The sequence below is a fragment of the Ursus arctos genome, unplaced genomic scaffold (assembly GCF_023065955.2).
Source record: "Ursus arctos isolate Adak ecotype North America unplaced genomic scaffold, UrsArc2.0 scaffold_28, whole genome shotgun sequence".
In the NCBI taxonomy this organism is placed as follows: Eukaryota; Metazoa; Chordata; class Mammalia; order Carnivora; family Ursidae; genus Ursus; species Ursus arctos.
This window is the reverse complement of record NW_026622963.1, coordinates 18,858,332-20,011,764: the sequence shown is the minus strand read 5'-3', so window position 1 is coordinate 20,011,764 and position 1,153,433 is coordinate 18,858,332. Positions and strand designations below refer to the sequence as shown.

General features: G+C 42.8%; 4 protein-coding genes, 1 long non-coding RNA gene and 2 pseudogenes across 20 annotated transcripts in view; 4 read left to right on the top strand and 3 right to left on the bottom strand.

The window, feature by feature from the left end:
- Positions 1–11,509: 11,509 nt before the first annotated feature.
- LOC113263556 (60S ribosomal protein L7-like 1) lies at positions 11,510–12,515 on the top strand (annotated as a pseudogene).
- Positions 12,516–180,588: 168,073 nt separating this feature from the next.
- TJP1 (tight junction protein 1) lies at positions 180,589–287,890 on the top strand. Of its 12 annotated transcripts, none has more exons than XM_048221150.2 (28): positions 180,589–181,123; positions 206,775–206,831; positions 226,472–226,596; positions 227,297–227,399; positions 232,951–233,227; positions 236,636–236,739; positions 237,341–237,509; positions 238,290–238,437; positions 250,625–250,764; positions 251,734–251,839; positions 254,738–254,888; positions 257,382–257,490; positions 258,436–258,655; positions 259,102–259,286; positions 259,391–259,486; positions 262,719–262,801; positions 263,311–263,521; positions 263,831–263,931; positions 267,182–267,532; positions 267,865–268,104; positions 268,747–269,616; positions 269,771–269,868; positions 271,737–271,964; positions 276,981–277,021; positions 279,345–279,822; positions 281,443–281,660; positions 283,731–283,814; positions 286,350–287,890. In XM_048221150.2, exons 1-28 carry the CDS (start codon positions 181,097–181,099, stop codon positions 286,442–286,444), a joined length of 5,115 nt encoding a protein of 1,704 aa, XP_048077107.1. In that variant the 5' UTR covers positions 180,589–181,096; the 3' UTR covers positions 286,445–287,890. The 12 variants fall into 12 exon arrangements, with proteins under 12 accessions (XP_048077107.1, XP_048077101.1, XP_026366117.1 ...); XM_048221144.2 differs by having other exon boundaries at positions 283,731–283,835; XM_026510332.4 differs by having other exon boundaries at positions 283,731–283,874.
- Positions 287,891–325,607: 37,717 nt separating this feature from the next.
- Positions 325,608–382,842, bottom strand: LOC113263550 (3-oxoacyl-[acyl-carrier-protein] reductase-like; annotated as a pseudogene).
- Positions 382,843–429,091: 46,249 nt separating this feature from the next.
- ENTREP2 (endosomal transmembrane epsin interactor 2) lies at positions 429,092–875,874 on the top strand. 2 transcript variants are annotated; one of them, XM_026510327.3, is made up of 11 exons: positions 429,092–429,310; positions 621,611–621,667; positions 758,762–758,872; positions 807,906–808,040; positions 847,807–847,914; positions 856,907–857,067; positions 857,671–857,806; positions 865,480–865,555; positions 871,219–871,425; positions 872,989–873,063; positions 874,160–875,874. In XM_026510327.3, exons 1-11 carry the CDS (start codon positions 429,092–429,094, stop codon positions 874,480–874,482), a joined length of 1,608 nt encoding a protein of 535 aa, XP_026366112.2. In that variant the 3' UTR covers positions 874,483–875,874. The 2 variants fall into 2 exon arrangements, with proteins under 2 accessions (XP_026366112.2, XP_044244297.1); XM_044388362.2 differs by lacking the exon at positions 807,906–808,040.
- Positions 741,976–743,305, top strand: NSMCE3 (NSE3 homolog, SMC5-SMC6 complex component). The gene has a single exon (XM_026510326.4). It carries the CDS (start codon positions 742,095–742,097, stop codon positions 742,947–742,949), a length of 855 nt encoding a protein of 284 aa, XP_026366111.1. The 5' UTR covers positions 741,976–742,094; the 3' UTR covers positions 742,950–743,305.
- A 2,694-nt stretch (positions 875,875–878,568) lies between the features above and the next one.
- Positions 878,569–1,114,635, bottom strand: APBA2 (amyloid beta precursor protein binding family A member 2). 4 transcript variants are annotated; one of them, XM_057303800.1, is made up of 14 exons: positions 1,114,436–1,114,635; positions 1,069,699–1,069,805; positions 999,133–999,186; positions 945,487–946,492; positions 924,430–924,510; positions 923,099–923,135; positions 903,461–903,606; positions 899,125–899,211; positions 896,458–896,643; positions 892,661–892,840; positions 891,474–891,686; positions 889,797–889,916; positions 882,299–882,439; positions 878,569–879,867 (listed from the first exon to the last, which is right to left on the bottom strand). In XM_057303800.1, exons 4-14 carry the CDS (start codon positions 946,450–946,452, stop codon positions 879,796–879,798), a joined length of 2,229 nt encoding a protein of 742 aa, XP_057159783.1. In that variant the 5' UTR covers positions 946,453–946,492; positions 999,133–999,186; positions 1,069,699–1,069,805; positions 1,114,436–1,114,635; the 3' UTR covers positions 878,569–879,795. The 4 variants fall into 4 exon arrangements, with proteins under 4 accessions (XP_057159783.1, XP_048078684.1, XP_026366108.1 ...); XM_048222727.2 differs by having other exon boundaries at positions 1,114,561–1,114,627; XM_026510323.4 differs by lacking the exon at positions 1,114,436–1,114,635 and adding an exon at positions 1,071,691–1,071,936.
- Positions 1,114,636–1,144,478: 29,843 nt separating this feature from the next.
- The window catches only part of LOC130541943 (uncharacterized), a 21,729-nt gene continuing 12,774 nt past the window's right edge, over positions 1,144,479–1,153,433 (bottom strand). The window contains exon 2 of the long non-coding RNA XR_008956079.1: positions 1,144,479–1,146,282. This is a non-coding gene — a long non-coding RNA (uncharacterized LOC130541943). The remainder of the gene's footprint in view (positions 1,146,283–1,153,433) is intronic.

The following is a 1,153,433-nucleotide window of genomic DNA, read 5'->3' as shown; positions in this document are numbered from 1 at the left end:
AAGCCAGGTTAACTTTTCTAGGTGAGAAAGCAGAGATCTGAACCAGATAATCTTGAAGTTTCTTTCAAATTCTATTATTCCCTAATTGTCTTCAAATAGTGTTGGCAACATTTCTTAGCTTCTACGGTTCCCGTGCATTATCTCATTAAATCTCTGCAAAGTATCAGGTTTGTGCTTGAAACACCTTTCTGCCTGATTTCAGATAAATGGCTACTGAAATTATAACCCTTTTATGATATGATCGTTTAGTGTTCAATTTTTGTGTTATAAAACTACAGAATATCTTAAATATGTTTTCTGATAGATCTAGGGCAGCAAATCCCTTCTGGATATTTTCCTCTGAAATTACATTGAAAGAAATAAACAGCTGTCAGGAGTATGAAGCCTAAACCATTAGATTGCTGAGTCAGTGTTCTGGAAGTTACACTATGTCCTAGAATTCAAGTCACATGCCCTGACATTCAAATCCTCATTTTCTTTTTTGAGGGTCAACATAAATTAGTAGTGGGAGGTCAAAAAGGGGCAGGAGAACTACTGGGAAATCCAAGTGCACGTACAAGTGGCGACCAACATTCTAATTGTGGAGGCAGGATGATGCTCAAAATGTGGTTACTACCTCATTTGTGATGGAAAGCCTGTTCTTTAGGAAACGGTTCTCTTTGTCCATTATAGGTACTGAATTAGATATTTCTTTGCGGCTTGGTCTTGTTTTCTCCTGCAAGACCCTATAAAGCAGTTGAATGAAACACAGTATTCTACAAATATAAGACCAATGCATTTTATCCTTAAGCCATATTCCATTTGAACTTCTCACACTTTGAAGGAGAGTCAACAGGCTTATTGTCAGGCAGGTGCCCTCTTTGGCAAGATACTGGGCTTCAAATCCAGGCTTTGTGGATTTGGTCTTTTTTTTTTTTTTTTTTTTTGCCTGCCTGCCTGCCATTCAAATGGCCTACACCTGACATGCAGCTTAAACCATCTCCTAAAGCGAAGAGAGAAGAGAGGCCTACCATCTGTCTCTGCTGAGCCCTGGGGCTTTGTTCAGTCTGGCAGAAAAAAGCTCTCAGAGAGGAGATGTAAAGGAAAGCCCGCCTCCTTCCGTGTGAAGGGGGGTGGTGGAAGAAGAGCAAGAGGGGTCTGGCCCAGCGGTCAGCCTGATCTAGGTGCTGAGCAGGCTTCATGATGTGCCAGCAGGAAGGGATGCAGAATGCATGGGCTCTGCAAGGAGCAGCCGAGTGGGGTCCCTTGAACCAACAAGAGGTGGTCCAGCCTGCTTACGAGCACTGAGCAGAGTGGTCAGCCAGAGAGTTTTCCAATCCTAGCGGGGCCCTGAGCTGAGATCCGCTGGGCTGGCCCTGAGTCAATCGCGGTGGGATGAGGCCAGGCTGCAGAGGGCCCAAAGGGGTTGCATGGAGGGCACTGTGGGCGGTTAGAGAGGCCTCAGCCAGTGAGATGGAGGAGAAGCAGGGCCTCGGGGACCATGCCCCACGAGAATGGCTCCTGAGCGTCCAGGTCCCACCATAAATCTACCAGCCCTCGGCCTCAGCTCAGAAGCCAGCAGGCAGGGGCGCCTGGGTGGTTCAGTCGTTAAGCGTCTGCCCTCGGCTCAGGGCGTGATCGCGGTGTTATGGGATAGAGCCCCACATCAGGCTCCTCCACTGGGAGCCTGCTTCTTCCTCTCCCACTCCCCTGCTGTGTTCCCTCTCTCTCTCTGTCAAATAAATAAATAAAATCTTAAAAAAAAAAAAAAAAAGAAGCCAGCAGGCAGCCCAGCAATCAGGCAGCCCATCAGGCATCACCAGGACTTAGAGGAAGACCATAGCGGACGAGAATACCTGGTCAGAAGGAAACTGGGAGGCTGAGCAGTACCCACAGGTTAGTTAAAAGTATTGTGTGCATCTAAGGTTTAAACTCGATGGGCCTTTCAGTTGGGTTCTGCTGGTTTGTTTGCTTTGTTCCTCTGTGAGAAATAGGAAGTGTTTAAAGAAGGCAAGAAATTATGTACAGAAAATGAGAAATGACATGTTCTCCGTACTTCCCAGCTGCGGCCTGTATCATTGTAGGTAGCTGACAGGTCGACAAGAAGGATGCACGCACGCACACACGCATGCACACGCCTGCTGTAGCCCAGGTATAGAACTTAACAGAAGCAAACCACAAAGCAGAACAAAGCAGACACTTCCCTGAAGTTCCTTCCAGGGCTCACAGCTGCCGGTGAGAGCGTTTCCTGCATAGACGTTCTGTCAAACTCTGGTCAAGTCTTGTGCAGTGGGGCTCGTGGTACCATTTCAGAAGAACTTCCACAGACCATTTTAAGAGAGCATTCACCAACATGGAGAGCTCCTCGTTCTTGCAGCAAAGTTGGCCTCAGGGCAGCCAGTTCTCACCCAGGGCCAGTGCCCAGGACCCTGGTGATCAGCCAGCTTTCCAGCATTCCAGGGAGCCTGTGTTAGGGAATTTTTTTTTTTTAAGTAAGCTCCACACCCAGGATGGAGCCCAGTGCGGGGCTTGAACTCACAGCCCTGAGATCAAGACCTGAGCTGAGAGCAAGAGTCGGACGCTTAACCAACTGAGCCACCCCGGCGCCCCATAAGAATTGTTGTTGTTGTAGTTTGGTAGCACTTGAAAGAGTGAACATTTTCGTGTGTACAAATGATTATGGGTGTTATGAGCACATTATGTTACTTACGTAACTGAGTTTTTATCAGGTCGTTTACCCATCGTAGAGTTTTTAGAATGTACTGGTCAGTGACAGAGTATGTCCTCCAGGTCATTGCAGCGTGGTCAGGGGGGAACTTGGGGTCCTGGCCCAGAAACTGCTCCCCAGGGGTGCCAGACATGGTTCCCGTCTATCTAGCGATACCCAAGACCAAGTCAGGATGAAGAAAGCTTTCCCAGACAGAATCAGACTGACCCTGCCAAATCCTGTCAGAAGTTGCCCATCTCTTATGTTTATATGAAAGTTCAAAAAGCTATCCAATTTTTTCCTTATATTGTACTGAATATGTTTATTGTAATATCTATTATTTCATCCTTTGAAAAATCAGTCTCTGAAATAACAATTGTGAAGGCCTCTTTTCTACCACACTAAGTTGATTTGGGTTTTGCTTCTTTTCCAAAGTCATCTTTTTTTTTTTTAAGATTTTATTTATTTATTTGACACAGAGAGAGACAGCCAGCGAGAGAGGGAACACAGCAGGGGGAGTGGGAGAGGAAGAAGCAGGGTCCCGGTGGAAGAGCCTGATGTGGAGCTCGAACCCAGGACTCTGGGATCATGCCCTGAGCCGAAGGCAGAGGCTTAACGTCTGAGCCACCCCGGTGCCCCTCAAGTCATCTTTCTTGAACATGGCCCTAGGTCACTTCTAAAGAAATTTCCCTATTTTATTTCTCATATCTGTATCTTTTTTTTTTTTTCCATAACAAAGTTTCCACAAGAATTTCTAATACACTCGTGGTAATGTTCAACAGTATCTGTTGGAATCAGAGGTCAGAATCCGTTTGACCTTAGAAAAGCTTTCTACGGCCAAGAAATCTAGGACAGTGGGACTCTCCTTTTGCAGAAGAATTTGATAGGGTATTAGATAGACCTGGAAGCCTTGGAGGCATTTGTGTTTGGAGTTAGGCACACTGGTCCGTGGCCCCATGTTTGGAGGAAGGTGAGCACCGTCAGCAGCAGAGTGTCATCAGCTCAAGGGGGAATCCTAGAAGTTCCCTTTTCTGATTTTTCATGCAGAATGTTGATGAAGTCCTTCCTGTTGGGTTCATTCTCTGGTATGAGAGAAGTCCTTCCTGTTGTACTTCCTGTTGGGTTCATTCTCCGTTGTGAAAATGGCCATGACTTTATCAAACTATGGTACTGCATGTGAAACACTAGACAGAAAGGCCTCACTTCCCACTGGAAAATCCCAAAGGCAGCCAAAATTCTAAAAAGATGAGCTAAAGCGCAGGGGTAGGCTGTACTATTCCAGGCTATGGATTTTAAAATATATTCAAAGAACTAATTGGCTGAGTTTTCAGGTATGGGTGCAGCATTTGTCTCCACTAGCGTTGGTCAGATATCTTAATGGGGGCTCTCTTGGCATTTTGGATGGGACAATTCTTTGTTCAGAACTCTCCTACACATTATCACACAATGAGAGTCCTGGGCCTCCAGGCACTAAATCATAGTAGCATTTCTATGTTATAGCCACCAATAACACCTTCTGTACATTTCTGAACACCCTATTGGAAGTCATCCTTCTTCCAACCGAGATATACTAGCTCTAGCCTAAGACGTAGGAATGAGCACTTTGTTAAAGTTAGAATTTCATGTATATAATCAATTCTTTAGACCAAAAGTCAGACTTTTTTCATGTTCTGTATGCTGTTTATTTTTTATTATGTTCAGTTAGTCAACATATAGTACATCATAAGTTTTTGATGTACTGCTCATCACAACACGTGCCCTCCTTAATACCCATCACCTGGTTACCCCCTACCCCTACCCCCCTGCGTTCCATAACCCTCAGTTTGTTTCCCGGAGTCCAGAGTCTCTCATGGTTTGTCTCCCTCTCTGATTTCGTCCCATTCCGTTTTCCTTCCCTTCCCCTGTGGTCCTCTGCTCTATTCCTTATGTTCCACATTTGAGTGAAACAATATGATAATTGCCTTTCTCTGCTTGACTTATTTCACTTAGCATAATCCCCTCCAGTTCCATCCATGTCGATGCAAATGGTGGGTATTCATTCTTTCTGCTTTCAATCCATTTATAGAAATACTAGATCCAACTGGAATGGATCTCCCCCTAGTTCGTCCTAAGATTTTTAGAGTCTTTCCATGAAGTGTGATCGTCAGACCAACAGCATGAACATGACCTGGAAGCTTGTTAAGAATGTACAATCTATGGAATCAGAGACTGTATTTTGACAGGATTCTCACTTAATCCGTATGTACTTTAAAGTTTGAGACACAGCGCTTTAGAGAATACTCTGGACAATCTTGTGACAGTTTCTTGTAGTTAGACTGTCCCCCCTAGTGGCACAACTGATTAGCATCCCAACCCCCAACCATATAAACCCTTCCTATTTGCACTTTCCCATTGTGGTAAATGTAGAAACTTCTCTACCAAAGAACCGTCATGTTCCTCCCCAACCTGGGTTCCAACCACATCAACTGAGCTGTCTGGTAATTATGAGAAAGCCAGAATATCAGGTGATCTTAATTATTCCTATTACAGTCTGTGATAGTCTAGTGCAAATCCAGGCCTGGAGTTATGCTAGGTCGGCTTACATTTTAAGATATTTTAATGTTTTTTTATTATATTATGTTAGTCACCATACAGTACATCCCTGGTTTCTTTTTTTTTTTTTTTTAAGATTTTTATTTATTTATTTGACAGAGATAGAGACAGCCAACAAGAAAGGGAACACAAGCAGGAGGAGTGGGAGAGGAAGAAGCAGGCTCATAGCAGAGGAGCCTGATGTGGGGCTCGATCCCATAATGCCGGGATCACGCCCTGAGCCGAAGGCAGACGCTTAACCACTGTGCCACCCAGGCGCCCCACATCCCTGGTTTCTGATGTAAAGTTCGATGATTCATTAGTTGCGTATAACACCCAGTGCACCATGCAATGTATGCCTTCCTTACTACCCATCACCAGTCTATCCCATTCCCCCACCCCCCTCCCTCTGAAGTCCTCAGTTTGTTTCTCAGAGTCCATAGTCTCCCATGTTTCACTCCCCCTTCTGATTACCCCTCTTCTTTATCCCTTTCTTCCCCTACCGATCTTCCTAGTTCTTATGTTCCATAGATGAGAGAAATCATATGATAGTTGTCTTTCTCTGCTTGACTTATTTCACTTAGCATTATCTCCTCCAGTGCCGTCCATGTTGCAGCAAATGTTGAGAACTCGTTCTTTCTGATAGCTGAGGAATATTCCATTATATATTCCATATATGGGCCACAACTTCTTAATCCAGTCATCATTGCACTACCGGGTATTTACCCCAAAGATACATTTTAAGATAAAAGCTGGAATTATTTGCTCAGGATATACACTGCCTGGCATTGTCTATCTTTCCCATTTGATGCTGCTGTTATTTTATTTTTAACCTGATCTTTTTTCTCATCTAAAGAAAATCCCACTATCAGATTCACCCACTCCTATTTTCTGTCATCTGCAACAACGAAAATCCAAAAGGCCCCAGGACCACAAACATCCAAAGGAACAAATGAATGGGGTATTGTGCTTCTGTGTGACCAGCAGGGACTCACATAAAGGACCACTTGTGCCAGTCTCGTTTACAATCAGCTGACTCTCTGGACACTCTGAGCATCAGTAGCCCTTGAACTTGCCTGCTCCTGTCTGCAACTGGTTCAACAGTGAACTCAGACCAATTAAATTTCCAAAGATACCCTGAGAACGAATCCACCTGGGCCCAAGTGCACGTCACTCCTTCGCTGCTTCTGCCAGCTGGACTCACACTTGCCCAGAAGTTAGCAAACATCCTGCAAGCTGTCAACAAAGAAAAGGACGGGCAATCCTAGCAAATTCGATGTGGGATTATCCTTTTTCCTTTCTGCCTAAAATCTGCTAGATTTTAGGGTCTTACCCAAGTAGGTTTTTAGGCATATTTAGATGTATCGTGGATTTTATTTTGAAGGGACATTTTACAATTTATGGTAAAATACAGAAAACAAAACTTACTATTTTAATTATTTTAAATAGTATTGAATTCAGAGGCATTCAGCACAATCACATTGTCATACAAGCATCACCACTGTTTTCAGAATCAATTTTTAGAAAGATTTCTGTAATTCTGACAATCTTCTATACTGTATTGTGTATTTAGGAAAATTATGTTTCTCACTTTTCTGTGTTCAACCAGGACACATTTGGTTTATTCAATTTTAAAGATTTTCTCACATCATTTATGCACTAATGATGAAAGGTAAATGGAGAGAAATATCTGGAACTATCTTCAAACTGTATACACAGGACTATTTTTGATTCTCTAATAGTCCCCATTATATCTTTTTATTACTTATAAACGTTGTTTTTCCCCTATATATAGCCTTTTTATTAAGCCTAAACAAATCTAAGCAAGGACAATACAAATAGAAGAGGAAAGTCATTAATTATATATGTGTTAGTCTTCATAAATTCAAAACAACTGTGCCACTTTAATGCTTTAAAAACCATTATACAACCACGAATATTTTTAAAGTCCTTTACTGTGTGGTGAGATAAATACTTTGTTCCTTTCATATATCCTCAAATATATTTCTATTTATAAAACAAACAGATGCACACATTTGAAAGCATTCTGATTTTATTAGGGGGCTGGTGCTCAGAGACCAAAAAACCCCCCAAAATATTGGCACTAAAAAAACTGTTGTCAGGAAAATTTGGGGTTGTTGTCTTAATAAGATAAGACATGACTAAGGCATATCAGACATGACCCCTTGTTGTGGGTTGACAAGACTGTGATTAAGTTCTTGTTCTACTTGTTGGTTTTAGCTTTTCATTATTCTTATCTTTTTATAGCCACCTGCCCTGACTAGTAAAAGCTTCATCCTAATTTTGGGTCTGAGGCACCTCCTTACATAAGCACCGTCCACACAGAGAAATGATTCTTCAGCCAGTCATACATGCTCCCTATTTTTCATTTTGGCACATAAAGCACCAAACCAACTTTGCTGTATCTGGGCAGTTTTTTTCATCAGTTGTTCACAGCAAACTTTGCCTTCAGCTTTTCTTAGAATTTGTATTACTGCTCAGCCACTTGCACCATCTACTGAATCCCAGCCATAGAAGGTGCCACATTTAGATAATTATTTTGGTAAACAGCAAATAAGTTATGAAAAAGTTGTGACAAGACAAATTTCAAGCACTAGTTTCCCTAAGATCAAACTGAATAGTAAAGCCAGGCAAACGTTTAATCCACTTTCAGTAAACAGCTCGTTTCCTTGCATTGTCAGATATTTTAAATTTTTCTATAATCTCTTATGTGCTCCTCTTAAATGTATCATACTGGGCAAAATTCGTTCTATGAGTTATATGTTATACAGATAAACACATGTCTGTGGAAATCGCGATTTGGGATAGACAAGTAAAGAAGTGGAGTCAAGAAGACTATCTTAAAATGTCTAAATCTAAAATCTTAAAATATCTAAATCTGAATATGATCAGCCATACTTGGAAGGGGGTGGGTTTCCTGGGAGTGGCTCCAGGGAGCAGATATCTGACCATGGGAAGAGTCCTGAAAGGCAGCTTTGCCTTCACAAATGGAAGACTTCTCTAGAATTTAGAGCCTTTCAACAAGGGAACAGGTTGCCTTCTGAGGTGGTTTGTCTCTTGAAATGTTCAGACAAGTATATATAGGAATATTGTAAAAGCAGTCCCTGTCAGCTACTTAACGCCTTAACTCCCTTCTGACCTCACCTGGCTTAATAAACTAGGCTGCTAAGGGTAACTTGAACACAGGTTTATTGTTGGGTTATGAAATACAGTGGCCTCAGAAAGTATTTGGATTCGTGATCGTTTTGCTCCTATCTGTGAGGTAGGTTGTTTCCAAAGATGGTCACACCAATCCATTCCATCCTGTATGCCCTTCTGCAAGGCAACTTTGCCAACAAAGAGATGAAGTCTCTTTCCTCTTTCCTTGAATCTGGACTGGCCCCGTGAGTTTCTCTGACCAATAGAATGCAGTGCAAACGACCCTGTGATGTCTTGGTCTTACAAGACCTTGCAGTTTCTGTTTCTGCCCTCTCGAGAGCCAACTGTTACATAGATAAGTTCAGGGTACCCTATTGGAGAGGCCACTTGGAAAGAGATGAGCCTAGATGGTAAGAGGTTGAACAGAGGAGAGCCGAAATGCCCAAGCTGCCAGCCAGCACCACTGGTAGACAGCATGGATTTTCCAAAATTATCTGCCCCAGCTGACCCTCCTGAAGCTAAGATGAGTTGTTCTCACCAACCCTTGCCCAAATTCCTGACTCACAGAACTGTAAGCAATAAAATGGACACTGATTTAAGTTACTAAATGCTAGGCTGGTTTATTACCCAGCAGTAACAACAGATATCCAAAACAGAATTGGTATCTGGAAGTGGGTTGCTGCTATAACAAAAACCTAAAGCCCCTATCATTGGTTTTGATACTGGGTGGCAAGAGAAAGTTCAGGGAGGAAACTGTTAGGTCAGCCTGGAATGACAGTGAGAAAACACCATTGGAGGTTCAAAAAAAAAAGAGCGAGCTATGTTATAGAGTGTAGAATTTTTTGGCCACACGATCGCCTGTGGGATCATGGAAGCTAGGAGATGCAGCTAATGAACTCACTGATGTGAGCAAAGGAGGGTGTCCCCTGTCCGGCTGATGTACAATTGCCTCGCTCCAGAACTGTTTGGTTTCATCCCTCTTTCTCACCTCCTAGGCCTCCAGTCAATGGCTCTGAATTTGCTGATGTGGATAAGGAGATTTCGAGGTAAAATATTGAAAGTACAACTGGCTTCTCTGAGCCGCATTGATAAAATACAGGAAGAGAGACATAAACTAAAGAGGAAACTGTTTAGCTTTTAGGCAGGATAAAGAAAAGATATAGAAAACCCAGGACAGACTCTAGGGCCAGCAAAACATTATCGAAGTGAGAAATGGCCTCCGAGTGAAGGTTAAATCAAGGGTTTGGCTAAAAATCCCTGGTTAAAGCCTCTGTAAGACTCAAGGCAGCATCTAATAGACCCTCCCATCTAGACACTTTCTAAGAATATTAAGGGCGTATTTCCCCACAACAGCCTTGCCTGTGACCCAAAGAGAAGCCCGTTTTAGAAAAAATTACGGATATAATTTTTTTGTTGTTGTTTGTTTGTTTTTGCTATGGTTTAATACCCAATAACATTCATAGGGAACCCAGAACATTTTTAAGATAAATACTTACTGAAGTACCATAAGCTTTAAGTAAAAGGTACAATTCAAAATGAGACAAATATCAAAATGAGACAATTCAAAATGAATAGAGCTCTCTAGGCCCCCATTTTTTTATGGGCAGGAAGCAGGTTGAGAGAACATCTTCTAATGAAAAGAAAAAATGAAAGGGTAGAGCCAAGATCACAGAGGATAAATTCCAGAGCTTTAAACAAATAATGACCGGGGAACCAACATTTGTTGCCCCCTGTAGATATGTGCCTGGCTGGACTTCAGAACTGCAAAGGACAAGTGACCACTATATGCCTCCTGTTCTTTTCCTTAGTTTGTATCACTCAGATGACAGGCGATCCTCATAAAATTGCCTGAGCCCCTTGCTGAGGGCGACACATTCTTCTCAATGTCTTTGAGGAGCACAAAGCCAGCCAATTCCCATTTGCGCTTATCATCTTTCGCAGCTGAATTGGTTCAGAAGAGGGATCCTCTCACTATCCCACACATGCTTTCCCTGTTACACCTTGCATCACATAAAACAGATTTCCTTTCCTCAAAAGCATTGTTCACACAAGGCATGTGTATATAAAGCAGATTCTAACAAAGATCTGAATTAACAGTTAGAGTGGAGGCATCTCGAATCTCCAGTCTTCCTCCTTAAAAAGTTCCTTGAACATATTTACCAGCTCTGGCTCTAGCCTTCTGCCAAACTACTTAGCCCTCTCTTCCCCTCTTTCTTCTTCTTTGTCCTCCACCCCCAAATCTCTGGCACTTCCTCTGGAGAACTCAGCTCTGGGACTCCATTTGAATATCCAAGGGCTCTGCTAAAGTGAAATTTCTTGAACCCTTCTGTCTCTTCCACTAGTGTATGTTAGAAGAAAAAAGCCATAGAGAGATTTCTTTCTTCGCTGATATGAATTATGCTGCCTTCCTCACAAAACAGAGGTAGTTATGGTTAATTTGGGCTCCGTATTTTCCCTTTCCCATTACTTTTAGATAGCACTAAGTAAAAACAATGGTTTAGTAAGAGTTTACATAATTCTATTTAAGGTTAAAGTAGAAATCACTAAGAACGATAAGATGCTGAGAATATGAAGTTTCATTCCACACGAAATTTAGTACTATTTTAAGCTTTTTAAGATTATGATTATAAAGAAAATAATATAATCTCAAATCAAGATAAATATCTGCTGTGAAGAACAAAAATAGGGTGGGATGAAGAGGCTGAGATTCTCCAAGGTTGCCACCCACAGGCATCAGATAATTGCTTCACTCCGGCCATTGATTTCAGTAGCTCAGAAGCTAAATAAATACCAAAGTGAAACTTTTTTTAAACCATTGGCTGGCATGCTTATTTTAATTGTACAATTTTAATTACAATATTTAAAGCTAGTTACAGCTGTATAATTTAGTGATATTTATTATTTTGACATATTTGTATATATGTATACAAAACGCATTGTGTCATATAGGGAAAGCTGTTGAAATATTGCCAAATTGGTTCTTAGTATTAAAAAACTAAGCACAAACTATAAAGGGGGAGGGTTAATGGATTGAACTACATGAAAATATAAAACTTCTACTCATCAAAATGCACAATTAAGAGCTTTGGAAACATGGCGGAGCAAGAGCAAAGAAAGATCCCTTTGGTTCCAGAAAATCTCCTGAAAAAGAGGAAGGCCCTTAAAGCCATTCAAGCAAAGCAGGTACTTTAGGACAAGAAGGAACAGAACAAAATAAAAGAGCTCAAGTTTAAGCGACTGGAATAGTTTCCACATGATTCCTGGCGGCAACAACGTGACAGGGTGTGCCTCAGACGTCTAGAAGTGAAACCTCATGGCTGAGAAGCGCCAGAAAAACATTCCTTGGCCTTTGTTGTTCACATTCAAAGCATTAATGGGTGCAGAGGACCAGGCTTTGCCTGAAGATTTTCAGTGGTGTCTTTGTCAGAGTGATCCCCAGACCATAAAAACGCTGCGTATATAAAAATGAACCTTATGTGACCTGGGGATTTCCAAATCTGAAGTCTACCCAGGAACTCATCTGGAAATGTGGACAAGCCAAGGTCAAGAATAAAACCATGCTGGGGTGCCTGGGTGGCTCAGTGGGTTAAGCTTCTGACTCTTGATCTCAGCTCAGGTCTTGATCTCAAGGTCCTGAGTTCAAGCCCTCTGTTGGGCTCCACGCTGAGCATGGAACCTACTAAAAAAATAAATGAAGAAAGAAAGAAAGAAAGAAAGAAAGAAAGAAAGAAAGAAAGAAAGAAAGAAAGAAAGAAAGAAAGAGGAGAAAGCCATCCCTTTATCAGAAAGAAAGAAAGAAAGAAAGAAAGAAAGAAAGAAAGAAAGAAAGAAAGAAAGAAAGGAGAAAGCCATCCCTTTATCAGACCACACAGTGATTGAGGAGAACCTAGGGAAGTATGGCACTATTTGCTTGGAAGAACTCATTCATGCAATTGCCTTTCCAGGGAAGAATTTCCAGGCAATCTCTGAGTTCTTACATCCTTTCCATCTCTCAGGAGCCCCTCCTGATGCCAAGAATAGAGCGGGCTTCCTCAAAGACGTGGGTTTACCTGGCTATTGAGGTGAATCCATCAATCAGCTCATTTGGCAGCTGAATTAAATCTAGAATATCTGAAAGCACGGCACATTGGAGGTATGTGTTTTATCTTTTGGAATTGTTATCAGTCCCTTCCAAGAAGATTATTTTCTACTCTGTTTTCAGAAACGAGAGGGAGGGGCCAAGGAAAAGATGAAGATGTTCCTGGCAGGCCCTTCTCATCATAGCCCAGTTCCAAGGACAAGTTAGAGTCGTTTTTCTATGTTGGCTGCCAATGCCAACTCTGAAGTTAGCAAAGGACTCATGTCGTGGAAGAGGGAGTCCTGCTATGTCACATCTTCTATCCGGGGGTTTAATGTTGGTGAACAAATACCCAAGCATGAATATAAGACAGCAGTGGACCAAGCTCAGGGACATATTGAACCTGGGGGTTCCTGGGGCCCTATTTTGGAAGGAACTTGAAATATAATTACAAAGAAGAGTACAAAACAGTGGAGGGAAAAACACAAACTTAAAAAAAAAAAAAAAAGAAAAATCAGTGTAAACTAGGAGAAAGCCTTCACAAAACATATAAACCTCAAGGGATTAATTCAGAATATATGTGTATCAATAAGAAAAAGCTAACAGAATAGAAAAATTATAAGAGACAAATGGGCAATTCACAAAAGAGAAAAGAGGAAAGGCTCAATTCTGGCAATAGGAAAATGCAAGTTAAAACCACAAGTGCTTACAGAAGCCAGATAAGTAATGTTAGGGCATAAAACAAGCCAACTGATTCCTTTTTTTTTTTTTTAAGATTTTATTTATTTATTTGAGAAAGAGAGAGAGAGAGCACAAACAGGGCAAAGGGGCAGAGGGAGAGGGAGAAGCAGACTCCCAGCCGAGCAGGGAGACCCATGTGGGACTCAGTCTCAGGACCCCGGAATCATGACCGGGGCCAAGGACAGATGCTTAACTGAGCTACGTAGGCGCTCCGTAAGTGCTTCAAAATAAGAAGTGATGCTAACTGGAAAACTGCAGCTAACAAAGAACAACTTCTCCCCAGCTCCGGTAGTTGACACGAGGGAGTGATTTCTATTTGTTCAAAAGATGCCAGATTTTTATATGAAATTTCAAAATTTTTAAAATACTGTACAGACCAAACAAAGATGTTTGTCATGCAATACAGCCCGCAGGGCATGAATTTGCAAACTTTAATCTAAACCCATGTCAGAAGAAAATATGTTCTCCCTATTAGCAAGGCTCTAAACTTATTCCTAAAGACCGTGGGCCCCCAATGATCATGTTGCAAGGCTTTTGGTAATTTCCCTTTCTTACAAAGTGTGGGCACCACAAGATCACTCGGATGACTATTTGGTATCCAACAACAAGCATCCCTCGTTAATTCTTTTAGTATTTCTTCATTGGGTAATTTGTCTCATTAACAGTTCATCTCAACTATGCTATTTTTTACATTGATCATTTTTACATGTTTTTCTTATCAGCATTGTGTTGTAATACAACCCTAATTCTCAGAGTAGATCAATGGCTCAGAGCTGTTCATGAAAGCCTAAAAGCAGTGTTCAAAGAGAAAAAAATATGTACCTTAAGAAATGTAAGAATGGATGAAGAAGATGTGGTAGTGATATATAGTGGAATATTACTCAGCCATAAAAAGCATGACATTTTTTTTATTTGCAACCATGTGAGTGGAGCTAGAGAATATTATGCTAAGTGAAGTAAGTCAGTCACAGAAACACAAATACCATATGATTTCGCTTATATGTGAAATTTAAGAAATAAAACAAATGAGCATGGGGGGAAAAAAGAGAGAGAGAGGCAAACCAAGAAACGGACTGTTACTTAACGGTAGAGAATAAACTGATGGCTATTCAGGGGAGGTTGGGGGGGGTTAAATGGGAGATGGGGATTAAGGAGGGCATGTGTTGTGATGAGCACCAGGTGTTGTACGAAAGTGTGGAATCACTAAATTGTACACCTGAAACCAATATACTCTATGTGAGCTAACTGCAATTTAAATAAAAACTTTTTTAAAATGTAAGGTTAAATTGTGAATAGGGATCCAGTATAAATTTAAAATGTGAATCAGTGTATGCTCAGACTATATCTTCCAGTGCAGAGAATCCAAATAAGTGCTATAAATAAAGAAAGAAAGAATAGTACAAAGATGAATTTCTGAAAATTGGGATTTTTTTTGGTCTATTCCCCCAATAATCCCCATTTATAAAAAATTGACAAATAATGACATGATCTATCAATGTTGGTTTTTTTTTTTAAGATTTTATTTATTTATTTGACAGAGAGAGAGACAGCCAGCGAGAGAGGGAACACAAGCAGGGGGAGTAGGAGAGGAAGAAGCAGGCTTCCAGCGGAGGAGCCTGATGTGGGGCTCGATCCCAGGGCTCTGGGATCACACCCTGAGCCAAAGGCGGACGCTTAACGACTGAGCCACCCAGGCACCCCCCATCAATGTTTTTATCTAATTTTCAAGGCAAGCATAGTGAGCTACTATCTGGGAAAACAATGGAATTTTACAAAACCAATAATGCTGTTCAGCACAAATTTGATGAATTGTGTCTCTAAAGAAAAATCATACTAATGATCACCTGCAGTCTTTAAAACCAGGTATAGGTCATGTATTTCCAAGAGGCATAAAAATAGCCTTGGGGCACCTGGGTGGCTCAGTCACCGACTGAGTGTCCAACTCTTGATTGCAGCTCAGGTCATGATCTCAGGGTCGTAGGATCGAGCCCCACATCAGGCTCTCAGCACAGAGTCTGTGTTTGTCCCTCTCCTTCTGCTCTTCCCCCTGCTCATGGTCACTCTCTCATTCTCTCTCTCAAATAAATAAATAAATAAATGATTTTTAAAAATAGCCTCAAAGTTAAAGGCAAGTATTATGTTCAGAGAGAACACAAAACAAATATGTGAAATCCATTACCAGATGCCTTTGCTGTTGGACATTATGTAATATCAATATTGTATGCTATGGGAGAGCAATTATTATTGTGTGTGGTTATTGTATATATGAAAGAACCATGGTGACTGAGGTCAAAATCCTAGGAGAGCCAAACCTACATAGGCCAAAGCTATTCAGTCCCTAATTGGATTGAAGTAATCAGCCTTTCAGCTCTGCTTCATGGAGGAAATGATGAACTACCTCCGGAGAAAAATAAATATCAACTTCCTCGGTCACTATGATTCATTTATATACAATATCCAGCATGTATTAAAAATTGAACTTTGCATCGGAAACTGGGGATATACCGTATGGTGACTAACATAATATAATAAAAAAACATTTAAAAATATCTGAGGCATAAAGAAAATGCAGAAAACATGACTGAGAAATCAAGAGAAAAAAAGGTAATAAAGAAGACTCACAAGTACTCCAGCTACTCAAGTTAGTACAAAGGGATTTTAAGTACCATGAACATGTTAAAGAATATAAAGGAAAATATGGATTAAATGAATGAAAATGAGCTTTTTCTGTTTTTATTGAGATGTAATTGACATATAACATTGTATAAGTTTAAGGCATACAACATAATGATTTGATATATGTGTATATTACGAAATCATTACTACAATAAGTTTACTTAACATCCATTGCTTCATATAGCTACAATTTTTTTCTTGTGATGAGAACTTTTAAGATCCACTCTTTTAGCAACTTTCAAATATACAATACAGTGTTATTAAATATAGTCACCATACTGCACATTTACATACTCAGAACTTATTTATCTTTTAGCTGGAAGTTTGTAACTTTTGCTCACCTTCACCCATTCTCCCACCCCTTAAGGAAGTAGTAGGAGAAAGTAGTAATGAATCTCTCTTTTGAAGAAAGTTCTTCCTTTACATAACATTAATGTTAAAATTCATAAAGAAAAAGACATCTTTAACTTGTCTGAAATTAAAAACTTATGATAGATAACAAATACCATATGATTTCACTCATATGTGGAACTTAAGAAACAAAAAGGAATGAACATAGAGGAAGGGAAGGAAAAAAAAATAAGATAAAGGCAGAGAGGGAGGCAAACCATAAGAGACCCTTAAATATAGGGAACAAACTGAGGGTTGCTGGAGGGGAGGTGGATGGGGGTGAGATAATTGGGTGGTGGGGATCAAGGAAGGTAATTGATATAATGAACACTGGGTGTTATATGCAACTGAAGAATCACTGAATTCTACCCCTGAAACAAATACTACACTATATGTGAGCTAATTTGAATTTAGTACCAAAACCGTCAAAGGACAAGGAGGAACCTCCATACTGTTTCCCATAGTGACTAAATCAATTTATGATCCTACCAACAGTTCATAAGGGTTCCCTTTTCTTTACAGCCTCACCAGCATTTATTATCACTTGTCTTTTTGATCGTAGCCATTCTAACTGCTGTAAGGTGATATCTCATTGTGATTTTGATTGGTATCTCCCTAATAATTAATTATGTTAAGCACCTTTTCATGTACCTGTTGACCATTTGAATATTTTCTTTGGAAAAATGTCTATTCAGGTCCTCTGCCTATTTCTTTAATTGAATTACTTGCTTTTTTGCTATTGAGTTGTAGGAGTTCCTTATATATTTTGGACATTAACCCTTTATCAGATATGTGGTTTGCAAATATTTTCTGCCATCCCATAGGTTGCCTTTTCTTTTTTTTTTTTTTAAAGATTTTATTTTTTTATTTATTTATCTGACAGAGATAGAGACAGCCAGCGAGAGAGGGAACACAAGCAGGGGGAGTGGGAGAGGAAGAAACAGGCTCATAGTGGAGGAGCCTGATGTGCCGGGATCACACCCTGAGCCGAAGGCAGACGCTTAACCGCTGTGCCACCCAGGTGCCCCCATAGGTTGCCTTTTCATTTTGTTAAGTGTTTCATTTGCTGTGTAGATGCTTTTTAGTTTGGTGTAGTTCCACTTGTTTATTTTTGCTTTTGTTGCTTGTGCTTTAAGTGTCATAGCCCAAGACTCATTGCAAAGACCAACATCAAAGAGCATTTTCCCTATATTTTCTTCTAGGAGTTTTATGGTTTCAGGTCTCACATTTAAGTCTGTAATTCATTTTCAGTTAATTTTTGTGAGTGATATAAGATAGTAGTCAGGTTTCCTTCTTTTGCATGTACATATCCAATTTCCCCAGCACCATTTATTGAAGAGACTGTCCTTTTCCCACATTGAGTATGCTTAGTATACTTGTCAAATATTAGTTGACTGTATATATGATGGTATATTTGGGGGAGCTCTCAATTCTGCTCCACTGGTCTGTATGTCTGTTTTTATGCCAATATCTACTGTTTTGAGTAATACAGTTTTAGAATACAGTCTGAAATCAGGGAGTATGATGCCTCCAGCTTTGCTCATTTTTCACAGGATTACTTTGGCTATTCAGGGTCTTTGTCATTTCAAATGAATTTTAGGATTGTCTTTTTTTTTATATCTGTAAAAATGCCATTGGAATATTACTAGGAATTACATTGAATCTATAGGTGGCTTTGGGTAGTATGAACATTTTAACAGTATTAGTTCTTCTAATCCATGAACATGGGATATCTTTCTGCTTAAATCCTTTTCAATTTCTTTCAACAACGTCTTGGAGTTTTCAATATATAGATTTACTCAGTTTACTCCTAAGTATTTATTGTTTTTGATGCTATTGTAAGTGGGACTCTTTATTTCTTTTTCAGATATTTCACTATAATTTACAGAAATGCTACTGATCTCTTTATGTTGATTTTGTATTCTGCAACTTTACTGATTTTATTGATTAGTCCTAACAGTTTTGTGGGGGTTTTTGGTGGAGTCTCTAGGATATTCTATACCTTAAAATCATGTCATCTGCAAACAGAGACAATTTACTTCTTCCTTTCTAATTTGGATGCCTTTTATTTCTTTTTCTTGCCTGTCTACTCTGTCTAGGACTTCCAGCACTATGTTAAATAAGAGCAGTGAGAGTGGGCACCCTTGTCTTGTTCCTGATCTTGGAGGAAAATCTTCCAACCTTTCAACATCAAGTATAATGTTAACTGAATTTGTCATATATGACATTTATTATGTTGAGGTATACTCCCCCATACCCAGTTTGTTGAGTTTTTAATCACGAATGAATGTTGAACTTTTCCAAATGTTTTTTCTGTATCTGTTGAAATGATCATATGATTTTGATCTTTTATTTTATTAATGTGATTTATCATATTTATTGATTTACATATGTTGAAGCAACTTTGCATCCCATGGATAAACCCAACTTGATCATGGTATATGCTTCTTTTAATGTGCTGCTGAGTTCAGTTTGCTAGTATTTTTTAAGAATTTTTACACCTATATTCATCAAGGATATTGGCCTATAGTTATCTTTTCTTATGTCTTTATCTCGATTCAGTATCAAGATAATATTGGCCTTGTAAAATGAATTTTGAGTTTTCCCTCCTCTTCGATTTTTTAAAAAGTGCCTGAGAAGGATCGTGTTAATTCTTCTTTAAATATATGGCAAAATTCACATGGGAACCATCTGGTCTTGGGTTTTCCTTTATTGAGGGGTGGTGTTTTATTTTGTTTTGTTTTTTTAATTTCTGATTTGATCTCCTTATTTGTTATTGGTCTGTTAAGATTTTTCACTTCTTCATGATTTAGTCTTGGTAAGTTGTATATTTCTGGGGATTTATCTTTTTATTCTAGGTTATCCAATTTTTTAGTTTATAATTGCTCAGAGTAGTCTCTTATGATCCTTTGTATTACTGTGATATCACTTGTAATGTCTCTAGTTTCATTTGTGATTTTATTTGAGTTTTCCCTGTTTTTTCTGAGTCTAGCTAAAGATTTGCCAGTTTCTTTTTTCAAAGAATCAGCTCTTAGTTTCATTGATCTTTTCTATTGATCTGTGTTATTTTCTTCCTTCTGCTAACTTTGGGCTTAATTTGTTCTTTTTTTTTTTTTCTAGTTCCTTGAGATGTAAAGTTATGTTTTTTATTTAAGATTATTTTTTTTAAATGTGTTTATTCCTATGAACTTCCCACTTAAAACTGCTTTCACTACATCCCATTAGTGTTGGTATGTTGTGTTTCCATTTATATTTTTCTCAAGATATTTTTTTCACCTCTTCTTTGACTCATTGATTGTTTAGGAGTATTTGCTTAATTTCCATCTGTTTGTGAATTTTCCAGTTTTCTTCCTGCCATTAATTTCTAGTTTCATCTCTTTTCATAAGAAAAGATACCTGGCAAGATTTCAATCTCCATAAACTTGCTAAGACTTTTTTTGTGACCTCTCATATTATCTATCCTGAAGAATGTTTCATATATGCTTGAGAAGAATCTGTTTTCTGCTGCTGTTGGATGAAGTATTCTGTAAATGTGTGTTAGGTCCATCTGATCTAAAGTATGGTTCAAGTCCAATATTTTCTTATTATTCTTTGGTCTGAATAACCTATCTATTGTTGAAAGTGGGATATTGAAGTCCCCTACTATTATTGTATTTTAGTCTATTTCTCCTTTCAGATCTTAGTATTTGCTTAATTTATTTAGGTATAGGTTTCTCCCACTATTTGAAAGTAGAGCATGTCTATGAAAACTTTCATAAGCTGAAATGGTATAAACCAAAAAGCAATTGCCATTAATTTATATGGAAAATTTTAGAGCATTCTCAGACTCCAAACATGAGTTCTCTTAGGTTTTTTCTGATACCTTAGTACACATCTTGCTAATGAATGCACAAAACAAACCTGGCTAAAGCATAGATGCTCACAGACACAATTCAAAGCTATGGAAGCCTGATGCTGAGATGTTAAGTGCAGTTACCAGGGAGGTAGATTGGTGGCCCCACTGTCGCTGCTCAGAGTGGGCTCTTCCTCTATCATGGCTCACTGGAAAACACACACTGAACACTAATTTTGCTTTTTGCATTTTTTTGTGAAAGTGAAAATCCCGTTTGGCTGTCTTTCAGTTAGCAAAACAGGTACTAATGTAGGTCTTTTGTAAAAGCAAAGTGACATAATGCAAACTTTCAGAAAGAAAGTTTACTCTGATGTTGGGTGCATATGTATTTATAAGTTTTATATTCTCTTTGATGCATTTATCATTATCCTCCTTTATATTATACAATGAACTTCTTTGTGTCTTGTTACAGCTTCTGAGTTACAGTCGATTTAGTCTGATATATGTATAGCTGCCCCTGCTGTCTTTTAGTTTCCATTTGCATTATTTCATCTTTCAACTTGAGCCTATGTGTGTCCTTAAAGCTGAAGCGAATTTGTCATAGACAGCATGTATTTGGATCCTTTTTTTAAGATCCATCCAGCCCCCTGTATACATTTTGATGGGAGAATTTAATCCATTTGCTTTTAGAGTAATTATTGATAGGTAAAGACTTACTAATGCCATCTTATTAATTCTTTGCTGGGTGTTTTATAGTTCCCTTGTTCCTTTCATCCTCTCATGCCATCTTCCTTTGTGAATTGATGGTTTTCCGTAGTGGTATGCTTTGATTCCCTTGTCTTTATTTTTTGTGAATCTAATGTAGGTTTTTGCTTTGTGGTTACCAGCAAATGGTACATAAAACATCTTATAGATATAACAGCTTATTTTATACTGGTAACAACTTAACCCTGATCACATACAAAAACTCTACCTTTTTAGTCCCCCATCTTTTACATTTTTGATGTCATAGTTTAGCTTTTTTTTAATATTGTGTATTCCTTAACAAATTGTTGTACCTATAGTTCTTTTTAATACATTTGCCTTTGACCTTTATACCAGAGCTCAGTGTTTAACACACCACCATATCACAGTATTAGAGTATTTTTAATTTGCCTATGCACTTACCTTTACCGGTGTAATGTATATTTTCCATATGTTTTCATGTTACTAATTAGCACACTTTCATTTCAACTTGAGGAACTCCTTTCAGCATTTCTTAAAAGGCAGTTCTGCTCATGATGAACTCCCTCAGTTTTGGTTTATCTGGGAAATATTTCTCCTCATTTATGAAGAACTACTTTGCTGAATAGAGTATTCTTGGCAGTTTCTTTTTTTTTTTTTTAATGATTTTTTATTATATTATGTTAGTCACCATACAGTACATCCCCGGTTTCCGATGTAAGGCTCGATGATTCATTAGTTGTGTATAACACCCAGTGCACCGTGCAATACATGCCCTCCTTACTACCCATCACCGGCCTATCCCATTCCCCCACCCCCCTCCCCTCTGAGGCCCTCAGTTTGTTTCTCATAGTCAATAGTCTCTCATGTTTCATTCCCCCTTCTGATTACTCCCCCCTTTCTTTATCCCCCTCTTCTCCTACCAATCTTCCTAGTTTTTATGTTCCATAGATGAGAGAAATCATATGATAATTGTCTTTCTCTGCTTGACTTATTTCACTTAGCATTATCTCCTCCAGTGCCGTCCATGTTGTAGCAAATGTTGAGAACTCGTTCTTTCTGATAGCTGAGTAATATTCCATTGTATATATGGAGCACAACTTCTTAATCCAGTCATCTGTTGAAGGGCATCTTGGCTCCTTCCACGATTTAGCTATTGTGGACAATGCTGCTATGAACATTGGGGTGCATATGGCCCTTCTCTTCACTACGTCTGTATCTTTGGGGTAAACACCCAGTAGTGCAATGGCTGGATCATAGGGTAGCTCAATTTTTAACTTTTTAAGGGACCTCCACACTGTTTTCCAGAGTGGCTGTACCAACTTGCATTCCCACCAACAATGTAGGAGGGATCCCCTTTCTCCACATCCTCTCCAACAATTGTTGTTTCTTGCCTTGTCTATTTTTGCCATTCTAACTGGAGTAAGGTGGTATCTCAATGTGGTTTTGATTTGAATTTTCCTGATGGCTAATGATTTTGAACATTTTTTCATGTGTCTGTTAGCCATTTGTATGTCTTCATTGGAAAAGTGTCTGTTCATATCTTCTGCCCATCTTTTGATTTGTTTATTTGTTTCTCGTGTATTGAGTTTGAGAAGTTCTTTGTAGATCTTGGATACCAGTCCTTTATCTGTAGCGTCATTTGCAAATATATTCTCCCATTCTGTGGGCAGTTTTTTGTTTCAGCATATATCGCCCACTTTCTCCTAGCCTGTAAGGTCTCTGCTCAGAGAAATCTGCTGATAGCCTTATGAGAGTTCCCTTGTAAGTTACCATCTTCTTTTTTCTTGCTGCTTTTAAGATTCTCTTTGTCTTTGATTTTTGACAGTTTTATATAATTTATCTCAGAAAAGATCTCTTTACACTGAGTTTGTTTGGGGACCTATGAGTTTCATGAACTTGAATATCCAAATCTCTTACCAGATTTGGGAAATTCTCCACCATTATTTCTTTGAACAAGTTTTCTGACCCCTTTCCCATCTTTTCTTCTTCTGAGACTCCAATAATTCAGATTGTTTCTTCTGATGGTATCCTGCAGATCGCATAGGCTTTCTTTCCCTTTTTTCAATCTTTGTTCTTTGTTGTCCTCTGACTGGATAATTTTGAAGGTCCTATCTTCTAATCCGCAGATTCTTTCTTCTGTTTGATTGACTTTGTTATTGATGTTCTCCATTACACGTTTCATTACATTTTCTTCAGCTTCACAATTTCCATTTGGTTCTTTTTTTATGATTTCTAAGTATTTGTTAAACTTCTCATTTTGTGTATTGTTTCTGGATTCTTTGAATTGTCTGTGTTTTCTTGTAGCTCATTCAGCTTCCTTAGAACAGCTATTTTGATGGAATATTACTCAGCTATCAGAACGAATTCTCAACATTTGCTGCAACATGGATGGCACTGGAGGAGATAATGCTAAGTGAAATAAGTCAAGCAGAGAAAGACAATTATCATATGATTTCTCTCATCTATGGAACATAAGAACTAGGAAGATCGGTAGGGGAAGAAAGGGATAAAGAAAGGGGGGTAATCAGAAGGGGGAATGAAGCATAAGAGACTATGGACTATGAGAAACAAACTGAGGGCCTCAGAGGGGAGAGGGGTGGGGGAATGGGATAGACTAGTGATGGGTGGTAAGGAGGGCACGTATTGCATGGTGCACTGGGTGTTATACGCAACTAATGAATCATTGAACTTTACATCGGAAACCGGGGATATACTGTATGATGACTAACATAATATAACAAAAAAACATTAAAATTAAAAAAAAAAAAGAACAGCTATTTTGAGATTTTTATCAGGTAAATTGCAGATCTCCATGTCTTTGGGGTAGGTAACAGGAAGATTATTGTGATCCTTGGGTGGTGTAATGTTTCCTTGATTTTTCATGTTCCTTGAGGTCTTGTGTTGCTGTTTTAACATTCTAAGTAGCAGTCACCTCCTTCAGTCTTTATTGACTGACATTGGGAAACACCTTCCATCAGCCCTGTTAGGGATGCTCAGACATTCTCAGAACATCTATGGATACACCTGTTCCACACTTCTTGCTCCCTCTTGTGACAGAATTCTTAAGCTTGTATGAACTTCTCTCAATCCTTCAATACATCAGGCTGGGTACTGACTACGCTAGGAGCCTCATATAACAAATTGTACAATATTTGTTTGTGTCGGGCTTACTTCACTTAACATAATTTTTTATCACTCTGGTCTTCTTTTTAATTCTTTTTAAATTTTTTTATTTTTTTATTTTTTAAGATTTTATTTATTTATTTGTCAGAAAGAGTGAGCGCACAAGCGGGGGGAGGGGCAAGCAGAGGGAGAAGCAGGCTCCCCGCAGAGCAAAGAGTCTGATGTGGGACTTGATCCCAGGACCCTGGGATCATGACCTGAGCGGAAGGCAGACGCTTAACTGACTGAGTCACCCAGGCATCCCCACCCTGGTCTTTTCAGTGCTCCTGGGCTTTGTTGAGTGTCTAGTAATTCTTAGGTCAGTTCATCATTAGGCATAAATGATCAGGATGATTAGTAAAGAAAAGGAGCTGCAACTTCCCAAAGGCCTCTCCATCACCAGGAGGCCTAAATGTGGCCTCTATGGCAGTGGGCAAGGGAGGTCCAGAAGGTTTGAGGGTAGTGGGTATGGTGAAGGTGGACAGCTTGGAAACTCCATAAGTCAAATTTAGGAGATTTTTATTCTGGAGATGAATTACTTTAGTGGTCTCACTGTTTCTTGTTCACCTTAATGTCTGATGTAAACATTTTTGGAGTTATCTTAAGCTTGCTTGGCCTCTTGCTCTGATTCCAGACCTCACACCTGGATCCCCTCCCCACCCAGATTGTCTTTCCACAAAGAGCAGTCCTCTGACATTATTCTTCTGCCAGTTTGTGTGCTGTGTATAAATGGGGAGGCAGGGTGTGTGTGGAGTTCCACTGACCCTGGTTAGGGATGCAGATCTTTCTTTAAAAATCCTAGTGATTGATTCACAACCCACACTTCCACTTTTGCTATTGGTTAAATTAAGTTGGGCTTTTACTGTCCTAGTTGGGGTTTTGTGCTCAAAAAGAAATCCTTATAATTACTTATTTAAATCAATATTATGTTATTATAGTTTCAAAGGTAAAAATCTTATTTCCCATAAACATTTAAGCTTAACTTGCACTCTTACTTTATTTACAAATTGTATGATTTTAACCAAAATAAGAATAATCATTTTCATTTGTCCTTTTTGAGTTAACTCATACATTTACTATATTTACGTATTTAATCACATTCCCTCGGTTATTTCAAAGGACAATTTTAATATAATTGACTCTCTCCAACATTTCAAACATAACAAGGGAAGATGACAAATGTAAAAAACAAAAGCTCCCTAAGCATTTAAACCACCCTTGACAATCCACTAAATTATCATCTTTATAAATTTTGTAGATAAAATCCTTTTAAGCCTTTCAAAATCATTTAAAAAATTAACAGAGTGTGTACAGGACATCATAATGGTTATATTTAAACACAACTTACGTAAGAGTACACTGAGTTTTTAGAGATTATAAATAATTCATCCAACTAAGGGGAACAAAACAAGCATGTCAGACCAACTGATGTCCCAAGGTCAATAGCTCAGGACAGTGGCCTGAGCTCCGAGTGAAACACATGAGAGACCCATGGGGGACAGAAGACCCCCATACTTCTGGGCTGGATGTCTTTTTATAAGCAAGTTTTGTCTATCATAGCATCAGCAGTCTCTAAATTAATGACTTTCAGCTGAGACTTGATCAATTGTATCAATTAGTCAATTAGAATTAATCATTTCAGGGATGCCTGGGTAGCTCGGTCGGTTAAGTGTCTGCCTTCAGCTCAGGTAATGATCCCAAAGTCCTGGGATCAAGCCCTGCATCAGGTTCCCTGTTCACCTGGAAGTCCACTTCTTTCTCTCCCTCTCTCTCTTTCTTTCTCTGTCAGATAAATAAATAAAACCTTTTAAGAAAAAGGATTAACCAATTTCAATTTCTGACAATCCAGTGATTAAAAAAAAAAAAAAAAAAGGCCTGCCCTTAAATTAATGAGTCCTTTCCACGTCTTGGTTTTAAATAGGATTTTCCGTAACTCTCATGTAAATTCCTGCGAAGATTATTCTAATAGAACATTGAGCTGCATACTCAGATGTAACCTGTTAAAACTTCTTATCTTTCAAGCAGATTAGTTGACTTCCAGGACACCTCATTTCTATATTATGCCATATAAGTGAGTCACACTATTTCTTTTCTTTATTTATTAAGATTGTCTAATTTGCACATGTCAAAATCTCATATTAAAAATCAATGTCTGACTCTTCTGAGAATTTATAATTTAATTTCACGTGGCTAGAAGAGAATTACAACATGTCCAAGCCTACTTTCTGCTGCTAATTTTCTGGAATTATTAGCCTATGGAAGCTGATTTCAGAATGCTCATCTAGGTTTCCTACTCTCCATTTTAGCCTTTCAACCTCTCTTTACCTCTGAAATGTCTACATTTAAAAACCTCTTATTTAGATCTCTAGCAGCTAGCACAGTGCCTAGAAAATAATATACATTCAGCAACTATTGATTGAATGGAACGAGTGATTAAATAGATCAATTATTATCTTTAATTACTTTTACCTCGGTCATCAAAATTATTTAGAATTTTTAAATTGTTATTTATTATGTATTATTATTTTGGAGGAATTTAACATATATGAGAAAGTAAGCTAAAAATGAGCACACATACCCTATGATCCAGCAATTACACTACTGGGTATCTACCCCAAAGATACAGACATAGTGAAGAGAAGGGCCATATGCACCCCAATGTTCATAGCAGCATTGTCCACAATAGCTAAATCGTGGAAGGAGCCAAGATGCCCTTCAACAGATGACTGGATTAAGAAGTTGTGCTCCATATATACAATGGAATATTACTCAGCTATCAGAAAGAACAAGTTCTCAACATTTGCTGCAACATGGACGGCACTGGAGGAGATAATGCTAAGTGAAATAAGTCAAGCAGAGAAAGACAATTATATGGTTTCTCTCATCTATGGAACATAAGAACTAGGAAGATTGGTAGGGGAAGAAAGGGATAAAGAAAGGGGGGTAATCAGAAGGGGGAATGAAACATGAGAGACTATGGACTCTGAGAAACAAACTGAGGGCCTCAGAGGGGAGGGGGGTGGGGGAATGGGATAGGCTGGTGATGGGTAGTGAGGAGGGCACGTATTGCATGGTGCACTGGGTGTTATATGCAACTAATGAATCATGGAGCCTTACATCTAAAACCAGGGACATACTGTATGGTGACTAACACAATATAATAAAAAAATATTATTATAAAAAAATTAAAAAATAAAAACAAGCACACAATAAATGTTCTTTAACTGCCCTTTTGTTGTCTTTTTGAAACTTAATATTTTATATCAGCCATAGCATCAATCTGTCAATTAGACTCACACTCTAAGCTTCCAATCGGTGATGATTAACAACAGAATTTTATTAAAATCCCTCAATGGATATTTTATTGTGCAAGGAGCAAATATTATAACCAATGAGTGTTTAATTACTAAATGATTTGTGTCACTAACTCATTGCTGACCCAACACCTCCCACTCTTGATTAGTCTGGTGATGCCAGCCCTGGCTCTGGGTCAAAAGCTGAAAACACCAGATGGTATCATACCTACTTAGGGACAGAGGAAACAAACGAAGCTCATTTGATGAGGGGAGGGTATTGAGTAGATTGTATTGCATTAAAACCCTGGACATGAAAGCTGGAGTCTGAATAAATTTGAATAATTTACTGATAGATTTTGAAGAGAAATGTAAAAATCTTAAAGAAACAATTAACACTTGTAAAAGAGAAGTTAATACTTGCTGAGGAATAATTAGAGCCTTCAATGGCAAAGATGGCAGGTGCTTAACCAAATATCTTCTCTTGCATGCTTCCTTAGTAACATAACTCAGCTTTGTTCACACTGCCAGTGCGCCAGACTAGAAAACTTTACTTCTCAGGCTCCCTTACAGTTAAGGGGGTATTCAATGAAATTTAAGTAGAAATCTTTGGCTGGTGCTGTCCAAAACTCTTTAAAGGGAGAGAAGAGCCCGTTTGTCCCTTTCTATTCTCCTAAAATGTAGACATGATGGTAGGAGCTCTAGTAGCCATTTTGTGACCTTGAAGATGAACGCAAAATGCTGAAGAAAGTAGAGCAGAAATTTAAAAGTGCCAAGGACTCTCGTGACTTTATGGAGCCACTTTTCCAACACCAGACTGGCAGACTATGACCTTTTATTCACATGAGATGATAAAAAGACACTTACTAAGCACCTACTATGTGCCAGAAACTGGAAAAGGCATTGTGGAGAACTAAAAAATGGGTCTGGCAAGCATTCTGTTTTCCAAGAGATCTACTGAAGGAGCTAAAACATGTACACCTACGATAGTAAAACAAGTGAGAAAGTAAAAAGGAGGGATGCCTGGGTTGCTCAGTCAGTTAAGCAACTGCCTTCAGCTCAGCTCATGATCCCAGGGTCCCGGGATCAAGTCCCAGATGAGGTTCCTTGCTCAGCAGGAAACCTGCTTCTCCCTCTGCCTGCTGCTTCCCCTGCTTGTGCTCTCTCTCTCTCTCCGATTGATAAATAAATAAATAAATAAATAAATAAATAAATGTAAAAAGGATCAGAGAACAGCTGGCAGTAAGACTTCAGCTTAAGAGAGCTTCCTGAAGAAGGTGAAGCGTGCAGGTCTTAAACTGAGAACACTTGGGGGGAAAAGGCCATCACCGTCTTCAGAAGAAAAGAAAATGTTGTGTTTCCTTGAGAGGGAGAGGCTCCTATGATTGATAATCCCTTCTTTCTAACTGCTTTCTACATAATTCATCCAAACGTAAGAGCCACTAGAGGCTAAAACTGAAGGATGCCATTAGGAATTTTGCCAACTCTTAAGCATTCTCACAAAAGAAATTCCTCATTTCACGTCAGTGGAAGGAAACTATTAAAGCAATATGACAGCTGTTACCTCCACTAAACGGTAGCTGAACAATTTAGCACTGAACTGACAAGAGCCAGAATTAATTGTGCTGCCCCTCATCAAATCACCGATGCAGGAAGCGAGGAGTGTGCCTACCAGCCCTCCCCAGAATCCCTAGGCTCTTCCACTACAGTAAATTCCTGTTTTTATACCATTTTTCTGGTATTGTGTATGAAAACAGTCTCCACAGCCTCTCCCAAACTTATTTTAGATTTCATAATTTTGGCCAGTCTAATAGGATTATAAGGGGATCTCACTGTGGTTTTAATGTGTATTTCCATGAATACAAATCATGCCAAACACCTTTGATATGTTTATTAGGCATTTGGAATTCCTCTTTTTGAAGGAATAGCCTGCTCAAATACTATGTGCATTTTTATTTTGAGTTATCTGTCTTTTTCTCATTGATTGGCAAGCATTTGAAAATAGATATATTCTTCATATAAGCCTGTTATATCCATTGTAAATATCTTCTCCTAGTCGCTGGTCTTATGATGATGTGGATGGTGTCTTGATGATGAGAAATTCTTAATTTTAATCTTGTCCTATTTACTAGTCTTTTCTTTTATGGATAAAAGGTTTTTATGTGATATTTAAGAAATTCTTACTCCCAGGTCTTGAAGATACCCTTCTCTATTATTTTCTAAAAATGTCATAGTTTTTGCTTTTCACGTATAATTTGCCTATTGATGATTTTTGTGTGTGATGTCAGTTATGGACCATTTTCATTCTTTTTTCCATATGAAATCCCAATGGTTTCAGCAACCATTAATGAAAAATCCATCTTTTCATCACTTATTTGCAATGCCAACTCAGTCATACATCAAGTGTCCATATATGTGTAGGTTTATTTCTGTGCACTCTCTATGATCCATGGATCTATCTGTCTATCCCTGAGCCAATGCCACACCTTAATTATTACAGTGTTGTATTAAGTCTTGACATCTTACAGGGTGAATATTCCCACCTTGTTTGTTTCAGTTTTCTAGGCCCTTTTCAGTTCCATATAAACGTTAGAATGTTTGCCAAATTCAACAACTTAAGCTATTTTTTATTATGAATAATGTATTATAAATACATTGAATGTATTATTTAATATAATTAATAATTATATAATTAATCTATGGTTTATTCAATTATATTATAAACTATATTAACCTATACACTGATTTAGGAAAACTGATATGTTTACAATATTCAGTCTTCCAGCCCATAAATTTGCTATAATTCTCTGTTTATATCTCCTTTGATATCTCTCAACAAAGTTTTAGAATTTTATCCATAACATTTTACTAGATTTTATTCCTAGATACATCTTGTATTTTGGTGTTATTATAAATGGAATCTTTTTTTTTCATTTCCCAATATTTTGTTGCTGATGTATAGAAATGCAACAGATCTTTTTATATTCAGCAGACTTGTTTATCTTTCTTCTTATTAATTCTAATAATATCTTTAGTTTTACTTTGAATTTTCTATTATATAAGCATATTATTTTTCCAATTTTTCCACCCTTTATTTCTTTTTATTATCTTACTTTATTGGCTTAGAACACACTACAATATCAAGCAGAGGTGATGATAGAAGGAATCCTTGTCTTGTGCTGATCTCAAAATACCACCATTAAGAATGATATTTGCTGGGGTGCCCAAGTAGCTCAGTAGGTTAAGCATCTGCCTTTGGCTCAGGTCCTGATCCTGGAGTCCTGGGATCAAGCCTCATATTGGGCTCCCTGCTCAGCGGGGAGCTCCCTCTGCCCCTCCTGCCACTTGCACACTCTCTCTCTCATGAGCTCCCTGTCTCTCAAATAAATAAACAAAATCTTAAAAAAAAAACCACTAATTTTTTAAAAATTATATTTGCTGTATAATTTTGTTTTTATTTTTATGGAATAGATGTGTAACATTGTGTAAGTTTAAGACATACAGCATATTACTTTGATACATTTATATATTGCAATATGATTGCCGATATAGCATTATGTATCACGTTACATAATTATAGCACACTAGTATTGTCTATATTCATTATACCAATGCTATGCATTCTTTATCTCATTTATTGAGTTTTCCAGCTCCAGAATTTCTATTTGGTTCTTTTTTAGAATTTTAATCTCTTTGGTAAAGTACTCCTTCTATTTGTCAACTTTATTCCCGATATCTTTGTATTGTCTTTCTGGGCTTAAGAGTTATGCATTCTGTTCAGTTATTTTAGTAGCTGTCTTAGAAATTGTAATATGCTTACTTAACATAATGAAGTTTAAAGTTAATAAATCACTTAAATTCCCCCTGCATAATAAAAGAAACTTATAATAGTTTAATTCTTTTTATCTACTTCAAAACTTACAATTATTTTTCATTATATTTCAACTATATTTTAATCCTTTAAGACATTTTACTATTGTTCTATTAATCAGTATTTTCTTAGGTTCATTCACATATTTACTACTTTCTATATCTTTATTCCTTGTTTCTCATTCCTACCTTCTGAGAAAACTTTTCCCTTCTGACTAACATATATGATTCAGAACTATCTCTGTTGAGAATCCGCTAAGGACAAACTCTACCATTTCACATGTCTGAAAATGTCTTTGTTTCACCATCATTCTTGAAAGATGTTTTCAGTGGCTATATGATTCTACTTTGGCTGTTCTTCCTTCCAGCACATCAAATATCATCCCACTGTCTTCTGGCTTCCATTACTGCTGTTGAGACACCAGATTCGGTTTAATTGCTGCTTTTTTGAATTTAAACGTTCTTTTTTCTCTGGCTTATTAAAGATTTTCTCTTTTTCTATTGTGTTCTGCAATTTCACTATGATGTATCTTAGTGGGTTTCTTTTTATTTATCCTATATGGGGTTTACTGGGCTATCTGAAGCCATGAATTGGTCCTTTCATCAGTTCTAGAAGATACTCATGAATCTCTTTTAATGTGGCATCTGCCCCATATATCCCTTTCCTCTGCTTCAGGTATCTACCCACGTTAGACCTTCTTACTCCAGGTTGCATGTCTCTTAATTGCTTTTTCCTTTTGTCTACCCTTTTCTCTATTTGTGCTACTTCTAGTTTACTAATTCTCTCTTTAGCTGCATCTAATATTCTGTTAAACATTTTTATTCCAATTTTCGATGCATTATTTTTATTTGTTTGTTTGTTTTTAAAGTAGGCTCCATGCCTAATGTGAGGCTTGAACTTACAACCCTCAGATCAAGAGTCACCTGCTCTACCAACTGAGCCAGCCAGGCACCCTCAATGTATTATTTTTAGATGTTTTGTTTCATTGATTTTCAAATACATCTTGTCATTTGTATTTTTATTACTTGTATTGCTATTACTGTTATTGAACCATTTGAGAGTTAGTTGAAGAGGTAATAATCCTGCCCTAAATATTTCAGTGCATTATCTGCTAGAATCAAGGACATTCTCATCCATAACTATAGTGAAATGGCCAAATTAAGAAAAATTAACATTGATATGATACTATTATCTAATATGTAGTTCATATTCAAATTTGACAATTATTCCAATGCTATCTTTCACCGTATCTTTCACCGTACCTCTTTGTCTCTTAATCTGGAGCAGTTCTGTGGTCTTTCTTTCTTATGTGATATTGACAATTTTGAATAGTACAGGCTTATTGTTTTGTAGAATATCCTTCATGAATCAATTCCTACGTTCTACCCTCAGTTTTTTATTGTAGTAAAATATACATAATACATGTTTATCATCTTAACCACATTTAAGTGCGTAGTTCAGTGGCATTAATACATTCATAATGTTGTGCAACCATCACCATCCAGCTCCATAACTCTTTCATCTTGTAAAAGCGAATTTCACTACCCATTTAACATTAACTCCTTATTCCCTGCTTCTACCCAGCCCCTGGCACTACCATTTTACTTTCTGTCTCTGAGATTTTGACTATTCTAAGTACTTTGTATAAATGGAATCATATAGTATTTGTCTTTTTGTGACTGGCTTATTTCACTTAGTATTATGTCCTCAAGGTTCATCTGCATTATATCATGTGTCAGAATTTCCTTCCTTCCAAAGGTTGAATAATATTCCATTTTATTGACCATATTTTGCTTATCTATTCATCAGTTGATGGACATAGGTTGCTAGCACATTTTAGCTATTGTATATAATGCTGCTATGAACATGGGTGTAGAAATATCTCTTCAAGATCCTGCTTTTTGGTATACATCCAGAGTGGAATTGCTGGATCCTATGGGTAATTCTGTATTTAATTTTCTGAGAACCACCATACTATTTTACATAACACCTATACCATTTTACATTCCAACCAACAGTACATAAGGGTTCCAATTTCTCCACATCCTCGCCAACACCTTATTTTCTATTTTTTTTTATAGTAGCCATCTCAATGCCTGTGAGAATTCCTACATTTTTGGCATGAATACTACAGGGATGATTTTATTTCCTTTTCATTCCGTCATATCAGGAAGCGACGTGATGTCAGTTTGTCTCATTATTGGTGAGGTTAATTTTGATGATCTGATTAAAATGATTGATACATTTTGCCACTGTAAAAACAGATTTTTCATCCTTTATAATGTAGAAGCAATGTGTGGGGAAATACTTTGGATTACATAAATTATGTTGTTTTTATACTTTTCATCACGTTTCTAAGCTTTTATTTCTTTTAGCACAGTAAACATAGTTATTTTACAAGTTGTATATGTTAATTCTAATTTCCGAAAACTCTGTGCTTCTGTTTTGCAATTTGTTGTTTCTACGATTCTCACTCATGGTAACTTGTTTCTTCAATGTAAGTAATTTTTAATGTGAACTATGATTTGTTCTGGAAAAACCACTTGTAATTTTTTAAGGCCTAGTATGGAGACCTATTCTTCTAAAAAAGATTTGCATTTGCTCCTGCCAAGCACCCAGGACATACTATTCTGGGGCCACTTTTCTTTTCTTTCTTTTTTTTTTTTTTTTTAAGATATTTATTTGAGAGAGAGAGAGAGAGAATGAGTGGGGGTAGGAGAGGGTGAGGGGGAAACAGACTCCCTCCTGAGCAGGGAACCCAACACAGGACTCAGTCCCAGGACCCCAGGATCACGACCCAAGCCAAAGGCAGATGCTTAACCGACCAAGCCACCCAGGTGCCAGAGACACTTTAAGCCAAATTCATACTTGAAGGTACTTCAGTTTACCCAGGTGATTTGGATTGCACATCATGTGAGGGACACATTTTTTTCTGGGTAGGTTTAAATCTAGTATACCCTTACAATGAGGATGTAGCCATTTGGGGTCCTAGCATGCTTTTATGGGGGAGAGTCTTCTATTACACAAAGCACCTTGAGTTTACTGAAATTATATTCTAGTCAGAGACAAAAAAAACCCATCAAGTATATGAAATGAAAAATAACAAAAAAGAGAGAGAATTGTGGATTGTGATAAGTTTGTGATAAGAAGGAAATAGATGGACTTCCCTTTCAAAATATAAAGGAAGGAAGACATATCAATAAGGCACTCAGAGAAGGCATCTAGGGGAGTTGATATTTGATGGAGCCAGTCAAAGAGAAACTATAGTGAGTGAAAAAGGAGAGCAACAGGAGATACAATCAAAGTGGGCAGTAGACAGATCATACAGGTCCTCCTAGGTCAGACGCAAGAGTGGGGATTGTATTCTAAGTGTAACGGAAAGACCTGGGAAAGGATTTAAGAAGGGGAGTAACATGATCTGATTTTTTTTTTTTGGCATGTAACTGCTTTATTTTTTTAATATTATTTTATGAAACTACGTTTTTATTGAAGTGTAGTTGACATACAGTGTAACGTTAGTATCAGGTATACAACAGTGATTCCATAACTCTATAGTTATGCCATGCTCCCTGCAAGTGTAGCTACCATCGGTCATTGCACAACACTATTACAATACTATTGACCACATTCCCTACACTGCACCTTTCATCCCCATGACTTCTCCCTTCCATAACTGGAAGCCTGTACCTCCCTCTCGCCTTTGCCATTTTGCCCATCCTCCTACTCCCTCACCTCTGGCAAACACCAGTTTGCCCTCTGTATTTATGGATCTTTCTCTGTTTTGTTTGTTTTGTTTTTTTAGATTACACATCTAAGTGAAATCATATGGTATTTGTCTTTCTCTGTCTGGCTTATTTCACTTAACATAATACTCCTTAGGTCTATCCATAGTGTCACACATGGCAAGATCTATTTTTCTTTATGGCTGAGTAATATTCTTGCGTGTGTGTGTGTGTGTGTGTGTGTGTGTGTGTGTGTGTGTGTGTAAAATCACATTTTCTTTATCCATTCATCTATTGATGGACACTTAGGTTGTCTCCATATCTTGGCTATTGTAAATAATGCTGCAGTTAACATAGGGTGCATATACCTAATTTTTGGATTGGTGCTTTCATTTCCTTTGGGTAAATATCCTGAAGTGGAAATTACTGGATCATATGGTATTTCTTCTTTTAATTTTTTTGAGGATACCCCATACTCTTTTCTATAATGGCCACACCAATTTACATTCCCATCAACAGGGCATGAGGGTTCCTTTTTCTCCACATCCTCGCCAACACCTACTTCTTGTCTTTTTGTTACTAGCCATTTGGACAGATGTAAGGTAACATCTTATTGTGGTTTTGATTTGCATGTCCCTGATGATTACTGATGTTGAGCATCTTTTCATGTGTCTGTTGTATGTATGCCTTCTTTAGAAAAATGTGTATTCAGGTCCTCGGCCCATTTTTTAATCAGATTATTTGGGGGGTTGTATAAATTCTTAAATATTTTGGATATTAACCCCTTATTGGATATATCATTTACAAATATCTTCTCCCATTCAGTAGGTTGCATTTTCATTTTGTTGATGGTTTCTTTTGCTGTACCAAAGCTTTTTATTTTGATGTAGTCCCAGTAGTTTACTTTTGCTTTTCTTTCCTTTGCCTGAGGAGACATATCCATAATTATTTTGCTAAGGCTGATGTCAAAGAGATTCCTGCCTGTGCTTTCTTCTAGGATTTTCATGGTTTCAGGTGTCACATTTAGGTCTTTGATCCATTTTGAGTTTGTTTTTTGTATATGGTGTAAGAAAGGTGTCCAGTTTCAAACTTTTACATGTAGCTGTCCAGTTTTCCCAGCACTATTCATTTTAGAGACTGTCTTTTCCCCATTGCATATTTTGCCTCCTTTGTTGAAGATTAATTGACTGTATAAGCGTGGGTTTATTTCTGGGTTCCCAGTTCTGTTCTGTTGATCTACATGTCTATTTTTGTGCCAGTACCATATTGTTTTGATTATTATAACTTTGTAGCATATCTTGAAATCTGGAATTGTTATACCTCCATTTTGTTCTTCTTTCTAAAGATTGCTTTGGCAATGGAGTCTTTTGTGGTTTTATACCAATTTTAGGATTATTTGTTCTAGTTCTGTGAAAATGCTGTTGGTATTTTGATAAGGATTGCATTGAATCTGTAGATTGCTCTAGGTAATATGGACATTTTAACAATATTTACTCTTCCAATTCATTAGCATGTGATATTGTCCTAGTTGTCTTATTTTCAATTTCTTTCTTCAGTGTTTTATAGTTTTCAGGGTATAGGCCTTTCATGTCATGGGTTAAATTTATTCCTCAGCATTTTGTTATTTTTGGTGCAATTGTAAATGGAATTGTTGTCTTAATTTCTTTTTTGGCTACTTTGTTACTAGATATGATTAATTTTTTTAAGTTTATTTGAATGTTTAAAAATCATTTAAAAACTTTAATCACAGGGACTGTGGGTGGCTCAGTTGGTTGTGTCCGACTCTTAGTTTTAGCTCAGGTCATGATCTCACAGTCATGGGATCAAGCCCCTCATTGACCTCTGCACTCAGCATGGAATCTGCTTCAGATTCTCTCTCCCTCTCCCTCTTGCTTATGCTTTCTCTCTCTCTCTCAAATAAATAAATAAAATTTTTTAAGAAATAAAAAAAATCAGATAAAACTTTAATCACAATACATGTACACTAATGTTAAAATCTTTATAAGGAAACAACTCTACCAGTACTCTGCTCCAGCCCACTCCACAAGGGTAACCTTTCAATTTTAAGCTTTCTTTTTTTTTTTTTTAAGATTTTATTTATCTATTTGAAAGAGAGAGCAAGAGAAAGGAAGCACGAGGAGGGGGAAGGGTCAGAGGGAGAAGCAGACTCCCTGCTAAGCAGGTAGCCCAATGTGGGACTTGGTCCCAGGACTCCAGGATCATGACCTGAGTCGAAGGCAGACACCCAACTGACTGAGCCACCCAAATGCCCTCAATTTTAAGCTTTTTAAAAAAGTATTCATCTTCCCATTTTTAAATAATATGCAGATACTGCCATTTCTTGGTTCAATTATTTATTTACTTTCTGCTACAGCACATGCACAATTTTAGTATTCTCACACCCCCTTCCCCTCTTTTTAGAGGTTCCTTTTCTGGGTAAGTGGAAGTGTCCTGGAGAAGAAAATATCTATAGATTATGATCTATAAGGAGGGTAGAGAAGGATCTAAAATTATAAAGATTTCCCTCACTGAGGCCCACCAGTAAATAAAACCCATCCCACCAGGATTTTCATGCTTCACAGTTAGATATGAATGAAGAGACAAGTGTTATGAAATACATGAGCAAATCCTCTAATGTGAACTAAAGAGACTGAAACAAATAACAGAAAATGGGAATAATAAATTGTAATGACTATTCCAGAGAGATTATAAGAGGTATTTTTAAAATATGCATATGGGGCACCTGGGTGGCTCAGTCGGTTAAGTGTCTGCCTTCGGCTCAGGTCATGATCCCAGGGTCCTGGGATGGAGTCCTGTGTTGGGCTCCCTGCTCAGTGGGGAGTCCGCTTCTCCCTCTCTCTTTGCCCCTCCTCCCCACTGCTCGAGCTCTCTCTCACTCTCAAACAAATGAATAAGATCTTTAAAAATAAAAGATATGCATACATTAAATAAAATTACATACACACTCATTCAATCAATCAAAACAAGAAAACGTTTAAGCTATGTAATAGTAAAAATTTTTAATTCAGTAAAAGGTTTGAAAGATAAAGTTGAAGAAATTTCCCAGAAAGTAGAATGAATAGACAAAACGACCATGACAACAACAATGGCTAAGAAATAACGATAATACAATTAGAGGATTGAACCAGAACATCTGACATTGAGGCATGTGGGGTCCGAGAGACAGAACACCTTCTGCTGTAGAGGGTTGTAGGAAGAAGCACTCACTCAGGGGACAGCTAGATGTCAAGCAAGGATAGGAGCTAAAGAGAATGTTCCAACAAGGTGTTAAAAACACAGGGAGGGGGGACTTGCTCACAGATAGGGCATTCCAGAGAACAGATAGATAGCTTTGGGAGGGATGGAAATTGGGTCACCTTAACCTGAGATGAATGAAGCAATAAATCTGGATGCTACTGGCTGACTGGAGGGGCTTGGACTTTAGGTGGTTGCTGAGGTAACCAAGGATGTGAGGCAGGATGGCATTAGTCACAGGCATCTCTTAGAGCAATGCTATACGAGCCACAGCTGCAATCTATTAGACAGGTGGAAAATAATGGGGGGGGGGTGGCCTGGGTGGCTCAATCAGTTAAGCGTCTGCCTTTGGCTCAGGTCATGATCTCAGGGTTCTGGGATCAAGCCCCACGTCAGGCTCCCCACTCAGTGGGGCGTCTGCTTCTCCCTCTGCCCCTCCCTGCTGCTTATTCTCTCTTTCTCCCTTTTCTCTGTCAAATGAATAAATAAAATCTTTAAAATAAAAATAAAAAGAAATAAAAAGAAAAGAAATTGGTGAGTTGTGTTAACATTTTAAAAAATGAATAGAGGAGAATAGAAGTGTTCAACCCAGGTAGTAAGGTAAAATATTTGCTTCCAGGGTGTGCGTGTGTGTGTGTGTGTGTGTTTGCACACACAGGTGCTAGGACACCTATACATGTCTGTGTATGCTGGTCATTATTTAAAGTGTGCTTCCTACTGGGGGTGGCAGTCAAAAAATTTTGAAAGACTCCATTTTAAAGGAGGATGGACCACATGTCCAGGCACTATAATCCCTGGTAATTTGCTTGTTAGGAGGTCTCCCTTGGACCTTGCACAGTGTCATAGTAGCAGCTCCCTCATTTTCCTTTGAAGCATTGGCTATCCTCTGAGAATTAACAGCAAATTTTGATTTCCTTGGCCTCCTACTACAATGTCAGCTTTCCGGCTACACAAAACTATATGAGGAGCTTGTCTTGTTCTTTAAGAAAATGTTATGCTTTATGAGAATTCATGAAGTCAGGGTGCCTGGGTAGCTCAGTCGGTTAAGTGTCTACCTTTAGCCCAGGTCATGATCCCGGGGTCCTGGGATCCAGCCCCAGGTCCGGCTCCCTGCTCAGTGGGGAGCCTGCTTCTCCCTCTCCCTCTGCCATTCCCCTACTTGTGCACTCTCTCTTTCTGTCAAATAAATAAAGTCTTTAAAAAAAAAAAAAAGAAAAGAAAAGTCATGAAGTCTTCCACTTTGCATTCATGCCCTCACTCAACTTCAACAAATATTTGAGTGCCTATTATATCCCAAGCACTGTTCTGGGTACTAGAGATGCAGTGAACAATACTGACATAACCTCTCTCTGCTGGACCTGGCCTTTTCTTGGTGGGAAGTTTTTTAAATTCAATCTCTTTATTTGTTATAGTTCTTTTCAGATTTTCTGTGTGTTCTTGTGTTAGTGTCAGTAGTCCGGTCTTTCTAGGAATTTTTCCATTTCACCCAGGTTATTTAACTTGTTGGCATACAATCACTCATAGTATTTCCTTATAAAGCTTTTTATTTCTGCAAGATTGGTAGTAGTATCTTCTCTTTCATCCCAAATTTTAGTAATTTAAATCTTCTCTCTTTATTCTCCTTGGTCAGCTTAATTAAAGGTTCGTCTAAAATCTTATTAAACTCCTCTAAGAACCAACTTTTGGTTTTATTGATTTTCTGTATCATTTTTCTAGTCTCTTTTCATTTATTTACACTCTAGTCTTTATTATTTCCTTCCTTTTGCTTGCTTTGGGTTTAATCTGCTCTTCTTTTCCAGTTTATTAAGGTGGAAGAGTGAGCAATAAATTTGAGCTCTTTTATCTTTTCCAATATTATGTTCACAGTACAAATTTCTTTCTAAGTACTGCCTTAGCTGCATCTAAGTTTTACGGTATACTTTGTTTCATTCATCAAAAGTTTTTGCTAATTTCTTGCATGATTTCTTCATTGTATTGATTATTTAGGAGTGTTTCATTTAATTTCCATATATTTGTGAATTTCCCAAATTTTCTTCTGTTGCTGGTTTCTAAATTTCATTGTAGTTGGAGAACATACTTTGTATGATTTCAACAATTTTAAATTTGTTGAGGGCTTGTTTTGTGGCTGAATGTGTAATCTACCCTAAAGCATATCCTCTGGGCCCCTGAGAAGAACGTATATCTTGCTGTTGTTGGGTGTGATGCAGGCGTGCTGGGTCTATTCGATCTCCGGTGCTGTTCAAGTCTTCGAGTTCCTTGCTGATCTTCCGCCTTGCTCTAGCCATCATAGAAAGTGGATTTGTTGAAATCTTCAATTATTATTGTTGAATTCTCTATTGTTTTCCCTTCAATATTGTTAATTTTTGCCATTTTGGTGCCCAGTTGTTATGTGAATATATGTGTCTAATTGTTATGTTTTCTTGATAGATAGACCCTTTTGTCCGTATAAATATTTTTCTTTGTGTCTAGTAACAATTTATTCTAAAAGTCTATTTTGTTTGATATTATAGCCATTCCACCTTTCTTTTTTTACTTTTTGCATGGCACAGGTCTTTCTATCCTACCCTTTCACTTTCAACATATTTGTGTCTTTAAAGTTGTCTCTCACAGATAGCATACAGTTGGATCATGTTTTTTTGTTTGTTTTTGTTTTTGTTTGTTTTTGGGGGGGATGTTTTTAGAAAGGGAAGGAGAGAGAGACAGGGGCCTAGGGAGAGGAAGAGAGAGAACCTCAAGCAGGCTCCGTGCCCAGTGTGGAGCCCGACACAGGGCTCAGTCCCATGACACTGAGATCATGACCTGAGCCGATATCAAAAGTCGGATGCCTAACTGACTGAGCTACCCAGGTGCCCCTGGATCATGTTTTTATATCCATTCTGCCATCTCTTGTCTTTTGATTGGAATGCTCAGTAATTCACATTTAAAGTAATTATTGATAAGGTAGGAATTATGGCTGCCATTTTGCTATGTATTTTTTACATGTCTTATGTCTTTTTTGTTCTTCCGCTTCTCTATTACTGCCTTCTTTCATGCTATGTTTTTAGAATGTACCATTTTAATTTTCTTCTTGCCCTTTTTCCTATATTCTAAAAAGTTATTTTCTTAATGGTTGTCCTGCGGATTACAACTAACTTCTTTTTTTTTAATATTTTATTTATTTGTTTGAGAGTGAGTGAGAGAGAGACAGAGAGAGAGCACAGGGGCGGGGGCGGGGGCAGGCAGAGGGAGAGGAAGAAGCAGACTCCCTACTGAGCAGGGAGCCTGATGTGGGGCTTGATCCTGGGACTCTGGATGACCTGAGCCAAAGGCAGATGCTTTAACCATCTGAGCTACCCAGGTGCCCTACAATTAACTTCTTAACTTGAAATAATCTAAGTAGAACTAGTACCAACTTAATTTCAATCATACACCAAAACTATGCTCCAATATAGCTCCATTCTCTCCTACTTCCTTTGTGCTATTATTGCCATACAAATTGCATATTTATACATTATAAATATAAATGTATAAATGTAAAAAAGTTCCAAATAAAAATATTTTAATTGAAAGATTTTAAAAGTAAAAAAATGCTTTCATATTTTGTATTCTCTCTTATATTCAACTATGCAGTTGTCTTTACCAGTGTGCTTTATTTCTGTGTGTGGATACAAGTTACTGTCTCATATCCTTTCATTTCGGCCTGAAGGACTATTTTGGTATTTCTTTTTTTATTTTTATTTTTTTTTAAAGATTTTATTTATTTATTCAACAGAGATGGAGACAGCCAGCGAGAGAGGGAACACAAGCAGGGGGAGCGGGAGAGGAAGAAGCAGGCTCATAGCGGAGGAGCCCGACGTGGGGCTCGATCCCACAACGCCGGGATCACGCCCTGAGCCAAAGGCAGACGCCCAACCGCTGTGCCACCCAGGCACCCCTATTTTGGTATTTCTTGTAATGCCTGTATGCTGGTGATGATTTGTCAGTTTTTGTTTGTCTAGAAATGCCTTAATTTCTCTTTCATTTTTGTAGGATAATGTGGCTAGATGTAGAATCCTTCATTTGTAGTCTTTTTCTTTCAGCCCTTTAAATGTCATCCCATCTGACCTCCATGATTTCTGATGAGAAGTCAAATATCAATCTTATAGAGGATCCCTTGTATGTGCTAAGTTGTTTCTTTCTTGCTTTCAAGATTCTCTCATTGTCTTTGGCTTTCAATAATTTGACTATTATGTATCTAGGTATGGAGTGCCTTGAGTATATCATACTTGGAATTATTTAAGCTCCTTGGATGTGCAGATTAATATAATTTCATAAAATCTGAGAATTTTTTAGTCATTTCTTCAAATACTCTTTGTGTCCCTTTCTCTCTCCTTTCCTTCTGGGACTTTATGCATATGTAGGTATGCTTAATTGTTCTTTATAGTTCTCTGAGGCTCTGTTCATTTTTCTTCATTGTTTTGTCCTTCTGCTCATCACACTGGATAATCTCAATTGACTTATCTTCAAATCCACTGACTCTTACTTCTGCTATTTTGAATCTGCTGTTGAGTCCTTCTAATGGATACTTTATTTCATTGTATTTTTCAACACTAAAATTTCTATTTTTAAAAATTTCTGTCTTCTTTTATATTATCTATTTGGTAAGACAGTGTTCTCAGACTTCCTTTTATTTTATTTATTTTATTTTTTAAAGATTTTATTTATTTATTTGTCAGAGAGAGAGAGAGGGTGCAGCAGGCAGAACAGGCAGAGGGAGAAGCAGGTTCCCTGCTGAGCAAGGAGCCTCATGCGCCTGCTGGACCCACCCCCGGAATTAGATTCAGCAGGTCCTGGGGTAGGACCTAAAATTAGGTTTTCCAGGACTGAATAGAGAGACAGATATGAGAATCTAGTTGAATTTTATTACACCAGACATTAAAGAGATTTGTAAAAACGGGGTTACAGCAGAGTCGGGCAGCAAAGGGGAGCATCGTTACCGTCCTCATTGCTTCCTGAGTCTGTGTGCGCGTGTGCTCGTGTGCGTGTGCGTGTAACTGTATTCCAGATGGATAAAATTTCTCTAATTTCTTTTAAATGTATTTGAATAATATGAAGATGTAGGTGGTCCACTTAACAGTCAAGAGCAAGTTTACTCAATTTAAAACTTAAAATTTAAAACAGATGCTTAACCGACTGCGCCACGCAGGCGCCCCATAAAACTGTGGTTCATCTTAATAGTTTCTGTGAGATTGCCTGATTTGGACTCAATACTAGGACCTGAACCGAAGGCAGACACTTAACCGACCAAGCCACCGAGGTGTCCCTCAGACTTCCTTTTATTTCTTTAAATATGATTTCCTTTAGTGAACATATTTGTAATAGATGATTTAAAATCTTTGTCCAATAAATCCAATGCCTGGGTTTCCTCAAAGACAGTTTCTACTAACTGCTTTTTTCCCTATATTGGCCATATTTTTCCATTGCTTTCCAAGTCCCAAAATTTTCTGTTGGAATCTGGACATTTTGAATAATAGAATATGGCAACTCTAGAAATTATATCATTCTTGCCCCACTCCAAGGTTTGTTTTTGGTGATGTTTGTTGTCGTCCTTTTGTTTGTTCCGTGATTCTGCGGATCTAATTCTGTAAAGTCTGTATTCTTTGTCATGTTTGGCTACCAAAATTTCTTCTCAGGTGTTTAGTGTCAGCCAATTACTGGACAGAAATCTCCCTAAATGTTTTTGAACCAGTAAGTGTCCCAGCCCTTGCTGAGAGGCTGTGTCAGGGCACACCTTCAACATTTAGACAACTCTTCCCTAGCCTTTACTTTCTGCTTGCCACTGACCCTTAAGGGCAGACATTTGTGAGAGATTAGGGCCTTCTCAGGCATTTCCTGAATATGTGCACAGTCCTTCATCCTATGGATTTTCATTCCCCATCTGTCCTTTAAGTTTTTTTGGTTGGCCTCTTGTTAGCCCCAACTAGTCTCACTACCTCAGGCAGCTGTGATGTTAAACAATTGCTACTGATTTTTACTGACAAATGCCCCAGGAATAGGGCTGTTTGCACAAAGTGAGTTCTAAGCCAGGTCAGACATAGACAAGCCCTATGGATGGAACTTTTCAAGTCAAATAATGGCAGATCTCTGGGGATAGGGCTTTTGGGGAACTCTGAACCCATTCTGCTGCCTCCACTGGCTGCTAGCATATTGGTTTTCAAAACCACTGTAATTATAAGGCTGTTGGTTTACAAGGCTACCACAGAGCTGGAGAGGAGATGCGAATTGAGCAAGTCAAATGCTATAAAGCTCACAAGATTCAATACATTTGCTGGTATATACACTCTCTGGATTGTTGCAAGTCTTCGATTAATTTCTGGAGTTCTGAGAAGGTTGATTTTGACAATTTTAGCCAGGGTTCCCTTTTTTTGTTTGTTTGTTTCTTTTTATAATAATTTTTTATTATGTTATGTTAGTCACCATACAGTACATCCTTACGTTTTGATGTAGTGTTTCATGATTCATTATTTGCGTATAACACCCAGTGCTCCATGCAATATGTGCCCTCCTTAATACCCATCACCGGCCTATCCCAATCCCCCACCCCCACCCCCTGAAGCCCCAGGTTCCTTTTTTATGGAGAAGCACATTTTCTGCCATTCTGGAGGTGCTTCTACCAGATTTATTTTTGTCTTTCATTATCCTGAATTGATCCCCTCCGCCTCCAGTTGTCTAAATCCTTGAGTACTGTGCAGTATTTTCATCAAATATCTTACAAGCAATATGAGAAGGTGGTACAAAAGGCCATAAAAAATGATGAATACATAAGTATAGACCCTGATGCTTTTTCAAAGTACTGCTCCAAGGTCCTCTCCCATGTGTGGATATACATTTGAAATCTCAAAGATCTGCCAATTCTTCATTGTATGCGAGAGCTAACACTTCTAGATACATAAAAGCGAAGTAGATTCAGATGAACTTTCCTACCAAAGTGACGTTGAAATCATGTTGGGAGCCCACTAGAAGGAGATTTTTGTTTTGTTCCATTTTTTGTTTTGCTTTTGTTTGTTCTAATCTTCTTACATGGTAATTAACTTGAAAACGCAATGTTTAAATAGAGGTATAGGAGGGATATACTGTGGGGGGAGGGCATTAACATTGGATAATTCTGCCTGGTGGGAGCACAGGTTATCTTGTTAGCTGTACTCTTCATATATATATATATCACACACACACACACACACACACACACACACACACACACACACAGAGGCAGTCCTTGCTTTGTGGGTTCAGATATGCCTGATGTTAGCTACTGTGGCTTAGTTAAATAACACCAGTAGCTCAACAATATGGTTCAAATTTCAGTTATCATAGCATATTAACTGTGAGAAAATGCATAGAGTATAAACTTCTGAGGTAGCTCCTTAGTCCACAAATCACTATGTAAATAACATGTGCATCACAATCCGTGAGCAATCACTGCAGTTCTTTCAGTCTGTCAGTGATTGGTTACTATACATCTGCTATACAGTTTAGGTAATGACAGCAAAGTGTGCAGTTGTGTTTCCTCCTTTTCTCCCAGTGATAAACTCACATAGCATTGTATAAAAATGGGGAACTGAAAAGGAGAATTGGTCAACAAAGATGATAGTGCAGCAAAGGAAAAAATGAAAAAGATGGACAAGAAGTGAAATTTGAATGGAATGTAAATGGTGTTATAGAAAAAAACAGGCAACTGTGAAAATACTGACACTGTCGTCTTTCCAAAGACTCTGGATTTGCAGCCAGAAGAATTTACTGAATATAAACTAGGATGAGGAGAGTGGTTGTGACAAAAAGGATGTCTCGGTGAATGTCACACTAAAGGAATTCTGATATATTTCACGACATTGAAAGCTCAGAGGATAAACCACTGAAAGTGATCAAAACATGATGTGTTACCAAGCCTCAGAAAAGATGCTCTATATAACAATTCTACCAGGAGAAGACCAGCACTATTCAAGTTACTTTTGATAAGTTTCTCTTACAAAGAAATAAAATAGCTTAATTCTCAGGGTTTGTAATATTTCAAACCACGGTGTAATAAATGATTAGTTTTACTTTTTTTCCCCCCATCTCCTTATACATTTACAACTATCAGTGAAGAGAGTTTGGAATGTTTTGACAAAATTGTAAACGTCGTGGAGCAATCTTAATTTTTCCCATTGATTATTAAGATAGTTTTGCATGGGAATCATTCCCATAATGCATATAGTAAATATGCCATATATATCATATACAGTGTGTACGTGTATACACATACATGCATTTTGTATAGAAGCATTTTACGTAAACATAAAATCTTCAAACACTTAGGCTAGAACACATAAATGATGATTACAAACCATTAACTGGTAATTACAAATTAAAACCATTTTTTTTTTCTCTTCTGGAAGCTTGTCCTGGCATTCTCTTGGACTCTACACGGTTGATATGAGCGGCTGGCCGCCGCAGAGGAAACTGAGGCACACACGACGCGGGGCCGGCGGGTGCGGCAGGGGCGGGGCCGGGGGGCGGCTGCCCGACCGCTCCCGCCTCTCCCAGGGAGGGCGTCCCGCAAGGCCCGCCGCCCCGGACTCCCTGGACTCCCGCCCTGGGCGCTCGCGGGGGCCGTGCCGGCCGGGAGGAGGGGGCGGTGCGGGCGGCGGCGGCTGCGGCGGCTGGAGCGGCGGGCCACGCACGGCGGCGGCGGCGGCAGGAGCGGCCGGGCACGCACGGCGACGGCGTCGGCGGGAGCGGTAGCCCCGGCCACGCGCGGCCGCGGCGGCGAGGGCGGCGGCGGCGGCGGCGGGAGCGGGAGCCGGGCGCGCACGGCCGCGGCGGCGGGAGCGGCGGGAGCTGTGGCGGCGGCGGATGGCCCAGAGCTGATCTATGCGGCGCTTGGAGGGGCTGTGTCTGCGGCGCCGGCGGCGGCGGCGGGGCCCTGCCCGCGAGCGGAGCGGGGACAAGATGAAGTACCAGAAATACCTGACGGTGCTGCAGATGGCCATCGGCGTCACCCCCTCCAACCGCGGCAGCCTCCTGCCGCTCAAAAGGAAGCTGTGGTGAGGGCGCGGCGGGCGCGGGTCGGGGCCGGGGCGGGCGGAGAGGCCGCCGGCGGCCGGGCCCGACGGGCGCCGAGAGCCGGGGGCGCAGCAGCCATTTCCGAGCCCGGAGGGCCGAGCGCCGCCGCGTCCCGCGCCCACGCGGGCAGGTTCGGCCGCGACCCTCGGCTGTGCCTCGGGATACGTAGAGCGGCGCGCTGCAGGGAGGGAGGGGCGGGGACCCGGCGGCTTACGGGCACCGGGGCACCGGTCTCCCGCCCGGGACTTGTCCTTCCAGCCCCATCCCCGCGAGTTGTGGCTCAGAATTTCCAGCCAGGCTTCCTGGGGGGCCGAGAACAATTTATTAGCTCTGCGTTTTCTGTTATTTCTCAAAGCCCATCTGCTGTGGGTACATAGTGAAGGGCAAGCCGCTCCCACGGTGAAGGGAGTAAGTTGCGAGATTTTAACGGCATTATCAGGGACTACATTTTATCTGCACGCGTTCCAGTTCCTCTGACCTGGAAACTGTTATTGGGGTAACGGGAAAAGATCGCCCTTACGAGAAAAAATGTCTGGAAGTTTTCCAGATCTGGTTTACACAGTTGATTATCTATCGGGTTGTATTGCATTGTATTAGTGTTTAAATGTGGCATATGGAATCCCCGTGGGCTGCCTAGGCATTCCATCGCCTTGGGACTTAAGTGTAAGGTTCTGTCACAAAAGAAATAGTCCAGTAAAGGGATGATGACTATAGAAAAAATATGCCAGAATTCTTTGGTGTTCTATTTTAATTTTAAAATTTGTGGCCCGTGAGGTTCATAGAGATTTACGCACTTTAATTTTAATTGAATTTAATTTCAAAGTTATAGAGAAAAGGAAGTGAGGCTGCTTTTAGGCATTTGAGAAAAGTAGTTTCTGCTATCTAAAGCAAAATTAGTGATCTGAGGAATATAAAGATGGAGAAACCAAGAAAAAGAGTTAAAAAAAAGAAAGTGCCAATAATGGAGAATTTTGGAGGTAAGACCAAAAAATATGGCCAATGAAGTTCAAATTTCAGCTGTGCCACTTACTGTGTGACCTTAAGCAAGTTATTGGAGTATCTGTTTCTTGGTCTGTAGGGTGAGAATGATAGTATCTACCTCATGGGGTCATAACCCAGATCAACTGAGATACTACGAAGTGCCTGCCACTATGTCTGGCTGAATAATGGGTGTTTAGTGAATATTAACCCCCCCCCACCAATTTTTTAAAAAGAGATTTGGGGGTGCTTTGGTGGTGTAGTCCGTTAAGCCTCCAACCCTTTCAGCTAGGGTCCTGACCTGGGGGTGGTGGGTTCAAGCCCCACGTCTGGTTCTGCACTCAGTGTGGAGTCTGCTTGAGTTTCTCTCTCCCTCTCTGCCCCTCCCCACTTTCTCTCAATTCAATAAATAAATCTTAAAAAAAAAAAAAGATTTAGTCTGCAAACGGTATTTTAATTTGAAGAGCAGCAAGTAACAACACATCAAAGACCAGACTGGTAATAGTTGGCAGTGATTAAGAAACGTCCATGGAAGAAGATTTTAGCAAATATATGAAGACTCTGCCACTATCAGGAAGCAAGTAGCAGTAACATTTGAAGATGGCTTTTCAGGTTGATGGTGTACAGGAAGAGAAAAGAGGTCAGCACCAGCAGTCTTTCCCCTCACTCTGCTTTTCTCTTGAGCACTTGCCAATATCTAAAGCACTACACATTTTACTTAATTGTCATACATGTTACCTCTTCCTCCCACTGGAATGTAAGTTGCATGGGGGCAGGCCTTTTTCTCTGTTTAGCTCATCACTAAGTCCCCTGTAACTGGTAGCTGATACAAAATAGTTTCTGAAAAGATATGTGTTAAATAAATTAATTCTTAATGTGTAACTGGAAAGGAGATTTTCTTGATGTTAAATTTTAAAACTAAGATGTGGGAATAATGTTTGAGGAGCTGTTAGGCATGAATATTAGCATCAGTTGGCCACCAAGTCAGGATACTAGGTTTACCCTTTGTTAGTGGAGTGCTGCTTCTGAAAATACGTTCCCCAGTACAGTTCGTGAAGAGAGGACACAAAGAAATAAAATCCAGGTAACTTTTGTACTCAAGAGATTCATGTTTCAGGCAGGCAGTGAACTGAGACCATCGTTAAAAACCATCTTACTAAGAGCCTGGAAAAGGCAGGGGGATTTTGTTTAACTTCTACGCAATCTTAAATGAGCATTTCAGAATTTCTGCTCAATGTTAAGCGAATTTGCAAATGTTAATCTAGTTTCTATAGTGGCAAAGTAAAGAGCATATGCTACAGAAATTCTATAGAGTGGATGGTACTTTAAACATATATACATATAGTCCTTTTTTTTTTCTAAGTTGAAGAATATTGTGCTGCGTGATTCATCTATCTCTTATATCCTCTGGAATTTATTTTCTAGATAACGTTTCATTTTGCCAGTATCAGAGCCAACGGCGCATGGAGGATTGAGACAGAAGGCACTGTTACATGGCAAGAAGATATGTGGATATGGGTTCTGACTCCAGAGTGGTGGGTGGGAACCAATAGCAAACATCAGCAAGGGTTGTCAGACCTTGGAATGCCGTAGCTTATGCCCATTTACAGGCTGTGAGGGCATACTATGATAATTGGTTGTGGCATATTTGAAGATTTATATGAAGGTGCTTATGAAAATGTGTGTGCTGTCTGTGTTTCTCTCTCCTTAAATTATTTCAGTCTGTATGGAAAGACTGCATGCCTGCAAAGCTTATGCCAATGGAAGTAAAGGGTAGGGGTGAATGATCCAGGTCCCACACTTGTTTCTAGTTTGACCATTTGTGCTCATTAGCTTTCTTTTGTGCAGTATCTTTCTGCCTTTCTGATTGGCTCTGCAAGTCCTTTTAGGAGTATTATGTGTACACCACGGTTTAGGTGGAAACTAAAGCAGACAAACAGCCAGACCTGCATCAGTGGAGCACGCAAGTCTTCTCTTTGTCTCCTTCTCCGAGAAATTTAGGAAGTAGGACTGTTTGCAGTATTTGGTTCAGTAGGTGTGAGTCTGTGCAGCTTGCTTCTTGGGGGTGGGGGGTGGTCTTCTATAATTGCTGCTTATGAAAGAAGCAGAAGGGCACCGTATTTCCCAGAGCTGCTGTAAGAGATTACCTTTGACTCGGTAGCTTAAAACAACAGACTTATTCCCTCTAGTTCTGGAGGTCAGAAGTCTGAAATCAAGGTGTCTGCAGAGCCACACTCCCTTGAAGTCTCTTGGAGAGAGTGCTTCCTTAACCTCTTCCAGCTCCTGGTGGCTGTGGTTATGCCTTGTGGCTGAATCACTCCCCTCTCTCTACATCTTCACATGGGCTTGTTCATGTGTCTGTGTCTTTTCGGCTTCTTGTAAGGACATTTGTCATTGGATTTAGGGTCCACCTGGATAATCCAGGAAGATCTCATCTCAAGACCCTTCAGTATTCCAGCAAAGACCCTATTTCTAAATGGGGTCACTTTCATAGGTTCCTGGGGTTAGGAAGAGTGGAGAGGAAGGGCACCATTCAATCCAGTACAGGTACTGAGGCCAACTGCTCTTCAGTGGGTGCGAAGCCCAAATAATTGTTTCATAATAATTTTATGTTGTCAATCTTGATTTTTGCATTGAGTGCTGGTAGGAATGTTTACACTGATCTTAGGGGGGAAAAGAGTGTCATTTCATTTTCTTCATGCCTCTAAATATATTTTTCCTGGTTATTTGATTCAGTAATTATCGAAGGCCATATGGCATCAGTTCAGTCATTCAAGTAGTTTAGTTGTCCAGTAATCAGATTCTGGAAATAAGAAGAGCTGCCATTCATTGAGCTTATTACCTGCTGGCCCAGTATAAGTGCTTTCCAAGCAGCCCTCGTGTAACCAGCAGCACCCCTATGAGGTAGGTGCTGTACCTTCCCAGTTTTACAAATGAGGTCATTGACTTGCCCAGAGTCACACATCAGGTTTTATACCAGTTGTTGGGCTTAAAAACACATTTGAGCAGGGACATGACAGTCTAGAAAGGAAGAACAACTGAAAACAGGTACGAGATGACTGGAAAATGCCTTAAAGAATGTTGTTTCTCCAGGGGTGGCACATAGTCCCCTCATGGGTCCCAGAGGTTCCCCTGATTTGTATGGCTCTAAATCCAAGTCCTTTCTTGGTTTCTTTTTTTCTTTTCTTATTCGTTGAGGTGTAATTGACATACGGCATAATTACTTTCCGGGGTACAACATAATGCTTCAATATTTATGTTTATAGCAAAATGATCAGTACAATAAGTCTAGTTAATATCCATCCCTTTCTTAGTTTCTTTAATGAGCAAATTATAGGCAATTGTATACCTTATTATTCATAAGTACAACTAAAGGCCAGCCATGTATATAAACCTTTTTTTTTTTTTTAAGATTTTATTTGTTTATTTGACAGAGTGAAAGACAGCCAGTGAGAGAGGGAACACAGGCAGGGGGAGTGGGAGAGGAAGAAGCAGGCTTCCAGCAGAGGAGCCCAATGTGGGGCTTGATCCCAGGACCCTGGGATCAGGCACTGAGCTGAAGGCAGACGCTTAACGACTGAGCCACCCAGGCGCCCCCATTTATATAAACCTTTTAAGTGAACTCTTTAGGTTCCTGAAGGCTGTTACTTATAGACAAAAATTAGCATTTTACTAGCTTTTACTGAAGCATCCTTCATAAGGATTCGGTATCCTTCTAAAGTCAGCTGCCCTGCTGTACTTAACAGTATCTCAAGGCCTCTGTTCTCTGTAATTCCCCTTGTTTGGGGAAAGATGCTTTGCTATCACACATCAATATTAATCTTGAGTTGGTTGTGACTATCAATTCCTGATATTTTAAAATTAAAATCTTATAGAAAGATTGTTAAGTGTTAACTTTTGTTGGTGATTTGTTCTTGTGTAAATGCTTTGTTTTTACCATCTTGATTATTTTTGCCCAATTCTATGTTATTACTGAGATCTTTTCCGCTAGAAATTAGAGATGGGTGAGGTAGATAAGTTTGGAAGTTGTTTGTTCCAAGTGAACCATGGTCAAAAATGGTTGTGAGCCAAAATTCCTGAGTTAGAAACAAAATGAGAGGTTGGACCCTGGGTTTCTGCCTTTCAAGCACGCCAACCATGCCCACAAGTAAAAACAGGGTCCCATTAGGGAAGTTATGAAGGGAGTGGAGGGGAATTTTCTCCCCAATCATCCCCTAGGGATGATTCAATGGAATTAAGAATTGGGAAAAGAAAAACTTCATTGTAAGCTAAATATTGATTTCCCCAGAGTTCAAGGGAAAGTATCCAAAATGCTTGTATCTCAATTACTAACTTTATTTTTCCGGTCGTCAGGGATCATTCTCCTAAATATTTGGGAAGTAAATCCCAGAGTCTGAGTTATTCAGTTCAGACCACCAACAGGTTGAGAGAGAGTGGGACTTTGGGATTAAAAATACTCCTCGGGTGCCTGGGTGGCTCAGTTGGTTAAGCGTTTGAGTCTTGATTTTGGCTCGGGTGATAATCTCAAGATCGTGAGATTGAGCCCCACATCAGGCTCTGCACTGGGTGTGGAGCCTGCTTAAGATTCTCTCGCTCCCACTCTGTCTGCCCCTCTCTCTGCTTGCTTGCTTTCTCACTCTCTCTCTCTCAAACAACAACAACAACAACAAGTACTCCTTATACTGCCCGTCGGGAAGAACTGTCCTTGGTGGGCTTTTTGTATCTCAGTATAGCTCATCTACGTGAGTTGTGAATATTCCTCTGTATTCTTATGAGTGTCCAGCAGAAAAGTATTTGAACACACATAGCCCTGCCCCAAGACGAATACTAATTCTTATAGAGAGTGTAAAACAAAAGGAAGTGACGTCTTAAATTCCCCTGTATCTCAGTACCCTTCTACTTATATATGAGTTAACATTGAACATTGTTATCTGGAACCATGTTCGTTCCTTTTCTTTTGTCCCCACCAAAGAAAAAGGGATCATTACTGAACCATATGCTTTTTAACAGTTGACCTCTTAGCTTCCCAAAGACCTGGTCAAAACTTTAAATTACTAAATCACTCTGTAGGAGCCTGGTTCTATGCCTAGATAAGGCACCTTCCTCCTGAGGAGTCTGTGGGTGGGGTGGAATCAGACCTGATATTCACCTGCTATATATCAGTTCAGCTCTACTCTTTAGTAAATGTTTTTATTATGATCCTGGTGGGAAGGGGAGGATTCATTCTTTTGGTTATATTTAGGGTTTTTTGTGTGTTTTAGTCACTGGACTTGGTATTACATTGAGTTAAGTCTGATAAATTTCTTGGCTGTCAGTCATTTATAAATTTGGTAGATATAAATTCTTATCACAGACTTTAGGTTTTAGGTTTGGAAAAAAGGTAAATAATGACACCTTTCTTAGTCAAATGAGAGAAAAACTTGTGAAAAATGTCTTTGTCAAAAAGTTTATATTAATTTCTTATCATACAATTGTGCCACATAATGCCGTCAAAGTAAAGTGAGAGAAAAGAAGCATAATTTAAAACTTGTATATTGTTTTACAGCTCTGTTTTTCTTTCCCATGCGCCCACTTTTCTTAAATGAAATTCTTCATTATTTTCATGGAAGCTTTTACTCTGCAGAGAAGAGAGCAAAACTGTACAATGTACAACCTTTTTTTGTATTGAGACTAGCGAAAGTGACATCATCAGAATTTTATTCTGGGAGGTGACTTGAAAGATGCACTTATTGGCAATTCAATGAAATAACAAAAATGTGAATTTAAAAAGCCACAACAAAAATACTATGAGTGAGTAAATGATACCAAATGCCATCAGTGGACGAGCATTTTTGTGGAATCTCTGAAATGTACTTGCTAGTTAGAGATAGATCTAGAGAAAAGCCTTGCAGGAACCATCGTCCAGGAAATGTGCAGGAGGACATTTCTGCACAAAGAGTGGTTGATAGCTTGCAGCAGCCTTCAAGGGATGGGAGAAGCGGAGGACGCTTAGGGAATTATTCACATTTGATGCACTAGGTTGGTTGATGCCTTGCCTCACTAGTTTGCGACAAGTTGTGGACAATAGTGTTGCATTCTCACTTACCAAAGCAGTGAATGTGGGCCCTTGGACCCGAGAGACAGGGCAATACCTGGGATGGCTACTGAGTCCTCTGACCAGAAGAGAAGTTACTTTGTAGCAGCGTGTCCCATCTCCCTGCCAGAGTTGCCAAAGGCAGGCCACAGTAAATGCGACAGTGCAGAAACAGATGTTCTCTAATACGAATATAAGCAGACATTAAAAATCACCAAACAGTTGGAGAAAGCCAGTATTAAAAGAATTACCATACTCAACAAACAAAAGAACTAATCCCTGAGAAAACAGAAAAACCTTGGATTAAGATGGTTATTTTCAGAAAGATGCAAGAGAATATCATATTAATAAAACACCACACTCGACACTTTAGAAATTTAACCTTTGCTCATTAAGGTGAAAGAGAATGGCTGAATTGGCAAAACTGAAAAGCAAGTGAGCAATCTGGAGGAGTAAGCTAAAGAATCACAAAAGAGCAAAGGGATCAAAAGTATGAAAGAGAAATTAGGAGACCTTGAGACTATTTCCAAGGAAGGGTGGAGCTTTTGGTAGGGTTGCACTGGTGCTGGAAAAGAAGAGAAATGAAGGCGTTTTAAATGTCATTTCTTGTATAATAGGAGAGACGAACACCACTGAACCCTAGATGTTGAGAGAAGTATTTCAGTTTAAATATATATGTGTGTATATATGTATTGTGGAAATGTAGATATATAAATATATAACATATATAAACATGTGTATATGTATAGTTAGCTAGAGTTATTGGAGGGGAGAAAGTCCAGGGACGGGTGGAGAGAGAGAAAACACAGTCATACTAAAACGGTGGAAAGAAAAAGAAGAAAGCATTTAAATTTGAAAAACACAAACTATAAAACAGCATGGCAGGAATAAATCTAAACATACCAGTAAACACAACAAATTTGAATGGATTAAGTTTCTCTCAAAAGATAGGGATTCTCAAATTGGGTATAAAAGAAAAGCATCCAGTCACATGCTGGTAAAAAATTAACAAGAGTTAAAGGTATAGCTAAAGGGGGGGGGGGAGCAGGGTGGAGACAGCAGGGACTTGGAAAGGTTGAAAATACAAGCACAAAAATAAGCCAAGGAAAGGATAATATGAAAATGTAGATGGGGAAATTATTAGACAAAATTGCGATTAAGATAAAGTCTTTTATTGGAACAGAGACTTTTAATGTGATAAAAAGTTAAATCCCTAAAAAGATATATGCAACTAATGAATCGTTTAACACTACATCAAAAACTAATGATGTGCTATATGTTGGCCAACTGAACATAATAATAAAAAAATAATACAAGAAAAGATATGAATTATAAACATTAAGGCATCTAATAAAACAGATTTGAAATAGGTAAAGGAAAAACTGACATACAAAGATTCATTGCCAAATCCATATTTGTGGTGGGAAACTCTGTAATTGTCTTTTTTAAGAGAAATCAGTCCTTCAGCAAGATAAATATAACGAAGGACGCAGAGAAGTTGAGATATAAAAGAAAATAAAATGATAAAGTCACCCATTTAAGGACAGCCCCACTCCCACATGAACATTCTTCTATACTGCTGATGGAAGTGTAAATTGGGAAAGCTTTTTGAAAGGTAGTTCTTAGCAATACCCGGAAACCTCTGACCCTGCATTTTACTTCTAGCGCTCTTTCTTAAGTAAATACTGTGTTTGTACCCAGAGATGTCAGATATGTTCATTGCTTTATAGTGTGATAGCAAACATTTGAAGACTAAATGCCCATTGATGGGGAGTGGTTGAATAAATTGTGGTATACCTGTGCAGTGGAATACTGTTTAGCCATTAAAAAGAATGAAACACATAAGTTCAAGCCCCATGTCGGATGTAGAGATTACTGAAAAATAAAATCTTTTAAAAAGAGGAAGGGGTGTTGCTTGGCTGGTTTAGGTAGAGTATACAATTCTTGATCTCGGGGTTGTAAGTTCAAGACACACATTGGGTATAACGATTATTTAAACATAAAATCTTTAAAAAATAGAATGAAATGGATCTGGGTTATTATGGGAAGAGCTTCAAGATATATTATTAAGTGAAAAAATAAGGTGCAGAGCAATGTGAACAATTTGGTCAGTTTGCTAAAAAGTTTCAAAAGGAGACTAACACATAAATAAGCATGAGCATTTGTTTGGGAGGTTATACAAAGAACTGTTAGTGGTGATTGTCTTTGGGAAAAGGAATGGGGATTTGTGATGGGGGGAGAGAGAGGCTTTACTTTTCATTTTTGCATTTTTCATACTCTTTAAGTCTTCTGACTATAGAGACATAGTACTTTTAATAGTACTTTTATTTTAAACTGCAGCCATACCTACACTAGTCTATTTTATGATATTCACTTCCATCTTATTACAAGTCAGATTTACTTTGCTATAGCCCATTCAGTGTGTCCTTTTCCAGCAATGAGAGACCTATTTTTTTGAGAGAGAGAGAGAGCACACACGGAGGGGGAGGGGCTGAGGGCGAGGGGGAGAGAGGAGAATCTTAAGCAGGCTCCATGCTCAGCCCTGAGCCCATTGCAGAGTTCAACCTCAGGACTCTGAGATCATGACCAGAACGGAAATGAAGAGTCGGATGCCTTACTGACTGAGCCACCCAGGCTCCTCGTGAGAGACCTATGCCTTTCAGACAACAACATTTTAAATATAAAATATTAAGTAGGTCAGGAAAGTTGAAAAGTATACAATCATGGAACGTATAGAAGCAGGAAATATGATCATAAAATAAGGAAACTGATTTTCATAAGCCACACTTAACAAATCAGCCTTACTACTTAAGTCTTTGTCATCTCTAAGACGATAATCCACTAAGCGGTTTCCTCCCAGGTTCCCAGGGCACCTTCTAAGGCTGCCAGCAGTAGCGGCACAGAAGTGATGGAACACGTGACAGTCTGGAGTGTGTGTTTATGTGTATGACCATGTACTGCCATGTGCATATATATAGATGACTTAGATTATTTACCATTTCCTCTTATCTGTATTTTCTTGGTTCTGTAATCATGCTGAATTAAGTGTCGACGGTCATGTTTAAATCTTTAAAAGTTATTTCCATGCTTAAAAAAGCATGCCGAATGGTATTTGTGGTTGCACACAATGACGGGTTACTTGCACTGAGTGTGCTAGGCACTGGGCTGAGCACTTGATAAAGAACTACCCGGAGGGGAGCAGATGCTTCCCAGTTACCTAGGAAACTTCAGTCTGGCCTTAATTGCTGCTTTGATGGTCACAGAGTTGACTTTTAGTGAATCTTCATGTAGAAATGTTTGAACCCTGTCAAGAAAAATTTCTAAACTGGCAAGGTGCTGAGAAATACTTAGAAAGGGTATCTGATCAGAGGTAGCTCCGCTGTGATTCTCAGCTTCTTGCTTGAAAAAGGAGCGCGAGATTTCCAGAGCTATCCTCAAGTAAATACCTGTCTCATACTTGAGAAACCTATCTACCTACAAACCCGTCTTTTAAGTTTTTTCCACTTCTTGCAGGGTAACGCCATCTTCTGAAAATCCGAATGGTGCTACTTCTAGCGTCAGCCAAGGAAAACCTTCTTTAAGACGAATAAAAGGGAGACTGCACAGAAGCAAAAGCCTTGATAGCATCGATTTCTGTGAACTCACTGTAAGTGGCCTGTGCAGTAGTTTTTTATTTTTCGAAGAATATGAAACTTTAATTTCATTATTTTGATTTTCATGAAAACACAGCAGTCTTATTTTGTCGTGAGCATCTTTTTGCGATAAAAACTGGCTTATCCAACAGGTTACCAACCAGAATACTTTGTTAACTGGTATCCATGTGAAACATTTGTAATAAGCAATTCTGATTCAAAGACCAAGATAAAGAAATGCTTCCTGAACTCTGCAACAGACATTGAAATAAGTTCAGTGGAGTATTAATGTAAATTTCTTAGCAAATTACAAATCTGAATGTTAATGTAAGTAGAGATCTAAGTGTTTAACCCCAAATAGCCAACTTTAGGCAGTGCCAGAAAATAGAGTTACTTAGACATTATTAGGAGAGATCCTGATTCAGTTAATGCTGGTGCTTTCTTTCTGTTCTAAGTGATTCACATTAGTGGTCATATCCTTTTTATTTTTTTCCAGGCCAAGTGACAGGTTTTCATGTGAGTATGTGAAACATTCATGCATGTTTTTAGAGGAACAGGAACACTGGCACTGTCAGTCCCCACTGTCCTTTGCTATTAATTATATTGTCCTAGTTCATCAGAGATACTGCAGTGCTATAAAGGACATAGTAGAATTTTCTTTGCGGTAAGAAGATTTTATTCAAATTTATGTATTGTAGGGTTCAATGGCAAATTAATGGATATTTAGGATGTTTAGTAGACCAGATGTGTTCACTTCTCCCCTTCGAGCTCTGAAAATTTCTGAATTCTAAAAGTACCATTGACCATACCTGTTTCAAACAGTGGTAACAGAGCCTTTCTCTTTTTGAGGATATGACTTCTGCACCTTTTATCTATAATTGATGAAAACAGAAGTTCAGTAAATGTGTATACTCTATTTTTTAATTTTTAAAATTATTCTTATTAAAATAATTACACTCAATTTCGCCTAAAAGTGTGCCTGACCATTTTGTGACACAAGACAGCAGAAGGTGAAATGTGACCTATCAGAAGACATTTAAGCAATAACTGAGAAAAAACAGCAAATTGTTGCTAAGTAAAACTAACAATTAAAATAACTAAAGAAAACAGAAGTATGATTTAATATAAAGAGAATTGCCTTGCAAAAGTGAAACACTGAATTGAGAAGCAGATTTGAATTACTTTTTGGAGCATAAAAATGGAAATTGGAATTTTATCGGGTTTTTGTATGGTATTAAACACTGTCATTACGGGAGGTAGTCCAATAACTAATAAATGTGGCATGTCCTAAAATATGGTTTGCTTACTTAATCACGGTCTCTGGTTGGGGACGAGGTTAAAATATCTGTAGAATATGACAGGAAAATAAAGATTTCTTTCATGTACTATTGCTCTCAGTTTCCCAGAAATAGAAATAGATATTTTCAGCTGTGAGGAAAAGTTGGCAGAGCTATCTTTTTATCATGATGAATATGTCTTAAAATTATTGATAATTCATTCCCTGCCTTGTGCCATGGAAGAGTTGATCTGGCTCAAGTGAGTACACTTCAGGCAAGGAAAAAATAACACTACCCGGTGCAGTTAACATCTGCAGAAATTTCTTTCTTTTTGATGATCTTTCCTATTTGACTTTATCTCAAAAGCGAAATGTCTTAGCATCCCCGGAGGGAAGGCATTTGACACTGAGGTTAAGCAAGAGAAGTAAAGTTGAGGTTGAAGAAAGGTCCACTCCAGGGAGGAGCATGTGTTCAAGGACTATGTCTGTGGTTTTCTGCTTTCTGGAGAGTACATCGAAAGTCCATGGATGTTGGTATACTGATATTTCATTTCACTAATGAAATGTAATTACAGTTCACCCTTGAAGATTGCACGGTTTAGAGGCGTCCACCGTCCAGGCAATTGAAAATCCAAGTATAACCTGATTCCCTGGAAACTTAACTACTGATAGCCTACTGTTGGCCAGAAGCCTTTCCAATAATCCATTAGCACATATTTGATATGTTACATGTATTATATACTTGATTCTTAAAATAAGCTGAACTGGAGAAAAAGTGTTATTAAGAAAATCGTAAAGGAGAGAAAACATGTTTATAGTACGGTATTGTAAAAAATCTGCATATAAGTAGACCTATCGGCTCAAACCTGTACTGTTCAAGGGTCAACAGTACTGCAATCATTAGACTTTTTTTGCAACTGGAGTTCCTTTTCCTTCTCAGGTTTTTGCAGTCATGGGTGGTAGGACAGCAATCTTTGAAGATTTTTAGATTCTTAGAAATTTTTACAATGAGCATGTTCCATTTTTAGGAAAGCAATAAACTGATTTTCCAAACAATAGAGAAATTTTAAACAAGAGCCTAACAGCCTGGCTACTCCCACTATCTACCATAAGCTATGGCAACTAATAATATTCAAAATACATAGGGGCAGATAGCATCTTTAGCATGGGAATGAAAAAGATGTTTTCCCCTCTGCTTCTTAAGTTCAGTCCTTTTAAAAGAAGGAAGTGCTGGGGCGCCTGGGTGGCTTAGTCAGTTAAGCGTCTTCCTTTGGCTCAGGTCATGATCCTAGGGTCCTGGGATCGAGCCATGCATTCGGCTCCATGCTCAGTGGGGAGTCTGCTTCTCCCTCTCCCTGCTGTTCCCCTGCTTGTGCTCTCTCTCTCTATCAAATAAATAAATAAAATCTAAATAAATAAATAAAGGAAGGAAGTGCTACTCTTGAAAAGTAGATTAGAAAAGACTCTCACAAGGGGAGAAAGGGATTCAGATCTGTTTTTCTCACACAGTTGACTGTAGTGTAATCATGGAAAACCACACTTTAAAGCTTTAGCCAGAATGTCTAAAGGGCAATTACTTGGTAAATGATGGTCAATTATATAGGAATAGATACTTCTCAACCCCTTTAGGAAATAGTTGAGCCACCATAGGTATCTGTAGTTCAAAAAAGACTGAAAATTCTGTCATATACTATTTTTAAAATCTGTAAAAATTTTTATTAGATGTATGGCTCCCTTTGACTGCCAAAGTAACTGGCAAACCTTAAAGTAGGAAGATTTAAACTTAGTTCATTATCTCCAGTCATAGTGCATATATCAAATTTGCATGACCAACAGGATAACATGTATATTTTTATTTTCACATTTTACTTTTAAGTTTGACCAAGAAAAAATACAATTTTTATTGCTTTTGGAAGAACATAGCAAACGGAGCAAGAGGTCTACTTGCTATGCATTCAAGGTCCAATTTCTGGCTGAGAAACCTCAGGTTCCAGCTGAGATGGTTGGCTTTGGTCCCGGGCGTCAGATTGATGCCATTTCACTCCTGGGGAGAGGTGATTGTTTCGGCTTTCTCTGTGGGGATTAAATGGGGTGGGCATTCTAGTTCGTTTTGTAAACCCTACAGCATAAATGACTGACTTCCTAGTTCACTGGAGGAGGCTGGAATCCATCCAGTCTCACTAGTCCATGAGACAGTGGCCCAGAGAACCGTGGTAAAATTTTCTTAGGCAAGGCCTGGACTGGACAAGTCTTTTGTGAACACATGTTTTGCCTGGAAAACCTGAGCCTTTCTTCGACACATTTTCATGGGTAAAATGCTATAAAACCATTTGACGAGTTCTCTTTTTTCCCTCAAGGTAATGGAGTGATATATTGATAATCGATGTGAGGAAGAAAAGTGACCATTTGTCTTGGACTCGGTTAATGGTGTTTATATGCTTAGCTGTTCCATTTCACTCTGGGTCATTGGCTGTTTGGAATGATCAGATTGCATTGACTCTCTGTCTCTTCCTGCCTCTCAGATTCTAAGTGTATAGTCAAAACATTTTTAGTGATAATTTAAAAATTCAACAGATTGCTTGAAATTTTACAGCTTCTCTTGGTTGTACATCCTTCCGAAAACAGAAAAATGGAGCCAGTTGAGTAGGATTCATTCAGTGGGGGGAGGCTCTCCTGAATATAGACTTACGCAGTTTATTTCCTGCTTTGTGGGTGTAAGTCTAGATTGCTAATTTTCTCTTTCTGCCAACAGGCAAATACTACAAAAAGTTTTATGCACGATAAAGAGAAACAATGAACCAATTAATAGTTTATGGCTGTGTTCCCTTAGCCTTGGATGAGAGACAGTTTCAGTCGTCAGCAGGAACCATTAGGCAAAAACGATACATTTTAAAATCTTCAGATTTTTTGTCATTAGAGGAAAAATATGTGAAAATAAGATACTATTTGGAGTATTACATTTGTGTACATTTTGGGGCTAATAAGTTACATTTCACTGCTGCCTGAGTATAAGGTAGTTCTCTGTTTTTTCTTAATGATCAGTGATTTTTCACATCTGAAAAGCTACTTTTCTCTCCTGATAAAGAGGAGTCTCCATGTACGCTCATAGAAAATATTTGTAACCTGTGGAGATATCGGTGATAGAAATTTTCTCCTTCTCCTTCTACCCTTTAAGACCTCCTCCGTGAGATCTGTGGGACACTGAGAGATTCTAGAGCCGTGTTTTAAAACTAAATAGCTATTTGACTTTGAACACTTACCACATTTGCTTTCTTGGCATGATTGGGTGCCTGACTGGTGAATAAGGAGCTGGGCACCCCAAGGTGAGAAAATGGGGAAGGTGAACATGTGAAGGGACACTGAACACCAAGTTAACTTGCCTCCCATTTTGCTGGGAAGGGACCAGCCACTTCTCCCCTTTCTCACTCCTGCTCGATTACCACTGTCCACCTCACCGTCAGTATGAGAACTTAGAAGGAACAGCAGTGAGCATTGGGGACCCCTTTGCTTTGGGTGTACAGCTGTTCTTTCCATCCTGAGCTCTAGTGACATGGGCATCTTTCTGTTCACTTTTACAAATCTCTGTGTCATTGTAGGTGTTGGCCCCAAGACCACCAGCGGGTCTCCTCACTGTGCCCTCAACTCTTAGTGCATGTTTTGTTCCTGATTGTATCATGGACTTCAGTTCCTCAGAGACAGGAAACATGTATTTAATAACCCTCTAAACACTAAGCATGACAGATTTTATGCTCATTAGGATTTGTTGGTTGATTATTCGTTGACCGATTGTTTCATGAGCTGACTGTGGCAGCTCAGTAGAGAAAAGCTTAGAGACCATTAAAGTGAACATAGTGGGTATTAAGAAGTAAGAAGAGATATAAAATGATGTAACTCATTTGATACAGAGTCAGGTAAAGTAACCAAATCATTCTATTGACTTTTCTTATGGGAAACATGCCTGAATACCAAGAAATAAGGGGGAAATTTTTGAAAGAGCCAAAGTAGATATTGTGGTGGCATTAGAGGTATCGGAGGTGGTAGTGGAGGTGGAGGTGGTAGTTTTGGTGATGAAAGTAGAGGTGGTGAGGAAGGTGGTGGTGGTGAGGGAGCTAGAGGTGGTGATGGTGGTGGTGATGGTGGTGATAGAGGTAGAGGCGGTGATGAAGGTGGAGGTGGTAGTGAGAATGGTGGTGGTGGTGAGGGAGCTAGAGGTGGTGATGGTGGTGGTGATGGTGGTGATAGAGGTAGAGGCGGTGATGAAGGTGGAGTGGTAGTGGGAATGGTGGTGGTGGTGAGGGAGCTAGAGGTGGTGATAATGGTGGTGGTGATGGTGGTGATAGAGGTAGAGGCGGGATGAAGCTGGAGGTGGTAGAGGTAGAGGTGTACACACCCATTATCATTAGTCTTTTGTTGAACTTTCTGAGAGCAAACTGTAGATATGATGTCCCACAGCCCCTAAATTTTGACACGTTTCGTTCCCCCAAGCAAGGTCATTCTCCACTTAACCACCATGTAACCAAATCAGGAAATCAACGCCGACACGATGATACTGTCCAACCTACAGTTCCCATCCTAACTTCACCACTGTCCCAGTGGTGTCTCTCTTTCCTTCCTGGTGCAGGATCCCATCTAGGAACATGCACTGGTTTTAGGTGTCATGTTTTCTCCTTGACAGTTTTAAAGAATCCTCAACCTGGAGCCATTCAGTGTTTCTCATGACTAGATTCAGGCCATGCGTTCTTGGCAGGAACAGAGGACCTGCCCTCACTAGTCCCAGTTCACTGAGCATCTGGCCTCCTCACTGGCTTGGGTGTCAGTGAACTGGACACAGGAGCGTGCTGTGGCCCATTCCCAACCCTCCCTGAGGATATGCATTGCTCTAGGGTACAGGAATCTACCAGAATTATCACTCTCATTAATTTTCCAAAGTGAGGGGCATCAAGTAGGCTCTTGTGCAGAACAAAGGAATCTGGCTATTTATATACGTTTAGGACTTCCAGAGGCCAATCTGAATCCAGTTTGCTAATTGACAACCAATTAGTAGTAGACAGTGTACCCTTAATGGTTATTTTCTTGATTAAACTGAAAATCCAGATATTTCTAGGGGGCTCTTATAGACAGCCTTGCAAGGACTCTTGTTTTTTTAAAAGATTATATACATAATGGCTATAAGCTGTCTACTCCTGTGAGTATTGTCAGCCTCCACCTCTATCTAACAGGGTGTTTTGTATTGGTTCTGCAGGTCAGAATTCTGTATCTTATGCCTCTGCCGACATCTCCCTTCTTTAGTTTCTTTTCACTGGCAACTGCTTCTTGACAGGTTTGTTGGCTCTGATTTTAGGCAGGATTGTATTCATGAAAACTGAATAGAAAATATAGATGGGCTTTTTAGAAATTTAGATCTTAATGAAAACAATAGAGAAATATTATTTCAAAAAAGAGAATATGAGGTCTTCAGTATTCTACCTTAATGCCTATTTCATAGTATTTTGAAAGCAGTTCTTTGATTTTGCCTCTCTTTCTAGGGCTTAGATGCCATCCTTGTTGGTTTGGCTGGAGAGCAGCCAGCCACTGTCCTCTCCCTGTCTCCAGCCACAGCCTTGCTTCTCTTCATGCTGGTCAAGGCACCAGCCCCACAGCCAGAACATGTCCAGGCCTCATTTGAGGTTCATCTGGGACCCCTTTCCTTCATATCTTTCACACACACCACCACTACCATCATCATCTTGTCTGCTGTTCCAATGGTCTGATCTAGTAGAGAGAGCAGAAACATAAACTGTGAACAATAGTGGAGGCAGTCCAGGGTGCCTCCAGGGAATATGGAGTGCTTGTCTCGGCCTGGTACAGCAAAGAATCCCAAGAAGGTCACCCTTGAACTGGATTAGGGAAGGACACATCTGACTTTGTTCGGGAGCAAAGTGGGGAGGAGGTAATCAGGTTGAAGGAGCAGAGTCAGGAGTGGAGACAGAGCTGAGAACTACCAGGGGTGTGGAAGGACACTACAGTTTGTTCTGAACCCCAGAGCTCCGCAGAGATGCCCAGGGCTGGGCTGGGTGTGTCTTGAGCCCCCATCCTCCTCTCCAGCAGAAGTAGCTCTGCTTTGATCTGTTCTACTGGAAGGTGGGAGGGACACACAGCATCTCATCTGGAGGAAACAAAAAGATTCTGCCCCTAGGATGGCTTTGTGAACTAAGAGGGCTGATACTAGAACGAGAGAACACTAGTTCAAAAGTAGAGGAGTAGCCAAAAAAGTTCATGGATAGATACTAGAGAAGCCAAGGAGGGCAGTTTCTAGAAGGGAGTGAATTATTCACAGATACATATGGCCTCAAATAGCCAGGGGAGGGCGAAGCAACTTGGACCTGCCCGTGGTTAGAGAAGGTCATTCAAGGAGCAAGAACTAGGGCTTGTCTTTTCCTTTGTTTTTTATCTTGAAAGGAGGAATAATGTAATTTTTTCATACAGACACAGAACAAAGAGAGCATCAGCACTCTGAAATCTACTGATGTCATAGACTCTGACAGTTATGTCACATTTCTGACAGTTATGGCCCCCACCACCCAAATCTGTGACCGGGGCACATGATGGTGGAACTCACCCTTGGGATGCTGTGCCTATGGTGGTGAGCGGGCACAAGGGTGGGAGGGGACGTTTGGAGGTGGTTGGTGATACCAGTCAAGGCCAGCGGGGCGGGCCGGCAGGCCGGAGAAGGTTGAAAATAGAGAAATAAAAAGAATATTTTCACGTGTGCTGCATGAGTAAATGTATGGAAACAATTCTTCTTTATCTAAAATGGATCTGCTTCAGGTTCTCAGAGATGCTCTAATTTCATTATTTTTCGCTTAATGGACGGAATCATTTGATTTCTACATTTGTTATGGGGCAGACTAAATAACCTCTGAGGAACGTAACAGATAATGCAGAATGTGTGTGTGTGTGTGTGTGTGTGTGTGTGTGTGTGTGTGCGCGCGCGCACACACAGTTTCCAGTGTGGAGAAAACTGGTCGCATTTCTCTTTGAAACAGACATTATTGTGTTCCTTGATGAAAGCGTGTTAACTCACCTGGTCATTACCTGACTTCTGAGCATTAGAATAGAAGCAGAAGTCTCAGAACGTGTCGTTTGCCATCTCTGTAATGTATTCTATTTTGGGGAAGCCACACAATGTCGTAGTAGCTGACGACACCCAGCAGACAGGTGCAATGAGGGCCACACACCCCGAGTGCACCTGTTCTTCACACTGGCTTAGGGGGCCTGAGAAAATAAACCAGGAGGAACGAGTCCTTCCGTTTCCTTAGTGCTTTGCTGTTTTCGTTCCTGCAATGAATGGGGGCACGAAATATTGATTTCTCTTCAGTGATGACTACACAGCTTGCAGGAAGTCTCCTTCCTCAGAGCCTGCTTTGGGTGCTGTCACAAGACAGTCTTCTCCTGATCTCCTGGTGGCCTGTTTGTTTTGGATGTCCCTCACATTCCACATGTCCCGGAAGTCCCACTCTGAGAGTCAATATAATGAGCTTGGGACAATAGTGCTGTTTCCAGATTACTGGAGCTAGCTTTCCCCGTCAGAGGCGCTGAGAGAGAGACAGTACCGGCTTGGGAAGTGGCCCTTGGTGGGCAGAGCTTGAGAGCCCTGCCTTGGGAAGTATATGGAATGGGAACCAGAGAGGACAGGAGCATTCCAGGATGGACCCCAGGCTGCCGGGGCTCGGAAGGAAGGGTCCCCGACCACAGTAGGGTTACCAGACACAGAAGGAATACCAAAAGCCCAAAGTGCTGGGGTGTCTGGGTGGCTCGGTCGTTAAACGTCTGCCTTCGGCTCAGGACGTGATCCCAGAGTCCTGGGATCGAGCTCCACATGGGGCTCCTCCCCTGAGAGCCTGCTTCTTCGTCTCCCACTCCCCCTGCTTGTGTTCCCTCTCTCGCTGGCTGTCTCTCTCTCTCTCTCTGTCAAATAAATAAATAAAATCTTAAAAAAAAAAAAAAAAAAAAAGCCCAAAGTGCTGAGATGCTCCGTTTGCCCCAGGACGAAAGAAAGTCGTTATGTGACCTTTACATACAACTTTAATATTAACTAAAAGATCATATGTAGTGAAGCATTACCAGCAAAATACAGTTGTGACCAGGAAAGATGTCATTTAAATTGGGCCTCAGCATTGTCTCAGAACGTGAATGTCCCTGTTGGCAGAAGCCACGTGTGAGAACCTCTGTGAGGCCCAGACAGAAACAGCACATGTTGTTATTGTTAACTGTTGCATGTTCACATCGTCCAAGACACTGAGCCTGGAAAGTGTATAGTTTCTGCTTGGGAGGCTTTATTCTGAATCTTTCAACAGCCAGAGGTGGGCACGTCGCAGGATTAATTTAGGCCGGAATCTTCCCACTCCTGCCCCAAGGCTGGTGGCCTGGCTACACAGCAGTGCAGTCGGCCACATGGGGGCAGGACTTTCTAGCAAGTGCACTTGGGCAGGCTGAGCAAGGTTGGCCGGCTGGGGTCCTTCTTGGCTTAAAAACTTCACTTCGTGCTCCGTGCTTGTCACCCATGGTAACTCCACTTAAATTTGTGGTACACGGACTTCCATGTGGAAATGAAAGTGGAAAACCCATTACAATTTGAAATTATTTTGGATGTTTGAATTGCTGGGAGCCGTTGATATTTGGAGAGGTGCCGCCTAGGGCAGAGTGGACTTTGGAGCCACTCTGCTTGTTGGAAGTTGATTTGTAAGTGAAAAGCTTTGATGATTGGAGGATATCCGACAGTCTAGGAGGCTCTGCTGTATTCTTTGGGATGAAAAACAAGTGCTTCTGCCCTTCTGTAAGGACTTCTGTGTTACCAGAAAGAAGCCAAGTTTTTTTGTTGTTTTTTTTAAAGTAACCTGGTTGAAATTCTTTAAAACTAGCTATATTCCTGTACCCCAAACACGGTTTTAGTTCATGATCTTTTTAAAGTTATGTTTGGGCATTCATTTCCGTGTTTGTTATAACCTGAGCCACCTTTGTAAGCATTTATTAACTTGTTTCTCCATCCTCTGTGTTGAACTAAATTTTGAAAGATTTCTTATAATTAGAGAATGAAAACTGTAAAACTAGCCTTTAACATATATTTTTTTTCCTTTTGATCCAGCTAGATACTCTGGGTTACTGCATTTTATGTAGCTAACTCATAATCACTGGCATTTTCCTACTATTTCAGCATGAAAATTCATTTTCAGCATTTTGGAAATTATATAATTCAATATATTACTGTTACTACTCCTTACATTTTAAAAACCTATTTCCCCTTTGTCTTCCACTGTATGTTCCATGTTCACAGCAGAATGTTTAAAATGGACTATTTAAATTTTAAATGGCTTATAAATGTTGATTTTTTTTTCTCCCTTGAAAATGTTAGCAAGGTACAGTAAGATCGGAAAGACCTGCTCATGCTTTGAGGCAGGGCCATATTTTAATTCATCTAAACTTTGTTTTAGTATAGCATTTAGTATAACATTAGTATAAAATTTACCGTCTGATTAATAGTTTTTTTTTCCTGGTAAAGAAATGTTTTCCATTGTACTTTCTCATATCTAGGTGTGTTTTGGACCAGGGCAAAAGAACAGCCTAACTGAAGCTACCGAGGTATCAAGGGTATCATTTAGGAAAGGATTCCAGAGTCAAGCTTTGCCCTTCTTAACTTATTCTCCAAATGATGATTGTGTTAAGTATGTCTTGCATATCATTTTCTATCTTGGACTGGGTCAGTGTTGTTTATGTTAGGTTGCATACAGACGGTCCCCAACTTACGATGGTTCAACTTAATTTTTCACCTTTACAATGGTGCAAAAGTGATGTGCATTTCAGTAGAAACCATACTTCACATTTTGAATTTTGATCTTTACCCAGGCTGGCAACATGCAGTATACTTCTCTCTCGTGATGCTGGGGAGTGGCAGCAAGCTACAGTGCCCAGTCAGCCACATGATCACGAGAGTAAACAACCAACGCTCTCACGACCGTCCTGTCCTTATACATCCATTCTGTTCTTCCCTTTCCATATAGTGCTCAATAAATTACAGGAGATACAAAGCACTTTATTATAAAATGGGCTTCGTGTTAGATTATTTTGCCCAGCCGTAGGCTAATGTCAATGTTCTGAGCACATTTAAGGTACGCTAGGCTAAGCAGTGATGTTCGGTAGGTTAGCTTTGTTACATGCATTTTTGACTTATGATCTTTTCAATCTACAATGTGTTTATTGGGATATAACCCTATTGTAAGTCAAGGAAGATCTGTACTTGTTATTATCCCTGCACATCGTGTGCAGATGGGTATCTGATAACTGCTTTTCAAAGTTGTTTTTTTTTTTAAAGATTTATTTATTTTGAGGGGCGGGCAGAGGGAGCGACAGTCTCAGACAGACTCCACACTGAGCATGGAGCCTGCCATGGGGCTCTATCTCATGACCCTGAGATTGTGATCTGAGCCAAAACCAAGAGTTGGATGCGCAACTGACTGAGCCACTCAGGCTCCCCTGCTTTTCAAAGTTATTAAGTACTGCTGTGTTGTGCATCCATGAGGAAATACTTTAGTACCAGTTGGTTTTAGCATGCCGTTGTTTCTTAGTTTTCATTTCAGAATATATAAATGTACTGCTATTTTTTGTATGTTTTCTCAGATTCATTTTGGATCATTTTTTTAACATAGAATCAGTTCCTTTGGACGGTGTAAAATGAGAAAATAAAAAACTTATCTGGTAGAAACCAGCACATTTGGAAGCCTCAGGATCCCCAAATCTTTGTTCAAGATTTGATTTTCCAGCATATTACTACCTGATGTTAACCTTTTTTTCTTGGTTTTTGACTGATTGAACAATTTCAGAAATAGTTTACTCTTAAAATGGTGATCTTCTCTGAGCATAAATCCTGTAGCATGCATATTATATATAATCTATAATTATGAAATATTATAGAGTCTATAACAGTATTGTTTGCTAACCACTGAAAGAGTTGTGTAAATTTCAGAATTTGGTTTTAACACTTAAATCTTAGTTAAAATAAGTAGTAAAAGAAATGAACCACCTGTTACAGCATGTGTGTTTGTTCATAGATTTGATGGGAGGTTCGTTGGAGATTAGTAGAAAATGAGAGGAAACTATAAACAAGGGAGTGGGGCTTAGAGTGACTGACCAGCTATCCAGCTGGACTCCAGCGCAGCAGCCAGGGTTCCTTGCGTGTTCACCGAAGTCCCTGGAGTACAGATACCCGGTGTACAGACTGAAACTAAGCCAGAGCTGCAGATGTGAGAAAACAAGCCTCAACTTGGAGAGCCAGTGGGTGGCCCTCTAGACCCAGACATAGGAAGGTCAGAGGCTTGCTTGGGGGAGTTGAAACAACAGGAATGAGCATCAGGGTCTACAGTAAGTTGGACCAGGCAGACAGGTACTGACAACATAAAGTAACGTAATGAAAATTGAGCAGACCACTATATTCAGTATGTAGTGGAGTAGTAACTGCACAGAAATTTGTAATTTTTAATATATGCCATTTTTTAAAAATGAGAACATATTAAGCATCTTTATATGCCTAGGGGAGCCTTTGAAGATAACAGAGGGAGAAGGAGGTGGATGGAGGGCTCTGCTGCGGGGGTGGGGAGGGAGGGATGGAATTCAGGGCACCCTAATGGGGAGCTCCCCGCCCCCCAGAGGAGGAACTTCGTAGTTGCAGTTGCGTGTAGAGGTAAATTCGAGATTGGCAGGAAGTTTCATTTTCTAAGAGGGCACTGAGATTACCACTTGAGGAAGAGGTGAAGATTCTATGGAGAGGTGATGATGTAGAATTGCTACTGAGGGCAAGGGAGAGGCGATGACTGGGAACATGAGTAGAGACTGCCAGGCAGAGTTGAGGGGCCAGCAGAGGTCAGAGACCATGACTCAGTCTTGGGACAGCAGTGAGACAAGGGAGGAGAGGCTCGAGATGAAAGGGGAGAGGGTGATTGAAGTGGTGGCCCATGCAGACCGCACTGATGATGCAAGGAAGTGAAATCAGAAGGGACTGGGGAGACTGGGGCCTTGATGCAGAAAACAAGAGCTTTGGCCTCAGTGTCAGATGTGCACGTTTGAATTGTTGGGCATGGACTGATAGAGGAGCGTGGGGGGGCGGGGGTGGGGTCATTCCAGGACTGGTAAAGCCAGGAATTTTGAAGTCATTTGGAATGACCATGGCCATGGGTGAAGAAGCAGGCATTCGAGTGTTCATGATCCTGCACTGTCCTTTCCTTTTTATTTATTTATTTATTTATTTATTTATTTATTAATAATGATTTTTTATTATATTATGTTAGTCACCATACAGTACATCCCCGGTTTTCGATGTAAGGCTCGATGATTCATTAGTTGTGTATAACACCCAGTGCACCATGCCTGCACTGTCCTTTCCTGATCGTTGGCATGTTGCTCTGGGAGGCCCTCGGGAAGCCATAGCACCTCACGGGAGACGCAAGAATTTTAAAAAAATACCTGATAGTCATTGCTGAAAGAGATAGGGACTTAGAGAGTCAAGTCATTACTGATAATTGGAACAGAAGAAGGGAGTACAGAGTTTAGAAGGTGAAGATAAAGAATTTAAAATTAAATGAAATTTGAGGAGAAACTTGAGAATAAGGAGCCTTTGAAGGATGAGAAAAGAAATGCTTTGTGGAGGCAGTTTGAGCTAATTGGAGAGTTAAATGCTTAATATTAAGAACACCTAGGAGATTTGTAAGTGTTGCTGGGGGTTTGCCAAAGAGCAAATGGTTCATGTGAGCAAACAGAAGAAACATCCGTGGAATGTGGAAGAACGTGGGTATAGTAATTTCTCTCTGCCTTCATTTCTGACAATCATTTTCCAGACACTTCTGAGAGTAATAATTCCCAGTTTCCCTCTAATGGCATTGCTTTGATATTACCTCAAAGACTTCCACACTTAACTAATTTATTTTAACCTACAGGAAGATAAAAGCTATTTCAGAAAGTGGAATTGTTGAACATTTTGTAAATCCACAGTCAAATGAAAATCTTTGCCAGCTTTACTTCCTCAAATTACCATTAACTCTTCACACACCACCTATAACAAAGCTAATTAGCTTTGCCTCCAATAAATGTTTGTACTTGAAGTTGAAAACCACTTCGGAGGCTGCAGACATTTCAGTCGTAGGCTTTAGTTATGCATATACTTAGAACGTAACCTTTTTAAAAATTTTATTACTCAAAAATTTTAGATCTCTTTTTAAGGAATAATTAAAGAGGTCAGTAAGCATTCTTGTTTCTCCAGTTTGTTGGGTTGTGGCACAAAGAAGTCTAATTCTGGTTTTATCTTGGCGTCACTCAAGGTGGGGCTGACTTTTGATAGGTGAGGAGAGCGTGGAGCTTGGATGTTGAAGGAGTTGAGAAAATCACAGTGACAGCCCAGCCCTACTTCTCTGAGACAGAGGAACAACCTCAGTTTAACTTAATACCAGTACCATGAATCATCACATTCCTTGTTTAATCACAGATGTTTAGGAAAACATGAGCTGGGTTATATTTCACCTTGAATTGTTTTGCTTTTCATTCTGTATGTTAAACTAGCAATTGCTCAATTGAGCATGTGGCACAGAAATATTCATTACATGCAGCTTTCACCAATAGTGTGGATAGACACTTGTATATCAAAGAATAATGTTAAAATAAATCAAGATTTTCCTCCTTTTAAGGAAACAAGAGCTTGTCAGTCATTTGGGTCTGTGGTTAAGTTGTTTTAAAAATTCCCTTAGCATCAGTGTTTATATTTCAAATACATGTCTTGGTTCTCATGCCATGAATGACTTGAAGCAAAGACGTAATGAGGGATTTTTTTTTTTTTTAATTTCTAGTGAGTGCTCAAATACAGCTTAATGGAGATGCTTCTTGATTTAAATAGAGTTTTGTCCCATGCCAGATCTCGGTACTAAACCATAAGGTTTACCTCCCGGAGGTTCCTACTGTCGTCATCAGCTTTAAACACCCGATTCTTTTCTCCTGTGTCAGACCATGAATCATGTTTCCCCTTTCCCAACTTCATTGTCTCCCACTGCCTTTAGGTTTTTGTGCCCTCGTTTTCTTCTCTCTTCCAGCATCTTCAGTCTTGCAGTGTATGGGGCTTCACTCCCTAAAGCTAAACCGATTTCTGCCATCTTGAAAAACATTTCCACCGATCTGTCACCTTCTCTTTCCTGCCACATTTGTTGACTATGTGGTCCACACACACATGCCTTTATCTCCCACTTTCTTTGTGTTCCAGTGGTCTGATATTTTCACCACAGCCCTCTTGATTTTCTTTTCTTAGCATTTATTCTCCTTAAGTGCTCTCCTTTGCAGACTTCAGCAGTTGAGCAGTATTCTCTCTTCATAATTCTTCCTCAATATCCCAGTTCTCCTCCTACCTCTCTGATTGTGCCTTTTCTTTTTTAAAGAGTTCTTTAACCCGACATCTCAGTACAGTCTTTATTCCAGCATTTCATTTTTACTTATTTTCCTCCTAGTCTTTGCCTCCAAAAATGATTCATTTGTTGCTACAAGAATGATCTCCCCAGTCATCATTCCCAGACCTAACCTTTTTAAATGTTAGCTTGCATCTCCTAATTGATGGATGTCGCTTGAATGACCTGCCCTCACTTTAGATCCAACTTGTCATGCATGTGTACATATATATGTATATATCATGTTATAGTGTACATGTACATCTCTGTATATAATAATGGAAACAAAGTGTAGAAGAAATTCCAAAATAATAACAAGGATGTACGCATGAAGGATTATTCATGATTTTCCCATTTTTCTATATTTGTTTCCTTTTAATTTTAACATTTTAATTATTTAATATTTCAAATATATATTTTAATATTTTTACAAAATTTCTACAATTATTTTATAACCATAAAATTGTTGCAATACATTTGTTTTAAAATATTTTTCTATAGTTCTAATACTATTCAAATCAGCTTTAGAATTCTGTGTTGCAAATAACAAAAAAGAGAAAAAGGGTATTCTCAGAGAAACTAAATATTTATTTTTCAAAATGTAAACAAAAAATGGAGACTTCTCATGCTTTTCACACATACCAAATTTATTTGGAGGGAAGACTGATTATAGATTTGTAGGAGTTCTTTATATATTGTAGTTATTAGTCCTTTGGTAAGATGCATTGCAAATATCTTATCCTTGTCTGTGGTTTATCTTTCACTTTCTGTTTCATATTCTTAATTTGAACATAGTCATGTTTAGTGGCCTTTTCCTTATGATTTTTACTCTTAATGTCTTGTTTAAAAAATGTTTTCTTCATGTTATAAAGATGTTCCCCCTTATAGTTTTAGAAATGTTTTAAGGTTTACTTTTCACATTTTGTTCTTTAATCTTGAAATGTATTTTTTGGATGTGGTGGGAGGTAGAGATTGCTTTATTATTTTCAGGGTAGATAATCAGTTGTCTTAGGACTATATATTGAATATTTCAACCTTTCCATATTAATCTGTAATAGTTTGTTAAAAGTAAAGTTTCCTTACCTGTATGGATGTGTTTCTCTTTTCTTTTCCATTGCTCTGTTTACCTATTCCTGTGTTGTAACCAAACTGTCTTAATTACTAGAACTTAATAACAAATTTTAAAAAACTGGTAGGGCAGGTATCTTCCCTCCCCACCCTGTTATTTAATTTGCCTTGGCCTATGCTTGTCCCTTTGATCTTCCTTACATATTTTATAATAAATCTGTCAGATTTCAGACCAAACACCCTATCAGGAGTTTGATTGGAATTACATTGAACTATAAAATTAGAATAAGGGAGAATTAATATCTTTATAATCTGGACTCTTATACTTGGATGGAGCACAGCTCTCTATGCTAAAATTACTTTCAGTAATGTTTTATCTTGTATAACTTATTAGATTAGCTATGCAGTATAGTTTCAGACCGTTGTAAATGGCTTATATTTTATTCTCATTTTCTAACTATGCTGATATATAGATATGTAATTGACTTTTGTGTTTTCATGTGATAACCAGCAACCTGTCATTTTAATTCTGATAATTTAAGATTTCCTTGATTATTCTGTATTCTTTACTACTCTCTGCTTGTACAAAAACGAATGTCTTATTTTCTAATCCTCATGCCTGTCCTATTTGTCTTACTTCCGTGTTGGGCATTCCAGTAGCCTGGAAAGGAGGTGGTGATAGAGAGCATCTATATCTTCTAATGTTTCATCATTCAGTATGGTGTTTGTTGTAATTATTGTAAGTCACCTTTATAAAGGTTAGAAAAATCCCTTCTGGTCTTAGTTTGCTAAGAGTTTATATCATGAATGAGTGTTAATTTTTTAAAGTGCCTTTTCTACACCTGTTGAGATAATGCAGTTTTTTCTCCTATAGTCTTAATCGACGTGCAGGTCAATGTGGTGAATTACGAATATTATACTAATGAATTATTGCTTTTTTTATTGTCTTAGTTTCATTGTTCTGCTCATATCCTCAACTCTACTTGTTCTTCCTCTAACTTTTCGAGTTGCACATTTAGATCATTGGTTTTCAGTCTTCTTTTTTTTAAGTTTTTTTTTTTTTTAAGATTTATATATTTATTTTAGAGAGAGAGAGAGAGGGAGAGCACGAGCAGAAGGGGGAAGGGAGAGACAATCTCAAACAAATTCCACACGGCGCTTGGAGCCTGATGTGGGGCTCGATCCCAGAACCCTGGGATCATGACCCTGAGCTAAAAGCAAGAGTTGGAGGCTCAACCAACTGTGCCACCCAGGTACCCCCATTTTTTTAAGTAATCTTTACAGCCAGCATGGGGTTCGAACTCACAGTCCCAAGATCAAGAGTCACATGCTCTTCCAGCTGAGCCAGGCAGGCACCCCCAGTCTTTCTTCTTTTCAAATATACTCTTAAAACATGACATTTTTCTCTAAGTAGTGACTTAGCTAAGTTTCATGTGTTTCAATAGTTAATGCTTTCATTGTCACTAAAGCTTTAAGTACTCTCTAATATCCTTTATGGTTTTTCCCTCTGACCTAACAGTTATTTAGAACTCTGTTCATAAATTTCCAAGAAGACAGGCACAGATTGGTTACTCTTCCCCCTTGATTTCTGATTTTACTATGGTAAGATAGGATAGTCTATACAACAATGATTCTTTGATAATTGTTGAAATTTGCATTATTGCCTAATGGAGTCAGGTTTCTTTTTTTTTTTTTTTTTTTTTAGTGTTATCTGTAGGATTGAAAATAATGGGTTCTCTAATAAGATCTTATATTTCTTTTAAGCTTGTCAGTTATTATTCAGCTTTTGTGTATTTGATCAATTAATTTAGTGAAATGAGTGTGTTAAAATCTGCTATTGGGGCACCTGGGTGGCTCAGTCAGTTGAGTGGCCAGCTCTTGGTTTCAGGTCATGATCTCAGGGTTCTGGGATTGAGCCCTGAAACGGGCTCTGTCCTCAGTGGGGAGTCTGCTTGAGATTCTCTCTCTGTCTCATGCTTGCACTCTCTCTTTCTCTCTCTCTAAAATAAATAAATCCTAAAAAAAAAAAAAGAACCTGCTACTGTAATAAAGTATTATCCATTTTTCCTTCTAGTGATTTTTACTTTTAGAAGTTTTCTTGTGTGTGTCTCATGGTTTACATGTGCATGAGTTTCTGTTGGATGTATAATCTCTCTGTGGAATTACTGCGTCTTAGGTTATGCATATGTGCAGTTTTATTAGATAGTACCAAATAGGTTCCTAACGTGGTTTAAACAATTTATAGTCTTACCACTGGTACATGAGGTTCCTGTTAGTCTATTTTTAGCAACACTTGATGTTGTCAGTTTTAAAAAAATTTTAGCTGTCAAGTTGGGACATAGTAGTAAGCGTTGTGGTTTAGGATGCATTTCTTTGATTACTACTGAGGTTGAGCCTCTTTTCACATATTTATTGGTTCTTCTTTATAGTTTCCAATGCTCTGCCAAAACAATCCGTCTTTTCTTTTATCTTGTTGACATAGTAAGCAAAATTATTTTAAACTTTAGTCTCACTAATATCTAGAGTGATAATAGGTCATGTTGCTTATGGTTTCTTTCTTTCTTTCTTTCTTTCTTTCTTTCTTTCTTTCTTTCTTTCTTTCTTTCTTTCTTTTAGTGTCTTGTGTTTTGTAGGTCTGGTTATTTTTGAGTACCAGAGAAATTTAAAAAATTAAAAATAAAGTGAGTTCTAGGATAATGTAGTCTTCCTCCAAAGTAGTTTTGTATTTGTTTCTGCTGGGTACTTGTCAACCATAGTGATCTGGGATCACTTCAGTCCGGTTTCCAGGACTGAGATGATTCAGAACGAAGCTTTAGTGCCTACAAAGACCTGCTGATTCTGGTTCATCTTTATTTGTAGGGAGCACTCCTTCAGAATTCCAATCCAAATGAAGGAGGATTCACCAGGCTCCCTGAATTTGGTGGGCGTTGGACTCAAAGTTTCTGAAACTCAAAAACTCAAGTTTCTGAAATCGAGAATTCAAGTTTCTTAAATTTCACAACTCAAGTTTCTTTCCCTTAACTCCTGGATGGAGTCGCAGTGCTATTCAGGCACACTCTCCAGAATGAGAGGACACCCCAAAGGGAAGGTGGCCCTTGCATGCTTGGCTCACTTCTTGGATCTCCATCTTTTCAGGATTTTGCTTGGCAGTTCTTTGTTGGTTCTGTGATGCCATCAAGAAAATGTCCTTTATATTTTTCCAGTTATGTTCAGAGGGAGACTTAGTCTGAATTACCTAGTCCATCAATCCCAGAATCTAAATTCCTCCCATAGATATATTTTTCTTGTTTTTATACTTAATTTCTCTGTATGTGTATGTATCTCCGTGGATTTTGTGGGGTTTTCCATTTTACACAATCTAAATTTTTATCCAATGAAATTGACACATTTCATTCATTTTTATTCTGATTTATTATGTTATTTGGAAATATTTCTCTATTGTTTTTCTATGCATTGTGTTTACCCTGCTTTTTCCAGGATTTTTATTTCTTTGGGTCTTTTACTATCCATCACACATATGAATTTTTTTCTTGTCCCAAATAATTATTTACTGTTTTGTTTCTGGGCTTTTGATTATTTGTGGGAATCAGGGAAGAAATTATGTAAGAAAGCTCTTTTTAAAAAAAGTTCTCAGCTTTTGCTTATAAACACTCAACTTGCTATCTATATTTTAAAAGTATACAGAAATGTTTTTCTTTTTTTCTCCTCCTTTTTATCTTTATTTCTTTGGTTTTCAATAAGATCATATATTCTGAACCTAGAACTGATCCCCTGGCAGGAGTGTTGGGGTCATAGTGAACTAAGCCTGCTGTCCCAGCTTATGGCTTCCCTCCCAGACTTACCAGCCACCATGAAGTACTGCTGAGGGGCCGAAGGTGGCTGTGGGTTAAATGGGATGCCCAGGAAAACACAATAGAGGAGGGGAAGGTGAAAACGTGGCTGAGAACAGAAGATGCCGATTTTTTAAAAAAATTTTTTATTATGTTAGTCACCATACCGTACATCATTAGTTTTTGATGTAGTGTTCCATGATTCATTGTTTGCATATAACACCCAGTGCTCCATGCAATACATGCCCTCCTTAATACCCATCACTGGCCTATCCCAGTCCCCCACCCCCCTTCCCTCTGAAGTCCTCAGTTTGTTTCCCAGAGTCCATAGTCTCTAGTTGTTCATTCCCCCTTCTGTTTACCCCCCCTTCATCTTCCCTTTCTTCTCCTACCAATCTTCCTATTTCTTATGTTCCATAAATGAGTGATACCATATGATAATTGTCTTTCTCTGCTTGATTTACTTCACTTAGCATAATCTTCTCCAGTCCCATCCACATTGCTGCAAGTGTTGGGTAATAGTTCTTTCTGATGACTGAGTAATATTCCATTGTATATATGGACCACATCTTCTTAATCCATTCGTCTGTTGAAGGGCATCTTGGCTCCTTCCACAATTTAGCTATTGTGGACAATGCTGCTATGAACATTAGGGTGCATATGGCCCTTCTCTTCACTACATCTGTATCTTTAGGGTAAGTACCCAGTAGTGCAATTGCTGGATCATAGGGTAGCTCTATTTTTAACTTTTTGAGGGACCTCCACACTGTTTTCCCAAGTAGCTGTACCAATTTGCATTCCCACCAACAGTGTAAGAGGGTTCCCCTTTCTCCACATCCTCTCCAACATTTGTTGTTTCTTGCCTTGTCAATTTTTGCCATTCTAACTGGCGTAAGATGGTATCTCAATGTGGTTTTGATTTGAATTTCCCTGATGGCTAATGATTTTGAACATTTTTTCATGTGTCTGTTAGCCATTTGTATGTCTTCGTTGGAAAAGCGTCTGTTCATATCTTCTGCCCATTTTTTGATTTGATTATTTGTTTCTCGTGTATTGAGTTTGAGAAGTTCTTTATAGATCTTACATACCAGCCTTTTATCTGTAGTTTCATTTGCAAATATCTTCTCCCATTCTGTGGGTTACCTCTTTGTTTTGATGGCTGTTTCCTTTGCTGTGCAGAAGCTTTTTATCTTGATGAAGTCCCACAAGTTCATTTTATCTTTTGTTTCTCTTGCCTTTGGAGATGTGTCATGAAAGAGGTTGCTGTGGCCGATGTCAAAGAGGTTATAGCCTATGTTCTCCTCTATGATTTTGATGGATTCCTGTCTCACATTGAGGTCTTTCATCCATTTGGAGTTTATCTTTGTGTATGGTATGAGAGAGTGGTCAAGTTTCATTCTTTTGCATGTAGCTGTCCAATTTTCCCAGCACCATTTATTGAAGAGACTGTCTTTTTTCCACTGGATGTTTTTTCCTGCTTTGTCAAAGATGAGTTGACCATAGGGCCGAGGGTCCATTTCTGGAGTCTTTATTCTGTTCCATTGGTCTATGTGTCTGTTTTTGTGCCAGTACCATGCTGTCTTTGTGATCACAGCTTTGTAGTACAGCTTGAAATCTGGCAACGTGATGCCCCCAGCTTTGTTTTTCCTTTTCAACATTTCCTTGGCAATTCGGGGTCTTTTCTAGTTCCACACAAATTCTAGGCTTGTTTGTTCCAACTCTTTGAAAAATGTCATTGGTATTTTGATCGGGATGATGTTGAAAGTATAGATTGCTCTGGGTAGCATAGACATTTTAACTATGTTAATTCTTCCGATCCATGAGCATGGAATATTTTTCCATCTTCTTGTGTCTTCAATGTCTTTCAACAGTGATCTGTAGTTTCCAGAATATAGATCCTTTACCTCTGTGGTTAAGTTAATTCCGAGATATCGTATGATTTTTGGTGCTATTGTAAATGGAATCGATTCCCTAATTTCTCTTTCTTCAGTCTCATTGTGTATAGAAATGCAACTGATTTCTGAGCATTGGTTTTGTATCCTGCCACATTACTGAATTGTTCTATGAGTTCTAGTAATTTAGGGGTGGAGTCTTTTGGGTTTTCCATATAGAGTATTTTTTTTTTAAGATTTTATTTATTTATTCGACAGAGATAGAGACAGCCAGCGAGAGAGGGAACACAAGCAAGGGGAGTGGGAGAGGAAGAAGCAGGCTCATAGCAGAGGAGCCTGATGTGGGGCTCAATTCCATAACGCTGGGATCACGCCCTGAGCTGAAGGCAGACGCTTAACCGCTGTGCCACCCAGGCGCCCCGGGTTTTCCATATAGAGTATTGTGTCATCTGCGAAGAGAGAGAGTTTGACTTCTTCTTTTCTGATTTGAATACCTTTTATTCCTTTTTGTTGTCTGATTGCTGTTGCAAGGACTTCTAGTACTATGTTGAATAATAGTGGCGAGAGTGGGCATCCTTGTCGTGTTCCTGATCTTAAGGGAAAGGCTTCCAGCTTTTCCCCATTGAGAATGATATTCGAGAGGATGCCGATTTATGTTTTATCTTCCTCTCTATGCTGGTCAAGGTCTGCCTGTCAATAATAGAAACCACTGAACTTTACCTTTTAAATAAGTGAATTTAATGGCGTGTGAAATATACCTCAATAAAGCTGTAAAAAAGGGAAGATTAGCCTGTCAGAAGAGTTAAAGGAGTATGTGTCAGGAATTGCTGACCTGTTCATGGATTCCAGAAGCCTGCAGATTCTGTGTGACAGATCAAGTATGGTACAAACAAGAAGAAAAGTGTATGTATGTGTGTGTATATAGGAGTGATTTCATGAATCACTTGGTGAATGTCATGGCTTACAGGTTGTAATTATTATGTCCACAGCAGCAAATTGACATTTTTTTTTGTTTTGAAATTTTAAAAAATATTTTATTTATTTATTTGAGAGAGAGCATGCAAGAGAGAGCATGAGCAGGGAGAGGTGCAAAGGGAGAGGGAGAAGCAGGTTCCCCACTGAGCAGGGAGCCCAATGTCCATGTAGGCTGGGATTACGACCTGAGCCGAAGGCAGATGCTTCACCGACTAAGCCACCCAGGAGCCCCTAAATTTTTTTTAATAGAAAAGGAAGTAGCACCAGAAGAGGGACCAGAAGTGATATTTGATGAATGCCTTCAGTGAGGTGACTGTTGTGAGGCCTCCACATTACAGATGAGAAAATGTGGGCATGGAGGTGTTAAGTAACTTGCTTTAGTAACCAGGGACGAGAGAGGAGGAGAGCCTGGTCTAATGGACCTGAACATCTCCCCCTTTCCCTCACTACGTGCCTTGGGCAGATTTGTCGGAGTTGTCAGGTGCCCCTCTATCCTCAAAAGATTTTTTTTTTTTTAAGATTTTATTTATTTATGTGACAGAGAGACAGCCAGCGAGAGAGGGAACACAGTAGGGGAGTGAGAGAGGAAGAAGCAGGCTCCCAGCGGAGGAGCCCGATGTGGGACTCGATCCCGGAATGCCGGGATCACGCCCTGAGCCGAAGGCAGACGCTTAACTGCTGTGCCACCCAGGCGCCCCTCTCAAAAGATTTGGGTGCCATTGGAGAAAGGTGCTCCGTCAGAGGGTCCTGAGAAGATTCAGTGTAGTAGATTCCCCTTCACATTTTGCAGTGTCACTGCTGTTTCGGCAGTGGGGTCGTCTGTGTGCAGCTGAGAGGATATTGGAATTCAGCCCTGAAATATTGAGGTGCCAGCCCCTGGGTCAGGGAGGGCTGGATTCTCTCAGTCTGCGGGAAGGGCAGCAGTGATGATGACTAGAATCTGTGGCTAGACCTACAAACCATGCTATAGACAGCGATTAGAAATTCCAGACTGGCCCATGTGTGCAGCAGGCTCAGCTCTTCGATTATTGACTGTGCTTGGAGTGGGTTAAATAAGAAGATGCTACGGGGAGCTGCTGGTCCAGGTGCAGACCGGCTGGCAGTGCTGCCATGGAGTTAGCTTTGCTGTTTACAACCAGTGTGTACTGGGAGCATTCCTGCTTCTGTATTCCAGCCAGTTAAGAATGATGGGATTTAGATGCAGCTAGAAGTCAGAGCTGCGCTGGTGCGCAGATCCCAGCAGCATTCTTCAGATAACTGCGGTCTGCCACAGACTTGCAAACTGGGCCTGGCCTTAGATCTCTTCAGCTCAGAAGAGCAGCCGGTTTGAATCTCATGGTTTCAACTGCACACTTCTAGGGAAGGGACTGTGATTGCCCACAGCATCCCCAGATCAGTCTCTGTCCCTGTGGTTAGGCAGCGTGGTCACATTACACTAACATGGTGGTTCTCAAGGTTCTTAGGGAGATGGTATTGAGAGAAAGCAGTGGATGCCCCTCATATCCGTGTTGTCAGCATGTATAATGTACATAATGGGGATCATGCTAGATACATACTTTGTGTTCTGCTTTTTTTCATGTATAGATCATGAACACTTTTTCTTTATATGCATTGAAGACATTTTAATGGCTTTTCGCTATTCGCAATCAACTTTATAGTTGATTGATTTTTTTAGTTGTTAAATGTTTAGATTGGTTGTATTTTTTCCCAAATTAGAAAATAATTGCTTTGAATATAAATTTCTAAATTTATATTTCCTTATAATAGATTTCAAAAAGATAGTATCTGAATCGGTGGACAGGAGTTGCTATTTTAGCTGTTGGTGTGGTATGTGTTGATGGTTTTCTAGAAAGGTGGAGCAACAGATGAGTGTAGAGATGGTTTGTTGCATACAGATGGTGTAACTCACATATATAATAGAAAAAACAAATAAGGCGTACTTAGCTTTAAGGATGAGACTACTGAGGTGGCAAAGGGTCATGCAGATATTGGGAGAGCTTTTTGCTTTTTAATGTCTTTATTGGGGTATAATTTATATATCCTATACAACTTACCTATTTAAAATGTAGAATTCAGTGGCTTGTAGTATATTTACAGATTGTGCATCCATCATCACAACTGATTTTAGAATATTTTTGTTACCCCCAAAACCCCACTCCCTTTACCGTCAGCCCCCCATCCTCTCCCATCCTCCCCCCGTTTTCCCATCCCAGCCCCTCCCCCAAGCCCTATGCAACCTGTAATCTGCTTTCTGTTTCTATAGATTTGCCTATGCTGAACATTTCACATAAAGGGAATCATACGCTATGTGGTCCTTCGCGACTGCTTTCTTTCACTTAGCATGATGTTTTCAAGGTTCATCTGTGCTGTAGCATGTATCAGTACTTCATTCTTTCGTAAGGCCAATAAGGGCTTTGGTTGCATCAGCAGAAGGGCCTCTAAGTCTGTGGTTAGAGGAAGAGAGGGCCCATTTGTGAGCAATGATCATGAATTTACAGTGGCACTAAGTTTCTTTGTTATGTGACTTTCCTCAGCATCTTTAAGTTTTTCACGGTGGTGGCAGCAGCCCTTTTTTGTGGATGTGCCACATTTTATTTACCCTACCCATTGTTAATGGGTATTTGAGCATTTCGTAGTTTTCACCCTTTTGGACACTGCTTCAGTGGGCATTCTGTTGGATATATCTTTGAACATTTATCTTCTTCTAGAAATAGATTGTCTCCTTGGAGTAGATTTGGTAGTGGAAAGGGTATTGTCAGTTTACATTTTGAACAGAGTGCCACCTGCCTTCCTGAAAGGTAAAGGGCATTTATGCATCAACCAGTGGAACAGGAAAGCACTCATTTCCCTGTGTGTTCATCACACTGAAACAGCCTTCTTAATTTGTAGTGATCTGATGAGTGAGAAATAGCTCGTCAGAGTCTTTTTTGCATTTCTTGGCACTTTTCAGGTTGAACAGTTGGTTTGGGGTTTTTTCGTGTGTGTGGTTATTTTGGCATTTGTGTTTTTCTTTTAAAATATATAAGGTTAGGGGCGTCTGGGTGGCACAGCGGTTAAGCGCCTGCCTTCTGCTCAGGGCGTGATCCCGGCATTATGGGATCGAGTCCCACATCAGGCTCCTCCACTAGGAGCCTGCTTCTTCCTCTCCCACTCCCCCTGCTTGTGTTCCCTCTCTCGCTGGCTGTCTCTATCTCTGTCAAATAAATAAATAAAATCTTTAAAAAAATAAAATAAAATAAAATATATAAGGTTAGAAGTTTGTAAGTAGAAATTTAGAATTTCTACATAGTCAAGTTTTTCAGCATTTCAGTATTTTCTTCCACTGCCTTAAGTTTAATTAAAATTTTAGTATCTTCTAAATATCTTCTTAATATCTTTTTATTACTGTTAATTATCATTATTCTACTGTTAACCTGTTTATTATTCTATTATCCTTTGATTGTTCTATTACCATTTCCTTTCCACTACTCTTCCTGTGGCTTTTAATAACCATTTAATTTCTTTTAAAAATGCCACCTTCAGTGTTACTCCTCAAAATATTTATTCTTCTCGAGTTACAAGAAACTTACAACCCTCAATTAGACATTTTCCCACACAGCTAACCCTTGCATTTTCACACCAATTATTTCTTTTACTTTAACTAATTTTAGAAGACTCTCAACTGCTAACTAAAGGTTTTCTTAGAAACATAAAAAGCATAGCCCTTTACAAATGTAATGTTTATGTGCAGCCTATGGGTTAATCTGTTCATTTACAAAATGAAATGTCAAATTCAGAGATCACAACTTTTGCTGACCTTTGCATTAACTTACCTACTTTTCTATATCGTTCTTTTATCTGATTTCCCCAATTCTTCTCTTCATTTTCCCTAATTGCCCCCTTTTCCCTTCTTTGGGATGAAGAGAAAGTTGCATTCTTTTTATTCTCCCTAGAAAATCTTCCTTTTTATTTCATGCATTACTTTACCATGAGTAGTCATGGTGAAGAGAATTCTGTCTTTGGAATCAGAGGTAACTCTAGCTCCGAATGGTAAATCTGGATGGAGTATTCTGATTGTGAAGACAATAGGTAGTAGCTGTAGAAGAGATGACTAAGAACATCACGTAGAGGTTATCAGTATAACTTACAATGAAAAAATGATGGTCTTTCATATCTGTGCTGTAAAAAGCACAAGCAGCTTTCCTAAAGCTGAAACTATAGGAGATAAAAGGAGAAATAGACAGGAACTAATCAATAGAGGTATTTACCATACTGCTGTCTGACTTACACAGATGAAGTGCAAAAAATTAGTAGTGCTAGAGATGACTTAAGTAAATAATCAATAAGGGGATCTGTAGCTCTATATTGAACTGTGCACCCCAATAATAGAGACTATCCTTGATGTCATGTGCACATGGAACATTTATACCAGTCTGCCTGGTATTAGCTGATGGTAAAAAAAACTTCGAATAATTTTTTTTCAGAACTGACAAAGTTGACATCTTTTTTATTGTAAGAACACCTCATGTATCTACCCACTTAACCGTGTTGTACATCAGATCTCTAGAACTTACTCATACTGCATAGCAACTGTTACCATTTACAATTTTTTTCTTTTATCTTTTCAGCTTTATCGAGATACAACTGATAAAAGTGTAAGTTTTTTTTAATTGAATGTAGACATACCATATTATATTAGTTTTAGGTATACAGCATAGTTATTCAACATTTATATGCATTATGAAGTGACCACCATGATAAATCTATCTACCGTTTGTCACCATACAAAGTTGTACTAAAGTTATCACCGCACAAAGTTGTCACATATTAACTATAAACAACTTCAATTAATTTCAAAAAACAGGAATCAATGAATATTTTCCTGAATAAAACTAGAAATTAATTTAAAAAAATGTTGATTACACACAATATAAATATACTTAATATTATTGAACTGTATACTTAAAACTGGTTAAAATGGTAAATTTTATGTGTATTTTACCAGTTTTTTTTGGAAAGGCCTACAAAAAGAAAAGGAACAATAACAGAAACCCCAACTACCTGGTGGAACCAAAAAGAATACGTGATCGACTCTCAGTAGATAAGTGGTGCAGAATGGAGCAGACTGCCACCATAATGACCTGGTTCAAATCAGACACAGTTTCTTGCATTGACTTTAATATATAAGCAAAGCAGTCACCTTTAAAATTCACTTCCCTAATTTTCAAGTGGATAATATCACCTCCTTTTAGAGTGAAGATTTATTTAGCATTTATGTAAAAGGCCTGGTAAATTCACGTTTAAAAAAAAATTATGTTCTTCCTTCAAAGTTTTTGTCATTAAAATAGTTCCACAAAGTGAACTTACAATAAGCAGTCAACACAAACTCAATTTTCGTTAATGTTTAAAGAAGATACTAATAGGGACATCAGAGGTAAATGCAAAAAGTGGTCACAAGACTCCAGATTTCTCTGCTTTAAATTCAAGAACAGGTGAGGAGTAGCATTTTTACTTGAGTGCCAATTTATTCTAAATAGAAAACAGAAGTAATTATCACTTTCAGTGCAGCTATAGGATAGAATTTAGACCTAAAACGAACCTTGGAGTCAACACCCTACTTAAACAGATGAGGGTATTGAATCCCAGAGTGGTGAATTGCTTTCCCAAAAGTCTTTCTAACATCTGATTAGTGATAAAACCAGGATTTGACTTTGTTTTGTATCAGGAGAGTATATCAGAAGCAGAGTAAAACTAACAGCACCAAATAAAGAGGGATAACAGCATACAAAAAAAAAAACAAAGCAAGAACAAATAAAAACTAACAACAGAACTTCCTTACAGTGTGGACATTTTCAGAGTGGAATGCCCCTCTGCTCCAAAGTGCAGTCTTAAAGGTTATTTTATTCATTAAAAATGAGACTATAACTATGGTACATTTAAAACTGTATTAAACAGTTCTTGAAGCAAAAGGAAAATATGAACAAAACTACAGAATTCTGAGAAAACAATATTAAAAACATGCCATAACATTAAGGAGGGCACATGATGTAATGAGCATGGGGTATTATATAAGACTGATGAATCACTGACCTCCACCTCTCAAACTAATAATACATTATATGTTAATTGAATTTAAATTAAAAAATTTAAAAAGTAAAGTAAAAACTTGCCATATTAGAGTCTGTGCGATATAGTTAAAACAATGCTTAGGAAGATTCATGGCATAAATATATGTATAAATAAAAATCAAAGCAAAAAATTTAAAAAATGAACTAAGCATCAAGCTCAAAACACTAGAAAAATAAACAACAAAGTAAACGAAAAGAAGATAGAGATAAGGCATTCATAATATAAAAACTGAAATTTACTGTTAGTAAACACAAAGAATTAATAAGTCAGGAATTTCATTCTTGAGATAAAGATCAAGAAAAGATTAGCCCACCTAATTTTCAAAACACAGGGGAAGAAAATAATATATACCCAAATAAGGTATGACAAGGGGGAAATAACCGTAAAAACAGAGGAAATTTAAAATAAAACAGGAGACTACTTTGCACAACTCTGTGCAGATATATTTGAAAACCTGGATGAAACAGGCAACCTTTTATGAAAATATAATTTACTAAAACTGAGCCCAGTGGAGATAGAAAATCTAAAGGGCCCAACGATACATGAAGGAGGAAAGACTGCAAAAGAGTTTGGTTAAGCACCGTGCCCACATGACCTCATAGGGCAATTCTTCCAAATCTGTAAACCTCAGATAATCCCAATAGTCCTTAAGTTGTTCCAGAGTACAGAAAAAGAAGGAAAATTTCCAAATGTGTTTAATGAAGTGAATTAACAATACTAAAATCCAGTAATGGCTTTACAAAAAAGGGAAACTGAGGAAAAGTATTACTTACCAATATCAATGCAAAAATTTTAAGTAAAATGTTAACAAATATAATCCGATGGTACACAAAGAAGATACATGATGATCAAGTAGAGTTTATTCCAGGAATTCAAATGTGATTTATTAATCCATTTGTATGTTTTTTTGTATTAGGTCAGTGAATCTAAGGAGAAAAATTATATAGTCATTTTCATAGAGCCAAAAAAGTCATTTAGCAACGTTCAACACTCATTCCTTAAAAAATGCTCAATAAAATAGGACTCAGTGCAAAGTAGCTTAACATGACTAGACATTCTCACATGTGTATATATGTGCCCCAAAGTGAGCATCTTATTTAGTGGGGGAAAGTCTAGAGGCCTTCTCTCCGTAGTCAGGAATATGAGAGTCATACAATTTAGAAAGTGTTAAAAAAAAAAATCTGTTTGCAGATCTTAGTTAAAAACCCCATAATGTTAAATCTTATTTGGAAATAATAGTATGAACTGATTTTTTTTATTAAAAAAGGAAAACTTATTTCCTGACTCTGTCCACAGAACAGTCCTAGAAGGAGTGATAACTGTAACCTACCTAGCACTCTGACTGTAATGTCTAACCAGGACTCCTTGGAAGAATGGCCAGTTCTAGATTAGGGGCAGTAAATATTCAAGATGAGCTTGGAACATTTTATTGTGCTGGAAAGCAAAGAAGTTACCGAAGACTATTGGGACCATATCAAGAGACAGGAGCTAACATGAGGGGGCTGTCATTGGCCAAAGTTGGGAAGATTAGGGAATTACATGTAAAAATGCAATTGACTGAAACTCAAAGAATGTGTACAAACCTATTACTTTATAAGAACACATTAGTAGAGAAAGTCAGAAAACTTATTGGATGAGTCCAGAATTAGGGTCCTAGTCTCACTCTGAAAGTTAGTGATTGAAAGGAAAGAATTACACACTTATCCTGCCTTTTGTATATCACCTGTAATACAGATAGACAGGTAACTGTAACTTATAAAAAAATGTTGTTCTTTATAAACGAATGTCAGCTTATGGCTGTGGAAAGAATGATAGAATTAGAAAATCGTCATTTTACGGCCCTGGTTGAAGTAGTGGATGAGGCAATGATTATCAGTGAGTGAAGCCACTAGATGGAAGGGGAGGAGCCTGTTCCCATGCCGAGTTCAGGCTGTCAGCACCTCAGTCCACTGGTGGTTTGCTACAAGAGGGGCCCGCAGACACTGTGGGCCTCCCGATGCGATGCAGTGGGAAGCACCCAGCACTACCTATGAACTGTTTTTGCCAAAAAGTGGATCCTGAGTTTTATCATGCTTCTAGAGCTAACTTCTGTTTGCAGGAGATACGGGAGAGGAAGAAATTAAGCAGATGACGCTGTGAGGAAACAACAGACAAATCCAGAGTGTGGGGCAACTGGAGCAAATACAACAAATGAATGGTGTTAGATTAATAAAGGTGAGGGAGGGGTGACTCCTAGATTAAAGAAGATGCACAACCATGTCTAGATCTTGATGAAAACCTGTTTGGGTAAAAAGACATTTTTCAGACAATCGGGGCATTTGTACTGTGGACCAAGTCTTACATGATAGACCATTTTATTTTTATACACCATTTTAATTTTATTATGTGTGATAAAGACATTGTGGTTATGTTTTAACAATTCCACATTTATTAGCGAGACCTTTGAAGAACTGAGTATTCTTTTAAGATACTTCAGCAGGGGCACCTGGCTGGCTCAGTTGGTAGAGCGTGCGATTCTTGATCTGGGGGTTGTGGGCCCAAGCCCCACGTTGGGTGTAGAGATTACTTAAAAATAAAATCTTTAGAAATAAATAAAATACTTCAGCAAAGAATGAAAAGGAAAAAAACGGGATTAGTGAAGCGAATCTCGACACTGTCGAGTCTGAGGGATGGGTTAATATACAGTTCTTTTCTACTTTTGAGTACATTTAAAATACCTCATAATTTAAAATATATTTAAACCGTTGAAAGACATGTGCCATCCCAACAAGAATAAACTAAGCTATCTTGGGAAGGGGACCTCCTCCTGGGGTGGAAGCACTGGGAACACAGTAAACTGGACGACAAGGAATTTGATTGGAAGAAACACTGACCTTTTTACAGGCAGCACAGTTCTAAGTGAGGATAAGGTCCGAGAAGTGAGGGGACCCCCATAGGTACTGAGGGTCAGGAAGCTTGAGGCTGCATCATTCCCATGGAGACTGAGTCATCCAGGATGATGGGAGAGCCCCCTCCCAACTTTTTATTATGAAAGTTTTCAAAAATACAACAAAGCTGGAGGAATGTTAGAGCGAATACTCATCTATTCGCTACCTGGATTTGGCTTTGTTGTTTGATCACGTATCTGTCCATCTCCCAGTCCATCCACCCACTTTACATTTTTGACTCATTTCAAGTAAATTGCAGATATGAGTGTGCTTCTCTCCTGCAGGAGTTTTGACGATTAAATGTGCGTGTATCCTTTAAGCTATTAGATACTATAGAAACACACAGTATTTTAAATCTGGCTAAGAGAAGAAGTTGCCTGACTTCAGGTTGCAAATGATGACTCATTCTTGAGTCAGCTCTGGGAGCTGAGCCAGACCCAGATGGAGACAGGGCCACCCCTACATTTCCTTGCTCAGCAGGAGCATCAGGGCCCGTAGCTGCTGACTCCACATGTTGGCACAGCAGCCACTCCTCCCAGCCTGCACCTCGCACACCCCCGCCTGCGGATGCAGACACTCCTCCGCTCTCAGGATACCAGCAACCCGAAGGCAGGTAAAGAAAGGCAAGCACAGTGTTTGCAGTGGAAGATGAAGGTGGCATATTCCACAAGGGACCTAGCAGTGATGCCAGTAACCCAGCCATTGAAACATCCTTGTTCTTCCAGGTCAATTTTATTCCATCTTTTATGTGCATTTCTTTCCTGAATTGTAGTCGTTTCTAATCTGAGGGGGAATACGTTTAGCCTAGTTCTGGTACTTGTCTCTTACGAAGGGTAGCTAGGAAATTACAACTTAAGAAGTTCCAGGATGACCAGACTTAATATTTTATTAAATGCAAAGGTAAAAGATCTTTTGTTCTCCTGAACCAACTCGAGCTTCATGTTCACGTGCATGGAGAAAGTGAAAAATAACAGCAAAAGCATTTGTATACGTGATGTTGACTGGTCTCTGAAACAGGCCCAGGTGACAGTTTGGGCTCTGTAACTAATGTGATTTCTGACCCTGGGGCATATTCTTCACCTGGCAGTGCCTCAGCTTCTGTGTCTGTAGATGAAGTTGATAACACCCTGTCGGGCCCTCTCTTGTTTGCGAAAAAGACACGTAAAGAGTAACAGAAGTGTAAGGTGGCATGCCTGCCTTGACCAGTTGGGGGCCTGGACTTAGCACTTCATCATTTAACCACTTGGGTCCTTCTGTCTGTCTGGGGTCCTATCTCCCTTGAAAGGTCCCCAGTGGGGAGGGGAGAGAAAGGATGAGTCTGACAGGGCCCCTGGCTGCGTGGGGGCTGGGACTGCTTAGCCCAGCTGCCAGGCTCCAGGCAGGATGGCTTCCCAGAGCATCTGCAAGAGATGAGATGACCTTGTCCTTGGAGAACGCTTACCAAGAGGGTGGGCTGAGTGAGGGGCGGTGGGGAGGTCCTGGAGTCTCCGCCTGACTGGCTTCTGTCCCCACACTGCACTTGGATCTCCGAGATCACCTCCATTCTCTCTCAGCCAGCAGTGCACTGGGTTACACCGTCTCTTCCGCTGCTGATTTTCCTCAGCATTTACCCAACAGGATGGACTTGTTTCTTTGTTGTCCCTCCCCGCTTAGAATGAAAATGAGAGCTGCACGAGGACAGGAACCTTATTTTATCCACCCCTGGAACACTTGGAACAGAGCAGTGCCTGGCACATAGTAGACACTCAGTAAAGACTGTGGCGAGAGTGAATGAGTCAGAACCAGAGCCAGTGGAACACAGTAGAAGACAAGGTCAGACAGAAGCCCCCGTGCCCTGCTCTAACCAGCTGACTTCTCTGCCCCTCTCTGATGGAGACCCTGTTTGCCTCTGGCCTGGTTAGTGGTTTGCTTAGGTATAGGATTCTAGCTTGAAAAGTACTTTTCTCTGAATTTGAAAAAACATGTTCTATAGTCTCCCTATGACTGTTGCTATTGAGACCTCTGACACTCTTCCAGTTTTTAAGCATTCATGTAACCTGCATTTTTCTCTGAAAGCTTTTATCATCTTCTCTTTATTCCTGGTGACATTTCACCATGATATGCCTTATATTTTCATCTTTGCTAGGCACTGGGAAAGTCCTTTGAATGAGGAAACCAGTATTTTCTAATTTCAAGAAATTGTCTTCTGTTGTTTCTTTGATAAACAACTTTCCTCTCTTCTCTCTGGGAATCCTGTTCATTTGATGTTGGGCCATCTGTATGGCCCTGCAATATGTGATCTCTCTTTTTATACAGCTCTTCTAAAAAAATTTATTTGTTATTTAAGCATTTTTCAGACACCTTTCTCATTACTTTTGGTTTCTGCCTTTAATGTTGGAAGGTTCTCCTGAAATGTTTTCTAATCCTTAGTTATCACTTCATATGTACATGTAAGTCACTGACGAGCACCTGGAAGCCCCTTGAGCAAGCTACCTCTTTGAGAGAAAGTCTCTGTGCAGGGTGAGGGGTTGTGGGTCAGACCTGGGGATCCAAGTGTTCCATGTACTGGCATTCACGGATTCCCCCTGTTTTTTGCCCTACATCCCCCCTGCCCCACCCTTTATGGTTGGTTTCAGTGCCCCTGAGCCTGGAGCCTTTCCTGGGGCTCAGAGCACATTAGTTTATGTGTGGTGTACCCTCTGCTGGCATGAGGCTGCAGTCCCTGCTTTTTCTCCTTAGTAACTCCTCCTCATTACCCCTCTTCCAAAAAGTGTTGCCATCTCCCATTCACCGGGATTCTTTTTTTTTTTTTGTCAGTGATTCAGGAGGGAGAGGAGATAATATGCGTGTACTCTCCACCTTTTTAATTAGAAGTTTGCATAGGTATATTTTAATAGTTCTAATCATGTAATTATGGATATATCACTTTAATCTTTTTAATCTGCTCACATGCAAATGCAAATTCAAAGTGCTTATTTCAGCCAGCTATTCACTTGATCTAATTGTCCACATTGGTACCGCCATCACCTGGGAGCTATGATCAAAATGTGGAGTCATCTTCTAAACCCAGGCTCCAGTGAGCAACAGGCCCCTTCACAGTAGTGTCCGTTCATTTATAGCTGAGGAGGCATGGCCCTGTGTCCTGATCGCATGAGGCGTTTCTTAAAACAGAAAGCGACAGTAATGAAACCTTCACAGAGTTCATTCCTAAATGTCTTATCTTTTTGTCAGTTATTTAAAGAGGGTTGAAAAATACTTTCAAAGTTATCAAAAGAAATTAACATTAATTTAGCTCAATTCAAACCATACATACATGCCCTGAAAGACTGGTGTGTGTGTGTGTGTGTGTGTGTGTGTGTGTGTCTGTGGTTTTTGTGCATGTGTATGCATGTGGCAGTTGGAAGGTGGATTAAGGAGAGAGCTTGAAAGGAAATGTCGCGTGATGTCACCCCTCACTGTGTTGTTGATGGTTTTAAAATGGTTCGTCCCAATTGCTTAATTGACACTAGAAAATGATACACGAAAATAAAGTAGTGAGTTGCTTTTAAATGTAACTTGTGATGGCAACATATTAACATGGAGGCACATCTGCTCTCTTCAGTGTAATCCATTAGGTAGAGCTCCATCCTTAAATTAACAACAAACCTTATGGAAGTAGCACCTCAGGAGCTGGATGTTAACTGTAAGCAAGACTTTGAGGATGAGATGAAGACGCATTTGTGTAACAGCACTTGCGTAGTTTTAAAATTCATGAGGCTCTGATAATTTCCATCTTCACTGCCTATCAAAGTAAATGTAATTTTAGTAGTACCATTTTTTTTTCTTTTTTAATTGAATGTGAAGTTAGTCGGCCTCCAGTGGATTAAATGTAAGAGATCCCATTGCCCATTCAGGAAATTCAGTTCCGTTTTCTCAAGTTGCTATGTTAAATTGACTTGTGTGTAAACATGATCCAGGGCATTCCGAGATCTTACAAATATGCTAGATATGTGTGTGTGTGTGTGTGTGTGTGTGTGTGTATTTACCTATTATAATATATATATAATATAATAATATATTGATATTTTAACACATGGAGAAAGAGCTGTTGAGGATCTGGTATTCACTAATAGTCTTTTGATAGCATGGATTTTAAAGCATCCATTTTTTTTTTAAGTTTTATTTAAGTAATCTCTATACCCCATGCGGAGCTCGAACTCACAACCCGGAGATCAAGAGTTGCAAAGTATCAATTTTTAAAGGACAGCTTCTCCAACTGAATACATTTTTTTTAAAAATGTGAGCAAGGCAATTATTCAATAAAATGACAGATTTTGTGTTAAATTTAATTTCAATAGTTACAACTTGAATGTTTTTGTTATTGTAGTTTGCCAAATTGAAATGTGCTAAAACAGAGTAAGTAACCACATATTTTATATTCAAAAATTAAAGTTTTTTGAGATGATCTTCAGTATTTAAAATCCTATAACTGAAATACAAATGATGACATGCCCTAAGAAACTACTTGACAGAAGTACCTCATCTAGTCATTCCGTGGATACATTCCTAAGTTATATGAGATCCTGTTAGTCAGACTTGGCAGTGGTTAACATTTAAGTTTTAATTAGAAAGTCTTTTCATCAAGTGAAGCCAAATGCAAATCACAGTAAATGAGACTGTATGGTTTGTGAATCATCGTTGATAAAGTCCAGTCACAGAGCCAAGGATTTTTCAGTTGAAAGGGAATGCAGCTGGTCATGGGTTGTGTGGGGTGAAGGTGGGTGATTGTGGCTGTGATGGCTATTCCAGTTAAATTCACTTAGGGGAGGAATGGGAGAATTGCTACATTTTGGTGAACTGAACTCCTACGGCAGTTGGCCAGTAAATTCCGAAAGAGTAAGTCAGAGAATCATTAAAAAAAAAAAAAAAAAAAAAAAAGATCCATATATCCCTTAAACTCTTTATATTAATTAAATACATATAAATGCACATTCATCTACCAGTGTTTTGATGGAGATCCCAGGCCTTCGCTCTGAATATGGGTTTGTTCTTCCATTAACCACACAGCCATATTGCAGTTGGGGTTTCTTTAAAGTGGAAAGAGCTGGATAGTCTGGGTGGAAGATTCTATATGACTTTTAGTAATTTCCCTTCCTCCTTTTTAGAGTTAATTTCTTCCATACCAAGCTTGACAGCATTTTGGGTTTTTTAGTAATTTGCTTTCATCAAATGCTTCCAAAGCATTCATTGACTAATTGTTTTGGTACCCATTCATCAGTTACACTGAAAAGTACAAATGAAACAGTACAGTTGGCTAAGATTGTATTATTCATAGAGCTCAGTTGTTGAGAGCAGAAGTGTGTGAGTGTGTGTGTGTGTGTGTGTGTGTGTGCATGGTCTTTGTGTGTGCAAGTGCTTGTCTGCGCAAGCATGCTTGTGCTTGCCTGTGTGTGTTGTGGGCTTGGGGAGAAGCCTGGGCAGGTGGCAGGTCGTCAGTGGCTGTGAATGCCTCACCGAGAAGCTGAAAAGCAGGGTGGATCTGGCAAAGCCGAGTGAGTGGAGTTCAGGTAAGAGCGCCTTGCTGTTTAGATGTGAGCATTAGAAAGCGTGGGGTGCTCTGGCTGAAGGCCCCTCCTCGGTCACTCTGATCTCCATGTGGCAGCCATCTCCTCCCTGGAGCTGCCATCCTGGCCTCCCAGGCAGTGTGCTTCTTCCTCCCTAAGGCTGCTCCCACAGGGCTGAGCTTGACTCGACAAATGGAGAGCCCCTCGTATCTTTGTATTTTCTGACACCATCCTAGCGTCTGGCTCGTTATACCTGTTTGATGACAGAGACTCACTGGCCTCCTGCTCTTTGGCTTTCTCCAGGCTTCCCGAGGCTGGTTTGCAGCTCTGCGGATTTTAGGTCCCCTGGAGGTGGGTCAGACAGAGCAAACAGAGCAATTGGAGAAACACTCTTTAAAGCACCTCTTTCTTTTCTTTTTTTCTTTTTTAAAAGATTTACTTATTTATTTATTTGAAGAGAGAGAGAGCACAGAGAGAGAAGCAGACTCCCCGCTGAGCAAGGAGCCCGATGTGGGACTCAATCCCAGGACCTTGGGATCGTAACCTGAGCTGAAGGCAGACGCTTCACCAACTAATCCACCCAGGTGCCCTGGTAGAGCACCTCTTTCAAATTAGGCCGTGTGAGAATCTGAGGAGGTGGGGGGACTCTTAAAAGTAGGGAGGGCCAGAGCAGTTAAATCAGAGCCCCCAAGGGGCCAGCAGCTTTGCATCCCTGGAAGGCCTCCGCCGTCTTCTGGGTTGGGGTGTTCCTATTTGCCCAGGGCAGGAGCAGGGCTGGTCTGCAGTGTGGCTTGGTGGCCATGCCAGCTGGCCAGATCTGCCACTTGTTTTTGCCCTGTGCTCAGGGAAGCTTGGCCCAGAGCAGAAGAGCAAAAATCGTTCTCGGGGCACAGACCCTGGATAGTGTGGTGAATGCTTTGCGCTCTTAGCAGAGAAAAAAATACTCCTAGATCCACAGCCCTTTTATCCAGTTTCAGGGACTTGAAAGACAGTGGGGGTAAAAGGAAGCAGCTCCTAATAGCATCCACCCTTCCCAAACCCATTCTTTCTCTTTCCTTTTCTTACCCATCTCCAGCCCACTCTGCTTCTCCTCTCCTGCCTGAACCTTACATCTGGACCCTGCCACCTTGACCCTTACTGACCTCTTTAGCACTCAGGGCTGAAGAGGTTTTTGGCTGTAGATCTACATTTTCCTTAGCACGTGCCAAGAAACTGCCTGCTATGGTGTTTGGTGGCAGAGAGGAGACTTCAGCAGAGGTGGTAATGGGCCCCAGCGGTTCTCAGAGTGCTGGCCCCAAATCAGCAGCAGCGGTGACTCTGGGAACTTGGAGATGCAGAACCTTGGGCCCGTCCAACATCTGCTGAATCTGAAACTCTGGAGGTGAGGCTCACCCTCTGGGTGATGCTGATTCAGGCTAAAGTGTGAGAACTACTCATAGGCCTCCACTCCCCCAGTTTTAATTAACTTATTCTGATCTGCATGAAGTTCTTTGTAAAATCAGCTTCAAGCCCCTTTGCATCCAGACTATAGGCCCCAAGGGCTCTAGAGAGAAACTGGACCCTATGGATGCAGTGGCGGGAGATGCCTTCTCTAAAACGAGCCTCAGACTCTGGCCTTGAGAAATGGTACTGGGATAGCGGAAGACTACTGCTATGCCCTCCCTCACTACTGCTTGGGAGAGAGAGGTGAGTCCAGGGCCTGATCGCCATGGGAGCCTGGGGGGGGGGGGGTGTGGGCAGAAGTGAGGGGGATGATGGAAGTGTTGTTATTCCCACTTTTTCTCTTACAGTCTTTGACTGAGAGATTTTTAAACTTCAGAGCCATTTCAGAGTTAATGGAATCAGAGAGAGTCCTAGAAGAGTCATTTCTCTAATAACACTGGAGGGAAAACTGTGGGCCCAATTTCCTTGAATACCACCACCGAAGTCAAAGCTTGGTGGTGTTCTAACCCCATTTCCTTCCACCAGATATACAGAAGAGTCTTTTCTTCTTGTCTTTCTGTCCCTTTCTGAGACTCACTCATTTGTTTATTTTACTAATTCTCATCCCTGTCTCTTTTTCTTCCTACCACTTATTTCTTAGACCAGTGGCTTGCAAACTTTATGCCAAGCAAGAACCATGTGGGGGACTGTCACAGTTCAGTCTCCTACCCTACTGCAGAAATTCCGATTTAATAATCTAGGTTGGACCCAGGAATCTGCTTTTCTGACGACACCCCCACATTTTGTCCCACGGACTGCTTTGCTGGCCCCTATAATGGAAAACATGCTAGGATAATGTGATTTATTTTAAAATTTAGAGTTCTGTCATGCATTACTTAGGTAGCAAAAGAAGATATTTTAAAAATTTTGTTTTAACCACAGAAGTTTTTGTTTTACTTAGAAATTGAAATGCTAGAAGTGAGCAATTACATTGTTCCGGACCCAATTTTGAGTGCCTCTTTTTGTCAGTCATGATTTTAACTTTGGAGAGAGAGAAGGAAACACACCAAAAAGAACTTTAAGGCTCCACTTAACAAGTGTTTCACCATTAAAATTATGTAAATTTGTTCCTCGATAAATAGTATGTGTATTAAAATGAGAGACGAAGCGAGATGAAGCTATATTCGTTGAAGGGGTAATCCACGCTGGTGGGTCAAATCCCTAATTTGTAAAAACCTCGAGTCATAGGAAATGTTTCGAACATTTGAGAAAATGATCACTGTCTGGATTGCTGTCTTTCGTTTACTTCTCTCATCTATGCTAAATTCATTGGCTTCTGTGACTGAGGCGAGGGCCATCTCCCTGAGGTTTCCCGATGCCATGAGAATACGGAAAGCAGGCCTCTGTGGAGAGAGAATTCTCTCCCTGAGAAGGACTTTGAAGATTGTTTTCTCATCTGCTTTTTATTTTTATATGCAAACAGGGTCCTCTGTAGTTCATCTTATCTCTGTCTTTAACCAGAAATAGTTTGGCCCATAAAAATGGGGGGAAAAAAATCTCCAGCTTAGAGTGACACCGGTGAAAAGGTTAAGTATTCAGTTCTTTGAAGTGAAATCATTTCTTTTTCTTCTTAGTGTAATGATGCCCCCTTCTGTCCCTTTCCCCTCTCTCTCTCCTCCACACTTCCCAGTCACCAAGCTAGAACCTCTCACTCCCTGCTTAATGGCAAGTCCAGAAATGGCAATCCTTATGAAGTGTCATGAATGTATTCTGTTCTCTGTGCACTTACTGCCCCTGCCCCATCACTGTGCACTTGGACATTACCTTTCTCCTTAGTCTTTCTGAGGTTATGGACCCCGCGAGTACCCCCAGGCCCTCTTCCTGAGCAGATGCGTGCGCTCACATGCACACACCTACACACGCACACGATTTTGCAGTCCTCTCAGGAGATCCGCAGACCCTGGTTAAGGAACCTTCATCCAAGTCATTTTCCTGCCTGTAGGATCTCCTGCAACAAATAAATTCTTCGTATTTTTACTGTTTATCTTCTCAAAATAGATTTAATTATGTCACTACCTGCTTAGAGTTTTACTGACTCGTCTTTAACTATAGAATAATGTCTGGTCTGTTAAGCATAGTCTTTAAGGACCAAAGACGTCCATTATCCAATTCTGCTTTATTTGGCTTCCCTGCTCTGACCAACTTCTGCCTGATTTACTGTTCTCCAAATATATACTGTGGGTTTGTATAACTTTTTGCCTGCTCCTGCTGCTCTTGTACCTAGAATGCTTACATCCTCAGCCTCCTCGTCTTTGTCTTTTGAAAGCATCTTTCTTTTTCAAAGCTCTGGTGCGACAGTTCTTGTTCAGGAGACGACCTATTACTCCCTTGTGAATCTCTGCCTGTTGTCTACCTGTCCTAGAGCACCTGTTAGGCTGAGCTGTATGAACTTGCTAATATTTAGCTGCTTTTAACACTTTATTCTTGAATTTGCATACAGTAGAATTCACTCTTCTTGGTGCACAGTTCTGAGAATTTTAACAAGTGCATCAACTTCCATAGCCATCACCACAGTCAAGATATAGCACAGTTCCATCACCTGCCGCCAGAATATTCTTTCATGCTGCTCTTCTGGAGTGTTCTGCTTTTAACGTAACTTTTAGTATTTAATCCAAAACACAATAGTTGTCTTTGAAGAATCCTAGAATCCAAGCTGTGGCTGTTTTCCCATAGTTCCTAACACAGAGCCTGGTGCATTTTAAGTTCCCAGGGCTTGAGTCTTAGTCGAGTCAACACATGAATGCGTGGTTAACACAAATAATTAGGAGGGCTGCTTTAATTATGACAGTGAACTTCCCTCCTCCTCATTTTCCTGCCTTTTTCTTCTTCAGTGGGATCTGCTATGGGTTCCACCATGCCCTGCCCAGTTCTTGAGTCAATCGTGATAGAAACAGCAGCCTTGACTCCTTCAGTCTCCAAATTTTGGAAGGAAGTTATGAGAGTGAGCAGATTGTAGCGGCGACAAAAGGGTACAAGAGCATCTGGCTCTGGGGGTCCCAGACAAACCAGGTTCAGCCACTTGCCGCTGACAAAATCCAAAGGCAGGGAGACAAGTAGTGGTGACATAAGAAAGGAATTTATTTCTAAGCGAGGCCAACAGTGGGAAGAGGGTAGATTAATGTCTCAAAGACTGCCTCCAAAGTGCTAAAAAACTCCAGGTTTATATAAGAGAGTGTGGGACAAAGGTCAGTGGATACCTACAGGTAGGAAATGAAGGTCAAGTCACACCAATGTCTTGGGGTCAATCACGGGAGGGTCTTGCTGGCTCAGGGCAGTCCTTAGTGCTTGGGTTGGGAGGTAGTTTTGATTCCCATCAGGGGATGCTTTGCCCTCACAGTTTTTTGCCTGAGTAGGAAAGAACTTAACCCTTTAGCAAGTTTGAGGTCACAATAGAGGTAGTTGAGGTCCTCTTTTAAGATCTGGTGTGCTTCATGCCAACTCTGAGCCCGAGGCATTTGGATGACCTCTCAGTGGCAATGGACAGCTGCTGGCTTGGTGGCATGCAAGTCCCTTTCAAAGAGAGACACCACTGCAGGTACATGTACTCAGGGAGAATATAACTTAATCATCACCACACTCTTTATTTGCCTCTATTCTCTCAAAATTGTCAGGGCACAACTTACTTGCCTCCCATGCTCTGAAAGCAACAGAGCTATCTGGAGTGGCAGGTGCCAGCTAGTGACCAGTTACCAGGCACACTTGGATCTCCAATGCCTCTGTTACTATCGCATAGGTGCTCTCCTTTCCCTATCTTTCAGTGGTCATGGCGCATTTGGTACCATCTCTTATCCTCTTTCAATTTGTCCTATTTCATATAATTGATCATCTATAATCTGTGTTTGAGTTGGGGACTCCCCGTACCTAGAGTATGTTCTTTTCTGGAGAGGAGGCAATAACTCTCCTATCTTGAGAACTCTTGAACTGGGGTTGATGTTAGCCATTAGGCATATCAGTCATGACGAAAACTGACTTCAAGGTCCATTTTCTGGTCACTAGTATTAGTAGCAGTTTGTTAAGCTATAGCACAATACAAATATTTTTAACTTGAATAAAATACTACAGATCGTCTATGTGCAGGTAATAAGCATGATTGCTGTTGCTTGATATAATTAAAATACCTTTCTTCATATAAACAGTGTTTAAAATATAAGAGCAAACATGTGATATCAGAACATATTTTAGAAGTGGAAAGGTTAAGGGAGTGGTGAAAGTGTTCAAAAACAGGGCTGTGTTTAGGACTTCCTAGCGATAGGCCAAACACTTTGGCAATGATTCAGGTATTGTAGCAATGAAGTTGGGTGGAGTGAACACAGTAAAGTCACTCTTTCCACTTTAGTGTTTAAAAATATAAGCGGGCTTTGATGTTAAAGAAGAAAGTGAGTGTACATAGAAAATAAGCACTGTGTTTATTTCTTCTCAGGTTTCTGTGACATTATAACATTTCTTAGTATAAAAGGCTCTGTCTCCACTGCCTGCTATTGTTTTGCAAGGAAAGTAGGCGTTAGATATCAATTCAGATTTGGGGAGGTGAGTAACAGTTCAAATTGTTTTTCCAGATAAGGCGTTTTCTCCAGTGGTTTTTAGTAGTACAAATAAACAAATATCACGTTGCTTTTTAGAGTGTTTTCTGATTTCAGTGCAGATATCCCAGCCCTTTGTGGAACATGAGTCTGGATCACTCTAGAAACTCTGACGGAGATAAATGATGACTTAAAAAAGTACTTAAAGAGCTAAGTTTGTTTCCCACTTCTGCCTGCTACAGCTTAACCCAGGGATGGACTCCAGGCTAAGCCCCCGCTGAGGCTGACCATGGGAGGCTTTAGCCACCCTACTCCTTGGGGATCTGGGTTCTAATCTACAGACTCCAGTTTGGCACTGTGGTACAGAGACATCACATTTGGTGGGAAGGGGTGCTCAGCTCCCGTCAGAACTTTGTGTAAGCATGGTGTGTCAGCCGGGGGTGCCCCGGGGTGTATCCTGAGAGCAGCAGCGGGTGTTTGCGTGGTGGGAGACCAGTCTTGCACCCAGAGCTGTGGAGTACGTAGGCACTGTGAAGGATAACTGTTCCTGACTCCTAAGCATTTCGTGCAGAAGTCTGTGTAAGAGCATCAGAACTCCCTTCTCTCTGGATTATCATATTGAAATGTCATTTAAAAATTTATCTTTCCTTTGAAAAGGTTTACACCTCCATGAAGCAATGACTTGTTTTTATTTGTGAATTAACGAATCGCTTTCCTTTTTTTTTTTTAAAGATTTTATTTATTTATTCTATAGAGATAAAGACAGCCAGTGAGAGAGGGAACACAAGCAGGGGGAGTGGGTGAGGAAGAAGCAGGCTCATAGCGGAAGAGCCTGATGTGGGGCTCGATCCCATAACGCCAGGATCACGCCCTGAGCCGAAGGCAGACGCTTAACCACTGTGCCACCCAGGCGCCCCCTAACGAATGAATTGCTTTCCTGCTACTGGATAGCTGTAACCAGATCTCTGAGGTTTAGGGGTGAGCAGGATGCCAGAGGAACGGAGACTTCGGAGCCGAGGGAGGTGGCCTGGAGAGGGCCGGCTCAGTGGATCTGGCTCAGGTGGGTGCTGAGGTGCCTCCAGGGGAGAGAGAGGAAAACCTGAAGAACAAAGGACACTAAGGATAAACTTCACTTTTCTCACTTTACCTTTGACCAACTCCAGCCATAAGGAAACTATTAGACATTTGTTTTGAAGAATGTGGAATTAAATGATTGTCCAAGTCGACAGTCTTCCCGGATAGAAATCTTCCTACTCTGGGATAACATTTTAGTAGAAAAGTCCCAAGAAACCTCCCTTTCTGCATCCTTAGGCAGAAGTAAGGCCTGGAGTGCCTGCCCCCCAGGGACATGCTCTGCGAGAAGTCTGCTCTGGCCCTCCCCTTGGGGTGGGCTTTCGGACACATGCCACAGACTCCTTTGAAGATTAAGATGCTGAGGTTTACTCCTTTTCCTTTGAAAAGTTAATGTAGTGAAGTAGCGATTCTATACCAATTCCAGCCGGTGTCCTGCGGTTCCATTCTGGCACTAACCACGCAGAGTTAGCACAGACCTCGCGAGGTAAGGACCTGCTTCCCGACAAGGCCGGTGCTTACTTTGATGCCAGCCGCACTTTGGAGGTCCCAGACCACCTGCACTTCGGACCAACTGGCTATCAATTTGGGGGTTCCCATGACCCCCTTAGTGTTCATAACTTACCAGAGCAACACACAGAGCTCAGGAGGAAAGCACTGTACTCATGACTAAAGTTTTATTGTAAAAGGTGCAAAGCAGGAGGACCGGCCCAATGCAGAGACATCTAGGGCGAGGTCTGGGACGGAACACAGAGCTTCTGTGCCCTCTCCTTGATGAGTCAGGGTGTATGACCGTCATGGTACATTCCTGTGTTCACCTACTAAGACGCTCCACTGAGCTTCAGTGTCCAGGGTTTTTATTAAGGCTTCATTGCACAGGTAAGACTGATGAAGTCATTGACTGATTGAAGTGATTGAACGCAATCTCCAGCATCCCTCCCCTGGAGAAGGTGTGGCATCTTCCAGGTGGTGGCCCCTATCCTGAACCTATGCAGGGGCTCACCCTGAGTTCCCTCATTAGCATAACAAAGACACTCCTCCCACGCTGGAAATTCCAAGAGTTTCAGAAGCTCTGTGCCGGAAACCTCAGACAAATCTCTTTTACAGGACAGTAATGCATTCATATAGTTTACTAAGTCACTTAGTACTGCAGGATTTAAATACCTTCAACCTTTAACTCTTTTTTTGGAATTTACTTGCATATTGCTACGTGACACGCATATTCTGATTCCTCTTGATTCGTCTGCCTCAGATATTTATTATCCATGGACTTTCTGTTTGGAAGATGGGGAAGTAGTCCTCTCACCCTGTGCTCTCCCTCCCTGACCCTTGCCTTCCTCCCACAGTTCTGAGTTCATATATTGCAACTACATAAATATTATTCGCTGCTCAGCCAAGTAGCATATTAGTAGTATCTTCCTTTCTTGTGCAACTTCTAATTTTTCTTGGACTTAAAAATTGCCTGATTTTCTAATTTGCTTAATTTTCTCTGCATCTATTATTATGTCTTCATAAACTGAGGAGACTACAGACTGCTTCTTACTGTTCCCTTTCAGGTAGTCACAAAGCTTTTGTCACTTTTCCCTGGGGGCCTTTCTGGAGCCCCACCCTCCAGCTCAGGTCTCGATGGGTTGCTCTGCAGAACTTGGCATAGCCTTGTTCCTTGCTTGTCCTAACACTCATCCTGGGCATTTCCTTCAGCTCTCCCGTTTCTTGGCTCCAGGGAGGCCTCGTCCATTCACTTTCTGAGAAAGGGTATATATCAGTTTATGATGCTTTCTGCTACAGGTGATAGCCAACTAAAAGGGACCTGAACAGGACATTTGTTACATCAGGTAGGTCTGGAGTTAGGATGGTACAGAGTAGGCTCAGTGGTATTTTCAAACCCAGCGTTACAGGATTTTTGTCCCCTTAGTACCCGTGGTTCCTGGTCACACCAGTTCAAAGAATGAAGAGGTAGACCAGATGAAGAGCGGTGGGCAGCAAAGCAAAATTTATTGGGTGATACTTTAAAGCTCCTGAAGAGGGAGGGAGGCCCGAGTGGGTTGCCCTTGGCGTTTCTAAGTTAAGGGCTCTTTTCTAAGTTGAGCTCTTTTGTAGAACTTTCTTAAACCATCAGGGCTTTGGTCACGTTATCTGTCTACCTATTAGGTTAATATCTCTGTACTGATGGTCTTTTTTTGCTGACATCTGAGGGCTTTTGTCTTAACTGCCCCCTGCCCGTGATGCTGACAAATGCCCTGTGGTTAATTGTCTTAATGTAGGACGTTTTGCAGAAGTCATTTCTGCAAAAGCTGCAAAGCAGCGTGTCCGTGCTGTCCTGTCTAAGCTGCAGAACAGGATGTCAGTGCTGTTTTATTATAGCTGTCTGGGCTCCATATTTTCTTGTTGGGGACCCTGGCCCTGACTACCTAAGTGTCCAGTTAACTCCGGATGGTGTAGTTTTGGAATGTAGGTGAGATTTGATGGGGTGAGGTCCGGAGCTGACAACAAGAAAGAATTCTTGAGACATCTTTGGTGCAAAATGGTGGTTTTATTAAAGTACAGGGACAGGACCCCGTGGGCAGAAAGAGATGCTTGGGGGGGGGGGTTGTCGAGGGGTGACCGATTATATACTTGGGAGTTAGGGAGAGGGAAAAAGGGAGGTTTTCAAAAGAACTTTCATATGCTAAAGGGGAGCTGCAAGATACTGGAGGCCTTGCCATTGGCAAGGTAGTTTTTCCCTCTAGTAAGGCATTAACATTAAGACAGTTGGGAGCTTCCTGGAGGAATGTCACACGTATCCCACACCGCAGTGTGTTTGGGGGGGGGGGGCGGTGCAGGGTGTCAGCCTGTGCTTTGTCCTCAGCTAGCCTTCTGCTCCCTCATCACTAACATCAGGTCTTTTCAAACTTTCAACTCTTTGAGCCCTGATGTGAGGTTTTGGCCTTGTGGGTGCCATGCTGCAGGGGCCCTATGCAGAAAGCAGTTATCTGGAAGTGGAAAAGGAGCCATTTCGTCTGGTGAGCCCCATTTGAATCCTTTTTTGAAAACTTCCTAGCCACCTTCACTTCGTATCTCAGGCCATAACGAAGGGAATGGAATGACCATAACTGGATTCACCATCCTCCTGGGGCTGATACCCCACCTCCTTCAAAACAGATGACCACTTAATATTGAAATAAAATTGGAGTTTTTCAGCAAAGGAGAAGGGGGATGGCTGTTGGGTTGGCCATTAACAGTGGCTGCTGTGGTACAAGGGAGTCAGTTGAATGTCTGAGAACGTGTTTATGTCACCTGCTCACTTGACAGTTTCGCTGAGTATAGTATTCTAGGTGGGAAATTAGTTTCTCCGAACTTTGCAGGCATCACTTAATTGTCTTCTAGTTTTCAGCATTGCCGCTGAATCCAATGGCAATCTGATCTCTAGCCCTTTATATGCTCTAGTTCTTCCCCTCTCTTTGGAAAAATTTAGGAAACTCTATCCCTGGTGTTCTGATATGCTATGATATCTGTCTTTTTAAAAATTCATTGTGATTGGCACTTAGAACTAGAAAATGCCTTCCAAATTTGGGGAAATTGTTTATTGGTATTTTCTTCCTCTCTTGTTGGGCCCCTTGGATTGATCTTTTAATTTCTTTTTTTTAAAGATTTTATTTATTTATTTAAGAGAGAGAGAGAGTGCACGTGCCCATGAGCACTCTCTCACAGCTGGGGGGGAGGTACAGAGGGAGAGGCAGACTCCCTGCTGGGGAGGAAGCCCAACTTGGGGCTCCTTCCCAAGACCCTGAGATCATGACCTGAGCTGAGGGCAGACATTTAACCGACTGAGCCACCCAGGCGTCCTTATTTCTTTTTCTTTTTAATCTTCAATTTCCCAACTCTTTATCCTTTTATTTTTTTTCTTGTTATATGAGATAATTTCTCAATTTTACCTTCCAAATTTCCATTGGTTTTTTTTCCCCTTTCTCCTATAATTTTAGTTTTCAAAAGCACTTTTGTTCTAGGGCTTTTTTTAAAGAGCCGTAAATGACAAGAAGAATGGGTGATGTGATGTGATGGGTGGAAATTCCAGGAAGCTTCATTCTGCAAGCAAGGGAATTAGAGGTGGTTCATGTGAGATGAATCTCAGCATCCCTGAATAGGTAGGCAGGTTGCTTAGTAAAAGAAAAAGAGGTAGGAGGAACCGTGGGGAGCTTGGGAGGAATGTAACAAAGGCCATGAGCAGGAATGTGATGAATAAGTTAAAACAACAAAACAGGTGGTATTGAGAGCTTCATTAAAGCAGTTTGTTATTTGTCTCAAATTAATGTTCTTAGGTTTTTCAGAACCTTGTATTTGTTATTACTTTTAAACAACATTAACTCTTCACTCCTGATTACAAAAGTAATGCATGTTTATTGTAGAAATCTTGGAGAGTATAAGAAATCACAAAGTGGGGTACCTACGTGGCTCAGGACAGTTAAGCGTCTGACTCTGGATTTGGGCTCAGGTCTTGAGTTCAGGGTTGTGAGTTCAAGCCCTGCATTGGGCTCCAGCGCTGGGCGTGGAACCTACTTTAAAAGAAAGAAAGAAAAAGAAATCACAAAGGAAAATATAAAAATTGTGTATAACCTCACCACTCAGAGATAACTGTTCTTAACATTTTAGTGTTTTTGGTGGTATATCTAACAATATATGAATATGCTGTATGTTTCTATATACTTTTTAAAAACAAAATTAGAATCATACTACAAGTTTTTATACTGTGCTTTTTCCTGTTAACAGTACAATACATATCTTGAATAATTTCGACATGAGATATTTTTTCAAGATCATTTTTTTCTTTTGAATGTATCTTAAATTAATAGCCTTTATTTTTTAGAGCAGTTTTAGGTTCACAGCGAAGTTGAGCAGAAAGTACAGGGAGTTCCCGTGTACCCTGTGTCCTCCCACACTCCACCCCGATAACCTCCCCGACTGTCAACAGCTGTACTGGGCGGTACGTTAGTTACAACTGGTGAACCTACGCTGACACATCATTACCACCCCAAGTCCATAGTTTATAGTAGGGTTCCCTCTTGGAACTGTACATTCTGTGGGTTTGGACAAATGTATAATGACATGTATCAGCTGTTACAGGACCAAACAGAATAGTTCACCTCTCTGCAATGTCCCGTGCTCTAGCTGTTAATCCTTTTTCACATCCCCTTGAACCCCTGGCAACCACTGCCTTTTCCAGAATGTGGTATAGTTGGAATCATACAGTATGTAGCCTTTTTCATACTGGTCTCTTCCTCTTGACAATACACATTAACGTTTCCTCCGTGCTTTCCATGGCCTTACAGTTCATTTCTTTTCATCACTGGATAATATTCTGTTGTATGGATATACACTGTTTATTTACCCATTCAGCTGTTTTCGAAGAACATCTTGCTTCCAAGTTTTGGCAATTATGAAAAAAGCTGTTAAAACATATGTGTGCAGGTTTTTATGTGCATGTAAGTTTTCAACTCATTTGGGTAAACTCTAAGGAGTGTGATTACTGTATTATATGGTAAGAGTATGTTTATTTCATAAGAAGCTACCACACTGTCTTCCAATCAAAATTAACTTTAATAGCTACTTATATCATAATTTACTTGACTAATGGAAGATTTTTTAACATTTTGACCTAGTTTTAACCCTAGGGTGAACGTTCTCCTTTTGAAATCTTTACACACATGTCTAGTCATTTCCTTAATATAAATTCCTCAGATTGGAATTGCTGCATCAAAAAATCTGGTATTTTTAAAATTGTGTTTGGCAAGCCTTCTAAAATCATCTTTTCTAAAGGTTGTATACTAACTTATGCTTCCAGAAGCAGGGTATGCGAGTGACCACTTCCCATACTCTTGGTAACACCATATATTACTGTATTAGCTTCCTGGGACTGCTGTAATCAGGAGCCACAGCCTCGGTGGCTTAAAACTACAAATTTATTCTCTCACAACTAATGGAGACTGGAGATCTGAAGTCAGCAGGTGTCAGCAGGGCTGGGTCCTTTCCAGAGACTCCAGGGAAGGATTCTTCCTTGCTGCTTCTTAGCTTCCGGTGGCTCCTGACAGTCTTTGCTGTTCCTTGAGGGAGAGCTGCCTCAAGTTTCATCTCGCCTTTGTTGTCATAGGCCCTTTGACGTATGTGTGTATCTTTGTGTGCTGTGTCCTCTTATGAGGATACCAGTCACTGGATTTAGGGCCACTTAATCTAGTATGACCTCATCTTAACTAATTACATGTGCAAAGACCCTATTTCCAAACAAGTCACATTCTGAAATTGCTGGTGGACATGGGTTTTGGGGGAAAAATTTCAATCCGCTACCCTGACCTTTAAAATTTTTTTTTCTAATCAGAGTATGGGTGGGGGTGGCAGGACATCCTATTTTTGTTTTAATTTGCATTTCTGGAATCACTAGTGACGTTGAAATCTTTTGATAGGGTCATTTGCATGTATTTCTTGTTTTGTAAATTGTTTGTAGCCCTCGCCTGTTTTTCATTTGAATCGTTTATCCGAACTCGTCAAACTATCTGGAATTTATTTTTATTTACAAGAAGAGGTTAGAGATATCTTCCTCTTGCATCTGGCATCCTCTGCTCTAAGCGTGTACCAAATCGGTTTCTTCTCTTGGCCTCCTCCACTGCCTGAGAGGTCCAAGCCACTCTGGTTTCTCACAGGAATCACTGTAGGACCCTTGTGTAGTTTCCCTGACTCCACCCAGTCTGATCTCAACACGGCAGCCAGAACAATCCTTTTCAGATGTAAATCAGATCCTGTCACTGCTCTGCTCAGCATCCTTCAATGGCTTCTGCTCACATGTGGAACAAAAGCCGGAGCCCCAATCCTGGCCTGCAGGTCCCTCGTGGTGCAGCCTCCTCGTCGTCCTTTCCTGCCACCCCCTCCCCAACCTCCCTCCCTCCTGCTTATCCAAACACATCTACTGATCTAGGACTTCAGGCACCGGAGCCTCCAAGGAGGTCAGCTTTGCTGAAATCTGCTCTGGTTATTTTAGGCCTCACACCCGGCAGTAAGAGGTCAAAGAACCGATAATGGAGCTGCCCCCAGGCACTCCTGTTTCCCAGCTCTGCAGCCCAGTTTGTGTGAGCATGGGATTTTGTCTTTAGGTTACCTACTACAAATACATGTGTTTATTTGTTTATTTGGTTCCCATGAAAGAATTTCCCATTGCCATGATCCACTTAGATTGCTGCTTGTGACCAAAGTTCTACTCTGATTTCTAAGGAGAAAGGAAAGAAATCTCTTAAGAGACTTGTAAAGGGAGATTTTCTGATTTTTTAAATATTTTGAAAACTTGGTAAGGTTGAACACTTAATATTGAATGGTTAATAATTTCTCAGTGAGTAAGGCTTTATGCTGTTTTACCAAATGGCAAGGAGATCTTTCTAGATAAAAATACTTATCACACCATTAGAAGTACACTTGATCCTGGAATAAAACTAAATATTACATTTATGGCATGCACGGTTTGTGCTGTTGTAAAATATTCATCTTGAGCTTTATATAGAACTGGTGATACATAGATCAGTTAGAGAGTTTTGCTTATTCAGCCTCACCCCTGTACGGAGATGGGAGATGAGCGAGAACGGGATGACGGGGGCCTGGCAGGGGTGTTAGTGAGTAGCCTGAACTTGTTTACAGATGCTGGGCTTGCCCGTAAATCACTTAGGTCAAAACCTGGCCGGTTAGATAGGAAAGATATTTTTCATAAATGGGGTTCACAGTTGTGTTGTTGTTTCCTTAGAAGTGAATAGCACATAACAACTGAGATGTTAACTTGCTAAATTGTTGGTTTCTACACTCTTGGGTTCTTATCAGTTTCCTTTGGCTCGAGCTATTCCCTTTAGGGCAGGGCAAATGGTCAGTCAGTACAGTTTATTCAGTAAAGGAATTCCGTCTGAACTGAGCTGGTTCATGGCAAAGAGGGAACATGAATAAAGAATACTTGCTCTGTTCCTGATCATTTCTGAAAGGTGTTTGTAGATAGGACTAGGACTCTATTCCCATCAATCTAAATCAGTGTTTTGACTGGATAGAAAATTTCTTTTAAAAATTAAGCCTGACCCTTGATTGTTTTCCATATAATTAACCGAGTTTATTTTATTCTTAGTTCACTGAACATTTCTTCTTCCATGTGAACTATGGTTAGAATAAAATACAGACTAATGACACTATTAGCTTACATTTTTTCAAGTGGTACAATCTGTAACTTTCAAATAACCAGCAAGCAGAAAAAGTACAATGTTGTATTTCTTTGAGTGGAAACATTGCATTTAAACAATGCATTAAACATTGCATTTCCTTATGGGCTATTTGTTTTCCATTTTCCAATTTTCTTACAAAATGAAACTTCAGAGATCTCCATGATTGAAATTAATGTGACACTGTCAACAATTTCATTTCATATCTGGATTTTTTTTCCTACTTATCTTCTGACTTTTGGAAATAGAGCTATGTTCAGAATTGACATGAACTAGAAGGTTAACACGGAAATTAGTTGCTTATTTTCCCATATTATTTAAAATTTTTGTAGTTTTTAAAATTTTATCTTACTAAGAAAAATCAAATGAAATACAGAATTATAGGCTGGTACTAGATATGTGTATAATGTAAAAAGGTCTGACTCATGATTGACCGCTAAGCAAACGTCACCAATTTAGTAATGTTATTAAAAATGATACTTATTCACTGGAGAGGATCAGAGCACACCACAAGGTTCTGTGGTTCTTGGGATATGGCAAGCCCACGAGCATGGCTTAGGGATCAGGCAGCTGTATGCTTCTGTAGACTTTTGCTTTGGAGGTCTATAATGCAAAGTTACGTTGCTGATTAGCACAGACTGAACCAAGTTATAATTGTGAAAGTAAGAATGGTCAAACCAAGTAACTGTTGTCAAGGAACATTTGGAAAGAACTCGAATGCATTGCAGTCTTCAGTGACCTGCTTCTCAGTGTTGTGGCTCACAGAGGAGGCAGTGTCTCTGTTTCAGTAGTAGATGGTCATTATTCCATTCCTTCAACTTCCTATCCTTCTCTGAAGCCTTTCCCCTAGCTGTTACAATTCCAGTAAGTTCTCCCCTTGTGAAGGCCACCCACTACTCTGCTGTCATCTACTCTGTGAAGCCATCAGAGTTAATATATTAGGTCTTCCGGTCCTTGAACATGGGATGTCTTTCCTTTTATTAGGTTTTCTTTAATTCCTTTCGATGATGTTTTATTGTTTTGAGGGTGCAAGTCTTGCACTTGCTTTGCTAAATTTATTCCTAAGTATTTTATTTTTTTGATGCTATTATAAATGGAATTGTTTCTTATTGACTATTTTTAAGTATATGAAGTGTTACAGATTTTTGTACCTGTTAGATTTTTTTTCCTAGTTCATAAAGGACAAAATACAAGGAAATGGAGGTTAGTTGGAAATGAGGAAGTTTTTTCTGAGAATTAAGATCAAGGGAGACTCTGGAGTTTCAGTGCTCAGAGGTTAAGAAGAGAATAGACTGTGGTCGGGAGGAATCAGCTCTTTCCAGTTCACCTAACTGAGGCTCTTACCTCCACCCCTTCCCTGAAGCCACTGTCCTGGAAGTCACCAATGATCTTCATGTTTCTAGATTCACAGTCCTGTCAGTCACGGTGGTCAGTTCGTTGTCATCCTCCTTGACCATCCTGATGATCCTCACCAGCACAGACAAAACTCCCTTCTCCTGGGACATCCTCCCAGGACCCCACACTCCTCTGGTCCTCCTTTCCCACTGTGGCTCCTTCTTCATCTTCCAAACCTTAATGTTGGGCCTAGGACTTCCTTTTTCTATCTGTACTCACTGCTTTGTTGACCTTATCCAACCTCATGGCTTACCAAATACCATCTAAATGCTGTTGACCCTCGAATTCACATCTCTAATACAGACCTCTGCCTTGATTATCAGTATCACACATGTCTACCCTTTACCTGTTCTGCTATCTCAGTGTTTTTTATCTTAGTTGATAGTAACCTCATCCTTTTACTTGCTCAGGTAAGAAACCTTGGGATCATCCTTGACTCCTTCCTCTCATGCTCTGCTTGTACCCAGCCCATCAGCAAATCTCACCTTGGCCACACCTTTAGAATCATCTAGTATGTGACTGCTTCTCAACACCTGCATTTACCACCCTAATCTAAACTGTCATCATGTTTTCCCTGGATTGTTGTAGATTGTTGCACTAACTTCTTAGTAGCTTCTTGCTTTCACTCTTGCCCCTCTTACCACGTGTTCCCAGCACTCTCTTCAAAGAACCTGAAGGATAATGTTAAAAGGTAAGCTGCATCATGTCACTCCTCTGTTCAGAACTCTGCAAGGACTCCCATCTCACTCAGAGGAAAAGCCAAAATCCTTACCATGGCCTAGAAAGCCCCTTACCTGTCCTTTCCTATCATTTTCTTCTCTTGCCCCCGTGACTACTGTGGCTATGCTGGCTGTCCTGACACCCATGCAAGCCGCTTCATTTGTCTACATGGCTTCTCTCCCACTGTTAGGAGTCTTATTTTAATGTCAGCCTTCGTCTGAAACTGTTAAAGTTGCATTTCTCATCCCTTCTAAGTTTCCTCCCTTCCCTATTTTTTCCTCACAGCCTCCCACCATGAAATATACATTTTACCTATTTGTTGATCATGTTTCCCCTACTAGAATATAAGCTTCAAAAGAACAGGAATTGTTGCCTGTCAGACCGCTGTATCCTCAGTACCTATAACAGTGTCTGGCACAGAGTAGAAAGCTAAGAAATACATTTTGAATAAATCAACCCGCTCGTCCATATTCCTGCTAGTAGGTGGTGATTTGGTGGGTTTTTTGTGGGATCCTCTTGGCTGTATGTATGTTATGAACCTTCTAGTGGCTTTAAAGCTCACAGCAAACCTGTGGTGATGTAGGCATGATTATTTCCATTTTACTCAAGAGGAGCTGGGGGTTCCGAGGGTTTCATAGATTGCCCATGATCAACCAGCTGGTCAGACAGGCCTTGACTCCCTGTCAGGTGGTCCCCAGCACATCAGTGCCCCTTTCCCTGCTGTATCCCACTGCCTGTCCCAGGGGCTGCCGTCACAGCTCTCAGGGTAAGGAGCACCAGCAAAAGTTTCCAAAGACAATAATGAGAAAGCCAATGAAGTAAGAAGCTAGACTGGAGAGTCACTTAGCATTGTGGTTGAAGGGAAAATATGTCTTATTAAGGCATAAGTTGTAATATAAAAGGAATCATTTAAGTGGAAGACCTAACATAAGGATTTGGGACTTTTCTGTCCATATGTAATTAAAAACAGAAGAGGTGGTCACTTCCTCATGCTAGCAGAGGTCCATTTTTACCGAACAGGTTAGGAGCATCATGGTTTTTGCAACTCCTTTCTTCAGGTCATTTTCTGCCTCATGAAACATTGGCTTCATGTTTTCAGGGCTGCTGATAGAGTGTACAAAATAACACATAGAGGCCTAATAAGATAATCCGTATCATCCCAGTAATGCTTTACATTCCCGTCCCAGAGACCAACACTAATACTTACCTTTGTCCTTATTTTTTCTACACATACTTTGTTTCAACCAACTGCTCTAGCCAAAACCCAATCAAAATGAACCAAAGTGTTCAAGTGTGTTTTAGTTTGTCAATGATCCGTTACCTACATATTTTCATGTGTTTAATAAACACGTCATCTAGTCGTCATTTTCTCACTTCAAGAGAATTTGGGGTGAGAATTACTCAGTTTGAGATTATATTAGCATTATGGAACAAACGTGCTATATTTCTTTTATCTGATATATTTTATCTGAGACATAATAATTGATAAACTATTAATTGAAATTAAAGAAATTTTTGCTTGTAAAAATATCTGAAGGCGTTCTGGATAGCTGTTTCCTGTGTTCAGATTCCTTCGTGTACATATTTCTATAAATTTAGAATCTTTTCTAATCAACCATCCATGAAGTGTGTGGACAGAGTACATCTTTCATTATGTATCCCACAAGTGACATCATTTCTATTCATCTAGCCCCAGACACAAAGTTAATGAAGCCACCAGTGAAAAACTTGGTTCTCAAGGCATGGTCAGATAGGATTCCTTCCCCCTCTTTCCCGTTTGCAAAAATCTACCTGTTACGTAAATGTTGCTTCATAGAATCTGTTTAAAATGAGAGGAAAATGGATGGGGGGCTGTGCACAGGATGACTTTATGACTTTTCCTTCACAAACGAACAAGTATAATAAACCTGTTACTTCAGAAGCTTTTGTTTTTATAGTACAGTTTACAAAATTGGGAGAACAGAAAACTAAAATACTGTTCAGAGAATCCTCTTTTCTCAGTAGTTCATATTGTAAATTTTTTTTTAAAAGATTTTATTTATTTATTTGACAGAGAGATAGCCAGCGAGAGAGGGAACACAAACCGGGGGAGTGGGAGAGGAAGAAGCAGGCTCCTAGCGGAGGAGCCCGATGCGGAGCTCGATCCCAGAACGCCGGGATCACACCCTGAGCCCAACGACTGAGCCACTCAGGAGCCCCCATATTGTAAATTTTAACTGCAATGAAAAGGTGATGACCAAAAAGGATCTGAGTCAAGAGTTTCTGATTTCAAACTCTGGTCACAGAATCTCAGAATTTGAGATCAGGACCATAAAGATCTCATGTAATCCCTTCCAGGATTGTCCCAAGATGGTACCAAGCACTGTCTTCAGCACTCCTCATACCAGTTGGCATTTCGTCCTCACTGTCAGTTTGGAGGGTGACTCACACCCTTTCATAGGAGGACTGAAGATGTGGGATTTGAGGTGCAGGCTCTGGACTTCAAATGTGCATAGGGCCACAGAGCATCATGGGAAAAGATGTTGCCCCTAGGATGCCATTGACACGGGTCCCGCCCCAAAGCAGGCGGTGTGGGTGTGGAGCTTGGGCTGGAGGCTAGCACACGCTCAGTCCTTGCCCCCAACTTGTTACCTCTGTGCTGGCACACATTGGTCCAAGTCCAGCATGCAGGCATCAGTGGCGCGACCCTAGAAGAAGCAGACATTTTTCCTGGCAGAATCTGTCCTTATTAAGAGCTTTTGTGCTCTTCTGTGGCATTGATTTTCTCGTGATTCTGCTTTTTTGACAGTGGATGAGGAAATGGTAAAAGAGGATTCTCTTTATTCTGTTAGCAGTTGTGTAGAGATTTACTATTACATCAAATTCTCTGTGAGGGAGTAGAAGGGGCCTAATAATTTTCAACATATTTTGTATTGACCACACTGCACATATTATGCCTTTCACAATAGAACATTTGCCTAACAGTCTGTCCTAGAATTTTGTTAGGGATCGATGCCATATTTACCAGTTTGTAATTTCCAGAATCTTACTCTTTGCTCTTTTCTGAAAACTGGGAAAATATTCCTCTGGTTTCCATGTCCTGACAGCTATCCATTTTTTTCCTTTAAAAGAACCCACACAACAGTGGTGCCACAGAAACATATATAATTGCTTTTCATTGCAGTGGGAGTAGTTCCCTTAAGCCTCGATGTTGTTAAGAGCGCCTCCAGCTTTTCGAGTTTGAAGATCTTACTGACGGTGTTACAAATGAAGCAAAATTGTGAAGTGGCTCTACTTCTATTTTCTTAGCCTGTTTCCCCTTCAGTCTCATTTTGCTTCAGATGGCTTCTAACAGTCACTTCATTTTAAATGATACGTGAAGAATCTCATTTCCTTGGCAGCAGGATCCTCCCAGTAGACCCAGGTTCATTGGGCATTTTCCCTCGGCGTGGCGGACTCGGGTGGGTGGGGTGCTCGGCCCACTGTGGAACTTTTGTTTTGCTGAGTGGGTCACTCAGCAGAGGGTGAGAACTGTATCTGAAGAGAGGCAGTGGGAGAGGAGAAAAGCGAGATTAATGAAGCTGGCGGAAAGAGAAGTTTTGCGCAGAAGAGAGGAGATATTTAATGAAAGAAATGAAAATTTTTTTCTCTGTGGTATATGAAGAATGCACGTATTTTGTTAACCATTTCCTCACGAAATCCTTAGTAAGACGACTATGATTTGGTAGTGCCTTGTGACCTTGGTTCTCTGTGGGGGATGGGATGAATTTCTAAGTGTGGCCTCACAGTGGGGGAGGGCCGAGGAGGGGCCAGGGCCTGCCCCGCCATTCACAGGGAAGAATCCCATGGGTGCGGCCGTGCGAGCAGGGGCTGGGGAATGAGTAAATGGTAGGTTATGTCCAAGAGGGCCTACTGTCCTTAGAAAGAACTATTGTAGTTACTTGCATTTAAAAATAATATCCAGTTTATGAAAGTTATACTTTTTAAAAAGCAAGTTTTCCTTTTCAATTTACAAAGCTTATTATTCCATTAATGAATGTAATTATTTTGTCTACAGTAAGACTGTTAATTAAATTTATTTATTTGTTATTTATTTATTTTTAAAGATTTTATTTATTTATTTGACAGAGAGTGCACAAGCAGGCAGAGCTGCAGGCAGAGGGAGAGAGAGAGCAGATTCCCCACTTGAGCAGAGAGCCCCACGTGGGGCTTGAACCCAGGACCCTGGGATCATGACCTGAGCTGAAGGCAGCCGCTTAACCCACTGAGCCACCCAGGTGCCCCTGTTGATTAATTTTAGTTAATTGAATTTCTCCCGAACATTTTAAACTACATTTATAAGTTTAGTTAGTATATTTTATTTTTAACCATTGAAAATGCTTGAGAGGGTGGCTGTGCAGGAGATAAGGCAGGAGGAGTCAGTGTCTGGGCCTCTGGGGCCGCCTCAGCCTGGAGGGGACCCCCATGGCACGGACCAGTGTGTGGGCAGCAACTTGGGCACCTCCCAAGCTCCACCCCCCAAAACACCCCCCTGCCCCTGCCATCCCATCCCTCACTACAACCTGCACTAACCTGAGTTAGTGTGGATCACAGCTCAGACTCTCCTCTAGACTTTAGGCCTGGAATGGATCCTGTCCCTCCCTCCCAAACGAACTTCTTGTAGTGCCTCGCAGCCATGGATGAGTCTCACCCTCCCACCAGGAAAAACAAAAAAAAACAAAATTCGAGCTAACCGATATATGCATTTATTTATTAATTATATATGTATGCCACCATGCAAATATATTGGATAAATTATAAAATACGTACCAAAAAATAGAAACTGAAAAAAGCATGAAAGAGTAAATAAATATAAAAAGGATAAAAATAGGGCGCCTGGGTAGCTCAGTTGGTTAAGCATCTGCCTTTGGCTCAGGTCATGATCCCAGGGTCCTGGGATCGAGTTCCACATCGGGCTCCCTGCTCAGTGGGGAGTCGGCTTCTCCCTCTAACCCTTCCCCCTTGCTCGTGATCTCTGTCTCTGTCAAATAAATAAATAAAATCTTAAAAAAAAATAAAGTTAAAAAAAAGAATAACAATCAAAATTAAATAAAATGTCTGAGACACAAACTTACAATACCTGTAGAAAAAAAAAACCCTAATAAATTAAACTTGTAAGTACAGTACTCAGGTTATCTCAAACATGGGCACCTGGGTGGTTCAGCTGGTTGGGCACCCAACTCTTGATTTTGGCTCAGTTCCTAATCTCAGCGTCATGAGATCAAGCCCCGTGTAGTGCCCCACGCTCAGCAGGGAGCTTGCTGGAGATTCTCTCTCCCTCTCCCTGTTCCCACTCTCTCTGTCTCTAAAAAAATAATAAGTTATCTCAAACATAACAGTATTTACACACTTCATAAATTTCTGATACGTCTTACATTTACAGATGGCAAGACCATGACAACAGGTTTTGACAGGTTTCCTAAAACATTACAAACACTTTCAATGACAGTCACTCAAAAATTTTCTTGTATTTCACACTAAAACAATACACATACATACATGCTATGTGTTTGATTTACTTTGAGGCCTCTCCTTTTATTTACTTCCCGGGATTGGTTATGCAACTAAGGGAACAGATTGACCATCTCTTGATCTTGGGGAGCAGGAGTCCTTGGCCTTGAGCTGAGCACATTTTCTGTGTGTTTTTCTGCCCAAGCCCTTGATGAGATCCAGTTTGTCTCTGCTGCCTCCTTGGGTCCTGAGCGGCCTGTTATTCTTGCTGGGCCTTTAGCCCCATTCCATAGTCCTTTTAACAACATCCCATAGCATTCGTTATTCCTGTCATGCTTCGGTCTGGGTGTCATTCTGATGACAGGAGTGACAACGCTGGAAGGTGCCATTGGATCTATGGGAACCCTGAGCCAGAGCCATTCCTCATGGGAGGCAGAGAATGGCATTCTCAGATGTACGCTGGGGGAAGCTGAAACAGTAAAGGACCCTTATGCAGACTGTCTTACGTTACTCACCCATTTTAGGAAACTAATTAGTTATACTTGAGCATAGATTTGTCATTTTAAATATAAGTACTCTGTAATATATGCTTAATTCATAATTTTTTTTTATGACTGGTGAAAAAAATCGGAAACTTAGGATACTCTGGGAATTAACTATAATTTTACTCTTGAAATGAGTGGTAATGCTACATTAATGACTTCTGGCTTTTTACCCTATTTTTTGAACAAATTAAAGGTATTAAGCAGGTGATATGTGTCTATGTTTATTAAAATATATGATATATATATAAATATATACACATTACATATATGTACACACATAATGATAGGTATATATAGTATTTTAATGAAATATTTTAATATTTTATATATGTCTAGATTTTAAAATAAAGATATTCCTCATTAAATATACAATTAGTGTCTTGATTTTTTTGTGCCATTATAAAAATGTAAACATTATTACACATCATTTCTAAGCATCATTTTAAAAGATTGCATAGTTGATTTAACTGCTCTTTAATGCGTTTTTAGATGGTCTGCACTTTTTTCACTGTGACGAGCACCTTTGTGCACAGAGAGTATTTATTGTACGTGATTATTTCCTTAGGCTAGATTCCCCGAAGTGGAATTACTGAGTCACGGGTAGGAATATCTTTAAGATTCCAGTTACATATATTGCCAAATTGCCTTCTCAAAAGTTTATACTAGTTTACAAGGCTACTAGCAAATCTAATACGGATGTTATATCTCTGTTTATTGGAAAGTCTTTTTCTGATGATCAGTTTTAACTACAAATATTTTTTCCTGTTTGGCGTTTCTTTTCCAGAAGTATTTTAAATATCCAATATATTTTTCTACCTTTAAAGAATTTTTTTGTTGTTAAACTCTTTATTTCCTGGGGTATTTATTTCAGGTTATGGAATTGGATGTGGGGGCCTTTTTTTCCTGCCTGAGTGGCTACCCAGTTGGCGTAATCCTTCCCCAATTTTATTTGATCCGTTTGTGCTATCTTCTTAATATGTGTAGCTTTTATTTCTGGGCTGTCTACTCTAGTTCATTCTTCTGCTTGTCTGTGTTTCTGCCCCTGTCGGACTGTTTAAATAATACAGTATCTGATAGTCCTAAGCCCCTTCAGGATTCTTCTGCAAATGTTCTTTGTAAATCTTGCCTGTTTGTTCTTTCACATTAACTTTGGAATACTTAACGTTGAATTTACAAATTATTTTGGGAAGAACTGCCATTTAAAAATACTTAGTCATCCCAGTCAAGCACATGGCATGGCCTGTGTATTTACTCAACTCTTCTTTTTCGTATTTCTCACAGAATTTTCCAGTTTTCTTTAAATAGGTCACACACATTTCTCATTATGGTTATTACTACCTTGTAGTTTGTGTTTTCATCTCCGTTTTCATCATATTTTCAGAATGAGGATACCTGGTATTTTGATTTTGTCTATCTTGTATTCAGTCCCTTTTAAATTAAATCTAGTAGTTTCCCACGTGATTCTATGTCATCCAAAAATAAATATTTTATCTTCCTTTTTAATGTTTAAGTTTTGGTGTCTGACGTCTTTTAACATTGGCCTGAATTTCTTGAAAAATTTTAAAATAACAAAAATTTGTAAATGATATAAAACAGTAAAAGTCTAAATAAGTAAAACTATATTGAAGAATGGCAACAGTGGCATGATATGCTTTAAGTCTTACAGAGACTTTTAACCTTTATTGAACAGTATGTTTTGACATATCCTGGCTTGTCTACACTGCTGATGTTCACATTTATTTAGAGCACACAATATTTTTAAATTGGCATCTCATCCAGCTTGATCTCTTGTCTGAGGGAACAGGCAGAGCCTGGATTACAGTTAATGAGGGGTTTTCAAATCTGAAACTGGCCAGTGGAACTTCGGCATGTTGTTGTGTCTTGAAAAACTCCCAAAAGATTTGCTTTTGCAAATCTTCTTTGCATTCTACGAATCTCTGACCTATGTAGTTTACATTTCCCAGCCTGTAGTGGTTTCTGAGTGCTACTGATTGGGCCACATGATGCAATTTTTTACTAGTCCATGCAAAATCATAAAAAAAATAGGTAAAACGTGTTTTTTATAATCTGAATTTTTGTTCCTTTAAAAAACTGCTCTTTATTGAAATAGTGGCTTTCCGATTTTGTATATAGATGTATACTATGCTTTTATACATTAGAAGTATAAGACGCTTTTCTGCCCCAAATATTCTTAGATGACAAAATAAAAGGTTGACAATTCTAGGTCCATTCTCTGCTTTCCTCCTACCTCCTTTTTTTTTTTATTTATTGGCCCAAGGTTGAGAAGAAAAGCTGATTGTTTATCAGTTTTGTGTTCTTGTTTTAAAGCTTGAAAACCCAGGGCTGACGGTGCTCAGCCGCACCCGGGGCAGTTAACTGATAAAGAAGGAGGAAGAGCGGACAAAGCCTCTCAGGCTGAAGCTCCTCCCCGCAGCTTTCAGAAGCGCGGCTTTGTTTAGATTTCCATTTCCCCTCCCCAGTACTACCTCAGGGACCTCATGGGCAGCCCGAGGCTTAAAGGGAACTTTGTAATGAAACGAACCCGGGCCTAGTAGTCAGGATGTCTAGATCTAAGCCTGGTAGCTGCCACTCACTCACTTAATGACCTCAGGGAAGCCTCGATTCCCATCTCTAACAGGTAACCTGTAGGACATTGTGAATGTTGGGGTTCCCTATCAAAACATGGGGGTAGGACCCAGGTCTACAATAGAGTCTGCAAAGGAGCAGAGTCTGAGGAGTGAGGAGTCAGGAAAGCAGTCCCAGCAAGGCCGGCCTGGCAGCCCTGGAGGTGAGGGAGACGCCAGGCCTGGAGGGAGGCTCTTGTTCTTGTCACCTGTCCGTTTCAGTTCACTTTAGGCACTTCTATACCAAGCAGTACCTATGAAGGCTGCAGCCCCAGTGTATGAAAGCCTTTGGTGTTTACACTTGGTAGTGACTGAGAAGCTAAGAGGAGTTTCTTCCCTGCCCTTCGCCTTCAGTCCTCAGCTGTCAGTCCCTCACCCCGCCCTCCTTCCCGCCTGGCCTATCAGCCTTCCTACGTGAAGACTCTTTACCATCTGAACCAGAAGCGAGGGCTAGCTTCTCTTGGCGGTCTTTAGTTAATCTGCTCCTGTGGTGTGTATTGCCCCCTATCTTGAATTGCACCCCTTCGTGTAAATGTGTCATCTCTGCTCACTTGTAAACCACCCGGGGGCACTTTTGTAGCCCCTACTGCGTGGACAGTGATACGTTCTGTCGGGGGCATTCCGTAAAGATTTGTTGGATAAACGAATGAGAAAGACCTAAAATATTATTATAAGATAGTTGCAAAAAATATAAGTGTTCATTCTGCCTTTCTACAGTTTAGTTGTAAATGTTATAACACAGTAGTGTGATATTTTGATTTTTGGATTTAGTTGTACCTAGCTCTGCCACTCTACTCTTGGACAACCTGGGTTCAAGTTTCTGTGCTTGAAACGGGAAGAGATAGGATAACAGAGGTTCTCAGAATTTAGTGGACAGAAGAATGAAACAAGGTGCCTATTAAAACTGTAGATGTCTTGGGGCGCCTGAGTGGCTCAGTCATTTAGCGTCTGCCTTTGGCTCAGGGCATGATCCCAGCGTTCTGGGATCGAGCCCCACATCAGGCTCCTCCGCTAGAAGTGTGCTTCTTCCTCTCCCACCCCCCCCCCTTATGTTCCCTCTGTCTCTGGCTGTCTGTCAAATAAATATATAAAATCTTTAAAAACAAAAAAAAAACCCACAAAAAACTGTAGATGTCTTGGGGCGCCCCGGCTGGCTTGGTCAGAAGAACATACAACTCTTGGTCTCAGGGTTGTGAGTTTTAGCCCCACGTTGGTTGCAGAAATTACCTAAAAATAAAATCTTTAAAAAAAAAATGCAGATGGCTAGGCTCTGTCCTCTGAGATTTGCCAGGCCTGGGATAGGGCTGAGAGCCTGCCCCTTAAATCCAACGCCCAGATGCTTCAAAGAGCATCGGTTGAGAACCAACGAACAAGGTGATCTGTATGGTTTCTCCACCTCTACTTTATTTTACTTTATTTTAAAGATTTCTTTATTTATTTGAGAGAGAGAAACAAAACACATGCACGGACGGGGGGAGGGGGCAGAGGGAGAGGAAGAGAAAGAATCCCAAGCAGACTCGGCACCAAGCATGGAGCCTTATGGGAGGATCCGTCTCATGACCCTGAGATCATGAACTGAAATCAAGAGGCGGACGCTCAACCGACTGAGCCACCCAGGCGCCCCTCTCCAGCTCTATTTTAAAAGAATACTCAAAACATGATAGACATCTATTTGTAGAGTTACTTTCTTTCTCCTGTGGTGAATTCAGCACCAGAGCAAGTACAGATAATGACCGCGTGGCAGGTAATTTAGTAGAAAACCATGTGCAGTCAAATTCTCTACAAGGAGAGAACAGTCGACAGGCTGTCCTTGTTTTAATAGGTTTGCTCTCGGACAGCTTTGGGCCTAAAGGCTTTTTCCCAGGAATCTTCATCTTTTAGGAATTTCCATATTTAACGTGTGTTTACCTTGTTACCAGCATCATAGTGCTGGAGTGTGTTGTGACACGTCACCACCAAACACAGGCTGTCAAGGTCCGTGCATAATTTGTCTATTCCTTCATAAATTTGAGCTGTAAATAATTTGTGAGTAGAATCTATCCACACATTCTGAAAGATTTATGAAAACTCACCATTCATTGAAATGCAGTTGTGTTATCATTAGAGACTTTTTCTCTTTAAAAGAAGACAAAAGAGGAGGAGGAGGCAGCCTATCTTCACAATTAAAGTCAGAAATGAAAAAGGAAACCCGTCCTAAAGACACCTTTTTCTTTGTCATTTGATCAACATTAAAAGGCAGTGACAGAATAAATGATCTCAGGATTAAAAGGGGAAAAAACTACCATTTCACCGCTAAAAATGTGTATGTGGAGGGTGGTAAGGAGTTAGTTGCTGCAAGGAATGTATGATGTTACTTTATAATTTTATGCCTCAGTCATGATGCAAGAGTTAATCTCCAACTGAGCAGCAAACATAGGTTATTTAAGCAAGTGTAAGCAACTCAGAGTAAAAAAGAACACAGAACATTCTGCATTCCCTGCATTCCCTGGGCATTTTGCACAGAACTGTCACCAAGCCCTTCCTTAAGAGCCTCCCTCACCAGCTTTCCAAGGCTGCAGGAAATGGACCCAGCATTACCCTAAGTCCCAAGGCAAGCCTAGAGCTTGGAGGAAATCTTTTACTTTATTAGATTCCAAATTAAATTTCTTTGACAAGAGTTGGAGGAAGTGACCGATTCCCAGTAGGCTTCAAGCTGTATACAATCAAAGGTCTCCACAGTTTAGCATGAAACGAATATTTGTTAGACGTTCTTTTCTAGCAGGAACGATAGTTCTGAAACTCAAGTGGAGGCATTTATTTTTCATTAATTAGCTCAGTTCTTTCAAGCAATCATTTTATTTTATTTTTTAAGTTTTTATTTAAATTCCAATTAGTTACCATATATGTAATATTAGTTTCAGGTGTAGAATTTAGCAATTCCTCACTTACATACAACACCTGGTGCTCATCACAAGTGTGCTCCTTAACCTTATCACCTCTTTCCCCCATCCCCCACTCCCAGCCTCCCCTCTGGTAACCATCAGTGTGTTTTCTATAGTTAAGGGTCCCTTTCTTCGTTGGCCTCTTTCTTTTTTTTTTCCTTTTTGCTGATCTGTTTTGTTTGTTCAGTTCCACATATGAGTGAAATCACATGGTATTTGTCATTCTCTGACTTATTTCAGGCAGCATAGTACTGTCTAGCTCCATCCATGTGGTTGCTAATGGCTAGGTTTTATTCCTTTTTTATGGCTGACTAATATTCCAGTGTGTGTGTGTGTGTGTGTGTGTGTGTGTGTGTGTGTGTGTGTGTGACTTCTTTTCTTTCTTTTCTTCCCAGATTTAGGGTTAAGGGGTAGATTTATGGCCAGGGTTAGCATTGTGGTTAGGGTTAGGGCCAGAGTGATGGTATGTGCCTGGTATCCTGCAGTTTAGAGAACTCTCCAGAGGGTTCAAATTAGGGTTAGTTCAAACAACCATTTTAAAAGAATTTAACTGTTTTAGGCATTTTTGTACTCCTTCCATCTAGAAGTCATAGGAGTGGTAGAATCAAAAGGAGGGGCAGAAGGAAAGCAAAGACACAAGTCAGAAGATATTACAGAGTAATGAAGTCATCACCAAGGCCAAGTGGGGAAGCAGCCAACTGGTCAAATCTTGGGTTTATTTAACTTGTCTAAGTCACTCTCAAAATCAACTTCCACCAAATTTGTCCAGCAGGTTTTTGGGGTTATTTATTTATTTAGGTTTTGAGTTTGTTTGTTTTTTTAAACTTTTTTGATAACCTGCAGGGTCCTTCAAGCTGAATTGGACTAATGCCTCTGACTTTGGGAAAGGTAGAGAGGGACTGCATCTCTTACACATGTAGACACGGTTGCTTTTCATCTGGCCCAACATGTTTAATCCAGCTATCTCGGTCTCTTAGGAATTTGGTACTTAAACCTAGTTACAGATTTAATTTTGGTCCTGTTGCCTCTTCTGTGCATGATATCATGTGCCTCCTGGTCATTTTGTGGCCCATTTTCTGCAGTCTATTGAGTGAGTTATTTGCCTAACAATTTAGAATGAATGTCACAAAATCATTTTTAGAAAGGTTATTCATGTCTCTAAAATCTCCATGTGCCCCCAGGGAGTCTTATATTGTTGATATTGGTAATGAGGACATGAGAATCATTTCATATTTTTGATCTGCCGTGTAGTATAGCTTTGAGCCTACTGACATCTCTTCTCCTCTTCCCCCAAACCAAAGCACAAACGAATAAAACATATAGTAAAAATTTTGCCCAGTGCTTGGTGGTGGGGAGGATTGTGCTAATGAGGGGCTCACTTGGTCCTTTAGTCTGTGCACTGGGGCAGTTTAAGGTTAGCTTGAGCTGATGAGAGGGCATCGTACTTCATAGTTCAGCTTCATGTACTCGAGTATCTGGGAATTACTACTGAATATCCACACAGCTTCCTGAACAGAGGTGAAAAGTTTCTATCTGAAGTGTGGGTCAAATTTGAATCTACTGATACAACACCTGATGAACATTAGTTGGATAAGGTCTTAATTAATAGATGTGATTTTATCTCTTTCAGTTAATATTATCCCAGATTAGAAGAGAAACCAGCTAGAAAGAGTAAATTACTTACCCATTGTTAAACAGTGAGATCAGACGGACTTGAACGCAGGTAATGAAGCTCTAAGCTTCTGCTTACCCACTGCAGTGGACTGTCTGCCTCCAAAGGACACATCAGACCATGGACAAGGACGTTTATTATTATTATTACAGCTTTGTTGTTAGAGACAAAGCAAAAAACAAAGAACCCTGAATGTACATACACAGAGAAATGGTGGAATAAACTGTTGCAATACATTGCACCAAGAAAAAAATTATTGAAGATATGGTAGAAGAGGAAAGCAATATGTATAGTAAAAGCTTGTGTAATTTTGAAATTTACTTTATATTCATGAGAAACCATTGTTTTTTTAAGGCAATACTCAACATATTTCAGAGTAGCTAAGAAGATGAAGATAATTTTCACTGCCATTCGGATACATTTATTAATATTGTCACTTGATCCAAATCATATGGGAAAGAGTGCACATCTGATGTCATAATGCTATTGCTAAAATGCTAGTGGGTCAGAGGTGGGAGACTTTCTTTTTCCTTTTTCTTTTTTTTTTAATTTATATTTCCCTGATGATTAATGATGTTGAGCACCTTTGCATATACCTGTTGTCCATTTGTATGTGTACTTTGGGAAAATGTCTATCCAGGTCTTTTGCTCATTTTTAATTTAATTTAGTTTAATTTATTTCAATTATTGAAGTATAGCTGCAGAAGAGTGGGATTGATGGAAATGATGACAAGATTGCCATCTTTGAGAAAGACGTTTCCTAGATTACCCAGATGAGCTTTTTTTTTTTAAGTTTTTATTTAAATTCCAGTTAGTAACTCAGTGTAATGTGAGTTTCAGGTGTGCAATATAGTGATTCAGTGCTTCCATACATCACCCAATGTTCATCACAACAAGTGCCCTCCCTCCTTCATCCCCATCACTTGTTTCACCCAGCCTCAGACTGAGCTTTTACACCATTTTAAAAACCGAACTGATTAAATCATTAATCGCATTAGAAGTAGAAATCTAAGAAAATATTCAAGAGAAAAAGAAGGCCACTGGCGAATCTGTGCCTGGCTCTGGGGCGGCTCCTGGGCAGTAAACCCTGGAGGCAGCTGGCAGGGAAGGTGGGGAAGGTTCTGTACCTGGGTGCCAGAGAACAAAACAGGGGCAGACAAACCTTGAGACTTACCATCAGTGTCTTCCCAGCCTCAAGACAGCATGTTGCCTTTCTTAGAAGTTTCTTCCCCACTGACACTGTATTTGACATTCTCTTTACCCCATGTCAACACCTTGTGCATGAATGTGGAGGGGGGGGAGAGGAGCGCTGATGGTGGTGTGGCCATTAACTAATATGCAGGTTGCTTTTTCTCCGCTGCTAATCCCAGGCCTGCCCTGCCTCCCACATCAGCTTCCCTGTGATCCAGGCAGAATGGGAATATTATACAAGCAAACTTGGAAACAAATACGTACAAAAGGGAAATCACTTTTCATTTTAGATGTTTACATGCATAATTGGAAATTATACGGAGCTATGGAACTCTAAAATTGTAGGGATGGCTTTCAAAGAGTGCCTCTAGAGACTTCCCTTTTTTGCAGATTTCTATTCTAAGGACACAGTCTAAGGACAGATAGTGAACTATGGCCTGTTTTTCTAAAATGAGGTTATATCAGAATGATCTGACTTATGAAGTATTTATTTGAGACTATATCCATTTCTTCCAAGGAATTCATAATGGTTCTGGGCAAAATCCAGAGGCTGCTGACAGAGATGAAGTTAGTTTAGACTGCAGTTGACTAGTCACAATTAACCAGCTTTTAAAAAACTATACTTAACTATAGAGAACAAATGGATGGTTAGCAGAGGGGAGGTGGGAAGGGGATGGGCTAAATAGGTGATGGGGATGAAGAGAGTGCACTTTTGTGATGAGCACAGGGTGATGTATGGAAGTGTTGAATCACTATATTGTACACCTGAAGCTAATATTACATAAATGGTAACTAAGTGGAATTTAAATAAAAACTTTAAAAAAAAAACCTGTACTTTTAGGGAAAACAAGCCAATTTCAACGTAAAAAGTCTAAATATTAAGCTTTTAAAGAAATAATCATACACTCTATGTCCTTGAGTCAAATGTTAAGGCAAATTTTCTAAAATCTTTTTGCATCTGTTATTGCTTTTCACGAAATTATAAAAACAGTGAAACAGTTCTGAATTGGTAAGAATTCCGTGTCGTAGAATGTTGCCATAACAGAGCAGCAAAGTAAACTGATGTTATATAGAAAATCGTAATAAAAGTGAGGAGAAACTGAATGTACTTCAGATTTAAATTAACTGAAATACTTCCCTTTTGTTACTTAAGCATTCTAGTTACTTAAATTAAGCCTTCACTGTGTTCTCATAAATGTGTGATGTAAGCACTTGGGAGGTGGTTGTAACCTGTCACAGGAAAAGGTTTGGGATGATTTCGGGCTTCAAACCCGAGGATGCTGGTTTCTCGGGTTTCCGTTCACAGCACTGCTAGGTATTACACTGACCTGGAGTTCTCCAGAGGAATGAAGGACTGTAGCATGTAGTTTTAGTCATTTCAGTCCTCGCAGCTGTGTGTGTCCTAACATGTGCCCCCTTAACCAGGAGTGTGCACACGTCCCGCCTCTCATCTTGTAGAGCGGCACTGCCCGGTAGAAGTTTGTGCACTCTTCAGTATGGTGGTCACTATAGTAACGCATGACTGTGAGTCACTCGAAATGTGGCTTGAGTGTGAGGAACAGGATTTCTAATTTTACATCATTTTAATTAGTTTAAATAGTCCTCTGGGGCTCGTGGCCGCCATATTGGAAAGCACAAGTATAGAGTTTCGGCTGAAGTAACAGCTGCCTTTTGCCATTGGAAGTACAGCCCACAGGGAAGATGCTAACACTTACCTCATGATGGCAGAACCAAAACCCACAACCTGTAGGGGAGGCAGCAGCTCCAGGGAAATTTAGTCCTCAGATACTTGCGCAAAAAGATTTGCTTGAGGAGTTCCCACAGCAGGTGGAAAAGAGGACTCATTTAAATTAAGATAATAAGGTCAGCTGCAGTTCCCAAAAGCAACAAGGTACTTGAGTAAAATAAAATCAAGCCAATGAAAATGAGCTTGAAATTTCTCTTTAAAAACCTCCCAGGCATTGACTGACAACTACGGGCTAGAGGCTTGCTTTCCTCTGGGTCTGCGGGTGTTCGCAGTGCCTCCTAGGGGGGCATGCTTCCTGGGGCAGAGTGGAAGGTGGGCATGAAGCCCCCAGTGAGTTAAGCTTAGATTTAATACTCCTTATCAGGATCTGCCAGATGACCCATGAATATGGGCGCGAGGGGAGTGGGTCTGTATTTAAAAGAAGAAATCCTTATATACTAGACCTCATCACCTAGTCAAGTGAGGTTTTGCATACTACAGCCCAAGAAACATGTAGATATGCAATAAATGTGACTTTCCACTGAAGAAGAGAAGGGAAATCTAATAACTTTTTTTTTAAAAGATTTTATTTATTTGAGGGGGAGAGAGAGCATGGGGGGGGCGGGAGGACAGAGGGCGAGGGAGAAGCAGGCTCCTCGATGAGAAGGGAGCCCGATGTGGGGCTCAATCCCAGGACCCTGAGATCACGACTTGAGCCGAAGGCAGACACTTAACCGACTGAGCCAACCGGGTGCCCCGGAATCTAACAACTTTTAAAAATCATTTTAATTGGTATTATTTGTTTCTTATAATCATGAACTCTGTTTTTACCTGAATGGTCCTACTTTATGTTTATGTGTATCAAAATCCATCAGGCAACCCTTTTCACATGATATTTGTGTGTGTGTGTGTGTGTGATTGAAGCATTAAGTACAGTAACAGTTGTGATATTGATACCGGTATGCATTAAGCTGTGGTGTTTAAAAGCCATTACTCATCTAGTAAGGAACTAGACTTTTTATCTCAACAGCTCCCAATCAAGTTCGCAGACAAAAATTTTAAATTCTACCTTTGTTTAAAACGATGGTTTTGCTAGTTTGTACTTGATTTAGAGAATGTCATTAACATGGATTTTTGAGTAATGCCATTGCATCAGCCCAGAAAGAACATAGACAACGATTCGCTGAGGTTTCTCTTATTTCATAATAGGGCGGATTCCTTTTTTCACCCGGGGCATTGTCCCTCTGACTGCCGTCTGTCACAGGCTTGTCTCACGGTTGATGATGCCAGTCCCAATTGTGTCCTGTGACTGAGATATGCTGTTTGTGAGGTTTGCCCTTCTTCCCCCACTGCTGTGTGAACCGGGTTGCAGTGAGCCAAGTGCTTGATTGATTCCGACAGCGCACAGTGGGGCCTTCACGGGGCTCTCTGCAGCCCCAGCCCTGCCATGCTCTCTGCTGTCGCCCTGCAGGCCTCTTTCGCCTGTCACCTTACTTCTCAGAGAGGAAGCACCCGCATTGCCTCAGAGCTTCCTCGTTTTTATTAACATGACCACCCCTGCGTTACTGTTATCTTGGCGCGATGGTGGTGACAGGCATAAGTGGGAAACCTGAAAGAGAATGTGCAATATCATCTTTATCTAAATGCTAACCTGTGTGACTGAGAAACTCCCTGTGGGCTGTACATTTTGGTTGAGAGGAGAAGGAGAAGAGGAGGAGGTGGGAGAGAAGAAAACTGCTTTTCTTTCTGTCCCTTTGTTTTGTTTTAATTTTGATTTTTTATCCTATTAGGTAGGAGCTATGTCTAATGCTATCCTTTGTGCAATGTCAAATGCTTTTCTTGTTCTCAGCAAAATATAAAGCTATGATCTGTTCCATTTACACCAGAAAGGTTTCTAGATTTATCTGGAGAGACAAACCTATTTGGTACAACCCCTAAGAAGTCTGCCAAGGCCGCAAAGCCTGGTGCCTCATCTAGGCAAGTGGAGTCAGCTTCATACTCTAGCTGCAAGGAAAGGAGAGCCCGTGCTTGAAATCTACCAGATGAGAATACTAAAACTTGAAACTGAAAAGGATATCAAGTATGGAAAATATTGCCGTGATCAGAAGTGAATAATCCTCTGTGTTTTCTTTGTACTTCTGATTTGATTCAAAAAAGAAACTGATTCATGACAAGGAACAGTTTGCTCTTAGACCGAGGAGTGTGACAGGCCACACGTGAGCCTGGGGAGCAGGGTCCAGGGGAGTCAGTTCCTGGAGCGGGGCCTCGTTGATCATCTCCAAGCTGTTTCCAGCACCTGAATTAGGTTTTGGCTTGAGGGATATTGCCTTTGAATTTGGGAACAACGACTATCCAGAATTCTTTTATTTATTTTTGCAGTATAGTTGATAAACAGTGTTGTATTAGTTTCAGGTGTACGACATAGTGATCTGACAGTTCTGTACCTTGCTCAGTGCTCCTCACTGTAAGTGTGGCCATCATCTGTCACCGTACACCATTATTACAGTAGTATTGACTATAGTCCTTTTGCTGTACTTTCATCACCATGACTTACAACTGGAAGTTTGTACCCCTTAATTCCCCTCTGTTGCCCATCTCTTCCCCACCCACCTCCTGTCTGGCAGCCACCAGTTTGTTTTCCGTTTTTATGAGTCTGTTTGTTCATTTGTTTTTTAGATGCCACGTATAAGTGAAATCATGTGGCATTTGTGTTCCTTTGACTTATTTCAAAGATCCATCTGTGTTGCAAATGGCAGGATTTCATTCTTTTTATGACTGATACTCCATTGTACATATATACCACATCTTCTTTATCCATTCATCTGTTCAAGGAGTGTTGGATGGCTTTCATATCTTGGCTGTTGAAAATAATGCTGCAGTGAACGTAGGGTGTGAATATCTTTTTGAATTAATGTTCTCGTATTCTTTGGGTAAATACCCAATAGCGGAATTACTGGATCGTATGGTATTTCTAATTTTTTTTTTTTTTTTGAGGAACCTCCATACTGTTCTCCACAGTGGCAGCACCACTCGACATTCCCACCAACAGTGCATGACGGTTCCCTTTTCAGCACATCTTCGCCAACACTTGTTATTTCTTGTTTTTTGACGCTAGTTATTCGGAATAGTATGAGGTGATATCTATCTTGTTGTGGGTTTGATGTGCATTCCCCTGATGATGAGTGATGTTGAGCATCTTTTCATGTGTCTGTCGGCCATCTGCATGTCGTCTTTGGAAAAATGTCTATGCAGGTCCCCTGCCCATTTTTAATCTGAATGGTTTTTTTTGGTGTTGAGTTGTAGAAGTTCTGTATATATTTCAGATATTAACCCCTTATCGGATATATCTTTGCAAATACCCTCTTTTATTCAGTCGGTGGCCTTTTTGTTTTGTTAATGGTTTCTTAAGAATTAATTATTTTAAACCTGAAAGAGGGAATTTCTCATAAGTGTTTAGTATATCTGGCAAAATACAGTGAGGCAGTCTATTTAATAAGAATTTTTTTTTTTTTTTGGTGCCAAATAGACATCAAAAGAAATGCTCAGAGCTGCTTGAAGTTCTCCAAGTTCACTCTCCTCTCAGGACAGAGCTTCACCCTTCACCCACAGGCGGCCTGTGGTGTGTGTGCTCATAAAATGACGCGGCCCCCGCGCAGTTTCCCGTGGCTTCCATTTCTCCTGCAAGTCGCATGTGATGTGCGCTTTGAACCTCAGAAATGACTTTGTTGAAATGACTGGTGTACACATCTGCTTGCTAAGGAGGAGACATCTGTGAGACTCAGTCTCCTATCGCAGAGTACCAGCCCCCTCCATATCTAAAATATGTTTTTGTTATACTATCCTTGAATTGTGTTTTGTTTGTTTTATTTTCTGTTCTAGCCTGTGCTTTCATCTTTGTTTTATATTTTATTTTTTTTAATATTCTTTATTTTTAATATTTTATTTATTTATTTGACAGAGAGAGAGACAGCCAGCGAGAGAGGGAACACAAGCAGGGGGAGTGGGAGAGGAAAAAGCAGGCTCCCAGCAAAGCGGGGAGCCCTATACAGGGCTCGATCCCAGGACCCTGGGATCACACCCTGGGCCAAAGGCAGATGCTTAAGGACTGAGCCACTCAGGCACCCCTGTTTTATATTTTCAATTTGAATTTGAGTTCAAGGCACTCCATAATCATTGCTGATTGGAATACAATAAGTTTTTTTTTTAGATTTTATTTATTTATCTGAGAGAGAGAGAGAAAGCATGAGCCGGGGGGGGGGGGGAGGGGGCGGTGGCAGGACGGAGGGAGAAGCAGACTCTCTGCTGAGCAGGGAACCAGATGCAGGGCTCGATCCCAGCACCCTGAGGTCAGGACCTGAGCCGAAGGCAGCTGCTAAAGTGACTGAGCCACCCTGGTGCCCCGGAATACAATAAGATTTAAATCTAAAAAAAAAAATTTAATTCTGAGAAAATGAAGAATAGAAAGATGCTGCCATATAATCTAGGATAGTACAAGTATTCCACATTTATGCTTACCATAGAAATATCTCTTTAACCCTAGAGCATTCTGGAGTTTGTGAGAGAAAGAACCAGCAGGGCTGAAAGTGTTTGAAGTTGAAAGCTAAGTGCTGTTGCTGAGTCCTTCAGCTGACAGCCTCTACCCCTCCCGCCCGCCCCCCCATCATCATTGTTCTCTTCCCTGCCCACAAGGCTTGTTCTCCCACCGCAGAGCCTGGTAACCAACTGCCTTCCTGTCCACAGCTGGGAGCTGCTGTCCATTCAGACCTATCCTCCTTCAAAATAGCCCAGAAAATAGGGAAGCATTTCTCAAGCTTTCCATTCAGAGAAGTGACACAAGAGCTCAGGAATTGTTTATTAGCCTTTCTTGTTTTCATTCCTCATGTCTCATAGCAAGACATCCATTCGAATGTTTTTTCAGTTTGGTTAGCTAATGTTTCAGTGATCTCTTGATTAAGTTCTGTGACTTAGCAGTTCTCACCAGGGGTCTCTCATGGAATTACAGTCAGGTGGTCTCTGAGCTGGACTCCTGAGTACAGCCAGGACGGCTGCTTCATGTGTGTGCTGCCTCCGTGGGGGGCTGACTGGCACCTGTCTTCAGGCTGCTTTCCCACGGGACCGGTGTGCGTTTCCTCATGAGAAAGCCTTTCAGGCCAGTTGGGCTTCTCCCACGGTGAGCATTCCAAGAGGCTCAGGGGCAAACTGCACGGCTTCTTAGGAACCAAGTCTTAGAAGTCACCACAGCCTCGCTTCTACTGCAGACTAGGGGAAGGGGTGCAGGGGCTAAATATGCGAGCTTTCGCTCTCGGTGAGAATGGTGGAAGCTGGTGCTGTCATCTTTGAAGATAAGCTATGACAGTCAGAAACCCAAGTATATATAGTTGCACATTTTGTAGTGCTTTGTACATTTATTAAAATCTCATTTTACTGTTACTCCCACAGTAGTTGAAGTATCTGTCTTTGACCTCATTTCCTGCTTTGCATCCTTCTTTAGAACCGTGTGGGAAATAACCCAAAAGTTGGTGAAGTGAGCCTGAAGTTGCAGGCAGAGGCTTCGGTGACAAGCTCTCAGTGAGTGTTCAGTGTCTCCTTTAGAGGGGGACTGTCTTTCTTTTTCTTTGGTAAGAACACCGCCCAGTATTCAGAGTGTGCCTCTTGCAACTGCCTTCTCCCGGCCACTCGAGCTAGTGTCTGAGGAGGTCTCTGGAGAAGGCCCCCGCTGGAGGAGGAAAACCCCTGATGCTCCTGGCCTGGCCACGAGTGAGTTCCCTTGTGACTCGGGCAGGTTATCCCACACGCATAACCTTGAGTTCCTCTCTTTGTCTGAAAAGATCAGTCAATAAACTTGTTCAGTGGTAGGAATTTCCCCCTCCTTTATAATCCGCCTCTTTGCGATTGCCCTCAATTGACAATTTCTCTCTCTAGTCTTCAGGCAGGTGTAGGAGATGCGCTTCTGTTTGGCAGCGGGATCTTAAAAGCACAGGATCTTTTACTGAGGCAGAATCCTTAGTCCTCCCCACAGCCCCGTGAGGGACAGTTCCCCTAACAGGAATTGATAAGGGCACATTATGTAAAATCTGGAGGGCGGGCCTTTCCCTTTTAGGTCAACATTCAGCCGCAAGCTAAAAGGGCTAATCAACAGAAGCATTTTTTGTGTTCATTCCGGAGAATTTCCCAGGGGCACAATAAATTGGGCCTGCCTGTTTACAGGAACATGGTTATTTAACAAGCCAGTCTCCAAAGCTTTAGAGTCTTTGGTTTCATCAAATGGAACCCAACCTGCAAAGTTCATGAGATCGTTACTCTCTACTCATGTTGCTCTACATATTGTAAGATAATTTTGCATACTTAATATATAAGCGGTTTCTACACACAAGACGTATGTTGCATTTATTACAGAACTCTTTTGAAGTATCATCTTTCTCTTTTTTTAACCTTTCACCTGTATTTCAATCCTGTCTCTCTAATCTGCCCACTGGTATTTCCGGTTAGCTAATTTAGCTGCTTTACACATTCATTCATTGATTCGTTCATTTATTCAGTAAATGTTACTCTGTATACCTGTGCGTACCTTATAAATATTATAAAAGAAAGCCGGTGGGGCATCATCCTGCCTGCACATTGCTGGACGTGCAGGTCAGTAGCGCCAGGCAGGGAGCTTCATAGTCATTCGGTGTCAGTACAGTGCGCATTTGATTTGGCATCGGAGGGTATCATTGGTGAGTATGACGAGCCATATGTGTGGGTTGTGGGGTGAACCTGATTGCAGTGGGATGATGACCTGGAAATAGCAGTGCTCCTTCTGCAACCTTGACCTTAGAGTGGAACCTCAGATCACGGGAGTATATTTATAGGGTAAATTCTTTTTGATCCAGGGATTGCTGAGACTCAGGTTTTCTAAGTTTTGATAAATCTTGCCAAATTCCCCAGAAATGTTGCATCTAATGTATATTCCCCTTAACAGTATGTCAGTGACCCAGGCCCTCCCCAAAGTTTTGCAGTATGATGGATAAAATAAATAGTATCTCATTGTTTATTTGATTTTACCTCTTTAAAAAATAATTTTTAATTTGAATTCAATTTAATTAGCATATAGTGTATCATTAGTTTCAGAGGTAGAATTTGGTGATTCACGAGGAACATATAACACCCAGTGCTCATGACAACTAAGTGCCTTCCTTAATGCCCATCACCCACTCACCCCAGCCCCCCACTCCCCTCCCCTCCAGGAACCCTCAGTTTGTTTCCTATAGTTAAGAGTCTCTTATAGTTTGTCTCCCTCTCTGATTTCTTCTTATTTTATTTTTCCTTTCCTTCTCCTGTGTTCATCTGTTTTGTCTCTTAAATTCTACATATGAGTGAGATCATCTGTTATTTTACCTCTTTAAATATGTGTGAAGTTGAGCATTTTTTATGATTTTTGTTTTGTTTTTGAGATTTGTATTTCTCCTACAAATTTTCTGTTTTCTTCATTATTCTGTAAGTTTCTTTATTTCTTGTTTGTATGAGCACTTTCTAAATTAAGGAAGTTAGCCCTTTGTTTCCGTGTTGTAAATATTTTCCCTGTTTGCTTTTTGATTTTTGTGTTATGTCCTGCATAGAAAGAGACCATCCTGTCCATCTTTGTGATTCTCTGTTCACCGAAGCTTTCTCTTATACCTTCATTTTTATACTTATTTCATTGTTGTACGTATTATACTTATTTTATGCTCATTCATACGTATTTGTACTTAGAAACTTTGATTCATCTGAAATCAATTTTGGTATAAGGAGTGAAAGAAATCTAGCTTTATTATTTTCTAGTTGCATGAATCACTGAGGAATCACTTTTCGTGATATGCTACCTTCATAGTATATACCTTTACCATATGCCTTTACAGTGAATTAAATTCTCTTATGCATTTTCAGTCTCTTATTGTGACCTGCTGATCTTTCTTGTTTATTCCTTCTCCAATTCCAAACTGTTCTGATCCTAGCTTCATAATATGTTCTGTTATCTGCTGGGACTAGTTTCTACTCATTACTCTATTTTTTTTCAGGTTTTTTCCCATTGATAAAAACTCTCCTTTTCAAAATTTTACCGAGTTTATTAGCGTCTACAAAATCTGCTCTTATGTAAGTCCCGAGAACCAGTCTCTAAAGGAAGTTTAAAAAAACTTAAATGTGGGCTATTTTGCATAGAGGGTTCATCTTCTCAACCAATACTGGGAACCTGGAGTATGCCAGTGCCAGACTTGATTAGCCGTTTTATTCTCGTGATTTCTTTCTTTCTTCCTTTTCTTCCTTTCCATCAGCCTTTATTACACATTGCTGTGTGCTGGACACTGTGCTTGGCTGGGGGATTGTGAGAGCCCACGATTCCCTGATTCAGTGATAGTGCAGCCAGCTTAGCCCTGTCCTTGTGCCCGAGCCGCGTGCAAAGTAGAGCTCCTGATTTTATAAGAAATCAGACCGCCCAAAAGGGAAAGAAGCCTCCTCAGCAGTTTTTTCCTACATTTTACCCTAAACCTTTGCAAAACAACCACTGGCCAGAACTGGCAACTGTACCACTGACCAGTTATTATTAATTCCTGGAAAATTACAAAGAGGTCGGAATTAGGAGCTGTTGCTCTAATCCTCTATTAATTCTTTTTTTTTTTTAAAGATTTTATTTATTTATTCGACAGAGAGAGAGACAGCCAACGAGAGAGGGAACACAAGCAGGGAGAGTGGGAGAGGAAGAAGCAGGCTCCCAGCGGAGGAGCCTGATGCGGGGCTCGATCCCAAAACACCGGGATCACTCCCTGAGCCGAAGGCAGACGCTTAACGACTGAGCCACCCAGGCGCCCCTAATCCTCTATTAATTCTTAAACATGTTTTTAAAACACATTTTTTTACACACTGAGGCAGTTTTTAAGGTAATATACATGCCCATGGAGCCTGTGGAAACAGACTGGAGAACTATATCAGAATGCCCACATGGTGGCGAGGGGAAAAAATGTTTCTCCCCCAACCTGGGCAGCCATAGGCTCTGTTGGGGTATGAGAAAGTAAAGCAGGTTACCTTCTTCAGGGGGCGTCCGCTGTAACATTTGAATGGACAGATTTACAGTTTTGCCATTGTGATGGCTATCACATAGATCCTTCTTCTTCTTCTTCTTCTTTCTCAGTTGATTTCTTCCTCACAAATTGCCATTTGCTTTTATAGTTAAATGACTCAGTTCTGCTATTGACCATAGACAACACATCTGACCTGGGCATCGCTCAGCTTCGATGGGTTGGAAATTTCTTATGTCCAGGAGAGTTCTGGTGCCAGCCAGAAATGGCTGTTTCCACTTTTTACATTTGATGTAATACATACTTGTTCATATTTGTTCTTAATAAATGTCCTGAGTCCAGTTCAGTGGATTTTGCAAGAAAATAGAGGGAACAGAGAAGCAACAAGAAACAGAGACAACTTTGAGCATTTGCACTAATAAAACAGGAACTGAGGGATGACGTGTTCAGTCTCAGTTTAACGTCCTTTCCCTGGAAGGCTCAGGACTACTGATGGTGGCTCCCTGCAGGTCCTTGTGCTGTCTCCCAGGCTGTCTCAGGGTAGTGTAGCCACTGGAGAAGGCCCATGGAAGGTCTCATCTCCTACAGGTTCCTTGATAGTTCAGTTCCAACTAGAAGCCTTCTTCTCTTTTTTGGAGAGGTTGAAAGGGAGAGAGAGAATCCCAAGCAGGCTCCATGCCTACTGCGAGCCCAAAACGGGGCTTGATCCCACAACCCTGCGATCATGACCTGAGCTGAAATCAGGAGTTGGGCGTACAACTGATTGAGCCACCCAGGTGCCCCCAAAGGCTTCTTTATTTTTATTAAGCATACCTTACCTCTTCAGTTAATTTGTTATTGTGAAAGGCAAATGATGTTTTTCTATGGATCAAAAGCATTGGAATGCTTTCCAAACATTCCAGAGTACTATTTTCTGATGTGACATTTGACTTACATAGAAGCAGCCTGTTTGTTTCCTGCATAAAATATACACTAAGGACAGCTTTTGTAATATAGTAAATAAGATCCCACACAAATTCCACATGACATATTGTGTGGGGAGTTCACATAATAAAATGAAGAATGCTGCCTGTTTGTTTTCTGACCAGTGTTTTCTGACCAGTGTGGAGTTTTCCTGCATCTGTCAAAGCCATGTTCAAATACAGAAATTATGTATTTAAACATACTGATTAAACATGGACACTTTTTCTTTATAAATAAAACACTTTAATGCAGCTATCCTTATATTTCAGTAAGGGTGAAGGAAAGCTCTAAATATAGCTAATGACTTCAGCTAATGCCAAATTTGTGAGAGAAAATGTGTCGAAATTTAGGTGGGTGTTGCCAGAAAGAACAGGAATGTGGGGGGCAGGACTAGGTGACACGGGGATAAAGTCATGCCAGGCATAAACATGCATTTCAAAGAGAAGAGTTAACAGAGAATTAATATGCTGCTATTTTTGAAAAGGAGAAGGTGTCAGATCACCGAAAGAAAAAGAAAAAAATGCCGAAAGCTGTATTTACATCAAAGTTTATGTCAGTTCTGTGTTTCCTTTCTTCCAACTGCCGATGCTGAAAGGTTCCTTTTGCAATTGCTGTTTGCAGATTTATTTCTGTCTCCTTACCAATCAAGGGCAGACAGCTTCTCTTCTGGTGTCCCCCAGTTTCTCACACAGTCCCTGGTGATTTGAATTGATCCGAACAGGACTGGACATAGGTTTCTCTTGAATAGTCCGCATCTCTCTATTTCTTTAGCTATTCTGTTTGTCTCTCTGGTTGACTTCCTCACTCCTTTTCTTTCTATAAGTTGTTCCTCCAACAGCTTTTGAGGCTCTCGAGGGCCAGCTACCTTTATTGTTTGGTACTGGTGACGACGTCTGGCTCAGAGCTGGCACGAGACGTTGTCAGAGGTGTGTGCGGACCTGTGTGTGTCTTCACTAATCCTCCTTGCTGCTGAGGCTCCCCGCCCCCGCCACGTTCCTATTCCTCTTGGTGCACGGGAGAGGTTTTCAGATGCTTCACGTATTTCTGCATGTTCGTTCATTCATTTGCCTGACAAATATTTAGCAAAACAAGTCTTACAAATAAAAAATGCACTTCTGAACATGACGATATTCTAGGTTTTTTACAGAGACTGCAACTTCCTTTCCACGAAAAAGGTTCTCTGAGGTTGAAGGAAGTTGCAGCGCATTCTCTTAGGAAAATGGTATTTGGAGGTTGCACTGGAATCTGGGAGAGTAAAATTTTCAACATCGTCAGGTAGAATAAACTGCACAGTTTATCTTGACATTTGTAAAAATCACCTGCTTCATTCCTCATGCACTTAGGCTTTAAATCCATGCTCTTTGTAAATATCTTCTTGGCATTCGCTACTGTCAGCAACTGCTGAAAGAGCAATTCTTACCTTATCGGAGGGATTGTTGTTGATTTGTGTAGCTAAAACCAAGAAAAACAGCCATCTAATCTTGTCCTTGAATAGTTTCCTGGTCTTGTTACATATTGCTTATCCTGGTAAAATTCACTTGTAGATTCCAACTCAAGCAAATTATGAAGATCTTGGCTCACATGAGCGTTCATGGTTTTCTGAGCCTTCAGATCACAGTTGGAAGGGCCCTCTTGTGTCACAAGGAGAAAAAGAGGTTATTTTGAGCCTTCTAAATTTAGCTTAATGTTTGCTTTTTATTATATAACTTTTGGTTTAATTTTAGAAAAGAGATTTACAAACAAAATACGGTGTTTGTAAAGCACAAAATTAAAAGGAGTTAAAAAAACCCAGCATACAAATTTTTACCACTCAGTACTCCATAAAGCAAAGAAAAAAGCTGCCAAGTATAAAAGATCTGAAGGAGAGAAAGCACCCCGCATAGCTAACTGATAAGAAATGTGAAGATAGTGATAAGACAGTCAGGAACTCAAAGACCTAATACCAGCACCACAAAGAAAGATCTGGAAACCCTCAAGGTCAGATTTCGGGTTCCTTCCTCCCCTGCGTTTATTCCTCTAATTTGGATGAAGGTCCCGTGGGATTGAACCTGGCCTAGAGGCCGGCAGGTAGCCGGCGATGATGAGAGTTTATAGGTAACAGTCCTGACAGTAGGAAACCCGTACAGTTCTCAGTAATAACCACCTCCTATGGGCCAGGAACCTCGTTAAGCTCCTGTGTCTCTAAACCAAATGAAATGTATGGTCCCTACCCTCAGGGAACTCACACCAAGTCAAGGACTGGGGTGAACAAAGCTTAGAAGAAAACAGAAGGATTATATTGGAACTAGGGTGCATTTTTTTAATCCGGAGAGAGAGAAATCTTCTGAGAAATACCCACTTGAGACAAATAAAAGGAAATACCACACCACTGACCACTGACTAACACCACAATCTCCAGACAACTTTGGAAGTTGAAGCCTGTAGTTTAAAAGAGACTTTGCTTCCCAAGGAACTGCAAGATCCACTTGCCAGAGCTTTCTGTCTTAAACCTTCAGTATTTAAAGAAAATACAGTTTCAAAAGACTTTGTATTTTTATTGCCATGAGAGGCCAGTGACCAGCAGTGCAAGCTATTGAGGGCGGCAGGTTCGAGCTAAAGCGTCGCCATTCTGGGAGAATGGGGTGTGGGTTGGGCACATGGAATTCCAGAGATTAACCTCTCTCCGTGTTCTTTCACCACCAAAGAGACAATCACAGCCCTCTTTCTAATTATTCTGGGAGTTTATGTTCTTTTCTCTCTCTCTCTCCGTTGCTGCCACCTTCGCTCGGGCCCAGGTTGCAAACTCAAATGCTCACAGGGCCAGGCGGTAACAAGCCTGAAGAGGGAGTGTTGAGGTTGTGGCACCCCAGAGCTTCCCTCTCCCTCCTCCCTGATCAAGTATTCAAGTTCAAGATGTTTTAAAAACATTCCTCTAGCCAAACAACACACATCTGCCGCCTGTATCTGAAGACTGATTGCAGGTGGAGGACTCCACTTTGGACTTGGTCATGAATTGTTTCGAGAGTCTCCTCAAGCCTTCCTCCCAGCTCTGCCTCCTGTGACCCATCATCCATGTGGCCAGCAGTGAATTTCTAAAGCACAGATCTGGTGGTGGCCCATCTCTGCTAAAAACCTGGGAAGACTCCCCATTGCCCACCTGAGAAGGGCAAGCTCAGCCTGGTCCTCAGCCCTTTGCAGTTTGGCTTTTTCTCATATCACTCTCCCCCCCTTTTTTTACCCCCCCAATTTAAGATCTCACCTAGGTAGAGACTACGTATGCTTTCTACAACATTCCAGTCTAAAGGCTTTTGTAATTGAGCTTTTTTCCTGGCCTGGAATGACCCTCCCTGTGAAACTTAGCTTAAATCACCAGACAGTTACTTGATCAGTACCTTCTCTGAGATCCCACACCACTTTGTATATTTCTGCTCTTATTCCTAAACATCCTGCAGTGGAATGTTGCCTCCTTCACTAGACTTCGAGATTCTAAGAAGTAGGAACCAAGTTTTCTTCTTTTCTGTAACTTCCTTTATTCTGAATGCAGACCAATTTTAAGCTAATCTCTCTGGGCCTATAACTTCTGTCTGTAAAACAAAGTTGCTGGAGGTGTTAGATTGGAATTCAGTGCTTCTTAACTAGAGGGGTATGTCAGAATCACGTGGAGTTCAGCAAATGGTCCTGGATTCAGTGCTTCTTAACTAGAGGGGTACGTCAGAGTCACGTGGAGTTCAGCAAATGGTCCCGGGACAACTCGACATTTACATGCAAAGAAATGAAGTTGGATCCCTGTCTCACACCACAAACAAAAACTAACTCAAAATGGATCAGAGACTTAAATGTAAAAGCTAAACTGAGAAGAGAACGCAGAAGTAAATCTTCATGACATTGGAATAAGCAGTAGTTTCTTAGATATGGCACCAAAAGCACAAGTGACAAAAGAAAAATAAGTCGGACCTCATCGATATTATAAACTTCTGTACTTCATAGGACACCATTAATAAAGTGAAAGGACAACTCACAAAATGGGAGAAAGTTCTTGCAAATCATATCTAATAAGGGCCTCGTATCCAAAATATATAAAGAAGTCTTACAAGTCAATGATTAAAAGGCAACCCAATTAAAAAAGGGCAATCGACAGTTCTCCAAAGAAGATTCAAATGCCTACAAGGACATGAAAAGATTCTCGGCATCATTCACCACCAGGCAAATGCAGATCAAAACCACAGTGCGATACCACCTCACACCGACCAGGATGGCTATAGTCAAGACGAACAATAACAAGTGTTGACTGGAAAGTGGAGAAATTAGAACCCTCATGTATGCAGGCGAGAATGTAAAATGGTACAGCTGTTGTGGAAAAAAGTTTGCAGTCCAAAAAACCAGAGTTACCATATGACCCAATTCTATTCCTAGGGATGGATACATAGAAGAATTGAAAACATGTCCACACAAAACTTGTACATAAATATTTATAGCAGCATTATTTCATAATAACCTCAGTGTCCATCAACTGATGAATGGATAAACTAGTTGTAGTGTATCCATATAATAGAATATTATTCAGCTATGAAAAGGAATGAACTACTGATACATGCTAGAACACGGATGGACCTTGAAAATGTTATACTAAATGAAAGAAGTAACAAAGGGCCACATGTTGTATTATTCCATTTATATGAAATGTTCAGAATAGGCAAATTCATAGAGACAGAAAGTGCAGATTAATGGTTACCAGGAGGTTGGGGAGGGTGTCAGCATGAGGAGTGACTTATAATTGGTATGAGGTTCTCTCTGGGGTACTGAAAATATTGTGGAATTAGATAATGGTGATAGTTGTGGACAACGTTGTGCATGTACTAAAACCCACTGAATTGGACACTTTAAAAGGGGGACTTTCGTGGTAATTCTGGGCCCAGGCAACAAGAAGGAGGAAAGGGTTGGGGCACGTGGATGGCTCAGTCAGTTACGTGTCCGACTCTTGATTTCAGCTGAGGTCATGATCTCGGGGTTGTGAGATCGAGCCCCATGTTAGGCTCTGCACTGGGTGTGGAGCCGGCTTAAGATTCTCTCTCTCCCTCATGGGGCGCCTGGGTGGCACAGCGGTTAAGCGTCTACCTTCGGCTCAGGGCGTGATCCCGGCGTTCTGGGATCGAGCCCCACATCAGGCTCCTCCTCTATGAGCCTGCTTCTTCCTCTCCCACTCCCCCTGCTTGTGTTCCCTCTCTCGCTGGCTGTCTCTATCTCTGTCGAATAAATAAATAAAAATCTTTAAAAAAAAAAAAAAGATTCTCTCTCTCCCTCTGCCCCTCCCCTCTCCCACTCTCTAAAAAATAAAAAAATAAAATAAAATAAATAAAATTTAAAAGGGAGGAAAGGGAGGCACGTAAGACTGAAGAGTAAACCAGGATTTCCAGGGAGAGTGAGGAAAAAGAGCACTCTCTCCCGAGGTCAGAGTGTAGGCTCTGGTCAGGTCTGGGGCTGGATCTGGGGCAAGGACTGTGATGCAGATAACAGGTACCACTGTCACCTTCACAGTGTTATCCGACACAGGGCTCTGGGTTGGGCAGAGCAGGGTGAGACAGAGGGTCTGCCTGCAAGGCCCGTATGCCTGTAGCTTCATTTGGTTGGTGGCCAAAAAAACTTTGGAAAAGTACTGTGATTGATTTTTCCCCCCGTAAGATATTTTCTTTTGAGACATAAAATTACTGGGCATAAATGTAAAAATAAAAACCAACCATAGAATTCATTCAATAATTCCCAGTGTAGGGAGAAATGGACAGTACAAAAAAGTTCGCTTTCTAAATTAGATAGTCAACATAGACCCATAAGCAAGGTCATCATAATAGCTGTCTGGCAGTCCTTTAGATGTAGTGTTGGAACTGACCTTAATGGTAGGGCTTTAGAAAAATGACACCTTTTCTCATTCTTAGCTTAAAAATCGAATACTCCGCCTCATAGCCACTCAGGCTGTACTGCAGTTTCTTTTCTTCCACATTTTAGGCATACTGTGATGTTGCTATAAATAAAACCTAAAACTTGAGGATGAAAATTGAAAAATCACATTGACTATGAAACGGAGTTTTTATTGGCCATCCTGTTTTGTCATTGCATAAACTCTGCCAGTGTCTCAGCCTTGAGTGTATCTCCTATACTTTAAAGCTGGTTTCCCCCTCCACACTTGCTCAGAATCTTTTAAACAGTTCTTGTGGAAACTAGGTGGACAGCTACTTGTATATATTTGTTTCCACCTGAAATGTTAAAATTCGAATGTTAATATGGAAACACCAAGTAAAAACAAAAACCAAATGCATGGACATTGTTGGCTTGGAGATTAAAAAAAAAAATAAAGCCATTGTTGTTAACAGAACACTTCTTTTTAAAAAAAAATTATGTTCAGTTAGCCACTGTATCAATAGTTTTTGATGTAGTGTTCAATGATTCATTAGTTACATATAACATCCAGTGCACATCATAACATGTGCCCTCCTTAATACCCATCACCCTGTTACCCCCTCCCTTCTGAAACCCTCAGTTTGTTTCCCAGGGTTCATAGTCTCTCATGGTTCATCTCCTCTCTGATTTCTCCCCCTTCTGATTTCCTTCCTGTCCCCTGTGATCCTCCGTGCTATTGCTTATGTTCCACATATGAGTGAAACCATATGATAATTGCCTTTCTCTGCTTGACTTATTTCACTTAGCATAATCCCCTCCAGTTCCATCCATGTTGATGCAAATGGTGGGTATTCATCCTTTCTCGTGGCTGAGTAATATCCCATTGTATATATAGACCACGTCTTCTTTATACATTCGTCTGTGAAAGACATCTCCGCACCTTCCACAGTTGGACTATTGTGGACATTGCTGCTATGAACATTGGGATGCAGGTGCCGCTTCTTTTCACTATGTCTGTATCTTTGGGTTAAATACCTAGTAGTGCAATTGCTGGGTCATAGGGTAACTATTTTTAACACCTTGGGGAAACTTCATACTGTTTTCCAGAGTGGCTGTACCAACTTGTATTCCCACCCATAGTGTAAGAGGGTTCCCCTTTCTCCACATTCTCACCAACATTTGTTATTTCCTGTTTTGTTAATTTTTTGCCATTCTGATTGGTGTAAGATGGTATCTCATTGTGGTTTTGATTTGTATTTTCCTGATGGCTAATGATGTTGAGCATTTTTTTCATGTGTCTGTCAGCCATTTGTATGCCTTCTTTGGAGAAGTGTCTATTCGTGTCTTCTGCCCATTTTTTGACTGGGTTATTTGTTTTTTGAGTGTTGATTTTGAGGAGTTCTTTATAGATCTTGGATATCAGCCCTTTATCTGTAATGTCATTTGCAGATATCTGCTCCAACAGAACACTTCTAATAATAGTAATCTTGGAAGTGAAGCAACGTTTGGGAAGAACCCCTAACTGAATAGGCAGCATATTATAGTTTAATGTGTATAGTAAGAGTAGACAAGCCATATCCATCACCTTGTGCCCTTCCCCAACAGAGCAGCCTCCTCAGTGGTGTAAGTAGGTGTCTTTAAATGATAACGTAGTAGATAATAGCCCTGTGCTTTGTGGCTACAGCACTTTGAAACTTCTTAAGGCAGCTTTGCCTAATAACCCTGTCTGTAAAATATTGCAGTGTTTTTTTCCTCTGATATTGTCATACATTTTTATCATGTTAGATTTTTATTTGAGATTTTATTTATTTAGTTTAGATCGAGAGAGAGCATGAGTGGGGGAAGGGCAGGGGGAAGGGAGAGGGAGAGAGAGAATCTCTCAAGCAGACTCCACACTGAGTGTGGAGCCCAACGTGGGGCTTGGTCTCAAGACCCTGAGATCATGACCCAAGCAGAAACCAAGAGTCAGATGCTCAACTGAGATTTTTTAAATGATTCATGTATTTTACAATGATATAATAATAAATAAAATACACAGTGTATAGTGAGGATTATAATTAAATTGAGCAAAGTAGGCTAGGTGTGACAAGACGATATATTCCTCGATAAAGGACACATATTTTAATGACTGATGGGGTGGATTGAACTGAGCTCTCTTAAGTATATGTGGGTATAAAGAATGCCTTTGGTGCAGCAAGACATCATAATAACCAGCATTTATTAACCATCTCTTATACACATGCCAGGGTCTGTGCCTGGAGGCAATGTTATTTCTAATCCTCCAAATAGCCTTAAATTGTAGATAGTTCTGGTTCCATTTTTTGACAAGGAAACTGATGCTCAGAGTTGAAGCCCATCTCTGCTAGGATCCAGACCCCACATGGGTAAAATATGGCATAGCCCAGAAGTTGAAGGATGCTGGGTTCTAGTCTTGCCTTTTCCATCATGACCTTGGGTGAGTCATTTAACCCCTGCTTTCTTTTGTCCTATTTGTACAATCAGGGAGTTGGACTCTACAACTTCTAAATTCCTTTCAAGCTGCAAAAGCGTGTGAGAACAAGGAATATTTAAAAGATAGCTATTGAAATACTCTATCATTATATATAGATTATTTACACATAAAATCTTGGTCATTCAAAGTCATCAGGAAATGATGAATTATGAACAGCCAACCACTGAACTTAAAATTTTCAATTCATGAATTCACATTGTTATTAAAGGTGTCCAGTGCTTCCTTGGCCTCTTCGAGTAGCATGTGCTTTGTGCCACTAGACTTCTGATGTGAGACAGTGTTATGAACACCTCTTACTGGCGATGCGGGGGACAGATGAAGGAGACCCCCACCACAGCTCTCAGAAGTGAACATACCTGCCACTTACTCCATCAAGCTAGAGTGAAATCTGAGCAGTACCCAGGTTGCTTTCCACAAGCTCCGAGTGTAAAATGAAAACAGCTTGTCCCTGAGAATTTTTGTTCCCTTTGGGGAATTTCCTTCCCTGATACTCTTCATATCACTTGACTGGAAGGAACCATAAAGAACATCCATTAGTAATTCCTGAATCACCTCAGTGATTTGCAGATACTTTAGTAACTGGAACTCTTTCCTTAAATGAAATCTCCGAATGTCAAATGGGAGAGGCTCTGGAGGGAAGAGAAAAGGAAAAGAGCCTTTGAGCTCTGATTTAGAGGATCAGGCTGAGAAAGTGCAGGAAGCCGGACCCCTGTTTTCCTCCTCCCCTGCCCATCCCAGATGAACTCCAGAGAACCCTGAGGGCTCTGAGGAACACATATTCAAAGTGACTTCCTGGAACCAGGGCTGGAATGGGAATCTCCAAGTTGGTCACCCTCCGCCTTCTTCCCAGTGCTTCTTCGTTATTCACGGGACAGGAGGGACTCTCTCTTTTGTTTAGAGTTTCTGGTGGACTGTTTGGGGTAAGAGCCCTCAGATGTTTTATAATCAGATAACACATACCTCTGCTACCTTGCCTCCTGATTTAGTTTTCTTAAAGCTCTTTTTTTTATTTCACTCCCCAAAGTAAGCTTGCTCATTGTAGAAAATTTCCAAATTTTCTACAACAGAGAAATTCTACCGTAGCCTCACCATTCAAAGTTAGTAACTGTCAACACTTCGATCCTTCCAATCTTTTGTTCTACGTATAGGTTTAAAATGTTCTTATATGGTTGCGATTGCAATATGCGTTCATATGATTTCTTTCACTTAACAAAATAACCTACTTTTCATTGTTATTACACATAGCACTTTAATGATCAAGTAATATTAATGTAAGTAGTGTTGAGTAACTAGTCCACAATCAACCCCTTGTTGGAGATCAAGCTTAGGGGTTTCTGCTCTTGAGAATCCTACATCGGCAACCATCTGACTGAGGACGCCACGTGTCCACATTGCCTTCAACTTGCGGCACGTAGTAGAGACTCCAGGTACAACCAACGGATTAATATTTCTACCTCTAGCTGTTTTTATATTTAAGATTCAGAAAAGCAGAACTACTGAGTCAAAGCAATAGAAACATTTTAATATTATAAAATGTATTCATTTAGACACGTTTTCTTGTCAACGAAGAGCAGTTTGAGTGCCAGAGTGCCCCCTAATCCCAAAAGGCAGGAGTGCATCTTGGCCTTGGAAAAAGTCTAGAACAGGGAACTTGAATGACATTAATACTCAGTTCTGCACAATTTATATCCGTCCTCTCTGCATATGGCTTTTATTCTTCTTGTTTGTCTGCAGAAAGGCCTCCTCTGCTTTTCTTGTCCACGTGGCAGAAAACATGACCAAGGCCGGGATGGATCTGTGTGATGTATGAGGCAGAACGGTTGAGTTTGGGGCCTACCTAGTGGTTGTCTGCTCCACTGACCTTCTAAGATATGTGAATGGAAACTTCTGTTTTTAATCCAGCAATATACCATTTAGGAAGTCTCTTGTGTTGTCTGAATTTGTAACTTTTGTATACTTAAATCCATCCACCTTTTATAATTTCTTTAATCCATGCCATCCTTAAAATGCTTTCCCAATTAAGGATTATAGAAATATTTTTCTGTATTTTCTCAGAGTATCTTCATGGCTTTAATTTTTATTTTAAAATATTTCATCCAACTGAAGGTTATGACATGATATAAAGTAAATAAAACTCTATAGAAATTTCAGAACTTTCTATTACCTCTAAAGAGCCTCCTACTAATTAGTAGTCACTCCCCACTTTCCCTTCCTGCAACGTGGCAGCCACCAATCTACTTTCTGTCTCTGTGGGTTTGCCTATTCTGAACATTTCACATAAATGGAATAATGCCGTGCATGGCCTTTCATGGCTGGCTTCTTGCCCTTAACATGGTGTTTTCAGGGCTTATTCATGTTGTAACGTGTCAGCATTTCAGTCCTTTTGATGGCTGAACAATATTCTGTTGTATGAATTTACTACCTTTTGTTCATTTATCCATGTATCCATTTAGCTGATGGACATTTGGGTTGTTTCTACTCTTTGGCTATCATGAAATAATGCTACTATGAATGTTTGTTTACAAATTTTTGTAGGGATATATGTTTTCAATTTCTCTTGGGTGTGGAATTGCTGGTAACTCTATATTTAACATTTTGAGGAACTGCCAAGCTGTTCTCCAAAGCAGCTGAATCATTTAACATTCCCACTAGCAATATTCGAGAGTTCCAATTTCTCTGCATCCTTCCCACACTTGTTTTTGTTGGTCTTTTCCTTTGTAGCCATCCCAGTGGGTGGGAAGGGGTATCTCATCATGGTTTTGATTTGCATTTCCCTAATGACAATAATGTTGAGCACTTTTCATGGGCTTATTGGCCATTTGTACATCTTCTTTAGGGAAATGTCTATTCAAATCCTTTGCCCATTTTTATTTTTATTTTCTTTTTCTTTGTTCCCATCCTCCTTTGCCCATTTTTAAATTGAGTTTTTTGTCTTTTTATTTGAATTGTAAGGTTTATTTCTCTTATTTATTAATATCTTTTTTCTCTTTTACCTTTTTTCAGGTGCCTTTTCACTCTGAGTGAATTTATTAGATATTGAAGATAGTAATCCTTTTTCTTATTTATTGTAAATATTTTCTCCAGCTCCTTTGTCTTTTTTTTTAGCATAAAAAATTTGGCATAGTAAGATTTATCAATCTTTCTCTTTTTTGGCTTATTTCATTGCATTTACAAGCTCTTCTCTTTCCTCACTCCCCTTCCCTCCACCTTTGCCTCCAGATCTGGTCTGTTTTCGCTTTTGTATCCCTCTGTCTTATTTGTTATTTAATTTTTAACACTTAAGTCTTCAGTTCATTTGTAGTTCATTTTCATATATGGTGTGATACAAAGACTTGATTGCTTCCCTACTGCCACTTCACCCGGTAACAGTCCACTGTTATTATAAAGTTCATTGATTTCATATTCCCTGTCCTGCTGCTGGCTTTACCATATATCAATTCTCTTCTATAATATACGGTTTATTTCTCTTTTATCTATTCTGCTTCATTTAGCTTCTTCCTTGTTTTAATAACTATACCTTTATATCGTGTTTTAGTATATAGCAGGTCTGGTCATCTTCATACCCACTAGTTTATAAATCTTTTCTTTCTCACTAGAGTTTTACACTTTAGATATATTGGAGTCATTTAAGTTCCCTCGAAAAATATATTTTGGCTTTGTGTTAAACTTGTCAACAAACTTGAGATTAACTTGTGTCTCAACAACTTGGATATGACCCACTTAGTTAAGTCTTCTTGAATAAATAAAAAATCAAAAGTAATAATAAAATAATAATTATTTTTGTTTCTTTGTTTTCTTATAGGACAATGCTTGGTTGGTTAAAGTTATTCCTTGATACTGTGTTTCATATTTTCATACTTTTGTGAATGCAGTGTTTTATTAATTATATTTGACACTTGTGTTTCTAGTGTATAGTAAAGATACCGGTTTAACTCCTGCTCATCAATTTTGTACTCATTCTTTGCAGAATGCTTATTAATTGAAGGAATCATTTATTTGATTTTTGTGTGTGTGTGATATTGCTTCCCTTTGAACAGAATTAAAAATTGTTTCTGAACTTTTTTTTCCCTTCATAATACCTTTCCGTTCGGTTGTTTCTTATTTGTTCTGGATTCAAAACCAGTTTGGAGGTCTCATGGTTATGTAAGCTAGATTCTGGCTAGCTAGAGTCTTAAATTATTTTTGTGACCTGTTTTATCCTGAATTTAAAAGATAGTGATTCTCATGCTTTGCTTTGATTGGTAAGTGTGTAAGTTGTATTCTCTGATAAAGGGAGTGTACTAGTTGTCTGTGGCTGTTGTAACAAATTACCATACAGTTTTGGAGGATAAAAGCCCCAAATCTGGGGTGCCTGGGTGGCTCAATTGGTTAAGTGTCTGACTGTTGATTTCTGCTCAGGTCTTGAGTTCAAGCCCCACGTTGGGCTCCATGCTGTGCATGGAGCCTACTTAAAAAAAAAATAGAAGAAGAAGGCCAAAATCTAGCTGCACTCCCTCCCAGAGATCTAGGGGAGAATCTGATCACTGTCTCTTCCAGTTTTTGGTGGCTGCCCAGCATTCTTGGGCGTTTTTGGCAAGTGGCCTCTTCTCTCAATCTTTGCCTTTGTCTTCACCTCCCCTTCTCCCCTGGGTCTCTGTCAGATCTCCCTGTGCCTCACTCTTATAAGGACAATTGTCATTGGATTTAGGGCCCACTGGGATAATCTAGGATAGTCTCCATTTCAGTCTTTAATTTACATCTGTAAAGACACTTTCCAAATAAGGTTATATTCTCCGGTTCTGGAGATTAATCTGTGGCCAAATCTTGTTGGGGACCACCATACAGCCTACTACAGAAACCATACTGGTCACCTGGGTGGCTCGCTCATTCGGTTAAGCATCTGCTTTCAGCTCAGGTCATGATCCCAGGGTCCTGGGATCGAGTCCCACATTGGGCTCGCTGCTCAATGAAGAGCCTGCTTCTCCCTCTCCCTCTGCTTGCCACTCATGCTCTCTCTTGCTCTCTCATCAAATAAATAAACAAAATCTTAAAAAAAAAAAAAGAAGCCATCCTATAATTGCTAGCACATAGAGTCGCTCCTTTGTTTTTAGATTTTGTGCATTTCTTTATTTTCTATATGATATATTAAATGTTGCATCTTACACATGGATTTAGTTTGGTAAAATGTACATTTTCCAAGTGATTTGTGATTTCCTTTGAAAATAGCATGGTAAAAGATCTTGTCATTTTTCCATGTATTATAAAACTGAGTAAAAGTGCTGTGACATACTGATTTTCTTAAACATGATTCGTAGAAATCTAGTGCCGATGTGGTGAAGGTACAGCAACCATCCGCTAGAAATGCAGATGTATTGTTGCTCCCTCGATGTGTTGTGCGTCTCTCCTGTGGAAAAGAACAGCCTATCATTTCATTATTATGTAATGCAACATTATGTAAGTTATTCTCAACAAAGGATATTTATTTCAGAAGGTCTGGGTTTTGATATTAGGAAGTTGCTTTCATGATCCTGAAAATAAACATATTTACTAACCTTGTAAAATTATATTTTATAGAGCTTTGAATTTTTTTTAGAATGCACTTGTATTTATTTTAGTTTTGATATATTGAGAAGTAAGCACAGGGCATCAGTTCCTCTTACTCAGTTTTGATAGCATGACCATTGTGTTCAATGTGAAGCTTGTGGGACAATAATAGAGCCATATTGAAGTGTATATTTCTCCTTATCCAACCTTTATATATTTTTAATTAAAAATCTTATTGAGATAATTGTAGTTTTCATATGCAGTTGTAAGAATCAATACTGAGAAATCCCCTGTATACTTTGTCCCGTTTCCCCAGTTAGTAACATTTTATGGAAAAGCAGGATAATGTCACTACTAGGACATTGACATTGATACAATCCACTGATCTTATTCGAGTTTCCTGTTTTATTTGTGTGTGTGTGTGTGTGTGTGTATTAAGTTTTACACAATTTGTCACGTATCTACCAGGACAGTCAGGATACTGAATATTTCCAATACTGCAAGAATCTCTTATGTTGCCTTTTTGTAACCATGTGGTTTTCTCCCTTCCCCTGACACAATCGGCCAATTTATCCTCTCTTTCTAAAATTTGATCATTTCAAAATGTTATATAAACAGAATAAAGCATTGAGTACAGCATGAACCTTTTGGGAATGGCTTATTTCACTCAACGTAATTTCCTGGAGAGCCATCCAAGTCGTTGCTTACATCAATTGTTTGTTCCTTTTTATTACTGAATAATATTCCATGGTATGGGTAGATCACAGTTTTGTTTTGTTTTGTTTTGTTTTGTTTTTTAACTCACCTGTTGAAGAAAATCTGGACTGATTCTAGTTTTGGGGCTATTATAATAAAACTGCTATGAAAATCCATATACAGGTTTTTGTGTGAATATGGATTTTCATTTTGCTGGGATAAATGCCCAGGAGTGTAATTGCTGGGTATGGTAATTGCATGTTTAGTTTTATAAAAAAACTGCCAAACCATTTTTTAGTGTCTCTACCATATCACATTTCCAGCAGCAATGTATGAGTGATCCAGTTTTTACATCCTTTCTAACATTTGGTGTTGTCAGCCAATAGGTATATAACTGATAGATATGCAGTGATATCTCATTGTGATTTTTTAAAAGGTTTTATTTATATGTCAGAGAGAGAGGGAGAGAGCACAAGCAGGGGGGACACAGGCAGAGGGAGAAGCAGACTCTCTGCTGAGGAAGGAGCCCGATGCAGGGCTCGATCCCAGGACTCTGGGATCATGACCTGAGCTGAAGGCAGGTGCTTAATCCACTAAGCCACCCAGGTGGGCCTCTCATGTGGTTTTAATTTGCATTTACCTGAAGTCTAATGATTTTGAACATCTTTTCATGTGTTTATTAGCCATCTGAATATCACCTTCAATGAAATGTCTGGTTTTTGTCAATTTTTAACTGGGATTGTTTGTTTTTTTGCTGTTGAGTTTTAAGAGTACATTATATATTCTAGCCTTTTGTCAGATATGTGGTTTGCAAATATTTTCTTACAGTCTGTAGCTTGTCTTTTCATCCTCTTAACATGGTCTTTGGCAGAGCAAAAGTTTTTAATTTTGATGACGTCCAATTTATCAGTATTCCCTTTGGTGAATTGTTCTTTCAGTGTTGAGTCTAAGAAATCCTTGCCTACCCCTAGATCCTGAAGATTTTCTCTTTTTTTTCCCCTAATGATTTTATAGTTTCACATTTAGTGTCTGATCTATTTTGAATTAATATTTGTATAAGGTGTGAGGTTTAGATCCGGGTTCATTTTTTGCTGGTGGATTTCCAATTGCTCCACCACTATTTGTTCAAAAGACTGTCCTTCTTTCATTGAATTGCCTTTGCTCCTTTGTCAAGAATGTGTTGAGCATATCTGTGCAGGTCTAATTCTGGATTCCACTGATCTTTGGTAATACCACAGTCTTGATTACTGTAGCTATAAAATAGGTCTTGAAATCTCATAGACTGATTCCTCCCATCTTCTTCTTTTTTTTTTTTTCAGAGTTGATTTAGCTATTCTAATTTCTTTGCCTTTCCGTATATACTTTAGAATAATTTTGTTTATATGTACGAACATCATGCAGGGATTTTGATTGGTGGTAATTCTTCCTTAAATGTTTGGTAGAATTCTGCAGTGAATCCTTCTGGCCCTGGCAAGTTATCTTTTGGAAGCTTTTAAATTAGATCTTCAGTTTTTAAGAACAGTGATAAGACTATTCAGATTGACTGTTTCATCTTCACTGAATTTTGATAACTTGTAGTTTTTTAGGTATTGGTCCATTTCTTCTGAGTTATCAAATTTCTGAGTATAAAGTTGTTCATTATATTCCCTTATTATCTTATTAATGACTGTGGGATCTGTAGTCATACTGCTTATTTCATTTCTGATATATTTTTTTTGTTTTCTTTTTTTTATTTTTGTCAGTCTTGCTAGAGGTTTATCAATTTTTTTGAACCTTCCCCCCACCCTCCACACTGAACCAGCCTTTTTGTTTTTTGTTTTTTTTTTTTTTTGCTTTCCTCGTTTGTTTTTCTATTTTCAATTTTATTAATTTTTTTTTTTAAAGATTTTATTTATTTATTTGACAGAGATAGAGACAGCCAGCGAGAGAGGGAACAAGCAAGGGGAGTGGGAGAGGAAGAAGCAGGCTCATAGCAGAGGAGCCTGATGTGGGGCTCGATCCCATAACGCCGGGATCACGCCCTGAGCCGAAGGCAGACGCTTAACCGCTGTGCCACCCAGGCGCCCCACAATTTTATTAATTTCTGTTCCTATCTTTATTACTTCCTTTTGCTTGTTTTGGGCTGATTTTTGATCTCTCTTTTTTCCCCCCTACTTTCTTGTGGTAGGAAGTTGGGTTATTGATTTGAGATCTTTTTCATTCTTTTTTTTTTTAAGATTTTATTTATTTATGTGACAGAGAGACAGCCAGCAAGAGAGGGAACACAGCAGGGGAGTGGGAGAGGAAGAAGCAGGCTCCCAGCGGAGGGGCCCAATGTGGGACTCGATCCCCGAATGCCAGGATCACGCCCTGAGCCGAAGGCAGACGCTTAACGACTGCGCCACCCAGGCGCCCCGAGATCTTTTTCATTCTTAATATAAGCATTTTTAGTGCTATTAATTTTCCTCTCAGCTACTGCTATAGCTGCATCCCATGTATTTTGATATATTGTGTTTTAATTTTCTTTTAGTTATATGTATTTTTAAATATCCTTTGAGGCATCCTTTTTGACACATTGATTATTTTTAAGTATTTTATTTTCATATGGTTATTGTTTTCTTGTTTGATTTCACTATGGCAATGAACACACTTGACGATCACAGTTATTTTACATTTTTTGCAGCATGGTTTATGGACCAACATATGGTCTCTTCTGATGAGTGTTCCATGAGTGCTTAGAAATAACTTATATTTTACTGAGGTTGGATTAGTGTTCAACATATGTCAATAAGATCCTGTTAGATTGTATTGCTCAGATCTTCTCTATCCCTGCTGAATTTTTTTTATTTAACTAGAAGTCCTTAGTTTCTGAGAGGATGCAGTAGTCCTCAACCATAAATGGGGACTTAATCTGTTTCCCTTTTACGCTTTGTCAGCTTTTGCTTCATCCATTTTGAGGCTCTTTTGTTTGGTGCATACTAACATTTATATTTAAGTTTAAATTATGTTAAGCATATCTTAAAATGTTGAGAACTCAAGTTTTCACTGTTATTAATTATCAATTTAGACTGCCTTTATAGTAGACTAGAGATGAACTTAAAAATAGAACTTTCTAGTATAGTTATTGTAGCAAATATTATTCTAAAAGATTGCCTTTAGCAGTTTTCTTACATGTAGAGAACTAGTGGCACTTTATTATTTTAACATCTTTTTTATATAATAGTAAATAGAATATATGATTTATAATTATTTAATAAACTTGTTGACTTACATCAGTAAAAAGAGTTCTGACTAATACTGTAATAGTTGTGAAATGTGATCCTATACATAAGTTTAAAAAAAATAGAACCAGAATGAAACTTTAAATTCAATCAAATGGAGTCTCTTACACTTAATGTCTTGAGTAGGTTTTGTGGAACATCTGGTGGGTTTGATCCTTAGTTAAACTATAATTTTCTTTGTGAAATTTACATATGGCACTTTTCCCTTTCTTATATTTGCCACATTCTAATTTGTGTTATATTTAATTACATGTGTGCTTGCTCAGCAGTATACTATATTATCATTTCTATGGAACCAGATATACAGTGTGATGGTTTTAATACATATCCACAAAATCTTTGATGATCTTCCCTTAAGGAAGTGGAGCTTAATTCCCTCCTCTTGAATGTGGGCTGCGCTTACTCACCAGCTTCTAATGAATAGAATAAGACAGAAATGATGGTGTATACTGTAGACTTGGTCCTACACAGCACTGTGGCTTTCTCCTATTCTCTCCCGGATCAGCCATTCTGAGAAAAGCCAGCTGCCCTGTCATGAGGGCATTCAAGTAGCCCTATGGAATGGTCTGTGTGGTGAGAAATTGAGATCTACAGACAACAGCCACGTGAATGAGCTGCCTTGAAAGGGAAATCTTCAGCCCAGTCAATCATATGACTACATCCCTGGCCAACATCTTGATGGCAACCTCATGTGAGTCCCTGAGCCAGAACCACTCAGCTGAACTGCTCCTGGATTCCTGACCTTTACAAACTGCATAAAATAATAAACGTTTGTTGTCTTAAGTCACTAAGTTTTAGTAGGTAGCAACGGATAACTAAGGCCCCCGTAGCATTTTGTAGCATGTTGCTTTGCATATAGTACATGTTCAAAAATATTTACTAATTTCTTCAAAAGGCGCTGATTTGACTTAGGCATTTATATGTTTTCAGACACTTTTTGTAACCCTAGCACTTTTTTTCCTCCTTGAACTTCTTTCTGGGTCTGAGCTTGTTGACCCCTGGCTCTTTCAGATCCCAACTGTTCCCATTTACCTTGACATGCCTAATCTCATGTCTGAGATGGGGATGTGTGAGTGTTGTGATTTTGGAGAGGAGGCAGTTTGGGGTGATGGGAAAGCCCAGTGTGTGCCCCTGGGCATGTGTTGCTGAGAGGGAGGGTAGATAAGGGAAGTCCAGGGCTTGAGAAGCCAGTGGTGGATGTTGGTGGTCCTGCCTGGCCACAGGTGGCCATTGGGCAGGAGAAGAAGTCTGGGAGCCGGCATTCGCTGCTCTTTTATAATAACGAGAATAGATGATGAGTACTTTTTATTTTGAAGTTTGCCATGTAAATATAGTGCTTTGTCTTTAATTTTGCTTAAATTTTTATGTATATATTCTTGTCACTCACCTAGATTGTAATCCCCTCACAGATCTGCTGTAGTCCTGGGAGATTTCTGTGTTTCCTTTGCCATCTCTGGGGCTTCCATTCTTCTGGAATTCCTGGGAAGACCCATTAGCCGTAGCTGGAAAATCCATCTTTGAGTAGATTCCAGGATATGTTTAGAGTTTAGGGGAGCAGGAGGGGAAGGAGACACATCCTGACCTATATCGTCTCTTTGTCCTTGTGTGTTACAACTTTATCTCTGGTGTCATTTTAGTGAGATTTAGGAGAAGAGGTAAATACATGTGCATACTCTCATGTTTAATTATAAGGCCTTATGAAAACATTAAAAACCGAATAAGAAAATGCTTTTCATACTTTTTTTGAGGATTTTGCAGTATCCATTCTGGAAGTTCTCAGCTATTTTCCTAACAGCAGCATGTAACACAGTTGGCAGTTAAGCACTCCCTTCCTGAAATGTCTTCTTCACTTGGCTTCTAAAACACTCTCCTCTGTCTTACTGGCCACTCATTCTCAGTTGCCGTTGCTCCTTCTCCCTGACCTTGCAACATTGGCAGGCCCCAAGCTTGGTTTTGGTTCTTTCTCCGCATTTATACCCACTCTTTTGTGAGCTTATGCACCTATGAGTTAAGGCATTTTAAATTGTGATTATCAATGCATCCAACCTGGACCTCTTCCCTAACATCCATTTTCACATCTCCAACTGCCTTCTCAACCTTTCTACGTGGATGTCTAGCATGTGCCTCACATACAGTGTGTCCAAGACTAGCTCCTGATGTCATCCTCCAAAATCTGCTTTTTCCTGTTTCTTTCATCAAATAAGATGGCATTTCCATCCTTCCAGTCGCTCAGATCAAAAGTCTTAGCAGTAACCTTGACTCCTCTTTTCCTCTCTACTCCGTACTGGTCTGTCAGCACATCTACACCTGGAATTCACAGACAGCATCTCCAACCGTGTCGCCTCGTCAGGCCACCACAACCTCATCTTAGGCTACATTAGGTGCCTCCTCACTGGCCTCCCTGCTTCCACCCTTGTTCTCTCACTTCACTCTCTGCATAGCAGCAGCGTGTTTCTGTTAGAACAATTTCTCCTTTGTCACTTCCTGTTCACCTTCCTCCAGTGGCTCCCCATCGCACGCAGGAAAAAGCCTCTGAGGCGCAGTGTGACCCGTCTGCCCTGCCGTAGTTCTTTACTTCCTTGACATGCTTCCCTTCAGCTCCACTGCAACCTACTGTCCTCCTTGCTGTTCCTCAGACACCCCAAGGCCTCTCCCATCTCAGAGACCCTGCAGTTGCTATCCCTTCTGCCCGGAAGGTCTTCCTCAGATAAGCATGTGGCGTTATCTCCCTGGGCTCACTTCCTTGTCACCTTCCCAGTAAGACCTTCCTGAAGCCACAAAATGAACTGTCCCCTGCCTTTCCTCTGGATTCCCTCTTCTTCTTCACTTGATTTTTCTCTCAGCACTTACTGCCATCTAACATTTTGCATATTTTTCTTATTTATTTTATTAGGTTCTGTAAACAATATAATGGAAGCTGTGTGAGGGAAGGACGTTTTGTCTGCTCTTAACTGGCGAGTCCCCAGCATATGGAACATGATAGATACTCAGTAATTGAATCTGGGCTAGAAAATAACTTTTGTCTGGGCGCCTGGGTAGGGCTCAGTCGCTTAAGGATCCGACTCTTGATTTTGGCTCAGGTCATGATCTTGGGGTTGTGGGATCGAGCCTTGTGACGGGCTCTGCACTCAGCACAGTCTGCTTCTCCCTCTCCCTCTGCTGCTTCACCCACTCATGCTCTCTCTCTCTCCCCACTCTATCTCTAAAATAAATAAATAAATAAATAATAAAAATCTTTTTAAGAAAGAAAATAACTTTTGTCATCTTCAGAATGGTTGCTAAGTTTTCTGATTTTACACTGATACAAAAATAAAAAATAAGAACAGTAAATATCAAATAGTAGTTTAAAATTAAAAAAGGAAGCAAAGAATAATTCAGCAAAGCAATGAGCAGATATTTATTGAGTGCTAATGTGCTATCTCATACATCAGCCCATTTAATTCTCATCACACCAACTTGTCAAAAGCAGTGATTTTCATTTTTATGGATAAGAAAACTGAGGCTCAGAGAAGTCAGATTATTTATACATAGTCAGCATATATCTGGCAAAGCAAGGACCATGGTGCAACTTTGCTTGTCTAAAACCGCAGGCTAATTTAGCACTTCAGAAGTGAAATTTTCTTCTCACATGTGGAGAAGAAACATGTAACTTAAGAACACTTATCATTCTTGTTGCTTGGGGAGCCCGTAGTAAGGGACCCGCAAAATGGTTCTTTCCTATTCCTTCATCAGAGATTCGCACTTCTGGTCACACATATACTTATATCTGGAAGCTCTCACTTAACCCAATTTTTCACCCCTCTCTCAAAATAAGAGAATTTATCCCTGGCTTCCTAGTTAAAAGTTTACCAGAAGAGCAAAACACCTCTCTCTATCCCACCACCTCTGGAGATGTCACCAATTTTGGGAATTCTTAATAGGTCTCCAGGCTTTGGAAATCCCAGTTACGGTGTTAAATGCACTTTGTTATGTGTCCCGCTATAAGAAATCAGAAGAAAGAGACCTCAAACTCAAATTTGATTCTCAATCAAATCAGCTCTGTTCAAGAAGGATATAGATTGTATTTTTGGTGGTAAATATTACTTTGCCAATGGCGTACAGTCATTTAAAATTAGTAAAGAGAGGGGCCACAGTTTTGACCTTTTTAAAATCTTGGGAATTTAGTAATCCTGCTACTTCTTGCTGGCAAGTTGAGAGACAAGTCAGGACTTCCCAGCTTATACACGACAAAACTTCACTAAGTCAGACTAATTGAGCACAGAGAAAGTTGGAATTAGTCAAAAGTAAAATTATAGCATGTAAAGAAATGCAGCCTTTTAATATTTTGCTTATACTGTAACTCCCATTAAATAGTACCTAAGTGTTGCAAAGTATAGGTCCTGAAGGGTGGGCCTTCTTTTAATGAGTAGTTAAGAATCATTTTTAATCAGCAGGTTGTTTGTACACAAGTATAAATTATTTTCAGTGGGTTAAATATTTTTGCTGAAAGACTTTCCCCCTGCCTTTCTGCTTGGTAAGCTTTTCGCTGTCGACAAGCCAGACTCGACTTCAGCCTAGCCCAGACTATGTTGGAACCCTGGCTCAGTGCCCTCCACTGCGTTTAAGGCCCAGCCTTCCCGGCAAGTGGGGAAGGGATCAGCGTCCTTCCTCTTGTCAACCTTATGCAGTCACGTTCTCCCTTTGTGGGTTCTTCTTGTTGCTCATGGGAAATGCCAATGTCCTGTTTTTAGAAGAGCAGCCCTCAAATTGGTGGTACACTTTGAAATACAGGAACTCATTCTGAGGTCAATGTTTTTCTATTTCAGATGGTCACACTTCCACTATGTTCTCTCCTAGGGACGCCTGCCCCCAAAACGCCCATCCAAGTTCTCCTTTTCTCTGCTTCCCTAGTTCCTTCTCTGTGTTCTTAGCCCTTGCTCTACTGGTGCTCATCTCCTGTTTGATCTCCTTCTCTAGACTGCAGATGCTTTGAAGATAAAACACCTTCCCTTTTTCCTTCCTTCCTTCCTTCCTTCCTTCCTTCCTTCCTTCCTTCCGCTCTCACTCTCTTTCTCTTTCTTTCTTACTTAGAAAGAGAGCACACATGAGCAGGGGTGGGGAGGGGCAGAGGGAGAGGGAGAGAGAAAGAATCTTAAGCAGGCTCCACGCTCAGTCCAGAGCCCAACGTAGGGCTCCATTCCACCACCCTGAGATCATGACCTGAGCAGAAACCAAGAGTCACGCTTAACCAAATGAGCCACCCAGGCACCCCCCCCCTTCTTTCTTGTATTCCGAATACCTAGCATGGTGAGTGGCATCTAATAAGGAAACAATCTGGGAATGATGGAGAAGAATGCTTTGTATGGACAACAGAGTGCTCCTGTGTGCCGCTTTACTGCATGGCATTGGAATATAAAAACTGGACAAGTTTGGAACTATTCACACTGCAGTCTTCCTACTGTAGAGTTTGCCCCTCCAACTTCTGTCTCTTCCTTTCCTGGACAAGGGGAAAGTGAGGAGACTATATACAGTTTTAATTTCTGAGCTAAGAATGAAATGGGAAGTGGCAGAGAAGGAGCAAGAGAAAGAGGCCAGCCCATATATCTGCTCTCTGAAACTTTCCTCTAGGTCCTCTGGAACCGACACAATCAGGTCAAGGTATGACCAGAGCCAGTAAGAAGGGCCATCCTACTCTAAGGGCTTTCTAGAATGGTGCTTTTACATATCTCACTAGTGTGACAAGATGTCTTCCATTGCCTGATGTCCTGATTCTAGCACCGAGAATCCTGTCACAGGAAACCACTCCCTGGGACCCAAGATGCCTTATCTTTTTGGTGATGGGCACCAAAGGTTGGGAGAAAAGTACAAAACCAATGAGGTGGCCTCCCAATAAGGGGCTGACAGCAGTGGCGCTTTAATGCCAAATGGATACCACATAGATGATTTACCTTCCGTAGTTGCTGTCACCGCTTTTCCCCTCACAACGGTGGCATCTACGATTTACAGTTCATAGTAATGGATCATTCGTTGTTGCATCACTCTGGGTGAGGAGATGAGTGTGTAATTAAGGGTGTTGTAATCATGAGCATCAAGAATCTGGCTTTGACTTGGCCTGTTGATTAACTGTTGTGCTTTGTATCAAGATCGTGCTTGTTAAAACGTTAACATTGTGAATATTCTGATCGTGTCTTCTAAGAATTCAGATAATTAAAACGATTACGATAGCAATGCCAGCATGGCCCACATCTCATTGAAAAAGAAGGCTAATTGACTGTGATATTTTAATGACAAATGGAAGGATGCATACAACTGGATTGGGGAGCCAAATGACCAAAGCAGAGCATAATACACCATATACAGAACAGACACAAACTGGGCATGGAAAAGGTGGTGTGAAAGCACGTAGGGAAGCTGAATCCCACTAATTTGGGCTGAGATACGCGAGTACTTCTAATTCAAAAGTTTTTTCATCTCCCAAAAAGATACCAATAATTAATTAAAAATAGCTGCTGCGGGACGCCTGGATGGTTCAGTCAGTTAAGCATCCAACTCTTGGTTTCCGCTCGTCATGAGATCGGGGTCATGAGATCCAGCCCTACGTTGGGTCCCATGCTCAGCGTGGAGTCTGCTTGAGGTTCTCTCTCACTGTCCGTCTGCCCCTCCTGCTCGTTCTCTGTCTCTCTCAAGTAAATAAATCCTTTAAAAAATAGCTGCTGCTAAATAATCATAGCCATACTACACCAATGAATGTGCTAACGGTTTCATTCCCCTGTTGCTCTATGGAACTGGCACTTCCTGATTCAGAGGATGCAATAATGTGCCATGTGGGGAAACGAGGAGTCCTGAATACCATGCCCCTTATGGCATAGAGCTGATTCTGTCTGGTCTTCTCAACCATCCCGCTGTCTAGAGTACAAGTTCATCAGATCAAATGTTCTGTCCAGCCATTAGGTATTTTGATTTAAAATTGAACTTTTGAATCCTCTTGATTTCTGTGAAGATTTTAACGCGATCTAAGAAAACGAAAGAGCACAAAGATTGTTGATACCTTGTTCGACTTTGCTGCTTATTTGCATATCCAGCAGACAGTTCACGTGTAAATTTAGAAAATTCCGTTCAATCTATGAAGTTCTCACCAAAGAAACTGAAATGATCTTACCTGTTAAATACCTATATGCCTTATACACACACTTTTAAAAGAAGCATGATTGTTTATTTACCTGTGATATTGAGGCTTTTATAATTCAAGTTTTGGGTTACTTTTCCATTTCCTCAAAATGTGCAGAAGCATTTAATGAGATGTTTGAATTTATAGAAATGCAAGGCGATAGGCTCCTTAGCACATTTGCCTACAAGATGATTGTCACTGTTGTCAGTTATGAAATGATACTAAAGTGTTGGCTTGGCGTAAAATCATATTTTCAAGTGTGGAACAAAAGAAATGTCCTCTAATTTGGAAATACATTGAGGATGAAAATGGAGGAAAAAAATGTACAGTAAAACAGACATTTATTTATATGCTCTTTCTTTGAAACTTTTTAGTGATTTTTGGTGAGGCCATTAGAAGCCGTGAGAAGGATGAAGTGACTGTGTCTGAGTAATTTGATATTACCTTTAGGTTGTGGCAAAAACTCATCTGGTGATAAAGTGAGTCCTTTTTGGAAATGACTTTCAACTTGGTAAAAAAAAATTATCAGAAAAGAGGAAAAAAACATCAGAAGAGGGTCACCAAGTCAAATAGGATTTTCTCAATGAAACTAAAATTTTGATCTTAGAAGTTAAAATTACCTTTCTACTTTAAAACTGTATTCCTGGAGAAAGAGAGGTTTAACTTATCCATTTGGATTGTTCAAAAATGATAGAAAAACTTAAACGTAAAATGTAAAACTATAGAACTTCTTGAAAAGAACATAAGAGAAAATCTTTGGGACTTAGAACTGAGCTCATCAAAATTATCCAAAATTGGAACTGATCAAAATTAGCAATTTTTGCCCCAGGAAAGAACCTATTGGAAGGATGAAAAGACAAGTTATAGATTAGGAAAATATATTTGCAAAGTACATATCCAACAAAGTCCTTGTATCTAGACCATAGAAAGAACTCTAAAAACTCAATAGTGAAAAAAAAAATCCTATTGGAAAATAGACAAAAGACGTAGACATTTTCCTGAAGGAAATAGGTCAGGTGAATTTCTACATTAGCCAGTAGAGAAATGCAAATTTAGATCAGAATGAGGTATAATTACATACCTACCAGAATGGGTACCATGAAACATAGCGATAACCCCAAATGCTGGCAATTACTCATGTGTTACTCTCCACATTGCTTGTTGGAATGTAAAATGGTACAGCTACTCTGAAAAATATTTCAACAGCCCTTCTCAAAACTGAAAAAAAAATGGATTTACTGTAGGACTCAGCAATTCTAGGGCATTTATCCCAGAGAAATGAAGAGTTATTTTTCATGTAGGAATTTGTACACAAATATTCAAAGAAGCTTAATTTATGATAGCCCCAAGTCAGAAACTACTCAAATGTCCAAATGGATAATGGTTCAACAAGCCGTGGTACCTCCATGCAGTGGAATACTACTTAGCAACACAAAGGAGGGAATTATTGATACACACAACAGCTTGTATAAACTTTAAGGAAAACATGCTGAGTGAACAAAGCCAATTCCAAAAGGTTACATACTATATGACTCATTTATGTAATATTCATGAAGTAATATAATTATAGAGATGGGGAACAGATTATTAGTTGCCAGGGGTTAGAGACTGGGGAGAGAGGGGTAACATAAGTCTTGCGGTGAAATGATGGTTGAGTATCTTGGTGGTGGTGTTTGTGGTTGTACAAGATGACAGCGTGATCAAGTTGCATAGAGCTACACACACACACACACACACCATGGATACTTGCATAACTGGTGAAATCTGAACACAGTCTTTAGAATGTTACCACTGTCAGTTTCTTTGTTTCCATATTGTACTAGAGTTGTGCAAGATGCTAACACCAGGGGAGGCTGGGTGAAGGGAGCACGGGATTTCCCTGTGCTTTTCTCTGCATCTTCTTGTGACTCTACGATTGCTTTGAAATAAAAAGTTTTATAAAGCAATAGATTTTTTATTTTATTTATCTGTTTTTAAAGATTTTATTTATTTGTCAGAGAGAGAGCACAAGCAGCGGGAGCAGCAGGCAGAGCAGGCAGAGGGAGAAGCAGGCTCCCCGCTGAGCAAGGAGCCTGTTGTGGGACACGATCCTAGGACCCTGGGATCATGACCTGAGCCGAAGGCAGACACTTAACTGACTGAGGCAACCACGTGTCCCTAAAATAACAGATATTTTAGACAGTGATAGAATATATGATGAATTTATAGATGCAAACAACCTGATTAACAAGCCTTTAGATACAAAGTAGATGGACGTTTCTGGAGAGGTGGGAATGAATTCCCACAAGTCTAAAAACCTGATCCTGCTAGAAAAGAGAATCATAAGCATTCCACACTCAAATGGTTTTGTGGAGAGGATATTTAGCTTACTGTCATCACATGGAACTGACACCAGGGATCTGTGTCATGTGGGTTGGAGCTGAACGGAGCTGCAAATCAGAGTGAATTTTACATATGACTGTATTCAGTTTTGCCGCCACAGAAAGAAACAAGGGACGTCTAAACTGCTGCAGGCAGTTCAGAGAAGTGTTATTGGAAAAGGAAACAGAATAAAAATATCCTATTGTATCCTGGAGCTGAAAGAAGCAGGACATTATTCTTTTTTGTGTGCGGTGGTGGAGAAATATAAATAGTATCTGTTTAGCCCTGTGGTATTTATATTTTCCTTTCAACAAGCCTCACATTTATATATTTCAAAAATACCCAGTATAAAGCCTGCAAAATTTAAATACCCAATAAATAATTTTTAAAGGGTTAAACTGCTATATCAGAGGACAGAAAGAAGGATTTTAAAATCTTGTTATATTTTTCTCATACAGTTAAAATAGTCCTACTATTAATGACTACTGATTGCCATTACTAACTCGTTCTACTGCTGTTGTGTTTAACATTTATGTAAGAGAGAGGGAAATACTGCAGAATAATATATCATCTCCATCCACACCTATTTTTTTATGTTAAAGCAATGACACGTGTATAATTACTTATTATGTATTATATTATTAAGTCTTTCTGTCTATTATTTCTGTCCTGGATTCACTCTGTAGAAGTGAATTCACGTCAGCGACATAGGTGCTAGGAGCAAAAATGAGTCCAGTCAGACCTGTCTTTCTCTTGAGGTGGGGGTGAGGATGGTTGTTTTCTCCTCCTGACACCACCGTGTGAAGTACTGACTCACGTGGATTGTGTTTTTCCCTTAGTAAGAGAGCATTCTGCTTTGAGTACCACAACTTAAATGTACTCCTGAGTCATCTGAACATGGCGTCCTACCTAACAAAGGCAGGAGTGAGAGTAAGGGAGGATGAAGTTCAACAAACAAAACTTGAAAAAATTTTAAAAGAAATGGTTTCTGGCACCTAGTAGGAGTTCTGTAAATACTTGTTGAATAGATGAAAAATGGGTTAATGAACAAACGAGTGAAAAGTATGCTAAGTGTTGCTAAATTTTCTAGTCCAGGCAATTGCACAGACTATCTCTAAAAAAGGAATTACAAGAATATAGACTAAAAACCTTTTGGGTGTTGGGGCAGCTGGGTGGCTTAATCAGTTGAGCCTCCAACTCTTGGTCTCAGCTCAGGTCTTGATCTTGGAGTCATGAGTTCAAGCCTCATGTTGGGCTCCATGCTGGGTGTGGAGCCTACTTAAAAAAGAGAAAAATCTTTTGGGTGTTTATCACATTTTTTAGTTGACTTAAATTGATTATATGTATAGGAATATCATGTTTTATGCTATTTTAGGCTCCAGTTCCTTGCTGTGTTCAGGATATCAGAGAAATGAATTTGGCTTTGTCAGAATATTTCCAAACAATCCAGAGTCAGGAAGCCACACCCTTTCAAAACATACACTCTCTCACACACAGATCTAAGCTTAGCTAGATTTTTGGATGGTTTCTAATTTGTCCAGCTTTTGTAAAACTTTTCACTCTCATATAATATGTGCTCTCACATGGAAATTTAATCATATTTAAAATTAAACACATTTAAAATTAGAGCTTTCCGTAGAAACAGAATCTATGGTCTTATCATCTGTATCTTTCCAAGACTTGTAAAACCTACAAATAACCACATCCAACACTAGCCTCACAGTGTCAGGGATGAACAGCTTTTGACTGTTCAGATCACTGAAAGTTATGGCTAGAAAAGGTCTTAGAATTAATCCAGCACCCCCTCCCCCACATACCCCAATCTCCCCATGTTACTCCCCTCTGTTGTACAGATAAGGAAGCTTTAGTCCCAGAAGACCTTTCCAGATCATTTCCATCATGTTCTTTCCGATGCTTTCACCATATGTGTCCACACTTTGTTAACAGGAGAGAACATTTATTTTAGTATTACGTAGAATGATAATGAATCTAATGGCTTTTCCTCAGCTCTCTGTGTTGCCCTTTCAGAAGGAGAAGGCAGGATTGTCAGAAGCCCGAGGTCAAAGTGCTGCCCCAAGCGAGGGGTCCTTCTTGGGGCCCTGGCTTCTGCTGCACCAACCTTCAGCTCAGCTGCAGGGTTTTCCTTTGTCCCCTTCAAGTTTGGTCCACAGATAACGAAGCTGCCACGAATTATTCTTCGCTTTTAAAGTCCAGTCTTTCCAAACCCCATATTTAATGATCTTTTTGTCTTGTTAGACTTTGTCGAATAATATAAATTCCAAGCCCATAGTCCAAAAAAGGCATTTGCAGCATTTCCTAAGTAATAGTTTGCTCATTCAAAAGAGTATAAAATATGGCCATTTCCTTAACAAGATTCTTGTGCTTTAAAAAAATATACTTACAAAAATTATATTGCACCTTTAAAAATATAAATGAAGAAGTTGGATAAATTAGCATGTAAATGTGGGTGGCATTTGTGTGAACAGTAATTCTAATGTACTGAAAATAGCCATATTCATCACAAATTAAAGTATCAAATTAACTTTAAAATAGTTCCAAATAAATAGCTAGTATTATGGAGAAATAAATATTTAACTCTCTTGAATTTTTCTTTTAGAAGTTCAGTATTTTGCTAATGATATGAGCTGTATAATCCTTAGGGAGATTATTTTAAAGTTATGTGATTTAGTTAGATTAACAGTCATAATTTAAAATCCTTTAATATCTTCTTTTAGTAAAAGAATACCTCGGCGTTTTAACGTCCATGTGCATCTCAGTGACTACTGCCTTGTTTTCTCCTGTGGCACTTTAAACACTCTCTAATAAATCCTTCTATCTGGGCCCAGCATTTGCAAGTGAACATCTGTGGTAAGGAGGAAACCCGATCTGTTCTTAGAGTACGTAGGGTGAAACCTGCCCTGTTGGAGAGTGTCCCCAGTGTGTTCGTGGGTGCTAAGGTCGCCCCAGCTGTGGCCTGTAGGGGAGGGAGGGTCAGGCAGACTCTCACAGATGTGTGCTCTCCTTCTGCACTGGCTACTTGGGCTGCAGAATGGAGTCAGGGAAGAAAGGCAGGACCTTCTGCCAGCAATCCCAAAGATCGTTTCTCTGTTTTGTCTGGGATTGGTGACTAGAAGCAGAGCCAGACCTTTTTAGTCCTCAAAAATAGTTCTACGTAATCCATCGGCCATACCCACCTCTATCAATGGAGTGACTACTTGTTTCGATGGCCCTCACTGTACATACAAAAGGAGGTGGTCTACCGAAGCCTCCAGTGCCTTTAGAGCAATTTCCAAATGTACCATTTTCTAGTGACGTGGAGTTCCCATTCAGATACCTTGATGGAGTCCATGCCCTGTACCCGCACAGTCCTAAGAAGCCGATCTTTTGCATATGTTCGTGTAGTACTCCTGTGGATTTAGCCATACTTCTCAGTTTGTCCTTGCTGTGTAACAAATCACCCAAAACTTAGCATCTTAAAAAACATTCATGATTCTGTGGGCTGGCAATTTGGGCTCAGATCCGAGTGGTTCTTTTGCTAGACTTGCCCGGGCTGATTCATACAGATGCAATCATTTGCGGCTTGGCTGAGACTGGATGGTCTAGAATTCCCTCGCTCAGATGTCTGGAGGTTGGCACACTGTCAGCCAGGGCATCTCATTTCTTTTCCATGTGACTTCCTCAGCAGGCTAATCTGGGCTTCCAGTGGTGGTCTCAGCGTTCTCAGCAGCTAGAGAAAGCACACCCCCCATGCCACGTGCTTTTCAAGTTTCTGCGTGGGTCATGTATGCTTTTTAACTAAAACAGGTCACGCCGCTGCCCAGATTCAAGGGATGGGAGAAAAATGTTCCACCTCTTGATGAGAAGAAAACTGCAATGTCCCATTGCAACGGGGTATCCAAACAGGGAATGTCTGACAATTACTTACAGTCTACCTACCTTTGCTGACAGGAATATTTGTTTTTATTATTTTTGTTGATCTTCATGATAAAAATTTCAAATGTACACCAACATTCAAACTCCAAAGTAGAAAGAATAATACAGTAAACTTGCCATGTGCCTATCAGCTGGATTCACCAATTTTCAGTATTTTGCTCCATCGCCTGCCTCTACTTTTTAACTGCTTGCTGAAGTGTTTTGAAGCAGATCCCAAACATTGTGCTATTTCAGCTCTGTATGTTTCCATATGCATCTGTCAAAAGGGATACCTTCCTTTTTTTTTTTTTTTTTAAGATTTTATTTAGTTATTTGACAGAGAGAGAGACAGCCAGGGAGAGAGGGAACACAAGAGGGGGAGTGGGAGAGGAAGAAGCAGGCTCCCAGTGGAGCAGGGAGCCCAATGTGGGGCTCGATCCCAGGACCCTGGGATCATGCCCTGGGCCTAAGGCAGATGCTTAACGACTGAGCCACCCAGGTGCCCCAAAAAGGGATACCTTCCTATGTAGCCACAATACCATGACCACATCTTGCTATCACTGAACATTTAGTCCATGATGAAATTTCCCCAAATGCCTCAAAAATGTCTTTTTACAATAAGTAGATCTGAAAAGGAGTCCATCCACAGAAGGTCCATAGCAGCCCCAACTTGCTTTTCTTTTCTTTTTTGTCTACTGACTCATTTTGAAAACTGGGTCCATTTTCCTGCATAGACCCTCCTACATTCTGTAGTCATCTCTTTGCTTCCTTGTGGAGTCCTCTAACTTGCATCTCCATCTCCTGTATTTCTGTTTATGAAAGTTAGCCCTACAGGCTGAATTTCATTCAGGTTCCACTTTGGGAACAGACATCCTCTGTAGGTGGGTGTGTCACGTGGAGCCATGAATGTTTGCTTGTCTTAGCTTTGAATGATGCTAACATTGCTGAGTGAGTTGATCCTTTGACGACCAGTTGCCAGGGTCTGTTGTTTCAAGTGTTACAAGATGATGATTTCCTAATTCTATCACTCCAGATTTCTTAGCTGGAGTTATTTTATAAGGAACATTTTTTTTCATCAATTAGAGTTATTTGGTTATCTGAAATAGAGTTCATACAAAATATATTATTTCCTTTAAACTGACAGCTTACAGAATAAGAAGTTGGTGCCCAAGTTATACCCAGGGCTAGAGATTACAATTTGGGTGCTAAATGTGCTCATTGATATTGGGTTTTCATCCTTTCTAGTCTTTTTCATTGGCAAGAGCTAGGAAATCTCTGTACACACACACACACACACACACACACACATATGTATTTTAAAGATACTTTAAAAAATTGTTATACTGATTTTTTAAAAATTTAAATTAGAATTGCAAAATTTTTATATAACTTCTTCGATTTTTATACTTTTTTCTCTTAAGCAGAAAATCTTGGTTATAAGAATGTTAATATACCCTAATATATATTGATGTATTAACTAATAATATAACCAGTATAAAAGCATACACTTAATATTAGCATTATTAGCAGACACAAACATGTTATTAGCATTGGTACTTTAAAATTGTTATATATTTATATGTAACTTTGAAACTATCAAATACATAATATGCTAGTATTATAAATTGTATGTTAATAATGCTATATATTAAATACACTAATATATTTGTTAACACACATATATAAATATCAGCTAAAAGTCATTATATATAGGTTAATCAATTAATGAATATATAACAGTTTTATATTAGTTAATGCACGCATATGTATAGTAATAGTTTCAAAATAATAATTTTTACTAACAGACTACTGAATGAAATTTATGATTTTGTTGCAGTGCTGTTTTCCTTAGAACATATACAAAGAATCTACAATCAAAGGGCTTTGTGCAGGAGGCATTGAAAGTAATTCTTTTCTCTGTGTGGTTAGGTCACCAACTTAATGTATTTTTCTTGCTTCAGTTCATTTTCAGTTTTTACAGATTTTTTTTTCTTCTTGATTTCATTTACTTTTAAAAATATGTAAAATATTTTTATGTTTTCAAAATTGAAACTATATTATGGAGCATATGTAGAAAAATTATTGTTGATGTTCTCTCCTTCCTCCAAAGGTAACTGTATTTATTCTTAGTCTTCCTTCTAGTGTTTCCTTTGCAAGTATGTGCATCCATTTTATTCCCTTTTAAAAATTATTTTATATTATCATTATTATTATTATTATTACTTTTTAGAGAGAGAGCACACACTCATGTGCACCAGTTGGGGGAGTAGAGGCAGAGTCAGAGGGAGAGAGAGAGAATCCCAAGCAGGCTCCACACCCAGCACAGAGCCAGATGTGGGGCTTGATCTCACAACCCTGAGATCATGACCTGAGCTGAAATCAAGAGTTGAATGCTTACCTGACTGAGCCATCCAGGTGCTCCTAAACATTATTTTAAATATAAAAATATATTTACCTTTTTTTAAATGGAGTTTCACTCACTTTTCTATTTTTTATGTTTATTTATTTGTTTTAAAAGAGTATTATTCTAAAGGTTTATCACACACTCAAACACACACAAACACACACACATTATAAAGAGAATCCAAACATAATTTGGGGGACTGGGTCATTCAATTATTTTAAGGAATCTCTTTTTTTAATCCAGGGAATTTGGTACTCCCTGCCATCTGGGGAAGACAGACTCCAAACTAAAGTGGAGTTGGTAGATTTCTTCTAATCTCCACTTACTGTTTGAGGCTGAAAAAATATCTCACAGCAATTTTTCTACAAACACGAGTCTGAGAAAAAAATGTTCCTGGACAGAATAAGAATGATGAAACTCCAGGTATACCCTGTGTGTCGTCCACTGTGACTTTTTGGTTTATACTCTGCCTCATACATAGTCACGTTCACGAACCTGAACTTAGGAAAAGTCTAGAGGCTCAAGATGAACATGTCAAAAATAATTTACATAAGATTTGGAAAGGAGGAGGAATCTGCAAAAGTGGAAGAATATCAGAGAAATTAAGGAGTTAAAATTAGCATTTGATGCAGTTTAGTTAATAATGTAACAATGTTAATTTTTTTAACAAGTCTACCACAGTTATATAAAATGTTAACATTAGGGCAGGGTGGATAAACTCTGTATTATCTTTGCAACTTTTCTATACAACTAAAATTAGTCCAAAACAAATTTTATTTGACGCACACACACATACAAGCAGCTGCATTCAATAAAAAGAGTATACTTTAAAAGAGCTTCAGGGGCGCCTGGGTGGCACAGCAGTTAAGCGTCTGCCTTTGGCTCAGGGCGTGATCCCGGCGTTATGGGATCGAGCCCCACATCGGGCTCCTCCGCTGGGAGCCTGCTTCTTCCTCTCCCACTCCCCCTGCTTGTGTTCCCTCTGTCTCTCGCTGGCTGTCTCTATCTCTGTCGAATAAATAAATAAAACCTTTAAAAAAAAAAAAAGAGCTTCAAATCAGGGGCACCTGGGTGGCTCAGTTGTTAAGCATCTGCCTTTAGCTCAGGGCGTGATCCTGGCGTTCTGGAATCAAGCCCCGCATCAGGCTCCTCCACTGGGGGCCTGCTTCTTCCTCTCCCACTCCCCCTGCTTGTGTTCCCTCTCTTGCTGGCTGTCTCTCTCTCTGTCAAATAAATAAATAAAATCTTAAAAAAAAAAAGTGCTTCAAATCAATAACTGAAATAACAGAAAAAAAGGGGGGAGTAAATGAAATAGATAGGCAAGTAATATACCATTTTTGTCTACCAGATGGGCAAAAATCTAAAAGATTAGTATTATCAAGTGTTTGTGGGTGGGGGAAACAGGATAAGTTGATCTGGTATTTTTGGAGGGATGGTAGACAGTATCAGTTTAAAAATTTTATTTTAAATCAATATATACCTCAACCCAGAAAAATCCCCTTTTGGATATCTCTCCTAGAGAACTACTTCACATGTGCGCAAGAAGGCATAAATAAGGATTTTCATTGTGACATTATAATATCAAAACTATCTTAGACAAATTATAGTATATCCATGGAATACTAGACAGCCATTTTAAAATGACGATGTAGGTTTTCATTGTTTGAAATAATCTCCAAGGGGCGCCTGGGTGGTGCAGTCGTTAAGCATCTGCCTTCGGCTCAGGGCGTGATCCCAGCGTTCCGGGATCGAGCCCCACATCAGGCTCCTCTGCTATGAGCCTGCTTCTTCCTCTCCCACTCCCCCTGCTTGTGTTCCCTCTCTCGCTGGCTGTCTCTGTCAAATAAAATAATAAAATCTTAAAAAAAAAAAGAAATAATCTCCAAGACAAAAGTATTAAGTGGAAAAAAATTGCAAAAGTAAATATTGTCTATCATATTTTTTAAACCTGTATATTCCTGTATATCTGCACCCCCCCTTTCTCTTTGTTTTCATATATATGTGTAAATAAATACACAGAAAGTGATCTAGAAATACACACTCCAGTTCAGTTTAAATACTAATATTCCTGGATAACAGGAGTGGGAATAGGGGCATGTGGGCCAGTGGACTTTTAAAAATGTCTATTGCTTCTTTCGTAGAAGGAATGTATGCCTGCATTAGTTGTGAAATTAAAGTGAGAAAGAAAGAATGCCAAAGGACTTGGGCATGTCTTGACAACAGAGAGAACTAGAAGTGATAGAGAACTTCTGAGAAGCTTGTCATGAACTCATAGAATGTGATCTAGACGGAGAGGTGGTCTCTAATTTGTGGGGTCCAGTGGAAAATGAATGTATGGGATCATTTTGTTCAAAAAGCAAAAGAAACTGCCGTTAAAGGTACATATAATTTTATCATTTATCTTTATATTGGGCAGTGCCAGTTTTAAAAGCAAAGATCAGAATATTTAAGTTGTATGAGCAATCACTTAAATTACACAATCCATATTTTGTGGCTTGTCCTTGAAGTTTGTCCCTCAAGCTGGCCAGAAGAGACAAGCACAGCTGGACTCAGGAAGATAGGGAGGAGAGAGGACCCCATTCCCGGGGGGAGCACCCCTGGACCTGGTATAATCATAGCTAGTATAGACCCTCACAGGGCCCTGGGAGGTCCTACTTGCCTCCTGAGCCTCTTTCCCACGAGCCATCTGACCTAAATGCCCAAGCTGAGGACAGGGTCTGGGGAAGTCAGGCTACAGGACTGCCGCTCTAGCCATAGCAGACAGCAACTATCAAGAATCTTTAAGCCTTCACCCCTGACAGCTTGGTACCCCAATGGAGGCTAGGTAGGAGGCTCACCCCACCAAGATACGGCCTCCTGTCAGCCTGGGGCTCTTGTCCAGCCCAAGGTGCTAAGGTACACAAGCCTGACCCCAACCCTCTCCCCGATCATTGTGAGAGACAGAGGGTGGTAAAGCACTGACAAGGGCTTCAGGAGTCGTGGGGAGTGGGTAGCTGAGAAGCCCTCCAGGGAGGCCAAAACAAACAGGATCACATGAGAGCTGAGGTCCCCAGTGCATGCCCCATTGTCCCATCACCTTCACTTACAAAACACAAATCCGAAGCAAAAACTGAGATTCCAGACAGTGCTGCAGAGCATTAAATCCTGGGTAGGGCCCTTCTGAGCACCGGGTTCTGTCCAACTGCGCTGATTGCATACCATTGAAGGTAGCCTGGGTAGGGTCAAGGGTTGCCCCCTTGACCCTCAGACCCCCCCCCCCCCCCGTTATTAAATGGAAGATATCAGAGGAAGCTTGAATTCTGAAATGTAGAATCCTTCGGCTGAGAGAGGATGAAGACGATGGTGAGACAGAACATAGCGGATAGGGCCAGCCAGCCCCAGAGATGGGGTTCAGAGCCCAGGGAGAGCAGAAGACAGAAGAAAAGCAGGTTCCCAGGGTAGGCATATCATAGTTTGGCAGCAAGGGAGGGGAGTTTTCCATTCCTTAATTTCTTTTTTCTCTAGGAATCACTGCTTGGGCTGGGGAGGAGGTCTCTGAGGGATGGTTAGGAGAATGTAGAAGATGGGAAACAGGAGCTGGAGAGAAGGGGAGGCAGGGTGCTTAGAGAGGAGTTAGAGCCTTGGCTTGCCAGTCTGGATGGGTCATGGATTCCATGGAATTATGGAGCTAACAATCGACCTGGTTGTGTGACATTCAGGACCCGACAGAGAAAGCTCCGCCTTGCTCCAGTCAAGGGAAGGATGGCCTCACTCTCGTTTTAGGAAGGACTGTCTTTATTCTGCACTGAATTAAAAAAATGACTTTTTAGAGTTTATACATCCTTTTAAAAATGAAATGATGTCGGTGATAGTAACATTCTTTTGGTATTTTTTTATTGTGGCAAAAGGTACATAATATAAAAATCTACCATTTTAATCATCTTTAAGTGTATTCGTGTTTGTTTTTAAATGTCATTGCTTTGCAAAATAAGTGAAAAAGTTGGTAATCCCGGGGCGCCTGGGTGGTGCAGTCATTAAGCATCTGCCTTCGGCTCAGGGCGTGATCCCAGCGTTGTGGGATTGAGCCCCACATGAGGCTTCTCCGCTAGGAGCCTGCTTCTTCCTCTCCCACTCCCCCTGCTTGTGTTCCCTCTCTGGCTGGCCGTCTCTCTCTGTCAAATAAATAAATACAATCTTAAAAAAAAAAAAAAGTTGGTAATCCTATATTGCACCCCTGCAGTGTTTTGTTTTGTTTTGTTTTGTTTGAAATTCTACTGGTCTGTGAAGTCTGGAAATTTTATGAGTCTTCGAAAGCTGTTCTTTGTTTAATCTTGTTCTGTGACTTTATCGGCAGAGGAAAACTCTGAAGCAATGCATAGAATTTTTTTCTTAAAGATTTTATTTATTTATTTGACAGAGAGAGAGAGCACAAACAGGGAACACAGCAGGCAGAGGGAGAGGGAGAGGGAGAAGCAGACTTGCCTCGGAGTGGGGAGCCTGATGTAGGACTCAATCCCAGGACCCTGGGATCATGACCTGAGCTGAAGGCAGACACTTAACTGACTGAGCCACCCAGGCACCCCCAATGTATAGAATTTTTAAATACATGGCATAGGAGTACGGTTAGAATTACTTTTGTTGTGGCGGTGGTAGTGGTTACAGTGCTTTGATAAAATTCTATTTCTAGTATTTCGTCAGTCCTCTTCTGTGGCATTATCAAGATTGTCTCCTGTTCTACCACAGTGCAGTAATACTTCCCCTTTGCATTTCATACGAAAACTCACATCTCATACCAAAAAATAACAAAAATAGGCCTAAGAATATATTTTGTTTTTGTAATGAAAACAAAATATACCTAGATAAAATGCGGGCATGGCTATAGTTGTTGATTTGGTCAAGACTGTTATAATAAATGGTTCTATCTAAGATTTATGAAGATTTGGCACATTTCTTTCTTTTTTTTTTTCATTCTGAGCCGCAGACACCAAAAATCCCACAGGAAGTTCTCTTTGTGAGTGTTGTGGTTTTTTAGTTTCCTATTCAGTTTGCACTAGATGATCAGAAATAAGATAATCTGTGCAATCGAAAAGAGATTCTTGGTTAAACTTTATTGTTACTCTAAATGAGCCTCTCAGACTTGCTTGTATTTCTTTCCATGTGATGAGTCTAGAGGAACTATAACCACATTCATACCCAAGCATTAAAATTGTGGTATAATTTTTGTTCAGTGGATAAACTCTTCATTGTTAAAGGGGAATATCTGAGATTATGCTCTGTGCTTTCCACTTCTTATCAAAGCATCTCCCCAAAAATAAACCATTGGAATGGAGATGTGTTTTTAAGACTTGACAATAGTGTTTTACTTTTATTTTTACAAGTGACAAAAACTTTCTCCTGTTTCTTTAGAGAAAAGGAAATACATAAAACATGTTATACAGCTTACTTCAGATATTACAAAATATCTTGAAAATATCTTGAAAAAATTTTAAAGGATACTTATTCTCCCTTGAGATTTTTATAAATGTAGTTTTTATTTTTTACTTTTATTTTTTAATTTTTTAAAAAAGATTTTATTTATTCATTTGAGAGAGAGAGAGAGACAGCATGAGAGGGGAAGGGTCAGAGGGAGAAGCAGACTCCCTGCCGAGCAGGGAGCCCTTGTGGGACTCCATCCTGGAACTCCAGGATCATGACCTGAGACAAAGGCAGTCGCTTAACCAACTGAGCCGCCCAGGCACCCTATAAATGTAATTTTTAAAGCAAGGTATTCTCAAGGTAAAAATTTTTTGCTTGATTTCATTGTGTTTTAAACCATGGCAAAAGTAAAATAAACTAAAATTGTAATCAAATACATTAGATCTTTGACAGATCGTTGTAATCTAGCATTTAAATGATATATGGAAGACTTGATGAATAGTGACAAATGAGAAAAAAAAGTTTCTGTGCATTTTTAGGTATGTCTGTAGGTTTAGGTGCTGTTAAAGACATGATGCCTAGTTCTAGGCAGGTTATGCTAATTGCACATCTTAATAAATGGTAAAAGTAATAAAGACATGAAAAGTCTTTTATTACAATAAAACTCCCCAGATTTTTTAAAAACAGTGCTTGCTCCTAAGGACATTTTAATTACGATTCTTAAGAGAAGGAATAATACTTTGCCCCCAAGCAAAAAAATTACACCGTAAGTCTAAAACAAAAGTGATTTCACCCACTTCTATTCAGGGGGAAAAAAGAAAGAAAAGAATAAGGGTTTGATTTGCAGAATGCTTTTTTCTAGCTCAGATAGCTTCAGTTGCAAAATATATGAAAAGGTTACTTTGAGATCTTAATAGATATTTATGTATGGCATACAGATATTTCTTGGCTAAGAGAAGTTTGATCTTTCCATACAGTTGAGTTCCAAACAGAAAATCATTGTTTAAAACCTGGCGTTTGTGCCTTTCCCCCCTTTCTTGTGTACCTTTTGTGGCACGAGGTTAGGTACTTTAAGAATGTTATTTATTGTTACGAAGAATTTCTGACCCTTTGTGGAGAGCTTTACGTTTTACAAAGTGTAGAATAATGAGGCTGGAAATGGTTTCATACATATTCCTTGGCGTTTAGCAAGGCGGTCAGCATTGTGCTAAGTGTATGCAGAGGTTGATTAAACTTGGACCATGGGCTGCAAGTCTTTAACCTTCTTGTCTGCTCAGACCCGACTTGGAGAATTGGCTTCAGAAGTGCAAGGCAGCCTGAGCCCTTCACTCACCACTAAGAATTGCAGCATTTTGGTTACCAAAAATATACTTTGGAGATCCCTGCCTACAGGGGTGGGGGAGTCTTTGGATATATCCAGAGGCCTAATGTGGGTGGGCCAAGATATCACAGTTCTCTTGGGTATTTCCCAGTCTGCTTGCCCAGGAGTGCCCACGACCTCCGTACCAGTTTTAGTTTTAGCACAGTCGGCTAGTCGAGAATGAGAGCAATCATTTTGACCCTGTTAGGAGCGCCTTAGAGATGAAAGCCAGGACGCGCTTTACAGAACAACGCATTCTGCTTTCAGTTGGGGCAGCAAGGCCCAGGCATGTGGTGACAGCTGTGGGCATCGATATTTACCACGTTAAGGAAACTATTGTCAGGTATTTGCTGTGCCAGCCTTTCCAGCAGTCCTTCTGTGTGGGGGCCGATCCGTCGTGGCTTGTTGAGAGAGCAAGAGAGCAAGTCTCTGCTAGAAGTCGAAAAAGCTTTGGAACACAGGGGCTTTCTCCTCGGGGTCGATTTCTGCCGGACCTTTGATAAAAACAAACAGGAAGACTCGCATGCCAGCGGAAACTGTCCACCAAGTACTTCGGAAACTGGGCTTTTCCTTCCCCAACTGGGGTCGGACCTCAGGAGGAAGCTGTCCGTGGGCCGCTCGCCCCGCCCCCGAAGAGGCCCCGCCCCCATAGTGGCCCCGCCCCCCGCCCAGCCGGGCATGCTCAGTGGGGCGGGTCGGGCCGGCAGGTTTGCGTGGCCTCCCGCAGTTGCCGGCGCCGGCTCAGCCTGTGGATGGTGGGTCCCTTTCCCGCGACTGAATCCAGGGAAGTTACGTGCGGAAGCCGGCTTCTGAGGAGCCACCGGGCGGACTGCGGGGACGGCCGGAGGCCCCCAGTGCTAGCCAGGGGCAAGCGGGCGGGGCCGACGTGTCCTGGCTGTGAGAGCTTTGGGAGGCCGAGCGACTGGCCGCACTCGGAGGGAGGCGCCGGCCGGGCGCGCCCCGCGGAGAAGACCCGGGCGGGGCGGGCAGGCGGTCGCTTCCCGGACTTTTGTCCGAGTTGAGTCCCCTCCCCGTGGGCTGGGCCTCTACGGCCGCCCCCGCCCCCAGCTCCGCTCGCTCCCGGGAGATGTTTATCTGGTCTGTGGCGTGAGGAGCCGGCGGGCTGGTGGCGCGGAGTTTCGGGTCCGAGGAACCTCGCGCGGCGCTGGAGAGAGACAAGATGTCCGCCAGAGCCGCGGCAGCCAAGGTGAGAGCGCCTCCGAGGCGGTCAGGGCCGATCCCGAGCGAGCGCGGCAGCCCGCCGGCGTCGGGCCTGCGCCCCGCCCTCCTCCTCGCGGGCTGCTGCCCAGGCGCCGGGGGCGGCAGCGGGTGGGCTGGGCTGGCTGTGGCCGAGGGCCGCTCGGAGCCCCGCGGGCGGGCGGGGGCGGGCGGGGGCCTAGGAGGGGGCGGCCGGCGCGCAGAGCTGCGGTCTGGGGCAGGTGCATCGCTGCCGGCGTCGGTGCCTGGCTCCGGCTCGCGGCGGGCGCGGACGCGCAACAGGTCCGGCGCCGGCAAACTCGTCGACGGGAATGGGTTCTGCGGGCACGCGGCGGGCGGCAGGTCGGGGTTTGGGGTGCCACCTCTGGCAAGCCCGTAGCTGCTGTCTTTGGAGGAGTGGTTGGTCACCGGCGAAACCGTGTAGTTTCGATCTGATGTCAGTCTCCGTGGTATGCGCGCGCCAGCGATAAGACACTGAGGCAGCAGAACATTGTTTTGTGTGTAGTAGGTCGGAATTTTTTTTCACACTGTGTCATTTAAGGTAGCATTGAAAAAATGAACCCCTTAATACTTTGTAACGGTTTCATTTGAATTAAACTTTCAGAAGTAGCACAAAATACACAAAATACCACAAATGGACAGTGAGATGAAGTCTAAAAATAAAATTAAGAAAGACTTGTGGTTGTAGCAAAAAGTAACACTTTTTCCTATCAATTTTTACATGTGCTTTGAAGTACTAGGGCATTTTTCTCAGTGCTGTAAAACCAACTTGTATGTTACATCAAAAAGCCGAAGCTCGTAAACTCAGTTAAAATCCTCTTTTCCTTTTCTACATTTTACTCTTTCTTGTACCTGGTCCTTTTAACAATTGCAGGCATACAGAAATATGAAGAGTAAAACTCTGTCTCTTTGAAAATCAAATCATTACTTCAAAGAGTATTAAGTACTTATGAATTTATTTTTCTGTTGGAAATGTGTATTCATAGCATCTGGAACAGGGTATAATGTGGCTCTGAAGTTTCTGAACTCAGGACTTTGTTTTCTGGGAGGCAGAAGTTAGTAGTTACATTTAGTAGTGAATATATATATATTAAGAATATATATATTTTATATGTTATATATTTATATATGTTTATATTTATATATTTTTATATTTTAAATATAAATATACTTAAATATATTTTTATAATACATGTATATATATTATAAGTATATATATATTTAAGGAATATAATATTATTTCTTTAAGAAAATTTTAATTTGTACATTTTGACTTTACGTTGATGAAGAAAATCTAGAGATGAAATAAGTTCACATTACTTACCTTTTAGGGCGTTTCCTTTCCTAGGAGGAAAGGCTTTGTTTTTATATTACACATAATGTCACTTTGTTCCTGAGGTGTGATCTCTGGTACTTGATATCCAAGACAACACACTCCACTTTTTATTATTACTGTAATTAAAGCAACACTATATGAGGAAAATGCTACCTGACAAGACAACATACTTTATTTTTTATTATTTTTATTTTTATTTTTTTTAAGATTTTACTTATTTGACAGAGACACAGCGAGAGAGGGAACACAAGCAGGGGGAGTGGGAGAGGGAGAAGCAAGCTTCCTGCTGAGCAGGGAGCCCGATGCGGGGCTCCATCCCAGGACCCTGGGATCACAACCTGAGCCGAAGGCAGATGCTTAACGACTGAGCCACCCAGGTGCCCCAAGACAACATACTTTAAAAAGGTTATTTCAAGTATGGAGAGAAGTAAGTTTTCAATGGATTGTTACAGTAAGATCATTTAGGAGAAACACTACTCTTCTTCCTGAATTATAGAATTGAGATTTATGGCATATTGAAAAGCATCCGTAGTTAAATATTACATTGTAGGGACATGTGTATTTGTAAATATTTATGAGTGAAACATAAGTTGAAAACTTATTTTATTTAAATGCTGTATTATGAGCCTACTACAAAATCTTCTGTAGAACAAGGCAGGCAGGCCCTAAAAAATAGGTGAAATGAAAGAATATTCAGCCGTTTCCCTAAGTCACATTTACTAGCTTGAGGTGACTGAAATGCTTACTACAAGCCAGACTGTGTACTTAATACTTCACATGTGATACTTTTGTTCCCCTATCCTAACCCTCAGTTTAAAAAAGAACAAAAAACAAAAAGAAGACATTAATTTTGCAGCTTGCTCTTTTGTTTTAGCAGAGTAGTTTGTAGAACAACTCTCTAAGCCAATACGTGTAATTCTAGATTCTTTGTAATAGTTGAATAGTCTGTTATCCTAAGAGTATGCTGCAGATTATCATTGACTTATTGACAGACATTTAACTTGTTTTCAGGATTTTGCTACTGTAATAAGTAGCTTTATATTTGTGCACTATTATAGTCTGTTAAGTCTTTAAAAATGGAATTTTAGGATCCAAGGGTACGTGCATTTAAAATTCTGATAAATCCCACCAAATTTTTGTCCAAGAAGAGCATGCCTAGAAATAAATACAATATTTGTTTGTAAATTACGTGTATTTTAAAAGACATAAAACCTGAATAAATTAGATGAGGGAAATGGGGAGAGTCAGTATTGTAGAATATACAAATTTTCCCCAAGTCAATGTATATATGTGTAATACAATTCCAAATAGAATTTCAGTGGTATTGTAGAAAACTTGACATATAATGAGAAAGCTTGTCTGGTAAAATAAATGAATGATAGCCATGAAATTTTGCATAAAGAAGACCCTACTAGAAAACCTAATGTGTTATAAATTCAGAGTAATTTAAAGCATTCTATCAGTTCAGGAATAGACAGTGGAACCACAGAAATCCAGGAACAGTTTTGTATTTATGAGCTTTTGGTGATTATCATCATCAACATTTAATGTGTCAGGGATTGTTCTAAGTGCTTAACATGAATTAACTGAGTTAATTCTTACAGTAACTCTATGAAGCAAGCATTACTATTATCCCCACTTTATGGGTGAGGAAATTGAAACACAGATAAAATAATTTGCCTAAATTCACTTAGCCAGCAAGAGGGAAAATTAGGAATATATGATAAAAATAACATTGTAGATTACTGGGGAAAGGATGGGGTATTCAATAAATAGTGCTGGGACTATTGGTTATCTTTTTTTTTTTTTTATGGTAGTTTTCTGCTTTAAACCATAGGCAAAAAAAAAAAAAATCCAAATGAAATGTTCGAATAAGAGCAAATAAAATAGATCATAAAATACTAGAAGAAAGTGAGGATACTTTTTAAAAAAATACATCTGAACTGGAAGGGGCTTCTTTGTATGTGATGTTAACTTAAGAAATAATAAAGGAAAAGGTTTTTATATGTGTAATATACCTCTGAATTGCAACAGAATTACTAGTGCACCTGATAATAAAATTCTAGAGTTGAAAACAGGAATTTGAGGGTGGTTCTCTGTCTCACTAAGGAGTTAATTATGTAAGAAAATGGTGTGAATAATTATTAGGAACATTTCCTATTGGTTGAATCACAGAAAGTGGCTGAAGGAAGTTGCAGTGGCTTCTGGATTTTCAAGCTGTTTCACTTTGGAGGAAGCAATAAAATTTAAGATCGTACTATCATAAATGCTTATTAGATTTTGCTGCTTACATGTCTCCAATATGTTTCAGGCACAGTATTTTTTTCCCCATGGTTATCTCCAAAATTATAGTGTAGTTTAGTATAAAAATAATTTACATCACTTCTTAGGAATCGATTTATATTAGCTGAGGCACAATGTATTTTATTTTTAATTTTTTTCTTTTTTATTTGCTTATTTATTTTAAAAAGCTGGGCATGCACTTGAACTCAGGACTTGAACTCACAACCCTGAGATTGAAACCTGAGCTGAAATCAAGAGTTGGACACTCAAATGACTAAGCCATCCAGGTGCCCCTGGACTTTTCTTGATAACTGAATATTTGAAAGTTAAGAGCTGTAGGAAATTACTCTTTACAGGTAGGAATTATGTTCAGAGTGGCTGGTACAGTGTAGTTTTAGTTTTGGTACTTACTGATCAATGTGTATTTACTACATATTGCTTTAAAAGTAAAGGAAAAACTCACTGGTCTTCATGAGAATTAAGTTGATTGTATCTCCCAACTTTTAATGAGTTTCACTGTAGTAATATTTTTCTGGATGTGCTAAGTTTATATATTACTTATTTTTCACTAGAAATATTTTTACAATATTAAAGGCAAAAGGCTTTTATTTATGTTAGCATTTTAGACATTTATGGTTAAAACTGTAATTTATGTTCTTTGTTGGTCATCCTGACTATATTTACAACTCTTAAGTTCATTTTAGGATCCGTCTGTAAGACAGCTACTTTTCAAATCATACTGTGCCTTTTCCCTCAGGTCGTGTAATGGCACAAACTCTACTACACTGTTAGGAAAGGATGCCCCCCCCCCCCTTTTTAAGATGTGATGTTTTCATATTAGGATCTTAAAACCTTTATTTTATATTTAAGAAGGACTCATCTCAGGGTCCTGAGATGGAGCCCTGCATCGGGCTCCGGCTCAGCGGGGAGTCCACTTGAGGTTCTCTCTTTACTCCCACCCCCCCAAAATAAATAAAAGCTTTTTAAAAAAAGGAAGACTCATACTGGTCATCGATTGCTGTCAGTTAAGTGATAGAGGAGGTCAGCCATCCACAACCAACAAATAATGAGTTTGAGACCAATCTGTGGCTTTGAGGGCTGTAATGCTATATAGCTAGTACTGTTCCCTGTTTGGCTTGAAGGGAAAAGATTACAGTAGTTTCACTCATTTTTTTCAATCTTGGAAACAATGTACTGGCTCTGACTTTTACTTGCTCTTTAATCTTTTCTTCTATTTAGAGACCAAATGTAAACTCCGTACAGTTCTAAGAATAAAACAGTAGAAATAAGACAGATCACCATGCTGCTAAGGAAGAGGTCTTAAAAAATGATTTTGATGAAAATTTGGAAATGTAATCCTGTTTCTTGACGTAACCCTGACATGGTAAAAATTCAGTCTACTCAAAGACCATTAGTCCAGCTGGAAATTTGTGTATGGAACCACCCATCCCTGACTACTTAGTTGTAGCTCTTTCCAGGCTTCTGGACACACACATGCACTTGGTATCCAGTAGTGACTGAGCATGGTGGCTGAAGGCAGGCTAGTGGAATGAGCAGTTATTTTTTATTAGTAGAGTTTCTGATCAAATGTTAAATGAGACTGTGAGATAGTTTTTGATGACTTGTATGATATTTCTGAAATACTTGACTGGAACTTGCTTTGCATCTCTGAATTTTGAAAGGCAGTCTTGAAAAACTTTTTTAGTTTTAACAACTTTTAATCTGGTAGGAAGAGGGAGATGTTAGAATAGTTTACTAACGGTTTGTTTATTATAGTTTACTGAGTTTTTAATTTCATCCAAAATTGATAGGTTTCAGAACAGTATTTCCAGTGTAAGGCAGCAATAAATATAGCCCTTTTGGTATCTCTGACCTAGAGTGCTTCTTTATTTATTTATTGTAGAGAAGAGTAGCTTCAGGTTGCTCCTTTATGGGTTAGCCAGGTGCTTTATTTCCATTCCTTCTGAAACATAAATTCTTAATAAAGAGAAGAGTGTGGTGAGTATATGAGTAGGGAATTTCATTTTTATTTTATTTTTTTATTTTTTTTAAAGCTTTTATTTATTTATTTGACAGAGAGAGAGACAGCCAGTGAGAGAGGGAGCACAAGCAGGGGGAGTGGGAGAGGAAGAAGCAGGCTTCCAGCAGAGGAGCCTGATGTGGGGCTCGATCCCAGAATGCTGGGATCACTTCCTGAGCCGAAGGCAGACGCCCAACGACTGCGCCACCGAGGCGCCCCGGGAATTTCATTTTATATCTTAAAAATGGACAAAAGTGATAGACTCTTGCCTGATCAACTGTATGACAGAAACACTGCCTTAGAACAAGAGAAAACCTGTGTTGCCAAAATTCGTACCATAAAACACACCATTTGAGACTTAATAACAAAGCTCTGACTGTTACATATGTAGTGTTAAATACTGAGTCTCAGATGGCCCTTAACTTTGGGATAGATCAAAAGATAAGTTTTTATTAGTTTGCGTTGTAGGTATATGTCAGAACAACCTAACTCTTTCGTGCTAGTGAAATGCTGGGAAGTAAGTTGACTGATGAATGACCTCAGTCATTCTAGTTTATTGTGCCCAGAAGGGATGTGAAAACAGGAGCTAATATTACTTTATATGGATACTAATTAGGACTTTAAGATTAACATATGCCTCTTTGAATTAAACTTTTTTTGATTTGCTGAAATATCGTTTTTGTTTTTTTAAATAGTATACGTTCCCAAGGAGTAAAAGTTCATTATTTCTTTTGGAATTGTCACTAGTAATCTTTGGGGTTTGTACAATTTCTGATGACTGGATTAAACTTAGTTTGATTACCTTTCACTTCAGTTCATAATTATAAAACCAGGAGGATTTCAGTAATAACTAATTATTTTGTTGTTAGCTCAAGAAACATTATTTGAGCACATTTTGTTTTGGATCCCTGTCCTCTAGAAGCTTATAGTTTTCAGTTGCTTTATACTGTAATAATCAATTATGAAATGTGTAATTCAGTTTTACATTGTTTACCCATAAAAATATGATCACACTTATGGTCATCTTATAATAACACAGCATCCTTTGTGCTTTTTTTGGTTGGGGAAGGTGGTAGAGTCATATCTAGAGCCTGGGCTTGCTGTTAACACACCAGTTTCGGTATTTTTCTTTGTTAATTTTTAAAAAATGTTTTAATTGAATCTGGATACATCCATGTAAGTATTGTATGCATGTGTTTCATAAAAGTATCTCAGAAGGAGAAAAAGGTTAAGAATTATAGTCAGAATTTACTTACAACTCCTTGAGAATACTGACATGAAAAATGCACAATATGCTAGCTGTTACTGTTACATTTAGAGTCTGACAAGCTGTGAAATATGGAACAATTTGAGTTTTTGAAACTTTATTCTACATTCAGTAGATATTTATTGGGAACCAACCATGTGCCAGGCCGTCTTGTAGATGCTAGAGATAGAACAGTGAACATATCTCTGTACTTACGGAGCATTTTAAGGGTGTGAGCAGAGAGCAACAAATAAAATTCTGTATATGATGGTAAGTTCTAGAATTCCTCACATGCCATTTCTGGATCATAGCTTCTTTCTCCCAAAGATTACAACTATCTTGTCTTCTGTGGTACCCATTTTCTAGCTTTTCTTTATAATTTTACCGCTTAATTATGCATTCCGTGAACAGTGTAGTTTGCCTGTGAGCTTTACACAAACAGAATCTTCCAGTGTAGCTTCTGGTGTGTATGGCTTCTTTTGCTCAGCATTGCTTTTGTGAGATGTGGGTAACTAGTTCATTAGTTTTCATTGTATTCGTGGATCAAATTCATAGTAATCCATTGTATGAGGACTTAACTACCAAATTGGCTTCAGGAAAAAAAAAAGTTTGGAGTAGACTTTTGTGGGGTTCTTTTTGGTGAAAAATACTGTATTCCTTTGTCTTTGGGGCAAGAATTAGCTAAGCCTAGATTAGCCTGTCACTGGACTATAACAGCTATGTGAAATATAGAAAGCTGCTTTTGATGTTTATATGATGTTCACCTCGAAAAGTCAAAAGTCAGAACTAAAGTGTTTAGTTTTGAGGGTATTTTATGAATAAGGTCTTAAAATTCATCATCTTAAATTATATTTTAGTAGGTACCCATTTACCTAAGTCTGATCAGGCCAATAAAAGCCACAATCAGGTGAAATACGTGATTTGGACAAAACAAGTAAAAACAGGCCTACTTTTCAAAGTATAATTGTAGGAAATCTTTCCCATGGTGTCATGTGAAGGAACTTTGGAAGATTTATTTACTGGTTGTTGTTTTTAACAGTGATATGTGTTGAAGTATCTGATCAAATTTATACCAACCCATATTTTTCTGCTGTGTTGTCTATAAAATCAGAAGACAACAGCCATGCAAGTAGATTAACATGTGTTGTCAATATGAGAAATGCGTGTCAATAATAAATAGCCCCCTAATATTGAGCACTGATTCTTTGACAAGTACTAAGTTACGTGTTTTGTATGCATTATTTCATTTAATCTTAACAACTCTCTTAGGTACTACTATTCTGTTTTAAATGTGAAGTTGAATTTACTTGCTGTAGCTAATTGCACACCTGCTTATATGCTTTATAATTTATACATGCACATGCTTATATGTTTGTGTGTTCTAAAGGAGTGTCACAGAAATGAGTGTGGAATAGTGTTAGGTGAGTTTTAGACCAGATAGAGTAGTATGAGTCATGAAAGCCAGGAGACACAGGGTACGTTGGCAGTCAGAGAGCACAAGCTGATTTGAAGGAAGTAGCTATTGCTCAGCTCCAGCTAATTGTTGGCATGGAAGAAGGCAAGCCAGGCCAGACCTTCCGGTTTTTCAAAACAGGTTGTAAATCTGGATTTTTGTGTAAATTACCTTGACTTAAATGTTGTCAGCTGATGTCATTTTTTTATGCCTTTTTACTGCGAAATGCAATATCTATATAAAAGTACATAAAGCAGATGTACATTAATAAATTATTTTAAAATGAACACCCATGTAAACACCATCCAGGTCAAGGAATAAAATATTGCCAGCTTCTCAGAAGCTTCCCATCTTGCCTGTTCCTAATATTAGCCTAGGAAGGTAGCCATTGTCTTGACCATAAGATCCATATGTTGTGATCTTCCTAAATAACACCCTTACTCCCTCCCCCAAAGGCAAACACTGTTTTGACTTTATGTTTTAAGATTCATATGTTGTTGGGGCGCCTGGGTGGCACAGCGGTTAAGCGTCTGCCTTCGGCTCAGGGAGTGATCCTGGCGTTCTGGGATCGAGCCCCACATCAGGCTCCTCCGCTATGAGCCTGCTTCTTCCTCTCCCGCTCCCCCTGCTTGTGTTCCCTCTCTCTCTGGCTGTCTCTATCTCTGTCAAATAAATAAAATCTTTAAAAAAAAAAAGATTCATATGTTGTTGCGTATGAGTTCATTCATCTTCGTTGCTATGTAGTATACTATTGCATGAATATACCACAGTGTATTCATTCTGCAGTTGATGGACATTTGGGTTATTTCCTAATTTGGGCTGTTAAGAGTAATGCTTCCGTAAACACTTCTGCGTTTCTCTTGGTGATCACACACATATTTTCTAAGATACATATTTAGGGATGGGATTGCTGCTGGATTATTTAGTGTATCTTCAGTTTTCGTATTTGAAATAGTAATCGAACACTGAGTTTTCCAAAGAGATTGTACCAGTTTACGCTCTTCATCATCAGTGAATGAAAGTTTCTTTTGCTCTGCGTTTTCACAAGTACTTGGTGTTATTAGACACTTTAATTTTAGTCCTTCTGGTGGGTCTTTAATACAGTCTCATTGTATTTTTAATTTGCATTTCTTTGACTAGATGAGGTTGAGCAACTTTTCATATTTATAGCCTGCCTGTTCAAGTGTTTTGTCTACTTTTCTGTGGGACTTTTCCTTATTGTTGATTTGCTTTATATTTTTTGGATAAAAGCCAGTTGATGGTGTGGATTTTAGATCTGTTTTCCAACATGGTAGTTCTCTCTTATTGGTCTTTTCATGAATAGCAGTTCTTAATTTGAATGTGGTTTGAGGATAGTGGCACAGGAAAAGGCCAGCAAAAAAAAGAGTTTCAAGAGAGAGACCTGTCAGCCGGCCATATCCTGCACAGAAAGCAAACAAGTAAAATGAGGACTGGAAAGGTTATCATCGAATAACCCTAAGTTTAGTTGCTTTACTGTATGAGTGTAGGCTCTGGAATCTGAATCTTGAGTCTACCACTTGAGAGTTGTTTTCTCATCCATGAAATGCGGATAATGATGACAGTACCCATCTCAGGGTGGTTGTGCACTCTGCACAGTGCCCAGCACATAGTAAGCTGTTATGTTAAGCTATATCTTTTAAAAAAACATTTTAAGTGCCCCCATCTTAATATCAGAGAAGAGGCATGTAGGAATTAGGATATTCTGTGTGTGCATCCATGTATGAACATTGAATTTGTGTATTTATGTATGTATATATTTATTTATTTGATACCAGACAGAGGTTGGCCTGTAAGTTAGGAGTCCCAGCCCAGTAAGATGTGCTGTGGTTTCAGAGAAGTCCATGGGCTCTGAGATACTTTTGAAAAATTTATTACAATAGCATTAAGTAAGACATGCGATATTTATTCTGATGGATTAGAGAATAGAAATTAAAGACCATTCCAAATCCAGTACACAGTTGGAATATCTACCCGGTATGGTGAGTGAGTGATTAGCAAATTCTGTTCAGGTTTTAACTCCTGAGCACTTTGTAGTTTTCCACGTGTTCTGTCTGTACTTTCTAGCATCCCCTATAGCTCCCCTCCCCTCCCCCAGCATATATATATACATACATACGTTATAGTCTCTCTCGATTCCTGTAGTAGCTGGGTAAATATAATGTACCGCTTCTTTCTCCTTACTCTTTTCAAAATCCAGTTTTATTAGTCTCTCACCCCAACACAACCTCTTCCTAAAACTCATAGACTTCTTATTGCCTTTAGAAGTAAGACCAAAATCCATACTATGGTCAGTAAGCCCCTTCCGGATTATTGACCCCTGCCTTTTCCTCTGGCCTCATCTTGCATCTTTCTCCTCCTTGCTTTGTGTTCTCAAACTATGCTGTCCTCTTTTTGGTTCCTAATAGATATTGTGTTTCCTGCCAGATTTCTCTGAGTCTTCTCTGTGGCACTGTTTTTCTTCCTTTGTAGTACTTACTTAAGCCTGTGATTATATGTTGTGAATTTTTTTTTTCTCCCACTAGATTGTAAGCTGCATGAGAACAAAGGTCAATACTGATTGTTCCCTGTTATTCACAGAACTTAGCACAGTGGCTAACACATAATAAACTCTCAAATATTATTTGAATGAGTGAAAGAAGGACTTTCCTACCCAAGGGCTCTTGCACATCCTTTTTTTCTACCTGGAAAGCTTCCCTACCTTCATCCGTCATTCATCAAGCACTTGTTCCAGGTCTGTTCCTCAGGAACCACGTCCTGAGACCCCAAATTAGGTCAGAACTCTCCTTTAAGCTCTGTATACTTTCTCTTTGTAACACTGTGGCAAACTTGTACTTATTTTCTGCTGGTTATTTGATTAATATCTGATGTCCTTCCTAGACTTAGAGTGGCCATTTATTTATTTATTTATTTTTCAAGATTTTATTTGAGAGAGAGAGAGAGAGCACGCATGCACAAGAGGGGGAGCAGTAAAAGGGAGAAGCAGACTCCCCGCCGAGCAGGGAGCCTGATGCGGGGCTTGATCCCAGGACCCCAGGATCATGACCTGAGCCGAAGGCAGACGCTTAACCATCTGAGCCATCCACGTGCCCCTAGAGTGCCCTTTTAAATACTCCGTTACTCACTTACTGGTAATAGACCAGATTAGAGTCAGTCTAGAAACTCCTAGAAGGTACTAGCACATCTCCAGATCTAGCTGCATTTTTCTTTTCCGAAGGGTGGGAGCTGGGAGCTGCTGAAGTAGCTATGCCATGGAAAATTTACTTACTGGCCTTGCATCTTGGTAGCAGCATTCTTTGTTTGGATCTTCCCTAGGTCACTAGTTAATTTCTGGTCCCCTCATTAAGGAGTGCGCTGGTTGGATGAGCACCGGGTGTTGTATGAAAGTGTTGAATCATTATATTGTATACCTGAAACTGATATTACACTGTATGTTAACTAGCTGAAATTTAAATAAAAGCTTAAAAAAAACACAAGACATACAGAAAGACACATGAAAAGATGCTTAACATCACTAATCATCAGGGAAAAGCAAATCAAAACTACAGTGAAATATTACCTCACACCTGTCAGAATGGCTAAAATCAAGAATACAAGAAACAACAGGTGTTGGTGAGGATGTGAAGAAAGGAGAACCCTTTCGTACTGTTGGTGGGAATGCAAACTGGTGCAGCCACTCTAGAAAACCGTATGGAGGTTCCTCAGAAAGTGGAAAATAGAACTACCTTAAGATCCAGCAATTACACTACTAGGATATACCCAAAGGATACAGAAATACTAATTCATAGGGAATATGTGCATCTTAATGTTTATGGCAGCATTATCAATAATAGCCAAATTATGGAAATAGCCCAAGTGTCTATCAACTGATGAATGGATAAAGATGTGATGTGTGTATATATACACAATAGAATATTATTCAGCCATCAAAAAGAACTAAATGTTGTCATTTGCAAGGACATGGATGGAGCTAGAGAGTATAATGCTAAGCGAAATAAACCAGTCAGAGAAAGACATACATGATTTCACTCGTGTGGAATTTAAGAAACAAAACAAAGGGTAGGGGGGAATGAGAGTGAGCGAAATGAAGAAACATACTCTTAATTATAGAGAACAAACTGATGGTTTTGGGGTGGGGTGGGGGAAACAGGTGATGGGTATGAAAGAGTGCACTTGCAATGAGCACCGAGTGTTGTATGAAAGTGTTGAATCACTATGTTGTACACCTGAAACTAGTATTTTTTAATAGATATTTTGATTTTTGTAAAGGATTTTATTTATTCATTTTTTGAGAGAGAGGGAGAGGGAAAGCACATATGAGCGGGGGGAGGGGCAGAGGGAGAGGGAGAAGCAGACTCCTCACTGAGCAGGGACCCCAATGTGATGCGGGGCCCAATCCTGGACCCCAAGATCATGACCTTTGTTGAAGACAGACGCTTCACAGACTGAGTCAGCCAGGCACCCCCACGTGAAACTGATATTACACAGTTTGTTAACTGTATTGGAATTTAAATAAAAACTTAAAAAAAATTTCCTAGTCTCCTCAAGTTATCTTCCTTGTTTTTGAAGTAGAAGAGTTTCATATCCATACAAAAGTAGATGAAGAGTATAAGAAATCCCCACATTACCATCACCAGGTGCATTTATCAAATTATGGCCAGTTTCATCTATACTTCCAATGCATTATATCCTTGCTCCCCCAAATACCAGGCTTGTTTTTTTATCTGTCAGTATTTGAGTATATATCTCTAAAAGATAAGAATTCTTTAAAAAAAGAATAATATGACCATTATCACACTTTAAAAATAAATTCTAAATCCAAAATCCAGTGTTTAGTTAATTTTAAAGTTTCCAGTTGTCTTAGGTACGAACTTCTCTTTTTAAATGTATTTTTTAAAAATCAGGATCCAAATAAGGTCTTCCTGTGTGGTTGTTGGTGTATCTCCTAATTCTCCTAGACTATAAGGTTCCCCCCAGGGCACCTGGCTGGTGGAGTATACAGTTCTTGATCTCGGGGTTGTGAGTTTGAGTCCCACGATGGGTATGGAGATTGCTTAAAAATAAAATCTTAAAAAAAAAAAAAAAGACTATAAGGTTCCCCCATCTCTCTCTTTTTTTTTCTCCTCCCTGTCCCCCTTGTAGTTTTATTGGTGAGGAACGGGGTTGTTTGTCCTTGTAGAATTTCTTGATGCTTGCTTCCCCACAGTGGTTACAATATTTCTCTGCCCTCTGTATTTCCTATTCATTGGTGATTAGAGCCAGAGCAGTTCTAATAGAAATATGTGAGCCACACATGTAACTTAAAATTTTTATTAACCACAAGAAGTTAAAATTCAACAGGTAAAGTTAATTTTAACATTTTATTTCGTACATATACCAAAAATAGTACCATTTTAACTGTGACAGTACCTTTAGTTTCTGTCTTGTCTTTCACAGCCTTGACACTTCTAGTGAACACTGGTCAGTTATTTTTTAGAATGTTTCAGTTTGGGTTTGTGTGATGTCTCATGATTTGATTGAGATTATATGTTTTTGACCAGGCTACAAGAGACATAATGGCTTGTCTTTCTCAGTGTATCATGTCAGGAGAAAGTATGTCTGGTCTATTTCTTTTATTTTCTCTTCATTTATTAATTGGAATTTCTCTGTAAGGAAGAGCTAACCCTTCTTCACTTACTTATTTGATTACTTATATCCGTATGCATTCACAAATAATTTATTCCATGGATTACAATCTATTAGTATTTATTTTGTTGCTCACATTGTTAGAGCTTTGGCCATTGGAAGTCCTACTTTGAGCACTTTTTATTTTTTTTGGTACAGGTGTTCAGGGTTCATTTTCCCTGCCCTAACCCTGGATGCTCTCTCTTATCCAAGGAGACCTGACCCCTTTATTGCAGAATGGAATTTAGAAACCACGATCTCTGTGCCCATTGGTACTGTGGTGATGATGTTGCGGGGGCCTTCCTGCAGTCACAGCTAGACAGGCACATAGGTTAATGTTCTTCTTCCCCATCCTCTTCAGTTGTGGTATTCATTTGAAATAGGTTTACTTAAGTGTTTGTATTCTGTTTTGGGTCCCACCTCCAAGATCACCACCATCACCACCCATCTCATCCTGGTTGTTTCTGATTATTTATTATTTCATGGTATGTGAAACATTACTGTGGTTCAAAGCTATACAAAAATATATGCTTTGAAGTGTTAATTCTTCCTCATTCCTACCACCCCCAACCCATTTTCTTTTCCTTCCCACCCGTTTCCTGCTAACCTTGTGATTTCTTTAGTTTCTCTTTTATCATTTCTGTATTTCTTTTGCACAGAGGAACAGGTACATGTGTACAATCTTATATTCCCTTCTTTCTTACGTGAAGGGTAATATACTATGTTCTTGTACTTTATTCACTTAAAGGTATTCCTCGAAATTGTTCCATATCACTTCATGGAGATCATCATTTTTTATAGCTGCATAATACTCCCATTGTGCGGCTGTACCATCATTTTTTCATCCACTATCCCATGCGTGGTCATTTAGGTTGTTGCCTGTATGTATTTGCATTACAACATTGCTACAATGAATGACCTTCTACATATGTATATTCCATTGTTGGAGATGTATTTTAGAAGTAGAATCTCTGGGTCAAAAGATAAGTACATGTTTAGTTTTGTTAGGTATTGCCACATTCTCTCCAGAAAGGCAGTAGTAATTTGTATTCCCATTAGAAAGTTATGAGAAGGGACTGTATCCTCACAGTCTTGCGAACAGACTGTGTTGTCATACTTTTTAATTTTTTCCAGTTTACTAGGTGAAAAATGGTATCTTGGGGTTATTTTAATTTCCATTTCTCTCTGAGTGTGTTTGAACATTTTTTCAAATATTTGAGGGCCATTTTAATATTTTTTGTGTGGAGTGTTTGTCTTCCTTTTAAAAATTTTTCTTTTTTTTTCCGCAATAGTTTATTTCTTGACAATATTGGCCCATTGTGGTGTATTTTGCAAATATTTTCTCCTACGTTGTCCATTTTCTTAAGACTGTTTATGATGGTGGTAGGGTGTGTGTGTGTGTGTGTGCAGGTCATGTGGATATTTTTTATTTTTTGTGTACCCATATTTATTTTATTTCCTAAGGACTTTGAGTTATGGTTAGAAAGCTTTTCCCTACACCAATATTAAAGAAGAATTCACTTGGTGCACCTGGGTGGCTCAGTCAAGGGTGGCTCAGTCAATTAAGTGTCTGCCTTCGGCTGGGGTCGTGATCCCAGGGTCCTGGGAATCTGCGCTTCCTGCTCAGTGGGGAGTCTGCTTCTCCCTCTCCCTCTGCTGCTCTTGTACTCTCTCTCTCTCTCTCTCTCAAATAAAAAAAAAATCTTTAAAGAGGATTCACTTGAGTTTTCTTCTAGTATTTATATGGTTTTATTTTTCACATTTAGATCTATAATTCTTTTGGAGTTTATTCTTGTGCATGGTGAAATATAGATCTAATTTTATGTTTTTTTCCAAATGACTGACTGCTTGTTCCAGCACCACTTTATTAACAAGTACATTCTTTACACCAGCAATTTGAGATGTTACCTTTCTCATATCCTAATTTGCCATTTATTTTGGTGGTCTATTCCTGGATTTTCCATTCTATTCCCCTGGTCTATTTCTCTAATCATGTACCATACCACACTTCTCATTATAGAATCTTTATAGTATGTCTTAATAAGAGGGCTTTAACTGACAGGGCTAGTTCCCCCACCCCCCCATAGTTTTTCTTTTGTAGTGTTTTCTTTTTTTTAAACCTGTTATTGCACTCAAATGGAAACAAGTATGTTTTTAATGTGGGGCTTCTTTTGTTCAACATTGAATGACATTGTGAGATTCATCCATATTGGTTTGTGTAGTTGTACTTTATTCATTTCACAGCTCTATAACGTTACATTGAGTGAATGTTGTAATGATTTTCTGTTTTATTGCTAATGGGCATTTATATTGTTTTTGGCTTTTGGTTATTCAGAATAGTGCCTTTGTGAATATATTCTTGTAGTGAATGTACACATTTTTGTTCGGTGATCATAGCGTTATGCATATTGGCAGATTTCAAAGCAGTTATACCACTTTACACTCCCACTAGTAGTGAGTTCTGGTTAGATTGTTCACTAACACTTCATATATTCTTTTCCATAGTAGCTCATTATGTGAATGTCTAGTAGCATTACAGTTTTAATTTGTATTCCCCTGTCAATTAATGAATTATAGCACTTTCCCCACATGCTTATGGGCCATTTTGATATCTTCTTTTGTGAAGTTTCTTCCTGGAGCCCTTAGCGCATCTGTTCTGTTAGTCTGTCTTTATTGATAGCAGTTCTCTGTGTGTTCTGGATATGAACACTATGTTGGATATATAGATATTAGATTATTTTTTATTTTTTAACAACAGATCATATTTATTAAACGTTTATGTATCTGCAATAAGCATTACTTTAAAAACCCAGTTTTACATGAAAATAAATTATTGCTCTTTGTCGTATATGGGAAAAGTCTTAAATTTTACCTACATGGCTTGCATTGTAACTGGTATATTTACTCCCTTCCTCTTGAATCCTGATCAGTTACTATTGCCACCTTAGTGGTAAGATTTTCAGCCTCAACATGCCTGATCTTAGAGCTCCCTGAACAGTGTGTTTAAGGGAGGCTTACCAGTTGAAACACAGCTTGTCACCTTTTTTGCCTTAGACATTTTGTGATTCATTTAAAATAGTTTTGGGGGGAGTGTCTGGGTGGTCCAGTCAGTTAAGCGTCCAACTCTTGGTTTCAGCTCACCTCATGATCTCATGGAAGGTGAGATCCAGCCCAGTGTGGGGCTCTGTGCTCAATGGGGAATCTGCTTGAAGATTTTCTCCCTCTGCCATCCCCAGCACCCCCCCCCACCTTGTGCCAACATTCAGACTCTCTCACTCTTTCTCTCTTAAATAAATAAATCTTTAAAAAAAAATAGTTTTAAGGTTTAAGGTGAAGTAAGAGGGCTCATTTTAAAGAAATGTGACCCGTTGACTCTGCATATTTGGTCTATTTTCCATTGAGCGTTTTGTCGTGTATCATAGTTTTTCATATATCTTGTTTGAAAATTGAAAAGATTTTTTAAAAACTTCTTTATTTTGAACTTAGAGAAAAGTTTTTAAAATATTAGTTTCCTTATATCCCTCATTGCATCCCCCTTAACATTTTATATAACCATAGGACAATTATCAAGGATAAGAAGTTAACATTCATAAAATAATATTAAACTACAGACTGTATTCAAATATTGCCAGTTTTTCTTTCTATTTCAGGATTCCACATTGCATTTGGTTGTTACTTTCTGTTGGAGTCTTTGAATTTGTAACAGACTCTCAGTCTTCCCTCTGTATTTTATGACCTTTATATTTTTGAAGAGAATTGATCTGTTATTTTGTAGAATGCTCCTCCCTTTTCTTTGTCTGATACTTTCTTATGATTAGAATGAGATGATACATTTTTGGCAAAAACTATAAAAATCATAATATGTCCTTGATACATCATATCAAGGGGTTCATGATGTTGATGTTGATTATTATTGGTGTTTACCTTGATCACTTGTTTAAGGTGGCATTTCTCCCCACTGTAAAGTTACTATATTTTTGCAATTGATAAATATTTTGGAGGAGATAATTTGAGGATGTGCTAATCCTGTTACTCAGACTTTCCACGCACTAATTTTAGCATCTGTTGGTGGATCTCATCTGCAACCCCATCTCATTCGTGGGGTTTGCCTGATGATAATTTTGTTTCCCTTTTTCCTTGCATGTTAATTGAAGAGTAAGGAGTGCTGTCCATTTCCCATTTATTTATTTGATTGTATTGGTATGGATTCTTGAATATCTATTTTATTCTATAGGTTAAAATCTAATACTGTCATTATTTACTTTGTTGCTTAAGTTGTTCCAGCTTCAGCCATTAGAACTCCTTCAGGTCAGTTACTGTGTTCTTTGGACAAACATCACCTTTTTTCCGAGCAGTTCCTTAATTTCTGGTATCACATGATAGTCCAGGTTCATCTTAATATTTTCACCCTAAAGCCAACCATTTCTCCAAGGAATCCTGGTTGGTTTTATTAGAGGATAGTAGAAATTAGATCTCCATGATGGTTGTGCTAATTGTAGTTGGGTTTTTTTGTTTGCTTGCTTTCTTCCAGCCTTTTTCAGCAGATAGAGCTAGAAAATAGACATATGTATTAATAATCTGTGCATATCTACATGATTCTTTCTGTATCTGTATATATGTCTGAAACCATGGGTTTATGCTAAACCTCAGATTCCAGTCTCATGAAGTTCATTTTAGCCTTCCTCCTTTTCTTACAACTTTTTTCTCCCAACGGTAGAAACCCAGCTCTCATTATTTATAGTGTATTTATTACTTGGTTCACTTCTAGTATATATACAAAATAGTTTCAAGCTTATACCCACACCTCCAGGAGGAAGACTTCCTAACTAGGCCTCAGAATTTCTATATAGTTCTTTTTGTCTTTGGCCTTACAGCATTCAGTCAAGTTACCGCTTTCCACAGTTACTTTTTTTTTTCCTCAGTTAATTCTTTTCTTCTCTGCCTTCCTCATCTGGTCACCTTATTCATTTGTAATAGAGTTAGGTTCATTTGTTACTGTTTGTATTCCATTTTGGGTACTCTACCCACCCCCATACGTTAGTTTTAATGTTGTTATTTTATTATTATTATTTTTTTTTTGGTTTGGTTTGGTTTTGGGTTTTTTTGATATGAGAAGGATATATATGGTGAAACAATATTGTGGTTCTAAGAGTCAGAGCTACATAAAAAGATACACTTGGTTATCCCTACCATCATAGTCATCCCTGCCACCCCAATCCCTTTTCCCTATCTACCCGGAAAGAATTTGAAGTCTTTTATCCATCTTCCAGCCACTACAAAATGTCAACCTTAAGAAGAAAGAAAAAAAGAGAGAGCAAGAAAGAAAAGAAATAGTCAACCTAAATATAGTTTTATTTTTGATAACTGGAAAGCACTCAGATTTCTGTAGTGTCTATAACTTTCCCTGATGAGATTTTCTCAATATTTAATGTACATATACTGGTAACTTAGTTAAGCTGATTTCCTTTCACATTGATCTAAGGGCGGTGGCAACTATAGTGATTTATTTGTAAACTTGTATTTTAAGTTTTACCAACCAGAAAATTCCAGTTACACTTATGTCTTCCAGCTCTTAATGTTTTCTAATCATATTTATCATCATTTGTCTCCTAAATTGCCTACCAAGGAGTGGACAGAATAAAGTAGATGAAAATTTAACAGATGTTGAGTATAGTGGGGTGTTAGATACTAAATTTACTTACTTTATATTGAGACTGTCATCCTGCAGTTGCTGCAGTCTTATTTTGATCATTATTTGAATTTTTAAGCTTAGGAGGTTCTTAACTTGTATTAGAGAAGTTTGTTGAATCCCTGAGTGTCTCCCAAGACCTCTCTTCATTTGACTTTAGATTTATCTTGTATACTCTTGGACATCCCTATTTTAATTGTTTACTTGACAGCCCTTCAGATCAATCCAAATATGGATTTTCCCTACCTTTTAACGCGTACTCTAGTCTTTTTCTTTGTACTTGATTTGTATAGCAGTGATGACAATTGAAATTAAATACTTACTTGAAAGGTCAAGGAGGACAGGGGTCATCTGTTTTATTCACTAAAACTTAGGTTGTACTTAATAAGTTCCTGGCTCAACCCGATCTCAGTAGATAATCTTGCATTTTTATTTTGCGTGGAAAATAGCTCAAAACAAAACAAAAACACTTCGGAGAGCAGAATTTGGAAATAATTCGGTGTAGTAGCTCTGCTTGCATAAGGACCCCAGAGAGAGAGCACCACTAGATTTTCCTAATGGAGGATAGCAAGTTAAGAAGAGTGTTCATGCTTCCTCATTTAAGAGATAGTACTGACTAAACCAGTCTGGGTATATATGTAATATTTAAAGGTTCAACAATTAAAAAAATATATGGAAATTTTATTCTTTTGTGATGTCTTCCATTTATATATTATATATATATACATATATATATATATATATATATATTATTTTTTTGGTGTATTCTCTGAACAATAAATATTTTGTATTCGCTCGTTGATTTTCCTGTATCCCCACTGGCTGTTCCTTTTCAGGTTCCTTTGGTTCTTCCTTTTTTCCTTTTTCCCCCTAAAATATTTTTAGTCCACAGGGTCATCTTAGTCCTTGGGTAATTGAATCTTTTCTCTTGGTTCAATACTACTTTGTTGATTACTTCTACCCTTATCTACTCCATATCTCAGCCTTGATCTTCAGCTCTGTATATCCAGCTCCCTACTGCCTGTGTCTCTGTTTGGATAGTTCCACAGACACCTTTAATTTAGGATGTCTAAAACTGAATTTGTAATCTTTTCTTCTTCCTGCTTTTTACTTAGCTGCCCAGTTCAGAAACCTGTCGCCATCTTAAACTTATCCCCCTTTTCACTTTAACTTTCTAACTGGTCTCCCTGCCTCAGGTCCATCTTCCCCACAACAGCCTTCAGAATGAGGTTGGGCTATGTCATGTGATTGCCTGAAATTCCTTTGTGTTTTCCCATTGAGTTTCAAGTCCTTAGCATTATATTTCAGGGCCTGTTGAAATGGCACTTTTGCAGCTTCTCTCTTTTACCCTTTCCTCTTCCACAAATTGTACAACTTAGCCGTCTCAAAGCTAGCTTTATGTGCGGCATCAACAACCTTGCTGATGTGATGTTTCCTTTGAAACATCTCTCCCCAGTTTTTTTTTAACTGGTCATTCTCCAGGCTTGAACCTGAATATTGCTTTCTCGGGAACTCTGTCTCTGATCTTTAACAGGCAGAATCCTCTGCTTCTACACCATTTACGTAGTGTTAAAAACCTTCTCCTTGAACCCTTTAGGGAGAAAGAGGTATCTATTTTTGGCCTCCACAACACTTGGCATATCTGGTAAATTTTTGTTGAATGAATGAGTGAATAAATGAATGGGTTGCTTTTAAAATAACAGCCGTAAGATGGTAAAATTTGACTGTAAATCTTGATCTATATCTAGATAATGTTTAGGAGCTAAGATTTTCCTTCATTTGTAGAACAGTTGCCTTATTTTATTCTATTTTGGATTTGGTTTTATTCCAATTACAGGTTCATCTTGTTTTGTCAGTTCTTGTGTCCTCCTGCCTTTCCCGCATTTGATCTGTAATCAGCCCTAAAGGACAGCAAAACTGCCTAGAATTGGGATCTGAAGTTTTGGCAGGAATCCCTTCAGAGTTGGTGATCTGAGTAGTGTCTTTGCCAGCTGGAGCTTAGAACAAAGAAACCAAACAAACTCTTGGCAGATTCTGAAATGCAGCTTTTTGCTTCTTCAGAAATTGTGATTCTAGTCAGTTGATGCTGACTTAGAAATGTACGTAGAACTCAGAATCCAGTTGTCACGAATTGCAGTCCCTCTTGATGCCTGCATTACTTCACTAATTATTGAATATGTGGCCTATTTGAAATTGAAATTATAATTGGACAATTAGAATTATAGTCTAATAGAATTTTGGAGCCAGAAAGGACCTTTTACTTGAGATAATTTCATCCAGTTCTTTAATTTTACAGGTAAGGAAAACTAAGGTCACCTGTCTAGTATGACATACTTGGACTCTGATCTCAGTATTTCTGGTTTAGTTCTTTTTTTTTTTTTTAAGATTTTATTTATTTATTTGACAGAGACAGCCAGCGAGAGAGGGAACACAAGCACGGGGAGTGAGAGAGGAAGAAGCAGGCTGCCAGTGGAGGAGCCCAATGTGGGGCTCGATCCCAGAACGCTGGGATCACGCCCTGAGCCGAAGGCAGACGCTTAAGGACTAAGACACCCAGGCGCCCCCATATTCTGTTTTTAACAGCATCTTTCCAGGTTACTGGGGAATAATAGTGCTAGAATCATTCTAAAGGAGTAACGCTTTTTCCTGGGTCTCCCAGAAACTTAAATGCTTTGGTAATTAGACTGTAGATTTACCAGAAGATCCTTGTCCAAGTTACGCAATTATGCATTGTTTTTCTTTTTAATAAGAAATGAGAAGCAAGCTTACAATAAGGATGTTGAGTTTTAACAATCATTTATTTGAATAGGTGATAGATGAACTTGATAAAACACTACAAAAGGGGTCATAGTGAGAACATAGGGTATTCTTAGGTATTCCTCCAAAGGAAACCCTCTGCCCCCTCCTTTTCTAAAGTATCAAATTCTCAGTCATTAATGAACATTTTTTTCTTGTTGTAGTGCTTATGAAAATAGTGTTTGATTTGCTAGTACAAAAACTGTTTTATATCAGTTTTAGCCTTCAATTTCTGAGTGATTTAAGAACCCCCTCCCCATTTTACTATGATCATTTTCTTTTTTTTAAGATTTTATTTATTTGAGAAAGAGAGGTGATCATTTTAGAACATAGCAAGGTTGAAAGAATTTTGAATATTGACAGATAAGAGTCTACTCTTATATTTTACTGTATGTGCATTATCCCAGGTCTGTTTGTTCATCTATTCACTTCTGTGTTCATTCAGAACTCCTCATAAGGTCTGAATAGTTATTATACCAACAGCTATGGATAGAATTTTGCTGCTTTTGCCACTGAAGGAAACCAAAGGGTAGAGAGTAGAGAGGGAGGACATGCTTCATGATCTAAACTGGGACTACTTTTTTTGTGTGTGCGTGTGTGGTTTAAGTGATAGGATTGGCAAGGCATATTGTGTGTTAAATTGGTTTAATGTGCTGGTCAAGAGCCTAACTAATCGCCTTTTTAATGTCTCATTCTCTTTTGCCTTCTTGTACTACGTAAGTCTCCCTTGTGATGAATCAAGCTATTAAGGCTATATTTGGCTTTAAAAGAGAAATGAGCTACTATATTACCCTTTGTTGGGAAGCCATTGAATTAGTTGAGATGTGTACTTTTCTAATTCCTCCAACGAAGAAATGAATTCATTTTGATTGGAATATCAAGAACAATTGTTTTAGTATTTTTAGTTTTTCCCTTATCCAGACAAAATAAATTTCTCTTATTGTACTTCTCTTGAAGCTTGTACATTAAGATCTTAATTTATTAGATCTCTTACCAAGAGTAGAATACTTTTTATAATCAACAATAAAATAAAATCTTAAATACTATTTGGTTTCCTAAAACAGTTAATAATATATAGTTGAAGTTTCAAAGGGGATTTGGTGAATATTGCTTGAAATACATTAGTAGTTTATTCTGATTAGGAATGAAGAAAGGAAAGCAGAAAGATAAAATACCTAATGAAAAAAATGTTACTCATAATCCCTTCCCTTTGAAGATGATCATTGTTAACATTTTGTGTCCTTGCAGCCTTCCTTTTACTACTCATGTTTAAACATAATTAGGATAACAGTGTATAAGCTGTTTCATAACCTGCTTTTCCCTCCTTAACATTAAATGAATTTCCTTGTGTGATTAATATTCTTTTACAAAATAGAAAACCGTGTGGTCATTAAAATCATACGAAGGATGATAAAATGCTTCATACCAAAGAAGGTGTTATCAAGGTACTTGCCTCTTGTCAGGTCACTTTCCCTTTGCACTGATAGGAAAGAGATTAAAAAGGCAGTGAAGCAATGCTACTGGTTAAAGTGGATCAAGAAAAGAAGAGCTTAGAGCTATGCAAGCAGTTCTCATTTTTAATAAGTCAGCTAAGATTGGACCAACTGGCAATTATTGCAGATATTTTTGTCATGTATATTTCAGTAGGACTCTGAATGTTTAGCAGAATTACTCATATCATCATTGCTTCACATTGATGGAGGAATCTTTTTTTTTTTTGATATATTAAATCCTGGTCAGTTTTTGTGAAAAACAGAACAGCTTTGTTTCTAGCAGAGGTCTCATTAAAGGGAGGTTTTGCTGCATTTGCTTGGAAGATTGAAACACAACTCTGGTAAGGTTGGTAGTTCTTATCTATGGGAGTGAACAGAGAGATCCTTTCTCTCCCTCTCTTATTCATCTGGCAGGAAAGTTAATCTAGTTGGTTTGAATTTAGGGAAGCAGGCTTTCTTTATAGGGATTCATTTTCTAAAGTGGCATTAATCTTTGATTAAAGATGCTGTGGGAATGGAGAAATGGGTCCATGGCACCTTGATGGACATATTCTCACGATGCTAATGACAGCAGTGTAATAGAAAACGGAAATCACTTGTGAAATCAGCGTTTATAACAGTGTGTAACCCATGATGTTCTGAGAACGTCATACTCAGCATTTTCCCTTTCTAACCTGCCTTTTGTTAATTCTGGAAAGGCCTTTTTAAAAAAAAATTTTTTTTTTTTGTTTGTCAATATATTTTTAGTAACCCCAGTTCTATGAATTGAGACTCAATTACTTAAGCCTTTAAGAGCAATTAACCCAGTTTCTAAGAAATTTTTTTTTAATTCTTCAGTGCTAATGCCTTGGATAGTAACTTCTTTCCTCTCTAGTAAGAGGTTCTTAACGGGAGGTGAACCTGAACTGTGCTATGGTTTAGTAGTACCTGAATTGGAGCCAATGTTGTTTTAATTTTATGGTTACTCTTGGGGTATTTTGTAGTTATTTGTTCTGCTTTTTTTGTTTCGTCTGTATGTACATGCGTGTGTGTGCACGATACATTATACTAGAAAAAACTTTTTTTCCTTAGGGTTATAAACAAAGCTTAAGAAGAAAATTCTGTAGCAAAACTGAAACTAGGTGGAGCAGTAGTGTTTGTGTGATTTTAAAGCAACCGATGTCCAAACCTATCTAGTAGTCTTATCTGGTTTCCTGTAACATGTATATTTATAATTACCGAGTTCAGAGGTATTTGACTTTTCCTTCCTTTGCACAATGTAAGGAATGCTTTTTAAAATGTTTTGTGTCATCAGATATTTTAAAATAGTACTATTCCAACTTTTATTCTTTTCTGTCTGATGTTAAGTATAAAGTTACAGAATTAGCTTGAATACTGATTTCAGCTGGCATGAAATGAATATAGAGTAGCATCTGTCCAAATTAAGTTAAAAACAGAGGAAGTTCCTGTGTGTAGTTTCCTGTCTCTTACAACAAAAACAAAAGCAAAGAAAAAACCTTCCATAATTATTAAACTCCTCTCAGAATATCTAATACTAATACACGTATTTTGGTATTTCAGTGTACAAATTGCTGAATGTTCTCACTTTATTAAAGACATTTTCTTAAAAGATAAATGATTTGTTTTTCTTCTCCTTTATCAGAACACAGCAATGGAGGAAACAGCTATATGGGAACAACACACAGTGACGCTTCACAGGGTAAGTTTCTGTTGCAGTAAATAATCTGTGTATAACTCAGGATACTGGCAGCTTTGGAAAACAATAGAGGAAAGCCAGATGTCAGGAAGTCGGAAGAAAGGGGAAAAACTTTTCTATATTCCTTTGTTTAAAATTTAGAGTTGCAATAAACTCTTTATTAAGGTTAAAAGTGAACATGATTACTTTTTCATATATCCTTTTGGTAGTTATTTGTATGTTTGCTTTTTTTATTCCCGAGTAAGATATTAAATGATTCATTTTTAAAAATTTGAGCCATCAGATAAAAGACGTTGTATGTTGGTATAAATTGTAAACTGCTTCAACCTTTCTGAGTATATGTGCACGTATTGTAGGCTTGGGGTTTAAAATCAAACCGGGTCGTGTGAACAATAAAATCTTAAAGGATATTCTTTTTTTTTTTTTTTTTTTTTAAGATTTTATTTATTTGACAGAGAGAGAGACAGCCAGCGAGAGAGGGAACACAAGCAGGGGGAGTGGGAGAGGAAGAAGCAGGCTCCCAGCGGAGGAGCCCGATGTGGGGCTCGATCCCATAACTCCGGGATCACGCCCTGAGCCGAAGGCAGACGCCCAACCACTGTGCCACCCAGGCGCCCCTTAAAGGATATTCTTGATTTGAAACATGTAGACCCAAGCTATTGCTTAAGCAATTGCAGATGGACAGAGAGCAAATAGGAGTAAACTAGGTAAGAGTAAGAGCTCTGTCTGCAGTGAGACTGTCCTGAATTTGAATCCTAGTGCTGCTTTTTTTCCTTTAGAAGTGGGCAAGTGATCTAACCCCCTGATAAAGCCTGAGTTTAGGTTTAAAATGGGGCTAATGGCAGCTGTTTGTGCTTAACATGAAGTAAGTTCCTCCTATAACTCTCCCCTTTTCCGCCTTTGAAGAGAGCTAACTCTTCTGATTACTCTTCCCCTTAATGAATAGAAAGAGATTAGAGAATTTTTTTTTGAGAGAGAGCTTGAGTGCGTGCCCGAATGGGGAGGGGCAGAGGGAGAAGGAGAGAGAGAATCTTAAGCAGGCTCCACGCTCAGCACAGAGCCTGACACGGGCCTCCATCCCGTGACCCTGAGATCATGACCTGAGCTGAATCAAGAGTCCACTGCTTTAATGGACTGAGCTACCCTGGTACCCTGAGATTAGAGAATATTTAAATACTTCACAGTACTGTTTCTGTCAGCTGTGTCCATTACTAAGAAAATGGCAAAGTGTAGGTAAATCATGTTCCTGAATTCTGCCCATGATTATCTTGTGAATGTTTGAATCTGTACATAATAATGGGTAAGTTAATTATTAGAAAACAGTGATTTCAGGGGCGCCTGGGTAGATCAGTCAGTTAAGCATCTGCCTTTGGCTCAGGTCATGATCCTAAGGTCCTGGAATCGAGCCCCGAGTTGGGCCCCCTCCTCAGTGGGGAGTCAGTTTCTTCCTCTGCCTCTCCACCCCCGTCCCTGGCTTGTGCTCTCTTGCTTCCTCTCCCTCTCTCTCTCTCAAATAAATAAAATCTTTAAAAAAACCAGTGATTTCAGATAAGCTACAGCTGACTTTTTTTATGTCTCCCTAAATGGTAAAAGAAATCATTAAGTAATAATAACCTTAACTTTTAATTTTTAAGGCTAACACGTGGCCAATTCTGAAATGTGCTAATAGAATATTTAAATCAGATTAAACATGTTGTAAAATAACCTCATACCTTATAATTGTTTAGTTTGGTTGTGATATAATTTGATATTATGTATTTTACCACATTACATTTATTTTCTTAAATAAATAAACCTTTATTGCTTTTACTTGTATAATTTGCATATAGTATAATTTATCCTTAGTATACAGTTCTGAGTTTGACGAATTCATATAGTCATGTAACCACCAGCCCAACCAAAATATAGAATTGTCCCATCACGTAAAACTTTTTTTGTACCCATTTGTAGTCAACTTTGTTCCCTCACTCTAGCACTTGGCAGCCACTGATGTGTTTTCCGTTCTGTACTTTTACAACTTCCACACAGTCATGGAAGTGAACTCATACAATATGTATGTATACACAATATATAGCCTTTTGAGACTGGCTTCTTAAACTCTCAGCTGAATGCATTTGAGATTTCTCCATGATGTTGCTTGTATCAATAGTTTCTTTTGTTGATGTTATTTTTAGTTCCTTTTTATTGCTTGAGTATCATTCCACTGTATGAATGTAGAATAATTTGGGTTGTTTGCAGTTCTTGGTGATTATAAATAATCCTGCTCTAGTGTATGGGTTTTTGTATAAACATACTTTTCATTTCTCCTTGGTAAATACTTAGGAATGGACTTGGTCTGGGTCTTATGGTAAGTGAATGTTTAACTTTATAGGAAACCGCCAAACTGTCAATACCATTTTGCACCTCCACTAGCAGTATATAAGAGTTTTGTTGCTTTTGTATCCTTATCAACATTTGAACTTAATCAGGGTTCCCCCCCTCCATTTTAGCCATTCTAATAGATGTGTAGTGTTTGTCATTGTGGTTTTACTTTACAATTCTCTAAAGACTAATGATGTTCGGTATGTGTGTGCCTCTCATCCACAGATCTTCTTTGGTAAAATGTATTTAAATCTTTTGCCCACTTTTAATTGGGTTGTTTGTTTTCTTTTATTGAGGGTTTTTTGTTTTGTTTTGTATTTAGATTTTGGTAAAATAAATATAAAATTACTGTCTGTTCAAGTCCTTTGCCCGTTTTTTAATGGGGTTGTTTTTAGTTGTTGAGTTGTAGGAATTCTTTATATATGTTCTGAATATTAACCCCTTAGCAGATATGTGACTTGTAATATTTTTTGTCATTTTGTGGATTGCCTTTTCTCTCTGTCAGTTGTGTCCCTTGGTGTGCACGGTAGTTGTTCCTGTGTTTTGAGAATTCTTTATATATTGCAGATTCAAGTTCTTTATCAGGTATTGTTTTGCAAATATTTTCCCCAGTCTGCAACTTGATTTTTTTCCTTCTCTTAACAGTGTCTTTTGTGGAACATAAGTTTCAAATTTTGATAAAGTCCCATTTGTTAGTCTTTCCTTTTATCAGTTATGCTTTTGAGATGTCTTTGCTAAGCCCAAGGTCTAAGGTTTTTTTCTGGATGTTTTATTTGAGTTAAATTATGTATATGTTAAGAGATGTGGGCAGAGAATTTTTTTTTTAATATGGATGTCCATAAAATTTTGAGCAACCATTTGTGAAAAGATTATCCTTTCTCTATTAAATGCTTTCTACTTTGTTTTTGTTTTGTTTTGTTTTGTTTTAAAGATTTTATTTATTTATTTGACAGAGAGAGAGGGAACACAAGCAGGGGGAGTGGGAGAGGAAGAAGCAGGCTCCCAGTGGAGGACCCTGATGCGGGGCTCGATCCCTTAACGCCAGGATCACGCCCTGACCTGAAGGCAGATGCTTAACGACTGAGCCACCCAGGCGCCCCAAATGCTTTCTACTTTGGTCAAAGATTGGTCTTCCCCTAGTCTGTTGCTGTTGATCTGTGTGTCTATGCCTTCTGCCAGTTACTTCTGCCTTTGTTACCATAGCTTTATTTTAGGTACAGAAATCAGGTAATGTGAATCCTCCAAATTTCTTTTTTTTTTCTTTTTTTTAATTGTCTCAACTATTTTAGTTCTCTTGTGTTTCTACATAAATTTTAGAGTAAGTTTGTCAAATAAAATCCGAGATTTTTATTGGGATTGCATTGATCTACAGATTCATTCAGGGAGAATTGACAACAATATTGAGTCTTTCAAACCTTGAACTTGATGTATCTTCTATTCTTTTATTTTCTTATTACTGTTTTGTAGTGTTCAGCATGCAGGTCTTACACACATTTTGCTAGATTTTAGTTAAGTACATTTCATGTTTCCTGGTACTATTTTAAGTGGTATTTTTTTTTAATTTCAATTTTTGATTGCTCATTCATATGCAGAAATACAATTTTTTAAAATAATGAACTTGTGACTTTTCTTATATGTAGATAGTCATGGTATCTGTGAATAGAGGCAGTTTTAGTTCTTCTTTTTGATCTATACACAGTTTATTTCTTTTTCTTGCCTTATTGCACCAGCTATGCTGTTAAATAGAAATGGTGAGCAGACATCCTTTCCTTATTTCTAATTTTATTTTTATTTATTTGAGAGAGAGAGAGCAGGAGAGGGCAGAGGGGGAGAGAGAATCCCAAGCAAGCTCCACACCCAGCATGGACCCCTATTCAGGGCTGAGTCTCACAACCCTGAGATCATGACCTGAGCTGAAATCCAGGAGTTCGGACACTTAACCAGTTGAGCCACCCAGGCACTCCTCCATTTTCCTAATTTTAGATGAAAGCATTCTGTCTTTGACCATTAAGTATGATTAGCTGTTGGGTTATTGTATATGCCTGTTATCATGTTAGTAGGTTAAAGAAGTTCCCTTGCATTTCTGTTTTGCCATTTACTGTGTTGAGGAGGTTACCTTTTATATTTAGTTTGCTAAGAGACTTTTAAAAAAATCATAAATGGATCTTGAATTTTACCAATACTTTTTTTTTTTACAAATATTGTCTGAGGTTATTATATGAGGTTTTTTTTTTATTAGTTTGTTGGTATAGTTTCTTGATTTTTAAATATTGAACAGCTTTGCATTCCCAAGATAAATTGTTTGATTGTGATACATTATGCATTTTATATATTGCCAGGTTAATTTGCTAATGTTTTCTGAAAATACTTGTTTCTGTGTTCATGAGGAATTGGGTTAGGACTTTTTTCTTGTATTGTTTTTATTTGGTTTTGGTGTCAGGGAAAGCTACTAGCCTCAAAACAAGCGATTGGGAAGTATTTCTTCCTGTTGTGTTCTCTGGTAGAGTTCCTGTACAGTTGATGTTATTTCTTACTTAAATGTTTGGTGGAATTCACCAGTGTAACCATCTGGTCCTGGAGAGGTTTTTTTATGGGAAGGCTTTTACTTATAACTTCGGTTTCTTTAATTTTACGTAGGACTATTCAGGTTACGTATTTCTTTGTGGGGTTTTTTGCTTTTTGTTTCTTGAGGTTTTGTTTTGGTAGCTTTGATAATTTGTATGTTTCAAAGTATTTGTCCCTTTCGTCTGAGTTGTCAAATTTATGTACATAAAGTGGTTAGTAATATTCCCTTTTTCTAATGTTGTAGGATCTGTAATAATGTCCTTTTTTTCATTTCTGATATTAGTAATTTGTGTATTTCATTTCTTGGTCAGTCTAGCTAGAGGTTTAACAGTCTTATTGATCTTTTCAAAATACTAGCTTTTGTTTTCATTGATACTCTTTATTTTGTCTTCTATTTCCTTGATTTTTTTTTTAAGATTTTATTTATTTATTTGACAGAGAGAGACAGCCAGTGAGAGAGGGAACACAAGCAGGGGGAGTGGGAGAGGAAGAAGCAGGCTCCCAGTGGAGCAGGGAGCCTGAGGCGGGTCTGGATCCCAGTACTCCAGGATCACGCCCTGAGCCGAAGGCAGATGCCTAATGACTGAGCCACCCAGGCGCCCCTATTTACTTGATTTCTGCTCTTTTTAGTATTTCCTTTCTTCTGCTTACATTGGGTTTAAATTGCTCTTCTTTATATAATTTCTTTAGGTAGAAGCTAGATCATTTGTCATTATCATATTATGTTTGTTTTTTCCTCGTATCTTTTTAGTTTTTAAATAAGCAGAATGAAAGAAGACACTTAAATTATCTAGAGTTTGTTTCTCCTTTCTACTGTTTTGCCTGGTTTTGTTAGGATTTTAAATATGGGGAAATGCTAAGTGCATTTGCTACAGATCTTTATCTCATTAGCTTAGGCAAAGTAGGAAAAGATCTTGAATATTGAGAAAACAGTCCAATTTTTTAAATATGTTAGAGGTGTCATACCAACTCATGGTAGGCATAATAGGCAAGTCTGAGTTTTCTATTTAGAAGATGAGTGTAAGTTCTGCTTTGTAGCTGACCTCTTGTGCTTATTTTTCTTTTGCCATGAGAGGGGTACTGGCCCAGAAAAATGTCATCAGAAGATACATAGAGATGAATATAGAATTCATAATTTTTTGGTTTTTAAGCAGTTAACTGTTGTGCTGGGAACATAGACCTGTGTTGCCTCTGGGCCTCATCAAAGAGACTGTGACAGAATAGAAGTTCTCAATGACATCCCTCCAGGAATTTTTTTTTTTTCAGGAGTTATTTTTTGGAGGTTTCCAAAAACAGCCCTGTCCGTACAAGTTGAGAGACTTATGCCAAAGCATAATTCAGTTAACTTCTTTCTCTAAGGCTGCAGAATAGTACTTTGAAATATATCAGTCTTTTGGTGTTCCAAGTTGATCTCAAATAAAATTTAGACTAGAGTGTTATCAGCAAAATTTGCTGTGACAAGCTGGATGATAAGCATTTTACATCTTGCAGATCATAAATTTGTCACAACTACTCAGCTCTGCAGTTGTATTGCAGAAGCAGCCACAGACAATAGGTAAACAAATCGGTATAGCTGTGTTCGGATAGAACTTTATTTACTTATCTATTTGGCCTGGAGGCCATGGTTTGCTGACCACTGATCTAGAGCAGTGGCTCTCTGGGTTTATTGTAAAGAGAAGTTAACGAGGTCATCCCCTAACTAACAGAGATTCTGATTCATTTGGTTTGGAGTGGGGCCCCTAATACGTGTTTTTTAAAACGTTCCAGTTTGAAATGGAGGGCCATGGCCTCTGGCATCACATTTTTAAGAAATATTGACAGAGAAATGAGAAAGTCATTCTCCTCAAGGTGAGCTAGTGTACTTTTGGCAATAGTAAAAAGTAAAGGAGATAATTTGAGGCTATATTCTTTTGGCAGTAACCTGGAGTATAAATATTGAGTATTGCCAGATAAGGTCAAATTATATTCTTTGACGTCTGGTAGTCAGTGGTAAGAAAGGTTGCAAGTAACTTCTTTTAAAAGAACAAAATTGCTGTGGATTAAAACTAACATTCTCTCCTGTTTATTGTCAAGAACAATATATGGTATGCTTCTGTATTGCCTCATTCTTTTTTTTTTTTTTTTTTAAGATTTTATTTATTTATTCGACAGAGATAGAGACAGCCAGCGAGAGAGGGAACACAAGCAGGGGGAATGGGAGAGGAAGAAGCAGGCTCATAGTGGAGGAGCCTGATGTGGGGCTCGACGCCGGGATCACGCCCTGAGCCGAAGGCAGACGCTTAACCGCTGTGCCACCCAGACGCCCCGCCTCATTCTTTTATTTGCTTTCTCAGAGGAAACTTTCTTTACCTGAGAATACTAGAAGCCATTGAAATCCTATTTGATCTTTAAGGCTAAGTAATTTTTGGGTGCTCCACTGTCCAATAAGCACGGTTGTAGTCCTTGGAATTATATCAGAGAATAGAAACAGGCAGAACTCCTTGCCTCATAGATTCTGGTCTCCCTATTCGTCCTCAGTGACAGATGAATATGTTCCTCAGGTTGTTGTCTCTCCCATCTCCTACTGCATTATAATTTTCTTAAGGGTAGGAAATCTTAATTTTATATCCCCTTGGTGCTTGATACTTGGTTATGTCCAATAAAACTTAATTATCTAGAAGGCCCGCCTAGTCAACAAAGTCACTCTTAGGAGGTCTGTAATAGCAGTATTATCCAGTAGCAGTACACTGCAAAAGCAAACCACGTATGTAATCTAAAATTTTTTAGTCTTCACATTAAAAAACGTAAAATACAGGTGAAGTTAATTTTATAATCTTATTTAACTTAATATGTTTAGAATACCATTTTCTCTATTCAATATTCAAAAATTGATTTTTTTTTTCATAATGAGTCTTACAAAACCAGTATACATTTTACAATTTCAGCACATTTTAGGTAAGACTAGCCATGGTTTAAGTGCTCAGTCATCATGTATCTAATGGCTATCATATTGGCAAGTGCAGGTCTGTAGCTTGAGATGGTAACTGCATTCAAAAGGTCCTATGTTCCATCCCGCTTGCCACCGTGACACATCCCCACTTACTTTAGTTTCAGAATTCTCGCTTAGAAAATGCATATACATTTTTATACTCCTTTGAGAAATGAAATAAATTATGATTTAGGAATTTAAAAGAATGAGTTGGTCATCTTTTTTATTTTCTGAAAAAGCATTATAAAAGATTAAATGAGTATTTATATACTAAAGAATTAAAGGGTGAAAGTTGAAATCAAGGAATGTAGTTAGGAGATAATTCTAAGGGTGAGCAAATGTCAGTTTGGGAGTCAGCTAGGGAGGCGATTGAATAAGAAGTAAACTTGGAACAAGGTGCCAAGACAATGCAGTGGGGGAAAGTATAGTCTTTGTAACTGATGGTGCTGGGACAACACCCAGCAACATAGTGGTTTTGGACTTACACCTCATACCATGTACAAAATTCACTTAAAATGGATCATAGACTTAAATGTTTAAGGGCTGAAACTATAAAATTCCTAGAAGAAAATGGAGGAATAAATCTTTGTGACCTTGATTTAGGCAATGGTTTTCTTAGATATGATGTTAAAAGCACAAACAACAAAAGAGAAAGAAAACAGATAAATTGGATCACATCAAAATGAAAAGCTTTGGAAGAAAATTTTTGCAAACATATATCTGATAAGGGACTTATATCCAGAATATATAAAAACTCCTATAACAACAATAAAAAGGCAAGTAATTTAATTGAAAACGGACAAAGGATTTGAATAGACATTTCTCTAAAGAAAATGCAGAAATATTCAATTAGCTTATGAAAAGATGCTTAATATCATTAGTGATCAGGGAAATATATGTCAAACACCACAGTGAGATAGTCTATCACACCTACTAGAATGGCTGTTATAACTGACAGTAACAAGTGTCAGCAAGGATGTGGATGTTGGCTGGTGGAAATGTAAAATGGTGTAGCCATGATGGAAAACAGGGAGTTCCTCAAAAATTAGGCATAGAATTACCACGTGACCCAGCAGTTCCAGTCCTACGTTTACACCCAACAGAAATGGGAAAAAAATTATTCACACAATAACCTTTACATTAGTGTTCATAGCAGCATTACTCATAATAGAAAGTCGAAAAAACCTAATTGCCCACCACCTGATGAATAATGAAAAAGCAAAATGTGGAGTATAGCCACAGAAGGGAATATTATTTAGTAATAAAAAGAAATGAAGTGCTACAATGTGGATAAATGTTGAAAACATTAGACTAAGTGAAGCAAGCTAGTCAAAGGACCATATATCGTATGATTCCATTTATATGAAATAGAACAGGTGAATAGACAGAAAGTAGGTAGACTAGTGATTCCTTAGTGTTGGGGGCATTACGGGATGATGGCTAAAGGTAAGGAATTTATTTTTAGGGTGATGAAAATGTTACCAAATTGTGGTAACTTGTACACCTCTGTGAATATACAAAAACATTGAATTATACATTTTAAAGGGTGAATTTTATGATATGTGAATTATATCTCATTTAACCTGTTTCAAGAAGGGGGGTGAATTCTACATATCTCCTGAGTAGCACCAAACTCTGGTAGAAGATAGGTAAAAGGTAAGCATTTATATTGAAGTAATCATGTAAGCTAAGGTAGGCTTGTTTTAGCTGGTTGGAGACCATGTTTATCTCGATACAGTACAGTGTAAATGTTCTGAACTCTTCATTTTATTTAATGTTCTGTGAAGTAGGTGTTAATAACCACATGGAGTAAACTGAGTTTCAGAAAGGTCTAGTGGAATGCTGCAAAAGAGCTGTAATTTGAACCCAGGTTGCTGGACTCAGCATATAATGCTTTTTCCATTTATATATCAAATTAATTTTAAATTTAAAAAATATTTATGGAATGTAATTTCTGAAATTCAGAATTTATGTAATTGTATCACATAAGCTTCCTTTACATGCAATAAATAAAATAAAAAGTAGTAAGTTTGGTAAGGAAGAAGCCAAAGTTTGTCTTTTTTTTTTTCTTTTTCTTTTTTTTTTCAAGTGTAGAACGTAGGTGGTAAGGTCGGTTTTGTGGAGAAAGTCAACATTTTGGAGAAGAGCAATTGAAGTGTCTTATAAAAAGCTGGGAAAAAGAGAAGAATAGAATAGGAATTAGAAATGGAAGCTACAGATTGGGAATCAGAACTGTAGGAGAGGCAGAGTATAAGAATAAATGGACACATACACACATAATTTGAGTAGCCAGGGGACTGTTTAAGGACACAGATATAAAAAGGAACCCATCTAACCGTCATGATAATTTAAGCAACATTTTGGGAACTACCAAGATAACGTAGAAAAATTGTAGGGGTCTTGTGACTTCTGATCTAGTTTGGGTTTACCACTAATTTTGAACAGGCCTTTTACATCTCTTGGGACTTCATAGAATCAAAGTGTATCAGGGGCACCTGGGTGGCACAGCGGTTAAGCGTCTGCCTTCGGCTCAGGGCGTGATCCCGGCGTTCTGGGATCGAGCCCCACGTCAGGCTTCTCCGCTATGAGCCTGTTTCTTCCTCTCCCACTCCCCCTGCTTGTGTTCCCTCTCTCGCTGGCTGTCTCTATCTCTGTCAAATAAATAAATAAAATCTTAAAAAAAAAAAAAAGAATCAAAGTGTATCAGAGTTAATAAAATCCTAATCTCTTTTGTTCAAGTCCGGGAACTCCCAAGTCCACAGAGGTCCTACATAAGTCATAATCCGAAAGTGGTAGAGGCACATGTAGGACCCCAGGCCTCTGCCTTCATTTGTAAAAAGGAAGTTGAATTGGATGATTGCTGAGGCTCTGTTTGGTTTTATCCATTGCAAAAACAAACAGCTAGAATAAGTTCCATAGAATGTTGAGGGTTGATTGGAAGAATTAAGTGGAGAAAGAGGAAAACTATAATTGGCGAAAAAAGTTAGGATTAAGGTGGCCAATTGTAAAAATGTGGCATGGAAAACCAGGAGAAAAAGTAGAGAATTGGGCATCTTTGAAGAGACTTAGAGAAGAATGTTTGGAAAAGAGATTATCCAGATGTTATTGCAACTTTTAGGAACTACTTTTTCCCTTTTCTTTCTTTCTTTCTTTCTTAGGAATCAAGAAATGCTTTAACATACAAGAGTGGGCAAATCTTCTCTGTAAAGGGTCAGATAGTAAATTGCTTCAGCTTTGTAGGCTATAATAGGGTCCCTGTTGGAACTACTCAAAGCAAAAGCTGTCATAATGGTATGTAAAGGAATGGGCATGGCTGGTGTCCAGTAAAACTGGACAAATAACTGAACAGATCCCAGGCCATAAATTCCATTTCCCTACCAGGCAAAGATAAATACATTTAAGTTATTGCTGCTCGTGGCTGCTTATGGTCTCAAAAGGATAAAACATGGTGAAAGTAAAATTCTTTGATGCTCTTCCATCCAAAAACTATAACCATGTATGTGTGTGCACATACAAATAAATGAGATCATATTATACTGCTTTAAATCACTTCCCCCCACCATAATAAAAAAAATTATTTAAACCCATTATCTTAGACATTTTTTCATGTAAATATATAAAAGTCAACTATCTTTTGGCACATCTACCAAGTGTTTATGGTAAAGATATAAGAGAATAAAATGGAATAATTTTCATTTCTTTTGAAAATGCCTCAGAAAGACAACCATGTTAGTCTTTTAGTAAGTCCAGTACAGAGCATACAGTTGTCCAGAATAATAATAATTCAGCCACTATCAATTTTAATTACTGGAAACAATAGTAAGAATTTTTATATATGCTATCCTTACTCCTCTCCCCGTTTTAAAAAATGGTTTTTTTAGTATATCTAGATCATATAGTTATTACATAATTTGATCCTTTCATCCCTTAATCCTCATTTAATCTTAGTATTATAAGTAAGTATATACTTAATACTTATCACTAGTCCTCTTTGTGTGTCTCTTGTCATTTTGATTGTCAGAAAGTCATTCTCAATTAGATTTTTTAGGACGGGATCATGAAAACAGTATTCTCTGGTTTTGCATGTTTATTAGCTTATCTGTGCCTTTTTTACTTGGAGGTCCATTCTACTGGGTATAAAATCCTTGGCTCACTGTTTTGAGTACTTTGACTATGTTATCTTTGGCATAACAAGTGTGATGATAATCTAAGTTTCTTTCTTTGTAAATTATGAGGTCTTTTTGCCAAGATGCCAAAGAACCCTTTTCCTTAAATCTAGTCATTTTATTTGAGTAGATCTTGGTGTTGGTCTCTCCGAATTGATACTCTCAGATAACTCTCGTGTAACTCTCATATCTACAGTGATGTGTGTCCTTTGAGTATGTAGCTTCAATTAAAAAAATAATAGTAGAAAAGTTTTGTTTGTTTTTGTTTTTTTTTTTACAGTTTTTACTGTTCTTTCCCCTTAGTTTAGTTTTTTAGGAACTCTTGCTATGCATATGTTGTATCTCTATTGCCTATCTTCCAATATTTGTAATTTTCTCTCACATCTTTTTAAAAAATCTTATGCATCATTTCTTTTTTGTTTTTGAAAAGATTTCTCCTTTCACTTTCTTTTTCTTTTGTAGTATTATTTGTCTTGTGGTGCTATCAAAAATGACTTTTTGAAACTTATAATTGGCTCTTAAATTCTGTCAACTCATTTTTTAGTTTTTCTAGTTCTTATTTATGTTCTTTCGTGTCTTACATATTTTCTTACGCCTTTTAGATTGCTTTGTAATAGTAACAGCTATGAGCCTTTGGGGGGGCTCTCATTCTGGCATCCTTCCATTTTCTGTAGGGCTATTATTCTACTTGCTGTATTTATAGTAATTTTGTAAGGGATTTGATTCTGTTACTTTCTTTGCTCATTTTATGTTAAATTAGTGAGTTTTTAAGAAATTGGCTTAGTTTTCCTGTGTGTGTGTGTGTGTGTGTGTGTGTGTACACGTACATGCATGTATGTCTGCCAAAAAACACAAGTGCTGTTTTCTGACATTTCCTAGCTATTTGCCATTTGCACACTTTTATGTGGACCTTCTCTTTTGTCTCTGTTGTTCCTGTCCCACCCAGTTTTGATTCCACTGCCAGCAGTTTCTCTGCAGTGTGGGGCCCTGGCCCAGAAAGGCCTGACAGGTCAGTGTTGAGAATTCTTAAAGGTTACACTGCTCCAATTGATTACGGCTCTATTGTCAGGCTCCTTTCTCTCACCTACTGTTGGGAGCAGGCAAAACCCTCCCAAGTTTAGCTGCTGTTCTCAGATTGTCCTGCCATTCTTTCCAGTGAATACCTGTCAGTTACTTGAGGGTTCTTCGTATCTTAGGTATGTTGGACACTGTATGTCTTTCCTTCCATGTAGGTTTTGGGGACACACAAGTCTCATAGCTAGTTGCTCCTCCCTGACTGCTTGTGTTTTGCACCTTGAGGGGATATATTGGTTACTGGGATTTGTTGTAAATGTCCGTGGGCTTTTTGTTTATTGTATAGCTGCCCTGCTTGTTCTTATTTGAGAATTCAGGAAGGTTCAAAATCCATGGTACTACCGTGGCTATTAATTTTTCCAGAAATCTGAGCTTCTAGTACTCAAATTAGTGCTAGTTAAAAAAAAAGACAACTCTTTTTTTTCTTTAGTGACTTTTTTTTTTAAGATTTTATTTATTTATTTGTCAGAGGGAGAGAGAGAAGGAGAGGGAGAGGGAGAGGGAGAGGCGGGCTCCGCACTGAGCAGGGAGGCGGATGCGGGACTCCATTCCAGGACCCTGGGATCATGACGTGAGCCGAAGGCAGATGCTCAACTGACAGAGCCACCCAGGCATCCCAAAAGACAACTTTCTATAAATGGGAACTTAATTTGAATAATTAACCATATGCTTGTTTTGGTTCACTATTATTGACAAACCACTTTGTCTTAGGTTCCTGCGGGATTGTACTTAGCTGGAATATGTAGATGAGTATGTGAACCCCTCCCAGAGTGGACTTTGATACCGAGGTTATTTACAGTGCCATGTGTTAAGTAGCAGAAGTGTGTACCTCTTCGAACAGTGGAAAAGTGGAATGGTTTTATGAATGAGATGACATTGACTTGGATTTTGAAGGATGAGCTGAAGCTTGCAAGACTGGTGATGGCCTAAAGGAAACCTGGGTGTAGGGAGGAGATGCAAAAGCATAGACTTTGCTAATGCATGGCGTGTTTAAGTCAGGATTTGTAGGTCAGTGTGTTTAGAGCAAATACTGGGGTGCCGGGAAGCAAGTCGGGAGTTGTATTTCACGATGCTTCATACTAAGGAATTTGGACCTATGGGCATTGGAATGACAGGATCAGATTTGGTTTAGAATGATAACCCTTCATGAAGGAAGTAGGGTAAATTGTAGACTGGTGGAGGTAAGAAACTATTGAGAAGGCCAAATAAGACAATGGTGAAGATAGAGGGAAGGGGAAGTGTGGAATAGTTGAAACCTTTGAAGTTCTTGATTGCCACCCTGGTCTGAAGTTCACAAACCGTTTAAGGCTGAGGTGGTCAGCACGGGCTGCCCATTAGAATCACTTTTTTAAAAATGCCTGCCAGGGGTGCCTGGGTGGCTCAGTCCGTTAAGCGTCTGCTTTTGTCTCAGGTCATGATCCCAAGGTCCTGGGATTGAGCCCTGCATTGGGCTCCTTGCCAGGGAGCCTGCTTCTCCCTCTCACTCTGCCTGCTGCTCCTCCTGCTTGTGTGCGCTCTCTCTCTCTCTCTCTCTCTCTCACTGTCAGATAAATGCATAAAACATTTAAGAAAAAAAAATGCCTGCCATCTCACCTCTCCCAGTTTTTTATTTTTTTTAATTGGTATGACGTGGGGGGTTGTACATCAACAAGAGGTTTGAAACTGTTCCCAAGTGTTTCTCATCCCCAGCCAGATTTGGGGACCACAGACTTCTGGGTAGTCATTAAATGAACTGTAGCAAGCACTGATCCAGGATTTAGATGCCTTACTAAGTGCCAGAGCTGCATAGAAGCAGTGGTCCAGACCAGGTTTTCGACCCTGGCTCACTGCAGCCAAAAACTACACCTATATTTGCTCGCAAGTAAATCTTTAGGAAAATATCTTCTCATCTCTGTCTTTCTCACTGAAAGTTCCTGACATTTTCAGCATTTCTTTAGGATATTTTTGTGTTATTTTAACATTTTTAAATAAAAGAATTACCAAACAAGATGTAAATGAACAACATAAAAGTATATAGGATAAAAGATTAGTCTGAGTCTCTTCCAAGGAGGAAAAAAAAAAAAAAGAATAATCCCACCCCCTACTCCCCACTGCTCTATAGGTATTCCTTGGGCATTTAGGTTTTTCCCCAGTATTTGCAATTAACAAACAATTGGAGGTGCATATGTATCTTCAAGGTAAATTCCTAGAAATTGGTTTGCACTGTCAAAAGATTAGTGCTTTTGTAATTTTTTTAGGTATTAACAAATTTCTAAAGAATTAAATTTACATATCCATTCGCAGTGTGTACTTTTTCTCTACAGCCTTCCCAACAAAATGTCTTGTCATACTTTTAAGTTTTACCGTTCACTGTGTGGTTTAATTTGCATTTCTCTAATTACAAGTTTTAACATCTTATCTACTGCAAATGATCTGTTTCGTTGTTTTATTGTTTTTGTGGGGTTTTTTCCCCTCTTTTTCTTATTTTTTAGTAGTTCCTAGTATCAGTGTTTTCAAAGTATGGCCTGAGGACCCCAAACGGTCTCTGAAACTTTTGTAGGCTCTAGAGCAAATTATTTTCCTAACGGTATGAAAATGTTATTTGTCTTTTTCACTATATCGATATTTGTAGTAAAGGTGCAGCAGTGGTGGGTAAAACTGGCCTCCATAGTCCAAATCAAGGCAGTGGCACCAAAGCTTACTAACAGTCACTGCCACACGCTCACAGTTTAAAGAACAGTTCCAAGTTTGTTTCAGAATGATTCAAAGCAGTAAAAATTATTAGTTTTAGTTTTATCACATCTCAGCTTTTGAGTACAGTTTTCAAATTATGCATTGAAATGGGTATATGCATAAGACACTTTATACTGAGTACTTGTATGATTGTTAGAATTGGAAACAATTTATGTGTATGTCTGTGTGTGTAACACTATTTTTACTTTAAGGAATGTATGGTTATCCTGACTTGAATATTTGACAGACATTTTTCTCAAATGAATGAGTACCTGTTGCTTCAGGGAAAATAATCCTGATGTATTTGTTGCCAATAAAGAAAATTGAATTTAAAACAAAAACTAACATTTGGAAAGCTTTCACCTGCTACCATGAGCTAATGGCTTTTCAGTACTTAGAGATTTTGATGAGATTGGTAATGATAATACACAATCTATTTTTATTTTTTTGTGTGTGATTTTATTTATTTGAGATTTTGAGAGAGTGCAAGAGTACAAGCGGGGGTGGGTGGGTAGGAGCGGAGGGACAAGCAGACTCCCTGCTGAACCCAGAACAGATGCGGGGCTCCATCCCAGGACCCGGAGATCATGACCTGAGCTGAAGTCAGATGTTTAACCAACCAAGCCACCCAGGCACCACAATACACAATTTTTAAAAGATATATAATGAAATATGTCATTATTTAAAAGATTTGCCTAAGTATTTTTCAAATGACCAAGGCATGCTATTATAAAACCATGATAGATAAAATACCCATTGGAAGTACAAAACCTGCCAATGGGTATTTGAGTACAAAGAGTTCATTAGTATATTTCAGATTGTACATTGCAACTGTTAAGAAACTCACATCAAATTTTGGTATAAAATCAAACCTGAATATCCATAATCACCTGAAAGGGCTACTAAAAAAACTCTTCCTTTTTTTTAACTGTGTTGTATGTGAAGCTGGATTTTCTTCATGTACTTTAATAAAAAGCAGCTGTTACAAGAGATTGAACGAATTTTCTTGAACTTTTTAAAAATTTCTTACTAGTAACTGTTGGATTTTGTCAAAGGCCTCTTTAAGGTCTGTGGATATAATCAGAATTTTTTTTCTTTTATATTTAGTAATAGGATATGTGTATGATACCAGTGAATTTCCTTATACATCAATCTTGCATTCCTATAATAAATCCCTTTGTCATGGAGTATTTGTAGGAAGTTGCCCTCTGTTTGCTCTTTTTTTGCTTAATACTTTTTGTATAGTTATATAGAAATCATTTTGGGCTTTAATATTTGGAGTGGGGCTCTGTCTTTATGGACAGTCACTATCATTTAGATGTCAATATTATAGTTGCTTAATAAAAAGTTTAGAAGCTGTCCTTCATTTTCAGTGCTCTGGAACAATTTATGGAGTTTCGAGGCTACCTGGACAATGATGTCTTGGTAGAATTCCCCTATGAAATCGTCTGTGGCTGGTGCTTTTTGTGTGGGATAATTTTCTCTATTTCATCTCTAGAAATTGCATTGTTTAAATTGCGTTTTTAATTTCTGAGTCATTTCAATAATCTGTATTTCCCTAGGAATTACCTGGTTCATCTAGGTTTTCTTTTTCTTTCCTTTTTTTTTTTTTTAAAGATTTTGTTTATTTATTTGAGAGAGAGGGAGAGCCTGTATGCAGGCAAGTTGGGGGGGGGGCAGAGGGAGAAGTAGACTCCCTGCTGAGCAGGGTGCATGATGCCTGGCTGCATCCCAGGACCCTGGGATCATGCCCTGAGCCGAAGGCAGACACTTAACTGACTGAGCCACCCAGGTACGCCTGCTTCATCTATTTTCAAATGTATTTAAATTTGTTCTGTGAAGTAGTTTCTTGTATTTTCTAATTCCGTGCTAACAGTTGTTTCTTTCTAATCATTTCTTATTTTTGAAATTTTAGTCCTGTTTCTCTTTTGAAATTTGGATATTGTTGGTCTTTAAGTTATACTAAGGGAATGGTTTTGTGTAGTGATTTATTCTTGTAGTAGTATTTTGGGAGGATATATAGGGAAATGGATTCATACAAATGCCATTGTTTTTGGCTACCCAGAGTTTTCCTGTTTATTTATTTCGACATTAACCTTTTTTTGCATTAGCCTTATTGCAATATAATTCACATACCATGCAATTCACCTTGCAAAGCATACAATTCAGTGGTTCTTAGTATGTTCACAGAATTGTATGACCATCATCAGTCATTTCTTAAATATTTACATTACCCGAAAAAGAAATAGTGTACCATAAGCCATTACTCCCCAGTCTCTCCATCCTTTTCCACTCGTTGCTTTAGACAACCACCACTTTATAGATTTGTCTTTCTGTCTTTACAGGTTTATCTTCTCTGAAAATTTCTTATAAATCGAATTATACTATATGTGTTCCTTTATGATTGGCTTCTTTTACGGCATGTGTTAGTGCTTCATTTCTTTTTATTGCAAATAATATTCCATTGTATGGCTATACAGTGTTTTATTTATCCATTCTATCAGTTGATGGACATTTGTGTTGTTTCCCTTTTTCAGCTATTATAGATGATTCTGCTATGGACATTTGGGTTTAAGTTTTTGTGTGGACATATGTTTTCATTTGAGGAGGGGTATATACCTATGAGTGGAATTACCGTTTTTTTTTTTTTAATAAGATTTTATTTATTTATTTGACAGAGCCACAGAGCACAAGCGGGGGGAATGGCAGAGAGAGAAGGAGAGGCAGTCTCCCCTCTGAGCAGGGAGCCTGATGCGGGGCTTGATCCCAGGACCCTGCCAAAGGCAGATGCTTAACTGACTGAGCCACCTACGTGCCCCAGTATTCTTTCTTAAGAAGAGTTTTTCTTCTTTCTTTTTCTTTTGCTACTTCAGTAGGCTTTGGTGTGGGAGGGAAGGTCATGACATATACCTAGTCCATGGTGGATGTGGTCTCCTTTGTTGTGGACTGGACAGCCTTTATCATCAGGTGGCTTGGATTGTAGTGTGTAGTATAGTATAGTTTATATGAAAACACACTCCTCTGCTTTAGTGTTTCTGGAACCCTAGGAAAATATTTGATGTTTCTTCAGACTACTCTGTATACTTCATTTCCTTTCAAGGGAATGGTATAGATTTTTTTGAGATTAGGTAATTTTTTAGTAACTTGGAAATATTTTGAATTTTCTTTGTATTGGTCTGCCCTTGGTCATTGTGATTAAGATTTTCAGCTCATTTCGAAGTATATTTTTTATTATCTTTAATTAAAAATGTATTTTAAATGGTTTGATACGGTTCTACTTTGTTACATGCAACGTTCATATAAGACCTTATTATAATGTACTACTTCTAAAGAGATTTTTAGCATAATTGAAGAAAGTTGAAATAACATATTTGATTTTCACAGCTATTGATGTTTTATTATACAAAATGGCAGCAGATGTCTATACTAATTAAGTGTTCATTCTATAAATTACTTGCCAGTGTTTGTGATGATGAAACTAGTGCACTGCAGTACCTTCAGAAGCCCTTCTGATATTAAAAAATAAATGCAGGATTTCAGAGTTCTGAATTTTTAAATGTATTTTAATACTTAGAAAGCATTCATGTAATCAAATTTTAATATTCTTTTATGTCCAGCATTTATTAGAGTATGTATTCCCATACCAGGATAGATGATTCTAGTATGTATCTACACAAGCAGGTGTTTGGATCACAGATGTAATAAGATTGTAATTTTTATATTTAAACTTTTTTAGATTGATACATTGAACAATTATTTTTTGTAATAATGGTGTTTTTCTGCAATTATTACTTTAGGCTCCTGGATTTGGATTTGGAATTGCAATATCTGGTGGAAGAGACAACCCTCATTTTCAGAGTGGGGAAACTTCCATAGTAATTTCAGATGTGCTGAAAGGGGGACCCGCTGAAGGACAGCTACAGTAAGCATGTTTCTTTGGGGCACCTGTGTTACAAGCACTGTTCCTACCCTCAGTCACTGGCATACTCTGCTAGTGATTTCTTTAAATTAACGTACATTTCTACTTATCTCTATCATAAATGGAAAGCTAGTATCCCTTACCTTAAATAGGTGGTTACTGTAAAAATAAAGATGGTGAAGAGAAAACTTACTACTCATTTTGGGGTGGAATTTAGGCTTCAGGAGCCTCTCACGCTTAATCTTGTCCTTATTGTTAAAATAAGCAAGATAAAGAGAGGCAAAAGATACAGTAGCTAGCAAAAAAGTGAGTGTATAGTCAGAAGGATTGAAAGAAAACTGGAAGGAGAAAGACTTTATTTTTTAAAAAGGGAATAATTTTTTCCAGCTATGTAACATAATATCATTTAATGCCCTCTAATTGTACCACCAAAAATTATTTTTGGTATTGTGGTACCTGTTCATTCTTTTGTAAAAACATTGTATTAATGATTTAAAAAAATTAATGGCCTGTGGTTAGTTACTAAACATTGTAGGAAATCAGAAAATAAATCGTTTGACATTATTGTATCATTGATCCGAAGACAAATAGATGAACTATAATTAAACTATTTTTGTGGAAGTTCCCATCTTGAAAATATATTCACAAACTTGTCTGTATGTTTTTTTCTAACATGTTATTTTGGTGACCTTTTTTTTCTTAGGGAAAATGACCGAGTTGCAATGGTTAATGGAGTTTCAATGGACAATGTTGAACATGCTTTTGCTGTTCAGCAACTAAGGAAGAGTGGGAAGAATGCAAAAATTGTAAGTATCTTTTACCTTTAATTTAGTAAAAGTGTCAACTTTATGGTTGATGTATTTCTGGTTTTTTAATTCACTTAACCCTTTAAGAAAATGACAACTGGATCAGTAGTAAAGTTAGCTCACAGGAATGTTTCTTCTAATACTGGTGGTATGTTTTATCACTTACTTTATTTTTTTCTTTTTTTGATTGAAGAGGAAAGGTGGGGGTGATTGAATGGTCGTCTTTTTATGGCTTAATGTTTCCTTCTTTTTTACGTACTTAAGTTAGACTGAATCTTGGCATGTAGTCTGTTTGAAATATTTAGCCCTGTTTTCTGTTACAGGATTTGTTTAATGGGCAAGTTTTACATTGTCCCTTGAACACATACATCATCAACCACTTTCCTTGTTACTGTGATACAGTTTGAGGAGAGAGAAAGTGGTAAGATTTTCTTTGTAGGGTTGTTCAGGGTGCATTTTAATGTTACTGTTTTAGTATATAGCTGGAATCTGTCTTCTATTTTATTATTTTTCTAAGAAGTCTTTTTTTTTTTTTTTAAGTAAGGGAGAAGTTCAGTTAACTCTTGATTAACTGGCCTCAAATCACAGGTAAAAATGTGGCGCAAAATGGATTTAATATAAAAGTCCTACTTAAAATTATATCCACATTTAGGAGCATATTAGCTGCTTTTTACCCACTTTGCTCCTCCCCCATGTTTTTGCCCATCTAACTTCTGAAAGGACTGATTAAGGCACTGCTTTGAGGCCTTTAGTTCAGGTATAAAAAGCAGGAAGAAGAGGCCGGGTAGGCAGCTAGATGGTTTGCCCTGCCTTTTCTTTTGAGAACTTTTCTACTTTCTAGCAGACACTCAGAACCACAGTGTACCCAAAAGAACGGAGAGGGTGTGAGGGGAAGGCCTGCATTGCATTTTGACCTTAGGGAATTGATGAGAGCTAGAAGGTGTATTCCCTGAGACTGTGCACCCCACAGTTGCTAGGCCCTCTTCCCTTTTGTAGGCTCCTTGCCATATGGTTTATTTCCACACCTGTGGTATTGCTGGTGAGGTGAGAGTTTTCTCAAATTGCAGTAGATCACTGTTGAGTTACTGCATTCCAAATGACAGACATCTTCTTTTGAGTATATATATTTTTTACAACTTCATTGTAATTATATTTTTATAACTATAATGTTATTTTTAAATCACAGTTTATATACATTCTGGCTAGTGGGTAGTAACGTTTTTAAATAGTTTTTAGAATATGAGATTGTAGTGTTTATGGAAGCAAATTGCTGATTTTTATAATTGTTTATCTTAAAATTGAATTTAGCATTCTTGCCTTAGCTGCTGATCCTGAGCATTGTTATTATTACTCATTGTGTTTTTCATTTGCACATTCCAAGGTGAGCTCCTTAGGGTGCATGAAGTTGTGAGCTTCACCTATAACCCTAACTTTTAAGCTCTCTATTCCTCTGAAATGTGGAGCTGTTTTGTTTGCCGTGCAAAATATTCAACATATATACTCCACATTGATAACGTATCTAAGAAAGTTGTATTCCTGCACCCTAGACTTTTCCCCATAGAAATTATTTTATAAGAAGTAGGTCCAAAACCTGTAATGTATTTGAAATAGGAAAAGGATTTGGGGCAGCTCGAGGATGGATTTTGCTCTGACTGTACTTAGCTACATGAATTGGAAAGGCAGAACTCAGGAAGGTTGGGCAAGTATTTTTTGCTCTATAGGGAGATGTTATAGGGGGATTAGGTAGAAGCGTGTTTTAATCAGCAGAGAGCTGTTCTTTTCTACATTTGAAGCAGTTGGATCATGTCTTACTTTAAGTTTATCATTGTCATATGACATTTAGAATAAAACCGCAGTGTCTTAGATCGTGGTCTTTCATTGTGAGGTGTCTTTCTTAACTCTTAATTCATCCCCAGCCATAACCAGAGCCTCAAGGTCATTATATACATTGATTTTGCTTGTTTAGTTTTTGGGTTTTTTTTTTTTTTTTTTTTTTTTTCCAATTCTGAATAACCAGCTCCTCTTCCCCTCTCCGCAGTCTGCTTTCTTTTCTTCCTTGTGCTCTTACATTGGGGTGGTTGGTTGTTTACATATAAATTATCTTTCCATAAACTAAGAGGTCCTTGGGTATTAAGCATATAAATTCTTTATTGTTGAACTAAAATGTTAGAACTCTACTAGATAATGTAACTACCATAAATAGGCTAATTTAGCTTTAACAATAAGTGAAGTTAGAAATAGTTTATGACACAGTGAGCATGTATAGTTTTTACTAAAATTCTGAACATCCTAAAAAAGCATTATGAAGTAAATGGGCAGAAACATCTAGAGATGACCTCTGTGAGCACTTCAGTATATCTCCATGTGGCTACTTACCTAACCCATTCATGGTTGGGGATTTCAGTGTCCAGTTTCTACAAGTATTAAAAAAAATACTGTGTTTTAGATCATTGTGTTTCTATCTACTTGTTCAGTGACTGTTTAGGAATAACTTCCTAGGAGTGGTTTTTCAGTCAGAAGGCATGAATGACTTGATATATGTATCGTCAGTGCCCTTCAGAAAGCCAATAGGGTATTGAGAGTCCAGTTTTATCGACAGTTTTTAAATCTTTGCCAACAGACTGAACATAGTATTTCAAATGAAATATTTTACAGTACAAATGAGTTTGATCATCTCGTAGTATATATACTGCCCATTTATATTTCTTTTTTGCTTACTCCTTTGCATTTTTATGGTGACGATCGTCGTGCTGGAGAGCTATATATATTAGGATGGTTAGCCTTATGTCATATATACTACGTGTATTGTTTGCCCATTTTCTTTTGTGAGTTTAAGTTGTTTATGGTGATTGGGGGGGTTGTTTTTATGTCATTTTGTTTCAACACTGAAATGATTTCATTTTTATGTTGTCATGTCTGTCAGATACTCACTTGATTGGTTTTGCCTTTGGTGTCAGGCTTACAAAAGCCTTTACCAGAGTTATAAAAGCATATATCCTATATTTTATTTTAGTACTTGTAGGATTTCATTGTTTTATTTTACATTTGAATCTTTAATTCAACTAAACTGTTTTGAAGTAAGCATTTCCCCCCAAATTTCTTTCAAAATTTTCAGTGTTAAAATCAAGCATAATTGTCAAACCTGCTAAATATCTTCTTGTAAGTTTATAACCATTAACTATAATATACATAGAGAATTGGAACAGATTGGATATTTTTCAATAAGTTAAGCACTTAGCTGGTTGCAAATATTTCATTATAGGTATAGTTAAATGCATGGCAAGGACCTTCTCCGAGGAACTTGAATCTTAATAGGATAGATGGGTATACACATTAGTAACCATAATGCACATTGGGGATTGAGGTACATTAAATTTCCAAAGAGGTGGCAGGCACTCTTTTGGAGGAATACACGGAAAGCTCCTAGTCCTCATCTGGTTACTTTGTTTTTATTTGTATATTACTAGGGGGGAATTGAAGATATAAAGTAATACTGCAAAAGTATTACTTCTAAATTAGTTTTTGGAGATTGAGATAGAGGTGAGACTAAAATGCAAAGAGTCAGTTAAGAATGCTTTATAGTAAATGGTACTTGATAAGGGCCTGAGCTTGGGGCACAGAGGGTGGAATGACAGGCATCCTTCTCTCAGTTCCTAACAGGGAGCTGAGCTGTCTGTTCTTTTTATGTGTTGGCATCTTGCTTCTTCAGCTTCAGTGTTGTTTCCTCAGAAGGGCCTTCTCTGGTCACCCTTGGTAGTAGAAAGGAGCAGCAAGCAGTATTAAGTGTAGAGCAGCCCTTTGAAGAAAATTAGCCACAAAGGGAGGAGATAGGATAACTTGGAAATATGTAGCAAGACAGAGGAATAGAAGATTAATTAGCAGATTAGTAGTAGGCAGAGGACAAATTTGAGGGAGAGATGAAAGTTGTAGGTAACTTCAGGGGTTGTTATTGTCGAAGGTCTTAGAGGTGGGTAGGGATAAGGATAAGAGCTCATATGGGAGGATTTCATTCTTACAGGAAGAGGATCAACTTGGTCTTTGAGCCCCGAAGGAAGACTAAATAAATGAGATACTGAAAAATCGTAGGAGTATACCTCTATACTGTAAAGTGGCACTGATCTCTTTGAGTCAGGTTAACTGATTGGGATCTTGGAGAATGGTTTTGGAATACCTGTGTTAGTAAATTCCATAGAGAGGCAAGGGGTAGAGGAAAGGATTACTGAACCAGCAAAAGAATTCTGTCAAGTAAAATGAATTTATGGAGGACCTGTTCAGCAAAGTGTGGAAATGCAGCCATCTGAAAGTAAAGATAATACAGGACTGGAGTTTTTCATGGCAGGTGATTGAGAGGTCAGGAGAAAGTCATTTAAATATCACAGCATGACATTTCAGGAAAACTTGAGAGCAAGGCAGGTGAAACCAGGAAAGAATTAACGGACTGGGAAAACAGGAGAGAAAGGAATCAGAAAGAAGATGGGAATAGAAAAGTTTCAGTAGATCAAGGCATCAAAAGTAGAAGACAAGGAGTGTTAACCCAAGAAGATCCTACAGATCTCTGATGAGATCCAGGGTGTATCAGGGTGAGAAGGTGAGGTGCACGCAGTCCAGGGATCAAGAGGCCACTCAGTCAGAAGGTAATGCTTGTAGACCTTGAACCTACAGAAAGTGAAGGAAATAAATGAACAGGGAAAATTGAGCCACTTGTCAGAGTCATTGAGGAAAGAAAGCCAGAAAAGGGGATTTATACCAAGATGAGAAATTATAAATTGGAGAGATACAGAAACTGACAGCAGTTTGTATTGGTGAAGTATAATAGAGTTATTAGCTCCAGTGTTACTAAGTTGATTGTTAGTGTGGAAGTACAGTAAATTTCCCTGTTAAGAGTTTCAGTAGGATAGTTGTGGGCCTTGATACTGATGGATTCTGAAAATTTCAAGGAGTCAAGTTGGGCTTGCAAGTTTGCTTGGTAGCAGCTACAGTATATTTGATGGTATTAGAGTACAGTGCCCCATCCTTTATTCCAGCCACCAACAATTATTAGTTTTTCTTTAAGCTTGTGATATTACACCTAGAAAATCTTTCTGAATTAAGTAACTAAGGACTTCATTTGGATCACTATTCCAAAATTTTTTTTTAAAGATTTTATGTATTTATTTGACAGAGAGAGAGGCAGCAACAGAGGGAACACAAGCAGGTGAAGTGGGAGAGGGAGAAGTAGGCTTCCCGCTGAGCAGGGAGCCCGATGTGGGGCTCCATCCCAGAATACTGGGATCACGACCTGAGCTGAAGGCAGACGCTTAATGACTGAGCCATCCAGGCGCCCCTCACTATTCCAAATTTGGTTCTTAACCAGATCTGTTTGTCAAGAGAGCAGAAAACACATTATGGAAATGTATTTCCTAGTAATTTGTTATAATTTTTTGTGTATTGTGTCTCTCTCATTCATAATTAGTTTAATTGATATGGGACCAGAAAACTGTAATTTTCCTTCCTTAGAAATGATAGTATATATATGGAAATCAGTCAGCTTTCTTGTAATCTTTATTTGTAGACCATTCGGAGGAAGAAGAAAGTTCAGATACCAGTTAGTCGTCCTGATCCTGAACCGGTATCTGAGAATGAAGAAGATAGTTACGATGAGGAAGTCCATGACCCAAGAAGCAGCCGTGGCGGTCTGGTCAGTAGAAGGAGTGAGAAGAGTTGGGCAAGGGATAGAAGTGCAAGCAGAGAGAGGAGTTTGTCCCCACGGTCTGATAGGCGATCTGTGGCCTCCAGTCAACCTGCCAAACCCACCAAAGTCACATTGGTGAAATCCCGGAAAAATGAAGGTATTCTCTACCAACTCTTTTATCATTTTCACATGAAAATGTTAACACTAATTGTGGTAAGAAAATTGCCATTCCTTCCTATCCTTGCTTTTGTTGTCTTTTGTTATCTTCTTTGTTATGTCCTATTGCCATAAGTCATGTCCCTTTTAACAGGCTTCAGGGATCATCTCTTCTCTAGCAGATAGTCCTTCAAGTAAATTGTCTAGTAGTTGGATTTGGGGTTTCTTATTGTGATTAGGATAGCCAAATACAAATTATGCTAACAAATGTCATACCATCACCAAGCTCAAATTCAGTGTTTTACCTAGCTGTTAGGGTCAGTAGTAGCATAACCATGGGAAGAAATCTTGGGCTTAGGCGGGGTGGGCGGGGGAATACTTTTTAAATGAAGAGATTAAGGGAAAGGAGCCCCCTGATAGGGCATCTCTCTTTAATGCAGGAAGGACATCTTTACAATTTTTGAAACTGAAGCCTGCTGCCTCCCCTCAATCAGATTTGATAAGAATGAATCTGATTGTGGCATCCTCCTGCTGTGGACATGTCTCTCAAATGCAGGAAAGCATCTGTGACTGATCATTTTGGTAAAAAGGTGTTGTGCTAAGAATATCATGCAGGCTCAGTTTGATGTGCTCTACCAGCACCTGACAGATCTTTTTCTAGTTCTTGCTCCCCACCCTGCTCCGTAGTGGATTTCTCAAACTGTCTACCCCTGCTGTTTCTACTTCGTTTTACCACTCATTTTTCAACCCTCTCTGGCCTAATATCTGTTTCACCTTGCTCCCCAGACTGTTCACACTAATTCAGTAGAAATTTTCGGTTTTTATTTTACTTGTCTGAAGTACCATTTTGCATAGCATTAACCACTTCCTGTATTTTGTATATGTAATACTGAAGCGAGCACGACTTCTGTGTTTTGAAATAATGTCTTCTCTCGGCTTCAAAAGAATGTTAATATTGTGTCCTTCTGGGTCTCCCATCCCCTTTCTGTATTCTTTGCAACTTCATTCTCCTCATCCTACCCTCTAATCTTAGGTAGATTTTTGTTCCAGAATCTCTCTTTTTCTTCAACATAGCCTCTTTAGGCAGTCTCATCTACTATTGCCTCAGTTATCTGCTGCTGATAGCAAAACTTACTTCTCCAGGTCGTGTCTGTGTACTTTTGCAAGCCAGCTGACAACATTAGGCGTACTCACTTGGCTGTTTCATGTAGCTCCCTCAGACTCAACACATCTTGAATGAAACTCACATCTTCCTCTTAAAATTTTTGGTTTCTTATGAAGTTACTCGTTCAATATATTCTCATCTACCTGGTTTCTCATGCCAGTTATGGATAACATGGTAGTTACCCTTAACATCTCTCTTTTCCTCACTTTCCTATACCCAGTTAATAAAAATGCTAACTTCCTAAATACCATCCCACTTCTGCCTTTCTCCACCACCAACACCCTTATCCAAGCTACCATAATCATTTTTCTTCCAGCTGTATTGAGATGTAATTGACGTATATAAATATTTAAAATTTTATGCATTTAAGATGTAAACATGATGGTTTGATATATGTATACATTATAAAATGATTATAGTGAAGTTTATCACAGCATCATTTACATGATATCTTAGTTACCTCACATCCTCTAATAGTTTTTGGGGGGGGGGGTTCTGGTGAGCAGCCATCATCCCTTAAGTGAACTTAATGAGTCTCAAAAACTAGTCTCTGAATCCCTTCCAGTCAGTTCTGCAGACACCCTCACAGAGATGCATTTGTTTTTAACCATTCTGTCTCTACCACCCCCCCACCCCCACCCCACATACACACACATACCCTCATCCTTCTGGAATAGTAGTATTTCCACTTGAGTATTTGTTCCTTCAGGGAGCCTTCTCTGACTCCATACTGGAGAGGAAACCCTGTATTGCCTTTATCTGAACTCCTCTCACACTTATATTTAGCCCTGCTGTGTGTGGAAGTTGCCAGAGTGCAGGGACTAGCTCTCATTTGCTGCTTTTTATCCATAGTGCCTGGCACATAGTTATGTTGACCCAAGTAAACACTTGGAGTAAATGAATATATGAGGATTATCTTGAAGTCATCCCTGTATTGGTCGTTGATAACTTTTTAATCTTTTTTTTTTTTTAAAGATTTTTTCATTTATTTGAGAGTGAGAGAGAGCAAAAGGGGGTGGGTAGGGGCAGAGGGAGAGGGAGAAGCAGGCTCTCCACTGAGCAGAGAGCCCAACACGGGGCTCCATCCCAGGCCCTGGGATCATGACCTGAGCTGAAAGCAGACAGTTAACTGACTGAGCCACCCAGGTACCCCTGTACTTTTTAATCTTAAATAAGGACAGGCTTGTCATCAATACTGTATTCTTTTGTGATATGACAACCATTTATTAAGCACACAACTGCCTAGATCTGCTCAAAAGTCATTTTATTTTTTTACCCTGATTTTCCTGCTTGTGAGCACTCTGTATATTTGCCTTAAGTTAAGCTGTAACTCTGATGTAACTTTTACAAGCTTGAGTTAGCTGACCTGCTGCCCATCCCATTTTAAAAACAGAAACCCCAAGATGAATTTTTTGGGTCCCCCCCCCCCTTTTCTTTAATGCAGAAAGACACAGTCCTTTCCTTTCTCCTGAGAGAACCAGGAGCAGTGCTTTTCCTGTTGACATTATGTTGTCATCATTGTTCTAATTCACAAACAGACAAACAAAATTCTGCAGTTTTGCAGGTACCTGGACAGTTTTCTGGACACTCCTGGTAACCTTGCCCAACTCTGACCATTTCCTCACCCACAGATAGAATTAATGTTGCCTCCCTTTTGGATATTTGGTTAGTGTTAAAAGGAAAGGACTGGCATTTATAACGCCCGCCTGTATCTGCACAGCTAGTTGAAGCCTTTGTTTGCACTAATACAGAGTGTATGTCCTGATGCTCTGCATATGTCTCTTCAGTGTTAGAGGTGTGTAGAACTGGAAAGACTTTTGCTCTAGGAAATTGGGGAAAACAAAAACACTGTATGCTTGGTAACACAAGTCATCAGTAAAATTGTCAACCTTTCTAGAGTTTTTCCAACCTCAAGCAGTTCACTTTTTAGAATTGTATTCATTAAACCTTCTGAGTTTATTATTATAACATAGAAAGAAAATGGTCTGCTCTTCAGGACTTTTTTCTCTGAGTAAAATGGGAATAAGGTCTCTGTCTTCTGCTCGAATCATATACTTCCTTTGCTTTCACATTGACATGCACACTTTTGATGATTAGGGAAAATGTCATCTTTGCAGGGTAACCAGTAATTTCTTGTTATTTCTTGTACTTAAAAACTCAACGTGGTGATTACTATTATACTTTTAAACTCTATTTAAGTCCCTTAGCATTTTACACTAAAGACATTTAAATATATTCTTTCAGAATATGGTCTTCGATTGGCCAGCCATATATTTGTAAAGGAAATTTCACAAGATAGTTTGGCAGCAAGAGATGGCAATATTCAAGAAGGCGATGTTGTACTAAAGGTATAGTCCTGTTCTTACATTTTAATGAACTGTGAAATAGAAAACAAATTCTGGTGTAACCGTATAGTTTCTTCTCATGTTCAAAGCAGTTTTGCCGAAGAAATTAAAATCAATGTTTGGGCACTGGATGGTTTGCCACTTTTAATGGACAAAAATAGTTTGTCCATTATTACGTGTCAGCACTGGTTTTTCTTTAGGCATGGAGTCATCCAGAACGAATTAATCACTACAAATGAATATCATTTACTGATTGGAGCTACTTTGTAGGCAGAGATGTCTAGTCTTATACAATAAGTGGTTTTGGTAACTGCTCTAAATATTATTGAAATGTTTGTTAGTTTGCTGATAAGTAATAGAAAGTGACAGGCTTTTGGGGATAGGCTCGGTGATACTACTTTGGGTTTTCTGACAAAGCAACAGTATGTTAAAATTTTATTATTTCAGGGAAGAGGAGTACTTTTGGTAATACAGAAAAGTATAAAGGGAATATTTTGGTTCTTACAGCAAGCCAAGGATAACTTAAATATTCCTGTTTCATAACATTACGTTAACATTTGTATTTTTGTCATTTATTTTCAACCTAGTTCCTTTTCCGTTGCAGATAAATGGTACCGTGACAGAAAATATGTCACTGACAGATGCAAAAACATTGATAGAAAGGTCTAAAGGCAAGTTAAAAATGGTAGTTCAGAGGGATGAACGGGCTACCCTATTGAACGTCCCTGATCTTTCTGACAGTATCCACTCTGCTAATGCCTCTGAGAGAGATGGTAAGTACAGTTCTGTTTGGAGAGTCCCTTTAAGTGACCTGTTAAAGTAGTAGGAAGATTTGATATGTTTGAGTGAAATAATTTTCTACAAGCCAGACACCTTCAAAGTCTAAGAATTACAAATATATATATTGGAGTAGAGGGTTTACTTCAACATCAGTGTGGAAGTTTAAAGCGAATAACATGATGGTTTGATCTACATATATTGTGAAACAGTTACCATAGTATATTTGGTTAATGTCCGTTATCTTCTCCTACAGATAAAATAAAAAGAAAAAAAGTTCTCCTTGTGGTGAGGACTCTTAGGATCTAGTCTCTTTAACAACTTTATGTACCATACAGCACTGTTAGCTATAGTCATCATGTTGTACATTATATCCCTGGGGCTCATTTATTTTGTAACTGGAAGTTTGCACCTTGCTCTAATTCCCCTTCCCCCCTCTCCTTCCCATCCCTGGTAACCACAAATCTGATCTATTTTCTATGAGTTTGGTCGTTGTGTGGGTTTGTGGTTTTTTTGTGGTTGGTTGTTTTGTTTTGTTTTAGTCTTTCTCTGGCTTATTTCACTTAAGCATATGCCTTCAAGGTCCATCGATGTTGTCACTTTTTTTTTTCTGTAGGCAGCTCACCATTTTTATCAGTGGTTGATGAAGCTAATGCTTAAAACAACAATCTTATATGAAATTATATTTAGTAGCTTATATCCATTATCATTGGAGTAACTTATATTTTACTGTGATCATTTCATGGGAAAATAAATCGCACCCTTTTACCTAACAGACATTTCAGAAATTCAGTCACTGGCCTCAGATCATTCTGGTCGATCACATGACAGACCTCCCCGCCACAGCCGGTCACGATCACCTGACCAGCGGTCAGAGCCTTCTGATCATTCCAGACACTCTCCACAGCAGCCCAGCAGTGGGAGGTAAATCACACTCTATTGTTAATATAGTTATATGTGCTTGATACATATTTCTGGTATTGCTTACAAATAAAACTAGAAGACAGATTTTCTTTTGATTACCAAGTTTAGGTAGGGTTTGTGTATGTGTGTGCGCACATGGGTGTGTGTGTGTGTGTGTGTTTGTGTGTGTGTGCATGTTTGTGTGTGTGGTTTTCTTAATCAATTTAGAGATTATCTAGAAAACCAGAGGTCGGTGAAACTTCTTAAAGAGCAAAAAAGTAAATATTTTAGGTATGCAAGCTACACAGCTTCTTGTCACTACTCTGTCTTTGTACCAGAGAAGTGTAACTGTAGACAGTATGTAAATGAACAGACAGGGTGGTGTTCCAATGAAACTTTTTATGAAAACAATTGGTCTTAAGCTGCAGCTTGTTGATCCACTGCATAAAAAGGTACTAGCCAGCTTATAGAATCTGTTGCTTGGAAAAGTTAACTATATGCTAGCAGTCCTTTCCTAGACAGTTTAAACTGGACTTTGTTTTCCCTTTAAAAATATACTCTCTAGTATTTATGCCAAAGAGTCTGGTATGCTAATAGTATATGACTTACTTGAGTTTATATGGTCTTTGAGGTTGCATATACATTTGAGAAACTGAAAATTATGGCCCTTATCTCTAGAAAAGGGCACATACACACATACATGTAGCATTTTACATTAAATTTGTGGACATTCCCAGGGCTCTGTAGGCCACCCAGTTGATCTGTGGTTTTTAATAATAATCCATATGGAGCTCTTCAGGAGGCACTTCAAAACTTGAGTGGAACAGTTTAGGATTAGAGATGGTAATTTGGGACTTATTTGCATGGAGGTGTTAGCTCAAGCCATAGAAGTCACTAAATTTGCTAAGAAAAACAATGTGGAGAGGTCAAGAACTGGACCTTGGGGAGTACATTTCTTAAGGAAGGTGAGGAGGCAAGAAAGAAGGAAGTATACAGAGAAAGGAGGAGTATCTGGCCAAAAGAAAGCTTTTTAAAAGATGGCCAAAAGTCATAGTGATACGGCTGTGCACTGCTGGTTTTAGAAATTTGTGAAGCTGATTCTTTCTAAATTTTAAATTTTAGATTTATAAATTATATTAACTCTGATTTCTATTTTAAGGTTGAAATGATTTTTTGAAGAGGAATATTAATAGTATGTCATAAGCCATCCTGGTTTATCTTATAACTGATTATTATTATTATTATTTTTTAAGATTTTATTTATTTATTTGACAGAGATAGAGACAGCCAGCGAGAGAGGGAACACGAGCAGGGGGAGTGGGAGAGGAAGAAGCAGGTTCACAGCAGAGGAGCCTGATGTGGGGCTCGATCCCATAACGCCGGGATCACGCCCTGAGCCGAAGGCAGACGCTTAACTGCTGTGCCACCCAGGCGCCCCTGATTATTATTTTTAACTGCTGCAAGTTAATATATTAGTTCTAACAATCTTCCTCACACAGCATAGATGTTACCTGGAAAGGATTACTGCCACAACACATACATAGTGATATAACTGACACCCTTGGATGATTCATGGGAGCAGCTGTAATTTTAACACATTTCTCTCACCTAGATACCATGCTGGTATCAAACAATTTGGACATTATTTCCCTTAAAAAAAAATCCAAATTTTGGCCATTAGTTTTTATGGTGAGCAAGTTTGAAATTTTAGAAAGTTTTTTTGATGTCTCCTTTTTTTCATTTAGATTTCATTGACATTTGGCATCTGTAACTTAAAAGTTGAGGTGTTTTTTTTTTTAATATTTTTTATATTACAGTTGGGGGGTTTTAATTTGGAACCTCAGGTATTTTCATGGGTAACGCCAGTTATATGAGATCTTTTAAAAATACAGAATCCTGGGCCCTGTTCTCAGATGGAGGCAGGGAATAGTGGGTTTTTTTGTTTTTTTAAGTTCCTGGTATCATTGTCTTCTGTGCACTACCAGATTTAGGAACATGGTTAGAACATGTAGCATATACTAAAGAAAAGATAGTACTTCCAACTACAGAAGACCCAAAGTCTTCAGATTATTTCCAGATTTTTGTGCTGAGAATTTAATTCCTGAGAACTCCATGACCTGCCCACGGGCAAGATATACAATAGTACCAGTTGCTTAAAGGTTTTATTTCTTCCCCTAAAGTTCATGTTAAAATTCAAATAACTGTGGAGTTGTAGAGGATTATCCTGTGTTGAGAAATAATTTAGATGCTAAGAGTAAAATCCTGATATTAAAAAACACCATGGGTCCTACACAGCATTCCGTCATTGTTGTGACCTACTTACATCCTTCTACGTGATGTTCTTTCCTGAGAGAGCAAACATAACATGGACAGACCTCTTGAGAAAAACACATTAGTTTGTTAATTCATTATAACTAGGTGAGCAATGTATCCTCACTATTGTCTGGAACAGGAGTTGGCAGACTACAAACTATGGGCCAAATACAGCCTGCTGCCTGATTTTTGCAAATAAAGTTTTATTGGAACCCATCCTGTAATGGCATAACTGAGAAGTTGCAACAGACTGTATGACTCAGAGAGCCATATAAGGAAAAAGTTAGCCAGTCCCTGGTCTAGAATGTTAAAATAGTCATGTTTTAAAGCTAAAAAACAATATATGTATAGAGAGAATTATTACAGTGATTTCCTTATACCTTTCTTATACCTTATACCTTGATGCTGTTGCCAGGTTTGTTTTGTATTTTATTCAGTGATGTTTCAGAGCCCAGTCTAGGTCAAGACTTGCACTCTACAAGCTGGGGATACTGAGAGAGCCCACAGCTGGTGGCAGTAGTGGCTGCATGGTGATTACCAAGTAGCTTGCACTGAGAAGATTCCCTCACTGATCTCACTGTGATCCCTGCACGTCTAGAGAGTATTTGATTTGCAGGCTATGTTCCAAGCCTCTGCTTGGTTATAGTTTACTCTCCCTACTGTGTAACATTTAATTTAACAGATCCGTTTTAGGACTTTTCACCCTTGAGTGACAACATATGTTTACCTTTTTTGTTCTGTCCTGTGATGCTACTGATTATCATGAGCAGGTGCAGACTGAAAAAATTATATTGCAGTAAAAGCTCAGACTAAGATAATGTTGAATTTGGGTTGTAAAGATTATGTTTTGTATTACTTACACTCAGTCATTCCATAAACTGACAGTTTATTTAAAGCCTGAGTTGTTGTCTGAAGTTTTTAGGGAATGTATTTTAACAAATAGAAAAGATTTAATTTATATTTAGCATATCTGTTTAATAAAAATTTTTGCTTTTGAAGTACTTGAAAGCAGTGTTTTAAGAAATTTGAAACTTTATAAAATTTACAATATTCTCTTTATTCATTGTTTATTTCTCCTGAGAGAAAAGGCTTCCACTAAATTCTGAATTTCGTGGTATCAGGATTGATACAGTTTATGGTATAGTAAATGCATGATAGTAAAATTGAATTTTACAAATGAGAAATTTCTAGACTAAATCCAAGTGTTGAACCTGGTTAAGCTGATATATTTGGATTGAAAACCATTTACCTGTACAGTCCACCTTTTACTATCAGCCTTTTACTATACAAGGTTGAATTTAAGCTCATAATCTTGTTCTCCAGGAGTGCCAGGTAAATCCTAATACCTATGCATATAGGGTATATAATGTATCTGCTTAAATACCTTAGAGGAGTCTTGGCTTTTATATTAAAGATCATTATTTTTACTTAGACACTTTACGTTTTTGGTTACCTTCCATAATTGTTTTCTTAGATATTAGAGAGCTATTATAAATATTTTTTAATTCTAGTATATATAGTTTCTGTCAGGTATTGCTTGGTTCTCTCTGGAACTTTGCCAGTAGGCTAAAAATTGAGACATTTACATGTATCAGTTGGACATTTCTTTTCTTTTCTTTTCTTTTTTTTTTTTTTAAGATTTTATTTATTTGACACAGGGAGAGACAGCCAGCGAGAGAGGGAACACAAGCAGGGGGAATGGGAAAGGAAGATGCAGGCTCCCAGCAGAATAGGGAGCCTGATGCGGGGCTCCATCCTAGGACCCTGGGATCACGTCCTGAGCCAAAGGCAGACACTTAACAACTGAGCCCCCCAGGCGCCCCCAGTTGGACATTTCTTTTACTATGTTAACATGTGGAGAACTGCCCATCTTTTGACTGGTGAATTTCAGATTTTGTTTTCTGATCTTTGGTTTTAGTTCTTTGTCTTAAGTAAAAAAGGTTTTATTACCTCCTATTTTAATAGATAGATGCTTTATTCAGAACAAGATTTACATGTGATAATGTTGGTAATTAACTTAGTGTAGGTACTGCTACATTTTCTTTCTCAGACTATGAAGGCATGTTGAGGGCATGTTGGTTTGTTTGGTTTTGGTTTCTCCTTCATCTGTGGAAAAAGAGGGCTATGAAGAAAGATAACGATTCTTGAAGTGTCTCAGTGAAAATAATTAATGGATTAATGACTTCTTTCAATTGGCTCCTATGTCTTCCAGTTGGACTAAGGCAGTTGGTTGTGTGTTGATGCAGCACCGTGAACATTTTACAGCGAATGTTCCAAGATATATTTTTTTTACTATTGACATTATCCTGCTAATTCTTACTAGACTAAATATTTATTGATACCATGTATATGTTATCAATATATTGTTATAAATTATGCCCTGAACAGTCTAGGCAAGATCCATATTGTCATAGAATTTTAGGGCTTACATCCAGGTGAAGAAAGCAGATAAGTAAGTTTGAAATATGAAAAAGTAATTTTCTTTAGTGGTAAATACTATAAAGAAAATCAGGGTATAGTATGATAGAGAAGGCAGAGAGGACAATATTAGATAACATGATCAAGAAGGCTTCTTTAAAGTGACCTTATTTTGAAATGAGTAAGAAAGAGCTCTCTCAATGAAGATTATTACAAAATAAAAATAGCATGTGCCATTTCTCAACTGGTTGGAATAACAGCAAGATGACCTGTGTGGCTAGATCACAAGAGCAAAGGAGATAGTGATTGGAGTTCTAAGAAGTTTTTTCTTCTGTTTTGGAAAACATTGTTTCAGTTGGAAAAATATGAAAGTTTTTTTTTTAAGTTGTTTATTATTTGAATTTGGGGTTTTTTGGGTAAGAGTCTTTGTCTAACATTTCAAAATGAGTGGAATACTGTTCACCCATCCTGAACTTTTGTTACTTAGATGGGAGCCAACTTGTTTTCAATCCTTGGGAATTTTGGTTACCAGGTTGAAATTCCAAGCTGAGGCTGTTTTTGATATGCTCTCTAAGGAGCCAGGCTGAGGGAAGACCATAGTTGGTGCATTTCTGTAGTCATTAACTAGAAACCCAAGTGTAAGAATGTGTGTGCTCAGTGATTGCTGGTCAATTTTAACACATAAGGGGAGTTTATAGATCTAATGGCAGAAAAGCAGGCTTAAATGTTATATTTTATAGCCACAATTTAAAAAGTAAAAGTGAATTTTAATTAATTCATCAGCTCTTATACAAGTACAATATAAAACATAAAGTATGGTGTTTAAAAATGGACTGTCCACTTGGTAATGTGTGTTAAAAATAGTAAATGTGTGAAGAGTCTTATTTCCAGATTTAAATAATGTAGAACAGTTTTCTGTTGTCCTTGTGAAAATGTTCATAAAAAATGAGAGAGTTGCAACATTGGTCTCTTGTTGTAAAATCAACCAAACGTACCACTCAGTCAGATGATTGTTTCACTCTAGGGGAACCTACCTGGGTCAGTTTGTTGAGCATCCGATTCTTGGTTTTGGCTTGGGTCATGATCTCTGGGCAGTGGGATCGATCCCCGTATCGGACTGCGCACTCAGTGGGGAGTCTGCTAGGGGTTCTCTCCCTCTCTTTCTAAAATAAATAAATCTTAAAAAGATTGTTTTACTCCAAATATTAATCTAAGTACCTGATAATCATACCACTGATGAAGGCTTAATGATGCTATCCTTAAATTAAAAAAAGGTCTTCCTTAGTCCTTGTCATTATTAAAAATTATGCATTTCTACAAAAATCATAGTTCAAACAACAGATCTGTTTTCCTTCTAAATCAGATGGACCAGGTTAGTCATCATCACCATCATAAATGAACATGTAAGATTAGAAGCTCTGTACAAAATAATAAGCTTCATAAAAGTTTGTATCTGGGTTATCGCCTGGAAGCCATTTTCCAAAATGAGCAGTGTAGATAACTCAAATTTTTTCAAAAGCATATATACAGGCACGTATTTATTTCTAGAAAGTAGATTACAATAGGTAAAAAATAAACTTAAATTGTGGGAAATTAGCTTGTAAATACACAAAATAGGTATAATTATTCCTTTGCTTTCTTAGCATACCACTCTTTACTTCTGTGCCCAAGTACCAGCTTAGAATCTCTGCATCTCTCTGCCTTTGTCATCCCTAGAATTCTGTATGTGCCATGCAGAAAGAGATCATAAGTTTTTTTATTGCTATTAAGGAGGGACTACAATGTATAAATATCATTTTCTTTCCATATAAAATTTAGAAGATTGAGCAATGGTCATAACATTCTAAATAGTCAGACTTCAGTGTGCCCTTATTTTTTTTTTCATGTCTTCTAGCCCTCCCAGCTGAACTCCCCTGTTACTGGAGAAAAGCTGTGGGATATGGTTAAGTTAATTTCTAAACATATCTTTATTGTTAATTATGGCTGAGGTAGCCCAGTAGCCTTTAAAGGAATTAGTATCTAGTTCTTGTTTTCATCCTTGGTTCTGTAGGTCTTGCCTCCCTTTATGCAGTAAGTGAGTTTCTGAAAAGAAAGTATAAATCCGTTTTTGGGGATAAGTCATTTAGTATGTAATTAGGAATTTGAAGTTGGTCTCCAGAGGGAGAGGCCCTCACCAAGCCGCCTGCCCTCTGCTCTCTACCTATAGGCCCAAACACTTGTGATTTTACTCGCACCTCAAGTTTCTCACTTAAAACAATTTGTTACTCCTTGCTGATCTGATACGAGTGCATGTTATGCTGCTACCCAGTTTACACAGTTGACCGGATAAGACTTAAAGAAGGTTGTTTACAATGAATTCATTTATGTGAACTGTAAAAACTCTTCAGAGATTGTGTTGCACCCCATCTCTTAACAACTGTCTTCCATAGAGTTTTTAACCAGCCCAGAGCTTCTAGATAGATGGATCACTGCCATTAGATTGATGTACAAATGAAAAATCTGGAAAATAAACCCTGTCTCCTAACCTCCAGGGGAAAAACAGAAATGCCCTTAAGAGGATCTTGAGGTCCTTGAGAATGTCTGAAATGTCTGTCTCAGCTACTCGGAGCCAGAGTATGTAGATAAACATGAGTCTGACTCAGGACAGAAGTGGTTTTTGTATTAAGTCAGCCTTCCTCTTAATAGCAAAAAAAATTTTTTTGTTTATTTCATTTATTTTTTTTAATTTTTGGGGGTAAAACTTATATCTGTTTCAGAGCCAGTTGGGTAGAATCATGTATGGAAGATTTGAGGAAAATGTGTTTTCATTGTCACAGCTTCACCAGTTTCTTTTGATAAGCACCACTGGTTATAGACTAATTCAGTGTGTCTGAATTCAGTTTTTGTCTTGCAGTAGACATAATGATCCCATTTGCTCATAATAGAACTTTTTAAATGTTTGGAAAATTTGATTATTCTTGTACTGTAACTGTAGATCATTCCCAACATTGTTTCTACAGCCACATGTGGTTGCTGAGTGTTTGAAATGTGGCCAGTCCAAACTGAGATGTATTTTAAGTGTGAAATGACACATTGGATTTTGATGACTGAGCACACACAAAAAGACATAAATTACCTCATTAATAATTTATCTTGATTACCTAATGAAATAATATTTTGGATGTAATGGGTTAAATAAAATGTATTCATTGATTTTACCTCATTTCATTTAATACAGATTTTAGAAAGTTTAGTTACATGGATGACTTGCTTGATAATCCTGTTAACAACACTGCTGCTGATCTACATGTATTATTGACTAATGCCTCCATCTTTTGGTAGATAACAGAAATGCACTAAAAAGAGCAGTGAAAAATTTCATAGGTTAATATGAGTTCCATCCACCTGAAATGTTATTGAAGTCATAACAGTTGTTACCGGGGTGGGAGGGGTGGAAAGGGTGATGGTCAATACTGTATGAAAATTAACCAAAGATGGAAGTATGGGCAGTTGTATGTGATGGAGCAAGCGCCCTATTGCACAACAAATGACAACTTGTTGGTTATCATTACGGACGGAGGGTGTTTACATTGAAGTATTACAATTGATTCTAAGTTACCAAGATGGTAGTAATCATTAATGTCAGTCATTTTAAGTTTAAGAAGTTTAAATTATAAGAAAGAGAGTCAATGTAAGTATTTGTTTTTAGGATTTTTTTTAAAGCAGTTTAAAGTTTTCTTGTTGCAGAGCAATAATCTGTAGAATTATTAAAATTATGCATTCTTTAATCTCACTTTCTTTAAAATGTTCATTTCGTAATATATCATTTGCATTTTTTAATGCAAAGAATGTAAGGGGAATCTTCTATTTTCTTCTGCCCTTTATACTCTGAAGGGCCTAGAGCAGTTTGGGGATAAAGCTTAATTGTATTTATTTATTCTTGGACTAATTGTACATGAGATTTTATTACATAAGCAGTAGCTAAAAATTTTGACCTTTTATGGTTTAAAAATAGTTCATTCTGGTTTGATTTAGAAAATACCTTGACTTTCATAGTTCTTCCTAAAAGACTGTTTTACCTACATGCAGCTCATATTAATATATATAACTTAAAACAGAGTACACCCCCCTAGAATAGTTGAGTGAATAGAAAATAGAAACTATGAAAAATGCCTACGTTTTATCCTTTCAGAAGGGTAACAGGGAAGAAACTTTTTCTTTATCAGAGACTGCTAATAATATGCATTAATAGAACGAAATTCTTTGTTTAAAGTTAGACTTAATTCCATTTAAAAATAATAAACATTATTTTAAAATGAACATTGTTTTAAAATATTTTAAAACATTTCAGTCTTTACTCGGTAAGTAATGTATACATATTTTTTGTTGTAAAAATTGAGATAGTGTAGATAAACCTCAAATTCCACTTGGGTTCTGTTTTGTCTACTTCTCCCTGAGGGGAGAAACACTGTTGCCTGTTTGGTTATACCCATCTAGGTCTTTCTCCATGTGGGCATGTGTGTTTATTATAGAGCTATGGAGATACCTCCTGATGTCACACCATAGATACTCTGCAGTTTGTGCTTCACATCTTGTTTCAGAGTTATTCTCATGTTTCCACATACAGGTCTCTTTCATTGTAACTTATTTTAATGTATTAGTTTTTGTCTTCAATTCTAAAAGCAACATTTGCTTATTAGAACAAGTGAAATAGGTCAACTCCACCTTACCCTATTTCTCACTGCTCTTGAATTAAGCCTTATTCCATACTTACACGTATTTTTATTTGGCATCATGTATAGAGTTTATGTGTGATTTTATTTTATTTATTTTATTATTTTATTGTATTTTAATCATTTTATTGTATTTTTTAATTTTTATTTTAATTTTATTTTATATTTTTTGGTGGGCAGCAAAGCAAGGTTTATTGAGCCATAGCAAAGTGAGATAGTACAAAGCTCCCGAGGAGGTAGGGAACCCAAGAAGATTGTCCTGTGTGTGTTTTTAATAACTAAAAAAGGTCAGACTCTGCACGTTATTTTCCAGCTAGCTAATTTTACTTAACAATACAGGGTGAACATCCTTCCAGCTTATTCTTTTGATGAGAAACTACTATGGAAATTCTGTTTCTAGGTCTTTGTCTTTGCAATCACTGTTGTGTAAGCATCTTTGTCCATGATTTCATATACTGGCTCTTTTTATTTCTGAAGTCATTAAAAAGTATATCGGTATTATTTTTAAATTTTCATGAATAATCCGGATTACTTTGTAAAAGTAATGTTTGAGACTACACTTGTTTCTCAGAATTCCATGTTTACCAACCTCATGGTTGCAGATTGGTAACTCCTTATTTCCAGTTGATGGTTTTCTGATTAGTGGAGCTGAGCATCGTTTTATAAGATTATTGCCATAGTATTGCTTCCTCAGTGAATTGCCAGGTGTTGCTCATTTGTCTTCTGTGTTGTTCTTTTTCATTTCTTCATCAGTCAGTAGTAGCTCTTTTGGGGAGTGTGTTGTAAATATAAGTCTTTATAATATCTTTTCTTGTGCAATTAAACATTTTTAATAGTGAAATGTTTTCGTCTTTATGGCTTCTGACGTTTATCTTACTTATTTGGGGAGCTCTCCCCCAATCTAAGATGGTACAGATTTCTCTTTAGGTGTTTTACAGTTTCTGATGCTATTGTTGCTGGCGTACTCTTCCCTTTTCATTTTCTTCTGATTGTAGAGGACATTGAGGAAAATCTGTTGATTTTTTAAAAATATAATTTATATAATTTGTTTTGTATTCTTTTTTATGCACTAAAATTCTCCCCAGTATTTCAAGCCTATTACCTCATGGTTATATCATCTGGGTCTTCAAAATAGTGTTAAATAACCATCGTATTGGCAGGTATCACTGTGTTGTTACTAATTTCAGTGTAAATACATTCTGCATTTCCCTGTTTAGTGTGGTCTTAGCTCTTGGTTTTGGGAAATAGTCTCATAATTAATTGTGTAGTCTATATTTTTGCTTTATTTGTGATTTTTATTAGGAATGGCTGTTGAATTTTTTTTTCACATTCCTGTTTGACCGATATTTTTTTCTTGTAATATTTGAATGTAATAAGGAATTATGTGATAGATCTTTAGTGTTAAGCCAGCCATATACTTGTGAAATAACCCTGCTGTGATCACTGTAAAATGATCTTTTAATACATTACTATATTCCATTAGCTAGCATTTTATTTAGAATTTTTTCCTCCATTTATAGTTTAAAATATTTATTATTTTCTGTTTGTCCTCTCATTGTCAAGGTTTGGGTGTTAAGCTACTTGTTAGCCTCAGACTGAATTGCTGATAGAATGTTGAAAATTTTTGAAATACACAAGATTTTTATGATACTGTTCTCTGAGTTACTATGCATGTTTGTAATTTTCCATAACAAAAAGTTTGAAAAAAATGCATTCTTGGACATGTATGTATTTCTCTAGGATAAACTTAGAAGTGGAATTACAGGTTTTTGCATGTTTGCCTTTTTTGTTTCAATAAGTAACTCCCATTTTGTCCTTAAGTAGTTGTACTTACTTACATTTATTTTACCATCCCTGTATCTCTTTCTCCATGTCCTTCCCTGTGTTTTGTGTTATCATGTGAAAGTTCTCACGAATAAGATAAGTTAAAGCTATTTTAATGTGCATTTTCCTAGTTACTGGTGAGGGTGAACATATTTTCATGTTTATTGTTATTTGTATATGTATATTTTTGGTGAATTATCTCTTCCTAATACTTGTTTTTCTCTTGAGTTGTCTCCTTTAAACTGATTTATAGTTCCTTATATGTTCTAAATATCAAATTCTTATATGTGTTGTTAGGCCAATATATAAATTGGTCAATACTAAAATATTAAGGTATTAAACTCATTACGTATGTTAGGTCGAACTATATGAAATTGCTCATATTCAGCTGTTTGAACTAAAAAAACCCATTTCATTTGGCTTAACCAAAAAAAAATATATTTTTAATTACTTGCATTTTTATGTAATTACTATTGTATAAGGGTTTTGTGCCTTGAGTTTTACTTTAACAGTCCTCTATTTTCAATGATACAAATTTTTAAAAAATATGTTTTAGACTTAAATTCCCATCTGAAATTGTATTTTTGTCATTAATATGCATAGAGATCTAATGTTTCTAAATTTGTGGACATTTGTCCTAACATCATTTATTGAATAAATAGCATGTTCTTCTCTGACAGTTTTGAACTGCCATTTCCATAATAAATTTTACTTCTGTGGATAGATTCATCTATTTTCTGTTTTATTACTTTGATCTGTTTTCTGTTTCTGTGGCAATACCGCTCAAGTTTTATTTACTAGGTTTTTATAACATTTTGATAGAACAAATCCCTTGTCATTGTTTTTCAAAGTTTGCTTGACTGTTCTTAGACTGTTCTCTTACAAATGATTTTCACAATCATCTTTATGCTCATAGTTTTTAAAATTTTACTAATGTGTAGTCTCCGGAGCAGAGAGGAAGAGAGAATTTCTAAACCCGGGGCTGTCTCAACTCCTGTGAAGCATGCGGATGATCATATACCTAAAACGGTAGAAGAAGTTGTAGTTGAGAGAAATGAGAAACAAGTGCCCACTCTTCCAGGTAAACCTAGCAAAATACTACATTCAGAAAACATTTGCAATCAGCCTAAATAAAATAATTGTCAGAATTTACAGGCGACTTAAAGATACTACAGTGATTATGATTATTGTTATTTCTACAGTTAATACTACTGCTTCTCCTAATACCTCTGTTTGAATTTTTCTGTATTTGACTTCTCGCATATTCCTTATGGGTATGAGGTTGGCAGGGATCAGTAGGCTTTCATGATTTTTTAAAAAATTTGTCTGGATAGAAATAAAAATTTCATATATTTCATAGTTAACAGCTATTCACAGTGAGTAAAGTTGTTCTCCAGCACTGCTTATTTAGGAGAAATATAAGATTGGCTTAAGAAATTTTTTAGTTATTTTACCTATTGAAAGTGTTTTCATAAACGCTGTAAGTTATACACTGTAGAGATGTATATGAGACCAGACATAAGAATCTGCAAGGTACCAAGATGAATTTGCTTGAAAGGCCAGGAGATTTGGGTTCTAATGTCTCTCAATTCCTTCTCTCAAATCTTTTTACTCTGCTTGTTTAGTAGCAAGAATGTGGATATTTGAAAACAAATTTTACCACTGTGAAGAGGGCTGCTTTGACAGCCTTAGAGAAATGTAGGGATTCTCTCTTTGTCTCTTTCCTCCTCTTCCTCCTCTCCCTGCCCCCCCCCCCCACGCCCCCCATAGATTTTTCAAACCCTAACAAGCTGAAGCTTTGGAAGGCACAGGTAACCGTGTAATATGCATACTTGCTGTAAAGACATCAGAATTTATAACTGTACTCTGTACTTTAAAATATATAGTATATATGTTCCTTATCAGGTTTTCTGAGCTTATATTTTTGCTGATGAATTTTTATGTATTTTGTGGGCTTTTTATTGTTTGGTATTTTCCTGGGTGCTTACATTATTATTCCAGTGTTTAATAAAGTGATTCCTGCACAATTTTTAAATTTTCTTTCTTTTAGAACCAAAGCCTGTGTATGCTCAAGTTGGACAACCAGACGTGGATTTACCTGTCAGTCCGTCTGATGGCGTCCTACCTAATTCAACTCATGAAGATGGGATTCTCCGGTAATGCGATTTTAAACTTGTATTGTTTTCTCTGTCCGTTATTCACTGTTGTTTAAGTGAGAATTCTGTTGCAAACCATATTGCATATCCTTTTTAAAAGAGTGCATACCACTTGATGCTATGATTAAGGTTTTATTTCAAATTATTTATATGATAGAATTGGATTGGAGAACAAAAAAGAAACTTTGGGTGTTGACTTTCTCACCACTGTCACCTACCTAGTTTTTAGGTTGGGAATTACAAAAATTAAAAATTGTTTTCTGCTTAGAAATCAGAATTTTCACAAGTTTTCTAATGCCCTAGCATTTAAAAAAAGCAAACACGATTGTTTCTCCATTTTAACACTGTTGACATTTTGGACTGGGTCCTTGTTTATTGTGGTGGCCTGTCCTTCACAGTGTGGAATGTTAAGCAGCACCCCTGACCACTAGCTGCCAGTAGCACCTCCCAGTTGTAACAACCAAAAATGTCCGCAGACTTTGCCAAATGTTTCTTGGGGACAGAATTACCCTTGGCTGAAAACTTGTGCTAGATTAGTTAGCAACTCAAAAGTAAGTTTTTTATATTCCATACCTTTTACTGTTCTGTTTTATACTTAATGAGATTGAGAGATAAATTTCAAACCATCTTGATCATCAAATTAGTCTTTTGTTGCCGCTGTGGTGAAAGGGACGTGATATAAGTAATTGAAAATAACCAAACTTTTAAGTGGGTTAGATGTAGACCCCTCTCTTACCTGTTTTCTTTGCTGAAGAAAATTGGGTTGTTACTGCAAGACCCAGCTAGATAGAAAGAACTCCTGAAATAGATGGGTAGGACGCATGATTAAAATTGTATATTGTTAATATCAGATAACTGATAATTCAGAATTTTATAAATTATGAAGGAATAGTATCCTTCTTTTCTTTTGTTCAGAATTGCTGAAAGCATTTATAACTCCTTAAGGTTTAAGAAAACTGGAATGTTTAATTCCAGAGACCGGTTTCTCAAGAGAGCCCTGAAGAGCAGATACCAAGGAGGATTTGAGGTTGTGGGCAGCTGAGTCAGGAAACATTTGGTTATTCATTCAAATCCAGTGACTGGATTTGGGGCGGAAGTGGTTAATGGGTTTACTTTTTGTTACTGCAAGTAGTTGATGTAATGCAGGTAAAGCAGAGTATAAAATGTTAGTCATCTGGGGTACATGACACTGAGACTGGGCCTAAGGCTGTCCTTTATTTTTTATTTTTTTATTTTTTTAAAGATTTTATTTATTCACTTGAGAGAGAGAGAGCACAAGCAAGGGGAGAGGCTGAGGGAGAGGGAGAAGCAGGCTCCCTGCTGAGCAGGGAGCCCGATGCGGGACTTGATCCCAGGACCCTGAGATCATGACCTGAGCTGAAGGCAGACGCTTAACTGACTGAACCACCCAGGCATCCTAAAGCTGTCCTTTAAAAAGATAGATTTTACTAAGGGATGCAGACTACAATCAACGATTTTTACTTTTTGAGGCATAGTAGATCAGCCTGGGTTACAAAAGGACTGACTACCAGAGACCTGGAGTCTCAAGGACTTTGAGGGAGTGTTTCAAAAAGCTCTCTGTACAGTTGGTTTGGGAGAGGAGTCTGTGAGCAGGCTCTGGACTTCCCTGGAAAAATAGGACACTATCACAGCTAAATGATTCACATGGCCCAAGATAACACTGGCCAGTGCATTCATGGAGGCACCAGGGATGCCACCAACCCTGACAATGAATGACTGACTTCATCTAACCTACAGGCTCTGATGTTTAACGTCTAGTTAATGTCCGTTCCAGGTAAGGAAATGGAACAAGTGTGAATACCTTATAAGATCTGAAAGCTTAAGGTGGTCTTTAGTTGATTTGAAAGAATTAGATCCCCCTGTCTTTCCTCAACTCATTTATTCATTTATTTGATTTGTGTTTTTTACTTTCTATTGGCTTCTAATCATTTGTTAATTGTTACTTAGTGAATTAAGAGGAAAGGGACTTTTTCTGCACTTCGTGTCAGAGTAGGTAATAGAATTATGTGTCTTCTTGACTAGAAAAGTGAGAGAGTTACGGAAGCCTAGATGGGTAATTTGTAATTATGTATGTAAAATGTGATTAGTTACCTTAAAGGGTAGTTTGTAATTATGATCGTTTCTGCCTACCCATTCTTCTAAGACACCCTTTAGTTTTTATTTCAGGACGATCACAAGGTTTTGGCACTACACTGATTATAAAAGAATGTGCATACATTAATTCCTTTTCCATTCTCTCTCTAGTAAGAAAAGGGCAGAGATTGAACATGTGACTAATCCAGAAAGGCTGAATGATGATAAGTTTTTTATTTGAAATTCAAAGAGGCTGCAGAGTAAGTGATCTGTGTCAGAGTGCACCAACTGCCAAGCTTAAAAACCACTGTCTCTTGGCTGTGGAGATCACAGTGCTTGGAGCCTCATTTTGATTCCCTGCTTTAGGAAAATTTGTCAATTTATGCTTCAGTTTCTACCTTTGAAAAACAGTACTTCTTAGTTAATCTGTATAGATAATACGGTATGAATTGGGATGGAAAAAATGGAAGATGTTTTTAACCATTGCAAATGCCCCGTATGCATCCAAGACACTAAGAGTTGGGAAAACATTGTTTTAAAGTAGTTTTATAAGTTAGTTGTAAAAAGTAATTGCATATTAAATTCAGATATTTTAAAACTTATTAATCAGAGAATAAAAGAAAGTGCCAGTAAAGCTGATTTGGAGTTCTAATACTAAATTGTATTCAGTAAATTAGTGGTATGAGGGGAATTTCAGAGATGATGGTTCTTTGTTTCATTCTGAGTGTGGTTTTCATTGTAGCAGTTTACTGTAACTTTTCAAGCTTCTCTTAACCGTTTTAAATAAAATATTTGTTTTAACAGGCCCAGCATGAAATTGGTAAAATTCAGAAAAGGAGATAGTGTGGGTCTGCGCCTGGCTGGTGGAAATGATGTTGGAATATTTGTAGCTGGTGTTCTAGAAGATAGCCCTGCAGCCAAAGAAGGCTTAGAAGAGGGTGATCAAATTCTCAGGGTATGTCAGTATATCAGAGATATGGTTTGAAAGTACTTAGATCTTTAGAGAAAGACATCAAATACAACAAACCTATTATTATAATTTAGTTGTAGTCTTAAGTCAGTCTCTTGAACCCAGTAACCGTTTCAGAAGAGGAATCCATCTGGTCTTGGTTGTACTGGCCTCGTCTCTTCCCATTTCTGCATTTGCTCTTGTTTATTGCCGTGATATGTGTTACTACAGAATGTGATCCTCTGGTTTCATTTAATCTCATAGAACCTACCAAAAAAAAAATAGGTCTTAGATCCCTATAATATCCACCAAGTAGTCTTTTTAAGTTCAACTAGACATTCAGGCTGACAGGACTAACATGGGCCACAACTTGCCATCAGTTTTTCCTCTACCATGGGAGAGGGAGCAGTCCTTGCAGCAGTCCACATAGCGCTGTGGGGCTTTCTTTACCCTGCAGATGGCTCACATGCAAGGAAATGGGGTGTCCATCGGGCAAATGTGTCAGCTCCCTGGCTCTGAAGCTTCATACCCCACAAGAGACAGGACCAGTTACAGGAGTCAAAAAGCCCAGCTTAGGTGTGGTCTCTCTTCTTTTGCTGTTGTTGTTTTTCTATCTTTGCCATAAGCGATGCTGTCTGGTCATATAGTATCATCTTTATCTGTCTCCTTAAAACATCCAGATCTCTTGGCAGATAAACTATGTCCTGTTTTAACCAGAAGATCATATCTATTAAATGTGAGTTCCTATTTGCTCTACCTCGCCAGTGCAGACTGTCATTGCCACCTCTATTCTGGTCTTTCTGCATTTGATCTACCTCCTGCCCCATGTCCTGGATTCAGTCTCTAGCTCAGAACCTTGCTGCTTTGCTCATGGTTTTCTCTTTCCCTCTCCTCTGGCTCTTCATCTGTCCTCCACTGTCTTACCTCTCTCCTTTTGCTGTTGAAATTGTCAGCGCCTACCCTGCTTCCTTTTTAGTCATCACTGTCATGAAGTTTTATAGTCTGACTTCTACCATAACCACTACTCAAATCTGAAGTTTCATAAGCCATCATTGACCTATTGGCACCCTCAGCCCTCATTTTCCTTTATTTCCTAGCAGTGTTTTGACTGTCTTAAGTAATCTTTCTTGAAGAGCTTTCTTCCTTGGATTCCATAGTACTGTCATTCTGGTACTTGTCTAATCTTATAAATTCTTTTCCACCCTTCCTTAATGGTTCTTCTAAAGCTTGGAGAATGTCAGCAGCTCCCTGCTTCTCTCTTGCTACAGGTCTCCATCTCGACTTTGAGGGCTTATGTCAGCAGCCCACCATCAGCATCTTCACTTTGAGCTCTGCCTGAGTCCCCTCCCTACTGTGCCAGCTACTTGTGGCCATTTTCCTCCTTCTCTCCTTTCCCTTCAAACTTCCCATAAAAGTCAGGCTATCATCTTTGACTTACTGGTTTCCATCTGACACTGTACTTTGATTCCTCCTGGTGGTATTTACATTGTACACAGACAAACCATCATCATGCAGATGATGTTCACTATACTAAAGAAATTAAGACCTATCTCTTAACCATCTCATATCCTATTTGAAATAATCAGGGCATACATACATCATTTTATTTTATTTTTTAAAAGCTCTTACTTTCTTTTTAAAGTAAGCTCTACCCCCAAACATGGGGCTCAAATTCACAACCCCGAGATCAAGAGTCACGTGCTCTACCAACTGAGCCATCCAGGCATCCTTATGTACATCATTTTAAAATTATTTCTTAATAATTTGCTTTTGTTTTGTATCATAAAAGTAGTGCATGTTAATTTTTTTATTAATGTGGAAAATTTTCAAACGGTAAAAAGAAGAAAATCTACCTGTAATCCTGCATATAGTCACCAATAACATTTTGATAATTTTCCATTGTTCCTTAAGAGCTTCTGATTTAAGTATATACTGACTTCGCAGACATTGAGCTTACATCATACAGATAGATGGTCTTACAGAGTTGGGACAATGCATACACGGTTTCTTTTTATCTTCCTTCTGATTTCTTTTTCAGAGACTAGTAAAAAGTAAGGCTCTATTATTAAATTCACAGAATTAAAGAAAATCTTTTTTTGTTGAGGTATATTGGTATACAACATTTTATTAGTTTTGAGTTACATTCGTGGAATTTATAATTTCAAAATGTAAAGCCAGAGTTTATAATAATAAATATTTGGAATTAGTTGTCTTTTTGGTCTAAATTGGTTAGATTTTGCAGTAGATGATCATTAATGCCAGGATGCATTGTGGCTACTCTTTCAGTGAATTTAACACTTTTATTCAATTTACTTGGTTTCTACATATTTTAAATTAGAGTATATTATTTTTCTCCAAAGGAAAGTCAGTTTTTTCCCTCTGAAAGCTGTGATATTTCCAAATTAGGTAAAGTCTGAGAATCTTTGTTTTCTGTGTAGATAAGTATTTTCATAATCTTAAAATATGACCAAGAGTAATTCGTGAAATATATTTTAACAGGTAAACAATGTAGATTTCACAAACATCATAAGAGAAGAAGCTGTCCTTTTCCTACTCGACCTCCCTAAAGGAGAAGAAGTGACCATATTGGCTCAGAAGAAGAAAGATGGTGAGATACTGTCAGAAAATGGAGAAAATCTATAGAATTTTGAGAACTTAAATAGGGATTTTAATTTCCACTTTTAAATAAATCATTCACAGTTGAGTGATAAATGAATTTTTTAACCTCAGAGTTTAAGTCACTTAGAGACACAGTCTTACACTATGCTCATTAGAAAACACGATAATAGGACCACCTTTATGACATTTTAGTTTAAGTAGAATACTATCCAGCCCTTCACAAGGCATAGAAAAATCCTGGTGGTTTATTAGCCATCAGAACCATACAAAGTATAGTTAGCTTCCAAATTTTTTCATTGATGTTGTGTAAGCAATACATTTTTGTGTTAGCATTAATTAAAGAGAATGCTTTATTTTCTTTGATTAGGCAGATACGCTTTTCAGTTAGAACAGGGTTTCTCAACCTCAGCACTATTGTCGTTTTGGGCCAAATAATTCTTTTTTGTAGGAGCTGACTTTTTTGTAGGATGCTTAGAAACATCCCTGGCCTCTATCCACTAGATCCCAGTAGCACACATACCCAATCAAGAATGTCTCCAGATATTGCCAAATATCCCCTGGGGGAACAAAATTACCCTCATTTGAAAACCACTTGTTTAGAAAATGGGAATATGTGTAATATTTGTAGCAAAATTAAGTTAGATGATATAAATAGCACTATGTGTGGTTTTGGACAAGTTGCTTGATCTGTTTCTGCGTTACTCTCCTCATCTGCAAAATGGAGGTGCTAAGCATTCCTATTTCATGAAGTAATGGTGCTGCACATGAGATAGAATGCCTGATGTGGTACCTCACACAGAGGAAGGATTCAACGTATGTTGAATGCTGTTGGTTTTATTATTATTGCCCCAGCATCTTCACATAATCTGTTTTCTTCAGAGTAATTTCTTATTTTACTAGCTATTGATAATGTTTTTGTTTTGATTCCTTTTAGTTTATCGTCGCATCGTAGAATCAGATGTAGGAGATTCTTTCTATATTAGAACCCATTTTGAATATGAAAAGGAATCTCCCTATGGACTTAGTTTTAACAAAGGAGAGGTGTTCCGTGTTGTGGATACCTTATACAATGGGAAACTAGGCTCTTGGCTCGCTATTCGAATTGGTAAAAATCATAAAGAAGTAGAACGAGGCATCATCCCTAACAAGAACAGGTATGAATGTTTGGATACTTCTCATATAATAAGTAAATGATGATGGAAGACTTGAATCCCATTGGGACATTTTGGCAATGTAAAGAATTAGTTTTCATTGTATTCACTGTATCTGTGACTGAATTAGTTGTACAAACTATTTTATTTTTTTATTTTATTATTTCTTTATTTAAGTGGGCTCCATGCTCAGTGTGGAGACCAATGTGGGGCTTTGAACTCACGACCCTGAGATCAAGACCTGAACTGAGATCAAGAGTCAGATGCTTAACCGACTGAACCTCCCAAATGCCCCCAAAACTTCTTTATCTTAGTTTAGCCATGAAGGTTTAAGCTGCATGTGAAGTTGTGTCCAGTATTTTGATATTTTGTTTCATCTGTGGGTCTTTTTCCATTTTGTTTTTTTAAATATATTTATCCATCTGTTGTCTATCCTCTATCTTGTTTAGGGCTGAGCAGTTAGCCAGTGTACAGTACACACTTCCAAAAACAGCTGGGGGAGACCGTGCTGACTTCTGGAGATTCCGGGGTCTTCGCAGTTCCAAGAGAAATCTTCGAAAAAGCAGAGAGGATTTGTCAGCTCAGCCAGTTCAAACAAAGTTTCCAGCCTATGAAAGAGTTGTTCTTCGAGAAGGTAGTTTATTTTCTATAGATTAACCTTAATGCCATTTAACGTCAATGTGCTTAAGAAAGAAAAAGTATGAACTATGTTATTTTTTTCTTTGAATTTCTCCCCAGCTGGATTTCTGAGGCCTGTAACTATCTTTGGACCCATAGCTGATGTTGCCAGAGAAAAGCTGGCAAGAGAGGAACCAGATATTTATCAGATTGCAAGTAAGTGGCCTTAAGACTGACTTAGATGAGGTTGAGGGTATTACCTTATTTGGTATTCCTCTAAAGGATGGGTCTGTCCATTCACTTAATAGAAGTAAAACTTCCTATAAGTGAAAATTTGCAATTTACCCAGTTTATTTAATTTGGAGGGAAATTTGAGTGATTGTATCCTTGTTCTACTAATACCCTTTAATAATAAAAAGAATCACCATTTATGAAGCTCTGGGCTTTATATGAAAATTGTATACTATCTTGTAATAAATCCTGACAATATCACCATGTCATAAATATTAGAGTATCCATGCTGAAGTTGAGCAGCTTGAGTCTTAGGGTGGTCGGGACCATCACCAACCAATTTCTTTACTCTAAACTTTCCTAATGACACCCAGCTAGTGAGTGACAAAACTCAACTTTGAACCCAACCCTTCCTGGCTTCAGTCCAGTGCTTTCAGTCATTGAGCTAAGAGAAACACTCTTTTTACTAGGGTAATAAAAGCATGGTTCATGCCATCAGTTATTATTGTAGGCATTTACAGTAAGTTAGTGTTAAATATAAATATTGAAGATCTAGTGCTTTAAATGCCTAACAGATTTTGCTTGCAGATTCTTTTATTATTTAATTAGTTTAGCTATTGTGGTACTTTAAATATACAGACTTAGTTATGACCGCTTTGGCTTGCTTTGAGCTATATATAAAAACTTAAACTATTTTTTTCCCTCTAATTATAGAAATAGTCTCTATTTGGAAAGCTAAGAAAATTAATTTTGATGTATATCATCATCCTAAATTTTACCCTGTTGTATTTTCTTCCACCCTGTTGCCGTTTGTAAGCAAACTTTTGTGTGGAGCTTTATTTATTGTTTTCCTTCTTAATAGATAATACCTTATTTTTTTTATTCATTTTGCAACCTAATTTTGGTTGATTAGCTTCTGTTGTTTACATAGTTGGTTTTAATTTTATATTTTATAAAGGATGGAGACATCTGTCCATATTTTATTTGCTTGTTTCTGCTCTGCTTTGTTTCCCAAAAGATTTAAATCCTCAGGAATATAGCTTTTCCCGTATTTATGATAATTTTCTCAGAATTCCCAAATATAGGTGGGAATGAGCCGTGTAGTTGGTGTTTCTACTGTCACTAGATAAGACCCGCATTAACAGTTTTAATTTAAAGAATCAGAACATTGCTTTTTTATTATATTGCTTTTTACTTAGGTTGTTGGTGAAGTTGAATGAAGATTGTTTTATGAAACAGAAGATTTGCAGACAAATGATAGTAAAATTTGAGCAAGTTTAGAAAATGTATATTTCTTTTTTTTTTTTTTTAAGATTTTATTTATTTATTTGACAGAGACAGCCAGCGAGAGAGGGAACACAAGCAGGGGGAGAGGGGGAGAAGAAGAAGCAGGCTCCCAGCGGAGCAGGGAGCCCAATGAGGGGCTCAATCCCAGGACCCTGGGATTATGCCCTGAGCGGAAGGCAGATGCTTAATGACTGAGCCACCCAGGTGCCCCGAAAATGTTTATTTCTGATTCCCTATTCAGTTTGTTAGTTTTTTCAGAAGAGTTTTTTTTGGGTCGTTGATAGGTAACATTTGGCCTAAAGAAGTTGGTGGTGACCCCACCCCTAACCAAACCTAGGGTTTTTAAATTTAGGAAAAGTAAGTGTGAAGACTTGTAAAGTTCTACCTGAGGGAGTAACTGGTTGCTTTAATTGGGTTTATTCTACATTTCAGCCGGGCTCTTTAAAAAGGGATTCAGATAGCTTAGTTATGTATCCTTCTGAGTCCAATGAGAGTATTTTTTGTTAAAGAATTAGTAGTATTTTCTCCAGCCAAAACTCCCATTTGATCTCTCTCTTTAATTCTCTGTTCACCAGATTTGAAATTCTGCCGTTTGCTCGTGGAGCTTTATCTTAGGTTAGTCTTGTTCTCTAGAGTCATTCAGCTTGTCCTTCAGTGTGACCTTTGCCCTTCCAAATCTCTGATTTTGTCTGATCTGAAACACCAGAGCTCCTCTTCGTCTTTCATGCTTTCCTTGTGACCAGAGTCACAAACCTTGCTTTGCCGTTTTAGTGAAGAACTTTGTGTAAATTGGACCTTTGAGATTTTTGGTTAGTAACTGGCTCAAGGTGCACTTGGCATATTATATACCAGTAGGGTGGGACAGGTTGCCAGTGTGAAACCACAGGCTGTCTCAGTTACAAATTAACAGCCTTCTCTGCTCCCAGGTTCCAAAAAGGCCTCTAACCCAGAACTCCCCAGCCAGTCTGCTACAGCATTGTTGCTGATGGGTTGTGGACCTGCCCAGGTATTGATTTCATCAGCCCCCCAGTGGCTGGATGGGGCTCCACCCAGAAGAGGCCTCCTAAGTTTATCTCTGTTGGCCATACAAATAATGCCTTTTTCTCTGCATGTCACAATGTGTAAAACATTTGGAAATAGTGCCATGCCAAGCCATCTTAGAGCATTAGTCAAAAGAAAAAACGTGTGCATACATACATATTTTTACATCTTTTTTAATGTCTTTCTCCAGGACATAGAAAAATTTTGGAAAACGTAAAAAACATGTATTAAAACTCACGTTATTTCAAGTTTTAGTATTTTATTTATACCAAAATAGAATTTATAATTTTATTTTCCTTTAATGGAAACAAGCTCATCAATATTATTTTTAAATCTCCTTTTTAAAATTTAATTCTCAGTTGAAGGAATTGCCATATTTGACAATTTTTCTTGACCAAGTGACAGTCTTAAATAATTCTTACTCAGGTTTCACTTACTGATTCTATTTAAAATTTTGGTATGTTGTTTATTGTGGATTATTAATTTTGAGCTTTCAAACAACATATTGCAGCTAAGTATTACTTGATTGCTGAGGTTTTTGGCACCCCATTGAATACTGCTCCTGAAGCAAGTGCCTCACTTGGCTTGTCTAATTCCAGAATTGTTGGGAAGTGTTAATCTAACCTATTGGAACTCAGCCAGGGGCAGTTCTGTCCCATTGAGGATACTGGCCACTCCTGGAGACATTTTTATTGGTCATAATGTGGACGAGAGGCATGTAGCAGGAGGAGGCCAGAAATGCTGCTGAACAGGCTATAGTGCACAGGACGGCCCCTATAACTAAGTACTTTGGAGCCCAGTGTGTGGTGTAGTGCCCAGTAGTTGAGAAACCATGGTCTAACCAATGGACATTTGATGTTTTGTTTTTGTCCTGTGATGTCATGAATAGAAAGTGAACCACGAGATGCTGGAACTGACCAACGTAGCTCTGGAATTATTCGCCTTCATACAATAAAGCAAATTATAGATCAGGTAAGTTATTAAAATTGATCTATTTCATTATAATCTGTGAATGTTGTATTTTTGAGTGGGATGGAGTTTAGTTAATTTGGAAGTAGTAGTTTTTAAAAATTACTACTCGTCTACCATAAGAAGATTAAACCCATACTGAAAGGCATTCCAATAACCACTTTCAAGGAAACAGTATGGGAATATGTTACTCCACAAGATCATGTCAGGCACATTAAATTCGTATACTTTTTTTCACTTACAGAACACAAATAATACTGTCAACTTGCAAGTATTGGGGCTATTTTTAAGTGAGCTGGTGAAGTGTTTTGTTTTGTTTTAATTGGGCTAGAAATCATATTGAATTCTGATTACAAATTTTTCTAACATGTACTCTAGAGACATTTTGGAGCCCGATTAAAGGTCCATTACCATTGGAATGTAGTGTAGGCTGTGACTTTTTTTGAAGGTGATGATTCTTAATTAACTGTATCTTGTGTCCTTGTTTATTTTGTGTGTGTGCGTGCCTCCAGGACAAACATGCTTTATTAGATGTAACACCAAATGCAGTTGATCGTCTGAATTATGCCCAGTGGTATCCAATTGTAGTATTTCTTAACCCTGATTCTAAGCAAGGTGTGAAAACTATGAGAATGAGGTTATGTCCAGAATCCCGGAAAAGTGCCAGGAAATTATATGAACGATCTCATAAACTTCGTAAAAATAATCATCATCTTTTTACAAGTGAGTATATTAAAGGCCTTTATGTAGTTTAAAATGTCTAGGCAACAATATGTAGACAAAAATACTGTGGTGTTCAAATGCTAAAAGCTAAATGTAACCTTTGCCTTGGAAAGCTTCCTGTTGTATTAACAGCTGATGTTTGAGTCAAAGAAAATGTACAGCACCAAAATAGAAATTTCAGAGGTGTGTGTCCTCAAACATTATCCATCAAAAACTAAGAATGATGATTGAGCTAATGCATGCAGAGTTGAATGAATTCTGGCTTTTGACTGTTCTAATTGTAAAACAATGTTGTTAATTTATTTTCAGCTACAATTAACTTAAATTCAATGAATGATGGTTGGTATGGTGCATTGAAAGAAGCAATTCAGCAACAACAGAACCAGTTGGTATGGGTTTCTGAGGGAAAGGTAAGAAACTTCCTGTTACTTAACCCTTACAGTAGTTGATATGACTAATCAGAGATGCCTTGGAGTTACCATTGCCTTCTGATTAGATCAGTATATTAGAGTAATTTGGGGAGAGTTTGCTTTTTAAGTTTTTATAATTTGAAACAATGAAAGTTGTTTTCGAGAGTAAAATGTTCTGAAATTTCCCCACCTATTGAATTTACCACTTCAGTGGTGCTCTCTCAGAGAGTTCTCAAATGCTAACTAAAAGAGCAAGGTTGAGTTCTGGCTCTGCCCCTGTCTGAATGAGGAATGACTTAGAACCTGGCTTCAGTTTCCTCCTTTGAAAGTGAGGAGAGTTGAGTGGGCTAGGTCGTGTTCCCCCAAAGTGCTGTCCTCTCTGCACATGAGATTCAGGACTTGGTCTGGAAGAAAAAGGCACTCTAACAGCAAGTAATGAGTGGGAAATACTATAGCCATAGCCCCCTGAGAGGGGCGGGCAGTGCAGTGAGGGGCAGCACTGTATCCATCAGTGTAGGAAAGGCTTTGAGAAGTTGTAAGTAAAGAACTTATTTTATTACTTTGTTTACCTAGGGAATTTTTCCCCCCTTAGTACCTGTTCATATTGTTACAACACTAGGAGATGTTGGACAGAGTAATACATCCTTTTTAAATACAAATTTTGATTTTTATATACATTCAAATGGCCAGCTTTAAAATAACTACTTTCTGTTGTCAGTCTTTCTGGTTTTATAGCAGTCTTTGATGGGAAAGGTCTGTGCATTTTGTTGGGCAAGTTAATACAGCTGAAAGAAACTTTTGTTTTTAGTGTCTTTTACCTTCAGTACAATATTAACATGTTTTGGTTGCTAGAGAAGACTGAGAATATCTCGTTTTGTTTTGTTTTGTTTTGGTATTTCCTTGTTGGCTTGGTTTTTGTTGTGTTTGGCCCCTGCATGACCCCTACTTTCCTCTGCCTGGCTATGGCTACAGATGCTCTAGCAGTGCATGCTGCATGCTTAGGACCACGGTGCCCTTTATCCAGAAAACACAACCTCTGCAAGAAGAGATGTTAAAATGTTTACATCTAGAGGTCGTGTCTGGTCTGCTATTCCCTCCTGTATTAATGTGTCAGAATTGTGGTTTTTCTCATCAGTACCACTTTAGGGGATGGACTATGCATATGAGATCATCAGACCTCTTTGAATAACTGGCATATTAGCTGGGACACTTGACAGACAAATCGAGGTAGAAAAAAAACCACTGCATCTCTTTACAGAAACACACTATTACTAACTTTTACTCATGTGGCATTTGATACAAAGGATTGCAGTCCTCTCCATACTAATCTGTAAAAACACAAATTCTATTAGCAGCCTTTGTCAGGTAGAATGGTTAACAGCTTGCATTGGTGATTCCTGAAGTGAAATTAGTTTATAAATGCACAAAGTAGGCTATCTGCCTCTCTGAGGGTTTTTTTTTAATCCACAAATCCTAATTTTCTATGATTTCTTTTCGTGATATTATGTATGCTTCCTGTCTTTGCTTGGATTTTAAAATGCAGGTCTAACACCCCTAATTTATGTGAGGAAAAACAAATCATTTATTATTAGAATAGATTGATGGATTTTGTGAATCAGAATAGGTTGTTACAATTTAAATCAAGCTTGATAGATCTCCTGCCCCTTCTGTTCATGTATATTTTATCATAATAGATTCTTAAACCAAAACCAATTCATTTCACATTGACTTTCCTGAATGAACTACTCTGGTCTAATTGCTGGAAAGAGTTCTTTTTTACAAGGTCTGACACAGTCTTGTGTGTTCCCTACTAAGCCAAGAAAAGTCATCCTGAGACTTTCTTAACACTTAGGCGTATGTCATTTCTTGGTTCAAAGCAACCCATGGTTCTTGCTCACTTGTGCATTTCATACCACTGCAAAAGCTAGGTGGATTGATGAGTTCCAAGTTAATTCAAGGACTTAAATATTTCCCTGGCTGGCTGCTGGGTTATAGTCTTCCAGAACCCTGGGAAGTTAAAGGTTAGAGTAGATAGCAAAAAGACTTCTCTTCTGCAGCAACCATTATAGAGTTGAGAAGCCATTGAGATTTTAATGGGAGAGACTCTGCTGTAACATAGAGCAGAGCCCTGGAATTCTCAGTCCCTGAGCCCAGCAGGTACTCTGTTGAAAACCAGAGCCCCTGGGAGGCCTCACATACCCTAGTCTTTCTTATTTGGAGAGCAGTACTCAGGGTCAGGCTCTTACGAGAGCAGGCATAGGACTGTGTGGAATGTTCCATTCAGGCGGCTCAAGCCTTATGTTTGTCCTTCAGTCTGTACTTAAAATGGAAGAAGGATTGTCTGAATTCTGGATTCCAGATCCTTAAACTCTAGTGCCCAACTGGGCACAATGTCCAGGCAAGATCTTCAGGGACTGTTCTAATTAATCCCCGTACTAGTTCCAAACTAGTATCTAATGACAGCCTGTTGATGCAACTCTTTAGATTCCTTTCCCTCAGATGCTTCTCATTTTCTTTCTGGTCTACTCAGAAGATACTGTAGACTAATAAAAACCAACTCAGCTCTTAATTATGTACAAAAGAGAAACATAATTGCATTTCTCCCTCACCATCCATTGGATACTACATCTGTGAAAAATAATAAAGACAATAATTCTTAATTTAATGAGGCAGCTGGCACTTAGGTGATGGTGCTTTTGCATTGTGTTTTACAAAAACTTGAAGGCCAAATACCAACTTTTTAAAAAGTTGTTTTCTTTATATAATATTTATATATATATATATAAATACATGTAAGCTCTTACTCAACTTGAACTGTGGCATTTATTTTCATAGTTACTCTTAAATGCGCTGTTCTGTCAGTGTGTCCTTGTTTCTGTGAGTTTGGTTTGGTACCATTCTCCCTCTTCACCTTGCTTTGGGCTGATAAACTAGTGACTGATTAGGTTTTGTAAACCCGAGTGGTGTCAGGGTTCCTTCATTGACTTCTGGGGCTGAGCCTCAGAGTCCAGCTTTGTCGTGGCTGAGCAGCCAACGTTTCATTCTTCTAAGTCCTTCAGATCTCAAAGGATGCTCTGTGTGTCTGCATGTGTGCTTGTACAATCTTCTTGACCTTTCCTCGCCAGAAGTTTCAAGAAATAGATGTGATTTCTCCAAAGAAAAATATCCTTTTCAATCTCCCTTGTAAAATAAAGGCCATCTCTTAAAGAATTACTGAATAAAATTTTTAATTTACTTTTATTTGACCCAGGCGGATGGTGCTACAAGTGATGACCTTGATTTGCATGATGATCGTCTGTCCTACCTGTCAGCCCCAGGTAGTGAATACTCAATGTATAGCACGGACAGTAGACACACTTCTGACTATGAAGACACAGATACAGAAGGCGGGGCCTACACTGATCAAGAACTAGATGAAACTCTTAATGATGAGGTTGGGACTCCACCGGAGTCTGCCATTACACGGTCCTCTGAGCCTGTAAGAGAGGACTCCTCTGGAATGCATCATGAAAACCAAACATATCCTCCTTATTCACCACAAGCGCAGCCACAACCAATTCATAGAATAGACTCCCCTGGATTTAAAACAGCCTCTCAACAGGTAAGCAGCAAGCATTCAACGTTTTGTAGTTAGAGGTGCATTTTTAAATTTTCGAATGTGGTGATTGAGTTGAAGAATATATTTTGTCCTTTCTTTGGATTAAGAATTAATCTTTAATTTTGATTAGAGAATATCAAGGACTTAATACTAAACGTTGTATGTTCGTCTTACACAGCAGGATACTGAATTTTTTTTTTTTAATTGAGGACGTGAGGTCATAGTTTTGTTATTCAGCACACTTAAAATGTATGTCTACCAGCCCCTATAAATGGAAGTGGGAAGTTAGCAGTAAACAAAAACACTATATTTAAAATATTTTAAACACTTCACAGAAAGCAGAAGCCTCATCTCCAGTCCCTTACCTTTCGCCTGAAACAAACCCAGCATCATCAACCTCTGCTGTTAACCATAATGTAACTTTCACTAATGTCAAACTGGAGGGGCCCACCCCAGCTCCTTCCACCTCTTACTCACCACAAGCTGATTCTTTAAGAACACCAAGTACTGAGGCAGCTCACATAATGCTAAGAGATCAAGAGCCATCATTGCCGTCGCATGTAGATCCAGCAAAGGTACCTGTGCTGCAGTGTTGCCCTCATTTGTCGCTCTCCATCGGTCTAGCACATGATCATTTTTGCTTTGCCCTTTAAGTGTTCCTTTTGCTTTTTTACTGTGGGCTTACATACCATAGTGCTTTCAAATCAATACGAATCATTTCAGTTTTATAGTTTGCATGGCTTCTGGTGGTATACTGATAATTTGAAAATAGGCCTTTTAATTGGGATTTGTGCTTACTGTTTTATTACTTTTATTTTTTGGCTTTTGGTATTTTTCAGAATTCCTTATAATATGTAGTCGTGACTCATCATAAGCATTTTTGTGTTTTGTAAAGTATGGTGTCCATAAGTTTTCTTTTATGATTTTTATTTTTGGTGTCCAAATCAAGTGGAATCAGTAGTTCAGTGTATTAATTTTCTTCTAAATTTAATAATTATCTTTAACTCACTTTTCATTTAGAACATGCTAAAACATAAAAGCCCCCCTACCTGCATTATAAATTTTGAGCTTTCACTTAAACTAGCTTTCTCACTAATCTCTTTCTTGTCTTGGTAATAAGTGGTAGAATATACCATTTTCGCATATTAAATTATATTTCTGTCTATTAAAATAGACTAGAATTGAAAACAAGCCTTTGTACTTAATTTTTTATACAGGTGTATAGAAAAGATCCCTATCCTGAGGAAATGATGAGACAGAATCACGTTTTGAAACAGCCAGCTGTTGGTCACCCAGGGCAGAGGCCAGACAAAGAGCCTAATCTGAGCTATGAATCCCAACCCCCATATGTAGAGAAACAAGCCAACAGAGACCTCGAGCAGCCCACGTACAGATACGACTCCTCAAGTTACACAGACCAGTTTTCTCGAAGCTATGACCATCGTCTCCGCTACGAAGAGCGCATTCCTACATATGAAGAGCAGTGGTCATATTATGATGACAAACAGCCCTACCAGCCTCGGCCTTCTTTTGATAATCAGCACCCTCGGGACCTTGACTCCAGACAGCATCCTGAAGAGTCCTCAGAACGAGGCTATTACCCACGTTTTGAAGAGCCAGCCCCTCTGTCCTATGACAGCAGACCACGCTATGACCAGCCACCTAGAACCTCCACCCTACGACATGAAGAGCAGCCAGCTCCTGGGTATGACATGCACAACAGGTACAGGCCAGAAGCACAGTCCTATTCAGCAGGCCCGAAGGCGTCTGAACCCAAACAGTATTTTGACCAATACCCACGAAGTTACGAGCAAGTACCACCACAAGGATTTACCTCTAAAGCAGGCCACTATGAGCCTCTCCATGGTGCTGCAGTTGTCCCTCCTCTAATTCCCGCATCTCAACACAAGCCAGAAGTTCTGCCTTCAAATACCAAACCACTGCCTCCACCCCCAACTCTGACTGAAGAGGAGGAAGATCCAGCAATGAAGCCCCAGTCTGTGCTCACTAGAGTGAAAATGTTTGAAAACAAAAGATCTGCATCATTGGAGAGCAAGAAGGATGAAAACCCCACTGCTGGTTTTAAGGTAAGCATGTAACCATGCCTTTCCTGCCTTGGATGCATGGGCACATTCAGTGAAGGGGCAGTTCAGAATGCTTCCTAGCTCTCCCTCCCCTGCATAAATGAAGCCTTTTTTGTAATTATCTGTTCTTGGGCCATGTTTGTGTTCTGTTTTGCAGCCTCCAGAGGTAGCATCTAAACCTCCAGGTGCTCCCATCATTGCCCCTAAAGCCACTCCTCAGAATCAGTTCAGTGAACATGACAAAACACTGTACAGGTGGGTATGCTTTGTGGTGTTTGTGACATGGAACTGACCAGGAATCTAACCCTTTCGGTCAGTGAGGAAGCTTTTTACTACGTTAGTAGAGGAGAGGAAGGAAAAGGGAAAGGATCTTGTTTGTCCTTAAATGAAAACTACCAGCCTTTCTAATTAAGACAGTGGCCCTAGAAAGAAAAATAAAGGTCTTGATTATGCCTTCTGTCACAGATCTTTGTTATGCCTTTAGTAATCAAGTCTTTCAAAGAGATACTTTTCTAGCAAGCGATTACAATTTAAAAAAAGCCCTTCATTTGTATTACGTTCTTTAGTTTTAGAAGTGCTTTTAGACATGCAAACTCTTTTTAGTTTTTAGGGGTAAAGACACAGACCCAGTTTGCCTAAAATAACAAAAATTAATCATTTAGTAAGCACGGTGCCATATACTTGCAGTTGCTCTAAGCACTTCAGTGCAGTGTGGGTAAATGGTCCTTTTCCCCATTTTAAAGAGAGGCACTGGGGCTGAGAGGGGTTGAGTAGCTTCTAGGACTTGGTGGAGCTGGGAGAGAAATCTGGCCAGCAACTCTCTTAGCAGGGTCCTTGTCACACTGCGAGTAAGCGACAGACTGGGTTTGAATAGTTTCTCTGCCTAACTTAGGTGTTTTACTTGCTTACATTTGTGCTTATAATAAAGAGGAACTACTATCTAACATACAAATTTTCCCCTGAATGGTATCTAGTGCTTTTCATGTAAACGTAAACTACTGCGGGGTCTCCTTTAGCCAGTATCATTAGCAAATGAGTTGTTTTACATAAAATAAACTTGTAATTACTGAAAGCTTAGCCCTCTTTTTGGTGCGAAACCTATTTATCTATTTTTGAGGCAGGTTCCTAAAATTCACTAAGCAGAGCCTACATAACAGTGCAGACAGTCCCCAACTTCCAGTGATGTGACTTAGGATTCTTCCAACTTTACATCAGCATGAAAGCAATATATGCATTCAGTAGAAATCGTACTTTTTGAATTTTGATTGTTTCCCACATATGATACAGTACTATCTCCTGATACTGTGCAGTGGCAGGGGCAGGTCCCAGTCAGCCACACGATCAGGGGTTAGACAACCAGCACACTTAAAGCTGTTCTGTAGCCATACAGTCATTCTGTTTTTCATTTTCAGTAATAGTATTCAATAAATTACATGAGATACCACTTTATTATAAAACAGGCTTTATGTTAGATGATTTTACCCAACTGTAGGCTAAAGTATGTGTTCTGAACACATTTAAGGTAGACTAGGCTAAGCTGTGGTGTTTGGTAAGTTGGGTGTATTAAATGCATTTTTGACTTAACGGTATTTTCACCTCCTCTGGATCTATCGGGATATAATCCCATTGTAAGTTAAAGAAGATCTCTGTTAATTTGCTTAACAATTTCTTCCCCACTGCTTCCTGTGCCCTCTAGAACTTTGGACTGTATAGAGCCATTTCCTTATATGAGAATCATTTATCGATCCTGGATTAAAGTTCTTAAATTCTCTCAGTTGTTACTTGTTGCTAAAATTGGTGTGTGTACTTCGGGAAGCTGTCCACTGTCTTAGTTTATATTCTTTTTTCTCTTTCTAAGTAACTGCTTCTAACCTGCTGTGAGGTTAAACCAGATCAATATCAAGCTTATTAGCTTGTGTTAAAGGCCTCATGAGCCAGAAGAGGGCCGCCTGAGTATAATGTATGAAGGCATGGGATTTGAAGTGACTGTTTTGACTGTTGGATTGCTTGGCTCGATCCTGAATAATCATAGCAGTGAAAGGTCAAGACAAAACATTTATATATTCCATTTTCTTTGTAAAATTAACATCTAAAAAGTTGTTCCATTTGTCATTCATTGTCAGGATCCCAGAACCTCAAAAACCTCAAATGAAGCCACCCGAAGATATTGTTCGGTCTAATCATTACGATCCCGAGGAGGATGAAGAATATTATCGAAAACAGCTCTCATACTTTGACCGAAGAAGTTTTGAAAACAAGCCTTCTACACACATTCCTGCTGGCCATCTCTCAGAGCCTGCCAAGCCAGTTCATTCTCAGAATCAACCAAACTTTTCTAGTTATTCTTCAAAGTAAGTTATTTCACCTAAGACTTACTTTTAAAAATAAGAGCCATAAAGGTTCAGTTGGTGGAGTTAATCACGTGAAATTCGGTGTATTTGGAAGGAATGCCGTCAAGTCCGTAATACATGATTTCTGGCGGCTCCAGTGGTTTCGCACTGTGCATAGTTTCTAGCTCTAGGATGTGTGTGCATGTTTTGTCCTTAAACTCTGATAGCAGATACACAGAACTTTTGCCTTACGAAAAGTGTTAAAATTGAAGTGTTTTCAGGTAGGGGAGTAAACTGTGAAGACCCTGAGTTTTAGGTGAATCATAAGTCTCCCCTCTGCACAACACACTTAATGCTGCAGCTTTTCCTTTTCTGTTTTTGCTTTTTAAATATGAAAATAGCATGGCAGGGGCAACATTATTTGAAGGAGGACAATAGAGTGTTCTTTTTTTCCCCCCCCAAGGTGAGAAAGAGCTTATCTTTTTTTATTGTTGGAGCTTGAGGGACTTTAAAGTTTCTGGTCCAGTTTTATGCATGAGCAAACTGAAGTCCACTGAGATGACATTACAGGGGTAGAGCTAGGACCGAGCACCCAAGTTTCTTGACTCCTAGTTGTCTTTTCCCTGTTGTGTGCTCCTCCCTTTTGTTGACTTGTCTCTTGAGGATCTTGTTGATTCGTCTTTCTCACTTGGGGTTTTTGTTGGTATACAGACCCACTCAGAGTGGGATATATAAACTCACATAGGCACAGGTGGAGAATGAGGAGCAGATGTGGATTTATTACAAGGAATTCATTTACACCATTGTGGGACCCTGCCAGTAAACAAGCATGAGTTCACAGGACAGGAAGAGAAGATGCAGAACTGTTTGGGAATCTCTGAGTTCAGGGAAGGCCTAAGTTCTCTTTAAAAGGTTCCGTCCAGATCTCCCTTTTGATTAAGTGAACTCAACTGATGAGAGGCATTACATCTGTAAATCCCTGTCACAGCAGCACCTACATTAGTGTTTGAGCAAATGATGGGGACTATAGTTCGGCTTACCCAATTTGACACATCAGAAAGCCATCACAGATCCTTCTTGTGTCTAATTTCCAAAGCACCCAGATATTTAGTAAATTAGATGCTTGGGATTATCTGGATTTAGCTATCATTTGTTATTTACTATTGAGTGGAATTTTTTTAGAATATACTTTAAAACCTCCAATATTAAAAACCTAATTTTAATTACCACTCTTTTCTTAGACATCATTTGAGGTGAAGTTTTAAAACCTTTTTTCCACTGTCATGCATTTAAATCTTTGTCTAGAGAAGAAAGCTGCTTGTGAGAACTGCAAATGCAAACTTTGAGTGCTGTGGGCATTGTTAAATGCAAACAGTGTCTTATACCAGTGTTGTGAACCTCCCCTAACACAACACTAGAGAGGTGCCCAGCACATCTGGAGAGAGCATCCAGACTCAGTGAGTCTTAATGAGCTCACTTTTACTTCAGTCATTAAACACATTCATTCTTTTTTTTTTTTTTTAAGATTTTATTTATTTATTTACTTGAGACAGAGAACGCGAGCATAGGGAAGAGGTAGAGGCAGAGGGAGAAGCCGACTCCCCGCTGAGCAAGGACCCCCAACACCGGCAGTGCATGAGCCCAAGGACCTGAGATGATGACCCAAGCCAAAGGCAGACGCTTAACTGACTGAGCCACCCAGGCGCCCCGTATTTCATTCTTGTTAGAAGCAGGTCCAAGGGTGTAGTATAAGGAGAGAGATTTTATTTTATTTTATTTTTTAAATTTTTTTTATGTACTTGGTAAACAATACAGCCTTAAAAGAATACATTTAGGTCTAAAAAGTAAATAAAAAGTCTTTTCAGAGAATCAGCTGACAAAGCATTTTTGGTTTTGAGTTAATTGAGTTTTTCTTCAAAGAAGACTTAGTAACATATTTGTGATGTATAATTTTCCGACAGGGTCTAGAACGCTGCCTAGTATTTAGTGGGTGGGGACTCAGCAGCACAGGGCACAGTGTACTAGGCACATCAGCTGCCCCCCTCTCCATTAATACAGCTCTGCGAGGAACGAGTCTGAGCTGGTCAGAGGTTTCTTAAGGATATATTGCCTTTGACAGAAATAGATGACATCTGTCTTTGTGCATACGCCCAGGACTCTTGAATGTTTCCTGTTGTGAGTGTTATGAGAGTGGCACAGTGTGACTTGAGATGGACGCTAGTATACATTTCCTTCCTTTGTGGCATAAAGTGAAAACTCTTCATAGTTGTGCTGCGTTTCCCCATGTGGGTATCCGGTGCGTAGAGCATTGGGAAGGGGAATGAGGAATAAGACAGGATGACTAAGAGAGGAGGTGTTTCTACGTCTCCCCCCTCTAGTGCTGTTGTACTCTTGTGCCTCCTTAAGACAGCTTTAACAACTGGAAAACCATTTAAAATATACAATCCTTTTTGTCCTGTATTTCAAAACCATTTACTGTTTTTTGTCACCAGTAGACTGCCTGCAGGCCTTTATTTTCTAAAGTAAAAAAACAGAAATATCAAAGTTGTCTTCTTCTGGATAATATTTGCTTACATTCCACTTAAAAACACACCTCAGTGGGGCACTTGGGTGGCTCAGTCGGTTAAGCGTCTGCCTTTGGCTCAGGTCATGATCCCAGGGTCCTGGGATCCGGCCCCATATCAGGCTCCCTGCTCAGCAGGGAGTCTGCTTCTCCCTCTCCCTCTGCCTTCTGCTATGCCTACTTGTGCGCTCTTTCTCTCTCTCTCTCTCATAAATAAAGAAAAATCTTTAAAAAAACATATAAAAAATAAAAACACACCTCAGAAATGGTGGGAGTTAGAGAGGGGAAAAGTCTGCTAGCATAGGACAGACGCCCCAGAAAGCAAGTGGGTATCACCTGTCTTACAGTTCTGGAGAGCTGGGTCAGACTGGGAAGGTTTGGAAATAGTGGCTCAGATGTTCGTCTTCACAGCCAGTGAGCAGTTTCCAGGATCCCCCGACGGCTGGAAGAGCATCTCCCTCCGGGTCTGTGTACCTGTCCCAGCCCAGAGACTCCGCTTCTTCAGGGCAACTAAGGATTTTACTGGCACTAGAATAGCTCTCTCTCAAGAGTCCACTTACTGTGAGACTTCCAGGTCTCAAAACAAATGTTAGCAGTTTTCAGCTTCTTAAGAACTAAGTAAGATTGACATTAGGTTGTTCCTGTGTGAGTGACGTTCAAGGAGAGAAGCTATGAGATTCAAGCATGGCAGCTCTACAAATAGGCTCCACCCATCCCAGGGCTTAGCTCTAGGACTGGTGATGGATAAGGTCTTGCTAGAAGGAGCGTAGGTTAATCAGTCGTGTTTCAAAGGCAGGCCTATTTCCACCGCCCATTCATTCCTCATTACCCTGCTGGGGAGCTGCACAGCCTGTGTTATAGGGTTTCTTCCTGTTTGCACTTAGAGGATTTCTTTTGTCCGGCCCTTTTCTTTTAATGGAGCATTTCATTCTTACTCAGAGCCTGCTGCTTTTTCTTAGTATCCCTCCTTTATTTAGTTCATTTCTTTACTTAGCACTAGCAAGTGAAGCCAAAGGGCAGAAGTGAAAGAGGACTAAAGTTCAAGCACCTTGCTACTCACTAGCTGCGCAGTGAAAATATGTGGAGGGTGGGCAGGCGGGCAGGCGGGACCGAACTACGTTACCCTATTGTAATTGGTGGGTGATTTTCCTAGCTTAAATGAGAGGTAGTGATATTTTCTTTTTTGGTCAAATTATTCTGAAATGGTGAATGTGTATCTTTTGGTTGCTATTTTAAAATGACATTTGAGTTCCATTCGCTGCAAATGTTCTTAGTTAGATTGACCATTTCCTTTCGTTTTTCTATTGCGCTTGCTTTGCCGTCACCTAGATTTCTTGGCTCTTACACTAGCTATGACTACTTGAAAAGGAGCGTCAAGTGGTAAGACTGGCATTAATGTGAGGCTGTTACATAAGGTGTCCCTCACTGCATCACTGGCATTACGTGCACTTTTAGATTTTAAAGTCTTCAAATGCTTTGCGTAAGAGCCTGAAAGCAACGTAACAGCGTGGTTTTAAAGCTAATCACAAGACTAGACTTCTTCAATGAAATTTTCTGTGAAAGTATGGTCGAGATGTCTGTTTTGTTTGTGCACATAAAGCCAGTGCAGCTTTGGCTCTCTGCAAAGGTTTAGATGGCAGTGTTGTAATTATGGGTCTATTTTAAAGATTTCTTTTGTTTGAATTTTACATGTTACATATTAAAATTGGCAATCTAAAAAAAATAAGCATACATGGCACAATTTGATTTAAATGAGCCTTGTAAAATCAAGCAGTGTCTGCTACTATGGCAGTTGTTAAACAAAAAATGGATCTGGTAAATTAAGGGCAATTGCCAAGTGACAGATGTCCAGTATTTTTGGTGTTACTGGAACACAACCACACCTATTTCATTTACATATTATGGCTGCTTTGGGGCAGAATAGTTGTGCAAGAGTCTGTATGGCCCCAAAAGCCAACAGCATTTACTGTACAGCCCTTTACAATAAAAAAATTTGCCAGTCTCTGGTGTAGAAAACCATTTTTTTGTGGTGCTCTAAGCATGCCAGAAACCAAGGCTTTTTTTGTACCTTAGATACCAAATCAGAAATGAATCTAAGGAAGATTGGGGCCAATAAATATTTTTCAAAATATTTGGAAGACTTTCTCAAACCTCTCAGCCATTGCTGGTTTTTGTAAGCAACATGATTAATATTACAAGTATACCCAAAATTTCATCTGCCTTTTGGTTGCCATCTTCTGGATGTTTTACTAATATTCTTCAAGTATCTGTGCTGTCTTTACATTTCTCGTGCTGATAAATGGTTGAACTTGTTTGTATATTTGGGTAGAGTTAGCCATTTATACTCCTAAGAGTAAATTGTGAAATTTCTAGATTTTTGTTTTATAAACTCAGGGATACTTAGAGGAATGAGTACTTGTTTTGTAAATGTAAATCCATTTTCATATGTTGGCATTGTCTTCGTTTTTTCACAGGGGAAAGTCTCCTGAAGCTGATGGCATGGATAGAGCATTTGGTGAGAAGCGCTATGAGCCAGTGCAGGCAACTCCCCCTCCTCCCCCATTGCCCTCCCAGTACGCCCAGCCTGCTCAGCCCAGTACCAGCTCCTCTCTTGCCCTCCACACGCATGCCAAGGGGGCACATGGTGAAGGTAGGAAGTTCGAAAGTTGCCATTATTGCTGTAATAGAGGAATACTTACAAAATTGACTTTCAGTTTGTAAGCAAAAGGGTTTTTCATTCAAATAGATATACTTGAAACCCTTAGGCTGGGAACAATGAAAACTAGGGGTTTTGGTAAGTAAAAGTACATCTCCTGTTTTTATGACTATGACCATCATATCAGACAAGCCTTTTAGCTAAATAGATTTTAATCTCCTTTACTAGCACAGCTCAATTTCTGGACGTAGTATTTGTTTGCCAGTATGTCTGAATCTAAATATTTGGTAGTTTGTAAAAATCACTGTTATGTTCCTTCTTCACTTGTGGATATAGGAAGGCTATAAATTTCCACATAACATGTGTCCCTTAGCACCTTGCTGTTAGGTACTGTGGCAAGAGCCCAGCAAGGTGGCCAGCAGCTCCAGTTGATTCATTTTAACAGCTGTACCTCTGAGTTTTTGTCCACACTCGCGCCTTCACAGGTCTCTGCGCAATAACTATTTCCCCTTACCCACACCGTCTCTCTCCCTGGGCCACTCTCCCTCATTCCTGCTGGCTTCATCTTTCCCTTTCCCTCCGTCCTCAGACGTGTACAGCTCACTAGTCCAGTGTTCAGAGCACCTTGCTTTGTTCCCGCTGCCTCCTCAAACTGTGTCTCTTTGCCTTCCATCAGATTCCCCGAAAGGGGGACTGCTGCCTTCACCTCCAAATGCCCCTTGTTTTATTTGGCCCTTTGAAAAAAAAAAGGGGGGGGTTGTCTACTTTACCTTAAGAATATACCACGATTTATCCATTCTCCTGTTGCCTTTTTGCTACTATAGACATTTCTCAATTATTTATGTAGGAATCAAATTCTAGGCCAAGTCTTCAGCCAGATGTGCTGTAGAGTCGTAGTGGTAGATTGACATTACCCATGTTAGGATTTTCTTTCCACACTCTCATATCTGCTGATAAAATTTTAATTCTTTCCAATCCTTAAACGCCTTTTATTCCTTTTTCTTCCCTTTTTATGCTGGCAAGGACCTCAAGTAAAATGTTGAGAAGAAGTGATTACTCAGAGCAGACATCTTTGCTTCCCGATCTTAGGGAGAAAGGATTTAATATTTCACCCTTACCACGTTAGCTATTTTTGTGGCTTCTCATAACTACCCTTTATTATGTTTTGGACGTTCCCTTGTATTCCCTTCTAGTTTGCTGAAAGCATCTGGTCACAGAGCATTAAGATGATCATAACCTTTTTCTTCTTTGTTCTGTTAATGTAGTAAAATATATTGCTGTGTTCACAAGGAATTTGGGTTTATTATTATTATTATTTTTTTAAATGATGTCCCTGTCTGGTTTTGCTGTTGTTTTTGTGCTAGTTTCATAAAAGGGAGCCGAGGACATGTTCCTTCTCTCTTTTTCTGGAAGACTTTGTGTAGCATTGATGTTATTTTTTTCTGAATGAGTTTCTAGAATTCATTCGATACTGCCACCAGCCATACATGGAAATTCCTCTTCCACATCTTTGCCAACTCTCGGTATTACCAAACTGAAGTGTTGCCAGTCTAATGGGTGTGAAACAGCATTTGGGGTTTGTTTTGGGTCTGCATTTTCCTAGTAGTGTGGTTGTACATCTTGTATGGTAACTGAGCATTCCAGTCTTCACTTCGTTGTTGCCTCTGAAGGGCTTTGCCCATCTTCTCTATGGTTGAATCTTCTTGTGTGCACGTAGGAGTTCTTTAAAGGTTTTAGATCCTAATTCCATGTAATTATACAGGTTGTAAATAGCTTCTCCCATTTTGTGGCTTTCCTTTGACTTTAGTTAGGTGAGTTTTATAGTGTTCATTTTTTTTTTTTTTTTATCATGGCTGTATTGTCATTCTGTTTCTAATTTGTTATGGATGTTGGAGAGGGGATACTCAGACACCAGGCTCTGGGAGGCCTGGAATCTTAGCAGCATGACCCTGACTCCAAGGCAGCAGGATATACTAAAGCACCACATGTGTCCATCCCCCTCCTGGTCCCTCAGTGTCACAGACAGCCACCAGGGCTCAAGAGCCATCTTCTAGCAGTGGGGACCCTGACCTGGGCCTTGACTCCAGCATCGGGACAAATTAAAATGGGAGAGACACCAGAGGGGCTGTTAAAACTTCTTTGAGGAAGTTTTAAAAATGTTAATATGTGTTTATTGTTTCAGGTAATTCGGTGTCGCTGGATTTTCAGAATTCTTTAGTGTCCAAACCAGACCCACCTCCATCTCAGAATAAGCCAGCAACGTTCAGACCACCGAACCGAGAAGACACTGTTCAGTCTACTTTCTATCCCCAGAAAAGTTTCCCAGATAAAGCTCCAGTTAATGGAGCTGAACAGACTCAGAAAACGGTCACTCCAGCATATAATCGATTCACGCCAAAACCATACACAAGTTCTGCCCGGCCATTTGAGCGCAAGTTCGAAAGTCCTAAATTCAACCACAATCTGCTGCCAAGTGAAACGGCACATAAACCTGACTTGTCTTCAAAAGCCCCCGCTTCTCCCAAAACACTTGCGAAAACACACGGTGCGGCACAGCCTCCTGAGTTTGACAGTGGGGTTGAAACTTTCTCCATCCACGCAGATAAGCCTAAATATCAAATGAACAATATCAGCACAGTGCCTAAAGCTATTCCTGTGAGGTAAGAGTTTTGCCTTTTTCTTGGTCTTGTGATTTGTCTACTGTGAGTGTAGTTTCTGTGATTTGGGACTTAAAATGAACATTTTAACTTCAATTTTAAACTAAACAGTGTTGTCCAAAATGTTGCAATGAGTGCTGTTATGTGAAAGGTCCTACAAGATAATGTTAATGAAGTAATAAAGCTAACAACCACATATGGTGAGTAGGTGCTGTCATTATCCACATTTTACTAAGAACTGAGGTTGAGTGACATGGTGGTTTGTGTAGAGTCACACAGCCAGCCAGGGTGAGGGGAGCCTACATTCGGCAGCCCCTGGTCATCTGACCTCAGAGCCCATACTCTTAACCAACCATAGGTTTCCGTAACCTTTAACCTTGGGCTGGTGAGGTACACTTGGAGAATATCTCAAAAACATAAGCATCTGTGTTCCTTGTCCACTGTTTGTTCAACAGTGATGTTAGAAATAAAAATGTACAACCTCAGAATGGTTGTTAAAAAAACAGCAGCTCTTTTTATAGTTGTAATGAGTAAGATGTCTGAGCAAATGAGACAAAGCGAGCCTACCTGGATCCATATTCCATATACTCCTTTCCCTCTTGTCCTTACGTGGTGACTAACCAGACCCATTCTGGCCACACATAAGCACACCTCAGCCTCCTGAATCCACTTATATTGTCAGGCCACCCACTGAAACAGAAGCACCAGGCTGGCAGAACCTGGGGCCAGGAGGGCCACCTGTGGTCTGCTTCCCAGGAACAAGAATGGTCATGGCAGTGTGCTGCCTTCCCCTCTTTGTGAACCTTTCCAGTGGTGGGGGATGGGAAACCTGGTCTTCCTCACACACATCAGCATTGTCCCTGATGCTCTGGTCGTGCAGGAATGAAGCTGCAGCTTCCCTTCACACACTTACTGTGTCATTCCATCTTTCTGCTCACCTTTAGGCTGTGACTCAAAATTTTACTTCAGGAAGTCTTGATAAGCCTACATTTTTGAAACAGTCATTAATACCACATCCCCTTGGCCTTTGGTATTCGTTGTGTACTAAGTGAATATACTGGTTTTTTTCCGTGGTGCTTGAGGTGTACCCCACCAGAGTATTACCTCATGGCACTGTGGAGGCTTTTGACAGCAAGGACTGATTCTCAGGGAGTGCTGCTCAAAATCCTAGGGAGGTGGAGAACCTAGTTAATACTTGCCAGGTCTCAGATGCCGTCAGTTGTAGGATGCACCATTGTCTTACGTATCACTAAGAAGGAGAAAAGTGCTGCCAATTAAACCATGACTGCCAGTTTTAAAACATGAATTTCATGGATGTTAAAATGTGTTTCTTAAAACCAATCAACTATAGTAGTTGGGCGAGCAAGATGGTAAGACTTTGTACATTCTAGTTGCAAAAATTAGTAATGAAGGGAAATTGATTAGTTACCTTCAAAAAGTGAAATTGATTTCTCCAGGAAGAATATGATTTATTATTACTCCTGTGAGTAAAATGTGTCACTGAAAACTTACCTTCCTGATTCTATGGAGAAATAAAATAAAATGAAACCACCTGTTAGAGTCTTAGTGGGAACTCCTGTGTATTGTTGGGGGTTTACTTATTAGTTGTTTCTGAACTCTTAGCCCTTCAGCTGTGGAAGAAGATGAAGATGAGGATGGTCATACTGTGGTGGCCACAGCCCGAGGCGTGTTTAACAGCAATGGTGGGGTGTTGAGTTCCATAGAAACTGGAGTTAGTATAATTATCCCACAAGGAGCCATTCCTGAGGGAATTGAGCAGGAAATCTATTTCAAGGTCTGCCGAGACAACAGCATCCTCCCGCCTTTAGATAAGGAGAAAGGTAAGTGTGTTTATTTTTCTCTGTAGTTTTAATAACTAGAGTTGCCCTCTGTGCTCTTCAACGCTTGCAGTGCTTAGTTGAGAGGACAATCTGGACCCCTTTTCTACTTTGCCAACCGCAGCATGTTCCTCCTATCAGGGAAGGCCCCTCAAATGAGCACTGTGTAGGAGGGTGCCCTGGAATGGCATCATAGGTATGCAGGGGGTATCCCATAGTAAGGCCAAGGTGGTAGAGGTGAGCACACTAGACTTAAAGCCCACACGGTGGGCTTTACTTTCGGTATGAAAGTGACAATGATGACAGGTGACAGACAGGCCTTTGAGCATTCCTCCACCTGTCTGCTGGGTGGTCTTAGCTGACCTCAACAAATCTGTCTTTGAGCTATTTACCCCTTGCATCTCTGGAGATGGGTCTAGGTAACACCCAGTCAGAAAGACTTTGCTCCATGCCCGTTACCTGATTGTGGAAGAGAAGCGTCTTAGGGCAGGTGCTCATCAGCTAGCCCTGGCACTGGTAAAGGCTCAACAGAGTAAATAACATATCCCTATTAGGTATTACCATGTGTGTTTCTGAACTTCTTGAGAAATCTAGGAAAGTGTTATTTTTCATAATCTTTCTGGATCTGTCAGGACGATATAATGAACTGTGTGAGGACTTCTTTTGGAATCTTGTAGCAGGTGCTTTACTTCCTTAAATACGTCACTTTAGCTCAGTTTCTTACATTTTGCGGAACACTAGCACATGTTGGCCCTGCATGAATCTTTTATAAGCCAGAGTCTGCAGCAAATAAAACATTTAAAACATCAGATATAAGTAACATTTCTTTTTAAGATTTTATTTATTTGATAGAGAGCACACAGAAGCAGGGGGAGTGGCAGGGAGAGGGAGAAGCAGACTCCCTGCGGAGTAGGGAGCCCGATGGGGGACTCGATCCCAGGACCCAGGATCGTGACCTGAGCCAAAGGCAGACACTTAACTGACTGAGCCACCCAGGTACCCTATAAGTAACTTTTATAAAAAGTACATTTGAATATATCTCACAAAAACCCCATGATCTAATGCAGTCGCCATCAGCAACCTGTGGCTACTTTTTTTTTTTTTTTGGTTTTTTGTTTGTTGTTTTTTTTACATCCTTGGTTAAAAATTTCATTGAAAACAAAGGATACAAAATGAAATACTATTTCACCAAAAACTTAAAAAAGAGAAGTGATAGATGTAAGCAGTTTTGAAATGCAGTCCTAATGGGCTAACATTATCCTTTGTTGTGACAATAAGGAAATCACAGATTATTTTAAAAATCATAAAAATGACTAAAATTACTAAGATGGGGCAGAGTTCCTGTTTATGCATATTTTCTACTTTGTCATAAAATTTATTCCCAGATTAATTTTTCTGGAAGAAGTTTTCGTGTAATATTTTTTTCCAGCTTTTCACTTTTTTTTTCTTTAAGATTTTATTTAAATTCAAATTAGTTAACATATAGTGTAATATTAGTTTCAGGAGTAGAATTTAGTGATTCATCACTTACATATAACACCCAGTGCTCATCACAACCCAAGTGCCCTCCTTAATGCCATCACCCATCTGGCCTGTGTCCCACCTACCTCCCCTCCATCAACCCTCAGTGTGTTCTCTATAGTTAGAATCTCTTACAGTTTGCCTCCCTCTCTGTTTTTATCTTATTTTATTTTTCCTTCCCTTCCCCTGTGTTCATCTGTTTTGTTTCTTAAATTACCTATGGCTATTTTGCATTGAAATGTGCTGGAAGTATAAAAATACACACTGAATGCAGAGATTTACTGTATTGATTACATGTTGAAATAATGTTTTGGATATATTGGGTTACATAAATATTAAAGTGTATTTCACCTGTTTTTTATTTCAAAGTGGCTACTAGAAAATTCTAAATGACACGTGTGTCTTCTATTGTATTTTTCTTGGTCACTGCGGCTGTAGAGAATTAATTGCATTTGGCTTTAAAGCACATCATTAGAAGGGGGTGTGAGGAGAACTGTGGTCTAGAAGGAAGATGGCCATCTAACTTCCCACCCCCACCCCCTTTGACTGCAGGTGAGACACTGCTGAGCCCTTTAGTGATGTGTGGGCCCCATGGCCTCAAGTTCCTGAAGCCCGTGGAGCTGCGCTTACCACACTGTGCGTCCATGACTCCTGACGGTTGGTCTTTTGCTCTAAAATCATCCGACTCCTCGTCGGGTATGCTGTCTTCACTCTGTCCTTTGGGGGCTTTGGGTACTGTCATTGATTAATCCCTGGGCTGTTGGAGCTACCCATGCTGTTTGTGAGCAAATCTCTACCTCTGTTCCTGTGGCCTTGTAGGCATCACCAGTGTTTTAAAATTTCCTTGTGGTGCATGCACACATGAATGTGGAAAGGTACAGAAGTTTCTGCCTTTTAAACATTGATGATTGGCCAAAAGTTGACTGTTTCTTGGTGTTCAAGAAAATTATTTGTTCTCTCAAAATTAAGATGCAGTGGGAAAACTATTACTGCCCTGCATATATAGGTGTTTTCATCTTCTTATTAAAATGATTTGATTCCTTTATACAGTAATTTCTGTTTTTGGTTACCTTTCTTTAATTTCTCAACCTACAAAGTATATACACCAGAGAAACTTGAAAGACAAAAAGTACCTTCCACTGTGATCATGCTTGGCCATGGTTTCTCAGTGTTAAACTCTGAATAGCTTCTATTATACACACTACTTTTACATGGCTTTTTGCTCTTAAGATCATAGCTTCAAACCTTCCATTGCATTTTCGCATTTCTCACTTCCTTGGGTGACTACATCAGTTACCAGTTGAAACATTCTGTATTTTTGGTATAGATCACTTTAATTTAACCTCATATAGAAAAATAAGAATTTAAAGTTTTGTTTCTGAATTTTTAGTAAACCAGGTGAGCATTATACAGTTTTAATGTGAAATAGAGCTTTAGGGTATAAAAATTATAGGAACATATTCTCTTACTACCTGAGATTAAAAATCATACATAAATATATATTTCCTGGTATCTACAAGTATACCATTTTCTTGAGAAAGCTAATAAATTAATTTTAACACACTAGATAGTAGAGCTGTTCCCTCAGGGACTCCACTGAGAAGCATTTTATTAGCCTAGTTTGAATTAATATTAATGAAGCTGCATTTTAAACATATATATATATATATTCTAAAAGTCAGGTTGTAGCATGAGCTCTGATTGTTTTCTAAACCAAATTAGGATGAGAAGCTTTAAAATAATTGTTGTAGTTACTTGTTTTATGGTGATTTTTCCCAGATAGTATATGAGGCATAAATGATTTCTCTCTTTGTTAAATTTTGTATTTTTTGCCACCGAGCATAAGTTATTTTGTTAGATTGAAACAACTTTTTCCTGTGTTAAATTTGGGTACATTCACCTAGAACAGAAATGTACTTCTGTATAATCCTGTGTGGCTTTAGAATGCTTTGTTACTGTGAATTTCCGTTCGGAAATTCAGGGGTAGATTTTGACGACAACTGACTTTAATCCCAACAAATGTTAGTATATTGGAAAGAAATTTGAGCCTAAAGTTAAGATTTTTTAATTTACTTCCAAAGAGTTGTCATAACTCTACTTCATTGCCTAAACAAGCTGTTTATCTACAGTACAGCATAAGCCCACATATATTTGTGAAGTCAGTTAGCTTCTGTTTAGTCACTCTGTTTTAAAGTGCTGAGCCCGTTGTGACTGGGACCATTCAGGTGACGTCCCGCTCCCTGTAGGCAGGTTCTCTCTACCTTAGCACTGTTGACATTATGGCCAGATAATAATGCTTTGTCGTAGGAACTGTCCTGTGCGCTGTGGGATGTTTCACTGCATCCCTGGCCTCTGCTCACTAGATGTCAGTTGTGACAGGCAGAAACATCCCCAGACATTGTCCCACAGAGGGGGGATGGTGGGCAGAAGGAAGGCAAAAGTCAGCAGCTCTGAACATCAGTTATCTCGGATGCCATAAAGACAGTCATCCCAGCCTTCTTCATACTTGGTGTCCACTGCCTGGGGCTTCTTAGCTCTAGCTACAGATCTCCAATCACCAAAAGCTTGTTAAATTCAGATACCCAAGCCCCAATTCAGATTCAGCAGTCGATGAGTTCTCAGAACTACGAGAGTGATTTTGTCACACAGCTAAGATCAGGGCTGAGAAGCTCTTGGTCCAGACTTAAACTGATTTTTTTTTTGGTAAAGGGGAAAGAAGGGTCTTTAGGAACGAGATTCTGCAGAACTTTCAGGTATTCATATGTTGCTGTGTAGTTGAGTGTGAGAAATATGTTCTCCTACTCAGTTCAAATGGGTGATCATAGCATGTTTGTCCCAACTTTCAAAAGTGCTGTGAATAATTATATGGCCCCCGGCACCAGAACGACCTCAGGCATTTATGGTCACCCCAGCTTCTATTCATGATTTGTGAAAAGACATGAACTTGAAAACACAATAAAAGAGAAATCTGAAACTGCTTTGAATCCTGAGATACCAGTGAGTCTTCATTGAAATATACAGCACCTAGAGTTTTGATACAAGTGCATATGCTGAAGAAATAGGAGAGAGTTGTATCTGAGTGTATGTCTCCATGTTTGCCCCGTGATTGCAGACCTCAACGGCTAGCGGTTTCACCAACTGCCAATGACAGGAACTTCTTTTCTCTCCTAGGTGATCCTAAAACATGGCAAAACAAGTGTCTTCCTGGAGATCCAAATTACCTTGTTGGAGCAAACTGTGTTTCTGTCCTGATTGACCACTTTTAATTCTTAAAATGTAGGAACTTGATTAAATAATGTGAAACTGGGTTAAACTTACTAAATCTAAGTGGAAGCACTCTATCAAGTATTATACTTTTCTTAGAATTGATACTGCAGTTTGTTAGTATTAAGCATTTTGTTTGAACAGATGCAGGTTAGTGAGCAGGCCCCTCCCTGCACCGTGATCCGAAAACATGCTGCAGACTGCGTGTTTGTGGTGGAAAAGCTAGCGGCATTGGCTGGAGGGTCAGAGATGGCTTGCTTTGTAATGATTTTTGTACTTTTTTATGGTCACTGCTTACTTCACATACTGATTTCCGTTAAAATACCAGCCAGTAAACAGGGTGCATTTGAGTTCTATTCTTTCCAAAGTACACTTTTTCAAACTTTATTATGGCCCTGGCCTGGCACACACATTTTATTTTATTATGCATGAGGTAATATGCACACATTTTAAAAATGTACCTGGACCATATAAACCAATGTAGTGGATTTAACAGAAATGTACAGCAAGGGGAATTTATAGCTTTTGGGGGGTGGGGGGGACGGGAGTCAAGTGAAGACAATTACTTATTGTATATGAAAACACATTTTTTTTAGGGAAGGACACCAAAGCATGTGAGACTGGTTCTGTGGCCTCTTTGGATCTACAAATTAACCATATCACCACAGACATACTAACCAGCAGGAATGCCTTACCCTCATGTTTTTAATTCTTAGATCATTCTCTCCATGTATTACTAAGTTTTTATGGCTTTTGTGCGCATCTAGATACTGTATCATGAAAAAGATTGAGTAAATTGTGGATTTGGTGGTTTCAGAAATGTATAATCACCCAGAAGAAAATAATGGTGTGATTTGGGGATTTTTTTCCCCCCTTCAAGGGGCAGTGGTGGTTTTCTGTTCTTTTGGCTATGCATTTGAAAATTTTGACGTTTTAAGGATGCTTGTACATAATGCGTGCATACCACTTTTGTTCTTGGTTTGTAAATTAACTTTTATAAACTTTACCTTTTTTATACATAAACAAAACCAAGTTTCTTAAGGCTACCTTTGTATTTCTCTCCTGTACCTCTTGAGCCTTGAACTTTGACCTCTGCAGCAATAAAGCAGCATTTCTATGACACATACAAGGTCATTTTTTTAAGAAAAAGAATGCACAGAGTTGTTACATTTTTAAGTGCTGCATTTAAAAGATACAGTTACTCAGAATTCTCTAGTTTGATTAAATTCTTGCAAAGTACCCTGACTGTAATTTGTGATACCATGCTGTGCCCGAAAGTGTATTTTTTTACTAATAGACAATTTATTATGGCACATCAGCACGATTTCTGTTTAGATAATACACCACTACATTCTGTTAATCAATCATTAGGTGTGACTGAATTTCTTTTGCAGTTATTAAAAAATCTCAAATTTCTAAATCTGCAGAATAAAACTTTTTAAAATAAAGTGCTGGTTTGTTCTGTTTGCCTGCTATTTGTAGTTTTGTGCAGCTTTATAATCCTGTTGAAAATCCCACACGCTGGCGCTCATCACCTAGTCACCTTCTGCCACCTCTGGCTGGTGGGGCGTGTGCAGTGTGTCCCCGCAGCCAGTGCACCGTGATGGGTGAGCAGTGCCGGTCACGGAAACCTTGAGACAGAACAAGAGGAGGCCGGCTGTAGTGTGTTCCCACTGTATCTGTACATATACATATATTTAGGTGTGCATTTGTGTTCCTTAGAACCAATTTGTATGTATTTTTGTATCCTGCTTTTTTCCAAAAACATAACATGGGTGTTTTCTTGTGTTGTTACATTTGGGGGTAGAAAATGATTTTTAATGGCTGTAAATATTCCTGGCTGTAAATATTCCATCGTGATTGCCATATTTATTTAACCACCACCGTATTGACATTTAGGCTGTTGGTAGAAAGCGAACATCTGTGTAGATTTAGTCTGCTTGCTCCATCTTTTTTGTCATGGTTAAAATGTATGTACGGTAAAAGTATCCGTTTTAGTGTATAGTTCTCCAGATTTTGACAGACATACGTAGTTTTATAACCATTACTATTACTACATCGGTTTCATCATCCCCCAAAAGTTCATTCTTCCCCTCCCCCTACTCCTCCAGCCCCGAGCAGACAGTGATCTCTTTTCTGCCCCTGCAGTCTCTCCTCGAGGGTGTCCTGTGAGTGGGATCCCGCAGTATGCAGCCTTGAGTGTGCCTTCTTTCACTCAGCATAAAGCATTTGAGATTCATGCATGAAGTTGCAGGTGTTAGTCTTACTGCAGAGCAGTGTTCCACCTGCGCCATCGTGTGAGCACGCCTCGGTCTGTTTGTCCACCCGCAGGTGCACTTGGGGGTAGTTTCCAGGTTTGGAGATGATGAGTAAAATACATGCAAATGCTACAAACATTTGCACGTAGGTTCTTGTGTGAACATAAATTCTTCTACTTGATTGAAGCACCTACAAGTGGGACCACTGGCTCGTATTGAAGTGTAAGTTGAACTTACTAAGAAACTGCCGCCCCGCCTGCCAGAGGCCCTGTCCTGCATCCTGAGCCGTCTCAGAGCGGCCGGCGGCCCCAGGCCCTTGGCAGCAATTGCTCTTCTTGGGCGTTTTGTTTCGGGCGTTCCAACGGGCTGTCTCCTTATGGGTTCGATTGCATCTCCCTAATGACCTGAGATGTTGAGCGTCATTTCATTTAGCCACCGTGCATTCGTTGGTGAGGTATCTTCTGTTCAGGTCGTTTCTCATTTCTGTAAAGTGCACTGTTCCCTTACTGTTTTGAGAGTTCTTCATGTAATCTGAATGCAGATTCATTATCAGATGTGTGATTTGCGAATATATCTTCTCTCAGTCTGTTCATTTTCTTAGTGTCTTCTGAGGAGCCCAAGTTACTAATTTTGAGGAAGTCCAGTTCATTTCTTATATAGATCATGCTTTTAGTGTCATATCTAAGAAATCTTTGCCTCAACCAAAGAAAAATTTTTGTTTCAAAAGTGTTTTAGGTTTTATATTTCTGTCTGTGATCCATTTTGAGTTAATTTTATACATAGTGTGAGATGTGTGTTGCATTCCATTTAGTCTGTTCTCTTTATTGGTAGTTGGCACACAGTTACCTTGGCTGTTCAGGTGCACTAGGCTGTTCTGTTTTAAATGTGTCCTTACTGTGAACCCACACCCACGTACACAGGGCCTCATCAAGACTCCAGGTGTCTGTATGTGTCAGTTAGTGGAAGGAACATAATCTGCAAGTCTGTTGTTTGTACCTACCTACCTGGCTGTTACTATACTGAATGAATGCTGGGCAAGGTTTATATACCCGGTGCTTTTTAATGTTTATAGGAATAAGGGCGTTTTGTTCCCTCAGACCGTCTTCCTGTAGCACCGAGCATGGAACACTGAAATGACTCAGAGGGTCAAGTTTGGGTGTCAGACAGCTGTTTGTGCCCTTTGCCATATGACTAATATTCTCATACCAGAACACCCCATGAATGTCTGTCCACTAGTGTTGAGTCAAGTCCTCCTCCTTTTGACTTAGCACGTTTTCACTTGGTGCAGCGCGACACGGGTGGAGATGCAGGTGAGGGGACGCAGCGCTGGACACAGTGGCTCTCCAGCCCGGGTGGGGTGCAGTTGGCCAGTCGGGGATGTGGCAGCAGATGCAGGCAAATGGGGGACAAAGTATGTGTCGCTTGCCTTGACTGGCAGTTTAAAAATCACTTGCTGGATAAGAAGCTGGCTCCTGTTTTTGCAGAAATGACTGGGCACAGTGATGTCCCAGGTTGGGTCACTGAGGATGACTCTGTTCTGGGGTTCCTTAACCAAGTTTTCCCAGATAGAGAGCTGGGGAAACCTGCTGCAATGTGCAGACTGTCAGAACCATGTGGTCATCTCAATAAATGTGGTCACAGTAAAAGTAGCCTCAGTTAATGGCATTTTTAACTTTCAGTGTGCTTTCCTTTCAAGCCACTTGACAGTGAAGGGACACCTACCCAAGGATAGAAAATCTGGTGTGTTAGAATTCACAAAGAAGGTATAAGTTGAACTTGTTCTGTCCTGTCTTGTAGGAAACCATGGCTTTACAAACGGCGCACGCTAGAGCGTGTCTTGACCAGGTCACGGTGGGCACTTGGATTGGCCAGAAGTTGGCACAGAAGGTGCTCGCTAGAGACATGTGACTGGCAGGAGCCCTCTGTCTCTGCTCCCCCTTTGCAGGTCAGGCTGTTTCCTGTGAACTGTGTTTCCGATTGTCTTAGAAACCACGTACCCATGAAGACTAAAAATTGAGTTTTCTTAACACTGAGTGTTTTCCCTACTGGAAGGATGCCAGGCAAGGAATCTGTAAGCCGGTTTTCACTTGGGGCACCTGGCAAGTGCAGCGAGCGGACTGCAGGAGGTTGCCCGGCGGTGTGCTGCCCTGCTCTGCCGTGTGGGAACTCACACACACGGGGTGTGGAGGCTTTGATGCTGGTGTATTTGTGCTAAGCTCGAGGTCACAATTATTTTTTTTTAATATTTATTAGAGCACAAGTGTGGGGGGGGGCAAAGAGGGAGAGAGCGAGAGAGAAGCAGGCTCCCTGCTGAGCTGGGAGCCCAGCACGGGGCTCAGTCCGAGGACCCCAAGATCATGACCTGAGCTGAAAGCGGATGCTTAACCGACTGAGCCACCCAAGTGCCCCACATTTTTTTTTCTTTTTTTTGGTTTTTGGTTTTATTTTTACTAGAACCTGACCTATAAGTAAAATGTGAAAACAGACGAACCAATTTGCTAATGTCTAAATGTTGAGGAGAAAAGCACAGTATACTCATTTTAAACTGTTCAGTGCTTAGCAACTGGTTTGTGGCAGAAACAAGCTTTTAATCAGAAGGCAGAGGGTTCCATTGGCTAGAACCTCGGTGTTAGGGCTTCTTGGAAGGGACTTTCAGGACATGGGGCTTCCCAGAGCATCTGTAAGAATGTGTCTCTTCGTGTCGTATGGGGACAACTTGAAGGTGAGGGGGAAGCCAAGTGCAAGGCAAAGCTTGAGGTCTAAGGAACCCCAGTCTTGGGGCCTACCAGGCAGAAATGGAGTCGTGAGTGGAGAGCTGTAGGGTTTCAGAAATCCTTGAAGCCAAGTGATTTAGAGCAAAGTGGACTTCCGTAGCAGACTCTTGGTTATTTATTAGTGTAACACAATAGGCCCCAGGGGTTCATTGGGTTCATCTCACGGGAGCCAGAGCGGAGGGTGGAGGTGCAAATGGAGGCTCCCCGAATGGGACCAGTGCCCCATGAAGCTGGGACCTCCCACCCATGCCTTCGTGTCTCTTCCCCTAGGGGACAGGTTTTTCTTTTTCCCTTCGTATTTGAATATTGAAGTAAACGTGGTTGAGGTGTTCTGTCAGGCCTCAGGGACCTGCCCCCCCTCCCCCAGTTGTAGCAAGTGTTAACACACCTCACTTGTGACAGCGCGTAACCTGGGGCAGCATCTGAGTAGGCGTCCGGGGTACGGTCCTTTCCCGCCCCCAGATGTCTGAGCCTATCTCCCCGGGCTTGTGTGCAGACGCTGTGGGGACACAGGGCAATCCTGAGAGCAGATGGAAACCAACAGGTTCAGACCAACCTTCCTCACAGGCCTCAAGCCCCAGAAACACACAGCACCCCTCAAAGAGTTTTGATGAATGTCGCACAAGAATCGAGACCAGAGTCAAGTCCCTCACCTGCAGGGTCAGAAGTTGACATACTAGTGCTGGGAATGTTCTGCGGCTCTGGGGCACACGGTTAATGAAGGAATGTGGCCATTACCTTGAAAACAGCCGGAAACTGAGCCACCCACTTGCCTGCAGGAACCCCCCCACCCCCCATGGCACTTAGCTCCACTTTCAAGTGTACTCCTGTTTCTTATGCACAAATTTCTTCTAAATCATCTTGATTGGAATTTGGAGGAAGCACAAACTGCATTGTGTCTCAAGAGAGAACACTTGGATCCCCAGGAGCATGCTAGCTAGCATCGCTAAGTGTGGGTGATAGTTATGGAAGATTCCAGCTCTTTGGCTTGTTCTTTACCTTCAAAGAAATTACCCAGCATGTAGCAGATGGTAGCGTGATCGAGGCTGCCATTCTCGCAGTGCCCCGGCACCCCCTCTTGGTCCTGGCACTTAGACACCGTCCTCCTTTCTCTTGCTCTTAGTGACCTTTGTCACCTCTGAATGTGTCACACTCGCAGCCCAGCCAGGAGAAAGCCTCCCACGTTGTACTTCCTGCTCTTTTCCCAACAACAGTCGCCCCTGGGACGGAGTGGTAACTGCTCAGCTTAGGGGGGCAGCTTGCTGCAGCAGTGAGTCTGTCCTGACATGTACACTGACTGCCCCAAACGGGAGTTTCCCCGCACGTCCCGCCCTGGGGAATGGTCTGGGACGCTGCTGAGAACGAGTACAGCACAGAAGGGCATGCGTGGCACGTGCCCTGTCAACAAATGGCAACACACTGGTCACAACTTCCAGTTTAACCTATCTGCCGGTTCCACCCCGCGTTCTGGTCTTATCAAGGGCAGGTTGGAATGTCAGGGCTCATTTCCTGGTGACCCTTGGCCGCACTGAAACTCTTAACTTGGGGAAATTGGCAGATGGGTATCAGCGCCTCACCCAACTGATGGCCACTCCTGCCTGGCTCAGAGGGAAAGGACTGCAGCGTGTGTGGCTTCCTGCCCCGCGAAGCCCAAGGCTGCATTGATTAGGGCCGCTGGAATTGCAGAAGGATCTGGAGCTTCCGTGTGCATGGGGGACACTAACTCAGTCCAGCTGCACTGCGGTATTTGGAGGAAAGTCACACAGGACCAGCCAGCCTTGGTGAAAGTGACCGCGTGTTAAATTTAGGCACCTCTGGGTCCACAGACCGCAGGAGGTGCTAATTCTGGTGGCTGTGATGGACAGAAGGGTCTGGGCCCTCTGCCACGTAGAGAGGACAGTATAACAGATGTGCACGTGCTCCGCCTTTGCACAAAGAATTTAGAGCCTAAATCGTTTTCGCTTTCAAGGGCAAGGAGTGACTTACAAGTTATCAGAGCCAAAATGAGTGTGTAGGGCAGTTGTCGGGTTGCAGATGGGCAGCCGCATTTCCCGTCTGCCTTAGCTCTGATGTGAACAACTGGGATCCGTGGGAATGTTCCTTTCCTCCGGCTGGATCTGCGTCCCTGGATCTGTGACTAGATCACAGGCTGAGGGCCAGGTTCGTTGTTCGTGGGTGTTACTGGCGACCCCTTTCAGAAAACAACCCTGTTTCCAGAAGGTAATGAGACGTCCCCTCCGATGCATCAATGATTTGGCAAGCATTTTGCCTACTCAGCTGATGATCCGTGGAATCATAACTCTCTTATTTGCAGGGGCGCTGCCCACCTTCCTGTGTTCTCCGTCCTGTCGTATGTTCAAGAGCAGGAGGGTGCAGGAAAGATCGGGCTGCTGCCCCGAGGCAGAATGGTCACCCCGCACGAGCCCCGGGCCCCAGGGCCTGGTCCCAGCCTCTCAGCCGCACCGGTCCTTTTTCTCCGTCGGTGAGGCTGCTGCTTTCCACGTGATGACTTTCTCCTCCTAGATGAGCTTTTCCGCAAACATAATTCTTGTCAACTTACTGCAATTTGAATTTCATGGCAGTTCTACATTTTATGCTAAAATTACTCATTTTCCCCCATTGCGGCAGGATGATGAATACGGTACAGATGGCACCCGCTACTGTTCTCGTGAGCCTTGCAATTAGGAAGAAAACGATAAAAACCCGACTTGTTACCTACGGAACAATTTCCAAGTTTGAAATGCACTGGAAAGAAATGCGCTGCGGAGGGAACAGGGCCCCATGAGGACAGAGTCCTTCCCTGGCCAGGCAGGGCCTCTGCCCTTCCCCACCCGGGTGTGGGCCTCTCTTCCTCCACCTCTTCTTTCTTCTCCAGCTTCTTCACTTCCTTCTCTTCACCCTCTCTTCTTCCTTCTGCCTGCTCCACATCCCAGGCTTCCTGAGGAGACGAACGAACGTCCGTGGTAGTCAGGGCGAGGGAGTTTGGTTTCACCCACGCTGCAGACCACGGGCAGGGCCCTGATGTGGCCTGATGGGAGAGACCACGGCGAGGGACACGTGGCCCCCGCTTTTACAGCGAGAGGGGAGCCGTGTCCACAAACGCCCACTCCCGCAGCGGCCAGTCTCCTGCTTGCACGACCACCACCAACCCTGAAGCCACAGCGCCATCCCCGTCCTTCCCGCTCAGTCCAGGCGAGGCCCCCACGGCTCCCCTCGCTGTGGCTCCCGCACGGCGGCCTGGCCTCTCTCCACGCTGCGGTCCGCATGAGCCAGAGCATTTTTCTACATGGCAACCCCAGCCTGCAGCCCCTCAAGCTTCCTCTTCCCCCGTGTCCGTTGTCTGAGTCCCACCCCCTGGGTGTCCCACCGCCCGGCTGGCGCCCACTCCCTCCTGGCCGCACCCTGGCTCACCCGCGGGAACTTACCTCCTGCTCGGCCACCTGTTTGCGAAGTGGGGACCTCATCTCTAGTCTCACATTTCTTTTACATTTTCTTTTTTTAAATGAAACGCAGCTGACCTATAATATTAGATTGGTTTCAGGTGCACAACATAGGGATTGGACGAGCCTATACGTTACTCAGTGCTCACCTCGACCCGTGTGGTCGCCGTCTGTCGCCATGCAGCGGTACTGTGATGTGATTGACCACGTTCCCTACGCCGTGCTCCTCGGCAGTGCTCTTTACAGGAGCCGAGATCACGGAGGTAACCCTCAGTAGATGCCCATGCACGGGAGAGCGGATAGAGAAGATGTGATGTGTGTGCACTCACACGCACGCACGCACGTGCGCACACACACACACACACACACACACACACAGTGGAATACCAGCCACAAAAAGAATGAAATCTTCCATTCACGACAACATGGATGGAGGGATCACGCTAAGTGAAATAAGAGAAGACATACCATACGATTGCATTTATATGTGGCTTCTTTTAGATACTTGAAACACAATTTTATTATGAAAAGTTTAGGCATACAGACAAGTCAGAACAGGGTAATGATCTGTAGACTGTCCTGATTCACAATCGCTATGCTAACTTTTCTCCATGTTTGCTTTATCTCTATCTACACACACATTCGCACAGACACACACACACACTGTTTCTTTTTTTTTTTTTTTTTAGATTTTATTTATTTATTTGACAGAGATAGAGACAGCCAGCGAGAGAGGGAACACAAGCAGGGGGAGTGGGAGAGGAAGAAGCAGGCTCATAGCAGAGGAGCCTGATGTGAGGCTCGATCCCATAACGCCGGGATCACGCCCTGAGCCGAAGGCAGGTGCTTAACTGCTGTGCCACCCAGGTGCCCCTATAATATGTTTCTTGCCCTATCACTGGAGATAAAGTGCAGATATCATGATAAAGGCGGCGTTTGAGGTGAACAAGGAAAGATGGACTCTTCAATAAATGATCTTGGCCAGCCCCTTGGCAGGGAGTTGTGCCCCATTGCAATCTTAACAAATTCCAAAAATTGAAAAGTGCAATCTGAAAAATGAAATTATATAAGTACTAGAGGAGAATAAGGGTAAATATTTAATAATTTGGGGACAAGAGAGGCCTTTTTAAAGATTTTATTTATTTGAGAGAGAGTGCGCATACACACGCAAGTGCGGGGAGGAGCAGAGGGGGACGGAGAGAGAATCTCAAGCCGACTCCACGCCCAGTGCAGAGCCCAGCACAGGGCTCGATCCCACGGCCCTGAGATCATGACCTGAGCCCAAATCAACAGTGGGATGCTTAACCAACAGAGCCACCCCAGTGCCCCCCAAAGGCCTTTTAAAATGTGCCACAAAACTCAAAAGCCATGAAGGAAAAGAGATAAATATGACAACATAAAAATAAATGTCGAAAGTATGGCTGATGAGCTGACTTTAAAAGAATAAGAAAAACTATGGATAGCAAACCAGAAGTCAAACGGCAAATTTTCGCCTCATCGAGTGACTATTTAAAGTTCAACTAAATACAATTAAATCAATAAAAAAAATTCAGTGCTTTTATTCTAGCCACAATTCAAATGCTTTATAGTCTGGCACGGTCGGGGGCTACCACATTGAACAGTGCAGATTGTGAATCTTTCCTATCACGGCAGAAGAAAATATTCACAACACGTCATAGCAAAGCTCCTTCTCTTCATACACGAAGAGGTCTCGCAGCTCAGTTTTAAAAAGAAAACAAATCCAAGAGCAGAGCTTAGTGACAGGCAGTTCCTGGAAGTCTAATAGCCAAGAAACAGGAAAACACACTCGACTTCGACCACCACTCAAGAATCGTCAAAGACAACACCAAGGTCTCACTTTCCCTTGGGTCTCATCCGCGTGGCGAAGACTAAAAAGAGAGAGGACACTCAGAGCGGGGCTCAGCCTCGGGAAACACATGCTCACACGGGACAGTGGTTCCACTCTCTCTGGGACAACTGAGCAAGAGACCTTGAACTTACAACTTCCAAACCCTTTGAACCCAGCAATTCTGCTGCTAAAACTTTATCTCACAGGAAAACAAGTCAGGTCTACAAGGATGTTGGCTGTGGTGTTCTTTGTAACGGGGGAAAAGCTAGAACTGATCCACTCTCCGTGAGTATGGAACTAAGACACAAAGGACTGGAAACCCAGCCTGGCTGGGCTAGGGTCACAGCAAACAGAGCAGATGAACCCATGGTGACACGGAGGGGAGCTGGCAGCTAGGAAGAGAGAGCAACAATGAGCCCAGAGGCACAGTGCTACTCAGGGCCAGATTCCCAGGTGGGCCCACCTCTTCCATGCACCCCGGGACCTTTCCAGAAGGCTTTGCCTCTCTTTGCCACCACCTCCCCATCGACTGGCGACAGCATGGAGCCTGCTATGGGCGAGCTGTGTCCTTCCCAAATTCCTATTGTGCCCTCAGCCCCACAAGGCTGGGGGTACGCTTTTGGGAGGTGAGTAGGGGCAGAGGAGGTCATGAGGGGTGGGGCCCGCATGATGGAATTGGTGCCCTCACAAGGAGAGACACAGCAGTGCTCGTGTTCAGGCTCTCCCAAGCTCTCTCCCCTCCGGTCCCCCAGCGCGCTGACCTAAAGGAGAGGTCCTGTGAGCACTGGGAGAACGTGGCTGTCAGCAACCCAAAGGGAGCCCTCCCCGGCACCCAACCCTGCAGCTGCCTTGAGGACCCCCCGCCTCCAGAGCTGTGGGAGAATACATTTCTGTTGGGTAAGCCCACAGCCTGTGGCACGGTGCTGTGACCGCCCCAGCTAAGACCCAGCCAGTAGGATCACTACTGGTTTTTTTAAAACATTTTATTTATTTGAGAGAGAGAGAGTGAGCAAGAGAGAGCGAGAGACAGTACAAGCCACGGTGGGGAGAGAGGGAGAAGCAGGCTCCCCACTGAGCCAGGAGCCCGACGTGAGGCTCGATCCCCAGACCCTGGGATCATGACCTGAGCCGAAGGCAGATGCTTCACCAACTAAGCCACACGTGCCCCAAAGATCACTACTGTTTCGATGAGCAAAGCCACAGAAAGCACGCAGTCTTCAGCAAGTATTATTGTTACAGTAGATCCGTTGTTTTGTTTGGCAAGAAAACGTGGTGTCTTTATGTCTTTACAACTGATCAGATCTTTTTTTTTTTTTCTGGTAAAAAAAACACATAACATGAAATTCACCGTCCTCAAGTCCCGATGGTTAAATGGCCATCTCTGCCTGTGATGCGTCTGTACGCGCGTCGGAGTTCTTGAGGACTGTGTGTCAGACCATTACCAAAGCTCATCTCTGCGGCTGGACAGGAGACAGGTATTACGGGGCTCACAGTGAGTGCCTGTACATTTTACATTCTTCCCTAACAAGCAGGGTTTATTTTTAAAATTGGGAAGAAGGATAAAAATAGAAAGGGCCCCGGGAAACACCTGGCTGTCTTAGTTGGGCTATTGTAACAAATTATCATAGACGGGGGCGGGGGGGGGGGGGGCTTTAAACACAGAAGTGTATTTCTCACAGTTCCGGGGGGCCGGAAGTCCAAGAACAGGGCACCGGTATGGTGGGGTTCTGAGGAGACACATCTCTTCATTGTACCCTCACACGGTGGAGGGCTGACAGGGCTCCCGGGGGCCTCCTATAAGGACCCTAATCCCATTCATGAGGACTCCACCTTCATGACCTAATCTCCTCCCCCGACCCGCACCTCCTCATTCCATCAGAAGGGGGTGATGAGCTTCTGTGGATGAATTTGGGGAGACACAGACCTGTAGTCCATGACCCTGATTTCCACCCAGAGACCTCACTTCCACATTAGTGGTCATGCTGCTTGGGGACCCCGTGTCTGCTGGCCTCTCCCTTACAATACTCACACGAAGGGCCTCAGGCACCAGTCCCCCCAGCAGCTTGCCAGGGCCAGGCGTCCGGAACTGGGCGGCATCCCTGGGTCCTGTGGAGGGACCATCCAGGCCCCCAGCTGCCCAAGAAATGGGATTTTCCCCTGTCATGTTGACGTTGCCCCCAGAAATTCTCCTTGAAGCGAGCCTGCAATTCACCAGCTCTCATTTGCAGGCTTCAGGGAGTCCGACATAGGGGTGTCCCCTTACTGGAAGGGGAGGCTCCCCTCGCCTGCGGCACGCCGCAGCCTGGCCTTTGGTGAGTAGGACTTACCGTCTTCACTCCGTCACGAGCAAAGACGAGATGTAGGAACTCACCATGGTCAGGAACAAGGAGGGTTTTTTCCTTCCTGCGTAACAACAAGTTAGAAACAGTGAGTTCAATGTTGAGAGGGAGAAATGTATTTCCTCACAATTCAAAATGATTCTTTTGTTTGTCGAACACATCTAGCTAGCGTCCCGATTTACTGGGGAAAGCTGGCTTTTAGTTTCAAAGGAGAAACTCCAGGTTTCGGATTCTTCGTTTTTCCTTCTAAAAGAGCGAGCTGGGGGGCGCCTGGGTGGCACAGCGGTTGAGCGTCTGCCTTCGGCTCAGAGCGTGATCCCGGCGTTATGGGATCGAGCCCCACATCAGGCTCCTCTGCTATGAGCCTGCTTCCTCCTCTCCCACTCCCCCTGCTGTGTTCCCTCTCTCACTGGCTCTCTCTATCTCTGTCGAATAAATAAATAAAATCTTTAAAAAATAAATAAATAAATAATAAAAGAGCGAGCTGGTTAAGTTTTGTTCTCACACCATAACTGGGCTTGTGGATTTCTTTAGCTCTTCACCCCAACCATTTGGTGAATGGTTCCCTAATGTTCATAGATTTCATATGTTCAAGTGTCTGTTTTGAGTGGCCATTTCTTAGTTTACAGTTTGGAGCAATGAGAATGCAGGAAAGGGACAGGTCCCTCCCCTGGTCCCCACCCAAGCCCCAAGTGCCCTGCTGAACCACATGAAGAACAATGATGGGTAGATGTGATTTTGCTGGGGCCCATCCTTGTCTAAAAACAAAGCCAACGCATGGTACGCAAGGAAGCAGAGTTCTGATAACACAGTTTGAACACCTGATCCAGCTGTGCCTGAAGCATCCCTTGAATGTCTATCCCTGAGTTTCAAGCAAGTGGACATGAAACCCAATGGCCACCCAAACCTCGGCTTGGGAATTAACTCTGCTCCCCACTCTCCCTCTTAAGTGTTCTGATGTGGAGACATACACAAGGTTTATTGGTGACTTGTCATTTCTCCAATAAGCTTTCATTTTTCCTACTCCCTGAGGGTTCACCACCCAGGAGGGTCACTGCTTAGGTACGGGCATCAGTACTCACACACCTGGGCATGAGTCTGCTCCCAGACCATAGTGGATATTTCATTTTAAGCCGGGAGTGTGTCCCTTATGGCAGCATTCACTGCCCCCACAGGCGGAAAACACTGATCTGGCTGAGGGCCTGAGCCTGGGGCTGCCAGCACCCTGAGCCTTTCAAGGCTGCTCTTCCTCGACCTCCCTTCCTGTCCTTCCTGTGCACTGTCTTCCGTGTCATCAGTGCATCCGGTTCTCCTCCTCCCCCGGCCAGGCTACAGTCACTGTCTGTGCACCAGCCCCAGATCTCCTGCAGCAGGCGGCACATTCTCTGCTCACACCATGCGCCCCCTCTTCTGGGCGGTCCTCCTTTTTCCCAGCTGGATCCTCCCCTCACCGTCTGCCCTGCTGCACCTGGGGTCTCTCTCTCACCCTCTGCCTCCCTTGCCCAGGGGTGGGGGCTGCAGGAGGCTGGAGGCAGGAGGAGAACAACAGCCCCCCTGTGAAGCTACTCTCAGGGGGGCACTGTAACCTCTTGTCTCTCCAGGGCACCAGTCACTGGTCATCACCTCTCCCCAGCCCCAGGGCTGCAGGGACTTAAGATGGGGAGGCAGTGCCCTGGGCCCAGAGCCATCACCCAACCCATCACCGGCCCAACCAAATCAAACCTCCAGGACAAGTCTGCTGGTCTGGGGCTCCCTCAGGCACCTCACATGTGGGTGCTAAAGAGTGGGCCTTCCCCTTACCTGGGAGACCACTCTCTGAGCCCCCATCTCACTTCCTCCAGGAAGCCCTCCCTGATTGCTGCCCACCTCATGGCACTGAGTGCCCCCAACCCCCCCCCATGCCCAAGGGTGCACCTGAACTTCTCTGCCTTCCTGTCACCCGCAAGCCCATGCTCACCTCCCAGCTGGCCTGCCAGCTCCTTTGGTCCTGCTAACAGAAGGGGCCAACCAGTGCTCGTGGGAATGGCTTCCTCTGTCTGCCTGCTAAGACTCAAATGGTGGATGAAAGCCGTTTTCATTTTAGAAATTATTGTCTTCAATTGTTAATTTAGGGCAAAGACAAAGAATTCAAAAACTAAAGTGCTAATTCAATGCAGTACTTGTGAGCAAGAAAAACTTTTCCCTGAACTCATCACGGGCTGCGAGAGGGACATGGCCACCAGCAGTTTTTAAAGAACCATCTCCGCAATGCTGCACATTATCCCATCTTCCACCTGAATCGGGGGTTCGTGTCTCCCTGGCTCCCTGTGGGCTGAGCACCAGGAGGACCGGCCAGGCTTGCGGGGGGAGCCGCAGCCACTCCCCAGGACCCACCGGGGAAACTGCTCACTGAGCTGGGAAAGGCTGTTCCACTACATCTCTGGGCACGTTGCTTGCTGGCCCTGGGTTCTCCTTCCCTCCCTTTGCTGGGCAGGGCCGGTGGACCCGGGGCGTCCAGGAGGGATGATCGACAGAACATTCTGGGCCCGGCACACGACATTCATTAGGGGGCTCCTCTCTGCTGGATGCCTCCCACCGCCCTGTCCCAGGCTCACCTGCCCTGGGCACCGTCCCATTCACACATCGAGCCCACCTCCCTGCATGCCTGTGTCATTGTATTTGGACACGGAAGAAAACAACCCTCTTCTTTTCAATAACCCAAGAGGAGGCCTCATCATTCTGAAGCGTGAGGCCTTCCAGGAGTCCTGCAGAGCAGGGGACTGGACTTCAGCGGCCTGACCACTCCTGCAGGCACTCCGCGCGCACTCCTCGAGACCCCGGCTCCCGCAGCACCGGAGGAATGGGGCCCGGAGGGTCTAGGTGCTGTGGTCCCACCCCAGGCAGGAATATCCATGGGCGCCTCCTACCCTTTCAAGAGGAGCCAGGTCCCTCCCCTCCCCTTTCCTCTTCCCCTTTTCCCCTGCTCCTCCCCCCTCCCTCCCTTCCCCCTCACTACCTCCCCTCCCCCTCTCCAACTGCCCATCTCCCTCTCCCCCTCCCCTTTCTCCTCCCTCTCCCTGTACTCCTCCCCTCCCCCCTCTCCTCCTCTAAGAGCTCTTTCCTTGGAACAGCTCAGGACAGGGCCAGGGCCAGAACTTCCTGGACCGAATTCCCAGGGGCTGTTATCTCGGGCCCTCTGCAATGTGTCTGCAGCCTGAATCACCGCCCCCCCATCCCCCATCTTCCCCTGCCACCCTCCCTGCCTCCTGCATTTCACCTGAATTTCGCCTCCACAAAGGCCCCCACGATCCACCACTCATTCCCCGAGCATTATATAACCTGGCTTGTGGCTTCTGGGCCAGAACAGCTCGACTTTTAACACCCAGATGAAGGGGAAGGACTTGTCCTAACACAAACAGCTCGGTCACCAGGCCTTTGACATTTTCTGTGCGCGGGACGATCTTCACCTGCTTGCGAAAGAGGCCGACCTACGATTTGCTGCCATACTGCAGAGCCCTCTGCTAGGCAGAAGAGCCCACAGAGCACCCCACATCGGAGGGCCATCTGGCAATATCCATCAAAATGACAAAGCACACGGCGGCCCAGCAGCGCCCTTTGGGATCTGGTCAGTATGCACAGCGTGGGGGGCTGGGACAGCCGGGAGCCCTCCGCCTGCCAGATGGGATGGAAAACTCTCTCCACCTCTGCCTCGTCCGCGTGAGAGCCAGGCGCAGAGCTGTCCACAGAGCCACCAGCACCAGCTGCCGGGGCAGGACACGTGGGTGGGGCGTGCTTTGGGGTGGCCAGAGAAGAGGGCCTGTGGGAGATGAAGGGAGGGGTGGAGAAGAGCCCCAGGAGGGGATGCGACTGGGGAATGAAGGAGGGGCTCCCTGTGGGGGCAGAACCCACAGGGCTTGGTAGTAAGGGGGCAGAGCTGGGGGTGCGCAGGTGTCTGCAGGGGGGCTGGTGGGAGGGGGGCCAATGACCAGGAGACAGACCCTCGGAGGGGTGCAAGGAGGGGAACCTGAGGACACACTGAGAATGGGGAGCTGTCAAGGGCTCCTGGGCCATGTGTGGTGAGAGCCTTGGGGTGATGGGGCTGAAGACCATGAGACACACTTGCGGCCATGAGAGAGAAGGGGAGAAGGAGGGGAGGTGCTGGAGCTGAGGGGACCTGAATGCCCCGTGGCAGGTGGAGATGAGAGTTTGGGCGTCTCTGGACAGGGCAACACCTCACTGGGTTGAGCGAACCCAGAGCAGGCTGCGCAAGAGCCTCCAACTAGCGAAGGGTCCTGTGAGAGGAGGAGGAGCTCGGAGGAGGCAACAGCCATGGCTGAGACCGGGGGAGCAGGGGCAGGAGTGGGGGGGGGGAGGGGCTTGGCCTCAGACCTGGCCAGATGGAGGCCATTTGGGGGGGCGGGTCTGTGAGGGGCAGGGAGGGAGCAGGAAGTGCAGGGAAGGGAAGCAGATCCGGTGAGAGGGACCCCCCTCCTTCTCCCCTTCCCCATCCCTCACCCCATGTTTCTCTGACCCGGTTCCTGTTTCTCATTTGAAAGATTTACATATATTTCTATGCTGAGAGGAAAAACTGTCCCTTCTTTTATTTTTCCTTCCATTCCTCAAAATTCTTAATCCCTCAAAGCAGTTTATCTCATGGGGACTTAGAAGAAAGAAAAATCTGATTAAAACTTTGCTCAGGCCAGGGGCACCTGGGTGCCTCAGTCAGTTAAGTGACTCTTGATTGCGGCTCAGGTCAGGATCTCAGGGCCGTGAGATCGAGCCCCACCCATCCGGCTCCATGCTCAGTGGGGAGTCTGCTTGGGGTTCTCTCTCTCCCTCTCCCTCTGCCCCTCCCCCTGCTTGCACACTTTCTCTCTCTCTCAAATAAATAAGTAAATCTTAAAACAACAACAACAAAACTCTGCTCAGGCCAACCAGGAGGACAGGGGACCATTTGCTGACTCTGGGGCGGGGGCGGGTGGGTGAGGAGAGGGCTTTCCTGGCCGCCTTAGTGTTATCCAGTGTCCCAGGCCCACTAGCACCGGTTTCTCCTTCAACCCCATGCTTTTTGCCCGGAGCTGACACCCAGGCAGTTCACAGCTCAGGGCACCATCTCTGAGGGCCAGGCAGGGCCTCACATAGCCAGCAAAGCCAGCAGGGACCCATGACACCCTTTATCCTTTCCTAAGTGAGCCTCCTGTCTGGTCCACAGGCCAGAGGGGCAAGTGACCATGCACACTGGATTTTCCAGATTCCATTAGAGCAAACAGTCATTACCAGAATTCTCTGAACACACAGCAACTGGACCTGGGTCCCCATGTCCCAGAAAATGGGACATACCTATAGCTCAACCCATCCTAAACTCAGCCTGTGAAGAGCAAGTGGGCATTTAATGATAAGCCTTCACAAAATGGCGCCTGTGGGCCTGTGTGGTAACTGCCAATCAACCTCAGTGTTCCAGGAGCCATCAAAACTCCAGTCATTCCGGATAACTGGAATTTCCCGTATTTTATTTGATTTTTAAGAGGGAAAAAATAAGAGAATGCAGCAGTGTTTTTCTTTAATTTTCACCTAGAAATCTTTGCACCTTGTGGGGTGGTCAAGGGCCCCTTTGGAGGGCTTATGACCGACTTCCTCAGAAAAGCAGGACCTTAACAGAAAAACTTGAGCATGCAAATGTGGGGCTGCGTGGACCCTGTCAGGAGGTCGCCTCCCAGCCTCCCAAAGCCTTGGGGGGGGTGCTGTGTCCACTGACAAAGCTGATGCCATGGTGGGTGGCATTCGAGGAAGACGGGGCTCCTCTGGGACATCAAGTGCTGCCTTTGAAGGGGCCACAGCCTCACAGCTCGTTGGGCTCACCTGTCCAAACAGAGAGCCCATGAGGACCCCACAAGCAACCAGGGAACTCTGATCTGGAGCCAGTTTTTACGTTAAAAGGTGTGTCTTTCCACCAGGTGAAAAATGAGGGGTTGGAACAGAACTCAAACAAAAGCTGCCTTGCTGATAAATGGCGAACAGCTTCCCATCTGAGGCTTCTGCGGGTGTGAGGCCTTGGGCTGCTGAGTGTCCTCTGGGCCTGGGGGACAGAGACCCTTGCCTTGCAGACCCCTTCCGTGGGCCCCTTGGGGGCCCTAGCAATTTTGTGCCATCATTGTGTATTCTTCTTCTTAGAAAGTGCTCCTTAGTCCCATTACCGCTGAGGCCCACCAATCCTCTTGGGAGAGTAACGATTCGGTTTGGCAACTTCATAACACGGCGGTAGTGGGGGGGCCAGGGGTATGTGCGGCCTCTAAGGCCCGGCCCGTGTCCTTCCATCCCTGGAGACCTGAATCCTCCAGTGACTTGACTCAGTTTGGGTCATTCCCCCAACAAAGTGGTGGCGGGGAATGGATGGTGGAACCCCCGTTCTGTGCCCCCCACTCCAGGGGTGATGCGCAAGTCCGGCTCTGTGTCCCAGGTCCGGGGACTCAGCACCCTTTCCCTGTCACCCACGTCCCCACCTCTCCCCGCAGGCCCCAGCCCCCTCCGCGGCTCTGTCTGGAAGGTGAATTTGACAGGCTGCATTTAACCCAGATTGAAATTGCTGCAAAATAAGATATTCAGAATCTGCGTGTCACTCAAGTTTTGTCGCAAATAAGAGATGCAATCAAGTCCTTTATCCTGACAGCCGAGCTGACGTGGCGTGAGTGGCATCTGGCAGCTCTGACGCGATGTGGTGAGAGCGCTGGGTGAACCCTGGGATGGGCGGGGGTGTCGCCCGTGAGCCCAGCCCGGGGGCTCCTCACCTCTGCAGGCAGCCGTTTCTGCGCAGCTGGGCTCCCTTGCTTTTGGCCCTGGGGGGTGTCGGCCTTGGGGGGTAGGGACGAGGGCGGCGGGACACTGAAATCAGCACCTCACTGGCCGCAGAGAAGACGCACGTGGGGAAGTGACCGGATCCCTGCCCCCGAGGCCCTTGTGTGGCAGGGGGACGCTCGAAGACCTGCCACAGGCCGGGTCCTGGCCCTCGGGCGGCTGACCGGGACCACGAGAGCACTTGTGCCCTCCTGGGGCTGGGGGGCCGCCTTGCAGGTGGAGCCCGACGACATCGCCGCGGGGCCAGCCTTGCGCGCCAGGACCAGGAGCAAGTCCTCCGGAAGCGCGTTTTCCTGCCGAAGTCGTTCTCGTGAACAGCGCCCTCGAGCCTCCACGCCTGCTGGTTCGAAGGCTCCTTGACTCTGCTTCGGGCCCAGCGGAAAAGCAGTGGGGGCCCCTGCAGGGGTGTGGCCTGGCTGTGAGCATGGGCGTGGGTGACAGCCTAAGCGAGTGTGTGCGTGTGTGTAAAGTGTGGATGGGCGAGTGTGTGACAGTATGAGAGAACATAGGTGTGTGAGTGTGTAAGAGTGCATGGAATTATGCGTGTGGTGTGTGAGAGGAAGTGTGTGTACATGTGAACGTGTGAAGTGTGTGCCTGTGCCAGGAAGGATAGAGTTGTAGGAGAAAGTGTGTACATGTGTGTGTGAATGAGTGTGTATGTGTGTGAGAATGCATGTGTGTGTGTGTGTGTGTGTTTCATTAACTGGAGCCGCGAGCCTGACCCCTGGGCCGAAGGCACACATGTAACCCACTGAGTCACCGAGGCACCCCCATTTTTTCAGGTTTACAAAAAGTGTCTCCTATACATTCTTGAAATAAATTCCTAGAAATTAAATTACTGGGGCAAAAACATAACCATGTAAGATTTTTGGTTCCTGGACATGTAAAGGATAAAGCGCGAGTGAAACAGGTACTTGGCGCCCTGTGTAAACTTTGACTACTATAGAAATCGCACCATCCTCCCGTCTGTCCTGCACCTCAGGCCCAGGGACAGGGCGTCAGCATGAAGCAGAGGAGAGGGGCGCCTGGGTGGTTCCGGCGGTGAAGCGCCCGACTCTTGACTTCAGCTCAGGTCATACTCTCGGGGTTGTGAGATCGAGCCCCGTGTCGGGCTCCACACTGAGCGCGGAGTCTGGTTGAGATTCTCTCTCTCCCTCCCTCTGCCCCTCCCCCCCACCGCTCACACGAGCTCGCTCTAAAAATAAATAAATAAGTTAATTAAATAAAACAGAGTAGAAGAAGCGGGTTTGGAAGTGAGAGGCAGTCACCTCATAACTGGCACAGCTGCAATTGTGTGGGTGGGTTTTCATCTGCCCCAGCTTTTTATCTTTTATTTACTTATTAATTATTTGTTATTTATTATTATTGATAATTAAAACTTTTTCCCCATGTTTCTCCTTGTACATTATTTTTTAAGATAAAAGTCACATACCCTAAAATTCACTTTTAGGGTACACTATTCAGTGGGTTTTAGTGTAATCACAGAGTTGTGCAACCTTCACCACTCTCCGATCCAGAACATTTTCTTCCCCCTCAGAATAAACCTACACCCATTAGCGGTTGCTACCCATACCCCTTCCGGCCCGGCCCCTTGGCGACTACTAAGTGGGCTTTCCAACCCTGCAGTTGCGTCTTCTAGAGATTTCCTAGGAGTGGGGTCTTACACTGTGTGCTCCTTTGTGACTGGCTTCTCTCACGTGGCGTGGGGTTCTCCCGGTCCCTCCACGCTGAAGTATGGATCAGATTTCCTCCCTGTTTACTGCCTCACTGTCCTCCGTGTGTGGGATGCCCCGGGCTGCTTATCCATTCAGCCCTCGATGGGCATGTCCGTCGTTTCCACTCGCAGGGGAGTAGTACAAGGTAAGACTGCTGTGAACATTCATGTACAAGGTTTTGTGGGGACGGATGTTTTCATTTCTTTTCGGCCTCTACCTAGAATCGGAATTGCTGGGTCAGCTGGTAATTCTATGTTTAATTTTTTAAACAACTGCTTAACTGTTTTCCAAAGTGACCAGAGTTTTGGTTCTCATTTTTGGTTTTATTTTTACTGTAACTCTGTATGGCTGTTAGTTTCCTTTGGCTTTTTTTTTTTTTTGGATTGTTGATGTTGCATTTTCCTGGCCCGGCAATGGAGACGGGACAGGGGTCTGCGCAGTCTACCTGGTTTTGCAGATCAACTGCTCCCTCTTCTGTTGGCAGAGTGAGGGGCACTTTCTTTCATAAATGATGCCATCTTCTTCTGCCATGTTTCGCGCTGGTGCCATCTTGCTGGGCCAGGCCTGCACTTTTAGCTATGTTCGTCACTCTCTGCCTCTTAGGTGTGCTGTAGACGTGAGCAACGAGTGGTTGGGTTTTCTCTCCTTGCTTACCTGTACAATTTTTAGGAACATGGGTGGAGAGAGTCTAATTTCAACAGCTGCCATCATCCTTTGGGATAGCCAAATGCATATTTTTGGATAGTGGAAAATGCCATGGGGAAAAAAGCAGGCAGAGATGATAGAGGAGATCGGGATTCTGCAAAGATGGGAGGTAGTTATGAGTTAAATTGTGTCCCTTGAAAAGATGTGTTGGCATCCTAACCTCCAGTGCCTGTGAATGTGACTTTATTCGGAACTAGGGTCTGTGCAGAGGTAGCCAAGATGAGGTCATTACTGAATTAGGGGGGCTCTAACCCAACATGACTGGTGTCCTTATGAGAAGAGGAGACCACACACAGACATAGAGGGGGAACTCCAGGTGACAATGGAAGCAGAGATTGGGGGGACCCACCTACAAGCCAAGAAACATGAAGGATTTTTGGGAACCCTTAGAAGCTAAGGCAAAGTACAGAACAGATTCTTCTCTTGAGCCTGGAGAGAGAACATGACCTGGCTTGACTCCTTCATTTGGGGCTTCCCACTCCAGAGCTGTGAGAGCATCTATTTCTTTCTCAGAGCCGTGCAGTTTTAACCCACCCAGCCTGTGGTTCCGGCAGCCCTGCAAACTAATACAGACGTCAAGGAAGGCCGCTGGAAGGGCTCACATCCCAGGGAAGAGCTTTCCTGGCTGAGGGCGGAGCACAAGCGAAAGCTGTAAGATGGGATTTTGCCTGGCAGGCTCAGGAAGCAGCAAGGAGTGCGAGGCGAGACCTGACTGACCTGCTCAATATGTACCTGAATCAAAATCATCATGTTGTACCCCGTGAATTTGCACAATGTTGTATGTCAGTGATGTCACAATAAAGCTGGGGGAGGGGAGCAGCAAGGTGCAGGGAGCAGACGGGGTGGGGATGGGGGAGGGGCAGCACCTGGCCACCAGCTAGTAAGGGCACCTCGGGGACTTCGGATCTGCTTCCATAAGGGGGAGAAGGCCGTTTTCAGCAGGGAACAGTGCAATCTGATTTTCATGATGAAAACTGCCTAGTTTTTCTTTTTAAAAAGATTTATTCATTTTATTTTAGAGACAGAGAGAGAGAGCGTGAGCCAGAGGGGCAGAGAGAGGGAGAGAGAATCTGGGGCAGACTCCCTGCTGAGCATGGAGCCCGATGCGGGGCTCGATTCCACGACACTGAGATCACCACCTGAGCCAAAACCGAGAGTGGGAAGCTCAACCGACTGAGCCACCCAGGCGCCCCACCCCCTCTTCTAGCTTGTTATGGAGAGCAGCACTGATGAGACAAGAGTGGGAACAAGAGGACCCGTGGAGGCCATCGAAACCGTCCAGGAAAAATGGTGGCACTCTGGGCCTTTGGGTGGGGGGGCAGGCAGGGCAGCGGCGGTGCGGGCGTAACTGGAAAGTCAAGCCAACAACAATATTGTGCATGGGTGGCATGTTGGGCGAGCGAGAACCGAAGAGTCAAATCTCGCTGCTGGATGGTGCGCCTGCGCTGCTGACACCCCGCGGGGATGGAGGCGGCTGGGGAGGAAGGAGAATGCGAATTCCGTTTTGGACACGTGACGTTCGAGATGCCGATTAGACATCCAAGTGTATGAACAACTTCTGTTTTCTCTCCGAAGAGGATTTAAATACATGCCGAGCATTTGTTCAGGGCACACGCGCTACGCTTTGCATAATGCAGGTGGGTCATCCCCTGAATATTCAGACGTTCAAAACAGGGCTTCTAAACACACTCAGCCATGAGGGCCGTCAAAGGAGGGGAGGCGCGGCGGGCAGGCCTGGCTGCGTGGCGGGCGATGTGGCGCCTGGGAAGACAGACAGAACTCGGCGGGCTCATCAGGCCAAGCGCTCCTGCGGCTTGTGCTGTGAGCGCACTTCCCCAAACGCTGTGCACCTTTCAGGGCAGGTTTTCCAGCACACCCCAGTTTCCTCCCACGAGGAGGGAGTCGGAGGGGTGTAAGTGTTCCCTGGAAGGTCTCCATTATCCCCAGCAAGAAAGCAAGTGGTGGAAACTGATGTTTTGCGCTCCCCGCAGCAAATGACCTGTGCCACCCCTTTGGAAAGAACCGTTTATCCAGGTGGAGTACGACGGTTAGTTAAGAGAGAGAGACCAGGAGAGCCGAGCACTATCTGCGTTTTGGCTCGATTGAAAGTCCTCGGCAGCTGCTCTGTAAGTGGTGTTTGAAGCTTGAAAGCGGCCGTGTGTGTTTTTACTATTGAACTAGGCTCAGCGTGTAGAGCCTTCCGCATGTGGAGTCCAGGGCCCCAAAGCAAGGCACTAAGAGAGCGGAAGAGGCGGGAGAGGGAGGGCATGAGGGTCCCTGCAGAGGTCAAGGGCTGGGGTCCAGTGCCCGGGGAAGGGCTGCTGGTGACTCGCCAGCCGGGCAAGGAGAATTCCGAGTGGCGCGCCCAGAAGCCAGCCCTTGTGGCAAGTCCCGACCAACGATGGCAGCTTTCTCTTTGAAGGAAGAAGGGAGCAGGAGCATCCAGGGCTTCAGAAAACCGGAGACTTGAAATCATCACCACAGAAGGTGGTAGAGAGAGAGCTGACCTGGGGACACGCCAGGATTGCGGGCAGGTGGCACCCCCCACGGAGGAAATGCACGACGAGGATTTCTCTCTGGCCGTGCCCCACAGCGCCCGCACATGAGCGGAGAGGCAGAAGGCTGGTCCATTCTGGCAGGGTTGCCCAGATAGTATAAAAGGATAAAGGGACAAGGGAGTTCCAGATGTTGGCAAGGAGACTACAAGACTGGTTGCAGAACTAGTGAGTGTAGGCTGTTCTAATCATCAAAATGCCCATATTTTAGTAAGTGAACTCTAAACACGAGGTCTTACAGGCCAGTGTGGGGCCGGGGCAGTGGGACACTCACTGCACCCACCCTGAGCACAGAGAAAGAACACCACTTCCTATGCACGAGCAATTTTATTTCATTTAAAAATTTTTTATTTAAAAAATTTTTTATAAGATTTTGTCAGAGAAAGAGAGAGAGCATGAGCGCACAAGCCAGGGTGGGGGGAGAGGGGGAAGCAGGCTCCCCGCTGAGCTGGGAGCCTGATGCAGGGCTCCATCCCAGGACCCTGGGATCATGACTGGAGCCAAAGGCAGGTGCTTAACTGACTGAGCCACCCAGGCCTTTAATCTTAGCTGGGTCAGACAGAAATGGCAACAGCATGACCGCCTCTACCTGCAAGGGATGCTGGGAAATTGTAGCTGTATGTCAGGAAAAGGGGGAGATAGCTTCAGCCATCAGCTTCAGTCCCAGCTGTACCTGATGCACTCGACCATGGGATCCAAATGGTACAAGGGGACACAGGGGCGTTAGAAGAAAAAGAATCTCTTCCCATAGAGGAAAGCATGGCAGGTTTGAAAACCGACCTCCAGGGCTGCCCAGGCACTGGGACACAGCAGCTGTGGATTCTCCAGTTTGGTGCAGAAACGTTTAAAGAGATTGAGAAGGCACAAAGCAGGCTTCGGCAGATGCAAAAAAAGAGGTGAAGTCATTGGTGCCATGGCTGCAGCCACCCACCAAGGTCTACCCTGCACCTCTAAGACGCAGAACGACCACGTGTACATTAACACAGTTGTCCTCAGTCCCAGGCACAGACCGTGTCACCAAATTAAAAGCTCACAGCACTGGGGTGCCGGGGTGGCTCAGTCAGTTAAGTGTCCAACTCTTGATCTCAGGGTCGTGAATTCAAGCTCCGCGTTGGGCTCCATGCTGGGTGTGGAGCCTGCTTAAAAATAAACATTAAAAAAAAAAAAGAGCTCACAGCATTGAGAAAACACGGCACTTGACTTTCATAGCATAAACAAATTCACATTTAAGAATTCTTCAGATTTTCGTATACTTCTGTGACATACTTTATTTTTTTTATAATAATATTTTTTATTATATTATGTTAGTCACCATACAGTACATCCCTGGTTTTTGATGTAAAGTTCGATGATTCATTAGTTGCGTATAACACCCAGTGCACCATGCAATACGTGCCCCCTTACTACCCATCACCAGCCTATCCCATTCCCCCACCCCCCTCCCCTCTGAAGCCCTCAGTTTGTTTCTCAGAGTCCATAGTCTCTCATGCTTCATTGCCCCCCCCTTTTTTATTATATTATGTTAGTCACTATACAGTACATCCCTGGTTTCTGATGCAAAGTTCGATGATTCATTCGTTGCATATAACACCCAGTGCACCATGCAATACGTGCCCTCCTTACTACCCATCACCAGCCTATCCCATTCACCATCCCCCTCCCCTCTGAAGCCCTCACTTTGTTTCTCAGAGTCCATAGTCTCTCATGCTTCATTCCCCCTTCTGATTACCCCCCTTTCTTTATCCCTTTCTTCCCCTACCGATCTTCCTAGTTCTTATGTTCCGTAGATGAGAAAAACCATATGATAATTGTCTCTCTCTGCTTGACTTATTTCACTTAGCATTATCTCCTCCAGTGCCGTCCGTGTTGCAGCAAATGTTGAGAACTCGTTCTTTCTGATAGCTGAGTAATATTCCATTGTATATATGGACCACAACTTCTTAATCCAGTCATCTGTTGAAGGGCATCTCGGTTCCTTCCATGATTTAGCTATTGTGGACATTGCTGCTATGAACATTGGGGTGGATATGGCCCTTCTCTTCACTACGTCTGTATCTTTGGGGTAAATGCCCATTAGTGCAATGGCTGGGTCATAGGGTAGCTCAATTTTTAACTTTTTAAGGGACCTCCACACTGTTTTCCAGAGTGGCTGTACCAACTTGCGTTCCCACCAACAATGTAGGAGGGATCCCCTTTCTCTACATCCTCTCCAACAATTGTTGTTTCTTGTATGACATACTTTATACTTTATGTCAACAGGCGTTGATCAGCAGAACATAAGGCTGCACCCAGCATGCAATGCGGTTACTAAAAATGATTCTTAGAAATGACTCCCTCTCATTCTTCCTGTTTCCCTGTGAAGCACACTGAACATGTGTGTGACAGATGGAGAGGCTGGGGCTCCGAGTGGTTGGGACTCAGACCCAGCACCCCCTGGGGGTTTCAGGGCTCCACCGAGCTGGGCATGGGGTCAGGGCAATGACTGAACGGACCTGGGTGAGCCTCGAGCTTGTGGTTGGAGTGGACAGCAGAGGGCAGGCAGAGACAAATGTGCCTGCAGGCTGGGGTGGGGTGCCCCCCCCCACCCCGTGAGAAGCAGCCATACCCCGCTCTGCCAGGCCAGGCAGCAGGGCCTAAGCCAGTAAACGTGGACTTGTCATAAACGTCACCAAGCCCAGATAACACCGTGAAGAGGATGATCCACGAAAGCACTATGCCAGGACATATATTACCCTACTATTAAAAAAAAAAAAGAAAAAGAAAATGTTTTTACTTCCGGGAAAAACCCTCACAAATCTGATTTTTAAAAAGCACGCACAATAAGACAGCAGTAAAACTAAAACTATGACCCAGTTGTCTTTTCGACCCATCTACTGTTTCTTCTAGAGGTTCAGTATTCCCGTAGTAACCCAAAGGACAGTAGCTTTGTGGGGATTTAATCGGGCATCTATATTCTCTTTAGGTAAATAGTGTCCTGGTCTCTAAGTAGATGTGGGCGTGGGGAAAACATCTGTGTTTTAAAGGTTAAGGACTGTGTCACTTCTCACATTTGTAGTCAAATGGACAAGAACAGTTATTCCATGGGCTATACTTTTTACACTAGTTTAATAATGGCTCTGAGAGTAGCCATTAATAACCAAAAGGAGACTGTAAGCCATGAATGGTTTTATGACTTCTGTGTAGTACAGCCATGGATACTTGGACATTTGTGTATGTGTGTGTAGCTCATTAAATGTTCTACCGAATTGTAGGATTCCATCGAATATTATGTGGCCCTTGTTGTGTATACTCAGGTTTTAAAGTAAAATCTCAGAGACAATTTAGGTCAGCTAAATTAAAACACAGGGAGGCCGTCTGAATTCTATTATATAAAGTTTCTTCTTCTCAAAGGATATAATTCTCTGTGTTCTGAATGGAATTTTAATTTCCTTTCTCAATTAAAACACTAAACATTTTTGGCCTTGTGTGCAATTTACATTAAAAAAAGAATTCTTGGGGCGCCTGGGTGGCACAGCGGTTAAGCATCTGCCTTCGGCTCAGGGCGTGTTATGGGATCGAGCCCCACATCAGGCTCCTCCGCTAGGAGCCTGCTTCTTCTTCTCCCACTCCCCCTGCTTGTGTTCCCTCTCTCGCTGGCTGTCTCTATCTCTGTCGAATAAATAAACAAAATCTTAAAAAAAAAAATTCTTACGAATCAGAAAAAAAAAGAAAGAATGCCACAGTTATACCACTATTAATTCATCTAAATATCATTAATATTTCAGAATAGTTTTAATAACTGGATTCTAACGGTAAAGGATGGAAATAAACAAACGTTAAAAACTTCTACACCTGGGGCACGTGGGTGGTTCATTGGATAAGCGTCCAACTCTTCCTTTTGGCTTAGATCATGATCTCAGGGTCGTGAGATCAGGCTCCCTTGACTGGCTCACACTTGGCATGGAGCCTGCTTAAGATTCTTTCTCTCTCCCTCTGCACTCCTCCCCTCAAAAAGAAATTTACATGCAAGCATGTATTTGTACTATTTTCCAGCAAGAAATCTAAAGAAATACTGATTGAATTTGATCATTACTTCAAATTTTAATTTAATTTTAAATTAGGAGTATACTCTGTAGTTCAAAACCCAAAAGGTATATATATCTAAAAGGCATGTAGTGGAATGCTCCTTACAGCATTACTTGTAACACCTCAAACCTGAAACGGTCCAAATATCCTACATAGCACGTAGATAATTGTAGCATGATATCTTCATGCAGTGGAATATCATACAGCAATAAAAACGAACAACTACTCATGCAGCAATGCAGATTTCTGCAAGCATAATGTGGAGAGAAAGAAGCCAGGCATAAAATTATCTGGATGATTTGGTATGATTCCATTTTCTGCGAAGTTCTAAAAAAGGCAAAAATAACCCGTGGTGTTAGAAATACAATAGCGATTGGGGCGCCTGGGTGGTTCAGTCCGTTGAGTAGCTGCCTTCAGCTTAGGTCATAACCCAAGTGTCTTGGGATCGAGCCCCATGTCCAGCTCCTTGCTCAGTGGGGAGTCTGCTTCTTCCTCTGCCCCTTGCCCTCCTCATGTTCTCTCTCAAATAAATAAATAAAATCTTTAAAAAAAATAGACATACGATAGTGGTTACTTTGGAGGAGGAGGGACAGGACAGTGTTTGGAAAAAAGCATCACTTCTGGGATGCTAGCTACGTTCTATTTCCTGACCTGGGTGGTGGTTATCCTGCCATGTCGTTAAAGGAAGAAGGGCTACTCTGTGACTGAAAATGTGAGCGCTGCGTTTATATATTTCACTGAATGGTTCCCCAAAAGGAAAAAAATTGCTGATTTCGTGTGCTAGAAAAAGAGAGGCTCATTGTGGTTTTGCCAATTAAGGATCGCAGCTTGTACTCTGGATCGGGCAGAAGGCGTCCATATGGATGTACATAGTTTTGTGAAGCCTGGCTCTTTCTTTAGCTGGGAAAGAGTTTTTGGGTGACCCTTACTGAGGTGGTTCAGACTTTTGGTTGTTCGTTAGCTTTGCTAGGGCACTGCTCGGAGTTTACTTACGAGCTTCGTTATCAGAGTCACTTATCAGCTTCGGCGGGTTGGAACAGCATTCAGATTTGATAAGTGCCAGGCAAGTGTTGCGATGATTGTAAAATTGTTCTTCCGGAGGACTTTTTCCTGGCCCTGCCCTAGTCAGGGATGAAAGGTTGAATGCAAAAGATAAGAAATGATCAAGCTTTCAGATTCAGGTTAGATTCAGATCAGTTTTGAGTGCCTTATCGAGTGGACTTTTAAAATTTTATTTATTTATTTTATATTTAATAAAGTGTGATGTCTACACAGGACAATTCTCTCTTATTAGTATACAGTTCTCTGAGATTTGACAATCACAAGTAGTTGTGTAACCAGTGCTATCGCCACCCACACAACTAAGATACACGAAGATCCCCCCACCCCTAAAAATCACCCCCAACTCCTAATTCCCAGCCATTGGCAACCCATGATTTGTTTTACTTCCCTTTAATTTTGCCTGTTTTAGCATGTCATATGCCTTTTGAATCTGGCTTCTTGCATATAGTACGAGGCATCTGAGATTCATCGCAGTTGTTGTGTGTTACCAGCAGTTCATCTCTTTTGACAGCTGAATTGTATTCCATTGCATTGATGTACAAAATGTGGTTATCAACTCACCCTGGTTCTTGGACAGTTAGGATATGTTTACTGCTTGGTGATTATGAATAAAGCAATTTTAATCATTTGCATACAGATTTTTGTAACAAGATAAGTTTTCATTTCATTTGGGTGACACCACCTGAGTAAGATTATTGGGTTGTTTAGTATGTGTTTAACTTTATAAGAAACTGACAAACTCTTTCCCCACGTGACTGCACCACCTTGAGTTCCCACCTGCAAGATATGAGAGTAACTGTTGCTTTGCATTCTGTTAGTATTTTCCGATTCTTAAAATTTTAGCCATTGTAATAGGTGTGTCGTGGTATCTCATGCTGGTTTTATTTGATTTTCTCCAGTGACAATGTTGTATTTTTTTGTATTAATCCAAATTTCTGTTTGCTATCAGAATTCTTCTACCTTAAAAACTTCCTTTACTATTTCATACAATGTAAATCTGCCAATAATGAATTCCCTCAGTTTTTGTTTGTCTGAAAAAGTCTATTTTTCCTTACATTTTGCAATATTTTTTCATTGGATATAGCATTCGGAGGTGAGAGTTCTGTTCTTTCTGCACTTTAAAAATGTTCCATTGTCTCTTGGCCTGCATAGTTGTTGTTGTTTTTTAATGATTTTTTATTATATTATGTTAGTCACCATACAGTACATCCCCGGTTTTCGATGTAAGGCTCGATGATTCATTAGTTGCGTATAACACCCAGTGCACCATGCAATACGTGCCCTCCTTACTACCCATCACCGGTCTATCCCATTCCCCCACCCCCCTCCCCTCTGAGGCCCTCAGTTTGTTTCTCAGAGCCCATAGTCTCTCGTGCTTCATTCCCCCTTCTGATCACCCCCCCTTCTTTATCCCTTTCTTCCCCTACCGATCGTCCTAGTTCTTATGTTCCATAGATGAGAGAAATCATACGATAATTGTCTTTCTCTGCTTGACTTATTTCACTTAGCATTATCTCCTCCAGTGCCGTCCATGTTGCAGCAAATGTTGAGAAATCATTCTTTCTGATAGCTGAGTAATATTCCATTGTATATATGGACCACATCTTCTTAATCCAGTCATCTGTTGAAGGGCATCTCGGCTGCTTCCACGATTTAGCTATTGTGGGCAATGCTGCTATGAACATTGGGGTGCATATGGCCCTTCTCTTCACTACGTCTGTTGGCCTGCATAGTTTTTGAAGAGAATCTACTGTAATTCTTACCTATTTTCCTCTTTATCTTGTGTGTTTTTTTCCTTCTGGCCTCCAAGATTCTCTCTCTCTTTCTCTCTCTCTCACCCTCTCTTTTTGAATTTGACTATTTGAATATGATGCATTTAGGTGGATGGTTCTGAGGTAGGGCAGTATTGATCTTGATCAGTATTCACCAAGCCTCTTGAGTCTATGGTTCATTTCTTTCATTATTTCTGTAAAAATCTCAGCCATTATCTCTTCAAACATTTTTTTCTGCCCCTTTCTCATTCTCTTCCCCTTCTGAGATTCATATTATACAATATTAGACTGTTTGATATTGTCTCACAGCTTTTGGATTCTCCTCTTTTTTTTTTCTCGTCTGTGTTTTGGTTTGGGTAATTTCTATTGACCTCTCTTCCAGTTGACTGATCCTTTCCTCTGTGGTGTCAAGTCTTAATGAGCCCACTCTGGCATTCATCATTGTTTTGACCAAATTTGTTTTATTCTGGCATTCCATTTGATTCTTCCTTATAGTTCTTATTTCTTTGTTGAAATTCCTCTTCTGTTCATGCATATTGTCAACTTTTCCATAAATCTTTAACATATTAATTGTAGTCATTTAAAATATCCTGTCTGTACTCCCAACATCCAGTCATATCTAAATCTGCTTCTGTTCATTGCTCTGTCTCTTGAAAGAGTTTGCTTTTTCTTGCCTTTTTATATGTCTTGTAATTTCTGGTTGAAAGCTAGACATGGTGTGTTGTTCAGTAAAGGCGGAAGTAAGTGGTATTTTGCACTGAAATGGGAATGGGAACATCTTCTACTAGGCTTTTAGGGTGGGAAGTTTAGTCAACGTAAGCAGTAGTTGAGCTGGGTTTGGGTTATCTGGTTGCTATGGTTATTCTCAGTGCACTACTGGCTTCAAAATCCTCTAGTTTTACCTTGTGAATATATTCAGGCTATATGCAGAGTTTTTCTCATGTTCCTGTTATAGTCTTGGCTTTGCACTTTTCCTACGATTCCATGCCTCAAAGAGAGAGGGCACATGGAAGAAGCTAAGGACAGAAGAATTGGGGCCATCATCACACTCTATCATAGGTACCAATCGCTCAGAAATTGTGTTTATTAGAGTTGCTTTAGAATCGTTTTTATTTAAGATCATTTGATGTTTGATGAGATGGTAAGTATGCAACAGCATTTTAGAACCTGTTTATAAATAATTTGACAACTGTACTGATTAGAAACAGAGCTAGAAACAGCATAACTAATATTTACAAAGTACTCTTCCCTTTGCCAAACTGAAGCTGTGTGAAAAGATCCTATGGTATGTGTTGTCACATTTTGGATAACCAGTTGGCTTGTTCTTGAATTTTATGTAAGGAACTTCTCATTTATCTGGTTTTAACAGGAGGTTTAGCCAGCACACAGATATTGCCTTGTTCTGAGAGTGTATAATCTAAAGCAATCCTGTAATCTACTACCACTTCATCAAGAAAGTCCAGGCTCGTTTTCGAGCCTGTAGAGCACAAACAATTTCATTTGCCATAACAATAGAAATTTTGTATACCTTCATAAAGATGTGAATCCCACCATCTCTAATTCATCCAGATAGAGTTGCATTTCAGTGGAAGCATCAGGTGAGTGTTAAAGGTACCTGAAAGATATGGGGAATTTAAAACCTTTTTATTAATGCATTTCTTGATGTCCACAAATTAAGAATTTACTGGTCAGCACAACTTTCATATAAAGTCTTATGGCCAAAGTTTATGTTCCACCTTTAGTATACAATGAATGTTAATTGCTTGATATATTTGAATTCTCCAAATGCACAAATATATTTACCTTCCTCTATGTAGTGTTAGCACAAACTTTGTTTCTTGGTCCAAATTTTAGTTTTCAGTTTTGATTTGGGTTTGATGAGATTTTCCATGACACATATGCTACCGCTTGAGGAAACAATTTTTACATTAGTCATGGAATTTAGTATACATTTAAAAAATTTGCATAGGAACATAAGAATAATCAGAGAAAACCTACTCAGTTTTTAGTTCAACCTTTGGAAAAGATGTCGGGTCCAGGATGAGTCAAATATTCAGAATAAGTATAACTCTAGCAACTGGTACCAGTGGCTATAAATGAAGACACATGTTTAATCCACATGATTTAATAGGACAAGTTAGCATCAAAAGGTTGGAAATCTTGAGCAGAAATATGAAATGCTTGATATCTAATTATATGGGATACACCAGATGTTGGTGATGGATGAAAAGTCCAGCAATTTGTCAGATTTCCTGGAGGATTTACATTCTTAGAAAGGGAAAAAAGGCCACGATGAGCATAAGATCTCCATGGGTACATGCCTTAAGAATATTAAAAAACGTAAAATAATTCATAGTTAGTATATTAAGTATCAGCAAGGTTAAGTAAACAAAAAGGAATCAGTATCTATAAGAATTAGAGACAGAAGTAGAAAGCAGAAAGAAAAAGAATTTAAAAAGAAGGAAGGCAGGCAGGAAGGAAGGAAATAAAGAAAATTAATAGTTTTGGGCAATGGGTCTTGTTCTGGTAATCTTGGGTAGAAGACTGTCTACTTCAAGTCTTCATCAGCTTGGTTCAAATCACTTGGGTAGCTGCTGTCAGTCATCAGGTAGTTTACTTCATCTAGATGTATTTTTAAGGCTCATTTTGAGATACCCAATGATATATATTCCCAGTTGTCCTCTGTTATCAAATCAGTTTCTATGGCCTTCTTGTTTTTTTTTTTTTAATGATTTTTTATTATGTTAGTCACCATACAGTACATCCCTGGTTTTTGATGTAAAGTTCGATGATTCATTAGTTGCGTATAACACCCAGTGCACCATGCAATACGTGCCCTCCTTACTACCCATCACCAGCCTATCCCATTCCCCCACCCCCTCCCCTCTGAGGCCCTCAGTTTGTTTCTCAGAGTCCATAGTCTCTCATGTTTCATTCCCCCTTCTGATCACCCCCCTTCTTTATCCCTTTCTTCCCCTACCGATCTTCCTAGTTCTTATGTTCCATAGATGAGAGAAATCATATGATAGTTGTCTTTCTCTGCTTGACTTATTTCACTTAGCATTATCTCCTCCAGTGCCGTCCATGTTGCAGCAAATGTTGAGAACTCGTTTCTTCTGATAGCTGAGTAATATTCCATTGTATATATGGACCACAACTTCTTAATCCAGTCATCTGTTGAAGGGCATCTCAGTTCCTTCCACGATTTAGCTATTGTGGACAATGCTGCTATGAACATTGGAGTGCATATGGCCCTTCTCTTCACTACGTCTGTATCTTTGGGGTAAACACCCAGTAGTGCAATGGCTGGATCATAGGGTAGCTCAATTTTTAACTTTTTAAGGGACCTCCACACGGTTTTCCAGAGTGGCTGTACCAACTTGCATTCCCACCAACAATGTAGGAGGGATCCCCTTTCTCCACATCCTCTCCAACAATTGTTGTTTCTTGCCTTGTCTATTTTTGCCATTCTAACTGGCGTAAGGTGGTATCTCAGTGTGGTTTTGATTTGAATTTCCTTGATGGCTAATGATTTTGAACATTTTTTCATGTGTCTGTTAGCCATTTGTATGTCTTCGTTGGAAAAGTATCTGTTCATATCTTCTGCCCATTTTTTGATTTGTTTATTTGTTTCTCGTGTATTGAGTTTGAGAAGTTCTTTGTAGATCTTGGATACCAGTCCTTTATCTGTAGTGTCATTTGCAAATATATTCTCCCATTCTGTGGGCTGTCTATGGCCTTCTTTTGCATAGGAGATAAATACATGGATCCAAGAATAAACTCTTTGTAGTTTCATGATAGTATCTATTAAGATGCCTTCATAGGATCCTTTCCAGCATTGCACCACAGAAGAGTTCCAATTGGTGTCTTTTCCAGAATACTTAGTATCTAGGTTGAAGGACTGAAGAGGTTCTAAAAGTGAAAGTTTTAAGAAATCTAGCTTGCACCCCTGGAAGATAAGAGTAATTATTGAATTTCATTTTGACAGCACTTAGCTAGTTCTGTATGATGCAAAGTCAAATCAGTGATGGGAACTAAGACTTGCAGGTGCATGGTCTTCTAGTTATTGTCTCATAAGTTTATAGTCTATGAGTTCCAGAATGGGCTGCCTGATGGCCATTAGGGATAAAATTCTTAGCCAGGGATATCCAAGAGTTTCAGAGAACATGACCAATTTAAGGTTTTTTTTTCTTAATTTAGACCTTAGACTGGACTTATTGCTTTTTATTTTTATTACATTTATCATATTGTATTGATTTAATATATCCTATTCATACTTTTGCAATGACTTGCATTATAAAATTAAATGTTTATATAAAATAATGTTCAGCTTCAATAAATCTATAAAAATGCAGTAAATATTTAAAACATTTAAACCATCAAAATCCTGGAGGAGAACACAGGTACAACCTCTTTGACCTTGGCCGTAGCAGCTTCTTACTAAACAAGCCTCTGGAGGCAAGGGAAACAAAAGCAAAAATGAACTACTGGGATGGCATCAAGATAAAAAGCTTCTGCACAGTGAAGAAAACAATAAAACCAAAAGACAGAAAATATTTGCAAATGACATATCTGATAAAGGGTTAGTATTCAAATCTGTAAAGAACTTATCAAACTCAGCACCCAAAAAACAAATAATCCAGTTAAGAAATGGGCAAAACATGAACAGACTTTTTTCCAAAGTAGACAACCAGATGGCCAACAGACACATGAAAAAATACTCAACATCACTCATCAGGGATATACAAATCAAAACCACGATGAGATACCACCTCACACTGGTCAGAATGGCTAAGATCATCAACACAGGAAACATCAGATGTTGGTGAGGATGCGGAGAAAGGGGAACCCTCTTACACTGTTGGTGGGAATGCAAACTGGCACAGCCACTCTGGAAAACAGTATGGAGATTCCTCAAAAAGTTGAAAATAGAGCTACCCTATAACCAAGCAATTGCACTACTAGATATTTACCCAAAGGATACAAAAATACTGATTTGAAGGGACACATGCACGCCGATGTTTATAGCAGCACAATCAACAACAGCCAAATTATGGAAAGAACCCAAATGTCCACCAACTGATGAATGGATAAAGAAGATGTGGTATGTGTATGTAATAATGGAGTACTAATGGAATATTACTCAGCCATCAAAAGAATGAAATTTCATCATTTGCAATGATGTGGATGGAGCTAGAGTGTATTATGCTAAGCAAATTAAGTCGGCGAAAGACAAATGCCATATGAGTTCATTCATATGTAGAATTTAAGAAACAAAACAGATGAACATACGGAATAGCAAAGAGAGAGAGAGAGAAGCAAACCATAAGAAACTCTTAATAATAGAGAACAAACCGAGGGTTGCTGGAGCGGAGGTGAGAAGGGAATGGGCTTGATGGGTGATAGGTATTAAGGAGGCACTTGTGATGAGCACTGGGTAGTATACGTAAGTGATGAATCACTAAATTCTACTCCTGAAACCAATATTATACTATATATTAACTAGAATTTAAATAAAAATTCGAAAAAACATTTTTAAATGATAAATAATAAAAACCAACATGAATCCAATGACATTTAAATATCACACTATTCACCACCAAAGAGTTCAACGCAAAATAGATGTTGCTGATATTTTACATTCAGTTTGTCTTTATCTTTCATTCTTGGGCAAATATCTTCTCAAACTCAATACACGAGAAACAAATAAACAAATCAAAAAATGGGCAGAAGATATGAACAGACACTTTTCCAATGAAGACATACAAATGGCTAACAGACACATGAAAAAATGTTCAAAATCATTAGCCATCAGGGAAATTCAAATCAAACCACACTGAGATACCACCTTACGCCAGTTAGAATGGCAAAAATAGACAAGGCAAGAAACAACAATTGTTGGAGAGGATGTGGAGAAAGGGGATCCCTCCTACATTGTTGGTGGGAATGCAAGTTGGTACAGCCACTCTGGAAAACCGTGTGGAGGTCCCTTAAAAAGTTAAAAATTGAGCTACCCTATGATCCAGCCATTGCACTACTGGGTGTTTACCCCAAAGATACAGACGTAGTGAAGAGAGGGGCCATATGCACCCCAATGTTCATAGCAGCAATGTCCACAATAGCTAAATCGTGGAAGGAGCCGAGATGCCCTGCAACAGATGACTGGATTAAGAAGTTGTGGTCCATATATACAATGGAATATTACTCAGCAATCAGAAAGAACGAGTTCTCAACATTTGCTACAACATGGACGGCACTGGAGGAGATAATGCTAAGTGAAATAAGTCAAACAGAGAAAGACAACTATCATATGATTTCTCTCATCTATGGAACATAAGAACTAGAATGATCAGTAGGGGAAGAAAGGGATAAAGAAAGGGGGGGTAATCAGAAGGGGGAATGAAACATGAGAGACTATGGACTATGAGAAACAAACCGAGGGCCTCAGAGGGGAGGGGGTGGGGGAATGGGATAGACCGGTGATGGGTAGTAAGGAGGGCACATATTGCATGGTGCACTGGGTGTTATACACAACTAATGAATCACCGAGCCTTACATCGAAAACCGGGGATGTACTGCATGGTGACTAACATAATATAATAAAAAATCATTATTAAAAAAAAAAAAAAAGACCAATGCTTTACTTGCTCCTTGTAAAGATATTTAATTCATTGTTATTGCATATTTATTTACATTATCATTTATGACTAATCATAAGTAATTAGCTATTATTTTTCTAAAATTTTAGGTTAGGAATCATTATATTTATTAATGCAAAATACTCTTAATTTTTAAAATGTCATTATTTCTTATGCTGATTTTTTTAACAGATTCATGTATATATTCGAGAGACAGAGTGTGTGAGTGGGGGGTGCAGAGGGAAAGGGGAAGCAGACACCCCACTGAACACGGGCCCAATGAGGGACTCAATTCCACTAGCTTGAGATCACCACCCAAGCCAAAACCAAGAATTGGATGTTCAACTGACTGATCCACCCAGGCGCCCCTCTTAGATGTTTTTAAGTAGTTTGCCCTACTGAGTGTTTAGTGAATTAAAAAAAATTGCTTCTATTTCCTAAGTTGATGAGATCTGTGTAGTTCATTATTGTACCAGATAGTAAAACCTGAAGGGTTAATCCTCATCATCTTTGAGAATTTTTATGGGGGTCAATTATTCTACACTTATATTGGTAGGTTATTTTGCCCAGCTGCTCAGTCAAGAGTAATGCCACTCAAAGAAGCCAGACTCTAAACTCATGTCTGTATCTAATGGATACTGACACTTTTTTTTTAACCTGTGTAACAACTGATCTTCCAAGGCATATGGAAAAGGAATACAATACTTAACTTTTAGCAGGGTTGCTGAAGTATTGACAACTAAACAGTGCCCTGTAAATACTTTTATTTTGGCAGTGGCCCACAAGGTTAACTTCTAGCGAATTTAGTCTGATACAATGAAACAATTCAAAGCAACTAGGCTATATAATTTTGAGAGAAAATACATAAATTAAGATAATACCTGTTTTGGTCACTTGCAAAATGTCTGTTTACTAAAGTTGCTACAGACTATAAGGTACATACTATTTATTTATTTATTTATTTACTATTATTTTCAATTGGTACATACCTTTTAGAAAACACAATTGGTCACACGTTGTTCTTTTCAGACATAGTCATGTAAAAATGGAAATGAACATTTGTAGCAAATATCACCCATGTAGGTATGCCTGTCAAATCAAGAGTCAACCAAAAGTGTGCCCTTGATTCTAATCATTATTATAACTTAAAAATCTGATTATATCATGAGTTGTAATCCCCCTCCACCACCAGAACATGTCCTGTAATACATGGCAATTCTAACTCATGATCCTGAGATCACCCAGGCGTGACCATACATGGTGCACAACTCAGGCACCATAAACAGATAAAAGACTGGTATCCAAGATCTACAAAGAACTTCTCAAACTCAATACACAAGAAAGAAACAAATCATAAAATGGGCAGAAGATATGAACAGACACTTTTCCAATGAAGACATACAAATGGCTAACAGACACATGAAAAAATGTTCAAAATCATTAGCCATCAGGGAAATTCAAATCAAAACCACACTGAGATACCACCTTATGACAGTTAGAATGGCAAAAATAGACAAGGCAAGAAACAACAATTGTTGGAGAGGATGTGGAGAAAGGGGATCCCTCCTACATTGTTGGTGAGAATGCAAGTTGGTACAGCCACTCTGGAAAACAGTGTGGAGGTCCCTCAGAAAGTTAAAAATTGAGCTACCCTATGAGCCAGCCATTGCACTACTGGGTATTTACCCCAAAGATACAGACGTAGTGAAGAGAAGGGCCATATGCTCATGTTCATAGCAGCATTGTCCACAATAGCTAAATCGTGGAAGGAGCCAAGATGCCCTTCAACAGATGACTGGATTAAGAAGATGTGGTCCATATATACAATGGAATATCACTCAGCTATCAGAAAGAATGATTTCTCAACATTTGCTGCAACATGGACGGCACTGGAGGAGATAATGCTAAGTGAAATAAGTCAAGCAGAGAAAGACAATTATAATATGGTTTCACTCATTTATGGAACATAAGAAGTAGGAAGATTGGTAGGAGAAGGAAGGGAAGAATGAAGGGGGGCGGTAAACAGAAGGGGGAATAAACCACGAGAGATTATGGACTCTGGGAAACAAACTGAGAGCTTCAGAGGGGAGGCTGTGGGGGAATGGGATAGGCTGGTGATGGGTAGTAAGGAGGGCACGTATTGCATGGTGCACTGGGTGTTATACGCAACTAATGAATCATCAAACTTTACATCAAAAACCAGGGATGTACTGTATGTTTTTTTTTTTAAAGATTTTTTAATTTATTTATTTGACAGAGATAGAGACAGCCAGCGAGAGAGGGAACACAAGCAGGGGGAGTGGGAGAGGAAGAAGCAGGCTCATAGCGGAGGAGCCTGATGTGGGGCTCGATCCCAGAACGCTAGGATCACGCCCTGAGCCGAAGGCAGACGCTTAACCACTGTGCCACCCAGGCGCCCCATTGACTAACATAATATAATAAAAAATATAATTCATAAAAAATGTAACCATATATTGTGTTTCCAAAAGAAACACAATGTCATGTGCACATTAATAGGTTCTCCAAACTTCCCAAGAGAGGTATTTTTCTTTAAATGTTTAAGTCTTTCATCCTCTCTGTGTGAACCAATCCTGGTACAACTACATTCACTGTAATTTTCTTTCTTGTTACTCCTTTAGCAGGAGTATGTGCAAATTCAAAGAATCTTCCTTTACTGGCACTGTACACAGATTGGCCAGAATTGTCTTTTAAGCCAATAATGCATCCTACAGTAACAATAGACCCTCTCTGGTGTTGAATCATAGTCTTCCCGGCCGCGTTCCAAGTCAGCGTGGAGCCCAAGAGAGTAGTATGTGCTGAGATACCATACTTTCAGGTTTTGTTCTTACTAAAGTGCTGTCCCTGTTAATTCCAGCTCATTTACCAAGAGATACACTCGACCCAACTTTTTTCTCCATCTCTTCAAATGTATTTTGAGCCTTACGCTCTTCGGCAGCATCATAGCTAAATGACAAATGACCTCCACCAAGGTCACCAGCTCCAGGGGCTTTGGCCCCTTCCAGAGTCCTGGGGATGATGGCCAATCGGTAGACTTTCTGGGCCATTAATTGGGCCAGTGCCCTGCCAGTGCCCTGGGAGCCTCCCCAGAACAGAGCAGACTGCCCATCTTGGACCTCAGAGTCACAAACTCAGGAGAAAGAGGGCTAGGAGGGGCAGCTCTTTTCCATATTCCCTCAACTTTTAAACTACCTCGGCTGAAATGAAAAAAAGCCCGACTGCCACAAAGAAGTACCACTGTACCCTTCCTGCTCCTGCCGCCCCAATTTAAAGTTTTTGAGAGTTCCTTTGGTCCCTCTACTTTTCCTGGAAACTGTGGTGAGTGAGAGCAATACGACTTTTAATTAAATGAGAACACCTTACCAAGTTCCTTTATGACTGTCCCAGTACCTTTAACACTAGGGAGTAGGGCTAGTATCCCCCAGGTGGGAAAAAACATTGTCTAACAATTTGTGTAGATACTGCAATTCTTGCAGTGACTTTTCTGCTTGAGAAGTCTTTGCCATCCAGACTTTATAAGTGATCCCGAGCACATGTTCATAATCTTGTGACTTGGGTAACTGCATAAAGCCCATCTTTATGTGTGTGTGTTTTTTTTAAGATTTTTTAATTTATTTGAGAGAGAGAGACAGTGACAGAGATAGTGAGAGAGAGTGCACAGGTGGGGGGAAGAGGGAGAAATAGGTTCCCCGCTGAGCAGGGAGCCCAATGTGGGGCTTGATCCCAGGACCCTGGGATCATGACTGAGCCGAAGGCAGACGCTTAGCCAACTGAGCCACCCAGGTGCCCCCATCTTTATGAGTTTGAAATTCCTCTGGAATATGGCTCAGACCCATATGTATCCCACCTTCACAGTTTTTTTTTTTTTCTGGGTTATGATGGTACAGATTAGGCATAAGCCCTCCACATCTCTAGCTACCAAGGAGAAATCTCCCCGTAAACTCTTATTCATGGTGGAAGCAGTGTTATTGCATTTTGGTTAACCTTTACGTCATTTTTTGGGCGCGACCAAAGGGCCATTTTAGCTGCATTAGGAACCATTGAAATTGACAGAACAACTTGATTTTAGCAAATGTTTTTTTTGTCCTGAACCTGAGGCTGAATATCCTATGTCTGAAACAGATTTTATGTATAAATATATTCATTTTCTTATATTTGTCTCATCATAAGTAAGTCCTATCAGCAAGGACAAAAGTGCCACTTATGTTGTTTAATGATCTACCAGTGCATTCCCTTCACCTTCTTTATCATTGCTCTCACTATGTGCCTTAACTTGTACCCTTTTGACACCTGCTCTTGTCAAGGCTATTAGTTCCACCACTTGGGCTGACCCAGATTTGGGTGGAAATTTATCCTCTTACACAGTTTTATGCAGTCGCTGCCAAACCTCAATGGTATTGACCTTGATCATTTAAAAAGAACAGTTGTTCCACATTCCCTAGGGAAACATCAACTTGATCTTCCTCTTGGACACTCAATTTTACAGTTGCCGTTATAGAGTCATGAGGCTCCTTCATCAAGTGGTGGAAGGAACACTGCAGGATTGAGATTCCATCAGTGACAAATGGTCATACGAGAGGCCTGCAATAGCCGTCAGTCATAGAGAATCTGCCTACTGAGCCGTACTGGATGTTGCTAGCTAGTAGTCAGGATTGAACAGCATGTGGAACCTATGGAATTAGTGGTGTGGCAAGAGTGACATCCACAGAAGCATCTACCAGTTTTGCAGCCACAGTCATGGCACATAACAGGGAGGAAGACACTAGCCATTGAATCTAGAGAAATACCTAAATAGGAGGCGGTGTTTCCCATGTTGCTGAGCCAAAGCCTCTATCACGGGTACCCTCCTGACACCCTTTTTTTTGCTTCAGCACAAGGAAATGTACTGAAAGGACATAAGATGATGATGATGATGATGATGATGATGATGATGATGAGGATTTTTTTTTTTTTTTTTGTATTCTGGTAGACCTGGGATGGGGGTCGCCTATAATTTAGATTTCGAAGTGGCAAAGCCAGTTGCAGCTTCTTAAGTAAATTCTGATTACCTGTTTTTGGTAAGTTCTTGAAGGAGTCCAGTTAGTCTGGAAAGATTGAGAACCCATTGCCTATAATACCTCTTAAGTTCTGCAAATCCTATCCATTCCCATTTAGTTGTTGGGTTTGAATATTGCTGGATCCATTCAATCCAGTTTTGGGGTAGAGGATGCTCTTTGGTGGAGAGGTCACCTCCTCACTACTGTACTACCTCTTGGTAAAACTGTAACTTTTCCTTCAGGCTTTACCATATTCAGCCACTTCCTCTTCCAAGAGGTAGGTTGAATCATTATTTTCCAGGAGAGGTAAATATGAAGTAAGGTCTTCTACACTGAATGAAATCTTAACCTTTTAAGAATGTTACCTTTTTTAAGTTATTACTTAAAGGCTGGAAGTAATTAAAGGTGCCTGGGTGAATCCCCGAGGCATTATTGACCAACTATATTGTTAGTCATTCCAAATAAAGGAAAACCCATCAACTGTCTTTATTCACAGAAATGCTCATGAAGGTGAGTGAGGCCAGTACCGTAAACTATTTACCTGTAAGTGGAACTGGAAAGAGAAGAACATTAGCATTATGCACTTCTGGAAAACTAGGAATAACTCCAGGAATGGCTTTTAAGTCTTGCACAAACTGATATCCCTTTCCACTAGGTTTGTAAGAAGGCCATGCTTAGACTTGTACAAGGAATTTGTTGTGGTTGTTCTGAGGATCTATGACTGGTTTATTCCTTGAATAACTTCTGATTTCAGAGAATATTAAAATGGCTTAGGCAATGACCAAGAAGGAACTACCTTTATCTTTATAGGTTCTCTTCCCATCCCATTCCTTCCATCAACAGAGCTTTTGCTCATCAATTGTCATGTGCCATTTGGAGTAAGGGATCTAAAGTTCCAAAAGTCATTGTCTGGGCCAGTTTAAGAAAGTCAAGTGCAGAAATAATATGCTGTGAAATTGTGTTTCTAGTGGTTCTTTATTTTCTAAGAATAATCTTTCCAGTGAGCACTTGATCTGACAGCCACATTTATATAAAAGTCTTCTGCCAGGTAGTTGACAGGCATGGAAGCACAAAGGAGTAACCAGTGTTGTTCTTCTATTGGTCCTAATGTGGTAGTCAAGGGTCAATGTGTGTAGAAAAGGAAGTGGGTTGGAATACCTACTGTAATGCATCAATTTCTCTGAGCGACTGACTGGTTGTTTTATTGCAGTGGGGCTCAGGATAGAAAGGGTAGCCCTTATGTCAACTAGGAATTGGCCTTTTGTCTCTTTTATGTGCACGGATGTGGTAGGCAGGGTCCTAATAATGCCCTCATGTCCCAGGAGTCCTGTCAGTAGTTATTCAGTCAAACATTAATCTAGGCGCTGCCAAGAAGGGATTTTGTAGTTGTAATGAAAGTTCCAAGTCAGGTGACATTAAGAGTCAGAGATTCTCTCTACGCACCTGATTTCATCATGAGTCCTTAAAAGCAGAGAACTTTTTCCAGCTGATGGGAAAGGAGGTGGTAGAAGAGGAAGGTAAAAAGGGAAGTCAGAGAAATTCTGAGAATGAGAAGGAATCCAAGTGCCATTGTGGGTGGGAAGAAGGAGAGGCCACATGTGAAGGAATGTGGCCCCTGGTCCCTGGCCCCTGGCCCCTGGCTGACAACCAGACAGGAAACCAGGACCTCGGTTTCCCACCACTGCATGGAACTGAATTCTGTCATCTTTCTGAATAAGCTCTGAAGTAGATTCTTCCCCTGAGCCTTCAGCTAAAATCCCAGCCTGGCCTGGCCATCACCTTGAGATCCTGAGCAGAGAGCCCAGCTGAGCCAACTGCCTTCTGAGAGCCTACATAACTGTGGAATAATAAATGGGTGTTGTTTTTAAGCGGCTAAGTTTTTAGGCATCAAAAGGAAATTAATACAATAATTTCTTTTTTTCTGGAAGAGGAAACAGGGAGCATAGTTCTGCACTTTTATGACCTTTGGAATTAAGTCCCTGGAGCTCTTTCGGCTACAATTAACATTTTTGCTTTCAAGATGAAACTGGTGTGGAAGCATAAACCTGCTATTTTGCCCTACCTCCACTCCGACATGTCACAGTCAGGAAGAACCCCACCTAATTAACTCTGAGATAAACCAAAAAAAGCAGGGTCTCCACATCTTATTCTAGTCCCCCCAAATAAATAAAATACCAAGCACTTGCCACAAAACTATTGGATGTTTATGAATATAACAATCAGTGAGAAACATATGAGCAAATTACTGATTTCTCACTAGGAACAGTCTATGGTATATGTGGCAGCCTTAGCAATATTTCAAGAGGTGTGTGTGTGTGTGTGTGTGTGTGTGTGTGTGTGTGTGTGGTTTTTGTTTTTGTCGTTGTTCTTTTAAACACTTGTGCTTTATATCAAATGAGTGAATGCTTCTAAGTCCGACTCCCTTGCTCTTTGCCAGTAAACTTGGTCTTTTCTTTCCCAGATACTTTTGACTTTGAGTCTTCCTTTGATGCTGGACACATCCTTTTTTTTTTCATAATCCCTGCAGTTGTCAGTATCTCTATTTTTTCATCATTTTAGACTTTATTCTGGGTTAACTGAGAACCAGAATGCTCTCATGTCATATCATCCCTGGAGTTCAGGTTTGGTGTGAGCTCCCTGAATTGGATGGCCACGGATTCCTTCCCTTTTCCATATTCTTCATCTCTAAGTGTCCTCTGATAACATCCTGCTCTATTTTGCAGGTCCTCTAAGATTGCAATGCGCCCAATTTCTTCTTATTGATTCAGTGACTTGGGAGAATCAATGCTATCATGACTTGTTCAGATAGAGCCCTTTGGTGGTTTGCTTCCCTGTCTATATCCAACTCTTTGTAAGTAGCTTCACTGAAATGTAATTCATATGCCAGATTATCTATCTAAAGTGCATGATTAAGTGTGTGTTAGTATATTCATGGAGTCGTGTGTCTATCACCACAATCCATTTTAGAACGTTTTCATTGTCTTTTTTTTTTTTTTAAGATTTTATTTCTTTATTTGACAGAGAGAGAGACAGCCAGCGAGAGAGGGAACACAAGCAAGGGGAGTGGGAGAGGAAGAAGCAGGGTCCCAGCAGAGGAGCCTGATGTGGGGCTTGATCCCAGAACACCGGGATCACACCCTGAGCCAAAGGCAGATGCTTAACGACTGAGCCACCCAGGTACCCCCCACGGTTTCATTGTCTTAAAAAGAAACTGCACCCCTTAGCCATTCTCTCTCCTACAGCCCTCAGCAACCACTAACCTATTTTCTACCTATGAAGATTTGCCTATTCGGGACATTCATATAAATAAAATGGTACAATATGTGGTCCTTTGTGACTGGCTTCTTTCACTTGGCATCATGATGTCAAGGCTCATCCATGTTGTAGCATGTATCAGTACTTCATTTATTCTTTTTGCCAAAAAATATTCCACTGTTAAAATATACCACATTTCATTTGTCCATTCAATAATTGGTAGACATTTAAGTTGTTTCCACTTTTGGGCTATTATGAGTAATGCTGCTATGAATAGCAGTGTACAAGTATTTGTGTAGACATATGTTTTATTTCTTTTGGGTATATACACCTAGGAGTGGAATTACTGGGTTATACGGTAACTATCTAGGGAACTGCTGGGCTGTTCTCCAAAGTGGCTGCACTATTTTATATTCTTACCAGTAGGGTGTTAAGTTACGAAACTGGGAATTGTGAATCTTACAACTCTGTTCTTTTTCAAGAATTCTTTGGCTATTTTGGGTCTCTTGAATTTCCTTAAGAGTTTTAGAAACAGCTTGTAATTTCTGAAAGTAAGTAAGCTGAGCTTTTGCTAGGGATTGCATTGATTCTACAGATCAATCTGGGGCGTGCCATATTAACAATATTAAGTCTTTCAATCCATGAACATGGGAAGTTTCTCCATTTTTCTAGGTCTTCTTTGATTTCTTTCAACAATGTTTTATAGTTTCCAGAATACAAGTTATGCATTTTTTGGTTAAATGTATTCCTATTTTTTAAATTATTTTTGATGTCTTATAGATGGAATTGTTTTCCTAACTTCATTTTTGAGTTGTTCGTTGATGGTATATTGAAATACAATGGACTTTTGCATACTGATCTTGTGTCTTGAAACTTTGCTGAACTCATTTATTATTAATTCTAATATTATTTTTTTCATGAACTCCTTAGGATTTGCTATGTACAAGATCATACCATCTGCAAATAGTTTCATTTCTTCCTTTTAATATTGATAGCTTTTATTTCATTTTCTTGCCTAATTGCCTTGGCTAGAACCCACAGTACAGGGTTGAATAGAAGTGATAAGAACAGATATCTTATATCATTCTTGATCTTAGGGAGAAAGCATTCAGTCTCTTCCTACTTAGTATGATATTAGCTATAAAGTTTTCATGGATGTCCTTTATGAGGTTTAAGAAGTTCCCTTCTAGTCCTAGCTCTTAGAGCATTCTCTTTTTTTTAAATCATGAAGGGATGTTGAATCCTGCTGAATTTTTTTCTACATCTATTACCATTATCATATGTTTTATCATTTATTCTATTGATGTTGTATATTACAATGACTTAGTGTTGGATATTAAGCCAACATTGCATTCCTGGGATAAATCCTGCTTGGTCATGGTGTGTAATCCTTTCCATACATTGCTTGATTCCATTTACTAGTAATTTTTTGAGGATTTTTGTATGTGTACTCATAAAAGATATTGATCTGTAGTTTTCTTTTCTTGTGATAGCTCTGCCTAGTACTGAAAGAGTTGGGAAGTGTATCCTCTTCTTCAATTTTTTGGAAGATGTATGAAAGACCAGACCCCATTAAATGGTAGAATTCACTAGTGAAGCCATCTGGTCCTGGTTTTTTTTCTGTGGAAAGTATTTATTTTTCTCAATTACTAATTCAATCTCTTTTCTTTATATATATATATACATACATATACATATATGTATGTATATATATGTATATATATTTATATTATACATATATTTAGATTATATATATATTTAGAATATATATTTAGAATATATATATTTATATATTTAGAATATATATATTTAGAATATATATATATTTAGAATATATATATATTTAGAATATATATATATTTAGAATATATATATATATATATATTTCTCTTGAGTCAGTTTTGGTAGTCTGGGTCTTTCTAAGAATTTTTCCATTTTATCTACCTTATTTAAGTTGTTGGCACAGAAGTTTTTAATAGTATTCCCTCATGATTACTTTTTATTTCTGTACAAGGGTAGTAAAGATTTCAGGGCGCCTGGGTGGCACAGCAGTTGAGCGTCTGCCTTCGGCTCAGGGCGTGATCCCAGCGCTGCGGGATCGAGCCCCACATCAGGCTCCTCTGCTATGAGCCTGCTTCTCCCTCTCCCACTCCCCCTGCTGTGTTCCTCTCTCGCTGGCTGTCTCTATCTCTGTTGAATAAATAAATAAAATCTTAAAAAAAAAGTCTTAAAAAAAAGGGTAGTAAAGATTTCATTTCTGATTTTAGTAATTCTTTTATTTTTATTAACATATAATGTATCATTTGCTTCAGGGGTACAGGTCTGTGATTCATCAGTCTTACACAATACACAGTGTTCACCACAACATATACCCTCCCCAATGTCCATCACCCAGCCACCCATCCCCCAAACCCCCTTCGCTCCAGCAACCCTCAGTTTGTTTCCTGAGATTAAGAGTCTCTTATGGTTTGTCTCCTTTTCTGGTTTTGTCTTGTTTTACTTTTTCTCTCTTCCCCTATGATCCTCTGCCTTGTTTCTCAAATTCCACATATCGGTGAGATCATATGCTAATTGTCTTTCTCTGATTGACTTATTATAATACCTTAGCATAATACCCTCTAGTTCCATCCATGTCATTGCAAATGACAAGATTTCTCTTTTTGATTGCTGCATAATAGTTCGTTGTATATATATATACCACATCTTCTTTATCCATTCACTTGTCAATGGACATCTGGGCTCTTTCCATAGTTTGGCTGTTGTGGACATTGCAGCTATAAACATTGGGGTGTAGGTGCCACTTCAGATCACTACATTTGTATCTTTGGGGTAAATACTCAGTAGTGCAAATGCTGGGTCATAGGGTAGCTCTATTTTCAACTTTTTGAGGAGCCTCCATACTGTTTTCTAGAGCAGCTGCACCAGTTTGCAGGGTTCCCCTTTCTCTGCATCCTCGCCAACATCTGTCTTTTCCTGACTTGTTAATTTTAGCCATTCTGACTGGTGTGAGGTGGTATCTCATTGTGGTTTTGATTTGTATTTCCCTGATGCCAAGTGATGTTGAGCACTTTTTCATGTGTCTGTTCACCATTTGAATGTCTTCTTTGGAGAAATGTCTGTTCATGTCTTCTGCCCATTTCTTGTTTGGATTATTTTTTCTTTGGGAGTTGAGTTTGATAAGTTCTTTATAGATTTTAGATACTAGCCCTTTATCTGATATGTGATTTGCAAATATTTTCTCCTACTCTGTCGATTATCTTTTGGTTTTGTAGACTGTTTCCTTTGCTGTGCAAAAGTTTTTATCTTGATTAATTCCCAATAGTTCATTTTTGCCTTTGTTTCCCTTGTCTTTGGCAATGTGTCTAAGAAGAAGTTCCTATGGCCAAGGTCGAAGAGGGTGTTGCCTGTATTCTCCTCAAGGATTTTGATGGATTCCTGTCCCACATTTAGATCTTTCATCCATTTTGAGTCTATTTTTGTGTATGGTGTAAGGAAATGGTCCAGTTTCACTCTTCTGCATGTGGCTGTCCAATTTTCCCAGCACCATTTGTTGAAGAGACTGTCTTTTTTCCATTGGCTATTCTTTCCTGCTTTGTCGAAGATTAGTTGGTCATAATGTTGAGGGTCCATTTCTGGGTTCTCTATTCTGTTCCATTGATCTATGTGTCTGTTTTTGTGCCAGTACCATACTGTCTTGATGATTATAGCTTTGTAATGGAGCTTGAAGTCCAGAATTGTGAAGCCACCAGCAATGGTTTTTGTTTTCAACGTTCTTCTGACTATTCGAGGTCTTTTCTTCTTCCATACACATTTTAGGATGGTTTGCTCCAGCTCTGTAAAAAAAGTTGATGGTATTTTGATAGGGATTGCATTGAATGTATACATTGCTCTAGATAGCATAGACATTTTAACAATATTTGTTCTTCCAATCCATGAGCGTGGAACGTTTTTTCCATTTCTTTGTGTCTTCCTTAATTTCTTTCATGAATGTTCTATAGTTTTCTGAATACAAGTCCTTCGCCTCTTTGGTTCGGTTTATTCCTAGGTATCTTATGGTTTCGGGTGCAATTGTAAATGGGATAAACTCCTTAATTTCTCTTTCTTCTGTCTCATTGTTGGTGTATAGAAATTCATCTGATTTCTGTGCATTGATTTTATATCCTGCCACTTTACTGAATTCCTATATGAGTTCTAGCAATTTGAGGGTGGAGTCGTTTGGGTTTTCCACATAGAATATCATGTCATCTGAAAAGGGTGAGAGTTTGACTTCTTTGCCGATTCAGATGACTTTTATTTCTTTTTGTTGTCTGATTGCCGAGGCTAGGACTTCTAGTACTATGTTGAACAGCAGCAGTGATAGTGGACATCCCTGCCATGTTCCTGAACTTAGGGGAAAAGCTCTCAGTTTTCCCCATTGAGAATGATACTCACTATAGGTTTTCCATAGATTGCTTTTATTATTTTGCAATAAGTACCCTTTATCCCTACACTGTGAAGAGTTTTCATCAAGAAAGATGCTGTACTTTGTCAAATGCGGTTTTTTTGCATCTATTGAGAGTATCATATGGTTCTTGTCGTTTCTTTTATTAATGTAGTGTACCACATTGATTGATTTGCAGATGTTGAACCAACCTTGCAGCCCAGGAATAAATCCCACTTTGTCGTGGTGAATAATCCTTTTAATGTACTGTTGGATCCTATTGACTAGTATTTTGGTGAACATTTTTGCATCCATGTTCATCAGGGATATTGTTCTGTAATACTCCTTTTTTGGTGGGGTCTTTATCTGGTTTTGGGATCAAGGCCAGCATTAGCATTAACATTAGCTGGCTTCATAAAATGATTTTGGAAGTTTTCCTTCCATTTCTATTTTTTGGAACAGTGTCAGAAGAATAGGTATTAATTCTTTTTGAATGTTTGGTAGAATTCCCCTGGGAAGCCCGCTGGTCCTAGGCTCTTGTTTTTTGGGAGATTTTTGGTTACTGCTTCAATTTCCTTGCTTGTTATGAGTCTGTTCAGGTTTTCTATTTCTTCTTGGTTCAGTTTTGGTAGTTTTTATGTCTCTAAGAATGCATTCATTTCTTCCAGATTGTCTAATTTGTTGGCATATAGTTGCTCATAATATGTTCTTATAATTGTTTGTATTTCCTCAGTGTTGGTTGTGACCTCTCCTTTTTCATTCATGATTTTATTTATTTGGGTCCTTTCTCTTTTCTTTTGCATAATCCTGGCCAGGGGTTTATCAATCTTATTAATTCTTTTAAAGAACAAACTCCTAGTTCCATTGATCTGTTTTACTGTTGTTTTGGTTTCTATTTCATTGATTTTTGCTTTAATCTTTATTATTTCTCTTCTCCTGCTGGCTTTAGGCTTTATTTGCTGTTCTTTCTCAAACTCCTTTAGGTGTAGGGTTAGGTTGTGTATTTGAGACCTTTCTTGTTTCTTGAGAAAGATTTGTATTGCTATATACTTCCCTCTTAGGACCACCTTTGCTGCATCCCAAGGATTTTGAACAGTTGTGTTTTCATTTTCATTTGTTTCCATGATTTTTTAAAAATTCCTCTTTAATTTCCTGGTTAACCCATTCATTCTTTAGTAGGATGCTCTTTAGCCTCCATGTAGTTGAGCTCTTTCCAACTTTTCTCTTGTGATTGAGTTTGAGTTTCAAAGCATTGTGGTCTGAAAATATGCAGGGAATGATCCTAATCCTTTGGTACTGGTTGAGACCTGATTTGTGACCCAGGATGTGACCTATTCAAGAGAATGTTCCATGTGAACTAGAGAAGAATGTGTATTCTGTTGCTTTGGGATGGAATGTTCTGAATATATTTGTGAAGTCCATCTGGTCTACTGTGTCATTTAAAGCCCTCATTCCCTTATTGATCTTTTGCTTAGGTGATCTGTCCATTTCAGTGAGGGGGATGTTAAATTCCCCTACTATTATTGTATTATTGTCAGTGTGTTTCTTTGATTTTGTTATTAATTGGCTTATATAATTGGCTGCTCCCATGTTAGGGGCATAAATATTCACAATTGTTAGATCTTCTTGTTGGATAGACCCTTTAAGTATGATATAGTGTCTTTCCTCATCTTTTATTACAGTCCTTGTTTAAAATCTAATTTGACTGATGTAAAGATTGCCACCCCAAGCTTTCTTTAGATGTCCATTAGCATGATAAATGGTTTTCTACCCCCTCACTTTACATCTGGAGGTGTCTTTGGGTCTAAAATGAGTCTCTTGCAGACAGCATATCAATGGGTCTTGCTTTTTTATCCAATCTGATACCCTATGTCTCTTGATTAGGGCATTTAGCCCATTTACGTTCAGGGTAACTACTGAAAGATATGAATTTAGTGCCATTGTATTGCCTGTAAGGTTACTGTTACTGTATATTATCTGTTCCTTTCTGGTCTATGTTACTTTGGGCTCTCTCTTTGCTTAGAGGACCTCTTTCAATATTTCTTGTAGGGTTGGTTTGGTGATCGCAAATTCTTTGAGTTTCTGTTTGTCCTGGAAGCTTTTTATCACTCCTTCTATTTTCAATGGCAGTATAGCTGAATAAAGTATTCTTGGCTGCATATTTTTCTCATTTAGTACCCTGAATATATCATACCAGTCCTTTGTGGCCTGCCAGGTCTCTGTGGGTAGGTCTGATGCCAATCTAATGTTCCTACCATTGTAGGTTACAGACCTCTTGTCCTGAACTGCTTTTAGGATTTTCTCTTTGTCTCTGAGATTTGTAAGTTTTACTATTGGATGTTGGAGTGTTGACTTATTTTTATTGATTTTGAGGGGGGTTCTCTGTGCCTCCTGGATTTTGATGACTGTTTCCTTCCCCAGATTAGGGAAGTTGTCTGCTGTAATTTGTTCCAATATACCTTCTGCCCCCATCTCTCTTTCTTCTTCTGGGATCCCAATTATTCTAATATTGTTTCACTTTATGGTATCACTTCTCTCTCAAATTCTCCCCTCATGCTCCAATAGTTGTTTATCTCTCTTTTTCTCAGCTTCTTTATTCTCCATCATTTTGTCTTCTACATCACTAATTCTCTCTTCTGCCTCATTTATCCTAGCAGTTACAGCCTCCATTTTTGATTGCACCTCATTTATAGCTGTTTTGATTTTTGACTTGGTTAGATTTTAGTTCTTTTATTTCTCTGGAAATGGATTCTCTAGTGTCTTCTATGCTTTTTTCAAGCCCAGTTAGTGTCTTTATAATTGTTATTCTGAACTCTAGTTCCAACATCTTACTGATGTCCATATTGATTAGGTCCCTGGCCGTTGGTGCTGCCTCTTGTTCTTTTTTTTTTTTGAGGTGAGTTTTTCTGTCTTGTCATTCTTGCAGAAAGTGGTCACTTTTCTGTTTATAGAGTTGACGCTATTCTTTTCTTCAGTCTCCAGTTGAGTTCGTTGGTGTTCAGAATTGATACCTATCTAGCTGAAGTCCTGGGATCAGACAAAATTTAGGCCTCCTATTCGTCCACCATCTTGGACTTTCCCCTCTAATTTTAGTAATTTTATTCTCTTTTATTCTGGAACAATCTAGCTAAAGATTGGTCAATTTTGTTGATCTTTTGAAAGAACTAACTTTTGGTTGTATTGATTTTCTTTATAGTTTTTCTGTTCTCTATTTCATCAAATTCCTTCTAATTCTTGTTCTTTCTCTCCTTCTGCTTGCTTTGGGTTATTTTGCTCTTCTTTTCTAGTGTCTTAAGGTGGAAGGTTAGGGTTTTTTTTAGTTTTTTTTTTCTTTTCTAACATAGGTGTTTACAATTTTAAATTTCCCTCTAAGCACTGATATAATTGCACCTTATAAGTATATGCCTAACTTTCTTTTAAGTTTATGCAGCCTGAATTTGATTTATTTTTTATGGTAGTAAAATATACATATCATTTATCTTTTTAACCATGTTAAGTGTTATACCTGACTCTTGCATAAATAATTGAAAAGTTAACCTATATCTTATATCTCCAATATTTTCTGAATAGGTTGAAGTTTGAATCCAATCTATTTTAACCAAGACAACTTCATGTATATCCCTGAACAGTTTCCTATCAATTTCTTTAGCAGGCTGTAGGCTTTCTAAGTACCAAAGGCATTATAACCTTTGGCAAGTCCTTAGGATTACATCTTGCCTTATCTAACTGTGATTTTCCTTCCAAAGTAATGACAATTAGCCTAATCAGTTAGTGAAGGTAACGCCTAGAGTATAGGTATCTAATAAGCATCTAAATTATTCAGTAACTTTTTTCCTATCCTCAGTGGGATTTGCAAATTCATTTATTATAGCTCTAAATTGTACTCTGGTCCAAGGTTTAACTACCACTGCATAAACACTGCTAGCCAGGTGCAATAAAGACTTGAAGAGAACTAGTCATGACATCATGTGCACTGTAAGTATGGCTGTCGGGAGAGAAGGATAAGATTTTTCAGAGTTTGAGTCAGTTTGGGGAGGTCCCCTCCACCTACCTACAGAACAAGGGATTTGGTGTGGCATAAGCATATCTTCCTCACAAGAGGTTTCAGGGGAGTAGGAGGCAGAGAAGTGACATGGGGAGATATTGATGGAAAAGCAGGATGACAGAGACTGCATGACTTTGGGGAGCTGCTGGAATATTTGGGGGATCAGAAATGTTCCTCATCAACTTTCTCCTTAATCCTGCCAAAGACCTTTCAAAAAGTCCAATTTGGATCATTTCAGCATTTATAAATGTTAGAATACCATTAAAACAATGGCTGTTGTATATTTGGCATCTTGTCCTATCTTATTTCCAATGTTCCTCATGGATATAAAATCTTACAAAACCAAATATCCCTCATAATGATTATTATATCACTAAATTATCCCTGGCAAAAGCCCTCCACTTTACCAAGTAAACAAAATAATTAGTATTACCATAAGTATACATATAAGAACACAGAGACCCCAAGGGAAAGTGCTTTGTTTTCAGTTCATGTTTAACAAAGAAACACAACAGAAGGAATTTCTTCTCTAGTCAGAAGGCAGGATGTTTAAGTGTTGAAGTATATAACACGGTGCTTTCTCAACTGAATGGTCAAGGTGAGTTCAGTATTTTGGTAACCACCAGTCCCTGCGTGGGTGTGGGGCGAGGCACAGCCCAACCATAAACTTTCTGCAGACTTTTTAGAACAACACCCAGAGAGACAAACCACAGACAACTGTGATAAGGGTAGTAAATGACAGACTTTCTGAGTCAAAAGTAGTTCAGTATTCTGGCCAACATTGGTTTTTATGAGTTGATGTGTATTTGAATGAGAAGGTATAGTCAATAATTAGAATATGCAAGATTTAGATCTATGGAGACTCTGCAGATAGAGTTTGGACTGGATGTTTAGTAGATCAATTAACTCCTTGTTCTCAGGCCCAGTGATGAGCATTTCTTCCAGCAGATAGTTTAGAGATTACAAATTAAAATTGAAAACTCAACCCACACGTTAGCTTCACAAAAAAATCTCATACTATGTGCATGGGATGAATATTGCTGACCTGGCCTCCACTGATGACTAAGAAAGAAAGATGCTACTGCTGCTGAGTGATTCACCACCAAAAGCAGCAGATTCCCTGACTATGGGCACACTCCCTGCATTCGACTGCACGTTGCTCCAGATGAGCAGAATCTACAAAGCAATCTTGGTGGATACTCCAGGATTGTTAAAGGAAAGAAAGGAGCTCCCCAGTGAAGAGAAAATAAAATCTTGGATTTATCTAATTGTCAAGCAATAGTACACTCACCCATGGGGACAGCCACTGAGTCGCTCTTTGAAGGAAAATGTTAGGGCTTTAGCAAAAAAGCCCTAACATTTTTAGCTCATTGTGATTATACTAATCAAGAATTAAAGCTTGTACGATGGAACAGGTGGCATGAGTCCTTAAGTCCATACAAGGCTTAAAACACAGGTTGCTGTTGTCATTGGTCAGGAAAGAGTCTTCAGGTCCAGTAAGAGTCTGGCACATTAGGATTCTCAGACATTTATCAGCGTTGGCTGATTTGAATCACTTGTGGTTGAAATACAGATTTCCATTTTGACACATTTGAGGCAAATATAAAAAGCATAGTTTTAACTTCAGTGTCCTCTAAGTAATGACCCAATTGAACTGAGAGCTATCATGATTTATACTTTTTTCTCTATATATGTTTTATTTTAATAAAAAGTTTTTTAAAGATAAAGATCAAATAAAATATTTTTAAAAGTCTCTTCATTGTTTATTAATTGCACACACTTTCATTCTCACGAAAAATTATTAAAAATCCAGCTGTTGTTGTTGTTTGTGGTGAGACCACTAGGACCGAATACATGTCACTACTTTCCAAAATCTTGATTCAATATTCCGTGATACAGAAGTTTCTCAACTGGAATGACTTTGCCTGTCACCACCCCAGGGACATTTGGCAATGTCTGGGCACATTTTTGGTTGTCACCACTGGGAGGAGGGGTGTGTTCTTGACATCTTGTAGGGAGAGGCCAGGGACGGTGTTATCTCACATCAGTCCCCCACAACCATGAATTATTTGAATTAATTAAATTATCTAGTTCTGTCACAGGTACTCTCAGCTGCCTGTCTACTAGCCACTTTTCTTCGCTGACAGAGCCAGATTTCCTTTCACCTCCCCATCTTTACGACATGGACTGAGCCAGTTCTGGCCAATGGACAGCCACCATTACTCTCTGAAGGTCGACATGGTTAGATATGGGGACAGATGCACACAGAGTTGCCCAGCAGGATCCTGCTCATCCCAGCTTGCCTCCACCACATGTCCATCTCTTCCTCTCTACTGGCCAACAGTAGCCCCAGACCACCTCCAGATGTTTGGCTGAAAACCTACATAAAGAACCGCTTCCCGTAGCCTCCTTCTCCCCCTTAATGGATGTTGGTGGTGGGATGTGCTTGACTTCTCAGGCTGGCTTATTGGTCAGCCCTCTGATCCTCCAACTTCTTCTCTCAGACCTTCACTTCTCTGGCTCCTCCGGTGGCTGGTAAGGTCTCATTCCCATCATAGATCCCTCATCTCAATGGTTCTGTTTCCCTGACAAAGACTAAAGGATATTCCTCAGCCTTGCAATGGACAGTGTTCTCTGTCCCTTGATGTTATGACATTTCCATCTTTTATTGCACTTCAGAGAAAGAGAGTCTGGTCTAATCCAGGAAGGACCATCACTCTGATTTGGGCAGGTTTTAAAACAGAAAGGTATCATTCAAAACCTCACGTATCTGTTTAGGCACATTCATGGAAAAGGTGACTTTTTGATAAATCTGATTTTACTTCCAACTTCTGCGGAGAAAGTGGTCTACCTGATATAGCCCACTTCTGACAAGTGGATCTAGGAAGGTTTGCTCACTGCTCCCCTGCTCATTCTAAATGTCCAAATGGGATTTTTGCAATGATTTACTGGCATCGCATCAAAGCATAATTGTATTTAATCAAGATCTGATCTCAAGGACAATTTTTTCTTCCATCAAATCCTAAGCATAAGAGGCCAACCACACCTGAAAATCTTTTTGTTTAGATTTCTGGCCAGTTTCCTCTTTTGGAAAAAAGTGAGCAGGAACTGTAGTGGGTGAGGATTTACTCATCTTCCTGGTTTGTGCTTTTGACAACCAGCAGAAAGTATCTGAGGAAGAAAGCTTTATGTTTAAAATATGTTTATGTAGGGGCCCCTGGGTAGCGCAGTCGTTGAGCGTCTGCCTTTGGCTCAGGGCATGATCCCGGCGTTCTGGGATCGAGCCCCACATCAGGCTCTTCCGCTGGGAGCCTGCTTCTTCCTCTCCCATTCCTCCTGCTTGTGTTCCCTCTCTCGCTGGCTGTCTCTCGCTGTCAAATAAATAAATAAATAAAAATATGTTTATGTTAAACTTTATCTGCTTAAAAATCAGCATCTAGATCTGATTCTAAAATAATTGTTTATGATAGAAAATATGGAAAGTACAGAAAATTTTTAAGGTGGTACACAAGTCACTCTAGACCTCCTCCACCCAGGAATACCACTGACACCATCTTTAGCACTTCAGTCTCATCTCTAGAGATCATATATATTTTCATGCTTTACAAAATTAGGGCAAAATTATACACACTGAGGAGGTAGCAGACCTTAAAAATAAAATAATTCCTGCTTCAGACTGGGGAGCAGTGCAGTATTGAAAGACGCAAGAGAAAGAAAACTATGCTGGTATTAAGGTCATTTATAAAATAATTCTGAGACAGTGGCAGAAGCATATCAGTGTCTTACTTCTCTAAAGTCCTGGGTTTGGTCATGGACACAGTAATGATGTGGAACAAATAATTTCAAAATTTCAGGGACTTTCAGCAACAAGCATTGACTCTTAATGCACGGCTTTGTGGGTCCACCAGACTTGGCAGGTCTAGGCAGGGCTCGACTGGGCTCTGACGTGCTCCAAGGGCCTCTCGTCTTCTGACCAGCAGTGCCTGGGACATGCTGAGCCAAACTGCACAAGCTCATTCAAAGCCTTTGCCTTTGCTCATAATGCAGATGACCACCGATGACAAGCTTGCTTTTACATCAGTTAAGAGCTACAGTTTTGGTGAGAGATGTGGGAGCAGGGCTTGAGCTTGTAATGACCTCCAGCAAAGGGCCTGCCTAACCCAAGGCAGTTTTTGATCCTTTCTTTCCTTGAACTAGGGTTCAGCTGCACTCTTTCCATGTCTGCATCTCTGGCCTCCATAGCAGGGTCTGGCTCACCATGGGAAGTAGACATTTGGTGTCAAATAGATTTATGTTCTGGAGGCATTTTCCTTCCCAAATATCCTTACCTCATCAGAATGCAGAAGGGACCTGGCTCAAGAGCTCCCGGTATTGATGACACCAGCCAATATTTTAGACACATCTTTTTCCTTGCATCAGCAATGGCAGCTTCATCCTGACTTTATAGGAAATGAACGTGGTTGCAATTAATGCCCATAAATCACACTTGCCTGGGGCAGACTTCTTTTGTGATTCCTCAGTACATTGTGGACTCATCAAAAGAGCTCAGCTAAGACTTGATAAGTCAGTTTCACGGTGACCGACCTCACTCAAAAGGGGGCAGCGCGGTGTGACCCTGAACACACAGTGGGAGGTCCTTCCCCCATGGTCCTCGGTCCTGTGGACCACATCAGGCTGTGCTTCTGACTTTACTTCCCAGGGTAGACTCCTCTCTTGTTATTCCCTATGCCAGGAGGCCATGTGGACATGGTACAGCCTTGTAGCTCTTCCAAGTTCCTCCATATAATCTGTGTTCCCATTCCATCTACGGACTCCTGAACACACATGGTTGAGGCTGGGTGTCCCAGGCTCACAGACCCCCGTGGATGGCTCCAAACATGGGGAGGGTGTTAGTGGGAAGAGGTGGGCAGAGCTGGCTGTGAGTTGTGGGTTTAGGCCCCAGCAGCACCAGGTAGGAGGCCTGGCCTACTCAGGGGCAAATAGAATGGAGTCCCAGCTTTATCCCAGACATTACGGCCAGCACCGAATGGTAGCAGTTCTTACACTTTAACCTTCTAGGCAGAACTGAGCTCCCACCTTTCTGGCAAACTGGCCAAGCCTCTTCCATGCTACCCCTAGGGGCCTCCTTCCTCCCCTGTGGTGGGCCCTTGTATCTGTTGCACATGAAGGGGTTTCTGGAGACCACATCCTTGGGGGCATCAGCGCTCACATCACCAGAGGTGCTGGGCGTGGTCAGCCTGGGGCAACCAGGGGCAGAAAGTACCCTCCATGCAACTGGGAGGGCCCAGGTTAGACCCTGAGCACTGAGCCCATAATGGAACGCCCACCCCATTTAACAAAACAGACATGAAAATGGCTGCCTTCTGAAATTTCCGACTGCAGAATTTTGCATAAGATTATTGGGCTTGTGGTGTTCCTTCCTCACCCTTCTATCTTTGTGTTCTGCTTTCCTGGTTTGCTTCGGAACCCCCCACCACCTCATCACACCAAACACACCAAAATATCCCCACCTCCAAAATCAAATGCAATTTTTATCTCACTATATATCAGTTGAATTATAATTGACTGACATTAAAAGTACATCTTACAGATATTTAACTAAAATTAATGTTGATCCTTCGCTGTCTTTCACAAGTTGGAATCAATACTCTCCCCTCTCACTCCCTCCTCAGACTGCAGGCCCTTGGAAAGTTGGTACTTGTGCTTAGTCAGCCTGCTGGGCCCTCCAGTGGGACTTGAAATGCACTGCCTTCCAGACCTGGAGAAGAGCTGACGGTGATTCCAGTCTCTGCACTGTCACAAAATCCTGGGGTACCCCGAAGGCAATTTTGCAGAGAACCTAGTCCCATGGGAGTTTGTCATCGCAGTGTGCAACTGGAAGCTTACTTATTCAGCAATCAGAATTCATTCACGTTGTGTGCAATCCTCATGCCAGCGTTTGTCTTATTTCTGACACTGTCCCTGAATCAGGAGCCTGGAGAAAAGCAGGCCAGCTATGTCAAGTCTCAGCCCCATGTAGCTGACCTCCTGATGGCCAGATGGCCGAGGGCAGAACAGCTAGTCTTTCTGTGTCACGTCCAAGTCACCTGCACGACTGGGCTTCCCAGGGGGATCTCCCTGAGCATCATGGGGGCCGGAATGCCAATCCTGAAGGACAGGTGGAAAAGCAGAAGCCAGGCAGGAAAAGGAAGAGGTAGAAGTGACAGATAGAAGCAGCACAGGGCAACCCAGACCAGGCGCCCAGGACGGCCTGCAACACTGGCAGCTTGCTCTTAGGGCCTGCTCACGGTGGCCATCGCTGCAAGAGGCTGCAGGTGTAAAAGGTGCTAGGCCCGTGTTCAATCTGCATGGGCAGGGTCAGAGGGCTGCGGGCCGTCTGAAAACAAGGAAGGGAAGTCTACATCTCAGGGAGTACATACATTTTATACACAAGATGAGCAAAGATATGGTTGGGCCGGACTCTTGGATGACTATTGGCAAATGGCAAATGCATTGTATTTATATTGGAGATGATTATGGAAAGATGGTGCATGACTTGTCATGGGATTTCGTGTTTCTCTTGCCCGATTCCTTCCAGCCCCTCCTGTGCCACCGTTCCGGGCCTGCTCCTCTGTGATGGTGGCGCACGGGCAGGTAGCCTGTGACAGGTGGTCTGTGATAGCAAAAGCTTCAGGTGCTCTGCAGCAGTGTCGTTTGTCATAGTTAAGGGAGAGTGAGATGGGCCTTGATTTGGGGCGGTGGTGCCCGTGGAGACACTTGTCCGCAGGAGAGCCCAAACTCTCATTTCAATATTGCAAAAAGCTAAGAAACAAACCAAAAAAAATCTTTCCTTCAGTGATTCTGTCACTTAACACACACATGCATGTATTTCTTTGGCACAGAAATCACAATGTATTTTCAGCTAAAATAAAATTTTCTCTGTTAACCTAATTCTATGTCACTTTTTTCTGGACTCCATGATTATTTAGGCGTCATGAAAAGAAAGAAGTTGATGATATTAAAAAGCAGAGTGCAGGGGCGCCTGGGTGGCTCAGTCAGTTAAGCATCTGCCTTTGGTTCAGGTCATGATCCTGGTCAAGCCCCATGTCTAGCTCCCTGCTCAGCGGGGAGTCTTCTTCTCCCTCTCCCTCTGCCCCTCCCCGCTTGTGTTCTCTCTCTCTCACTTACTCTCTCTCTCAAATAAATAAATAAATAAAATAAAATAAAATCTTAAAAAAAAAGGAGAGTGCAGTAAGAAGTTTACTTTGTACAAAGTGTTCACATTAAGCTGCTAAAAGAATTATATATATATGATTATATATATATTGTTTTAAAAAAGATTTTATTTATTTATTTGAGAGCGAGAGCATGAGCAGGGGGGAGGGACAGAGGGAGAAGCAGACTCTTCGCTGAACAGGGAGCCCAATGCAGGACTTGATCCCAGAACCCTGGGACCATGACCCTGGCAAAGGCAGAGGCTTAACCGACTGAGCCACCCAGGCATCCCATTTTTTTAATACATCTTATGTTGACCAATGCAAACCATGTACTTTTAACAATTTTAACTGAAGTATAGTTGACATACAATATTATATTAGTTTCAAGTTGTACAACATACTGATTCGACATTTATATACATTAGGAAACACTTGCCAAGATAAGTATAGTTATCATCTGTCACCATGCAAAGTTATTACGGTATTACTGAATATATTCCCAATGCTGTACTTGATCACATTTTAATAAGCATGTTATAAGACATTTATATGTTTGAAAAAAAAGTGATTTATTCCAATATTCTAAAAAAAAAAAGTCCAGGGATTTCTAGCTACAAAGTAAAAGAGGGAAAAACCTCTAGCATAAAAAACAGCCAGGCCTCTGGTTCTAGGCAAGCTTATGAAGATTCACTTCTCTCAGCTCCTTTCTGCTAAGAACAACTAAAAGTCATAGAGATAATTCTTTGCCCATTCATTTATGGATGGACACTGACATGGCTTCCATATCTTGGCTACTGCAAGTAATGCTGCAATAAACATAGGGGTGCATATGTCTTTTCAAATTAGTGTTTTCATTTTCTTTGGGTGAGTACCCAATAGTGGAATGACTGGATCATACGATATTTTCACTTTTAATTTTTTGAGGAGCCTCCATACTGTTTTCCACTGTGGCTGCATCAATTTACATTCCCACCAACAGTGCACAAGGGTTCCTTTTTCTTGACGTCCTCGCCAACACTTGTCATTTCTTGTTTTTTTCATTTTAGTCACCCTGACAGGTATGAGGTGATATATCACTGTGGTTTTGATTTGCATTTCCCTGATGATGAGTGATGTTGAGAATCTTTTCATGTGTCTGTTGGCCATCTGTATGTCTTCATGGGAAAATGTCTGAATAGATTCTCAGCCCATTTTTTAATCAGCTTGGTGTTTGTTGTGGAGTTATATAAATTCTGTATATATTTTAGATATTAACCCCTTAACAGATATATCATTTGCAAATATATTCTCCCATTCAGTAGGTTTGGTTGATGGTTTCTTTTGCTATGCAAAGGCTTTTTATTTTGGCATAATCCCAACAATTTAATTTTGCTTTTGTTTCTCTTGCCTGAGGAGATATATCCATAAATATGTTGCTAAGGCTGATGTCCAAGAGATTATTGCCTATGTTTTCTTTTAGGAGTTTTATGGTTTCAGGTCCCACATCTAGGTCTTTAATCCAGTTTGAGTTTATTTTTGTGTACGGTGTAAGAAAATGGTCCAGTTTCATTATTTTGCATGTAGCTGTCCAGTTTTCCCCTCACCATTTATTGAAAAGACTGTCTTTTCTTCATTGTCTATTCTTGCTTCTTTTGTGGTGGATAATTGACCATATAAGGATGGGCTTATTTCTGGGCTCTGTATTTTGCTCCATTGATCTATGTGTCCATTTTGTGCCAGAACCATATGGTTTTGATTATTATAGCTTTATAATATATTTGAAATCTGGGATACCTCCAGCTTTGTTCTTCTTACTCAAGAATAGAGTAAGAAGATGATTTGGCTATTGGAGATGATTATTTTTGATATAACCAAAATTGATATGGTTGTGCACAAAATTCAACATCATTTTATGAAAAACTCTCGGCAAAGTAGGAATAGAAGAAAACTTCCTAAACTTGACTGAGAGCATCTATAAGCAACCTATTGCTAACAGAATACTCAATGGTGAAAGACAGATTTCTTTCCTCTAATATAATGTCTGCTCTCACTACTCTTATTCAGTATAGTACTGAAATTCTTAGCTCCAAAAGGCAAGAAAAAACAATTTAAAAACATACAGAACAAAAAGGAAGAAATAAAACTGACCATTTGCAGATGACATGATTCTCTATGTAGACAATCTCAAGATATCTAGAAAAAAAGTCTTAGAACTAATAAGCGAGTATGGGAAGGTTGTAGGATACAAGATCAACACACAAAAATAAATTGTATTTTTATGAGCAACGACATGCAGAAACCGAAATGTAGAAATATGATAGTATTTGTAATTATTCAAAAAAGAGAGAAATATTTAGATATAAATCTAACAGACCATGTCTAGAATCTGTGTGCCGAAATTAGAAAATACTGATGGGTAAAATCAAAGATGTAAACAAATGGAGATGGACTCTGTTCATGGATAGAAGACTCAACACAGTAAATGTGTCAATTCTCGCCCAAATTATTCCATAATCTTAATGCAATATCAAATTTCCAGCAAGTCCTTTTGACATAGCCAAGCCTATTTTAAAGTTTATATGCAAAGGCATATCTTAAGAAAGAAGAATGAAGTACAAGGAATCACTCTAGCAGATATTAAGTCTTACTATAAGAACTACTATAATCAAGACAATGTGGCTTAGGCAGAGGGAAGGGCATAGATCCCAGGAGAGGCAGAGAACCCAGAAATCGACTCACACAAATATGCCTAACTGATTTTTGACAAATGTGTAAAAGCAATTCTGTGTAGGAAAGGTAACCTTTTCAACAGAAGATGTTACAGCAATTGAACATCTATGGGGGGGAAAAAGAATTGCAAACTAAATCTCACACCTTATACAAAAATTAACTCAAAATGGATCAGAGTTTTAAAGGTTAAACAAAACTATAAAACTTTTAGAAGAAAACGGAGGAGGAAATCTTTGGGATGTAGAGCTAAGCAGAAATTCTTAAACTTCACTTCCAACCCACAATCTATAAATAAAAAAGTAATACATTAGACTTCATCAAAATGAAAACTTTTTGCTTGTTAAAGACCCTTATAAGATGATGAAAAGACAAGCCATGGGCAAGGAGAAGATGTTTGCAAACCACATACCTGGCAAAGGACTTGTATGTTGAATACATAAAGAACATTCAAGATATAACAGTAAAAACAATAATGACAACAATAAAAACAAAATCACACAAAAAAGCCCAATTAGACAAATGGGCAAAATACATGAACAAAAAACATTTCACTGAAAGGAGATGCAGAGGGCACATAAGTACATGGAAGATATGCAACATCATTAGCTGTTAGGGAAATACAATTTAAACCACAATCAGATACCACCATATGCTTATTAGAATGACTAAAATAATAATAAGAATAACACCAAACATGGCAAGGATGTCAAGAAACTGAAACTCTCATACATTGTTAGTGGAAATATAAAAATGATATGGTCACCCTTGAAAGTAGTTTGACTGTTTCTTAGCAAACTAAACATACACTAACCATATGATCTTGCAGTGAAATGAACAATTATGTTCACAAAAAACCTGTCTATATGAATGTTCATAGCAACTTTATTCATGTTAGTCAAAAAATAGAAACAATACAAATGTCCTTCAAAGGGTGCAAGGTTGAACAGACTCTGGTGCACCTACAAAATGGAATAATACTCAGCAAAAAAAGGAACAAACTTTAGATCTATGCAACAGCTTGGAGGATTTTAAGGGCAGGATGCTTAGTGAAAAAAGCCAATCTGAAATGGTTACCTATGGTGAGTCAACTTAAAGCACCTTTAAAATGGCAAGACTACAAAGTTGGAGAATAAGTTAAAGGTTGTCATGAACTGAACCAAGAGCTGGGTGGAAGGGTGAGATTATAAAGAGATGGTAGAAAGTTCATAGATGATGATGATGGAACAGTTCTGTGTCCTGAGCATGGTGTTACATGAATCTATACACAGAAAAAAACTGCAACCCCCCCCACACACATGCACACACACATATGCACACACACACACATACACAAATACAGGTTAGAAAAAGGCAAAACTGGGGAGAGGTTGGGAAGATGGCGGAGGAGTAGGGGACCCCTTTTTCAGCCGCTCCCCTGAGTCGAGCTGGATAGGTACCAGCCCAGCCTGAACATCCACGGAACCAGCATGAGACGCAGGAAGATACATCTGGATCTCTACAAATGAACATCTCCAGCGCTGAGTATTGAGGTACAAAGTGGGGAGCCATGAAACCGTGCACAGATATAGGAAGATAAACGGAAGGGAGAGGGAGCCACCACGTTCGGGCGCCGGGAAGAGGTAGCCACCTGCACGGGGGAGGGGCGGACTCCCCGACGGCACCCACGAGAAAACAGACTGAGACCGTGAGCCGGGAGCGCGCGCCACCAGACTGAAACGGAGCTCCGGTGCGCTCACGGGATCCAGACTGAGACCGGGAGCTCCGGAGCGCGCGGGGGCGGCTGGCGGCATTAGAAACACAAAGGACAGAGACGCGCCGGCCCTGGAAGTGAGGGCTGGGATGCCGGGTGTGGGGTGCACATCCCCGGACGCTGCAGGGTTGAGCAGCACCAACAGTAACAGAGTTAAAGTGGCCAGAACATCAGTGGAGAACGGTCCGTGATCCCTCTGTTCTGAGACAGAGGCTGAGATTCGGCCGCTGCTGCTCTGACTCTCAGGAGAGGCACAGCAAACCGCCAAGGAAAGCCGCCAGAGAACAAAAGCCTGGAAATACCGGCTCACAGTGTGCCCATCACCAACCCCCCTCGCAGGGGACACGGAGACTCTACCCAAACAGAATTGCCTGAGTATCGGCGCGGCAGGCCCCTCCCCCAGAAGGCAGGCTGAAAAATCAAGCCCACATCCCTAAGGTCCCTGTAAAACAAGGGCGCATGGCCTGGGTCCCGGTCAATAATTTGGGCTCTGGACAACCCCGCAACCCCTCCTCATCAGAATGACGAGAAGGAGAAATCCCCCCCAGCAAAGAAAAGACAATGAGTCTGTGGCCTCTGCCACAGAACTAATGGATATGGATGTAACCAAATGATCAGAAATGGAATTCAGAGTAACAATGGTCAAGATGATGTGTAAACTTGAAAAAAGTATTAACGAAAATGTTAATGAGAATATAGAATCTCTAAGGGCGGAAATGAGAGCGAATCTGGCAGAAATTAAAAATTCTATGAGCCGAATGCAGTCAAAACTAGAGGCTCTGATGGCCAGGGTCACTGAGGCAGAAGAACGTATTAGCGAATTGGAGGATGGGTTAGTAAAAGAAAAGCGAAAATAGAATCTGGACTTAAAAAAATCCACGCCCACGAATGTAGGTTACGAGAGATCACTGACTCAATGAAATGATCCAATGTCAGAATCATCGGCATCCCCGAGGGGGTGGAGAAAAACAGAGGTCTAGAAGAGATATTTGAACAAATTGTAGCTGAAAACTTCCCTAATCTAGGAAGGGAAACAAACATTCGTGTCCAAGAGGCAGAGGACCCCCTCCCAAGCTCAACCACGACAAACTTACGCCACGTCACGTCATAGTGCATTTCGCAAATATTAGATCCAAGGATACAGTATTGAAAGCGGCCGGGGCAAAGAAATCTCTCACGTACCAAGGCAAAGGTATCAGAATTACGTCAGACCTGTCTACACAGACCTGGAATGAGAGAAAGGGTTAGGGGGGCATTTTTAAAGCTCTTTCAGAGAAAAACATGCAGCCAAGGATCTTTTATCCAGCAAGGCTGTCATTCAGAATTGATGGAGAAATAAAGAACTTACAGAATCGCCAGTCATTGACCAATTTCATAACCACGAAACCAGCCCTACTGGAGATATTAAGGGGGGCTCTATAAAAGTAAAAAAGACCCAAGAGTGATACAGAACAGAAAGTCACAATCTACAGAAACAAAGACTTTACTGACAACATGGCATCATTAAAATCATATCTCTCAATACTCAGTCTCAATGTAAATGGCCTTGAATGCTCCCATAAAATGCCACAGGGTTGCAGATTGGATAAAAAGACATGACCCATCCATTTGCTGTCTACAAGAGACTCATTTTGAACCTAAAGATACATTCAGACTGAAAGTAAAGGGATGGAATACCATCTTTCACGCCAATGGACCTCAAAAAAAAGCTGGGGTAGCAATTCTCATATCAGACAGATTGGATTTTAAACTAAAGACTATAGTTAGAGACACAGAAGGGCACTATATTATTCTTAAAGGATGTATCCAACAAGTGGAGATGACAATTATAAATATATATGCCCCCAACAAGGGGAGCAGCAAGATACACAAGCCAACTCTTAACCAGAATAAAGAGACATATAGATAAAAATACATTAATAGTAGGGGACCTCAACACCCTACTATCAGAAATAGACAGAACACCCTTGCAAAAACTCAGTAAAGAAGCAAAGGCTTTGAATGCCATACTCGACGAGTTGGACCTCATAGATATATATAGAACACTACACCCCAGAACCAAAGAATACTCATTCTATTCTAATGCCCATGGAACATTCTCAAGAATAGACCATGTTCTGGGCCACAAAACAGGTCTCAACTGATACCAAGAGACTGAAATTATTCCCTGCATATTCTCAGACCACAACGCTTTGAAATTGGAACTCAACCACAAAGAAAAATTTGGAAGAAACTCAAACACTCGGAGACTAAGAGCCTTCCTGCTCAGGAATGATTCGATAAACCAGGAAATCAAAAATCAATTTAAACAATTTACGGAGACCAACGAGAATGAAAAAACAATGGTCCAAAACCCATGGGATACTGCAAAGGCAGTCCTAAGGGGGAAATACATAGCCATCCAAGCCTCACGCAAAAGAATAGAAAAATCTAAAATGCAGTTTTTATATTCTCACCTCAAGAAGCTGGAACAGCAACAGAGGGACAGGCCTAATCCACGCACGAGGAAGCAGTTGACCAAGATTAGAGCAGAAATCAATTTATTAGAAACCAGGAGTACAGTAGAGCAGATCAACAGAACTAGAAGCTGGTTCTTTGAAAGAATTAATAAAATTGACAGACCGCTGGCAAGACTTAAACAAAAGAATAGAGAAACGACCCAAATTAATAAAATTATGAATGAAAAAGGAGAGGTCACAACCAACACCAATGAAATTGGAAGGATTATTAGAAACTTTTATCAACAGCTTTATGCCAATAAATTAAGCAATCTGGAAGAGATGGAGGACTTCCTGGAAACCTATAAACTACGAAGACTGAAACAGGAAGAAATTGATTTTTTAAACAGGCCAATTAATTATGAAGAGATTGAAACAGTGATAAACAACCTTCCAAAAAACAGAACTCCAGGCCTGGACAGTTTTCCTGGGGAATTCTACCAAACATTCAAAGAAGAAATAACACCTATTCTCCTAAAGTTATTTCAAAAAATAGAAACAGAAGGAAAGCTACCAAACTCATTCTATGAGGCCAATATTACCTTGATCCACAAACCAGGCAAAGACCCCATCAAAAAGGAGAATTACAGACCGATTTCCCTAATGAATATGGACACCAAAATTCTCAACAACATCCTGGCTAATAGAATCCAACAGTACATTAAAAGGAATATCCATCATGACCAAGTGGGATTCATCCCTGGGATGCAAGGGTGGCTCAACATTTGCAAATCGATCGGTGTCTTAGATTTTATCCAGAAGGAAAAAGCCAAAAATCATATGATTCTCTCAATAGATGCAGAAAAAGCATTTGACAAAATACAGCATCCTTTCCTTATTAAAACCCTTCAGAGTGTAGGGATAGAGGGTACATTCCTCAATCTCATAAAAACCATCTATGAAAAGCCTACAGCAAATATCATTCTCAATGGGGGAAAGCTGGAAGCCTTTCCCTTAAGATCAGGAACACGACAAGGACGCCCACTCTCGCCACTATTATTCAACATAGTACTAGAAGTCCTTGCAACAGCAATCAGACAACAAAAAGGGATCAAAGGTATCCAAATTGGCAAAGAAGAAGTCAAACTGTCTCTCTTCGCAGATGACATGATACTCTATGGAAAACCCAAAAGAATCCACTCCCAAACTATTAGAAGTTATAGAGCAATTCAGTAATGTGGCAGGATACAAAATCAATGCTCAGAAATCAGTTGCATTTCTTTACACAAATAATGAGATGAAAGAAAGAGAAATTAGGGAATCCACCCCATTTACAATAGCACCAAAAACCATACGTTACCCTGGAATTAACTTAACCAGAGACGTAAAGGATCTATATTCTAGAAACTATAAATCACTCTTGAAAGACATTGAGGAAGACACAAAAAGATGGAAAAATATTCCATGCTCATGGATTGGAAGAATTAACATAGTTAAAATGTCCAGGCTACCCAGAGCAATCTACACTTTCAATGCCATCCCGATCAAAATACCGATGACATTTTTCAAAGAACTGGAACAAATAGTCCTTAAATTTGTATGGAACCAGAAAAGGCCCTGAATCGCCAAGGAACTGCTGAAAAGGAAAAACAAAGCTGGGGGCATCACAATGCCGGATTTCGAGCTGTACTACAAAGCTGTGATCACAAAGACAGCATGGTACTGGCACAAAAACAGACACATAGACCAATGGAACAGAATAGAGAACCCAGAAATGGACCCTCAGCTCTTTGGGCAACTAATCTTTGATAAAGCAGGAAAAAACATCCAGTGGGAAAAAGACAGTCTCTTCAATAAATGGTGCTGGGAAAATTGGACAGCTATATGCAAAAGAATGAAACTTGACCACTCTCTCACACCATACACAAAGATAAACTCCAAATGGATGAAAGACCTCGATGTGAGACAGAAATCCATCAAAATCCTAGAGGAGAACATAGGCAGCAACCTCTACGACATCGGCCAAAGCAACCTTTTTAATGACACATCTCCAAAGGCAAGAGAAACAAAAGATATAATGAACATGTGGGACTTCAAGATAAAAAGCTTCTGCACAGCCAAGGAAATAATAATAAAAAAAAAAACTAAGAGGCAGCCCACGGAATGGGAGAATATATTTGAAAATGATGCTACAGATAGAAGACTGGTATCCAAGATCTACAAAGAACTTCTCAAACTCAATGCGTGAGAAACAAATAAATCATAAAATGGGCAGAAGATATGAACAGACACTTTTCCAATGAGGACATGCAAATGGCCAACAGACACATGAAAAAAATGTTCAAAATCATTAGCCATCAGGGAAATTCAAATCCAAACCACACTAATATACCACCTTACGTCAGTTAGAATGGCAAAAATTAACAAGGCAGGAAACAGCAATTGCTGGAGAGGATGTGGAGAAAGGGGATCCCTCCTACATTGTTGGTGGGAATGTAGGTTGGTGCAGCCACTCTGGAAAACAGTGTGGAGGTCCCTTAAAAAGTTAAAAATTGAGCTACCCTATGAGCCAGCCATTGCACTACTGGGTATTTACCCCAAAGATAAAGACGTAGTGAAGAGAAGGGCCATATGCACCCCAATGTTCATAGCAGCATTGTCCACAATAGCTAAATCGTGGAAGGAACCGAGATGCGCTTCAACACATGACTGGATTAAGAAGATGTGGTCCATATATACAATGGAATATCACTCAGCTATCAGAAAGAATGATTTCTCAACATTTGCTGCAACATGGACGGCACTGGAGGAGATAATTCTAAGTGAAGTAAGTCAAGCAGAGAAAGACAATTATCATATGATTTCTCTCATCTATGGAACATAAGAACTAGGAAGATCGGTAGGGGAAGAAAGGGATAAAGAAAGGGGAGGTAATCAGAAGGGGGAATGAAGCATGAGAGACTATGGACTCTGAGAAACAAACTGAGGGCTTCAGAGTGGGGGGGTGGGGGGATGGGATAGACTGGTGATGGGTATTAAGGAGGGCACGTATTGCATGGTGCACTGGGTGTTATACGCAACGAATGAATCATCGAACTTTGCATCAGAAACCAGGGATGGGGGCGCCTGGGTGGCACAGCGGTTAAGCGTCTGCCTTCGGCTCAGGGCGTGATCCCGGCGTTCTGGGATCGAGCCCCACACCAGGCTCTTCTGCTATGAGTCTGCTTCTTCCTCTCCCACTCCCCCTGCTTGTGTTCCCTCTCTCGCTGGCTGTCTCTGTCTCTGTCGAATAGGTGAATAAAATCTTTGAAAAAAAAAAAAAGAAAAAAGAAACCAGGGATGTACTGTATGGTGACTAACATAATATAATAAAAAAAATTTTTTTAAAAAGTAACATACATGCTCGCAAAAAAAAAAAAAAAGAGAAGAAAAAGGAAAACTAAATAAGGTCCCTAGTCTAGTTAATAGTGTGTGCCAAATATTAATTTCTTGGTTTTGAGATCGCACTATGGCTATGTTACCATTGGAGGGCTCAAGAAATTCTTCGTATGGTTTTTACAACTTCTTGTGAGTCTACAATCATTTCCAAAGAAACAGTTAAAAAAGCAGCCAGCATTGAAGCTTGGTTTTTTTCCCCCTTTAATATAGATTTTCTTAGATTCTATAGTTAGATTTCACTCAGTTCTCCAAAATAACACATCACTAAGCTACAGCAAAATCATGTGCTGTTCTGGTTGGAGATAGAACAGCATTTACACAAATCTAACATTTGTGGGAACACAACCCTGATCAGGTGGAGACTTGTCACCTTACACATAGCCCAAGACCAAGAAAATGTATGGTTACACCACCCACACATTTGATTTATGGCCAAAAACCTGAGTTAGAGTGTTTTCTAAGTACTACGTTGTCTATATGTGCGTGTGCAACGTTTATTGGGCAATAGAAGAGAAGAGATAAACTCTTGAGTCTTTTCTGTTATGGCAAAACTAGAAATGGTTAAAGTTATATTTGATAATGAGAAATGAGAGAATGGATATCATGTGAACTTTTGAACAATCGCACTGTGGTACATGGTCTAAGAACATACAAAAACCCATCAAAAGATGAATAAAAGTAGAAGTGCCGACAGGCAAAGGGAACTCATATCCCACGTTATTTCATGGTTTATAACTGGCACAAAAATAACAATTTTAACTACAGGTGAAAAGAAGAAAGAAAGAAATACAGAAATGCAGAAGGAAAAAAGGAAGAAGGAGGAAGGGAAGAGGGAAGGAAGGAAGGAAGGAAGGAAGGAAGGAAGGAAGGAAGGAAGGAAGGAAGGAAGGAAAGAGGGAAGGAAGGAAGGAAGGAAGGAAGGAAGGAAGGAAGGAAGGGAAGAGAGGAGGAAGGAAGGAAGGAAGGAAGGAAGGAAGGAAGGAAGGAAGGAAGGAAGGAAGGAAGGAAGGAAGGGAGAGACTGGAAGTCAGGGCAGCTTCTCTCTGCTGCTCCAATTTGTCAAAGAGGATACACATTTTTGGTTGATGAAATTAAATATTTTCAATATACACCTCCCTCTTTCAACATTCTTTCTTACATTTAAAAAATTGTGGCAAAATACACACCACATAAAAGTTACCATCTTAACCACTTTTGGTGCACAGTTCAGTTGTGTTAAGTATATTCTCATTATTGCGCAACCACTACCTCCGATCATCCCCAGAATTCTTTTCATTTTGCAAAACCAAAAATCTGCACCCATTAAATATTAACTCCCCATTCTTCTCTCCTCCCCAGCCCCTGGCAACCTCTGTTCTACCTTCTGCCTCTATGAAGTTGACTACTCGAGGTGCTTCATGTAAGTGGGATCATACAGCATTTGTCTTTTTGTGCCTGGTTTACTTCATTTAGCATTATGTCCTCAAGTTTCATTGTTGTAGCAAGTGTCAGAATCTTCATCCTTTTTAAGATTGAATAATATTTCATTATTTCTATAGACCACATTTTGCTTATCCATTCATTCATCAATGAACATTTGCGTTGCTTCTACCTTTTGGCTATTGTGAATAACAAAATTCTATGCTATGAACATGGGCATAAATATCTTTTTGAGTCCTTACTTTCAATTATTTTGTGTAAATATGCATCAGTGGAATTTCTGGATCATATGGCATCTCTATTTTTAATTTTTTGAGGAACGTCCATACTGTTTTCTGCAGTGGTTGCATCAATTTACATTCCCACCAACAGTGCACAAGGGTTCCAGCTTCTCCACATCCTTGCCAGCACTTGTTTTTTCTGTGTTTTTGACAATAGTCATCCTGATGGTGGGAGATGCCTCCTTACATTTAAAGCAGGAGTAACTCTTGCCATGACCATTCCTCAAATGTAGTAAGGGTGGGTCCTAAGGTAAGAGGAGGTGGGACAACATGATGAGACCTGGGATCATCTGTTTACACGTTGTGTTCCTGCTATACGGACTACCTTGTGAGGACAGGATGTATCTTTTACCTTTCTTTATTCTCAGCCTTTAACGAGAAATATCCAATTAATGGTGAACTGGTTGAATGAGAGGGGTTCATTCATTGTTCCTCCCTCCTTTCTCATCCCTTTCCCGACCTCTCAGGAAGCCCCATCTGCCCAAGGAAATACTCCATGACAGGCACAGTATCCCAGAGACAGCTGAGTAGGTTTCAAGGACTCCTCCAAACTAGGTTTTTTGGTCTTATCAGCCACTGTGGACAAGAGCTGAGCAAACCATTGTCAAGATCTGCAAGTGGAAGGGAAGTAGCAGTTGCATCATTTTTATGCTTGGTGCAGGAGCTTTGCAGCCCAGGCACACTGTCCCAGATGCTCTGTGTCACCTTGTTGGCATGGGACAGCAGCCAGGCCTGCAGCAGTCAACTCCCACCAATTCCCCTGTTCTAGCCTCCTTGACTGTTGGGCCAGGAGTTTGCTCATGTCCACAATGATGGTTTCTGCAGGTGAGGTTTGGAGATAGGGAGAAGCCAAGAAGTGTTCCAAGGTCATCTTTGAGGGTTCTAGCTTGGGTTCCTTGTTCTCGTTTCATGTCTATCTGTCCTTCTTGACGGCCAGACCAGGAGCAGACTTCAGGTCCAGCACCATCAGGAAGTAGCAGCTCTACATGAACTTTTTAACCAGTTCCCATAGATGTGTGAGGTCAAATCCCCATACTAAATCCTACATTCTGTATCGTTCCTTATGGTTCTGCTTCCTTGGTGGGACCCTGGCTGACACAGACCCACTCACTAGGACTGAGGATGTGGGGGAAGCCAGGATCAGTCTTCCAGCGACAGTCTGAGCGTTTGAGTTTCCTGAGGATCTTTGCACTGCAGGACCAAACTGTGCATCGTGAAAAGACAGAGGAAGCCACAGAAGATGGTCCAGGGATCAGAAAAACCACCTGGAACAGAGATGGGAGGCCCTCCCAGTACATAGCCAGGAGGAAGAGGACAAGCCTGGCAAAGGGATGAGTGTGAGGTGGGAGAAGAGCCAGGATGGTGGGTATCAGGGAATTTTTGGTGTTTGTCCTGTATCACTTCAATAGAAGCTCAGAGAGAATCGACTTCTTCTTCCCTGAGCAATAAGAGCTCCACTTGTCACTATTGCAATGAGACAGATGACACTTCGCCCTTTGCAGGCACTCTTCAATATTGTGTCCTTGTCCCTCAGGGGGCAGTGTGCTTGGTGGAGTAAGTGCGTGGGTCCTGGAGTTGACAAGCCCAGATTTGTGTGTGTCCCAGCTGCACCAAGACCAGAAGTGTGATCTTCAGAAGCTATTTAATCCTTTGTGTCTCAGTTTCCCCATCTGTAGATAAAGATATCTACATCATGAGCTTGCTGTAAATGTTTAATGTCAAACACTCGGCACATGCCTGACACGTAGCAAGTGCTCAGAAAACGTGATTCAGCTTTAAAACTTGGATGGGCTCCTGTTTGGTTCCTCACCACTGGGAGGGTGGTCTTTCTGCTGCACCAGCCATGGGAATCTTCCCCAGTTATCATCCATTCATTCTCTGTCTTTGACATGTAACTTTCTTTCCTTAGTTTCTACAGGGGATGTCTTGGCTGATTCTCTGCTTTATCAACAAGGATATTGTGGTTCTTTCTTGAAGGCTGGGCTAAGTCACACTGTTCTGTGTTCTTCCTGACACCATGTAGACCCCTGAACAGGACAGGCCCCCATTACCTCCATGGGGACTGCCATCCTGGTGTGGGAGTGCCATGTGACTGGACTAGAAGGGAGAGTTCCTTCTTTAGGGGACCCTGCCTGCAGCCACCATCCATTAGGGCAGTCTCTGAGGATCTGGGTTTTCTAGATTGTGTTTCAGATAAGAATTGTATTAATGTTCATTAGGAGGAAATAATAAGCTTACTTTACCTGGCTCACATGTGTAGTTTCTATTGAAAAACTATAGTAACAAAGACAAAGTTCTTTTCATTGATTTCTGTATTTCTCTATTATAACACAGGGACAACAGGTTTAGGGTTCCTTCACAGAGGGTTTCCTGGGTCATCTGTGAAAAAAACAATTAAAAACAAAACCATACCACTATAGCTACAGACATATGAACTAACTGTTATTTCTAGGATGTGGAGAAAGGGGAACCCTCTTGCATTATTGGCAGGAATGCAAGCTGGTATAGCCACTGCAGACAACAGTATGGAGCTTCCTCAAAAAGTTAAAAATAGAACTACCTTATGACCTAGGAATTGCTCTACTGGGTATTTACCCAAAGAATATGAAAACACTGATCTTAAAGAATATAAGCATCCTTATGTTAATTAGAGCATTATTTATAACAGGCAAATTATGGAAGCAGCCCAAGTGTCCACTGATAGACAGATAAAGAAGATGTGGTATATAAATACAATGGAATATTACTCAGCCATAAAAAGAATGAAATCCTGCCATTTACCGCAACATGGATGGAGCTACAGAGTATAATGCTAAGAGAAGTAAGTCAGAGAAAGACAAATACCATAATTATTTCACTTATATGTGGAATTTAAGAAACAAAACAAATGAACAAAGAAGAGGAGAGAGAGAGAGAGAGGAGAGAGACAAGCCAAGAAACAGACTCTTAACGCTCTATAGACCCAATAGACCCTTTATAGAGAACAAACTGATGATGCGGGTTGGGTGAAACGTGATGGGGATTAAGGAGTGCACCTGCTGAGATGAGCATTGGGTGATGTACAGAGTTGTTGAATCAGTATATTGTACACCTGAAATTAACACAACACTGTATGTTAACTATAGTGGAGTTACAATTTAAAACTTAACCAAAAAAATCCAGGAAAGAGGGAGGTAGTCCATGAAAAGTAGAAAACAGAAAGAGAGGTAGAAGAAATTCAAGCCTGAATTGACAAGAAATAGCCAGTTGTTTAGAGAACAGAGACCCGGATGTGAGGGTCAGGAAATCAGGGCAAAGAGCTCTGGAAATGAAGACGTTGAGCTGCCTGCCCCTCATCTTCAATCTGATAAGCTGAAGACCCAGATGGGTGTCAGAGAACCCAGTGCCTCAGGCTTACCTGGCCCCCTCCCCACCTCATGCAGCTCCCACTTGACGAGCCGCTGCAGGCTTCTCTGAGGGATGCCACACCACAGTGTTTCCTACAGAGCGCCTACTTCACTGATCTGCAGTCCTATATTTAGTGACTAGAGGGGCTTGGCGGTTCCAGTATTTTTTCCCGAAAGCCTCTCTTTTCAACTAAATCACACCTGTGTTGATGAATTGTGCTGATACGCTTTGAGGGATTCAGTCAGTGTTATTAATGTATCAGCTAAGATGTGACATAAAGAGTTCAATCATAGAAAGCGACGTATTTATTTGTAAAGGGGAGGTGAGGTCCAAAATGTTTCAGAAGTTTCTTTCCTTTTTTGTTATACTTCATGTAGCAAAAAAAAAAAAAACAAAAAAAACAAAAAAAAACCCACAAAGTGAAAAATGAATATTTAGGAGTAAGGATGTCAGCAAGATGGTGAAGGAGGAAGCCCCAGATCCTCCTTCTCCCCACAAACACACCGATTCAGCAGCAATTCACGGGCCAATTTTCTTTGTGAGAAATAAACTAATTGAAAGGCTCCTGCATCCTTGGAGAACATAAAATCAGGTTCATTGATTATGGCAGTGAGATTTGGGACACCCTGTCCCCAGAGACCCTGTCCTTGGCACAATGCCAACAATCAGGAAGCGACCCCTTAGCTTCCAGTTCACTCAGTGGAGAAAAGGGTTTGGTTCATGTGTCTAGTGTCCCAGCTTTTCAGGGGGGCTCCCCAGAGAACTGGATTCTGTCTTGTGGGTCTTGGAGCTCTGATGGGTCCAGCACAGTCCAGGCACCTGGGGAGAACAGAGGTGGCAGCTTAGGCTGGTAGTCTCCACTGATTCTCCCTCCTGCTTAGCACAGATTGAACTGATGAAAAATCCCAGCTCCCTAGGGGCACCTGGGTGGCTCAGTCGTTAAGCATCTGCCTTCGACTCAGGTCGTGATTCCAGGGTCCTGGGATCGGGGCTCCCTGCTCAGTGGGGAGTCTGCTTCTCTCTCTCCCACTCCCCCTGCTTGTGTTCCCTCTCTCGCTGTCTCTCTCTCTCTCTGTGTCAAAATAAATAAAATCTTTTTTAAAAAAAGAAAAATCCCAGCTCCCAGCTCCCCCTGGCCCCCCAGAGAGAGAATGAGTCTATCTGGGGCTGCCCCAAAACTATATCTCTCTCATCAGTCCACTTATAAGTATTTATCCAAAAGAATTGAAATCAGGATCCTAAATAGATATTAGTTAGTACTCCTGCATTCTTTGCAGCATTAGTCCCAATATCCAAAATATGGAAACAACCCAAGTGTCCGTCAGTGGATAAGTGGATAAAGAAAATATAGTATATACATACAATGGAATACTATTCAGTCCTTAAAGAGTAAATTCTCCGAAATGCAACAACACAGAGGAAACTTGAGAACATTATGCCAAGTGAAACAAACCAGTTATAGGAAGGCAGATACCCCATGATTCCACTCATATGCAGTACATAAAATAATCAAATGCATAGAATCAAAGAGTGGAACGGTGGTTACCAAGGCCTGGGGACAGGGGGAAATGAGGAACTAGTAATCAATGGGCATAAAGTTTCAGTCAAGTGAAATAAATAAACTTTAGTGATCTGCCATACAGCATTGTACCTACAGCCAACAATAACACATTGTACACTTAAAATTTCACTAAGAGGAGGAGTGTTTGAGTGGCTCAGTCGGTTGAGTGTCTGACTCTTGATCTCAGCTCAGATTTTGATCTCAGGGTTGTGGGTTAGGGCCCCGCATTGAGCTCCATTCACAGGGCATGGAACCTACCTAATTAAAAAAGTGTTAAGGGGATACATCTTACGTTAAACGTTCTTTTTACAATAAGATCAGAACATTAGGAGAAGGAAGGGAAAAATGAAGGGGGGGGAATCAGAGGTAGAGATGAACAATGAGACACTACGGACTCCAGGAAACAATCTGAAGGTTTCAGAGGGGAGAGGGGTGGGGAGATGGGTTAGCCCGTTGGTGGGTATTAAGGAGGGCACATATTGCAATGAGCACTGGGTGTTATAAGCAAATAATGATTCACAGAACACTACATCAAAAACTGATGAAATACTGTATGGTGACTAACATAACATAATAAAAAAATAGAACATTTAAAAAGAAAGAAATGTTCATAAATGAGCACAGTCACAGAGATCTAAACTGGTATTATCAGATAAATTATGTGGCAACACAAAAATATAGACAAAATGGATAATTATCTTATAAAATGGGTACCATCTGTTCTTTCTAATGAGTTGTACTCAAAACTTGGTATGCTTTTAGATACTACCATATCAATATACCCATTAGTATAGTATAATTGCATTAGCTAAGTTGAATCACTTGTGAATCTGAAACATGCCTTTTTTTATTTTGCAAACATACACACGGAGGGGAGCACATGTAAGAATCTATCTCAGGTCTCTCTTCTATATTTTCAAACTATTCCAAGAAATAGAAGAGGAAGGAAAGCTTCCAAGTTCATTCTGTGAGGCCAGCATTACCCTGATACCAAAACTAGATAAAGATACAAAAAAGGAAAACTGCAGGCCAATATCTCTGTGAACATAGATGCAAAAATCCTCAACAAAATATTAGCAAACTGAATCCAACAGTACATTAAAAATCATTCACCACAATTAAGTGGGATTTATTTCAGGGATGGAAGGGTGGTTCGATATTTGCAAATCGATCTACATAATATATCACATTAATAAGAGAAAGGATTAAAAACCATATGATCATCTCAATAGATCCAGAAAAAACATTTGAAAAAGTACAACATCCATTCATGTTAAAAACTCTCAACAAAGTAGGTTTATTTATTTTTTCAATAATAATTTTTTATTATATTATGTTAGTCACCATACAGTACATCCCTAGTTTTTGATGTAGAGTTCCATGATTCATTACTTGCGTATAACAAAGTAGGTTTAGAGGGAACATATCTCAACACAATAAAAGCCATATATGAAAAACACATAGCTAACATCATACTCAATGGTGAAAAACTGAGAGCTTTCCCCTAAGATCAGGAACAAGGGAAGGATGTCCACTCACACCACTTTTATTCAAAATATTACTGGAAGTCCTAGCCACAGCAATTGGACAACAAAGCGAAATAAAATCATCCAAATTGGTAAGGAAGAAGTAAAACTTTCACTATTTGCAGGTGACATAATACTACATATAGAAAACCCTAAAGACTTTACCAAAAAACTACTAGAACTAATAAGTGAATTCAGTAAAGTCATAGGATACAAAATCAGTGTACAGATATCTGTTGCTTCTATACATCAATAATGAAGTAGCAGAAATAGAAATTAAGAAAATAATCCTACTTACAGTTGCACCAAAACATAATAAAACATCTAGCAATAAATTTAACCAAGGAGGTGAAAGTCCTATACTATGAAAACTATAAAACATTGATGAAAGAAATTAAAGATGACACAAGCAAATGGAAAGAAATTCCATGCTCATGTATTGGAAGAATGGACCCTGTTAAAATATCCATGCTACCTAAAGGGATCTAAAGATTCAATGCAATCCCTATCAAGATACCAACAATATTTTTCATAGAGCTAGAACAAATAATTGTAAAATTTGTATGAAATAAAAAAGGCCCCAAATAACCAAAGCAATCTTGGGAAAGAAAAACAAAGCTGATGGGGCGCCTGGGTGGCACAGCAGTTAAGCGCCTGCCTTCAGCTCAGGGCGTGATCCCGGCGTTATGGGATCGAGCCCCACATCAGGCTCCTCCGCTAGGAGCCTGCTTCTTCCTCTCCCACTCCCCCTGCTTGTGTTCCCTCTCTCGCTGGCTGTCTCTATCTCTGTCGAATAAATAAATAAATAAAATCTTTAAAAAAAAAAAAAAAAAAGAAAAACAAAGCTGAGGTATCACATATCACAATCCCAGATTTCAAGATATACTACAAAGTTGTAGTAATCAAAAACGGTGTAATACTGGCACAGAAATAGACACATAGGTCAATGCAACAGAATAGAAAGCCCAGAAATAAACTCATCCTTATGTGGTCAATCTTCAACAAAGGAGGCAAGAATATACAATAAGAAAAAAACAGTCTTTTCAATAAAAGGTGCTGGGAAAACTGGACAGCTACATGGAAAAGAATGAAACTGGACCATTTTTCTTATATCATACAGAAAAATAAACACGAAATGGATTAAAGACCTAAATGTGAAGCCTGAAATCATAAAACTCTCAGAAAGATACACAGGCAGTAATTTCTCTGACATTCGCCACAGCAACGGTTTTCGAGATATGTCTCCTGAGGTAAGAAAAACAAAAGAAAATCAAACTATTGGGACTATATCAAAATAAGAAACTTTTGCACAGTGAAGGAAACCATCAGAAGAACAAAAAGGCAACCTACTGAATGGGAGAAGATATTTGCAAATGATATATTTGGTAAGGGGTTAATATCCAAAATATATAAAGAACTTATACATGTAACACCTCCCCAATAATCAGATTAAAATGGGCAGAGAACCTGAATAATTTTTCTGAAGAAGACATCCAGATGGCCAACAGACACATGAAAAGATGCTCAACATCACTAATCATCAGAAAAGTGGAACTTTACATAAAAAACCAGGGATGTACTGTATGGTGACTAACATAATATAATAAAAAATATTATTATAATAAAAAAAAGAAAAATGTAAATCACAACCACAATGAGATATCACTTTCCACCTGTCAGAATGGCTAAAATAAGAAAAAACAAGCTTTAGAGGGGAGGGGGTGGGGGGATTGGGATAGGCCGGTGATGGGTATTAAGGAGGGCACATATTGCATGGTGCACTGGGTGTTATATGCAAGTAATGAATCATGGAACTTTACATCAAAAACTTGGGATGTACTGTATGGTGACTAACATAACATAATAAAAAACTATTATTAAAAAAAAAAAAGAAAACACAAGAAATGACAAGTGTTCCTGAGGATGTGGAGAAAAAGGAACCCTTCATACACTGGTGGGAACGCAAACTGGTGTAGCCACTATGGAAAAGAGAATGGAGGTTTGTCAAAAAATTCAAAATAGGGGGCGCCTGGGTGGTGCAGTTGTTAAGCGTCTGCCTTCAGCTCAGGGTGCGATCCCGGCGTTATGGGATCGAGACCCACATCAGGCTCCTCCTCTATGAGCCTGCTTCTTCCTCTCCCACTCCCCCTGCTTGTGTTCCCTCTCTCGCTGGCTGTGTCTATCTCTGTCAAATAAATAAATAAAATCTTTAAAAAATAAAATAAATAAAATAAAAAGTAGGTACTTAAAAAAAATACAGGAGGTGCCTGGGTGGCTCAGCTGGTGGAGCACCCAGCTCTTATCTTGGCTCAGGTCTTGATCTCATGGTTGTGAGATCTCCATGCCCAGCATGGAGCCTACTTAAAAAAAAAAAAAAAAAAAATATATATATATATATATATATATATATATATATATGCAAAAAAATTCAAAATAGAATTACCATATGATCCAATAATTCCACTGTTGAGTATTTATTCAAAGAAAACAAAAACTCTAATTTGAAAAGATATATGCACCCTATGTTTATTGCAACATTATTTACAATAGCCAAGATATGGAAGCAACCTAAGTGAATGGATAAAGAAGGGGTATATATATATATATATATATGTGATGGAATATTACTCAGCCATAAAAAGAATGAGATCTTGCCATCTGCAACAATGTGGATGGACCTAGAGAGTATAATACTAAGTGAAATAAGTCAGTCAAAGAAAAACAGATACCATATGATTTCATTCATATATGGAATTCAAGGGACAAAACAAATGAAGAAACAAACAAAAAGAGACACACAGGAAAACACACTCCACTACAGAGAACAAACTGTTGGTTGCCAGAGAGGAGGTGGGTGGGGAAATGGGTGAAACAGATAAAGGGTATCAAGAGTATACTTATCTTGAGCACTGACTAAGGTATAGAATTGTTGAATCATTATATTGTATACCTGAAACTAATTAGCAGTGTATGTTAATTATATTTCAATAAAAATTAATTACGTCTAAAAATGACAATAAAGATGTCAAAGGGAGGTGTCTGGGTGGCTCAGTCGGTTAAGCATCTGCCTTCAGTGCAGGTCATGATCCCAGGGTTCTGGAATTGAGTCCCACATGGGGCTCCCTGGTCTGCAGGGAGTCTGCTTCTCCCTCTGCCCCTCCTCCCACTTGTTCTCTCAATCTCTCTCTCTCTCTCTCTCTCTCTCTCTCTCTCATAAACAAAATCTAAAAAAAGTCGAAGGGTACAAACTTGCAGTTAGAAGATGGATAGGTTCTGGAGATCTAACGCACAGCACCGTGATTATAGTCAACTATACTGTATTATATACTTCAAAGATGCCAAGAAACTAGATTTTAAATAATCTCACCACAAAAAATAAATGGTAATTATGTGACATGATAAAGACGTTCACTAATGCTACATGGATAATCATACTGCAACACACGAATGTATCAAATCAACACTCTGAACACCTTAAACTTATATAATGTTATATGTCAATTATATGGAAATTAAAAAAAGAGAATATCTCAGGCATGTCCAGAAAAATGAAGTCATGTGTTGTGGTGGATTTATACTTTTGAACTTCGGCTCCCCCCCACTCTGCAAAAATAGAAAAAAAAGTTTTTAAAAAGAGGTAAACAAAAGGATCAGTTAAAATTATGGAAATAATTTACATTGTGATAAAGTTTGGGAGGTTCCTGAAATCTTAGTGCTTTCTAGGGAAGCTGTGGAAATCTTGGTCTATTTTCATTATGTTAATAATGTTAATAATTTCAATTACTTCTTTTTAAACATTTTATTTATTTATTTGACAGAGAGAGAGATAGCCAGTGAGAGAGGGAACACAGGCAGGGGGAGTGGGAGAGGAAGAAGCAGGCTCCCAGCAGAGGAGCCCGATGTGGGGCTCGATCCCAGGACTCCGGGATCACGCCCTGAGCCGAAGGCAGACGCTTAATGACTGAGCCACCCAGATGCCCCAATTTCAATTACTTTTTATAGGTTTGCCTAGACTATCACGTTAACATTGGTTGCATTGCTCAGGGCTAACAACAACTTGGGATGAAAACATGGTTATTTCATGCTACTGAGAAGGTCTTAATGAAAGGTCTCTGATTCATTCAAAAGGACAAACAATAATGATAATAATAAAGGCAATTTGATATCTAGAATCTTTCAAAACATGGCATCTGTGGGGAGACTAACAAAAAAAGACATACTTGGTGATGGAATATAGAGCTTATTAATTGTGTGGACTCTTAATCTATGCATAGCATATGAGGAAAATGGTTATCAGGGACTGGACCAGTCCTACTCAAAGGATACTGATGCTTTCCCAAAGAAAGTATAAGTTTTGTTCATTGATGATGAGCTTTTAAGCAGGCTCAAGACCATTATACATTCATCCTTTTTTATTTCTGAAGAAAAAATTCAAGATTTTATTTTGGTAAAAAGTTCATGATTTCCTCCCCAAACTATAAAGTAATGGCAACTCATATGTGAGCAAACGGAGGAGGGGGCTGTGCTTGAAATATCACAGGAAGGAATTTGTGTCTCCATAAAAGGGACCCCTGAAGCATTCTTTAAATAGAAAATTGATTTATGTTTTAGTTGCGCCCAAATGAGCTTCCTTATTGGCAGATTAGTTACATTTAATCTATTCTACTAGAATTTATACTGTAAACTCTTATAGGCAAGCTCTGTGTCTTTTTTTGTAACATTATAATTTTCTTTGTGCCTAGTAGTTCTTTGAGATTTATTTATGATTCTTCAAGTAGCCAATGTTACAAATGAACAGACTGCATTTTTATCCACCATTTCCCTTTGGCAATGTCCACTCCATTTTACTCAATACAAATAGACTTCTTTCCAGCCTCTGTGCTCCATTCTAGGGATACAAGCATGAATGTCACGGTCTTTGCTCTCAAGAAGTTAATTGAATGTCAGAAAATGAACTATTAATTGTAGAGTTGCAGTAAAAAAAAAAAAAAGAAAGAGTGTTCTACTTTTGGCTAAAGGGCATTTTCAATGTCCTGTACATAATAGCACCATAAACAATGACCAGTGTTTCTACATATGGACACTCTGGTCCTAAAATATTTAGTGTCTGTACATTTATTAAACATGAGTAACTATGTACCCAGAGTTGTGCTGGCTTCTTTATGATACCATACTCCATATGGCAGAAATTCTTTGATCACTGTTAGAATAATTCCAGGTACACAGTAGGCTTTCAGGTAATATTTGTTAAATGAATAAATAAAAGCATATAGATAGGGGCGCCTGGGTGGCTCAGTCGTTAAGTGTCTGCCTTCGGCTCAGGGCGTGATCCCGGCGTTATGGGATCGAGCCCCACATCAGGCTTCTCTGCTGGGAGCCTGCTTCTCCCTCTCCCACTTCCCCTGCTTGTGTTTCCTCTCTCGCTGGCTGTCTCTATCTCTGTCAAATAAATAAATAAAATCTTTGGAAAATTTCTTTTAAAAAAAAAATTTAAAAAATCATATAGATAAAGAGAAAAATAAATAATAATAAAAATGCAACCAGATTAACATTTTGTGAAGCAAATTTTAAAAAGCTTCCATGTGTTTGTTTGTTTCTTTTTAATTTGACGTTATGACGGTGTCACAGAGCAGGGGTATTGAGAAAAGAACCTCGCATCTGAGTACAGAGTTGTTGGTCTGTTACAGCCTCTTCATCTGGTTCGAGAGCATTTGCCTTCTCACATGGCGGGCTAACTTCTGCCACATACCAGTGTAAGAGTCCGACCTAGGGGTGGTACTCTTTGTTAGTTTGTCCAAAGATATTCCTTTAAAAGGAGCTTTCTGTGAATAACTAAGGGAAAGCTCTGTTTCACAAAGGATTTATTCCAAACTGAGGGATAAACATGAAAAATGACTTCCCTGTTCTGGAGGTTGCAGAACTACCGTATATTTCTGTTGTTCAAGGTACATCATCTAGCAACAAAATATGTTTAATCCTCCAACAGATGCTGCAACCTGTGGGGTCCAAGGAAGTCTGTGTGATGGCAGCAGCTCTGCGGGCTGTGGTGGGAGCTGCCTTCCCACCCCTGTGCTCAGGTGACAGGGCGAATGAAGGAGGCTAACTCTCTGGGAACCTGTTCTTCAGGCTTCTGGGCCGTTAACAAAGGCAGCATTGAACTCCGTTCCATGCGCACGGTAGATAGGTAAGAGGAACAATCTTTGCACACTGGAATGTTTTTCCCACCACCAGCTTTATTGAAGTATAACTGACAAAGAAAATTGTCCATATTTAAAGTGTACAACCTGATCATTGGGTATAACTATGCTTTGTGAATTGATTACCAAAATCAAGTTAATTCACACATCCATCACCTTACATGGTTACCTTGTTTTTTGTGTGGTGAGAACGCTTAAGATCTACTCTCTTAGCAAATGTCAATATGCAGTACAATATTGCTAATTACAGTCACCATGCTGTATACTAGAGCCCTAGAACTTATTCATCTTATAACTGAAGTTTTGTACTCCTTGAGCAGCATTTCCCCCACCCCCTGACCTTGGTAACCACCATTCTACCCTGTTTCTATGTGTTCAACTTTTGTTTCTTAGATTTCACATATGAGTGATTTATATAGTATTTGCCTTATTTCACTTAGCATAATATACCTCAAGGTATATTCATGTTGCTACAAATGGCAGGATTTCCATCTTTCTCATGACTGAATAATATTTCATTGTGTGTATCTGTCTGTACACATACTATCTATCTATCTATCTCTCTATCATCTATCTATCTATCTATCTATCTATCTATCTATCATCATCTATCTATCTAATCTATCTATCTTCATTGTCTTTACCTATTCATCCATCAACAGACGCTTAGCCATGAAATGTGTGGGAATGAAGATATCTCTGAAATACTGATTTCATCACACACACACACACACACACACACACACCTACATACATACATATCTAGAATAGGGATTGCTGGATCACATGGTAATTCTATTTTAATTATTTGAGGAAATGCTATAATGTTTTCCATAGTGGCTGTACCAATTTACATTCCCACCAACAGTGTGCTAGGGTTCCTTTGTCTACATCCTTGCCAATACTTGTTATCACTTATCTTTTTGATTAAAGTCATCATAAGAGGTGTGGGGTGATATTTTGCTTTTGATTTGCATTTTCCTGATGACTAGTAATGTTGAACATTCTTTTGTTTGAGGATACCAGTCTTTCTAGCACCATGATTTGAAGACATTACCCTTTCCCCATGTGTGCCCGTATCAAAGTTTTGTTGACTGTATATGCGTGGGTTTGTTTCCTTATTCTGTTTTATTGGTCTGTGTGTCTGTCTTTATGCTAGTACCGTGCTGTTTTGATTACTACAGCTGTGTAATAGTATAGTATTTGTATAGTTTGAAATCAAGAAGTGATCACACTCCAGCTTTGTTCTTATTTCTCTCTCTTTTTTTTAAAGATTTTATTTATTCATTTGACAGAGATAGAGACAGCCAGCGAGAGAGGGAACACAAGCAGGGGGAGTGGGAAAGGAAGAAGCAGGCTCATAGTGGAGGAGCCTGATGTGGGGCTCGATCCCATAACGCTGGGATCACGCCCTGAGCCGAAGGCAGACGCTTAAGCGCTGTGCCACCCAGGTGCCCCTGTTCTTATTTCTCAATTACTTTTGCTTTTGTGGTTCCATATGAATTTTAAGATTGATTTTTTCTATTTCTGTGAGAAATAACGATGCAATCTTGATAGGGATCACACTGAATCTGCAGATCATCTTGGGTAGCATGGACATTTTAATATTAATGCCTCCAATCCGTGAACACACATCCTGTCCATTTGTTTTATCGTCCTCAATACCTTTCATCAAGGTCTTGTAGTTTTCTGCAAACTGGAATGTTGAAACAAGAAATGGAAACTCAGAACTAAACCCATGTTATCTCCTTGCTAGCTGATCATAGACCCATCTGAGCCGCTTCCCCTTGGTAGTGAGCTTCAAGGAAACTGCTTAGAATTTTATTAGAGCTGATAAATCCACAAAATATTCCTATAACAGAGCCTCATGTAATAAAAACTGAGAGTACAAAGTATTATGAGTGTGAACTGCATGTGAAGTGGATGGCAAAAAATGTCAGAAATCAAGGACCATGGTCAATGACATGAAGTAGAAGACCATGTCAATTGACTCTTAAGGAGAAGAAAAAGCACTGATGTGCAGAAAATCTGACATCTGTTTAAAAATTCCACAGAGCAGCCATGTTTGCAAAATAATGCAACCTTTTCTTTTACACATATTTTGGGAATTTAATCATCCAAATAAAATTAGAGAACAGAGCTCATGAATACAAGCTTGAAAGAGTGGAGATGCATTATGGTGACAGAAATCACATCCTTGTTTTAAAAGAAACAAAATAAGCTAAGGAAACCTTTGGAGTTGCTCAAAGATGTTTCCTGAATAATGAGATTTCCATGCCAGTGAAGGATGAGGAAGAAGAGATTCAACTATTCACCCATTGGACAAACATTTATGTACAGTGTGAGATCTTGGAAAGACTTGAAACAGCAAAGAATGTTAAGGCACTGGTTCCAGGACACTGGGGCTGAACACAGAAGGAAAAACAGGAAATAGACAAGTGGAGAGGAGCCAGCCTGCTGGGATGTTGGTGGCATGCTCAGGAACAGCAGAGAAAGAGGATGGGAAGGCAGAATGAGGGTCAGAAGATAAGCTGGAGATGTGGATTAAGGGCACACTTGGAGTTGTCTTGACTCCCAGGCCCAAGGGTATGGACTCTAACCACTTGACAGTAGGGAATTATGGGGAAATCTATATCAAGGAGCAAGAAAAAATCAAAGTGATATTCTTTTTTACAAGATTTTTTATTTTATGAGTTCTAAGGTACCTCCATCTGCCTGATAGAGAGGGTTCACCCACTGGTTTCTTCTCCTCCCCCAGGTCTCCAAAGAGGATTGGGTCATTTCCAGGCTGGCTCTTCGGGCTTTTGTGATGCAAAGTTCAGAGACAGGAGAGGCTTGGAAGAGTCTCCGAGTCCAGAGCTGGGGGCTGGGGGAGTTTGGAAGCAAAAGAGCACAGGAGAAGCTCCAGGAAGGGACAAGAGGGGGGGGGATAGACAAGTAGGAATTTTGAGAAATGTTTCTGTGTATCCCCTTCATGGTGCTGAGGGAACGCAAAGAACCTGAGTGATTTTACAAGTGAAAATTACAAATGGACTGCATTTCTTTGAACATGCCATTAGTGTGAGAGCAGCCCACATGAATCAGGCTTCGAAGGGGTGACAGACTGACCTGGAAGCAGAACTTATGGAAGATTATCAGAAAGAGTAGAGGAGGTACAGAGATGATCAAGGAATGGTGGCAATAGAATGGATCTTGAGGATTGATTCCTTGCAGAGGAGTCTGAATGAAGAGCCCAAGATTTCAGTGTGGAGTCATCCCATAGGGGATGTGAAAAACGGCTCAACTTGGATGGCTTCTCCTCTCAATCTGCAGAGGTTGCCTAGAGCACCATGGTGAGAAAGATTGTGAGGGCAAGAGGGGAAAGAGTGTGCGTGGCAAGTGGAGATGTTTGCATGAGCCGAGGAACCTGTCCTGCATTTGTTGACCCTGGACTTGGGGAAGGATGGCATCACTGGCAACATTAAGGACATCAACATGGAAGCTGGTATTCTGGGAAGGAGAATGAGCTTGGATGAAGCTCAAGCAAAGTCTGCTGTTTTTACCATTTTGTATTTCTAGTATTAGCCAATGCATTTTAAAGTTACCACATTCGTATCCCAGTGACAACAGGGACCTAAGCATCATGGTGGCCCCTTGAAGCAAGCTCATCCACTTACAGAAAACTTCGGGTGTCTTCAAAGGGAAAGTTGTATTCCTACAAGTCTAAACATACGCTGACCATAAAATTCAGCAATTGTGCTCCTTGGTATTTACCCAGAGGAGTTGGAAATTTTTGTCTACACAAAACCTGCACATGGATGTTTATTCATAACAGTCAAAACTTAGAAGCAACCAAGATGTCCTACAGTAGGGGTATGAATTAATAAACTGGTAATCCTGACAATGTAATATTATTCCGTGCTAAAAAGAAATGAGGTATTAAGCCATGAAAAGACATGGAGGAATCTTAAATGTGTATTACTAAGTGAAAGAACCCCATCTACAAAGGTTACATACTACATGAATCCAACTATACAATATTCCAGAAAAAGCAAATCTATGAAGACAGTACAAAAATTAGTAGTTTCCAGGAGGCAGAAGGGGGGGTAGGGAGGGATGTATAGGCAGAATACATAGGAGTTTCAGGACAGTGACATTATTCTGTATAGTACAGTAGTGGAGGATATATGTCATTATACATGTGTTCCAACCCACAGAAGGTGCGACACCCAGAGTGAACTCTAAGGTAAACTATGTACTTTGGATAATAATGATGTGTCAGCATAGGTTCACTTATTGTAACAAATGTACTACTGTGGTGGAGGATGTTAATATTGGAGAAGGCTGTGCATGTGTGTGGGCAGGGGTAGATGGAAACTCTCTGTACCAGCCTCTTAATTCTGCTGTGAATCTAAACTGCTCTAAAAAATAAAATCTTCTTAAAAAATTTAAAAAGGAGTTGTAGGTCAACTCCTAGAAATAACATGACCAAGTAGACAGTGGACAGATAGCTTTTCTCCTCTTCCTTCTGCACTGGGGTTTTCTCTCCAGTTTTCCAAGTGCAGACAAAGGCTGGATAGTGTGTTTTATGCAGTGTTGCCTGACTGTGAGTATGAGGGATAGCTTTCATTTAATTCTCAAAGTTGTGCTGAAGCAAGGAAGTCATCTCCCCTTTCAACAGTGAGCTCTATCAGGGCATAGCAGACCTCTGCTCTATCCCCAGGCCCCATCACAGTCTAGTGCATATGCGGTCAATATAGAATTGCTAACAGCCAATATGGAATTGCTAACTGGAAGAATGAATCAATGTCTTTTCTGTTTCCCTCTTTCTTTTACTCAAAGAATCCCAGAATTGTACTTAGTAGTCTAAGCACATTTCTCACAGTAAGACTCTACCTGAGCTATAGAAAAGAACAATTTCTTTTTACTATTATGGTGAATATATTTCAACAAATGTATACAATCAACAAATATTTTGAGCACCTATTGTGTTTGCTTCTTGGATTTAACTGTTCCTCCTCTAGAAATTTATCCTATAGATATGCCTATGCTTGTGCATCAAATGCATGCAAAGGATATATTGATTGTGATAGCCAAATTCAGAAACACTGTATATGTCCATCAGTGGGGGACGGGTTAAATAAACACTGTGCCCTGTTATAGAGAATAAAGCAAACAGATCCTATGAAAGGGCATCATTTTTTAATTTCTCCCAATGCCTACAAAGACACAGAGAAACTGTATAGCAAAATCCAAAACCCGCAGACAATATTTACAATAAAACTAAGTGTCAATGATCCCCACGAACTCCAGCATATGTAAGCCACCAATAGCCTCAAGACTTGTATGATACCAAGTATAAATGGTTGAAAGAAGTTAGGAAGAAAGGGGAGTTGTGCCTGAGGGACCTAGAACAGAAAAAGCCCAAAATAAACTAAGTATTCACTGGAAAGCACTGTGAGCCAATCTGAGAAGCACAGGTGGCATTAAGACAGTGGGCTCTCCAGCACAGGGTAATGTTAAGGGCTCATGGTAAGAAGATGAGAGCAGCTTGGAGCAGTCAGGCCCTGAGGAACGCTTAAGATTGACCAAGACAGAGCCTCATGCTTGGGAAGAAGTGTTGGGATAGGAATCAAAATTGAACAGGATGAGAAAAAGGAAAGAAAAAGAAATTTCACTCTGAACTGGGGGAAAGGAACAGCCAGGAAGTCTTGGAAAGCAGGTGGCCATATTTTTTGACACAGAAATAGATGCCCTGGGAAGTTTGAAGAGCTTTCCTAAGCCTTGCCTCTTTCTAAAACTTCAGGAAAACAGATTTCACATGAAAAAAACAAGCAACAAAATAGTATCAAGGTCCATGCTATACAAAGTTATCAGAAAAAAGAAGAGCTGGGCAACTGCAGCCAACAATAAAGTCGTACTAGAGAGACATTGTCATAAAACATCAAGCTTTAGTTTTGATCTATTTCAAAATAAAAAAACCCGCTATGCAAATGATAGACATAAAAAAACAACATAATCAGGGTTAGAAAAACTCAGAAATGAAGCAACAGAACTTGGGAAAAAAATAGAACTAAAAGAAAAATTCACCCAGGAAGGAAGCCTAACCTACAAGGAATATGAGAGCAAATAAACACAACAGATATTGTCTCAAGAGATATACAAAAAAAGTGCAAAAGAGGAAAAAAAACAACAAAAATGAGATAAAGAGATAAAAAGGATTTAAGAGAAAGTACTGAACACCAAAGTGTACTAACACAGGATAAGAAATGTTCTTCAAGAAGAAAACCAAAGCAAGAGCCTTAACCCAAGAAAACTTCTCAGAGATAAAAGATCTGAAACTCTGTATTTAATTTGTACAATGCATACTTGACGATATTAGCCCAGAATGACCAACATTCAGACATAGCCTCGTAAAATGACTACGGTTTAAAGAAGAAGAAAAAAAATCTTTTGAACATCTAGAGAAAGAGAGAATATGACTTATAAGGAAAAGAAAAATAGACAATGACCAGATTTTTTTTTTTTTGGCAATAACACTTTATGCCAAAAGAGAATGGATTAACATATTAAAATGGTCAAGAAAAGAAAATATGAGCTACGTGTTTTATACCCAGAAAAAGTGACCTTCAACCATAAAGGACACAGCAGACTTTTACCAACATGAAAGAACTCATGGAATATTGTTGCCATTGGCCCTTCCTGAAGAATATTCTAAAGAACAAATCTCAGAAACCAAAAGGGTCAGAGAGGCATCATCATGAGGACTGGAGGTGAGCATTAAATATATAGAACCTGGGTGGCTCATTTGGTTAAGCAGCCGACTTTTGATTTTGGCTCACATCATGATCTCAGGGTCCTGGGATCGAGCCCCACATTGGGCTCTGCACTCAATGGGGAGTCTGCTTGAGGATTCTCTCTCTCCACCCCCCTAACCCTCCCCCCAAGCACGTGCTCTCTCTTCCAAAAATAAATATATAAATCTTAAAAAAAATATGTGACCCAGTAGAACTAAGAGTAAATGAAGGCTGAGAGGAAAGGATAGAAAGCAACAGCCATATCCTCTGACAATGAGGACATAGTACAACCATTACAAAATGAAGTGAGAATGAGGAAAGCATATCAGCAAAATTCTTAGATATTTTTCGTTAATCATATTATTGGTATCCTTATTCTATTATTCTGAGCATGTTATGTGTGTGATGTGAGGTAAAACAAATGACTTTGGGATGTTCTAATTCTACCATCACTTGTGTCCTTGAGAATTAGGATTTTCTAAATGAAAGGAAAGACATACAGAGGTAAGAGAGAGAAAGTTTTGTGAATGCCTTGTGGTCTCAAATTTAAATGGGAAACACCAGTATAGTGATGGTTAATATTAACCATCAATTTGACTGGGCCATGGGATGCCCAGATATCTGATTAAACATTGTTCTGGATATGTTTGTGAGGGTGTTTCTTGGTGAGATTAACATTTGAATTGGTAGACTGAGTAAAGCACATTGTCCTCTCTAATGTGTGGGGGCTTCATGCAATCAGTTGAAGGCCTGATAGAACAAAAAGAGTAGTGAGGGAGAATTTGCTCTCTCTGCCTGTCTATAAGCTGCGACACTCCCTGCTTCCAGACTCTAGCTGGAATTTACACCGTCACCTCTCCTGCTTCTCAGGCTTTTGGACTCAGACTGGGGCTATAGTATTAGCTCTCCTGGGTCTCCAGCTTGCTGACTGCAGAGCTTGGAACTTCTCAGCCTCCATAATGATGTGAACCCATTCCTTATGATCTATCTCTATTTATCTATCTACACACCCACAAACATTTAATCTACATCTCTATATCTATCTATCTATCTATCTATCTATCTATCTATCTATCTATCCATCTATCATCTATCTATCATCTATCATCATCTCTCTCCTTCTCTATCTCTATCTCTCCTATGGATCTGTTTTTTTGAAGAACCCTGACTAAAACAAATATAAAGTCAGAGGTATCTTATTCATGTATTTTGTATGTTTGTTTGTTTGTTTTCTAGCTTGGTCCACCAAAAAGGCCTAGAAACAATGATCCACTCAATGACACTGAAATACTACTTCTTTGCAAAAGAAACAGGGGCTTCAAAATGATTGATTTGAGGCCTGGAGCAGGAAATGTACAAGATGAGCCTGGAATATCTTGTCACACCAGATTGCAAAGAAGATATGAAGGACCACTAGAGTCAGATCAAAAGGACCCAGGAGCCACATTGAAGAAGCTCATATTGACCTAAGATGGGACAATCTGAATTTCACTAAATATGATCATTGAAATGTGTTGAAATCCATCAAATAAGTTAAACCCATGAATTAATGACAACATTAAAACAAAAAGAATTAGTCACCTTCAGAAGATGTGAGGGCACCAATACTTTAACTTGAAAACGGGGAAAGGAAAGAATCCAGAATTTTCATGTCTTTCCTATATGAGTAGCATCACTAGGTAACCAGATAGTAGATGATAGAAAGTGAGTCTTTATAAAAAAGCCAGATTAGGGGAAATTCTACTTATCAAATAGCCCAGATTCTTCACCAGATAAATTGTAAAGAAATGAAAGGACAGAGGAGAAAAATATAGATTAAAAGAGATTTAAAAGACATATCAAAACAGGTTTTTAATAGGTGGGATTGAAGTATAGGGTTTATGGAAGCACATTTGGGTGATAAAACTATAAAAAGAAAAACAAAAGGAAGGCATTACTCTGAAAGTCAGATTAATGTTACTTAATAGTGGGAGAAAGGAGACAGTGATTAGTGTGGGGTCTACGAAGGGGCTTTGGGGGCGGCTGGCAAAGTTTTATTTCTTGCCCTTGTGTTTGCTTCATAATAATTCATTAAGCCAACATGTTTGGTTTATGTAGTTTTCTGTATTTGTATTTTATTTGAAATAACGTGATTTTAAAAACAAGTGAGATCCAACATAAAAGCTATGGGGAATTCCCCAATTAAAATGAATATTTTGTGAACTAAGTTAATATCCAGTAATATATGTGCTCCGTTTGGCATGTGAAAATTTTTTTACGTATTAAACTTTTTTTTTTAAATGAGAGAGATCCAGATATACTGAAATGGGTCCAGATTTCAGGATATCTGAATCAATTTCCAAAATATATGGTCAAGTGAAATAAGCTAAAATAGAAGAGTGTGTATAACATGATCCATATATTTATGTGTCTGGGCAATATTTGTATGCACTTAGACTATCCTGGGAAGACATTGAGGAACTGGGGCAGCAGGGGGGGGGACCAGGGGCTGAGAAGCAGACTTACTTCCACTATACACCTCTTGAACTTTTGCTATGTCCATGCTTATCATTCAAAAAAGCAATGAACTATCTTTTTAAAAATGTATTATTCCTAAAGAACCTGAACATCTCTTCCCTCTGATTTTTTATCTGTCATCCACATTTTGGTCTCTGTTCACTGAGGAGGGTGCCCATGCTGACTGGTGGGTGGGGCTAGGAGTGACAGTGTGTCAGTGACAGTCAGGCTTTATAGAAGCTGCAGGGCTTTACTTCAATTTAAACATTCTCTCTTAGCTGTACATTTGTTAGTTGACAGGGTTTGAGGCTGGCCTGCATTTGAATACACTGAATGCAGTATGCATCACACCTGGGTAAGGTCCACAGAGTACCAGACTTTCTTACCTGTGTCTTAGGCTTGGTGCCAGTTAGGTCTTCCACTGCAGGACCACCATTTACTACATCCATGGCATCATTTCTCCTCCCTAATCAGCTTCTTTTAGAATGGACTGGATTTCATAGGGAATGAAAGCTTTTTCCCCGCACCCTGGTGAAAGAGCTCTCTGTTGAGATAGTTTGCCAAGAGAAGTAAAAATGCTCAGTTGAAATTCCACATTGAAATTTAAAATAAAATATTTGAAAAGTTGAGAGTCGGTGACTCCTTTTGAGTGTTTTTTGTTGTTGTTGTTATTGCTATATATTATAATTCCTTGGGTGAAATGTATAATGACCTCAGGGATTTATAACATAATTACTCTGAAAGTAAATCGAGAATTACTTGATATGATACATTATGAGTAAGAAGGTATCTACATAGAAATTAAACTGTCTCATAGTTTATTTCTTTCAAAAATTATTGTGGCACATATCTCACAGGAATTTTTTTTTCCTGGTTCATAGAGAATGTGCATTTTTAAGTTTTAAAAGATGCTATCAAATTACCGAGATGCCTTTCAACAGATGAATGGATTAAGAAGATGTGGTCCATATATACAATGGAATATTACTCAGCCATCAAAAAGAACGAGTTCTCAACATTTGCTGCAACATGGACGGCACTGGAGGAGATAATGCTAAGTGAAATAAGTCAAGCAGAGAAAGACAATTTTCATATGATTTCTCTCACCTATGGAACATAAGAACTAGGAAGATCGGTAGGGGAAGAAAGGGATAAAGAAGGGGGGTAATCAGAAGGAGGAATGAAGCATGAGAGACTATGGACTCTGAGAAACAAACTGAGGGCCTCAGAGGGGAGGGGGGTGGGGGAATGGGATAGACTGGTGATGGGTAGTAAGGAGGGCACGTATTGCATGGTGCACTGGGTGTTATATGCAACTAATGAATCATCGAACTTTACATCGGAAACCGGGGATGTACTGTATGGTGACTAACATAGTATAATAAAAAAACATTAAAATAAAAAAAATCAAAAAAATTACCATAACCAAAGATTGTACCAATTTATATTCTAAGAGCGCAGACTGTGATCTATTTGCCCATTTCCTGAAACTCTAATACTGGATGTTATCAGTCCTAAAAAATTCTTTTGCCCTTCTGACCGGCAAAAAAGGCTGACCCCATTGTCATTATCACATTTCTTTGATTACTAATATGACTGATTATCTTTTCATTCACTATTAGCCAGGGTTTCTTCTTTTTGTGAAATTCCCACTCACACCCTTTATCCAGTTTTGACTGAGTTTTCTCACTGAGTTCTTTGAGCATTAGGGATAGTGACCTTTTCCCTCCTATTATAAATATTACATGTATCTCCTCTCCCTCTGTTATTCATCTTAATTTTGGGTGAGAAATCTTGCTACATAGAAATATTTAATTTTTGGTTGTCACGTGTCCTTTGAACAGAGTTTCACATTAACTAGAACTTAAGAAAGACTTTTGCTGTCTTTTTGCTTACTGTTTGGTAGGATTTTTGTTGTTGTTGTTTGTTTTGAATTCAGCCCTGGCAGAACAATGGCCACCACCCAGGCCCTGCACAAGAACCAACCTTACTCATATGTGCCTCTTTATAGTTTCTTCTCCCTGTTCTATTACTTAGTCTAATAGATCTCACACTTGAACACAGTCAAAACCTCTCAGAGGGCTTGTGAAAACCCCGATTGCTAGGGTCCAGAGATTGCAGTTCAGCTGGTCTGGAGTGGACCAGCAAATCTGTATTTCTAACAAGTTCCCAACTGATGCTGATGCTGCTGTTCTGGAACCACACTTGGAGAACCACTACTCTAGAACATTGGGTTGACTTCTTGATATCTCTGGAACCTATTCACTTGTCCCTATGTTCCCTGGTTCCACCAAGGGGCCAAGTCACATCATCTCTCTTCTGGACTCTTGTTGCAGCTTCTTCTCTCACATCTGTTATGACTCTCCTTATATCCACTTGACACGCTGCAGCCAGAGGGATTTGTAAAATTGGGTCATGGGATTCCCTTCCTTACAACTCTTTCCCTGTGGTCTTTGGACCATCTGTGCTACTCTCCACATCTTTCTGTGCTCTCTGCTCTTTGGCACAGTGGTGTTTGGTAGCTAAGTAATGCCATGCCCTTTCTTGCTCCACAGGGCCTTTGCATATGCTCTTGTCTTTGCTTAGAATCCTCTTCTCTTACCCTTCGCAGTAGTGTTTGGTCATTTTGATGAGATGTAAATTTGAACTACATTTACAGTTAGGCTGCTATATGGATCAGATCACTTAGCTCTTAATGAACTCACATGACTGCTAACATCCACATGTCAAAATGATTTTGTGTTTTTGACTCATTAGGGAGCTCCTAGGAACACTGCCAGAAGCAGTACATCCCTTTCTTTAAGAAAAAGTGCCCTCCCAAAAAGAGGCATTCTATAACAATGGTGATGAAAGTGAAGAGAATATGAAGAGTCTAAAAGTCCATAGTTAGAATATGGGAGTTTTAGATAAATTAACCATTTTTAAAATGAATGAACTTACTACATGCTTTATGTGAAGGAGAGAAACATCATCATTTTTACTTTATTTTGGCCATCAGGTAAGTTAATAATATTACCTGGTGGTGATATAGTATAAGGTTTGTTTTATTAGCATAATATTTTAGTTGCTTTATAAATATATAAAAGATCGCCCCCATATTTAAAGACTCACCAAGGGTCTGCAAGATTCCCTTAAAAATTCTAGTTATAACTTAAACATTTTGGAGGTTGATTTTATGCATTAGTGTCATTTTTGGCACAAAACTGAAGATTTGTAAAGGTCTCAAGCTACATGACTTGTGAATGTCAAGGCTCTAGACTGAACAAAACTCTTTTGAACAGAACTCCTTTCCTTCTATACTTGGGGAAATGGAGTGACATGTGATATGGTTAAAGGTGTGGGGACTGAGAGAATAGGTGAGTGATATAGAATCAATGGAGAATGGAAAGGGGCCAAATTATCTTTTCCAAAGCTCAGGTTTGCACAAATGAACACACAAAAAAGAAAGGAATTCCACCAGGTGGATGGTGATGACAATTTGAATGCACATTTCAAAGTTCCAATTGCAGAATAAATTGAGACAAAGGGCTCGATTTTTTCCATTTGGATGTGACGAGTACACACTAATTGGTAGAATTTTGATTATATCCATAGGTAACAAGTAGAATATATGGTTATAATACATTTGTTTAGATGAAGAGTCTAAAAACTACTCACAGTGGCAGACCCAGACCAGGAATAGAGGTCCCCTAACTTCTAACACTAAGATATATTTGCATGGTCTTTCTCTAGTGCAGAAAATCAAATTCAATAAACATTTGAGTGCTTTTTATATGCTATGGCTGGTGGTTAGGATGAGGGTGGGGGATTTGTGCCGATTACTCCCTGAGTCATGGGTCTTACCTTATGGGGCTCATGCTGGACTTGAGCCACTTGAGCTCACTTTTCATGGTTCTGATATGCATGAATCTCAGTTACCAAGGTTCAGTTAAATAACACCAGGCCCCCAAGAACGTGGTCCAAATTTCAGTTACCATGATATAGTAACTGTCAACTACGTAAGTATAAACTCTGCTACTACTTCTCCAGTCCACAAATAACTGTGTGAATAACACTTTCATCATGATCAGTGACCACTCATGCACTTCTTTCAAAGTCTGTGGTGAATGAACACTGTGTACCTCTTACTCAGTTCATGCACTGACAGCAAAGTGTGCAATTACACAGCCTCCTTTTCTCTCAGTGATAAGCAGTTTATAAAAATGCATAACCAAAAGGAAGACTTGGTCAACAGAGATGAAAGTGCATCAAAGAAATAAATGTGATGGAGATGGAAATGAAATTTTAATTGGACATTAGTGAGCTCATAGAAGAAAGAACTGACCATGGGAATGTTGACACTGCCACCTTTAGAAAGACTATAGATGTGCAGTCAGATGAACTTACTGAAGGCAAAATGACAAACATACGTGAGGAAAGTGGTCATGATAAAAAAATTAAAAAATGAAGGTGTCCCAGAGGAAGTAACACCAGCGAAAACCACTTCACATTAAAGGAACTCCCAGATATATTTTATCACATTTGAAAGAATAAGGGGAAAACATTGGAAATGACCCAAACTGAGAAACGAGACAATTCACCGAGGTGTAGAAAAGTTGTTTGCTCCACATCATCAGTTCTAGACAAGAAAGAAAGTACTGTTCAAACCACGCTTGATAAGTTTAAAAAAGAAACAAAACACTTTAATTATCAATGTTTCTAGTGTTTTACATTATAGCATGCTAATTAAATACTTAATCTTACTATTTCTTTCTTTTCCTATATATTTGCAACTGACAGAGAATTTTAAATGTTTTGACAGGTATTATTAAATGCCATTGAAAAATCTTATTTTTTCACATTGATCATAAGATTGCATTGCATGGTTTCAGGTCACATGGTCATTTTTACTGTCCCACACTATGCAAAATGAGGACTGCCTGTACATGAATAATTAAATTTTAGATTATTTAGTAAGATGTCATGATACAACAGGTGTCAAAATAGCACATGATCAATTGCCAACTAATTTTTACAGGTGCTGATTTCCCTAAGAAGCCAAGGGAGAGTGAGATCTCTCCAGACTGGGATGATGATGATGATGATGATGATGACGACGACGACGACGACGATGATGATGGAAGTCCTGGGATGGGCTTTGGAATTTCCAATTTGGACAAATCCAGAAAAAGAAAGGTGACATTCCAGACAAGTGGAAAGGTGTGTACAGAATAACACAGCGACCCATGCAATATTATTGTCATAGGAATAATGTCAGCAAGGTGAAGGGCTTGGCTGTAGAATTTGTTTTCCTTCAAGAAGCTTTCCTGACAAATCACTGATGTCATAGTGTGTATCTAAAAAGACTAAAGGCACAACGAACTGAGAATAAGCACCATATTCTAGTGGATAAAGTTGTTTCTCAGGGGGCATGGGTTAACAAGTCTGAAACCACCCTACGTGCATACTGGAGTTAAACAAGTAAATTAAGTATTTGGTGAAAGTTAGGTTTCTCACTGTAGGAGTGTGGGGTTACAGATAAGCAAGATGAGGAGGCTAGAAGCATCTACATCGTAATGGATTAGAATTGGAGCTCATATATATGAACTCATACTTATCTTAATATACTATTACATATAGAAATAGCTATAGATATGAGATGTACACAGGTTAGTGTACACACATGTATTTCTTTTCCCTGTCATCTGAGAAGGCCTCTCAACAATAGCTTCCAGTGACAATGAGCACACCCACTGTCTAGATCTTGGTTTCTAGTATCATTCTTCAGTAGAAGGAATCAGGGATCCTTGGAGAATGGCTGAATCTAGGACTCAGGTTTAAAATATACCAATGAACATGGAACATCTTGTAGTGCCAGACAGTAAGAAAGTGCTAAAAAAAAAATTCTCCACATTAATGAAGGTATGTCAAAGAGATAGAAGAGCTAACTGAAAGAGCTCCCGATGGCCAAAGCTGGAATTATTTGAGCAACAAAACAAAGTCATATATAATCCAAAACATAAAGACACACAAGTCCATATTTTTATAAATAAATGACTGACTATATAAGTAAGTGAAGAGTGGAGAAGATATAAATCTCCTAAACAGAAAAGTTCCAAGTAATTTATAGAGATAACTTTGCCCTTAAGGAGAGGGAGCATAGCATTTCACTCCCTATATGTGGGCTGTGCATAGTGATTTTCTCCCCAAGAGCACAGAATGGAAGTGCAGGGAGTAACTTTATAGTAGAGAAACCTGACAAATACTCCCTGAGCCCAGATGATCAAGGTCACATCAACAGTGATAAGTCATGTTGATAGCAGGTACCCTTGATGTGATGTGCTGAGAATGTGCTTTATGTCTGTGGTCTTCCTCCCCCCAAACTATATTACCGCAGTCTAACCATGAAAGAAATATAAAAAAAAAAAATTCCAGTTGAGGAAAATTCTGCAAAATATCTTTTTTTAAAAGATTTATTTATTTATTTAACAGAGAGAGAGACAGCCAGCGAGAGAGGGAACACAAGCAGGGGGAGTGGGAGAGGAAGAAGCAGGCTTCCAGTGGAGGAGCCTGATGTGGGGCTCGATCCCAGGACTCTGGGATCACGCCCTGAGCTGAAGGCAGATGCTTAATGACTGAGCCACACAGGCGCCCCATGCAAAATATCTGACCAACAATCCTCAGAACTGTCAAAGACATCAAAAACAAAGAATGCCTGAGAAACTGTCACAACCAAGAGGAGTCTAAAGAAACATGGCAACTAATTGTTAATGTTCTGTCCTGGAAGGGATCTTAGAACAGAAAAGGACATTAGGGAGAAAAAGTGAGGAAATCTGAGTAAAATATTGACTTTAGTAAATGATAATATATCAATATTGTTTCATTGTGACAATTCTACCACACTAATATAGGATGTTAACAATAGGGGAAACTGAATATGGAGTGTATGAGAACTCTGTACTACCTTCATAATTATTCTGTAATTCTATGGTTGTTTTAAATATTTAAAAAATTATTTTAACAAAGGTAAATCAGACTATTCCCTTCCTCTTCTTAAAGCCCTTCCAGTCATTTGCTCATTCAAAAAAAATTCAGACTAAGGGACTCTTAGGTTCCAGCCACTGTGTGAGGTGCTAAGACTTTAATCGTGAGTAGAGAAAACATTGACTCTTGTAATTTAATAGGGAAGATTAGATCCATTGCACCTCTGGAAAAAAGGTTCAAGGTGGTAGGAGAGCCTGTAACAAGGGGCCTGAGGAGGTCTAGGACTCAGGGGAGACTACTCAGAGGTGGATGAGTGGGAGGGTGTGTCATGGAGGAAGGCTGCTGCATGCTAGGGCATCTGGGAAGGCAATCATGGCTGGAGGGCAGAGAATGGAGGCAAAGAGTGGTGGGAAGTGAGGTTTCCAGGGTTAGCAGGGCCCATCAGGAAGCCCACAAAGCCTTGTTCAGGTTTCTGGCTTGTTCCAAGAGTCAACTGAACCACAGTCAATCCCCACAGACCTTTCTCAATGATACGAGGTAAGATCTACTCTCTGCTTTGCTCTTGACTCTGTCTTCAACATCTAACACAATGCCAGGAATGGCAACTTGATTTCCTTTTTTTTTTTAAAAAAAAAAAACTTTTTGGGGGACATAATTATAGATTCACAAGAAGTTGCCAAAAAAAAAAAAGTACAAGAAAGTCCAGTGTACCCTTCATTCATTTTTCCCCAACATAACATCTTCTTTAACTATAGCACAATATCAAAAGCAAAAAATTAACATTGATACTATCCAGAGAGCTTGTTCAGATAGCTGCAGTTTTATATGTACTCATTCGTGTGTGTGAGCACAGTTCTCTGCAATTTTATCACATGTGTAGACTCACACGACAATTGCAATCAAGATACTGTCCCATTACCACCAGGCTCCCTCAACCTGCCCCTATATAGCCACACCCAACAACCCCCTTCCCTCCTGGCAACTGTTATTTTGTTTTCTATCTCTATATATTTTACTTATGAATTATTTTTTAGGAAAAAGGTTGACACAATCAGAGTACCTGACCAAATGTGAAAAGTGTTCCCTGCTTCTGCTGTGTGGAGTGGATTGGAGGGGGCAAGGACAAATATTAGTCCAGGGGATAAATGATGGTCAAAGGGTGGTCATAGTTGAATGATCAAGCCAGATGCAGTGAAGCAGGACATGGAGGTGAGGTTTTGTAGGAGCTAATAGGCCAAGGCTGCTGGGTGGGTTGTCATGAGGACATTGAAGTTACTCAGGATGATGGCAATGCTTGAATAGAGAAGCAGACAGGAATGAAAGGCAGGCACCAGCCACACAAAGTAGAGAGAGTACAAGGGTAGATTTGTGGCTGACACTAGCTTGTTAACCAGAATAGGGGGTAAGCAGGTGACATGGGTGGGACAGTGTGTTATAGCTAAGTGGTAGGAGCCTCCACATTATAACCATCTGCAAATAGACACAAGGACAAGATCAGGAGCAGCTCTGATAAGTGACAGATTTGGATGAGAGTGAACAGAGGGACCTCTCTCCCACAAAATCATGACTCTAATTTGCCTGGTTTTGCCACAGGTGAGAGCTGGAATTGAAAGATGAGACTTGCAAGGGTACACGAGGCAGATAGAAGAGGAAGAGAGAGCAAGGGTGATGTATTGGTTTTATAGGATTGCTGCAACAAAGTACCACAAACTGGTGGCTGAAAACAGACCTTTATCCTCTTCAGTTCTGGAGGCAAGAAGTCCAAAACCAAGGTGTCACCAGGCCCACGCTTCCTCTGAAACTTGTAGGGAAGACTCTTTTCTTGCCTCTCCTGGCTTCTGGTGTTTCCTAGCAATCCTTGGCATTCTTGGCTTGTAGATACATCTGTGTTTCTTCTCTTCTTGTGAGAACACAAGTTACATTGGATTAGGGTCCACTTTAATGACCTCATCTTAACTTGACTACATCTGCAAAGGCCTTATTTCAAAATAGGGTCACATTCACAAATGGTGGGTGTTAGGACTTCAACATATCTTTTTGGGAGGCACAATTCAATCCATAGCAAGTAAGATGGGCATCAGTGCCTTCCAGGTAATGTGGTCCAATCATTAATCAAATAAGTCACTCCTTTACAGGGGGGAGCAATCCAGGGGCAGAGAAACCTGAACTGTACATGCCACACTGCCCTTTCTGGGGCATGAGTGAGGAATAAGTTCCCCTTAATAAGAGTCTTCTAAAATGGAGTGCATCCTTTAAAAGAAGATTGAAAAACTAATTAGGCACTGATTTCAAAAAAATTAATTCTTTTAGAAGAATTGACTTGCCACAGCATCTTCTAGCAAAGACAGATTTTCCTCAAATCTTTTGGTTTGTTCCAGAATTTCTGAAAGATTTAAGAAAAAAGGGATGTTTGTAGGAAGAAAGAAATGAGAAATTTTATTTAATAATGACCGAAGGGAGATTGGCGAAAGAGCCGACAGTAATGTTTGAAGATTGAATTAATGTATAAGATTGATGTAGAAAGTATTAATAGCTAATAATTTACACAGCAGTTTGTTGAGCTTCTGAGGAGAAGCGCATTATAGGTCCCCTGGGGCATTATTTGCATATTATCAAGAATTTATGTTAGAGCATTTATAAAGCACCGTCATTCTTACCATGTGTTTATGAATATTTGGATCCATTAAAAACCTTTTGGTTGCGTCTTTAAACATCCCATTCTATCAATCATGCAAATTTTTTCTTCCTTCCTTCTTTCCTCCTTTCAAATTTATTTTTCCTGAAAGCTGTGAAATGCTCTGAATCTTATATTCATTTGGGAGCTTTTTACATGTGCTGTTCAAGAAACCTTCCTTAACAAATGCAGAGAGGACCCTCTGACCTCCTAAGGACCCTTAGTCTCTCCCTTCTTTGTGAATTATAATTAAACTGGACATTATTTTTTTCCCAACGCAGAAGCTTTCCCCTTTGTGCAGGCCACCTAGAAGGGGCATTAAGGATTTTAGGTCACTGGGATACCATTCACTAAGTTCTGTGCAGTAAATGATTCCAACTGCCCTGAAACACTAATTTACCAAAGAGTAGCCTAGTTTTACTAAATTACAACTGTAATTTACTAAATTTTACTGAGGAAGTAATTTCCTAAATGGTACCCTAGTGGCTTGGACAAGCAATTACAGTTTCCAGTCCTATCTAACTTACTTTGAGGACACAGATTATTGGAAAAACTATCAAGCTTCACAATTCTATGGATGTGTTCATCAAGAACTCACTGGTCTGCAGTATACACAACATAGCTGAGATGAGGCTGAATTGGGAGGACACCTTGAAAGGAGTCAGAAGAGAGAAGCAGGAGAGCCTTGGCACACAAAGTTGGCCATACTGGTGACCAGGGCTAAAGCCAGCTCACATAGCACAGTCATACTAAGCAGAAAATATCAAAGGGACAAGCACCAATCCAGGGTGCCTGGCCTCGATGGGTCATCCTTGTGCAGGGCACAACCATACCTGGATGCCTAGCTGCTAGTTCCATTTCTTATCCATAAGGCCAAGATGGAACCTGGAGGCACCAGAGAGAGAGACTTGGTGGAATGGATACTAGCATAGAATCCAGAAGAACTACGTTCTGGCCACAATTCTGCCTGTCTTAGTTGAAAGTCTGGATGTGAGAGGTTGGAAGATAGTCCCAGAGTAGGAGGACCTCCCCCCCCAGGCTTACCTCTTGCCATGAATATAACTAGATGACTATCAAATCATCCTTAATATCCCAGAAATTGACTTTAAGACTGGCAAAACAAACTCCATAACTAAAGGGAGAGAAGAGGCCACATAGAAGAAGGTAGGAAGTATGGAAACATGGTTTGGGAGAGAAATGGATCACGGCTGCTGCAGTGGAGAGGGAGCCACGGTTATGGAGAAGGGCAAGAGACAGACTAGCACATAGGAGAGATCACAGGGAAAATGAATCCCCACAGTAATTGGCTTGGAAAGTGAAAGGGGATAAATTTTGTGACCTCTGGTAATCAGCAGGCCTTAAAGCCTGGAGTTTTAAAGGTCAGCAGGTTTGACTGGGCTAGAGCCCAGAAGGCATTGAGCCACTCTTGGAGAGAAGGCAGGCAAACAACCCATGGACATACAATGTGGAAACAGTGGTCTGAAGACCATGTAGTGGGGAGGTAATTTGCTTATCTCAGGGTATGTCCTGGAGAGAAAGCATTCACAGACAGACCACTTCAAGATCAAAGGAGCTGGCCAGTGCCATTTCCTTCTGCTACCTCCCAGGATAAGCACAGGCCCTCCTGCAGGAACCAATGCAGTGCTCACTTGCCACCTAACTTGCTTGCACCAAGCCCTACTCCCCACACTTTGGTGGAACTACCCCTCCCAGTAAGGTTTGATTCAGTCCCAGCACAGCAAACCCTCTCCCGCAGGAGACTGGCCAAACCCCTTCTCACACCTCATCTCCCCATTCAGAAGTTTTGCATAGCCTCAGTTCTGGTGGCAATGGTGACATATCTTATTTCACAAGCAGACCAGAGTACATCTAGTTAAAATGCACCACATTCAGCCCAGGGACCAAACCCTGCAGACAAAGAGAGCCTCTGCAGATGACTGGCCTGAAGGATAAAGTGGCCAGGACAAAATAGAAGAGCACACACAGCACACATTGGAGACACTGACAGAAGTGTCAGGCCCTGGGGAATAGGGAACACTACATGGCAGGACACTACAGGACCACTTCTTCATCAGGCCATTACCCTCAAGAATAGGAGATGTACTTGACTTCCCTAACACATAGAAACAGGTACAGAGACTTAGACAAAATGAGAAGACAGAGAAATTTATCCCAAATGAAAGAATAGGACAAGGCTACGGCCAGAGAGCTAAGCAAAACAGACATAAGTAACATGCCTGATGAAGTATTTAAAGCAGTAATCATAAATATACTCACTGAACTAGAGAAAAGAGTGGAAGACAGGAGTGAGATCCTTAAGACAGACCTAAGGAATAACATAGCAGAGGGGCGCCTGGGTAGCGCAGTCGTTAGGCGGCTGCCTTCGGCTCAGGGCGTGATCCTGGCGTTCAAGGATCAAGTCCCACATCGGGCTCCTCTGCTGGGAGCCTGCTTCTTCCTCTCCCACTCCCCCTGCTGTGTTCCCTCTCTCACTGGCTGTCTCTGTGTCACATAAATAAATAAAATCTTAAAAAAAAAACATAGCAGAGATAATGAGCTCAGTAAATGAAATAAGAAACATGCTGGATGGCATGAACAGCAAGCTGGAAGGAGCAGAGGAATGAATGAATGACCTAGAAGACACAGTAATGGAGAGTAATGAAGTGGAATGAAAGAGAAAAATAAGAATTATACAGCATGAGAATATACTTAGGGAACTCAGTGACTCCATCAAATGTAGTCACATTTGTATTATAGGAGTCCCAGGAGAAGAAGAGAGAGAAAAGGGGGAGAAATACGTTTTGAAGAAATGATAGCTGAAAATTGCCCTAATCTGGGAAAGGAAAATGATATCCAGATCCAAGAGGTACAGAGAGCCCCCAACAAAATCAACAAAAGTAGATCCACACCAAGACATATTGCACTCTAACTGGAAAAATACAGTGATAAGAAAAAAATTAAAAGCACAAAGACAAAAGAAGACAGTAACATATAAGGGAACCCCCATAAGGCTAGTTGGGGATTTTTCAGCAGAAACTTTGTAAGCTAGAAGAGAGTGGCATGATATATTCAAAGTGCTGAATGGGGAAAATCTGTAGCCAAAGAGAGCCTACCTGGCAAGGCTATCATTCAGAATAGAAGGAGATAAGAATTCACACAAAAACTAAAGGAATTCGTGACCACTAAACCAGCCCTGCAAGAAGTATTAAAGGGGATTCTTTGAGTGGAAAGGAGAAAACTAAAGTGGCAGTATGAAGGTAGGAAGCAGAAAAGCAGTAAAAATGAATATTTCTGTAAGAAATCAGTCCAAGAATTCACAAAATAAAAGAATGTAAAATATGACACCATGTACCTAAAACGTGGGAAAAGAAGAGTACAGATTGGGTTCAAACTTAAACAACCATCAACTTAATACAGACTGGTATATGCAGGTTGTGTTATACACAAACCTAACAGTAACCATATATCAAAAATCACTAATAAATATGCAAAGAATAAAGAGAAAGAAATCAAAATACATCACTAAAGAAAATCAGCAAACCATGGAAGAGAGAAAGACAATAAAGGAGCAGAGAAAATATTCAGAAACAACCACAAAAATAATAAAATGACAATAAATATATATCTATCAGTAATTACTTTTTTTTAAAGAATGATTTGTCCACTTATTTGAGAGAGAAAGTGAGTGTAAGACAGATTGCACATGAGTGGGGGCAGGGGCAGGGGGAGAGGAAGGGAGAGAATCTCAAGCAGACTCCCCAATGAGCATGGAGCCCGATGTGGGGTTTGATCTCAGGACCCCAACAACATGACCTGAGCTGAAATCTAGTTGGATACTTAACTGATTGAGCCACCCAGGAACTCCCATATCTATCAATAATTACTTTGAATGCAAATGGACTGAACGCTCCAATCAAAAGACATTGGGTGACAGAAGGGATAAAAAAAATAAGATTCATCTATATGCAACCTATAAGAGACTCACTTTAGACCAAAAGACACCTGCAAATTGAAAGTGGGGGGATGGAGAAACATCTATTATACAAATGGATGTCGAAAGAAAGCCAGGGTAGCAATACTTGTATCAGACAAAATAGACTTTAAAACAAAGATTGTACCAAGAGACAAAGGACACTATATAATAATAAAGGGGACAATACAACAAGAAGATGAAACAATTGTGAATATTTATGCACTTAACACGGGAGTACCTAAATCCATAAAACAGTTAATAACAAACATAAAAGAACTAATAGATAATAACATAATAATAGTAGGAGACTTTAACACCCCACTAACATTAATGGATGGATCATCTAAACAGAAAATCAACAAGGAAACAACAGCTTTGAATGATTCACTGGACTAGATGGATTTAACAGTTATATTCAGAACATTCCATCCTAAAACAGCAGAATACATATTCTTTTCAAGCACACATGGAACATTCTCCAGGACAGATCAACGTTAGGCCACAGAATGATCCTCAACAAATTCAAGAAGATTGAAGTCATACCATGCATCTTTTCTGATCACAATGCTGTGAAAGTAGAAATCAACCACAAAACAAAACAAAACCTTGAAAGACCATAAATACATGGTGGTTAAATAACATGCTACTAAACAATGAAAGAGTCAACCAGAAAATAGAAGAAATTTAGGAAGTATATGGAAACAAATGAAAATGAAAACACAATGGTCTAAAACCTATGGGATGCAGCAAAAGATGTTCTAAGAGGGACATTTATAGCAATACTGGCCTACTTTAAGAAGCAAGAAAAAGCTCAAATAAACCACCTTACCTTACATCTAAAGTAGCTAGAAAAAGAACAAACAAAACCTAAAACCAGCGGAAGGAAAGAAATAATAAAGATTAGAGCAGAAATAAATGGTATAGAAACTAAAAAAAACCCAATAGAATAGATAAATGAAACCAGGAGCTGGTTCATTGAAAAAATCAATAAAATTGATAAACCTCTAGCCAGATTTATCAAGAAAAAAGAGAAAGGACTCAAATAAATAAAGTTACAAATGAGAGAGGAGAAATAACAACCAACACAGAAATACAATTATAAGAGAATATTATGAAAAACTGTACGTCAATAAATTGGACAACTTAGAAGAAATGGATAAATTCCTGGAAACATATAAACTACAAAACTGAAATAAAAAGAAATAAAAAATTTGAATACACCAATAACCAACAAAGAAATTAAGTCAGTAGTCAAAAATCTTCCATCAAACAAAAGTCCAGGACCAGATGGTTTCACAGACAAATTCTACCAAACATTTAAAGAAGATTTAATACCTATCCTTCTCAAACTATTCCAAAAAAATAGAAAATGAAAGCTTGCAAATTCATTCTATGAAGCCAGCATTACCATATACCAAAATCAGGTAAAGGCACCACTAAAAAAGAGAACTACAGGCCAATATCTCTGATGAACATAGATGCAAAAATTCACAACAAAATACTAGGAAACCAAATCCAACAATACATGAAAAAAAATTCACCATGATTAAGTGGGATTGATTCCTGGGTTGCAGCGTGGTTTGATATTTGCGCATCATCAATATGATACATCACATCAATAGGAGAAAGGAAAAGAATCATTCGATACTTTCAATAGATGCATAAAAAGCATTTGCCAAAGTACAACATCCATTCATGATAAAAACCCTCAACAAAATAGGTTTAGAGGGACATACCTCAATACAATAAAGACCATAAATGAAAGATCCATACCTAATATCATCCTCAATGGGGAAAAACAGAGCTTTTTCCCCAAGGTCAGGAACAAGACAGGGATGTCCACTCTTCTCACTTTTATTCAACACAGTATTGGAAGTCCTAGCCACAGCAAACAATAAAAAGAAATAAAGGGCATCCAAATCAGTAAGGAAGAAGTTAAACTTTCACTATTTTCAGATGACATGACACTATATACAGAAAACCCAAAGACCCAATCAAAAAACTACTAGAACTGAAAAACAAATTCAGTAAAGTCTCAGGATGCAAAATCAACATACAGAAATGTTGCATTTCTGTATATCCATAATGAAGCAACAGAAAGAGAAATTAAGAAAACAATCCCATTTATAATTATAACAAAAATAATAAGATACCTAGGAATAAACTCAACCAAAGAGGTGAAAGACTTGTGCTCTGAAAACTCTAAAAACCCTGATGTAAGAAATTGAAGATGACACAGAGAAATGGAAAAACATTCCATGCTCATAGATTGGAAGAACAAATACTGTTAAAATATCTATACTACCCAAAGCATTCTACAAATCTGTTGCAATCCCTATCAAAATACCACCAGCATTTTTCACGGAGCTAGAACAAACAATCCTAAAATTTGTATGGAAGCACAAAAGACCCTGAAGAGCCAAAGCAATCTTGAAAAAGAAAAGCAAAGCTGGAGACATCACAACTCCAGACTTCAAGGTATATTACAAAGTACAAAGCTGTAGTAATCAAAACAATATGGTGCTGGGGTGCCTGGGTAGCGCAGTCGTTAAGCGTCTGCCTTCGGCTCAGGGAGTGATCCTGGCGTTCTGGGATCGAGCCCCGCATCAGGCTCCTCTGCTGGGAGCCTGCTTCTTCTGCTTCTTCCTCTCCCACTCCCCCTGCTTGTGTTCCCTCTCTCGCTGTCTGTCTCTCTCTGTCAGATAAATAAATAAAATCTTAAAAAAAAAAAAAAACCAGTATGGTGCTGGCACAAAAATAGACACATAGATCAATGAAACAGAATAGGAAACCCAGAAATAAATCCACAACTATATGGTCAATTTATCTTTGACAAAGCAGGAAAGAATACCCCACGGGAAAAAGACAGTCTTTTCAACACAAGGTTTTGGGAAAACTGGACAGCAACATGCAAAAGAATGAACCTGGACTACTTTCTTACACCATACACAAAAATAAATTTAAAATGGATTAAAGATCTAAGTGTGAGATCTGAAATCATAAAAATCCTAGAAGACAACACAGGCAGTAACTTTGTTGACATCGGCCATAACAACTTTGTCTAGATATGTCTCCTGAGGCAAGGGAAACAAAAGCAAAAATAAACTTTTGGGACTGCATCAAAATAAAAAGCTTCTGCACAGTGAAGGAAACAATCAACAAAACTAAAAGGCAATCTACATAAAGGGAGAAGACATTTGCAAATGACATATCTGATAAAGGGTTAGTATCCAAAATATATCAAGAACTGACAAAACTCAAGGCACCCAGGTGGCTCAGTTAAGCCTCTGCCTTCAGCTCAAGTCATGATCTTGGGGTCTTGGGATTGAGCCCGCATCGGGCTCCCTGCTCAGCAGGGAGTCTGCTTTTCCCTTTCCTTCTGCCCCTCCCCCCCACTTGTGCATGCTCTCTCTTCCAAATAAATACATAAAATCTTTTAAAAAATACTTTTAAAGAACTTACAAAACTCAACACCCAAGAAACAAATAATCCAATTGAAAATAGGCAGAAGACACAAAGAGACATTTCTCCAAAGAAGACATACAGATAGCCAAAGGACATATGAAAAAATGTTCACCATCACTCACCATCAGGGAAATGCACATCAAAACTACAATGAGATAATACTTTACACCTGCCAGAATGGCTAAAATCGACAACACAAGAAACAACAAGTGTTGGTGAGGGTGTGGAGAAAAAGGAACACTTGTACATGGTTGGTGGGAACAAACTAGTGTAACTACTATGGAAAACAGTATGGAGGTTCCTCAAAAAGTTAAAAAATAGATCTACCCTACAATTCAGCAATCGCACTGCTGGCTATTTACCCAAAGAATATAAAAACACTAATTGAAAATGATATATGCACCTCTGTGTTTATAGCAGCATTATTCACAGTAGCCAAGATATGGAAGTGTCCATCGATTGATGAATGGATAATGAAGATGTGGTGTGTACACACACACACACACACACACACTGGAATATTGCTCAGCTGTAAAAAAGAATGAAAGATTCCATTTGCAACCACATGGATGGAGAATATGATGTTAAGAGAGTATAATGTTAAGTGAAATCAGTCAGAGAAGACAGATACCATATGATTTCACCCATATGTGGAATTTAAGAAACAAAACAAATGAGCAAAGGGAAATAAAAAAGAGAGAGGGAGGGAGGCAAACCAAGAAACAGATTCTTAACTATAGAGAACAAACTGATGGTTACCAGAGGGGAGACGGGTAGGAGCATGGGTGAAATAGGTGATGGGGATGAGGAGTGCATTACTTGCGATGAGCATGGGGTGACACATGGAATCATTAAATCACTATATTGTACACCAGAAACTAATACAACATGATCCGTTAACTGGAATTAAAATAAAAACTTTAAAAAAAAGATGCTGAATGAGTCTCTTACCTTTTCTAGATCTTTATTATTACCTGCAAAATGAGAATTAGAACAGATACATTTCTGTTGTTGTTTTATTGTTTTTCAGAACCTGTAAAATGAACTCTTACATAGAGCACCAAGAAATAGATTTGATGATGCAGAACTGCTCAGAAGGAAGTAGCAGGGGTGGTCAGAGTCTTGTGGGTTTCTCCTTCTTCTAGGCCCTAAGGCAGGCATTGAAGTTGGCCATGGAACCCTGCGGCTCCTTAGAAGGGACACAACATGCCACTCAGGGTCAGATGGCTCTGAGACATCCTGAAGACTTCACCTTCCAAGACTCTATGTTTCCAATTGTCAGCTTCCTAGAGGCTCTGCCATAAAGGCATTCACAGGGCACTGATCTCTTCCGGTCATTATTTTGTATCTGATGGGGCAGAGTCATAATGTGAGCCATTATAGGGTCATAGGGGATGACAGAGAGAAAGAAATTCATTGCAAGTGAGCTGTGTAGGAGTGATGAAGACACCATTGCGTTGCGGAGTCCACAAGCTGCTTTTCTATTCATCACTTTACTGAAGCTTCCTGATACTCTGTGGCTTACCCCCACTTTCCAGATGAGGCAACAGGTGCAGGAATATCAAGTGACCTGCCCCTGAACACATAGCTATGAAGAATCACTGGTTGAGCCAGGTGTTTTGATTCCAAGCCTGCTGTTTTTTCCACTCTCTGTATCACAGCTGCCTGTTTTGAGTAATCTGCTGCAGATTAAGTCTGGGAGGAATAAAGAGTTGACATCCAAATAGCTATAAATCCGCAGTGGGGCAGAGAGTCTATGCTAGCATCTAAAAGGTGCAGTGGTGGTGAGAGAAAGCTGAATGAGGGGCTCATTGCTATAGTTTCCTTTCATTATATAAAGGGTTTGCTTGTCAACCACCATCTGGAAGATGATATGCAGCCACTTATCCAAGATGAATGAAGAGGCACAGAGGCATATTCCAGAAGAACAGGACATACATCTTTGTTCTGTGATGTCAGATGCAAAATTGAGTTGTTTAAAAACTTACTCTCAAATACAGGCACAAAAGTCATGGAATAAGAAAGTCATGATGAACTTGAACAAGCCAAGAATGTGAGGTTTTCACCTGAAATTGTAAATAAACATGCTTCTGGAAGGAAGAATTTATTTTTTTATTTTATTTATTTTTTTTTTATTAATAATGATTTTTTATTATATTATGTTAGTCACCATACAGTACATCCCCGGTTTTCGATGTAAGGCTCGATGATTCATTAGTTGTGTATAACACCCAGTGCACCATGCAATATGTGCCCTCCTTACTACCCATCACCGGTCTATCCCATTCCCCCACCCCCCTCCCCTCTGTAGCCCTCAGTTTGTTTCTCATAGTCCATAGTCTCTCATGTTTCATTCCCCCTTCTGATTACCCCCCCTTTCTTTATCCCTTTCTTCCCCTACTGATCATTCTAGTTCTTATGTTCCATAGATGAGAGAAATCATATAGTTGTCTTTCTCTGCTTGACTTATTTCACTAAGCATTATCTCCTCCAGTGCCATCCATGTTGTAGCAAACGTTGAGAACTCATTCTTTCTGATTGCTGAGTAATATTCCATTGTATATATGGACCACAACTTCTTAATCCAGTCATCTGTTGCAGGGCATCTCGGCTCCTTCCACGATTTAGCTATTGTGGACATTGCTGCTATGAACATTGGGGTGCATATGGCCCTTCTCTTCACTACGTCTGTATCTTTGGGGTAAACACCCAGTAGTGCAATGGCTGGATCATAGGGTAGCTCAATTTTTAACTTTTTAAGGGACCTCCACACGGTTTTCCAGAGTGGCTGTACCAACTTGCATTCCCACCAACAACGTAGGAGGGATCCCCTTTCTCCACATCCTCTCCAACAATTGTTGTTTCTTGCCTTGTCTATTTTTGCCATTCTAACTGGCGTAAGGTGGTATCTCAGTGTGGTTTTGATTTGAATTTCCTTGATGGCTAATGATTTTGAACATTTTTTCATGTGTCTGTTAGCCATTTGTATGTCTTCATTGGAAAAGTGTCTGTTCATATCTTCTGCCCATTTTTTGATTTGTTTATTTGTTTCTCGTGTATTGAGTTTGAGAAGTTCTTTGTAGATCTTGGATACCAGTCCTTTATCTGTAGTGTCATTTGCAAATATCTTCTCCCATTCCGTGGGCTGCCTCTTAGTTTTTCTGACTGTTTCCTTGGCTGTGCAGAAACTTTTAATCTTGATGAAGTCCCATAAATTCATTTTGTCTTTTGTTTCTCTTGCCTTTGGGGATGTATCATGAAAAAGGTTGCTTTGGCCGATGTCGTAGAGGTTACTGCCTATGTTCTCCTCTAGAATTTTGATGGATTCCTGTCTCACATCGAGGTCTTTCATCCATTTGGAGTTTATTTTTGTGTATGGTGTGAGATAGTGGTCAAGTTTCATTCTTTTGCATGTAGCTGTCCAATTTTCCCAGCACCATTTATTGAAGAGACTGTCTTTTTCCCACCGGATGTTTTTTCCTGCTTTATCAAATATTAGTTGCCCAAAGAGCTGAGGGTCCATTTCTGGGTTCTCTATCCCGTTTCAATGGTCTATGTGTCTGTTTTTGTGCCAGTACCATGCTGTCTTTGTGATCACAGCTTTGTAGTACAGCTTGAAATCCGGCATTGTGATGCCCCCAGCTTTGTTTTTCCTTTTCAACAGTTCCTTGGCGATTCGGGGTCTTTTCTGGTTCCATACAAATTTAAGGACTATTTGTTCCAGTTCTTTGAAAAACGTTCTCGGTATTTTGATCGGGATAGCATTGAAAGTATAGATTGCTCTGGGTAGCATGGACATTTTAACTATGTTAATTCTTCCGATCCATGAGCATGGAATATCTTTCCATCTTTTTATGTCTTCCTCAATGTCTTTTAAGAGTGATTTATAGTTTCTAGAATAAAGGTCCTTTACGTCTCTGGTTAAGTTAATTCCAAGGTAACGTATGGTTTTTGGTGCTATTGTAAATGGGATGGATTCCCTGATTTCTCTTTCTTCGTTCTCGTTATTCGTGTACAGAAATGCAACTGATTTCTGAGCATTGATTTTGTATCCCGCCACGTTACTGAATTGCTCTATAACTTCTAATAGTTTGGGAGTGGCTTCTTTTGGGTTTTCCATATAGAGTATCATGTCATCTGCGAAGAGAGACATTTTGACTTCTTCTTTGCCGATTTGAATACCTTTGATCCCTTTTTGTTGTCTGATTGCTGTTGCAAGGACTTCTAGTACTATGTTGAATAATAGTGGCGAGAGTGGGCATCCTTGTCGTGTTCCTGATCTTAAGGGAAAGGCTTCCAGCTTTTCCCCATTGAGAATAATATTTGCAGTAGGCTTTTCATAGATGGCTTTTATGAGATTGAGAAATGTACCTTCTATTCCTACACTCTGAAGGGTTTTAATCAGGAAAGGATGCTGTATTTTGTCAAATGCTTTTTCGGCATCGATTGAGAGGATCATATGGTTCTTGAGTCTTTTCTTGTTGATATGATGTATCACGCTGATTGATTTGCGAATATTGAACCACGCTTGCATCCCAGGTATGAATCCCACTTGATCGTGGTGGATAATCCTTGTAATGAACTGTTGGATTCTATTAGCAAGTATCTTGTTGAGGATTTTGGCGTCCATATTCATTAGGGAAATCGGTCTGTAATTCTCCTTTTTGAGGGGGTCTTTGCCTGGTTTGGGGATCAAGGTAATATTGGCCTCATAGAATGAGTTTGGTAGCTTTCCTTCTGTTTCTATTTTTTGAAATAGCTTTAGGAGAATAGGTATTATTTCTTCTTTGAATGTTTGGTAGAATTCCCCAGGAAAACCGTCCGGCCCTGGAGTTTTGTTATTTGGAAGGTTGTTTATCACTGACTCAATTTCTTCATAATTAATTGGCCTGTTTAAGAAATCAATTTCTTCCTGTGTCAATCTTGGTAGTTTATAGGTTTCCAGGAAGGATTCCATCTCTTCCAGATTGCTTAGTTTATTGGCATATAGCTGTTGATAAAAATTTCTAATAATCCTTCCAATTTCAATGGTGTTCGTCGTGACCTCTCCTTTTTCATTCATAATTTTAATAATCTGGGTCCTTTCTCTTTTCTTTTGGATAAGTCTTGCCAGTGGTCTGTCAATTTTATTGATTCTCTCCAAGAACCAGCTTCTAGTCCTGTTGATCTGCTCTACTGTACTTCTGGTTTCTGCTTGATTGATTTCAGCTTTAATTTTGGTCAACTGCTTCCTTGTGCGTGGATTAGGCCTGTCCCTCTGTTGCTGTTCCAGCTTCTTGAGGTGAGAATATAAAAACTGCATTTTAGATTTTTCTATTCTTTTGAGTGAGGCTTGGATGGCTATGTATTTCCCCCTTAGGACTGCCTTTGCAGTATCCCATAGGTTTTGGACTGTTGTATTTTCATTCTCATTGGTCTCCATAAATTGTTTAATTTGATTTTTGATTTCCTGGTTTATCGAGTCATTCCTGAGCAGGATGGTTCTTAGTCTCCAAGTGTTTGAGTTTCTTCCAAATTTTTCCTTGTGGTTGAGTTCCAATTTCAGAGCGTTGTGGTCTGAGAATATGCAGGGGATAATTTCAATCTTTTGGTATCGGCTGAGACCTGTTTTGTGTCCCAGAACATGGTCTATTCTTGAAAATGTTCCATGGGCGTTAGAATAGAATGAGTATTCTTTGGTTCTGGGGTGTAGTGTTCTATATATATCTAAGAGGTCCAACTCGTCGAGTATGGCATTCAAAGCCTTTGATTCTTTGCTTAGTTTTTGCCAGGGTGTTCTGTCTATTTCTGAGAGTGGAGTGTTGAGGTCCCCTACTATTAATGTATTTTTATCTATATGTCTCTTTATTCTGGTTAAGAGTTGGCTTGTGTATCTTGCTGCTCCCCTGTTGGGGGCATATATATTTATAATTGTCATATCCACTTGTTGAATACTTCCTTTAAGAATAATATAGTGCCCTTCTGCATCTCTAACTATAGTCTGTAGTTTAAAATCCAATTTATCTGATATGAGAATTGCTACCCCAGCTTTCTTTTGAGGTCCATTTGCGTGAAAGATGGTACTCCATCCCCTTACTCTCAGTCTGAATGCATCTTTGGGTTCGAAATGAGTCTCTTGTAGACAGCAAATGGATGGGTCATTTCTTTTTATCCAGTCTGCAACCCTGTGGCGTTTAAAGCAAGAATTTAAACCATTAATGTTAAGGCTGAGTACTGAGAGATATGCTTTTAATTCTGCCATGTTGTCAGTAAAGTCTTTGTTTGTATTGGCTGTGACTTTCTGTTTTGTATCACTCTTGGGGCCTTTTTACTTTTATAGAACCCCCCGTAATACCTCCTGTAGGGCTCGTTTCGTGGTTACGAAATTGGCTAGTGACTGTCGATTCTGAAATGTCTTTATTTCTCCATCAATTCTGAATGATAGCCTTGCTGGATAAAGGATCCTTGGCTGCATGTTTTTCTCTGAAAGAACTTTAAAAATGCTCCCCCAACCCTTTCTCTCATTCCAGGTCTGTGTAGACAGGTCTGACGTAATTCTGATGCCTTTGCCTTGGTACGTGAGAAATTTCTTTGCCCTGGCCGCTTTCAATACTGTATCCTTGGATCTCATATTTGCGAATTGCACTATGACGTGACGTGGTGTAGGTCTGTCATGGTTGAGCTTGGGAGGGGTCCTCTCTGCCTCTTGGACACGAATTTTTGTTTCCCTTGCTAGATTAGGGAAGTTTTCAGCTACAATTTGTTCAAATATCTCTTCTAGACCTCTGTTTTTCTCCACCCCCTCGGGGATGCCGATGATTCTAACATTGGATCGTTTCATTGAGTCAGTAATCTCCCGTAGCCAACATTCGTGGGCGTGGATTTTTTTAAGACCATCTTCTATTTTTATTTTTTCCTCTATTAACCCATCCTCCAATTCACTAACCCTTTCCTCCGCTTTGGTGACCCTGGCCGTCAGAGCCTCTAGTTTTGCCTGCATTTGGCTCATAGAATTTTTAATTTCTGTCAAATTCGCTCTCATTTCCGCCCTTAGGGATTCTATATTCTCAGTAATATTTTCCTGAATACTTTTTTCAAGTCTACTCATTATCTTGACCATTGCTACTCTGAATTCCATTTCTGATAATTTGGTTACATCCATATCTGTTACTTCTGTGGCAGAGGCCACTGACTCACTGTCTTTTCTTTGCTGGGGGAGGCTTCTCCTTCTTGTCATTCTGATGAGGAGAGGTTGCGGGGTTGTCCAGAGCCCAGATTATTGACTGGGTCCCAGGCCGTGCCCCTTGTTTTATAGGGATCTTAGGGATGTGGGCTTCTTCTATAAAGATTTTATTTATTTATTTATGTGGCAGCCAACCAGCGAGAGAGGGAACAGAAGCAGGGGAGTGGGAGAGGAAGAAGCAGGTTCCCAGCGGAGGAGCCCGATGAGGGACTCCTTTCCGGAACGCTGGGATCACGCCCTAAGCCAGAGACAGGCGCTCAATGACTGTGCCACCCAGGCGCCCGGGTTGTGGGCTTCTTGATTTTTCAGCCTGCCTTCTGTGTTCTGGGGGAGGGGCCTGCCGCGCCGATACTCAGGCAACCCTGTTTGGGTAGAGTCTCCGTGTCCCCTGCGAGGGAGGATGGGTATGGGCACTCTCTGAGCCGGTATTTCCAGGCTTTTGTTCTCTGGCGGCTTTCCCTGGCGGTTTGCTGTGCCTCTTCTGAGAGTCAGAGCAGCAAAGGCTGCATTGTCTCAGAACAGAGGGATTGCGGCCCGTTCTCCACTGATGTTCTGGCCACTTTAACTCTATTACTGTTAGTGCTGCTCAACCCTGCAGCGTCCCGGGATGTGCGCCCCACACCCGGCGTCCCAGCCCTCACTTCCAGGGCCGGCGCGTCTCTGTCCTTTGTGTTTCTAATGCCGCCAACCACCGGCCGCCCCGCGCGCTCCCGGGTCTCCCGGTCTCAGTCTATGCCCGGTGAGCACACCTCGATTCCGGAGTTTCGTGAGAAGCCTGGTGGTGCGCGCACCCGGTTCAGGGTCTCAGTCTGCTGTTTCGCGGGTGCCGACCGCGAGTCCGCCCGCTCCCCCGTGCAGGTGGCCCGCCAGCCGCCAGCCGCCCCGCGCGCGCTCCGGGAGCTCCCGGTCTCAGTCTGGATCCCGTGAGCACACCGGGATTCCGGTGTTCGGGGAGATGCCTGGTGGCGCGCGCGTTCACGGCTCACCGGTCTCAGTCCGCTCTCTCGCGGGTACCCTCTGTGAGTCCGCCCGCTCCCCCGTGCAGGTGGCTGCCGCTTCCCGGCGCCCAAACGCGGCGGCTCCCTCCCCCTTCCGTTTATCTTCCGAAATCCGTGCACAGTTTACAGCTCCCCTCTTCGTACCTCAATACTCAGCGCTGGAGATGTTCATTTGCAGAGATCCAGATGCGTCTTCCTGCGTCTCAGGCTGATTCCGTGGTTATTTAGGCTGGTCTGGTACCTATCCAGCTCGACTCAGGGGACCGGCTGAAAAAGGGGTCCCCTACTCCTCCGCCATCTTAACTCTCTCTGGAAGGAAGAATTTAAAAACCTTTCTATGGCACAGTAAAACATATGGAAATCCACACAAATCTAGTGGAAGGCTAGATAAATTATTTTAAGGAGTGGCCTTGTAACCACCTCCCCAGGTCAAGCAATTAAATTGCCGGCTATCTCAGAAGTCCCTCCATGTGCCCTATCCTGATGGCAGCCCTTCCTTCTCCTCCAAGCAAGTATCTATCCCTAGACACTATGGTTTATTCTTGCCCATTTAAGAAAATTTAATATGTCTGTCAAATCTCTTTTAATCTATAGGTTTCCCCTCCATCTTTTTCCTTTCTCTACAATTTATCTGTTGAAGAACCCAGGCTGTCTGGCAGTCCAGATTTTGCTGAGAATGCCAACTCCTGCATTCTCATGGTGCAGTTTAACCATGTTACTCTGCCTTCTGGGTTTCCTGCAAATTGGCAGCTGGATCCAGAGACCGGATTGGAGTCAGGCTCAACCCTTGCTCAGGATATAATTGATGTGTTCTTGAGGCACATCATGTTTGGTTTTCACCCTTTTTTGATGTCGGCAGCTGTTAGTGCTCCCTGCGTATATCTATTCAATGTGACTTGCAAAATGGTGATCTTTTTTAATCCAACATTTCTTTCTCAACTATTGATTGGGATATTTTTATAAAATGACACTTCTCCTCATCTATTATCTGGTTGCCCAATAGGACATTTCATATAGGAAAGGAGGAACAAATGCCTAATTATTTTCTTGTTATTTGCCAGTTTTTAAGATAATGAGTTGTTTCCCTTTCATCTCTAACAACAAATGAGTTGTTTTTAAAGATGCTGTTACGAACTTGTAGATTTTAAACATATTTGACAGTTTTGAATGCATTTCAGTGAGTATCCTTATTGACACTCAAATATTTCCATCTTTACCAAGTAGAACATCTAAAATCAATTCCTTTTTTTTTAAAAGATTTTATTTATTTATTTGATAGAGAGATAGACAGCCAGCAAGAGAGAGAACACAAGCAGGGGAAGTGGGAGAGGAAGAAGCAGGCTCCCAGTGGAGGAGCCTGATGTGGGGCTCGATCCCAGAACGCTGGGATCACACCCTGAGCCAAAGGCAGATGCTTAATGACTGAGCCACCCAGGCGCCCCTAAAATCAATTCCTGAATCTTTTTGGCATTCCTCTACTAGTATTCCCTAGCGTTTTTGCTATCTGATGTGATGCCAAGCCTGGGATCAGCCAGTTTTTTTAAAAATTGAGAAATGGTATTTCAAGACAATAATCAGGGTCCTAGGGATGTTTATTGCTACTGGGTTGGTCATTGTTTTTAGGATTTTTAGTGGACAGAGTTAAGTAACTCTCTCTCTCTCTCTCTCTCTCACACACACACACACACACCCCCACACACAAAACTACACAGATAAACAAGATATCTCATGAATTCATACTGCTATTTCCTGTTCTGATTCTGGACTACGGGAGTTTTACGTAACTTAGCCTAAATTATATCTCTAACTTCTTTCCTCTAGGAAAGGACACAAGGGATGGTATGACTAGAATAACCCATAATTCCTCATTTGCTTAATCCAGAGTTATGCAACAAAGAGTCTCATAATAATAATGTGAATACTACCACAATCAATTAATTACTGAGAGTAGTTAAAATTTTTGCTTTTCTCTCCCCATTCAACCTGTTTTTAAAAAATACCTGTATTATATCTACATTGTCATGTTTTCATTTAGGCTGCTATAACAGATTACCATAGACTGAGTGCCTTATAAAGAACAGACATTTATTTCTCACAGGACTGGAGGTAGGAAGTCCAAGATCAAGGCACCAGCAGACCAGTGCCTGCTGAGGGCTTGCTACCTAGTTCATAGATGGCAACCTTCTTGCTGTGTCCTCACATAGCAGAAGGGGCAAGGGAGCTCTCTGGGGTCTCTTTTAGAAGGGTACTAACTCCACTCTCGAGGGCAGAGGCTTCCCAAAGGCCTCATCTTACAAATATCATTACATTGGGGATTAGGTTTCAGCAATATGACTTTTTGGAGGGATACAAACATTCAGTCTTTAACAGAACATAAAACCAATACTCTTTAACACTCATTTGGTCTTTTAAAATGTAACAGCTTAATTGAAACAAAATTCATATAACCACAAACGGCACCCTTTTAAAGTATGCAATGCAGTAGTTTTTAATGTGCTCACAGAGGTGTGCGACCACCACTCACTAATTTTAGTACCTTTTCATCACCTGAAAAAGAACCTGTACCCATCAGCAGAAACTCCCATTTCTCCTTTCCCCAGCCCTTGGCAACCACCAAGCTATTGTCTTTTTCAATGGATTTGCCTCTTCTGGACATTCTGTATCAGTGGAATGATACAATAGGTGATCTTTTTTGATTGGCTTGTTTCACATAGCATAACAACACTGCTATCAATGTTCATGTACAAGTTTTTGTGTAAAAAATATGTTTTCAGTTTTTCTTGGGTATATACTTATGAGGAGAATTGCTGGGTCTTATGGTAACTTTAAGCTGAACCTGTTGAGAAACTGGCAAGTGGTTTTCCAGAGGGACCGCATCATTTATGTTCCCACCTGCATGCACAACGCTTCCATTTTCTCCATAACCTTGCCAAGAGCTGTTACTGTCGCCAGTTTGAGAATACCCTTTTTAGTGGCTACAAAGTGGTGTCTCATTGTGGCTTTGATTTGCATTTCCCTAACAACTGATGAGGTTGAACATCTTTTCATACACTTATTGGCCACCTCTATATGTCCTTTGGAGAAATGTCAGTTCAGACCCTTTGCTCATTTTTCAATTGTGTTGTTTTGTTATTGTGGAGTTGCATGAGTTTTAAAAACATGTATGTATTCTGGGCATTAGACTCTTCTTTTTTTAAGCTTTATTTTTTTAATAATAATTTTTATTTTGTTATGTTAGTCACCATACAGCATTAGACTCTTATTAGCTATATAATTTATAAATCCTTTTCCTCTTTCTGTGGATTGTCTTTTCATTTTCTTGATCAGTCTTTTGAACAATTTTTAATTTTGATGACGTCCAATGTATCTACACTTTCTTCAGTGCTTGTGCTTCAGATGTCATTACTAAGAAACCATTGCCTCATTCAATGTCATGTAGATGTATAGCTATGATTTTTTCAAAGCATTTCACAGTTTTTGTTCTTATATTCAGGCCTTCAATGCATTTTCTCACAGGTAGAGAACTTTCCTTTTTATTTTTATTTTTTAACATAGTCTTATATTAGTTTCAGGTGTACAATATAGTGATTCAACAATTCCGTATATTACTCAGTGCTCATCATGATAAGTGTACTCTGAATCCCCATCACCTGTTTCAGCCCCCCCCATCTCCCCTTTGCTAACCATCTGTTCTCTATAGTTAAGAGTCTGTTTCTTGGTTTGTCTTTTTCCCCCTTTTGTTCATTTTTTAAAAAAAATTCTACACATGAGTGAAATCACGTGGCATTTGTCTTTCTCTGACTGACTTATTTCACTTAGCATTATACTCTCTAGCTCCATCCATGCTGTTGCAAATGGCAAGACTTTTTATGGCTGAGTAATATTCCATTGTATATATATATATATACCACATCTTTATCCACGTTCCTATTGATGGACACTTGAGCTGCTTCCATAATTTGACTATTGTAAATAATATTTCAATAGACATAGGGGTGCATGTATCCTTTTGAATTAGTGTTTTTGTATTCTTTGGGTAAATACCCATTAGTGTGATTACTGGATCATATGGTAGTTCTGTTTTTGATTTTTTGAGGAACCTCCATACTGTTTTCCACAAGTGTTGCTGAGGACATGCTAAAAAAGGAACCCTCACGCACTGTTGGTGGGAATGCAAACTGGTGCCCCTTCGATACATTTTTGAGTTAAGTTTTATATGTGGTATAAGATAAGGGTCCTCATTTAGTCTTAGTTCTAAGAAGAACTATATATTTAATGCTCATTACCTGTTCTTATGTTAATGTCTCTGTAGTTATTTTGGTTGTTTGAAGTTCATGAATTAATAAGATTCTTCAGGAAGGGCTCATGGAAATGATATTTCCTGAGTTTTTGCACACTGATAATAGTTTGTTCAGTTTTTATTAGAGATAAAATCCTTGGGTGACATTTCCTTTTCTGATTATCTCAAAATTCCTTCTATTATTTTTTTGGCACAATGAATTATTGCCAAATATTTTATTTCCCTTATGAGCCACTTGTTCTTTTGGCTTCAATACCCAAAGGATATCTTCTTTTTCTTAAGAGTACAGTAAATTTAACACATCCTTTCAGCCATATGTTGGATCTTCTTTAATACTCCTCAGTATATGCTACTGTTCATAAATCTTTTTAAACTTTTATGTATAATTTAAAAAATTCCTTTTCACTTTTTATCACTTCTAGCTTATCAATTGTGTTTATTCACTTTTGTACTTCAAGTTTAGCCTCTATTACTGAAGCCCCTTCCTCCTTCTCTGTTTTACATTTATGTTCAAAATCCATTTTTAGTTAATTTTTGAAAAAGTTGAAGTCCATCTTTTTTTTTTTTGCTTATAGATGTCCAATTGTTCCAATACCATGTATTGAAAAGGCTCTCCTTCCTTCTGCATTGAACTGCTTGTACGTCTTTCTCAAAAATTAATTGCACATATTTTTGTGGTCTCTTCTGAGTTCTCTATTTAGTTCCACTGATCTATGTCTTTATCCCTCTGCCAAAACCACAATATCTTCTTTTTTTTCCTTCCAAGATTTTATTTAAATTCAAGTTAGTTAACATATAGTGTAGAATTAGTTTCAGAAGTAGAATTTAGTGATTCATCACTTACATATAACACCCAGGGCTCATTACATCAAGTGCCCTCCTTAATGCCCATCACCCATTTAGACCACCCCCCTACCCACCTCCCCTCCAGCAACCCTCAGTTTGTTCTCTATAGGTAAGAGTCTCTTATGCTTTTCCTCCCTCTCTGTTTTTATATTATTTTATTTTTCCTTCCCTTCCCTTATGTTCATCTGTTTTGTTTCTTAAATGCCACATATGAGTAAAATCATATGGTATTTTCTTTCTCTGACTTATTTCGCTCAGCATAATACACTTTAGTTCCATCACATCATTGCAAATGGCAAGATTTCATTCTTTTTGATAGCTGAGTAATATTTCACGATAGATACCACATCTTTTTTATTTTTATTTTTTATTTTATTTTATTTTTTAAATAATTTTTATTATGTTATGTTAGTCACCACACAGTATATCCTTAGTTTTTGATTTAGTGTTCCATGATTCATTATTTGCGTATAACACCCAGTGCACCATGCAATATGGATACCACATCTTTTTTATCCATTCATCAGCTGATGGACATTTGGGCTCTTCCCATAATTTGGTTATTGTTGACAGTGCTGCTATTAACATTGGGGTGCATGTGCCCCTTCAAATCAGTATTTTTGTATCCTTTAGATAAATACTTAGTAGAACAGTGGCTGGGTCATAGAGTAGCTCTATTTTTAATTTTTTGAGGAACCTCCATACTGTTTTCCAGAGTGGCTTCTCCAGTTTGCTTTCCCACCAACAGTGTAAAGGGATTCTTCTTTCTCCACATCCTCCCCAATATCTGTTATTTCTTGAGTTGTTAATTTTAGCCACTCCGACTAGTGTGAGGTGGTAATTCATCATGGTTTTGATTTGTATTTCCTTGATTATGAGCAATGTTGAGCATTTGTTCATGTGTCTGTTAGCCATTTGTATGTCTTCTTTGGAGAAATGTCTGCTCATGTCTTCTGTCCTTTCTTAACTAGATTATTTAATTTCTTGGTGTTGAGTTTGATAGGTTCTTTACAGATTTTATATACTAGCCCTTTATCTGATATGTCATTTGCAAATATCTTTCCCCATTCCATAGATTGCCTTTTAGTTTTGTTGCCTGTTTCCTTTGTTGTGCAGAAGCTTTTTGTCTTGATGAAGTCCCAATAGTTCACTTTTGCTTTTGTTTCCCTTGCCTCCTGAGATGTATCTAGTAAGAAGTTGCTATGGCTGAGGTCAAAGAGGTTGCTGCCTATGTTTTCCTCTAGGATTTTGATGGGTTCCTGTCTCTCATTTAGGTCTTTCATCTGTTTTGAGTTTATCTTTGTGTATAGTATAAGAAAGTGGTCCACTTTCATTCTTCTGCATGTTGCTGTCTAATTTTCCCCACTTGTTGAAGAGTCTTTCTTTCCTGCTTTGTTGAAGATTAGTTCACCGTAGAGTTGTGGGTCCACTTCTGGGTTATCTATTCTGTTCCAGTGATCTGTGTGTCTGTTTTTGTGCCAGTACCATACTGTCTTGATGATTACAGCTTTGTAATATAGCTTGTAATATAGCTTGAAGTCAGAATTGTGATGACACCAGCTTTGGTTTTCTTTTTCAACATTACTTTGGCTATTTGGGATCTTTTCTGGTTCCATACAAATTTTAGGATTGTTTGTTCTAGTTCTGTGAAAAAAGTTGATGGTATTTTGATCGGGATTGCCCAGAATGTGTAGATTGCTTTGGATAGTAGAGACATTTTAACAATATTTGTTCTTCCAATCCATGAGCATGGAATATTTTTCCATTTCTTTTTGTTTTCTTCAATTTCTTTCATAAGTGTTTTATAGGTATCAGAGTACAGATCTTTTACCTCTTTGGTTAGGTTTATTCCTAGGTATCTTATGATTTTGGGTGCAATTGTAAATGGGATCAATGCCTTGATTTCTCTTTCTGCTGCTTCATTACTGGTGTATAGAAATGCAACAGATTTCTGTACATTGATTTTGTATCCTCCAACTTTGCTGAATTCCTGTATCAGTTCTAGCAGTTTTTTCATGGAGTCTTTTGGGTTTTCTACATAGAGTATCATGTTGTCTGCCAAGAGTGAATGTTTGACTTCTTCCTTGGTGATTTGGATGACATATTTCTTTTTGTTGTATGATTGCTGAGGCTAGGATTTCTAGTATTATGTTGAACAACAGAGGTGAGAATGGACATCCCTGTCATGTTCCTGACCTGAGGAATGATGCTAAGAATGATGTTAGCTTTAGGTCTTCCATATATGGCCTTTATGATGTTGAGATATGTTCCTTCTATCCCTACTTTCTAGAGCATATTTATCAAGAGAGGTTGCTGTATTTTGTCAAATGCTTTTTCTGCATCTATTGGGAGGATCATATGGTTCTCATCCTTTCTTTTATTACTGTGGTTTAGTACTTTTAGTACTGTTGGTTTTCATCAGCTAGTATCTTGTCGAGAAATTTTGCATCCAATTTCATCAGGGATATTGGTCTGTAATTCTCTTTTTTAGTGGGGTCTTTGTCTAGTTTTGGAATCAAGGTAATGCTGGCCCCATAGAATGATTTTGGAAGTTTTCCTTCCATTTCTTTTTTTTTTTTTTTTTGGAATAGTTTCAGAAGAATAGTTACTAATTCTTCTTTAAATGTTTGGTAGAATCCCCCTGGAAAGACATCTGGCCCTGGACTCTTGTTTTTGGGGAGATTTTTGATTACTGATTCAATTTCTTTGCTGGTTATTGGTCTGTTCAAATTTTCTGTTTCTTTTTGTTTCAGTTTTGGTAGTTTATATATTTCTAGGAATTTATCCCTTTCTTCCAGATTGCCCAGTTTGTTGACATATCATCGCTTATAATATTCTATTATAATTGTTTGTATTTCTGTGGTGCTGGTTATGATCTTTCCTCTTTCATTCATGATTTTATTTATTTGGGTCCTTTCTCTTTTCTTTTTGATAAGTCTGGCCAGGGGTTTATCAATTTTGTTAACTCGTTCAAAGAACCAGTTCCTAGTTTTGTTGATCTGTTCTACTGGTTTTTCTTTTTTTTTAATTTCTGTATCACTTATTTCTGCTCTAATCTTTATTATTTCTCTTCTTCTGCTGGTTTTAGGCTTTATTTGCTGTTCTTTTTCCAGCTCCTTTTGGTGCAAGGTTAGGTTGTGTATTTGAGACTTTTCTTGCTTCTTTTTTAAAAACTTTTTTATCTCAGAGAGAAAGAGCACAAGAAAGTACAAGTAGAGAGGAGGGGCAGAGGGAGAGGGAGAGGGAGAAGCAGACTCCCCACTGAGCAGTGAGCCCAATGTGGGGATCGATCCCCGGACTCTGGGATCATGACCTAAGCTGAAGGCAGACACTTAACTAACTGACTGAGGCCCCCAGGTTCCCCTTTTTCTTGCTTCTTGAGGAAGGTCTATAATGCTACATAATTCCCTCTTATGATTGCCTTTGCTGCATACCAAAGGTTTTGGACTGTTGAGTTTTCATTTTCATTTGCTTCCCTGTATTTTTTTATTTCTTCTTTAATTTCCAGATAACCCATTCATTCCTTAGTAGGATGTTCTTTAACCTCCATGTATTTGCAAAACCACAATACCTTGATTACTATTGATCTAAAGTAAGTTTCAGTATCAAGTAGAGTGACTCCTCCCACTTCATTCTTCTTTTTTAAGACTAGTCAGCTATTCCAGGGCCTGTGCCTTTTCATATAAATCTAAAAATAATTTTGTTTATGCCTAAAAAAAGCCTTGCTGGGATTTTGATTGGAGTTCCATTAAACCAATAGAAAAATTTAGGAAGAGTTGACATCTTTACTATGTTGAGTCTTCCAATCTGTGAACACAGTATGATTCTCCATTTGTTTAGGTCTCTTTTGACTTCATCATTGTGATAGTTAATTTTATGTGTCACCTTGGCTGGGCCATGGGGCCCAGATATTTGGTCAAAAATTATTTTGGATATTTCTTTGAAGGTGTTTTTTGAATAATATTAACATTTTTAAAATGCTGTGCCTTTTATTCCTGTAACTTATTCATTCCATAACTAGAAGCCTGTATCTCCCACTCCCCTTCACTCATTTTGCACATATGCTCATCCTCCTCCTCTCTGGCAGCCATTAGTTTGTTCTCTGTATTTATGGGTCTGTTTCTGCTTTTTGTTTGCTTGCTTTTATTTGTTTTGTTTCTTAGATTCTACAAATAAGTGAAATCATATGGTATTTGTCTTTGTCTGACCCTTAGCATAACATCTTCTAGGTCCATCCATGTTGTTGCAAATGGCAAGATCTCCTTCTCTTTTTATGACTCAGTCATATTCCATAATGAACTAGCAGAATGAGAAATCAAGGAAGCAATTCCATTTACAATTGCACCAAAAAGAATAAAAATTATTAAAATTATTAAATAGAATTTAACCAAGGAGGTGAAAGGCCTGTATTCTGAAAACTGTAAAACATTGATGAAAGAAATAAAAGATAACACCAATAAGTGAAAAGTTATTCCATGCTCATGGAACGGAAGAATTAATATTGTTAAAATGTCTATATTACCCAAAGCAATCTACAGATTCAATGCAATCTCTATCAAAATACCAATTGCATTTTTCACAGAACTGGAATAAATAATCCCAAAATTTGTATGGAACCACAAAAGACCCTGAATAGCCAAGGCAACCTTGAGAAAGAAGAACAAAGCTGAAGTTATCACAATTCTCAATTTCAAGATGTACTACAAAGCTGTAGTATTCAAAACAGTATGGCGTCAGCAAGAAAATAGTCACATAGATCATTGGAACAGAACAGAGAGCCCAGAAATGAATGATATTAACATTTAAATCAGTGAACTTTGAGTAAAGCAGAGTACCCTTCATAATGTGGGTGGGCTTCATCCAATCAGTTGAAGGTCTTACTAGAACAAAGGTTGACTTTCCTGAGCAAGAAGGAATTCTGTCAGCTGATAGCCTTAGGACTCAAATTACAGCTCTTCCCTGGGTCTCCAGCCTGTTAGCCTACCCTGAAGATTTTGGACTTACCAATCCTCCACAATGTGTGAGCCAATTGTTTAAAACAAATCTCTCTCTCTTTGTATACATCCTATTAGTTCTGTTTCTCTGGAGAACTCTGATTTACACAATCATCATTTTGTAATTTTCAGCATACAGATTTTTTACTTTTTTGTTTTGTTTTGTTTTAAGGATTTTATTTATTTATTTGACAGAGAGAGAGCACAAGCAGGGGGAGCAGCAGATGGAGAGGGAGAAGCAGACTCTCCATTGAGTAGGGAGCCTGATGTGGGGCTTGATCCCAGAACCCTGGGATCATGACTTGAGCCAAAGTCAGATGCTTAACCAACTGAGCTATCCAGGCACCCCTGCCTTTTTGTAAGTATAATTAATACACAGTGTTATATGACTTTCAGATCCTTTATCCTTTTTGTTAAATATATACCTAAGTACTTCATTTTCTTTGGAGTTATTGTAAAAGGTATTGTGTATTCTGTTATTAATTTCAGTTTCCATGTGTTCATTACTAGTTATAGAAATGCAGTTGATTTCTGTGTGTTGATCTTTCAGTCTGTGGGCTTGCTGAACTTGCTAGGAGCTTTTTTGGTAGATTTCTTGGGATTTTCTACATTGGCAATCATATCATCTGCAAATAGGAACAATTTTATTTATTCCTTTCCAGTTTACATGCCTTTCATTTCTTTTTCTTGCCATATTGCAGTGGCCAGAACTTCCTGTAAACCATGTTGAATAAAGTGAGAATGGATATCCTTCCTTTATTCCTGATCTTTGAGGGAAAGCACTCAGTCTTCCATCATTAATTATGATGTTAACTTTTAGGGTTTTTTCAGATGATCTTATCAGGTAGAGTTTTTTTTTTATTTCCACCTTTTCTGGGTTCTGTTCCTTCTTTTCTACATTTTATAATTTTGATTTATGTTTTTCTTTTTTTTAATAATAAATTTTTATTATGTTATGTTAGTCACCATACAGTATATCCTTAGTTTTTGATGTAGTGTTCCATGGTTCATTATTTGCGTATATGTTTTTCTTGCATTGTTTTTAAATGTCTGTCACCTTGTTTTCAAATAGTAAGTTATCATTTTGATCTATTTTGTAGTCATATCTTTCTTGTATGCTTTTATTTATATATACATATGTTATATATATATCTATTATTTATATAGGGATGTTATTCTGTTCCTTGTTCTCTTTTTTTAATATACTCTTTAAGATCTAATTCTTCTTCATTCCTATGAGAAAAGAGTAGGAAAGGGACTTTCACATCCTTTCCAGGGTAGGGGATCATTATCATCAAGTCTGGAACCTCCTAGGAAGTGGTTTTGGACTAGACCCCATATTTAAATCACTAAATGATTTCTGGCTTCATTTCTTAGTTCATTTATTCAAAGGCTATTGAAATAATTATATAATTGGAAGACTAGAACTAATAAAGGCCTTACCATAATGCCTTTCAAATTATAGATGGAAATTAATCTATATGAGATACGATGCCTGGCCTAGGGTCTTATTGATCTGCACATGTTTAGGGCAATGTCTTGCACATGGTATCACTCAATAAATATTTATAGAATAGATGGGTGAAGTCAGGAAGAAAAGTAAAAAATAAAAATTCTTTAAGAAATCCATGTCAAACAAAAAATATTTATCATATCTTTTATTCTAACAAGGCACTATTCTGAGCACTGTAGGAAATCCAAAGAAATATTGATCTTGGAGTCTCTCCTTAAACTTGTGCTACATTTGAGGAAATAGCTTACTTTGCTTTTCCCTATGGTGGCCTGGAAGATGGACGTCTTCCATATTTGCTGGACATCTGTAATCTGCTCTTCGTCTACCAACAGTGTCAAAGCTCACCCTTCCTCCTATTTTGGTTTGATTTGGCTTGGCACTTGATGCCTAACCTGTCTTCATCTGGTTGCAGGGTTTGCTTAACCTGCTTTTTGGTCTTTTCTGACCTAACTCATTCTTCATGGGCCAAAGAAACTGAATTGAACAGGAGTGACTTCACATAGCAGTATTGTCACACTAACAGAAAAATAATGAGCATGTAGCATTTGCTGTAGGCTGGTGCTGTTCTAAGTACTCTAGAGAAATTTAATCATTTAATGCTTACAAAGGAGCTTATAAGGCAGGGACTATTACTACCTTCAGTAGGAAGTGGTGGAGCTGGGGTCTGAACCTAGGCAGTATGACACCTGCATTTGTGCCCTAACTACTCTGCTGGATTGCCTTTGAGATGTAAGAAAAGACCTAGAGGAGAAATAAAGTTTGCATAGATGATGAAGTAGGTCATTCTCAGCAGAAGTGGTTCACTAATGTCCAGAGGATTAAAAAGGAAAGGCCAGTGTCCTGCTGGAGCAGAAGGCTAGGGAAACATGTTGGAGAGGGCAGAGAGAGAAGTTACGTTTGCTGGATGGTCTGGGCTGCCACTTAGACTTTCTTGCATGCAGCATACACTTTAGTTGCATGAAAAAAGCCAACAAATCCCTGAAGAATTACATCTCAGCAATGTACTGTTGCTGTGAAAAGTGGGACCAATCATGTAATTGACACCAAAGATTAGCGACTCCTAATGTTTATTTTCAAAAGACTTCCCATTTATCCATGAGCAAAGTGTTTCATATTTGTTTCCTACTTAAAAGAAAAAAAAAAGCTATTCAAGTAGTTCTGGTTGAAGGTGACTCCCATACTTCAAAACCAAATGATAAATTTTATTCCATTATTTCCTGTTCAGTTGATGGATGAGAATTCTTTAGTTTCATGTGGCTTGACTCATAATTTTGATACATTTTCCCTAAAGGCAAAACATTACTTTCATGTATAATTTTGTTTGAGTCAGTATGTATGAATATGAGTAACTGCTTATTCTAATGAAATCATTACAATGTATGTTCTAATAACCTGATTTAATAGTGCTAGTTGAGTTAATTTAAGTGGAACTTACCTCTTAGCCTCTTTGTACTCCCTGACTAATCCAGCACCATTTATTTCTCTGGAGCTTCTCATAAAATTCTAGTCAGTAGCTCAGAAGTATTAAAAACTTCAATTTTAACACAGAGTGTAAGATATAGAATTCAATTGAATAAATCGTAATCGAATACCACTATCTGCTAAGGACTATGCCAGGTGCATTAGGGGATTGCAAACATGAATGAAACTGTGTTTCTGTCTGTAAGGAACTCATTACTAATGGAATAATGTTACCCAGCATTCATAAAGTGCTTTAATGTTTGCAAAATACTTTTATATATTCACGATCTAATTTAAATCTCATCACAGAGCCTATGAGGTATCATAAGTGCTTCAAGTCCTGTCAAAATTAGACCGCTTTCCTTCCTGCACTAAATTGTCCTTTAATTAGTTTATTAAGTATAGAACACTTTGGGTATTGATATCTTAATGTTGTCTTCTTATCCATGAATACAGTGCCTTTCAATTTCTTTAGGCTTTCTTTGATTTCTTTCAGCAGTATTCTGAGCTGAAACGTTTGTACAATTTTCAGTGTACTAGTCTTTCACCTCTGGTTAAATTTATTCTTAGATAACAATGAGATAGACATCTTATAACCCAATGAGCAGTTAGACAAGTCAAAGTTTTCATACATGCATTATTGTATATTAAAGTCCAGAGATGCCCACACTGGCTTCCAACCCTGCAGTTACAATTATCTAAACAAATCTGCTTCAGAGCTGGTGATGACCAGAGGACACGGGGGAACAAGTTAAAGTTACTGATTTTCAATTCTATACGTAGAGTTGGAATTACTGGTCATGTGATAATTCTATGTTTAGCTTTGAGGAACTGCCAGACTGTTTTCCATCTGCACCATTTTACATTTCCACTAGCAATGAACAAGGGTTCTGATTTTTCTACATCCTTTCCAACATTTGTTATTTGCAGGATTTTTTTTTTTATTACCATGATAGTCATCCTAGTGTTTATGAAGTGGTATTTTATTGTATTTTTTCTCATTGTGGCAAAAAATATATATAATGTAAAATTGTTCATTTTAACCATTTTTAAGTATATAATTCAGTGGCATGAACTACATTCACTTTGTTGTGCAATCATTACCACATCATCTCTAGAACATTTTTATCTTCCCCAATTGAAACTCTGTATGCATTAAACACTAATTCCCCACTTTCCCCTCCTCCCTGGCACCCACCATTCTACTTTCTGTCTCTATGAATGTGACCACTCTAGGTACCTAATATAAGTGGAATCGTACAATGTTTGTCCTTTTGTGACTGGCTTATTTCACTCAATATAATGTGCTCAAGTTTCATCCGTGTTGTAGCATGTGATAGAATTTCCTTCCTTTTTAAGACTGAATAATATTCCATTGTATATATATGCCACATTTTGCTCATCCATTTGTCCATTGATGGACACCTGAGTTGTTTCTGCATTTGGCTATTGTGAATAACACTGCTATAATCATGCAAATGCAGATATCTCTTTAAATCCTTGCTTTGAATCCTTTTGGATATATACTCAGAAGTGGACTGTACGGTGACTAACATAATGTAATAAAAAAACATTAAAAAAATAAAAAAATAAAAAGGAATTTAATCAGTAAAAAAAAAAAGAAAAAGAAGTGGAATTGATGGATTAAATGGTAATTCTATTTTTTTAAGATTTTATTTATTTATTTGTCAGAGAGAGAGAGACAGGGAAGAAGCACAAGCAGGAGGAGCAGCAGGCAGAGGGAGAAGCAGGCTCCCTGGTGAGCAAGGAACTCAATGTGGGATTTGATCCTAGGACTCTGGGATCATGACCTGAGCTGAAGGCAGATGTTTAACTGACTGAGCCACCCAGGTGTCCCTTAAGTGGTAATTCTGTGTTTAATTTTTTGAGGCACTTCCATGCTGTTTTCCGTAATGTCTGCACCAATTTATATTCTCACCAGCAGTGCACAAGAGTTCCAGTTTCTCCGTATTCTGGCCAACACTTGCTATTTTCTGTTTTTTTTTTTTAAATTAATTAATCAATTAATTTTTATTTTTTAATTTTTTTTATTTTTTATTTTTTATTTTTTTAAAGATTTTATTTATTTATTTGACAGAGATAGAGACAGCCAGCGAAAGAGGGAACACAAGCAGGGGGAGTGGGAGAGGAAGAAGCAGGCTCCTAGCAGAGGAGCCTGATGTGGGGCTCGATCCCATAACGCCGGGATCACGCCCTGAGCCGAAGGCAGACGCCCAACCGCTGTGCCACCCAGGCGCCCCAATTAATTTTTATTTTTTAAAAAAACCTTTATTTATTTATTTTAGAGAGACAGAAAGAATGGAGGGGAAGGGCAGTGGGAGAGACTCTTCAAGCAGACTCCCTGCTGAGCCCAGAGCCGGACACAAGGCTTGACCTGATGACCCATGACCCATGAGATCATGACCTGAGCCAAAACCAAAAGTTGGACACTTAACTGACTGAGGCACCCAGGTGCCCCAATTAATTATTTTTTATAACAGCCATCCTAGTGGATGCCAGATGGTATCACATTGTGGTTTTCATATTCATTTCCCTAATCAGCAATGTTGAGCATCTTTTCAAGTGCTTATGGGCCATCTGTATATCTTCTTTGGAGAAATGTCCACTCAAGTCATTTGCCAATGTTAAATTGGGTTGTTTGTCTCTTTGTGTGTGTGTGTGTGTGTGTGTGTGTGTGTTTTAAAGATTTTATTTATTTATTTGACAGAGAGAGAGAGGATAGTGGGGGGAACGGCAGGCAGAGGGAGAGGGAGAAGACTCACTTACTGAGCAGGGAGGCTGATATGGGGCTTGATCCCAGGACCCTGGGATCATGATCCAACCTGAAGGCAGACACTTAACCCACTGAGCCACCAGGTGCCCCATGTTTGTCTCTTTGTTTTTCAGTTGTGGGAGTTGTTTATATATTCTGGATATCGAATCTTTGTCAGATATATCATTTGCAAATATTTCTTCCCATTCTATAATTTGTCTTGTTACTTACTTGATAGCATTCTTTGATGCACAAAAAAATTTTAATTTTTATGAAGTACAAGTTGTCTATTCTTTCTTTGTTTCTCATGGTTTTGGTGTCATAGCTAAGATTCCACAGCCAAATCCAAAGTCATGAAGATATACATCCATGTTGTTTTCTAAAAGTTGTACAGTTTTTGCCCTCATATCTAGATCTTTGATCCATTTTGAGTTAATTTTTATACATAGTGTGAGTTTGGGGTCCAACTTCTTTCTTTTGCATGTGAAAATCCAGTTGTCTCAGCCCTGTCTTTGAAGAGACTAGTCTTTCTCCATTGAATAGACTTGGCACCCATGTGAAAACTCAGTTGACCTAAGGTAGATGGATTTATTTCTGGACCTTCAATTCTATTCTAATGGTCTATCTATCGTATGTCTGTACCATACTGTTTTGATTATTATAGCTTTGTAGTAAGATTTTAAATCTGGAAGTGTGAGTCTTTCCAACTGTTTCTTCTTCTTCAAGACTGGCTATTTGGGGTCATTGCAATTCCATATGAATTTGAGGATTGACTTTTCCATTTCTGCAAAAAAGTCTCTTGGAGTTTTGATATGGATTGCATTGTATCTGCAGAACACTTTGGGTATTGACATCTTAGTATAAAGTCTTGAACACAGTATCTTTCCATTTAGTTAGGTCTTTAATTTCTTTCAGTAATGTTTTATGCTTTTCAGTGTACAAGTCTTTCATCTCCTTGAATTTCCCAGGTGAGTTATTCTTTTAGATGCTATTGTAAGTGGAATTGCTTCTTGTTTTTCAGATTGTTCATGGTTGGTCTATAGAAACACAACTGATTTTAGTGTGTTGATCTTATACCTTACAATTTTGCTGAATTTATTACTTCTAATAGCTTATGGATTCTTTGGGATTTTCTATAAATATAGGATCACATCATTCTGCAAACAGAGATAGTTTTAGTTCTTCCTTTCCAGTTTGGATGTCTTTTATTTCTTTTTCTTACATAATTGCTCTGGCTAGAATTTCTAGCACAATGTTGAACAGGAATGTTGAAGGTAGACATTCTTATCTCATTCCAGATCTTGGGAGAAAGCTTTCAGTCTTTCACCACTGAGTATGGTGTTAGCTGTGGGTTTTTCATAAATGCCCTTTATCATGTTGAGAAAGTGAATTTTTAAGATGCTATTCGTAGAAATAACGTCCTTATTCTTGAGGGCCCTGGACTCAAAATTTATCTTTCTAACTCTGTTTGTCTGCCAAAACCAGAAATGCAAGTACCCAGGGCAGGAGATTCCAATGTGGTGCACTCACCTCTCTGATTCCGTCTCCTCTTGAACCTTGGCCTAGTGTTTCCCCATTATGTCTATAACTCTTTGATACTTTTAAGAAGATATTTAAAAAATTTTTTTTTCATCTGGCTTCTTAGTTGTCTTTAGCAGGAGAATTTGCAAGGCTGATGTTCCTGGAAATGGTCATTCTCTGCCGATTACTACTCTTCCAGAGTTGGAGATGGTGAAATCCAAGTACCACTTTTTTCTGCCTTATAGTATGAAGGGACAAATCTATTTTTCATCCATCTATGGAGAGGTATGTGGAAAAGAGCAAGACTCTGAACACGGGCACTGTAGGTGAGGCATCTGTGTTACTCATCTTCCTGCTGGTGCAAGCAGGCACGCAGCCTCCCTTTCAGTAAAAGCTCAGCCACCTTGTCATGCTATGCTTAAGAACAATGGTTTCATTCTATTCGTGTCATCTGATCTAGGAAGAAGAAAAAGCTGCTATAAGTTGGTCCCCAGGGTCTCCAAGAATCTCTCATAATACTAGGACATGTATTATGGCAGCCTTTTGTTTATTGTTTTTAAAAGATTTATTTATTTATTTTAGAGGGGGTAGGCAGAGGGAGAGAGAGAATCCCAAGCAGACTCCCCACTGAGTGAAGAGCTGGATGTGGGGCCTAATCCCAAGACCCTGAGATCTCCACCCTCAGTTGAAATCAAGAGTCAGACACTCAACCAACTGAGCCACGCAGGCACCCCTAATGTAGCCTTTTATAAAAGAAAAACAAGGAGGAGCAAAGAGGGTCAATGAGTTGTTAGGATCAGTGAGGGCTAAGCCAGCTCTCTCACTCCCTCCTTCCTTCCATCCTTTCTTTCTTTATGATTCACTTCCGTGAAATTGACTCACTCTATTTATATCTCCAGATCCCAATTGTTTATCAAGAGAGTGTCGGATGTTACATTTAAGACAACCGAATTTTAAAATTCTCTACAACACAGAAATGATTTCTAAAATGGCAAAGTGATTGTAATTTCTGGATCAGGCTTTCCCTCCGCCCCCAAGTCAAATTTCACAGAGAAAGGAGATCCCTCTCCTAACCCACCTACACCCAGATCCTCTGCTGTGCTGAGGAGCTCTTTCCATGCCATTTATAAATAGAAGGAATTGATTCACATAGATTTGGAAGCACAGCTGATACATACGTGGGAGTTCACTGGAGGTTTCACCGTTCGGTACTCTCCCCAGGATGTCCCAACTGGCACCACCCTGTATTTAGTCCACGTTTAATTCATCGCTGACGCCTCCCAAACATCTCGAATCTATCCAGCTCTGGGTATCTCCATCTCTACCTTCAGCCCAAGTACTGTCATTTCTTGCCTAGATGACAGCAATGACATGTGAACTCGACATTCTCTTGGGCATCCCTCAATCCATTTTCCGTAGAGGATGCTTTTAGGCAGAAATGGCTTGAGCAATGGAAAAGGCCCACAGTGACCACCTGGCTGAATACAGACAGGCCCATCAGGGGACCCACCTCAAGATATCCATAGGCCCTAACTGACCAACGGGCTACTGACAACTAGGCGGTTACCAAAAAAGGGACAATTCTATACATCGCCATACCTCCTCACCATCCCTCCTTAAAAGCAGCTCCCTCCCACTACTTCCTTGCAAACAGCCTCTCCTCTGTGGTCCTGCCCACCACTCCCTGGCATTGTAGTCAGTAAGCTTCTACCTCCTTTGTTCTGTCTCAGGTGAATTCTTTTGGCTTCCACCCAATTGTTACTCCACATTTGGGGGCCCCCAACCGATCAGAGAGATACCCCATTTAGACAGCACCATTTTCTATATTGTGGTCAGAAAGCTCCTTCTAAAGCTCCTTATTATCTGGTTTTCTGCACCATGTAGAATTCTCCATCACACTGCACCTGGCCACAATTGGCCTTGGAACAATTATCTGTGTATTGTCAATCTAACCACTAGACTGAACATTCTCTAGCTTGTTAGCTTTTGCTAATCCTTACATCATCAGTGTCTCGCACATAGTGGGTGCTTAACATATTTTTTGAATACTACATAATGTCAATAAACTCTATGTAATTTACTTATTCTGCTTATTGTACTATTTCTCTCCTTCTACGGAGAAGACCTGGGTTTTGTCTGTTTTGTTCACTTATGTACTTAATCGAAGAGCCTAAGAGTGCCTGGTGCTTAGAGAGTCCTTTGTAAACTATTGTGGGAATAAATAAATGAAAGAAGGAGGAAGGTGACTCCATTGAGAACCTAACCTCCTGGCAATCCAGGATCTTGCATTGGTATTGTTCCAAGCCCTTAAAAAGTGCTGCCTGAGAATTTCTAGATAGAGAATGTCTCCAGGAAATTTGAATTTGTACTCTGGTAACTCGAAAGGATGCCAGCCTGAGGCTCAGCCATGCCATAGATAAAAACTGGAGGAAAAAGCAGCATTTGGCCAGAGGCCAACATTTTGAGGTCAGCTACTTTATCTGTGGGATTCCCCACCCCCAGTCCATCCCTTGGCCATCCCTTTAAATTGGAAAATAAATCCCATCCTCGCTAAGGTGTTGGCTGATAAAGGCTTGAGCTATTGCCCCTTCAAGAGGAATTTGCATTTTAATAGAGGCTCGTCAAGCCCCAAAGGAATCAATATCTCTGACGGTGAAATGTCAAGCACCAGCAACTGAGATGTTCTGGGGCGCTGCTCTCCAGTGTTTCGGATCTAGCAGGGAACTCCTTCAGTTCCACCGTGAGACAGTGGAAAAATGGCCTGGGGGAATGACCTACCATTGCCCTTTATTCCCAGGGACGTTGCCTTTTTATGCCGGATCCCTTCAGATTTCCCAAAACTCGTGGGTCTCTTAATAGCACAGTGTTTTTCAACACCAGTGGTTTTAAAGTTGTCACATCAACAGGGCCACAAAGAGAATTGTGACATCAAAACTTCCAAGTTTTCTTGGTACCTCAAAGAAGCCGATAATCAATTTAAAACCTTATACTGGCTAAAGGGAGTAGGGATGATTTAATAGGTCCTTAATGACATCGTTCATTTGAATTCGTTTGGTGCAATTTGTTTTAAACCCAAACTTTTCACTTGATCAATAACCCTGCAAACTAAAGGTGGGTAAGAGACATCTGTTTGTGAACCGGGAATGTTTTAAATGCCGAGTCCTCCCGGGCCCAGTTCTCAGCGGATGGCTTGGGAAATTGCGGAACTGCAGAAAAGCGGCATCTTGGATCTTGGAATTCCGCATTCGGTAGAGACTGCTGCGCGTCACACCTGGGGCAGCATACTTGGATTTCACCTCCTCTCCGCTCCCCGCCTGGCCGCGGAGTGTCCCCAATCCCCACCTACGCCGCGGAAGGCGCCCATCCCGGGCTGGCCCCAGGCTCGGCCGGCAGCTCGGTCCCTGCGGCTCGGCCCGCCGGCGGGCCCTGGGCTCCCACCGACTGAGGGTTCGGCCGCGGAGGCTGCTGCCCTCGACCTTGAAGCGCCTGCAGTAGCTACTCCGGTCCCGCGCAGAAGGCGAGAGCGCCGAGGCCGGGCCGCGGGGACCGCACCTGCGCCCACCCGCTCCGGGCTCGCTCTCCTGCCCCGGCCCCGGCCCGGCGCGCGGCGGCGGGGCTCGCGCCCGGGGACGGCGGCGGCTCGCCCCCGGCACGCGGCAGCTCGCGCCCGCGCTCGGGCGGGGAACGCGCGGAGCGGGCGAGAGCGGGCGGGAGAGGGCGCAGCGCTGCGCGGCCGGCGGGCGGGCGGCCCTGCGGAGCAGCGGCGGCGGCATGGGCGCGGGCACGGGCAGGGGCAGCCGGTGTCCGGCTTCCCGCCCGGCCCGGCCCGCTCCCGGCGCGCGGCCGCCGCAGCCCCCGCGGCCCGCGGGAAGGCCGTCCCCTCGCCCGGCGCAACTTGCCTCGGACGCTCTGTGAGGAGAGGCGGCGGCGGCGGCGGCGGCGGCGCGCGCCGGGGCCGGGCTGGAGCGGGGCGAGGCGTGCGGGCGCCCGGAGCGATGCCTCGGGCCGGCGGTCCCCGCGCGCCGCGCCCGGCCGCGCTGCCCCGCAGCCTGTCCCGCCTGCGTGAGTGCCCGGGCCGCTCCCGCATCGTGCTGGCGCTCGGGGCCACGCAGATGGCGCTCGGATGCCTCATCGTGGCCGTCAGCTTCGCCGCGCTGGCGCTCACCACCTCGGCCCGCGTCCGCCACTCCTGCCCCTTCTGGGCCGGCTTCTCGGTGAGTGTCTGCTGCCGGGGCGGGAAGGTGCTTCGGGCCCCAGGGCTGCAGCCCGCCCGGGTCGGCACCGCGGGCTCCAAGTTCGGGGCGCGAACGTCCGGGGCCAAGCTGCTGCAGCGCGGGGTGCAGTTCAGAAAACTCTGGTCTGAATAACTCCGGGGACCTTACTCACCGCTCTCGGAGCATCGCTTTCCCTTTCCTATAGCGCTGATCCCGAGTTACTTTTCTTGGAAGAAACCGAAGCTAGGCGCCCGCCCTCCGCCCAGCCTGCAGTGGCCCGGGGGACCGCCGGGTGAGGGGTGGGCGGCGGGCGCGCGTCCGGCCGCGGGGTCTGCCCTGGGCTCTGGGGGACTCTGCGCGCTGGGGACCCTCGACTCTCCCTGGCCCGACTCAGTGCACACCCAGCAGCCAGGAGGCCAGACCGAGGCGGGGAGGTGGGGTGCGATCCCCGTGCGGGGCTGCAACTCGGCGCGCGTCTCGCCTGCGCGGCGGCGGGAACTACGGGCTGGGGGCACGGGACGCGTTCGCCCCTGCTGCGGGTCAGTCCGGGCGCGGAGTCCGGCCGGCCCCCCTGTGGCCGCTTACAGACTTGGCATCGGGGACTTGGCGTTTCCCGCGTGCGTCCGGAACGCTGTGTGGGCGGCGGGACTGGGCAGGCGACCCGAAACCGGCGTCCGGGGGCGTGTTTTCTGAGCTCCACACCTCGACGGTGACCGATTTTCACGCTGTTGACCCCCAAACTAGAGAAGCCAGGGACTAAAAAGCCTCCATTGGAGAAAGCCATCAGGAGACACCTATTATAAGGAAGCGACTGTCCACGAGAGTTAATTTTTAGGGGGATTTTTATAGCCTTGTGATGAAAGTTGTGTTTTCCTTATATTGATAAAGAGTGGACATATGGAAACGGAAAAAATACATGGAGAGCAGACATTTATGAAGAGAAGCTCTTGTTCTGAGAAGTCTTGACATCTGTAACTACATTTGGTTTATGGTGCTGAAGCACATAGAGCCTTAAACTGTAAACTCAGTATGTTTTAATTCCTTCTCCAGAAATCCAAACTAAGCCTTTGTAATGAATGTTTACTGTTTGTTCTTGAATGTTGAAATTTAGCAGTTCTGCTTTGCTTTTTCATGTTGTTGTTCTTTTGTAATGGCCTCTGTTCTCCAAGCCCATTGCGTGGCTTTTGATATGAGATCTGAGTAAAACTGACTCTGTGACACCCGGATCGATACAGGTGCGGTCCTTCATTCTAATGGGGGTATTAATTTTCAAAGCTTATTTCAGACCACGGTGGAGTCTTGGAGAGCTGATTAGAAACAACAGTATGTGTGGCCACAGCTCAGAGTGTTTAGATCAGAAAGAGGACGTCGAAGGCAGGAACGGGGGAGCCATGATTCAAATGGGCCGCTATATATAGTTTTCACACATCTGTTGCTCAGTTTTTAGCATTATTTAATATGCATTATTTTCATATCGTCTGTTTTGTGGGCACTGATGTTTACGTCTGCTGGAGCCAGCCTACAGGTGGCAGACTGGTAAATTAGCTTCACTTCCTGGCTCCTCCCCGAGCCTCCCTTTCTCCCATTTAGCTTTAGCTATGATTTTTGGTACTCCCAAAGGGCATTGAAAAACAGCTGCCTTTTAACAATAAACCTAAAAGGGAAAACATTACCTGGACACGATAGAAAAACTGTGTGAAAAGTGTACATTCACTCCATTTTCGTTTGAAGGGGTAAATTGTAAAACAGTAATTCACCTTGAATTTCCAGTGTTATTCCTTTCAACAAGTATAACCTATTAGTTTTAACTTCCCCGGATTCAGAGTAATTCTGCAAATATCTGCTATGTGCAGCCATTCCTCTAGGCTCTGGGGATGACACTGAACACAACAAACTCTGCTTACATTTTTGAGATTTTAAGCTAACGTCTATCCGCTATCTCCTACTCTGCCCCCTCACATCCACTTTCTCATTGCCTTGTTTTCTTTCTTCAAAATTAATCTGCCACAAGCACCTTTAAGATTCGTTTACTACAGTATATACACTATTTTTCACATCTTGTCTCTGCCCTTTGCAGAAATAGTGGTTGGTTGTGTTGGGACAGGTTTGCATGTTAGCTTGGCTGTGAGTGGTAACGTTGGCCTCTCTCTCTCTCTCTCTCCATCCTCCGAGACCTGGAGACTGCCCTGCAAGGATATTTTTCACTTAAGAATGGTGACTAGGGTGTCTGGCTTTATTCTGAAATCTGCCCTGTGGGGTGAGGGCCACACGGGGGTCCTCTGCATCTTCTGTAATGAAATGTGAGGGCTCTGTAGCAAGCTCTAGATTTCTAGGCCTTCTCTGTGGTTTGTACATGGTGAAGAATCACTGTAAAAATAACTTGCCTCTATTTAAGACAAAATAATACATACAAAAGAGCTCACATATTTTGAGCACATACTATGTGCCAGACATTGAGCTGAGTGTTTTATATGGTGTGATAGCACGTTTCATCTGTGGTCCTTGGTACTCACACTCTTGTGCAGATCCCTCCACTTGAATTTGGACTAGGCTTCTTCTTTTTTTTTTTTTTAAGATTTATTTATTTATTTATTTACTTATTTGACAGAGAGAGACAGCGAGAGAGGGAACACAAGCAAGGGGAGTGTGAGAGGGAGAAGCAGGCTCCCCCCCCCCCCCCAGCAGGGAGCCCTATGCGGGGCTCGCTCCCAGGACCCTGGGATCATGACCTGAGCTGAAGGCAGACGCTTAATGGCTGAGCCACCCAGGTGCCCCTGGACTAGGCTTCTGACTTGCCTTGGCCAGTAGAATCCTGAAAGTGGAGGCAGTCTCAGGGCTGGGCCTAAGCCCTAAGAAGTCTTGGCAGCTTCTTCTGGGGACACTGAGATGGAGGGTGAGTAAGTAACTTGCTATATTAGTCAGGGTTCTCCAGAGAAAGAACCGATAGCTTTCTCATTCATCCTCTTGAGGAACTGGCTGACATCGAAGCCAAGAAATCCCATGATCTTGCCATCTCTAAGCCGGAGAAACCAGGGAAGCTGGTGGTGTAATTCAGTCTGAATGCAAAGGGCCAAGCACCAGGGGGCCAACGGTGTAATTCCTGGTGGGAGTCTGAAGTCTGAGAGCCAGGAGTGCTGGTATCTGAAGGCAGGAGAGAATGGATATCCCAGCTCAGTCCCTGGGTTCAAATTCACCTTTCCTCTGCCTTTTTGTTCTGTTCAGGCCCTCAAAGGATTGGATGATGCCTGCCCTCCTGGGTGAGGCCAATCTTCTTTACTCAGTTTACTGATTCAAATGCTAATTTCCTCCAGAGACATCCTCCCAGCCACACCCAGAAACTATGTTTTACCAGCTATCTGGGCATCCTCTAGCCCAGTGAAGTGGACACATAAAATTAACTGTCACACCTGCTCAAGGTTACCCAGCTAAGTGGCCACTGTCAACTTTGAACTCGGTCGCTCTGACCTTAGAGGCCATACTTCTAGCCCTTAGACTTAACCTGCCCCCTTAGGCAGAGGCAGAGAGGATAGAATAAAGCACTGTGGTAAAGAGTCAAAGGCAAAGCTCCTCAAGGAGGTCATACCCCAGTTTCTTAGGAGAAACACAAAACATGCCTGCAGAGGTGAACATTCAAGAAAAATGTGGAGAGGCATTGCATTCGGGAAGGATATGTAAGGTTCAAGGAGCACCTTGGCTAAGTTGGAGATGGGGGGGGCGGAGGGGTGAGGGGAATAGGGGGCGGGAGCAGGGGTGGGGGGCAGCAGGTCTGGTAGAGGGAGCATTTGCTACTTCAGCCATCTGTGGACCACCTTCAGACAGTGTTGCTGCCCCAGGTCCTTGCTACCCAGCTAGGAGTCGGGAGGTGGATCGTCTCCCTCGCGGATGAATGCCTGGCCTGTTTTGAGAGAGGATGATCTGTATGAACAGTTTAAGAGCCTCACGGAGCTAGGTCTTGAATAGTTGTCCTTTAGCAGAGCCGCTTCGTTATGTTTCTTTGAAAATTTTGTAAGGCCCAGGACATCAGAGACAAATTCACATTGTGAATTATCCACATGACCAGTGACGTACATGGATAAAGACGTAGCTATTGGGAGCTGGCTGTGACGGCCTATGTATGTGTGCATGTGTATTTTTCTTTTCTGTAAAAGCAACACTGTTGGATTTTTTTCATACTTCAATAGCAATATATACTTGTTGCAATAACTGAAACATAGAAGTGTAACAAAGAAAACATGATAACAATGCCTCCTTCTATCCCAATTCTGGACCCACAGGTAGCCTGTGTTACCAGTGTTGGGTAATGGGATCTTTCCATGCTTTCCTGCATGATCACAAAAGCATTAGAATTTATGTGTATGTGTGAAATATGTTTCTTTTTTTTAGTTTGCAAAAAGATTATACCACATACCATACTCTGACTTTTTAAGTTTAGTATATAATAAATATTCCCAGCCATACCCATTATTATTATTATTATCCCCATTATTTGTAATGCCTGCATTAGAGTCCATAGTATGAATTACTATAATTTATTCAGTTATTCTCCTGTAGGGAATATTCTGGTTGTATCAGTTCTTTGTCTCTACAAACATTGTTGCTTATCTAAACTTAGGTGCCAGTACCTGTTTTTTTTTTTTTTTTAGCATAAATTCCTCAAGGTGAAATTGCTGGTCAAAGGGTATTCAAATTTAGAATTTTGTTGGGTATTGCTAGATTGATTTCCTCAGAAGACTGTAGTCATTCCTACCCACAGAAGCATTTCATCAGCGTGCCCTTCTGCCACCTTCTTACCAGCACTGTTAGCAGTCCTTCACATTTTTATTCACTGGATGGGAGAAAAAAAAGATAGTTCCTTGTTCTCCTTTGATCTGCATTTCCATGGTTACTTTATTATATGTTGCAAGTATTTTCTTGCAATATCCTCACTTCTCATTTGGCTTAAATTTTGGCGTCCTTTGCCATATAGAAGATTTAAGGACTTTTTATGCAGTCAGATCTGTTCTTTTTCTCTCTTACAGGTTCTGGGTCCTTTTCTCTGAGTTTAAGAGGGTCATCATTATGGGGCGCCTGGGTGGCTCAGTCATTAAGCATCTGCCTTCAGCTCAGATCATGATCCCAGCATTCTGGGATTGAGCCCAGCATCGGGCTCCCTGCTCAGTGGGAAGCCTGCTTCTCCCTCTCCCACTCCCCCTGCTGTGTTCCCTCTTTCGCAGTCCTACAATGTAATATTATTCAGCCATCAAAAAGAACTATTTCTCAACATTTGCTGCAACATGGTTGGGACTGGAGGAGATAATGCTAAGCGAAGTAAGTCAAGCAGAGAAAGACAATTATCATATGGTTTCACTCATTTATGGAACATAAGAAGTAGGAAAATCGGTAGGAGAAGAAAGGGAAGAAGAAAGGGGGAAGGGGTAAACAGAAGGGGGAATGAGCCATGAAAGACTATGGACTCTGGGAAACAAACTGAGGGCTTCAGAGGGGAGAGGGGTGGGGGAATGGGATGGGCTGGTGATGGGTATTAAGGAGGGCACGTATTGCATGGTGCCCTGGGTGTTATACGCAAGTAATGAATCATGGAACTTTACATCAAAAAGTAGGGATGTACTGTATGGTGACTAACAATATAATAAAAAAATATTATTAAAAAAATTAAAAAAAGAGGGTCATCATTAAAGAGGTCATACAGATATTCTTTTAAACTTCCTTCTAATGTTTTCATTTTATTTTTTCCATTCAAATTTTATTTTATCCAGAATTGATTTTGCATTTGGTATGGAAAAAGGGCCTAACTTGATTTGCTTTCAGACAAATTTCCTGGGTGGTTCGGTTTTGGGGCCCTCTTCAGTTTTACTCTCTTGTCTGTCACAGAGCCAATACCGCATTATTTTGATGATAGTAACTTCATGGTGAGTTTCACTATCTGTTAAGTTATGCCCCTCCACGCTCTTTGCTTTTTCAAAAGCACCTTGGCCGTTCTTCCATATGTACTTTAAAAAGTCTGTGTCTAGTTAGGACGTCTTTATTTCACATCTGTTCCTGAAGGGCATTTTCACTAGATATAGAATTCTGGATTGGCAATTCTTTCAGCCTTGAAAAATAGTCCAATTCCAGCCATCCTCCATGTTTTCTGATGGAAATCCACGGTGATTTAAATTGTTGTTTCCAGAGAAGGTGATAGATATTTTCTCCTGTCATCTCCATTCTGCCATTAAACTTGTCCAAAGAGTTTGTATTATATTTATTATCTTCTCACTTAAAAAAAATCCCATTTGGTTCCTCTTCATATCTCCTATTTTTTCCCCTTACTTTTTGGTTATAATTTTTTATTCATTTCCAAAACAGTGACCCTTTCCTTCCTGGAGAATTTTTATTATTGTTGCTTTAAAGTCTTTTTGTTTGAGAAGTCCAAAATCTATCTTCGTTTTCCCATGGAAGTTGACATTTTCCTGAATCTTGGCACGCTGAGTAATTTGGGATTGTGTCCTAGACATACTGAATAACATGTTGTGAGTCTCTGGGTATTGTTTGATCCCGAGGAGAATGCTGATGTTTTTGTTTTAGTAGGTTAGCCGTCCTCTTGAGTGTAGATCACAACTTCTGACCAGCCTACTGTGCGTGGTGGTTCTGATGTGAGTGTAGTTTTCGAAGTCTCTGCAGTCCTGTTCACACCTGTCCTGCATGTGGGCCACCCAAGTGGCCAGTCTGGCTCTTGGACGGTGATCTATCCTGTAGAACTGTTCCCAAAGTTCGTGTTTTCTATTTAGGGTATTACATACACCTGCACACCGTGGGGATGAGCCATGAGTTCATGAATGCATGTTAGGGATCTCTGTCCCTGGCTCCTCCCTCTCTGTGACCTGGATGTTGTCTGTTTCCATGGGGCTTCCCTTATCTAGTCCTCCAAGAGGGCGAGAGCTTTACCTTGCTTTGCTGCATCCTTCCCGTGTCTACATTTGGGTAGGGGCCATGCAGGAGGAGGACATAGAGAATCAGCAACAAGGCTTTGCGCTCCCTTCTTGGGACTAAGCTCCTGCCATCAGAGAGGAAGATTCTTCTATGCCTTCCCTGCTGCTGTCGCTGCTCTGGTATTGCTGGGGGGCTGGGATGTGAGAGAAAGAAGAGAAGGAAATCCAAACGAGAAAACAATGGGGATTGTCTTGCTGTCTTTTGGCACTGGGAAGTCTATTTCCAAATCCTTGAGCCAGAACTAGAGGGCTTCTGGGCTCTTTCTGTCTGCATGAATGCTCAATTTTGGGTTTCAGGCTGTGTTGAGTTTTGGCTAGGGGACACTGTGGAGGGAAAAATGATAAGCTGCTGCCAATTTGGTGGTACTTTGAATTATATTGTTCATCCTCAGTCTATTTAGCTTTTCAGAGTTTTCAAGCGGTTTATTCTATGCCTTCTATTAGATCTCGTAGCCGCCATCGGTGGAGACACAGGGTAATGTATGCTTGCTTACTGTACCTGGAACTGGAACCTCAACGCTTTTCATACGCTCACTATATGAGTCACACATTCTACATTCAGATAATTGTCTTTTCAATACAAAGTCCACAGACCATAGTTTTGAATTTGCAAGAACTCCGGGAATATTGTACCTATGAGGAGTTTACTAGAGAATGAGCTTCAGAAGACTATAAAATGATTGGCGACGATTTTCATAAATTCTAGGGGTGAGCATCGACTGTTTTTAACTATAAAACTAAAACATGACAGTGGGGGGGGCAAATTAATATGTAAGTGTTATGTGCTCTGATTATAAAGAAAAATACAGCTAAAAAAATAAATGGCAGGAAATGAGGGGAGAATTAGGGGGAAAGCAGAATAAGCTCCTTGTCATGTTGGTTAAATTAACTAGACGTAAAAACTGTCTCTTGAAGCTGACAAAGCAAGGAGGAGAAGGTTCAGTTTATTTAGATTTATTTAAGACTACAAAAATTAACACCAAATGAATATTAGGGACTCAAATTGATGGTTTGAGAAGAGCAAGGGAAGGAGGAAGAAGCATTTGCTAGCTACTTGCATTATGGCTCATAGTCGTGAGGTGATAATATGCAAAAGAGGAGGTTACCAAGGGAGTGATACAAGCTACTAATAGAAAAGTAGTAATTAGAACCCAGATCCTTCTTGCATACCTAAAGAAATGCAGAGAGAGAGAACAAGCAAGTGGAGACTGCAGCCCACATACCAAAAGACTTCATGTCTGCGTGTAGGTGTTTTAAATGTAAGGTTAAAAAATCTGCCAAAGCTGATGCCAAGGCTGGATTAATATATGTAAATGGGCTTAATTAACCTAGTTAAAAAACTTTTTCAGGTTGACTAACAAAGCGAGATCCAGAGATAGACCTAAAAATAAAAAAAGCTGGAAAGGCTAAAAATAAAAGAAAAGATATACCAGGAGACTTCCAATAAAGGGAAAGCAGGTGGACAGACAAGGTGGAATTCATATATTGCTGCTTGCTCATGATACAGTATAATGCTGTCTTCATATTTTGCTTCTCCCAATTATCATTTTAACAGTTCTTGCTGTTCCTCTACAGAGAAAGTGTTTATTTCTTTTGTTTAGAAAATTTCTTACTCTATTTTTGAGTACTTGGGGTTTTCCGTATCTATATTCATATCACCTATAAATAATTTTGTTTCTTCGTGCTCAGTATTCTTCACATTTTAATATTTGTTTTCTACTGTTTATTTCTTTCACTTATTGCATTGATTGAAACCTTAGTAATGTCAAAGGAGAGTGTGAAAGGAAACATTCATGTCTTGTTTTTGATTTTAATGGGAATGGCTTTAATTTCATTACTTTAAGCCGATGTTTGCTTTTATTTTTTAGCAGATGGGTAATTTTGATTGCTTAAATTTTGCTACAATACCAAGCATGTGGAGAAGTTACAAGAAAAGTCCAAAGAATCCCATACCCGTAACCTAGGGTATATTAATAATTCACCAATTATTAACATTTTTTTTGCCTCGTTAGCTTTATCATTTCCAGACCCCCAAACTTCTGATTGACCAACTGATCCATCAGGAATGCATCCATCTACATATTATTTCTGAATCACTTACAAGTACATAGCAGACCTCATGCGCCTTTGTCCCTGAATACTTCAGTGTATATTTCCTTGTAAGGACATATCATAAACATGGGGCAATAATAAAAGTCAGGAAATTAACCTTGCACAACACTGTTACCTATGGTCCATATTCAAATTTTGTCAATTGTCCCCACAATGTTCCGTATAAATATTTCTTCCTGCCTCCTCTCCAGTCTAGTGTTCAAGTTAGGAATTTAAAAGTCATACTTAGGGAATTAACTTCTGTTTAGAATTCTTTTAAAGGATGACTGCTGAATTTTTCAGATGTTTTCAGTCGTATATTTATACAATCCCTTGGTTTTTCTCCTTCAGTAATTGATATACTGAAGTATGTTGATAGATTTCCTAACATTGAATTATCCTTGGATTTCTGGAACAAACCTTATCACTTATTCTCTTAATATAGTGTTGGAATCCACGTGCTAATATATTAAGATGTTTGCTTCTATAATCATATATAAAGTTGGTCTGGAGTTTGTTCATGCATGTACACCATATTTAGTTAAGTTGTGCTGGCTTTGTAATATAAATTGCTTGCCATATTTTTCTGTGGATTAGCTCGGGAAGGATCTGTTCTTTATAAGTTAGCTCATCTGTAAAGTCTATAAACTGCCTACTTTAAGTTATAGATTCTTTTTTTTAAAGTGATAGATTCTTAACCGTTAATTGTCTTACATATTAGTAGTCTCTTCAAGTTGTCTTCTTCAGCAAATGTTGGCTTTTGGTTTTATTTATTTTTTTCTACTTGAAAATTGTCGCTGGCTGTCTATTATAATCATTTCTAATTCATTAATTTCCACTTTTTATTCTTATACGTTCCTCTATTTTGTTTGATTTTCTTAGTTTTGTAGGTTTGTGATACGTAACTGATATGTCAGTTGCATATTTGATATTCATTTTTTAAATAATAAAAGCAATTACAGTTAAAATTTTATTGAGCCATAGGTATATTTGTATCACATCGATTTCAATACAGAGTTCTCCCACTTACATTCATTTTTAGATGTTTATAATTTTAATTTTGATTTTTCTTTGATCCTGGGCTTCTATAAAATAATTTTCTTAATTAGCAGATAGTCTTTTTTGAGAGGTGGAGGTTGGGTGTCATTGTTACTGATTATCTTGTTTTACCTAAGGATAGTCTATGTGGCTTGCAAAGTTTTTTTTGTAATACAGCGGTTTTTAAAATCATCAGTACTTGGGGCACTTGGGTGGCTCAGTCGGTTAAGTGTCTGCCTTTGGTTCACGTCATGATCTCAGCCAGCGTCCTGCTGAGCAAGGAGCCTACTTCTCCCTCTCCTCCCCACTCATGCGCTCTCTTGCTCTGTATGTCTCAAATAAATAAATAAAATCTTAAAAAAAAATCATCAGTACATTGTTAATTTTTTCAAAGTTAAATCTTTTTTTTTTTGGTCTGTGTGATATGTTACATTATTTGACAGTTATGTTAAAGTCATCCCGTCTGTTTTGTGTTTTACATTCCTGTATTGCTATGACTTTGCTTTATGGTTTTTACCTTAATGTTGTTTTGTGTGTGTTTATGACTACACCTTATTTATTGGTGATATCTTTTGTCCTAACATGGTATACATTTTTGTTCTATTCTGAGCTATTGGTATTCGATTTCACTTTAATTGATATTAGTATCATCATGCCTGCCTTTTAAAAAAAATTTACAACAACCTTAGAGACTTTCATTGTCCTTATGATTTTTGTACTCAACACCTTTTCTTGATTGAGTCACATATTTATCAGTTTCTTTGCTTATCATTGCTTCTTATATCCTGTTACTTCCTTGGGGTTTAAATTTCTTCTTTAGTCAAACACGTCGTTAGTAATTCTTTCAGTGAAGGTTTGCAAATTACTATTTGTTTGAAAAAATTCTCTGTTTCACCTTATCTTTTGAAAGATTGTTGATCTGGGTGTAGAATTCTAAGTCGATGGTTATTTTTCCTCAGTATTTTGAGGACGTCTTCTTGCCTCTCGTTTTGTAGAACTTTTGCTATGAGTCTGCTTATAAGAAATCTGTTTTTTCCTGGGTTGCTTTAAAGGTTATCTTTTTCACGTGATGGTCTGCATTTCCAACAAATGTAGATTTATGGCATGAATCCTGTTCTGGAGTTAAGCTATTTGAGTAAGAAGATTGAACGTGTCTTTCCGTATGTATCTTCTACTTCTTTCTGTATGTACCTTGGACTTCCTTCTATCCTGCCTGTCCCTGTTCCTCTTGTTCAGACTGTCTAACTCTATCTTTTTTTTTTTTTTTTTTTAAAGATTTTATTTATTTATTTGACAGAGATAGAGACAGCCAGCGAGAGAGGGAACACAAGCAGGGGGAGTGGGAGAGGAAGAAGCAGGCTCATAGCGGAGGAGCCTGATGTGGGGCTCGATCCCGTAACGCCGGGATCACGCCCTGAGCCGAAGGCAGACGCTTTAACCGCTGTGCCACCCAGGCGCCCCTGTCTAACTCTATCTTTATGTGCCACAGTCTGAAGACGTCCTTATGTTTCTTCCAGTTCACAGGCTCCGTTTTTAGCTTGCTTTCTTTCTTTCTTTCTTTCTTTCTTTCTTTCTTTCTTTCTTTCTTTCTTTCTAGATTTTATTTATTTATTTGACAGAGATAGAGACAGCCAGCGAGAGAGGGAACACAAGCAGGGGGAGTGGGAGAGGAAGAAGCAGGCTCCCAGTGGAGGAGCCCGATGCGGGGCTCGATCCCAGAATGCTGGGATCACGCCCTGAGCCGAAGGCAGACGATTAACGACCGCACCATCCAGGCACCCCCGTTTTTAGCTGTTTCTTATCAGCTATTGAACCTGTCCTTTGAGTTTTTTATCTCAATGACTATATTTTTTATTTCTAAAGGTTCTATTTTGGTCTTTTCTAAATCTGCCTTTTCTTCTTCTGTCATAGTACTTTGTCCTTTTCTTAAGGTCTTGATTCTCTCTTTTATTTCTTTAGTAAGTTTAAACAAACATGGTTTTATATACCTTGGCATTTGGTGTTTCCCTTACTAGAAGTTCTGTGGACTACTCCTATGTGTTGTTTGCTCATGGGTGGGTGATCTGATTTCCTTGTATATTTTGTGATAGTGTTTTTTAGGGGGAGAGGGGTTGAGCTCATCTTTAGTGCCCTTCTGCTGTAGAATCCTCGTGTAGTCAGATAAGCGTTCATTCCTTTGGAGAGGCTTTGCAAAACTTTTTTTTTTTTTTTTTTTTTTTGCAAAACTTTTGTTAGCTGCCAGATATCACCATCTGGGACCAAATTTTCTGTTAATTTATTTGCTTGAGTGTTCCTACATCATGCGCGTGCCAGAAATTTATTGAATGTTCATTCCTTGAGGGTGGTAGCTTTATGCTTTGATTTCAGTTCTGGCTTTCCCTACCTCTTGTGGACCAGAGATCCTGAATTTCCTTCCAGTTTGGACATTAGCTAAGCCTCTGGCTATCATAGCTGCCCCTCCTTACCCTTTACCTTGGCTGCACTCAACATGAAACATTTTGCTTCATGTAAGTGGAATCATGTAATATTTGTCTTTTTTCTGACCGACTTATTCTGCTCAGCATAATGTCCGCAAGGTTCATGTATGTCATGGCCTGTGACAGAATTTCCTTTCTTTTTAAGGCTGAATAATATTCTGTTGTATATATGTACCGCATTCTGCTTATCCATTTGCCCTTCAGTGGACAGTTCGGTTGTTTCCACCTCTTGGGTTCTGTGAATAATGCTGTATACGTGGCTGTATATATATCTGTCCTCAAGTTGATTTTTATTCCATTCTCCAACCCTCCTCTCCTCTGCTTCTCCCTTCTTCTGGTGGTTATATTTTCATCTTGGACAATCTATTTCAATCTGAATTTTCTCCCTTTTTTTATTTTAAAGATTCAGTTATTTTTTTTAAAAGTATTATCTACATCCAATGTGGGGCTTGACTTACAATCCTAAGATCAAGAGTTGCATGCTCTATGACTGAGCCAGCCAGGTGCCCCATCAGTCTGAATTTTTTAAAAAAAAATTTATTTATTTAGAGAGAGAAAGAGTGGTAGGGGGAGGGGCAGAGGGAAAGGGAGAGAGAAACTCAAGCAGACTCTGCGCTGAGCACAGAGCCCGATAGAGGGCTCGATCCCACCACCCTGAGATCACGACCTGATCCCACGACCTGACCCAAAACCAAGAGTCAGGTGCTTAACCGACTATGCTACCCAGGCACCCCCAATCTGAATTTTCTAATAGCATACCAAATTAAATGATTGATATGATTACTGTCCTTTTCATTCAAACCGAAAGGTTCCTTCACCCCTTCCCACCCCTCAGTTCCATCAGCTCCTATCCCCTGCCCAGCAGCCCCTCAGGAAGAAATCTCTGGAATCTTTCTCTGTCCCTGGTTCAATTTGACAGGCTAGTTCAAAAGGAAATAGATTTTGAACATTATATAGTATATATACTTTAAATGCATGGGGGAGAATATTTTTTTGCTCCATAGCTCAGTCTTTTATTGGGAAATTTTGAATTTGAATCTTGAAAAGGTCAAAATGTACTGTATCCTATGGTTTTATTGAAGAGTAAAGAAAATGTCATAAAGCCCATGATGGTTTCTTAGACGCCTTGATATTGTTGCTGTATTTGTTGATGAATTCAAACCATGTGTGAGGTGCTGGATCCTCACAGAGCTGGTGTCAGGGTGACAGCAACAGAAGGAGAGATATTGATAGACACAGTGAAAGCTAGGGCAGGGCTTCCTCTTGGCCCCCAGCACCCCACCCTCCTTGATTCTTCGCAGGCACCTGCTGCTGAATGTTGCCTGGTGAAGGAAGGAACCCCCCAGGTCCTTGGAGAAACCACTTTGCCTTTCTCACTGGGGCAGTATGTGTAATGGCCCCTGTTAGCTTTTCTGCAGGCTCCATAGGAGTGCCTGCCCATGTGCCCACCTGGGCCCTTTCTTTGAGACACCAGGTGTGATTTCTAGTGAAAGCTGATTTCCAGGCCCATACCCGAATTCTGTTTCTGCATTTAGGCACTTTAACTGACCTCACATTGATATCATGTTTTGGAATTACAGTTTCAATTTATAATCATGGCCTGCTTTTATTTCCTCTACATTTAACTGTTGACAAAAACATTGTATTTTCCTTAACAGGTACAGTTATAGTGAAGTGGACAGTTATTTAAGGAGGCTACGGGAATTGACGATACTGGCATTTTGGAGGGGGGAGTGTTCAGTCATATATTCAGGCCATGGCAAATGTAAACAAATGACTTCTTTTGTATCAGCCGTTATAGAGCCTATGACTCAATTATCTACCACCTTGAAATTTAAGCACATTCTTTTATAGAAAAAATATAGAAAATTTGAAGTTCATGAAAAAGTAAAGTTTTATTTGAAAAATACTGAGGTTATCTAATTATAAGTGAAGTGTTGGCTTCTCATCCATGATGAGAAATTATAGATAATGGCTTTGACAGTGAACTTGGGTGGTGATTTTAAAATGGAGATTTGGAACCCTCAGCAAAATTTGAAAGGACTATGGTAATGACACCTACTTAACATGTTAATAAGGTACTTAGCCAAAAGAGCATATACTCATCAGAATCACCTGATTTCAGAAAAAACATACTTTTTTTTTTTCAGTTATATCCCACAGAGTTCTTTTCAGCTATTCACAAAGGGACACTCACTACCTTTTTAGACACTGATTTTTGACTCAGTCTCAGGCAAAGACAAAGGAACACAGCATCTGCTTTTCACCTGCCAATTTTATCAGATTCAGCATTGGTGTCCCCCATGTCCTCTCTCCATGCCCACCATGTGCCACGAGACAGGGGTGAGGCTCAGTGCCGGCTCTTTTTTCTTGAAAGGAAATAACCCCGAAGAAGTGGATTAATGGAGGCTTAGGTCTGTCCTAACTGGTGGTTGGTAAATAGCTTCTTCCAAGATGGACTTTCTTTTTGAAAAAATATACAGCCTATGATACTTTTTATTTTTTTGTTGCTATATAATCAATAACAACAACAACAACAACAACAAAATAGAAACAAAAGAAAACAAAGAGCTGGGAATCCCTTGAGCAAGGCACTGCACGGGAACTTCAAGAGTTCTACCAGGGGCCATTAAGTGTCGCGCAGATGGCACCTCTCAGGTGAGGGGAATGGAATCAGAGTTTAGGAGAAAGAGAAACAGTGTTTCCGTGTGGAGAAACAGCCCTGGTGGGGCATGTTCTCTTGAAAGCACCCGTTCCTCTCTCTCTCTGTTTTACGGTGGTGATCGTGATTCTGACCGTGATGACAAAAGTATTAGCTATCTAATTTTGTGGAAATTACAATGCAAATAGCACAGAAGGATACAGACTGAAATGCAAAAATCCATCCCTCAGCTCCTGCCTTCCCCATTCCTCAAAGTTAAATATTTTCAACCCTTCTGTTATTTCTTTGGTGGCTGGCACACCGTTGTCTTCCTGTCTGGTGTCCCTGGAGAGACGTCCGATGCCTATCTGGCTCATTTTTTTTTGTTGTTGGCAATATAGCCAGTTTTTCCCTTCTGGGAACTTCTAGGGGCTGCTCTTTGTTCTTGGGTGTTCTGATACTCTGCAGGGTTTAGTAAAGGGTCTTAGCCATTCCATGTGTCCCTTCTTTAATGCTGGAAATCTGGTTCTTTGATTATTTCCACATCTTGGGGTTTTTTGTGTGTGTGCTCATCTTTTATGGAACTCCGTTTCCCTGGCTGTTTGACCTGTGTTGATCTTCCGGGCTCCTCAGCTCGTCCTCCCGTTTTTTAGACGCCTTTGCCTTTCGCTTTGTCATCTGAGAGATTTCTTCAGCTTCAGCTTCTGGATCATCTATGGAAGATTTAAAAAGTAATTGCAGCTGTGACACAGGGCCGGGCAATTGGAAGGATTCTGGAGACTGCGGGGTGTATCCGAGGAAGGCTTTAATGCAGGGAGAGTTCAGTGCAGCAGGAGAGAAAAGCACAAGCAAATATCAGAGAGCTCTGGGCCACCCCAGGGGCAGCTCCCGGGGTCCTTTCTGCATCACACAGGATGTGCTTTTGTGAACTGTCATGATATTTGAGAGCGACAGTCTTACCTGAAAGTGCATCTTTTCTACCCTTTCTGGTCATGTAGCCAAAGCCAGGCTACACAGCCATGTTCAAAAGAGAAAAATCTAGAGAAGGCAAGTGCAAACCATCACTCTGAACATTTTCTATAAACAGTCTGATGAGTTGCTGCGGGTTGCCCCGGTCAGCCTGGGACCCAAGCAGAGGTGGACGTTAATTGCTGGTTGGCGCATTTCATTCTGGCTTGGCTACCTGTCTGCCCCTGTGGTTCCGGGTCTCCCTGGAGACTCGCGTAGGTTGCAACAGACCGGGTGAGATGAACTCTGCACTTACCCAGCAATCATAATGAAAACTGCGATGGTCCCTTTCATCTTTTCAGCTGATTTATCTTGGCATTTGTCTTCCTTTCTGGTTGCGTTACTTTTTCATTTCTACGTCAGGGTACTGGTTGGAATTAAGTAAAATCAGTTTTCTTCTTCTCCTAGAGTTCTGTTTGCTCTAGGGTCAGCCTGTTTATTTTTCTAAATCTGCCTATTTTGTGTGTTTGAGTTTTCTTATTGGTGCAGTGGTTTCTGGTTGTCCTTTGGTGTTTGTAATGTAAGGAATATGAAAGTTGGTTAAAAGAGGTGCTCGGCATGTTTTCCTCTCTGTTCTTGTCCTCCTGTCAAATGAGGAACTGACTTTGCTCTGTCTGGACGTGGGCAAGGCATATTGCCTGGTAGCTACTCCTTTTTTTTTTTTTTTTTTTTTTAAGATTTTATTTATTTGTGGGGCGCCTGGGTGGCGCGGTCATTAAGCGTCTGCCTTCAGCTCAGGGCGTGATCCCAGCGTTCTGGGATCGAGCCCCACATCAGGCTCCTCTGCTAGGAGCCTGCTTCTTCCTCTCCCACTCCCCCTGCCTGTGTTCCATCTCTCGCTTGCTGTCTCTCTCTGTCAAATAAATAAATAAGATCTTTAAAAAAAAATTTTATTTGTGAGCAAGAGAGCACAAGTAAGGGGAGCAGCAGAGGGAGAGAGAGAGAAGCAGGCTCCCCGCTGAGCAGGAAGTCTGCTGCGGGGCTCGATCCCAGGACCCAGAGATTATGACCCGAGCTGAAGGCAGATGCTTAACCGACTGAGCCACCCAGGTGCCCCCTGGCAGCTACTCCTTTGAGCACTTGGGCTGTGGCTAGGCTAGCTGCCTCTCCTCCTTATCTTAGGCTACCCTGAAGAGTGTCCGCTCTGGGGCATGACTTCTATTTGTAGAAATGGACGAGGCAGAAAGCTCCTTTCTTTGGTGCATACAGCATTATTTTGGTTTCTGCCTGCAAACACACACCAGTGCTGGAAGTGCTGGTGGCCTGGGGGGCCTGAGCGCCTGGGGACCTGACATCCATCTGTAAATCTGTAGATAGCCTTGAGTTACCTGCTTTAGGTCCCATTTCTTGCTTTTCCTCTTGGGATCTGTGGTCTGGGGGCTCATCCATGCAAATGAGCTTATCCGTCTCTCAAGCCTTCTCTCTTGGATCCTTGGATGGGAGACCCTTCCCTCTGGTTCCTCTGCCAGTAACTAATCTTAACCTTTTTCCCATTACTTCAAATGGTCTTCTCTTTCTTCCCTCTCACCCAAACTAAACGCATTGGCAAGAGAACACCAGAGGAGCAGTTCACATAGTCTGAGACTGGAGAGCAGAGCTGAAGTCCTGCTGGGTTTCCTTGAGTCCTGCCCCCATTTTCCAAGTCCTGTTCCATACCCCTCTTCCTACCACTTGGCATAAACCTTCTGGACCTCACTCGAGTTATTGCAAGAATGATGTTTTTGAGAATTTAAATTGGCCCATTTTTTAACTTCCCATAAATCATGTTACCCTGCAGCTCTTCCACCCATTCATTCAAGGACATTCATTTCTTTGGGGAAATAGCAGGTACTCTCCCTAGAACAATGCACTCATTACTCAGCTTTGAGTCCCAACACTTTGCTGAGTCTCTAGAGAGACTATCGTCATGAAAACCATGCTTTGTTGCGAGTGAAAGGAAACCTCTGAATTCTAGGAGCCTTTCTTCATACACTGAGAACAAAGTTTAAAGGCCTGGAAATTCTTTGACCCTTGTGCTCCATGTTGGTAGGACAGAGAGGACGATGGAAGGGAAGTTCTCACCCAATAGGAAGCAGGAAGGAAGAAGAAGCAGAAAGCCTGCTGGGACTAGAAGGAAGAGCTTGCAGGAGTTGGGAGTTCCCAAGGAGAAGCTTCTTGAGTCGCTGAGAAGGTGCCTAACATGACAGCACCCCACTCCACATGATAGAAGCCATCTGGGTGAGAACGTGAGCACTCAGGCTGGCGGTCCCCTTACCATCCACGTCCTCCATCCTGGTGCAGGAGCCATAAGGTAGCACTTACGAGGAAGGGAGAAGGAAATATCCAGACCAGAGATTTGTGGGCCAGATGGTCTATGTTTGAGATACTCGGCTCTGCCCTTCTCCCACCAAAGCAGTGCTAGACAATTCATAAATGAATGGGCATAGCCATGTTCTAACAAAAATTTGATCACAGAAACAAAGCAGACCAGGTTTGGCCCAAGGGCCATAGTTTTCTGACCCCTGGTCTAGAGGCCTGGGATTTCTTATGGCTTGTGTGTGGAATAAAGACCTCTGGAAGTTTCCATGTGGATGTGAGTGAGACATGTTAAAGGGAGCTAGGAAAGAGAGTCAGGGTGCCTCAATGGTGGGCAAAGATACTCCTCTAGAAGAGGCTATAGGATAGACCATCCATAGCTGGGGCCTGTGGAGACCATAGCCCAGTATCAGGACCCTCAACATCACCCAAAACTGAGGTGAGGTGGGGGCAGAGGCAGTGAGGGGCCAAGCCACGCTCCCTGGGAGTGATCATGTCACATTGCTGTGTGAAGGACGCCTCTGCAGGGGGAAAGATGGGGGAAGGGGAAGAATGAGCTCCATTTCACAGCAGGTCATTACTTGGCCCAGGCTCCCCTCTCCCTGCCCTAGGGGGCACTTCTGTCACTTGCAGAGTTCTTCACACTTGGGACCGTTACCTCCCTCCTCCCCAAACATCCCACTGCCACCTTCCTGTCTGCACTTGGACATGTCACAGGCCCCTCAAATTCAGGATGTCCCAACCCGAAATTCCTCACTGTCCCCTCCACACACATTTCTTCTCCTCTGTTCTCACCCAGTTCCTCAAACCAGTTAACCCAGCATCTTGGTGGTCACAGAGTCCTGTTGATTCTCCAGCTTACTGTATGTATCTCTTACCCAGAATATTTCTGTAGCCCCCAACTGGCTTCTCCACTTCTACTTTGGTTCCCTCACTCCCCGTCTGTCCTCCACACGTTGGCCAGAGTTATCTTTAAAAAGTGCGAATATGCAGTGTCATGCTGAGCTTCAGTATGGTGGGTTAGGTGATTTGGACCAACCCAACCATTCAGAATGAGAAAAGCTGGATATGTCAAATGTGTTAGGCCAGTGGGGTTGGCTAATAGATGGTCCCCCAAAGATGTCCATGTCCTAATCCCTGGAGCCTGTGGTGTGTGCCTGGTGTGGTAAAAGGGGCTTTGCATGTGCTATTAAGTTAAGGGACTTGAGATGAAGACCTTATCTGGATCATCCAGGTGGGCCAGACGTAATCACAGAGATCCTTATCAGAGGGAGCAGGAAGTCTGAGTCAGCATGAGAAGATGTGATGATGGAAGCAAGATGTTGGAGTGATGATGGGGCGAAGGACCACGAGCTGAGGAATGCTGGTGGCCTCTGGAAGCTGGAAAAGGCAAGGAAATGGAGTCTCTTCTCGAGCCTCCAGAAGGAACGAGGCCAGCTGACACCTTGTCTTCAGCTCGGTGAGAGTGATCTTGCACTTCTGATGTCCGGATCTTTAGGATAATCTGTCGGCTGCCAGTCACTGAGTGAGTGACTCACTGAGTGCACTGAGTTTGCAGTAACTTGTTACAACAGCAGCAGGAAGTGATACAGCGGAGACATCTGGAGGGGGTCTGGGGAACAGGAGACACAGAGGGATGAAGATTGTTTTCCATTCTGATGGGCCGAGGATGAGGAGCCGCACAGACAGCCAGGCTTCAGCCGGACGGAGCACAGGTCTGCCCAGTACAGTGGCACAGGCGGCGTTTTCTAGTTCCGAGGAGCCCTTCTCAGGTGAGCGCCGATAGAGTGGCCCTGCTTTGCCTGCATGATGGAACCTGTAATCAGAACAGCCTCAAGAGCTAACATGGGAGGGCGCCTGGGTGGCTCAGTTGGTGAAGTGTCTGCCTTTGGCTCAGGTCATGATCCCAGGGTCCTGAGGTGGAGCCCCCACATCGGGCTCCCTGCTCAGCGGAGAGTTTGCTTCTCCCTCTCCCTCTGCCTGCTGCTCCCTCTGCAAGTGCTCTCTCTCTGTCAAATAGATAAATAAAATCTTAAAAAAAAAAAAAAAAGAGCTAACACGTGTTGAATCCTTACTTTTTTGCCAGACGCCATCCTACAGGTTTTACACGTGAACTCATTTACACCTTACAGCTATCCCATGAGGACTGAGTCGTCTCTTTTCCCATTTTGTAGATTGGAGATTGTCTAAGAAGCTCTGCCTGGGGGGAAGGTTGGGCGGGATGTGCTGCAGAGGGTGCAAATGAGGTGGTGGGAGAGGTTGGTCTTGTACAGTAAGGGAGAGGGTGTGTAGTGAGCCCCGGCCCTGGGGAGTGGCCCTGGTCGCATGGGCCTCATTGTCTCTCGTGGCATGTTCACAGTGGGCGTGGATTGAGTGTGTTCGGAGATCCGTATTACTTCACCCGTTCTACCTGGTGGACCCGGATGCCAGGGCGGGAGCAGCAGCCCCCAGGCATGGGAAACAGCAGAGCCATTCTCCTGGTGGGGTGGCTTCAGCAGGCTGCTGAGCAGGGAGGGCAGGAATCACATAGGTGACACCCTGCCCTCTGAGTAACCCCGCTCCCCCCGCCACGGTCCGTTTTCCCTCTCCTCTGCTTCTCTTGCAAGAAGCCTCTGTACCCACCTCCACCTTTCAGGAACGGGTGAATTTACAAGAGCCAGTCATCACCTGGCACAGGTGGGTGTTCAAGAAAAGGTGTTCTGGAATTACCAGGAGAACGACTTCTCTGAGACTGATTTTTATCATCTGTGGAAGGTGGGGCTCAAACCTGAGTTCTGTCTCCAAACCAGATTACGCTATGGAACTAAAAATAGAGAAAGTCGCCATTTTACCCGTTCAAATGATCCGAGTGTGTAAGCGTTAACACTCAACATTCTGAAATACACAAAAGCTATCAGCACAGATCTCTAGGCAGCAGGGCTGGGCTGTGATTTCTGGGTTCTCAGATAAGGGGGAAGCAGTAGGAACTTGGTTGTTCGGAATGCGCTTGTGGAGGAAATGGGCTCTTTTCTCATGGTCCAAGCAGTGGAGCAAGGTCACCGCAGGTTTACTTAAATTGCACATCCTGTAAATGAACTGTGATTTATTCCCCTTTGGCCCCCAGTGAGGGCTACACACTGCCCATTGAGGTGAATGTTAAGTGTGTGTGGATATAAAGCAGTCCTACCAGCCTCTCCTGTCCCGGGTGCTGGAGACTCTGGATCCTACGGGGCAGCTTTATTCCACCAGCAGTCTCTTGAACGGGCTCTTAATTACCTACATCCAAGTATGTGGGTGGCTTTGGGGGCAGTGGGAGAGGGGCCTGTGATGGGAATTGTGTATGTCTCCATTGCTGCTCTGCTCCTTGTGACCTCTGATCGCGAAACTGGTTGCTGGGAATGGGATAGATCAGTTTGTATGTGGCTCTGGGCTTTTAGAGAAAGAACCCCCCCCCCCCCCCCCGCATCTTGCTCCTTGAGCGTCATAGTCAGGGTCACGGAGGGCGGTATTGATCTAAGTCGGCTGGCCTTAAAGAGCTCTGGGAAGCCCAGTGGGACCTCATGCTACAGGAAGCCTGGGCCAGGGACCCCGCCTTAACATGGGGACCTAAGGGGAAGGTGACGGGTAGGAGTTGGGGGGTGCGTGTGGGGCTGCTGCCTGCTAGGTGTGGTAATGAGGAGCTTCCTGGCAGATTTCTGACATAACACAAACAGTGCTTTAGAAGGACTAATCTTTCACATTTGTGTTCTTTATAAAGAAGTGAAGCTAGCTCTTGATGTGCTAGCTTGCCCATGGTGAGGAACTGGTGGGTTATTTGCAGGAGGACAAACTTGTAACCTCGGAGGAAGGAAGACACTGTGTGTTACGCACTTCCAGGTGGTCAGGGACAAGCAGCCAGCCCTTCGGTTGCAGGATGGAGGGGTTTGGGGCCTGAGCCGGGTGTCCCAGTTTGTGCCCTATGATGGCACGGCTTCCCAAGTCACACTGGGAGTGGCTAACAAGAGTGAATGTTCACAGCACTCCATGTAGGGAGCTGACATCCAGGTGTGGGACTAGGGAGCCTCCTGTGTAGGGCTGAAGCCAGGGGAGAGGGAATGTCAGAAGACAGAGCCTTGAATGGAAGAAGACATGGTGTTCGTGACAGGAAAATTGGAGAAGGTGGGGAAGCCAGAAATGTGGAGGAGTCAGCCAGGTGGGCACCCTGAAAGATCTTGCAAGAAAGGCTCAAAGTAAATGTTTATTACTCTTGGCAAAAGTAGTTCCTTTCTGGGGGGGAAGCCATCATACTCATGCCAGGGATTGGGGGCACTGTGATGGGGAATGAGGGCAGAGGCAGGGGTGAAGAACAAATTGTTCCATTTGTAACAGAATAGAGAACCCAAAAATGGACCCTCGGCTCTTTGGGCAACTAATCTTTGACAAAGCAGGAAAAAACATCCAATGGAAAAAAGACAGTCTCTTCAATAAATGGTGCTGGGAAAATTGGACAGCTACATGCAAAAGAATGAAATTTGACCACTCTCTCACACCATACACAAAGATAAACTCCAAATGGATGAAAGATCTCGATGTGAGACAGGAATCCATCAAAATCCTAGAGGAGAGCATAGGCAGCAACCTCTACAACATCGGCCAAAGCAACCTTTTTCATGACACATCTCCAAAGGCAAGAGAAACAAAAGAAAAAATGAACTGGTGGGACTTCATCAAGATAAAAAGCTTCTGCACAGCCAAGGAAACAGTCAAAAAAACTAAGAGGCAGCCCACGGAATGGGAGAAGATATTTGCAAATGATGCTACAGATAAAAGACTGGTATCCAAGATCTATAAAGAACTTCTCAAACTCAATACACAAGAAACAAACAAATCATAAAATGGGCAGAAGATATGAACAGACACTTGTCCAATGAAGACATACAAATGGCTAACAGACACATGAAAAAATGTTCAACATCATTAGCCATCAAGGAAATTCAAATCAAAGCCACATTGAGATACCACCTTATGCCAGTTAGGATGGCAAAAATTGACAAGGCAAGAAACAACAATTGTTGGAGAGGATGTGGAGAAAGGGGATCCGTTTTACACTCTTGGTGGGAATGTAAGTTGGTACAGCCACTTTGAAAAACAGTGTGGAGGTCCCTTAAAAAGTTAAAAATTGAGCTACCTTATGATCCAGCCATTGCACTACTGGGTATTTACCCCAAAGATACAGACATAGTGAAGAGAAGGGCCATATGCACCCCAATGTTCATAGCAGCATTGTCCACAATAGCTAAATCGTGTAAGGAGCCGAGATGCCCTTCAACAGATGACTGGATTAAGAAGATGTGGTCCATATATACAATGGAATATTACTCAGCCATCAAAAAGAACGATTTCTCAACATTTGCTGCAACATGGACGGCACTGGAGGAGATAATGCTAAGTGAAACAAGTCAAGCAGAGAAAGACAATTATCATATGGTTTCACTCATCTATGAAACATAAGAAGTAGAAAGATCGGTGGGAGAAGAAAGAGATAAAGAAAGGGGGGGTAATCAGAAGGGGGAATGAAGCATGGGAGACTATGGACTCCAAGAAACAAACTGAGGGCTTCAGAGGGGAGGGGGGTGGGGGAATGGGATAGGCCGGTGATGGGTAGTAAGGAGGGCACGTATTGCATGGTGCACTGGGTGTTATATGCAACTAATGAATCATGGAACTTTACATCAAAAACCAGGGATGTACTCTATGGTGACTAACATAATATAATAAGAAATGTTATTATATAAAAAAAGGAACAAATTGTTCCATTTGTGACCAGGGGTGTGTTTGACTTACTTGGGGCCACCCACATCATACTGAGCTCTGGAAAGAGGAAACTTTGGGCAAGTGGGCTGCCCTCAGGAGGGTAAATCGGGCAGGCTTGGTGCGCATCCTTTCTTCTCCTGTTCTGAGCTGATTGGGCAAGGGCCAGCTTGGCTGGAGTGGGGGATCTGAGAACTGGTGGAGAACCAGCTGACCGGTGTGGTTCCGGATAACCACAGTGGTGTCACTCTAGCTGGCATGGATGTGCTGGGGGTGTGTAGCACGCTACTCATCGTGGTGCTGTTGGCGGTGGGGTTTTGTAGGTTTTCCTATACTTAACGATACATAGAATGTATTTGAACACAATTTCATATTTTGTTGTTAGCGCTTTTCTTCTTAAAAAAAAATTTTTTAAAAAAATTTAAAACCCATGGGCTTAGTTTTTGAAACTACAGAGACTACCCAAAGAGAAAACAAACCTTCCTGGCAACCTTGATTCTTTCTTTGGAGAGAACCTGTCACAGCCCAGAGAACCCCTGTGGGCATTTATCAGACAAAAGGGAAACTTGTACAGGAGCTTGTTGGAAAAAGTGATTCAGAGAGGTACAAAATAGAAGTCATAGCCTTTTCCTCTGCTCCCTAGAGGTGTCCCTGAGGAAAGAGGGTTTCTTTCTGACCAAGGGTGAGTCAGAGGGAGAGATGCTGTGTGTACTGTTCTCTTTTTTATTGTCATGTATCTTGCAGCTCTTTGTGTATATGGCTCATCTGCTTTTTCTAAAATCTTCACGGTGCTCTATTGAATGACTACAACATAATTTATTTAATAAGCTCCTATTGATCCCACACTGTGGTGATTTTCATTTCTTTGAAAACATACTTGAAAGTGTACACTGGCTTGAGGAAGAATCTTCGCAGGGCATTTCCTAGCCAACAAATTTCTAGGTTGAGGGATACCTGCATTTTAGATTGACGTAGATTTTGCGAATTACCCCCCCAAAACAGGCAGCGCAGTTTGCAAACCCGGCATCAGTAAGTGAGAAAGCCCCAAACCGTTCAGTGGTCTCGGCTCCATTGTTAACGTCCTCAGAGAGGCCCATGCTGACCACCCTATTTTACGAGCATTTCCTACTTTGTTATCTCGATTTTTATTTTCCTTCAAAGCACCTAATATGACCTGAAATTAAATTTGTCTGTGTCACTAAAATCTAAATCCCATAAAGATAAGCATGTTGTATACCATTGTGTCTGTAAAGCCTGGCCTGCAGTGGACCTGTAGGCACTCAGTATACATTTGTTAAAAGAATTAATGAATGGACTTTGATTCATTATGTTTTAAAATGTGATAGGGCTGCTTCCTCCTTGGTTCTTTCTTTCCCCTCCCCCTTGTTCTTTTTCACAGAATATACTTGTAATTCCAGTTACTCTTACTGCATAACAGATTATCCTCAAAGTTAGCCACTGAAGACAAGTGTTTTATTTTGCTCATGAGTTTTTCAGTGAGGAAGTTGGACGGGCTCTGCGGGGTGATTCTTGTCCCATGTGATTGGTTGAAATGTCAGCTGGGGCTGGAGTCATCCGAAGGCTCGACTGGGCTGGATGTGCTCACTCACATGCCGGCCCTTGTTCCTGGCTGGCAGCTGAGAGCCCAGCCAAGGGCCTCCTTGTGGCCTCTTCAGCTTGTGGTCTCAAGGTGGTTAGGCTTCCTACATTATGGCTACTCCTCTCAAAGTAAGTGTCCCAAGACCACCAGATGGAAGCCGATGGCTTTTTCTAGCCTAATCTCAGAAGTCCCATGGTGTCATTCCCTCTGCACACCATTGGTTGAAGCAGTCACAAGCCTGCTTGCATTCAAGGGGAGGGACATGGCCCCTGAGTCTGAATGGGAGGGGAGGCCAGGTCACACTACGAAAAAGCAGGTGGGATGGGTAATATTGTAGGGACTGTCATCAGAAAGCATAAGCTGCCACACCTGGTAATTGTCACATGTTTGTTTTTTCAGATTTACCATTGGTATCATTTTCTCAAGTTCCACAACAGTCCCAGATCCTCTTGGTATTTTACCAGGTTTGCAGTGAATTTATGAATTAATTTAGGGAGAATTAATTAATAACTTTACAGTATTAGATCTACCTGTGAAAGGACATGCTATTACTTTTCCTTTCTTTTTTGTGCCCCATGAGCAAGCTGTCACGTTTTCTGCGTAGATGTTCAGCCCAGGCTGCTTACGTCAGTTCCCCACTGTGCCATTCTTTCCAGGTGTTATTGTCAATGAGCTCTTTTCAGCCCGTGTTGTCTGTTTTTGTTTGTTTATAGGAAGAGAAGATATTTTTAGATTTTGTAAGTTGTCGATGTGCTAAATACTCTAATAGTTTTTTAAATTGGATTCTCTTGTACTTTCTGGATGTATTGTGTCATTTGCCAATAACACTAATTTTGTGTCATTTGCACTTGTTGTTATCACAGATATATTGGGTCCTAATTTTATCACCCTGGATGTTTTATCTTTTTAAGTGCATTTTTCCTGTTTTTCTTTTTCTTTTTTCTTTTTTGTTAATTTGGGTGTGTCTATGTGTTGTTTCCCTTCTGGTACATTGGATTATTTAGAGTCTGCTTTGAGTTTTTCCAGCGGTTACTCATCTAAACCTATGTATTTATTATATACAACATTCTGTTTCTTAATTTAGCAATTCTTAAATTCTATCTACTGTTTTCTTGTTATGAAAGTGGAAAAAACCGCCACATTTTCCCTTCTATCTCCTGAGTTTGATTTCTCATATTCTTATTTTTAGTTGGTTTTTTTTGTTTGTTTGTTTTTGTTGTTTTATTTCACCTTTAAAGACCAACCTGAAACGCTCTTGCTTCTAGGTTTACCACTGTTAGGCCCTATCTTAGTGAGTCCCCTCCAAGACACATGAGGAATGAATGCATTTGTCCATCTTCCCATTTCCCATTCCATCCTGTCCAATTCAGAAGACTGTTGCTTTTACATTGTTGTTTTTAAACATTTCCCATCTGTAACCATAGGAAAGAGTTTTTTACTTTCCTCTCTGCAGGAGTCAGAACATTTTTTTCATCTCTGGGATGACATGGAGGTGTTAGGGAAAATTCGATTTAGTCTTTGGAAGTTACCTTCAGCTGTTTCCTTCTGTTCCTCTCTAAGTTGGTGGCTCTTAGTGAGATTGTTCAGGATTTTATTTACTTCTCCCTTACTTCCTGCCTGCAAGGCGGGTAGAGCTGGGGGCTATGAGGACCTGCTGTCTAGTGCAGAGGCTTGGCAGCAGCTTTGCTCCATTGTTAGGTTTTGGGAAAAAGATATTTTGGTAATGCTTTTCACTCTGCCATCTTCTTATTTTTTTCTGTAATGAGGCTTTTGACAATTTAGTACATATTGCTTTAAGTGCAAGAGTCCCATCATTGTCTTTTTAATAGAAAAGAACCACTTAGATTAAAAAAAATTTAAGACGTAAATAGATAGATAAGAACTGTATGCTGTGATTCATAGTGAAGTTTCACTTGATCTTAGCCAAAAGGCCAAGAAGCGATTCATAGTGAAGTTTCACGTAGAAGGTCTCTTTATTCTGAACATAGCTCCTAGGCATATCTGCTAAGCATGTGGATAATAAAGTACCTAGGTGGGATATGAGTCAGGATTCTTAGTTGCAAAAAGCAGTGTCCATTTAACCAGTTTCAGAGAACTCCATGGAGCGAGGACCAGTGCTAAGACCAAAGCACTGGGCTAGGGCAATGGAAGACAGCTTTGCAACCACCTACTCAGCACAGACACCCCAGCTTGCTTGGATCGAATACCAGCAGCTCTACCCCTGCTGCCTCCTTCCCTCCTCCATTTGTGCCCACTGTCTCACACTGCTCACCTGTCAACAAAGCCGTGTCACTAGCCTAAGCCCTCCAGGAAGGCTGGATGGGGTCTTATTCTACCTTGGGGACATTCTCCAGATGTAGGAAGGGTGTTCAAAGGATGCGTGGTGGCCACAGATTTAACAAAAACTACTCCTATGATAGTGTTCTCTGTAGTCCCAGGGGAGGGAGCATGCCAGGAAGGAGAATACATCAGGCTGGAGTTGAGGAAACTTGATTGCTCCCATGATTTCTCATATTTATTAGCTCTGTGGCTGTGAGCAGAAAATTTACTCTCTTTGACCTCAAGTTCCTCATCTGTAAAAAAGGGCTCAGGCAGTGTGGTGTTTCATGTCCCTTCCAGCATGCGTAAGACACTTTGTAAATCTTTGCTGCATGCATGCATGAATGAATGAGTTTGTTATTGGATGGCCTTGGAGAAAGAAAACGAGTGCAAAGAGACATTGGGATTAGGTGGGTTAACTTTTGGTTATGAATTTTGTTTTAAATTAGAGTGGTTTGAAAGTCCTGGAAATTCTTCAGATTTTAGCTTTTTTTTTTTTAAGTTAATTTATGGCAAGAACAAGGAGGCAAAAAGTTATCAAGAAAGCTTCAACGAAAATGAATTATTAATGATTATCTTAGCATTTAGAACATTAGAATTTTTATTTGCTTTGGAAACTGTCAGACTTCAAGATATGATAACATCCAGATAAAATAATGGGAAAGATCCTTTCCTAAGTGAGTTAATTATTTATGGTACTTGCTTTTGCAGTAGATGGAATAAATGATATTTATTGAGTGAGTACCCAGAGGAACTTAGCCTCTCCATCATCTTTGCTCATTGACTATCAACTCAATTTTAATTATGTGCTGGTTTTCCCTTAATTTTGTTTTTCTTGGTTAAGATTAGGAGAAAGTGAGGGCAGATTATTTCTAATTTGTTCTGTCTTCCTCAGATGAGTATTATAAAAGTTGTCCCATATCTAAAGGACCTTGTGATTTTTTACATCAAAGTTGTTAGGTATATATAGCAGAGTAAGGGTTGAGCTATGTCCTCATAGCAAATCTAGATGTGTCTGATGGTTTCATGCAGGTTAGCAGAGGGATAGTGTCTGTGAGGCTGAGAAGCAACCACAGGACTATGATCTCTGCTGTAGGGGCCTCGCAGAATCCATTTCTCCTTTGTTACCTCCATTTCCCTTCTCCGTTCCTAGGATTGACTCTACCTCTAACTCCTGTTAAGTTTGACCTAATCGTTGTATCCCATTATTTTGCCATACCAACTGTTAAAGGAATGAACACCCAATTTCAGTCGCTGTGAGAGAGTGAATTTCAGGACCTGAATGGAATTTTCCAGAAGAAATGCTCTTGTTTCTCCTAATACGAAATTAGGAGACTGGAGACCACCACAGAGATTTAATCGTAAGAGGGAAGGCTGAGGGCTTCTGTGTGAATCCCAAGGATGAAGCCGATGCCACAGAAGCAGAGCAGAAGGTAGAAAAGATTTGGGACTCTAGTGACATTGGGTTCTTGGTTCAAGCGTGTCCTAAAGACTGCAGTAATCTCTGAACTCTCTAGTCATGGGAGCCAGTAGGTTCTCTTTATTTTATGTGTGAATATGTGACTGAATATTTCAAGCATGCAGACAAGTAAAGAGGGTAATACAACAAATTCCCATCTTTTACAATGAAAAGTATAACTCTTTTTTTACTTGGATCAAAGTGTGTTTTTTTCCTAGAGAACTAAAGCATAGCAAATAGTGTTGGAAGTACCTTCTGATTCTTCTGTACAGACAGCCTCCAACTTATGGTGGTTGACTTACAACGTTTCAACTTTACAATGATGGGAAAGTGATATGCATTTAATAGAAATTGGACTTTGAATTTTGATCTTTTCCCAGGCTAGCAGTATGTGGTATGATACTCTGGGAGTGGCAGCGAGCCACATCTCCCAGTCAGCCAGGAGATTCCGACAGTGAACAACAGACACACTTAACCACATTCTGCACCCGTATGACCATTCTGTTCTTCACTTTCAGTACAGTATTCAGTAACTACATGATATTCAACACTTTATTAGAAAATAGGCTTTGTGTTGGATGATTTTGCCCACCTGTAGGCTAATATAAGTGTTCTGTTTTTATTATGTTATGTTAGTCACCATACAGTACTTTGTTAGTTCTTGATGTAGTGTTCCATGATTCATTGTTTGTGTATAACACCCAGTGCTCATGCAATATGTGCCCTCCTTAATACCCATCACTGGGCTAACCCATCCCCCCTCCCCCCCAAAACCCTCAGTTTGTTTCCCGGAGTCCATAGTCTTTCATGGTTCATCTCCCCCTCTGATTCTCCCCCCCTTCATTGTTTTTTTCCTTCTCCTGATGTCCTCCATGCTATTCCTTATGTTCTGCATATAAATGAAACCATATGATAATTGCCTTTCTCTGCTTGACTTATTTCACTTAGCATAATCCCCTCCAGTTCCAACCATGTTGATGCAAATGGTGCGTATGCGTCCTTTCTGATGGCTGAGTAATATTCCATTGTATGTATAGACCACATCTTCTTCATCTATTCCTCTGTTGAAGGGCATCTCGGCTCCTTTACAATGATGTAAAGTTTGGCTATTGTGGACATTGCTGCTATGAACATTTTGGTGCATGTGCCCCTTTTTTTCACTGCATCTGTATCTTTGGGGTAAATACCCAGGAGTGCAGTTCCTGGGTCATAGGGTAGCTCTATTTTTAACTTTTTGAGAAACTTCCATACTGTTTTCCAAAGTGGCTGTACCAACTTGCATTCCCACCAACAGTGTAAGAGGGTTCCCCTTTCTCCACATCCTCTCCAACATTTGTTGTTCCCTGCCTTGTTAATTTTTGCCATTCTAACTGGCGTAAGGTGGTATCTCAATGTGGTTTTGATTTGAATTTCTCTGATGGCTAATGATGTTGAACATTTTTTCATGTGTCTGCTAGCCATTCGTATGTCTTCTTTGGAGAAGTGTCTGTTCATGTGTTCTGCTCATTTTTTGAATTGATTATTTGTTTTTTGGGTGTCGACTTTGAGAAGTTCTTTATAGATCTTGGATACCAGCCCTTTATCTGTAGTGTCATTTGCAAGTATCTTCTCCCATTCCGTGGGTTGCCTTTTTGTTTTGTTGACTGTTTCCTTTGCTGTGTAGAAGCTTTTTATCTTTATGAGGTCCCAGAAGTTCATTTTTGCTTTTGTTTCCCTTGCCTTTGGAGACATGTCTTGAAAGAAGTTGCTGTGGCTGATATCGAAGAGGTTACTGCTTGTGTTCTCCTCTAGGATTTTGATGGATTCCTGTCTTACATTGAGGTCTTTCATCCATTTAGAGTTTATCTTTGTGTGTGGTGTAAGAGAATGGTCGAGTTTCATTCTTCTGCATGTAGTTTTCCCAGCACCATTTATTGTAGAGACTGTCTTTTCCCATTGGATATTTTTTCCTGCTTTGTCAAAGATTAGTTGACTGTAGAGTTGAGGGTCCATATCTGGGCTCTCTATTCTGTTCCATTGATCTATGTGTCTGTTTTTGTGCCAGTACACTAATATAAGTGTTCTGAGCACATTTAAGGTGGGCTAGACTAAGCTATGATGTTTGGTAGGTTAGATTTATTAATTGCATTTCGACTTATAATATTTTCAAGTTACAATAGGTTTATTGGGACATAATACCACTGTAAGTTGAGGGAGATATGTAGTGCTATTATCCTTTATCCTTTAATAATTTTTCCAGAATATGTGGTGGTGTAATTGCTCTGGCTCCCCCCCCCCTTTACAGCAATATAGTGTGCCCTTTCAATATTTATATTGAAAATATATTTATATTTATGTATTTCAATATTTATATTGAAAATCAATAATTTAATTTTAAAAAATTGTGATTAAATACCCATAACATAAAATTTACAATTTTAACCATTTTTGGTATACAACTCCATACAACTTCTTATTCCCCCCACCCTTCAGTCTCTGGCAACCACCACTCTACTTTTTGTCTCTAAATTTGACTACTCTAAGTACCACATATAAGTGGAATCATACCTATTTGTCTTTTTGTTACTGATGTGTTACCCTTAGCATAATGTCCTCAAGGTTCATCCATGTTGAGCATCTGTCAGACTTTCCTTCATTTCTAAGCCTGAATAATATTCCATTGTTTGGTTATATCACATTTTGTTTATTTATCCATCCATTGATGGACACTTGGGTTGTTTCCACCTTTTGGCTGTTGAGAATAATGCTGCTGTGAACATGAATGTACAGGTATGTTTGAGTTCCTATTTTTACTTCTTTTGTGGATATACTCAGAAGTGAAGTTGCTGGGTCATGTGGTAATTCTAGTTTTAATTTTTTTGAGGAATAGCCTAGTGTTTTCCACAATGGCTTCACCATTTTACATTCCCACCAGTAGTGCACAGGGTTCCAGAGTCTCCATGTTCTTGCTAACACTTGTGATTGATTGATTGATTGATGGTAGTCATTCTGATGGGTGTGAGGTGATATGTCATTGTGGCTTCAATTTGCAATTCTCTGATGACTGGGGATGTTGACCGTCTTTTCTTGTGCTTATTGGCAATTTGTAGATCTTTTTGGAGAAATATCTATTCCAGTCCTTTGCTTATTTTAAAAACTGAGTCAATATATAGTTTTAAGTATTTTATTTTTCTTTCTTTTTTAACCTTTGGGAATGTCTGCATGGATTATAGTTTTTGGTAGTTGTTCTTGTCCCTCCCCCCAACTCCCATCTCCTATTATACTTATGTTGGACCCTCTTTGCCTATCTTCTCTATGGCTTTCTGTTGAATGCTCTTTATCTCTTTCATTTGATTTTTATTACTAAATATTCCTCTTTCCACTTCCTAATTTTATTATTACTGTGTTTATAGATAGAATAGGTTTCTAGTCTCATTGCTGTGGCATTCCTTCTGTGGTTTTCACAGGGCAACAAAAACTTTGGCCATGTATTTGGTGGAATTTGCCTCCTCTTCTCTAGTCCACCACTTGTATCTGCTCCTTCCTTTGCCCCTATTATTCATACTTCCAATTTGGTTTCTACACCCCATAGTTTTGTCTTGCAAATCAGAGTCTGAAGAACCCCTGCAGTGTCATTGTTATTCTTATACTGGCCCTAGCACTTCCCAGTTATTATCTTGGTGATTTTGGAGTTTTATGGCTTCCAGGGTTGTCAAACGTTTTATTGTTTTTCTTCCACTGCCTTACACCTTATGTTACTTTCTCTTAAAGAAGATGCTTCCTTTCCTTTTGCAGTGTGATGGGCTAGGGCTTTCCCTTGGGTATTAGAGTTGTTAATTTTGGTACCATTTCAGGCTTTCTCGTTTGGATTTCCCATATCAAGGGATACATGATCCCACAGTTTGTCATATCAGAAGTATCTAAATTTCATTGTTGAGATAGCATGGGTCTGCAGTAAAGGCAGCACTAACCTCATCAAGTTGTTGATTCTGTTTTGTGAAATGTCACTGTCTGGTAATGAAGTAGAATTACATATACTTTCAATGTTTCCCAATGTTGAATGCATTTTCTTCTCAGGTGAGCACAGGAAAGGACACCTATCTTAAACATGTTAAACAATGCTTGGATATACTCAGGCTTAACATCAGAAGCTATTTTCAATTGTTTATTAGTGGGAGGTTAAATTTACACTACCCATATATGACTTAAAAAAATCTGTATTCTATCTCCATCAGAAGAGTTTACAATGGGTTAATAATAAACTGTGAGAGACAAGGTGGCCTTTGGCAAGTACCTTCAATGTGGCAAACATGACTTGGTTCATCATGGAATAAATTACTGTAGCATAAAAGCTGTGATATACTTTTTGTTACAAAGACCACTCTATTAAGCAGCATCTTTTTAGAAAAAAGAAATAGTATAATAAATTTAGTTTCCATAGGATATCTAACTATTGGTAGATATTCCCAACATTTATTCCCAACATCATATTGTTTCATCTTCAGTTTCACAAAGTTTGAGTTGTAAGCTCTCTTCTCGTTCACAGTATAATTTTTTGTTATCTCTTTGGCCATTGATAGTTATATTGGCAGCCTTTATCAAGGTGCTTTTCTTCCTCCACACTCATGTCCTTGACCTCTTGTACCCTTCTGGGATGGACAGCATAAATTTAAGGCATGTTGAAATTTACTGGATGCCTGCCTTTCCTCTTTGGTTAAGCCCTGAATTTTACTTTTTCCATAATTGCATTATGTATCTCTGGAAATTAAACAGCTGTTCTGGAAAGTCAGCTGGAACTTTGGTCAGAGAAATGTCACAGTGCATCAGTCAGTCCCATCAACCTGTCCTCACTTTGAGCATTTTGTGATGTACCGAAAAGATTTGGCAGTTGTTGCTTATTTTAATTGTACAGCTTAACCATGTGAAAGGCAACCTTCTGTCCACACAATAACGTTCTGTGTTAGTTCTGTATGTGTAAAAAAAAAAAAAAAAGACATTTGTTGGGACAGTAGGTATTCAAGTTTAAGTTCACATTCAACCACCTGGTACCACCAACGCCAATACATATCACTAGGAACCGGTACCTTTTATGCCTGATTAAGTTTATACCTACACAAGGAGTCACAGCTGCTTGTCAGCTTATACCTGTGCTTGGTGGGTAGCAGATTTCTTTTGAGAGTGATTGGATGAGGCACCTCAACATCAGGTGAAGAAACGTTGGGGTTAGAGTTAGGGAAATTCAGTGCTGTCCCCCTCTGCTCTGAAGCAGACCTAACACCTTACTCCAGTAAAGATCTCTCCTGCTGTTTTTCCTGGGGAATTATGAGTAATCGTAGTGACGGTTTCCTTAACCTGAGCTGACTCTGGAGCAGTCTTCTCCTGCTGACCTGTGGCCAGTCTTGGCTAGCATTAGTTATTCAAAAAACAATGTATATTTTTTTTATTTGAAAAAATTAAGAGAAATAAAAATTGTGGTAAAATATATATAACATAGAATTTACCTCTTAGCCATTTAAGTGTACAGTTTGGTGTTAAGAGCATTCACACTGTTGTGAAATCTACCTCCAGAACTCTTTGCATCTTACAAAAATGAAACTCCATACCCATTAAACAACAACTCCTTTTCCTTCCTTCCCCCAGCCCCTGGCATCCACCATCCTACTTTCTGTCTGTATGAATTTGATTATTAACCATGAATTATTTTGTTCCATGTGCCAATTAATACTTAATGTGCAAATGTCCTTTCTCTAATATCTGCTTATCTGGCTGGGAGAGTGTTCTGATTCTTCCTTCTGCATTTTACTGTATTTTGCAAAATTAATAGGTTCCTTAAAGGGCCATGTATCAATTTTTAATATTTAATTGTACGGAATAAAATCATTCAGAATAAAGATATTTTAATAAGGCAAATATAAATTTATATAAAATATATGAAATAAAATAAAAATATTTAAAAGCTATCTTTAATAGAATGTGTTTTGTGAACACCTCTAATAAATTAGCCCCCATTTATAGAAAATATGAGTAATAATAATGAATAAAGAACAAAGAAAGCGAATAGAAGTTTGAGACTGTTTCATGGTAATGGAATCAAGACAGCCTTATTGGTCATTTTCATTACAAAATTTAAATAGATTGTAGATTTGAAAAAAAAATTGGAGGGGGAATTTTTTGGTCTTTTTTCTAAGACGTGTAATGGGTTTCTGAAGCTAAGTTTCAAATTCTTTGAAAAAGTCAAACACAGCATTTTTTTTCTCCACTAGATATCCTTTGGACGGAAAATGAAAACTATCACCTCATCACGTTCCCAAAACCAATTATGCCACGTATTAGAATCAAGGCCATGACCTGTGTCAGTAGCAGTGCGAGCCTCTGGAGGTGTGTCCCAGGAGCTGGGGTCTACTTCTGGTTCACAGGCACAGTGGGAGTCCTCTCGTTTATACAGCTTTAGTGGACAGTCATGGTTTGCCCAGCCTGCACCCAGCTCCTATTGTAAACCACATACGACCAAGTGCAGAGTATCTTTAAAACTAAGAAGTTACTCTGGGTATATAGCCCAAAGAATTAAAAGCAGGAACGTGGAGGGGTATTTGTACCTGCTGTTCATAGCAGCATTATTCCCAAAAGCCAAGGTGGAAACAACCCAAGTGTCCACTGATGGATGAATGGCTAACAAAAATGGTCTATCCATATAATGGAATATTTTTAGCCTTAAAACAGAAGGAAATTCTGAAACCTGCTACAACATCAGTGAACCTGGAGGACCTTATGCTAGGTGAAATAAGCCAGTCACAAAAGGACAAATACTGTATGATTCCACTTATCTGAGGTTCCTATAGTTGTCAGATTCATAGTGACAGAAAGTTGAGGCCTGGGGGGAGGGAGGATTCTGGGGCATTAATGTCTCAAGGGTTCAGAGTTTCAGTTTTGCAAGATGAAAAAAGTTCTGTGGATGGATGTTGGCGATGGCTGCACAACCGTGTCAATATAATTAATGACACAACTGCATGTTTTAAAAAAATTTTTAGTTAAATTTTTAAAAATTCAAAAATTAATAATTAACCCCCCCCCCAAGAAGTTAGGAACATTATTCGAATGAGGTAAAAATACAGTGCACCTCACCAATTAAAACCAAAAGCAGGAGAACCACCTAATCCAGGAAACTATAGAGGAGTAAAAGATGAGCTGTTTTTTTAAGGCCTATTTTGCTTTCACGTATGTGTAAATAATTCTGACTGTGTCAGCCCTAGTCAGCAATGTAAAACCCACTTCTCTCATTTTCTGCTGTTCCTGGTTCAAGTACCTACTTTTTAGCTGGCCTGAGAGGCCATTTTTCATCTGGCCCTGCCACCCACCCCTCAGACCATCCTGTGCAGCTCCTGCATGACCAGCTTCAATGGCCTCTCGATGCCCCCCAAACCCTGCCTGTTCCCTTCAGTTATAGGACATTTGTGCCTCTTCTTTCCTCTGTCTAGAAAACATTATATTCCTCTTTTCTAAGACCGAGGTATGTAATTCTTCTCTGAAGCTGGATTCCAAGTTTTCATAACTCCTATTATGCTTCATGTCTTACCTTTTGGTTGTTTTCAGAGAGGGCTCTCCTTGACCCCTGACCCCTCCTCTTGCTATAAGAACCCCAGCCCTCCCTCTACCCCATTCCTTGGCCCACCCAGGCCTGTTCTCCTGCACTTTCCTCTCTCCTTGCTTTCTCTTCTGTTAAACTGCTTTCACTCTCTGAAATTCAATTCCACTGATCTTTTGTGCCCCCCCCGCCCCCCCGGGAGCATGGCTCCCTGAGGCAGGGGTCTGGGTAGGTGTATCCACCCTGCTTCTAGGACCAGGCTTGGCCCATGTTAGGTGCTTAGTAGGGATTTACAGAATAAGCCAATAAACAGATGAAATGAGCCTTGATTCCTGCAGGCATACTACTCTGCGTCCACTGTCTGGTTTCCAGAAGTGGGTCTGGTGGGTGTAGTGGGTCTTTGTCAGTTTGTGGTACCTTTTATAGTCAATAGAGGTCTGTGACTACCTGGTGGTTTGTGATCATCAGGCCAGGAGTCATGTCGATACCCAAGAATTGCTCTAGCTTTGTCATCTTGAGATGCCAGCTGGATTCTTTTTAATGGGCTTTGTTATTTTAAAAAAATATTTTCCTCACATCCTCAGACAGATTCTATGTCTAGTCCAGTGGTCTCTAGAATATCATTAGGATAACTATTCAAGGCCATAGGACTACTTTGTTGTCTACCTTTCACTTATTTTAAAGATTGCTTTTTTTATACTTGTGTTTAGAGAAAACCGTTAAAAATTCCAATGGAATCATCTCTCTGAGCCCTGGTTGGCTTCAGCAGTTTCTCAATCACACTCTTTAGGGGAGATCGCATGTACAGTTTGGAGGGTTACATCACTTTATAAATGGCATCTTAAATGCTTAAAAACAAGATGAAGGGAGAGTTGGCAATTACTTTTATGATGTCAAGTAATTATAGGTGGCGAGCAAAGTCTTAGGCCTTTCTCTCCTGACATGTTGTGACTCTTGATGTATTATTTTAATATGGCAATATTACCATAAAAATAGACACATAGCTACCTGTCTTGGCTTGGTTTCCCCCTGTGAACGTGATGTTCCTCCTCTCTCTTGGCTGGTGCCTGGAAACAATTTCATCGAGCCTTGGTGGGTGAAAACAGAGTTGACAGCTTTGCATTTGAATGCCCTCCAGGGGCTTCTTTGAGGTCTCTTTTCTTTCATTGAAACTAGAAGACTATGGGTATGGCTCCCAGAAAAGCTGGGGTGTCAGGATGTGTGGGGTGCAGACAGCCAATGGACTGTGGGCTTCAGCTGTCAGGTGTGACTCAGACCAAGGAGTCCCCTTGAAGCCACGGTGCACTTGAGTAACTGGTGTGCCCTGGCCAGACTTGCCTCGACCTTGTCTTGGGAGCCAGTGACTCAGGGCAAAGTGAGAACAGCAGTGGTGGCAAGCATCTGCAGCATGGTGGGCGTCCCAGGCAGTACTGCAGTGGCACGAGGGTGTGCCTGCATGCAGCTCTGGGAGTGCCATCTGTAGTCTGGAGCCAGCACTGAATCCCCTCCTTCTCTGGGCAAGATTGTGGGCATCGTGCTTGGCTTTGTAGCCCTCAGGATTTCCTTTTGCCTTCTTAGGGATTTTGTAAGCCATCCAGTATTCTTTAGGCAAGTTACATTTGCCACTTTGCTCAGCCAACCTGTGTTCTGTTGCTTGCAAACAAAAGCCCAGAATAATACCAGGTTGGAATAAGAAGTGAATACAAGGGGGGCGCCTGGGTGGCTCAGTCGTTAAGCGTCTGCCTTCGGCTCAGGGCGTGATCCCAGTGTTCTGGGATCAAGCCCCGCATCAGGCTCTTCCGATGGGAGCCTGCTTCTTCCTCTCCCACTCCCTCTGCTTGTGTTCTCTCTCTTGCTGGCTGTGTTTCTGTCAAATAAATAAATAAAATCTTTAAAAAAAAAAAAAAAGAAGTGAATACAAGGAGTCCACAATCTGGGCAATGGAGACAGGGCATCTGGTTCTGAGAATTCACCGAGGTCAGGACAGAAGGCTCTGCAGTTCAGCCAAGATCGAGTGATGGGTTTCTGACAGTCTGTGGCAGGCAGAGGGGTGCCAGGTTGAGATTGTTCTCTGATCACGCAAAGCAAAAGTGAACCCGAAGGCACGGAAGGCAACCTTGGGGGATGGAAGAGGAAGAGGTGTCTGAGGAAGTCAAGGACTGGGGAAGAGGTTGCTGGTTGCTTCTAATGGTTTGTCAGTTTAGGGAACAAGGAGGATGAGCCCAAGCTCTTCAACTTTCTGCTTTCACTATGGCCTGATCATGAAGGATTTTCTATGATTGCACTGAAACAAAGGGAGTGTGCGTGTGTATGCTGAAACAGAAGAGCAGGGAGGTTCAAAGTGTGACACCTCTAGTTGCTGACCACACCAGCAGGTGTGTTCACAGCCTTGCCTGGCTCTTGATTGAGGAAGACTGTGATGGAATGTGGAGGAAGATTTGGAAGACAGACCAAAGCAGGTCCCGGTTCCCCTCACTCGAACACCTCATCTGGGAAGCCAGTTTCCTCATGCTTATTTGAGACCCCTTTTCATATCCAGACTTGAGTCAGAGCCCAGTAAGGTGGGTTAGTGTAGTTGCTGTAACAAAGTCCACAGGAGAAAGCTTACATACCAATTGAATTTGGATTTTGCTGATTTACATAGATGCAAATTTGGCTAATGTATGCACGAGTGGAAGCCAAGGGTGCTGAAGCAGGGAGGTACAGGCATAATTTTAGGTTACACCAAATTTATCAGTGTGGGTGTATTTCCTCCAAAAAGAGCTTAAATCCCACAGTGATCTTTAATCCATTGATTCTTTATCTTTCCATGACCTTTTTTCCCCTCATAGCCTCACCTCCTTCCTTACCCAACCTGATTTCTTCCAACTTACTTTCTGAGGTCAATCATTATCATACCCCCATTGTTGCTCTTTTACCTCCCTTGCTCTTCTTTTTATTATACATTTTTAGCCAAACCCCAGCCCTGTTGGATCCAACTCTTTGCTTACTCTGTGTGTGAATATGCCCAGCTATATGGGTCAGGTACAAAACACAAGACCATGCTAAGTGGTCTAAATAACCACATTCATGACCTCCTGTTCTTTTCCTCATTCACATATGCCGTGACCCTTTCCCAGACATCGCTGTGGAATATAGCAGGGTAGACAAAAATCCCTGCCCTCATGGAGCATATATGTTAGTGGTGGATACAGACAATATACATCAAAAATATGTAAAATCCATAGTGATAAGTGTTAAGAAGAGGAAATAAAGCCGGGGGTGGGGTCTGAAGGGTAATGGGAAGGGGATTGGGAAGGCCTCATTGATGAGGTGATTTTTCAGTAGAGACCGGAAGAAGTGAAGGAATGAGCTAGGCAGATATCTGAGGAAGGGCATTTCAGCCAGTGGGCAGAGCAAGTGCAAAGGCCCTGAGGCTGGAATCTCCTTGGTGTGCTCAAAGGACAGTGTGGCTGTAGTGGAGTGAAGAAGAGGGAGAGCAGTAGGAAACGATGATGGAACAGAGATCCTGATCATCTGGGGCCTTATAAGTCATTGGGAGGATTTCAGCTTTTTCTTTGAATGAAATGGGAGCTACTGGAGGTTTCTGAGCAGAGGAGCAGCATGACCTCACTTAGGTTCGAACAGGATCATTCTGGTGGCTGTATTGCGAGTACTTTGAAGGAGGGGAAGCAGAGGTACCAGTTGGGAGGCTGTCGCAGTGATCCAAGGAGAGATGATGGTGGTTTGGGCTGGAGGAAAAGTAGTTGTAATTTGCATATATTTTATATAAGGTACATTGCTGATCGTCAGTTTTATAGTTAATCTCTAAATTAGTCTAAAAGAGGAACCAGGAGGAAACTGAAGGAGAGAGAGACATTATTCAAGACCCTGCACTAGGACTAGGAGTGCTCTTGGTTGCAGAAGGATCACAGCATGATGTGTGGAGCAAAGCTGTCTGTGTTTGTGTCTGGAAGTGACGTTGGGAGGAAGGGAAGCTGTTGATGCTGGGTGGTTACCTGGGCAGACTGTAGAGGGCATTTGCTTCTCATGGATGCTTTCTCTGTTGGGTGGGCCCCTCCTTCTTGGGACCAGTACCATGCTAAGAACTCATATTGGTCAGGTTGCTTTCAGTTGCAAGTATAGGCATCTTTAACTCCAAATGGCTGAAGCAGAAGGAAAATTTGTTATTTCATGGAGTAAGAAGTCTAGAAGAGGGAAGGTCTATTCGTTTCCTAGGGTCGCCCTAACAAAGTGCCAATAACTGGGTGGCTTAAAACAACACAGATTTATTGTCTCACAGTCCTGGGGGCTGAAGTCTGAAATTCACGTGTGAGCAGGCCATGCTCCCTGGGACTCTGGGGAGAACCCTTCCTCCTGTCCTCCCCACTCGTGGCGCTGGCTGTCAATCTTTGGTGTTCCTTCGGTTGCACCTGCATCGATCCAATCTCAGCCTCCATCTTCACATGGCCTTCGCTGTGTGTATCTTCATATCATCTTTGTATGTGTCTGCAACCAAATTTCCCCTCTTTACAGGGACACCAATTGTACTGGATTGGAGCCCAACGTAATGACCTCATTTTAACTTGGTTTTATCTGCAAAGGACCTCTTCCCAACTAAGGTCACATTCTAAGGTACTGGGAGTGAGGACTTCAATCTTTTTTTGGAGAACACAGTCCAAACTATAACAGAAGATTTCCAGGTTGTTAATTTAGTGCCTGGGTGACATCATCAGGGACTCAGGTTCCTTCTCTCTTTCTGCTCTGCTGTTAAGAATGCCTTGGCTTGTCTTCAGGCTGGATGACTACTGTAGCTCTAGGCATTGCAGTCAGAGAGGACAGTGTCCAACAGGAGTGGGATTGCTCATTTTTGTGTCTCTCCTTAATGGCAAAGAAATCTTTCCCAGGAGTCTTTCATCAGGTTTTCCCTCATGTCTCATTGGTCACATGCTCATCCTTAAACCAATCACAGACAAAGGGAATGGGCTACTTACTAACCCTTCCCTGGAGCTGGGGGTGGATTTATTTGAGCTTGAGTCCCATGGGAAAAGGATGGACAAGCCAGACAAATCTGGGGAGCTGCCTGTGAGGAAGAAGGAAACATGGCATTTGGGCAGGTTGTCTTCTGGGTATACAGCCCTGTGTTCAGGGGATGTTTTCTGGCTAGACCACTGGTCTCTGATTATAAAGGTTATAATCAGTGCTCCAAAGCAGTGGCTCCCCCATTGTCAAATTTTGTCATCCGGTAAAATTTCAAGAATATTTTGGTGTCCAACATAAGGCTGTTAACTTTGTTTTTTTCAGAGTGAAAATGTGGTCTTCTATCACATCATTTCATTACATTAAAAAAGGATATTTTAATAAGAGAAAGTTATAAAGGACACTCAGATTAAAGATTAGCTTTATTTTTAAGGGTGGTTCTTTATGTGTAATAAATCCATCTCTTTGGAAAAGTGGACAGTGTACATTCACTCATTCATTCCATCAGGCTACAGATACTTACTGGCGCTTTTTTTTTTTCTCCTGGGAATTACCTTTATTTTTCTCATTTTCTCTGGACCAGTGAAAACTTGGACTCGGGCCTTAGTGTGGTGGTAACCCTGCCTCAGAACTTTACTAACAGTGAGGTGCAGTTAAGGTTCCTTCTCCGTAATGCCTTGCAGTGTGCTTACCATATTCTTTACAGGTGCATCTCCGAGGGACTGAGGCTGCCAGAGGTTGGACTCATCTCCTACTTAAAATAAATAAACCTCAGCCTTTAAGAGAATTTTGGCATTTCATTGCTGAAAGGGATTAAGTATTTTCCAGACTTGGACACCTAATCTGGGTCATTTATAGACATTGAAGAAGTATACTTCTTTATCCTTTTCTTCTGTTGCTAAAGCATCCCTTTTATTCATGGTGAAATAAAAACCCTTGAATATTTTTCAGAGAAAGGAGGGATATAAATAAAATAGTGAATTACAAACTAATAATCATAGTACCCTGGAAGCTCAGTTTTCCTTTTTGGGTTTTGGAACTCATAAACCACATTTACAAGGTCTAACCCTGTATTGCCATGAAACCCTTTTTAGTTAGGTGAAAGTCCATCTTCTCAAAAACCCCAATGCAAAAATCAGCTCCCAGTATTTAGGATTGTAACAGGAGTATTGGAGCCAGAGTGTGGTTGGCTCAAACATTCCCATGAAAGTACATCTTCCTTTTTTACCAAGGGGCACTGGCACTAATGTGGGCTTTGGTTGAATGTACAAAGCCGCCATCTTTGTGGGTCACATATGGTCCAATTTGGGCAGTAGCATACAGTCCAACCTAATGCATCTTCTGAAGTTCCTGAGTTATTCATGGAGAGTCTTGGGACCCTGGCATAGCACAACTGAAGAGATAAAAAAGACCCAAATGCTGTCCTGTTTCTCATTGCTTGGGCCCACTGTGGTCTGCTGGGGCTCATTGCTGAGGCAGCAGCAATGTTCCCTCCCTCCCTCCCTCCCTCCCTCCCTCCCTCCCTCCCTCCCTCCCTCCCTCCCTCCCTCCATTTCTTCCTGCCTCCTTTCTTTTTTCCTCCAAAGAGAGCACTGAGCTGCAGTCTTCCCCAGTGGGAGCTTCCCTTGCTATAGGGGAGAAATGCCAGCCTCTTGTTTTTTTACTGGAGTATCAGATCAGCTCATTTGAAAAACAGGGATTCCATGGTGAAGATGACCATAGATGAGGGAAGACTGAATCCCTGCCACAGTCCCTTTGGAATGGACCATCGGGACCTGGAATACAAGAGGCTCAATGGTGACCATGAGGGACCTTTCCCCAGAGTTTCTGGGCTACATAAATTGCTTGGGATTCTTATGGTACATGGTGAAATGGAATTTCTTGCCAGGGGGACAGAGGAGGCTTAGAAGTATTTCATGCAGAAAAACTTAAAGAGGTATTTCTTGTCCCTGAGTCTAGTCCAGCGACTCTGTCCCCAGTCACTTCTCCAGCTACTGCTTCTCCTTTCCCCCCGGTACCACTACATCGGCAGTCAGGAGCACCTCTTTATGGTCCCAATGTCTGATATACTTAAATGTCTGATACTGATTATTACAACCAAAATGCACAATTTTTATGATATAAGAAAAATATAGGGGTGCCTGGGTGGCTCAGTTGTTGAGCGTCTGCCTTCGGCTCAGGGCGTGATCCCGGAGTCCTGGGATCGAGCCCCACATTGGGCTCCTCCGCTGGGAGCCTGCTTCTTCCTCTCCCACTCCCCCTGCTTGTGTTCCCTCTCTCACTGGCTGTCTCTCTCTGTCAAATAAATAAATAAAATCTTAAAAAAACAAAACAAAACATAGGTTGGTGAAAACATTTTTGGAGAGTCGAAGTTTGGTGTGCTGTGGATTCGGGAATGGATAGATATGATACACCCAAAGAGAGTGGAAGCCTTTTTAGACCCGCCTGGCGCTTCCTGCCTGCACAGCCTTGGGTGCGTCGCCAAGCCTCCGTTTCTGCAACTGTGGAGTGGTGATAAGGAGCCTATCTGTGGGAAATCCACAGTCAGAGAGAATTAACTGAAATGGTCTGTATACAGTACATAGAACACGTACTCAATGCATGTTAATCTCGCCTTGCTCCTACAAAGGTCAGAGTAGCATGGCAGGGTCTGCTGTCTTTGGATGCTAAATACATAACTGAGTTTCAGTTGGATAGTTGAGAATCTTGGCTGTAATCTTGGTCCTTCTATTTATTGCCTTTTATTCTTTTTTTTGTGTGTGTGAAATGCTAGTAGAATTTATGTATTTTATAAGTATTTCAATCTGAGAATTACTTTTAATTCTTGGGAAGACCTTGGATTTTGTAGATTTTAATATCTAGTAGGGGTAAATCCTATGGGTGGTCTCTCCTCTTTTGTTAAAACAATATAAATCCGTATTTACTATTACAGTATATATGGAACGTTTTCAAAGTCAAAACTCAGGCTTAAGCATTGATTTGGCTAACTTAATCTGGTCAGCCCATTTGTCAAAGTGAGATTTTAGTTTTAGGTTAGAAGACGATGCTGTTTGGCACATCAGTGACCAACAGTCAGTCTGTGATTGCAGATTCTCTCAGAAGTTGCTAGAACAGCCGGTGTTGGAGCTACTAAAACAAGTGTGTGGGATGCATCAGTTTTGTGTGACTGCCAGCAGGAAGGTATGACCATGTTTTCTGCCTACGATTCTGAATAGATGCCTAAATCATCAAGAAAATTTTTTTCGTAGTGTATCTGGGCTGTGAAGACCGCGAGTTAGAAACCACTGTCTCCTTCTTGAATAACTACATTTTATCCTTGCAGAATATATTAAAATGTACTTGAAAGTTTTAGTAAACACAGATCACTTCTTGAGGTTTTTATTTACCAGTGATGTTTTCTGAAGAAAATATTTTCTCTCGATCACAGTGTAGTGAAATAAATTTAAGAACTGCGCTCCTTAATATGGGATAAACATTAAAAATGGAACATTTCAGACAACATCCCCTGGCCCTCCCTACCCCCAGGTTTGGCTCTCCCCAGGTGCACCCTGCTTTTTTTCTTTCAAGTTCCAGACCTCTGAACCAGGAGTCTGCTTGATCTCCTAGGCTGTAGTCAAGGGAGAAGATGCTATACCCCACAATGGCCTACTTTCCAAGTAGTAAACGCTTCTAATGTGAAATTCTGAATTACTTTAAATTTCATGGTTAGTTTCAAAGTTTGGAATGTCTGTGAGGAGTCCTTCTGAGAAAGATAGAAGGCATTTAAAATAGGTTTGTTGAATGAATCATTGGTAGACAAAATTGCCTGCTCCCTTCACCTGCTAACTCCCCGTCTCATGGAGAGCCATGCATAAGGAATTTGCTAAGGCAGGAGCGATAAAGAGCCATTGTAGGTAAGAAGAAAACTTAGAAGAAGGTATGACACAACCTGGAGCATCCACTTCTCCACCTATGGCTGCAGATGCTGAGAGGAAGAATAAAGCAATGTGCTTCTCTCTTTTCTTCTCTGTTCTTTCTCTATCCATGATCCCAGGCCTGTTGGGGGAGCCATTTTGGAGATGGGTCCACATGTGAGCTCTGAAATACTGACAGGATCTAGGACAGGGCCCAGAGGAAAGGCTGCAGGAGGTATTTGGCCCTGGGCTTGTGGTTCAAACCCTGTCAGACCCCACAGCCCTCGGTTACAACAATATTTTTATTGTATCCCAAAACGAAAGTCCTAGGAAGTCCAGTGTACTCTCAGTTAGGATTTCAAATAGCATTATAAAGCCCTAAATCTAGTCTAAAAAATAAATGAAAGTAATTTTCAATAAAATAATATGTATTTTGATGCTTAGGCAGGTCTCCCCCTGAGATACGTAATGAATGACCAGATACTTGCACCTCTGCCTACCATCACCACAGACATGACAGCTGCCCCTGCAGCCAGGAAGGGATACCGTGCTGGAGTGGCCGTGTCATCAGGGGCATGATTTTCCCAAATGATGACCAGCTCTGGGTAAAGGTCTGGACACACTAAAGTTCCCTCAATTGACCTGGTAGTTGCAGTGCTGGGTCGCTCGGTGTATATCAGAACAATGGAGAGACATCTTGGGTTTAAGCATGGAAGAGAGTTTTAGGCGGAGATTATTATACAAATAGGTGTTGCAGCCACATTAACGTTTCAAGGTTAGCATCTTTTGTATTGAAGATGGCTACCATTCTTGTTCCTGAAATGCCAGGAATGACACAGTCATGCGATAACCCAGATTGCCCACAAGAGCCTTGAGATCTGCTAGTAGAGCTAGGCTCTGGGAACTTGTTTAGTCCTGTTCCTTGGTGCAAAAAGACACTCAAGACAGAATCTGAAGGCTTCTTCTGGAATAACAATGTATGTTCTGGAGCACCTCCTCCCCACTGAGGTGTCTTCAGCATATCCGAGTGTTGGAGGCGTGAGCAGGAAGTGCAGCCCCTGCCAGGACTCATAACTGAGAGGGGCCTACTATAGCAGGGCCTCGTATGTCATATGAACTTTTCCAGGGGGGACCAATGTCTACAGAGGCTCTGTGGTAAAGCACTCAGGCAAAGGGCTGACAGAGAGGATCTGGCTTACATTTAGCTCTGCCTCTCTTTAGTCAGGTGACTTAAAGAAAACTCTTTGAAGCCTTTTTGAGCTTCCATTTTCCTCAGATGCAGAATGAACATAAAGACGCTATGCTTCAGAGTTCTTGTGAGATCCGAAATGATGTGATGTGTGTAAATGCATTGTGAACTCCAAGGTGGAATTTAGTCAAATCAGTGAATGCCTCTGGATGTCATTCTGTGTAAGACAGGGAGTGTGTATTTGTCATGTCTATTTACTTTCTATATTTTGAAGCTTTGACAATTTGGGACCTTGCTGACCCTGGAGAGATGCCCCTCCCAGCGCTAACTCCTAGAGGTAGCAGATGACTTGCCTGCAGGCATGCGTCTCAAGTGCAAACCAACCAATCCAGAGTGCACACCCCCAAGCACCTGCTCTATTGGGCTCCCATACTGTGGGCTACTCTCTACCTGTCCACCTGCTTTATTCATCCTAGGGTCAGTTACCAGACAACTAGGGACAGTCCCTACACCCAGAGCCCCCTGAAATCATTCAAACTAGCTATTCTTAAGTCTGTTTACTCTGCCTCACCTGATCCTTCCCGTGGAAACCACAGCTCTTGGCCACATGTCCCCCTCTCCCTCTGCCCCCCAGGTGACCCCGGTGCTTGATCATGTGGCTCTGTGGTATGCTGTGCCTCCTGTTTCTAGGCAACTGTGAGGAGAACTTCTCCCTTCACGATGGGCATCTTGTGTCTGCATGTCTAACCGTACCTGATCAAAATAAATCCTGGGAACTCTTCAAAGTGGTGTCTGTTCATGCCTGTCCAGAGGTTTTCAGTAAGGATCAAGGACAAGAATGCACATGAGAGCACTTGGAAGTCTAAAGACTGGTATGATGATGATCGTGAGACCTTTCTAACATGGACTGGGAACAGAGCCAGGAGGAGAGGTTGAGGATGGATCTTGAGTTCATTTTGGGATTGGTAGAAGTGAGGCACCCGAGGCTCCTGAGGTGAACACATGGGTCATTCTTGGTAGGTCCTATAGGTAAAGATTTGGGAATCTTTGCTCAGTGGCGATGGCTCAAGCTGTGGAAGTAGACACAGTTACCCAAGGAAAGCACGTATGATGAGAGGAACTCGTGGCTGTGGACAGAACTCCAGAAAACTATGGTGTTTTAAGGAAAACTGGAAGAGAGAATGAGAATAGGAGATGGAGGAATGGTCCAAGAAGTGTGAGGAGAACGAGAAGAGAGAAGTGTCACAGGAGCCAGGGGAGGGCATGACCAGCAGTGCCCTACACTGCACAGGGGTCAGAACATGTAAGGACTGAAATGGTCCTAATTAGGTTTGCCAAGGAAAGGATCAAGGGCAAATTGTCTAGAGCAGTGGGGGCAGAAGCTGGGTGGTGTGAGGGGGAATCAAGAGGTGGAGAGGGGTGGGAAGATGGGAGACAAGCAGGTGGGAGTGGAGGCTGGCTTGAAGGAGAGGCATGATGGGGTTTGATCGTGTCATGTGGGTTTGTACATACAGATAGTTGAGAGAGAAGGGTAATGAAGAAACCAATGGAGAACCAGGACCCAGAATGCCCATTGAGGGACTCGTTTGTTGGAAGGGAGCTCTGCTGTTTCTCCTCCTTCGAACTCTTAAGTTGGGAATGTCATAGTTGTAGATAAGTTTATGGTGATGGGAGAAACGTACCCTGAAACTCTAGGTGGCAGGTTATCACAAGCCTTACAGCTGCCTATTTCAGGAAATCAAACCCCATCAGGGATTGTTTTGAGAAACAAACGAGTTAATGTTTTTAGAAGACATAATGTCTGGCACATAGGAAGGACTTTTAAAAAATGTAGTTTCCCAAAAGTAAATTATGGTTTAAATAAGCATTTATGGGTTTGGCTTGGGATCTAACCTCAGCTGTTTATAGCATGGTTTCTTTGGAAAAATATGTTCCTAGTTCCAAATAACTGACTCATAAGCAGAGTTATGGAATGCAAGTTGGGGTATTGTCAGTGATAAACTATGGTACCTTCCTTTAATTTGAAACATATTAAAGAGAAAGAAAAATATCACCAATAATCCTAAAACTTCCTTCAAATTTCATAAAGTTGAATTACCTCTCTCTTTGCCTTCCACCCTATTATAAACTGTGTGAGCTATAGCCTTCCTGAGTCTATACTGGTACAGCCGTGTGTACGTGCACGCACATACACCCACACCGACACCCACCCACACACACATATACACACACACACATACACACATACCACACCTTTTTGTGGACTTTTGCTACTTGAAGCTCTTGGGAGCTCATGTGCTTACAGCCTCTTAACTGGACATGTGAGAAGCTTTTGCTTTCCAGGTTGGAAAATCCTAGGGGAGACTCCAATAGATTTATTTCATGTTATGGTTCCTATCCCTGGAAAAATCACAGTGGCTGGGGGTGGGGGAGCATGCAGAAAGGGTATGATTGGGAGTTCCAAGTAGAGTCACATGGGATAAAGGAGAATTTATAAGAAAAATGGAGTTTTAGGCAGATAAAACAACACATATCACTTGAGTTATATATATATATATACACATATATAGTTTTATCCAGTTACTTTTAATGGCTGCATATTACTCTATTTTACGAACATAATCTGTATAACCATTTTCCTATTGATAGAGCCTAGACAGCTTCTTAATTTTTTTTTTCTATTTGAAACACAAAAGTGTAATTTTCAAGTGTAGAGATCTGTAATTAAGTGAATTACAAAACAGCTTTGGCATATAGGCTTTCATCATGGAACTAATCCTCCTACTATCTAGAATTATAATTCTTTGTAAAGAGATCTTGGACTTGATATACCATCAGAGGATGAGTTTTCTGAGGAAGTATAATTTGGCTCATTTTAGGGGCTCTGTTTTTACATCTTTATTTTTGGGTTTCTTTACCATTTGAAACTGGCTTGTTATCCTTTGAGTGGGCACAAGGCCATTGTGCCAGATGGCTGTGACTATAGGCATGCTGGGCAGGAATGTGTGACTCTCACTTGGGTAATAGAGGCTCGATTTCTCCTGGGAGTGGTGAGCCAAGAGGATGAGCATCCCTTCATTCGTTTAGAAGGACATGTGGCTGCTCTTTCAGCTCATCCTCCCTTTTTTTTTTTTTTTTTTTTTTTGGTCAGCCCTCACATTGAGACTGTAGCTTCTCATTTCAAAGGATGTGGAGGTGCTTTATAAATCTTGTTGGGGTTTTTTTGGAATGGAGTCTCAAATGCTATAAAATGACACTACTGATGACCCAATATCAACGATATCCATTCACCAGGATATGTACTTCCTGAGGGAAGGGATCATTGAGTCTGTCTTCTTCAAGTACAAAAGCACCTAGAATGTAGGATGAGCTCAGGAAATACTTGTTAAATGAATGGGTCTGTGGTTTCTGCAGGGCTGATCCCTGGGCTGAGAGGTCTAAGTTATGGTGTGCCTGTTATTCTCACTGGGCCTACTTTGGTGAGAGGCAAACCTGGGAAGCCTGAGAGAATGGAGGTCTCTGTAAGTCAGGAGGATCCTCTGCCCCCCACCAAGAATCAGTGTAGGGGGTTTAGCTTGAGTCCATGGGCTAAGGAATGAGCTTGAGGGGTTGAACCCTTGAAATTTTACATAGAAGCTTGAGTCTTGTGCATGTGTTCATTTTTCTGAGGAGGGGATTCCCTCTTGCTTCTGTGTCTCCATGGCCCCTGAAGAACTGAGGTTGCTAGACTAGTGGGCCTGCAGACCCCTTCTGTTGTTGCTTCTCTGATTTGGCACCTGGTAAGGAAATGAGACAGGCATTCTTGGGAATTACCTAGGAGTAAAGCTGTAAATTCTGTGTTTTGTATCACCTGGGACTAAATTTCAGTAAGGAAGGAAGAGCAGAAGATGGTATAAGTCTTGTTAGAAAACTGGGGTGAATCACTAAATTCTGCCTCTGAAACTAATAATATAGTATATATTCATTAAATTGAATTTAAGAAAAAAATTTAAAAAAATAACTGGGGTGAAAATAGGGAAGAGAACTAGTTGATCGGTTTATTTTTTCTAATAATGTTTTAGACATACTTGTCTTTCTGCTCCTAAGTTGAGGACAGGCTCCTGTTTCTCAAGCTTGTCTTCCTATGGAACCCTGTTAACTCAGATCTCAGCAACCAACTAGAAAGTATCCTGAAACCCAGAAGATATTGGATTGGTGAAACAAGGTGAGTAGGTGCATACAAATGGCACTGGGAACAGGAGGAGAAATGGGCTTCAAAGGGGGGAGCATGGAGACATTAGGGGTTCCACCCAGATCCTGAGGAATTTTACTACTTAGAAACCCAGGAGAGCAGACATAGCCAGAAAAGAAAACCAACAAAGTGTGGCCAGATCAGGGGAAACTAGGAGGATGTATAGTTAAGGAGTTTGAGAGCAGAAAATATAACCAGAAGGAGAGCATGTGTCCAACTGGGTTGATGACATCTGAGAAGTTGAGCAAAAGAACAAATGCATCCTTTGGATTCCACCATGTGGAGGTTGTTGGTGACCGTTGTGGGACAGGTTTTGTGGAAGATGGGTGACAAAGTCAGATGGAGTGATGGAGGAGAGAGTGGAAATGTGGGAGCAGACATGGTTGTCTGGAGGCATTAGGCTGGCAAGGATAGGAAAATGGCGAGGCCCTGGAACGGTGTGGGGCTTACATGCTGGAACGTCCAGGAGAGAGGGGGTGCTTGCTAACTGGCTGTTCTCAAGTTTCTCTTCAGGAGGCAGGTAGAGGTGGTAGGCTGGGGCTTGTCTTGAAGCCAGGAATTTGTTGGTGGGAGTTGTGGGGAATGATCTGGAGGGGCCGTCTAAGATAGAACCACTATCTTCTAGAAGCTTGAGGGGAAGAATTTGGTTTTTGAAAGAGAGACACTTTTGCTGTGATAGAGTGGAATTGTGACCCTATTTTTTTCTCTTTTATTTTTCCTTTTATCCGGTGATTGAAATGTTTGCAAGTGCCTTTCAATTTAATCCACAGGAATGTTTTTTTCCTTCAAGCTTGACATTATATCATATACTTGGAATTTTAATTTTACCTTTTGCACTTTTTGCATCCAAGCTTGAATAATTAATTCTTGTACTTCAGTATAAAGAATGCACCTCTCTCTGGTATAGCATATTAAATATTCCCATTGGAAACATTTAGATTTAATAAATACAGAATTGATTAGCTCATTTTTGAAATAAGTCTCAGTTAAGTTCTTTTTTTGAGTTGCAAAGTTTTTCTAATTACTAAAAAAATGTGCTTGTTGGGAGAGGAGGGACTTATTTTTGTTTCTTTACTTTCTGCTTGTGGTTAGGTTTTTGCTTCCGTTTTCTGGGTGCATGGTCGTATGATTGTGCATAGATTCCTGTAGCCATCGCCAAAATCAGATAGAGAACAGTTCCATTACCTTAAAAAAACTTCCTTATTACATGCTCCTCCGTTATAGTCATTCCCCCCAACCCCTGCCAACTGGTGATCTGTTGTCCATCACTATAGTTTTGGTTTTTTGAGAATGTCATGTATACGGAATCATATAGTATGAAATCTTTCGAGACTAGCTTCTTTCACCCAGCACAATGTCTTTGAGATTCATCCATATTGCTGCATGTGTCAGTTGTTGATCCGTTTTAATTATTGCCTAGTGGTATTCCATTGGATATATTCACCATAGTATGTTATTTATTTACCTATTAATTTTGACCTTTTGTGAATGACCGCTTACACTTGGCAGCATGTTGTAGCATGTAACAATACTTCATTCCACTTTATGGCTGCATAATATTCCATTGTATAGATACACCATATTTGTGTATCCATTCATCACTTGGACATTTGGGTTTCCACTTTTTGGTTACTATGACTAATGTTTCTGTGATCATTCATGTGCAAGATTTAGAATGAACATATGTTTTCTGTTCTCTTGGGTATGAACCTAGGAGTGGAATTACTAGGTCATGTGTAATTCTGTTTAATATTTTGAGGAATGGCCACACTGTTTCCCAAAGTGTTTGCACTGTTTTGCATTCCCACCAACAGTGTTTTGGGCTCCAGTTTCTCCACATTCTCACCAAACTTACATTTTTCAATTTTTTGATTATAGCTATCTTCATGGTTATGAAGTGATATCTTGTTGTGGTTTTGATTTGCTTTTCCTCAGTGACTAAAGATGTTGAGAATTGTTTCTGTGTGCTTATTTGTTATCTGAATATCTTCTTTGGAGAAATGTCTATTCAAATATTTCACTAATTTTTCAGTTGGGCTATTTGTCTTTTTATTACTGAGTTGTGAGGGTTCACTTTATATTCTGGATACTAGGTCCTTATCAGATACAGCTTTGCAAGTATTTTCTCTAATTCTGTGTGTTGTCTTTCCACATTCTTAATAGTATCCATTGAAGAACAAAAGTTTTACATTTTGATGAGGTCCAATTTATCTGTTGTTTTTTCTTTGGTTTCTTGTACTTTTGGTGTCACATATAAGAAACCATTGTTTTTAATCCAAGATTGTGAAGATTTTCATCTTTGTTTTCTTCTAAGAGTTTTATAGTTTTAGCTCTTATATTTAGGTCTTGGGTCCATTTTTTTGGGGTGGTTCCTTTTTTTAATTTAAATTCAATTAATTAGAATATAGTGTATTATTCATTTCAGAGGTAGAGTGCAGTGATTCATCAGTTGCATATAACACCCATTACATCACGTACCCTGCTTAATGCCCATCACCCAACTACCCCATCCCCTGGCCCCCCCTCACCTCCAGCAACCCTCAGTTTGTTTCCTATGCTTAAGAGTCTCTTATGGTTTGTCTCCCTCTCTGATTTCATCTTGTTTTATTTTTCCCGGGTTTGTTTCTTTTACTAACCAGAATCGTGCTGTATGTGTTGTTCTTTGGCGCGCTTGTTGCAGATGTGCTCAGCCTAGCACACTCCTTTTATTCATTATATATTCCACAGAAGTAGTGTCACTGTTTGGATTGCTTCATTCTGCTGTTATAATTATGCCCACTTTTGTACACAAACTTGAGCACAGGGGCTGGAATTTGAGGGGAAGAGTGTCAGTTTGAGCCCTTGTCAATCTGAGGTGAAGGTGTATTGACTTGGCATTGAACAGGTGGCAGGCCATGCATACTGACTTGGGCAGGAGGGCGGCTGGACTGCGAATTTGGGACCCACAGGCTGATGGCGTCATGTGCGACAGGGACGTGGCTAGTTTTGCTTTTAACTTTTGTTTTTCTGAGAAACTCCATCTCTCCTTCTATTCCAAATAAAAGCCTTGCTGGATAGAGTGTTCTTGGCTGTAGATTTTTTCCTTTTAGCACTTGGAATTATCATGCCGCTTTCTTCTGGCTCACAAAGTTTCTGCTGAAAAACCCACTGATAGCTGTATGGGGTTTCCCTTGTATGTCACTGCTTTCCTTTCTCTTGCTGCTTTTAAAATTCTCTCTTTATTACTACTTTTGGCTATCTTATTTACTTTGTGTCTTGGTGCAGACCTTTTTGGGTTGGTTTTGTTGGGGGCTCTCTGTGCCTCCTGGATCTGGATTTCTCTTTACTTCCCCAGATTCAGGAAGTTTTCAACTATTATTTCTTCAGACAAATCTTCTGCACCCTTTTCTTGCTCTTCTTCTGGGATCCCTATCATGCGACTGTTATGCTTGACAGTGTCTCTGAGTTCCCTGGGTCTGTTCTCATTTTGCATATTTTTCCCCCTCTCAACTGCTCAACTTGATTACTTTCCATTACTCTGTCCTCCAGGTGGCTGATCCGTTCTACTTCTTCTTGTTTGCTATTTTTTCCAGGTGGTCTATTTTTATTTCCATTTAGTGAGTCCAGTATCTCTAACTGGTTCTTTTTTTGAGGTCTCCTATCTCTTGATGGAGGGTCTCATGGAGGTCCTGCATTCCTTTCTCAATTCTAGCAAGTATCTTTATGAGCATTACTTTAAATTCACTATCAGACATGTTACTTATTCCATTTTATTTAGGTCTCTGGATCTGATTTTTTTAAATATATTATGTTAGTCACCATACGGTACATCCCTGGTTTTTGATGTAAAGTTCGATGATTCATTAGTTGCGTATAACACCCAGTGCACCATGCAATACGTGCCCTCCTTACTACCCATCACCAGCCTATCCCATTCCCCCACCCCCGTCCCCTCTGAAGCCCTCAGTTTGTTTCTCAGAGTCCATAGTCTTTCATGCTTCATTCCCCCTTCTGATTACCCCCCTTTCTTTACCCCTTTCTTCTGCTACCGATCTTCCTAGTTCTTATGTTCCAAGATGAGAGAAATCATATGATAATTGTCTTTCTCTGCTTGACTTATTTCATTTAGCATTATCTCCTCCAGTGCCGTCCATGTTGCAGCAAATGTTGAGAACTCATTCTTTCTGATAGCTGAGTAATATTCCATTATATATATGGACCACAACTTCTTAATCCAGTCATCTGTTGAAGGGCATCTCAGTTCCTTCCATGATTTAGCTATTGTGGACAATGCTGCTATGAACATTGGGGTGCATATGGCCCTTCTCTTCACTACATCTGTATCTTTGGGGTAAATACCCAGTATTGCAATGGCTGGGTCATAGGGTAGCTCAATTTTTAACTTTCTAGGGATCTCCACACTGTTTTCCAGAGTGGCTGTACCAACTTGCATTCCCACCAACAATGTAGGAGAGACCCCTTTTTCCACATCCTCTCCAGCAATTGTTGTTTCTTGGCTTGTCAATTTTTGCCATTCTAACGGCTTAAGGGGTATCTTAATGTGGTTTTGATTTGAATTTCCGTGATGGCTAATGATTTTGAACATTTTTTCATGTGTCTGTTAGCCATTTGAATGTCATCATTGGAAAAGTGTCTGTTCATATCTTCTGCCCATTTTATGATTTATTTGTTTCTCGTGTATTGAGTTTGAGAAGTTCTTTGTAGATCTTGGATACCAGTCTTTTATCTGTAGTATCATTTGCAAATATCTTCTCCCATTCCGTGTGCTGCCTCTTAGTTTTCTGGACTGTTTCGTTGGTTGTGCAGAAGCTTTTTATCTTGATGAAGTCCCACAAGTTCATTTTATCTTTTGTTTCTCTTGCCTTTAGAGATGTGTCATGAAAAAGTTGCTCTGGCTGATGTTGTAGAGGTTGCTGCCCATGTTCTCCTCTAGGATTTTGATGGATTCCGTCTCACATCAAGGTCTTTCATCCATTTGGAGTTTATCTTTGTGTATGGTATGAGAGAGTGGTCAAGTTTTATTCTTTTACATGTAGCTGTCCAATTTTCCCAGCACCATTTATTGAAAAGACTGTCTTTTTTCCACTGGATGTTTTTTCCTGCTTTATCAAAGATTAGTTGCCCAAAGAGCTGAGGGTCCATTTCTGAGTTCTCTATTCTGTTCCATTGGTCTATGTGTCTGTTTTTGTGCCAGTACCATGCTGTCTTTGTGATCACAGCTTTGTAGTACAGCTTGAAATCCAGCATTGTGATGCCCCCAGCTTTGTTTTTCCTTTTCAGCAGTTCCTTGGCGATTCGGGGCCTTTTCTGGTTCCATATAAATTTAAGGACTATTTGTTCCAGTTCTTTGAAAAATGTCATTGGTATTTTGATCGGGATAGCATTGAAAGTGTAGATTGCTCTGGGTAGCAAGGACATTTTAACTATGTTAATTCTTCTGATCCATGAGTATGGAATATTTTTCCATCTTTTTGTGTCTTCTTCAATGTCTTTCAAGAGTGATTTATAGTTTCTAGAATATAGGTCCTTTACGTCTCTGGTTAAGTTAATTCCAAGGTAACATATGGTTTTTGGTGCTATTGTAAATGGGATGGATTCCCTAATTTCTCTTTCTTCGGTCTCATTATTCATGTATAGAAATGCAACTGATTTCTGAGCATTGATTTTGTATCCTGCCACATTACTGAATTGCTCTATAACTTCTAATAGTTTGGGAGTGGATTCTTTTGGGTTTTCCATATAGAGTATCATGTCATCTGCGAAGAGAGACAGTTTGACTTCTTCTTTGCCGATTTGGATACCTTTTATCCCTTTTTGTTGTCTGATTGCTGTTGCAAGGACTTCTAGTACTATGTTGAATAATAGTGGCGAGAGTGGGCATCCTTGTCGTGTTCCTGATCTTAAGGGAAAGGCTTCCAGCTTTTCCCCATTGAGAATGATACTTGCTATAGGCTTTTCATAGATGGTTTTTATGAGATTGAGGAATGTACCCTCTATCCCTATGCTCTGAAGGGTTTTAATCTGGAAAGGATGCTGTATTTTGTCAAATGCTTTTTCTGCATCTATTGAGAGAATCATATGATTTTTGGCTTTTTCCTTCTGGATAAAATCTAAGACACCGATCGATTTGCAAGTGTTGAACCACCCTTGCATCCCAGGGATGAATCCCACTTGGTCATGATGGATATTCCTTTTAATGTACTGTTGGATTCTATTAGCCAGGCTCTTGTTGAGGACTTTGGCGTCCATATTCATTAGGGAAATCGGTCTGTAATTCTCCTTTTTGATGGGGTCTTTGCCTGGTTTGTGGATCAAGGTAATATTGGCCTCGTAGAATGAGTTTGGTAGCTTTCCTTCTGTTTCTATTTTTTGAAATAGCTTTAGGAGAATAGGTGTTATTTCTTCTTTGAATGTTTGGTAGAATTCCCCAGGAAAACCAACCATTTTGTTTTTTGGAAGGTTGTTTATCACTGTTTCAATCTCTTCATAATTAATTGGCCTGTTTAAAAATCAATTTCTTCCTGTTTCAGTCTTGGTAGTTTATGGGTTTCCAGGAAATCCTCCATCTTTTCCAGATTGCTTAATTTATTGGCATAAAGCTGTTGATAAAAGTTTCTAATAATCCTTCCAATTTCATTGGTGTTGGTTGTGACCTCTCCCTTTTCATTCATAATTTTATTAATTTGGGTCCTTTCTCTATTCTTTTGAATAAGTCTTGCCAGGGGTCTGTCAATTTTATTAATTCTTTCAAGGAACTAGCTTCTAGTTCTGTTGATCTCCTCTACTGTGCTCCTCGTTTCTAATTCATTGATTTCTGCTCTAATCTTGGTCAACTGCTTCCTCGTGCGTGGATTAGGCATGTCCCTCTGTTGCTGTTCCAGCTTCTTGAGGTGAGAATATAAAAACTGCATTTTAGATTTTTCTATTCTTTTGAGTGAGGCTTGGATGGCTATTTCCCCCTTAGGACTGCCTTTGCAGTATCCCGTGGGTTTTGGACCGTTGTGTTTTCATTCTCGTTGGTCTCCGTAAATTGTTTAAATTGATTTTTGATTTCCTGGTTTATCGAATCATTTCTTAGCAGGATGGTTCTTAGTCTCCAAGTGTTTGAGTTTCTTCCAAATTTTTCCTTGCAGTTGAGTTCCAATTTCAAGGCGTTGTGGTCTGAGAATATGCAGGGGATAATTTCAATCTTTTGGTATCAGTTGAGACCTGTTTTGTGACCCAGAACATGGTCTATTCTTGAGAATGTTCCACGGGCATTAGAATAGAATGAGTATTCTTTGGTTCTGGGGTGTAGTGTTCTATATATATCTATGAGGTCCAACTCGTTGAGTATGGCATTCAAAGCTCTTGTTTCTATGTTGGTTTTCTGCTCCAGTGCTCTGTCTGTTGCTGATAGTGGAGTGTTGAGGTCCCCTACTATTAATGCATTTTTATCTATATGTCTCTTTATCGTGGTTAAGAGTTGGCTTGTGTATCTTTCTGCTCCCCTGTTGGGGGCATATATATTTATAATTGTCATCTCCACTTGTTGGATACATCCTTGAAGAATAACATAGTGCCCTTCTGTGTCTCTAACTATAGTCTTTAGTTTAAAATCCAATCTGTCTGATATGAGAATTGCTACCCCAGCTTTCTTTTGAGGTCCATTGGTGTGAAAGATGGTATTCCATCCCTTTACTTTCAGTCTGAATGTATCTTTAGGTTCAAAATGAGTCTCTTATAGACAGCAAATGGATGGGTCATGTCTTTTTATCCAATCTGCATCCCTGTAGCGTTTTATGGGAGCATTTAGGCCATTTGCTTTCAGACTGATTATTGAGAGATATAATTTTAATGATGCCATGTTGCCTGTAAAGTGTTTGTTTCTATAGATTGTAACTTTCTTTTCTGTATCACTCTTGGGGCCTTTTTACTTGTATAGATGCCCCCTTAATATCTCCTGTAGGGCTGGTTTCATGGTTACGAAATCGGTCAATGACTGGCGATTCTGGAAGTTCTTTATTTCTCCATCAATTCTGAATGACAGCCTTGCTGGATAAAAGATCCTTGGCTGCATGTTTTTCTCTGAAAGAGCTTTAAAAATGCACCACAATCCTTTCTCTCATTCCAAGTCTGTGTAGACAGGTCTGACGTAATTCTGATACCTTTGCCTTGGTACGTGAGAGATTTCTTTGCCCTGGCCGCTTTCAATACTGTATCCTTGGATCTAATATTTGCAAATTGCACTATGACATGACGTGGTGTAGATTTGTCGTGGTTGAGCTTGGGAGGGGTCCTCTCTGCCTCTTGGACATGAATGTTTGTTTCCTTTGCTAGATTAGGGAAGTTTTCAGCTACAATTTGTTCAAATATCTCTTCTAGACCTCTGTTTTTCTCCATCCCCTCGGGGATGCAGATGATTCTGACATTGGAACGTTTCACTGAGTCAGTAATCTCCCATAACCTATATTCCTGAGCGTGGATTTTTTTGAGTCCAGATTCTATTTTAGCTTTCTCTTCTACTAACCCATCCTCCAATTCACTGATACGTTCTTCTGCCTCAGTGACCCTGGCCATCAGAGCCTCTAGTTTTGACTGCATTTGGCTCATAGAATTTTTAATTTCTGCCAGATTCACTCTCATTTCTGCCCTTAGAGATTCTATATTCTCATGAACATTTTCGTTAATACTTTTTTCAAGTCTACACATCATCTTGACCATTGTTCCTCTGAATTCCATTTCTGATAATTTGGTTATATCCATATCCATTAGTTCTGTGGCAGAGGCCACAGACTCACTGTCTTTTCTTTGCTGGGGGGGGGATTTCTCCTTCTCATCATTCTGATGAGGAGAGGTTGCGGGGTTGTCCAGAGCCCAAATTATTGACCGGGACCCAGGCCGTGCGCCCTTGTTGTATAGGGTTCTTAGGGATGTGGGCTTCTTGATTTTTCAAGTTGCCTTCTGGGGGAGGGGTCTGCCACGCCGATACTCAGGCAACTCTGTTTGGGTAGAGTCTCCGTGTCCCCTGTGAGGGGGGATGGGGATGGGCACACTGTGAGCCGATATTTCCAGTCTTGTTCTCTGGCGGCTTTCCCTGGCGGTTTGCTGTGCCTCTTCTGAGAGTCAGAGTAGCAGTGGCCGAATCTCAGCCTGTGTCTCAGAACAGAGGGATCGCGGACCGTTCGCTGATGTTCTGGCCACTTTAACTCTGTTACTGTTGGTGCTGCTCAACCCTGCAGCGTCCCGGGATGTCCGCCCCACACCCGGCGTCCCAGCCCTCACTTCCAGGGCCAGCGCGTCTCTGTCCTTTGTGTTTCTAACACCGCCAGCCGCCTCCGCGCGTTCCAGAGCTCCTGGTCTCAGTCTGCTCTTTTGCGGGTGCCGGTCCGCAAGTCTGCCCACTGGCCTGTGCAGGTGGCTACCGCTTCCCAGTGCCCAAATGCGACGGCTGCCACCCCCTTCCATTTATCTTCCGATATCTGTGCGCGGTTTCATGGCTCCCTGCTTCGTACCTCAATACTCAGGGCTGGAGATGTTCATTTGTACAGATCCAGATGTATCTTCCTGCATCTCAGGCTGATTCCGTGGATGTTCAGGCTGGTCTGGTACCTCTCTAGCTCGACTCAGGGGACCGGCTGAAAAAGGGGTCCCCTACTCCTCCTCCATCTTAACTCATCTCTGGCTCTGATTTTGTTCTGCTCTTTCATTTGGGGCATATTCCTCTGTCTCCTTATTTTGTCTATTGTTGTATCTGTTTTTATATATGAAGAAAGTTGGCTACATCTCCCACACTTGAAAGTAGTGGCTTTATGAAGAAGAGGTCCTGCATCCTGCAGTGTAATGGCTCCTGTTCACCAGAAAATGATGCTTCCAGGGTGTCTCTGATGTGCGTTGCTACAAGGGTGTCCTACCATTGTGGTGGAGTTGTGTTTGCCTTCAGTCTAGCCTGTGATGGCTCTCTGCCTGTTGTTGGCAGAGCCTGGTGCCTGTGGTGTTAGTAGGCCGGTCCGGGGCTGCCTTGGTCTTGAGTTGAGTAAGACCAGGTGTTTTCCAGAGATGAAGGAGCACCAAACTGCACGCACTTTCCCTGTGTTGTCCCCTAAGAAGCTTTTGTTGGTGGGCGGGGCCTGCAGTTAGACCAGCTCTCTGCCCCCAGTCCACTGCTGGGGTCACAGTCAGATTGGTATGTGGCTGTCTTCTCCTCTCCCTGTAGCAGGACTCACTTTGGAGTGGTGCTGACCCTTATCTGGGCTGCGCACACACTGTCAGTCTTGTGGCACTGCTTTAATAGGATCTTGCCAAGAGCTAATTGTAGTGGGTGGATCCACTTTGCTGTGGCCTCTTGTGTATGTCGGGCTGTGGAGCATCTGTTCTGCCCAGTCTTGGATCCATTTTGACTTAAGTTTTGTATGTGGTGTTAGACAGAGGTTCAGTTTTAATTCTTTTGTTGTCCCAGCATTGTTTGTTGAAAAGACAATTTTTCCACGTTGAATATTCTTGGCACTCCTGTTGGAAATCAGGTGACCATATATAGGTTTAGTTTTATATTCTTAGTTCTCTTCCATTGATCTGGTATCTGCCCTTATGCCAGGACCATCCCGTTGATTACTGTAGCTTTATACTAAGTTTTGAAGTCAGAAAATGGGGATCTTGCTATTCTGGTCCCTGGCATTTCCATATAAATTATAGAATCCATGTTGTCCACTTTTACAGAGAATCTAGTTGAGATTATGTTGAATTTGTAGATCAATTTGGGGAATACTGCCATGTAAACAATATTAAGTTCTTTAGTCCACAAACCTGGGATATCTTTCCATTTATTTGAGTTTTCTTTAATTTATATAAAACAATAAATCATTAATTTATTATATATTATAGAATTATCATTATAAGTAATAATAAATTAATCTTAAGTTAATGATATGTATAATATTGTATATAATATATAGTATTGCATGTATATTATATACAATAAGTTTATTGTCTCAAACAATAAAACAATGATGTTTTATAGTTTTCAGCATACAAGTCTTGTATCTCTTTTACTACATTTTTGAATTACTGTACAGTGGTTGCCCTAGAGATTAAAATTAAGATATTAATTTATAAAAAATACTTCAAATTAAAACCAGCTTAATTGCAACAGTATGCAAAATTTTGCTTATATGTATATCCATTCCTTACCGATCATTTGTGCTGATATTATCATATAAATTATGTCTTCAAACATTGTGTTCTCGAACAACACAGGTATTTAATTATTTTTTATGTAGATATCTTTTAAATCAGATGGTAGAAGAAAAGAATTCCAGGCCAAAAAATACATTTATATCATCTTTTGGATTTACCTTCTTGGTACTCTTTTTTTTTTTGTGGATTTCAGTTACCTAGGATTCATTGCAGCCTAACTGATTCCTTTCAGTATATCTTGCAGGGCAAGTCTGCTAGTGATGAATTCTCTCAGTTTTAGTTTACCTGGGAGCATCTTAATTTCTCCTTTCTGAAGGACAATTTTTTGGATATAAAATTCTTGGTTGAGAATCTTTCTTTCAGCACTTTGAATGTTTCTTTCCACCGCCTTCTGATGGCAAATCAACTGTTAGTCTTATTAAGGATCCCTTGTATATGTTGAATTGCTTCTCTCTTGCTGCTTTCAAGATTCTCTGTCTTTCAACAATTTTTTATGCTTTGTCTGGGTGTACATGTATTTGAGTTCATTCTAATTGTAGTTTGTTAAACTTCTTAAATGCTATACCTCATATTTAATGCTTTTCATGAAAGTCTTCACCATCAGTTCCTCAAATATTCTTTCTGCCTCTTACTCTCTCTTCCCCCTTCCTTCTGAGGCTCTCATTATGCATGTCTTGGTAGGCTTTGTAAAGTCCTACAGATTTTTGAGGCTGAGTCTCTGTTTATATTTTTCATTCTCTTTTCTTCTGTTCCTCAGACTGCATGATTTTAACCTATCTGTAAGTTCACTCATTCTTCTTTTGCCTGCTCAGATCTGCAGTTGAACTCCTATATAAGTGTTTTATCTTAGTTATACTTTTTCTAATGACAGAATTTTCACTTAAAAAATAATTTCTATCACTTTATTTGATCCTCTCTTTGGTGAGACACATTTTTTGGGCATATTTGAAAACCTTATTTGAAATCGTTATCTGGTATGTCCCAACATCCAAGCTTCCTAGGGAGTTTCTTTTTTTTTTTATAATAATATTTTTTTATTGTATTATGTTAGTCACCATACAGTACATCCCTACTTTTTGATGTAAAGTTCCATGATTCATTACTTGCGTATAACACCCAGTGCACCATGCAATACGTGCCCTCCTTACTACCCATCACCAGCCTATCCCATTCCCCCAACCCCCTCCCCTCTGACGCACTCAGTTTGTTTCCCAGAGTCCATAGGCTTTCATGGTTCATTCCCCCTTCTGTTTACCCCCCCTTTCTTCCCCTTTCTTTTTTTTTTTTTAAAGATTTTATTTATTTATTTGACAAAGATAGAGACAGCCAGCGAGAGAGGGAACACAAGTAGGGGGAGTGGGAGAGGAAGAAGCAGGCTCATAGCAGAGGAGCCTGATGTGGGGCTCGATCCCGGAATGCCGGGATCACGCCCTGAGCCGAAAGTAGACGCTCAACCGCTGTGCCACCCAGGCGCCCCCCTTTCTTCCCCTTTCTTCTCCAACCGATCTTCCTACTTCTTATGTTCCATAAATGAGTGAAACCATATGATAATTGTCTTTCTCTGCTTGACTTATTTCGCTTAGCATTATCTCCTCCAGTCCCCTCCATGTTGCAGTAAATGTTGAGAAATCGTTCTTTTTGATGGCTGAGTAATATTCCATTGTATATATGGACCACATCTTCTTAATCCAGTCATCTGTTGAAGGGCATCTCGGCTCCTTACACAATTTAGCTATTGTGGACAATGCTGCTATGAACATTGGGGTGCATATGGCCCTTCTCTTCACTACGTCTGTATCTTTGGGGTAAATACCCAGTAGTGCAGTGGCTGGATCATAGGGTAGCTCAATTTTTAACTTTTTAAGGGACCGCCACACTGTTTTCCAGAGTGGCTGTACCAACTTGCTTTCCCACCAACAATGTAGGAGGGATCCCCTTTCTCCACATCCTCTCCAGCATTTGTTGTTTTTTGCCTTGTCAATTTTTGCCATTGTAACTGGCATAAGGTGGTATCTCAATGTGGTTTTGATTTGAATTTCCGTGATGGCTAATGATTTTGAACATTTTTTCATGTGTCTGTTAGCCATTTGTATGTCATCATTGGAAAAGTGTCTGTTCATATCTTCTGCCCATTTTTGATTTGATTATTTGTTTCTTGTGTATTGAGTTAGAGAAGTTCTTTGTAGATCTTGGATACCAGTCTTTTATCTGTAGTGTCATTTGCAAATATCTTTTCCCATTCCGTGGGCTGCCTCTTAGTTTTTTGGACTGTTTCCTTGGCTGTGCAGGAGCTTTTTATCTTGATGAAGTCCCACAAGTTCATTTTTTCTTTTGTTTCTCTTGCCTTTGGAGATGTGTCATGAAAAAAGTTGCTGTGGCCAATGTCAAAGAGGTTGCTGCCTATGCTCTCCTCTAGGATTTTGATGGATTCCTGTCTCACATCAAAGTCTTTCATCCATTTGGAGTTTATCTTTGTGTATGGTGTGAGAGAGTGGTCAAGTTTTATTCTTTTGCATGTAGCTGTCCAATTTTCCCAGCAGCATTTATTGAAGAGACTGTCTTTTTTCCACTGGATGTTTTCCTGCTTTGTCAAAGATTAGTTGCCCAAGGAGCCGAGGGTCCATTTCTGGGTTCTCTATCCCGTTTCAATGGTCTATGTGTCTGTTTTTGTGCCAGTACCATGCTGTCTTTGTGATCACAGCTTTGTAGTACAGCTTGAAATCTGGCAACGTGATGCCCCAAGCTTTGTTTTTCCTTTTCATAATTCCTTGGTGATTCGGGGACTTTTCTGTTTCCACACAAATTTAAGGGCTGTTTTTTCCAGTTCTTTGAAAAATGTCATTGGTATTTTGATCGGGATGGCAATGAAAGTGTAGATTGCTCTGGGTAGGATAGACATTTTAACTATGTTAATTCTTCTGATCCATGAGTATGGAATATTTTTCCATCTTTTTGTGTCTTCTTCAATGTCTGTCAAGAGTGATTTGTAGTTTCTTTTGATAGCTTTCTTTCCTCTTTGTATATGAGCCATATTTTCTTGCTTTCTTGGGTCCCTCATAATCTTTTGTTGAAAATAATATAATGTGGCCACTCCGGAAATTTGATTAGTCTCTTTCCCCAGTGTTTGTTATTATTGCTATTTGTTGTTGCTTGTTTAATGCTTTTTATAAACTTATTCTGTAAAGTTTGTGTTTTTTGTCATGTGTCTCTGTACAGTTAGTTTAGAGGTCAACTAATGATCAGACAGAAATTTCCTAAATGCCTAAAATCAATTAGACTTTCGGAAGTCTTTATGGAAGGGCTGTGTGTGCATTTTGGGGCATGCGTTCAATGCTCAGCCAGTTTATAATTCCTCCATAGCCTTCACTTTCTGTTTGCACAGAATTTCAGGGTCAGTCAGAGATGAGAGCTTAGGACTTTCTCAGGCCTTTCCCAAGCATGCACACAGTCTTTGACATGGCACACCCTTTTGTATGTTCATTGCCTTCTGTATTTTCAGAAGTATGTTGGAGCTTTTCAAAGGCCCTATAGATCCCTCATGTTTCATGGATTTTCTTTTTTCTTTTTTTTTTTTTCATGGCTTTTTCCTTTAAGCTTTTTGGTCAGCCTATTTTTTGCCCCTTTGTAATCCATTGCTTCTAGTAGCTGTGATTGTTAACAATTGTTGTCAATTGTTTTCCACAAATATCCCCAGGAAAAAGACTTCATACTGAGCAAACTCTGAGTCAGGTCAAATAAAGACAGTCTTCTGATGAGCTCTTTCAGAGAACTACCAGACAGGTCAAATAATGGCAGTTCTCCTGGAATGGGACTTTGAAGGAACTTCAACTGTGTTTTGTGATGCTGCTCATATGCCTCATGCTTATGGGCTGTTGGTTTCAAGGCTGCAGCAGAAAATGGAAAGTGGAATGGGAATAGGGCAAACTAAAATGCCACAAGGCTGTCTGTTCTTACTGAGATACAGCCATTTTTATTTAATAAACACTCATTAGATTGCTGTAAGCCTTTTGTTTATTTCTAGAGTTCTGGAAAAAGTCAATTCTGACATTTTGGGGGTCAATTTTCTCATTTCTTTTATGGCAGAGAGAATATTCATTGGTCCTTACTCTGCCATTTTTTTTCTGACATCACTTACATTTTGAAGGTTCTTTATATATTCTAGGTACAAATCCTGTATGAAATATATGCTTTGCAAATACCTTCTCCCATTATGTTGTTTGGCTTTTCATTCTTTTAATGATGTCTTGGTATTTTTAAAAAGATAAGAGGTATAAAAATTTTTTAAAGGTTTTATTTATTTGACAGAGAGAGAAAGAGAGTGAGAGAGCACAAGCAGGGGGAGCGTCAGAGGGAGAGGGAGATGCAGGTTCCCCACTGAGCAGGGAGCCCAAAGTGGGACTTGATCCCAGTACCCTGGGGTCATGACCTGAGCCGAAGGCAGATGCATAACTGACAGAGCTGCCCATGTGCCCCAAGAGGTGTAAAATTCTTATGAAGTTCAGTCTGTCAATTTTTTTTCTTTTACAGATTGTGCTTTTGGTGTTTTATCTAAGAAACCTTTGCTAGATCAAGGTCACAAAGATTTTTCTCTTTTTTTTCTGCGAATTATACAGTTTTCAGTTTTATATTTAGGTCTGTGATTCACTTGAAATTAACGCTTGTATGTAGTTTGATATATGGATTAAAGTTTATTTCATTTTGTCCATATGGATATCTAGTTTTTCCAGCAGCATTTGTTGAAAAGACTGTTCTTTCTCTGTGGAATTGCCTTTGTACAATTGTCAGAAGTTTTTTCTGCCTATATGTGAGGGGCTATTTCTGCAATGCTCCATTTGTCTATTTGTTTATCTTGATGCCAGTACCGCACTGTCTTTGTTAATATGCTAAAAACCTGTGTGTGTGTGTGTGTGTGTGTGTGTGTGTGTGTGTGTGTGTTTTCTGACAGGATATGAGATCTCTGTATCAGAGAACAAACATTTCATTGCTCACAGTGCATCTTGTATCAGTTGCCTTAGGGGAAACATGGTGACTACCAGTTGTTCACCTGTGGGTGCAGTAGCATTGCCCCATTGTGGAGAAACTGTGAATTCAATAGGATGGTTGGCACCTCTGCCCTTTTTCTCTTCCAGAGGGAAAGGGAGATAGGGAGGAAGGAGGGCAGACCCTTACTCTGTGATGTAAACAAATCCCTGTGAAAGAAAGGAAATTTTGCTAGGTTTAATACACTAGAATATAAGAAAATGGCTATATGCAAGGTAAATCTCTATGTCTCTCCTGAGCAATACATTCTTTCTACCTTTCAAAGCATTCAAATCACCCTTTAACTATGTATTCCAGTGCTGCTTGCTCAGAAAGCCAAGACTATGTAGAAATTCATGGAGAATGCTCTCTCAGCATATTGTAACTTTTATGCTAAACCTTGAAATCAGGTTGTGTTATTCTTCCAACTTTGATCTTATTTTTCAAACTTGTCTTGGCTCTTCTATATCCTTTGAATTTTCATGTGAATTTTAGAATTTTAGAATTAGAGTTTCAGTTTTGCACAGAAACCTGCCAGGATATTTATTGGAATTGCATTAAATCTATAGATCAATATTTCTCAACCTTGACACTGGCATTGTTGACATTTCAGGCTGGATAATCCTATGTTATGGGGGCTGTTCTCTGCATTGTAGGATATTTCGTATCATTCCTGGCCTTTACCCACTAGACAGCAGAGTTATTCCCTGTTCACAACTTACAACAACTAATAATGCTTCCAGACATTGCAAACATCCCCTGGGGGGACAAAGTCACCCCTAGTTGAAAAATCACTCATGTAGATCAATTTGGAGAGAATTGATGTTGTAACAATATTGAGTTTTATGCCCTGTGAACACATTATACTTCTCCATTTATTTAGGTCTTTAATTTCTTTCAGCAGCAGTTTTTAGTTTTCAGCGTACAGGTCTTACACATCTTTTGTCAGACTTAACCCTTATTTATTTCATGTTGTTTCATGCTTAATGCTATTATAAATGCTATTGTTTAAAAGTTAAGTTTCTAATTACTTGTTACAAGTGTCTAGAAATTCAGTTACATCTTGGTTATCAATTTTGTATTCTGTAACGCTGCTAAACTCACTTCTTGTACGTTTTCTCAAAGGACTTCACAATTTTGTGTTTATTTCGGTGCTGTTTTTCAGGTTTAGGTTGTATGTGGATTACTCCTTTAGTTTTCCAGTTGCTTTTTTCATAGGAAACCTGAAAGGTGTTCTGTAGATTGGTTGGTAGAACTTGATATAGGGTCAGATTGCCAGATGTGGAATTCCTTTTTTTTTTTTTTTTTTTTGGTGACTACTGCAGTATTTTTTTAATTGAAGTATAGTTGAAATACAATATTATACTGGTTTCAGGTGTACAGCATAGTGATTTGATGTTTAAACATTACAAAATGATCATCACAATAAGTCTAGTTACTATCCGTCACCATATAAAGTTATTACAGTATTATTGACTGTGTTCCTTATGCTGTACTTCATATCCCTGTGACTTATTTATTTTATAACTGGGAACGTCTATCTCTTAATCCTCTTCTCCTGGTTTGCCCATCCTGTCATCTCCCCTTACTCTCTGGCAGCCACCAGGTTGTTCTCTGTATTTATGAGTCTGTTTTTTGTTTTGTTTTGTTAGTTAGTTTGTTTTTAGATTTCATATATAAGTGAAATCATCTGGTATTTGTCTTTCTGTGACTTATTATACTTAGCATAGTACCCTCTAGATCCATCCATGTTGTTGCGAAAGGCAAGATTTCATTCTTTTTTATGGCCAAGTAATATTCCATCGTATGTGTATGTCCATTCATCTCTTGATGGACACTTACATTGTTTTCTTATCTTGTCTATTGTAAATAATGCTGCAATGAATGTAGGGGTATTATAGTATTGATAGTGAGGAATCTAAATAATTCTGGAAGGATGAAGGTGGAAAGTGAATTCATAGATCATATGTCACAGAGTTAAATGAATGTTTGATGGTCATTTTGCTGTCTGATTACCCAAATAAAAGATTGTTTACTTTCATTTCCTTTAATTGATACTTGTAAAGTATATATCTGTTTGCCATGTTTTCTTTGAGAAGAGTATTTTTATTCTTTAGTAGTATTTCAGAGTAAGCCAGAATTGTTCTTCAGTTTATAGATTTTGGACTTGTTGCTGCTTTGTATTTTTTTCACATTTATTGAGGTATAAATGACAAATAAAATTGTGTATATTTAAAGTGTATTATGTGATAATTTGATATACATATTCAGTTGATCCTTGAACAACATGGATTTGAACCATGCAGGTCCACTTCTACATGGATTTTTTTACAGTACAGTACTGCAAATACATTTTCTCTTTCTTACGACTTTCTTAATATTTGCTTTTTCTTAGCTTACTTTATTGTAAGAATATAGTATATAATACGTAGCACTTACAAAATATGTGTTAATCGACTGCTTATGTTATTGGTAAGGCTTCCCATCAACAGTAGGCTATGAGTAGTCAAGTTTTTGGGGAGTCAACAGTACATTTGGGTTTTCAACTGTGTGGGGTGTTGGTACCCCAACTCTCGTGTTGTTCAAGGGTCCACTGTACACTGTGAAATGATTATCACAATTAAATTAGCAAACCATTACCTTACATGGTTGCCTTTTTTTGTGATGAGAATGCTCAAGATTTACTCTCTTAGTAAATGTAAAGTACACATACAGTATTACCAGCTATAGTCACCATGTTGTACATTAGATCTCCAGAACTTACTTATCTCATAACAGAAGTTTGTACACTTTGACCAACATCTTCTCATTTCCACTCTCTAGACCCACACAATGACCATTCTCTATGTTTCTATGAACAACTTTTTAAAAACAGCCTTAGATTCCATGTCACGTGAGATCATACAGTAGTTTTCTTTCTAAGTTTGGCTTCTCTTAGTATAATGTCCCACAGGGTTTATCTGTGTTGTTGCAATGACAGCATTTTCTTCTTTTTTATGGCTAAATAATATTCTTGTGTGTGTGCGTGCGTGTGTGTGGGTGTATGTATGCGTGCACACATACACACACATATATTTTCTTTATTCATTTGTTGATGGACACATAGGTAGTTTCCATACCATGGCTGTTGTGAGTAATGCTGCAATGAACATGGGAGTACAAATATTCCTTTGAGATATTAATTTTGTTTTCTTCAGATAAATAGCCAGAAGTGGGATTGCTGGATCATATGGTAGTTGTAGTTTTAATTTTTTGAGGAACCTCCATACTGTTTTTCATGATGGGTACACTAATTTACATTTTCACCAATGACCTACAAAGGTGGGGCATCTGCATGGCTCAGATGGTTGGGTGTCTGCCTTCATCTCGGGTCATGATCTCCAGATCCTGGGATCGAGCCCCATGTCTGGCTCAGCAGGGAGTCCGCTTCTCCGTCTCCCTTTGCCTCTCACCTTGCTTGTGCTCTCTCTGTATCTCTCTCTCAAATGAATTTTTAAAATCTTAAAAAAAATAATCTACGAGGGTTCTCTTTTCCCCACATCCTTGCTAACACTCATTATCTCTTGTCTTTTTGATGACAACCATTCTAAAAGATGTGAGGTGATACCTCATTGTGTTTTGGTTTGAGTTTTCCTGATGAGGAGTGATGTTCAGTACCTTTTTGTGTACTTCTTGGCCATTTGTGTGTCTTCTTTAGGAAAATGTCTATTCAATCATTTGTTCATTTTAAATTAGATTATTTATGGTGGGTTTTTTTTGTTGTTGTTGAGTTATCTGAGTTCTTATGTATTTTAGATATCAATCCCTTATGTAATTAGTGATTTGCAAATGTTTCCTCCCATTCTATATTTTGCTTTTTCGTTTTGTTAATTGTTTCTTTCTTTCTTTCTTTTTTTTTATAGAAGCTTTTTAGTTTGATATAGTTCCACTTGTCTATTTTTGCTTTTGTTTCCAGTGCTTTTAGTGTCATTACTAAAAAAATCATTGCCAAGACTAGTGTCAAGGAGTTTTTTCTTATGTTTTCTTCTAGAAATTTTACAGTTTAGGTCTTCTATTTACATTTTTAATCCATTTTGAGTTAATTTTTGTGAGTGGTGTAAGATAAGGGTCCAGTTTCATTCTTTTCTATGGTGAATATTCAGTTTTCCTATTACCATTTATTGAAAAGACTGCCCCTTCTCCCTTGTGTGTTCTTGGCATCTTGTTACTTGACCACATATATGTGGGTTTGTTTCTGGGTTCTCAAGTTTGTTCTTTTGGTCTGTGTGTCTGTTTTTATGCCTTGTACCAGACCGTTTTGATTGCTGTAACTTTGTAATAGAGTTTGAAATCAGGAAGTGTGATGTCTCTAGCTTTGTTCTTCTTTCTCAGGATTTATTTGGCTATTCAGGGTCTTTTGTGGTCCCACACAAATTTTAAGATTGTTTTATCTATTTTTGTGAAAAATGCCATTAGGGTTTTGATAGGGATTGCATTGAATTTGTAAATCACTTTGGGCAGAATGGACATTTTAACAATATTAATTCCTCCAGTCCATGAACATGGGATATATTTGAATTTATGTATGCCATCTTCAATTGCTTTCATCAATGTTAATTTTCATTGTCCAAGTCTTTCACCGACTTGATTTAATTTACTCTTATATTGTTTTTTATGTTATTTTTATAGATTTTTTATTGATTTTTGAGAGAGAGAGAGAAAGAGAGCATGAGTGACCAAGCAGAGGGGAGGGGCAAAGGGAGAGGGAGAAATCTCAAGCAGACTCCCTACTGAGTGTGGACCCTAATGCGGGGCTTGATCTCACAACCCTGAGATCATGACCAAGCTAAAACCAAGAGTCATATACTCAACTGTAGAGCCACTCAGGCGCCCCCCCCCCTTTTTAAAGATTTTATTTATTTATTTGACAGAGAGAGGCAGTGAGAGAGGGAACACAAGCAGGGGGAGTGGGAGAGGAAGAGGCAGGCTTTCTGCTGAGCAGGGAGCCTGATGCAGGGCTCAAACCCAGAATGCTGGTATCATGACCTGAGCTGAAGGTGACACTTAACGACTGAGCCATCCAGGTGCCCCATCAGGTGCCCTTTGATGCTATTATAAATGATTGTTTTCTTAATTTCTCTTTCAGATAATTCAATGTTAGTATATAGAAACACAACTGATTTTTTATGTTGAGTTTGTATTCTGCAACTTCACTGAATTTATTAGTTCCAGCAGTTTTTTGTGTGTGTGTGTATGTGTAATCTTCGAATTTTTATATGGAAGATCATATAGTCTGCAAACAGATACTGTTTTATTTCTTTTCTGATGTGTATGCCTTTTATGTCTTTTCTTGCCTAATTGCTCTGGCTAGGACTTCCAGTACTATGTTGAATAAAAGTGGTGAGAGTGGGCACTTTTTTTTTTTGTTGTTGTTGTTCTTGCCTTTGAAGAAGGAGACACCTCCCCTAGTCTTTACTGACTGGTTTTGGAGAGAAATTCCTTTAACTGTCAGTCTGGCTAGGGATTCTGAGGCTTTCTCAGACCTTTTATGGGTGTGCCTGCTGCCTACTTTTTTGTTTTTTTCTTGAAGGGGTAGTTCTTAAGATCGTATGCTTTTTCTCAGCCCACAAAACCAGGGCAGGTACTGTGAGCTATATAGATCCCCCCATTATTCTAGGTGGAGTAAGAAAGAAGTAGGTTTTTTGGGCAGTGTCCCACACAGCTGGTGAACCTGGGCAAACCTCTTTACATGTTTTCATTTTTCCCACGGGAGACATCACAGGCTGAGGGGTCTCTCTTGACACTGAGCTGTGCTGCCTTGTGGGAGGGCTGATGCAGGCAAAGTGTAATTGCTTCTCTTACTCTCCTAGGTGGCTCTCTTCTTAGATTTTTTTTTGCTTCAAATTGTTGAAACTTCTCTGCTGGACTCCCGGACTCCCACAAAAATATTCTTGTCCATGGATGATGGTCAGAATTGATGTTCTGTGGTGGATGACAGTAGAAAACTATTTTACCATCTTCCTGACCTCACTCCACCATTGTTTCTTTTATTTATTTATTTTTTTAAAGATTTTTTTTTATTTGACAGAAAGAGAGACAGCGGGAGAGGGAACACAAGCAGGGGGAGTGGGAGAGGGAGAAACAGGCTTCCCACTGAGCAGGGAGCCTGATATGGGCTCGATCCCAAGACCCTGGGACCATGACCTGAGCCGAAGACAGACGCTTAATGACTGAGCCACCCAGGCACCCCCACTGTTGTTTCTTTTAAAGATATTAATTTTTGTTCATGTGACATAATTGTATTTTATTGATATTCTTCAAATTATACTTTACATGTTTAATTTAGCTTAAAGGAACATCTTATCTAGTGGGTGTGAGAGTAGGTGAGTGTGAGATAGAGAGACAGACAGAGAGGGGAAGTGTATATTATCTTAGAATACCAAAGACTTTGGTGCTGCAAATAAATAAACAGGCTTCGTTTTTCTGATGTGGTAAAACAAATTGGTCCTTCTACTATGTACAGCTCAGAGAGCATTTCAGGCAGTATCTGGAGCACTTACTGGTAGAGAAATATTTTATTCGATACCGTAAGTGTCTGCTTTTGTACCCCAGTGGTGCATGTATTTCTTTGGAAAATAGTTACCAGTTCATCTTGAAGCACCTTTTATTTATATATGTTGTCCTCATATCCTGTGACCTCTCCTCTTTTTTCTCACTAGAGTAGACTTTGTCAAGTGGTGTGCTTTTATGTTTTTGCGTTCTGATAGAATCTCCGAAGCTTTTCCCTCTATCCTAGTTTGGTTTTCCAGGGTATAAGCTCTGATCTTTACTTCCTTCAGTATGAGCTCCTCTTCTGTACTTACATTTTTAGTCTCCATGGCATTCCTTCTAGCTCCAAGTGCATCGCCTTTCATCCTGTCCCTTCCGAGCACAGCCTGCTCTCTCCCGGGCTCTCTGCCCTTGGCTCATGGAGGCTCTGTCTGCCTGCAGTCCACCCGGGATGCAGTCTTCAAAAGACCTTTCTGATCCTACACATCATTTTTACAGATATGTTCTACCTCTTAATGCCCATATGCTCCTCTTTTTCATATGTTTCTATGCGAGGTACTTTGATTGATTGGCATTTTCTTTCTTTTTTTTTTATCTTTAAAGATTTTATTTTATTTATGTGACAGAGAGACAGCCAGCGAGAGAGGGAACACAGCAGGGGAGAGGAAGAGGAAGAAGCAGGCTCTCCGGCCGAGGCGCTCGATGTGGGACTCGATCTCGGAACGCCAGGATCACACCCTGAGCCGAAGGCAGACGCTTAAGGACAGGCGCCCCTGGCATTTTCTTTCTTACTTAGCCTTATTAAAACATCATTACATGGATGTTTGGTTTAGGATAACTTTGTTGTGAAAATGATGAATACCACTACAAACATTCAAGCAATACCGATAGGTGTAAAAAAATAAAGGAGAGGGGCGCCTGGGTAGCGCAGTCATTAAAGCGTCTGCCTTCGGCTCAGGGCGTGATCCCGGCGTTCGGGGATCGAGTCCCACATCGGGCTCCTCCGCTAGGAGCCTGCTTCTTCCTCTCTCACTCCCCTGCTGTGTTCCCTCTCTAGCTGGCTGTCTCTCTGTCACATAAATAAATAAAATCTTTAAAAAAATAAATAAATAAAGGAGAAAAACCACACATGCCAAATGCCACCTCCAGCCCATCAATGTGCCCTCTGGTGAACAGTGTTTCAGGCATGCCTCTGTTTATGGATATAAATAGAGAGTATGTGTATAGAGAGTTGCATATACATTTTACTGTAAGGATAAGTACTAAAATTTAAATTTATTTTTTGTTATAATTTAACAAGAAACTGAATATGAATGTGCTTTACAGTCCAGTAGAAAACGTTATAAAAATTTTTAAGTGGTTGGAGTCATTTTATTTCAAAAACTGATTTATTGTACATAGTGTCTCTTGAAAGCCTGTTACAAGTGCAGAGGAAATTAGCAGACACATGCTTCATTTTACAGAACAGTAGAGCATGGGAGTTAACCCCTGGCACCCAGACGGCCTGGGTTCAAATCCCAGCTCTGCCACTTGACCTTGGGCAAATCATAGAGCCTCACTGTGATTCAGTTTCCCTCTTTGATATGATAGAAGCAATAATAGTATCTTTTTCAGAGGCTTGTCATGAACATTAAGTGAGTTATTATTATAATTTGTGATTTAAGGCACTTAGGGCAGTGTCTGGCACATGAATCTCATTATTTTCCCTCTGTGCTTTTTTTTTCTAGTTAGACTGTTAAGTTCCCAGGGCAAGGCTAGTAGTGTTTACATTCTCTGCTACCTACTTCCTGCAGTATTTCACCTTTGTCCCATATTTAGGTGTGTTCGGTGCACACCAGCGTCCCTGGTACCGCATACACATAGTTCCTTCGAAGCTGCTTCCTTTACTAAAGGGCATGCCTTCTTCCTCATTTGGTTGTTTCATGCATGGCCAGATTTTGTCGTCCAGTAGTTGTAGGTTTGTTTGTTTGTTTTTAGAAGGGCTCATAATGGGTTTACCCCCTTAAAGCCTTTTTTTTTTAAAGTAATCTCTGCATCCAGTGTGGGGCTCAAACTCATGACCCTGAGATCAAGAATCGCACGCTGTACAGACTAAGCCAGCCAGGTGCCCCATTCCTTAAATTCTTGAAGAGAATTGGCTCTTCACTAGAAGGAAAACCTACCTAGGAATAAGTTTCTTTCACTCAAGACAATATAGTCTAGCTAGCCCCCCAGGGGACACCCTCCCCTGTGCTGCCCTCTGTGGGATCTATGCATTCTGCCTAGAGATTCATATGTTGGTTTCTTTTGTTGCGATGAAGTTTAATGCAGCCAGAAAAGTATAGAAAAAATATCTACAACATACACTTGTGTTATAGCATCCACATGTAACAGACACTAACATTTTGCCATAACTGCATCAACTCTTTAAAGGAAAGAAATTGCTGTGTACAATTGAAGCTCTCTTGGTACCCCCACCCCCACTGCATCGTCTTTACTCCCTTTTCATCAGGTCGCTACCATCTTGCAGTCCATGCGTGTGTTCTTCCAGCCCACACTTTTATACTTCCTACTATATGCGTATGTGTCTGTTGTAATCAGCACAGAGCATTGTTTGGTGTATTTGAAAATTCACGCAAATAGTATCATGTTGTCAGTCATCGGTGCTGTCTTCTTTTACCCCAGGCTGTGTTTTCGATACTTACCCATGTTGATATGTGTAGACCTTGTCGTTTACTTAACTTGCATATGTAACATTTTGTTGCATGAATGGAAACCTCAGAGTTTCCCATTGCTTAGCGTTCCAAGTGGGGGATTCAGCTACTGTTCGTGTATCTGCCTGTGTGTACTTTTGTGTGGCCATTTCCCTGGCGCCCTGGGTCTCAAGCTTGCCTGCACATTTGGAATCCCCTGGAGAGTTAAAAAAAATGCTGATGTCTGGATCCCACTCCCAGGTATTCTGATTTAATTGGTCTGAGAGGCAGCCTGGGTACCAGCATTTTAAAAATCTCTCCAGGAAAATTCTAAAGTGCAGCAGTGTTTGACAACCTCTGCTCTATTTTTTTTCAAGATTTTATTTGTTTATTTGAGAGAGAGAAAGAGAGAAAGAGAGCGTGAGCATGAGTCGGGGGAGGGGTAGAGGGAGAAGCAGACTCCCCGCTGAGCAGGGAGCCTGACTTGGGGCTCAGTCCCAGGACCTTGGGATCACGACCTAAGCCAAAGGCAGACACTTCACCGACTGAGCCACCCAGGTGCCCCCCACAACCTCTGCTTTAGACACTGCTATCCAATATAGGAGCCACAGATCATGTGTGACTATTCCAATTGAAGTTCATTAGGATTAAAGATACTAAAAATACAGTTGCAGTTGTACCAGCCACCTGTCAAGTGCCTGATAGCCCCAAGTGGCTGGGCAGCACGGTGTAGGACAGCACAGGTGTAGGCATTCCCACTGCTGCGGAACATTCTGTTGGACAGCACTGATCTTTCTAGGGTGTCTATACCTGTGCGGGCACTTGCTGGCCAGGGGACATGTGCCTCGTCGGCTGTGCGAGCTATGGCCGTGCTACTTCTTAAAGCAGCGGTCTTTGGTTTTCACTGTTGCTGTACAAATTGCCGCATGTTTAGTGCCTGAAAACAACACAGATTTATTGTCTTACCGTTCTGTAGGAGTCCAGCGCAGGTCTCCCTGGGTTATAGCCGAGGTCTGGGCAGGCTGCACGCCTTCTCAAGGGCTCTTGGGGAGACTCTATTTCCTTGCTGCTTCTGATTTGTAGCAGAATTCAGTTTCTTGTGTCTGTAGCACAGAGATCCTTTTCTCCCTGCTGTGGCTGTCACTGAGGGTCATTGCCAGCTTCTGGAGGCCACAACATTCCTTAGCTGGAGCCCCCAACTCCATCTTCAAAGCTAGCAGCAGTGGCTGGAGAATTCCTTGGATCTCTTCTGCCTCCTGTCTCTTGAGTACAGCCGGGAAAGGCTCTCTGTTCCAAAGGGCTCAGGCAGCTTATGTGATTACATCGACCCACTGCCCGTCTAACCAGGGTGGTCATCCCATCTCAAGATCCTTAACCTTCATCACCTCTGCAGACTCTCTTTGGCATAGACACAGGGCATTCGGGTGTAGGCATCTTGAGGGGAGGCATGGGATAGAGGGGGCCAGACAGGATGGGGGTTTTCTAGAGGCCGTCCCAATTTACACGTCCACTCCAGCATTTGAGAGTTCCTTTTTATCCCCATGCTCACAGTCACTTAGTATTGTTACTCTTAAGCATTTTTGTCAATATGAGCAGACAGAGCTACCCGCTGATTGCTAGTGAGAGTGATGAGTTCTCCATTCTTAAAGATGATGAAGTTTTCCAGCACACGCTTTGCGCTGATGGTTTTGTGTCGGGTTTTGTCGGCATTGCTGTCCCACTGGGTCTGTGGATGGCTCCAGTTAGGATGAGCTTCCGGTGGGTCTAGTAATGAGAGGTTAGATTCTTTTCTGCTGCTATTCTCTTGGTTCTCTGTCTTCTTCTGTGACGCAGCTTTGACCCCCCAGTGGCGAAATGGCTATGGCAGTTTTAGACCTCATGCGCACACATGGCCCTGTCTGAGCAAGTGTTTGGAGTTTCTGCTACATGGACCAGCTTAGGCCATGGCCCGCTCCTTGACCCATCATTGTGGCCAAGGACTGCCCTGTACCCACCTTTGCTCAGGCCCTCGAGTCTGCCCATCTGACATCAATCACTCTGGCGTGGCGGAAGAGACTGTGTGATTGGCTTGCACCTGGGGGGGCACCCCCTGCAGCTGAGTGGGGTCCGTCCTCAGTACAGGCTCCTACACTGTAGGGAGGAAGGAACGGATGCTGGGCAAAAGACAACAGTGTCCACAGTTGTCTGAATACTTCCATCTTAGGGTAATTTTTGTTTCCTGTTGTTATGGTTGAATTGTGTTTCCCTGCTCCAACACACCCCTGGTTTGAATGTTGAAGTCCTAACCCCTGGTAGCTCAGACTGTGGCCTTACTTGGAGATGAGGTAATTGAGGTAAAGCGAAATCTTTAGAGTGGGCCCTAGTCTGCTTTGATTGGCGTCTATATAAAGGGTAAATGTGGACACAGGGACACAGGGAAGATGGTGTGAAGGCACAGGGAGAAAACAGCCATCTGTAAGGCACGGAGACAGACACAGAACAGATTCTCCCTCATGGTCCTCAAGAGGAGCCATCCCCAAAGACACCTTGATCTCAGACTGTCAGCCTCCAGAACTGTGAGACAAACTTTGTTGTTGAAGCCCCCAGTCTGTGGGTCTTTGGAAGCTCTAGCAATCTAATCTACCTGGGATGTATCATCTGCCTCATATCTGTGATGCGTGGACACTTCTGTGCTTCCATTCCTTGCTGGTTGTTTTCCTTTGAATGGGCCAGTTCCTTGCCGAGTGGTGTGGGCACGTCCTGGGAAGGCGAGAGGCAGAGTGCTGGGGCCGGCATGGCTTCCATTGAGTGTGGTGTGTGGCTCTGTCTCACCATCATGTGGCCTAAGCTCCCTGTCTCTGAGCTCCACCATCTTGGGCCTTAGACCTTCTCTGTCCCCCAACTCTTCACCCCCAGCAGGGCCAGACTCTTGGCTCAGGGTGAGGTTTCAGGTGCTGGCTGTCACCATCTGTCCTCCTCCTGCTCCCTGCCCGGCTGCTGCGCTGGACTGAGCTGACATCCGGATCTCCCCGACTCCCAGCCCTGTGCTAGGCCCCACCCCCTCTCCGTCCTCCCAAGGACCTGATGGCAGTTCAGGAAGAGGGGATATATCTGCCCCAGCACCTCCCATGCTTGGCAGGGACGCTGCCTCATGTGCTTTGGGCCTGCTCAGGAGCCTTGTTTCCTGACCCTGAGCTTCTCTGTATCTCACGCTCTTGTTTTGGGTGGAGTTTGTGGCAGGGTGTTGGGTACAAATGACCCCACCATTACCATCTTTCTCCCTAGAGTGCTCTCTCTTTCTCTTTGAACCGGATGTGAGCTCAGGCTGGGCCAGGGGCTCATCAGTCAGCAGGACCTGAGTGGCCTCCTGTGGGCCCTGGTGGTGCCACCTCAGCAGTGGGTAGTGGAGGGGCAGCTTGGTTTGGGTGTGAATCCCCAGCTTCTGGCAGGCTGTCTTGCAGAGGTCCTGCCCCGTCTGGGAGGATGGAGAACGAAGAAAATGACGGTCAGCCCAGGTACTGACATCGGGGTCCTGTTCCCACCTGCCCAGTTCGGCGGGGAGCTGCACCTCTGAAAAGTAGTCCATCCATGACAGGGCTAGGGTTTCCTGCCAGTCTCTGGTGAGTGGCTTTGCTGTCTTGGGAGTAGGGCAATGGTAGTGGTGGGGGGAAGGGCTGGTGGGGGGAGCGGTGGCACGGCTCTGAGGCTGCTGTGAGTCAGCTTCACAGACAAGCATCTAGGACCAACAGGAGAAGAGTGCAGCCCCTTCCTGCCGTTTTCCAGAGCTCAGTCCGGCCAGGTGCTCATCAGCCCTGTGCCACCTGCCTCATGATCACCTGCTTCCCGAGTTGGACATTGAGGGTGGCGCTCTGGTTCTCATCTTTTTCTCTGTCTTCTTCACCGATACTTCAGAGGACTGTAGGAGAGGCTGTCATCTGGCCTGCTTTGTGAAACGGGACTCTCTCTCATGTCTTTTAACTTTATGGTGGATGCCATGTGATATAAGGTTTAATTGCTATCTCCCAAAATATGATGGTAGCTCAAGTCCCTCCCCTGAGCTTCCAGCCTTCTGCGTCTGGCTGCCTACTTGACCAATGTGATTGGCTGTCTGGTTGGCATTTCAAACTCAACATCCCCCGAGTAAACTGGTCGTGTCCCCATACCTGCTCCTCCCGTTGTCCCGGCCACCCCAGCCCGTGGCAGCTCCGCCCTTCCAGACCAGCAGGTCAAAGAGCTGGGAGGTAGCCTTGATTTCCCTTTTTTCTCTCTTTGACTAATCCATTGGCAAATACTGTTGACTCTACTTTCAACATATATCCAGAATGCAGCTATGTCTCCACACCATCCTCACTGTCCCCCTGGTTCCAGTCCCAGTCTCTTGAGGGGTCATTGGGTCAGCCTTTCTGCAGGTCTCCTGCTTCCACCCTGGTCCTCCAACATGGTATTGGCAGCATGAGATCCCCATCAAAGCATTAGAGGATCACATCCCTCCCTGCCTGGTACCTTCTAGTGGCTCCCCGCTCTTCTCTGTGTCCAAGCCCAGTGCCCCATAGTGTCCCTAGGGCTTTCAGGGCCCTCAACGACCAACCCAGCCACCCAGCCACCTCCTGCCCCTTTGACTCATCTCCTTCCTGCCTCCTTGCCTTCTGCAGCTATGCTGACCCCTGCTCTGTTCACTGGAGCTCATGAAGCAAGTTCCTGCCTCAGGGCCCTTACAGAGACTGTTCCCTCTGCTGGGAATGCTTTTGCCCCAGATATTAGCATTGCTCACTGCCTCCTCTTGTCCAGATCTTTCCATAGAAGAGGAGGCCTACCTTGACCAATCCATTTAAATATCCCTCCCCACTTCTTATCCCCACAGTCTGCTCTGTTTCCCTCCCACCGCTCATCCCTGTCTAGCATTCTGGAACATTCTCTTGTTTGCTGTAGTTATTGTTTATCATTTGTTATTTTTGTTCTTTGTTGCCGGCCCCTCCTCTACAAAGGCAGGGATTTTGTCTGCTTGGTTCAGTGCTGTATCTCCAGTGGCTGGAACAGTGCTTGACACATAGCAGGTGCTCAGGAAATCGATAGCGAAGAAGTTGGGCGTGTGTGAGAGGAGAGTCAGTGTTGAAATGGAACCTTATGAGATTTAATCTGATGTGGATTGGGAAACATATTTACTATTATGATTTATGCTTATTAATGAGGAATGATTAAATTTCTCCAGCTGGGCGCCCTGGGTTTTTAACCACTTCCCGCCCCTCAACACACTCACCTCCCTGCCCCACCAAACCTCTGCTCTGTGGCGGGGGCGGATGGGGCAGCTACAGGCCACCCGCTCCGTCCCCTCCCTTCACAGGGAGAGGGGAGGGGAGAAGAGGACAATCAGACTGCCTTTTCATGAACTCCTTCAAGCAGGTTGCCTTCAAGGTAAACTTTAATATTGGAGTCAAATTAAAAAAATAGAGAAAACTTTTGAAATGAGAGCCCTCAGGAAAGAGGTCTTCTGGAATTTGAAGCCCTCGGCGGGCTTATTGATTTTCAGGTTTCGCCCAGGCACACGACCACCTTCCCAATCAGGCGGCTAACTCATTCCAGTTGCTTCCTTCTGTGGATGCCCTCGCTAACCAAACTAGGGGCTGTAGGAGCAGCCGGAGAGGCATGAGCGCCCGTCAGCAGTGGCATCAGTGTAACTGTTAGCATGCAAGGGTTTCATTTTCACGGCTTTTTCGTATGCTGCCCGAGAAGCTGGCCCAGGCCTCTCTGCTTCCTAGTTTTTTCAGTCGTAATAGATTTTGTGAGTCACCGGTTGGCAGACCCAGGACGGGTTTGCTTTTGGTGGAGTGACAAGCCTGTGTCACTCTGTGATGTCTCCCTGTGCTTTCACGCTCACCTGTGCACACCTGTCCTGCGGGGCGTGAGTCTTCTGTGAGATTGTGGGTGTCCTTTCTCGGCTCTGCTGCCCTCCTTGGGACCGTGAGCACACACATCACGTTCCTCTTTTCTGTGACCTGAGCATCAGGGACACGGACTCCGTGTCGTCTTCGCTGTGGGCTAATTACTTGATTGCTGTCAGCTACTATGTGTCTCAGAGTTACTGCTGCTGAGGAGGGTCGTACTACGCACGGTTTTAAGCATTCATCATTCAAATTCATGATTAATGTTCCCCACAGCGAGTCTTCGTGTCCGTGTACAGGATCTCTTGTTTCCTGCCAGAAGCTGTGACCCGTCCTGACTGAGCTCCGTGCACTCTGTGGCTGGGGGCCCCGCCACTCCATCAGGATTTGTGGGCTGGTTGTGTAGCTTGTGTCTTGATTATTCGAGACTTTAGGAAGTTCGTCTGTCCTTCCTTCCTTCCTTCCTTCCTTCCTTCCTTCCTTCCTTCCTTCCTTCCTTCCTTCCTTCCTCCTTCCCTCCCTCTCTCTCCCTCTCTCTCTTTCTTTCTTTTTTTAAAGATTTTATTTATTTATTTATGTGAGAGGGAGAGTGCAGCTGGGGGAGGGGCGGGGGGAGGAAGAAGCAGGCTCCCCTTCTGAGCAGGAAGCCGAAAGTGGGACTCGATCCCAGGACACTGGGATCATGACCTGAGCCAAAGGCAGACGCATAACTGACTGAAACACCCAGGCACTGCAGAAGTCCTTTCTTAATTGTGAATTCTTAGGGTTCCTTAATCAGGTATTGGAACTTTTCAAAATTCTGAAGGAAGCCTTTCAGGTAGGTTTTCCTCCTCACCCTGCAATTCATTCATTCATTCATTCATTCATTTTAGAAAGCACGTGTGAGAGAGCACGAGTGGGGGGAGGGGCAGAGGGAGAAGGAGAATCTCAAGCAGACTCCCTGCTGAGCATGGAGCCTGACACAGGGCTCGATCTCACGACCCCCAGGTCATGACCTGAGCTGAAACCAAGAGTGGGACACTCAACCAACTGAGGCTACCCAGGTGCTCCAAGACCCTGCACTTCTATGAGGGGTTATTCTTTTGTAGAAAATAAGGGCAGCAGGGCCCTTGTTGAGTTCATGGGTGACATTGTGTTGTCCGTTTGTCCCGGTTGATGGAAATGAGGGACTATCTTTGGGGGAACCGAAAGTGCCTGTGAAAATGTGCCAGGTGCTTGTGTCCGTAAGTTATTTTTCATTCTCCGTGCCTTACTCCTGTAGTGCACGTGGCACTTTGGCCCTAACAGCCCTGTGTTGAAGAAATCTATCTTCAGAAAATAGGTGATTTTGAGCTCACAGAAGCCTGTAGGGGGTGTTCTGAACAGGCAGGAATGCCTTGTGTCGCTACTGATAAAAGCAGGAATTAGATTAAAATTGGGAGTTTTCACCTGCCCAGAAGGTGGAGACCGTGCGGAGGAGAGAAGTCAGGAGGGAAGGCGGGTCTGTGAGGGGCATGTCAGCGGGCTTCTCCGACCCCGCGCGCATCCACCCCAACCTGCTCCCCTGAAGCCTTCCTACTCCTGCTGACGGCAGCGCCGCTCTGCTCAGGGGGTACACTTGGGGTCATCCCTCACTCTGTGTCCACACCCCCCATCAACCCCTTTAATGGGAGTATGAAGCCCATCAGAATGTGAGCGCTTGCCTCTCTCTTCCACTGCCACAAGTCCAAGCCACTGTCCTCTTCTTCTGGTGACTGCAACACGTCCTTGCGCTCACCACTCAGCTCCTTCAACGTGGAGATCGGCGTGTCATGGCCCTTCTCATCCCTCTGCCTGATCTGCCCCCTCTGACCTCAGGTCTCCACACTCTTGGGCTTGCTTGCCCTCGCCCCGCAGCCTCTCAGGCCTCCTGCTGGTCTTCCCGCTACACCTGGAGGCTCCCAGCTCAGCACCTTGGCTGTGGCCTGTCCCACCCCCCTCCATGTTCTCATGGCTCCCTCTCTCCCACCACCCTCAGTTTTCCTCAGATGCCAGCGTCTCAGTGAGAACCACCTTGACTGTTCTGTTTGAATCTACGCCTTCCCTGACAAGTGGGTCTTGAAGAGTTGCCTGTGCTCCCATGTTAATTGCATGATCCCCTGTAACCAGGATGTGGAAGCAACCTAAGTGTCCATGAGAGACGAAGATTGAGAAATGTGTTAGATCCCTACCGTGGAGTACTATGAACCTTAAAAAAGGAAGGCATCCTGTCATAGGCTACAACGTGGATGAACCTCGGGGGTATTAGACTGAGTATAATAAGCAGTCACAAAAGTGCAAATACTCTACGATTACACGGACATGAGATCCCGAGGGCTGGGGGAGGGGCAACGGGCAGTTGTTTAGTGGGTAGGTTTTCTGTCGTACAATGATGCACAGAGCTAATACTACTGAACTGTACCCTTAAAAATGGTTAAGAGGGTAAATTTTATCTAATGTGTTCTTTACCACTGTAAAAAAGCAGAAATAAAAATCTGGGCCTTCTCTGTCACTCCCCGCTCCCCCCTTTCTCCCCTGCAGCACGGATCACTGTCTCATGTGCTTAATTTACTTAGGACGTCTCCCCTCTACGACGTAAGCCCCACAAAGGTGAGCTTCTTAGTTGTGTTATTCACTGATCGTCGGAGACAAAATCCAGGCCCTAATCAGGCACTTCATAAATATGTGTCGATCACATGAATGTGCTCCAAATCTCGGCCCAGCCAGACCTCAGAGACTAGGACATGGACTCAGGGGTGTTTCTGGTGATGAGTGTGAGCCCGTGAAGCTGAGGATTTGTGCTTGGATAGGAATGCTCCTTGCAGAATAGGGACAGACAGGCAGGGTCTAGAAGGTATGCTGTGTGTTTTTAAACTGGAGCAAATAGTCACCATTTCTGAATGACTATTGTAAAGGTGTTGCTAAAATGAGAATTGCCTGTTCATCCGCATGGCTCTAGCTGTGTGCCATGCAGTTTCCCTGTAGGATGGCAGGGTGTATGCATCACCCCAGCTGTATTTCCCCCTCGTCTTGTGGACACGGTAGAGGAGACCCAGCTTTTGCAGAGGAAAAATCCTGTATTTTCTTTGCTTCTTGCTTGACGGTAATGCAGATCAATGGTTTTCAAACTAGGTTTGGAAGAACCTTAGGGTTTTGTTATTCCTTTTCAAAGAGAGCACTTTAACTTTTAGTGGCTTTACATTTTGATGTTCAGCCTAATGGTTTATCTGGCAGAGAGTTCTGCGGCATAGGGCTTCAAGGTCCCAGGGACCAGGATTCTAACTGGCTTTGTCAGTTGGCCTCTCTACGGCTGGGTAGTTCAAAGCAGGTGGCCCTGAGATCCTTTCTTTTGCCATTTTCAAAGGGCAAGGAGCGCATATCTAAAACAAGGCAGTGGATGGAAAACAACTTTTCTTGAAGGTTCAGTACTTAAGGCTAAGACATCACGCAAAAGGAAATGTTTAAAGAGAGATTTAAAAAGAAAATCTCATTGCAGATGAAAAGAGGCTGACTCTCTGAAGAACCTGACAGATTCCAGAGAAAAGAGAATCCTTGGGTGCCTATTCCTATAGCATTTATCAAACACCGGAGCTCACCATTTATGTATAAAACTTCAGCAGTAGGGAGACAGGCAGTGGCTTAAATTGCTGAGTTCATCAGTGGGGTGAATGCATGACCTGGTAGGATCATTAGAGGGGCGGCAGGTGTTGATCAGCTTGGGCGGCCATAACGAAACACCACACACTTCTGGAAGCTGAAAGGCCACGATCAAGGTGCAAGCAGAGTCATTTCCTGGTCCGACTCTCTTCCTGGCTATCGAATGGCCACCTGCTTGCTTGGTGCTCACTTGGTAGAGAGGGAGAACTCTCTCTTCGTCTTCTTACAAAGGCATGAATCCCATCATAGGGGCTGTCGCCTCATGATCTCATCTAGCCCTCTTCTTCTCCCGAAGACCCCACCTCCCAATACTGTGGCAAGCGGGCTTAGGGCTTCCAGGTTTGAATTTTGTGGGCGGAGCAGCAGGGTTGATACTTATGAAAGGTAGGGGGAGAATACTGATTTTATTGCCTGGGTGTGATGATCCAGGCTTGCTTTTGTCCTCACCGAAGTTGCAGATGTTTCCATCTCTCTCTTTTAAAGCAGGAAGCACAGACTTGTTGGACGCTCCTGTGTGCTGGTTATAAGGCAGATCATAGTTTTATGGGGCCTGAAGCACGTACAGTCTGGGGAGCTCTTTATCCCAAATAATACAAAAGCACCAATACAAACAAGCTAGGGCCTCTCCCAGCCTGGTGTGTAGGAGGCCCCGAAGCTTAAACTTCCTTAGTTTGACAGTAAATCCAACTGTGTCCTTTTCCTCTCCCTTTTGAAATAATGTTTACTTGTCATTTTTGCTAATCTTAGCAGTAATATGGTTGATGCTAGAAAATTTAGAAAATACAGATCTGCCCAAAACACCTGCTCTGATTTCCTAACTCTCAAATAATCAGTGTTCATATTTTATTATGCACAAGGTATGTTGATTCCAGGATGTGCAGATTTTTCCATCTCAACCCTTCCAGAGCCTGGATGGCGCTTCACAGTAGCCGGTGTGTCAGCATTTGTGGGGGGCATGCCTTTTCTCTTGCGGTGTGACCGGCGTCGTTGTTGGCATCGTAGGCAATGCTGGAATAAGGGGTTTGTCATCACCTGGATACTCCGTGAGCATCCCCGCAGGTTGGAGGTGATGGGGAGGACCAGGATCAGAGGTGTGGGGTGACGGAGTGGGAACCGTGTCCCCCTGCTTGCTCTTGTGTGCCTGTGGGTGGATGCCCTCTACTCCCCTCCTGTCCTGTGACACCGCAGTTAGAGGGCTTTACCTTGCAGGGTTATGGGGGAATTGAATGAAACTACCAGGCATTAGCAGAGTGCTTGTGTTTGGTGATTTGCCAGCACAGGTCAGTTCACAGACCCTTCAAGAGAGCCGTGCGTCGTTCCAGGTTGGGGGACCACGGCCAGGTATTTGGGAGAAGTTTGAAAAGTCTCTGACACCCTGGGGAGGCTGCTGTAGAGCCCCCATGACAAAATGAGCCCATCTCCCCACTTCTTCAGGAAGCGCACCTGATAAACGTGAAAACGATTTTTTTTCTTTTTTCATTTTTTAAAATACAATCTCTGTGCCCAGTGTGGGGCTTGAACTCACAACCACGAGATCAAGAGTCGCATGTGCCCCATGAAAGCATTGCTTAAGTTCTCTGCATCCTTCTGAGTGTCTGCGTGCACATCTACTCTCGAGTCACGGTTTATTTCACAAATCCGCATTTACCCGTCTGTTGTGGGGCATTCCGGTTGTTCCCTGGTCATCTACAAGGTGACGTGGCACCATAATCTTTGTATCAGAGTCTGCACAATTTCAGGATAAATTGCCAGGTGAGCACTGCTCCAGCCATGGGAGATGCATGTTTTCCAGGCATCTTAAGGGCAAAATGTGACAGAGTTGCTGTCCCCGAGCTTTGTCAGTCTGGGGTACCGGTCTGGGGGCTGGGGGTGGGGGTGGGGTGATGCCAAAGCTTCCAGTTCAGTAGATAAAGCTGTTAGCCCATTATTATTAGGATTTCCTAATTTGCTTGTACCTGTTTTTACCCCCTTTGTTGGCAAGTATGTTTTGTTTTTAAACATTCAAGTATTTCTTCCACTCAGGTAAATATTGTTAGGTCAGCTTCAGAGAAAAAAAGGTCAGAGCGCGAGCCTAAGTGTAAGCATATATGCACAATGCAGCATTTAGATGCCAGAACTTTGAAATATTTGCGTCCGTTCTTCACACTATTTTTAAAAAATGAAAACACGACAGATCCAGCGATAATCTCTTTTGTATCCTCCCCCAGCCTGTCTGTTCCTTTCAAAACCAAAGAGAACCTTACTTTTTCATTTCGCTTCTGTTTGCAGAACAAGCATGTAGTACCCCTACATGTGCTTTTAAAAAGAAATCACACACTGGGGTGCCCGGGTGACTCAGTCAGTTAAGCATCTGCCTTCAGCTCAGGTCATGATCCCAGAGTCCTGGGATCAAGCCCCGCATTGGGCTGCCTGCTCACTGCCGAGTCTGCTTCTCCCTCTCCCTCTGCTTGTGTGCGTGCTCTCTCTCTCTCTCTCTTTCAGATAAAATCTTTTAAAAATTCCACACAAGCGGTCGTAACTGCGTGTATCGTTCTGAGCCTTGCTTGTAGCGTTTTGTGTTGTTTTCCATGTCCACCCAGGTTTTATGGATTCATTTACCACCTGTTCAGAATTCCTTCGTGAGAATACATCCCGGTCACCTGCACTGTGCTCTGATGACCACTCAGCTTGTTTCTGGTGTTCTGCCTTTACGAGCAGGCTCCCGGAATGTCCTTTCATGTGTCCCCGTGCTGAGGTACAAACACACTGGCAGAGCCCACCCCTGGAAGTGGAATTCCTGGGTCATGTGGAATGGGCATCTTAACGCCCCTAAAAGTACCAGATTGCTCTTACAGTCATTTACATCCGTTCGTACTCTGACGAGGAGAGGCCAGAAGACTTATGTTTTTCTACTTCCTCTGTAGATTGTGTGGGACCCGACTTTCATAGTTCTTTTAACAGAAAGAAAACAACCTTATAAATAAAATTTAGCCATGAAATTAGGTATTTACTTAGTATGAGAAAACAAATCACAACAAGTTATAAATTTAACAAATGCTTTGAAATGTACCAAATATATCACACGATCCAGAAAAATAACATTTGAAAAAATTTGAGAATTGCATGGCACACCTCTGTAATACTTTTTCTTCTATATTATGTTGCCACATATTCTTTGATTGCCTATTCAGATGGGAGTGATTTTGTAGTTTCCTTTTCTCTAGATTCTCAAAAGATACTTAGTTGTTTTTCACTAGCATGGCTGATTAAAATGATTCTGTTATTTTTATGTTTTATTATTGAGATAGTCACATAACAAAATTCACCATTCTAAAGTGTACAATTCAGTGATTTTCAGTAGATTCCAGTGTTGTGCAGTCATTACTACTTTTAAAAAAAATATTTAATTTATTTATTTGACAGAGAGAGGGAGAGAGAACAAGCCGGGGGAGCAGCAGAGGGAGAGGGAGAAGCAGGATCCCCACTGAGCAGAGAGCCTGATGTGGGTCCCGATCCCAGGACCCTGGGATTATGACCTAAGCTGAAGGTAGTTGCTAAACTGACTGAGTCACCCAGGCACCCCAGTCCTTACTACTTTTAATTCCAGAACATTTCCATGACCCCTCCCCACCAAAGAATTCCCTACCCATTAGCAGTTACCTCCAATTTCCCCTTGCTCCCAGGCACTGGTGACCACGAATCGACTTTCTGTTCCTATGGTTTTGCCTGTTCTGGACATTTCATGTAACAGGAATCATATAACATATACCTTCTATGTCTGGCTTCTATTCCGTTGCATAATGTTTTGAGGTGCATCCACATTACAGCATGAATCAGTACTTCTTTCCTTTTAATGGCAAATGATTTCTATTATATGGTTATACCACATTTTGTTTAACCATTTATTGGCTGATGGACATTTAGTCGTGTCCACTTTTTGCCACTTACGAATAATGCTGCTATGAACATTCGTGTACAAGTTTTTGTGTGAGTAGGTCTTCTCCATTATCTTAGGTATATACCTCGGAGGAGAATTGCTGAGTTAAGTAGTCATTCTGTGTTTGACATTTTGAGGAACTGAGACTTTTTTTCAAAGCAGCTGCACCATTTCTCATTCCCACCAGAAAGATTGAACAGTTCGGTGTCTCTGTTGCCTCTTCCAACATTTGTTATTTCCCTTTTTTTGTTTTTTGTTTTTGTGAATTGATATCTCATAGTTTTGATTTGCATTTCCCTAATGATTGATGATGTGAGCATGCTTCCATGTGCTTATTGTCCACTTGTATATCTTCTTTGGAGAAATTTCTAGTCAGATTCTTTGCTCATTTACTAATTGGGCTATTTGTCTTGTTGTTGAGTTGTAGCAGCTTTTTATATATTCTGGATATTATGCCTCTATTAGGTAATTTGCAAATATAAATACCTCTAATTCGGTGTGTTGTCTTTTTACTTTCTAAATATTATCCTTTGATACACAAAAGTTTTAAATTTTGATGAGGTCCAGTAAATTATTTTTTTCTTTGCTTCTATATGCTTTTGGTGTCTTATCCAAGAAACTGTTGTTTAACTCAAAGTCATGCAGATTTATACCTGTTTTCTTCTAGGAATTTCATAGTTGTAGCTCTTACATTTAGGCTTTTTATCCATTTGGAGTTAATTTTTATGAATGGTGTAAGATGAGGGTCCAACTTCATTCCTTTGCATGTGGCTATCTGGTTGTCCTAGGACCATTTTTAAATTTTAATTAGCCAACATATAGTACATCATTAGTTTCAGATGTAGTGTTCAGTGATTCATCAGTTGCATATAACACCAGTGCTCATCACATCACATGCCCTCCTTAATGCCCATCACCCAGTTGCCCCATCCCCCAAGCCCCACCCCTTCTGCAACCCTCAGTTTGTTTCCCAGAGTCAGTCAAGATTCTCTCATGGTTTATCTCCTCTGATTTCTTCCTATTCAGTTTTCCCTCCCTTCCCCTATGATCCTCTAAACTATTTCTTATATTCCACATATGAGTGAAACCATATGATAATTGTGTTTCTCTGATTGACTTATTTCACTTAGCATAATCCCCTCCAGGTCCATCTACATTGATGTAAATGGTAGATATTCATCCTTTCTGACGGCTGAGTAATATTCCATTGTATATATAAACCACATCTATTTTTTGAAAAGATTATTCTTTCCCCATTGAATGGTCTTAGCATCCTTGTTGAAAACCAATGTTCCATAGACCTATGGGTTTATTTCTGGACTCTCAGTTCTATTCCACTGATCTATTCAGCTATTCTTGTGCATTACTACATTCTCATGATTACTGTAGCATCGTAGTAGATCTGAAATCAGAAAGTGTGAGTCCTCCAACTTTGTAGTTCCTTTTCAAGATTGTTTTGGCTAGTTTGGGCCCCTAGCATTTCCATTCAATTATAGGATTAGTTTGTCAATTTTTGCAAAATATCTAGCTGGGATTTAGATACAGATTGTTTTGAATCTGCTAGTGAACACTGGCTGTCTTTCCATGTATTTAAGTCTTCTTTAATTTTATTTAACAATGTTGTATAGTTCTCAGTCTACAAGTCCTGCACATCTTTGGTTAAATTTGTTCTTTTTGCTACTATTGTTAATGGAATTGTTTTATTGATTTCACTTTTAATTGTTCATTGTTAGTGTGTAGAAATTCAACTGATTTTTGTATGTTCTCATGTCCTGTAACTTTGCTGAACTTGTTTATTAGCTTTAATTGTCTTGTGTGTGTGCATTCTTTAAGATTTTCTATATATAAGGTCATGGCATATGACAACAGAGATAGTTTTGCCTCTTTTTCCCAAATGGCATGCATTTTATATAATTTTATTGCTCACAACTTCCTTGTCCTGGCCAGAATCCCCAGTATGATGTTGAATAGAAGCAGACATCCTTGTCTTCTTCTTAATTATAAGGGGAAGATTTCAGTCTTTCCTCATTACGTGTGATGTTAGTGAAAAGGACCTGAATAGACATTTTTCCAAAGAAATACAGATGGTGAACAGACACAAGAAAAGATGCTCAACAACACTCATCATCAGGGAAACGCAAATCAAAACCACAATGAGATATCACCTCACACCAGTCACAGTGACTTGTATCAAAAAGACAAGAAATAACAAATGTGGCAAGAATGTGGAGAAAAGAGAACGCTCCTGCGCTGTTGGTGGGAATGCAAACTGGTGCATCCCCTCTGGAAAACAATATGGAGGTTCCTCAAAAAATTAAAAGTAGAAATCCCACACAATCCAGTAGTTCCACTGCTCGGTGTTTATCCAAAGAAAATGAAAACACTAATTCAAAAAGATACATGCACCCCTATGTTTATTGCAACATTATTACAATAGCCATGACATGGAAACAACCTAAATGCCCATCTGTGGATGAATGGATAAAAAAAAGATGTGGTGTGTATATATACAATGGAATATTAGTCATAAAAAAAGAATGAAATCTTGTTATTTGTGACAGACAACATGAATGGACCTAGAGGGTATCATGGTAACTGAAGTAAGTCAGAAGAGAAAGACAAATACCATATGATTTTACTTATATATGGAATATAAAAAACAAAACAAATGAGCACACAAAGAAACAGAAACAGAAGTAGACTCATAAATACAGAGAACAAACTGGTGATTACCGGAGGGAAGAAGGGTAGGGGGATGGGCAAAATAGGTGATGGAGATTAAGAGGTACAAACTTCCAATTATAAAATCAATAATCCATGGAGATGAAAAGTTTAGATAGGAAATATTGTCAATACTATGTAATACCATTGTATGGTGACAGATGGTAACTACACCTGTCATGGTGAGCATTGATTGCATAATGTAGAGAATTGTGAATTCACTCTGTTGTACACCTGATACTGATATAACATTGTATGTCAACTATACTTCAGTAATAAGAGTATAATGTTAGCTGCCAGTTTTTCATGTATACCCCTTATCAGACTGAGGAAATTCCTTTCTATTTCGCTGCTTTCATTGGTACAATAACATCAGGACAGATATCTTTGCAGTTCTCTTGGTCTTTTCCTTATGATGGCAAAATGGATGCACCAACTCTAGGAATCATGGCCACATTTAAAGTATAGAGAAAGAGGGGCAGGTGAGCCCAGACATATCTATCTGATTTTCTCTGCTATTTTTCCTTTGGTCTGTTTTGCTAAAGTTTGTCAATTTTGTTGATCTTTTCAAATAACCAACTTTTGATTTTGTTGATTTTTTCTTCTCTACTTCATTTTTTCCATTATTCTCCTTTTCTTTTGTTTGCCTTAGGTTTAGTTTACTCTTTTTCTCCCTAGTTTTTTATGGTAGAAGATTAGAAGAGGAAGGTTATTGATTTGAGATATTTTTCTTCTTTAGCATAGGAGTTTTCAGGTAAAAATTTCTTTCTGAACATTACTTTCATTTAGAGGGAATAAACTCTTATGAATGATTAAATTTTGGTGTGTTGTATTTATTTTTTATTTATCTCAAAGTACTTTCTAATTTTCCCTGCAATTTATTTGACTCATTGGTTATATAGGAGTGTGTTGGTTCATTTGCATATATTTTGGATTTTTTCCAAATTTCCTTCTATTTTCCTTAACTTATTATGGTCAGAGAACATGCTTTGCATGATTTGAATGTTTTAAAATTTATAGAGACTTGTTTTGTAACTTAACATATGTTCTATCCTGGAGAATGTTCTATATGCACTTGAGAAGAATATGTATTTTGCTGTTTTGGGGTTGGATATTCTGTAGTTGTTTGTTTGTTAAGTCTAGTTGGTTTATGGTTCTGTTCAAATATTCTCTTTCCTTGCTGATAGTCTGTTTAGTTGTTCTGTTATTGAAACTGAGATATTGAAGTCTCAAACTATATTGAAGTTGAATTGTTTCTCTTTGATTCTGTCAGTTTTTGCTTCATATATTTTTAGGGCTCTATTGTTGGGTATATCTGTATTTATAGCTGTTATATCTTCATGATGGACTGACATTTTTATTATTATATAATGTTCTTCTTTGTGTCTATTAGCAGTTTTTGTCTTAAAGTCTATTTGATCTGATACTGTAGCTCTCGTTTGGTTTCTCTTTGTGTGGAATATCTATTTCTGTCCTTTTACTTTCAATTTCTGTCTTTTAATCCAAAGTGAGTCTCTTGTAGGCAACATATAGTTTGATCATGTTTTCAAACCCATTCTGCCAATCCATTTTTTTTGGGTTGCATTTAATCCATTTACATAGTATGTAATTACCAATAAGGAAGAACTTCTGCCATTTTGCTGTTTGTTTTCTATACATTTTATGTCTTTTCCGTGTTTTATTTCCTCAGTTACTATCATGTTTTGTGTTAAATATTTTATAGTATACTATTTTCATTCCTTTGTTGTTTCCTTTGCTGTGTATTTTGAGCACTTAGTGGTTGCCCTGCAGATTACAATTAACATTTTAAGTTGTAACAGTATAGTTATTATTCATACCAACTTAATTTCATTTGTATACAAAAACTTTGCTCCATTCTCCCTCTTTCTGCTGTTATTGTTATAAAGTGTATCTTTATACATTGTCTGCCCATCAACATAGACCATAATCATCACTTCATGTAGATGTGTTTTAAGATAGAAAGGAGTTGCAAACAGAAATGCATTTATATTGTGTTTTATATTTAGCCATGTAGTACCCTTAGGGGTGTTCTGTATTTCTTTGCATGGATTCAGGTTACTACTTAGTGTCCCATCACTTCTGCCTGAAGAACTCCTTTTGGCCTTTCTTGTGGGGCACCTATGAACCCTCAGTTTCTGTTTATCTGGAAATGTCTTAGTGTCTTCATTTTTGAAGGACAATTTTTGCTGGATAGAGAGTTATTCTGTAACAGCTGTTATTTTCTACTTAATATCAGCACTTTGAACATGTCATCCCATTGCCTTATGGTCTCCATGGTTTTTGATGAGATATTAGCCTAAGTTTAGTCTCGTTGAGGATTCCTTGTACCTGATGAGTTGCTTTACTTTCGCTGCTTTCAAGATTCCCTCTTTGGTTTTTCCCAGTTTGATTATGGTATGTTTAGGTCAGTGAGTTTATCTACTTAAGCTTCTTGTGGTTTCTTACTAGGTTTGTATAATCTTTGAATGATATATGTAGATAATCATTCCATTAGTAAGTAATGATAACATCTCTTTCTAATCCTTATTACTCTTTATTATTGTTTCTTTTTTTTTTTTAAATTCCTTGTCTTTACTGGGAATACTTTTAGATATTCAGCATAAAGTGTGCTGCTTGCATCGGGATTTGCAAGGTTCTCAGTTGAAGCGAGTTGTCAGGGAAGCATGGGAAACACTTGTTGAATTGTTATTAAGTTCATTAATTTTGACTTTAATTGAATTTGCTGTCATTGAAAATAACATTTCTACATAAACTAGAAATACTATTTTAACAGTGGGTGGTATGTTAGATAGCATGTAGAAAATGATCATTGCCTTTTCTTCCCATCAGGAAGCTATACCCATGTATTAATATTTTCAACACACTTGAAGTCATAACGCACAGATAGTAGAATTTTAGCAGGCCTCCCTCTCTCCCCTCCATGGCCTTCAGAGTATCTCTCTGGGTCCTTAGAGTTCCGTAAAACACTTCAACAACCTGATCTAGGACACACTTCTCCTCTCCTTTCACATAGAGGGTAATTGGGATTCGCTGTCTATCATATGGAAACTGTAGAGTCATAACTGGAACCAAAGTATGTTAGACCAAGGTGCTTCCCACTAGCAAGTGTCAACTGAATACTATAACTAATTACTAACAGGAAGTAATCAGTGAATCCTTATCATAACACTGAAGTTTTACTCTTGTTACCTTTAGTCTTCACAACAACTTTGCAATCTGGGTATTTTTTCTCCCATTTGGCAGGTGATTAAATGAAAACTTTGAGGAATTAAGTAAGTTACATGTGGTAAATGTGGTTTTGGCATAGGCTCTGCTTGAGATTGTTTTTTTCCTGCCTAAGAATTTTAGCTGCCCCTGCCCACCCAGAAACCCACAAACTAAACAAAATTCAAAGCAACAGTAGAAATAAAAGTATTGTGCCAGATGGCTAGAGTGCTGTAACAGGTTTAGCCTTGCTATTTGATTGTAAAAAATCTAAGTTTGAAATACTGAGTTTTTGATTCTTTGATTAAGTAGTGCAAGAAAAGAACTAGATGATTTAAACATTTTTTTTCCAGTTGAAAGAGGAGATTGATATGCTTCGTGTCCAGCAGAATTTTGTTGTAAACTCACTACCTTTGCTTTGTTGTGTGATGTGAGCCAGGGCATGATCAAAATCAGAAACTTGGAGTGCCTGGGTGGCTTAGTCGGTTAAGCATCTTCCTTCTGGGATCGAGTCCTTCATCGGGCTTCTTTCTTAGGGGAGATCCTGCTTCTCCCCCTGCCTGCTGCTCCCCCTGCTTGTATTCTCTCTCTGGCAAATAAATAAATAAAATCTTAAAAAAAAAAAAAAAGCAAAATGAGAAACTTCATTTCTACTCATTGACGTAAGTCAAAAAAGCAAAAAGATCCCCATTTTAGTTATCTACACAGAATACATAAATCTCTATGTTTTCCTTGAACTTCTCCCAACAATTTAGGAATACTCAGGAAAAGTTGAAGGATTTAGTACAGATGGCTAGTGTGGGAAAAGTTTTGTATTTACTTTGTTCTTTCTTCAAATCGAAAGCTACATGCATTTAAAGGGCTCTGGAAGACCAGACCTGGGGGATCTTAGGGTTCACGGGATTGGAAATTAAAATTTCAGGGAGCAAAATGATTGATATATTTTTTCATAAAGTGTAGATACAGACCCAGCAGACCCAGACGTGTTCACTGACGAGACAAGATGGACAGCGCGTGACTATACTCATTTTCCTTTGTTAGACTTTGAACTCAGTGGAATCACTGAACTTTTTAGTACTGTAGAGCTATTTAGAGAAAGTGACATCATAATTTCACGAGAATTAAGATATTTTGATGAGTATGACATGCTTTAACATTTTTTAGGATGATCTTTAGAGGAAAATCCTCAGGAAGTGTCTAAATCATCAGCTGTCTACTCTTTTGGCACCGTGTAGTTGGAAGAAATATGCCATCAGGGGCTCTAATTGTGGAGCTGACTGATGAGTCGCATAATCTGCAAATGTTTCTGGCTTCGTGGGCCGCATCAGGCAATGGCGTGTCCACGTGGAGCGATGACACAAGTTCTCTTTCACAGAACCACAGACACTGATGGAGGGCTACTATGTAGGCTGCATATAGAACGTCTAGACAAATGCAAGGTGTTCTGTGTGAAATACTAATGTTCTCATTCACTGAATCATAACTGATACCAATAATTGGCACAGAAGCTGCACTTACATAAATTCATAGAATAAAATTGGTTAAAGCACTTTTTAACTCTTTTCTAACCCTGTGGAATATCCACACACAAAACCAAAGAAACAGTGAAATGTAAGGTAGCCTTTATACGTGAAATTGTATTGCGTTGCTGACTGCCAATAAAAGTTGCCCTCTCTGTGTTGCGTGTTCTTGCTGGAGGGTAGGACTTTACTTAGAATAACAACTTAGAAATTATGCTAGATAGCTCTTAGCTCCATGAGGTGCAGTCTATATTATGTTGCTTTTTGGTATTTCTGAAGAAGACTGATTAACATATTGCCCCGAAACTGGGGTCTCCCTCTCCGGTGCCCGTGGAGCCAGTCAGGTAACTAAGGAAGAAAAGTGAGCAGAGGGCCATCTGTGCTGTTTCTGCTGCTAATGGGGACTTAGCCTGTCTGCCAGTTTGTCAGAAACCAGAATTTTCTGCAAGTTTCAATTTTTAGTTTCTAGAGGTGAAATTTACATGACATGAAATCAATTATTTTAAAGTTCATTGGCATTTAGGACATTCACACTGCTGTCCAGCCACCATTTCTACTTAGGTCCAGAATATTTGCATCACTCTAACAGGAAACTCCACATGCATTGACAGGTGTGTCGTCTTTCCCCATTCTCCAGCCCATGGAAGCCACCAGTTTCCTTTCTGTCTCCATGTACCTACTCTGGATATTCCAGATCATTGGAACAATATACTCTGTGGTTCTTAATTTCTCCTTCATTTTTGTTTTTTTGTTTTTTTTTAGACTCAATTTTTTAAAGATTTTATTTATTTATTTGAGAGAGAGAGAGAGAGCAAGAGAGAGAGCACAAGCTTGGGGAGGGGGCAGAGGGTGAGGGAGAAGCAGACTCCCCAGCTGAATAGGGAGCCTGATTCGGGTCTCAATCCCAGGACCCTGGGATCATGACTGGAGTTGAAGATAGACACAACCAACTGAGCCACCCAAGTGCCCCTAGACTCATAATTTTTATTTTTTATTTTTTTAATAATATTTTTTATTGTATTATATTAGTCACCATACAGTACACCCCTAGTTTTTGATGTAAAGTTCCATGATTCATTACTTACGTATAACACCCAATGCACCATGCAATATGTGCCCTCCTTACTACCCATCACCAGCCTATCCCATTCCCCCACCCCCTCCCCTCTGACGCCCTCAGTTTGTTTCCCAGAGTCTATAGTCTCTCGTGGTTCATTCCCCCTTCTGTTTCCCCCCTTCTTCCCTTTCTTCTCCTACTGATCTTCCTACTTCTTATGTTCCATAAATGAGTGAAACCATATGATAATTGTCTTTCTCTGCTTGACTTATTTCGCTTAGCATTATCTCCTCCAGTCCCCTCCATGTTGCAGTAAATGTTGAGAAATTGTTCTTTTTGATGGCTGAGTAATATTCCATTGTATATATGGACCACATCTTCTTAATCCAGTCATCTGTTGAAGGGCATCTCGGCTCCTTCCACAATTTAGATATTGTGGACAATGCTGCTGTGAACATTGGGGTGCATATGGCCCTTCTTTTCACTACGTCTGTATCTTTGGGGTAGATACCCAGTAGTGCAATGGCTGGGTCATAGGGTAGCTCAATTTTTAACTTTTTAAGGGACCTCCACACTGTTTTCCAAAGTGGCTGTACCAACTTGCATTCCCACCAACAATGTAGGAGGGATCCCCTTTCTCCACATCCTCTCCAACATTTGTTGTTTCTTGCCTTGTCAGTTTTTGCCATTGTAACTGGCATAAGGTGGTATCTCAATGTGGTTTTGATTTGAATTTCCGTGATGGCTAATGATTTTGAACATTTTTTCATGTGTCTGTTAGCCATTTGTATGTCATCATTGGAAAAGTGTCTGTTCATATCTTCTGCCCATTTTTTTTTTTCAAGATTTTATTTATTTATTTAACACAGATAGAGACAGCCAGCAAGAGCGGGAACACAAGCAGGGGGAGTGGGAGAGGAAGAAGCAGGCCCATAGCAGAGGAGCCTGACGTGGGGCTCGATCCCAGAACGCCAGGATCATGCCCTGAGCCGAAGGCAGACGCTTAACCGCTGTGCCACCCAGGCGCCCCCTGCCCATTTTTTGATTTGTTTATTTTAATATAGTTAAAATGTGTATGCTACCCAGAACAATCTACACTTTCAATGCCATCCTGATCAAAATACCAATGACATTTTTCAAAGAACTGGAACAAACAGCCCTTAAATTTGTGTGGAACCAGAAAAGGCCCCGAATCGCCAAGGAATTGTTGAAAAGGAAAAACAAAGCTGGGGGCATCACATCGCTGGATTTCAAGCTATACTACAAAGCTGTTATCACAAAGACAGCATGGTACTGGCACAAAAACAGACACATAGACCAATGGGACAGAATAGAGAACCCAAAAATGGACCCTCGGCTCTTTGGGCAACTAATCTTTGACAAAGCAGGAAACATCTCGTGGAAAAAAGACAGTCTCTTCAATAAATGGTGCTGGGAAAATTGGACAGCTACATGCAAAAGAATGAAACTTGACCACTCTCTCACACTATACACAAAGATAAACTCCAAATGGATGAAAGACTTCGATGTGAGACAGAAATCCATCAAAATCCTGGAGGAGAACATAGGCAGCAACCTCTTTGACATTGGCCACAGCAACTTTTTTCATGACACATCTCCAAAAGCAAGAGAAACAAAAGAAAAAATGAACTTGTGGGACTTCATCAAGATAAAAAGCTTCTGCACAGCCAAGGAAACAGTCAAAAAAACTAAGAGGCAACCCACGGAATGGGAGAAGATACTTGCAAATGTCACTACAGATAAAAGACTGTTATCCAAGATTTACAAAGAACTTCTCAATCTCCTTCATTTTTGAAGGATAGCTTTATGGGATACATGATTCCTGGTTGACAGCATTTTTTTTTTCTTTCAGCACTTCAAAAATATTATCCCACTGCCTTCTGGCTTGCATGGTTGTTGATGAGAAATGAACTATTAATTTTTTTTTTGAGGATCATTAGTATGTGATGCGTCACTTTTCTCTTGCTGTTTTCAAGACTCTTCCTGTCCATGGCTTTTGACAGCTTGGTTATAGTGTATTTTGGTGTGGATTCCTTTGTGTTTATCCTCCTTGGAGTTGCTGAGCTTCTTGAGTGAATAGATCCATACCTTCTATCAAATTGGAATGTTTTTGGCCATTATTTCTTCAAATGTTCCTTGTGCTCCTTTATCTCAAGAGCCTTCTGAGATTCCTATTACACGGTTAATATTGGTACTCTTGGTGGCATCTCACGCATTTATTTTTTTAATTAATTTATTTTTATTATATTCAATTAGCCACTGTATAATACATCATTAGTTTTTGATGTAGTGTTCACTCATTAGTTGTGTATTAACACCCAGTACTCATCCCAACACGTGCCCTCCTTAATACCCATCACCCAGTTACCCCCTCCCCCCACCCTCCTCCCTTCTGTAACCCTCAGTTTGTTTCCTGGAGTCCAGAGTCCCTCCTGGTTTGTCTCCCTTTCTGATTTCTTCCCATTCAGATTTCCCTTCCTTCCCCTATGATCCTCCATCCTACTCCTTATGTTCCACATATGAGTGAAACCATCTGATAATTGTCTTTCTGTGCTTGACTTATTTCACTTGGCATAATCCCCTCCCGTTCCATCCATGTCGATACAAATGGTAGTGTACTTTTCAGCCTTGATTTACTTGGTTCTTTTTTATAATTTCTATCTCTTTATTGCTATTCTGTATTTGTTAACACATCACTCCCCCGGTTTCTTTGGCTCCTTAGGCATAGTATTCTTTAAGTCTTTTAGCATATTTAGGACAGCTGATTCAAAGTCTTTGTGTAGTAAGTCCAATGTCTATTTCTACAGGGACAGTTTCTATTAATTTCTGTGAATGGGCTATACTCTCTTTCTTTATGTGTTTCATAATTCTTTTTTGAAAATGAGACATTTTGAACGTTATATAGTAGTAACTCTGGAGCCCAAATTATTCTCTCTCTCCTCAGGGTTTGTTGTTGCTCACTCTGTTTGCTTAGTGACTATTTAAAACTATTTTGTGGGGGCACCTGGGTGGCTCAGTCAGTTAAGCATCTGCATTCAGCTCAGGTCGTGATCCCGGGATCCTGGGATTGGGTCCTGTGTCAGGCTCCCTACTCAGTGGGGAGCCTGCTTCTCCCCCTGCCTCTGCTCCCTGCTCATGCTCTATTTCAAATAAATAAAATCTTAAAAAAAAATCAAACTGTTTTGCAAGATCTGTCACATGTCATCTCTGAAGGTTCTGTTAAATCTTGGTTCAGCTAGTGCTGTCACACAGATTTCCTCGAGTGCCAGGAGGAGAGAGAAAGAGAGAGAGAGAATGGAGAGAGCAGCACCTCTCCTAGTCTTTGCAGATTGGCTGTGTTGGGGCACTTCCTCACTACCTAGCCAGGCAGCTAGCTCTGCCCTAGGCTTCACTTGCTGTGCAAATCAGCCAGAGGTGAAAGACCAGTGTCTTCTCAGGTCTTTTCTGAGAATGCATTCTGCCCTGGATGTACATAGAGCTCTCTAAATTTCCCAGGAAACATGGGTGTTTCTGAATGCCCAAATTACCTGATGAAACTCCCTCTCAGCTTCTCCTTTCAGGCTTTTGGCACTCTATTGTATGCCTCAGTGGTACTCACCTGTCCCAACCTGCTGCTAGGAGTTCATTTGCCTTACAGTGTTTTTAAGGAGTGCTTTCTGATCTTCTACCCTGAGAAAGTTCCAGGTTAGGTGAAGCAGAGATGAGCTCCCTTGAGCCAGTTTGCAGGCAACCTCCAGACAGGTTAGAGCAGACAAACACAATTCCTTGTGAATAACATCTGCTCAGCTCCTTCTGGAGCCAGGGACCAGGGTCTTACACTGGGAACATGGGCTGAATCTTTAAGACCACTGCACCATTAAGCTGGAGAGGAGGGCAAAGCAGGAAATAAAAATACACAGGGTTTTCCTTCCATTTTTGTATTACCTTTTTCTTGTTTCAGTGTTCGTTTTGTTGCTGTGAACCTTTTACTGCTTTCCAGAATTCTGACAAAGTTGCTTCTATTTTTGCTTGATTTTTCAATGTTCCTATGGAGGGATGGGCCCTTGGAGCTGCCTGTTCTGCCTTTTTGCTGGTATCCTGGGCCAAAAGCCAGAAATGTTCAGTTATTGGCAACAAAATATGTCTTGGCCTTGCAGGGTAAGGCTTAGGGTTAAAGCTTTAAGGCCTTAAACAGGCTAGGTGTTCAGTGAAACCCAACAAGAAATAGAAAATAAAAATTCTGACTCATAACTTTATGGTTTCCTCCCTGCTATAGCCCTTATCTTATTTTGTAACTTTAGATGTAATGATACATTCTTTTAAAGGAATTTTTCTTTCATATTGTAAGCAATAGATACTTTATTAATTTCATATTTTGTTCAGTAAATAATGTGTAAGCTGTGGCAGGCCCCTGGGAAGCAATGCATTTATAAATCGATGGGAGAGCATCTTAAGTGAGTCGTCTTTTTTTTTTTTTTTGGTCAATTAAAAGAAATTATTATTGAAGTATAGTTAACATACAATGTTATTAGTTTCAGTTGTACAACAGAATGATTTGATAATTCAATACATTACTCAGTGCTCGCCGCAATAAGTGTAATCACATGCCGTGTTATTACAATATTATTGACTATATTCCCCATGCTGTACTTTTCATCTCTCCATGACTTATTTATTTGATAACTGGAAGTTTGTACCTTTTAATCCCCTTCACCTATTTCACCCATCCCCCCTATCCATTCTCTGGAAACCACCAGCTTGTTCTCTGTATTTAAGGGTCTGTTTGTTTGTTCTTTTGTTTTGTATTTTAGATTTCACACATAAGTGAAATCATATGCTATTTGTTTTTCTCTGTCTGAGTTATTGGTGTTTCTTTTAGCATGACCACTTTAAAAACCTAGACTTGTTTGTATGTATGGTCAGCCTTTTTCTTAACAAAACATAAGCAAATAAACATCATGGGGGCATGTGATAGATGAACGATTATTTTCTGTTGGTCCTGTTTGTGTTTGTTACAGTGTTTATTTATACTGTTAATAGTTTGTGATTTGATACTTAAAAGGCACAAAATTTTAACCTTCATGCAGTAATGCTTCTGGGTCTCTTGAACCTGTGGTGTTGGTGGTATGACCAGGGATTTATTCTGCTGTGGCCAAAATAGACACACACACACAAATATAGTCAGCTGGACTTTGGAGTCGTGGGCTGCTTTCTGAACAGTTTTGGTTGCCTGCGTGAAGATCTTCAGAGGGGCCCCCAAATCTACACGTGATCCATGCACACAGGTGTGTGTTGTGAGTAGTGAGGGGCATGGGAAAACTTTCTATTTTAACTGAACATTTGTATTACTAGGTGTGAAGCTCAGGTTGTTCTGGTTGACGAAGGAGCATTCTTGCTGTCAACCTGTATCGTAACAAAGTAAAATACTGAAAGAATCTTGAAAACCTGACGTTTGTTTCTTCTGAGTGTTGACATCCTGGGAGAGCCCTGGCTGCCCTTCCAGATTGTGTGTACCTGTATAGGCCTTGTGTGTCCTGCAGGAACTTCAGGGTCATAAGGGCACTAATTAGCAGCGAAGGAAACATAGCATGAAAGTTTTAAGGGGGGAATTACAGATTTTATAACAGCTGAAATTTAGGATTTAGCCAGATACATAATTTTAAATGATTTTATAAAATCACTTGTTTTGTAATCATTTAAAAAGTTTATAATGATCAGCAATCCCAGCCAGTTATTTTGTAGATATTAATAAACTTACTCTAAAAAGGCAAAAGACCTAGAGTAGCCAACATAATAATGAAGAAGAACAACCAACCAAGTTGGAGGATTGATGTTACTCGACTTCAGGACTTACTGTAAAGCTCCAGTAATTAAGACATTTGGTAAAGGCAAAATAATATACTAATATATCAATGGAACACAATAAAAATCCTGGAAATAGACACACAAATATAGTCAGCTGATTTTTCACAATGGGACAAAGCCAATTCAGTGGAGAAAGGATAGTGTTTTTAGCAAATGATGCTGGAACAACTGGATGTTCACATGCAGACTCTTCACAAAAATTAACTAAAAATGGATTATGGACCTAAATGTAATGTAAGATGTAAAATTATAAAATTTGTAGTAGATAACATAGAAGAAAATCTAAATGACCTTGGGTTTGGCCATGACCCTAAATACAACACCTAAGGTGTGATCCATGAACGAATTGACTTCATTAAAATTAAATATTTCTGCTCTGCAAAAGACACTGTCAAGAAAATGAGAAGATGAGCCACCGACAGGGAGAAAATATTTGCAATTGTCATATCTGATAAAAGACTGTTATCCAAAAGTTATGCAAAGAACTCTTAACACTAAGAAAATGAACAACCTGGTTAAAAAAATGGGCAAACCATCTGAACAGACACCTCACCAAAGAAGACGTACAGATGGCAAATAAGAATATAAAGGGATGTTTCAACATCATATAGCCTCACTAAGGAATTTTCAATTAAAACAGCAGTGATACACTGTTACACACCTAGCAGAATGGCCAAAATCCCAAATACTGACAACACTAAATGCTGACAAGGATGCGGAGCCACAGGAACTCTCGTTCATTGCTGGTAGGAATGCAAGATGGTGCGGCCTCTTTGGAAGACAGTTTGCCGTCTCTCACACAACCTAACATTCTCTTGCCATTTGATCCAGCACCCATGCTCCTTGCTATTAACTAAATGAACTGAAAACTTCTGTTCACACAAAAACCTGCACCCAAATGTTCCTCACGGCTTTACCCATAACAACCAAAACGTGGAAGCAAGCACGATGTCCTTCAGTAGGTGGAAGGGTAAACATCTGTGCTTCATCCAGACAATGGGGTATGATTGAGCACCAGAAAGAAACAAGCTATCAAGCCAGGGAAAGACTGGGAACCTTAAATGGAATTTTAAAAACGTATTACTAAGTGGAGGAAGGCTCGTGAAGAGCTCCATACTGCATGACTCCAAAGATCCGACATTCCAGAACAAACAAAACTATAGAGACAATAAAAAGATCGGTGGTTGCCAGGGGCTGGAAGGGAGGGAGGGAAGAATAGGTGGAGTACAGGGGACTTTTAGAGCAGGGAAACTACTCCGTCTACTATAACGGTGGCTACACATCAGTATTTATTTGTTGAGACCCATAGACAGTAGAACACCAAGACAGACCCTATAGTGAACCGTGGGCGTGGAGTGATAACGATGCATCAGTGCAGGTTCACCCACTGGTAACAGTGTGTCTCTCTGGTGGGGACCTTGAGGATGGGCGAGACCAAGTGTGTGCGGGAGGGAGTGTGTGGGAACTTTGTACTCTCTGCTCGATTTTTGCTTTGAGCCCAAAACTGCTCTAAATAGCAAAATCTTCTAATGAACTAAAATTTTAAAATGCAGTGCTCAGCAGTGTTTGGGCCAGAACGCAGGACTTGCTCATTCATCAAGTCAGAGGAGAACGGGAGCACTTCTACCAAGGAAAGTGGCTGGCACCAAGCTCTGTGATTTATAAAGGAAGATTAAGGCGCTGCTCCTTTATTTGTGGGCTTCTCCCGTAAATAAGAGAACCCCCAGCATGTGCTGAACCAGGATATGTGAGGCCTATCATTTAACATTTTTCGTCTTTATGCTGCATAAGTGTTTACTTCAGAATTTCCCTTAGATTTTAGGTACGTATGGTGGTGTGCAGTTTATTCACACTGAGCTCAGGGGCAGAGGGAATGTGCGGCTTCCTTATTTCTTTGTATAACTGGTCTGTTTTATGTGAATCTGGCATCTGCTTGAGAGTCAGGGTATATTAAGCACGTAATTTAATATTTTTAATCTTTATGCCTTATCAGTGTTTTAAAATGAATTCTGTTTAATTCAGATGCCATACACCCTTACCATGTGAAGTGTGGCTCATAGACTGGGAGTGTCCGCATTTTGTGGGAACCTGCTAGAAGGGTGGGACCCCGGGCCCCATCCCAGATGTGCTGGATCAGGACTTGTAGTATAACGGTGCCCCCGGGAATTCCTATGCACTCTTCAGTTTGAAAAGCACCCTCTAGGTACTGCTGAGCATCTCTGAGTTGTCAGCCTTCCGCCTCCCTGGGGCTCCTTTCCAGAATGGCAGCAGGTTGTAGGGACACTGTGGTCTCTGACTTCCTGGAGGTGAGGAGCAGGAATCCTGGGTACAGAGTTCCTTGGTGTGTGGGACCCACAAGGCAGCACCCTCCCCCCCTTTTAAAGATTTTATTTATTTCTGAGAAAGCGTGCCGGCGAACATAAGCCATGGGGAGAGAGGAGCAGAGGGAGAAGCAGGCTCCCCACTGAGCAAGAAGCCCGATATGGGATTTGATCCCAGGACCCTGGGATCATGACCAGAGCTAGAAGCAGACACTTAACTGACTGAGCCACCCAGGCGACCCTGAAGGCAGCATCCCTTCTCCACCTGCTTGCTGCGGTCTTGCTGCTTTTGGTCCACGGCTCAAGACCAGGTTGGAGCAGAGTGTCCTCTGGTTTTTTGTGGTTGCGTATGGTGTGGGGGCCCTCCCTCACTGACTCCATTGCCCCTGATTCCTCATGGGACCCCTGAGCATTTGACATGTTCACATCATACCTTTAGGGTCACCTCATCTCGCCGTTGTGGGCCCAGGTTCGATTCTTTTGTTTACGGTCCAAGTTCCCTGGCCCCCACCTCACAGCCCTACTGTGGCTGTGGGATTTTCTGGGTCTCACTCCCTTCAGGAAGTGGAACATTTAGTGGCTCTCCCTGCCTGCCAGGCTCACTCTGCCATGTCCAATCCAGGTTGGTGTGGCTCTGCCCGCGGGCCCCTTCCATCCTGGACACTCCTCCCTTCTGGGAGATGGGAGACTGGGACCCAGGCTTTTTCTCTAAATCTTCCCTAACTCTCTGCACAGCCCCCCCCATCCACTAAGCCCCCTTCTCTGCCTCATGTCATGCCTTCTTCTGACTGTAGCCCAGCCAGCTGTGTGGTCTCCCTGCCCCAGCCGAGGGGCTGGCCACTGTGAGAGGAAAGAACACTGTGAGCAGTGCCCGGTGATCCTTTAGGGCTGGACACCCAGCTACTTCTTGGTGTACGCTTATGTTTCTGCCTTTTTATCGTAGTGGACATTTTTTTAAAAGTTTTTATTCATTTATTTGAGAGAGAGACAGAGAGGGTGAGCGGGGGGGGGGGGGCAGAGGGAGAGGGAGAAGCAGGCTCCGTGCTGAGCAGGGAGCCCAATGTGGGACTTGATCCCGGGACCCTGGGATCATGACCTGAGCCAAAGGCAGATGCTTAACCGACAGCCACCCAGGTGCCCCATAGTGAACATTTTTTGTATATACATTTTTGGATACGTGTCTGGTTATTTCCTTGGGACGAACCCTTAAAAGTGAAACTGTAGCTGGGGCAGCTTGAGATGGGCTGTATGTGTAAAATACCCATCAGATTTCAAAGACATGGTGTACATTAAAGAGTATGTACAACACTCTCATTAATCATTTTTTATGTTTTTTACAGGTTTGTAAAAAATGATAATTGATATTGAAATGATAATATTTTTGACATGTTGGTTTGGGGAAATATATTATTAATTTCTTTTTATTTTTTTAATGTGGCTCATACGGGATTTTAAATTCTGCCCAAGGCTCGGAGTATGTTTCTATTGAACAGGGCTGCCTGGAGGCAAGCAGAACGCGATCGACAGAAGAGTCCTTGTCCAGTGTAATAGAAACAGTGTTTAAAACAGGTCATACCTTTCAGACACCCGAGGTCCACACCGTCCATTCTTCTGGGTGTGCACATGAAGAATACCTTTAACTAGAATTACTGGATCATATGGTAATTCCATTTTATTTTTTGAAGAACCCCCCTACCGTTTTCTACAAATAAAATGAAAACACTAATTGGAAAAGATGTACACATCCCTGCGTTTATTGCAGTATCATTTATAATAGGCAAGAAATGGAAAAAAACCCAAGTGTCTATTCATAGATGAATGAGTAAAGATGTGGGGTGTACACACACACACACACACACACACACAGAAATATTATTCAGCCATTAAAAAGAATGAGATCTTGCCATTTGCAGCAACATGGGTGGATCTAGAGGGTATTGTGCAAAGTGAAGTAAGTCAGTCAGAGGAAGACGAATACCAGATGTGGAATTTAAGAAACAAAGGAACAAAGAAAAAAGAGGCAAACAAAAAACCGGACTCTGAAACACAGAGAACAGACTGGTGGTTGCCGGAGGGGAGGTGGGTGGGGAACTGGAGAAATAAATAAAGGGGAATAAGAGTACATTTATCATGATGAGCACTGAGTAATGTACAGAATTGTCGAATCACTATATTGTACACCTGAAACTAATATAATACTATGTTCTTTACATTTCAATAAAAAAAGAAAAAAAAAAAGAATGCCCTTAAGTGTATTCACCTCCTCCACAAGAGCCAGCAGGCAACCTTGAATCTCGCCCAGCTCAGGGTCTCGGTGTGATTCACAGGCCCCTTGGTCCAGTCTGCAAGACCACCGTGGACCACTGTCCCCCACCATGTCTGAGAGGGGCAGAGTGCCCCTGCTGGGGCTGCAGCTCTTGACACACCCTGTGGCCCATGGGCTGGCAGTCTGGCAGGTGCTGGCCAGGCTTGGTGTCCCTCTGGCACTAAAATTCCCTGAAACATTTCATAGGCGTTAGTGTGTATCTGTTCTCTGAGCTGTAAGGGCTCATAACCAAAGCCAGGATTCTGGTTTCTTTGTCTCCTAGCAACAGATTCTCTCCCCCAGCCCTTATTTATTTATTTATTTATTTATTTATTTATTTGAACTTTTTGTTGAAGTCTAACATATATGCAGAGAATTGCACAAATTGTTGAGTGCACAGCTCAGTGTGGGTTTTTTTTTTTTTTTTTTAAATAAAATGAATATCTCTGCGTAACCAGCACCCAGATCAAGACACAGAACCTCGCGGGTGCCCCAAGAGCCCTCGTGCCTGTGCCCCCTTCCAGTTGTCAGCTTCCCCAAGGCTAACTCTAATTGTGATTTTTAGCCTTATACATTAATTTTGCTTATTGTTGGGGCACCTGGCTGGCTCAGTCGGTTAAGCATTTGCCTTCGGCTCAGGTCATGATCCTAGGGTCCTGGAATCGAGCCCCACGTTGGGCTCCCTGCTTAGCGGGGAGCCTGCTTCTCCCTTTCCCTTCTGCCCCTCCCCCTGCTTGTGTGCCCTCTCTCTCTCTCTCTCTCTCTGTCAAATAAATAAATAAAATATTTAAAAAATTTTGCTAATTATTTGAGCTTCATATAAGTGGAATCATACAGTAGCTGTTATTTAGTGTCTGATTTCTCGCCCTCCGCCGTGTTTGGGAAATGCCATGCGTACTGCTGAGTGGAGCTGTGGAGCGCTTTAATGGGTGAATATAGACTATTTATTTATCAGTTCTGTTGATGCGCATTTGGGTGGTGTCCTATTTGGGCTAGTAGGGTCAGTGCTGCCGGATGCAGTCTTGTACGTGGCCTTCGGTGAACACAGGCTCCATCAATTGGGTGTGTGTTCCCTTATGCTGGGCACAGGGCACGCGCGTGTGCTACCACAGTAGTTAATCCAGCTTTCCAGGATGTTGTCCTGGTGTCCACTCCCTCCAGCGGTGGCTGAAACTTCTGGTCATTCCTTGCTGGCCTTTCTTGGTTTTCATTGCAGTGGTCCGTGCGTGGCTCCTGCCCCAGGGAAGAATGAGACACTCACCTGCCCCTTGCCCCCGGGTGTCATGCCTGCCCCATCCTTCTTGCCATAAGCGTCTCCACTCAGACAGGGGCTGAGTAACAGGGTTTGCTTAGGCTTTGGGCATCATCTTCCTCCTTGCAGCCCAAACTCCGGGTCTCCTTCGCTGCCATGGTTTGTGCTGGTGTTAGATCAGGGCGAGCAGTGGGATTATCCAGTTTTAGGAACTGAAGATTGCTGGATTCTTAAGCACATTGGATTTCAGGCTCCATGCTGAATGGGCCATTCTCAGCCAGGCTCTTTTCTCTACTTTCTGCTTGTGCTGACAGTCTAATTTCATCCTGAAATGCTTTGAGGGTCACACGATGTAGCCCATGAAAGCCAACATGCAGAATTTATCCTATCACGTGTCCTCATGTTACCGCCTCGTAAGCTTGCGGGTGAGCCCCAGAATAAAACAGGGGACAGGGGCAATAGTGGTTGTGCCTGTAGCTTCCCAGCTCCGAGGAGAGGGATTCTCGCTGCCCCCCACCCCACCCTGACCACCCAGGCTGGAGATGTAGGCATGGAGCCTGGCACTACTCCCTCGTGCCGGAAGGCTGCTGGGATGCGCTGGTCCCTCCCACTCAATTCATCCTCATGCCACTCTGCGAGACTGGAAGTGCAGAGAGTGCGGTGGGGATGATGCACCAGCTCTTGGGACTGTCACACCCGATATACACCCACACTGCAGCAAGTCAGGGAGACCTAAACACAGGAAGGGCAGTAAGATGTTGCAAATGGCACATCCAGGGAAATAAAAAAATGAGATATGCAGGATGACAGAAGAAAGACAAACAGATATAGATGTCCCTACAGTTAACAGCTTAAAGTCCTCTATTAAAATAGATGTGGTCAGAGAATAAAATTTAGCCATAAATTTCTAAAAAGCCACATGGGCCCACCAAGAAAGGTTAAAAATAATAGACAAAGATACACAAGACAGGTACAGATGAAAAGAAGCGATAGTAAATCAAAGCAGAAGGCATCAAAAAGAATGAGTAAGGTTATTTTATGGTTTTAAAAAAAAAAGATAGATTCTGCAGTTGAGTTGAAATTGTTCTGATCCTTTACAAAAAATACATACCCTCAAAATACATAAAATAAAAACTATTCAAAATGCCATGAGAAGTTGAAAATTATAGTTGTAGTCTGTAAGTTGCTGATTTCTTTGACAGATAAGATAAAATGAGTAAAGATATGAAACAGTTTAATAATATAAAAGGACAATTTAGTAGCTCTATACCAATATTCTGTTCTTCCAGCAGAAAACACCCATTTAATTCAAATACTGATGAACCATTTACGAAGTTGATTATATTCTAGATCTTCAGGAAAACATCAGCTTATCCCAAAACATCGAAATTATATATATCTATGACCTCCATGTTATAATTTAGAATTTAATAAAGACATATAGATAAGATAACCAATTGTCATTTTTAAAAAGGCAAACACATGAAGGTGAATAAATAAACACAGCCACTAGGTCCATAACCTTTGAATCAAAGGAGAAATCAAAACTGAAATGTCAGGCTCTTAAAAAAAAGCCCAAATAGTATGCCATTTATATAAACTTTAAAGATACACAAAACAATATCATTTTAAGGAGGCTTCATTTGCTTTGTAAGTATAAAATGCACAGAAATGACAGCAAACACTTAATGAAAATTTAAAAAAACCAATAATACTTTCAATCAAACTTCTGTACATGTTTGCACAGGGAAATGTATAGTTTCAGTGCTTTTATTTAAACAAGAAAAAATTTCTAAAAAATGAACTGAATGCACCACTTAAATAGAGTAGGAAAAAACTCCACAATAATCCACATCCAAGTAAAAATAGGAGGAGGGAATAAAGATAAAACTGGAGATGAAAAATTAGGAAACAGAATAATAGTAGAACTGATGAATAAACCTAAGAGCTCATTCTTGGAAAAGCCCAATAAGATAAACAAATCATGTGATAAGAATAATCTTCCAAAAGCAGAAAAAGAAAATATATTGAACAAAACAAGCATGTAATGCGGAGATAAGCATTTAAATATGGTTAAGTGTTTGTGCAACTCTAATAGATTTGAAAACCTTATTGAAATAAATGTTCTTCTAGGAAAAGATGTCATCACATTTTTTCAAGAAGCAGCAAAACCCCAAATGGGCTAGGGTCCAAGGAAGAAAGAGAAAAACAACATTCAAGGAAATTTTTATAAAGGAACAGGAATGAGAGGAGGTGTTTCCAGCTAGCTATTAAAACGTTATTACTGGTACTGCAATTAAAATTAAATGCAAACAAAGCTCAGGAAAAAAGTTTGCCTATGGTAGGAAATGTATTAAAATATTTGATGTGTCAAATCTAACAAATCCGTAAGAGAAGGAAGGAGTATTCCAAGAGAAAAATCAGTACAAAGACAATGAGAAGTTTAAAAAACAATAGCCAGTTAACAGAGGGAGCGTGGTTGGATTCCTGATAAACCTCACTCCTAATTATGTCAGTGGGATTGCTGACAAGATAATGCTTTTGTTTTGCAGGGGATCTGGACTTTGGACTTTGGCACTCAGGCTCGCAGCCTCCCAGGCAATCTTCAGCGTGTGATTTAGGGCCTGCTGCTTTAATTTGCTTTAATGCCTCCATTTTCTCACCTATAAAGTAGGCATAATAGGGGCCCCTGGCTGGCCTGGTAGGTGGAACATGTGACTCTTGATCTCCTGGCCCTGAGTTTGAGCCCCATGTTGGGCATAGAGGTTACTTAAAACAAAAACAAAACAAAACACGAAAACAAAACAAAAATAAAGTGGGCATAATCATTCCTGAGTCTTTGGATTATTGTAAAGATTAAATGGGATAATTTATGCACAACTTTTTAATACTACTATACCTGGACGGTGATACTCAGTTAATAAATAGTAGCTCTCTGTGTTACTGTTACTATGTTGGTATGTTATGTCAATAAATAAAATGGTATGTTATGTCAATAAGTAAAAAATTTGAAGAATGGTAAAACCCATTGCTGGTGAAGGTATGAAGAAACGGGCTCTCACCCACTGTCCTCTTGCCCTGAACATGCTCTGAGAGATCAGGGCCAGTGTCTGGCCTGTTTATTGTCACATCCCCAGGACCTAGCATAGCACCTGGCTTGTCACAGATAGTATTTTTTTCTGAATGAGTTGCAGTGAATGCTGGCAAGTCTTTAAGGGTCATTGGCAGTGTGATTCCAAAACCGTAAAGAGTGTGCCTGTTTGACTCAGCACTTCCAGTTCTTGAAATTTATCTTGAGAGAACAGTCCATTATTAATGCAAAAATATTCATATAACAGCAATATAAATGGGAACATGAACGTCCCCCCTCACGCTAAGTCAGTATTCCCACGGAGGATGCCGTTAGCATTTTGGGCTGGTGTGTGCACACGAGCCATGCACAGGAGTGGTCCCCTTGCCTGGGCCCATCCCCCCAGTACCAGTAACACTCCCCAGTCCTGTAATGACCAGCTGACACCTGAAGGACGCTCTCTACCTGTTTTGTGAAATCACATGCAGTCTTTATATATCATTTTGTAAAAGCATATTTGTTAAGGTGAAAAGTGTTTATGACATATTAAGTAGAATGAACAGTTCATAAAAGTTCATAAAAAACTACATACAGGCGGGGTGCCTGGGTGGCTCTGTCGGTTGAGCGTCCAACTCTTCATTTCAGCTCAGGTCATGATCTCAAGGTCATGGGATCAAGCCTGCATGGGGCTCCACGTTCAGCATGGAGTCTGCTTGTCCCTCTCCCTCTGCTCTTCCCCCTGCTCTCTCTCTCTCTCTCTCTCTCTCCCTCCCTTTCTCTCAAATAAATAAATACAGGATGACCCCCTTTTGGGTCCATATACATTTAGGTACATGTATGGGCAAAGAGTGTACATTAACAGTGTAGTCTGTGACTGGTGTGACGATGGGTCGTTTTTCTTATTGGGATTTTTGTATGTTCTGCAGTGAACGTGTATTTCTGTGAAATGGAATGAAGAAGCGGAAGCAGCCTGTACCCCTCGTGCACTGGGGGTGTTGGCCTCGAGGCCTGCTCCCTAGCACCAGGAAGGGCTCTGCAGCCTCCCCCCTCTCCCTGTCTCTACTGAAGTGGCATCAAGCAGCAGAGTGCCCCAGAGAGGAGCTGATATGACACAGCAGTTCTTGGTTTGAAGGCACAGAGGGAGGTGATGGGACAGCAGGCCGAGATGGCCATGCTGCACCCCAGGTGCCTGGACCTGAGTGGGCTTCCTGGCCTGTTTCTGGAAGGGTAGGGGAGGCTGTGAGCAGCCAAGCTCAGGCTAGACCTGCAGAAGGACCGGCCTGAGGTAGGGCAGGCGGCAGCCTGTGTAAGAAGCAAGGGCCCTGTGGCTTCTTATAAAAACAGCCGAGGCCCAGAATCTGGCTGGGGAATTAGAAGGTGGTCAGGGGCAGAGGTAAGAGAGTAGGGCCACATGTCCAGTAGTGCTGCCTGGATGGCTGTATGGCCAACCCACGAGGCCAGACATGACCTTCCTCTTTGTCGACCCCTTGCTGACTTCCTTGGTGCCTCGGGACCAAGGCACTCAGGAACTGTTTGATGAATTAGGGTTCTAATGTCGTTTTCTCTGGGAGTTTTAGCTCAGAAAGCCTTCTTAAAATGAGGAGGTGTCATCGAACTTCTCACTTGTGAATCCTAACAGATGTGAACATAGACTTTTTTCCTTTTTGGGGGTGGTGGCGTAGTGAGAGGTGAACGTTACAGTGGTTTCTGAAACTGGAAGCACATACTAAAATACACAAGATGCTTCTTTCAAAATATTCACCCATTACATAAATAACCAGTTTCATATTTTTAGAAATAAAAGAATTGCAGATTTTAGTTGTAAAAATTACAGAGCTGAAGTTTTATCTTGAACAGTATAATTTGTTGTCTGAAATTTATATGTGAGTATTATGTCTCTGGATTTCAGACAATTGTCCCTTGACATTTTGTAAGTTTGCAATTATTTTCATTTGCAGATCTGTCCCATTTTCCCTAAATATGATTATCTTGTCTGTATTTCTTAATAGACGATTATCTCATGGATGGAAATTAATGTGAACAGGATACAGATGCCCATCGTTGGGCCGGAACATCACTGAGAAGTGAAATAGGAGACCTGTCAGTGTGGGTCAGTCCGGCTTTCTGTTGAATCTGGTTGTCCTGGCGACTGGAAGCCTGCCTCTTCATTTTCCCTCTGCTCGTCTAGAACTGCATCTTGCCTTGCGTCCCCTCTCTCTGCCCTGACTGTGCCTTCTGTCTGCTTTACTGAGAGTCAGCTTCAGAACCCTTGAAAGTGAATTGTGTTCCGCTGAGCCTGGAGTGGACAGGCCCTCTGAATCCTGGTCCAGGTTTGGGGCTGCTGGTGCTTGCCAAGGGAGCTGAGTTTTTCCCGGTTTTCCAGCAGCCCTGTGAACCCAGCCCTGGGTGGGAGAGTCATGGGCGGGGGCTTTCCTGCTCAGCGCAGTGGTAATAACAATACTCCATAGAGCTTGCCTGCCATGAGCCTGGTGCTGGTGTAAGAGCCTCATCGGTCCCCAGCACGGTCCCTGGAAGCAGTAGCTATTATTGGCATCATGCACCTGAGGACTGGAGGCACAGACTGGCCCCCGGACCATACTTGTCACCCCCACACTGCCTCTGTTAAATGCTGCATGTATTTTGGTGTATTTCGGCATGAACCTGTGCTCTTTGTGGGGTCAGAATCTATTCTAGATTATACAGGTTAGGGCCCACAGGATTCTGCAGGGTCATAACAGGGAGGTTCCTCAATGACGGGAAAACAGGTTTCCTTCCAAAGTAAAAGAGGAAAAATCAACGTGTAATGAATGGGACCAGGTGTCTAGAGAACTCGTCCCCCTGAGAGGTGGCTTTGAACTGTATGGTCAAGGAGGTTTAGGGGCGACCAGGGTGTATATAGATTGTTGGGGGTGGGGAGGACCTGAAAGATCGGCCGTAACCAGGAAGCTGAAATGTAACCATTTGTTCGAGAAAACGATTGTGTGTACTGAAGGGCTAATGTCTGGGCTCTCTTTCTGGTGCCTCATATCTTTTCTGATGCCCAGGGAGGTTGTCCCGTAGCCTTTCTGGATGACAGAGCACCGCATTTGGCAGGCTAGAGCCGGCAGCATTAGGATGGCCTGGCTTGTTCTGGTTCTCAATCCTGTGAGTCCCAGGCAGCCTCCTGGTTACCTTTCCATGTGCCTTTTCCCCATAGGGTTGTGTCGGACGGTGCTGAGCTGCCAGGCTGCCGGGCCCTTCCCCTCTCCTGCTAACCAGCTGGTTGGCGTACTGACTGATGAGTCAGCCTCTTGTGCAATTTTGAATGAAGAGCCAGCAGGAAGTGGTGACTGGGTGGGAAGGGGCAGCTTGGGGACTCGATGACATCCCTTTGGGGAGGGGATGTCTTGGTTCGTTGGTGGGCAGAAGCCAGGTTGCAGGGAAGGAGTGAATGCGTGATAAGGAGATGGAGAAAAGTGAGGGTGGCCGCGGCCTGCTGACCACATTGGGGTGACCAGGCTTGGCGCTGACTGGTTTTTGAGGGTGGTGCCCACGGAAGGTGGTGGTCTCTGGTGTGGTGGACGTAGACCCGCAGGCTGGGCCGTCTGTCTCTGGGCAGGGGCGGGGCACGTTCTCAGAACCTGCAGCCACGAGGGTCCCGACCGTCTGCGGGCTGCTGAGGGACACACACAGCCAGCCCTTTCCATCCGAGCTTTAGGACAGCCAACCCCATGCAGCCCTGGTTTTGTTGCTTTGAGGACTCGGGTGACTGTGACCCCAGGCTCCCACTTCAAGGGAAACACGTGTAGATGGTCTGTCCTTGCTGGCTTCCCCGAATCATTGGTAACCTCCTCACCTACCCACCAGCAATGAGCTTGGTGACTTGGACTTTTTTTGACAGTTTCAGCGAGGGAGTGGGCTGAGGACTGGTCTTTATATGATGCAGCCTTTGCCCTGATTTCTGTAATAGCCGGAGCATGCCCTTCGTTAGGGCAGATGGGAGAGAAGTGAGCTTTCCTTTGAAAACTTGAGCAGTTTTCTCTACGGCCCTGATGCTGCCCACGCTCCAGGGGGAGGTTTAAAGGTCGTCGGTAGTCATCCAAGAGACCCAGCCGTGACGTGGGAACCCGCGTTTTGTCCTGACCGTCCTCTGTGCTGGGAGGTCTTGCGTTTTCTCATCTGTGTGTTGGATGAGGGGGGTGATGGGCCCTCTCGAGGTCTGGGGCCCCTTTCAGAAGTGGTTAGAAGCTGTGACCCGGTCACCATTCTTCAGGGCTTCCTACAGCCTGTCGGGCCGCCCTGGCTTGCGATGTTCTGATCGTCCTGAACTCACGCTAGAGCACTGGCACTCACGCGGGGAATCGAGAGCTGGGGGTCCACCTGCAGCGAGCCTCAGGTTGGCACTTAAGACTTCCTGCTCTGCACTGAAGCCCGCCGCTGCCCAGCAGCCCTGGCGTCCTTGCCTGGTACTGACACAGCGTAAATCAATATAGAAGTCTTTCTGACGTTTCTTTCTCTCTTTCTTTCTTTTTCTTTCTCTTTCTTTCTTTCTTTCTTTCTTTCTTTCTTTCTTTCTTTCTTTCTTTCTTTCTCTCTTTCTTTTCCTTCCTTCCTTCCTTCCTTCCTTCCTTCCTTCCTTCCTTCCTTCCTTCCTTCCCCCCTTCCTTCCTTCCTTCCTTCCTTCCTTCCTTCCTTCCTTCCTTCCCCCCTTCCTTCCTTCCTTCCTTCCTTCCTTCCTTCCTTCCTTCCTTCCTTCCTTCCTTTTTTAACATGTATTTTCTTGTTCACTCTGAACACAGAAGGATATCTTCTGGTTCATAAAACCAGGGCCTCCAGGTGGCCATCTGCCACCCCCAGATGTGTTTTATTTAGCTCACACAGGGTTTAAAAATGTTTAATTATTTCCCAACACTTAACACGTGGGAGAGTTCACAGTGAAATATGGATTTTGAATTCTTTGGCAAAATTGGAAGATCTGGCCCCACTGGGGCTGGATTCCCGCAGGGCAGTGAGCGGAGGGTGGCCGGTGTCTTCGTGTGGGGGAAGCTCTTGGCGGCCCTGGGCCCCCTCCGTGGCCTAGTCTTTGAAGGGCACCACTTTGTCCTACCGGGGCGACAGCTCCAGGACCTCTTGTCTGAGAGGGGCTGCCTCCCTCGGTGCTGCGGCCTGGCAGTCTGCGTGCTCACTACTCTGCACGCACAGCCATGGTTTCGAGGCCCTTCTGTGGCAGGTGGTGGGGAGCAAGGAGCAGAAAGTGCCCAGCAGTCCAGAATTGCTGCAGCTTTAGAATGTCACCCAAAGGAAGGCCTCCCAGTCTGATGACGCTGGCTTTCTTATTTTGCTCAAAGTAGTGTGGATTTTCCAGGGAAAGAGAGGCTGACATTCAGCTGCAGAAGGCGGCAGGCTGCCCTGATTCCGTCACCGCTGAAGCCGGAGAGGGGAAGGGGACCGCGGGCCGGGGTTCAGGGGGGAGTGAGGAGCCAAACCTGTGTGGCCGACAGGAAAGCCAGCTGCCCAGTACTGGGCAGAGAAGGCAGCGGGGGGTGTTGTGAGATGCCCCCACTCCCCCCAGTGCTCCAGCCCTCACCCCTGCCTGCTTGCTCAACCCCTTTCCTGTCCGGACTCTCAGGGACCAAGGGGACTGACCGTCCGGTGGTGCCTTGTCATCCTTCAACCGGTTTTGATAACGCGTTTTTATTCCCTTTCAAGTAATCACGTGTAAGTGGTTGTAAACTTAACCGTGGAATCTCCAAGAATAGAGAAAAGGGGATTCTTATGTGTATGTGTATTCTTACTTGTATGTATGTATATGAGTGTAGGTGTGTACTTGTATGGGTATGTATGGGTGTATTTGTGTGTATATATATATGTGTATATATGTGAGCCTGTATATATGTGTGTATGCATGTGTGTAATTTTATGTGTGTATGTGTGTGTCTGTGTATTTGTATATGTGGGTGTTTATGTATTTGTGTGTCTATGTGGGTGTGTATGTGTGTGTCTGCGTATTTGTGTGTCTATGTGGGTGTGTATGTGTTTGTATTTGTGTGTCTATGTGGGTGTGTATGTGTGTCTATTTGTGTGTCTATGTGGGCGTGTATGTGTGTGTGTATTTATGTATGCATATGTGTATGTGTATTTGCGTGTGTATATGGTCGTGTCCATGTGTGTATATACCCTGAAGCCCGAGCTGCCTTGTCGGAAGCAATTGTCATTTGGTGACATTTTCAAGGTGGCTTTGGGTATTCAACACCTGCCCTTCCAGAGGCGACTCTCTCCTCCTCTCATATCCTCTGCTGAATTGTCACCGCTGACACTGGAAGAATTAGATTACGGGGCACAGCTCCGGCCGTGGAGCTGTCCCCAGAGACGGAGACAAGGTAATGCGGACAATGCCATCAGAAGAGCATTGTTCTATAAAATGTCGACATCAGGGCTCCTCACGATGATGCCTGTGTTGCAGTTCTTGGGGAATTAAGATGACCACTCCACTCTGCTCCAGCTGCACTCCCCGCCCTCCTGAGGACCTGCTTTAGTTATGGGGTGCTCCTTGCCCCTGTGGTTGCCCGTGACTCATTTCTCCGGCCCCCTGAGCATCCTCGCCCATCCCCGCCCTCCAAGACTCCCATCCTGGGCTGCTCCGTGCTGCCCTTTTTGCTGTATGGGCTCTATCCCTGCTTTGAAGTGGCCTCTCTAGGGCTTCTCAACCTCGGTGACCCACCGCTGGCTGGAATTGCCCCCAACCAGACAGAATGTTGTGCCAATGGCCTGGGCCCCCTGGTTCTCACCTGCTGCCTGGAGCAGCGCACCTGACTCTCTGCACATGCAAGTGCGTGTGCAAGTGTGTGTGCAAGTGTGTGTGCAGATGCGTAGGAACTCTTTTTTCAGAAGGAGGCATTGGGTGGAAACCCCGTGCTGTAGATAAATGTTACTTGTGTTCACAGGAACAGCACATGGGACCGTTGCACCCAAGGCACGCAGTCCCTCTGGGAGGGCCTTCCGTCTTTGCTCCCTTGCGTCTGTGTTGACACTGGGGGCCCTTGGCCACCTTGCTGCTGTGCAGGGTATGCTGGGCAGACAGGCACTGGCCAGCAGAGGTCTGGTGCTTTGTTACTAGCAAACTGCCAGTCCTTCTAGCTATTTCTTTGAAGCTCCTGTTTCTTTGTTCCCTGCCTCGGCTCTCTGCCCCTTGCCTTTCTCTCTGGCCTCTCTGGTGCTCACCCTCTCACCAGTCCGTGTCTGCACTTCCTGTCTGCCTCTGCTCCCTCTCTCCTTCTTGTCTGCCCTGCGCAGTATATCATTCCGTCACTGCTGTTTTCCAAACCCACTCATTCGTGGGTGGTGGTTTCCCTTCCTTCAGCAGAAGACCAGCTCCTCGGCACTGTGGTCAAGATGGATCTCTGCCTTCTTGGACCCTTAGGCTCGTCCCTGCCACAGCTCAAACCCTGGAATCTGAGCAGCACACAGTAGATCCTTCTGGTTGCTCCTGCAGCTGCAGAGGCCCTTCGGCTGTCAGGAGCAATGCTTGCTGGAGCTTTTCACATCAGTGTGTGCCCTCTGTGTACAATGCTCTACCTAACAGTTGGGAAATGATCTTTCCCTGTTGACAGCAGAGCCTTTTCTTCCTGTGAAAATCTCAAAATAATGTGCTTTTGTGAAATGTGAATATGGAGTTGATCTGGATGAGGGTGGGGGCCAGAGGGCTCATGCCCCCTGCACTTGGCAACACTCCTTCCTGGTAGGGCCCCAAGCCCCCTTCTAGATCTTCTTGGGCTCTGCGTATTGTCCGTTGAGATCCCTTGCATTGGGCTGAGCTCTGCCTGCAAAACTGAGGAGTCAGCAGGATAAGGTAGAGTAAGTAATTCCTCAGTCCCCACTTGGCTTACTTCCAGCAGGCAGTCACTGGGGGCCAAAGAACAGCAGCCAGTATTTTAGGACATTGTAAGAACACGCCCGACAGTGGTTGCTAATGTAAAACAAGGTATGGTGTTTGTCAAATGACTGTATGAGCTAGAACGATTTTTAGTGGTGACTTGGCACCAAGAAATGAACACTAACTAGCAATCAAGCAATGAATTAATCTAAAAAGAATATCAGAGGAAGGGATTTTTCGGCATCAGTCACCTTGTCTGCCAACGCTCATCATTTGATTGTGGCTTCCAGCAGTTTCTGGAAGGATGGAGAAGGATTTCAAGGTGCATCAGGGCTTCCAGGTGGCCCGTTGGCAGTGTCAGCATGGCTGCGGGGAGGAGCCTCTGGCCCTAGTGACAGGTGTTTGATACCCCTGGGTTGACCTGCAGGAGGAGGGAGGGAGTGTGTGAGAGGGTGGCAGAGAGTTGAGAGGAAGTGTGCAAAGTTGCTGGTGGGCGGGTGTCCTGAGGGGAAGCCCGAGAACTCACTCCTCTGCTCACAAGTGAGGTGCAGCCTGGGAAGAGGGCACGCAGACCCCAGGACAGGCAGTGCCCACTGTGAATTCGATACAGCGGAAAGCAGCAAACATTGGCAATTGTGGTGACCCCCTGACAACCCCCACTCCCACCCACCCCGCTTTGCCCTATCCCGCCAGAGTTCATTGGCACGTTGTTGTCATTTTCTGTGGTATGTTTGTGCAGGTTTATTTAATTCAGCATCCATTCTTTGATCTTGTCTTAGGCTCTTCTTTGTGATTGAAAGAAATCCATTCTATGGTTTTTAAAGCTGTGTTGAATGTACATAATATCAGATCCCCGCTGCTTGCAGGAAATCTGTGGTTTTAGCTCTTACTTCTGAGTACCTATGGGGATCGATCTTGGGAAGGGAGAGCAAGGGACGTCCATGGTGGTAAAGGGAATGCAACTTTAGTGAGAGATACGGAGGCAACAGTTTTTCCATGAGAGTTCCTGACTACGGCTGGGGTTTCAGGAAGGGCCTTGCTGGGTTTCCTCTGGGAGGTGTCTGTTAAAGGCTGCTTTGGGGATGGAAGGGAGACCCCTTTTTTAATTTTTAAGGCATTTTAATTGTTTTTTTAAGTGTACAGTTCAGTGCCATTAAGGTCATTAAGTACATTCAATGCTCGTGCATCACCGCCATTCATCTCCAGGACTCTTCATTTTTCCCTAACTGAACTCTGTTCCCATTGAACACTAACTCCCCACTTCCCCTCCCCTGGCCCCTGGCCACCACCATCCTACTTTCTGTCTCTAAGAATCTGATGACTCTTGGAACCTCGCATAAGTGAAATCATACAGTATTTGCTATTTTGTGACTGACTTGTTTCACTTAGCATGATGTCCTCAAGGTTTGTCCATGTTGTAGCAGGTGTCAGAATTTCTGGAAGGTAAACTGTTGCAATGGGATGGGGGCAGGGCTGCTGTGGACGCTCTTTCCTCACCCAGCCCAAGGGCTAGCCTCATTCCTGAGCCTTGAGCCTCAGGGGAAGAAATGTCTCCCAGCATCTGGCCATGCAGGATTGCTCAAATGGCCTTTGTGCTGGTTCAGTGAAAGGTATTACATTAAAGGAGAAGAAATTTAAAACATTGATATTTACACTTTTTTTGCATAGCTTAACATTTACTGTAGCCGCCCACCCCCCAAACTGGGGTGATGTAAGAAATTCTTTACACATTCAACAGTTTCAAAACAGATTTAATTATCATAAAATTATTTAAAAAATAATGTATATATCAACTGATAATTAGGGTTGTATTTTAAAATAATATTCAGAAGCTAAATAAAAATGAATCCAAAAAATAAGAAAAACCTTCAGACATGATTGAAGCTTTACTAAATAGTTTAATCAACTCTGCAAACATCCGTTTGGGTTATTTATCTGTCTTTCCTTTTATTAATCGCTCACCTTTGACCACGACTGGCGGCCCAGCACTGCAAATTCGATCCCATCTCATGGGCCACCTTGTAAAGTGAGTATTTGCCAGATTGGAATTTCTCAATTATGTTACATATACATTTAGAAATATCTATGGCTTCACAACTTTGTAAACCTCCACCCGTTAATCAGCATCGTGTATGTGTATATGGGGTGCAGGGTGCCCCCAGGACTAGAAGCACTGTTTTGGGTTGTTTGGAGGCACTAAAAGCAACACAGTGCAGGTCTCTGTTTTCAAAGAACTTACATTCGGTCCAGCACGTGCCATGTGTAGTTGGGAAAAGGAGCAGTGAACAGTCTTTAGGATCTCTGGGCAGTGGTTCGAAGAACATCTGGATGCAGGAATGTTGTGGAGGCAGGAGCAATCAGGAGAGGCTTCAGGGAGGAGGAGAGCTGGACCCAGGAATGGTAGGTGGATGGGGTTTGTGCAGTGGATTGTGGAGAAGGGCGGTGGGGTGTGGGTACCCCGACTTCAGTGAGGGGCAGAAACAGGTAGAGTGTATTCGAAGGCTTATGAGTCACACTGCAGAATGGGAGGTCTGCAAGGAGAGCAGAGCTGGACAGAGAGCAGAGCTCGTCTGGGCTATGGATGTTTGACTGCAAATCTTCAGGATAAGATGCGTTGTCCTCTAAGGAGTGACATTATGACGGCAGGACACACTGGTCATTCCACTGTGTTGTCCCCACATTTAATCCCTCTGACACAGCTTCAGAAAATGCCTGTAACTGGGACAGACCGACCACAAAAGCACGGCAGCCTTCAAAAGCGTCCTTGTTAACCCTCATGTCACACTGTGCTTCCATTGAACACTCACGTGGTCTTTTTCTTAGCATTTTAGTGGCGTGGCTCCCTGCGTGCGGGATCATACTTTATTCTGGACATTCCGTCTCCAGGGGTGAGTGATGTTCTGCCATTATCCGGCCTCATTCAGTGGGGGATGCACAGATCACAGGTCTGGAGACTGTTACTGCTTTGGCTGGGACGCTGCCTGGGCGCCGTCTCCGAAGGGCAGCTTTTCTACGTGACCGTCATTCATGTCAGAAACCTAAGACGTATCTTGATCCCTTCTTTTCCTTCACCCTTGCCCCTTGCCTCCGCCTGTGGGCACACCCAAGTCTGCTACCCCCTCCCCATCCTGCTGCTTCCTCTGGGCTGAGCCTCTGCTGCTGCTGCTGCTGCTGCTTTTTTTTTTTTTTTTGACAGAGTGAGAGAGAGAGAGAGAGCACAAGTCGGGGGAGGAGCCCAGGGAGAGGGAGAACTAGACTCCCCGCTGGGCAGGGAGCCCGATGCGGGGTCTTGATCCCGGAACTCTGGGATCATGACCTGAGCCGAAGGCAGATGCTTGACCGACCGAGCCACGCAGGTGCCCTGAGCCCCTGCTTCTTACCTAGGGGCTTGTCTGTGGCTCAGTGGGGGGTCATTACATCTTCCTCGCTGGTCCCTTCATTGTCTTCCTGGCCTGTCCACTGACCATCTCTATCCCGCAGCCAGAGTAATCGTTACAGAAACATAAAGCAGACCTCATCATTCCCCTGTGTAGACTCTCAGCGCTTTCTGGCTCTTTCTCTCTCCTCCCTTTTTCTTTCTGCCTGGACGGAGCTGGCCCTGCTATGTCTTTCCCCCTCTCATGTTGTTTTTCCTGATCCTCAAGCCAGATTTTCCCTCCTCCAGAAGTCGATGCCCTCTCCACCTCCAGCTGCAGAACCTCACACAGCCTGGGGGTGCATTCCTCTGGTTGTCCCCCCCACACGCCCACCCCTGTTCCTTCTCAGAGCTCCCCTTCCTGCACACCCCTCCTAAAGGAGCCCTCAGCGACCGCCCCCTGTGTTCCATTTGTCATTCTGTGATCTGGCTTATCTGTTCCCTCCTGTATTGTCTAGTACCTGTTTCTCCTAGTTTCTTGGCGACGACCACACGGCATCTGTCTTGTTTACAGCTGACTCGCCAGCACGTAGAACAATGGCTGCCACTTAGCTGGCGCTCAGTAAATATTTGTTGGATAAATGAAGGAACCCAGCAGTTCATCAGTATTGGGTGGAGCAAGGCCTGGCCTAATCTAGCTTCAATTATCCAAGATCCCAAGGCACAAACAAACAAAGGAAACATCTACTTATATGGGGACCTACTGACTCTGAAAATCGTTAAGTGTATCACTGAGGTCTCTAAAAGGAGCCTGGTGGGTATTCATATTAATTAGGTGTTAGTATTAGGTAATTCATTTTGTATTTTTTTTTTTACTTTTGTTTTTTAAAAAGATTTTATTTATTTATTTGTCAGAGAGAGAGAGCACAAGCAGGGGAGCAGCAGGCAGAGGGAGAAGCAGGCTCCTCACTGAGCAGGAAGCCTGATGCAGGGCTTGATCTCAGGACCCTGGGATCGTGACCTGAGCTGAAGGCAGACACTTCACTGACTGAGTCACCGAGGTGTCCCTCATTGTGCATTTAAACTGTTAAAATTTTCTTTTTAAATTTACAGAATTTTGAAAATCATTTAGCTAGGACTGTCATCCTGAAGAACTCGTGATTTATATCAAATATCTTTTGGTTTGCTGAATATATTTATAATGGACCATAAAGTTCAGAAGTCATGGAATTACCGAGTAAAGGTGCATTTAAAGAACCCCCAGCATTGGGACGCCTGGGTGACTCAGTTGGTGAAGTGTCTGCCTTCAGCTCAGGGTCCTGGGATCAAGTCCCGCATCATGCTCCTTGCATGAGGGGAGCCTGCTTCTCCCTCTGCCTGCTGCTCCCTCTGCTAGTGCTCTCTCACTCCCTCTCTGACAAAAATAAAAAATCAAAAAAGAAAGAAACAACCCCCAGCATTGGCCAGCTGTGGTAAGAACTTAGTGTCAGATGGTCTTTTCAGTGGCTGTCATTCTAACAATGTACGGTAGCAGAAGGTGTTTGTAGTTCGTTTTAACTCAGCCCTCTGCAGAAAGCAGGCTTCCTTCAGTGGTATTTCTGATTCATGGGTGCTTGGTCTCCTGGAGCCAGTGATGGGGAGCTTGCCACGTCACAGGCTTCTTCGTCAGGAAGGGGTAACTGGAGCCAAATCTAATTTTGTACACCAATTCGACTTCTCTCCTTCTTCCTGCAGAATGAGGAAGAGTCCTTACTCCCCTTCCCACACAGTGTCCTTCAAGTGGGAGACCACAGCTGCACCCCATTCCCTGTGTAGCTCTCTGTTCTACTCACACACTCAGAGGCTTGTCATCCAGCTTTCATCTGGTCGTTTCTGGGCCTCTTGTCCTTCTGGACAAGCACTGAACGGGGTGTGGGGGGACAGGAGATGGATTGTTTCCACTGTGATCTGGGCAGCTTCCAGCCCCAGAGCCTGCTGCCTTAACATCGTGTCGGTGGTGACCCAAAACCCTGTGCTTTCTTCCTTTTTTCCCCCGTGGTCTGCTACTCATGGCATTTGATGAAGCTTGGTACCAAAATGCGAAAACATCTGTAACAGTGACAAATTCATCTGTTGACTTTGCAAGTTAGTGTTCCAGCCTTGTTGAGATGATCTGATCTCAATTTGGTATCTCACGTCCAAGGACACAAGCCCGATATCGTAATCGCCATGGTATTCAGCCGGTACCCATCCTTCATCCAGGCCAGGCCAGGGCTTGGTGCCCCGGACCCCTCCGTGTCCCTCGAGTCCAGCCAGTGGACAGCCGCGCCGGCCCCAGTGTGTTAACATCTTGCTGAAATAAAGGTCCTCCTCTGCTTAGCATTCCTCTAATATGCCAATCTCATAACCTTATTAAAAGAGAAAATGAGACGAATTTGGCCTGGCACTTCCTTCCTGAGTACTCACGAACCTTCTGCTCAGATAATCCCCCCTCGGATCTGGCCCAGGATTGACATTGGGCTTATTGCTGTGACCTTCCTTGGTTTGCTTTTCTTTGCACCTCCACTGCTCCCCATGATGGCTTAAAATTAATATACCCCCCCCCAGCCCAGCCCAGTGCACAACAGAGTGAAAGTCAAATAGTATTGAGAAGCTGGTGATCAGAATAGCAGTCCCTGCTCTACCCTGTGCACAGGCACCCCAGCCTCAGCCCCGGGGGACAGCCACCCCCAAGTCTCTTAGATCGCCTGGTCCGCTTTCTCTTCTTCTTTTTTTTTTTGGTGAAAAAATGACATTATTTATGAATTTTATTTATTTTAGTAAAAATGCCCATAACGTAAAATTTACCATCTTACCCATCTTTCTGTGCACAATTCCATGGTGCTAGGTCCATCCACAGCATTGTGTATCTATCATCGCCAGCACTCATTTCCAGGACTTTCTCATCTTGCAGAATTGACATTCTGTGCCCATTAAACACTAATGCCTCATTCTGCCCTCCCCCCTCCCAGCCCCTGGGAACCACATTCTACTTCCTGTCTCTGAATTTTACAACTATAGGAATCTCATTCCAGGAGAATCATATGATATTAGTCCTTTGGTGGCTGGCTTCTTTCACTGAGTATAAGGTCCTCAAGGTTCATCCATGTTGTAGGAAGTGTCAGACTTCCCTTGCTTTTTAAGGCTGAACAGTATTCCGTTGCGGATCGAGACCACATTTTGGTTATCCATTCATCAGTTGATGGACATTCGGGTTGTTTTTAGCTCTCAGCTTTTGTGAACAGTGCTGCTATGAACATGGGTGTACAAACACCTGTTCCAGTCCCTGCTTTCAATTCCTTTGGTATTATCCTTGGAAGCTGGACCATCTGTGGTTATCACTCCTTGATTTTTATAACTGACCTTATCTTGTTCTCAGACGCATGTTCTGTGGGGTAACAGGAGAAAAAAATGGAAAATTTGTCAGTTGATGGTATCTTGGTATTTTGGTTACTTTGTCTATCTATCTCTATCTCTCTAAGTTTTCTCGAGGTATAATTTACAAACTATACTATTCATTCATTGTAAGTGTACAACTTGCTGATGTTTAGTAAATTATGTGGCTGTGCAACCAGCACCACACCCCAGCTGCAGAACACTCCCATCCCCTACGTACCTCCAGACTCCACCTGGTGAAGGTCAGTCTTTGCACCCAGCTCCTTCTTCTCAGCCCTGGACCTCTGGACCTTCCCTGGGACTGGTCTTCAGGATTCTCCTGGGGTGTGTGTGTGTGTGTGTGTGTGTGTGGTTTTGTGGCTTTGTGAGATAAGCGCAGGCATCTAGGGCCCAGTGAAACATCCCCAATTTTCTACACCCTGCCACCTGCCTTCCTGCCACCCGGTGGCTGTGACCCCCAACAGCCTCCCAAGTTCTGCAGGGAGATCTGCTTAGACCTCCGCTCCTCCTCCCTGCACCTGCCATCTTGGTCACCCTTTTGTGTTCCGTGTCTAGGTTTCTGAGAATGCGTTGGACCCTTTTCCCCATGGTCACATCTCCCCCTCCTTGTCCTTGTGGATCTGTACCTGTGAGCTTTCAAGGGAGAAGGTCAAGTATCACTCTTAACCAGGATTTCCTCCTCTTCATTAATTTTCAAAACTCTCAAGAGGATCAGAAACTATATATTAGAATTCTGTGTCTGTGTTTTTTGTAAAGTGTTCTAGTTGATTGGAATTTCTTGTTTACCACGGTAAGCTGCAGCCTCCAGGGCTTGCCTGCAGTGGGGACGCAAGGGGTCATGCCCCAAAGGGAAGGACTGCTTTGCTAAAGATACAGTGATGGAATTCCTAATGGTTCCGAGACCTTGCTCCTGAGTTGACCATCACTTGCCCTCTTAAACTAATGGTATTACTAAAAAACACCAAATGAAAAACAGCATGGTAATTTCTTAAAACATTAAACAGAATTACCGTATGATCCAATAATTCCAATTCTGAGTACACATCCAAAAGAATTGAGAGCAGAGACTCAGAGAGATATTAATTTGCCTGCCCACGTTCACAGCAGCCAAAAGGTGGAAGCAACCCAAGTGTCCATAAACAGATGAATAGATAACCAAAATGTAGACTATACAAGCAATGGAATATTATTCAGCCTTAAAAGGGAAAGAAATTCTGACATGTTATAACATCAATGAGCCTGGAGAACATCACGCTAACTGAAATCAGCAAAAGGACAAATACTGTATGATTCCACTTATAAGAGGTACCTAGTGGAGTCAAATTTATAGAGACAGAAAGTAGAATGGTGATTGCCAGGGGCTGAGGGAGGGAGGGAAAGGGGAGTCGTTTTATGGGTATGGATTTCCAGTTTTGCAAGATGGAAAAGGTTCTAGAGATTGGTTGTACAACAGTGTGAACATAGTTAACACTACTGGCGTGTGTACTAAAAAATGGCTAAGATAATAAATTTTATATTATATGTATTTTACCACAGTTTTAAAAGTATGCCAAATGACTGTGAGAAACAAACTGAGGGCTTCAGAGGGGAGGGGGGTGGGGGAATGGGATAGACCGGTGATGGGTAGTAAGGAGGGCACGTATTGCATGGTGCACTGGGTGTTATACGCAACTAATGAATCATCGAACTTTACATCAGAAACAGGGGATGTACTGTATGGTGACTAACATAATATAATAAAAAATCATTTAAAAAAAAGGCAAAAAAAAAGTATGACAAATGAATAATTAACCCCTTTTGGGATAAAACATTGGGATATTTTTGGATCATCAAAAATTTGGTGAGAACCAACTCATGTTTTCTGATGGATTTTTATTAGTATATGCCTTGGCTTAGAACACAGTCTTAACTATTATATTGGGCTGACAAACTTATGTGACAATAGGCATTAAATAAACGGCATTTATAAAATGAAGGGAAATAAAGGATAGTCAGCGGGGCTCTCTGTGACAATACATTTATCACGAAGATCACACAGAACAAGGCAATAAATTTACAAAAGAGAGTAGTGTCAGGCATGTCCAACACCCATGAAAATAGGTAAAAATAGATTTCTTGCAATCAGCCTAGTGTTGTCAGTACAGTTATTGTCTTGAGAAAATCCCATTTTAGACAATAAATGCTCTGTAGTGAGGCACATAAAAAAGTTGTAACTTGACAAGTTTTCCATTAAATGAAAACTAGAAGGAGATCGGAAAGTAACTGAAAAGCTGGATAGCTTTTCTTTCTTGTCAATTCAGAGCTTACACAAGACTGACTTCTAGGTTTTATTCACCACCAACTGGGTATTAATTGGAGAAGAGGGGACGGTGACTTGGGTTAATGGTGTCAGCCAGAGTCTTTAGTTTTTCTGGGATATCTAGAGTTGTTAGCTTAGAAGAATCCTCAAAATCTTTCACGATTGCTAAATTGCTCAAATATGTTAATGCCTTGAGCCTAGTTCAACATGAAATTTAAGAATTGCAGCTGATACGCAGATTGTTTTGTATTTTTGGAATTAAACATTTAGTCTGAAAACGTTGTCTTTAGGTGTTTATGCTTAAGTGTAAAACGTAGATCATTTCGCAACTTTTTAAAATTATTATTATTTTGAGAGAGCGAGTGCGTGTGAGTGGGGGAGGGGCAGAGGGAGAGAGAGAGAATCTCAATCAGCCTCCAGGCTGAACATGGAGTGAACACATGACCCCAAGATTGTGACCTGAGCCGAAATCAAGAGTTCGACGCTTAACGGACTGAGCCACTCAGACACTCTGATCACTTTTGCAGCTCGTAATGAAGTGCGGTCATATCAATGTAGCTGTAGGTAATGGCATTTATGCTAACAGAAGGAGCTGATTTATCCCGTCAAGTAATGAATCATGAGTAGTGTTGATGCGAGAGTCACTGAACAAAGGTAGGATTCCCCAGCACAGAGCATGCGCGGAGGGCCAGTGGACTTGCTGGGTCCAGGGCCTTGCTGAGTGGGGGCTCACTGGAGAAAGCCAGGCCTCTGTGGAACCCCTGGGATCACTACCTCCTGGCCTTGCCCAGGTCTGCCTGCCAGTCCCTTGGGGCTAAGGATGATAACTCCTTGGTCTTCATCATAATCCTCACATAACCTAGTAGACAACTTCTAGGTTGATTAACATATTGTACCTACGAAACCTCAAGAAATAAGGCTATCTTACGGTAACAGTGCACAATGTCTTATAAAGCTGGTGGAACTGGCCCAGCTGCCTTCACCCACTAGAGCAGAGTGCCTGGCCTCAGGGAAAATGCTGGGACTCATTGTCCTCTCCCAGGGAACGTTACACTAATAATTTTATAGGGCTGCTGCCACCCTGTCCTTCCCACCCCAACTTTCTGTTTGTTTTGAGACTACATTCTTAGAAAATGGCTGGGTTGACCAGAAGGACGAGGGCTGTTTTTTTTTTTTTTTTTCCTGGCTGGGGAAACATGGAGAGGTTGACTGAGCCCCATGGTGGTAGGGGTTCGTAGGAGGAGGCTCATTGGAAGGGGATTGTGTTTTCTTTGGAATTGGCGGCCTCATGCTGGGAAGGTCGTCTAGCTTTGGGATTGGGTTCACTAGCTGGGAAAATGTGAGAATAAGCACCAGACACCTTTGGAAACCCACACATCCATCCATTAGCAAGCTCAGGGTCTGGATCCATTTTCTTCATTCGAGGAGGAGCAAACTGAGGAAAAGCACTATCGGGTCTCTGAAAAAGGAAAATATTGCTGCATGAAAGAAAGGGAATGTTTTCCTGAAGAATCAGAGGAGAGACATTCCTCTGAAAGTGAACAAGAGTGTGACCCAGAAAAAAAACCTATATTAAACAGTTTGTTACTCTCAATAGAGAATTTGGCCTTTTTATAGTAAAATGTATTTCTAGCTTTGGTTGTTTAAACATGATGGTACTGGGAGAAGTTGGACTGACTTGGCATCCAGAGGAGGCGTGACCATGACTTTGGCTCATCTCATCAAGTACATCATTCCTGGGACACTTCCAAGGCTGGGCAGGGGGCTGTGGGTGGTGCCCACATGGTGCCCCATGGTCTCCCCACTCTGGACTCAGGCCTAGGCTTTGAGGCTGAGACCCAACACCCTCTTCCTTCAGGTGTGGGGAAGCCATACCTCTTCTGCAGGTTACAGGTGACAGGTTATGACCTGGCTGCAACCTCATCACGTAGAGTTTGGGGTTTGTATGGTCCATGCTGGTGGGAAAGAAATTGCAGGTCTGGGGTCTGGGGACCAGCCGAAGCAACTGTCAAGTGTGACTCTGAGACATGACGCTTTCATCTGACCCGTACTGGAAACACCCAGTAGCCTCATACTGATTGGGGAGGAGTGACCAAGGGTCCATGGGGAAGTGAAGGGGGAAGAAGGAGACCTTGGCCAGAACAGCCTGTGCTGTGAAGGAGGCCTGCATGCACCCAGCCAGGGGAGTATGAAGAGTCCTCTGCAGTGCGGCACATGGCAGCCAGCCTGGGCCCCGGCAGCAGGCGACAGCAGCAGGATGGGCACCAGTTGAGGCCCTGGGCTGGCTCTGACCTCTGTTGAGTCTCTGCCCTGTGTGCCCATTGCTTCTCACTGCGTGACGTCTGCCAGTGACCAGGGACCGGTTTGTGCCCTTGCTGACCTCAGGGCTGTGAGCAGGTCCTGTAGCTCAGGGCTCCATTCATTCTCATGTTTTAATTTCTAAACTTTTAGAATCAAAGCTGATATAGAGTACAATTTAAAAATAAACACAGAAGGGTGCCTGGGTGGCTCAGTCAGCTAGGCGTCTGCCTTCGGCTCAGGTCATGATCTCAGTGTCCTGGGATGGAGCCCTGAGTCAGGCTCCCTGCTCAGCGGGGAGTCTGCTTCTCCCTCTGCCTCTGCTGCTTCTCCCCTGCTTGTACTCTCTCATTCTCTTTCTCATATAAATAAATAAAATCCTTTTTTCAATTATTATGATATGTTAGTCACCATAAAAAATAAATCATTTTCTTAATGTACTCATGCCGGCTCTCTACCAAGAATTAACGAGGGCCAGGAACATGTGGATGGATATGTGAGAGAGCCGGGGTCCGGCTGGCCTTTTGGACCTCCTCCACTAGCAGTTGTCCTGGCTTTGACTTTGCCTTCCTTGGGAGTCATGCCCCTCTCGCCGCTTACTGAGAGTTTCTGGGATAGGCAGGTCTTGGAGCAGCTCCTGGATGCTGGGAAAGTTACAGAACTGTTTCAAGAACAGAGGGGTTGGTCCTCAGCCTATGGTGTCTTACTTTCGTTACTTAACAAAATATCGTTTGCTCATTTGCTCTGAAGACTGACACTGAAGTGAAATTGATGCTTACTCGTTCATCTGACTCACTTCTAAGTGTACCTATGTGGACTTTCTACTCTCACCGAGTAAATCTGCTTACTGTATATGAATGCCTGTTTCCTGCTTCCTGCCTTTACACACACCCTCTCTTTGCTAAAGCTTATTCCTCAAAATCTGAAAACTTTCCTACAGGAAGTCTTCCATGATTGCCCTCAAGGGCTTCTACGCTGCCCTTAACAATTTTTTTTTTAAGATTTTATTTATTTTGGAGCCAGAGAGAGGGCATGAGCAAAGGGGAGGGGCAGAGTGAGAAGTAGATTCCCTGGCTGAGCAGGGAGCCTGACTCAGGGCTCGATCCCAGAACCCTGAGATCATGACTTGAGCTGAAGGCAGACACTTAACTGACTGAGCCACCCAAGTGCCCCTCTAGATTCTAATATAGGAAAACAAGGTATTACAGTTTTATGGAGAAGGGAGAACTGGCTATGTGGCAAAATGTTAAGTTTGATTCTCACCTAACATCATATACCAAAATAAGTTTTCAGTAGATTGGTTAAATGTAAAAAGGAAATGCACTATTACGAAATATGTGTGAGCATTTAATTGATCCCAAGATAATAATGATAGTAGTGCTAAGAATGGCAGCTGTGTCAGCTATCACATGCTGCATAACAAACCACCCAGACCTTCCCCACACCCACTTATTCTGCATATGAGTTGTGTTGGAAATTTAGGCTGGGCATGGCAGGTGTTTCTTGCAGCTGGGCTCACTTATAAGTCTGCAGTCAGTGGCCTCACTCACACATCTATAGTGGAGGGCTATGCATAGGGTGTGACAGGGATAACAGGTACAGTAGGCTCCAGCAGACTGGGCTTCTTCACAGGGCAGCAGCATGGCTCCAAGAGCAGTAAGAGAGAGGGCACCAGGGTGCGGGTGCCCTTCAGATTTCTGCATCGCATTTGCCTCTGTTCTCTTGGTCGAATTAAGTCGCAGAGTCAAGCACAGTCAGGGCTGAAAAAGAATTCCATCTTTGCATGGGAGGAGCGGCAAAGTAGTAAGCTATTTTTTGCAATCTACCATAGGCACTATTTGAAGTGCTTTACATATGTTATGTATTAGTTATCTTCTGCTGTGTAACCAATCACCCCTAAGCTTAGCAGCTTAGAACAGCTAAAGCTCATGCTTCCCAGTTTCCGTGGGCCAGGAGTCTTGGCACATCTTGGCTGGGTCCTCTGGTCAGGGTCTTCCAAGGCTGCGGTGAAGGTATCTGTGGAGAGGACTATATTCTTAGCTCACTCCGTGGCTGTGGGCAGGTCTCTGGTCCTTGCTGGCTGGGCCCGAGAGAATTCCACCTGGACACCAGGAGGTGGGCTCGTTGGGGGCCAGCTGGGAGGCCGTCTGCCGAATACTAACCTTGTATGGAATAAATGTACTCCATTATTCTTCATTTTCAATGAAGGAAATTGAGGCAAAGCAAAGATCATCCAGGTAGCTAGTGGGGAAGCTGGGATTGGATCCCAGGCTGAAGGACCATGACACTCTATTTGCAGTGGAAGGTATACTAAGGGGGCAAGATTGGTACAATTGACCACAAATCCATTAGTGTCCCATGTGTGTCAGGCACCATCACCAGAATTGGCAAGTCAGGACATAACACTGTCTGCCTGCCAATCTGTCCCTATTATACTAAAAGCAGTCATAAATCAATAGGAAGACATTACCATCAGATGGGAAAAGTCTGCACGGACTCTCACTGGCAAGTCACTGAAGAAATGGGAAAGGCAAATAAAGAGTTGCTGAACCTCACAGCTAATCAGAGAGAATGCAAATTAAAATAATTCTCTCTGTCTCTCTTTTTGTTTGGTCCACCAAACTGGTAAAGAGGCTTTTAACTATGAATTCTCAGTGTGGATGACCAGATAGGAGGATAGGTGAGTACTGTCATACCCCCCCGGAGGAAGTGTCAGTGGGTATCACCGTGCGGAAAACAAATGCTTATATCCTTTGACCCAATCATCTCACTGCAAAGGGCTTCTACGAAAATTAGAGATATCAATAAAATTTATATGTGAAGATCCTCACTGTGGTTTTATTTATCTCAGTGGGAAACTGGAAGCCCGCTGCATCAGAAGCAATGGCAGGATGGTTCCATTATGCCATTCTTAGATTATATGGTCATTAAAACCCTATTTTCAAAGAATATTCAGTGGCCTGTGGAAATCCTCCTGTCACGTGAGACGGACACAGCAAGACCCCTGCTGTACAGAATTCCAATTTCGTACAATATGTGTGTGGGGGGAAAATACCGACTGGAGTCAAGTCCCAATGGTGGTCCCAGGTGGTTATGTTTATTATTTCTTTTTTTCTTTACTGTGTTCTTCACTTCCTTCCTCAGTCATGTATTACCGTCAGAACTGGACACAAAGGCAGTCTGAAGCATCCAGACCGGCGGGCCTCAGAGGCTCGTGGGCCAGCAGGTGTGTCCCTCTCTGTATTCCCCCCAGGACCATGCCGGCCAGTCCCCTCCCTGGGCATCCTTACCTCCTGGCTGCCCAGTGGGGGGCTGTGATGAGGGGGAGTCCACCGACCCCTGCAAAGATTCTGCCCAGCAGTGATGATTTCCTGTATTTTAAAATCAGAGCCAAAAACCATGGGTAACATTTCCATTAGGTAAATGTGTGTTTTTAATCCCTCTCAGAAAAGATGAGGTTGGTAAATCAGCTCGTCGAAGTCGAATAACATTCTCCCCTGGCCTTTGAGGACACGGTTCTGAAGTTGTCATCTCAGGACTGAAACTCCACACTGTCTGCCTTTTGGGGAAGTTGTTCAGTTTTCTCTCCCTGCACCGGCGTGCCCAGTGAAGGCTGGTAACTGTGGCTTCTTGGGGGATGGCTTGCTAGAACGTTGATATGTCATTTAAAAACCAGTATCCTTTTGTTGTCATAAAAGGCCATGTGTGATTATTTTAGAAGGGGCAGGAAGCAGGGAGGCATTTCCTTTCATGGTGTCTCATTATTTGCGTCTTACTCCTCCAGTTTAATTTCCTCTCGGCCCTTCTCTGCTTTTCCATTCATTTCTGCTCACCTTTCTCGCGCTCCCTGCTGCCCCTCCAGCCTGGCCGACCCCGGGCTTCATTTCCTGCTCCATCCTTCCTCCTGCCCCTCCTCCCCCTCCTCCCCCTGGGATAGGACAACCCCTTCCTTCCCATCCCCCCTCATGCTTGAAGGGTTTGCTTTTAACTGTTATGTGGAGATACCAGTTAAAGATATTCCTTCGAATCTAAGAACTATAGTCTGTATTTTAAAGATGTGAGGCAGGAAAATATTGAACAGAGTAAGACATGTGGAGATGGACAGCATTCTTTTGGGAAGGTCACTGGAGTCTGGAGGGACAGGGTAACACCGCTCCCTCAGACACACCATTCCGTCTTAAAAATCCGCTCTCTGAAGTCAGAGGCAGATAGGACTGTTAGGATGGTGCAGGGCAAGCATCTCCGATTTGCCAGATACTACCTAGGAACATGAAGCAGGGGATGCATCGTGGTGACCCGTGTTCTGGGGCCACATTCCCCTTATTAGCCTAACAGAGTTCGTTTGTCGAGCCCGGTGCCACACCGTGTGGCCGGCAGACCTCTCCTTGGTATTTCTGAGGCTTCTAGCAGGGAAGGGCCTTGGGTTGCGTTCTCTGATGACTTCTTGCTCAAAATCCCTGCTCCCTGGGCTTCCCATGACCAACCCCTCCAGACTGCCTGTGTGGGGGTTCGAGCTGAGCAGGGCGTGTGGGTGTGTGGGTGTGTGGGTTTGTCAGCTTCTGACTCTGCGTGCTGCCGAAAGCAAACAACTGGGGAGGCCACTAGTCATTTACGCCTCGGTGTGAACGAAGTGTGCATGAAACATTCCTAGTGTGGGTTTGGGAATTAATTGCGAGTTGTCTGTATAGAAAATCGACAAGATGAAGCTAGAAAGTATGCATGTTCCATTCATAGGAGCCGAGGTAGCAATGGAGAAAACAGGCCTTTCACGTTTGAACTTTTCACTCTAGGGAGCATTTCGGAAACTTCTCACTGAAGAGTAAGCTCTGTCACTGTGTTTTCGGGAGCACTGCCTGGGAGCCGGCGTTGCCCGTGAGCAGGACCCCCAGGGGAGCAGGGCCTCATCAAGATGGGCAGGATGGTGGCCCCTCCAGGGAACCCTGTGGAGGCCGGGTGGGGAGGGGTCTCCGCCAGCCAGCAGTCTCGGTTCTTCACAGCGGTGAGGACCCTTCCACGGTGGGCAGGGGGGATCTCCTGGCTTGTTCCTAAACCATCCTTTCTACTCAGTTACACCCTGGATCGTCCACAGTGGCCCTGGCCCCTTCTTTGCCTCTTTGTTTGGACCTGCTGGCTTTTTCCCAGCTCGCCTTGGTCCCCCACGACCCCCCTACCAGCTTCCTGTGATTGAGGTCTCCTGGTGACTCGGTCTGAGTCTGTGTGCTGTGTTTGCAGGAGGCTCTGCTGTAAGTAAATAGAGCCAGCTGCTGGTGTGGGCCTGTAGACTTTGGGGGAGGGGCCCAGGGGTGGGGCGGGGGGGGGGGTGGAATATGGCGAAATCCCATGGCCCTACCAGGGCAGAGAGTCTGGGGATAGGGAGGGAGCTGCCACCTCCGTGTCATGTGCACTTCAGCCCTGCGTCTGGGAGACGCGCTCTTTCCAGGTCCCGTGGGGATTGGGACACGGCCACTGGGGCTCGGTGGCAATGGCTGCGGGGAGTGGGCATTTGGGCATGTGCGGACAGTTTCTCGTATCTGTTCGGAGCTGTTGACACTCCTAAATACGAAAGATTTCACCGGAGTTGAAAGTATATTTAAAAGATAAAGAATCACCTTCCTTATTTCTAATACTCCACAAAATGCTTGGCTAATTAAAACCATAAAGTGACCTGGGGCCTTTGAAGGTGGCAGAAATAAGAAAAGCCTTGAGCCTTAAGTCAGCACATTGTTCCCGTAGTGGGTTTGAAGTGTAACTGTTGGGGGGCGCCTGGGTGGCTCAGTCGGTTAAGCATCTGTCTTCAGCACAGGTTGTGAATCCAGGGTTCTGGGATCGAGTCCTACATCAGGCTCCCTGCTCAGCAAGGAGTCTGCCTCTCCCTCTGCCCCTCCCCTCGCTCATTCTCTCGATCTCTCTCTCTCTCTCTCTCTCTCTCTCAAGTAGATAAATAAAATCTTTGAAGTGTCACTGTTGGTATCATAAGATCCATTTTCTTCTTTAATATTAACACTTTTGTCACCTTTTATCTTAACCGTGTGCAGTCTTCTCGGCTTTAGTGCGGTCCTTGAGCATGACTGATGGGGTGCTGGTTTATTCTACTGAGTTTCAGTCCCACGGAATAAATAAGGGGTAATTATTCACACTCTACATTAGGAATGTAGAGAAGACGGTTATTTGTGTTTACATTTCATCTGCCAAGTTCCTTCCTCTCCCTTCTCCCTTGTTTAGTCAGTGATGACGTCCTTCTTCCTGAGGAAAGGTCCCCCTTCCCCAGGCCTCCCCGGGTGTCCCCATCGCCACACCACTGCTGGGTCCCGGCTCCGGCTGCCCCGCCTCCCCATGCAGATGTCCCATGTGACTTCAGGTGTCTGTGAACGCTGCCCTCCCTCATTCCATACCGGACTGACTTCTCTCTCCTCTTCAGTCTGACCCCTCTGGTTCTCTTAGGTTGGTTTCCTAGATAAAGGGAAAAGCCAAGTTTGGCAATTACGGTCTTCATGGCTGATGCTCTTTTTCTTCTGGTTCATTCTGCAGCGATTGCAATATCCTGTCTTCTCTCCTGAACGGTTTCATACATGAACACTATTTGTTTTTCATGAAGGAGAGCTTTCCTCAGATTTCCAGCAGGCCTTGTTCAATCAATAGAGTGCTTTTTAAAATCGAAGACTAAATGGGGAGGTTTTGGGGGCAGTACAGGGAGGGGGACAGCCTGTGTCCTTGCCAGCCTCTCCATTGGTGGCCAGGAGGGAGGAATGTGGTCCTCTGGGGCCTTGAGGACCACCCAGGTGGGGGAGAGAGTCAAGAGAACGGTGTTCTTGCAGTGAAGTGTCCCTAGACCATCTTCTCTGGAAAACTTGGACTGTATTTGCGGATTTTATATTTTCAAAGTTGTTTTCACACTACTTTTTTCAAAGCCGATTTCAAGGAAGGCAAGATACCTGGAAAATAGGATGGAAAAAGCTAGAATAAATTTGAATCACCTGTTGGATTAGAATCCAGCTCAGCCACTCACTTGCTGGGTGACAATTAACACTGAGCCTCATTCCCCTTCCTACATAATGGGGACAGTACGCCACTCACAGTACAATACAGCGCATCAGAGGAAGACCCAGGCTCTCCAGCCAGAGATACAAGGCTATATATAGCCTCTGCTCTGGCCCTTTTGAACCTGAGTGCTCTCATCTGTGGAATGGGACCATATCTCCTGCTCTTAAGGGAGATTTGGGGTGATTATGATGTATTAGTGTGGGTTTATCAATTGTAAAAATGTACCACTCTGGTAGGGGATGTGGGCACTAGGGGAAGCAGGGTGGGGGGGGCAGGGAATAAATGGGAACTCTCCAAACCTTTCACTCCATTTTGCTAAGAACGTAAAACTGCTCTAGAAAATAAAGTCTATTATAACACATGTTGAAGTGATGTCCCATCTCGTCGAGTAAAATAATTATGTATGATATTACTCTAGGACTAGAGTATGTCGGCAGGGTTTTAAAGTTGAAATAAAAAAGAATTAGAGCTAAAAAATTGTAATCACCGGGTTGAGCAGTCTCCTTTTCGTCTTTACTGGTGTAGTGCTACACTGATCACGGGGAAGATGTGCGGAAGTTTGCATGTGAACGATATCATTCCTGATGAACAGAAATAAGCCTCCCAGTCTTTGTGCCTCGTGATCTGCTCTCGACATGAACATCATCATTTGTTGGTGGTTTCTTTAACTGTGAGCATCCCACGTACAATTACATCGGTTGGTGTCAACTTTCAGTGCCGGGATAATGGAGGAAGGAGCCATTGAATGTGTTTAGGATACAGTACAGAGTGGATTTTGTGACCTGGGCTAGATTTCACATAACAGGCAGTCAGAGCTGTCCTGCTCACTGCCCATGTACCCATCCTCAAGTTCCAGAAGTCGGAGAAGTCTGTGTTGGAAGATGTCTGTGAGGGCTGAGTGATGGACAGATGCCAGCCAGGGATAGTCTTCAACATCTACTGTATGTCTTCCTTGCAATCCACAAAACCTCACTGTCTATGAAGGATGCTGTTCCCTCCCTTCGTGCTGTTTCAGGGAGAGCTTGTGTCTTGACAGAAAGATGATCCACCCGCAGGCCAGTGGGGTTTTTTGTTGTTGTTGTAGTTTCGTTTTGTTTTATTTTAAGAAGCACACCTGGTAGCTTTAATTAGAAAGGAGAAGGATCTCATTAGGTTCGTTAAATTAAAAACTTAAATAGTTGGACATTGCCTATGACTTATTTTTAAGTAAACTAAAAAAATATTCAAGAACCTGGATACTTTTTGGGTGGGATGTGAAGCACTAACTTGGACAGACACACGGGTGGTAGGTAGCAAGGGGCCCTAGCTCAGGGGAGACTGTTAAGGGGCAGCTGTACAAAACTTCCCCTTCCTCTGCATTCAGCGAGTTTCAAACACTTCCACTGGACAGCAGAGTTGGTTAGAAGTGGTTTAATCTCATCGAATCACGGAACTGCTTCTTTTCTCCATGGAAATCTTCGACGGCATTCTTGATCACTGTGCCTCAAAGGGCAGATTATTTTTTTTTCACATTATTAGATCATAGTCCCAATTTTTTAAAAAAGATTTTGCTTATTTATTTGAGAGAGAAAGAGAGAGAGATCACGAGTGGGGAGAAGGGCAGAGGCAGAGGGAGAAGCAGACTCCCCGCGGAGCAGGGAGCCTGACCTGGGACTTGATCCCAGGACCCTGAGATCATGACCTGAGCCGAAGGCAGATGCTTAACTGACTGAGCCACCCAGGTGCCCCATATGGTCCCAATTTTTAATATTTAAGTTAAAAGTGATTTATGTTTCAAATTATGAAAGGAGTTTATGCTTGTTGTGAGAATTTGTGGTTGGCGGAGTAATGGTCCCCCAAAGATGTCCACATCTTAATGTGACAGGGAACCTGCCAGGCTATATGGCAGAGAGGATGTGGAGGGAGGAGTTAACATTGCTAATATGTTGACCTGGAAAAGGGAGATTATCCTGGATTATCTGGACATGCCTGGGGTCCTTCTAAGTGGAAGGGGTATGGAAGAATGGAACACTCCAGAAGCTAGAAAAGGCAGATAAATGGATTTGCCCCCAGAGCCTCCAGAAAGGAACGTAACCCTACGGACACCTTGATTTTAGTCTAGTAAGACCTATGTTGGACTTCTACAGAACTTCAAGATGACAGATTTGTGTTGTGTCAAGCTGCTAACTTTGTGGTAATTTGTTACAACAGCCATAGAAAACAAATACAGAAGCAAAACGATATGCGCTATAAAGAAAAAGCTAATCCTATCCCATTCCCCACCCAGTGGTGCTCCTGGGACCCAGGCTCCTTTTCTTTTCGGCTTGCCATCTTCAGCCTGTCGGCTCTGCCCCATGTTTCTTGTCTCAGGGTTACCATAGTGTTGCTCCCACGTAACATGTCTGTCTTCTAGGCAGTCAGAATTGGAAACAGAAAGGGAATGGCACCTGTTTCAGGAAAGAGAAAGTCTTCCAAGAACCGCCTAGGAGACTTCCACACACATCTCGTTAGCCAGAGTTGGGTCATGGGGCTGCTGCTAAGCTAAGGCAGTGTGGGAAAGCGTGTTAGTTGGGCACATCGGCACCCCAGCACATGGGTTCTTCTATGAGGATGCAGGATGTCAGCATTGATCCACAGCTCTATCCTTTGTAATCTTTGTTCAACGTCTGATGTATCCATGCTTCAATCTTATCGATACCTACAATTTCTCCCTTTTCTAGAGTCAGTTTCAGAGTGGTCAGTGGACAATCACATGAGCTCCATTTTTAGAGACTATTGCCTCTCCAGCCGTCTTTGCCTAAGGGTGTGCCCATAGATCATGTGTTCAGGGTTGGGTATCCAGCCCTCATTGTGCGAGAAACACCCATTAGAGTTGTGGTCATCACATTATTTTCAGCTTAGTCGTTGCCCCAGTCTGTTTTGATGGGCTAATGCAGGAGTAGCTAAGCCTGCTACTTGATTATTCCTAACTCACTCCTTCCCAAGGATCAGCCTTTTCCCTAGATTTCTGGTGTTTGGGAAAGGCTTTTCAAGGTAGAGAGGGAGTGGAAAAAAAGAAACTATTAGCAAAAAATCCATTGTTTTAGGCAAGGTTGCCTCCGTAGGGGAATGGAAGGGGCCATCAGTGAATTCCTGAGTGCACCAGAAAATTCCATGTTGACTGGTTAAAAGTTACTTTCCGGGTGGGGGAACAAGGGGTGAAACGGCAGTTAGGTTGGGTATTAAGTCTCGGTTTGCTGATGTGGGGCCCTTAACATTTTGGGCCTGTGTGTGTGTGTTTAACCATTGCCTCCTTTTGATTGGACTTTCAACTTAACCGAAAGATGTGATCAAAATTCTAGGCTTCGGTCCCAGTTTTAGTTCCTGCCTGGTATTCCTACAGCCTTCGTTGGTCCTCCATGGGTATTCACAGGTCATGAGGCTTCTGCGTAATCGTTGTGATATTCACGAGTTTCAACCTCATGTTCACAGTTTGTAGGTCAGTCATTGTCTTTGTTCCTTTTCTGATGTTCCAGTCTTAGGGAGATCATTTGTTTGGTGGTTAGCGGCTAAGAACACACACTCAGAGCTTTTGAGAGAATACAATGCATCAGGGAGATTATTACGGTTTTATGAGCAGGACGAGTCCCCGTGTTTGGAGTGCCTTTCAGAGCTATGGTCCCCAAGACCCAAACCAATCATCAAAGAAGTCAAAGAAAGATCCTGCTGAAGGAGTCACCTTTTGAAGCCAAGTGGCTTGCTCAGTGATTTTATATACTTGAGTTTCAACTTCCCCAGGAGCGTTAATCCAGGTGCCGCTGCTGGCGTTGGCCGCAGCTCAGACCCTCTTTGCTCAGCTAAACGATAATCAGGGGCTGTCCTATTATCAAAGACAGCTCTGGCTAGAGGATAAAGGATCTTTGTTGGGTGGCTGTTGTCTTAGCAACAGATTCCACAATATCTTCAAGAGTTAAGGAGACGTTTCTGATCATATTCTTGTTTATATTTACTCCTAAATGGGACAGTGTGGCCCTGACCAAGGAAGTGAATCCTGAGTCGTGAGTGCCTCTTGGTAATTCCTTTCTAGCTCAGTGATGTAAATCCAGGGAGGAGTCAACCAATGAGGTGCAACAGTTAGGGGCGCAGGTAGGTAACCTAGGAGGCTTTGCCTGGTTATACTTCAGCCATCTAGACCTTCACTGGCCCAAGGAGAATGGTAGGCACCACAGACAAAGACAAATCCTGCTGGGGCACAAACCCATTTTACTAGGGTGGCACCGTTAAGGGACAGACAGGAGTTTTTGATGACAAATCCAAGCATCTGAAAAGCAAAGCTTACCTCTGCCTTCACCCCCCTCCCACCCCCAGCCCCAGCAATGGCCTGGGAGATAGGGATGATGGCATTATCTTTGCAGACCAGTGCCAGAGTAAAGGAAAGAAAGGGAAGAAGAGAGGGTTTCATGTTGACAGTATGACGTCTTAATCCAGTGTCTTGGGAGGAAGCAGTCCACCTCGATGGCAGGGACTTCTCTTTCTTGGCAAAGTGATTTGGAAGTTTCTAGCATCCATATGGGATCAGATGTTAGGTGGAGCCTTCTTTAGTTAGGAGAAGCATATCCAAGGTTCAAGTTATGTGTTTGGCTGCCATCTGGACCAGAAGGAGGACCTGGTAGAGTCCCTTCCAAGGAGATTCAAGGGAAGTCTCTTTTTTCAGATACCGAATCAGAAGTGTAGGAGAAAGCTGGAAACATTAGTTTGGAGAGTCATAGCTAGATTTTGAGGAAACTAGAAGAATTCAGGATTTGGTCCAATTTATAGGTATATAAAAGAGACATAACGACAGTTGACAGGATTAGAATCTGCTATAGACAAAGCTCTCAACATAACTTTTCTCTCTACAATCACCCCCATTTTGTAGAGTAAAATGTATCAAACTTTGCCTGATTATTTATATAAGTGTAGCAAGAATAGTGACTGACCATATAAGCTCTTTTACAGAGTCTTTTGCTGGAACCTTGCAAGCAAGTTACCAAGCCGATTTTTACATCTCTCTCAAACCTGACAGTCCAGTCAAAGCCTTGGTAATATGGCCACTTTTTCCAATTGTGTCCTGATACAAGGAGAACAGATTCTCACTGAACTTCTAAAAGTAACTACTTAACCATGAAAAGAATAACTCAAGAATTTCTGAATTTTGGAGGGATCAGGTAGGAAGAAAAAAGCACATGTTTCATCTTTGTTAAAGGTGTATCTTACCAAATTGCTAATAGCTTAAGAGAAAAGAGAAAAAGGTTTTCCTAAAATCTAAAAAAAGCAAGATCTTAGAGAACCAGTGATGTTTTAAACAAGAGTCGTAAAAATAATCATCCTTCCCAAAGTTCATTTATTCCCCTGTTGTTTCTTGTTCTGCTTGAATCCAGTTTTCCCACTAGTGCCAAAAATGCTTACCCAGTTGAGACGTATGATCTGAAAGTTATTAGAAACCTGTATCCTAGAGTACTTGTCAGATTGCTTGCCATGAATTTGCAGGAAGCTTTTTGCAGGAAGCTTTTGTAAAAGCATCTGAATAAAGCAATAAGTGTCTATAAATGACAGGACTTAAAATGGCATGGTTAAAGGTCTGATTCGAGTTTATTACGATGCAATTGACAATGAAATTTGGTCATTTCTGTGACATACAACATTTTAAGATAATACCTGGAATTTTGACTGAAAACATTATAGCAGGACTATCTCAGATTTCCAGAAGTTTCACATAATTTCTGGAACACTTATATACCCACATGGCATGAAGAAGGCGCTTATTAGCATTACTTTTTACTTGATAATGCTTCCCACGTAATTTGACATAGCAAATAAGATTATTAGAGAGAACACATCCTTTGAGATGTCCCAAGATTCCTCTGGAACATTTCAAAGTCAGTCAAGGTCAGAAAGACTGCATTTAGAATTTGATTTTGGGGAAGTTTGTCAAAAATATCAAAAGGTTTGGACAGTTGGTCAAGTAGGATCACAGATCCCTGGGAAGCAATTCTGCCGTGTATTTAACCAAAGTCATAATTAAAGATTTCATGGGCAAATATAGAAAATAATCTAGTTCTAGGTAAAATTGAGCTCTTCTGTTACGAAGAGTAGGTTTACTTAAATAATCTGATACAGATAAAACAGAGAATCTTTGTTTTTCTAAGCAGATTACATTAAAGTTAAAGAAAAACCTTTGTCTACAATTTCCTATTAAGGGCAGACCACTAATCTGAGAAACCTTTTTTCTTTTAGCAGAGGGGAAAGCCAAAGTCTAATTTGGTACCAGTGTGCTTTTTATATTAAAACTCATTTTTAAATAAATTCATTTTAATCCTAGCCAGATCCCTTTTCCACAGACCTTCTACAACTTTCTTTTTTACATTCAGACTTTGGCCTATATTTTTCCTCTTTAAATAACTGGCCTCACGTTAGGGCAAAGTTACTTTCTTTTCCCTTAACAAAAATAGAGCTCCATTCTTCATACCTTCTTTTACCAAAAGCACACATTCTACTTTTTTTTTTTTTTTTTTGCATATGGAGATGTTTCCCTTATCATTGGTAGTAGCTTTAACCATATATATAAATTGGAATTCTTAACCTTTAGGAAACTTAACTAAGCAGTGAACTTAGTTGTGAACTGTCTTTTTACATTTGCAATTCTCTCAGTTGGCACGCTTATACTTTTTATGATTTCTTGAGATATGTGCTTTTTTTTCATAGAAGATTTCTCAGTGTGGCATAAAATACATTTACCAACAGACCCAAACATCTTTAGTTTCACTGTAATAGGACCAAAGTAGGGAAACAAATGTGATTTAGCAATTAATGTTTTCAGTATTTTATCTTAATTTGGAAATGACCTGGATATTCAGTGATTTTAATTTAACTCATTATTTAATGTAACTTAGCAAAAACTGTAAAGTTTCAGGTTACCAAAAAGGTTTTGGAAATTAATTTTTTCGTACACACACCATAAAACATAATTTTTGCAAAAAAAGTTCGCCTAAAAACTTATCTCACATCTATTCTAAATCATTTGTTCCCAACAATTATATTTCGATTACTCACAAAAACTTCATGAGACATTAGGCAAAATCAGCCATCATTTGTCTTTGGATGAATTTTGTCAGAGAGCATGAACTTACTTGGTAAAACTAAGTGGAATAAAAAGTATGCTTAATATTGATCACCTGAACATATGTCTGTTTTAATTAAACCAACAAACTTAAATTAGCTTTATTTTTAAAAGATTTATTTATTTGAGAGAGAGAGCGAGAGCAAGAGAGCATAAGCACGGGGAAAGGGCGAAGCAGACTCCCCACTGAGCAGGGAGGCTGAAGCAAGGGTTGATCCCAGGACCCTGGGATTCCGACCTGAGCCGAAGGCAGAGGCTTAACAGACTAAGCCACCCAGGCGCCCCTTAAATTAGCTTTAATACTGAATATTTTCTCCAGATTACATGAATCTTCAAAACATTTGGGTTTGTTTCTATTATAGATAGCTGGGATTTAGAAATGCTTAATTTATAAATGCTCACTTTTAGGCCAATTAGAGTTCTTTACAAGTTAATTTTAGCAACACCATCTGAGGGTAAGAAATGTCACACATCTTCAACAGACACACATAACATATAAACAGAGACTTTATAGCTATTGTCTCAAATTTTCTAGCCATGAGATGGGTATGATAATGCAAAACTCACTAGCTTATAAAAGAACAGTTGGAGGCAGACTGTGTTTTGGCAGGTGAAATAATTTAAGCTCAGATGGCTAACATTTTTTTCCAAATATTTGTAGAGAAATTTAAGATTTTTCATTAGTCTTAATTTCAAATGACTAATTCCCCCTTTTTGTTTCATTTCTGGTAAGAATTACCTCTCTGAGGTTTGTACTTAACAATATTTTCATCTTGAAGGCACAGGGAAAGAATGCAAGTTTCTCCAAGAAGAACTTTGGTTTCTTAAGGCCAAGAATTTACAAACTTTTCGAGGTAAATAGGGGACGTTGTAGAAGTTCTAAGAAGAATAGGTGAACTTTGAATTGCCTCTAGAGCTGCATTTCTAGTTTTGTAAAGATTTTGTGAGATAAGGACAGTTGCTTTTAAATTTTCAAAGAATTGGGTTGCAGCCTGCATGTTAAAGAACTCACACCTAGGTTGGAATTATTATTATTTTTTTTAATTTTTTAATTTTTTAGTTTTCCCTTGGCTGGTGAAGGGAATAAGATAGCAGTTTATCAGAAAATCCCTCAGAGGGTGCCTGAGTGGCTCAGTCGCTTAAGCGTCTGCCTTTCGCTCAGGTCATGATCCCAGGGGCCTGGGATTGAGTCCCGCCTTGGGCTCCCTGTTCTTCAGGGAGTCTGGTTCTCCCTCTGCCCTTCCCTCCACTCGTTCTCTCTCCCTCTCTCTGTGTCTCTATCAGATAAATAAAATCTTAAAAAAAAGAAAAGAAAGTCCCTTGGAGTCTTGTCAACTCTGGGAGGGACCCATAGGGGGCCCTTCCTTGAAGGTCGTTTTAGGGGTTTCTGTAAGGTCATTAGACTTTGTTGCCAGTCCCGGAAAGGCATCTCAGACAGAGGATAACTAGAATGAGTATTCAAATGAAGGAGGATATAGGGAAACAGTCAGAATTATGTCACTTTCATAGTTTTTGTCTTACTAAGTTTTTATTGGCTTTTTGCAACCAGACTTTCAATGAAGCCGGGTTTGGAGGCCTTTGCTTTTAAGTGCACTTCTTAAATAGCCTTATCTAACTGGAACATTCCTCATAATGACCATTGTAATTCTAGGTGGTAATTCCCCTGAGGGCTGGCTGTGGTTTGGTAGGACCATAGCCACAAATGGAGTTTAACCCACATCCAGCCACACACGGGGTGCAACTCACATTTCTGTCTGGCCTTATCTTGCGTCCCCCAAACTGATGGTCGCCGAGTCCTTCAGGACACAGTACAAACAGTTAAGATTCTTCTATCTTTGCTAGGTACCTGCAGTTTTTAGACATAAAAGAAGCAGGTGTGCTGGGAGGTGGCGTGTTCAACTCTTCGGATTTAGAGGATCCTATTTCTTTTAGCTACTAGGCCTTGGGTTTCTCAGAACCGAACCAACACCCAGGAGCAAGGTGCCATGGGGTCTGGGAATTGTGGGATGTTTTACGGTATGCCTTGTTGCAAGGGCATTTTCTTGAGGTTGGTGGGTGACCCAGTGTCCATCTAACCCGTTCTGTGACCAAGTTATTTTATCACAGGAGTCTTGAGGTGGTGAGCTCTCTAACAACCTTTACATGCTCGACCCATGCCCACCCATGTTTATGGCCTTTTTTTTTCCTCCCAAAGTTTTGAGGTTCCTATTAGCACTGGTCTTTATTTAAAACCAAATTTTGTTCACCTGAGGCTTTGCACTCAGCCCAGTCCAGCTTAAATTGGGATAGTCCAATCCCAGAGCCAGTCTGATTCTGGACCCAGTCTCATGTTCAAGTTAGAACCAGACCAACTCTGGCCAGTAATTACCAAAGTTCCCCATGTGCAGTCTGGGGACTCAGGAAAGGATTGGGGTTTTCCACTCAAAATAGGGAACTGTGCAAAGCCAATTAGATTGGGAGCTCAAAGCAGAAAGAGCAGAGCTCAGAATTGACAGGAACGTACCTACAGCCCATGGAAACGTTGAGAAAGTGGGGAGCCTGGGTGGCTCAGTAGGTTAAGCATCTGCCTTCTGCTCGGGATGTGATCCCAGTGTCCTGGGATTGAGCCCCGCATCGGGCTCCCTGCTCAGTGGGGAGCCTGGTTCTCCCTCTGCCTCTGCTGCTCCCCTGTTCATGCTCTCTGTCAAATAAATAAATAAGATCTTTTAAAAAAATGTCAAGAAGGTGACCCGAGAGGGTTTACAGGGTACTCAACTGTATTCTTGTCCCCAATGCCACTGGAAGTTCACTTGGATTCCATCACTGCCACCAAATCTGTTAAACAACAAAATTCAAGTGAGTAAATTTGAAGATCGAATTGGCTTTCTTAAACAATTCATGAATTAGGCAGCATCCGTCTAGCAAATAGAAAGGAACTCCATTGAGCTGAGAAAAGGAAAGCTTTCTAAAGGTGGACAGGGAGTGGAGAAAAAGAAATTATTAGCAAAGAATCCATTACTTTAGCCCAAGTCTCCCTCCTAAGGGGAACAGAAGGGGTCTACCAGTAAATTTCTTAATGTTGACCAGGCAACAGGTTGACTGGTTAAAGGTTACATACCCCGGTGCGAGGGGCGGGAGGGGGGATTGAAACTGCCATTAGGTTAGGTTTGTTGACGTGGGGCCTTAACACAAGTGACTCCATTTGGGGCCTGCAGTTTTCTTTTTAACACCACCCACTTGGCTTTGTCTCCATGTCCTCCAGGTCTTTGCTCATCTCCCACTTCCTTGTGGAGGCTTACCCTGCCCACCTGCTAATACTGCCCCGCCCTCATGCTACAGGTGTTCCGGTGCCTCTTACCTTTCTCCATTTTATCCTTTTTTCCTGTAACACCTCTTACTTTCTAACATACCTTACAGTTTATTACATTTATTGCTTTGTTTCTTCTTGCTCAAATGTAAGCTCTATATGGGCAGAGGGTTTTGTCATTTCCATTCATGTGTTCCAAGCACCTGGAACCCTGCTTGGTTGGGTCTCAATAAATGTGCATGCATGAGTGGAATTTGAGGCCAACGTGATCAGATTGAGAGACTCCTGGTGATGGCCCTGTCTTTATACAACACCAGTGAGATCTTTCCATAGACAAGCAAGAAGGCTTGTGGGCACAATGTAGAGCACCTCATGCCTGGGGCAGCTGAGGCTGCCTCCCAGGGAAGATGAGGGTGGGCTGGGTCTCCAAGGAGGAAAGTACATCATTTCTGAGTGGAAGTTCCTGGAAGGAGGAGCACCTGGCTCACCCTCTCTTGTCCTTTGCTTCATGATCAGACATGTCACAGGAGTGGTTACTCCATCAGCCTGGTTCTGGAAGGGAGATAGCATGACCCTAGCCACAGCGGGTCACCACGGACTGATCAGATGGATGGGAAATAAAGTGTTATTGTTATAAACTGCTAAGTTTTGGGGGTCATTCATGACTGAGTCAAATACGCAACCATGAAACAATAGAGGTTTCTAAAACAAGAAACCATGGCTTTTGGAGCGGATCAGAGAGGATGAGGCTGGTGCAGGCTTCGTTGAGTTTGAGAGGCTCATGGGGCGACCAGATGCAGATGCTGGGTGAGCACAAGGTGTCAGTGTCGAGCTCAGCAGAGAGGCCTGGTCTGGAGAAGACTCAGAGCCATTGCTATGGAGCGGGGTGGTGAGCCACCAGGGTGCCCCAGCTCACCTGCTCACAGGACAAGGGACAGAATCCCAAAGAATCCACCATATGAGAGTGCCAGAAAAGAAACCAAGGCGGAGTCATTGGAGGTGCTGGTGGAGAGTCAGGAAGCAATGTAGGATAATTTGAGGGAGTTATATGAAATGATACATGTGAACACCCGCACGGTGCCTGGCAGGAATAGTAAACGTTCAATGAATGGAACTATACAAACAGGATTCACGCATATGTGTACATAATGCATGTCCAGCATCATTTATAATGTGGATTCACATCCACACCCACCCAACCCCACGTACACCTGCCCCTAGATGAATACGGGTGAGATCCAGGGCAGCAGTGTGTCTATACATGTAGAACGTGGTTAGCAGCATCCAAGCCTATAGATTTCTGATGATGTGTTACCGGGAAAAAGGGCCAGCTCAGAACTGGGGTTCGGCTGCTCACTGCTCCAAAGCCAACACTCAAGAGACAACCATTGGCGGGAAAGGCGAGGTTGCTTTACTCAGGAAGCAGGAGCCTGAGAAGATGGAGGATTAAGGCCCCAGAGACCATCTTCCCCCTTCCAGGAGATGCAGGTGGTTTTTAAAGGGGAAGATGTGGGAAATGGTGATGGAGACTAAGTGCAGGCGAAGCTGGTGCTTGGCAGTTAGTTATAATCGTTTGTCCTCGCAGGGCTTCCAGATTGCTCCGCTCTGCCAATTCTCAAGGCTCCCAGGCGTCCCCCAGTGAAGGATACCCCTCCCTGTAGCACAGCAAGCTGTGAATGGGCAAGGCAGGCCAGACTCCTCCCCTGTACCAGGAATCCGGGCTCCCAGGGGGTCTTATTGTGGACCCCATGGTTGGTGGTGGCTCTTTTCGAGTGCAGTCAGGCTTTATCTTCCAGAAAGTCTGGTCCTTTGCTCCTCAAGGCCGGCAGTCTGCAGGATCTCAAGGGAAATGGTTCGTTCTGCTATCACCTTTGGGGTTTAGGTCAGTAAGCAAGGCGGGCATAAGCTTGAAGCAAGTTAGCCCTTAAAGGAGTGCGTTGGGGTGCCCATTGGATTAGACAATTGGGGGGGTGCGGTTATGAGTCACTTTTGTATATAGCCCACCACCATCCATTCATGATGGATGGAACTTTTTCCAGCTTCCCAAACTGAAACTCTGCACACATTAAACACTGACTCTTCATTCCCCCTCCCTGCAGCACCTGGCAACTACCGTTCTGTCTGTGGCTATGAATTTGTCTGGTCTGGGGACCTCGTATAAATGGAATCATACAGTTTTGTCCTTTTATGATTGGCATATTTTACTTAGAAAATGCCCTCAAGGTTCATCTGTGTGCAGGTGTCTGGATTCCCTTCCATTTTTAGGCTGATTAATATTCCGTTGTATGTATGGACCACATTTTGTTTATCCGTTCATTTGTCGGTGGACCCTTGGGTTGTTTCCACCCTTTGGCTATTGTGAATAATGCTGCTGGGAACATGGGTGTAGAAATATTTGTTCAAGTCTGTGCCTTCAGTTCTTTTGGGTCTATACCTAGGAGTAGAATTGAGGGGTCACAGGGTAATTCTATGTTTAATTTTTTGACGAACAAAGGGATGGTTCATTTTTAGGATGAGGAGACACGGTATGTTTGCTGATGGTGGAAGGACTCAGTGTGGAGACTGAAGGCATGACCCATGGAGCAGGGCCTGGAGGGAGAGGGGTGTGGGATTCAGGAGAGAGAAGAGAGGGGTGATGCTGGTCCTGGGGCAGAGGAGGGTGGGGGAGGTGGCAGGGAGAACTGCTGGTCATCCAGGGTTGGCCTGCCCCGTGGTGCGAGGCATGACAGCCGGCAAGGCTGAGCCCTATGGTTGGGGCACAGGGACTCACAAAATGGCAGCTGAGTTAAAGTCGAAAACTGGATACTTCTGGCAACATCGGTGTCCCTGTTTTTCTCCAGTAAGACTTGGAAACGGGGGGGTGAACTTTTTCCACGTGTTAATGTTGAAAATGAGTGGAGGTTGTACTTTTATAAATGTGATGTTAACTCAAGGTTACTGCAGAAAATTTTATAATTAATATGTACTATTCTATTATAGGCAGAATAAAAATGTTTTCTTTACGTATAGTGTTCTATGCAAAGTGACATGTGCATTAGCTGGCAGTAGGCATTAAAAAAAGAAAAGGAATTTAGGTCACTGCTGTAATAATTACTTGACTCGGTGGGGGGGGGATTTGTTCAAAAAATCACTTTTTTAAGGACTCCAGTGTTTTATGATTCCATTTGTAGGAAGTTCAAAAACAGGCCAAAACTCATCAATGGTGATGGAAATTCTAATAACAGTGGTTGCCTGTGGAGGTGGGGATCAGCTGAAGGGGGTACAGGAGAACTTTTTGGGGTGGTGGGAATGTTCCATATCTTGATTGGAATGTTAGATAAGGTGTATGTATTTATCAAAACTCATAGAACCACACACTTACAGCCTATTAATTTCATTGTGTGTACATTTTACTGTAGGAAAAAAAATTGTGGCATAAAATAATCCCATAGTGTTATGGTATATTCTGGGGATTGAGAAACAGTCACAGAAATGAGAATAATGATGTTTAAAAGATGTTATAGTCACAAAACCTAAACTGTCTGCAAGGTAAAAATTCTATGGAAATCTCTGGATTTCAGGGTTAGTAATATATGACATAGAACAGGACCTTGGAAGTTAACTTCTGAGGTGAGGTAGGGAAAGGTGTTTTATTTATATATATGTTTGTGTGTATATATTTATATGTATATGTGTGAATGTGTATATATATATTTATACACATATATGTGTGTATATATGTATATGTGTATATATATGTGTGTGTGTGTATATATATATATATATATATATATATATATCTCAACCTACTTATGTGCTTATCTCACATGCAATGATAAAAAGCCTATTTATACAGCATTATATGATATTATAGGCTGAATTGTATGAAAAATGTGGCACTAAATAGACCATTAAAACTATATTTGTTTATAGTATGAGAGTTGAAACAAGAAGACAGAGGGTCGTCTTGTTTGATTTCAGCTGGAAACCTCACCTGGGAACATGTGCCTCAAATCATTTGCCATTCTGCACATATGCATGTCTGCAAATGACTGCAAAAGCACCAGGAACATTGATTCTGGGGTTACCCATACATTTTACTGAGTAGATGAATTTGCAAATATGGAAGCTGTGAGTAATGAGGATGGTCTGTATGTAAAAAACACAGACCTTCATTTCTGTGTTTATCACTTTTACTCAAGCTAATAATCATGAGTGTGTATTGGTATTTCCGACTCTAACCCAGCACCAATGGGTTCAAGGTCGGTTCAGTCCCCTCCGTCTTGCTTATTGGAACTTCTTTCTCTGGTTCCATTAAATCCCTTTTAATCGAGTAAAGTCCCCCAGGTTTTATTTTGATAATGACTCATTGAAGAGGTCCATTGTCCTGTAGAATGTCCCACATTCTGGGTGTGTCCTGTAGACTCCTCATGGTGCTGTCTGACCTGTTCTTCCTTCTCATGGCATGCATTTCAATCCTCCAGTTCCACTTTGTTTTGCTAGGGAAATTGCCCTCTGATCTTTGAAAGAGTGGCCATTGGCGGAGTCCTTCTTTGTGCCAGGGACTGTGTGAGGCACTTCCTCCTCATTATATCTCTTATCTCCACTGCCCTCTGAAGGACTGTGGCTTACCATCTTCTTTTAAAGATGGAAACACCAAACCTAGCTTATGCTGTGCAAGTCTACGCAGCTGCCCAGGGCCAGAACCAGGATTTGGATCCAAGCCTGTTGTGTTCGAGGCTGTGCTGTGCCCAGCTCTGCTTTCAGGGCTGGGAAATTTGGCTCCCCAAGACCGGGCTCTGGCAACTCTCTTTGCTGGCTAGGTGATTCTTTGGCTTTTAAATCTTGTATTGAATTTTTGGACTTTTACTCCTTATTCTTACTTAAGTAACAACACATTTTCCTAACTTGTTGAGGCCAGGTCTAAAACAAGCCTGATGTTGTGGTCATGAAGGGCTTTTAGGGTGGATATTCAGGCCTGGAGCGGAGCATGAGTTCTCTGCCATTCGGGAGGACATTGCTTTTTTTTTCTACTAAAGAGCCAGCATCTTCAGGAGAACTGTCTTACTTAAAAATATTCTGGGAATTCACATCTTTGCTGCAAGTACCAATGCGATTTGCATTTACTTTGGAAATTCAAGCACATTTTATCCACCTACAGGCACTAATGAAGAGCTGATGAACCACAGAGACACTGGTTCAAATAAATGATTACAATTGGCAAGCGAAGTACAAACATGACCCTGATAAATTATAATCAAGAGTGAATGGAAGGGGTGATTTTATTAATTATCCAAACTCTAAATCTAGTTTCAGAATGGTGAATAATAATAGAAATTAGAGCTGGAATATTATATAAAATGTTCAGTTACTTTTAAAGCAGGCCACTTGATAGAGAAGACTCAGTTTTTAAGTTCATCCTGTGGCATTTATTTATTTTTGTATTTAGAACTGGCTACTAATGTCCTCTTAGAATCCAGATAATCAGCTTAAGTTAGTAATTTAAATGTTGACTGACTTAATTTTCATATTTTACAGTTAGTTGCAAAAACATTACAGTTGTGCTTTTTTCTTTAAATATAGACCTTTTGGCTCATGTACTCAATAAGGAAAGTTTTATAGTCTACCACAGGTTTTAGATTTTGAGAAATCATAATGTATTGGAAAGAACCACTAATTCTTTTTAATTAGCTCATCAGCCTTTTGCATGGATCAGAGATGCTGAGAAGTTGCAGTTATGATAAACCAGAGATCCTCGTCTTCAGTTTGGACGGTTAGTGGAGGTCAAATATGAAAGACGAGATAAGATTACAGCAAGGTTTTAGTGATATTTTTGTTTGCCTGGCCCCAGTTCCTGTGAGTTTCCTTCCTTTGGGCCTTAACGAGTCGTAGGAAAGGAGGTTTGCTGTCAGCCGGGAAAACAAAGTAAGTTTAATTGAAATTTTGTTTAAAGATTCGATACGTACCAAAATAGCATGTTTTAAAATATAACAATTGTTGGAAATCCCATAATGTTATAGATATATATGAAAAATACTTTCTGCTGAGTAATTAATATTTAAACAGTAGGTATGCCAGGTACTGGCTCATTTTAATAATTGAACATTGAAATCATCCATTCCCTTGTATTTTGCTTGAAGCCTCTGGATTCATTTAATTTAAGAGTCTACTAAAATTGTAAAACCAAACTCATCTGTATTCAAAATTTTCTCTATAGTGAGCAACCGAGATTGAATTTAGAAGTAAATCATCTTCATAGGCAGTGTTGTGACTTCAGCTGTCCTGTATAATACCAATTTCCAACTTTCGTGTGCTTTTGACTAAATCTGTAATAAATATTTTAAATTTGAACTTTTAAGATAAATCTTTGATTAACAAAGCACTACCTTTGTCTGTTGATTTAGGAATTTCTCTGGGGAATAAAAGTTGTCTTCAAGTTTAAAAACTGTTGACCCAAAGTCCATGTCCCCTGGAGGGTGTATTACAGGCACTTGCTCAGGAATAAAACCCTCGGCTCTATGCACATGTAGACGCACTTAGACAAGACCTGTGGAATATTGCCCACATATGAAAGATACTTTTGAGTATGCTGCAAAAGAATCAAGTACATTTTTCTCTCTAGGTGACTGTTAGGTGTTGTACAATGTAATTCCTGTGCATGAACAGAAAATGACAAATGGCAAATTTTGCGGTATCTGAACTCCTTCCTGCTGGATCGATTGGTGGGAGTTTCACATGCTCTCACCCTGTGAATGACATCAGCAGCTGGGTTGGATCCACGGGCACAAGGGTTCTTCTTAGCCCAGATCCCATATCTAGCTTTGTCACCACTGGCCTCTCTAGTACGTTGGTTGCCTCGTCAATAGCCAAGGGTCTTTTGGTTCTCCCAATAGACACGTATGCTGTGCTGTCATGTTGGATATAATTAGGCTGGCCAAACAGAACGTAAGAGGATCCCAGGATACAGGACTTCCGGTGCTAAAATCCAGGAAGTGCCAGGCAAACTGGGACACAGCGTTTTTGTAGTGACATTTACATTTTTGTATTTTCTTCTGGCAACATTATTTTGAAAGAAGCTGAGAGCCTTATTTTTATAGTCTGCTCTTATTTTTATGTCTGCTCTTCCTTTTCTTCCCAGTAAGGCAGCATGACCAGAACCAAAGGACAGTTTTAAAAATGATACCACAAAGATACTTTGAGGACTGGGGTCATTTCAATCATCCAATAAGAGAGACATAATATTAATGAAGTTAGAAGTTAAACAAGCAGTACTGAAAACTTGTCCCAAGCCCCATCCAGGATGCATTATCTCTGTAAAGTAGTTGTTTGTTCCTGGGAGTAAGTAGCAAGTACATGTACCCAAATCTGGGTCTGGCTTCATCTGCAAGTCGTTGAGCAGCTGGGGGCTTTCCTCCTGTGAAATTGGCATTATTTCTTTATCTTTGCAAACTGGCAAGTCCATTTCCACCTTGGAACAATTTGAGAAGCTGCAGATCTCTGAGCTCACGGTTTTGCTGGCTTATTAACACAAATGCTAATGCAATTATGTCTCCTTGCTTAATTAGATTTCATGGACTCTTTTTTTGAAAGGTTGTATTCCCTGAAGAAGGGAAAAATCTTTGATTTTTAAGTTACTTTTATTTTTTAAATTACTATATAGTAAAATGGCCTATTTGGAGACACAGTTCTGTGAATTTTAACACATGTACATCGTACATGTTTCAGAATACAGAATTGTTCTATCACCCCAGAAAACTCCCTGGAGCTAGCCCTTTATAGACAAATGTACCCCCACCCCCACCCTTAACTGCTGGCAACCTGATCAGCTTTCCATCACTATAATTTTGTCTTTTACTGATAGTCATGTGAATGGAATCATACAGCATGTAACCTTTTGAGATTGGATTCTTTTGCTCAGCATAAATAATGCCTTAGAGATACATCCAAATTGTTATTGCATAACTAGTTCCTTTCTTTTCATTGCTGAGTGGTATTCCTTTCTATGAATGTATCACAGTTTGCCCACTCATGCATTGAAGGACATTTGGGTTGTTTCCAGGCTTCTTTTGGGCGACTGTGAATGGAATTGCTACTATATTCTTCAGTGTGTATGTTTTTCTGCAAATATGTTTCCAATTATCGAGGGTGCATACCTAGGAGTGGGATTGCTGATAAGTATCCATTAAAACGAGCAAGTAAACAAGCAAAATGCAAATGCCAGACAAAGGCAGACTCCCCAGAAAGGAAAATGGGGGAAATTGCTGCAAGTAAACACCTGTTTGTCAAGTGGGGCAGAGTAAGTGGGGGACTATCGGAGAGTGGCTGGAAGAGGGAGGAAATTGGGAAGCATACAGCCAGGCCATTCAGTTCCCTTTGGCACAGGCCACAGCTAAATGGCTGTAGGAAATAAGCCTCACCGAGTTGAGAGCAGTTTCTCAACCTTGCTCACATCTGAAATTCCCTGGGAGCAGCCGGCTCCCATTTGAGAAACGCAGTGTTGGAGTCACATAACCCTTGGCTTGTGTTTGCTGTGCCCTCTTGCTGATTCTTTTACCGGAATTCTACTTTGAAATGTCCAATGGCAGCACAAGCCTTTTTCACCGTGTGAGACATCGTTTCTCACACGTAAGGCCTTGCTTTGCTGCCAGTGGGATGTCCTCAGACCTCAGCTTGACAATCATGGTATGAGTTGTAATGTTTCCTTCGTGCAGAAGTACGGTCACTTATGCTTCCGGCGGAACCTGCCGGAGCAAGACTCTTTTTCTCTTTAGGTCTTTGCTTGGCAATATATGGATGTATCTTACATGCATTTGGGTAGTCTGTAATTTATTGCACGTGATCCATTCAGGGACACCGAATCTTAACGTACGTTCCGTTGTACAACCGTGATGAGCATGAGACACAGGTTGAAGGGATGTGGTTTTAATCACACAAATATCCAGTAGTCATAAAACTTCTTGCATGAATCTTGCTTTGGACGGCCCAGGAAACAATACACAGTGGGGACCTCTGCACCGGGGTAACGCATCTTTTTAAAAGCCTTCGTGAATACCAGACCTATCAGAGATCACCAGTCTCCTCCAAGGTGGAAAGAGTGAAGTACATAGATCTTTGCTCATGGATTGCTGATTGCTGCCATCGTGGAAGCCCAATGACCTCTTTGAAAGATTGTAGGGAATTCTTGAAAATCAAGACTTATGCCAGAGCTATATAGCAACCATATGATCATTAGCTCATTCGGCAAATGTTATTGGTCATCTGTTTCTAGGGACAGATGTACAAAGCTCCCGGGCTCTAGCAGAGACAGAGTAAGCAGACAAATCTGCAGTATAAAGCCTAGTCCTAACCAGTCTTATGATGACAAATAGCGCAGGGTGTGGGGCTGGAGTGACAGGTTGGTGGCTCTCAGGCATTAGGTAAACGGATGGCCTATGGATTCTTTATGCAGAGGTGGAGGTGGTTCAGTTTAGGTAAGAAGGATATAGGGGCCTTAGGGTCAAAGGTAGCCAGAGCTCCTTCTGTGTAGGGGTCCCCAGATTTGCCTGTTAAAAACTTCCTTTTGTGTCTTTGAGGTCTCCCCCTTGAGACGGGCATTGGAAGACAAGGGCATTGGGGCAGCCTTCCCTCCTGGCACTTTCTGCCAGCGCCAGGATGGGCTGTGGGGCCAGCCTCTGAGGTCTGTGATGGGAGAATTCCATCTTGAGTTCATCCAGAGCCAAACTGGAATAAAAGAAACTTTCTGGGAATTATTTAATCTTGATTCAAAAGAATGTGTTTTTAACTAGCTATGTTGTTTGATGGGAAGTAAGATTTATACCATTAAATAAATTGATCTTTCTCTTGTGGATATGTGAATTCATATCAGCAGCTTTAAGGAAAAAAAAATGTGGGTAAATCGCCATTGGAGTTTAGGATTTCTAATGGCCAAGGAGCTTTTTGACCATTAGTTCAAAAAAAGAAAGGCGCATCAGAAAGGAAGGCATCTGTGAGCCTTCGAGGCAGGACACGGCTTTCAATTTCCTAACCAGATTCTGGTTAGTCACTGAAAGAAAAATGCAACCCAAAGGCCCAGCTCTCTGGGATAGGTTGGAACCTTCTGTCCTGGGCTAGACACCTGCCCAAAAAATGTGTGTGTGGGATGCAATCACAGATACAGTGCCAGGACCCTGAGGAAGGAGCATCCCAGAGGCCCACGTGGGCACCCCAGGTTCTGAGAGGACCAGGCATGGGGAGCTGTGGGTGTGACTGAACGCTGTGTATGCTGGGGATTCAGTCATAAATAAGACATGAACTCTGTGCTCATGGAGTGTCAGTTGGTGCTGGAGGATAGGTGTTCCCACATAATGATGGAGGCCCACCTGGGAGTGCAGTGAGCAAGTGGGAGGACAGGTGAATACACCTGGGTTACCCTGGGAGGGTCGGGGCGGGGCAGGTGTGATGCAGGAGCAGGAGGTCAGGGCTGGACCAGCAGTCCAGATGGCCTGATTTTAGGCCTGCAGGGATAGCAAGGGCTTCTCCCAAGCTCCCCGGGGTCTGAGTTTGCAGCTGGGAGTGGGGGGAAGGGCTGACAGTGAGGCCAGGGTGGAGCAGGGCCCTCCAGGCCCCTGGAAGTGTGAGCTGCAGTGCTGTTTCCAGTCCATTTTCAGGGGTGCCATCCTGTGTGTGACCTCCACAGTCTTGGTCATTAGCTGCCTGTGGAGGCCTGCTGTGTGTGCTGGGGACTCAGAGTTCTGACTCCAGTGGATTTTACAGTGTAGGGGAGAGGGTCTGTGGGGAGAGGGGAGAGGGTCCAACTGGAGACACCTCATAAAGGTGTGAGGAAGATAATGTGACGTAGTGCATTTGCAAAGATAATGACACTGGAGCAGTTCTTCAGGGAGGACTGCCTGGAGGAAGTGGGATTTGAGCGGAGACCAGAGCAGTGGAGAGCATTCTAGGCAGGACGGATAAGCAAACCAAAATGCAAAACAAAAACATGCAGGACCTCTGGTATGATTGGTGTGCTTATGGCACAGGCAGAAGACTGGGGTGGCAGGGCCAAGTGCGTGGGGGGACCTATGGGAAGAACTGAGGCCCACTAAGGCCCTCTTAGTGGGCCTCGAACTTACGGAAGTCATTTAATTTAGAATTAGAGCGGATGCGTTGAGAAAACATGTCACTAATTTCATATTTAACACGATCCACTTTGCCTCCTCATTTGAAGGTAAGTGTGTTTTGCAATGATACGGCATATTATGGCCAGAGAGCCATTTTAGAGCCACAAAGGATGAAATCTTCTGCAATTTGTCATGGTTTTTCTAACTATCAAAATAGCCTGTTCACATTGAAAGAAAATGCAAATGTGTCGGCACTTCCATTATTTTCAGACTTCCTAATCAGAGTGGTCTTGTGTTCATTTCATTAATTTGAAGAATAGAAGATGAGGATTTTTAGACCTGGAGTGAAAGAAAAATGGATTGATCTCGTTGCTTCCACCTCCTACCCCTTGTCCTCATAAAAATTGCAATTAAAAAATTTTTTTTGTGGGAAAATAGGCTTATAAGATTTATTTTACTTTTTAATTTATTTACTGATTTTCTCCAGGCTGTGCTCTATATGTTCGGTGCCTGGAAATGCCAGGGATTATAAGATTACAATCAGGCTAATGAGTTTACCACTGCTTGGGTCTAAAAATAACCTTAACAGAAATGGTTATATATCTTATATAAATTTGGGGAGAGGCCTCCACAAGATAAATTTTACTTTGCAGGTTCTATTTTCATTGAAAGCATGGCTCTAAGATCTCCCTGGGGGCAAGTTCTAAAATGATATGGTCAGGAGAAGGATCCCAAGCATCGTCCAGCAGTGTAAAAGATTCAGAATGACGTATAGGTGGACCCCGCCCCTCCCAGTAGACCTGTTTCATAAACATTTAGAGTCATAAAAAAGATAAGTAGTGTGGAATTCTTTATGTATGGAACACTGGTTCATCACAATAAAACCATACCTGCAGGGGCCAGAGTGGTAGAGCAGGAAGAAGTGGAGTTGACCCTTGGACCACATGGCGGTTAGGGGAACAGACTCCCTATGCCGAAAATCCATGTATAATGTTTGCAAATTAACTATTCACCAAAAACTTAACTACTAGTAGCCTACTGTTGACTGGAAGCTTTACTCATAACATGAATAGTCTGTTAACACATTTTCTATGTCATATGTATTATATACTGCATTCTTACCATCAAGTCAGCTGGAGAAAAGAAGATGTTATTAAAATCAAAGGAAGAGAAAATACATTTACAGGACTGTACTGTCATTATTTAAAAAGTCTGTATGTAAGCCGGCCTGTGTTGTTCAAGGGTCAACTGGTGGTCTAGAACATAGCTGCTAGAGCTGGATGGCCTGGGTTCACAGCCTAGCTCCCCCGTTACCACCAGGGCGGCCTCCCATGGGTTTCCTGGCCACTCAGACCTGTTTTTCCTCTTTAGAATATCAGATCTTAACAGCACCTCCCTCTTCAGATCCTCGCGAGTGTTAGACAAGTGGAGCGCGAGGACATAGAGATGCACATGAAGTGTGAAGGACAGTTTTGGCACATAGCATGCATCAGGAACCCTTAGCTATAATTTACACTTCTGAGATAGAGGGTACTTGGGGCAAGCAGCAGAAGCCAACTTTGGCTACCAAGCAAAAAGATTAGTGGAAGGTCACTGGGGAGGGTGGGAGCTCATAGTGCAGTGTCAGTAAGACCAACAATGGGGCGACCCTCATGATGTCTAGGCCAGTTTCATCAGATACTGCCCATTTTGTTTTTTCTTCTGTCCTTTTGTTAGCTCACCCAAGATTCAGAATGGGTCCTTGACAGTTTTGAAGAAGGTGGTGGTCTCTAGGAAAAGTAAAGCTAGATTAGATCAGGCCTTGTTGTGAGAAGGTGATCCTTCTACCCTTGCTTCTTTCCTCTTTCACTCCCTTCCTTCTTTTCCTCTATCACTCCCTCTTCCATCTGCCCATTCATCTAGTGATCCAGCCATCCATCTACTATCCATCCATCCATCCATCCATCCATCCATCCATCCATCTATCCATCCATTCATCCATCCACCCATTCACCCATTCATCCATCCATCCATCCTTCCATCCATTCATCCATCCATCCATCCATCCATCCATCCATCCATCCATCCACCTACCCACCCATCCACACATCCATCTGTCCATCCATCCATCCATCCATCCATCCATCCATCCATCCATAGTTATCTAAGTTCCTGCTGTGTGCCAGGTCCCATGCTAGGAGTTGGAGGTACAGTATTGGATACATGGACCAGGCCTTTGCCTGGTGAGCTTACATTCTGGAGCAGGGGGACATGCAATATATAAGTAAGCTATTTCATATGGAGATATGTGTTGAAAAAGAAATAAAACTGCAATGCAATAGACAGGGGTCAGGGCTCTGCTTTAGATGGGGGAACTCAGTGAAGGCCTCTCTCTGAGCAGGTGACATTTGAACTGAGACCTGCATGATGGATGGAGCCAGCCACGGGAAGGGCCTTCTATCAATGGGGAGAGGCAGCCATTGTCTCTAACTTATTCTCTGAAAGAGAGAAAACTTAATGCCTCTACATACTTCCTGTGTTGATGAAATCACCTGTAAGTTTAATTCCACATTGCTGTTGGTTTTGCCTCATCATCACTTGGATCTAGGGACATCAGGGGCAGTGTTGCCTGGCCTTGATCTGTGTCTGCTCCCACCTTGGCCCTGGGTGCCACATCCATCTCTGTGAATTTCCATGGACTCCTTTTCAATCCTTGAGCAGGCCTGGGGCTTGGGTAGAGTGGTCAGCAGAAGTCTGCACTTCCTACGTTTCCCAGTCCTTTTCCTCAGAATTGATTTTTCCTTAGAGAGAGTGTATCCGTGATGGTTGTGGTCTGTAATACCAGCTTCTGCCATTCAGAGAAAGTACAAGTTAAATAGGATTGGAAAGTCTGTGTCCAGCTCCAATTGGGCAGGTAAGGGTTCATGGCCTTATGTCAGGCATGGATGACTAAAGCAGCCTGTCTGGCTAGGGTGACCTGTCATTTTTGCTCCTTTCCCTGGAGCTCCTCCTTCGCCTGTCACCTCCAATCATGGAGGTGTCCTCACTCTGGCTGGGATTGGGTATTGCTTAGTCATGTTGGCATTCTAAAGCTGATTACCTGGTTACTTCTCTGAAAACCATGGGAAATCCGGTTTCAGATAGTTACTATATGTAGGTTTCAACCACATTCTGATTTGTCCCTCCCACCAGACCTTGTCAGAATCAGGACAGAGGGCAGAAAGGTCTGAAACCAGCAAAGAGGTGACATTTTTAATGGGTTAAATGTGATTTAGAGTATACATATAAACATAAAATCTCAGTTTTAACATAGGATATCAAAATCCAACAAAGTAAATATTAACGGTGTCAGTATAAGATAGAGAAGACCTATTATTTTGGCAGTTAATGTGAAAACAATCTGGGTGTCTCCATTAAGAGCAAGTTCAGTGTGAGCCAATGTTGTCAGCTGCCTGACCAATCTTAGATTCTTTTAATAATCCTGGTGCCTCTCTGTGCAGCGAAAGTTGTTGCTTATAATGCTGATGACCCATGACTATATTTAAAACTTTTTATTTGGCAAGCATTAGGGATGACTGATAGCTCCATTTTTGTATTTCATGGTTTCCAAATGCGGTGCTATTTCTTGACATTTTCATTATACTAACTTTTATATCAGCTGGTGAATGGCAGCTCGGGAAACTCCCACATTATGAAATCTGTCAATTCTGGGTGCTATTTATAATATAAATAGTGACACATTTGGAAATATGGGTGGGCATGTACTAAGAACACTGGTCATTTTAAATTCTGTTTCATAATAATGTATTTAAACAATTCAGAAATCTTATTTTTTTTCTTTTGGTAAAATAGTTACAGAAAAATTGGAAAAGTGAAGCTTTAAAAAGTGATAGTGTACGTTTTGAGTGTATGAGAGTCTAGCTGTGAAAGAACTGATAAGGAATTTATAAGGCCAACCACAGGGGCTCTTCTTGATTTAATTCTGGAAAGCAGACTTCTAGTGATTCCATGAACATTACATCCCAGGTTTTTGGGTTGTGGGTTTTTTGGTCGTGGTGGTGGTGTGTGTGTGGGTTTTTTTTTTTTTTTTTGTCTTGTTGTTTTTGAGAGAGAGAGGGTGCACTCACATGAGTGGGGGCAGGGACAAAGGGAGAGGGAGAGAGAGAATCTTAAGCAGGCTTCGAGCTGAGTGCAGAGCCTGATGCAGGGCTCAGTCTCACGACCCTGAGATCATGACCTGGGCAGAAATCAAGAGTTGAGCACTTAACCAACTCATCCAGCTAGGCACCCCCAAGGTTTTGGTTTGATTGTTATTTTACTCTACTGACTCTTAAACATGTCTGTTGCCTCATTTGATATCCCATTTAAAAATTAATTCTTATAATAAGTAGGTTGAGTACATGTCACAGTATTCTATCTTTTTTTTTTTTTTAAAGATTTTATTTGTTTATTTGACAGGGATAGAGACAGCCAGTGAGAGAGGGAACACATGCAGGGGGAGTGGGAGAGGAAGAAACAGGCTCATAGCGGAGGAGCCTGATGTGGGGCTCGATCCCGTAACGCCAGGATCACGCCCTGAGCCGAAGGCAGACGCTTTAACCGCTGTGCCACCCAGGCGCCCCACAGTATTCTATCTTAATGGGGAGTGTTCTATTTATATTTTGTGTTCTATTTATATTTTGGAGTGTTCTATTTATATTTTGATCAATTTGTTCATCTCTGTGTGAGTTTTCGCCCTTTTAAAGTAAAGAGGACTTAGAGAATATCCTAATTACAGTGACCATGTGATGACCTCTAGTTTGGTATTCTCAATGTGTATTCTGTTGTTTCTGGTTAAAAGTGCAGATTCCTGGGTGTGTAGACAGAATAATGCCTCTGCCTCCAAGATGTTTGTGTCCTAATCCCCCCGAACATGTAAATGTGTTACTTTATCTGGCAAAGGGACTTTGCAGATGTGATTAAGGATTTTGAAATGGGGAGATTATCCTAAATTATCTGGGAGGGCCCGCTGTCCTCACAGGGGTCCTCAGAAGGGAAAGGGGAGACAGGGGAGTCAGAGAAGGAGGTGTGAGGATTGGAGCAGAGTTCAGAGTAATGCTGGACCACAGGCCAAGGAATTTGGGTAGCCTCTAGAGGCTGAAAGAGGGAAGGGAGCAGATTCTCCCTTTGGAGCTAGAAGGAATGCAGCTCTACCAACCCATTTTGGATTTCAGACCCCCGGAACGGTAAGATAATAGGCTTATGTGTTTTAAACCATTAAGATTGTAGTAATTGGTTACATCAGCCATAGAAAATGAATAGACTGGGCCACATCCTAAGTTGGACAGTCTGGTAATAGAGACTTAGGTGGTTTGCCTTTCTGTCTCCCCCTAGCACACACACACTGTTGGATTCTTATGAATTGTGGAGTAGCAGAAGTCATTCACTCACATTTATTTGAAAGTAGCTGGAGGGTAATGATTTAGGCCTGGAAAGCTTTGAGAATAGAAACATAAGAACAACAATGGTACACATAGTGTTTATAAAGACGTACAGATACTTATAATTATACAACAGAAATTGCTGAGCATTGCTGAGCAGAGCAAAGCACTGCTGAGGTATGAGTCCACTCTGCCATCTCTCTTGGAAACCCATATGCCCATGGGTTTCTTTGGCCTTCCTTCATCACTTATTTGAACACATGATAAGTCAAAGCCCCCATGTTTAATCCTGATTGCACAATTCTTTTCTACTTCTGTGTGTAATGCACACACATCTATATGTTCTCTATATATTTGATATATATATTTTGGAAAATTTTCTGAATCTCAATGGTTAAAAAAATCAATAAGCATTAAATAAGAAAAAGCTACTTTCAAGGGAAAGAGAACCTGACTGATACTAGATTTTAGTCCTCAAAAGTAAGTGCTTGAAGATAATGGAGCAACATTTATATGTTTCAGAAGGAAGAAGGTTATTAAGCAAGATTTTTGTAGACTTTCTAGTGCAAGATTTCTAAGCTCATTCATGTAAATGGGCAAATAATAGTTATCTTCACAAATACAGTAGGTTCAGTCTCTGCATCCCATTTCTGAAAGAAAAAATTACTTGAGGTATGTAAGCCAAATGAAAAAATTTATGAATAAAGACAGGAAATGAGAAGCATTGGTATAAATGAGTCAGCAGTGGGCAATTAAACCAATAAAATGTAAAGTGTGAATAGTTGATGCGAATGTGGTTGCTTCAGTAAAATCTGGGAGGTAGGGTGGAGTAGAAAATCTTGCCTTCTTGCATGGAGACTCTCAGTATATATGTCATTGATGTATACATATTAGATATGTAGTTTTAAATAGGTGTCAAAATTTAAATAGAAAAATTATGTATAATAATTTCCAAGTGATTAGAAAAAGAAAATAACAACTAGAAAAGTTGACCAAAACAGTAAACGATGGGAAAAGTAGAAAAATAAAAGATAATAAAATATAATAAACAAGCATAAACATAAGAGCAGGAAAAAAAATCAGCTATGTTAGCTATCACAATAAATGTAAGTTAGTTAAATTCGCCTATTAAAAGACAGTGCTTTGGACTAGGAAAAAAAGCAAAAATCTGATAGGTGCTATTGACCAAAAAATGTGCTTAAAATAAAAAACCCAAGGCAGAGAGGTATCTGCAAGGGCCAAAGAAAGGAGAGTAGGGCTATCAATATAAGATCAAATAGAATGTAATACAAAAGTGAATGTAAACAGAGTAAAGAGGCTTTAAAACTGTTAATAAAATATAATCATCATCAAAGATGTTTGGAGACACATTGTCTTATGGGTTTTGATGACAGAAATAGAATGTACTAAGTCAGCAGAATTAGTGGAATGTAACTTGGTTGACAAGATCAAGATACTTGTAGACACAGACATGATAAAGACTTGATGTTTTGATGACTACCAGTGAGGGAAGTTCTGGGAGGGATGTGGTAGGAATTTTTCCAGAGCACTGCTTTCAGAAAGGCTTGAGTTATAAGTAAAAGAACATGTACTGAGACTGAGCTTGAGAATGCCTGGGGTTGGGGTACTGCCTGTCATTTTTGCCTGATGGTTAAGACCAGAATAAAGTAACCCAGAGTTCATAGAGCCACTGTCCTTGTTTCTTTTCACTGCTATTAATGCTGTCAGCTTAGGTTACAAATGGTGCAGACAGCCTGCACCTCTCTTTCATTCCCTTTACCTGAGAGGGTAGAGCCTGCCCAGAAAGGGTAGAAGAGGGTCAACAATGACATTAACCTCATCCTTTTTCATAACAGAGAAAATCTTGAGACAGTCTAAGTGTCCATTATTGGAGGATTGGTATCCATAGATGTCCACAATACATTTTTTAAAAGATTTATTTATTTATTAGAGAGAGAGAGAGAGCACACAAACAAGCAGAGGGACAGAGTGAGAGATAGAGAATACCAAGCAGACTCCCCACTGAGTGTGGAGCCTGACACAGGGCTCAATCTCATGACCCTGAGATCATGACCTGAGCTGAAATTGAGAGTTGGTTGATTGGGGCGCCTGGGTGGCTCAGCCGTTAAGCATCTGCCTTCAGCTCAGGTCATGATCCCAGGGTCCTGGGATTGAGCCCTGCATTGGGCTCCCTGTTCCTCAGGAAGGCTGCTTCTCCCTCTCACACTCCCCTTGCTTGTGTTCCCTCTCTTGCTGGCTCTCTCTGTCAAATAAATAAATAAAATCTTTTTTTAAAAAAAGAGAGAGAGTTGGATGATTAACTGACTGAGCCACCCAGGTGTCTCCACAATACATTTTTAAACGAAACACTGTACTGTGAGCCTAGCTTTTATAAAAAATAACAAACAAACTTAATAGAAAAAATCTAGATATAAATACACTCAAATATTGCCATTGGCTTATCTCTGCATGTGGTAGTATGGATAAATTTTACTTTCTTCTCTATAATTTTTCATATTCTTTAAATTTAGTAGTGTGAGTATGTATTATTTATGTAGTCAGAAAAAGCCATTTCCATTTTGAGAAAAAGGTACCCTACCTTATCTCTCGCTGAATTCCCACTTTAATTTCCCATGCCAGCATTTCCTATAACAGTGCAGTGAAGGATTGCTTATGCAAAATGTTAAATATGTATTTTGAATTAAAAAAAAAAAAGATTCTACAGTCACATTTGGAGAAGGCCTAGTTATTCAGGGTTGAAATCTCCCCCCCGCCCCCACCCCAGTACATGTTAGAACTTCCAGGGGCATCTGGGTGGCTCAGTCGGTTAAGCATCTGCCTTCAGCTCAGGTCATGATCCCAAGGTCCTTGTTGGGCTCCCTGCTCAACGGGGAGCCTGCTTCTTCCTCAGCCCCTCCCTTGGCTCATGCTCTCTTTCTCAAATAAATAATAAGATGTTAAACAAAATAGAACTTCCAGAGCATTTGTTATTCTGATGTGCACTGTCACTCTTCATGAAAGGGATATACTGTATCATGTTTTCAGAACTCATTGACTATGGAAATTTTTTTTATATGCATTCCTTGTGAAACTAGTATTCTGTGGGAAACACTCTAAGACACATGCATTTATTCCCAAATTATTCATTTGATCATGTGTCTCAGATTCCATGCAGGCCCCCTCTTGCTCTTTGAGGTCTGGTGTAATTGGTTGGGACCTGCCAGGTTATCTTGGTAAGGATATCCCAAGCAGTCCCCATGCTTTCTTCTCATTGCCACGAATTATGTGTTCCAGTCTCTGGAATCTCCATGCTCAGGGGCTATTTTGGCACTGCCCTGTCTTATCCAAATTTGACAGTCAAAAAACCTTTATGAGTTTTTGTCACCTTCCCTCCACCCTGGTCTGCCTATACGAGGTCATCCTTTCTGAAGCACCTTAAAAAAATTTACTGATGATTTTGTAGGGGAGCTGGTAGGGGTGGAAGGTTTCCCTTGCACAGCTGAGTGCCAACAACTTTCCACATTTGCAGATATCCAGAGTTCTTTGGCCTTAACAGTCACCAAGGATCTTTTTCTATTATTCTTCTCTTATTTAGTGTACAAATGCTGACCCTTCTCCTCCAAACTCCTAGAGTTTACCCCATTGTCCCTTCTTTTCAAATCCAAGAACTAAACATTTCTTTCCCCACTATAATTCAGGGACTTTTTATTCAGCCCCAGTAGCCTCTCTGAAACTGTCACAGGGTTGTTACAACTTATCAAGAGGCAGGAGAGCAGATAACAGGTCTATGGGGTTCTTATTCTAGATGAGAGTTCACTTGCTCAGTGCCATTCAGCTGGTGTGTCTTCTTGAGTTCTTTTTCAGGGCTCTACCATGCCATCTTTAGCATCTGGAGTGATGTTGGCTGCTGTCCAGTACTCAGGGCCCAATTGCTCATGAAATAATAATTGAAGAAATTAACTGATCTTAATCCTTTTGGTGCTTTGTGGGCAGAAATGCCAGATTTACTTTTCCCTGTGGTACCATGAAAAATGGGGCAATTTGGGAGCTTTAGTATAGTTTAGAAGAGTTTCAACTCTTTTAAATTAAAAAAAAATTTAAATGTGAAACGATCAGCTCTTTTTTCACAGGTATTATAGATGATGCTGTTGTTTAGGTGGCTTGAGCATTTCGAATTTTGTGTTGCTAAATAGAAAAAATATTCATGTTTGCCTCTTTTTAAAATTAATTTTTATGTCATCTGATAAAATAAGGACATAGTTTAAAAAGTCAAATAGCAAATAGGAATACCTAATAGTTCTCTGCCCTAACTTGTCCAGAGGCAATTACTTTTGATTCTTAGTTTTTTTTCCAAGCACTTACTATGTTTGCACATTTCTGAGTAGGATGAAGGTCTTGCTCTCTTTGATTAATCAGTTTTAGACATCATTTTAGATTTCTTATGACAGTGAGGATTTAGCTTTTTAACCTTACTGTCCCTTCTGCCTTCTTTATCTTACCGTCCAGAGTGGTTGTATCATAAGTTTAGTTAAGTCAGTATTTGGGTTTACATTACCATGCATATGTAAATATTATTCATGCCAGAATCGTGCAGCGAATTATTTGTTGCCTAACTTACCTTTTGTTTTCCTCAAGTTGATACTTGCCTTGCTTTTTCATTTGCTTAATCATTCAATACCTCCCCTTTCTGTAGCCTCTCAATACCGTTTTATATAAAGTCAGTTCCAATAAGTAATCTTCCTATTCCCCTTTTCCCCTTGGATACCTCATTTGCTTATCTTGGGTTTATGGCTCTCTAGGCCTGCTGTAGAGCTGTCATCCTGGAATCTCCCTTTGCTGTCATTTTTGGAATTCTATTTACCCATTTTCTGGATCATAGGTCTTCCTCATTCTGGCTTTGCTCTCTTGTTTTGGTGGAGCACATCCTACATTAGTTTCATCTTTGATGCTGCATGGCTTCAACATACCTTCTCTTGGCTCACATTGTTGCAGTGCAGACTAGTGCTGGTCAGTTGCTACACCACAGACTTAACCTTTTCATGGAATACATGTGCAGAATTCTGCCAGGGTTAAGGGAGGGGAATATAGGGATCTGTTTTCAATTGGCCTTCCCAATTGTTTTTCCGTATTTTTAGTTCCTCCTTCCCAATTGTTATATAAATGGCAAACAATGGTCTCACTCTCTTTTGTGTACTGGCCCCTAAGTTGTTTATTTCTTCACCACAGTTTGAGACCTGTGAGCTCAAAAGCTTGCTGGTGCCAAACTTGAAGTTTTACACACCCAATCATTTTAAAGAATAGCATGAATAAGCAGTTTTGTTTTGGTTTAGAATTTAGAGCCTTCTTGTTTTGCATACTCTGGAAGACCTCCCTCAGCATCTGCTGGGTGTTGATAAGATCAAGCTTTGTAGTTAATGGCCCCAAGCTGCTGATACTCCTCAAGCTCTCTGACCCAGAGACTTCTCACTGTACTGCTGAATGACATCATCTAGACATGTAAGCCCCTCTCTGATGCCCCTCTCCTCTACTCTGGGAGTGCCCTTGCTCTCCTTCCCTTGGAGGGTGGCTGTCTGGCCTTAGGCCCCTGGATAGTGTCATGTTATAAGGGATTTGCCCTCTAATGCACCTGGGCACCATCTGATAAAGCTTATTGTGGGTTATCACCGTTTGGGACCTTTTTCCCGGATGAACCCACAACTCCCTCGAATCTACATTAATTCAGCTCTGATTCCAGAGATGTCCAATAAGGCCTGTGCCTGGACCTTCTGGGAATTCTGAGGTGGATACTGGGTTGTCCTGTTTTCTGCTGCTTTGGAATTCAGCTTACTCAGTTCTGCCAAATCAGTGCCACCTGTCTATCTTTTTCATAGCTTCCAAAGTTTGTTTGCAGTCAGTATTTATTTATCCCTTCCATCAGCCTTTATTTCTTCCTGTTTATCCGGGCTTCTCTCTGGGTCATTTTCCTTTTGCTTTTCTTAATACAGCTTTGCTCGTGACAAATTCTGCTTTGATTGTCTGAAAAAGTCTTTATTTCTCTTTTGTTTTTTGAAGGATGTTTTTTTGATTATAGAATTCTAGGTTGCTAGTTATTTTCTTTCAGGATATTATAGGTGGTTTCCATGATTCCTGTGAGATATTGACTTTCACTTTTTTTGTTACTTCTTTGAAGGTAATGTGTGTGTGTCCAATTCTGTCCCCGTACCGCTTTTAAGATTTTCCCTTTCCTGTGATTTTTTCTTTCTCTTTTTGTAATTAGCCAGCTTGGCTTCATAGGACTTATTGAATAATTTGTGGTTTGATATTTTATTTGTTTTGGAAAATTTTTGGCTATATGTCTTTCATCCTCTTCTCTTTTTTTCTCTGTAGGACTCGAATTGCACATGTCAGGCCTTTTCATTATGTCTTATACCTCTCTAATATTATTTTTTACTTTTTTCTTTTTATGTTTTTATGTTTTATCTTTTTTTCTTTTTGTCTTTCTCTTTTTTCTTTTTATCTTTTACTGTTAAGTCCATCCATTGAATCATTGAATTATAAATTTTGGGTTTTGTTTGTTTGTTTTAGTTCTACACTTTTAGTCTTTGATTATTATTAAAGCTTTTAATTATCTGTTGAAATTCTTCTTTTCATTTGTTTTGTTCATCCTTTGTTTTGTTTTGTTTTTTTAGATATAATCATTCTGAAGTTGGTCAGCTAACTTCATTATTTGGATTAGCTGGTGGCCATGCCCTTATGCCAGCTGGGACTGTTGTGTCAGAGCTGGTTTGCAGCCCAGGTGAGCTGCAGTCTTATTCTGGTTAGCTCTGGCCTTGTAGGGTTTTCAAATGAGACTCTTTTATATTTTTCACAGACCCTCCCTCTGGGGTTTCTGAATTATAATCTTTATCTTTACCCTATTTTTCAGTGCCTTTTTGTTAAGATTTATGTGTCTTACCCTTAGAATTTGAAAAATGTCCCAAGGGGTTTGCCAACCCTGTGCTTGGATCCCAAGTCTCTCCCTAAAGTCAAGCCAGTGTTCTCAGGCTTCTGTTTGTGCCACACATTGGCCAGTGCCTCTAGGAAAAAGGCAGTTGCAAAGTTTAGCTCCCCTTCAGGAGGAAGGCTGCCTCCTCATTGCTGTTGCTCTGAATTTCATTGCTCTCAGCTGCTTTCAAAGAGTTGATTTCCATATTTTATCTAGCTTTTTCAGTTGTTCTTGATGGGAACACTGATGGGCTGGTAACTACTCCAGCCTGCCTAGAAGTGGAAGACCTGAATAATTATGAACTGCCTTTTAGAAGCATAAATCAGGCTTCTCTTATGCATAAATAATTACATCCCTCTAACTACCCTGACCTGTTCAGTAGGACCATTATGTAGGTAAGATATGACATAGCAACACAAATTTTAAGTAATGTTACCTGGAGTACTGTGTCCTATCCGCACTTGGCGAGGAGTGGTGCTGTGATAGACGAGCATTGTCTCTCTTGGTCATGGGAGGGGGTTGCCCCCCATTTGTCTTTCCTGTTGAAAGATTCCACTTCAGTACTTGACAGACATTTGGACAAAGCTCTTAAAGAAAACGAAAGCACATTAAGTTAAATGCTGCTTTTACACTGGAGAGAGCTGGTGTGCAGGAAGTGTTTGATAAAAGCTTAGGTTTTTAGAGTGCTGTTATTAATGTTTTGATAAAATACTGAGCTCCCTGTGCATCTTCCATTTGTGTAGTGCATAACTTAAAGTTTGCAGTAGACTTCATGATAGCGTGTCTTTAAAATGTGTTTGCTGTAAATTCTGAATAAATGATCCCAATCATTATTCTAAAATGTTCTAAATTGCTTCTATTCTTACAGTTGTTAGTATGCCACATGTTATTCCATTCTGATTTTTTGCTGAGCAAAACATAATTGCTTTTGTGGAATATAGCTCTATTGATGGCGTAATCAGATATTAAAAATAGTGCTGCAGAGTTTTGCAGAAAATGCAATTAAAGAAGTGAATGCATGTGTCTTTTGGCTCCTGTTCATAACTATTCTTTTCAGACTAGAGCTATTAGAGAAAATCAAATCTTGATTTGAGATGATTTATATGGAAAATAGCCATGAATTGTATTTGCAAGATAATATATACTACTTATATATTTTGCCCACACGAAAGTTCCTTTTTGTACTTAGATTATTGCACATGGGACTAGAGACTTAAAACAGTTTTTCTTAAGTGTGGAATTGCTTCTGTGGCATATCTTTGCTGCTTGCAAGTATTGACTTTTTTGTGGAATTTGTTAGGCTTCTTATTGTTGACTTTGCAATTTACTAGATAGGTTTCCTCGAACAGGTTATTTCACATGTTGGAGACTTGGTTTCTTTGTTTGTAAGAGGGGAGACAATGAGCCAGAGTTGATACTTAATGAGGTACCCATTGTCAAAGTCTTCATCAAGAGTTCTTCCTTGGGTTCTACTCTTTGAGGCTAACCAAGTGCTCTCCATCTCTTTAGCCTTTCCACATTTCCCTGGGCCACCATTTTAGGCAGTGTGGGCAAAGTTTTAAAAGCTGTAACAAGGTTCGGTAGGAAGAAGGGAAGAGATGGTTCGTGAGCAAAGTATTGTATGTAGGGACTGTGACTGGTAAATCCCAGTTACAATGTATTTTGGAAATTGTAAATTCTTGTGTAATATTTTGGATCAAAAATCCAGAGAAACAGACACTGGGTTGGGAGAGAGATATCATTTGAAAAATAATCTGCTACACCTTTGAGAGACTGAATTAGCTGGGAGCTACGGACGTAAATGTATACTGAAATAGTAGACCCAAGAAGGGGATGTCAGTGCCCGACAGGTGCACGGAAGCAGAACCAAGGTCAGTGGGCTCATAAAGTCATCCACCTTTCATCGTCTTAATAAATATGAGAAATGTGGTCTCTGAACATACGGCAGAAGAGGTCAAATGGAACAGCATCTAGAAGACTCAAGACCCACGGTGGAGCATCCGGATGGGAATTTTGGGAAATTCGTATTTTCAATAATCCGGAAGAAAACATGGCTTCCAGAAACTGGAGGAGGTCGTTATTTGTTGTTAAATTTCAGGCCTTGTGAAATACATGAGTGGTACAATCTTAGGGTAAAATCACTTAAAAAAAGAAAAAGCAAAGGAAAAGAAAAAAACAGATTCTCAATTCTCAATTAGTAAGAGAAAAAAATGTAATAAAAAATTTTCAGTTAAAAAGTAAAAGCAAGAGAGAAGGTGAAAAGCATAGAAAAAGTGAGGTGAATAATTAAAAAAATAAAAAGATAAACACAAATTCAAATATTTCCGTGACCCTGATGCAATGTAAATGGAGTAAAACTTACCTCGTTAAAAAAAAGGAAAGAAAAAAGAACATGGGATCAAGGCAACAGCGGGGCCCCCCCCCGCAGGATAGAGGTGAAGGGGAGTCCCTGGGAGTCCTGCACCAGGCCAAGGGGACAGCTGGGTGAGGAGGAGCGGGGGAGGAAGGACATCAAGAGGAACACATCCAAGAAAACCAAAGCGGAGGGAGCACTTAATATGTTGAGTGAGAGGAGACTGTCAGGTGAGTAGAGGGCTGGGGATGAATTTGTGATAGAGCCACAGAAGACGGAAGTGGAAAATGGGACAATTAGCCCCAATTAAATATCGTCATGTGATTTTTAAAAGGCACTGTAAGTATAGTACTTCTAGTGGTCCAGTTATGGATAATACTTACACGTTATCATTATGTTCATACTATAAACTGAAATAATCAGACAAATGGACTGCTGCTTTCCCAGAATTGGGCATGGGTGAGAGTGTGGATTTGGCTGTGCCTGGGGAGTGTGTGGGTTGCTGGGAAAGTTTAAATCCTCAACGTTCCTCATCAGCGGGCAGCCAGAACATCACGCTGAGAAATGTGAAAGTGGATACTAGAAGAAACAGACAAAACAATTGTAAATGGCAGCCTCTGTAGGGGACAGTTTCACTTTTCAAATCATGTGAAAGAATCACTGAGATGAGAAAAAAAGTTAAATAAGTGTTCTCATCCATTTAAGCTTGCTCAAAATTATTTTACTTATGCCTGGGATTTCAGGTGTTTGTAGACTAATGGGAGATGACTTTAAAAAAGTGATATTTTCGTACAATGGAATATCGCTCAGCCATTGAGGTGATGCAAATGAATACCTACCGGGTGTGATGTCGTGATCATGATACATTATACGGTAATGAGAGAAGATTATTGACAGCACTATGATCCAATTTTTACACATCTAGTTAAGTAGAATTCAATAGAGTCCAATCTATAGCGGAAGTGATAGAAGTGGTGAGAGAGAGATGGTTTCCTTTTCTTCCTTTAGCTTGTAGGGCTTTCCGGAAAGCCCTAAATATTTTTATACGTCGAATTTGCATTGCTTTTATTATTAAAAAAAGAGTAAAAGTGAGAATGCTGCCCCTCCGGGCTGCGCTACCTCAGTGTGGCTGCGGAAGTGGCAGGTGGGCAGGGGAGGAGGGTGGCGGTCCTGGGAGGCTGAGCGTCTGCACACCGAGAGCCTTCAGGAGTGTCACTTGTACCCAGGCCCCTGGCTCAGTGTGGGGACTGCGTGCATGAAAAAGTGTGCCCTCTGCCCCCAGGACTTGCTGCATGGCAGGAAGATGGGCACATGGACCGGGGTGTGGGCCCTGGTGTCCTAGTGCCATGGTCCCATAGCTCTTTCCTGAGTAGGCTGCACGTTCTGGTGGTCAGCTTTGTGGGAAGGGGGAGGCGCAAGTGGTTCATTGTGTGGAAGGGCCTGGATGAGTCTGGACAGGTGGGCAGGGACTCTCTGAGCCTGAAGATTTGGGACTTACCCCGAAAGCAGAAGAAAGGAAGAGTGTCAGAAGGGGAGAGGGACGTGGTCATGTCTGCACTGTAACCCGATGATTCTGCAGCCTGGAGAATTGGTTAGGGGTGCAGTCAGGAGTGGGGGCGGGAAGACCCGTCATCGAGCTGTTGCTGTAGTTCAGGCGGCGAGGTGACAGCCAGGTGGCCACATGTGGCTGGAGCGATGGGTAGGAGAGTGCATCCAGTGTCAGCTGGGTGGTGGGAGGTCCCTGCTTTGGGTGGGGTTTTAGCCTGACGGGGTGTCGGGGCAGGAAGCGGGGTAACGAGAGTTCTGACAGGCACACCTGCATGAATGGCAGGCCTCAGATGGGGGTAGAGAATGTCCCAGCGGGGGTGGAGGCGTGATGACACGGGTGGCACTATTGAGTCAGACCTGCTGATGAGGCATCCAGCAGATTTCCACGAGGCCTGTGGGTGTATACAAGGGCCTGGAAGGCGGAGAGGCTGGGAGGAGGGGTCAGACCCTCCCTGAAGGATGGAGCAGCAGCTGGCATGAGCTCTCCCAGGACAGATCACGTGCGGAGGGGAGAGGGATGAAGAGACAGGTGGGGGGTGTTCCAGGGGAGGGTGGCTGCAGGGACCAGTTGCAAGCAAAGGGGAGCAGGGCTGGAGAATAAAGTCCAGCCATTAGTTACAGGGGTGCTGGCCCCTGTTGCCCCACTCTTGGGGAGGCCACTGCATCCGTTCAGGACCACTTGAGGGAGATTCCCTGCATGCTGCCAGCACGGCACAGTTGTCCAGGTTCCCCAGCCTCTGTGTGGGGGTCCTCGTAGGATCTAAACCTGTGAGTGGAGATAGACCATGAGTGAGGGCCAGGCCGAGGTGGAATCCCAGTGTCCCAGTGTGAGCCGCTGCGACTGGATGGCCATCAGCAGGGATGGCCCTCACTCCCATGGGATGCTCAGCAGTGCAGAAGTGTTCCTGGCACCCTCTCGCAGGAATCAAGTCCCCCTGCCCCCTGCTCCCCTGTTCTCCCCACCCTCTGCCTCCTCCAGGCACCTCACTAAGTTCCAGATAGAAGATTCGCTCTGCACCCAAGTCTGTGTGTGTGGCCTGGATGGCTGAGGAAGACCAGGGCCGGTGCCAGGATGGAGGGGCTCTTGGGGGGTGGGGAGCTCCCGGCCCCGGGCTGGACTGCAGAGGATCCTCGGAGAAGGGAGTGTGCCTTGGGGCAAGATTAGCTCAGAAGACTCAGAGTCCAGGAGCATAGCCTTCGGCCGGCCCCGAGAGCAGGACGGCTCTGGGAAAACCCAGGCGAAGGCACCTTTAAGGAACAGTCCTAGATTTTGGAGTTTGCAGAAATCGTGTGTAGTTTATAACATTAGTACAGTGGGCCTTTATTCATAATCATTTGGAAATGAAGGGGCAATTTGTCTACTAGGCAGGTTCACTTCCTATTGTAATTCCAGTGGACTTAAAAGTTGATGTGGGTCTGTGAATTCGTTTGCATAATTATACTCTGATAGCTTTTCATTACACGTAATGTGATTTTAATGGAATTAATGTTCTGTATCAACAAATACGTTGTTTTTATTGTCGTGCAAAGAGGAGACTTCTGAAAGAAGAGACTCAAAATGATTTGCACATGGGTTTACATATTATTCTTTTCCAAACGTGCAGTATACGTGCCCACTTCATAGTCTCTTCCCCACGTTGGGTGAGGGAAGGAGAGGGGCCGGAGGCTCTTACACACATTGGGGTGCTAGTTGGGATTCATCTTTGAAACTTGCATTTATGTCTTAAGTTCTTATTATTCTTCATCAAAGAATAGCAGCCTACATGGCCACCTGACTGACTGACATCTTTCCTGGTGTCACAGACACCTTGGTCCCCTACTACTTTCTGGACCCTCATTGCAGTGCTTGAGATTCTGGTTTCCTGCCTCCTTCCCTCGGTCCTCAAGCTGTAAGTCTGCAGAGACCCTCGACATCTGTTCTGAAGCAAAGGGCCTTTCAGTGCAAGTTCGGAATTTGTGTGGTCCCATCCACCTCTCCCACCTGTGGAAGGGAGCGTTAGAAGGAGCTATGTCGGGGCGCCTGGGTGGCGCAGTCGTTGAGCGTCTGCCTTTGGCTCAGGACGTGATCCTGGCGTTCCGGGATCGAGCCCCACATTAGGCTCCTCTGCTGGGAGCCTGCTTCTTCCTCTCACACTCCCCCTGCTGTGTTCCCTCTCTCACTGGCTGTCTCTATCTCTGTCAAATAAATAAATAAAATCTTTAAAAAAAAAAAAAAAAAAAAGAAGGAGCTATGTCTCCCTTGCTGGGATATACCCACCTCCCTTAGAAGGCAGAACCAGCTGTCGTTAGCTTGTGTTTCAACAAAATGTTTTCTTTATTACCCATAAAACGTGGGAACTTGAAAAGTACAAGGAGGAAGCCAAAGTCCCACTCTCCAGAGATGATCGATGGCTGTCTTTGGGATTTGGTGCAGGTTTCTTTCTGTATTTTGTGTGTTGGCATTTGTGTTTATTTACTTAATACAAGGGAAGTTATCCCCCCTCCAAACCATTGTGTAGCCTGCTTTTTCTTTTCTTCTTCTTTTTTCTTTTATGCTGCAGGAACATTTCCACGCTGTACTAAATATTCTAACACAACATGATTTAATGGCAGCAGTTGGGAAGGACCCAATAAATATAAGCAGTTCTCTCTTGCTAAACACTCAGGTCATTTCCCATTTGCAAAATTATAAAGAACACTTTGATTAATACCTGGAATTCTTAGAAGTGGAATTACTGGCTCCAATGGTATGCCTGGTTTAAAATATTCATGCCATAACACGTGCACAGATTAAAGGCTGGTACTTCAGAAAGTTACACATTTAATAGCAAATGTCCCTTCCCTTCCTCCCTCATCCAGTTTCTGGTTGTTAAGTTTCTTGGGTGTCCTTCCAGGGAAAAACGTTTATGTATGTACCAGTATCCATCCATTTGTCTCTGTTTACACAAACGGGATCATTCTTTGCACACTGGGTTGTGTCTTTTTTGTCAGTTGTTTGTGTTTGAGATCCCACATAAGCATAAACAGATCTACCTCAAGTTTCTTAATGCATATATTCATGTTACATGTAAATATCAAAGTTTATTTAACTGGCCCTTTATTGTTAGCCACTTGTTACAGGTTGTTGCGGTAAATATCCTTGTGTAAGTGGCTTGCCCTGCCTCCGATACTGTTTCCATAGGCTACGTTCCTGGTAGTGAAGTCACTTGGTTTGAGAGGTTTATCAAATTGCCCCCAAGGAAAGCTACATCATTTTATACCAACACCAATCATGTTAAAGAGGAACTTCTTTCTCCTCTGTCCTTGCCGCCACTGGGTTTTATCAAACTTCACCAAAAAGTTGGCAGCCTGATACAAAATATTTGTCCTATTGTTTTGGCTTGCTTTGAAAAAACTGAAGTAGGTTGAAGCATTCCTTTGTATGTTTATTATCCATTAAAAATGTGAACATCCTTGGCCATTTTTTTCTTTTGAGTGGTTCCCTTTTCTTATGAATTGATAGAAACTCTTTGTAAATTAAGACAATCAACCTTTTGTCTGTTCTGTGTGTTTTAAGTATTTTTCCCCTTTGGAATTGGTCTTCCATTTCATATGTTCTTTTTAAACCACAAATATGTTTGTTGGCTATTCTGTGATAAGGCTGCATAAAGAAGCATCCCAGAACTCAGTGGTTGGCAGTAGCCAGTCTTTGTTTTCTGTTCTGGTTTGCAGGTCAGCTGGGGTGGCCTTACCTTGGGCTGAAGGCTTGGTTGGGTTTGGGTCTGTGCCATGTGTCTGGGGCCCAGGCTGAAGGGACAGTGGCTGTCTGGGCTGTGTCCCTCTTGCATCCAGGAGCAGGTGCACAGAGGACAACAGGCAACGTGCAATGTTGGGTGGTATCATGAGATGCCTTTGAGATCTTGGGGGAGAGGGCCATCTGTACCCAGTGTGGCCAAGCAAGTCCCATGGCCAAGCCCAACATGGGGTGAGGATGGGTACTCTACACACTCTCTCGGGAGACTTCCACGTTATTTGTCAGAAGCATGGACTTGTACTTCTCATATGGGGAGGCCCAGGGATTGAGAGCAAAGATCCAGTCTGCCCCTTTCACCTTTGTCATATCGTGTAACCTAACTACAGGTGTTGTTTTTTAAACATAAACATTTGAAATGTATTAATCTTTTCTATCAGGACTCTTGATTCTCTGTCGTGCCTTCAAACACTGAATTCCTTTCAAAATTGTTTTAAAAAATGCTCCCATGTTCCTCTAGGACTTTCAGGTTTTAATTTATGATTTACTCTTTGATTACTCTGGAATTTATTTTGGTATAAAGAGTAAGGTAGAAAATAAGTTTTATTTCTTTCCAAGTGGCTAACCAGTTGTTCCAATGCTTTTTATTGAATTGGTTTTCTTTTTCCCTTAATAGTATTTTAATTAGAATTTTATGGAAATCTTGCATTCTTTGGTCCTTCTCTTTTAAAAAATGATTTTTTTTGCATCTAATATGAGGACTCTTAGATTTTCAGTAGACGTTTAAGATTTTATTGATACTGTTCTTGCTCATTTCATATTAATCTGCGTTTTCTAAATCATTCTGTTTTTTTGTTATAAATGGAATTTTTTGGTTATAAATGGAATTGTTATAAGTGGAATATTTGATTTCATTCTCTTTTCTTTTTTTTTTTTTTTAAGATTTTATTTATTTATTCGACAGAGATAGAGACAGCCAGCGAGAGAGGGAACACAAGCAGGGGGAGTGGGAGAGGAAGAAGCAGGCTCATAGCAGAGGAGCCTGATGTGGGGCTTGATCCCAGAACGCCGGGATCACGCCCTGAGCCAAAGGCAGATGCTTAACGACTGCGCCACCCAGGAACCCCTCATTCTCTTTTCTAACCATTCTTTGCTTGCATGTGTATAGGAAAGCTATATTTTCCGTAGTTTATGAACTTATATCCTAACACTGTAATGTGGGCGAGTGCTTTAATTTTCTCATCTGTGCAGTGGGGTGCAAAAATCACACGTACCTTTTACAGTTGTCAAGATATAAAGAGTTAAAGTATAAAGCCTTAGTAGGTATATGTCATACAGTTAGTATTCACTAAATATAGCTAGTATCATAATTTTAAATATATTAATTTTCTAACCATTTGATTTACCAAATTCTTATAATTCATTTCTTATTCTTTTTGATCAATTTCCTTCAGTGGTCTAGTTAGATGAGTGTATATAGTAGTAATCATTTTGACCCCTCTTTCCAGATTTAAAACTTTTCTTTCTTCTTTTTTTTATTAGCTAGTTATATTAGTTTTCTGTTGCTATATAACAAGTTACCACAAGCTTAGTGGCTTAAAACAGCACAGATGTATTATCTCGCAGTTTCCATGGGTCTGGAGGCTGAAACATTTGGGCTTTCTGTTCAGGGTCTGAAGGCTGATGTCAAAGTGAGGCCAGATGCATTTTCATCCAGAGGCTTGAGGAGGGAAAGATTTATTTCCAGAGTCCCTCAGGTTATTGGTGGAGTTCATTTTTATGGTTGTATGATTGAGGTCCCTATTTTCTTGCCAGGTGTCAGCTGGAGAGGATCCAGCTGTTAGAGTCCCTCTCACGACACAGTAGCTTACTACTTCAGGCAGCGGCAGAATCTCCCTGGTGCTTCAAATCTTTGATTTTACAAAGGGCCCGGACCCAAAGGGTTTGCCTGATGAGGTGAGGCCCACCTGGAGAATCTTCCTTTTGATGAACTCAAAACCAAACTTATTTGGGACCTGAGTGTACTGCAAAATCCTTTCACCTTTGTCATATAGTATAAGTTAACCACAGGACTGAAATTCATCTTATTCACAATTCCACCCACACCCAAGAAGAGGGGATTCTTTTTTTTTTTTTAAGGTTTTATTTATTTGTCAGAGAGATATAGAGAACACAAGCAGAGGGAGAAGCAGGCTTTCCACCAAGTAGGGAGCCCGATGCGGGATTTGATTCCAGGACCCCAGGATCATGACCCTAGTGGAAGGCAGATGCTTAACCAACTGTACCACCCAGACATCCCAAGAAGAGGGGGTTCTGTAGGAGGGTGTACACCAAGGGGTGGGATTATTGGGGACCATCACATAATTCTGCACAGATTAATTTTGAATATAGGTGGCAATTTGGGGCATCTTTATTTTGTCCTATTAAACTAAGACTTTTTTTCATAAAAAATAGCGGTTGAATTTTATCAAATGCCTTTTATACGTCTTCTGAATGTTATTTTTCATTTTTGTCATATTAATATGATTAATTTTATTACTGTGTTTCCTCGTACTGAGCCATCTTTACATTCCTGACATGAACCCCCTGCCTTGCTCTTTATTCTTCTAAATGTACTACTGAAGTCTATTTTCTAACATTTTGTTTAAAAATTGTATACCTCTGTTTATAAGGAAAATTGGTTTGTTTTCTCTTCTTGTGATATTTTACAGGGTTGTAACTGTTGCGCTGACCTTTGTAAAAAGAATTTGGAAAGTTTCCTTGTTTTTTTCCCTCTGTGCTCAGAAAAAAATTAAATTGTGTTGGAAATCTCTATACTTTGAAGCTTTTGAAGAATTTGCTTGTGGCTGTTTGACCACTTTCCCAATTTCTTGGTGTTTATAGGTACATTTCATTTTGATTTTGTAGGGACTCAATTGTAGTAACTTATATTTTCCTAGAAAATCATCTGTGACATCCTGGTTGTTATGGACCGAATGTTTATGTCTCCCTAAAACTCACATGTCAAATCCTTATCCCCAGTGTGATGGTATTTGGAGGTGGAGCCAGTGGGAGGTGATTAGATCACAAGAGTAGAACCCTCATGAATGGGATTATTGCCCTTATAAGAGAGACTCCAGAGAGCTCTCTTGCCCGTTCCACCATGTGAAGACATATGAGAAGATGGCTGTCTATGAACCAGGAAGTGAGCCCTCACCAGATATTCAATCTGTTGGCACCCTGATCCTAGACAAAGGACTTGTACCTGGAGGCATTGCCGGTCTCTAGGGTCCACCACCGCACCCCTAAACAAACACTACACAATGACCCAGGGCCAGAGTGGCAGGTGGCTGGAGTCTGAGAGGCAGGGAGCAGGTGAGAGCAGTACGTGGCTGGAGCAGGCAGGTGCCCTGGGCATGAATGTCCACTGTGCAGGGAGGTGGGGTGGGGAGGGCTCAGATTGAGATTTCCACGTTGAGCCATGAGCTGAGCCCTTTGGAAATCATAGCATTTCTAGATCTCGGGTGCTTCCTGGTTATTGGCAGAAGTATACCCATCTTGGGGAAAATTTCTCCATTTTGGGTCCACAGAACATCACTGATTAAGAGCAAGCAGTGTGTTCACAACAAAAGACTTCCACGCCTACAAACATCAAAGCAAGCGAGAGTCAACAGAAACAACAAGCGACAGACATAGATACCTAACTTTCACTCCACATCTTGGACTTGAGAACATCTGCATATGAAATATTTTAAGCAATTGTACAGATGAGCACGTAGCAAGAAACTGTCTGAAACAAACCGTTGTATTTGGGAAAAGATAAAAGCAGAACTTGTAAACATAAAATTTAAATTCTCTAAACAAATGCAAATGTTCAGCAGCTGGTTAAACATGGTTGGGGGGGGGGATTAGTCACCTGGAAGGTAAACCTGAGGAAGTTTTTCAGAACGAAATACTGAATAACATGGGTATGGAACACATGAAATCAGAACTAAGAGATTCGGAGGATGGAATACGAAGGCTCAGCATGTGGCTGCCAGAGTCTCTGACGGAGAGAATGTCAGAGAGGCAATATTTGAAGAGATATTGGCTATACGATTTCCAGAACTAATGAAAAATATAAATTCATCATGTCAGAAGCACAGTACATGCCAAAAAGGATACATAAAAGGAAACCCACACCTCAACATATCACACAAAAACCTCACAACGCTAAAAGCAAGGAGATGGTCTTAAAAGTCTTTAAAGAGTAAGGCCGGGGCGCCTGCATGGCTCAGTCGGTTAAGTGTCTGCCTTTGGCTCAGGTCATGATCCCGGGGTCCTGGGATCGAGCCCCTCATCGGGCTCCCTGCTCAGTGGGGAGTCTGCTTCTCCCTCTCTCTGCTCGTGCTCTCTCTCTCTCTCTCTTGCTCACTCTTTCTCTGAAATTAAAAAAAAATCTTAAAAAAATAAAAAATAAAGAGTAAGGACAACTTCCTGCGTCAAGGAACAGCAGTTAAAAGGACAGCCAACTTCTGATGGCAACAGCAGAAGCCGGATGACAGTGGAATAGTACTTTCAGCCTGTGGAGAGGAGAAACCATCAACTTAGAACCGTGTACCCAGCAAAACTACTTTTCAGGCGAGAAGGTGAAGTAAAACATTTCCACATAAACAAAAAAATGGAGTTGACCACTCAAAGGTCTGCACTAAAGGAATGTCTATGTCAAGGGTTTATACCTTTGGCATAGCAGTCTAGGGAAGTCTGGGGAGCCCATCTCAGAATAAGGGTTTTGAATGCATAAAATAAAATAAGATAGGATTACAAAGGAAGCCAATTATTTTGAAATCTTTAAAATAAAAATATTTTTAAAATGAGATAGCACCTCACACTTGTCTGGCTAAAATCAACAACACAAGAAATAGCAAGTGTTGGCAAGGATGTGGAGAAAATGGAACCCTCTTGCACTGTTGGTGGGAATGCAAACTGGTACAGCCACTGTGGAAAACATTATGGAGATTCCTGAGAACTTTATAAATAAAATTACCATATGATCCAATAATTCCACTACTGGGTGTTTACCCAAAGAAAATGAAAACACCAATTTGAAAAGATACATACATCCCTATGTTTATAACAACATAATTTACAATAGCCAAATTACAGAACAACCCACATGTCCATCGACAGATACATGGATAAGGAAGATGTGGCACGTGCACGTGCATGTACACACACAGAGGAATATTACTCAGCCATTAAGAAGAATGAAATCTTGCCATTTGCAACAACATGGACGGAGTGAAATAAGTCAGTCAGAGAAAGACAAATACCATATTACCTTCCTCATATGTAGAATTTAAGAAACAAAACAAAGGCAAAAGAGACAAACCAAAAAACAGGTGCTTAAGTACAGGGAAAAAACTGATGGTTACCAAAGGAGAGGTGGGTGGTGGGTGGGTGAAATAGGTGAAGAGGATTAAGAGTACACTTGTCATGCTGAGCACTGACTAATGTATAGAATTGTTGAATCACTGTATTGTACGCCTGGAACTAACAGAGCACTGCATGTTAGCTAACTGGAATTAAAATGAAAATTTTAAGTAAAAAATTAAAAATAATATAGCACTGCATGTTAAGTATACTGGAATTAAAATTTTTTTAAAAGGAAAAAATTTTTTAAATTAAATAAACAAAAAAAATAATAAATAAAAAATGTGTTTTAATAATACATGTGGTGCTTTATTAACTCATTAAATAACAAATTCCAGTTGAGGATTTTGAGTAAACTTCAGAGTAAACAGCCCCGATGGGAGGCTGCCTCGCACAGGGCGGGCCAGGACGAATGAGTTTGGTTCCAAGCATATATGAAGTAATTTGCATCAAAGAAACATTCACTGCAGAACAGACTGTGTTATATTTGACTTGGGTTTTCTTTTGACTCATGGGTTATTTGGAATATCTTAAAGCATTTTAATTTCTTCTTTTTTCCTTCATGGGGCTATCTTTCCCATCAATGTCTAGTTTTGCTCCTATACGATGGGGGAGTAAAAGCTACAGAATTCTTTTCTATCGTGGAGGAAGTAGGTTGAGAAGGAGAGTGGCTTTCCTTGTGGACGTTTTGAGTTCGATGTATTGATGATGCCTCCAGCAGGCAGTGGTGTGGAGAAAGTCAGGACTGCAGGTGGGAGTGAATGGTTGGGAGAGAGAATGGTGGGTTGGGAGATGTTCTGAGAGAAGGAGGCAGCAGCCGTGGAGAGGGGGTGGGTGGGAAGGCATGTATGGCTCCCAGAAGGGAGCTGAGATGGACACAGAAGGCTGAGGGTTGCATACCGCAGTCAGGCCTGCCACGTGGCCCCAGGGAAACCCAGACACAGAAAATCACCCAGAAAGCAAAGACATTTTGAGTAGGATAGAGTCGGACGTTCAGCTACTGCATGAAGCAGAAGGAAGAATTTTGCATAGCACGGGACTGGTCTGAAAAGCTTGGAGAGATGAGCTTGGTAGACTTCTTTCATTCCGGGCAGCTCAGAATATTATTTGCTCCATTTTTGCAACAATAGTTTTTTCTCCAGACAGTTGTGAAGCCTGGCTTCTTAGTGGTAAAGTGATACCATGGTAGCTATTAGACACACCTGCCATATGTTTTGTAAAATAATTGAATTGGCTTTCAAGTCTGTGTTCTAGAAGGACTCACTTCCCTATCTAAAATGGTGCATTACCATTTGCCTTTGAACCAGAAGTGAAGCTCCAAAGAAAATTCTTGATTTGGGGCAATGAAAGGACTTTTCGATCTTAGAGGACAGAATTTAAAGAGCTAATCTCTTCCAGGCGTCTGTGTTCAGGCAGCAGTACCAATCAAACAGGAAGGCCTTTGGCTCTAAGGATGCCATTACTTCCTGGCAGTCTATTATCCCCGTTCATCGCCCTCAACGGCAGGAAATTCTGTCTCATTTTTAATATTATCACTTGCCTTTATTTAGGCTGGGCGGGAAATGGAGGGAGAAAAAAAGTGGGTTGGTGTCCTTTTAACAACTTGCAGGTGCTCGAAAAGTGAAGCCTCTCTCTGAGCAATATCATGCCTTTCACATTCTTTTTTGGCTTTTCTTTCACAGCTACTTAATTATATGTTACTCTTCTCTGACCCTCTTCAATTTCTTCATATTCTGTGTAAACTGTGGACTTTGAATAACGATATTGGCAAATTAAATGGGACAAAGGTTTCATGAGATGCAGTAATTTCACGGCTAACCAGCTCCATGACCCCGTCCCTCACTAAAGTGGTACAAAATAAACCTGCAAAATGACTCAGGTGGCAGAACATGCAGCGTAATTCTCACCGGCAGCTGGGATTGAGCAAAAAGTCGTTCAAACTAAGACCCGGTCATTTCTGAGCAGGGCCATGCTCCTTTCTTCTCTGGTGCCAAGTGGACCAGAGGAGGCGTCCTCTGGTTTTCTGGTGTTCTGGTTTTCTAGATCAGGGCGCAGGGAAGTCTGCTTCTTCTGGGGAGACATGGGGAGAGAGTGGACATTTGAAGACAAGAAGACAATATTCCACTCTGAATTATTAATATTAGTGTATTAATAAGCTTGGGTGGCCATAACGAAATACCATAGACTTGGTGGCTTGACCAACAGGAATTTATTTTCTCACCGTTCTAGAGACTGGAAGTCTGAGATCAGGGTTGGGTTCTGGTGAGGACCCCTTTCCTGTCTTGCAGGCTGTCAGAACCTCACTGTGTGCTCATGTGGCCTTTCCACGGTGTATGCACATGGAGAGACATCCAGAGAGTGGGAGAGAGATCTTTCTCATCCTGTCAGGCCACCATCCCATCATGAGGGCCCTACCCTTACAGCCTAATCTAACCCTAATTACCTCCTAAAGGGCTTACCTCCAATACCATCACCCTGGGGGTTAGGACTTCAACATATGGATTTGGGGAGGACCCAAACATTTAGTCCGTAATAAATAGTTCTCTACTGCTGTGTCACAAAGTACCACAAACTTTATAGCTTAACACAACACCATTCAGAGTTTTCTTAGGTCAGGAGTCTGGACATGGCCTAGCTGAGACAACTGGCCCAGGGTCTTACAAGGCTGCAAAGTGTTGCTGGGGCAACATCTTTCTAAGTGTCACTGAGTCGGCTCACAGGAGTGATAACCCATCACATCGATGATCAAGGCCACAGGTCATCAGGGATTATCTTCGGATTTGCATGCCGCCCTGAGTTTGATGGTTTTATTTTATTTTTTCCTTTGTGTAGGGGAATTGGATCCATCTGCAATAACAATTATTAATGATTCTTAGAAACGTAACATTTTCTTCAGTAAAGTAAACTACATATTTGTCGGAGGTAAAATTATTTGAGAGGATTCATGGAATGATAACTGTAGGATGAAAGCAAGGAAAGTCAAGACATTTTACCATAGCCTAAGTTAAGTGATATTAACTAACTTCCTTTGTGATTATAAATGCCTGCTCTCTGGAGGTTTGTGGGTTTCCACTAATATGTCTGTTACAAGCAGCTTGGTCACTGTAGACATTTGATAGTTTTATAAACTTCAGCTTTGAAGAAGAGATCAAGGAGTTCTGTCCAAGCTTATTAAACATGCCTTGAGAGGTCTGGTGGTAGTGTAGGGATTTAGTGGGACCCCATGTACTCATGAATTCATAGGCCCTTCCTGAGTGAGGAGGCATTGGGCCATGTCTTGAAGAATAGGTAAAATTTTTTATGATGGAAGCGGGAAGTAGAAGGCAGGTTATAAAGGGATGTTTTCTGGGAGGTGTACCTTCCCATCCTCTATCCAGGCTTTGTTTGGGTCAGGCTGGCGTTGGTGTCAAGGGAAAACAGAGGATGCTCTTTGGAAGTCATATCCTAAGGAGATGGCAAGGTCAGAGCCAGCTGGGCTGTGGCCATCTCCAGGATTTGGATTTAAGTGATCAGGAGGAGGGGTGCCATTGTGGGAGGAGAGATGACAAGAGGGAGAGTGGGTTAGGTACAGAATGGAAGAGAGAGGTTATAGATATTGTGGACGAAGAACAAGGGACTGGGGCTCAGAGAGACACAGGAGAACAGTAGTCAAGGATTTCCATACAGGTTGCAGCTGGGTGGCATTGTGAAGAGAAATTTGGGAGATGGGAAAGTGTTCGTAAATACTATTTCTCAATATTGACCATGTTTGCAAGATGCATGCATTGAAGAAAGAATATATATGTAACATGCTTGGGAGCAGAGCCCTGTTGAGCTCTCTTTGGTTCATTTTGCTTGTTTGTTTTGTGTGTGTGTGTGTGTGTGTGTGTGTGTGAATAAGGTTCAGAAATCTTTTATATGAACCTCTGGTGTTTGGAAATCTACCTGAGACTAGCATGTTGGGTCTAAGTCTGCAGAAGTGTTTGAGGGTTAACTGGAGTCTGTTGCCAAGGGGTCTTGGGGGGCTGTTCAGTAGGATGCTCTCTTTCTAGGCCTGGGTCAGTCCTTTTGGAGTCCCAGGGGAAATGCAGCCAAAGCCCTCCAGCTCAGGACCCAACAGCCTGGCCCATGCCCACAGCACCAAGTTGGGGTGATTTATCTTTACAAAAGACCTCGTATGAAAATACCTTGCTTGTTATAGTGGGGCCTCCCAGAATGTTGCCCTGGCGGAGGGGGAGCTGCAGTGTCTGGTTGGATGCTGGGGGTGAGGGAGACGGGACCATCTCGGATCTGGATTTGAGCGACCAGGAGGAGGGGTGCCATTGTAGGAGGCAGAGGTGACAAGAGAGAGACTGGGCTGGGAGGTAGAGATTCCAAGTGCGTTTTGAGGCACGTTGAGGTGGAGAGCGACACCGGGAACGGTGCCCAGTGGACCCCGTGAATCAGCGGTTGAGGAACGGATGGTGTTAGAGGACCCCGAATGATAGATGGACCTCCTGTGAGCCACAGGGTGGAGGAGAGAAAGTCTGAGGAGAGGTCTGGGGAGTGGGAAGGGAAGGGAGAGGTGGGAGGACGTCTGGGGCGTGCTGCAAAGCCTAGTGGGGAGGGAGCCTCGCACAGGAGGGTGTGGTTAACCTCAGGTCTTCAAGCTGATCACTGCACTTGTGTGTTGCACTCAGTGACCCCTCCGCTGACCTTGGGAAGTGTGTGTGTAAGTGGTGAGGGCTGAAGCCAGATTGTAGTGGGGAGGGAACAGCTGTGTCTCCGTGATCTGTCGGCCCTGTCTGGACCCAAGGAGACTGGGAATGGAGGGATCCGTGGCCAGCGCGTGCCTCAGGGATTGGGAGCCAGGAGCTGAGGGGTGGTTCTCCTGAGACAGAAGACACAAGGGTGCTCATGGGGTTAGGGCAACAGGGAGGAGCCAGGGGCGGGGGGGCTGCTAGAAGATGTCCTGGAGGGGACACTCTCGGTGGGACCCAGGGCCGCGGAGGCCAGGGGCTGGCCTGGGAAAGGAGCCGGCAGCTCTCTGTCTGTGTGGGAAGCTGGGGGCCTCATCGGGTGTCACCGCCTCCTGGTGACATGGGAAGTGGCTGGGGGACCAAGTGTGGGAAAGGAGAGAGGGGGCCTGCCAGGTACGCCATGCCCAGCCCCCATGGGTAGAAGGCACGTGGCCAGGTGACCTGCAAGGGGGGAGCTCCACCTTTCCCCAAAGTGTCTGCAGTCCTCTGTGTGATTTTTAAGTCACACGGCCATATAACTCACAGGACCAGAGTGGAGTCGATGCCCAGTGGAGGCTCTTCAGCAAGTGCGTTTGTTCCTGGGCCCGTCCATGCAGAGCCTAAGTGACCTCTCAGCAGCTCCTGGCAGTCTCGAGGCCCACGTGCCGCCCACAGCGGCTGCAGACTGTGAGCATCTGGGCTCATGACAAGCCTCCTTGTCCCCGCGCTCATGTACGTGGGGTGGATTCTAGAAGTAGTCCTTTTTCAAGTTGAAACGCCAGGACTGTGTTGATTGTCCGGTAACGGTTTCCAAAGAGTCTTACCTTCCCGCACCGTTTGTCCTTGCAGGTGCTGCTCTCAGGACTCATCGGTGTCGTGTCCTGGAAGAGGCCCCTCTCGCTTGTGGTAAGTCTGCACCCGGTCTCCACGGCGGCCTGGGAGCGGGGCCCTCCCTGCGGGGGTGTGAGCGCTTTAAAGGTGACCGCAAAGAGAATTCTGCCTTCTTTGCAGAAAGCGGGACACAGACCTTTACAGAACTGGAACCTCTCAACGCAGAGGGGCTCGTAGGTAACAACCACTGCGCATCTTCCCTTCTCTGCTCCGGGGAGTACCCGTCGGGTGCCTGTCTGAGATGCTCACGTGCGTCCTCTTCGTTTGTTCTCTTTGGGTGCGCTCCTCTGTGGACGTGCCGGGAACAAAGACGTTTTAGTAGGAGTCTATGCTAGGCGTGTAGACACTTTCACACACACATATGCGGCGTACGAACACATGAGCAGCGCCTGCTTTATCAGAGTTCAAGAAACGTAAGCTGCATGTGTGTTTTGGGGACTGAAACTCGGAGTTTCAGAAGAGGATATTTATTTGAATAGAAGAGCAAAGGGGTGCAGCTGGAACCCCTTCTCCCGTTGCCGTGGCCCCGTTGCGGGGCAGGAGCAGGCCACACGGGAGATGGAAAGGAGAGGATGGTTTTTCCATCAGGAAGGTACCCCGAGCAGATTCGTGTCTATTGATTTGTATGCGTGTTTTTCTTGGTGTGTACATTAATATATTCATGTGTCCGTGTCAGGGCCAGACGAAGAGGTTCTCCGGGTTTTGATGGATAATGAAAAACACGGCGCGGCTTTTTTCTCTTTTGTAGTCATCAATTATTTAAAATCCCTTCTTTAAGTGATTAGGTTTGGAGATAATGACACGTACTAAATATTGATGGCGGCAGCAAAATCCCACAAATCTGCCTGTTGTAAACACCTCCTCCTCACGAGAGTAACCACAGCATCCTGAGGAGGCATCGGGAAGAGAGTGGCATTAATTCAGTGAGCCTCTTCTCCGATGACTCGTCGAGAAATTTCTTTTGCAAAAAAAAAAAAAAATGTTTTTTTATGTAGAACGTTTCAAACACACAAGTCGAGAGAGAAGCTAGTATAATGAATCCCCGTGTATCCCCCCCCCGTCTTCCACAAATATCAACCTTGGCCTGTCATGTTTGATCCGTACTCCTTGCTGGAGTATTTTAAAGTAAATCACAACTAGTGTGTCCAGAAGCTGTCTCCTTTGTGCAGGGAAAATGGTGGTGGACAGGCCGGCTGTGGGGCCCGATGTCCTTTGGCTGTGCTGTCGGGTTCCCTTCGGGGACACAGGGCCAGCCTGTTCCATTCCTCCTCACCTGCCCTCATGGGCAAGGCCGAGGAAGGCCTCTGACGCTGGCTGCCAAACGAGGAAAAGCCACCGCTCCTTTGGGCGGGTGTGTGGGTGAAAAGCTGAGAGGAATGGCGTCTGTGGTCACCCAGCCACTCTTCATGCCCGCCCTCAGTCCCGGTCCCAGGATGGAAATTCTCGCGGGCTGGGCATTTAACCGTGAGGGAGGCTACGCAGCTTCTAGCTAATGAGGAGTCAGGACTCCTTGTGGACTTGGCTCAGGAAGCCAGAGCCGTAGGATGGGGGGTCAGGGCCTCACCCTAGAAGGAGGCATAAAGCCCCTGCCAGAGCTGCTGTCGCGGAACATTCAGAGCGCCTGCGCCCTAGTCCCCGTCCGTCGCTGTGGGACCAGCCGCTTTCTGGGGTCCTCAGCATTTTGTCCCCTTGATTTATTTCTGCCCAAGCCCAAGTTGGAAGAGAACGGTTCCCCGAGCTCGACTGACCACTTTCCTTACTTAGGGAGGGAAGGGAATGGGTTAGGATAACACTAGGTGCTGTACCGAACCCCACACTTTCAGTGGCTTAACACGACATGAGTTAAGAACCCAAAAGCACAGACGAAGGACATGCTTCTTCTAGAGTGGGCATGCCAGGCAGTGGGCCGCTCGCCATCACAGGGGATCCAGAGTCCCTGGTTGCTTCCTTCTAGAAGGGGCTCTACAGTTTCCCCAGGCCTTTGGAGTCCATTGCATTTCAGTGGAAGGGGAAAGGCAATGGGGATGGGTCTAAAGGTGACCCTCGTCACTCACACGTCAAACCATGGGGGAGCGCCCGTCACATGGCCCTGTCTGGCTGGGACGGAAGGTGGAAAAGTTAGCCCCTTCCTGGACGGGCACTTCCCAGCAGTAGCTCCGTACTTTGAAGAGGTGGGCAGGAATTTTGGTAGACAGTTATTTGTCTTTACCATAAGAACATTCTTCTGTGTTGACCAGGACAATACTGTCTTTTTTTTAAAATTTAAATTCAATTGGCCAACATATAGTACATCATTAGTTTCAGATGTAGTGTTCAATAATTTATTAGTTGTGACAATACAGCTTTTTGATTCCTTAGTAAAGGCTCACTCTCTGGACTCAGCTAGAAGGGCTTGAAGTCTTGACTTAAATAATTCTTTCATACCAAGCTCGTGTTTCTATCCTCTACCCTGGTGATAGTGTTTGCTTCTTTCTGGAGGCATAAAACTGAAGCAGCCACGGTGACTATTCTGGTTCATTTCCAGGGGGCTCACCGCTGCTCCCTGTCCCCGCGAAGAACCCCCCCCCCCCCCGCCAAAGTGAGTTGCCCTCTCTGAAGAAGGCTGTATGTCCCTCAGGGTGGTTGGAAGAGGCAGTGTTGGGCCCTGCGGATCCAGGGCCTACCGTGTGCAAAGCCCTGCAGGGGCCGGCTGGGTGAGGACAGCCATCATGGCAGTGCTGAAGGCAGGGTTTGAGTGCTGCTACTGGTCAGTCGGCCATGTCTTTCCTCTGAAGCGCTGGTGTGTGGGGGGCTGTCCTCATCTCTGCTACATCTCTTTCCTTTTCATCAGTCCAATCTTATAAGACAAATGGGATGAGGAAGGGTATACTTTTCCCCCAGAGTGACTGATATGCTGGAGGGAAGCCTCTGTTAGGAGAAAGCAAGGGAGAGGGGGCAGCAGGCTGTCTGAGAGGATGGGGAAGGAGATTGCCCCTTCCAGGCTGGTGAATGTGATGCCAGAGGGAGAAGGAGGAGAAAAATACTGTGACTTTTTTGCCCTGCTATTTTATAAGAGCCTTTCATAATGCTGAAAACAGGCGATAGCTATTTCAGCAGCGAGTACGTATTTTTGCATTACTGTGGTTCTTTTTTTTTAATTGAAGCATAATTAATATATACTTTTATTAGTTATATTAGTTATATAGTTTCAGGTTATATTGTTCATTAGTTTATAATTATTATATCATATAATATTAGTTTCAGATGTGCAATAGAGTGACTCAGCACTTGTGTACATTACTCAGTGCTCATCATGGTGTGTGTGCTCTCAGTCCCTGTTACCTCTTTCACCCATCCCCGACCCCACTTCCCCTTGGCCACCACCAGTTCTCTATATTTATAAAGTCTTGGTTTTTTGTCCCTTTTTTTCCTTTGCACATTTGTTTTGTTTCTTAAATTCCACATGTGAGTGAAATCACATGGTATTTGTCTTTCTGAGTCCAACTTATTTCACTTCGCATAATATGCTCTAGGTCCACCCATGTTGTTGCAAATGGCAAGATCTCAGCCTTTTTTATGGCCGAGTCATAGTCCTTTGTGTATATATACCACTTTTTCTTTATCCATTCATCTGTGGATGGACACTTGGGCTGCTTCCATATCTTCGCTATTGTAGATAATGCCGCAGTAAACATAGGGATGCATTATGTCTTTTCCTTTGGGTAAATACCCAGTAGTGGAATTACTGGATCATATGAGAATTTATTTTTAATTTTTAAAGGAACATCCGTACTGTTTTCCAAGTGGTTGCACCAATTACATTCCTACCAACAGTACACAAGTGTTCCTTTTTTTCTACATCCTCCCCAACGCTTGTTATCTCTTGTCTTTTTAATTCTAGCCGTTCTGATGGGTGTAAGGTGATATCCTGTGATTTTGATTTGTATTTCCCTGACGATTAGTGATGTTGAACATCTTTTCACGTGTCTGTTGGTTGTCTGTATATCTTCTTTGGAAAAATTCTATTCCCTGGTCCTCTGCCCATTTTTAAATTAGATTATTTGTTTTTTTGGAATTGTATATATAATTTTTTATATGTTTTGCATATTAACCCCTTATCAGATATATCATTTGCAAATACCTTCTCTCATTCAGTAGACTGCCTTGTCGCTTTGTTGATGATTTCCTTCAGTATGCAAAAGCTTTTCATTTTGATGTAGTCCCAATAGTTTAATTTTGCTTTTGTGTCCGTGGCCTGAGGACACATATCTAGAAAAATGTTTCTGTGGCTCATGGCAAAGAAATTACTAAGATTTCTTCTAGGAGTTTTATGGTTTCAGGTCTCACGTTTAGGTCTTTATCCATTTTGAGTTTATTTTTGTGTATGGATAAGAAAATGGTCCAGTTTCATTCTTTTGTATGTAGCTGTGCAGTTTTCCCAGCACGATTTGAAGAGGCTATCTTTTCCCCATTTTATGTTCTTACCTTCTTTGTCACAAATTAATTGGCCATATAATCACGGGGTTATTTCTGGGCTCTCTATTCTGTTCCATTGACCTGTGTGTCTATTTTAATGCCATAAAATTCTTTACTTTTGATTACTACAGCTTTGTAGTTTATCTTGAGATCTGGAATCGTGATATCTCGGCTTTGTTCTTCTTTCTCAGGATTCCTTTGGCTATTTGGAGTCCTTTGGGGTTCTATACAAATTTTAGGATTATTTGTTCTACTTCTGTGAAAATGTTGTTAGTATTCTGATAAGAGATTGCATCAAACCTATAGATTGCTTTGGTTAGTATGGACATTTTGACAATATTGGTTTTTCTAATCCATGAGTATGGAATAGCTTTCCATTTGTTTGTGTCATCTTCAATGTCTTTCATTAGTGTTTTATGGTTTTCAGAGTAGAGGTCTTTCACCTCCTTGGTTATGGTATTTTATTATTTTTTGTGCAGTTGTAAATGGGCTTGTTTTCTTAATTTCTCTTTCTGCTACTTCATTATTGGTATATAGAAATGCAACAGATTTCTGTATATTGAATTTGTATTCTACAGCTTCACTGAATTCATTATCACTTCCAGTAGTTTTTTGGTGGAGTCTTTAAGGTTTTATATATATAGTATCATGTCATCTGCAGATAGTGAAAGTTTCACTTGTTCCTTACTAATTTAGATGCCATTTATTTCTTTTCCTTGTCTGATTGCTGCAGGTAGGACTTCTAGTACTATGCTGAATAAAAGTGGTAAGAGTGGACATCCTTGTCTTGTTCCTGATATTAGAGGGAAAGCTCTCAGTTTTTCACCATTGACTATGATGTTAGCTGTGGGTTTTTCATATAAGGCCTTTTATTATGTTGAGGTATGTTCCCTCTAAACCTACTTTGTTGAGAGTTTTTAACATGAATGGCTATTGGACTTTTTCAAATGCTTTTTCTGCATCTATTGAGATGACTGTATGGTTTTTATCGTTTCTCTTGTTAATGTGATGTATCACATTGATTGATTTGTGGATATTGAACCACCTTTGCATCCCTGGAATAAATCTCACCTTTTCATGATAAATTAACTTTTTAATATATTACTGGCTTCAGTTTGCTATATTTATTTGTTGAGGATATTTGCATTTGTGTTCATCAGAGATACTGGCCTGTAGTTTTCTTTCTTTTTTTTTTTTTTAGTGTCTTTGTCTGGTTTTGGTGTCTGGGTAATGCTGGCCTCAGAATGACTTTGGAAGCTTTTCTTGCTCTCTGTTTTTTTGTAATAGTTTGAGAAGTGTCTCCTGTGGTTGAGATAATTGTCTTCCTTAAGTTAAACTATAAAAGGTTCTACATTATGCTGGATTGAAATTAAGAATCAGATTATATAATAGCTCTGATTTAAATAATTTTTGAAAGATTCAGTGAAACATCTTGTGATTGCTTATTTATCAATGATAGGACTAGTCTCACACATAATCACAGGTAGTATAATTTTTAAAAAAAATTTTGAAGTACTGTTTGTATTTTTACTGTTATTATATATTATACTGTTTGAGGAATCTGGTTTATGGTTTGCTTTTATTTGAGGAGTCTGGCTTTTTGGTTTAGTTTATTGCAAAATTTTATCAACCAAGATGAGAATGTGTACAGTGAAGGTTTAATAAAAAAAAATAGAACCTCTAGGGGCCAACATCAAGCATCTCTGTGAGTCAGACTCTTCTGAATACTGCTTTGGTCCCACTGTCTGCTCAGTAACCATACCCACATGGTCTTTGGTGATTAAGTGCTGTCACTTGGTCCCTGCCACCCAGGAGTTCCATAATCCTTATTGCATTTAAGGAACCTAGATTGATGGTAACACAGACATTCCCACTCTAATTTCTGACCTGCAGAGAAGAGTTACCACAAAGCTCTTCAAGGATTTGAAGTTCCTCTCACAGATTTCTTATAGTTGTGGTGAAAAGTGTGTTCCCTGGATCCTCCAGGGCATATGAGCAAGTCTTAAGGATCAATGCACTCTTATTCCAGTCTCCTTAAGCCTTTAGATCTCTTCCTCTTACAGTATATCAAGGAGGTCTGGCATTTCAACTTCATTTAGAGTAGCCCACCTTGGGATTCATATGTTATCAGACCAAACAAACTGAGCTTTTCTTAACTCCTCCAGCTAAACCTTGAATGCCAGGATCTCTGCTTAGCTGATAGCAATAAATCTGGCCTGATTCTACTCTATATTCCTTCTACCTTGATCCTCCACCGTTAATAGTATGTCCTAAGATTATCCCCAGCCTCCACTTGTGAGACAGTTTCCAGGCTGCAGCACAGGTAGGGGAAACATGGGAAGAGCCTGGCACACTCACTGAGTTAAGGAGAAGAAGGTGAAGGTCCGGGAATTTCAAGGTGGCTAGAGTTCACAGGACAAAGTACCAGAGAGGATAGAATTCCACAAACAGAGGGTTCTGGAGTCTGCAGAGGATTCCCTGTGAGTATTTAGTTGATATTGATCAGCTTTTTCATGTGAGGAGACCACCTGAGGTCAGGAAAGAATCATCAGGGGGAAATGCAGGCACAAAAGCAGGGCTTTCCTACCATCCAGACTGGAAAACTTCATGATTTGCTTGGGCAGTGAGTAGAATACTTTTAGAAGAATCTTGCCTCAGTGATGGGGAATGATTAACCCCAGAGTACATGTCCCTCCAGTCCTTTGTGACAGATCTTAATGTACGTGATGCTGAGGCAAGCACTGTGACAAATCTTAAAAGTGAGATCCAAAGGAATCAAACCATTTCCAACTAATTTAATTGTGTTCCAAGATAAAGTGCAAGAATGCTCATAGGAGTACAAAAATATCCAGCACCAACAAGATAATAATCACAATGTCTGGCATCCAATCAAAGATTACTAGGCATGCCAAGAAACAAGAAAATACAACCTGAAGTGAGGAAAAAAAGAAACCAATTTCAACTGATATAAAACTTACCCACATGTTAGAAATAGTAGACAGGGACATTAAAACAGTTATAACTGTATTCCAGATGTTCAAAAAGTTAACTAGAGACAGGAAGGTATAAAAAAAAAATACCTGTTTGAACTCTGAGTGATGAAACATTCAATATAAGAGAGAAAAGATTCACTGGATGAGATTAATGGCAGATTCAATAGGAAAGAAGGGCTCCTGGGTGCCTCAGTTGGTTAAGCATCTGACACTTGGTTTGGGCTCAAGTCGTTATCTCAGGGTTGCGGGAATGAGCCCTGCATTGGGCTTCGTGCTCAGTGGAGAGTCTGCTTAAGATTCTCTGTCACCCTCAAATAAATAAATTAAAAGAAATACTTGAGAAGAGAAGATTCGTGAACTCAAGACATTGCACTAGAAGTTATCCAAATGTAGAACATGGAGACAAAAATTTGTGAAAAATGAAAAGAGCATTAGTGAGCTATAGGGGAGAATTTCAAGAAACCTAATATCTGTGGAGTGGGGGTCCTTAAAGAAGTGGGGATTAACAGAAAAAAATATTTAAAAATAAGAGAGTAGATCTTAAAAGTTCTTATCACAAGAAAAATATTTTGTGACAAGGTGTGGTGATGGACATTAAGTGGACTTATTGTGGTGATCATTTTGTAATATATATATATATATATATATCTATCTCAAATCATTATGTTGTACATCTGAAACTAATATAATGTTATATGTTGGGGTGTCTGCGTGGAGCCATTGGTTAAGTATTTGAGTCTTGGTTTTGGCTTAGGTTGTGTTCTCATGGGTCATGAGATAGAGTCCCGAGTCAGGCTCTGTGCTCACTGTGGAGTCTGCTTGGGTTTCTCTCTCCCTCTGCTCCTCCCTCCACCCTTGTGATCTCTCTCTCTCTCTTCTCTCTCTGAAATAAATAAATCTTTAAAAAATACATATAATGATACATATCAGTTGAATCACGGTTCAAAAAATATAATAGCCAATTTTATTTTGAAAATAAGATAAAAATTATAAATCCACAGATTTGAGCAGTTCAGTGCACACATAGGACAGAAAATATGAAGAAAATACACACCAGTATTTTGTGGGTTTTTTAACATACGTATGAAGAAAATAGTGTAAAGGTTTGGAGGGAGTATTACAATGTAAGGCTCTTAAAAGATACGTGAAGAAGTTTGTCACTTGAAGGCAAAGTGCTGTATGCTAAAATGTAGACTATAAACTCTGCAACAACCACTAAAATAAAAAAAATGAAGAGTTGGCTAATAAGCCAACAAAGGAAATAAAATGGAGTCATGCAAAATACCTAATTATCCAAAAGAAGGCAGAAAAAAAGAAAAGGGAAACAGAGAATAGATGAGACTTAAAGAAAACAAATAGCAAGATTTTATTACTCCTTTGAATTTCTTTTGTGAATTTCTTGTTCATTCGTTTTGTCTATTTTCCATAAGACTGGTTCCTTGGTATGTGGGATTTCTTCATATAGTAATTCTTTTCTGCTTTAAATGGCTAATATTTTATTCCAGTCTGTTGTTTGCCTTTTTAGTTTTAATGAAGTGTCTTTTTAAAAAATATAGAATTGTTATCTTTTTATCTTGCAAACTCTGTTGTTATTATTTTCTTATATATTGTCTAGGGTTTCTTACTTGAAAAGATTGTTTTTGCCCCACAGTTCTGAAATTATTTTCCTGTGTACTTCCAAAAACATTTATAGTTTTACTTCTTATGTTTAGGTCATTGACCCCAAACTTACTTTTAAATATGGTATGAAGTGTATACCTCTAACTTTTTTTTCCAAATGAATAATTATTCCTCCAGCAGCAATTTTTGAATGTTCAATGTTTCTCCTCACAAGTGAAGTGTCCTCCTCTTCCCCACAGCTCTAGACATGGGTCTGTATATTAATCTCTATTCTGTTTCATGAGTCTATTGGTCCATTATTAAGCCAGTACAATATATTAATTAGTCTAGCTTTATAATAAGTTACTCTTTTATTTTTTTGTAAGTTTTGCTCCTTATGTGTATTTTCTCTTCAGTAAATTTTTGAATCGCTTTGTAAAGTTGTACACTGATAGTGATTTGATTTTGGTTGTGACTGCATTCATTTTATTAACTTCTGGACAAATAATGTCTGTATTATCGGGAGATGGGAATATATTTTCTGTTGTGATTTCTGCAAAGATACAGGGTGTTGATCTTATATCTGGCTGCAACACACCGCAGTGACGTAATGTTCTGGATCGGATTAGTTGTCTGCTGGATATTTCAAGAGAAATTTTCCGGGGAAATTTCTTCCACTAAGTTTATGATTATATCTCTTCTCATATTTCTCTTCCTTCTAGAATTTATCCTACTCGGAGTAGGTAGAATATTCTACCTGCTAAATTGAAGCCAAATAATTCTTAACGGTTTTTGATATTTTTCTTACTTTCTGTGTTATTTCTTCCGTTTTATTTTCTGGATAACTAATTTGGGCCTCAGCTTTCTTCATTCTACTATTTGACCCTTCTGTTGAATGCTTCATTTTGACAGCATGTTATTTTCAGAAAACTCTCTCGTTCTCTAATTGCTTCTTTTTCATAGCAATACATTCACAGTTTGTGAAGCACTCATTGTATGGGTGCTGTCTCCTTCAGGGGTATTAATTAAAATTTTATTTGTCAGGATTCCTCACTCCTCTGTATTCTCACCTCCCCCCACAGGTCAGTTGGCCTCTTTATTCATCTAGCTTTTTAGAAAATTCGTTTTACTCAAATGTCAGCCCGTCCTTGGTTATCCTGTTCATACGTACAAAGGAAGGACTGTGTTGATGTGGGCAGGTGGTTGGTATAGTTGGTTGCTTGGTGTCTTGTGTTTTCTTGATGGGGTGGCATGCAGCCCTTCATAGTTCCTGTCACCCGCCTTGGGTAGTCCTGCCCTGGGGTGGCAAGGCAGTCTTTGGGATCTGTGAACGCAGGAGGTCCGTGGGGACTGGCAGGATCTTCTATGTCAGGCCTCCTGGGAAAGGCGAATAGCTCAGGGAGGAGCACTAAAGTTGATTTTCCACCAGGTAGAATTGCTTTTCCAACTTTAGTATCCGTTATGAAGCTTCAGAGGTACCTCAAGCCGGGCTTGTCCTGAGCTGATGATGATGATGATGGTGACAACAGGAATTACTAACAGTTATCAGTGATTCTCCATGTTCCAGGCACTCTTCTAAGGGCCATTCTATAAAGTGAGTACAACAAGGTTTAGTCATGCCTGAGGTTTTGCAGCTTGTGATTGGCAGAGCTCAGGTTTAAACCCGGGTGATATGCCCATGCTCTTATCCTCTAGGCCAGCCTTCAGCCTGCCTGTACATGAGAGCCACCTGAAAAAAGAGAGCCACTTAAAAAAAAAAAATACTAGTCCAGACCCACGGCATCATTTCCGTTTAGCTTCCGTACTAATGAGCATGGTTGTAAAATGTACTATGTACCCAGGCCCTTTTCAAGTATTCTCACCACTTGGTTCTCGTGACACCCCAGTGGGGCACCTCTGTTACCATCCCACCCAAAGGAGAAACTGAGGCACAGGAACAGAAGGGGGGCAGTAAACAGGAGGCTGGACACCAGCTCAGGCCGATAGGGCCCTGGAAGCTCTGTTCTTAATCACTGTGCCATGCTGCCTTACTTGAGATCTTTAAATTTAGCAACAAAAAAAGCCTCTTTCTTTAGCTTACTGAAGCATAAATTCAGCTCCCTTAGCATGTCAGGCTAAGACTTACTGCAGCACAGCATCAGACTAAATAAAATGCTTTTATGTCCAATTCATTATTTCATGATTTCCTTTTCATTAGAAGCTGCCAGATAGAGGAAGATTTTTTTTCTTTCATATTTTCTTTTCTCAAAAAAGGCAGCTCCCATAGTTTTACATTCATTCCAACAGGTGTTTGGGTGGTTCTTAAGCTTCAGGGAGCGTTCCAGCCCTGAGAAACCCAAGTATGTGGCACCAAGAGCTGGGATTAGCTCTCCCACCATGCTGGGCAGTGGTCAGAAAATCTCCAGTCTTTTGGAGTTTAACTCATTGGAACTGTCCCAGGAGTGGAATTAATAGATGGTTACTAATTACTCCCAAGGTAAGGGGCGCCTGGGTGGCTCAGCCAGTTGAGCATCCAGCTCTTGATTTTGGCTCAGGTCATGATCTCAGGGTCGTGGGATCAAGCCTGGGCTCCGTGCTCAGTGGGGAGTCTACGGGAGAGTCTCTCTCTCCCTCTGCCCCTCCCCCCCCAATAAATCTTTAAAAAAAGAATAGCTTTCTTTAAAAAATAAAAAAAAATAATTACTCCCAAGTTTTAGAGAAACCAGCTCTATATATTTATACCCAAGTATAAATGACTGATTCTTATAGTGCCAGATTTATCAGAAACCTATAGATAAATGATGGAAAAAAATAGCTTTCATTCCCCTTCCATTCAGCTTGAATTCTGTTGTCGTTTTTTTTTTTCTCAACTGTAGTATTTAATGAAACATGCAAATGCCAAGGAATTGGAAGTGTATGATGAATGAACTTCAACATGGATTAGGGTACCTTTTTCCCCCCTCTCTTTTCATTGCTATGGCAATCATTTTCCAATATAAGAAAGCTTAGAAGCTCGTGCTGCATATATTAACTTCTTTTTAAAAGTGTCTTTGAATTTTTGTACCAACAGATATATTTCCTGCTGTGCCCATCAGAAATTCAGCTTTAGTTTCACTACAGATTTGTATGTTTGGCGATATTTTGTGGGAAAAAAATGTTTGAATCACTTTAACCTTTAATGTGAGTTATAGAAAGCCTGTAGGGCTTTCTTTCAAGCTCATGAATTGAGCTCAAATATAACTTTAATATGCTATTTAAAAATATAGGTGAGCTAAAGGTTAATATATTTAATGTAAATGTATTTGGAGTCATTATTTATTCAGAAAATTCGTTATAAATCCACTTTGGGGGTTTCTTACAGTCAAGATCATGACCTCTCTTCCCGAGAATGTATTTTGCTTGATTACATTAAAGATGAAGCATTCACTCCTTAAGTGCTAAAGAGGAGAAGGAAGTAAGACGTGCACAAATTTGTACAGGTCTTTGAGACAATGCAGACTTTTACTGTGCTAATAAAGCTGCTGAAGTATCTAAAACCCTCTATCTTGTTTATGAAGATAGACTAATACGCTCATCTTTAAATTTACTAACAGTATTAAATTTCATTAGGGAAAGATAGTCACACCAGAAAACCAAGAGTGACACAGACTGATTAAAGTACAGCAGAAGAAAACCACTCAAGGCCAAGTGAAATTAAAAATGGTCATTGGTAAAATACCCAATTTTATTAAAACATGACAGTGTTGGTTTTTTTTATATTTGCTTGAGTCATTTACTTCTTAGTATAAATTCTTTTGTTTTGATCCATCAGGCACATTTTAATTGAAAATGCAATAAAACTTATTCTCTACAAGAGACAGTGAGCTTGGATCGGAAAATTAAAAACAAGGTAGACAAAGATATCTAATAAGGTAGTCATGTGCCTAAAAGCATAACGAATTAAATGCATCATTTTGAATTGCACCTGGAAACAACTTTAATCGACTTTCCCCTGGTTGTTGCTTCTGACTGGCTGTTGAGAATCTTTTTAGAGACAGGAATTATTTCCATAGGCCAGTTTGGGGAATTTTGCTCTCTCTCTCTCTCTCTCTCTCTCTCTCTCTCTCTCTCTGAGGGCAGAGACCGGAGAGTGATAAGGTCCATAGGAATAGTATTGTAGACAGGCGGTGGTCTTTGGGAGCTCAGGAGCCTTATGGAGCTTGCATACCTCCATGCTGCAGATGTCCCGGTATGTGCCTCTGCAGGGCATCCTAGACTCTTTCTATGTATCTATTAGTGGCTTGAGTGGTTTACTTGTAATCCATGTCCGCTGGTTAATATGCTGTGAGATGGGTTGCATGTAGCTGAATCCTCAGACCCTGATCAATTTCTTGAGGATAACAAACCCAGTATCTAGTATCCCCAGTTGTGGGCATCAGCAAAGTTTAGGGTGTTTCCAAAAGAGAAGAGTTTGCCCTGTTGCTGGTTACTGAGGCTTGTTTACGTGTTTCCTGGCATGCGTCAATAGATGACCTTCACGTGTATAACCGTGGGCTGATTCTGTCTTACAACCAGTTCTTTATTCTCTGTGTCCTGGGCATGTAAAGGACATGGTCAGCCAGCAGTAATGCTCAGAACTGTCATGAGATGAGGCTCAGAGTCTTTGGTGTCGCAGGAGTCCTCCAGATAAAATATACCATGCAAGATGCTGAGCTGTAAATTGAGTTGGGAACAAAGAAGCTTAAGACTTGCCTTCAAAAGTTTAGATTCTAGATGAGGAAATGATAAGAGTTGGAAAAATATAAACAGCAATAAATGTATTAAAAGAGTAATAGGAGATAATAGGAAATAGTTGCAAGTTAGAACTTAATCAAGAAATGAATTACACCTAATTTTTATTTCAAAAAATGAAAGGAGATGATGGTTTGCTGGTGCTTTTTGTGTATCAGCTCATAACAGCCCTCCAAGACAAGTTTTCATTATTACAAGTAAAGAACACATTCCTTCCAAAAGTAATGTGTAATTGGCCACAGTCACAGGAATGGTAATTGCCAAAGTTTGGATAGAGAAATCCAGATTCATCTGCTTCTCAAGGGTCTGCTCTTTTCATTATGTTCTGCTGCTCCCACTGGGGTTGAAGTGGGGAAGGATTGATTCAGATTGCATCTTACAGGGAGAATGGGATTCAACCTGTATATGAGACGGGCGGCATTCATGCAGGTGGGATGGAGAGTGGAATCCTTGCCAGGCCAGCAGAACCACGTCAACAAAATCCAAGAAGCAAGAAAAGCATAAGGTCCAAGGGTCCAGGAGAAATTCAACTGCAGAAACTTTTGGGAGAAAGGAATGGCAGTGATTGAGCCGGCAGCTGGTTCTTGAATCTTCTCTCTAGCTTTCAGAGTTGTCCTCAGCCTCTGCTTGGGCACTTCCAGCAGCAGGAGATAAGTGACTGCCCAAACCTGCCAGGCCATGGAGTTGCTTCTTTGAAGTGCTTCCTGGTCACACTTTAGTTAACTGACTCTTGACCCTGTGGAGCCATATGGACTCGTTTTGCTCCAGCACCGACGTAATCACCTGATGCTTATGGTCTGGAAAAGACAGAGTCTGCTGTCAGGGCAGGAGGAGCTCTGTCTCCTGATCCAGGTGTTCTGGTGGGTCCTAGCTGACCAGGGATCAGGTGCAGGGTGACCCCTCAACTGAAAGTGGCAGTGGCACGGCCGATGACATACTTAATGTGCGTTTTGCTGGGCTGGCAATTTAACCCACTATATTAATGATGAGTCTCGCAAATTTCATAGCCTTTTGTGAATAGACATTTGCCAAAAGCATCCATGGTTAAAGGAAATGGAGGGTCTCCTGTACAGTCTGTTTTTGATAAGAACTGTCTGATGTTGGAACATCTGGGTGGCTCAGTTGGTTAAGTGTCTGCCTTTGGCTCAGGTCATGGTCCCAGGGTCCTGGGATCAAGTCCCGCATTGGGCTCCTTGCTCAGCACGGCGGAGCCTGCTTCTCCCTCTACCTACTCCTCCCCCTGCTTGTGCTCGAGTGTGTGCGCTCTCTCTCTCTCAAATAAGTAAGTAAGTAAATAAATAAATAAATAAATAAATAAGTCTTAAAAGAAAAAAAAGAATTTTCTGATGTCCACCTTAGACATTCCTGCCGCCTCTAAAATGCCTCTCTTTCCTAATGCACTTCCTTTGCCCTGGGGTCTTCATGGTCTTCTAATAGAAAAAGTCATTAAGGAAAAAAAAAAGTCCAATATGCTGAGGTAGCTCTAATATAAGAAAAATAATAAATGAAGTGTCACTAGATTCAAACTGCATATTCTTTCAGAAAGAAGGCAATTACTGTTATAAAGATATAGCATTAGGAAAATTATTGCAGCTGAGAAGTATGTGGTATGTCTGTCTGTGGCACAGTTAATTTTAAAAGTATTACCAAGCATACAAATCATAAGACTAAAATGCTGAACCATTTTAATTGAAAGTGAATTTAATATGCAGTTCTGAGGAACTCTCTCTACTTATCCAGCTCTAAAAAAATTGTAACTTATAGGCTATTAGTTATCGGATTTTCTTTCAAATGTCCAGCCTCCTTTAATGAAGAATATTACTCACGGACCTCATCTTTGATTCCTGAATAATTTTTTCGCTGTACAATAAGTAACAGTAACATTGGAACATCCATATTTTACCCTGATTTTTATGTGCATTGAAATCAAATTTCTGTAGGTTCCAATTCTTACTAAAATACAAAAATTCTGATTAGGAATGAAAAGAAAACTCAAAGGTTTCAGATTTGATCGTTGATTCACTTTGTGCGGTTCAATTACTGATAGAAAATGGATGGAAATTGATTTAAAATGGCACTGTAAATAGGGAGTATTATCTAATGACTAACAAAAGCTTTTAAAATCAGTCCCACTGATTATTTGCAGATTGACTTTAGGAGGAAGAAATACATTACCTGGCTTTCCTGTATGTGTGGTATTACCAAACACAGGTCTTTCTTTTTTTTCTTTAAGATTTTATTTATTTATTTTAGAGAGCTATAAAGAGCACAAGTGAGGGGAGGGGCAGGAGGAGGGGGGAGAGAGAATCCCAAGGTGACTCCATGGTGAGCACAGAGCAGGATGCAGGGCTTGATCCCAGGACCCTGAGATCATGACCTGAGCCAAAATCAAGAGTCAGACGCTCAATGGACTAAACCACCCAGGAATCTCCCAAACACAGGTTTTGATGAAGGGTTTTTTTTTTTTTTCCCATACTATGTGAGTATTAGCTAACATATTCTAGAAAACCTGGAAAATTCAGGGACACAACTGAGAAGACAACTGCCCACAGCCACTATTAACTCCATCTCCTCTTTTGCTCCATGATCCAGATAAGTGTCTCGCACTGGAGCTCTGTTTTTGCCAATTTCTCACTTCCATCACTGTTTGCTCTATTTGAATTTTATGTTCTTAAGTATATTAGTGTTTATTATTTGTGGATTATGTCACTTAGTAATCTAAAGTGGCCTTGCCCAATTGAATGTTTTATGGCCTTTGAGTTCTGCTTTGTCTAAAATAAGATCACCACCCTCATTTCTCTTTTGTTCGGATTTGCCTGCTATCTTTGCCTATCATTTTTATTTTACTTCTCTGTGATATTTCATTCCAGTATGTGTCTTATTACAAATCAATTTGCTTAAGCCAGGGTGACTGTTTCTTGTGAAATCTCCTCTGTATGTGTGAATGATTTCAAGTTATTCTTTTCATCTTTCTTCTTTTACGTGTTTTTCATCGGTCCTTCTGATTTTCATTGTTCTTTCTAAAAGCGCTCCATTCAGTGTGCTTTACTCTATGCAGACATTTAAAAGACAAGCAGCTAGCTCCGTATTCTGCTGGAAGTTATATTTTAAAATATAGCTCATCTTTTCTATTTTAAATTGTGAAATATTTATTAGTAGAACAAAATATATGACACCTACGACAGAATGCATATAATTATGAAGCATAACCTTGAAGCAAACGAGGGAAACCCCCACCAGTCAACATAAGAAACATAAATTTACCCACCTTGGGGCCTGCTTATGGGCCCCTCTCCATCTCATCTCCTTCTCTCTGATTCAGAGCAGGGGTTTGAGGGTCACCATTCATTGACCACATATGTACATCTCCCTAAATAATAATATTTTTATTGTTTTTGAACTTTAAGTAAATAGAATCACACTCTATTCTTCTATGACTTTTTTCCCCATTTCAGCATAATATTAGTGGTTCATCCATGTTTGTGTGTGTAGCTCTGTATCAATTACTTTTAATGCCGGTATAATATTCCATCATGTGAGCAATCACAATATATTTGTCTGTTCTCCTTGAGTGGAACAAGTGGGCTATTTATGTGACTTTTCTTTTGCTATTATGAACTGAGCTACCGTGAATATGTTAATACCTGCCTCTTCATATACCTGAGAATTCCTCTAGTATATGCACCTGGATGGGGAATCACGGGGTCATGGGGAATGCATATCTTCACTTTCATGGAATAATGTCACATGGTTTTCCCAAAGCAGCCAATATAGATACCTAGCAGTGTTCCACTTTTTTTTTTTTTTTTTAAGAACTTCATAGAACTTGACTTGAAAAGTTCACCAGTCTGGTGTATGTAACATATATCTCATGGTCTCCATTCGCATTTATTTTATTTCTGATGAAATCGGCCAACTTTTATGTCTTAATTGGCCACTGTGTTTCCTCTTCTATAATAGGTGAGTTTGTGCTTTATGCATTTTTGTTTATCTTTCTCTTACTTATTTCTAGAAGTTATTTACATTATATCTTCTGGAGGTTATTCCTTTGTTAAATGTATGAAGCTGTCTCTGTTTAGATTTTGACTTACCATCACTTTCTTTATGGTTTTCTGTATTTATCAATTTCTTACACTATGGTTTTGTGCATGTATGTGGAAGTTTTGTTAAGAAACCCTTCCTGAAATGATATCCTCAATATGGAGGAAGAGGAGTTTTCTACCATTTTCCCCACAAAGATGATTTTGAGGATTAGCCACAGATGGGAGTGCCTTTGCAGAAGTCTGGGACTCCAGCAGAGAAGTTCCAGCAAACTGTTGGAGCAAAAACTATCCAAGATTAGATGCGATAAAGAGGGTAAGAGGAACAGTTACAAGTTAACTGCTTCACCCCTCCCCCAAGGCAGCACAGAGTAGTGCCAAGAGAATTTTCTCAGCCTGTGATTTCTCCCAAGGAGAAAATGAGACTGTGTGTGAGTGAATGCTACTGGCATCCCCAGCTGTGTGGGATGCTATCAAAGACACCCATTTATTTCTGGCCCACTCAGAATACTGAGGTGTGCTAATGATTGGAGGGTAAAAGGTCCTGGAAGAACAGCAACCAGGGCTCAGAAGGCACCAGTGGGACACATATCCTATTAACTGCGTCATGGACTTAGCCTGCCCATAAGCCACAGGGGAAGCCTTGCCTGTGATCCCCCCAGCTAGCCCACCCAAGTGGGTAACAGGCACCCCACTACTCTGCATACCTCACCCACGAACCCCCTCATCCTGTGGCTGGCTCCCTGTGTGTGTCTCCATCGTGGTGAGTATAAGCCTTTGCAGACAGCTGGTGAGTACATGCAGAAATCCAGCCCAGCTCTCCAGGATTGGGAGAAAGCACATAAATTTAACCATTCAGCACTGCCCTAGGGAAAACAAACAGGAGGCTGTCTGCACTTGGATTGGCTTGATGGCATTGAGAGAAAGCAAAGAGTCTCAAGAATTCTACCTCTCCCCACTTCAAGAGGGAACAAGAAGTCTGGAACAGGTATATCCATAGAGGAGGTCTGAGAAAGCCTCAGAATCTCTATAGGATGACAAGGTATTTCTCTGCTGAAGCCAGTCAGTAAAAAATAGAGGACATGACAGCTTCTTCAAACATGAAGACAGCAATTCAGGACTTTAAAGAATATGAAAAATCAAGGAAACTACACTACCAAAGGAACACAGCAGTAACTGACCTTAAAGAAATGGAGATCTGATTTGCCTGATGAAGAATCCAACATAGTTGTTTTAAGAAGTTCATTGAGCTATAAGATAACACAGAAAGATAATTGAACACAATCAGGAAAACAATGAAAAATGAGAAATTCAACAGATACAAATAATTTTTAAAAGAACCAACCAAACAGAAATACTAACGCTGAAAAATAGTATGGATGAAATGGAAAAAAAATATATAGTAGAGAGCATGAACATCAGACTTGATAATGCAGAAGAAAGAATCTATAAAACTGAAGATGGGTCATTTGAAATTATCTAGTCAGAAGAGAACAAAAATTTTGGAGAAAAAATACATAGATTTCTAATGGTATTCTATAATTCAAGTAGGTTTTCTCTTTTCTTTTGCATCCTTCTTTCTTTGTTCTCTTCTGACTGGGTAATTTCAAATGACCCATCTTCAGTTTTATAGATTCTTTCTTCAAGAGACTATGGACTATGAGAAACAAACTGAGGGCCTCAGAGGGGAGGGGGGTGGGGGAATGGGATAGACTGGTGATGGGTAGTAAGGAGGACACGTATTGCATGGTGCACTGGGTGTTATACGCAACTAATGAATCATCGAACTTTACATCGGAAACCGGGGGTGTACTGTATGGTGACTAACATAATATAATAAAAAATCATTAAAAAAAAAAAGAAATCTATGTATTTTGGAGAAACAAATAAACAAATCATAAAATGGGCAGAAGATATGAACAGACACTTTTCCAATGAAGACATACAAATGGCTAACAGACATATGAAAAAATGTTCAAAATCATTAACCATCAGGGAAATTCAAATCAAAACCACACTGAGATACCACCTTACGCCAGTTAGAATGGCAAAAATTGACAAGGCAAGAAACAACAATTGCTGGAGAGGATGTGGAGAAAGGGGATCCCTCCTACATTGTTGGTGGGAATGCAAGTTGGTACAGCCACTTTGGAAAACAGTGTGGAGGTTCCTCAAAAAGTTAAAAATTGAGCTACCCTATGATCCAGCCATTGCACTACTGGGTATTTACCCCAAAGATACAGACGGAGTGAAGAGAAGGGCTGTATGCACCCCAGTGTTCATAGCAGCATTGTCCGCAATAGCTAAATCGTGGAAGGAGCAGAGATGCCCTTCAACAGATGACTGGATTAAGAAGATGTGGTCCGTATGTACAATGGAATATTACTCAGCTATCAGAAAGAACGAATTCTCAACATTTGCTGCAACATGGACGGCACTGGAGGGATAATGCTAAGTGAAATAAGTCAAGCAGAGAAAGACAATTATCATATGGTTTCTCTCATCTATGGAACATAAGAACTAGGATGATCGGTAGGGGAAGAAAGGGATAAAGAAAGGGGGGGTAATCAGAAGGGGGAATGAAGCCTGAGAGACTATGGACTCTGAGAAACAAAACTTCAGAGGGGAGGGGCGTGGGGGAATGGGATAGACCGGTGATGGGTAGTAAGGAGGGCATGTATTGCATGGTGCACTGGGTGTTATACGCAACTAATGAATCATGGAACTTTACATAAAAAACCAGGGATGTACTGTATGGTGACTAACATAATATAATAAAAAAAATTATTATAATAACAAAAAAGGAATCTATGTATTTTGGGGTTCCAGGAGGAAAACAGGGAGAAAGAGGCAGAAAGCTTTTTAAAAGAAATAATGGCTGAGATCTTCCCAAATATGGGGAAATATTTCAACATCCAAGTTTATGAAGCACGTAAGTCCCCAACTAGTTTCAACCTAAAGAAGAATTCACTGAGGCATATTTTAATAAAACTGTCTAAAATTAAAGACAAAGAATTTAAAAAGCAGTAAGAAAAAAATTCCTCATCTACAAGAAAACCTCCATAAGCTTGTGTCAGTGAATTTCCCAACAGAAACCTTGCAGGTCAGAAGAGAGTGGGATGATATATGCAAAGTGAGAACTGCCAACTAAGAAAACGTTACCTGGCAAAGTTTTGCCTCAGAAATGGAGAGATAAAGACTTTCTCAGACAAATAAAAGCTGTCGAAATTTGTTCTTGCTAGACCTGCCTTACATGAAATGCTGAAAGTAGTTATTCAAGTTGAAATGAAAGGGCAATAATTAGTAACATAAAAACATAGGAAAGTATAAAACACACTGGCAAAAGTAGTTATATAGTCACATTTATAATACCCCAAACTGGAATATTAATCACTTAATTCTGGTATAAAGGTTCAAGGACAGAAGTATTAAAAATAACCATAAGTATAATTTCTTAATATATACACAATATAAAAAGCTATATATAAAAAACAAAGACATCAAAAACAAAATGCTGGGGGGGAGTAAAAGGGTAGAATTTTTGTATGTGCTTATTAGCTTAAAACAGATTATTATATCTATAAGATGTTTTGTTTTTTATTTTTTTTTAAAGATTTTATTTATTTACTTGACAGAGATAGAGACAGCCAGTGAGAGAGGGAACACAAGCAGGGGGAGTGGGAGATGAAGAAGCAGGCTCATAGCAGAGGAGCCTAATGCGGGGCTCGATCCTATAATGCTGGGATCACGCCCTGAGCTGAAGGCAGATGCTTAACGACTGTGCCACCCAGGCACCCCTATAAGTTGTTTTATTAAGCCCCATGGTAACCACAAAGCAAAACCTACCATAGATACAAAAAAAGGTAAAGAGAAGGGGATCAGGAGCGCCTGGGTGGCTCAGTTGGTTAAGTGTATGACTCTTGATTTTGGCTCAGGTCATAATTTCAGGGTCCTGAGATTGAGCCCTGCATTGGGCTCCGCACTTAGTGGGGAGTCTGCTTCTCTCCCTCTCCCTCTGCCCCTCCCCCTGCTTATATGTTCCTCTCTCTAAAATAATAAGTAAAGAAATCTTTAAAAAAAGAGATTTTTTAAAAATCTTTTTAAAATCTTTAAAAAAAATACTATGGAAAATCATTTGTTCATAAAGGAAGACAGCAAGACAGGAAGAGAGGAACAAAGGAACTACAAAGCAGTCAGAAAACAATAAGATGGCATTAGTAAGTTCTCATCTATGAATAATTACTTTAAATGTAAATATATTAAATTCTCCAATTAAAAGGCATAGAGTGGGTGAATAGATAAAAAAGGAAAACTCAAGTTTATGCTGCCTATAAGAAACTCATTTTAGGATTAAAGATAACATAGGCTGAAAGTGAAGGGATGGAAAGTAATATCCCATGCAACTGGAAACCAAGAGAGCAGAGGTAGCTATGCTTGTAACAGACAAAGTAGACTTTAAGTCAAAAACTGTCACAAGAGACAAAGAAGGTCATTATATAAGGAAAGGGGTCAACTCATTAAGATATAACGATTGTAAATACATATGTACAATATATGTACCCATCATTAGAGCATATATGTAAATAAAATACTACATCTACAGCCCTGAAGGAAGAAATAGACAATAATACAAATATAGTGGGGGATTTTAGTACCTCAGTTTCAACAATAGATAGATTATTCAGACAGAAAATCAATAAAGAAGCACTGGACTTGAACTATACTTTAGTCCAAATGTACCTAACAGACATTATACAGAATATTTCCTCCAATAGCAATAGAATTCACATTCTACTTAAGTGCATACTGAACATTCTCCAAGATAGACCATATGTAAGGTCACAAAACAAGTCTTTGCAAATTTCAGAAGATTGAAATTATACCATATATTTTTTTCTGATCACCATGATATGAAACTAGAAATTAATAGCAGGAGGAAAACTGGAAAATTCATAAATATGTGGAAATTAAACAACACATTCCTGAACAATCAGTGGGTCAAAGGAAAACTCACACGGGATATCAAAAAAATCTTGACATGGGACTCCTGGGTGGCTCAGTTGGTTAAGTGTCGTCCTTCAGCTCAGGTCATGATCCCAGGGTCCTGGGGTCGAGTCCCATTGGGCTCCTGCCTCAGGGGGAGCCTGCTACTCCTTCCGCCTCTCCCTCTGCTGCTCCTCCTGCTTGTGCTCTTTCTCTCTGACAAATAAGTAAATAAAATCTTTTTTAAAAATCTTAAATAAAATGGAAAACATCAAAAACTTGTGGGAAATAAAAAAAGCAGTTCTTTTTTTTAAGTTTTTTATTTTATTTTAAAGGTTTTATTTATTTATTTGACAGAGAGAGACAGACAGCAAGAGAGGGAACACAAGCAGGGGGAGTGGGAGAGGAAGAAGCAGGCTCCCAGCAGAGCAGAGAGCCCAATGCGGGGTTTGATCCCAGGACCCTGGGATCACGCCCTGAGCTGAAGACAGACGCTTAACAACTGAGCCACCCAGGCATCCCAAAAAAAGCAGTTCTAAGGGAAGTTTATAGTGATAATAGCCTACATGAAAAAAGGGAAATATCTCAAATAAATAACCTGACTTTACACCATAAGGAACTAAAAAAAGAACAAACTAAACCCAAAGTTTGCAGAAGGAAGGAGATAAGAAAGATCAAAGCAGAAATAAATAAAATAGAGACAAGAAAACATTAGAAAACAGCAATGAAGCTAAGAGCTTTTTTTGAAAAGATAAATAAAATTGACAAATCTTTAGCTAGACAAACTAAGAGAAAAAGTGAGAATAAATCAGAAATGAAGAAGGAGACATTACAACTGATACCACAGAAATACAAAGGATCTTGAGACTACTATGAACAATTATGTCAGCAAATTGAATAACCTAGAAGAAATGGATAAATTTTTTGGAAATATACAACCTATCAAGACTTCATCATGAAGAAAAACAAAACCTGAACAGAGTATTAACAAGTAAGGTGATTGAATCAGTTATCAAAAACTTCTCAACAAAGAAAAGCCCACGGCCAGATGGTTTCCCTGGTGAATCCTATAAAACATTTAAGAAGAACTAATGTTGATCCTTCCCAAACTCTTTCCAAAAAATTGAAGAGGAGGGAGCACTCCCAAACTGATTTTACAAAGCCAGCATTACCCTGATACTAAAGCAACATAAGGACTCTGTTAAGAAAAAAACTACATGTCAGTGTTCCTGATCCATATAGATGTAAAAATTCCCAACAATATCTAGCAAACCAAATTCAACAGAACATTAAAAGTATGAATTGGTCCCTTCATCTGCAAGCTGTGGGACTTCAGGCAAATTCTTTACCTCTGTGCCCCCTCAGTTTTCTGATTGAATAAGTGAATTGTAAAATTGGAGTAATAAAAAAAAGTATCACACACCATGATCAAGTGGGATTTAGGAATCCAAGGATGGTTCAACATAAACAGATCAATAAATGTGGTACAGCAAATTAACAGAATGCAAGATAAATATGTGATCATCCCAACAGATGCAGCAAATACATTTGACAAAATTCAGTATCCTTTCATGAAAAAAACCCCAACAAATTGGGTATAGAAGGAATGTATCTCAACATAATAAATGCCATATATGACAAGCCCACAGTTAACATACTCAGTGATAAAAGGTTGAAAACTTTTCTGCTGTGATCAGGAACAAGGCAAGAGTATGCACTCTCACCACTTCTATTCAGCATAGGACTAGAAGTGTTTGCCAGAACAGTTACACAAGAAAAAGAAATAAAAGGCATCCAGATCAGAAAGGAAGACAAAAATTGTATCTGCAGGTGACATGATGTTATATATAGAAGGTTCAAATGACTCCATCAAAATACTGTTAGAACTAAAAAATGAATCCAGTAAAGTTTCATGATACAAAATCAACATATAAAAGCCAGTTGTGTTTGTATACACTAATGGTGACCTATTTGAAAAAGAAATAAGACAATCTCATTTACAGTAACATCAAAAATAATGAAGTATTTAGGAATATATTTAAGGAGGTAAAAGATTGGAAAACTAGAAGACATTGATGAAAAAAATTGAAGAAGTGGAAAGATATCCCACATTCATTAGAAGAATAAATATCATTAAAATGGCCATACTACCCAAAGCCATCTAGAGATTCATTGAAATCCTCATGAAAATTCCAATGGCTTTTCTCACAGACAGAAAATACGATCCTAAAATTTGTATGGAACCACAAAGACCCTGAATAACCAAAGCAATCCTGAGAAAGAACAAAGCTGGAGGCCTCATACTTCCTGATTTCAAACTACATTACAAAACTATAGTACTCAGAACAGTATGGTGTTGTCATAAAAATAGACACATAGACTAATAGAACAGAGTTGAGAGCACAGAAATAAACCCATGAATATATGGTCAACTAATATTTTACAGAAGAATGAAGAACATTCAATGAGGAAAGGACAGTCTCTTTAATAAATGGTTTGGGAGAACTGCATATTTACATGCAAAAAAAATAAATTGGTCCTTTATCTTATACCACTAAAAAAATTAACTCAAAATGTCAACACCAAAAAACAAATAATCTGATTAAAAAGTGGGCAGAGGACATGAACAAAGAGTTCTTCAAAGAAGACATACTAATGGCAAACAGACACATGAAACGGTGCTCAATATCACATCAGGGAAATGCACATCAAAACTACAAGAAGATATCACCTTATACCTGTCAGAATGGCTAGAATTGAAAAGACAAGAAATAATAAGTATTGGTAAGGATGTGGAGAAAAAGGAACTCTCATGCATTGTTGGTGGGAATACAGATTGGTGCAGCCAATTTTCCATTGGTGGAAAACAATATGGAGGGTTCTCAAAAAATTAAAAATAGAAGTACCATATGATCCAATAATTTCACTATTGGGTATTTCCCTAGAGAAAACAAAAACACAATTCTAAAAGATATATGCACCTTATGTTTATTGCAGCATTATTTACAGTAGCCAAGATATGGAAGCAACCCAAGTGTCCATCAATAGTTGAATGGACAAAGAAGATATCTATCTATCTCTATCTCTATCTATCTATAAGAAATATTACTCAGCCATAAAAATGAATGAGATCGTGCCATTTGCAACAACATGGATGAATCTAGAGCATAAAACACTAAGTGGAGTAAGTCAGGCTGAGAAAGACAATGATTTAACTCATATGTGGAATTTATGAAACAAAACAAATGAACAACAATAAAAAAGAGACAAACAAAAAAACCCAGGCCCTTAAATACAGAGAATAACTGGTGATTGCCAAAGGGGAGGTGTGTGGGTGTATGGGTGAAATAAAGGGGATTAAGAGTACACTTATTTTGATGAACACTGAATGATGTACAGAATTGTTGAATCATTATATTGTACACCTGCAACTATATAACACTGTATGTTAACTATATTTCAATAAAAAAGGAAAAAAAAAACCTCAAAGTGGATTAAAGATTTAATATAAGACCTGAAACTTTAGAACTCCTAGCAGAATAGTTACAAAGAAAGATGACTGGTCTTCACAATGAGTTTTTGGATATGACACCAAAAACACAAGCAACAAAATAAAAAATAAACAAGTGGCAATATCTAACTAAAAAGCTTATGAACAGTTAAAAAATTAAAAAATGAAAAGACAACCTATGGAAAGGGGGAAAGCATTAGTAAACCATGTATCTTTTTAAAAAATATTTTATTTATTTATTTGACAGAGAGAGAGACAGCCAGTGACAGAGGGAACACAAGCAGGGGGAGTGGGAGAGGAAGAAGCAGGCTCCCGTTGGAGCAGGGAGCCTGATGCGGAGCTCGATCCCAGGACCCTGGGATCATGCCCTGGGCCGAAGGCAGATGCTTAACGACTGAGCCACCCAGGTGCCCCGACAAACCATATATCTTATAAGGAGTTAATATTCAAAATATAGAGGAAACCCCTACAGCTCAATATAAAAACAGATGTTATAATTAAAAATGGACAAAGGACCTGAAAAGATATTTTTCAAAGAATATACACAAGAGGCCAACAGGCACAGGAAAATGTCTTCAACATCACTTATCATCAGGCGACACAAACCAGAACTATAATGAGATATTGCCTCATACCAGTTAGAATGGCTGTTATCACAGAGACAAGAGATAAATATTGTTAAGAATGTGGAGAAAAGGGAACCCTTGTGCACTATTGGTGGGGATGTAAATTGGTGCAGCCACTCTGGAAAACAGTATGAAAGTTCCCCAAAAAGTTAAAAACGTTACTACCATATGATCCAGCAATCCCTCTTCTGGGTATATATATCCAAAGGAAATGAAGTCACTCTCTTGAAGAGGTGTCTGTAATCCCAGTTTCACTGCAGCATTATTCACAAGAGCCAAGATGTGGAGACAATCTAAGTGTGCATGAGTGGATGATATCATAGAGATAGCGTGTACACACACACACAGAGAGAGAGAGAGAGAGAGAGAGGAATATTATTCAGCCATAAAAAAGAAGGAAATGCTGTCACTTGTGACACCATGGCTGAATCTTGCAGGCATTGTGAGTGAACTAGGTCATATCCAGAGAGCCGAACACTGCGTCATCTCACTTATGTGTGGAATCTACAAAAACTGAACTCCTAGAAACAAAGTAGGTTGATGGTTGCCCAGGGGCTGGATGTGAGGAAATGGAGAGATGTTGGTCAAAGGGTACTAACTTTCAGTTATAAGATGAATAAGTTTTGGAGAATTAATGTATAGCATCATTACCGTGCTCAGAAATACTGTATTGTATATTTGAAAGTTGCGAGGAGAGTAGATCTTAAATGTTCTTACCACACACATACCAAAGTAACTACGTGGGATGATGGATGTGTTAACTAACCTTGTTGTGGAAATCATTTTGCGGTACATACATATATCAAATCAAAATGTTGCATACCTTAAACTTACACAACGTTATAGAAATTATAACTCAATAAAGTTTGTGGACGAAAGAAAAAACCCTTTCCTACCTTTGCGGTCATAAAAATACTCTTTTTTTCCCCTTCAAAATCTGAAGTTTTACTTTTCACATTCAAGCATTTATTCCACTTGGAATTGAATTTTGTGTATGCTTTGAGGCAGGAATTCTCTTTCCTTTCTCTTTTTAATGTGGATAACTGACTATATCAGCACCATAGCCTATTCTTCACCCAAGGAGCTGCAATGCCCACTTTGTCATAAATGTTTCCATCTCTCTCTGTGTGTTTCTGGGCAGTCCATTCTATTTCTTTGGTTCATTTTGTTTGTTCCTCTGTTATAACATACCTTGAGAAGGAATGATCCTCTTCTTTCTTCTTTTCTCCAGGAATATCTTGACTGTTCTTGGCCCTTTGTTCTTCGATGGAGATTTTAGAATCAGCTGGTGAAGTTTCATGAAAATCTTTTTTTGGGATTTTTATTGGAATTTTATTATATCTGTATATCATTTTAGGGAGAATGAACATCTTTACAATATTGAGTGGTCCTCACCGTGCAATACTGTATCCTTCCATTTGTATAGGCCTTTTGCAAAGTATTTTGGACTGGGTTCTGTGATTTTTCTCTGTGAAGGACTTTGATATCTTTTGATGCATTTATCCTTGGTACCTTACTTTTTAAAATGTCTATGTAAATGGGGGCGCCTGGGTGGCACAGCGGTTAAGTGTCTGCCTTCGGCTCAGGGCGTGATCCCGGCGTTGTGGGATCAAGCCCCACATCAGGCTCCTCTGCTGGGAGCCTGCTTCTTCCTCTCCCACTCCCCCTGCTTGTGTTCCCTCTCGCTAGCTGTCTCTATCTCTATCGAATAAATAAATAAAATCTTTAAAAAAAAAAGTCTATGTAAATGATATCATTGAAAAATATACTTCACCTTTTCATTTTTGGACCACTTTTTGATTTTGTGAAAGTGTCCTCAATCCTACATTTACCAAATTACCAAAATCAAAGATAAAATTCATTGTGTTTCAAGAAAAATAAACACCTGGGTGACCATCACCATTGTGAAAGTAGAGAACATTTCATCGTACGGAAATTATAATACCCCCAAAGAAGTTGTATTTTAAAATCTCCTTTTGGAAAATGCATGTTAGCACTTTTGATTTTGTGCATCTAAAACCCCCTTTGCATTTTTGTTTTATAATTTAACCTAGTGGTTTTACTCCCGTGTCAGTTATACAGTGACTGACTTAAGCACTCTTGTACTCTGAATTTTTGTTCATCCCTTTGGAGTGGGTGCATGGGGATATATTTCCCCCAGGCCATGTATAAACGAAAGTAGCCATCTGTTACTTTCAACATAGGAGCAGTTGGGTTAGATTCAGAATTCCTGAGTAATCATTTTTTTCTGGCACTAGCAATTTGAGGAAAGTTCTGAAGCCAATGTAAGTTTCATTCTGTAGTGAGAACATAATTATGTGTTTTGGGTTCTTCTCTGGAATTTTATATTACTGGTCATTTTAATATCCTCCAAGCGAGGGATTTTTCTCTCCTTATTTTTATCTCTTTGTTTCTATTTTGGAATTCTCACGAGTGCTTCTCAAGTTTATTTTCACCAGTGGATTTTTGAACTGCTTTTTTAAAAAGCAATTAGATTGCTTAAAAACGGAATTTATTGTCTGGAACCAATGTTTATAAAAGAGATAAAGGGACTGTCTTGGGGGATGCCTGGAGCTCTGCGTACTCAGTATCCTTCAGGGTCCAGCAGGAAACAGATGACACAGTCGAAACAGGTAATGTGGAGTTTAAGGAGAGACTATTTACAAAGGTGGGGAAGAGCTAAGGGAAGCCAGCAGGGGATGCTGAGAGCTGTTATAGCTGCCCCTAGGCCCAAAGGGCAGAAGGAAGGAGTGGCACCAGAGCCTGGAAAGAGCAAATTCATAGGAAAAGACCACCTGAGAAGAGATGTGGCCTTTGACAGAAGGATGCAGTCAGTGATACAATGGTCCAGCAAAGAGGGACGAAATAACTCAACATTTCTCCCCTCCTCACTCTAGTCTCAGTGCCTCACATAGCTGAACTCCTGGCAGAGCAGGGGCCCAGCTCAAGTAGCGCATCGAGTCAGCCTCCAGGTAGCAGTACAGGGTATACAGTGGATCTGGAGGCAAGCAGAAAATCTAGCAAAATTGGGGAAAAAATTAAATGCTACTCTATGGCAAACATTTTTAATAACTTTGATTTTTTTTAAGTATCCAGCCTGCTCTTTACTGTTTGCAATGCAGAGCTTAAACTGGCATGTCTCTTTTTCTGTTTTTTTGTGTTTTTTGTTTGTTTGTTTGTTTTTATGCAGCTTCTTCTTGTCTTGGTTTATTTCCTTTTGGTCACCAGCTATTCTCATCTCTTCCTTTTTTGTCAATGCAACCTGCTTAAGTTTCACAGAAGCAAAGTCTTTTTTTTAATAATAATTTTTTATTATGTTATGTTAGTCACCATATAGTACATCCCAACTTTTTGATGTAAAGTTCCATGATTCATTACTTGCCTATAACACCCAGTGCACCATGCAATATGTGCCCTCCTTAAGAAGATGTGGTCCATATATACAATGGAATATTACTCAGCCTCAAAAAGAACAATTTCACAACATTTGCAGCAACATGGACGGGACTGGAGGAGATAATGCTAAGCAATGTCTTTTTATTATTGGGAAATTTATAGAAAATTTCCAGGGCGCCCGGGTGTCTCAGTCGGTTAAGCATCTGCCTTTGGTTCAGGTCATGATCTCAGGGTCCTGGGATCGAACCCCATGTCAGACTCCCTGCTCAGGAGTCTGCTTCTCCCTCTCCCTCCCCCTGCTCATTCTCTCTCTCTCAAATAAATAAATAAAATCTTTAAAAAAAGGAAAAAAAGAAAATTTCCAAGAATTTCTCTGGTTTTATTAAAATATTTAAGAATTAGCCTTTCCACAGCAAAGCAAACAGTCAACAAAACCAAAAGACAACCAACAGAATGGGAGATGATATTTGCAAATGACATATCAGATAAAGGGCTAGTATCCAAAATCTATAAAGAACTTATCAAACTCAACACCCAAAGAACAAATAATCTAATCAAGAAATGGGCAGAAGACATGAGCAGACATTTCTGCAAAGAAGACATCCACATGGCCAACAGACACATGAAAAAGTGCTTACTCGGCATCAGGGAAATATAAATCAAAACCACATTGAGATACCACCTCATACCAGTCAAAATGGCTAAAATTAACAAGTCAGGAAATGACAGATGTTGGGAAGGATGTGGAGAAAGGGAAACCCTCCTACAATGTTGGTGGGAATGCAAGCTGGTGCAGCTACTTTGGAAAACAGTATGGAGGTTCCTCAGAAAGTTAGAAATAGAGCTACTCTATGACCCAGCAATTGCACTACTGGGTATTTACCCCAAAGATACAAATTCAGTGATCTGAAGGGGCACCTGCACCCCGATGTTCATAGTAGCAGTGTCCACAATAGCCAAACTGTGGAAAGAGCCCAGATGTCCACCGACAGATGAATGGATAAAGCAAATGTGGTACACACACACACACACACACACACACACACACACACACACACACGATGGACTATTAGCCATCAAGAAAATGAAAGCTTGCCATTTGTAGTGATGTGGATAGAACTAGAGGGTATTATGCTAAGCAAAGTAAGTCAATCAGAGAAAGATAATTATCATATGATCTCGATATGTGGAATTGGAGAAACAAGGCAGAGGATCATGGGGAAGAAAGGAAAAAATGAAACAAGACAAAACCAGAGAGGGAGACAAACCATAAGAGACTCTTAATCTCAGGAAACAAACTGAGGGTTGCTGGAGTGGGAGGGGGATGGGGTGGCTGGGTGATAGACACTGGGGAGGGTATGTGTTGTGGTTAGTGCTGTGAATTGTGTAAGATTGATGAATCACAGACCTGTACCCTGAAACAAATAATACATTATATGTTAATAAGTAAAAAAAAAGAAAAAAAAAAGAATTAGCCTTTCCCGCCTGGTATCTTGGTACATGCCCTCATTTTCCTCTGAGGGGAAGGCCTTATTTAAGTTATGTATGTGTGTGCATATGCATATGTGTATCTTTTTATACATTTTTGAAAGGAGGGTGATCTTTCCTTACTGGGAAGCAGTATTTCATGGTTAAGAGCACAGGTTCCATTTCTTATTCATGGTAGGAGCTTCAGCAAGTTTCGGAACGTCTGTGTTTCAGTCTCCCCACTGATACCATTGGAATAGTAGGATTTCCTGTCTTGGGTGAATGGCTCCATCTCCATGCAGGCTCAGCTCACTCAGTTGCACCAACGGGGAAAATGAGAGCACCTGCCTCACCGTGAGCGCCAAGGCACACAATAACCAGCGACTACGTGGTGGCCTTTGGTATTTAGATAACAAGGGTTCTGGTAACGACCAAATGAGATACTTTGTCTGGGTACTGGGTACTGCACTTAGTGCAGAGACTTCTACATGGGAAGCACAGTAGGCCTTCACTTGCTTACACACATACGTATGAACCCCCCACATGCTTGCATACACACACGACACACATATTCCCATACATACTTATATATGTGTGTGCATACACAGTACGTAATTACACACATATACACATACAGACACACACACACACATATCCATGCATGCATGCATGCATACAAACACAGACAAATAGTCTGTCCAGGCAGGACCCTGCAGGAGCTCCTCTCATTAGTGTGCAGGCATTTGGAGTGCATGTGTTCATGACTAGTTCTCCTTTGTGGGCAGTACTTAGTCCCATCTTTTTTTCTGGAGTACATACCATCAAATGCACCAATTCAAAGGAGATTAAATGGAGAATCTTTTTCAGTTCTCAGGAGAGAACATATTGCCATTTTTGTACAATGAGGGGAATAGATTATATATTTTAGTACATTTTTAAAAATGCTGCATGGTATTTTCTAAAATGCTGCTAATTATCCCAGGTTTTCCTTCCTATAGAGGGGAAGTGGGCATTTTATTCCGGATTTCAGATGCCATAATGAATACATGCTAATTTAAATGTCATCCTCATGCAAATTCTAAGTCACTTTACATGGAGCAAAACCTGTATGGGTTTCATCTGATAGAAACGAGATAAAATTTAAATGTTTATGTATCATGAGTAATGGAATCGAAAAAGCTGTCAAATGACTAGGGTTGGATAATATCATATGATAATAAGCAAATGAACCAAATGGTTGGCCCAGGGGAACAGGAAGAAAAAAAATCTAGGAAATATTCAAAGTCAAGTTAATATGAAAACAGGAATAAAATAATCTGACAAATGAGATAAAAACAGTTACAAGGAAAAGTACTGGTTTGGCTGGCGAAGAGTGACAGGCGGTCGGCATGTCGGAAAGAGCGGCAGCCGGGGTGTGGAGGATGAATGCACCAAAGGACAGGCTCATAAATGGCAAGATGGTGAGTGAGTTAGTAAATCTGTCAGATGATGAATGAGCTGACAGTACACATTGGACGGATGACAGAGGAGAGGCCACGTGAAAAACGCAGTCAGCAGGGATGGCAAGAGAGGGAGAAAGTCTGCATTCCTAAAAACAAATGACTTTAACATGTGATAAGCAGGAAAAAAGTCGTGCAATTAATCACGTACCTGATCTATTTTGATGACTGTTAAAAGCATAACAAAACTTCCATTGAAGACACTAAGACTCTATGTAATGTGCTCATGGCTATTAATAATCATTTGTGTTATACAGTCACTCGCTAGTTGTTACCCTACCCACTCCTGGGGATTTTCATCTGTAAAATGGGAATGATAGTATAGTATCTTTCATCCTTTTGTATGGGGTCATTTGAGGATTAATTTCATATGAAATACTTAGGAAAGTACCTTGCACGTAATAATGAAGCTACTGTTGCTGTTAATATTGTTATTACTACTATTAATTTTTTATTTTTGTTTCCTTTTTTGGAGTGAAACTTTCATCTTACATATCCTCAGTGTCTAATTTAGCATATGGATCTCCCTAAAGACCCCCACATCAGTTAATAAATAAAATACTGATGTGTTGCCTTATCTCTTACTGAATATTAATAAGTATTACAAAACTTTTTTGAGGAAGAGAGGCTTCTAGGGTTTTTTTTCAGAGTTTAGTGTTCAAACTTTATAAATACCAGAGATAAATTTAAATTCCTGTTTGTAATTATTAATCAAAGTAAATCCATAAATCCACAAAAAGAATAATTTAAGATTAAAAGAAAAGTAATGAAATTGAAATCCAAGAAACAATAGAGACAGTCAAAAACCTCAAAATTCTTTGAAAAGAGTTATAAGTACACAAATCTCTGTTATTATAGGTTAAGATAAAAACAGAGAAGAAACATGAATAGAGAACCAAAGAAGGAAGATAGCAATGTAAGGAAGGGATTTTAGACTTTATATGATAATTACATCCGTATACACATAATTTGAAAATATAAATTAAATGGCTAATCTTCATAAATAATATAAAGAACCAAAATCAATGCGAGAAGAAAAAAAGAACAAATAGAACGATAACCAAGAACTTGAAATGGAGTCCAAAATCTCCCTTTTCCCTGATGGACACCAGGCTCAGATGGTTATACAGGTGAATTTTAGCAAACTTAAAAAAAAAACAGTAGTAGAAAAATGAGGTAAAACTACTGAACTTATTTTATTAATCTGGTTTAAAACAGTAACAAAACTTAGACGAGGAAAGTGGAGGAAAAGAAAATTATAAGCCAGTTTCACTAATGAGCAAAAATGAAAAAAAAAACAAAAAACCCAGCAAATCGGTTCTAGGAATTTATATTAAAATGCAGTATAACTTAAACACAGTGTATATTAAGGAAGAAAGATTAGATTAACTTTTAAAATCTACCAATTTATTTAATTTTAAAAATTAAGGATGACAAGCCATATGGTTTTTCTAAATAAAAGTTGCAAAAGCATTTAATCAAAATCTTATTATAGAAACAGAGAACTAGGATAGAGAGGAACTCCTTTAATCTAATAAAGCATAGATCTACCTGTATGCTGTATAACCTATAGTCTATGCCATATTAATTTTTTTAAATGTTTGAAATTAAGTTGGGAACAGTACAAGAAGCCTACTGTCATAACTGTTATTCAGTTTGGTTCTGGCACCTCTAGCCAATGCAATTAGACAAGAAAAGAATAAATCAGAAGTATGGGAATAAGAAAGGAAAAAAATAAGTATCTTTATTCACAGCCTGTTTGATTGTCTGCATAGAAAATCTACAAACTGTTAGAACCAGTAAGAAGGTAAGATATGATCAAATTACAAAAATAAATAGCATTTATATATAATAGCATATACCAATATGAAAATTGAAATTCAAAAATTTAAATGCTATGATTAAATTTAACAAAAGATACAGAAGATTTCTTGAGGGACCTAGAACTCTGATTAAATGAAGAAAGAGCATGTTGCAGGGAGGGAAGTTTGGTGTCCTAAAGACCTTCTAAGATCAACCCATAAATTAGGTGCAATTCCTATCAAAATCTCAGAGAGCTTTTTTTAAAACTAAGTTGCTCCCATAATTCATATAGAACAGTAAAGATCCCCAAATAGCCAAGTGAATTTTGAAGTGGATCTAGCAAGTGGGACTCTCTCTACCAGATATTGAGATTTATTTTAAAACCATAATAATTAAAGTGGTATGGTAAACTAATAATACACTATATGTTAACTAACTTGAATTTAAAATCTAAAAAAAGAATAAAGTGTTGTTGTATTACTATAGAGATAATCAAATACATCAGTAGAACAGAATAATAAGCCCAGGAACAGACCCATGAATACTGGAATTTGATTTATCCGAGAAATGATGTTATTTACCTTGGCTGGACAAGGATGGACAAGTATTCAATGAAAGCCACGTGTACCATTGGACATCTGTGTGAATAAAGATGAACAGTATGAGACCCTGCCCTGTACAAGGTCTGAAAGCAAATTCCGTATGGACTAGAGACTTAAATTTGAAAAGTAAAATGACAAAAAAAAATAAAGAAAATATAGACCATTAAGGAAAATATTAAAACTTAAAAAGGTCTGTGTACCAGTAAAATACCATCGAAGTAAAAAGATGAGCCACTGGTTGGGTAAAGATGTATACCAAGTGTGTGATCAAGCAAGGGTTAGGGTACAGAACATTATGAATAGCTACAGGATAATAAGTATGGGGCAGAGTATTCAGTAGGAAAATAAGCAAAGAATCTGGTACATGGAAGCTAACAGCGAGGTCACTTTCTTCTGCCCCTTTCTTCCCTGCCTCTGCTACTGCCATTCCTCAGAGGCTGAAGTTTTAATAATTTTATTTTAATTTTTCTGGTGGTTACATTGATGTCACCAGGCAGTGTGACTGTATTACCATTTCTTGATTTATCCTCTTGCTCATTTATCCTTGACTTTCTATTTGCTAGATGATATGCTGTCTTCTAATGCAGTCGTATGCTGTCTTTAACTGTTGGTTACCTCTGTAACATGAATACTATATTTAAATCTAAATTTATTAATCCATCAACTACAGACATTATATGTTCACACCTAATATTGTAAAATGAGTGAATTAGTTTGGTCTCTTAATTTGAAAAATTGTGTAAAATAATAAATAATTTATCACTTGGTTGGCAGTGTTTGTATCCCCAAATGTGGGGTGGTAGTCAACAGAGATGTCTTTGGTCAGGAGTAAGACGCATTTGAGTGTCTGCAGAAAATGGAAACAGTTCGTGGTAATTTATTCTAGGCTAGTGTGCTATTTCCTCCCCCCTTGCCTTGCTGTGAATTCCTTCTGTTATCACTGTAAGTTTTTCACACTGTAGGAAGTTAAAAACACTGCCTTCTTCCTGTATCCGGCAGCTTGGAATGTTTCTAATTTGTGTTATCTTTTGTATTGTTGGTTTGCCAGTGTGCATGTAAATAAGTCCGGTGCACAAAATGTGAAAAGCCAAAATTCACGTATTCATGATTGATGCCAATTTGTCTGCAATAGAAGCTTGTATACTTTCCTCATTGAACTGTTCTGTGTATTTTCAATGGCTACGTTAATCTGGATTTCACAGTCTGGCTTGCATTTTGTCTTTGCAGTTGTGTGGATGTAAAAGTGAGTGGACTTCATTTACTAGGGGGATATATGTTAGGATTTTGGGGGTTTTGTGTACCCTGTGGGTAGGAGCACACCCTGTGGCATTTCCTGGTGGAAGCAGGTTTTGCAGGGCAGAAGGAGTAGTGCTGACCAGATGTGAAAGCCTGATGAATGTTCAGAAGGGTCTGGAAAAAGCAGACACTGCGGTCCAGTCGGGCTAGCAGCCCCAGCCAGTCTGCCTGGCTCCAGGGGGTCATCAGCTGTGCGAGTGGGAAGAACTCAGAGCAGCCGGATCGGCGCTCATTGCCCCATCACATGGGCCCCGCTACTCCAACATGAATTTTTGCTCATTGCAACCTCAGTTGATAAGATATTTGAGCTGAAGCTTTCAAATTATGTCTTAGTTTCTGAATGATCTTGTTTGCTAACCTTAAAATATTTGATTGGAATTCAGATATTAGTTCACAATTATGCAGAAAAAAGTTGACTATTTTCATTTATACCATTTAAATTTCGGAGGCATTTTTTTTCCAGGTTGTCTTTAGATTTATATATAATCGTATTATTTTCCCTGCCCAGTTGCACTCTGTGTCACCAGGAAATGGGTTTATGTATCAGGTGAGACAGGTAGGCACGCAGGAGTTTCCTGTGAAATGGACCCCGTTTGTTCTTTCACCTAACCCGGGTTTTCACTTGAAGGCACCTCGGAGCGAGACTCAGGTGCTAAGGGTGCAAGGACAAACGAGAGTCTGGACTTAATGGTCTGCTGGGAGAGTCAGACAGAAAAACAAGAATGCCAACAAGTAACTAATTCCAGGTGTCAAGAGTGCTCAGAGGCAGCCGAGTGGAGCGTTGTGACACCATAGAATGCCCAGGGACAGACGCAAAAAAGCCAAAATGACAACAGCTGGTTGTGTTTAAAGAACTGCAAAAGGTACATCTATGAATTTTCTAGCTGTTCTCTGCCCTGCACTGTTCCAGGTAACAATTAGAACTTAATGTTACCACCACCCCCAATCTATCCTTCCTGCCGGCCCCCAGATCTTGGCGCAGTTCCTTGGTTCTGGTACCCTTTTGTTAATACCACCTCCTCCTGATGTTCTGGATTTCAGACCTGGTTTTCTAGAACTCTGACTCCCGACGCTAATCCTCACATTTTTGTTCCTGGCCTGTAACTTAACCTCAATCCACTGATTGGTAGGCAGGTGCCTGTGGCGGGTATGTGTCGCTATTCCAACCCTTATCAAGTCTATGTTACTCATTGCTTGGGTTCAGAAATGAGTTAAATAAAGTCCCAGCATCAAGCAGCTTACAGTGTGTTAGGAAGGATCAGACAAACAAATTATAATTCTAATCAGAAGCCATAAATTACAAACAAAATGGGTTTCTGTGCAGGGGAGTATAAAAATAACTCTAGTTTGAAACCTCACAAGGGCCATTGTGGATGTCCTCAACTAACTGTTCTTACAAAGTGCCATGGAAATCTCTTTATCTACTTGAAAATTTCCTATAAACAGTTGCAAAATTGATGTGTTTCCCGTGATGTGTCTTTGACTTTGCAGTTTTGTTATAAGAACCAGGATGGCTTGGGTCTGCAGGGCTGTCACTCTTTTGCAACATAAATTTATTAGGTGGGCTTGTGAAAATGTACTCTTTGCTCAGACCTAGGGTGATGGTTTTACACTGAGGCTCCTACACTTCCTGATAATAGCTTCCAAAATGTCACCCTGTCATCACTGGGGCCTCTTGTGGCCCAACCTTGGGGTGGCTCCTGCGAGAACCTTGATGAAGACTATAGTGTTAGATCATAACCGTTAGTCTCCTTGAAGTGTCTGTCCCTGGGGTGGGGGATGGAAGGGGTCACATAGCCCATCACGTAAAAGCATCATAAAAATGCGGTTTGAGTCTCTCTCCTCTTTCCCAAAATTTTATGCCCCTTGTAAGCGGCTAACATCTCTTCATCCATCTGACCTCTGCACCCACTGGCTCACCGCTTCATGCCTCTTTGTCTCTTTTCTTTATACCTGTCCTCACCCCGGGCCACACTCTCCAGGCCAGAGGCCTTGGTGTCACCTGGCTCTCCTTCCTTCTGGAAGCATGTGTGGGCCCCTTGGGAGTTATATATTTTCTCTCACTCTGACTGCTTTTTTTTTTTTCCTGCGAAATCCTCAAGGAAACATTTTTTTAAAACAAAATTTTCCTCTTTCCAGGCAGATGAGAGACTGAGTAGGTGTGGGGAGGGGAGCCTAGGATGCCAGAGTCTTCCTAGCAGCAAAGGTTGGGTCAGGAAGCAGAGCCTGAAATCAGGTTTCATGTGGAAGGAAAACCATAACGCAGGAGACTGCTTTTTCCACACATAAGCTGTATTTGCTTCCCAAGGTGGCCATAACAAATTGGTGGCTTCAACAACAGAAATTTATTCTCTCATAGTTGTGGAGGCAGGAAGTCCAACAGCAGGATTGGGTCCTTTCAGAGGCTCTGAGGGAGGATTCTTCCTTTCTTGCCTCTCCTCTAGCCTCTGGTAGTTGTGTGAATTCTTCTTGTGTGAATACTGTATGGCCTGTGGCCATTTTTCTGTGGGGCTGGATTTTTCTTAAGGTTGTGTAAAGTCATGGGTCATGTTAAGGAAGCCACAGAAACTTGTTTCCACTGAGCTACTCTTGTGAGCCATACGGATTCTTTCAAATCTTCTGTCAAACCTGTCACTTCCATATTGGAACCTCTCCAGAGAGTCCCCATTTCCTCAGAATAGAAGCCAGAGCTCCCCACGTCTGTGACCACCTTCCTCTCCCTCTCCTGAGACCCTCTTCTGGACTCCCCTTGCTCACTCAGCTCTGACCACACTCTTCCTCACTGTTTCCTAAGTCTAGAACATTCCGACCCTAGAGAGTGGCAGTGCTGCAGGTCTATTTCAATATTTCAGTGCGGCCAATCCCATTTAAAATTGCTGCTCCACCTTCTAGCCCTCTCCCCTGTTTCAGTTCCCCCCTTGCCACCTTTTAGTACCGTATGTGATTGATTTTGTACCTTGTCCCTCACTCCATGAAGTTTACTTTTTGGTTTTATTCACTGCAGCCATTTCCATACTGAAAACAGTGCCTGGCACATTGAAGACACACGACAATATTTTTGGACTGAATCAGTGAATTCAGAATTCAGAAACTTTAAGTTGATTTTTTTTTTTGGTTAAGCCTATCAACCTCTCAGGCCCTGATTCAGTAATATAACGATACTCCCCATTTGTCTCAGGTTGTGTTCTCTGTAAATTTGTTAAACTGGACTCTCCGTGCCTCCCATCGGCACTGGTGATGGCAAACAGGAAGGTGGGTCTCCAGATAGAATTCTTTGGTCACGGCTCTGTACTGCAAGAGAGAAATGCAAAATCCAGCTGATCTTTGCCATCCAGGTACACTGTCTGAATTACTAGGTCCTGTCAGTGAAAGAACCATGCACCATGCAGTCTAGGCTACTCTTCATCAACCGTCATCAACTCTTCTGACACTTTCCTTTCTCCACGATTTTTCACGTAAAAATTATTCTACTTTAACAGAGATGTTTTCTTCTTCTCATTCAGTTTGAGATGAAGTCCTAAGTCTCTTTGAGTTTCCTTGTATGCGTGTAGAATAAAGCAATGCCCTCCTTTGAAAAAAAGCGGAAAAGATCGGGGCGCCTGGGTGGCTCAGTCATTAGGCGTCTGCCTTCTGCTTAGGTCATGATCCCAGGGTCCTGGGATTGAGCCCCGAATCGGCTCCCTGCTCAGTGGGAAGCCTGCTTCTCCCTCCCCCATTCCCCTTGCTTGTGTTCCCTCTCTCACTGTCTCTCTCTCTGTCAAATAAATAAATAAATAATCTTAAAAAAAAAGTGGAAAAGATCTAAATTTCAAAATTAAGAACCCAGAGGTACGATGAGAAGTGATTCCTTCTTTTAGAAGTCTGAGAACAAAGAAGATCCATTCCAGGTTGTATTAAATGGAGCCTTTCAAGAGCATTTCAGATGGTGGTGTGTGAGAGGCCATTCTGAAGTGAACCTAAACTTTTCTGTGGACTATAAATAACTATAAATAACTAGAGATCAAATTGGAAACAAATCAGAAGCTGTAGTTTTAATTCTTGGCCTATGGCTTAAAATTTCCATTTATGCCCTAATTAGCTGGGAAAGACTAGATTTCATCAGAACTTCTCTTTTTCTTTTCCTTTTTTAAAGATTTATTTGTTTATTTGAGAGAGAGTATGTGCACACGAGCAGGAGAAGGGGCAGAGGGAGAGAGAATCTCCAGCAGACTCTGCACTGAGCACAGAGCCCGATGCAGGGTTCGATCTCATGACCCTGAGATCCTGACCTGAGCTGAAACCAAGAGTCAGACGTTTAACTGACTGCACTACCCAGGTATCCCCAGAACTTGCCTTTAAGACATGACTGGTCCTTTTCGGAGTTTGGCCTTAGCTTGCATTTGTGGACAAGAATCCTTAACATGAAAACCACTAAAATGGAGTATTGTCTGAAGTTTACATCATCTTTTGAGGGAAAAAAACCCCTAAATAATGGCAACATAGATCTTGGTCTACAGAGAAGGTGATAGGCTTTCACCAAAGATAATAGGAAAGTGAAATAGTGAATTTGGAAGTCATCTGGAAAGGACTGTTTGAAGCTAAATAAAAATGCGTTTTGTGGAACTGTTCTATAGAAGAACAAAGAATTTAGTTAATGTAATTATTTGACTTTAATAGGATTAATTTATGGAGAAAATGGAAACCAAAGACCTCACCCATTGACCTCCATTCCTCTCTGTCTGCTCTGTGAGGCACGAAGGAAAGAAAGAAAAAGCCAGGGCTCCTGGTGGAAGGAACAGGGCTCAGCCTGGACTTCAGCCCCAGGCACTTTAGACCCAACTGGGGTCCAGCAGGTGACATTTCTGAGACCCTCTCACTCAGAGTGTTTCATCAGGAATTGGAGGCCATGCTGTGCTTGCTGCTGGCTCCTTTCCTTGTCTTTTGCCTCGTTTCATACTCTGCTTTTGACTTTTTCCCTGCCTTTGCTGGCTGTTCTTTTTGCTCTTGGTTTCCACGTGCCTGCGTCCTCCAGAGCTCTCATCTTGGTATTCCTCGTGTGGGGCAGCTTCTGCCTAAAGAACAGCAAACTCTGGAGCTCACCTGTCCAAATTCGAACCTAGACTCTGAGGCTTATTGAGCTGGGTAACCACGGGAACTGAGTTACTTTCTCTGTGCCTCCGTTTCCCCATTTGAGAACTAAAATGGTTAGTAAGGTGCTTGGATCAATGTCTGGCAAGGAATCAATGTCAGTTTTCACTGTTGTTATGCCTTACTAGGGATTGTGTTTTATGGGCAGTGGCCTCCACTGAAGGATTTGGACAGAACATGGACATAATAAGCATGCATGCCTGGGGGTACATGTGAGTAGGGACCTTAGGTCCTTGGTATCTTCTTGGAATGCAAAGAACTCTCCACGTTGGAGTTGTTTCTAGGTTACCCTAAAGGAGAGCCCAAGACAAGGGAGCAGGCCTGAGGGGTTGGGAGAGTGGGTGGGACAGGATGAAGGATCCCCACCAGAGTGTAGCAAGGTTGTCACTGTGGGCAGTTGGGGCTTGATTGCCCAGGATGGCCTCAGAACTGATGCCACCGAGTGTTATGCCCAGGAATGTAGTGTTGACTCTCTTGTGTTTGAGGAGGCCACATGTGCTTCCAAGGTAGAGGGGACCCTGCTGCAGAGACACATGGTGGTGACCTGAGGTGGGCTGCTGTCAGCTCTGGGCAACCTTGTCTGCTCCACCCCGAGTGCAGTGCTTTCCCAACCTCCTGTTTTTCTCTCAGATATTAGAATACTGTGTATTTCTAAGTATGATATATAGCATTATGTTTTAAAGAATTATATCTTGGTGCTTTAAAAAGTGTCTTCTTCCTCAGCAATTCATCTTCAATTTATTTATTTTTTTAAAAAAGATTTATTTGTCAGAGAGAGAGAGAGAGAGCATAAGCAGGGGGAGGGGCAGAGGGAGAAGCAGGCTCCCTGCTGAGCAAGGAGCCTGATGCAGGACTCAATCCCAGGACCCTGGGATCATGCCCTGAGCCAAAGGCAGACGCTTAACTGACTGAGCCACCAAGGTGTCCCAGGAATTTATCTTCTGAATAAAACTGGGTAATTCCTTTTTTTGTGTGTCTTAAATGTATACCAAGCAAATAAAATGTATCCCTTTTTTATATGGCATTTGTTTTCGTTTATATCCAAAAGTTGACTTTGTCATAAACTTCATTTTCTATTTTGAATAGGTAATATATTTATATAGTTTAGAATTTCTGAGCATAACAAAGTCTAAGTTGAGAATTCCTATTTCCATCCTGTTTCAGTCTACCCTTCCCCTATCCCTCCTATGCCCAATTATTTTATTCATTTCTTGTGGAAACCTGCTAGTGTTCCTTTATGATCAGGGTTCCCTGGAGAAACAGAACCCATTGTATGTGTAGGGGTGTGTGTGTGTGTGTGTGTGTGTGTGTGTGTGTGTGTGTCTGTATGTGTACACACATATGCATATACACATATATATGTATGTATATATTTATAGGGAGAGGGAAAGAGAGAGGGAGAGAGATTTATTTTAAGAAGTTGGCTTATGCAATTATAGGGGCTGGCAAATCTGAAATCTGTAAGACAAATCTGCAGGCTGGAGAGTCAGCTAAATGTTGATATTGCAGTCTTGAGACCACATCACACAGGGTGACTACAGGCTGGAAACTGAGGCAGGGTTTCTATGTTAGTCTTGAGAAGAATTACTTCAGGGAACCACAGTTTTAATTCTGAAGGCCTTCAGCTGATTGGATGAGGCCCACCCACATTATGGTGGGTAATCTGCTTTACGCAAAGCCTACTGATTTAAATGTTTGTTTGTTTGTTTTGAGAAGGTATTTGCAAATGACACTACAGATAAAGGGCTGGTATCCAAGATCTATAAGAACTTCTCAAGCCTCAACACCCAAAAAACAAATAATCAAGTCAAAAAATGGACAGAAGATATGAACAGACACTTTTCTAATGAAGACATATGAATGGCCAACAGACACATGAAAAAATGTTCAACATCATTAGCCAACAGGGAAATTCAAATCAAAACCACATTGAGATACCACCTTACACCAGTTAGAATGGCAAAAATTGACAAGGCAAGAAACAACAAATGTTGGAGAGGATGTGGAGAAAGGGGAACCCTCTTACACTGTTGGTGGGAATGCAAGTTGGTACAGCCACTTTGGAAAACAGTGTGGAGGTTCCTCAAAAGTTAAAAATAGAGCTACCCTATGGTAACCCAGCAATTGTACTACTGGGTATTTACCCCAAAGATACAGACGTAGTGAAAAGAAGGGCCATATGCACCCCAGTGTTCATAGCAACCAAATTGTGGAAGGAGCCGAGATGCCCTTCAACAGACGAATGGATAAAGAAGATGTGGTCCATATATACAATGGAATATTACTCATCAGAAAGGATAATTACCCAACATTTGCATCAACATGGATGGAACTGGAGGAGATTATGCTAAGTGAAATAAGTCAAGCAGAGAAAGACAATTATCATATGGTTTCACTCATTTGTGGAACATAAGGAATAGCATGGAGGACATCAGGAGAAGGAAGGGAAAAATAAAGGGGGCGGAAACAGAGGGGGAGACGAACCATGAGAGACCATGGACTCCGGGAAACAAACTGAGGGTTTTAGAGGGGAGGGGGGGGTAGGGAGATAGGGTAGCCTGGTGATGGATATTAAGGAGGGCAAGTATTGCATGGAGCACTGGGTGTTGTACGCAAACAATGAATCATGGAACACACATCAAAAACTAATGATATACTGTATGGTGACTAACATAATAAAAAAAAGAAATGTTAATCATATCTAAATAATACCTTCATAACAACATTTAGACTGGTGTTTGGCCAAACAGTGGGACGCCATAGCCTAACCAAGCTGGCTAAAATTAACTGGCACAATTCCTCTGTGAAAATATAAGCAGATAGGAACATAGATGCCCACTTTCTCTTCTTTCTTACAGAAAAAGGAGCATACTCTATATCCATTTGCTATTCCCACTTAACGTTACATTTAGAATAACATTACATTTAGATCTTTCTAAATCTGGGCCAAATAGCTTCCCCATTCCTTTTTTACCAGCTCAGTGTTCTATGCAGCTATAAAATTTTGTAAATGTGAATGTTGTAAATTTAAAATGTAAATGTGACCACATAAAAGTACAAAGCTTTTGCATGGCAAAATAATTAATGAGTCGAAAAAGCAAATACATCTTCTTTGGGAAAATGTCTATTCAGGTCCTCTGCCCATTTTTTAAGCGGATTGTTTGTGTTCAGTTGTATAAGTTCTTACATATTTTAGATACGAACCCATTATCAGATATATCACTTGCAAATATCTTCGGCCATTCAGTAAGTTGTCTTTTTTTTTTTTTGATCGTTTCCTTTGCTGTGCAAAAGCTTTTTATTTTGATGTAGTCCCAAATAGTTTATTTTTGCTTTTGTTTCCCTTGCCTTAGGAGACATGTCTAGAAAGATATTTTTATGGCCAATATCAGAGAAATTACTGCCTGTGTTCTCTTCTAGGATTTTTATGGTTTCAGGTCTCATATTTAGGTCTTTAATCCATTTTGAGTTTATTTTTGTGTATGGTGTTAGAAGGCAGTCTAGCTTCATTCTTTTGCTTGTAGCTGTCCAGTTTTCCCAGCACCGTTTATTGAAAAGACTGTTTTTTTCCCATTTGCATATTCTTGACTCCTTTGTCAAAGATTAGTTGACCATATGATTGTGGATTTATCATGGGCTCTCTGTTTTGTTCTACTGACCTGTGTTTCTGTTTCTGTGCCAGCACTACTAATTTGATCACTACAGTTTTGTAATATAACTTGAGGTCCATAATTGTCATACTTTCAGCTTTGTTCTTCTTTCTCAGGATTGCTTTGCCTATTTGGAATCTTTTATTGTTCTATACAAATTTTAGTATTATTTGTTCTAATTCTGTGACAAATGCTGTTGGTATTTTGATAAGGATTGCATTAATTGTGAAAATTGCTCTGGGTGGTATAGACATTTGAACAATATTTGTTCTTCTGGTTGATGAGTGTGGAATATCTTTCCATTTGTTTGTATTATCTTCAATTTCTTTCATTAATGTTTTTTAGTTTTCAGAGTATAGGCCTCCCACTTCTTGATTAAGTTTATTCTTAGATATAGAGTTGGCCAACAGACACAAAAAAAGATGCTTAACATCATTAATCATCAGGGAAATGCAAATCAAAACCGCAATGAGGTGTGAGTCATACCTGTTAGAATGGCTGAAATCAAGAAGACAAGAAACAAGTATTGTCAAGGATGTGGAGAAAAAGAAACCCTTGTGCACTGTTGGTGGGAACATAAATTGGTGCAGCCACTGGAAAACAACATGGAAGGTCCTCAAAAAATTAAAAATAGAAATACCATATGACCCAGTAATTGCCCTATTGGTTATTTACCCAGAGAAAACAAAAATACTAACTCAAAAAGATATATGCACCCCTATGGTTTTTGCAGCATTATTTGTAATAGCCAAGATGTTGAAGCAACCTAAGTGTCCATCAATAGATGAATGGATAAAAAAGAAGTGGTATACACACACACACACACACACACACACACACACACACACACACTGGAATATTACACAGTGATAAAAATGGGTGAGATCATGCCATTTGAGGTCTACAACATGGGTAGAACTAGAGGGTATTATGCTAAGTGAAAAAAAAGTCAGACTGAGAAAGACAAATACCATATGATTCCATTCCTAAATGGAATCTAAAAAAAAAGATAAAAAAAAGCAGAATCAGACCTACAAATACAGAGGACAAACTGATGATTGCCAGAGGCGAGAGGCATGGGGGATTGGGAAAAAATGGATGAAGGGGAGAGGGAGATGCAGGTCTCCAGCTAGCAAATGAGTAGGTCACTGAAATAAAAGGCAGAGCCTAAGGAGTATAGTCAACAGTATTGTAATAGGGATGTCACAGGACAGATGGCAGCTGCACTTGGGGTGAACACAGCCTCATGTATCAGCTTGTCAAATCACTGACTTGTACACATGAAGCGAACGTAACATTGTGCATCGACTATATTCAAAATAAAGAACAATAAAAAAGCAAGTACATTCAAAAGCAAAATATCAAACCGGGAAAAATATTTCCAACTTCAGATCACAAACAGTTCCTACTTTGTGGAAATTGATAAAAGAAAGACCAGACATATGCAGGAGAAAAATGGACGTGGAGAGAGAATTCGTAAAAATAAAAAGAATCAAATGGACTTACCCCCATGGAAATACTGTGAATGTCACTGGTGACAACAGAAAGTCTAATTAAAACATTAAAGATGCATGTTTCACCTCTCAGATTGGGTGGAAACCCACAATCTGGACAACAGGATCTTTGGATGAGGCTATGGGGAAACTGATCCTCTCATACCGTGCTAACGGTACAGCCCCCAGAAGGGTTACTTGGCGGTGTTAAGCCGACCAGAGGTGAATTCACTCTTGGCATCCGGAATCCCAGATCTGGGATTTGATGCTGCAGGCAGACCAGTGCATCCCTGAAGTGATGCCTCAGGCCAACATTGTGTGCGATACAAAAGACCGAAAACAACCAAGAGTCCATCCGTATCGGAACAGGTTGATAAACGATGGCACATGCACGATAAAAAACCTGCAGTTTCGAAGCATTTCTATAGCACTGAAAGCTTTCAACAGGACCTTAAAAATAATTATAACCAAGATGCAAGGAATACTTAACAATCCTTTGCCTCACTGTCCCACACAAGTGCACATCCGGTCCTGGCAGGTTTTCCTTCAAAAGTTACCTGCAGTCCATTCTCTTATTTCGGTCTTTATAGCCACCTCTTGTATTCCAGCCACCATCTGCTGTCACCATCCCCTAATCTACGTGGCGGCCAGAATCAGGGACTGCTCTGCCGTGCACAAGGGCCCTGGCCGCGAGGTGAAGCTGGAACCTGCTGTATCATCAGAAGGAGGAACAGCCTTTTTTACTTGGAAAAGCCCCCTGTGGGCTTGGGGGCCTGACCAGTCTGCTTCTTCAAAGATACACATAGGAACCTGTCAGTGAGTCTTCGAAAAGCTTTCAGCGGCTTCTCATCACATTTAGAAAAAAAATCAAACTTTTCCCCTTGGCCTGCAGTGCTTTGCCCGAGCTGCTGACTGCATCCAGCAGTGCCCTGTGCACCAGCCCCGCTGGCCTCCTGACAGGTTCTGGAATGCCCCAGGTTTTTCTTCATATTTGGAATGTTCTTCTCCTGTCTCCTTTCATGCAGGCCCTGGGCCCAGGCGCCACCACCTCCTCCACAGAAGGCCCCCGTGCCTCCCACCACGTAGCCTGTTTCCTCCAGAGCACTCGTCCCAAGGCGCAGTGTCTTTGCTTCCTGCCTCTCTGCCTCCTGACTCTGCCTTCAAAGAGGGCAGGCTAGGGTCTGTGTGGTGCCTGGCGCATGTCCGCCCGAATTCGCATCATGGAAGGGACAGCTCCTGCTCATTCTGTAGTGCGGTTCGTGCCACTTCTGTGACGCTCACTCAGCCTTCACCAGCAGGTGCACCCGCGGCGCCCGCGTTGGACTGGGTGCAGCACCCATCCGCCGGCTGTAATGCCTCACGCCTCAGCACCTTGCAGCTCAGCTAGACGGGAGGCCCGCGTCTTCAGTGCCTGCTGCGTGTGTATTTGACGGATGAGTAACTGGCCGGAAGTTGAAAGAACGAACGGACAAGGGCACAGACGTACACACAGACGAGTGGGCGAACAAAGCAAGCAAACAACGAATGAGCAGAGAGAATGTGGTAGGAAAAGTGCTAGGCTGGAAATGAGGAATTCTAGATTTCAGCTGCCTCTTTGCCACAGCTGGGGAGGCGTGCTTGAGCGAGATAGGTCTACTGCCTGGGCTGCGAAAGGCACCTTGACCTCTCCGTGGGAGTGTCCCCCAGCTGCGCTTGATCACCAGATGTGTGCACGCTGCCTGCTTCGCGGCACGTCCGCCCCAGGTGTGGAAGCCGGTTCCGGCTGGCGCACGGCCGCCTGCCTGCTCCGTACCAGCACGGGGCCTGGCACGTCTGAGTAATGAAGAAATGAAGCATTAAATTGGAAAGGGAAAAATACAATCAAAACAAAACTCAAGGGGATGTAGAGGAATAGGAGTAGACAGTCCGTGGCTCTGACGCTGTGGAGATCTGGAAACGGGGCTGACGATCCTTGCAGGGGTTTGGGAATTGTGCATCGGCGGATCTCGCACACATGCGATTTCCTCAACCACACTGCCGGATCGTCATTGTGGCTTTTGTATTTCTATTTTAAAAATCAAATTAGCGACATTCCAGGTAACAAACGTAGGGCAGGAGATGATAGTAGCTTTCCCAGGATAATAACTGACTTTCTGTTTAAAAAAAAAAAAAAAAAAAGCTTTAGAACCATCAGAAATTGTACAGCTCTCTGTGTGTGGTGTTGCCTTCAGAGCCCCACGTATGCTTAGCTTTATTAGAACAGCTCTTGTCCCAGTTAGTTTTGGGTGAGCTGATCTGAGTGTGCTTTCCCAGTGAGGCTGCAAACACATTTAATCAGAAAACATAGCATGTTTCTCTGTAGTCTCTCCCCATCACTGGCCTTCTGACCACTGACCACCCCTGCCTGGCTCCAGATCCATCCTTCTCACCGTTGTAATCTAGTCACTTTGCTGCCCTACTCAGTGCCCTTTGGTGCCCCACCCCCACTGCCTGTAGAAGAAAAATACCAAATTTATTAGCATACAGATACCTGGCCGGTCTGCAGTACCCTCTTGCAGTGTCCCAAGGCTCTATGCACTGCCCATGCTAACCTCTTCCTGAAATGCTTTCCTGGAGTCAATCCAGTTGGCAAACTCCTATTCATCCACCAGAACCCACGGAGGCATCATTCCTGACCCTCCAGGCTGACTTCCACCGCAAAACCTGGCATCTGTACTGAATTGGATACAGCATGATTCGGCCTTCATTTGGGGCAAGGTTGAAGAATTAATGGCCATTTTACTGTCTTTCTCTGGCCACCCTGATTGCAATTGATTGATGGACTTCTTAATAATTTCATCTTGCAATAACTTTGAAACAACCCTTAAAAAAACTGTTAAACACCAGTGCTTAAAGAGAATCTTCAATCTCTCACCCTAGTGCAATTTCTAATTCAGACCTATACCCAGCTAGAAAATCAGGATATAGTAACATGAAATAGAAAAGAATCTTTTATGGCAAACATACGCATCGTGTGGCTACCTCTAAAGGTAAGGGATGGCCATGGCCAATGACCTTAGGAGAGGGCTGAGCCAGACATGGTGCCAGCACCTTTGCTTGTCACGTTCCACTTTGGGGGCAATACCAGGACCGTGTTTTCCATAGCCAGTTTATTAAACGGTAACATTTTCATATGTTAATGAATGACTTTGGAGTGATGAGATTACATGCCTTACAGTGACAGTTCTTTATATTTGAAAATCTTCCTAATTAGGCGTCTTTCTCTGCAAGTCAAAAGATGTAATTTATCTTGAAGTTATGCATAAATTGGAGCACGGTTGGGTGCTGCTGCTGTTGTCATTAAAACATTATTTGGTAAATTAAATCTGTATTTAGTTCAGATCTAATGATTGAAGTATTATTACGACATATGGTAGGGGAAGGGCTGAGCATGTTACAGAACGCAGATTCCTTTTATGCCATCACTTCAAAGATCGCCCCTCATCACAAAGCCACAGGCACCCTGTTCCTGTGCAGCACCTGTCCTTGGAGGGGCTCTCTCCTGCCACTCCCAGTCTGTCCCCATTAAGTCCTATTTACTTGTTTCTTCTCCACCTCCCTAGACATTAGAACCCATTCTTATTTTTCCTTCTGGTTTTCTCTTTACTTTTCTCCTTCACCCTCATGTTTATAACATCTCAGAAAGCTTGGCTCCCCAGGCCTCGACACTCACTGGCCCCCTCTCATCTACCTCGGAGCGGGATTGAGGAGTGGGCACAACAGGTAGCCTCCAGGGGCCTCATCTCGTGCCAGGCCCCGAACATTATTAGAATAATTCAGAAATGCAGCCCTGGTCAACAGAGATTTCTGAAGGTGCTAGATTCGCGCTAAAGCTGGTGAATTAGGAATTGGCCCAGTCCTGCTGAGGTCAGCAGTCACCTTGTGGACACAGAATGTTCATGTAAAGACCTGCCTGGGCCAAGATTCCTGCAGTCCCAAATCTGGAGGACGGGGCCGGAGACAGACTCCGAGGCCCAGTTAGAGTCTGCTAATGATTTGAAACTGAATGGGAGAGCACTGTTTGCTGGGAATCACTCTAAATTTTAAGTATTTACTATGCCTCTTAGAGTTGTTTTATTTGGAAAACGGTATTTAAGAAAAACTTATTTGACAATTATAGAAAAGGGCATAACATTTTTTATTGAAAGAGAAGTAGTTTTCTTCCGTTCCACATAAGCGTTGAACAGATATTAAAGGACATTGTCAGTTGGAGCATTTGGGCGAAATGCTCAACAGAATGCTGGTCTGTGCGTCAGCCAGACCTCCTGGATGGCTACTCAGATGGAGGGGCCCATTTCCTGCAGAAGCTACACGAAGAAACAGTCGCTGGCTGCCCTGCCTCTATGTCCCTTATTTGTGCTCTTCGTCCTGAGCTGGGAGCCAGGGCCCTCACTGGCCAAGCCCATATCCGGGTGGTCAGTTTCTGCCAGCCACGCTTCTTGGCCTTGTCTCCCATTCTGATCCCTTTCCCACCTCATAACCTCCTTCTCTGTACTCTCTAGATCCACAGGGGCTGTGACTCTCGCTCTCCTGTCTCTCTGCACAGCCGTGAGCCAGCAGCTTTGCTACCACTTTGCCCACAGCCAGCAGTGCTGGTCCCACCTCTGTGGGATTCAGGCTGCACTGAGGGTAGTAAGAGCCACAGACACGGTGGCAACAGCATCACCGGTTCTGCAGTACCTCCTCTGTTTAGGCACCAGCGAGATGCCTTATTTTTGTATATGTAACACCTCAGGGAGTCCTTGCAAAGACGTGGGTGTTAGCATCCTCCTTTGACAGATGAGGAAAATGGCCCTTAAAGGCATTGAATGATTTACTCGAAGTCAACACAACTGTTGGGTGCCACAACATATTATGTGAAGGCATAGGTGTGGGCTGCCTGGGTCAGATTCCCAGCTCTGCCATGGACTTGGGATCTCAGGGGAAATTACTGCTCTCTCTGTGCCTCGGTTTCTCATCTGTAACATGGGATAATGCTAGGGCCTACCTAGGGTGCTCGTGAAAACTGAATGACAGCTTTCAACGAATGTTGCTGGGAAGAATGCGTGTCCACGTGCAAAAGAATGAATTTGCACCAGGTCCAAAAATTAATTTAAAATGGTTCAAAGCCCTAACTGTAAGACCTAAAATAATGTAAAACCCTTAAAAGAAATCATAGGACAAAAGCTTCACCACATTGGATTTGGCAATGATTTCTTAGGTATGACACCAAAGGCACGGGTCACAGAAGAAAAATAGACAAATTGGACTTCAGGAAAATTTAAAATTTCTGTACATCAAAAGACACTACCCACAGAGTGAAAAGGCAACCCACAGGATGGGAGAAAATATGTGCGAATAATATATCTGATAAAGGATTACTATCCAGAATATATAGAGAACTCCTGAAACTCAACAACAACAACAACACCAAAAAAAACCTGATTCAAAAATGGGCAAAAGACCCAAACAGACATTTCTCCAGAGAAGACCTACACATGACCAATAAGCCCATGAAAAGATGCTTGATGTCATTAATCATTAGGGAGATGCAAATCAAAACTATGAGATACCCCTCACACCCAGTAGCATGGGTACAATCAACAACCCCCGCCCCAGAAAACAGCAAATGTTTATAAGGATGTGGAGAAATTGGAATCCTTGTGCACTGTTGGTACAAATATAAAATATTGCAGTCACCATAGAAAACAGTATGGATGTTCCTCAAAAAATTAAATATAGAATTATCATATGATCTAGCAATCTCACTTATGGGAGAATTGAAGAATTGAAAGTGAGGTTCAAAGAGATCTTTGTATACCTATGCTCATAACAGGGTTATTCACAATAGCTGAAACATCAAAACAACCGAAGCAACCTTCTGTGGGTGAATGGATAAGCAAAATAGAGTCTATACATACAATGGAATACTATTCAGCCCTGAAAAGGAAGGAAATTCTGACACTTGCTACAACATGGATGAACCTTGAGGACATTATGCTAAGTAAAATAAACCAGTCACAAAAAGTCAAATACTGTATGATTCCATTTGCATAAGGTCCTTTGAGTAGTCAAAACCATAAAGATAGGAAACAGAACGGTGATTCCTAGAGGCTAGGGGAGGGAGAATGGGAGTTATTATTTAATAGGTACAAAGTTTCAGTTTTACAAGATTTATAAAAGAGTTATGGGGATGGATGGTGGAGATGGTTTTGCACAACAATGTGAATGTATTTGTACCACTTAACTGTACACTTAGAAATAATTAAGGCAATACATTTTAGAAGAAAACAAATTGAATGATGGTGTATGTAAAGAACTCAACCATGGCCCTCAATGATCTAAGCTATTACTAGTGTCTGGTTTTAAATGACTCTCCCCTGGTGTTGATCTCAAAAGTCTGGATGTTCAGCCCCAGGTGCTATTTGTCCTCTGACTGCTTGCCCTACATAGCTATTTATTTCTCTGCGATGTCTGCCCTACACCCCAAAATTACAAGTGCGATGCAGTCTCCTTGTGACCAGCCAAACAGTAGGGGAAATGTCTGCAGAAGGAGGCAGGCATGCCTCCTTGCTCTGACCCACCTTCCCTTGCTGACCGAAGTTGGAGGTTTGCGAGTCTCCGCCCATACCATTCTGCTCCTTCCTACACCTAGGTACGCAAAGAGGGTTTTCTGTTCTCTGATTTTGTTTTAATGGGAAACGGATTTACGTGATACACTGTCTCCATCAGCTTTATACTTTCCACTTAGCATTGGCACATTCCCTCAGGTCAAAAGAATCAGGCCTAGCCATTTGCTTTTAGCAGCTACATAATACTGTCTTTGTTTTTTGTTTTTTTTTTTTAAGATTTTATTTATTCATTCGACAGAGACAGCCAGCGAGAGAGGGAACACAAGCAGGGGGAGTGGGAGAGGAAGAAGCAGGCTCCCAGCGGAGGAGCCTGTTGTGGGGCTCGATCCCAGAACCCTGGGATCACGCCCTGAGCCAAAGGCAGACGCTTAACAACTGAGCCATCCAGGCGCCCCCATAATACTGTCTTTGAAGGCTGCAGGACATTCATAATCCCTAATTCTGCATGCCTCACATAATTTAAAATCATTTTCCCCTAACAACAGGGTAACTGAAATCTAACTGTGCTTTAAGCAGCCTCAGACCTGAGGATTCTGGACGTTGTGCCCTGGGATCTGCGGAAGAGATCTCCAGGTTGCCCAACCAGATGCTGGGGGTGGAGTTGGGATGAGAAATGCGTAGATGTGTGCACTGCAGATGGGGGGACCTGGGCATTGCTGGAAGGGTGGCATTAGGGTGACATCACCCAGACCTTCTCCTTGCAGGCTCTGGCATCTGGTAGGCCTGGATTTGAAGAATGTTCTGCTAGGAACCAGCTTGGGACCTGGGAGAGCTGTATAACATCTCTGTGGAAATGGGCTGACCCAGGTTTGACCTGCGCTCTGCAGAGACGGTGTAGCTGCGTATTTGAGAAGAGTACTCCTCAAAGTGCTGGCGGATTCTGGTTGCTAGGAGCATTTGATTGTTTACTTTTGATTTTAAAACAGTGGGGTTTTCATTGTTCACTTGAAAACCATGTGGTGCCGGCTATCTATAAAGCAGATATTACACTTCGGTTATCATTGGTTGGAAAGTCGAGTTGAGATGAATGTGCCAATAGGAAAAGTGTTTACAAGGAATATTTTTATAAGACCTGAGCAAGACGTTTTGCCTCTAAAGCTGGGGCAGACCACCAGCAGAGAGAGGTTGGGGCTGTGTCTCTGAGGAGACACTGTGGGGAGACATCTCTCAGGTCTCTGGGGCTGGCTTGTCTGAAGGCGACGCCTGGGTGGGTGACCTGTGGCCCATTTTCCGTGATCTCTGGCCACACTGTCTTTGGCATGTCTGATGCCTCCTTGAAATGAGAGCTGGTGGGGCGCCTGGGTGGCACAGCGGTTAAGCGTCTGCCTTCGGCTCAGGGCGTGATCCCGGTGTTATGGGATCAAGCCCCACATCAGGCTCCTCCGCTATGAGCCTGCTTTTTCCTCTCCCACTCCCCCTGCTTGTGTTCCCTCTCTCGCTGGCTGTCTCTATCTCTGTCGAATAAATAAATAAAATCTTAAAAAAAAAAAAATGAGAGCTGGGAAGCACATAAGTGACCCCTCAAGTTCACTTTTATTGAAATTTCTGACTATTACATTGAAGTCGAATCATACTCTGCTTCTGAGTGTTGCGGTAACGCTCTTCTTCTATCCTGGCTTGGTCTCCATTTCAGTCGCGTAACTGTTAGGGAGTATAAGCAGGAGATACATGTTTTATGGGGTAACTTTGCGGTATAAAATGTGGTTTGACAAAGAGTGCAGTCCTGTGTAATAGGAAGATGTACGAGTCTCGCTTGTTTGTTAAAAAGCATCTTTAATGGAATTTCAATTATACTATAGCCTCTGGATAAACCCACCTAACTCGGTTAGAGGCTGGAAAGGAAAAAAACCCTTCACAGAAGGGGTATCCCAGTTATCAATATTACTGCTTGATAAACGACCTTGAAATTTTGCATCATTAAACAACCACCCTTTTCTTATGTTTACCATTTTGTGAGTGAGGAATTTCGGCAGGGCACAGCTGCACTGTTTTACCAGTGACTGGAGACTTACCGTGACCGGACGTGGCTGGGATGTCTGTACTGGGGCCGTATGTCTGGGGACTAGGTTCTGGCTATCAGATGGGTTCCCTGGTTCTTTTTCATGTCCTGTCTGCTAGAACAGGACTATTAAAAGATCCTTCACTCATATGCAGGCACGGTGCTTGGGCTGGGATGGCTGGAGCAGGGGGGCTGGCCTGACACCCGTCTCTTCATATGGTCCATGTGGCATGTTTCTGTCCTTAGAGGATTCTATGGATACGATCATAGAATCTCTGCTATTATGTTAAGCATTTAAACAGAATATTAAACTAGGACTTTAAGTTGAATTTCACCTTTATTTATTAAAACACTTCAATGTTGAAATTTACACAACTTCTTCTTCCATCGAGAAGTAGAGTGTAATTCTGGTTCCCTTGCATATGGAGGAGACTTGATGACCTCCTTGATCAAGAAACATGACAGAGCGACACTCTGGGACACAGGAGCCAGAGTCATAAGAAGCCTGACAACTGCACCCCCATCTCCTAGAAAGCTCACTGTAGGAGAAGCCAGCCGCCATGTAATCAGTACAACTACCATGAGATCACCATGCTCTAAGGAAGCCCAAAGTAGCCACATGGACCAGAAACATACCTCTTAGAATTGATTGATGTAAGAAAGGAAACTGTACAATTCTTACCATCTTGAAAAACTCAGATGCACATTCAAGATAAAGCATATTCTGTCTACAATGGGCAGTGTACATCTCTGAGCTTGTTAGAAAGAGTCATTTAGTTTCTGGTTGAGGGCCTGGGGGCTTCCCATGAGAATTGTGCAGACACCTTGAAGTAGGACAATGACAGGGTCTCCCCAGGGCCTTCTTCACTTGTTTTCTGGGTTATCCTATCCCAGGGAATTTGTGGGAACATCTGCGTAAAGCTTATGTTACAGCCCATGTAAAGTTAACATTAGGGTCTGTATCTGTTTGCTAGCGAGGGCTCCTGTAACAAAGTGCCACAAGTCAGGGGGCTTAGACAGCAGAAATGTGGTACCTCACAGCCCTGGAGACCCAGAGCAAGGTGTCAGCGGGGTTGATACATTTTCTTTTTTTTTAAAGATTTTATTTATTTATTTGAGAGAGAGAGCGTGCACTGGGGGGAAGAGCAGAGGGAGAAGGAGAAGTAGACTCCCCACTAAGCAGAGAGCCAGATGTGGGGCTCTGTCCTAGGACCCTGAGATCATGACCTGAGCCGAAGACAGACACTTAACTGACTGAGCCATCCAGGCGCCCCAGGGTTGATACCTTTTCAGGGTTATGAAGGAGAATGTGTGAACTTCCAGGCCTCTTTCTTAACATCTGGTGGTTTCCTGACCATCTTTGGTGCTCCTTGGTTTGTAGACACATCCCTCCAATATCTGGCTGCTTGTTCACATGACTTTGTCCCTATGTCTCCATGTCCAAATTTCCTCTTTTCATAAGGACATCAGTCATATTGGATTAGGACCCCTCCTACTTTAGTGACACTCCTCTGAGTTCACAACATCTGCAACGACCCTGTCTCCAAACAAGGTCCCATTCTGAGTCATTGGGAGTTAGGAGGTCAACATAAATTTTAGGGGGACGCAAGTCAACCCTTAACATAGGACAGCCTCAGAACCTAATAATTTTGATTACATGTCCTTGGGAATAAGAAAAATAGATAAAGCTTTGGGGAAAATGTTATTGCTAAAAAGTAACAAATCAGGAAAGAGGGACATCACTGCTAGAAGGGGTGGGACGTGAGTGCCTTTGGCTGCACCTATGCCCTGTCCCCCCACTCCCCCTCTCTAAGACAGGTGCCGTGCACGTCCATGTGGTGTCAGCACAGAAATTGAGGTTTCCTTTTCTCTTTCAATTTTTGTTACTGAAGCATAGTTGACCTCCAGTGTTATGTTAGTTTAAGTTGTACAACATACTGATTTGATAATTCTGTATATTACTCTGTGCTTACCATGGAAAGTGTGGTCACCATCTGTCACCATACAGTGTTATTATAATATTATTGACTATGTTCCCTACACTGTTCTTTTTATTCCCATGACTTACTTATTTTATGACTGGAAGGTTGTACGTCTTAATGCCCTTCACCTCTTTCACCAATCCCCCTCTCCTCAGGCAACCACAGGTTGTTTTCTGTATCTGTGGGTCTATTTCTATCTTTCTTTGTTTCATTTTGTTTTGTTTGAGATCCCACGTAGGACCTAGAGGATATTATGCTAGGCGAAATAAGACAAACACCTTATGATTCCACTTACATGTGGAACGTGATGTCCTTTAAGGAGGCAGGTCACTGTGTCGGGCCCCCTGCCAGGCTCATCAGGCTGAGTGCTTATTGGGGTCGTTTTCTGAGAGGGGCATTTTTGGAATTTCTCTCCCATTTCCAACTGAACGCTGCTTCCCCCCATGTGCACTATTAGAATGCATTTTGCAAAGACTTGTGCTTAAAATCCAAGTATTAAGTTTTTGGTAAGTGTAGCATTACTGTGTGTGGCTTGGCTGCACTCAGCCTTGCTTCTTACCACTGCTGTTCATTTATCCCAGCACCACAGGCTGAAAGGGAACTCGAGAGACCATCTAGCCCAGTGTCCTCCCTTCGGGAAAAACTCTCTCAAAGCTCTCCAGCCAAATGAGAATTTATTCCCTGGGTTTTTTTTTTTTCCTATTTAAAAATATTCAATATTGACTTCCATTAGAAGCTACCCATAAATAACCAGTATAAATAATTGAGTGTCAGTGATCTAGAGGTTACCGCAGATTTGCATTTTAAATTCAGTGTTTACATGTAAAATCGTGGCGATAGAATGACACTGGAAGCATGATTTCATATTTCATCCTCTCAATTTTTATACCGTCTTCCCTTTACAATTCCTCTTTCCTTCCAGTTTTTCTTTGAGGATGGCCTGAGAAATCCAACAGCTTTCTTTGACCGCTTACATTAGCTGGTGTTGGTGTAAATTTTATTAAGGTACATTTTTTTTGTCAGAAGTTTTGCCCTCATGAGCAGTGAACTGTATCTCCTTGTATGTCTAAATTATTGACATATAGGATTGACACTTTTATAACTAGATATGAATGACATGTATTTATTTTTATAGATTTTTTTCAAAATGCAATTTAGGTTTTTATACTCGCTTAATCATTACAGAAGAATAGAGATGACAGCATTGGAGAACTTCTTCGAGAATATTCGAATGTGGTTTTGGGTGGTAATATAGACTCTCTATGCTTAGACTTTGCCAGTGCAAAGATCTCGGCTGCACAGGTAAATAAATGCCACAGGTGTGATGGCTGGGAAAGCCAGATTCTTGGCTGAGTCCCTGCCTTTCTTCCAAGGAGACTGAACTGTCAGCCACGGGGGTCTCAAAGCTCTAGTGCTTTTATTTTCTTTGCATGTGTGGGAAGTTGGAGGCTGTAAAGCTAAGTGGCTTGTCTGGCAGCTCAGCCTGCATTCTCGCCGTATTGGCAGTCACGCCATCGTGAATGTAGGTGCATCAGTGCTTACATTAAGCGTGCTTGCTTCATAGGACATGTTGAAATGTCACAAGGGAGCCCTCTGTTATGTCAGTTGTGGGTAGGGAGATGAGGCTCTCCCTTTTTAAGTGACATTTGGAGAGTCTCCTTCCAGAAGTGTAAAAGAAATGGTGTAGAAGCTCAAGTCTTGAGCACTAGCGCCGATGACAACACCCGAATTCCTAGTGACTTGCGACAGGAACCCAGGCAGCTCTTCTGACTCAAATCCCTGGCTCCTGCTGTATTGCATTGTGGCCTTCATGACAAAGGATGATACCAGCCTATCTGGCAGTCCTCATAGGTCTCTCTCCTGTGTAGCCTTGCGCTTTTCTCCTCTCTTGGAAATCCCATTGTCCAGCACGCAGGGGTGGGCTAGTGATCATCAGGCTACCTGCTGCTGATTGGAAAGCTCTCTCTGGCGCTTCTGAAGATCATGCTCTAAGGCTATTCGTCCCTACATCAAACAAGCAAGGGTTAAAGCCCCCTTTCCACAGTCTGAAACTCACACCACATGCGCAGTAATTTGATTCAGGGATTGAATCCAGGACAGACAGCTCACGGGCCTGCCCTGTGTATTGTGAGGACACAGCCCCTGGACCGAGCCCTTGGGGATTCTGAGCAACTAGCATCTGTTTGTTTGCAAAAGCAACCTGAAATGAAGTGGGATATGGCGGACTGAGATCTTTGTGCTGCATGATTGCTGTTTGGATTTTTTAAATAAACTTCATCTTTTAGAACAGTTTTAGAGTTACAGAAAAATTGCAGATGTCTAAGAATTCCCGTGGTTTCCTATTAGTAACATCTGACGTTAGTAGTGAACATTTTGTTTATGATTAATGAGCCAATATTGACACATTATTATAAAAGTCCGCCGTTCATCAGATTTCTTTCCTTTTTATCTAATATCCTTTTTCTTCTCCAGGATCCCATTCAGGATATCGCATAACATGCAGTCATCCTGTCTGCTTAGGTGCTTCTTGGCTGACAGTTTCTCAGGCTTGCCTGGGTTCTAATAACCTTGACAGTTTTGAGGCATACCCGTCAGTTATTTTGTAGGATGACCTTCCATTGGAATTTGTCTGATGTGTTTTTTTTTCATGATTAGACTGGGGTTATGGACTTTGGAGAGGAAGCCCACAGAAGGAAAATGCCATTCTCAGTATATCCTATCAAGAGCACACTCTGTCAACACGACTCATCACTGTTGGTGTTGACCTTGAACACCGGGCTGAGGGAGTGACTGTCAGGTTTATCCAATGTAAAGTTATCCTTTTCCTTCTCCAGTTTTATACTGTCCTCTTTGGTAGGACATCACGATGCACAGCCCACACTTGAGGAGGGGGTAGTTATATTCCTTCCCCTTGAGGGCGGACTGTCTATGTAAATTATTTGGAATTTTTCTGCATAGGATATTTGTCTTTTTTCTCATCTATCTATCTATCTATCTATCTATCATCTATCTATATGTTTGTTTTACTATATCAGCATGAATTCATAGATATTTATTTTATGCTTTGGGTTATAGACCAATACTAGTTTATTATGTTGCTAAAATTGTTGCGGTTGGGTCCTATGTCTCTCTGTCACAGCCACATCATTGGGAAGTTATTATTATATGTACTTATATTTTATTATATATATATATATATATATATATATATATATATTATATAAATTATTATTAGTGCCAGGAAGTAAGAAAGAAGTAATACACTGGCACTACAAATTACTCCAGGCTCATCTTATATGTTTCTTGCCCCAGTCCTAGAATCGACTATTTCTCCAAGAAGCCCTGGTTCCTTTTATTGGAGGATGGTCTTAGAAACCAAAATTAGGGTGTAAAGTGTGCTCACTGATCCTGAGAGTCTTTGTGTCTAGGTCCTTTCAGCCAGAAATATATAGACATATACTAACACCCATGTATATTTATACTATAAATATTTCTACATCTGAAAGGAATACTCTTTTGTTTCTCTTCACTCTACTCTCAATACTTGACTTCTGGTCACTAAACACATGTGGGGTTTTCCCATACCAACCAATTCTCCAGCAGTCCAGGCACCACTGGGTGTCCTATGCCTCAGTTCAGTTCTGACAGTATCTGGAGTTACTGTGGACCTCACATGTTAAGGACTCAGTCCTACAAGACTGCCCCCATCCCACCCCCCACTTCAGATGCCAGTTGCAAGCAATGAGTCCTCAGGTTACTGACAACTTATGTCAGATTTGGCTAAAAAGCAGGGCTTCCGTGACCCCCTCCTCAGGTTTGGTAATTTGCTAGAATGGCTCACAGAACTCAGGAAAATAGTTGACCCACTAGATTACCAGTTTATTATAAATGGATATAACTCAGGAACAACCAGATGGAAGCGATGTCCAGGGCAAGGTGTTAAGGGGCACAGAGCTTCTGTGCCCTCTCCAGCCACACCACCCTCCCAGCACTTCTATATATTCAGCAACCTGGAAGCCCTCTAAATCCTTTTGGTTTAATTTTTTTATGGAGGCTTCATTACTTAAGCATGATTGGTTAAATCATTGGCCATTAAGTGATTAACTAGACTTCCAGGTCCCTCTCCCTTCCCTGGAAGTCAGGTGGTGGGGCTGAAAGTTCCAACTCTTTAATCGCATGTTGGTTGCCCTGGCAACCAGCCACCATTCTTAGAGGCTTCCCAAAAGTCACCTCACCGACAAAAACTCAAGGGATTAAATGTTACGTTCACCTCTATGCTATATAACTATTTCAGGAACTGGGGACAGAGACCAAATGTTATAACAAAAGATGCCCCTGTCACTCTAATCACTTAGGATACTGTAGGAGTTTTAGGAGCTCTATGCCAGGAACTGGAATGAAGATCAAATATATATTATTATGTCACAATATATAACCATTGGTATCTATATCAAGTTAAACATGAGTGCGTAGTGACCTCTCCAACTTTAATCCATTACCATGTGAATCCCGTTCCTGGACAAGACTTCATTGCCCAATATGTGGTGAGCTTGACATTGATACCAGCTTTTGAAGAGAAAATTGTTTTTATTTCAGGGTGCCAAGCAAGGAGCTGGAAGGAAAGTTCTCGAATCCCCCTCTCCGAGGAAAAAGGGAGCTGAATATGGGATTTTACTGTGGCGGGGGGGGTGGTTCTTGAGGGTAGATGTAGGTGATTGGAGGTTGGAAAAAAAGTGGGGTAAGAGGAAAGGGATCACTGCACCATCCAGTGACATACTTGTACATACGTCATATGTATAAAAAATTGGCAGCGTTAGCATGATGAACACAGGGGAGGGAGATAGGTCTCAGAGTGTGCCTTCACAGAGCTTACTTTGATTCACTTTTGGTTCCTTTGTGCGAACTGCAAGAATTCTTCCCAGTGTGCTCCAGTCTGGGTGGTTTGTCCACTTTTGCAAAACAGGCTCATAAATAAGTCAGGTTAGCAGAGTTTTCTTAGGTTACAATGGTCAAGGTCAAGCCTTTGTTAATATGTCAGTTTCATTTCTAGTCTCCTCCCTTTGCCCCCACTCCAGCTGTGAGAAACCTGGCACTTACCATCTACCATTTATTTACTTAATTGCTCAATTCTAGTATACTTGTATAGTGGTATCAGAAGTGTTAGCCAGTACTCCCATGAAAACAAGTGCTATCAACTAGAGTTCTGTGCTGACAGTTTCTTTTGTTTTTAGTTTTACAGACTCCACTCATTTCCAGAGTGAGTGAGGTTAGTCCTTTCCTCCCGCCGACCCCTTTTGGTGAGATTGTTTCATATTTTTGTAAAACATTGTTTTGCTACATTCTGCCTTCCATCCTTGGACCTTCCAACCTCCTAAATACTTCTTCTAGAATTGCGTACATTACGGTTTGCTCTCTCTGCTGTACTGGTCAGTGGACTTTGACAAACGTGTAGTGTAGTATTCACAATCACAGTATCCTCAGAATAGTTTCACCATCCTAAAAAGTCCTCTGTGCTTCATGTATTCAATCCTCTCTGCTCCTTCTGAACTCCTGGCAGTTACTCGTCTTTTTACTCTTGCTCCAGGTTTGCCTTTTCCAGAATGTTGTGTAATTGGAATCCTAGCGTGTCTTAGTCTTTTCGGGCCGCTATGACAAAATACCACAGACCAGGTGGCTTATAACAACAGAAGTTTATTTCTCACAGTCTAGAGGCTGGAATTCCGTCTGGGATCCTGGTGCAGGGATCACAATGGCCAGGAATCTGTCTGGAGCCTCTTTTATGATGCAGATCCCATTCATGAGTGTTCTACTTTCATGATGTGAGCTCCTCCCAAAGACCCCACCTACTCATACCATCATCACCTTTGGGGGTTAGGATTTCAACATAAGTTTGCAGGGAAACAAACATTCAGACCATAGCATAGGGTAAGTAGCTGGCTTCTTTCATTTAGCAATATGTATTAAGATTCACTTGTATCCTTTTGTGGCTTGATTGTTCATTTATTTTATTGCCAAGTAATATTCCACTGTGCAGATGTACCATAGTTTGTTTATCCATTCATCTATGGAAGGATATCATGGTTGCTACCAGTTTTGGCCAATTATGTATAAAGCTGCTATAAACATTCATGTGCAGATATTTTCAAATGAGTTGGGCATCTATCTAGAAGTGATTGCTGGATCATATGGTAAGACTATGTCTAGTTTGGTACCATTTTGCCCTCCCTGCCAGCAGTAGGGGAGAGTTCCTGTGGCTCTGCATCTTCAGCAGCCATTTGTACTATCAGTTTGGGGATTTTAACCATGTGATAGGTGTGCAGTGCTATCTTACTGTGATTTTAATTGGCAATTCCCTAATGACAAATGATGTTAAGCATTATTTCATGATTATCTGCTGTCACTGTATCTTCTTTGGTGATGTATTTGTTCAGATATTTGCCCATTTTTAAAACTTGGGGGGTCTTTTTTTGATGTTTTCTCATTGTTGCGTTTTAAATTTCTTTTTTTTTTTAATTTCTTTTTTATTATGTTATGTTAGTCACCATACAGTATATCCTTAGTTTTTGATGTAATGTTCCATGATTCATTATTTGCGTATAACACCCAGTGCACCATGCAGTATGTGCCCTCCTTAATACCCATCACCGGCCTAGCCCAATCCCCCACCCCCCTTGCCCTCTGAAGTCCTCAGTTTGTTTCCCGGAGTCCATAGTCTCTTATGGTTCATCTGCCTCCCTGATTTCCACCCCCCCTCATTTTTCCCTTCCTTCTCCTAATGATCTCCCTGCTATTCCTTATGTTCCACAAATAAGTGAAACCAGATGATAATTGTCTTTTTCTGCTTGATTTATTTCATTTACCATAATACCCTCCAGTTCCATCCATGTTGATGCAAATGTTGGGTATTCATCTTTTCCAATGGGTATTCATCTTTTCCAATGGTAATATTCCATTGTATATATGGACATTTTAAATTTCTTTATGCATTTTAGATACAAGCCCTTTAAGAGACATGTGTTTTGCAAATATTTTCTTTCTGTCTGTGGGTTGTCCTTTCCTTCTCTTAACAGTGTCTTTTGCAGAGCATAAGTTTTCAATTTTACTGAAGTTCAACTTAGTGCTTTTTTTTTCTTATGGAGGTCATGCTTTTGGGTGTTCTATCTAAAAACTCATCCTCAAACCCAAGATTTCCTAGAGATTCTCTTATGTATTCTTAAAGGAATTTTGTAGTTTTGCCTTTTTCATTTAGGTATATGGTCCATTTTGATTTAATTTTTGGGTGAGGTGTAACTTATGTGTCTAGGTTCTTTGTTTTGCATGTGGATATCCAGTTTTTCCAGCACCATTTGCTGAAAGACTGTTCTTTTTCTATTGCTTTGCATTTTCCTGTTTTCAGAAATTAGTTGACCATATTTGTGTGAGTCTAATTCTGGACTCTCAGTTGCATTCTATTCATCTATTTGTCTATTCTCTTGCCAATGCCATGTTGTCTTGATTACTTTACTGTAAATCTCTCACTTGGGTAGTGCGAGTCCTCCCACTTCCTCCTTTTTTCCTCTTCAGTATTGTGTTGGCTATTCTAGATTTTTTGCCTCCTTGTAAACTTTAGTATCAGTTTGTTGATATCTTAAAAAATCATTTTCTGGGATCTTAATTGGGATTTCATTGAATATGTGGATATAATTGGAAATAAGTGACATCTTAATAATGTCTTTGAATCAGTGAACACAGAATATCTTTCCATTTAGAGAGCATCTTTGAACTTCCTTCATCAGAATTTTCTACTTCCCTGCATATAATTCTTGTACATATTTTGTTAGATTTATACTGAAGTATTTCCTTTTTTGGTGCTATTGTAAGTGGTAGTTTTTAAAATTACAAGTTCTGGTTGTTCATTGCTGAAAAAAGCAGATGATTTGTACATTAACATTGTATCCTGCAACCTTGCTATATTGACTTATGAGTTCAGGAGGGGTTTTTTGTTAATTCTTTGGGATTTTCTATGTAGACAATCATATCATTTATGAAAAAAGACCTTCCTTCCTAATCTATGTTTTGTCTTATTGCATTATTGTATGTGTGATGTTGAATAGGAGTGGGAAAAGAAGACATCCTTGCTTTGTTCCTGTTCTTAGGGGAAGAGTGTCCAGTTTCTCACCATTAGGTATGATGTTTTGTAGATGTTCTTTATCAAGTTGAAGAAGTTCATCTCTATTTTTAGTTTATACAGAATTTTTTTTAATGAATGGGTCTTTCGATTTGTCAAATGCATTTTCTGCATCAATTGATATGATGATGTGATTTTATCATTAGCCGATTGATGTGGTACATTACATTGATTGATTTTCAAATATTGTACCAGCCTGATATATCTAAAATAAATACCCTTGGTTAAGATATATAATTCTTTTTTTAATAATATTTTTTATTATATTATGTTAGTCACCATACAGTACATCCCTGGTTTTTGATGTAAAGTTCGATGATGCATTAGTTGCATATAACACCCAGTGCACCATGCAATAAGTGCCCTCCTTACTACCCATCACCAGCCTATCCCATTCCCCCACCCACCTCCCCTCTGTAGTCCTCAGTTTGTTTTGTTGAATTCAATTTGCCAATATTTTGGTGAGAATTTTTACACGTACATTCATGAGTGATGTGGACCTGCTTTCTTTCTTTCTTCACTGTGTTTATCTGGTGTTGTTATTAGGATAATGGTGGTCTCATATAATTCTCATAGAATCTGAAAGGAAGTATTTTCTCTGCTTCTGTTTTGTGGAAGGGATTACAGAAAATTGATATAATTTCTTTCTTAAATGTTTGGTAGGATTCACTGGTGCAGTCATCTGGCATGGTGCTTTTTGCTTGGTAAGGTTATTAATTATTGATTCAATTTCTTTAGTAGGTACAAGCCTGTTCAGATTGGTCTATTTCTTCTTGTATGAGTTTTGGTAATTTGTGTTTTTAAAGTAACTGGTCAATTTCATCAAAGTTGTCAAATTTGTGAGTATACCATTGTTCATAGTATTCCTTTAGTTATTGTTTAATATTCATGGGATCAGTAGTGATGACCCCTAATTTATTTCTGATATTAGTAATTTTTGTCTTCTCTCTCTTTTAGTCAGATTGTTTTCTCTATTGTTTTCCTATTTTCAATTTCATTGATTTATACCCTAATTTTTATTATTTCTTTTCTTTTGTGTACTTTAGGCTCAAATGCTCTTTTCTCCAATTTCTTAAGGTGTAATCTTAGATTATTGATTTTAGGTCATTCTTTTCTAATATAGTCACTTAATGCTATAAATTCCCCATAAACACTGCTTTAACTGCACGTAGACAAGTTTTGATGAGTTGTATTTTCATTTTTGTTTATTTCAAAATATATTTTCATTTCAATTGAGACTTTTCATTGTAGTTGACATAGAATGTTATATTAGTTTCAGGTGTACAACATCTTGATTCAATAATTCTGTACATTACAAAATACCCACGACAGTAAGCGTAGTTACCATCTGTCACTACATAATGTTATTACAATATTTCTATGTTCCCTATGCTGTACTTCTCATCCCTGTGACTTATTTATTTTATCACTGGAAGTTTGTGCCTCTTAATCCCCTTTATTTGTTTCACCCATCCCCCATCTCCCTTTCTTCTGGCAGGTACCAGTCTATTCCGTGTATTTATGACTCTGTATCTATTTTTCTGTTTGTTCATTTCTTTTTGGGTTCCACAGATAAGTGAAATCATGGTATTTTTCTTTTTCTGTCTGATGTATTTCACTTAGCATAATACTCTCTAGGTCCACCCATGTTGTTGCAAATGACAGGATTTAAGACTTCTTTAAACCATATAATATTTAGAATTGTGTTTTTAAAAACCTGTATATTTGATAGATTTTTAGCTATTTTTCTGTTACTGATTTCTAGTTTAATTCCATTGTGATCTGAGGACATACTTTGTATGATTTCTATCCTTCTAAATTTGTCAAGGTGTTATCTTTAGCCAGCAGTGTGGCCTTTCTTGATGGATGTTCCATGTGAGCTTAAAAAGAATGTGTATTTTCTGTTGGTGGGTGCAGACTGGTGCAGCCACTCTGGAAAACAGTATGAATCTTCCTCAAAAAGTTAAAAATAAAGTTACCCTACAACCCAGCAATTGCACTGCTAGGTATTTATTCAAAGGATACAAACAGTGATTCAAAGGGGTGTATGCACCCAATGTTTATAGGAGCAGTGTCTACAATAGCCAAAATATGGAAAGAGCCCAGATGTCCATCGACAGATCAATGGGTAAGAAGATGTGGGGTGTATAGACAATGGAATGGTACTCAGCCATCAAAAAGAATGAAATCTGGACATTTGTGACTATGTGGATGGAACTAGAGGGTATTATGCTAAGTGAAATAAGTCAGTCACAGAAAGTCAAATACCATATGATTTCACTCATATCTGGAGTTTAAGAAACAAAACAGATGAACATGGGGAAGGGAAGGAAAATAAAATAAGATGAAAACAGGGAAGCAAATCATAAGAGACTTTTAATTATAGGAAACAAACAGGGGTGCTGGAGGAGAGGTGGGTGGGGGGATGGGTAACTGGGTGATAGGCATTAAGGAGGGCACTTGAAGTAATGAGCCCTGGGAGTTACATGCAGCTGATGAATCAGTAAATTCTACCTCTGAAACTAGTAATAAAGTATATGTTAATTTAATTGATTTAAATAAAAAATTTTAAAAAAGAATCTGCATTTTGTTGTCATTGGGTGCAGTTGTCTATAGATGTCACAGATAAAATTGATTGTTAGTGCTTTTCAGTTCAACTGCATCCTTACGGACTTTCTGCTGGCTTGATTTATCAATTACTAAAAGAGGTCTTCAACCACAATAGTGAGTTTGTCTGTTTCTTCTCTCTGTTCTATCAGTTTTTGCCTCATATATTCTGACACTGTGGTGTCAGGTGAAGACACATTAAAGATGGTGAAGCCTTCTTGCAGAATTCACCTGTGGCTCATTATGTACTGCCCCTCTTTTTTCCTGATAATTTTCCCTGTTCTTAAGTCTATTTTCTCAGAAAATATTATTGACACTCTAGCTTTGTTTTTATTACCATAACATGATATAAATTTCTCCATCCTTTTTCTTTTAACCTGAGTCTTTACATTTAACGTGAGAGTGGGGTTTTCATAGACAACATGTAGTTGACTCTTTAATCTACTCTGACGGTCTCTGTCTTTTAATTGGGGTATTTGGGTCATCCACATTTAAAGTGATTACTGATATAATTGGATTAATACATATCTAACTAAGGTAAGACATATCTAGCATGTTGGTACATTTTTCTGTTTTTATTCTTTGTGGGTTTTTTTTTCCTTATGGTTTTAATTGAGAATGTTTTTGTGGTTCTGATTTATCTCCTCTTTTAGCACCTTAATTATACTTCTACAGTTTTGTTGTAGTGATTGCCCTAGACCTTTCAATATCCATTTTTAACTAACCTATACTTACCTTCAAATAACACTATACTGATTACGTGTAGCATAGGTATTTTATTAACAGTGTTCCCAATTTCTCTGTCCCATCCTTTATGATGCTGCTGTCAGCCATTGCATGTATGCAAGCACCACATTGTTACCCACCACATTGTTACTCTTATTTAAGGAGTTACCTTTTGATCAGTTAAGAATATGAAAAATAAAAGAATTTATTTTACCTTCATTTATTCCTTCTTCAGTGTTCTTCTGTTCTTTATGTAACTCCAAGTTGCTGACCTATTTCATTTTCCTTCTCTCTAAAGAATTTTTTTTTTGACATTTTTTTAGGGAATGTCTGCTGGTGATAATTTTCTCCATTTTTGTTTCTCAGAGAAAGTTTTTATTTCTTCTTCAATTTTGAAGGATAATTTTGCTGGATGTAGAATTCAGGATGGTGTTTTTGTTTTTGTTTTTGTTTGTGTGTGTGTGGTTTTGGGGTTTGTTGTTGTTTTTTTTTCTTTACCACTTGAAATATTCATTCTGTTCATGCTTGTTTTCCTGATGGGAAGTGCGCTGTAATTCTCATCTTTGTTCCTCTTTAGGTACAGAGTTATTTTTTCTCTGGCTTCTTTCAAAATTTTCTCTCTTTTTGGTTTTTCTGCAGTTTCATTATGATATGACTCAGTATAGATTTTTTGGTATTTATCCTGCTTGGTGTTCTCTGAGCATTCTTTATTTGTGGTTTGGGGCCGGACATTAAATTTGAAAGTTCTTAGTCACTATTACTTTAGATGATTTTTGTGTTTCTTTCTCTATTCTCCTTTTGGTATTTTGCATATATTCTACCTTTTGAAATTGTCCCATGGTTCTTGGATTTTCTGTTTTCTGTGGTTTTTGTTGTTGCTGTTGTTTTTGTTTGGGGGGGGGTTGGACAGGGGGGGTTGTTTTTTCACTTCAGTTTGGGACATTTCTATTGACCTATCTTCAGGCTCACTAATTCTTTCCTCAGCTGTGTCCAGACTACTAATAAGTCCATCAAAGGCATTCTCTATTCCTGTTACAGTGTGTTTGGTTTCTAGTATTTCCTTTGATACTTTCTCAGAGTTCCATCTCTCTGCTTACATTACTCATCTGTTCTTGCACGTTGTCCACTTTTTCCACTGGAGCCCTTAGCATATTAGTCATAGTTATTTTAAATAGCCCATCTAATAATTCTAGAATGTCTCCCATTTCAGAATCTGATTCTGTTATTTTCTCTGTCTCTTCAGACTGTGTTTTTTTCTTGCCTTTTAACATTCTGTGTAATTTTTTGTTGAAAGCTCAATGTGTTGCATTGGGTAATAAAAACTGAGGTAAGTAGACCTTAAGTGAGATTTTATCTTCCTGTGGCTGGGGGTTGGGCCCTATTTAATGTTTGCTCTCTCTGGAGGTCCTGGAGGTCTCAAATTCATCTATTTTCCTTTATTTTCTCATCTGTTTTCTTCGGATTTTCCTAGAAAACACATTCTTCATGTCTTGCAGTTCTTTTAGCTGTAATCCATTGTAATTATACTGGAACCCTGCTCATATGGTGGGAAGGTTTATGTGGGGGAAAACATTCAATAATTTCAGTGTCCTAGTGGGCCAGTGTCCCTGTGCTGTGGCCTTCCTAAGTGTTTCTTAGACTTTTAATCTTCCTTTAGGTGAAACAGGATGCTAGAGGGGCAGGGAGTCAGGAAATGCCCGTCCCACAGATGGAATAAGACTCTAGTAAAATCTTTTTACCCCTGAGAGTGGGCCTTTCTTATAGAGAAGGTTCTGTTCATATCTCACTATGATTAGTAGACTTTCTGAGGGATTAGTCTCTCTCTCCCCCTGCCACTGCCATCAAGGGATCTTTCTAGGTTATACACCATGAGAACCTGGTAGTGTTCTTAGAGGTAAAACACCCAAAAATGTGGGGGTCCTCAAATAATGTGACCCCATTCTCAAGCTAGTTCATACTTGACCTCCAACAATTTGTCATCATTGACATTTTAAGTGTTCCTACCCATTTATGGCTCCAGCAGCTTCTCCAGGTGAGCAGATCTTCTCTGTGACTCTCTGGTTCCAACTATACCTTCGTATTTCTGGGTTGCAGTTTGTCTTGAAACCTTAGCTTCCCAAGGGGCCTAAGAAAAGTTGTAGATCTTCAATTTTGTTGTTCTGGTTGTTAAGGATGAGAGTGATGACTTTCAAGCTCTTCACATGTCAGAGCTGAAATTGGACATCTCTGTTTGGATAATTAAAGAGAACTTTGTTACTCCAAATGAATTCCTTACCAGTGGTTTGTTTGTGGGTACAGGTGAATTAGTGCAAGAGAATTCATGTTCCACTGTCAAATGGATGGCAGTAATTAGTTTGGATAGTTGGGGATTCAGAGGGCTTTTCAACAATTGGCAATCTTATAGTTCATTCAATCTAAACATCCTTGTGTTACTGCAGAGGAAACTAGGGCTGTCTGAGCTGCTTGTTCAAAATAACCAGTTGGTCTTTAAATTAGGGGTCTAACTCAGGCTTTCCCAGACTCTTTTTTTACTAGTCTGTAATGAAAAAACCTGTGTGTTAATAGAACTTAGAAGGTCTGTGTAGTACAATCAATGTATGTATTTCTTCTTTGTTTCTGATTCCTGGCACTGAGTACCTAAAACCTTTTCAATTCCCTGAGTGTCAAGAGTATCTTTTGAATGCTGATGGGACAATTTTTGGCTGGGGGCCTCTAGATAGCTTCAGGAGTGGGGGTGGTCTCCAGAAAGGCCAAGATGTTATTAGAGGATTGGAACTTTCAGCCCCAGCCTCCCCCAACCTCCTGGGACAGCAGAGGATTTGGAGATTGAGTTCAATCACCAGAGACCAATGACTGAATTGATTGTGCCTTCATATAAAACCCCTAAATAATGGGATTTGGAAAGCTTCTGGTTTGGTGAACATGTGGAAATGCTGGGAAGGTGGAATGCCTGCAGAGGGCATGGAAGTTCTGCATTCCCTACCCCTGCCGGCCCCCTCCCCAAACTTGCCCTATGAATTTCTTCCATTTAGCTGTTCTGAGTTTTATCCTTTATCATGAAGCAGTAAACATAACTAGTGTCTTCCTGGTTCTGTGAGCCATCCTAGCAAATTATTGAACCTGGGGACAGGGCTATGGGAACCTCTGATTTATAGCCAGCTGGCCAGAAGTCCAGGTGGCCCCAGGACTTGTGCCTAGCTTCTGAAGTGGGGGCAGTGGGGTAGGACTGAGTCCTTAACCTATAGAGTCTGCACTGTGGTTAGTGTAAGAATGAACTTGAATTCTTAGACACCCTGTTGGTGTCTGAGAATTGGAGAAAACCTCACACAACCTCATGTTTCCATTCATATGAAATGAAAGAACAGGTAGGCAGTTGTTACTATTTTCAAGTGTCTTCATTGTCCATGGGAGCAATGCGATGCTTTCTGGCACCTCCTTGTAGAGCTCTCGCTCAGTTTGAGAATGTGGCACAGATGTAGAAATGAGGTATTCTTACTTCCCATAGCTTTAAAAAATATTGAATAGGTACTTCAGGTGGCATACAGTTAAATTTTAAGATTTAGTTTTACAGGTGATTTTTAGCAAGTTGGCTTCTCTTAGGTAACAGTTTTATAGAGGAAAGCACTGTAGGATGGTAGATGTTCCTGAAGAAAGAGAACATTCCATTTGCAGACTTTGGTTTCCACCTAATCTTTACATTTGCCTGTTTCACTAAGCCAGCTGATAGGAAAACAAAATGATGTGTGGTTGAGAATTTGCCATCAACATACAGACAACTGTCTAGAAACAAGAACATTTACACCTCCAATCAGGAGTTGCTTGTTAACTGGAAGGGCCAAGTTTGGGTGGGCCTTCAGTAAACTCAGCTAGTACTCCTTTTCAAAAGAAGCCAGCTGTTTAGTGAATCTACGTGGTTCCAGAATCACTTGCACTGCCACAGTGAAAAAGCCACGCCCAGGGCATCATCCTGAGACAATGCCTGGTTCCATCCCCAGTGTATTCAGCTGACCTCAACCTCATGTCTTTTTCTGTGGATTTGTGCTGAAGATTCTTCTCTCCATCCCACGTATGTCTTTTCTGGACCCATGTGTGGCTTTTTTGGATTTTGCCGCTGTGACACTTCCTGTCTCTTTGAGTGGGTTGGTCTCTAAAGCAGTAAGACAAATTTTGTATGGGCCTGTAGCATCTCCCATTGCTTTATGGTCAAACCCCATGTTTTCTGGGGTTAGTACAGAAGCATTATTGGAATTATATAATATTGAATTTTCCTCTGGTATATCTAATGCATTTAAGCGTTTTAACAAACCAGCAGTTATGATCATTTTAATGGGAGATTCGTGTTCTCTTTTGCATAAGTGATGAATTTAAATTTGATTGAGTCTTTGAATGTGAATCCCTAGAGTGTACAGATCTAGTTCCTTAATGCTTTGAGGTCTGTCCCTGCCTATTTTTATTAAAATATTTCCTCATTTTAAATTACTGTATTTACCAGGGTATTTTTAAAAAGAGCAGTATTTTGCCTGTGGCTTTATAATTAACCTAATCTGATTACTGTGGTTTTTTTTTTTTTTTTTTTTGTGGGACAATAGGCAAAAATATGTCAGCGAAGTTTTAGGAATAGCAGACTTAGCATGGCAGCTGTGGTCCCACACATTAAATATCATTTATGGCAATAGCTATATGTAGTTTTTGGACTAGTTACTTAGAATAACTCCACTGTATGTACCTGGGATTTGAGTTTGGCAATATTGAGTATACCTTCAGGCATCAATTTAATTCTATTCAAGAAAAAAAAAAAAAAACAGACAGAAAAAGGGGCTGTTTTGTGTTGTTGTCAAACCAAAATAGTGTAATTCGTTATTTCTCTTTTAAAGGTTCTTTTGCAGGATTACTTTGATTTTGTGTTTAATGAAATACTTTCAGTAATTTGGCAGAGTCGTACTTACATATTTGTTTTATCTTCATGTAAACATGAAAAATAACCAGCCTTTGTTTAGTCCTGCTATGTGACGGACCTTTATTATACCATTAATTTGCCTTATGACTTCGGGGTTCGTGTCCTTTTTTAAAAACGAAGGAACTGAGGTTGCCCAAACATAGGAAGATTTTAAAATCTGGTTACATGACTAAGAGCTAGGATCTGAACCTACATCTTTTTTTTTTTTTCTTTTTACTTTTAATTGTGGAGAATTTCAAATACGTGCAGAGGTAAAGAAAATAATGTATCGGACTTTATGCACCCATCAGTCAGCTATGACAACCTCTGGCCATTCTTGTTTTTCTCATAGCTTCCACCGTTTGTCCCCTGGATTATTAAAGCAAATCTGAGACATCATATTATTTCATTTCGAAATACTGAATGAAGTATGCATCTTTGAAGGAAAAGGATTCCTTTTACAAAATGATTAAGTCACAAAGCCATTACCACACCTAATAAATACTGGTAATTTGTTTTATCATAAAATATCCCATGTTCAGATTTCTCTCTGTGTCTCTTAAGTCTCTTTCTCTTTTATTTTATTTTATTGTTTTGCTGGACCTGATGAGGGGGCCGCTAGAGCCTACGTAGCCCTTGTTATCCCTTAGGGTGTATGCCACTAGAGAGATACCGTGAAATTACTTATTTTAAGGCCACTTTAAAACCGCTCTCTGTGGTTGAGCCACCAATCCAATATACTGATTTATTTCCTTTTGCTTTTGATTTTAGGGATTTATTTTTTAAGTTTCGATTTAATTTTGTGTCATGATCATACAGAACATTTACTGTTACAAAGTCTGATCTATACAGGAAAGGATTTTTGGAGAATTCTAGTTGTTATCCTGTCCGCTTTATCTAGTTTCTATTTCTTTCCTCTCGCAGCCCCCACCACCTCACCTCCACCCCCATAGCAACCAGTCTTATGGGTATTTGCTTTATACTTTCATCTAAAAATTATAAGCATGTGTGTACTCTACACATCCAGCATGTATATTTGCATACTAGAAACACCGTCTTAGCTCTTGGTTTGTAACTTAATGATATATCCTGGGGATAAGTCTGTAGCATTATATGGATATATTTCTCATGCTTTCTACAGCTGCATAATACTGCAGGTGGGTGTGTGAGGGATCTTAACCCTTGTCTGTGATACAAGTTACATCCTCTCCCCTAATTTATCATTTGTCTTTTTTATTTAGTTCTAATGGGCTTTTTATATGTAAAGACTTTAATTTTTATATAGTTAAATTTCTTATTCTTTTCCCTCACTGCTTTGGATTTTTAGGAAGTATTTCTCAAGTTGTAGCTTATAGACGAACTCCTTATTTTTTTCTAAACCTTAAATAGAAGCTCCCTCTTCTTTCTTCCCTCTCTCTTGACTTTTCCATTTAAGCGGCTGATCAATTTAGAATTAATCCTGATATCATTTGTGTGAAACAGATGTGTATTTTCTCTTTTCTATACAACTGTCTGGTTATATCAATACTACTTATTTGAAAGTCCATTTTACCCCCAGTCGTTTTAAACGACACCTTTATCACACCCTAGATTCCCATAGACAGGTCTGTTTCTAGGTATCTCAGTTCTATTCCATTGGTCTGTCAATTTGTACACTATGCCGGTGTTGATAATAGAGGCTTTATAATGCATTTTAACGTATCTGGTAGGTTAGCCTTCCTCATTGATTCGTTTCTAAGGTTTCTTTAGCGATTCTTGCTTGGTTGTTCTTCCAAATGAACTGTATAATCAATTTGCCTGGCTTCTAGGAAACAATGATGGGATGTTTTTATTGATACAGTATTAAATTTATAGATTAACTTTGGGAAAACTGACATCTCTGCTGTTGACTCTTCTTGTCCAAGAACATAGCACATCTTTTCATTTATTCAAAGTACTTTTTTCTTTTTCTTTTTTATAATAATATTTTTTATTATATTATGTTAGTCACCATACAGTACATCCCTAGTTTTTGATGTAAAGTTCCATGATTCATTACTTGCGTATAACACCCAGTGCACTATGCAATACATGCCCTCCTTACTACCCATCACCAGCCTGTCCCATTCCCCCACCCCCTCCCCTCTGAAGCCCTCAGTTTGTTTCTCAGAGTCCATAGTTTCTCATGCTTATGAGTGTTTTGCAATTTTCTTTATGTAGGTTTTAGACATTTCTTGTCAAGTTGACAGTGACGGTACTTCTTTATCTATTTTCCTATTGTAAATGTGGTCTTCCCCTCTATTATATTTTCTGACTGTTATCTTTGGGGTGAATGAACATTATTGATTTTTGTGTATTTATTTTACAACCTGTTTTTTTTTTAACTGAACTTTCTTTGTGTGCGTTTTGCATGGATTCTTTTACATGGATTCTTTTGCATGGATTCTTTTAGTTTTCCACATATATAATCACATGCTCTGCAAATAAAGATATTTTAATATCTTCTTTCACAAATTTTATGGCTCCAGTTTATTTTTCTTATCTAATTAATGGGCTAATCCCTTGAACTCAGTGTTAAAAAGTAGTGGGCATGGCAGGTACCCTTTTCCTATTGCAGACTTTAGCAGAAAAACCTCTAATTATCTTCTGTATATTCATATGCTGGCTTTTGAGATGTAAGGTATACTTTGTAATTTGTATGTTTTCTATTATGTTGGGGCATGACTTTATCATCTCCCTCAATTCCTGTTTCTTTTTTGAGTTTTTTTTTCATATGAAAGGATGCTGAATTGTTTACATATTTTTGTTGTATCCTAGAGATGGTCCTTTGATTTTTCTCCTTAGCCTCTTAACATGAGGAACTGTATTTCCTACTGTGAAATCACTCTCTTACATTTCTGGAATGAGCTGCGTTTGGATTAATCTTTGTCTTCCTGAATCTGCAGCCTTCCCTGATTTTACCTACACCCGGGCAAGATCTTGGTCTGACTTGTACCTTCAATGCCTAAAGCAAAATATATCTACAGTATGTATGTGTATATATGTATATGTAAATATATTTATCAAAGGAATGTTGAATGGATTTTCTTCCTTTTACAGTAATGATTATATTTTTTAAGAACAAAAATAATGCATATTTCTAACAAACTATGCCACACAGAAAAGTACAATAGCAAAAGCAATAAATTAGCAAAGTTATACCATCCAGAAATGATCTATCTTTCATATTAGGTGGCCATAAATTCAGAAATCTCTCCATGCATATAGTGATAAAAGACACAAGCTACAAGGGAATAACACCATGTGTGTTTATTTTTTTTTTAAAGGTTTTATTTATTTGAGAGAGAGAGAATGAGCATGAGAGGGGTGAGGGGCAGAGGGAGAGGCAGACTCCCCTCTGGGCAGGGAGCCTGACATGGGGCTCGATCCCAGGACTCTGGGATCATGACCTGAGCTGAAGGCAGATGCTTAACTGACCGAGCCCACCCAGGTGCCCCAACTATGTGTGTTTTAAACAATTGTTTTTATTTGACATTAACAGAAGATACAGTGAGGCAAGATTGAAGTTAATTCTAAACTTCAAACCAGGGCTCCTTCATGGTAAGACACATTCGTTTCTAGAGTTAAGGAAAAAAAACCCTCCCAGCTGCTGCCATTCAGATCCCCTTCATTGTAATTAATCACATATCACTTTCCTCCTCCACGAAATTACTGTGGCGATCTCACGCTTTCCCCCATGCCAGTACTGTGATTTTCACTCATGTCTGCTCTGTTCCTTGCTGTTTTCAAATTATTTATTAGATGTGCCATGGTGAGGGTTTAATTCTCACTTTGTAATTGGTTTCCTCGGTTCTGTCTCCAGTGTCCTGTAATCGTACTCTCTCCGTTTATCACCTCGAGTGCTTCTGGTGTTGGATTTATATTCTTATTAGGATCTTAGGTTCCACGAAGTACTTGCGGGGAGCTTCCGTTTCTTGGTTTATGTTTTCTTCCTGGTTGTCAGGCTCTGTTGTCTCAGTCCTCCTGCCTCTGTTTGTTTACTTGCCTGCTGTAGTGGTAGCTGTTTGTTTGCACACGCACCTGCCCACACTCTGCCTCACTCATGTGCGATGCCATTGGCTCTGTCCCTGTGTTCCTTGGCTCCATGTGTGTGACTCTCCCATAGCCTTCACCCCAGTGCATTGTCCCCTGTCAGAGGTAGATGTTGCCTGCCAGCCTTTTTTCGAGCCTCCAGGAGAGAATGGGGAAAGCCCATGCAGGCTGAGTGTGGTCCTTGCAAAGGACCTGGAGTCTTGAGTTTCCTTCTGAAACCCCATCAAATGTCCCCTTGGCTGGGCCCTGGGTGGGTCCCAGTCCTGGGAACATTGGCCCATCCCTTCAGTCTTGGCTCTCTCTTCCTTGGTTGAGCCATGAGCTGCACTGTATGAGTTTCTATTCCAAAGGGATTTTAAAACAATATTTCCTAGAGCCGCCTACCCCCAACTCCGTTACACTGTTCCTGGACAGAGAACCAATTCTGGACTCAAGTTCAGCTTGAGTCAATCACTTGGGAGACAAGTGATAGTGGGAAAGGAAAGGTTGCTTTATTCCGGCAGCTGACCACCTGGGAAGATGGTGGACTAATGTCTCAAAGACCATCTTCCCTGTGTAGGGGAGGCTGGAGGCCTTTAAGGGGGAAGGCATGGGAAAAGGGAGAGGGGCTGTGTGCAGGAGAAGCAGGTGCCCAGGCGGTGAGTCATCTCTCAACATGACCCTGAACAGACCTGCTGGCCTCAGTGGGAGCTGTTTTTGAATGTAGTCAGGTCTTATCTTTTGCGAAAGTCCAGTCCTTCCCTCCCCAAGGCCAGTGGTCTTCAAATCTCCAGGAAAGTAGGTTAGTTCTTTGACAGATCAAGGGACTTAGGTTGGCAAGCAGGGAGTGCGTAAGCTTGAAGCAAGTTCACACTGCAGGTCGGTTGGAGTGCTGCTAGTGTCACTTGGGACCTGCAGGTGTTACTGAGAATGCTCAGGACTCGAAGTACCTTCTGTACTCATGGTGACATTTGAAGGTGAGGGTGGGGTAGGAATCAAACGCCTTTGGAATTTCCTATTTCTTCCCTTATTTCGATCTCCGAGGTCCCTCTCCAGTTCAGATAGAGTATTGAACCCTTTTCTGCCCTTTTTTGGATTGTGCTGGTGAATTTCTTAAAATGTTTGTCCTGTGCATTTCATGAGGATCCAGAAGAGGGGCCTAGGGTCTTGCCTCACATGGGTATTCGAGCTCCCAGCCTCCCACTCCATCACCCACTAGGGCCAGGGTGGACATTTATGGAGTGTTGCTGCGTGCCAGCAGTTATGCAGCAGACTCAACATATATCACTCTTTTAATCTTTACAATTGTCCTTTGTGATAGGCATTACTATTAAACATGTTTATAGACAAGGAAACTGAGGCACAGAGAAGTCAAGCAACATCTCCTTGATTTGCATCCAGAGAGTCCCGGTCTGGAGCCTGAAGTTTTTTTGCAAGATGCCGCCTCTGCGTGAAAGCAAATGAGGGAATCTTACTGCGTGGAAACCAGTTACCGTGACAGTGTTGGCAATGCACAGCATGTGAGCAGACATCGGGGTTATATGAACTGAAAATATCTTTTAAAGAAATTACTCTGGGCACTATCACTGTTACCACTCTCAAATTAATGACTTCTGAGTATATTTCTTCTACCGCAATTCAATCATTGTAAAAATAGCTTTCTCTTAGGTGCCAGGAACTACCCCAGCTGCTTTACGAACGTCAGTCTTTCACCCTTCCCACTGACCTGCAGGAGGCTCTGATCTTTGTGTTACTGATGAAGAAAGGGGGGGTCCGAGAGAAATGAGGTGACTGCACAGGATCACCCAGCTAGTGAGGGGCAGTAGCTGGATTCATGGCCATGGCCACGTGGCCCCTGAGGCCATGCTCTTTGAAGGATGCTCTGTTGCCTGGGGTTAGGTCATCGAGCTTTGACAGTGAGTTTTGAAGAGCTCTCTGCTTTGCTTGTGACCAATCTTTGCCATCTTTAATGAAAGTGCCAAGACAAGTCCCCACACTTTTTTTTTAAGGTTTATTTATGTATTTTACAGAGAGACAGAGAGCATAAGTGGGAGGGGCAGAGGGAGAGGGAGAGAGAATCTCAAGCAGACGCCACACTAAGCACAGAGTCCAATGCGGGGCTTGATCTCATGACCCTGAAATCACGACCTGAGCCAAAACCAAGAGTTGAACCCTTAACCAACTGCATTGCCCAGGCATCCCAACAAGTCCCCACACTTTCAAACAAGCATCAAAAGTAGCCATATGCCTGTTACGGAAAATTGTTGGGGTGGCAGTGTATGAAAGATGTGTTCTGTAGGCAAGAATCTTGAAGGAAGAAATTTACTTTTCAACTGTTTGCCTTCCAGAAAAAATAATAGAAGTATGTGAAAACATTATTACTTATTAGCTGATATTTAATCCAACATACTGTTGCTCTTCCAAAATAAAAAAGTAAAAAATAAAAGTAAATAAAAGTAAAATCTTCTTAATGTAAGGTGTCAGCTTGGGCTGCCATAACAAAACACCGTAGACTGGGTGGCTTAACAACTGAAGTTTAGTTTCCCTAAGTCCTGGTTGGGTTCTGCTTCCTTTCTTGTAGATGGCTGGCTTCTTGTTGGGTCCCTCCATGGCCATTCTTTGGTGTACACATATAGGGAAAGAGTGATCTCTCTCTCTCTTTCCTGTAAAGACCACCAGTCCTATCAGGTTAGAAACTTGCCCTTATGACTCATCTAACCTTAATGATCTCCTAAAAGCCTACCTTCAGATACGGTCACATTGGGGCGTTAGAGCTTCAACATAGGAATTTCAGGAGGACACGATTCAGTCTTTAGCTATAGGGAAATTGTTTTTGTTTTTCTAAATTTCATTTCTCCCTTTAATTTTTTTTCTGTATTTATATTTCATCCAATTCTGCAGCTGGATTATAAACACCAGTGGGAAGGATCTGTGTCTAAATGTCTGATCTACGAACCACCCAGCACATTATTCTTAATTTTTTTTCTGTCAAGTGATAATTCTCAGAAAAGGTAATGAGAGTGATCAGTATGTTCAGATTATTTAAAAATTAGAGTAGACTTTGAGTATTTGATATGGTAGCTGAAAAATAACATTAAATCAAATTTTTTGCCCAACTCATTTTTTAAAATTTATTTATTTAATTAATTTATTTTTTATTATGCTCAGTTAGCCACCATACAGTACATCATTAGTTTTTGATATGGTGTTCAGTGATTCATTAGTTGCGTGTAACACCCAGTGCTCATCACAACACGTGCCCTCCTTAATACCCATCACCTGGCTACCCCATCCCCCTACCCCCTCTCCCTTCTGAAACCCTCAGTTTGTTTCCCGGGGTCCGTAGTCTCTCATGGTTTGTCTCCCTCTCCGATTTACCCCCCTTCAGTTTTCCCTCCCTTCCCCTATGGTCTTCCGTGCTATTCCTTATGTTCCACAAATAAGTGAAACCATATGATAATTGTCTTTCTCTGCTTGACTTATTTCACTTAGCATAATCCCCTCCACTTCCATCCATGCCGATGCAAATAGTGGGTATTCATCCTTTCTGATGGCTGAGTAATATCCCATTGTATATATGTACCACATTTTCTTTATCCGTCATCTGTTGAAGGACATCTCAGCTCCTTCCACAGTTTGGCTAGTGTGAACATTGCTGCTATGAACATTAGGGTGCATGTGCCCCTTCTTTCCGTTACATTTGTATCTTTGGGATAAATACCCAGTAGTGCAATTTCTGGGTCATAGGGTAGCTCTATTTTTAACTTTTTGAGGAACCTCCATAACTGTTTTCCAAAGTGGCTGTACCAGCTTACATTCCCACCAACAGTGTAAGAGGGTTTCCCTCTTTCCACATCCTCACCAACATTTGTTATTTCCTGCCTTGTTAATTTTTGCCATTCTAACTGGTGTATGATGGTATCTCAGTGTGGTTTTGATTTGAATGGTGTGTCAATCGAGAAGAGGCTGTAAAGCAATCAAAGTATGTATTTGGGGTTTTTGGGATTACAGTCCCGGAGACACCAAGTCCACTGAAATCCAAAGTGTGGCCCAAATTGCTAGCAGGAAGTGCAGGTTTATAAAGGCAAAAACCACCAAGTTACATAACTTGTTTTGAAAGAATTAAGATTGGTGCTGGCAGACTTTAAACGAACAGGTGTTACATCATCTCTAATTCAGTCCAAAGTAGAAGGATGTGTTCCAAGAAGTGGTGGAGTTGCAACTGATTAAAGTAAAAAGTTCATGGTGTTCCGAAAATTGAAACAGGAGAGGTGTATAGGCTCCACTTCCTTAACCTCTTTTCGACTCTATTTTAAGTGACTCTCTTAACGTAATTTCATTTTGAATCTCCCTTCACAGGTGGCTGTTCAAATTTTCATTCTACCGGATCAGGTCATCATCCTGTGTTTTTTATGTAAGAGAAAGGATAGGGTGCTCTGTATGGTTTTAGTGGAGAGATACATCTCGAATCTAATCTTCTCATTTAGTTACAGAAAACTAGAGAGAACTGCTTTAACAGTTGGGTTCTTGGCAGATGAACTTAAAAATAAAAAAGAATATTGCCAATTTTTTCCTGTGGGTCGTAGGTACCTTGATATAACTTGCTCTTAGGGAAAAAAAATATATGAGACAAGTATAAAAAACTGGCTCAGTGTGATTAGAAAGGAAAGTCTATCTTTTTAGCAGTGTGCTGAATTCTGAAAGTTAATTAAAGCTGACATTGTCACATGGTATTCTAAACTTCTTATATTTAACTTTCCCTTGAAAAAGATACCTCTTTCTTCTCTGTGAATGTAACTATCCTGGTGTCTTAAATTGTCCAGTCATACAAGATCACCATCTCCTTTAGTATTCGAGTGAAACTGTTCACACCCCAGTGCCCTGTATTTGGGAAACCCAGCATTCTCTGTCCCTCGCCTCTTTCCCTAAGGATGGCTATGCTTGGTCCTAGAGATTTTCCTGGTCAGCCTGACTCCAGTTTCCTGTCTGTTGAATGCTCAGACCCTGAGCACTGGATGTCTCATGACTGGCCTTTACTTACTCCACTTGCCCCAGGTCGGGCACTGCACCCCATCTCGAAGGAACTGACATGTGTTGTGACAGCAATGCAGAGGGTATTCACCACCCTGCCTGGCAGTTCTGGTACTCTTCCTGGATTCCTGTGATCATCACATTGTGAATCCAGTAGTCATCTTTGGCTCATTTTACTTTCCATGTGACTTCTAGATCAGTAGAGTCTCACAGGTCTCCCCTACTTCACTGGCTGCCCCCTCTCAGCCTCTCTGCCGGCTTTTCCTCCTGAAGGGTGAAAAAGGGACAGTCCCAAGTCTTACTTTCTGTCCATGTTCTCTCACTACTGTGACTTCAGCGAGACCCGTGGCCTTAAATACTTTCTCTAGTTCAACTTTATTCTTGGGCTCCTGCAGACTCGTGTGTCCAGCTGTCTGGTCACCATCTTTATATGGATGTCTTGTAGGCATCCCAAATTGAACATGTCCAAGCAGAAATCTTCATTTTCTGCTCAAGTCTGTCCCTCTCAGCCCTTTTCCACATTAGTAACTGATATTGCCATTTACCCCATTGCCCAGACCAAGCATTAAACAATCTTCCTTGACTGCTCTTTCTCTCTCTGCAGTTCTATCATCGAGACCTGTTAGCTCTCCCTTCGTGATATACCCAGATTCCCATTCCTTCTCATTGCCTACGCCATGACTTCCCTAGTCTAAGCCACTGTAACCCCTTGCTGGACCAACACAGCCATAATACTTTCTACCTAATTCCAGTCTGGCCTCTAAGTCTGTGAGCCACACAGGTGCCTTGGTGAATTTACAAAAACCCAAGTCACATCATATCACTCCACAGTTCACAATTCTCTCACAGGGGCTAGTCTCACTCAGAATATTAATCTGAACTCCTCCTCATGCCCTACAAGGCCATGTATGATTTGTCCCTTGCCCACCTTCTGGCGCCTCCCCTTCTACACTAGCCACACTCACCTTCCTGCTCTTCCTTGTACATCTGCATGCTTTCCTTCCTTAGGGTCTGTATGCATACTGTTTTTTTACCCCTGCCATGCTCTTCCACAAGGTCTTACCCTGGCTTTGTCCTTCTCTTCTGTTAGGCTACTGCTCAATGACAGCTCTGCACAAAGGCCATCCCTGGCCATGCTGCCTAAAATACTTCCCTCGCCCATGTTATTCTTATGCAACAAAATACGGCCCTCACTTTTCTTTGTTTCCTTCTTCCAAAATGAGTAGAGTTGATGAGTGGAACTGGAGATGAGAATTTGGGAGGGAGAGACTCTGTTTTCTAGTGTTCACACTAGATGAAAACCACTGATTTTCTTGAACAACAAGACAATTCCTTGAGATGGTTTATGCCTCTTTCCTAATACCTGAGGACAGCTAAAATCATAAAGCTAAATTTTAAAAGCTAAAATATTAAAAATTTAGGTAGTATTTTTTCCTTCTGGCTATATAACAAATGGAAAAAATATTGTTATATTGGTATCTTACTGTGCTACCCGAATAATATGCAGTTCTACAATGCTTATTAGATATTGCGGGTCCTGAGTTTCTCAGGGTTATCAAATATTTTCATATTTATGGCAGTGAATTTAAAATATTTTTAAAAATTTACCTACAGTAAAATTCACCTCTTTTTGGCATACATTTCCATGATTTTTAATGTGTATACAGATTAATATAACCATCACCACCACCACCATAATATTCTCTTATGTTGCCCTTTTGTAGTCTAACTTTGACTTTACTATTAATCCTTGGAAACAAATGATCTGTTCTCCATCACTATGGTTTTTCTGCTTCCAGAATATCGTCTAAGTGGACTCATGCAATATGTGCTCTCATGAGACTGGCTTCATTTACATTTGAAACTCATCCCTGCTGTTGTATATATAAATAATTTTGTTCCTTTGTATCATTGGGCACTGTTCATTCATATGGATGTAGCATAGATGCTTTATCCCTTATCCATTAAAACATTGCATTATTTCTACATTTTGGTGATAATGAGGAAAGCTTCCATAAACATTTGTTTATAGGTTTTTGTATGGACATATGTTTTAGTATCTTTCAGTGGAATACATGGAGTAGGGTTGCTGGGTCATATGCAGAGGTAAGCTCAACTTCATAAGACATGGCCAAACTGTTTTTTCAGGGTGGCTGTGCCATTTTGCATTCCCTCTAGCATATGTGACAGTCCAGGTGCACTGTATTCTTACCAGCACTTGGCTAGTCCATTTACTTTGTTCTGTCATTCTAATAAGTGTGCATGTAGTAATATATTATTGTGGTTTTCATTTGCATTTTCCCTAATGAACAGTGATGTCCAGCATCTTTTCATGTGCTTATTTGCCATCTGTATATCTTTTCACATAGAAATGACTGTCTGCACTTTTTTTCATTTTATACAAGCATGTTTGATTGGAAATTCTTTACATAGTCTAGATGCAAGTCATTTGTCAGATATGTAATTTGAAAGTGTTTCCTTCAAATCTGTGCTTTATCTTTTCATTTTTTTAACAGTGTCTTCCTCTGAGTAAAAGTTTATTTATCAGTTATATTTCTCTTCCTGTTGGTCAATATTTTTTTCTTACAGGGATCATGCTTTTGGTGTTATATCTAAGGATCTTTACCTAACCCAAGGTTCTGAAGATTTCCTTCTACGTTTTCTTCTAAGAGTTTTTTAGCTTTATATATTGCATTTAAGTGTATGATTCAGTTTGAATTAGTTTTTGTATGACGTGAGGTGTACCTTGAAGTTTATATATTTTGACATATAGGTACCCAATTTTCCCAGCACCATTTTTGGAAAAGACTACCCTTCTCCACTGAATTGCCACTGTGTCTTTGTCAGAGTACAGTTGGTCACATTTGTGTAAAAGGATATCTGAGCTCTCTGTTCTAGTCCATTGATCTGTGTGTCTACCCTTCAGCAGTCCCACACTGTATCGATCACTGTAGCTTTATGGTAAGACTTTAAATCATGTAGTTTGAGCTCCACAACATTGTTCTTTTTCAAAATTGTTTCAGGTATTTGAGCTTCCTCCTGTATCTGGGGGCACCTTTTTCAGTGATCTGACTATAAAATGTAGGCTTTTGCCTTCCCATATTCTCACGTACTTCCCATTACTGCATTTGCCTCAGTGCAAAGTGATGAGAAGGAAGAACCTGCGAGGGTAGCCAGCATTGCCACCTTCCCCACTGCCTCCTGTCCCAGCACCTGCTCCCTTACTGCAGCTTCCTCACTAACGCTGTCCTCAGGAGGGGCCAGGAGAATCAAAATAACTTTTGTCTAACAGTCGCCCCTCCTTGCCCCTTTCCAAAGGACTCTGAACCGGTAGAGTGAGTTTTTTCTCAGAACTTTTATGTCTGTACATAGAAGAATCTAAGCCAGGGGATACTGGAGGGAGAAATCAAAACTAAAACAAAAAAAAACAGGGAATCCCATTACCACCCACTGAGTGAGTTTCTGTTTTCTCACCCAGTCTGCCTGCTCTTATTAACTTTTCAGAGTCCTAAGATAGTTGCTTTGTATATTCTGCACAAGGTTTTGAGTTGTAATCAGTTGGAGAGAGAAGGTAGGATATGCTTGTCCCATCTTAACTGGAACCAAAAACTCTGGTAGGGAATTTTAATTAAAAAAATGTATCTTTGCATTTTATGTGTCAGTCATTTATTCCTTCATTCAACCACTATTTATTGAGTACTTTCTAACTACCAGCATTGTTCTGAGCATGTGAGATACATCAGTGAACAAATCAGATAGAGAGCTGATATCCTAATGAAGGTATCAAATAATAAAATCTGAAGGGTAATGCTGTATGTTAGAAGGTGATACATGCTAGGGAAAAAGGAATAGGTAGAATACAGTACAGGGTACTGAGAGAGTGGTAAAGGGAGAGGTTGCTATTTTATTTTTTTTAGAGAAGGGGGATGGGGAGGGGGAGAGGAAGAGAGAGAATCTTAAGCAGGCTCCATGCCCAGAACAGAGCCCAACATGGGGCTCAGTCTCATGACTCTGAGATCATGACCTGAGCTGAAATCAAGAGTCAGAAGCTTAACCAACTGAGCCACCCAGGTGCCCTGAGAGGTTGTTATTTTAATATAGTGACAGCAGGACTCATTGAGCAGATAATACTTGGACCAAGTGACAGAATGAGGAAGTGAAGGAGTTAGCCATGTGGATATCTGATGCAGAAGGAGTAATCAGTGCAAAGGCCCTGAGTGGGAGTGACAGGTTCTAAAAACAGTCAGGAAGCCATTCTGGTGAGAGGGAAGTGAGCAAGGGAGGAAGAGTAGAAGATGAGGTCATAGAGGAAAGGAGCAGTAAAGAAAATATAGGTCCTTCTAAGTAAGTTGAAGGACTTTGATTTTGTGTGAAATGGGGAGCCACTCACTAGAAGTTGTATACACAGAGAGAGAGAGGTGTGTGTGCAAGCAGATAGTGACGTGGTCTGATTTAACTTTTTAAAGGATCATTCTGGCTGGTGAGAAGAGAAGAGCTGCAGGGGAGGCATGGGAGAAAGAAGACCAGTGAGGAGTCTATAACAGTGTGATGGCTAATTTTTGTGTCAACTTGACTGGGCCAAAGGTACCCAGATATTTGGTCAAACATTTTTCTGGATGTTTCTGTGAAGGTGTATTTTGGAAGAGACTAACATTTAAATTGGTGGGCTTTGAGTAAAGCAAATTCCCCTCCCTAATGTGGTGGATCTCATGCATGAGTTGAAGGCCTTAATAGAACAAAGACTGACCTCCCCTGAGCAGGAAAAAATTCTGTCAGCAGACTGCCTTTGGACTTTGTGTGTGTGTGTGTGTGTGTGTGTGTGTACACACCCCTCTCTCTCCCTCTGTATACACACCCACACGCATGCACACATACTGTTGGTTCAGTTTATCTGGAGAACTCTGGTTAATACAAACAGTAGCCCAGATAAGAAATGATGGTGGATTGAATCAGGTAGGGGTAGCAGTGGGGCGAATGAGAAATAATTAGATTTAGAGTGATTTGTATAACTTCCTGAAAGTTTGGATTTGGGATTGAGAGAAAGAGAAAGGTTTTAAAGGTGACTCATAGGTTCTGTACAATTTCAACAGAATGACAAATGTGAGAATGATGTAGAAAGCAAGGCGATACTTAATTTAAAAAACAAACTCTTTAGAACGTATGTTGGGAAAAGAGATCCTCTTTAAGCATATTTACAAAGCTGTAAAATACCTAGTCCTAAATTTAACAAGAAATATTATGAACCTATAGGAAAATAGAAACTCTGACACTCTACAGAAAATCATAAAGCATGATTTTTAAAAATGAAATAATAGACAAATACTCAATACTATAAAGATGTCAGTTTTCACTAAAATAACATATAAATGTAATTAATCCCAATTAAAATAACAACTAGATTGGGATACGTATTAGTCTCCTAAGGCTGCAAAACGGAGTGGCTTAAAACGACAAAGCATCCATTAGTAGAGAATTGGTCAAATCAAATTTCTCAGCTGGTATGCTTTGGCACATGGATTCCCACAAATGGGTTACAGGTGTCTTCAGGTGGCATGCTAGATTCCCACATCTTAGGTTCCTTGATGGTGCCTCAAAAGAAGCTGTTTCTAAAGGTGCATGTCATGGTGTCTGCAGGGAACACCTAGCACTCCCTCTACCATCATGATACTGAACCAATGCTACTCATTGAGGGCCTAGAGCCCATGGGACTGAGGGAGGAGTTTGTGTTACAGCTGTCCCAAGGTTGTGGGAGGGTGGGGTTGCAGGAAGACCAAGTTCCTGGATGGTGTAGCTATAGTTGGTGACATCGCAATTCTGTCTTCATCTGTATCAGATTCTTCTGGCTATTTGAGCTAATGGCTCCTTTCAGTGCTGTCTATACTAACCACAGGGCAAATACTCCCATAGGGCAAGGACATTCTACAAATTACAGTACCTTGATCATGTGGAAATATGAATAATTCTGAAAAGATGTGAAATCCATTTGCATTATTTAAAGACATTTCAGTATTACATTCACCAAGGAAAAAAAAAACAGTATTCAATTATTTAAGTATAACTTCATTTATAAAGTTGTGTGGCTGAAAATACTGTTTTTAAATTTTTTATCATCTACCTGTGTATTTCTCACCAATAAGACTATCGAAACTTTAAAGAACTCATTACTTTAAAAGTTTTCTCAGAGACTTCTGCTTCCCACCACGATGGAATAACTGGTACTGAATTAACCCTCCCACTACAAACAATTACAACACTGGACAAGATAAATGAGGCGATTATTTTCTGATATTAGATAATAAGTAGTACAAAACTACAATCCTTCGGAAAGGAGAAATTCATAAATGAGTTCTATAGTCATCCTAGTTTTCTGCCTCAGGGCACTTTCCACGCTACAATGTGGAGATGGAGCCTAAGCAGAGCACAGTTATCTCACTGAGTTTGGGGGACAGAGACTAGAGTGTAGAACTGCTAACATGAAAGGAGTTTGTAGGGCAGCATATTGGAGAGAAGAGAGCTGTACAGAGAAGGGGCTCCAGAAATCTTCATAGAAGTCCCCAGTTTAGCCAAATAATTAAGCTGAGCATATGCAGGGTGAGATTCTGCAGGGCCTGCCAGAGAAGAACTGCTGGAGGGCTGTGAGCTAAACAGATTCTAGAAGTTGCATAATATGGCAAGGAGCTCCAACCATGGGCAAACATCACTGAATAGCCTGGGCACTGAGCTCACAGCCTAGACAGGCCGTGGCTTCAGAGTCGGTCTACCTCAGCTCTAGAGAAAGAGCTACTCGCCACTCTAGACCATGGGTTGGCAATCTATGGTTCGTGGGCAAAATATGGTCTTTTGGCCTCTTGTACAACCGTGAGCTAAGAATGATTTTTACATTTTAATTTTCTTGTTTTTTAAGAGATTATATTTATTTATTTGAGAGAGAGAGAGAGAACTAGCAGGGGGGAAGAGCAGAGGGAGAGGGAGAAGCAGATTCCCCATTGAGCAGGGAGCCTGACACGGGGATGAATCCCAGGACCCTGAGATCATGACCTGAGCCAAAGGCAGATGCTTAACCAACTGAGCCACCCAGGTGCCCAATTTTTACATTTTTAAAGTATTGTGCTTTAAACAATAACAATGAAGAAATATATGCATCAGAGAATATACATGACCCACAATGTGTAAAATATTTACTGTAGAGGAAAAGCTTGCCAATCCCTGCTCTAGACGCATCATAATAAATCTTAAAAACAAGCTCGAAAGGATTGAGCTGATCCACCAATAAATCAACTACCTGCTAGAACAAAATTTAGCACTCTCTGAAGAAAGAAACTAAAATCCAGATTCTCAACAGTATCACATCCACAGTTTCTAGCGTACAATCAAAACCCCCTAGATGAATTCATGAGAGAACGAGTTTCAAACAACCAAAATGATCCATGGCATTGACAAAAGACAACAGGAAAGCCTTTACTGGCCCAAATCGGGACAATATGTACATAAAAAAGAATAAAATTGCAGAGGAGTGAAACATATTAAATATGTTTTGGTCTATGATTTTATAATGATCTTTACAAAAAAATGAATTGCTACTCTCAGAAGATGCTAGAGAACCAATTTATTCTCTTGAAGACTAAATAAAGGGAAAGATTTAATCATAGTAGATAAATGGTTCCATCTCCATATGAAGAATTCAGACTAATAAATGAGGAAGAAATAATATAATTAGAACATCATCACTTTGCACCTCCAGCGTAGTAATGCATCTAGGTGTTGGCAGCCAGACTTGGCGTACCGTCCTATGAATGAACACAGTATGACCTGCCATCTTAACCAAAGAGAAAGAACCTCAGTCCAATCAAAGTCTCCAAATCCTATTGCTTACTTTGTTGTTGTTGCTTATTTACAAGACATACATACAAGAAGTAAACATTTTGAACTGCACCAAAAGTAGATTATCAGTGAATGCATAAAGGAACTACAGGTAAAATGCCTAAGGCCCTTCAACAGAGAACGTATAAGGAAGAGGGAAGGTTGAGATTAAAAAAGACAAAAAGACATGACTTTTTTTGTGGGGTTTTTTTTGGGGGGCAATTAAAATGCTTTATATTTGTGAGTGACAAGAGTAAATAAATAGATGGAAAATCTAATTATTACTTAAACTACAAACTACATCCTGTCTTTTATAACTATTGCTCTCTTTTGGAGAGAGAATCCTCCAGGTGAATCCAGAGGCCCACCTGGTGAACAACTGAGGCCAAAAGAGTTCTAAGTAGAATGGACAATTCTATAAGCAATTTTACCAAAATCTCAAAATGCAAACTTTCTGAAAAGTGGGACAAATAGGCTTTACTTCTGTGTTTTCAGCTGTTCAACCTGTCTCTGTCAGCAAATTTTCTTCCTGGCAAAAGATATTTAGGGCTGTGGATCCATTCTTTTCATTCTGTTAATCAATAAAACCAGGTATAAATTAGATTATTTAGAATCACCGTTTTCATATTGTAGTCGATTTTAAATATTCCCTAAGCTATAAATAAAATAGTTATTTCCTAAAGAGTTCATTTGAAATCCTGTGGTGCCCATCCACAATGGGCACAAAATGAGTATACCTTTTAGGAAGATTGGGAGGAGGGAGGGAATATCTGTCTGTCACATATAAATCTGCACCATGGAAGTGAGTATTTCTTAGAGGGGGTAATATGTAATCATCAAAGGTGTTTTCTTCTTACCAAAGATCCAGAGTGGTTTATACAACCCTTCCCATTGCTATCTGATTGGGAAGAGAAAATGAGAGAGAAAGAGAGAATGGCCAGGGGAAGAAGGTTAAGGACAAGAGGGTAGAGAGGTGAGGTTGAAAGGAGAGAGTGTGTCAAGGGGGTTGGAGAAGCAATACAGAGAGGGATATTTGCTATGATGTCATTGGTGGAGAGCAAATCACTGCCCAGTTACCATCTCCAGGAAGTCTTTTGTGACCCCTGCCCCAATGCATTGTCATATCCTCTTTACTATTGCTGTATAATGAATTAACCCAAAACTACAGACGTAACGATATTTCAGATGAACAGACCAAACTGTAATGTCTTAGGATGCACATTCAGTGTTAAACAATAAAAGAATGCAGTAGCAGAATACACATGGTTCCAGAACATGTAGAATATTTATGAAAATCAGCCATACACAGGACAATAAAGCAAGCTTTACCAAAGATTAGAAACACAGAGAGTGTGATCTCTGAGAACAATATAATTGAGCTAGAACTGCATAACAGAAAGCTAACTACAAAAGCTGTGTATGTTTGGAAATTAAGTACTATACTTCTAAATAGCCTGTGGATCAAAGAAGAAATCATAGTCAGTATTAGAAAATATTTTGAACTGAATGACCATGTCAAAACTAAGGAGATAGTAGTAACATTGTGTTAGAGGGAATTTATAGCCTTGGAAACATACATTAGAGAAGAAGCAATGCTGCAAATTAATGGCATAAGTATTCCTCTCAAGAATTTAGAAAAAGAACTACAAATTAAATGGACATTTAGGAAGTAAGAAATAATAAATAGTAAAGATAAGTATAGAAACAACAAAATAAAATTTCAACATATAATAAAAAGGATGACTAAAGGTCAAAGAGGATGTGTTGCTCACTCATAAAATTGGTAGATCCATGGCAAGACTGATGAAGAAAGCAAACCAAAGGCATTAATCACTAATATCAGAAATGAAAAGGAGGTATCACTTGAGATCCTACAGACATTATAAAGACAATGAGAGGATACTGTCAACAAATTTATGACAATACTTTTGAAAATTTAGATGAAATAAGGAATGCTTAGAAAAATACAACCCACCAAAACAGACATAAGAAGAAAATACAGAATTTGAATTAACCGTTAAATAAATTGAATCCATAATTAAATACCTTCCCTGAAAGAAAACTTCAGGCCTAGATGACTTTACTGATGAAGTCTACTGAGCATATAAGGATGAAATTGGGTCAGTTGTACATGAATTCTTCCAAAGAATAGAAAAAGAGGGATTAAAAACTAATGATGTACTGTATGGTGCCTAACATATCATAATAAAAACAAATAAATAAATTTTTTAAAATAAAGGAAAAGAGGGATTATTTCCCATTGCATTTATGAAGGCAGTATAACCTTAGTACCAAACCTAACAAGGGCCTTATGATAAACGAAAACTACAGGACCACTTGTCTCTTGAATATAAATGCAAAAATCCTTTAAAATATTTAATAAACAGGACTCTAAAGTGAAGGGGGCAAAATCAAAGGAAAAGACATATTCATGGAAGTAAATTCTTAGAGATACACAAAAAGGATGGCACATCATGACCATGAAAGGTTGGGTCCAGGATTGCAAACTTGATTTAAACCCGTGACAGCCTGAAGAAATATGTTTTGATTCCTTACCAGATGAAGGAAATTATGTGATGAAGTTCAGCAAGTATTCATGGGAAAAGTTAGCATACGTGGTACAGGTGTCTTGGCTACTACTTACGGGTGCACACACTCTCTTCCAGCCTTAATAGGAAGACCATTGTCCTCTGCTCTTGGATTCTGTGAGTCAGGAATTCTCAGGGCACAGAGTAGGGATAACTTGTCTCTGCGCTGTGATGTCTAGGGCCTCTGCTGGGAAGACTCGGTGGCTGGAGGGGTGGACTACCTCTTCAGCATCACCTCTGACCACTCCCCTCCAGGATCATTGGGCTGCAGCCACACTGGCTTCTTGGCTGTTCCTTCAACACACCGGGCAGGCTCCCACCTCACAGCCTTTATACTTCTGCCAGAGCCCTCTTAACCCAGATATCCACCAGGTTAGGACACTCACCTTTCTCAGTTGCCTTCTCCTTGAGGCTTTCCCTGGCCTCCCTCTGTAAAGTGGGAATCCCCTCCCGGTACCCTCTGACACTAGTTACATTTGCAGCTTTGGTTATCACTTTCTGATATACTATATAATTAACTTAAGTATGCTTTTTTTTAAATGTAAAGTTCATGATTCATTATTTGCATATAACACCCAGTGCACCATGAAATACGTGCCCTCCTTAATACCCATCAACAGCCTATCCCATTCCCCCACCCCCCCTCCCCTCTGAGTATACTTTTATTCTTTGTCATCTTTTCTCACCAGAATGTAAGCTTCATGAGGATAGGTATATTTTGTCTGTTTTGTTCACTGCTGTGTCCCCTGAGCCTAGACTTCAATCTGGCATATCATAAGTCACTCAAGAAATATCTGCTGACCACATGCAAAAATGGATGGATGGATGGATGGATGGATGGATGGATGGATATGAGGCATGGAATCACAATGGTGGGGAATCACCAGGTAAAAAGAGCATAAATGGAACATTATGTTGCAAATGTTGGGAAGAAGAAGTTACAACTCTTTATGTGAACAATTACCCAGACTTATTATGAGAAAGAAGCAACACACAAGACAAAGTCCAGTATGCCCTGTTTCTGTCCATTTAAAAAATAATTTCTGAATAGATGAATATGTATAGACATACAATCATCAGGGTTTTCTGGAAGGAGTCAAAAAATATTGTTCCTAATGGGAGTGTTAGGGAGAAAGACTGGAACACAGGTAACACTGGAGAGCTAACCTTCTCATTTAGTATTTTTCTGCAAAGTTAATTTTCTAACCATGCTATTCATATTTTAGCTTCAAAACATCACAACGGGTTTTCTTGGTGGTAAGGGAGTTTTTCTTTGCAGTGCTCATTGCTAAAATAATAAATAATTGCTATAAAAATAAAAAAAAATCAAGTAATTTCATTTAACAAAATTCATGAAAAGCATTGCTCATCTTTTGGGACTTCCTGGCAGAACGGAGAGGTCTTGGTGCATCAAATAAAGATTAGATGGCATTCAGGATTTCCTGTTTGCTAAGGCAGAAGACTTTTACTTATGTCCTTAAGGTTTTCATCAGCAAAAATTTCAGATCATCAGAGCACTTTGTTCCTATGCTGTCTGCTTTCCTGTAATGTTACTCGAATTCGCAGTAGATTGACAGGCCCTTAGCAAATGGGAAAAGTTTTAAACATTTTATACTAAGTTTTATGTCTGTGTCTGTGGCTCCAGATGTTGTCCTTGACTCAATGATGCCATGGTTATCAATTAAACTGTAGCTCCCTGGAGTCCTCCAGGAGAGCAGGACTTCTGAAGCCCTGAGATCTTGGTCCAACTTTGTGTAGTTAAGCTATAAACCTATGTCCATTTTCTTTGTGCTTTTTCACTTCTGATGTTTGCTCAGTTTGTGCCTGTTCTCCCTCTTCATCCTCACACTGCACATATCTGATATAATACAGCATTTGCTGGAGGCTTCTTTTCCAGGAAAATCCCAAGAGGAGAATGAAAAGACAAAAATCCTTTTTTCTTGAAAATGGAGGAAAGCCATTTTAAGAAATGCATTTGATGACCAAGACACAGACACACACAAATATTTCATTTATCATGATAAGCTTTTCATCTGTCTTTTCATCTTAGAATGTGAAATATAAAGTCCCCATTCACCGACTTTTTTTTAAGTATGGCGATGCTGGCCGAGAGAAGCGCAGACTCTCATGTTTTAACGGGCCTGTGCAGCTCACTTGTACTCAAGGCAAATAGGAATCAATTCCACTGGAACTTGATAAAGTTTAAGTCCATCAGCAGCCAGACTACTTTATATTAGATTTTCAAATGAATGAAAAATTAATGAGGAGCTCTTACAATAGCTTCAGAATGGCCACATTTATAACCTTATCCTGCTTGCCAAAAATAATTATGTCCCATTTTTTTCCTGCCAACCATTTTAACGCCTTTCACAGGAAATAGGAAAAGGGAGTTGGTGCAAATTGGATCTTTCGTACAAGAAAGAAGAAAGGTTTTGGAATCTTTGAGCAACTTGTTCGCCTTGTCAATTCCAGAGCAGTCTGTCTTGGAATGTTCCCTGTTTTTATGTTTATTTGTTTACGTATCATTTATTCTCCAAGTCAACTACACATTTATTTCCAAATTCCATATTTGTGAAAGTCTGGCATCACATTAGCAGTTGTTTTTTTTTGGTGTGCAACTGTCTGCTGAGGAGCCTGGATTTGTTTTACAAGCTGAGGCTGATCCCAGGGACCCCAGCTGAGCGGATTCTGGATTATCCTGGGGAGGAGGAGACCGGTCTGAGCAGGCTTGAAGGGACCAAGGAAGAAGGGAGGACTTGCTTCTAGGTAGATCCGTCTTGCCCCACTCCACCCTAAAGCTCCGAGAGACTCCTGAACCCACTCAGCCCTTCCCAGGAGCTGCACCATCTTGCCCGCCCCTTGGAATATGGGCTCCTGGTACCTGACATTTCTTTCTCCGTTCCAGGGGAAGCCACTGGAAAGGAGACAGAGAAGTGTCCATTTTTAAATGTTATAAGGTTTTAGTAGTATCGCCCCTCATTCAGTTCATAGTTGTGTAGTTATTTCAGTTTTTAGATGTGTACTATACGTTCTGGACAGGTCACGGCTTTTGGTTTTGTTGGTTTTTTTGTTTTTGTTTTTGTTTTTTTAATCAATGCAGTCAAATGCACAGAAATGTTTAATGTACACCCAAAACAGTTGTTTATTTTGACCCTAGAGTCTTAGAGAGTTTTTTTCAGGTGAATCCTGGGCATTCTTAAATTAAGAAAATATGTCTAAATGAACATAGCTTTAAGAAGACTGTCAAATTAATAAAATTAGAATTTTTAAAAAGAAAATGAACTCCCCTTTTTAGGAAAAAAAAAAAAAAACAACAAACATGAGTAACCGTAAAAGTACAAAGTGAGAATGGGCAGAGCAGAGGCTGGATTCACTGGATGGAGCACAGGCAGGAGGTAAATTTTATGTTTTGTATGTTAAGTTCCTTTTAAGAAAGTAATGATTTCTTAGCATAGTGATTGAGTCAAGGAAATTGGAGAATATGAATCATGATAGCGTGGAAAAATGGTATCTACAACCTGGAACAAACAATATGTATTTGCCTTTTGTTTTCTGACTAAGTATAATTACATATATTATAGACACAAATTTTGAATTATGTTTTTAATAAATCTAGATTTCTGTTGCAAAAAATGCAGAATGAGCTCCAGCTTTGGACCTATTGGTTGCCTCATTTGTTACTGTAGGATAAACAGTATGTCCTTTACATATGAGATATATGTAGATTCTTCTCCTATTTCCTTATGTAAAACCTCTTGCCTTGAGTACATATTGCACCATGAAAATCATCTTAAAGAAACAGTGTAGTTATTAATTTTAAAAAATTCTAATTTTATGGAGCTATAACTGATGTCTCACATTGTGTTAGTTGTAGCCGTGCAACATGGTGATTTGATGTACGTATATACCGTGAGATGAGCACCACAAGTTTAGTTAGCACCCATCATCTCACACAGGTAAAAAGGTTTTTTTTTTCTTATGATGAGAACTTTTAAGATTTACTTTCTTAGCATCTTTCAAACATACATCACAGTCTTGTTAACTAGAGTCACCACGCTGTACGTTACATCCCTAAGACCGACTTCTCTTATAACTGGAAGCTCGTAGCTTTTGAGCATCTTCACCCATTTTGCCCACCTCCCTCCCCCATCTGATAACCATCAACATGTTCTCTGTATATATGAATTCCACATATAAGGGAGTGTTTGTCTTTTTCTGACTCATTTTACTCAGCATAACGTCCTGAAGGTCCATCCATGTTGTTTCAGATGGCGGAGTTTCCTTCTTTTATATGCTTCAATAATATTCCATTATAGATGCATACGTATGGTATATATATACCTACATAGACACGTACATACACACAGATGCAATTCCTTTATCCATTCATTCCTCAGTGGACACAGGTTGTTCACATATCTTGGCTATTTAGAATAATACTGCAGTGAACCTGGGAGTACAGATATCTTTTCAAGATGGTGACTTCGTTTCCTTTAGATATATCCCTTTTCTTACATTTTTTCAAGTTTAAATTATTTCTGGCTCTGGCACTCCTACGCTATGGCTAGGTGGCGTTCCACTGCTGCCTACGGGGCTTTGAGGGGGCTGCAGGGAGCCCCTTGTGTTTGTGACTGCCCTCTCTCAAGGCTGGAGCCCCTGCTGGTCCAATTCTTGATCTTTGTACTCAGCTCCTTCCAAGGACACCAGGAGAGAGAGGGTTGCAGGCCTCCGTTATTTTGGGACCTCACCTCTCTGGCATCTTCCCAGTCTTGGGGAATGCAGCCTCTGTGAGGCCCTGCCACTTTCCCTGTCTCGTTGCAGCACCAGTTGCTCCCCATTATCCTTGCGTGACTCCAGCTTAACCCTTTGAGCCATCTGACATTTCAGGCGAGAGATAGGCTGGGCTCTTCTTGGTTTTTCATTGCTTTGGGAACGAAAGCTAAGTCTGAGGATCTTCATGTATTGGCTTTGTCATCTTGTCCGTCTCTTTTCCCTTCTGGGGCTCTGGCTCTAGCAACCTTCTCTCAGTGCCTGGGGCCGATGCACCACCCGCTCCAACTGGGCTGGCACCATGCATTCCTCCACTTTTCACAGAGGGAGAGTGGCAGGCCTGGAGCCTGCCGCTGAGAAGCTCTCTGCTTCCCTCACAGGTCCCAGAGCTGCAGGAAGGCTGGCTGCTGTGTTTTTCTCCCACAGATGAGAAATCGTCCCTCAGCCAGCTCTGACCTGTGCCCCAAGGATAGGAAGGCCCTGCCACGTTTGCTGTTTCCTGAGTAATTGTAAATAAGACATTCAATCTCCTTGTGGGGAAAAAAAAAAAGTGTAATGTTTTCCATCAGTCACTTCGTTGAAACCCTTTTCAAAAAGTCACAGCATTTTAATATAATTTTGTACTTAAGGAACTTTTATTTCTGAGATCTGGCCCTTATCATTTATATGTGGTTGTTCAGTTTCCCGGGTAACAAATAACAGTGAGAGGATCTGCATATTGGAAATGTTTTGTGGAAGTCTCCTTATTTGTCAGCCAAACCTTTGAGGTGCTGTGAACTTGGTCCCCACATCAGAAGAGATGTGAGTTCTTCTCATTTCTCCACTGTGGGTGCCCAGGGCAGGTTTCTTCCCCACCGTTGACCTGTAGCTGCACCAGGACAAGTACAGTTATGTGCCTAGGCTTCCTCCCCTCCCCCCGCCAACCCCAGCTCAGTGTATCTGCCCTTTGTTAGCAGGGTGTGGGCTGTGGTTGAAGGCAGAGTTGGTTCGTTCTTCGCTCTGGCCACTAAATATTCGGGCCTGCCCCCACATTCCACATGCTTCTTTGAACTTCCAGAACCTGGGCAATAATCTGCTTCCAGGATTTGGCAGTCTTGCTTTGCCCTTCCTGTTTCCACCTGTTTCTTCATTCCTGGTCCTTACTCCTCACTCCCGAGGCTCTGAGCTCTGGTCTCCCTGCACTGACTATGCTGCCAGAAGGCTCTCGTTCCGCTGTGATTCAGCCCATCGTCTTTGGCTCAGGCACCTGGCCTGGGGGTCAGAGGCTTTTGCTGTCCGCCTGAGGCTGCAGGGCTCCCTGGTGACCACATGAAGGGGGCAGGGAGTGCAGGTCAGGCTGTAGGGAACAGTGAGATCACCCGCCCAGCATCTCTTTTCTGTCCTGCAGTTACTGCAAGAGCTCCCTGTCAGGACACCGTGGATGTATTGATTTGGATGTGACAACCAGCTTCTGGTGGACTGGAGAATCCCACTCCTCAGAGTACCCGGGCTTAGCTCAGGGGGTCCCACAGTCAGTCTGTCCCCATTGGAGAGTTTCAGATGTGCTGCTCAGCACTGCGCACTTCTGTGCTTCCCACTGTGTGACGAAAGCCATGCTTCAGGGAGAGAGCAAAGCCAAGGACAGAGAGATGGGTTTCTATCATTTCCAACCCTAAGGCCTACCTACCAAATACATACGTCCACCTCTGTTTTCTGTCCTCTTCAATCATGTTTGCCCCTCGTGAGGAAACTTAATCGAGAAAAAGCATCATGATAAGCAATGGTGGTTGTGCTGCAAATCATATAGACCGAGCCTGCTGGGGTGTTTTTGTGACAGCGTCATTGATACATGGTCTCTCGAACAGATTCTGTGTGCATCACTGCGGTAGAGAAAGCATCATCATTGTGTTTTAATACTAAGTAGTTCTGAGAAGCAGGAAACTTTGCTTTTTATCTTGTTTTCCGTGGTAAATGTATTTGACCTTCACCTGGCATTTTATATAATCATGTATTCTAGAGAATACATAAGAGTGGAAAAGAAGTGAGAAATGTAAGAAGCATTATCCTCCCTCACTCTGTTTCTTTTTAGACCAAAATGTCCAGCTACACAATGGTGAACCTCTGCATTTTCCGATCCCAAAGTATATCCCTCCATTATGTTATTATACTTTTTTGTGTTTTGCAACATAATCATGTTAAAAGTCATGTATGAAACTAGGAACCCAAGCCTGTGATGGTTGGTATTCATATATTGGTGAAGTAACTTGTTAAGGTCCTCAAAGTGTTGGCAAAATTACAGTCAGGCCTCAGCTAGGTATGCTTTGAGTGATATAGATGAGCTTTTTATTGAAGGTGGGGAAAATGGGATATAAATTATAGCACTCGAGGTAATGTCTAGTAGTAGAAAAGCAGAAAGCCATGAGATGGGAGCTTAGATTCTGTCCCAGTGTTTAGGTGGTAGACAGTTTCTAAGACCTCGGGGCTGCACTCTGTCTAGTTTTCAAAAGATAATAGTAACATTTCCTTTTGTTCTTTTAGCTGATATTTTAAATGAACTTTGAAGTTCTGGGAAGAAAAAACTCTATGTGAACCTAAATGTTTTGTTATTATTAACAGTGTCTACAATAAGCATTCAAAGTAAATACTCAATTAATATTGTTGATCAGCATTCCTCCTGAAATACCAATAAAATGAAAATGAAGGAAATCGGGTGCCTGGATGTCTCAGCAGGTTAAGCGTCTACCTTCAGCTCAGGTCAGCTCCAGGGTCCTGGGATCAAGCCTTGCATTGGGCTCCCTGCGCAGTGGGGAGTCTGCTTCTCTCCCTCTCCCCCTGCCTCTTCCCTCCCTGTTCATGCTCTCTCTCTCGCTCGCTCCCTCACTCTCTGAAATAAATAAAATCTTAAAAAGAAAGAAAGAAAGAAAGAAAGAAAGAAAGAAAGAAAGAAAGAAAGAAAGAAAGAAAGAAAAGAATTTAAAAAAAATAAAAAAGACTCACACTCACAAAGAAGAAATGGGCAGATGGGAAATGGCAGCAGAATTTTGCAAGGATGAAAAGCATACCATTGCATGGGGACTGGCTTACCTTTCTGCTTCTCTCCACTCTGCCGAGTGCTGGGGGTGCAGGGTGAAGCCAGGAAGAAACAAGCTGACCTGTACCTTGTGGCCCTGAAAAGTCTTGGGGATTGGAGGTACTGGATGTTTCTGCAGACAGGGATGTGGATGGGGCAAAACGAGAGGATTGGTTTAACCTGTGTGATAAGAAGACACTCCCCCCACCGCCCCCCCCCCCGCCCCCGCCAAGTGCCAAGCTGAGACTTACAGCTATGAAATTGTCCCTCTCCAAGAGTAGACAGAGGTTGAACCACAGAGACATTAGAGGGAGCTGGAGAGATGACAGGGACAGCTAAGGCAGGAGTGCGATGCCTTATGGGAACGAGTCAGGATGAGCTCGTCTCTGCTGCACTAAAAAAACAAACAAAAAAAGACCTTGAAATTTCAATGACTCAACATAGCAAAGGTTTGTTTCTTGCTCACAAAATGTCTCACATGGGCTGGGCAACTCTTCAGGGAGCTTTCTTCTGTGCTGTTAGAGAAGCATTGAGACTGCTTTTGTTTTGTGTCTGTACCATCTTATCCGTGATCTGCACACAGCTGCCTAGGGAGAAGAAAGGGAGTCCCCTGACTGATGAGTATCTCAGACTAGGTGTGACACAACTCTGCTGCTCCAGGCTTGGCCACATGGCCCATCCCCTCTGTGAGGGAGGCTGGAGCTCCCGCAGCATGCACGGATGTTCTGGGGACACACACTGTCTCTGTCACACAGGACTAAGTGAGGGTCTGGGGGAGAAGGGTGGGGCTGCACCCCCATCTGCCGTCTCAGACTCCCTATTTGCAGCCCCCAGGGAGCTGACTGCTGGTCTCAGGCATCCTCAGGCTGAAGCACGAGAAATCCACTGTCCAAGGGGAGAAGAAAATCATAGGTCTGGGGTGGTAGAGGAACCCATTAGGTGAGGCCCACTGGGAGACAAGCCCTTGCTGAGCATAGAGAGCTTCGATTAACATTTTAGCACCCTTTATGTGGTCACTCTTCAACAGAATTTCATTGAGCACCTTCTGTGTGCCAGGAAATGTTCTGGATACTGGGGATATAGCAATGAAAAGACAGACAAAATTCCCATTCTCGTGAAGCTTTATTCGAGTTCAGGGAGATGGAAAAACAGGTAAATAAATCATATGCCACATGCAGGTAAGTGTTAGAGTGAAAAAGGAAAACCAGGAAGCATATAAGGAATATGAGGAATGGGGTGGGCGGGCTATTTAATAGTGTGATGAGAGGCGCTCTCCTGTTCCTGAAGACGTGAAGGAGGTGAGAGTGAGCTGTGTGATCGTGGCCTGGGAGGGCGTGGGGTTGGAGAACTTTCCAGGCAGAGGGACTAGCCAGTACAAAGGCCCCCAGGTGGAAATATGCTTGGCACACTCCAGGAACAGCAAGGAGAGGTGTGGCTGGAGGGGAGCGTATGAGGGGAAAGTAAAAAGCTTTGAAGTTAGAGGTGCAGCTGGGGACTAGCTTGTGTGGAGACTGGTGGATGATTTAAAGAACTTTGGTTTTTACCGTAAGTAAGGTTGGGACCTCTGTAATGGTGAGCAGAGGAAGGGCTTTTAAGAGGGTCCCTCTGGTACCTGTATCCTGGGAGGGCAGGGCACAAAAGCAATGAAGAAGGAATGAGATGCATTCATGTTGGTGCATTTAGATGTAGTTCCTTACTTCTTGTTGCTGTATCGTGTTCCACTGTGTGTATGTCCCACATTGTTAATGTCTTTTATTGTGGATGGACAGCTGGATTATGTCAAGTTGGAACTAATGCTGCTATGCACATTCACTTAGGCATCTTTTTTTTGTGCACTACCCAGAAGTGAAATTCTGGGGTGCATGGGTTCAGCTTTAGTAGATAATACCACATAATTTTCCACAGTGGTTGTTCCCATTTACATTATCCCCAGCAGAGTATGAGTGTTCCATTTTCCACCATTATCACCAATACTTGGTGTTGCCAGTGATTTTCCTCTGAGCCACATAGGGGGTGAATCATGGCATCTCACTATACTTTTATTCTGTATCTCCTTAATTATTAATGAGGCAGAATGCCTTTTCATATGTTTATTAGACATTTGGCTACCCTCCTTTGTGAAATACCTGTAAAAGCTCTTGCCCATTTTCCATTGTGTTGTAGGTACTTACTTGTTTTAAGGAGTTCTTTATATATATTCTGGAAATAGGCCCTTTGTCAAGTTGTTTGTGATTTGTCAGACGGATATACATATATATATATACACACAAACATAGATATACACACACACATTATCTTCTTCCATTCAGGGGCTTGCCTTTTCATCTCATAATGATCTTTTTGGTGTCTTGATTAAAATAAAATTTTCCTACCTCAAGGTCATAAAGATTTTTTCCTGTGTTATCTTTAGTTTTATTATTTTCCCTTTTGCATTGAGAACTCTAATTTACCTAAAGTTAATTTTTTTATAATCCAAAAATGTAGTTTCATTTTTCCACATGAATATCCAATTGACCTAGACCCAGTTATTCAAAAGACAGTCCTTTCCTCTCTGCTGTGCAATATCATCCCTGTGATGGAGAAGTGTTCTTAAATCTATGGGTCACTTGCTTGATTCTCTGTTTGATCTTTTGGTCTTTTTGTCTTAAATAACTAAAACTTTGTAAGTAAATCTTGGTATCCAGTAAGGTAAGTACTTTGTTGTTCTTTAAGATTGTTTGGCTATTCATAGCCCTTTGCATTCTAGTATAAATTTTGTAGTCAGCTGGTCAAATTCTTTTTTTTTTTTTTAAAGATTTTATTTATTTATTTGACAGAGAGAGAGAGACAGCCAGCGAGAGAGGGAACACAAGCAGGGGGAGTGGGAGAGGAAGAAGCAGGCTGCTAGCGGAGGAGCCTGATGTGGGACTCGATCCCAGAGCACCAGGATCACGCCCTGAGCCGAAGGCAGACGCTTAACGACTGCGCCACCCAGGAGCCCCTTGTAGTCAGCTTGTCAAATTCTACAAAGAAACTCTGCTAGAATTTTTGATGGGATTATAGTGCATCTGTGTATCAATATGGAGACAATTGACATCTTTCCCACGGTGTGCTTTCCATCCTATGAATATTTATTTGGATCATCTTTAATTTCTTTCAATAATACTTTGTTTTATAAATTCCCGAGTAGAGGTATTACATACTTTTCATTAGCTATAAATCCTATTTATCTATCGTAATTTTTTTGGCAGTGTTGTGCATAGTGATTAGTTATCTATCGCTGTGCTGCAAACCACCTCAAAATGTCATGGCTTAGACGTCTACAGTTTATTATCCCTGATGATTCTGTGCATATCTGCTGGTCTTGCCTGGAGTCCCTCCTGTGATGGTGTTCAGATTATGGCTGGAAGGTGCTTGGCGGTCCCAGTGGCCTCACTTACATGTTCAGAATTTTGATGCCACTGAAGTTGGGCCTGTCCTGTCATCATTCATCGTCTAGGTGGGCATCTGACTATGGCAAAGAGCACTATAAAAGGGAGTGTCCCAAGAGGACAAAAGCAGAAGATGCAGGCCTCTTCAGGCCCAGGCTCCAAAATCCACATGACGCAACTTCTGCCACGCTGTTGTTCAAAGCAAGCCACAAAGTCAGTCCACGTGTGAGGGGCTGGAAAAATTGTCCCCACCTCTTCATGGGAGAAGCAGCCACCCACATTACAGTACAAAAGGGCATGTGGGATCCATCTTTGGGAAAATGTGTTACAAAGGGCATATATTTTAATTCCATTTTCTGTCATTGAAAAATGGAAATGGAATTGATTTATGCATATTGATCTTATCTTCAACCACTTTGATAATTTATTAATTCTAATGGTTTATCTGTACATTTTTTTGAATTTTCTACATATAGAATCATGTCATTTGAAAAAGAAAAGACAACTTTTTTTCCAATCTTTATAACTTTTATTCCTCATCTCAGAGGAACTTTACAGTATTTCACAATGAAGAGTGATGTTTAATGCAGATTATTTGTAGTGATCGGTTAAGTCCCCTTCTATTTCCAGATTGCTGAGTTTCTTATTTTGTTAGTATTCTTTAAGATCATGAACAGATATTGAATTTTCTCCCTTCACTTTTCTTTTTTGAGATGACCGTATGAAAGAGCTCCTTTATGCTGTTAATAAGGTGACTCACCTTGATTGACTTTTGAATGTTCAGCCAGTTTGCTTTCCTGGATTGAATCAGCTTTCTCAATGCTGAATCTCTTGATTTTGTTTGTCAATGTTTTGTTCGGGGCTTTTGATTATATATTTGTGAGGGAGATTGGCCTTTTATCTTCATTTTTCAAAATGTCCTTGTCAGATTTTTATATTACGGTTATGATTTCTTATAAAACAAAATGGGAATAGTCCCTCTTTTTCTTTTCTGGACGCATTTATTTAAGACTGGTGTTATCTCTCGTTTAAGGGTTCAGTAGATTTCACTAGTGAAGTTTCCTGTGTTGGGTTTTTTGGGGATTTTTTTGAGGGAAAATTTGGAATTACAGATTCAGTAGTTCCCAGGACTATTAAAACTTGGTACATGTTTCTTGTATAGCTTCTGTTTGGTTATGTTTTCCTAGGAATTTGCCCATTTCATCTGTTTTCAAATGTATTGGGGAACGTTAACATTAATATTCTCTTATCCTTCTAATATCTACAGGGATGTATCTTCCTGTTGTTCATACTGTGTGAGAAAACCATGAGGCTGGTTCTGGGAGTGTTGAAAGAGGTTGGAACCAGTTGCTGCTGCCAGGGCAGGGGGTATTGCTAGGACCTTACTGACCAGAAGAGCAAGCAAACAGGAAGAAGCAAGTCCTACCCCTTACCCCACTTTTCAGGTTACCCCACTGCCCCTTATTAGAAGAACCCAACAGGAAGCTACCTAACAGAAGAAAAACAGCTTCAGAAATCCAACCCCAGCCTAAAAGAGCAGTGGATTTGGAACAGAGAGATCATAGTTTAATAAACAGCACACCCTCCCACTGAAATATTTTCAGTGTCCTCTTGACCTCACTTCACCTGGATGAGACCCTTAGAATCATTTTTCTTTACACTCCATCTCCTGCCTCCTCCTATTCCTGGGATATGCTGAGATTGTTTGGGTCTAGGCTCTTAACAAAATCTTCCTTCTACTTCAAGAATCCTTATGAACAACTGTAGTACAATTTACATTCACATTATCATTGTCCATTAAGATTTTAAAATAAATATTACAAGATTTGTTCTATTGCTTATTAAACTGTTTTCACCTCTCATGGGTCCTTTTTTGACTTGGTTCTTTGGTGAGAGTATACTGGAGTATTCTGAGAGAGGACACCTGGGACACCTGCTTCCCACTCTGCAAGTCCCATAATCTGCTCCTTTGTACTCACATAATAATAGCTTGCCCGGTAGAGAATTTTTGGATTACAAGTGAGAAATGGGATATTAGACTGATTGTTTCTAGAAACAAGTTAACTCTTTTTGTCTGGAAGCTTGTATGATTTTTCTGTTTTTGAAATTCAGAAATTTTAGCAGGATGGGTCTAAATTCTGCCTTTCCAGAGCCCTTTTAAATCTGAAGACTTGAGTTGCATTTCCTTTGATATAGTTTCTTTGCTTACTCTCTGTCATATGTTTTGTTTCCCCCAAACTTCTGTGATTTATATATTGCCTCCTGCTCTGCCCTTCATATCTTGATATTTCCCTTGTGATTGATTTTTATTCCATTAACTTTTGTCCTGTACCGTGTGACACATCTTTCACTTGAACCTTCTAAAATAGTGATTTGGTTTTCAGTGGGGACCATTCTCTTTTACAGTACCTCTACTAGAATTTTAAATTTAAAAACCAAGACATATCCTGTTGTAGAAGCATTTTCTTGTGCTCTAATAATATCTCCTTATGTGTTCTCATTATGTTTTTATTTGATAGTCTATTTTTGTTTCTTCTATTAGTTCTGCTCCGTAGTAGCCATCTGTTCTGGAATTTGGCTGTCTCCTTCTTTTAAACCAGTATGCTTCTTAGGTGTGCATGTGAGTTTGCTTTCCCTGCTCATTTTGCTAAGAGTTACCCCAATGCTGGTTTGGGCTCAGCGGGTGGCTGTGACAGGATCTCCTTTAAGGCCATGGTAGAGTAAGAGGAAGAGATGGAGGCAGGTAGGGTGGGACTGTTTTCCTTCTGTGGGGAAGGGAAAGTTGGGCTGGCAAACGACATTATCTCACTTTAGATATGGCAGGGGGAGGGGTCGGGATAGGGATGGTGTCCATTTTCAGAATCAGATAGAGCTAGATTGTCTTCAGGCCCACCCTGCAACTTCTCTTTCAATGGAGACAGCTGGGCAACACCTCAGGTAAGCCATACAGGCTCTCTGTCTCCTGCTCAGAAGCCCCCTGGGTTGCCCCCTCCAGCTTGGGATGGCTGCTTCTCACTCTGAGCTCTTCCAGAGATGCAGCCTTTCTCCATACTATCTTTGGTCTGTACAGTCTTACTGATTTTGGCTCTCTGTGCTAAGCATGTACCCTTATCAAAGGCCATGGGGAGCAATAGTAGGTCAACCTCTGGACACACCCCCACCCTAGGCATCATCAGTAGCCACAGGATGCAGAAGAACATGCAGCTGGCTGGCTGGCCTCACGCTCTCAGAGCTCAGCTGTCTCCTGGTCATCATCATATTAGGAACAGTTATAGGTGTGAAACAAGGCTAGATTTAGGGGTGCTGCATGAGTCCAGGCAACCAGATAGATTGACACTCCTGAAAACCTCCAGAGCCTCAGGTTATAATTTCCTGTCTTCTCTTTCCAAGAAAACTGGGGACCAAGTTTTTAGCATAGAGTAGGGCCTTAGGGGGTCAGGGACCAGCTATAGGCCAAGTGGTAAAGAACTGAAGATTCAGTCTCCTGGAGGATGGCCTTGGGAAGCTAAAATGCCAAGTCTATCGGGCAGGTAGAGAAATGACCTTGCTGGAAAGGGTGAATTGAGCAGTGGGAAGTTTATGATATCCTTTGAGGTTCTAGGGTATAGTGGGAGTAAACTCTTCAGTGGGGTACTCAAAAGGAACCACTGGCCGATGGGCATCACTCAAGCTAGGGTGATAGCCATGAAATAGGCGGATGCATCTATAGGACTGCCAAGCAAATTCTGCCTTGCTAACTTACAGACTCTAGATAGCTGGGCAAATCACAGATCTTCCCCCTTCGCAGGTCCTAGGTAAAAACCTAAATGTCTTTTTACCATGGAGAGGGAGGCTGACTGCCACTTGCGGTCTTGTACAACTACCTTCAGCAGCATTTCAAGCTGATATTCAAATGTCTATGGATCTCAGAGCTAGATGAAGGGGGTTGGCACATGGCCAGTGACTGGGAGCCCTGGCTTCACCAGGTAAAGTCTGAACAATCAACTGATATATTCTCTTTGTTGGGAGATGTCAGCTGGAATGCTTTGGGCTATAAGTGATATGAAACCCAATTCACAAAACCTTCAATGACAAAGGACATAAATTATCTCAAATAACAAGTTCAGAGGTGGGCTGCTCCAGAGTTGGTTCAGCAGCCTAAAGAAGTCATCCAAGAGCCACATTCTCTCCAGCTTTTCATTCTACCAGTTTCAATATTTTGATGTGTGGGTTTAGTTCTACTCATGGTCACAAGATGACTGCCACTGCTTGAGGCATTACATGCAGATATAAAATGTCTAGAAGAGGAGTTTTTTTCCTGTGAACCTCTTTTTGAGAGCCAGTAAACATTTCTCAGATGCGCCCCCCCACATACCACCAAAATATTCAATATCTCATTGGCTGAACTGGGTCACATGTCCACTCTTAAACCAGTCACTTGTTATGTGGGTTGTATAATTTATTTATAAGTTTAGAAAATATCACCCTTGAGTAAGATTAATCAAATGAACATGTGAATGGATGTTAATATTAAGTGGCAATTGAATTGGGCTGAATTTCTGTAATTTGCCTAATAATCACACCTGGGCACAAAGGATTAAACATAAGCATAACATATATGTCCACATGAATTACTGTGTGAAATTTCCCAATATATAGTTTTTAAATGTCCAGAGTAATAACCACACTGAATTAGGTAATTTGCTTAGAAATAAATGTGAAAGAAAAGAAAACATGCATGAGTAGTATGAATCACTTGGATAATTATAAACAATTGAGCAGCTCAAGAAAATTTCATAAGGACATTTTTAATGACTGTATCCTAGGAAGCGGTTAATTAGCTAACATTTGCTTTTCCCACACCACCTCTCTCAAACCTGTGGGATTAATAAAATCTGAATTAAAAAAAATTTAAAGAGTCATAGCTTCTCAAGAAAGATGCCCTGGTTTATCCAGCCAGATGATGGGATGTTGTTGCCAGCTGTAAGAGGCAGGAATCCTTCAGAAAACCGAGCTCCTCTGCCTCTCATGCATTTAGGGCTGTCCTTCCCACAGTGGCTTCCTGGTTGCAGGAAGCAACATTGCAGTCAAGCCAGCTGGGTCAGACATGTAAGTAGGCAGCAGGCTCCCCTCTGCTCTTTCTTCCTTTCCAAATGCATGTGATTCTCACTTATGTGTGGGGCTTTATTTCTTCCTTGAATCACTTTCTCAACCACAGCACTGATTGATAGATGTTTGCTGTTTAACATATTTGTATTTATAAGGTGGCCATTTTTCCTTCGCGTTAAAACGTGTGTTCTGTCTTACCCATTCTCTGTTTCTTCCTTCCCTGGGCCTTATCTGTGCCTCCTTTTGTCCAATTGAGACCAAACTTGTTTATTGCTCTGAATGCCATTCTTAATACTTTCTTTGTTTCAAGGCTTCTGAAAGCTCCACGTAACAGCCAAAACATCTCACGTATATGCAAGGAAAGCCTTAGAGAATAGGGGACTGAGTTTTCCTTTAATATGGAGTTTCTGAAGGTACCTTCTTAGAGAACTAGGAACTCTGTAACAAAAGAGGTGGCCAACTTCTTTATTTAGCAGGGTTGTCACATATGCCTTAAATGATTTACAAGTTTTCATGGAGATAGAGTAGCGATCAGTCTTTTAATGCTCTAAGACAAGTGAACGGAAGTAAGAGTTCTGGTTGAGCGCAGGCTTTGCTCATTTAAAAGTTTTCATACTAAGAAAGGCAACGATCATACCTTTTCATCCAGATGGGCGAGAGAAAGTCTGGGTAAGAGAAAGGGTTTCCCATGTACAAAGGACAGAGGATCTGACTTTCTTGTTCCCTCTAGGTAGAAAGATACTTTAGATCAATTCTTAGTCTTTGAAAATACTCACTTGACTATATGAATTGAAAAAACAATTGTTGTTAGTCGAAGAACATCTTTTTCTACCAGATGCGCAGCATTTCAAAAGATGTACTTGGAAATCTGGTCAGCCAAATGAGTGGACAGAACCCCAAGATCAATGAGGTGACATGTCTCACCTGAATCATGCTCACATTTCCAGATACTACTTTTTTCCTCTAGATTTTATTAAGTTTCATGATCCTAATATAGTCCTCATTGTTCCCAGTTGTCATAATTAAGAAACTGTGGGAACTAAATTCAATTCATTTAGTGGAATATAGCTTACTAAAGTAATGACATCCAAGTAAGAGAGACCATGTCAAACTTGGGCCCAATGAGGAGCAGATGTCTACCTAATGTTGTGTGTGACTTGCTTATTAATCCATTGTATGTGTCTGAACAGCTTTTTGAGGGAGGGTGGGTGTGTGGGAGGGGGTTGCTTTATTTTTTATTGCACTAGATCTTGCCTTCAGTTCAGCGTTGTATGAGGAAATAAAAAATGAGCCTGTAAAACAAAGATTTAGTTTAAAATCATATATCATAAATACACCTATACACACTTTTGCAGATGTTAACTGATTTTGCATTTTTGTAAATATCCTGCATTAAATTATACATATCACAGTACGCTTAATTGAGAAGCCATTTTCACAGTAAGGTTGATACATTTTGATATGGTAGATCTCTTTGCGATAACAGGTACTTGTTCTTGCTCGTGAGTGGGAAGAGGCAGTTCTGAAAGCATTGGATCATGATGCGTGCACAACTGACTTTATGGCCTATTTTTGATTTTTGCCCTTCTCTCAAGAATATCCAAGGGCCAAGCATCCCCCCAAAACCCCCCTTTGTCTGGTGTCTCTGTTGCAGGGTGGCAGGAAGCAGCAGGAACAAGCAGAGCCCCCATTTCCTCAAGATATTTGGCTGCTGTTAAAGATTCATTCCCAAGTTTTAAATGGAGACCTCCACTTGTCCTAGAAGTCACAGAATTGTGTCACTTCAAGAAAAATAGAGCCAAGTTAGGAAATTTATTGTTTTACCAGCAGATGCTCTGGGAAACTCAGGATGCTCCAGTATACTGACATCTAATAAACGAGGAACCAGCCGTTTCTTTAAATGTTACTTTCAGGAGGGGCTTCCTATTTCCTTTTCAACATGTGTGTATGATTTCTGATTTACAATTCTTTCACGTGTGTGTGTATGTGTGTATGTATTTTATTAAGGAGAGAGAGAGAGAATCTTAAGCAGGACCCATACCCAGTGCAGAGCCTGATGCGGGGCACGATCTCACAAACCTGAGATCATGACCTGAGCCCAAATCAAGAGTTAGACGCTTAACTGACTAAGCCACCCAGGTGCCCCTAGAATTCTCTCATGTATTAATAGTATTTTATAGCTGAAAGAGTTTGCCTAACTCAGCCCTGCCTTTCTGTAGGCGAAGAGACTAAGACCTAACCAGTGAGAGGTCTTTCAGGACCCAGAGGAAATTGATGGCAGAGGAAGGATGAAACTGTGTTCCATAAAACATGTAGCATAAGGATATTTGTTAGTTGCCCAAAATATAAACATCTTTGTGCTAATGGAAAAAAAATCATTATTTCAACAGTAGACTCTGCTGCGTTTTAGTTTAACTTTTTAATTAACAATTCTTTCTGTTGCTGTTGATCCAGAAAGTCTGGGCGCCCTAACTGCATGCATTTGATGGTTCTCATTACTGTTTTCTTAGTCTTCTTTTCTGTTTCATCTCATTATACTTCAGAAGGAGCAACTTATTCAAGATTCTTCAGCTTGGCCTTCTTCAGGTTCTTTTTAAAACAGGTTTATTAATACATAATATATAAAATTCACTTGTTTAAAGTATACAGTGTTTTTTAGCAGACCTCAGAGTTATGCCACCATCATTATCTAATTTTATCACATTTTCAATAACCCCAAAAAATCTCATACCCTTTAGCAGTCACTCCCCATTCCCCATGATAAAACTGTGTTCCACAGAAGCTGTACCATTTTACATTCCCACCAGCAATGTCTGAGGTTTCCAATCCCTCTGCCTCCTTGCTAACACTTGATATTATCTGCCTTTTTTGTTTAGAGCCATTCTGGAGCATGAAGTAGTATGCCATTACGGTTTTGATTTGCATTTCCCTAATGACTAATCATGTTGAACATCTTTTCATGTGATTAGCCATTCTTACATCTTTGGAGACATGTCTATTCAAATCTTTTGCCCAGTTTTACAATTGGATTTTTGTCTTCTTCAAGTTCCAAGAGTTGTTTACATGTTCTGCATATGTGTCCCTTATTAGATACATGATTTGCAGATAATTTCCCCAAGAATGTGTAGATTGCCTTCTCACTTTCTTGAGTATCCTGGACACACACAAGTTTTTAAGTTTGATGAAGTACAACTTATCAATCTTCTTGTTTATCATGTCTGCTTTTAATCTCTTATTTAAGAGGTCATTGACAAGCCCAAGGTCATGAAAATTCCCTCCTATGTTTCATTCTAAGAGTTTTATAGTTTTAATTCTTACATTTAGGTCCATGATCCACTTTGAGTTAATTCTGTATGTGGTATGAGGTCAGGGTCCAATTCATTCTTTTGCATGTGGATATCTATTATCCCAGCACCATCTGTTGTTACCCCCATTGAATTATCTTGGTCCCTTTAAAAAAAAATCTGTTAACCATAGATGCATGGATTTACTTTTGCACTCTCACTTCTGCTTCATTACTCTCTATGTGTATCAGTTTACCAGAGCTGCCATAACAAAAATACCACAGACTGGGTGGCTTAAACAACAGAAATTTATTTTCTAACAGTCTGGAGGCTAGAAGTCCAAGATCAAACTGTTGCTAAGTGTGGTTTCTCCTGAGCCTCTCTTCTTGACTTGCAGACAGCTGCCTTTTCACTGTGTCTTCACGTGGCCTTCTCTTTGTGTGCACACATCCCTGATGTTTCTTCCAGGGATGAAGAAGGACGGTGCCTTCTGAGAGCATCAGTCTTACTGGATTAGCAGCCCACCCTAAAGGTTTCATTTTAACTTACCCATTTAAAGAGCTTATTTCCAAATTCAGTCACATTCTGAGGTACTAGGGATTGGAACTTAAACTTATGAATTTGAGGAGGAGGGAGATACAATTCAGCCCATAACAATATGTCTGTGCTTGTGCCAGGACCACACAGCTTTGATTACCATAGTGTTGTAGTAAGTTTTGACATATTGTAGAAGTGTGAGGAAGTGTAAGTCCTCCAACTTTGTTTTTTTAAGTGTTTTGTCTATTCTCGGTTCCTTGAATTTCCTTACGAATTTCAGGATCAGCCTGTCAATTTCTGTAAAAAATGCAGCTGGAATTTTGATAGGGATTGTCTTCAATTCATTTTATATAGTTAGATTTCATTTGCTACTATTTTGATAAGGATTTTGCATCTGTATTCATAAGGGATGTTGGTTTGTAGTTTTCATGTAATGCCATTGTTTGGTTTTGGTGTCAAGATAATACTGGACTCAGAATGAGTTGGGAATTGGTTCTTCAGTTTTCTGAGTTTGTAAAGAGTTGGTTACTAACTCAGTCTTTATTTGTTGCAGGCCTATTTATATTTTCTATTTCTTTTAAAATCTGTGACTTTCTAGGAACTTTTCCATTTCACAAAATTTATCTAATTTATCTAATTTGTTGGTATATAGTTGTTTATTGCTCATAGCCTTCTCATAATTTTTTTTCAAGCTTGGTAGTGATATTCCCTCCTTCATTCCTGACTTTATTAATTTGGGTGTTCTTTCTTGGTCAGTGTAGCTCTTTGTCAATTTTACTGCTTATTTAAATTCTTGGATCACCTTTAATGAGCAGTTTTCTTATTTCACCTGTGCCAGGTTCTGCACTTCTCTTTCCTCTACAGATCATGCTTCTGGAGTTGCTGGTAAGTAGGCTGGCAAGTGATGAGAGGCCCAGAAGTTTCTGGCACAGCAGACTTCACTTTTATGAGCCACTGTGAATCAAAGAGCACACTGTTTACATGTCTCCTGAGGCACCATGAAGCAGCCTCTTGGAATCCAGGCTCAAAGGGACTGAAACTGCTCAAGGCCTCTCCCAACATCAAGGCCTGATAGCATTTGACCTGCAAGACTTCCTCTCAGGGTAATTAGCAGCCTGGCCAGGCTCTTGAAGGACTATCCTCAGAAAGAAGACAGCTGTAGTCTCTCTCAGAAGGGAGACATGGGTTTTTGCCAGCTGAATACCCATAAGTACCACATGATCCTGGGTCTTCCCAGGCCTTGGGAAGGGGCAGGCTTTCTCCTTACCAGGTACCTAAGCTCTCACTTGCATCTCAGGGAGGAAGATGACTTGTACACTCTCCTATGCAGATTTTGGAAAACCCATGGCCTTTGTGTCCTCTCCAGCCTTGAATGCATGCCTGCTTTAGTTGTTGATTTAGCTCAAGGGAGGGAACTAGGAAGGAGAGGGGATCAGAGACAAGGGGTCTGTGCATATCCACCATCTGCCCAGGATTCCTATAGCCATCCCTAGAGTACCTCTGAGTATTATTTGTTTTTCTGTTTATAATTGTTGTCTCCTTCAGGACCACCAGTTATGCATATATGTGAGGTTTTTCTTGTCTGCCTTCAGTATTTTCATATTTTTCTCATTCACTTCTTTTATTCTTAATCCATTTCAATTTGTTCAGTTTTCTCAAAAGAACTTACCTGTCTTTCCCCTCTTTATTAGCCTTGTCCATTCTCCTCCTTGATGCCCTTGCCCTGTGAGTATACCGCTGTTCTAGGCTAAAGTGAAACCTAGAAGAAAAGAATGAGGCTTCTGTTACCTTGAACGATGTGGCCTATGGGGAAATACTTCGTGTTAAATATGGAGAACACAGCTACTCTAGAATAACAAATACTTGAAAATATGTTCTAGGTTTTCTGAAATTTCTTTCTGCAGAGTAGCAGATGACTTTCTCCATCTCTTAGATCTCTGAGTTGGCTTCACCATGAGGCAGGCTATGCCCAAGCAAAGGCAAAGGTTGCTAGGCTTACATCACCACTCAGCGTGTTGGCTTGGAGAAAGAGAACATATGTGAACCTCTGAAAGGATGCTGACTGGACTTTTGAACCAGTCGCTGTGGCTGGCCTGCATCTCGTGCACTCAGGAAAGAAAGGTAGAGCCTTACCTAGGTCTCCTAGAGATGGGAAGAAGCAGTTCCTGAAAGGAAAAGATGCAGAACAAGAGGCAAAAACAAGCAAACAAATTTCTTGGCCACTATTGAGACCTTATGTGTTTGTAATTTTATTACTTAATACCTTAGTGATTTTCATAAATGAAAGGCCCTGCATAACTGGAAGGTTTGTATTCTTGAAAAGAGTTTGAGGTGTTTCTGGGCTAAATGGCTGCAGTGCTTGGAATGAGCTATCTCATCAAGCTACATCTCTCCACACTTCCACCGGCCAAGGAAAGCTCTGTTGCCACTTAAGGTATTCTTCCATGACGGACAAAGTGTTATCGAGAAGTCCTATTGTGTGATTTAACCTGTATGCATCTTTGTTACGAATGAGTGGACACAAGGGATTTTATTGCAACCATTAAAGTATCTGGATCCTTTCCTTCCTATCTACTCACCAAAATAGTATCTGCCTCCCGCACTCCAACTCCTTTGCTCACATGCTACACCCTGTCCCACTTTCTTTCACTGGAAAAGGCAGTGAAGCTGTTTGTATATGGTGGCTGCACGCTTTTATCATTGCTTTTCTCCCCAGAAAGCCCTTACCAGCTTTTTGCACTAGGCTGCTGACAGAAAAGTCAAAATCTTTCTCTGGTTCTGCAGGAAATACCAGGGAATGAAGAGGAGAATCCAGTAGATAATAAAGATGATTAGAGCTTGTTGGCAGTCATTTGCTACCAAGGAGATGAAATAAAGCAATTAATTACTCGGAGACTTCTAAAGAGCAAGGGGTAACTGGTAGGCATTTCTTTGTTCAATGCATCTGAAATCTTAGCTAGCTTAATTTTGCCTCAAATAATTTTTCCTTCTTTTTCCTTTTGGGTCTAGAAATAAAAGTACTGAGGTCATTAACATAAGCAGAAAATGTTTTTCTTTTTGAACCACTTGTCTTTACTACTTCACTGGCTGAGCAAAGTCACAAATGTCATATTCAAGTCACACTGAATTTACTGAAAATTTGAATGTGTATAACTGCTAGGGCATGGTGTCACTGTGAAGTTAAAATCATTGAGAGTGTATTTCCCATTTATCTCCCAGACAAGACAATCAACACTGAATTTCATTTTTAAAAGAAAATAATTTTAATAGCACCTTAATACGTTTCTTTCCAGACCTTTTCCTCATTTTTGTGTGCACAAGTGTTTCACTGCAGTAAACATCTTTCTACATACAGCTTTTTAGAGTCCTCAGATATGTTCCTTGACATAAACCCTGTGGAAAGAAGCAAACTGTAATCAACTACCCTGTCCCAGCCTTGTGCTAGGTACTTGGCAAACCTATCTCATTAGTTCCCCGATGTCTGGGTTATTATAGTAGTCCCCCCTTACCAGTGGTTTCACTTTTCGCTCTTTCAGTTACTCTTGGTCAGCCGTGGTCTGCAAGCAGATGATCCTCCTTCTGACATATTCTCAGGTCAATAATAGCCTAACGCTACATCACAGTGCCTGTGTCATTCACCTCACTTCATCTCATCATGTAGGCATTTTATCATCTCACATCATAAGAAGGGTGACATTTTGAGAGAGACCATATTTACACAATTTTAATTACATATGTTGTTATTAGTGTGCTATTTTATTATTGGTTATTGTTTTTAATTTCTTACTGTGCCTAACTGATAAATTTTATCATAGGTATATATGCATGTATTGGAAAAAACATAGTATATATAGGATTCAGTGCTATCTGCAGTTTCAGGCATCTATTGAGGGTCTTGGAACGTATCCCCTCTGGATAAGGAAAGACTACCGTAATCTCATTCTGTTGATTTGGAAACAGGAAGGAGTGTCAGTAGCTCCCCCAATGTCACAGTTTTCTAATCGAGGTCCATCTAACTCCATACCTTTGCTTTTTCAAGGACACCATATTTATGTTCTCTCTGCTTCAACATATGGTTAAGAGCAGTGTCTGGAGGCACAATGTCTTAATTCAGAACCAGATCCATCACTTATTTGCTGTAGGACTCCAAAACAGTTAATATTTTCCTCCGTGCCTCAGTTTCTTCCTTTGTGAGAAGAGAAACACAATAAACACACAGGTCTCATAGGGTTGTCGTGGTGATTAAATAAAGTAATACATGTAGACCACTTAGAACAGAGTCTGACCCAGTTACCTTTGTAATAACTGTCAGCTGTTGTTTGTATGTATTATTATTACTGTTAGTGTTGTTATTACCATCATCATCACAATAGTTTTTCCCCAAACACCCATGGCTTTCCATGTCCTTCTAAAATGGAGGGTGGTCTGGATGACTTCTCCATGCGATGCCTAAAGTTCATTCTAATACTATTATTATATGTCTGTATTTTCTCACCTGCATTCTCCTGGGCACAGTGTAGAAGAGGTGTTTTAACCAGTATCTTTTCTGACCTATTTTGAGTATGACAATCTGCTGAGTTAAGATGCTGCTGAAGGACACTGAAGATTTATACTGAAAATGTAGCCTAATTGTTGACAATGGTTTTCATCTCATTTTCCATTTCTCTGTTATCTGTTGGTTGCTGATTTCTTTCTCTTTCTTTCTTTCTTTCAACTCAGGGTAAAACTGATCCTACTGGAGGGAACTTTTGCTGAATTCTTGATTGCAGGAAATTTAACATAAGTCCAAATTTGTAAGGAAAATGAAGATGAATTTTTCTCATTGTAAAAAAAAAATGAATGCCTTGATGATATATTTGTTTTTCTTAGTAGGTTTTTGTCATTAAGATTGATGCTTGAGGATATATTGTTAGATCTTGTGTGGGACAGAAAGTTATTACTCATAGTTTACCAGATTTTAGCATACTTGCATCACAACATGGAATATCATTTTACATTTAGATTTGCAGTTCCAGTGCCATTATCAGATTGCATTTTCATATTGAATTACAAACAAAAATTTTATGTTACTAACACTTAATGAAATTTTAATAAGGTTGTGTTTTGATGCTATTATTCAAATAATGTGTTTTGAATTGCTTTCCTTTGAATATATTTGCATTAAAAAGGAACTCAATTTGATTTGGTTCTTTGAAGTTTTCCCACTTTCTGGGCAGCTTTAAAAAGACAAAGTAGGAAATTCAGTTTCTTCTCAGCAAGTCAGTAAATAGAAAAGGAACACATTTGCTAAGATCTGCAGAAGTAATGGTAGCAGACTGCAGATGGTTTGAGTTAATGAAATGACTCATGTTGGCTATTAAAGCTGCACAATTAAAAATATATATACAAAGTACGCACATCACAGATTATGAGGAATGATACCCCTGGGTTCTCCTTTCTTTCTCATTGAGCCCTAAGGCTAAGATATTAAAAATTAAGAAATTTAAGAGATTCACATTATTGCAGTTCTTGATCAGTGATGCCCAAAATTAAATGGGAATCTCTTGAGAGAGCACGTTTCTGTTTGTAGCATTCTTCTTAGCCATTTCTGCGAAAATTGTTGTGGGCCCAAGGCAGCAAGTTTTTTCCAAAAGTTAGAAGCAAGATGATCTCATTGTAACGTGCTTTATGTGGTGATTTTGTCCTGGTTGTCTAGCAGAGGGAGTTTAATGCATAGACTATAAATAGTGAAAGAGTGAAAACGTGTTAAACGGTCCTGCTTGCAAGGCAAGCCTGCTTTTACCAAACATTCGTTTTTAATAAACTCTTAGGGGCATTAGAGAAAGTAACTGGTGGTAAATGGTTATGAGGGCTTGAACCTGAGCCGAGGGGAGGGAGTGGCGCTGGCAAACCAAGTTAGGAGTCACCTGGGTCTTCTTTTACGTCGTTTTGCGTAGAAGGAAATGCTTTTACTTCACTTTCACGCTCTTACCTTCCTCACCTTCCTTTCCCACCTCACCTTCCTTTTCTCCCACATTTAGACGTCGAGTTCCCTCCACCTAAAAGTATTCGCGACTTTAATACTTAATACTCACTTTCTATAGTACTTGCCTGAGCCCGTGTGGTCCTGAACTTAGCCGCACACTTGCTTAGTTTTGGTTTCTGTTCTCTACTTGGGTGGTTTGGGGAGGACAACACTTTATAAGAACCACGGCTTAGTATTCCGCCGCTTTCCGCCAACGCGCCGCGGCCGGGCAGTCGCCCCCGACGCAACGCGCAGTCTCCGCCGACGCAGGCGCGGTCTCCGTGATGCAACGCGCGCCCCCTCTGGCCCCGCCCAAGGCCGCCCAGAAGTGCCGCGCGCCAACCCACAATTCCCGCTGCGCGCTGCGAACCTGCTGCCGCCGCTGCAGCTGCTGGTGCCGCCGCCGCCGCCCGTTACGGCTCCCGTCGCCGGGGACATGTTGCAGAAACCGAGGAGCCGGGGCCGCCCTAGCTCCCAGGCGGAGAGGGACTGGGGCCGCCGCGCCGCCGAGGAGGCCCCGAGCACCTCCCGCGGGGCTGGCAGCTCCCAGGAGGCCCGGAGCACAGCATCGCAGGGCGCCCGCCGGGCCGAGGCCTCCCCCGAGGTGGGGCCCAGGTCCCCGCAGCAGCTGGAGCTGAAGGTGGCCGAGCTGGTGCAGTTCTTGCTGATTAAGGACCAGAAGAAGATCCCGATCAAGCGCACTGACATACTGAAGCACGTCATCGGGGACTACAAGGACATCTTCCCTGATCTCCTTAAACTGGCTGCCGAGCGCCTCGAGTACGTCTTCGGGTACAAGCTGGTGGAACTGGAACCCAAAAGCAACACCTACATCCTGATCAACACCCTGGAACCGGTGGAGGAGGATGCCGAGGTGAGAGGCGATCAGGGCACTCCCACCACCGGTCTCCTGATGATTGTTTTAGGTCTCATCTTTATGAAGGGCAATACCATCAAGGAAACGGAGGTCTGGGACTTCCTGCGCCGCTTAGGGGTGTACCCCACAAAGAAGCATTTAGTTTTTGGGGACCCAAAGAAACTTATTACCGAAGAATTCGTGCGGCAGCGTTACCTGGAGTACCGGCGAATACCCCACACTGATCCTGTAGACTATGAATTACAGTGGGGCCCGCGAACCAACCTGGAAACCAGCAAGATGAAAGTTCTAAAGTTTGTGGCCAGAGTCCATAATCAAGACCCCAAAGACTGGCCAGCACAGTACTGTGAAGCTTTGGCAGATGAGGAGGCCAGAGCCAGACCTGAGACAGGTGGCCCAGCCCCCTCCTCTTGAAGTCTGAGGCAGATTCAGAGGGACTCCTGGGGAAGGTCAAAGGCACTGGGTGAAGGGGTAGGGGTGGGAGGGAGCATATTTCTGTAACGCTTAAATGTGTATGGCTTTAGGATGTGTTCTCAAAGTTCCATTCTCTTTTAATATTGTAAATTATTTGGTTCCAAGTTTTCACTTTTAAAAATACTAGGAGAGGATTTTTGTTTCGATCTGTTTTACCGTTGTATATTTTGGCATTAAAATTTTGCTAGCATTTATACAACTGGAAAACTTTGTACCATGATCTGGAACAGGTATTTTAAAAAGAACACATCGGTAAATTGCTTTGGCTCCAAGAAAATAAAAAGAAGTGGTTATTATCTGGTCTCTTAACTACCCCAGTTTGTAAGTTAAAATAAAAGCCTTTATAAATTAAAAATAAAAATGTAATTGTGTATATCCTTTTTTACCTTAAGACATCTATTTTATATTTATATGTTTTCTATGTATATAAGCATGCATCATCTAAGTAATGTACATATTGTATTTTCTCCGAATAGCAATTTTTTAAATATTCATAATTATCACTCAGCTCTGTGATTAACCATTTAGTGCCATTTAGTTTTTTTCTTTTTTTCCCCTTTTTTTGCTGCTATAGTTGTAATAAATAATGTGTCTTTGAAGCAATCCAGCATTGTGCATTTTTCAGTCATGGATCATGAGATACTAATTTCATGCCTCAAACCAGCATCTTAACATTTTTTTCTTGCTACATATTAAGGTAAACAGTGTTTTGTAGAAGTTGGCTTACTTTTATATGTGTGTGTGCATATTGGATCACGATCTAAAATAGAAAATATTTCTCACTGAGTACAAAAAAAGTGGATAAAACTGTTAGTTATTAACCATGCCTACTTGGTTCAGATCCTGGCCTCACGTAACTAGCTATATGAATTCAGGCAGGTTACTTGTATACAGATGTTTCCTCACCTGTAAAATGAGCTGATGATGCTTGTGCTGTGTGTGATAATGTGATAATTAGATTTTGGAAGTATATATAAAGTTCTTGGTACAATGCCTGGTGTGGAGGATTTCAGTTGTTAACTTTGTTCCTTAACTTTTTAAATTTGTTTTTTAATCTTGGTCTGGAGTAGTTAAGTGTTTTGTTGGGTTTTTTTGCTTTTCAGGTTTTCTCTCCTTATCTTCTAAATTACAGAGTAGGAGTTATTGGTTTAAAAGTTAAGTCCATATTCTACTAGCCTGAGTCTATTCTGTGGTGCTTGGAAAAACATAACTCATGGTGTATGGTGAGTGTAGCCCATATAAAGAAGAGTAGGACAGTTAGACAAAAGATCCCCCCTGGGCTTGAGAGCTAACTATAGTGAAAGGGTATGGGTTTTGAGGTTGTCTGACAAACGGAATTTGAATTAGGGCTCATGCTCTGTCAGCATGGTGATTCAGGGTAGATTTTAAGTTCTCTGAATTTCAATTTATCTGTAAGATGGGAAAAACAGTAACTATATCATAGTTTGTTACATGGATTAAATGAGTCCAAAGTAAAGAGCTCCCAGTCTCCCATTGTATTCCTCCATAGCCTCTGGCAAAATGCCGTTTATATTCAGAGATTCAACAAATAATTTATTCAGTGGGTGAATAAGCATAATTGTTTGAGAAGGTACTACAAATTGACCCTGAAATGAGATAATTTACTTTAGTTAAAAAAAAAAAAAAAGTGGATTTGATCAACCCTGGGCTAAATGCCTTCTAGAAGAGTCTACGGTGGGTTTGTAGTGGTATGGAAGAATGTGATAGGTTACTGTGTTTTATTTCATTCTCTTGAATTGAAATTTGCATTTATTTCATCAATGGAATATAATTGGTCCTTGAAGGCATTTCTTCTTGGTTTGCATTTTATTTCATTGTATAAATTACCTTGTGACTGAGCATCCTGCTTACTGGTCCCTTACCTCACTCACTGCTTTGCCTTCTGGAGCGTTTTAGCACTGGTGTTTTCATCTGTGTGGTGAAGATTATCACTACCCAGAACCCACGATCAGTTATGTCTGAGTCGATCTCTTCTCCCACTCCCACACTTTTCCATACAGATGTTAACAATTTACCTTTAATGAATTACCATTTTGTTTCTTTTTTTTTTTTTTTTTACTTTTTTGGAATTTTTATTTATTTATTTTAAGCAATCTCTACACCCAGCATGGGGTTTGCACTCACCATACTGAGATCAAGAGTCGCATGCTCTTCCTATTGAGCCTGCCAGGCGCCCCCAGATTTTAAAATGTAAGATACTATAGGCCAGATGAAGCCCTGTCTTTTCTTTTTACCCATCCCAGAGGTGTCAAGTTTGTGGATATCATTCCATTGTATGATTTAACACTCTTACACACACACACACACACGTGTGAACAATATATAGTATTGTATGAACAATATATATGAACAATATATAGCAGTATTTTGTGAGCTTTTATCGCTTCTATAGGGGGCATTATACTATACTTTTGCAACTTGCTGCTTTAACTCACCTTGTTTTTGATGTTTAGCCACAAAGGTCTGATTTATTCTTTATAGTTGTTTTTCATGTGGAGAAAAAGTAACACTTTGTTTATCCATTTCCTAGTGGTTGGACAGGTTCTTTCCAATTTTTTGCTCTTTGCCTGCGGTGTATAGTGACATGTGTGTTTCTCTAGCCAGAAATAAAGAGCAATCATGGGGCCTTGCCAAATTGCTCCTGAGTTTATGTTAAGTTACATTCTACCAACATTTTAAAGTTCTTTTTCGCTGACCCCCCCCCTTATGAAAATTAGGCCCTTCCAGCCCTACTGTGGGTATGTAGTGATAATTTATTAACTTGCACCTCTAGTTTACTAGGGACATTAAGTATCCTTTCTTTCCTTCTTTCTTTCTTTCTTTCTTTCTTTCTTTCTTTCTTTCTTTCTTTCTTCTGCCATCAAGTTTTATATCTGCTAGGCTTTTTCTATTTTTTATTGATTTGTAAGATTTCTTTATACGTTCTGCATTTTAATCCATTGTCTGTTATATCTAATGCAAATAGCTTGCCGCATTTCACTTTTTTTTTGGTCATGCAGATGATTTAGTTTTATTTTTTTATTTTATTTTTTTTTTTAAATGATTTTTTATTATATTATGTTAGTCACCATACAGTACATCCCCGGTTTCCGATGTAAGGCTCGATGATTCATTAGTTGTGTATAACACCCAGTGCACCATGCAATACGTGCCCTCCTTACTACCCATCACCGGTCTATCCCATTCCCCCACCCCCCTCCCCTCTGAAGTCCTCAGTTTGTTTCTCATAGTCCATAGTCTCTCATGTTTCATTCCCCCTTCTGATTACCCCCCCTTTCTTTATCCCTTTCTTCCCCTACCGATCATCCTAGTTCTTATGTTCCATAGATGAGAGAAATCATATGATAGTTGTCTTTCTCTGCTTGACTTATTTCACTTAGCATTATCTCCTCCAGTGCTGTCCATGTTGTAGCAAATGTTGAGAACTCGTTCTTTCTGATAGCTGAGTAATATTCCATTGTATATATGGACCACAACTTCTTAATCCAGTCATCTGTTGAAGGGCATCTCGGCTCCTTCCACGATTTAGCTATTGTGGACATTGCTGCTATGAACATTGGGGTGCATATGGCCCTTCTCTTCACTACGTCTGTATCTTTGGGGTAAATACCCAGTAGTGCAATGGCTGGATCATAGGGTAGCTCAATTTTTAACTTTTTAAGGGACCTCCACACTGTTTTCCAGAGTGGCTGTACCAACTTGCATTCCCACCAAGATGATTTAGTTTTAATGCATCAAAACCATCAGTGTTCTATATTTAAGGGCTATGCTTTTTGTGTAGTGCTTTAAAAAAAAGTTTCCCTAATCCTAATAACTGTTAAAAATTTTTGACTTTCACATCTATGTTTTTAATGTTTTTGTATATGATATGAGGTATGGATATAAATTTCATGTTTTTCCTATTTGGATTGCCTAGCACCAACTTCTCATAGTTTATCCACACTGATTTATAATACGGTTTCTATTATATGCAGTATCTCACATATAAATACATTTTGGCTGGGACTAAATTGATTTATTTGCTATCCCTTTGCCAATACCATGCTATTATAACTCTATAGCACCATAGTATAGGGTTTTTTCTCCTTTTCCAATTCTTATACCTTTTATTTTGCTCTTGACTCTTGCATTGGCTTGGAACTGCAATACATTCTTGAAAAGAAGTGTCAGCAGCAGGCCTCAAGGATGTTCCTGATTCCCTGTTCCTGATTTTAAAGGAATCATTTTTAAGGTTTTGTGTCAGCTGTGTTTGCTTTTAGTTTTTTTTCCCCATAAATATCTTTACTTGTATTTTTAAATTTCCCCCCTGTTCCTAGCTTGCTTAGAGATGTGTAGAAAAACTATGAATAGCTTTTTAAATTTGTATCATGTTCTTTATTAATTTGCTAATGTGATTACGTTTTTATTTTTACTCTGTAAATTCAGCATGCTTTTTAATGTAGTTTAGTGTAGTAACACTGATAGGTTTTTCTGATATCTAGCAATCCTGGGACAAATCCTCTTGATGATACATTTTAAAACATTTTTTTTAATTTGCTAAAAATTATAAATTTTGTATTTGGTAATGGAAATTAGCCTATAATTTTCCTATATTGCATTATTGGCTTTTTTTTTTTTTAATTTCTATCCATACTTACAGAAAAGTTGCAAGCACAGTGCAAGGAATTTTATCCCCCCGCCCCAGCTATTTGCATTAGTTACCATGTTTCTTTAGTCTCCTTCAGTCTGCAAACAGTTCCTTAGTCCTTCCTTGACTTTTTGATCTTGACACTTGAGGACTACAGGCTGTTACTTTGTAGAACATCTGCAGGTGGGGTTTGTCGCTCTTGCTTTATGATCACATTCGAATCATGCATCTTCGGCAGTTATACCATAGAAGTGATACTGTGTTTTCCTCTTTGGGTTCTATCAGTGGCAACAAAATTTCAATTTGTCCTGTTATTTGGTAGTTTTGATCAGTTTGATTAAAGAGGTTGTTTTTGTTTTTGTTTTTTGCCATTCCCCTCCACTGTAAAATTGTCTGCTTCCCTTTGTAATAAATGAGTAAGTCATGTGGAGACACTTTGAGACTTTGTAAATATTCTATTTCTCACCAAATTTTCGATTTATTCATTGTTTTTATCCGTGTAGACTCATGGGTTACAATCTTTTACTATCATTTCTTTTGATACTCAAATCATCCCTGATTTGGTCGGTGGGAATCTTCTTACGCTGACTTATGTGTCTTCAGCATGGTGCCATCATTCTGAGCACTTCCTGGATCAATTATCTACTGAAAACTCTGAGATTGCATTGATAACATCATTTCTGTTCTAATACCACAGTGTTCTAGTTTTCCTCCTCCATATATTTGTACCTATCTTCTCTCCAACAATGAGTAACTCAGATTCTATTATCCTTACAATGTTTATCTGATCAATCCCCCTATAAATAACCAGTCTCCTGTTGTGGCTGCCAACCCTCCCACATCGGATGCCCTTTGCTCCCCGGGTGCTGAGCTGACATCCCACAGGAACTGCCCTTCTGGGCATACACCCACCTCTCAGTGCTTGGGTCCAGCTCCCTCCTGGGCCCCTTGCCTTTCACTCCCCTCCCACATGTATCTTGCTCTGTTCCACTTCATGGCTTTGGCACTGAATGGCTCAGGAAACAGGAAACATTGTTCTATTCTCATAAATGAGTTAGGCTGCTTTTCTTTTGCCATATTATGTTTTTGAAGGTTTCAAAGAAATACACCTGTAAAAGGCTCTGGGCCTGATGTTTTTGGTGGGTGGATTTTTAACTACTGATTTTATTTCACTAATGGGATGTTCAAGTTCTCTTCAAATTACTTTTGGTCACTTGTATTTTTTAGAGTGTTTTCATCTATTTTCTGAGGTACTAAGTTTTCTTCATATTTTCCTTTGATTTAAAAATAATTAAAAAGAAACATCTTCACTTATATCCACTTTTGCATTCTCAGCACTATTCTGCTTTCATTTTTTTTTCGTATCCCCCTAGAGCCAGTTTTGCCAGGAGTTTTGGTTATCTGGGGTCCATTGATATTTCATACAAATTCTAGTGTTTTTAATATAATACGAATTCTTGGTTTATATTGGCACATAGCTTTACTTTTAGCATGTAAATAAAACATTGTCATTTATTCTGTAACTACGTAGAGAATTGTCAGTGTTGCAAGGATCCTATTATTATGAATACATGAAGAGAAAAATGGGATTTTTCATTATTTCATTCCTATTTATTTAACAGAGCAAATATTAAATTGAGTGGTCATTTCAGAGCTCTGTTTTAGTTTAGCCAGCCTTGGGATACTCCAGAGTTTCCAAATATCAGAATCCTGGTCTCTGGTTATAAATTGTCAAGCCCCAAGGGTAGTCAGAGGGGATACAGTGGGCTTCCATACACATGTGTAAATCTGTTTTATTTGTTTTGTTTTATATGGAAAGAAGCAGATTTGAGAAGGTGTAAGTGTTATGCCATATGAAGAAAGGACATACAAACCATCTAGAAGTAGTATAATGACACTGCTTGCAGACTGCCAAACAGGCTAATTTCTAAAGATGAGCTGGAAGTGAAACTTAAAGGAAAAAGCAGACCTTTCATGGGAACAGAACAACACAATGACTGTGTTTATTGGTGAATCTTTTTCTTTTCATGGTAGTTATCTCATTTTGTACCTTTTGTGAGCTTTTCTTTTTTTCTCACTGGGAAATAGCAAACCTACAGAAGTACCCTCTAAGACTTACTTGGCAATTTAGATTCTCATTTTAGGCATTTTTTTTTTAAAGTAGCAAATGTGTCATTGTTTCTTGCCCTTATATAGGAGATAATTATGGTTAAATGTAATCGACTGTGTTTTGTACTGTGTGGAGGCAGCAAACGCGGATTCCTAGGCTCCAATTCCTATCAGATAGTACTGTGTCTGTGAGAACTCTAGCCACCATTTAGTGGATTTTTTCACCCTGCATTGCCCTGCATTTGCATTTAGCCCATTATATACTCAGACCCCTTTACCTATCTCATTTACTAATATGTGATGTATTTTGTTTCACAAGATACACTTTACAGGACTAATTAGGTTTTATGGCTTCAAAAAATTTTCATTGTTGGACCAATAATCTGCCTGAATACTCAGATCCATGGTTAACAACTTAAATTTTCTGTCTTGGTCTCAGATCATTTTTCCCTATTCAAGGGCCAAAGTTCATGGAATCGAAGTGGGATTTAAGTTATTCTGCCACAAAATATCAATAGCTCTGTGGTCACCAAGAATGTGTGTTCATTGCTTACTTGGGATTGAACTGAAAGTTTTGGAAATCTAAATAGAAGAGTTTTCTATGGACTAGAATTGTATCTTGTCTACTTCCCCAAACTAATTTTATTCAGTACTAACACTTGGAATTGGGTTTAGGAGAGCCACGGCAGCAGTACTGATCTCTGAAGATGTAAAGACAAAGGACCTTTCCCAGGTCAAAGTCATTCCCTAAAATACACCAGATTGTGGGCAGAGTAGAGTCTGGGTGATTTTATTGGACCTTGACCAGAGAGGAGAGTCTGCATCTATCCATTTGGGCATCCACACCACTTTTTGTAGCATCTGGCTCGTGGTAGAGGCTCAAAATATGCTGAATGAGTTAATGAATGAATGGTCCATTAGTCCCTACTTGCACAGTCCTATTAATAAGAGCTGACATTTAGTCATCTTGTCCTCTGCTTGGCACATATGCAGGAAGTGTTTGATGAACTCCCAAGCTGATCTTCAGTGACATTGTTTCCTCCTCCGCGTTGCTTCTTGCAGATACTCATTTCCATTTTGATCATTGTGCAGCTGCTGCTTATGGATTTCTCCCTACAACCTCGTATTCATTCAGTAAACATTTTTCAACACCTCCTGTGGACCAGTCGCTGAGAATGCAGTTGTGGGCAAGATACACACGATCTCTGCTTCTACAGCAGAGAATCCAGCCTCATATACAGAGGTCAATGAAGGCCTTTCAGAAGAGGTCAATATCAGGTGATGGTTTAGGGGTGAGCAAGAATCAGGTGAAGGAACCAAGAGGGTAAAGCAGCATATTTTGGGAAAAGAAAATAACGTGAACAGAAACTTGAATTCCAGGAATTAAAAGATACTCACTATGGCTAGATGGTAGAGGGTGTGGCAGGAACAGCTGGAGACAGGCTGAGGAAATAGGCAAAGACCAGGCCAGCCATTTACAACGTTTGTTGGGCCTTGAAAATTCAAACCAAGGAGTTTTATTAAGGCAGGAAGATGCTACTGAAGGGTTTTGAGCAGAGAGTGACATCTTCCATTCATTCATTCACTCATTCAACAAATACGGATCAATTGCCTAGCTAGGCTCTTGTGGTCATCAGTGAATAAAACAGAGATCCCTGCTCTTGATAATCCATTTATATTTTAATAAGATTATTCTGGTTCCAGAGTCAAGGAATTCAAGCCTGGAGGCAGGAAGAACAAGCCATCCATGGAGACTCAGGTGATGATCATTGAAACTATAGAGTGGCACCAGAGGGGACGGCGAGATTTCTTATATAGAATTAACAGGACTTGCTGATTTATTAGGTGTAGTCAGAATGAGGGCAGGTGAGTCAAAAACACCTCATACCCCTAGTGGGAAATTAAGGAGGATGGTGATACCATTTCAGGAAGATTTTCCTGATTTTGATTTTCCATGCTAAATGAGTATGAGGAGACTCTGAGATGTCCAAGTGGAAATGTTGAACAGACAGTTGTTCATATAAAGGTAAAATAGGTCTGGGAGGGAGACAAAAATAAGAGTCATCAACATAAATGGAACCATACATCATGTTCCTAGGTAAGGTAACACAGAGGGGACTTACAGTATAAGAGCAGTATATGCGTGCTGTGGTTATTAGGGATGTTCACAAACCATCTGTTTCTTTCATTTCGGGGCATTTGGTAGGACTGTACTTCTCCATCCCTTTGGATGTTGAGTGTGGCCATGTGGCTTCTTTGGCCAGTGAAATGTGAATAGATACTGCATGTGACATCTCCAGCAGGAGCTATAAGTTCCATGGCAGGAACAATTATACGAGCATCACTGCAATGAAGCCTTCATTGGCTTGAGTGCCTAAGTGAACCGAGGGCAAAACCCACTTGACTTGGTTTGGCCATGTAACAGAAGCAAAAACTACACTTCCGTTGTGCTAGGCCTCTGAGATTTTAGAGTTATTTTTAACCTATCCTAGGCTCATTGGTCCAGAAAATAAAATAAAATATATCCACACTGGGAAGGAAGAAGTAACATCATCTCTGTTACAGATGACATGATCTTACATGTAGATCTCTATAAAGGTTCCATTAAAAAACTCAGAATTAATAAACGAATTCATCACAGTTGCAGGATACAAAATCAAAGCACAACAGTTGGTTGCATTTTTATATACTAACAATGAACAATCTGAAAAGGGAGTTAGGAAACAATTTCATTTACAATAACATGAAAAGAATTAAATACTATAACTTAACCAAATAGGTGAAAGACAGTACACTGAAAATGATAAAATGTTGCTGAAAAAAATTAAAGAATGCATAAATGCATGAAAAGACATCCCATGCTCATGGATTAGAAGACTTAATATTTTAATAGGTCAGTAGTGCCAAAAGTGATCTGCAGATCCAATGCAGTTCCTATCAAAATCCCAACATTTGTTTTCAGAAATAGAAAAACCCATCCTGATATTCATTTGGAATTTTGAGTAACCCCCCAATAACCAAAACATCCTCAAAAAAGAACAAAGTTGGAGGACTCACACTTCCTGATTTCAAAACTTTTTGTAAAGAATGGTAATCAAAACTGCATGGTACTGGCATTAATGACAGACATGGAGGCCAATGGAATAGAATAGGGAGCCAAGAAATAAACCCTCACAAATACGGTCAAATGATTTTTTACAAGGGTGCCAAGACTGTTCAATGGGAAAAAAAAATAGTCTTTTCAACAAGTAGTGTTGGGAAACTGTATATCCACATGCAAAAGAATGAAACTGGATTCTTACCTTACACCATATACAAAAAAAAATAATTCACTATGGATCAGAGACCTAAGCATAAGCACTAAAAATATAAAACTCTGAGGAGAAAACATAGAAAGCTTTATGGCATTAGATTTGGCAATGATTTCTTGGATATGGCAGGCAACAAAAGAAAAAAATAAATTGGGCCTTATCAAAATTTTAAACTTTTGTGCATCAAATAACACAATCAACAGAGTGAAAAGGCAACCCCCAGAATGAGAGAAAATATTTGAAAGTCATATATTGGATAGAGGATTAGTATCCAGAATGAATAGAATTAGTATTCCAAATATGTAAAGAGCTCCCATGACTCAATAACCCCAACTAAAAAACCCCCAAGTAATCCAAGTTAAAAAATGGGCAAAGGACCTGAAGGAATATCTCCAACATTTCCAAAGACGTATAAATGGCAAGCCCATGAAAAGATGCTCAACATCACTAATCATTAGGAAAATGTAAACAAAATCACATGAGATACCATTTCACACTTATTAGGATGGCTCTTACTACAAAAACAGAAAATACAAGAAGTGTTGATGAGGATGTGGGAAAAAGTGGGACCTTTGTGTATTGGAATGTAAAATGGTGTAGCACTCTGGAAAACAGTATGGTGTTTTCTCAAAAAATTAAACATGGAGTTACCCTGTGATCCAGCACTTCCCTTCGGGGTAAATATCCCAAAGAACTGAAAGCTGTGACTTGAGAAGATATTTGTGCACCCATATTCATGGTAGCATTATTTGCAACAGCCAAAGAGTAGAAGCAACCCAGTTGCCCTATGGCAGATGAAAAGGTAAAGAAAATGTGGTATATACATAGAATGGAATATTACTCAGCCTTAAAACGGAAGGAAATTCTGACACATACTACAACAGGAAGGAAACTGGAAGAAATTATGCTAAGTGAAAGAAAGCAGACATTGAAAGACAAATTCTGTTTGAGTCCACCTATATGATATCCCGGGAGTGGTCAACTTCATGAAGTTAGAATGTAGAATAGTGGTTGCTAGGATGTGAGGGGGACAGTGAATGAAGAGTTACTGTTTAATGAGTACCGAGTTTCAGTCTGGGAAGATGAAAAGTTCTAGAGACGGATGGTGATGTTGGCTGCACAGCAGTGTGGATGTACTTAATGGCACTGAACCGTAGGCATAAAAATCATTAAAATGGCACATTTCATGTTATGTACAATTAACCACAATAAATAATCGTTTTTCACAAATAAATAATAGAGACATGGTAAATTTTTTGTTGTATATTTTACTACAATTTTTTAAAGAAGAGTAAACATGAAAAAAAAACAACTTTTTTCCTTTCTTCCTTGACTTCCTAGCATCATTTATATTGTTGAATGCTCCCTGTGTCTCAAAATAGTCTCTATTCTTGGCTCCTGTATAGATTACTGTCCCAATGTTTTCAACAATTATTTCTGAGCTCCCATTGGAAACTTTGTAGTCTAGTTTATTTACATATTATTTGATTGATATTATGGTCCTGTTGTGATATCTAATATAGAAAATTAATGCTAACCCTTTCTGTGCAGCTAAACCTTCCCATGGGATGCTGTAAGAATCCACAGCTACGAGAATCGTTGCTGAAATATTACTAACATGAACTTAAAATAGTTCCTAAACTAACAAAATATCCTCTTTTGTTTTCCAATGTATATGTGTATTTTAAAAGAAAAATAAATTTTGCTACATTTGGTGGAGATACATTTATGGGTAATGAATGACAATACTGATTTTTTCCTATTCTTAATTTAGCCAAAACATTTTAAGTCTTAATAAAAAATTAAGACCTTCTTACTTTTATGCGTTGCTGGTAGGAATGAAATATGGTATCTCTTCTATGTCAGGGAATTTGGCAGTGTCTAGCAAAATTAAATATTTATTTATCTTTTCATCCAGCAATCCTACTTCTAAGAATATATACCAAAGCCATATTGGCAATCATTTAAAAAGATATATGAAGAGATGCCTTGGTGGCGCAGTTAGTTAAGCGACCGACTTTGTTTCTACTCAGGTCATGATCTCAGGGTTGTGAGATCAAGCCCCAAGTTGGGTTCCCCATTTAGTGTGGAGTCTGCTTACTCTCTCTCACTCTGCTCTTCTCCTCCCCCCTGCTCTCTGTCTCTTTCTCTCTCTCTAAAATAAGTAAATAAATCTTAAAATAAAGAAGATGTATGGATATGGCTGTTCATTGCAACACTACTTACAGTAAAAAACAAAAGACCAAAACAACCCAAATGTCCATCAATAGGGACCTAGTTGAATAAACTGTGGTTCCTCTGAACAATGGAGAACTAGACAGCTATAAATGTGAATATTTCTGTGTATTCCTATTGAGTGTTCTCCACGATATTTTGTCAAATAGAAGTGGATGGAGAAAATATGTGTAGTATGCTACTATTTATTTGCCTTTACTAAAAACCAAAGAATGGAGGGATAAAATGTAAAAATAAGTGATTACCTATAGAAGAAGGGAGGGAACAGAATGGAGAAGATAGAATAAAAGCTAGACTTATTTGAAACTTCTTTTAGGGATTTGACTTCAGAATCCTTTTATACAATTCCAAACAAAGCTACTAAAAGAAAAAAATATCCCTAACAATAAAAAATAAAACAAATGTATCTGGGTTCCCAGTCAGTAGAATAACCACACATAAAGGAACCCTGGTGACTCTAAAACACCATAATTTGATGACTTTTTCTTAGTGGAATGTAATCTAAGGATAGAAAGAAATATAAAAATCTTAAACTGTTTTCAATAATCATGTTTTTGGTGCTAGTATTAGTATTGTTATTTTGAGACTGTCGTGTGGCTATCATGAGATTAAATCAGATGGATAATTGCAATGAGAAATAAGGTTTCTGGCATGGTTGGAAGGAAATAGAGATATAAGGTTGATGTGATTAAGCAAAAACCCTGTAGTTTTGAATTTGACTCAGAGACATCAATATGTTATGATACACTGTATCTAACAACTGAAAATATTGAAAACAACGACAAAGTAGCAAGACACCTTTGGCGTGAAAATTGTGTTATGTAAATACCATTCTCATTGGAAGGAACCAGGCTGTAGTGGGGAAATGGCTGGTTCCAGGTCTGGGGCAGGAAATGGGTGTGATGATCTTGGAGCATCTTGTCTTCCTAGAAAGCAAGAAAGCTTGCAAAGTCTACTAGAGTTGTGTCAACCTGAATTGACTCTCTCTTGCTAATGACTCCAGTGATTGAAACATATGAAATTTAAGTATGTAGCTCATAATGAATCAACACACACACACACTAAACAAACAATACCCTTGGAGGATGTTAGCGACCCAACTACTTTTTTTTTAATAAACGTGTCAAAGATTATATTTTACTCATTAGTTAATGAGGGAACCAGTAAAATGTTACAACCAGTTCAAAGGAGAATTCAAGCAATGCGCACACATAGGCCATGAGAAATGCTGGAATAAATTTACGAAAAGGTATAAGCCTGGTCAGCATCCACAGGGTGGCAAGCATTGCATTCCACCAGACAAAATCCATTTATGTTTCTATTATCAAAAATAATTTACAGGTACTCCTGGGTGGCTCAGTCAGTTAGGTGTCTGCCTTCGGCTCAGGTCATGATCCCACGGTTCTAGGATCAAGCCCCGAATCATGCTCCCTGCTCAGCGGGGAGCCTGGTTCTCCCTCTGCCCCTCCCCCTGACTCAAGCTCTCTCTCTCTCTCACAGAAATAAATAAATAAAATATTTTTAAAAATTACATTACTGGGATTGTTCTACAATGTACAGAGTTGTCAAATAGGTCAAAGACAATAAAAGGCACTAATAACTCAAAAGGGTACACTAGGCAAGATATCCGGTGGTTTTTTCCTATTTGAAAGTTTTTAACAAGTTTTCATGACACTCTCTCCCCTCCTGGTTATATTATCTTAAAGATTATTCTTGATCACAAGAAGAGTTTTGTTTCGGGACACCTGGGTGGCTCAGATGGTTAAGTGTCTGCCTTCGGCTCAGGTGCTGATCTCCAAGTTCTGGGGTCGAGCCCCATGTTGGGCTCCCAGCTCAGTGGGGAGTCTGCTTCTCCCTCTTCTTCTGCCTCTCCGCCTGCTTGTGCTCTGTCTCTCTCTCTCAAATGAATAAATACAATCTTAAAAAAAAAAAAAAAGTTTTGTTTCATTAGATTGAGCCTGATCATTTACATAGGTGCGGCAAGAATATTAACTAACCATATAGGCCTGAGTTTATTTGGTAAATCTACTACCATGTCAACTAATTACTTTGAAATCTGGAAAATAGGCAAAGAATCAAACATATATTCTGATTTTCCTATATGAACTGTATCCTAGGGTGAAAAAACAGTTGATGAAGGCAGAGGACATAGGGGAAGAGAGAGAGGAAAAGTTGAAACAAGACGAAACTAGAGAGGGAGACAAACTATAAGAGACTCAGTCTTAGGAAACAAACTGAGGGTTGCTGGGGGATAGGGTAACTGGGTGATGGACATTGGGGAGGGTATTTGTTGTAAAGAGCACTGGGTATTATATAAGACTGATGAATCACAGACCTGTACCCCTGAAAATAAATAATACATGATATGTTAATTAATTGAATTTAAATTAAAAAAAACAAAACAGTCAAGGAGGCAAAGTGTTCTATATACTGATCCCTGGGAGTAAAGAACAAAGAAATGATGGTATTATACTGGCACTATTTTGGAAACCCTAACAAATGAATGGTCTAAGCAATCCTTAAAAACGGCTGCCAAGATCATAGAGAGACATTATTTGCCTTCTGTTAGTCTGCATTTGATCAAACCTCTGTGTGTAACCACCAAATTACAGGAAATCCAGAGAATGGGAAAAGGTTAACTAATAGGAGGAGACAGCAAAGTTTAGACTGTAGAAAACAGTAAGGGACAAATTAACAGGCCTCTTCAATAAATTTCACGGGAAAAAAATACAATGGATGGGAAAACCCATAAATTAAAAAATATCTAAGATGCAGAACAATCACTTGCACTATATGGAACTCCTTCGTATCCTATGTAAACCGATTCAAAAAAAAGTTTGAGACAATTAAGGAAATATGAACTCTGAACATTTGATATTAATGAGTGATTACACTAGAGGTGATGGCGTTATTTTGGTTGTATTTTCAAAAGCAGTCTTATCTTAGAAACATACACTGAAAGGATGAAATTATATCATGTCTGATATTTACTGCAAAATAACCTAGAGTGGAGAAGGTATAAATGAAACACAACAGACCATGCGTTAGTTCGTTGTTGAGTCTGGGTGATAGGTACGGGGGACTTCATTAAACTATCTTCTCTGGTTTGTCATGGGTATTAAAGTTTCCATAAAAAAATTAAATAAATGTAAAGGTCTTCTTATAAAAAAACTTTTTTCTGTCGGTTTTCTTTTGTAATTTCTAACGCGTTATTGTTGAGACTATATAAAACTATTTTGAGACTATATAATGTATAGTATTTTTCAAGTGTAGCTTCTAAAATATTTTACAATGTAATTCAGATTTTGAGAAATAATACCATCCTTTAAAAAAAACACAACCGTTACTCATATAATTATTTGATCAACTGAAAGCTTTTTAAAGCCAAATCACTTTTCCTTCTAACTTCTCCAAGTGAATAATCCATTTTTTGTTTGGTTTGTTTCCAGATAACCTTTTTCATGCTGCTCTCTGCAGTGTGCGTAATGCTGAATTTGGCTGGTTCAATTCTCTCCTGTCAGAATGCTCAGCTAGTCAACTCCCTAGAAGGCTGTCAGTTGGTGAGTAATGAAATGCAAACCTTTTGAAAAAGGTCACAGGCTTTGATATTGCCTGAAAGTAATTTTAAAAATAAATTTTATTATATCCTTGGATTTAGTCTGATGTTTTATAATTGTGTAAAGAATTTAAGTTGGTTCATTTCCAAACATTATCTCCAATTAAAACTCATCCTACTTGTAAGTCAGTTACTAAGAGTATATTTCTAAGGATCACGGCGTAATGCTGTTTCAGAGCAAATGTCTTTAGTAATGATTACATTTTGGCATTTGTTGCATTGACTTTTCTCCCCACTGAATTTTTAAAAATCAATTGTGTAAGTCAATTTTAAGTGCGGTGATACATACAAGCTTGATAATGGGTGCATCAAAACAATTTAGTTCACATTTTTTTCAATGCAAAAATCTTTTAGATCTAGGAGAATGGTAGACAGGGTGCTGTGGACATTGTAGGGGATCAACAAATGGTTTGTTGGGTAGAAGCTTCATTCCATATCATGACTTAGCTCCTGGGACCGTGATATGTGCTTCCGGTGGGACAGTCACATTCAGTAAGGGGGGTATAGTTTGACTCCCGATAGGGCAGCGGCTGCTGGATGTGAGACACTGGCATTTGTTGATTTATCATGGAGACTACGCAGGGCCACCTTTTAGAGCCATTCTCCTCCACAGCTGCCCATGCACTTGCTGGGCCTGGGGCTGTTATTTCTGAGAGGTCACGGGCTATCCTGAATTACCTGATGTTTCTCCGTAGCAGAGCCATGCTTACTTTTCTTGGGCCATGCCGTTTGGGTTCAAAGGAGCAGCTGTTGGGAAGCCTGCTGCTCTCTACAGTTTTTATCTCCCCAGCCTAGAAGGACTGGTGTCAGTTGGCACAGTTTCAATGCAGAGGTACCTACTGAGTTCCAAAAACTAACTGTGAGAACTTCAGCTTGCTCCTTTCTGTTCCGCATGGCTTAGGCCACGTTGATCAGATTTCGTCCCCGTGTGATGTACAGAGTATCCTCGGTATGGTGCAGTATTGCTCCTCACTGCTAAGAATTGATACAACCTAGAGCCCCAGCACCATCCGAGAGGGCGACTTGCCAACTTGTATCCATAACTGAGTCAACCTCTGGATTTCTAAATACTAGGTGCTGTGGATATCATAACATCTGGCAACTGACAAGGGACTGGCCATTTTTTTTCTCTGACCCCCATTTTTCAATGCAAGGCTTTGTGTGTGGGAGAGAGTGTTTGGGGTGATGAGAAGTGATGGTACGTGGAGGTCCAGATCAAGCAGAAGGCCCACACCTAGTGCCCCAGCTCAAAAAGGCTGACCCCTCCAGGTCTTAATCTCTGACTCTGTTTTCCTAGATCATAAGCAGCGTGAAAGGATAGAACAGGTGGATTTGGTTTCCCTTATTCTTTCTGCCTTCAGTAACCCCCTAAGTAAATTAAACGACCATCCTGTACACCATGTTCGTTCGTACACTTTCATATACGTCTTGGTTATAGAGTACCATGGAACCGTCCATACTTAGCTGACTTTAGAGTCTAATCCTAAACGTCTCTCCGACCTGGGTCATAGTTGGTCATTTCCGAGTGACATCAGTGTGCTCACTTCCTGTAGTGTAGTGTGAATAGTAGAGAGAGTAGTGGATTTGGAATCAGCAAACTAGGATCAAAGTCCTGGCTTTATAACGGACTAGGTAAATGACTTAGGACAAATCACCTTCCCTGTCTCAGTTTTACTTTTCTTTCCTGTTAAGGGAATTAACTGCCCTGAGCTTTTCCTAAGGTATTTAATAAGATAGGATTCATAAAATGCCAAAAAACATACTCCTTTCCTGTTATAAAAATTATGTAATTACTTTAGAAAATTCAAAAAACAAAATACACTTTATTATTATGTTTATAATGTCCTTCCAGTATTTTCTGTGCATAATAGGTATGTATGTGTATGTATATATGTATGTCTATACAGAACGTGTGTATTTAACATACATTTAAATGTGCTATACTCTTCACGCAGCCTTTGTAATTTAATTTTTTATTGGTTGTGAACATTATTTCATGCTTTAAATTCTTTTCTACAACTTTGTCGTGACTGCTCTGTATGAATGAATATAGCATTATTTATTTAACCAATCTCTGCTTTTTGCATGTATGAACATTGCCATCATCCCTACACAAAATCTTTTACAGCTCCTAAAAGTGGACTTGCTTCATCATAACGAATCCGTATCTTTAAAGCACCCAATACATATCGACATACCGCCTTCTAAAAGTTTACCAATTTATAATCCTGATATATAAGAATGACTTTTTCCTACACCCTTGTTAGCACTGCAAATTCTTCCTTTAAAAATTTTATGCTGATTTGAAGGGTATAAAATGACATCATTGCTATAATTTGAACTAATTTGAATATTAGTAAGACTGAACTTTATTTATAATTGTGTATACATAAATTTATATATATACATGCATATATACATATATATGCAATTATATATGTATGTGTGTATATATACCATTTATATTTCTTCTCCAGTGACTTGACTGTAACCTTTACCCATTTTTAGAAGTATTTATCTTAGTGATTTGTAAGAACTCTTTATATATGCAATTGTATAATTCATTTATATTATAATTACATATATAAGTTTATATATGTGTGTATATACATACATGCAATTATATATATATTATTTATATTTCCTCTATGAATTGACTGGGGCCATTATCCATTTTTAGATTTAAGTATCTGACTTTTAAGAGATCTTTACACATTATGGTTTTGAGTCCTGTAGCTTGTGTTGTATTGTATATATTTCCTGGATTTGCCTTTTAGTTTTAGTGCATTTAAATCTATGAATGTTTTCCTTTGTGGTCTTATCTTGGAACCAGTAAAAAGACATTCTTTCCAAGATTGTGTTACCTCCCCTATTTTTTATATAGTTAACTCTTTCATAATCTGGAATTCATTTACAGAATTTAACTCGTCCTCAAAATGAGTAGCTAGCTTTCCTAAAACAATTCCCTAACTAACCTAATATTTCCCTGATGATTGAAATGCCACCTGAATCCTAAGAGTCCTTTGATGGCAAGCTACAAAAACTGACAAAGCCATAGGCCATTTATTGCAAAGATGGTAGGGTCTATAGAATAACCAAGAGGGCTAAAGATAGGCTTGGAGACTGGCTGTGTCCACAGAAGCCTGTCCCAGAGCCGAGGCCGGCTGCAGGAAGCCTGAACTCCCCAGGGTATTGATCTGCAGAAGTGAACAATTCCAGTGGTTTTTAATCTCCGTCCATTTGCTCTAGAGTCAGAACCTGGAGAGGGAACATTTGATTGGTCAGGGCAAGACAGAAATCTACTGAACTGTCCCACCACACTGAATCCAGGGCGTTCCAAGAGGTAATTCTCAAAAATGAAGTTAGGTATTATTAGGAAGGGTTGGGTAGAGGAGAAGGCAAAAACATTTGATTGGTGGTCAGAAAACAACCGATACCTACTCGAGCAGCATTATCCTTTGTATGAACACTTTACACATGGGTACTTCTGTCTATTTGCCTGTGACTGAACTTTTCATTCTCCCTCCTCCTAGGTCTGTTTATTTATACTCCAGAGCAGAATTACGTTAATTACTTTCACTTTATACATAGAGAGAGAGACAGAGAAACTTTATTTATATATATATATGTATAACTACATATAGAGAGAGAATGTCTATATGTGTATATATATATATTTTTTTTTTTAATATGTGTATATTTTAAAACTGGCAGGGCAACCCTTAACCTCACCCCCATTTCAGACTTTTCAAAAAGATTTTGTTTATTTGTTTGAGAGAGAAAGAGAGTGAGTGGGAGGAAGAGGGAGAGTGAGAGAGAAACTTATATATATATATATATATACACATATATATATGTGTGTGTGTGTATATATATATATAACTTTATATATAGAGAGAGTGTCTATACGTGTACATATTTATATATATATATTTTATATATATGTATTTTAAAACTGGTAGGGCAACCCTTATCCCCACCCTCATTTCAGCCTTTTTTTTTTTTTTTAAGATTTTGTTTATCTGTTTGACAGAGAGAGTGGGAGGGAGAGGGAGAGAGAATCTGAAGCAGACTCCACACTGAACACAGAGCCCCACACGGGGCTCAGTCCCACAACCACGAGATCATGACCTGAGCTGAAACCAAGAGTCAGATGCTTCACCGACTGAGCTACTCAGGCGCCCCCCCATTCCAGACTTTAATCTGCTTTTTAAAAATATTCTTATAAGTTTAGTCTTCCAGAATAGTTTAAAATTTGGGGGGTCAGGACTCAAAAGGAATAGATTTGAGAGTTGCACTGGAATCACATTAAAATGATAGATTGCCTTGGGAGAGAATTGGCATGTTAACAATAGCATGTTTTCTCATTCAGGAGCACTGTTTGTGTTTTGGTTTCTCCAAATTGCTCTTATAAATCTTTCAGTGCAGTTTTTGTTTTCCTTTAGGGTATCTACTGCATTTCCGTATCTGTATGTGTGTCTTTTTCCTATGCACAATTAAAAATTAACTTACATTCTCTGCATATATATATATTTTTTTTCCATTCCAAACTCCCACCCCCTTCCAGAAAGTTTTCGGTAGCCAGACATTTTATACGCTTATTTTGTGTATTTTCCTGTTTACACACATGGGGAGTCTATTCTGCACATTCTATTCTACACGTCATTATTCACATCGCTTTTGTCAGCCAGCCATGTAGCTTGGCGACATTTATATAACAGCACCTGGAGATCTGCCCAGCTGTTAAATAGAGAGCAGCAGAGAATTCCACGAGATAGATGGATGCAGGATAATTTATTTAACCACCACTTAATGAAGGACAGGTTGGGGATGTTTCTAGTGTTCTGCTAAAACAAACATGGCAGAGAAGATTACCTTTTGTGCCCATTCATTACTCGACAAATAGAGTACGTATGGCTGCTGCTGTGGGAACTGGCCTGGTTGTAAAGGGTACAGTGGCCAACCAGAGAGGAATGTACAAGTAGGTGGGACATCAGATTCTTGCCAACGGTACATGATTATCCTGACCAGTGCCCAATTACCCAGACCCATGCAAACTTCTGTATGTCATTGGAATTTTTTTTTGGTCTTTGCCAATCGAACAAAAGTGTAAGATCTTAATATGTAACTTGCATTTCTTTATTTTATAATGATATGTTAGTCACCATACAGTACATCATTAGCTTTTGATGTAGGGTTCCATGTAACTTGCATTTCCTTAATTAAAAGTGAAGTTGAGCATCTTGTACGTTTGTTTGGAAGTGATTTCTTTATTTGTTAACTGCCAGTTATTTTTTGTTGCCTATTTTTCTGTGAGGTTGTTGCTATTCATAATTGACTTATAAATGCACTTCCTATATTAAGGAAACTGTCTCTTGTCACATGTGTGGCAGATATATATATTTTTTCATAGTTTGTCATTCATTTTTTTTACTTTTTTTGGTATTCGTTCTTGTGTGGAAATTTCATGCACTCAGATTGCTTTTATTCATTAATATATTTTTACCCTTATGATTTCTGGCTTATATGTTTTGCCTAGAAAAGCATTTCCCCCTCCAAAATTATAAAAAGTTTTCCCATTTTCCTCCCAGAATTTTAGTTTCATTTTTTAATATTTATATATTTCATAGATCTTGCATTTACTTTTGCTATAAATATTATTATGTTTTTACAGTTTTAAAAAATGCACATGTGGACCTTCCATATTTCTTTTAAAGTTTAGTGCTAGACATTTTAAATAACTTGTCGCTCTGGTGGGTGCATTTTTAAAAATTATCATTTAATATTGCAAGAGATCCCTAGTGATATATAAGACTTTCAGTGATTTTTTGTTATTTTTATTTAATACTATATGCCATTGAATGTACAATTGAGTCTATGACCCATAGTCTGTCAGAAAAAATGATTACGATATTGTCTCTGCTTTCCAGTGTTTTTGTACTTGTTATCCCATCTAGTTATTTTGTCTAAAATTATCAAAATAACATTAGATATTAATGGTGTATCATTGTCTACTTTTTGTTCCTGAATATAATGATTTACTGTCAAACATGATGGTGAGCGATGGTTTCATATAGCCATTTTGTAATGTTAAAGTGATAAAGTTCTATTCATAGTTTACTAAGAGTCTTTTAAAAATAAAATGGAATTTAAATTTATCAAGGTTTTTTTTGGACATCTGTTAAGATTGTATATTTTTTATTTTGATCCATTGTTATGCTAGATTATATTGATAGATTCTTAAAATTAAACAACATGGAACATAATTGGAATGAAATTCCCATAGTCTTTGAAAATATTACTGGATTCTATCAACTGATATTTTATTTATGATTTTTCATATTTGCAAATGCAATTAATTTATAGTTTTCATTTTTTCTCCTACCCTTCCATACTTTGCTTCATGAGTATAGTAATTTAATGATTTCATTTTTCAATTTCAAATTTTCATAATTTCATTTATGAAATTCAACTAATTTCATTTAGTTGAATAAATGGAATCTAAGGAATTTTCTGTTCCTTGATGGAAGTTGACACTTAAATGTATAATTCTCTGGGTCCAGCACTATTTTATAAAATAGTTAATTGACATAATTTTCTATTCCAGCTTTTTTCTGTATCTTTCTAAGCTTTTGACAATGTCTGTATTATTAACATTTTTTCATTGTGTTGGCCTTTCCATATTTATTAATACGAAGTTATGCATTGAATTGTCTTAAAAATACCTATGGTAACATTATGTTCTTATTTCTTTTATTTGTATCATACTGCTTTATATTTTCTGTTTCTCTTCCTTTCTTGTTATATTTTTCCAGAAATATGTCTATTTTATTTGATGATTCAAACTATCAAAGAAATATATCCTTTGAAAAATTGCAATTTGACAGAAGTATAAAAAGTCCTCTTTAATACCTCAGGTTGGCATGTACCCTTATGGAAGTTTCTATACGTAAAATCAAGAAGTAGCCTCAAATCTAGTCCGTCTTTTTTGACTCCTGCATTAGATTCAATGGATGCAAGTCGTATACATTATTTAACAGGCCCCCAACTGCAAGGCACTTACATGGTCTCTAACTTCTAATGTCATAAATAATGCTGGAGCTCATTGTCTTATAAATAAATCTGTGGACAAGTCTGTGTGTATTTATGTAGGACATTTCCTCAAATTTGGATTGATGGCCCAAAGGGTAAATGCATTAAACTTTTTGCTAGATACTGCCTTCCAGAAAGGGTTATATTCTTACACACTTCCACCTGCAGTCTGTGGAAATGAGTATGTCCCGCTCCCAGGCCAGCATTGGATATTACCAATGTTGAAAATGTTTGCCAGTCTGAAGAATGAAGAATGAAATCTCGGTATTTTAATTTGCATACCCTGGTCATCAGGGAGGTTGAGCTTTTTTTTGTAGAAGCAGAATTAAACATATAGGTAGGTGCCTTGGGAAAGAATTGAGATCTCTAAAGATCAAGTCTTCTTATCCAGAAATGGATTATTTCTCTCCTGTTTTCAGGTCTTTCATGCCTTGAAGGAAGTCTTACAACTTTCTTCATAAAGGGCTTAAACATTTTGTAATAACTTTATATCTAGTTCGTTTGCAGTTTTTGTTGCTAATGTCAAGGATATTTTTCTTTATTATTTTTTGTAATTGTTTATTGCTATAATATAGGGAAACTATTGATTTTTTAAATTAAACTTTTCATTTTGAGGTAATGGTGGATTTGCAAACAGTTGTAAGAAATTATATAGGGAGATCTATGTAGCTTTTTCCGGTTTCCCCCATTGCTAGCACCTTACTGGGCTACTTTACACTGACACAGTCAAGACGCAGAATATTCCTACCACCATAAAGGTGCCTCATGTTGCTTTTTTAAAGCCATACTTCCCTTCCATCCCCACTCCCTCCTTAACCCCTGGCAACCACTAGTCCCTTAGAATACTCCATTTCTATTATTTTTATTTTCAAAAAGTTACATAAATGGAATCATACAATATGTAACCTTCTGGAATTGGCTGTTTTCACTCAGCACAGTACTCTGGAGATTCATTCCGGTTGCTGCCGCATACCAGGAGTTTCGTCCTGTTTCTTCCGTGCAGCAGGGTTCCACTGTGGAGACATACCAGAGTTGGTTTAGCCATTTACCTGTGGGAGGACATCTACACTGATTCCACTTTCTATTACAAAGAAAGCTGCTGTGAACATTCACGTAGAGGTTTTGGTGTGAACATAATTTATTTCTTTGAGATAAATGCCCGAGAGTATATTTGCAAGGTCATATAGCAGGCATGTGTTTCGTTTTCACGAGACGCTGCCTAGCTGTTTTCCAGATTGCCGATATCATTTCACGTTCCCACCAGCAGTGTGCGAGAGCTCCAGTTTCTCTGCATCCTTGCCAGCATTGGGATTGTCACTTTTTTTTACTTGAGCCATTCTTGTGCTTTGGAGTGATGTCTCGTGGTTTTAATCTGTGCTTCCCTGATGAATAATGATGACGAGCAGCTTTTCCTGTGCTTCATTGCCAGCTGTATATCCTCTCTGGTGTAGTGTCTGGTCAAATTTCATATCTTTTGCCCATGTTTTTATACTATTGAGTTTTGAGAGTTCTTTATAGTCTAGATACTAGCCCTTTGCTGAAGATGGGCTTTGCAAACGTTCATCCCCGTCTATAGTTTGCCTTTTCATCCTCTTGATGGGGTCTTTGACAGAGCAAAGGTGTTTAATTTTGATGCAGTCTAATATATCAATTTTTGCTTTTATGGATCATGCTTTGGGTGTGAAGTGTAAGAATTCTTTACCTACCCCTAGATCCTACTAATGATTTTCTCCTAGGTGGAGGCAAGAGTTGCATTTCCCCTCAGTAGGCCTCCACTGATACCTGCTAGCTGGGAAGGGTGGGAACACCTCATCGCTGCTCCCCAGGTGGCTTATATTGACATGGGGTGGGGAGGTGGCCTCCTGATCCCTGTATGGTGTCCACTTAACCTGGGGGAGGAGGGATGACACCTCCTATTGCTGGTAAGATGGAAGCCCAAGCTCTCTATGTGGTCTCCCTCAACACTGTGGGTTTTGGGGGGCAGGGGGGGATCTCTGTCTTCATCTCCAGCTATAGGATATATGAGGCAAAAAGAAAACCCAGGAAACTCATTGCTGTTCCCTTGCCTGGGTCCTGAGGTCCCTGACCAGTCTGTCTTTATACTTTCCAGTCTTTTAATATACATTTGATACATAATGTCCAGGGTTTTTCTAGTTGTACTTAGAGGAACTCGAAAAGGTTCATCTCTATCTTTCCAGAAGCAGAAATGCTATAGATTTTTGTTTGTTTTCTAGAACTTTTTTATTCACTTTAAAAGTTTTTCCAAGATATCTTTTCATGTCCTGGTGGACTGTCCTATAGCTGTGAGAGTAAGGGTGTTGTCCCTTTATGATGCATATTTATACCTTGTATATTTTTTTTTGGCTTTTTACATTGATAGAGCTTTCAGTTGGCATTCAGTAGCCTTCAATGAAATAGGCTTGTAATCTAACCACTGAGCTTCATAGAAAGACACAGGGGAGGAGACACAGCAGAAGGAAGGGAGAGCATTTTCCCTTCATCAGGAGGCCCAACAGCTTCCCTTGCACATCATCTCCCAAGCTGTGGACTGCTCTCACAGAAGAGGTTCAAGGACGCACAGGCTACCCTGACGCTGAGAAGCCACAGGCTCTTTTCCAACAGTTTTTATTACATGTTTGTAGTCAGAGGCCCAAGGCCTGCTTGCCAACACAGAGCTTTCCTGATCAGGTGGACTCCGGCAGGGCAAACGAGGCAGACAGAGCATGTCCACTTTGATCTGTAGTGTCCAAGAAAGCAGGGACCTAAGAAGTCAGAACTTACAGGTCACTTTCCCAAGTAAATTTGGATCAGCCCAAACCCTGTGTCACCTGTCATTCCCAATGAGGATTTACGATGGAAAAAGTTTGACTCATAAGAGACCTTTTTAATACCATGTTTTATGGCTGACTTTCAAGGGCTTGAAAGTGAAAGGTGTTGACCCGAGGAGTCACCATTTAGCCTAATGTTTGCTGTTAGCTTAAGAGAAAGGTGCCCTTCATAACTCACGGCACTTCCATCTGGCCTGGCTCTCTAAGATTTTTATTTTAATCAAGAATGCATGTAAATTTTATCATCGTTTTTCAACATCTGTGAAGCTGATCATACAACTTTCCCCTTTTAGTTTATTAATGTAGTGATTTGCATTAATAGATTTCCTAATGCTGAATCAGCTTTGCATTATGGAAATAGACCCTCCTTGGTCTGGGCGCTTTCAAGGCATACATATTATGCTGTATTCAAATTGCTAATATTTTATTTAAGAGTTGTATGCCTAAATTCATACATGAGATTGATCGACAGTTTACCTTTAGTCATAGGCTTGTCCAGTCTTTGTATTGGAATTATGCTGCCTGCATGGAATGAACTTGGAAGCATGTGGTTTGATCTGTGTTCTGAGACAGTTGAAACAACCTAGGAATTACTCGAGTGTGTTACATTTTGGGGAGTTGATTTGACTGCTTTTAAATTTTTTTACAGGGTCATTGTGTTATTTATGTTGTTTGGGGTGATTTTTGTTAGTACATATCTTTCTAAAATTGTGTATTTCATCTGTTGTATTTTTATAAAGCTGTAGGTCCTATTCTTTTCTCATTAAAAAAATAACTGTTTAGCAAATCTGTAGACATAGCAAGTAGATTCATGTTTGCTTAGGGCTGGGGGTATGAAGGAAAATGGCGAGTTTGGGCAGAGTTTAAGGTTCGTTTCTGGAGTGATAAAAATGTCCTAAAACTGACTGTGACTGTACAGCTCTGTCAAGATACTAAACATCAGTGAATTGTCAACTTGACATAGGTGAATTGTACGTGATTTGTACCTCAGTAAGGCTGTTGTCATTTTAAAAGCCTTTTGGTTGATGTCTTCTCTGATTCCTAATGCTGAATTATGTTTTCTCTCCCTTGAGTTAAAGTTTTATCTTTTTTAAAACTTGTTTTCCCTCAAAGAACCAGCTGCTAGTTTTGTCAGTCAAGATTACTCTTTGAGTTGTTGTTTCATTGACTGAGTTGTTGTTTCGTTGACTGCGCTTTATTTTATTAACCCCTTCTCCTTTCCCAAGGAATAATTTGGTCATTTTCTACCTTTCACAGTTGAGACACAGAGGTACACAGTGCTGTCACTGAGTTTCATGGAATTACAATGAAATTATAATTGCATTTGGGCTTTGCCATTTAAGCATTCGTTAAATTTATGTTCTTAACTTTCTAGGTACCTAGACTTTTGGGTTTTCTTTTTCTTTTTTTGCTATCCTTTTACTGTTGATTTCTAATACTATTGCATGAGAGCATGTGTCTTCCAAATATATATGTATATGTATGTGTGTGTGTGTGTGTGTGTGTGTGTGTATTTTCTCAGTGCATTGGGTTCAAAATCCATTCATAAATTTTTGCGTGAAGAGCTTCTTAAAATATAAATTCAGTCATGTGCTTTCTGTTGCACATGGAATGCTGTCTGGAGAGTCCTCCTTGGAGCCTGTGAGTTCTCTGATCTGGTCCCTCCTGCTTCCTGTTACTTTGGAGCCCTCCTGCCCCACTCCTCCTCCATCCAGCTTCTTGTAATGCCCTGCCCCAGCTTCCCACTCTTCCCCTAGGCCTCCCCCATTTCTCTGTCCTCCTACAGCTTCCCGTCCCTCACCCTCCCTTAGAGCTTACCCAGGTATGACTCCCTTCCCCACCACTCCCCCCCAAACTTCCCATGCTGTCCCTGGGCTTCTCCCTCTCCCCTCCCCATCTTTCCTGGGGTGCCCCGCATCTATCCTCCGCCCCACTCTATTCCAGCCAAGGGAGTTCCAGGCTCTTTCTCACCTGGGTATGCTCGTATGGCTACATCCTCTTCGTGGGAGTTTCTTTCTCATCCTCTAGATTCCAGAGTAGGTGGTATATCCGCGGAGGGGCCTTCCCAGATCACCCTACCAGAGAGCCCCCCCCCCCCGCCGTGTTCTTCTTTCCTTAGAGCATTCTCTTTTCCCCCAGAGACGGGCCTCTCCCCCATCATCTCCTACTTGGCAAAGCAGCAGAAGGGAAAAGGCCACATCTGGGTTGTGCCTTGTCACAGGTCCAGGGACTTGTGCCATTCCTGGCCCAGAGTGCCTGTGAGTGAGTCATCAAGCCGTGAATGTCTCCCGGTTGCCCTTCTCCTAAGAGCCCCAGGGGAAGGTAAAAAATCATTTTGGGATTTTAAGTAAACATGCTGTTTTAGATTAATTACAAGAAAAAGCATTGTTGGTTTTCAAAAGCCTTTTAAAACGCCTCATCACGTTTTGTTTCATTTGAGGCTGCTTGTACAATGAATTATGACAGCATCGAACTTTTGTTTAAAAATCTTTTTCTGTGACCTTATTTTTTCAGTTCATCCTGCAAAAGTTCTGAATTTGGTTTCACACTTTTCTTGCTTTTTTAAGAAATGTGTTTTTGTATTGAAGTGTAGTTGCCACACAATGTTACATTAGTTTCAAGTGTACAACATAGTGATTGACAGCTCTGTATGTTGTTTCTTAACATTGCTTTTAAACGAAGGCATAACAGAATGCTCTTCAAATGCAGATCATTATAACGTGATGCATTATGTGTGTTGATAACTATTTTGTCTTAAATGAAAAGATGCTGTTTTCCTTTTTAAATGTGAAATAAAATATTAATAGTTCTTATTATAGAAGATGCAAGCAATACATAAATTAGAATAAAAATGAAAATTCCTCTCTCATTCTCTGCCTCCCACTCCCTGCCACCCCGTATGATTACTTCATCATGCATCCAAGTCTCTTTGTATGCATATCTATTTATGTACCATCTACGTGTACGTGTATATGTAGAGAGTTTTTTTCATAAAGTTTTTTTAAAAGATTGTTTATTTATTTGAGAGAGAGAGAGGGAGAGGGCAGGAGCAGGGGGGAGGAGCAGAGGGAGAGGGAGAAGCAGACTCCCTGCTGAGCAGGTAGCTGGACCTGGGGCTCGATCCCAGGACTCCGAATCATGACCTGAGCCAAAGGCAGACGCTTAACCGACTAGCCACGCAAGTGCCTCTCATATAGGTTTTTTTTTTAATAAGCTTACATACTTTTGTCTCATTTCCCTACTCGATGATATTATTTTAGACATTTTCCCTCCTCAATGATATTATTTCAGACATTACTGTGGAAGTATACAATTCGCCCTTGCCCAGCACAGTTTTGTTTATAGATGGATTTTATTTGATAGAGTACTGCAAATGTACTTTCTCTTCCTTACGATTTTCTTAATAACATTTTCTTTTCTCTAGCCTGTTTTATTATAAGAATACAATATATAATTCATATAATATGCAAAATATGTGTTAATCAACTGTTCCTATTATGGGTGGGACTTCTGGTCAACAGTAGGCCTACTAGTAAAGTTTTGGGGAAGTCAAAAGTTCCCTATTTTGGGGATTTTGGACTATGTGGGGAGGGGGTGTTGGCATCCTAACCCCCATGTTGGTCAACGATATGAAGGGAGCCTCATTCTTTTAAAGGCAGCTGTGTGCACTCCCCCGTAGTGCACCATGTTGATCTGTGCTGAGAGGCAGTGAGTTCATGTCCATTGTTTTGCTATCACAGACACGACCAGAGTAAGCATGCATTTTTGTCTTTGTTTTTGGTCAATTTAAACATAGTCAGGTACAAATATTTTTAAGAAGAAAACACACATAATCTCCATCACTGTAGTATGGAGTAGATTAAAATATTTTTCCTATTCGGTATTGCCACAGAAACTAGAAATTTAGGTGGAAAATTTCATTAAAGGTATATACTTAATTCATTTTAATATATATTTAGGTATAAGCTTGAATGTGCTCTTTGATATTTTTATGCAAAACTAGTACTAGTTGCTATGTGATGATTGCTAAGTTTCTTGAGCGCTTGCTATGTCGAAGGCACTGCTCTGAGTACATTATATATGTTCGTTCATTTTCTCCTGACAACTCTGAATAGGGGATAGGTACTGTTTTATCTCCACTTTACAGGTAAGGAAATTGAGACCTTGGGAGTTAAGTCATAGAGCTAGCAGGCTCTGGCATCAGTCATCAGTCATCCTATGTTTGTAACCATTGGCAAATCATTACAGTTCTGTTTCACATAGCATTTTAACTTTAGAATGGTACTTACAGTTAAAAAAAAAAGAGAGAGAGAGGATAAAAAGCAACAGACAGTGGAGGTAAAGAATATGTCTCATTTTTTTCTGGTCAAAGTCAATCATTGAAAACATGGGAAATCCTTTCTGTATAGAGAAGAATTTCAAGGAGCCTAAACCATAGCTTATATGTCACAGCAAAGAGAAGTGAAAACAGTTTGTAGTTTTGTAAGAAATGGGAGTTCTTCTCCAGCCACATCAAGCATGTAACTGGGAGAAGTATCTTTCCCTGTAAGTAAACAGTAACATGAGTATGTTGTGTTTACCCATGACCACACCACTGTTTTTCTGACCCTAAGTCCTTTTTAATTAGATTCATCACACCGCAGGGACAGTGCGATACATCCTTGTCAGCTGGAGAGCCTGGCTATCCCTGATCCTGCTGTGCCTGTTACCCGCACACTAATTGGACATCTCTAGTGTCTGCCCAGATTTTCTGTTATGTACCTGTAACCCCAAGAACAAAATAAAAGGTGGCCTCAGGAGATACGACACTTAGGCAAGCGTTTTGATGGGAAGCAGATCATTACCTTCTTCTTTCTTGTTGGTTTGTATTTCCGTTTGGAGAGCTTGATTTCAGCCTCTCCCCTGTGAGTGCGTCCCAGGTCTGATGCATGATTTCTGGTAGGTGAAGCCAGAATACAGCCTCTTTTCCTTAAAGTAATGAGCAAAGAATATTTCACAGAACCCAGAACAGGTGATGAAAGAAAAGCATTTGGTAGCAAAGGAAGAAGGCGTGATGTACTTGGGAATTATAACTTCCCCCTTATCCTATTTCCAAGTCCACCTAAGAGATGCAGAGGGGATGATGATTTTGTTAGGAGCTGTTCCCTTCATCTGGGTGCAGAAATAGCTCCTGAAGAAAGGGTGTGCTGGAGCAGGCTCGTATTGATTTGGAAGAATTGCTTATTAAATGATCAGATTTTGTGGTCTGGTTATAGCCATTATTAAAAATTAACTGATAAAAAGAACAAAGATAATATATATTCAAAACTCACCACTTACCTTTTTTTTTTTTTTAATAAATATACTCTTCTTTGCACGATCTTGAGTATATCCTTATGGTAGAAATACTGTATTAGGTATTATATTAGTAGGTTTCTCCAGAGAAACAGAACCAGTAGGAGATAATAGAGTTGACCCTCAGACAACACAGGTTTAAACTGCATGGGTCCACTTATACATGGATTTTTTTTTTCATACAGTACGGTGCAGTAAATGTATTCTCTCTTCCTTAAAACTTTCATGATAACATTTTCTTTTCTCTGTCTTAACTTTATTGTAAGAATATAATACATATGACATATAAAACGTGTTAATTGGCTGTTCATGTTATTGGTAAGTCTTTTAGTCCACAGTAGGCTCTTAATAGATAAGTTTTGGGGGAGTCAGAAGTTACATGCAGATTTCCAACTGTGCAGGCAGTCAGCGCCTGTAACCCCTGCATTATTCAAGGGGCAACACATATACATCTATGTACATACAGAAAGAGAGATTAATTTATTATATATGTGAAATTTATTATGTATGAAGAGACTTGTTATGAGGAATTGGCTCACATGATTGTGGCACCTGGGAAATGCCATGACCTACCGTCTGCAAGCTGGACACCCAGGAAAGCCAGGGGTGTAATTCAATCTGAGTCCAAAGACCTGAGAAGCAGGGAAACCTACAGTGTAAATCCCAGTCCAAGGACCAGAGAAGGTGAGGTAGGATGTCCCGGCTCAACAACGAGGCAGAAAAAAGGGGACGAATTCCTTCTTCTTCCACCTTTCGTTCTGTTCGGGCCTTCAGTGGATTGGATGATGTCCACACACTTTGGGGAGGGCAGTCTACTGAGTCACTGATTCAAATGCTAATCCTATCCAGAAATATCCTCACAGACCCAGAAATAATGTTTAATCTGGGCACCTCGAGTTGATGTGTAAAATTAACCATCCTATATGTGCTACTGTGCTTCTCCTCACAATTCTGTTTCCACTGATGTCTTGTTGGTAGCTGGAAACTGGCCATGGCGGGAGTAGATTTTTTTTTAATCATGTCGCTTTTACTAAAACATTGAATTCTCTTTCTTGGAATGCTTATTTAAAATGTTAAACATCCATGTGTTTTAACTTTTATAGTTTTTAAGTCATAGTTATTTATAGTTTATCAGATACAGATATAGAAAGATTATCAGTCTATCTCAGTTCTTGCTAATTTTATTTAACACTTTAGTGGTAATTTGAGTAAGGTACATCTTGGAAATCAGCAAAGACTAAAAATCAGGGCTTTATCTATTAGCTTGTTAATTGTCTATATCAAGTATAGGTTTTTTATTTTATTTTTTTTGCTTGTTTTTTTGTTTTGTTTTGTTTTTGTAAAAGGACAAATAGTAGATATTTCAGGCTTTGCAAGGCAGATGGTGTCTGTTGCAACTGTTCAACTCTGCCATTGTAGCCCAAAATCAGTGATGGACTATAAGTCAATGAATGGGCATTCCTGTGTTGTGATAAAACTTATTAAACCAGTCTATGGGCTGATTGTGGCCCATCAACCATAGTTCACCAACTCTGGGTATAGATTTAAGAAAGTAATGGGAAAAATGTTAGTAGTGCAGATTAAACATAAAAGTGTGTTGTGTCTATAGCCTTTACATTGAATATAGCACAGAAAGTTGAGGACATATTCTTCTACTATCCAAAAGTAATTATATGATTTAGCAAAGAAGTTGCTCGTTTCAGGTGAAGTTCGAGAGTCTTTGTTATTTCACTTTCACAGTAGTGGTTAACTTATACAAAAATGCCAATCAAGCATTTATTCATAAACTGATTTATTTGAATAATAAAGATGGATAATGAATTTTGCAAGAAACAGCAAGTCAAAAATTGCAACAGATAAGAGGGACAATTTATAATGATTAAAATGTCTACACAAGAAGAAGATATGACAGTTGTAAACATGTATGTGCTAAATAACAGAACGCTAAAATACATGAAGCAGAAACTGACATAATGAAACAACTGATTCAACAGTAATAGTTGGAATCTTCAATATCACCCTGTCAATGATGGATAGGACAACTAGACAGAAGATCAACAAGGAAGAAGAAAATTTGAACAAAACTATAGACCTTACAGATATTTATAGCACACTCTACCTGACAACAATGGACTCTATATTCTTCTCAATTGCATGTGGAACATTCTCCAGGATAGACCACATGCTAGACCATAAACTAAATAAATTTAAAAGGACAGAATAATACAAAGTATGTTCTTTGACTATGGTGGAATGAAATTAGAAACCAATAGTCCAAAAAAAAAAAAAGACTCACAAAGAACTAAATAACACTCCTTATAATTTGGTAAAAGAAGAAATCAACAGGGAAATCAGAAAAACCTTGAGGATGAGTGAAAATGAATAAATAAGATACCAAAACTTAGGGGATGCAGCTAAAGCGGTGCTTAGAGGGAAATGTATAGTCATAAATGCTTGGCAGAATGACACCAATCAATACCTAATTTTACATATTAAAACTCTGGAAAAAGAAGGAGAAGCTAAACCTAAAGCAAGCTGAAGTAAGGAAATAATAAAGATTAGAGCAGAGACGGATGAAAAAGAAAATGGAAATCAAGAGAGAAAATTAACAAAACCAAATATTTGTTCTCTGAAAACATGAGCAAAATTGACAAACCTTTAGGTAACTTGACTGGGGAAAAAATGAAAAAGACTTAAATTATTAGAATCAGAAATGAAAGGGGGGAACTACCAAGCTTATCACACAATAAAGATTATAAAGGAATACTATGAGCAATTATAGACCAACAAATCAGATAACCTAGATGAAATGGACAAATTTTAGAAACACACAAATTACCTAATTGACTCGAGAAGAAATAGACAATCTGAATAGACATATAACAAGTGAAGAGGATAAATTACCCACCAAGAGTAGCACAGGCACAGATGGCTTCACTGATGATTTCTACCAAATATTTGCAGAAGAATTAATAGTAATTCTTTGCAATCTCTTCCAAAAAATAGAAAAGGAAGGAACACTTCTGAAGTCATTGGAAATCGGAACCATTATGCATTGCTGGTGGGAATGCTGTTGGTAGGCAGCTGCTTTGGAAAAGAGTCTGATCAAACATAGAATTACTATATGACCTAGAGTCGAATGATTAACATAAAGTTACTATATGACCTAACAACTTCCTTCCAAGGTACATACCTAAGAGAGATGAAAACACATGTCCACACAGAGACCTGTACATAAATGTTTATAGCAGCATTGTTCATAATAGCTAAAAGGTGAAAACAACGACAGTGTCCATCAACAGACAGATGGGTAAACGAAAAGTGCTATGGGTATTAAGGAGGGCACGTATTATGGGTATTAAGGAGGGCACGCATTGCATGGTGCACTGGGTGTTATACGCAACTAATGAATCATGGAACTTTACATCAAACACTAGGGATGTACTGTATGGTGACTAACATAATAAAAAAATATTATTTAAAAAAGTGCTATATCCATGGAATATTATTCAGACATAAAAAAGGAATGAAGTACTGACACATGCTACAGCATGTATGGACCTCGAAAACATTATGTTAAGTGAAAGAAACCAGTCACAAGAAAACACATATTGTATGATTCCTCTCCTATGAAAGTCAGAATAGAAAACCCTATAGGTAGGCACCTGGGTGGCTCAACTGGTTAAGCATCCAACTCTTGATTTTGGCTGAGGTCCTGATCTCGGGTCATGAGATCTAGCCCCCACATTGACGTCCATGCTCAGTATGGAGCCTGCTCAAGATTCTCTCTCTCCTTTTCCCTCTGCCCTTCCCCCCACCTATAAATAAATTAATCTTAAAAAATAGAAAAAGAAAACTCTGTAGAGACACAGTATATTAATGGTTGCCTTGGGCTGGAGAAAAGGGGGAAGAAGGGTGATAGTTAAAAGGTATAGGGTTTCCTTTTGAGGTGATGAAAACTATCTAGAATTGACCCTGATGATGGTTGCACATATCTGTGAATAAACTAAAAACCATTGAATCATACACTTTACATGGGTAAATTGGACTTATATCTCAAGATAGCTGTTTTTTTTAAGAAGAAATAGCAAGTCAAACTGAAGTTATAGATGTATAATTCATAGTTATATAAGTATGTAGAGTATACTTAAAGTTATGTATAGTATGTGGATTTTTGTATTTTTATTGTAAATTGCTTGTTACAAATCCTCGGTGTTATTAAAATGTATAATTAGTTTATATATGTGTGCAGTTCTGAAGAGTCCGTTGTTCAGCATTTACCAGCACACCTCTATGGGAGTTCTCCCACTTGATTCAGTTTCTTCTTGCTCCACTCATTAACATACAATTTCTTCTTTACCTGAATACCTTTTTTGTTGTTGTTTCTGCCACCCTCCCACCCTGCTTACTACATCCCACTCTAGCCTGGCTATTTTATTTACCCTTTTGTTCATGTTCCTTTGTCCTAAATTCTGGCACCAGAAAGAGAAAGAAAGGAAAGAGGAGGGAGGGAAGGAAGGACGGAAAGAAGGAAGGAAGGGAAGGAGGGAGGAAAAAAAAATAGTTAATGAATTAATGATGAAAACGAAGCAGATCTTTTCTTCCATGAATAAATACCAAAGTGTACTGCACCTCACTCAGACATTATCTCTGGAGTCAGGACAAAAGTATTAGCAAGAGTTGAATCATCCACTATCCCTAGCATGTTGTATCATAGACTTGTTTTGTATTTGATGCCAAGGTGGTTATGACTTTCTTTGTATATGCATCTGCCTGTGTTGTTGTTTCTCAGTTATTTTAAGGCACTTGGAAGAACTATCTAGACCTTTATTTAAACTGTTAGGAGTTCAGCTCTCAGTTGTTCCTGGCTAAGTGAAGGAAGCAGAGATATAGTTAATACAATAGGTCAGCCCCAAATTTACTTTCCTTGGGTACCAGATCATTTTTACAGCATGTTTGTTTGTTTGTTTGTTTTAAGATTTTATTTATTTGAGAAAAAGAGTGAGCACGATTGGGGGTGGGGGGCAGAGGGAGAGGGAGAAGCAGATGCAGACTCCCCATTGATCAGGGAGCCCAAAGTAGGGCTCAATCCCAGGACCCTGGGATTACGACCATTATGACGGGAGCAGAAGGCAGACACTTAACGGACTGAGCCACGCGGGTGCCCCTTTTCACAGTTTATAATTGTGTCTGGCACCCAGTTTTTGTAGGCATTTGTAATTCAAAAAGGGTTATGCAGTTATCCATGTTTTCATTCCATCCCTGACCCAGTCATCTCCTAAATTGTTACAAAGCAGTTTTGGGGGGATAGGAAAAGAAATGAAATGTTTTGGTTTAAAGTGTGGCTAAACCTGGTTGTTAAGGATTTAAAGATGCATTCAGACTTAGCGTAAAATAATACATGCTGGTGTGGAGAAAGGAGTAAATTACAAGTCAACTTCCTCTTGTTTCTTTTTCTACATTAATATTTGTCATGTAAACAAGTAAATTGGAAATTGCAGTTGAACGAACATATAGAATTATACTGCAAGAATGAAATTTAGACATTGTCTATGGTTAATCCGCTCATTTTAGAAATGGGCAAGGAGAATAGGTCTTTCTGTATTGATCAGATAACTTCTATAAAACAGAATAACCACAAATCCTTTGTTTTTACTCCCTATAGATATTAGATCTGAAAAATCTCAAGAACCCTGTGAAAATGGGTGCAAAGACTTATTTTGTATTTAATGCTACTCCACAATAAGCATATATATAAACGTCACCTACAAATGTTCCGTTTCTAGAATAGAAATAGAGGAGGGCTAGGATTGTTAATATAGAATTTAAAATTTTTTCCACTGAAATTTTTACTAAGAAATTTGTAGATTCATATGAAATTATTAGAAATAACAGAAATCGGGGCGCCTAGGTGGCACAGCGGTTAAGCGTTTGCCTTCGGCTCAGGGCGTGATCCCGGCGATCTGGGATCGAGCCCCACATCAGGCTCTTCTGCTATGAGCCTGCTTCTTCCTCTTCCACTCCCCCTGCTTGTGTTCCCTCTCTCGCTGGCTGTCTCTATCTCTGTCGAATAAATAAATAAAATCTTAAAAAAAAAAAAAAAGAAATAACAGAAATCGTCTGTATGCTTTTTCCGGTTTCCCCCAATGGTAACAATATTGCAACAGCAGTACTGACATTGATAGAATCAAGTCATCTTATTCAGATTTCGCCATTTTTACTTGCACTCATTTTTCTCTCTGTAAGGGTGTTAGAGTATGTGTGTTAAGTTTTATGCAGTTTCGTCACCTGTGTATGTTTGTATATCCAACACCACGGTCAAGATACTGAACCACATATTTCCACACCGCAAGGATTCCTCATACTAGTTTTATAACCATACCTATATAACCATCCTTTCCACCCCATCCTGGCAGCCACTAATCTGTCCACTATTTCTAAAATGTCATTTCCAAAATGTTATATAAATGGAATGATAGTATATAACTATGTGGAATTGGCTTTTTTTCATTCGGCACAATTCCATGGAGATTCATCCAAGTTATCATGTGTATCAGTAGTCTGTTCCTTTTCATTGTTGGGTAATACTCCATAGTACATATTTATGACTGTTGAGCCATTATCTGTTGAAGGACATCTGAGCTAACTCCAGATTGTGGCTATTATGAATAAGGCCACAGTGAACATTCATGTACCAGTTTTTGTGCTATTATAAGTTTCATTTCCCTGGGATGAAAATCTAAGATGCAATTGCTGTATCATATGATAATTACATGTTTAGTTTTATAAGGAACTACCAAACTGTTTCCCAGTGTGGCTGTATCATTTTACATTCCCTTCAAAAATGTATGAGCAGTCCAGTCTCTCCACATCGTCATCAGCTTTTAGTGTTGTCAATACTGTCTTTGCTTTTAGTCATTTTTGTAAGCATGTAGTGATAAATTATCATCTTATTTTTCATTCCTTGATGGCTAATGATGTCGAACATCTTTTCATGTGCTTCACTGTCATCTCTATATGTGGTTTAGTGAAATAAATGTTCTTGTGTTTTGTCCATTTTCTAATTGGTTTCTTTGCGTTTTACTATTGGATTTTGAAAGTTCCTCATGTACTCAAGATATTAGTCCTTTGCCAAATATGTGGTTTGCAAATATTTTCGCCCAGTTTATAACTTGGCTCTTCAACCTCTTTAGAGAACAAAAGTTTTGATTTTTATAAGGTGCAATTCTGTAATTTTTTTCCTTTCGTAGATGATGATTTTGGTGTCAAGACTAAGAACTAGTCTGAACACTTTTCTCCAACGTCTTTTCTAAAAGTTTTATAGTTTTACACTTTAAATTTAAAAATTGTCCCACTTAAGGTATGAAGTTTAGGTCAAGGTTCATTATTTTGCCCATGATTGATTGCTCCAGACCATTTATTGAAAAGACTATCCTTCCTCCACCAAATTGCTTTTGCACATTGTAAAAAAAATCAGTTGAGAATATTTGTGTGGGTTTATTTCTATGTTTTCTGTTCTGTCTCATTGATCTATGTGTCACTGGGCACACTGTCTGCCAATACCACACTGTCTTGGTTACTATAACTATACAGTGAGCTTAAACATTGAGTAGAGTGATTCTTCCCACTTTATTCTTTTTGTCAAGATTGTTTTAGCTATTCCATAAGGCTGCAGTTTACATGTAAATTTTAGAATGTGCTGTCTCTGTCTCCAAAAAATATTGCCGAGATTTTAATAGGAATTATATTAATTTTATATAGCAGTTTGGGGAGAATGACATCTTTCTGTGTTGAGTTTAACAATCCATGAACATGGTATTTCTCTCCATTTATTTACATCTTTTTTGATTTTTTTTCAACATTTCATCATTTTCAGCATACAGATCCTCTATGTATTTGTTAATGTATATTTAAATATTTTATTCACTTTGGATTGCTAGTAAATGATATTTGTTTTTAATTTAAGTTCTGCACATTTATTGTTACTATATGGAAATGTGGTTGATTTTTATATGTTGACTTTGTATTCTGTGACCTTGCTGAATTCATTTTTTAGTTGTAAGAGGTTTTTTTATAGATTTCCTGGGATTTGCTTCCACTTTGGTGCATTTTATCTTTCTTGCCTGTTTGCACTGGCTCAAATTTCTAGTATTACATGAAATAAATGTGGTGAGAATGGACCCATTTGCTTTGCTCACAATCTTAAAGGGGGAAAGCATTCAGCCTTCCACCATTAGTGTGATGTTAGTTATAGGGTTTTTGTATACATTGTGTGTGTGTGTGTGTGTGTGCGCACGTGCATGTGTGTTTTAGACTGCTCTTTCTATTCCTAACTTGCTAAAAGATTTTTAAATGAATAGGTGTTGGGTTTTGTCAGATGTTTTTTTGTTATCAATTAATATGATCACATGACTTTTCTTATTTAGTTTATCAATATGGTGGATTACATTGCTTGATTTTCTTTTTTTTTTTAAAGGTTTTATTTATTTATTTATTTGACAGAGAGAGACAGCCAGCAAGAGAGGGAACACAAGTAGGGGGAGTGGGAGAGGAAGAAGCAGGCTCCTAGTGGAGGAGCCCGATGTGGGGCTCGATCCCAGGACTCCGGGATCACGCCCTCAGCCGAAGGCAGACGCTTAATGACTGTGCCACCCAGGTGCCCCAACATTGCTTGATTTTCTAATGCTAATCAGTTTTACATACCTAGAATAAATATTTGTCAGGCATGGTGTATAATCATTCTCATACATTTTTCGGATTTAGTCTGCTAGTGTTTTGTTGAGGATATTTTGCATTTAAGTTCATGAGAAATATTGGTCTTTTTGCTTGTTTGTTTTGTTGTTTTTGTCTGGTTTTGGTATCAGGGTAATAAAGACCCCATAAAATGAGTTGCAGAGTTTTCCCTTCTCTTTTCTGGAAGAGATTGTGTAGAATTAGTGTTCATTTTTCTTAAAGTGTTTGATAGAATTTTTCAGTGGGTCCATCTAGGCCTAGAGACTTCTTTTTGGGAAGATTCAAAATTATGAATTTAATTCCCTTAATGTAATAAAGCAATAAGTTATCTATTTCATGTTGGTCGAGTTGTGATAGTTCGTGTTTTTCAAGGAGCTGATTCTTTTCATTTGAATTGTGAAATTTATATATTTAGAGTTCATATTATTCCCTAATCATTATTTTAATGTCTGCAGGGTCTGTAGTGATATCTCCATTTTCATTTCTGACATTGTCAGTATGTGCCTTTTATCTTTTTTCTTGTTAGAGATTTGTCAGTTTTGTTGCTTTTGTCAAAGAACCAGTTCCCCCAAACTGTCTGAGAGTGGTGGTACTTAAAGGATAGCTATTTGTCAATTTCTGTATTTTTTATATTTGTGATCTATTTGGGCTTTGAATCATTTTTTTAAGTCATGACTATAAACAGTTTATAATATACTTTTATAAATATTTTATAGTATTTTGTATATTCTTGTATCTTACTGTCCTCTGTATGCAAGGTTTTACCTATATCATTGCTAATTTATGCATCTTGCTTTTCTTCTTCATTACACTTATGAGTTAATCACTAAATGGTATATTAATCTGCTTATAAAAGTGGGGGTCTGGGGCGCCTGGGTGGCTCAGTCGTTAAGCATCTGCCTTCGGCTCAGGGCGTGATCCCGGCATTCTGAGATCGAGCCCCACGTCAGGCTCTTCCGCTGGGAGCCTGCTTCTTCCTCTCCCACTCCCCCTGCTTGTGTTCCCTCTCTCACTGGCTGCCTCTCTCTCTGTCAAATAAATAAATAAAATCTTAAAAAAAAAAAAGTGGGGGTCTTCTTTCTCCTTTTTTTTTTCTATTGTGGTAAAATACACATAATGTAAAATTTACCATTTTAGTTACTTTTAATTGTATAACTCAGCGGCATTAAGTACATTCACATGGTTGTGCAACCATTACTACCAACCATCTGCAGAACTTTTTCATCCTCCTGAACAGAAACTCTGTGCCCATTAAACAGTAACCCCATTCCCTTCTCCCTCAGTGTCTGGCCACCAACTTATTCTCCTTTCTGTCTCTGCAAGTTTTGTCTACTCTAGGTACCTTATATTAAATCATGCAATATTTGTCTTTTTGTTTCTGGCTTATTTCACTTAGCATAATATTTTCAAGTTTTTTTTTTCCTTAACTGCAAGTTTAGCCTATTTACGTATATTTACGTTTATGAGAGAGTTGTGGTCTCATTCCTATTGTCTTGTATTATACGTGGTGTGTTTAAATCTTCACATTATGCCTCAGAACTACAAAATGCATTTCTCATTTTCTGTATTGCATCTCAGCTTGGCACGTGTCTACTGATTTGGGAAAAATAAATTGGACTCTTATCACTGCAAAGTCATTTCGTCTCTATCAGTTTAAAATAGTCTCTCCAAGCTTAACTTTCTTTCCAGAAGGTATTCAGCCCTTCAGCACCTCTTCCCTCTTCATCTTCTCCTCTTTTGTCCCTGGTGCTGTCTAGGTGTGGGGGGAGTGGATTTAGCATCACAGCAGTGGGCATGGACGGAGTGGCGCCCGTTCTTTATGTCCTCTGACCCCTTTCTGGTGCACAGATGATGACCATGGCCCATCCAGCTGGAGGTTCTGTGCTGGTATCCGCTAGGGATGTCTGAGGTCCTTACCAGGGTCTCAGATCAAGACCTACCTGCTTGGGATTCTCCCATCTCTTCTCAGGACCACCTGGGGCACAAAGGAATTCTTAGACCCCTCATTGTCCCACGTGTCCCTTATGAGTGTAGGTGCAAGGGGCGACAACTCAGACCCTCTCCCCCTAAATATGCCCCTCCTTTACGTCTGCCGCTGCCCGACGTTGGCTCCAGCGTAGAGAACAAGTCCCAAACAAAGGACACTGATCCCCAGATGCTCACAAGCACGTTGAGGATTTCTGCAGGCTAATAACCCTTCTCCCTTATTCTCAGCCTGATGTCAGAGGTACGAGGGTGCTAGGCCTCTGAGAAGGGACCCCGGGTAAATTCTGACCTTCCAGTCCTTTTCCTGGCTGGTCAAGGCATTACTGTCTTTGTTCTTGGAAACTCTACCCTTAGGCCACATTCCTAGGTCACCTTCCCTCTAGTCCGTCCTCCGCACTGCTGCTCCCCAAAACTCTTCCTTCTCTTGGGATCCAGCGGAAGGCTCAGGAAATACTCGCTGAGTGCTGGTCTGAGCAGGATCTTCACAGCAAGCCTCGCATCCTGTGTGTGACAGCCTGGTTCACTTAGCCAAAAGAATCAAATTAATAGTTTCCTGATTCTGTCTGTTATTGTTTTTCAAAAGTCATCGATAATCTTTATGGGCCAGTTATTTTACGTTTTATCACTGGGTTTCTCAGGACCCCAGGTGGAGACCCTCAGTGGCACATTTTGGACCAGGACCTTAATTTGGTGATGATCTCATGCTTTCCAGAGCCTGTTAGAGTTTTTTGTTGAGACTCATAGCTGCATTTATTACCGCCCCTCGGATCTCAAAATTGAAAGCATCCAGTAACCAAGCCAACACCAATTACGTAGCCACAGCCCTCAGAAGAGCCCCGCAGTAACCAGGGCAACCCTGATTTAGCTTCATCGTGAGGAATAACAAATTACGACAGGACGGGGCCTGAGGCTGGGGCTGTTGGAAATGCCTGGCTTTAAAGATGAAGGGAAACTTGCTTTAAGTACACAGCCCCTCTCGAGGTCTTGTCAGCCTGGGCTCTTTCATCATTTCCTCTGTTGCCAAAAGGTGCAGCTTTTATTCTACTATTCAGGGGTCAAGAATAGTCGTGGCCTCTCTCAGCCTCACAAGAAATTTAGCATTTTGACAGCTCTTCGTGGTGTGTCGTGATCACACAGAATCTTTCCCCGTATAGCCACATAATTCTGCTTTAACTCGTCTTCTGGTGAATTTGCTCTTATCCCTGCTAAAGCAGCAGTTTGAAGGTTGATTCCAAACCCCGAAGTTTTCTAGCAAAGAAAACATTCGCAGCAAAATAAAAGTTGACAGGTGTAACGTGGGCCAGCAGCGGGTCTGTACGAATATTTACCTGTCCCATGTGCACGCATCGACTCTTTCATCCATTGGATCAGCACATTTTTACAGAGGCTGGGCCACGCGCCCGGCACGTTCCAGGTGCTGGGGACGGATCAGTGACGAGACAGACAAGTCCTGACTCTGCTCCCTCCACGTGTGCAGCATTCGTTCCAAGGGGACAGGAGGATGACACGCCAAAAGAGGGCTGTGAGGAGACAGGCAGAGAAGTTTCCACAACAGAAACAGGCGGGGAAATGGAAGAGGCAGCTCTGAGCTTCTCTGAGCACGTGACACGTGACCTGGGGCCCCAGCGATGCCAAGGAGTGAGGAACAGAGGGAGGAGGGTTTCAGAAGAGGGAGCGGGGAGGAGGCCCTGAGGCTAACCGGCTGAGTTTGAAGAACAGGAAGGAGGCCCTGCAGCTGGAGCCTTACAGGTGGGGAAAGGCCCAGGGATGGAGGCTCCCCGAACGTACACCTCGGCCCTCGCTGTGTGTCCTGGGGACCACGTAGTGCTCAGGCCTTGAGACTTCTCGCCACTGGACTTGATCCCTACCTCATACGTAGTAAGATCACTTACTGTCCTTTGGTGGTTTTGTTTCTGTGACTTTGTGGCTGGTGTGACCTTTTTACCACCTCTCCAGTCTGCTGCCACCTGTTAGGTGATGTTTCCGCATCCCTGTGCCTAGATACAGGTAAGCTGCGGCTGGCATTGACTCACTGCCCTGCCTCCCACAGTTCATGGAAATGTAACGAGAACCTGAAGGTTAACCATGGTCTGTCCCAACAGTGTGGACTCAGAGACCCCCAAATGTTAGCATGTGTGGGTGTTTTCTCTCGGGCCTGGGCCCCGCCCATTCTCTGAGCGAACAGTTGGGGCTGCCTGTGTTTGAGGAAGGGAGCCCCGAGTGGGCAGCTTCAGACTTGACTTAATCCTCTTTGGGACTTCTTCACCCTCCCTGTCCTCTGTCAGCTGGGCCTTCTGTGGAGAAGGGTCTTCATTCTGCTGAGAAGTCTGAGGTGTGGAGGGATGAGGCCACCCTGCAGGGACTGGGGATGGAGCTGGAGGTCCAGGTGCTGCAGGACCAGCTTCTCGCGGGACCCTTCTGTCCCCTTCCACCTCCTGGTGTACTGGTCCAATGTTGTATTTAGCAGGCCTTTAATACCTGCCAGAAGTGTGGGCTCTAGAGGGGAAAAAATGGTGATTAAAACCAGCTCTTTCTCAAGGTAGCTAGCACCTTTGGAGCCCCCAGCTGCATGCACATAGCTTATTGAGTCTGTGGGCTTGTGTCTGCTTCCACCAGAAGCCCACCAGCAGGTCAGGTAAGGGTTAGAAAAAAGGAACACACTCATAAAGGACAAAGGGAACGGGGCCAGAAATGACAGTGAGAGGGCGTATCCACATCGTGGAAGAGGGAAGGCAGGTGGAGGAGGGGACCTCACTTCGTGGAGGAGGGGACCTCACTTGGCAGGGAGGAGAAAACAGAAATTCACGGGCTGCTGCGGGCAAAGCCAGAGGCAGACTCACACCGGCCTGGAGCCTTGTCTTGACGGAGCAGCTCCCACCAAAGGCCTCGTGAGCCTAGAACTGGAAGCTTTTCAAGAAAAGCTAGAAAATAAAACATTTATGTAGGTTCCCCAATTTGACCCTCAAACACTAGGTGAGTTTCCCCAAGAACAAAAGAAAGGAAAAAAAACAAAAGTCACTGTCCGTTGCCTCTAGGGTGACTTATCCACAGCCAGCCCACATCCTTCCTCCCTTGGTTCTTCCGCAGTACTACCCCCCCCCCCCACTGGACAGGCTCACACCACTGAAATTGGCGAACAGATCATATTTTGTTAAGGGCCAACGGGAGGTCTAGTGCTGTAGTGGTATTTTCAGCTTTACCTAGAAACACACCACACGCTGTGAGCAGTGTATTTGCGTGTATGACTTGACTCTGAAAGTCAAGAGAATATGACATCCCATTAGGTTAGAGACCAGAAAAAAAATGTAAAACTAATAAAAATGTTCTTCTTTATTGGCTGCTACTTATGTTATGTTCTAGGAATGAACAAAGGCTAGTCGATGGGCATTTGTGTCTGGAAATAATGATTCCAAATGGAAGGAGCAGGAAGGAGCCCGTGGCCCTGCACTTGCCTCTCCTTAAGCGGGGGGAGGGGGCTACTGGGGGGGAAAGCAGGCTCCCCAGCCACTCCTGAGCATGAGTCACTGAGATGTGAATGGATGAGGGTCAGGGGAGAAGGAGGAGGGGAGAGATGTGGTCAACTCTGTGCAGTTCTCTGCTTGGAAAAAAAGCACTACACGCCCTAGATTATTAAAACTCCGGGAAGCCACGCATAGAGAGATTCCCGTTTAATTCCTTAAACACTATTTCGTGAGTTAATTTGACCACAGAGCCTCATTGAGCTTCTTTCCAATTTTTCTGTTATTCCAAACACCGCTGCTGCAAACATTCTCGTCTGGGTCTCTCTGGAAGAAAAGCGCTAAATGCTCCTCATTTTCCTGTTAACCAGCCCAATTGTTCCAGCCCTTTCTCCATTTCTGCCAGCCGCGTGGAGCTCCGCTTTGATTACAGTGCTAACTAATGAAATTTCAGAGCCTGGACTGAAAACGCAAGTCTGTGTAATGAACCAGAGGCTTCTAGAAGAGGAATCTCTGTGTCCGCCTAGTTCCACGCGTCTCGCGTGATGAGGACGTCTCAGGAAGAGCAGTCTCATTCTCCTGTTCCCAGGAAGGCTGGTGTGAGACATTCATAGCTTTCCACCCGACGCTGTCCTTGAAAGTGTCATTTGAGCAAAAAGGTCTTGTAAAAATCCCCAAGACTGTAGAAATTGTTGCCATGTCCTATGAAGATAACCTTCAAAGAGGAGGGTGAGTCTGGCTTGGTGTTCTCATTTGACAATTGCTAGCTGGCGGGAAGGCTGCAGTTGGCACCCTCTAATTCCCACACTCCCTGGAATCTGTCTCTCATCAGGACGGCCCACACGTGATGGAAAATTTAAATAGATAGAATACAACTACACAAAGACTGAAATAAAGGTAACATAGCTGATGATATAAACAACAAGGAGGTGTTTTTTTTCCTCCCTAAAAGGTCAGGGAAGGTTGTAAGTCTTAATTGTTTGATTTATATTGTTAAAAACCAAAATCCAGCTAAGTCCATTTGAAGCTCTAATTGTTTTTATTACGTGATTCTCTTTTTTTATTATGTTATGTTAGTCACCATACAGTACATCCCTAGTGTTTGATGCAGCGTTCCGTGATTAATTGTTTGCGTACAACACCCAGTGCTCCATGTAATATGTGCCCTCCTTAATACCCATCACCGGACTATCCCAATCCCCCGCCCCCTTCCCCTCTGAAGCCCTCAGTTTGTTTCCCAGAGTCCATAGTCTCTCATGGTTCATTCCCCCTTCTGTTCACCACCCCCTCCATTCTCCCCTTCCTTCTCCTACCGATCTCCCTGCTATTTCTTATGTTTCATAAATGAGTGAAACCATATGATAATTGTCTTTCTCTGCTCGACTTATTTCACTTAGCATAATATCCTCCAGTCCCAACCATGTTGCTGCAAATGTTGGGTGATCTTTCTGATGGCTGAGTAATATTCCACTGTATATATGGACCACATCTTCTTTTTCCATTTGTCTGTTGAAGGGCATCTCGGCTCCTTCCACAGTTTGGCTATTGTGGACATTGCTACTATGAACATTGGGGTGCATATGGCCCTTCTCTTCACTACGTCTGTATCTTTGGGGTAAATACCCAGTAGTGCAATTGCTGGGTCATAGGGTAGCTCTATTTTTAACTTTTTGAGGGGACCTCCACACTGTTTTCCAAAGCTTATTACGTGGTTCTTGAATCCTGAGGCGGCATCCCATCTGGCAAGTAGAGGGGAGGGGCTCTGAGGAGAGGTACAGGAAGGGAAGGTTTTTGTAGGAAGGAGGGTGGGGCGGGCAGTTAATAACAAAAGAAAAGAAGGGATTGTTGGAAGTGTGGTCAGTTTCTCTTTCCTGGAGGGGAGGGGAGGAGGGAAGAGCTTGGGTCTTTTCATGCAGATTACCTCCCCTTCCTTTGGGGGTGGGAGGCAGGAATGGAGAGGGCCCTGTGATAGTTACCTCATTGGTACTGACCAGAACATTCCCCGACTGACTGGGTAGTAAGACTCCATTTCTGGGGTAGGTTGAAACCGCCGTTAGGTTAGGTAAGAGGCCCTGGTTTGCTGACTTGGGGCTTTAACCTATGCAATGCCATTTGGGGCCTGTGGTTTTCGTTCTAACAATATGATGCAAGCTACGATAAAAGTCCTATCTTCTGGAATTAGATAACTTTTTCCTTAAATGTTTTATATACACATACACACGTGCACACACACACACAAATAAAAAAAAAACCCACCTAGATTCTCATCAGCTTTGAGATTTGAAAAGAGTATTTTTTAATATTGCCTCATTGTCCCTTTGATGCTTGTTCCAAAGCACAATTAAAAACAAAGAACATGGCAGCTCTTTACCTTCAACAGCAGCCTGAGTGCACTTTCTCTACCACGTGTCCGTGTTCTAATGTACTTTAATTATATGAAAAGTGGAATTTGGAAACATTGGTCCGTCTGTAACTGCCAAGCTGCTTTGATGGTGTAAAATGTCATAATGGAAGCAGTGTAGGGACCAAAAAATCCTCCGACAGTGTAAAGGTGGAAATGTAAATTCTAATGAGCTTGGAGGGACTCAGAGCCTTCATGGTGCTAGATGAAAACTGGTCAAGCCCCGGCCTTGGGGCTTGCCAGCAGGCTCTGGGCCTGGGGGTAGCCCCTGCAGTGATTTGGGGCTGGAGGGATGTTGGCCTGGAGGGTGAGCTGTCGAGGCAGGGTGGTTGGGGGTGTGGGCTCCTGAGTGGCTGCTTTGCATATGAAAGGCAGATTCCCAAGCAAGGTGTTTACTCTTCAGGTTTCAGCTGGGCCTGGGAACAGCTCTCTCTCCAGGATCAACAAGATCCCAAGACGTCAGAGCCTCAGAAAGTGCAAAACATGAAAAATATAATTAATAGAAAACCTCTTTGAAACCTCTAAAATCTGACCGAATTAACCTAAACGACACTTTGCGTCCACCTTTCTTTTGTACTAACTCTTCATCTACGCGTTCAGGGCAGAGCTGGCTGTGCTGGGCGGGCCCTGCGCAGCACTGGGTGGGTGGTTTTCATTCTCCCGGGGTGTCAGTGGGTAGTGTGTGCCCGGTGCCCTAAGAGACGCTCAGACGTGGGGGGCAGGGAACTCAAGCCTCAGGGTACTCAGTCCCACTGGGGAGAGCAGAAGCAGCAGAGGCCCCTCAGGGTAGGGGATGCTGGACCTGGATTCCAAGACCTGGAAAACATGATCTTTTCTTTGTATTCTTCATGTTGGGTAATGGCAACAGTGCAAGGCAGGTGTATTCTCGGTAGAGGAAACCATGTCAGCGCGCAACTTTCTTTCTGGTTTCCCACCATCACCTGCGGCTGTCCCCCTGACACACTGCAAGTGTGCAGCTCAGTGCCTTTTCACAAACCTGGGGAACCAGCACCAGATGCAGAGAGGACATGGCCAGCATCCCCAGGAGTCCCCATCTTCCCTTCCTCCCGGGGCTCACCCTCCCCAAGAGCAGCCACTGACTTAACCTCCATCAGCTTTCCTGGCTTTCAACATGTTATAAATAGAATCACACATTAGAACGGGGTTTTTTTCACTCTGCGTGTCTGTTGGAGTCAGTCATGTCATTGCAAGTAGTTCTGTCTTCTCGCTGTCTGGACACCACAGTTCATTTTCCCCTTCCTCCCTTGATGAACGTTGGGTTCCTCCCAGAGAGGCTACTGAGAATGGTGATGCTGTGGGTACTGCCGTGCACACCCTCTGATGAACATGGCTAGCCTTTCTGTTGGTCAAGGGCAATGTCTGGGTCCTAGAGTACACATGGGTTTGGCTTTGGTAGATGTTGACAGTTTTCCAGAGAGGTTTGGGCTGATCTTCACTTCCACCAGGCGTGTATGTGTGTCCCATTTGCTTAGGAATCTGACCTCTGTTGTGTGCTGGTGCCTCCCCCGAATCTGGGCTGTAACTTGGGGCAGAGGGGAGAATCGCTTCTCCCAGCTGCTGGGCAGAGGCAAGGAGAGCACTTGGAAGCCTCCTTATATGCCAGCATTTCTTAATCATTTCCAAGTGGACTATACCTGTTTAAGGACTAAGCTAATTCTCCCTTAGTTAAGCATCAACAGTTTACGGTATTCGTATGTTCACTCCGTTGGAACCATGTGTTGTTTTGGTTTGTTTGCTCATGTGTTTTCTTGTAGTCCCATCTACCATGGCAAGTAGGTTTCACCTGGGGTGCCGGTTTCCATCATCTGGTAGGAACTGCTGAGAGCAGTGTGTTAAGTAGGAATCTGAGGCTGTGTCTGGACTCCATGGGGAAAAAGTACGAAAGCTGTGTTTACCACGAGCAAAAGAGAGGGGAGATGAGGGGATGTGTGTCTTGTGTTTGCCATCCCGTCTATGGGGAACCCAAAGTCCCAGTTCTCAAGAATTCTACGATAGCTTTTTAGGAAGAAAAAAAAAGAGTTAACATAACATCATAAAGCAAAATAATCATTAAGAAGTGGGAGAAGAGAGGCAGAGCTTTTAAATCTCACTGTCGAGATCAGGAAAGTTTACACAAAGGAGGTCAGTTGAACTGGGCCTTGAGGAATGTGATTCCTGGAAAAGGGGTTGGTTGAAGGGGACTGTCCGGGGAGGGAACAGTACTAATAAAGGCAAGAGTGGAGAGGTCTCAGCTTGTCCTGGGAACGTAAACAATTTGGCGTGTCTGAAACATGGGTGAAGTGGAGAAACTGTGGGACGGACTTCTGAATACAATGTCTGGATTCAGTCCTGGCTCTGACATGGACCAGCTCTGTGGCCTCGAGCAAGTCACTTAACCTCTCTGAGACTTAGTTTCCTTATTTATAAAGCTAATAGAGATGGAAAGATCTTCACACAGTTCTGGCTCACACAGACTTGGCTAACTGTCACGGCTTAGTAGCAGTCCCAATTATTCATCACGAAGCAGTGATTTTATGTCCGCTTGTAGTTACATGTAAATATACATGTGTATATATCAGCAGACATGGCAATTGGAAAATTTCACTTTAAATTTTTTTTTTTTTTTAAGATTTTATTTATTTATGTGACAGAGAGACAGCCAGCGAGAGAGGGAACACAGCAGAGGAGTGGGAGAGGAAGAAGCAGGCTCCCAGCAGAGGAGCCTGATGTGGGACTCGATCCCGGAACACCCGGATCACGCCCTGAGCCGAAGGCAGACGCTTTAACGACTGCACTACCCAGGCGCCCCGGAAAATTTCACTTTAGAATAATGTTTATTTTAGTGATGAACCCAAATCATTTTTTTCCCTATTCTTTTTGGTCTATATTTTCCCTTTTTAAAGCCTGCAGGGGACACGGGTAATTTCACTTTATATTTCTTAAGAATCTAGGAATTTCTATCTTTATCACATTTTTAGATTATTTGAAAAGTGTGCTTGAGAAGTTTTTCTAAGGATAAATCCATCTTTACAGTGTATCACAGTATCAAAATTGGCTTAAGAGTTAACTTCCCTACTGAAAAAGGTGTTTACCATTTCAGAATCTTAAGGTGGGGTAGAGTCAATTCATCTATATGTCTCTACCTATTTATTTAACCTTTTTTTTTTGCATATTTCCTTCAAAATATTCAAGATTCAGACTGTGAAATTTTTAAAATCCCAAACATTTCCAAAGAAATAAAAAGCAGTAGGATGATCTGTAACTAATTATTAATAGTTATTGTCATTACTTACTGTTCTCTCGGCAAAAACGCTCTAAAACAATTGTTAAGTGATGTGGATACATTTTAAAAGGATCATTTTCTCTTAAAAAAATATATTAGCCAATCACAAGAAAGCTGAGGCCCTCTGGGTCTGGAATGTGGGTGGGGGGCTGTGGCATGTGGGTGGGGGGCTGTGGCATGTGGGTGGGGGCTGTGGAGGGGGACACAGGTTTCTGTGCTGTGGCATCTTCTCCTGGCTAATGGGCTCAGAGATTTTGTGATTTTTTTTTTTGGTCTGGGTCCTTACAAGCTGATGAGAATGGAAGAAACTGGCTTTTTAAATTCCCAGAGAAGCCACGGTACCCAAGTCCTCAGGTTAGACCTGGGGTCCTTCCTGGCTTCTCTGCATGGGACCGCGTGTCGTCGCTTCGTCTCATGAGGCTGTTGTCCACACTCCCCACTTGGCTGGCAAGAACGTTCTGCAGAATCTCTGACTTCCCTCTTCCCTGGGGTGGGTGACCTGCTGCGGCCAAGTCATGGATACATCCATACCACTGCTGTGATGTTGTACACTTTAAATTCACACAATGTTATATGTCGAATGTATTTCCATTTTAAGAAATACGGCTAAGGAGGGCACGTATTGCATGGTGCACTGGGTGTTATACGCAAGTAATGAATCATGGAACTTTACATCCAAAACTAGGGATGTACTATATGGTGACTAACATAATATAATAAAAAAATATTATTAAAAAAAAAAGAAATACAGCTAAGACTTAGCTACTTCTGAATTTTCAAGGTCAGAGTCATGGGTCAAGCCATAATTGCAAGGACAGGCTTCCCCAACCCCTCTCACCCCCGTACCTGCCGAGGAACAGCTTGCCTGGAATATTCCTTCTGGGGCTGTAGGCCCCTGGGGGAGAACCAGAGCAGGAGAAGCTAGCACGTGGGGTTGTGTCGCTGGCTTGGCAGTGAAGCTGGGTGCCCCGCCCCCCCAGTGACTGGCTGGCTGCATCCCCAAGCCTGGTGGGAACCCACTGCCTCTGTGGAAGGAACAGGTACCCTAGTCCCTAATGCCTCCAGAGCAAGGAAGAGCCTTAGAAGCCAGGAAAGGGTGCCGGCTGCAAGTGCTGCTGTGGCAGATGGATTCAGATGCTTGGGAAGGAAGGGGGTGATCTGCTGTCTGCAGCCCAGAAAGCCCGGCTAATGCTGAGCTCCCAGCAGCGTCGTGCTGGGGAGACCGTGATGGAGAAGGTAGAGTTCATTGGTCTTAAACTTTCTATGTTCATGGCACACTTGTGAATTTTAAGCATTTTGGCAGAACATTGAAGCTAAGTCAGTGATGGTAATTGTTTCCCATTTTAAACACCTTTATTGTGATATAATTCATACACCATACTATTTACTCATTTAAAGTGTACGGTTCAGTAGTTTCTAGTATATACACCAATATGTGTAACCATTACCGCAGTCAATTCTATTTTTTTTTTTTAAAGAGTTTGTTTACTTATTTTGGGAGAGAGAGAGAGCGGGAGGGAGGGGCAGAGGTAGAGGGAGAGAGAGAATCTCAAGCAGGCTCCACGTTAACCGCAGAGCCTGGCACAGGTCTCGATCTCACAACCCTGAGATCATGACCTGAGCTGAAACCAAGAGTTGGATGCTCAACCAGCTGAGCCACCCAGGCGCCCCACCACAATTTTAGAACGTTTTCATCACCTCCAAAAAAAAAAAAAAAAATCCTGTACCCTTTAGGTATCACCCCCCACACACACCCGTATTCCTACCTCCATCCCCTAGCCCCAAACAACCACCGATCTTTCTCTCTCTAGATTTTCTGGGGCTGGCCATTTCATCTGGACGTATTGTGTGGCCTTTTGAGTCTGACTTCTTTCACTCAGCATCATGTTTTCAGGGTTTGTCATGCTGTAGCATGATTCCTGGCGTTTCCGGGGTGTGACCCGCGTCATTCAGTGCCCTGAGTGTCCCCCAGAGTGAGAGTTCTCTAGTCTCACATCCACAGGGCCTGTGTTTTATTAACCCCACACTTCCAGCAGCAGGGATGCGGCAGGACAGGGGGCCAGCCGGGACTGGGTGAGCCAATTAGTGAGTTCAGCCAATGTCAACAGATTAACGAGAATGTCTGTGAAAACAGTGGAATGCTACAAGTGTTCAAAATGAGGGGCGGGTTTTTGCAAACTTATTTTCCAATTCAAGTAACACAATGAATAACACCAACAACTAGCAATATTTGCACTCTGCATTTTTACTCCAGGAACGGAAGCTCAGAGAGGTTCTAGGCTTGTCCTGGGTCATTCCTTAGCAGACAGGACCCCGAGTGGGTGTGACTCTGTCCTCCACGCTTTGCTTTCTCTGTGTCTCAGCAGGCTTGTCACCTTCAAGGACGGTCTGCCCACTGAGCATCCCCGGGATCTGTGGACTGCCCCCCAGGTTCAGCCTTCCCTGCTGCGTCCTTTTGGGAGTGTCTGAAGGTCACATAGCTGTCTCGTTTGTGCTTCTTAAAAGAATCACAGGGGCATCCCTCTCTGTTGTCTAAGTCCTTTCTCCTCCCAGACAGGCTGATGGACCATAAATAAGGGGGCCGGCTGGCTGGTGAATGCTCCAAAGAGATTCATGAAAAATTACTGCAGCTTCATTTGCAAAACCTCTTCTGTGTCGTTCCCAGTGACCCGAACACGGAGGGGCACTCCCGAAATAAATCTGTCAGCCTTCCACACACCCAAGATGTTGAGGTCAGAGAACTAATCAGGAGGTTTCCAGAATTTTTCTTAGAATTAATCACAAACTCAGTGAAACAACTGATGGAAAAGATTTATTTTGATGTCTATTCTCTGGGGTCACGGAAGGGTTCTTTAACGTGATAAACAGGGAGAGAGCCCAGTCTCTCCCTTCCTATCTCCCCCTGAGGAAACAGTCTTGCCATTTACATCAGCTCCTTCCATCTTCGTGCCAAGGTAGCGGCATGAGCATGTGAAATAATTCCTTGCAGGGGTTTGAGGTGTGGGAGAGCAGACCAGATCAGAACTCTGGACACTTTGTCCGGTTGATTGGAGCAGAAGGACACACCAAAGCCAAAGGCAACGCTCCCAGATCCAGAAGTGGTGAATCGCCAGTGATACCTGCCTGCCAGTGGTCATGGCGTGATGAGAACTTGCCAGAGTGTAACCTGACCCCTGTGCATTAATATGGTCCCGTGGGAAGAAGAAAAGGAAAACAACCATTTGGTGCATTTCTTACAGTTTCTTTTTGCGAGTTGATTAGACTCTAAACCAGATGAGATTTTGGGGAGGGCCATTTGGCCTGCTTCCTTTTGGGCAGCGCAGCTCCCCATTCTGTGCTTTCTTGGTGCCCAGCACTCACTCAGCCACGAGGCCGGCCTGTGAACCAAGCTCTTCCAACCGGAATTCTCCAGGACTTGGAATCTTTAGTAGAGCCATTGATAGGTGAGGGAAAAGAGGGACTTCATCCCCGCTGAGCAGCTAAAGAAGAGGGGACATATTTTAGGCCACCTAGATGTCCTCAGGTGCCACCTTGTAATATTCCTTCTATAGTTGGTAGTCAGGCCATGTTTTTGTAAACGTGGTTGATCCATTTTGTTTTGCTCTTCACATTGCCGATTTTATTAATTGATGTTTCCATAGAAAGTTGTCTATTTTTTCTAGATTTTCAAATTTACTGGCACAACGTGATTCCTTGCACTTTCTTCTCATTCTTAGTCCCCTCTGCATTTGTATTTATGTTCCCTTTCTCGTTCCTTTAGGAATATCCTTAGGGATATTAACTCTTTGCCCATCTCCTAAAAACATACCCGGGAGCTCCAGACCCATAACCTAGCAGGTTAGCAGCCTTGGTGGAAAGTGTGTGTGCAGTGATTGCTTTACCCTAGGCCTGGCTGAGAGACTTTGTCCTGGTCTGTCTTTTATTTTGTGAATTTTATAGCTCTCTGAGATTCTTGGTTTGCTTTTCAAAGGACTCTACACTCCATGTTTATGCAACCATTCTTTTATATTTTCCTGGTTTTTTATAGTTTTAATTTAGATTCTTAGTCAAATATATTTTGTTTTTGTTTTGAGAAAATCATAGATGAATAGCTTATTATGCCAACACCCATTATTAAGCAAACTTTTTCCTACTGAATTGAAATGCCATGTTTTCCATATACTAAGTTCCCATAAATTATCATTCTGATTTCTGAAACTGTTCTATCCCATTGAACTCTTTATCTGTTTTAAGCCATAACCTTAGTGTGTTGATTACAACACTAATATCTGTTAAGACATCCCCTCCACCCTTTATCACTTTTTCGAAAAATTTGTTGGATAATTCTTACACATTTGTTATTCTATAAATCTTTAAAATAATTTAGTCCAGTTCCATCCACTCCATTGGGATTCTGATTGGAACCAGCACACGTGTGCATTCCTTGGGAAGGACTGGCAATTTTTAGGATATTACATCTTTCCATTTAGGAGCAGGCTGTGTATCGCCCCTGACTCCGGCAGTACGTGTCATTCAGGGCTTGAAGTTGTGAAGAAACCAGCTCAGGCTAGTTTTCACCTAGAAGGAACCCAAAGAGCTCACAGAGTCTCCAAAATGGCCAGAAAGCAAGTTTGGAGGCTACAAGGCCAGGAAAGGAATAATGCTCCAAATTATGCTAAGGAATGCTTTGAGTAAGACCCCATCATCACTGGGCTGTGACCCCACCAGTAGCATGTTACTGACCCTGCTGACCGCAGGCTTTGGACCCTAGCTCCAGAACCTCCGTTCCTGCCTCCCCTGGAAGCTGTGTGCGTCTGCTGCCCCCTGGTTCAGAATGGAGTCTGGTCAGTACATACCTCTGTGTCCCAGGCTCCCACCTAAAGTCTGGTATGGGGGTGTCTCATGGGTGGAGCCCCCCCTCAAGGGCTCCCTCTCAACAAGGCGGGCCTGGAAAGCATTTCTGGAGAAGGTGGAAGACTCATAAGGTGAGGATTCCCCAAACCGAAGAGGAGGGCTTAATGGCAGTGGGTGGCCAGATAGAATGACCCAGGTCTACTATACCTGAGTTTTTGCTATTTAATAACATTTTCTACATAGCTTCACACTGGTCATTTAATTTTTGTGTTTAATTTATTTCACGTTTAGTGCATTTCTAGGGATTTTGCATTTGTTACTATTAACTTTGAGTACAATATGTTTGCCATTTTTAAAACATTTTTTTAAAGTTTTATTTACGTTTTTTAGTAGTCTCTACACCCAATATGGGGCTCAAACTCACCATCTTGAGATCAAGAGTGGCATGCTCCTCTGATTAAGCCAGCCAGGTGCCCCTCCATTTTTATTTTAATTTTGTCTTATTAGTATCATAATTATTATACTCAATGTAGCAAATACTCTTAATTCCAGTTGTTTTTAAGTATATTCTCTTAAGTTTTTATAGATAATTCAATCATATTATTTGGAAAGAAAGACAATGCTGTCTTTTCCAATATCTACACAGTTTACAATATTTTCTTATCCATCTATAGCATTAGCCAAAATGTAGGAATTATCTTTTCATTAAAGGTTGGACTGAACTGAGCCTGAAAGACCATTTTGGACCTTCCAATATATATCTTTTATGGTTATTGGACTTTGGGTTTTACTGCATCTCTTAGACTCAGGACAGTCGTTTATATTTTGCTAGGAAATTATCCAGGTCCTCTAGATTTTGGGATTTATAGCTGTAGAGCTCCCCGTATTCTTTACATCTCTAACATCTCTATAGTTAAAGCTCCTTTCTCGTTTCTAATGTTGTTTGCTTTAGTGTTTGTTTGTTTGTTTGTTTGTTTGTTTTTAATCCTACCAGGCATTGTCTGTTTTTTTTGTTTTGTTTTTTGTGGTTTTTTGTTTTTTGTGGTTTTTTGTTTTTTTTGTCAAGAGTCATCTTTAGGCTTTAGTATCCCAATATCTTTATTTCTATTCCATTAGTTTCACTTTTTATGTTAAATTCTTTTTTCCTATTTTCTATTAATTTGGTTTTGTTCTTTTCTAATTTAAATTTTGCATTTTATTTATTTTTAAGCAAGGCATTTGTTTTCTACCTTTTTTATTGAGAATAGAAAACATATTTAAGAAAGTGCACAGCACAAAAATATAAAGCTCAGCCATTTATCATGAGGCAAATATCTACGTGACCTCCAGTAAAATCTAGAAATAGAGCTTCCCCAGTAACCCCAGGCTGTCCGTATGCAGTCCCAATTCACTGCCTTTACATTCCCACTAAGGACAATCACCATCTTAATTTTTAGGATATTCACAACTTTTCTTTTCTATAGAGTGGTACCAACTATGCATGCACCTCTGAACATCGTAGTGTGATTTTGCTTATTTTCTGGAACTTCATCTAAACAAAAATATTTCATATTTCTTTTGTGTCTGGCTTCTTGCATTCAGCTTTATGTTGTGTAATTTCCTCATGTGGTATATAGCCATAGTTCACTCATGTTCACTGCTTTGTAATATTGCATGGTATGAGTGCAGTATAGTTCATTCATCCATTCCACTGTTGATGGACCTCAAGCACTTTTCAGTGTGAGGCTATTTTGCATAGGTTGCTCTGAACTTACTAGCACATGATTTTTGTTACCATTACATGCATTTTTGGGATTTGTTCCTAGAATTAGAATATCTTTTGGATATTACATGAGCTCGGGTAATAATCTTTAATGTAAGTAGATAACACAAAACTGTTTTCCAAAGTTGTTGTCCCAGTTCACACCCCCATCAGCAATGTACAAGAGTTCCTGTTGTTTCACATCCTTATTATCACTTGGTATTGTCTATTGTAATTATTTTTCCATTTTAGCCGTTCTGATGAGGTTGTGACTGACATCTCATTGTAATTTTGATTTCCGTTTCTCAGATTACTGTTGTGGTGGGGCTCCTTATCACATGCTTCACACTGGGTTGTTTGTCTTTTTCTTAATATTTCTTAATAATTTTCTTAATATTAATATTATTTTCTGTTTGTTTGTTCATTTTGGATAGAAGTCCTCTGTATTTACATGTGATGCAAAATCTCCTGTTTTTACTCTCGTATGGGTATTGTTTGATGAAAAGAAGTTCTTCATTTTAAATAGTCAGATACATCAGTCATCTGTATATGATTAACACATTTTTAGCCGTGTTTAAGAAGTGTTTTCCTGGGGCGCCTGGGTGGCACAGTGGTTAAGCGTCTGCCTTCGGCTCAGGGCATGATCCCGGCGTTATGGGATCGAGCCCCACATCAGGCTCCTCTGGTATGAGCCTGCTTCTTCCTCTCCCACTCCCCCTGCTTGTGTTCCCTCTCTCGCTGGCTGTCTCTAGCTCTGTCAAGTAAATAAATAAAATCTTTTAAAAAAAAAAAAAAAAGAAGTGTTTTCCTCCTCCAAGGACATGAAGGTATTCTCCTTTATTATCTTCTCACAGTTTTATTGTTTTGACTTTCATATGTTCATCTGTAGTCCATGATAAAAATGCCTCTATGAGGAATTATGAACATTCCTGAAATAAATGAATAAATAAAAAGCCTCAGCAAAGAGGTAGAGATATATAGAAGAACCAAAGGGAAGTTTTAGAACTCAGAATGAATGAAATAAAAAGCTCAGTGGCTGGGCTCAGGGGCAGAAATAAAGGGAAGGAGAAAAGAATCAGTGAACAAGAAGATGGAACAATAGAAATTACCCAAATTGAACACCAGAGAGGGAATCGACTGGAAACAAAAATGAACAGAGCCTCAGTGGGTTATGGTCTAACATTCACATCATTAGAGTTACAGAAAGAGAGGATTAAAAAAGCAAGGCTGAAAAATACCTGAAGAAATAATGGCTGACAACTCCCTAAATCTGGCAAAAGACATTAACCTGAAATTCAGGAAACTGAGCAAATCCAAACAGAACACTCCCAAAGAAATCCGCACCAAGACACATCATAGTCAAACTTAAGAAAACTATAGACAAAGCAAAAATCTTGAAGCAGCCATAGAAAAGCAATAATTTACCTGTGGGGGGAACAATTAGGAAGAAAATATTCTCTGTTTTGTAAAACCATTATAATAGTGAGGTACTCTGTTTATAGGCTGTGACCCTTTATGTCCTCATTCCCATTTCCTTTTCATGCTGTAAGATATTTGTGTGTTTGCTGTGTGTTATCTTTTCATCTTACTCATCTTTAACGTGGAATTTCTGGCTATATTGTAAATTTTCTTTACTATTATGAGGAATATTTCTAAACATGTGGAATTTAAACAACACACTTCTAAATAACCCATGGATCAAAGAAGAAGTCTCAAGGAGAATTCAAATATATTTAGAAAGGAATGAAAATAAAGCATGGCATATCAAAATATGTGGGATGCAGCTAAAGTAATCCCGAGAGGGAAATTTGTTGCCCTAGATGCTTACATAAGAGACAAAGAGAAGTTTCAAATCAGTAACCTAATTTCCTACCTCAAGAGACTAGCAAAGGGGGGCGCCTGGGTGGCTCAGTCGTTAAGCGTCTGCCTTCGGCTCAGGGCGTGATCCTGGCGTTCTGGGATCGAGCCCCGCATCAGGCTCCTCTGCTATGAGCCTGCTTCTTCCTCTCCCACTCCCCCCGCTTGTGTTCCCTCTCTCGCTGGCTGTGTCTATCTCTGTCAAATAGAAAAAAAAAAAAAAAAGAAACTAGAAAAGGAAGACAAAATCAACCCAAAGCAAGAAGGAAATAAAAAACATAAGGGCACAACTCAGTGAAATTGAAACAGGGAAACAGTTGAGAAAATCAATGAAACAAGGAGCTGATACTTTGATAAGACCAATAAAATGGACAAACCTCCCCTAAGGAAAAAAGAAGACACAGATTACCAATGTTGGAAATCAAATGGGGATGTAACTTCGACCCTGCAGACATCAAAAAGGTAATAAGGGAAGGGCACGTGGGTGGCTCAGGCAGTTAAGCAGCCAACTCTTGATTTCAGCTCAGGTCATGATGTCAGGGTTGTGAGATCGAGCCCCTCCTCAGGCTTCACACTGAGTGCAGAGTCTGCTTCGGATTCTCTCCCTCTCCCTCTGTTCCTCCTCTCTTTTTCTCAAATAAATTGATCCTTAAAAAAGTGCATAGGTGTAAATCTAACAAAATATGTACAGGATTCATACACTGAAAACTACATAATGATGATGAAAGAAATACATGGAGAGACATACTGCATTCATGAATTGGAAGACACAACATAGTAAAGATACCAATTCTCCCCAAATTGATATGCAGGCTTAATGCAATTCCATCAAAACTCCAGCAAGTTTCTTTGTAGACATAGGCAACCTTATACTAAAATGTATATGGAAAGGTAAAAAACAAATTTTTTTTTAGAGAGAGAGAAAGAGAGAACATGGGTGGTGGGGGATGGGGCAGAGGGAGAGAGAGAGAGAAAGAAAGAGAGAGAGAGAGAGAACCTTAAGCAGGTTCCACACCCAGCGCAAAGCCCAACGTGGGGCTTGATCTCATGACCCTGAGACAATGACCTGAGCCAAAATCAAGAGTCCAACGCTTAACCGACTGAGCCACCCAGTTGCCCCAGGCAAAGAAATGATTTTGAAAAAAAATGAAGGGCAAGAATCAGCTTATTTGATTTCATGACTTACAGCCACAATAATCAAGGCAGAGAGAGACAGACAAGTAGACAAATGGATGAAAATAGAGAACCCAGAACTATACCCAACCGATTTTTGACAAAGGTCAAATGCAGTGGAGAAAAGATAGCCTTTTCAACAAATGGTATTGGAGCAATTAGATATCTATGGGTAGAAATATCAACCTTATCCTAAGTGTCATACTAAAAAGTAGATAATGTCTAACCATTCTCTAAAGTGGTTGTGTCAATTTACACACCCACAAGACCTGGGTGAGGGTCCCCAGCGCTCCGTATCCCGGCTTACACTTGGAATTTTCAGTCTTTTAAATTTTATCCAGGAAAGCCGTGAAAAGCTTACTTCCCCACAGTGAGACACTAAGCCAAGAAACAGGAGAAGAGGGAATCTAACACAGGAAAGAGAGAGACTTTTGAGATGGGGGGAGAAGGATTTCCCAGCATGTACCTGACCAGTGTGTAAGGACTGCCTCTAGACTGACTAGTCCAGACTGAAGCAGGAGACAGGGGCTCTTTCTAAGAAGAAAATAAAGCTGACCGAACGTCTGATGAGTAGAATCATACTCGGGCTATTTTCAGTTCTCTTGGCGAGATTGAGGGTGAATTAGAGATGGGCACATAGGACACTAAGCAAGCAATAAAACAAAACAGTTAAAACTTTAGAATAAAAGACTAAAATCCCATCTAGTCTATGGTTTTGTTGAATATGTGATTTGCAAATACTTTCTCATGGGCTATATAGTTTGTCTTTCATCCTCGTAACGAGTCATTTTTAGCACAAATGCTCTTATACTTCTGGTGTCATTCCAAGAACTCTTTGCCTAGCCTCAGATCCTAATGATTTTCTCCCATGTTTTTTTCCTAAAGGTTGCGTAGGGTTGTTTGTTTGGTTTTTTTTATATTTAAGTTGAATTAAAATTAAATTACATTGAAATTAAACTAAATCCCAGCCACACCACAACAGTATTGGTCTCAGTAAATCACTGGGCTGTGCCTTTACTCCTGTGGGTGATGACTGGTCTTGGGCATTACCTGAGGAGCTAGGTACTTCCTGTAGTTTAAATAGATTTTCCCTGATTATAGAATCTTAATTCTTCCGTTGGAAAAATGTATGTGTGTTCCGTAGAAAGTGTTTGGCCTGTGGCTTTGAATTCAGAGCGGGCACACTTTAATAAGTATCTAACATGAGACACTGTTTCAAACTTAGGTAGACTCTTAACTGTGGGCACCTTGAGAATCTTGTTTTAGGCCTTTCTGCTCCATTGAAGACTTACCTAGCCTTGCCTGCTCCCCCAAAATTATCTCCTCCCTCTCCTTCTAGAATTAGGCTATTTTATGCCCACAGTGAAGAGGGTGACGTGATGAGCTAATTAGACCAGTGTGGCTAGTGGACACTGCAATGAGCTGCCCCTTTCAAATGCGGATATTTTCATGAAGATGCCAACCAGGCTACCTCTGATATTGTGCCAGCTGGTGGAACAGGATGGTGGTGGAGAGATGGGGAGAGAAAGCCATTCCCAGCCAGGGCCGTTGTAGGTTCTTACATGCATCTGTGAGTAAGACAGACCCGAATCCTTGCCTTATACTCTTGATGGGTGGGACAGAAGATAAACTAGGGCATGCATGGAGGTGGCAAATGCCGTAGTCAGAGGAGAAAGCAGAAGAGAGTGAGGCCCAGGAGTGGGGCCGAGGGAGGGAGAGAAGAGAGGAAGGCGGAAGGCACTAAGGAGGGTGTAGGGAGGCCTCCCTGAGCAGCTGAGCCCTGGCAAAGGTGGCCTGTGGAGGGGGGGGTGGCGCCTCTGGGGAGAGTCTCTATAGTGTAAGTGCCTGACATTAAGCTTTTGATTGTCAGGGCGTTCATTTCAAAGCCATCCATCTCGAATAAACACATTGGCCACAGTTACAAGCCACACGATTAGGTGAGGAGCCAGACCATCCCAGCCATGAAGATTCCCGCTTAGAAAGCCCTGGGTGACCCAAATAACTGACCTCTTGAGTGACCCTGCTTTTCCCTTCCCGTGCTCTAATTCCTGCTCTTATGGTTTAAGAGTGAACCTGTGAAATCCTAGGCACCCACCCCACCCTGGACCGCAGGCGCTCACACCCCCCATGGTGGCATCCCTGAGTGGCCCTGGGTGTACTGCGTACCCTCCAGGGACTTTGACTAATGAGCTTTGTTTTATCAAAGTTCCCTGATGGATGTTGCTGAGGAACGTCTTCCAGTCATTTTAAGAACCACAGGGGCTGGTCTAGCCACAACTTAAGCTCCAGTCGGGGGAATGTCTATGGGGGCTCATCACAGGTAATACAGGCCCAGGTGAATGCCCCCAGGCATTCCTAGCTGGTAGCATCACATAGGCTGAGAACCATATAAAACAGTTTCCCAGGCAAGGGGAATGACCGTCGTACTTTCCAGTACTTCTTCATTTCATGGCATCTCTAGTTGGAGAAGAACCTGCAGTTCGAGGGCTCTGTCATGGAACAACGTCCCTGCGGCCACAGCACAGCCCTGGCCAGCCGGCAGGAAGGGGCTCGGCCCAGAGCACACATCTGGGTGTGCGGGATTCAGAGGCCCAGCCCCAGCTGTCCCACTTCGGGCCCCGAGTTCTGTGTGTTCTTTGGATCTGCAGGACGGGCTGCCTTGTGCAAAGGAGGGGACCCGTGGGAGGGACTTGTCCTGAGCAGCCTGGCCCTGCAGACGCCCAGGGTGGGTGCCAGCTGCACCTTCCCTGGGGAGTGTGTCATGGGTGTGTTGTCAGGACCCCCTGAGCTGGACTCCGTGCTCAGTGTGGACTTCAGCTCTGGAGACTGGAGACATCACTAATAGCAAGAAAGGCAAAGGTGACTTTCACAGCTCCCCTGCCATAGCTGGGGTGGCCGAGGTGTGGGGCAGGGTTTACACAGGTACGGCTCTCCTCCTGCTGCTGGCCTCCAGCCCTCAATTCTCTTCTCCCAGGCTGTCACTCATTACGTTAGAGGACCGAATTAAAAGAGCAAAAATTGAAGCATAAAGTATATAGGGAAAAACTATCCAGAGGTTTAAAACAGATGAAAATTTGGCCATGGACAATACCCTCACCTGTGGCTGTCCCTTTTTCTTTCTGGAAGTCTGTGTTTGTGAGCAGTCGGGTGTGTATGCCATAGCAATCAGGCACGGAGGAGGACCCTGCCAGCAATGGGAGCGAGGAAATGAGGGTGGGCGCGCAGGGCCGAGTGAGGGGCAGAATGCAATAATTTCTCATTTCTGCAGCCTGGCCAAGGCCATTCCACTTCAGGCTGCAGGGGGAGGAGGGCCCACACGCCCTGAGGGGCTCCTCCTGGGCTCCAGGCTTTTTAAAACACTCGAATTGCCTTTTTTTCTTCCCATGGTTTTTAAATTTCCGTGACATTTTTATTTATTCAGCGTTTATTGAAATGCCACACCTCATCGCATTGTGAGCGCTATGACGGTGACGTGTGGTGGCGGTCCTCAGGGGGCACGCAGGACACAAGTATAACTGCAGCTGGACAAAAGAAGTCTCCAGCAGGGACGCCTGGGGGCCCCAGTGGGTTAAGCATTTGCCTTCAAGCTCAGGTCAACGGGGAGCCTGCATCTCCCTCTGCCTGCCGCTCCCCCTGCTTTCTCTCTCTCTCTCTCTGACAAATAAATAAAATCTTTAAAAAAGTAAAATTAAAAAAAAAGTCTCCAGCAGACTTGGGGTAGGAGTGTGCTGCTGCCCAGGAGAGAGGCAAGCAGCTCTGGAGAGGGAAAACCAGACAAAGCCTCAAGGATGATGCTGGAGTTGGGTCTTGACGGATGAGTAGGAGTTTGGTAGGCCAGGAGTGAGTCAGGAAACTGCTAAGCGCGGGAGCAGCAGAAGCCAAGGCACAGAGCCATGAGAGCACGTCTCCACGCAGACCTCCGCATGAGCAGTTGTCCGTTCCTTCACTTTAATCTCCCAGGATTCATCCAAAGCTTTCTGTAACTTCATAACCGAGGCTATGTACTATACTCCACGTGTATTCCTTTTAATTCATCGCTTTTAAAATCGGAATTTGAAGTTATTCCTCCTGGGGTGTGGTGGTTTTTTGGTTTTTTTTCCCCCCAGCTTTTGTCCATAAAAAATCATTTCGGCTTGATTACTTAAAGGAAATGGAAGCGGGGTGCGTTTTCTCACGATCTGAATTGTGTAGCTCACCTGTACCCGCAGGGGCAGAACGCCGTTTTAATTGTGAGATCTGTCTGTGTTCCTCTGTCTAGATTAAGTTTGACAGTGTCGAGGTGTGTGTCTGCTGCGAAAGGCAGCACCAGTCGTCGGGCTGCAGCAACCTTGGGGAGACGCTGAAGCTGAACCCGCTGCGGGAGGATTGCAACGCTGTGCGGCTCACGTTGAAGGTGACGGCCAAGGGCACTCCTGATTCACGCATTCCATCCCATGCGCTTACAGACATTTGCGGGAGACTGTTTTCATGTACATAGGCCTTCCGCTCCTTAATTCACTGCGGGTTAGGTTCAGTGCAAGAGGGACTATCTTTCTGCAGAACGTTTTATAGGATTATAGATTTTCACTTTAAAGGTGTTGCTTTCTGGATCTCCTTTTCCATTTTTACCATCCCACTTTCCCGCCTCTGACATATGTGAAGGAGGATGTGCATGGTTGAAAGAGGTCTTTACAAATTTGGCTGTGATGCTTTCTACCGCTTTTCTAACATTTTTGCTGTTCTGCCATCAGGGAACAGATGGGTATTTATTTTGCCTTTTTAAAGATATTTGGAGAAAGACATTTTCCAATTTCCCACGGCAATCTATTCTCGTGTACAGCATCTGATTTCTTTTAAAGTGACATGGAAAGTTGTTTATATTGTTCCTTGCTTTTTCTTCCTACAAGTGTGTTTTGTTTTTTGTTTTTTGGGTTTTTTTTACTCCTGGAAACCAAAATTGGCTGCTTAAAAATGCATATGAACAATGAACCTGGTTCTTCTCTCTTCCCTGGACAAAGGTGTGCGAAAACTTTTCCAAAAGGATGCGAGCAAGGTGAAAGGAATCCTTGGTGGGTGGTAAAACTGTATTTACAGGATGTGGGGTGCTCTATTTCTAGCAGTTTGTACCTTACATTAAGAAAAAAAAGTTTTGGTGGGGGGAGGGCGGCGCCTGGATGGCTCAGTCAGTTAAGCTTCCAATTCTTGATCTCAGCTCAGGTCTTGATCTCAGGGTTATGACTTTAAGACTTGCATGGGCTCCGTGCTGGGCGTGGAGCCGAGAATGTGCATCGGGGATATAGTATGTGGGGGGCTAGAGATTCTGGAGATCCACCCTGGAATCTGGGGAGAAAGGGGCAAGTGTTGCCCTCTGGAGCTGGGTTCCTGGGGTTAGTCCTCCCTGAGTGTCATTTCAGATGCCAGCCAGTACGACGGCTCAGTCTGGGTGAGCTCCCTGGTGGTCCAGGGCACCGTGCAACTGCGTGGCAAACGGGCAATGACATACAGAGCTACAAGATACGCCTAAAGTACAAGGTTGGACTGGGCCTGGTACCCTAGCACCTGCCTCGTTTTGTAGGGAGGAATAGGCCAAGTTCAGCAGTCCCAGCAGCCCTCCACAGTGACAGATCCAGCAGGCTCCTAGGAGCCGAGAATGCAGCACTCGGGCCTATCCTCTTACCTGCAAGTTGTGTCTTGCTGCCTCCGGTTGCAAACAACCATGATTTCTCTCTTACAATGTCATGGGGCATGTGCAGGGTCAGTGCCTGAGGCCTGCTGTGGCCTTTTACAGCCCTCCTGGGACGGGGGCATGGGCGGCCAGCGCTCACTCTGAGATCTCATTGTGACAACTCCTAAGTCATCGTCTCAAGCTGGGCACCTTTTCTTTCCATATTTAAAAAGCATAATAAGACAGTAGGTAATCATAATTAAATCACAGTGCAACCACTACCCCTGGGAGAGTGGGCAAATCCCCAGCGAATCTTGCAGTTCTGGGGGCCGCATGAGTGTGTGGATGCAGTTATACAGCTAGGTCGTATCTCACTCAGTTGACAGATTGGAGGTATTGGGCCTGCTGTCCCAAGGCCTTGGGGTCCTTTTTGATACCTGCACTCATGGGGACCCTCCCAGGACCTGTTTTCTTGACTGTCCCCTGAGGAGGTGGCTATCGCTGGGAGGGTGGTGTTGGAACAACAGTGCTCCCTCTGAGAAGGCCTAAGTTGAGCTAGCGAGCTTGTGGTCCCCCTTGACCCACTGCTCTAGTACCCTAACGAGGAAACCACTTGGGAGGGGATAGCTAAAATGGCAGGAAACAAAGGATACTTAAAGAGTTCAAGTCAATGTTGGGGAGTCTCCTTGAGTGGCTCATCCCTGTGGAGCTCAAAGTGCCCAAGATGGTGGTAAGAGTTGAAGACAGAAGAAAGACTGCACCAAACTTCTGAATGAATTTGTTTAAAAAACTTAAGTAGAGGTCAGGACAGTTAGAACTGGTGGCATGAGGGTCAGATGAGGGAGGATTCACGATTGAGGTAGGGGGCCAACGGTCTGGAAGTGGCAGCAGGTGAGCCTGCCCCCCGGCTGAGGGCCTGTGAGGAGAGCAATGGCCTTAGGTGAATGGGGTGGGGGAGCTGAGTTTCCTGTGGGATCAGGAGGATGAGAGGCCACCGGAAGTGAGAGTCTGTTTACTGCCAGACTCCAACTTGTTATTTTCCCACATTGTCTCGGCTAGCCTAGCTCCCTGCATTTCCATGTAGATTTTGGAATCAGCTTATCAGTTTCTCCAGAAATCCTGCTGGGATTTTGACTGGAATTGTACTGACTCCCTATCTCAGTTTGGAGAGAATTGACATATTCCTGGTATAGCCGTCCATCTGCTTAGACCTTTTTATACTCCGTCAGTGTTGTACAGTGTTTGGTATACAGATCTGAACATATTTTATACTGTTTATGCTTCTCGTATTTCGTGTTTGTTGGTGCTGTTTTAATGGTACTTAAAAGTGTATGTAATTGTCTCTTGTTCATTGCTAGTGTATAGAAATTCGGTTTTTGTTCCTGATCGTGTATCCTGTGATCTTGTTAAACTCCATAGCTCTGGAAGCTCTCTTGTAGATGCTTTTGGATTTTCTATGTAGGCAGTCATGGGAAACGCAAAGAGACACAGTTATATATCCTCCTTTCTAGTCTGGGTGCCTCTTAATTCTTTTCTTCTCTCTCTCTCTCCTTTCTTTGCCTTCCGTTCTCCCTCCCTCCCTCTTTCTCCCTCCCTCCCTCCCTCCCTCCCTCCCTCCCTCCCTCCCTCTTTCTCCCTTCCTCCCTCCCTCCCTCTTTTTCCCTTTCCCTTCCTTCCTCTCTCCCTCCCTCTTTCTTTCTTTCTTTCTTTCTTTCTTTCTTTCTTTCTTTCTTTCTTTCTCTTTCCTTTTCCCTTTTCTCTTCTCTTCTCTTCTCTTCTCTTCTCTTCTCTTCTCTTCTCTTCTCTCTGTCTTATTGCACCGACTAGAACCTCCTGTACAATGTTGGATAGACATGTTGAGAGCATACACCCTTGCCTTATTTCTGATTTTAGGAATAAATGTAATGTTAGCTCTAAGTTTTCCATAGATGCCCATGATCAGGTTATGGAAGTTCCCCCCTTTTCCTTGTTTTCTGAGAGTTTTTTGTTTTTTGGGTTTTAAAGTCATGGGTGGGTGTGGGAGGGGTCGGTCTTTCTCTGCACTGACTTAGATGTCCATCTCCCTCTGCTTCTTTAGTTTGCTACCGTGGTGAATAACAATGATTGACTTTTCAATGGTGAACCAGCCTTGCATTCCCAATATAAGTTACACTTGGTCATTGCTCCCCCAGTTCTGCTGAGCTTGCTGATGCCCCAAAGACATCCTTCACTTGTGGGACTGTGCCTAGCCATCTGATTCTTCCATATGCCTCCCTCTCTCTGCTGAATTATCGATGTGACTCCACACACTGTTGACCTTTGTCCGCTAAAGCATCTGCCCAGGTGAACAGGTGCTCATGCTTCTCAACATGGAAATTCTCGTGTCCTTCAAATTTCAGTGGGTTGGTTGCCTTGTGACCTCAGCTGTCTGATGGGTTCAAATTAAGTTGTGAATTTGCAGTGTCCAGCGTTTGGGTTGTTGAAATGGTAGGGGCAGGGCTCTTTTTAGCTTTCTACATCATTATCCATAATTGAATATTGAATATTGCTGTAGAGAAAGACCTTAAAGTCAGCCTAATGCTTTCTCCCTTTCTCATATGTGGTGGTCATTAGTGCTGCTTAAAAATATTCCTAGCTCTCCAACTCCCTTTATGTGGTAAGGTTATACTTCCTAGTCTCCTTGAGATAGTTTAGAGCCATGTGAGCAAAACTTACGTGTATCACCTCCCAGCCTGAGTAGTACCTGTAGTGTGGGATTGTGCAGAGCTCGCGTTCCTTCTGGCACGGTGATTGGCAAGCTGTAGACGGAGGCTGCACCGTCAATCTGGATGACGACCATGCGTAAAACCCCCGTAACTCGCCCACATTGGACAGTGTAGTATGAGTGAGAAATAAACCTTTGTTGTCTTAATCCACTGAGATTTGGGGAATACTTGTTATCACCATAACCTAGCCCACTCTATCTGATGTGAGGCAATGGGATTTTTTGGTCCAGGTGTCAATAATATTTTTAAATTATCAAGTCCGTTTGCTTCACTGTGATACATCTTGTTATTGATCGACCTTTCTCAAATTTCCCACGGTACATTTTGGCCCAGTGAGTTTGCATCTTGCTTTATTTCAACAAAGTTCCCTTGAACTAGAAATCTGAATTTTTTTTTTCCTGTTCTCTTTATTTTAGGATAACTGCATTTCTTGGACCGCTTTTTTTTTTTTTTCAATTTAAATTCAAGTAACTAACATATAGTGTATCATTAGTTTCAGAGGTAGATTTCAGTGATCCCTCAGTTTTCTTGAACCACTTTGACCCATCTTTTATAACAATCATTTTCTTCCCCCTTTCCATCTGATTTTGCTCGGAAGTTTCTCTTAAGGCTCTCTTCCTACCTTGTGTTCTGCAGTGAGTGTTACCCCCGTGCTCTGCTTTCGGTGTGACCTTGAGCTTCCGCAGGTCACTTTTTAAGTCTTGTTTCTCTATCACTTATTCCCTGAGTTTCTGTGTCTCTGCTTTTAGTCCTTGGATTACAGTAGCCTTCTCTGTTTGCTCCCAGTTGTCACCACAGATGTCTCAGGCTGGTTAATTACAGTGGAGTTTTCAGTGCATTTCATATCTTCCTTAGATCTTTTCTGACGCATACAGATACTTAAGGCACAAAAGCCGATTCCTAACCTGTATTAAGTATTGTGCTCTATCTAAATAGGCTTTAGCATAATTAAGAATTTATACTTCCTTCTCATAAACACAGGTACTGCTTCCTCTGAGATTCACATAGGTCTAAGTGCCACATTCTCTAGCGTTCTTATAATTAGTGGTGCAGTCATTTTTCATGTGCTCATTACTCTTAAAGTCATTCAAGCCACACTGTGCCTGGTGACATTCCCGCAGTAAAGGGCTCTGCGGCAGGGACCTGGTGTTTCTTGGTGTTAAAACTCTCAGGACATGGATGCCTGGGTGGCTCAGTCGGTTAGGTGTCTGCCTTCAGCTCAGGTCATGGTCTTAGGGTCCTGGGATCGAGTCCTGCACTGGGCTCCCTGCTCAGTGGGGAGTCTGCTTCTCCCTCTTCCTCTGGTCCTCCTCTCCACGCTCATGCTCTCTTTCTCACACCCTCTCTTTATCTCAAATAAATAAGTAAATAAAATCTTTTAAAAAAATAATCTCTCAGAACACACATGGGTGGAGGGAAGGGGAGGTGCTCTTGTAAAAAGGAGCATATTTCCATGGGAGCCCCTTCCTATAGCTTGCAGGTGTTCTCAACCCTTCGCCAAAGGAGGCGCAAAGAGGAATGTTGTTTTCATTCATTTCACTTGCTTGTTCTTTTTTGGTCAGCAATCAGAGCAGGTTCACTGGGTCTCTTAATAGTCTGATTTGAGGCTCTAGTTATCTGATTAGTAATACTCCATGCCTAAATTTCCATATTAAATTATGGATTACCCATACTTTGTATCTAATGAACTTAGTTTGTGCTGGGGAAATCTCACATAATTAGTTTAGGAATCAAAGCTTTTTTCATTTTAGTTGTGTTTGAGTTAACTGAGAGTGACTTAATGAGATTGTTCTAACTGCTCGTTTGCCATTATGCCACCCTCCTCCCCCCGCCCCACTACCCACCCAATACCGGAAGATCGTATACGCACAATCTGTCGTTGGGGAAACCAAGCAGAAACCAACCTTTTTCCTGGCTAATGAAGAATATATTTGGAATTCAGAAGTTAATGCAGACACTGCTTTACTCAGCCCTGAGATTGTTTTCCATGGCTCGGGGGGCCCCCCCTCTCCCTGGGTCTCTTCTCTGTCCTTCCCAACCTCCCCCATTCCTGGATTCTCTTGTTCTTCAGCCAGAGAACCCCTGGGGGCAGACAAGCCTCTCTCTTAAGGGTACTGATAGCCACTTAAGCTAGGCCTCACGTCCTGCCAGTTTGCTGCTCCACCTGACAGGGGTGAGGGCAGGGCCGAGGGCGCAGGGGGGATCTGGAACTCCATCGTGGCATGGCGGGATCCCAGGATTGCAGAGCCAGAAAGGTGGAGTGTCCTGTTGTCCAGCAACCTGTTGATTAGGTTGAGTGAGGTCAGATGGCTCCTTGCCAGTCCCTGAGCAAGTGCAGTATTGGGCAGGGCTCCTTGGAGGCTCTGGTTCTCCAAGACTCCAGTTTCTTCTCCCTGTTGATGGGACAGGGCTGTGGGCATCCCATTATGCATGATCTGTAAATAGGGTCTACAACTTTAGGATTTCAGCGTCTGCTCTTCCAAAGCATTAGACCATGGCGAGCAGTTTTTACCAAAAGGGCAAGTTTACAGATCCCCTCTCCTGATAAAATAATATCTAAGCTTTTGTAAGATAAAATGATCAAATAAATGATAAAAGATGTTTGGGTAGTTGAATGGTCGCCTGTGCCAAGTCAAACCCAGCACAAGATTGTGACATATTTTCTGATCCATATTAACAGAATTTTTAAAAAGGTTACAAAACTCAGAATTATTAACTGGTGGAATATGCTTCATCATATGCTGATATGATATCCATCCCAGCTTTAATTCTTTGCTAGATCCCAGAATGTCCTGATGGTTTTATTATAATGATGCAATTCTAATTCGGAACAGAGTTAAAAATCTATTTCTTGTTTCATCTATCTGGATTTAATTTATTGAGCCATAGGAAACCAAATTATCCAAAGAAACATTATCAATGGACAAGGAGATAAAAGTTTCCCAAGAAATCAGTTATCGAGTTTATGTGCTTTCCTGTCTTATCTTACAGATGTTTTATCTTTGTCTCTTTAAAAAAATAAAAAAGGCACGATCATTTCCTAAAAAACCTAGGGACTTGGAAAATGAAGTCATCATTTAACCTTTGTTCTTCAGTACGTTCTTCACCACGCTAAAGAAATAAAAATGATTCTGAGCATAGCGAATAGTCAACAATCTGTGGCAAAACTCCCAGCCTAGACTGGCAGCGTGCAGCGCCACGCATACGCACATGCACCTGCCAGAGGTGACCTTGACATTTTCAGAAATGGGCAGCTACACAGAGTAAGACAGATGTCTCTATCTCTGTACGCTTTCTTCTCACCCCTGGATTTTTAAGGGGAACTAAGGGTCCCTCTGGCCACGTGGGATCCTCTGTGCTATCCCACTTACACTAGCAACAGTGGGACCCATAGAAGGGAATGTCTAGAAATAGTGAGTTCTCCTGGCCATTGAACACAACTTATGTCTGGCAGGGCTGCCCCCTCATGATGCAGAAGGGGATGCCCCCCATGTCCTTGAATGGCATGTCTGCCCCTGGTTTCCAACACCCCTGAAAGCCTACCTTGTCACCCTCTGATTCTAGTGGTCTCACTCCCTCTGCACGGTTGTAATACTGAGTTTGGTGGGATGTCTAAACAGATCCGTGTAGCATCAGTTCAATTCAACAGCCCCTGGAATAATCATCCAGATCAGAGGGGCGGTACTCATCTGCCCCTGCCAAGTGGAAACAGGGTCCACAATACTCAGATATGGAGGTAGAAGTATTTTCAGTGATATGTTCATACAGTACCATCCCACGCAAGTGACCTCACTGGCCTGGTTCCCTCTCAGGGTCTCTTGGCGCTTCCAGGCCCACCGAAGACTGGCGGAGGGGCTGCGGGTACACCCGCACCCCCTGTGCAGTCAGTTCAATGAAGGGCCAAGCATGGAGAAGGCAGGCCTCGGAAGGGCTTGCTTGCTGCTAGGAATCAGGGCACTTTCTGTGGTGCCAATCCCTTGCCTTTGTCCCTCCCTTCCATGGTTTTTCCCTTCAGTCTCCTTCTCTTTCTGGTTTCCCCAGAAACACGGCATTCCAGAAGATGCCTCATGCAAAGCCCCAGCATCTCATGCTCTTAACACCCCTTCTCCCAAACCCACCCTCTCCACACAGCCCAGTAGCCCCCTTCAAGGTCACCATAGGATCTGGGCTTTTCCCTGAGCCCGGTCACTTCCAGGATAGCTTGACAGGGGCACCCCAGTTCTCTGGCCTGGGCCTTGTTGCCTTCAGCTAGTCCAGCTCGCACTCCCACCGGGCCTGCTGTCCAGTCTCAACTGAACTCTGCTGCACAATACCGCCCGTCTCCCTGTCTATGAGCCATATGCACCATGTCACGGACGCAGGGACCGGGGCTGCAGAGCTCCTGCACTCCGTCTTTTCCTAGCACCTCTCCGGCCCTCTGGCACACACTCAGGGGTGATATGCTCCGTCTCCTTGCCTGCACTCTGACCAACGAGACCAGCAGACCTTGCCACGAGGCCTGGGGCTTAGGCCTTATACTCAGGGTCAGCCCCTCACCTGGCAGTCTGTGCTATTCCTCTGGCCGTCTCATTCCTCAACTCTCCCCGGTGTTTGTCAGGCCACGCCAAAGAGAAAGACCTGCAAGATGTTTGTAGCAATGCATACACACACACACACGCATGCACACGCATGCACACATAGTATATAATACACATATAAACAGAGCGAGAGAGCTCAAGGAGTTGGCTCACATGACTGTGGAGGCCGACAAGTCCAAATCTGCAGGGTGGGCCAGCAGGCTGGGGACCCAGGGAAGGGTCATTGTTGTGGTTCAAGTCTGAAGACCATCAGCTGGCAGAATTTCTTCTTGCTCTGGGCAGGTCAGTTTTTTGTTCCATTTGGTCTTCACCTGATTAGAAGAGGCCCACCAACATTTTGAAAGGCAATCTGCTTTACTCTGAGTCCACTGACTTAATGTTAGTCTCATCCAAGAACACCCTCATAGAAACATCCAGAATGTTTGACCCCATATGCAAGTACCACTTCAGCCAAGTTGACATAAAATTAACTATCACATGCCCCTCCACCCTGGTCCCAGTACATTTTCTGTCCCCTGCATCACACCAGCACATACTGATGTTAGAATTGCACAACTGATTGTGTCACTACTTGCTTTTAGGGCAAACACCTAAATCTTGAGCCTGTCTTACAGAGTCCTTATCTCCTCTCTGGCCTCAGCTTGTGACATTCTTACGTCTCTCCTTCCCGGCAGTCACGCTGGCCTCCTTTAGCCTCTGGGACACCCTACGAGGGTCTCTGCACCATAGTCTTGGCACACGATGCTCTCTGTATCCAGAGCATTCCTCCTCCCCAATTCTATTCTTCCCCACCCTGTAGCTTTCGCCTTTACCTTCAGACTACACCAGGCCACCCTTGGGCTAAATTCTCGTAACTCCTTGTACTTTACTCACATGACAGCTATCACATATTGTGACATGCCTTTGTGTAACTTATTTATTAATGCCTGTGCTCCCCCCCCCCCCCCCGCAAGCCGGTAAGCTTAGTGAAGGCAGAATGGTATCTTTGGCTTACTGTGGCTTCCAGGGAAGGGCATGGCATGATTGATATTCTGTAAATGGTTTTGATATCAGTGAGTTTTTAATTCATTCATTCAGGAAGTTTTTTGAGCACCTTTTTTTCTTCATGCCTGAGTTGAACACTGGATGTACAGAAATAAAAGACAGACTCTTCCCACCAGGTCTAGTGGGGAAAAATCACAAGCTGAACAGCAATTTCAGTGCACTGTATTATTTCCACTGTGAGAGGAAATAAAAATATTAAATTCTAAAAGAATTTTCAATCCTCCACTCTGTCCTAAGGGAGGGCCATTATTTTCCTGAGCAGCGTGATGGATAACGTTTTAGGTACATGCAGGTGGTGGGGGTGGGTTAGCTCTAAGGATGGAATTGGTGACATATAAGAAACTGAGGGAGTGAGAAGAGAGAACAAATATTTTGGATTCTGTTGCGGAATAATTCCAAACACACACCGCTCTGGATGCAGTGAATACCACACCCTCCCCCCGGCCACCTAATCCTAACAGAAATGACCGAAGACCTATAATCATAGATGGTATATTCTCCAGAGAGATGGAACCAGTAGGATAGAGACAGGCATAGGTATAGACATAAATACAGAGATGTGGAGATCTGTTAGCCCACAGTCTGTCATCCGCAAGCCAGAGAGCCAGGAAAGCCTGTGGTACAAGTCAGTCCAAGTCCAAAGGCCTGAGGCTCGGTGGGGGGCTGGGGGTGGGGCGGTGATGGTGTGAGAGGTGGTCTGAGTTTGAAAACTCAGGAGGCAGCCAGGGGCAGGAGGAGCTGACGTCCCAGTTACAGCAGTTACATGATGTCCCCATTTGTGATCTATTCAGTCTTTCAGCGAATCGGATGAGGCCCGCTCACACTGGGAGGATGATTATCTTTACCCAGGCCATTGATTCAAATGCTCATCTCTTCTGGAGACGACGCTCTTCCAGACACACCTAGAAATATTGTTTCACCAGCCTTCGGGGCGTTCACCAGCCCAGTCAAGTTGGCACATAAAATTAACCATCACAGTAGGGAAAAGCCTGCATCACATTGGACGTTAAGGAAGGTAGCAACCCATCCTTTCTAGAAAGTTTCAGAATTGTTTGGTGTAAGACCCAAACAAAGACATAGAGGGGAGCAGCTTGCAAATGAGCTTACAACTCATCTCTATGTGGTCTTCTGAGAAGTCTCTGGAAGCCATCCTCCACCTTAGGAACGTGCCCTAATTTTGAAGAGCAAGGACCGATAGGTGAGGTGGTTGCTGGGGCAGATGTGGAATCAGTGTGGTGCCGAGGGGTATTTTCGACCCCCGTCATCTCCATGGGCTGCACTCCCATTCTTTGCAATGGACAGCAGAACTTTTTAAGGTCTGATGCTCTGTGTTTGTAAACACAGCATCAGGATCCACTCTAGTTCCACCAAGCTCACTACCATGGAGCCTCCTGGACATTCTAGAGCCATCACCAGGGGATATGCTGCCTTTGGGGTCCTTTGGTGGCTGTGATGTAAGCAGGATTACAGGCAGCTTCTCAGGGAGACCCCAGGACCAGGGTCCAGGGCCACGCAGGTAGGTGGCTCTGCACCCCCCACTCTGGGACCCACGGTCCTTGGCACATTCAGAGAAAGCACCACAGAGAGATATTGGCCCAATTCCTTCCTCCCTCAGGCTGCAGGATCTCTGCAAAGGTCGCAGAGCCTGAATTTCAAGATCTGAAGGAAGTGTTCTGACTAGGGCTAGAAACACGCTGGTTTGTCTGGGACGGTCGCAGCAGTAATAATAGACAACATTTTCACTCTTGAGAGCGTCCCCCTCTGATATCCAAACAAAATCAGGGACTCCAAGAGGAGCACCGTTGCTTTGTCTGGAGACAAACGGGCTGGTGGAAACGCTCAGGATTTATATAAATGAACTGGAGGAGACAGAGTGGGGACCACCGCTGATGAGAGGTTATTTCTAAAGCCTTTAGTTATTTTCAGGGCTCTAAATTAATATAAGGATGCTGGGAGGAGGAGGGTATAAAGAGGGAAATATGAAGTATGGGAAATTTTTCAATATAATTCAATGACGAGGCCATTTGAATGAACGCAAAGGAAGGGCAGAAGGGACCGTGAAAGCGCAAAAGTACTTACAACAAAGGAGCCAGGCGTAACTCTTGAGGTCAGGAGATAAACTTAGTGTCTCGATCGTGGCTCTGGCTTCACGGGTGTGGACGTGTGTCAGAACTCATCAAATTGTGTGTTTAAAATATGTGCACTTTGCCGTATGTCAGTTGCACCTCAATACATCTGTTAAATGTCCTTGTCGCAGAAGAAAGAGATTAAAGCAAAGACGGGGAGGCTAGAGACGGGATGATGCAGGAATTTGAAGATGAGTTCAGGGCATTTGATTTGATCCAGACATCAACGGGCACCTGGTTGCAGAAACTTGGAATAATGTGGTCATGGCAGGGCTGAGCGAAATCATTTGGAGCCATAGTGGAGATGGGCAAGATGAGAGGGGTCCCAGGACAGAGCGCCTTTGGCTCAAGAGCAGGACACAGGGAGAAGGAAACCGTTCCGCAGAGCAATAATGCGTGATTGTGTTCCTTCACATTTGGCCCCGGTTGGGCTTTTCTGGGTCGCCCTCCTTTGTGAACTGCTTTGCCAGCCTGTGTAGGTCCACCGCATTGTGTTCTCCACCGTTCCTCCAGCCCCGGTGAGGTCTGAGAGGCAGACTTGATCATGCACATGTCAGAGACGAGGAAATGGCTCCAGAGCATGCAGGGACTGAGCTGCGGTCTCCTGCCCGGTGGTGGGTCCAGATTTGCCTTTAATGCCAGATCGGGTGCTTCCTCCACCACCACCATAACCCGCTAGGAGGAGGCAGGGATGGAGCAGCGACAGGCACAGGGTCATCTAGAAAGGCCCCTGTCCTGTTCATCTGCTGGCGTAGGTGGGAGTTGGCCACTCCACCTGCAAAAGTTAGTGTCGTTCAAGGTACCAAAATGTCTGAGAATAATGTAGTGAATACCACCCAGATTGGCCCAATCTTACTAGATTTGTGATATTTGCTTCCAATCTTTTTAAAATAAGAAATATATTATTGTATATTATTATAAACCAAGCTGAACTCCCAGCCGTGGCTCCCTCTCTCTCTGTCTGAAATTAGAAGGTGCCCAGGGGCAGCCGCTATCCCCAGATTGGTTAGTTTTGCTGTTACCATATATGTTCCCATACTTCGCTAAAATTTTACTTAAAATTTGACGTCATCAATACCATAAGCCGTCCTCTATCTTCACCCACCATCATGATGTTTATCCACGTGGATCGTGGATATAGGTAGCTTTAATTCCATCTTTTAAACTTCTGCGTAGGTTTATAAAATCCGACCATTCTGCACCTCGCTTATCTGTCTCATGTGAATGGACATTAATGTGTTTTCAGTTTGGTGCTGTCACAACAATAAGAGATAGTCATGCCCTCATCGACGTGTGTGCATGTGCTGGATTTTCTCTAGCATGCGGACTGTAAGTGTGTAAGGAGTGTGCACCTGCACTCTCACAGGACATTTCCTATCTCTCTACAAGAAGTTGCACCTGCCCGCTCTTCCTGCCGATGGGAGGGGTGCCCTTGCTGCATCCATGTGGATGCCAAGAATTCTTGATGATCAGACTTTTTGTGTGATTATTGCCTCTTTGGGTTTCTCACCAGTGAACTGCCTGTTTCTTCTGTTCGCCTGCTGGGCAATTTGTTCTTTGTTCTAAATGATACCCTCAGTCATCAACATCTTGCATGCAGTCTGTGACTCGTCGTTTCATTATGTTTGGGATGGCATTTGTCAGAGAGAAGTTTTCAGTTTTAATGCAGTCAAACTCTTTTCCAGAATGATGTGTCCTATTTGTGTTGCATTTAAGAACTGTTTTCCTCTCTGGAGGTCATATAAATATCCTGTATTTTTTTCTGTAAGTTTAAAATCTTTGGCTTTTCACATTAAGTTCACGAATCCACCTGGGGTTTAATTATGCATTTGGTACGAGATATGGATCTAATTTTATTTTATTTTATTTTTTTACATATAATCATCAGTTATAACAGTACCAGTCTGGGACCATTTATTTGTATGGCCATATATCAAGTTTCTATATTTGAAGACATCTATTTCTGAGGTTTCTTTTCTTTTTCATTGGTGTATGGCTTGATTCTTTGTCAATACCACATTGTATTAAATGCTTTTGCTTTATTAGTCTTGTATTTGGTAGGATAAGCCCCCCCACTTTGTTCTTCAAAATTGTCTTGAGACGCTCCTTTTGGTCCTTTGTCTGCCTCCCCTTGCCTTCCCCCCCTCACTCACCACTTGCAAAAAAAACAAAAAAAAAAGACAAAAACAAAAAAACATTGTTCATAACTGCCTTGCATTTTTAGGTTAATTTGGTGAGAATGGTCATTATATATATATATATATATATATATATATATATATATATATATATATATGTAGTTCTGCTGTATATTTCGTTCTTTTTGATGGTTTAGCAATATTCCATTGTATATATACACCACATCTTCTATATCCATTCACCAGCTGAGGGACACTTGGGCTGCTTCTTTATCTTGGCTATTGTAAGAAGTGCTGCAGTGAACATAAGGGTGCATGTATCCCTTTGAATTAGTGTTTTTGTATTCTTTGGGTAAATAACCAATAGTGCGATTTTGATCATAGGGTGGTATTATTTTTATCTTCATGAGGAACCTCCATACTGTTTTCCAGAGTGGCTGCCCTAGTTTGCATTCCCACCAACAGTACGAGAGGGTTCCCCTTTCCCCACATCCTCACCAACACCTGTTGTTTCTCATGTTTTTGATTCTAGCCTTTCTGACAGGTAGGAGGTGCTATCTCATTGTAGTTTTGATCTGCATTTCCCTGATGATGAGTGATGTTGAGCACCTTTCCATATGTCTGTTGGCCATCTGGATGTCTGCCTTGAAAAAATGTCTAGTCATGTCTTCCTTCCATTTTTTATTTGGATTATTTGTTTCTTGGGTGTTGAGTTTTGTAAGTTCTTTATATATTTTGGATACTCACCCTTTATCAGATATGTCATTTGCAAATATCTTCTCTCATTCAGTAGGTTTTATTTTAGTTTTGTTGATGGTTTCCTTTGCTGTGCAGAAGCTGTTTATTTTTATGTAGTCCTAATAGTTTATTTTTGCTTTTGTTTCCCTTGTCTGAGGAGACGTATCTAGAAAAATGTTACTATGGCCATTGTCAGAGACATTACTCCCTGTGCTCTCGTCTAGGACTTATTATGTTTTCAGGTGTCACATTTAGGTTTTAATCCATTTTGAATTTATTTTTGTGTGTGGTGTAAGAAAGTGGTCCTCTTTCATTCTTCTGCATGTTGCTGGCCAGTTTTCCCAACACCATCTGTTGAAGAGACTGTCTTTTTCCCATTGGATAGTCTTTCCTGCTTTGTTGAAGATTAATTGACCATATAATTGTGGGTTTATTTCTGCATTTTCTATTCTGTTCTATTGGTCTGGGTCTATTTTTGTGCCAGTGCCATACTGTTTTGATTACTACAGCTTTGCAATATAACTTGAAGTCCGAAATTGTGATACCTCCAGCTTTGCTTTGCTTTTTCAAGATTGCTTTGGCTATTTGGGGTCTTTTGTGTTCCATACAAATTTTGGAATTTTTTTTCTAGTTTTTTAAAAAATGCTATTGGTATTTTGATAGGGATTGCATGAAATGTGTAGATTGCTTTGGGCAGTAGAGACATTTTAACAATATTTGTTTTTCTAATCCATGAGCATGGAATGTCTTTCCATTTCGTTGTGTTGTCTTCAGTTTCTTTCATCAGCATTTTCATAGTAAAAATCTTTTACCTCTTTGGTTAGATTTATTCCTAGGTATCTTATTATTTTTAGTGCTATTGTAAATGGGATTTTTTCCCTAATTTTTCTTTCTGTTGCTTTATTATTGGTGTAGAGAAGTGCAACAGATTTCTGCACATTGGTTTTGTATCCTGCAACTTGACTGAATTCTTTGATCAGTTCTAGCAGTTTTTTTGGTGGAGTCTTTTGGGTTTTCTTTTCTTTTTCCTTAAGATTTTATTTATGTATTGAAAGAGAGAGAGAGTGAGCACATGGGCATGGGGGAATGACACAGAGAGAGGCAGACCCCCCACTGAGCAGGGAGCCCAACTAGGGGGTTCAATCCCAGGACCCTGAGATCATGACCTGAGCTGAAGGCAGACACTTAACTGACTGAGCCACCCAGGCGCCCCTGGGTTTTCTATATAAAGTATGATGTCATGTCCAAACAGTGAAAGTTTTACTTTCTTCCTTACTGACTTGGATGTCTTTTATTTCTTTTTCTTGTCTACTGCAGCTAGGACTTCCAATACTATGTTGAATAAAAGTGGTGACCATGGACTTCCTTGTCTTCTTCCTGACCTTAGGGGAAAAGCTCTTAGTTTTTCCCCATTGAGGATAATATTAGCTGTGGGTTTGTCATATACGGCCTTTATTATGTTGAAGTATGTTCTTTCTATAGCCACTTTGTCGAGAGCTTTTATCATGAATGGATGTTGTACTTTGTCAAATGCTTTTTCTGCATGTATTGAAATTATCTTATGGTTCTCATACTTTCTCTTACTGCTATAATGTGTTCTAGTACATTGTTGGGGGAGATTGAGGCAGTAGGCATCCTTGTCTTCTTCCTGATTTTAGAGGAAATATATTCAATAATTAAGAAATTATTCTTATATATTCTTATATTCAGTAATGTTTGTTGGAAATTTCTGGTACTAAATAGTGTTTGCCAGGTTAAGGTTATTACCAGTTTGCTTAGAGTTTACCACTAAAGAGTTTTAAAATTTAACAAGTGCGACATCTCTAGAGATAAGTATGTATGTGTGTGTTTTTATATGCATACATATACATTTGAATATACAAACACAAATATGCATATTTACCTCAATATGATACAATGCTCAAACATAGTGTTTGCTAAGACTTAAAACTCTTTAATATATTTAATATATTCGATAAATATATATGTGAATGTATATGTAGTCACACATACAACTTTATTCTGTCGATATAGTGAATTACATTAATGAATTCTCACACTTCTGGGATAAAACTCAATCACAGTGTTTTCATGTAATTATGAAAACCCACTTTGCTTGTATTTTATTAAGGATTTTTCAGTTATTACTCATATCATCTTCCTCTTTCTTCTTGAGATAGTCTTAGTATATTTTATTTTTCTGGAAGTATCGTCCATTTTGTTTAGGTTTTCAAGTCATGGACACATGTATACTGTCCCTATAATTATGTCTCTTAATTTCTGGTGTTTGTAATTTGTTTCTTTTCTTTCTTTTGTTATTCAGCCTTGTTGGAGACCTGCTCATTTTACCAGTTTTTTTTTTCAAAGAACAAGCTTTAGTTTTATTGATCCTATTGCTTTTTTCACATTTCTATCATTTCTGCTCTCATCCTCATTGATTCCTTCCTTCCAGATTCCTTTCCCTCTTGTCCCCTTCCTGGGCTATGTGCTTTGTTAGTAAATTGCAGGCTTCTTTTCTCCTATAAGGACATAAGATTTTTATGTCTCTACGTGCACACTCCAAGTTTTGATGTCTCTGCATATTTTTCTTCAGTTCCCAGGATTCTCTGATTTTCATTATGATTTATTTTCCTTTTATTTTTCTTTTTTTAAAGATTTTATTTATTTGAGAGAGAGAGAGAGAGAGAACGAGAACAAGCAGGGGGAAGGGAGAGGCAGGGAGAGAAGCAGGCTCCCCGCTGAGCAGAGAGCCAAACACAGGGCTCGATCCCAGGACCCTGGGATCATGACCTGAGCCAAAGGCTTAGCTTAACCAACTGAGCCACCCAGGTGCCCCTTTGATTTCTTTTTCAATCCCTGAGTTACTTAGCCGTGTATTTTGTGCAGGTATATGGAGGGTTTTCTTGCTTCTCTTCTGTGTCGATAGCAGGTGTAACTGCGCTGTGGTCAGGTCACCGATGAGCCTGTGTCTTTGGTGTTCATTGGCCGAACTTCACTTTGTGCCCAAGTTTGTGGTGGGTCTTTGTCAAAAGCCCCCCCTATCATGTTGGGAACGGCTCGGGTAGGTGTATTAGATCTGGCATGTTTGGCTCTTCTCTGTCCTCACTCACTAATTGTCTGCTGGACACGTCAGGACAGGTGTGTTAAAAACCCCACGGCAGCGGTGGATTTGTCCACTTACACTCCCGGGTGCTCTTGATTTCCCTGGTCATTCCCAGCTTGATGGAGCCCTCTTCCTCCTCCAGAATTAGGACGTGATTCTGGGTTCTAATCCAAGCACGGTTCTGACGTTTAAGGAAAAGTGTTTAGTCTGGCCAGACAGGAAAAGAGGCATGCCTGCGCCTTTAAAGAAATATCATACTAGCAGGTAAGTACGGATCAGAAATGTTACTTCTGGTTGTAAATAGTTCCAAGTACACAAGAGGCAAAGGCTAATGAGATCATTTAAATTACTTCTGTGTGGTATTCAGTATTTCCCATGAGTCTCTCCATTCCTTCTAACTTCATCCTGATCTGCCTGGGCTCTAATCAAACTACTTTCTCTTACACTTAACCTCGAGGCTGAGGGCTGGGGGAGGTGGGGCGGCAAAGAAGCAGCCATGGGACAGAACTTTCAGGACACAGAAAAATAGCAGAACAATGAAAGGTGGACAAACATCAGAATTCTTTCCTGTCGACTGAGCAAAAAGAGCAACGGTACAGGATCGGTTTAGAATGCACAAGTGTCCTCTTGGGTGGCCCTCTAATAATTTTTGGTGCTATTTTTCTGAAACTTTCATGGACAAGGCCTAAAAGTCCTCTGCTGAATTTATCCTCTGGTACCTGTGTTTTGAATCAGATGGCAGTGCTCAGGTGACCAGCCATGTGTAAAAATCATAGTCAGTGCTGATTGAACCTTGCTGTGTGCGAGGCATTGCTCTCAGCACTTGGCATTTATGAACTAACTTAACCTTCACAATGGCCCTGTGAGGTGGGGGTATCATTATCCCCATTTTACAGATGAGGACACTGAGGCACAACGAAATGAAACAACTTCTCGAGGTCATGCAGATGGTAAAGGATCCCCAGCCAGGCAGTCAGCTCTGGACACTTGGCTGTCACCGCCATCTGCAGGGCACAAGTAGACCTGCTACCCAGGACCATAGCTTAGCCACAGGACAGGAACACGCATGCTCAGAACAAGCTTCAGCAAGAAACCAATCGCTTTTTTTTTTTTTTTTTTAAGATTTATTTATTTGAGCGGGGAGGGCAGACAGAGGGGGAGAGAGAGGCTCTCAAGCAGTTTCCCCACCCAGCACGAAGCCCTACGGGGGGCTCGATCTCATGACCCCAAGATCATGATCTGAGCCAAAATCAAGAGTGGGATGCTTAACTGACTGAGCCACCCAGGCACCCCAGAAACCAATTGCTTTCTAAATCCCCCCCAAAATAAACTATTCTCACTCTAATTTATGTTCAGTGCCTTTAAAAAAATTCTGTGAAAATTGACAAACCACAAATTCATGTTTTACATATGGGATAATACTCTCTGAACAGAGTATCTTGTGTTGCCTAAGTCCCCTTTACCAAGCAGGCCCGGTGAAAGGCCTTAGCGTGCTGTGTATTCTGCCTCTGAACTAGTCTGTGAAGAGAAGTTCTTGCTTTACAAAGCAAAGCTTTAGGGCTCTGGGTATGAGGTGTTTCTAATTTCGACAGACTCCTGGGGAAGGCAGTTGGTCCCTTTCTTACCAGCTGAATAAAATGTCAGTGAAGCTACCTTGCAGTCCCATTCTCCTGTCATGCAAGGAATGAATTGTCATTTTGATACATGGGGGAAAATAATGTGTCATCCTCCATGAAATCAACATTGACACACAAGCGATGAGTGGCTCGTGGGGTTCTCCTAGTGTGTGAGGACACATCTGAAAACTCAGGGGCAGTGCCTACAACCAAGTCCTGTCTGTAGATGTCTTTATTCAGGAAATTGCAAACTTAACAGGCCCTCATTTGCAAATTTTTCTTTGAGGTTTATGGTTATCCTATTTTCCTTTTAAAATAATTCCCAAAATAAGGTCTGCTCTATTTTCTGAATCCTAAATATTTCCCCATTCACCTAAATGAGTGGAACGAACTACTTTCTTTCTTTTCTTCCTTTCTTTTCTTTCCTTCCTTCCTTCCTTCCTTCCTTCCTTCCTTCCTTCCCTCCTTCCTTCCAGCTATCAAGAGATTAATTTTAACTATAGAGTTTTCACATATACATAGTTAAAATCAATTGTTTCTGTACTTGCTAAATAAGATTCTAGAACATTTTAAAGCAACTAAAAATTTAATTAACATTAGAAAGTAATGTAAATACAGGTAATTATTGTAAGTGTTTAATACCTGGAAATGCTTCATAGTGTTTACAGGTGACTAACTTACTTATTTTGGTCATGGCTGCCTAGGAGCTGGCCAGTGGAAAGAACGGGAGGACGCCACCATGGCGGTGAGGCAGAAAGGGGGATGGAGAGAGTGACAGGCCAGGGAAGCAGTGTAGATTTTGTCCAGCTGCTGCAGACATCCTTCATGGACTTGAAGCTAGAAGGGACTGGAAGCAGGTACCCTGGAGGCTCTTGGAGGGGACACTGCAGGTGGCAGGAATGGACCCCGGGGAATTGGGAGACACCCCCTACCACCAGTCTGAGGGGAGGATGAAGGCTCTGCTGGGAGACAAGCAGAGGAGAGATTTCTGGGGACCTTGGTGGCTGTGTTGTCAGCTACCAAGAAAGGTTTGGACATGGGGTATGCGGGACAAGTGGAATCAAGGAGGACGCTGGGATTTTTGGTTCCACCAACCATGCAGACGGCGTTTTGGTTAAGCAAGAATAAAGGATGTTGTGGAAAGGCAAGAGGGCCTGTGTTCCTATGATCCTCTCCACGCCCCATCTTCCTTCCCCCACAGACTTTGCTTGTCATGCCTTGGTAATGGGGCGCCTACTTGTTTTCTCCGTCCTACCCCATGGCCTACACCAGGTGTGGCCATGTACAAATGTGTGGACCTCTGTACGAGTACTGTAGACCGGGCCCTTGTGTGTCCAAATCTCCTCACTTGCTGACCTCCCCCTCCAGCTGGCCCCCTCCAGATGGCTGTGGAACCACTCTCCATGGACTTCAACAAGAGAGGCACCAAGCGGATACCGGATTAGTCTGGCGCTTACCCAGATAAACGACTCAATCAGTTACTGTCCTTCATAATCAAAACTAAATCAATAAATAACGAGGGAGTAACAATTTGCCGTTTTGATCTAATTCCTCAAGTCCAGATAGGTCCCTGGCCTTGTGACTGTATGGATTTATAGGGCCAACTAATTGATTCCTGAAAGAATTTCTTTTAAGCAGGCTCAAATCTAATTGGTCTTCATTTCTGAAGCAAAAGAGGTACATTAAGGGTACTTTGGTGAGCGAAAGCACTCCACTGCTCTTTGTCTCCTTGGAGAATTATTTTGCAGTAGGAGATGAGGCACAGTAATTGAAGTCAATCAAGGTTAACCAGAGTGTGCCCCGCAGCCCTGCGCCGGGGGCCTTTCGTACACTTGGTCAGTATTGGCTTCCAGATCTCCACAGTCAGGGTTAAAGGTGACAAGAGTGGTTTCACACAAAAGAAGATTCTAAATGGCTTTCCAGTGAGCACACCATGTAGTGTCTGAAGCCCCAGGGTTGTTGGTCTTTTTCTTTTCTAAGATTCCCCTTGCAAATCGTTTTACATGGAAACAAAGAAAACATCTCATGGCGCATTGTCATTTTACTTGAGACATTTTGTAAGTACCTAATCACCCCCTCCGAGCCGCCCCTTGGGCCGCCTTTGTGGCCACTGGGCCCCGTGCCTTGCAGAGCTCCCTCACATGACTCGAGTGCTTGGGGGTCGTTGTCCCACCACTGCCTCCAACTGGGCCTCATGGACTCTCCTTTCTGGAATGACGTGCGTGGGCAGTTTCTCTCACTTCTGGTCACCTTCAGCTCTTGACATTGAGTTTGGTCTCCATCAGAGCTCCACTCCACATGCAGGTCAGGTGCCCCCTTCTCTGTGGTGGTCCCTCTCTACTCTCTCCACACTCACAGCTGTGGAGTGAGGCCTGGGACACCTCCATCTTGTCCTCCTGGGGTCCTAGGCCCTCCGGGGCATTGGCAGGTGAAGGGATGAGTGAAGCAGCCTTGTTCTTCTGTCAGGATGGGCCTGCCATGCCTGCCCTTGATCAGGCTGATTCCTCGGCTCCTGTGGTGGCTCTGTGTAGACGGTGTGTGTGGTTGGTTTCCCATGGCATCCGTTGTACCCCTTATTCGGAGGGTCAGCCATGCTTTCTCTCATCTCCAGCAGTCCATGCCCCTGACGGCTCCCCCTCGCACCGGGACTTGCCAGGAGCTGTGAGGACACTGGGTTCCACACCCGTGAGGTGTCCCCAGGGTGGCCTCATCCCTGCCTGGCGTGGAAGAATTTGCCTGCCCCGGGCGCTGGCTTAGCACCTTCGTGTGGCCAATGGAATCTTTTCAGAACCTCACCTGATGTGAGGAGTAAGCTAAGCTTCCGGCACCACCAGATTTGACAGACACTCCTTTTTAAACTTTGGCTCAGCGTGAAGCGGCTCCGACCGCGGGAGGCAGCTTTGCTCCACATTGGCTTTCTTGGCCCTGCTTCACCATGAGGAACCAGGAACAAGCCATCAGCCACCCGTGCCTCTGCTTTTCTTCTCAGAGCATTTGTTCTGAAGTTGTTATGTTGGCGGATGAAACATCTAAAACTGATCATTGCCAATAAAACTTCTCTTGCCTGGAAGATGGGTTTAAAACACTTGTCATCTGTTGGTTTTTCTTTTCCCTGTCAACTATTTTGCATTTATTTGAGAAAACTTAGAGCATTAGGGACGGACTGGGTGTAACCTTCTCAATGTGGAGAGAAGACAGATCCCCAAAACTACTCTGAAAGGAGTTTTATACAGTGAATTTTAGGGCTTTTCCTCAATACTCTATTGATTTAAGATAGAACCTCACTGAATATTTATTATAAAAGCAATATTTCTTTCTTTCTTTCTTTCTTTCTTTCTTTCTTTCTTTCTTTCTTTCATTCTTTCTTCCTTTTTCTTTCTTTCTTTCTTTCTTTCTTTCTTTCTTTCTTTCTTTCTCTCTTTCTTTCTCTTTCTTTTCCTTCCTTTCTTTCTTTTCCTTCCTTCCTCACTCCCTCCCTTCTTTTCTTTTTCTTTCTTTCTTTCTTTCTTTCTTTCTTTCTTTCTTTCTTTCTATTATAAAAGCAATACCATTGTGAACGTTTTAAAAAATAGGTAGACGATTGAAAGATGTTAGGTAGAGAATCTTAAAATAGGTATCTTCTATTCTACGCATTTTTCTGCACAATACTCATTTATAAATATTTTATAAATATATATAAATATTTTAACATAGAGCAGGAGCTTATTAATAGTATTAGCAACTTTGCTTTTTTCAATTAATATATCACATAAATAGATAATATATGCTAGTTACTGATTATTGGCTATTTCTCTTTACCCCAGCCCCTCCCTCCATTATCAGCTCAAGGCTGACCCCTGTATACTGAAGCACTCAGACTCCATCCCTCTGGCATCTAGTTGGGTTTCCCCAGTGAGAGGCACCAGCAGGAGACTGGAGGGTGGGAAGAGAAATCAGGACATCTATTTCCAGCCTCCCCTTCTCACAGACCGTGGGTTTTTACCTGTAGCCCCAGCTCATGTGAAGGGGCCCCCTGTCTTGACTATACTTTTACTGGGCCCTGCTAACATGGCTCCCTTCCTTTGTTCCCTCAAGCCTGGGGTGCCAACAGCTCCCTGTTGTTGCCTGTTGCTGGATGATTTGCCATTCATTGGTTTGTTCAACCCTGTCCACAGAGATTATTCGCGAAATTTTCTATAGTCAGTCTCAATACTCAGTACTCAAGTATACCAGCTGCGTCCTGCCAGGAGCCTGACCACAGAGACGGATGGATGCCTACGCAGACGTGTGCGCAGGTGGACCTCGGTCTTTGTAGCCCTACGGTGTATTATCACTGTCCTTTTCCTACTGATTTGCCTTCTGTCTATGATCCACACACATGCGGTTCTTTCTGTGAACTCTTCTGCTCCCTTAGTCTATTTTTCTGCTTTTTATCACTCTGCTTTTATGATAGATCTTGATATCTTGTGGGGGCAGATTCTTTCACCTTGTTTTTTTAAAAGTTTCCATTTAGTATCTTTTAATGCAATACAACAATAGGGGCACCTTGGTGGCTCAGTCAGTTAACCGTCTGCCTTTGGTTTAGGTCATGATCTCAGTGTGGGCTCTCTGCTCAGCGGGGAGTCTGGGTCACCCCTCGCCCTGCTCGTGCTGTCTCTCTCTCTCCCAAATAAATAAAATCTTTTAAAAAATAATGGATACAACAATAGGGTAAGTATTCTATAGATTATAATGCATAATAATGAAATGCACACCTGGGACTCTAGAATATCACCAGTCCTTGGCATCTACCTGTGTCCTTCTCCAGCAAGGGAACTACCATCTTGAATTTTATACTTTTTGTTCCTTGGTTATTTTTTTATAGTTTAATCACATAGGCATATATGCCTATACTGAATATTGTTGAGTTTTGTGCTTTTTCTTTAGCTTTATAAGCGACATATTATATGAGTATTTACTACTTATTTTCTTAAAATTAATCCATGTTGTTGTGTGTAGTTATAATTCATTCATTGTCATGGCCGTGGAACATTCTATCTGTGAACATAACACAATGTATTCATCACTTCCCCTGTGAAGGACACAGTGGGTCCCAGTTGTTTGCTGTTAGTAACAATACTGGTCTAAATGGACACCTGTGCATATGTCTCATGGTACACGACAATAGTCTCAGGAGTAGGATTGTTGCAAATATTCAATGTTAGGAGATGGTGCCCAGTTATTTGCCAAAGTGATTGTATCAGTTTTTACTCCCATCAGAAATTTGTTAGAGTCCTCATTGATCCTCATCACCAGTATTTGGCATTTTTAAATGTATTTTGCCAATCTCACAGGCATACAAAAGGTATTTTATGATCTCAGTTTGGATTTCCAGCTATGACTGAAATAGATCATCTTTTCAGATAGTTATCATTTATGTTTCCTTTTTTGAGAATTATCTTTTATGTCTATTGCCTATTTTCCTAATGGTTATCTTTTTAATTGTTTTGTGTGAGGTTTGTTTTTTGTCTTGTTTTAGAAACCCATCCCTATTTTGAAAACATAAAGCTATCCTCATATATTTATTTTATTTAATTTTTCCTTTCATATTTATGTCCTCCTTCATCCATATGGAATTGATTTTTGAGTATGATGTATGAATAACCAATTATTTTCACATTGGTTATTGAAGAGTTCGTTCTTTTCACAAAAATCTTCTTTCCTCCATCTGTTATGCATCAAGTTCTAATATTTATTTGCATCCTTTTCCAGGCTCACTGTTTTGTTTATATGAATGAATCTTCTTTTTCCTCTGTTGGTACTACACTGTCTTAATGACTATACTTTCATAATAAGACTTGCTAGTGGTAGAATTTAAACTTATAAATGTACCCCAACGTAGAGCTATTTTTCCCTCCCATGAGTGCTAATATGTAGTCCTCACATTTGATATCCACCATTCCTTCTGCCCTGAGCTTTTTCCTGGATCCCAGGACCTTCCAGGATCCAGCCGCTAGGGCATTATGGCTGACACCCTGTCTGTGCTAAGCTCCACCTGCTTGTCTGTGCTCAAGCTGTACCAGCTATTAAATCTTTGAAATCTTACCTCTGCCTTAAACTATCAAAACTAAACAAATTTGTTGAACCTTTTAAATAATTTTTAGATCTACCTATTCATTTTTTTGCCTTTGCATAATTATTTAATGCAGGTTTGCTGTGTGAATTTCACAAGCCAATAGCATACTGGATAATGACTCTTAATAAACTAATAAAGAATTAGCATACTCCAAATCAATGATAGATTAATTATGCTATTTTTCCATACAAGGGGAGATAAAAAAATAAAGTCTAAATTTATTTCAGATGTACCTTTATAAGAGTTGGTACCCAGGAGAGATGGCTTAGGCAACCGAGAGCTAACCTCCAGCTGGAAAAAAAAAAAAAAAAAAAAGATCTGTTCATTCTGGTCATCTCTATTCATTATCCATCTTTGTGTGTCCATTTCTTAATGTTTCCTTAAACATATAACATAGCTGTTCTGTACTCCATGTCTTTAACAACTCTGGTATTTGAAGTCTGTTAGAATCTACATCTGTAGTTTATTCTTTCCGATGCCTGCCGCTGCTGGGTGGCTCATGTCCTCATATATAGGATGATTTCTGAATGAGAACTCCTATCTGCTTGATCTTAATGTATAGGAATCCTGTGGACCTAAATTGAGGACTATTTCCTCCAAAAGCAATTCATCTTTGCCTCTCCTGGGAGCCTGGAAGCCAAGTCTCTGAGCTTAATTCTGGAGTTTCTATTCAATTGACCCTTTTTACTGCTAGCCCAAAGAACCAAATCCAAGTTCTGGTATTAGCAGTTACCTTCAGGACAATCCTGTTCCTATACTTGCTCTCTGCTCACATTTTCCAGCTCCGGCTTTGGTTCATAAGTTCCTTAAATTTGGAAGGAGGAGTGAAAATGAGGTCTTTGGAGATCTCCTCTATTTTCTGCAAGGTCAGCAATACATCAAGAACCATACGTTATTTGGGGGGCGCCTGGGTGGCACAGCGGTTAAGCCTCTGCCTTCAGCTCAGGGCGTGATCCCGGCGTTATGGGATCGAGCCCCACATCAGGCTCCTCTGCTATGAGCCTGCTTCTTCCTCTCCCACTCCCCCTGCTTGTGTTCCCTTTCTCACTGGCTGTCTCTATCTCTGTCGAATAAATAAATAAAATCTTTAAAAAAAAAAAAAGAACCATACATTATTTGGAATCTGTTCTTCAGCAGGAGGGCCCCATCTCAGGAAATCTGCCAGCCATACTACCTGAAGTGGAAGTCTGCCATGGCAACTCTTGGCCTTATGCTCTGCTCTCTGGATTTTAGAGTCATCCTGTCAGTCAATACACACATACACAGAACCTTGTTACAATATTTATTTGGATTCCATTAGGTTCAAAAATTAATTTGTAGAGAATTAACATGTTAATGATATTGAGTCTTCCTATCTCATCATTTATTCTCAATATATTATTTATCATTTCATCCATTTTTCTATATTCTTGAGTATTTTTGTTGCTATTATAAAATCATACTTTTTAAAAGATGTATTTATTTGGTTTTTTTAGAGCGCAAGAGAGAGAGCGCACAAACAGGGTGGGGCAGAGGGATAGGGAGAGAGAGAGAATCTCAAGAAGGCTCCCTGCTGAGCGTGGAGCCCTACACAGGGCTCAATCTCAGGATCCTGAGATCATGACCTGAGCTAAAGTCAAGAGTCAGACACTCAACTGACTGAGCCGCCCAGGTGCCCCTCATAATGCAGTTTTTAATACGCTATTGGATTTAGTTTTTCAGTCATTTGCTTAGCATTTTTATCTCTAGGTTCACAAGGAAGAATTTTCCTCTCTTGCTCTTTTCATATCCAGATTTGTCTTGTTTTTTTTTAATAGTCAGTGATGCCAACACAAGTTATACAATGTGCCATCGTTATGATAAGAATCTATACCTGGGCTCTCCTGTTCCCTTATCAGTACCACACCATTCTGTGATTGTAGCTGCGTGGTACATTTTGACGTGTGCAAAGCCCGTCTTCTTTTCCAAAGATTTCTTGACAACACTTATTTTTTCTTTCATAGAAATATACGGTAATGTTTTGTTTGACATTGTTTTAAAGCTAGAGGCTGATTAGAATCACAGTGAGTCTTTATTTGTATTTATTTATTTATTTATTTTTCATTTGAATAAAATTTTAATACTTGTTTGACAAATTCCAAACAGTGTTTCTAAGTGTAGATTTTCTGCATGTTGTAGGAGTTGTTTGTTGATTACCATTGCTCACCTATGTTTTACTGGTGAGCAGTCTTTTTTTTTCCATAATAATATTTTTTTATTATATTATGTTAGTCACCATACAGTACATCCCTGGTTTTTGATGTAAAGCTCGATGATTCATTAGTTGCGTATAACACCCAGTGCACCATGCAATACGTGCCCTCCTTAATACCCATCACCAGTCTATCCCATTCCCCCACCCCCCTCCCCTCTGAAGCCCTCGGTTTGTTTCTCAGAGTCCATAGTCTCTCATGTTTCATTCCCCCTTCTGATTACCCCCCTTTCTTTATCCCTTTCTTCTCCTACCGATCTTCCTAGTTCTTATGTTCCACAGATGAGAGAAACCATATGATAATTGTCTTTCTCTGCTTGACTTATTTCACTTAGCATTATCTCCTCCAGTGCCATCCATGTTGCAGCAAATGTTGAGAACTCGTTCTTTTTGATAGCTGAGTAATATTCCGTTGTATATATGGACCGCAACTTCTTAATCCAGTCATCTGTTGAAGGGCATCTCGGCTCCTTCCACGATTGAGCTATTGTGGACAATGCTGCTATGAACATTGGGGTGCATATGGCCCTTCTCACAGTGAGTTTTTAGAAATTCAGAATTTATGGGAAAATATATGTTATAAAGGAATATATAGGAAAGATATATTTTACAAATATATACATACTCTTAGAACTATATTTTATGTAAGCCTCTTGGTAACCACAAAGAAAATACCTATAAAAGTTAAAAGTAAAAGAAAAAGGAATCAAGGCCTATCACTACAAAAAACAGAAGACTGAAACACAAAAGAAGATGGTACGGGAGGGAGAAAGGAGCAAAGGCCTACAAAACAAACAGAACACAGTTAACAAAGTGGCATTAGTAAATCTTTCCCTTGCAATAATTACTTTAAATCTAAATGGACTAAATCCCCAATAAAAAGATACAGAGTGACTGAATGGATTTAAAAAAAACCCAATATCCATCTCTGTGCTGCCTACAAGAAACTCACTTTATATTCAAGGACACACATAGGCTCAAAGTGAAGGGATGGAAAAGGATAGTCCATGCAAATGGTAACCAAAGAAAGTGGGGGTGGCAATACTTATATATCAGACAAGGTAGAATTTAGGTCAGAAACTGTTTATAGACAAAGATCATTGATAAAGGTCAATTCAACAGGAAGATATAGCAGTTGTAAATATATGTGCACTCAACATCACAGCACCTGTGTATATAAACTAATATTGACAAATTTGAAAGTAGAAATCAGCAAACAATAATAGTAGACTTCAATACGCCACTTTCAATAGTGAATAGAACATCCAGACAGAAAATCGATAAAGAAGCATTGGACTTGAACAAAATAGACCTAACAGACACGTACAGAGCTTTTCATTCATCAGAAAAAGAATACACGGAACATTCTCCAGGATAGATTACATGTTAGGGCACAAAACAAGTCTTAACAAACTTAAGAAGATTGAAATCCTACCAGGTATCTCTTCTGACCATGATAAAATGAAATTAGAAATCAGTAACAGCAGGAAGACAGGAAAATTCACAAATATGTAGAAACTAACATGCTCTTAAATGAGCACTGGGTCAAGGAGAAAATCAAAAGGAAATTTTAAAAAAATTAATATACATATACAAAGATACATATATGTGCTAATACACATGTGTGCACGTGCACACAGGTAGAGAAACTTATTTTTTACCTGATTACCATTTCTTGAATTTCAGGAACATGGCAAATTGTTTTCTTGATCTTAAAATTTGATAGAATTGTAAGAAAATAATTAGTCTGTGAATTACAGTTATTTATGTAGTTATCTAAGGAATTTATATCCACCAACAAGAAACTAAAAGCAATTGCTTAGGAGGGCAGAGGACAGGTTTTGAATTACCAAATAAGGTGCGATTCTGCACCTTTGTGGAGAATGTAAATCTCCTCATGAGTCCTTGCTCAAAGTTAAAAGTGCCATTGAACAAACAGCACATATTGTATGAGAAGCAAACCTGTCCTCTTCTAGTAGTACGTGTGTTATTGATGGTGCCTGAGAGACCAAAGCAAGGCCAAAATTCACTTAAATTTGTAGGGATCCTAAGTAGAATGTTTGCATCTTGAAATAATAACTTTCACAGATTCCTCCATGAATCACTTACCTTCTTCATATGACAGCCTAATTTTAGCTCCTTTTCTAAGATCAGTATTCAAGCCAGCCACGAAGACCTCTGTCTGCAAGAACTACTTTCTATAGAGACAAATTAAATGGCCTGGTATCTGTTCCAGGATGTGCTTGTCACTTGAGAAATTTTATGGAAAATAGAAGTCACAAATTTTACACACACACACACACACACACACACACACACAGAGATCATACTACCATCAAGAGTTCTTGTACAGAGTCTTGCTTATCCATTAATTTATTTGGGTGATGGTGAATTTTTCTCTGTGTATGGTTGGAAATTTGGAAAGTCAGCATATCATTTCCTTCCAGTCTGAACCCTAATATTCAGAAGAGACCAATGAAATATCCCCTACATTTTCAAATGTTTACCAGTTGCTTATTTTGAACGAGGTATTCTATTATAGACAGTAACAGAAGACTGGTTCTCTGTTCGTGCTGTCCTCTCAAAATGAAGATGGAAATATATTGTTAGGAACTGTTCAGGGTCAAAGCTTTTTACCTGCTTTAAGCTAACAAAGTCGCCTGTTTGAGTTTACTGTTACTTCTCTGGCAGAAGACATGAGACTCCTGGTTCAGAGACAAAGGACATTATTACTCATGGCAAAAGTGATTGCCAGAGCTTCCTGTTGGTTTGTGTCAGTTCCCTGTGCCCCTCAAGTCTCTTGGGACAATGCCAACGGCCCATGATGGATGCCTGCACATGAAGTGGGCCACATTATGGGAGAGAAGCACTTAGTCTGGGCAATTTGCTGCATTTGTAATAAGCCTATGCTTTGTCGAGGGGCAATGCTACCTCCTTCCTCAAGGTTGCTTGTTGCAAACAAAACACTGGGAAATGGGTGGGGTAAAGAGCAGTCAATGATGATTTATCTTCTTGGCATGCCTATCAGAAACTTCCAGGCATGCTCAGGGCCTATGGCAGATTGCCTCTCCCAACATAGATCTGCATTAAATGTCAGGTAACAGTCCATGACCAAGGTCTAATATCACAGTGCAATAAAGAATATATGGTGCAGGTCGCCCTGTGGGTTAAAAGAAGGAAAAATTCCTTGGGGTATCAGCTGTTGGAGAAGAAGATACTGAAGGAAATGAGATTCGACCTGGACCTTGAAAGTAGAGTCACATTTGGATCCAAGAGGCAGAGAAACATAAGAAAGAATTGTAATTAGAGAAGTCTTTTAAATACTCCAGCTAGATAGGGAGAATCAGAGAGAGAGCAGTTGGGAAGCTGGGGTAAGTTGTCCAGGAATATATGTGCTAATGAAGGCCATAGATGGGCAGGCACTGGGTTTGGGAGGGGAGGAGCAGATGGAAAAGACCTACAGAGGATGCTTCAGTTCAAGCTGGTGACATGAGAAATACCTTTTCAGAATTTTGAAATCTTCGTATAATTGCCTCATGCTCAGAGCAGAACAATCCAATTGTGCGTGTACCTTGTGCTTTAATGCAGGAGGTTCTAAGCTCCGGAAGTCACCGAGCTTGACCCTATCCACCTGGAACAGAGCAGGACAGCCACAAGCATAGTTTCTCTTGTCCTACTCCCCACCGCTTTCACCCACATTTTCTAACATCTTGTTTTTCCACATTTGTGTCCCATTCCTGCCATGAAAGACCCACTAAGACAGACATCCCTGCATTGAGTAATTGATAAGTTTCAATAGGATAATTTTGATAAAGCCCAACTCCCATCCCTTAATTGTAAGACACGAAATTACTGTTGGCTCTGGTCTCATCACTTAATCTTTATGCTATGAGCCTTTCCTTACCTTCTATCATTACACTTTGGCTGATAATGGTCTCCTATGGGATCTCTTTCTTTATTCAAAGAAAGAAAAAAACATGTGGGGAAAAAAACTGGTCAGTGAGCTAATAGAAATGAATGTAAGACCATTTGTCCTCTGGACAATGGTAAATTGTATTAGAGTAAGTATCCTTGATGGCTGGCAGCAAAACTTAGCATCTGCGGTGAAAGACCTGCCTTGTTTTCACACTTGCCATTTGAATGACCTTATAAAAATATTTTATAGAACATGGATTTCAGTGCTTGCAGAGGATTCTCTGATAAAGCTGTCAATGGGCGGAAGTAAAGGCATTATTTAAGCCAGAAGGAGATTCCAAAGAAACACATAAGCATAATTCCAGGTGGTGTGCTGTTATCTAGAAAAAAAAAAGCCAAGCATTTTAACAGCTGGAAGAAGAAAATAAGAGTCTTTTTGGTGTGTGTTTCAAATGAATACACTCCATGAGACATAAAGCAGTGTTGGCCGCATGATGCATATTCAAAAAAAAGATTGTGATTTGTGTTTGGTTTTGTGTGTTTGTGTAGTTTTATTTGGTTGCAAATGAGAGTATATACAAAAATTAATGTTCTTTTCAGAAGGGCATTCGTTTTAATGACAGTAGAATATGTGGTCAATAAAGTTCATATTTTTAGATTGAGGATAAAATTAAGGTATTGATTATATTTTTGGTTATGGTACATTAGGAGATGTCACTATATTGGTTCTACTTTTGAATTGCCCCCTGAGAGATAAATTAAGATTTCTACTTACTATCTCAGGTTGCTCTCTGATGTATTTTTAAGGCAAGAATGATAATTTCATCCAAGTATGCCCTCTTCTCTAGGGAGTCTGGAGCACCCTAATTCCCTGCGGGCTGGTGGGTCTGGAGAAGGGAATGAGGGAATGAGTGAACCCCAGGCCATCAGATACATCAAGGGCACCTACAGGGGAAGGCACATCTTGATTCTGTAGGGATGACACCTAGTCTGCATCTCCCATCCTGACCTCCATCATGAGCTCCAGACCCACCTTTCCAACAGATCACGACCATCTGTGTGGGCAGGTCCCTCGCAACCAGCTTTACACGTCCCAGACCACATTGGTTATTCTCCTTTGAAGACTGCCCATTTCCCTCAGGCCCCTGGCACACTGCTGGCATCATGGTCCCACTCACGACGTATGCCTTGGAATCATCTCCTACCTATTCTTCTCCCTCATCCCAGTCTGTCCCCAACCAATGGCCATGCCCTGTTGGTTTCAGCTTCAAAGTCACTGTCAGACTCCCAGTCTCCATGCTTCCTCCATGTGCTCTGGTTTCACCCTTCTGTAGTGGTGGTGAGATGGTCACCCCCATGTTTCCAGTCTCTTATTTCAACACATGTTTACTGTGCACCTGTTACATCCCGGCCTCTGTGCTCGGCCCTACAAAAGGTGTCTTTCTCAATCATTTGTGAAAATAGGCTGCATTATCTCTTTCCCAACATCAACACATCTTCAGAGGTATCTCATCACTTAGAGAATAAAATCCAAGCTCCTTAGATTCTTTCCAACCACATCTGTGCACGCGCTTTAAACGCAATTGAGCTGCCATCCTGTTCCATCCTTAGTGGCTGCAGGAGCAGGGAGGACACTTGAGATGGCCACAGTATTATTGCACAGAATACTTAAGCAGTGGTCTAAGCCCTGCTACAACCCCTTAGGAAATGAAAACAAAAAAAGCTACCAAGAGCTTTTGGCCAAGATGGAATTATAGAAACTGGATTTAGTCTCCCACCTGAAACAACTCCCCACTCTCCCAGCCAAGAAAAACCAAAACGGACAAAATATGAAGACACATCAGGCAATGAGGACAGTGATCTTGAGATATGGTCAACAAATGAGGTGAGCCCTATGGCAGCCCCAGCTTACAGCCTCGAAAGCCTCCAGGTCACAGCACAGGGAAGGAGAACTCAGGAGAATCCCTGCAGACTCCCAGAGTTAGGGACACAGAGCTAAGAGTCCTAGGGGGACTAAAACCTGGGGACTAGAGTTCCCAGGACAGAGTAGTAGAGGAGAGAGAACTCTGGGATCTTCGGGGGACCCCCCTGGAGTACTCAGTTGGATTTTGATTAGCCCATGCACAGGAAGAAACTGTTGGAGTCTCAGAAAAGAACCACAGAAAAAGATTTAGAAACAGTTTCTGGTGCAGGTCTGAGAGTAGCACCTGTTCCCACATTGTTCAGAGTGACCGGAACATTCTTACCTCAAGAGTGGGGAATAATTAGCCCTAGACTGAACCCTGCTCAGTTCTGCCTAACAAATCTTATAAACAAGAATCTTCTCTGTCTTCACATTGTCATTGAACAATTTAACCTTGGGGATCTGTTTAAACACGGTATGTTAACTTTGTCCCCTATAATATTATCATAATCACTCTCCTTTTGGCTATTTTACAAGGCAGCTTTGAGAACAAATGAGCAGGGAAAGGGATTGCACAAAGACTTGGTGATGACAGTAATTTACAGGAGATTGGGGAACTTTCTTAAAGGACGGTACAGATTATAACACATGGGTTCATGTACGTAAGAGTAAACCATTGGGAATGCTCCCAGACAAAGTCATTTGGATACATACCGAATGCATATATGATGCATTCAATGAGGAAATACAATGAGTATTTCCCACCTCCTCTTGAGGATTTGTTAACCCCTTGATTAGATCATCGAAACTACCCTCATTAATACCATGGTCTTTAGGTGAAAGATCCATTTTTCCTAATAGCTTTCTGAGTATGTACAGTATTTTGTACATTTTTATATGAATAAGGTTGAATTGGAGGACATATCATTACCGGCACACCTTGTTTTATTGTGTTTCATTTTATTACACTTTTCAGATACTGTGTTTTTTACAAATTGAAGGTTTGTGGCAACCCTGCATTGAGCAAGTCTATTGGCAACATTTTTCCAACAGCATTTGCTCACTTCATGTCTGTCACATTTTGGCAATTCTCACAATATTTCAAACTTTTATTATTATTGTATTTGTTATGGTGATCTGTGAGCAGTGATCCCTGATGTTACTATTAGGATTATTTTAGGGTACCACAAACCATGCCCATAATATAATATGGTGAACTTAATTGATAAATATTATATGTAGTTTGACTGGATCACTGACCAGCCATTCCCTGGCTCACTCTCTCTCCTTGGGCCTCCTTTTTTCCCGAGGCACAGCAATGTTGAAATTAGGCCAGTTAAGAACTCTACAACAGCCTCTAAGTGTTCAAGTGAAAGGAAAATTGCAGGTCTCTCACTTTAACCCAAAAGCTAGAGATGATTAAGCTTAGTGAAAAGGGCATGTCGAAAGCTGAGATAGGCCAGAAGCTAGGCCCCTTGCACCAGTTATCCAGTTTGTGAGTACAAAGGGGAAGTTCTTGAAGGAAATTAAAAGTGCTTCTCCAGTGAACACACGAATGATCAGAAAGCAAAACAGCCTTACTGCTGAGCTGGTGAATGTTTCAGAGGTCTGGATAGAAGATCAAACCAGCCATAACATTCCCTTAAGCAAAAGCCTAATTCAGAGCCAGGCCCTAACTCTCTTCAATTATACAATGGTTGAGAGAGGTGAGGAAGCTGCAGAAGGAAAGTTAGAAGCTAGCAGAGGTTGGTGCATGGTGTTTAAGGAAAGAAGCCGTCTCCTAACATAAAAGTACAAGGTGAAGCAGCAGTTGCTGATGCAGAAGCTGCAGCCAGTTATCCAGAAGATCTGGATCAGGTAATTCGTGAAGCTGGCTACCCTCACCAGGAGATTTTCAATGTAGGCAAAACAGTCTCCTTTTGGAAGAAGATGCCATCAGGGACTTTTACAGCTAGAGAGAAAACGCTGATGCCTGGCTTCAAAGATTCAAAAGACAGACTGACTCTGAGAGAGATGTACAATGAAATTAATGTTGTTTTCATGCCAACATAGCATCCATTCTGCAGCCTACAGGGCAAGGAGTAATTTTGCCTTTCAAGTCTTGTTATTTAAGAAATACATTTCATGCAAATCAAAACCACAGTGGGGTACCACCCCACACCTGTCAGAATGGTTAAAATCAAGAACACAAGAAACAGTAAGTGTTGGTGAGGATGTGGAGAAAGGGGAACCTTCTTTCACTGTTGGTAGGAATGCAAACTGGTGCAGCCACTCTGGAAAACAGTATGGAGGTTCCTCATAAAGTTAAAAATAGAGCTACCCTATGATCCAGTAATCGCACAACAGAGTACCCAAAAAAATACAAAAAAACTAAAACAAAGGGATACACATAGCCCTATGTGTATAGCAGCATTATTTACAATAGCCAAATTACGGAAGCAGCCCAAGCGTCCATTGATAGATGAGTAGATAAAGAAGATGTGGTGTGTATATAAATGCAATGGAATATTACTCGGCCATGAAAAAGAATGAAATCTTGCCATTTGCAATGACATGGATAGAGCTAGAGAGTACAATCCTAAACGAGAGAGTCAGTGAGAGAAAGACAAATACCATAGGATTTCACTCATATGTGGAATTTAAGAAACAAAGCAAATGAGCAAAAGAAAAAGGAAGAGAGACAAACCAAGCAACAGACTCTTAATTCTAGAGAACAAACTGATGGTTACCATAGGGGAGGTGGGTAGGAGGATGGGTGAAATAGGTGATGGGGATTAAGGTGGGCACTTGTCATAATAAGCACTGGGTGATGTATCGAATTGTTGAATCACTGTATTGTACACCTGAAACCAATAACACTGTATGTTAACTACAGTACAGAACTGCAATAAAAAATATTTTTCAGAACAGTCGAAAAAAATACGTTTCCTAAGCTTATATGTGGCTGCCGTAGATTGTGATTCCTTTAATGGATCTGCACAAAGTCGGTTGAAAACTTTCTGTAAACAATTCACCATTCTAGATGCCACTAAAAACATTCATAATTCACAAGAAGAGGTCAAAATATCAATACAAACAGGAGTTTGGGAGAAACTGATTTAGCCCTGATTTAGCTGGATGACTTTGAGGCGTTCAAGTCCTCAGTAGAGGAACTAACTGCAGATGTGGTAGAAACAGCCACAGACCTAGAATTAGAAGTGGAGCCTGAAGATGGGACTGAATGGCTGTACTCTCATGAGAAAACTTGAATGAAGGAGGAGTTGCTTTTTATGGATGAACAAAAAAAGGATTTCTCAAGATGCGATCTACTCCTGGAGAAGATGCTGTGAAGATTGTTGAAATGATAATAAAAGACTTAGAATAGTACGTCAACTTAGTTGATAAAGCAGTGACAGAGTTTGAGAGGCTTGATTGACTCCGATTTTGAAAGAAGTTCTGTGGATAAAATGCTGTCAAACAACATCACATGCTACAGAGAAATCTTTCATGAAAGGAAGAATCAGTCAATGCAGCAAACTTGGTTGTCTTATTTTAAGAAATTGCCTCAGCCACTCTAACTTTCAGCAACCATAGCCCAATTAGCAGGCATCAACACGGAAGCAAAACCCTCCACCAGTAAAATGATTACAACTTGCTGAAAGCCCAGATGATGTTAACACTTTTTAGCGATACAGTATTTTAAAATTAAGATATGTACATTTTTTAGATATAATGCTATTGCATACTTAACAGACTATAGTATAGTGTAAACATAACTTCTATACCACTGGGAAACCAAAAAAAAAAATGCATTTGATTCACTTTACTGCAATATTTGTTTTATTGCAGTGATCTGGAACTCAGCCTCCGGTATCTCCAAGGTATTCCTGTATAATAATCTTTGGTCATTTTTGTGAATCATGGTTATTTTTTTTTCTGTTTATGGATTTGATAGTTCATTTCCTAAAGAGGAATGAATTGTACTTGGACAGTTAAAACTCAACGAAGCGTACCCTCTGAGATAGAGCTCAAGACAAAGATATCCAATTTCACCATCTTATTCCTCTTATTCTTATTCGTAATACTTGAAATTCTAGCTAGTGCTATAAGGCAAAAAAAAAAAAAAGAAAGAAAGAAAAGAAAAGAGAAAAAAAGAAAAGAAATAAAGGCATACAAATTGGAAAAGAAGAAATAAAACATTTGCATATGGCCTCACTGTCTACATAAATCCCAAGGTCACAAGATACCAGATAAATATACATATATAAACCACATTTCTATATCTAGCAATGAACATGTCAAGATTAAAAGTAGAAACACAAAAATAAACCTCAACCTAACCCTCACTTTATTCAAAAATTACCTCAAAATAAATCACACACTTAAATGTAAAATATAAAACTATAAAAACTTCAGAAAAAAATATAGGAGTAAATCTTGACACCAAAACATGATCCATAAAAGTAAGCTGGTAAGCTGGACTTTATGAACATGAAACTTCTGTTCTGTGAAACTTATGTGAAGAGGATGAAGAGACAAGCTACGGAGTGGGGAAAAATATTTGCAAACCACGTATCTGACAAAAGACAGGATGTAAAACACAAAAGGACTGTCAAAATTCAATAAAAAAGCAAACGATTCTATTGGAAAATGGGCAAAAGATACAGACACTTCACCAAAGAGGATATACAGATCAAAGGAGCACAAAAAAAGTTGTTCAGCAGCACTAGCCATCAAGGAAATGCAAATTAAAACCAATATCATTAAAAAATTATATTGGTATATCATTGCACACCTATCAGAATGGCTAAAATAAAAATAGTGATACCAAATGTGGGCAGGGAAGCAGAGAAACTGGATTATTCATACGCTTTTGGTAGGAACATAAAATGAGTCAGCCACTCTGGAAAACAACGTGGCAGTTTCTTACAAAACTAAGCATTCAGTTACCGTATGATCCAGCAATTGTACTCTTGGACATTTTTCCCAAGGAAATAAAAACTTGTGTTCACACTTATGTACACAAACGTTCATAGCAGCTTTATTTGTAATAGCCCCAAACGGAAAATCACCCAGCTATTTCTCATCTGGTGCCTGATTAAGCAAACGGTGGTACATTCACCATGGAATATACTGCAAACGGTGGTACATTCACCATGGAATATACTGCAAACGGTGGTACATTCACCATGGAATATACTGCAAACGGTGGTACATTCACCATGGAATATACTGCAAACGGTGGTACATTCACCATGGAATATACTGCAAACGGTGGTACATTCACCATGGAATATACTGCAAACGGTGGTACATTCACCATGGAATATACTGCAAACGGTGGTACATTCACCATGGAATATACTGCAAACGGTGGTACATTCACCATGGAATATACTGCAAACGGTGGTACATTCACCATGGAAATATACTGCAAACGGTGGTACATTCACCATGGAATATACTGCAAACGGTGGTACATTCACCATGGAATATACTGCCCAACAATAAAAAGGGATGATCTGCTGACACATGCAATGGTGTGGATGAATCTTGATGGAGGTATGCTGGCTGAAAAAAGCCAATTTTGAAAGGTTACGTGCTATATGACTCCACTTGTATACCATTCTTGAAAGGAAAAAATTCTAAAAATCGAGACCAGGCTAATGGTTGATAGGGATTGGGAATGGGAGATTGAGCTGGAGCAGGGGGAGAGAGGTACGTGTGTCTCTGAAAGGTCAACATGGGGCGGGGATCCTTGTGGTGATGGAAATGTTCTGTATCTTGACTGCATCAATGTCAATCCTGGTCTATAGTTTTGCAAGATGCTACCATGGAGGAAACTAAGCAAAGGGTCCACAGGATTTCTCTGTATTATTTCTTACAGCTGCTTGCGAATCTACCATTACCTCAAGGTAAAAAGTTTAATTAAAAAACTTGGCATTTTACTAAAGTCTTCAAAATTTTAAGTTACATTATGTAATTGATAGATTGCCCACCTACTTAAATGTCAGTGATTTCAAGATTTTTCTTAGACAGTGAGTGCCTAATAGTGATCAAAAGTATGAAATACATCATTCAGTGTCTAAGAACAATTTGATCAGCACTGTAGACGAATAAACAAATGTGTCTCTATTAAAGGCCAGTTTTGATTATTAAAACAAACAAACAAAAAACAACGGAAGAAAACCTCCATGAGGTGGATGGCAATTGGTCACACTCATTCTGGACCTTGATGGAAATGCTAAGAATCTGCCTTCTGGGTTGTCGAGTGGAGACTGACATTCTGCTGCCTTTTTCTCTCACAGGATCTCCTCTTCAGCGTGTGTGCCCTCAATGTCGTCTCCACCATCGTGTGCGCGTTGGCCACAGCCATGTGCTGCATGCAGATGGTCTCTTCCGACGTCCTGCAGATGGTGAGTGGGCCCCTTCCTTCCCAAGCACACTCCGAATGGCGAGCCTGACCCCCTTCTCCTCCAGCCACTTTGAAACCAATGGAGAGTGGACTCTTCTAGCTTTCATCCAGAAGCCACAAGGATGATAGGCCCTGAGAGTCCATGGTGCTTGGAGGTCACCTCATGGTACCCTCTGGAAGATAGAGGACCTATACATTTGGGGCCTTTAATGTATTTATTTTAGGCATCTGTTGGAGCTGCATGTTAACAGAATCTTGCCACCCTCATGCCTCTCGTGTGTGCTCTTGAGTAATTTTAGTGACAATCCTATAGCCCTAGACATCCTCTGGGCCCGGGACCTCCAGAGCACGGTGCCTTCCTCCAGCTTAAGAATTCTCTTTTAATAAAGGAAGGTTTTTTAGAAAATGAGTCCTTTTCAAGTTGAAAAACTGCTCATCTGTGCTTTTTAGATTTGCTAATTAACCCTGAGCTCATTATCTAGTGGCAGAGTCGCTGGCTGGCCATCATTTGCCACCCCCGCCCCCCGGCCAAAGTCTTAGAGTTGAAAAACTGCCGCTCCCAAGGGGGAGAAATGAGACTAGGAGCAAGGGTCACACACTTATTAATACACGTTTATAAGTACATGCTTAATAAATAACGAAGGCTCTTCATTATTCAACGTGAATGAAACACAGCCCTCTGTTCAGTGTTACCACTAAAGTCAGTACGATAAAGAGAAACTGATGGGAAGATATGGTTCTCCAATGCCTAGGGTAGGAATCATCTGTGTGCGTGTCTATCTGTCTGTCTATCTGTGTGTCTGTCTCTATGTCTCTGTCTCTCTGTCTCTCTCTGTTTTGCTTCTTTGTGTGTGTGTGTGTCTGTCTTTCCCTCCCTCCATCTCTGTCTCTCTGTCTCTCTCTTTGCTTCTTCGAGACCTGCCCTGCCTCCCCCTCAATGTTTTATGCATCTCATGAAAGAAAAAGCAAGCTATTCTGGTTGTAGGCTGTTTTATTTGCTCTTTCTCATCCACCCCATGGCAATACATCAGTTCATCAAGTTACAGGGCCAGAGAGCATCATTACCAAGATGTTAAAAATTCATTGGTCCTAATCATATGCAACGCCCGCCTCTTTGTCCCAGTGTATATCTACACAGCTGTCACAGCCAGGGCTGACCTTTCCGAGAGGTGGCAGTTCTCTGAAAGGGATTTAATTAAGCAGTTATTCAGCGGCAATGAACTTTTGGCCTCGCTCACAGAGGCCTCATGTTGGTGATTTTCTCCGGCATGTTGTATAGAGGAAAGGTTAAGTACCGTGGGGTTCTACTCACCTCCGCGGATTTTACGATTGATCTGTAAATATCATACCAATTTAACCAAACTAACAGAACCGAAGGGCTATATATATAAAAGTTTGCATTCCCTGGTTTGAAGCATTAGAATGAAAACTCGAACTAAATCCGAATAAGGTGTAGAGTGGCTGTGATGGTGTCTACAGTCACGATCACATCGATGTGGCACACGAGCGGGCCGGCGATCCTGGGCCTGGCGTCAGCCGTGTCTGTGTCAGAGTCCCACCTCTTCTGCGTATGAAGCAAGTGACTCTGGGCTTGTCACGGAACCCGCCTGAGCCTCGGTTTCCTTACCTCTGAAATGGACCAAATGGCATACCTGGTGAATATTCAAGAAGTGTGACCTATTCGACTCTTAAATGCGGGGGGAGTATTAGTTTGTTATTGGGAATATGCTGCAGCCGTGGCTGTGAACGCCGTGGTCCTTGATGTACTCTGTCAACTGCAAACCACCACAGGGAGGGAAGGTGTGGTCACAATGATGACAGCCGCCATCAGAACCCCTGGCTATTCCATTGCTGAGTATTTGTGGTAAGCTTGCTTCTAAGTCCCGGCATGGAAGTGAAAATCAGTTAAATTCCTGCTGTCAAGTTCCTTTTCCCTTTGCGACCATGGGCTGTGGGACCAGACAAGGCTCTACTCTCCTTTGAGTCCCTGGCTGTGCTGCTGACTGCTGCAGAGTCTCGGGGGAGCCGAAAGGGAACTGGGGGCATATGACCATGGCGCCTTGTGGGACCCATGCATGACCTTGGGCACATCGCTGCCTAATTGTCCCAGTTTCCTCCGCTGGCCTCACAGGGCCACTGAAAGAGGAATCAGGTAATGCATGTGCTTGGGCTTTGAAAATCCCTGGTGGCCCACGTGGGGGAGGTTGGCTTTTACCACATGGGTCAGACTGGGCGACGCTGGCCCCACAGGCTACACCCTGGAAAAAGGAGAAGTGGGGAGGCTCAGGGGCTCATTATTCTCCCTGAGGGATGGAACCTGGAATCGAATTATTCATGAGCATGCCTCAGAAGCTCTTTTTAATTTTTTGGAAAAGTCTTCTCCTTTTTTTCTAGCTTTATTCAGGTGTAATTGACTTTAATTTTCTTACTTCGTTTCATTAGGCTGTGGAATTAAAGAAGTAATATATGATCACTGAAACAAGGAAAACGCAGAGATATATAAAGACAGAGTTAATAAGCTATACCTTCTCCCACCTCATTCTCCTGAGGAAAGTTTGCAGTGAATCCTTCCATTTCTTTCTTGATTTCTTAGTGTTTCTATTAACATATACAAGTAGGCTATTTTCTTTTTTCCTCCTTCCCTCCATTCTTCCTTCTCTTCTTCTTTCCGCTATTGCTTCCTTTTTTGTTTTTAAAGATTTTATTTATTTATCTGAGAGAAAGAGCACGAGCGGGGGAGAGGGAGAGGCAGACTTCCTGCTGAGCAGGGAGCCTGATGTGGGGCTTGATCCCAGGACTCTGAGGTCAGGACCTGAGCTGAAAGCAAATGCTTAACCGACTGAGCCACCCAGGCACCCCGCGTTATGTCTTCCTTTTAACCAAACGGGATCACACTATTCATATCACTCTGCAACTTGATTTTATAGCCTGAAACTATAAGCATATAATTTGTATGTCCCTAGAGGGACATCTCTGTAGGTCAATATACACAGAAATGTCTCATGTCTACACTGATTCGTTCTGTGGATGTAATGTCAATCGGCCATTTCTCTGTGTGTGGATGCATGAGTTCTTTCTTGGTTTTGATTTTGTTTTTGTTTAGATCCGTGCAGATGACGCTACAATAAGCTCCTTGTGCATACAGTTGTAGCTCTCTTAGTCCACCTGTGCTGAACCCACTGGCCCGGGAGCCACGGTTCTCCATCCCGCCCGTAAGATGCACTGCCTGCTCCCCACCGCACAGCCGCCCACCAGCAGCCTCCGCGGTTCACCCCCATGCCATCTCTGCCCCCAGCAGTTGGGTCACAAGTTTCCTAAGGGACAGTTGTAGCTGTCCCCAAAGAAGTCGAGGCCAGTGGTGTTTGGCTTGTCAGTGCATACTGTAGTACTATAGAAACCAATGAAAGATGAGTGCAAAAAAGATCATTGTTTCTATTATTTAAAAAAATGAGTGCTTTGGAAAGATTCAGTGAAAGAGGCTCCCTAGGTATATTGCTCTCAATTTTGATGTGGGTGAGACAATCATAAGGAATTGCGATACAAATTTTTAAAAATCTGGGAGGTGTCTGCACACACACATCATTTTACAAGTACTTTTAAGTTCCAGCTCTGCTCCAAAAACACAGAAACAGGAAGCAAGAGAATTCTTTTGGTGTCATTTATATACCAAAGACCACGAAGCACTCCAGACCACAGACTGACTCACAGCAAGGCATGGCTTGGCATGGAGGGAACCCCTAATTCCTTCCTTTCTTCTGGGGCTCTGCATCTTGGGATAAGTAACCATTTTTAGAGCTCCTATCCTGAATGCATGTATACATGAGATACAAAGCTTTATGCCTATCATCAGATTTATAAAGCTAGGATACTCTAATATGTTTTGGAAATAGTGGCAAAAGGCAACTGATGATAAAATTCAGTTTATTGATACAGTTTAGTGGAGAAAGCTTTTACCTCCAAAGTATCCCTGATCTCACATTTTTAGTTTTATTTCTTGAGCGTAATCTCATTTTTCCCATTTCTCCATTTAGCTCTTTTCCTCCCCACGAACTTTATTGCCAGCCACTTTAGCCTAAGGGACATCATCTGCTATTACATGCATCTCCATTAGGCACTTGCTTGTGAACTTCATCTTTTATTGTTGTCATTTATGTTCTCAACACGAAGCATGTGCCCTGTAACTCAGAACGCCTTAGAAAGTGCAGACGGAGCGCCATGCCTTTCGCAGACGTGCTAACTGTGGGCTTGCCCATGGAGCTAGCAAGGGGTACCGTGGTCAGGGATGGTTATGGGTGCCGTGGTCAGGGATGGTTATAACACCCCCCACCCCAGAACTCCCAGAATCACTCAAGTTCACCAGTATCTTCACCTCTCCAGCTCACCCCAGTGCCCACCAGCACCTCATGGAGGCTGGCCCCTCCTTGGACCCACAGTGACCTTCCTTGAGGTCTGGGTTTACCAGAAACATCTCTGGGTAATACGTGCTACTTATCTATCAGACGAGAACTGAAAGGTGTCTGATTATTTTTTTTTTTTTTTTAGATTTTATTTATTTATTTTTAGGGAGAGGGGGGAGAGAGAGAATCTCAAGCAGACCTGTGCTGAGTGTGGAACCTGATGCAGGGCTAGATCTCACGACACTGAGATCTTGGCCTGAACCGAAATCAAGAGTTGGATGCTTAACCGACTGAGCCACCCAGGTGCCCCCCCCCCGAATCTGAAAAAGCTAGTTATAGCAGACAATCCTAATGGTGAAACGTATATGCTGCAAACATTGTGACTTTAAATATGCAGATGAGCTTTTGTCCACCAGGGTTTTGATTTGGGGCCAAGACCTTCTGTTCAATTGGGGGTCTATGTATTAGTGTACCGAGTTGTATTTCTTGTATAAACCCCGTGGAAGTTGCACCATCTGTAATTTCTAGATTCAGTTCCTTTAAATTGGCGTGAGACATGCAAAGCGAGCAGAATGCAGAGCTCCCCTGGATGTTTTATGACTCCTCTCCACTCCCTTACAGCTGCCTTGCCAGGACCTGGCTTGGCAACACTTTCTGCTCAGCTGCTCTCCTTTGTCAAGTCTTTCCAAAGCATTCAACTTGGTTCTCATAGAACAAGCAAGTTTTCCTGCCTGTATTCATAGTTCATCATAAATTACGGTCGTAACTAAACTGGGCGTTAGCTACTGGGGAGGGCACCCCTGTGCCATGAGTAGCTGGGGAACACACTTGGGGTGGTGGCAGGACCAGAGAGCAGCAATGTGCCTTGGGCGGGCATGACTCCAGGGTCTGGAGTGCGGAGGGAAAGCCCAGCTCGTCCAGTCGGTCGGTGACAAGAGGTCAATTAAGAAAACTACCATAGGAATATTAGCATATTTCTCCCAAGTATCAAGAAAGGTAGAGGAAGGTGGCTATTGCCCTGTATTGCTTAGTCCTTATGGGAAATCTCAAAGATGTGTGTGATCCATTCAGGAGCCAGAGTGTGGTGGGGAAGCCGGGAGAGTGTGCTCTGTTCCCCAGTGAACCAGAGAGGAAGCCGCTGCTCAGGAGACTGGGGAGCCATGTAAAAGGAGACTGGCAGGCCTGTCCTGGAGCCTGAAAGAGAAGAAGTTGCTCAGAGCTCACAGGAGTTTCTGGAAATTCCAGCCCCTTGTCCTGCCCTCCATTCCTTACTCCTCCACCTCCCCTCATGGCAGGAGATGGAGGTGTAGGGACGGCAGAGCTAATATGTGTGATATGGTCCTTTGTTTAAGCCACACAACACTGCCATCTGGGTCTGTGACAGAAATGGTGTTTCCCAGTGTGACCCTGTCAGCCTAGGTGGGTGAGAGGGGAATCGAGACTCAAAGGGGTCAGTAATGTGCTCATAGTCTCACGGGCCCTCAGTGGTCAGGCAGGGTCACCCAAGGCCCACTGCCCTCTTTGCACCCCCTCTCAGACCCCAGACTATGGACTGTTCCTATAGAACCAAATTTTAGGGTCCTTCCTAAGTGGGCCTTGGGAAGCTGCTGCAGGCCAGGTGCACCCCCAGCCGTCCACACCGGTTCCAACGCGCCTTGAAGGACGGCACACCCTAAGTTGGGATTCCCTCTCCAGAGCAGACAGATGAGGAGGGGCTTCTCTCTGGCAGGGTCTAAAATGCACACTCCTGTTTTGTGGATGCCGAGCACTGGGCAATAATGATGCTCACATCAGGTGTGTGAACATCTCAGTGGGGGTACCAGCGCCACTCCATACAGAACAAACAAGGCTGTTGGAGATGGCCCAGAGCAAGTAGGACCACCTGGGGAAGAAGTGACAATTCAGAGCTGGTTTTCCACCCACCACACCCCAACGCAAGCTCAGGCTTTGTGCTTCACTAATTTGCAGATGTGGGAGCAGGCAGCGTGGTGGGGTGTGGGGGGGCCAAGAGCATTCCTGCCAGGCCCTGAAGGATGACTAGAAGGTTGCTGGATGAAAGGGAAGTGGGGATCCGGGAAGAGGTTAACAGACACAGAGACAAGCAGCCAAGGACCACAAGAGTAGGAGTGGGGGAAGGGCAGGAGAAGGGTAGCTCTTCTTCCAGGCTCCCTCTAGCGCCCCCTGTTGGCAGAGCCCAACAGGAAGCCAACCGACAAGGGACGTGCAAACGTGGTTTGCAGACTTCCAGCCCTAGCATCTCAGAGTAGAGTCCCAAGCAGGTGACCTTGGGCTTGGAGACAGACCCCACCTTATTGGGGGAGGAGGATGTATGTCAAATGTTCCCTGCAGGCTTCTGCCTGGGAAGGGCAAGGAACGTAGGTAAAACCTCAGTTGCAACAAGCTGTGAGTTTCTTCCCTAAAGATGGAGCCAACACACCACTGGAAAGGTGATCTGGCATTTAGAGCAGAAGTGGTTAAAGCTGTCATTTAGCCTTTAAAAAACCTCTGGTGTACGGCAGCATCTAGGCATTTAAACCTGCTAATAGGATCATCTGGAGCGCCTCGCCTCTCTCGTTGAAGAAGCTTGTTGTTCCCATTCCTGGTGGGAATGTACCTTTTATATGAGAGCATTTTGACTTTTGCATTTCACGCTTGAGTGTGTTATTGATTTTTCTAATTTCTGATAGAGACTCATTCAAAATATGCCCCTATTAGACCTGAAGGACATTTGGCCTCATCCTAACTGCTCAGCTTAGTGCAATATGCATCGGGGCTGACAGTTTTCCAAGGCAGAGGATAACAGACACACATTCGACCTGCTTATAGCCACTGACTCACCTCTATTTCAGACAATTAAACAAAGCCACAGCTCAGACCTGCTGGAAAGGCAGGGAACGTGCTTTGTGTGTTAAGAAAACCCACACAAGACAATTTCAGTCTGATGTGTTACATGTGTAGACATGGTCACTATTCTTTCTCCATGAGGCTAGAGCATGCTGATTTCATGGCATTTGACCATACTCAGAATTGTGACCTCACCCTTACTTGTGCAAAAATGTCCTACCATCCCAGCCTCTTATTAAGTCCAGACCACCATAAGCACTGCTGCCAGAAGGCACTTCCTACCACACAGCTTTAATAGCACTGCTTCCCTGCTCTAGCACCCTCACTGGCTCCCCAGTGCCCCCAGAATTAAGAATTAACTTCTAGAGTCTTATATAAATTTGCTTTTCTTAAACACATCTTTCACTAGCTCACCTGTCCTTGAGCCTGGAGCACCTTCTTGCAAGCCCACCTGTAGAAGTCCTACCAATCTTCAGACCCATTCAAATGCCATCTTCTTTAACCCTTTGTAGACTCCAGGTCCCCACACAGTGCTTGGAGAACTTGTTTACTAGCGTAACTGTCTTTGCTTGGCCGTATACAGTCGATTGTCCCACCCATCCCTTACCCTTCATGCGGTGGGATGTCCCAGAGCATAGCGCTTCAGTAGCACAGTCTTCTTGCACCTGCAGTCATCACAGTGAGGTGTTGATCAGAACTGAGCAATGGCTCAGACATCTCCATACCACAGGCAACCTCTGGGGAGCAGTGACCAGAGGATGGGAAGTTATTTTTTTTTTAATTTTAATTAATTTATTTTCTTTTTTAAATGATTTTTAATAATATTTTTTTATTATATTATGTTAGTCACCATACAGCACATCCCTAGTTTTTGATGTAAAGTTCTATGATTCATTAGTTGTGAAAGGAGGGGGGTAAATAGAAGAGGATGGGAAGTTATTGGCCAGTGCTTCCTATGGGCAGAAATGGAAAGCTAGGCAGAGGCAGGTTTCTTTTTGTTTAAGCGATTTGAACTCAGTTTGCTCAAGCAGCCTCTAGGTTTTAAGGTTGTCCCACAGAATGTTCTGGAGCTCATGATTCTTTTCCCTCGGAGCAGTGTTTTACAAAGTTTATGAATTTCCTAGGACTGAGAAGTATTCGTAGATACTATGTGTCCAAAGGGACCCATAATGAAATATTTGAGAAATGTTCCATTAATGGGTTAAACAGATTTTTTTTTTTTTTTTTGGTGCAGACCTTCTTGGGACCTTTAACATACTAATATGCGTTACAGGGCTCCAAGAAGGGAGTACAATATGTAGCATTTTCCAAATCTGTTTTGCTGTAGGAATTTGGGGGGAGGTGGAGAGGAACATCTTGAAGGTCTGGTGTTTTTTCATGAATGTGCTTTGGGAAGTGCTGTCTTAAAGGCTGGATGTCAAACACCCTTTTGACCCACAGGCTTTGAGTAGTATAATCTGAAGAGAAAGATTTAGGGGTGGGGATAGAATTAAAGACTTCCCAAACTGTATTTCTCCTTAGAACAGAGGCATTCTGTGTAGCAGTGTGAGAAACAAAGCCTAACAAAGAAGCTTTGGGGGCGAGGCAGTCCTCAAGGAGCCATCATCTTGAAGTGTGTGTTTCGCCGTCACAGTCCGATGGTTTAAATTACATAAGTTCCAAGTGGATCATTAAAGCTTATGTGTAATTAGCTTAATTAGACATAAGCCACACAAGATGTCCCAAATAACTCTGAATCTCTCTGTTTTCCAGTTCCTTCCACAAAGGGTACATTCCGCCAGCCCAGCCTGCGTGACCCCCCATGGCACCGTGCTCCACCAGACCCTGGATTTCGATGAGTTCATTCCCCCCCTCCCACCTCCACCTTATTACCCACCAGAGTACACCTGCACGCCCACCACCGAGGCCCACAGGTGGGTCTTTCTGGTGATGGTGGTGGTGACCAGCATGGATGCCAGGAAGATAGGAGCAGTCAGGGAGGTGGAACGTGCAACAGCCACGCTCGTTTTCAGTGGGGCAGCGGAGTGGAGAGTGAACATACGAGAACATGTTTGATTAGAGAGCAGAGCGTTAACAGTGAGAAGAGATAGAGCGTTGGCTTAGAGAGACCAATTTCTCTTGGTATTGCAGCCGTGCAACAACAAAAGCAAACCTAGCCCCACAAGAGCGGTTCCATTATGTTCTCATGAAACGGCAAACTCCTATTGAGTTATGGTTATTAACATGACCTGTAAAATGTAATTAAAGATTTAATCCGCTCTGTGATTATTTTAATTTTAATGGACGGGGCCATAGAGTTTAGTGAAAATGTCGAAGTCTCTCCAGAAAAAAACTAAAAACAAAAAAAAAGGTAAAAGTGCCTAGTGAATGAGCCTTTTATTTCACAAACACAATAAGTATTTGACCAGGGGAAACCCTGACAAGTGATATTTCAATCGCCTTTAAGAGAAAGGTCAGCAGTTCAGGCTCCCCTCCCCCACATCAGCAGTGACAATGAGATGGTTCTGCCTTTTCAGGGGTCTCCACTTGGACTTTGCTCCCTCTCCATTCAGCACTTTGTATGATGTTGCCATCAACAGTCCTGGCCTGCTCTACCCCGCTGAGCTCCCCCCGCCCTACGAGGCCGTGGTGGGCCCGACCACCACCAGCCAGGTGAGACCCAGGCCCCAGACAAGCCAGTTCCCTGCACTAAGGCACACTCCTTGCATTTGTATTTCTCTCTGTGGTCTTGCGGAGAGGAGGCAGCAGGCTCAGAGAGCAGAACCTGCAGAGATCCCACCTTAGGCCTGAATCCCAATGTTTGTGCTTCTCCCCTGTGGCTCCTCTAGGGTGTACCTGAGCTGAACGTGGCTGGTGTGTCTAGGGACACAGTGCAGAAGGAGCTGGTACAGTTCAAAGCTATGAGCAAAGACCCCCAGGGAGAGAGCTTGGGCAGTGTACCAAGTATCCAGGGGACTCTGGCCTGCATCAGTGACATGCCTCTGTCATTGTCTACTGGGGAGGTGAGAGAGCAGTCCTGGATCCCTGGTCCTGCATGAGGCCCCGGGCAGCCATAGGCCAGGGAAGTGCCTGAGCCACCAGGAAGGTGTAGCAAGCTTCCTCTGAGCCGGATGAGCCAGGCACTCCCCAGCCTCGGGGTGCCTGACCCACAGTGGGCATGTGCTGGGGATATGTTAGTGGATCCTCAGTTTCCTCGTCTGTAAAATGGGGATCATGATAGCACTGAGCACATAGGATGGAACGGAATGTGTGGAATGGATCTAGTGCAGCACTTGACACAGAGGAGGTCTGATGCAGCAAACATCAGTTGCCCTTTTTATGGTATCATCGTCATCATCGTCGTCATCCCAGCTATCACTCCTGAATATCGAAGGCCACAAGCCAGAGTAGAGAGATGTGAATACTCAAAAGTTCTCGCAGCACCCGAGTGCAGGACAGGCTACAGGGAGGCACAGGGCTGGGGGCACATGTGGGGAGCACATCAGTCAAGCAGAGAAGGGGCACGTATAGGGAAGCTGAGAAATCCTGCCAAGAATGGGGGCCGCAGCCAGTTCTGGGCCCTGAGCCCCAGGCAAAGGAGAGTGGGCAAAAGCAGGACCATGGGCATCCGAAGGACACTGCTATGCTCTCCTGAGCCCATCTGGACCCACATACCTTTGGGCTTCTCAGCAGCATGGAACCTTCGGGACAGGCATCCCAAGTCACCTACCAGGATGGGGTATAGGCCTCAGACCTGGCCCAGACCGTCTGATGTCCTCGCTGCCTCTTTGAGATCCCAGGTCCACATGGTGAGAAGGCCAGGAGGCAGTGCCCATCTTTTTCCTGGCCACCCACTGAGGAGCTCCTGGCCCTAAGGGACCTCTGTGGGTGGAGAAATGGTTTTGCACAATGGCTGTTCAGGGTCAGCTTCCACAAGCCTCTGGAGACAATCACATCCACAAGGGAGATCACATTCTGCAGGCCAGACGGGTGTGGGACAGGAAGAGAAGGCAAGACGTGCCTACCTCTGTGCCCAGTGGGATGTTGGCCACACATTTTTTGCAAGAAGGATTCTCCTTGAGAGTCACCTGGGCAGGACTGCTCGGGTTGCCCCAGACCACTCTGGTGGCAGGTGACAGTGTGGGCCACCTGAGCCTCTGGGCCTTCCTTCTCCACCTACTCTTGCCCTGAAATGTCCTGGACCAGCTCATCAGGCTGCCAACAGCAGACAGGGACCAGGCCAAGATCTCCTGGTCTTTTTTCTGTCCACAGTACGAACAGACATGTGGGAGCTGCCTGGGGTTGGGGTGGGGGTGGGACCCATTAGTGGAGAAGCAAAGCATGACTGTGAAATCGTATTTCTAAACTTACAATAATTGCATTTCTCTTGAATTCTGTAAAAAGCTGAGTGGGGAATTCTGCCTTTCTGCAGTGATTTTCCTCTTTATGATAAAAATAATTCAAATCAGTATTATCAATGGAAACTGTGTCCTGTGAAGGGAGTCATAAGAACTCTGAGGGGAGCCCCGTGCCCTGCTGGAGGGTACTGGGCAGGGGCATCCAATTCATATTTGGGGGTGTTTGTGAGCCCTCAGCTCACAGGGAGCCTCTGTGAGCTGAGGGCTCAAGCTGAGTGGGGGTCAGGTGGCAAGGTTCAGAAGAAGGAACAGCGCAGCGTGCAAATCGTCAAAACAGAAGGCCGCTCAGGATGAGTCTGAAATGAGTATGACGTGGGTCGAGGGTGACCTACTCGGGCAGCTCAGTGGCTTCTGAGGTCATCAGAACATCCACGCAGTGTCCACGGGGTGATAGGTTCTGTAGCTTGGAGCCTTGGAGAGATCCGGGTTAGCCGCAGAGATGGTCACCATATTCTGGGGAACCAGGAGGGGTTGGGCAGTCCCTACGGAATGGCAATACTTTGGGGTACTAGAGGAACAGGACGGGCTGCAGAGCAGAGGACAAAGGGGCTCCTAGAGGGCCAAGACTCAACAGACACAGTGGTTCAGGAAGGAAGAGATGGGCCAAGTGCTGCCCAGAGGCTGTGAAGGGCTGACCCTGGTCCCCCAGGCTCACCATCCAGAGACTGCTGGTGACCTTGGCAGGAGCGGCTACAAGGGGCAGTGGGGTAGTGCTGGCATGGGCTAGAGGAGGGGATGGGACATGAGGAGGTGTAGCAGGGGTGTGAGCCAGTAGTTTTTGGACTCCAGGGGGCATCCCAGGCTTGTCAGTCAAATACAGGTGGCTGAGCCCACCCCCAGAGCTTCTGAGTCAGTAGCTGGGGAGGGGGGATCCTGCTGAGAATTTGCATTCCTACCTAAGCTCCAGCTTCCCCTGCTGTGCTGCTGTTCTGGAGACGCACTGGAAACTGGAGCGATCACTCTTGTCAGATGCTTGGCCAAGAGAAAAGATAGGAGGTAGTTAGAAGGACTGTGCGCCTGGGGCTTAAGGGTTTCCCAAGGGGCTGTGGAAGGGCCTGGGGTGGGGGTGGGAGGGTGGGAGCAGCTGAACCAGGGTCTGAGAGGGAAGTCCATAAAGGCAGGCTGACCCAGCCTCAGATGGTCAGCTCTGCCCTGTAACCAGCAGGGGCACCAGGCAGGGCAGTACATGGGCCCAGAGACCCCAGCAAGCCCAGAGGTGTGCAATTCTCCAGGACTGCCTTGCGCAGAAGATAGAGGGAGCTCTGCTTTCACCCCTCCACCTGCTGCTAATTGCCATCACAGAAATCCAGCTCCATGCTGGGGACCAGCTCTGGCCTGCCTCTCTGTCCTCCGTTCTGTGAGCCGTCAGTCCCATTTCCAGAAGAGAGAATGTCATGACAGGATGAGTGCTTCTGCGTCCGCTACCCTGTGGAGAGCAACAGGACTTCTAGAGCCCTTTGCTTCTCAATCCTGATGGCAAGAACTCCCCAACAGCACAGTCCTGATGATAGAAATGGGGAACGCCTCCCTCCAGCCTATCAAGGACCTGGATGCTAGAAAGTGGCCTCTGGATTTGGGTGTGACATTTGACGCACCACCCCACGCTTGCTCACTAGAAGGATACTGATGAGTGTTCCATCGCTGGTTTAGTCTTTTCTTCTGGAGTGTGGAATACAGATCTTCCTCGACTTATAATGGGGTTACTACTTGAGAAACCCCTCGTAATTTGAAAATATCCTTAATACCCCTAACCTACCGACCAGCATAGCTTAGCCCAGCCCGCCTAAAATGTGCTCAGAACACTAACATTAGCCCACAGTTGGACATAACCATCACACACAAAGCCTGTTTGCTAAGGAAGTGCTGACTATCTGGTAATCTCTTGGACACTGTACTGGAAGTGAAGAACAGATGGCTATGTGGGTGCAGAATAGTTGCGAATTGTGCCGGTTGTTGGCCCTGGTGGCCTATTGCCCTCACCACCCCCCCACCCCCCCACCCCGCCCAGCAGCATGGGAGTACCACCTGTTGCTAGCCTGGAGAAAAAAAATCAACAGCAAAAATTCAAACTACAGTTTCTTTCTCCTGAAGGCCTATCGCTTTTGCACCATCGTGAAGTTGAAAAATCCTAAGTCAAGCCATCCTACGTAGGGGACCGTCTGTATGTGGGAGGATAATGTTGGTTCTAATAGGACACTGTTCTCCAAAATGATTGAGAATTTTCTAAATGGAGATTTTTTTCACATCATTTTGATGATAAAATCCTCAGGGCAAAGGAAGACCCGTCTCATATTGCGTTGGCTCAGAAACGGCCAGCTTACAAGGGTCTCCACAGATATGATCTGCGGAAGAAGTGTGGGTCCGCCTGGCCTTTCTCTGGGCCAGCCCCTCTGGGGTTGGGGGGAGCTGGTGATTAAGGGGCCACTGCTGTTCTCCCTTCCAGGGGAAGCCTGCGCCTTGCTGGGCCCATTCTCTTTGACCCCATGGTCTGACAGCACTTTTCAATCCCACAGACACCCCTGGGAGGCTGAAAGTCAATGAAACCCATTCCCGTTCACAGAGGGAAGTCTGTGCTGGCCAGCTGCCCCCTCCCCTGGGGCGGCCCTCCCACCTGCCGACAGCGAGGAGCTGCCCCCCTTTACAGAGCCATCCTTTCTCCCAGGGAGAGGGGGAGGTTAATTACTTCCCTTGTGGACAAATGGCATGTAAATTGCCTATCAGGGCTCATCCGGATAAAGGAGGAAGATGGACTGACGGAAAAGCACAGTATATGTTGTGCGGGCTCTGTACCAGGGCAGGAGGCCGCTCGTTTGGGGAGATTTTTAATGCAGGAAGGAAAAGCACCCCTTGACCGATCACATTCACGTTGACGCGCTCACTCTCCCAGATTGGAGACCTCCTTTGCAATGCCCTTCTCTTTCCCATAGCTCGAGACCACAACTGTGGGGCAGGGTCCGAAGGGGTGCACTCCTTTCTATAGCAGGAAAGTTCCCGAGAATTTGCCAGTTTGAACTTCCATGCGGATGACAGGCTTACGTTCCAGAGACCACAGAAGACTGTGCTGTGTTCTGTGGGATGCGGAGCCGTGAGCTGAGCAGAATCCCCTCCTCGCAGAACCAACAGTTTGGCATTTGGAGTTGACATGATCCAGCGGGGCCTCAGGAATTTTCATTTGGTGGCCATCTGGCAGGCGGGAGGGAAACCTGAGGTAGGAGACTAGAAATCTGTGAGACAGGCAGTGGACAGGGCAAGAGGTGCAGCCGACCACCAGTCCTAAAGGTTAGAATTTACAGTTTCAAATGAAATCACCTTTACATTTAAAAATCTGGAAAGCAAAGCCTCTTCAAAGATTTCCTTGGGACACTAGGCTAAGATCTCAATTCACATTTTCTGTGATTGCAGACAATCACCCCCAAAGACAATCTGGTATAAATCTGGTGCACACTGGTTGACCCAACCCAGGAATGGGAAATTGACTGCAGAAATAGGGCAGACTTTTCATGCGCGTGTCTTAGCCACAGAGCTTCCTAAAAGGCGACGAGGAGATTCAGCTATTTGCCCAATGCCAACTGACTTTTTTATTTTCATTTTTGCTTTTTGAGAGAGAGAGAGCGCGTGCACACATGTGAGCAGGGGAGTGAGGGAGAGGGAGGCAGAATCTCAAGCAGGCGTCATGCCCAGTGTGGAGCCCGAGGTGGGGCTTGAACTCACAACCCTGAGATCATAACCTGAGCCGAAGTCAAGAGTCAGACGCTTAACCAGCTGAGCCACCCAGGCGCCCCCAGTGGACTTTTTAATTACAACAACTGGTCAATATAATGTGTCTGGGAATAAGTAAACTCAGCCTCCGACTGTCCCCCGCGAAGCGATACGCACAGCCTCACCTCTCAGCGGCCCTCTCCTGCAAGAGCTGTCATAAACCTTTATTGCTAAACTCAAATTTCAACTTAAATTCCGTGCCATAAATATATGTCTTCTCCCCCCTTCTCTGCTGCCTTTATATTTAATCGAAAATGCCGTGTGAACCTCACAGCTATTCCCTCCCCAGCTTTCGGGTGGCGAGGTGGCCTTGGCCATCAGGGAAGGCCAAATTCAAATTAAACCCTTGACACCCCGCTTGCGAGATGTGATAGATAGGCTGCCAGGAGCTGTCTGTTCTCAAAACCAGATTTGACCAGGAGCCAGTGCCGCTGCTGCGAAATATGAAATGAATCCAATTTCCTCCTGACCTTGTCCCACTGTGCCTTTTATTTCTCTTGTTTTATTTATATTTCTTTATTACCAGAAGCTCTTCTTCAGGCCTCGAGTGTCCAAGTGGCCACCCATGCCTGCAAAATATAAATAAATAAATAAATAAATAAATAAATAAATAAATAAATAAAAAGTTTAAAGGGTCAGGAAGAGTATTAGAAGGGAATGAACCTTGAGGGTGTTGTTCTTTTTTGTGTGATTTAGCAGAATATTCTCGACAGAGATTTCCAGCATGGGTTGTAGGCAGATAGCGACGTCAGGGAAAAAGCGAGTGAGCGTTGGTGGCCATGGGACTCTCCCTCCCCCGGTTCCCTCCCCAGCAGAACGGGCTGCGCTGGGGAAGGAACGTAGCGTGTGCGGTACTACGCATAAGTGGGATCAAAGGGAACGGTTAGGGGGCTCTGGGTCTTGGCCGCAGGTGCCGTTCTTGCCCCCCAAACCCTGTCGGGGTCCCTGCCAGGGGCACACTTCCCCCACTTTGTGTCGGTGGGAGGGCTGCAGCCCAGCACCTGCCACAGCTCCAGCCTGGTGGAAAGAGGAGACGGAGCCTCTCAGCTGTCTGATTGAAGTGGCAGGAGACAAGGGAGGCAAGAATGTAATTACCTGAGCTGGAATCCGACCAAGCCGCAGGGGCCCGCCTCACCTTCCCGGTCCTCCCCCAGAGCTCATTATTTGCAAGCAGGTCCCCAAAGCAATTCTGAAATAGCACAAGGATTCCGAAATCGCTTTCGGAGATAGCACAGGGGCACACGTGTATGGTGTTCATGACAGTCAGGCACATGGTCTGTGTGGGGCCATTATCCCCTAAAAGGAGCAATGGAATGGATGTGGTCACCCGAGTGGGAACCAAGTGTGCGAGCAGAGGATGGGGCAGGCGAAGACAGGGCAGGAGAGCAGAGGTGCCCCATCCCCACCCAGCAGAGGAGGTCTGGTCTTTCCCCTGCCCCCTCCGCCCCCCCCCCCCATACTCCCAAAGACCTCTCTGGGCAGAATGATCCATTCAAGAAGAAATCTGCAAGAGCATGATGACTTCCAAACACGATGCAGTCTTCACGGCCACCCCCGCCACCAGGTCGGGACAGTGTGCGCGGAGTCACGGGGCCCACATTCAGCCAAGCACACGGCCCTCTGGTTGCGGACTCTGAGCTCGCGCTCAGGCAGGGATAGCGGGCTTGGGAGCAACTTCGTGATTGCATCTGCAGAAGGCAAAAGGGAGGAGGAGCAAATGGAAGCCCTGGGGGAGCCTGGGAGCTCAGGGAGGCCGAGATTGTTTCTTAAATGTCCACCTGGGTCCAAGCTATGCTGGCCCAACGCATTACAGGTCTCATGACTGTCTATCACCCGTGGCTTTATTCTTCCTGCTGTGGAAGCAGGGAGGAGAGCGGTTGGGGGGAGGGCATTAGAAGTGAGGCCAGGGGCTCTCCCACCTCCTACAGTGACTCTGAAGGAGCCCGTGTGGCCTTTGTCGGCCCCCAACAGTGCCCCCGGAAGTGGAAGGTGAGTGGGTTCGGGGTGGCCAGCACCTGGCCCCGGTGGGTTCTTGGGGAGCACTGGGCACTCTGTTTTCAGAGGTCAGAGAGATGGGCTTTGGCCTTGGCAGTGACAATTTCTGGAGCCTGTCGTGATGTCCCCTCCAAACTACAGATGACCCATCTGATGCTTCATTTCTCACCGTAGCTTATGCGTGTGGATCCGCAGGTGACCGAGTCCAGCCCTGGGGACCCAGACACCACGGCTGGCTTCAGCACACAAGGTAATCTCGCCCCTTTCAGCATTTGAAATAAGTTTCTATTTTTCAAAGCACCTTTCCTCCTCCTGTTCCTTTCTCTCCTCCTCCTTGCTACTGCCCTCGCTGCCCTGCTTGCTCTTTAAGGGGATGGAATTTGCTACAGCCTTTGCTGGTCAGTTCCATATACGTTCTTGAGCTCCTCCCTTAACAGCATGGGGTGGTGAGTCAGTACACCTGGGGGCCCTCGTGCTTTCTCTTGGGGGACTTGCCCCCTCCCCCCCCAGCGCCCTTTCTCCTCCTCTTGAGGGGTATGGGTTTGAAGAGACGCTTGACTTGATCTCGGGTGGCTTTTCTAGAGCTAAAATGATAGCAAGTTCCATGTCTACTGGGCTTTTCCCTTGGGAGGGAGCCAGGCCTGGACCCCTATGCCCACTGGCTTTGGCGGGAGAGGCAGGGGGAAGGACACTGGAAGTTGTATCCTGATGGACATCGAAGGAAGAATGTGGAAGGTCTCCTCCCAGACGGGGGTGGGAGCCCTGTACGAAGCCAGAGGCAGAGAGGTCGTCTGAGGTGTCAGGAAAGCAGACAACCCCTAGTAGCAGAGGGAGCAAATGGGCAGGGGCTGGGTCCTCGGGTGGGCTCATGTGGGTGGGTTTATTCAGAGACGGAAGTCAGCTAACTCATGTGAGATAACTAAGGGTCCCAGAAAGACCACCATTACAGTCCCAGGGCTGTCTGCCCTCGGCCCCAACTCTAGTTAACCTCTAAGGAATAAGAAGGGGCCATCCTTCGAAGATGCCTCGGGGTTGTAGGAGCCTGGTCTCTGCTGGTCTAGGATTTGGCAGTGACCTTGTCCTTCACTTGGTGGCCCCCAGCAGCCATTGAATGCTGTGTCTAAGAGGTGGTACCCTGTGGCCTTCCCAGAGACGACTGCAGGGCACAGCGTGTCTCAGTCCCCACCACGGGTGATCACACTGTGCTGGTGTGATCAGTCCAGCATGCACTTTGGGCTGATGGGGCCCCCTCTCCCCATTCCAGCCACATCACTCCCAAAAATGTAAGTTCTGGAGGGAAGCAAGGTCAGCGAGGCCAAGCGGCCTGGTGGCTCCGGGAGCCCAGGGCAGGTAGAGATGGACAGAGGAGTCAGGAATTCATCCAGGAGGGGCCTTCCTGACTGCCCAGCATCCGGACAGTTAACCGGGCTCAACTGGGAAGCTCGGGGCTGCTTCCAACACTGACTCCTGGCAGAGGGCCCAGGCCTGGAGGTGGGCGGGATTATATGGAGAATGGACAGACACACTCATGGGACAGCAGGCCAAGCAGGTTTCACTTTAGAAAAGATGTCTCCCGCCAGGTAATTTCTGGAGGTGAGGTTGAGGTCCATGTCATTTTTTGGCCTATGCGTGTCCAGCTGTCCAGATCATTTGTTGCTTGTGCACCTTTGTCAAAAGTCAGCTGGGCATAACGGCGCGGGGCTATTTCCAGGCCCCGTGTTCTGCTCCATTCTTCTGTGTCAGCCCCTCCGCTCTGACGACTGGTCGCTCTGTGCTAAGCCTTCCCATCGGCCAGCCGCACCTCCACGCTGCCCTTCTTCGTCAGGATTGTTCTAGCTGCTCTACGGCCTGCGCACTTCCACTCCCTCTTAGAACCCCCGTGTCCGTGTCCGCAAAAACCCGAGCTGGGACTTGACCAGGAATGGCATGAAGCCTGCAGAACAACTTGGGTGGAACCGCTAGGTTTGCACGTCTGAGGCTTCTAGTACGGCTGCCTCTCCGTGGCTTTGGATCTTTGATTGCTTGCTTCAGCATTTCATCATTTTCAGAACACAGATCCTGAGCATGTTTTGTCAAGTGTATACTTGGGAGTTTCATTTTCTTTGGAGCAGCTGTAAATGGCGTTGTGTTTTTATTTGGGGTTTCTGCACACTCGTCAACGCACGTGACCGACGGCGGTACGGCTGCGATTCATTCTTGTGTGTCCATCCGGTATCCTGCAACCTTGTTGGACTCACGTATGAGCTCCAGAATTTTGGGGGGTGGGGGTGCCCGGAAGGGGGTAGATGCTGGTATTGTTTTTCACTTATTGAAATAAAATAGTAATGAGGACATTACCGGAGGCTGGCAAGGCCAGAGGGAAGCTGCTCCACCCAGCCCTGACTGGCAGCTTGTAAATCAACCCACCCCTTTGGCAAAGCATCTTGATAAAGAGCCATAAAACTGTTTATGCCGTTAGATGTGGTGATCACACTTCTGGAACCGCCCTAGGGGAGTAATGCAAAAAAAGAAAAGAAAACCGTAAGCATTCTGAAGATAACTTACATTTTTCATAATAGTAAAAACTTACAGGGACAGTGACGTGCATTGATAAGAGTCAAGGAAAATATGATACATATGGTAAATATATCATCATACATTAATTAGGAAAAATGCTTATGATCCATCAGGTGAGAAGCTGGAAGTCCATTAGGATGATTAGTGCTGTGTAAACAGGCTCACAACACAAGCTGGTGAGGGGGTACAAAAATGTCTTGGGCTCGGAGCTTTCCCTGTCGTGTTACCCTAACTCCGTAAGTGTCCGTTAATGAGAGCTGTTCGGAGCTAAGTCACAGTTCTCTCTCTGTGACTCTATCTCCCTGAGGAACTCAGCCATTGGATTAGCGCTGACATGAAGAAAGTTGGGATCGAGGATATATGCTTATGTCCAATCTCATCAAATGGTATAGATTAAAAATGTGCAGGGTTTGGTGTGGCCATTACACCTCAAGAAAGCTATAAAAAAGAGGAAAACAGATTAAGAGGAATCAGCAAGAATGAAGAAGATTCAGAATAATTTTACTATGCCGCTGTGTGATTTTGATACAGTTAATAATTTCACTTGCTGGTTGAGGTTTTCTAAGGATACGGGCAAGTGTTTCTTTTCTACATGGATAGATTCAACTTTGAGTGCTTGCCCACTCATTCCCTTCGAATCAATTCCTATGAGTGAAATTGCGGAGTCCAAGGAAAGGGGTATTTAGGTTCGGACGTGTTGGCCACGTGGCATTCTGGAAGGGTTTTACCGCCAGCGTCCGTACCCAAGACGTCTTCGCTCCTGCCGAGCTTTGGCCCCCTGCCCGTGAAGCACACACTCACAAGATTGTGAGCACTTTGTACATGTTTGTTACCCACTTGTAGGTCAGTTTGGGGTCCACTTTTTTGCAGTGTTTTGTGGTTTGTTTGGTTTTTTGTAGATTTATAAGAAAAATATTTGTTAAATAGGACATTTTCTCCCTTTTGCTGTTCACGGCAGGGATGCTTTTCCTGTTTGTGCTCTGCTTCCTCCCTGTTAATGATGCCTTTTGCACACAAGTTTCACGATTTTTCTTTTTTATTAATAATATTTTTTATTATATTATGTTAGTCACCATACAGTACATCCCTGGTTTCTGATGTAAAGTTCGATGATTCATTACTTGCGTGTAACACCCAGTGCACCATGCAATACATGCCCTCCTTACTACCCATCACCAGCCTGTCCCATTCCCCCACGCCCCTCCCCTCTGAAGCCCTCAGTTTGTTTCTCAGAGTCCATAGTCTCTCATGCTTCATTCCCCCTTCTGATTACCCCCCCTTTCTTTATCCCTTTCTTCCCCTACCGATCTTCCTAGTTCTTATGTTCCATAGATGAGAGAAATCATATGATAATTGTCTTTCTCTGCTTGACTTATTTCACTTAGCATTATCTCCTCCAGTGCCGTCCATGTTGCAGCAAATGTTGAGAACTCGTTCTTTTTGATAGCTGAGTGATATTCCATTGTATATATGGACTACAACTTCTTAATCCAGTCATCTGTTGAAGGGCATCTCGGCTCCTTCCACGATTTAGCTATTGTGGATAATGCTGCTATGAACATTGGGGTGCATATGGCCCTTCTCTTCACTACGTGTGTATCTTTGGGGTAGATACCCAGTAGTGCAGTTTCATTTCACGATTTTTCTTGTCAGATTTATCAGGCTTCTCCTTTCCGGTGTCTATCACGTTTACAAAGTCTGTCTTCACTTCAAGGTTGTAGATTTATTCTTCCATATTTTCAATGACTATTCTTCTAATAAAAAAAGAAAAGGACTGGGGCATCTGGGTGGCTTATTTGGTTGAATGTCCGACTCTCAATTTCGGCTCAGGTCATGATCTAGGGGCAGGAGACAGAGCCCCCAGTTGAGCTGTGCACTGAGTGTGGAGCCTACTTGAGATTCTCTCTACCTCTCCCTCTGCCCCTCCCCACGCCTCCCCACCTCTTAAAAAAAAAAAAAAAAGATTAATCACCCTAAGAATTTTTTTTTTTTTGCTCTGATTTGTGAAGTTCAGTTCATCCTTCTCTTTTTCCAGATGGACTGCTAATTGTCTCAAAGCATCTATGGAGAGGGCAGAGGTAGACAGTGGAGGGCTGGTGAAGCGGGAGTGCTCTAGAAGTGGGCTGCTTCCAACCGGCTCTGCCACTTGTGGCCTCGTGACCCTCTTCCCCTGAGGACTCTCAGCCGCGTTTCCTGGTAGCCTGGGAGAGCCGTGAGGATTAAGTGGGAGGTCACCTATAAACCCCTGGGCCTAGGCCTCCCACGGGACCCATGGAGAGGGATGAGAGGGACAGACCCCAAAGCTTCCCACCCCGGAGTTGTTCAGGCTGCCGTGATTCTTACAAACGGCCCCCCGGGTGGGCCGCTCACCTCAAAATTCTGCCCCTGCTGGGTGAGGAGCCTCATGGAAGACAGCTCTGACGTTGTCTGGTAATGGGATAAAAGAGCGGAGAGAGCAGTGCTTTTCAAGCATTAATAATGTGCGCATAGGTCCCTGCAATCTTATTAAGACAGATTCTGATCCGGTCCCTCCGGGGGCCAGCCTTGGAGTGGTTGGAGCGGTCCTGGGCTGGAGCGGGACCTGACCAGCATCACAGGGATAGAGCAATGGATCGTGCATTTGGTTGGGGGTGGGGGAGACATCAGAATCCCCCGGGGGCTTGTTCAAACCCCAATAGCTGGGCCCACCCCCGAGTTTCTGAGGCAGTGGGTCTGAATGCTGACACATTCCTGGGCAATGACACTGCTGGCCTGACCCACGTTTTGAGAACCAAGCAGGCCTCCCTGGGCGGTTTCCCGCCCCTGCCTACCCAGGGCAGGGCTTGCACCCCAGGCCCTGGACTGTACCGTGTGCATGGCAGGCAGGTTCTTGGGCCCAGGAGGACCCGGCTAGGATGCCCTCTTGCCCATCTGAGCCCTGCCTTTCTCTGCTTGGGCTGTGTGCCTCGAGCATTCTGTGACCGCCCCCCCTTCCTGGACTTCAGACCCCCAACGCAGGCCCTGGATGCGAGACGGGGCTGGTTCCTGACTTTATGTCTCTTGTGGAGTGTGGAGAGTGTAAGTGCCCCGCACCCCATCCCCTCCTGGAATGATTTTTGGGAGATCATCTGGTGTCCACCCAAACCTTCCCGCACCATAGAGCTCTTGTAAACCTGCTCCGTGTTCCCACACCCTCGGGATTACAGGTTGGTCTAGAGGGGGTGTTGAAGGGCAGACGACTCGGGCCCCCTGAGAGGGCTCCAGGAGGCCGAGACTTTCACTCTCAGCTCCAACAGGAGCGTGGGCATGTGCGGGGCCCGTCGTGGGTGGCTCTGCAGCGGCCCAGCGCCAGCCTAACACTGTGTTCTTGCCTTGCAGAGCCCGCAGATAGCTCGAGCCTCCTGGCATCCGAGGGCGCCACTGCACCAGGCCTGAGCCCTGAAGGCCCTGCGGGTGCCTCGCAGCCCCTGCCACCTGACCTCGAGTCCCCGGAGGGCCCTAACCAGGGCACTTGGGCGATGCCAGGTCCCAGACGTGTGGCCCGCTCCACCAGCGACCCCACTTCATGCTCCTCCGGTGTGGCAGGTATGACTGGTCCAGCCCTGCTGCGTCCCCAGCGTGTGCCCTGCTCTGCCCTGGACACTGCAGGCCTCCGTGAGCTGAGAGTCGAGGCCAGGCCCTGGGACCTGCTCAGGGGCCACTTTGGCAATGTGGCCTTAGTGCCCGAGGGCCCTGGGGAGGGGTGGACAGTTAGGGGCCCCTGCTGTGCACCCACCAGGCTTTCTACTTTCTGGCTGGGGCGTCAGGGGAGAAGGGATGGAAGGTTTGGCGTGATGAGAGCCCACCCAGGGTCGGCTAGCCCCTAACATTAGCCTGCCGGTTACCTACCAGCTCTGGGGCCCCGGTGGGGACTCAGGTCAGGCAGGTGGCCACAGGCTGTATCCATCCATCGGCCTTGGTGGCTCTTTGGGCCCCTTGGCAGCACTCCCTGTGTGGCCTGGAGCTTGGGTCACGATCGCCCATGTGACTGAGGGGCAGCGCCCTCCCTGGGCTGTCGGACGTGGCATCAGAGTTCCTGTGCCCAGCAGCCCAGGATTTGCATTTCATTTCATGCCAGCCCCCCAGGGTGCCTGGTGCCCCCTGAAGCCGGAGAGCCCACACTTCCTTCCACGGTGCTCGTTTAGAGGGGGAGGATGGCAGTGTTTTTGCCGGTAAAGTCGGGTGGGACTTATGGCTGCAGGGCCATCGGTGCAGACTCCGTGCACTGGAACCGAAAGAGCCCTGAAAAGGCCCGCTTGGTGCCTGGACTCAGTGGTCTTGTCCGGCTGAACCCCAAATAGACAGGATCCGTGCCCCAGGAGAACTGTATTCCTGAAAGGAACCAGGAACCCGTCAAGGTCATTGCCTACAAGGGCCCTCCTGCTGGAAATGCCAGATTTGCCCCGAAGCCTCCTTGGCCTGCATCCCTCTGTCTCGCTGCCCTCCCCTCCCACATTCGGCTGCCCGCTCATGAGACAGGACTCCGTCAGACCTCCTCCCCCCACCTCCCCAGCCCCGTGCCGGAGTATTCCAGACTCAGCCCTTGTCTCCTCCCCGTGAGGGCTGTTACCCGTTCACGTCTGGGGGACGATCCCATGCGCCTGGAGTGTCTGCTCTGTGGCCCCGATGGCTTCCTCTGGCTTATCCTCCCTGCAGGGAAATTCGGGCTCTGCAAACTGTGACATTTTGGGGGTGGGGCTGAGGAGAAGCGGTGGTTTGATCACAAGTTGTCACAGGGAGTTCTCCATGACCCCATACACCCTGTGGCCGCAGACCACGCCGTGTCTCCTCAGCCAGACAAGACAGCTACTGTTCCGCGTGTCAAAAGCGTGTGCCTCCTCGGGGTCTCTGGGGACCCTCGGGTGCGGATGGGCCCTCTGACGAAGGGCACTGGGGTTGCTCGGGGCCCTGGGGATGCCACCTGCCCCGTGGGGGCACCAGCTGTGGGACTGCTGCTGTCCGACCTGCACATGGCTTCACGCGAGTGCAAGAGCCTCCCTCTGCTGGTCTGGCATCGAACACAGTCGTCAACCACGGGAGGGTGAGAATCCTGTCATCAGAAACCCCTTTCCCCTGCCACGTGCTAACTGAATTCTCTCTCTGATTAAGGCAGTGCCTCTTCACACACCCCATCCTGCAGCCGGGACCTGGAAGCAGGACTGTCCAGGGCTGCTCCAGGGACCGGTGAGACCCTCCTTTTCTAAAGCACTTAGACACCTGCTGCCAGATGGGGGAGGGGAGGGGACTCGTGGTCCTTGGCTGCCTTTGTCCAGTCCGGGCTTCGCAGTGCCAGCCAGGAGCACAGGCTCTCCAGCTGTGAGGGCTTTGAAAGAACGGCCTTGCCTTCCCTTCTGTCCCGTTAGAGGCTACAGCTGATGTAACAGGCATGTGGCCGCTTGCTTCACTGTATTTATGAGACGCCCTTTGGACTTGGACGGGAGATGGGCCTCGCATGTGAGGTTTTTACAGTTCCTGGTGCTTAACCGTCAGGCTGGCTCCACTGCCACCAAAAATATGCCAAACCACCCAGAATGTGTTTCCTTTGTGTGACTTGAAATATGCTGTAGGTGAGTCAGGCCTTAATCTGGTCCCTGGGGAGCCGGTCACAGGGGACTGCCCAGGGCTGGCTTTCTCTGCAGGCACCGTCAGACCATGGCTTGTTCCGTGGATTACCCAGAGCAGCCATGGCCCTGTTGGGAGCTAGTGATGTTGCCCCTGACCTCGGCCTGGGAGCAGGGCCCGGGTGCTCTGAGCTCTGGTGCACTGAGCAGTGGCTGCTCTCACCCCTTGACATGGTGGGAGGGTGAGGGGGCCCTCCTTGCCCCTCTGTCATCCCCAGCTCTGGTCTTCAGGAAGACCCATCTCTAGATGCCCTCGGACATTGGGGCAAAGGCCATTGAGCCAAGGAAGGCTGAGAGGGGCCAGTGCCCCTGGGAGCGCAGGAATTCCAGCAGAGACGAATGCAAGGGGCATCCCTACTTGCACCTGCCCCTCTCTCCCTGCCCCTTCGCATTTTGCCCGCAGACCTCCAGCCCTTCAGCTCCGGGGGGACTGTGACGCCTCCAGATTAACCCCGGCTCAACTCAGGGCTGAGAGGGGCCAGGCCACACGGGGGATGAAGGGACACAGGAAGGGGGACACGCCCAGCGAGCCAGCCCAGGAACATGGAAATTCCAGCCGAAAGTGTGTCCCAAGCAGACTGGCGTTTGTTTAACAGCTGCCTTTTGTTTTGTTTTGTTTTGTTGGTTTTCAGATGTTCTCTTTTCCCTTTGATTTTTAGTTTCCCGAGCTCACTCTGTCACGGCTGCCTGTGCGCGTCGGCACCCGCTCTCTCCGGCTGGGCTGCCGGATACCTGGAAAACCGACCCACGGGTAAAGCCAGAGGCCTTACCGACGGTCTTCAAGGAGCGGCCGCACTCTTTAGTGGACAGCAAGGCCCACGCAGACGCCAGGGTTTTGGTGGCTAAATTTTTGGAACACTCGAACTGTGCCCTCCCTCCCGAGGTGCGGCATGTGGTGGGCACCTTCCGCCCGGGGGTCCCCTCTGAGGAGCCCCACGTGGAGGAGGCCGCGTTCAGTGCCGGCGTTCTGGACCAGGTGTGAATAGGCCACGGGTCCTGACGGGGACACGGACGGGCCGGGGCCCAAGCGTCCTTGCTGGAGGCCACTGTGCTTGCGGGGAGAGGGGCCTGTGGCCCAGGAGTATCTCGGGCTGGCCCAGGCGGGGAACTGCTGGACCTCTCTTGAGAAGGCTCCGGTCCATTGTTGTCTTGTGGATGACACTTCCTAGCGGTGCCGGTAATACAGAAGAATGACTCTCGTGGCCACCGTGAGCTCTCTGGTTTTGTCAGGCATGTGGCACCTAACCAGCGTTCTGGGACTACAGTGACAGGTGACACCAGAGACACTAAGTATCTTCAAAATCAGGGCCGTCAAGAAGCAAGACTCTCCCCACCTCTGATTCAGTTGAGTGTTCAGTGGATAGAGGAGGATATCAAGTAAAATGAGACCATTTTCTTCTGTGGTTTGTATCACTCCGTGTCCTACCCTTTCTCATGTGCTGACTGGAAAGACAATGGGTAATTCTGGCAGGATGGCAGCCCGGGCCCAGCTCTCCGCCTGCAGGAAGCAGGGCTATCGTGCGTACAAATCACAATAGGGGACCTCGGCGTGGCCTGGCCGCCTCCGCCTCCAGGAAAGCAAGCTGGTGTGGCAGGGAGCTTTGCTCAGTGCCCCCACCCCGCCCTGGTCACCTAGTCTCCTGGGCTTCCGCTCTGGGGTACCCTCCCCACCGTCTCTCCAGCTGTCTACCGTCTCCTCCTCTGCAGACACTTGTGGCGAGCCCCTTCGAGGGTTCTCCCTGCGTCTGCACTCCCCAGGATGGCCCGGATGGGTGGAGGTCTGGGGGGGAGAGGCCTGTATCCCAGGATCTGTGCACGTCCTCAGAAAGCAGATCTCTGATGACCCAGAACATTCCCTTCCCAGCCAGGCAGCAGCCACATCTGCATGGGAAGATGCAGGTTGTCAATCATTTCTTTCCGCACAACACCCACTGAGCTGGGTACGTGGAAGCAGGCAGGCCCAGCCTCTCTGCAGTGGCAGCTTGGGCATTTTGCCTTTCTTGGGTCTCCCCCGCCCCCACTCCCTCCTGTGCCGGCAACATTAACAGCAGCCACTTCCCGCAATGGCCCTGGAGCAGCACTGTCCTCAAGAACTTTCCACAGCCATGGGAACACCTGTCCCCAGCCACTCTTTAGTGGACAGCAAGGCCATCGACAACAGTAGCCCCCAGCACCCGTGCCGTGCTCTTGCCTTGAACAAGCAGCCCAGAACCCACAGTTCTCAGACGAGAGCCCAGGGGCTTGGCATGGGGCGTGCAAGGGGAGGACTCGACGGTTGCCCACTGTTGCTTGGCGTCCAGGCCTCTAGGGGCTGTGTGCTGCCCTTCCCTCTGCTCTGTGCCCCCACTGTGCCCCGCGTGCTGGGGACGTGTCTGTGTGGTTGGAAGCTGGGAAGGGGCTGGCGGGGCGGGGGGGTGGGGGTCTGCAGGCCGGACGCCTGGAGCCCCCAGGAACAGAGGTGCAGGGAGCCTGCAGTGATGGTCAGCTTTGAACACTTTGCTTCAATAGTGTTCTTGGTCATTGCTTCCCTTGCCTCTGGGTGAGGTGAGAGAGCTGGACCCATCAGGCCTTCTGATGCCAACCAGAACTTTTCCACTAGAGAATCCCAGAGATGAAATGAGCACTTTATCCAGATTACAAAATGGGAAATCGCTTCTCTCATTTTTCTCAGCTGAGGACTTTTGAAGTCCCCCCAAAGCAAATCCCTTCACACGTACAGTTAATTTGATGGTTTTTCCAAGCCGCCTCCCCTAAGCCCATCAGCACAGCATTCATGGCCTCTGAATCCGGGCATTTTCAGTGTGTCTGGGGTGGGAGCAGAGCGTAGGAAGCTGCGGGGGTTTTCGCCCCCCCCCTGTGGGGGGTCCACACTCAGGCTTGGGGGCGCACACAGCAGTGTCCCTGGGCCAAGCCCGGGGGCCAAGCCTGCACTCTCCGACCCAGCTGCGGTCTGAGGCCAGCCCCTTACCCTCCCACTCGCACCTCTGGGGTGGAGCTCCGGCTCAGTAGTTTATCATGCAGCCAGGGAGAGCGGCCACTGGGAGCCTGCCCTGGCGCTCTGTGTCCTTTGCTCCTCCCCCTGCAGGGGGACAGTGTTTCTTCTGCCATCCGGGGCTCCTGCAGCAGCCTGGGCCTCCACTTGGGTACAAGCGGGTGCTCAGCTGAAACCCAGAGTCCCGGATGTTCTCAAGGGCTCTGCCCTTCACGCACCTTTCCACGCTCAGTTGTGCATTTGCTCGCAGCAACTCTAGCTTGCAGTTGAGAAGACTATATCCAATTTTATACCACTGAGCTAGAACCTTCTGCCCGTCTGCTTGGGGCCCCAGGTGGCCCACATGGGCTCTAGCAGGGCCCAGGGGCCCGCCTTGGGAGGAGGTCCCAGTAAGAGAGAAGAGCCAGTTAGAGCCACTAGGAACAAGCCAGGGACCCGACTGGCCAGTTTTAGAGACCCTGCTCTGCTCAGTGGCATCCGGGGGCGAGGAGCCCAGCAGCGAGCACCCCAAGCCCAGACCATGGGGGCGCGTGGCCGGGGGGGAAGCTGCTTCCCCTTGCTGGTGCACCGTCTCCCATCTCTCCTCCTAATACAGCATCAGCAGACCGGGCAGAGCCTTGTTGTTCCGGGAACCTAAGGCCCGGGGCCCCCACCTGCAGGGACCCCCCCCCCCCCGCCCCCGCACAGGCCTGGGTCCTGGGCACTCTCCCTGCCTTTTCCCCACAACCGAGGTGGGGTCAGCTCAGCGTGGGGGCCAGAGCCTGTCCAGACACTGCCATTTGCCTCGGGGGCCAAAATGACGCTGAGGTGGGTGAGTTCTGGACCCCATCTCTATGGCAAATAAGCGGGGGATTCCTCCTTCACAAGGACCTAAGGTCTCCTTCAGCCCATGACAACAATGCAAACTGAATGCTTGTAACAAACTGTGTAACAGAAAGCTGCTTCCAAATGGATGTGTTCCCACCCCAGCCCCTCAGCTGTATTGATTCACAGATGCTGCTATTAGGCAGAATTTATAGGAAATTGTTTTCAAGCCACAGGAGACCGGTTTGTACAACTTGAAGGTTGTATTTATTTAATGTACCTCAAGGTGTTTTCATAACGTGTTTTAATAAAAACTATTTCTGTCCTCTGTGTCTCTGGGTCTAATTGGGACAGAGGCAGAGAGCCCGCGGCCTGGGGGCTGAGAGGCAGAGGGCAGGTGCCCGCCGGGGCTGGCCCACAGCTGCCCCTCCACGCATGTGACATCCGAGGCTTCCTGGAGGAATGCAGGCCACTGGCTCAGAGCGCTTTTTAATTTGCATTTTTTATGCGAATCATTTGGTGGGACCTCGCCCCCCCCCACCCAACATCACTTGCTAGCCATGGCTTTTGTCTCCAGAGCCTGTTCACTTGCCCTTTCTTGGGCAACGCAGGGACACACCCCTTGGCTCTTTGAGCGGAGGGGGCCTTTCCTTCCCGCTTTTATTCACGTGACATTGCCTCTTGTCTCCCAGGGGTGTGGGCCATGTCGGGCTAGCTGCGAAGGGCCTCGTCAGTAGCTCATAGCGTGGAGTGCAGATGGCTTGCGGGCAGGCCAGAGGTGGGTCCTACCAGGCCAAGCTCCCCGGACCAACGGCGGGGGCCGGGGGGTGACAAATCCCACCCCCAGCCTTCTGATCAAAGCCCATGTTCACTCCTACCTCCCTATGCCAGGTGACAAGCCACAAAGGACCCTACAGGTAAGCAGACGCCATCGGGATGGACAGTCCAACTTTGTTTTACAGATGCATGCAACTCACCTCTTCTGGAATCACTGAAATTTAAACCAGGAGAATGGCAAGGCTCCTTCTCTCCCTTATTCAACTTGTCAGCAGCCTGTCTCCTCCCTGGGATGGGGTGGGGGGGCAGGCCTGACACCTGGTGCCTGGAGCACCCACCCCTCCAACCTCCCTGGAAAGAGCCCCCCGAGGCACCAGACCCAAAGGGGATGCTGTCAGCAAACACGGCACCACCGCAGAGCCACGGGGTGAGGCGTCAAGGTGGAGGGAAGTCGGGCATCCATTTCTCCGTTAACAAACCAGCCACACAAACCGCTTTTCATCATGACTTCTGGTTTATTAGTGATATTAGCGAGTCTTCCTAAGGTCGGCTGCATGCAACACACAGGTCACTCCTTGAATACAGTAATCCTAAAGCTTTAGTTACTGCATGGTAAGGCTTTTTAAGTCACAGTGTATTCTTCAAGGCCGGGGCCAAAAAAAGAGACTTCCAGACAAAAGGACGTCAGTTAACAATGACCTCTAATGAACCTAACTAGACTACGTTTCACGTTATCTACACACGCTCTAATACTGCTCACGGTGACACCTGGCTCGCCCAGTGATCTGCGCTGGCCACCAGCTGCCCTGGGAGTGGCAGAGTCTTCCAGGGTGGGTTTTGGCTTTGGGGGGTGGGGGAGCTCGTGTGTGGATGTGTGTGTGTAGACAGAGATTGGAAACAGAAGGCCGCCGCTGCGCCCCTTGTCCCTGGGAGGAGGAGCCGGCGGGCCCCGCCCCGTGGGGGGGCTTGTAGGGGGAGAGGCAGCCGGCAGGAGGGGTGCCCACGCAAGTCCACGGAGCCTCGGGTGAGGACAGGAGCAGCAGGTGTGCTGGTGGGCCATCCGAAAACCCTGAAGTCTCAAGAATGGCTTGTCAAAGTAAAAGTCAAAACCGTGATATTGTCTAAATAAATATGGAGTTTCGCTGTTGTAGCCATCATCTTTTATTTAACTCAGGAACGTCTCCCTTCTGGTTAAATACAATCACAGGTTCCCAGACTTCACTTACAACTCCCACCCCGGGAGCCGGGCTGCAGCAGCGCCATCGGCCCCCTCGGGGCTGTCAGGGCGCCCTCCCCCGAAGCACCCAGCCCCCCAGGGAAAGGAGGGAGCAGGAGGGGACGGCTGCTGTCCCCCCGCCCGAGCTTGCTGTCCTCGCAGGGCTCCCTTCACGTCCGCACTCCACGGCTTCAGGGAGGAAAGACACAGTCCACACCACACACGGGTACAAAGAAACACCCTTCACCGCCGCAATGAGAACACGGGTCAGGATGGGCAAAACACGTGACTGTTCTACAGAGATTGCTTCCTGTGACTCTCCTTTGATGAAGACATACCCCTTTTGTCCAAAAAACAAAAGAAACACCAAAAGTTGGGTCGTGAGGGCACACCCTTCAGAGGAGCCAGTGTCCTTGGGTGGGCTGTGGGGTCGGGGGTCAGGTCCTGGGTCCAGCCTTTCTGGCTCCGCTGAACCCAGACGGGCTGGGCGGTGCAGGCTGGGGGGCCTAGATGTACAGCGGGGTCTCCTGGCCCGTCAGGAGCCTGAACATGGCGGCCGGCATGGTCTTCATGTGGATCTGTCAACGAGAGACAGGGCCTGAACCGGCTGCCCTCGCAGTTCCCGTCCCCTCCATGCGGTCAACGGAACACACACACTCCGGCCACCGCTCGCTTCAGGACCCCCTGAGGGCTTTCTGCACCAAGTCCCAGCTTGCCAAGGAAGGAGGAGTGAGCACCTCGTTGGAGGGTTAGAAAGCCACAGACTCCTAGCTGGCCTCCCCGGGCCGGTCTCCAGGGGGTTTCACACACTTCAAGTGCTCACTTTACCCTCAGCTCAAGCCGACAGCAGAGGGGCAAAGAAATCAGACTTTTGTGACTACGGTTCGCCCACTCAGCTGGGGGCAGGCTGAGGGGTGAGCAGGCCTCTGAAGCCCTTCCCATGAAGCCAGGGAACGTGAGTGTTCTGGGGTCCGAGAACTTGCTCACTGAGGGCCAGCGACCTCGTACCCCGTCCCCCCATCCTTTGGGGGTCGGTTAGCAAATGAGCCTTCGGAGCCTGGCCTCAGTCTCTGGCTCCAACGGGCTGGGTACACAAGCGAGGCTCAAGATGGCTCCCCAGGGGGACTGACCTTGTGGGGCAACCTCCCCCCCATGACAGCTCTGGGAGGAAGAGTGAAACCAGTGAAAGCACACAGGAGCTGGGCTCTGCTTCTGCTGATCTGATCTCCTCTGACTATGCCCATGGCTCTTGGAGGTCTGGATGGCATGGGTGCTGCGGGCCTCACCCTCCCAGTGCCCAGAAGAGGCGGCTGGTGGCAGTGGGGGGCACGCTGTGGCCGCCCTGGGGCCGCCCCTCCTCAGGCAAGCAGATCTCAGGCCCCCCTTCTGACCGACCCAGAGAGAGGCCAGTTGTGCGGACGGTTTTCACAGCGTCACACGCTCCCTGCCCACCCCCACCACCAGGATCTACGGGATCAATTTAGATTTTAATGCCCCCATCATTTCCCTGACATGGTTTCTTCCATCAGAATACTGTGTCATTCCTCAATCTGAAACCCACCCAAAACCTCACATCTTATTATCAGGGACTGATTTTCCAAATGTGCTCAGGGATGCTGAAAGACGGCAGGCAGACACTTCCATCCCCCAGCCACATCCTCAGCTGCTTCTGTGCCTCTTCGAATACCAATTCATCTCAGGTCTGAAGACTGGGAAACATTTCTCCTCCACCCGATTGGTTTCTTCGTAGGTATGAGGCTGGTCGCCCCAGTGGGGTGGCCATTTCAAACATCCACTTAGGAAAATTGGATTTTCCTTTCTTTGAAGCCATTTGTAAAAGGAGGCTAATGACACCTACCTGGCCCCCCCTCCCTCTTGAGAGCCAGCCATCTGCCACCACCAATCTCCAGGAAAACAGGCCTCCTCCCCCAGCCTGGTAGTTTCACAAAATAGAGTAGGCCCCCAGGAAATGTGGCCAGAAGCCCCCCCCCACCCCCGGGAAATAGCACCCACCCACTCACCCAGGGGCCAAGCTCCATCCCGCGGCTACCAAGATGCAAGCCACACCCTCTCCCCAGCACCACAGAGCCTGAGCCGGCAGTGCCCTGCTCAGCCCCCGGGGCCCCTGCAGCCCAGAGAATCAAATGTGGACTTCCACCCAGCACCCATGCCCTTTGCAACTGGCCCCTCTCCCGACCCACCTCTGCAGTGGTCTCAGCATCCTGTGCTTCTCCCGGGGAGCCCCTCACCCCATTCGTTCTGACTCCCCCCTTCACACGCCCCAACTGCCACTAACACCCGCACACACGCGCTGGGGGAGGCCTCTTTCCGGACACGGGTTCCACACACTCTGAGCGCCTTCCTTCTCACCCCAAATTACCCTGTTCACTTATAAGTTCTTCAGGAAACCTGTGCCCCTCCGCTCTGACCCTTGTCCACCTCAAGCTGGCATTGCACTGATGCCAGAAAGAACTAGAAAAGGGGGAAGGTTAAAGCCAGCGACGCAGGAAAGGGTGCAGCAGCCACGGCTGGCCTGCTCCATGGGCAGGAAGCAGGCAGGAAGCAGGCAGAGGGGCGAACCCCGGATCAGAGCCTTGTGCCCTGGCGGGGTGAGTCCTGCAGAGGGCAGGGCGCCCACACTGAGCATGCAAGACCCAGTTCCAGAACCCACGTCAACCACCTTTGCCCTCCTGTCCGCTGCACAGAGCTGGAATGAACAGCCAAACGCCGCCTACCATCCGCTCGTCCAGGCTCAGCTGATGCCCAGGGCCCCTTGGAGAGGGAGTGACTGGCAGAGGTCAAGGTGGGAGCCCATGACCAGCACGGGCAGGCTCCAAGGTCCCAGCAAGGCCGGGCTCCCCTGAGAAGGAAGGTTTTTCTGGGAAGGGGACTGGGGGCTTTCCCGAGCACCTCCTATAACCCTCCTCTGGCATAGACGCTGGTCAGGGCTCAGACGGCCCTAGACTCCGGTTCTGACTCCAGCAAGGTGACGACGGGACGTGGCCTTACCTCTCCGACCGAGTTAGAAAGAGCCTGGACTATCTTCTCATGGGCCGTGGCCACCACACTCTGCCCGTTGATCTCGATGATGCGGTGGCCGACTCGGACGCCTCCTCGCTCTGCGATGCCCCCTCGCATGAGGCTGCAGATCTAAGCAGACACGTGTCAGGTCAGCCACACCCGCCAGGAGCTCGCCGCAGCCCCCAAATGGGAAGCGGGGACATCAGTCACACAGAGCGAGAAGCCCACAGGACAAATGGTTCTACACGCGGTCTGCTGACTCGCCAATGGGGACGTTTATGACTTGGACTAGGTTAAAACACACAAGTCAACAGCGCGGCCTGTGGGAGAACCCTGCAGTTCTCAGGGGATCCGCCCCCACCCAGCCATCCCAAAGCCTCTGCTCCTGTGTCAGGGCAGTGTGGAGGGCTGGTGGTCTGCACAGTGGAGGCACATTCTGGAAGATTCTCCACCAGCCCCACTGTGCTCCTCTTACAAGCGAAGAAGTCACTATCCCCATCTCACAAGGAGGTGATGAATTCATGAGCCAACAGAGTTCAGGGAAATGACGGTGAAGTCTGTGAAAGCCACCCGTGTGTGGAATTCACTAACGATCATGACATTAGAAAGGTGGACACCCGCCCAGACAACGAGGAGGCAGCGGTAGACCCCAGAGGGTGAGTTGCTGGCTTGGGAGAAGGTGGGCCAGCTGCACCCCGACGGCTCCATAGGAGGGATGTTTAAGTCCTGGAGATGCAGTGGGGGGTGGGGGGGGACACACACCAGTCCCTCCCCACCACGCTGCTTCCAGGGACCCACTGCAGAGGCAGAAGCAGGTTCAACCAGTTCAACAACCCTGGGGCAGAGGTTTCCTGAGGGTCCACCCACCACCGGTCTCTCCCATCCTGCCCCGCCCCGGCACCTGACCCCGGGCACCTCGGCCAGCACAGGCCAGACACCGGTTGCCCTTGCCCCAGCATTAGCTCAGCATCCCTGGACGGCCGCACCCCACCAGCCACGCTGGAGAATAAGGAAGGCCCAGCCCGGAGCCAGGCAGGAGCGGCCTAGGCTGGCTGGACCCTGTCCCCTGAGTGCCCCCCCCCCCATTATTTAAAGGCCTCATGGAATTCATGGTGGCCTTTGTCCTTACGGTTTCCCTAATTTGAAAACACTGCGATTACAGCTCCCATCGCATTGAGGATTTGGTCACTTTTTAAGGCATCTTCGTACTTGAAAAGGCAGGGACCCCAACCCAGAATCGGGAAGGGTGATTTGGGTCAGCACCCTAAGCTGTTAGGGTCGGCCTGCCGGCAGGAGGCACACCACAAGTGGTGTTCGATGCAGGCAGGACGGTCAGGCCCTTCTGCCCACCTCCCTGTTCTTTTCATTCCATGGCAAGGCTCTCCTGTGCCTCGTGGTGAACACCCTGCTGCCCGCACCCCAGGGACTCCTGCCTGTGTCACAGCCACCTCACACCCAACCCCTGGCCAGGCCTGCTCATTTGGCTGGGGCCTCTGATTTCCAAGGCTGCTGGGGGATGATGCTCCCCTTAGACAGGACGGCTCTCCCCCCATCTGCCCTCCCCCAGGACCTGGTGTGGCAACTTTCAAAGCCCGAAATAGGCTCAGAAGGCCACTGACCGCGGGCTGACCCTGGCCATATGCAGGATTCCCATCTGTCCTTTGTTTTATGGATTTTGCCTTGTCACTGATGCCACAGGCCTTTCTCAACCATGTGGGTCCCTCCCAGCCCTCAGGATCTCTTTCTGGTAGAAGACATATGTGCAGACTGAGGTCACGGTCCCAGGTCATGACTGCCCAGCCAAGTGGAATCCTGCAGCACAGCGGGTCACAGTTCTGGAACCCAAGCACTCAGGTCAGACGGGGCTCAAGCAGGGGGCTGGCAGAGAGAGAGAGAAGCAGGGTGGCCCACCTGACTGCCCCAATTCTCCATACGAGAATTAAGGAGTAACTTCTGTTCCTTGTCTCCCCGCCAAATGATTTAAAGGCATTTTGTGCCCACTGTAGCTGGCTCTTTGAAGATCCTGAGAAAGGTGCCTCAGGGTGACCGGGCTCACTCCCCAGCCTGACCAAGTGTCAGGCAAGGCCCAGCGTGCTCCCGAGCAAAGAAGCTGGGACAGGCCGCAGAAAGTGCGGTCTTCATTACATCCATGCTGGCAGCCTGTTCCCTAGTCCTGGAGATTCAGGGAAACAGAGTGAAGAGGGAGCGGAGACAATGCTTTGCACCTTTAGGAGGAATGGCCAGGAGGATGGACCTGGATGCTGGCAGGTGACCGAAGCTGGAATCCGGGGGGCAGGCAGGGGGAGAGGACAGAAGGGGAGCAGGACATGCTGAGGAGAAGGCCGTGTGCACACACACACACATATGCACGTGCGCACACGCACACACACACACACACACACACACGGGTCTTGGCCTTCCCAAATAAGGCGTGCCCACAGGAACCAGGGTGCGTTCCAACCTCCTGGGGTGCACTTGTGCGGGGGAGAAGGCTGGTGTCTCCCAGCGGGAGATGTCTTGATTTCTTGAATGGTGGTGTGAAAAGAGAGAGGAAGGATCCGTTTAGAAATAGCACTAACTGGGTCATCCGGGGCCTGTCTGCAAACTAATGCATTGTACTTCGGGTGTAATGGAGCTGAAAATGGAAAAAGCACTTGTGCAAGACTAACTCAGATGTCAGCAAACTTTTCCAGGGGATTCAGGGGAACTTGGCTGCTTGGCACATCACCGTCAGGAGGCACAGCAGTCCCTGCGGTCTGAGTGACAGGAGAGACTGGCGGGCCCACCCCTGAAGCCATAACCAGGGCCCCGTGTACACTTGCGTTGGTTATCAATGCCCTGGGCCTCAGGTACAAACACACTGGCCTCTGCACTGCCCACAAGCGCTGCCAAGCCCATGCACACGCTCGCGCCCTGCTCCTGGCACCGTGTACAAGCATCTGATGATGGGCCGTGGACGGGTGGGCAGGCTCTTCACAACCACTGGCCTCAGGTCCAATCCCTGCTCGGCTACTTCCCAGCTGGGAGCCTTGGGGCACGTTACTTGACCTCCCTGTTCCTTCATCCTCTGTGACATGGTAACACAAAATGCCATTCCCTAACTGGACCAGCCTTGCAGACGCCAGCTGCCCAGGGATGCCCGAGGCTTGTGGGAAGAGCTTCCCGGTGGGGTGGCCTTCATTTCCTGGTTCCTAGAACTGATCGATGGACTGACACCCCAGACAGACAGACCAGGGGGCCTAGGAGTATTTGCAACAACGATACCAGACAGAGTGGAGAAACACATTCACCGCAGCATGACTCACTACCACCAAGAGGCTGAGGCAGCCCAGCGTCCACTGAGGGATGAATGGACAAACGAAACGTGGTCTAGTTCCACAAGGGAATATTATTCAGCCCTGAAAAGGAATGAAATTCTGACACAGGCTACAAGGGGGATGGACCTTGAGGGCTGGGAGTTAAATAAGGCCAGTCCCCAAAGGGCAAGTACTGGCTGATTTCACTTTTGTCTATGAGGCACCTAGAGCAGTCAAGTTCAGAGAGACGGAAGGTATAATGGCGGCTGCCAGAAGCTGGGCTTGGGAGAGAGGAAGGGGGAATCGGTGTTTGATGGGCACAGAGTTCCCCTTTTGCACGATGAAGACTTCTCGAAAGTGGTTGCACGACAGTGTGAACGTACTGGATGCTTGAAAATGGTTAAGATGGTAAACGTTCTGTTAATTGATTTTACCACAATTGAAACAAACAAAAGAAAAAAACGATGTCCTAGAAGAGAGCTGGCGCTGAAAGAAAAGGGGGTGAGGGAGGCCGATTCCAAAATGTAATACAGCTTCTTAGCCACATGGGGCCTCTCATTCTGGAGAAAAGACAGGCTGCACTAAGCTCCAGGAGGAGGCTAGCACACATGTGTGCACACACATGTACGTAACACGTGTACAAGTACACGTGTAAATGCACGCCCTATGCAAACATGCACACACATACACACATCCGTATGTACACACATACACGTATGTGCACACTGACAGTTGTGCAGAGGACCCCTCCCTCTCACCTCTCATGTGACAGCACCCAGATGTGCTGAGACATCCTGCATCCAACCACTTACCCTGCACACCGACAACGGCCACCTGCCATGGGAAAGGCTTCTGCAGTAATCAGGCAGAAAACCACGGCGGGTGTGCACGGAAGCTAACTAATGCCATCTCCTAGCCAGGCATCCTGCCACCATCCAGGCCAGCTGGGTCAGGCGGGGTGGAGGTGGAGGGGCTCCCGGGTCACAGCTGCTTTGCTCGGAGGACACAGGCTGGCCTGGGACGGCAACAGGCCAGCTGGAGCCAGGACTCCAGGTGCAGCTCAGTGAGGGTCGCAGGGGACCTCTGAGAGCCTCACTGGCACTGGGGACAAGGAGGACAGTGGTGAGGAGAGAGGTGCCAGCCAGGGGACAGCTCCAGTTCTGCAAGGCAGCAGGGGACCACAGGGGAGGGGACAGTTACGTGGCCAGGCCCCTCTGGGGAGGCTGGGTGGGCTGGGGCAAAGCCTAGCTCTTCTGTCCCCAGAGCAAGCCCTCGGTCAGGAACAGCCAGCACCCTCAGGCCTCCCTAATGTTCTCCCACACACACTCCTCCCATGAGGCCCCCGCCGAGTGATGGAGCCGGTGGCAGTCTCAGCCACCACAGATGCCGGGACATGGCCCGAGCAGTGGCTGTGGGGGCGGCTGCCTCATACAAGGGCCTCTGAGCGCTGTCCGGGGTCAGCCCCCACACCCCACACCTGTCCACGGCCCGGGTGTGCTCACGGAGCAGGCGCAGGAGGAGTGCCAGGAGGAGTGCCTGCAGGGCCAGGCGGAGACGGGGCACTGATTTGTGCAGCTGCCTGTGGCCCATTTTCTGGGTAGCCGGGAGGTGGGGGGTGCTTCACAGCAGGAGAAACCATGCAAATTGGCTTGCTTTATCTGAGACCCTCCCGGGTAACTCTCAGGGCCAGCTGTCACATGCTGGGAGGACATCCTCAAGAGCCACCCGGGACCCCACCTCTCTGCCACGAGCAACCGCCCCCCCCCCCCGCTGCTTCTCATCCACAGTGTCACCCCCAGGCCCCAAGCGTAACGCACACCCTGCACTCAGACCCTGGACCGATGGCGGGTGCATGACGAGGTGACCAGCACTCTGCCTCAGGGCTCTTGTCTGCGCATCTGGGACCGGGGAGCACGGCCCAGGCAATGCTGTCTGCACAACTGGGTGTTAATCCCTCCCCAGCTCCAAGACCCCAAAAGCCTAGATCTGCTGCTACCTTTATCCCCACACCTCCCAAACCTCCGAGAAGTGCCTCTGCCCTCCTCACTGCCCTCGGCCTCTCAGCCACTGACACGGACCGGCGTGCCCGTCCCCACCTGCAGAGACTACCCCCCTTCACCTCCCTAGGAGAGCCCCCTCATCAGTCACCCTGCCTTCTTCCCAGCTGCCTCCCCTCCACTGTCTCTGAGAAGGAAGGCTCAGACCCCCTGTACCTGTCCCTCACCGCTGCTTCCCCAGGGACGTGTCCCCTTCCTGTCCTGCTCGCCTTAACTTAGCCTCATCCCTTCCTTGTCTCTCCTCCCCCCCCCGCCCCAGCCTTCTCTCCCACAGTCCCAGATGGCCTCAATGGCTACAGGACTCGGGGCGAGTTACGAAACCTCTCTGGGTGGCTGTCAGCTCCTCACGTGCACCCACACTCCTCCATGGGCCGTTGTAATCAGACAAGCTGAAGAGAGGCAGGGGTTTGGGGAGGGGCGGGCATCAGGCTTGTCCTGGGCCCACAGTCCCACACGCGAGTCCCACTTCTGGAGCAGGATGGCTCCCGGGCAGGCCTTGGGTGAGGGCTCAGCATGTCAGAGGCAGGTTCGTAGGCCCCTCCTAGTGCCCGCCCCCCCCCCCCAAGCATGGGGCCCGTGCCCACCCACACAGTGCTCCCAGCAGCTGCAGGCAGAGACCCCGGGCAATTTTTTTTTTTTTTTTTTTTTTGCAGAGCCCTTAGGGCAACTGCTTGTGCCCAGGGCACCCACGTATGCAGACTGGCTGGGCAGGGCAGAGCCAGGCCACACCACCACTGGGGCAGATCCTGGGACAGATGCATTGACCTGGACAGAAGTCCCCAAGGGGATGCAGACAACCTAGCTGTGCCCCCATGCCCAGGTGCAAGTGCTAAGGGGCCTTTCTCTGCAGAATCCGGGCCCTGGGGGCCTTCTTTAAATGTCTCGGTATACTTTATAGATTTTCTCTGTTAATCTTCACAATCACATTTTGAGGAGAGCCCAGAGAGGTTAAGTGACCTGCCCAGGGTCACACAGCTAGGAAGTTATGGCCAACGGTGGCTAGATGCCCCCACACCCATTCCCTCTTTGTCACAGGCACCAGATGGCCACCTTCCCAGCCTGCCCTGTGTTCTGTGGGGTGTGGGACTAAGTCCTGTCCAGCCAGTGAGGTGTGGCCAGAAATGGCAAGGGCCACACCTGTGTCTCTATTTTCCTGCAGCTGCCAGCTGGACACAAAACCCAGACGAGGGCACGTCTGGGCCCCTGACCCCTCGCACAGTGGACTGTGACCTGAACGAGAAACCAACTCTTAGTATGCCGAGATTTGGAGAGTATTTGTTACAGCAGCAAGGGCACCCTAACACGGAAGGGACAGAAATGGCCCTGTGACTCTCCCAGATAGCAACAGGGAACATTTGGACTCATTTACAGTTGTCTTTCTAGAATGTTCTCCCGCTGTGTTTCGTCTGTGCTCACAGGCAGGCATACACATCCCCCCCACCTCCCCTGACAGTTCTTTAATACGCAAAGCTGGCTTAAGCAATCGGGAAGTGATTGGCCTCGCCTCTTCTGTCCTCCATCTGTGGCCAGGTCTTTGCCCACAGGGACCTTGCACGATGAATGACCAAGGAAACAGATTCACTCCAGCCAAACACAGGTCAAAGACAAGGCAGGAATTCTGAACTAAGAGCTTGGGCCTGAGGAATAGGCACCGACGTTTGGGCAGACCAACACTCACTGGAGCCCAGAATCACCTCCTCCTGGAAGCCCTCCTGCTTCCTCAGTGCCTGACACAGTACAGGCCCCTCACAAATGGCTCTGAATGGGTGAGTGAATGAGTGAATATCTGTTTGTTGAACATAGAGAGTCAGATGTTGCCATTGGCCAGATATGTCCAGACTGCAGTGGTTGGAAACAGCAGGGAACAGCCATCATGGGGACAAGGGTGCTTTGAGCAGGGCTGGAGGGGCCTATTCCTTGGCCACAGCCAGCCCTCCCTCCCTGGCCAGGCCTGCCCCGGGAACTGCTCAAAGTTCCTGCCCAGCTGTGCCCACACGCCAGGGCCTGTGCCGTCAGACACAAGCGGCTCCAGGAGCAGGGGGGTAGAGAGGTGCCCACCCCCCCACGCCAGCCCCTGCATCCAGGCCCACACATGCGCAGTGGAGCTGGCCAAGGCAGAGAGGGCAGACTCACGATCCCGTTCTGCACGCTGAAGCCCAGCTGGTACTTGAGGTCGGGCCGCTTGATGAGGACCGTGGTGACCGGCGGACAGCTGACGATGTTGAGCTTCACCTGTGTCTGGTTCTTCAGACCCTGCAGGACGGGGCAGGCGTCACAGGGAGCCTCAATGCCACCAATGGGCACACTCTCAGTGGCTCAGACTGAAGCTGAGTCGGCCAGCAGGGTGGGGGCCCTGGGTGCAGGGGAACGAGTCTGGTGGGTCAGCCACCTCTCGGCCTCCACGTTCCTCCATGCAACCCGTGTGCAGGGTTGCTGGCTACCGCAGGCGGCAGTGCGGGCCATCTGACCCAGGTGACACCATGCTGTTCATGAAGCCAGAGGCCAGGCCCTGCGCACCACGGTGCATGACCAACAGGACAGCACCAGGGTCATCCTCAGAGGGGCCCAGGAGGGGCCCTCCCCACGCTGGAGGCAGGAGGAGCACCTTCTGTTTGGAAGGACCACGGAGAAGCCTTCCTCAAAACAAAACGTGCTAATGGCAGGGGTGGGGACAGGGAGTGAGGGGCTCGGTGAAAATCTGAAAGCAAGAGGATCTAGTGTCCACAGTGACACTGGGCCAGCTGGAGCCAAGGGTGACCTCAGGCCCCAGAGAGCCTGTGACTGTCAGCGGGCGCCCCAGGCTATGGTTGTGAGGTTAGGTTGGGGGGAGGGGGGGAAGAGGCCCCAGCCTCAATTTGGCTGCAGTCCCAGCTTGTTCGTCTGGCCAGTCATGAGCCCTTGATGCTGCTCAGAGCTGCCTGGATATGTGGGTGCCTCCCTCCCCCCACAGCCCCATCAGAGCCTGGGAGACCAGGTGCCCCAGGCACTGCAGCCCTGGGAGGGAGGCTCCAGGCAGACCAAGCTTCTGCACCACGGGTTGAGGCCTTTGCTGTGCCTACCGTCCAGCTTTCCAGGTGGTCACCCGTCAGGCAGATGCTCTGGGCTGGCTCTGAGAGCTGGCTCATGGGGCGCTCTGGCCCTGAGAATGCCCTTCATCTCTCAGGCTCACGAGGGAGGATACAGGTGTGTCCTCCAGCACCACGAACATAGGGGTGAGGAGGGAACAAGCCACAGGAGGACGGGGGCAGAATGCAGACAGAAGGCCACATGGCTGCCCCCAAACAGGCAGAGCCCATTGTCTGGAGACCGTGGACAGAGCAAAGGCACTGTGGTGCTAGGCCTCCTGGAGCGGCCTCTCTGAGCTTCCTGCCCTGAGGCTCTTCTAGACCTGGAGCAACCAGGCGTGAAGACCCCCCAGCAGGGACTGGCAGCTCACTATCTCCCAAAGCTGCAAGCTCACGGTCAGATGGTCAGAGCAGCCTCCCTGCTCAGACCCATGCAGGGTGACCAACCCTTCCCATGTGCCCAGGGAACCAGGGAATGGGACTCTCGGTGCTAATCTGCAAAAGTCCCATGCACACCAGATCACCCTACATCTGGGGGTCCTCAGCCCTTGCCTGGGGTCCATGTCACTCAGAACTGGCATCAGTGAAACCAAACGTCCCCTTCTCACCCCCAAGGGCAGCCCAGGTCCTTCTAACTTCAGGGCTATGGTATGGTCTTGGGTATCCTGGACCTGTTTCTTCACGATCCAAGGGGGAAAGGACAAGGCAGTGAGAATAAAACAAGGCAGGGGCCCCACATGTGCACCTTGATGATGCCCTGGCAGGTGGCGAGGGGCAGCCCCACCAGGCTGGTGCCGTTGATGGACATGATCTGGTCCCCGATGCTCAGCTTTCCCGAGCGGGCCGCCGGGCCGCCGTTCATCATGTTGGCCAGGATGACCGTGGGCAGGATGGAGCCCCAGCCTGACTCCACCACCACCACGCCCAGGATCTCGCCCTTGTGCTTCTCCAGCTGCAGCTGTAAGGAAATGAGCGGCGAGAGGTGCCCGTGATGGGAGCTGGGGACCTGCGCGCCTACCGCCTGGCCTCGCACAGCTCTGGCTCCCAAGCTTGAACCAGGAGCACAGACTCCCTCCTGCCCGTGCCCAGCATGGACCCTTCCAGGCCCCAGCATGGCTCCAGCGCCCCAGTTCCTGCGCGTCTCACCTCCCACAAACCCATGGAGGCCAGAAGAATGTTAGACTCCAGGGCTCAAATCTGCCCCCAGCTCTTGCTCTTATCTGGAAAAGTCCTACCTTCTCTCCACCCCAAGGGTCACTGTCTCAGAAAGCTGCCTGTCGTTCATTCAGCAAGAAGCCAGGAATACTCATTCAAGCATTCATTCATTCATTCATTCATTCATTTATTCATGCATTCAAGCAGCAGTCCGATTATTCCTTCTTTTCACTTATTTACAAGCATTCAGGGTATGGGTCATCCACAGGGATCTGCTCCCGCGTCCTAGGAGAACTTTCTACTGACCCCTGAGCCGCACACACCGGGCCGTGCGAAGGCCTCCGCCTCTGGCAGCTTTGAAACTCCCCTGGGCAGCGCACCCAAGTTCCCTGTTCTGAAGATGCTTCTCAAATGCTTTTCAGAAACACCTCCTGGGTGCTGAGCTCCAGTAGATGGTAATAGCGGCATTCAAAGGCACATTTTCAAGGTCATTAAGACTGATTGTAATCAGCTCCTTTGTTACAACAACACCTCATTTCACACACAAGTGCTCAGCTCCGAAGGCAGGAGCAAATGTACATTCTGGGCAGCACTTCGTTCTGCCGTGAGGATGGGGACTTGAGCGAGGGCCCTTCGAGGGCTCGCTCTCACGTCCTCTCACAGGAAGCTGCCCTGAGGCATCGCCGGGAGGCTCCGGCTCTGCGAGCGCTCAGCATGGGTGGCAGAGGCCACTGCGGCGTGGCATCCCGTGGCCCACCCACGGTGCATGTGGCTCACCTCCTTGCAGTTCTCGGAGTTGGAGAAGTGGATGAGGTCATCGTTGTACATCTCCTGGGTGTTGATGATGTCACTGTACTCTTTCTGGCTCAGGTCTTCGGGGTTGATGCCGTTGGCCCGCAGGAACTCCTGGTAGGCCACGCTGAAGGCCTGGCCGATGGACTGTGCGATCAGCTGGGCCTGTGGCAGAGAGAAGCCCACTAGACCAGCCCAGAAGCACAGGCACCACACAGCCCGGAGAGGAGGGGCTGTGGCAGGGCTGAGTGCGGGGTGCACACATAAGCCTGCGATGGGCCCTTGCCTGGGCTTAAAGGAACGAGAGAGAAACTGTAGACTCTCATTGGGTGATAGCCGTCTTCCCACCAACACCCCACGGTCGGCCACCATGGGGTGAGCCCCTCTGCTGCCTTGTACCTGGCAGGGCCCGGGCCTGACTGCTCCCGCCTGAGCCGTTTAAGTCCCACACCATCCAGGACAAAGCACAGTTTCAAATAAAGTCTGGGAAAATTATGAATTGTTTGCTAAGTATCCTATTTTTGTTGCTTTAATTGGTACTATATTTTCTTGTATTATATTTTCTTTCTACCCATCTTATTCCAAAAATAGACTTGAGGTGTGTTCTTGGAGGAGGGTCACAGAGACTCTTAGTTGTCTCCCCAACATTTATGTGTCCTTAGCCACAGAACCCAATGTCAACTGGGGAGGCAGGGTGTGTGTCCAGCGGTTCTCAGCGGGGCGGGGTGGGGTGGCTGTTCCAGGCTGAGGCTGATGAGAAGCAGAAGACCTAGAGACACCAGCACAGACCCCACAGAGCAGAGCACCTCCTTCCACTACAGGGAACCACTTGTTTGGATGTTACTGAATCTCTGACACTGCCGAGTCCTGGACATTGAAAAGTCACTGCCAGGCTTTGCCTGTCACCAACCAGTGTGCAGACAGGGGATGGCTGGGGAGCAAGAGCTAAAGTCCTGAGCTCCCAAAAGGATGCCAAGCGTGCTGGCAGCCATGTGGCCCTGGAAACTAACAGGGTTCCCAGGGGCCTGGCCCCCAGCAGGGCCTCCTCCCCACCCAGCCCCAACTGCAGGAGCCCCAGGGCTGCTCCATCCCCTGCCACCACCGGCCTTCCAAAGCCATCAAAGGGGCCTTCTGTATGGGTGCCCCCAGCAAACCTTGGGACTAGAAAATGATAAAACAAAGGATTTGACCTAAATGCCTAAATCCCTTCCTCCCTCTACACACTGCATGCTTTAAGTGCCACGAACGAATATGGACCAAATGAATATCTACCGAAGTGGGCTGGGCCAGATGATAAAGGCAGAGCTGGAGCATGGAAGGCTTTCCTGAAATAGGTACGGAGTCTAGATTGAACTGCCCTCCCACACTGGGCCTGGAATAGTTTACAGGAAGGACAGGCTGATGTTCATTTGGCAGGAATAAGCCCTGCTCACTCCTAAGACCAGCATTTCGGCCGTGCTGCTTAGGGCAGACTCGCCAGAGCTGTAGTCTCCAGAAACCACCAGAGACACCCCAGCCTGGACAAGTGTGGACTGGAGGGTGGGGAACCCACAGGTGGTGCACTGGAGGACAACAGAGCTAGCAGCTGGGGCTCTGGCTGAAGCTGGGAGTCAGGCCTCGGGAAGATGCTGGAAGGCAGGGGGGGAACGGGAGCCCAGGACCTGCCCCTGCCACACTGGGGTCCCAAGGCTTGCTGCTGGCTGCCCCCAGGCCTCCAGCTGTGTCCCCTGACATGGAGGGATTCTGAGAGCATCGCTCCCTTCACCCCTGAACGGATAGGCTGGCGGTGCTGCCCGATGCCCTGGGACTCCGCCTGGGGTTCTGCCCGGGTGCCCCACCCCAACCCATAGGAGCTCCTGGGGACAGTGAGGTCATTCATGCCTGGGTTCCTTGGGATGCACTCCAGGAGCCCTCGGCATCTCCCCACCTGGTGACAGTCTCCCATCTCCCCATCCACCCCATGTCCTGGTGTCCCTGCTAGCTGACCTGGAGAACATGCACTGGGAGCCCTGCAGACAAGGGGCTTCCCTGCCCCCCAGCTCACAGCCAGGGCCTGGGGGTGTTCAATGCTGTGAGGCCAGGAGCCCCGCGCAGGCAGGGGGGAATGCAGGGGGCTCGGAGAGGGGCTGGCATTGGCAGCTTGGCACTCAGAGGTGGCGTCCTGCAGGAGGTGAGGTGGGGGAAAGATTACTGCCGTACCCCAGCACTCCTTTGCCTCAGCACTTTCGCCTGTGTGGCTTATCTACCCTGGCCTCAGCTCTGGAGTGCCTGAGCTCCATTTTACAGAGGGAAACTGAGTCTCGGAGAGAGCCACTGGTATCCTTAATGGCACCTTTTGTTTTCTCCAGGTGCTCCATCTGCTGTCACCAGACCCTTAGATCCCTTACTCATCCCCAGCAGCTGCCCTGGACGGAGCCACCATCTAGGTCTTAGGCTCTGGGCAGCTGCTGAGTGTCCCCCCCACACACCCCACCGGGTGGGTCCTTCCCTCACTCCTTCAAGGACCACATAGAGTCCCCCTCATGCCCACCTTCTCTTGCCCTCAGCCTTATCTCCCCCTGCATGGAGAGCAAGGGGGCCGCAGCAGCACCCCTGACTCTAGCCCTCAGCCCGCAGCCAGGCACAGGGGCTGGTACCTTGGAGCCCCGTGGCGTTCCCTGCTCCTGTGACTTCTCTGCCAGCAGACTGCTCACCCTTTGCCACTGGCCTTACCCTGCCCATCACTCACAGCCCTTCCCGAGGGCCCATCTCCCCCCACCAGGTCTCTAAAACATCCTCAAGCCCCGAGTCACACAGAAGTGCCCATCTAGGTGCCCACGGAGATCTGGATCGTGGGGAAGAATCTGTGTGTGTACTAGCGGGTCTGTGTTTAAATTTCTTCTCATAACATAATAAAAAATTAAAAAAAAGAAATGTATAAAAAAATTAAAAAATAAATTTCTTCTCCAATCAATAAACCATTGCTTCAAAGCACTTCTAGAGGATTTCAACTTCTTAGCAAAAGGATGACTACCTCCATCCCTCAGCCCTGCCTTCAAACATAAAAATCTAGGGGCCATTCCCTTCTGTTTCAGGTCCCTGCCCTGCAAGTCCATATATGAACAAGAATGCCCCTTTCCAAGTATCCACGGAGAAGCGACGGCTCTTCAAAATTCTACTTCGGCACACAAGATCTGCCCGCCAGGGGGCAGCAGAGAGACCTGGCCCAGGGTCTCCTGTGCTTACCACTTGCCCCCTGCTCCCTTCTCTCCTTTCTCCCAATTCTAGGCTCAGAAGGATGCTCTCCTCCCATTGAAGGAAAGAGTCAAAGTGTTCATGGTCTCTTAGCGAGTCTGAAGTATTTTAAGTTCCAGAATTATGACGTGAAATGGCCATGAGCAAAAGCAGAGCTGTTCCTTGAGCACAGATGTCGCCTCCTTGAACGCAAGCCCGGCGTGTGAAAATGTGCATCTTAACCACAGAAAAGTCAGGGAGTATTTTGTTCTAGGAGAAAAAGGTGGTGTTTTGTTAAAGGATTTCTTCAGATAGCACCCCTGGCCTATTTAACCATGGTTCAATTTATGAACAGCCCTGAAGGATGTATTTCATGAAGTGAAGTAAAGCTATGCTCAATCTCTCTGCAAACTCTGAGTGTTAGGGAAAAAACCCACTGATTCCACTGGAAACATCAATGATGGTGCACAGGATTTCTACCTGAGACATGATTTCCAAAGAGCCTGGGACGCTGGAACCCCCGTGAAGTCGGGGCCTTCGGGGACGCGGCATGCCTGGCGGTTACTTACGTCCTCGGACTCGAACACGTGGCAGATCATCTTGTACTGCTTCTTCCCCTCTTGGGCTCCAGGGGTGGTCTCGATGCAGTCCTGAGAGGCTGACCGGGGCATGCGGCGCCTGGCCATCAGCACCACGATGTTCCCAATGTCCGCGATGTAGGAGATGGTGCGCAAGGCGTGGTCCATCATGGTCTCCTGCCACGAGTGGGGTGGACCCGTGTGAGGAAACGTTAGGGAGAACAGGCCACTAAAAAACACTCAAGTTCGGGGTTTCTCGGCCTCAACACTAATGACCCTTGGGGTGGTCCTTCTTTATTGTGAGGAGCTGTCCCGTACACTGGAGGGTGGTTAGCGGCATCCTTGGCCTCTACCCACTGGATGCCAGAAGCATCGCCCCCTTCCTAAGTTGTGACCACCAAAAATATTTCCAGCCTTTGCCAAATGTGCCCTAGGGCACAACATCACCCTGGTTGAGAATCACTGCTCCAGGGAACAGAGCGTTTGAGGACAGTGATTCACAGTCAAGGTCGATCTGCCTTCGCCCCACAGCACCCTCCCACTGCTTCTTGGAGGCACAACACCAGGGGGAGCTCCTGGTCCCTGCTGGGGGAAGAGCAGGGAGGCCTTCAGGGGGTGAAGCCTGTCCCCACCTGATCAGAGGCGGTCTGTGGCTCTGGAGAAGGGTCCCTTCCCCGCAAGGCATGTGCTTCTCCCTAGCAGATGTGGAAGGCTCTGAAGCCAACGTCTTCCACAGATGAGTTTTTCTCAGGGAGCCCAAGCAGTGCAGGCCCCAGGCAGGGGACACTGAGGCAGCTCCCCTGATTGATCGATGGGTCTCTGTGGCCATTCAATTCCCTCGGCGCCTGGCAGGTCCATTACTCTTGATGGCTTTTGTCGTCTGACAGGAATGTCCACTGAGCAGCTTGCCCATGACCCCTACCTAACGAGGCTGCACACAAAGGCTCTGAGAAGCTAATCAGTTGGTCTTTTATGCCTTTGTGCTTTTTCCACAAAAGAAAAATTGGCTGCTTCTGCAACCTCAGAAGCCCCTTTTCTTCCTCACAGAATCCACTTTTACAGCAGATATTACTCCACGTCTGTCTTTCAGGAGCTGATGTACTTCCTGGCCAAGGCTAGGGGGGTGGTTTCAAACCACAGGAGCCACTTTTCAGGAAGGGGACTGGACAGGGAATGGCCGAGGGTGTCTCTTCGGCATTTCCTGATTTCTGGCCCCATGTCCCAGGCAGAGCCATGTTCCTCGCAGACAGAGGTACAAGTACGAACTCTGGGCTTTTTAAAACACATATACTGTCCAGCCCTGTTCGTTGCAAGGAACAAGGAGACCCCTGTGACAGTGAGCATGGCCAGCACCCGGGGGTCTCTGTTTCTGTAATATCGTTCCCCACGAAGAGGAACTGCGTGTGGCTCCTCGAAGAAATGGCTGATTCCAGGTCTGGGGCAGGGGAAGCCTGAGGGGAGCTCGGAACACCTCACTGCCTCAGAAAGCAAGGACGTGATCAGCGACTAAGGGGAAGATGTCAAAACCAGCCAGGACCCAGTTTAAACGTCTCTGGTCGAACTGGGCATCGCCAGAGCACCAAAAAGAATAAGGAGGATAATAATGAAAACACAAATTAAAAAAAAAAATCCATGGGTCCACAGTGAAGAGGGAAAGAAAGACACAAAAGGTCTTCTGCATGGGGAAAGGTCCGATAAAAGTAGAGAGCGTGGCATAATTAGGAAATGCACCATTTTTGCACTTCCAGAGTTGGAACCAACTCAAGGAGGTGATCACTGGGTGCTAAAGCCGGCAGGCAAAATGGGTACTGAGGAACACGTCCCCACCCATCTGGAGTGTCATCACACGGATTACTTGCTGATGACAAAGAAGCAGAGGGGTCATTACCCCGGCATCTGGTCGTCCTCCAGCGGGCTCAGGAACGGAATGGAGGTCTGGCCCCAGGGTGAGTGGGGCCTCCCTCTCCCTCAGCAAACCTCAAGCACAGGGCACTGCCTGAGACCTTCCCGACCCCTCCCTCCATCTGCCCCGTACTCCTGGCCTCCTGCCCTCTTATTCTCCTTCTCGGCGCGCAGGCCTCTCTATCTTGCATGGCTCACTTGCTCCTCACGTATCTGTCTTCTCCACCAACAGCAGTGATTAAGGCCCAGGAAAAATGGGCAGAAGCTGGACACAGCATATGGTTCACAGGTTGAAAATCTTAAGGCAGCCCCCCACCCACCCCTGCTGGAGCACCACCCACTCAGAGGGCCGAGGGCTCACATGGCATTTCCACCCTCCCACTTGATTCCCCAGGCCTGGCATGCACAGGTTTCAGGAAGGCCCCTCTAGAATCCTGATGGTGAGCACACAGCTTCCGACTCGGCGCTCCTTCCCCTCCATTTTGCCTACTTAATCCCAGCTGCGGCACACCTACACTGGGGCTTTTCTCTTCCCAGCCCGGTGCTCCTCGGCCCCCTGCAGCTCGCTCTAGATTCCACAACCACAACCCATTCGAGACCCGGGGTCTGGCGCAACTGTCCTCCGGGGACCGCCGTTCAGCTCATCCCAGAGGGAAAGTTCTCCCGCAGCTAGACCTTGATCTCCTATGGTCCCTGAGGTGCGAAGTTAGGGGTTTAATGACATGATTTTAAAACAACAGTCTTTAAAACGCTTACCTGTGTGTCCGCATTTAACACTTTGATCCTCTGGGTGGAGATGAAGAGGTCCACTTCGGTCAGAGTCTGGGCATCCCCCTCCGAATTCTAAGAAAGGACAGTGGATACTGTTACAAATAAAAAAAAAAAAAAAAAAAACTAACTTGAACAAAGGCCTGACAATTTTACTAATGACCCTGAGCGCCCCTAGAGGGAAACGCTACTCCAGCTTGGAGCAGCCATGGGAAATCTAAATTGCACACCGCCTTCCAGAGCAATCTGTAGCGAAGTGAGTTCTAAAGGCAGTTTGCACAGGGCGTGAAGAAGGAGGGAGGAGACAGCTTCCGGAAGCCTGAGCGTGGAGGGGGGCTGGACGCCTGGGGTCTTGGGTCCCAGCATCCAAAGCGCAGCCCCTCCACTCCCTAAAAAGTAGGCCTGCCTGCCAGCCCTTATCAAACTCGGCAAAGGCACAGGGTCTGTGTACTCGGGCTACATACGTTTCCGGGATTTGGGATTCCAAATATCCCCAGGAAATGGGGAAGAAATTTTCAAAGACATTGGATTAGATCGTCAGCATCTTCTTCTGATTTAAATAGTCCTAGTTATGTCACCACCACCCCCCCCAGCAGGCTTAAAGCTGATCTTCCAAAAACCCTAAGGGAAGCAAGACCCCAACAGGACTCAGTGCTGCCCTCCCAGCAACACAGGAAAAACCAGGAGAAGCTGTCACACAAATGCCCCTGTTCTGTCAGCTCCTGGAGTGTGTTCATCCTGTGGCCATTACTTACGTGTCCATGGAATGTTCTAGAAGCTCAGTGAACTATTTATTCAGGGTCTGCTCTAAACCAGGACAGCTTTTCATTGGTTTTTACAACCTTGGGAATCCTAATTACTCCTGCACAGTGGCAATGAAATAAAAAATCTTTCGGTTTACCCACTGAGGTAAGAAATTCTTTGTAGTCACCGGGAGCCTACGGTGGCATATCTTCCACTTCAAAAGAGCAGAAATGGTGATTTAATTCCTCACTAAAAAATCTGAAATCTAAAATCCCCCTGCTGACAATTCCTTAAGAAATCGGAGTTGCAGAGAGGCCCTGTATAATATTGATAAATTTGTATCTCAGCTCAGTTTTCAAGGGAAAAGATCTTTTGGGCTTTCAGCCCACCATGAGGTGACATTGCTTTTAATTGATTTTTAAAAGAAAAGAGAGTTCAAAATAATCCAGTTGAAAATAGTCTGCAGGGGGGCGCCTGGGTGGCACAGCGGTTAAGCGTCTGCCTTCGGCTCAGGGCGTGATCCCGGTGTTACGGGATCGAGCCCCACATCAGGCTCCTCTGCTGGGAGCCTGCTTCTTCCTCTCCCACTCCCCCTGCTTGTGTTCCGTCTCTCGCTGGCTGTCTCTATCTCTGTCAAATAAATAAATAAATAAATCTTTAAAAAAAAAAAAAAAGAAAATAGTCTGCAGGAAACACAGAGGAACTACTTTTTGTCTGATTTGAAAAACCGGGTTATACTCTATGTCCACATGCTTTTAAACATTACATATTATGGGATTGTTTCTCAAAACCCTCTTGCTTGAAAAAGTAGGTTGGGCCAGAAGCAAAAAAAAAAAGAAAAAAGAAAGAAAAAGAAAAGTTGCAGGTGGACTTGGTTTTAGTGACAATTTCTGGAGGAAACTCGAGTGCTGTGCCCTTGATGGGAGAAGAGGGACAAATGTGGAGCTGAGCAGGCTCAAACTGGGGGTGAATGGAAGAAGCCGAAACCTGATCGATAACAGGGAAGAGCAAAGCTCACCCCGTGATACTCTGCTGGAAGAAAGGGGGAGTGTCAAGAGCAGGAATCCAACAACGGCCACCAGACAACAGGGAGGGCCTGTCTGTGGATGGGGGGACCGTGACCCCATGGTCACCAGCAGGTTAGCTGTGTGTGGGATGCTGCTTCCTCCTGGTTCCATACTCATGAAGCACCCTCCTATCGGCACTTGTCTGGCCAGATGTGAGCAGAGCAGAAAAGCGGCCCTCGGCAACGGTCCTGAACATCCCCTTGCCCGAAGGGAGGAACAGCTCTCCATGGACATAACCAGCTGGCCTCAGAGCCTGCAGAGGCCGTTTCGAGCTGGCTCTGCCTGCTCCGGGCCCCTTTGGGCTCCCCGGACGGCAGACCTAAGGACCAGGCTGCAGTGTACAACAGAGCCCTGCTCCAGCTTCCTGGTGCTTGGCCAGCTCAGGGGTGCCCTGGGCAAACTGCAGGCTAGGAGCCCCTCTTCCTTGGAAGCATACCCCAACTATAGCTCTGCAAAGCCAGGCCCATCTACACTGCCCAGCAGAAAGCTCGTTGAGCAGCGGGAGATGGGTGAGTTCCTTCCTCTCCTACAGCTCAAGGAGTCCAAGGAGACACCACTGGGCAAAGAGCAAATGCCACAGGCAGAGAAGTTTCACCACAAGGGAGGGGAGCATCCAGACGGGCTCCTCTGGCACACAGTCAGAAGACGGTGTTCTAGGTAGGGAACGGAGGACTAAAGCTCTTGCCGTCTAAGCAAGAGGACTGCACCAAATCAGTGCCTTCTGACACCAAGCATTTGAGCTTTCCTGTATTGGGAGGACCCAGCGTTTACTAAATGACCAGGTTTACAAGCAAACGACTGGAGGTCAACTTGATTTTTTTAAAGTTGGCTCATACTCCAGAAACTCTTCCCCCTCCCCGCCCTTTTTTTTAAGTACACTCCACGCTGGGCGTGGAGCCCAGTGCACGGCCTGAACTCATGCCCCTGAGAGCAAGACCTGAGCTGAGATCAAGAGTTGAATCCTGAACCGAATGAGCCACCCGGGCACCCCGCAGCAACTCTCTCAAGGAACGCATCTCATGGGCAAACTGACCTTCTCATCATCATCCTGATTTAGTAAATTAAGCTTAATGAGTCTTTAAATATCAGAACAATTTAATTAATTTTGTACAGGAGCCTAAGCACTAAATGCGTCACATGGTCGTATCAAATGTCACCTGTAAAAATGTCTGCGTGAAACAGTAACATCGCGGCATTAACCACATTCTAGCACAGGAGAGACCAAACGAGAAATTTAGAAAAAGGGCACTGATGAGGTTCTTCTGTAAGTGGGCGGTTAAATATAAAAAAAGAAGTGTCTGTGGTTCTGTTCAAAAGTCTACTGTTTATCTACCAAGGGAAGAGGGAAAAGCTGTTCGACGCATGCTGTGTGCTCCTACAAACAGGACCGCCCCCAAAACTGCACAGGACGAGGCCCAGAAACCCAGGCAAACCCCGCAGCCCCACACACCGCTTTTTTCTTGATTTTAGCAGCCTTTTGCATCCTCTGAGCAGCATGTAAGAGAAAAGAAAAACGGATAAAGGAAGAAAGAAAGGAAGAGAAGGAAGGGCAGCCAAGCTATTTCGGTCTTGTGGTCAACACCCCGGGACGCCGACCTTGTGCTCAGGGGAAGCCCCCCCGCAGGGGCAGGGTGGATGGGTGCCCGCCACTTCAGCGAGCACACACGCTGACCACGAGAAGCCCCCACACGCGTCCCTCGAGCGCTGGGAATCACCAACCACCGCCCAGATCTGTGAGGGCGAGACTGGGGACGGAGCGATGCCACCGGCCGGCACCGAAGCACCGGGCTCTCAGGCAGAGGAGCACTACTGGGGTCTGGGGCAGGAGGTACCAGGGCTCTGCGCTTCTCTTCTCCTGACCCCCATGGGCTCGTGCACCAGGCCCCTGTGCCTCCATAAAGAAGGTCAGTGCACAGTGAGGACAGAGGAGGGGCCTGACATGGTTTCTCAGCCCCCAGGGGCTGGTAGCATGTACAGTCCCGCCCAGAGGGGGCACCTCCTCGGACCACCCCACCCTTTTCCCAGAACCCCATTAGTTTTGCTGACTTGGCCTCATCCTCCCCCTGCCTGGCTGCACCCACTGTTCACAACCAGGCCATTCTGTGTGTACCCAGAGCAGCAAGCATGTCAGAGGGTTTCCTGAGGTCATGAATTTAACTGACACATGGGATTTCTTTGTTTCCCCTTCTGCAAGCACTTTGGGGCCAAAGACACACCTACCATCAAAATGGGACTGGAGGCTCCAACCCAATGTGTTTTATGAGTGGAATGCTGTGGAACGATCACCTTTAAAAATCATGCTTCCAGTGGCCGGGTGGCGGTTCCTCGTGAAGAAGCCAGCTGCCCCTGCCCCCAGCCCTGGCATTCTTCCAGACTGGCCAAAGTCGCCCTTGACCTCGCCAAGTGCCTCAGGCCTTCCTGCTCTCTCAGTGCTGAGGGCTGTGGGGTCACCAAACCCGCTTTCGTGTCCCCTCCCCCAAAGTGAACCAGGGCTCTGCTGAGCGCACCAGTACCTTGACCCGGCTGACGGCCTCCTGCGCCTGCATCATTCTGATGTTTTTGGAAGGGTTACGTTCTGAGAGCAGCTGGGTGGACCCCAGGTAGTTGGCAGCAAAGATGATCCCATCAATGAGGTCTTCTGGTTCACAGGGCCCTGGAACTGAGGAGGGCACAGTTAGCATCCTCCCAGAGGACAAAGGAACAAGGCCGCAGGGACAGGGGACAAAGGCGAAGGGCTGACCCATCACCCATCTGCAGCCACAGAGGGAGGCCAGTCTCCCTTCATCGCTGCACAGTGCACGGTGCAAGGAACTACGCAAAATCAACACCCAGGCCAGAAAAGTCCACGTACGTGGCTCAGGACAATTCCAGGACCTCGGGCAGCTGTCACTCAGGGCATCTCAGCCTCCAAAGTGACAACCATATGCTGCAATCCAGAGACACACTTTCCCAAACTGGACAGCATTTCTGTGCCTGCCCCAGAGCCCTCTGGAATCAGGACAGGGAGCAGAAACTTCCCACTACGCCCTCCAGTTCTTCTGGGGTCTTCTCCTCCACTTCTGCACTGCAGGGCTCTGGTCCTGTCACATGCCCACCTGGGCAGGTCACTCCATCCTATACACCTCAGATCCAGGCTGGGTGATGTGGCTCTTGCTCCCCCTGCTGCCTCTAGACCGCTGCTGTCAATGGAACTTTCTGCCATGACATAGAATGTTCTATCTTGGTGCTGTTTAATATGGAACCACTAGCCACATGTGGCTTTGGAGTACTTGAACTGGGGCTACTGCGAGAGGAAATGAATTTTTAAATTTTATGCCATCTAATTCATTTACATAGAAATAGTCACATGCGGCCTGTGGCTCCCTTTCTGGACAGGCAGCTGTAGGTAAGGTCAGCAGAACTTTTCTGCGAGGGGCTAGATGGAAAATATCTTAGGCTTTGCGGTCTGTGTGCAGATAGTCACCCCTGCGTCCGGAAGACAAAAGCAGGCCCAGGCCATCTGTTTATGAGCACACACGGATGTGCTCCGGGAAAACTTTGTACACGGACCTGGGTGGCTGGGAGGTTTGGCCCTGGCTCCATAGTCTGTAAATTGTAGACCATCGCTTAGCCTTCCTCTGAGACCCACCACCTTCCTTTCCGTGTCACTGCCTTCTTCCCTCCTTCCTGCCCGCCCCTGGTCAGACCCCTCCTTCTGAGGGACCTTGGCTCTAGCTCTCAAGCTCCCCCTCACTCTAGGGTCCCCAGGGCTGGCTGTCCTGTGGCTCCTTGGTCCCCAGGGCCAGCAGTCCCCTCCGGACCCCTCTCCTCTGCATGCTGTTCCATGTTCTCCCCTCTGACCTACTCTGCTGCTAAAAGCATCAACTTGCCAAGCTTGGATGCCATTGTCCACCCGTCCCATAACATCTGCCCAACACCCTCGACTACCTACCCCACGCCCCACCTGTCAGCCCCAGGGACTTGGCACAGCTCCAACCACCTGTTATGTGCGGGCCTGCAGCTGGAAAGAGCCAGAGCCGCCCAACAAGGCAGACTGGTTCCATTCCAAATTCATGGGCCAAAATGCCCTCAAAACTTGCAGGCGACCCTGAGAGGTGCCTCTGAGAAGTGCCCCTCTCCCCCTGCGCAAGCACCATCTCCTCGAACTTCCAGCTCCCCTCCCTTGGCTGTACTCGGCAGAGCATCACGTCCACTCCCTGTGTGGTGGGTCCCCGCCGGGGACGGAGGGTCACCTGTGATCCTATCCCTCTCTGAAGCAAGTCCTATCAGCTGGGTCTTCCTACGGCTTTTAAATATCCTCCCATGTCCCCAGGTGGGTTCAAACACTTCCTTCCCTACATCCCCACCTCCCTCCTCCCTCTGGAAGGCAAATGCCCAGAAGGAACTGCCTGTTTGGCTCACACCCCTTCCTCAGCACATCCCTGCCTGGCTGCTACGTCCCTGCTGCAAAGCCACCAATGCGAACACTACACGATCTCTGTGCCCTCGTGTCCGGGGACCTTGTGGTTCTCATCTCCTCCTCCCTCTCTAGCTGTTCCTTCTCAGCTCCCTGCAGACTCATCCTCCTCCACGAGGCCACCGAATGCCGACAACCTGGGGACTCGGTACTGGCAAAGGACACGCAGCTCTCTGAGCCCCACCCCCACACACTCAGCAGCCTACTCGCTGGCTCCCCTGGGATGGCCCCCTCTCACCATGCCCAAAGCGAAGCCCCAACCCTCCTCTACTCCATCAGGGCACTGAGCCTGGTTCCTCATCTCAGACCGCACACCCCTCCCAGCTCCACAGGCCTTCGCCCCCATATCCGACCCATCCCCGAGAGCTGTCCCAAACCTATCCCGAGTCCGCCTTTCTCCAGTTCTGCCACCACCACGGCCTCATTCCATCCTGGACCCGAGGATGGCCACCGACTAGCCCGTGTGAACTGCAGTGGACTGCCTGTGTCCCTCCAAAGTCCCTATCCTGAAGCCCTAACCCGCAGTGTGGTGGTATTGGAAGTACGACCTCTGGGAGGTGATCTGGGAGGTCAGGAGGGTAGAGCTCTCGGGAATGGGATCTGTGCCCTGATAAAAGGGACCCCAGAGAGCAACCCTGCCTGCTTTCTGCCACACGTGCCCACAGAGAAGAAGCGTGTCTGTCACCGGAAGGGGGCTCTCAGCAGAACTCGACCACACAGGTACCCTGACCCGGGCCTTCCGTCCTCTGCAGCTGTGAGGATACCCAGTGTTGGTCATAAACCCCACAGGCCCTGGTGCTTTGTTAGGGTAGCAAGACTAAGACCTGAACCTTCCGCCCAGACTACCCCCATGCTACCACGAGAGGGTCCTTCTAGAAAGCTGATATTTTTGCCTCCCCTGCTGTAAACTGCACGGGGCCTCTCATTCTCTCAGGAGAGAGGCAGGAGTCCCTGAGCCCTGTCATCCCAGAGAACGGGGGGCCCCAGCTCCGGCCCGCATGCCTGCCCCCGGCTGCTAGGGTACTGGGGGCTCAGGGAGGGGCCCACAGTGAGCAGGCTGTCACCCCAAAAAGCAAACGTGCAGCTTCCCTGACACCAGGCAGACCCTGCATGCAAGGCAGGTTTTCTAAATTACTCTGAAACTTCAGTTCTCTTCAAACCGCAGGAGAAAATGGCACAAGGTGAGCCGCGTGGGAGGGAACGTGTGCATTAGGCTTTCACCAGACCAACCTCAGCTCTGCAGACTTTCCATTAAAGCTCCGAAATTGGGCATAGCGTGTGTCCATTAGCCTCCACTGTCTGCCTGAAGACCCCGCCCCAGGGGCTCACACGTCGTCGGACTCACACCCGGGGATCTACTCCCGTCTCTTTCACACCAGCACCACAGCTCCTGCACTAAAGGCCATTTTATAAAGTGCTTTCGAACAAGGTCAAGTATTCTGCAGTTTGAAAGGAATCTGTTAGTAATAACGGGCCCCGGCAGGTCCCACCTTAGCAATGTCCCGGGTCATGCCCCACGGAACGGTGGGGGCCCTCCCACAATGACACTACTGCCCTGGGGACTCCCTCCCTTTCTCCCCACTGACCCTGACAGCCTCCCCCGCAGTGCCCAAAGGATGTACCCTTTCCTCTTGGGTCCTCAGGTGGTTTGCTCCAGAGATCTTGGATACCACTTTCGGAAGCCTCTCCCAAACCCCCAGGGAACCAAGCCCAAGGTCCCACCCCTCAGCAACCCAGCCCTGACTGAGAAGCCACTGATACCTCATGGCCTCCCTGGCCCTCCCCCATAGATGGACACCCCTGTGACTTCCACAGTCTGCTGGCAAAGCCTGTCCCCAAGTCTGAAGCCCCTCACCCAGCCCCAACTCTGTCATCTGTGTCTGGAGGAAAGAAGCATCTTCTGCTCCAGAACCAAGTGAAGGGGTCCTTACAAGAGCCTTGGGTTGGGGAGGAGAGACATGAGGAAGTAGGGCCTAGGCCTGGATGGGGAGAGCTGCCCCTCTGCGTGGTCTCCCCACCACATCCATTTCTCTGGGAGAGCTCTTCCCACCCAGCCGACATTGCTGGATCTGGAGGAGGCTGCTTGTGACAGCAGAGGGGCGGTATTCAGAGGCCTCCACAGCCTCGGGGGTCAGTGAGGGACAAGAGGGGATGGGTACAGGGGGCCTTGAGAAGGGGCTTGTGAGGGCCTGGGTTAGGGGTAAACCTTGGGCTTGAGGGCTGGCGGTGGGAGGGACTGGGGGTGGAGTTGGGGGCTGGGGCCAGGTGGGCTGGAGGGCCCAAGGGGGACCCTAGCTTCTGGTAGATTTATAAGCTCACCCTTCCAGTGTTTAGAAGACACCCCAGAAAAGTACAATAACCCCCGACACATGTTCAGATCAAGCGTTTCTCATCCCATCGTCACCGCCACCTTCCCCAAAGCTCTGTGCAAGTGGCCATGTGGGACGATGGTGCCTTGTCTTCTAGGCCAGCCTACCCACAGTCCTCCTGGCCACCCACTCTGGCCTCCAGTCGGCGCTGGTGCAGGGTCCCGCAAGGACCGGGGTGGTGGGACCTCAGTGCCATAGGTCTCTGTGGGCTCCTCCCAGAGCCCCTCAGCTCCTCACGAGTCCATCACCCCTGCACACACGTGCACGCATGCACAAGTACACACCCCCACATAGATACACGTGAGTGTTCGCGAAGCTTCTCACACAGCGGCAGTGCCTGCGGCCCTGAGCCCACAGAGCCACACCTCCTAACTGGGCCTGTGCGCCCACTGGGGATCCGAGATGAAGTGCCCCCCACGGGGGCAGATACAGAGCCTGCAGATGCAATGAGGGGCTTCCGCGGGCAGGCACTTTACCTGATCAAGGGGATGAAGCCCCTCTATGACCACAAGCCCAAACACAAGAGAAGGAGGCGTTCTGAAGACCGTGTTGCGACCCCCGAGGAAGGTAATCCTGGCAGCAGGTGGCCCGGCACCGCACACCCCAGGCCTGTGGCCCTGCTCTGTGACCAGCTTCTGCACCCTCGTGGGGGGAGCGACAAGGAGCCCACCGCTGCGGGCAGGCCTCTCAGAGAACTGAAGACAAGAAGCGCCGCCCAGGAGAGAGGCCCCACTTCGGAGCCTACAACTCCCCAGGCCTCTGACCCTGGGACCGCTCCGCCCAGGGCCCATGCAGGGTGCAGGGAAGGCAGGGCCACAGATTAGCCGCGGACCAGGCACAGAGAAGGGCTCAGCAAGCCATGTTACCATCCTGAGTATTCTAATATTGCAACAAGCTCTTAGGGTATCTGTGTTGGGTGGGCTGGGGAATGGACTGTCCCTCCCAATTCTGCAGACGGGGAAGGCACCTTCCCCTCCCCCTCCGGCCTGTCAACGTTGAGGGACAGCCATGGAGGCTGGGACAGCCATGACAAGGACTGGGACTAAGGCAAGGAGGTACCCTCTCTCACAGAGCTGGGTAAACAGGGCAGACAAAAAAGCAAGGTCTTTTCAGACAATGAGGAATAGAAGGCAGGAAGCAAACCCCGGTGTGAGGGGAACAGGGACACAGTCCGGATCTACTGAGGAAGGGGAAGGCTGCTCTCAGAAGCCAAGGTGAGCACAGACCCGCATGACGCAAAGGGAGATACTTTAAAAGCAGTGTGTTTTCTGAGGCCCTCTCAGGGTCCCAGCTGTCTGAAGGGAAGCAGGGACAGCCCTCCAGGGCCCCACAGCGCCTGCCCAGGGATCCAGGGACACGGCCGGAGTCTGAACTCTTCCACCTGCCCTGCTCAAAAAGCCTTTGTGCCCTTGGGACAGTCATCTCTCTCTCTCTCTCTCTCTCGCTCTCTCTCTTTTTTGGGGGGGGGGGTCAATTTACTTACCAGCAAAATGGGGTGAGGGGGAACTCCTGAATTCTATCTCCTTGGGGTTTTTGCAAAGGTAAGATTAATAGGATGGGCTTCATAAATGCTAAAAGCATATAAAGTACAAGGCATTAGTTAATGAATTCTTAGCTTCTTTTTGCACCTAACTCAAAAGACAAGTCATAGCACTGAGCTGTGGCAGCACCCCGAGCACCAGATTGGGGGGGGGGGGGCAGAAAGACAGTGGGAGGTGTCCGAGGCCAGTGAATGTGCTCACGTGGCCTTGTGGGCATGCGGCCTGACAGCCCACTGAGGCTCAGGGGACAAAGGGATGCCACGGTCACGCTGATATTAAGGGACAAAGCAGGGACCAGACCCAAAGGCTGTCACATCCCAGTCGGTGGCCTCCACCAATATCGACATGGGGCACCTCCCGGCAGCAGGTAGAAAGTGGTGCAAAGCTCTTCCAAACCTGGCACCCGACGGGGCAGTGGGAGCTAAAGTCAAGGAAGGAGGGAGAGAAGATCCCAAGCAGCTCCTCTGTGTCCGGAATCATGTTCAGAGCCCAGGGAGCCTGCAGAGGCCCCAATCCCATCAGAGAGATTCTGCCTCAATGGACCCAGAGTGGGGTCCGGGAATCTGCACCACACACACTCCAGGTCACACCGAAGAGCACCCCTGTGGGCAAACCTGATCTCCGGCACCCAAGCACTCCCCCCTCCCGTCTTCTTAGGAGCAAAGCCCGCTGAGAGGCCAGGCCAGCAGCCACTGTCCCAGGCAGGCCTGGCTCTTTACAAAGCCCTGCCTCCCAAGGGCAAGACTCCCGGCTGTTCCTTCCATCTCAGGCACCTTGGTCCTCACTCTGGAGATGACAAACCCCTGCACCTGGCCAGGGCTGGCAGCACCAAGGGAAGGGAGTAGGGTATGGGAGGGGGAGGGCTACAGAATGGGGAGGGGCGTGGAGGGAGGAACCCCTCCCTGTCCATCCATCAGCAGCCCTGGTGTGCACCTGTCACCAGCTAGAGGAAGGCAGGTGCCACCCCCACAGAGGGAAAGGCAACTGCCAATCACACGGCAGCATCTTCCACCCTGCCCCTCAGGGCTTTCTGACTGACGTGTGTCCATTTTTACTATCTTACACCATCTTCCCCTCAGGCCTCATTCTCTCCAGTGAGTGTGACTCCAAGTGCCCATCATTTGCTGATTGTCACCCCACGGCAGGGCCCGAGCCACCAGTCTTCTCTGCAGTGACCATTACTGATCAGTAGATGGTGCCGCTGTGCTCTGCGGGAAAGTCCGGGTGGTCCCAGCAGCCCTGGGGTAACTGCTCCCTCACACAGCCCACACCCTCAGCCAGCACCCAGGGCCTGGGCCTGAGCAAGGGTCCTCACACCCTATCTGTGGGGTGGGAGTCGAACGGCACTCCGTGGAACGGTCCCTGAGGGTGGGAGCTTCGGCCTTGCCTTTTGAATGGATTCCCGCCCTCTGAGGCCACTGTCCTCTGCCTTTCCCTTTGCCACTTCCCAGGGTGACCTTGGGCAGCTAGCCAGACCTTTCTGAAATTCTCATCCTGTTTCAGTCTATGTCCCTGAGTAGATATATTAAAAGCTGGCCCCATCTCCCCCCACCCCCGGAGTGAGTCCCACCAGATCCGGGGGCACAGATTCCTGTGTGTGAAGGGCACCCCACCCCGGGCAGTGGGGTCCACCACCAGCACCCACGGACGCCTGCTCCCTGGGAAGAGGCCAGTGAAAAATTCCGGTCTTTGTTACAAACTCCAAAAGATGCCCACCTCTGCCACCCCCCTGTGCCGGAGGTTCTTGTCATTCCAGCCTTGCTCTTCTTTTCAAAAAGGATTACATCAAAAACTAAGGATATACTGTATGGTGACTAACATAATAAAAAATTATTATAAAAAAAAATATGTTGAAAAAATGTTCAACACCAAAGAAATGCAAAATAAACCATGAGATTAAAAAAAAAAAAAAAGGAAACAATACAAAACAAAAACGGTACCTGCAGCATCCTGCCTGCCTGTCAGACCCACCCCCACCTGCACGCTTATTAGGAAGCAGAGAAGGCCGGTGTGGATAAGCAGGGATTTCAGGTTCACAGACACTGCTCTCAACTCCAATCATGAAACACAGAACCAAAAATCAAACAGCTTCATGACAGTATGAAAGCAGCTGGCCCACCGTGTCTGGGCATAAATTGTTCTTATTTGGCTCAACTTTTGGACTAACCCTATGCCGAGACCACCAGAGGGAGACAAAACGACAAAAGAATAAGGAGAGGTTTAAAGGCGATCCTGCGTCCCCAGAGAGCGATTTCTCCTTTTTGTTTTCTTGCTGCGATACAGATCGTGCAAACATCAGTGTACGCAGAACGTATCCGCACAGTCTGGACATGAGGAATAGCGTGCGCCAGGCTCCTTCCTCCTGGAGGAAGCCTCCATTTGAAATGTCTGTTGAAAAATGTCAACCCTGTGGACCACTCTGAGCAGGGAAAGGGGTGGGAGGTCCCACAGAGTCATGCCTTGGAGCCCCTGTCCCTGACACTTTTGGGGGAAACTATCCCGAAGCTGGGTGGTGGACAGAGGCTTCCCACAAGTGGCCTGGATCCAGGCAATCTCATTAATTCCAAGTCCTGTGCCTGCTTCTCCGTCTTGGGGGGAGGGGACGGCTGGGTAGAGCCACAGCCGAGGATGGGTGTGTGAGTGTGCCTCTGAAAGGTTGCAGAGTACAACCCCCAGCCCTGACACACCAGACCTCTGTGTGTAACAAAGGTCTATTCCGCTCGGTCCTCGACAACCTCATGAAGCAGATCTCAATGTCCTGATTTTACAAATAAGGACAGTTCCCAGGGGTCAAATGACTTGGCAAAAGACCACTGCCACTGATTCAGGTACTCATAAGCATTTTTGAGCCCTCATTTGAGGACAGAAAACACGGAACTCACAGGCTGACATTAGTCCCACAGTCACCAAATAAATACATCAGGATGGTGCACGGTAAACGACATGAAGGAAGGACCCCGCGCCAGTGAAGAAGCCACAGGGGTGTCTGGCCTTGACAAGAATCTGGGGGCAGGTGCTCTCCGAGCTGAGGCCCGAAGGATGCAAAGGAATCAAAAAAACCATAGAGGGAAAGGAGAAGACAGCATTCCAGGCTCAGGCAAGAGCAGGTGCAAAGGCCCTGGGGTGGCAGAGTATAGCACCTTTCAAAAGCTACCAAATGTGCAAACTGCCCAGGTGCATGGGGTGGGCCAGCATGTAGAGCAAGCTGAGGCTGCAGAGAGAGTGCTGGCCAGAGGGGAGGATCCTGGAGCTACACCAAGGACTGTCATTGCAGAGTACTGGCCAGGGAAGTGGCCCGACCTCTCTGTCTTTAGAAAGCAACTCTGGCTGCAGAGATGCAAACCACAGAGGGGAAGAAGGGAGAGCATCTGGGAGACTACTGCAATTGTCCTAGCAAGTGAGTGAATGAGTGATGATTATGATGGTGGTGGTGGTGATGATGGTGTGGACCAGGGTGATGATGGTGCCAGAGAGACAGCGACAGACTGGATCCACTCTGGAGGTTCAACCCACAGTCTGGAATACAAGGTGAGGATGAGGAGTGCTCGAAAGCAGACTGTACCACTGGATGGCCAAAGCTGCAGCTACAAGGAGGGGGCACTGGCCTTGAGGGTGGGGATTCTAGATGCAGGAACTTGGAAGTCTTCCAAAGGAGCTCAAGAGGCAGCTGGACTCAGCGGTCCTGAGAAACTGCACGTCAGTGCCAGACGAAGCTGCAGACACAGAAGAATCATCGGGGAGAGGGGGGACTGGGTGGGCAGGGGTCCCAGGACCCAGCTCTGCTGAGCTCCAGCACCCTGTGCCCAGCGGGCGGGCCGAGCTGTGCCCATACTGGCAGGAGGGGAAAGGAGCCCTCGTGCTTCTGATGCACCGTGACCAGGAAGCCCACAGTGATCTCAGCCAGCCAGAGGATGGCAGTGTGTAGGGGAGGTGTAAGCATGAAGCAACCATCCCCAAAGTCTGGTTCAGAAGAAGAGGAAGGTAGAGCGCTGGCTATGGATACATGCAGGCGAGGACAGATGCTCTCAGAAGCCAGCAGAGGGGAGAGTGGAAGATACTGGAGAGGAAAACACCGCAGATCGGGTGAGGTTCAAAAGCGCAGAGAGGGACCTGGTCTCAGCTGGGAGGAGAGGCCACGGCTCTGAGGGGACAGGACAGGGAGGAGGGGCTAGGAGCAGGCAGAGTGCCAAGGCCACATGTCATGCAAGCCACTGAAATAAGGGCAAGAGCTGGCCTGGGGATGGGAAGGTGTGTCAAGAGTGGCTGAGGAGGCAGGAGAGCCGTGAGACTGGATCTCAGGTCAGACCTTCTACCAGCAGACCTGGGGCATGGCCTCTGGGCTCTGGCAGGGCTCCTCCTGCCCTTAATACCACCCTCTCCACCACACACCAGTGGGTCCCAGAGCCAGATGTCCAACGCTGCCGTGGGCTGGGCTGTGCCTCCAAGAAGCCCCTGTTAAAGGTGACCCTTTAAGGGGGCTGCTATAAAAGAGAAGATGCTGTCCGAGAAATCAGACCCTCAGAACAGTCACTGGGGAGAGGCCCTGCCTGGGGCTGCAGGACAGGTTGCGTCATCACTGAAGGAAACGATTTTGAAAGTCCCACAGCGTGGAACATTAGACACCCAACAAGCGAGATAAAATCACTGGCTGCTGGGAGGAAGAAAAAGACTCAAAAACGGTCAAAGCCAAGCTCAGTTCAGTGGACAGATTTGCCCAAGGCAGGTCCTAAGCATTAGCTTGGACCTGGGAGAATTACATCCCAGAAACAGCAGAATGAATCCAAAAACTGGTGAAAAATAGGGAAAGGCACAGGTATAAAGCTGCTCACTGCAACACTATTTCTAAGAGCAAAACCCTGGAAACCACCCAAATGTTCCTGCATAGGGGACATTCATCCACACAGCGGATGTCCAAACAGCACAGAGCACCTGCGCGTACTGCCCTGCATGGTGCAGAGCTCTGGCATAATCTCCAGGGGTTCGTGTTAAGTGTAAGAAGGAAGGTGGAGGGGTGCCTGGGTGGCTCAGTCAGTTAAGCACCTGTCTTCAGTTCAGGTCATGACCCCGGTGTCCTGGGATCGAGCCCTGCATAGTATAGGGCTACCTGCTTGGTGGGGAACCTACTTCTCCCTCTCCCTCTGCTACTTCCCTGCTTGTGCTCTCTCTGTGTCAAATAAATAAGTAAAATCTTAAAAAAAAAAAAAAAAGGAAGATGGAGAAAAGGGTGTTAACTCATTACCATTTATCTAAGAAAGGGGGAAGAATCACCTAAGATACTAAAAATACGTGAAATGTTAAAACTGGTTATCTCTAGTGGGAGGAAAGGATTTGGGAGGCGGGGTAATGGTGTAAGAAATTAGACGCCTTTTCATACACCCTGTTTTCTATACTTGACTTCAGAACCATGTAAGTGTTTTATATAATTATAAAACAAAATTCAATGAATAAAGCAAATTCCTAAAGAAAAAAAATGCATCTAAATGTGTAAGCAGTTGTGACATGGTAATGAAGAGAACTATTCTGAATGATTTTAAAACAGAGTAATTTGATAGTACATCCCTCCTGGGCTATCCTCTGAAGACCAAAGTCAATGCAAATGAATCTTGAATTGTATTTTTAATCACATGTCCTTGGTGATGTCGGTCTTGTTATTCTGAGACTATCGTAGGACTGATGGAATAAAAGAAATGCAGAATTCTGCTGGTGTCCTTGAGAATGGGGGTCTGGGGCATAGGAAAAAGGTACAAATGTAAAAACCCTACAGTCCTGACAAGATGAACTGGGATGCATTTTATCTTCAGATCAGTATGAATCATGACACGCTTTCTCTTAAAAACATATAGGATATTAATTATCTATATCCATGCATAACAAATTATCCCAAAAGTTTGCAGCTGAAAACAACAAGTATTTGTTAGTTTCTGTGGGCGGGGGATCCAGGTGCAGCTGAGCCCAGCGCTTCTGGCTCAAGGGCTCTCCCAAGGCTGTAGCCATTTAGGGGAGGCTCCCCTTCCAAGTTCACTTATGAGGCTGTTGGCCAGAGATGGAGAGGTCAGCAGGGCTTAGATCTCCCAACCGGGGTTTCAGATGGAGGCTTCTGCCATTTCATATACTAACAAAGATAAAAGTAATGCATGTCAAATAAAAAGGCCAATAGGAATTTTTATTGCGTAACTGATAAGCTAATTCTAAAGGTTCTATGGAAAAGTAAAGACACAAGAGGATCCAGGGAGGTTCTGAACAGGAACAACGGTGACAGAAGGCAGACGTTAGCCTTCCAGGTCATAAAATGCACTACAAATCCCCAGTTAAATAAAGCAGCTTGGTTCTGGAACCTCAGGGGAGATCCAGAAACAGGCCTAGGTGTAAATGACAATGTATTATATTATAAAGGCAGCATTTCAAAGCAGAGAGGGAAGAATCCATGGGACAGTCTTGGCACAAATGGTCAGCTGTTTGAAAGAAAATGCTTAAAATGTAATTCTTTCTGGATCCATATACCAAAATAAATTCCAGATAAATTAAATATGTAACTCATTTGAATAAAATCATAAGGGTTCTAGAAGGAAAAAAAATAATGGTAAGAGTGTCAAGGTTGGGTTGCCTGGGTGGCTCAGTGGGTTCAGTGTCCAACTCTTGATTTCAGCTCAGATCATGGTCCCGGGGTCATGGGATCGAGCCCTGTGTCCAGCTCCACGCTCAGCACGGAATCCGCTTGAGGTGCTGTCTCTCCCTCTCCCTTTCCCTCTGCCCCTCCCACTACTCCTGCACGCTCTCTCTACATAAATAAATAATAAAATCTTTAAAAAAGACAGTGCAAAGCTCATACCAATCTCAAAAACTTGTAACTTCAAAGGAAAAAAAATGAATACAGTTGACTACATAAAATGTTCAGCAAAGGAAAAATATGGAGGGGGACCTGGGTGACTCGGTTGAATGACAGACTCTTGATTTTGGCTCAGGCCATGATCTCAGGGTCATGAGATTGAGCCCTGCTTGGGGCTCTGCGCTGAGCATGGATCTTGCTTAAGATTCTCTCTCTCATTCTCCCTCTGCCCCTCCCCACAACTGGTGCTCGCTGTCATGTTCTCGCTCTATTAAAAAAAAGAAGCAATAAAATAAAATGCATTTTTTAAAAAAGGAGGGGCGCCTGGGTGGCACAGCGGTTAAGCGCCTGCCTTCGGCTCAGTGCGTGATCCCGGCGTTCTGGGATCGAGCCCCACATCAGGTTCCTCCGCTATGAGCCTGCTTCTTCCTCTCCCGCTCCCCCTGCTTGTGTTCCCTCTCTCTCTGGCTGTCTCTCTGTCAAATAAATAAATAAAATCTTTAAAAAAATTAATAAATAAATAAATAAAAATAAATAAAAAAGGAAAAATATGGAGCTTCCTCAAAAAGTTAAAAATGGAACTACTCTATGACCCAGCCACTGCACTACTGGGTATTTATGCAAAAAATACAAAAATACTAATTCAAAGGATACATGTACCCCAATATGTATAGCAGCATTATCTACAATAGCCAAATACAGAAGCAGCCCAAGTGCCCACCAAAAGATGAATGGATAAAGAAGAGGTAGTAATAACACACACACACACACACACACACACACACACACACGAGGAATATTATTCAGCCATAATAAAGAATGAAATCTTGCCATTTGCAACCACGTGGATGGAACTAGAGAGTATTATGCTAAGTGAAATAAGTCAGTCAGGGAAAGACAAATACCATATGACTTCACTCATATGCGGAATTTAGAAAACAGAACAGATGGGCAAAGGAGAAAAAAAGAGAGAGAGGCAAACCAAGCAACACACTCTTAACTATAGAGAACAAAGTGATAGTTACCAGAGGGGAGGGGAGGGGGAGATGGGGCTGAAGGAGGGCACTTGTGATGAGCACCGGGTGATGTATGGAAGTGCTGAATCACTATATTGCACACCTGAAACTACCCATAACACTGTATATGAACAAACTGGAATGTAAATGAAAACTTTAAGAATGCAAAAATATCAAAAGATGATGGTAGCTTGGGGAAAACTTTTACGATACACACCAAAGGGCAAATCTCCTTTACATGTAAAGAACAGTGCAAACCAATAAGAAACACCAAAAATCCAACAGAAGAGTGAGCAAAGGAAACACACAGACAATGCATAGGAAAATAAACACAAATGGCTTGTAAACACATCAAACAGCATTTGGTTTCACTTCTGATGAAGATGTGTGCATAAAATCAACAATACACCACTTTGTATCCATTGGCCTGGCCAAGACCAAACGGCTGGATGGCTCACAGGGCTGGTGAAACAGCACTCTCACACACAGCTGAGGGTGTGTACCCCGTCTCCCTCGGGGGCCACTTCTACCCCAGTCAGCGTGTGGCTGGCCTGCAACCCTGCCATCTAGGAAGAGCTTCTGTGAAGGACCACGCACATGAACACATCCATGAGGCTGCTCACTGCTGCACTGACTAGAAGCAGTCCACAGGGGACTGATGAATACCCATCATATGTCCATGAACCTGAATCCTGGGCAGCCACTTAATAATCAGGTGGCTCTATAGTAGCTTATCTCCAAGAGGTACCAAGAAATGAAAAAGCAAAGTACAGACTCATGTGTCCATGTGTAATCTGTAGTTTAAGAAAAGGGATGTGGAGAAAGGGGCTCCCTCCTACATTGTTGGTGGGAATGCAAGGCGGTACAGCCACTCTGGAAAACAGTGTGGAGGTCCCTCAAAAAGTTAAAAATAGAGCTACCCTATGACACAGCAATTGCACTACTGGGTATTTACCCCAAAGATACAGACGTAGTGAAGAGAAGGGCCATATGCACCCCAATGTTCATAGCAGCATTGTCCACAATAGCTAAATCGTGGAAGGAGCCGAGATGCCCTTCAACAGATGACTGGATTAAGAAGTTGTGGTCCATATATACAATGGAATATTACTCAGCTATCAAAAAGAACGATTTCTCAACATTTGCTGCAACCTGGACGGCACTGGAGGAGATAATGCTAAGTGAAATAAGTCAAGCAGAGAAAGACAACTATCATATGATTTCTCTCATCTATGGAACATAAGAACTAGGAATATCGGTAGGGGAAGAAAGGGATAAAGAAAGGGGGGGTAATCAGAAGGGGGGATGAAGCATGAGAGACTATGGACTCTGAGAAACAAACTGAGGGCTTCAGAGGGGAGGCGGGTGGGGGAATGGGATAGGCTGGTGATGGGTAGTAAGGAGGGCACGTATTGCATGGTGCACTGGGTGTTATACGCAACTTATGAATCATCGAACTTTACATCAAAAACCAGGGATGTACTGTATGGTGACTAACATAATATAATAAAAAAAACATTAAAAAAAAAGAAAGGGGTCTATAGTTTTGTATATGTCAAAGAAAGTTCTGGAAGGATTCACAAGAGACTAAACAGTAGCTTCTATTGCAGAGAGGGATTAGGGGTCTGGCATGTGCAGACAGAAAAAGGAAAAGTACAGGGATGTGCAGATAGAGAAGGGAAATAAGGATTTCCAGGGTAGAATACATTTTTAATTCTTATGGCTTCTGGCTTGTTCTAGGAACTACTCAGAAATATCTTAACAAACCTCTAGTGAATAAAAATTCCTATTTTAAAATCTGTCTAATCCCTATTCACGACTCCTTTTGGACAAAATCAAACACTATTTGTAAAAAAGGGAAGTCATTTTGGTTTTCATAACCTCCGTTTGGAATGCGCTGGGCCCCGCTGGTCCCAGAGATTTACCTTACTCTGGTCCTCCTGCCAACAGCACCCCACACCCACACTCACCCGTCCCCTCAGGCCTGTCTGCTCTATGACTTAGGAGCCTGGCCCCTCTGACAGGCTGAACAGGAAGAGAGGTGAGCGGCCTTCAATTTAGGAGTCTCGTCTGAACAGGTTCACCCCAACTGCCCATTTTTAAGAGGTCAGATCATAAGTGTCCACTGCATGAAAATCACCAAGTGGCTTTATCACTTTGAGGACCCCCACCAAAAGGAAGGTGTGAGGGGCAAGCTCAGCACGGATGGGGGGCCCACACATTCTCCAAGTGGCCAGCACACAGGTGGGAAGTTGATAAGGTACAGACAGGTTGTAAGGGATCCCAGGGCCCTGACACCTGAGGACAAGTCACATTCTAGCATAAGGCTAGAGCTGCTGGTGGGATGGGCTATGTTTCAGGACATCTTGCATGAGCTTTGGCTGTTGGATTAGAACAGTGTGAGGAGTAGAATTCTATCTATCAGCCTTTGTGGCTCCATTGCTTGGGACCAGCATCAAACTTTTGGTTTTAATGAACCCATTTCTGGTTTTATGGAAAAGTTAGATTTTAACATAGACTCATTCAGAGGTGGATAACCACCTGGTCCACTTGGACTCATGCCACTGCCAGCCTCCATGTCCCGCAGTAGAGAACATCCTGTGGGTCCCTCCATTCCTCACCACTCCAGGACTCCTCCCCACAGGGAAGGCGGTGAGTCCTCTGTTCAACAGGCCCTTCTACAAGGTTTACTCTGTGGTGTCAACCTTCCCAGTTGGAGAGGGCCCAAGAGCATCAGTGGATCCTGGAGTGTTCTCCTACAGATGGTGGTCACGGGGGCCTCTTCCCTCGGGTACCTCTGATGACAGAGGGCTGCAACTCTGAGTCTGAGAGGGACCAACAACTCTGACTTCTGGAAGGTTCTCTTCCTGTGGACTCCCTGGAATCTGAACCATGTGTCTTCTCCAGGTGAAGGCTTTTCTTTACCCGCTGCATGCTGAGGGTTGCTCAAGCAGTACAGTATAGGAGGCAATGAGCTCAGGCTCCCACCTACGTTCCAATCCCTGGTGACCTTGAGTAAATGACTCACCCTCTCTAAGCCTCAGTTTACTCATCTGTAACAGCACCTACCTCTAAGTGTTGTTAGGAGCACAGTCAGTGTGTTTAAGAAGCGTGCCTGCTCAACAGAAGCACCTAGTAAGAATTCCCTGGCCTCATCGCTGGTGGTGGTGGTATACGGAGGCGTGTTCAGGCGGTAGGAAACCATCTGGTGAGGAGCTTACGCTGCAAAGGACCCAGATATGGGTCTAAGAGCAGCAGCCGTCAGACTCCAGATGAGTTACTCGAACCTCACCTTCCCTAACCTATAGATGGGGGGAGCGTCTGCCACCGTAGGAGGCTGACAGGAAGTAAGTGCACAGCACACGTCCCTGGGACCGGCACTACCACCCAATAAATGTTAAGACGGTGTCCCTTTGACTGTTACTATTATTTTTCATTATTATTAACAGTTATTAGGTGTGAAATAAGGCATACGAAGGCACTGAAGGCCACCGCTCCTTAAATCTCCAAGGAGGTTTACCTCCAGTGTGATTTCGCAGACCCAGACAAGGAGGAAGGCCTGCTTTCCCGTCATAGTTATCCCGGGTTTTTCCCAGCTCTTTAGACTTCCAACTGGAGGACCGAACAAGCCCTGGGGGCTCCCCCACCCTTGAAACGCTCGCCAAATGGATGGGGTACAGCAGGCCCTGGGGGCTTGCTCCCTCAACACCCATCTCCAGACTTTCTCCCCTGCCTTCCTGGAAAGCCAAATACTTGCTCCTCCAGCCAACCTGGGAGTCCAGGGCCCTGGTCAGGTGGCACAGCTCTGGCCGAAGGGAGACAAGGAGAAGGCGGCTGAGTCAGTCTTCAAGGTCTTTTAAGGTTCAACTAAACACTCAGATTCACAAGGCCTCCTAAGTTCAAGTAGACATGGGGCTACTTCCTCAGAAGGAATAGGCAGGAACTGCAGTTTCCCACCTGGACTCTTTTGTGAGTGTCCACACAGCCGGCCAGGGGCCAGGGGGGAGCCCGAAGGTATGAAATGCCCCTCAGAGAGGGTGTATGGAGCCCTCCTGGTTTAAGACCCTCATGTTCTCTGGGGCCAATATCTCTGATAATCACTCCATGGGTGTGCCTAACAGGAGATTCTTTTTTTTTTTTTTTTTTAAGATTTATTCATTGATTTTAGAAAGAGAGTCAGCAAGCAGGGGAGGGGCAGAGGGAGAGAGAGGATCTCAAGCAGGCTCCCCGCTGAGTGTGAAGCGCAACGTGGGGCTTGATCCCAGGCCCCTGAGACCATGACCTGAGCCAAAACCAAGAGTCGGATGCTCAACCAACTGAGACACCCAGGCACCCCAGGAAATTCTAAATTAAGGCTATCCACACTGGTTTGAACTGGTCACAAGGAGCTTTAGCCCATCGGAACAGTTTGAGGCATCCGACATTGTTTTGATTTGGTCTGGAGTAGTCTAAGCTGATTCAGAGAAGTGTCTTCTGGATTGCTGCAAGCGAGAGGTACTTCTCAGAGCACCCAGGCATTGATATTGCTTCCTGATCCTTCTCCACTGCCCTCCCCTCCAGTTAGGGGGCTGACTCAAGACCCAGGAGTCTAATATCCAAATCATTCCCCTAGGCAGTTTGAGGGAGTTCTGCCCAAATGACACCATGATGCTTTGAAAAGTGAGCTTCTTGGATCCACAAGAACCCACCTCACCGGAACCGTGTGACTGGTACATGCCATCCTGGCATTGTGACCACCCAGGAAAGTGGTGCATCCTCCCTATTTATGAGATGTTGAGTCCTCCGAATCAGGAACCTAATCAACCCTACAATGCAGGCATGGAGGGGGTGGTGTCTGTTCTTGCCAATCACTAGGTCCTGAAAAAAACCACAACTAGCCAGTTGGATTGGAATTATCATAACCTATTGTGAGCTAATGAAAACCAGTCTGATGCAGTTTTAACCAGCATCACATATAAATAGCTGGGCAAAACCCATTTGAGCCTACCTGAGTTGGTCAAAATGGAATTAAGTTTATTTGAACAGTATAAGATGGATTCCGGCAGTTTGAAACTGTTTTTAATCTAGTTTGAGCAACACTGAGCCCATATAATGTTGAACCCACCGAAATTGGGTTGAGCCAATCAATTCATTTTCAACCAGTTTGAACTGGGTTAGCCTGGTTCAAACTAGTCCCTTGAAAGGGGTTTTCCAGATGTCAGCTTTTTACTAAAAAAGAAAACCAGGGTAGGAAATGTTTTTAAAGTTATTTATCTCTGATGATTGATTTACCTTACTCCCAAAAATATTCATAAAAATTAATTACCAGCTTATTGAAAGAATTAATAAAATCCACACTTTTTATTGTTACACTAGCAACAGCAGGAAACAGCCCCCTGTTAATAAGAAAGATCTTATTTAAGAGGCTCTTTATGGTGTTGTTGGAGGACTTTGGAAAGGAGTGGGTCAAGATTCCCTGAGGCCATTCATACAGTGCAAAGTTGGCTCAACACTGAATGCTGAAATCCAATATTCACCCCTTCAAAAAAGACAGGAGAATGGAAGGAAACGAAGAGTCTAATAAAGGAGTCACAGCCTGTATTTGGACGCAATTATATCCACCCTAATCAAAAGTGTTAGATCATAATGAGCTGCTTATACAGACACATTGCAATCTATTAACTCGATCAACAGTGTCATGGGAGAGGCCATTACTGAAGGTGTAATTCAATGGGATGGCCGACCGTTCCCCAGTCAACTGAACTACCCCCCTCCTAACAATATGGGCTTACAAAGTGCTCCAACAACCAAATGCCTGAGCACCTTTGCTTATCATAACACTGTTTTTACCTTGAAGGAGCGCTTCCTATACAAGCTTTGCAGGAGAAAACCAAAAGTAAAAATACCATTTGCTTTGAGATAAAAATGTAACTGTTCTCTAAGAGAAAATTCAAGGTCACTTACCAGCCACAAAACTTGGAAATGATGCCACCTTCTTTGTCTGTTAGGAAATATGAACAGAAAAGAAAACAAACACATGACAGTTGTAAGTAGATGGCCTGAAAGATCTAGGCTAAGATGGGTACTGTATGTGAAAAGCTAAACCCCACTGAGTGTCTGATATTCCTTAAAAGTCAGCTCCAGAAAGCAAACCAATGGCATTCAGGCACAATGGTGTTTGTTTAGGCAGGACACATGGAATCCATTCCCATGGGAAAACTTGGGGTACAAAAGGCCACCATCTAAAACTTAGGGATTCCCAGATTAGCATGTCACTTCTAGAAGGGAGCCTAGAGACCATACAACCAATGGTTCTCCAACTGGTGGGCATGAGAATTACCAGGCCCATCTTTAAAAGCAAGATAAAGGACCCTGGACACCACTCTATGGGTGGCCAGACTTACGTCATCAAAACTAGAAAATTCCGGGGCACCTGGGTAGCACAGCGGTTAAGCGTCTGCCTTCGGCTCAGGGCGTGATCCCGGCGTTATGGGATCGAGCCCCACATCAGGCTCCTCCGCTATAAGCCTGCTTCTTCCTCTCCCACTCCCCCTGCTTGTGTTTCCTCTCTCGCTGGCTATCTCTATCTCTGTCAAATAAATAAATAAAATCTTTAAAAAAAAAAAAAAGCTAGAAAATTCCATCCACACTATGTCATCCAGAAAAGGGAAATGACTTGTTGAAAGCCTCATTTTAACAACCCCCATCAAGGCAGTGCCAGTTTATACAGGATTGTTTTTCAAAAACTTGCTGTTGGTTTAGAACAGTGGTTCTCAACCAGGATGATTTTTGTCCCCAAGGGGACATTGGGCAATGTCTGTAGACATTTTTGGCTGTCACACTTGGGGAAGAGGTTGTATGCTACTGGCATCTACTGAATAGAGGCCAGAGATGCTTCTAAACATCCTTTAGTGGAAAAAACAGCCCTTCACAACAAAGAATGTTCTGGCCCAAATGTCAATGGTGCCATTGTTGAGTAACCCTAACTTAGAACACAACAGTCAAATAATGGAGTAGAATGAGTTTCTGTCAAACCATGGAGCACAAATGAACCCCCCACTTGCCCCTCCCCCACTGGAAACACATGAACACACAGTGGTGTGAGTCTGAATCGGCAGGAAAGAACCTTTTCTTCCTTCTCCTACAGGGACACCCAACTTTGCTTGACTGAATCCGCACTTCCAAGGCACTGGCTGGGATGAGAACATGGTGGAGAGGGTGAGAAGACCATGATGTCGTGGGTAGCTCCAATATTAGGATCTGAGGCCACAACTCTTATCCTTGAAAAAAGTTACCTCTGGGATGTTGTTATTGTCCACAGGTCCATTGAGATCAGAGCGCTGCTGCTTCCTCGGCTGCTCCAAGCCATTGCAAACCTGGAAAATGGGAAGTTAAAGATGAAGATGGTGCTCTTATATGTTAGAGAAATAAACCAAGATACAATATGATACAATTTTATGAAATGCATGTGTATGTGAGTATGTGTGTGTATGTGTGTGCACACATACAGACATAATTCAAACTTTTCTGCAATTAACATGTATTCTTTTATATTTATAAAATGTTTTGAATCATATATTCTCTTTTTTTACCATCTGTCATCACACAACATTATTACAATATTACTGACTATATTCCTATGCTATACTTTTCATTTCCATGACTTATTTTGTAACTGGATGTTTGTACCCCTTAATCCCCCTCCCCTATTTTGCCCATCACCCCTTGCCCCAACTCATTACCCTCTGGAAACCACCAATTTGTTGTCTGTATTTATGAGTCTGTTTTTGTTTTTTGTTTGTTCGTTTGTTCTGTCTTTTAGATTCCACATACAAGTGAAACCATATGGCATTTGTCTTTCTCTGTCTGGTTTATTTCACTTAGATTAATACCCTCCAGGTCCACCCATGTTGTTGTAAATGGCAAGATCTAATTCTTTTTTGTGGCTGAGCAATATTCCACTATATATATATATATACATATATACACACACACACACACACGCATACATGTATATATATGTATGTATATACACACACACACACACACATCTTCTTTATCCATTTATCGATTAATGGACAGTTGGGCTGATTCCATATCTTGGCTCTTGCCAAAAAAAAATGTTACATTAAACATGGGGTGCAAATATCTTTTCAAATTAATGTTTTCATTTTCTTTAGGTAAACACCCAGCAGTGGAATTACTCAATTGTATGGTAGTTCTATTTTTTAATTTTTTGAGGAAACTCCACACTGTTTTCCACAGTGGTTGCACCAACTTACATTTCCACCAACAGTGCAAAAGAATTCCCTTTTCTCCACATCTTCACCAATGCTTGTTATTTCTTATCTTTTTTACTTCAGCCATTCTGACACATGTGAGGTAATAGCTCATTGTAGTTTTGATTTGTATTTCCCTGATGCTGAATGATGGTGGACACTTTTTCATGAGTCTGCTGGCCATCTGTATGCCTTCTTTGGAAAAGTATGTATTCATGTCTCTGCTTATTTTTTAATCTGTTTTTTCTTTTTTGGTGTTGAGTTGCATAATTTTATATGTATTTTAGATATTAACTCCTTATTGGACACATCATTTGTAAATATCTTATGCTATTCAGTAGGTTGCCTTTTTGTTTTGTTGAGGGTTTCTTTTGCTGTGCAAAAGCCTTTTATTTTGATGAAGTCCCAACAATTTATTTTTGCTTTTGTTTCCCTTGCCTGAGAAGACATATCTAGAAAAATGTTGCTATGACCAATGCCAAAGAAATTACTGCCTGTGGTCTCTTCTAGGATTTTTATGGTTTCAGGTCTCACATTTAGGTCTTAAATTCATTTTGAGTTTATTTTTGCGTATGATCTGAGAAAGTGGTCCAGTTTCACTTTTTTGCATGTAAGCCAGTTGTCCAGTTTTCCCAGCACCATTACTGTCTTTCTCCCATTGTATATTCTTGCCTCCTATACTGTAGATTATTTGACCATATAAGCATGCACTTATTTCTTGACTTTCTATTCTGTTTCATTGATCTGTGTGTCTATTTTTGTGCCCCAATACCACATTGTTTTAATTATTACTGCCTTATGGTGTATCTTGAAACCTGAGATTGTGACACCTCAGCTTTGTTCTTTCTCAAGACTGCTTTGGCTATTTGTGGTCTTTTGTGTTTTTCTGGATTTTAGGATTATTTGCTCTAGTTCTATGAAAAGTGCAATTGGTGTTTTGATAGGGATTGCACTGAATCTGTAGATTGCTTTGTGTAGTATGGATACTTTAACAACGTTAATTTCCATTCTTTGAGCATATGTCTTTCCATTTGTTTGTGACATCTTCAATTTTCTAAACCAGATTTTCTCATTTTATTATTTATTATTTAAATTGTGTTAAAACACAATGTGTTTTAACAAATCGTGGTAAATAACATTAAATTTGCCATCTTATCCACTTTTAAGTGTAGAGTTCAGTGGCATTAAGTATATTAACATTCTGCAACTATCACCACCATCCCTCTCCAGAATTCTTTTCATCTCACACATCTGAAATTATGTATGCATTAAATATTAATTCCCCATTACCCTCTCCCTCCAGTCCCTGGTTGTCTCTGTCTATTTAAAAACTCTAGGAACCTCATATAAGTGGAATCTTATCTTTTTGTGACTGGCTTATTTCACTTTGCATGATGTCCTCAAGATTCATCCATGTTATAACATGTGTCATAATTTCCTGCTTTTTAAAGATGGAATAATATTCCACTGTTTGTAGATACCACATTTTATTTATCCATTCATCTATCGATGGACACTTCAGTTGCTTCCTCCTTTTGGCTATTGTGAATAATGCTGCTCTGAACATGGGTACAAAGCTCCTAGAGTTCCTGTTTCAGTTCTCTGGGTATACACCCTTAAGTGGAATTGCAGGATTACACTGTAATTTTGTTTTAATTTTTAAGGAACCCCCATGTTGTTTACCAGCAAATGTACCATTTTACATTCCCAACAACAGTGTCCAAGAGTTACAATCATGTTTCTAAAAAAACTGATTTCTTAGTTTCATGCAAATTCTAAACTCTAGAATCTAAATTCCTTCGTTAATGCAAATTAGTCAGTCTACTACTAGAAAAAATATTCCAAGGACATGTCACAAGTCTTCTCTTAAAGAAGACATCAAACCAAAATGTCAATTAACAGTATTTAAAGTTTAGGTATCTCTGTTTGGTGCCTTGTACCATCTGGAAGATGGAGGCCAGATCCACAGCACTAAAGTCGACGTCCAAACCCCAAAGGAGGTTTAGTCAGCCATCACGTGAAGTTTCAGAACTTTCTGGAAATAGATTATCAAGCAGTAACAATCTAATGATGATGATGATAACAACGACATTAATGATAAGTTATATTTACAAATAAATTTATAAGTATAAATACATACTACACTCATGTTTATTTAGGAATAACTAAGTTACACTATTCCCAGTCCTGCTTTACAGCTGACGGAACTGAGGCTCCAGGTATTGGCGCTAACGGCTAGGTTCCCACAGGTCTAGGTGGCATAGCAAGATGTCGCTGCCGGCCTTCTTCCTTGTCTAGATCGTCACTATTGTGTTCCTTGATGTCATTCAATCTCGCTGGGAGGGCTAGAGAAAAATGAAGAGACATGGGCCCACCCTCCTGGCACTGATGACACAAGCAGACCAAGATCCTAGCTGAGCATCCCCTCTGTGACTATAAACACCACTGAGTCTCAGAGGCACTGGGGGGTGGGAAGGACAGGGATTGCTCAGACGGGAGGTGGGAAAAGTGGGGCAGGGCTTCAAGCATGGGGAATATTGTGCACAGAGGAAGAAAGGAGGGCATCACCGTATCCCGAGAAAAATCAGAACTCAAGCTACAGGAAGAAATGAGGCTTTCCTGGAATGGAGGGGATGCAGAGGGGCCGCTGGGACCCGGGAGGTTGGTCCCTACTTCCTTTGCTGGAAGCCCAAAGAACCTACCCCAAGCACTATGAGCTCTCAGATAATGCATATGGGCCCTGGCTTCATTGTGCTGCCCCAGTAAGTCCCAAGGTGGGGCTCTGGGGCTCGGGCAGGTCTGGGACTGCCGGCATGCTCCTCCGCCCTTCCTAGCCCTGCTTCTGGGAGCTGAACCCATCCTTCCCTAGATGAGAGGACTGTGATCCACCCGGGGTCTCCACCCCAGTAAACCCGCACTGACCAAGCCGAGCGGACAGTGCCCCTTCTTGTAGGGCTGAGCCTGACTTGGGGATGACTCCTGCTAGGGTCCTCCTGGAGCCAGGTTTGTTTCCCAGCCTCCTAGTTAAGTCTTCCCTCTGCCTCACTGGCTCTGCACCTCCCTTTGTGGTCAAGGTAGACCAGGCAAAATCTCCCAAAGGGTACAATGGGAGCTCTTGCCTGAAATGCTGTTCCCATCCACCTTGAGTAAAACTCAAATTTGTGACATCCTCCCAGAAAACCTGTTGTCTTGTACTTTTGGCTATTTCAAGGTCCACTGTGTTTTCCCTCTTGTTTGAAAGAGCTCTAATCTGGTGACTTTTCCTAGGCTGAGTTCACAGACTTCATTTCCTGAAGGCCTGCACTGCCTTACTAGAAGCTGGATGGACAACAGTCATCTCCAAAAATCCTAAAGAAACAAACAAACCAACCGACAGACGAAAAAGGGGCAACCACACCTATTATAGACTGAATTTGTCCCCACCAATTTCATATATTAAAGCCTAACCTCCAAGGAGGTAGGACAATTGGGATATAATTAGGATTAGATGAGCTTGTAAGGATACAGCCCTCATGAATAAGATTGCTGTCCTTACAAAAGAGACCCCAGAGAGCTCCCTCACCCCTTCCACCATGTGAGGGCACAGGCAGAAGGCTCTGGCTATGAATCAGGAAGTGGCCCCACACCAGACACGAGATCTGCTGGGGCCTTGATCCTGGACTTCCTGCCGCCACAACTGTGAGAAATAAATGTCTGTTGTTTATAAGCACCCTGTCTATGGTATTTTTGTTACAGCAGCCCAAACGGACTAAGATAACACCACTTCTACAAATGTTACAGCTTGGGGTGGAATCTAAATTTTCTGCCATGGATGTAGGGCGACAGACTCTCGTCAGGGTGCCAGATGCATTGTGGGAAAAGGCAATGTCAGGACTGCTGCTTGTCTTACACTGGGTGCCTTTGGCAAATGGAAGAGGTGCCCCTCTGGGGGATGCAGCCCCCACAGAGTGAGCCTTGGCCAGGGGGCACAGGCTGGATGCTGTGCCCCCACGCCCATCCTTGGAACGCCTGGCAAGGGGTCCCATGGGCAATACAGGGTCTCAGATCCACTTATAATGGCAATTTCTCCCCAAAGCTTCTACAGGCTCGACCCTTTCCTCCGTGTCAGCATTTTCTCCACTCATCACCATGACAACCACGTCTCATAATCAACAGCCGGGGTTGTTTTCAGAGAGGTGGGCTTGGGAGAGCCCATCTGGCGCTCTAATTTTCATCTCGAGGGCAAGGCGTGGGTGCGCTTGGCAGCATGGGGCGCAGCATCTGAAATTAACATCGTAGAGGCCCACGTGCATTTGGGGCTCCCAGCATCTGAGATGAAGATGCTATTTCATCCTTCTGTGCACTCCCCAAAGTACAGCAGCCAGCCACACCTCCAAAAGAGAGGCCAGCCAGGGATACCTGAGTCCTTCCCAGCCAGCAGGGAAACAGGGCCGTGCCCCTCGCCAGGTGAGTGCCGAGGAGTATTCTCTGTGCCGTGGGCTGGACGCCGCACCAACCCTCCACTGAGAGAAGATGGTGAGTGAGACGCGTGAAGAGAAATCTGGCGAGATGAAATGTGGCAGGACCCGCTACCCAGCACCCTGAGAACAGAACACGAATGTGTGGCACAGACTGGTTGTGACATGCCGGGGCCAGAGACAGCTAGCTGCTCAGGGCTAGGGATGACTGGCCTGCAATAAAATATATTCATTTGAATACATTGCTCTAATAAGTAACTTGGCTCCACTGGTGAAACTAAAGCTAGGCTTTTTTCAAGTGTCAATTCGGATTTGGTCTGCTTGATTAAATGGAAAATACAACCACACAACCCACATTGCTTGAGGTGAAACAACAGCAAACAAGCACGCCCGCACTCGTGCCATCTGTAATAAAACCCAAACGTTCCCAAGCATTCTCCTGAATGACAAGCATGTTAGTGACACACACAGGGACAGCGTCAGCTCTAAGCCAGGCAAGCCACAACCTTCCACCTGAACTGTCTCCCCTCACATGTGACTCCTTGTCAGAGACACCCCAGGCTTACAAATATGACTCAGGTAGGTGACAGCCTTCCCTGGGAATCGCTTCCTGCTCCCGGTTTCCAAAAGCATGGATCATTCAGCAGACATGACTTCCTCTGTCCCACGCAGCAGGGGACAGCCGGGACCTGCTGCCTGCCGGGCACTCACGAGTGGCCACGCTGAGAGCATCAGCACCGTGGCCTGACTGAAGGTCTGCTTTGCACCCTGACCCTATTTCACAAGCCCTTCAACCTGTCCCCTGACAGGCAGGTGGCTCAGAAAAATGACAATATTGTTCTTTTTCTTCTGTTCCTCTTACAATTCTGATCACTCCCATGACATTTGTCTGGAGGAGAATGAGAGCTTGGATGAAGTATTCATTCTTATAATAGTCATCTCCATGGGGGTGATCATATCTTTTTGAAGCCAATCTGTGGCTTCAAAGAATCATGACAAGGTCCATTAGGGAAACCAGCCAGTCGGTCTATCTTTGAACATCTCCAGGCAGGCCTGGTAATAGGAGGGAGAAGGAGAGTCTCTCCCCAAGCTCCCTCTACCCCCCCGTCCAGATATTTCATGGAACATACCTACACTAAACAATTATGCATCATCTATCCAAAGCTCAAGCGTAACTGAGTGTCCTCTTGTTATTTACTAAATCTGGCAGCCTACCTGGGGCTTGACAGGCTGCCACCTCCACTGAGTTCCCCCGGGCCACACTCGGGGCCTGGCCTGGTTCTCTGAGTCTGGTTTGCTAAAACCTCCCCTACCACTGACCATCAGGACCACCTGGCATGTCCTTGACTTTGTCCTTCACTGGTGCCTGGGGTGCTTGGCCCAGCATTTCAGAGCAGAAGCACATTTTCCTAAACTGGCCTTTGCATTTCAACCCTTTTCATATGAAGCACTGTCCAAAGGCTGCATGCACATGACCAGTCCCAAGCAAGCACCTGCGGGTATCCTGCATGGCAGCAGGGGCCTTACACGGAGGCCCAGAAGACACATACAATAAAGATCTTGACCCGGGACAGCTCCCCATCCAGCATGGCACAGCTCAGCAGTCCTCCTAGCTTCAGACCCCCTGTGGGGCAAGCCAGACAATGAACAAATACACATGTAAACCATGGCAGCGCCTGTGTGATCCAGCCTGAGGGGCTGAAGAGGGGAGCCCCGAGGCTGAACCATTAAAGGCGTGGGGGCGGTTAAATCTTTTTCATTTGAGTGCAGCCGGGACCCTGGTTCATTGCTGGTGGAAATGTAAAATGTTGAGCCGTTGTGGAAAACAGTATGTGAGTCCTCAGAAAGTTACACACTGAATGCCTACGTGATCCTGGAATGCCCCTCCAAAAAGAGCTGAAAACAGCTATCTACACAAAATCTTGTACCCGAATGTTCATGGCAGCATTACCTATAACAGTCAAAAGGCAGAAACAACCTGAGTGTCTGTCAACAAGTGAATGGATAGGGGCGCCTGGGTGGCACAGCGGTTAAAGCGTCCGCCTTCAGCTCAGGGCGTGATCCCGGCGTTATGGGATCGAGCTCCACATCAGGCTCCTCCGCTGTGAGCCTGCTTCTTCCTCTCCCACTCCCCCTGCTTGTGTTCCCTCTCTCGCTGGCTGTCTCTATCTCTGTCAAATAAATAAATAAAATCTTTAAAAAAAAAAAAGAAAAAAAACAAGTGAATGGATAAACAAAGGATGGTGTATCCCTTCGATGGAGTATCACTCAGCCAGGAAAAGGAATGAGGGTCCTGACACACGCTAGAACATGGGTGAACCCTGAAAACAACTTGCTAAGTGAAAGAAGCCAGACACAAAAGGTCACATACTGGATGATTCCATTTAGATGGAAATGTCCAGAAACGGGCAAATCTGTACCTAGAGTATGCAGATCTGTCATTGGCAGGGGCTTGGGGGGCGGGGGGGCGGAGAATGGGGAGTGACCGTTTATTAATAAGTATGAGCTCTCGCTTTAGGGTGATGGGAATGTTCTGGAACCAAATAGTGGTGGTTACACAGCACTGCACTAAATGCCGCTAAACCGTACACATTAAAATGGTCAAAACAGTACATTTTATTTTATGTGTATATCACTACAATTTAAAAATAATGTGGATGGGGTGCCTGGGTGGCTCTTGCTTTGGCTCAGGTCTTGATCGGGTCCTGTGATCGAGCCCTGTGTTGGGCTCTGCTCTCAACATGGAGTCCACTTAAGGATTTCTCTCCCTCTCCCTCTGCCCCTCTCCCCGCTCTCTCTAATAAATAAATCAATAAATAAATCTTTAAAAATTATTTTTAAATAATGTGGAAAGAAAGACTAACCAGAGCCCTTTAAAGATCTAAGACATGCTTACTCCTGCCTGCGATAGTCACTTTAGTTTAGCTGAAGGTCACCCAGCAGCTTGTGCAGGACTAACCTTCTCCTAGGACACAAAGGCCAAGGGAAGGAGGTGGGCCGTCCAGATGGCACAGAGTCTCTTCCCTCCCGGGCACCTGCCTCACACACCAGAATGCCACACTTGGATTCAATTGTGGAAAAGAAGGGGCTTCCACCTCTTAAAGCAAAGCATCCTATGGAACTGGGGAATCTTCCATTTGGTTCTCTTCAATTCACAAAGGAGAAAAGCTACACTGCCCCTTTCTACAACTGTGACTGGAGGGCCAACATGGCTCCTTCTCCCATAGGTCCCACAAGTTGGCTGCAAACACTGGCATCTTTTCCCATCCTGCTAATTGAAGGGTGCTCTGTGTGAGCAGAGTTTAATGACAGCAGCCCTCCAGAACAGAACATTCTTTTGGCCGTATGGCAGGCTCTTGCATTCTCCTGGGAGACTGAGGCCACTCCCACCCAGCCTAGAGCCCTGCACTCACTTTCTGTGAAAGCTAGCTTGACATCTGAAAAATGAAGGAAACAAAGACGCGTAAGTTAAAAGGAAATCAAATGAAGTCAATGTTAGAAATCCATTTCCACGTACATTTTCTATATTGGACTTGTACTGGTCTAAAAAGGCCACTGTTCCCAACATGGAACTGCTACGACTAGCTCTCTGTTCTCCTAACACGAGGACTTCTCTGTTTCAGTCAATAATATTAGTCCTAAGTAATAAACAACTCAATGGAACCGCCTACACCTGCAAACATTAAAACAAAGTCCTATGATTCATAATTTGAAAAATACACTTAACCAGCTAGTATGTAAAGAAGATACCAATCATCCAGTTAGTTGCTACTAAATCCACCTGTTCAACTTCTATGATTATACAGCGTAGAATATTTGGTTTTCCTAACACTGAGGATAAGGAGAGAGAGTAGAACTAGCTGTTATTTTTTTTTAAAAGATTCTTATTTATTTGAAAAAGAGAGAGAGAGAGAGAGGGAGAGCACAAGCAGGGGGAGGGGCAGAGGGACAAGCAGACTCCCCGATGAGCATGGAGCCTGACACGGGGCTTGATCCTAAGACCCAGAGATCATGACCTGAGCTGAAAGCAAGAGTCGTCCGCTTGACTGAGCCACTCAGGCACCCCAGAACTAGCTGTTATTTTAATGATACATTTGACAATACATTTTTATTTGAATGATACCAACAAAGTAGGACCTCAACTATCTTACTTAAAGATGAGCAGACCCACTGCCTTGTAACCTTGTAACCACACACCAGTGACCACAGAGCCAAATGAGTACAGTCAGCTCATCTCTACTGTGACTACACCAAACTGGTTTTGATTGGCCCAGAATGTTTGTGTGTGTTTGTCTGATACTGGTTACATGGTTTCAGATTGGTTCAACTTGGTTTTAGATGATTCAGATTGGCTCAGGCCAATCAATAGGCCAAGAGCCTTTTTTTTTCTCTTTTCTTTTCTTTCTTCTTCTTCTTTTTTTTTTTTTTTAAAGATTTTATTTATTTATTTGACAGAGATAGAGACAGCCAGTGAGAGAGGGAACACAAGCAGGGGGAGTGGGAGAGGAAGAAGCAGGCTCATAGCAGAGGAGCCTGATGTGGGGCTCGATCCCATAACGCCAGGATCACGCCCTGAGCTGAAGGCAGACGCTTAACCGCTGTGCCACCCAGGCGCCCCCTTTTCTTTCTTCTTCTTATTGTAAATACATGTAAAATAAAATTTATCATTTCAACCATTTTTAAGTGGACAGTTAGATGGCATGAAATGCATTCACAGTGTTGTGCAACCATTATCACCATCCATCCCCAGAACTTTTCATCTTCCCTAATAGAAACTCGCATGCATTAAATACTAACTCCCCATTCCTGCTTCCCCAGCCCCTGGCAGCCAGCATTCCACTCTCTGTCTCTATGAATTTGATTACTCTAGGAACCTCATATAAATGGAATCATACACGATTTGTCTTTTGGGGGCTGGCTTATTTCACTATGTGTAGTGTCCTCAAGGTGCAGGTGTCAGGATCGCCTTCCTTTTTCAGGCTGAGTAATATTCCACTGCATCTAAAAGTCTTTTCTTTTTCTTTTTTTTTTTTTTTAAGATTCTACTTATTTATTTGAAGGGGGGGAAGGGCGGAGAGGGAGAGGGAGAAACAGACTCCCCACTAACCAGGGAGCCTGATGAGGGGCTCAATCCCAGGACCCCATGATCATGACCTGAGCCAAAGGTAGACACTTAACTGACTGAGCCACCCAGGCATCCCAAAAGAATTTTCTTTTGTACTTTATCACTATAACTGTGGCAGAGAAAACAATTCTCCTACAAATACCAAAAAAATCACCATGCCATGATCTCTGAATATGGGCCAAATTGCCCATAGTTTAGGTGACTTGGAATTCTTTGGGTTCATTCATTGTTTCATTCTTCTTGGCATTTAAAAGAGGGCTGAGATTAAATACTAATGAGATATTAGGCAAGAAAAACCTTGGGCAGCAATTTCACTCTACAACATCTCCCATAATTTGCAAATTTGATTCAGAAAAAAACAGAGCCTTGACCTGCCATTGGTCTTGCTTCTGGAGCAGGTGTTGAGGACTGGTGAGTGGCTAGATCACCCCTCTTCTCTTGAAGATTAACATTCATATTTCTTGAAGTGACTAGTGTGCCATCTTTATATACTTAGGTCCCAATGAACGAATGAAAGAATGAGTGAAGCAGGGGACAGATCACAGGGAGGAAGAGCTTCTATTTTCAATAACTAGGAAAAATAGGAAGCAGGGGTGCCTTGGTGGCTCAGCTGAGCATCCGACTCCTGGTTTCGGGTCAGGTCATGATCTCAGGGTTGTCAGATCAAGTCCCATGTTGGGCTCTGTGCTCAGTGCAGAGTCTGCTTGGGATTCTCACTCTCTCTCTCCCTCTGCCCCTCCCCCTGCTCTCTCTTTTCCTCTAAGATAAATAAATCTTTTTTTAAAAAAAAAAAGCAAAGAAAAAAAGGAAGTAGCAGCAGGAGTGATCAAAAGTTCCCAGAAGCACTCAGACACCTAGTTAGTGTGCGGGATGGTCCAGGTCTAAGCCTGTCTGACGAAGATACTCTGGCAGGTGAGTCTATGTCAGTGTGCGTAATGGTCAAAGCCAGCAGACCCAGAGGCTCCGGGAGGGAAAGTTAGGAATAGATATCGCCCTGCTGGCACCAAGGGCTGCTCTGAGGGGAAACAAGAGACTCGAAGGCTGGGTGGGGAGTGTTGGAGTAGGGGTAGGGGTAGGGCTGCATCAGAAATCAGAGTGGGAAAACAGGTCTCAAATCAGAGGCCACTTGCAAGTGTCTGGGCCAAGGAAGAGGAAGGCTGACCAAGGAGGGTGAATGGACAACCTCCCCAAACAGCAACATTGCTCCAACCTTACAACGTGCCCAAGCTTCTCTCCTGAGCAGCAACCCCACATCCAGAGTCTAGTTCAGGCTCGCTGACCTGCATGACCTGACGGCTCTCACAGCAGGATAAGGTGGCCAACCGTGGGGGCAGGTCCAGCAGTAAGTGCATCGACACCAAACACAGCATATGGCCATCTCAGTCAATGTCTCCTAAGTGGAGACGGGAACCAGACACAAGCCTGGACCACGTGCTCCCTGTTGAAACCAGAGGAGCCAAACAATGAGATTCTGTAAGCCCAGTTCCAAGCGTCCTTCAGCTCTAACAGTTTGGGCCTTGGCTTGGTCTCAGGTGGAGAGAAACCAGTTCTCTGATGTGACTGTAGAATCAGCAAACAGACCTGGACCTGGCAGGTTCTGGAATCCACCAGCAGCCCCGGGGGCACCATTCTGTCCTACACCTCCTTTCTCGAAGTTTCTGAGACGTGCTTAGTCTTCCTGAATTGCCCATGGTGTTATCCATATAGGATTGGGAGATATTCTTTGTTCGCCTCCTGTCGTGATAGTCCCATGACCTTTTAAGTAACTGACCAGCCTTGGCTGCAATCTGAATGCTTTGGGTTGATGATCCCATGGCAGCCACTGTCACACTGTCACATCTCAGGAGAGGGCCCCATGTGTGACATTACACATCTGTGAGTCTCGTGTTCAGCAATGTGGCCTTTCTTCCTGAACAGAAGATGTTTCTAAAAATTCTTCTATGGAGCCTTGCACTTCCTAGGCAATGTCACGTGACGAAGCAGTTTTGTCAGCTGGATGCGTCTCAAGCCCCTGGAACATGTGAGGGATCGTGGGAGGTGCTGCAGGGGCCCAAGGACGGGAGCTGCATGTGGGCCAACTCCCCGCCTCAGTCCTGTACCCGCCCCTCCCGTTCCCCCCAGATTTGCCCGAGACACACACTGCTGGCAAATGGGTGCGACACGGGTCAATGCAATTCAATTCCAGCTCCACGAGTGCTGGGCATCCTCTCCCTGTGGCACTTCCTCGGGCCCCTCCCTTCTTGTCCTTATAGACACTGCCCATTTACCCTCTCGGGTCCCACATGTGAACCTCTGCCCTTACAATCCATCAGAGCTGCACGGGGGCTTCCCAGCAAGAGCTCCCCTAGCTGCCCTGCTGTGTTCGGCCTTCCAGATGCCCCTGCCCCTAAGCTCCCTCCTGGCTTCCCCCTCCCAGCCAATGGCCCTTCTCCCTCTCTTGTCACCATCATCATCGCACGTCCTTCCCTCCCCCCTTGCTCTCTTTCAGGGCTCTCAGCCCCCATCACAATCCCAGCCCCCATGCACCTCCACATTCAGCCTCACCTGGTTGGCTCACCTCCCAAAGCCCCCCTCCCCCCCGCCCACTCAAAGTCCCAGAGCCTCTCGGCTCATCACCCCTGCTTCAGCCAGTCCCTCTCCTGAGCACCCAGCCCCACCTGAACCGGGGAGTCTCTGTGCGTCTGTCTCCCTCTAGAATGAGGTTTGCAATGTGGGCTTAGGTCATTTTTAATCTTTGCACCCCCGAGTGCCTGGCACGTGGCAGGTGCCAAGATGCATGGGCTGCTGGGGAAGGAATGCAGATGCCGGCAGCCCAGGGAGTCTGAGCGGCCTGGCTGGGGACAATCAGCTTTGAAGGAGAGTGGGTGTTATGTGCAGAAACTCCAGGTTAAGGAGAGCGCCTCGGATGGCATTTGGAATTAGTGAGACCCAGGCCCAGAGCCCAGCTCATCTGCCCAGAAAGCAGGGTTCTTGGTTAATTTCCTATTAGGAACGCAGTGTGGGAAAACCAGGGAAGCCCTTGGAGATGTGTCGGTGCCACCCTGTTCCCCAAAATCAGAGACTCCAGAGCAGAAGGTTCTGAAGTTGTCCCCAAGAGGGCCAGGTGAGAACTGCCCCCCCCCCTCGGACGTCCCTGCAGGGGACAGGACCCACCCGAGGAAGGCCTGCGGAGAGTGGAGAGCCCAAGGACACCTCTGAGCTGCCCCTCTCTTACTTAGCACCTCTGCCCTGTCAGGTCTCACTCGGGCTGCACCCCCCCCCGCCCTCTCTCCAATGCGTCCCCAACCATCCTGGTCCTCCTCCCACCCTGCCTCGTGGTGGTGGCTTCAGCCCTCCCCTGACGGCACTCCAGAAGGCAGTGATGCCAACCTGCTTGGTGGTGTCCCCAGCCCTGCTCAGCTTGGCCCTGGACCCAAACTGTGTGCAGAGCCTCACCCAACGGCCTCCCCCACATCCTGAAACAGGCTCCCCAGACTTGAAATCATCACTGTCACCACCGGGAGGAGTGCTCTACGCCCCTTACCTCCATTGCAGACTCTGATCCATACCAACTCTGCTCCCAGAAGCCCCAGGGGATGGTGGTTGTTAGTGCATATAATGTGTCCAGAATGTTCCAGAACTGGGGGGTTGGGGCAGCAGGATAGGCTCCAGGCTTCCTGGCTCTGGCATCTGCTCTCTTAACCACTGCACCTTACTCTCTCTTCAAGGGCTAGAGGTGGGGACGATTCTGTCTAGATTATTGTTAGTGGAAGCGCTCTACATGATTTTCTTGTTTTAGAGACCCTGGCTTTAACGAGATTTTGAAAGTGCTGAGGCAATCCCAGATTCCTGCTAAATAAGCTGCTCTGTGAGAACAGCAGCCCCCTCTGGTCATATGTCTTCAAAAGGCTTCATAAAAATCAAATAAGGCTGTTGTGCTGACTCGACAAACAGGCCCAGAGAAATCAAGTTTGGAAGCCTGAACAGATCAAGTGAGGGGCTGACGATGCCAAGGCCACACCAGCCTGGATTTTGTCTTTCAGGGTGGCCCCAGGCATCAGTTACAGCAGGCACTACGGCTACCCATCGAGGCGCTGGGAGCAGAGGAGGCTGGAAAGGGGCACAGGCGCCCCTGGGAACTCTCCCCACATGCACAAAAAAGACAGGACCTGATGTCGCAGGTGGGCAGAGGAGTGGGAGTGCACGGGGGCAGGGCTGCAGGAAGAAAGAGGCCATCTATACTCCATAGAAGCACAGGGGGTGGGTGAGGACCTTCCCCTGACCAGGCCATGCTCCCGTGTCTCCCCAAAACTCCTGCCCTCAGCTCCTGCCGCCAGGCTTTCTCCAGCTCTGTCCTAGCTAAGGCCAGGGTGGGACAGAATGCCTCTGCGCACCCTGCTGCCCTGCGGCATGCCAACAGAGGTTACCGGGGAGCCAACCATCCCAGGAGACTCCTCTCAGCCCCTCAGGGTGTGGTACCCTTTACAGCAAAGCAGGTGCCCACACTTACTTCCTATGCCACTGAGCAGGGCATGCGTGAGAGGCAGCAGCGGCCCAGCACGGCCCACCCCACCCCCAGGTGGGCCAAGGTCACCCACGCACTGAGCATCCCCCCGCTGTATGTGCAGCCAGCATTCCTACCACAGTCTCAACAGGTCCTTCACAAAGCAAGCCTCAACTGAATGCCAAATCCCAGCAAAGCCACCTCCACAAGGAGCTATGATGTACACTTGAGCGTCTGATGTGGTCTCAGGGCTCCGTATCACGCCTCGATTTAACTGTTGTCTTAAGTTGGCTATGATGTATTGATTTTCCTTTTATTTCTATTGTCAGAGGGCTCTTTTAGAAAGCACTGGCCGGACTGACGATAAACAGAAATCTCGCAAACCCCCAATAATCCAAACAGGCATTGGGTGTGCAGAGCTCTTCTGGGCAGTTGCCACAGACATCAAACACCTTGAACTAGACGGCCGTGGACATCCTGATGTGCGCCCAGCCCACAGAGGACATGGACTAGGACCAGGAATGCCTGCAGCTCAGAAACCTCCAGAGCCCAAAGGAATACGTCTATGAAGGGGGGACTCTCAGGCACAGAGCAGGTATTTTCAGAGTACCTCTTCTCAAGCTAGGGCTGCACGGTAACACACGAAAAAGATGGGGATCCCAAAGGAATCAGTCCAAATCAAACCCTGTCCTTGTCAAACCCAGATGCACAGCACATCAGCCAGAGACTGCGAGAACCCGCCATCCCGGCCACCCCGCAGATCTGAGGAACTACCTCGGGTGCTGAACAAACGTGCTCTTATAGGAGCACAAAGGCGTGCCCAGGGGAGCACCAAGCAGCAAGCCCCTCTTCCCAGGAGGTGTACTGACTTGCCAAAGCTCACCCCTGAGCTGTGGGACCAGAGTCCCGCTGAGGTCCTCGCTCCACTCACAGCAGAGGAGGGTGCGGAAATGGCAACTCGATCTGGATATTCAGTACAAACCAGGCTGGGTGTAGCTCACATAGTCTCCATCACTGTACGTAAAAAATAAAATACTTCACATCGACAAAGCTCAATAAAATTAAGGAAAGTGGCCCATGGGTGATCTCTACTTGACTGCTTCGATCCACAGCCGGAGACCTCGTGAAGCTGGGATGTTGGGACAATTTTATAGCCCGGTGATCTTGCAGACACTAGTCACCTCACGGTGTCAGGACATACACATCGCGAACCACGGAGTGCATCAAGGCCTTGTGGTGACCAAGTCAATAAGGACAGAGCAGAAGGGACAGCTGCTATCGGGAGGGATACTGCCCGATTCACCTACAGCCCCTCATTCACCAGCACGCAGACTCAAACACTCCCTGCCACGGAAGTCAGCGTTGCGTCTTCTAGAAGCCCTTCAAGAACTGCGGGGGGCGGTGGTGAGACGCATGAACTTTGGTTCAACACAGACTGTTTACCCCTTAAGCTGTGTGACCACAGGTGTGGTGCTTATCCCACGAAAGTCTCAATGGCATCATCTGTAAAATGGGAATAACCCTAGTCCCCATCTCTTCTGAATGTTCTAGAATTCACTTAGATCATACACGTGAAGCTCTGAGCACCATGCTGGCTGTGACCACAGACACCAGCATCACCCCCACCATCACCCAGGGACTTCCCACAAATGGCAGAACAAGAAACATTAACTCCTTAGAAGCCAAGGGCCCCAAGGGTAACAAAGGCAACATCTTTTCTGTCCTCGGCTTTTTGGGTTGATGTTGAATCATCCTGGGATAGAGCCATGAAGGGAGAGACCTCAGGAAGTTGTGTGATCGGCTCTCTGTCCCCTAAGATGTGCAACTGTGGTCAGTATTTTCCTGATAGGCCCTGCACAGAGAGAAAAAGGCCTGACAGTCCAGATTTTGGGGGCAACACTGGCCAAGCAGGGCTGGAGGTGTCTTTGTTGTAGTGAGTCTGGGAGTTCGCCCATGGCACATGTACAACCAAAGAGATGGGAAACCTTTGCAGTAACGTTTCTCAAACTCATCTGCCAATCGGACGCCATCAATTCTCCTTGTTTGTGGGAGTTCTAGTCCACAGACCTGCTGCGAACTCCATGTGTGTGAATGCTGACCCACCTCCAAGGAGCAATACAGGACCAGGTTCCTGCAAAGCCTCTGGTCATCATTGTTGTCGACCAATCAATACGTCACCTTGTTTTATGTGTGTTTCTATTTAGACACCTTATTTAACGTGCATTCCTCACAAGTAATTATAGCCAGTACTTCTTTATAATAAAACCAGTTGAGAAGAGTCTCACATTTCCCTGACCTTGGATAATAAGACTGTAAATTTCTTGGGCTCTAAGCCTCATCACAGTCCCTTCACTGTGCTCTTTTTATTAGCGGGTCATCTCGTGAATCCACAAAGTTAGCCACTTTTCCAATGCTTCCTCACACACTATACATATTACTTTAGCACTTTCCAGAGCAACCTTGTGTACAAATTGGCAAATTCCTTCTTCCTCTTTCTGGCTGTACCATATCGTTGACTCATGGCCAACAGCTCTATAACTCACACCTACACGAAATATCTAACACCGCGGATTTTCTCCACAAGGCACATCGCAGCCTTCCCGTGCTTAGAAACATCAGACAGCACTCCAGCACTGCACTTGGGGGTCATTTCATCACCCCACAAAGAGCACAAACATGCAAAAAACATGGCACGAAAGGATCATGGAAAGGACGCCTGCTTGCAGTATGAGAGCTGAGACAAGAAGGCAGAGTGCCTCCTTGTTCAAACTCGGCTGGGATCACGCACAGGGAGTGACTCACGTGTTTCTGCCTCTCTGTGCGTGCCCACGAATGCTTGCGAAAGTGCCGAATATTGGTTTTAAGCTTACACATCAATGTTAGCCAGTAGGCCGAGTGACAGATAATGGAATCCATGAATAACAAGGATCAGCCAGGCTTTGTTTACAGAACACATCTAACAGGATGCTTTGGGAAATCCTGTCAGGTAGTTCGCCTCTTTGATTTGAAAACCCTCCGCAATAGAATTTGGCACTGCCACGTGGCAAATTTTTTTTTTTTTTTTGCTTCTGTTTTCCAAATTTCCCTCAATAAACATACACTGCTTTGACATAGTTCTTGCTTCTCTAAAAACACTCATGCACAGATCTCGGTTCCCCACCACCCCTTTCTGTCTTCCTGCAACTTGAGCCTATCTCCTTCGGGTTCTCTGACATCCTGCCCCCTCCCCCTTGCCAGTGCAGACCTCTTGGTCTCCTCCGCATCATGCAGGTGAGAGGTCCACCTGCAAACTGGAGCTTTTTCAAAAGGAAACACGCCGAAGGGAATATCTGTAGCAACAAGTTACATCTAGAGCATACAAAATGCGCCTAGAAAATAAAGAAGCATCCAGAGCCCACAGGATAAAGGGCACACATCAAACATTCATAGAAAAGGAGAAGCGAGTAGGCAAGATAAATGTGGGGAGACGGTCAACGTTCATGCCCACTACGGGAATTTACCCTCACGTAATAAACCAGAAGAAGGAAAACTTGGACAGAGATGTCCATGCCAGCCTGACGCATGAAAGACAATGCTACCTGCCACGTGCAGGCTCAGTGGCGGGCTCTGTGCAGACGATGCATGAGATGGCACGTGGCCTGAGTGGAACATGCAAAGGTCTGTAAAAATGATCACGAAAATGACATGGCAACACGGAGAAACATTTGCAATGTGTCAGGTTCTAAAAGGCGATGGCAAAATTACATCTGGGCTACGAAGACCGCCACATACATTATTCATGGTCAATGCCAGAGTCTGAAAGGGAACCCAGCAAAACCGAAAGAGCTCATCTGTGAGGGCTGGTGGGCACCATGGCGGGTACTTTCTCCATATTCCCATTTCTAATTCCATTGTGACACTGTATGGAAGGACAAAATAAAATGCTACGTGGTACTCTTCAAAGTGGCCATGACATAACTTTTCCAAGTTTAAAAGGAGTGTCAGAGAGGACAGGGACGCTATGCTATTTTTCCTCCAGCGGGAGCCTCCCACAGTACCCCTTCTCGGATGTGCATTCACATGCATCTGACTGACTGTGGTTCAGTAGTTTTGCATCGGGGCCATTCAGTGGTGCCAAGGCTGCTGGGCCACAGACCACACTTCAGAAAGGAGGCTCTAGGTAGCCAGCACTGGCCTTTCTCCTTTAATTTGTTTGTTTTGTTTTACCGTAGCCTTCACCCCAGGCTATGCCATGCTACCTGCAGACGGCCCAGGGAAAGGCCAGCACGGGGCTCATGCACCCTGGAAGCTTATTTGAGGCCGCTCTTTTGTTGGCTCCCACATAGTCTGGCTGGCCCCGGCAGGGGCTGTGGGGTGCGGGTGGGAGGATTTAGGGATTCCTTTTAGGAAGGCAGACTGTGATCTGAAGCAAGGAGTCACCCCGTTTCCCACTGTACCTCCTTCTTTACATAATCTTCCTTTCAAGATGATCCTACCACAGTGGCTCTTTCGGGTCAAATTTCAAAAGGTTCCTCATCTGGAGAATGGGTCGCTTGGGTCTATGAGATGTAAACACCCAGGTCACGTTCACTCAGACATGGCAGAGCCCTCAGGAGTCCTCAGGCCCCATGTGCACCTGGGACCCTTGTCAGCCCTGAGCTGGGAATCACCAGGCTTTCCCCATGATGGAAGTAGCTTGCGAATGAATGAGAAAACCAAAAAAGCTATGCAGTAATTAACCAGTTTAAATGAGCTTTTCCAGAGCCTTGAATAAGAGCATTTGCTTCGAGGAGACACTATTTAGGGAGAGAAGTTACCCGCTCTCCCCCTCAGTGCCCCTCCCCTTCGTGCTCTAAAGACAATGTTCTCTTGATAAGAACTTTGTCAGGGAAGTCAGCTGCTACAAGGAGACACAGTACGTCGCCCGGCCCGTGCAGCCCCCATCCGTCCCTGCAGCGCCCTCGCCGCTGTTGGGCCATGAGCCCAACTCTGCCAAAGTGAAGAGGGTCAGCAGCGCTTGGCCGAAAGCCCAGAGCCACCTGCCCTGGGGGGGAGCTCCCCACCTCCACTAGCAGAACAGCAGCTTCTCTGCCTCCCAAGGCCCCCGGTGTGAGCGCGGCCACCCTGAATGCCGGGAACACCTTGAAAGTGAAGCCAACTTACATTTAATCATCTTTAAAAAGAACAAAAGGCATCAACAAGCAAGTGCCAGAAATCTAGCAGCGAGTCAATGTGACTTATGTCCCGAAGACATGTTCTTAGCATATGTATATATTTTTTAAACTCCTGGACTCTTCTGGGGAAAAAATAATAATTAAGGCTTTAAAAATGTAAGAGCATTTCATTCTCATTTGCCCACAGAACTGGCCAAACAGAAGTTCCTTTATACAAATGTAATCACCACATCTTCTTTATATAGTCACAGAGGGTTTGTTTTTTTTTTCTGAAAAGCAGCTTTTCAAATGTAGCTATTAGAATACATGCTCACTTTGATATAATTAAAAGGAAATATAGTTATGCTTAAATCTACTGGCCTCATTAGCATGCATTTCTTCTCTAACACTTTGTCAAACCTTCAAATAATTATTTTCAAAATAGTTATTTACAGCTAATTGCCCCTAATGCCAAGCCCCTGAGCTTTCAGAAGAGTGTCACTGGGATACAGTGGCCCCTGTGGAAGGTGCTCAGGTCACTGTCCCTTGTCACTGGGGCATCCAACTACTGGCCGCGGCATTATGCATAAGCCAGCAACCCCACATCCCTGCCAACGTCCTGCCAGCCTGAAGAAACCAGCTAGTGGGGGGATGGTAGTCACACGGACCACCCATGGACAGATGCACAGCAAGTGGGCTAGAGACCAAATATCTCCTGGTGGGGGGATCTTCCGGATGGTACCAGAACATCCACACACCTGCTACAGAACTGAACAGATGAAGAACTACACACACATTTGAACTATGGGCTTTGGCATCCTTTGTTCTCTTGGCCCCTCTGCCCCCCCCCTTCCCTGGGGACAGCCAGAGTCCTACCTGCTCTTGGGACCACTTCGGCCTCTCCTCTGGAGTCCTGGACTTGGTCTTGAAGCCTCTCTGGGGCTCTCCAGAGTGCTTGGCCTCAGGAGGGAGGTTCAGTGACTTGGGCCTTCCCTCGTGTCTGCTAGGGCCGTGGCTGGCCTCGCCAGGTGGGCAGGCCTCCGTGGAGTCCCCGGGCCCTGGCTCGGGCCCCCGCACCAGTGTATGTTCAGGGCTGGCCTCACCAGCACTGGTGATGCTGGTCATGCTCAGGCTCATCTTGATCTCGGCCACGATCTGGTCGATGTCCTCCTCCTGGTCCTCCAGGTCCCCGTCCCCACGCCTCGGACGATAGGGGGAGGCGCTGCCCGTGTTCCCGTTGGCCTCCGTGGGGTAGTAGTCCTGGTAGCCCTCTTCGCTGGGGCAGTAGTGGACACCTTCTTCCTGGTCCTGGGCCTCCAGGACGGAGGTCTCGTCCTCCGGGATGGGGAGGTGGCCGTCCCGGTAGTCGGGGCTGCCTTCATCCCCATGGTCGCGCGGGTGGGGGACTGCCGAGTCTGTCCACTCCTCCACCGCCTCCTGGCACTCGTCCGTCTCCAGGTGGCGCGTGCCATGCGCCAGGTACCCCTCCCCGTTGCAGTCCATGCCCTCCAGGTAGCTGTCGTCCTCAGGGCAGTAGCGGATGTAGTAGGTGATGCCCTCCTCCTCCTCGGGGAGCCCCTCATCGTAATCCTCCTCCTCGGAGGTGTTGTTCACGTAGTCAGAGCTGGAGTCCCCATCGGGGCTGTGGTCGTGGCAGCCCTGGTCCGGGGGCGTGGGGCTCTCGGGCCGCAGGGTGGCCAGCTCCAGGCCCTTGGGCACGTACTCCTCCAGGGGCAGCTCTGCGTCCTCACTCTCGGGCTCCTGGCCATGGGGGATGGGGCCTGGCCTCGCCCTGTGGTCCAGCATGCTGCTCGCTGTGCTCTGACGCTTCCGGTTGGCCATGGCGGATGCTCACACGGCCATCGTCACCTGCAGGCAGCCACTGTGGGGAGGAACGTTGGAGAGGACAGTCAGAACCCCGCCAAGCATAGCCACCCCAAGAATTACGCCAGGCCACGGGCTGCCAGCCGCGGGACCCACTGGAGTGTTTCACCACCATGTTGTCTTGGGGCTGTGGTAATGCACATCTGTTCCAATAATGCGACATCCCCACTGTAGCTGCTTCTTGTGTTAAGAACCATGCGTGTACATGTCAAAGAGAAGAGAGGACACTCAGGGCTGGAGGGGAAGGAGCAGAGACGAGGCACCTGCCATTTGCCAGGATGACTGCCTCTCTCCCAGAATCCCAGTGGCTCATTCAGGACTTCTTAAAAATGCTCACCCAGTTTGGGTAGCCAAGGTGACAAGACAAAGAGTCATCAGATCAAGTTATTTGCTCTCAAAAAAGAGAGAGAGAGAGACTGAGAGAAGCTTGCATCCAGTAGACATGATGAGGTCTGATGAGAAGGTACACTCCCTTACAAGTCTAAATCCTCACTACTCCCCAAAGGCCTGCGCAAGTTCCCTCCCCTATCAGCTTGTCTAGCCCTCCCCAGCACACAGAAGCCTCTCCTTCCTCCTCCCTCTCAAACGGCATCCCCCAGTGACCACATTTGCCAGAACCGTCCAGGCCGAGCACCATCCAGAGAAGCTGAACCTGAGCCCTAGACTCATGGGCTCAGCAAGGTGAGGGCATAGGAGAGGAGGGACACAGAGAGAGGACAGCGCTGCCTGGCCACAGAGAGAAGGGAGCACCCAGGAGAAGGCGGAGGGCATGGCTGCAGCTTGCAGAAGGTGGGTCTCAGTATCACGGGGCACATCGATGGTTCTGTGCATCCAAATTGGGGAAGTCCCTACCCCACCACCCAGGACTCTGCAATTTATCCCACAAACCACAGAGTCATCAGGCAACTTTCAGCAGGTGCATGACACACCAGGATTTCTCTTTTAGCCTCAACTGTCCGAGCCCAGCATAGAAGAGATGCTGGGAGAAGGGAGACCAGTGAAAAATCTGTTCCCGTGCTCTAGGGCAAGTGAGGGGCTGGCATCAGGGAAAAGGCATAGAGGATATCCAAACAGACGGTTAATGTTTTATTTCTTCAGCTGAGTGGTTACCCAGGTGTTTGCTTTATTCTTTTTTTTTTTTTTAAGATTTTATTTATTTGCGAGAGAGAGAGAGCACAAGAAGGGGGAGGGTCAGAAGGAGAAGCAGATGCCCCACTGAGCAGGGAGTCAGTGCAGGGCTCAATCCCAGGACCCTGAGATCATGACCTGAGCTGAGCAGACGTTTAACCTACTGAGTCACCCAGGAGCCTGTTTGCTTTATTCTTTAAATTGTACTTTTACATCACATATGCCTTGTTTTCGTTGCATCATAGTTCATTTATTTTTAAAAACATATTCCTGTGTCCAAAGAGAAGAAATGAGAGCCTGTACCCATGAATATGGTCACAAGGGTACATTTCATATTTTTATCACAATTTAGAAAAAAAATTTAAAGAAAGGAGAGCAGTGGAAATGAGAGAGATGTGACTCAGGGAGTATTCAGGCAATGGAAGCAATGGGATCTGGGCTCAGCAGGAGTAGAGAGTTGACAGCAGAGACAGGGGCTCTCAGAGCCCAGGCTCTGAGCTTGCCCAGCTGTATATTCTGTTTCTTCCACCTTTCTCCCCAGAAAAGTCCTAAACTAAAGACCCTTTGCACTCCGTATTCCCCAGAGCACCCACACAGCATTTTGCTTGTAGTGATGCCCAAAATGCATTTTGCTATGACATTGGGTTTACCAGATGGCCAGTCATACCATTATGAATATTCCCCAAAAACTGGAGGAGATGATTATTTCATCCGTCCAGACACTCAGAGTGTGAGCATCATTACTGGCTGAGCCACACGCTTCCAACATGTGAATTCAGCCCAAGGAAGTTTCCTATTACAAGGGGCTCATGAACAGCTGTGTCTTGGTAGCACCACTAGATGCTGAAAGATGCAGAGTGCTTCTTCTCCAGAGCAGCCCACAGACTAGAAAGACACCCCAGGCCAGTAATATTATCACAGAGACGGACCTTGTAGAGGCTGAATGTCCTCACAAGTTACCCCATCCCCAAATCCCAAAGCTGGTGGGATAATTCCAGAAATCTGTTCCCAGGTAGGGATCAGTGTTCACTAAAACACCGGTGCCCAGAGGGTGCATCGAAGGGCTGACCTGCCCCACAGCCACTTACCATTTTACAACAGACCTCTTACTTTTACAGAGAATAGCTAACTCCAGGGACACTGGCCGGCAGAACCTGGCCATCACCTTCTTGTGGACGAATCTCTAGCAACAACATTGCCCAAAAAGGTCACAAAGCATGTGCCAAATGCAGCAGCTGAGAGATGGCCAGACTCCTACACCTTGAGAGTCAGGATGGTGGAAGGCAAATGGGGCTGGCGGTTAGTTTCACCTGAACACTCAGCAACTATTCCTTGGGAGTGACGCTATCCCTACAGCATCTCTGTACCTTCTTAGGCCAGGCACACTGCAGGTTTCCACACCCTTGTTAAAGAACAAACTCAGGGACACAGTACCTCTTAACTCCAAATTCCAGCTTAAATTCAAATTCTGGCATTTGGGGGATAGAATCTACATGCACACACAGACACATGTATGCCCATATCTACACCTAACGCCCTCCAGGCCAATGTAAGACTCAAGGACTAAAGTAAACATACGTGACAGTAACATGAAACAGTCCCTGATCCTATAAATAAGTCACCCAAAGCAATCTATAATGTACAGCTTTCCCAGCCAAAATCTCAGCAGGATATGGGAGAAACTTTGACTCAGTAGTTCTTAAATTCATTTGAAGAGTACACACTTGAAAATAGCTGAGAAAGACCTAAAAATGAGAATAATGAAGAAGAACTTGCCTTATCAGGTATATAAATATACTCTGAAGTCATGGTAATTACAATGGTACGGTATCGTTGCTGGACAGACAGCAATGGTACAGACTAGAAAGCCCAGAATCAGATCTATGTTTACAAAGTTTTATCTACGAAATGTAGTTCGCCTGGGAGTGAGGAGTTTCTGTACTCACAGAACTTTCAGTGCTAAAACTGGAATGTGTGGTCACCCTAAGGGAGGGAGGTGAAAAAAAAATTCTATTCAGCGGCAACTATGGGGATCCTTGGGTGAACTAGTGGTTCTAAAACTCTGCTGCACATTGGAATCACCTGGGGGAACTTTACAAGTGCCGATGTCCGGCATTCCAAGTTCACTGGTATGAGGTATGAACTGGCATCAAGATTTTTAATGTGGAGCAAACTTTGAAACCCACTGGGCTAACCATTTAGGAGAAAACAAAGTTGCTTCCTACCTGATAGGTATATACTTTCCACGTGGAGTAGATTTTTAAATGTGAAGAATCAAGGTTTCCAGATGATGGTTAGGTTTGCTTCCTTCAACGGAAAATGGCCCCTCCCACGGGAAATCTGGACCTCATGGTGCTGGGGCTGGGGTGCAGCTCACAGACCCTGGGCACATCAGAGGAAGCACTTAGGTCCTGTGGCTCCAAGAGGTGTGGACATTTTCCCTTGAAGCAGGAGACTCAGAAGAGGACAGCCCATTTCTGTCCATACTTTAAAAACAAGGTGCCCTGGGCACCCGGGTGTCTCAGTTGAGCGTCTGTCTGCCTTCGGCTCAGGTCATGATCCCAGGGTCCTGGGATTGAGCCCCACATCGGGCTCCCTGCTCAGCGGGTGTCTGCTTCTCCCTCTCCCTCTGTCTGCTGCTCCCTCTGCTTGTGGTCTATCAAATAAATAAATAAAAAATCTTAAACAAAAAGAGGAGCCTCCCTTCTCACATGTCAACCATGAGGTCTAGGTCAACCCAACCACTGCCAACTCACCAGAAAATCATTCTCCCCTGTACTTTCTAGCCCCCTACAATGAGAAATTTTTGTACGTACAACGCTGGGCCTTTTCACTTGAGAAATATCTCCCCATTTATTCAAGTCTTAAATGTCTCTCAACAGCATTACGGGATTCTTCACAGTGAGTTTATTTTTAGATTATATTATTTTGTGTGTGTGTGGCTGTGTGTCTCCCATTATATATTTACCTGGCTATTGTTGGTACATAGAAAAAAAATCTATACTGATCTTGTAAAAGTCCATTTTTAAATTCTAATAACTTTGGTTGGTAAATTTTGTTCTTTTCCTTTCCAGCATTTGATCACCTTGTCTGGCGCACTGCCCCGGGCTTCTACTCACAGTTAAGTGATGAAAGATGCATCCTTGACTTACTCCTAACGGCATTGAGAATGTGTTTACTTCTTACCAGGGCTGGTCCAGGGTGAGACATGGATGGCACTCATCTCAGTCACAAAATTTAACAGGGCACCAAAAAACTCAGGAATCAAAACAGAGAATTTCTTTTTCTTTTAAGAAAGAGATGGGGGGAGGGGCAGAGGAAGAGAGAGAATCTTAAGCAGGCTCCACACCCAGCGTGGAGCCCAACGCGGGGCTTGATCTCACTACCCTGAGATCATGACCTGAGCCAAAATCAAGAGTCAAACGCTTAACCAACTGAGCCACCCAGGCACCCCCCCCCAAAGAGCAAATGTTTTAATGCAACACTTTAAAAAATAAAAATCAATGCAAGAATGGATGGTAAACAAAATATCAAAGCTTTAAATAAAGACAAGATCAGTATTATTGATTTTTCTTTTTGCCTCGGGTTCCCATAGGGCTCTGGTTGGACATTGCGAATTATCCTATTTTTTAAAAAGTTTTCACCATTAAATACCATGCTACTTGTTGGCTTTTCTAGAGTTTAATAGTGCGGACCTTCTGATTCGTTTCTCTTTTCCGTGGATATAGATGGAAAGGGACCCACAGCAGAACCCTGGATGGCAGGGAGCCGTGTCTTTGAAGGTTTGCAGAATTACATTTAACCTATAGGGGCACTCTGGGTATAAGAAAAAGAACCCTCCTATTAAAGATGAAGACAGAAGGTCCTGTTTAAATTCAGACCTCCATTTACTGACAGGCCTTGGGCAAGATATTTAACAGAAGGATGGCCTTCTGCCCTTGGTAAATTGGAAATGATAGCACCTGCCTTCAGGGCTTGACGTGGGTTAAATAGGAGAAAAACCCACACAGACCTCAACTCGATAACGTTTATTTTTTTCTACTATATACAGGGAGTTGAGGAACATTTTAAATGAAATTCGAAGGGAGGGAATGCCTGACTAGGTGCGTGTCTTAGATGGGGAATCTATGTTCCCTTAGATGGAAATTCTGCCAACACAGGTAGACAGTGACCGCTGGAGACATAATGTGTATCTCTACAATGGGATAGGGGTGCATCTAGGTGGGACTGCAGGGAAGGAGGAGGTCTTGGGGAAAGCCAAGAGTTGCTCCCCCAAAGCAGTGGTTCACCTACTTTGATGGGTACAAGGCCCACCTGGGGAGCATGCAGGTTCATGGGCCCAAGATTCCAAAAGCCAGGCCTGGAGCTGCAGGTGATTCTGATGGCAGAGGCTCTAAAGCTGCACCTGAAACCCTGACCGAAACAGATGCTTGGGGCGTCTCCGGGGGCTTTCCACTAACTACAGAATGGGTGTGACCTCCTTGCCAAGAAACACAAGACCTTTCCCTAGATGCCCAGGCCATCGTGTTCCACGCCTTTTCTCTCTCTCCCTTTCCAAGATCCAGCTCCTGGGTCACCTATACTCCCTGCCAGCAGGACACAGGTGGGTGGCCTGGGCACACAAGGGCTATTCAGAGAACAGCAGACACTTCCCAGACCACAAAGGTATGGTGAGGTCAAAAGGAGGGGAGAAGGAGAGGTGGGGCAAAAATATGGGTGGAGCCAAGTGGTTCCTGCCAAGAAAGAGTTCTGAGTTTATAATTATAATCTCCAGTGTCGCTCAAGAAAGCACAAAGCCCTCACACACTGCCTTTGCAGCAGAGGGGCTTAGAGCTTGATGATAAAGGATTCCACTTACAACACCTCAGTTACAAGCAGCTTTTTCCGCGCCCTTCATGTCTGCAGGGAAGTCCCACACAGCCGCAAAATCTCGCCTTCCCGGGCTGCAAGGCTCGCACACAGCATCTCCTGGGAGGATGTGCAGTGACTTCGGCGCATCTCCCTTCTGGGGGTGCAGCTGTGACAAGGGGACAGCTGCCCTGTAGGAGGCTGTGAAAAGCGTCACTCCCTGCCTTTGGAGAGGGCAGGACACGTGATTAATCTTAACACATCATTTGTTAAGCGAATGCGGGCAGATTTTTGTACCTGGGAGGTAACTGCTTCTGAGGGCACAATACTTCCCAGGGATAAGGACGATTTGTTTTGCTGCCTATTTAACAGGGGATACAGAAAAGAAGAGACGCCCCCTCCAAGCTATTCTGTCCACAGATGGCTACTGTTATTTTGTGATCTATTTCTTTTCATTCTCCTCTACACATCTCTTTTGCATGGCTGAGGTCTTGCTGTAAACACAGTGCCATGTTCTCCTCTTAATAGAATAAGCAGTAGGAACTCTCTATAGTTACGATTTTAACGGCTACATAGTATTTCCTGGCCCAACAGACATAATCTAACTATTCCCTACTGACACATGGATTGTGTCCTATTTTTGTATGATAAATAATGTTCTGATGCTTCCCTGGCGAGCTACTCTAGGCCTTCTACCCCCTTCCAGGGCTTTTATCCAGGACTCTTTAAACTTCTTTCAATCCTAGGTCCAGGTGCTCAGAAAAGCCCCCAGGAGGGCCATGGCTAAGAGAGAGTTAACCACCCTACAGTGGGGGGCTTGGGAGGCTCCGCATGCTAGCCTAGGAGCAAACATATTGAGGTCCTCTGCTTCTGATTAATCATATTAAAGATAAAACCTTAACAACAGACCATCTGGAAAGCAATTCAAATGTACAGAAGAAACACGATTACCTGCTATGCGTCCAAGAAAATGAAAATGAGGCCCTGTGTCCAGACTCAATTAATTCTAGAACAGCACATAAATCAATAGAAAATGCAGCCCCTGACTCGGGGCTCACCACTCTCCTCCTGAAACATCCTAATGAGATGTGGGAAATAAAGGCTCATTGTCAACAATCAAGAGCTCCAGTGTCCTTATTCTAAACCACATTTTTCTTCTGCAAGGGAAAACAGCATTAGACAGCTCTTAGAAGCACTAATAATACAGCTGACCAAGATGAAAAAGAGAGGTTCGGTGGCCATACTACAGGCTCGGTAAACACATCATCATACAAATGAGATATGTACTCCACCAATTGCTGCTGTCCACGATCTTGTTCCTCAGTTTGGTCTCACATGTTGTAAAGATAATACTCTTTTTTATTTCTTTCCAATTTAATGGAGGGGCTCTGACCACACACAGTTAGGGCTTACACAATCCCAGAGCACACCTGCATACTCAGCTCAAGCACCCCAGACACAAGTCATTGATTAAGCATCGTACTACAAGATCAGACAACCAGAGGCTCTGAAGGGACATTAATAATCTTCCAAAAACCAGGCTGAGTTCCAACATGATCACCAAAGACACTACAACCTAGCTTAGCTCACAGAGGGATATGCTTCTCTTTGAAAAATGGCAGAAGGAAAGGGCAAAAGTGTTGAGCACACTTCCAAACCTTCCTAACAGGGTCTTAGGTAAACCAGTGTCAACGCATCCAAAAGACAATTACACAGCGATTAAATCATTACAAAGAGTTTATCACATAAAATGCGTTGTTATAATTAATTCACAACCAAATAAACATCGAATAAACTGTGAAGAACTACATTAAAACACCAGAAAGGGTTTCCTTCGAGTGACAATAATGCTATTTACTTCCCTCCCTTCCTCATTTCTGAGTATAGTAATTCTATAGACGAGTAACATATAAAAAGACAAGTGCCAGGGAGGGTAAGACCTCTGCAGCCACATCTGCACAGAGACATTTCTGCATAGAAAGGACGTAGGTCTCAGCAGCCCTTGAAAGGGTCCTGGGACACAATTTGCTCCATCTCGGCTTTCAATATGCCAGCATATCTGCCCCCACCCCCCACATCTTCATCTCAGAATGAGCAAAAGGGAATGATCTGACCCTTAAATACAATTTGAAAATGCTGTCAGCCCTTCACCAACACCAAGTCCCCAGGAGCTGGTATTTGTATCCTACAATGGGATCTACACCTGAAACCAGCATTCATGCCATAATGAATGGCAATGTCATACTTGTGGGCCAGCAGATGCCCACTGTAAGAAGTGAACTTTCACCCACAAGAACTCCTGGAAACAGTAGTGGCTTATCAAAGTCAGTGCCTCTTCCTATTTGCCCTATTAAAATACCATCAACATTTTCACAGAGCTGGAACAAATAATCTTAAAATTTGTAGAGAACCAGAAAAGACCCTGAATAGCCAGAGGAATGTTGAAAAAGAAAACCAAAGTAGGAGGCATCACAATGCCAGACTTCAAGCTCTATCATAAAGCTGTGACCATCAAGGCAGCATGATACTGGCACAAAAACACATAGATCAGTGGAACAGAATAGAGAATCCAGACATGGACCCTCAATTCTATGGTCAACTAATCTTCAACAAAGCAAGAAAGAATATACAACAGAAAAAAAAAGGACAGACTCTTCAACAAATGGTGTTGGGAAAATTGGACAGCCACATGCAGAAGAATGAAACTGGACCATTTCCTTACACCGTACACAAAAAATAAATTCAAAATGGATGAAAGGCCTAAATGTGAGACAGGAAACCATCAAAATCCTAGAGGAGAATACAGACAGCAACCTCTTCGACCTTGGCTGCAGCAAATTCTTACTAGACACATCTCCAAAGGGAAACAAGCAAAAATGAACTATTGGGACTTCAACAAATGTTGATGAGGATGCAGGGAAAGGGGAACCTTCTTATACCATTGGTGGGAATTTAAGCTAGTACAGCCACTCCGGAAAGCATTACGGAGTTCAAGAAATTAAAAACAGAGCTACCCTACAACCCAGCAATTGCACCACTAGGTATTTACCCAAAAGATACAAATGTTGTGATTGAAGGGGCACCTGCACCCCAATGTTTATAGCAGCAATGTCCACAATAGCCAAACTATGGAAAGAGCCCAAATTGTCCATCGACAGATGAATGGATAAAGATGATGTGGAATATATATACAATGGAATATTACTCAGCCATCAAAAAGGATAAAATCGTACCATTTGCAATGATGTGAATGGAACTGGAGGGTTTTATGCTAAGTGAAATACGTCAATCAGAGAAAGACAATTATATGCTTTCACTCATGTGGAATTTAAGAAACAAAACAGAGGATCATAGGGGAAGGGAGGGAAAAATAAAATGAGACAAAATCAGAGAGGGAGACAAACCATAAGAGACTCTTAACTTAGAAAACAAACTGAGGGTTGCTGGTGGGGAGGTGGGTGGGGGGATGGGTATTAAGGAGGGCACATGATGTAATGAGCACGGGGTGTTATATATATCTGATGAATACCTGAACTCTACAGTTGAAATTAATAATATACTATATGTTAATTAATTGAATTTAAATGAGATATTAAAAAAAGAAATCAAGGGTCCAGATAAGACGGCAATTAACACCAAAATTATCAGCACTGACCTTTTTCTCAAAATGCTTGAGAAAAAGGCACAACATCTGCATTTGCCAAGGCCTTGTGCAAGGAAGGATGTTCTAAACACATTCTTTACCAAATCCATCCTCCAAAACAAAGGAATCAGTCACCCCAGAGAAAGTAACCACAAGACTGGAGGAAAAATGGATTCATTTGTGCTGGCTGTCCAGCTATTTTCATTTTTGTCTAATCGCTTCCAAAGACATGCATCACTCCCTGTGCAGATATAAAAGAAACCATTATGGGCTGAACTGTGTCCCCTCCCTCTCCAAATTTATATGTTGATGTCCTAACCCCCAGTAGCTCAGAACGTGGCCTCATCTGGAAATGGACATTGTAGGTGTAATTAATTACAATAAGGTCATTAGGGTGGGCCCTAATTCAATATGACTGATGTCCTTATAAAAAGAGGAAATTTGAAGACAGACACACATAAGCAAAACACCACGTGAAGATGAAAGCAGGGCTCTATGAGGGAGGGAATGCTAAGACAGTGGGCACCGGAAGCAACAAGAGAAGCGTGGAACAGATTCTCCCCCACAGCCCCCAGAAGGAAGCAATCCCACCTACACCTCTATCTCAGACTTCTGGTCTCCAGACTGTGAGACAATACAGTTCTTTTTTTTTTTTCTTAAGATTTATTTATTTGAGAGAGAGAGAGAGAGTGTGTGTGTGTGCACGCGCGCTCATGCCCACGCAACTCGGGGGAGGGGAAGAAGGAGAAGCAGACTCCTCAATGAGCGCAGAGTCAGAAGCGGGGTCTTGATCTCAGGACCCTGATGACTTGAGCTGAAACCAACTCCACTTAACCAACTGGGCCACCCAGGAGCCCCTGAGACAATACATCTCTGTTGTTTATGCCACCCAGTTTGGACTACTTTGTTACAGCAGCTCTAGAAAGCTAATACAATCCCTAAGGATTATGTGTACTTTACTCAAGGGAGTTCCTTTGTTTTTTATCTTCTAGAGAATTCTCCAGCATGTAATCGGAGGTGTGTTTCCAACTTCAGTCTGACCACTGTGTCAGTTATTCAAGTTTTCTTGCCTTTCCACCATATATATTTTAGAATCATCTTGTCAATACCTACTTTTAAAAATCTTGCTGGGAATTTGATTGGGAGTGCATCCAATCTATAGATCAATTTGGGGAGAATTAACATCTGAACTCCGCTGAATTTTCCAATACATAAATATGATATATCTTTCCATTTATTTAGGTCCTCTTTGATTTCTCTTATCCGTATTAATAGTTTTCAGCCTATGGATCTTGCACATGCTTTGTGAGAATAATAAGTATTTCTTTTCTCTCTTTTTTTGGTGCATTGTAAATGTTATTTTTCCCTCACAATTGCTTTACTGATGTAGTATAGAAATACAACTGTTATATAGTCACCTCGCTAAATTCATTTGTTAATTCTAGGGGCTTTCTGTAGATGCCACTGGGATTCTGCAGACAATGATTAAGTCTGCAAATAAGAGCTGGTTTTAGGGATGCCTGGGTGGCTCAGCTGGTTGAGCGTCCAACTCTTGATTTCAGCTCAGGTCATGATCTCAGGGTCTGAGATCAAGCCCCGCATCAGGCTCCATGCTCAGCAGGGAGTCTGCTACTTTCTCTCTCTTTTCCTCTCCCTCTGCCCCTCCCCCGTTCACACTCTCCCTAAAATAAATCTTTTTTTAAAAAGAGTTGGTTTTATGTACTCTTTTGCAATCCATATGCCTTCTATTTCTCTTCTTTGCCTTACACTGGTGAACATGTCCTGTATAATGCCGAATGGGAATGACAACGGCCACCAGACCCTGCCTTGTTCCTGATCTTAGGGGCAAAACATTCAGTCTTTCAGTATGATCTTTGCTGTAAATATTCTGTAGATGTCCCCTTTCACACTGAAGATGTCTCTATTCCTGTGTGCTGTTTGTTTTTTTTTAAGTCATAATGACTGTTGATTTTTGCCAAATGCTTCTTCTACCCCAAATGAGATGCTCATGTGGTTTTTCTTCTCTACTCTGCATCACACATTGACTAATGCATGACTTCTGAAGCAACCTTGTATCCCTGGGATAACCCTACTTGGCCATAATGTACCGTCTTTAGGTATTGCTGGATTTACCTTTACTGAGGCTTTTTCTTTTTACTTCTATATTCATAATTATGTCAAATTACTTGGCATCCAAGTTTTGACCTCCCTCCCAATGCTGTTGTTTTTTATTCTGTCCAGGGTTTTTAGTTTTAATGAATGAGAGACGTGGGCTCTAGGGGGCTTACTTAATCCTAGCCAGCACCAAATGTCCTCCATTGATCTGTTCATAGATTTTGAAAGGTACATTAAGGAAAAACCTACTTATTTTTTTTATTTTGTTCAATTCATCAAACACGTATAACTGCCCTCGATGCTTCTGGCTCAGCCTGCTATCAGAAGCAGCAGCAGAGAAGGTATGCTGGGGCGAACTGAAAACTCCTACCAGTCCCAGGGCCCTCGGTCCCAGCTGCATGTTACAATCAGCCCCAGGGAGCTATTAAAAACTATCATTCCTGGGCCTGTCCCAGTCCCAGTCCCATGAGGTCAGAACTTCTGGGTGGGGACCTGATGTTAAGTATTTTGAACTGTCCCAGTGACTCTGAAATACAGCCAAGGCTGAGAGCCACTGAATTGGATATAATGAAAATATGGTCTATGGCCCTTCAAGGAAGGCCCTATAGTCCCCCAAGGTTCACAGTCTCCAAATAAGCAGCTCTGGACCAGGAGAAAAAGGGTCAACTGTGTAGGGAATGGGAGCTTCATGTTGCTAGAGTGTTGGCCAAGCAGCCTCTCTTCCACCACCCACCCCTGCAAGCATCTGACATCTTTGGAGTCTTTGTCTAACAACACGTAACACCTCTAGGGCTCTCCTGATCCTGGTCCTTCATAGCAATCTTCCCCTTGGGCCTCAGGGAAGCTATGCTGCCCTTTGGCACAGGCCCTGACACACACATAGTGGCCTTCTCTTCTTTTACACCCTGGCATGAAGCTGAAATAAGGCGATATGTTCAAAGGACACTCAAGACTGGGCATCTGCCTGCCTCCACCCTCTACCTTGATCGATAATGGTACAATCAATCATCTCCAGGTCCTTCTAGAAAGTGTGCGCAGGTGTGCCTATGTCCCCTAAGAACCTTCTACCAGATGGGGGTCCTGGGCTCCCTTCCCCACATTTAACATAATGTCTTAGCACTGGCTTGGGGGCTCTAATTGCAGGACTGAGATGCCAGACTGTCAAATTTTCAAAGTCAGCTTTGCTGACTTGGTTCAGGATTGTGTAAACAGGATAGGAAACCAACCTATATCAGGGGAAGATATAGTCATTTTCCAAAGCTAACATCCAAGAGTGACCTGTGGTTTAGATTTCTGTACCTCTGCACTCCTCCACAGCTGGGGCCCTGTGAGTTCTCAAGTATCCCTCTGAAGCCTAGGTCACTGGGAGCTGGAAAAGGGAGCTCCCCAGGGCTGCTGAGGAGGGCAGTGCCCGGAGAAGAACTCTGTGGGAAGCCACAGTTCACCACTACCAAAATGTAGAGGGTCCTAGAATTCAGAAAGCAGTGAGCACAGGTTGTCAAAGCACAGAGCCAGCCATCACTGTGCCAGGAGCCCAGGCCAGAGCACAGAGTCTCAGCGGCTGGCCCAGAGATGGCAGCTGGAGCCTGGATCCGGCCCAGGATGTAGGAGCTGGGGATCCTTGGGGAAGGACAGCCCCTCCAACAGGGAGAGTCAACGGTCCCACTCACTCCGGCACTGATTTCTCCCCAGTCCCAGCTAACTCAAGCAGGAAATAACCAGGCCAGAGAGGTACCTCTCCCTGCCTGCCTTGGGCCCTCACCCACAAGTGATGCCTCTTCTCCTGCGCAGCTCCCACCCCAGCCCTAACAAACGCCCCCAGGAGGCACTAGCTCACAGTGATGGCCAACCTGTGATCTCACACAATCGTTCATTCGCTTCATCCTTCCGGCAAGTCACCCCAAGCCATCTGCTTGGTCTTCTGGAACATTCTTTAACTCTCTGCAGATGGTGCCTACCCACCCACCCACCCAGTTCATAAGCCAGTGGAGGCAGGGGCTGGGTCTCGTGTTTGGGGGTCCTCCAGTGCCTAGAAAAGGGGGCTCAATGAGAGTGGCTGAAAGGGCGTAAATGAAACTCAGCTGTGGAGATGGAGCTCCGGAAATGGATATAAATTGTCGGCTACTCAGTCACTTTGTCAAATGATTATCTTCTGAATAAAAGATCTCCCACAGGATTTCTTTAAATAGCCAGCTTCTCCTGGCTCATTTAAAATGACTTAACTTTATTTATGTATAACTCTTTTACAAATGTTTCCACTGTGGGAAGCAGGGAACTCTGGGGTACTTGGCAGGAGCAGACAGGTGTTGGAAAAGAGAAGATGCTCGGTCACCTTTGGGCCTGTGGCCGCCCCTCCTCCGCAGGGCCCCGTGATCTCCACACCCCCACCTCCACCCCCCCCCCACAGGCTCTCTAGCTCAGAGCGGGGAGGCCTGTCATCCTTTGCTGGGGAAAAGGCAGCTCCACCCCATACCCCAGTTCTTGGGGTCTGACAGGAACCCACCAGATTTCTCCAGAGCTGCTCCCCACCACCTCTGGGCTCAGCTCTTATCCACCCTCCTAGCTGAAGTCTACGGGACGATTTTGATCCTCACCACAGGAGACCTGGGCTGCCTTTTTCTCCTAAGTAACATTTTCTTCCGCTAGAAAAGGGTGGTGAGGGGAGAGACAGTGGGTACTTTCAAATTGGGGCCTGGCTGTGGCTTTTCAAGACAAAAACAAAAAACAATATCCAGTGGTCGTTGACACTGAGGCCAAGCAGAGATGTGTGGCTGGCAGGGAATGCAGAAGTCTGGGGGCAGAGCTCACCCATCAGGCTTCAGGAGTGCAGGGCGGGGCAGCCTCTGGCAATGACCCCGAGTGCTTCTCCAGCTTCCTGGGGCCCTTTGCCTGTCCCCAACAGTGCAGCCAGGGCAAGTGGGCAGGGGAAGGCTGCTTGCCACCAGCAGCCTCTGGGCCCTGCCCTCCAACTCGGGACAAACACCCTAGAGCTGCCCTGGGCTTGGGGGCTCCAGTGCCCTGCCTCTTTGGTCCCCTTATAGCATCTCTGGCCTGCTTTGCTTCCCAACAGAGTGGGCCTCACACTTTACGGCATTGGCGTTACCAGTGGGGCTGGTGAAAATGTAGAGTGCTGAGCCCCACTCTCAGTGCTTCTGATTCAGGACATCTGGGGTAGGACTGAGAATGTGCATTTCTAGCACATGCCAGGTGAGGGTGATGCTGCTGATCTGGGACCAAATGTGGGGCACCACATTTAGTGAGATGCCAGGCCCCCTACCCACCCTCCAGCGGCCACCTCTTTGGAATCAGTAACAAAGATCCCATGATTACTTCCAGGAAAAAGAGCTTAGCAGGTTCCAGATCTGAGAGGCACTAATGCAATCATCACAGTACGCCCCTGAGGCCTCTCCCCTTGAGGTACCTCACAGCCCCAACTCCCTAAGTATGAAAAAGAAAACAGGATTTCAAGGCTACACTCACCCATTTAACTGGCCTGGGCAGAGTCCAGAGCTCACAGGAGCCCCTGCTGGAGATAATAGCATATTCCCCCTTTCCTGCCAAAATCTGGGGCAAATACACCTAACTGCCCTCCCAGGCTGCTGAAGAACCTATTTTTCAACACCTGATGGCTATTTACTACCATTATTCTAATTAGCCCTCAATTACAACCCATTACAATGTTCACTCCACTGGCAAGCCCTCAGAGCTCTGCTTGTCTGGCTCATGGGCTCCTACCAGGGAGGGAAGGTCAGTGTCCCCAGGTGACAAGGCCCAACCACTCAAGCTGAGTCAGCCTGTGGCCTCGCAGTAAGCTTCAAGAGCAGGACGGAGGTCAGATGCCCTCCTGGAAGTCAGAGGCTCCAGAACCAAGTTTTACTGACACCCCTATCCAGAGCTGAACACTCACTGCCACCCTCAGCAATCCGAGGCCACCGTCCATACAGGAACGTCTACCTGAGTCCAGAAGTCTTCATCAAAGTCAACCCAGTCATTAGATCCAGGGTCTGAATGCAGCCGGCCGCTGGGCAGAAGCGCCAGGGCAGGAAGACCCTCCTTGGGAGCCTGTGTGTACAAAGCAATCTCTATTCCAGCCATTCTGCTGCTGCAGTTTAAAAATGATGGCCAAGGATCCAAAGTGAAAACTCAGCAGCAGGTCCACTTCAGTGGTTCCGCAAGTGTGGCTCCTGGACCAGCATTGTGGGCATCACCTGGGGATCTGTCAGAGCTGAAACCTCTAGGCCCCAGATGGATGAAACTCAGGGTGGGCCCAGCAATCTGTGTCTCTCCAAGCCCTCCAGGGGATTCTGATGCGCACTCAAATCTGAGACCGCCACCCCTCACGACTGGGCCCCAACAGTTCATCCAGCATTGGTTCTAATTAGGCTTCACTCTTCAAGGTAAACAAATGACATACATACATCCTTCTTAACACTGTTTTGTCATCTAGTCTTCATCCGAGTGCTTGGGTCTGGCCTGAAATCTACAGGAACCCCGAGCCATTCTCTGTTAACTGCTAAGCATGAAAGCAATCAGTGGGTGTGTAATAAAGACCTTGGCTGGCCCTTGTCCCTGGTTCCCGGGAAGCAGCCTCTGAACACTTGGGATTCCTACAGGATAGGATAGGAATGTCTTATCAGGTGAGCTCCCCCTGCTGGCAGTACCCTGTGATGACTGCCACACTTCCATGCCAGAGAAGATCTGAGGACTGCAGAAGCTTCCTGTTTTCGAACCCTCCCAGACTTTGCCCTGTGTGTGTCTCGTGGCTGCTTTGGACCTGTATCCTTTTGCTATAATAAATCTGTCATCGTTAAGCGGAACGTTTTCCTAAGTTGTGTGAGTCATTCTAGCAACGTCCCAAACTAACTCAAGCCTGGTCCTGGAAACCCCCCAACATGGTAGTCAGCTGGTAAGAGGTGAGAGTGGTCCTGGGCACCGGAGGGTCACAGAATGTGGCTCACTCTGGGTGGCTGGTTAAACAGCTCCCTCTCTACGGAGCATGTGCAGAACAAAACCAGGCTTTAGGCAAGGCCATGGTCCCCAAGGAGCTTCCAGCTTAGCCTCGGAGATAGGACAGCAGGAGGAGGCGAAACAAATACACAAGAACAAAACAACACCCCCAAATCCTAAGCATTCGCAAGCTGGTTAAGTAAATAGTTACATCCATGCAATGGATCACGTGCAGCCATTTAAAGTGGTAGAAGATCTCAGTCCCAGGTGCACATTAGTGTTCTCTGGGTAGTGTTTTTAAAATGGGCCAATACTCAGGGCCCCAATAAGAGCAACTGATTAATTGTCAGCTAGAAAAAAAAGGGGGGGGAGTGGGGAGAGGGAAGAACACTGTATATGATGTGGCTCTCCTCTCTCTCTCTCTCTGTCTCTCTATCCCTATCTCCTTTCCCCTACCCCCCGCTGCCCTTCGTCCAAAGAAGCTTGGAATGATCGCTGAGTCTATTCTCTTCTTCTGCTTTTCTGCATCTTCCAAATGTTTGACGATAAACACACTGTGATGGTTAATTTTCTGTACCAACTTGACTGGGCCACGGGACACCGAGATATCTGGTTAAACATTCTCTCTAAACATGTCTGTGAGGATGTTTCCACAAGACATGAGCATCTGCACTGGTGAACGGGGTAAACTGCCCTCCCCAACGTGGGGGGGGGCATCATTCAATTCGTTGACGGTCTGGACAGAACCACACAGCAGAGGAAGCTTGGACTGGCGCTCTGCCTGACTGCTGAGCTGGGACACTGATCTTTTTCTGCCCTCAGCGCTTCCTACTCTCAAGCCTTAGAACCTTCAGACTTGGGCTGGAATCTGTACCATTATGTCTCTGGCTCTCAGACCTTCGAGCTACCCTACTGGCCTTCCTGGGTCTCCAGCTTGCAGACGGAGGATCACAGAACTTCTCAGTGTGAGTGTGAGTGTGTGTGTGTGTATGTGTGTCCTAGTAGCTCTGTTTCTCTGGAGAACCCTAATACTTATGTGACTGGGACAAAATGAATCTCCTAAGGCAATGATGTAAAGGGTTTCTTGAACAATTCATTGATTCTTTTGCTAATTCGGATTCGGCACTTCCTGTGCCAGGCACCCAGGCCAACTGCTCTGGGGATGGAAGCCTTGCCCTTAGGAACGCCCACTCTGAGGGGTGCCGGGCAATAATGGATCTGAAACAAACCCCACAGGCATTGATGTCCCCAGAAAGACAGGCACCCCAGGCACAGCACGACAGATGGGGCAGCCCCCCCACAGAGGTGGCACTTGAAGAAAAAGTGCTTAAGACTTTGCAGGGAGCATGGAGGCAGCAAGAGGCAAGAAGGCTGAGCTGGTTTGCCAATGACACGAACAATGAAGAGGATAGTTCTGGATCAGGGCTAGGTACTGAGATCATATAACCAGTTGGGATATGTATTACTGGCCTTGAACACTCTGATTTATTAGAAAGTTCCAGCATCCCCAATCATCCAAAGCTCATCCAGGTTGAGAACCATGGGTTTAGGGGCAGGGAAAAAGGTAGTTAGTGAAGAGGACTGATATGACCATTCCTGATGCTGGGAGAGAGGCCTTACCATATAAATCAAGAAAAGAGACCATGGAGAAGCAACAGCGGGTCAGGAAAACTGTGAAATGGGATAGGGCCAAGCAGCAGGTAGAGGTCTTGTCAAGCCCTTGGTCACAGGTCATCCTTCTGCAGGTTTGCCAGCAAAGACCGTCTCAACCTGTAAAGTGCACCAACCACCTGGGCATTGTGCTGCTATGCCTACTGCGAGAGACTGGGGTGGGACGCACAGCACAGTCTCGGAGGAAGGGCCAGCCCCAAGTGGTACAGCTTAGATAAGGATGGAAAATGCTCCCAACCCACAGTGGACAGGAAGGCCAGCCTTCTTGCTGACCCATCTTGTCCTAGCACCCCATGGAGTGATGCTGCCCGCGCTATGACCGGACCTTCTGGGCAAATGTCTTTCTGGCTGGTCTGTATGTATTGCACGCCTCTGCGTGATTGCCACTTCAGGGTGCAGCAGCCTACGGAGAAAGGCTCCCTGACCTCAGGGCTCAGGATCTGGTGTCAGAGGGAAGATTCACAGAAATGACACCGAACACTGCCCAGCAGCACATAAGATCAGGTGCTGAACCTTGGTCCTGTATGAACTGAGCACAGAGGACAGAACAGGGCCGGTCAGTGCTACTGACTAGACGGCAGAATTGGGGGGATGGGCAATACCGCCACTGGGGATGGAGAGTCCAAGGGACAGACAGCTTGTCTCTGAATCTGAGACTGTCCCAAGTCAGAGTTAGTAAGAGAGCCAGATGGATCCCCATATGAAAAAAATGCTGCATCAGTCAGGGTTCTCCAGAAAAAGAGAACCAATAGGATATATATATATAGAGAGAGATTTATTTCAAGGAATTGGCTCACAGAATTCTGGCAAGTCTGAAATGTATAGGGCAGGCCAGCAGTCTGGAAATTCTGATGTTGCAGTCTTGGGTCTGGAGGCAGTTTGAAGGCAGAATTACATCCTCTTTAGGGCAAGTCAATCTTTTCCCTTAAGGCCTTCCACTGATTAGATGAGGCCCACCCACATTATGGAGCGTAATCTGCTTTCAAAGTCTACTGATTTAAATGTTAATCACAAATTAAAAAAAAAAACTTTCACAGCAACAGATGGCTGTTTGACCAAGCAAGTGGACACCACAGCCTAGCCAAGATGACACATAAAACTAACCATCACAACTGCCCAAGTATTACTCAGTTCCTTCAACACACACCCACCACCAGTACTAGGGAAACAGAGGCAAACAAGACAAGGTCCCTTTTCTCAAGGAGATGTCACCTCTTCCTGTTCTGCCAGGAGTTAGACATTCTTCCTTTCTATGGCCCTTCCAAAGACAGTCTTCTCTGCCACATACTTATGGCCCCTACCCGTGATCTCCTCCTGTTAACACTACTTCCTTTTCTCAGTATCAAGACAGCATCCTGATCATGGCAGACCCTCTACCCACAACCTCCTGGGGTAGTTGTGGACATCCTGGGTGGGATTCAGAACTGGGCTGAATCCCCTGGCTGGCAGAGTCCTAAGCAGCTTTGCTATCCCAAGCTTGGCTGTCAGGCACACCTGTTAAGGAACAGGGTCCCTCCTTCAGATATTTCTTGAAGGACCTTCCCAACACCAAATCAGGGGTCTTTTATCAGAAATCAATTTTCTGGGGCGCCTGGGTAGCGCAGTCGTTAAGCCTCTGCCTTCGGCTCAGGGCGTGATCCCAGCATTCTGGGATCGAGCCCCACATCGGGCTCCTCCGCTGGGAGCCTGCTTCTTCCTCTCCCACTCCCCCTGCCTGTGTTCCCTCTCTCACTGTCTCTCTGTCAAATAAATAAATAAAATCTTTAAAAAAAAAAAAGAAATCAATTTTCTCATCCTCTCTTCTTACATACTCAGAAATTCTTGCCATCCATACACTAAGACTAATTCACCAGAACATTCAAAGGACCACCTACTACATAATTTTGGGGTTGGGTCTCATAATTATAAAAATAAAATTGTAATATGTGTCATACATTGACTTTTGGACATACATCTATGGGTCTTTTCCATCTATCCCAAGCCCTGTGGAGTTCCCTACCTTCCCATAGCAACTAAACTACTTTTTCTTTTTCTTTTTTATTTTTTTATTTTTATTTATTTATTTTTTTGATGTAAAGTTAGATGATTCATTAGTTGCGTATAACACCCAGTGCACCATGCAATACTTTTTCTTAAAGTAACTCAGAAGTACACAGAAATGTGTACCAAAATATATGCGCAAAAGAGGAAGTTCTGGGAAAAGTGAACGAGACTCCAAGGTTGCTCTAATGTGGCAGGCTGCAGGGCAGCAGGGGTCTTGAGCAAACCAGGGTGATTAGGTGGAGTTACTAGAATAAGATCGGCTGGCGGTCAACCCTACCTACATGCCTCCATCTCTAGGGCCAGGCAGCAAGGAAGAAAAAGGGTAGAGGGAACGGATGTCAGACCAACCAATGGTTCTGCGGCACACATCATGGTGAACTTTCAGGGCAGCAAGGACAAGAACAAACCCTAAAAGCTTCGAAAGGCAGCGGTGGGGATGCCATACAAAGAAGCAAACCAGCTTATCAAAGACTGCCAGCAGAATTTTCATCAGCAACACTGAATGCAAGAAGACAACAGGAAAATATCTCTAAAGGTGTGAGTAACAGAAAATTGGTCGGAATTTATATCCAAATCCAGCCATGCACACAGAACGTGAATTCCTGACAGTACCACCACAAAGGAAAGACAAGTACAAGAGGAACCACAGTGATGGGGAGGGGAATGGTGAAACCTCACTCATCATAAGTAACTGATGACTGTGAAATAGTTCAGTAATCTGCATTCTAGAACTAACATCAGGAATTATGTCCACATAGAAGGAGAGATCAGGGGGCAAGCAGAGGAGGATGCCAATATTTTTTAAAATTTATTTTATTTAAATTAAATTATTAACATATAGTATATCATTAATTTCAGGTGTAGAGTTCAGCTATTCATCAGTCTTATATAACACCTCATGCTCATTGCATCATGTGCCTTCCTTAATACCCATCACCCAGTTACCCCATCCCCCCAACCACCCCTCCTCCAGCAACCCTCAGTTTGTTTCGTATAGTTAAGGCTCTCTTGTGTTTGTCTCCCTCTCTGATTTCGTCTTATTTTATTTTTCCCTTCCTTCCCCTATGCTTTTTGTTTCTTAAATTCCACAAGAGTGAAATCATATGATAACTGTCTTTCTCTGACAGACTCATTTCGCTCAGCATAATACCCTCTAGTTCCATCTGTGTCGTTTTTTTTTTTTTAAAGATTTTATTTTTATTTATTTGACAGAGAAAGACAGCCAGCGAGAGAGGGAACACAAGCAGGGGGAGTGGGAGAGGAAGAAGCAGGCTTCTAGCGGAGGAGCCTGATGTGGGGCTCGATCCCAGAATGCCGAGATCACGCCCTGAGCCGAAGGCAGACGCTTAACGACTGCGCCACCCAGGCGTCCCCATCTGTGTCGTTTTTATAAGAAAGAGGACATATTCCTAAACTCTGGATGGCAACACAAAAAATGCAAGTTTCTCTTTGATCTCTAAGAAAAATAGAATGCATAATTTCTAAACCATTAGGGGAAAACAAAGGGAACTCAGAAAACGCAAACCACTCAACCAAAGGTAGAAAAGAGACACAACAGAAGCAATAAGAATATATTAACAAACTACAATGTCAAGAAGAGTCTGAACATGTATCATCAGATTAAATTCACCTAATAAAAGATTTTCAGATTAGTCTGCAAAAGCAACACAAAATTTTGATATGCGTTTATTTGGGTTGAAATCATGTGCCCCCCCCCCAAATTCATATGTTGATGTTCTAACCCTCAGCACCTCAGAATATGATCTTATTTGGAGATAAGGCCTTTAAAGAGGTAATTAAGCCAAAACAGGGCCAGTAGGATGGGCCCTAATCCAATGTGACCCGTGTCTTCGTAAGAAGATAAATCTGGACACCCAGAGAGATACCAGGCGTGCACAGGCACAGAGGGACGGCCACGGGACAGGACAGAAGGGGACAGCCATCTGCAAACCAAAGAGCTCTCAGAAGAAACCAACCCTGCCAGCCCCTTGATCTCGGGCTTCCATGGTATTTTATTATGACAGCCCTGGGAACTTCACAGAGTGTTCTTTATCCTCTCTTCTAGTCTGTCTGTTTGAAAAAAGATTTTCAGATAGTCTGAGAAAATCCAACTATGATGTCTTCGTCCATTCAGGCTGCTATGACATAAATACAATAGCCTGGTAGCTTATAAATAACAGACATTTATTTCTCACAGTTCTGGAGTCTAGAAAGTCGGAGATCAAGGCACCTGCAGCTGGTGTCTGGTGAGAACTTGGTTCACAGGCAGCTGTGCCTTCCCACTGTGTCCTCCCCTGGCAGACGGGGTGAGGGAGCTCTGGCGTCTCCTGTCTCAGGGCACGAATCCCATTCATGGGGGCTCCACCCTCAGAACCTAATCACCTGCCCATGGCCCCACCTCCTCACACCATCGCATTTCAACATCTGAATTTGGGGGGGGACACAGACATTCAGACCACAGCATTGAGTTGTTCACCGTCTCTTGGTCACTATACCTAAAACAAAATGATACGAGACGGCTCTAAATAGAAAGTGGGTAAAAAGATATACCAGACAAATGCCAACAAGACAGTAGGTACAGCAATATTAACTGAACAAAATAAATATGAACGGCAAAGTATGGAAAGGGACAAAAAGAAAAATTCCTATTAATGAGAGGAATAACTTACCAAGAGCATCATACACCAATACCAACTTAACGGCATTCTTTTAAAATAGAAACAAACTAATTACAATAAAAGGTGAAATTAAGTCATGGTCATACTGGGAGACCTTAACAGAGGTAAAAATAAGTAGACATAAGGATATAAACATAAGGATATAAAGATTTAAATAAAAATTAACAAGCTTGACACAGATTTACTTAGAATTTTGTACCCAACAAATAGAGAAAGCAGAGTTAAAAAAAAAAAAAAGATATACTGTGTTTTAATAAAAACTATGTGGTTACTAGGAGGCCACAAAGGAAGTCTTATGTTCTATAAAGAATTTGTACTGCCTCTACTCACTGAATACAATGTGATAAAATTAGAAATTAAGGACAAAAGCCCGTGTCGGTTATCAGCATATTGCCTCTCAGCCCTGAACACACCCATTGTGACACGTGTGAATGATTATGTCACTCTATGCTGTGTGATGGACAACAGAATTCTCTCAGTTCATCTCCTTGAAAGTGAGCACAACGGTGGATAGAGGGCGATGAAGGGTCCCTGCAGGAGGAATGCAGCTTCCTGAAATTTCCAGCTTGGGCCACAGGCCCAGACCCCAGTTCTTCTATAACCTGGCAGCCTTGGTGTGGCCACCTTTCCATGTGGAAACCAGAGACTTACACAGCCAGGCCCTTACAGGACTCCCTCACGGTCTGGAGGGTCATATACTGAGCTGTATGCTCTGCAGACCTTCTTTCCCTGCCTGCTGGGACCTGAATTCCTACTGCGTACCCACACCACTAGGTGCTGATTGCCTGCTCCCTGCCTGAGCTCTAGGGGGTAATCTGTTGTTTTGCAGCAACTCCAAACCAGCTCTGGCCTGCCTAAACCCATGAACTTCTCTGCTATCTGCTGGCTGAATCACACCTTCTCCAATAAAGTCTGAAGCCCTTCCAAGACTGTTCTCCTTGGATACTCTTGCTCAGCCCTAAGGTACCACATAAAGTTTCCCAATATCTCACAATTATTATTTTAACATAGTAATTCCTTTTACGAGATTTTCCCCGTTTAACCTAATGTGTCATTTCTACGTCTTGATTATACCTGGACTGTGACAGAATTGGTCCTGGGAATGGTCCCTGGAGGTAGACCCCTAAAGATGGGATTTGGGGATTGGTTTGGTGATGCCCTTCACCTTGAGTACAATGCTAAACTCCTTGCCAATGGTGGGAAGAAGGATGCTAGTAACCCATGGAATACAGCAGCATCACAATTAATCAAGGTAAGAACTGTGGTTGACAGATGAAGTGTACTTTGTAAACTCAAGTGGCTGCCACTCTTGACTCTGACAGTGATAAGGACAACCACAGGGACTGTGATGTGGGATGGATCCTTCTGAGGGCACTTGAGTGCCTAGAGACAGAAAATGCCAAACTGAGGTCTGGTAAGTCTCACCCTGTCATGCTCTCAGAATCAGAGAGCCTCCATGACAGCCCTGAAAGAACTCACTTTGGTAGCCACAGGAATATTACTATTACTGGCAGAAATCACACACCAGTGTAACCGTGCACCTGTTAAATGATAACAACAATCATATTCCAATCTCACCGAGTTTTCATGGGACAGTCAGGGCAGTCATTGGGAAAGAAGGAGATCCTGAGACCTGGGTGGGAACATCTGGTTGGATCCAGATGAAACGGACAATCTTGAAATGTCATTCTGAGGGTCTCCTATCAGTAGAAGTAGCTTGCCTCTGGTTTCTGAGGAGACAAGCCTTCCTCAGCTTGGAAACCTGTGATACCTTTACTTGGGGAAGACGCCTCAAAAGGGGTGTTCATTCTCCTCACCACAACCGCCCCCTTACTGCCATGACACCTATAACCAGCGACAAACTCAACATGTTCCGGGGACAGGTGCACACTATCTAGGAGGAAAGAGCTTCCATACCAAAAGCATGGTAAGACCTCACTAATAAAGATAGGCAGATACATGGGGAACATGTGTAGGAATGAATCCTGAGGGTGTTAGACCAAGAAAGGTGGAATATAACACTAGATAAGTCCAATTCACCAACAGCCGGGGGGCGGGGGTGGGCACCTGCTAGGGATTCTGGATTTAATGTATGAGTTCATGCAGTTGGATGAGGCTCTGATGGCTTACACGGTTGGTTGAAAACTGGACACAAAGGTGGCTTATATTTCCTCAACTTGAGATGTCAGAGCTTCCCCAGCAGGACGTGGAGAAGGTAATCCAAAGCCTCAGAGGGACAGGAATGTTGGACTGGATTTATCACGTGTGACCTGCGCATTCAATCCTTCCACTAGGTTCCATAAGAAAGCCCAGAAAATACTCCATTCACTACAGTATTGATAAATTAGTGAAGGGAGTATCCACATCCCCCCCCTTTTTGTAGGAGAGTTAGTGGAATTGTACATTACTGTGTCCATTGACCCCTCCTCCAATAGGAGTTTTTAATATGAGGATGATGTGACTCAGACTGCAGTGTGACTGTGGGGGATGCTACCACCAAGATAAGCTCCCCGATGCAATGGAGATGACGGGATCCCAGAGCAGCCAAGGCCAAGTGGCAAAGGTGGGCCTATTAGCCATAAGGAAAAGCAGGAGAGTGCCAGTAATCAGAATGCTTTGGCCTGCAGAGATCTTTGGTGGTGGTTGACTGGTCATGGTGTCTCTAAGGAATGAAACAGATGGGCAGCCTTCTGGAGCAGTGCTTCATCTGTATGATAGGAAGAATTCAAGATACATGAGTTGAGTTGCCAAAGTAGAAAATCATGGTTTCAAACTCAAATTTCCAGAGTAAGTCAGTTCATGCACCCAGGGCCCCTTGACTGAAGAAGAGGCTGGGTCCTCATGAGGAAGAACTCAATACACTGTAAATCGTCCTTGGTCTGGCCATTCTTTCAACCCAGAACACAGAACCCCACAGAACCAGACACCTGCCAGACCATGCTGGCAAGCCCTGATGCAGCCTGATGCTTACAGCTGCCTGTGTGTGCCCTCAGCAAGCACCCCTACAGATCCTACACACAGCCACCTGTCTGGGCTCCACTGGCAAGCCCCTGACCGCGTGCATGCAGCCACCTGTAGCCAGGAGGGTCCCAGACCAAGCACTCATTACTCTGCATGCCCCACATGCCTTCTGCTCTTGCTGGCATCTGAGCTCCCACAGTGGGCCCACACCACCAGCTGTCCATCATTGCTCCTGCCTGTACCTCAAGGGTGGCCTAGTGTTACAATACAAGCTTCCCTGCTCCCTGGTGGCTAATCTGTACCTTCTCCAACAAAAGCATGTCCTCCCTTGGATCTCTTCCAGGTTTATCCTTCTTTGGGTGCTCTCCCCCATCCCTAGGTACGGTACCACAGAGGGTTTCCAATATCTTACAGTTACTCTTTTAAAAGACTTAAACATTCTTTACAGTAAGCTCCCCCTATTTAACCTACAGCATGATTTCTATCTCCTGTTTGGACGCAGGCTGCTACAGGGACAGTTAAGAACAACAAAACAACAACTATATGCCTTCAATTTAAAAAGTATTCAAAATGTAAATTATACTTTTTAGAAATAAAAAAAATTGGAGATCACAGTCAAGGAATGTGGCCGCGTTAGTACCCATTAGGAAATATACACATTTACTACAGAGAGTTGCTTTTATGATTTTTTTTTTTATTTATTTGACAGAGAGACAGCCGGTGAGAGGGAACACAGGCAGGGGGAGTGGGAGAGGAAGAAGCAGGTTCCCAGTGGAGGAGCCTGATGCAGGGCTTGATCCCAGGATCCTGGGGTCACGCCCGGAGCCGAAGGCAGACACTTAACGACTGCACCACCAAGGCGCCCCTGCTTTTATGATATTTTAAGTAGAAAAGTTGGTCAAAAGTATAAAAGAAGACTAAAGAAAGGAAAATGAAAATTTAAGATTAAAAGGCAGAAATTAGTAAAATGTAAGAAAAAAATTTTAAATGACCAGGTTCATCAAAAGTTGGCTTAATATAAAAAGAATATATACTAAAGCAAACACGATCAAGAAAAAAAGGAACAAATATAATTGAAAAGGTGGCCATGATTACAAATGCAGAAAAGTTTTAAAATTATAAGGAAATACTGTTTAGGATTTTACATGGATAAACTTACAAATCTAACTGAATGAAAAGAAAGATTTTCTTAAAAACAAAAATTAGCACAAATGACTGAATAAGTATAAAACATGAATAACCATATTAAGATATTTTAAAATAAATAACACGTGTAATTTAATAAAGGCACCAGATCCAGATAAATTTATAAAGTGAGATTTACCAAATTTTTAAGGAACAGATCATCATTATGTCAGATCCCAGAAAAAGATAAAAAGCTAAAGCAACTCATTTTTTGAAAACCAATCCGGTCTCCAATATGAACAGAGACACAAAAACTCTAAATAAAACTTTAACAAATAGGTTCGGTATGAGAATTAAAAGTATTAAACTATTAAAAGACTAATACACTATGACCAAAAATGGTTTATATCATAAAAGGGAAGATGGTTCAACCTCAGAGAATCTACCATACCATTAAAATTGGCTATTACACCAACTTCTTATTCTGAAAATTAATAATTAAAGGGAAATAGTCGAGCATTTATTCTCTTTTAACAATAGAAATTAGGGGCACCTGGGTGGCTCCAGTCGGTTAAGCGTCAACCCTTGGTTTGGGCACAGGTTACGATCTTGGGGTCATGAGATTGAGCCCCTTGTCGTGGAGCCTGCTTACAATTCTCTCTCTCCCTCTCACTCTGCCCCTCCCCCCTGCTAGCGTGCATGCTCTCTCTAAATAAAAAAAATAAAAATAATTTTTAAAACAATAGAAATTACAGGGTGGTCCAGTTGATGGGAGAAATCTATTTTTTTACAGAAGAATGCCAGGTAATAAATGCAAATGGTATAAGAGAATTATGAAATACAATTTATAGCAACTAAACGGATTAATTGATTCAGGCCAGGATCATCAATGGATAAATCCAAGGTTAACTGAGCACCCAATATATATGGTACCAAAGAGCTATTCATAGATCACTTGGAAGTCTCAAGAGGAATAAACAACTTTGCAACAGATGACCAAGCTGTCATCATCTTAACCCAGTGATTAATTGTAACTAGTCAGATGAATTAGCATCAGTGAGACAACCATATCCCACGTGTGAATTGTTATAGGCTGCAATATGAAACACGCAGCATCACTTATAAAATATTCTTGCCAAGAAATTTTCATCTGAATCTAACCATGCTTTGGTAGATTAGATTTATCACTGAACATCTATCCCTTCATCCCTGACAGAAGGCTACCCCGCACTCCATTGATATTGAGCTTGGCAATGTCTTGCCAATGGAATGTGGACAAAGTGACAACATGCAAGTTCCAAGACTATGCCTTGAGGGCCATCTCATCTTTCCACTTACTGCTCCCATGTTCCTAGGATCCACCACGAGCCATGCATGCCCTAGACAGGTCGCAGGGCTGGGTCTCAGAATAACCAGGCTGTCTCAGACCAGCCTGGGTCTCAGCACAAGCAGGTGAAAGACAGAGCCACCTCAGATCTTTAACCTGTATAAACCTGCCCTAGCTGCCCCACCACCTGTGAACATAAAGAAAAACACTCACTGTTCCATGTCAGTTAGATTCTGTCGCTGTTGTTACACAGCACAGACTGACTAGTACACCAATCTTTGGATCTAAATTCCAGTTTACAAGAACCACAAGAAATGGAGAGAAAGTTAAATGATACAACAAGAAAGCAATCAAAGGCTGAAGATGAGACTTTACACACAGCAACTGGTCCAGTTCAGTCTTTACAATCAGTAAATAAAAATAAATAAACAAACAAATAAAAAGCAGGGGGCGCATTCTAGTTAAAAGAGAAGATTTAAGAGACTACAGCCCAAAGCACTGTCTGGTCCTTGACTGGGTCTTGGTAAAGAGACCAGCTCTAGGACACATTCTGGGGATGACTGAATGTTTAATACAGATGGGGTATGAGGTGGTATTAAGGAATTAATGCTGACTTCTTTAGCATGATAATGGTATTATGGAAGATAGGAAGATGTGCTTATTTTTAAAGTGCATACTGACTTTTTATGGGCAAATAATGATGGCTATAATTTACTTTAAAAACTTCAGCAAAAAAGGAAGAGAGCAAATGTGACCATTTGTCAACAATAAAAACTAAGCAAATACAGCAATGAATATGCCTGTTTATTATGGGTTTTTTTTTTCTCTTCTCCTGTGAATTAGAAAATCTTTAGCTCAGTTAAAAAAAAGTATTATGAGAGTCAGCTAAAACTTATCACCACTACCATCACTTCCTCCCCAAATCTATCAATGCCAGACAATGCCATATGATCATGACCAAAAAAAAAAAAAAAAGAAAGAAAAAGAGCTTGATGAAATCCAATGAATCATTCTTGATTGAAAATCACTTTAAGAAGCAGATCAAGAATCAGACTTCCTTAACTTGCTAAAGGATGCTTAGCAGCAAACATTTTATGACAAAACAACAAAAGCACTCCCTTTCACCTGAGGAACAAAATGAGGACTATCACTGTCACTATTCCATCTTGTCCTGATAATCCCAGACAGAGCTCACAAGGAAAAGTCTTAAGAGGTGGGAAGCTGAGAAGAGCCATTTTTGCTGACAGTTTGGTTATCTTTGGAGAAACCAAGAGAATCAACTGACCAATCACTAGAACTAAAAAAGAAAGGTTAGTGAGGTGGCTAGGCACAAGTTCAACATATAAAACTCAATGGCTTTCCTAAACATTAGCAATAACCACTGAGAAAATGTAATAATGAAAAAGATTTCAGGCATACGAGCAACAAAAGTGAAGCAACTAGGAAAAGAACGTAACAAAAATGTACATAACTTTTACGAAAAACATACATTATGGAGACAACAGATAAGATTGTAAAAATGATAATATAATAATACATAATTATATATAGAATAAACGTAAATATATAAGCATATATAATATAATGTGATTATGATAAATAATTATATAATTTTAATATATAATTTTAATTATATAATGTAATTATATAAATAATAATTATAATGTAATTATAATAATGTTACAAATATTCTTATTTGGTCCAAGTCTATTCGTAAAATCTACACAATTCCAACAGAACCTCAATAAGAATAATAAAATCCAGGTGGCAGAGGAAGCAACTGTAGAAACATTGTAGAACAATGAAAGATATAAAAATAAAATAGCAGGGGCGCCTGGGTGGCACAGCGGTTAAGCGTCTGCCTTCGGCTCAGGGCGTGGTCCCGGCATTATGGGATCGAGCCCAACATCAGGCTCCTCCGCTAGGAGCCTGCTTCTTCCTCTCCCACTCCCCCTGCTTGTGTTCCCTCTCTCGCTGGCTGTCTCTATCCTGTCGAATAAATAAATAAAATCTTTAAAAAATAATAAAATAAAATAAAATAGCAATTTTTTTATTGGCAGAGGAATTTACAAATGAACCAACAGGAGCAATGAGTGTCTGGAACAGCCCAGCATCTGTAACATAATACACATTTCAAATCATTGGGGGGAAATGAGCTATAATCATTGCAACCCATTTAGGAAAAAAGACATCCCTGCCTCACACCCCTTATGAAAATTAGTTCTAGATGGACTCATGATCTCAGTGTGAAGGAGATGACTGTACAATAGTAGACAGTCCATGCAGGAAAGGCCTTCTCAAATAAGACATAATGAAAAACCATCAAGACCAATAAATTTCCTATATCAGAATTTTAAACCTGCATGAGGAAAAGAAATCACCTAAAACAAAGAAGACAAATTAACAGACGGGAACAATGGTGGGAATATATGAGACAAAAGATTCGTATATAGGACGTGTCAAACATTTCCTTGTACACCACAGACCCAAACACTCACACCAACACTGAAACACATTCTACGTTATCTACAGAAAAAAGACAAATGACCCAGTGGGAGACAAAGAGCAAAAATAACAAATGGGAATTGACCCACGGGACAATATATTCTTAACCTTCCAAATCATCAGGGAAATGACAAAGTAATACCGTGATCTTCTTCCCAGTATATCAGCAAAATTACAGTATCAAGAGCTGATTACACTGTAGGGACAAAACCACTCTGCAGCCACTTTGGAAAGAAACCTGATAGTATCTATCACCCTGCAATCCCACTTCTTGCTATGCACTCTAGAGAAACAAGAGCCCACGAACATTACCACTTGTAGAGCAAATGTTAGAAAATGACCTAAACGTTCATCACAGGAAAGTGTTCATGCAACACTATGCAGCGCATGCAGTCACTGGAAACCTACACAGTGGTGAAAACGAAGGAGGCAGCTCTCCAGGCAGTGCTGTATGCAAGGTCTCTAAAGTCTGGTGCAGTGAGATATTCAAGTAGCGGAACAATGCACAGACTCTGAGATACCCCCCATTCATGAAAAAACAAAATATAGCCACATGCTTGTACAAACACACATACGCTTACGTAAGCATGCAATAACAGATCCAGAGGGAGACATTCTAAACCCCTAAGAGTGGTTCTTTCTGGGGAGTGGAAGAATGCTATCATTGGTGGTTAAGGGAGCACCTGGCTTTATCTGTGACATCTCAATTTTGTTAGAGAATGTACATCTGCGTTCTGCAGATCTTCAAGTGTTTTACAAAGAAAATACAAACAATCTTGGCCTTTCCATAATATCCTTAACCAAAAGTAAATCGTCCTGAACCAAAAGGGAATGCAGAAGGACACCCGCCTCCTTAGAGAATGACACAGCCCCCACCCCCAAGGGAATAGGATGGGTAAAAGGAAAGAGCAGGATAAGGCAGGGGATACCGTGGGGCCCTCCCAACAAGAGCCTAGCATCTCTCTGCCCAATTCACTGTGAGTAGGACGGCAGCCTCGAGAGTACCCTGGTCTTCTGCTTATTCCTTCTCCCCTCCATCTTCATGCCTTATCCAGTCTGCAAGTTCAAGAGGGAACTCGATCTCCACAGCATGGGGTAAGGTTATACCATAAACACTGAGGTAACAAAAAACACCAAATTGGCCTCTTGTGCTCCAGCCTCCGTAGCCCATCCCCCAGCACACACCAGCCCATTTACTCCCTTGCTAGGCAGGGACCAACAGGATCCTCTTTTCCCAGTTGAAGAAGCCAAGGCTCCAAGAGGAGATGTGACTGAGGCAAGGTCACAAGGCAGTGAGGGATGGTGGCCCAGGTCCTGGACACCTGTCTCACCATTCCTCTGCTGTCCAGTCTTTCCCACTGTCTCTTCACTCTCAAACCACGGCTTCTTTTTACTATGGATGTATATATATTGACATTGATATGCCATATCCCGCCACCGCGGGCCTCCACTCTTCTCCCAGCGCTAAGGAGAGGGAGGACTGGCCTCACTAGAGCCCAAAGACCAAACTTTTGGGCCTTTGTTGAAGCTTCTCTCACAGATCTCGGTCCATCCCCAGCCAGGGGCTGCTCGCTGGCCACATCTGCCTCAGATGGCCCCTCCTGACCGCACTCATCACAGCTGGACTGACCTCCTTCCTTCCCGTATTTGCTAGTGCAGCTGTACAGACGCCTCTGGCAGATGGACCGCCTGCCCCCCGACATGGGAGTTTATCCTTCCTGCCCATGGGTCCCTGAAACTAAGCACTAAACCATCCCACTCTGCAATCTGCCAACGACGGAAGGAAAGACGGAAGGAAAATCATACGGATGCCATCACAGTCTCCTAGGCACTCGGTGCATTAAAAAGCTCTAGAGCGGTTTCAATATGTGGTAAGTATGCCAACTCTTGAAAGAACCAGCACTGGTACCAAACAGTACCCAGCTAAGTAGTGGTTCTTGGCTCTGGCCGAACATCAGAATGACTGGTGAATTAAAATCTATGTCTCCATCTACATATCTCTATCTATCAATCTATCAATACCCAGACCCCACTCCATGAGATCTTGATCCAACTGGCCTGGAACAGACCCCCAGGATTGGTGCCTTTTAATGCTCCTGGCTGATGAATGTGCAGCCACAGGTGCAAACAGAGATCCCAATCCACTTTCGGGGATCAAGGATCACAGATTTGGGAGGAAGACTTCACATAGGAAAAGAAAAATCCAGATAAGTGAGTGCAAGGAAAGCAAATGAAACAATAATAATGCGGGAAACAGAAGAAACTGCCAAAAATAAATAAATAGGGGTGCCTGGGTGGCAAAGTCAGTTGAGCGTCTGACACTCCACTTCAGCTCATGTCATGATCTCAGGGTCATAAGATCGAGCCTCGCATTGGGGGGGGGGAGTCCATGCTCAGCAGGAAGTCTGCTTGAGATTCTCCTCTCCCTCTGCCTCTTCTCCCCTCTCTCCCTCTCTAAAGAAAAAAGAAAAAAATAAAATAGTAATTAATGCTGTCAACAAATGTAAGAAGATACTGCTCCCCAAAAATGAAAGTGGGGTGCTACAAAAAAGAAATGATGACAGGACAGAAAGAGCTCTTGGAAATTTAAAGTAGAAAGTATAAAAATTTCATTATAGGAATTTAAAGTCAGAAATATCCCAAAAAGCAGAACAGAAAAGAGATGGAAAACTACAAAAGACAAGAAAGATGTGTAGGAGGAAATTAAGAGGTCCAACATCAGCTAAATGGGAATTCTGGAAAGAGAGAAAAGAGAGAAGGAAATTGTCAATGAGAAGGTAACAGGAGTATCTCAGAACCAAAGAGAGTGCTGGGTGAATCTGCTCTGGGTTCTGATTCTCTTTCCAGCACGGCCACTGAGATGTGCCAGCTCGGGGAGCCAGAGCGTCAAACTCCAGTTTCTCATTTGTACGCAGGTGAGACACCATGCTGTGCAAACACACCACCAAAACCGTTTGCTCCAGGACCCAACCCTCCCTTCACAAAAGTGATGTGTGCCTGGCATCATTATCATCTTCTTGTAGTCAGAATTTATAGTCCTTTAGATTGGCTTTCCTGGAAAGAACCATTAAGCCTATTAACCACCGGATTTATTTAATAGGCATAACCTGGAGAAAGGAACCTGTTAAAGTCTGAACGATGAAGGAAGCGGGAGAAAGACTAGGAGACGGAATGCAGGGAGAGAGAAATAGAGACAGAGAGCGAGGAGAAACAGGCAAAGGGGAAAGGGAGGAGAGAGAGAAGTCCAGAGAGGGTAAGAAGAGACACTGAAACCCAACAGCACATCGGGGACGGGTACCCCACGGACAGACAGAAGAGCCGCCGCTTCTCTCTGCCCACCAAGCCCATTACCTGAGCTAGAGTGTGCACCACAAAGGCACTGCTTTCTGAAATTCATTGCAGTGGTTCCCGGTTTTCCACCGACACTTTCCTTGAAGCTTCGACCATAATAGTCCAACCAGTCCTTTGCAGGGCACAGGGCCCCTGGCAGCACGTTCTCATGAACCGCCTTCAGGTTAGAAGCTGGTATTGCCATCTCCACATCACTAGGAGGTGCTAAAGGCTAAGAGACCTTCCCCACCCACCTAAGATCCTCTGGAGGAAAAGACTGGACCCAGGAACGAAGGGATCTTCCCATAAAAAAGAACTGGCGTGAATGTTTACTAAGCGCTCATGCTGACAGCCATGATTTTATGCTCTCGTTGCCTCGTCTAGAATGAAGGCGAATACCAGCTTATTGGTATTCTGAGGATCAGAGAGATACGTGCAGAGTGTCTAACACAGCTCCAGGCACAGAAATGCCTCTGATTGTCACAAAAATTCCATGAAAGGAGAAGGGGCAGGGGAGGAAACTGAGACTCTGCACTGGGAGGACCTGCTAAGGTCACATCATGGGTGTTCCTGCCCCATAGCCCAGAGCTCCTCCTTCCAGCTCTTCCTACACCCTTGTCCCCTCACATCCCTGACTCACGATCTGCTACTTGGGTGCAGACATCCCCGAGCAAGCAAGTATTCCAAACAGTGGGCGGATCTTCCTGAGCTTGCCTGATGACTCCTTTTTTTTTTTAAATGTAGTCTCTCAACTAAGAAAATTTTTCTTCTTCCTGATATGATAATAAGCTCTACCACTAACAATGCCGTCCAGAATCTGGGTCCTAAGATACTTCCATCGGCCCCTCTCCTCCTTACCATCCACCAGCAAACCAAACTGGTGAATGCAGATCCTGGGGTGGCAGCCAGGCACAGGACAGGAGAGGCGCTCCCCAATAGCGGTTGAGGTCGTCGCTCCAGGACAGCTGGGGACATTTTGCCTTTTAAAACAGGAAAATTTCTTCTACTAAAGATGCAGTAAAAGATATAAATGAGGGACCCCAGACACTCACTTTACAGGGTCCTCATTCACTGTAACTGCCCTCGATGGCATCTACTCAAGGTGTAAGACGACTTGGCTGATTCTCCAAGAGCATGCCTCTTCTGATTAGAAACAGGCATCCTGGACAAGCAATATATAGATCTTAACAAGAGTGACAGTCATATAAACACCAGCAAGACACAAATCAGGGACAAATCCTCGAATACCAGACGTGACTTAGTTTCATTTTTTATGCAACTTCTTTGAAAACCAAAAAGGTAGTCCATAGCTATCCAAGGCCTGCCTTCTAGACTGATCTGGGCAACAGAGGAACAGAGTTGCTTTTGACTGTGATTTTGGAGGAAATGTGGGAAAGAAGGCAAGTGATAGAGACTGTCTACAGGAAAGCACCATGCAGATGTTTGTAAAACGGTCAAAGGATGTTGTGGCAATCTGCAGACTGGTAGGTCTCAATCTGATTCTAGAATCAAGATTTTAGAACGGCTGTTCATAAAACTTTCTGCTATGATAGAAGTGTTTTATCTGCGCTGCTCAATACAGTAGGCTTTGAGCACTTGAAATGTGGCTAGTTCACTGAGAAACTGATGTTTTAACTTGTTTCATTTTAATTAAATTAAATAGAAATAGCCACACGGGCTAGTGGCTGCCATACTGGACAGTGAAGTTCTAAAATGCACTTATTAAAGGGTTGGTTTGTGATCACTTTTAAGAGAAGCAGCCATTGCGAGAGCTAACCATTTGTTTGTGAAATAACTCCCAGTTCTCTCTATGATAGGGTATATAGAGAGATACGCAAAGGAGATCTTGGAAAGAGAATGCACCTGGTTTTCAACAAAATCCATGACATGTCCTTCCCAACATTCTGTGGGTCAAACTGAACTGTGTTAAATTGGATGTGACAAAGTGAGATGGATTTGTGCCTAATTGAATGATCGTACTAAAATGGCATCAATTCGTAGATAACTCAATCTGTGGGGACTTTTTCAATGATTTGGTTGTATTCCATTGTGGGTGATAATAAGGAAGACAGCTGCTCTTTAGAACCACAGAATACACAAAACTGGAGGGGTTGGAAAATATCCAGCCCAAGTGCAGGGGTGACAGAGGCAATGTTTAGCAAGACCCTGCAGGGAAGAGCTTACATATCCAGCTGGATCTAATTAAAGGTACCCTGTCATTGCCAGATACCCTGATGTTAGGCACAGACTTCATCTCTGAAGTGATGTCCTCACACCAATCCATTCTTAACCATACAGAGAGGCTTAATTTCTTTAAGATCAAACCAAAAATTTGCATCAGTAATTGCACTGTTGCTAGGTCCCCAAGACTGAAAAGACCATTTCACATAGCTCTCCCCATCTGTTCCTTTCATCATAAACTTCTATGATGAAGGCTATCTTCTCCCAAGATCATTATTTTTTCTCCCTTACCTTGAAGAGAAGTCAGCAGACATCCTTTTTGATAGCCCTTGTGACTAAGGGTATAGATAAAGGATATGTACAGAATAATTCATTTTCCTATGTGACATATAAAATCTACATTACTTAGGATATTTGATGACTGAGAGCAAAGCACCAGGTCTTCAAATATTATGAGGCACCATTAACTATGACATAGTGGAGAAAGCAAAAAACGTTATGCTTGACCAATCCTACTTCTGGCTATGCTGCACCAGCTTGTGCCAGACTAATCCACTCACCAAGAACGACCAGAAACTCTTGATGACATTTTTAAAAATCTCTGTGAGGGATGCGTGGGTGGCTCAGCCGTTAAGCATCTGCCTTCGGCTCAGGTCATGATCCCAGGGTCCTGGGATCAAGCCCCGCATTGGGCTCCCTGCTCGGCGGGAAGTCTGCTTCTCCATCTCACACTCCCCTTGCTTGTGTTCCCTCTCTCACTGTCTCTCTCAGTCAAATAAATAAAATAAAATAAAATAAAATAAAATAATAAAAAATCTCTGTGGAAACATCTGAGAGCTGCCAACATAACTAGGACTTGAGGGGCTGAGATCCTGACAAACAAGAAAAAAAAATTTTTTTTTTTAAGTAGGCTCCATGCCCAGCATGGAGTCCAATGTGGGGCTTGAACCCACAGCCCTGAGCTCAAGACCTGAGCTGAGATCAAAGGTCAGCCACTTGACCGAATGAGCCACCCATATGCCCCATGACAAGTAAGAAGATATAACTGAAATAATCTCAGCATTTTCTGCAGCTTTTCTCACCAAGGCATTTTTGTGGATTCATAACCAGTAGGAGCCAAGAGGCTTAAAAACCAAGCAGGAAGTGGTGGTTAAGAAGCGACAGGACTAAATAGAACTTTTGGCAGTCTTATGAGGTTGGGGATACAAGAAACTGTAGTTTAGGGCTACTAATGCAATGAGAACCTGAGGAGCCAAACTCCTGGAGAGAAGGGGGAAAAGAAAAATGAGTCTGATATTTGGATATGTTAGGAAAGAGTGAAAGATGGAACAATTTGAACAACAAAATAAATAACATAGTACTGGATTACAGCCCAAAGTATAAAATAAATATCCACAAGTCCATACAGACATAAAAAAAATAAATGAGCATATCAGTAAGTGAGGGAAAAGAGACAAATCTATGGGCAAAAATTCCATATAATTCGTTAGCTACTGCCCCCCATGGGGATGCAACATAACTTCCAGGTGATCAAGGTTAATAACGGCGATCCGTTACGTACCCTTGATTTGATATGATGAGAAGGGTGCTTTTCTCTAGGCAGTCCTTTCACCAACAGCCCATAACTCCTGTATAACCATTAGAAAAATATCAGACAAACCTAAATTGCAGCATATTCTATAAAATACCTGACTAGTACTCCTCAAAGCTGTCAAGGTCATCCGAAACAAGGCAAGTCTAAGAAGCTATCATAATCTAAACGTGCCTAAAGAGACATGAAGATCAAATTTAATGTGGTATCCTAAATGGAATGCCTGGAACAGAAAAAGGATGTTAGGTAAAAACTAAGAAAACCCGAAAGAAGGACAAACTGTAGTTAATAATAATGTATTAATACTGGCTTATTGCTTGCCGTGGAAAGTGTTAATATAAGATGTTAACAGTAGGGAACAGTGGGTATAGGATACATGAGAACTCCCTCTACTATCTATCCAATGTCTCGGTAAATCTAAAACTATTCGAAAGTAAAAAAAAAAAAATTGTTTAAAGAAAGTCGGTGTAGTTATAGTGATAGCTAAACAAAGTAGGCTTTAGGAAAAGAGGCATTTCTAAGGCAAAAAGGAAGTAATTCATAATAAAACATAGGGCAACCTGCTAGGAATAAATTCCAAATTTAAATTCTAAATTTATATGTATTTAGTCATATGCTCTTAAAATGTATAAAGGGGAAAATTGACAGAACTATAAAAAGACAAATCTGAAATCACAGTGGGATACTTTAACACACTTCTCTCAGTAAATGATATAACAAGCAGAAAAGAGTTAGAATGGAAATAGACGTGAACACCATAATTACCAAAATCTTCCTTGTTGATATATGTAAATTACTGCAAGAAGAAACTACGCACAAATGCACACAGAAAATTTTATCAAAATTAATCATATGGTGGGCAAATCTAAAATGAGTCTAAGCAAATTTTTAAATGTTAAAAATCATAAAGGATATGTTTCTGACTATAGTATAATTAAGCAAGAAATAAACAACATAATGTGCCTAGAAAATATGCAGACATTTGGAAATTAACCACTTTGAAATAGCTCACATATCAAAGAAGCAAACAGTTATAACAATTAAAAACATTTAGGGATGCCTGGGTGGTTCAGCCAGTTAAGCATCTGCCTTCAGCTCAGGTCATGATCCAATGGTCCTGGGATCAAGGCCCACATTGGGCTCCCTGCTCAGCGGGAAGCCTGCTTCTTCCACTCCCTCTGCCGCTCTCAGCCCCTCACCTCGTGCTCTCTCACTCTCTAATAAATAAATAGAATCTTTAAAAAAATTAAAAACATTTGAACAGATTAATGAAAATACAACATATCAAAAAATAGTGTTACATACTCATATTCATAGCTGCACTTTTCATAATAACCAAAAGGTGGAAGCAATCCAAATGTCCATCAATGGATGAATGGATAAAGAAAATGTGACATATACATACAATGGAATATTATTCAGCCTTAAAGTGGAAGGAAATTCTGACATATGGTACAGCATGTATGAAATGTGAAGACATTATGCTAAGCTAAAAAAAGCCAGTCATGAAGACAAATACTGTATGATTCCACTTATATGGGGCACCTAGAATAGTCAAATTTATAGAGACAGAAAGTAGAATGGGGGTTGCCAGAGGCTCGGGACAAGGGGAAAAGAGAAGTTACTGTTTAATGGATGTAGAATTTCAGATCTGAGGGATAAAAAAAGTCCTGGGGATAAGATTCACAACAATGTGAATATAGTTAACACTATTGAACTATACACTTAAAAATGACAAATTATGTGTTTTTTAACCATAATAATTAAAAGTAGTAGATTACAGCTAAAGCAGGTTTACAGCAAAATTTATAACTTTCAATTCCTTTATTAGAAAATGAAAAAGGCTGCAAAAATAAATAATCTAGATACTCATTTACTTTCTTTTTTTTTAAAAAAAGATTTGCTTATTTATTTGAGAAAGGGGGAGGGACAGAGGGAGAGAGAATCTCAAGCAGTCTCCTCACTGAGAGTGGAGCCTGAGGCAGCACTCAATCTCACAACCCTGAGATCAAGACCTGAGCCGAGACCAAGAGTCGGGCACTCGACCAACTGAGCCACCCAGGCGCCCCCTGGGGAATATTAAATTCATGAATCCCTACCAAGACTGATAAAAGTGGAAGTGGGAAGTAGGAAGAGGGAGCATCCAACATTACAATATCAGAAATGAAAAGGTAGATATCACTTATGAAAGACAATGATGGACATTACAAATAACACGAATAACTGTGACAATGTTTATGACATGCATAGCTTCCTGAAACACAACTTAGCAAAACTGACACCGGAAGATAAAAAAATCCAAATGATCCTGTATCTACTAAAGAAATCGAATCTATAATTAAACTTCTGAAATAATTTCCAACCCCAGTGGCTTCCCAATTGAACTCTTCCAAACATTAAAGGAAGGAAAGAAGGAAGGGAAGGGAAGGGAAGGGAAGGGAAGGGAAGGGAAGGGAAGGGGAGGAAAGGAAAGGGAGGAAGGGAGGGGAAGAAAATATAAAAGAAGAGGGGCGCCTGGGTGGCACAGCGGATAAGCGTCTGCCTTCGGCTCAGGGCGTGACCCCGGCATTATGGGATCGAGCCCCACATCAGGCTCCTCTGCTATGAGCCTGCTTCTTCCTCTCCCACTCCCCCTGCTGGTGTTCCCTCTCTCACTGGCTGTCTCTATCTCTGTCAAATAAATAAATAAAATCTTTAAAAATATATATATATATAAAAGAAGGGCCCCTGAGTGGCTCAGTCAGTTGGGTGTCTGCTTTTGGCTCAGGTGATGATATCAGAGTCCTGGGATCAGAGCCGGTGTGGGGCTCCCTGCTCGGTAGGGAGTCTGCTTCTCCCTCTCCCTCTGACCCTTCTTTTCTGCTCTTGAGTGTGCTCTCTCTCAAATGAATAAATTAAAAAAATCTTTTAAAAAAAAGGAAAACACCAATATTGCCCCAAATCTTCCAGGAAACATAAAAAGAGGAAATAATGCCCAACTCACTACATAAAGTCATTTACCTTGATACCAAAACCTGACCTATGTGACATTATATGAAAATAAAATTACAGGCAAATCACTGTTAAACAGTTGCAAAAAAACTATTAAAAATTATTAAATCAAAAGGAGTTATACATAAAAATTATATCACATCAGAAATCAGTTGGATTTAGTCCAGAAATGCAAGATTGGCTTAATATTCAAAAATCAATCATAAAATTCACCACATTAAAGGGAAAATATTCAAAGATTATTTTATTAGATGCAGAAAAAGTATTTGATAAAATTCAAACCCCATTCATGATAAATCTGTAGCAAACTAGAAATAAAAACTTTCTTATAAATACTATTCACAAAAAATTGAGAGCAACTAGCTTAATTCGAAGTGAAATACTAAAGGATTTTTCCCCCAAGAGGGGAATTATTGAACTGGGGTTTGCAATCAGTGCAAAAAAGGAAAAAAAAAACCAAAACTCTCATTATTCGTAGGCAACATGATTATACATGCAGAAAATCTAAAAGAACTTACAAATAAATTATTACAACTAATAAATGAATTTAACAAAGTTGCTAAATACAAGGGAAACATATAAGAAACAATCACATTTATAAATACCTGTGAAAAGCAATTATAACACAGAATTAAAAAAAAAAAAAAGCAACCACGTTTGACAGCAATAACAGCAAACAAAACAATACCCAAATACTTTGGAAGAAATCTAACAGAAGATGTTGTATATACAAAACTACAAAATGTATCAGGAAAACTTAAACTCAAAGAGAAATACATGACAGGTTCATCGATTGGAAGACAATATTATAAGGATATCAACTCCCTCAGTAGGATTTTATGAGAAAGTGTCTGTACAGAAATTGACGGAATGATTGTAAATTTTATATGGAAATGCAAAGGGCCAAATACAGCAAGATAACCTTGAAGAACAAAACTGAAGGGCTTAAAACGAGCAGAGGTAAACAGTTATTATAAAATCACAGTAATTAAGATATTGTGGTATTGGTGGTACTGGTACAAGGACAGACCAACAGACCTGCAGAATTGAACAGAGTTGCACACAGACAGTAATTTGGAACATTGTAGTGTGTTGTGATCCTGCCACGGATGATGAGATCTACCTCCCCACACAAAATTGGTTTGGATGTTGAGACTGGTGATGGACCAGTTATAAAGAGGGCGTGAAGAGATTAATTACTCATATATTGGTCTTTCTGGGGAGAACATGGCAGGCACAAAGGCCAGTCCAAAAATGTCTTGAGTGGCCACGGTGGTTAGGGGGTGAAGCCACAGAGGAGTGTGCATGCAGAGGCTGAGGATGACGTTGTCTGAACTTCCCACCACCACCACTCGAGGTTATATGCAAGCTTTCTTATCAGCTTTCCCAGATGTGGGGCAGAAGGAAAAGCAGGAGGTGGGGTTTGAAAGCAGCCAGCAGTCAAACACCAAAAAAACGGAATCAGACCTTTATTCCACTGGAAGAGAAATGAATCCTGACGTCTACCTCACACCATAGACAAAAATCAACGCCAAGTGGACCGTAGATGGAAAAGTGAAAGTTTGAACAATAAAGCTTCTAGAAGGAGAAGGAGACTGTTTTCGTGTTCTTGGGTACGCATAAATTTCCTAAACAGGGCACAAGAAGCAATTATCTTAAAGGAAACAATTCATAAGCTAGGCTTCTCTTCATCAAAAGATACTACTAAAAATGAGAAAGGAAAACTAAGAAGATATATGGAATGCTGGCATCTAACAAAGTTATCAGGTACGGAGCATGTAAAGAAACCCTACAAAGCACAAAAGGAAAGAAAACCCAAGAGAAGAATGAGCAAAAGACTCATACAGGAACTTTACAAAAGAAGATACCAAAAGGACAATGAAAATATATTTTTAATATTTTAAAGATACTCCACATCATTAGTTTTCAGTGAAATGCAATTAGAACCACAGGATCTCACTCTATATCCATCAGAATCAACGTCAAAATGGCAACCAACACATGAGGATGTGGAAGAACTAAAACTCTTACACTTATAGGTGAGGGTGGAATTTGTTATAACCACTTCAGGAAACTGATTGGTAGTGTTCACTAAAATATCAACATACCCACGCCCTACGATCCACCAACTCCATCCCTAAGTAGATCAATAGACATGCGATCACGTGTGCACCTAACGTATAAGAACGTTCCCAGCAGCAATAATGACCAAAAACTGGAAAAGAGCCAAATTTCCATCAAAAGTAGAATGGGTAAATTCTAGTATATTTACACAATATACAACTACATGACAGGGAAAACCAATCAACTACTGTCCACTCAACACCATGAATGATTCTCATTACGCAAAAGAAGCTACGACAAAAGAGTACAAGCTGTAGAAATTCATTTATTAAAAAATTCAAAAATCAGCAAAAATAGGATTTGGTGATAAGATTCTGGTTACTTTTGGGTAAGGAAGGATGTGGCTGGGAGAGAAGGCTGGGGGGGATTCTTGGGTTCTAGGGATGTTTTCTTTCTTCATGGGGTGATAGTTTTCCAGATGTGTTCACTTTGAGAAAATTCACGGCAATAAACACTTAGGATTTTTATACCTTTCTGTTTGTGCTATACTTCAAGTTAAAAAACTTATTGGAAAAAAATAATATGGTCTATATTGCTGGTCTTGCACACTATGCAATTATCAACAGAGGCTCTGAAAAGGCAAATCTACAGAGCCTCCTCCGGCTTTCAGCCAACTTTGTTAGAAAGTTCGAGTGATCATTATGCGGCGTGGACTGTTCTAGCGAAGGAAGGGGAATGCAACTCAGACGAGACTAGAGAAGTCACCATATTAGCGGCAGGGGCTCATCTTTGAAAGTTTTCCTTCACATTCCATTCTGAGCCAGGGCCTCTGCCCGCTGTCAAGGCACTAGAAACATGCCCTCATTTCTGAGTCAGGCTTCCTGGAGCCTTCTCTATGATGACCTGGTGCTCTACGGGGTTAAGGCCACCAGGGGAGGGTTCCCAGGCTAGGCTCGCTTCTGGAAGGAGGATCCAGTCTGCTTCCCCTACACACACAGACCCAGAGAATCACACTCACACACACACAGACTCACTCTCACATACATGCACACACACACACTCACTCACAGACTCATACTCACACAGAGACTCACACTCACTCACATACACACACATACTCACAGACTTATACATACACACACACAGTCACACTCACAGGCTCACACACTCTCAAACACATAGACGCATACACACACAGACTCATACACACACACAAACACACAGACACAAACTCAGACTCATACATACTCACACACACCGAGACTCACTCACATAAACACACACAGACACACGCAGACACATACACTCACACGAAGACTCATATAAACTTACAAACTCTCACACACACCGAGACTCACTCACATAAACACACACAGACACACGCAGACACATACACTCACACGAAGACTCATATAAACTTACACACTCTCACACACGTACTCACACACACACCATCCTTTTTTTTTTTTTTTTTTTGAATTTAGGTATTCTTTTTTTTTTTTTTTTTTTATTAATAATGATTTTTTATTATATTATCTTAGTCACCATACAGTACATCCCCGGTTTTCGATGTAAGGCTCGATGAAACACACACACCATCCTAATAAAAGCATCGTAGAGAACAGCTTCCCACCTGGGCCACACCGGAGAAGGACAGAGACACCATCAGGATGACATTCAGAGCAGAGAAAACAGGACACAGGAGAGACTGGAAACCAAGTCCCGGAATGATGGGAAGGTAGAAACTCAGGGGTGTGAAGAATGATTGATTGTAGGTAGAACCTACGTGTGTTAGTGTCTCCGTGACTTGTAATAATACCATTCAAGGATATGGTGCTGTGTTCCTGCTGTTTTTTAAAATGTGTTTTGAAGTGTACAGTTCAGTGGCATTAAGCACATTCACACTGTTGTAAGCTCATTATTACCATCCATGCCCAGAACTCTTTCCTCTGGCAAAACTGAGCTCTCTGCCCATTACACCCCCCCATCACCCCTCCCCATGTCCTTTGTTGTATAAGAAAACAAAGAAGCAGCAGGTCACAAAACAACTTTCCCATCAAAGCAGGGCTGGGCTCCCAGGCCATCTGGGTGTCCTCTCCTTGCCTAGGGGCAGTGACCATGGCTGTGGGCAGCAAGTGCACGAGGCAGGCAGGCGCCTCCAAGTCTGCAGGGGAGGGTGAGGAGAGGCAGGCGTGGGGCATGGTTCACTCACTATGCTGTGCCCCATAGCACCCAGCCCAAATGCATACTGCCCAGCCTTGCCTAACACATCGTGCCTAGAAACCTATCTTCTCTGTAAGACAGAAATCACCACATCTACTTGCTCCGTTTAAAGAACTCTGATTGGGGCGCCTGGGTGGCACAGCGGTTAAGCGTCTGCCTTCGGCTCAGGGCGTGATCCCGGCGTTATGGGATCGAGCCCCACGTCAGGCTCCTCCACTATGAGCCTGCTTCTTCCTCTCCCACTCCCCCTGCTTGTGTTCCCTCTCTCGCTGGCTGTCTCTATCTCTGTCGAATAAATAAATAAAATCTTTAAAAAAAAAATCCTTTATGGTCTTCCAGCAACTCCCACCTGGTCACTGAAAATCCTCAGCCCTCTTCCCTCCTGGTTCCCACCCACCTTCCCGCCATTCTCCTCAGGCTCCTCGCTCCCCTGTGCAGTCCTCCACTCCTCATGGAGGTCACACCCACCCACTGCCTCGGCCAGCCTGGCTAAGGGATGGACTCCTCAGCCTCTGGCTTCTCTGTCAAGCAAGTCAAACTGCAGTTGGCCCTCGAACAATACGGGTTTGAACTGAATGGGTTCATTTATATGTAGAATTTCTTTCAATAAACACAGTACAATACTGTAAATGTCCTTTCTCTTCTTTATGATTTTCTTAATAACATTTTCTTTTGTCTAGCCTACTTTATTGTAAGAATACAGTATGTAATACCGACACAGAATATGTGTTCATCAACTATGTACATTACTGACAAGGCTTCTAGTCAACGGTAGGCTATTAGTAGTTAAGTTTTTGGGGAGTCAAAAGTTATATAGAGATTTTCAACTGCACAGGGCGGGGGAAGGGGTTGGTGCCCCTAACCCACACATTGTTCAAGGGTTAGCTCCATTCCCCAGGACCTGCCAGGCCTCTTCATGTCTCCATGCTTCAGTCATACATACACTTCTGTTTGCCTGGTACACTCCCCCTTTCTCTCCCTCTCTCCCAGAAATGTATACTCCCCCTTCAAGATGAAAAGTTAAACCTCACTCCTCCTGCTTAACCTACAGGACTGATGAGTCATCTCTCCCCAAAATCCCTCAACGGTGTGTCCGACCACCAAAACCCTCTACAAAGTGGAGGTCAGCTGTTCACTTTCAAACCTCCTAGAAAGACCTTGCCAGGAGGTGAGTGGCACTCTCCCCTGACCCCTGAGGCTGATAAACAAAGTGGAGGTCAGCTGTTCACTTTCAAACCTCCTAGAAAGACCTTGCCAGGAGGTGAGTGGCACTCTCCCCTGACCCCTGAGGCTAGGACACAGTCAGTGATAAGGTCTTCCTTGTCAATGAGGGTCTCTGGCAAAGCTGGTAACAACCCCAAGAGCCCTTCCACAGCCCAGGAGCAGAGTCAGGCACTTCCAAGTGCTAACTTTCACCTTGACAGCCACCCTGAAGAGCCCAGAGCCCGCAGACTACCACCATATTTGCCTGCAGACTGACCAAAGGAAACTAAGTGATTTGTCCAAGAAAGGAGACGAATCTGTCATGGCTCCAGACTCCATGAAAGCCAAACTCGCAGCAGTGTGTTCCACAACAGACAAGACCCCGCAGGGCTCCCCGGGAAGACGTAAGGAATGTTCCCATAAACATAGACACTGTTCATCAACTAGTCCAAGCACAAACAATGGTATAAAAGTTGTTCTGACTTCAATTAGCCTTTCCTTGTGTATCCAGAAGCACATGTGGTCAAAATCAGTTTGGAAAATGAGGAGTTAAACAGAATTAAGTAAGCGATTTTCTTGCAGGACTTCAAAAGGCCTTTCCTGTGGTGCTTTGGGACTCTCCAAGAGGGGGCAGTACACAGTGTCCCCAGCCTGATCTGAATGCGGATTACTATTTTTAGGAACATCTCGTGGGACTCCACAGAACACAGTTTGAGAATGCCAGCTTGCACACTCATGTAATTAATGAGAACTGGGTCTAATTAATTAGATCTGAATATCATTAATAAAAAGTTACATACAGTAATGGCTAACTTCCTTCAATTTAATCACACAAATTATGTTGGGCTCAATCTAGTAGCAGCTCAACGTGCTATTTTCTTAGCACATTTTTCATCTTTTAAAAAAGGTGTTGATGAAATTTTTTCTCTCTTAACATACAACTTTAAAAAACAAAAAAAAGTTAGGTGTCACAGAAGGCATTTTCAAGTAGTTGAAAACACACATACCAAGCCTGAAAGCAAATCATAATGGCCAGCCCCAGGCCCTCCCTTTGCCTCCTCCAGGGAAGAACACCAGTAATATTGGGGGGCTGCTACATGCCACATGCTCTCCATCTGTGATGTGGTTCATTCTCATAACCACCCCCGAAAACCATGAGTCCCCATTTACAGATGAGGACAATGAGCTTCTGTTAGTTTAAGAAACTAGAGATACATGATGATCACAGGCTTCCGGAACATCTACTACCCACAAGGCACTGGGCTGGACATTGTGAAGGATACAGACCAAGCGGACGTGCAAGTCCACAGAGAGATCAGCAGTGAGGCAGGGAAGCACAGAGCAGGCTCACATGGGGCTTAAATGTCCAACCAAGACCCCAAGGAGAGTGGCCCATAAGCCTGGTCTGGGAGAAGCACACAGAAGAGGAATCGGCCACACAGAGCCAAAAAAAGGACCCATGGAGACACTGCTGTTGAAAGAACAGGGCAGAGCAGTGTGCAAAAGCCTGGCTTGTTCAGCCAAGATATAGAAACAACCCAAATGGCCATCAACAGATGAATGGATAAAGAAAATGAGGTCTATATGTACAAGGAAATAGTATTCAGCCTTTAAAATGAAGGAAATCCTGCCATTCGCAACACCACAGACGGACGTGGAGGACATTATGCTAAGTGAAGTAAGGCAGTCACAGAAGGACAAATACTGCATGATTCCTCTTATGTCTAAAGTCCTCAAAGGTACAGAAGTAGACAGTAGAATGGTGGTTGCCAGGGGCTGAGGGGAGGGGGAAATGGGGAGCTGCTGAATGGGTGGAAAGTTTCACTATGCAAGATGAGTAAGTTCTAGAGAACCGCTATGAAACATCATGCCTACAGTTAACGGTAAGGTGCTGTGTACTTCAAAAAGTGCTTAAGAAGGCAGATCTCAGGTTAGGTGTTCTCACTACAAAACAAACAAACAAAAAACAAAGGGTCACAAGAAAACTTTGGGAGGTGAGGAGTAAGTTCATTACCTGAATCGTGGTGATAGTAACATGAGTGTATGCATATGTCCAAACTCACCAAAATGAATACACGATATGCAGGTTGTTTACCAGTTATACCTCAAAAAAGCTGGGAAGAAGAAAAAAAAGAAGTCCTATCACCATTTCAATGATGAGACGAATGCAGAACCACCTATAAAAAGGTGAGCCTAGGAAGCCAGCAGTTCCAGCTGAGTTAGAGGACTAGCTAGTGAACAGGAGCAAGGTCACCCTGCCAGAGGGACACACAACACAAGAGCAGAGAGGTTTGTGTGGGCATACAGCGAGGTGTGTCATAGTCCCTCTTCTGTCATCAACCTTCTCAAATACGCAGGAGCAAGCATAGAGAGTAACGTAACACACATCCATGAACACACCCTTCATCCCCACCTCCTTCTTCTTCATATTATTTGCTTGTTTTTTCAATTATGTTGTCTTTTTTCTAATTGATCTGAAAGAGTTCCTTATACAAACCGAATGCTAATCCCTTACGGTAAATGCATCTCAGATATTTACTCCAGGTGATAGTTTGCTTTAAATTTTATATAGTGTCTCTGCTCTTAAAGAAATGGCTAACCCTGATGTCTAATTATTCAGTCTTTTCTGTGCCTGTGTGTGTCTTACCTTGTCCTACTGCAAGGGCGTACAGAAAATCTCTTCTATCCATTTTAGTATCTTGCCCTTCATTGTCATTCTGTCGGCATTTACTTGTGTGTGTGATGTGAGGTAGGGATCTCATTTTATCTTTTCCCACGTGGACAACCAGTTGTCCTGCATCACTTCCCACCTGATCAATAACAGCTCTGCCACCTCCTGTGTTCCTGTGCACGTGAGAGTTTGTTATTAGGCTCACTATCCTGTCCTGCCCATCCCTCTGTCCTCCCTACACAAATATCACACAATCTTAAAGTAGAACATCCATCAGGAATCTCACTGCCTCACCCTTATGCTAGCTTCCCCTTAACATTCCACCTTCGTCTTTCCATTTAAGGTCTAGTAGCTGGGAATTTCATGGCCTTCTTCAGATCTTATACTTCAGAAATCATTCTTGGTCAGATTTTACATAGCACTTCTATGTGCAAGAGCATGCTGACATCCTATCAGGGAACCATTTTCACGAATGCAACATCCTCTAACTTAACATATTTTCTGAGACTTCCCATGATTTAAACATAGCTTATTAATTCTCCCACCACTTCTTCAGGAAGTCACTAAATTTATATACAGTTTGAACTGGGTTTGAACTGTGTGGGTCCACTTACATGCAGATTTTTTTTAAATAAATACATGACAGTACTGTAAATGTACTTTCTCTTCCTTATGATATTCTTAATAACATTTCCTTTTATCTAGCTTATCATAAGAATACAGTATATCACACATATAACATAAAAAATATGTGTTAATCAAATGTTTATGTTATCAGGCTTCCTGTCACCAGTAGGTGAGTAGTAGTTAAGTTTCTAGGGAGTCAAAAGTTAGATGCAGATTTCCACCTATGCGACGGTCGGTACCCCTAACCCCATATTGTTCAAGGGTCAACTGGAATTACAAGTCACACATAACGATAGGGTTAATATCGTAGGATGGTGAGTCCGAGGATTGAATTCTCCCAGGGGAAAAAAAACAGAACACGGCCCCAAACTTTTACCGTAAGTGGAAGCATATTCACCAAGTTATTCTATGAGGAAATGTCAGGCACAGACTCCGGGTATTAGTATTCTGATGTCACAGAATGGTTCATTTGCAGCAGAAAAAAAATAAATAAACCCGGGTCTCTTCTCTCTGCAGCTCTCCTCACAGAGATTCACTCTAGCATAATTGACATTTAAAAATATCCATCTCATTGCCACTTTTCTCTCACAGAAGAAATATGCTTTTCTGCAGGGAAGCTGTAGAGAATTGTGATGAGTATATTCACTTAAATGGCAGTCCCATTACACCGCAGATGGGTGAGTGCAATCGGAAAGAGAGAGAGATGGCTTGTCTATTGCAGCTGATTTCAATACTCTAATAGTATTTCAGGATACATAAAGATCCCTCTAGGTCTTCTTGGGGCTCACAAGAAAAAAAATATCTTATACCTTAGAGGCACCCACAGAATTGTCCTGTGGCTCCGTCAGAAAGCAACGGCGACCCCCATTTCATCTAGATAAACTTTAAGAAGCCAATTTCACAGTGGACAGTTCCTAGAGGACTGACAGACTGCACTGGCTCTTTGACCCGGGGCTCCCAGGAAAATGGAATTTCACTGCAGTTTGTGAGACCCCTCCCCCATAAGAACCTCTCTCTTTACAAGCTGTCCTTGCTGCCGGTTACACACGAAATCGCCTCGCTTCCCAGAATCCCCCAAACTCTGCAGCATTGTCACAGCTGAGGGCAGGGGACGCACCTCCTCTATTTGAGGCTGACGAATGTTTATGAGTCTAAAATTAAACGAGATGGAAAAGGCTTCGTTGAGAGCACAGAAGTAAATTCTGAAACTTTAAAGACCGACAACCAAGGACACGTTCAGAAAAATGCTCATTTATTTTTTGCCCAAATGCATTAAAAGTCAAGCAGCTCCTCTGACATTTCACCCTCTGCTTCCTTGGATAGGGGCTGATTGTTCTAACTCTTAAATGTCTTATGAATGTGCCAGCACCCTCCCAAACCCAAAGCCACTGCAGAATCCATCCAGGACATCCGTGACAGGAACACCCCCCCCCCCCCGACCTCCGTACGATGGGAGGCGAATTCTTGCCCATGCACAGCACAGTGCTCATGGACGGCTACCTACACATAGGACAGAGGCTGCATTAGAAATTGAATAAACACAGCTGCCGTGACTTACGAAAGAAGGCTCCTTCAGTAACCCTAAACAGCAGTCCCTGCATCCTTCTGCCACCCCAGAGGCAAAACAGTGGTTTGAGACCCGGGTCTCGATGCTCCGGTATCCCAACCTGGCCCCTCCTGGTCTTCATCTTTATCCTCAGAATTGGCACAGAACTTCCCCATTGGGAAACCCCAAATTTTCCTCTCCTTTAGAAGTCCCCAAGCCACTACACTTCCTCGTATATGACCACTGGCGCAGCCCTATCCAAGCCCAGCAGTGCTCCCTCCCATGGATGCGTAAGAACCCACAGAATCCATCAGAAGCTCAGATCTGCTCTGGCATCAAGACGCAGTGACCACTCCTGGCTCAGCGTCTTCACCTCCAACAACAGCCTACTCTCCACCCTGCTCTCCAAACCTATCTCATCCCCTGCACCAGCTTTCCCACAACCAAGCCAAAGATCCCCGGTGGCTCATCCTCAGTCAGAATATATCTCCTGCAAGTGTCCCCTGTACCAGGCACTCAGGAGGCACCTGGGCTGCAAATCTGCTGCTGTAGGTCCTACCAACAAGAGCAAGCCAAGTGCCGACTCTGGGCCAGTGGGGTCGGGACCGCAGTCTAGCTTCACCTGCAGGGGCAACAGCAACACAGGCCGTCCCTCATCCCTGAGCAGCTTAGGAGGGCTCTTTCTGATGCAAGTTAGATTCGTCTTCTCAGTGTCCTGATATTTCACGGGGGTTCACTTCTAGTTAGACTCGCAACGGTGCCCGAGTTTGATAGTGAAAAGGTCGTACATGGCATTTATTGTTGGTGATGTCTAGCGACGTTCGATATAAATCGGAATCGAGGTAGGAGTTACACAAACAAGTGTCTGAATCCAGTAAGGACTACGGTTTTCACAAGCACTAGTAGAGTGAGCCAGGGACAGGGGGTGGGTGTTACTGTTGTCTTGGGGGTGGCGGGAGAGGCGTCCATTCCAGGCAACATTAGCGTCCCCCCGAGAGCCCGGTACTCACGGGCTCCTTGGCTGGGAATCAACCCCAGCCTCAGACTCCCTGCGCGCAGACTAGCGCTGAATGACACATCCACGGCTTCCCAGGAAATAAAGAACTGTGGCCAATGCCCAGTTCCACCTGAAATGTAGCGTCCCTCGAGTACAACAACTCCATTTCACCCATGCCCGACGCAAAGCCTCACTCCATGCAAGGCAACCTCATATTTCTTACCGAAAACAAGTGGTGTGGTAAAGTCCCCAAAAACCTTCTGGTGACGAAATCTTTCTGGAATAAAACAGAAGGAAATAGAGGAAGTTACTTGGGTTTCCAAAAAGACACTAGTGTTCACATAGAGCCCTTTCAAGTACAGACATTTGAATGAGTGAGAGGCTTTGAATTACCTGTAAAAGTGAACCGATTATAATTCTAATGAGACGATCACAAATTACCAGAAACAAATAATTAAAATGTTTCTTTAGCCATTCCTCACCTAATTATTGCCTTAAGAACGTCGTGTTGGGCAAATAAAGCAATGGCTTGTGTATCACTCTGGAAGGAGAGACTATCCGCATTTTAATGAAGCTCCTCAAAGCCCTCATGAATATGTATTTCCCCACAACAAAGCTTGACCCCGCTAGTGCTCGAGCCGGTATTCTGGGACACTTTCAGAGGGAGGTGGGTGTGCCTGTGGGGGCTGGAGGGGGGTGAAGAGAGATTAAAGCAAAGAGAAAGAAAAGCAGGGCACCACGCATTTCCTCTGCCCAAGCTCACGGCTCACCCTTCCTCTTGGGCAAGGGGGTTTCACAAAGAGAACAGAAAAGAGGCCATCAGGTTTCACGCTCCTCTTGGACAGCAAAAGCTTTGCAGACGAAAGCTGGAGAGGAAGTCCAATATGTTCTATGCTCTGTGGCTCAAGGTAAGGCCCTGGGTTAGATCAGGAATTCAAGGAGGGGCAGCAGATGGCCAGAGAGCGGGAAGCCTGGGGTGGTGCAAGAGGAGGGGGATTTATTGGTCTTAAACATCACATCCAAATTCCTCTTTTTCCCCAATATAAAACAGTATGTTAACTATACCGGAATTAAATTTTTTTTAAAAAATCCTCTTCTCCCTCCACTTTGGCTAAAGACACAGGGCATTATAAAGGAATGTCTTTGTTCCTTTCGAAAACACACCAATGGACAATAAGATTGACCTCCAAGCTGGTTGGGAAGGTGAATGCCACAAAGCCCCCAAAACGCTGCCTGGGAACCCATTAGCATCAAACAGTATTTCTTTTTTTTACCCCCAAACCCCACCATCCCAGGACCTCCAAAAGGAAGTGATGTCAGAGTCAGTGCACACACTAAGTGCTGTATCCAGAGGCAGGAACACTTCCCTGGTGGTCCTCAGACAGGGCCTCAATTCCTTACTCTGTTAATAAGTTGGCTCTATGAACTCAAGCAGGTCAGTGAGAAAGACCTCTGTCCTCTCCCAGAATCCCTTACTCCAGCTCCAGGCAATTTTGACCAAGAGGGCTGCAGGGAAGAACCCAGAAGCCTTGGACCACCAGCACAGGCTAGAGTTCTCCCCACACGTTCCCCATGTTCTCACCTCCCTTCTCAGGTCCACAGCCACCTGCACTGCCCAGAGCCACCGTGCGTCCCTGGAAATGACCACGTGCCCATGGACCCAGCTTCCCCACTTCCTCCCAGCCCAGAAGCACTGCGGGGAAACCCAGAGCTAGTCTGCAGGCTCAGCTGGGCTTCCTGGTGCTGGAAGTGAAGCCTGCCCCATTGCTCCACCTGGAGGAAGGGGCCACAGATCTCCCTCTGCCTGTCCTCAGTCTGTGAGTCTCTCGAAAGGACAAGAGTCTCATTCATCTGTAGCCTGAGCACGCCCCCCCACATGCTCCACACAGACTCCCCTCAAAGGCACAGAATCATCAAGCTACCTTGGAAAAAGGGCAGAGCTCTGCACTTTACATAACGCTTTTCCATAGGAGGAAACAGGCCCACATCTTAACTCAATTTAGAATCGGTTTTTAAGTGTCTATTTATAGGCATCATCACACCAGTACCCCTTGTGGATGGTGGAGGAATCAGGGCTCTGGGCTCTGGTCCACCAATGCTCATTAGCATTCTTCTCATGTTTGTCTTCTCTAATTTCCCCAGCAGCATTTTAACTTGATAGCAAGGTCACCTACCACTTGGACCCAGCACCACTTTCCATTTCCTCCAAAGAAAAATATGAATTTTCTTGGCCATGCAGCAGTGCCCTCTCCCTGCCCTCTCGGGGCCCCTCGCTTGCGTTGGCGAAAGCAGGGTTGTGTTATTTTTGGTGAACTTGTCTCTGGACAGACAGTTCACCTTCAAAAAACCAACAAAGTCACGAGCGCAGAGACCTGGCAAGGCCCATGGGGGTCAGCAGGTCCCTGCTGGCCCTGCGCCTCCCCCCACCTGGCCAGGGACATCCAGGGAGGGCCTGCTCCCATTCCAGCAGCCGGAATGGACACAGAGAATCACCTCCATTTCAGAACAACCAGGCTTTTCTTCTTAGCCACGGACAGCCTGGCCGTTCCTACTTCTGCCAAACACAGGTCCCCAACCTCTTTCTACCCTCTCTGGAGGCATCGAGGGCCAGGGCACTTCCCCTGTTTCTCTTGGCCACTTGTGAGTGGACAGAAATCCGAGAGCCTCTCTTCTTCTGGCGAGGTACCACCATTTTTGGAATAATCTCCTCATCTTTATCAAGCCCCAGGCTGGCGATGAAGTACACAGGTCTCCCCATAAGATTTAAACACTCCATTTTCCAAGTTGCTGGCCCACCCACAAGTTATTTGGGGGAGCAGGAGGGGAACTTATCCTGTATTCCAGCTTCCCAGGGGAGGCGAAAAAATACAAAGCCATAGGAGCCCTGGGAGGTTCCACGAAGGCTCCCTCTGTCTGCATGCTGACGACCTGGTTCTCCGGGGTCTGGAGACCCCCCCCCCCCCCACCCTTGGAACCAGTACAGAAGGAAAGGCAGGCCCTTGCCTGGGGCACTGAATCCACAGCAGCATTCAGGCACAGAGAATACTACCAAGAAACAGCCCTCCAGCTGCCTGACTTGAAATACCACGCAGTTCGCAGTCGCAGTCGGCTCTCTTACGACTATTGTTGCTGAGACAGTTGGTATTTGGTGTCAGGATTAATTAACTTTCTCACAGGATGCCCACTGCAGCTGCCATTGTAGGTTCTCTATTATTCGACATGCACATTTCTGGCAATCAATTAGAGCTCTGATCAAACAGAGCCTTTGAAAGGCCGCCTTTCCAGACGCTTGGGAGGTAAACAGAAATCCTAAACGTGGCTTCGAGTGGACGGTTCATAAATTTGCTGCTTACCTTTGATATTAGGTCAGGGGAGCCGATGGGAGGCCCCAACTCCACAAGCCATCCTCAGGGCCCACTAGCGGCCCACGTGGTTGGGGAGCCCCCCCCTCCCCGCCCCAGGCAGGAAGCCCCTGAGGCAAGGAGAACCTCCATGGGCCCTGAGAGAGAGTTCAAGCAAGCCTCCACCCAGAGTGGGAGAGGCTGGCCCTGCAGCACGGACGGTGCTATGCCGGGGGACGTGGGGTCACAACCAGACTTGATAAGCATTTTCTCAGCAAAGTGAAGGCAACACTCACAGTTCCATGGACTCCCAGGCCTGGAAGCTGTCCTGGGAGAAGCCTGGCACAGAGGCAGACAGAGGTGGACAGAGGGGTCCAGGGCAGAGGCAGGAAGTTCAGCTGGAGGCCAAAAGGCTGATTGCATAGCCCTACGAAGTGGCCGGGGACCTGCACAGCGGAAGCACATTTCCTTGAACCAAATAGGCAACACTGTGCTTTATAAGAGCCTGGGCCCTGGGCACATGGGTTTGGGGTTGGGGTGGGATCGCAGAACAAGTAGAATTTGATAAGCAATAACGACCCAGACTCCGTGAAATAGCTTGCTGATGGAAGACCCTGGCCACACTCAGCAGAGGCCTGGGATAGGGCTGGGAAGGGTCTGCGCAGAGCACCATGGACGCATCAAAGGCAGAGAGCATCAGCTGAACCCTGGAGCCAGCTCAGGTGTGGTTCTTTCTAGTACCAGCCTGGGGGCTGCAGCCCGCACGGAAAGCCAGGTGCTCATGGGACTGTCGGTACCTCTGCATGATGGAGAGCTGGGAACGGGAGTTCACACTCCCGTGGCCATCACGGGCCAGTCCAGGTGGCCATGCGGCTCATCCGCACTGGGCTGTCTCCCAGAGGGGAACGGGCAGCTGGCAGAGGTCAGCATCTGGCAGAGAAGCTGCTGCATGATGAGGACTCCCGGACCTGGTAATACAGCTCCTCCAAGCCGCCCCAGGTGGATGCAGCATGAAGTGGCCCAGGGTCCCCACAGGTATGGCTGGAACCACAGGGTAGGGTTTTGTGCAGGTGTGGATGCTCCCCAGGTTTACTGTGGGGCTGGAGCAGGGGGTCTGCTGCTCCCTGATAGGAAGGACTCACCGGAACAGTGCTCAGTTGGGCACAGCAGGGTCATTCCAAGGGAAAGTAAGAGGGCCCTTAGGAACCATTTCAGGTACTGGCCACAGACCAATTATAGTGGGGTAAGGGGGCCGGGCTTAGAGAGGGGCTCCCAGTCCTCAGAGCCAGACGAACAGAAAGGATGCAGCCCAGGTTATGGTGGGAAGGGGGCTGGGGGAGCAGTGATGGGAAAGTTGGGGGATCTTCCAGCTTGAGTGAACACCAATGGGCTGTTTACAAGTAAAAATCTTAAAATTCTGAATCACTCAGTCCCCTAGCTAGCTGCAAAGTAAAGTCTCCAAATGCTAATAACTCTATTTATAAACAGCAGTATGTATTCTTCTCCTTCTGGGAAGAAAGCTGCATCTTTACAATAAAGACCTCAAACCTTGAGACTCTCATTTGAGCAAATGTTTTAGGAACAAATTGGATTTAAAACCCATCTTCAGGGGCGCCTGGGTGGCACAGCGGTTGGGCGTCTGCCTTCGGCTCAGGGCGTGATCCCGGCATTACAGGATCGAGCCCCACATCAGGCTCCTCCGCTATGAGCCTGCTTCTTCCTCTCCCACTCCCCCTGCTTGTGTTCCCTCTCTCGCTGGCTGTCTCTATCTCTGTCGAATAAATAAATAAAATCTTTAAAAAAATAAAAAATAAAAAAAAATAAAACCCATCTTCAAAGGTCTCAAAGTTTCAAAAACAACTGTTTCATTTGAGAAGGGGACTTCTAAAAATGCTATTAAAAACACATCATTATTAAGAAAAACACACAAATGACTACCAATGAAATGGTCAAAACTCTCCGTTCTTGGAAGTTTATCTTTCAAAGTCTGGAGGTGACTGGCCACGGAGGATGTGACACATTCTGCCACCACATTCCTTGGTTGGGGAAGATTCTCACTCCCTGCTCCAGATTCCAATGCAAAGCCGCTTTATCCCTCATTAGTTTCCTGACAGGGGACTATTCTTTCAAGACGATTGTTTGTTTCCTCTCCATAGGGCCTGTGAGGCCACACTGACAGCAGATTTGCGGGTAGAGACATGGATCATTTCAATCCATTTCAAACCCTAAAAATTTGCTCTCAACCCAAACTGGCTCTAACTCCCAATATCCCCAACTCACTCTTCCTGCATTTGCTGTTACGTAAAATCATCTGAGGCTCTACCAAATGAACCTGAGGGCTCCTGACAGCAGTGAGGAGCTAATGTATTGATGCTGGGGTTGAAACTAAAGGTGCCCTGATCCAGCCGCGCTTTCATCTCAATAGATCTGTCCTTGAGCACTCCGTGGACAGAATCACGGCTCCCAGGGCTCTTCTTAGCCGAGGTGTTTACACTGTAATATCTGACATATTTCTCCAATGAGTCTAGATATTAAACCAGTCTTGTGTTTGTCTGGAGTACTCGCCTGGCTCTGGGGAACGAGAGGACAGGGCATCGCTGAGGAATAAAAATCAGAACACCATGCCAGGACTGTCCACGTTACAGCCAGAAGTGGTGTCTTACGAGGCAAGGGTGAAGGGCAAAGGGAGGGCTGGCGGGGCGGGCTCAGGCAGGTCTGTGCCAGACCCCAGGGATGGAGGGGAGGGTTCAGAGGAGCCTTCCAAGCCTGCATCTGCCGGGCTCCCCTCATTATTATTCTCTCCCAGGCAAATGAGGCTTCTATTTTTGCTGCGAGGAGTCTGATGCCTTCCAATTCCCCCGCGTGCCCTGGAGGGAGGCGGGGATTTCATGTTCTCTTCAGGCAGCTCAGGGATGCTGAAGGGAGGGTCAGCCAGACGGCTGAGAGCCAGAGAGAAGCAGTGCCTGCCAATCTTATCAAATGAGGACACAGTGCTCAGGAAAGCTCTGGGCAAGGTGATGATGCATGTGCATGGTCTGATATGACCACGCAGGACACATCAGGGTCTGTCTGGCCTATGCCACGCTTACTGTGACAGGCACTAACTACTTCACAGAGGTGCACCTTTTAATCCTCACAGAAGTGCTATGAGGTAGCAGGGTTGTTGTCAACCCCATTTTACAGATGAGGAAACCGAGGCACAACAGAAGTTATTAAGTGGTGTGCCTGAGGCAACACAAGAAGTTCTGGAGGTGAGGGGTGCCTGCATGGCTCAGTCAGTTCAGCATCTGCCTTCGGCTCAGTCATGATCCCAGCATCCTGGGATGGAGTCCCGCATGGGGCTCCCTGCTCAGCAGGGAGTCTGCTTCTCCCTTTCCCTCCCCCTGCTGGTGTGCTCCCTCTCTCTCTCTCAAAATAAATAAAATCTTTAAAAAAAAAAGGAAGTTCTGGAACTGGGACTTAATCCTGGCACTGTCCCAAGAAATTTCGTTGGGAGGAAAAAATGGGGAAAGATATTTATAATATATAAATCAAAAGAAGGATTAAATGATCAATAAGAAAATTCGAAAAGGGGGCAAAAGGTATGAACCAGTAATTCACAGAAAAATCAATATGTGAAATAAATATACATAAATATACGAAAATGAATACATGAAAAGATGTTCAACCTTCCTGTCAGGCAGAGAGATGCAAATTCAGACACACACACGCCCCCCAGTAGAGACCACTTCCACCCGTCAGACTAAGAAAAATTAAAAACATCTGACAATACCAAGTGGTATCAGGGAAAAAAGGGGAAGGGGAACCCACATGCTGCTGGTGGAAACATTCACTAGTAGACCTACTTGGGAAAACAACTCGGCCACTTCTAGAAAATGAAAAGATTCATACATTTATCCCGCAGCAATTCCAATCCTTGCTAAGTATTCTAAACAAATCTAGCTCATGGTCACACAGAGACACACACATGAGTATTCCTAACAGCCTTGTTTGTAGAGCAAGAAACTGGGAACCTTCTGAACATGCACCAATGAAGAACCCAGCGTATCACGTTCCTACAATGAAATGCCACACAGCAGCGAGGAGGTATAAAGGATAGCTACACGTTTTCACAAGGATGAAAGGGGCAGATATAAGGCGAGGCAAAACAAAGGCAAGCTACAGAAAGAAAAACATACAATCTGATATCATTTACATAATGCTTAGCGACATGCAGAAATCACAGGCATAGGTATATTGACCAATGCAGTAAATGAAAACATGCACCAAACTCTAACAGTAGTTACCTCTGTGTGGGAAGCAAGGGGATGCAGTCAGGGAGGGGCTCCAGCTCTACTGGTTAATTACGAGGGTTTAAAATATGTCCACGAATTCTTTCCCACTCCCCTCAAAAGGTGGAGCCTAATTCCCTTCTCCTTGAACGCAGGCGGGTCTTAGTAATGCGCGTCTAATGAACAGAATAAGGCAGAGCTGACGATGTGCGGCTAAGGAGACTAGATCATAAAAGGCACTGCAGTGTTCTCAAGACTCTCTCTTGGATCCCTCGCTCCGCGGGAAACTGCCCGCCATGTTGTGAGGACACTCAAGCAGCACTGTGGAGAGGCTCCATGCAAAAGAACTGAGGTCTCCTGCCAACAGCCACATGAAGTCATCTCAGATGGGGATCCTCCAGCCCCAGTCCCAGTCGAGCCTTCAGAGGACTACGGCCCTCACCCACATCCAGACCCTGAGACAGAATCATCCAGCCGAGCAGCTCCCAGACTCTGACCCACAGACTCTACGTGTGACGTAATAAATGTTTACTGTTTGACGCCACTGAGTTTTGGCATAATTGGTTACATGGAAGTAGACAACTGACAGTAATATTCTCTACTTTAAGTGGGTTGTGGGATGTCAAATATTTCATAATAAAAATTCAATCCAAAAGACCTGAGTTAGGTCCACACTGGTTAATGGTCAGAAATAGTGGCTAGTAAAAGACAGGGAAGTATGATAGGCAGATACGTCATCCTCCCGGGTGATCACAGAATGGCTTCTCTCCTCAGGGGCACAAGGAACTTAGAAAAGCACCGTCTAAAGTAGAGAGTCATGGGAAGCTGTGGGCAGGGGAGAAGGAGGTAGAAGGATTTGCTCTATGAACACATTAAAACAGCGAGTTTTTGTAGGGTAAGAGAGTGTGTGCCTGAGCCTCAGAGGCTGGCCAGCAGGGACAAGGGGATGTGTGGCAGCACCCAGGGTGGCCCTCCTCCGTAACGGCTCCTCCCAGGTCTTGAGGCCATCAGAGAAGAGTGGGGTTGCCCAGAAGCCAGGATCTGGGCATCATCACGTCTCTCTCTCTCTCTCTGTGTCTGTCTCCCTCCCTCCTTCAGGTTCCAGAAAAAAGCAAATGTACACTCCTTAGAAGTCGTTGAGCTGGTCAGAGTCAACTGATCCAGTAAAAGCAGTGAGAACCAGTTAAATCTGGCAGACCCAATCTGTATCAAGGTTCCCGAAGAACCACCATAACTATTCCAGACCACTATTGTCAATCCTCTTTAAGAGCCTAAATCCACCGTCTCACAACTGGTGCTACATTCTGCAATTTACTCATTCAAAGAACTATGTCCAAAATCCATCTTAATTGAAACAACCACTTTTCTCACTATGAAGTGACAGCTGAAGCAACAATAATGCTTAATATATTCTGTGCTTGCTTCCTTTTTTAAAGAAAAAAACAACAAAACACTGTCGAGATGACAGAAGAGTGCAGGCCATGCTTTTAGTGCTGTCCTTCGGAGCCTGACTTGTTGGGGAAATGGCCACTGAGAATTCGGACCCATCTCTGCTTCTTCTCATTCCTCACCTGTCTGTGGCTGGCCCTGCCAGACAAAGGGAGGAAGACGACGTGGTGTTGTGAACTGGAGGGGGTGAGGGGAACTGTGCTGTGCTGGAAGTGCTGGGAAGCATTAAAGATGGCACGGGACAGGCAGATGTCCCCGTGCCTATGCCTGGCGATGCTCAGCTGTCCCCTTGCAGGGTGGGCACGGATCGGACGGGCCAGACTCAGCCCCTCGGGATCAGGACAGCCCAGGGCTTCCCTCTCTTCCCAGCTGGGGAAGGCCCCACTCAAACATGAGCCCACAGGGCACGAAGCCCCCAAGCTTCCCTGCCACCACCGCCCCCCAGTTCAGCCCTGAGGCAGCAGGCAGTCCACCTGCTGAGGCATCAGAGCACAGAGCTGCACAGCATCCCAGCTGCTCTCCCACCCCCCGGAGATGGCAGCAGACAGGGAGACAGCCAGGCTTCTGAACCCAAGGCTCAACTTCAGACCCCGCCTCTGCTTAGGAGCTGTGACCACAGAGCATTCCCCACATCGCGCTGAGATTCGGGCCCTGTCTCAGAAACACAGAAGGCCGGGGGTGGGGGGGGTTCCTGGGTGGCTCAGTGGGTTAAGCATCTGCATTCAGCTCAGGTCATAATCCCGGGGTCCTGGGATCCCCCCTACATCCATGTCCACATGGCTTCCCTGCTCAGCAAGGAGCCTGCTTCTCCCTCTCTCTCTGCTGCTCCCCGCTGCTTGTGCTCTCTCTCTCTCTCTCCCAAATAAATAAACAAATAAAATCTGAAAAAGAAAAAGAAACAGAGCAGGTCTCATAGGATCCTAAAGCTCCCTCAGTTCAGTCCTTGGCCTTCAGGACAATAGTCAGCCCTCCTCGGGAGGAAATCAAGACAGAGACCAACTCAGGGGTCTGGGGGTGAGTGCTGGTGCAGGACTCAATAGCTCTGTGACCCTGAGCCTCAGTGTCCCCTGCCGTGAAATGGAGATAATAAGAGTCTCCTATAAACCTCCGTCACAGGACTGACATGTGGCTGACATGAGGTGCCAGCAAGTAGTCAGTGAGAAATACATGCCGACTCTTGTCATAAAGCCATTCAATTTCTATGGCCTTGGGGCCAGCCCCACTCTCTCTCCCACCCATCCCCCAGCGCCCCAAGAAGGAACATATTAGGTACTTGTTCACCGCCCACTGTGAGCCCCTCAGAGGGAAGACCCCACGCCCAGGTCTACATTCACTGCACCCAGCACACAGGAAAGGCCCCACTCCCTGATTCCAGAACCCCCACCCCGGCCACCTCTGCAGCCCCCGGCAGACATTCTTTTGGAGCCGGCAGTGCACCTCACACCAGAGCTTGAGGGTCTGGGTGCCCTCCTAGGATGTGGCATTTTCAGAGACGAAGCTCATTAATCCAGAGGGAGGCAGGTGCCTGGGGCAGGTCAGGGGGCTCCTAGCACCACTTATACCTCAGCAGGACCCTGGCCCGGAGGTGGTGGCTGCAGAGTGGCCTGGGTGCTTTGGATTACAAAGTCCCTCTAAACTACTCTGAAACCCCTTCCTACACATTCCTGGGGCCTGCACCCTCCCCAGTCATGGGTTTCCGAGAAGACAGGAATCTGTCTTGGGGGGCTGGAGGGGGTCCTCTACCTAGTGGGTAAAGGAGCTCAGCTGCCTCAGAGCTGCCCCCAGGCCGGACCCCTCAACCCATCCTGGCTTGTTCCCTCACATGCTGCTGGTGGGGAGGGAGTCCCTGAGGTGACACTCCTCCTGGAGGTCACCTGTTCACTGTACCACACACCCAGGGGGCTTCCGCATCTATGACACACCAGCCTCTGTGACAAAAGTCAAAGATGAGTTTGGGTTTGTAAGTTTTCTAGAAGAGACTCTCGAAAATAATATATCAGCAAAAGCCGAAACAAAATTGCCAGACATGGGCCCCCAACTGACCGGGATTCCTTACCAGTGACATCGTGTCAACACTGAAACCAATTACTCCCCCACACACACCAGCAGTAAATACACAGCCTCCTGTCTAGAAAAGAAAGGCAAGGAAATGCATTTCGCTTTCAGAACAGGGCTTTCCTCAAGCGAGGACCATCCTGCGTATCCCTCCCCACTCAAGAGCTGAGGGGAACACACACAGGGCAATGGTGGCTGGGCTGGAAATGTCTGCAGGAATGTTTACACCCACCAAACCTCAGACCCCTGGCAGGGAATCCAAGCCCACTGGAAGAGGGAAACAGCATGGTCACTCCAGGGTCCGTACCAGGGAATCCACCAGCCAGCTTGCAGAGTGGAGACATAGGTGGGCGACTTGCAATGACTTCCTGTTTCACCAACTCCCCGCCCCACCCCTGTGACTCTAACAAACCCATGACCTTGAGGTGCCAGGACCTTAACCCACATGCAAGGCTACCTTTGTTTTAATGATGCATTTCGTTACCATTTCATTTTTACACTAAGGATTACTACAACCTGGACTCATTGATTACCGAGGTCTCTAATTCTGCTTCTACGGAGCAGACCCGGTGCTGGCCCTACAGGCAGGCATACAATGTTCTTGACAGCCTGGTTAGAAGCTTGCTCTCGACCCATCATTGATGTGCCCTTCAGACGGTGGTGGTTGTCAAACGCCTCTGATAGTCTCACTTTATCATAGTAACTTGCTGTTTTGTTTAGGTCCAACATTATCAATTTATTTTCCCAAGACTGTTCTTTAAATAAGACAGGACTACTGGGGGAACCAAATATAAATCCTGTACTGCTAAAGCAGAAACAGACACAATCAGAATAATCTTACACACCAGACTTGAGATGAAACTGAGGTAATAGAAGAGAGGGCTGAGAGAAAGAAACTGGACCCACGATAACAAAGTCAAGCTGCTAGATCAAGCCTTGCCTGAAGCCATGTGTTTCAATTACACAAGAAAAAGTTTATATTACCATGAGATGGGTTTTCTGTTACATCAAGTGTCTTCATGGATGAGGAAACTGAGGGCCAGGGAGGTTAATGTGACTTTGCCAGCCCAGACAGCAAAGGAATAAAGGCTCAGTTATGTTGCATTAAGTCCTGCCTTGTGTCAAAATCCTAGGGTGTGTTCATTGTAATTTACACAAACTCCTTAATTCTTTACAAGTGTGAAGACAGGTCAGATATCCAAGCCTTACACGATCAAAATCTAGTAGAAACACATTTAACTCAACCAGATCTTTTGTAGCTCTCCAAAAGCAACAGGACAAGCCTAATTGGTCAGTGGGGATTCTACCAAACATACAAGATAAACAGCACAATTTACATCTAACATTTCTGCACCATGTCCCTCTCTCAAAGATAGCTCTGATCCTGGCTCACACTTTTGTGCTTACAGAAACACCAAGGCAGCTTTCAGACAGAAATGTTCTCTTAATTAGTCTCACAAACGAGGCAGTGCTCTGGTGATCAGCTGGCTATGTTTGTGTTGTTTGCCTCCCTTCCTGCCTGCCTGCCTGCCTTCCTTCCTTCTTTCTCTCTCTCCTTTCTTTCTTTTTCTTTTTTTTTGTGATACAAAGGCCCAAGGAAGGATGAGCAAAATCATGTCTCAACCCCACTGTCTGTGTCTTTTAGACCCGAGAGTCCAGAGGGAGGTGACTTGCTCAGAGTCACAGCCCGGGGCCAAACGCACAAGGCCAGAGGACCCTGGGATCATTTCACCCTGCACTGAGCCCCCCTCCCCGGAAACTGTGCCACAGAGAACGCCATCTGCTCCCCCAAGCCTGGTGACCAGAGGCAAGTCCGGGCTCTGCCCAGGACCCGGAAGACACCAGGGAAGCAGGAGCTTCCAGCTGCCCGTCGCCCCCGCAGGTCTCCACAGAGCAGCCTTCCGCAGGGAGAGGAGCCCACACCTGCGACCTGAGCAGTGCCAGCAGGGGAGGAAGGCACTCCGGAAGAGCTTTCTGCTTCGCAATGGCCCCACAGGAAGAGCCCACCAGCAGCAAGGCTGCAGCTTCTGGAAACCCACGGGAGTCACGAGCAACCTTGAGGGAGCTGGGCTGTGCGGTCTCTGGAGTCTGTCTGTCCTCCATCACCAACTCCCCTGTCTGCTCTCTGCTCTCAGACCTCCTTCCACCCAGATGGTCCCTATACCTCACTAGCCCTTCCACGGGGCCAAACTGGCGGGTGGGGTCTGGCCCACCTCTGGCCCCATCCCTGCCCACCCCACCACCTTAGCCTCACCCCTCCCCTGCCTGGACGCCAGTGCACACACACACACACACACACACACACACACACCCGGGTCACCCAGTACAGTCACCCACTGCTCCCATGGCTCTGCAGCACGTTAGTGCCGCATGTAACTCTTCCAAACCCTGAAGTGAGTAGCACAAGGACAGGGTATGTCTGCCCCTTCCCTGTCCCAGCTTTTCCCTGGTGAGGCCTTGGCGACATGCTCATCCTATTTCTGAGACAAACAGGCCACTTGCTTTCTGCCTTTCTTGGCTGTGTCAGAAGGTGATGCAGGCTGTGCTGAAGAGCAGGAGGTGGTCCCCCCCAAAATGAAGAGCAAATATCTCACCCCCCTGAGGAGTGAAGGTGAGCCCGGCCAAGGTCTCTCCTGCTTGTGCCAGCACCTGAGCCCAGCCCGGGCCTCCCGGACACTGAGGCTGTGTAGCTGCTGCGTTTGTTCAATGGTGGGCCCGTAGCCCTCAGGTGGCATGGCTGTGGGAACCGGGGGTCTGGGAGTGAGGGTGGGGCCGGCCACCCTGACACACAGAGCGTATACCCACCCACCAGTGTTCGACGGATAAATGGATAGAACCAACAACACAAGACCTACTCTAACAGCTGACATGCAGGGAAGGGCTCACGTGGTAAGACAGGACTGTGTCCAAGACTGCCAAGGGATGACCGACACTTGACACAGTCATCTGCCCACAGGGACGCGAGGAGGATTCAAGAAGAAGAAACACTGGGCTCCCCCACAGGAGAAGAGCTAATTCCCCCTAATTCCCCACCCTGCACTCCCAGAGAAGCCATGCTTCCCTGAGAAAGGCTGGTGGTCCTGCAAAGCTGAAGGGCCCTGTGACCCCTGGCGGGCGGCAAAGCACCAGGCAGGCAAATCCAATGATGTCGGGAAGATCACACACCTGGCCAGGTAGGGGCTGACGGACCCCAAACAGAACAAAGGCCCAAAGGAAATTCCATTAGACAATATTAGTTCTCAACTTTGAGAGGAATGGATCAGGGCTCAGGAGGTCCACTTGCTGCTGATAAGGGGTGGGGGGCAGAGCAGAATGGCCAGTGACCAAAGAGGGCCAGTGGAAGAAAACTGGGCCCCAGGCAGAACCCACACAGGAAGAGCCAAGAAGCAATCAGGAGAGGGGAGAGATATGTTAGGGGAGTCAGAGGCCTGGTCTCGAAACAGGGGGTCCCAGGGCCAGGCAGGAGGTGTGGATGGAGAGATGAGGGCAGCGCACCCTGGCAGGTGCTCAGAGCTCTCCTTTCAAACTTCTAGAAAGTTGAGCAGGCTGCAGCTGTTATCACCCCAGGCACAGTGAAGCCACAGTGGGTAGAGGGGGTCAGACGCGTAGGACTTTAAAGATCTTAATGTCCCCTGAGGTGGCCGATAAAGAGCCCTTTGCTCACATCGAATGCTCTGGACCATCAAATGCTCTGGACCATCGAATGCTCTGGACCATCAAGCAGTTCAGACCTGAGGCTGAAGGTGTTTTGGAAGACGCCATCCAACTCCTGCTAGCAGCAGAAAACTCCCGACCGCCTGCGGCATTTCAGGTTGTAGGAAAGGAAAGCACAGGCTGCTGCATTGCATGGGACAGGCCTGCCGACCCTCATAAAGGGACACCAACCTCACATGGAGACCGCAGAGATCATCACGGCTCATGCTGTTACATCTCACAAACTGCCAAAATAGCTTTTATGATTTAAAGGAAGGTGGGAAGCTAGAATCTCCCTCACTGAACATTAGCAATCATGGCTCCCTTGTATGGGCTCAGAATGGGCTTCATGGCCCAAGAGCTGGACGGGAGGGGCCCACCATTAAAATACTCCAAGCACACTCCAAGGGAGTGAGTGCCACCCACCCAGGGGGTTCAGGAAGCCCCATGGCTGTCCCCGGCCCCATTAACTTTGGGTGGCATCCCCTTCCCCACAGTTCAGACACTCAGTCGTGTTTGAGACAACTCCAGAGCTCAGAACCCAAGGCCAGCCTGAACAATGGCGGCCACAGGTATATTCTTGTTCTCTGTGACAGCGAAGGAGAACGCTACTTACAACTCCCACGCTGCAGCACAATGAACAAAGCTGGGTTAGTGGCATGAGCAAGTGGGTGGCATACCTGCACTTTTCCCTGGCAAACACTCAAGAGGCACAGGGCTCTTCCCTTTGAGTGAGAGGGAAGGGGGGGCCAAGGGAGGGAGAAAGACGTTAACCCACTGAGCCAGGGCATACCAGCCCTTCACAAAACCCTCCACAGCCTGGCCTCATCACATCCTTTTGTTCTCCTTGTGTGTCAGTTTTGGACAATGTGGCTTTTAGAGCAGTCACCTCGTCCCTGAGTGACAGAGCTGGGATTTGAACTGAGGTCTGCCTGAGACCTTACTGCCTCTTGACTGAGGATGGGACAGATGGGTAAGTGGGTCCAACCACCCCAACTTTTGACTGTTTGAGAGTCATGGGGCAGCTGGTCAGTAAGGTTCTCCTTTCTGTGTGCCACTCAGCATTTCTGTGCTAGGCGTCAAGGCATCTTCTAGAAAGGGTATGCACCTGACACATACAAGAGCAGAAAGGAAGCTGAAACATGTGCCTGTCTGGAAGATGCCTCATTTTCCCCATTCCAGAACGCTTCAGGGGGCCGATGTGCTGGACAGAAGCCATCCAGAGGACCCGGAGGCAGCCCCCAACATCCCAGCAGCTGAGTGTGCCCCAAGCCTGTTTTCTGAATGAACCAGTGTCTCCTTGTTCACCTCCTTCACAAGATAGCAAGAGGCTGAATCCCAGTGGATGGAATCAGGAAGCTCCCACTTTGAGCATTCAACACAGGGAGCAAGGCCGGAGGACTCTTCAGGCAGTTAGGGAGAATCCTAGGGTGGGCTCACACACTAACAAAGAGGAAGAAAAACAGTAGTGTCAGAGGAAACTGACCAGTGAGGCGAGGTTCACTTCTGCATTCTGAATAGACTTTATTAAAAAGTCAGAAACCCACCTGCTAGTAACCCACCAGGGCTACAAAGTTACAGGTGAGCTTTAACAAGCCCATCAAGGAACAGACCATCTGTCTTATATGACCCACCTTCCAGAAAACTGAACACTACGGGTCCAAAATAACCTCTGTACTAAAGCCAAAGGAAGACAGAATGAGAATGGTAAATTTTGAACAAACTGACTTATAAATATAGATGCAAAACTCCGAAATGAAACATTAGCCAAGTTTTTCTAGCCGGCAATTTCTAAGCAAACAAACCCATCATGATAAAATACAGGTTTATCCCAGGAAGGCCAGGTTGGTGTAATATTAGAAAAGCTGTTAATGCAATCACATAAGTCATCACAAGAAAAGATAGCTCAGTCACGCAGAAAAACCATTTCATAAAATTCAACACGCATTCCTAATTAAAGAAGGGAAAAAAACTCTTAGCAAATGAGGAGCAGAAAGGGTGTTCTTGAACAGGGAGTGTGCACCTAGCCCAGAGCAAACACCCTATTTAATGGTGGATCATCAGATATGGCCCTACAGGAATAAGGAATAAGACAAGAATTCACAACTTCACTGCATCTGTTAACAATGTCCCACCACTCCTAACCAAAGAAATAAGAAAACAAAAAACAAAACAAAACAAAACAAAAAAATCAAAGAATGAGTACTGGATTGGATTAGATGCACCTGGAATTATTTGCGGGGGTCATGACATCCATGCAGAAAATCCAAGAGTCTACAAACAATTCAGCAAGGCTGCTGAACAGCAGATCAACACGCCAACTCAGTGACTATCACAAAAGGTCATTTCCAAAGACACCACCTGGACAGTAGCCAAAAATAGAAACCTAGGAAGAAATATAATGTAAAAATACAAGACCTTCAGAGAAAAATACCTCTTAATTTATTGAAAGACATAATAGAAGACCTATTAAAATCAGGTCTCCATACGCTAGGAGTATGCATTTTTATTTGGGGTGTTGTCTTCCAAGTAAATTCATGAAGGGGAAAGGCTGAGTCAGGGTCAAGGCAGATCCACTGGGGTCCAGGATGTCTGTTCCCTCAGGGGCTGGAGCACTTTTTACTTCTCCACAACCCCACCAACAGAAAATGCTGTCAAACTGGGATTTTTGCCAATCTTAGCAGTGAGAAATGGTATCTCAGGCTAATCTTAATTTACATTTCTCTTACAAGGGAAGCTGAATATCTTTTCATACACTTAAAAGACCATTTGTATTTATTTCTCTGTAAACCATCTGTTCACATCTTTTACCTATTTCCTATTTGGGTTTTTGGTCTATTCCTTTTAATTTTTATTAATTCTTTATATTTTAGGGAAATAAGCTTTGTTCATCATCTAGTTGCAATTATTGTTTGATTTTTCACTTTGCTTATGGTGTTTCCCCCCTCACTGGAAAGGGAAGTTTTTCCCTAATGCAACTGAATTTATCAATTTTTTATGTTGCTTTTGGATTTTGAATCATATTTTCCCTCACCTGTATGTATAAAAGAATTTATCTGCATTTTCTTCCAGTACTTGTGGTAACTATCTATCTAGAGCCATTTGAAATATATGCTGGTAAATGATAAGAGATGTCAATTAAGTTTTATCTTCATCCAAATAGCTATTGTTAGATAATGAAAATATATATTGGTCTCTGCCCCAGTTCCCGGCACCAGGGCTCCTAAAACCTTTCTCATTTCCTAAGTGATAGGACTGCTAGGAGCATCTTTTGTTCTCATTTGATCTCTGACCTCAGCTCCTGACACAGGGCTCCTGAAACCCTTGTAATTCTGGATGACAGAAGTGTCTTTGTTCTAATGAGGGAACTCTTGGTGGGCTTCTGGATGGTTCTTGATTGGGGGGGCTTGTCACCAAAAAGTACAAGGCATGACTCTCATTCTCTTGAGAAGGGAGAGGGGCTAGAAATGGCATTAATGATTCATCACACCCACATGAAGAAGCCTCCTTAAGATCGCAAAACTATGGGGTTCAGAAAGCCTCCATGTTAGTAAACACATCTACACCGGTAGGGTGACACACCCCAACTCCACGAGGACAGAAGTTCCTGCACTAGGGACCCTGCCAGACCTCACCCTATGTATCTCTTCATCTGGCTGTTCATTTGTATTCTTTATCATACCCTGCAATAAACTGGTAAACAGAAGTGCATGTTTCCCTGAGTACTGTGAGCCACTCCAGCAAAGTAATTAATTAGTGAATTAATCCAAGGAGGAGTTCAGGGGAACCTCAGACTTACAGCCAATCGATCAGAAGCACAGGTGACAACCTGGACTTGTATCTGGCATCTGAAGTAGAATGATAACAGTCTCATGGGACTGGGTTCTTAACCTGTGGGATATGACACAACCTCCAGGAGGAGAGTGTCAGAACTGAATTAAAGTGTAGGACACACAGCCAGTGTTATAGAGCGGCTTGGTGTGAACAACCCTACACATCTGGTGTCAGAAGTGTGACTATAAAGGAAGCACATGTGGGGGATGGAAAGGAGGGGGCTGGGTTTTTTCCTACTCAGGAGAAAAGACTGAATTTTCCCCATTCAGCAATCCAGTCATCCCAAAACCATTTTTTAAAAGGTTCCCTCTGCTAACATTTTATTTAGGAATTTTACATCAATACTCCTAAGTGAGACCAGGGTGTTGGCTTCTTTTATCAAATGATGTTGAGGTTTCCATTTATTTTCTATGCTCTAGGATGATTTAAGTAGCACTGAGATTATCTGTTATTTGAAGACTTGATAGAATTCTCCTGTGAAGCTATATAGGTTAGGAGGTTTTTCTGTTTTGTTTTGTTGTGTTTTGTTTTTTTTCAAGGAAAATCGGTTTGTTTAAACGTTAATGTGTCTACTGGGGTCCATTTGGGTAATTCCACTTTCCTAGAGAAGTATTCTTTTCATCCAGGTCTTCACATTTATTTCCACAGTATTGCAAGAAGTAACTCCTAATGATTTTTTTAATATGCTCTATTTTGTTGATTATTTCCCTAGTGTCATTTCTTATTTTGTGTGTTTGTGCCCCTCCCCCCATAATTCAGTTAGATCAGTGATTTGTCCACTTGATTTTCTACCATAGAAAATCGGCGTTTTGTTGTTTATTACTTCTTTGTTTTTCTCTGTTCTAATTCATCAGTTTCCAACTTTACCCTTATTTGCCATTCTGCTCTCACTCCATTATTTTGTTTGCTTTATCTAACATTTTGAGATGGATGTTTAATTCATTCATTTATTTTTTTTATTTTAAGGCACAGCTTTATGTGCATCCCATAGACTGATGTATTTATAAAGCTTAATCTTGTGATTTTCCAAGTTGAAAGGTCTTTTTGTTTTTTTATCTATGATTAACTTCTGGTTTTATTGCATTGTGATGACAGAACCTTGTTTGAATCATTTCTATGTTACAAGAACTTATTGAAGTTTTCTTTGTAACCTAATAGATGTCAACATTCACAAATGGTCTGTGTATTCTGGAAACAAAGTTGTATTCCCTATTATCATGGTTCAAAGTCTGGTATGTTGGGGGCATAGTCCTTTGTCTCCTTCACACATCTTGGATAGCAAGGGGCTGTCATGGTCTCCAGCATGAGTGTGCTTCTGTCCATATCTCCTGCTTCACAGGTGTTTCAAGGATGTTCAGTGAGAAACAAGTGAGAACAGTGAGAAACAAGTGAGAAACAGTGAGAAACAAGGATGTTTCTCGATGTTCAGTGCAGCATTCATAGCCACAGTTATATCTGCTCTGTGAATTGCACCCTTTTCTGTTATATAGTATCCCTCTTTGTTTCATTCCATGTTTTGGGCATGGATTCTACCTTGGTAATGTTGACCTAAAAACAAAAACCAAAAAAAGAGCCAGCCATTCTACCAGCAAAATGAGTTTATTCAGGAATAGCAAAGGAATTACCATGTAGGACAAGCAAACTATGGCAAACCATAGGCAAGTCCAGAGAACAGCAGAGAAGGGCTTGCATTTAAGAGGAAAGGAGGAAGTTGGGAGGGGCCATTTCATACAGTTCAGGGTGGCAACAGCTTCTCATTGGGTAAGTATGGCAGTTTCTGATTGGCTGGGCTATTGCTGGGCAAGGAGAAATTCTTCCTTCCTCCTGCTGGGGTACAGATAGTAAGCCTCCTCCAGCAGGAGTCTGGGCAGTACTGTGTGAGAGCTCCCCCTTCAGGGCTTCCTGACTTTATTTTTATTTTTTATTTTTTTTTTTTTTAAAGATTTTTTATTTATTTATTTATTTGAGAGAGATAGAGATAGCCAGCGAGAGAGGGAACACAAGCAGGGGGAGTGGGAGAGGAAGAAGCAGGCTCATAGCGGAGGAGCCTGATGTGGGGCTCGATCCCAGAACGCCGGGATCAAGCCCTGAGCCGAAGGCAGACGCATAACCGCTATGCCACCCAGGCGCCCCCCTGACTTTATTTTTAATGAGGTTTCCTTTATTTATTTTCACAGTTGAAGTCAGGATTAAAACCCCTAATTTCTTTTACTTTCTGCTGGCTTTGTTTCTACACACCCTCCCATCCTTTCCAGCCTTTGTAATTACTTTGTTCTAGGTATGACTTTCTTAAACAGCAGAGTTGGGCACCACTGTGTGAACCAATCTGAAAGTCTTTTATTCAGTGGATTAAATCCACTTACACAGCGAAGGAAACAAAACTGAAAGATACCCTACTGAATGGGAGAAGATATTTGCAAATGACATATCTGATATAGGGTTAGCATCCAAAATATATAAAGAACTTATAAAACTCAACATGCAAAAAAAAAAAAATAAATAATCCAGTTAAAAAATGGGCAGAAGACACGAAAAGATATTTCTTCAAAGACTTTCAGATGGCCAACAGACACATGAAAAGATGCTCATCACCACATACCATCGGGGAAATGCCAATCAAAACTACAATGAGATATCACTTCACACAAGTCAAAATGGCTAAGTCAAAAACACAAGAAACAATAGATGTTGGGGAGGATGTGGAGAAAGGGGAACCCTCTAGCACTGTTCGTGAGAATGCAAACTGCTGCAGCCACTCTGGAAAACAGCATGGCAGTTCCTCAAACAGCTAAAAATAGAACTACCCTACGATCCAGCAGTTACACTACCAGGTATTCACCCAAAAGATACAATAATACTAATTTGAAGGGATACATGCACCCCGATGTTTACAGCAGCATTATCAACAATAGCCAAACTATGGAAAGAGCCCATATGTCCATCAGCTGATGAATGGATAAAGAGGTGGCATATATATACAATGGAATATTACTCAGCCATAAAAAAGAGTGAAATCTTTCTATTTGCAACAACGTGCATGGAGTTAGAGAGTATTATGCTAAGTGAAATAAGTCAGTCAGATAAAGACAAATACCATCTGATTTCACTCATGTGGAATTTAAGAAACAAAACATATGAGCAAAGGGGAAAAGAGAGAGAGGCAAACCAAGAAACAGACTCTTAACTACAGAGAACAAACTGATGGTTACCAGATGGTAGGTGGGTGGGGGAATGGGCTAAATAGGTAATGGGGATTAAGGAGGGCATTTGTTGTGATGAGCACAGGGTGATGTTATAAAAGTACTGAATCACTATATTGTATACCTGAAATTAACATTACACTGTACATAAACTGGAATTTAAATTAAAACTTAGAAAAAAAGATGTAAATATTAATAAACTCATAAGTCGAAGCAAAAGTAAATACATAAATACTCTTTAAATAGATGTAAAAAAAGTAAGTCCACTTCAGTTTCTCAGTGTGGCTGATGTGTTTGATTTCAGCTCTGCATGTTCTTTGTGTTGTATTTACCATGTGTATTTCACTTTGCAGTCTGTTTTCTTCATTTCCTTAGGATTTTTTCCCCACTTTGGGTATTTAGGAAGGTCTATATTTTTGTTTGGGGCATTATTATTTTTTTTTTTTAACCAACACTTCTTACTACTCGATCTCTCAATTTTCAGAGTTATCCTTGACCTGACTTTCCTACCTGCAGCTATTACTATTACTGATTATTTCCATTTTGTCAATTTACATACATTTATACCTACTCTTCCATATCTACCCCTACCTTTCAGTTCTTACAGATGCAATTAAAAACTATATTAATACTCACTACCAGTCCTTTTCCCAAAGTAGCCCCAACCATCTTTTCACTGAATGAAATCTGTCCTCCACTGCATGGCATACATACATTTGACACCAGAATGGGGTCGTATTTAACACCTCAATCCTCTATATGGCAAAAATATTTGCAGGAGTTATCATAATAATAACTAGCAATTGCCATTATTTGCTTCACTTGATCTCTAACTTAAACAATTTTTTTAAAATTTCCACTTTAAAGATACAATTCAAATTCAGTACAGTATTTCCTGTGTCAACTATTTTCTTTTTTTTTTTTTTTAAGATTTTATTTATTTATTCAACAGAGATAGAGACATCCAGCAAGAGAGGGAACACAACAGAGGGAGTGGGAGAGGAAGAAGCAGGCTCATAGCAGAGGAGCCTGATGTGGGGCTCGATCCCATAACGCCGGGATCACGCCCTGAGCCGAAGGCAGGCGCTTAACCGCTGTGCCACCCAGGCGCCCTGTGTCAACTATTTTCTTAAGAAAAGTATTACACTTCACAGTTTATGCTCTGTTTTACTGTTTCAACTTTAAACACAAATAAAAATGCCACGTGGTCACACAAAATGACAGAATTGAAGAAACTCAAATTCTGTTTGTCTTCACAATTAACTGGGCTAGCGTTGTTTATTTCTAAATCTACTGTTCAAATGCAGGAATACGTAGTCCCACAGAAGCAGCCTGTCCATGAAAGGAACTTGAGTGATTCTGAATGGTTATAACTTAACTCTCAAAATATCCACGCGTACCTGAATCTACGTATGTCAGAGAATGACTAAGGGGGAGTTCTCTAGGGGCGCCTGGGTGGCACAGCGGTTAAGCACCTGCCTTCGGCTCAGGGCGTGATCCTGGCGTTATGGGATCGAGCCCCACATCAGGCTCCTCTGCTATGAGCCTGCTTCTTCCTCTCCCACTCCCCCTGCTTGTGTTCCCTCTCTCGCTGGCTGACTCTCTGTCAAATAAATAAAATATTTAAAAAAAAAAAGGGGGGGGGGAGTTCTCTAAATTCAGTGCCATGTAGAAAGGAATGTTTATTAAACCATAAGTAATACAGACATGCTCGTTTGAAGCCTGTGCACATTACTAAAACGCCAGTAACAGGAAAATTTGCTTAGAAATTAGACCAAAAAGAGATTTTTTTTTTTTTCCAAGGAGGGGCATTTCTCAACTGACATTCTTTAACAGTGCTGGAACATAGTGATAATAAAAAGCAGACCAACTTTTAGTCAGTTTTGTCATCGCTTTTAAATTACCTGCAGATGAAGTGACTCCTTATTGCCTGCATCCAGGGCAGACCACTTCTGCCATCCCCAGCACACCACAAATCCTGGTAGATTCATTAAATAGGGCTGTTGCGTACAATATTCTTTTATTTCTTGCATCTTTTAACTGTTTTTTTTCTAAAACCTTGATACTTCAAGGACAGTTGACTGGATATAAAATCTTTAGCCCACATTTTCTTCCTTGAGTTTCTGGAAAATGTTGTGTTGTCTTTCTTTGGAAGTCATCACAAAGTCTGACGTCTACCCGGTTTTCTTTCCTCTGTAAGTAACTTGTTCGTTTTGCCTAGAAGCCCAGCTGGTGACACATTTATCTTTGTTTATATTTATGGTACATGTATCTTTAAAGTCTAATAGCTTTAGAGCATCATTTTGAGCTGACCATTCCCAGAATGAGAGTAGATTACAGTCGGTCCCTGAACAATGCGGAGACTAGGGGTGCTGATCCACATGTAACTTCTGACCCCCCAAAAACTAAACGACTAACAGCCTACCGCTGATGGGAAGCCTTACCAGTAACATAAGCAGTTTAGATTGACACATATTCTGTATGTTCTCTGTATTATCTACTGTATTCTTACAACAAAGTAAGCTGGAGAAAAGAAAATTTTAAGAAAATTTTAAGATTTAAATTTTAATATTTATAGTACTGTACTGTACTTCTCGGAAAAAAAAAAATCCACAAAAAGGTGGACCCATGCAGTTCAAACCCATGTGGTTCAAGGGCCACCTGTATTTCCAGGCAGATTCAGATATTTGGTTTCAAGAATTTTTTCTTGAATAACAGCATTAATTTTAGTTCTGTTCCATCGCTTCTCTTTCTTAGGCTCTCCAACTACAGGTATGTTGGATCTTTTTCCAACTGTCAGTATGTTTGGGGCCTTTCCATCTTTTTCTTTCTTTGTTTCATTTTCTTGATTCTATTCATTTCTATCCTTACTGTACTTTCAGAGGCAACTACTGTCCCCTTGGACAGCTCATAATATACCACTAATTCCAGAGATAATTTTATTTTTTCTTCATTCCTTTCCTTAGTAAAAAAAGAGAAAAAATGCCTTTCCTTAGTTTAATAAACTCCCACTTCATATCCCCTGGTGTTTATCCATTTTCAATCTAATTTTTTAAATTTCTTGACTCATGGTTTTTTTGTTTTTTTTTTTTTTACATTTGCAATTGCTTGTTAATTATATGGCATTTGCGTCTCTTTATTTCTTGACTTCATATGCCTAAATACTTTGTGACTCATTTCTTTTTTTTTTTCTTACAGTAACATTGTATGGATTCTAGGTTTGTTTACATTTGTATTTATTTTAGTCAGTCTCTTCAGTTTGCCAGTAACTGCTGGAGATGGGCTGGGCGGGGGAGGGGGTTGGGTGCAGTAAGTAAGAGGGATTTCTGTGGCTTGCTTAGGAACTTGGCTTAGCTATATATCCTCCTTTCTCACAACTCTGAAGTACAGTTTAATAAATAATAGAGATTTTCCTTCTCTCCCTCCTCCCCTCTCCCTCCTTCTCCTCTTCCCTCTTTCTCTTCTCCTCCCCCTCTTCTCCTCCCCCTCTTCTCCTCCCCCTCCTCTCCCTCCCTTTCCCCACCCCCTTCCACCCCCCCTCCACCCTCACCCCTCCTACCTCCTTACCCCCCCACCCAGTCTTTCTCATTCTCATTCCTTGATGCTTTGTTGTTTCACTAAATTCCTTACCTTCAGCTGATTCCTTCCCCCTTTTACACCTCCAGGAGGCACTGTGCTTCCCAAGATGTATCCCTCTCCCAGAAGAAGAACCTCTGACCCCCAGGCACTTTCCAAGACCCTCTTTTCACTCCTTCAACAGCCAATACTTGAGTTGCTAGATCTCAGACCCACCCTTGGCATTTCCCCATGAGGGTAGGGCGTTCTCTCTCTCTCTCATCCTGTATGAAGTTTTCTGAAAGTAGGCTTCCTGATGACTGCAAATTACAAGACTTCAGGATGGATTTTAGAGGATACTTCAAATATGACAAGCAGTAGGCTTGGACTTTGCTACGCAGAAAGAGTGAAGTGTGCTTCCAAAATGTTCCTTTAAAAATAGTAGTAGTGCTAATAATAACAGCGATCAGAAAATGTGTGTCTCTGTGGATTACTTTCAAAACCACTGGCATGTGTGTTTGTGGTTGTTTCATACCAGGCTGGGTGGTGTGCATTGCATGATTCTGATTTTTGCAGAATAATGGGAAAGGTTTCATAATATTCTGCCACATCCAGGAAAACGTGAGAGGAGACAAGGGCAAAGTCACCTGGTCTCAAAAATCACATTTCAATTCAAACAAGCAGTGAAAAGCTCTAGTGTGTTTCTGAGACACACGGATTTTCAAAGCTGGGCAGGCTGTTAGGAGGTTCCTCAAGTCTTGCCTCACTTGAGAGATGCTGGTGCTTCCTTGGCAGACACAACACCTCAGACAGGCTTCGTGAGGAAGTGCTGCACTCTCTCTGATTCTGGCTGAGACGCCTACGTGGGAACATTCCAGGAACTACAGAATGATTCAGACCGGAGTTCGTCACCGTCCCCACCTGGAATTTTGTAAGCTTTGGCTCCTTTCATTCCTTTCCATTTTTAGTCTTTTCATTTCAGTCACATGGGAGGGAAATCCACCAATTGGTTGATGTGTAAACTAGGGGTCGCCTTCCTTCTCTGGACTCCCCCCTCAAATCCCTTTCTGGACAGCCCAGGGCTCGGGAGACTAATGACTGGAACCTTGCTTGCCAGAATGTAGACTGATCTGTGATGTAAATGTTTCAAACCCTACTCTGTGCTTCCTTCTGTCTCTATACTCAGGGCCCACAGAGAATATTCAGTTATTTCATTTTTATCTTTTAAATGGAGTCAAAATTGTTTTACTGCTTAAAAACCTGCTTCGATTCTATCTGGCCCAGCTTGCCAGTCAGGACTGACTTGGTATAATCAGAACCATCTAAGGGGGCACCAGGGTCCAGCCATCCAGTCATCAGGCCTCATCAGAACTAACCAGAACATAAGTAGATTCGATATGAATACCACAGCTCTCCAGACACTTTCCTAAATCAATCTTACCATACAAGGCCCAGGTACACAAACCTTCCAAGTTTCCCCGTTCCCTATGAGGACAGAACCCAAACATAAATGACCTTGTCTTACTTCCTTTGCCTCTCACCACTACATGTGTGTGTGAATACATGTGCCTGTACGCACGCAAGCACACATTCGTCCTTGGTCACCACCATACTAGTCTATCCGTGTTCCACGGCCAACACGGAGTCACCAATAGCTGGGCTCAGACCCACACAGGTGACAGCTGCCTACCTCCTCTACCAGCAGACACTCCCTGGTCCCAGTGAGGACTCTCCATTCATGCTTCAGACCCACTCTAATTCATGACTCAAAAGGGACTATAATTACCCCCTACTTCTGTGAGGAACTGCCAGGAGTTCACCCCACAGCACCCATTCCATGCAGACCTCCCCCGTACCCTATGCTCCTTTCCAGTGCAAAGCTCTTGGCCAGCCTCCAGAACCGTGCAACAATATATTTCTGTTGTTTAAGCCCCCTGCTCTGTGGTACTTTGTGACAACAGCCCTGGCCAACTAATACGGTGCTATTGTGTAGCTCTCTGTGTTTATTTCCATCTCCTATGTGAAAGAAAGTCTGTTGGAGATAAAGGCCTACTAAAAAGGGCCAACCAGAAAAAAACAGTCCTTAGGATGGCTGCCACCAGAAGAGTGAGAAAGGTTTCAGGTGGGTCATTCACCCACCCAACCAACCTGCTAAAGACATTCAGCGCTGCCTAGAGCCACATGGCAGTGCCTGGTGACAGGGGAGTCCACACCAACACTCACCACAGTTACTTCTAGGAATTCACGGAATTGGCTAGAACAAGGGTAGACCAGATTCTCAGGGCTCGTGCCCCCAGCATCCCATCACAGCCTCTCCTTTGCTATGGTGTCTAAACTGGCCACTTGGCATCTGAACAGTACACTTCACATAGACATAAATGTTGTTTACTTTTCTCCCCCCCCTTTTTGGTCCAAATCATATTTCTCTGTGACATGAAAAAGGGAAAGTTGTAGGATCTTGCCCCCAACAATGTGCTCTCCCACCAGCAACTGACAGAGGCCACTCTTCCCTTCCAAATCTACCTTCTGGTGCTGTTTGGATCTAAACTAGCGACTTGGCAGAACCACAGAAAAGAACAGATGCGCTCCAAGGGCTCAGATATTCAGCAGCATCATATCAAGAGCACAGGCAATAAGCAAAACCTAGAGGCAGGGCGTGGGGAGATGGCAGTATTGTCAGCGGCATGGATTTTAAATCTCCTGAAATGCCCACATAAAACAAATATAGCAACTGTAGATTAAAACCCCAAATCCACAGACAACATTTACAACACAGCTAGGTGACACTGTTTCCCCACAAACCCCAAAATCCAAGCAGGTGGGAACAGACTACCAACAGCCTCAAGACCTCCGTGGGTCTTGACATCTGCAGAAGCAACCAGGAAAGCAGCAGGTGTCTAAGAAACCTGACAACAGGGGAGCCCCAGAGTAGTCAACAGACATTCACAGGAAAACCCAACAGAGAATCTGGGAAGGGTGCTGTCCACAGCAGTAGTGGGATAGAGTTCACAGTGGGTACCACGGGGTTCTGAGCTCTCCAAAAGGAAACTCAGGACCCACCTGGAGGACACCCACTGGGAGTGGCATCAAAATTAAACAGAGACTGCAGAGATGAAGGAAAGAGAAGGTCCAGGTACAAGTGGGGAAAGGAAATAGGGAATCTCAGGAAGTCATACTTCTATGTAACACTGCATTTAAATAACAGAAGACAAAGCTATATGTGGCTAGAAAACCTCTCCTGAACCGCATCTCCTTCCAAAAGTTCAGGAAAACTAATTTCACATTAAAAAGAATAACAACAACAAAAAAATCAAGACCAAATACCATTACATGAGACCCTGACGAGAAAAAAAGGTGAGGGGGGAGAGAATAAGGAGCAAAATAACATCCCTTCAGGCAATAAAAGTATGCCAAAAGTATATGCCCACACAGACCAAAAACATAAACTTTGTCCCAAACTGACCTGAAAAAAATTAAGAAAAAACATGAAACAATATGAATCAAAATAGAAATACTCAGAAATCGGATGTCAGGGCTTAGGAAAGAATTAGACATGTTTTCACTAAAAGAAAGCAATTATTTCAGAAATTAAGACTAAACTAGAAGGAATGCAAGAGCAAATAAACAGAACAGAAAATTCCATTACAAAATAGAAGATGAAGAGGAGGAAAGTGTTGAAAGCCAAAAGTGGGGTAAAAAAGAATTCCAGAGCACGTGACAACTACTGAAGGGGAGCAAAGAAGATCTAGCAACATCCATAACCAGAGTTCATAAAGAAAACACCAAAGCAAGGGGGGGAAAAAAACAAATACTGAAAACTTCAAGAAACTTCCCTGAAATTTAAAACAGAAAAGTGGGGCACTTGGGTGCCTCAGTCAGTTAAGTGTCTGCGTCCAGCTCAGGTCATGATCCCAGGGTCCTAGGACTGAGCCCTGTGTGAGGCTCCCTGCTCAGCAGGGAGCCTGCTTCTCCCTCTCCATCTGCTCTTCCCCACCATTCACGCTCTCTGTCTCTCAAAAAAAAAAAAAAAAAAGTGAAATTACATATTGAAAAATCCCACCATGTACTTGAGAATGCTGACCCAGCATGACCAACATCAAGACATACTCTAATAAAATTACTATACACACATACACACACAGAAAAAAATATTCATTGAGCATATAAAAATAAAAGGACACATAAGAGAAAGTAAATTAGATAATTATCAGACTTTTTGACAACTATGATTACTTCCAGAATATTTAAGACACTCAAGGATCTACTATCCAGGAAAAACTGCCTTTCAAGTATGAAGGGCATAAGCAAACGGATACCGAAATGCAAAGACATGAGAAACTCCATCCCATGAGGTCTTCCTGACCTACTGGAAGGCAAGCATCAGAAAACCAAAATGACCAGCAAGGCACTGATGGTAAGAACCAGTGACCATATTAGTTTGCGAGGGCTGCCATAACAAAGGACCAAAAACTAGGTGACTTAAACAACAGAAATGTATTGTCTGGCATTTCTGGAGGCTAACAGCCTGAGATCAAGGTGCTGGCAGGGCTGGATCCTTCTGAAGACCACGAGGAAAAGATCTGCTCCAGGCCTCTCTCCTTGGCTTGGAGATGGCCATCTTCATCTTCATATGGCATTCTTATATCTTCACATCATCTTCCTTCTGCATATATCTGTATCCAAATTTCCTCTTCTTATAAGGACACCGTTGTCCTGGATTTGGGCCCACCCTGATTACCTCTGTAAAGACTATTCATCCAAATCAAGCCACATTCTGAGAAACAGGAGGTTAGGACTTCAACATTTGGATTTTAGGGGGATATATATCAACCTGTAACAGTGGTGTTGAGCACTAACAGTTGCTACACTCACAGACATGACGTGCTTCCTCTAACCCTGTCGAAGAGATAAAAATCTAAGTCTGACATGGGCACTGGATCCAGGTGCCAATGTGCAGAAGAAAGAAGATGAAGGGCCACAGTGAATTGCCTCATAGGTGTAACCATCCAAAATAAGACTGTGGGACATTCTACAGGTCAAACATCCCAGAATCTTCAATAGATATTTTGTAAGGAAAAGAAGAGGACAGAGAATATGGCATTTCCTCAAAAAATTAAAAATAGAATTACCATATGATCCAGCAATCTCACTTCTGAGTACATACCCGAAAGAACTGAAAGCAGGGTCTCAAAGAGATATTTGTACACCCATGTTCATGGCAGCAGTACTGACAAGAACTTAAAGATGGAAAAAACCCAGGTGTCCATTAACAAAATGGGTAATGGTAGTGGTGTATCCATACGATGAAGTATTATTCAGCTTTAAAAAGAAAGGAAATTCTGATACCTGCTACAACATTATAAAGACATTAAGCTAAGTAAAATAAGCCAGTTACCAAAGGACAAATAGTGTAATGATTCTACTTATACGAGGTACATGGAGTAGTTAAATTTACAGCCATAAAGTAGAATAGTGGTTGCCAAGGGTGCGGAGGCAGGGACTGGGGAGTTGTTTAATAGGCATACAGTTTCAGTCTTGCAAGAGAAAAGAGTTCTGGAAATCGGTTGCACAGTGATGTGAATGTACTTGACACTATTGAACTGTACACTTAATGATTAAGATAATAAATTTTAGGTTATAAATAATTTATTAGTTTAAAATTTTTAATTAAAACAAATTGAAAAGTAAGGAAAAAGAGAGAGGAACCTTTTTTTACAAAAGACTTAAAAAGATTTAACATTAACTTCTGGTTCAAAAACAAGATCACGTAAACTACTTATCCTTCTCCTCCTCTCCATGCTATGCAAATTTCATACTTAAAAATTTATTACATGTTTTAAAATTAGATTGTGGTGATGGAGCACAACTCTCTGAATATACTAAAAACCACTGAGTTGTACGTTTTAAAAGGATGAATTACATGGTATGTGAATTACATCTCCGTAAAGCCATTTCCCCAAGAAAGGGATGAGGGAGAAATAAAGACATACTCTTAAGAATGGCTAAAGGAAGTGCTCTGAACAGAAAGAAAATTATAACAGAAGAACACTAGAACTATCCTAAGCCCTCATGAGTTTCTTTAATCTTATTTTAAAGCTGAAGCAAAAGTCACAGCTTCATTTGATGTGGTACACAATGAACGTAGAGGAAATACTTAAGACAGTTATATTACAAAATGGTGAGGGGGGCGCCTGGGTGGCACAGCGGTTAAGCGTCTGCCTTCAGCTCAGGGCGTGATCCCGGCGTTACGGGATCGAGCCCCACATCAGGCTCCTCCACTATGAGCCTGCTTCTTCCTCTCCCACTCCCTCTGCTGTGTTCCCTCTCTCGCTGGCTGTCTCCATCTCTGTTAAATAAATAAAAATCTTTAAAAAAAATAAAATAAAATAAAATAAATAAAAAATAAAAAATGGTGAGGGTTAAGGGACCTAAGTGGAAGTAAAAAGTAATGTTTTACTACTTTGCTCAAATGGTAAAACTCTGGTAACAGAATGTTGTGAAAAGGGGCACCTGGGTGGCTCCGTAATTAAGCGTCTGCCTTTGGCTCAGGGCGTGATCCCAGGGTCCTGGGATCGAGCCCCACATCGGGCTCCCTGCTCCGCTGGGAACCTGCTTCTTCCTCTCCCACTCCCCCTGCTTGTGCTCCCTCTCTCATTGGCTGTCTCTCTCTCTGTCAAATAAATAAATAAAATCTTAAAAAAAAAAAAAAAGAATGTCGTGAAAATATCTACAGCAACCACAAAGAAAAACATACAAAATAGAATACTCAGACGTGTTACAAATATGGACAACGGGATGCTAAAATATGTTTAGGTAACCCAGAGGAGGTTAAGGAAAATGAAAGAAAGGAATGAAAAGAGGGAATAAACAAAAAAGAAATTGTGAAATACAGACATAAGCCCTAAGTCATCAATAATTACTTCAAATACAAATGGTCTAAATATACCAAATAAAAGAAAGTCATTGGCAGTGTGATTTTATTTTTTTTTTAAGATTTTATTTATTTATTTGACAGAGAGAGACAGCCAGCGAGAGAGGGAACACAAGCAGGGGGAGTGGGAGAGGAAGAGGCAGGCTCCCAGCGGAGGAGCCTGACGTAGGGCTCGATCCCAGAACACCAGGATCATGCCCTGAGCCGAAGGCAGACGCTTAACGACTGAGCCACCCAGGTGTCCCTGGCAGTGTGATTTTAAAAAAACCTAACCCACTCATGCTATCTACAAGAAATTCACTTCAAATATACAACATTGGTGGACTGAAAGTAAAGAGATGATAAAAAGATATGCCATGCAAACAGTAGTCATGAGAAAGCAAAAGTGGCTATAATAATATCATATAAAAATAGACTTCAAAGTAAAGAAAATTAATAAAGACAAAGAAGTATATTACATAATTACAAAAGTATCAACCTATCAAGAACATAAAGCAATCCTAAATGTATACTTATCAAACAGCAGACCCTCAAAATACATGAAGAAAAAACTGATCTAGCCAAAAGGAAAAAAAACAAATTTACAATGATATTTGGGAACTTCAGTATCCCAGCTGTCAGAAACTGAAAGAACTACTAGACAGGAAATCAGCAAGGATACAGAAGAACTGAACAACACCATCAACCATTAGGATCTAACTGACATGTACAGACCACTCTACCCAACAACAGCATGGTACACATTCTTTTCAAGTGCTAGGAAACATGCACTAAAACAGACCATATCCTAGGTTACAAAATAAACCTTTTTAAATTCAAAATAATTGAAATTAAGGGAATCTTCTCTGACCAAAATGGAATCAAACTAGAAATCAGTAGCAGAAAGACTACAGAAAAATCTCCCAATAGTTGGAAACTAAATTACACACTTCTAAATAATCCACAAGCCAAAGTGGAAATATCAAAGGAAAATTTAAAATACACAGAAATGGATTTTTTTTAAACCCACAACATACCAAATTTGTGGGATAGAGCCCATAGTGCTAAGAAGAAAACAAAGTTCACTAAGAAGGCTGCAAGATACAAGATCAATACTTGAAATCAATTGTACGTCTATATAATGACAACAAATAGAAATCAAAATTTTTAGAACTTTTTTTTTTTTTAAGATTTTTATTTATTTATTCGACAGAGATAGAGACAGCCAGCGAGAGAGAGAACACAAGCAGGGGGAGTGGGAGAGGAAGAAGCAGGCTCATAGCAGAGGAGCCTGATGTGGGGCTCGATCCCATAACGCCGGGATCACGCCCTGAGCCGAAGGCAGACGCTTAACCGCTGTGCCACCCAGGCGCCCCAGAAATCAAAATTTTTAAATGCAATACTATTTACAACTGATCCAAAGATAATGAGATATCTATGAATAAGTGTTTTAAAATGTACAGAATGTATATGATGAAAATAAAAAAATGCTGGTGAAAGAAATCAAGGAAGATCTAAATACTTGGAGAGATATACTATGTCCATAGACTGGAAAACTCAACTCAAAAAAAAAAATGTCAACTCTGCCCTAAACTGGTTTAAAGATTTAACAAAAGTCCTATGAAAATCTCAGCATGCTTTTTTGTTGATACAGATAAACTTATTCTAAAACTTATTTGGAAAGAAAAAAGCCCTAGAATAGCTAAATATTTTTGAAAAAGAAGAATTAAGTGGGAGAAATCACTCTACTCAATATTAAGGCTCATTGTAGAGCTATAACTGTTTGATATTGGCAGACGGATAGACAAATAAATCAATGGAACTGAATACAGAACCCAGAAAAACGTGATCCACTCCAACAAACCCAACTAATTTTTGAAAATAGAGTGAAAGCAATTCAGTAGATGAGAGATAGCCTTTTCAATTAAGGGTGCCGGGGCATTTGGACATGTAGAAATGTCCAAAATTTTTTTGGCCTACACCTCACAGATTATACAAAAATCAACTCACAATGTGTTTTGGACTTAAATCTAAGATATAAAACCATGAAACTTCTAGAAAGAAAAGCACAGGAGAGAACTGTGAGACCCACGATTTGGCAAAGGGTTCTTAGGCTTGACACCAAAGGCTGTATCCATAAAAGGAAAGCTGATCAATTGGACCTCATCAAAATTTAAAACTTCTGCCTGCCAAAGGTCATGTTAAGAGAATGAAAAGACAAATTACACACTGGGAGAAAACGTATGCAAATCATATATCCAACAAAGGACTTGAATCTAGAATATATGAAGAACACTCGAAACTCAACAGAAAAAAAAAACTAGAAAATGGGCAAAAGACATGAAAGACATTACACCTAAAAAGATAAACAGATGGCAAATAATCACACGAAAAAATGTCCAATATTATTAACCATCAGAAAAATGTAAAGAAAACACAATGACCTATCACTACGTATCCGAATGGCTAAAATAAAAAAAACAGTAACAACACCTGGCAAGGATGCTGAGAAACTGGATCGTTCATGCATTGCTGCTGGAAATATAAAATGGTACAGCCACTATGGAAAACAGTTTGGCAGCTCCTTTAAACTAAAAGTAGATTTACCATATGACTCAGCAATTGCAGATACTTGGGCATTTATCTCAAAAAGAAAACTTATTTTCATAAAGAAACTTGCACATGAATGCTCACAGCAGCTTTATTCATACTAGCCCAAAACTAGAAACCTCCTCAATGTCCTTTGATGGGTGAACAGTTAAACTGTGATACATCCATACCACAGAATACTATTCAGCAATAAAAAGAATGAACTATTGACACGTGCAACAATATGCATAAACCTCAAAGAAATGTTGCTGAGTGCTAAAAGTCAATCTCAAAAACATATGCATACTTCAAGACTCCATTTATATGACATGCATGAAATAATACAGATATGAAGGACAGAGCAGATTAGGAGTTGCCAGGGGTTAGGAATGATACAAGAGGGTGTGTGTGTGTGTGTGTGTGTGTGTGTGTGTGTGTGTATGTGTGTGTGGCTACAAAGGGGTTGCAGGATGGTGTCTTTGGGTGATGATACAGTTAAATATCTTGACTGTGGTGGTGGTTACAAGAAGCTAGTTACACATGTGATTGCATCAAACTACACACGTACACACACATACATACATTTGTGCATGTATAACTGGTGAATTCTGAAGAAGTTCTATCGCTCATACCAATGTCAATTTCCTAGTTTCACTATTATGGTGCTATAGTTATGCAAGATGTTAACACTGGGGAAGATTAGGTGAAGGGTGTATGGGACCTCCCTGAACATTTCTTTGCACCTTCCTGAAAATCTAAAATTATTTCAAAACAAAAAAGTAAATTAAGTAAAGTATATCAATTCACTCCAAAAATAAGATAACACTAAAGAAAATGCTTCCTTCCAAGTTATATTCTAAAACAAGCCTCTTTGGTCAGACTGTGTTGTCAGTGGAAACTTGATCTCAGCCAGACCCTTGGAAGTGGAAGCAGGCTTTCTCACCCCTTTCAGCTGGAAACAGAAGTTGGACAGACCTAAGTTCGCATTGCAGCTGTGCCACCTGCCAGCTCTGTGGCTTTGAGTACGTGTCTGGGAGGCTCTTGTGAAGTCTCCGCGTCCTCATCTGTCAGATCCTGAAAGAACTAACTGACCTCACAGGTAAGGCCCTCAATAATGCATTAGGCACAGGGGAAGACCCCTCATCTGGGGAAGAGTTGGTGCCTGTGAGCATTCAAACTCTCATGCTGAGAATCTTAAATGCATCCCCCTGCTAGCCCTGGGCTGTATAATTTTAATTTCACTTCCTACAGCTCCTAAATGACAGGAGCATCTCTAACAATAGGGTATTCCTCTATCTCAACCCTAAAAGGTCCTATACATTGAAAATGCCACATCATCATATCAGGCTACACCAAACAAAATAGAAAAACATTTCTTAATATATGAACCTGATAACCAACTAAGAAATTCGCCCTGATATTTATTCAGCAAAGACTTTCAGTTCTGTCTTCGTCTCTACCCCTGCATGCTATCGACTTCCTCAATGCACCTAATGCCCATCTAACATCCCACCCTTTCAACCCTGGATTACACAGAGATCTGCACAGCTCTCAAAAAATACTGATGTCTGCACGAAAAGTCTTTGCATTGTCCTGGAAGTAGTTAAAGTACTGATTTAAAGAAGACTCCATAATCACTAGAGTCTAGAAGTAAGGCTGCTTGTCATAATCTCTAGGACAACCACTAACAGAACACTAAAGGAATGCATACCTAAGAAGCCGGTGGGAGGGGACAGAAAAATAAAACTACTTCATTATAAAAAAAAAAAAAAAGGCAAAGAAGCTATCAAAGAGGACTGGGATTGTATCAAAAGGTCTCAAGGGCCAAGCTGAAGATGCTCCATTGGTCAAAGATAAAACAATTTGAATTTCAGTAAGAATTAATGAGTGCAACGGTTTGAAACCTACAGATATATTCAAGTCCATGAGTTCATAATGATAGTTTTAGAAAAACTAACTGATCACCTTTGGAAAATTATGGGAAACACACTCATCATCCTTGAAACTGGTAAATGAAGTGAAAGAATCATGTGTTCACCCTGCCTTTTCTCTGTGAATTGTGTCCCGGGGTAAGCACAGAGATGAGACAGAGGTGTCTCCAGAATCATTCCAGCTAACATGTGAAAAAGAAATGATATAATTAGAATATTATTTCATTCAAAAATATTTTTTTAAATACTAACATCTGAAAAAACAAAAACAAAAAACTAATGTCTAAGATCTATCACAGACCAATTAGATCCAAATTCCCAGGAATGGGGCCCAGCATCTGTGCTTTCCAGGTGGCTGGAATATGGCTGAAATGTGCAACCAGAGTTGAGATTTCTGACTATCCCTTCAATTCCCTGATGTTCTCACCTGTGATAAGCTTCTCCTTCCTTCCACCTCAATCATCTGCCTGTCATCTCCCCCAGGATGGTGTTCCTCCATCTGGAATCCCGTCCAGCCATCCTTCCTCACTTAAAGACACTCAGTCCTTCACATCCAGCTCAGAGCCTACTTACTCCGAGAAGACTCCCTTGATTTTCCGCAGATCTGAACTGAGTATTTTTTATAGCTTCATGGATGTATAATTTGTATACCACACAATCCACCTATTATAAGCGGTAATGATTTTGGTGGATGTATTCAGTTGCCCAATTATCACCACAATGCAATTTTCGAATGTTCCCATCACCCCCATGTCTGATTGCCGCCAATCCCACCTACATCCCCAGGCCTAGGCAACCACCAATCTTCTTTTCCTCCCTATAATTAGGCCTCTTCTATAAGTGTCGTATAAATGGAACTGTGCAATACGTAGACTTTTGTGTCTGGCATCTTTCACTCAGCATAATGTTTTTGAGTGAACTTGGGTATTTTTAAATGTACAAGGGAATTTGGTATTTAAAGGAATGCTGGATGAATCCATCTGTAAGCAAATGAATCACTTCTTAATGTGACTTCTCATCCTCTCATGTCTTTATTGTATAAGAATGGTGTTTGCATCTTGGCTCCTCTTGAGGCCAGCTTGCTCCCAGACGTGGCCTGAGTCCCCGTCCATATGACAGGTTTGGCTTGATGGGAGCAAAGCTGCTTGGGCCATACTTCCTCCATTTTCGTCCAATTTACACCAGAAACCCATTTAATATCTGAAGCCTTGGTCCCTAAATGTTGACCCCAGGAATGCACAACTGTTGAAAGGCTCCAAGAATTCATCTGCATTCCCAGCGCTGCTGGAAGACTGGCTGTACTCTGTTCTGGCAATGGTTTCTGAGGTATACAGATGTTGTATAATTATGAAAATTCTAAGTGCTCTTAATTATAACTTTTCCTCATGAATTTTTCCAGTTCCTATAGACGGCAAGCTTCACAAGAGCAGGCACTATCTCTGACTCTCTGCTGTATGCCCCATGCTCCTGGCACATCAGAGGGAGCCCAGGAAGATAACTTACATATTGAAAATGCTGAAGCTGGAGGATGTTGCATGGGGACTGCAGTAGTCTGCTAAGGCTGCCATTGCAGAGTACAACAGTCTGGGTGGTTTAATCAACAGAAATTTATTTTCTCATAATTCTGGATGCTGGAAGTTTCAGATCAAGGTGTTGGTAAGGCTTATCTCTTCTGAGGCCTCTCTCCTCAGCTTGTGGATGGCCATCCTTCTCCCTGTGTCTTGTTATCATCTTCCCTCTGTAAAGTGTCTATGTCTTTATCTTCTCTTCTTATAAGGACACCAGTCAGATCGGTTTGGGACCCATTCTAATAACCTCATAGTGACATACATACCTCTTTAAAGACCCTGTCCCCAAATACAGTCACATTCTGAGGTACTGGGAAACAGGACTTCAACATATGAATTTGGAGGCAGGGGGAAAACAATTCATCCCATAACAGGAACTGATGATATAATTCTTTCTGCTTTTGTGGATATTTGAAAAGTTCTATAATGGAAAGTTAAACTTAAAAAGATTCATTCAATGAATAGTCACTGAATGACCAAAATAACATGACTGGGGCCAAGTAGGAGAGGTCTGGGAAATGTTTTGATATTAAAAAGGCATTCCCACTCTCAAAAATAGCTGAGAATAATTACTAAAAAGAATGACCCTCCTGCTTTGGAAGTATAATGAGGTCCACAGAGTTTGGGGTTGTCTCCTAAAATCTAAATTGGCTCTGGATTTGCTAAGCACCAGTAAACACAGAAGTCATTAAGCGCAGGTGGAGCTGCTTCTGAGTGAGCTCCCATGAGCTCCCAGCCCCACCTGGGGCAGGCTGCGGGCCATCGCAAAGCCAGAGCTGTGTGCTGCTGGCAAAATGAAACCGTTCATGTCTGATAATGAACTCTTGAGCAAGAGACTTACCTATAGGAAACCGCAGCCCATTAGCTGTCTCAAAACCTCTGCTACATCTGAGGGGTTCATAACCTCAAGGTATTAAGAAGCATATAGAGTTACCCCAAAAGCTACATTTTCATCTTAACCTGCCTTTGCATGTAAAACACTCTGCAGGTTCCTCCTCGATCAGTCAGGACAGGCTAGGCTATGCTACAGTAACAAAAAACTCCTAAATCACAGCGCCCTAGCTTAGTAATGGTTTCTATCTTGCTCACTCAACGTCTACTGTGGGTCCGGTTTCTGCTCCAGGGCGTCTGGAGGCCTCTCCATATTATGGCAAGGGCGTCTCAACATATGCTTCTAGGATTGATGTGACTGAGGAAGAGAGAGCGTGGAAAGTCTCTTAAAGCTCCTACCTGCCCATCACTTCTGCTCCAATTTCATTGGCCGAAGCAAGTCACATGGTCATCTCTAACTCTGAGGAAGTGGAGAAGCGCAATCCTCCCACGCCTCCAGGAGGAGGAGCAGCAAAAATACCAGATGGTATTGGGCACTAAAGCCCACCGCTCCCACAAAGACACCTACAGCCACAGACATGACCTTCGCATGCTCCCCCAACCTGTCTCAGCTCCTCTGCCTTCATCCCAGTAATAGTAAGAACACAGTCCTGGAGTAAACATAGTGGGTTTGTTGCAGATAGACCACTTGTCAAAATAAACAATGCTCCAGGGCACCTGGGTGGCACAGTCCATTAGGCATCTGACTCTTGGTCTCAGGGTGGTGAGATCAAGCCCCATGTCGGGCTCCAAGCTCAACGTGGCGTCTGCTTGAGTTCTCTCTCTCCCTCTCCCTGTGCCCCTTCCCACCCACTCGCATACTCTCTCTCTCTCTCTCAAATAAATAAATCTTTAAAAACAATAAAATACATAAATAAATAAGCAAACAATGCTCCCTCTTGGCTTGGGGACAGCATCCTGGACCCACCATGTTCCCACAGAAGCCACCAAAGCAGCATGTAGGAAGCTTGGTCTGCAGGTACAAAGAGGGCAGGATCACTTACATTCTACACCTCCCCACCATGGAACTGCTCAAAGTTCCCACAGTGCTCCCACATGCAAGAGGATGCCCCACATCGCTGACCATCAGGAAAATGCAATCAAAGCCACATTGAGATATCACTTCACTCCCACCAGAATGGCTACTATCAAAAACAAAGAAACAAACAAAAAATAAAAAACTAGTGTTGGCAAGGATATGGAGAAACTGGAACCCTTGTGCACTTTGGAAATGTAAAATGGTACAGCCAATGGAAAACAGTATAGAAATACCTCAAGAAATTAAAAATAGAACTAGCAAATGATCATCCAGCAACTCCACTTCTGAGTATTTACCCAAAAGAGTTAAAAGAAGGACCTTGAAGAGATATTTGTACACTCATAGTCACAGTAGCATTGTTCACATTAGCCAAAAGGGCAAAGCAACCCAAGGGTCCACTGACAGTTGAATCGATAAACAAAACATGGTATATTCATAAAATGGCAAATTATTCAGCCTTAAAAAGGAGGAAAATTCTGACACATGCTATCACATGGATGAGTCTGGAGACCATCATACCAAATTAAGTCACAGAAAGAGAATTGTGTGATTCCACTTAAATGAAGTACTTAAAATAGTGAAATTCATAGAGACAAGGCACACAGTAGTGGTTGCCAGGGGCTGGCAAAGGCAGGGAATGGGGAGTTCTTTTGTAATGGGCACAGATTTTCAGTTCTTGCAAAGGAAAAGAGTTCTGGAGCTGGATGGTGGGGATGATAGCACAACAATGGGAATGTGCTCAATGCTGCTAAACTGACTGTATATTCGAAAGTGGCTAAAATGACAAATTTTATGTTTTGTATATTTTACCATGTGATATGGTCTGAAGGTTTGTGTCCCCCAAATTTTATATGTTGAAAATCTAATACCCAATGTGATGGTATTAGGAAGTGGGGAACTTCTGAGAGGTGATTAGGTCATGAGGGTGAAGCTCTCGGGAATGGGATTTGGGTCCTTATAAAAGAGCCCCCAGAGAGACCCCTCACCCCTTCCACCATGTGAGGGCACAGCGAGAAGGCACCATGGATGAACCAGGAAGCCCTCACTAAACACCAAATCGGCTGGCACCATGATCCTGATTCCCAACCTTCACGAGCATTAGAAATAAATGTTTGTTTTTCATAAGTCACTCAATCTACGGTATTTTGTTAGAACAGCTCAAGTGGACTAAGATGTACTATAATTTATAAAAATGTGAAAATTTTTTTAAAATTAAAAAAATTTTTACAGTGGCTCCCATGACCTACTGCATAAAGTCCAAATATCTTGAATTAAGAGGTCAAGAGTTCCAAAATCTGGCTATCACCTGCCTCCACCGGTGTCCCCTGACTGCACCCAGAGCAGTAGAGACTCCATACCTTTCTTCAAGCAGTTCTCCCTGCTTGGGATGCCCTCCCCTCCTGTTCTCCCTCATGCATCCACATCCTGCCTGCCTTGGGGAGCACACAGCACTCACAATTTCTAAAACACCATGATTTATGACTGTGTGCCTTGTCCTTCATTCCCACTAAACAGCAAGTCCCTGGAGCGCAGGGAGAGCTCTGCCATAACTCTTTCTTATCCTAGCATCTAGCATGGCACCTAAACAGGTAACCAAACCCTAGTAACTCTTAGTTGTTGAGGATGCCAACTGGATGATAAAAAAACTATAGACCAAAAACCCCAATCTTCAGACCATAGCTGCTCCAACTGTAATGTGCATATAAGCCCTGGCCTTGTTGACACATAGACTCTGAGTCAACAGAGCTGTGGTGGGGCCCAAGATTGCATTTCTCACAGCTCTTGGCTGGGGCTAAGAGCCAAAAACAGCCCAAAGTCAACATTAACACCTACACCCAGGGGCCAGTTTCTGTCCCAAGGACACCTGGTGGAATGGGACTATGACCCCTACCCAACATCACAGCCCTGACCCAGGACACCATGTGGGAGCTGGTCCAGAGTCCTGCAAGGGCTGGCATGCCTCCCTAGGCACCAGAGCAGTGCTCTGAATACCTTTTCCAACTCAAATCACTCATAAGCTCCTGTAGATGAAACCAACTTTCTTACTTAACTTCATTGTTATCTACAGTTAAATCAATGACTATAAAACCAGCTTCTTAGACTCTCTTAATTACCCAGAAGAAATCCCACAATAGATGCCATTTCCCTGAATACAGCAGGTGGGCAGCTACAATAAAATTTCTCTAATAGAGCTGATGTTCCTCCTGGAGTAATTTAAATAAGCCACAATGGCACAATCATTAAAATTAATTATAAGAGCCTAAAAAAGCCACAGGCTGGGAATCTGAGGATGGGGATCAAGTCTTGGCTCTTTGGCACATTAAAGGACGTGACCTTTGCTAGACCCATAGCTCTTTAGGGCTGAGATATGTCATCTGTAAGATGATTAGCATGGTGGAAAGAGCCTTGGCTTGCAGACTGCTGGGCACCCACAGGCAGGTCATCAGGTCCATTTACCGGGCAGCAACAAGAATTCTCAAAACGAAGTAGAATACTATACAAATACATCACCTCTAATGAGTGTAAAAAATTGTTTTTCCTGAAACTTCTGTTTGAGATTTATAAATGTACAGATGTCCTAGGTGGTGAAATAAAGTGTAATTTTGATTGTGATTTAAAATAAAAATTTCTGGGGGCACCTGGGTGGCTCAGTCGGTTGGGCATCTGCCTTCGGCTCAGGTTGTGATCCCAGCATTCCAGGGTCGAGTCCCACATCGGGCTCCCTGCTCAGCGGGAAGCCCGCTTCTCCCTCTGCCTTTGCCCTTCCCCCTGCTTGTGCTCGCTCTCACTCTCGCTCTCTCTCACTCGCTCTCAAATAAATAAATAAAATCTTAAAATAAAATAAAATTAAAATGTCTATAAAAGACCTATAATTCTAGTTCTATTCAGTGCAACAAACACTCATAGAAAAGTATTGCTGGGAAGGCCCAGGGACTGAGTCATCCCATGGGTGACAAGCATAGTAGGTGGAATGGTTGTGACTCTGGCCTGGACCTCTCTGGAGAAAACAAAGCCCACCAGTCAGTGTCCACATGGATGACACCCTGACGGCCAGGGTGAGGGACCCTCCTTTGATGGATACTCACAGAGGCCAAGCAGCCAAAAAAGGTTGGTTCTGGGGTTTCGTGGACCCTGGGGCAGATGGAGCACAAAGTTGCCTGACTTTGCTCCAGGCAGGGTCAGGCCTAGGGTGAGGCAGGTAAGGGGCCCAGATCATAAGACTGTAGCAGGCCCCTGCTCTCATGTGTAGACTGTCACTGCAGCTGCCTGCCAGCGACTGCCTCTTACATCATGTGTCAGGCCTGGGAACCTGGGGCAAAATGAGGCCATCCAAGCCCTGGAGCTTCCAGACTTCCACTCTGGAACGGGTGCAGGCAATAATCAAGAAGTTACAGAGTTAACATGGAAAGTGCTCACGTCTGGTGAGGGGGCGACCAGGACTAAACAGGGTGGTCTACAGAGGCCTCATGGAGAAGAAAATGTTTGACCCAGCATGTGAAGAAGGGTACAAAGTTAACCAGCTCGGTTTTTGCAGGCAAGAGTTTTAGTAAATAAGTCGAGAGGAAACAGTTGAGGGGGGCCACCAGCTTGCATTGGAGTGAGACAGGGCATTCGGAGGGTTATGATCTGCCATCACCCTGATTTCAGTCTCAAAGCTGCGGCACGGAGGCGGACCTGGCCAGGAAGCTGTGTGGTCAGGGCAGAAACAGGAAGCTGGAGGCTAGTGCAACAATCCAGCTGGGAGGTGACTGGGGCAGTGCAGGTGGTGCCCGGGGCTGGGGTTCTGGACAGCTTAGATGGAGGACTTGAGAGGAAAGTGGGTGTCAAGGTTGACTCAGAGTCTATGGTCCAAGCATCTGGAAGGATGGAGGTGCCGTTTACGGAGATGGGAAAGGAGTGTGGGGAGGGACGAAGGGGGAGAGATGGCACCTGTCCTGCTGGATGTCCATTAGATCTCCAGAGGGAAGTGCTGCGTGGGCCTGGCTGTACGAGTCTGGCGCTCAGGAGAAAAGTCGGAGCTAAGATACAAATTTGGAATTCCTCAGCATATGGATGGATTGAATGTGACAAGACTGGATGAGACTAGCAAGGGTGTGAGTATGGATCAAGCAGGAGAGAGGTCCATGGATGGGTCCCAGGGACACCCCAACACTCAGAGGTTAGTAAGGGGACTGAGTGAAATGAGAAGAATCCCAGACACAGGGCACCCTGAAAGGCAAGGAAAGAGCATTTCCTGGGGGAGGAAGAGGCCAGATGCTGTGACAGGACAAGTAAGAGGAGGACGGAGAAGTGACCGCCAGATGTGGTGACCTGGAGGTTGCTCAGTGACCTGGCTGGGCACAGTTTTGGTAGGGTTGGTAAAAGTATCGGCAGAAAGGACAAACACCTGACCCGACGGGCTTTAACAGAGAATGGGAGAGGGAGAACTGCAGAAAGCCAGCAGAGACAACTCTTTCCAGAAGTTCTACAGCAAAACAAAGCAGAAAAATAGGACAGTAGCGGGAGGAGGAAGTGGGAGCAAGAGACTTTTTTCTCTTTTCTCAGATGGGAGAGAAAAGCGGCATGTGTGAATGTGCAGAAAAGGATCCAATAGAGAGCAGGGAACGGTGCTGGGGGGCAGAGAGAAGTTCCAGGGGCGGCATCTGGCGCGAACATAAAGAGGGGGTGGCTTTGAGCCGGATACATTATTTCCAGTCTCAGGAGGAGCGCGAAGGATATGGGCACAGATGCTGGCAGGAAAGGATGTGATGAGGGGGTGGGGGTCTGAACCAACCACAGGAGTCCTCATTTCATCAAAAATTCTGGAGCCTGCAAAACCCGGAGGGAGGCTGGGATTCCAGGTAAAGGGAGATGGTAGGCCCTCTGGGCCAAAGGAACGACTGGGTCATGAAGTGACCACGGAGACCAGTTTCGTCTTCCATTCCCTAATGAGCTTCAGCAGTTTCGTACCAGAAACAGCACAGACCTTTGGTCTCCGAAGATAAAAATTTGAGCCCATTTTTATGAGCTGCTTGAAGTTGGCAAAAAAAATTGTAGCATTGCTGTAAGTTCTATTTCTCTGTCAGAACCATGGAGACACTTACTCTTGTGTTTCTCAGGACTGCTGAGAAGATAAATATGTATAGAAGTTCTCAGTTAATGAAAATTCAAGTTGCAGGAACACAGTAAAATATCATCTTTATAGAGTTTGACAACATACATAACAATAAGAGATACCATTTAGGCACACGCACAGAGTGAAAATATAAAAATGTGCCCCTAAATACTAAACAGTAGCTCTGTTTTTGTACGTTTTCCGGGGGGGGGGTGACTGGGGAGGGGTATTCACGGCAGCTTGAACTGCACATTCCTTATTTCTTACACTGGGTGGAGAGTACCCAGATGTTCCCCTTATTATTCTCTGTATCTTTTGTAGACCTTGAAAATATTCTTGCAGCCTCTCAAGTCTGTTGTTTGTTCCTGCTCTATTCAGCCATCTGTCTGACATTTTCTTTCCACTCTGGGACACGGAGGCATGGCTCTCATGAGTGATCGGGACGCTGGGTCCACGGCTTGGCTATCCGTGGGGCCATGCGTTCAAAAAGCAAGAGGAGACATGTAGATGTACACAGGTTAGTATACACACTATTTGCCCAATAAGAAGAGCTCGAAGCAAGAGCACCTCGGTAGCAACAAGCCCTCTCAACATTCGGACCTTGGTTTCTAATGGCATTCTCCCATAAAAGGAACTAACAAAAGGAACCAGGGACCCTTGGAGAAACAGCTGATTCTAGGGCCAGGGTACAGAAAATGCAAGATGAGCCTGGAGCATCATGTTAGGACAGGAAGGAAGCACTCATAAAATGAAAGGATAGAAACATGACAGAGAGACAGGGGCCAACCCGGAAAAGCCACCCCTGGTCAAAGCTAGAATAATAATCCGAGCAACAAAATAGTGTAGGACTGTAATCTAAATACCCATGAGTCAATACTGATATAAAGAAATGTTTAAATAAATAAGTGAGCGAGAACAGACAAGTCTCCGACACAGAAAAATTCCAAATAATTTACGTAGACACTCCCTTGTCCACAAGGTGGAAACTAACTCCCCACTCCAGAAATGTGGACTGTGCATGGTAGCTTCCTTCCCAAGAGGAATCCAGAAGGCAGGTGGGGTGACTTTACAGGGGAGAAACCCAGCAAAGACCACCTCTGCCAGGTGAGCAAGGTCAACCAAGGTCAATGGTGATAAATCATGTTGATGGAAGCACCTCTGAGAGGACTTGTTGGGAATGACACCTGACCTCTGTGGTCTTCCTTCCAAAAACCCGAAATGCCGTCCAACCATGAGAAAGACATCAGATAAACCCAAATTGAGACATTCTACAGAACACCAGACCGGTACATCTCAAAACCATCCAAAAACTGCCACAGACCGGAGGAGGCTAAGAAAACATGGTAAGTAACTATAATGGGATATCCTGCATGGGATCCCGGAATACAAAGAGGACATTGGGGGGGTGCCTGGGAGGCTCAGTCGGTTAAGCATCTGCCTTTGGCTCAGGTCATGATTTCAGGGTCCTGGGATCGAGCCCCACATCCGGCTCCCTGCTCAGTGGGGAGTCTGCTTCTCCCTCTCCCTCTGCCCCTCCCCTTGCTCATTCTCTCTCTCTAGCTCACTCTCTCTCTCAAGTAAATAAATTGAAAAATCTAAAAAAAGGAGGACATTAGGTAAAAACTAAGGAAATCAGAATAAACTATGGAGTTTAGTTAGTAGTGATGCACTAGTGTGGGTTCCTTAGTTGTGCCAAATGTATCCCATTGATGCAAATGTGACCAAGAAGGGAAGCTGTGGGGCGCCCGGCTAACTCAGCCGGTAGAGCATGCAACTCTTGATCTCGGGGTTGTAAGCTCAAGCCCCAGCTGGGCATGGAACCTACTTAAAAACAAACAAATAAATAAATTTATAATAAGAAGAAGAAGGGAAGTGGGGCAAGGGGTACTTGGGTATACTCTATATTCTCTGTACAACTTTTCTATAAAACGAAAACTGTTCTGAAAGGCAAAGCTTGTTAGCAACAATAAAAAGTAGCAGGAAAGGCGCACCTCCTCACCAAGGGCAGGCACCTGTCCTGCACCACCCAGCCAGACGGCTGGGTCACACACACAGCTTTCCACAAACTGTGCAAAGCCCCCCCCACCCCGAGACTTCTATGGAAACTCAGGGAGCTTCTATTCCTGAAGCTGCCCCAGCTCTGACTGGCTGCCTCCACTGAATTCTTGTCTTTGAGAAGCTCTACTCCTTGCAAGCGTTCCTTTTTCTGTTCTCTGTGCACACTCAGTCACACACCCACCATGCCCATGCCACTTTGTGGGTGTGGCAGCTCTACTGAGGGCTCCTGGACACGGCAGTCCGTATGCAGCCATGCAAACCACGACAGCTTAACCACCCCGCATGCTGCTTGGCCTCCACTCCCTCTCCTCCCTCCTCCCTCTGTTCTCTTGAACCAGAAACCAAGCACGTAAGACAGACTAAAGCCAAATCATTGCCATTTCGCAGGCAGAGCCTTTGGGAGACAGTGTTAAAGAGTGGACTTGCTGGCTACCCCCAGGTGACATGTGCTCTCCACAGCCTGGGACATTATCCCCCACACCCCTGCCCATGTCAGCCTCACAACCACCCAGCCGCACCTTCAGCAGTATTTACTAAGCACCTGCTGTGTGCCTGGTACTACACAACACAGAGAGGACTCCAGACACTCCCCATAACTTGGGTCATTCCTCTGTTGTCTCATCCACTGCCAGTCTGAAGTGAACATCCTTAGACATGCCGTGAGCCCCCCAAGAACCAAGATCACAGGCTACAGCTTGTACGCACCTTTACCAAAACACCCTACCTCTAATAAGGGAACAGGTGCAGGCAGACCACGACACAGGGACACGGGACAGAAATGAGGAAAGGGAAATGGTTATTCACTCTCACTGGGCACATGCGTAGTCAGAAGCGGCTGCTGGTAAACAGATTCAAGCAGGGCTGGTGGCAGTTCGGAACTGGAAGGACAAACCTGGGGAACCCCTGCTCTCCGGCAGACAGTTTCCCTTCATCTGCCCAATGCCGCAGGTACACAGGGCAGGAAGCCTAGACGTCACACCAAAACTCTTAGAAAAGAAGAAGAGAGAGAGGACTTTTCTTCAATCTCAGTGTCCAAGAATGTTAATGCTTCTTTCAAAACTACTCAGAATCCCCACGGGTCAAAGGGAACAGGGATGTTGGGGAGAGGGGAGGAAGGAGAAGTAGCCACGATGGCAAAGAAATGAGACGTACATACTGGAAGAGCTGGCAAGACAGAAGGAGCACCAGCCTTGGCACAGAAGTGCCAGCGCCCTCTCTTTCGAGTGGGGCCCCCAAAAAAACTGAACTCTGCGAGCCTTGGGCTCCTCCTCTGTACAAACTAATTCCTCACGGGCTGTTATGAAAATCAAATCAATCCACATATGCAAAAGCCCCCTTTCCCAATGGTGCAAGGACCCAGATTTTCATGTCCCCACATGGAGAACAGGGCTCTCCAGCACCCCGGTTTGGCCGTGCATCTCATCATGCTAATTATTCTTGAAATGTGCGGGTGTTCCTTGAAAAGCTACATTATTTATAAATAAGTTGCCTGAAAGCAAATCTTGAAGCAGAAGCATTAATCAGCATCGAACGTTTCCACTTCAAACATCAGCAATTTAGAGGAAAAACCCATAAACAGACTAGAGTATAATCCCAGTTACTGAATAATAAATCCATCATTAGCTCTGAGCGATATTTACCACGGAACTTTCCTAATCTCTGGAGGCGCATGTTTGAGGCTAAAGCAGCTCAGGTTTTAGGGCTCATTTGATGATGACATAGGGCCAGAGGGTCTGGTCCCACACCAGCTGTGCAGCCAAGCCTTGCCATCCTTGATGGCAGGGGCCCCTCGCTCCCCAACCACAGTCGTGGAGCTGGTCAGAAGAAATGATGAAGCCTGCAGAGCCCAGGCTGAGGGCAGCCACCACATCCCCGAGTCTAAGAGGCCGCTCAAGGGACCCAGTGCTGGTGGCAGGACAGCGATGACCACTTCCTGACAGTTCTGGCTCCAGAATAAGTAGGGAGAAGGCACTGTCCCTCAAGAACAGCTTGGTTCTCTTTGTCCACCTGATGCACAGCTGGCCATGCCCACAACGATGGACAGTTGGGGGCGGATGGCATGCAGGGACCCCGCTCATCATCCCCCTAGGGAGCTGCCTTTCATTTCACCAGATGTTCCCCTGCCTCCCCAAAAGGCCCAGCGTGGGTCATTCCAGAAGCTAGCAGGCAGAACATTCATCTCCCAAAGGGTGCGCGTATACCCAGGCAGGGCAAAGATTTGGTGTCCCAAATGAGCTCTGGTTACTTAGCAAAGGCAAGCCAATGTTGCCAGGGCTGTAGCACAATGAGAGCCCACCATAGGGACAGGACAACTGGCCAACCTTGACACCCTTTAAAGCTCGGCCAGTGGGTCTCTCTTAGCTTCCTATGGCTACGGTAACAAAGTACCACAAATTCAGTGACTTAAAACAACATGGTTCTCACCAGGTTAAAGCCCAGATGTCAACTGGGCTGGTTCCTTCTGGAAGCTCTAGGGGAGAATCTGTTCTCTTGCCTTTCCCAGCTTCTAGAAGCTGTCTACATTCCTTGGCTTGTGGCCCCTTCTTCCACCTCCAAAGCCCATCACCCCAATCTCTACTTCCACCATCCCATCATCCCATCACCTCTCCTCTGACTCTCCCAGCCTCTCTTACAAGGACCCCATGATTGTGTCAGGCCCCCCCTAGATAACCCAGGATACCTCCCCATTTCCACCCCTATGACTTAGTCCCATCTGCGAAGTCCCTTTTGCCATGTAAAGTAACAGACAGACAGGGTCCCCAGACTAGGGTGTTAGATGTCTTTGGGGGACCAGCACACCGCCTTCTAATTGGAATCCATCTGCAGCAAAACCAAGATCAGATCAGCAGTGGCTTTTTGTAAGCGAGCAAAGCTCCTGAGGCAGAAACTCAGGCAGGGAGAGTGTGAACTGCGTCTCTCCATTTGCATCACAGCGATAAACTCATTACCCACCTACTTCAACAAATCACACCAAGTGTGGCCACAACAGCCCAACAGGCCTGTTAGGTGAAAACCTCTCACACCTCTCACACCGTAGGCCCAGAATCCTTCTCTTTATCACAACTCTATTTAAGATCCCTGTAAATAAAGTGCCACCCTCGTGAGCACACTCTCTGCCTCCATCAATCTTCTTGGGAAAGAACACAACAAAAATCAATGAGTACAGATCATTACTTGAAGATTTCTAGCCACTGGCGTCCATAAACACACCAAAAACGTCACTTCCCCCTTTATTTTGCAAAGTGAAATTTTCATATCGCACCCCCAAATCCTCAATGCTGGGAAGGCCTCCTGGGAAGAAGGGAAGGAGACGCCGCATGCAAAAGACAAAGACCAGTCAGGGGATGAGAACATGGGGAGGCATCCCAGGCAGAAGGCCCAGCTCGGGTGAGGGCCTTCAGGGAGATTCGAGGAGGACCGGAGTCCTGCAGGGGCTGAGGTCTAGAGGGAGGAGGGTGACAAGAGGTGGGGTGAGGAGGGGAGCCAGGCTCCTGCACGCTGTGACAAAGGGTCGGCACTTGACCCTGAGAGCAGTGGCCAGCTGTGCTTCTGGAAAAGATCGCCTGGCTACAGGGTGGAGAGTGGGTCGGAGGGGGAAGCCTGCAAGCGTTAGGATTGGAGGCTGGTCTGGACATCCCAGAGAAGCAGTGGAGATTGGGGGGAGGAGGAGCCCTGGCTGCCGACGAAGGGAGCAGAGAAAGCAGAGAGAGCGTGCATTGGGGCCAGGAGAGCACCATGAGGGGCCACCCCAGCTCTCCCAAACAGCCGTCTGAGGCCTGCAGAAGGGGGCTGTCTGGGATCCATAAAGAGCCCGTGGGTGTTTGGGTCTAGAATGGGAAGTGAGGGGTGGGTGGCACTCAGGGTGTTGCCACCACCCACAGTGGGGGTGAAGGAGGGGCAGGAACTGAGCGCCCTGCAGAGAAGCAGCCACCGGCTCAGACTCGGGTGGGAGACGGTCTCACAGGAGTGCCCAGTCACAAGCTTACCTCTGTCTGGATGGACGCTCTTGGGATGTTTGCAGCTCTGAGCTCTCACCTCCCAAGGTGGCCCTGAGAACCCCATGCTGAGCCTCAGTTTCCTCACCCATCAAAGGGGACCATCTGTGCCACGAAGGTGTCATGGTGAGGGTTTGCAAGACCAGTGCTCTCTGGAAGTCTGAAGGCACTGTGCACAAACGATGGCTAGCACAGACAGCTGCTGCTCATCACAGAGTTTGTGCGGCCCCCACATTTCCAGCGCCCCCGAGGTCAGGCCAGTTCTGGCCAGTGAGGATGAGCGGAGGGGCCTGTGTCACTCCCAGACCGCGGCAAGTGGGCTGCGGAAGGCTCGTCCACCGCTCCCGCTACCGTGCCACTGGGACCACCTCCGCCTAGGAGATGGAGGGGCTGCTGGGCCCGGAACATGAGGCACGGGGGGCAGGAAACAGGCCTTCAGGGCAAGGCCCCGAGAGCTCACACACCCGGCCAGGCAGAAATCGGCAAGGCCTCAAACATGCCTGAGGCCTTGGTTAGAGGACCCTCCCGTTCTGGACTGAAATTTCCCCAAACTCAAGGAACTGCATGAGGGAAAAGGAAATCTATAAATTCCTGATCCCACATTAGCTCGACTCTGTCATTTCGGGTGAGTCACAGCATTTACAAATTAGACGGCTGAAAACATTGCAGAGATGCTCCGAAAGAAGCCCCCGTTGGCAGTGAGGTCGCTCAGGGGCTGCCGTACGACGGCGCCACCGAAGATGAAAGCTGGGCCGAGGGAGGACCGAGCCTGGGGTTCGCTCTCCTCAGAGGGAAAGCCCGGCGGGAAGAGGGAGGGGCCGCACCCCTGGACCCGCCCTTCCGGTCTGCACACCTGGGTCTGCTCAACAGAAGATCACTCCCGTCTGGGGGTGAGGACCACTCACAGGTCACTGACTGGAGGAGGAGCCACAGGTGTCACGGGGTCTGACTGGGTGCAGGAGGGAGAGAGACAAAGACCACAGGGAAACCCTCGACTGGCTCCAGGATGCCAACCCCTGACTTCAGGGCTGGGGTGGCCAGCAACATCCAAAACACCTTTTATAAAGCACGGAACAAAGACAAGAAACACATATGTGGGTAAGTTCCCAACAAAAGATCTGAGATAGAAAGTACAAGAAATGACAGCAGTCAGCTGGGTGTTATGTAGGAAGGGGCAAAAGGGATTCAGTGACGGGATATTTCACACTGCCAGGAGGAAGCAGGGGCAGAGAGCGGGCAGCCCCCGGGAGGCCCTTTCTCCCCTGGCCTCTGGGCCCTGCCCTCCCAGAGCAGCCACGCTCCACCCAACCCTGCCAACTGCGATCACGGCCATACTGCAAACACATTCAGCGATGTGTGAACTCAGCTACGGGAAAATCGCCGGGAGGGGTTGCTCTCCCGCAGAGGAGGAAGCACCTAAATATGACCCTCTCCACACATCCTTAGACACTCCCAAGCCCCCACAGATGGGGAAGGAGACAGGAAATGCCCTGCATCCCAGGCCACCCCCACGTCCCCTCGCTGTGGCAATGCCTCTGCTACCCCTGCTGGCAGGATACTGTCCCCCCTAGGACAAGGCAGTCCTGGGTCTTATGCAAGAACAGGGGCACATGCTTGTGGAAGTAGAGCCAGGAAGATCTGAATAGTGCTCTGCTGTTTGTCAACTGCTTTCTCTTTCTGCATAAACAGATTTCCATTGCAGTCATTTCGCAGACCAGAAAGAGGGGAAACTGAGGCTCAAAGAGGCGGGGGGGGGTCCCAGGGGGTGCCACAGTCACTGAAAGGATGAGTCAGGGCCCATCTCTGCCTCTGGCCCCACTGTCCTCTCTCTGCTCTCTCAGGGCCCCTATCTCCCCCCACAACTGCTCTCACCCATCTTCACCAGATCCCCCAACTTGCAACCTGTCCAGGCCCCTCTGTTTCCCTTTAGCTCTCTTCAGGGTCCATCTGTCCATCCCCGGATGGCACAGCCCGGTGGGAGAACCCAGGGGCCCCATCCAGGGGCCCTGTGAACATCAACCATTTCCAACCCACTCTCTCCTCTGTGGGGGAGCTGAGCCCTGGAGAGGAACATGGAGAAATCAGGAGCCCAGCTGGTGCCTAATGCCTGGGCATTATGATCTTTCAACGGGAGCTGTCAGTGACTCCTGGGGGATAAGCTGGCCTCCTGCACAGAGCTGGCCGCTCACCATGTCCACACACGCTCTGGGCCTGGGCACTCCACTCCCAGCTCTGCAAGGATGCTTTTCCTGCCAACGGATTTGCGTCCTGGGGTGGGCAGGGGACCCACAACTCCCAGTAAAGCTGGTTTGGAAGGTCACAGGGCAGCAGACAGGAGACTGAGAGCCCAACAGCTTCTACTCAAAACGTCCTCCTCAAAAACTATGTATAAGAGGGCTGGCAGAAAGAGAGCCAGGGAGCAAAGCCGGAGGAGCAAATAAAAGCAAAATGATCAAACATCACATACAGCGGGAGGCTCCCAACACCTCCGACAGACCCACCCCTGCAGCTATTGGAGATGCCAGGATCACTGCAAACCAAATTCTGTATCTATTTTCAACCAGACTGAAACACTTCTCTGGAGGAAAAAATTTCCGGCGGGCCAAAACCCTTCATTCCTCTACAAGGAATCAAATCAGCAGGGAACAAGACAAAATCAGGACCTCGAAACCTCATCTGCGCGCACGCTGTTTCTCGTTCAGTTTTGGGAATCGCCGTCCTGCCTTGTCCCATCACCCGGTTAGCGGAGACGGGCTCCGCAGCAATGACGAATGGTTAAAGAACATGAACTAGCTCAGCCTCACACTAAGCGCAACAGAAATTAACTAGCCTCTTCTTCTCTTGGATAAGCAGGGATCCCTCACCAGGAACAAGCATGTACGGTGAGACCAGCTGAGTCTTGCTGTGCAGGCTGCCCCCTGGGCGGACTCCACACCTATCCTGAGCCAGACAGACTTCAGAGGCTGAGGAGAAGCCCCACCCCCTCGCCCCCCGTCTCCTCCATGTCTACTCCGATCCTCCAGCCGGACCTCCACCCGACTAGGATCTGCACTGCAACCTTGAACTTCGGCCCCCACTGGCTGCTGCCCCCACTGCTGACCCCTCTGGCACTAACCCCCTGGGTGGCCTCTGCCTGTGCCCAGAGGGGCTGATGCTCCAGCCCTCAGCTGTGCTGGCCCTAGAATCCCCCAGGGATGATTTAAAAGCCACTTCCTCGGACCCTGCGCTGCTGGTCCAATTCCCCATTCCCATGCTGACTATGAAGGTTAGACTTTACCCTCCTCAGGCTACAGCAGGCAGGTAGAGGAAGGCGTGGCTCCGAGCACAGCAGGGCCACGAGGCAACGGCAGGGGGTCCTGAGGGTTCACGCCCCTGTGCAGGACTCTTGCTCTGCTAAAGGACACCTGTGATTTAAGGAAGTATCAACCAAATAAAAATTCAAAGAAATACGGTATAGGAGAACTGCGTCTCCCACTTCCAGTTCAGCCTGTGAGGGACAAACGGAAAATCCCTGCTTTTGTCTTTTATAAGAAAAATAATGGCTATTTCAAGTGTGCCAGGACCTGTGGGGGACCCAGGGCACTGCCATCCAGTCAGTGCTTACCATGCCCTGGGAAGACCGAGCAGTCCTGCCATCACTTTATGAGCATACAGCTGGCCAGTTGTACAGAGTGGATTCTGCCCAGACCTTCAGCTCCTATCCCGTTCAGAAGCCTGCCTCCCCTGCCAACTGCTCTTCTTCTACGGACGCCCTGCAGAACCAACCACAGCAGGATCCAGGCAGCAGGGCAGGCAAAAGCTGAGCCCATGAGGCCCGTGACTCCCCTCTGCCATACTCATCTTTGACTACCAGTGCCTGGTGCATGGTGGGCACCAGCCAATACTTGGGAAAGAGGAGGCAGAGAAAGGCAAGACAGAAAGAAGGCAAGCAAACAGGCTGGCTGGCTTTGAAGCAGAGCAATGCCATAGGGCAGAGGCTTCTGGAAGGGGCAAGGACTGGGGGTACTGCCTCCAGAACAACCATCTCCACTCTCTTCCTTGGCAACAAAACTTGGATTTTAAGCCGAACTGCACAGCCTCCCATTTAGCTAATTGGGGCCATGTAACTAGTGTCTGGCCAAAAAGATAAAGAAACACAACAGGGGGGCGCCTGGGTGGCACAGCGGTTAAGCGTCTGCCTTCCGCTCAGGGCGTGATCCTGGCGTTATGGGATCGAGCCCCACATCAGGCTCCTCCACTATGAGCCTGCTTCTTCCTCTCCCACTCCACCTGCTTGTGTTCCCTCTCTCGCTGGCTGTCTCTATCTCTGTCAAATAAATAAATAAAATCTTTAAAAAAAAAAAAAAAAGAAACACAACAGGGACTCCTAGGAAAGATCCTTAAAAGGCAGTTTACTCAGCTTGGAGGAGGGCCCCTTTTGCTCACCCTTCCTCCTTCTACTGCTTGGAACGTAAACCTGATGGCTAGAGCTCCTGCAACCACCTTGGACCATAAGATACTTTACAGTAAAAGCCATATGTGAAGACAGTAGAGCAAAAAGGCATAAGAGTCCATCATGCCCCCTCCCATGAAGCTGCCCACCTATGGGCTTTTTTTAGGTGAGAGAAATGTTAACTTCTTTCTTGTTAAAGATACTATTACGTTGCCTTTTCTGCTTTATGCAGGCAAACTTAGTCCTAACTGTACAGGATAAAGCTGCTATTTCATAGAGCAGGTCTGGCAGGTCAGTGCACTTTGCTTAAACATTGTTTTTCCTTTTTCTAGCCTCACTCTCTGACAGTAAAGCTCTGCTCCGACAGCCCTGGGCAGCCAAGCGGCCAGGTACAGCATGGACAGTCCTTCTAGAACTATGAAGATCTACGGCTCTGGGGGTGCCTCTGAGGATAAAGCACTGAGGTTGACAAGTGATGGCCCTGAGCACCCAGCAGTCCCAGCAATAAAAAGGCCCACAGCCAAGACAGAGCCCGCACAGGCGCCCGAGAAACCACACCCACCTGGGCGCCGGGGAGTTCACCAGTCAGGCTTCACTCTGCCTCCGACGGTTTCCCTGCTTTGTTATCTCGCAAAGACTAGCACTTTAGCTGCCAGCCCTCGTGAACCAGGTCTGCACAGCAGGCAGGCACCTGTTTTGCACAATCAGAGCCAATTACTGATGCCCTGGTCCTCCCCTGTGGAAAGGTGTGCACAGCCGCGAGGGGCACCTGCCACCCCCACATCCATTCCCACATTCAGAATCACAAAGGGCAAGCTCCGTCCGGTCTCCCCCCACCCCTGCTCAAAACCCTGCAATGGTCCCACTGCCCTAGGGCACAGTCCAAGCTCCTTAGCTCTGTTCCCGAGGCTGCAGGGGTCTGGCCAGCTGCCTGGTCCACTCACCTCTGCCCCAGTCTCTTCCATCCAGAACTGTCTTTCCCCGAATTTGTGGACCAATAGTCAACAGCCCTGCACTCTGCGCCTTGTCCCTGCACATGGGCAACTCTCTCTTCCTGGAAGCCATGCCCATCTCTCCTTCTCCTGGACCCATCGTCTCCTGCCAGCCTCAGCGAATAATCATATCATCCTGGAAACTTCCCCAGTGCCCTTTGCTCAAGCCCACCATGGGCCACCCTTCCTTGGGCTCCAGCATCATACCCCAGACTGTGGGCTCCTTGGGGGCAGGAACAGTATCTGTTCTTATGCCCCCTTCCACACAGAGCTGAACTGGCACATGGCACAGAGGACAGGGTGCACTGGAGAACGCGGCTCCAGGGGCTGACCACGCAGCCTGTCCGGCCCCACCACCGGCCCTGACTTCAGACCAGGAAGCTGTGCGCTCGCAGACTTGGCTTCCAACTAACAGTAAGATCCTAAGAGCTGGGGTTGCGTTCCGGGCTTGCACTCGCTTTAGCGATTGTCAACCAGCAGATGGGGGCCTCCGCTGGCACTCCGCACGGCTCTTTCAGGGGGCAGGGTAATTGTTGGAAGGGACTTCATTTTCATTGCCTTTGCAGGAGGGGAGAGACCTCGCTTTAACCTGCCCAGTACGGAGATTCAAAATTCGGAGGCTGGCCACGGAGGCTGTGGTCCCTTCTGCTGGCAAGACAAGACCAACGCCCTTCAGGGGGCCCTCCATTTCTGCCCCCAGAAAGCCTTGGTCATCCTGCCAAAGGCACCTGCAAGAAGCTGAGGCATGTCTTTTACTGTCCTGAGCAATAACGAGCATTTGGAAAAACTCTGGGGTCCCATGATGGCCGCAATGGTGGGTGAAGCGCAAAGAACACACCCTGGCCCGAAGACCCCCAACATGGGGCGTGGGCACGCTTCCATCATGACTGCGTGGTCCCACCGGTCTCACCTCACAGGTCCGCTCTCTGCCACCAAAGGGGCTTCCCGCTCTTACAACGGCCGGAGGCAGGAAGGCAGGGTTTCCCCACGCCCCTCCCTGCAAGAAGTGCAGCCTCCTGCCCAAATGCCATCACTGCTCATCCCCAGGCCCTGTGAGGCTCACGGGGCTCCACACGCTGGACGACACCCCCGTGCCATGGCCCAGCCCAGCCTGGGGCCGCGAAGTTCCTGAGGGGCAGCAGAAACCCGTTCAGCTTATGTTTATGGGATCTCGGGGGAATGGTTTATTCACGTGCAGAGTAAAATCCTCTGTGCCAGGAAGTGCCACAAACAAGCATTGGCCAGAGTCACCGTGAGCCAAGCCCAAAGCTCTCAGAGAAGAGGCCCCCGGGGCATGGAGACGCGGGAGGTACCCACAGGTCCTGCCTGGAGAGCCCGCTGAGGGGCTCGCTTCTCCCTGACCGCCCCTGCCCCACTGCTCTGTAGGATGGAGGAGGGAAGGGGGCATTCAGGAACCACCCCAGGACTGACTCCTGGAAGTCAACAAGGACAAGGACAAAGGCCCACTGGGTGGCCGCAAAGGCCCCTTGGGACACTCCCCCCTTGGTCAGCAGCCCCCAGCACACTGGTCAAGGGAGCAGCTCCCTCTCATGACTGCCCCGTGACCAGCAAGCACCCACATCCCGTGCATGAGCAGGGGAGAGACCCTCTGAGCTCCTCTGGGACGTCCTCTGGGGAGGGCCATCCTCAGATTTCCATCCCCCTACCATGGGTCAGCTATTTCCCATGCGCACGACCCCCGGGGTGCAAGAGCCAGTAACCCCGTGCTGTGCTCTGTGCAGGCTACCACCAGGCCCACGTGGGAGCTCCAGGGTTTGGAGACAGTCGGGGTGAACCTGATGACCCCTCTGCCAGCACCACCTCTGAAGCCTGGCCTCACACACTGCCTCAGAGTTTGAAGGGTCTGCCTCACCCTTTTACCCCTCCTGCTCTCCCCACCTTGGTTGCTCCCCTGCCTTCCCACAGATGCCTCCCCAGAGGCAGAGACACTGACTGGCCAAGAGCCACGGTGACAGTATAGCCTTTGCTTCCTGGAACCTGACAGCACCAAATTGGAGGAGTTCGGCTGGATTCGGCGGATGCTGTGTTTAAAGGGGCTTCAGCAGCAGCCTTGCCCAAAGCCAGAGGATTGGGGTGGGAGTCACCTGTCCCCCTGCTGCAGAAGCTGTCCTGGGCACCCTCTCCATCCGGGCTGAGGCTCACCCACCGGGACCTTTCTTTCCTCGAACATCTGTGCATTCTAATGTAACTTCCCAAAATATTACTCTGCAATTATTTCCAGAGACTTAAATGGGATCCCCAAATACACACAATTAAGACTAAAATTGTAATTTTAAATTAACTGCTATTTGAATAAACATAAAGCTTTCCCATCTCCAAGCCAAATGCAGACAACAACATCCCAATTCACCCTTAGACGCCACCCAACTCCTGGAAACAACCCCTCTGGAACCCTCATAGAGTCAAGCAGCTCCTGAACCAGGTGAAGCCCCCTCCACAAATTCTAGAAACAGTCATTTTTCAGCTTTGTAAAATGACAGCGTGTTTCTAGCCCCCTGCTAAAGGAGCAGCGCCGCCCTGCTCAAAGTGTGGCAATGGCCTGAACCCAAGGCTGTAACACCAGGTCTCGGCAGGCAGGGGACAAGGACACAAGACCACTCCTTGTTGATCCGGCATTACTGGGTGGATGCAGGAGACTCCCTCTGATTCACAGTGCCCTTTAGCTCTCTGTCCTCACTGTAACCTCCCATTTGGGGCCCCCCCTTAAAAGTCCAGGAGTTCCAAAGTGACCGACTTGGGGCTGTCTGTCCTGGGAGGCCACCAGCTGTGGGAGAACAGGCAGAGGCAGGAGCATGGCCACATTCACCATTGACAGAGGCCCCCTCACCACATCCCCAAGCCAGTCTCCCCAATGTTCTGGCCTAAGGAGACCAGGAGAAAGGTGGTTGGGGGGGGGAGCTTTTATTGGAGGGCTATGCCTCATCAAGAGGGGCAGGTGGCTCTGTCTACCTCTGGAGGAGAGCTTCTAGACCCCTGGGATGACGGCCCTGCATCCCCAGTATCTGGGGGGCTGGCTCATAGGTCTTACGAAAATCCACAGGCAGGAGGCCATGGCCAAAGTTGTCCCGGCCAAGGGAGGAAGAGCTGCTGCCCCGGGGAGAATAGCCTGCTGCCCATGAGTGTGGGACACGGCCAGCCCAGGAAGGCCGCCCAAGAAGCCGGGGGTGGGGGGGCACGAATGCAAGGGGCAAGTGGAGCGGTCACAAGCTCCCAGCAGGAGCAGCTCGAAGAAATGACACAAGTGCCCCTCAAGAGGACAGCTCAGAGCTCACCATCTCCTGGGCCCCAAACATGCCCAACAGCCCCTGTTAGGTCAGACTGGCCACATACTCCATCCCTCCGGGCCCAACCCTGACTAGCAGTGACAGAGGCAAGAGCAGAGAGCAGAGGACACACACACACACACACATAGTCCTCCTTCTGCTGCCGGCTTCTGAGACAGGTCAGGCTCCAGCCCCATGGAGGAAGCTCTAGGAGATTCTATGAGTCCTCATTTTATGATTGAAATGAGATTCCTGGAACTGAAAGTGAACAGACGAACATTTTATTGCCTTAGAACAACAGAAAGCTCTAGGACTGCCCTGCATGTTCAATGGGGCAGGTTCGGAGAGACAGTGGTGGTGAAAATAAAACTATGTCTCACTCGTGTCTTACACAACGCAGGGTATAGTGGCATCAGGCTCTGATGTCGCAGGTGGACACCAGGATGACCACACAATGGGTAGGAGACTTGACATACTCTTCTCCAATAAAACTCCCCCAGTGTCCTCCAGCTGCAAAACTCCACAACGGCTGTATGCCTGTGCACTTTGTTTGAAGTGTTTGGCCCAAACCCCATTTAGAACCGCAGAAAATGTTGCCTCCTCCGTCCCTATGTGGGGAGGGATGCCCAGGTCTGCCACGGGCACACACAGTGCCCGCCCAGCGCCACGGCGTGGTGGTTGGCCCTACCGGCTTGGCAACAGTCTGGGGCAACCTCACAAGCTTCTAAGGGCAGAAAACAGTCCGTAAACTTGGCCTTCTTTTGGAAACATCCCCGACAGAGGCAGAGGCCACAATGCATCACTGCCAATCCATTAACACCCTGTATCCCAGGGGACTGAGGCCTCAGAGGGGTGGAGGGACAGAGCCTTTGGGCCTCTGTACTGTTAAAAAGAAAACCACAGGCCCAAAATGGCATCACTTAGGCCAAGCCACCAAACAGGGGCTTAATATCTAACCTAATTGCAGTTTCCACCTCCCCCAGGAATGCGAGTCTGACCCAGTCCATGAGGAATGTTCTGATCAGCATCAGTGAGGTCATCTGTCACTGGGCCCTTTCCATCCCCCAGAAGAAAATAAGGTCATCTGCATGATAAGGCCCCCCTACTCTTTCACTTCCGGGAAGGTGACCAGGCTGGAGATAATCCCTTCTTTTCTTTTGCTAATAACTTCCTTGCCCCGCCCTCCTTCCTTATAAAAACCTTGAATTTTGTACCACTCCTCAGAGCTTCCCTCTACTTGCTGAACGGGACTCTTGCTGCCAGATTCAAGAATCATTTCATGAAGACAATCAGGTTTTCTAATGTACTCAGCTGGATTTTCGTTCTTTAATGGTACCAACTTGGCCACTTCCACCCTTCTCCTAACTTCCTTGTATACAGAAGTCAGTGGCCAGTATTATCCTTTCAGTAAACTAACTTTACTGCGAAAGCCTCAACTGGGGGCAGGAGCAACCTGATCTTTAGTGAGTGGGTGGCAGAGTGACACTTCCTCTACAAGAACTGTGGTCTTCAGGAATACATATTTTCCCCCCTTCCCCGATGGAATTAGGAAAACAATATTTCTTACATCCATCATGAGGAGCAGAACAGATGGCGATGGTTTAAAAATCTGTTCATGAGAACTGATGCTGGCGGCCAGATCATCAGCGAGATGCGGAGCACGGGGGCAATTCTGTTTCTCTTGATGTGCAGAAGGCCCGCGATTGCGATCCCAAAAACAAAGTATTGGGAATGTCGGGGAAAGGGTGGGGTGCAAGATTCACCCATAGCAAGAGGGCAAAACAGCCGGCCATTTAGAAGTGACCAGAGAAAAGCCATGTGCTTCTGTGCTGGCTGGCCCAATCCTGCTGCCCAGGGAGCCCTGCTCCCAGCGCCACCACGAGCACTGTTGGGAAGACAGACCATCAGCACTGGGAGAGGCAAACAACGTCCTAACACTGGGCTTCGTCCTCTGTCCGGTGAGGACATCTGGACACCTCCTCTATGCAGTCTCATGCGTTTGTGCTTCAAATCTACCAAAACCGCAGTGCACAAGAGGAAATGTACAAATTAACAGCCACCCATGACCAGGTGGCTTGGTGTCACGATTAATCACTTCTATTCATTCAGAATGTGCCAGGCACTCCTCTAGGTATGGGGATGAGGGGGAACAGACGAAGTTCTGGGTTTTATGTTCTAACGAGGAAGACAGGCCAAAAATGAGTGAACTATCAAATAAAGTATGTAATTCCAGGTGGTGACAAGAGTCATAAGGAAAATGGAAGCTGGGAAAGGGCTGGGTTTCAGCTCCAACATGTAAAGAGCTTGGAAGTTGTCACCCGCATCCTTACAGTAAGAGAGAGCTGGACAAACTGAACACCAGTGACTTTTCCTGGACCCATCAGTGAAGAGAGTTTGCAGGCTGCCCCCTGAAATCTGAAGGACCTTAAGAAACATCTCTTGGCTCTGACAGAGGGAGGAGGACGTAAACATGGTGAAACACACCCAGAACCTTCTCGATAACAAAGGTCTGCTGTCTAGGGAGAAGACTTAGCCAGAACCTGGTCTCAGAGCCACCATGGAAGGGCGGCCGCTCCTGGCAACCCTCTGGCCTCCCTGACTCACCTGAGGGGGCTGGAAGAGCAAAGTGAGAAGAAACTCTGGGGGAGGTCAGAGCCCAGAAGAGCAGGCCCACCTAAAGATGGAGACTTTTTTTTTTTTAATTTATTTATTTGACAGAGAGAGAGACAGCCAGCAAGAGAGGGAACACAGGCAGAGGGAGTGGGAGAGGAAGATGCAGGATCCCAGCGGAGGAGCCTGATGTGGGGCTCAATCCCAGGATCTGGGATCACGACCTGAGCCGAAGGCAGATGCTTAATGACTGAGCCACCCAGGCGCCCCATGGAGACTTCATCCTAGGATTACAGAATGCTTTCCCTCCCCTACACCTCTCCACCACACGACAAGGCTCCAGTAAGACACCAAGTGGGTGACGGCTCAAAGAGCTGTGGATTTTCTTCCCAGGAGTGTCAAGGGAAGGCCAAAGTCGAGGGAGGGGAGAAAAAACCAAGGAGGATTTTGATGCTTCCAGCACCTACAGCTATAGGAGACATGATATTACAGCCCAACCCCTAATGGGATTTACATAAACCCTCACATGAAAGGCTTATGACCTCACTTCTTGTTTTCCAACAGAATATGTCTGGCTTTCAACAAAATATAAGGCATGTTGAAGACAAAATAAATAATAAATTAGTAAATAAAGATATAAACATAGATGTCTATATCTATATTTTTTAAGCCCACATTTAAAACAGATACAGCAAGCACTGTAACCAGATTCAGATATAACACAGATTTTGGAATTATAACACTGGGAAATTAAAATAACTATGATTAATATGTTAAGGGTTCTAATGGGAAAAAACAGACAACAGGGAAGAACATATTGTAATGTAAACAGAGGGATGGAAAGTCTAAGAAGCAAAAAGAGATGCTAGATTATTATTATTATTATTTTTTTTTTTTTTTTTTGCCAAGGGGGAGAGAGAGAAGAAGAGGGAGAGGGAGAGAGAGCTGGATGCTTAACCAACTGAGCCACCCAGGCCACCCCAATGCTAGAAATTTTTTTTTTAAAAAGAACCCATAGTGGCACCTGGGTGGCTCAGTCAGTTCAGCGTCCAACTCTTGATTTCAGCTCAGGTCATGATCTCAGTGTCCTGAGATGGTGTCTTGCATCAGGCTCCACACTCGGCTGGGAGTCTACTTGGCCCTCTCCCTCTACTCCTCCCTGTACTCTCTCTCTCTCTCTCTCTGGAATAAATAAATAAAATCTTTTTAAAAAGAACCTGTAATAGAAATGAGGAATGCCCTTGAAAATGAATACTCATCAGTAGATTCAAGACGGCTGAGGAGCAAATCAGTGAGCTTAAAGACAGGTCACTAGAAACTTTCCCAACTGAAATGCAAAGAGGAAAAAAGAATGGGGGCTGGGGGTAGCATCAAAGAACTGTGGGACAATATCGAGATATAACATACGTGTAACTAGCATATCAAAAGGAGTCAAAAGAAATAATGGAGAAGGAAAACTATTTGCAGTAATAATGGCCAAAAGTTTTCCAAAATTAATAACAGCAAACTACAGATCCCGGAGGCTCAAAAAACACCAAACAGAATAAATACTGAGGAAAAAAAAGAACAAAAACCAAAACAAAACCAAAAAATACCTACGCAAACTGCGAAAAACCAAAGAGAAAGAGAAAATCATGAAAGAAGCCAGAAGGAAGTGGGGAAACATTTTATCTAGAGAGGAACAAAGAAAAGAGTAACAGCAGACTTCTCATGAAACCACATCAGAGTAGAGAAAAACACCAGACCCAACTATATGCTGTATACAAGAAACCCATTTTAAATATAACCACTCTGCTAGGTTAAAAGTAAAGAAATGGAGAAAGATATACCATGCTAATGCCAATCAAAAGAAAATTAGGAGTACCGATATTAATTTCAGACACAGCAGACTTTAGAACAAGGGAAATCATCATGGATAGAGGGGGGCAATTACATAATGATACATAATTCTATTCAATTCTTCAGGGATATATTACAATTCTAAAATAAAATAAGATAATAACAGAGAGGGAGGCAAACCATAAGAGACTCAAGTTTAGAAAACAAACTGAGGGTTGATGGAGGGAAGGTAGGTGGGGGGATGGGCTAAATGGGTGATGAGTATTAGGGAGGGCATTTATTGTGATGAGCACGGTGTTACACATAAGTGATGAATCACTAAATTCTACTCTTAAAACCAATACTACCCTATATGTTAACTAATCTGAATTTAAATTTTAAAAAGGAGATATTGCAATCCTGAACAGCTATGCACCTAACAACAGAGTATTAAAATATATGAGGCAAAAACTGATAGAATTGAAAAGAGAGACAAATCCACTATTATAATTGGAGACTTCACCATCCTCTGTCAGTAACTGATATAACGAGCAGGCAGAAAATCAACAAGGATAGTTCACTTGAACAGCACTATCAATCAACTGCATCTAATTGACATTTACAGAATATTCTAACAACAGCAAAATACACATTCTTCTCAAGCTTGCATGGAACATTCACCCAAGTGTCTTAGTCCATTGGGCTGCTATAACAGAATACCATAGACTAGGAGGCTTAAAAACAACAGTCTTTTATTTCTCCCAGTTCTAGGAGCTAAAAGTGCAAGATCAGAGAGCCAGCATGGTCAGGGGCAGGTCACCTTCTGGGGCTCAAACTTCTCAGTGTATCCTCATATGGCAGAGCTCCGTGAGGCCTCTTTCATAAGGGTACTAATATCATCTTGAAGGCCCTGTCTAATCACCTCCCAAAGGTCTCATTTCCCAGTACCATCACTTTGGGAGGTAGGACTTCAACAAAGGAATCTGCAGGGGGCTGGGGGGTGGGGTGGATACAAACATTATGATCACAGCACTGAAACAGACCACATTCGGGGCCATAAAACACACCTAAATAAGTTTTTTTAAAAAATAGAAATCATAGAAAGTATTTTCTTAGACTAGAATAGAATTAAACCAAAAATCAATTAACAGGAGATAGATGAAATTGCAAATACCCCAAATTTAACAACACAATTCTAAATAACACATGGGTCAATGAGGAAATATCAACAAAATTTAAAAATTTTTTTGAACTAGGGGCACCTGGGTGGCTCAGTCGTTAAGTGTCTGCCTTTGGCTCAGGTCATGATCCCAGGGTCCTGGGATTGAGTTCCGCATCAGACTCCCTGCTCAGTGAGGAGTCTGCTTCTCCCTCCCCCACTCTCCCTGCTTGGGTTCCCTCTCTTGCTGTGTCTCTCTCTGTCAAATAAATAAAATCTTAAAAAAAAAGAATGTTTTTTTGAACTAAATGAAAATATCATTGGTCAAAATTTGTAGAATGTAGCAAAAGCAGTGTTTAGAGAAAAATGCATTGCATTAAATGTATATGTTAGAAAAGACCTAAAATCAATAAGCTAAGCTTCTACCTTAGGAAACAAGATGAAGAACAATTTTAAGCTTAAATTAAGCACAAGAAATATAGTAAAAGAGCATAAGTCAATGAAATTGAAAATAGGAAAATGAAGGAAAAAAATCAACACACCAAAAATCTAGGTTTTTTTGACCAAGCTAACCAAGAAAAAGGAGAGAAGACACAAATTACTAATACCAGAAATGAAAGAAATACTGATCCCACGGATATTAAAGGGACATAATGAAAGAATACTACAAAGAACTCTATGCCCCCAAATTTGATAATTTGGATAAAATGTACCAATTTCTTAAAAGATATACACTACCAAACTCAAACAAGGAGAAAGACAAACTGAACAGTTATCTGTATTAAAGAAATTAAATCAATAATTAATAATCTTCCCCCAAAAATCACCAGGCCCAGATGACTTCTCTAATGAATTCTATCAAATGTTTAAGGAAGGTAGGATACTAATTCTCTATAATCTATTTCAGAAATTAGAAAAGGAAGGAATGGGGTGCCTGGGTGGCTCAGTCGGTTAAGTGCCCAACTCTGTTTTGGCTCAGGTCACGATCTCAGTGTTGTGAGATCAAGCCCCGCACCAGGCTCTTTGGTCTGCAGGGAGTCTGCTTAAGATTCTCTCCCTGTGCCCCCCACCCCCCAGTTCGCATGCACATGTGTGTTTGCTCACTCTCTCTCTCTCAAAAAAAAAAAAAAAAAGGAAAAATAAAAGAAGGAATACTTCCTAACTTATTTTATGAAGCCAGTATGACCCTACTATCAAAACCAGATAATTACAAGAAAACTACAGACCAGTATCTCTCATGAACACCTTTAAGAATCCTCAACACAATATTAGCAAATAGAATCCAACAATCTATGAGAAGAATTATATACCACAACCAAGTGACATGTCTTCCAAGGATGTAATGTTGGTTCAACATAAGAAAAGCAATTAATGTAGGCCATCACACACAGACTAAAGAAGAAAACATACACGATCTTATGAATTGATGCAGAGAAAGCATTTGACAAAATCCAACACCAATTCTTGATTTTAAAAAAAAGACACAAAATTAATAATAGAGGAGAATATCCTTAGCTTGACAAAGGGAAATGCAAATCAAAACCACCATAAGATACCACTTCATTCCCATACGGCTGGCCATAACGAAAGAAAGAAAGAAAGAAAGAAAGAAAGAAAGAAAGAAAGAAAGAAAGAAAGAAGAAAGAAAAAAGAAAGAAAGAAAGAAAGAAAGAAAGAAAGAAAGAAAGAAAGAAAGGAAGGAAGGGAGAAAGAAAGAAAGAAAAAAGAAAGAAAGAAAGAAAGAAAGAAAGAAAGAAAGAAAGAAAGAAAGAAAGAAAGAAAGAAAGAAAGAAAAAGAAAGAAAAGAACAAATGTTGGTAAGCATGAGAGAAACTGGAACCCCCAACCACTGTTGGTGAGAATGTAAAATACTACAGTAGCTGTGGAAAACACTCTGGTGGTTCCTCAGAAATTACCATATGATCCAGCAATTCCAGTCCTAGGTATATACACAGAAGGACGGAAACACGTATTCAAACAAATAACCTGCATTCAAAACAGCATTCTTCACAATAGCCAAAAGATTGGAACAACCCAAATGTCCATCGACAGATGAATGGATAAACACAACGTGGTACAGAAATGTACAATGGAACAGTACTCAGTCGTAAAAAGGAATGAAGTTCTGAGACCCACTACAACTTGGGTGAACTTCATAAACATTATGCCAAATCAAAGGCCATGTGGGCTGCTGTAACAAAATACCCAGACTACGTGACTTATAAACAACATTTATTTTGCACAGTTCTACAGGCCGTGACACAAAAGATCACATAGTATATGATTTCTAATTTCGTAGGAAACATCCATTATAGGTAAATCCACAGGGACGGAAAGCTGAGTGATGACTGTCGGGGGGATGGGTGATGGGGAATGGGGAGAGATGGCTTAATGAGCCTGAGCGTGTCCTTCTGGGATGATGAAATTGACCTGGAACGAGGTAGAACTATAATGGATACGCGACACGGGGAAGGCGTTAAATGTTACTAAATTATCCACTTTAAGATGCTTAATGATTAATTTCTCATGTTATGGGAATTTTACCTCAATTTTTAAAAAATGCGGATAACATCATATTAAATGGTGAGAAACTGGAGACTCTCCCCCTAAGATTGAGGCCACGGCACAGAGAGAGAGAAACAATATCCAAATGCTGGGGGGGGGGCACTCAGGATGATGACAGAGCATCACGTGTTGGATTTGTCAACACTGGGTGTTGGCGACCCGGACAAGAATTCTCGGTGGGATGACAGGGTGGAAAGCCAACCAGAGTAAACTGAAGAGTGACAGGGCCGATTACTGATTTTTAGGAAACAGGGTTACAACCTTTCTGCATCTTCTCTTGAAATTGCTCAAAAACAAAAGGAGAACAGGAAACGGAAATAAACATTATGCCTGCTTATTAGAAACCAAATTTTCTCAGATCTAGAGGATGTTTGTTACTATCTCCTGATCTAGTCTATCCTGACTAATACACATTTTTAAGGATTTAACCCAAAATTACTAAATAACTATATTGATTAAATAGAGCAGTCCTACAGAATGAAAACTAAGAGTTAAAATCATCTTCACCACAACAGGAAGTCCAGACATAACAGCACATACATGATCTTTACAAATAGGGAGATAAGTCCCAGGAGAAACAGCTAAAAGCTGGAAGTGGTGGTCTACGGGGAGCAGGATAGGGCAGGAGTTGCACGGGGACAGTAGGGCGGAAGCCAAGAATCTGTCATTTTCTTCATAAATCTTACAGAACTCTTAACTTCTCAAAATATGTATATGTATTATATTGATAAAATAAAAATAGTATTTGAAAAAGTGAACAAAGGGCTGTGAAGGGGTCTGAAGGCAGATGGTGTATGTCATGTCTCAGCCAGAAAGGACCTGGCCAAGAATGCTGTGTAAGCACGCCTGTGCATAGGGCTGCGTCCTAGCTGCCTCCGTTTCCCCAGCACCCAGGACAGGGCCTGGCACAGCGACAGAGGCATCCTGCTAGGAAAAGGGCTCGTGTGGGATGATCACATGGCTGCTGACGATGCCCCCACCCCTGGGCAGGAGAGGCTGGGCTGCTCCACTGACCAGACCCCACAGGCAGTGGGAAGATGGGCCCTACCCTAGAAGGAGACTTGCTATGGGTTGAATTAAGGCCCCCAAGATAACATTCAAATCCTAACCCTCAGTACCTGTGCTTGTGACTCTATTTGCAAACAAGGTCTCTGCAGATGATCACATGAAGGTGAGGTCATTGGAGTGGGCCCTAATCCAATATGACTGGTGCCCTTATAAAAAGTGGAAATTTGGATTCAGAGACAGAGACAGAGATAGGCCTCCACAAGCAGGCCATGTGGAGGTTAGAATTACGGTGCCACAAGCCGAGGAACACCAGAGACTGTCGGCAAACCACTACCAGCTAAAGAGAGGCCGGGAACCAAACCCCCTCACAGTCACCAGAAGGAGCCATTCCGCCAACACCTCGGTCTTGGACTTCCAGCCTCCGGAACTGTGAGAGAATAAGCCTCTGTTGTTTAAGACCCCCAGTCTGTGGTACTTGGTCACGGCAGCCCTGGGAAGCTAATATAGGCCTGGGGACACTCACTTCCTAGCAGGTGACACACCCTCAGACGCAGCCTTGTCTGATGCCTCGGTCACAGCCTGGGTGCCCTGCACAATTCACTTGGCAGGGGAAGGGGGGGACTTTCCATAGTGGTACCCAAACCTCAGGCTGCCTTGCCCTACCTGCTGACCCTGGGGAGGGCCCTGCCTATAAGAGCAGCGCCTCAGGCCGGCCACCTGGGTCTGGAGTGCAGAACAATTCAGGAATTGTTATTGCTAGGTCAGCTGGGGAGACCCTGCCCACATCCTGGGGCTCTGACGGCTGCACTCCCAGGGAGAAGCACTCCCCTGGATGCCCCTGGCCCCTCCAACAGGAAGGGAGGGCTGCCTAAGGAGGCAGCACAGTGCCACTCAGAACACCAGGGCAGCAGAAAGGGACCTGGCGGGTCTGACGGGGAGATGGACAGGGTCATAGGAAACCCAGTCTACTGTGCGGCCATCTGTCCTCTAGGGATGTCCCGCAGTCCTTCACGTCTTTTTTCACAAAATGAAGGTAAATTTATGGGGCGGCTGGGTGGCTCAGTTGGTTAAGCGTCTGCCTGTGGCTCAGGTCATGATCCCAGGGTCCTGGGATTGAAGGTCCTGGGATCGAGCCCCGCATCAGGCTCCCTGCTCAGCGGGGAGTCTGCTTCTCCCTCTCCCTCTGTTGCTCCCCCTGCTTCTGCTCTCTTGCTGGCGCTCTCCCTCTCAAATAAATAAATAAAACTTTTAAAAAGGATTTTTTTTTTTTAAAAATGAAGGTAAATTTGAAAGCATAGTTAAACAATGAAAAGTTTTAGTGTAGCTGCATTTAAGCTTTTGTTAGAGAGGTGGGGGCAATGGGACGCATCACTGTTCTCCCAGCTCCCATTTAGCACAAGAGCCCAGGTGTCTATGCCAATGGCACGTGGGGCACAGCATAGAGATGACAACCACAGGTCCTACTCACTCAGAGTCGCCAGGCCCCAGAGGACTCTCAGCCATCCGCAGGATGGTCCTGGCCTCAAAGGCTGGTGTGCCCACACGGGATTCAGCAATGCTTAAATCTTCCGGAGACTGAAACGAAAGAGAGTACAAACAGGGTGTCAGTGGACTGCAGGCAAGTCGCTCATTTATGAACACGCGGGCGTTCTATCTGAGCAACGGACCCCACGTTAAAAAAAGAGAGGCTAAAAGCTCCCTGCACCGAAACGTTAAAAGGGGCTCAGAACTGCGGGATCAGAACTCTGGCGTTCTGCAGAACAGCCGAACATTCTGAAAATCAGAGAGTTACAAGTAGATCATGAGTCTATCCAAGTTTTTGAGCGATCCCTCCTATTCGTTCCCAAAGGTCAGCAAGCACAGAGAGCTAACGATTTGAGGCCACCAGCAGCTGGGCCTCAGGCGGAGAGAGTGGGGAAGGTATTTCTCTAATCCTTTTGGAGGAAGATACGGGAAACCCTGTGGCATTAATATTGTGGGTTTCACTTGCTCTAATAGGAAATAAAGCACATTCTTCAAGATTCTATTACCAATTTGTTTTCCAAAGAAGCAAAATGCGACACAAGATACAGAGCTCGGTGTCATTTGCATTATTCATCTTAAAATCATGTGTGACATATGTAGGGGGAAATTCTACAAAATACATTAAACCAACACTTTTCAAAGAAAGGGCGACCGTGTGCACACGTGGGTGCACAGTGCAAGCCATCCCCCGAGCAAGTGACGTCTTTTCCTCCCTGATGCATGGGGACGCCAGCGCTCAGCCCGTGGCCTGCATACCAGTGCCACCCCAGAGTGGGTCACTGCCTGGATTTCTGCGCAGAGCCTAACTACAGAGAGACATCCTGGCTCACATCCTAACTCTGCCCCTTACAGCCTGGGAGGACTAAGGAACCTACCCATGCCTCAGTTTCCCTATTTTGGAGGAAGAAGGAAGCACTGAGATATTGGGCATCAGGCCCCACCTCCAGCATCAGCATCTTGGTCTCCCTACCATGTCGAATGAAGGTGCTGACTCCATGACTTACAAGGTTCCTTGAGCTTTAATGTCGATGGCTCCTGCTGTGTTCCCTGTCCACGGAACAGACCCCCCCAGCTGAAGGCCTCCTAAATCCAAACACAGACCCCACGCCCCTCACCATGGGCCCACTCCAACACCGATGGACGAGAGCATCACTGTCCATGCGGATAACACGCAGATCCAACCCAGCTCAGCCAGGGACACTAATGGGGTACATGGAGGCATGGTACTACATGGCACATCACTGACTCTGAACCACGGACTGAAAGGCAGCTGAGCTCCCAGGCCTGAGCCATCATCACACCGCAAGGCCCCCCTGCCACTGGTGCCTCACCCCTTTCATGCCACTGTTCGAGTCATTCCCTTTTTGATTCCTCCAGAATCGTACTGACAAACTCCTATTCATTCTTCAAAACCCAACTGGGAAAGGCATCCCTGAGTTTCAGTGGTAAGCCCTCTTCTCAGCAAGGCACTACACAGACTGGGAAAGGACTGGGAATGGGAATGCCGAGTTGGGGATCACAGAGGCCAGCCACAACAGAAGGGAAGGAAACAGGCTACGGAAACTATACCAAGCACCGAACGCCCAGCTCAGAGGCCGGTGTTACCTCACAGGCAAACGAGGCCACCAAAAGTTTCTGACTGTGGAGGGGGGTTACCATATCGGTTTGGTGCAGGACAACCTGGGAGGGGCAGGGCTCAACCAGGAGCCCCCAGAAGGAAAGCAGAGCCCCTCAGGGAGAAGAAAGAGGCTCGACACTCACTGAGCAACCCCCCAGAGGGTATGCTGATGAAGCTCTTCAGAAGAGGTTCCCACAGAAAAGCTCCTCCCCAGCTTCTCCCTGCTCCCCATGACCCCTGGCCCTGAATTCTGTACGGAAAGCCTCCTGCCAGTCCCCAAAGCTGCATAATTACTCTGCAAAACGGCCCTTAACCAACCTGCCTGTTAACTGCCACAGGCCACAGGCTGCCACGTACAGCGTGTCCCCGAGGCTAAAAATACAGCCAGCTTCTCAGCAACACTCCACCTCCAGAGGCCTTCCGCAGGGACAGAGGGGCGGCTGCCTGGGAACCAGGGAGTCTTCCTTGGCTGTTCGTCCAGCCTCCGTTCAAAAGCCATCTGCGGGGCCAACCTACTATGGGCCAGGCTCAGGACCTCAGCTGTCTGCTGCCATGACCCTCCCTGGCAGGACCCAGGTGACACTGCGTCCCTCCCCGCTCCTCCCCGCCCCCCAACCCACACCGCCCTGTACTGAGCCACTCACAAGGCTCATCCAGAAAAGGTTCACAAGGAAAACACTCCAGCAACTCATAAATCCCCATGGTCATGAGCAGACTGGGAGTAATACAGAGCTCCCAGCTGCTGCCCTCCACCATTCCTTCCCAACCCAGAAAAAATATGGGGAGGCATGCGGGTGGGCACTAGCATGCCAGGCCCATGCTAGCATTCTGCTCCTGATCACTAGCCAGCGTGGTCCACCCCACAACAAATGCTGAGTGGCAGAAAGGAGTGACACAGCTGTGAACAGCCAAGCCAGGCCTGGGCTGGCACGGGGACACTGCCAGAGGACAGCCTGGCCTGCTAGGAGGGGCACGGCGCTGGCAATGTCACGCCCACCTCCACCACGTCCGCACTGACACTGGGACGCTGGACAGCAGAAAAAGGGCCAAGCTCTGGAAGGCAGAGCTCACATGGTCAGGCCTGTCCCCAGGGTTGGGGCAGCTCGAACCTTTGTAACCTGGTAGTCACTTCTTGCCTGAGGCCTTCCCTGTGCTGGCTGTCTGGCCCTGTCCTGCCTGGTGCTCATACTCCCACAGCCCACCACGCACACAGTCCGCTGTCTTCTCAGAGGAAGGTCCCACCACATCCGGTTCCCAAGCTCAACCACCCAAGTGAGCTCGGCGAGGCCTTTCTCCACCTGGTCCCTAAAGAATCTGAGACAGAAAACATAGAGGTGGTGGGCGCCTGGGTGGCTCAGTGGACTAAGCGTCTGCCTTCGTCTCAGGTCATGATCCCAGAGTCCCAGGATCAAGTCCTGCATTGGGCTCCTGGCCCAGTGGGGAGTCTGCTTCTCCCTCTGACCCTCACTCCCCTTGTGCTTTTCTCTCTCTCGCTTGTTCTCCAACGTAAATAAATAAAATCTTTAAAAAATATATTTAAAAAAGAAAACATACAGATGACTAACAGGTACATGAAAACGCTCCACATCACTCATCGTCAGGGAAATGTAACTCAAAACCACGGTGAGATATCCCCTCACACCTGTCAGACGCACTAGTACCAAAAACACAAGAAATAACAAGTGTCGGTGAGGACGTGGAGGAAAGAGAACTCGTGCGCCGTTGGTGGGAAGTAAGTTGGTGCAGCCATGGTGGAAAACAGCGGGTAAGTTCTTCAAAAGAGAAAAAATAGAATTACCATTCAATCCAGTAACTCCACTTCTGGGTATTTATCTGAACGAATGGAAACACTAACTCCAAAGCACACCTGCACTACCATGTTCATTGCTGCATTATTTCCAAGATATGGAAACAACCGAAGTGCTCACCAGCAGATGAATGGATAAAGAAAATGCGGTGTTAAAGAAAAAAAAAAAAGCTGTAGACATACACGTAGAATATTATTCAGCCATAAAAAAAAAAAAAAAAAAAGGAAATCCTACCATTTGCAACAACATGGATGGGCCTTAATGGCATTCTGCTAAGTGAAATAAGTCAGACAGATAAAGACAAACACCATATGATCTCACTTATATGTGGACTCTTAACAAAAAACAAAGAAACAAACAAAACCCCTGAGTTCATAGATACAGAGAACAGACTGGCAGAGAACAGAATGCCAGAGGTGGGGGGCGGGGGGCGGGGGAAATGCATGAAGTGGATCAAAAGTACAAACCCCCAGCTATAAAATAAGTCCTGGGGATGTAATAAAGAGCATGATGACTATAGTTCATAACACTGTATTGCATATTTGAAAGTTGCTAAGAGAGTAACCTTAAAAGCTCTCCTCACAAGAAAGATAATTTTGTAATTATACATGACGATGGCTGTTAATGTGGGGATTGTTTCTGCATACAAACATCAAATCATTGCTCTACAAATTAATATAACGTTATATGTTAATTATACCTCAACTTAAAAAAAGAAGAATCTGAAAAGGCAAAAAGATAAAACCTAGGTCTGAAAGGACAGAAATAAGAACGTACAGACCAGGGGCTGGGCCCCAGATGTGCAGGCTGGAAGGCCCTGCCCTGAGGCTCTGCCCTGCACAGACACGGTCCAGCCTCTGGGTGGCAAACAGCAGCCAGGGGCAGTCATGTCCTCCTCAGAGCCCTCAAGCAAATGGCACACGGCCCTGGCAGGTATCCTGGCACAGCCTAGTCAGTGTCCAAAAGCCCTTCATGTTTCCTCTATCTCCAACGGCCAGAGAATCAGGGGGGCTGCTCTTAGTGTCCGCCTGGGAAGCCAAGCGTGGGTCCCCTGATGCATGGGATGGGGAGAACTTGCTCTTATTGTCCCCCAAAGCCTTCCCATCTCAACTGATGGCTACTTCCTTCAGGTTGCTTAGGCCAAAGCCTCAGAGCCATCCTGGGCCCTTCTCCTTCCCTCGTCCTCACAGCCATCAGGAAACCACGCTGGCTCCACCTCGGAAGTGAACACAGACTCCCAGCACTGCTCTCCCATGGCCACTGATGCCTGGGCCGAGGCTCCATCCCCTGTAGGACTGCAGTGGCTCCTAACAGCTTGTTACCTCTACGCCAGCCCCTTCTAATCTAGTGCCGGTGCACCAGCCCAAATGATCTCTTCCACCACCCGTCATGACCTCTCCCTCTATATCTCTACCATCAGCCACCTGGCTTCCTTGCTTTTCCTCAAACACACCAGACAGATGTCACCCCAGGCCCTTTACATGGGCCAGTCACCTAGCTGTCCACATGGCTCCCTCCTTCCCCTCCTCCATGCTCTCGTTCATACATCATCCTCCCTGACCACCCTACTTAAAACCGCAATGCCACCCACCTAGCCTTTCCTGGCCTCCTTCTCTGCTTTATGCTTCTCCATAGCAATTACCACCGTGTAATATGTGATATATTTCTTTCATTTACCTTGGTTATGGCCTGCCTTCCCTCACTGGAAAGTAAGCTCTCTAAGAGCAGGGATTTTCAATCAACATTTAATAAAAATGTGTGAGATGAATGCATGAGCCCATCCTCCACCTGGGAGGAGAGCGGGACATGTGCCTGCCACAGGCAGCACCCAGCAGCCCAGGACGCAGCGCTGCCCTCCACCCCACACGATGATGACGAGACTCCAGCATTTTCAAGCTTCCCAGAAGGAAGAAGAAGTCCTCCTTAGGTCCAAATGTCCCCTCCAAATAAGCCCCCCCAGAGTGCTACCGAGAGCCCAGGGCTGGAAGCACGAGGTCAGCCTTTCCTCTTGCAGGTGAGGAGCCGAGGCTCAGAGGGTAACACAGACCCTCCACACCACACCCTAGGCCTTGCTGTAGTCTGCAGCCCTGACCACAACCCCAGGAGCAGTGGGCACAGGGCCTGGACCCCAGGCTGGCCACAAGCACCCCAGGGGCCACTGTGCAGGGGTTTGGAGCCCATCTGGAACCACACTACCCGGGCTTGGCTCCTGAGAACCCCAGCAAACTACTTAACTCCCCTGGCTTCTCCTGTCCTGTCTAGAACATGGGGGAACCTCAGAAATCTCCACAGGCTTCTGGGAGGAGGAGGAGCACTAACATGCACCAAACCGCCTAGAGCAGGGCCAACCGGGGGTGAGCAAGCATTGTGACCCCTCTGAAGCAACACCTGCAAGTTGAGGCTGCCCTGGGATGGGGGAAACGAGAAACGGGGACAGCAGCCCTGAAAAGATGGGGAGGAACTCGAATTTTAAGCAAAATAATGAAAGGAACTAGAATTCAGTAGTCACCTATCTAATGGCTCTGTTCTCAATACTCTTTCAGAATTCTCCTTACTGATCTAACGTGAGTTCTACGAGGTCTTCTGAAGAACACTTTGCAGACAGGAAACACTAAGGTTCACCATAATTTTCCAGGTGGAAAAAAAAAAAAGCTCTTCTTATGATGGAAGGAACTAATCACATCATGGTGTGGAACAGTGGGTCTGGAACGGTCTTCCTGGCTCAAGTCCATGACTGGATGACAAGAGCCCACTCCCATCAGCCGGGCTCCCTGATGGAACCCACGACAGACAAACCAGTCAAAGCCAGGCACCCCCTTCCCCTGCCTTTCCCAGGAGGGGCAAGGTGTGTTGCGAAATGAGCACCAGCCTGAGCCCTCATGCTCCGATCCTTTGCAGGGCCGGGCCTCCAGGGCACAGATGAGGAAACAGGTCCTAAGGGAAGGAGCCCACAGCTGCCAGCTGCCAGGTAGAGGGGCGCTCCCCAGCTTTGGGGGACCATGCTGGGCACTGGCTTGAGGGAAAGTCTAGGCTGGCCACTTCTGCAAGACCAGACATGGGGGCGCGATGTAGGGCTGTGCTTTCAGGTGGGGCCCATGACCAGGACAAAGGCAGAAGGGGACCCACTCCCCTTCACAAAAACTCAAACCCCACCTCAAGGGCCTCACCCCTTTCACACAGTCCTGGGAACCAAGGTGTGTTCCAGGAACATCTGTCCCTGGGAAGGCGCTCTGCTCTGGTGCACGTAACAAAGGCCATTTTAGGTGCTTCTCCGGGCTCCAAAGGCAGCAGGGCCACCCCATCAAGTGTCTGGAGTAAAAAATATCAGGATCCACTGTGAAAGGCACCGAAATGGTGACTTTGGAAGGAACAGACCACAAGGTCAGGGAGGGATGCTGGGGGGGGGGGGGTGTGCAGAAGGACAGCAAGCCCTGCCCCCCCCCCCCCCAGAGAGAGCAGAGGGGCACACAATGGTTTAGGGCAGAGGGATCGGGACCAACTCAACCCGCTGGGCCAGGGTGGAGGGTCCTTGTCCTGGGATGGGGGCCCCTTGTCCTCAAACTACAGCCGGGAAGGCCCTCCCTCCAGGAATGACTCCAGGCCCATCTGCCCAGCAGGAGGGAAGCCAGTGAGTACGCAGCCTCACCCTGGGGAGTTCGCACGACAGCCCTGAGGGAATTCTATTCTTATCCTGCCTTAGCAGGCCGGTGGAGAGGCTAAGGAAAGGCGAGTGACTTGCTCAAGGTGGCAGAGTTAAGTCCCGGGAGAAGCCGGGGCCCCAACCCTGGGGTGAGCACATCTGAAACTCTCTCTGTTCTCGTGCCCCTGTCCCGTCTTCTGTCTGGGCACTGGGCATACGGAGCATTCAATGCAGGATGTGATGATGCGGTCACATTTAAGCACTTTTTAGGTATATTTTTACACTTGGCCAGCTTTTAAGAGTGTTATCATTTTGTTTATGCCAAAAGGACCCTTCTCTTCGACTACCACAAAAATTTCCTCAGTATGACTGAACAGTGTAAGATGATGGAAACTCCACTAATTGTGTAAAAATGCTCCAAATGGACTAAAATGTTTGCATACTATGGGAAGTATTCTTAATTTGCTGGATACGAATGTGGGGGGAAATTTGGGGGAATCTGGCACCTGACTGGATCCCCAGACAAGTGAATGCTAGAAATAGGTACTGAGCCCCCCAACTGAAGCCTTGCCTTCTGGCTGGGTCACCACAGGAAGCTGAGGCCCCGGGACCACACCCTCGGCCCGTCAGGATTTCAGCAGTTTACAGCTGTGGCTGGGTGGGCTGTCCTTTGACGTGCCAGACACCTAGTACAGGACCAGGGACTGGGACCCATCTAAGCTGACCACTCCTCAGCGTGTAACTCCATCTGAGCTCTCTGGAAGTCCACACTCACTGCCCACCTCTCAGCACCTCCAATGCATGTCTAACAGGCACCTCGAGCTCAGCGTGTCCAAACGTGCCCAAGTCTTCCCTGCAAAAGATCCAGCACCCCCCACAGCCTCCCCGACTCCCAGCTGATTACGACTCACTGCCCAGCTGGGGTCTCTCTGACCCCACCTCTGAGCCACCAGGACACAGTATCGGCTTGAGCTTCAGATGCTTCCAGAACTCCACCTGCTCTGGTCCTCCCCACCATGCCACCCAGCCACGGCCTCCATGACCTTGTGCGTCCTCATGGGGCTTCCTGCTGCAACCCTCACCCTGTACAGCACCCTACCTTGGTGGCAAGCGTGGTCCTTCCACACAATGCGGGAGGAGCTACGTACTCTGGGTCTCTGTTAGCTTGGACCACGAAAACAGAGTACCACGGACTGCGTAGTGCATCCACAGAAATCTACTTCTCACAGTTTTGGAGGCTAGAAGTCCGAGATCATAGCGCCAGTGCGGTCGGGTTCTAGTGAGAGCCCCCTCTGGGTTACAGACTGCCAACTTTTTGCTGTGTCCTCATGTAGTGGATATCCTCACAGAGCTGTCTGGCCTCTTCTTATAAAGGCATTAATCCCATCATGAGGACCCCACCCTCATGACCTAATTACCCCCAAAAGTCCCACTCCTAACACTGGGATTGGGCCTTAAGTTCAAGAAATTTGGGGGGACACGAACATTCAATCCAAGATGTGTGCACACGCCTGCACAACAGTTATACTTCAACAAAATGTTCGCTTAAAGAAACTGAAGTGGTTGGGGTAGGGAGGGGACATGGGAGATGCCCACTAAGGGGTATAGGTGATGGAAATGTTCTGGGATTACATGCTGGTGATAATTGCATAACACAGTGAGCACACTGTACTGTATACTTTAAAGGGGTGAATGGCATGTCAATATCTCAATAAAGCTGTTATACACTTTTTTACATCATAAGTCAGATCATGTCCTCTGCTCCTCAACCTCCCCCTCCAACAGCCCACTGCCACTCAGAGTAAAATTTCTCAGGATGGCAGGAAAATCCGCCACTCCCGACCTCCAAGCCCTCTGGGCTTCCCCCCGATCATGTGCTCTGCCCCTGCCTCACGGGCTCTTTGCTGTTCCCCGGACACCCCAGGCCTGACCTCCATGATGTCCCACTCAGCCGAGGCCGAACCCCTTGTCCTGCCCTGCACCCATCATGGCCCACCACACCTGCTGTGGTGGAAATGCCTGCACTTCCCCCTGCTGTGCTCCATGAACTACTCCCCTACCACAACACCTAGCGTAGTGCTCAGTGGCGACCCCCTGAATGTTGATTCGATATCAGCACTGTCCCCAGGACACACACCCAGACAGATGCTCACTCAGGGAGACCAACGGCCAGGTGGGCAGAGTGGCCACTTCAGCCAGGGTCTGAGCACTTCAGCTGCAGCCCACCCACCAGGCCCACAGCATGTTTGGGACCAGCTCACTCATCAGTTCCTCCAAGGTGCCAGGCATGGGCCGCGGGTGAGTGAAGGCCCCCTCGGTGGGACCCAGAAATCCAGCTCCCATGTGTGACTCAAGGGGAAACTGCCTTCCCCACCCAGGCCTCCAGCTACAGGGGCTTCTGGGGCCACTGGGGAGGAGGGCCACATCCCCACCGAGCACACAAACTGGGACACAGGCTCTGCCTTCTGAATGACCACAGCTGGAAGAATGTCATTAGGGAAGCCTCCCCACCCCCACCCCCACCCCACCCCCGTAGGACTGTGGAAACCAGCCTATTTCACCTCCAGGCTACTTCTTGTTCCAACGAAAAAACATGCTGGTTCTCAAGCAGAAAAGACTTCAAATCCCTCCCCACCTTCCTCTCTATTCATGCCCTCCCCAGAAGCCAGCAGGGGACGGGAACACTGACGTCCCTGGGCACACGTGTGAGGCCACAGCAGCAGAACAGGGGCCCGTGTGTCCTCCCACTGTGCCGTGGCATCAGCCCCCACGGAACGCCCCGCTGCCACCCACTCCCCACCACCACGGGGCCAACTGGGCCGGGCAGCGGCCCTCCTGCTTCCTGCTTCCAAAGCCTGGCCCCGCACCCCCACCCCGCCCACACACCCGCACCCACCCAGGTAAAAGACTACATTACAAAACACCAAATACAGAATCCAAGAGGGAACAAGGAGAGAAAACCAGTGAAGAGGAGCATGGGGGCTTCCTTCCAGGCAGAGAGGCTATCCTGCCTCACCTCACTGCCAGTTTGGAATTTTGCAGAGGCTCCCAGTGACGATGACTATTATTTGAGCTGAGTAATCAGGGACCAATTAGGGCAGCTAAGTCTGCCAGCCCCTCCTTGCCCCACGATGGCCCGGAAGCAATGGGCAGCTGTGCTGGGATGGGTGGATGGAAGTAGCAGCAAGGAGACTGAGACCGCAGGAGGGTCAGAATGGGGGAGTTGGAGGGACCAGGACACCACGGGAGCACCAGTCCCCAGAAATGAGCCAGGCCCTCAGCACCCCGGCCCTCCCCCATGCCACAGGAAGCAAAGACTCAAAAGGCTATCACCAATGGATCGTCATAAAATAAGGGGAAGCTAACAAGACCAGAACACAACTAGTTGAGTCAAAATGTTTGCCAAAACCCATGGAATGCACCACCCGAAGAGCGAGCCTTACCCGAATTTAGTTAATAGTAACAATAATATATCAGTATGGGCTCATCAATTCTCACTAACACGCTGTATTCACACTATATGTGAATAATAGGGGAAAGTGGGGGTTTGGGAGTGAGGAGGCAAATGGAAACTCTGAACTTTGTTCAATTTTTCTGTAAGCCTAAAACTGCTGAAAAGCATGAAGACTGTTGATTTTTTTCCCCCCGATATAATGGTTGAGATTCAGAGGGCTAAATATAAGCATGGATGCCATCGAGGAGCTAATGGGTCCACTGGAAGAGGAAGCTTCGGGATTCTCCCAGAATGCAATGCAGACAGACCTGGGAAGCACCCTACTGGAGACCGGGTCTCTCCTGACTTTGCGGAGGGCCAGTAAGCTCCAGGAGCACCCCCCCCACCCAAAGCCCGCCATCACAGCCTCCCGCTCGTCAAATTGAGGAATGTCAGTAAGTTCTCAGGGTTTCGATCGTTCATCTTCTTTCCCCCAGATTGCTTTTTCTTGGGCGGGAAGGGGTGGTGGGCAGGGAGTGTGCAGACAGCAAAGGAACCTCAGAGAAGATACAAACTTTAGCCCATGTCCTTGGCCTCTTCCAGGCTGTTGTATTTCCCAGTTGATGGCCTAAGAGAGTGTTCTCTCCCTTTATTTGGTTGTTGGTTGTGAATTACTTTTTTTGGCTGGTTTTCTCTTTTTTAAAAAATTTATTTCTTTAGGAGGAGTCCCAAGGCTTCAGCCTTTCAGAAAACCCATTCAGCATTCCCTATGAAAAATTTAAATCTGCATATCCTTTTATCCAGCAACGCCATTTCCAGAAGGACTCACATATATCTGAAATGATGTCTGTATGAGGATTTTTCATTGCAGCCATCATTTTAAAAACTGGAAACAACCTAAGTGCCCATAAAGAGGGAACAGTTAAATAAATTATGGCAGAGTCCACATGCTGGAATACTTCGAGGCATTTTTTTCTAAAAGAGGTAGACCGATACGTACGGACAGAGAGGAATCTTACGGCCTATGGGGGAGTGAAAATGGTAAGACAGCTAGAGGGTGGGCGTATGTGTACAGATCCATCAAGCTCCCAGAAAACACATACATATCTGCAAGTTCACGTATGGCTGCAAAGGCATACGGAACAGACCAGAAAGGACCAAATGCTTGTCAGCAGTTTCCTCTGGGGAAGGGAGTGGAAACAGGGGAGGCTGAGGGGGTGTTCACTTTTAACTTATTAAATGCATGTGTACTGGTTGAGTCTTTAACCCAAATACATTTATTATTCACCAGCACCGTAATGAAAGCCACAGTCTGTGCCTTCCAAGATTTCACATTACAGTTAGGGAGCTGTCTGCAGTAAGAGAAATGACCTAGGGGAAGGGGACAGATGGGCGGGAAGGGGGGCCGGGGCTTCCCACAGGAGCCTCCGCTCCTGAACGTCAGGGAAGAACCGAGGAGAGTCGAGTGTCTTCAGGAAGACAGTCGCTGGAGCAGAGACGCAAAGCTCCCAAATGATAAGACATCCACACACATGACAGGGCAAGCCCAGAGATAACAAAACCACAAGGGGAGGCAGTGACCCAAGAGAGAAAGAACACAGGGGCTTGCGGACCTGGGGGACCAAGATGTTCTAGGCCAGAACAGTGGGAGACACGGGGGTATCAATCTGGGGGGAAAGCAGAGAATTCAGCACCATTCCCTGAGTGGTTCACGCGCTACTATGTGTGTCGGGTGTGTGCGTGAATGTGTTAAGTTGTGTGTGTCGGGTGTGTGTGGCTGGTGTATGTGTGTGTGTGTGGCGTCCACAGTGTATACAGGTGGTGTGGGTGTATGTGTGAACATGGTGTATGTGTGATACGTGCGTGGATGTGGGTGGTAGGTAATGTGGCTGGTGTGTGCGTGTGTGTGTGTGTGTGTGTGTGTGTGTGTGGCGTCTGCGGTATGTACAGGTGGTGTGGGTGCATGTGTGTACACGGTGTCCGTGTGTGGATGTGGGTGGTGTGTGCAGTGTGTGTGTGTGTGTGTGTGTGTGTGTGTGTGTCGTCCACGGTGTGTATGGGTAGTGTGGGTGTATGTGTGTACATGGTGTCCCTGTGATATGTGTGATATGTGTGTGGACGTGTGTGGTGGGTGCTGTGTACGTGTGTGTGTGGCGTCTGCAGTGTGTACGGGTGGTGTGGGTGTATGTGCGAACATGGTGTATGTGTGATACGTGCGTGGATGTGTGTGGTGGGTAATGTGGCTGGTGTGTGTGTGTGTGTGGCATTGTGGCGTGTACGGGTGGTGTGGGTGCATGTGTGTACACAGCGTCCGTGTGATACGTGTGTGGATGTGGGTGGTGTGTGCGTGGGTGTGTGCAGGACTGGGGAACACAGGAGGCTGGCGGCCTCGAGCACGCAGCAGGGACCAGCTCAGCCCCGGCAGGGCTCGACAGCGGGGTCGCTGCCGCTCAGCACCCCTACCCCACACTGCGGCCGACCCGCTCAGGACACAGGGCGTGCCCACTCTCTGGGCAGAGAGAATGAGCAGCCTCTCCGCCTCCCAAAACAGCGCTTGCGAAGGGGCTCACAGGGTCAGGGCAGACCCCAAGTGTCTGTAACCTTTTTTCTCTCACCCTCCCTGGGGAGGGGGAGGCGGGGCAAGAGCTCAAAGGAGAGCCCTGCGTGAGAACTGAGCTGTGAGGGGAGCAGGTGGTGGACCCGCAGAGTCCCTGAGTGAAAGTGCCCCGGGGAGCAGAAGCAGCTTGTCACAACAGACACCCTCCTGAAATCTGGGCAGCACATCTCATCCCACAGCGCGGTGCAGGCCCCGTGGGAGTCCACAGAAGAACAAAGCCCTCCGGAGGGAGTCTGCCGCAAGATGGCCCAAAACCCCCAACCTGCTCAAAACTTCTGCTGCCATGTCAAATCCTTCCTAGACTAAAAAGCAAACGTACACCTCTTCCCGTGTAACAGATCTTTTAAAGCCCGCTTCCCTTTTGAAGCCACCAAATAACAATTAAATTGTCACACAAACCGTGCTTGGAAGTGAGCCGCTTCTGCAGGGTGTGGAGCGATGGAGGGGGGACGGAGGCCCCGGATGTGGTGGGGCCGACTGCCAGCTCCAGCCGTCTCATCCACAACACGCCAGGCACGGCGACCCAGAGGGGCAGCAAGGAAACTGTCTTCCACCTCTCCGAGGAGGCACTCTCACATCATTAAAAAGCCTATAAGTAATTCTCAGACAACACACAATGGAAACCTAAAATAGTTTCTAAAAACCACAAGTTTCTTCTCAAGTTTCTCTCCTCAAGGACCTCCACACGGAGGAGGAACACCACGTAGCTGGCATAATTATGCAGGACCAGGGCAGACGGATGTTTAAGACTCTGTGTTCTAGAAGGGTCCAAGTGCGCCCCCACCGTCCTGCAGCCTGTCACTGAAGCCCGGCGAGGGGAGAGGGGGCTCCCCACAAAGGAGGCCAAAGCTAATGGGCACAGCCACGCGTTTACCTAGATGTCACATCCCCAGATTAGAATGTGAGCCCCACCTGGTGGGGGCTGCCCCATGCTATCTGCTTCTGTAACTCCATCACCCGCCCCAGCTGAGGCCCCAGCCTCCACCATCGGTCCTGCCCAGCCCTCGGGCTACTGTGAAGACATGGACAGATGCGAAGGCCTTGGTGTCCCACACAAACCGGATCGCTGCATGAGGAGGGGGCGTACCCCCATGCTTTCAATTCAGTTATCAAGCAGGCCTCCCAGGCCCGCCTCTGGCTGTCCAGAAGTTCTTGCGTTCAGGCCGTGTACATAACACACACACACTGTGCTGCAGACGCGTTCTGCTTGATCCACGACAAAACTCAGCAGTCCCTGCCCCAGACCGTGCTGCTGTGCACGGGCATGCTGCTCCACGGCGCACGGAGGCCCCCGGCTCGCCCACCGCGGTGCTTGGCAGGAGGTGTTCAGTAAGTATTTGCCGCATCGTGAATGAGTGGATACTTGGGTGGATGTGATGTGTCCTTGAAATTGTTTCCTTACAAGTTTTCAAATGTGCATTTTAAAGTAAATACACACACAAGATACCTTCAAGGAAAAGGCCAGGGAACAAAGGGTAAAAATCAGGAGGCATTAGGACCAGGGGCCTGTCCTCTGACATCCCTGCAGTGTGAGAGGATTTCCCAATAGCTGGATGAGAGCGCCTGGCAGAAACGAGGCCAGCTCTTCTTTCGTCCCTAGGGAATCCGAAGAGAAAAGAGGGGCAGTCCCTGGACGGTGCCGTCCAGCCTCCTCACGCCACTCCTGCCCGGGTAAGTGGCAAGCAGCTTGGAATTCGGGACTTTGCATGAGGTCTTCATCTTTTCCTTTTTTAAAAGATTGTTTTTATTTATTTGAGACAGAAAGAGCACAAGCATGGGGAGCAGGAAAGGGCGAAGCAGACTCCCCACTGAGCAGGGAGCCCAATGAGGGGCTTGATCCCAGGACCCTGCAATCATGACCTGAGCCAAAGGCAGATGCTTAACCAACTGAGCCACCCAGGCACCCCTTTTTTTATTATTATTATTTTTAAAAAGACTTTATTGATTTATTTGAGAGAGAAGTCTTCATCTTCACAGTGCTGTCTAGGGCTGGATGTGGTTTCAGGGGGGAAAAAAAGCCAGTCCTGAAGGAAGGCAAAAGCCTCATTAGCCCCATCATAGATTCTAAATCTCCACGTCACCGAGGCCCCAGTTTCTCCATTTCAGATTTCAAAGCATAAAAGGACAAATCTTTGAATAAGCCATGCTTCCTAATCCATAGCATATTCTCAGAAATAGAAAGTCTCTCCTCTGGCCCTTCCTTGAAATAGCCTGGCTCTTACATGTGACAAAATGAGGCAAAGTGGCATCTCCATGACCCAAATACGAACACTAGGAATACCTCCATGTCTTCCGAGTGGCAATAAAAGTATTTAAAATAATTTAATATCAAGCCCATTTAATAGAACTCAAAATAGCTCAGGCAAATACACTATTAGAGAGAATGGATATGGGATGAAAAATTCAAACAGATACGGCTATAGAGGTCAGACTGAAAAAAGAAAAAAACCCCACTTCATTGCTATATAGGATTTCCAAAGATGATGCTCTTGAAATCTCTTTTAAAACAATATGTTCCAACTTCCTACGAATCCAAATGACTCTGGTGACGTCTGGCTTCAGCAGCGAGCTGCAAATATGCAGCCTCATTATTGTACTTGGAATGGCAGTAACAAGGAAGCATCTCTTTCCACCCTTCCATCACGAAAGCTAACATGCATCTATTATCTGCACTGTTACAGCTCCCTTTCTGATGAGAATCAGAAACCATTTTCAGCTGGGCTTGGAGCAGTCGAGGGGACTGTCCACTGGGCCACGGTGTGGGGGTGGGGGTGGGGGGTGAGGGGAGCATCATGGCAACTGCCTTTTCGTCTTTTCTTAAACGTGAAACATTTCAGGATGGCTTAAGCAAGATGTATTTTGATTCAAAAGCTCTATTAAATTGAAGAAAGAAAAAGAACCCATATACAGCTCCTGACGGAACAATATCATTAGCCCCCAAAATGTAAATGAAATGCAGGGAAGTGCAGTGAATTCAACGCCCTCCCTGACCCCAGCATAGGTCTGGGCACCTTATCTCCACCACGCAGGCCAGCAGGCGAGCCGCGGCCGCCCAGCCCCATGCAAGCCCCAAACGCCGGCATCACGCTATCTTATTTGTTCAGGGGAAGCAAAATGGTCCAGTGCTGGTGGCTGTGTTCCTTCTTCCCAACAAGACCTAATTGCTATTGTCCTTCTCTGGGATCCACTCTCCCTAGATAAAGAGTAAGAAGGCAGCCAGCAGAACTCAAACCATTCACTCACAGGCTCTTCGCTCGTAGATCAGACCTCAATGCGGCATAGTTTCCAAATCAAAATTGCAGAACCCACGAAGAGAGAACCTTCTGTTCCAGAAGGTATTTATATGAAGTCAAAATCAAAATCACATCTTTACGGTTTTTTTTTTAACACACTTAATCAGTGTTTCTTATTGCAAAACCTAAAAGATGTTTAACATTTATAACCAGAAACACTGTTTCTTATTGGAAAACCAGAAAATGTAAGTTATTCATATAGTGATCCTCCTTTTTGGAAAAGAATCACATTTATGAAACTGGGATATTTCCCCAAATCAAGACTTAACGATCCTTGAAACTCAAAATGTTCTAATTTTTAAATAATTTCATATCAAGCCCAGTTAATAGAATGCAAACGATCTCTGAAGCTGATACACTATTATTTTTTTTAAGATTTTATTTATTCATTTGCCAGAGAGAGAGAGAGAAAGCACAAGGAGGGGGAGCGGCAGGCAGAGGGAGAAGCAGGCTCCCCACTGAGCAAGGAGCCTGATACAGGACTCAATCCCAGGACCCTGGGACCATGACTGCCTTCCGAGCTGAAGGCAGATGCTTAACCAACTGAGCCACCCAGGCATCCCACAGATACACTATTAGACAGAACTGATATAAAAGTAAAATTTCAAACAGATGCAGCTACATAACAACAATGAAAAGAGAAAAATTGCTTCACTGCGATATAGACTTTCCAAAGATGGTGTTCTTGAAACCAGCCATGGTTCTGCCATCTATGAAAGCGAATCACTGCAGTGCGATGGGATAAGTGTTACAAGAGAAAATGATGGGCTCACCCAATATTAAAGAAGAACAGAGTTGGAGGACTGACACTACCAGACTTCATGACTTACTACAAAGCTATAGTAATCAAGACAATACAGTAGTGGTGACAAGAACAGACAAATAGATCAATGGAACAGACTACAGAGCCCAGAAATTGACCCACGTTAATAATCATCAATTGATTTTTGACAAAAAAGCAAAGGCAAATACAATAGAGTGTTTTCAGCAAATAGCGCTAGAACTAGACATACGCTTGCAAAAACGTGAATCCGAACACAGACTTCCTCCTTCATAAAAACGAATTCAAAATGTGTCCTAGACCTAACTGCCAAACACAGAACTTTAAGACTCACTAAGAAGATGACATAGGATCTACATGACCTTGTGATTGGCGAGGACGTTGCTTATATACAGCACCAAAGGCAAATTCCACACAAGAAAGAATAAGCCGAACGTCATTAAAAGTTTCTGCTCCGTGAAAGACACTGTCGAAAGAATGAAAAGACAGAGCCACAGACTGAGAGAAAATATTTACAGAAGACGTATCTGATAAAAGCCTGTTATCCAAAACATAAAAGAACTCTTGAAATTCAACAATAAGAAAACAAACAACCCAATTATAAAACGGGCCAAACATGTGAACAGACACCTCGCTAAAGGCGATATACAGATGGTCAAGAAGCATATGAAAAGATCCCCCACATCATATGTCACCAGAGAAATGCAAATTAAAACAACAGTGAGATACCACTACATACCTATTTGAATGGCCACAATCTGGAACACTGCCAAGGGCTGACAAGAATGTGGAGAAAAACAACCCTCGTCCGTTTCTGGTGGGGCCACCACTCTGGAAGACAGTTTTACAGTTTCTTTTTTTTTTTTTTTTTTAATTTCTTGAGAAAAATGAACATAGTACTCTTACCATACGGCCTAGCAATGACATTCTTTGGTATTTCACCCAAAGGAGTTGAAAATTTATGGCCACAGGAAAACCTGCACATGCATGTTTATAGCCGTGTTCTTCATAACTGCCAGACTTGGAAGCAACCAAGACATCCTTCAGGAGGTGAACGGATAAACCCTGGCACACCCAGGCCAGGGAGTATCATTAAACACTGAAAAGAAATGAGCTGTCAAGCCATGAGAAGACAGGGAGGAACTTCAAACGCCTACTACCAAATGAAAGAAGCCAAGCAGGAAGGGCTACATACCGTAGGATTCCACTTGCATGACATTGTACAAAAGGCAAAACTATGGAAACAGCAGAAAGATCAGGGGTTGCCATGAGTCACAGGGGTATGGGGATGAACACAGGTTTTAGGGGGCTGAAACAAATTCTGCTGGGCTGTATGATACTCTAATGGTGGACACACATTATACATTTATCCAAACTCATAGAATGTACAACATCAAGTGACCCCCAGTGTGAACTCTGAACTATGGGTGATAATGATGTGACAATGTTGGTTCACCGATTGTGACTAATGCACCTCTAATGGGATGTTGACAATGACAGAGGTTGTCATTGTGGGCAACAGCAGGTATATGGGAAATCTCTGTACCTTTCCCCTCGATTTTGCTGTGAACTTACAACTGCTCCCCAAACGGTCTATTAAAACAAAGAAGATAGCAGGCGCTGTCTTTCCCAACCAACCCCGGTGGTGGGATATGGAGGCTTGAAGCAAAGTCCAGAGGCCCCAAAGTGAAAATTCCTTCATCAAGCCCCTCCATGGGCTAGAAAAGCCCCAGTCCCCATGCCTTTGACATAAGACAACAAAGGCTCTGTCAAGATGCAAGTGACACCTGGCTAGGACCACACTTTAATGTATTGCTCACTACTGAGGTTTCATCAGGAGTGACCCCAGTGCCAGGTACTATGACCCCGCTGATCACTGAGCACTTCTCATTGCCTGCCTCGTGCTGATGGATGCTTTACGCTGTGGCTGCCATCCCCGCCCTACCCACCTGAGGACAGACACCTCTGTCTCAGCCTTACCAGGTAAGCCAACACATGGGTCCAGTCACTGGCTGCTGTGAGGCTCTAAAGAAAGGACATAATTCCTTCACTCAGACTAAGTAATCAAATAAGGAAAGGGCTTATAATGAAAAGACACATTCCATTCCCTGATCCAGACTTTCCCACTCCGCTGCCTATATTTTTCATCATTTCCAACTCTAATTCTTTTGGTGGCTATTGCAACCCCTCTAAATAATCGTTTTAAACTCTATTTCTGAATATATTGTTGACTTCAGATAATATTTATCGACATCCTTGTATGAGAGGTGACATCTGCAGGACCTCCCCAGCTCTTGTGCAACTGACCATGATGAGAGCGCTTCCTACAGAACACATGATGGGCGTTCCCATCTGCAGCAGGAGCTCGGGGAGAAACACATCCTCCCAAGAAGCTCCCACCCAATTCTGGGAACAGATAGGCATCCTTCAGATGGCCTTATAACCCATGCAGCCTTCAGGACGAATACAGGATCTTTTCTCAAAAAAAGAAAAAAAGAGGGGCGCCTGGGTGGCTCAGTCGTTAAGCGTCTGCCTCTGGCTCAGGGCGTGATCCTGGCTATGGGATCGAGCCCCACATCAGGCTCCTCCACTGGGAGCCTGCTTCTTCCTCTCCCACTCCCCCTGCTTGTGTTTCCTCTCTCGCTGGCTGTCTCTCTCTCTGTCAAATAAATAAATAAAATCTTTAAAAAAAGAAAAAAGAAAAAAGAAAGAAATGTAAAGCCCGAGAGAGGAGGTGGCATTAATTTGGTATGTCCCTGCTGATCATTTAGAACAGGAACTGGCTCCTGCTCACATCGGCATCCTCTGCTCTCAGAACCAGGCTCAGACGCCTATGGGGAGGCCATGCGTGTCTGCTCAGCGCAGGCGTGAGCAAGTACCACATCAGCCAACCCGGTTCCTGGGGACGCTCTGTGACCGCAGAGGGTGTGAGTGGCTGAGGCCAATCAAGTACCGAGTCTCCACTTGTTGATTTGGTTCTTTCTGCTACATGAGATACTGTTGATGTTGACGGATAAACGGATAAACAAAATATAATCTATACTTACAGTAGACTATGACTCAGCCTTAAAAAGGAATGAAATCCTAAGTATACAAGGAACTCACAAAAGTCAGCAAAAAAATAAACAGATTTAAAAATGGGCAGAGGACCTGGACAGCCATTTTTGCAGTGAAGACATCCAGATGGCCAACAGACACATGAAAAGATGCTCAACATCACTCATCACCAGGGACATGCAAATCAAAACCACAGTGAGCTATTACTTCACACCTGTTAGAACGGCTAGTGCTGGAAAGATGAGAGATGAGTGTCGGCGAGAGTATGAAGAAACGAGAACCCTTGCACCACTGGTGAGGTTGTCAATTGGTGCAGCCACTATGGAAAACCGTACAGAAGTTCCTCAAAATATGATCCAACAGTCCCGCTTCCAGGCATATAACCAAAGGAAATGAAATCAGTATCTCAAAGAGATATGTGCACTCACATGTTCATTATAGCACTAGTCACAATAGCCAAGATATAGAAACAACGTAAGTGTCCACCAAGGGATGAATGAATACACACACACACACACACACACACACACACACACGTGTGCACATGCTCAATGAAATACTCAGCCATACAAAAGAAGGAAATGCTGCCATTTGCAACAACCTGGATGACTCTTGAGGACATTACACTAAGAGAAGTAAGCCTGACACAGAAAAACAAATACTATGTGATCTCACACAAAGAATCGAAAAAAGTTGAAACAGAACCAGAGAACAGAATGGTGGTTACCAGGGGTGGAGAGGGAGGAGAAATAGGAAAGATGGTGGCCAAAGGGTACAGACTTTTAGTTATGTGATGAATAAAATCTGAGCATGCCTGGGTGGCTCCATCGGTTAAGTGTCCGACTCTTGACTTTGGCTCAGCTCATGATCTCAGGGTCTTGGGATCGAGCCTCACATCAGGCTCTGCACTGGGCATGAAGCCTGCTTGGCATTCTCTCTCTCCCTCTCCCTCTGCCCCTTGCTCATCCCTGCTCTCTCACCCTCTCTCCCTTTCTTAAAATAAAAAAAAAAGAATAAATTCTGGGGACCTCATGAACAGCATGGTGACTATAGTTAATACTGCATTATATACTTGAAACTCGCGAAGACAGGAGATCTGTAAGTGTTCTCACCACCAAAAAAAAAAAAGGCAAGCACAGGAGGTGATGCAAGCGTTAACTTGATTGCGGGGATCACTTCGCAGCACACACCTGTATTAGACCATCATGGTGCACACTTTACAAAACACGTCACGTTGACAACCCGAATACACAGAATTTTTATTAACCATACTTTGATAAAGCTGGAAAAAATAAAGGAAAGAAATCATGCCCCATGCTACAGCATGGATGAAACTTGGGGACACTATGCAGAGTGAATATGCCAGCCCCAGGGGCGCCTGGGTGGCCCAGTTGGCTGAGCATCTGCCTTCAGCTCAGGGCATGATCTCGGGGTCCTGGGATCGAGCCCCACATTGGGCTCCCCGCTCAGTGGGGAGCCTGCTTCTCCCTCTCCCTCTGCCCCTCCCCCACCTCGTGTTCTCGCTTTCTCTCTCACAAATAAATAAAATCTTAAAAAAAAAAAAAAAGCTCATCCCAAAAGGACAGACTGTATGATTCCTCTTACAGGAGGCTCCCGGTGCTGTCACATTCACAGAGACCGAGGGCAGAAAGGTGGTTGCCAGGGACTGGGGCAAGGCGGGGGGCAGTGGGGTGCCATAGAAAACAGAGTTCCTGTTTGATGGGGGCAGCGTTTCAGTTTGGGAAGATGAAAATGTTCTGGAGACGGGCAGTGGTGATGGCTGCACAGCAATGTGGATGAACCGAACGCCAATGAACTCTGCAGTTAGAAAAATGGTTAAAATGGTAACTTGTGCTACGTATATTTTACCACAATTTAGAAAGCTAAAAAGGAAAAAATGACAATATCCTGGAAACTGGAAGATAAGAGGGGTGATGTGCATCGGGCCCCTCATCAGCAGATTCTCCCAGAATGTTCCTCTGCCCCTGGAGTAGCCCCAGGCCTGGGGTCCCCCAAGGAGAAGCCTCTGTCTAAGAAACGACAAACGCCTTGGTAGAATGACTGGCCAGGAAGCAGCTGGGAGCAAGCTTTACCACAGGACGATGAGGCAGGATTCAGAGAAGACACTCCGCATCTCTGAACCGCGAGCAGCCCAGAGGACCTTCTTATCAAAATCGGGGAGGGCTGCCTTTTCTCCAGCACACGCAGTTTAAGGCAAGACACTGGGCCAGTGAAAATATGGAAGATCCAGGGGGTCTGGCCACAGCCAGGGGCACAACTACATCCCAGGGGGTACCTGAGAGAGGCCAGAGGTGTCACTTGCAAATAAGAGGTTATTTTTTACCAATGGCAAAGTTAATTTTTTTAAAGAACATTCAGCATTTTCAACAGACCTTAGAAATGAAAGGGCTCCCCTCTGCACACGTCAAGAATGATTTTCTTTCTGACGCTTCCGGAGGCCTCGTCAGGGTTGGTTCAAATAGAAAACACACCTTCATGATCTGCTCATCTGGGGAAAGGTAGACTTTATGGCCTAAAGGGTCACAGAGCTCCCTGGGTCTGAACCACCCTGAGGAGCAGCTCAGATACTCACTCACTCCAGAAGATTCCGAAAGGCAGCTCCAGGGAGAGGTAGTGGGCAGTCAAGTGAATGACAGGGCAGGGGCACTACTCTTTAGAGCGTGACGTGATGTCTACAAAAGCAAAGTTTTGGTGCAGAGAGGGGCCAGGCCCTGCCAGGCTCCTGGGGACCTGAGCTTCCATCCCACCTGGACTCCTGCCCGCCTCCTCGTCCAGCCAATGTCCCTTGTTATCACGTAAGTCCACGTACTACTGCTCGGCCTTGCTCCTGCTGAAGACCGACAGCAAAACAACTCCGCCCTGAATACAAATGCTTCTGGACCAGATGCTGCAAAATAAAAGCCACATGGGTCCTTGAGTTGGATCTGGGCACCACCCCCCGCCCCGCTGCCTACCCCTCCTGGCTGCGGCTGGCCCATGCGACCACGCACGCAGGTGGCCTCAAAGATGAGCGGGGATCTGCCCAGGCCACCATGGGGGACAGAATCGTGAAGCAGGCTTTGGCTACACATTTTCCATTAAAAGAAAGAAACACCGGGCTATTGTGAGCAGGCATATGAATACAGGGAAAGAAATGCCGTCACTGTCCACTCTTTCCAAATAAAACCCACCTGATAGGACCACCGTGATTGCAGCCCATTTCAACATCCTGTTCTATAAGGCTGACTGTTGGGAGATCAGGTTTAAAATTGAAAATCAAAGAGCTGTTCCTCAGTGATTCCCAGGAAATGAGGTGCACACAGCAGATATTAAACCTAACCCTGCACACAGCTGCCCCTCACCCCCACCAAGCATCCTAAAAGTTACCTTACAGATTTCCAACTTTCAAGCAAGACATAATTAGGTACATAAGGCCTTACTAACATTGCACGGGTTGAGTTACTGGATTTTAACAGCACCAACTCTCCACTTCGGTGGTACCTGAGAAAGCTAATCCCACCATCATGAAATGCTGCCTGCCCCTTTTCCATCACTTAGAATACAAATTCCATAATCCGTCCCAAATTGCAAGGAAGGATTCAAACAAAAGAGAACTCATGTCTGGCTAAGCAGGGAATGCATCCTTCTCAAATAATGGAGACCGACCAAGCCCCTCGTGTCAGAGGTCACACACCCAGGGCCCTTGGACTTGCCATCTCTCTCTCCCTGTGTCTCCATATCCCACGTCCTGAGAGCCATCTCCCGTCCACAGTGGATCCCCTGCCCCTCCTCCCGGCCATCCCTCTAACCAGAATTTCTACAGCACCATGGGGAGACTGGGCTTTCTTGCTAGTTGCTCTTCCATTGGGTTGTGACACGGCTGGCCTAGTTCTGCCTCCACCAGCTCCGGAGACAGCACGGAAAACCATGCAGCCCTGTCCATCCTCCTGTGAGCAGTGGAAATGAGCCAGAAAGAGGCTGGAAACGGGGTGCCTAGGAGCCTGAAAGAGGAACGGATTGCTGGCAGAAGGGATGGTAAAAAAAAAAAAAAAAAAAAAAACCAAAAACACCAGGTCTGGAGCCCACCCATCTCCTCTCCAACAGATGTCGCCCGCGGGGGCAGGGCCGTCCCATCCGGGAAGTGTCAGAGCTCACCCTAGCCCACCACCGGAGGACGGCATGGGTCACACCATGGCACACCGCAGCTCAGTAGTGCCCTCTAGGCTTAACCCGTCATGGTGCCCGCCAACCCCCAAAGTGCCAGGCATCAGCACCACCTCCCAAAGGCGCCAGGTGGCTGGTGTGCCTCAGAAAAGGAGGAAATAATGTCCATCATTCCAAACATGTTATAAACAAGTAGTGATCGCTTTGATACCCTCAACAAACGTTCTCCATGAGCATGGGGGGAAATAATGCAAAAATTCCAAGATGTGCAAAAGAAATTAGGAATCTTAACTTGCAAAAGCAGTTCTCTACCATTTGTCAGAAAGAAGCACCGAGAACTGGACAGTGTGATGCTCCAGGGCCAAGGCTACAGTGTGAACAAGAGGAAGGGATGTTTTTGTTTAATAGCTTGAGCAAAGGGATTCCACCAAGGGGATCCTGCATTCAACTCAACCCCTCCTCCCCCTCGCACCATCCACCCTCCCACCTCCCCGCTGCCTGGACTCACTTCCTAAAGGTGACCCTGAGTGGCCAGCACCACAAATTCCAGGGCCTGCTACAAGGGTCTGCGTGGGAATTTTGTGACACAGGCCCCACCTCTTGACGCAGTTGAGATGGGGTACTCCTTGGGCAGGCTTAGCCAATGCCCACACTTCCCTGCTGGGAGCCACCTCACTGGGCTCCCCCAGCCTCTGACTTCCACATGCTGGCCCACCACCTGCAAAGGGGGGCTTCAAGAACCCAGGCTATATCCTACCCGCTTCCCCCCAACCTGTGCATGCATAGGGCCTCCACTGTTGCCTGGGGGGGCCCACCGATTCTGGGAGGAGCAGATGTGAGGCTGGCATGGGAGCCCACAGCATCCCCCATCGGCCTGCCCACGCTTCAGGGCACAGCAAGTGCCTGAGGGGCTGTGAACCCATGTGGGCCCCGTGAAAGGGCTGACCCCATGCCATGAAGCAGATGGCCGTCCTGAGGGGGCCGTGAGACCCCAGGTAGGTGCTCACAGAGCTGGCTAATCAAGACTCCCCACAACAGCACGCCAGGAATAAAAAGACGTATATCCGGAAGGAGAGGTCAACATGGGCAAATGATCCCCCAATAAGAAAATCCAAGAGAAAGAACTAACCAACCAGAGAGAGATTCAGGCCAGGTGGGCAGACAGGCCAGCTGTTCATAAGTCAACAGCTTTCCTGTATACCCACAGAATCAGCTGGGAAATGAGGCCGGAGGAGGGGATGACCCCACCGACAACAGCCATGGGGGCTACGAAATACCTATGAGTACATCTAACAGGGAATGTGTCAAATGTACGTGAACAAAGCAACGAAACACTAGTGAAGGATATAAAAGGCCTTCTGAATAAATCCAAATATGCCGATGAGAGAAAATATAAAGATGTCTCTTCTCCCGTAAATAAACCTCTAGAGCAATCGCGAGCAAAATCCCAAACAGATTTTGGGATGAACGTGGCTTATTCTGAAGTTTATCTAGTCAAAGAAATGTATGAGGAAGTTAGAAAAACATGGAAAAGGGGAAATTAATGAAGAGGTAATGGCCCTTTAAGGTAAGAGAGCATAACAAAAAGTCACAGTAACTTAAACAGTAGATGTTGGCAGAAGAATACATCAATACATCAGAACGGACGGTCCAGACATACGGGACAACCCCACGACCCAGGATACGACAACTTCATACACGACAAACACTCATCTCAAAACAGAGACAAAGATGGGCTATTAATAGATCGTGTCGGAAAACTGTATGCATATGAGAAAACTTCCATCTCCAGCTCACATACCTAAAAATAAATTCCAGATGAATAAAAGATGTAAATGTCAAAAAATCTGAACTATCAGTATTAGAAGAAAATCTCTCTATACAGGAGGTAGGTATAGACACTCAGGGCAGAGAATTCCTTTCTCTAAGTAAAATACAAAATTCAGGAGCTATCACAGAAAAGCTTGATAGATTTGACAACATAAAACTTCCACATTCTTGTGCCGTCAAGGATGCTTTTAAACGAAGGTGAAGAATAAAAGACATTGGCGGGGGGGCGGGATATCTGCAACATAGAGAGCGAAGGGGAAATAACCGTCCCGTACCAGGAATGCCTATAAATCCTCAAGGAAAAGATGAACAAGGCAACAGAAAAACTGGCAAGGATGCAAAAAAGAAAATGAAGAGAAGCAGTTGAGATTATTATGAAGCACCTGAGAAGAAGCTTGTTCTCATTCACAATTTTAAATAAGTGATAACTTTATACCCGTATGCCCGAGTGAAACTACCAAGACATCATCTGTTGACGAGGACATGGGGGAACAGCGGGCCCACGCGACTGGCAGCATCCTTTACAATGGCCAGGACTGCTTCAGAGAGCACCTTGGTGATACTTATTCACGCTGGAAATGCTCAAACCGTCCGGCCCCGCAAGTCCGTCTCTGGAACCCATGCTACAAAGACATCCCCACGCGCGTGCATGGATACATGTGTGAGACTCCATGTTCTGGCGTGACCAATGTGTGGACAACGGCAACAACCCAAAAGTCCATCAATACGTAAACAGTCAAGGGGTGCCTGAGTGGCACAGTCGGGTTAAGCGTCTGACTCTTGGTTTTGACTCAGGTCATGATCTCAGAGTCATGGGATCGAGCCCCACATCAGGCTCTGCACTAAGCAAGAAGTCTGCTGAAGGTTCTCTCTCCCTTTCCCTCTGCCCCTCCTGCACACACGCTCTCTCTCCCCCTCTCTCTAAAATAAATAAATAAATAAATAAATCTTAAAAAATAAGTAAACAGAGTAAACAGTCAAGTATTGTACAATGTTAGAATAATGTTACTATGCACAGCTGACAAGACACAATGTCTGAGATGCATTGCTGAGGGGAGAGATCTAAGTACACGTTATACTCATACTAGAATCTCAGTTCATTGAAAGATATTAAAAATAACAAACACATACATATTTGTGTAAGATTTAAGTAAAACATTTCTATAAACAAACAAAAAAAAAATAGGAGGGATCTGCACCAAACTTTAACAATGGTTGTCCTTGCAGGGGGTAGAGTGGAGGGGAGGGCTTTCATTTTCTACATTATGTATTTCTGTAAAGTTTGAATCTTTATAATGAATGCTTATTAGCCTTATAATCAGAACTTAAAATTAAGTTTAAAAAAAAAAATGTGTTCATGCAAAACCAGTGCCAACGGAATCCCAGATCTAGAGTATGTCAGACACCCTCCTCGTCAATGAGGCCAAGATCTGTCTCAACCCCGAAGTCTGCTCCCAGAAAAATGGCTCTCTCCTCCTCTAGAGATACAAGAGAAGTGTTAGAAGGCACTATTTTAAAAACAGAGATGTCCTATGTATTTATTTTACTCATTAGCTCTTTTACCATTAGCTAATGAAACTACACGCAGACTCTGTATTCTACCAGACAGTATGTACCCCAAAATAGCTCAGGGTCACTCCAGCATCGCATCTCACTCTTCTGATGTCTTTCAGGATCTTCAGGAAGTGGTGCAAGGAGTGTTTACCCCTGGTTGCAAACAGTGCTGCTGACCTGGGGAGAGAGCAACTGGGGCAGCCGTCCCCTCTTTAGGTTGGGGGAGTACTGCCTCCCAGGCCTTGATCGGGCAGCTTGGGTTTTCAAGACTCTCAGTATTTGAGAATGACACTAAATAGACATGCATTTTAAAATTCATTACCAGAAGATTCCCACAGAATTTGCTCCCACACATAGAATATAGTCCATTTTTCCAAGAACTTGCTTAAAAGTCCAATTTGGGGGAACTGATATAGATTGTCCCATTTTAGGTTCTGCAACCAGAGGAAATTTTAAAATTCCTCCTTCCAGCTCAACAGAGCAAATCCACAAGCCAATTGCTTCTGCAAAAGGAGGACAAAGATCCTCCTGGGGCTGCAGGATTCAGCAGCCTTTCTTTGGATTCTCAGGGCAGCCAATGGCTCCAGGACAGGACACCAGGCCAAGTGTCCCACGGTGGCAACCAGCCATCTGACTCACGCACACCGGAGCAGGCTCAGGCAGTTCAGGAAGAGAGGGCCTGGCATCACGCCACTTGCCAAATCACCAGAAAAATAAGATACTTCAAAAATAATAACAGCTTGTGATTCCCAGGTTTGGGTCTGACCCATGAGGTCAGCACCCCAGTGCCCCCAGCATGGTGGGGGGTGGGCTCAATCAGGAAAACGATGTCTCCCTGGAAGAAATGGTACCACACCTGAGCCATCAGCCCCACGCGGACTGGCCGCCTGTGTGCCAGCAGGAAATCTCTAAAACTGTCCATACAGCTCCCCCACAAGTTACTGGTTTCCTCTCAAAATACCGCAGGCAAACCCTGGAAGGTGGGCCACAGGGAGCCTGGGTGTGGTGAGGCACTTGAGGGGCAGCTGGACTGCTATCCACTGGACTGCTGTGCCACGGGGTCCCATCAATTGGGGGGAGGGGAAGGGAGAGATGGGGGGAAGGGAAGGAGGAGGAGGGAGAGAGAGAGAGGGAGGGATGGAATGAGATGGAGGGAGGGGGAGAGAGGGAGGGGGAGAGGGAAGGACTGGATGAGAAAGAGAGAAAGGGGAGAAGATGGGCAGGAGGGAGGCAGGGAAGGCAGCCCCCTCCCTCTGAACTGTCAGTGGGCAATGAACCTTTCCGGAGGTCAGTCTGAAGCTTTCACATTTTGTCCAGCAATTCTACCGGAAATGTACCATAAGGAAAGAAACATGGGTATCCACAAAAAAAGAAAAAAGGAGCTGCAAGAATATCTATTACAGCATCATTCACAGCAGAAAAACATTCTAAACAACCCCGATGTCCAAGCCTGGGGGCCCAGGTCCATGAATGCTGTGCAAACGCGCAACAGCCGGGGAAGGGGACCCTGACACAGCCCAGGAGGTGGCTCGTCGGCAGCTGAGCACGTTCCCAAGCAGCCGGGAAGACACCACGGGAGCCACGGTCCCCTGGTAGGGAGACCTGGGCATCTCAAAGTTTCTTCTGCTTGCTTATCTCTACTTCCTAACACAGTGAATTTGGAGGTGTGGAATAACTAAAAATAATGTTTTTAAGATAACGAGTATTCTCCCTTGCCAAAAAACGGCTTTAACACTGAACTATTGAACCAAACCATAGGAAATTGCTTGCCTTCGACCACTTCTGAGTTAACAAAAATAGGTTCATGCGGTTCAACTCGATTTTGTCATAAAATCCAGAGGAGTTGTAAGACCTGCGGGAATCGTTTCTTCTCCCTGGCTCGGGGACCTGGGAGGGGCCGTGACTGGCACAAGGTCCCAGCGGTGTAGGTTCCCCTCCCCCCACCAGCTGCAGCACCGAGCCTCGAGCCTCCCCTGCCCCACACCGGGCACCTCCTGGGCGCCGGCTCCCGCAGGGACACAGGGCACACGTGGTCTCGCTCATGACTCAGGCCATCTTGCAAAGCAGGTGTCGTCTCCGGCAGCAAGAGGAGGAAGCCGTGCCCACCACTGCCCAGCCGGCTTGGGCAAGCAGGCTGAGCCCCACCAGGCCCTCCCAGTTTTCCATGAACTACAGCCATCCTGGTGGCCGGCCGGCCGTTTACAGGGCAGCAGGGATCCTGACTGGGCTTCTCCCTCCCCTGTGGGGCTCCATCTTTCACTTTCTGCTGTGCCTCCTCCAAAAATATAGAAGTGATGCTTATGTACTTTAAAGACCATGAAATTACCCAAAAACCAGGCGTTCAGTTGCGGGGGTGTGGGGGGAGCTGTTTTCCAGCATCCCTGCCAGCCGGCCCTTTCTATGGGAACACAGCCATTTCTACCACCGACTCGGTGTTGGCCGTGAATCCTCAGCACCAGCTCAGCCCACACAAGACATTTGGCTCCCTTTTGCCTCCTCAATGGAACCCTCAACCACACACACATCAGCTCGGGTCCATGCTGCCTGTTGTGACCAATGTTACCCCCCACAAAATGGCCTCTGGTCACTAACCGTAAGTTAGTGATCAGGGGCTGATCAGGCGGGACATTGACGTTTTGGTGTCAATGTCTTCCTTTTCTGCACACGTAAGAAGGAAGCAGAGAGGAAGCTCTGCTGTCCAGTCACGAGACCAAGGGAAGCTGGCCCACATGACCGTGAGTGTCCCAGCTGGGCTCGTCTCTCCTGAGGGGTGGTCCCCAGTACCCACACTGACCACAACTGAGAAACCTGTGATTTTCAAGCACCCGGAAATGAGAGGCATACAAAAATATATATTCCAAATTCTGAACTGAACTTTCCTCCAGTTTTCCCACAGACCGTAAAGAAGGAGGACCAGCAGGCACGACAAAGCCAAGAGGGTCTGGAGCTGGATGAGGAGGGACAGCGAGGCTCAGACTTCACTTCTTAGCACAGATTTTTTTTTTTTTTAGCAGATTTTCCATAGACCCCCTATATCCCGTTTCCCGTTAATGTAAGATCATGAACATCTTAGGTTAATGTCCTACATTTGTTACAGTTAATGAACCAATATCAATGTATTGCAGCTAAAGTCCACACTGTACTGATACCCCTTAGTTTTTCCCCAGTATCTTTCTTCTGCTCCAGGGTCCCAAAAAGAACACATCACTGTCTGTCATCATGCCTCCTTAGGTTCCTCTTGACTGTGACAGAGTCTCCATTTTTTATGAGGCTATTGATTCATCAGTGTTAAGGAGTACCAAGCAGGTATTTTATAGAATGTTGCTCTATTGGAAATTTAACTGCCATTTTCCTTACGATTAAATTGAAGTTATGGGTTGGGGGAGACAGATCACAGAGGCAAAGTGCCGTTTCCATCACATTCTATCAAGGGCACAGACACTTAACATGACTCATCACTGTTGGTGTCGACCTTGACCACCTAGCCAAGGCAGTGATTGTCAGGTTCCCCACTGCCAAGTTACTGTTCCATGTCCATCTGTGCTCCCTGGAAGGACATCACCCAGTATAGTCTACATTCGGGGATTGGGGTACACACCCCCTTAGCACCCTCTGATTTTTATTAGCCACCATCAGAATGACCACTTCATTCAGGCATGTGTCTTCCACCTGCTGCCACACCTTGCAGGAGCCCTCTTTGACCCTTTATTCTTCTACCCATTGACGATGACATTCCCTTCCCCCCAACAAACTCACCAAATCCAAAGTCCCCTGAGGGCAGGGCCGAGTCTTCACCACACTGTTTCCTCTGTGTGTGCTCCAGAACCCAGCGTGAGGCTTTGCACACTGCACACACGCCAATGCTCGCTCGGAGCTGTGCCAATGTCCCCAGGGTGGCCAGGCCACCCAGAGTAGTCCTCGAGCCAACATGGGCAGGGTGTGCTTCTGGCAAGAGTCCAGCTTCCTGGCTAATCGTCCAAGGCAAAAACTGCTACTGGCTCAGACCCACCCCCAACTCCATCCACCGTCCTACCCCCCTCGACACTGCAGCACCCCCATCCTCTGGGAGCTCTCCATGCAGAAGGACGAGAGACAAACTCACCCAGGTGAGGGTGAGTGCCAAGAGGGAAAATACCACCAAGTGCAAGGGGAGGAGGCGAGTGTACTTCAGACCGGGATACCAGGGAGGCCTCTGAGCTGAGAACAGGTCTCAGTGGCAGCACTGAGGGAAAGGAGGGGAGAGTTAGGAAGCTACATCTAGTCCAGGAGAGAGGGAACGGGGGCATGAGGAGGTGAGAAGGGGCTGGGCTCGGGGCCACCCAGTCCTCTCCCCAGCTTCATGAACAAAGCTCACCCCCTGGGATGAGGGAGATGCAGTCAGAAAGCGCTCATCAGGGGCTCAGACAACCCACACTTCTAGACTTCTGAACGACACCACCACATAAATGGGACCTGCTCCTAAATCTCAGTGACACCCCCACGACGCATCACATCATCAGCCTGGACCAGTGCTGCGGGGCTCCTCTGCACCACGCTGGCTCCCGATGGGCCCAGGGCCCCCACAGACCCCAGCCCCCCCTTTTCTGGGTACACCCCTCGGACGGCCATGTCGAAGAAGCCACCATGCCTTCCCTGCACCAGAGTGAAGCCAGGGACACGCATGGAACCTCTGAGACTGCCCAGTCACGTGTCACCAGCTGCCTCCCTTGCATGTCTGGAAGAAACCGTGGAAAAGACCACTGAGACAGGCTGGTTGTGTAAGGTAGTCTCAGGGACAGAGCCTCGCAGCACAGCCGGAGGGCTGCCCAGCTGGGGTTGGGAGGGATGAGAGAGAACCCTTAGGTGGAAGGGGTAGGAAAACCAGGCCAGGGAGAGGTGTGGGCAAAGAAACAGAGATCTCTGGGGACCTCTGTGTGATGGGCAAGGTGGCCTGCAGGATGCATGGGCAGACGCTGTCATGGGACCTCCACCCAGATTTCGGGGCTGACTCAGCGTCCATACACACCATTTCCCTCCACTCTTGTTTCTTAAAGCTCTTTGGTTTCCCTCCCACTCACCTGAAAGTGCACCATCTGACCCTCACCTACTTGGCTTGTTTGTGCCTGGTTTTAAGAGCACAGCTCCCTTCACATGCAGGTATTAAAACTCATTTCATCTAGATAACTTATCCATTATCAATTACAAGCGTAGAGATCTCAGCACCCTCCTTGTGTTGATGTTCTCTGATTTCATTTAGAAAATACACTTCAAATCTAAATATTAATAAGCACTTGTTGCAATGGCAAAATTTCATTATCTCACATTAAATGTAATCTCGACTTTGATATTATTGTCCCAACAGTAAGAGAAGCCATGAGTCAGTCTATTGAAAGTTCTCCTTGAAAATTTAAAATGATGTATTGCTCTTTTTTTTGGTTGTTTTTTCTTCAGATTTTATTTAAGTAGATGTACTGAAAAGTTTCGTATCATGAATTGGAATTCACCCATGCAAACCACCCCCCCTCCCCAGCTCAAGACTTGGGATGTTGCCAGTGCTTCCAAAATCCTGGTCCGGCCCGACCATGCCCTCTCCAATCACCATCTTCCAAGTGGGCAACCTGACCTCCAGCCACGCAGGTAACAGTTGCCTGCTGACCTTCCTATGGATGGAAACAGGCAGTAAGGGACTCCGGCGTCTGGGTTTTTTCACTCCACGTATGTGGCAAGACTCATCCATACTGTTGCATGCGCTCACAGAGGGTCCAGTTGCGGCTTGCTCTGTGGCATTCCACGTGGGAGTGAACCTCAGCGTGCTGGGTCAAGTGTGCCGCTGACGGGCGTCTCTGTGGTTTGTGGTTTGGCATGACAACCACGTCGCCGCGGGCACTGTCGCGCCTGCCTCTTGACGGCTGTATGAGCATCCTGTGGCCGCTATGACAAGTCACCACACACCTGGGTGGCTTAAAACAACATGCACTGAATCTCTCACCACTGTAGGAACTAGAAGGCTGAAAGCAGTTTCACTGGGCAGAAACGAAGGCGCCGGCAGGGGCCGTGCTCCCTGCAGGGGCTCTGGAGAACTCACTCCTCTCCTCTTCCACTTTCTGGGGGTGGCAGCATTTCTTGACCTGTGGCCACACTGCTCCAGTCTCTGCCTCTGTAGTTCCACAGCCTCCTCCCCTGCCTCCAATCTCCCCCTGCCTCGCTCGCAGAAGGACCCTTGTGCGGCATTTAGGGCCCACCCAGAAGACCCAGGACTATCTCATCTCAAAACCCTTAACCACATATGAGTTACCATATGAGTTAACATCTAAGTTAACGTTCACGGGTTCCAGGGATTTGGACCTGATTTCTTTAGGGGCCCCCTATCAGCGCAGTGATCCTATGCTCTATGTTCCCTTTAGCGCCATTCAGAGGGGCATTGCGGGTCAGAGGGTATATGTATTTTTTGCTTTAGCTTCCTAAACCAGTTGTAAAAATTGACACCCCAATCAACAGCGACAGTTCCAGTTGCTCCATATCCTCCCCAACACCTGCTATTTTTCTATTAACTTCAGCCATTCTGGTAGGTGTGTCATGATATCACATCATGATGGTTAACTTGCTGCGTCCAACTGACGAGCCCACAGGGTGCCCAGACTGAACAGTGTCTCTGGGTGTTTCTGCCAGGGTGTTTCTGGATGAGATTAGCATCTGAATCAGTGGACTCAGTCAAGTAGATGGTCTTCCCCAACGTGGGTGGGCATCATCCAATCCACGGAGGGACTGAACAAAAGCAAAAGGTGGAGGAAGGTGGAATTCATCCCTCCAGTCCTGCCTCCTGGGACAGCTCGTTTCCTCTCCTGCCCTTGCACTGGGGTTAACACCACTGGCTCTCTTGGTTCTCAGGCTTTCAGACTCAGACGGAATCATACCACCAGCTTCGCTGGGGCGCCGGCTTGCAGATCTGGGACTGCTCAGCCTCCACAATCACATAAGCCAATTCTTCATGATAAATACACACACACACACACACACACACACACACACCCCTACCCTATGTGTCTTTTGTCCCCTTCCTCCCCAGTTGTCTGCCTTTTTCTTATTAATAATATGGTGTATTATTTTAAGCTGAGCAACTTGTTAAAATATATTCCCCTAAGCACATGTGTGTGGAGGGGAAAAAAAAGGTTTTGGTATCAGGGCCTGAGATGTGAGGTCCCAGTGCGTCCAAATGATCAGCTGACCTGAATCCTGGATGACGAACACCCATCACGGGTTCCAGGTCTCAGTCAGGTTGGACAGTTTCCACAAGGAATACACATGAGAGCCTGACTACCACTCTCGGGAATCGGGGTGGGTGAGATAAAAATAATAACAATAATAATAATTCAGTCCCAAGTTGATGATTTATGTCTCCATTTACTTCCTTGAAACCGAAGCTCATTTCAGCTCAAGGATGGCCATTAAGAAAGTAAACTCTATTTGTACTTCTACAAATATGTGTGCATTTTATAGCACTTCTCTGGCTCAGTAGGCAGGGATGGCCAGTCCCTTGGCTAAGGCACTCATTTGTTCCCTGCTGCGGATATCATGCATGGACAGGCGGCCACGCCACCGCCATAACCACTTGATTTCTGCTGTGAAACATCAGATATTAAATACACCACCGGTTGGCTTCTCTATCACTGGAAAGGAAGAAAGCAGCTCTGGGAACCAAAGTGAACTGCGGTGTGGTATTAGGTGCTTGATAAAACCATCAGGAGAGTGAAGCCCAAGAACCCTGTCCTGGGAGCACACGATGGTCAGAGCCGCCTTCCCACTCCTCCCTGCCTGGTGCAGATGTGGGGCCTGTGGGCAGGATCAAGGTCGGCACACAGACAACATCCCCCATCAGATGACGCTTTCTCCCAGGAAGTCACGGTTTCTAATTGGCCCAACAACTAGCAAGCCGGGTACGGCCTTGACAGCAAGTGATGGAGGAAGCGTTAGCCAGCACCCAAGCCTGGGCCGCCAGGCAGTGACAAGGCCCAGGCCACGGGCCTCGTGGGAGGGAATGGTTCCCACCCCCGTCCTGCACCAAAGCAGAGAACAGGCTGACCACTCTCCAAAAAGGAAAGCAACCCATAACAGATGTTTTCTGAGCCACCATAACGCAGAGGGTGAACAGCCACTGCAGCCTATTCGAGCCTAAGAAGGGGAAGAGAGGACATGAGTTGTGGGGGCCCTGGGGAGTCAGGGCCACAGACAGGAGGCATCTGAGGACCTCTTTGGAGCAGACCAGCCTGCAGAGGCCTCTGGAACCTGGCTTCCTGGCCACAGCATATCTGTCCAGCAGCTGCAGCTCTCTCCCTCCACCTTCCCCATTTCCTCTGTACGAGGAGTCAGCCCCCCCCTACCGAGGGCCAGAAAGCCACCAGGAGCCCTTGCAACGACCACCAGGCTGCTGAGGCAGGGCAAAGATGGCCATGCGGCGGGCAGGGCAGCCAGGGCGGCCAGGATGAGGCAGCCCCCGCCTCTGCGACCTGTGTCTTCCTGGTCTTTCAATGCTCTCTGACAACTGGAAATGGGGCTCTTCTGTTTGCACAACTGTCCTTCCAGTAAGTCAGCAGAGCCACAGAGGTTAACTCTATGTGAGCAAATTAATAATGTGGTTTATGGTTTCTCATGGATTTTGTCGTTTTTGTAGAAGAACAGTGGCAATTTAATCTAGAAAGCCTGTAAATCTCTAAAGGGTAAAATTAAACATCCGCGCCAGCACGGCTGGGACTTGGCATCAGCAGCCTCCTACATAAGACAGTAGGGAACGAGGCCCCTGGAGCCACACGGCTCTGGGGGGTGCAGGCTGGGCCCTGCCCTCCTTCTGCCATACGTGGGCCCCCACATTCCCCTATATGCCTCCCCATGCACCCCTCCCAGCATTCTCTCAGCGTCCCTCCCCGAAGCCCTCCACGCACCCTCCATGAGCCCCCCTCCCATGTTCTAACTGGTGGTGAAGCCTGCTTATGGAAAACACTGTCCTAAAGATTTCTCAGCAAAGCGCATGTCATTTTTATCCCCCCACTGTGCCCCCACCCCACACCAAGGATGCCCCAGGGCCCCCAAGGGCAGCTCAAGCCCCCGGTGGGTCAGGACACCCCTTCCCCCCTCTCCGGCTCTGATCTGCACACACTACATGTGTCTGCTGTCAAATATACAGTCCCCCTCCCTGCGTGCCCCACGCCAGGCTGGCCTGTCTGCCTGGAAGGTTCTTCTGGCCTGGACTCTTGAGGGGCACACCTGCTCCCTCTTCCAGGATGGGATCTGTGACCACCACGCTGGGGCTCTCACACCTTCCTGTCTGTGCTTCTTTAGGAGGGCCGTGGACCCAGAGCTGGGACTAGGGGCTCTGATGGCATCAGTCCCCAGCGGCCCCTCTCTGCTCCTTCTCTCCTGACCTCACCCAGCTCCAGACAGGGCTTGGGAAAGACAGAACAGAGCAGGCATTCAAAAACTACCTGTGGGGCGGATGGGGGAATGGACGGATGGAGGCAGCTCCCAGCAAAGGGCTCAGGGGTAGCCAAAGTGGAGGCACCTGTCCAAGTGTCCCACTCGTCAAGGGACCGGCAGCTGAATGACAGGGGCAGGGTGAGGGGCTGCTGTTTAAGTGCCCAGCACCATGCTGTGTCCCTTAGTACATAAGCCATCCTACATGACAGATAAAAAGAGCAACACATACAGAGAGTTAAGGCAGGGGTTCTCAGAGCTAGCAGGGGGCAGAAGGCTGCCACCTCCAGGGGTCCCCCAAGGTGGCTCCCCACAAGAAGTCGATGCGAGTCAGAGGCGTCTCTGCCTCTCAGGGCATCACATCAAGTTTAGTGGCCCCAGTCACCACTGCTAATTAAGCACAGACCAGCCTGGGATCAAGAAGAAAACCATCACTTAATGAAATGCAATTAATTTAGAAGCCGAAATCTGTTAAAGCCCAAAGGAGAGACACAGCCAGGAGTTCTTGGTCTGGAGGGGCTTCTGCTCTGAGTTTCCGACCCCAGAAACAGCTCAGAGACGTCCCCGTGAGAACCAAAGGCAGATGGCCCATCCGTTGCCATACGTCGGCATGCGTCTCTCCACCAGCGCCCAAAGGACAGAGAAAGGCCACAAGCAGAACCTTCACGGATTAGTGTGTGCACAGAGAAAGTCACATCGAGTAGGGCCGTGGGTCAGGCTTGTCCCACTACCATTCCCTGGAGAAAACAGCCATCGACACGACCAAGCAAGGCCTGCCTCAGGGGCCCGTGATCTAGCAGGCAGGCCCAGTGCACAGCATGGGGACCCGTGGCCAGGATCAGTTACCCATCAGTCATCTGCTCGCCTCCGCTGTTACCAGCCAGCACCAGTCGGGGACCCAAGGTGCGCCTGGTCTGAGGCCCGTCAGGCAAGCTGAGGAGACACACACACACACACACACACTCTCTCTCTCTCTCTCTTTCTCTCTAACCCTGGTGACTGGGTTAAGCGAGCACTTTATTGTAACAAAACGCTCGCCCACACCTTATCTCACTTCATCTTCATAACTCCGCGTAACTCAGTGCCTGGTGAGGAAGGAAGGACAGACCTATGTGGGTCCTTTTAGGAGGATTTAAGTCAAACTCTGAGCAGTGGCGTTCGCTGGAGGTTTGGAGGCAGAGCTGGGCTTTCTCAAGCTTCCAATTCCTAACACAGGCCCCACTCCTACTCCACCCCACCCATGACAGCTGTCACCAGCTCTGGATAATATGGACAGATGTTAGAGCACATGGCTCACTTATTGCACCAAAAGACCGAGAAACGTAAACTGTGTTTTATTTGAACAAGGCACACACTTGCTGCCAGAGGGACCCGAGAAATCCATCATCCCTAAACGCACGCATTCACTCAGTTAATGGGCCTCCTCTTATTGAAACAATGGATTTTTCCAAGACAAGTGATAATCAAACCAACTGGGAAAAATGATACACTATATATTTTTTATTAAATTAACGATGCATACAACAATTCAGAAAAAAATCATATTTAGAGCTGCTTTGGAAGGGATTCAACTCCAGGGATACAAAACCAATCAAATTAAAAAATAGATATAGATATATTACATATACCTATATATATAAAAACACATATACATTATATATTGATATATCCCCACTGAGATTCTAAATACAAATACTGTCCTTCTGACTATTTACGTATTCGAATTCGTTCAGAACAAGGGCCTGAGCATTTCAGACCCAAGCGTCTCTGTGCACAGCTGATGCTTGGGACAGGAGGGGCAAAGAATCCCCGTGAGCTCCAAGTGCAAAAAGGAAAACACCTTTACAGACCCACCAACAGTATTAGCTGTTTTGCTGGGTGGCAAGCTCCCAACCAGCCCCCTTGCTGTCCCCACGTAGGGCCCCTGGTCATCTGTGACATGTCCGTTACTCTCCAACCGCCAACCAGCACTCAGGTCTACCGGTCACCAGCTATCAGGTTCTCCAGACGCATGTTGAAAATTAACCCCTGGGTGAATCACATGAGTAGTCATGAATCCTACTCACGCCCACCCAGTTGAAAAACAAGTATGATAAGAACAAAGCCCCAGTGGGATGGGGGGACCTGGAGGGCCTACGCGGGCCTGGCACTCCCTCTCCGACTAAGGCCTGAATCCCAGCGTGGCTCTGCAGGGTGATCCTGGGCCAGCCCCAGCCGCCGGCCCTGCAGCCTCCTTGTTGCCAAGATGAGACAACCGCTCTGCCCCTCGGGCTTGGTGGGACATTACTGAAAAGAGCAAATACAGAGGAACAGAACTCAACCAGCAAAAGTGCCCAACGGCGTGCATTGAACTGGGCTGGTTTCTCCATGAAAAACCTTCTTCAAATGTTGGGGTGCCTGGGTTTCCAGAACATCACAAGATGAAAATACTTTCTCAGTCAGTAGATGCAGGAAACTCAACCACACGTTTTTTTCCCTTCTTAATTTTGATCCTTCAGACACAAAACAACAGATGTAGCACGTGACACGAGAACAGCTCTTGAGAGTTTATGAAGCGCCCACACTACGTTCTCTTACAAGGCTGTGGTTGAAACTACCAACCCTGACCCCTCAAATCCCAGGGAAATAGCAGAAACCACAACAGGCCTGGAGGTCACATGAGCACCCCGCAAAGCCCTAGGCGTGGTAATGACACTGAGCATCAGTTCAGTACTGGAAACTGTATATATAGTTATGTGTCCCCCAAAACAACTGCAAGCAAAATGCATAATGTCAGTAGGACAGAAACTGAGAAAGGCTCCCAAGGCCAGTGAGTTGTCCAAGGCCCCAGGGATTAGCGGCAGAGCCACGTTCTTTGAATGGAGCTCTCATTCCTCCAAACCCCACCGTCCTTCCCAACCTCAGGCTGCCTTCCTCCTGATACCACCAGCGTGCCTTCCCCGGCGAGACCACGGCACAGGCAGGAGGATCGGGTTGGGGAAGGCTTCGGGAGCGGGAGGCTGGCAGACACGGGGCAGGCAGACTGGCTGGGAGCCTTGAGATGCCGGGTCTGACATAAGGTACAAGACAAGTTTAGAAACATCCAGATGGAGGAAGAAAGGGAACCTGGGCAAGAGGATGCCTCACTCCCAGCGCCTCTCTATCCCAGGTGACTGCGGGGACAACACAGAGCGGGGCTCTGGCAGCAGGGACAGCCCAACGGCACACCATCCAAACAACCGAAAATCCAAAAAGGAGTTTCTGTGAAGTCAGGACGCCCACTCTTTGGGCCGGATTGCCTTTCCAACCATGCTGTCTCCTGGCCTATATGAAAACACGCCTGCACCGTATAATTCCACAGCTCTTCCCGTCTGCCCACTGAGCGTGAGGTTCTGTGCTGACTTCTAGGCAGGATCCAACCAACCGTGAGTACAAATGTGAGTACAGCTCAGTTCCAGCCCTGGGGCTGGGGAAAAGGAGCAGGGAGCCAGGCTGAAAGGAAGAGGGCCACTCCTGGGGTCTCACTCATCCATTCGTCCCTCCATCAAGGAGCACTAAGGGTCAAGAGGTGCCTGGCACTGTTCTAGCTGCCAGGAATAGAAAGGAGGAGAAGGTCTTTACACTGGAGTAGTAAGAGTCAATAAAAAGACGGGTATATAAATAACAAATTGAACGTTAAATACTAAGAAGAAACATAAAGCAGCATTAACAAAAAAGTGGGAAGTGACATTAATTTATGTAGGGGGTCAAGGAGCTGGCATAGAACCACAGAACAAGTGAAGGAGCAATCCAGGTGGACATCTGGAGGAAGCCATGCCAAGGAGAGGGAATGTCAGGTGCAAAGGCCCTGAGTCAGGCATAAGCTTGGCAAATTTGAAGATGAGGGGATAAGAGGAAAGGAGTCCACATTTAGCTGGGATCATCAAGGATGGACACAAGGGCCCCAGGCCAAGGGGACAGGGTGGGAATAATCCAGGGCAAGCCTGGGCAGTGATCCGTCTGCCAGGAGGGACCATGGTTGGGAGCAAGGAAGGGAAGTTGAGAAAATCAGACCAAAGAATGTGTGTGTGGAGTGAGCACTGGGAAGCCACGGAGGGACTGAGCAAGGAACACCAGACCTGGCCTGGGGCCCACCTGCCAAGAGGCAACCATGCAGCCCAACTTACAAAATCCCACAGCCAGCACAGAAATCCTAATTCCCAGATCAATGGCACCCCACCAATATGGAGGACTCCCTAGCACACTGGGGAACCGTGAGCCCCATGGAGAGAGCCTGGTTTTGTGACCTTGAGGTTACTGTCCTCCCTCATGTGTCCAAGAGAGGACAGGGAGGGAATGAACTGACTTCGGGAAAGGCTATGGAAGACGGCCCACGCCAGCTGACTCAGCCTGTGCCAGCAGGCTCCTCGGAGGCACGAACTGGACCCAACCCAGGTAGTGGGCGGGGGACACAGACAGGGGATGGAGCCACAGAACCCTCCCTGTGGGCACATGGTCCAACCACCAACAGGCACCTGGGCCGCCTTTTGGTGAGCAATCATTAAATGGGACCTAGGTTGGGGACTGAGCTGTCTGACCGTGTCTACACGTCCCCATTCCTCACGGCCACCTGGCACACTCACAGCTACCGCCACCTCAGGCTCTCTCTCGCTCTCTCCGTCTCTCGAAGGCCAAGCTGCAAGGCAGGCGTGCTGGTTTCTGCCCCTTGTTCCAGAAGGCCCTTGAGGCCAGCTGGGGATGTGCTCAGGGCCTCTGTGCCCACCTGCCCCTAGCCTCCTCTGACTCCCCTGACAGCAAAGGTCTCTCCAAGAGTTCAGACTGCGGTGTCACCAGAGGCCCTCACCTGTTGAGTCACCAGGTCAAGCACGCAGAGCCAGGACAGGGAGGAGCTGAGGCCCAGAGGGGACCTGTATGTCTCTCCCCCAAGCCACGCCGCACGGCCGCCCAATCCACACAAAGCCTGGCCTGATGCTAACCTCTCCGTCCAGTGTGTTTTTCCTCTGAGTTCCTCAGCTGTGTCTAGGAAAAATCAAGGTGTTTTAGCGCTCCCTCTCAGTTTCCAGGGGTGCGACTGGTGTCTTTTACAATTATCCTGTATTTTTATCCAGCATTTCTTAGCTTGGTTGGCAAATTGAATTATTTATGCACCTCCATTTCACAATCCATCCCCACCAATTATTCCTGTGAAACTAATATTTTATATAAATAGGGAGGGGGTTTTAACTACTCAGGTGACTGTTACGCAAACAAGTTAATGAGCCGCACTCGGGCTTGGGCGCCGGAGGAAACACAGCGGGAAGAGAGTACGAAGTTGACCACCACCAGCTTCACTCTCCTGACAGCGCCTACCCCACCTCTCACTCACACTCTCTCTCTCTCTCTCACACACACACACACACCATCTGGTTCAGCCTGCATGTCTCCCAGGCGCAGAAGCCACCACTACTCCCGAGATGGAAAGGCAGGCCGTGGGGGGAGGGGCACCACGATCCCTAACAAATGACAAGAGGTCTGGAGACACAGGCTCCCACCCTGGCAGGGCCCCATCACTAGTACTATCACCAGACCCAGCCCAGCTCCAGAGACCACGCCAAGGGTCTCCCCGCCAGTGCTGGTGGCATCCCCTGGGGAGGCTGCCGGCTCAGCGCCAGGACCACCAGCAAGCTCCAGCCAGGCCACTAACTCCCTGCACACCGCCCAGAGTCGCAGCGGCTTCCATGTCAGGAGACCGTGGCCAGCCGGGGCTGCAGATGCAAGCCGCACAGGCAGCCGGCCTGGAGTAAGGACACAGGACGGGACATGCTGGCAGCTCTGGACTGACAAACAGAACCACGTGCCCCACACGGTGGACGCTGGCCACAGAAGTCCCCACCCCCCGCCACCTCACCAGGGTCTAACCCCGAGGCTCTGGGTACCCACAGAGTACCTCCAATGTGTACCCCAGGAAAAGTCCTCCCGCGGCCACTGGGGAAGCTTTCAGGTCATTATTTCTAAAACCCGCTGTTGTTTCTCAAAGGCGGAGGGGGAATCCCAGCAAGGGGGCCGGAGGTTGAAGAGGCCAGGGACAACTCAGCCCACGGAAAGAAGTGCTGCGGTGAGAGTCCTGATGTGGGGGACTTCACCGTCCGCATGGTCATCTGTGAGTTCTTAACCACAGATTTGAGTCTGGCCCCTGTCAGGCAGTAAACGAACAGATCTGAAAAAAATGAAGTCCTCCTTCTGCAAGTAAATACTAAGTTAAGACTAAGAGGCTCAATCTCAGCCTCCACGCGCGGCGAGGCTCAGACAGGGCGGGCCCCTCGCCGGCGCCCTCCGGACTCTTCCTGGCGCCCGGCCCAGGGCAAGTTCGCCCCCAGCCTCGGCACACCGAGGCCCGCCGCCCGCCGCCCAACTCAATGACGGGGGCTCGACGTTCGCCTGGATCATCAGTGCCCAGGCTGTGCGCACAGCCGGGAAGGTGCCGAGGCGAACGGCGGGTCGCGCCGCACCCCTAGCCCCGCGCCGGCGGCCCGGGGGAACTAGGGGGTGGAATTTTTAATTGAGGAGTTTCTCCCTCTGGGCCTCATTATGAAGGGAAATGGGAGGGGGCGAAGAACGGGACTCGCCTTCCCGGGAGGCAGGAACCCCAGAAGCGACCCCAAACTCGGGACTTGCCCTGAACGGGGACTTGGTGCCAGCGCCAAGCGGGGCCGCGGAACGCACCAGCCGCCCGGCCAGCCCGGCGGGATCGGAGCTGGCAGGCACCGCCGGCCAGCGCCCCCCGTCCGCGCAGGGTCGTCCCCCACCTCGGAGCCCCCCGCCCGGGATGCGCGAGCCTCCTGCTCTGCCTCGCAGCGCCCGCCCGCCGGTCCAGGGGGCGCCGGTCCGCCCCCCACGCTCAGACCCCAGCGGCGCCCCGCCGCCCCGCAGTGCCGCGAGTCCGGGGCGGGCAGCGCTCGGGCCGCAGCATCTGCGCCCCGCCCCGCGCCCCGGCACCCACACCCACCCCGCGCCGGCCCGGACGCCCCCAGGCTGTGGCCGCGGCCCCCAGCTTACCTGGCCCGGGCGCGGGGCCGCGCGGGTGCACCGCCGCCGCCGCCCCGCCGCCGCCCGCTCGGTCCGCGAGGCCAAGCGCTGGGCCGCCGCCGCAGCTCTTTGTGAGCCCGCGCCGAGCCGCACACCGAGACTGCTAATGAGCCCGGGAAGCTGAATAGCGGCGGGCGCGCCCCGGACGCGGCGTACGGCACGCAGGGCCGCCTCTGCCGGGCGCACGCGGCGCGGCCGCCCGGCGCTCCCCGAACCGGCCTGCGGCGGCCGCCCGCCCCCCCGCCCCGCCCGGCCTCGCCCGCTGCCCCCCGCCCAGCAGCCGCGGATCTCAAAACGCCCGCGGGCGAGCGCGTGCGGCGGGAAGAAAGGGAGGACAAAGATGCGTTAGTGCCCAGCCCCCTCCCGGAGCCCCGCGGCCGGACGATCGGCGGGCGCACCTGGGGCCCGGGTCCTTAGGGGCTAGGCTCGGGGACAAGGATCAGAGCCCGGGCTTGGGCAGCCGCGGCGCCCCGACCGCCCCCCGGCCCTGGGGAGCACACAGATTCCCGGGCGCACCCCGGACCTGCCGGATCCGGAGCTGTAGGGGTCTGGTCCTCATGCGGGTCGAACAGGTGACGGCCAGCTCCCCCGCGCCCGCACTCTGCCCCGGGCGCCGCGCTGCCCCCTGGCGGGCTCGGGAGCGCGTGCGACGCGGAGGGGTCGCGGCGACCGCGCCCTGCTCGGCCCCGCGCGGCGGCGTGCGGAGGCCCCAGGCGAGAAGACCTCAGGGATCGCAGCCTCTCGGGAAGCCCCATGTGGGAGGGGAGGCTTCCCCCAGCGCAGGCCCCCCAGTCGTGGGCTGCATTCCAGGTCTTCTCCAGCCTCTTGTTTCTAATATCCTGTGCTACCTGAGCTCCCCACGGCTGACCTCCCTTACCTGGGGCCTCGCCCGAGCGCGCGCTGTCGTTGCCGTTCTGAATGCAGAGGACCCTAACCCCGTCCATTTCCAGACACCCACGCACCTCTCAAGAAGAGTCGGTGATGCACCCCCCACAGCACGAATAATTCTCCCTGAAGCCCTCAAAGGTTGTGCTGAAGACGGTGGTGTCACGTTTGACCCCTCTGGCCCTTTCGTGCGATCGTGGGGAGGGGGGGGGTAATAGATAACCTGAGGGCTCTACCCAGATGAGTGCACGGGGTGCCTTGGAGGCTCAGGGCAAGGGCTCAGGTGCCTCCTCCCCCACATCCTGATTATTTGCCTTCTGTTTTCTTTTGTCCTTTGGCTGGATTCGGGTGAAAACGTGGGTGGAGGCAGTTCTGAAGACGAGTGCCACAGGAGGAAAGGGAGGCCCAGGTCGGGAGAGTGGAGCCCCTTCTCCCGCAGTACTCTGAGGGCCAGAGCCGAGACCCTGAGGGAAAGGGGCTGGGGAAAGCTAAATCCTGAGCCAGACTCGCACTAGCAGCAGACCTGGGGTGGACTTCCTGTGGGCTTGGGCCGGGTAGATACTCACAGTGACCCCGAGGGCCAGAGCCTCCGGTCCGGAAACTGGTCCTGTAGCCCAAGCGCCAAGCAAAGGCGGAGGAGGCAGAGGCCAAACGCAGGCAGGGGCAGGTTCCTGACCTACTGCCCGTCGCCCCTCGAGGGGAGCTTATCTCCACTGTCTGTGTTCCACCTGCTTAAGCATTCTGTTCACATGTAGGCGACAAAAAGTTCAGCTTCATCCAGCTTTCTAGGGCCCCAGCTTTTCCCCAAATGCCAATGACTGGATCAAACAGTTGGGAAGGGGGCGCCTGGGTGGCTCAGTCGTTAAGCGGCTGCCTTCTGCTCAGGGTGTGATCCTGGCGTTCTGGGATCGAGCCCCACATCAGGCTCCTCTGCTAGGAGCCTGCTTCTTCCTCTCCCACTCCCCCTGCTTGTGTTCCCTCTCTCACTGGCTGTCTCTCTCTGTCAAATAAATAAATAAATAAATAAATAATCTTAAAAAAGAAAAAAGAAAGAAAAGAAACAGTTGGGAAGAAATGATTCCATAGCCTTAAATATCAAGTATGAAATCCAAGTGTTCATCTTTCCATCTTACCTTGCTCCAACGTGGTCAGGTTCCTTAGGAAAGCGCATACCTATGCCTGGAAAGGATCTGCACAGCCTCGTGCATCTGTGCATATGGGGGGGTGGCGAATTCTGGGCTGTTGCCTTCCACGGCTCTCCTAGCGCTATTCCCATGGGCAAGCTCTGGGCCAACCACTGGGATCAGACCCTATCCTTGCACACGTGAGCAGTCGTGGCTGATGTCCACAGGCCACAGGGTCGAAGGCACAGGCCTGCCTCCACCTCACTCAGGACTCCTAAATCTGGTGAGCTCGGGCCGACCGTCACTATTCAGAGAGTTTTGAAAGAATTTTGGAGCAAGAATGACCCAAGTCTTCCACGAAACTTAAAAAGCCATAACATAAAAGATTGCTAAATTTGATTTCAGAAAACTTCCTGCATGCCAATCATCATCATAAGCAAAGTCAACAACAAATCAGGAACAAAATACCTGCAACTCAGGACCACTAGCAGTTCATTTCCCTAATATATACATATCAAAAATATATACTTACATATATATTATATACTTAAATATATATGTAAGTATATATTCGTAAGTATATATAAGCATATACTCATACATACTTATCAAAAATAGATAAGAATAAACGACTCGGGAGAAGAAAAAAGAAAACAGATCAAGATATGAAACAAACAGTTCACAGGTTAGGAAGCACAAATGACTTTTATTTTTTATTTTTTTAATGTTTTTTTATTATATTATGGTAGTCACCATACAGTACCTCCCTGGTTTCTGATGCAAAGTTTGATGATACATTAGTTGCGTATAACACCCAGTGCACCATGCAATACGTGCCCTCCTTACTACCCATCACCAGCCTATCCCATTCCCCCACCCCCTCCCCTCTGAAGCCCTCAGTTTGTTTCCCAGAGTCCATAGTCTCTCATGCTTCATTCCCCCTTCTGATTACCCCCCTTTCTTTATCCCTTTCTTCCAAATGACTTTTAAACATCTGAAAAGATATCCTCCTTATTCATAATTAGAAACATAAGTTAAAACTACACCTAGACACCATGGTTTTTACCTTTCAGAGACCCAGGCGTGCATTAACACAAAATGTCCCAAGGGCGAGGGGAAACTTTCCGACTCCCACACTGTGGGGGAGTGGAAATTGGTACGATTTCTATGGCGGAAAATTAGATCACTTCTAGTGAAATTACAAATGTACAAGCCTTTTGACCTAAAAATTCCATTTCTAGGGGTTTTTATACGCGTATACTACACACATGCAAAATAGCCATGAGTAGAGTTATCCATTGTGTCGTTTGTATGCTCAACAGCCTTGATATCCATGCAGAGCAGACTGTTCAAAACGTGAGGGCACATCCACTCAAATTATATGCAGCCGTAAAAGGAGGAAACAAGGAAACATGATGAATTAACACGGAACGTGCGAGATACATTGTTAAAGAACAAAGAGAAGAAGGTGTGTGTAGTGTGCCAATGTGTTTAAGACAGAGAACAAGAAAAAAGAGGGAGTGTATGCATGCCTGCCCACAATCATAAAGCCTCTCTTAAAGCATCATCAGAAACTAATAAATATTGGTCATCTGTGGAAAGGAAATTGGTAGCTAGGTAAGGAGGGACAGGATGACTTTTTACTGATGATATATTTTTTTGAAGTGTATATTATTATATATCCCGAAACAAAATCTTTAATTATCATTCATAACCCTGGTTCTTAACCCTGTAAAGGGTAACAAACTTCTGAAATCTCTGATCTTTTCCCCAGGGGAGAAAAACAATAGGCACTCTGATCCGGAAACTAAGATGAATACTGCAGTAACCCCCAAGGTTGGATCACGTGGCCATGTGACCTACCGCCACTTAGTGGCAGTATCCATGAATTGCAGGCTTGGTGCTAATCTTGTTCAGCCCAGAGGAGCTCCCCACCAGAACAGATTTCCTACAGGGCATTTATAAAATGGAGCCCAAATCTTGTCATTTCCTCAGCACTCACCATAATTTAGTTTTTTCTGTTTTGTTTTTTGTAAGTATTTTTTTTACAATTATTTATTTATTTGTCAGAGAGAGAGAGCACAAACAGGGGGAGTGGTAGGCAGAGGGAGAGGTAGGCTCTCTGCTGAGCAAGGTGCCTGACGCTGGACTTGATCCCAAGACCCTGAGATCATGATGTGACCCAAAGGCAGATGCTTAACTGACTGAGCCACCCAGGCATCCTTCACCGTAACTTAGTTTTAAAAAATAACACACTACCCTTCCCTATATAGGGCAGAAGATTAATGCTCTGCCTTATTGTCTGGGGAGGACATTCCCTCATAAAACTGCTGCATGACAGAATATTAATTTTTCTTCCTAAGCTGAGTATATAAAGGCATCTGACTGATAAAGACGTGTCTCCTGTTGGTACGGAGGGCAGAACAACTCATCTTCCCGCTGGGCCAAGTTGGGTCTCACCTCTCTTGCTAATTCCAAGCACTTGAGCTTTTCTTCCTTACCTCTTCACCCCTTCATCCTTGTGTAGTCAAAGTGCCTTGACTTGGGAGCCAGGGGGCCACTAGTCTCGTCCCAGCTAAGGCACGAGCCAGGACAAGGACTCAGGTAAATCAGCTGAAGCCTCCATGGCATGATTTCCTCCTCTGTTCAGGTGAGGACGTTGACCTCTAAAATCCCCAAGGTCCAGGACTTAGAAGAAGAAACATCATCTAAACCACCCCATGAGAATCTCTTGGTGCTCTTACCTTCAGGATTTAAGTCAGTGGGAAGATTCACCAACCACGTCACACTCTGGGTTTTCCAAGACCCCAGGCTTTACTTGAGAAGACACAGAGACACATAGCACGAAAATGCCATTGATAACCATGAAAGCAAAGTACCTTCTTAAAAAGTAAATAACATTGTTTTGTTGTTGATGTTGGTTTTGTTTTGTTTTTACTGATTTCAGGACACAGATTCTGCAACAAAACCCTGGCTTTATAACAATAAACAGATGATTATAAACAATGAAAGCCCTGTCTCCTGATCCTCCAGATCTTGGCCTCAGGAGCCACACAGAACAGTCTGCAGGAGCATGAGGCATGACCTTTACCCTCAAGCAGGACCTTTGAGGGGGGATTCCTGGTGTGGGTGCTGGCACGGGTCTGGGAAAAGCAGAGGTTTGTTGTTTTCATGAGAGAAGTTACCCACTGCATTTTGGGTGATACCCACAATGCAGACCTTCTTTACTCTAGAGGCTCTCTAGGGTAGATAATGGAGGGAAGCTAGTGGAGACCATGAGGCATGGATGTAGGTAGTATGTATGGTACGGATGGTAGGTAGACAGTGCAGCAGAGAGGGCAGGGTGGACATAGTAAGGTACAGTGTAGACAATCACTCGAGCATGCCTAGTTCCAAGGAATGGAACACGTCAGTGCCAACCATCTCCCGTGGGGTGGAGAGGATGGGCCAGATTGTGCCAGGCACAAGACTACTCTGACACCCTTTATTTTATAATTTGGTCAAGGGGAAAGGGTGATGGAGGTGGGTCAGTCTTCACAAGGAGGTGGGCCCTCTTGGGAGAGAAGGACTAAGACTCCATTCACCGTTCTCTGAGAAGGAACATGAAGGAAGCCACAGAGGGTCTGTGTCAGGATGAGACAGGGATGACCCAGATTAAAGCCTGCATCCAGACAGGACTCCAGGACCCAACCTAACAGTTCTAGAGAGTTCTGCTTTGGGCATGTCCAGAGGACATGTGTTTGGGGACCAGTGACCCGGCATAGTCACAGACTGGGGGCCAGAGCCCACCGCGGAACTTCCTCATGGCAGGGGCGCAGTGGGGCCCAGAGCTCCAGCAGGACCCATCTTGAAGGCTCCCTGTTGGTATTGAGAAGCTTCTGCCTTCGAGCCCAACTGCACCTGTTCTGGAGCCACTGAGCATTTGAAAGTGATCTGAAGCTCCCTCAGCAAGGAGCCGTCTCAGAGAGGGTGCCGATAGGCAGACTGAGCATCAGCAATTCACAAGCAAAGACAAATCAGCAGTACCCGGATTTGTCATTGGTGTTTGTGAGCTGGGTGGCGTGATACGACGACACAGCCCTGGCTCCGAGCTATGGAGCTCCCCTTTCTGCTCTTCCCTGAGCACGGAGGCTGTCAGATGATTTGCGTTGCAATGAGTTGCCCTTCTTCTGGTAAGAAGAACACAGGTGTTCCTCTGTGGAATCTTACCCTTCTGTTATCCTCTTAGGAGAAGCCCCACACCCCACCCCGCCCAGTCCCACTCACCCCTCCCATGGGATAGGCTACCAGGATAGGCACATGAGTTGGGCCAAGCCAAATCTGTATATTCTATCCCCCTGATTCTAGGGCTTAGCTCAGGGGTGGGTGTGTGACCCAAGCAAGTCCCTAGGATTTAGTCCCAGGACTTGTCTGGAAGTACTGTGAAAGAGACACCCTCTCCACTGGGATCATAAGCAGTAAGGATAATGAAAGCCTAGAGCCCTCATGCCCCCCCTGTGAAGAGACCTGCTGGAGACTAAGGCTAAGATGGAGGAGAGCAGGGCTGAAGGAGGCAGTAGGCCACGATGACATCATTTGAAGCTCTGGATCCAGCCATGCCTGATCTTCCTGCCGCTAGACTTTTCAGTTATATAAGTCAGTCTGAGTTGAGTTTCTGTCCCTTGTAACCTTAAGAGTCTTGTCTGATACCATGAGAATCATAAAGCTTGTTCATTGTAGCTGGTGGCAGTCATTAGTGCTGACCTCTGCAGGGAAATTCAGCATGGCGCGGGCTCACCTGGTGACCCACATGAGCCCACATGGGGGCTCCAAGGACAACTGTACAATGTGGCTCTTCCAGGGGCAGTACCCCAAGCTGAATGACCTCACTCGGGGCTCAGAGTTCACCTTGTCTTCGAACCTGCTATACTTGGTTTATACGAGGTTAACCACCTTCACCCGTCCCACGTCAGAACTGGGAGCCTAACCCAGGTGATTCTGCAATGATCTGGCAGCATCTGGAGACATTTTGAGTTGTCGTGGCTGGGGCCGATGCTACTGGCATCCCGTGGATGGAGACCAGGGATGCTGCTAACCAGCCTACCATGCAGGGCAGCTCCCCCCATGAGAAATGATTTGTCCCAAGCCCAGATGTCAATGGCGCTGAGATCGAGAAACTGCCATATTATCTTCTAACGTGTCCACTTATTTACATGAAAAGAACCTTATAAATACGTAAAAGTTACCCTTTCCCCGTGCCCCACCCCCAGCCAGAGCCCTAGAGTCCCCCATGCCACATCTAGGTACAAATGCAGGCCCAGTGCTGGAGGTAGGAACTGGCTCAAGGCGTGCTCCCTGGCTCCTCATCCTCAAGCATGACTGAGCCCCTGCTCAGCTAGTTGAGGTCCCAGGGCCGCAGTCGGGCAAGGCCTGATGACAACCAGGACACCTGCATTAGGGGCCAGGTGACAGGTAGACCGTTTTCCCGGGTGAGAAGGGCTGTGGGGAGGGCTTCCTGGAAGGAGTGCGCCAAGCCCACCCTCCCGCTCCTCGGGGCTGCCTTGCACCCTAGTTCCCTCCCTGCCACATCCCCCTAACTCCTGCCCTCCCCCCCTCCCCTGCGCCCTGCACCAATCCCTGGGATCCCTGCTATTTCCTTGGGTCTGGCTGCGTGTCTTGGAAATAGTCCTAGAACCCTTTACACTGAATGCACTGACCCCAGGAAGCCTCCTTACAGCTTCCAGAGAAAGGACTTGGAGGCATTGTGCCTTTGCAGCAGGCTTCCTTTCTCTCTGGAGTGGGCTCTTTGATGCTTTGTCAAGGAAGCTCTTGTTAAAGACACCCCAGGCAGAAAGCCCAGCCTTCCTGGCAGTGCAGGGCTACGGGGTGGGGGTGGCGTGGGGGGTGGAGCTGGCAGCGGCCCCTCCCACTGCCCAGGGCCGCCCCACACCCCTGCCTGACAACTGTTCCATTTTCTCAGCTACCTTTTCTCACACCAGGCGCCCTGGCAATGCCCTTGCCCGCCCGGAGCGCTCTCCCCGCAGGGCCCCTGCGCTCTCCAGGAGAGCCTTCTCAGCCTGCATACATTTTTCTAAGTGGCTTTTGTTGCTGCTTGCAGATCTTTATATATTTGGAAGATCATTCGGTTAGCGGTTCTCTCTGACACTGGAGGCTGTACATTCAACTGACGCATGAGGCAGCTTGGGATCCACTTCTGTGCCTGCCTAGGGGCCATTTCGTTCAGATGGATGACCACAGGGCCGTACCGTGTTTGGGAATATTTCATGGGTTAAGGAGGCCACGTCTGGGCCGGCAAGGTAGGTAAAGATACATGCCCACAGCTACTCAGCTCCGGAGGGCCCAGGGCAGGCCCTAGTGCATCATCGTTAGGACATTGTTTTTTAGCAGCCGCGATGGGCTGAATTGTGACCCCCCCCCCAAAAAAAGATGTTAAGGTACTAAACCCTAGTACCTGTGAATGTGACTTATTTGGAAATAGGGTCTTGGCAGATGATCAAGTGAAAATGAGATCATTAGGGTGGGCCCTAATCTGATATGACTGATGTCCATCTAGAAAGGGGGTGTTTGGACAGAGACAGACACACATGGAGGGAAGATGACGTGAAGACCGCGGGAGAAGACCATCTGTAAGCCAAGGAACGCCTGAGGCCCCCAGCAGCCAGGACGGAGGCCTGGAACAGATTCTCCCTCATGGCCCTTCAAGGAAAACAACCCTGCCAACACCTTCATTTCAGACTTCCAGCTTCTGGGGCTGTAAGACAATGCACTTCTGTCATGAAAGGCACCCAGGTCGTGGTACCCTGTTATAGCAGCCCTGGAAACCATACACCTTTGAAATTAGGATTCTCCCGTGACATGTTGCAACCAACCCCAACTATGTCCACACGGTCCCTTGTGCACCCCTCTGCCAGCTTTGATGGGCTTTTCTTCCAGTCTCTCCACTCTCCTTGGAGAACCACCCTTCACACCACTGGGCAGCTGAAACTTCCTGGAAGGAAATATCCTCCAGGGCAGGAACCGGTACAAGAGTATGGAAGCTCTCTTACCTCCAAGTGGGACAACCCCAGAGGGGTGTTTGACCCTTACAGCCCCATGTGGGGTCAAGCTGATGTGGGATGTGGGGATGATGATGTGGGAATTCTCCTGAAAATGCACTCTTCCTCAGCTTCTCCCAGGGCCCCTCACTGGGCTCTTCTGGGAGCAGTTTCCTAGAAGTCACCTCCACACGCACCTCCTTCTCAGCCTCTTCTTCTGGGCTCCAGACCTAAAAAGGGTGCAGAAGTGACCCCAGGAGGCCGACCCTGAGGCTGGGACTCTGGTGACAGCTGACTCGCCAGGCAGAGGTTAGTGGAGGGCTGAGAACCCGTCGAGAACCCCACCTGCTGCCTTCTGGAGCTTCGCAGTCCTGAGATTTGCACCTGTGTTGAGTCAGACTGAAGCCAAGTGGAAGGGGACTCACTGATGGTGCAGAATTCCTGGGATCGAAGGGAAGAGGGAAATGAGGGAAGACAATCAGCCAGGTTGATCCAGTACCAGTTAAGGCACGTGGCAGCACTGGAGCAAACCCTCCTCTCCTGCATCAGATGAGACTTGGCCCAGGTCACTTGAAGAGAAGCAGAACTTCAGAGATGGCTGCATTCAGAGCCTCGGCAACTTCCTGGAGCAGAGGCACGGCCCTGTCGGTCAAGGAGGGAAGCCCTGCACAAGGGGGGCCCTGAAAAACAGCAGGGAGGGAAAATCCTCCCATGGACAGACTTCAGGCAGTGTGCCTGGTCACCTACCTTGAACGGGGAGAGAAACGGCCCAAGGTTGGACATATTTATGGGCACAAGTTAGTGGCTTGGCTAGTTGGTCAGGACCATGGAGCAAACGTGGAAGCTCTGTGTCATGGTGGCCACATGTGGATGGACCTATGGGAGTAGGCACACTGGAAGGATCTCGGTGTGGTACATTAATGCCCACCTAACAGCACCCAGTGCAGAGGAAGCATGACATCAGCAGGTGGACAAGGGGATTCACCTGAGACGTGTCCACCAGTGTCTGTCCTCAGCCAGCACAGGATGGACACAAGGGGCCCATGAAGAGCAGCCATGGTGGCAGAGAAGGAGACTACGCATGATCCGACAGCCTGGACTTCTCACCAAGACCGATCTAGCCACCGCCACTGCTGAACGTCCCACCTGTCAGCAACAGAGACCATGCCGAGCCCCAGTTATGTCACCACCCCTCAGAGACACCAAACAGCCAGTTAGTGGCAAATCGATTACCCCTTCTGTTCCGCAGATTCCAACAATTCATCCTGATTGGGACTGTCATGAATTCCAGGGATGGTTTAATATTTCCCATCAGAACCACTCTCTGAGTACTCACGTTGTCTGATCAACCCCCGTGGGATCCTGCACCATGTTAGCTTGGACCAAGAGGCCCACTTTATGGTGAAGGAGGTATAGGGAGCAATGAGCACATGATCATAAGATCCATGTTCCTACAAGATTTGACACCAACCGGAAGCTTTTGGCTTGGTGGAACGTGGACACAGCCTCCTGAAGTTGCAGCTAAGTTGCTGATGTAGGGATACGTCCTGCAAGGTTGGGCACTGCTCTTCAGGCTGGTGCACGCCTTCAACTGCAGTTAGGATGCCTAGATGCATGAGCTGGGGAGCCAGCAGTGGTCCCTTGTAGGAATGACCCTGCTCATTATCGTTCCTAGTGAGCTGCAACAGGGATTGGTGCTTCCCACCACCACTATTTTAGGTTCTGTGGGTCTCCTGAGGGTCTAGAGGTCCTCACTGCCAGAGGGGACAGGCTCTTCCACTGGAGACCCGGGAGGAGTCACACTGGATGTACAGCAACGGGGGTTACCTGGTAATTTGGGGTTCCCTGTGCCAGGAGACAAGAGGGTAAAGAAGAGGGTTGCCATTCTGTAAGGGAATTGACCCTCATTGCCATGTTGAGAAAGGAACAAGGAGAACTGCCCTCGGATCGGGGGTCCATTGTGGCATCTGTGGGTGCTCTCATGCCCAGTTTGAACCCTAACTAGACAGCACTGGAACCATAACCAGGTAAGTGTGTAGTAACCAGGGGCTCAGCCCCGCAGAGATGAAGGTGATCCCACTGGGCACACCACTCAGCCAGCAGTCCTGGCCAAGTGTGAGGGGAATTTAGGACAAATGGTAGCTGTGTGTACTAGTTTCCTGGGGAGCCCATGGCAAACTACGGCAGACTGGACACCTTAAACAACAGGAACGTTTCCCAGCTCTGGAGGCCAGAAGTCTGAAATCAAAGTGTCAGTAGGGTGGGCTCTTTCTAAGGGCCATGAGGGAGAATCTGTTCCAGGCCTCTCTCCTTGGCTTATAGATGGCCGTCTTCTCCCTGTGTCTTCACATCATCTTCCAGGTACCCACATCTGTCTCTCTGTCCAAGGACAGAGAAATACAAGGACACCAGCCATATTGATTGAGGGCCACCCTAGCAGCCTCATTTCAACCTGAGCACCTCTGTAAAGACCTCATCTCAGCCACAGTCTGAGATTCTGAGGGCTGTGATACAATATATGAATTTGGAGAGGGGGTTGGGGGTGGGGATGCTGGTGGGGGACACAATTCAGCCCGTAACATGGAGGGAGATATTGAATATCATTTATGGCCTGGGGAGCGACTACATCTATGAGTCTGAAGTTCATCCTGCTGACCCTCCCTGGCAAGATCTCCCTCAGATAATGTGGCCAACTAGGATCCTGAGGAAGCCAGGACAAGATTAAGTAAATTGACTAGAAAGGTACAAGGGCAGGGCTTAGCAGATACTGTGGGAATTCCTGTCAGATCCCTAGTATTCTCTCCACCATCCTGCGCTCCTGGCTGCACCTTGCACCACACTTCTCTCTAGAGACCTGCCCTTGGGCTACTGAAGTTGCTGAGCGTAGAGAGATGGACACATCTGGATTTTATAGACCCTCAGAGCAGCCTGAAGACAATGACGGTTGTATATAATGGAATAATAATAATAACAGTATTAATTGATTAGGGTCGGTGTCTTCTCTGCTTAATCACTGGACATCTATGTTTATAGGTCACTGAACATCTAAGCTAATTTGGGGAAGTGACTGAGCCATTTCTAGAGAAAGGTTGCTTAAGACTCATACCCAGTGTGCCATTTCTGGGCACATGGTGGCTGGAGGAAGACAAAATTTCTATTGAGCAGTCAAAACAAGTCTCCCTGGAGCCATCTACTTGGTTTCGGGGGTGGGTGCATGTTTGTATTACTGCTGTAACAAATTACCACACACTCAGTGGGCTTCAAACAACACAACTGATTATTTTAACAGATCTGCAGGCTAGAAGTCCTTCAAAGATCTCACTAGGCTAACATGCAAGGTGTTCTGGAGGCTCCAGGGGATAATCAATGCCTTGCCTTTTGCAGTTTCTAGAGACCATGCATAGCCTCCTTCGTCCATCTTCACAGTCAAGAAAATCCTATTTCTCTGGCCCTGCTTCTGTTTTTGCATCTTTCACTGACCACAGGCAGGAGAGGTTCTCTGCTTTAAGGACCCAAGTCAGTAGCTTCTGCCTACCTAGGTAATCCAGGATAATCTCTCCATCTTGAGGTCCTTAACCACATCTCAATCTCGTTTTCCTGTAGGGTAAATATTCACAGGTTCCAGAGATTAGGATGTAGGCACCTTTTGGGGGGCTACTGTTCTGCCTATCACAGTGTACAACTGTTGAGAAATGTCTCTTCAAAAGAAGCAGCGTGCATCATGGTTAAGCAATCACAGTCACATCAAAACCCAGCCCTGGGTTATGACCCTGGGTAAGTGGCCCTCCTCTATACAACTTCAGCTTTCTCAGCTATAAAATGGGAGATATATCATCATTTGCCTTAGGGGGTTGTTGTAAGAGTTGAATTAGGGGGCACATGTACATCTCTTAACCCAGAGCCTAGCATGCAAAAAGGGCCAATTCATGTTGGGCATTATTATAATCGTCATTGCTATAAAATGGAGACATCCTCCTATGGTGAGTTTCTGCCTGCCTGACATTTTTTTTTAACTCCCATCTGAAATTTCAAGTTCATGGGGTTCCAGGTATGGCTGAGATTCCTCAACTGAAAAATGGAGTCATTGTTTCTTCTTTAGAAAGTGGTTGTGAGAATTTAGTTCATTAATTATGTATATTAAAAATACTCCTGTGCCACACACTGGCCTAGGGCCTGGACTGTAACAATAACAAACCAGCTTGAGCCCTGCCACCAGCACACTGTTGCTGGGAGCAGACAGCAGGGTGGCGCCCGTGGGCACGGATGTTCAGGGTACAGACTGAGAAAGATGGACCAGAAGGCTTGGCCAGGCAGAAGGTGCTGGCATGTTTGCCCTCATCTGAGATTTGGCTGCTGTAGTTCGAAGCTGATAATAGTCAGCTGAAGTTGGCTAATCGAGTCCTCCAACACCTGTTTAAACCATTCTATATAAAATCTCTCTTTCAAAATAGCCAGTGTGGGTTTGTTTCCCAGCCTGGATCCTCACACAGTCAGTCCTAGTCACGTTCCCCAGAGACAGACACTCCAAGATAGATCCTGGGGTCAGTCTGGTCATGTCCCAGGCCTGGAGCACAGTGTTAAACTCCTTGACAGTGGAAAATATGGTGCTAGTAATCCATGCCATGCCGGGCATCACAATTGACCAAATTCCTGCTTGTGGTTGCTTTGGGTGAAGACTTTACTAAAGCCATAGCTCTGGGGGATGCGGAGATTGCTGCTCTTAACTGGTAAGGATGGCTTCAAGGACTGTGGGGCTGGATGGCTCTTCTTGCCACACCAGAGCCTCTACAGAAGGACAATGACAAACTTGGAGTTGAAACTTAGAGCTCAAGCCCCAGTCAGGAGAGCAGATGACTTCTGTCATTTTCTGTGCTATAGCCGTAGAATTAACTTTGCCTAAAGTCAGATACAGACTGTGTGAATATTGCAGAATTACAGTGTCTGTTGAATTCAAAGACTTGACAGGCATCCAAGTGAACATGGGAAGGAGTATGGCCTTGAGGTTTGGGGTGCGACATGTCAGTAGACTCGGATGAAGTTGACAATCTTGAACCTTGAGTCTGTCTGAAGCTGAGTCTGTTTCTAGCTACTGGAAAGGGTCTGCTCTCTTGTGTCTGAGGATACTAGCCTTCTCTTGCTTAAACACCCTGTGCTTGGCCTCCTATAGACCAGTGGGAAATGTCACTACTGAAATTCTCCCCCTGGTGTCCTTGGTGATGGTGGGATTCTACAATGGCAGAAACCAGGTGGCAATGCTTAACTACTAAAGACAAGGGCATGTATTTGTCATAATAAGCAGTAAGACAGAGGAAACCAGAATGCTTTGACCCACATGACTTGTGACAGTGGCTAATGGACCCTGGAGAATGAAATTAATAGCAGCCAAATTTTCAGACTGAAGCCAGTTTCTAGACCCAGACTCCCTTGATTAAAGGGGAGACTGAGCATCTGGAGGAAAGACCCTGCAACATTGCTACAAATACATGCTGTAAATCTTCCCCCAGTTCTTCCCTCTTTCGACTTTTTTTTTTAAGATTTTATTTATTCATTCAACAGAGAGAGAGACAGCCAGCGAGAGAGGGAATGCAAGCAGAGGGAGCGGGAGAGGAAGAAGCAGGCTCCCAGCGGAAGAGCCTGACGTGGGGCTCGATCCCAGAACGCCAGGATCACGCCCTGAGCTGAAGGCAGACGCTTAACGACTGAGCCACCCAGGCGCCCCCCTCTTTCGACTTTTGATCATTTACAAGGGCCATGTATACAGTGGAAAAAGGGAAATGCGAGACCTTTTGGAGTTCCTGGACATTGGCTCTAAAGTGGCATTAATTCTTAGGAAATATTATAAAAAATTTTTAGGAAATCAAAATGCCACTGTGCCCTACCAGTCAAAGTAGGGGCTCGTAGTGGTTGGGTAAATGGAGCGTGGGCCCAAATCTGACTCAGTGTGGGCCTAACAGGCCTGCAGACTGACCGTATAGTTATTCCCTAGTTCCAGAATAGATCATTGGAATAGATATACGTGGCCCCTTGAGGAGTCCCCAGATCGGCTCCCCTGCCCCATGGGATGAGGCCCATGGTAGGAAAAAGGGGTAAGGAATGGCTCTTCCCTCCTGAGATAGCAAGCCAGAAGTGACACTGCATCCTGGGAAGCTGGGGAGACCACAGTCGCTATCAGAGCCTGGAAGGGGCAGGGTTGGAGCTCAGTCACAGCCCCATTTGATTTGCCTCTGCGGCCTGTGTAGATGGCATATGGATCTTGGAAAATGACAGTGGATTATCATGAATTTAATCTGGTAGTGATTCCACCCACAGCTGCTGTTCTAGATGTGGTCTGGAAATATTCCAGATGTGTGTCCTGACTGGAGCAAAACATAGGGCCTGGCACTAGGTATGTTTTCTGTTAACTGGCTGTTTCATTTCCCCTCCCCCTCTACTTTCCCAAGTAGACAAAACTGGTTAACATTTCAGGTTCCCAACTGGAAATGTGACTGAGTTGACATGGTCCTACAATCATATGGTGGCTGATGAGACTTCTTCATCCAGGCTAAGGACAGGAGGGTAAAACAGTGGGCTACATGGGATAGCTCCTTGCTTACTCCTCCAGACTCACTCTGTACTCTTCCTGCCCTTCTCTATGCCCAGGAAACTGACCTCTGTAGACTGTGTCCATGGGCTCCCTGGCGCCCTAGCTTCCGGCTGGGTTTGTTCAATGGGAGATACTGACCGGACAGTGGAGAGAGTAAAAAGGGTGATGTTGGTGGATTTCCCCCAGCTCTCTCCCTTCCAGAGCTCCGTGAACTGGCCATGTTCTTCCAGCAAAGACCACAGCTCCTACCTCACAGGCCTTTCCCACAATTGCAGGTCTCACTGGATTGCCTTAATTGATCCCTCAACTTGCTCCTGGGGTACTAACAGCTTCCCGGGGTTGCCAACGCCAGAGCGCTACATTGTTGATTTCTCTTAACCCTGCCCCACTTTGTAGATAGTCTTTTCCTTAAACTCTTCTCATTTATTTCTTCTGACGGTACCATCTGTTTCAACCTGGCACCCTGACTTATTTAAGGACAAGGATTAATTCATCACCTAATATTTACTGAGTAGTTGCCATGTAATTAGTGTTAGGCACTGGGGAAAACATTGAAACAAAACCAGACACACTCTCTGCCCTCTCAGGGCTTTCTGGGAGAGACAGGCATTAGTCCAACAATCACACAAACAAAGGAAAATTACGAATTAAACAGAGGGAAGGATGAACATGTGGTCCTACAAAATCTCATAGTGGAAGAGGGTAGTGTTCTTCCCTCATATCTGAGTTGACTTTCCAGGTAGTAGGAACAGCATGTGCAAAGGCCTCAGAATTGGCAGGAGCAGAGCATGTTTGAGGAATTTAAGAAAGGCTTATGAAGAGGAGGCTGGAAGGAAAGGAGGGTATGGGCCAGCGGCAGGCCAGGCCTACTAGACCTCATCAAAGCCTTTATCTTAATGAAGAACAAGTAAAACCATCAGAGCATGTGACATGTGGCCTTTTAGACAGCCTGGGTGAGCCACACCTCTTGAGATTCATGCCCTATGACTCCTCTCCCTTTGAGTGTGGGTGGACTCATTGGCTTGCTTCTAAGGAACAGAACACAGAAGTGATGAGAGGTCACTTCTGAGACTGATTTACAAAAAAGACTGGGTCTTCCCTTTTGGATGCCTTCTCTTGTTCTCTCTCTCTCTGTTTGCCAGCTGCCATGTTGGAAGGACACACAGGCAGCCTATGGGTGGGCTATGTGGTGAGGAGCCCAGGTGAGGTCATTGCCAACATCCACTTGTGAGCACCTGCAAACAGATTCCCCAGCCCCAGCTGAGCCTTGGGGTAACTGTAGCTCAACTACAGCCTCATAAGAGATCGTGACCAGGGGCACCCAGGGGCACCAAGCTAAGCCATGACCAGATTCCTGACTCACAGAAACCAGGGGATAATGAATGTTTGTGGTTTGGGGGTAATTTGTTACATAGCAAAAAGTTATTAATACAGAGCATATTCCTTAGGGGACTGGTATATTTCATCCATTCAGCAAATAAGGAGGAGCTACTATATAGCAGGCATGTTGTAAGTGCTGACATGACACATTTTGCAAATTTTTATGTAATTTTTGTGTAGGTAGCAATGTAACATGTTTTGAAATTCCAAAGTTATAATAGGTGACATAAGGAAAAATCTCTCCCCACAGACACTCAACTTCTTTACCATGGATTACTTAATGTTATCAGTTTCTGGTGTTTTCTTCCAGAAAGATGTTATGCATGTACAAACAAATATACAGTTGACCCTTGAACAACATGGGTTTGAACTGAATGCATCTACTTACATGTGGCTTTTTATAGTACAGGACAGTACTGTAAATGTATTTTCCTTATGATTGACTCAATGACATTTCCTTTTCTCTACTTACTTTATTGTAAAAATAAGAATAATAATACCTACAATATCCAAAATACATGTTAATTGACTGTTTATGCTCTTGGTAAGGCTTCTGGTCAACAGCAGGCTATTGGCAGTTAGGTTTTTGGGGAGTCAAAAGTTATACACAGATTTTTGACTCCGTGGGAAGGAAGGAGTTGGCACCCAAACCCTGGCATTTTTCAAGTATCTACTGAACTTGGTTCACACACCATACTATGACTTGTTCGTGGGTTTTTTTTTCCCCACAAAACCATATATTTTAAGGAACATTCTATGTCTATACATAGGGAATTGCCCCATTGCTTTTCACAGCCATATAGAATTCCATTATATGAATGTACCCCTTAACCAGTCCCCTATTGATAAACCCTTTGGTAATTTCCAATCATTAGCTACCACAAACAATAGTGCCACAAATAATCATCACCGTACAATAATTCCCCTATAGGATAAATTTGTAAAAATGTATCCAAACTGTATACGAATGCATAACTCTGATAAATATCGCCAAACTACCATGACAGTGGTAAAGCTGGATAGAAGCTTCCTAATGTACCCGGCCATCAGTAACAGTAAGAGCTTCTGCTTCCCCACAATTGCCAACAGTGTCATCAAACCTTCTTGTCTTTGCCCATCTGATCAGTGGGAAATGGTATCTCAGTAAGTCTTCAAGTTATCCTTCCTGTATTCTGTGTGAGGTTGAGACTCTTTTGACACGTTTAGTAGCTGCTGCATGATTACAGGTGTGTTGTAGTAATAATAATAATAATAATAATAATAATAATAATAATAATGGCAATAATAATAAAATTAAACAAACAAAAAACACTCTGGCTGCCAGAGTGTAGAAAGACTGTGGGACCAGAGCTGATGCAAGGAGCCCAGACAAAGGGGAAGGGAGTGCAGCAGATGGACCGGGAGCTCTTTGAAAAACTAAATAAAGAGGCCTTTGTGAGCGGTGTGTGTCTGCACGCGCACATGCGCACTTAGGAAGCGGGTTGGCTGGGGAGAGGCAGTGCCAGGATTTATATTCAGTCTCTGGCTTATGCAACTCGAACAAAGATGGTGCCCTGAGACAGGCAATGCTGAAGGAGGGCCAGGTTTGCTGGGGAAGATCAACTATGTTTTCCACTGTTGCTATGAGAACCACTAACTTCGTGCCTCTGCTAAATGCTGCGCGTTAGTTAACACCTACACCTTAGTGGAGTTTTAAATTTCTACATGTACCTTGGAATTAACATATTTAAAATACCAAGTGAGTAAATCATTCGTGCAAAGAGGTATGTCAGTCCATCTATAAAATGTTAATTATTTCTCTGGTCTTCGACCATGTGCTGAGGAATCAGGTGCGGGAGAAAGTGGCAGAGGCTGAGAATCACCTGGAGCAGTGTTCAGAGCCGGCTGTAACTGTTTCAATATAAACTCAAGCAAATGATGCAGGTGAACAGGGCTCCCTGAAATTGGTTTTCTCCTGTGTGTGTGACCTGTGAAGCCAGTTGAGGTATCTGAAGTTCTTCAGCTTTTCACTTTTTTTTAAAGATTTTATTTATTTATTAGAAAGAGAGAGGAGCAGCAGAGGGAGAGGGAGAAGTAGGGTCCCTGCTCAGCAGGGAGCACGACGTGGGGCTCGATCCCAGGATCCTGGGATCATGACTTGAGACGAAAGCAGATGCTTAACCGACTGAGCCACCCAGGTGCCCCTCAACTCTTCACTTCTGAGGAGCCTTCTGATCCAGGGTGTGTAATATTACTGTTCTCCAGGTATCTGTGCTAGATCCCAGCTAGTTCCTAGAGTGTGTTATTCCAGGTGGAGGAGAGATTAGCTACAAAAAAAAAGTGTTGTTTACAATTACAAATGTATATATATTCTTGGAGAAAAAAAAAAGAATATCACCTAAAATACCAACTACACTGGACAGATGATATTATGATAACCCATGTCAATTTTTACCCCATGAGCCCACCCTTTTCCTAACCCTCCAGCTCAGACCCCTAGCTGTAAAAGTTGTCCCCAAGCCACCAAGATCAGAGACTACATCAGTCAAATTCCTGACTTTTCCACTTCCAAAGCCAAGGTCTGGGTATAAGAGAGAAAAAATAGTTCCCTACTGCTCTGTCTAGGACAATGATTCTCAAATTGTGGTCTCCCAACCAGCAGCATTAGCGTCCCCTGGCACTTGATTAGAAATGAAAATCTTGGGGGGCGCCTGGGTGGCTCAGTCGTTAAGCGTCTGCCTTTGGCTCAGGGTGTGATCCTGGAGTTCTGGGATCGAGCCCCACGTCAGGCTCCTCCACTGGGAGGCTGCTTCTTCCTCTCCCACTTCCCCTGCTTGTGTTCCTTCTCTTGCTGGCTGTCTCTATCTCTGTCAAATAAATAAATAAAACCTTTAAAAAAAAAAAAAGAAATGAAAATCTCGGGCTTCACCCCAGACCTACAAAATCAGAAGATCTCATGTGTGGAGAAATGTGTGCCCAGTTCTCATGTGTGCACAGAAATCTGTATTTTAACACCCTCCAGGTGATTGTGATACACAGTACAGTTTGGGAACCACAAGCTGAGAGAGTTACCAGATCACGATGTGGAACAGGGGATTAAAGACAGTAGGGGGTTAGCTGAGCAGTGGGGCCTAAGGCAGCAGCCTCATAGAACTCCCTGGGGAACAGCCAAATATTTCCCCACAAGGCCTGGAGGCCTGGTGGATGCAGATGGTACCACCCAGCTAGGTACCCTGACCCACGGCAGACTGAACTGAGACATGGACCTTGACCAGAAATCCAGGGCCCACAGGGGAATCACAGACACTTCAGTGGATGCCAGCAGGGAGGGCTGAGTAGGCATAAAGAGAAGACTCTACATTGTTGCCAGTGTGAGACATTAGTGTTGCCCTAATGAGGCCCAGATGTTGCTCTGCCACTGCCACCTCCACTCTAGTCTGGTGCCAGATTGGGCTAGACATAAGTGTCTACTATCAAGAGAACAGCTTGACTACATGCTAAAATTTCTTCCTTCTATGTAACATCTTTAGACGTGGTAGAAAATATATGTAAAATCAGAGTAATAAATTCAGGGCTAAAACTGAAGTCAAAAAAGGGAACTTCCTTGGATTCGAAATGGTAGAGCTTTTCTTTAAAAAAAAAAAAAAAAAGAAAGAAAAAAAAAAGAAAAAGAAAAAAAAATTCATATGGGAAACAGGAGAGGCTGTAGCCATCTGTAGCCTGGAAGCCAGGACTGATACTGACTGCATGGAGATGCCTCCAGCTGGCCGCCTGCAGGGAGCAGTTCACAGCTCAGAACACACTGGGGAGAATTTTCTCGTAGAAGATAAGTGCAGAACCAAATATGAACAAATACCCAAGGAAGTTTTCTACCACAATGCAAAACAATACAATTAATGGAAGAACCAAGGGTATAGTGATAGTAGAGCATCTGAAAAAAAAAAAACTGTAAAATACGTATACCTTAGAGAAATAAAGGAGGAACTCATACAAGAACCAATTTCAATCCTTGGAAACTTAAAAAAAAAAGCGATTACTGAAATTAACAATTAAATACAAGGGATGAACAGGCAAGGTGCTGAACAGAACTTGCAAGAATCATGCACGTGTGGGCAGGCATGTGCATGCTGCACACACATACACATACATAGACACGCACAGTGACCCTTCAACACATCAAGGATAAAGAAAAAAAGAGAAAAGCTTCCAGAGAGAAAAAGTAGATTCTTTTTTTTTTTTATAATGATTTTTTATTATATTATGTTAGTCACCATACAGTACATCCCCGGTTTCCGATGTAAGGCTCGATGATTCATTAGTTGTGTATAACACCCAGTGCACCATGCAATACGTGCCCTCCTTACTACCCATCACCAGTCTATCCCATTCCCCCACCCCCCTCCCCTCTGAAGCCCTCAGTTTGTTTCCCAGAGTCCATAGTCTCTCATGTTTCATTCCCCCTTCTGATTACCCCCCCTTTCTTTATCCCTTTCTTCCCCTACTGATCATTCTAGTTCTTATGTTCCATAGATGAGAGAAATCATATGATAGTTGTCTTTCTCTGCTTGACTTATTTCACTAAGCATTATCTCCTCCAGTGCCATCCATGTTGTAGCAAATGTTGAGAACTCACCCTTTCTGATTGCTGAGTAATATTCCATTGTATATATGGACCACAACTTCTTAATCCAGTCATCTGTTGCAGGGCATCTCGGCTCCTTCCACGATTTAGCTATTGTGGACATTGCTGCTATGAACATTGGGGTGCATATGGCCCTTCTCTTCACTACGTCTGTATCTTTGGGGTAAACACCCAGTAGTGCAATGGCTGGATCATAGGGCAGCTCAATTTTTAACTTTTTAAGGGACCTCCACACGGTTTTCCAGAGTGGCTGTACCAACTTGCATTCCCACCAACAATGTAGGAGGGATCCCCTTTCTCCACATCCTCTCCAACAATTGTTGTTTCTTGCCTTGTCTATTTTTGCCATTCTAACTGGCGTAAGGTGGTATCTCAGTGTGGTTTTGATTTGAATTTCCTTGATGGCTAATGATTTTGAACATTTTTTCATGTGTCTGTTAGCCATTTGTATGTCTTCATTGGAAAAGTGTCTGTTCATATCTTCTGCCCATTTTTTGATTTGTTTATTTGTTCAGAGAGAAAAAGTAGATTCTAAACTAGTTATAGAGAAATAAAAATTTGGCAACATCAGATTTTTTATTAGCAACCTTTGATACACAAAGATGATAAATAAGAGTTTCAACGTGCTAAGGGAAAATACCTGCATAACTTTGAGCCCAGAATTCCAAACCCAGAAGATTATCTTTCAAGACCAAGAATGAAACAAAGTTTCAGGCATACTTAGAAAATTTTCCACCCAGATATTTCTGCACAAAGAACTACTAAAGGATAATGCATGAAGAAAAATGAACCCAGGAGGCAGTAATAGAATTCCAGAAACTTTAGTGAGCACATAAGTCAGTAAAACACTTTGGTAATTTTAAATAAATTTTGATTTGATGGAATTGGTAGAGTGTCTTTGAACAGCAGGCTGGGAGTAAAATTCACTGGGCAGGAACAACAGAACCTCTCCTGGCTACTTGTAGTAGTAAAGGAACCTATTAAATGACATTGGATAAATCACAGAATCTGCAGGTGGGCCAGAGACTCATGGCAGGAGTTAGATGGCAGAAACAGTGCTCAGATTATACTGCAGGACACCACAGGAGAATTCCTGCTGTGCCTGTTGCTACCTCTCCTAGTCATAGGCAAGTCACTCTCCATAGTTCATACCACTACCACTGCAGCCCTGGGAAGCCAGATGTCTACCACTGAGGCCATAATGAATTCTGCATGATGCTTACTTCTTGATCTCTGTCCCTTCAATAAAATCTTAAGGAGTCTGACTGACTGCATGCTTATACTCTGGATGCCAGGGAGGCTGAAATGTGAGTTTCTGATTCCTGCCTTGGGGAGATATGGACTCAAAAGATAAGAAGTTCCTTCAAACTTAGAAACTTATGAAGATGTTGCATAGCCCCAAAGAAGCATGACAGTTTTATGCTATGGGCAGGAAAAGAGTGTTAAAAAAAAAAAAGAGAGAGAGAAATGTAGACAAAGTATAATAAATACAAAACAGAAAATAAGATATCAGAAAAGAGTCCAAACATGTCTTTAATCACAGTAAATATAAATGGGTTAAATTCACCTATTACAAGACAAAGACTCCCATATTGAATGTTTTCAAAATATATTATATATTAATTTAACAATAGAATACATTATATCAATATTATATACTTAGCAGGGAGTTCATGATCCACTCAACCTGGGTAATTTGAAAAGAGTTTATAAATACTACTTGAAAGAAACAATAAAATAAACCTTTTACAAGTATGATAAGAAAAATCAACATTAGGGCCAAAAAGGGATGAGAAACTATGGCAGCAGAGATACTTTTCAAAATCATAATACATAAAGGGTATATTGCTGGGTTTAAGAGGACAGAGCTAAGACTAATCTGCTAGGAGTGCCTGGGTGGCTCAGTCGGTAGTCTGCCTTTGGTTCTCGAGCCCCATGTCGGGCTCCCTGCTCAGTAGGGAGTCTGCTTCTCCCTCTTCCTCTGCCCCTCCCCCTGCTCATGCTCTCTCTCACTTGCACTCACTCTCTCTCTCTCAAATAAATAAAATCTGTAAAAAAAAAAAAGATTTATCTGTCTCCTTCCCCTATTATAAATCACTCTGAAAAATTAAAACACCAAGAAACAGAAATATGAAATCTATTTCAACTAAAGGAGACATCTCCAATCCTCAACCACAGTATAGGAATATATATGCATAAATATATCATATATCATATTTATCTAAATTTATATATTACAATTTCCAAATTAAAAAATGATGTCAGATTGAACTTAAAGGAACGAAAGCATATTTACTTACCTTCTGCTTATAAAAGACATGCTAAAAATGCAGATACAGAAAAACTGGACTGACCAAGCAAAGAATAAGTGAAAACAGATATAACTATATTAATATCAAAGTAATCTTTAATGAAAAACCACTATTCAAGATAAAGAGCGTATTTACTAATGATAAAAGAGTGAAGCCACTAGTAAGAAATGGTAATTCTAAATTTGTTTATACCTAATTACATGGTCTTAAAACACACTGAGCAAACATTAACAAAAACTAAAGGAAGTAAATTAATGATAATTGTGGGGAATTTTAATATATCTCTCTCAGTAATTGATAAAACTGACAAAAGTGTCAGTAAAGTAATAGAATCTTTGAACAACACATTTAGCACACTCTAATTAAAATATGTGGTACAGACTGAACATGCAGAACACACATTCCTTTCAAGTACACATGCAACATTTATAAAAATTAATCATATCCTACCAGGTCATTAAGCACATCATGACAAATTCCAAAGAGTTTTAATCATAAAACATTATGTAGTCGCAGAAGAATTCAATGTTTGGAAATTAAGCAATTAGTTTTTAAGAACCTATCTGTCAAATAAGATGCAAGGTAAATTACAAAATATTTTGTAGTCAATGATAATGAAAATACAACACATTATAATTCGTGAGATGGAGCTAAAGCCATAAACAGAATGAATTTTTTGGTCTTAAATGTATATGTTAGAAAAAATGAAAGCCTGAAAATCAGATAAAAATCAAAGAAAGTAGAAGAGAATAAAAATGAGCATATTACTTAAATTAATGACATAGAAAATACAGTATGGTAAAGAGATCTTTTTTAAAGTCAAAGTTTGCTTTTTTGAAAACACTAATAAAATTGATTACCCCTAGAAAGACTGATTAAGAAAAAGGACACAAAATACACATTTCTAATATGAAGAATGAAAAGGAGCACATCACTGGCAGACATTACAGGCATTAAAAATGTAAATGGATATTATAAAGAACTTTGAAATTTTTGATAAAATGAACAAATTCTATGAAAAACACAACTTCCCCAGATGAAGAGTCATAGTTATACAAGAAACTGGCTCTATAATTGAATCTATGGTAAAACTTATCTTCATGATCTTGAGGTAAATTTCTTAAGAAGGATGCAAAAAGTATTATAAATTAAGGAAGCAATAGATAAATCTTACAATTTAAAAGTTAAGAACTTCTGGGGTGCCTGGGTGGCGCAGCGGTTAGGCGTCTGCCTTCGGCTCCGGGCGTGATCCCGGCGTTGTGGGATCGAGCCCCACGTCAGGCTCCTCCGCTATGAGCCTGCTTCTTCCTCTCCCACTCCCCCTGCTTGTGTTCCCTCTCTCACTGGCTGTCTCTATCTCTGTCGAATAAATAAATAAAATCTTTAAAAAAAAATAAAAGTTAAGAACTTCTGTTTATCAAAAAATAATCATTAAAGAGGTGAATAGGCAAGACACAGAGTGAGAAAAGATCATATATATACATATACATATCTCTCCTACCAAAAGAGTTATGTCCGGATTATATAAAGATATAAGGAATTCCTAAATTAAAATATCATATATATATGATATGCAAGTTAAAGAGAGTATTTAATAATGAGAAAAGAGTGAAGCCACTAGTAAGAAATGGTAATTCTAAATTTGTTTATACCTAATTACATGGTCTTAAAACACACAGAGCAAACATTAACAAAACTAAAGGAAGTAAAAGTAACAAAACTAAAGGAAGTAAAATTTGCTAGGAAATATATGTCTCCTAGCAAAAGAGTTATGTCCAGATTATATAAAGATATAAGGAATTCCTAAAATTCAATGAGAAGAAGGCAGACACCCAATAGAAAAACTGGGCAAAGGACTTGAACAAACACATCACAAAAAGAATATCCAAATAATTAAAAATATATGAAAAATATATTTCCAATCTTATTAAAAATAAATAAAATGTACATAAAACCACAATGATGCTCACTGATCTGAACAGCTAAAATGTAAAAGATAAACAATACTAACTGTTTGCCAGGATGTGAACCAAATGGGACTGCCGTACACTGCCGGCAGGAGTATGAGCCTGTACAGCCTTTTTTGAAAACTATTTGTCAATACCTACTAAAGATGAAGGATTACATACCCTATTACTCAAAACCAAAAACATATATAAGAATGTTTATTGTAATACTATTTGTAGTAGACATTATCTGAAAACAACCTAAATGTCCATCAGTGGTAACACTAATAAATACATTTTAATATATGTATACGGTGAAAGCAATAAGCAATGAAAACAAACTATAGCTTCACACAATAACATGGATGAACCCCATGAATATATGACCAGAAGAAGCCAGAGCCAAATTAATACATCTTGTATAATTTCAATCATACAAAGTTCAAAATCAGGAAAAACTTAGCAGCTAAGGTATTGGTTACCTCTGCAGTGGAGAAAGGGAAAAAGGATTAGGAAAAGATATGAAAGGGAGAGGTGAGTGTTTATAAAGTTGTGTGTTTTTTTTTTAATCTGGCTGATGGTTATGAGGCAAGTTCACTTTGTCAAGTTTCCCAAGGTATAAACTTATGATTTATGCATGTTTCTTTATGTATATTATATTTCAATACTATAAGATGACAGAGTAGGTTTTAGTCCACAAATTTAAGGATAATTTAACATTATAAAATTGTAATAAAAGATAAAGACCATATGAGCAATTCAGCTGATGCCCCCCCCCCCAATAAAATCAATAGGATTTCATATCTGTTCATCCAATAAGAATAAAAGTGAAATTTATAACCTGGTAAGGGCATCATCAAAGATACTACTTGTTGCTTACTTGTTATCCATTATCCCCTTCTTCCTTATTAATGGAAGAGGTGGCAACATGCCCAGTTATAAATACTCACTGCTTGCAGCTGAGGATTGTGACATAGCGTAGTTGTAGCCAAAAAGATGAAAATGGAAGTCTAATCCTGAAACTTTTGAGAAATCTATGTTTTCTAGATAAAAGAAGAAAGACTCAGCCTTTTGCTCTTCCCACTCTTCCTACCTGGAATGCAACCCAAGGCCTGGAGGAATAGCAGCAATATTGTGACTGTAAGAACAAAAACCACACAGTAAAGATGATTTTGGGAAGCTGGAAGGAGACCAGGACTTCCTTCCTCTGCACATGTTAGGTGAGAAAAATGAAACCTGTATTTCTTTATTTAAGTCATTGAATCAGGTTCCTCTTTTATGCAGCTAAAATGCTGTCCTGATTATTCTACAAAAAATCTATAGCAAATAATGCCTAATAAATAATAAAAGCATTAAGTTTAGTAATAATACAATGATGGCTGTTTTCATTGCTGTTAAGTAACATTGTGTAACTATTCTACATGAGAAAATCAGACAAGAAAAATACATAATATATAAATGTTAGAAAGGAAGGTGAATAACAATTATTATTTGCGGACAGTATGATTGCCTCCTTAGCAATCCTAGGAAAACCAATAAACTATTAACCTATTAAAATAATTCAGCAAGGTGATCAGATATAATATCAAACATACAAAAATCAATATTTTTCATATACTACATCTGTAATTAATCAAAAAACTATAAAGGAAAGATGGTTGATATTAAATGTAATAGACTATTACATTTAATTGAAGGACATAAAAGAATGACTCAAGAGCCAAAGCAATCTTGAGAAATAAGAACAAAGCTGGAGGTATCACAATATCAGACTTCAAGATATACTACAAATCTGTAGTAATCAAAACTGTACGGTACTGGCACAAAAATGGACACATAGATCAACGGTACAGAATAGAGACTCCAGAAATAAACCACACTTATATGGTCAATTAATCTATGACAAAGAAGTCAAGAATATGCAATAGGGAAGAGTCACTTCAATAAATGATGCTGGGAAAGCTGCACAGCTACATGTAAAAGAATGAAACTGGACCACTTTCTAACACCATGCACAAAAATAAACTCAAATTGAATTAAAGACCTAAATGTGAGACATGAAACCATTAACATCCTAGAGGAGAGCACAGGTAATAATTTCTCTGACATTGACCATAGAAACACTTTTCTAGATATGTCTCTTAAGGCAAGGAAAACAAAAGCAAAAATAAACTATTGGTACTACATCAAAACAAAAGGTTTTTGCACAGCAAGGGTAACTACCAACAAAACAAAAAGGCAACCTACTGAATGGGAGAAGATATTTGCAAATGATATATATCTGATAAGGGGTTAATATCCAAAATATATAAAGAACTTATGCAACTCTACACACACACACACACACACACACAAAACAAAACCTAAACAATTGATTAAAAAATAGACAGACTAATGAATCATTGAACACTACATCAAAAACTAATGGTATACGATACAGTGGCTAACTGAACATAATTTTTTAAAAAAGGGAAAAAAATAAAAAATAGACAGAGGACCTGAATAGGCATTTTTCCAAAGAAGACATACAGATGGCCAACAGACACATGAAAAGGTACTTAACATCGCTCATCATCAAGGACATGCAAATCAAAACTACAATGAGATAGCACCTTACAGTGATTAGAATGGCTGAAATCAAAATGACATGAAATAATGATGAGGAGAGGGGGTGGCGAGGAGGTAGAGATAAAGGAACTCTTGTGCACTGTTGGTGGGCATGTAAATGGTACAGCCACTGTGGGAAGCAGTATGGAGGCTCCTCAAAAAATTAAAAATAAAAATACCAAATCAAGCAAAGAAACAAAACTCAATTATTTACTCAAGAAAAAGTGAAGCATTTTTCAAGGAAATTATAGACACTACATAACTCTGCCATAATCATACACACCATAATAACAATGGGGGGTAAAATATAATTGCAGAATATTAATCTAACCAAAATTATTATGTTTGAATGATGGGAAGAGAATGGGTACATATGTGTGAAAGCACACTAGGTGCCAAGGGAGATATTGAAGAGGTTGATTTTATCTTCCATAAAAAAATGTTAAGAACTGAAAAATCAAGAAGTAGGAATAAAAGTACATTATTTAGTGATATGAAGGCAAATATTAAAAGAATCAGCTATGATATTTAAAAGGGACTGTGTCTGGAAAGAGGGAAATGAGCAAATGGGGTGTTGCTATTGGAGGACTGCTGTTTTTCATTAAAATTCTTGAGAAGTGTTTGATAAACTATGTTTCTAAAAACCTTCAATACTTTTTTTTTTTTATTTTAAAACCTGTAAGACAGAAAATGGTCATTCATAGCCTGAGACTTAATTGGGATCAGGACTGGGTTTTATGGTCTAATTATTTTTGACCCACTTTTACCACATCTTCTGCCACAAACTTTCTCAGACAAATTGGTCTTGAGCAGATGTCAAAGTTTATTAACTTGTTAACAAGAAAATCAGTGAGAGGGTGAAAGAGTGCCTGGTGCCAGGTCCAAGAGGATATGGACAATGTGGGGTTATGTATTTGGGAGATAGAATACATACATAAGCAGCTAGTTTTTCAAAAAATAAATAATTAGGTAAAGAATGCGGTTTTCTGTCACATGGTCACAGAAACACCATGTTTGTATCAGTTCTGAGAGAAGAAGTCGGGAACAGAAAGTTTGAGAAAAAAAGAACAGACGATAAGGGAACATCTGTGGTCATTAAGTGAATAACAAAGGTTTGCCCCCCAGATGGCCCAATTAACAGGGAAGCATGAGTGGTCCCCAAACAGAGGTTAGAAGCAGATTGTGGAGGAGGGCTGACTTTGCACACTGAATGCACATGCTGTAAATAAAGTTGGAAGGTCAAACTGTCCATTTTCTAATTTGGGGACACATATTTTTGATGCTTCACACTAAGGTAGGATCAGGCAACCAGTAGCAATAAAGAGAATTTGGGTTTCTGGTTTCTAGAGTGATAAAATCATAAAACAAATGAAGTCCAATCTTCAATGATCAGATTAGAGTTTTAATGACTCTGTCTCGGAGCATGCTTTGGAGGAATGTCTTAATGGGGCATTTGGACATAACACTAATCATGCTGAATGTAATGGATTATGTGGATAGAGTAACTGGTTTTTCTTTGATATATTCTTGGACTTTATGTGCTAATTTTTTATTTAGAATTTATACATTTATAGTTTTCTTTTGTCCATGTTCTTAGGTTTTGAATTTAAGTTATAGAGCAGTATAAAATGAGCTGGGAGAGCTTAACATCATTTTCTTGTTCCCGGACTTGTTTAAATAACATGTTAGTTAACTGTTCTTTAGTTTATATAAAATTCAGTTATGAACCCATCTGTTTCTGGTGACTTTTCAACGGTAAAATTTTAATCACAATTTCAATCTCTTGTATTTGAAATTTGTCTATTCAGGTTTTCTACTTCTTCTTAATTCTGGTAATTCATACTTTGCTAGAAAAAAAATTCTCCCTGGACTTTTACTATGTCCTCTTTCTCATTCTTATTCTCATTAATATATAGTTTTGTATTATCCATTTTAAAGGTGAGCACATATTTATTTTTCAGCATCTTTAATTATTAAGGCATTTAAGTTTATGTTTCTTTTCCATAAACCTTTCACTGTGTTGCATAGGTTTGGGCATGGAATGTCTGACTCTTCATTGTTTCTAGATAGCTTATAATTTTCCCTCATGGGATACAACTAAAGCAGTACATTACTAAATGCCTATACTCGAAAAGTCTCAAATCAATGAATTCAATTTCCACCTTAAGAAACTAGAAAAAGGAGAGCAAATTAAATCCAAAGTAAGAAGAGGCAAGGAAATAATAAAGATCAGAGTGAGAGTCAGTGAAATAGAAAACAGAAAAATTATAGAATCAATAAAATCCAAAGCTGGTTCTTTGAAAAGATCAATAAAATTGATAAATCATTAGACTGATGAGGAAAAAAGACAGAAAACACATCTTACAAATATCAAGAATGATAAAGGTGACATCATTACAGGTTCTACAGATATTAAAAGGATAAGGAAATATTATGAACTCTTCAAGAAAATTGAAGACAGTGGTTACAACATATTCTATGAAGCAAATATTACCCTGTAACAAATCAGAAATTAAAATTAAAAAAAACCCTTCACCATAGCACCAAAAATAGTAAGTACTAGGGGATAAATCTAATAAAAGATATATACACTGACAAAAAAAAATTGCTGAGAGATATTAAAGAAGATCTAAATAGAGATATACTGCATTTATGAATCAAAAGATTCAATATTGTCAACATGTTCATTCTCCCCAAATTAATATATAGAGTCAATGTGAACCAATCAAAGCCCTATCAGTCTTTTTGTAGGAATTAATGGCTGATTCTAAAATTTTAGGGAAAGGTCCTGCAATAGTCAAAACAACTTTTAACGAGAAGAACAAAGTTGGAAACTTTATATTACTTCATTTCAAGTCTTAGTAAAAAACCAACAAACAAGACAGCTTTTATAGGCATAAGATAGACATTAAAGCATATAAACATATAGACCTATAGACAAAAAGATCCATAGAAATGAATAGAAAGTGTAAAAGTAGGCCCACACATATATGGACAATTAATTTGCAAAAAGGGACAAAGGTAATTCAGTGAAAAAAGATATAATACTGGAATAAATGCACATCTATATTTTAAAAATGAACTTCATATTTTCACCATATACAAAAATAAGCTCAAATGTGTCATAGACCTAGATGTAAAACTTAAAAATATAGAAATTCTAGGAGAAATTACATAAGAAAATCCTTATGACCTTCAGTTAGGCAAATATTTCTAATAAGAAAATCATGAACCATAAAAGAAAGAGTTGATAAATTGCGCTTCATAAAAATTTAAAATTTCTGCTCTATGGAAGACACTGTTATGAAGATCAAAAGACAAGCCACAGGACTAAGAGACAAATATTTGAAGGTCACATATTTGGTGGAGGACTTGATTCCAGAATGAAAAAAAAACCTTATCAATTGCAGTTAAATACATGCTGTTTATTGTATTTTAATTGCATACTAATAAAGCTGTTTTTAAAAGAATACAATAGCTTTACATGTCCTTCTAATTGAAAAATCTCCTTAAGATATAGTGCTAAGAAAAAAAAACTTGCATAATAAAATCCCACAAAGATATCTTAAAATGTGTATTTGAAAAAATAGAGGGGCACCTGGGTGGCTCAGTCATTAAGCGTCTGCCTTCGGCTCAGGGCATGATCCTGGCGTTCTGGGATCGAGCCCCACATCAGGCTCCTCTGCTGGGAGTCTGCTTCTCCCTCTCCCACTCCCCTGCTTGTGTTCCCTCTCTCGCTGGCTGTCTCTTTCTCTGTCAAATAAATAAATAAAATCTTTTTTAAAAAATGAAAAAATAGTTGGAGACATATACAATAAACTATATTATCCCAGAGTAGAGATGGAGAGGTCTCACTTCTATGTGATACATTTTTATTATAATTGAATTTTAACTGCATCAGAATCATAACAAGTTTTGATTTTTTTCATTTAGTATTACACATTCTATTTGAACCTGCAATTTCAATACCAGGAGTTAATCCTCAGATACCTTGCACAAAAACATGTTATAAATGCAAGGATTCTCACTGTAGTATTCCTTGTAACAACCTAAGAATGGATACATCTCAATTTCTATTTATTTGCATATTAGCTTCCTATATCTGTGCATCAGATTACCCTAAAACAGCAGTTTAGAGCAACAAATTTATCACAGATTTTCTGTGGGTCAGGAATCTGAATGTAACCTCAGGTCTGCTATCCAGGTGTTGGCTGGAGCTAGGGTCTCATCTAAAGACTCAGCTGAAGGAGGATTGCTTCTAAGCTCACGCATATGGTCATTGGCAGGATTCAGCTCCTCACGGACAACTGGATTTTTTTTAATTGTAAAATTTTCTTTTCTTTTTTTATTTCAAATTTAAATTCAAATTCTAGTTAGCTAACATACAGTATAACATCGGTTTCAGGAGTAGAATTTAGTGATTCATCACTTACATATAACACCCAGTGCTCATCATAACAAGTGCCCTCCTTAATACTCATCACGCATTTAGCCCATCCCGCCACCTCCCTCCCTCCATAAATCCTCGGTTTGTTCTCAATTATTATGAGTCTCTTATGGTTTGCTTCTCTCTTCCCCCCCCCATAGGTTCATCTGTTTTGTTTCTTAAATTCCATATTTAAGTGAAATTACATGGTATTTGTCTTTCTCTGACTGACTGATTTCATGTAGTGTAATACACTCTATCTCCAACCATGTTGTTGCAAATAGCAAGATTTCATTCTTTTTGATGGTTGAGTAATATTCCATTGTGTAAATACACCACGTCTTCTTTATCCATTCATCAGCCAATGGACATTTGGACTCTTTCCATATTTTGGCTATTGTTGATTATGCTGATATATATATTGGGGTGCATGTGCCAAATCAGTATGTTTGTATCCTTTGGATTAATACCTAGTAGTGCAATTTCTTGGTCATACAGTTGTTCTATTTTTAACTTTTTGAGGAACCACCATACTATTTTCCAGAGTGGCTGCACCAGTTTGCATTCCCACCGACACTGTAAGAGGACTCCCCTTTCTCCACATCCTCACCAACATCGTTGTTTTTTGTGTTGTTAGTTCTAGCCATTCTGACCAGTATGAGCTGGTATCTCATTCTAGTTTTGATTTGTATTTCCCTGATGATGAGTTATGTTAAACTTCCTTTCATGTGTCTGTCAGCCTCTGGATGTCTGCTTTGGAGCAATGTCCATTCATGACTTCTGCTCATTTCTTAACTGGATTATTTGGGTTTTTTCACTGTTGAGTTTGGTAGGTTCTTCATACATTTTGGATACTAACCCCTTATCAGATAAGTTATTTGCAAATATCTTCTCCCATTATGTAGACTGTTTTTAGTTTTATTGACTGTTTCCTTTGCTGTGCAGAAGTTTTTTATCTTGATGAAGTCCCAATAGTTCATTTTTGCTTTTGTTTCCTTGCCTTCAGTGATGTGTCTAGTAAGAAGTTGCTACAGCCGAGATCAAAGAGGTTGCTGCCTGTGTTCACCTCTAGGGTTTTGATGGTTTCCTGTCTCACATTTAGGTCTCTCATCCATTTTGAATTTATTTTTGGTATGGTGTAAGAAAGTGGTCTAGTTTCATTCTTCTGCATGTTGCCGTCCGGTTTTCCCAACACCATTTGTTGAGGAGACTGCCTTTTCTCCATTGGATATTCTTTCCTGTTTGTTGCAGATTAGTTGACCATATACTAGTGACTCCATTTCTGGGTTTTCTATTCTGTTCCTTTGATCTATGTGTTTATTTTTATGCTAGTACCATACTGTCTTGATGATTACAGCTTTGTATTACAACTTGAAGTCTGGAATCATGATGCCTCCAGCTTTGCTTTGCTTTTTCAGGATTGCTTTGCTATGCAGGGCCTTTTCTGGTTCCACAAATTTTAGGATTGTTTGTTCCAGTTCTGTGAAAAAATTTTGATGGTATTTTGATAGGGATTTGCATTTGTGCAGATTGCTTTGAGCATTATGGACACTTTAACGATGTTTGTTCTTCCAAACCATAAGCATGGAATGTTTTTCCATTTCTTTTTGTCCTCTTCAGTTTCTTTCATAAGTGTTCTATAGTTTCAGAGTACAAATCTTTTACCTCATTGGTTAGGTTTATTCCTAGGTATCTTATGGGTTTTGGTGTAATTGTAAATGGGATCATTTCCTTGATTTCCTTTTCTGCTGCTCCATTATTGGTGTGTAGAAATGCAACAGATCTCTGTACATTGATTTTATATCCTGCAACTTTGCTGAATTCGTGTATTAGATCTAGCAATTTTTTGGTAGAGTCTTCTGGGTTTTCCACCTAGAGTATCATGTCATCTGCAAATAGTGAAAGTTTGACTTTTTGCTTGATGATTTGGAAGCCTTCTATTTCTTTTTGTTATCCAATTGCTGAGGCGAAGACTTCCAATACTATGCTAAATAACAATGGTGAGGGTGTCTGACTGGCTCAGTCAGTTAAGCATCTTCCTTTGTCTCATGTCGTGATCCCAGAATCCTGGGATCAAGTCCCACATCGGGGAGGGGGAGGTTCCTGCTGGGGGGGGGGTCTGCTTCTCTGCCCCTCCCCTGCTCGTGTCCATTCTTTCTCTCTCTTGCTCACTCTCTTTCTCTCTCAAATAAATAAAATCTTTAAAAGAGAGAGAGAGAAAGAAAGAGAAAGAAGAAAAGAAAGAAGAAAGAAAGAAAGAAAGAAAGAAAGAAAGAAAGAAAGAAAGAAAGAAAGAAAGGGAGAGAGAAAGAGAAAAACAATGGTGAGAGTGGACATCCTTGTCTCATTCCTGACCATAGAGGAAAAGCTCTGTTTTTCCTCATTGAGGATGATATTATCTGTGGGTCTTTCTTATATGACCTTTATGATGTTGAGGTATGTTCCATCTATACCTACTTTGTTGATGCTTTTTATCAAGAATGGGTTCTGTATTTTGTCAAATGCATTTTCTGCATCTAGTGAGAGGATCATATGGTTCTTATCCTTTCTTTTGTTAATGTGATGTATCACATTGATTGATTTGTGAATATTGTACCACACCTGCAGCCAAGAATCATGGTTAATAATTCTTTTAATGTACTGCTAGATTAGATTTGCTAGAGTCTTGGTGAGAATTTTTGCATCCATGTTCATCAGGGATATTGGCCTGTAATTCTCCTTTTTAGTGGGGTCTTTGTCTGGTTTGGGGATCAAGGTAATGCTGGCCTCATAAAATGAGTTTGGAAGTTTTCCTTCCATTTCTATTTCTTCTCTTTTGGAACAGTTTGAGAAGAATAGGTATTAACTCTTCTTTAAATGTCTGGTAGAATTCCCCTGGGAAGCCATTTGGCCCTGGACTGTTGTTCGTTGGGAGATCTTTGATTACTGATTCAATTTATTTGCTGCTTATGGGTCTGTTCAAATTTTCTATTTCTTCCTGTTTCAGATTTGGTAGTTTGTAGGTTTCTAGGAATTTATCCATTTCTTTCAGATTACCCACTTTGTTAACATATAATTGCTCATAATATTATCTTAAAATTGTTTGTATTTCTGTGATTTTGATTGTGATCTCCTCTCTTTTGTTCATGATTTTATTTATTTAGGTCCCTTATCTTTTCTTTTTGACAAGTCTGGCTAGGGGTTTATCAATTTTACTAATTCTTTCAAAGAACAAGCTCTTAGTTTTGTTGATCTGTTTTACTATTTTTTTGGTTTCTATATCATTTATTTCTGCTCTAATCTTTATTATTTTCCTTCTTCTGCTGGCTTTAGGCTTCATTTGCTGTTCTTTTTCTACTCCTTTAGATGGAAGGTTAGGTTGTGTATTTGGGGCTTTTCTTGCTTCTTGAGGTAGGCCAGTATTGCTACACACTTCCCTTTTAGGACCACCTTTGCTTCATCTCAGAGGTTGTGGACTGTCATGTCTTCATTTTTATTTGCTTCTATTTATTTTTTATTGCTTCTCTAATTTTCTGGTTAACCCATTCATTCTTTAGTAAGATGTTCTTTTTTTATTTTAAGATTTATTTATTTATTTACTTATTTATTTGACAGAGAGAGTGAGAGAGCACAAGCAGGAGGAGTGGCAGGCAGAGGAAGAAGGAGAAGCAGGCTCCCCACTGAGCAAGGAGCCTGATGTGGGGCTCAATCTTAGGGCCCTAGGATCATGACCTGAGCTGAAGGCAGACGCTTGACTAACTGAGCCACCCAGGCGTCCCCTAGTAGAATGTTCTTTAACCTCCATGTATTTGTGGTCCTTCCAGATTTTTCTTGTGATTGATTTCAAATTTTATAGCTTCTGGTCCGGTAGGTCATTCAAAGCCCTTGTTTCCTTATTGATCTTCTGCTTAGATGATCTGTTCATTTGTTGTGAGTAGTGTGTTAAAGTCCCTTACTATTATTGTATTATTATCAATGAGCTTCTTTATGTTTGTTATTAATTGATTTATATATTTGGGTGCTCCCAACTTGGGGATATAAATATTTACAATTGTTAGATCTTCTTGAGGATAGACCCCTTAATTATGAAACAGTGCCCTTCTTCACCTCTTCTTATGGTTTTTGATTTAAAATCTAGTTTTTCTGATATAAGTATGGCTAGTCTGGCTTTCTTTTGATGTCCCTTAGCATGATAGATGGTTCTCCATCCCCTCACTTTCAATCTGCAGGTGTCTTTACATCAAAAAAATGAGTCTCCCAGGGGCGCCTAGGTGGCTCAGTCGTTAACCGTCTGTCTTTGGCTCAGGGCATGATCCCAGCATTCTGGGATCGAGCCCCACATCAGGCTCCCTCCTCCGCTGGGAGCCTGCTATTTCCTCTCCCACTCCCCTTGCTTGTGTTCCCTCTCTCGCTGGCTGTCTCTCTCTATCAAGTAAATGAATAAAATCTTTAAAAAAAAAAAGTGAGTCTCCTATAAGCAACATATCAATGGATCTTATTTTTTCTAATCCATTCTGATACCCTATGTCTTTTGATTGGACCATTTAGTCCATTTACATTCAGAGTGATTATTGATTGATATGAATTTAGTGCCATTGTGTTGCTTGTAAACGTGGTGTTTCTGGTGATGTTCTCTGTTTCTTTCTGGTCTTTGTTGTTTTTGGTCTTTCTTTCCCACTCAAAGAGTCCCCTTTAATATTTCTTGAATGGCTGGTTTAGTGGTCATGAACTCCTTTAGTTTTTGTTTGTCTGGGAAACTCTTTATCTCTCCTTCTATTCTGAATGACAGCCTTGCCAGATAAAGCATTCTGGGCTGCATATTTTTCTCTATTCAACATGTTGAAATATATCATGTCACTCTCTTCTGGCCTGCCAAGTTTCTGTGGACAGATCTGCTGCGAACCTCATTTGTCTTCCCTTTCAGGTTAAGGACTTTTTTTCCCTTGCTGCTTTCACGATTCTTGCCTTGTCTGTATATTTTTTGAATTTGTCTCTGGTATGTCTTTGTGTTGGCCAGCTTTTGTTGATTTTGATGGGAGCTCTCTGTGCTTCTTGAATTTTGATGTCTGTTTCTTTCCCCAGATTAGGAAGTTTTCAGCTATAATTTGCTCAAATAAATCTTCTGCCCTTTTCCCCCTCTCTTCTTCTTCTGGGACTCCTATGAAGCAAATGCTATTACGCTTTAAGGAGTCATTGAGTTCTCTAAGTTTACATCTGTAATCCAATACTTTTCTTTCCCTCTTCCTTTCAGTTTCATTATTTTCCATAATTTTATCTTCTATATCACTAATTTGTTTCTCTGTTTCATCTATGCTCATTGTCATTGCTTCTGGTCTGTTTTGCACCTCAGTTATAGCATTTTTTATATTTGGACTGACTAGTTTTTAGTTCTTTTATCTTTGCAGTAAGGGATTCTCTAGTGTCTTCAATGCTTTTCTCAAGTCTATCTAGTATCCTTATGATTATTGTTTTAAATTCTGTCTAGGCATCTTACTTATATCCGTGTTGATTAAATCCTTGGCTGAGACTTCTTCCTATTCTTTCTTTTGGGGTGAATTCCTCCATCTTGTCATCTTGTCTAGGTTGCTCTGTGTGTGTATGTGTGTGTGTGTGTGTGTGTGTGTGTGTGTGTGTGTGTGTTAGGAAAGCCTGTTATATTCTTGCTCCTGAGAGTAATTCCTATATTAAGAAGAGGTCCTATACTATCTTGGGCCTGGTGCTTCAGGAAGTGCTTCAGAGTGTGCACTCTGCTGCTTTGTTTTGGCTGCTCTTTCCCTCAGGTCACTCTTTTGCAGAGTTTCTCTTTGCCTGCAATGGGGAGTGTTTGGACCTTATCCAGAGTTTGGCAAGTTTAAACTAGCTGTGTTTTGGTCTGCTTGTTAATAGAAGCTAGATCCGGGGAGCCTGGGTAGCTCAGTCAGTTAAGCAACTGCCTTCAGGTCAGGTCATGATCCCAGGGCCCTGGGATTGAGCCCTGCATTGGACTCCCTGATCCATGAGGAACCTGCTTCTTCCTCTCCCTCTGCCCCTCCCCCATCATGCTCTCTCTCACTCTCTCACTTGCTCTCTGGCTCTGAAATATATAAATAAAATCTTTTAAGAAAAAGAAGCTAGATCCTATTTCCCCTACAGCTGAAGCTTTGCAGCACTCGATGATCAGTAAAGTTGGTGTGTGCAAGGGGTTTGTGTTGGTCTTCTGGGGAATGGGTCTACTGTCCTGATTCTCAGGTGGACTTGCCCTAGTGGAGATGCACCTGCAGGGTGCAGGGAGGGTGGGGCTTGGTGTAAGTGGCTCTGGTTTCCACTGAGGGGTGCTGTGTTGCTCACTGAAGTTGGTCAGTACTGACGGTGGGGGAGGAAAGTGGGGGGGGTTGGGGAGTGGAGTCACCCAGCTCTCTCCTCTGGGACAGGGGAGTTTGTGACAGCCACTCTTTAGGAAGCCCTCACAGGAGAGCAAACATTCTCCCATCTTGTGTCCCTGGCTTCCATCAGATCCCTG

Excerpts from the sequence above, each read along its gene's own strand:
- TJP1 (XM_026510329.4), top strand. The coding sequence starts at position 181,097 with ATGTCCGCCAGAGCCGCGGCAGCCAAG. Across the intron at positions 227,400-232,950 it reads GTGGGAAGAATGCAAAAATT|ACCATTCGGAGGAAGAAGAA; the intron begins GTAAGTATCTTT and ends CTTTATTTGTAG. Across the intron at positions 263,522-263,830 it reads TAATCATCATCTTTTTACAA|CTACAATTAACTTAAATTCA; the intron begins GTGAGTATATTA and ends ATTTATTTTCAG.
- ENTREP2 (XM_026510327.3), top strand. The coding sequence starts at position 429,092 with ATGCCTCGGGCCGGCGGTCCCCGCGCGCCGCGCCCGGCCGCGCTGCCC. Across the intron at positions 871,426-872,988 it reads ATGCTCCTCCGGTGTGGCAG|GCAGTGCCTCTTCACACACC; the intron begins GTATGACTGGTC and ends TCTCTGATTAAG. Across the intron at positions 873,064-874,159 it reads CAGGGCTGCTCCAGGGACCG|TTTCCCGAGCTCACTCTGTC; the intron begins GTGAGACCCTCC and ends TTTGATTTTTAG.
- NSMCE3 (XM_026510326.4), top strand. The coding sequence starts at position 742,095 with ATGTTGCAGAAACCGAGGAGCCGGGGCCGCCCTAGCTCCCAGGCGGAG.
- APBA2 (XM_057303800.1), bottom strand. The coding sequence starts at position 946,452 with ATGGCCAACCGGAAGCGTCAGAGCACAGCGAGCAGCATGCTGGACCAC. Across the intron at positions 896,644-899,124 it reads TGTTAAATGCGGACACACAG|GAGACCATGATGGACCACGC; the intron begins GTAAGCGTTTTA and ends CACTCGTGGCAG. Across the intron at positions 891,687-892,660 it reads ACTCCGAGAACTGCAAGGAG|CTGCAGCTGGAGAAGCACAA; the intron begins GTGAGCCACATG and ends ATTTCCTTACAG.